Source organism: Chlamydotis macqueenii, chromosome 8 (assembly GCF_036417535.1).
Source record: "Chlamydotis macqueenii isolate bChlMac1 chromosome 8, bChlMac1.mat, whole genome shotgun sequence".
NCBI classification, from domain to species: domain Eukaryota; kingdom Metazoa; phylum Chordata; class Aves; order Otidiformes; family Otididae; genus Chlamydotis; species Chlamydotis macqueenii.
This window is the reverse complement of record NC_141563.1, coordinates 36,681,612-37,820,839: the sequence shown is the minus strand read 5'-3', so window position 1 is coordinate 37,820,839 and position 1,139,228 is coordinate 36,681,612. Positions and strand designations below refer to the sequence as shown.

General features: G+C 47.5%; 18 protein-coding genes and 4 long non-coding RNA genes across 48 annotated transcripts in view; 15 read left to right on the top strand and 7 right to left on the bottom strand.

Moving 5' to 3' along the window:
* Window positions 1-220,812: 220,812 nt before the first annotated feature.
* Window positions 220,813-947,691, top strand: NEGR1 (neuronal growth regulator 1). Of its 4 annotated transcripts, none has more exons than XR_015259134.1 (8): window positions 220,813-221,126; window positions 334,773-335,005; window positions 375,758-375,883; window positions 390,110-390,241; window positions 415,627-415,747; window positions 420,635-420,786; window positions 472,035-474,188; window positions 947,631-947,691. XR_015259134.1 is itself a non-coding variant. In XM_086752860.1 (7 exons), exons 1-7 carry the CDS (start codon window positions 220,954-220,956, stop codon window positions 472,157-472,159), a joined length of 1,062 nt encoding a protein of 353 aa, XP_086608986.1. In that variant the 5' UTR covers window positions 220,813-220,953; the 3' UTR covers window positions 472,160-475,811. The 4 variants fall into 4 exon arrangements, 1 of the variants encoding a protein (XP_086608986.1); XR_015259132.1 differs by lacking the exon at window positions 947,631-947,691 and adding an exon at window positions 608,109-608,180; XR_015259133.1 differs by lacking the exon at window positions 947,631-947,691 and adding an exon at window positions 601,599-601,745.
* On the top strand, window positions 536,205-548,034 carry ZRANB2 (zinc finger RANBP2-type containing 2). 2 transcript variants are annotated; one of them, XM_086753262.1, is made up of 10 exons: window positions 536,205-536,326; window positions 536,710-536,762; window positions 536,881-536,989; window positions 538,436-538,518; window positions 540,063-540,139; window positions 540,699-540,836; window positions 541,707-541,879; window positions 543,728-543,814; window positions 545,527-545,691; window positions 546,228-548,034. In XM_086753262.1, the coding sequence occupies exons 1-10, from the start codon at window positions 536,271-536,273 to the stop codon at window positions 546,289-546,291; spliced, it is 1,005 nt and encodes a 334-aa protein (XP_086609388.1). In that variant the 5' UTR covers window positions 536,205-536,270; the 3' UTR covers window positions 546,292-548,034. The 2 variants fall into 2 exon arrangements, with proteins under 2 accessions (XP_086609388.1, XP_086609389.1); XM_086753263.1 differs by having other exon boundaries at window positions 536,215-536,336.
* On the top strand, window positions 550,127-560,962 carry PTGER3 (prostaglandin E receptor 3). The gene is made up of 2 exons (XM_010124326.2): window positions 550,127-550,960; window positions 557,766-560,962. The coding sequence occupies exons 1-2, from the start codon at window positions 550,127-550,129 to the stop codon at window positions 558,048-558,050; spliced, it is 1,119 nt and encodes a 372-aa protein (XP_010122628.2). The 3' UTR covers window positions 558,051-560,962.
* On the bottom strand, window positions 602,774-617,380 carry CTH (cystathionine gamma-lyase). Its single transcript, XM_010117658.2, has 12 exons — window positions 617,173-617,380; window positions 615,529-615,610; window positions 614,884-614,979; window positions 612,365-612,474; window positions 611,634-611,765; window positions 609,671-609,728; window positions 608,828-608,905; window positions 607,777-607,929; window positions 607,459-607,580; window positions 606,156-606,208; window positions 604,848-604,986; window positions 602,774-603,509 (listed from the first exon to the last, which is right to left on the bottom strand). The coding sequence occupies exons 1-12, from the start codon at window positions 617,332-617,334 to the stop codon at window positions 603,489-603,491; spliced, it is 1,206 nt and encodes a 401-aa protein (XP_010115960.2). The 5' UTR covers window positions 617,335-617,380; the 3' UTR covers window positions 602,774-603,488.
* On the top strand, window positions 620,989-647,218 carry ANKRD13C (ankyrin repeat domain 13C). 6 transcript variants are annotated; one of them, XR_015259204.1, is made up of 14 exons: window positions 620,989-621,525; window positions 627,996-628,037; window positions 631,382-631,486; window positions 632,413-632,498; window positions 634,004-634,049; window positions 635,685-635,751; window positions 637,176-637,320; window positions 638,111-638,242; window positions 638,676-638,837; window positions 639,590-639,669; window positions 640,555-640,653; window positions 641,330-641,430; window positions 642,552-645,522; window positions 645,620-647,218. XR_015259204.1 is itself a non-coding variant. In XM_086753496.1 (13 exons), exons 1-13 carry the CDS (start codon window positions 621,165-621,167, stop codon window positions 642,610-642,612), a joined length of 1,443 nt encoding a protein of 480 aa, XP_086609622.1. In that variant the 5' UTR covers window positions 620,989-621,164; the 3' UTR covers window positions 642,613-647,218. The 6 variants fall into 6 exon arrangements, 2 of the variants coding, with proteins under 2 accessions (XP_086609622.1, XP_086609621.1); XR_015259202.1 differs by having other exon boundaries at window positions 642,552-645,537; XR_015259203.1 differs by having other exon boundaries at window positions 642,552-645,796; window positions 646,671-647,218.
* On the bottom strand, window positions 648,935-667,414 carry SRSF11 (serine and arginine rich splicing factor 11). 6 transcript variants are annotated; one of them, XM_086752879.1, is made up of 13 exons: window positions 667,314-667,414; window positions 667,029-667,178; window positions 661,275-661,408; window positions 657,177-657,286; window positions 656,049-656,141; window positions 654,536-654,585; window positions 653,009-653,136; window positions 652,088-652,169; window positions 651,660-651,791; window positions 651,036-651,125; window positions 650,579-650,674; window positions 650,357-650,495; window positions 648,935-650,250 (listed from the first exon to the last, which is right to left on the bottom strand). In XM_086752879.1, exons 2-13 carry the CDS (start codon window positions 667,154-667,156, stop codon window positions 650,053-650,055), a joined length of 1,380 nt encoding a protein of 459 aa, XP_086609005.1. In that variant the 5' UTR covers window positions 667,157-667,178; window positions 667,314-667,414; the 3' UTR covers window positions 648,935-650,052. The 6 variants fall into 6 exon arrangements, with proteins under 6 accessions (XP_086609005.1, XP_086609004.1, XP_086609007.1 ...); XM_086752878.1 differs by lacking the exon at window positions 667,314-667,414 and having other exon boundaries at window positions 667,029-667,276; XM_086752881.1 differs by lacking the exon at window positions 667,314-667,414 and having other exon boundaries at window positions 648,935-650,247; window positions 667,029-667,276.
* Window positions 669,988-685,788, top strand: LRRC40 (leucine rich repeat containing 40). Its single transcript, XM_086752859.1, has 15 exons — window positions 669,988-670,136; window positions 670,516-670,697; window positions 671,424-671,497; window positions 672,411-672,540; window positions 672,947-673,070; window positions 673,906-674,048; window positions 675,158-675,330; window positions 675,599-675,689; window positions 678,131-678,176; window positions 679,513-679,621; window positions 680,450-680,557; window positions 682,207-682,317; window positions 683,612-683,689; window positions 684,340-684,525; window positions 685,402-685,788. The coding sequence occupies exons 1-15, from the start codon at window positions 669,989-669,991 to the stop codon at window positions 685,505-685,507; spliced, it is 1,809 nt and encodes a 602-aa protein (XP_086608985.1). The 5' UTR covers window position 669,988; the 3' UTR covers window positions 685,508-685,788.
* LRRC7 (leucine rich repeat containing 7) lies at window positions 693,328-830,891 on the bottom strand. The gene is made up of 25 exons (XM_086753669.1): window positions 830,785-830,891; window positions 767,927-768,129; window positions 762,411-762,528; window positions 761,400-761,478; window positions 760,572-760,661; window positions 758,521-758,577; window positions 742,687-742,750; window positions 738,420-738,494; window positions 736,078-736,222; window positions 734,695-734,767; window positions 730,493-730,622; window positions 729,980-730,095; window positions 728,290-728,359; window positions 726,822-726,921; window positions 726,000-726,124; window positions 721,250-721,450; window positions 714,718-714,829; window positions 714,316-714,496; window positions 711,627-713,304; window positions 709,819-709,968; window positions 705,430-705,549; window positions 701,676-701,894; window positions 700,335-700,427; window positions 697,888-697,962; window positions 693,328-693,926 (listed from the first exon to the last, which is right to left on the bottom strand). Exons 1-25 carry the CDS (start codon window positions 830,807-830,809, stop codon window positions 693,819-693,821), a joined length of 4,407 nt encoding a protein of 1,468 aa, XP_086609795.1. The 5' UTR covers window positions 830,810-830,891; the 3' UTR covers window positions 693,328-693,818.
* DEPDC1 (DEP domain containing 1) lies at window positions 930,751-943,505 on the top strand. Of its 2 annotated transcripts, XM_086753557.1 has the most exons (12): window positions 930,751-930,798; window positions 931,440-931,705; window positions 932,362-932,512; window positions 933,437-933,555; window positions 933,973-934,103; window positions 934,421-934,468; window positions 937,683-937,823; window positions 938,316-939,194; window positions 939,829-940,001; window positions 940,911-941,087; window positions 941,369-941,554; window positions 943,267-943,505. In XM_086753557.1, the coding sequence occupies exons 1-12, from the start codon at window positions 930,751-930,753 to the stop codon at window positions 943,405-943,407; spliced, it is 2,460 nt and encodes an 819-aa protein (XP_086609683.1). In that variant the 3' UTR covers window positions 943,408-943,505. The 2 variants fall into 2 exon arrangements, with proteins under 2 accessions (XP_086609683.1, XP_086609684.1); XM_086753558.1 differs by lacking the exon at window positions 938,316-939,194.
* Window positions 947,692-949,429: 1,738 nt separating the features above from the next.
* RPE65 (retinoid isomerohydrolase RPE65) lies at window positions 949,430-957,317 on the top strand. Of its 2 annotated transcripts, none has more exons than XM_010127306.2 (14): window positions 949,430-949,479; window positions 950,177-950,259; window positions 950,627-950,777; window positions 951,331-951,438; window positions 951,529-951,670; window positions 952,324-952,471; window positions 952,758-952,839; window positions 953,186-953,318; window positions 953,441-953,580; window positions 954,107-954,236; window positions 955,012-955,126; window positions 955,230-955,324; window positions 955,432-955,543; window positions 956,659-957,317. In XM_010127306.2, exons 1-14 carry the CDS (start codon window positions 949,469-949,471, stop codon window positions 956,808-956,810), a joined length of 1,602 nt encoding a protein of 533 aa, XP_010125608.2. In that variant the 5' UTR covers window positions 949,430-949,468; the 3' UTR covers window positions 956,811-957,317. The 2 variants fall into 2 exon arrangements, 1 of the variants encoding a protein (XP_010125608.2); XR_015259165.1 differs by having other exon boundaries at window positions 949,451-949,479; window positions 955,247-955,324; window positions 956,659-956,791.
* Window positions 957,318-957,410: 93 nt separating this feature from the next.
* LOC104485056 (uncharacterized) lies at window positions 957,411-969,918 on the bottom strand. Its single transcript, XM_086753142.1, has 13 exons — window positions 969,604-969,918; window positions 969,039-969,342; window positions 967,446-967,642; window positions 966,263-966,441; window positions 965,150-965,230; window positions 964,546-964,724; window positions 962,906-963,098; window positions 961,841-961,932; window positions 961,127-961,283; window positions 960,451-960,573; window positions 959,720-959,853; window positions 959,269-959,350; window positions 957,411-957,606 (listed from the first exon to the last, which is right to left on the bottom strand). Exons 2-13 carry the CDS (start codon window positions 969,329-969,331, stop codon window positions 957,523-957,525), a joined length of 1,794 nt encoding a protein of 597 aa, XP_086609268.1. The 5' UTR covers window positions 969,332-969,342; window positions 969,604-969,918; the 3' UTR covers window positions 957,411-957,522.
* Window positions 969,919-969,921: 3 nt separating this feature from the next.
* LOC147600015 (uncharacterized) lies at window positions 969,922-977,891 on the top strand. Of its 3 annotated transcripts, none has more exons than XR_015259167.1 (4): window positions 969,922-970,449; window positions 970,573-970,727; window positions 975,046-975,176; window positions 975,989-977,891. It is a non-coding gene; the product is annotated as an uncharacterized LOC147600015 (long non-coding RNA). The 3 variants fall into 3 exon arrangements; XR_015259168.1 differs by having other exon boundaries at window positions 970,570-970,727; window positions 977,377-977,891; XR_015259166.1 differs by having other exon boundaries at window positions 970,570-970,727.
* Window positions 977,892-980,399: 2,508 nt separating this feature from the next.
* On the top strand, window positions 980,400-981,424 carry LOC147600014 (uncharacterized). Its single transcript, XR_015259135.1, has 2 exons — window positions 980,400-980,590; window positions 981,051-981,424. It is a non-coding gene; the product is annotated as an uncharacterized LOC147600014 (long non-coding RNA).
* An 8,012-nt stretch (window positions 981,425-989,436) lies between these two features.
* On the top strand, window positions 989,437-994,112 carry LOC147600013 (uncharacterized). The gene is made up of 5 exons (XR_015259252.1): window positions 989,437-989,619; window positions 991,125-991,312; window positions 991,805-991,903; window positions 992,049-992,161; window positions 993,192-994,112. It is a non-coding gene; the product is annotated as an uncharacterized LOC147600013 (long non-coding RNA).
* A 1,156-nt stretch (window positions 994,113-995,268) lies between these two features.
* On the top strand, window positions 995,269-1,030,569 carry WLS (Wnt ligand secretion mediator). The gene is made up of 12 exons (XM_086753860.1): window positions 995,269-995,434; window positions 1,010,666-1,010,938; window positions 1,019,421-1,019,545; window positions 1,020,733-1,020,894; window positions 1,021,804-1,021,940; window positions 1,022,276-1,022,444; window positions 1,022,630-1,022,727; window positions 1,022,858-1,022,921; window positions 1,023,378-1,023,521; window positions 1,025,172-1,025,255; window positions 1,026,714-1,026,867; window positions 1,027,358-1,030,569. The coding sequence occupies exons 1-12, from the start codon at window positions 995,329-995,331 to the stop codon at window positions 1,027,465-1,027,467; spliced, it is 1,626 nt and encodes a 541-aa protein (XP_086609986.1). The 5' UTR covers window positions 995,269-995,328; the 3' UTR covers window positions 1,027,468-1,030,569.
* A 7,144-nt stretch (window positions 1,030,570-1,037,713) lies between these two features.
* Window positions 1,037,714-1,042,344, top strand: DIRAS3 (DIRAS family GTPase 3). Of its 2 annotated transcripts, none has more exons than XM_086753988.1 (2): window positions 1,037,714-1,037,835; window positions 1,038,981-1,042,344. In XM_086753988.1, exon 2 carries the CDS (start codon window positions 1,039,066-1,039,068, stop codon window positions 1,039,660-1,039,662), a length of 597 nt encoding a protein of 198 aa, XP_086610114.1. In that variant the 5' UTR covers window positions 1,037,714-1,037,835; window positions 1,038,981-1,039,065; the 3' UTR covers window positions 1,039,663-1,042,344. The 2 variants fall into 2 exon arrangements, with proteins under 2 accessions (XP_086610114.1, XP_086610113.1); XM_086753987.1 differs by lacking the exon at window positions 1,037,714-1,037,835 and adding an exon at window positions 1,038,657-1,038,766.
* A 6,119-nt stretch (window positions 1,042,345-1,048,463) lies between these two features.
* GNG12 (G protein subunit gamma 12) lies at window positions 1,048,464-1,070,817 on the top strand. 2 transcript variants are annotated; one of them, XM_086753972.1, is made up of 5 exons: window positions 1,048,464-1,048,551; window positions 1,056,765-1,056,822; window positions 1,057,255-1,057,339; window positions 1,068,544-1,068,660; window positions 1,069,582-1,070,817. In XM_086753972.1, the coding sequence occupies exons 4-5, from the start codon at window positions 1,068,565-1,068,567 to the stop codon at window positions 1,069,705-1,069,707; spliced, it is 222 nt and encodes a 73-aa protein (XP_086610098.1). In that variant the 5' UTR covers window positions 1,048,464-1,048,551; window positions 1,056,765-1,056,822; window positions 1,057,255-1,057,339; window positions 1,068,544-1,068,564; the 3' UTR covers window positions 1,069,708-1,070,817. The 2 variants fall into 2 exon arrangements, with proteins under 2 accessions (XP_086610098.1, XP_086610099.1); XM_086753973.1 differs by lacking the exons at window positions 1,056,765-1,056,822; window positions 1,057,255-1,057,339 and having other exon boundaries at window positions 1,048,482-1,048,551.
* Window positions 1,070,818-1,075,107: 4,290 nt separating this feature from the next.
* GADD45A (growth arrest and DNA damage inducible alpha) lies at window positions 1,075,108-1,077,205 on the bottom strand. The gene is made up of 4 exons (XM_086753276.1): window positions 1,077,066-1,077,205; window positions 1,076,870-1,076,971; window positions 1,076,568-1,076,781; window positions 1,075,108-1,075,956 (listed from the first exon to the last, which is right to left on the bottom strand). The coding sequence occupies exons 1-4, from the start codon at window positions 1,077,107-1,077,109 to the stop codon at window positions 1,075,843-1,075,845; spliced, it is 474 nt and encodes a 157-aa protein (XP_086609402.1). The 5' UTR covers window positions 1,077,110-1,077,205; the 3' UTR covers window positions 1,075,108-1,075,842.
* Window positions 1,077,206-1,081,432: 4,227 nt separating this feature from the next.
* On the top strand, window positions 1,081,433-1,086,130 carry LOC147600011 (uncharacterized). Of its 3 annotated transcripts, none has more exons than XR_015259201.1 (2): window positions 1,081,433-1,081,844; window positions 1,084,550-1,086,130. It is a non-coding gene; the product is annotated as an uncharacterized LOC147600011 (long non-coding RNA). The 3 variants fall into 3 exon arrangements; XR_015259200.1 differs by having other exon boundaries at window positions 1,081,433-1,081,880; XR_015259199.1 differs by lacking the exon at window positions 1,081,433-1,081,844 and adding an exon at window positions 1,083,957-1,084,414.
* A 7,641-nt stretch (window positions 1,086,131-1,093,771) lies between these two features.
* On the top strand, window positions 1,093,772-1,112,419 carry SERBP1 (SERPINE1 mRNA binding protein 1). Of its 4 annotated transcripts, none has more exons than XM_086754082.1 (10): window positions 1,093,772-1,094,264; window positions 1,097,333-1,097,498; window positions 1,098,394-1,098,531; window positions 1,098,718-1,098,789; window positions 1,099,392-1,099,466; window positions 1,101,288-1,101,465; window positions 1,104,683-1,104,730; window positions 1,107,316-1,107,489; window positions 1,108,466-1,108,504; window positions 1,109,415-1,112,419. In XM_086754082.1, the coding sequence occupies exons 1-10, from the start codon at window positions 1,093,874-1,093,876 to the stop codon at window positions 1,109,469-1,109,471; spliced, it is 1,338 nt and encodes a 445-aa protein (XP_086610208.1). In that variant the 5' UTR covers window positions 1,093,772-1,093,873; the 3' UTR covers window positions 1,109,472-1,112,419. The 4 variants fall into 4 exon arrangements, with proteins under 4 accessions (XP_086610208.1, XP_086610207.1, XP_086610210.1 ...); XM_086754081.1 differs by having other exon boundaries at window positions 1,098,694-1,098,789; XM_086754084.1 differs by lacking the exon at window positions 1,104,683-1,104,730 and having other exon boundaries at window positions 1,093,774-1,094,264.
* A 138-nt stretch (window positions 1,112,420-1,112,557) lies between these two features.
* IL12RB2 (interleukin 12 receptor subunit beta 2) lies at window positions 1,112,558-1,127,924 on the bottom strand. Its single transcript, XM_086754085.1, has 15 exons — window positions 1,127,834-1,127,924; window positions 1,127,387-1,127,713; window positions 1,126,875-1,126,989; window positions 1,125,742-1,125,917; window positions 1,125,400-1,125,539; window positions 1,124,604-1,124,748; window positions 1,122,181-1,122,260; window positions 1,120,039-1,120,258; window positions 1,119,688-1,119,882; window positions 1,119,079-1,119,180; window positions 1,118,844-1,118,999; window positions 1,118,025-1,118,162; window positions 1,117,233-1,117,320; window positions 1,116,641-1,116,740; window positions 1,112,558-1,116,336 (listed from the first exon to the last, which is right to left on the bottom strand). The coding sequence occupies exons 1-15, from the start codon at window positions 1,127,889-1,127,891 to the stop codon at window positions 1,115,866-1,115,868; spliced, it is 2,511 nt and encodes an 836-aa protein (XP_086610211.1). The 5' UTR covers window positions 1,127,892-1,127,924; the 3' UTR covers window positions 1,112,558-1,115,865.
* An 8,611-nt stretch (window positions 1,127,925-1,136,535) lies between these two features.
* IL23R (interleukin 23 receptor) overlaps window positions 1,136,536-1,139,228 on the bottom strand; it is a 10,657-nt gene continuing 7,964 nt past the window's right edge. For both annotated transcript variants that reach the window (XM_086753755.1, XM_086753756.1), the window contains exons 12-14: window positions 1,138,307-1,138,403; window positions 1,137,642-1,137,732; window positions 1,136,536-1,137,159 (exon numbers count right to left, since the gene is read on the bottom strand). In XM_086753755.1, coding sequence (XP_086609881.1) covers window positions 1,136,536-1,137,159; window positions 1,137,642-1,137,732; window positions 1,138,307-1,138,403 — 812 coding nt within the window. The remainder of the gene's footprint in view (window positions 1,137,160-1,137,641; window positions 1,137,733-1,138,306; window positions 1,138,404-1,139,228) is intronic.

Sequence of the window (1,139,228 nt, the reverse complement as noted above, 5' to 3'; positions counted from 1 at the left end):
GGAGTACGAAATGTACTCCAGCAAAAATTTCTGGGAAAACAAATATGAAGTGCTTTTATGTTAATCATTCCTGTAATGGAAGAGAATTTATACTCACAGGAAAGTTAGCATTCGGAGTCTTCCGCTTTTTCTTTGTGCAGGTGTTCACCTCACCTTCCTCAGCACCTTCCCCGCGTAACCCTTTGCTCCCGGCTGGGACCCCACGTCCGCACACGGACAGTGATGTTGTATTCGGGCGGGCTCATTCTCTGTGCTGTTACCTTGGGTTACGCCGTGGTTGGCTTTGGCCTCAGAGGTTTAACCGCGTGCACTGTTAATCGGAATGGCCCCTGAAATCCAGCGGAAGAGAAGTATTCACCTTCTATCTTGGCAGAGTACTCAATGCAAAGATGCGGGGAGGGTCAGGCACAAGTTTATGTCTCCTAAAAGAGGCAGCGACCAACTTAAAACTGCCCTGACTTTGCAGCAGGAATGAATATATAATGAATTCACTGCTCAGAGCTGTAATCTGAGTCATTATCAGCATCCATATTCATAATAAATACTAAGAATTTCCATGTACTGGGACTGTGGAAAATACAGGAAATATTGAGTGATATTTAATATTATTAGCTAGGAGCTTCAGGGGATAAATTATCATCGCACGACAGTAGTTCTGCTGTGTGTCCTGCACTTGCTAACTGTCATCTGAGGGGATTTACTGCCTTCCCTGCAGAACCTCTGACGCTGGGCACTTGAAGGAGTGGGCGCTGGAGCAGAGGCACTGGGTTTGCCGGTACAGCATGGAAATTGTGAGGGTCCTGTAGAGATAAACCAGTGAAAAACGGAGTGATTGGGTTACACAGAAAATAAAGATTCCCCGCTTGCTTCTACAGCCTGACATAAATGCCTCCAAACTTCGTTTCAGGGTGAGGTAAGAATGGGAAAATGCACTTTATAGATCCACATTATTAAAATGTAATTCTCTAACTTCATATGGAGCATCCTTAAGGTAAAATATCTCACACTGAACAATGTGAAGAGAATTCAACATAAAAATACCTCAAAGGGGACGGTTTACTTTCAAACTCTCTCCTTTCCCCTGTGTCCGTATGTGTTTGGAGTCAGGTGGTGCCCAGGCACCCGGTTTCGGCAGGATCCTCTGCAAACGGTGTGATCTGAGCGCCGGGTGTGGCGGAGATTACCATTTAATTGATTTAACATTGCGATTGTTCTGCACTGCGATCAATACTGCGTTGAGTAAAAATTATGGAAGAAATAATTTTATTAGAACCTGTTAACAGACTGGATTAGTGTAGTAATAAAAACCCAGTGGTGACAGAAGGGACTCTGCAAGGCTGCCGCTTCCCAGCTTCCTGAGAAACACCCGCGCCTGCAGATGTTACGCCAGGGCGGCATGCCTGTCGTCATCCGTATCGGAATGTCCTGCGGGCTGAGCGCTGCGTAGGTCAATCCAGGCTGCCGAGAATCAGGGATGTGTCCAGCAGGAAACCCGTCCAACAGCAGCTCGTCTTGATGAGCGATGGGCGCCCAAGCCGGCACGGGCGTGATGCCTCGTGCCCGAGTTGCTGTTGGCGTTCGCGCGGCGCAGCTCCAGCACGGCCGGGGCTGAGCAGAGCCTCGGCTCTGGATCACCTGGCGGGAACCGCTCTTCCGAGCTGCTCTTACCGCAGCTGGACGAGGCATCTCCGCTTTGAGGCGACACCATTTTGGGGACCCTGAGTCCAGCCCACAGGGCAGGGCTTTGCGCCCAGTCACCCGGTGCGAGTGCAGACGGACGCGTCACGGCCAGCGCAGCGAGTCTGGACCTTCCTCATGACAGCCGCGGCCGTGCCCTTGGATTTCAAATCCAGCACCGAGAAGCGATCTGGCGGGTTGTGGCAGGAAGGAGGGCTGCTGGCAGCAGAGCAGTTCGTAGGTGTGTGGTTCCACTTCCCCGCGCAGTGGCCCATCCGTCTGGACTGACGCTGACCAGAGGGTTTCCACCACAGGATTGCCGCCTGTGCCGAGCGGGACGGTGCGCTGCACAGCGCCGCGGTAACGGTGCAGAACTGCCGCTAAAGGCCGTGGGACGCAGTTACAGAGCACTGACGCAACGCCAATGGTGCGCCGGCAGCAGAGGATTGTGAAAAGCGCTGCGCTTCCTTCCGCAGCTGTGGTAGGCACGAGCGAGACGTGGCTGTGGCGGCTGGAACTCCGAGCTGTGGGAAGGGTTGCCCAAGGCACTGGCAGTGTTTAGCAGGCGTTCCTTCTGCTTTAGACAGCCATTGTTTCCCATAGAACAAGCACATCACGTTCTCTCTCGCCCCTAAATCTCACCTTTTGCACTACAGCAAACCCACAAACCCACTGTTTTGTTTGGTTTTGCTGACTTTGGTGGCCAGGGACTCGATAAGCTTACGGAGCATCCTCATGGAGACTGTACGGTCAGGAATTCATCTTTGGTGTGAATTCGGTGATGGTATGCAATAAATCTGACCTGAATGCGACAGAAAGTAAGAGAAATCTATATTAATGCTTTATAATGGGTTTGTAGTTAAATAAATTCTGTGAAAGCACAGAGGTCTCATTGTTACCAAGCCAGCGTTCCCCACAGCAATATTTTCAGATGATTAAGTTAGAGATCAGATAACCACCTTATGCAGCATATACCCAACAGCAATTTAAAAAATTCAATATCGGCTGTATTATTCTAAAGACCCATTCCAATTTCAATGCAAAATGAGTACAAAATAAAGAGATAAACTACATATAAAATGTAAAACATGGAAAAATTTATCACTTGCAAACATAAAAGCAAAAAGGATAAAAAAAGAGAACAAAAGCAAATGGAGGCTATAAAGGAATACGGAAAAAAAGATAAATCTGCAGTGTTACCTTTTCCATATGCAGTTTAGCTGGGCTCGTATTAAGGTGCATACACTTTAGCACAGGAACGCAATCGTCCCTGTAATGCGCTTTACCACTGCAGGCTAAATTAATCCGTGCCGTGCTGAAAACGTCCGGCCCCGCCAGCTGCACAAGGCCATCCCGCGCCGGGCCGGGCGGGGAAGCAGCCTGCGAAGACGCCGATGTCCCCTCCCGCTGCGCGAGGGCTGGGCACAGGGAGCGTGGGAAGGGCTGCGCGAGGGCTGGTGTGCCGGGGAGGGGGCGATGCTGGGGGGGGACGGACGGCGTCGGGGCGGGGGCCCACACCGGTGTGGCTGCGAGCAGCCCGAAGCATCCCGTCCCGCAGAGCAGCGGGGCCACGCTGGAGCTCATCTTTCTTGTGTTACGGGGCAGGAAGCAGGAGGAGGATGCTGGAGGCACTCAGCTCAGTCAGAAAGGTGGTTTGGTACTCAGTCCTCACCCATCCCGTGGCAGAGGGGAGCGTCAGGTGGTGGGTGCATCCCCATCAGCTCACAATTTCCATGAACGTTTTCTCCCGTAGCAGCAGAAAAGTGAGGTGACGAAGGCACGCAAGCGTTAACGAGCCTGCCCACACTCCGAGGCGCTGCGGCTTGGCACGGAGCTGTGGTGCTCACAGCCGTTTCATAAAACGGCCCCGAACCGATCTCGCAGCGTGAAGAATGGAAACGTCGGCGAGGAGGATGATCGAGCTACCGGCTCTGCCTATGGCCCAAGAAAACCGTCATGTCTCTGCCTCTCTTCTTCCCCGTGGGAGCGAGAGCTGCGCGGGGCCGTGGCGGGGGGCAGTTCCCCTCCCCGGGTGAGCACGGGGGGGTCCCAGCCCAGCCCTGCCCACGGGGAGCGCGGTGCCCACCCTCCGCGAGCTGGTGGGCGGCTGGCACTGGTGCCCCCATCTCTTGGATGCCGCAGAGCGCAGAGCCTTGTGTTTCTTAATTCATCGCCGGAAACACCTAACGACGTTTTGTTCCTGTCACTGTAGTTAGGGTCACGCCGACGCTTCCATTATGAACTCACTCTGAGGAGTTATAATTACTGTATTTCATCTGCAAAAGTTGCCGTGAGCATTTTGCATATACAGTTTTCACCCAGACACAGATTGTTTTCTCTTTGATCCTTTGCTAAATTGCTATTCGTGTCACAAAAACTGGCCACTTGTGCGGTTCATGAACACAACAACGGATTTTTCAACGGGCACTCTGGGTTCACACAGCCTTTTTCTCAGGAAATAAAAAAGCTATCTATCTGTGGGAAAAAAACACAAAACCAAACCCAAGAAACCCTTCAGGGAGAAGCTGGACCCACGTGCATTATCCAGTGACCCTCTTTTCAATGGACATCACCATTTCTGTCCCGAAGTCACCCATTTTCTACTTGCTTTTGCTCTGGAGAATTTGCTATGTCAGAAATAAAGAGTTATGAAGCTGAGGCAACAGAGTGAACTATTTACCCTAAAAATAGATTTCAGCAGTATCTAAAATTTCTGGCTTGAATAACAGATGGCATATATTCTGCCTGTGGAGTCTTTCTCACGCTGATGCTTTGGCTAAGGCTGACCCTCAATCTGTCCTCAAGACAGCGGTGTGTGGGACTTCACGTTTTAAAGCCTGTCCAGAAAAAGCCATCCGTGGTGGGCGGGCGACCAGGAGAGCCGCAGAGCCGTGCCCGCAGCTCTGCTCGGTCCCTTCGGTGTCTGGGACGCCGCCGTGACGGCTCCGTGTTCAGACATCGTGGCCACCACCAAACATCACGACACCTAACTGGGGACAGGTCATAAACTTAACGCATGAAAGACTCTGCCCTTAACCGTTCCAGGTTTTTCAAAATTTACATAACGCTAAGCAGTATCTTGCTCGCATTCCCATGGATCTCCGTGGCTTCGTTGCCATGGACACCAGGACACACCTTGTTTTCTTTGAGAGCTCTATCAAATACGTGCGTTTGGATGTTTGCTCTGTTTGCCTGAATGTTATAAGCACATTTTTTACACTGGTAAGTAATATTAAGCAACTGTGTAATTTGTGCTGGCAGACTAACCACGCTTCAGCTCAGTACCTTACCACCCTTTTTCGCCTGTGAAATTTCCGATCCAAACACCCTGCCCAAACGCTGTTCTTGTCGAGACCGAGCATGGCTTGCAAGAACCCATGATCTTTCCGTAGGATTTTACTATGAAGGGCGCCGTCGCGTGCTAACCACTCCGCAGCCCACGGGTAAGGGAAGGAATCGGAAGCCTTGGTTTCAAGCGTGAGCTGATTCCTTTCAAGATAATGATTCAAAAAATACTCCCAGTCTAAAAAAAACCTAGCAGACTTTCCGTGTGTCACAACTTCTCCACCTTTTTAGTGGAGACAACAACGATACTACAGGGTACGGATACTGTGGGAAATCTTGGAAAGAGGTCGCCCATCTCTCCCCTTCTTGAAAACCTGATCTTCCACGTGAAGGTACCGTGCACCCAAAATGGAGTTTTTAAGTTCCAGCAGTTGCAGAAAATCCAAACTCATCCCTTTTGCTTCATACCTGTCCATCAGCCTGCAGTAACCGGCCTTCGTGGCACTGTTGTGCTCAGCAACATGAAGCAAAATATCTCATTAACAGCAGATACCAAAAATTTCTGCCTTGTCTTACAATGGCACGGCTTCATTAATTTCATAAATAATATGTCAGTGCTGAAGACTACGTATCCTGGGACTGAAGCTGGTAAAAAACTGGGGAGGAGATCCTAGTCTCTGTCTATCGAGTCAGTAACTAAGTTGTAAACTCCCGTGTTGTCTGGTTAGTTAGTTTACACCAGCAAGTACAATTCAAGTACCTCAGGCAAGCTAATGGGCTTGCTCCTGTGGTTTACGAGATTAAATTCAATTAAGTTTCTTTTATCAGCAGTAGAGAAAGAAGACATTGAAATAATTACAAGGGAATTATAATATTGTTAGTAAAGAAGCAAAATTTGTCATGATTAAAGAACAAAATTGCAATGGAATTGACTCCTTTATCTGCAATTTGTGAAGTCAGGAGTTTATCAAACAAACATGGGAAAAACATTTGAGATATGCATGCACGAACCCACACCTCTGGGAGAAAACAACATTTTCCTTCGTATGGTGGCTCGTTGTGCGCTTCAGAACTGCTTTTACTCCACACCTCAGGCCTGGACACGGAATGAGTTTTTCTGCCTGTTGCAATTAGCTGGGGTGAAGCTATGGCCCACAAAATGGAACCAGAAAGTCTTAAAGAGCATGAGATAACCGAGACCTGCTAATGGAGGGTTGGCTCGTGAGGAGGACCGTGCAAAAAGAGGGGGCAATATACAAATCTCTTGCTAGCGTGAGACTTTGTGGCTTCATCTTCTCTTCCAAGGCGGCAGGAACACCAGCCTTGCAGAAATCTGTCCGGAAGGTTCGGGTCCCAGCCCGCGGCTGCCCCACAGAGCTGAGCCCGCGGAGCACCCCGCACCCGCGCTACGCACCCACCCGGCAGCGGCTGCAGCTGGGAGCTGGGCGGCGAGCGCACCGGTGCTGGACGGGAAAGCCAGCGGGTTCAGCGCTTGCAAGGCCTGCCTGCTGCAGCCAAGCCGTGCTGGGATCAGGAGGCAGCAGCGCACCGTTCTCAACAGATTGTATTGGCTTTCCGAGAAATCGACTGGCGTGACTTCACGCCGTGACTTTGAAGCTGAGGAAAAGCCATTCCTAACAATTCTTGGCAGAAGCAAGGTACTCAAAATGCAAAACTATGTAAGTGCAGGCTGGCCACGTGAAGCAAGGGAAGAGCACGAAAGCCGATAATCGATGTTTCTTTGCTGAGGCCCCGACGTGCTCTGAGCCTTGTCCCCAGGGCCTGCTGCGTGCGAAGGCGTCAGACCAACAACGCCAGCGCAGGCACGAAGGGACACGCGGAGCCTCTGGGTGTTCTTAGAAACAGCCTGTGTCAACTCTGCTCGTCGACAAGAGCCTGGCCAGGTGTGGCGCAGGCAATCGCTGTCACAGCTCATCGCTCCGAGAGACGGCCTCTCCTCCGGCATCCCGTCACTCAGCAGAGGAGAGCCGTTGCGGGACCGCTGCACGCCCCTCCGCTCCGCACCCCACGCGTTCAGGCTGCCATCCCGCAATCGGCACAGCAAAGCAGGGCTGCGCTGAACCTGTGATTAAAATTAATGTCCTCACTACGGCTCCGCAAGATTTCTGGCGTGAAGTCTGCCGCCTTAACGAGGTCCTTGATTAGCAAATTTCAAAGAGGGATCAAAACCTGAGTAAAACCCTAATATTTAAAGGAGGCTGGTGTCTTTTCTGTCCTTTGTACAAAAAATGAAAAAGAGAAAAGGGAAATGTAATTCTCTTTCATTTGCGTGTGCATGAACAAATTAGTTTCAGAAGCAATTTTACAGTAATTATGACCATCTCCAATGGATTAGATTTTCAGAAATATTCCCTCTAATATCGTGATGACAACTATCACATCCTGATTTTCTCATTTGATGTTCTAGCAATTTGAGGGTTCCAATAATCTGTGTGCATGACTAGACTAGAACAAAAACACATTTACAACTTATAAGCTTTGTGACACTGAAAATTTTATGGTGAAGTGGTTTTGACCTTTGGAGGATATGAAAAATTCAGTGGTAACACGATCTTTATCTTCTCAGCAGGGCATGTTGGTATAGTCTGTCATTTCAGCTCCCATTCCCTGATAATGAGGTGTGTTTGATCTTTTATTTCTCCTAATACTTTAAGTGTCTCATAATTATAAATTTATTTGGTGATCACTCTGATAGCCCTGATACAGGAATCCATTTCTGTGTCCGTCATATGTTCTCTCACAGGTGATACACGGTTCTGTCACGAGTTGAAGTGCAAAGCCTTCTTGTTTCCTTGTATACGGAATTTAATGTAAATAAACCTCAGGGGAGTTCGGTGAGTTTTGGGGAATTCTGCATGAAAACTATCCAGTGCTCTTTTTAATGGCTAATTAGTTAATTGGTTACTCGGTGTTTTGGATGTCTTCTGTGGTCAATTATCATCTGCCTGACACTCTGCAGTAGTGCACCGGTAATGTATCGGTATTTTTGTGATGTCCTTTGAGAAACTTGGAGTTTTGGTTTTGGTTTTGTTTTTTTTTTCCCCCAGAATAGCTCAGTCCTGCCTTAATTGTGGTGTCCATTGAGGTCATACAGGAGTTTTCAGCTAAAGACAACAGACTGAAAACCAAGCAGACTGCTTTTGATAAAGGGCAGCCCCCAGCCCCATTACAGTTACATTTAATTCAAAGGCAACCAAGACAGTCTTTCTGGTGACGTAATTTTGAAACTGATGTCTGATTTTAGGTGGGCTTCCATTCTCCCCGTGCTGCACACCTCAGCCGTGACACACCGTGGTCTGGGGATGCTTTGTGTGTGACCCATGCCTCTGACCTCATCTCCCCTCCAGGAGCCCGTGGTGGTGTTCGTGGTTGTGATGACACGCCACGGATCACGTGGTGTCCTGGTTCTGGCCAGGACAGAGTTAATCCTCACCTGAGCTGGGAGAGGAGCTGGAGCTGGTGGCCCTGGGGCTGGGCACACAGCTGGGATAGGTTTTACTCATTAGCCCACAGCTGGGATAGTTCAGCCCAATTGGCCCAGGGGCTGTTCCATCCCGTGGGACATCCTGCTCAGTGTGTCGGTGAGGAGGGTGCTGGAGGGAGCCTCCTGCTCCGTGGGAGGACACTGGGCGTTGAGATTTGTTGTAAGCCACTGTGCTGTGCTTGTCTTCCATCTCTGTTTTGTTTTCTTCTGTTATTGCTGTTAAATTTATTTTTTGTCTCATCTCAACCCAGGCGTTTTTGCTGCCTTTTTTTACCAGTTCTTCTGTCCCACTGGAGGGTGGGGGCAGTGAGAGAGATTGTGCAGTCTGGTCCTGAGCGGGGCTGAGCTGTGGCGCACAGCGACGTGCGCTGTTGGGGAGCAGTCGGTGCTGCTGAGGCTGGTGTCGATGTTGTGCTCGGTTCTGCAGGTTATTTAAACGCTGCTGGGTCTTCTCAGGGGACTGGCGGTCAGAGATGTTATTGTCCTTCCCCTGTGTTTGGTGGTTAGTTTGAGAAGCCCCTCTCAGGTAGCTAGCGTGAACTTGAGGACCTTCACGGTGTGTTCTGAGCGCTCTCGGGTCCCGGTGAGATCAATGGAACAGAGAGCATCCGCCGGCCGTGGCTAATGGGCATCGCGCCTGAGCTCTAGTTATTCAGTACAGCTCTGAGGAGCTGCCAGTGGAGTAGCAGGGGAATGAAACAAAGACCAAGAAACAAACCATGACTGAGGCCGCTGGAAGCGTATCTCTTGGTTGGTATTTTTAAGGAAAACAGCACCAGCCGGGCGGGGCGGCGCCTTCCCGGGATGATGCTCCATGCCGTTTGCATTGAGAGCGGCTGAGCCAACAATTACAAATGATCCATTTCTCGTTCTGTGCGATATCATCCATCACCAGACTCTGCTAAGTCAGTCTGGTAACGTTAAACCCGTGCTTAATAACGGCAACATTTCAATACCACTTATGATAGGGTCACCGGTTGCCTAATGCAATTAATCATTCACTTACTGAGAAAGTGAAGGGAGTGGAGAGCAACAGAAAACAAAAGTAAGAGGAAGAACGTTCACACAAAAGAAGAGGTAGTCATTATACAATTAACGACCGTTTTCCTCTGATTGCAAGTACCTGCTGAGGTTTTTCAGGACTATCTCACAGGATAAAGCAAGCGGACTAAGGTATACCCTGGGCCTGTAACGGGTATTTTCCCGAGAGAAACAAGGGCAGTAACTCAACATCGCCAAAGCCAGAACGCGCCTGTTGTGTCTCCTTTACAAACCCGGAGGAAGAAGCGGTCAGGAGGACAAAGATGGACGGGTGGCTTGTTCTCACCCTGGAGACTCTTCCAGGGCCTGTCTGAGGATGTGCTTCGTGTACTTGCACGTGTGCTTACGCACATGCGTGTGCCTGTGCGTGTGTGTGTGTGTTGGGGGAACTCTGGTTCTGTAGGACTTCTCTGAGCCCTACTCTGTTTCTGTGCCCTGAACACATCATTCCCTGTTTGATCTGAACTGCCAAGGACTGACAATCAGATTTCTGGCTATTTGCAGTGCGACAGGCAGCGAAAGCCTTTTCTGCAGATTTGCCAGCAAAAAGGTGGGTGGCACGCTGCCCTCTCTGCCCAAGCCCCGGGCTGGCACTGCAGCTTACGGCCCCGTGCCAGAACCGCAGCAGCCTTTTTTGCTTCCCCTTGAGGAGAGCCAAATCCTTTCCCCGTGCCGTGGCTCCGCATGCCTGCAGAGTAAGGAGAGCAACGCTCGCCGCCGAGGGGCGGTTCGGAAGTTAAACTCGGGACGGTACCAAAGGCCACTGAGATACTCGCCCTGCGCTTACTGCCGGAACTGAGAGACTTTTTTAATTCACAGGCTGCTTAATTCAGAGCGTGCAGACAACATGCGATAGAGGTTTTGCTCTGAAGGACGCTCCGTTCAGCAGGTACCAGAGAACAGCCTCTGCAGCCGGGCTCGGTCACGAGGGCCGCGCGCTCCCAGCGCAGCTGAGCGCTCCTGCGCATCCCCATCCCGGGAACGCTTTCATTTATATGCGTCTGATAACCTGGGAGGGGAGGATGGGAGCGAGCTGGCAGGTGGCCTTTCGAATGAAAGGGCACTCGGTAAACTATCTGTTGGCTGCTTGCTCGCCCTGGAATACTAAAGACATCACGCGGTACGCAGAGTCCTTTCCATTTCCCCTCTAGTCTGTCCTTTTTGTTGTTCACATTCCAAAAATTAAATACAATTTTAAAAGGCAGAGATGAGTGAGATGCATTTGGGCTGCTTTACTGCATTTGCAGCATGTGAGGTGTGCTGTTTGTCCCATGGCCCGTGCCAAAACGCGGGGAGGATTGCAGCGTTAGGCTCTATGCCTTTGTAAAATTTACAAATTAGAGTCAGTCTTTATTCTGTAAGCAGGATGTGAAAACAAAACTAGTGCTACTTCTCGAAGCAATTACCTCCAGGTACCGTCTCTTTCGGATCGGCCACAAGCTGATGCCGAACACAGCGCTTCCTCTAAATTTAGACGTACCCCCTGATCATACGAGCAGCCATACCTAGACGTGGAAAACCACCAGGCATCAACATGAATCTTTCAAACCATTAATTATTTAGCTATTTACGTTGGCTCAGAGTGAAGCCGTCGCACCGACGCGTCGGTTCCCCGCGTTCCTCGGGCGTGCAGCGGCGTGCGTAGATGCTGTTTCCTGGGGGGAAGGCGCCTGCAGGAGCCGGGGTTCCTCGCGGGGCTTGCGCTGCCTGAGCCCCGCAGCACAGGGGTCCCGGCGGCGAGACCGGGCGCTGATCCCCGTGCGTATCCTCTGCCACAGCTTCCCAGGACTTCCGTGCACAGAGCAAGGCCAAAATACAGCAGACCAGTAATTTTCTTTGGCATCCAGCTCTCCTGTACATGTGTTTAATGACTCCCAGAGCTGAGCCGAGGAAATAATTACAACTCCTCTGTTTGGATTTGTCGTAGTTATGCGACATCTTAACTGTTCAGTTTCCAATGTTCTTAGTGCCTGCCTTGTGCGAAATATTTTCAGTTTTTTGGCAGAAACAGAGAAATATCTGGGCCTTTGAGGAAGGGCACACACACATAGTGAGCACGCACTTGGACTAAATTAATTACCAGCCGACTTCTGATCGCCGCCGCACTGGAAGTGAACCAGGTAACTGCTGAAATTGGTGGGATTGCTTCGTGTTTTGGTGACATAAGAGATGAGAGTTGACCTCCATAGATTTTGCTGTCTGAAATGTTTGTGAACTTCAGGTAATTACTGATCACCAGCCTGTGGTTGGCGGGAGCCTGGTCAGCCGATTGATGGCTGGGGGTCCTCGTGCACCAGCAGTTGATATCCGTTTGCTCATCAGGCTTCTGATAGCAGGGGGAGCTCGTTGTGGGGAGAAGGAGCATCACGAGGCGGGATTGACGAGGGAGGGGCCGAATATGGGTCCTGACCGCTCCGAAGCCAGCGACTGCGGTGGCAGTTCCGTGGTTACTGAAAGAAAACGTGGCAAGTTTAGCGTCTGCTCACCGCAGCAGCTGCGCAGGAAGGTGGGTTACTGGTTTGGGGTCCGATGCCGTTATAGGTAGCTGGTAACTCTGGGAAAAAGCCTGATTTATCAGAGCACTGGCTTGTTTTTTGCTTTTGCCAGAGTATAAAAAGTTTAGCCAAAGCCCGTTTTCTGTGGGAAGCCGTTGCCTCTTCTGCTGCTTTGTCTTGGCTTCAAAGCGCCTTAGCCGGGATGCGCCAGGGTCCGGGTCCGCGTCGCTCCCGTGCCGGCGGGTCGTGGTGTGGGGGCACCGGTGGCTGCCGGCCAGGGAGGTAGACACTGGTAAAGGTTGTGTGTCTAACTGTGACAAGAGGAACCGTTCGAAGAGGCACTGCTGTTTCAGCACCAAGGTGCAGATCTGTGCAAGGCTGGGAGCGCCAGGTGACTCCCCGAGTTTCTGGGTTTTGCTGGTTGAAAGTATTAAATATGGTTTGTTTCCTTGCAACATCCCGGCACTGATGCAGCACGGCACGCTGCTTTCTGCGTTCCTGGTGACGTGACTCGGTTTCAGCAGCCGGGAAGGCCTTTTACAGAAATGGACTCGTACAATATTTATATTTTCTGCAGCCCAGCTTCCTCCAAAACTTTGACTTCAGCTCTCTCGGGTGCCATTTATTTGTTGCCCGTGATGCTTTACCAAAGGAGAAGCAAAAGAGTGAGCAGGCAAAAAATTGAAGAAAATGATCTAGAGAAAAGAAAAACCATCTAAGATTTTTTTTTCATTTGTGAAGTAATATTTGTATGCTGTGCTGCAGTAATTTCTCTCCTGATGCTGTCATTTGATCCCAGAGACATTTAGGTCTCTCAGTTTAGAAGCTATACGAGCTTAATTAAAGTCCATTACATGCCTGCACAAAGAGGAGGACAAGCACAGCACAGCTCGGGTCAGACCCACCGAAAGCAAAGTTGGCGGAGGAAGCCCTCCGCAGAAATAGCGACAACCTGTAAAAGTGGAGAATGAAGTGACAGAAGTAGCAGCAAAAATGTTATCACACCCAGCCAGTATGGGCCCAGGGAAATTTATAGAACAAGATTAATAAAAATGGGATGGAAAATAAGTAGTGGAAGAAAAGACAGGCGCAAATCGGCATTTATTCATTTATTTATGTTGAGTACCTCAGTCACTGCTGACCTACTGAAGAGATCTCCAAAGAAATGCCAAACCCGAACAGTGCTCATCCCGTGAAAACCACAGAGGGGTACGGCAAGTGCCAGGTGCCAAGGTGTGGCTGGGATCGGGGCACGGCTGGGATCGGGGTGCTCCCTGTCCCTGTTTTGAAGTCTGCGGGTGACACTAACCCCATCTAAACGCTCACATTTTCCAAGTTCCCAAAAGATTGCCTTTGCAAATACTGTTCTTATCAAATCTGATTCTTGCCATTAATGGCTTTTGCTTGGCAGTTTCGGGTGACTAATGAGCTTGCTAACAATGTTCTCCGGCCATCTTTCTGCTCAGAACGTGTTTAAATGATCTCGGTGTAGAACCGCGGTAGTTAACACGAGTTCATGGTTATTGCTGCTTTTCCTAAATGCATTGTCAAGGTTCCTCAGACTGTGTGCTTTCAACACCACCACAAATTAAAAGCTATTTTGACTTACTCCTCAAAGGTCCAACCATAATCATGCTATATGCAGCAAATCAATCCTTGAATTGTATTTGTGCGGCAGATTATTTCTGGGAACCAGCATCACAGCCCAGCGCACATCCTCCTGGACAGGTCCACCTTGGCCAGAGCTGCCTTTCAGACCCCGGGTGGGTGCAGTGTGCTGCACGCTGCTGGGATAGCGCACTGCTGGGATAACCCACTGCCAGGGTAATGCACTACTGGGATAATGGACTATTTGGATAACCCTCTGCTGGGATAACCCTCTGCTCATCTCGCTGGCGGAGCAGGAAGGGATTTGCTTTAGATGCCCGGGCTGACGTGCAGATCTGTTTCGTTTGGGGGTTTTACGTACTGTGCGGTAGGTATATTGATGTCTTTAGATGACAGTGTGGTGCCTTTCTCTTCACTTCCTGCCTACCTGTGATTTAAAGGCCACTTTCAGGAGGAGAAAGAAATAAAATTTGGCAGCAACACACATATTTGATCATGGTGGTGTTGTGTTTTTCAGAAAAGCTTTGGAGAAGTCAGCCAACCTTGGAGCCATCGCCTCACAAAAATCGGGTTTTCCCCAATATATGCTGGGTATCTGGAAGATTTATTTAAATAATCTTTATGGCCCCTACTTCATGTGGCATGATGGTCTACTCTCTTCCTCAGAGAAGGCGTTGGCTTGCTCTTTCTCCTTATGTTTTGTTTTGTTTTTTATTTTATATACATCTTTACTGCCACAGAGGCAAGCGATGTAAATGAAAGACGTATACTGGATCTGAGACAACTGTTTTGGGAATATCTGAGCAACGGGGCCTTCCTCTCAGGCAGCCAGGTATGCGTACGTATGTGATTTATAGAATTTGCATATACCTGATGTAACTTGTGATTTTTGATTAATACAACGGTACGGTTTATGTTCTGTTGGGGCCATCCACACGGACCAGGTCCTTGTAGCCCATTTCTCAGATCTCTCCTGTCCGGTCTGGGCTGAGCGGCTCTCTGCCCTGGCTGCCCTCTCCCAGCTGGGCGGATGCTCCGACACCCGCTCCGTGCTCCTCCCTTGGGCTGTGCCGCCTGGGCCGTCACCGCATCAGCTGCGCTGGCCGTCGGCCTGTGGCAGACCTGGAGGGGTTTTCTGGGACGGTGTGGGAAGTGTCGTCCTCCTGCTTTCTGTATTGTATTTGTGTCTCTTTGTTTAAATACAGAGATGTCAGCCCTGTTCATAAAATTGTAAACTTCATGATGTGTTGTCCTGCCCAGCCTCCGTGGTCGCTGATGCCGTCGGTGGACTTTGCTACCCTGCCTTTCGTTATTTATTCCAGCATCACGTGATAGAACAAACAAGACATCTGCTATGGATACAGGATGGCTAACACTCCAGAAGGCTCCAGTCTTCATTTTTTTTTCACTCATCATGCGTAAATTGGAGGATGAAGGGCATCCAGATTTTATTTTCCCATTGCCACATTTTGAAGAAACAAAAGCTGACGGTTGTGTTTCCCGTGATGACACCAAGACGTGGATTCCACCCCAGAAATCAGCTTTGCTGCTGCCACGGTGCCGCATCCAGCACTGTCACGTGCTGGCATCGCAGTACGAGTTTGCTTTCCTGGCATGGAGGAGATGCAACCAGGGTGCAGATGCCTTTTGTTTAAAATTACATACAAAAATTTGACTTGAGTTTGACATCAACTGTCATCTTTTTCTCTCACTGCAATTGGGATCTTCAGGTAGTTCATTAATGTGCAGGGAAAGACTGGGAAAAAAAACCTTCAGATTCTAGTGCTGAGTGCGAAACCTGAAATCGATATGCCGTCCAGGTCAAGAGACTGAAACCGGGAAACTTCGGGAGCTGAAAGATACTTTCAGCATCTATTCATCTGCATCGCACGGAGCTGCAAGGAATAATAGCTTTGTTCTATTAAAACTTTCAAGATCTTGGACTTTGTTGTAATTTCACTTTGGAATGAAATCTGAAGAAAATATTTGAACCAGCGCCTTGCCCAGGGGCTCTGCAATTCCTTTTGAAGGAGCTTTCTCCATCTCCAAGCCGGTAACCCACCAGCCCAGCGAGGCTGGCATCTCGCTGCTGATACCTTGGTGAGGTTCCTACAAGGAAGTGGCAAGAATATTCCGAGAGGGGTTTTGATGCTTCTATAACCATCCGCCTCTGCTTTGCATTGGTCAGGAATCTCAATTATCGTTCTTTGTGATGAGTGGAGACATGTAAGGGGCTGCCGGACCCGCCCAGCACACCCTCGTTCAGACCGCTCCACACCATTTAGGAGCTGAGAAGTTGCGATTCAGCACGCTGAATTTTCACAGCACAAAGTTAGCGGAGATGCTTCTGTAACCGATAAAGTGGGAAACTTCACAGCACTGGGTGGTCCTCAGATTCACACTTCCACGTGTGTCGCAGTCTGGTGTCAATGTTCTCTGAGCAGTAACCAAAAACATGTGAGAGCACTGGCTGGCCAACAACACCTGCCAGTTTTCCCGTGCTGTCCATGCTGTTTGCTTGTCCTGGGGGTTCTCGCCTCGCCGACAGTGACGGAGAGCTTTGTAACAGCGCAGCGCAAGAGCTACTGGTGCCCGGCCCTCGCACCGCGAGTGCATTACCTGCAGAAGAGATCCTTCAGCCAGGCGTGCGTGGTGCGCGCGTTTCGTTTACCCTCCTTCCACTCTTCCACTCCTAAAGCTTGTCGATGACTTTGGCATTTCCCCTCGTTAAACAGGGCAAGAGGAAAAAAACTGTAAGGGTTTTTTGGACTGTGAGCCTTGCAGAGCCATCAGCCTGAGCAGAATGCATCCCCTAACAAATTTCCAGTAACTCTGGGTAAACTCCACATGGAAGCTTTGGAAATTTGTTTTATTGGGGGAAAATATTTGACATCAGTGGAGCAGAGGCAGGTGAAAAAGGCAACTGTGAAAATAAGCAATATTGCATAATAACCCACAACATTACAATTCCTCTAAATGGAAATTAGAAGTGTCTTAAATCTTTCCAGGAAAAAAGAAAATGTGGACAAGACAAAAATGTAACCAGATTACACGAGAAGAATATTCTAAGTGAAGGAGCAAGAAAGTTTCTAGCAGGCACGGGGAAAATCTTTGTGTCAATATTATGGTTTCATCATAATTTTAACATGATGAGAAAACTATAAGCATGGGAACGCTGAAAAAAATTGAGTAAAGGATGATTTTTATCCAAAAATATCTATGCAGGTAGAGAAGAGAAAGAGACAATATGAGACTTATCTTTCCATTTCCATTTCTAGTTGAGTAGAAGCATTGGGAAATGGATTGAGAGCAGCCCTGAGGAGAAGGACTTGGGAGTGCTGGTGGACGAGAAGCTCAACATGAGCAGGCAATGCGCACCTGCAGCCCAGAAGGCCAACCCCATCCTGGGCTGCATCCCCAGCAGCGTGGCCAGCAGGTCGAGGGAGGGGATTCTCCCCCTCTACTCTGCCCTGGTGAGACCTCACCTGGAGTACTGTGTCCAGTTCTGGAGCCCCCAACACAAGAAGGACATGGACGAGTTGGAGAAGGTCCAGAGGAGGGCCACGAAGATGATAAAAGGGCTGGAGCACCTCTCTTATGAGGCCAGGCTGAGAGAGCTGGGGCTGTTCAGCCTGGAGAAGAGGAGGCTCCGGGGAGAGCTGAGAGCGGCTCCCAGTGCCCAAAGGGGGCTGCAGGAAAGGTGGGGAGAGACTCTTCAGCAGGGCCTGGTGTGACAGGACGAGGGGTAATGGTTTTAAAATAGAGGGGGGTAGATTTAGATTGAATATTAGGAAAAAATTTTTTACGCTGAGGGTGTTGGGACACTGTCCCAGGTTGCCCAGAGAGGTGGTGGGTGCCCCATCCCTGGAAACGTTCAAGGCCAGGCTGGATGAGGCTCTGAGCAACCTGATCTGGTTGGGGATGTCCCTGCTCCTGGCAGGGGGGTTGGACTGGATGACCTTTGAAGGTCCCTTCCAACCCTAACCATTCTATGATTCTATGAAGCATGAATTCATTTCGGTAATAGCTTGAAGCTGTTTTGGATCATCCTGCAAATCCATCCAGGGCAGTTGTTGCTTGGTCTACAGGAGAGTTTTACAAAAGGAACCATTTCCCTCGTGTCCAGAGGGTCGCCCGCAGAGCCGGCGGTGCGGCATCGCACCCTGCACGAGGTGCGTCCCACGGTGGCACAGCCGGCCACCTCTCCCGAGCGTCAGGGGTGTTTGCCATTTAACTGGGTTTTTAAAAATGAAATCCCGTGTGAGGAGTAGGATAGCAGGACACTGCGCAGTGCGGAATTTCCCTTCAGAAAAGTCAGATCGTGTACCCAGCTGCAACGCGGGTGCTGCGCTCGGTCTCTGGGCCCCTCTCCCCCGCGGCACTCGGCACCGCGCCTGCGGCCCCTCTCCCGTTTGGGGTTTCTTGTGCGGGACGCTCCAGTTTCTGCTGGAGGTGGGGCTTCTGCTCTGCAGAAGCATCCATGGCTACTGGGTGTTTTAAGTAAAGATCACCAAAAAGTAATCCATGCAAAATCTGTATGTATAATTTTTTTTTTTCATAGAAAAGCCAATTTTTTTTTTTCAAACTGACTGAAAAATTATGTAGTACCTTTTAAAGGAAAATGTTCTGGAAGCAGGAGTGACATCTGAACACAGGCTTTCTAAAAGCACTGCACATTTCCCTGCATTTTCCTTTTGCTTTTTGCGGCATATATTTTTGGGAAAGCTTTGGGTGACAGCAGAACTTGCTAAAACCCCTCCCGGACTCCCACAGCTTTCCCCCAGCCTGCCGAGGACTGGGAATAAACCGGGGACAAGTCGGGTTCGTGGTGCGGGGGCCTGAGTTTGTCCATACAGGAACCAGATCTTTCTAACTAGGAGTAACATCCAGTCTGGACGATCTTGGTGGCATTTCCAGAGAAAGGAGGTGGCGTTTAAAAACGCTGATGGGTAATACGTTGAAGATGGAATAAGTATTTTTAAAAGCATGGAATAATATACCAGGATTTAATAACTGCGAAAAGCAAAGCAGATCTAGCAGAAATGAAGAATGATAAACTACGCTCAAAGCCGACTCAAAAGTCATGAAATATCAATGTCCTCTTTAAGATCTAGATTAAAGCAGATGTATTTGAAGAATTTTTAAAGCTACCCTAAGAGGAGCACTTGATAAAGGAAATATGTGGAAAACATTATTTCGTTTCATCTGATATTCACGCTAAGGTGCTGAGGGCGTCAGTAAATTAAGTTACTGAACCTCATGATAGCAGATTCTGAAAATCTGTGGGAAAAAGTGTTGGAGCCAGCAATGTAGCGGAAATCAAATGTAGAACTGATATTTACAGAGGAAAAGATGACCGATCCCAAGCAGGGGGTCTGGTTTCACCCTCAGGAGACTGGACACACCGTGGGAGAAGGAGATGCCCAGTGCCCCAGCTGCCGGGATGCCGACAGCACGGCTGCGGCCGGAGCATCCCCCAGCAGAGCAAAGCCTTCGGGAAAGAGCCCAGCAGGCGCCGATGTCGGGGGCAGCCGCCAACCCCGCTCTGCCGGGGTCGCTGGAAGAGGCTGCTCATGGCGGATGCCCCCGGCAGCAGCACCGGCAGCCTGTTCACGCTGAGGTGTCTGGGGAATGTAAATATTTATGAGGAAAAACCATGAATTGCCAACTTATTCTGCAAACTACTGAAGAACTGGAACATATTGTGGAGGGAAAAGGTATTTTCTGAAAAGACCTTTCAAGCACAATGCCTCATTCTCTGCAATGTTCATCTTCAAAAACTAAGAACGGGGAAGGATTAATGGTCCAAGAGCCCGAGAATTCACACTTCCCGGAACAAAGAACAAAGACGTTAAGCCTGTCTTCAAATGTCCCTGTTTTCTACAAAGGAATGTAATTTTGCTTCTGTCATCATTTTGAGAGATACTTTCTCCACAATCATTTATTTTCCAAACTCAAAGGGTTGAAATCTTGCAGAAAAGGAAGAAGAAAAAACCCTCGCATTTTCTGAAAAAATAAAAAGACCCAGCAACACAGGCTCTTATTTTGCTGGCAGAGGCAGAACTTATTTGAAACAAGAAGAAAGAAGGAGAAGCTGAACATGTTTCAATTAAAAAAACATTATTAGCTCACAAAGGAAGAGACAAAAAAGGGTTTGCTCCTCAGGAGAGCGATGGGGCTGCCTGCCGCGAGGGTGTGAGCGACATGCTTGTCGTGGTGGGGCCGAGGGGCCGGCGAGGAGTTGTGCCTGCTGCCCGGCCGAGGCGCTGCTGGCTCCTCCGTGGGGATGCTCCGGGCTGTGTCCCGGCCCTTCCCAGCCGTCCCTCCCCGCTCGGCTGCGCTCAGCCGGGCTCTCCGCCGATGCCACCGCTGCCCCAGCCTGGGGACAGGGCTGTGCAACCCGTGTGAAGCTGCGAGCTGGGGAAGGGAAATAACGCGAGGAGCCTGGGATACTCTTATTTTCTTTATTTTCTTGGTCATTACTGCAGCGTCTGTGACATTGACGGCACGTACAGATGCCTTACGTGTACACAAATGTAGGCGCTTCTAACCCGCGTGGCTTTGATGCGTGGACCAAACAAGGCCTCGCTGTCAGGCAGAGCCCCTGGTGATGGCTCAGTGTGTGTTCAGGTCGCACATCACACAGAATTGTTGGGGCTGGAAGGAAATTCAGATGAATCACCACAGCCATGTATGAAATGAGTCAAAATTTTACTTGCTGCTCATGCTAAGAGCAAACAAAATGTAAGGAAGATGTCCTGGCAGCATCATGCCTTTGGCCATCACCAGGGATAGCACTTCTGTGAATATCTCTTAATTTCCAGGCGCAGGTTGTGGGCATATAAATAAGTAATCATATCTCCTCTGGAAATAGACACTTAGGAAGCAGCGTTTCTCAAGCTGTAACATTGCTATGCAGAAAGAACGTTTTGAGGGTAACCGCTTGACAAGTAAAGTGCTCGTAGCTGTCCTGGGCAGGCCGAAGAACACCACGACTTTTGAAATTTTTTTTATTATGAATGAAAAAATAAGCGTAGCTGTTCTGGAATAGTGAGGTACTGCTGAACGTAATGAGCACCAGAGCATCTAACAGGTGGTGACCTGCTCAGCTACGGAGCTGCCATTGTTTAGGCTCTTGCCATACAAGAGCTGCCATGTTAATTCATTATTTTGGACAGCAGCACTTTCAGGAATGACACCGTTACGGTGTCATATGACACTAATTAGCTGTTGCTGTCACATTACTCTTAGAGTTGTCACTTCATGGAGGTGGCACATCCAGCAGGACGTGAAGTGCCAGCAGTCAGAGCACCCTTGTCAGGAAGGTGTGTGTTGGTGCTGGGGTGCAGAAGCGCCTGAGAAGGCACCAGCTCAAGGGGAACACCTTGTTTCTGCTGTTTTACCATTGAAATATTTGGCTGCGCTGAAGGAGAGATGAGAAGCTCCCTTTTGGTACTTGCTCCCTTTTGATTGCCTTCCTCACCAGAACACCTCCTCCTTCACAGGTCAGCGCGTAGGGTGCTTGTACCCTGTTGTGAGTCATGAGTCCAAACGCCACGTGTCACCTGGTAGGTTAATTTTAATGCTCTTCCTGAAAAACTATTGATGGGTTTTGCTCAACTTTTAGAAATGGCCGTGCTCTTCAGGGCAAGAAAGGTGGAACCAGCTGCTGCCTAGACTATAAACAGGACTTTTTGTCTGCTGTCCCAGTACTTGTCTATAAATTAATCATTAGCCTGTGGTGGTGGAAATATTCCCATTTGCTTGGCAGCAGAGAGATTCAGCCCTTGATTCATGAATTCTTTATAGCTAAAGCTTATATATCATGTAAATTAACTACTAGTGCCTGCAGCTTACAGACGAGAATGTGCACGTATTTCACAGCCAGCTCTTACACCTTTGAGAGCTTGCGGTCAACAGCCAGGTGAGGAAATTAAGACACTTTTTGAGATTCCAGTTGGGATCACTTGTTCTTCCTGAAGCCTCTCCAGAATTTAATCCAGCTGTGACATTTTCAGACCCTTTGCTGCAGTTGTTCCTCTGGGACCAGGTGGTTCTGAGGGTTGAGATGGCCGGGCAGGTCCCAGGTCGGGCTGGGATGTTGGATGGAGCTAAGGCAGGACCAAGGACCCCATCCTGGACTGAAGTGGTCTCCTTCATGGAGGAGGATCCAGGCCACCGAGCTCGTTTCACCTGTGCACCGTCGCAGCCCAGCATCAGTTATATTAGCCGCTTGAAAGATGGATTTGAGGAAAAGCAAAGTGTGATTTTTTTTTCGTCATCAGACATTTTGCCATCTTCTCAAAACCTCATCTCTGAGTTGCAGCTCACCATGCTTGGATTCAGCTGCCAGGTCTGCAGTAGGAGGACAGGATACAGGTAATAATCTCCCTCCTTTTCTCTAGTGCTTAGTGTAGGTTTTTTGTTGTTTTTTTTAAACGCCAACTCAAGCTCCCTCTGTACGCACATTTTCTGTACAATAAGCCTTGTGGAGGTAGCATCTTCAAGTGTTTAGCTTACTGATGGAGGCACTGAGGCAGCTATGTGGATAATTTATTTGGTTTCAAAATGCTGCCACATTTACACATGGAAAACTTTAAAGAAAATTAAACTCATTAAAAACACCCACATAAATTGTTTTTGCAACAAAGCAATTAAGAAATCTCACCTCTCCAGCACGGTGGGCAACATTCTAAATAAAATAAAGCCCAAATTACCTTCTGCTGGAAACAAGAGCTATCTCTTGTGACTTAATAAGAAATGGAGGTTTTTAGAATTAATACAAAGATTTAGCAGCTTCCTTCTATATGTGTTGCTAAGCATTTTGCTGCAATTGCCTCAGAAAAAAAGCAAACAATTCAAAAGGATCACATCTACAAGAGGGTTTGGGTTCCCCCCCACCTAAATCACTCTACAGGATGCAGAAAGCAGTCAAGGATTTTATATTCTTCCCTCAGTGCGTGTACATACAAAGGTTTGATAAGGTTTTGTTTTGCTTTATTTTCATTGTCTTAGCTTTCAACTGCTCCTTAAACCCCCCATGTTTCTATGGGAACAAAGGAATAACACTGAATCAACGGATTGCAAAATGTGGGGCCTGTCCTATGAATCCCGAGGAGCGGGTTTTATCCGTGCCAGTGGTCCCTTTGAATGCCGAAATTCCTCAGGTGAGAGCTTTTGGGACTGGCCCTGACGGGAGAGAGCGGCAGCGTGGCTTTGCCAGATGGAGAGGTGGAGTTTCTGCCATGCCAGTGGGCAGGACAGGGAGGAGATGCCAGCAGAGGTGGATGAAGGGGCGGGGAGGGATGCTGGTACCCAGCCTGCACCTCCTGGGAAGAACCTGATGGAGATAGATCTCCTAGCGCCTTGGCAGGGACTCTGGTGCTCAAGACAGAGCTGAAGAAGGGCGTAACAGATTCGGTTCCTCTCAGACCTCCCCTATGCGTGGTGTCACAGAATCCCAGGATGGTTTGGGTGGGAAGGGACCGCTAAAGCCCACCCAGTCCACCCCCCCCTGCCAGGAGCAGGGACATCTCCAACCACATCAGGTTGCTCAGAGCCCCGTCCAGCCTGGCCTGGAACGTTTCCAGGGATGGGGCACCCACCACCCCTCTGTCCACCCAAGACACCACGCTGCTGCCGCTCCTGTCCGGGCAGAGAGCAGGGTCCGGCTGCCATCGCAGAGTGGGCTGGCCCATCCATGCAGCAGACCAGCACTGCGGTCCTGCGAACCCGATCTGCAGAGAAAGGCCATTCCTTCGGCTCCGTATGTCAAGAAAAACATCTCCACAAGCAAGGGTGACTGGCTCCGGAGCGGGAAGCCGTGCAGCCTGGGCTGTGCAAGCATTTGGAAGATGGCCAGACCTGTGGGGTTCCCCTCGAGCCTACTTAATTGCGTGAAATAAGATGAAAAGACAGGCTAATGAGAAGCCCCATCTGCCAGCCAGCTAGAATTACGGCTGCCTTCTTCAGCAAAACGTGCTCAGATATCCGCATTCCTTTCATATCTCCTCACGCGGCCGAGCCGGCTTCAAGCACATAGCGGTGCCTGCCTCGGCTCTGATTTTTCCGCAGTTTTCCTAGCTTGCCCCTGAACAGCAGGGCAAGTGGAAGAAATTGGCTGAAGGATTCTGGTTCGGCATGAACTTATTTAAGAGAGCATCAGCTAATAAACGCTGGTCCAGCCTGCTTGTTACGACATTATATTACCTGGCTGGGTGATTCACGGTATCAGATCGGTTACGGATGTGGCATAGCAGGTGGTCTCACGGCACTGCTGAACTCCTGGAAAAAAACTGGACAGAAATGCAGAAAAAGATAATTCTCAGAACGGCCCTAAGGATATTTACCGAGGGAAAGGATGTCTATATGGGAAGGTCTTTTATTTTTCTCTGCCTGGTCTATACTTCCATGCAACTTCTGTGCCCCTAAGTTGCGTATTTGTTCAGTAATTGCTCTACTGGTGTTCTGGGAGAGGCAAGAAGGACGGAACACATTGTGCTAAAGCCCGACGCGGGCCTCGGCGTGCCACCTGCGTGGCTGGATACTGAGCCGCGCTGGAGTCATCGTTATGCATGCATCGTTTGTCTTCTTACAGTCAAACCCAGTGGATGGAGAGAGCGGTGTCTTAATTGTCCTTTAACCCTTCACTGTTGTAAACCAGGAGTCACTTCAGTAAGTTGGAAAAAGTTACAGCAATGTAAAATCACGGACAAGAAAGGACAATCTATAAAACCTTAGAAACAAATAATTACCAGAGAGCTCATCGTACTTTAAGATCACACAAATACAAATTCTTAAAGCAAATTGCACACATCTTTGCAAAACATGTATTGATTTTTACCGTGCCAATTGAGAAATAAATGTCTAATAACTTTTTCATAGATTAAGACTGAGGGAAAATATATTTTTTCTCTCTTTACAACCTATTGTTCAAACAAAGTAGTGTAAGTTAATCAATCTTGTGATAATAGCTTTCAGGGTAACTGCTTTATTGGAATTAATCTTTATTTTTCTGTACAGCAATGCAAAAAGAGACAAGGTGTGGCAAGAATAAAATTCCAGTGGTCTATTTAAAAACGACAATTATTTTAGGTCTGGGGTTTCGGCGCTTCTCTTTAAAACACAAACTTTCTGAAAACTGAGAAAGCTTCTTTGGAAGTGATTAAGCCCAATTTCTAATGGGAGACCTTACATCGAAGGTTTTATCCGCTCTGGTGAATGACAGACGTGATGAATGAGTGTGTGTGGGTGAACAGTGAGCGACGTCTCTGCCTGCCCAAGCAGGATACATTTCCCTTAAAGTTTTGATTTTGCTCTGTCTCGAAGCAGGATCAGGGGGAGGGACTCTGAGCCAGGGCAAACTGCTGAGTTCCCAGATTTCTCCTGGGCTAATTTGTTCCCTTCCCTTTGCCCCAGGATGGGCTGGAGCAAATGAATCGCCCTACACCAGTGAAAGGAATTCCCCTTGCCGAAGGGATTGTGCACGGGGAAGGGAGAAGACCTGGCCCTTGCCACTGTAGATGGAGAGAAACGCTAAAAAAAAAAAAAAAAAAAAAGCCCTACTTAAGACTTAAAGCTGAGATTAAAGTGAAGCACACTGGCACCACTGAAAGAGCCTGCACGATACGATAAGAGTATGTTTTTAAGGAGTTCTCATTTTTGTGAAAATTAGTTTTGGATCCCCATCAGTGTATTCGGGAGAGAAATATTACCCTAATGTCTATAGAACAGAGATAAAAGGAGATGATCTGAAGGAGAAATAATGAATTTGCACTTTTAACATTCTTTCTGAGGTGCAGGAGATACATTACTCTACATTACGCCTATATTAGACTTAAATAAATTTCATTATGAAAACAAGATTAGAGGAGAGCAGTGCAATTTGAAAACACCCGGTACTTAATGATTGCTTAAAATAAAGAGCTTTCGGGGTGGTGACACGTGGCTGTACTGCTGGCTAATTACGTATGGAATATATATTGAAATGATGTCACGGGCCAGCGTTAGATGTACAGCAGCAGGAGGGGTCGGGGCTATCCTTGGCTCCCGCTGTCCGTGGCTCTGCCGTGCGGCACCGGAGCTCCTGGGCTTCCCGGGCGTTTGCGGCCCTGCTGCCTCCTGGGGAACAGCGAGGGTGAAGCCCAGAGCCCACTGCTGCCCGCCGCTGCCCGCCGCTGCCCACCCCTGCCCGCCACTGCCCACCGCTGCCCACCGCTGCCCGCCCTCTTCCCCCCGCGCTCAGATCCCGGCGGGAGTTGCAGGGAGCGTTGTGTTGTGTCCACAGCCCGGCAGGATGCTGCTCTCCTCTGGCACACGGTGCTATTAAAGACATTTTTACCCCAATCAGCTGTCCCACCCTCGCGTGTGTACCGTGAAGTGTGTGCTTTTTTACGGAAATGCTGATAAAGTCGGTGGAAGTAGCGTCCGATCCCATTTATTGGACAAAAAGAGTGATACCTAGGAAAGCATTCAGTGCAGTGACAGATGTTGTGATTGTATACTACACACCATCAGAGAACCGACGCGCTATCATTCTGCGCTCAGGGCTCCTACGGTGCTCATACACTGCTCATCAATAATTTTTATTACACCGAGGCCCATCCACCCACAGTCATAGAAACTTCTGCAGCCAAAATAATGAGCAGCCGCAACTGTTCACGTGTAGATAATTTCATAATGCAGATACACCAGCCATTTTCTTCTTCCAAAATGCGCTGCTTTGCGAAATTAATTCACGCTCCTGTTACGCAAAGTCACTTGGTACCACTGTCGCAAAAAGTTGTCTGCTTTATGCGTGGATCCTCGCGTATTAGAAAATATTTAAAATCATAGAATTATAGAGTCTTTAAGGTTGGAGCAGATCTCCAAGATCATCAAGTCCAACCGTCAAGCCAACACCACGATGCCCCCTAAACCGTGTCCTGAAAATAAACCATGTCCTGAAACTAAACCACGTCCTGAAACAACGTGGCAAAACATCTTCCACAGGAAGAGATTTTTAGAAGTGTACCGTTAACTTTTTAGCTAATTTTCAGTAGCAGTTTTATACGGCCTGTGTGTGTAAGCAGGATGGAAAATGCAACCTGTTGGTTCTGCAAACATTGCTTCTGTAGTGTTACGGATCCTGGATAGCCAGTGAAATGGACCCCCAGCCATTGCCCGAGCACCCGGAAAGGAGCGGGGCAGAGCTGGGACCCGGCGGTGCCCGGGCAGGGTCTGCGCCACGCTGGGGATGGGGACGCGTGTCCCCACGGGTGACGAGGGCGTCCCCCACCCCGGCACTGCGGGACTCCCCGTGCCCGGGGAGCTGCCAGGCTCCTGCAGAACTGCTTGCTGCCCGCCGCAGATGGGCCCGCTCAGCCTTTGTCATTAGTGGGCTTGGACAGGACCTGCACCAAACGTTTCAGGCTATACACCTGCATCCTTCAAGCGCAGTGACCTCAGCATGCTAAAGCCAGATCTTGTCTAATGAAACGCAAATTCTTGTTTCCTCCAGTTTTATTCCGGGGAGTTCTGGTTGGGAAAATTTAGCACTTCAGAGAAACAGCAGAAAATATTTTAGAAGGAAGAAATAAAGAATAACTGCACTTTAACAAAAAAAGTAGGCAACACCCTGTTCCAGCAAGAATGAAGGGGCTGTGGGTATCTTGATTAAGTACTGGGCTGCCTCAGGACCCTGAGCAGAGCAATTCCGCGTGAAGTGGGCACTCTCCAAGGGGATGCATTCCTAGCGTCCTCCCTGTCTCACTTGTGCATCTGAACTGATAACTGGGAGTTCGTAAACGCCATTTATTTATTGCTCAGTATTTTTCTATATGAGAAGCTTCAAAACGGGCTTTCCCTTTGCTGATATTTTCAGTTTTTCTTCCTTGGCTCCTCCTGTGCCATGCTGCTTCTGGTGCCTGAAGGTGATGAGTGGAAGAGCAGCAGAATGATGCTGGAGTAAAATGCCGGTGCGATATTATCTGAGTTCATCTGGCTCAGGGGTTTCAAAGCTTTTAAAAATAAATTCAATGGGACAATCTGAAATAAAAAGTGCAAGCTGAGATCTGGGCGTCTCATGGGATAAGACTGGCACTCCGCAGGAGCGGCGCGGGAGGTGCGGAGGGCGCTGCCGGGGAGATGCACCGGGAGGCTCTGGTGGGTTCTGCTGCGACCTACTTACAGCTCCTCCCGTGCGATGCGTGGCGCGCGAGCTGTCACATGCCAAAGAGTAAAATTCCATGACAGCAGTAGATCTTAAGCTCTCGCTGAATAATTTAACTCTGAAAAAACGAAATCAGCCTTCCTCTCCTGGAAGTCTATGGTGAAGAGAAAGAGTGGTGCAAGAGAGAAAGGAGAGGAAAAATTCAGGTTTGAGAAAACACTAGCTGCTCTTCGAGGAATCTGAAGTATGTAGAACGGGTTATTTTTATAGTCTATTGAAGTTTCCAGAGTCTTTCAGTCGATTACCAACACACAGGCTTTCAGAACAAGAAAAATTCAAATATGGCTTTTTATCAATTTTGGCTCCGCTGTACTGAGGTATTTTATTTTCACTGCCAACTTCACAGAGCAGCACAAGAGACAGCAGGCACCACTCTGAGTGCAACGTTATCAGAAAAATGAATTTTGCTGTTTAAGGAGTCAAAACCAAAGCCAGCTCACCTTTCCACACCAAAAGGAATGTGCACATCTTTACACACGTGTGAAGGGATAACGGTAAAAGACTAGGTCTGAAGAGAGTACATCACAGAAATCAATTGAACTTTCTTCTTGAGTGGCTAATTTGCATGGCGTGACGTAGGTGGCTTACTAAAAAAACAAACTGCATTTAATCTAAGGTACAGCATGGCCAGCGATGTGGTGAAAGCTGGGAGGCTGGTTTAGACAGACCCTGCACCCTTCTCCAGACAGCACCCTGATGAAGCCCAGGTTTGAGATGGAAAATTCTCAGGAGCTGGAGGAACCAGGTTGTAGTTCAAAGTGTATCAGTGTGCTGAAGTCCTCCAGACTCTCGTAAGCGCCCTTTTTTTTTTTTCTTGCTAAAAGCCTGTTTCCACCATGTGGCCCTTCCATCTGATATTCCTGTCTAACGGGTGCCTGCCCTGCCGTACTCTTTTCCCAGGCAAACACGAGGATGAAGTGATGCTGCGCACACACATCCCACGGTGTCGGCAGAGCCACGGGACGCGTGGCGTGCCGCATGTGCTTGGCGTGCCGCAGTGACCCAACATAGCGGTTGCGTGCCGCAGTGACCCCTCTTTCCAAGACCAGATCCGGAGAGCATCCTACTTCCCAACAGCCGGGTCCGAGCCAGGGTTCCGCAGGAGAGGAGGCAGCATTAGAGCAGCGCTGGGCTTAGGCACAAATGAGTGACCAAACCCCGATAGCTCCCCAGCTTCTTAAAACTGGAGCAAGGTCTCAAATTCGGCTAGAAGAGGGTTTTTGCAGTATGAGTCCTCAGTGAGCCAGAATAAACATGGGGGATCAGCCACAAAAATCTTGTAAGAAATTCCATTTATTCTTTGAGGTATTTGATGTAGGATGCTTATGGACAGCCCATTATCCCAAATGCCCTTCTAAAATACATTCATGCCATGAGGAACAAATGCAGAAAATTGTAAAAATTACCCCAATGTGCGAAACTCACGAAAGCCACAAAGAGATGAAAGATCTGAATGCCGTAACTGCTTCAGTCAGCTCTGGTAAGTGCACTGGCTGCAGCAAATGGGCAGTTGCCAATATTTACGATATTGCTCTATCTCTTTCTCATTCTTCTGGATAAGCCTATCTATCATTTCAGACTGACGCCAGCAGTAAAGCCCCCAAATCTGTGTGAACCTGAGAATCACCGCAGCCAGGTCTATTCATTCCCACTGGCTGTTAACAAATCACCTGCCTGATGCTTTGATTCACTGTCTTTGAAGGTACTCAATGCGGATTGACTGGTTTGTAATTCCCTTGGTCCCTCTTTTCAAAAATAAATACTCTTGTTCCTTTCCCGGTCCGCTGGGACTCCCGTGAGCTCTTGGAGATAATCATGAACCTAAGTGATTGCTTCCCCGAGTTCCCCAGGTCTGCCTGGGTAAATGTCACAAGCCTTCCTGCCTCTGATTAACAGCTCATTTAATTTAAATATTTATTGATCCTTCATCTCCCTATTCTGACATGGGTTCTTACTGTCTGGCTGTAAAGAACAGGACGGACCACCAGCAGAGCAGGTGGCCAAAGTCACGTAAAACTGCACGTGTACGAGCGTGTCCTCTCACCGTTCCTGAATTTCCTTCTTTTCTATGATAAACAGCTGCTAATTTGTTCTGATGAGAGATAAGAAGGTCACCGATATCACGTCAGTTCAGCTCAATTACATTCTCAATTCCCTGAATGTTACAAATATATTTTCTAATTTCAACTACTCTTCAATTAAACATAAAATGTGATCTTTTGGGCAGTACTTTCCAAACACGCCAGTGTGGCTGTTATTTCATCCCAGCTGTCCCATCCATGGGTGACGCAGAACGCATGCCCAGCAGCGTCTCCTGAAGAGGTTTCCAAATCTTTGCTCTCTGAAGTTACACACTAAGTTAGGAAGTTGCCGGTCCACAGTTGTAAATAGCTTGGTTTTACTTCATTTTAACAGAGAAATGGATGCAATACACTTTAGAATTTATGCAAGGATTATCTAATAGGCAAAACATTCATTTTTTCCATGCAGATGTTTAGCCCAGGACTGTTAGACAGTGAAACGGAAAGCATCCCGTCAGGTGGGTGAGCTGAGGGAGCAGTGGGTGTTTGCCTCGGTGGCTTTACCTTCTCTTGGGTCAAGAAATGTCTTCAGACAAAGCGCAGATTTCGTAAGTGTCCACACGAGCACAGAGGCTGTGCGCACGCTTAGCTTTGATTATGTAATTAGCTGGGTGGCATTTCCCAGCCCAGGTGTCTCTGCGATTTCCTCCCGCTGTAGCCTAACCGTACCCTCGGCCCGTGGTCCTGAAGGCAGGAATAGAAAAACATCGCGGTTGACTCCTGATTATTCATTGAGTACGTTTAGGCAATGGATTTTCCTATGTATTGTTCATTTAAATGTAAATATATTTTAATTAATAAGGATTAAAAAAATACTTTTTATTATCCACATGTATATAATTTCAGATATATAAAAATATTCACTTGCATGTGAAGCAAGAGCGGAAGTAAGAAGAGATCCTGATCTGTTGAACTGCAATTGCCAATGTACTAGGAGATGAGAATAATTATCTACAATATGTATGGGCTGATAAAAACCGAGCTAAATGTAATGAATAATATAATTATATATATAATAGAAATAATGTAATTAATACATTATAATAATATAAATTTTATAAATAATACAAATAATGCAGTAGGGTGAATGGTATGAAGAAATGGGAGTGGTAGGGTGTCTCTTCCATTTTTGTCCTTTCCCGGTGGGTCTGAACGCCTTACTTTGGCTGAGCAACAATACCTTTTCCCCTGTTCCGAGCTGGGACCTGCTCTCTAACGAAGAACCGCGGGCCGGGTTGTCCAGAGGGGCTGAGCGAGCGCCGGGCCCCGGCAGAAGCGGCCCTCGGTGCCTGCCTGGGGGGAGGCCGGGCTGGGGGCCTCCAGGCACCCTGTCCCACGTGAGCTGGGCTGCCATTCCGTGCCCGGCGTCCGGCTGCAGGGCTGCGCGCGGCGGAGGCACGGCTGGGCAAGGGCACGTTAGGGGTCCCTGCATGGAGGAAAGAATAACCCATAAACGCCAGCGGGCATGACTGAGCAGTGTCAGTTTGGGGTGAAACACCCAGGTTTCTGTTTCCTTACGGCACTCTGACCGCTGTGCCATCTTTGCAGCTCCCATTTCGAAAGACGCAGCTCTAAAATCCCAGAGGAATTCTTACATGTACAACTTCATTTGTATTTAGGCGTGTACCGTATGTTTTATTGATCTGATAGTGTAGCCTTTTCCAATAAATTGCATTTATTCAGACAGAAATAGGGAAATAAATGTCAATAGCTGCGAGCGGGAGTGCTGGCAGGAAGAAACGAGCCTTAGAAGCGCCCGGTTCAGGAACCTGTGCAAATCTGATCTGAAAACGGAGTGGAAGCTGGGCGACATTTCAGTGCTCCTTTTAACACTGCGACAGCAACCGGCAGTGACTGCTTTTGGCATTTTCCTGCACAATGATGTGTTGGTGGCAAAACATTGAAGTAAATATCTTATGAGATTTTTTTTTTTTTTTTTTGCAGAGATTGTTAAAACATCTTTTGCTGATTTTCCTTCAGGAGGACAAACAAAAGCGGTAATAGACAATAATAGACGATGCCTTTTTAAAGAGGAAGTGTATTTTTGGCTTATTTGACCAGTACAAAACCAGGATCCTGTACAGCAGTTTCAGTTTCCATGACACATAAAAGATAATAGTTTTGGAAATAGGTCACACATAATAATATTAATATGTAAAAGAAAACCACCGCCATAAAAACCCCAACACTGCCCACACTAACCAAAGGCAGTAAGCAAGCGGGTGTGTTAATCACGCTGTATCAAGATCTACAGCAATTAGCACTTACCGTTTTTCACCTCTTCTGCCAAATTTTTCTCTGTTGTATGGATTTTCCTTGCTTAGATCTGGTGTCCCTTCTCTGATCTCACACGCCCAAAGCTCTGCTGTTTTCACTGGAGTTAATTTGGATTTGTGGCCCTGTATCCAGAAAGTAAATAGATGGTAGATCTTATTTGTTGTTGAAGGTACAGTAGGACCTTTTGAGATTAAAAACACCAAACAGTCAACACACCTAACACATAACTGTATTTGCGCCAGGAATCCGGCTGGAAGAGCTCCTTCCATTCCAGTCGAACAGCATGAAGATACAACGCTGTTTTTGTATCTGCAATTCTGAACTTCAGCCTCCCAGGAAAAGGGATTAGTACTAAATTTCATTGGAAAAATGACAAATGAACCAAATAATTCAGAGAATTATTTCAAAAGGATCATTGCATTCAAGAGAAGTGACCCTAGACAACATACCCAGCAAAAAGAGGTGAAAGCCATTGATTACACGATTCGCTGTGAATTATCTACACGTACACCGTGCTAACAACAATAACAGCTTTCATCCAGTTTAACACTTTAGAGGGATGGTAACAGCTTTGCAATCTTCTTCTCTCTATCGCGGGTGATGGAGTTTCCCCAGGACACGTCTCCGTACCCGGTTTGGCGTGTGACATTTACACGTCGCCGATGCTGAGCGCTGGAGGTTCGACAGGGTACTGCCGGTTTCTCAGGTGTGTGATCAACAGGGTTTTTTTCCAGTTCTAGCCTTTATTAGGTTAATTTAATGGCCTTGTGCTGATTTTTTTTCCTGCGTGGGTGTCTCATAGGCATTTGCTCTTGAATATGTGGTTACTCCAAACCACGTCCAAAAGGGAAAGCAAGAGCATAGATCTCTGCTGACAATTTTTCCAAGCTTTGCCTGAACCAACCCAACAGCAACACACGTTTACTCCGATGTTGTACTCCACAGTGGAATGCAAGTGTGGCCAGCAGTGATTTGGGGCACGGCTTGTTTTCCTGTGTCGCATTCTTGCTGTTTCAAAGCAGCCACAACAGGAAAGCAAGCTGTGGTGCTTGCTGCGCCTGAAACAGTTCATTCTCTTGCCTAGTGTGCAAAAAAATTAAATCAAACTCAGGAAAGAACTTAAGTTAATGCTCTGATATATTTTAAATATACCTCAAACCTGTGAACATTCACTGAGAGCAATATTGCCCTGTCGCCTGTGAGAGCACACAGCGTCCTCTTTCCGTTCAAACCATCGACAGGCTTCCCTCTGCCCTCAGCGAGAGCAGCGTGAGTCCTTCCGCGCTCTTTTTGCATCTCTCAAGTGTTAAACGCCCGGAACCCAACGAGCTCGGAGTTTAAAGGTGCAGGCAGGTTTCACGGCCACACCGCATCCCGAAGAGCCCCTGTGCACAGAGAGAGCCGGCGATCAGAGAGAGCTCTGCGGTGCAACCAGAGCCGTGCCCGGCCTGCGGCTGGCTGGCTTTGTCTTCCATGGGAAATGAAATGCAATTTCTGTTTTATTATTGTTTTCTGTACGAACGCAAGTATCCTCCGTGGTACAGAACACAAATGTGTTGTTTTTTTTCCTTAAAGACCCATAACATTTTTACTGCATTTTAATAAACCCATGATGAGTAGTGGTGTTAGACCCCACCGTTCCCAGGCACGTGTTTCTGTGCTCAGCTGAGTCAAAAAATAAAATAAAAATCCAAGCCAAATGTGTCCCCAGCCCCAAACTCCAGCGCGCCAAGCTCCAGAGGAGGCGATTTACAGCGATAACAGTTCTTCACCAAGACAGACACATTTTCTAATTCAGACCAACAAAGCATTCTTTTCTGGTTTGTTTAGATGCTGTAATTGTGGAAGCCACTGGCAAATTAAGCATAAAAGTGCAGAAGTGTGGGGAAAAATCTTTATATTGGAGAAATACTATGATAAGTGACCTACTTGAAGTGCAGTCTGGGTTTTTTTATTAGAGTATTTACCATTAACTCTATCCCAAGTGGCCAATTACTGTCCTTTTTATGTCCTTTTATTGTGAGATTCAGAGAACACTCTGCAAACAAACCCCTCCTGATATTCCTTGGCAATTATTTCTGTGATTAGACCCTTTGCTTTTCTTCTGCGTTGGCAATGGCTGCGGAGCCCCAGGGAGGCTGAGCTGCTGCTCCCCAGAGCATCCCCAGCGCCGGCCGCTGCGCGTCCCTGGGCAGCGGCACCGGTGTGACACCAGCGTGCTCTGGAGGCAGCGGTGGAGGTGCCGATGTCCTGGGGAGCCGCTCTGCCCAGCGCTGGCCATGCTCTGAAGCAGGCAGAAGCCATCATTCCCACTAGGCAAGCCCAGCCTGAATCTGGCCCAGCTGGAGCGCATTAAGCCCAGCCTGGGGCAGGTCCTTCTGTGCCTCCCCACCTCCAGCTGAGAAAGCCTTCCCGGATTTGGGCTATAAAAGTGGTTTTCACCAGTTCCCTTTCCCTGGTATTGCCACCCAGAGATGGGGCGGTCCTGGCTGGAGGTTCAAGGTATGTGGCATGCTCTCTCTCCCTGGACCGGTTGCCCTGAGCTCAGTGGTGGGTGTTACTGCCATAGTAAGGGTGAAACAAAAGGTTTTATATTAACAGCAATGCACTATGGAGATAGGAAAGTCTGTAAAACTTTTAAAGACTTGGTTGATACACATCAGATTTTTAAAAATATGTCCTTTTACATAGTGCTAGCTTGGCCTTTCTGCTTGGCTAAATGGCTGTTCTGATCTGCAGGTAACTGCTATTTCTGTGTCCGTCTGGGTGAGCAGTGTTCTGAAACAGTACGTATGCCTTCACCTGAAAAAAGTCCCCAGTGTCCTCAGGCCGGAGTGGGACTGGAGAGAGGGCTGGGGTGTTCAGCGTTAGAGGAAGGCAGTGAAAAGTTGTGTGTGGTGTCAGCAGAGATGTTCCTCTTCAAGGCACCAAGTATTTGTACTTGGTAAATAGCTATTATGTGTTTGTAGTCATCGTGTTACAAAACCCTTCCAGCAGCTTCATTATTGCTCTTTATTTTGCCGATCACACATTAACTGTCCCCGCTCACTCCGCCTGCGAGCACGGGTGCGTGGCTGGAGAGGGAAGGGTGCCAGCGTCCTTGGAGCGGGATCCTGACCGTGACAGACGCGTTCAATAAAGAGGCTCAGCCTGTTGAGCTGACCTCTCTACCCTGGTTAAACAAGGTTAAACCACACCGCATCTGCATTCGGGAAGTTGTTTTATGGGAACGTGTTGATGTTTCACCGCGGAAAGCGAGCAGAAGCCTCTGGCTCGGGATGCTCTCCTAGATGACATAGCCGGGTGGGACACTCATGGCTCACGATGATGATCGCTGTTACCAGAGGGATGTCTCCTTTGTGCAGTTCAGCCTGTGCAATCCCCAAAGGCTGCACAAGAAACGAGCCGCGCAGGGCTGAGGTGTGTGTTAGAGACCGTTTATCTGAAGCTCCTGCTCTTGTAAAAAGCCAAACCGCAAAATACAGGAGAGGAGCAGGAGAGCACCTTGCTCCAAGTGATGTGCTTTAAACCTGAATGGCTTAAACACACTTAAACAGAGTGGTTTGGCCAATCCACTCTGACCTCGTCCTGTTCTGTGTTCATCTGCGTTATTTTGGGTTCCAGATCTTGACCGTGGTGGCAACGTGTTGTGCATAAGTGCTGTGTAAAGACCAATGCATGTACATGAAGACAAATACAAAGTGCTGCAGCTGTTGTCAGTCTGCTTTAGCTTTCATACAGTGTTCATCAACTGCTGCTCCTGTATTTTTATTTACATTATCTTTGCAAAAAAAGGATTTTTCTATTAATCAGGACTTCAACACAGATAAAAAAAGACAGTACCCAGGCTAAAAAAAAAACCAAAACAAAATAAAAAAAAAACCCCAATAACAAAAGCCACAAAAAATCTCCGCCTTGCATATCTCCATAGTTACCTAACAAAAAAACCTTCGTGTGCTCAGTGAGACTTGGCTGCTGACGAGAAGGTGACAATGTACTGAGAGATACCTCGTGTTTTTAACAGGCACTTATGAACTACTTGCGTACAAAACAAAATATGAAGAATGATGAAATACATACACAGAAGTATTTTCTGTTGTGAAGTATTCCCTTTCTGAGAACCGTGCCTGTAATTTCCTGTGCTCGCCGGTTGCAGGAGGGCTGTTATTTACAGTAGCAAATGGAATTTCAAACACACACCAGAAGGGAAGGCATCCTTTGCAGTGCTGGTTTTCAAATGTTCAATTACTAAACTTCAGTTTACTTTACTAAACTGAACAGCACTTTGAATTTGTTGGCTTATTTTGTTATTGTCTTTGAAAGCTGCTGAAGACTGACCAGGAAAAGCAACCTCGTGCTTGTCTGCCCCCGCGGTGACTTTGGGGCGTGGGAAAAGGCCCCTGCGGCTGCCGGAGCCCCGCGAGCTGTCAGACTCACTAGCGCAGTTCATCTCCGTCACAGTCGTGTTCCAGCAGAGAAAGGAAGCAACAGGTATAACAGTTCCATCGTCACGTCGCCAAGGTGTCTGCTGACGGTGATGGTACCGGTGTGTGCCCAGGCTCTGTGTTCCCCTGCTCACGTGCGGTGGGACAGCGCTGCCTGCGCTGACCCTTCTTTGGGGTTTCTTCGGTGGCACCCTGCCATTTCAGTGTGCCCTCCGCGGCAGCCCCTGCCCTCTCTGCATCCACACGGCTTACCGCAGGTTTTGGGGTCAGATCAAGCAGGGAAGTTTTGGAGACCACATCCAAGAAAAAAAGGAAACAAGTACCTATTTAGGAAGGGGAGCCCAGTGAAAGGGTCTAAAAGATTTTTGGCTTGTCATTTTGGTTTCTTTTTTTTTTTTTTTTTTTTCTTTAGAGCAGGTGAAGCTCCTGACCTCCTCCCCTCTGGCTGCAGGGCTCGTCAGTAGTCGGCCGTCATCCCATGGGACCGTTGCCTGGATAAGCGGCTGTGCAGAGATGGATGTACAGGTCTGTTCATGCAGCCAAATTGGTCGGAGCATGTCCTTCTCTGATCACGCACCTCCTACACAACCCGCTGGTTTACCTCAGCTAACCACCCAAACGTGTGCTTTAGGAACCTTTAGCACAAGAAAACTATTGAAGCATCTGTCCATTGGCTCACAGCAGCTGCAGGCACCATGTTGTCTGTCCAGAGCTCATTTTGTCTTTAGCTGTTCATCTTGTGACTAAGGGAAACCTCTGATCTGGTCTCCATTGTAAATAAGTTCAAAGTGACTTCACACAATAATGTTAAAAACCTGGGGTGGTGGTGAGGAGGGGCAATAATTAGGGGAGAAACTGGAGTGCAGAGACCCTGGTGCCCCCACACCTGGCTCCTGGTATGCCAGCTCCGAGCTTCCTGAGGTCCTGTCCCTGCTGTCCTGACCCGCCACTGGAAAACTTCCTTGGGCCTTTGTGATGTACAGGCAGCAAGGACACCGTAAGGTACACTAGATGTCTCTTACAGACATTTCACCTGGATTGGCTTGGAGTTCAGTTTCAGCTTTGAAGTCCAGCCGTATAACAAAGCTGTTCTCTTGTTTGTATATCACAAGCTTGCTGCAAACTTGGGCTGTTATCTCGCCTTCACAAAAACATAAACAGCAGCCAGTCCACAAATCTCTAACAAAACTTGATTCTCCTGAGCCAAACCTGAAATCTCGGAGCTGGAGCAGATTGTTTTCTGAAGTGTCTAATGTGCGAAGAAAGGTTTTTAAAAATGAGCAAAACCAGAAGCTGACTTTGTGCTAAATCATTCCGGGGGCGTGTAACTTGTGTCACTTTGTGAGGATGCTTTCTGGGACCGCAGGCCAACGGAGCAGATGTTTGGCGAGAAGGGAAGATGGCAAAGCAAAATGTCCCCAGACATTCCTGGGCAAGTACCTGATCCCCGGCTGAGAAATCCTGCGTAACGTAATTGCGAAGGAAGATGCTGCTGCTCGTGCTCTTCTTCCTTACAGAAATAAATACAGAACTGGTCCTGCTGGAGAGCTTGTGCAGACAAGAAAAGAAACCCTTCTCGCTGTAAGTGTGTTCAGGCTGATTCCTCCAGAGTGCAGTGAATCGGCGCGGAGCCGCGGCGGCCTCGTCCCTGGGATGCTCCCGAGGACTCGTACCAGGAACTCATCTTCTGAAGATCAGATTCTCTTTCCTGGCGAAAGATGTCCCGTCTGCCCCATCAAATTCTACTGACGCTGCTGTTATGACTGCGAGCGTTGCTCTACATGCCTAGAATCCTGTTGTGAGCTGCTCCTGCTTGGTCTCTGGGCATGAGAGGGTTTGCTGCCTCTTTGCTCTCCATCAGCAGTCGCGCTGCCGGCTCCCCGGGCGCAGAGACGTCGCTGCTCGGGGGCCGGGGGTCGTGCCGCCTTCATTGCCTGCCGGGGCGGTGTGAAAGCACTTACAGTCCTTCCCGCCAGCACGTCTGGAACCTGGGAGAAAAGGTGAAAGCCCGTTGCTCGCACAGTTTTGATTCCAGGTGCGAAGTGTCCAACCCTTCCCCTCCAGGGAGGGGCTCGCAGGGAAACGCTATTCGGGGCGGGGTGAGCAGCGCCTGCCAGAGCCGCGGGGCTCGTTTCGTGTGCTGTTGAGGCAGCAATTTGGAAGCTCGTGGCTGGGAGCAGGTGTTGGGGAGGGCTGGGAGGGTGCGGTGAGCTGGGAGGAGCGGCATCACGCTGGGCGCTCCCCGGGGAGCATCGCACTGGGCCCCGTGCTCCCCGCTGGCCTCTGCTCCTGCGGAGGTGGGGATGCTCCTGGGGAGATGCTCCCCAAGGCAGTGCCTCTGCAAGGGTCACAGCTCCCCAGGGCAAACCTCTGCCTTTATTTGTAATCACCGGTGCCTGGGAACCGGCTATGCCTCAGCTCTCTGCAGAAGGTAATTATCAATGAGAGGCCATTTTAGTTATCGGCATTCAGAAACAAAAGCCATCTGAAATGTCTAAATATTGACTGTAATGTTGCTGTGCCACGAGGAAGCCTTCTCTCCCACCTCCGAGCAGAGCGCGGTGGTTCAAGGAGCATGTGCAGCACAACTCTGGTAATTAAAAATGTCATTCCTGCTAGAGCTCTTGGAACTGAGAAACACTTAAAAGGATCTCAAAATCAGCCTGGAACCGTTCCATTATTTCCCTTCCCGTGTTGGTGCTGAAAATCTGGCAAGCCATTAGAGCTAACAGGATTGTGTACCAAAGCCCAGATCTATTGCTAGTTGAATCTATTGAAAAATGAAGTGTACATTAAATAGTTTTAACCTTATTCTAGAAAAACAATTTTTTTTTGAAGGAAGGGGAATGGAGCGCAGAGGCACGGGGATAAGTTTGCAGGTGAGTTTCTCTGACAGCTATGTGCTGCTGTGTCCAGTATTTTCCGCCAACTTCCTTTACCGTGCACATGGGTGATCCTGTATCACTGCCACCAGCTCCACCTTCCCCCTTTTTACTCTCAGTACTCTTCACACTCTCCAAAAGTATCACAAGTATACATAACTTCATGCTTAACTAGTCCTGCCGTTAGAAGAGATTTATAATAGGATGTACACATTTATGAGAGACTCTCAGGGTGCAGAGGCCCACGGGAACCATGAAGGCAGTGTGGCAATCGCGGCACGCTCGCTGGGAGCTTGCTGCTAGAGCCTGGGGTCAGTGTGCATGGCGGCCCACCTCTTTCCAACGGACATAGGGTGATAGTCCTGGTGTATCCCCTCTTCAGCAACGACCTGTCCTGCAGAGCATCATGTGGACTTTGAGCAGCATGGACCCTGTCCTCAGAGCACGCATCTTGTTCTGCAAGCCGTTGTAACAGATGTCAGTGACTGAGCTGCAGAAGTTTCTTTCTAAAAGAACTTGAAACTAAATTAGTAGCTCACTTGACCTTGAACAAGATCTTTCTTGATCCATGAGCTGCTGGCCCACAGGTTCCCCCTGACCAGACTGTGCTGTGGAAGCTGGCTTCCTTCTGGGATCGTAAAAATTTGTGACTGCAGAACCCCAAAGCCTGTCTTCCTGCCCATGTGTGAGCTTGTCTAGCAGCTTCATAGAGTTGTCTGCCGATGGGCTCCCAAGATGTGTGTTTCTGTGATACACATTGTCATTAGTTTTTTCCCCCGCAATATCTAGGCTGAGGATGGCATCCAAACTGGAGTTTGACCTCTTCTTCATGGGTCTCGATGGGTTTGAGCGGATTATCCCACCTTTGTTACAGAAACCTTATATGTGTTTCAAGACTACTGTGCCCCTTCTCTGCTTTCAGTTGAACAACCCTGTTCACTCCTCATAGACAATCTTCTCCTAGACCTCACCATTTGATGTTCAGTGCCCAGGAACGGACAGAGCGCTCCACACGCCTGCGGTAAGCGGGTGCTCCGCTGTCCTTCAGGCTATGCTGTTGTGCTCCGAGTGCTTCATGTTACAATTTGTTCCTAGCAAAATGTATTTTCAGCCATTTCTGAAATTCAGGTGGGTCACCTGGCCTCTGTTCATACTCCTGGCATACTAGCTGGGCAATTCTCTCAGTCCGGTAACCCGCAGTTTGCAGATGTTAAATGAAAACGTTAACGGAACGGATGTAGGATGCATGGCTACAAAGCTCTGCCCTGTGCGTTCTTCTGTTTGGAGAACGATTGTTACTCTCCAAGACAGGCTTCCAAGGCCTGTCCTGTCTCTGGGGCGGGATGGCTTCGCCTGGGTGGTGTTTGCCTTGCTCAGTTACAAGAACGCCCTGCGAAGAGCAAGAAAGCCTTGCTCAAGGCACAGCTTCTCCCGCCCACAAGGTCCACCACTGCGCCTCGGAAAAATAGCAGAGTGAATTGCCATGAGGTGCTCTTGACAATTCAATATTGACTTTTTATTTTCCCTTTGTCTCCTTGTGAGGAACTGTTGGTTCAGTTGTTTATTTCAGTATTTTTCTGGAAACCAGAGTTCGGTTTCTGCAGGTTGCGGCTCTTCTGTTGACCTTTTGTGTTTGTGCAAGACTTCTTTCCCATGGAAAGCACAAGAGGGGAATTAAATCTCAGCACGAATCAGGATTTCTTAACGTCTTACTCTCTCACTGTTCTTACTGAACAACAGTCATGTAGAGCAGGAAGGAAAAATTTTTGGTAACTTTAAACTTCCCAGGCGTTCTTAGACTCAAAATTTAATGAGATCAAATGGATTCTCTTATAAAACAGTAGATTAAGAATTAAACAGGTCAGAACTATTTACCTTGGATAAGTGGAGATATGAAAAAAATGTAAGAACAATCTTGCCAAATCCTTGGGGGCTGGTGGGGCTGTGCCAGCGGAGACCCCCAACGGGAGCTGGCACAACCTTTCCCCGTGGAGCCCCGCTCCCACCAGACCAGCCTGGCAGTGCCTGGCATCACCCCTCCGGGCGGGCTACCCGTGGTCTGACATCCATGTCTGTCTGGATGCCTGACACGACATCGTCCACGGAGCGGCCCTCGGGAGCTGGCTGAGGCTGAGGGCAGGGGTTGCAGGATGCTGCCGGACCCTAAGGCTCGGTGGGGCGAAGCGTGGTGGGTCTGAGAGGCACGCGAGCATCTTGTCCATCCTGGCCCTGAAACACCCCAAAGCAGCGCACGGTTGCTCCGGTGGCCCCAGTGTCTCTGAACCCCACGGCCATCCGTCTGCCCCGCAGCTCCTGCCTGCCGCTTGCAGCAGCTTTACCAACGGCAGAGTTACACGACCACGTGCCGACGCACGGTGTAAGGAGCCTGCAGAGAGAAGATGCGGAATCCCATCTCCCTCTGATTTTAGGATTTCCTCCAAGAATTTAATGACAGGTTTCCTCACACACACGGACACATTTTACAACTCAGGCTAGATACGCTGGAGCTACAGCACCATCCTCGTGCCGTCGGCAGTAAGGGGTGCTAGGCGTGTTAATACCCAGGATGATTCCGGCGCACGTTTCCCTCAGATCAACGTTTGCTGCCCTGTACCTTGGCAACAGTCCCAGCAATGGTCCCCTGGGTACAGCAAGCAAGGTGGCTGCTGGGGAAATGTGATGTCCCAGTTGGAAAGACACAAACGTTTAAGTGTGTAATTACTTATTCAAAGAGCTGGGTTCCCTCTGCGGAGCGGGGAGCAGCTCGCTGTGGTTATTTATGGCTCCGGCTCTGCAGCTTGGCCCTTGCGGGTGAGCCTTGTCCCCGGCTCTGCCGAGCGGGAGCCCTCGCTGCGCGGGCTCGGGCGCGCTCCTGGGCTGAACACGTCTGAGAACAGAAAACACATCGTCGGTGAGCGCTCGGGTGCGCGGCTGGGAAATCTGGTCGCTGCTAATATTTTCACAGTGAGAGCTGACCTGTAGATCATAAGAAGGAGAAACAAAAGGGAAGCAAACATGGTCTTACTTATTTACAAATGCGATTCTCTGCAAGTAATTATTTTTTTTTTTGTCGCAGATCTTATTTCTGTTTCTCCCCAGACGCACTGAGCCTTTTTGTGTTCGCACTGGCAAACGCACACACCCTCCAGTCAGATGACATGTGTCACTTAAACCTGCCCCAGATTTGGATTTGATGTGTGTCAACACATTTAAAGTTGTTAAATTTAAGGGAGTTTCTCTGCCAGCTCCTCGGTTGCTGAGGGAATGCGGAGCGTGTAATCTGACTTTTACAGCCAAAGCCAAGCACTGGGTTATTGTCCGAGGGTACAAACATATGCGGGTATTTATTTGATGCGTGTTAGCAGACCAGTATTAATGTTTTCGGAGGAGTTCTGTGCCTGCGGCCGGGGATGCAGGGAGCTGTGGATGTCAAACAGCGGTGCTGGCAGCGACTCCGATGTTGCTGTGCCGCTCGGGTACCTCTGGCTGTGTCTCCTTTGGTCTCGGACCCGGAGTGATTTCTGACCTCATCTGTGGCTCAGTGCTGGCGCTCCTGAGCGTTTTGGGCTGAGGTGAGCCGGTCCCATCAGGCACCTTCCCGCCCCGGGGCGCAGCAGGGACATCGGTGCCTTATTCCAGGTCCCCAGGCTCAGCACTGGGCCAGCTGTGGCCGCAGGGCTCTGCCTTCCCCGAGGGTCCAGGGCTGCTCCCGCCTCCGGGTGGGCTGCAGACCAGCATCAGCGGGGCACGGCCACGTCCCTGCCTGGGAGAAGCGGAGATGCAGACGGCAGGGAATGAGTTTTGCGGGCGGTGCCCTCTCCTTTTGCAAAGTCTGCGTGAAAGCCGATGAAATCTGTGCTTTTGCCGTTATCTTTCAGTTTATAACGCTGCATTTAGAGCAGCTTAAACCAAAGCATTCGCAATCTGGCACTAATTTCGGGGGGAAGGGAGACCACTGGAAGAAGGGTGAGCCCGAGAGCCTTATGGGACTTTTGGGTGAAGGCAGCCAGACCAACCGATTCCCACCAGCGCTGCCCGCGGGCCCCAGGGCTGGAGGATGTGTCCTCTCCTCCCAGCTCTGTCCTGCTGATTCCTGGTGAGCGCCGAGCTCTGTACAGCCCTGCAGCTGTGGCTTGCTCACTGCTTTTTCTTTGTCCAGGGGAAGAAAAGCAGAGCAGCTTGCACGTAGCAAATGCCCTAACCATAAGCTGGCTTTTGGAGAGTAAACTGTTAGGTTAGATTAAATGAATAGTGAAATTAAAACGTTGACCCAAGCTTGTCTGCTGTTGGTGAAAAACTGCAGGACCACACAGTCTGCACCGGCGGGTACGATGCTCTGGCAGCACAGGAATTTCCGTTCGTTACTGCCACCGTGGTTAATCAAGGGCTTTTCAACCAAAACACCACTTCAGCTGCCTTTTTGCCACCCAGAGCTGAAATATATCTGATGTAAAACAAAGAGGCAGTTGGGCTGCGGCAAACCCGGCAAGCCCTTGGGAGAGGCAGCGGGACTGGGGTGGATCAGTTTGGTTTCTCGTTTCTTGCTGCCCCCATGCACACGCGCCGCCTCGGCCGCCGAACTGCAAACGGGGCAGGGTTGAGCACCCCGAAAATACATGTACCGCTGTGAGTAAATTACTGTAGCTGTTTTCAGGTGTTCCTCGTAGAATAAGAAATAGATTAAAACAAAATTAGGAAAGAAAAGATTTTCTATAATGTGCAAACTGGCTTTGCCAGCTGAGATGGTTGCTTTTCACACCGTGTTTTGCATCTCCTGAGCGGCTGCGGAGCTGTACAGCTTTGTGCTTTGAGAAGTCTTGAGGAAGATCGTTCGTTTGAGGTGTCTATACTCTAGTATTAATATTAATACATGGGGAAATGATAATTTTTCTTCAAGTTTGTTTTATTGCTGTATTTCTCCAAATATTTTATTTGCTCCATCTTCAGAGATTTAATCTTAAAGCCTGAGAAATCTGTCAGAGTCCTGCCTCCTCCTCCTAACTCATCAGCCCGACACCGGGAAAAGGCAGAGCCAGAGACCCGACTGGGGCGGCAGGAGGGACAGCAGAAACTCCGTCTTCGGATCCGCCACTGGTGCAGAAGGAAGAACTGACTCATGGTCCATACGCGCGTGATTTCTGGTCCCCATGCCATATTTCATCATTGCTCGTGGACGGCTTCACCTTTATTTCAACGTGTATTTTTAAAAGAGAACCATGAAAACTGAATGAAGAGGAAAAAGACATCAGTGCCGTGTTACGGCTGAGATTTCACACACACAAAAGCCCCTAAGTAGCGCTGTGTGAAACTCATTGGTTTCACTTCACGCGGGCTGGTGACAAGATTCGCTCTGGCGTTGGCTCCCCTCAGCCCGCACCCTCCGCGTGCTGCAGCGAGGTCCGGCGCTGAACTCGTGCACGAGTTCCAGGCCAAGTTTAATCAGGAGCAGTGTAGACACCCCTGTCACAGCTGGCTCTGAGACTGCCCTTGTCGCCTGTTTCCTACACAAAATCACGTCGGTTTCTTTCAACAATAACAACACACAGTTTTTGTAGAGATTTTGTGGACCTTCATGAAAAATGTAAAGAATGCTGAATTTCTAACAAAAGATGACGGACATTTTCCTGGTGCTGTCACTAATATTTCAGCCTGCTGTGACCATAGTTCAGTCACAGAGTACGTTAGTGCTAAGAAGGCAAACGCTTCTCTGCGGATCAGCTAATAGCTGGGAAATCATCCAAAATAGCCATGGGAATCTCTGAATTTCATTATGATGAGTGTGCAGAACTTCAGCCCTAGAGGTCCATTTATAGGACGGGACGTTGGTGGGTTGTGCACTGCTGGGCACACAAATCCTGTATGCTTTTCCTCCCTGTTCCCCCTTCTCTGCAAGGGGAGCGGCTGTGCTACTTGGCCAGAGCAAGCACGTCTGCCACGGGAGGTGACCGGTCAGCGCCGTGCCCTCACTTCTTCCTCCTCCGTTTTCCCAGCTTAATCCATTGGTAAGTCCCTTCGCAGTGACTGGGAAGTAAGGTGTAGCTCAAGCTGCCTACGTCCCCATGGAGAGCACTGTGGTGGGGCCTGGGAAGTGGGATTGCCCAGGATCCTGGTCCGGGTGATGCCACAGTCTCCACCTGAGGCGCTGGCAAAGCGGGATGAATGGGACTCACATCTGCAAAGTTTTAACTGGTTACCTGGTCTCTGGTCCAGCTGCCAGAAAAGGTGATGCTGAAGAGAAACTGCTAGAAAAGAATGAAGATTATTTCAAGTTGAAGATGTCAAAGGAGACAGAAGAGATTTGCAGGCAGCAACGGGGCGTTTTCCAGCCAGGATGACTTTGTAGCTCTCAGCAGGCATCCTGAGTGCAGCTTTTAATGAGAAATTCATATTGTTTTCCAGAGAAAACTGTTTTTCTTTTTTCTGAGTTTTCGTTTGCTTTCTGAGATATCATCTGCAGACACCCTTGATCACCTTTCCAGCAAAATGTACTGACAACGAGGTGCGTGGTGGTGCTGCCCCGGTCGGCCTCCCGCAGGGAAGAGCGGAGGCGCGGAGGGGCGACCGCGGTGCGTGTGCTCAGACACGGCTGAACACGGAGAAGGGACGCTCCCAGACACGTGAAGAGAAAGCGCCTCAGCACACAGATGACAATGCGATACTCTTGGAAAATAACAAGAAAGCCGTAGAAACCACACTGAAAAAATAAAAATGTGGCTTGCTTCTTATTGAAACTGGGAAAGGTTTGGGGAAATAGAAGACAGTGGCAACAGAGGGCAAGACAGAAGGCAGAAGCCATCAGTGGCCAGAAGAGCTGACCGGGGGACTGCACCCCATGAAGATCCTTCCAATGGAACCCGAGGGATCGTGTGGAAGCAGTGCTGAAGCTGGAACAAGCAGCCATGTGCTATGAAGAATTCTGTAGATGAGGAGCAGGAGATCACATTAGATTATCCTAATGGTCCCTTCCGGGTATGAATTTAATGAAAGAATATGTGTTTTCTATTCCTTTATTAAAAATAACAGATTCATCTAATTTGATTACCTTTTCACCGTCTTTAAGCAGTTAGCACAGCATCTCGCTTGCAGATTCAGCCACAAGCCAGCTCTTTGCTGGAGGACAGCAGCGGAGCTTTGCTAACCTCAGCCCTCGACAGAGCTCCTCCTTCTGCTCGTCCCATGGCCACAGCAGAGCACGTCTATTCTCCTCGGACTCCTGAGGTTTCAAAAGAGAAGAAAAATTCCCTTGCGTGGGGCAGGCGAAGGCAGCTGCCCCGGAGCAGAGTCCAGCCCCGGTGCTGCTCTCCAGCCGCACCCAGCGCATCGTGGGGACACTGGGACAGGGTCTGTACATTCGCACCCCCGGTCCTGACCAAAACCAGCACCTAGGCACCACCGCAATGGTGGTTCTTTATGCTGAACTGGGATCTGGCCCCATCTGGAAACAGATGGGTTTCCATTGCTGTCACTAAATTATTCTTTTATATTTTCTCTGTCAAATTGTTCTTATTTCCACAAGTTGCTTCCTGTTGCAACAAAAAATTATCTTTGCTCTGATGATTAAAAGTGCTCAACCCCAAACCTATGGATTAATGATCGTTACTAATGGAAATGGTAACCATCACCCTGAAGATCAGATTTAATTTCATGGTTACACAGACAATGGTTAGATGGTGCAATCTGGGAAAATACGCTGAAATTAACAGTGTGCTTTATGCAAGATTGAAGAGAAAAAGCTAAAAAGCAGCGAGCACTGGCCGTGTATTGCGGATGTGTCTGTAAATGGCAGGCTGGCAAGGGCAGGTGGTGGCCCGGCAGCCTGAGGAGGCACTGGCCACCACGGCAGGAGCCTGCCCACGGCATAGCCGGGAGCAGAGGAGCCCTGGGCCATGGCACTGTGCCTGCACCAGCCTAAGTCGGTCTTCACCATCCCCATGCGCGCCAACAGCCAGCACCGTCCCGGGAACTTCGCCTGCGCCGCCGCAGCCCACGCAAGCCGGCCGCAGCCACGCTTCTCTGCAGCGATGGATTACCTGGACCTCATCACACACCGCCCGCCACCGCCTGATGAGCGGCCTTTTGTCTGCTAATTAGGCAAGGGGGACAATACTGGGTGTTAGTTTTCTCGTGAGTATCAAATTAGGAAAGTGTCAAACAAAATGACACCTATGACAATTAGGTTGTGCATTTCCAGGTTTTACCTGACAAGGATGTTAACGGAGGCGTCACAGACAAATTCTATGAATAGTTCAAGTCATCTCCATCTCACCTGCTGAGCACGGGTCATTGTCGGTCTCTCAGCATCCCCTCCGACCCCCGAGGGGGAACCTGCGCCCTTGTTCCGTGCTCCCAGCATCCCCCCTCTCCTGCCAGGTACGGGCCCGACGGCCCTTCACGCCAGCTTTTGTTGTGAGCGTTACTGATGTGGTGCCCGCTGCTCAGTGGGAGGACTGGTCCCGTCTACTGCATTTGACGTGTGACTTTGTCCCGTGCTGGTTGCACAAAAGGGTGTTTGAGAGAGCGGGTGCCGTCCCGGGCACTGCGTTCACAGCAGCCTGCCAGTTCTGGCCTCGACAGGAAAACACGAAATGAAAGAATCATTGTTAAAAATTGCTATAGTCTCATCCAGTTTCCTGACCGAAAACTTTTTCCCCTCTTACACTATCCTGGGAGAACAATCCTTGCGAAGAAACGCCAGGCCTATCTGCAAAGGCGGACCGGTGCTTGCAATGCCTTCAGCGCGGTGGAATTAAACACACCGTACTGGAAGTGAAAGTTCTAATAAAAACCAAACTTGCTGAGCTCACATCAGCAGCCTTGGCTCGTGTTGCTGACGCTGCCGAGGGGGAGAGCTCGGCCTTTGGCTGGCCCTCTTCAGCACCCAGGTGGGTCCATCCTGTCCGAGCACGAGGGTCGGATGCAGCCGCCCGCGTTTGGCAAGGGCTCGGCTTGCAGCACTGCGCCAGCCCTGGCTGGCGGAGCTGCTGGAGGTGCCTCTCATCCCCACCCCAGCCCGTGCCAGGCTTGCCCTTGGTGCCGACAACCTCAGCATGGCGGGGGCTGTGCCCAGCACCACCTGGGAGCAGGGGGAGGCGGTGGAGGGCACCTCCATGAGCTGATGGACGCCTTGTACATCACTTCTCATTTCAGAGAGCCACGTTGCTTATTTGAGAACTGGCGTAGAACAGATTGCTATAAACCCTTTCCAGACCCATGCCAGAAAAGCTGAGGATTCTTGCGGGCAGTGGGGGGACTGCTCCCGGGAGTCTGAGCCGGTGGCGGTGGCCTCGTGGGGACACCCATCGCCTGGCCCGGGGCTGCTGCAGGGAGAGGCACTCCCAGCTCTCCTGCTGGTTTTGCTGTCTGGAATTTTTTAGTTTTTTTTTTTTTTTTTTAAATAAAATGTCATATTTAAAAGGAAAAGTGAAACCAGAAGAGAGCTCTTTTTTTTTTTTTTTACGTGCTCACACTTTTCATCTGTAATTATTTTCACAGCCTGGAATAAATTCACACTGGGTTCATGGGAAAACACCTCCTCGTCCGTAAAGAAAGCAATAGCAGCTGAAGACCAAAAGAGCAAAAGGTTCAACCTGGGGCACACTTGCGCTGTGGGAAAACCCGGTGCGCTCCTTACTGGAATAAGCAGCAGTTTCCAGACTTTTTTGTCTTCTCAACAGAAATGTCTTATAGGGCCACATAGGAAATTTGTGCCAAAGTAATTAAATTCTCTCTGTAAAAAAAAAAAAAAAAAACCAGAAAATAAATTTTTCATAAAAGCCCAGCAATGAACACTTTTGTGTTGGAATACAGATGTGGCTTGCTTCAGACCGCGTTCACCCCGAGCCGCTTTGCTCCTGCCGGGCTGTCGGCTCCCGGGTGGCAGAGATCTGCTGCTGGTGCCGGCGGCGCGGGCAGACCACAGCCCTTAAAAAAGTGGAAGACGTGGGTTACTTGTTTAATATTCTCCTGCTGAGTCCAGTGCCTCAGACACCGCATCCTGCGGTTCAGCAGCAGACCCGGGTACCCCCGAGCGCTCCTGAAAAGCTCTTGAACAGCAGATTTGGGGGTCACAGGCACGGCCTTTCGGAACCACCCTCAAAGCTTCTCCTTGCCACTTGTGTGCACTCAAATAAAGTCTACTTTGTTTGTTTAAAGTTTCAGTCATTTAAATTTTGAAAATATTATTCCAAAAAAAATTTCCAAGCCAGATTTCTTTTGACAATTACATCAAGAGGATGCAGACGGTGCCAAGTTTTGGGTTTTGTACACTAATTCTCAATTGTGCTTCGCAGGCATTGGTTTGCTGACAGCCATCTGTTTCAACCTCACTTTCTTCCTTAGAGCCAGCCCAAGAGAAATTAAAATATCAAAAGGAAATATTTCAGAGGGAGCGTGAAGGAAGCAAAATATGAGAGTGCTGGAGCTGTAAACAGCTTTTGAACTTAAGTTTAGCTTAAGTCCCTTTTTACAGCTGATTTGCCTGCGGGCGAGCTGGAGACGGCTCAGCCTGGAGCATCACCAGCGCTGCGGGGCGCGGGGGCTTTCAGCAGGCACAAGCTTTTAGCGAGAGCTATGGAAACTCTGCTTAGATTTCCCAGACGTCTTCCCAAGGGCTTGGGAAAGCTTATTTGATCTGAAATGGCCTCCACCTCACGGTGGCTTCATTGCCTTTCCGGGTTCCCCCGTATCACACGCGCCTCCGCACCCCGCTGAGCGCGGGCGAGATCCCGCGGGCAGAGCGGCCTCGTCGCTGGAAGAGACCCCGGCATCGCATGGGGATGTGCGCAGCTCTGGCCGGCTTCTCTGCCTGTGATCAACTTACCCCATGACTAAATTAACCATTTATAATTAAAATGGTGCTAAAAAGCAGATGGAACATATTAATTAAATGTCACGGTCGGCTTCCTGTAGCCTTTTGATATTGAATTCTAAGCTGAATACATAAATTAGAAAAAGGAAAAAGCATTTTTTTATACAGGCTTCACACTCCCCCCGTGCCGAGGCGCTGGAGGACTTGGCTGGCGTCGGCAGCGGGAAGGATGGTGTCTCTCCGGTGTGCGCACGGTGCCGTGTGGCACGCTGTGGGTGCCACCGCTCCCGCCCCTTCCCAGGCCAGCTTGGCCCGCTCCCTCCGTGCCTTTCGGGCTCCCTCAGCCGGGATGGGTGGGAACCAGAGCACAGACACGAGCCCAGCCTCTTTGTTCCAGCTTTGGTAGAGCTTTTGCTTAAAAAGTGATAAATACCATGGTTCAGACCTTGCACTAGGAAAAAAAAATGAAAGAACAATGGAATTAATTCAACAAAGTATTATTTTATCACAAGTGCTGTCTCTCTCCTTGAAATTGTTTTGTGAAAGACAGAATTACTGTCACTTGTGTCAAAGCGTGATTTCCTCCGTTAAAACAAGGTGCATTATGCCCCGTCTTTATGCCACAACAACACAGAATTAAAGGTGTTACACACATATTTATATATATAACCACTGATTTTTGCTGTTGCTGGAAAATACTCGTATGAGCAACGCGACCCGCTGCTGCGAGCAGGCAGGAGCGGCTGGGGTGCTGGGGGCGGGCAGCGGTGCTGCGGGTGCCGGTGCGGGGCTGCACGGCGGGATGGCCGGGGTGGGATGTGCAGGTGCGCGCTGTGCCCCGCTGCCGCCCGCTCCGGGACTGCGACCAGAAAACACAATTTCTGCCATCTTTCCAGATTAACCTTTTCAGGTTTATTAATACACGCTGTGAAAAAGACGTGAGAGTACGGATTCAAATGAATCAGCAAATGATGGAAGCCTCAGCTCTGTCGGTTCCTTCTGCAGAACTACACTGTCGTAAGCAGTAAGCTAGTATCTGGTAGGCCAGGCAATAGTCTGCCTCTGATAGCCCTGAAAATCTGTAACACTTATTTTTCCCCACGAATTCCCCGTGGTCCATTGATGCTGGATGCCACGTAACAGCTACAGAAGCCGGTTCCCATGGCGCCTGGGGTTTCATTTACCAGCTTCTGCAGCCAAAGAAACACAAACCCTACCCATTAATACGGTTGTCTATTGTTATTTCAGTTTATTTTAGCAGCCACTCTCCCAGAGGAGGCGTGCGACAGGCCAGAGTCTCCGCGTTCCCGCTCCACACCCGAGGGCAGCGTTCACCGCTGCGGCAGGAGCGGTTTGAGGCTCTGCGCACAACCAGCGTGCGTACGCACAAACTGCCAGTCACGCGAATACGGACCAACCTGTCCTTAAAATAAGAAACCCAAGGTTGTCATCCTCCTTGCACTCAACATTGCAATTCAATATTCTTTATACCTCTGATGCAATTTCACCACCATGGATTGGCTTTTCCCTGAAACCAAAATATCAATAAAATAACAATAATAAAAAGGAAAGGACAACACTTCATCAGTAAAAAACAAACACGCCTGTGCTTCATGTAAGAAAAAAAACCAAACGATGAGAGGGAATGCAAAGAGTCACAGAAATGGAGGCAGTGGGAGAACAGCTGCTCGGAGACAGGTTGGATGAGGATGAAGAAGAGCAACCCTTGAACAGAGGGTGCCCTCCTGACATATAAAGCTGAAGCCTTTGTCAGCATCCCCGTCAAAAAGCACAACCTCGTTACCAACAGCGCGCCACTCCACTCAGGAAAACAAAAGCATGGAAAGGTGAATAATGCTGTCACTAATCAGTGTGAAACTCTTAATTTTAATTGAATTATAGCAAACTTCAAATCAAACAGATAAGTCCTAATCCTGTAATGCTTTAATTTTCTTTCTAATATTTTTCTAACATTCTAAAGCACCGTGTTACTTACACTGTTTAATCAATTTCATGAGGAATTTGTGAAACTTTGATAGCACACTGCCGTTTTAAACAGACCAGCAGATCGCAATTCAAAAGACGATGGCAGACGCAGCAGCCGGTGCGCGGAGCCCGGCGGAGCCCGGGGCGGGAGAGCTGGCCGGGCTCACCGCAGAAGCGGACACCCAACACGCTGGTTTGACGCAAAATCCCTTACGCTGGCACCAGGAGCGACGTGGCTGAGATCCCACGGCACCGCGAGCACCAGACCCCGCGTGCATCGGGTGCGGGGAGCACAGCTTCTGGAAGATCACGCCCAACTTCTGAGGATGGAAACCTTTATTCCCCAACTGCCTGTGCAAAACTGGACAGATTTATGGAAAAGGCAAAGGCTGTAAGAAAAAAGAAAGACTCAGTTAAGTCCCTCTTTTCCATTTTACTGCGCCTCACCAAAGACGAAACCAGGAGCGCAGAGTACAACCAGACGGGCACACAGAGCACCGGTTTATGGCCTGGGAGCAGCCGGTGCCCGAGCAAAGCAGACGTTCATGAGCAAGTGGTCTCTGGCAGAGCTTACCCCGTAACTGAAAGAAGACAATATAAAAATGCCTGCAACAGGCATCAGGATTTTTTACATAAATTTGCTTTATGAACTCTATAAGCCATGTTCATTCCATCTCCCAAAAGGAGGTTTATCTGGACGAAGTTCAGACGACCGTGGCTTTAAGACCTGTTTATGGGCCTTTACAAAAACCAAATGCTCGGTATGAGATCTAACCTTGCACTTCACAGTCACACAGAGAACATGCCTGTTGTCCCTGCCGGCATGGCCCGTCCCTTCTCAGGAGGGGTGGCTGCTGCCCAAACCACGGCGTGGCCTCCCAGCCCTGGGTACCACCTGCTCCAGGCACACGCACCACACGTGCTAACACACATGTATGCACACATACACACCTGCATTGCACGTGTGCACACATACAGAAGCACAAGCATGCCTGCACACACACACACTCCTCGGCTAGTCTCACACAAGAAGAGTTTGGGTTTCTTTTTGCCTCCGCTATCAAACGCTTGCCGGTGTGTGTCTCTGCTGTGTTTATCGCCTTCCCTGCTAATTAGCATTCCCTTTGAACCGAAGCGTGTCAGATGCTCTCACACGCCTCATGCCCTCACCTGAACCTGGATGGGGAATAAACACGTTCCTTTAGCAATCCATCGCGGGTATAAATAAGGGAACAGAGGTGGAAGAATCACAAATTCAAGTTTTCCTCACCCAGCTGCTCCAAAGGCAGCTCGTTTGTGTCACCCTTTATTCAGGCTAAACCTCATGACAGGCAATCCTCAAAATTTTTCTCAGAAACTTGTGTATGAGAAATGTCTTCACACCTCCTTCAGAAAGGGAAGGAAAAATGGGTAAGCTCTTTGCCCAGTATTAATTCCGATTATTCATGATCCAGCCAATGACTGAACACTTTAAGAAGATTTTTCAAATACATTAGTGCACAGGATAAATACCAGGGAACTCATATTTCCTTCCAAATAGCCTCTGCAGAGTAAGATGCTAAATTTAGCGACTAAATTATTCATGATATGATATTCTCTTGATCTTAATCTTTGACTCTTATGCCAGGCAGCCGAATACATGATGAAGACAAACATTTTTCAAGGCTGCTATGTGCTGCACAGACACACAAAAAATGTACCTTCAGAGGCAGATGAGACCAGCAAAACCCTGGATGTGTGGAGTGAGACCTCAACAGTGTCCACCAGCGACAGAGCGAATTTCTCCCTCCACAGCTCAAGGCTATTTACATCAGTGTGCAGGCGTTCCCAGGGCATTCGTGGCTCTCAAGTCCCATAAGAAATCTCCTGACTTTTTTCGTTGACTTCCCTGATGTTGGATTTCACCCCCAGGTACGACTGGATGTGCTTCGTGGTCCGCAGGGGAGGATTTTGGCATGGCTGCCGCCTGTCCCATGAGCGGCCGGTTCATCGGGGCTGGGAGGCAGCGGACACGCCAACCTCGCCTTCGGGCTGAGCAAGAACCCGGTGGGCAGCTCAGGTAGGAGCCAAGGAGGTCCTCTGCGTGCTGTCCTGCCAGCTTCGCTCCAGGAGGGCTCGTTTCAGACTGCTTTAAATATCTCCATCCCTTACTGCAGTCAAGGACTTGTCCCAAATCATTGTCTGGAGGCCTGCAGCTCGCAGGCTGTGCCTGACCCTTGGCTGTGCTGGTTGGCACATCCTGACTGAGGACAGCTTCCCTCGTCCGTGACCCCAGCCTGGACAGCAGCTGTGACCCTCATCACCGCAACAGGAGTCTTCCCTCAGGGGAAGAACCATCTGCATGGTTTTGTCAGAGCCAGTGCTGATGGCTGGTGAGAAATGTGTCCCTTTTTGGGTTAAAGCAATACTAACACAGAAAGCCAGCTAAGGACACTCCTATGCGTCTCTGGAATTTCACAGAATACTGTCTGTGTTGGGAGCGACAACCGATCCACCTAAGGAGACGCTTCCCAAGCCAGCTCTCAGCAAACAGCTCACGCTAACAAAACATTTTCTTACCCTCTGTCCTGAGCAGCTGCTTTAGCACGCTGTGCTCGGGGTCCCCGGCTGCGGCGCTGGCAGCAGCCGCCCCGTTTCCCTCCTCCCATGCTGAGACGGGCAGGGAGCGTGGGCTGTAAGCTGCATTTGGAGGGCACGTGTCCGTTCCTCACGGGGAATGATGAGGCTCCGATGGCGCCCGCGTTGCCCACACATCTCCCGTGCTGCGGCTCAGCACGCGCCAGAGCCTGGAGCCGTTCCTGGACGCGATGAGCACCGCGGGTGCGAGGTCTCTGTTAACAGCACGCTGCATTTTCATTTTTCCGTGGGATATCTGCATTAGCATAAGGCAATCCGCGCGCTTGGCCTCACGCATGGACTGGGCTGTGACTTTCTGTTCAGGTCCTCAGTAAACGCTCAGGGCTGCGAGCCCTTTTGCTGTATTTTCCTCTTTATTTCACACACACGACAGGGAGGGAGCCTTGCATAGAGAGGTATTTGCAACACTGAGCATTAAGCTTCTGACTAACTCATTTTGTGATAAATGAATGGGGGGAAAAAATTGAGAAATCCCTCTCCACAGTTCTTCTGTATGGGGCTGGAAAAGAGTTTTTCAGGAAGCCTTTGCCGAGCGCAGCACCTATCAAGTGCCAAATCCAGCAGCAGCAGCGTTCAGCACAGAAGGTAACGCACATCTTTACCTCTCCTGTGAGGCCAGGCTGAGAGAGCTGGGGCTGCTCAGCCTGGAGCAGAGGAGGCTCCGGGGAGACCTGAGAGCGGCCTGCCAGTGCCTAAAGGGGGCTGCAGGAAAGGTGGGGAGAGACTCTTCAGCAGGGCCTGCTGGGACAGGACGAGGCGTAATGGTTTTAAACTGGAGGTAGATTCAGATTAGATATTAAGAAAAAAATTTTTACAATGAGAGTTGTAGAACACTGGCCCAGGCTGCCCAGAGAGGTGGTGGATGCCCCATCCCTGGAAACATTCCAGGCCAGGTTGGCCGGGGCTCTGAGCAACCTGATCCGGTTGGAGATGTCCCTGCTCCTGGCAGGGGGGTTGGACTGGATGACCTTTGAAGGTCCCTTCCAACCCAAACCATTCTATGATTCTATGATCTCTCCTTTCCTCCAGGCTCCTCCAGCCCATGGCCATCCCATCCATGGGTGGCATGGCAGCTCGCTCTGCCCGGGCACCAGCCAGTCCCTGCGCCCACGAGCCTGCAGAGTGCCCCAAACTGGAGCCAGGTTTGTCAGAAAGGCTGGAGGACCCCGACCCTCCTGCGTCTACTCACGCCATCCACCTCAACCCAGTGTCAACCCAAGGATCTGTCCCAGTCACTGCTTGGTGTCCCATCCTGTCCCTGCAGGCACCCTCTGCCTGGCATGGCCAGGAGTACCCCGCTGCTGGAGCGGTGGGGCCACATTTGGGTACTGGAGTTTAATTTACAAACAGCGTTCCCCATCCCCAACATGCAAGAGTCAAAAGCTCTTAAATAGCAGATACAGGCATTTTCCAAGACGCATTGGGGCACCTCTCTTCAGAAATCAGCTGGTGCTGGGAACGGCCACAACTCATCTGCTCAGGCACCATCACAGGCTTTGCTTTTCTGGCAGGTGGAAGTTTGTCTCTGAAAAGCTGGCTGCCTGCATAGGGGGAAGGTTCATTTCATGCAGCACAGTGAGAAGTAGGAGCGTGCATCCAGAACTGATGCTTTTAAATAGCAGACAACTCATCTCCAGTTGGCTCACCACCTCTTCAGCCACAGACCAAAGATCTTCCTGTTCTCCTGACATTCTGTCTGTGTCACTGTAACACAACCGGTTTTGTTGGGTCGCGTTTGTTTGTTTGCTTATTTTTGTGCTAAAAGCTTTGAAAGAACTCAGAGGAGCATCCGTACACTTCAGTTACGCTATTATCTAATGATTTAGGATGTGGCACAACTTATCTGGTAATATGGAAATCATGTCATCTTTCTTAAATTGAGGGTTTAGCTGTGTGAGTCAACAGATTTAATTTCTTGGGTAATAAACTGCTCCAAAATGATTTCTGACTCATCCTTCTCTTGCTTTAGAAGGCAGATGAGGACTGCAGGAAGCCCGTGTTGGTGGGGGTGCTGTGCCGTGTGTGCGGGGATGCCCGCTGCGCTGAGCCACTTGCCCCCGAGCCCCTTGTGTCACTGCTCCTCGGGGCCAAGCGGTCTTTGTAGCTGTGAGTCGTCTGGCCCCGTGGGGTAGATCTTCACAAAACCAAGGCAACCGAAGCCTGGGTTCAGTTTGTCCGTCCTTCACGTTCACGCGGGACCTGGTCAATCGTATCAGTGATCTCAGGTCTCTGCTGCTCATTGAACTCCTCTAGGCCTTTTTGTGACTTTCAGCCAGCCCCCTTTCAGCTTGCTCCAGCAGACAAACGTTTCCCTATGGTTCAGGAAACACCTCCGTTCGTGGGGATGGTGTCTGGATCATGTCGGGGGTCGGTGCTGGATGGCCCTGCCCAGGCTTCACCGAACAAGGCACTGGATGGTGCCATGTGGAGTTTCTCATGTAGAGGTGAGAGAACCGTGACAGAACTGGCATTTTTAAAAGATAGCTCTGATATCCTGAGCTTTTCTTTCTTTTCCTGTTTTTAGTTTGGTTTTTTTCACCTCTCCATTTTCTATCTGCCTGCTTTCCATCCAAGACATCTATGCAACCTCCCAGTGCAAGGCTGATTCAGGCACAGACACCAGAGACGGAGACTCACTCCTAACTTCCTGAGGATGACACAAACTCTTCCAAAAGTTTCATTTGAGATCCAAGGCATCACCTAATTTACACAGGTTTTGCCTTTTTCCTGTTTCTCTCTCCGCTTTGCACACCCATAGGCACACACCTGTGCAGGCACTAACGTGATTTAGTTATCAGCCTCAAATGAGACCATGCTGGTTTTTCAGCATATTTGAGTTCTCCCTTCAAGATACAAGATGGTTGTTGGAGCAATAGGAAGAAAAAAACCTCCGTGGACATGCAAAAAGAATTTGAACAGAAAATGGTGACTTGAGGCATATTCAGGTTCCATCTGCCCCTAATGAAGGGCCATCACCTTGCAGGGTTTGACCCCTAATTGGGAACTTTCCTTTCAAGGTTCTTTCAACTGATAAGACCATAGCAGCCTTACAAACACATTTATCACCTCATATTTTCTCTCCCACCTTCACAGACATCCCAGATAAGGCAAGGCACTGAGGAGTTATTTATGGTGAGCGTGATCATTAACTGCATATGTATGTGTAACGTATAGTTTCTGTAATGGGACTGTAAATTGTTCCAATTATTCATCTTTGCTATATTTACAGCACTGACACTTTTTAATACTGTGACTTATTATTCATTTTTGCTAAATTTACAGTAGTGACACTTTTTAGTAATGCAACTTTTCCAGCAATAGACAGCTATGAGTCTCTGACCAAGATGAAATTCTTTGGGAGGCAACGAGGAGAGCTCAGTTCAGTTAACCAAAGAGATCTTTATGCAAGGAGCTTCCCAAAGTAGATAATGAAGAAATGTGTCCCTGTTTATGCATGCAGCTAAACCACCCCCGATGACTCACCCTTTGATCAAGAGCCATTTGAAGTAAGGAGCCGCCTCTAAATGAAGCAAAGTATCAATGTAAATTAAAATGGGAAAAGGGGCATGGCATGTTGGTCCCAGACCTACTATTGACTTCTCTAAGAAGAAGATCAGACTCATTATATACCCAATTAACCAGACCCAGCACCAGGGTCCACGCAGCACGGACAGCTGGGGGGGAGGCGGCAGCGCTCGCCCCTTCGGCCGGGCACGGGCGGTTTGGCCGCAGCCACCCAGCAGCCTCCAACACCAGCCCGGCAGGACAACTGCTCCCACCGCAGCTCACCAAGGCTTTCCCATGTCCTCCTGGGAACGGCTTATCCCAGCCTTATGTTTACCCATCCTCTGAGCACGAGACTGACCTTCACCCAGCTTTGAAAAGTGTAGCCTTTCGCACAGGGTTAATTCAAGCACAATTCTTTTTAAGGCAATATATGGAGAGGCTAATGAACAGAGACCTTTAGAGCCAAAAAGAAGAAGGTTGATGGTTGCACAGCCAGAAGACTAACCATCTACTTAAATTTATTTTTTTGCTTCCCAAATGCTTACACTTTCTCCTGTCAGACATGTTCTTCACATATTCCTCTGCCCACGTCAGCCTGTTTTGGCTGAGACTTTGCTGACCAAATACGTTACCAAGGATCAACAATGACAGAATTGCCCTGTACGGCTCATTTCCAGCACAGCACACCCAGAGCTAGGAGTGCTTAGCTGACTTGTACACCTACTATGGATTTGCCATTTCAATTTCAAATTAACAGCACCGAAAAGTAACAGCGGTCTTAGATGGTCACTCTAAAGGTTAATTTTGGCAGCAACATTTTGACAGGATTAACTCTAAGAAAATAATTGCACCAAGGTCTCTCACAAACAAGCAATGGAACAGGAAGAAGGTTCTCACCAACAGAGTAATCCCAAACACAGGCTTCAGTGCCACAGATCAATGGCAATAGCAGAGAGCAACAAGTCTCTTACAAGCATTTTATAATCATGTCTCACAAGCTCTGAAAACTCAGGAAGAAAGTTCTGTAACAACTGTCGTGGTTTAGCCCCAGTCAGCAGCTAAAATACCACACAGTTGCTCACTCACTCCCCCCCATCACTGCCCCCACAGTGGGATGGGGAGGAGAACCAGGAGAGAAAGCAAGCCAAAACTCACGGGCTGGGATACAAACAGTTTAACAGAACAGCAGAGGAGCAGAAAACAGAGAGGGAAAACAAAATCAATAACAGAAAATCCTTAAGCAGGTCACTTACACTGCAGCAGCTCACAGGGGATCCTGACACCCAGCTCCCTCCCCAGCAGCCAAAGCTGCCCCCCAGCACCCCCCACTTTATACCCTGAGCCGACACCATGGGGTGGAACAGCCCCTGGGCCGATCTGGGTAAATTACCCCAGCTGTTGGGTGACTGGGAAGCTGTCCCAGCTGTGTGCCCAGCCCCAGGGCCACCAGCTCCAGCTCCTCTCCCAGCTCAGGTGAAAAGTAACTCTGTCCTGGCTGGAACCAGGGCAACAACAAAGGCAGTTCATAAACAAACAGGTTTGAAAATCCTGAGGGGGAAAAAGGGAACATGCTCTGTGCTGGCCTGATCTCCAACCTTCTGAAGTAGTTCTGCATTTTCCTTTGGTCTTTAACGAGCTCTGAATCAAAAAGGAATGCTCCAGAATAAGCCTCAGTATCTGGGGATTATATTTATTCATAAAAATCCAAACAATAAATATCTTATCAGTTAATCAGAGACGGATTAGGGCACACAAAGAAGTGACTGATTGTCGAATATCAAACATACCGGTACTATCAGCCCTCTGTCCCACGAGGTGACAAATGAAGGTACCGGAATTGGTGAGATACGATCATATTTTTATTTACTGTTTGGCACCATATCCTCTTCTGATAACGGAGTTTTAAACAAATTGTAGCTTGCTTATCAGCATCCCCGGCGAGCCCGCGCGAGCAGGGCTGTGCCCCCGCGCTGGCCGGAGGGGCCGCGGCAGCGGGCAGGGGTCGGCCGTGGGGAGCAGCCCAGCCTGGCGGGGAGGAGGGTGCGGTGGGACGGGGCTGGTGTTCCTGCCTGCCGCCAGTAGCAATGGATGGATGCCCGCGTCAGCGCCCTCCGCTCGCCTGCAAACACTGCCGTTCTTCTCACTCGAGATGTGCATCTTTTTCTGAGGCACGGAACAAAACCTTGTCATTGTTTTCAACGGAAATTCCTGCTCTCTCAGCAGGGCTTATTTCTGCCAGGGCGCTTCTGGGAGCATGGGTGGTTGGAAACTCTGGAAGCACCATGGTTCAAATAAAAGAAAATAAGAAAATAGGGGATGATGCTCGGAACTTTCTTTAGAGGGAAAGATTCTAAAGATTAAAGAGAGAGAAGGAGATTAGCAAGGGCTTGGTCCCGCAGCGGGGTCCTGGAGGAGAGCTCCAGCTCCAGCACTGGTCGGCTAGCAGGGAGTTTTGTTTGGAATTTCGTTCTCTGGTGAAAAAAAGTTACACCCACCAGCCAATCAGCACAGACAAACCCCTAAATACAGTGGAATTCTGCTTGGTGTGCAGACCTTGGGTCCGTCCACATACCCACAGCCCGCACGTGCAGCACCGCTGTCTTCTCAGCTCCGCCGACCTGCGCCGCTTCGTCCCACGATGGCTCCTCCCATGTGTATTACACCCCCCAAAAAATTAATGTAGCAGCCGGGTCTTGCAAAAGCAACAAGTGCTGGGAAAGCAGAGGATTAGATTACTTACAGTGTCCTACATTTTAATGTCAAAAAGACATCCCCGGCATGGTCATGGAGAGCAGGAGTTTCTGAGGGATTAGAAACGCTGACAGAGAGTGTGACACTGATCAAGAAGAATGACCCACCCTGATGAAATACTTTTTAAAAACCCTACTGAAGAAACACGGTGTCCTAGAATTTGGGAAACTTGAGATACACGGGGTGCTCAGGCAGAAATTATTTCTATGCAAAGTACCATAAACAGAAGAGGTTATCAGAAAAAAAAGTGAATTAAACCATTTTTTTTTAATTCAGAAACCCACAGAGGTATTCTTAAATACCCAGTCTAAATCAGAAATGCTAAAAATATTCAGGAATGTCAAATGAAATAAACGGGAAGTTAAAAAAAAAGTATTTATGAATTGTATTGTGCTAATGGAAGTGTCACCAGGTAAATGCATTCAGCTGAGACACTTGAAATCTTCAAGGACAAATTCCGGTGGAGTTTATACAGGTTTTGTTTTGAATTTAATCTCGCTAATTATTTTAGTACTTAAAAATGTTCTGCTAAAGCAGGTTGTAATTAGCTAATTATTTGCTCTGTTTATGTTTCTGCTTACTTATGCATTTTTATTATTCTCCTACATTTGAAGAGAAACTCTTCAAAAGCGTTGTGTGTGTCTATCTGGAGGTGTCTGGCTGGGGGGGCTTGGGGCACTCCTGCTTTCTCGTGGGGGACGGAGCCCTGTCCTGCCGCGGGAGACCCAGCATGGCCACGGCTGCAGCCCCGGCCCCGGCGCTTGCCCCTGCAGCATCGCGGTCCTGCCCGCGGTGCCCGCGGTGCCTGCTCCTCCCGCAACGCCTTCCTGCCCCACTCCGCGTCTGCCGTTACTGCAACAGCTGTACGGAGTTACGCCGCTCCTCGTTCGTCTGTGCTAAATATGAACACTGGATAGCTCTTTTAATTAATGAGTAACTATAACTAACTGATGTAATTACAGTTAATGCAGGAGAAGTGGTGAGAACTCGGGGCGGTGTGAAGCCAACTCGCGACATTTGCTGGGTTAAGGCGGACTCTCCTTTCCCCCCGGGCTGGCAGGGAGAGACGCCCTGGCAAGAGAACTGACGGTGTGGCAGGAGGAGAGCCAGGCCGAAACGGAAGCAGAAACGGCCACAAGCCATCCCCTGCAGCACAGCTCCAGAGGTATCGGTGCTTCCGAGCAGCCGTCCGTAGCATCCCACAGCAGCCGCGGGCTTTACTGGCTCTCTTGTCCCAAGGGACAAGCCGACCCCACGGCTCTCCCAGCCGGCCTCTTCCCCATCCCGGGCGGGAGGCGCTTCCTCAGCGCGCTGCTCCCTTCCACTCCCGCAGAAAAGTCTCACTGGCATTTGCTGGCCCATGCGCGTTGCAACGGCTTTTCTCCTCCCTCCCTGCCAGAAAGATGGATGTTGCCTTGATAAAAGACACAAGCAGAGAAAAACCAGCTATCCGGCTTTTTTCCTTATCTACATCCCCGCCGATGCTGTTCCCGTGGCGCTATCGCCGGGGTATCGGAGCGCGGGAGCAGGGGTTCGGCACCGAGGAGTGCTCACCGCCCCCGCTGCCTGCGAGACCCCCCAGGCTGGCGTCCGGCCGGGGCACCCGAACTGGCGCTGTGACCCGCTCCTCGGGCAAGGCTGCTCGGAAAGAAGCGGAGCTCCAACTTGTCAGCCCCGTCCTTCTGTCCTGGTGTGAGATTTGCGTAAAGGCTGGGGCGTGGGGAAATTGCAGCTCCCTGACCACACTAAGCTCTCGAGAAAGGGTCAGGTGGAAGTGTGGGTCCCATCCCATGGTGGCTGCACAGCTCACGCAGCAGCAATCTTAGTCAAAGACCAGAGAGAGAAGACCAGAAAAAAGAGTACGTGAGTGAACTTCTGGAGAAAACAACACGAAAGAGTGAGGAGAAATGTGTCCACATACAGAAAGCTTTAGGACATTTATTACTGATATAACAAAGACAGTTAAACATGGATAAATGGCAGCTTTGATGAGCCTTTATTGCACTTTGTGCCTCATTAAATGTGAAGAATAAAAGAAGAGTAGAGGACTCCAAAGACAAATCTGCACAAATGGCTAACAAGCGATGAGGAACCGGGGGACAAGGGACCAGCTCTGGCACGTCTGAGTGGCCACCGTTACGGCAAGTGTTTGTGCTGGCTGGGAAGGGAGCACGAACGGGAAGGAGGAGGAAGTACAGATGGGAGGGAAGTCTCCTGGTCATTGCTTGGGCGAGGGGAGCCCAGTTTGGTACCTTAATTCGTTACTGGGCACAGACAGCCACAGGACACCTTCCAGCAACAGAGGAGAAAAGACTGGCTCATTGTTATGATTCTCCTAAGCCGTAAGATTGCCACGTGCCCGTCAGCACTCAGCCTAACGTTCTCAGTCTCATCAGTGCTGTAATGAGAGAGACGGTGGAGAGAAAAACTAGCTGGGAGCAGCCGGATAAAGGGAAGGGCTGCCTTCCGACGTCGCGGTGTCCTCTGCGGAGCCCATGTGCTGTCCTCTTCCGAGCGGTGGCATGCGTTGCGCTGATCAGCGCCCGTGCTGTAAGGTTCAGAGCACCTAAGTGCACGTGCTGCTTCTGCGCGGTACATCAGGGACCCACAGACCCAGAGTGGTGCGTGACGGCGTGCTGCTGCGGCGGAGCGGGCTGCGGCCATCGGCGGTGCCTCCGTTTGATCCCCTCGCTGGAAGGGCAGCCGGGTAACGGGGATGTTTTCCAGCTTCCTTTTGACAGCAGTGAAACGCGTCGGTGTGCCGGCAGTCCAGCCGGCCGCAGCATCGCCGGGACTGCTGCCGCTCGGGGACGCTCCGCGCCAGCCCCCTGCGCCAGCGCCTGCCGGAGACGGGTACCGCGGTGCGGGGCCCAGGGGCAGAGGGGCTGGCACGGGGCGCGTTACCAGCAGCGTGCGAGGCTCTGGGGGTGCCAGGGCAGTTCCTGGGCACCTTGCGGGAGGCATGGCCCACACCACCGCCCTGGCACGCGGGACTGGGGAGACCCTCAGGCCTTTCTGATTTGCACCCCGTCACAAGGAAGCAGTCCTGTTGTCATCACTGCAGGGTGTTTCCCCTGCACAAACACAGCTTCTCCAGCTAGACCTCAAAGTTTTTCTTTTTGATGCAGGATTTTTTAGGTTTTTTTTGCATGTGGAGTTCATTTGTTTATTTGCTTGAGAAGATTAGAGAAGTCCCAAGGGAGTGTGTGCTCTTACTCATACCCATTTCCTACCTGGAATTACGTTACCAACAGTTTTTGCAGCCTTCCTGGGGTTTAAAATTAAAAGGGAACATGAGTATTGATACCAGTATCTCTCTCCTCAATGCGCAGACATCATGCAGCTGTAGGTACGAGGAGGAGGAAGGTACTGCGCTGAGCAGGCACAGCCTGTGCCAGCGCCGTGCCGCTGCTGCGGGTTTCTGTCGCGCCAGCCCTCCGTGCGTCCGGACCCACCTTTCCTCAGCCCCCTCTGCGGGCTGCTGCCCATCCCGGAGAGATTCACCGGCGTGAGCCGGACCAGCTGAGAAAGGGGAAATGCCCGCGGGGTGAAGGGACGGCAGGACCCGCGGTGCTCGCCCTGAGCGATGGCTGCTCGCCCCGACTGCGCGGTTTCCATCCCACGCTCCACACCAGGATCAGTCCTTGTCAAATGATTCACTGACTCCATGGCAGCTTAAAACCGTATCGCTTGCCAGGGTTTCCGCACTGCCGTCTCCATTGCTTTCACATTCAGACTTCATCTGTTTGAGCACGCAGTGCGTGCGGCTGATAAGATGCTCACACGGAGCTGCTGTTTCAAAGGGACAAACGCGGTGAGCAAGGCGGCTGTGCTGGGTCAGTAGGTGGGAGGGAAGGCAACAGGTCCTCCGTACCTACTGGTCGGCACTTTTCCCTTTTTGAAGCTCTTTGGTGTTCTGTTGTTGTTTTGAAAGTTTCCAGAGACAAGAGGGATGAGGGAGCAGCTACTCGCCTAAAGAAGTGGGCGGGCACGCATTGTCCGTCTGCTCCTCACATGGCCAGGTGCCACCTGGGGCCACAAACAGAGGCAAATCCACATACAGCCCTGGGGAACAGGCATGAATCCACATACAGCCTGGGGAACATGCACGAATCCACATACAGCCTGGGGAACAGGCATGAATCCGCATACAGCCCTGGGGAACAGGAGCAAATCCACATACAGCCTGGGGAACAGGCATGAATCCGCATACAGCCCTGGGGAACAGGCATGAATCCGCATACAGCCCTGGGGAACAGGCATGAATCCACATACAGCCTGGGGAACATGCACGAATCCACATACAGCCTGGGGAACAGGCATGAATCCGCATACAGCCCTGGGGAACATGCAGGAATCCACATACAGCCTGGGGAACATGCACGAATCCGCATACAGCCCTGGGGAACAGGCACGAATCCGCATACAGCCCTGGGGAACAGGAGCAAATCCGCATACAGCCCTGGGGAACAGGCACAAATCCACATACAGCCCTGGGGAACAGGCACGAATCCGCATACAGCCCTGGGGAACAGGAGCAAATCCGCATACAGCCCTGGGGAACAGGCACGAATCCGCATACAGCCCTGGGGAACAGGCATGAATCCACATACAGCCTTGGGGAACAGGAGCAAATCCACATACAGCCTGGGGAACAGGCACGAATCCGCATACAGCCCTGGGGAACAGGAGCAAATCCGCATACAGCCCTGGGGAACAGGAGCAAATCCGCATACAGCCCTGGGGAACAGGCATGAATCCGCATACAGCCTGGGGAACAGGCATGAATCTGCATACAGCCCTGGGGAACAGGAGCAAATCCACATACAGCCCTGGGGAACAGGCATGAATCCACATACAGCCCTGGGGAACAGGCACAAATCCGCATACAGCCTGGGGAACAGGCATGAATCTGCATACAGCCCTGGGGAACAGGAGCAAATCCACATACAGCCCTGGGGAACAGGAGCAAATCCGCATACAGCCCTGGGGAACAGGAGCAAATCCACATACAGCCCTGGGGAACAGGCACGAATCCACATACAGCCCTGGGGAACAGGCACGAATCCACATACAGCCTGGGGAACAGGCACGAATCCGCATACAGCCCTGGGGAACAGGAGCAAATCCGCATACAGCCCTGGGGAACAGGCACGAATCCGCATACAGCCCTGGGGAACAGGCACGAATCCACATACAGCCTGGGGAACAGGCACGAATCCGCATCCAGCCCAGGGGAACAGGCACGAATCCGCATACAGCCCTGGGGAACAGGAGCAAATCCGCATACAGCCCTGGGGAACAGGCACGAATCCACATACAGCCCTGGGGAACAGGCACAAATCCACATACAGCCTGGGGAACAGGCACGAATCCACATACAGCCCTGGGGAACAGGCACGAATCCACATACAGCCTGGGGAACAGGCACGAATCCGCATACAGCCCTGGGGAACAGGAGCAAATCCGCATACAGCCCTGGGGAACAGGCACGAATCCGCATACAGCCCTGGGGAACAGGCACGAATCCACATACAGCCTGGGGAACAGGCACGAATCCGCATCCAGCCCAGGGGAACAGGCACGAATCCGCATACAGCCCTGGGGAACAGGAGCAAATCCGCATACAGCCCTGGGGAACAGGCACGAATCCACATACAGCCCTGGGGAACAGGAGCAAATCCACATACAGCCCTGGGGAACAGGAGCAAATCCGCATACAGCCCTGGGGAACAGGCACGAATCCACATACAGCCTGGGGAACAGGCATGAATCCGCATACAGCCCTGGGGAACAGGAGCAAATCTGCATACAGCCCTGGGGAACAGGAGCAAATCCGCATACAGCCCTGGGGAACAGGCACAAATCCACATACAGCCCTGGGGAACAGGCACAAATCCACATACAGCCTGGGGAACAGGCACGAATCCGCATACAGCCCTGGGGAACAGGAGCAAATCTGCATACAGCCCTGGGGAACAGGAGCAAATCCGCATACAGCCCTGGGGAACAGGCACAAATCCACATACAGCCCTGGGGAACAGGCACAAATCCACATACAGCCCTGGGGAACAGGCACGAATCCGCATACAGCCCTGGGGAACAGGCACGAATCCGCGTACAGCCCTGGGGAAGGGTGCGCACGGCAGAGTAAACACCGCCAACACCTCTGAAAACCAGTGGGACTCAGGTTCCTGACAGGCTGCAGCCTGCTGCTGCTGAGGGAGAGTTAAACTCCTAATTGAATGTCTTTAAAATGAGCCGGGCGTTCCTAGGGCACTCAGCCTCCCTCAGATGTTGCCCTGTTCGATTAGGGACACGGTTCTGTAATGCCTAGGAGCAAAACAGCATAGCAAACCGCTCAGGGGGATTAAAAGCAAACTAACAAACGAAAAAGACCGGCTAACGCCCGCTGCAATAACGGACGTTCTGCTGGGGTTGCGTTTCTGGACACCCCGCTGGCTGGTGCACGCACCCCTGCACATCTAACGGCTCGGCAGCTCTGCGGCGCGGGCTGCCAGGGCTCTCCGGTTGGGTCGGACAAGCGATGCTCCAGGCACCGCTCCGTGGGTGCGGTTGTGCCGGTCCTTGCAGACGGGGTGAGTGCAGGATTTGACGTGGTCCGACACCCACGTCCACTGAACTGTACCCATTGCTCTCCGTACGCCAGCGAGTGGCTCCCACGCCTCAGCCCGACATCGTCTGCGCCTGCAGGTCAGGAAGCGCTGGCGAGCAGAGCGGCTGACGCGTTCGGCGCTCCCTGAAGGGTCCAAACCTGTGGGAAAAGCAAGGGGGCTCGATGAGCTACCCGAGACTGGAGTAATAAATGAAGAAGGGGCAGAGAGGAACTCGTGACAGAGATACGGGAAACTAATTGCTGCTACACGTGTGACTGAAACCGTGCAACTGCTCAGAGGCAAAACATGCTCAGCTCTACCCTCTTGCAGCTGATTTCGAGGACACGTCGTGTAGAAAAGTGTGCCACTAGCTCATTGCTGCCTTTCAAGGAGTGGTGTTGATGCTTTTCCCAGATTAAAGAAATCTCCCCTGGAGCGCTGCTCCTTTGAGGGGCCCAGGGCAGTGTATTATCTCTGCATCCGACTGCGCCGAGCCAGGTCTGCAGTGTCACCCTGAGCTCGTCCGGATCCAATTTTCGCAGGCAGTAATGACAGGGCAATGGAGTGATGCTGTTTGAGATGAAATGAGACTGCTCTGGAAAATCCCAAAGCCGGCGGTGAGATCTAGCCGGAGGGGATGACCCTGACCCTTCGCAGTGAGGTGGAGACCGGCGCGGGGGTGCCTGCAGAGCCCCCACGAGATGCCGCGAGATGGGGGCCAGTCCTCCCAGTCACGCTGCCATGGCACTGGAGCGGGGAAGAGCCCCTGGTCCAGGCTCTGGGACAGTGGGCGTCGGGACGGTGCGCACCCATGGGAGCGGCGGTCGGCGCGAGGGGCAGCTCTTCTATGGATGCAGAGGCGCTCATGCACTGCTCCTGCCAGAGCCAGGCAGCGATGGGAAAGGAAAGCGCCAGCCCGGCCCAGCCGGGAGGCGTTCTGCAGGGTCAGCGCGTGGGAAGGGAGAGGAAATCTGGGCACCTGCAGAAGCTGTCGCCGTTTGCCAGAGACAGGATTTCCTGCAAAGGCTCCGGGAGTTTGATCCCTTTCACAGCCCTACCCTGGCTCCTCACCAGCCAGAGACCGCCCGTTGGCACCATCCTCGTGCCTCTGAGCTCCAGGCACAGATGTGAGCGGGGATGCTGGTGCGGGCGTGGATGCTGGTGTGGATGGGAATGCTGGTGTGGATGGGGATGCTGGTGTGGATGGGGATGCTGGTGTGGGCGGGGATGCTGGTGTGGATGGGGATGCTGGTGTGGGCGGGGATGCTGGTGTGGATGGGGATGCTGGTGCGGGCGTGGATGCTGGTGTGGATGGGGATGCTGGTGCGGGCGTGGATGCTGGTGTGGGCGGGGATGCTAGTGTGGATGGGGATGCTGGTGTGGATGGGGATGCTGGTGTGGATGGGGATGCTGGTGTGGGCGGGGATGCTGGGACATTCACAGCCTGCCTGCCGCTTTCCCAGCTCCAGTGCCCCGTGCGGGGCAGGGTGGCTGTGGCGGCTGCACCAGGCTCCCAGCCTCACCCTGTCCCATCCTGCCGAAGGGGTTTCGCCCCGAGCGTGCTGCCCAGGCTCTTTTGTCTCCGTAAATGAGAGGTCGGTTACAGGATCATTCTGTCATCGCACTCGGTTCCCTTGCGGTCAGCTTTTGTTCTTGTTCCTAATTACTGGTGGGCTCCTGTTCACATGCTGCTCCCTGGCTCTCCAGCACCAGCCTGGCAAAAGCGTAGGTCATCAAAGTCTTCCCTGACTAAAGCCGCAGCCCTGCCGCAGGCTCCGCTAATCCCTGTTTTGAATTTGCCTTTTTTCCCCTTGCACCTACTGCGGTTGTCACTTGTCTCCCTGCCGACCCTTCCATTTGCCCCAACCCACGCGATCCCTCCAGCCGCACCTGGGCCGCACAGGTAACGCACGCCTCCCCTCAGACCCACCCCGCACCCTCCCGCTCTGCGCCCAAAGCCCAGCCGACGTGGCGGGACTCCGACCGGCGGCATTATCTGCGTTCCCTGCCCGTGAGCACTGGCGGGTGTCGGGGCTTTTCCCTGCCGCCTTGCAGCCCTTCGCGTTCACCGGCTGCGTTTGCCAAACGCCACTGCGCCGGCCTGCCCGTGCCTCTTACCCGCCAGCTAAAATATCGTGTCCTCCAATTATTTTGTTTGTTATGAGGAACGTTGCAATAACAATGTTTCTGTGAATTGCTTTTGCAGATAAATAGGCCAGGCCCTGTTCCCGAAGCGAGGAAATAGTCGTACACACCTGAATAGGTGTTTTCCCCTTTCTCTCCCGTGTTCCTTGCTTCCCTCGGCTGTCCGATGGGTTTCCCACTGCTCGTTTCGCACTCCTCCTCCTCCTCATTCTGTTATCCACGTTTGTTTTGCTCAGTCCTCTGGTAATCCAGTGAAGTCTTGTCTACAGGGGAGGGAAGAAAGGAACTTCTGTTTTTCCACAAACTGCCTGTGGACTCTGGCCCATGAAGATAGTTCTGGCCTTACTCTCCAAACAGCAGGATGGGGATGAGGTTCCCCAACGGCAAAGCTCGGCCGGGAGGACAGGCAGTGCGGCCTCTGCAACATCGACGGCTTGGAGGTGGAGGGCAGGTTCCCTTCAGCGTGAAAATCTGGAAAACACACAAATTCATCAGGAAATTTGGAGTATCCCTGGTAATTATGTCCCCTTGATAAGGCTCATCTTAGACCTCACCTCTGGTGAACATATCTACCAGGGCGAAGCTGTGCCCAGCCCCAGCCCAGCGTTCGTGTTTCTGCCACAACCTGTAAGAAGAAAAGTTTTTGTCAGACTTACTCCGGCCGAGTTTTCAGTGCTCTGAGCGGGGCCCTTGGCGAGGCTCAGGTATGAGATGCCAAGTACCTGACGGGGTCGCCTGCCAGCATCCAGAGATTCAGGTGGCATCATCAGGGAGGACGGATTGTTTTAGAAGCTGTGGCAGAAATTTTTAATTTAGAAATAGATGGAATAATTTGTCACAAGTGTTTTCTGCTCCCTGGCGATCACTCCGTTGCCCCCACATAACAACCTGCTGTTCAGCTCCCATTTTTGCATGATTGCAATTTCTTTTGTACAGCCCGGCTGGCTTTTCTCTACATTTTTTATCCTTTTATTCTCTCTCTTTGTATCTGTCATTTCTTTCTTTCCTTCGGGTTTCTTCCGCTTGTCTAATGCAACACCTTTGCCACCTTACCTCTTTGCTGTCTGAACCCCTTGTACCTGTAATTTCTGCTTTCAAAGCGGTTCTCTCGGGGAGGACGGGGTCTCCAGCTCTGCTGCGTTTGCATCGCGCCGCAGCCATTGTGCTGCTGGAGTGGAGCTGACTGGGGCAGCGACCTCTCCAGCATCCTCCGCCTGCTCGCTACCTTGGTGTGCTTCAACAGCCTTCCGCAAATAATCACATTAATCCCCAGGAAATACGTTCTCGGGAGAAATCCTACACACTTGCATACAGCAGAGCACTGAATTCATTTATTAAGGAGCGGCGTGTCAGCCAGAGCTGTGCCCACCAGTTTCAGACAGGAGTTTCTTTGGATTGATGTTCCACAAACAAACAGTCCATGTAGTGGTCTCTGTGTTAAGGCAGATCCATCTCATTCTATTTGCCCTGAATGCTTTCTGCATGAGATTAAAGAGCAGAAGAAACGCGGGAAGACAAGTCTGTGCAGAGTTCATAGACAAGAGAGGATGAAGATGTAGAGCATCTCTGGTCAGGAAGCTGTTCCCTATCTTCCAGCCGTTGATATGCTGTGAGCATCCGTTGCGTCACGTGGAGTGCGGCCACCCTTTTGCTGCTTAGATGATGTATGGAGATAGATGTATAGATAAATACACTGCAAGCTGGAGACGCTGATTCAGGCTGGAAAAGCCTGAACACTCGTTAAAGGAAAAATAAGGCTAACGACATGCCTTCCCTCTAAAGGACGCCATTCAGTTAGCGCCGGTGCGGACTGGGTGCTTGTCATGCACACATCACAAATACACCAAATTGCTGTTCCGTCTGTGTTCGGGTTTGTCTCCACGGTGCGACTGTGTTATGGTGTTCCCACATCCCAGCAGAGGAGCGGCATCGCTGGCGTTCTCCTTTCCTCCTGCTCCAGGAGCAACTGATTGCAGGCTACAAAACGATGCTGTAACTCAATTGCTGGCACATTAGGGTTTCTGACATTAAGACTTGCACTATAAATTCCAATTGTGTATTCTGTCAGTAACTAACAAATGCTGAATTATCTCCTTCCTTAGCCATACACCACTGGAATCCATTTCAGGCGCTCAATGATGTATTAATAAAGCATGATTTTCCAGCAGAGTTTCTGAACTCCAGCCACTGGCGCCAGGACCAGCGCTGCCAATCAAATTAGGGTGTCATCGCTGCTCGGTAAATAAAGGTTAATTGGATGTACAGTAAGAAAGGATCAGGAGCATAAGACATATCCATGGCAGGTTTGCTCTTACTTGAAAGTCTGATATCAGACCCCAGCTCCCGCGCACGCTGCTCAGATGCTGCTGGCAGCTTCTGTGCCTGTTCTTACGGACACCGCCGGGGAAGCGTGTTCTTCACATGCACTTAGGATCTTTGAAAAAGTCCGCAGACAAAACCTTTAACAGATTCAGTGCTCTTGTGACCTACTGACACCTACAGAGGGTGGGGATCTGAAGAAAGTCTCATCGCTCGTTATTTCCCTATGAGCTCACTACAAGAACATTTTTGGTGGGGGGTGGGGAGCTGTGAGTTAGAGGTGCCAGCCGTACCCACGGTGCTCCGTGGCAGGGCAGCACCTGCCCCATGGCTGGGAGATGCTCCTCACCCTGTTACCAGACACGCCATCCAGCCCCGCGTCCCAGCACCCAGCGCGACAGGGCGTGGGGTGGCTGCCTTGCCACGCCGTCCTGGGACAGTTCTGGTGGGTCTCCAAGGAGCTGTGAAAAAACATAACAAAATAAGCAGTGTAATAAGCACAAACCCATATTTACATTAAATAATGCGCAATTTAGCGTGAGCTGGAACTGAATCTCAGTGCATCAGGGATTTTATCATGGAAAAAGTCTATCCTGTTTTTGAAAACCCATTAACGTCTCTTAAGTGCCTTTTCTCCTGCAGAGACTCTCTTTCAAACTCTCGGGTTTTGTTTAGCCTTTCCTTGCTGATTAACCCTCTGAGCTATTTGCTCCCTGTTATGCTCTGGAGGCCTGACCTTTCATTGGAGACATCTGATATTCTAAAGCTCTGATTAAAATATTTCCATTAAGTGCTTTTTCAGTGAACAAAGGGCTTTTGACGTGAACAAAAATGTATTATCTGAAATATTTGATTTGGCTAAAATGTATCAATTTGCCACAAAATTTTATTAACTGGGCAAGCAAAAAGTATCTTCATTTAAAAAATAGTAACTCTGCAGTGGAAAACATTTTAGGGTTTTGCCTCTTATTTATAAATATTCATTTGAAATCTAGCAGCAACAACAGAAATTCAGAAAACACAACCGAATGCAATCTACCCCTGGAGCATACACTGGTTTTGAGCGTTGTCACACCCTGGTCACAGCTTTCTAAGAAGCACGACTGAGGCAGGCCCGTAGCTGGGGTTATCCGTCATCACTCCCATTCCTGTTGCAGGGAATTCACCTGGATTTTTGCCCTTAACTCTGAGTCTTGTGTTTGCGAACCCCTTGCTGCGGGAGCTGCCCCTTCAAGAGTGCCCGTGCAGGAACGCGATGGGTTAACAATAACTTTGGCAGACCTTCTCTCTCTGCTTTCAGATGTGCATTTACTGGGCTGCTCTGCAAATCTAATGAACTAATTTTCAATAGAAGCAAGCCCTTGAAAAGTGATTGGTTGATGCTAAAACATTTCCAGCTTTATAGTATCATAGCATGATACCATTAACAAAAATGAGCAAAATCTGAGAATGGAACAAAAGCAAAGGGCCGACTCCAGTAACAACAGAAAGAGAGACAATGAAGGCACTGTCTCCCGGTTTGTAACACAATGCTGACACGCACGGCCATTGCGAGCTAATGCCACACCATCGGCATCTCATTGTCCGTGCTTCTGTTGTCACACACGCCACGCTCATGGATGAGCAGATTCATGGGCAGTTGAGAGCACGCAGGAGTCTCTCATCCGTTTTGAACAGGAGGTGTAATTTGTCCCGCATTTCTGTTTCGTTGATGTATACAGCACACATCTACAAGATCGTGCAAATCAAATGCAGCACTTCCACGCTGAATTCAGGTCAACAGAGTGAGACGCGCCTGCCTGGGAAGCCCTCGGCTGAGCTTCCTGGTTTCCGGAGAAAGTGGGTGCCACACAAAGGCATGAGGTGAGCACAGAGTCATCAGTCACGTATTTTAAATACTTTTACCATATTTCAAAGGGTTTTCAGATTCCCTGCTACTTTTCCCCTTGTATTTCGGGGCTGGTGATCGGCAGGGATGCGTGCGATGGAGCCGGGGTGTTGGTACAGCAGGGCATCGGGCAGGCACCTGCCTTCTGCGCTTACCAAAACCTCCCTCTTCCATCACCGTTTCAGTCCTGCATTTTCAAAATTTCCCTGCGCTGAGCCGTGCCGGTTCGGTGTCCATCCACGCTGCCCCGCTACGATGAATTCTTCAGCGTTCAGAAGTGTGTCCCAAGTGTGAATTCTGCCTGACGCTGGGGACAGCAGAAGAGTCTGTGTGTGTTCGGGGTTCAGAGCCCCAGGTGCCTCAGTGAGAAAAAGGCTTGTTCAGAGAAGGTGAATTTCTGCCAGCTGCTGCAGATTAGGAAGGTCTTTGGCATGATGGTCCGACACCTCTTTCAGGCTGTTTTATGGCCCTAACATCAGCTGCATTATTTTTCATTTTCTTTGCAGAAACACTGCAAATCTTTAAACAGTTGTATGAGTAACAATATCAGGTTCCTTGCGGGCCAAGCTATAAAAGATCACTACAAAACCTGTGCCCTGCTTCTGTGTGTAACAGCATTTTTGTTTTCTTCCTCATGCTTTAAAACATATATTTTTTATTTTATACATTGCTCAAAGTGCCTTCAGGCATGACACCCTTCCTTCCTTTTTTCCCAATGTTTTCCCAGCCAACCATAATTGTTTTAAAAACATCTGTCACAAACCATTCACCTCCACTTGGAGAGAGATGCCACTGCAGGTCCTCCTCCGTGCCAGGCGGGTGGAAACGCTCCCCGCTGCAGGAGAAGCAGCAGGGTTTGCTGCCCCTCCATCCATCACATCCCAACCCCAAATTATTTCTCACTTTTCTCTTATTCCTTCCGTAGTTGCATATTAACTTTGGATTTTTAGGCATGTTGCTTGCTGTCTCCCCCGCTCTGCATATCTCTAAACCAAAAGCTGCTGGTGGAGCTGGCAGTAGCCTGCAGACGTCATCCCAGGGTATTTTCTGGTGAGGCATTAACTGCTGCAGATGAGTGGTGAGCAGCTCGTGTCCGCACAGGTCAGCGTACGTGTAGCGGTGGCTGGTAGAGGAAACCAAATACTTAACTATGTATTTTTAACTTAATTAATAGAAAAATATCTTTCTGGTCATGTAAATCAGATGATGTCCAGACTAAGAAAAGTAAAATCCCTAAAACCATATATTCTTGCCGCAGCCAGAAGCAAGTGAAGGACGCTGTGTTTAAGACACTGCTCATTTTATTAATGAAAGAAGGAATAAACAACGGGACATAACACAAAGATTTGGACAAGTTTGGCTTCATTTTCCTTGTTACCACACCACTTTCAATGGAAGAAAAGAAAAGCAAGTATCAATATTGTTATACAGTGATTTGTCCCAGAATGAAAGGCAAGTATTCACCCTGCTTACTGGGAGCGAGTGGTGATGTGGTAAAGGCAAAACTGGGATCTGGGCTACCGGGGCTCATTTCTGCCCCACAACCCAAAGTGTGCACCTGTCCTGTGGAGTGCTTGGTTACCTCCGTAAAAAAAAAAAATTAAAAAAAAAAGACATAATTGCACTGCCATTCTCCAAGTTCTGGCTGGTGTTACTTTTCAGACTATGAACCCCTCAAGACAGAGGTTGCGTCTTGCCAAATATCTGTGCAGCTCTGCCCTGACCTCCCTGGGAACCACCGCTGCCTCCAACGCAAAGGGCAACATCCCCGTGCGACGGCCACGGGGAGCTCTGACCGCCACGCCGTGACCACGGCACACGCGGCATTTCGGGACACGTCGTCAGAGCTAGAGAGCGTCTGCCCTCTTTCCTCACAGAGTGGCACGGGGCACAGGTGTGCTCCCTGCCACAGCACGTGCCGTGCCACGCTTGCTGCCCGGGCCGCGACACCGGCGGCTTTCCTGCAGAGCACTCAGCGATAGCAAGAAATGTGTTAAATCCTCCAGCCATGCCGGGAATGAAAGAGGAGATAAGAAGAGTCAAGTGCAGTGGAGCTGTTTTTCCCCTACCACAGGCTCTCTGGAAGCTGAAAAATTGACTTCCATTTCATCCATTTTAATGTCGAAGGGTAGGCTAGCCGCGGCCTGACTGTAAGATTGGCAGTGCTTTGTCATCCCGACACTGCAATTTCAGAACATACGATAGGAAAGTCATATATCGATGCCAGATCCTGGGTGAGATTTCAACGACAAAAAGCTCACAGCGCTCGGAGTGAAGGTCCGGCGCATCCCTTCCCGCTCCCCGTGCACACGCGCTGTGGCAGGGCAGCGGTAGCAGAAGATATTCTGGTGCGCGCAGTTAACGGCAAAGCGAGCTGTTCGCAAAAACACACAGCCATCCGTACTGCAGCTCCTGTCCCTTTCTGTCACGGGGTGTTTGGAGATAGGCTGGAGTGTCAACATTTAGACCCCAACCAAAACCACTCAGGTTTTACACACCCACATTCACGTTCCAGTTTTGACTGTTGCCAAGTTATCTAATTTAGGATAATTAACCATTTTCAGAACAGATGTGATGCCAAGCCGTGTGGGGCGGTCCATCAGGTCCTCTCCCACCAGACCCGTCCCCTGTCCGCACACATTTGTGTGGGTAGCTTGGGCAGGCAGCGAGACGTGGGGGATTTTCCGTCGCTGCCAAGCCCAGAAGCAGCACCCCGCAGTGTCCGTCTGCAGGGGCCGTGGGGCTGTGCCTGTCCCAGGGCAGGCGGGCTGCAGGAGCACCAGGAGCTCGATCTTGCTGCCGGCTGAAGCCCTGACATCCTGGATAATGCTGAGAAACCCACCAGCCCAGAGAACTGGGTCTGACTGGAGAGGAAGGCAAGCTCCCTCCACTTCCCATTCCCACAAAAACCCACGGCAGAGCAGTGCTTGTGCGCAGGACGGCCAGGGCTGCTCCGGCCGCTGGCTCTGGTCGTTCTGTGCACTGAGCCTTCGGAGGCGCCTGGCTGATCTGGACCAGGCCCTCGTCATAACCTGCACCACGGGTTTGCTCACGAGCAACGACAGGATGTACACCATTAAATTGCACAGCTCCCCCGCACGTCGTTTTAGCGTGCAAAGGGTCCCGAGGCATCTGTGGGGTTTGAGGCAGAAATTGCTCTCCAAGGTCGAAGCCTGACCTGAGGGTCACTCCAACCACGGCTATGGTGGGAACCTCGCGAAGGCTCTGGGTGGGAGTAACCAGCCTCCCTGCTCTCCTTGCACAAGAAATTACCCCGCTAACGATCTGCTGCTGGAGCCACGTCCCCATCTCCCTCCTTCGCTCCTGGCATCCTTCTCAGCAGTGCATGTCAGTAGGATCCTGTTACCTCATTGTGTAGTTTCTGCCTTTCCCCGATTTAACTTTATTTGTATTATATTCGCAAATCAAGAGCATTTTCCTTACATATTTAAAATACTATATTTTGATTAGAGGAGGGTGGTTTCCGTTATAGTCTTCTTATATATCTACTTTTTCAGCATGTGGTAGCACGAGAGACAGCCAAATGGGCGAAACCCTTTTTGTTTTTTTCCTGTCATCAAAGCCCTACTGTTCCAGAGAACATAAAGCGCAGTCAACAGAACGTCGTCTGCTCTTTAACCACCGTTTCGTTACCATAATGCTATCGTTAGGCGCGTGTTCCAAGTGTACGTGTAAGGGCTCGGGGATTGTCACCTGTAACAAATTCCTACCTGGGGCTTGTTTAAACAGAACAATCTGCCGTCCGGGATCGCATTAGATCAATGAGCACACACTGCTGCTCGGAGTGAGGTTTCTAGGAGGGAGGATTAGCCTTGTAGAGCCTAATGTTACATTTTGTTGTTCTGAGCTGTACTAAATGTAAATCATGTCTCAGATACAGCAATAATTCAAACAGAAATGCAAAAGAAAAGACATAAATATGAAAAAGACAGACACGATATATAGGAACACAGTGCGTTTGAAACTTGTTTTGAAAGTCAAATACTCACCTTTATTTACAGCGCTCCGATACATTCAGTTACCCAGCGGATTTCTGTGAAACGGTCTCACATCTGCGCCTTTACGAACAGCGAGCTGGAGAGGAACGGGAAGGAGGAGCAGGAACCCCGGGCTGCCGGGGAGCGCGCCCCTCGGAAACGTAAGCTCCCTTTGGAAAGGGGGCCGAGGAAAGCACTGCAGACACAGGACTTGCTAACATCTCAAAAATACGCAATGCAACTCCGTGTTTAAATAGTGCTTCTATAAAAACTGAATTAAAGTGGAATTAAAGTACAACACGAGACAGAACACTGACCGCAAGCTTTTTATCTGCAGCGGGTAGGCAAGCCCTTCCAGCAAAGGATGGCTTCTCCAAAGGGAAAACCTACCATGCTATGAGGACACGGACACCGTTCGTGCCCGTGGGTGGCTAAGGAGCAGTGAAAAACGGTGCACGGGTGAGCGTGACCAGTCTGTTCCAGCGAGGGAGAGCAGCCACGCCGCAGCCTGCCACCGCGGAGGGCAGGGAGCTCCCAGCCGGGGAAGGAGCTTCTCTGGGAGCTAAAACCTGCAAAGCAGCTTCCGTGCTTCCGAGAAGCTGTAGCACAAAACGAGCACAAAGGTCTGGAGAGGGTCAACGGGGCTGCTGAAGGAGTCTTACACCAAGAGCAAAGATGCCTCTAGCCCTTACTGTGACGAAGGGCCAAACGCTGCTTTTTTCGTCGCAACACAAATGGCTCCCCAACGACGCACAGTTTGGGCTAGTAAGAGCACTGGCCGATTCTCCCGTGCACCAAGGAAATCAGCCTTTTTCTCGCCAAACAGCAGTTTGCACAGATGTGTAAATAGAAAATGTTGTTTTGCTTCTCAAGGGATCTATTGTTTGGCGGAACAATAATAATAGTTTCCAAATGTATTTCAGCATTAAAGCATGTGTGTTTCTGCAAAGACCGGCTTTGCTTACAGGAACACCAAACCTCTCGGCAATTACCAGGAAAAACTGACTCACTCTGCAAGACTTCTCCGTAACAGCCAAGATGGAGGTCTGCGAGTCCTGGGCTGAGAAAGCGGCTCTGACGCGGCAGCCGCACCACTGATGGGGCTTTCCAGATCTCTGAAATCATCCTGCTATTCTCCGTTAATATTTCATGGCAGGCGCTGAGCGCCTTCAAACGAGACTGGGATGGCTCTTCCCTAAACAGGTAACATCTGTGCAGGGTTATGGGAGAGCAAAGAAACGCCTGGTTTCTGTATTTCCCACAGGGTGCTCGACTGGGCTCTTGCCATCCGGTTCCGTACCAGGGTTTCATCCTGTCTCCGTTGCATCCGTTGCACTTTGCATCCAAGGACTCCAGAGGGAAAACCTTTCTGTACCAGGGTAGAGCAGCTTCAGTCCTCCTCCATGAGAGCTGCCTGATCTTGTCTCTCTAGCAGACTTAGACCCAAATCTACTTATCAGGCTTCAAAAGAAGCCAATTGTTTTCCTACCACTTGAAGCAAAGGCATGGAGCGGTATTCCCATGCTGGCAGACAAAACCTCTCTGAGCAGATGGCGGAGCAATAGGAGAGGCTGTGGGCAGCTGCCGCTCCCCCGTAAACCGGAGGGACAAGCAGAAGGTGGGCGTCCGGAGAGCGAAGCCTGCACAGGACTCCAGGGTGGGAATAAATTAGAGAGGAGAGTAGGAGCAAGGCCATGAGCAAGAAATTAATTGCACACTTCTTGTGTTTCCTGAGACTGGGTTATACTGGCCAGGAGAGCTTTCTGGAGGAAATGAAAAGCTGATACCTGGTGAAATACTGCTGTGAGAAACAACGTACGATGAGTTCTCTGGTGAGAAAACTCCTCCTTTAGCAGAGATGTGATGTCTGAATCTACATTTTGAAACTTGGATGCCTTGAGTATTTGCTCAGCAATAGTTTATCACCCGAGAAACACTGCACAGAACAAGCGCGGTCAGACTGTGACCACCTTCTCCTCCTGCTGGTTAATAGAAGCTGAGGTAGGCAGGGGGTGATCACGAATAGCCAGCCCAGTTTTCAGGGGGTGTAGGAGGTTGGTGTGCGTTTGACCTCCGTGACGTTAAAAGCAGCTGGAGGGGACTGCCTTGTCAGCCTGCTGAGTGCTACGGACCCGTGATCCACAGTCCTTCGTAACCAGCCCGCGCCAGGATGCATGTGGAGGTGACACGTGAGCCAAATGTTCACGCAGAAACACCAAAGTTTTCAGACTTCAGTGTGTTTTGGAAATGTTTGGCAAATACCTGCATTTTATGGCTTTGCAGCAGCCAGGAAGCAGAAGGACTGATGGAAATATCTGGTTGCTGCCAAGAAGTCCTGGGTACTTGACTAAAAAACCCTCTGTAGCAGTAGACAGACTAAAGATGCCACGCAATACTGGGTATATCTTCTTACTGGTTAACTCGTTAGTCCATTGGTACATGTATGAGAAAGCCGTTTTAACAAACTTCTTTACCATTTCTGTGTGAATTCTCTCAGAAGGTCTTATACAACCTTAAAGCACCATGCTTTACAGCAAACTTGGCTAAGCATTTAAGCATCTCTCAGTTCTGTTTTATTTTGAAGAATTAAAGCAAGTCAGGACTTCTCTTCAGGACGCACAGGATTTTTAAGGTGCTGTGAAAGAAGATACGTGTGAGGAGGCTTTTTCCAATACACCAGATAAAAAACATTCATATTTAAAAAAGTGAGATGAATAATTTGAGTCCAAGGTTGTGGGGTTATTTTTACTTCAACTTTTGAAGGTGGTCCAAGTATATTCTAGCAAAAGATAAAACCTCTCTATCTGCACAACGTCTATCCTTGCTTGGCTAACGCAAAAAGCAAGGCAGTCTCCGGAAGCAAGTAACAACTGTTGTCAGGGGAAAACAGACACGCACGATTCTGAGCTGCTAATGCAGTGTAAACAAAAATGGGCTACAAGTTGTGAAACTCCGCATGACAGTCTGCAGACCTGGGGAGTGGAGCACATTTCATCCCCAGTGGGATGCAAGGCAAGACAGCTCAAATACCAACAGAACGTGAGGTTGGCACCATGTGAGCATGGCTTGGTGCTCTCCTGACCTGTGAGAACATGGGCTGAAACCTTCACTGCTGGGTCTCTCTGCAGGCAATGGTCTTGTTTGTGTTTGGTTTTTTTTCCTGGAAAGTTTTCAGTAACGGTGTGTTTTGAGACTGGGTGTTGGGAATACTTTCATCACAACAAAGAACGTGTCTTTGGGAACAGGCTACGGTGAAAGTGGTTGGTGACTAACACTGATCATAGAGGTGGTCCTCAGTGAGGATAACTACCAGTATTCATGGAGAAGGAAAAAACGCTTAACAAAAAGGGATGAAGCCTTGGGTGGGGTTGATCCATTTTGGAGGAATACTTGGTTCCCAGTAGAGCAATGCCCCCTGCCAGTAGTAGGCCTGGGTGTTTCCAGGACAGGTTTTTAACCCTTATGCTGAGGTCCTGCTCTGAAAGCAGACACAGAGAGCTTCCACCCAGAGGAAGGACAACAGCAGCCTGCCTGGCACTGTGGTGACTGCTCAGCACGTTGAGCAAGATGTTTAACTTCCTTCCCAGCTAGGACCAGGGGCTGTTGTTTGAATTTCAGAGTTAGCCTCTGCAAGGCCAGAAGAGACCAAATCATCTCTCGGTTATCTGATACAGCTAGGATCCTTAAGATTCACCCCGCCTCTTCCTCGTGTGCAGCCACCACAGCTCGTCCTGCCTACCACTTCACGTTGGTGTCAGGAGCCCGAAGGGACTTGGTGCTTCCCCTGAGACTCCGCTTCAGCGGTGAATCATCTCCCGCTGCTGGATAGGGAACAACTGCTGATTTTTCCAGGGATTAATCTGTCTGACCTTCGTTTCCAGCAATTTCTTTTGCCATGTTTTTCACGGGTAGGCTAAAAGGCACTGCGGCACTCTATTTTCTCTTGAAAGCGTTCAGGCGCTGTAGCTCAGTCACCTCTCTAATTGGCGATAACCCCCAGAGCCTACCGAGTTCCACTCCATCACTGTGCTGTGCCTTTCCTCCACCTCTCAAGTTGTTTTTGTGGCTGTCTTCTACACCTCATCTTTGCACTCTTGATGCGAAGGCTCACTGCATTCGGGGCCAGCCAGAGCCATGAGGCAAGGCTCGTTGAGGCAGGCACAGCTGACGAAGCATGGCTGTCACCCGCACACGGCTACGTGCAAAGCACCAGGGTCCTGGTGGGTGGCTGCAGACCGCGGTGCACGACTGCATCCCCTCGGTGCGTGCCTGCTCCGAGGGACTCCTGCCAGCGCCGTTTCCACTCTCAGGCTGCTAATGGAAACTTTGAATGTCATCAAACCTGGGTCACCAGGGAACCTCGGTAATAACCTTCCTCTCCCTCAATCATATTCACTGCCGAAAATGATTTTTTTTTGAATCGCATTTATGAAGCTCCTCATCCAACGCAATTTCATAATAAGATGAAGTATATGCCAGTTCTGCAGGATTTTTTTATCCAAACATAGAATATCAAATGCAATCAGGAGTGTTTAACCTGTAAAGCAGTGTCGATCAGCATTAAGTATATTTTTATCTTTTTAGCACTTTTAAATTTGTGCAGTCGCATTGCATACATGGTCCAAGTCTGATGCCAATCCATTTGGGTCATTTGGTTGGACCATCCGAAATGCTGGTATGATCCTGGTGCTGTTGCACCATTGAAATCTGCCTGGTATTTGAACGCATATGAAAAATAAATCTTTTTATGGCTTTTCTCACCAGGCCTTTAGAGATCTGAAATTCAGGTTACCTGGACCTGTTTCTCCTTCCAAATCCTTCCTGCCAGGGACTTTGTCCAGCTTGTGCCAGCAGCTGAGGTGCCAGGAGGCAGGGTTTGGACTTCCCACCAGCTCACTGTCTCTTCCCTCAAGCTCGATTTCCATGGTGGGCAGGGTGAGGGGACCCCTCCAGCGCCCTCCTGCAAGCACAGAGGAGTGGTGCCCACGAGGAAGGCAAGGCTGGCATCTTGGCCATTGCTAAGAGCAAGGGGACGCCCTCTCCGTCACCCAAAGGCAGCAGAGCTGTCTCCAGCCCCGGTGCAAACAGATTTCTAGACGTTAAAGATGATCACATAAGCGGGTTCACTTAAAAGAGATATTTGTGTGAATTTTATGCCTCAGCTGAGAATAGCTGTAAAACCTTCGTACGGCCTTTTGTGAGTTAGGGGCAGACAAGCAGGAAATGTTTTGTGCTATCACTTAGATGTGTCCTGCTTGCCGTACCTGACTCCCACAAACACTCGGAGAAGGAAGCGGTAATTACACGAATCTGTTGGTAACAGCGTTTGGCTTAGACAGTGCTAGAAGCAGACACTGTAATTTAAGCTTAACGTGTGCTACAAAGCTGACCAAGAAAATGGAAATTTATGTAAATTCCAAAGTACCATTTATAAGGCTACAGAACACGTGGGATGCACACGTTTTTGACTAGTTCTTTAGGTTCAACCAGTTAGGGTGACTTACCAGACTGGATGAGTGCTTTCCTTTGGATACCATGGTCTTAAAAAAAAGCTTTTATATTTCAGAAGGGTAAAAACAGTTACTTGCGATTTGATTGAAACTTCCTATTTCTCCCAGTCCTTATCCCAAGAAGAGAAAGAAGGGAACACCCTCACTGGAGTGCTTGAAAAGTACCCAATATGCTCTGGGCCAAGATTTCACCAAAAAAATGCCCATTTCTTCTCTTCTAGGCTGTAAGTTGATGCCATATATGATTTCGCGGGCAGACAGACAGTGAGAAAGAGCAAAGGCCTCTCTGCTGAGAGCACAGGTCATGGGGAGGTTTGTGGTGGGCTCAGAGCTGACGGGAAGGGCTGGCGGGTCCTGGCTGGCACGGGTGCTGCTTGTGTCGGTGCTGGTGGTGGGTGTGCAATCCGAGTACCCACGCACCGGCGATGAGGTGAGCACCAGCAACGCGGCCTTTATTAGATTACCTCCATGTGGGAAGGTGAGAGTTTCTCTTATTTATTCCCTGTTATCATTTATTCTCAAATGCAAGAGGAAGGTGTTTTGAAAATAAGGTGGAAACCAGCAAGTCGCCTTCCGAAGCATGATCTGTTCCTTTGTGGTTTTAGTTGCACCTGCAGACTTCAGCAGAAAACATGAGCTTTTACTTGGATTTATTCTTTTCAGGAGAAGCAGAAGCCTGTGGAGGAGTGGGTGGGCTCTATTTTATGTACAGAATCCCCCACAGGCTCAGTCCTACTCTAATTCATACTCACAGAAAACTTCCAATTACTTGCAAATTGCACGATCGAGTTGTAAATTCCCATTGCAGAGCTGGCTTTTACCCCCGTTTACATCACTGTCTCAAGATCAAGGCAGAACTTAGCTCCGAGTAGCTTGACTTTTAGTTTGAATACAAGTTAGAAAAACATCATCCGTGTTTTGAAGCCAACTAAAATGTTATTGTTGGTGACAAGGAAAAGAAGTCTTAAACTGTGTTTGAAAATTGCTGACCATCAGTAGCCACTGTATGTTTTGTATCACAGAATCACAGGAGGGTTTGAGTTGAAAGGGACCTTCAAAGCCCACCCAGTCCAACCCCCCTGCCAGGAGCAGGGACATCTCCAACCGGATCAGGTTGCTCAGAGCCCCGGCCAACCTGGCCTGGAATGTTTCCAGGGATGGGGCTTCCACCACCTCTCTGGGCAACCTGGGGCAGTGCTCCACCACCCTCACAGTAAAGAATTTCTTCCTTTTATCTAATCTAAATGTACCCCCTTTCAGTTTAAAACCATTACCCTTTGTCCTATCACTACAGGCCTTTATCAAAAGTCCCTTCTACAGTTTTCTTGTAGCCCTTTAGGTACTGGAACGTCACTTTAAGGTCTCCCCGGAGCCTCCTCTTCTCCAGGCTGAACAGCCCCAGCTCTCCCAGCCCGGCCTCACAGGAGAGCTGCTCCAGCCCTCTCAGCATCTGCGTGGCCTCCTCTGGACCCTCTCCAACAGATCCACATCCTTCTTGTGTTGGGGGCTCCAGAACTGGACACAGTACTCCAGGTGGGGTCTCACCAGGGCAGAGTAGAGGGGGAGAATCACCTCCCTCGACCTGCTGGCCACGCTCCTCTTGATGCAGCCCAGGATGCGGTTGGCCTTCTGGGCCGCAGGGGTGCATTGCCGGCTCATGTTGAGCTTCTCGTCCACCAGCACTCCCAAGTTCTTCTCAGGTGTCTCCCAATCCATTCTCCATCCAGCCTGTATGTGTACTTGGGATTGCCCTGACCCACGTGCAGAACCTTGCTCTTGGCCTTGCTGAGCTTCATGAGGTTCTCACAGGCCCACCTCTCCAGCCTGTCAAGGTCCCTCTGGATGGCATCTCTTCCCTCCAGCATGTCTATGGCACCACACAGCTTGGTGTCATCGGCGAACTTGCTGAGGGTGCACTCTATCCCACTGTCCATGTCGCCAACAAAGATGTTGAACAGGGCTGGTCCTAATACGGACCCCTGAGGAACTCCAGGGATCTGCAGGTATCTGCATTTAGAATCAATTTATAGAACATAACTATGGATTCAGCTAACTCCTGGTCCAAATTAGAATTTGTCCTGAGAACAAGACCTTGGCCCTTTAAGGGATGACAGGAAAAGTAACTTCATGTGTTTTTAAAATAACTTTGTGTAACTCATTCTTTAATCTACCAATTTCCATTTTCATAAAAGTATTTTCTCCACAGTTATTAAACATCTTTAAAATATAATTTAAAAAATGTAATAACCTTTGTCATCTGTTCTACAGCTTGCCTTCAGCCAGTGCACTACTTGTGAATACAGAATTTCAAATTAAATTTACTAATCTCATGGAGAAAGGACACTTTAGAAAATACTGCATTCACAGTTTATACTGCCACAGCAAGCTAAGAACAACTAATTCTATCAAGGAACAAAATAAATTATACATTCTCTCTCCTGGTTGAGCTAAAATATTTCACAAAACTATTGAAAAGCTTCTCATGTAAAACCAAAGGAAAATACCAATTAACCACCGAGTCTCTGGCTGCAAACGAAGCGAGGCTGGCTGTGAGTTTTTCGCTCTCAAGGTAACGGGGCAGAGGCTAATTATTTCTTGGCAGGTGGAGCCTGTCATGAGGCAATCAAGAGGGATGAGGGCTCTTCCACATCTCAGTGGACGCTGCGGACGCGGGGTGCCGTGCCCGTCCCCTCAGGCACAGCCGCGCACAAGCATGGCGGGGTCCCGGCCAAGCGGTGGGAGCGGCTGCAAGGGCTGCCCAGCGCAGAAGGCTGTTTGTGCACCCAAATCTCCTCTGCTTCCAATACACAGCGCTTGTTCACGCATTACAGGTAAATTAAGGGGCTTTCTGCTGAGGGATGGCTACATGCAAACACACGGACGTTAACAAAGTGTACGTGCGTCTATGTAGATGTGCTCTTTGCATGTTGCAGACTGACAAAATGTGCATTTGCCACAAGCAGCTGTGATTTAAAGACAATACCGTTTGAATATGCTGCGATCAAAGGGACAAATGCCCTCATTTGGGTCTTGAATAATTCCAGTGACTCTGAAGTCGAGGGGTCAAACCACAGAAGCTAAACTCTTCTGTAATGTCCGTTCTCTTGATTTCTTTTCCTGCCATATAAACTTGCAGCTATCTCAAATGTAGAGACATGCATGAGCCCGCCAGCACGCCCTCCTCCCTGCAGGTCCCCTTGGCGCGTTTCTGGATGTCCGAGGCCAGCTGGACCGTGGCAGCCGCATCGCCGCCAACCCTTCCCCTGGATCCGGGACCAGCCGGCGCTCCTGGGGACTGTGTTCTTCATTAGTCTGACATATGGTTCCTGTCAAGGTCAAAGAGTTTTCCCAGGGACATCTCCAAATCTCTCTGTAGCATCAGGAAAGTCCCCAAATGTTAGGGAGCAGTTGGTCCAAGAGACTATGGCTGCTGGCATGGTGGCGTGTGTGAGGTCTGGTGGTGGCTGGGGTAGGAAAGAGGTGAAAGCCCAATTCTTGATGAGTGAGTGGTGACTAGAATCCTTAAAAATTCATTCCTGGCTATAAAAGGTTCCAGAAAGAAAATGAGTTCAAGACAGTGACACCTTCCTTCCCCCTTGCTCTCTTCTCTGTGGGCAGAGGTTGCTTTGACTTTTCAAGCTAACGCTCACACCTTGTGTGGGCTGCCGATCCGGAGTGCCCAGCTTGGACTCTTCTCCCCAAACCCACACTCCCAAAATCAGAGTTTTTGGTGGATTTTCACCTAAAAAAACTGGGGTTGTGCTTTGAGTTCCAGCCAAATACACTCAGGAATACACTGGAGAAATTCATTTTTGCTACAAGGCCATTTACAAAAATCCAAATCGTATGTGCACATTTTGTCCAAGTAATAAGGGAAAAAATAAAAGCTCCCGCTGCAAGAAGCCATTTACAGGAATGAAGTCAGAATATATAACCAGCAACGCCAGCCATTCCTGTACAGTTCTAACAACTCCGCTTTGACATGGCTGTCTCTGTCCACGCTCTGAGCAAATCGCATGGAAACCAGACAGAAATAAACGGGGAGGAATCCGCACGCTGGAAGCAGCGCGCTTTGATATGTCTTCCTAGTCAAGCTCTGCCTGTCTGGCCTCTGGAGCTGGGCTGACCTTTATTTAATTGGGACAAGGCTGGGAGCATCACTAGAGAGCATCAGGCTCCTGCGTCCGCTCCACCACCCGCTCGTGAGGAGCGGACTGTCCGCAGGGTACATCCGCGGTTTACCACGGCGGCTGCCCGCTCCCGGCAGGGCTCTGGCTGGTGCTTCAGCGGAAGGTGAAACAAAACCCTCACACACCTAGCAAACCCAGCAGCGCTGCTCGCTGAGGCGGCGTTTGGAAGTGTGATCTTCAGGCGCTCTGTTTTCCAAGAGAAGATTTGTTAGAGGCAACGTTCTCACTCACAGCCCTGTCCCGCAGCCCCCCTTTGCAGCGAGCCGAGCGAGATGTGTTGTTAATGGAAGCGGGGAGATCGCGCATCGAGCAGGCACTAAACGTACGCGAGTGGCTCCCTGGACGAACACCCTTGTGCTGGCTGTGAGCGCCAGTCCCAGCTGCGTACTGCGGGTGATGCGCGGCAGCGGGTGCACCGGTGCCGATGCTTCGCCCCGCTCGGGCGCAGGAGGAGGTCACCTTTTCCCAATCAGCTCTTTTGTGTTCCCCTGCTGCGGCTGCAGCTCTCACTGAATAGATTGGGGTTTTTTTTGTGTCAGAAAAGGTGCTTGAAAAAATATTCTTTAATGAAATACTTTGGGATATCTAATCAGAATTTTTTTAATGATTCATGTCATAAGTGCAAAGAATTTTGGCTGAAGTAAAAGGTAAGATTTTTTTTAATCATCAACATGCTCATTATTCACTTCCCACTCTAAGCCAAGACAAGAAAAACGGCAGCCTTCTGATGAAAAGAAGAGGATCCATCAGGTCCCACTCACTTTTCATGAACTGAGAACTGATGTCAGTGACTGTCAGATTCAAGTGATTTTCCCCATAAATCTCCTCTTTACTTGCAAAAAGGAATCATTGTTCCCTAACACAGCACAAGCTTTTTGTTCGGGTTTGCTGTGTATAAAATTTAATGAGAACAGGCACAGAACACATCAAGAGCTGAGCGTGTGTCAGTTAGGCAATGTGTGTGTTTGAAAACCTTCTCCTGTAATTATCTACACTTCCCGTTACCTACTTGAGGCTGATGAAGGGAGGGGGCTCGCTGAAAACAATAGTTTCCCAAAATGCCAGAAGTCCCTGACGGCCGGAACGGTGTGTGGCTGGGGAGAAGAGACAGAAAGGGGCTCGGACGGCTCCACAATCAGGGGTCCCCAAGGCAATAGCGCCGTGGCCATTTTCTCAGTTTCCAGGGCACAGGTTACAGCAGCACCCCTCAAAAAAGTGTTGGCGTCAGTTACAGACAGCAACGCTCTTTTCAGCATGGCTGGCCTTAGTCTTGTAGGGATGACTTTTGACGCCTGCGATCACTTCACAGAAAAACATTCTCTCTTCTCTCCCTATTATTTGTCTCTTTGCCTCAGTCATCTCCAAGGTACCGTTTTCTTCGTGGAACTCAGGTATTTTCTCTCCGGGACACCAAGGGTGTGCTGACGACCTCCAGCCCTGCGCACCGTCCTAGCTGCGGTCACACAAATACTGGGGCTCTCTCATTTTGGAGTGTTTCTGGTCATCCTAATCCTGCATAGATGACAGTAAAGAGCAAAATTAAATGTTCAGGATTAGCTGGCTAACGTTCATACTTGTCTTCTGAAAGGGTAAATGTTAGTTCGATGTTTATAGGTAACTACTGTCATTGTATGGCTGTTTCAGCTTTTGTGATGTGGTGATTCATCACCTTAACTCTTATTTATGAATATTTTTCTCAAAATATCAAGATTCGTCATCTTAAAAGGTGGAAAGCAACCAAAAAGTGAAGACTACAAGCAAAAGGATGTATTGAAGTTTTTAAATGACATCTGAAGCAATTAGAAGTTCATCTAAATCCTTGCTTCTACAAAACCCTTGTCCTAGAAAGTTACTGAAGAAAAAAAAATCCCATTTGTCTGAAAGCTGTTCCTCAAAACCCAGAGGCTTGGCCAGCCCTGGAGACAGAGGTGGTATTGCCTCGTGCACAGTGTCGCAATCCATCCTTTGCAGGAAGGACCATCCAGAAATACATTGCAATTTTTGGCTTTGGCTCTGTTTCTCACATAACACGGTGTCCAAGGGTGGAAGCAGTCAGGATGAACTGTGTGAGTGGAATAAAGCATTTTCTTCCTCATCTCCAATCTGTAGAGCAAACGGTGAATATTTCATCTAGTTTGTGATTGCCTGCCACACTCCAGTAGTTTAGCAGGTAGGTTAATAAAATGTATGAAACGTGACGCAGGTACAATTAAAACATCAAACGTGACCATGGCATAAACCACGTAGAGCCTGAAAGGTGCAGCGGTCATTTCCTTTCTTGCCTCTGACCTCTACACAGACCATTCGGTGTTTGCATTGAAATGACTTCTGAAATCAGTGCCGGTATTGTGCTTTAAGCTCAGTATTGAATTAATAAAAAGAGAAAGAGGTCATGCCCATAATTTGTGTTTGTTGTTAGGGAACTTGCAGGTTGTCAATAGCATTTTAAACGTTTCTTTCCCATCTATTAAGGTGTTTAATTTCATTTTAACCTTAAACAGTTAAGGTTGGTAGTAGCCATCAACACTAAATTAATACTGCTGTTTTGCCAGTCATTAATTGCTACGGCTGAATTGCAGCAGTAGCTCAACCAAATAAAATTCTGATTTTAACCTCTCCCAGGTAGCGTATCTGGAGCAGTGGGTTGTGAAGCTGCGTGAAGTTGTCTGCAATTAGAACAGAGTGATCTTTATTAACCAGCCTGCACCGTGCAAAGTGCAGCCGGTGTCGTCCTCAGGTCTCTGATTTACTGCACTTCATTTCCCGAAGCGTGGACATCACAGCAAAGGTAATTTCCCGTAACAAGGGCAGAGCGTGAGTACAATAAAGCCCGGATAGTAAATAATTACAACCTCTTTGAGACACTTTTGTGCAATGACATTTTATCGATGTTTCCTCCTGATCACTCTCCGTTGAGTACAAGAAAAATAAAATGGGCTACCAAACGCCTAGGAAACCATTTCAGAGAGATTATCCGAACATGGCCACGTTCCTACATTTGACAGGTTGGTGAATGTGTGAGGGATTGCTGCTTCCAAAGGGAAGGCATCGCAGTAAATGATGCAAATTGGCAGGATTACAGAATATAATGAATCCAAAGAAGATTTTAAAATATAATTGGAAAGGGTGTCAAAGAAAAAAAATGGTTAGTCTGTTTTAGCTGTGACTGGGACTTGAGCTTACATCCGATTACAAAATTTACCCATGCCAGAGAAAAGACGAAATGTATTGCCGACTTGCGAGCACTATTACTGAACAATAAACTGTGTGGAGGGGTGATGGCGGGATTGTTGTCGTGGGTTTTTAATTGTTCTTTAATTCCTAAGGGAAGAGAAAATCTGTTTCTTAGAAAACCTTTCCCTTCTGCATGTCCTTATGCTAAGGAGGCTGTGTGATGTGAAGTAAGATTACGGAAAGCGAATTCACCGTTTCAGACCGCTGCGTCGCTCGTCTGCAGCAATAACCGCCGCCGAGCACCGCGGTGTGCCGGGCCCAGCCCTCGCCGGGGCAGCGTGGGACGGGGCGGGGACACGGCGGTGTGAGCCTGGCACTGCGACCAGGGAGTAACACGGCATCTTTTCCTTTGGTAGGGACATAGACCTTTTGGTATGGATATAGAGAAAGTAAGGATGCAGGCGGCTTCAGAAATCATCACATCAAGTGATGTTGTGTTGCAGAACTTGGCCAGTGTATTTGTTGCCGATGACAGGCAGACCCCGCGCCAGCTGGCAAAGCTCCTCGTCCACTCAGACCCCGGAGATGCAGACAAACCTGGCTTCCGAGACCACCTTCACCGAGGAAAGAGACCCCGCATCTGTTCGTTTGAAAGGATGAGAGAAAAATCATTTTCCTGTAACGAGGAGACATGGCAGGGGGTGACGAAACGGAAATGCTGAAGGCACTTACACAACAAAATGAAAATGAAGGTTAAAATATCTGTCTTGGAGAGTCGTGTACCGAATCACTCAGGTGCTTGCGGTGTGCGTTGCTTCTTGCAGCACAAAAGCATTTTAACTGACTAACACGCTCCAGTGACTTTTTAAAACTCCTTGTTCTTTGGCTCAGGCCAGTTCTGTGATCTTGTCAGAAAAGATGTAACAAATAGGCACGTTTTTACAGACAGCACTATCACAGAAGGCGCTGGGCTAGGGTAGAGAAACTGCAAATAAGGCTCAACCGACGCCTGCTGACAGCAGCGGTTCCTTGAGACACAGACTCAGGTGCCTGGCTCAGCATTTTCCCGAGCTCTGCCCCGGCACTGGGCGCTGGAATGGCATCAGGTCAGGTTGGATTCGAACCCAGCGCTCGTTGCTATCTGCCTTCGCTCTCCTTCCCGCACAGCAGCAGCGCTGAATATGCTAAACCAGGCTTAAACGTGCTGTGTGTGCACGGGACAGCGAGCAGCAGATGCCCATTGGTAATGGCAACGGCGCTGTAGACACTGTGTTGGAAATGTTTCTGAAGTTGCTGAAGAAGCAGAAAAAGGTCTGTTTGTTATTTGAATGAGTTTTACCTTTTTATCTAAATTTTTGAGAGAGGAGTCTCTCAAAAATGCCAGGAGCCTCAACAGCACCATAAATAGCTTCCTGAATCAAATGTAAATTAAGCTTCCTGCTACATTTCTGTAATAAAACGAAGGTAAAAACCATAATAACAATGGGATAAATGGGATAAATTATACAGCCCCACCATTTTCCCTGCATCGCTATTAGCGTAACACTAGACTGATGTTGTACCTATTTTTGTTTTCGCTACCGGAGCAGTCCTCGTCATGGAGAGAAGGCGTACAAATTTCAATATCTAACACATTTTGTGAAATATATGGAGTGCTGCACTAATCTGACCTTTTCAGAATCTGTCATTTCAATTGGCTGGTCACCCCCGTCCTCTGCAACAGGTTAGGCTCCCCTTTCAATGGGAAGAGGAGGAGTGCAATGGTCAACCATTCAAAATACTGAATATTAAAAAGGTCAACAGAGTATGGCATGGCAAGGGGAAAATGAGACAACGCAACCCCAGATAGCTCATTGCAGCGACAAAAACTGCAGCAAGAAGAGAAAATGTCACAACACGAATCTATTTCCAGGAAGGGGACAGGGGCATGGTGTGGAATGAACCTGTCCCTGCTGCACTCTGCAGAGCGCACAAAACCCTCCGGAAAATGAAGTTGCGGGTGCACTAGTCAAAGGTATTTCTTCAGGAGCAAATTGTATTTGTGCCAATTATGCTGTTAAACGGCCACAGAAACATGGCAAACGTGTAAATTCTGTATTAGTCTGTATTTCCTTTCCTCCATGTGTTCGCTGTCCTGGGAACGTCTCTTTCCTAACGAGATGAGTTCAACAGATGAGTTTAACAGCTTGTCCTTCTCCTCTTTGCAGCCATAGGAGTGAAAATTTAAAAAGATAATAAAAAACCAAAATCTTTTTAAAAATCTAGTTTTAAGGGGAGAAAGAACAACTCTGAATGCTTGTAAAACGTAAAATGTTTACCCCAAATAAAGCATAAGTTTTTGCTTTCTGAGCCATTCCTGCCTGGGGCACAGCGGGCACAGGCACGAGAGCCCGCTTGCCCTGCGTCGCACAGAACAGCGCCTGGTCCGAGTACGGCAGCGCTGGAGGCACCTCCTTCGCTGGAGGATGCAGGACTCTCCAGTTTAACACCTTACTTGTTTGTTTTCATTTTTTTCTGTATTGATATTCACCAGCTCTGCCTTTTCCATTTAAAACATCTGAGAACCCAAACGGTATTTAGAGAAGTTCCCTTGTAAAATTGGCTGGGCTGGCTGTAACTGCACAAACGCCAGTTCATGCGTTTCCAGTGTTGTGAAGAAGAACTTTGGTAACGATTTCTTTTGCCTTGCAGCAATACCTAAGCCAGTATTTGAAAAACATCGATCTGACGTACCTGACTTGAGGCTCCCTAGTTTGCAAACGCCAGCCGGTGGCTACGAGGAATTGCTATTTTAAGAAGTTCAAACCCCAGAATTAACACAAACAAGCTTCAGCTGGAAACGGGATTTCCTCCCACCTGGAGCAGGAAGAATGAACTCACGGGAACCCTGTCGGGCAATAAAAGTGCTTTTCTTTCGCATCCTCGGAGAAAGAAACAGCATCACAGAGAAGTTAAAAGATGTCCCAGCCGGGCGCTTTTATGACAACCTGAAGGGATTGCGGTGCCGGGCTGCGACAGACCCGGCATTTCTTGCAGAGCACTTTAAGCTCGGCCGCTTATGTTTTCACTGGGGCAGCTCCAGCTAGCAGTCACTCCTGAGGGAGGTCGTGTCTCGTCGTCGTTTGCATGCACAGCTCCTACTGTCGTCAGAGAGGTCCGAGTAAAATGGATTGAGCATAAAGCCCCAAATCTGGCCTGGCTGCCCAGCAAACTGGCATACGCACAGCTCAGCTCACGCTTCTGATCAAGTGCCATATGCTGCAGCCTTTTAAAAAAAAAACCCAGCAAAACAGCCCAGCGACAAAAGATGCCTCTCTGCTCCCAGCTCTGGAAGCAAACCTGCCCGCGCGTGCCCGGCACAGGAGCCAAGCGCAGAGCGAGAGGAGGGCGACAGCAGCATCACTTGGCTAATCCACTCTTTGTGCTCACAGGGCATTTTTGCAAATGGTAAGATCAAAATCACCAGTGGAAGAGCTCCTAAAGCATCTCAGCTCTCCAAAGCCAGGCTTATCTGACACTGCGACAAGGCCGTTGGCGGTGGCAGCGGTGCAAATCCTGGGAAGTTTGCGCCAGACGTCAGGATGGAGCAGAGAAAGGGATTTCCTGAAGCAAAAGCAAGGGGACATTGTGTTGGGAAATGTGAATAAAGCAGTTTTATAGAGATTTGGGATTTAAAATTATTCAGAAAAGGTGCAATAAAGATAAAATGTGTGTGTGTGCACCCTGTGGAGTTAAACCCGCTGTTGAGCCGAGGGGCTGGACGCAGTCCCTGGTTCACTGCCGCGTCGCTGGGGAGAGGCAGGTCCCACTTTCCTCGAGCGAGAGCGGGCAATTAGCGCTAATTCTGGGTGAGCGCGCCTGTGGAAATGAAAGGCAGTAATTGTGCTTCAGGGTACGGCTGAACGGTGTCCTCTGCCATCATTAGCAGGGGGCCAGAATTGTTCTCAAGCCTCTCATCCCCTTGCCAGTTTGGGTGTCACAGATACTGGATCTGAAGTGCTCTTGGTCGCAGCTTTAAACCAGTAAAACTGCGATGGGGTGGTTAGAGAAAGCCAACATCAGATCTGGAACAGCCCGTGCCTGCCCGCACTTGTGTGAAAAATATTTCAGAGCGGACACACACGTCCTCCCTGCTCGGGATGCAGAGCAACGCAGCATCAGGGGAGGGAGGCCAGCGCCAACCGTGCCGCGGGGTAAGTGCTGTGGGGTGGTTCAGGAATAACATTCTCAGCAAGCGCTGCTGAGTGCAGCAATGCTAATCCCTCCTGTGGTTCCAGCCTACGTTACAGCAGTTGAGGTGCTTTTATACGAAATGCACTCACCAGGGACTACGGGTTCTCCAGCACGGCCTCGTCAGTACTGTAAAGTCCCCAAAGCATTGAAATAACGGCTGAAAAAGGCGCTGGGCTCACCGCCTGCTGATGGCCCTCTCCCCAGAGCCATGCCCACCTAAGTCTCTCTGGTCTATTTAGGGTTTTATGGGACATGACCGACACTTCAGGGTCCATTAGCAGACTAATGTTCAGACAACGCACATCCCCGCTCCCTCCCGGGCTGCGAGGAGCCCTCCCGGCGAGGCAGCGCCGGCCGGGGAGGTAACGGCGCGGGCGTTTCTGGAACGCAGTCGTGGGAACAGAAAACAGAGCTGACCTGCCCTCTCCCCTCGCCTGTAACACAGCCTGCTGCCCCACTCCGTCTGCGATGCCTCGTTGTGCTGTGACAGTGTTTCAGCCATTTATTTCTCACGGAGCCTCTGCCATTCCAGGTGCTCCTCCATGCCTTTTCAATCCCGTTTTCCAGACGCGGGGCTAACGTTAAACAAGTAGTGTTATTTTAAAAACATCCTGCCGCTAAACGACTCATCCTTCATTTCCTGTCAGAATAATTTTAATAGTTTTTTCTCCATGATAAATGTTGTGTGCTGGGTTATTTTTCCTCTCCCTTTTCAAATAAGATAATTCTGGTTGCTTTTTAATTTTTCCTGCTTTGAAAGTCCCATGTCACAGGCACCACTCAGCTCCCCTGGAAAGATGCTATCAGTTCAAGTAGCTCTGAGCAACTGGAGGAGAACAGGAAAAGCCGCAGGGAGGGATGATGTCTGGGAGGAGCGAGCCAGGCGGTTGGCAGAGCTGGGGGCTGCCCAGCTGGGGCTGCAGGAGCGCGGCCGGGGCTCCTGGTCCGGCACGGCCCCTTGGCACGAGGGAACTGGCTGTCCTGGGGGGAACCATCTCCCTGGCCTGCTAGCTAGTTATGAGAGTAATCCGAGCTCTTCACAACCCACAACCCGCTTCATTTTAAAGTCAAATTCCCAGCAAGTGTAGCAGCAGCAGGAGGTGCTCATCACCTCCGAAGGATGCGGCTGCAGGAGCTTCGACTTAGGAATCCGGTTTGGAAAGGGTCACCTGGGTTGTAGTGCTGACTCTTATCTTTAGCTATCGACAAACAACTCCTTTAACTGTTAGAGTCTCGTACTGTTTCACGAAGATAAGCGTCGTTAACAGAGACACCGGGTAGCAGGGGAAGCGTCAGCTGGCAGCACTGCGGCCGTACCCGGCGCTGGTGGTGCCGGATGGTTCCCCTTCTCCATCCTCCTCTTCCTTGATTCTCTCCGTACACAACCTGAGCACGTGCACCCTCCTCGCATTTTGGGTGATTCCCACAGAACTGCTGATGGCGGTGGAGGCCACAGTATTTTGCAGAGTCTTCATTGTCTTTTCAAAAAGCAGGATGACTATCACAAATCTTTTACAAGGTGGGTCTAATCCAAAGCCAAAACAAAAAGAGGGGAAAGGAGAGGGGAGGCTTCCTAGCCCCTTGAGAAGCCTTCACATCAGGCCTTTCTAAACCGTTACCCGGCTTCTCTGCTGGATATTAATTAATGCAGCTTGGAAATCAAGAATTTCGTTCTCAGTCATATTCGAGCTTTATTCTCAGTATAGCTGAACGGCACATTACTCATTTGCTCTGATCACAGTGGGGTTGGGATCTTTGGTATGCAAGTGACAATACTAATTGCCTGGCATGTGGTCTTCTGAAGAACAGAAGTTAGGAAGAATGATTCCACACCCCAAGTCATTAGGAGGACAGTGCAATTAATTATCTGTCTGTTATTATTACTAATGGCACAGTAATGGACTCCACACTAACAATAAATATCTGTTCATGAGCTCAGTGTTTTACTCAACAGCCCTTGTAACTGGAAGGTGAAGGTTTGTGCCGTGCTCAGCCGCTCGCGGGGAGCTGCTCGGTGCGCCGCCTCGGCAGCAAAGCCTTTCCTTCGCAGGCGTGACGCTTGCAGCGCTGTGCGTCGGTGTCGGGCCGCGCGGTGTGGGTTTTGGCCATCGCTGTGTGCCCAAGCCGTGGGAGGACAGGGAGGTAAGGCAGCCTCAGCACAGGCTGGGGTGGGGGGAGCCAGGACCTGCTTGGACACCCACATACCGGTAGGGAGAGACCCCGCCCAGCTTCTGCCTCAGTGTCTCCAGGAACAAGACTCAGGGAATAAATTTCTCCGTAAATGTAGATACTAGATCTCCCTTGAAACCCAGAGCGTCGCTGACTGACCGTCCCTTGGCAATGGCACTTGCAGCTGATCCACCCTGGAAGCGCTGGTCACCGCCGGCCGCAGCGCTGCTGCGGGAACGCCCTCCGTCACCGGAGGGCTCCGGGCAGGTGAGCTGTCACTGCAGCGGAGATGGCGCAACTCATCGCTCCGGCGCTCCTCCTCCCCTACCCTGAGAGTCTTTTCCTACTCGGAAGGATGCGTATGGAGATTGGGAGGGTGCAGCGCTCGTGTTGTGAGCACAGCGGCTCCTCAAAAACAGATCATAAATCAGGAGTCACTTCTGGAGGGCGGCACAGCGTGCCTTTTCCCTCCTGGGCTAGCTGAAGCTTGTGTGAACAAGCTCCCCACACCAGGCTTTTGTGGTGTTTTTTTTTAAAGTCGAACTTCTTGCTCTTAGCACAGCGGTGTTGATACGTAGGGATGACATGAGCCTTTCAGAAAAATCATCTCAGGAAAAGCGCTGCCTCAGACACAACGAAACCAAAGGCTGTGCTAAATCCCGTGTGCCGTGCCGGCTTCGGGCGCTGCACTGCTGCGCAGCTGGCCGGCAGAGCCCAGATTTTCAAGCCCATCTGTGAAAAAGCTCTTCTGTGATGACACTGAACCTGACCGCTGCCTGAGCCACCTGAAAACAACAGGGCATGGAGCTGGCTTTGTTCTGGGCTTTTTGCACCGGGCTTGGTTTTCCCTGGGGCACTGGAGGAGGGGGGCTGCCCCGTGCTCCAGGTGACCGCACGAAGCAAAGAGGGGGCTCTGACCCCAACAGGGGAGCTAAACATGCAGACTTTATATGGTGGGTGCTGATGGCTGGTTTTGGTTAGACTGGGAGCCGTTCAAGGCCAGGACATGCAGCTCTCATCTTCCCGACAAACCCTTAGAGCCCGGGACAGACTGCCGCAGAGAGCTGCACATCGCCTTTCCCATCGACGCTGTTTGCAGGGCATTTAGACTCCAGGTCCTCGTGCAGCCCCAAATCTCACCCACGGCTTCGCACCCCTGCGCTCAAAAGGAGACGGGGAAGGAGCGAACTACTGCTGAAGTCAGGGGAAAAGGGTTAGGTCTGTTTTAGTTCCACTGGCTGTTTGGCAAGAAATTAATTTCTCTGCCTTCTGACATTTAGAAGTGTTTAACGTTAAAAAAAACCTCTGCTGCTGAGCTGTCACCAGGGCTCCCAGCCCATGCCCAGGGAGTGGGAGCCCGTCCCCCACTGGGAGCACTGATGAAGAGCAGATCACTGGATTCAGAACCTCTGTCCCGATCCCAGAGGGAATCTGCTCTGGGAAAACAATACAGAGAGACATTTCAGCACTCTATCCTTTTATTTCCAGTCGCAGGTGTTCCCAGACAGCTCTGGTGGCACTGTGGAATGCAAAGCCATGTATTAATGACAGGGAAATCTGCGCCCTTGAATATATCCCAAAGCAAGGCTGAAGTTATTGAGGCAGGGTCATTACTATCCGCTCTATTAGCAGGACCTGGGAAACAGATATTTTAACTTTAATTGAATTTCATATAAATTGCAACCTGGCCTTTAACAGAGAGGCTTCATTTTAATTTATCAGAGACCCAGGCATTTGCTTCAGGCTCCCCGATTCATTCTGCGGTGTTGTTGAAGACATTTTACCCCAATTGCATTCTGGCATCAAATGCAGAAACCTCCACTAGAAAATGGGCGCAGTTTTGCTTTGGTGTTTGCTAATTTACATGTAACAGGGACTGAACGTCTGACATTTTGTGCCTGAAGTAATTCAAATTGTCCAGCAGCTAAGCTGGTGAAATTGGCTGTTCAGCGCTAAGCTGAAGCGATGCCCCGGTGACTGCGCGCGATGCTTCCCTGGGGACCAAGGGCCAGACCTTGCTGCAGTGGCCCCAGATCCTCTCCCTTGGGGGGGTTTCCTGCAGGGTTCCTGCTGGGGAGGAACGAGGCGACGGTGGAGATCGCCCTGTTCTCCTCCATTTCCGTGGCACGCTCCCCGTGCCCGAGCGCCGACGCGAACCTTGGGAGATTTAGACAGCCAGTCTCCAGCACACCGAACCCTCGTCCTGGATGAGCACACTCGTCACTCCTAAATTCCTGGGTTTGCAGGAGGGGGATTCAGACGGGTCTGAGAAGAAACGGGTCAAGTGCCGAGGAAATCTGCCGCTGTCACCTGCTGTCTCGCAGCGAGCTCTTAGACCATTTTATTTGGGAAAAACATATCAGAGCAAAGAATAGTAAAGGTGTGTTCGTGCCTCTGTACGACCATGTCCAGGTCAGCACCCCAAATCGCTTTCACGTGCCTGTTTATTAACCATGCTGAAAGCAAGAGCAGGAGCATCCCTGCCTCCGGCCGGCGGTACCCGGCTCCTGGAGCCGGGGCGAATCCTCACCGCGCACCAACACCAGCTTCCTGGGCTCCTCTACCGCAGGTCAACAGGAACGTTCAGAGGAGAGAGGCATGATTCGAACCAAAATGGCACGTGGAGTCATAGGAGCCAGCCATGCATTTTTAATACATGTATCAAATTATGCCATAGCAAAGCAAGTTAACATTTTAAACATAGTGGAACTGTTTTTAACTTGTTTGTTTAGAAAACAAATATCTATTTCATATTGCACTACATTGTCGAATTATTTATTTACAGCTCAAAATACCTGTGTTATTTGTGCTAGCTGCCATTACAAATACCGAATTAATGTTCATTTATTTCCCCACTTATGTTGTGGAGATTGTATTATGGCTTTATCAATTGGCTCTCTTTTTTTCAAAGAAACTTATTTCAATCCAATTTCTGATGTCATGTCACAGACAAATGAAAGCGAAGGCCCTCCATATTGTATGTGAAATCTGTAATACCGTGGCTCTAGAGTAATGCCTTAAACAATCAGGCTAAATATGTCAAGGGACTTTTTAATACGCTGCGCTGATGAAGCAAGAGTATTAAATTTATTCAACCATGAAGAAGGCTTTGATTATCATACACCTCAGCTGTGCTGCTATGTGTTGACCACAAGAAAAAAAAAAACAAGAGAAAATGAGATGTGATTAGTTCCTGATGGGTTGAAATTCCTTTAATAAGCGTAACATGGAGGGAATTCGTATTGAGAGCTTCCATCAAGAACACTTCTTTTTCATATCTACTCCACAGCACCATGAATCAGTGTCTCCAAAGTGCGATAATATTCTTATCAATACCTGAATGAAAACATATGGGATGGTGCAATTATTGCTATTTATTGTGTGCTCAGCTCGGTGAGACGCGCATTGTGTACACCTCCGAAGTGCTGTAAATACCCCTGCTGCTTTTGGCTCTTGAAAACAGAAGCTATGGTTGCTTTGTGCCATTTTTTTGTCAGTAGATTTGACTGTGCAGATTTGGAAAATTGATTAAGTTACAGGATTTTAAAAATTATTTTTGAGCTCAAGCTTAACAAAAGCTTACTTTTAAGACCTTGGAAAAAAAAAAAAAAAAGCTGTAGTGCATTTGAGTGGGACATGATTATAATATGCATAAGCCATTGTTAGTAGGTGGAAAAATTATGAGGATATTTAAAAGGCTAATAATTAGTCCTCTGGCTTCGGCGGCACTGCAGCACTCATTTTCCTGTTTCTAGGCAGGTGCTGGATTTGCAGAGCGACAGTGGTGGATCTGAATTATTGTTAAGGAAGGCTCTCGTGCTCGCGTGCACAGTGCCGACGTTTACAACTGAATTACTACAACTCCATGTTTGGCTTCTCTGCTGCCCCGCAGTAATTTCACACGTGCTTGCTGTGAGCACCTGTTGGTGAGGAAGCACAGAGATCCCACAGAATTCACAAAAAAGTGTGAAATGGAGTTTAAAATGTTGAGTGTTGTTACCTTGTGTGCATTGCAGAGGTAAAAGGGGTACGATCGCAGTGGAAACGTGAAGCCAGAGGAGAAAATGCGATCTATGTTTTGGGGCACCGTTCCGAGGCCCAGCTGCCCCCACCACCCTGCTCTGCCCGGACCCCGGCAGCGGCGCAGGGCACAGCGGCCGCTCTGCCTCACGGCCCTGGCACATCGGGGGACGCTGGGCTCTGTGGAACCTGCTCGGATCCAACGGCAGCACCGATGACGGACCTCAGAAAGGTCTGCAGAGGTGGCGGGGTCTTACCGCCCCGGGGCTGAACGCAACTGCAAAGGGCTGCAAGCCCTCGGCTGAGGCCGTGTGTCTGCAAAAACGTGTTGAATTTTAAGTTGATTTTAAATTTCTGACTTTAGCTGGAAGTCAGAAAGAGCACTTCAGGCATAAACTGTTGGCTTCACCAGTGGAAAGTGTCTTGACCCTGCCTGGCAAACCTCCACGGAGGCTCTCCGCCGAGCTGGGCGGTGCACAGAGCCCCGGGTCAGACTCGGGACAGCGAAACAGGGGGTCCTGGCCGTGGGACCCCTCCTGCGCCGGCGGAGCAGCACTGCCACGGCACCCGGGGCTCACCGCTTGTGACCCGGCCAAAAGGGCGTTCCCGGGGGATTCAGTGCTCTGGGCAACACGTGTGGTCAGTACGGGAAGGGGTTTTGCTGTCTTACATTAAAATGTGGAAGTTTAGCCAGGTGGTGATGGATTTTATGCAAATCATTAACGTCGAGCTGGCTGCTCTCTGAATCCCATGTGTGACAGATGAGAGAGCCTGGGAATTTTTGTATTTTAATGGCACTTGTGCTGAAGATGATAAATGCAGTCTTCATCTAGCAACTCCAAGGTTCACGTTTTTTTACTTTAAGAGGGACATGCATATGGTTAAAAACACTTGCGACATTAATAATACTTCCTTGCAAGAAAGATTGATATACGCAGCACAAATACTCATGCAGCATACATAGTTTCTGGTAGACGAGTAGTATTGCTCTTGCCTTCAGTATTTGGGCAGAAGATTGACGTCCAAGTGAGGCTTTTTTTCCTTTTTCTTCTCAGAGGGGTGCTCCAAAGCTATGGTTTCATTGCACCTTGCTGATGGCCGCACAGACACCACGTAGCCCTGTTTCGGGGAAGGCCAGCCTGTGAGCGTTGTGTCACGGTTTCAGGGGGTGAAGTCGTGGCACAAGCCGCTCTTTGCAGCACTTGAGACAACGAGAAATCCGGAGGGGCTGGGCGCTCATCAGCGTCAGGCCCACCTCCAAGTGCGCTCCGCGAAGCAGCAGCGTGGTTCAGCGGGGTGTGGAAGAGGAGCAAGTTTTGCAAGCACGGGCCGTGGGGAGATGCAGGAGCAGAAACTTCTACCCCAGTGCCACGGTGCCCCACCCCACCCCGATCTCCCCCCGGGCGTACGATGCATGCAGGGTAGCCTGTGTGAACGGTCCCGGCACAGGGAAGCATCCCGCTCATGGCAGGGGAGGTTTTCTCCTCTGAACAAGATATTTGGCCTTTAGTACCTCAGAGACTTTTTATCTCTCAATTTCTTCAGTGGGTTTACAGAAATTGCAAGTATAGAGCTGGAAAAGCACAGCGGTACCCAAGGCAAACTTAAATGGAAGCCAAGTCATTACTGAGCAAGTGAAATAAATTCTGAGTATTGGAAGGAAACCGGGAAAAGACAAGACACGCTGAGCACAAGACAGAAAAGTGGCAAAACACACAAAATGAACAAACCTTGGAAGTGCAGCCTTTATGAAAGACTCAGAGGTCTGCGTGCTTTCTGAGTGGAGTGCTGGCTGAAAGAGGGCTGCAGCTGCAAGCAAATAAATGTTTTCCTATTATTGGGTTTCTCCTGTGTCCATGTTAACAAAAATTGCACTAAAAAATACCTGACTTCACTATCAATTTTTATGTCTGGCAGAAACACAGGCAGGGCTCTCAGCTTTGGCCTGGAAGGGCTCGCTGTTCAGTGGGCTCTGAAACATCTCACGGCCCAGTGACTCATTTACCTCATCACTCGGAGGTTGGGTATCGGCCGAAAAAAAGGCATCTCAGATGTTCATAGCTCTGCATGAGGTCTTTCCTCTTTTTCAAATATTCTTTAAGTGAGGAAGAGGGTCATCCTCAGTGACATTATGAACATAAAATCAGGTGCAAAGGAGACGCAAAGTGCAAGCACAGGAGTAGCCATACTGGTTCCCACCAAGCCGCTCTGGCTCGGGACCCACAGAGGAGCCCCAGAGCAGCGCCCACCGTGCCCCCTCGTCGTGAACTCCCCACGCATCAGAGGCCTGTAGCTTCAGGGTCCTCTAGACCTAGGGCTTGTGTCTTCTTGTCAAACGCATCTAATTTCTTTTCCCTGAATTGTTTAGTTGCTCTGGAGGTCCCACAGCCTGTTGGCACGCTCCATGCTCTGTGGCTTTGAGTTCTACCGTTTGCCTCTGATCGCATTGCCCTCTCTCCTGTTGAAATTCAAATGAAACAAATGTATTTTTAAGTCTGTTCTAATTTAATTCAGATTTTTTCCAACTATATTTAAGAGTTAGTCTTCGTCTTCAGCTTTGTCACGACATAAGAAGAGGCACATCTTCAGAAGAGACGGTTACAGGCATTTCCCTCTTTGAGAATTTTTCAAACGAGCGCTTTTGGCCAACACATTTGCAGATTGGCACATAAAGCTGGATGGCTGTGGTACTGAAGAGATGGACTCTCATCAAGGAGGATGCATCTTTATTTGCTTCACCTTGCAGAATCCTGGTGGGGGGCTTGCACTTCATTGGGAGCTCTTCCCTTGGGCGGAGGTAAAGTAGATCGTACAAATTGGGAAACAAACTGATGAAAAGAGGACCAGGAGGAAACAGCCTCAAAGTAAAGGCTCAGGGATGGCCGTGGTGCGGCTCTCTATTTCAGTAATTCCTGTCTATGTAGTACAACAGCATGAATTGCTTGACTCATGAGAGTGAGACCGCCATGCTATTTCCTCCCAGTGCGACGGTAATTAAAGCTGGCTGAGGCCGAGACGTCTGTTTTGGAAACCCTTCCCGTGCTTGGGAAGGGTTCACGCAGGCGGGCGCTAGCGGGTGTCCTGCCAGGGCAGCGCGGGAGCCTGCCGAGGGCGGTGGCTGTTCTCCTGAAGTCCCCTTGGAATAAATATTAATAGCGATGTGCCGAGCAGATGCTGGATCCTGTGTCATCTCCAAGGAACCCAGTTAATATTTCAGTAGGATTCAGAAAAAAAGCAGAGATGAAAAAATGACAGATTCACAGTATCATGAAATAATATTTGCTGATTGAGAGGCATGCTGTTTTTTTTTTTAAAAAATACAGGGGACATCATTTGCAACTTGTTCTTGTGAAGAGAGAAGTCCCATGACAGATTTCAAATCTCTGGCACAGCTTTATAACTTTATCAAAGAAAAGCATCAAAGTGAGAGCTCTGTTCTTAAAAAAAAAGGCAGAAAAATAATCAACAGAAATGACAACAAAATATAAGATCAGGATAATCATGTTGTACCATCAAAAAAGTACAGGTTTTGTGCCTCTTATGATGTTTTCTTCGTGGCACTTTGGTCTCAATGGTGCAGTGAAAATAACTCGCTTGTGTTGTGATTGACAGGAAATTTAAGTGCCAGCAAGGAAATAAAAAAATCTTAGCTCACATGTTGTCTACCTTAATGCAATATTGGATCCAACCAGTGTCCTTGTGAGTTAATGGGTAATTGGACCCATATGGCACCCAAAAAAGTGCAAACTTGGGTTTTTGGAGTGAGGAGAAGTTACCTGGGAAACAGTCTGCATTTAGTTACTTATCAATATTCAGTGCTATTGCCAAGACGAGATAAAGGAATAAGATGGAAACTTGAGAGCTTTAGATAAAATAGCCAATAAATGCATCAAGAGAGAATCTAGCTCGGCAGCAGTTTCTCCTGGTATTGAACTTCAATCCTGACCATCATAACAAAAATAAATGTCAACTGTATTTTCTGTAATAGCAGCACTGCATAGCCCATGTATGACCACTATTAATAGCGTTGCCTTCTTAGTCTTTTTTTTTCTCTCTACGTGTTTGCTTAAATAACTTATAAGTATTTATCTTCTCCCCTTTCTTTCTTTTTTTTCTTTTTTTTTTTGTAATCACCTTCCCATCAGTGTATCTCTGAATGAATAGCCAATGAAAGAGCAAGAGCATCTGGGATGCTGCTGGGACTTCGGTGAAAGTGTCTGATACCATAAAGACAGCAAAATTGGAGGATGGGTGGCTCTTCCCGGTTCGAGGGCCAGTGGCTCCAAGAAGGCACCCAAAAACTAAACTGTCTGCTTGGAAACCAATATCCGACCCGAACGCTGCGTGGGGAGCACTGCTAAGCCAGCAAGGATCTAGTTGGTGATAAATCGTTGAGGCTTGCGTGCTGTGGTGTTTTAAATGATAATTTTTAGGTAGCGGTGATCTCTGAAGAGGAATAGCTCGAAGTGCCAGCATGGCTCAGTAACTTCTGGGCCGAGTGCTGGGACGTGGCAGAGGGTCCTCAGTGCCCCCGGGCTTGCTCTGGAGCAAGTGGCAGCGTTGCTGTTGGGATCAGAGCGAGGCAGGGTGGCTGGAAACCCTCGGCTTGCGTAAGACTAGAAGGAGAGGGGACAGGAGTAACGCCAGAGTCGCAGCAATTGCCAGCTAGCCATGAACAAAGAGCCTGGTATGGATTTCTGTGCACGGCTGTGAGACGGCACATTGCAACGGAGAATGTGCATTTCTCCAGATTTCCTATAAAACAACGTTGTGCTTTGGAGAAGCGGAGCCGGATGCTCCTTTCCAGCTGGCCAAATGAGGCTTTGAGGCTGGCTTGCGCGCTGGTCGCGGAGTTAATGATACGCTTCTACGGGATTCTGCGTTCGTGTAGATAGACTTTCAACGAGAGAAAAATAATTGTTTTCCTTGTGTGTGGTTTGATGTGCTGCTTGTGTGTGCTGGCACAAGCCGCTCATTAGTGACAGGCTGTCTGCGACTGAAGTACGGGCAAAAATTCTCTCTGTCTGCTTTATCTGTAAAACAATAAAAAACTTTAATCATAAAAAAGGAAGGGCCAGCAGCCTGTCTTTGTGATACAGGCTTTTCTTTTTTATTAGGTCTGAGACTGAGAATGGCTCTTGTTAAGAAATCCTGGGTTATTGCAGCGGACGGGAAGATGAGATAAGAGTGAAATACCAAGCGTGCGCACACAAACACAGCATGTGTGAAAAATTGGAATGATAAGGTCTCTGGAGCGGGCGCCTGCTAGGGTGATTGAGGTGCGATGCTGCATCATGTTAGCTGGAGAAGTTGAGGAAAATTGCAGTATAATCAATTAAAATTGGTGCCACTGTGCCTGGATAGAGCTGTCTGAAAGCAAAATATAATAAATACATTTCTTCTTTGCTCTTTGTCAAGGTTATGTGACTTTGCAAACGGACGATGCGGCTGCAGAAAACACGGCTGCCAGCAGCAAGGGTGCAGCAGGAAACGGCCCGTGCACGGATTCCCCTCGCACGGGGGTCGGAGGGAGCCGGTGCGCCCTTGCAGGGAAGGGATCTTCTCCCCACACGGAGATTCCCAAAGCGCACGCCTCCTCCCAGACGTGTTGAAGTCTTGGCTGGGGGGACGGACTTCCCACCCAACCCCACCCCAATATTGTCTGTCTCTCCGATATTGTCTCTGTGGAGCTTCCACGGGCGCTGGGCTGTGCCGACGGCGTGCCACGAACCCCGCGTCCCCAGTCCCCGCCCCGGCTTGTGCTCGCCCGCAGACTATGGCCATGTGGGCGCTTCAGTAATGGTTTTCCTGCTCTCGCTGCCTCTCACCAAGTGAATTGTCATTGTGACTGGCGGGTTTTGTGGCGAGATAAACGGGGTGCTTTGGTTAATACTCCCATAATGCCCACACAGAAACGCTGAACAAAGCCTCCTCGTCCCTGGCACGGCACTAATGTTATTTCTCAATTACTTTTTGTTAAGCAAATATGTAGTGTGCCTTAAGTACTGCATCCAATAATTACGTTGAACTCTTCGGTATTGTGTGATGGCTTTCTCACAAACCCTTTCATTATTCCTGTCATATGAACTTTAAACACTTGGCAGTGCAGTGAGGTTGCGTTTGAAAAACACAGGTTATTTTCACACACACCACCTGGCAGAGAACATTTGGGAGTGCGAAATTGAATGGAATTGAGGCATCCCACGTGGAAAAGATAGTATACGGAATGACTTCAGCAAATAACCTTGTATTTTTTTCTAAAAGAGACAGAAGTATGAATGTTTAATGCAGGTACACACATATGTTGTCTATAAGGTTTCGTTGTTCGCACACACAGCTGCAATTTATGTGCCAGGAGCTGTTGATGTTAGAAAAACAGTATCTCAGTTCTCCTTATGTCAAGGCACCATTTTCGACAGAATTCTAGCAAATAATGACATTTCGCATTCTCATTTATTTTAGCAAATAATTTTAGAGATGGCTGAGTTCTTTCCAGAGAATGCCGCTGTATGTAAGGGGACTAATTAAGAGATTTTGGACATAAAAAAGTATTAAGATACTTTACAAGATCAACTTTAAGTATGCATATGATTTTATGGAGAATTTTCTTCTCTTTTGCAGATACCTGTGTTACTTTTCCAGGAGTCCCTGCTACCTGAGCTGGGAAGGAGGAAAATCCTGATGTGGCAGGGACGCAGCCCTTCCAAAGGAGATGTTCAAGTTTCTGCGCTGATGGCAGGGACGCGAGTTTAATTAGCAGGGTAATTCTCTCTCATTCCCTTTGACTGCTAGGACAAGCCGTGTTCCTCAGATAGATGTCACTTGTTTTTCTCCATGCAGCTGGTAAGCCCTCTGAAGTGCCGGCAGAGGCAGGGCTCTGTTTACGCCTCAGCTGTAGCTAATTCGGAGGATTCGGATACCTCAAAGCTTTCAGTTGATTGTTTTCTGTACGTTAGTTACATTTCAAAGTCAAATGATTTTTCAGTGAAAAATTCTATTGTCACTTAAATCTGGTTCGTTTTAAAACATCAAATAAAGTTCAATAAAATTTTGTTTTTAAAACACTGAAATCAAGTATTTCAGTGGAGTTGACATATTTCATTTCAACAGTTTTAATGGAATGGTTTTGATCTCCAATTTCCAAAGAGCTTCTCCAAGTGAAGTCATTAGTGCTTACACTTAAAAAAAATTAAGACTTTTGAAGATTAACATCATGACAACATTTAAACTTCATTAAAGCAAAATATTTTTATTTATTAAAAATGACTTTAAAATGTGTTAGAAATTTCAGTTTCTTTTAATTTGAATTTGAAGATGGAAAATTAATTCACTGAAGGAAAACACACAGATCCTGCACAGATATTATGTGAATTATCGTTTATTAAGTCCAAACCAAACTTTGCTTTAAAGTCAGTGATGATTCAAAACATTAGCCTTAATTAGAGTAAAACACGGGTGATTCAAAACAAGCTGTCCTCAAATAATTTACTGTAAGTTACCAGATTACTAAGATCATTGCGCTGATGATAAATGGGAATGCAACGGGCACGCACGTGGGAACAGGGAAACTGTGTTCTTTAGATGTGAATAAATGCCTACAGGAATGCCGTTCCTGTGGTGGCCTTGCCTGTTTTCCATGTAGAACTGCTTGCTGTTCACCAAAGAAGTGAGGCCAGACTTTGGGCAGAGGGGTAGAGATGCTCTGCTCCCCCATGGGACGCACGGGCAGGGACACCAGGCTGCGAGGGTGGCGTAACGTATACCTGGGTGGAGTTAGGGAGCGAACATAACGAAAGGTCATATCTGCTCGCTGCTGGAGTTCAAAACAATGGTGAAGCGATCCAGGGAGAAATGCAGTCCTTGCTTCAATCCGCATGCGTTGACCCAAAAGCCAAACCCTCCTCCCTGTTGCTCGCACCCTGCCTGCGCCATGGCCTCCCGACTCCCCGGCGTGCCACGGAAAGGGAATTCAGCGACCAGCTCCCGGTGCAAATCCCTCTGCACTGCGGTCTGCGAACTTAATTTAAACAAGTGTTTCCAAGAAATTTCATAGCAGGAAGGGACTTTCCTCCGACTCAAGTGATCACGCTGGCAGTGTCTGGAATCAGTTGAGGATTGCTCTGGGTCTTTGCTCAACCAATCCACCACAAATCTGCCCTGTTTTGTGGGCCAGTGCTGGGCAGAGCTGGAGGCAGGGATGCTCAGCCCACCTGACAGCTGTTCGAGGTCTGCTGGGACGAGAGGTGCCTCCCCTCACCAAGCCCAACACTGTACGAAAAGTCTCGCGTACCCCTCAGGAGAGCAGGCCCGGCAGCAGAGCAGTGCTCACGTCGTCCTGGGCTGGTACGGTACTCACTGTGACTGGATCAATTCCAGCAATCCAGTCAACACAATGTCATTTTAAGTCACTCTTCCAAGTCTTGCAGCTGCTTAAATAACAAAGAATTGTTTTAAAGAATTATACCTGATATTTTTACATAAAGGTTACCAGTATAAGCGAGCTTTTTTCAGGGTTCGGCCTGCGGTTTTGCTGTTCAGGGGGTATATAAGGTTTATGACAAAGATGGGTTGGAAAATTTCTATTAAGAGTTTGTTCACTAAGTGGCTGACTCTTCTAAATGAAATAGTAGACAGTGTTTATTAATCTGAAATGCTTTTAAAACTTTTTTTGTTTGAAAAGAAAGCCAACAGTTTCTCCAGGATTATTTTTTTCTGTCATTTTGTCTAGTAGAAATGTTGATAATGATTCTTTTTTCTTTTTTCAGAGTCACACTTTCCCCGCACAGGGAATGTAGTCTTTTAAAATGTATGCCATGTTCCTGTTAAACACGTTTTAGGAACATTGTGTGCACATGAAAACACTCCTCTGCATTGATACATGTCACCGTATTACAACCAAGGAAAAGCAATAGTCTCTGAAGTACTACAACTTGCAACTTCACACCCTGCATTCCCACGTTTGAACGTGCGTCCTGGCGTGCCCAGTGCCAGCGGTGACACGCCTGTGTAACCGGTGGCTGTATCTACAGACGGAAGACGCGTACATGCACAGATCGGGGCAGGGGGTGGAAATCCACCGCGGAGGGTGACCACGCCACGGTGCCGCCGGCCGCGGGACGCTGCGGCTCCCCATCGCCCAGGAGCTGTGCCAGCACCAGTCTCGGCAGAAGTGCTCGTTGGAGTCAGGCAGATACTGGAAATTGATCCCCAGCTTTCCATTAAGGCATTTGTGCCATTATGTCACTTCCTAACTTAATTAATGGCTTGAACTTTGAGTTCTCAGAACCTCATTGATTTCGGAAAATGTGCCCTCTCGGTTTACAGAATACAAATCACACCTGGCAATGGTTTTTATTAGCCGTCTGCAACCTCGGAGCGAGCCATTCGCCATGTGAGGAAGGGGAGCTGTGAGCCTGCGTCTGGGCTGAGGGGGTGGGAAGGAGCCGAGCCGCGGCCGGCCGGAGCGCGCTCTGACCTTTCTCATGCACCCGCTGTGTCTGGACAGGTCGGTGCCTCCCACGGCGAGCAGGGTTTGGGAGATGTTGGAGGAGCAGACCTTGCCAACAGCAGCTTGCTGTGGGTTTTTTCAGGCCCACCTGTTTTGAAAATAATAATAGTTATCTAAAGCACACAAAGGAAAAGCAGTGTCCTGAAAATACTTCAGAAAATGGTGTCTGTCTGGATTTTCAGAAAGCCTGAAATAAAGATGTATGGTCTGCTCCTAAGCGTCCCAGAATATATATAAGGCACCTCAGAGGCCTTGAGATGGCCACAGGCCCATAAATGCCAGTAAAGACTGAGGAACAAGTCAAATTTACAAGAAAAGAGGCAGAGATTTGTGCAAACAGCTGAGGGAGACATCACCGCTTGCCATGCATTTTTTTTCCAAGATGCAACCGTCTGTGTCCAGCTGAGGGTGGAAAGGACCCGGTCTGTCCCCGCACGCCCAGCATCCTCTCACTCCCAGCCCAAAGGCAGGAGAGCCGGCAGGCGTTCAGCCGGGTGCCGCTCTCCAGCGTCGGGCTGAGGAAGGCAGGCTCCACCCCACTCTGGAATTAGCTGATCCAAGATCCTGGTCTACCATGTACAAACTGTCACCACGTCTGGAAAAATCAGTGGGGCTTCCAAAGAATGAAGGAAAAGTAAATTATCCAACGGAGACTTCAAGTAATCATATTTTTGTCACTTAATTACAGCTATTCTGGAGAAAATATCCAATGATTGCCCTACTTTAAAAATCTTTGGCAGTCATTTTATCAGGAAATTCATGCATATTAATGACATCGACTGGAATGATCAGTTAGACAAGGACATGTTAATTACATCACCACGAGCAGCAGGCTGACCAAGAGAAGGCCACACGTCCATCTCTGGGGGATGCAAGAGGGATGCTTTGCTCCTTGCGAGACCTGCGTGAGCGGGTGGGACCAGGCGGCAGCCTCTGCCATGGGGCAGGGCGCTTGCACTGGGGCTAGGGCAGGGACAGAGGCTTCCCCAGGAGCCCTGCAGCCCTCACCGTGACGTTGGTGGGCGCACGTTCTCCTGCTCCCGGGTAATTCCGTTTGATTCGGTGCTCAGGAGGGGACGTGGACCGATGGGCTCGCCTTAGCACCTGAGTGGAGATTTCGCTGTGTAGTGTTTCCTATCAACTGCTTACTTTTGCTACGTGAGCATGAGGGGAAATAACGGAATATGCTGCTGCATTTAATGTGCTGTGTCTTTAGTGTGATCTCATAGACTCCGTTTGTGATGTTTGGCTGGAGCCTGATTGGCCAGGGAATTCTTCTGAATGATCCAGACCCTCAGCCTTTTCTTGCTGCCAGTGTCCCTGACCACATCTCCATCACCTCTACTGCTGACCTCCAGCCCCTCTCATAGCGGCGCCCTCCTCTTGCCCTCTGTCACTGGCAGCCTCACATCTTTCTCTCCCAGATCCAAGCCGTTCCTGGTTTGGGGTGGTGACCACCTGGATGTGTTGTACGCGTAAGCCAGCTGCCGTGACCGAGGGACCACTGTGCATCCTGCAATGGAGGATCTCCAGGGAGGAAGACGAGCTCACACTGGAGGTCATGATGTCTAAAGTCCAGCTGCCCATGACACAGTCACCTTATCTGTTTTAGAGGTCTCTGATGCCAGGGTTTCCCCTCCTTCCCTTTGCTGGTGGTACTGTAGGCTGGCAACTGGCCTGAAAATATATTGTCAATTAATTTAACCCCAATACTCATAGTAATTTTTCTTTTCTACCAATGCAAACAAGTCTCTCACATCCTTCATGCTTATGTCCTGCCAATACATTTATACGCTCTTATGCTCCTTAAACATCTTTTTCAAGTTGATGCAACTTCCAGGGTTTCACGGTTGAGTAAGGAATGAACAATGAGTGAGAACAAAGTCTGCTGTTATGAAGTAAACTGAAGCGCGTGCTGATTACTACACACCGACATCGTGATGGGAGAGGGGAGTTTAAGTGGCACAAGCACGGTCTCCTGCAGCCCCGCGCACCCGGCGAAGGGAGAGAGACGAGGTGGACGTCCTGGTGTCTCCTGTGCGGAGGACGGGCACTCGGACCTGTACACTTTAAAGGCGGTGACACAGTACTGAACGACAGGCTGCAAGACATGCAGCTGACACGTGGTATGGCCAGCTCCATGAGGAAGGAAAGGAAGTGTCTTTTCGTAAAATCGCACCACTGTAAGAAAACACATTACTGCTTCCCCAGTGGAGCACCCCGAGAATTGCGTTTTCTCCTCCTCTAACAAGTGTTTGCAGACTAAGGCTGCTGCTGTCCCCAGCATCCGCTCTATCCGCAGGCGTGGCTCCCCCATCACATCTTCCCTTCACAACGGGGGCTCTGACGTGCCCATCCCTCACCCCAGAGCGCTGGACCTGCGAAGAGAAAAAGAGCCTGAGTTTCTGTTCCAGTATAAAGAATTTTTTTTTACTGTTTTTATGGCTGTGCATAGGATAATGCCCATGGGAGCGGCTGCTGCTGATGTGGGCACAGACTGACAGCCAGCGCGCAGAGCAGCCGGCGCCCACAGGAATTTCGTCCTGCTTGTCAAATATCAGCTCAGGCTCGAGAGGGCTCTGGTGCCGCTCCTCAGGCTGTGCACCTCCGCTGAGGAGGCAGAGACGGCAGCGGCACCGGGGCAGCGCCGAGAGCTGCAGAGGGCAAAGACAGCAGGCACGGACGTGGCCATGTATCATGCGTACCTCAGCTTTCTCTGCAGTTGCACACGAGCAGCTTGTGTTCAGGTGATGTACAGTCAGGAAGGAGGAAAGACATACGGTTCCCAAATTAAAACTGAGACAGCAATACACTTTTTTAACACAAATGGCAAAATTACTGGGAAACACAAAGAACCAAATGCATGCTGCTTAACAACCAAGTTACATTTTTAGTGAGTGATGGCAGCGTACCAAATTATTAACGTTCCGGGTAAAAAGGGTACTGACAGAGGACGAGAGGTGAGTACCTGCAGCCATAGAAGAAAGGCTGTCTCCATTGCTGATAAAACCAAATCCCATCTCATGTGGGATGCTCAGGATGCTCTGACTGCAGGTGGAATGCTCAGGATGCTGTGAGTGCAGGTGGGATGCTCAGGATGCTCGGGATGCTGTGAGTGCAGGTGGGATGCTCGGGATTCTGTGAGTGCAGGTGGGATGCTCAGGATGCTGTGAGTGCAGGTGGGATGCTCGGGATGCTTGGGATCCTGTGAGTGCAGGTGGGATGCTCGGGATGCTTGGGATCCTGTGAGTGCAGGTAGGATGCTCGGGATGCTCGGGATGCTGTGAGTGCAGGTGGGATGCCCTGACTTCAGCCGAAGGCAGAACCATGGCTTCTGCTCCTCAGCTGTCAGCTCTGCTGCCTTGCTGCTGCCAGTCCTTATCTTGTAATTTGTTTTTACTGGGCAGCTGCCGGGAAAAATAGTATCTTAAATGCTTTGTAGAGTGCTTCTTGGCTTTGTTACTGGCATTACTATTTACTGGCTTTCAGTGCTCTGTCTGCGTTTTCCCTGGAGACATTACTGTCCTGGGCACCGCTGCCTTGCGCATGCAGGAGAGCACCGGCCTTAGGAAATTTCTATGATGCCTAATTGACGGCACCTTATTGTGGGCACTTCAGCATTACATTTTCAGATCAACCTTTGCTCACTTTTGATTTCTGTTCCTTGAACTGATTTTCTTAACCAATCACCAGCATTATTAATTCACCAAGAACAAAATGCCCTGTAGTCAACAGCCTTTTTGTCAACAACAAAAAGAGAAATTTATTTTTCAATGTAGGCAAGTTCTGTAACCAAAAATCACCCAGTCACTGAATCACAGACTGGTTGAGGTTGGAGGTCTGGTCCAAGCCCCCAGCTCAAGCAGGGCCACCCAGAGCCAGTGGCCCAGGACCGTGTCCAGATGGGTTCTGAACATCTCCGTGGATGGAGACTGGGAAGAGCTTGGCTCCGTCCCCTCTGCGCCCTCCCTGCAGGAGGAGGCACCTCGGTGGCCCCTCACTGGGGTCTGCCCAGTACGTCCACGTCTCTCGTACTGGGGAGCCAAGAACTGCACGTCTGTAAGCAGTTGTCCTAAAATATCCTCAGGGGAAGCAATAACCCAGGGGTGAGGTCTTTTGGTTGGGTCTGCATTTTTCCCCCTAAAAGTCTACACTGTAGTAATTTATACACACCTGCCTTTTTTTTTATGTAAATTTATCATCCTTCTTGTAACTAAGCAAAGAATAATAAGTTATTTCTCTTAGTATATTATTGGGAATACGGTTTCTGTTTTGTTTCTTGTTTGCTAAAAAAAGTGAAAATAATGGTTTAAATTCACTTTCTCTTACAACAGTTAAGCTTTGGATTTGAACCTAGGTTGATGTAAGAGAAATGTTACAATTACTCCAAATCCAGAGCGCTAATTACATCTCATCAGAAAGAAGGCAGCTGCCCCAGGCAACTTTCAGTTGTGTGTTTTGAGCAGCGGAAAGAAAAAACACTGTGAAATGGAAAGCAGAGGTTTCTCGCTGTGCCCAAGCCTTCTCCAGGCATCAGAAGCACTTTGGGATCCGAGGCGTCTGACCATGCTCCGGAGAGCGTGTCCCACCCGGACTGTCCGTAAGCTGCTGGAGGGCTTGTCCGAAATGGGCTGTCCGCGGAGGGAGCCTCTGCCAGCTGGGATGCTCGGGATGCACCCACGGCCGACACATCTCGCATCAGCTGCCCTTGACAGCCTGGCAGAAAATCCTGATGCTTCACAGCACACTCGGGACCTTTTGCGTGGGGCTCGTTTTTTCCAGGATGACTTTCTTCCTAGGGCTTTTAAGTGATTATTGGGTTGAAACCCCCTTTTTTTCTTGTGACACTTCAAAACTGTAAGGTGATTGCCTGAATTCTTGGGTTTTATTTTCTCCTTGCACAGCTTCAGCAGGCCTCTGAGAGAGACAAGTTGTTCTAGAGGGAGACAATACAGCTCCCATTTAATTCCCTAAATGGACTTAATATGCACACTCTGTGCTCTTGCTTTTGGATTTCAGTTCATATTCTTTTGATAGGAGATGTAACTTTTCTTACTCAATTAGAAGAACTGAGATAGGTGTGTTTCTCAAGGAAGGTCCATTTACAGTTTTTAATTTAGGGTGAATTCTTCGTGGGTTTGGGAACAAAATAAGTTTGTTCCATGGAGTAATTTACAATTTCCTTTGCCCCTTCCGATGGCGGTCGGTGACGGGGGTCCCTGACACTGCGGAGAGACGGACATCATGTCCCTTGCTGACAGGGGTGACCGTGCCCTGAGTGGGTGAGCCCCGAGTGGGCTGACACTCATCTTCAGCAACAGACACATCCGAGGCTTATTTGTCGGGTGAACATGATGCTCTCGCTGTTGGGTGGCTCGCTCCCGAGCCGTTCATAGCACCTCCCACTCTTTATATGCTTTTCCTCTGCAAATAATGAGAGTGTCAAGCAATTATTTTGTTTTCAATACAACTAGTAGTTAAAATAATTTGTTCAAACTCTGCATTTCTTATATCAGCAGATATCTGAGGTAAATTCCCACCCATTGGTAGGCTTGGCTTTCTTTTTTCTGATAATATTATCTCTTTTTGTGTTATTCAGAAGATCCCTGCTCGCCATCTTAGGTGGTCCCCTTACTGCTGGGACAGAGCCCAAGGCCAGTGTGCAGGGTTCATGATCTCGAAGGCTCAGCTCAAGGTACAACTGGCCCTCCATGCCCTGATGGATCTATAAACCGCTTGTTTCCTTCAAACACCTGAGGCTTATGTCAAGAGATAATTCTTCCCTTGTCCTTTAAATCCTTCTACCTACAGAAAGTGACAGCTGCTGATGAAATGACAATATGATCCAACCAGCGATGGCTGCAGGCTGTCAGCTGGGATAACTGGAGGGCTTGAAAGGTTTAATTTCAATTTGAAACGATTTTATATGGGAAAACCATGAGTGATAGGGTTGTAACAACAGCTGACAAATATGACCACATCACTTCACGTTTGTTTCCCCTTAACTAACTCTTTGCCTTTCTTCCTTTTAATGTCACATTACACTTGTGGAGTCATGTTTCAGTTTAGATCTTCAAACTTCCTGGGGAAGAGGTACTTCCAATGTTTTCTCTCTGCAGAGCAAGAAATACAGAGGGTCACCAGCTGACACTGCTATCTGCAAACTACAATTCACTGGCTTGATCTGATCTCTAAGAAAACGGATAAGCATGATTGCACGTGACATCTGGATTCCCTCTGTTGTCAAATGCATCCAGAATATGGTGCAGTTTGAATTCAGAAGGATAAAAGTGTACCAGGCAAGTCAACCTCACTGTAAATTCTGTATTTTTCAAATGAAGTAGTCTTTTACGACATCTCATTCAGATGTCCAGGGATGCTTGTGGAAACGATCAAGCACTGCTTCAGCAGCCAGCTCTGGTCCTAGCAAAGTGCCTCTGCCCCGATGGGGCTGAAGGTACGGGAGAGGCTGCGTCGGCGGAGGACGACGGGATGGTCTGACCAGCACGGCATGCAGGCCGGCTTCCATTTCCCAAAGGTGCTGCCTGTCCCCTCCCTGCCTGCAGCCACCCGGCAGGGTCAGGAAAGACCTCGAGCTCCAGGGGCGTTTCCACAAGGCTGCAACGACAACGACCCCTGTGAAAGTCACCGTTCTCCGACGGTGCTCCTATGGAAAGGGCTTGCTTTGTGGGTTTTTTTTATTTGAAAGTTTGGTACAGTAATTAAAAAAATTTCCCTAGATGTAAGTGTTGCTCAGTTACAGCAAGCTTCTGTTCGCTAGTTCTAGTTAGGAGAAGCCTGCAGATCTTAATGGTATCTGTCTGGTTTCTTCAATTTTCAAGAGAAGGATTTTGATTACATAGTAATCTGAGCTCAGGAGGCTTTGGAAATGAGTCGTATTTGAGCCTTCACCATATTGCTGTTGCTTGGAGTGCCCATCCCTTCATTTTTCACTTGTGATTCTTTAGCTAACATGACGTTAATTGTGATTGGAAAATGATTGAGCCTGTGAGTTGTGAGACTGTTCTCTCTTAACAACATAGCAAGTATCGCTTTGATTAGATTGCTCTCTCCTTTCATTACTGAACAACTTTAATCTTAAAAAGAAGTTAGAAGTGAATAATATTTGTGTTGAGAGACTCTTTCCCACACACTAGTGAATAGATGTATGAAAGACAAACCTGCTTTTACGCACAGCCAGAGCACTGTCTCCTCTGTGATTGCTTTTCAAGAAACAAAAGTGAGGATCTGCTCTCAAGGGCTAAGCACGGTGTTTTCCATCAATCTGCCCATTAGGACTCTTCTGTTTGCAGGCCTGTCGTACAACATCTTCCTGTTTGAAACTGCTTCAGTCGGAAGCAAATTAAAAAAAAAAGATTTGCAGGAGAAAGGTCTCATGGAGATGCCATCCCTGGGGAGAAAGGTGGAGATAAGGGCTTGGATCTGGGGGTGGAGGATGGACATCTCCCTTGCTGGAGAAGAGCACTGGCCTCCCATTTCTACTGGGCACCCAGGGAGAAGAGTTCCCCTCAAGTCAAAGTAACTTTCCTACTAAGAAATACAGTCTGTCAAGGAGCAGCTATGGAAACGTGTTGGTCTAACTTCTTATCAGTATCTTAATCCTTGTACTTTGTACAGAAGCCCATTTAATTTCCTGCGCAAGCCCTGGTATGAGCTATAAGACAGGCTCTATGCTGCTACGCCTTTCTCACCTTCTGGAGGGATGCTGATCCCAAGCAGGTGATGGCCTTCTGAGTGTCCTCCTCATGCAAGAAGCTATAATCAAGCAATGACTAAGAAAAATCAATTAGAGGATGGTTTGTTCAATAATTCTTTTTTTCCGTAACTATGTTATTTGCTTCTCTTTGTGTTCATCACATTTTCAAAGAGTCATCATTCAGTGCTGAAAGGGGGACCAGGCATCTCCAGCTGGCCAGCATGGAAACACATTCCCGGAGTGCCTCCTCTTACCGTGCTTTAATTCGTGCAGATTCTATGCTTTAATGTATGTTACAGGGAGTATGAGGGATCCACTGGAGGCATGTTTTTCAACACCATACGACAGCCTACGATGGATCTCTACAGAGATCCAACCTATGTTTTCTTTCTCGTGTGTAAACTGATGGTACATCTGCACCTACACATCACCTGTGCGGGGATCTCTCTTTGTAAAGCATGTCTGTCGCAGTGATTCTCCCTCTGGTCCTCTGTGGATGCTGGAGGATGTGCGAGCCTTGGCTCTCCCGAATCTTGCTGCATGCTCCTTGCAAAACCGCTGCAGACAGAAAGGCGTTTCCCCGCTACTGCAGCATGGATTGTAAGATGCTGTTTTAGAACACTTTGCTTAGAAAAATTAATAACTCATCTTTTAAGTCCTCTTTTTAGAGTCTCCACAAATGCAATTGAAATGATAATTTTAAGAATTTAAATACAGCAGAGAAACAGCAACAACATTATCAAATTATATCTAAAGATCACTTATTTTGTTTCAACCTTTATAGTGAAAATTATTTTCTTATTAAGAAAAAATCAAAGAGCTATTACTATTTTCCTGGATTTTTGAAGAAGTAATGAGCAGTAAACACCAGCAATTATTCACATACATTATTAAATGTCACTGTTAGACAACTGCGCACTGTGAAGAGGAAGAGACACCAATTCACGGAGGAAACTTTGGGCCAATTTCATACTCGCTGAATTCTCCTTCTTCGTTGTGATGCTTGAATAATTTTATGCACAACATTTTAAATAAAAGTAGAGTTTTCTTGATATTATTTGACTCTGAGTTTAATTGAAATGCTTCTTACACCATCTCATGTGTTAATTCAGCCAGCAAAACCCTCTCACGTGCTCCTAAATGATACAGAATCGGATTGCATATCCCATTCTAAACATGATCTGTACTGGCACTAAAGAATCTGTATTGCTTTGATCAATTCACTGCCTCTGAGTTTGCAGTCCTCTTGATTCCCAACAACAATTACTCCAGCAAGGGCAGTTTTAATGAAATGTCACTCTTTAAAACCCAGACACAAGGTCAAACACGCGAGGTGAAACTGGCCAGATCCTTTGGAGGGGGCAGAAAAGAGGCCTTCCTAGTTTTCCGTCAAGTGCTTTAGTTCTTCTAGTAGTACCTAAAGGATAATCAGAGTGGCAATGTGTTTTATTTATTGTATTTTTTTCCTAGTTAATATATTGTTATCACTACTTAGAATTTGGCATGTTCAACTCTATATTAACAGGAAACAAAAGATGTGATAAAATGTGATCCAGTACAAAATCTTAGCAATTAACATACAACTCTATTTTTTTTCTGGAGTGGCTGGGGAGCAACAGAAAACCCAGCATGTTCATGAGCCCCTGGTAGGGATTTACAACAACTGAGGAGAAGAAAAGCTTCAAAGGTGCGTAGACTTCATCACGACAACGACGCAAAATGTCCCTCTAAAACTGGGTGAGTTTTAAAAACCAAATGCTCCATGATCTATGGGAGCGTTTGGTCTGTTTGCTGGTAAGGGGTCATTCACAGACAGTGGAAATGCAGAGGTCTCCGAGATGTCTGAACGGAAGCAGAAGACAGAAAGCAGAGAAGTCTGGAATTGTTCTTTTCTGAAGTCACTAAGGGCTTGGGAAAAAATTATGGTCTGAGGGACCACAGATACAAATCACAAGTGTCTTCTGCCGAGGACACAGCATTAGCATGAGGAACCTCGGTCTAAGGGATGTAATTTGGGAATCTCCTGGTGCTGTACAGCTCTGGCCAACTCCAATACCCCTGAGCAGAAGAGGGAGTTTTCCAGGTAATGCAGGGAAGCTTTATATTCAGGCCTCATTTAGCAATCAGGGGAAAATTTGTAACAACACCAGAAATAGGTGCTAGCTTGAATTCCAGTGATCACAGCCTGCTTGCAGTAACACATGTTATTAAAATGAAGTCCAGACTTCATACCGTAAACAAATCATTAAAATTCTGAAAAGAGTGATGATCCATCCTGAAGTCCTTCGAAAGGTCACTACGTGGTATATTAAAGAAAGAAGGCTATACTGCCTAAAAACAATTTGAGCTAAGGAAGCTTCAATGGACCTACAGAGAAACGGCAAAAATGTGTACGAAAAGCAAATGGAATAAAGAGAAATGGAATGGCAATGAGTGTGCCTGGGGGGTAGAAAGTGAGAATAATATTAAGAGAAGGATAGAAAAAATCAGTATCTAGTGGGAGTCAGAACAGTAAAAATGGCTTTTGTAATGAATATTGTAAATAAAAATAATGCCAATCATGGGATTAGTGTATTTTGAGATGGAAATGGAAACCCTTCTGAGTAGAAAAGGCAGAAGAACCCAATAACTGTGGCAGGTCTGCACGTGGAAGAAAGCCCGATGACACAGCCGTACCATAGGAAGATGAAGCACTTCTCATTCCACTGTTAACTCAGGACATACATTGGAAAGATGTTACTGAGCCTGATCTTTAAAAACCAGAACCTCCAAATAAATCAAAATATTTTAAAAGATCTGGCCAGGAGGCTCTCTGGAGCCCCGGAGCTCCCTTGGGACCGGCACGGCTCGCGTCGAATGGGCATGCGGAGGGCACGCGGCACGGCACAGGCAGCACAGGGCTGTCAGACTGCCAGCGGTGCCGGGAAAAATAATGGGACAGCTGATAAGGGACTCAATTAATAAATGGAGGAAGGGTGATATAAATAATGCCAATCAAGTATGGTGTACTGGTAATAGATCCTGTCAAACCAAATTGACGTCTTCTTTTAATGAGATTATGAGCTTGGTTGATAAAGGTAATAGTGCTGTTGTAATGGATGTCTGTACAGCATTTGAATTGGTACCACATAACATTTTAATTAAGAAAGCAGAATAATATAAAGTGCCCATAATAAACATGCAGTGCATTAACAAGCAGCTAACTGGCGGTTCGTTGTGTGCTTTCCAAACGAGCTGCTCTCACTGCAGAGTGCGGCGCGGTCGGCACGGCAGGTCACAGCAGCTGCTGCCTGCGGTCCCTCCTGGCCTTCTGATCTCTGTATCGCCGTGTTTGGAAAATGTTTTTAGGCTTCAGATACTTGGAGGAGTTATTTACAGACAACTGTGCTCTTCCTATCTCAGATGTTATTGTTGTACAGAGCTTTTCCTTTCTTTTTTTTTTTTAAGAAGTGTGTATTCTCTGCTTCCTGTTTAAACCGCATTATCCTGAGCCCAGTGAGATTTGTGATGTATATTACCTGTTGATTTTAACAGCAGAGGATCCCGTTTTTTTATTCTTCCAGTCATTGCTCTGCAGACCATTCTGTGTGGCAGTCACGTGAACGGGACCATCAGATGGGGTTGTGGAAGCAGAAATGCCATCCTGGAAGGAGGCAAGCAGATCGGGATGGAGGATGCGAGCACTGGGACTGTTCTTCTGATCTGCCTCCAGCACAATTTCTCCATGTTCTCTTTGATCTTGACGGTTTACCACCCATCTTGACACCTGTACTCACCACTTTTCTCTGAACTCCTGCCAGTTGGAGTCTTCAGCACCTCAGTGCTCAGCATCTCGGCCCTCTCGCAGACATTTCTGATTTGCTCCCTCGGTCAGGAGCAGATAAAATCCTTTCTCCTCCTGCCAGCCTGCAGCACCCTTCCTGGGGACATCAGTAAGAGGAGGATCGTTAGGTTGGGAGTCCTGTCTTGGTTTAGCCACCAGTGCTCCAGGTTTGGTGTCGGGAGCGTCCGACACCGTAGCTAGGGGATCGTTGCTGGCCAGCAGAACGTGTGCCTGAGAGAAGCAGAAACGCCAGATTGTGTTGCCATGATTACAGCTTCCAACTTGCCTTAGGAGCCTGAGATAGAAACCGGTGCTGAACCGAGCACAGACCGCTGTGCCATCACAGGTGACAAGAGGAACGGCTGACAGAAAAATCTAGCGTGGAGTGTAACAAGAACACAAGGAGGAATGTGTGAGGAATGACGGTGCGGCTCATTTTTCTCTATTTGTTCTGTTTAGTTTTGTCTTGTTTTAGGCAATGACCCTTACTGCACAACATTACACTAACCGTGAAAGTTACTGAGCGCAGACAGCGCTTATGCAGTTATTTTGGTATTGTACAATACCCCTAATAACATACTCGTTTAGAATTTGACTGATATAAAGTCATTTCCTCTTCTGGCTCGATGAGTTCAGATTATGAGGGTGAATCTGAATCTATTATCATGGCAATCCGTTAGACATAGCCCAGCCTTCTGTTTCTCCATTTCTGAATGCTTTTTAAAATATATGTACATACACATATAGGTATAAATACACAGAGAGCCTTACGCACACGTACTGCTGGCAATAGCTGAGCAGCCCTGCAGACTTCAACAGAAATACACGAAGTTCCTGGCAGAACCAGCCCTTTTGTCTCCACCCAACGCCGTGTAGCGAACAGACACGGGGTGTCTCCTGGGTGCGTAGGAAGCCTTCGTTACAACTCCAGCGCATGAGACTGTGCAAGGAAATAAAAGTGCTTTCACTTACTGTGATGCTGCAAAAGGCAGCTAGGAAACTGGAATGCACGCTGCTGTAAAAGGCGTTAAACCTGCCACTTTTCGCCAAAATACCATTTACAGTATTTTGCTGCAATAAAAATGATCAGGATATCTAAAAGATGAGCAGTAATTCTGCCTCGGCATTTCGTGCCCATCTCTAAGGTGTCTGACTTCCAGATTCTGGAAATCTGAAGTCCTTTCAAGCCCAGCATCTAAAGCTGGAATAGCCAAACCACAGCTTATCTTCGTAAATGTTGTCCTTCAGGACTGTGGCAAAAATTAAGCCCAGTGTGAAGGTCTAATTTTCTGAATGACAGCATAAATAATAACTGGAGGCAGTGACTCAATTAAAGCTGCGCAAATAAATGCCTTTTCAATGTTCTGGCAGTTCCAAGAAATCCAGAAGTCATCTGAGGTCAAACAGAATGGTTCCTTTAACCCTTTGATACTCTTCTGTACATTTTGTTCCTGTTTTAAGTATTCCTTAAGCATTTGCCTCTGAAACTAAAACATATTGAAAGACATTTCTTAATCAAAATAATGAAAATATAAGCTTAAATTACTTAAAATCAGAACACACATATATTTCATTTGTGACTGAAAATGAAGTTTTGAAGATTTGGTCTAACTTCATATTTTCCTAATGTAAAAATTCAGAAAAGCTGGAGCAAGCTTACGACCATTTCATTGTCACCAATACCTCTTTCTCTGTCAAAAAAACAAATTTGCCCATTTCCAGCTATGAGTACGCGGGGCAGGAAGGTGAGTGAGGCTGAATCAGAGCCGGTATGAGCCGTGACCTCTGCCACACACTTGCAGAAGGGGAGGTCATGGAGACCTTACAGGGCAAATAGATAATGAGAAAGAAGTTGAAATAAATGGCTTCCTAGAAAGAAAAATGTACGAGGACTTGACTTGAAATAGTGAACGTAATTAAAAAAAAGAAATGACAACAAATTTTGGAATCCCTTAAAGTGTCGGTGATGTGGTCGGCTCTAGCACATGTCCACCCACCCTCCCTCCATCCTCTATCGCCAACAGCATAGCAGAAAATGGTTGCGACCAAAAATGGTGTTCGACCTGCTCAGTAATGGCTTTATCATGAAAAAAAGTCGAGATAAAACATGTTCTGTGAACTTGATACTGATTGGCAACCTCGTTGCACCTAATGCAGAGAGTACTGGAAGTGGGAGTGAGGTCCCCAGAGCTGTTTGCTGGAAGTCCCCTTGCTTGGCAGATGGGATGAGGACACCCGGGTCTGTGCCGAGACCCTCCTGGTGCTCCCCGTCTTGCAGGGTCTAGGCTTGCCTTTCAAATCTCTTCTTCCCATCCAAGTGCATTGCTGGTGGTGTCAACTGTCACTGCACTGTAAAGAAGAAAATGGAAACAAAGCAGATTGTTATATAAAACCCAAACAGATGGAGAACCTATATTTAGAAAACAAACAAATAAAAAGGTTAGGGAAGGAGGGGATTGCTTGCGAAAGGAGAGATTTTTGTGATGTCTGGCTTACCAGTGCTTGTTATTCCTGGGCAAGTATGGTGGCCAGTTAATGTCAACTGCCTACACCTGATAAAATCGGAGTTTGAGATAAACGGTAAATCCGATAGATCCCAGCGACAGTGATAACACCTCTGGAGAAAGGCCAGAGCACGCAAGACTCACGTGTGACCCCAATGAACGTCTTGAGATGAAACTGTTGGTTCAGAGCGGTCACATTTCCAGGCTCAGGCGAACGTTTTCCCACCTCTCAACTTCCCGATGTGCTGGAGAAGGCGGGAGGATTTCCCAAATAACATGCTATTCATTTCTTCCTGACAGCGCAGCGCGATGTTTAGCGATCTATCAATCTCCTATTACAGAGCACTATTATATCCTCCCCCGGCAGGCTTCCCTCGCCTGTGATTTAGAGTGGACCTCTGGCCTCTGCTTCTCATAAAAAGGCTCAAAAGAAGCTGCAGCGCTATATTTAGAGCCAGCCCGCCTCCCGGCACCATCTTCACACATGAGAGCACAGTATGATTTGAAGAAAAGTGTTTTCATTTTAAACAGTTTCAGAAGCTGAGTGACCAAAATGTGATATCGTTTTACACCATGACGACAGCACCGCACCGGCTGCTCCTGCTGATGTTGGCTTCTCTGGGTCTCATCCCTCCTCTGGACACACTAAAAGTGAGGGGCTGGTAGCCAGGCTTCTCGACGTATAACTGCTGCAAAGAAGGAGGAGAGGAAGAAAGCTAGAGTTATTAAAGCAAGAAGTACTCTTCTTGTGAAGAATTAGCAATTACGCACCAAGTTCCTGCGAACTACACTGGACTACTTGCTATTTTTCTGATCGGTGATGTTACGTGATTGACCTCACCTCCAAGAAACTGTGTTCTGTCAGAAAAGCAGACATTTTTTCACTGACTTTTGAATAACTCTGAACATTTAAGAGAAATGATACGCATTGCTCTAAATAGATTTCATACCTTCCTAACTTTGAAAGGCTCAATTTTTAAGAGCTTTACACTTTTTTTTCTTCCAAAAAATCAGCGATTTCAAGGTCAAATTTTATTTCCTGTACACATTAAATGAACTCATTCTGTATCAACTAGTTCACTCGTGGCTTCAGGGCTGACCAACGTAATTCTACTTTCACTCTGATCCAGCATACTTATTTTTCATATGCTCAAGTCTCGTTGACTTCAGTGGACACTAAGCATGACCTTAAATTGTTCATGCACTCGCGTCATAGACTGAAGTGAAACTCCACTCAGTCAAAGGACGACTCTTGAGGGTCACTTGCATGAACCCTCCCTCATGGAAGAATCAGTGCAAATCTGTGGATGTCATGGAAACAAACCCCCCCCCCTTTTTTTTTCAGGTTGTTTTATAGTGGTGGGGTTTTCTGTTCCATTTGGAAACAGAAGTACAGAGAAAAGTAAAAAGGGTCTGAGAGATCAGGTCACAAGGCTGATTTTGTGAGATAGTCAACCACTTTTGCAGAACAAAGAACTTTCAAAAAAAATTAAATGTACAGTCAGGAAGCAGCCAAAAAGCTGAAAGCTGAATCTGTGGAACATGACAGAAATGTGATTTCTCAATATAAGGATAAACAGCATTTTAGAAAATTTCAATGTAATTGCAAATTCATATATCTTTACTAAATCTAACTTGAAACTGCACCTAAAGGAACGACTGTGAAAGATTAATGGGACAAGCACTGGTGGTACGAATTTGAGAAGTTACATTCTTGCCTACATCCCATGTGCATGTTTATACCGAGAATGCCGTAAATATCCTTTGGAGATGCTGGCTTGTCTGCACGGGCTGCTCTTCCCAGGCCACACAAAATGAATTTACCTTACATCTTGTTTGCTTCCTATCTTCCCAACCTAAGCGACAAAAACCAACGAGACCAAGAGTCTGCGTGGCTGCACCCTACTCCCAGAGATCACAGTTGCTCCCCAGATTAGGGATTGTGATTGAGGTTTTGTGAACAACCCCTGGTATTCAGGAGAAATGGCCACAGCTGGAGAACATGAGCTCTTGTGTGCTTTGTGATCTCGAGACAGCAATGGTGAAACGCAACAGGAGATTGGATAACAGAAGTTATCCCACATGGTCAAATTTTTCCTGAGATGAGCTTACACATGATGGTGAAAAGCAAGACAGACAATCTTGGTTGGCTCGCAGACTTCTTGATAACATGGTCACACTATGACACTCAGGACACCTCTCTTGCCTTTGGCCAAGGCCTCTGATGATGTCTCAGTCTTCCTGCAGGTACATTCCTGGTGTATGCTCATTATCCAGCACTTCACTGCAACAAAAGAAATCAGCAAGGCATAATTACAGGCATAATTACGAGATGTATAATTGTATCTACGTGCCAGGAAAATGGACACCAACGCTGACAGTGCCTGCCTGCTGTTGGGGTACCAGATTTTGTTCTCCTGCCCCGGGTGAAGCCTCGAGCCCTGACATTGTCCTTCTCCTGTCTTGCCAGCCTTGTCGATAGGAGTCAGCACTGACAGGAGTGTTCTTCACTCCAGGCTCTGGAGAAGACGATTGCTAGGAGTGCTGCTCGTGGCAATCAAGCCATTTTCAACCCATCAGTGTAAGCTGTTTTCCTCTAAACTCCTTCTGATCCTCTCAAGGAAGGAACTTCTCACTCATAGCACTTTTTTCCTCAGTATGCCTAATATTAGTTAGGAACCGTGACTGGCTGGGATGGGCTGCTTTGAGAATTACCAGCACAGAAGCTGCTGCTTGGTATAAACTCCAGGCACCGTACAGGTTTGTCACCAGACCGAGCACCTTGCAAGACAGTCGGTGCCATGTAGCTGTTTGTAGTAGCCTCTCCAGAGCCTGCTGCTAGTGCATCATCACCACTTCTGCCCTTGGTCTCTAATATTTCATCCTCAAAGCCATTACACAAACAGGGTAATGCTCCTGCTTTGCCCGGGGCCCACATTAAATCACAGTCTTCAAAGACACCTGGCAACGGATGTATGGGAAACACAACGGGATCGACCCCTGAACAGACAGGGAGGTGACTGTCCTCCTGAGGTGCAACTATGCTACGGAGGCACAGAGCAGTGACCGTGCTTTCCCTGGGGTGAATATCCACCCGCCGAGCTGTGTCATATGCATGGACTCTAATTTTTTCTGCCATCTTTAATTCTTTCCTCTCTCCCACTGCTACAGACTGATGCAAGAGGATATTAAATGAAGGCACTACATTTATTTGCTTTTTCAATGTCCAAACATAATGGCGAAAAAACCAAAGTTTTCACAATTTTTTACCTGTTACATGATAAAAAAAAAAAGTGCTGCTCAGCAATAGGCAGAAGGAAACCTCAGTTTTTGTGTGGAACATGGTGTGGTCCTATGCTCACACTGCAAGCAGTAGCATTTGTCAAAACCTCATTGTTCAAAGCATATATTCATTCCTTATGTATTAGTCTTTAATGTGCTGAATCTAAAACAACTAATCTGATAAAATTAAAGGGCCCAACAAAAGAGAAGTTGTGCAAAAAACAACTTCAAGGAGTATGTGGGTTAGCCTAAGCCATCTCTCACCTTAACGTACAACTTCATTTAGCTCCTAGACATGTAACATCTGCTTGACCTCAATTAAACCCAGTTATCCCTATTACACTCCACCTCTGCATGTGGCTCTGTGTTCTACAATGCAAGCTGATCTATTATAAAGAATAATTCCAATTATTCTCTGTGTGTGCCGATGGATTGAAGATGACAGATGGCCTGGTGGAGAGTGTTTGGAGGAAAAGGGCCAGATATGGGGAATCTGGAAAAACTCTCTCTGTAGTTAAGCGTCGTTATCTCTGCCAAGTTACAGAGCCCAGGCGTGCTGCTCTGACTTTAAATGAGGGGAGCGACTGCCGCAAACTCAAACGTGGTCTTAGAGACAAAGTTGGAACATTCATCACAGTGGTAAACCTCTGCCAAGCCTCACGTCTTCAGTGGGTTGCAGGACCAGATCTGCGCTGGGCAGGCATATACCCAGTGTTCTGGTTCAAACTGGTGCCGAAACCCAGCGGCACGCTTTGTGAGGTCTCCGGGCTGTGCTGCCTTAACGTGCTGCACACTATGTGGCAGCAGAAGGGTTTCAATCTCGTTGCCTACCCAAAACCGTGATTAAATGCCGTGTCTGTTAGCAGCACCAGATACGTAGCATACAGTCCATGAAACTTATTTTTTTAAATTTATTTTCTTCATTAAAATATTTCACTTTTAATAATAATATTTTACACTGATTTCCTTATTAGGTCTTCTGAAATGCAGTAACTCTGATGTTGTCCTAGCTACAGAAGACATCTTCACCACACAGGCAAATGTAAATGGCTTTTAGAAAACCACCCCGAAGCAGCTGCTTCTGCATGATATAAAGCAGCCCAGATCCACCAATAGAGCCATCTTGATTTATGCTGGCTGTAACTCTTGCCCACAATATTTAACAGCTTTTATAAAATATTTAATTATCCTTTTGAATACTTTCCTTGATCTCTGCCCTTTTCTCCTGGGACAGGTTCCCAGGCAGCCGGCGCTGACACGACTTCTGTAAGAATATTAAATGTTTATAGTGATTTTTATATCAGATGATCTCAAACTGCTTAACGCAGTGGAAAGGCTTAGTCACCTCGCCTTTGAAAGGGAATACGTCCTCCACTCTGCTCAAAAAACGTTATTTACCGCAGGTTTTTCAGGAGAGAACTGAGAATACAGGGAAAATGCAGGCAGAGCCAGAGTTAATTATTCAAGCGTGAATCTGGCCAGGACAGTGAGATTAACCTCCCTCGTTGCTTGAGGGAAGGTGCCATGGATCCATAAGTACTGCATCTCCCCCGAGCTCCTGTTCTGCATCCGCAGGGTTATTTACACCAGTATGGGTTGGACTCTGGCTGAGGCTAGATGATGCAACGAGCTAAATGTGTGCTTATCCTCCTCCTTTTTCAGCTGTAATTTGCTACTTTCAGTTTAACTAAAGAGCTTTGTATTTCTTATGACATAAGCCAATATCTCCCAACCGCACCCCATTAAAAGAAGGAATATTTTCCTGCACTGCAGCGCGTGTGTGCAAGTACTAATGGTTCTGGCGATTTTAAGGGCTGTAACGGCTTCTCTGACCCATGATCTCCCTGGCTGTTGAGGGGTAAGGGCCCAACAACCGAAGGCAGATAACCAGATGTGTTTCTGATAACAACTGGTTCTGACGCTCCGAAGGAAGGAGGCAGTTTGGCATGCGCTGCTCTTTCAATATACATGAATTGAGAGATCTCACATTAAAGTAGTAATTTATTCTTGGCTTGTTTTGGACAGCTCCAGTTTTCCATAGAGCGTTCCAGCATCCTAAGGAGTCTCTTTGGAACTGAAATGCAATTTGGCACCTTGAATGTCCTCATATTTTATTTAAACAACTAAAATGCATCTTTATTTTTTATCTACGCAGTACATATTGATATGCCAGAATACTGAGAAGAAATTGCTTTCTGTTTTTCAGCAAGGAGACTTACGGGTACAGTGTTTATGTGGGACCTTTTGAACAAGCACAAACCCCTCCCACAGCTCTTGGGTGGGAACAGTCACTAACAGTGCCGTTGCCAGTTCACCAGACTCACCGTGGCCAGCCCCTCACACGGGCATGCTCACCAGTCAGAAATCGCTGGGAGCATTTGTCCTTGTCCTTCGAGATCTCCAGAACATGCCACCACAAAATGTCGCAAGCTTTTGTTCTGAAAATGCTGTTGTGTTAATTAATATATGTAATTTGCATCAGAAGGGTGAAATCCCAGCTGAGCTGGAGTCTAACAGCACGTGTGCCATCAGGTTACCAAGGCATTGCGCGTTGACAACACAGAAATCAATTTTGACAAATGGCTTGCTTTCCCACACCTGTAGCGGTTTAACATTAAAGACGTGGGGAGACAACACACGGCCTCAGCCACGGAGCCTGACCGGGAGGAATCCAACTGGCCATCGCTTTCTGCTCAGAAGCAAACCAATGTGGAACGGCGCAAATGAGTTTTACTTCCAGATAGAAAACGCTGCAAGAATAAGAATTAGAGTTGCTCAGTGAAGATCAATTGAAATACACTTATTTTCTTCCACGCAATCATGAGTTTTGACTCTATGTGCGTACATAAGCACATGTTTACTACCCTGAATAAACTCATAAATAATTCTTTAACTGCAAGAAACAATTAGATATGAAATCATGGAAAAGTTATTAAATGAGACTGGTTAACGTTTACAGGACGGGCAGAACGCGCTATGTTGTACTGGTCTGATGTAACAACACGTAGCACAGCAATAGTTAGAAATCACAATAAAAATTTCTGTGTGGACAACAGCACATCTGCAGTCTGAAGAATGCACTTTAAACTCCACTCCAGCTCCACTGAAGGGCTGATACGCCTTCAGTTACTCAACAACAGCAAGTACGCCGTGAACCAAGGGTCTAACCTCCCCCGCAGTTAAACTTGTTAGAACTTACAGAGGGAATTAACTTCAACTTTCCCATCGTTGAAAGTGATGGGGTTATTTTCAGTCAGCCCCTACCCTGACCTCCAGAGAGCCACGGTCCAGACCTGGCGAGGTGTCTGACTGCCTGTGCCTCAGGGCTGCGTTGTAAGCCCAGACTCTGCACACACGGAGCAGAGCCCCAGAGCACCCAGTCGGTCTTAAAACGAGTGGATAGTCCTGCTTTTGAGGATGTGTTTTGGATGAGGCTTCCAGAGCGGCTGGGGCGATCTGCATGCCCCGAGCCCTTCAGAAGGGACCCAAGTTGGGGCTCCAGCTCCCCACTCAGCAGTGCTGCAGTCTGGCTTTATAAAAGTGAAGCAAAAATTCTGAGTTTAAAAAGACTCTGCAGCCATTAAAATGCTGTTTCATGACGTGTCTTTGCCAGGTTTATACCAATAAACAACCTATACAATGCCGTACCGCGCCTAAGAGAAATTTCACTATATTATTGTTAAAATTTAGAGTTTCCGCTCCATTCTGTGCATACACGTGTTATGCAGCTCTTGGAGTAAATCAGGCAGGGAAAATGTAGTGCAGTCAAGGACGTGTTCTTGTGTCTTAACATCTCTCATTTTCCTGATTCTCACCCTCTCCTCACGTTCTCTCTAATATTTTTCCTACTCTTATGCCTTTCACTTTCAGGAAGGACTAATTTAGCTCGGTAACACTCCTGTAAAGTGAGAGAATGGAAAAATGAGAAAGCCAGTCATAAAGATGGAGTAACAGACATTCACTATGTAATGGCTGTACTTAAGATGTACTTAAAGACAATGGGCAGCTCCTTCATTACTGTGTTATTGCTCCTTACAGCAAAGTTACCCCATCATCGGCAAATAAATCCCAGAATCCCATTGCATAATGACTATGATTGTTCTTTCATGAATATCGCAAAAATACCCTAAAAAGCTATGAAAAATTTTGACCAAAACTGCAAATAGCAAAGAAATTCTACATCCAAGACTAGTAACTTCTTCTTGGAAATATCAAGAGATCTCGAAGGCTTTTTCTCGGCACTGCAGTGTTTGTCAAAGGACAGGGAATTAGGGATGGAGCGGTGGCTTAAGGATTGAGTGTTTTGCTTTGATCTGTTCTAATTTACCGCTTCTCTTATTTCAGTTTCTTGTTCATTTTTAATTTAAATGTGTGCTTGACAGAGGTGTTAAAAATGTCATAGAAATAAATTGTCACTGATACATTTTAAAATTTATGTTTGCTTTAGAGGAACTGCTGGCAGGCACTGGGATGTGCTAACATTTGTCTCTCTCTTGAAATCAATCAGTGATCACAGTGAAAAGCTGGGACCTTCCACATCATTAAGGATTAGCCCACCTCTGCTCTCACTGGGGAAGAACATTCACGTTGACTGCGGGGTCAAAGGTAGGATATCAATGAAGGCTTGTGAAAACCTGAACATTAGGGCTGTTATATGGCGTTTCCATGCAAGAAGTCTCCGTCCTTCCTTCTCCAGGTGCTGGTGGGGTTTCTCCCAGCAGAGAGGAGTGCAAGGTCAGCACAGCAAGTTTGTGGCTGGTGCTCAGGACCAGAGCCCTACTCAGCCCATGACTGCAACTCAGGAGGAAGGTCCGTCCTTCCCAGTATTCCTACACTTACTGATGGAATTTCCTTCCCTGAACTTGCTCACTCACTCTCCAGACAAAACCTATAACAATGACAGAATCCTGCAGTAACTTTAAATCTACACTGGATACTGGTGCGATTTTTCATAGTACAAGTTACGTGCTGGGAGAATAAGTTGGACATGTGTATGTGCATTATCCAAAAGGCACAAGAACTTCACAGGTCGGGTTTGGGCGTCAGGAGGAATTGCAAAGCTCAAGTTATCCCTGCCTCCCTAGCTCAAGACATCCCTACCTTGGCGATGAGGGATGGGGATGGGGGGCAGGAGTAAGCATCTCTTCTCTGGGGGAAATCCGGCTGGCTGCTGCCCGCTGTGGCTGCGGGCGATGCTGCCGACAGCACTGGGGCACACTCTGATGATTAATGATCCAAAATCACTTCTCACCACTCCTCTGCTGACATTGCTTCACTCACTGATCACTGATCTTCCATGATACTGCAAAAGCTTGCAAATTTCAAAGCAAATTTTATATTTAAAAGAAAAAGCACAAGAAGGAAACATACAAAAGTAGAGCCCAGGAAGGATGATATTTGGGCTATGACGGATGAAATGAAGCTCTCATTTTCATTGCAAATTGTTGGACATATGGGCTATATATTGGGGAACATTTAAGCAGAGATTTCAGCTGTATCTCGCCACAGCAGTTAGTATAGAAGAAATGCCTGACAAATGAAAAATAGCATTGCTTGGCCACAAAGACCTGGGCAAGGCCAAAAGTCCAAAAACCCAAAGGCAGCTTGATTCAAATGGTACCAAACGCTCCCCCTCCCCGGGCTCTGTACATCCCTGTTTACCTTCCTGCCACTGGGCCCTGCTCCAGTTACAGGCTAGGTGGGAAAAAGGACAAAAAGAAATATAGGTTATGTCCTTATTACCTTAGGACATGGGGTGGGAAGTAGGAACCCGCACCTTGGTCTCCTGTAGCTCCAACAGCTGGTGAAGAGGACAAGGGTGTGATGCTCCTGCTCTCCTTTCCAGACCTTATGAGGAAACAGAGAGAAAACGGGACATCTGGCCCTAGGTAGGGCGTTATTTCACCAGCTTGAAACGTGTGTGTGTGTGTGTGTGTTCAGACTAGGAAATGGCAAAGCATGCGTGCACACCGCAGTAGCTGGCGGGAGGCGGCGGGAGCCTGGGAGGCCGTGCTCTGGCTGACAGGAGTGTAACCCACCACATCGGCAGTATCTCCTTGTCAGCATCCGCGCGTTTTGACTTAACTAACACAAATACAGGAAGGCCCCATGTCAGAAACAAAGCAAGCTTGTCAGATCCTGGCAAATGTCCTAAAATCTGGCTCTGGATGCATGCACAGGGGAACGGTCTATCGGCAGTTTGTAGGAGCCTTGTCAGCAGGGCTCCTGTGAAACGCGGTCTGGGGTACACGCCGCAGTGGAGCTGGCTCCTCAGATGCACCCTCCCAGCCCCTGCCCCCACGGATGGCTGCTCCATCAAAAACCTCTCCAATCTGCAGGCCCAGATAGGAGATTCTGCTTGTCTGCATGGGATCACAGATGTGATACCTCCCTGAGGGGTAAAAAGCTACAGGCTGGCATGTTGAAAAGTGGCTTGAATAAGAATTTTGAAAGTATTTGTACGTCTAAACTCATAAAGTGCCAGGGGAAGCTGCTGGCACGGTCTCTATCCAAACGCCTTTTAGCCCAAATCTTAACGAAATGTAAAAGAAATGAAATGAGAAAATTTGAGAAGCGCAATTTGCCTATTGCTTTGTAGTGCATATCTACAATTGCTCAGCACAATTCTGTTAGTTACATGGGAATTGGAGTGTGCATGTATTTTACCTGGTTACTGTTATTTCTAGCAGAAGACAGCCCTGCCACACGCAGAATCTGCCGGTCCCAAATGATCATTATTAGCAGATCAAATCCCAGCACTATGAGGAACATATTAACACCACAATTTTCAGGTACAGTTCTAATAACACTTGCTGAAAGACAGTGCAGCACGCAGAGCTACAGAGTGCTGCTGTTAATGCCCAGAAAAACTGCTTCCCAAATTGTTTTATGGAATATTCATCACTCTGTGGAAATAGTGCAGCTCTCAGAATATTACTATCCACCTTTTGCTTTTGGCCTTCTCCAGGCAGGGTGGCTTGTTTACGCCGGTCTGGATCTCCAGGCACCCGTATTGACCACAGACTGGCTGACCAGGTTTTGCAGCACGTGAGGTGTCTCCAGAAGAGAGCCCACCTGAGTTATAATTTACTGTTATAACAGTAAAACGGCACCATTTGATACCTGGACAGAGCTGCACAGACCAGTGTATGGACCGCACGCCAAAAATAAAGTAAAAGAAAAAGTAAAGTGGAGCAGAAGAGGTAAAACCAGTGTTAGAGGCTATCTGAACTGGAAGCTCCTAAGTCAGACCCCTCCCCATGTTCCCTCACTGGAGAAGGGGAGAGGCTCTTTCCTTGCCCCCAGCACAGCTGCTCTCCAGCTGTGTGTCCTCTCGGCTGCCGCACCCCCGCGTCCCCTGTGCGCTTGCCCAGCTGATATAACTGTCATAGGCCAGGCTTAGCGCGAGGTGGCTGCTGGTGCCTGCTGTCCCCGTGAGGCACAGTGGGTGCTACATCCCGGCCCCATCCCTGTCCCCAGCCCCGGCATCCCGCTGGCAGCAGCACAGACAGGGACGGATCCTTCTCCCACCCCTCCGTGGCTACCAGCCGCTCTGTCGCTTCAAAGTCTTTCTCTGGGCAGGGTTTTGTGTGAATGCAGAATTCCTCTCCAGCTAACAGGGCCCACACAGTGCCACGAGACGCCCTCGAGCTGTCGTACCTTTCTCGGCACCGTGGATTGGTGTCCCCACAGTTCTCACACCCAGCAGCAGCCCCTGCGCTGTGCCTGGCCACGCGGCTGCGTGCGGGACCTTCGACACACGCCGTGATGCGTTGCACATCTTATTTTCTTTCCCTTGAAATTCATTCGCTTTAGAAGTTCAATTTCCTGGCAACTCTTCCAGCTTCTGCAGATTTACGCTGCGCTAGCGGCAGAGATCCCTGAGCTCTGCTTGCACCTGGGATGCCATGGGAAGGGGCCAGGAAGGCTTCCCACACACTTCTGCGTGACAGAGCCGCCGTGTGCCTGCGATTCAGCTTCCGCAGCTCCCTGGCACCAGGGCTGGCAACTGGGCCGGTGGATGTGTGTGCAATCCGAGCAAAAGGGAAGGAGGACGAGGCCACCACATGAATTTTCAGCTGCAATCAAGATCAAGACCTGAACCCACCTCTTCAGAGACAAAGGGCAACTGTCCGCCATCACTGTGGTACCCAGCCTCTGTTGCTTGGTGATTAATATTGTTCAACTGTCCACCAATTACTTGCTGCTAAATTGTTGCAGATTATTTGCATTCTGTATCTGCAATCCAAATCTAGCGCTGCTGTGCAGTTTTTCCATACGTACACCCATCAATGTGAGTGCTCACTGAACTGATTGACAGCTGCCCGTCAAAGACATTGCCCGTAATTCATCTCTTGCAGTGAATAACTCATGCTGGAGTTCTCCAGAGGTTTTCATAACGTATGAAAGCATTTTATTCTTACTAGGCTACTTTTATGTGTCTGTGGGAATAACTCTCTAAAGTCTTGAAAAGTCGAAACCAAAACAATTCCCTGCCTTAAAAAAAACTCTGTGAAAAATGTGATTCTTTCTCTCTGAAGTGCTGGTAGGCCACAGCTGAAAACTGCAGTGCTCACGGTATGGCTAGCAATACAGTTGTCGGTGGAGGGGGGGCTGGTTTTTTCTCACAACACTAGCTGCGAGTTGAAGTACAATGGTCCACGACTCCCTGTTTTTTGCTAAACAGCAACCGAAAAGCGGTGCCTTTGCAACAGTTAGAGAGTTTTTTCTTCAACTGATTGAACATCTGGAGGGCTTTCCTGTTAAACAGGATCAGGTAGTTGTTTCCAGAGTTGTACAATGGCAAAGCAGTATGTAAAACACGATGAGTATTTTTGGCTGGGTATGTAATATCTTAGATATTAGGAACCATCAGAGAGACCTTTACAGATAATAGCTGCACGTCCGGAGTGACAGCTGGAGGATGGATGCTCTGAACAGCTGAATTCTTACCTCCTCATTCCCACGGATTTATTCCGATGTCTCTGGGCATCGCACTGAGCATGCTTTCCTTGACTTGTTGAACAAAAATCTACCTTGACGGAAAACCTCGTGTGAAAGGAAAGCAATGTCTGTGGATCTGATCTCATGTAAACCTTTGGAAACTGAAGAAATATTAATATAGAGGCACTTTGAGTTGTCTGTTTTGTTTTCTCTGGATGCAGAAGCAAAAAAATTTAAATAGCAAATGTTTGAGTTCACCGAGGAATAATAAATCTACCTGCTAGACGAAACCTCCCTTTCTTCCCAAAAGATGTAGGCAGAGCCTTTCCTATGTTTTCCACATCACTGGGCGACACCCGTTGAAGTTGTTCAGAATAATGTGGCGTCAGGCAATATACACCGTGATTTATTTATACTTATTTCTCTTGGTGCTGAGATTCATACAAGCCTTTATATAATGTCTTGCTTGTGACTTAGGTAAAAAAGCAAAGGCATGGCTCTGGAGGAGTTGCAGTGGGGGCCCGGGGGGTACCACAGAGCAGGAGGGCACTCTCTGGTGCAACCACTGCTCACCCCAGCAGCCGAGAGGCCAACTACTGAACCGTGGGGTGATGGCAGGGAGGTTTGCCAAGGCCAAGATGAAACTGGGTTGAGGTTGTTGTACGGAAAATGCAAATGGAAGAGTAGGATGAAAAGGTGAGTGCAGAGTGTGTGATAGAGCAGGGAAGTCCTGAGTGCTCCGGGGCCCCGGGGTGGTGGGGATCCACAACGCAGGGCATCGCAACCTCCTTGGCACTATGTAATGCACTGGAAATGCTAAACAGACCTTTGTGCCCCAGCTGGGCATCGCTCCCTTGTGATTGCTGAGCCCATAACTCAGTTCTGGGCCATTTCAGCTGCTCGTTATGCTGGTCGATCAGATCATAATACAGGTGATTTGAATGCTTGTCCAGTCCAAGCCATTATATAAATTATTTTCCAATATTATCCCAGACAGAAATACAGCAGCGTATAAGGAAACGTGGATGCTTTGCATGAGAGGGTCATGATAGATAAAAACGATAATGGGTACTGTAGTGCCTTAATCAAAGTCTAATTGTCTCATTAATTAAGAGCAATATTCAGTTACGTATTGGGTCCTAGAGTGATTATGACTCAAATGCCTACTAAAACGCATGGATTTATCTTCTGGCTTGCAGTTTTCAGCCAGGCAAAGCATTTGGTGGAGGTCAAACAGTTCAATTGCTGCTTTAAAATGTAGTTGAACTTTAGGCATGAATAATCATTGATCTGCCACTCGGCTCGCCAGCCCTCGGACGCCACACAGCCGTCACGGCGGCTCTAATTGCTGTCAGCCGGCACAGGGAAACATCCTTGCTCCCAGGGCCGTATCCTGGCACCCAGTCGCCAAAAACCTGGGCCAGGGATGAGCAACTGAGGCACCTCGGGTGGTCTGGACCACTCGCCATTCCTTCATCCACCGTTCACGGACAGTTGTTTAAGTGCAAACACCTAAAGTGTCTCATACCGCCCCCCGCTCCCAGACTTCTGACACCAATCAGGCTAATTTTCAAAATTTCCCTGCCAGATACGAACCGCTGGTTACACTGGCTGTTCTGGGGTAATTAGATCAAGATTCAAGAAATTTGCTGTAGGGCCTGAACTCAGATCATCCTTCATAAGTCTCTGTGCTAGGCCTGTCTTTAAATTAGATTATAATGAGCTTGGCAGCACTATTAATAATACAGCAAATCATAGGAGAGTGTGGTTTTATTTCATTGGTATAATGTGCACAATTGTGCTGCTTTTGCTCATGCTAAGTAGGTGACTGCTGCACGTTTCTGCCTTTTTTAATAATAAAAAATCAAATTGTAGGATACATGAGTTTCTAAAAACTAAAAATACTTGATCTCCTTTACAGTAATAAAACAGGGTTTTAACGCAGGAAGTTTAATAAATTATTTTGGGACGGCATTACTTAGTTCAAATACCACTAGGGTTCTTCCCCTGGAGGCTATTTTATTTAAAATTTGTAGTTTTTGGGTTTAATAAACGAGCATTTGCCTCACTCGGGTGGGGCGAGGTGAGCCCGGGGCACGGCGGGGCGGTCGCTGTGCAGGCCTGGGGCGGCTGGCTGGCCTCCGCTGCCCGCGGGCCGGCTGCACGTCCATGGCTGCGGGCCAGGCCTCCCTGCTCCCAGGCCCGAGGAAGGCCATGTCCACCTCTGCCCGGACAAGCGGCTGCGGCCCCGCGGGCCCAGCCGAGGCAGGGCTGCCCGGCTGCAGAGGGGATGGGGATCGGGGCCCTGCGGCCCTCACCCTGCTGCCAGCCCTGCCTTGGGAAGTCGGGCCTGGTAGGGCCGTGGCCTCTCCCGTGCCCTCGCCGCACAGGGGTAGCGATATTCATACTTATTTTCCCCATGGTTCAGCGCACACCAGGCCAAAAAAGGATTTTGATTTACATCTGTGTTTCTGTGAGATTTCTCCCACCACAGGACCACGGATTAGAGGAGGGGCAAAGAAGAAAACCACAACTCTGTGATTTTGTGACCATCTGCACACTTTATGTTCTTCCTGTGCCCATAAGGAGCACAGTGTGCTCCTGTGCGTGGCCACGCGAGCGGAAACACTGCGGCAAGGGACATAGCCGGAGAGGATGGGGCTGGGACCGCTTTTAATGAGGGGCACCAGCAGCTTTGGGAGGACGCGTCAGGCTGCGGAAACCTATTGGGGCTCCTTAATGAGACTTCTTTAAAATTTTGATGAATTACTTTGGCATAGAAAGAGGGAGTACACTGAGGAAATTTGCTGATGAGGCAGAGTGGGGAGAGATTGTCGATACAGGAGGGGGCTGGACTGTCGCACAGATTGAACAAGATGACCTTAAACACTGGAGTAACATAATTGGGATGAAGCTTAATACGCAGGAACACACACCTGGGGTCGGAGCACAGGCACAGAGCTGCAAGCAGCAGGAGGAGAGGGGCAGGAGTGCACCGGCCCCGTTTGAGGCTCTCATTGTCCTTGAGGATGAGCATCGCCCACGCCTTGCCCCAGCGCTGGGCTGCGGGATCTCACTGCCTCTGGAGGATGGGGGACGCAGAGCTTTACTGGGAATACGTCTCTGTAGGTTCAAGAGGACAGGCTGCAGGCACGTTGTTTGCAGCATATGGCTTCATTAGCGATGATTGGCTTGACTAGCAGTGCAGGGGTCAGCTGCAAATCCGTAACCAATTCTGATTAGCATCATGTGTCTTGTTTTACGTACTATGTTCTATAGATAGAAAGGAAACATAAATGGCATTGGTGCCTCTTTTTTTAACTTTATTTTAATTAAAACGTTTGAAAGGTGTGAAGTTTCATTGGATTTCAACTTCTGGAGCAGTTGAGAAGATGGTACCGTTTCACAGGCTGTTTCAGTTAGCCTGAATCCATGTTGCTGCTGGAGACTGAATCCCACTTCCTACTCCCGTTAGAGAATGCCTGTTTCTCATTGCTTTTCTCCTGATAAAAATATCCAGAGGAGACACAGAACATAAACAGAAATGCTCTTGTTTCTACCCTTCTGTAAAGAACAAATGTAAATTAAAAAAATCAAGTATTTGCATGTCATGGAAGACAGAGACCACCACATGCTCTCTGTTTGTGCTAGGAGATTTGTGCAGAGCCACGGTTCTCGACCGGATGGCGTGTCTGAACAGGGAGAGCCAGCAGAGGAGGAGCTGCAACCAGGTCAGTGGGGCTGGTCCAAATTTGGAGCCAGCAGCTGAGGAGAGAGGCTGAAGATGCCAGACCTGTGAATCTTGTGTTCTCGGTCATTCTCACTGAGGGTCACAGAAGAGGCTCGGATGAGTCCTTCGGTATTTCAAATATCACAACCAGAAACCTCCTCATAAGTATCTGAAATGACATAAACACCAGCAGAGGAGATCTTGCTGTTTCCTTGTTCTCACATACAGGGATAAATATAGATTCAGTGAGGGTGAGAGACAGTAAATTAAAATTCTAAAAGAAAATGTTTCTTTGCAAGTTGTGCTGTTCATTGCTATGAGAAAATGTTGAGGGCCTCCAGTACCAAAGACAGGATACCGATCCCATCAGATATGGGACCAGTCTGAGAGCTAGGGCTATTTGGAAAACACAAAATCTTCTCACACCCGACACAGGACTCTGGGCCAAAGTAGGCAAATGTCAGCAGCAACCCACCCCTCTGAGAAGCGAGGGCTTTGGGCCAGCACGCGGGTCAGGCTGCCGTCGCTCCCCGCAGCAGCACAGCACTCAAATGAGGATGCGGCAGAGCAATGTCCTGATGCACACGCAGGGCAGCTTTCAGCTCTGTCCCCGCTATACTTTTATCTTACCTTTCATCATAGAGCCAGTAAAAAGATAACTTGGTCTTTCACAGCTTGACCTGAATCTGCAAGTCTGGCAGGAGTATACATCTCCTGATTTCCACTCCGAACGATTTGATATGCAGCTCTGAGAGAGTCTAAAAAAAGAATCCTTTCATCTTCGTTTCCTGAACTCGTTTTTTTTTTATCATATTCTAAATTCTCAGATAAAACCCCAGACGATTTTATTGGATTAAGACTGACCACGACCAACCCAGAGTGTCTCCCCATGACATTATTACGCTCGTAATTGATATATTCGTTCAGTGTTTTTCTCATCAAGCCGAGATCACTGTACTTACTCGGGTGCAGACTATCTCATTACATCTCGCTGCACGCATATGTACACAGGTATGTGTTTATCTCTAGTGGCAAAATCTAGCAGAACAGTAAATTATACTTCTCACTAGGGAGCAAATCTACCCACAGTATTATGTTCTAGGATTGCTCTCCCGCAAAAGCGAAACGTGGCCCAAGCCCAAGCCATCCAAGAGGATGCGAGAGCCCACCACGAGGTGTTGACCGAGCAGTGTACCCACCATGTCCCCACGCTGGTGCTGGCTGCAGGGCACGTGCTGGAACGCTGCTGGGGGCGGTTTCAGCGCTAACCCAAGCATTCATAAGCATTAATATAAGCTGTTAACTGCAGTCCAGCTGTCTGTCAGCTCATTTTTTGAAAATCAATTGCTGTATGTAAGTAAATGAGAAACTAACCCATGACAGTGGATGTTTCCTGACTGTCCTGGTAACTAGGGCTAACCCATCACATTGACCTATTTCTACTTTATTTTCAGAACTTCGAGAAAGCCAGATGCCTTGTCTACCCAAAATGGTCCTGATGGCCAGGGATCCTCTGCCCAGCTAAAAATGTCATGTTCAGCCCCCTCAGAATAAATAAATTATGTATCTGAGGGAAAACTAAAACTCTGGGAAAAAAGAAAGTATGATAAAAAGGAGAAAAGTATGATTAAAAAGTATGATAAAATCAGGATAAAAAGTTCTTAATTCAACTCTGCCAGGCAGGGGGTGGATGTAATTTTCACTTTAAATAGACTCTAGCTCTAGCTTTTATTCTACTATTTAAGAACAAGGATAATTACTATAGTAACCTCGCAGCCTAATAGTACTCACTGCCTGTGAAAGGAATCAACCCTACAATTACACTTGGGGTGGAATAGGGAACTTCTTCTTACAAGCAAGTGTGTCAATATTTTGTTCGATAGGTAGATTATTATCCCTACTTCATGGACGAAGAACTGGGCAGGTAAGTGTGCTTTTTAATCAGTGACACATCTAGCAGGATGTAAAAAGAACCTTTTTAAAATACATTATTCCTGGGTTGCTTTGACATGACCGACTTAATGGCGCATACATCTTCCCAGTCATAACTCAGAGTATGAGACTTGGAAATCAAACTTACCTTGCCTGGGGATTGTTCCTCCTTCCTCTGCTCCTGCCAGCATGAAGTGGAGCTCTGCACATGTAGGGAGACAGGAATACAACAACCTCGTGAGTTTTCAGCGTTATGTGGACCTATTACACAACAGAGAAATCTTTTCTAAAGAACCTAAGAAGATCTTTCTCCAAAGCACGCACAGGTTTGGTTCACACACCACCTGCCTCAGTGAGGCAGCTGGATTTTCTCAGGTTGAGAGGACAGCTAGTGCTTCTCCTTTCACGCCAGGTCTATGGCTGGAGTCTGGATCCGGAGTTCCTCAGGGTAGATAGAAATGCTCGTGTTGTCTGCAAGGAGTTTTTGGGTCATCTCTTATTCTCTCCAGTGAGGGAAGGACTTGAGGATTAACCACAGTGCCTTCCCTTCCTTGTCAGCTGAGAAACAGAGACCCAGAGGCGGGGAGGGGAAAGAGCTCCTTTCTGACCTTTGCTGGTAATTAGTCATGAAGTGTGAAAATTTGTTTGCCCGCAACCTTGAACAGTGATTGGAAGTGATCACCTAGAGATAGACTTGGGTTTTTTTTTTCCTTCCTTTTTTACTCAGTAGTAATTTTCCTGGCTAACTCTGGCAGTTGAAATTACATTTGACTTGAGCTTCTTGGATCTCTGCAGTACTGGAAACCAAAGAAAATTAAAGGATAGTGAATTTTGCATAATTTCACTCGTACTAAGAATTTCCAATTAGCCAGGCATAAATTGATCCTCTTTGCTTTAATATCTGGGGCTTTTTTTTTCCCCTGCATACAGATAACAGCTGAGTTTTAATTCATTTTAATTCTATTACCATACATAACCATCATGCACTGTGATAAGTATCTCTCCTGTACACAAATGCCTTTGAGAACTACCCATCAAGTACTTATTTAACCTCATTGTCGGTGGAAATAATAGCATTTACTGTATGTATTTATTTAGCCTCATTTATAGAGCAAATTAACTTTTTTACACAAACAGACCCATATTTCTTTTTCCGTTGACATTCTTCCCAGCAAGGCTCCACTTTCTGTGTTGCATTCCCTTAAGGTTTTCTACATCTCTCTTAGCGTACCACTCAGCGCTTGCAATCATATTTTTATTCTCAGTATTATTATTAAATACCTTAAAACGTGTCAGAAAATTTTACTAAGGTGAATGGAATTGGATACTTACAGGAAATGCAGCATATTTAAATTACGATGTGGATGAAAATTATATCTTTTTTGAAAAAAAGCTAAGTTACTACCTATAAACATGTGTGCTGCATTACATACGCTATATAATGCTAGAAAGAATAAAATATTTTTATTGTTATTTTCCAGCTCCTTGTGACAGCCTTTTTAGGTGTCTTGCTGAAAAATTATGCAAGCTAAACCCAAGTACCCTAAAGAATCCTCTGACGCAAGTGGATATTTTGTTTTGCTGTGGAAATAAATCCACTGCAGTTGATAGCAGCTACAGACTACTGATAAAAACAAGACCGAATTTCTGAGAGTAGAGGACATCTACGTGACTTGCACGTGGAGTTCATCAGGCTGTAGGAGGACAGTAACCAAAGGTGCCGTAAGTGGGATTTACACTGGTTCTCATGTCTGAAGGTAAAGAAACGGTTCTGAGCTGTGCCAGAGGCCCGTGGGGTCCTGGTGGGGGTCCTGGTACTGACCAGCTGTTGCCACTGGTGCGGGTCACTGCAGACATCCCCTTAAGATGCTGCCATGTCCGGCTGACGCTGGAGATAATCGTCTGTCTGAGCAGCAGTGGAGCGTCAGAAGATGGCCAGCCACCCACATGTCCCCATGGGGACAGGCATCACCCAGCACAACCAGGATGGCGTGAGCCTTCAGATGTGAGAAAAGTCCTTCTGAATCTTTCTAACCAGGTGAAAACTGATGGCATGCTCCTCTGTCTGCCTTGCAATAGTCGTTCGCCTTGGTGGCTTTTCAGGTGGTGCCGCTGCCGTACTGAAAGTGCCAGCCCATTTCTTGCAGCCAGGCAGGATGGCATCACCTCAGCGCCCTGCGCTGTGCTGTGCAGCGTTAAGGAAAGAGGGGGCCTTTGGAAGAAAATACTGGTTTCATTTACTAATGTATTCCACTCACATTCGGCAAAGTTTGTGTTTGTACTCGGGGAGATCGTCACCGACCCTCGTGATTAATACCTTGCAATCACAGGACTAGCCTTTCCTAGATGCCAAAGGAGCTGATGACAGCAAATTAGTTAATTATAGATCTAATTAAAATATTAATATCTTCCGTGTCGGTAGTGGATGCACTTGTGTTCCGGTTTCACCATTATTGCCCCCGCGCCGCGTGCAGCCCCGCGCGTGCTCCAGCTGCCACAGACGGCACCTCCAAGGCCTGCGGCTGGGGGGCTCGGCCAGGAGCGCACCATAAACTCACGATGTTTTACAGCGTTTGGGGAAGAACATCTTCCCCACAGAGCTGGAATTTGCAGCTTGGGTGGTGAAATGAAAAATGCGTTTCTGGGGTTTTGGTGGTAGAATGGGAAAAGTCTTAACACGTAACAGTAGATTCCATCTGTACCCGCAATAACACCTAAACCCACTGAAATGCTGCTGGAGATAAGAGGATAAATGCGCATACTCAGAGCAGGTACGTACCAGCAGGAGGATGTAATCCAGCCAGCGTCTTCTGCACTGGGAGATGGGAGAGATTAGGCCGTCTGAACGTCGTCTTTTTTGGAGACCAAACCCGTTCAGCTTTGTCTTGGCCGTGTAACGTTTTGTCGGCTTGTTCTCTGTGCTGTCCCTAAGGGAAGAGAGTGGAATCCAGATAAGAACAAAACACACCATTCCTGCAATGTGCATTTCTACCTCTTTTGTTTCCCTACCCACTCTCTATGGTTTCTGAAACAGGGTGGTTTTTTCCTCTTTCCATTTAAAATTTAAAAGTTTGAGAAGTTTTTTTCTGCACATAATTAAGCATTCCTGGGTCTTCACCTCTTGTCACAGAAAAAACAAAATGGAAAATCTAACCATATGGAGGAGGCAGTAATAACAGGATAAAATACTGTTGACCTCTGATCACTTTCACTTGAAATTAGCATTTATTTTTTTTTCTTGTTTGATGCACTGTCATTACAGGGTATGTGTGTGTTTTAGTATTTTTATTAATAAACATGGTAATTTAGCAACCAGGTTAATGGCAGTTTTAATGAGAAAGAACATTAATTGGGCAGGCTGGGGGATCTCTGGGTGGCTGCGGTTTTTTAACTTAGAATCTCACTCACCCTGTCCTCGAAAATACGCAGCATATGTGCCACGGGTTGGGAGTTTGTTTAAATGTTGACAGTTAATGCACACAGCTTGTACTATTTTGTTTCGTTTCACAGAGCCTTTTGCACAAACGCAGATTCATGCCACCCCAGCCGCGGGATTTACAGATTGCTAAATCTTAAAAGGTTTGCGTAAACAGACGTCTTGCTATTGATAAGACAGACAATGTGACCATCTGTCTTTCTTCTGCAGCCAAACGAAAATGACATGAAGTATGAGTCTTGTCATTTAAAAACTAGTGATTTCCCGGCTCCGGTTACCATTAACTGGAGCTCTCATGCTGCAGTGCGCTGCTTGGCAGGCGGTCGCTCGCATGGCCGTGCCCGGACTGTCCTGGAGAAGGGCACCAGCGCAGGGGCTCTGGCCCGCGGGCCAGCACAGACCACGCCACCTTCTCCGCTCCTCCTCAGCCTCGCCCAGATGACCATTGCTCAGCAGCTTTCTCCCTCCAACACGCGCCGGAAAAGCGGTTGCTGGGAGCGAACCGGCACACAGCGTGCGGTGGCGGTAGATTGGAGCGCGCGTTTTGACTAAAGGCTGAAGGTCGGGCTACATCTGTCCCTGCTGCTTTCCTCCAGCTCCGCAGCCAACCTCTCTGCGCATTAGCCATCTCGCTCCACACGCTCGTTTTCGACCGTGCGTGCTAATTGCGCTGGCTGCCGTTCAAGAGCAGATCAGGGCGGCCGGGAGGACCCGGCTGGTCTCTGGGAGGCCCAGGCCCCAGCCCGGCTTTCCGCTCGCGAAGCCAGCAGCCAGCCCATTCCACCCCAGACACCTTTGTGTTCAAAAGGCACCTGAAAGAAAACAAAAACCAAATCTCCCCAGCACGCAGATTCATGGAGCTGTTTGTACTCGAGAGACGCTGAACAGACAGCAGCAAGTCAGATTTGCCATGGAGATACTCCGACAGAAAGCAGGTTTTCTCCAGCGGCACAGGAAATCACCAGCTATTTAAACCAGTTTGCAAAATGAGCAGATTTATGGTGTCTGTGTGATAACAACCGACAGTTTACACTGTGCAGCAGTTTTTACAATATTGTCTTCATGCTGCCACCAGAACATCACAGACAATAATGGTGTTTTCAGGCTCTCCATAAATCTTGCATGGCTAATAAAACGAAACTGAAAATTTACCACACACACAGCAATTCTGAGCTTGCCTCCAAATTGGTGAGGGCTTTTTTATTCTCCAAGTATTGCTGTGCACATGAAATGCCAAGGATCCGTGTTCAGACTACCAGTCATCACATAGGGGAGGTGGAAAGACCATTCTTCTCCTCTTCTTCCTCTTTATGAGCTGATCTATGTATTTTTGTAATTGAGTAGGTGCATTGTGCTGGGAAGTTACCCAAACAATAACTGCACCATTGCATGAGACAGCAGAAGTGTCCCCATTTTAATAATAGTAATAGTAATAGTGCTAGTACTAGTACTAGTACTAGTAATAGTCACAATAATGATGGAGCTTTCTACAGGTCCTCTCTCATTCAGACTCACACTATCAGCGCTGGGGCTGGCCAAGAGTCCAACCCCTGCGCACACCAAGCACCTGCAGCCCCTGTGCCCTTAACGGAGAGTTACGGGTTCTTGGAGGCAAAACCCCACAAAATTACTGCTATCTCCAGCTCCAGATGTTGGGAGCAATTGCCTTCCTGTACACCCAGGAGCGGGTCACGCCTATGCCCGTAGCTCCTGGGGCAGTGATGGGAGTGAGCAGCAGCCGTCTCCTCAAAGCACGTGAGGCCTGGACACCATGTGGCACCAGGCAGTCCCTTCCAGACCCTTGTTTCATATCATCAAAACCCACCTCGAACAGTTGCTAACTTGTCTTATATCTCACAAAGAAAACATAGCACACTGTTATACCTGCTCTACCCTACAGGTGGCCACCGAGTGATTTATTAATGTGCCGGCTCCTTCAGTCACATTACGCAAGAAGAAGAGGTGCTTATCCCCCACGTTGTGCCCCACAGACAGTGGACATGCGGGTAGTCCACGGCCAGCTCTTGCTCACAGGAAATATCAAATAAAAAGATGTGTCTTTGAACCCCACCTGTTTCCTGAGCTCAGGCGCTGTCATTGCTCTGGGGTGCAGAGAGCAGACTCAGGCAGAGCATGCACCACTCCCCTAAAGCCGGCCCCTTTACCATGGTCCTAGCACCATGCTACCACCTTCCTTCATGTTGCAGCCCAACAGTTAGAAGACGCACTCTAGAAGAAGGATCTCTTAGTTCAACATCTTCATCAATCTGAAGCTTGACCCACATCTTCCATTTCTGTGCACAGCGCCCGAGGTCACCTGTGACTCTAAGGACTGGGGGGAATGGAGGAAATCACAAACTCTTCTCTTCTTGTTAAGGCCTGGAAACAAAATTGGTGGGGCCATAAAGAGAAGAAGCAAAAAGGAGAGTGGCTGTCAGTTGGCAGTTGGGTGACGTGCTGGGGACAGAGAGAAAGGATGCAGGTTCCCCCCGGGTCCCGAGCAGCAGTGACTTTCCCCAGCTTCAAAGCCTCGAGCCCTGCTAGCACGAGTTGTGCACAGAGGAGTAAGGCAGAGAACTTGGAAGACATCCAGTCACACCCTGATAATCCCTCTCCGTGCCAAGGGTGTATGAAGATCTCAGTGTTTGAAGGCACCTGCTGTCTTACACGTCTTTGTTTCTTTACACGTGCTTACTTTATCACTCTGAGATTTGTGTCTTTATGGCATCCCACGTTGTGTTTCTCCCCCGCAGGTTTCAGTCAGGTTTTAGACGGGGCTCTGTGCTATGTTTCCTTTAACTGATTTTTAAAAGTAGTATGTGACTTTAATTGTCTAACTTATTCCAAATGGCATGAGACTAAAGGCAATTGTGAATGCAATCAGCTGGAATAATTTCGTTTACTTCAGTCTTTCTTAAATCTTCCATTTTTAACCTGTTCTCTTCCCTCTTGAAAAAGCAAATGGTAAATTATATTAACAAAATATAATTTGTAATGGCACCGCAAAGGTGAGATAAGCATTGTTTCCATCCGAGCCACTCTCTGAATAGCCAAGCCCTGTTAACTGCAGTAGGTCTGATTTTTTCCAAAATTAAGGGTCCATGCCAACTTTTCACATTGTGAACTGGGAGAGTAAAGGGAGAATAGAAAAAGGCTGAAACCTTGAAAGTGTTTCCAGATACCACACGCAATGTCTTAAATGGCAGTTCGTGTCCTTGGCAGGGAGTCCCATGTTTCGCAGTTCCGGCAGCGCGTGGTCCTGCTCGGGAAAGGGCTGGTGCGTCGGCCAAGTTCCTTGTTCAAAGCCCACAGGGCGATAGCAGGTCCATGTTTCACCCTGAAAAAAAGTCATCTGTCAAAAGCCCCTCCAGAGCCTACAAACTGGGGCCAAAAATAGCAAAACAGGATCCAGTGCTTTGCAGGGCAAGCTCTAGACCGGAGTCGCCGTGAAAACAGGCAAAATGGAGACAGAGGAGGGGACCCTGACACCCGGGGCAGGTAGGGCCGTGCTGTGTCATCCACACCACAGCAATCAGAAAAGACAAAAGTGCTAAACGTTGGGGCTGTTTTCTGCACATAGATCAATGGCCTTACCTAAATAAGTGTGTGAGGGGAAAGATAAACATTTCTTCTTGAATGGATTTCTGTGCTCTGGGGGAAATTCTCCAGGGCTGTGCTGGTCGAAACTAGGAGTGTTGTGGCAGCATCAGGAAAAAAACTCCCAACATCTACAAGTGCCAACAAAGGCAGAATTTGGCTACTTTTCCAGGACTTCTGCTCCAGCGACCTCCCGGGCAGTGCAAAGACGTGGGATATCACCTAGTTACTTTGGGCAGTTTCTAGCCATTTTAGGACAACCAGCGCAGAAAATGTGAATTCATCTCCGCAGTCTCTTGAGCCCTTGTACTCCATGCTGACAGAAGAGCACGATGGAAACCACGCGTACAGACCCCGCTCCCATGCAAGGAGCTCTTGAATGCAGCAGCGTGGGAGATGCCTGTAACCAGGTTTTATGTTACAGGTCAATCTTTCTTTTTCATCGTGGAAGGTTTCCGCTAACATTTTGCTGTGAATTAGAGCAAGGGAAAATGATTTAATCAAACAGTAAATGGTACGAAATCTTCTGAATTCATCCAAAGTGAAGCAGATCTATTTCACTTCAGCCTAAACCAGGTTTTCTTGTTTGGCTACAAAATTAAGAAAACTACTGTTTGCTCAAAAGCCTTTTAGATCTCTTTCTGTTTTCCACCTCTGCTGAAGACTGTCTCTGTAGCACCCTACACATCTCCCAGGCAACCCAACCGTCCTAAAGGAAATATGGAGACAGAAGCTTACTTCTCCACGACACATTTACACGAGCTCACAAATAAGTGACTTCTTTTCTTCTTTCAGGTAGCAATCCCACACTCGGCATTTGGCGTGTTTTCCCAGCCAGAGTCTCCCCAGGCAACCCAGCCGCGGAGAATCCGCAGGAATCCTGGCCGTGCAAACAGACCCGCCGCTCAGATGGGAGGCTTGGAAGATGCACCAGCACTTTAGCAGCAGAAGCACCAGAAATCTTCACGGCAACAGAAAGTCTTTTGGACACATGAAAAAAAGACATGAGAAGAAAAGGCAACTGTAGAAAAGAAGTTGGTTTTCTTTTTAGCAGGTTCAAATGGAACTTTCTCAGAAATCTGCATTTTAATCCAATAGAGGATCCCCTTCAAAGCTTGGCTTTCTCTTGAGCTACATTATCAAAGTAAGCTCACAATTTCAGCTGATCAGAAGGCAAGGAAGAAGCTTCAAGTGAAATGCCCAGAAATTAGATTAATCAGAGTTGATAAGAATCAAGTGAGACAATTCTGCAGTGTGAACATGACTGAAAATTGTAAGATAACTGATAAAGTATTCCAATGACAATATCTGATTAAAGTAAACAAGTTATTATTTTCACAATAATTTGTTTAGCGATGTCACACTATGCTCTGAATGAGAAAAGACAAAAGCATCTTTGTGATCTAATTGCTTTAAAAAATCCTATTAACATAACAATTTGATCCAACTGTTTCTGAGGCATCTCTGTTTAGAGCGTTCATCCCTATGACAACAGAACTTTTTAAAAATGCTTCAATTATTTTGGAGCAGAACACCTTTTAAAGGAGATGTCCTGCTATGATACACAAAAATTTCAAGAATAATTTAAGATAGAAAGAAAGTTCAGAAAAATCCCCTAAAAATAACTCTGAGCCTGGAACACAAATGTGAAAAATTCCTTCAAGTCTCAGTTACAAAATATGATGGCATGAGGTCCCAAAAAAATCTAATTTTGGCAGAACGACAGGTGGAAATGCAGCTTTGGGCACTGCCCCATAGTAAATAATGCAACTTCCCTATTTCTTAAGCACATGCAGATTAGAGATGCCCAAGATTTTCTATTCTTTTCATTTTTTTTTTCACTGAACCATTCCACAGATATATATTCCATTGGAAATCTAAAATATGTTGATTTAACCCTTTATTTTGAGGATTTCTGAAGTAAACATTCAATTTTCCGTTAATCATGCCAACTTTTTTCCAGAAAGACGGAAGAAAAGGCCAAAGCAACAAAATGCAACTTCCAGCCCTTCAAGTACAAATCCTAAAGCTCGTCAGCTTCTTCAAGTGGTACCATAAAATACAATTTACCATGGAATAAAATTAAGCTAAACTAGGCGTAGACCACTTGCACACTGAACAAGACTCAGAATTTAAATGACAGCTAGTTTGGGTTAAGAGATAATCTGAGCTAATTTTTCTATGCATTTCTGTACGGAGCAGCCCTGAAGAGTAGCCTCCCTCGGGGCAGGGGCTGTACGGCAGGGGATCGGCTGAGCGAAGGCCGTGTCCACCAGCAGCCCGACCCCGTCCCGCATGCTGTGCAGCGGGAGGGTTTCCAGCCACAGCTCTGGCAGCAAGGATGGCAGGGATGGAGCTTGGCTGGTCGTGTCCTAATTCCAGCTGAGAAGTGGTTGATGCTCCTCGCGCCGCTGTGTCCAGCCTCCCCTTAACTCTCGCGTTTACTGACGAGAGCAGCAAGCACTAGCTTCTTAATTTTATTCCTGAACAGTCATTGCCGTAATTCTGAAGATGACCATAATGTCTATTCCTCCTGTGAAACGTCTTTCTTCTCCTCATGACCTTTTCCACAAATCAACTCTCATTAATTACCCTGAGTTATGACGTGATACGATCGCTATTTGCCGTGTTTAGGTTCGTGCAGCGTATCCATTGTCCGGTCTGTTTTACCAACAAATAGCAAGGGACAGTTCAACGGCTTGCGGCTGAGTGTGTTGTGGCGTTGTCACAGGCACGAAGGAGGGAATGAAGGGAAAAAACAGAGAGATGTCAGGCAGCATGCAGTCCTTGGGTTTGCATTCAGATTGGCAGATTGGCTCAATATGAATTAAAAATTAAAATGGTTTATTTGTTCTTCAAAGTAGAGAAAGACTTGTGAAGCAAAAACGTGAAATGAGCTGTGAAAACGCCCGTAAAATGGCCAGGGAAATCCCAGAACATATTAGAGGAAATTCATCAAGAAAATAATGCAAAATTTATGTGCATGTTAATATGTGCTGCTTTCATTATGCAGGCTGATTTTGGAGCTGTGTTTGGAAACAGAAATTTAAAATCGTCAGAGACCGGACACTTTGACCACCCAAACCCAAAGCGGCAGAGGCAGAGCCAGGTCCCTGGGCGTCGCAGCCGGGTGCCGCCCGCAGCAAAGCCTCCACAGCTCTGGAGGCAGCAGCACTCTGTCTCGCAGCACTGTTTGACAACTTTAATTGCGGTTCGGCCAGGTGACTAGGCACCCTGCGCAATTGTCCTTTGGCTCCTCTCTTGCACTTCCTGTATCCTGAACTGATTGACGTAGAAAGAGATGAGTCTTTTCCTTCTCATGCATGGCCTATGACTTTCATGGCATCTGACCGCTTCTGTTTTCTGAATAATTCACACAGAATGCCCGAAAATATCAAATTACAAATGCAGGAAATTGTGTTGTTACTTATAAGAGGGTCTTGTAGGCAAACATCTAATTAACCCAGGATGAATCTGAAATAATGCAGAAAACTTAGTTTCTCATGGAAACTCGCGTTCTCTGAGCACACAATTGTGGGCTTTAGTCCTGGATGAAAAACTGAAGGGAGAAGAGAGCGTCATCCAGTACGAGCTGCTCTGGGGGATGGGGAGGAAAGGACAGGCTGAGCGACCGGGGACAGGGGACAGCCACACCAGCGCCCCGTCCCGCACCTCCCCTCCGTGCGCTGCACAGCCTGGACCAGCACCCAGGCAGCAGCATCATCTGCATTCCTCCCTCGGCGCATTCACCGATGAGCGTCTCTAAAATCCCGATGATTTCACTGTGGTTTTGGGAGATGAACCCAGGTGAATCCCTGCTGCAAGTTTAAGGACCAGCGCTATGGATTCACTTTTGCAGGATTAGGTTGATTTACAATGTGCTTTAGTGAAGTGTGTTGCTATGGTGAGGCGAGTTTCAAGGGTGTCTGTTAAAAAAAGAAAAAAAGGCAGCAGAAGAGTAAATTGTCCAAATCAGATCAATAAGAAACCAGCTTCTAGTGTTGCACCATTTTTTTTGCCAGTGTTGGGTTAACTGCATTAAGAGCAGTCTGAGATGGGAGGGCAGAGAGGAAGCCCTTCACGGGTTACAGTGGAGGAAACGCAACGCTCGTGCATCGGGGATGGGTAACGGAGCAATGTTAAACGGCGACAGAACACGCTATTAGGAAATACTAAGCCATAAGGACCCTCCCTCATGACTCTGGCATTTCTGACGCACGTCTGGCCACCCCAGAGCTGCTGTCCGTAGCCGTCCGGCACCGCAGTCTGCCCCACGGGACTGGGGTCCACGCCGCTGTGGCAGCGACCGCCCCGGAAGGGCACGGCTGTCCCCCCAGCCAGAGGGTGACCAGGGGCTGCAGGGAGCACGTAGTGATGCTGCAGATTAAGCCATTTCCTTTATCGTCCTCTCCAAGGCTCCTTAATTAACTTTTCTGTTGTGTACCTTGATTAGATTACTTCTCTGCCTCTAGGCTACTTCTCCCACTTTATAACCTCCTTAAAATGCAGTTGCATCGTTATCTAAGTCATATAGCATAGTAAAAATCAGTTTTAGTGGTTTCTTTCAAGATTTATAACACCTATCTCACCATACACAACGTATGCAGAGGAAAAACAAGACTGATTTGCGGTTGGGTCTTGCTGCTACCAGACCCTTACTTGTCCCCGCGGGGACAGAGATGTGCTCTGCCATGTGAAGGGTGGGCTCAGCAGCCCTGTTCACAGGAGCCAGGGTGGGATTGGTGACAGGATCAATCCTGCCTCGCTGTCCCCCTTCCTCTCAATGCCGTAGCCTCTGCTTTTACCTGCACCCCACAGCAGGTCTGCGACTTCGGGTGCATCCACAAAAGGTTGTGACGAGGAAATGATTGACAGCTGCAGTTAAACCGAGCATCAGCCTCATGACGTATGGAGCCATAGCACAGCTGCCATGACTATGACGCATGACCGATTCCTCACGGCAGGGATGGAGGTCTCCTTGTCCCAAACCCAAATCCTCCCTTCCTGCTCTTTCTCCCAGAGCTGTTGCTCAGCTTCCTCCAGCCGGTAAAAAGTGTTCCTGTTGCTACAGGCTGTGGATAAAAATAGTGTTCTCAGTTACTGTTTGTTCTGGAGGAGAAGGAGAAGGAGGAGGAAGGCTCTTGCCCTGTGTGCCATCAAATGGCACTTGATGGCCAGCTGAGGGACTCAGCCTGAAGGACCAGAGGAAGAGGTGCCTCCAAGTTGATGGGTAAAGCTCAATGTCACAGGGCAAAGAAAGCAAAGAAGAGAAATAAGGAGCACAGAGCAGTCAAATTTGTTTGATTTTTTTTTAATCTTAACTCGATCGCTTTGATTTCCTCTCAGTTATTTACAAGTTCCTCGAAGACACTGCCAAGCCTGAAAATGATTGATGTCTATTTGTTGGCTCTGGGGAACAGAAAGACCAACTTTCCCAGCTCAAGAGCTGACGCGAAGGTTTCCACTGTTCACAGCCCTGGCCCAAAACACTGGCCAGACCTTGTTCTTCATCGCTTCCCTGCTGCCGCGTGCTTGCCCCCTGTTTGGCACAATAACTCCAATACAAATTGTTCCAAACGTGGTCAGGTCCCAAGCACTTCTGCAGTTTAGAGCCTCGGAATTGCGTTTTGGTGAACAGTGGCACTTTAGGGAAGATATGGGTGTGATGAATAAACAGAGTTGAAATAAGAAAAATACATTTAAGAAACAGAGCTTTTTACAAAGTGATTGGCTTGCTTATTTAGTGATTCTTTGGGGGGAACTCCAGCCTCTCTTTCCAGAGCCACTGGGGACACAGCATCTGTGGTGGCTTTGACGAGGCCGACAGCAGCACCGCGGGGCTGTTGTTACGCCAGTCCCCTTCGCCTTCTGAGGCACAGCTGCTTTTGCAGCAGGTATTTGTGCGGGTCTGTGATTCAGTGTTCAAACTTCCAACGGAACTCTGTCACATGATCAAACTAATTATAAAGGTCAAGGCATTTGCAACATAAAAGAGCAAATACAAAGGTCCTTTTCCTCCTGTCACTGCTGGCAGGTAGAGGTCACAGCTCTGCTAGATGGATGCTGAGATTTCCATGGAAGTGATGCAGCACTGGTACGGCTGCGCTGAGGCGTCTTCCCAGCGCACTTGGAAAAAAAAAAAGAAAAGAAAGAAAAAGAAAGTCCCCAATCCCCTTAATAGTTTCCGTGATGGCTTTCATGGTGTTGCAGACTTCGCTCACCACTCACACCATTAACAGCCCGGTTTAACCTGTGCAGGGAGCAGCACTCGGCCATCGCTTTGGGGTATTTCTGCTATTAGCGCTCACTCCTTTTGCTGGCCTTGAGACTTCAGCAGCAGTCATATCCTTGACCAACTAATTTGGAAAGGTCAAGCCCGAACTCAGAAACACTCATTAAGGTTTTATTGGCTACATACTCAGAGCAAAGACAGGGACAAAGCCAAAGAATTTGTCTTGAACGTGGGCACTTGTGTGCCTGGGTTCAACGAAATGCATACTCTCTCCTGGAGGTGTTTGTTCTCTCCCAGCAACGTACGCAATTTCATCAGGTAAGACTGAAAACCCCATCGATACGTTTGCTACCTTGGCAGTACGATTGCTCACTGTTTGACCACAAACCCATTTATTCATTCTGGGCTCAGGATGGCAGGTGGGACACCGTAACAGGGGCTGCTTCCACGTGTGCCCTTAACACTTTCCTTCCCTTCCTCTGCTGAAGATCTCAGTTTTTACCTATGTCCTTCCCTGCGTCCTCGCATAGTGGAACCATTAAAACAGGGGGGACTGCCCATCTGCCCTGAGCCTGCCCTGCTCCTCCAGGTGTAACCGGGACGCTGCTGCGGGTACTCAGCTTTTCACCCACCAGGTTTTACTCAAGGGGTGGAAGGGTTCACAAGGCATGCCTGGCTCCTGGGGCGGCCGGAGCGGCACGGCCACTCCGGGCTGCCTTTCCTGGTGCCTCCAAGGGGACGGGGCTCCTCAAGGTTCACGTGGTTGCACAAAGCTGCCTAAGGACCATGATTTTCATGTACAACACAATGAATGCATCAAAGTGTCTTCAATATTAAAAATTCAGGTGATGAGCACTTCAAAGTTTATTTCAAGAAATATGAGGAATTGGTGGAGAAAGATATAAAAATAGGAGAGCTCCTGTGAGAAATAACGGAGGCTCTGAGGAGAAATTAAATACATTATTTGAAATACATTATTCACCCTTAAACAACGCATACTTTAGTCAGTTGGAGTCTGTATGCCACGCTAGAAAAATTCCTGTCACAGGCTGAGTTTTCCCTTTGGCTTTCCCCTGCCCCTGCTGTCGCCCCCTCCTCTCAGCAGCATGGCCCTAACCCCTCGGGTGCCTCCCCAACAGCCCCACCATGCTCTCGCTCTTCCCCACGGCAGTCCAATCCCCCTGGCTTCCCGCCCCAGCTGCCCCCTGGCACGTCCCTCCCGGCAGAGCATCCCACCGCTGCCACGGGCCCTCTTCCCTGGCCCCACCATGCGTGTCCTCGCCCCGGCTGCCCCGTTTCAGCTAAAGGCCCCCAGGCTGAGCGGCCTCTGGACAGGTCCCAGGCGGCAGCTGGGACTGGGAAGGGACAAATTCCCGTGACAGAAACTTTCTGGGAAAAGAACAGGTTTTGTCCCAGTAACAGAGATGTCCAAATGAGAGCAAGCACATAGGACCCCTCTAACTTTCATCCTTCTTTATCTCTATCATTTTACACGGTCGCACGGTACTTCCCTTTACAACTGGTGTCTAACACAAATCAACACCTCGTTGTCCTGAAGATGCGAAATAGTAAGGCTGCTTGCTAGCTAGGAGTGTAAAATGAAGGATGCCATAAACAGTAAAGTGAGCACAACAAAGGAGCAACAATTTTAAAAATGGTAAAGTAAAAAAAGTTGATACTTATTTGGAATGAGAAAATAAGAGCTACTGAACGAAGGTCTTCGGGTTCAAGAGCATGACTTGGAAGTAGGCTGCTTTAGAAAACCAGTGTCGGATATCAAACCACTGGAATGAAAATCTGGAAGCTACAGATCTTGGAAAACACAAATGCAGTAAGCAATGTGGGGTTCCATAAAGCACTACGATCCCTCCACTTAGGGATAATAATCGACATTGTTCTCAGAAAGCAAGGTGTCAGTGGCATAAACCAAATAAGTAGTAGACACTTCTTAGGCATCATGAGAATAACGGCTCCCAAGAGAAAATGAGGTGGGTTATTTTTTATCATTAAGTGCTTCCGAGAGTCAGGCAGTCACCTGGTTCTCAATCCAGGCATTGCAGACCCAAAGGAGTTTTGTTTCAGTGTGACAGGGAGCGGGAAAGGTTTCTGCCTCATGAAAATTCATTGGAAATTACATTAGTGCTGCTGGGAAGGCAACAGCGTCCGGAGTGGATGCGCTGCCTCATCCATATACATCCCAGTTGCTGAAGCCTCGGTCTATATCGTACTAATGGTCCCAACCAAAGACCGTGGCAGGAGGAGGTAGCGATCCACGCAGCAGCTACGCGTGGGCACCCCGTGGCTGTGGGATGGACAGAGATGCTCTTCCCCGCTAGTGTTAGCTCCAACAAATAGTGTCTTAATCCACACGTGACGGAGTCTGAGTGCCTTCACGAACACCATCGTAACAAACACTGCAGCAGAGCACGACAGGGACTTGCAGTTATTGCATGGGGTGACAGCAGAAAACCTTGGAAAGCAGATAATCTACATCAATAGCAGCAGTATTTGAAAAATAGCTCGACTCATTTAATAGACCAGCAATATTCATGTTTAAAAAGCCCGTAGTGTTTGATTTGCTGTATTTTCAGGAGAACAGAAGGGAAGGTGGGAGCCTCATCAGGAGCTTCAGAGCCTGGAGAGCGCAGCCTTTCCTTTCCTTGTCTTCTCCATCGTGGCTCACAGCTGCGTGCCGGCTGTGCTCTGCCTTCCCTCTGCCTCCCCTCCATGTTCACTTCGACCCACGCACTTCCAGTCCTTCCCCAGCCCCACAGGCTCTGGGCATTCCTGTGCCCAGCGGCATGGAGGCCGCCATCCCTCGCTCCCTACCTGCACAGCTCTCGCAGGAGAGAAAGTGAATCTTGTTGGCGTGCAGGTCTTGGTGACAGTATAGTTGGGGTCAGCGTCCTTTCAAATCACTCTCCGTCTCCTTTCATCCCGGCCCTTTCTGTGCCCCGCTACTCTAGCGGAGGTGAAAAGCTTCCTTTTCTTCTCGAGAAGGAGCCACAGACAAAACCCGCAGAGATGCATTCAGCTGCGATTCATCCCCACCATGACAGAGTGCATTCTGGACTGAGATAAGGATTCAAGTAACACTTCTGTCTTTTTTTTTATTTTCTGCATTCTTCACAAAAGACTTGTTTATACCAGACTTTGCTTATCAGATATAGAAAACAATAATCTATTTTTAACCAATTAATTTAACATTGTATTTGTAACGTTTGTAGCTTTGTGCCTACCTGAGAAGAAATCCAAACACCATCTGCATATTGAAAGCATTCCCACCACAACGCCACTGGTGACCAGTAGCGGCCCCTTCCCCGACCCCAGGGCTGGGAAAGCAGCAGGAGTGGTCGGTGTGGGCTTGGTCCCCAGGTGAGTGTCACTGCTGGTGTCCCCCCTTTCTCCGACGACGTGCTCCCGTTGCTGCGTCACCCAGGGAAGGGTCACTCGCCCTTACTGACCTGCCCATCGGGACATGGTGCAAACGAGCACTACGGTGACAAAATCGCCTTTTAAACACAGTTATTTCCTCTCCAGAGTACGAACAAGTGCAAGAAGCAAGGACTTTCACCAAAGCTGTGCATGCATCTCCCTACCTCACACTTTCCCTTCGGCGGGTTCATGGTAACGCAGGCGCTTTGGCATCTGCTGACTGGGGGCCGCATCCCCCCGGCACCACACACCCCGTCCTGCGTCTCGAGGCTGCCCACGCGACCCCAGCCAACTGAGACTGTGCTTGAAGGTCTAATCTTCAGCTTAAATTCTGATTTCCTTTATTTTAAAATAAAATATAACAGCATTTTTAGTATGTGAGAACGTGCACTTTATTTAAATCAGTATGTATGTATTTTTTATATAAGGAAGTCAAAAACTTGAGGGGCTGTACTGCCGATGTGGAGTGAAAACAATCACCGAGTGAAATGCAGTGCAAAGACGTGGTGATTGACAGTGGTGAGCACCAGCATCGCCTGATCTCTCCATAAACACGGCCAGTCTCCCAGCAGTGAAGCCTGCAGAAGCAGCGGGCCCACCCAGCCGCGCAGCCAGCTGGAGGCAGCCCCGGGACAGCATCCAAGGGCTGCGGGACGGGGGACGCCGTCCCACCCAAACCTTCGTCACAACATGCGAACTCCAGCAGTGACTAACGTGCATCGGCAAGTGGTTCGAGGGAGTTCTCGCTGCTGGTGCCCAGGCTCTATTTGTTGCGTTGATAAAGATGATTCCTCATCCCCAGGACCATCGTTTGACATCTGTTGTGTCTACGAGGAACATCTTCCTTCACCACTGCAGTGAAGAGTGGCTTTATAATGGACTTCAGGGGAAGTCAGATCGCCCTATGTCCTCACACACGAAGAAAAGATCGAAAGGAGAAGCAATGACCTCAATCTATTCTCCAAACTTTCATCATTACTCTCCACAGCTCGAGTCCTCTTCTTTCAAGCCTTGCCCTGAATTTAAAATTCACAGCATGCGTACAGAAGAAAGCCCACGGAACCTTAAATGGCACAAATCAACAAACAGAGCGATGCATTATCAAATAAAGATTGGAAATAGAAATGTATAATCCTCTTCTTGATCCATGCATTTAAAAAAATCAATAAAATAATGTGCAACAACCATGTAAGGCTTCTTTTAATGACTTGCGTCTTAATAAATACCATATTCATTACAAATCTCCATCAAAATACATTATCTACACTTGTCCGTGCTACTTTTCCTTGATTAGAAAGCTTCACCTTGCTAAAGCATGAGAAATGGAGAAGAATGGAACGGAATACAAAAGGGCCGGTTATTTGTCAGCTGGCAGGGTTTGCCCTTTTAAAGCAGATATCAAAATTTTAAATGTGATCTTATAATAGCAGCAGCTTTCTGCTGGAGCCGTCTGTGACAGGTGCCGGGGATCGGCAGAATGTTTGGACGTTATTGTATTAACATTGAAAATGTTGCATCTGTCTTTTTGGGCTGAGCGGCGATTGTGCCGCTGGCTCAAGGAAGGCAAGGAGGAACACGTCTGCGGGAGCTAGAGCCAAGAGGGGAGTCAATGCCTTTCTCCAGACCTCCAAATGTGCAGGAGACCCATCACTGGAAATTACAAATTATGCGCATACACTTCTACCCTTGGAGAACACAACAGCAGCAGCAAGGCAGCTGTGATGTGAGAGGTGGGCTGGAAGTGCCGAGGTTGTTGTTGGGGGGTCACTAATGACCCCCACCCATGGTGATCCTGTTAAACCTATCCTTCGGGATCCCGTTAACTTAAGAGAAGAGCTCGTAGGACTTACTGCCTTGTGGCCAGACCCTGTGCATGTGCCTCAGCTCCCCATGCCTAGACACCATGCCCACTGCCGTTGCATCCATATGTCACACATGCCAACCCATCCTTGCACCAGCGGCTGGACTGGGAGCTTGTGGGCATGCTAGAGCACTCCTGAAGTCAGAAGACTGCACCACCCTGCCCGTGCCCTGATGTGCTTCACCAAGTTTGGTGTCCCCGGGGAACCTTCTCTCCTGGACGCCTCCCAACACATATTTGGGATCCTTGGACATTGCACCATGTTTCAGGTGAGATGTGCAGATAAGCTGAGACAGACACATCCACATCCAGCAGAAATTCTTGTAGGACTACAGTATGTGCTATAGAGTCTTCAATATCTGTTTCAAGCTTCAGTCTTGAAGCTCAACTGCAGAGCAAAGCAGCCAAAATTTAAACACAGCCCCTGTGGGGTGTCCTGCTCATGTCTGGAACAGAAACAGCTCCCTGTATTTATCCCACACAGGCCCTTACACCAGGGCTGGTGCATCCTTTCCTCGTGTTGTGGTTTAGCCTCACTCAGCAGCTAAAATACCACACAGTCGCTCACTCACTCCTCCCCTCACTGCCTCCTCCAGTGGGATGGGGAGGAGAACCAGGAAAGAAAAGAAGGCAAATCTCATGGGTTGAGATAAAAACGGTCTATGAGAACAACAGAGGAACAGAAAACAGAGACAGAAAACAAACAAAAAAAACCCCCAGAATATACTTAAATGCATAATTTCCAACTCCCTCCCCAGCAGCCAAAGCTGCCCCCCAGCACCGTCCCCACTTTATACCCTGAGCTGATCCCATGGGGTGGAACAGCCCCTGGGCCAATCTGGGTAAACACTGTCCCAGCTGTGGGCTAATGAGTAAAACCTACCCCAGCTGTGTGCCCAGCCCCAGGGGCCACCAGCTCCAGCTCCTCTCCAGCTCAGGTGAACATTTTCTCTGTCCCGGCCAGAACCAGGACACCCCATAAAGGTGAGCTTCTCAGTGGCAGCAGAAAGTTGTCCCCAGGGGCTGGGCATCACAGGTGTGGGATGCAGCTCCCATCCCATGTGAGCACTGGTGTGATGGTCCTGTACCCCAGCGAGGAGGATGACGGTGCTGTCCCCCCCGCCCCAGAGGTGAGGGCGGCTGTCCCGGGTGACTGGTCCCTCCCAGCCGCGGCGTGGCTTGGACCCAGCGCCCTCGTGCAGCGCGATGGTAAATCTCGAGGTTTGTGTTTTCACACCGTGCGTGAGGTGTTTCTGCACAGCTCCGGGAGCGCCTGCAGCATTTCTCGCTTGGCGTGGTACCTGGGAAAGGTGTGTGTGTGTGCGGCTTGTGTTTGTATCGTTTTATTTGACTTGGGGTAGCACTCTATCCATTACTTGATATAACAAACCCTCCCTGTTTGCTTACCTGCGAACCACCTGACTCCATCTTCCCTTGATCCACGAGCACTCGCACCAGGAGACCTAATCTCTTCAAGATATTTACCAAAAGGTTTAATAATGATTGAAATGGATTTATTGAAGAGAGACAGCATTTTCTACCTTGAACGGCACCGGAGGCCCTTCTCCCCAGCTGCCTAAGCCAATTGATCTGACGATAAATTCCACAAAAGGAGCAAACAGCCAATGGCAGCTATGTAAAAACCCAAACTGCCCTCCTGAAATATTATCCGCTAATTTAAATTAAACATTATTGCTACCCACATAAGTCTTCTGCTTTCATAATCGGAGTCCTTTGGATATGTTCTTCTCCTGCCTGCTTGGAGAACTGCTCAGTTTTTTCCAAGTTCACTGGTTATACCAGGTCACCGCACGACGGCCGGGCCCCAGCCAAGGCGCGGGATGTTGCTGCCCTGACCTTCGCACCCGGGCCGCAGCAGGATGGGGCCTGTTTTCTCGCCACGGCACAAGCTTAGCTGAAATTTCTTGAGAAGTGACAAACTGCTGTTTCCTCTGATGCCTCCTCCCAAGGAGATGAATTTAAATGGACAAATAAGTGGCATATGCATATTTCAATGAAAGCACAAAGTTGGCCATTTGCCAGGAGCTCTGTGCAAATTCCGTGGAAAATGCGAAGTGCGACCTGCTGCCCGCATTTCCCTTTGAGCAGATTCCCCCTTTCACCAGCAGACCACCGCTCCCCTATCAGCGCCCGCTACCACAAGTGCGGCTGACAGCGTGCCAGGGCGGCGTTATCCGCACCATGGAGCGAGCGGCTGCGTGGTGCACGCCCAGCAGCGCAGCCCGGGTGGCCAGGCCGGGGGCTTTGATCCGGACGGCTCTCCCTGCGATCCCCAACCGCAAAGCCTCCCGCGCTGCCCCTGAGACTGCAAATAACACGCTCGGATCTGTGAGGATGCTCTCTCCATCCGGGTCTGGCTTAAACCTTCTCTAAAGCAGCTTTTGGAAAATATGAAAAAGTGTCTGAAAGAGAAAATGCAAATAAATAAATCTTTTTTTTTTGAGGGCGGTGAAGGGGATTAGCGCGAGTCACACCCCCTCTGCTCGCATTTGCGTTGAGCGTTCTAACGGCGCTTGACTCTGAAATCATTCCAGTAAAGCGGAAAATTAATATTCTAATATGTCTGCTTCTCCAGCAACTAGAAATAAGTAAAGTGGAAGTAGCAGGGAAGAAAATGTTTTAGTACTGCCTATGTATATGAATATTTATTGTAACCCGCCGTCAGACATCTGCCTGTCAAGGTGCCTGCTCACTCGTATGTACTGCGGAACACCGTGGGAGCTGCAGCAGCAGTTATTTTCATATTGTATAGAAAAGAGGGGAACAATTAATTTCTGATAGTCTTTTATTAGCTTTTATCACCACTTTTTGCTTGGATATCCAGCACACCTTGCAAAGTGTGCTGCGGGAGGGAGTCCTGCCAGCCACCTTTGCTTCCCCCAGGAGCGTGTGTGGCTGTGGGCATGGTGGGCAGGACGCGGGGGCTGGCACCCCCGGAGCCACAGCCCGGACAGAGCAGGGGGTTTTGCAGACCCTGTGTGCCCAGAGCCAGGCCCCCGTGGGACCAGGCCCCCATACCCTCGGTCAAGGCATGGCCATGGGGATGGATGTGGAGACAGGGACAGCCACAGGGACAAGGATGGTCATGGGGTTGTTTATGGTGACGGCCATGGAGATGGAGACAGCCATGAGGACAGCCACAGGGACAGCCACAGAGATGTGGACAGCCACAGGGATGACCACAAGGACAGTCATGGGGAAAGCCACAAAGATGGGAAAGAAGATGAGGACAAGAATAGGGATGGCTGTGGGAACAGGCAAAGCCATAGGGATGGCAGAGGAGATGAGGATGCCACAAGGATGGCCGCGGTCATGGGGACAGCCGTGAGCATATCCACAGGGATGCCACAGGCATCGCGTCCAGGCTCCCAGCTGCCGACTGTCCCAACGTCCTATGCCACCGTGTTTCCTTGGGCTATAGGCCGAGCTGCTGCTGTTTGCAGATTTGTATATGTCTCCACGTGCCAGCGGCGGAGACGTGAACGGAGCGGCAGGGCCCACCGCACCGCGTCTGCATTTGCTCGGACAGGAAACCCCGGCAGAGGTCTCCCAGCCGCAGTTTGTAACCTGGAAACTTACAGTTACTGGGAAAACGCACAAAGTCTCACTTTTCTGTAGGAAAACCAGATGTTTATAAATTAGTAAGAATACATAAGTTTATATTTTTATTCATATTTATAAATACTTACGTTTGTTTAGAGCAGATCCTTCTCTGTACTTTGCTTGCTGCTCTTTCAGTACACCTGAAAGCTCAGCTGTTACAGCGCTGGTGTGTGTCGTTAAGCCTCGTGTCCATTCAGTGATTTCTGGTGAACACGCCATGGGTACAGACACTGCCCGGCTGATTTTCTTTGTAGAATATTGAGTCTGCCTACCTGGCATCCAGGTAGGATGGCAGCCTGTCCATGCAGTTTTGCAGTCTGTTGTGTTGTAAGAGAGGAAAGAAAGGGAAAAGTTAACTTGGCATAAAAGCTTCAGCGTAGTTCACCTGTGTCCATATGTCCGTAACAGGCTGCCCAGAGGGGTGGTGGATGCCCCATCCCTGGAACCATTCCAGGCCAGGCTGGACGGGGCTCTGAGCAACCTGATCTGGTTGGAGATGTCCCTGCTCCTGGCAGGGGGATTGGACTGGGTGGGCTTGAACGGTCCCTGCCCACCCAAACCATTCTATTCTAGTCTATTCTAGTCTAGTCTAGTCTAGTCTAGTCTTTGTGAGTTTCAAGAAAGACGTTTGTAAGTAGAGAAAACCAGGGATTCCAGCAGGAGGTCTGCCACCCAAAGCGCACAGGATGAGTGGCCGTGGAGGAGCCGGATCCCCGGTAACCCCACGGCGCTGCAGCCCCCTCCGGAGAGCGTGAGGCACTGCTGTTAGGTACCTGTTATCCACGATATTAAAATCACTGAGGTGTAAAATTGTAGGTGTAGTGGCAAGCACAACGTGTTATTTCTCCGTTTGGAAAAGACAAAACCCACCGGGAGTACCAAGCTTCAGATGTGCTTCTCTTCTTTTTGCTGGAGCGGGCGCTGGGCGTCGACCTCCATGCGGGACCAGCACCTCAGGCACCGCCGGCAGCCGGTCGCCTCACCCCGCCAGCAGAGACGGGCAGCCTGCTCACCTTCCTTACCCACGAACGAGGGGGTCACAGTATTGCGGCTCCTGCTGGGACGCACTGCCCTGCGTGCCACCTCCACCCTCCTGCCCGGCAGCGGGGAATCCGCGCGCAGCCCTCCGACCGCGCCGTGACCCGCCTAAGGCAGACGGGCAAACGCGCCGCTCACGGCGAGCTGGCACCAGGCCCTCTCGTGTGTTGGAGTGGCTGGCTGGTCTATAAACGCAGGACATCAAATTAGCACCGCAAGGTACGTTATAATTAAAATACAATCTAAAAAAATCTAATCTTACAACGCCATTAAATAGTTATGGCTTAGTCACATTTTTTTCCGTATCTTGATGCCTGCGCGTTGTGATGAGTGAACGTACAGTAGGAGTGAGTCACTCTTTGCCAAGTATAAAACTTGCATATTGTAAGGCTGAATTATTCATACTATTCCTGTTTGGCCCTATTTCTATTTACATTCTTGATACTGAAAAATATTCTTCAAAGATGAAATTTAGCAATTAAAATTTAAAGACAGAATTTGACAACGCATATTATTAAATCATCACAAACCAGGACAGTAAAAATTAAAACGGTGACTGGTGTCAGCCGGCGGTGATGTGAGCTGTTTCAAAGTGGGTCACAGGTTTCCAAAGTAGACTTAATATAAGGTTTGGTGCTTTTTTCTTCTTCTTTTTTTTTTTTTTTTTTTAGGGTGCTTGAGGCCATGCATTCACTGCTGCTCGCCACGAGCGGCATCCGCACACCCGCTCTGCGCCACCTGCACCCACCCTGCCCTCGGCGCAGCCTGAGCTCCCTGCCTGCCGCACTCCTTCCGCGCCCATTCGCCCCCGGTTCTCCTTGTCCGTCCAGATACGTGTCCGTGCAATAAATCCAGGGGCTGGCACGCAGAACGGGATCGCTATCTGCCACCTCGTCCTGTAGTTGGAAATGAAGAGAAAATGCCTGAAACGCTGAAGGCGTTCGTGTTTGACTGTGCATCATAATGTACACATACATATTTTAAAGGCATCCTGGAAGGTGTCAAACATCTAAAGTCAAAAACTGTCTCTGAAGGCGAAGGTTGAGGAAAGAGTCAGTGCTGGGCTATCGCTCCGATGCCGAGCGGAGCGGCGCAGGGCGGTGAGCGGGCACGGCGCTTTGCCCGCTCTTTAAGCGTGTTTTCCTGACATTGCCGGTACCGCGCAGATTTCCCCGCCACGTGTCTTCTGCCTTTACGTGCCTATGCTAACTGCAGCCGTAGCTTCGTTCTAAAGTGGAAAGGCTAAAGATGGCGAGGTTTGATTTTCACAGAAAAGGCAAAATTCACGTTTTGCCGGAAGGGAGGTTTGCACAGGGCTGAGGCAGAGCTGTGACAATCAGCCCGTGCGCGTCCGGCAGCGGCTGAACCGGCTGGGCCAGCCCCGCCGAGGAGCTGGGTGCTGGCCTGACGGATTTGAAGGCTCGAAGGGATCATTATGTTCACGTCTTCAGGCAGGCTGATTAACATGGGCATAATAGAATAGTGGGACTTAAAATGATGAGAAATGATTATATTATGTAAATTCAATCCATATTTAAATTGTGAATGCACAGGTTGTAAAAAAAAAGTGGAAAGCGGTAAAGCAGAGCCTGTGACAAGCAGGTTACGTCTTGTTCGTCCGCTGTGGAGCTGGGCAGGCGCTGGGTCAACAGCTGCTCTTGCAAAGGGGAAGGGTGCTGCCGAAGCGGGACGGCGGGGCCCTCCGTTCCTGCAGAGCTCTGCTCACAGTCTGGGGGCACAGCCCTACTGCTTCACTCGCTAATACACTTCCCCTGCTCCACAGAACTCCAAAATCTTCTCTGTATCGACTTTCCTGCTGCCGTGGGGAAAAAGGGCGCTGTAGGCGATTCCTCCGCACTCCTGTTTCCGCCCCAGCGACGCGGAGGCGGTTTAACCAGCTCTTACCCCAGTGCCTCCACGCTGCCCGGGGCGCGCCCGCAGACCGCTCTGTCTCAGGACAGGCCCTATCGGTCATTGGGCCGTCGGGTGGTGAGAAAATGGGCATCATTTGGCTGGGTTTTTTTCCCCTTTTAATTATTCCTATTGTTATTCTTTTTATTATTATTTTTATATACTTTATGTCTCTTTTCCTTTGCTAGCCTAGTAAACTGCCTTTATATCAACCTATGAGTTTTCTTTTCTTTCCGATGCTTTCCCCCATCCGCAGGGGAGGAGGAGGGTGAGTGAGTGGCCGTGTGGTACTCGATTGCTGACTGGGGTTAAACCACAACACCCATCCACCACCGCAGGAGTTTCTGCCTCGCAGGGGTCCTCGCCGGATGGAAGTGCTGGTGAGGCAGCACAGGGGTCTTCCGGGTGGCTCTGAGAATCTCCCAGTTTTCTCCTGCATCCTGGCCAGGAAAAGCTGAATGAGGTTTTCCTGGTGCCTGCACCTGAAAGAAATTGAGTGAAAGGAATAAAAGCGGATTTCCTTTACCTGCACAGGGCTGTTGTGAGCCGTATGTGTTGTGACCTGTGGTACCCAAGGGAGCCAACACATCACTGCTGATATGGATGTGGCTGCTTTCGCTTCGTTATCCCGCTTCATCTGCCAGATTGGCCTTAATATGAAGTGAAGGTTGGGTTTTTTTTCCTTTTCTTCTTCTTTTTTTTCCAGAAGTTCAGATCTGAAAACCCCCCTCTGACAGTGTCCCCGCTGTTCTGTGGGGGATGGGAACAGGGTGCAGAGGACGGCGTGTGAGGACTGAAGGGTGGGAGCCCTGCATCCCGCAGCCAGGCTGTGAGGGGGATCAGCTCTTGCTCTCATAATACGTACATACGCACACAGACGTGGGTAGGTAAGTACACGGCACGTACATACACACACACATATGGAGTTAGTTACGCCTCCCTTCGAACAACCGGTCAGCGTCGTGCTTAACTTCATCCGCCTTTCCAGCGGCTGCGAAGCAGACGTGCTCGTACAAGACCAGACTCAAACGGGGAGCGTAGCTGGGACCGGGGCAGCTGACAGCAACGCTGGGTGCCGAGCCCCGAGCCCTGCGTGTGCCCCGGGTGGGACGCTGCAAACCTCGCCCTGGGGTGCTCGGCTCCTCTGCTCCCCCAAACAGCCTCTCCTGCTTGCTCCATCTGATTATTGGCAGCAGATACTTGCTGCTAATGCTTTTTTTACATCTCCATAATAATGTTAAGAAATACTGAGATCTCTATATTTAAATTGCTCTGGTAAAGCATAATACATTAATCATAAATAATTTATATGGATCTGTCCTTTTTTCAGCACATCTCAGCACTGTCATAGTAACATCTTTTCCATATAATGTTACTCTGTACTCTCTTACAAAAGTAAGAGGAAGGAAAAAAAAAAGGAAAACTAGGCGAATATTTCTTTTTTCTCTCCCACTCGATAGGAACAATCCCCAGCAGATTTCCTCAAGCCAGACTTTTAATTTTACGTAGCAGTGCCGGGTAAAGCACGGAGAGCCGCTGCGGGCAATCTCGCTGCTGTCAGAAGCGTTGCCGTCGGTGTGTTTTGTTTTATGCTGTTCGGCTTGCAAGAATAACGACAGCAAATGCACTCCTGCTTTCCAGCGCAGCGCTGTATCGTACGGTGCGTTCTGCTCCGTTTCATGGAGACGGCCAGGTGTAATTTTAATTCATTTTCTGCCATTATGCCTTTTTTTGCTGGATTGTTTATAATTCACTACTCCTCCACCCCTTACCTAGCTGCCCGCGCTGACACGCAGCCCTCAGGAACCCGTTTGGCCAAGCAATGGAGGAATGCTATCGACTTTAATGGCCATTTTCCCGCTACGCTAACACCTGTTTTCTCGGCGTGCCGTGTTAAACCACTTACGGCGAGGGCAGCGGTAGCGTTTTATCCTCCATCGCTGCGAGGCAGAGGCATCCATCCGTACGAGCAGTGAGGAGCGGCACGCCACAGCGGGTAGCAGGATGGGCCGGGTCTCAAAGGCAGAGCTCCCGGGAGAGCCGAGCCGGGGAGCCCGGCCACCTCCAGCACCCAGAAAGAGACGGTCCCTGTCCCGGACAAAAGGCATTTCTATCCCCCGCCACCCCCAAAACACCCCGCTAGGTATTCCCCTTCCCCCAAATGCAATCAAAGGTTTATCTTGGCATGGGAAATTTTCATGGAGTGAGAATATTTCCGAAAACTGGCTCCTCCTTCAACAGAAAAATCCAGGTTTTGGCAAGCTGTGAGTGCAAAGCACCTCCTGCCACTATCCCACAAAGCCTTTGGTGACAGCGAGCCCCTGTAGAGGAGGCAGGGATGGAAATTTCCCGCAGAGCTGTAGGAAATGCTGATTGTGCTTCTGACTTTCAGAGAAAGTTTGACAGACCCTAAGCTGGAAGCTTTATTTTCTTTTTGTAATATACTCACAGCTAAAAAAAAAAAAAAAAAAAATTAAAAAAAAAAATCCAGTCTTCACATCTTCGGAACTTTTTTTTACCAGCCATGGTGGGAGTTGCATACCGAGGTGAAGAACAGTGTACCATCTTACAGCACATTTAAAATAGCTTCTGAAACATCAGCAGCCCTAATTAACACTCTTAAGGCACTGGAATTATAACAAGAAAAGCAATTTAATTTGTAAAAGTCTATTTGTCACAATGACGATGAACAGGGGAAGAAAATGTTAAGGGGAATGTAGAAGAAGGAATGAAAAAAGGAAGAGCAGAGGAGCTGCATCTCCAACCGTTATTAAGTGAGTGATAAAAATATTTTTGGAGAAAGATGAAGACAAAGCAAAACCAACTGACCATGGATCTAAGCCGGACAATTGGAGAATTCCTCTTTCTCCAAGTCCTTTCTTCTGCAAAAGGCTTTAATTCAGGTCTGCTTTCCCTTAATCCTCACAGAAGCTGCAATAGAGACGAGAACAGTAACGCCGGATACAAGTCTTTCGTCCTCTGGCTCGCTGAAATTAATGAGCATCTTTGTGTCTGTTTACGAAGCGGCAGAGTTCACGGCAAAGATTTCCTTTATTAGTTCTGAACAGCTTCAGGGGCACCGACGGCACTCAAAAACCAGGAACTCTATCGAAATAGCGATCGTTTTGTCCAACCTCCATCGAGCCGGGCTCCAGCCAGGAAGCCCGGAGGAGGACGATGCTGAGCCGCGGGCTCAGTGATCACAGCAGCAACCTGAGGGAGGGACGGGCAGTTGGAGATCAATTTTTCAACCCCAAGAGGGAGGAATTATGCTGTTTTAAAATAGATTCTTTTTTTTTTTTTACCCCTTGAATTACTTTTTACTCTTGGGTTTCTCTGTCCTGATCTTTTACTCACCTGATGGTTAGACTCCAAAAGGGAAAATGAAGGCTCTTACATAGATTTTGGAACACTTCTTTTAAGTCCAGTTGTAAAAACATATGGAAATAAGCTACTGCCTTGGCAGACTTGCAACAGCAGATGTGGAAAGGCAAGCAGCTATTGCAGACCTCACATCTAGAGGGGGTTCAGAACGACATTAATAAGGTGAAGATGGCACGTGGCACCTGAAGCTAGGGTGGCTTGTCCAACGGTTTGCTGCTCTCATCAGTCTGCAAACTGGACATCGATGTCCAAGTTTCCATTTCCTCTGTGCCGTGACTGTCGGCGTATGAAGCTGTTACTGAATTGGAAGCTCTGCAGTCCCGGCGTTCTGCCGCAAAGGAGGAGAGCTGTAATTGCGCCCAAAGGGACCAAGCTGCTGCGTTCGCCGTGGTGCCGGCCGAGCTCCCCCCGCACGCCTCTCAGAGCCCGCGCACGCCTGCCTGGGGACTCCTCGGCGGCGGGACCGCGCTCACGTACACCGGCTCTTCAGTTTTCTTTTGATTTCAGCGTCCTTGCGCTGCGGTGCTGTAACACCCCCGTTTCCCAGACACGTGGCAGCTGCTCAGAGAGAGGTGGCTTGCTCGGCTACTTTCTTTTTATTTTCCCATGAAACGCTTCCTCTGCTTTCCGTGAGAACTCTATGGCAGCGGGATCCGGCTGCGCTCCTGCGCTGCTGGGCTGGGTATCGTGAGCCGGATGGGGAGGCCTCTCCCGATCGATGGATCGATGGGAACATCTCGCTGGAGCGCCTGGCTCCGCGTTTACATAGCTTTCTGATTTCCTTAACTGGTCCCCGTCCGTGTTTTGTGCACTGAGGTACTCTGTGCAGTCAGTGCAGCTCCCCGAGGGCTCTTTGCTCAGGGTCCTTTTGCATTCCTACACCACAAGAGCTTCCGTTTCCCCAGCAATGGGTGCTCAGTCCTCACTGCTTGCTGATACTGATCCTCCCTGCCCAGCCTTATTTATTTATCTGGTTCCGATTGGCCTATCTGATGGCACGGGTGTCGGTGCCCCAATATTTATTATTTAAACCTAATGCTCCACAGAAGGATTCCTTATTAACGGGAGCACCTGGCCATAGAGGCAGTGCTCGTTCTTCAGAAACACAGATTGATGATGATCGCCCTGCTTGTGCAGATGCTGCTGCGATGTTTACTCAAGTGATGTCTTCCACGCACCATGCATCATCTCCAGCTAGAAATCTGTATTACTCGTTAATAAATATTTTGCCTCTAATGTCTTGGTGTGAGGAGATTTATGCACTGATTACTTCTTTCATCTTAGTTGTCTGAGGAGCTCTTGTTTACAGAGCCCCTGACAGAGCTTCTTGGATTGCAGACGGTGCCAGACGCTCCAGGGTCTTTCATCTCCAGCAGACATCACCTGCAGTGCTCCCCGCTCCGCAGCCATCCGCCCAGCACCGAGGGGGCTCCGTGCCCAGCGCCGAGGGGGCTCCGTTCCGACTGCCGCGCTGGGAAGCCTCCTCGGGGGACTTTGGCGGTGCTGGAGAGCATCCCTTCCCTTCCCTTCCCTTCCGTAGGGCCGTTTTGTCACCTGCAGAACCGCTGGCGACAGGGAACGCGCATCAGCCACCAGGCAGCCTCTCGCCCCGTCTGACGTGGGGCAGCTCCTCTAAAGATGGGAATTAACCGCTGCACCGCTCTGCAGAGATTGCTTCTAACAGCCGCCCCGGCCTGAAAAACACCTTCCTGTCCACAGGCGCCGTTCTCGCGGCGATGGGCGTCCCCTGCATGCTGGTGCTGTTATTCCAGCACTTTTTATTTGTTGATTTTGCCACAGATTCAGAAACCTGTTTATTCTTCAGTGACGAAACTCTTCAGACTTTGCAAGGGATTTGGCCTAAACAGGGAGCGTGACTGAGAGCGCGGCTCCAGAAAGGCAGGCCGGTCATCTGCAGGGTTTCCTCAAACGTTTGACCAGTTGATTTTGTAAAAGTACGAGATCTGATTCTGAAATGGCATTCCTTAATTAAATCAAGTAAGATAAAATGTTTCATTATTACAGAAACTTTCTGCCATGTTAGTCTTCATTATATCTTGTTTTTTCAATAATGGAGCAGATATTCCATTTCCTATTTCAGTTGTAATTAAGTAGCAAATGCTACATCTTGTTAGGGAATGTAAAGCAGAGGCTGTACTTACGACACAGTCTGAAAGATGAAAGAATTTATTATCAATATTTTTAAATGTACTGTCACATTTAAACATTTTTTTTAAAAATCCTAACTAATGAAAATAATTTCAAAGTACAGCAAAAAGACAATGTGGTACTCTAACTGTAGGGACCACAATGCAGAAAAGTAAGTTTGCCTTCCCTCCTCTCTCATCTGCTCGTGTCTTCATGGTCTTCGTTGCCTCCTACCACAGTTGCTGTTCCAACATTTTAAGTAGATGCAATACACGGGCCAGGGATATGGACCACGAAGCCATCATCACGAAAAACGAATGAGGATCTCCCAAAGCAAAGCCAACACGGCACTCCGCTAGGACCCCGCGTGCACTGGGTTTGTGGGTGGTCAAACCCTCCCAAGTCGGTCTTCAACCTCCGGCTGCAAGGCACACGGAATAAACCGGCAGCCCGGCTGCACCCTCGCGGTCGAGGGAAGCAGCCGGGGGTGCCGTGTAGCCAAAAGGATGCTGGAGAGTCTGGGGTCGCGCTAGGAAGAGAGCCCGCCTTCATTTCTAGGAGCTGTCTCAGAGTGGGAGCAGGGTGCCGAGGTGGCCCCTTTCTTGTGGGATAACACAGGCAGGGATAACAATCCATTCCCATGGATTTGCCACCTGGGAGCAACGGCTCAGCCCCAGCTACAGCGCAGCTCTCGTCTGGAGTGCCTTGAACGCCGCAGCTACTCCGATAAGGACAAATAGCCCCCTTTCCCGCTCCGGCTGCGTCTCTGATGAGGCAGCGGGTGGTGCCGCTGCAGATTGACCGGCCAAGGCTGCCTCTGGTCTTCTGTCCCCGCGCGTTCGCAGCAGAACGCAGCTACGGGACTCGTGCTTTCAAAAATACCAACAAATGTTAAGCATTCATTGCGAAAACGATGATGTGTTTCAAAAAGCCCCGCATCAGTTTGGTGGTTGCACCATCAGCCATGGTTTGGTGGATTAATTACTCAGAGTTCCAGGTTTCGTTGAGTGACCATTGATTTTCCTTTCTAATTTACATGTACGGAATAATGTTTGTCAGTGTAAAGGTGAAAGAAAAATGAGAAATTGGGGGTGCTTTCAGTTTGGCTAACAAGGCCCTACAGCGTGATGAGAGCTCTGAACATGTGAGTAATCCCAGGTTAATGAGCTCGTTCTCACCTTCGGGTTAATCACAGGGACAAACAGCAGGGCCCATCCTGGAATGGGTTGGAACTCGCTGCTGAAACGGGAGAGGAGGCACGGAGCTGGCTTCCCAGAAAGCTGTGGTGCAACCCCAAATCTGCCATGGCGGCACTTCAAAGCAGTACTCGCTTTTTTTTTTTCTTTGTTTTTCATTCTTCATGTCTTACTACAGATTAGGTATCTTAAAAGACTCTTATTTACTATTTTCCAGGGTGGAAATTAATTTACATGTATTACTGCAAGGAAGTCCCCGTTGGAAAGCTCTTGCTAGGAAAAGGTTATTTGTAATGACCAAATCCGTCACTGTTTGGAGTCTCATAAAGGTCACAATAGAAGGTTTTCACTCGCTTTAAATAAAATTCTGTATTTTAAAAATAAATGTGCTTAACTTTCATTTCATAGAAATATCAAACCTGTTTGCACTATAATTTACTTTCTGAGCTCTTGACATTTACCCAGCTGCCTGTCTTTGGAGAACAATCTCTTGATTTGGCTGGGAAGCGCTCGCAAGAAACCTGTCAATTACGAATTAGAGCGTGATGCTGTGCAAAGCCCGGATCCTCCCGCACGCGGCGACCCGGGGAAGCGCTCGGCCCGCGGTGCGCGCCCGCAGCTGGGGCTGCTCCCTGCGATGACAGCACCCGCCCCGGGCAAACAGGGGGTCCTCCTGGGGGGCAGCGCCTTCCCGGTAATCCAACGGTACCCGGAGTGGGACACCCTGCCCATTTGCACGGTCATCCTGCTCAGGGCACGAGAAAGGGAGAAACGGGTGCGTACGTGGGTGAAATGCCGGGAAGACCTCGTGCCACGCATCATCCGGTGGTGTCCCAAGTCATTCCCGGTGCCAAAGGGACACAGGCCACCACCATCTCCCACTGCCTCGGAAGCCATGGCCCGGCGTGGGTTTTTAAAATAATATTTTATTTTTGTGGCAGACACATAACGCACTGCATTTTACGTTTTGTACCAGGTGGAGTTCAGCCCTCTACAAGTCCTGAGCTCTTCCTTCCTACTTGTTATCCAGCTGTTAGGGTCAAGTTCAAATTGCAGCTTTTTGTGATAATGGGCGGGTTTACAGCAGCTTAAGCGTTTATTTGTCTGACATCATTATCCTAACCGTGCGCTCACACCCTCGGATGGGTCCCTGCCACCCTGACTCTTGGCAGCCCACCGGGGTCCCTCGGTGGGGACGGCACCAGCGTCCCACGGCAGGGATCAGGGCCGGCGACTGCTGGGGGGACCTGAGCCGTTGCTGCTGGAAAAAAACCTGCTTTTTGTCTGTTAACTGATTTCTCTTTCCAGCAACCTGAGCCTTTTAAGTAACAGCCTTTCAAATTGCGTGTCGCGGCGTCGGAGGTGCGTGCAGGGGGTTTAATTCGCGTTATCCATACGGCAGCGTGCCTGGGGAGCAGGGCCGGTCGCGCAGAGCCAGCGCTGTGTGGGGAGTACAGTGTGTAAGAGTCTGGCACTGGATTAGGACAGTAACCGCCTTCGTGGGAGGCTGATTTAAAACTGCGCAGGCGAGCTGAGAGATGGGTCAGTCCGGTTAGTTCCAGAAATACCCCTGGGTACGGTCTCCATCTGCTGAGGGAGGGGACGGAATCACTATGTCACCACCCTGCACGCTCAGTGCTGAAATAACAGTCATTTTCTCAGGACACATATCAGAGGGTAACTACCAGCAGCTGCTAATTAACCCTTTCCTGTGCCTACACGCTCAGCCTGCTCCTGCCCTGCCGCTGCTGGATGGGCCTGGGCCTTCATCCTCCTCCTCCTCCCGACAGCAAACTGACCCAGACCCACCACACCGCACGTTTGCTGTGCGAGAGGTGGTGGCATCTCCTCGCCATCGCTCTCGCACCTCCCACCCTCCCGCTCCCTGCCCACGGGGTGGTACGGCAGAGACACAGAAATGGGGCACAGACACAGAAATGGGGGAGAAACGGCAGCAAAACACAGGAGCCCCTGCAGCACAGCAACCTGCCCCCATTGCAACCAGGCACCCCCCGCCCCCGCCTTTTAGCCCGGCTGCCCGGGGTGGTCACTGCGCAAGGAGCAGTCCCCCTCCCCAGCCCAGCCCCCATCAATCGATCAGTCAGCGCCATCAATTAACCCCGGGTGCTGTGCATCAGCCTGAGGGCAGGTGGGCGGGGGCTGCCCCTCTCCTGGAGCAGGGGGGTGCAGAGGGTGCTCACAGCCTGGCTCGGCTCGGCTCGGCTCTTAGCCCAAAGCGGGGAGCAACTGCAGGATATTAGTCCCAGTAGAAGGGGTAACAAACTGGATTTTTTTTTTTTTCCTGGACCAAAATGCAACTGTGGAAATGGAGGAAGTGAAATAATGAAGCTTGCTCAAAGCTTCTGGAGGGTGAGTGCTGTGTATATATATATATTTTTTTTTTTTTTTTTTTTACTCTGGCTGGACTGGTCTGGGAGCTCAGGATTCTAAAGAACGAATAATGTTCAAAGTGCCTTTTCTTTGCTTAAAGGAACCCTTTGCCAGTATGCATGAATGAGAGATGTAAGGAAAATTGAAACTATGATCTCTTATTAAAAAAAAATAAGCTCGGATTGAGGCTGTGTTTTAGACTATAACTGTGTTATATAAGCACGGAGGGCTGTGTGTGCTGGCTGAAACGTTGCTCACTTTGCTGGAAAAGTTAAAAACGCTGGTCCGTTCCTCTCCTGGCTTCAGCCGGTGGCACGCAGAGAGAGACCTGGGCCTGAGCTTGGGTGATGCGGGGTCCGGGAATCACGGCCCCCCGTGCCATAGTCTCACTTCGGGCATCCCTGTGAACGTGTCAGGGGGGATCGGTAGCTAAGAGCAGCGCGGTGCGTTCAGAACTGAGCTGGAGCTGGCTGCAACAAGTGATCCTCCAGCCCCTCGCCCACCGGCGGGGGTGGGTCCCGGCGCGACCGGGGCGGCGCCGGCGCGCAGCCGCTAAAACACCCGCGTGAACTGACTGCTTCTACCTTCATTGCCTCAATTTTTTTACTTTTTTTTTTTTTTTTTTTTCCCCCCGGGTTCGTTGGTACAAGTAAATTTGCGGGGACACTTCGGAAGCGTTTCTGCGGGAGGGTGAGCGAGGGGCGCGGGTGCCCGCGGGACCAGACCGAGCGCGGCGCTCCGGCCGTGCGGGAGCCCAGGGCAGGAGCCCGGCCGCTCCCCGGTCGGTGAGGAAAGCCTGTGCTCGCAGGCAGCAGCAGCGTTTGTAGCCTCCGACGGCCCTCAGACACATGTTTCTGCGCTGGCAGCCGCTGCTCGGGCCCGCTTCCCTCTGGCAGCAGAAGGGAAGATTTCCGCTCTGCGAGCCCGCCCCCCTTCAGCCTGGGACTCGCAGTCTCTCCCTGCGGGGATGCTTTCCTCAGCCGAGTCTAACCCTCCCCACTTGACTTTTTGAAATGCCAGGTGTCTCAGTGGCGGGAGACAAAGCCAGAGGTGCGGGAAGGGCTGTGCTTTACCAGCTGCTGGGAGACTGTTCCCCAAAACATGTTTAAAAACGCGTGGGGTCGGGCAGGACAGGTGTCCTGCGTTTCTAAATTCCTGAAACCGCATTGGAAGGGGGAGCAAACCCCATCTGCACCACCTGTGCCAATTGCCTAATCAACCGCAGCCTTCAGGAATACAGCTTAAAAATAACGGCAAAAACGATCAGGAACTTGTTCTCCAGCAGGCTGGCTCAACGAACGGGCAGTCCGCTTCCCCCCTGGGAGATGCGATCTGTCATCTGAGGAGAGCGCGCAATCACGTTTGGGAGGTGTATCTCATTAGCTTATTAATGTCTCCAAAGGGCTCTCATTTGGGATGAGAGGGATGCACTTTGGCAACCTGTTTGCTCTCAGCTAGTTCTGTCCGTTATCTGCCTTCCACAGCGGGTGGAAGAGCGCTCAGGGGAGAGGAACCTGTCCTGGGCCGATGTGGGGATCGCGGGGTCAGAGCCCGCGGGCCGGGAGGGTTGAGCGTGGCTGTTTGGCCAATGTAAGAGTGGGGCTGAAGCACCGCGAGGCTGGCAGCCAACTCTTCCCAGGTGTTCCTGGAAATGCTGAGCTCTGTCGTGCACCTCTGGATCGATAGGAGAGGGGGGATGAGAACTGTTGGCTACACTTGGTACTTCTAGGTGAGTTTCTCCATAAACTTCCATTTCTTGGCAAAATACACGCCACGTTGTTTGTTACAATGCCTGGGATATGGCAGAAGACCGGAAAGTGTGCTTTGAGTGAAAGGAATTTTTTTGTTTTTTGTGCCGCTGGATTTGGAGAATATGTTGTCCGCTCCTTTTTCGTGTCTATTCCTTGGGTTTCTGGCACCTGCTGTGCCCGTGAGAGGTTGTGAGTGGGTTAGGTCTGAAATATCACCTTCTAAGCCTTACAAACGCTGTCTCTGCAGCAAACTATCGAGCCTAGGCACTTGGCTTGGAAACAAGTCTGCATGTGTGTATACACAACTTAGATATTGTGTGTTTGTGTATATTGAAATTATGGCTCCAAAGCGTTTCAGGCCCTTGGGAATTTCAATGTAAATATTTAGCAAGTATTTCTCCACGCTGAGATAAAACACAGGATGATTCCTACTACACTATACCCTTGTGTGCGCGGTTATTTTATTTTATATGAGCTGTTTAAGCATCATTTAGAGTACTAGGAAAATTCTCTTGGAAAAGGCAGGTTTGCTTATTTTACAGCAAATAGCTCCCGTGTTCACCTTGAGACTTGCCAGAAAAAAAAAAGTGAGGGCAAGCTGGCTTCTAACAGGGAAAATAGCGAGGGCTTTACCGTTGGATTTACATCTGTGCACCGTAAACGGGGAGGGAGGAGAGAGACCAAAGCCCCTAGCTCGTCCCTGCGTCTGAAGGGTTTGCGGAGCAGAGCGAGCGCGTCGCGAGGCTCCGCGGTGCCCTTCCCACGGGCCTGCTTCGGCCGCGATGGAAGTGGCGCTTTCAGTAAGACACAACAGGTGCACACAGGGCTACGAAATGCAGCGTGAATTTTTTTCCTGTGAAAATCTGGTCTGTTTATAGCTACCAATTATTCCTACAGAAAATCTTGACAACTTTTTAATGACATCCGTAATCTAATAATTGTAGGAACAAAGCCAATAAAATGGAACCTCTTATTGTTTTGAACAAGGCAAATTTAATATATTGGGGAATTAATGTTTGAGCTTGATGAAGAAAAGTAATTTAGATGTAAACAACTGGTCTGAGTCAACCGCCTGGGGATTTCAACAGGCCGTCGTACATCATGGCGAATGCTCTTAAAACCGACTTGAGTTGTCTACAGCCTCCACAGCGTGCCCAAAACGAGCAGACCGATCTGCTTCAGGCTGCGCGCTTCCGTGCGGGGAAGCGGAGCGCAGCCTTCCCAAAAGACACACTGCCCTCTGATCTTCCTCCTTTCACCTGACAAGCTTCACGGGCTGCTTTATTTAATTAGCATAATTAACGTGAAATAGAGAGGTATAAATATTAATGGCAAAACAATGTTCTGCTATATTTATGAATCCCTTTTATTCTTAAATGGCCCATTGAGAGGTTTTATTAGCTGTTAACACACGAGCAGCTCCGCTTGCTGCTCCCCTTCCAGTGAGGCCTCCTGTACGGTAGAGCTGATTGAGGAGGCATGTGGAGGAAAGCCTGGTTTTGCCGGAAGGTAATTAAAACGTAGCGAGCTGAAAGGGTGAGTGTCCTGTGCTGAATTACCGTGGGCTGGCATGGGGCTTGCTGGGAGCCGGCTGAAGCTATGGCTCCCGAGCTCCTGCGTCTCTGCGCGGTTGCATGGTGAAGGTATGGCGGGAGCAGCACCGCTGTTCGATTGCCGGCAGCTTTTGGGTCCTCTGCTTTGAAACGCCTGGGATGCTGGTCAGATGTGACCTCCTCAGCCCGAGCCCTCCCGGGCACCTGTGGTGGAAAACACTGCTGTGAGCCTCTCACACCGACTTCCCCAATTCCCCATTCACAAACGCAGGAGGACATCTGCTCTACAGCCAGCAGCCCAGCCACGGTGGTTCAGGAGCTCTGTGCTATCCCTCCGGTCAGTCCGGCAGTTTTTCCCTCTGTGTGTCCCGTTATTTTGGAACAGGAAGTTTGGAGCACGTTCCCTGCTAATTATAGCACTGCTTAGCATCTACGTCGTCAGGCTGTTGCACTCAGGAACAAGACTGTCAAAATTGTGTTAGCAAAGGAGAACGTGTCACAGGGAAAGCGCTCTTCCTCATGCACATCTTCTGTAAAATGTTTATCTTCCAAGTCATCATCTTGGGTAGGAAAATGATTCCTTAATACTTTACCCTAAGGAAAAATATGTAAAGATTTAAGGTTGATGTCAATAACAGAGATCCAGATGCCAGGGCGAGGTGTCCGTTAGGTTGAATTCACTCTGCAGGAGTAGCTGTCGTAAAGCCCCCTTAAAGGATGGCTTCAGGGAGAAAGGTACAAACCCTTGGTTTGATAGTTAAACGGGTCAAGGTGGGCTCGTGGTCAACCACGTATTGTTCTCCTGGTTACATATGGCCCTAGTTACGAGGTCAAGGGAGAATGGTTCCAAGCATGATGAGATTTTTTTTTTTTTTTTTCCCCACATTGGTATAAAGATTGTTTTCCTCTCCTCTGGTCAATTGGTTCTAAATTACAAGGGAATCTAGTGAAGAGAAATACGTCTGCGTGAAAATATTAGGATATCTGCAGAACAAATTAGACTTTTTTTTGTGGATGTATTTAGGCACTGCCATGAAGCGCAGAATTAGATGAGCGATGCTTAGTATGGCCTGCGCTTTGTGGTGTTGCTGGCCACTTCTGCTCGCAGCTGGTGACCGTCCCGCCGGGGAGCACAGGTCAGCCCCGGGCAGCCGTCCCAGCCAGGGCGCTGCGTGTGCGGCCGGACGATACCCGGCCTGCGTCCTGCGCGTGGGTCTGCTCCACGGGTAACAGCCTGCCTGGGGATCGTTAGAAGCTGGTTTTGGATGACCGGTGTGCTCATCCCCCGCAGGGACCAGTAGCAGTGCTGCGCGGTAACTCGTAACTGGGAGGCCTGCTGTCAGTCAGACAGGAATTTCCCACCGTGCCCAGGCGGCAGGAGGGAGCTTTGCCCCCGACGGTTTGGCAGTCACAGACAGACGCGAAAGTGTGGATGTTGCAGGCCAGCCTGCCTAAACCTGTTTGTAAAGCATGTTCCTAGCTGGGTTGTGGACTTTTTAGAACAAGGACTTTATTTTTACGGGCTCTGGTCCCTGTCTGGGGCTCTGCAATAAATGTAATAGAAAAATGTGACGGTGAAGCTGGGCTGAATGTCTCAACTTCCATAGGCTTAAAGTTACCGGTTCATATCAAGATGGAAGTTTGCCAGCTGTCCTAAGTTTTAATGGAGTTTACTTTTTTCTTTTTTTTTTTTTTTTTTTTTTTTTAAACAGTTTGTGTACAAAATCCTTTCCTTTGCAAACTGAGCACTTGACTACGAATGGGTCAGGTCTTCTAAATTTCTGCGCATATTAAGGAGAGAGAATGCTATGGGATTGCATGAGCTTTACGTAACGAACGCAGCAAATAAGCCTGCAGTCATCTAATCCAGCCCTAAGGCACCATCAAGCAGAGCAAAGCTGTTGCGGAGTGATGTCTCTTTAGAAACCTCCAGATATTATACAAAATCTTTGTCCTCCCTATCCTTGCAGTTTAGCAAAGTCCTTTTTAGAGGACTTGGGAAAGGCACGTCTGACTAGACGTTTTCATGTACTTTGGGGGCTGTTCTCGGTAAATATATCTTTATACCCAAGAAATAACTTGCAGACATCCCGTACCTTCTGTGAACGCACACGTACGCGAGTGGTGTCTGCGCGGGGGCAATTCCCACCGCTGCTGCAGGAAGTGGAGGGCTTCCGTTCCCATTTCTGTTTGTGGATGGCTTTCCAGGGGACTGTTTTTATTTAAGCAGAATAAACGTGTACAAATGAGAGCTTGAAGTGCTTGAAAGACTAAAATATCTTATTTTCCTTCCGAAGAGTAGCTCCTCTCTCCGTAAGCGCGTGTTCAGCGTGTCTGCGTCCTGCCTGTGCCTCTCGCCGCGGCGCGTCTCCGTTTGCGTGGGGGAGCGGAGGGGTCTCTGCCCCAGAACGCCGCTTGCATAACGCAACTGGGAGCTCACTTAGGATACGTGGTGGGTTTGGTTGTCGGGGCTGGTTTTTCCCATGCTGAAGAGAGTGCTGGCAAAGGCTTTTATGACTCGGTCCCTAGCTCAGCAATCTCATCGCGCACTTAGTATGTGTTTGCAAGCTGCAGGTAGTAAGTGCAGGAGGCGAAGCAAGCGGGCAGCGCGTTAGGGAGGGTGGGAGGCAGCGTGAGCCCAGGCATCTCCTGAGAGCTGCCCTAAAACCAGCATGAACTGGGCACGGCCCCAGATCCTGAGTTTTTCCAAGCACTTCTGATGAGTGATGAAATGCTGTTTCTGAGCAAAAATTGCATCTTCCCTTCTCTGTATGAATTTAAAAGGAGATTTCTATCAGATTTATTGCATCTGATTATAACAGAGAAACTTATTCAAATAAATTCCATGAAATAATTGCAGCAATCCTTACTTATTCTGTAAGGCAGGGCTTTGGCACATACAAAGCTTTAGCTTTAATCCCCTTGGTATTTAGGGAGACTGATAACACTTGCTCTCGTACAAATATCTGGCAGTTGCCAGACTAAAGGGTGCTAGGAAACACCCACAGAACCAGTCACCCGAGGCGGCACTGGTTAGCTGAGGCTGCCCTGTGGGCCCCACGGGGCCGTGCTGGGTGCCGCACGCTGCCGGGTGGGGACCGGGATGCTCAGCCTGCGGGATGCAGGGTCCTTCAGGCTTACGGGTGTCGTGCGGTGCCCCAAACCATGAAGTACGAGGTTGTTTTGTGTGAAGCGAGCACCTGAGCATCTCTCTCTTTTCAGACCTGGTATGCCCTATGAGTTTCACCATGTTCTGTTTAACTTATTAAAAGATCATTGCTTTTAATTATTTTATTTAAGGCTGCGGTGATCTTCAACCACCGGGCAGAAAAAACTAAAGTGGCATCGGCTTGTTTTCTTAAGAGATGTTCAAGTGCCTTTTAGATGCTAAACAAATCCCTTCAGTTCTGACTTATGCCTTATGTTGATCCCAGCGTGTACCTGTGTTGCTCAGCTCCCAGACTTGAAGTTTGTGAAGTATTATTCCAAACGGAACAGCCCGGGAGGGTGCTGGGCAGGGCTGGCGTGTGCCAGGCGGTGTCGGTGTCGGTCGGCCACCCCTGGCTGAAGCCGTCTCCACCCACGTCACCAAACCTGCCGGGAAATTTAAAACACAGTCAAACATCCTGCAAAAGACAAAACGTGCAAATTAAACCTTGGGAAAACCAACTCGCTCGGGGCTGTTTGCCTAATTCCACAGGCTTTGTTCACAGATGGCTTTACTCAGATCGATGAGTTAGCGTAAGGGGATGAAAGAGAAATGCTTGCTGGATAAATCACACCACCAGCGCTGGGACTGTGTGAACTCTCCAATTAAACTTGACAAGTCCTTAAAAAACCGAATCCCGCAGATGCAATATGACAATTCCCCAGTGCAGAGCGACCGCGGTGTGTTATATTCAGCTGTTTCTTCGCAGGACTGCCGCGTCGGCATTGTGCCTAAATAGCGGAAGGTGGAGAAGATGCAGTTAACACACTGACACCATATGCGAAAGCCTGTGTGTGTCACTAGGGCATAAACTGAGATAACTGGGAACTGAGATGTTTACCAGTGGGCTTTATTCTCCTTCATTTTCCTACTCAATAAGGGCAGTATCAGCAAGACACAAAAAGCCCTACAGCAACCGGCAAACCACTTCTCCTTTTATCAGAAAATTTCAAGTAAAAAAAGACAAAGCCAGGAGATCAGTTCTTACCTGCTACTGGACAACCGCCACTGGTTTTTAAAGTACTTCTTAATTTATCTCGAGTGTTTAAATTAAACTTTGCAGTCGCCGTGGCTTTGCGTTCTCCCCAGGTATTGGAGATGCTCGGCACTGAGATTAATTGGGCAGGCATGGTTTCTTGTACTCTGAGACCACGTGAAAGCGGAAATGAGACATGAATAGCGCCAGAAGGGTTTGGGCTATTTTTATGAACAGAGCAGACTAGATGGATCATGACAACAATCTTCTCGTTTATCAGAGTCAATCTCACCTTCTTGTTCAACAGGAGCTGTGGCTCTTGACCTCCGGGCCCTGCAGTGTGGTCTCCCCGGCGCCGCTCGCAGCAGCTGAGCCCCACGGGAGGGTGGGTGCAGCCCATGCGCTGGTGGGATCACGGCGGGTGGGTACCCGTGGGTACCCTACGGAGCATCTCTGTGTGGGGTGTACCCAAGCCAGCCGGTGCGGCTGCCTGCCATCCAGCTCTTCTGTCCTGCAGCTGGATCCCAACCTCGCCCGTGCCGAAGAGCGGGGTGATGGAGAGGGAGAGGAGGGTTTCCTAGCAGGAGACGTGGGAGCAGCCCTGAGCCCCGTTAACCTCTCACCTCACCCAGCGTCAGCATCTCTTGCCCTTGCTGGCGCTTGTCTCAACCTGCGGGACCTATTCTGCAGACAGAAAGCAGGCAGAGGCTCCCGGCACTGGTCTCCTGCTAACACAGGTGTTAAAGTGGCACTAATTTTAATCCACTTCTACACAGACAGGAAAAAAAAAGAGAAAAGGCACCAAAGACCTATGTGATTACACTACTTGTGTGATAAAACCACTTCTGCTGTGCTTGTCAGTGTTTTAGTACAATTTCTGTGGGAAAGCTTTTTTTTCTGCATAATACTTGAATATGTGTAAAAACAACTCAAGTGGCGTTCCCCCCTCCTCCATCCTGTGTCTGAAGGGTTTGCACAATGGGAGAAATTGGAGGGCAGATGAAACAATGTTTAAAAAGAAAAAAGGAGAGGGAAGAATAGTTTCCTGTTATTTCAGCATTGTGAGTAGGAAGGAATTTGACTCTTTCACTAGAGACCTATTCCAGATGTCTGAAAGAGACCACATCGTGATGGAGTCAACGTACTTCTGTGCTGGGGTAAAAAACTGGCTGGATGGCCAGGCCCAGAGAGTGGTGGGGAATGGAGTCAAATCCAGTTGGCAGCCAGTCACAAGCGGTGGTCCCCCGGGCTCATTACTGGGGCCAGTTCTGCTCAATATCTTTGTCAACGACATGGATGAGGGGATCGAGTGCTCCCTCGGGAAGCTTGCAGACGACGCCAAGTTGGGCGGGAGTGTTGATCTGCCTGAGGGTAGGAAGGCTCTGCAGAGGGATCTGGCCAGGCTGGATCAATGGGCTGAGGCCAACAGTGTGAGGTTCAGCAAGGCCGAGTGCTGGCTCCTGCGCTTGGGTCACAACAACCCCACGCAACGCCGCTGGCTTGGGAAAGAGTGGCTGGAAAGCTGCCTGGCGGAAAGAGACCTGGGGGTGCTGGTCGACAGCTGGCTGAACGTGAGCCAGCAGTGTGCCCAGGTGGCCAAGAAGGCCAACAGCATCCTGGCTTGTGTCAGGAACAGTGTGGCCAGCAGGAGCCGGGCAGTGATGGTGCCCAAGTACTGGGCACTGGTGAGGCCGCACCTCGATACTGTGTGCAGTTTTGGGCCCCTCAGCACAAGAAGGACATTGTGTTGCTGAAGCGCGTCCAGAGAAGGGAAACGAAACTGGTGAGGGGTTTGGAGAACAAGAATTATGAGGAGCGGTTGAGGCAACTGGGGCTGTTTAGTTTGGAGAAGAGGAGGCTGAGGGGAGACCTCATTGCTCTCTACAAGGACCTGAAATGAGGTTGTGGAGAGGTGGGTGTTGGTCTCTTCTCCCAAGTGAGAAGCGACAGCGTGAGAGGAAATGGCCTCAAGTTGTGGCGGGGGAAGTTTAGATTGGATATCAGGAAAAACGTCTTCACTGAAAGAGTGGTCAGGCACTGGAACAGGCTGCCCAGGGAGGTGGTGGAGTCACCAGTCGCTGGAGGTATTTAAAAGACACGTAGATGTGGAGCTTAAGAAGATGGTTCAGTGATGGACTTGGCAGTGCTAGGTTAAGGGTTGGACTTGATGATCTTAAAGATCTTTCCAAACCTAAACAACTCTGATTCTGTGATATCAAGGGCAGGGAAAAATGACCATAGTTGGTTTTTTTTGTTTGTTTGTTTTTAATTGTAGTTATCTTTTCAAATGGTCAAGCTACTTAATCAGAAATTCAAGTATGACAAGAAATCACCCCAAAAATCACGTATTCAGTAGGCAAAAGGATCTCATTTTTCTTTCCTTGTTACATCTTCTCTTCTACACTCATCCACTGACTTTTACTTAAATATAAATATCTTCCAGTTATTATGAGAACGGTGTGAGGTCCATTACAAATGCAGAGGATTTAAGCAAGCAGCACTGAACAGTGTTCAGATTAACGTTCAATTTACAGTTAGAAGTGGTGTGAAATACCCGGAGTTCCAAGTTGTTGGGTTGTTTGTTTTTTTTTGTTTGTTTTGGTTTTTTTTCCTGTATGTTTATTGTAAGTTTAGTTTGGGTTAAATGATAAGGAAATACTTGCTACTGAAATTCAAGCACAGTGACCATGTGACAAAACGAGATATAAAATAACAATTATGGTTTTGCATACTGATGCAAGCTCACAACTTGCTGCTGAGTGCGCATCACAACTCGCCCTTCTCGTTTCCTGAAGCAGCCAGGGCTCCACAGAGTAAACACAACACGTGCCGCTTGGAGAGCATTTGCTTGTTCATTCGTGTCCTTATTATAATTTAATTGATGTAGCAATATTTTACATATCTTAGATTTAATGACTTAATAGTAATCAGGATAATTTGCGTATTTAGCTCACTAAAAACTAAGCTGGAGAAATTTTAAGATGTATCGGTTTTTTAAAAAGAAAAGCTGTACGATTCAAGTGTTTCTGGGCCCACCTCCTGCAGCAGAGGGAGGCTGGCTCCCGGTTTCTGCCTGGGTTGTGATTAAAACGAGCCAGATGTGATCCCTGCTAAATGTAAATAACACGTGTTAGGTGACCCACTTTCTGTGGGCCTGGCTCGGCACCATCGCAAGCCCAGGCACTGGGGCAGGGCTCCATCTGGTTTTAACCCTTGCAGGGTGCTAATCCTCTTGTTGGGAGCACCAAGGGCGGAAAGGCCGACGGCTGTGTCTGCTACGGCTTCTTGAAACTCAACTTGCCGTGCCACAGCAGACCCGTGATTTGGGCTGCGTTCAGCAATGGGACGTTTATCCTCTGTTTATTGTAACCAGCGCCATGTCTTCAAATGGAGCCGTGAAGTAATAACTTACACAGATGTGAGGTTGTTATGACCTCTAAAAATGCTCTGCAGTTTTTCGTGGTTATTAAGTAACTACAAGAAGTGTTCTTTTTAAGTTAGTTATTTATCAGTACTTGCCAACTCTTAGAAACAACAGCACCTCGAGAGCTGTTTTCATTGGAATAAGACAGGTGTCATTTTAGGTAGGGTTTGGCATCATTATACAGGTGTCCAGGAATTGGCTTTATTCCTTTCCCTGCAGTGATACTTATGAGGAGGGAGGAGAAGAAACCCTCTACCAAAAAATCCTAAATCACCTTCCTTGCTGGAAGGCTCTTAAGCTTTGAGGCCTGGCCAGGCAGTCGTCCACAGGAGGATGCTACGGCAGCCACGGCCGCTCGGCAGAGGGCTGGGCTCGGCCTCCGGCCATGGCTGGATTTCCCCACAGCCCTTTGCGCCCTCGTGCAGAATCGCTCCCCTTGTGCTCGGAGTGATCAGTTGCTGTAACCTAGACTTGTAAAATGCAGAGTCAATTAAATAAATCTTTTCATGTACACTCCTTTTCATATGAATCGATAGGTGTTAAAGTGTCTCTAAAGCCTTGTTTATCTTGCATTAAATCAGCTGTAATGGTAAAAATGTTCCACAGCATCTGTAAGCCAGATTTGTTGCCTGTTTGGTCCTTCTCAGTCACTGCTGGGGTGCAAGGCTCTCATTCAGGTGTAGTTCTAATTTTCATGAACTTCATGGATGTATAGCTATAATAGCTGTGTACGTAACCGTTAGCCAAGAAGCTAGTGACTAGGAGAGAGGAAAGCCTGAAAATATGCTTTCCCCATTGCATTTTTAAGACCTCCATGAAATGTATTTGTTTGGACTGTTGATCTGAGTTTTGAGCATCGCTTCCAGGTTCTTCCTCCCCGGGGCAGCAGGCAAAAGCAGTACCAAAAGAGGGAGAGCAGCCTCTCCTCCTCATGCATGGCCGGTGGAGGCCAGGTGGTGGCTTGCAGACCCACAGCAGGGCTGTCCCAGCGGCGGTACCACGTCCCGGCCGTGCCCTCATCGCTGCGCCAGCCGCTGCTTTGCTGACCTGGGGTTTCAAACTCGGCCTCGACCGCTGGCGCCGCCTCGGGAGGCGGGAGCTGGTGCTCTGCTTCGGTGACAGCTTCTTAAATAACCCGTGTGTGGAGGACATGGCTTTCCTCTGGCTTATTTTGAACAATGTTTTAAAGCAAAGTGAAAGTTACGTTTAAATGAGAGTTTAGTCTGCGAACCGATATGCCAAATCCTGGGAACACCAACACAAGAAGTAACAAGTCGTCCTTCACTCTGCATCCCTCTTTCTTTGGAGAGAGGGCGGGGGTTTTGGAAACAACAACAAACAGTATTGGATGTATTTGCCAAATTCTGTGGATGACTCCCTGCTTTTGTTTGTTGATAACCGGCGGATGTTTCCAAACGAATTGATTGACTCCTGGCCTCTTTCCACCGCTGGCTGCTGGCCTGACCGCTCCCTGGCTTTCCAGAGCCCTCTTTCTTCACCCCTGCTTCCCAGATGTTTGTCTTTCAGTCCTTTACAGCCTTGCTTGTCCTCTACAACGGCTTGTCTGCTTCCTGACTGGCTTAGGATGAATTTCATCGGACTCCAGAAGGTGCTTAGTGTCTTTCAGACCTCTTTATTTCCCAAATTTGGTCTGGGGGCTGAACTGCTGCAGTTAAAATTAATCGCATTATGCATCTGGTCATGATCCACAATTTTTTATGAAGAGTTACCTTTAAAAAAAAAAAGTACAGATTATTTTACCCTCTCTGGGCCATCATCCAGGAAAGAGTACAGCTGCATTTTGCTTCATCTTTCTCTTCTAATATGTTCGTAGTTCCCAGATAAGTGATTTTAGGCACCAGAAGCAAAGCAGCCACAGTAGCACAGAGCTTAGTATGAGCTAGCTTCCCTTCGCAGGCATGGTGCTCACTTACACACACCCCCTGTTGTTAAGGGGTAACAAATATTACTGCCTAATACCATGCTTATTTGGGGGGGAAAAAAAACCCTCTTAGGTAAAAATACATAGGCTACCTAGGTCTTAGTGATGATTAACTTCTTGGTGTGCCACCTGCAAATTGAAGTATTGAAGATTTCATGAAGATGAGACACAAAGAAGGACTTTAAGGAGAAAACTGATGAGTTTATTTTACCTATGGCTTTCAAATTCAGATTCATTCATGTCTTCCTGCCCACCTGCTCCCAGCGAGCACATTGAGGCAGGAGGTTTGAGCTTTTTCTGGGCTCCAGAGCAGAAGCTGTTGTCTAGAAATTGGCATACTCGTTTTTATATGTGTATATAGCTGCTAACCTCAAATGTTACAGAAATTAGGTTATTGCTTTCTTATCTTTCCTGATGTTCTCCCAATGAAGGCACGTAGGAAGTTTAGCGAATGAATTATATTAAAAAATATCTAAAATTTGCGTAGGCTGACTCATCAAATGCTTCGTTTCTTTACTCTTTGTGTTTCCACAAAGAAGTAAAGAACTCTAATCCAGCTCAGATATAAGGTCCAAGTGACCTTCTTGTTAAGCAACTAATGAGCAAATAATTTGTGGTTAATAACGTACTTAATTTAACCTGAACAAATGATACCAGTGGCATTTAAATGCCCCTTTGAATGTAGCCATTGCTACAAGTCACTCAAACCCTTCCTTCAAGTAACTGCATATCTGGCAGATGAGGAGGTGGCCTGGTTTTCTTTAATCTACTAGGTAATTTTTTTTCCTTTTAATTCTAAGAGAACTATCTGGAAAAAAAAAGAGAAGAAAAAACAAAACCAAACCAAAACAAAAAACCAACCAACAAAACCAGTCAGGAGAGAACAGGAGAGCTGTGGCCAGCGGGCTCTCAGCAGACACCAGTTGCGTGGTCCCGAGGACCTTGACTCGCCTTTGCCCAAGCTCCCACGACTGCAGGAGCTGAAGCTCATAGACAAAGAGGGGGAAAACCGCATCAGCAGGACTAATGTACTGGCTTCCTCCCTCCTTGGGGGGGAGAACCTTGACAGGATGGGAAGAAGCCGGTTAGGGAAATGAGACTGGAATATCTAGAATACCACTGCAGAATTGCCCAAGCTCTACTGCAGCTGAGAACACACCGCAAACCTGCCTGGGTTACTCTACTCTGATGAAAAGTTTGCTGTATGAAAGGTAATTCCGTACACAGAACACTTTGAAATAGCTCTTCCATGTTGCTATCGCGTTGCTTTGATAAATAATTCTTTGTTTTTAGGAAATTGTCTGATAACTTTGTCTCTCCAGCCTTTAAATCTTGCCAGAGTGGGCTGCAGATTCCCAGGCTTATTGGATATGGGATTAACAAGCTATGCCCAACCAAGATGTTAAATCTAAGAGTTGGGTGAATTTACTCCGTGACAATAAGATGTTGTGTCTTACAGCTTTAGGAGTAAGGTGGAGAAAGAGAACTGAGCTGTAGCAATAGGAACGTCCTATGCAATTTTTCTGTGTCTAATTTGCATGAAGGTGTGACAAGACCATAAATCATCTGGGCATGTGTTTTTAACGTATGGTTTTGGGAACTTAGATCATGAATTCAGCAAGAAACCCAGAAAGGGTTGGTTTCCTTGCAGTTCAAACTCTCGGACTTCTGCTTTGCATTATCGCATGCAATTGTGCCCTTGAGGCAGCCAAGTCCGTGCGATGGTTTTGACGGTGTTCTGTTTGGTGTGATATTGTACAGCACACTTTGAAATGCCCTCTCATAGGTGGATCCATGGATCACCCGGCATCCTGCCTTTATTTCCTGGCGTGTCGCTCCCTAGAGTTGGGGGAATCGGTCAAAACCCTCGGAATCCCCGCTCCGTTCATTTGCTGAGTGTATTTTTAGTTCTGTGCATCAAGAGGGCCAAGTCACTATTAGAATTTAGTCTGATACTTCTGGCATAGGTAACACGGGCTCGGGACCCACTCTGGGGTTCTTTGGCCACAGGTTAGGGGAGCAGCATTGTCAGGGTTTCAAGGAGTAGCACAAACAGAGCATTTCCTTCTGCGATCCATTGAAGGCGACAGTCCGAACAGGTTACCTCATTAAAAAGAAGGGAAAAAAAAAAAAAATCCATGGTGCATCAGTTCTGTCGTGCACCACTGCTGTCGGTCTCATTGACACACCCGCTGCGTGACACCAGCCCACGCAGCCTAACAGCCTGCATTATACCTCCAGCTCCATCCCGTGCTGCCACACAGCTGCTTGCGCGCTGCCTTCACCTCGTTTGCCGGTGGCCATACCCAACGCAGCGGCCTTATTGCCGTTCGCCGTTCACCCTTTGGGCTGAGGCACCTCTGAAACAGGCTTTCTGCTGGAGTGCCCTTTGAGGTTGGAAAAGACCACCAGGATGATCAAGTTCAACCATCAACCCAACACCACCGTGCCTACTAAACCACATCCTGAAGTGCCACATCTACGCGTTCTTTGCACACCTCCAGGGATGGTGACCCCACCACTTCCCTGTGCGGCCTGTTCCAACTTCACCAATTGTCTCCAAGGACTAACTGGGGAAAAAAAAAAATATATGGACCACCATCAGTGGCCTCCACTTTCTGGTCAGGGAGGCCAGTTCCTCCCTGGACATACCCGTTTTTTGGCTTCATGTCCTGCAGTTCCTCCCTAAGAGAGAGGAAGGGGTTGTCTCCTTCTCTGGGGACTGGCACCAAAGGAGTTAAAATACGCTCCTTCCCTTCACTGTCACCCTGTTTCTGGAATGCTTCCCAATTGCGCCAATTGTCACAAGCCCATTCTTCTGAGAATTTGGGGCTCAGATTCACTCCATGCCTCCCTAAACATCCGGGATACTACTTCCCATCCTGCCCACTATGCCAGTTTGTCGCGGATGGGAGAGATGCACTTCACTCCTAAGAGAGAAGCAATGATATATTTTATTGATATAAACCAGCAATTTGTCAAAGTTGGAGCAGGAGAGCTCAAAGGGCTCTTGGGCCGCTCGCTGTTTATGGAGCGAGGTAGTTGACTCGTCGCTGTGTTTGCACACCGACTGCAGGTGTCGGTTTCTGCCGAGTTTGGCCTGAGCTGGACGTTGCCCAGCAGCGTGGTTAGGGGGCTGCATCGCCGTCCCTTGGCTGTTGTGTTGTTCTGTCCCCCCTCAAAACCACTCGCAGTCAGGTGCCGGCGTCGCCGTCAGGACCAGACACATCCATCACTGGTGGTTATCGCCTGAGCAGGCTTACGGGAAAAGCGGTGGGGTGGGGTGGGCAGCACACCGCCACAAAAAGGCAGAGCCAGAAGACGGAAACACCCTTGTGTGAGCGTGCCTGGGCTGTACGGTAGCTGCCCGGATTGCTCTAGTCTATCAGGGATTCTGAGACGTCCCGCTGGATTTCCACCCTCGAGCCCTCTCTGTACGCAGAGATAAGCATTTCCAGCGCAGGGTGCTTCTCTCCGGTGTTTGCTGACACGTGAGGTTTGCCTGCATATGGGCGAAAGGATTTGTAGCTGTGATATTAATTTCATTTTCCTGGCTAATAAATTTCCAGCCGTGGGTTTTCCCACGCAGTAATGCACACCAGTGCTTTTCGCACGCAGGGTCTGTTTCTCGGAAGCCTGGCGTCCCGGGGAACATCTCGGGGTCCGTCTGCGGGCACCAGCGAGTGCCACCTGCATCCGTCGGGTGCTTTTGGCTCCTACGTGTGGAGGCAGTGATGTGATGAGGAGGAAGGACGCGCGGTCCAGCTGGTGTCCCCACGGAGACGCCGGGGTGGCTGTAGCAGCTGTCCAGGGCCCCGCGGGCGGTGGTGGAGCTGGCTGGGGAGCGGCGCTGCGCAGATCCCAGCTCGCGGGAGGGCTGGGCAGGGTGAACGGTGGCGGTACCATGGGTTAAAACAAAAAAAGTCTGTCTCACTTTAAGGAAAAAAAAAAGTGGAGAGCATTAAAACTTTTCCAGAAGTTGTTTGTTTAGCCTGTAGACTCTCATCTGCACTGATGGTCACGTTAGATCATCTGTTTCTAACAATTTATGGAAATGTGACGATTCAAATTGTTGCCTTCCAGTGACAGTATAATTTTACTGTATTTCCCTAATTGCACATTATTCTGTGCTCTTGGAGTGTTTTTGTTTGATCTCTGGAATGATAATTACTATCACTTTGTGTCTTGTTCATCATTCATATGTGTTTCTTCTTCAAAACTGTTTCAGGCTGCGGAAGGAAAAGTCTTTTCCCTCTGAAGGTGATGTTAATGAAAAGCCTTATTTAGCTGTTCATTCCTTAAATCTGTTAAAATCTTTTTGCTCTCTAAACCAATTTTGGGAAATAAATAATACTTATCTATTGATAGATCTATTGATTTATTTATTTATTTCCCAAACTTGTCAGCTAGCTACTTTTAGATGTGTTTTGCTTGGCTGAAAATTCTGGACCGTGCCAGATGTTTCTGCTGATGTTGTCTTAACCGCGCGTCAGAAGCTCCCTTCGTGTAACACACCTGGAAATGCAAGTTAGTTTTGCTAACAGGGTGATGTGAAACGGAAGGGTTTGCATTTTACTGAAATTACGCACAACTCCCCAAGAAACATAGGAAAATAACTGCTCGTATTTGAGGATTTGGTACTTCTCAGCTACTTGAAGCTTGCGGTGGAGCTGGTTATCTCTTTGACAAGGGGCGCACCAGCGTGAGAGGGGCTGGCCCTCCTCTCCCTCGCCCCCCGCGCCTCCCCGCTGCCCCAGCTGCTGAAAAGCCACCAGCAGGTCCCCGCACGGCTTGGATGTTGGGGGGCCTGGGCTCCGTGTCCCTGACCTTGACAAGCCCTGCCCAACTTCTCTGCAAACTGGAAACAAAAATGTGGTTTTTGTTGCCAGTGCTCTTGTGCACTCAAGAGAGCAGCACTTCTGATGTAACAGGCACATTGGGGGTTTTTGGGTGGTTTTGGGGGCTTTTTCTTTTGTGGTTGGGGTGGTGGTGTTTTTTTTTGGTTGGTTGTTTTTTTTTTTTTTATTATTTTTATTTTTACCCGCAGCTCAAGCCGGCCCATTTAACTCTGAATTCATTTGCCCCAAAATTCTTTTGCCGGAGATCAGATGCCCAGTTTGTGTCACTCCGTTTTGCTATGCTCCTTGAAACCCTCGCTGTTGCATAAGTAGAGTCGACCGTGTAACGCTTCTGCTGGGCTTGAGCCTTGCACAGGACCCGCCGATGCCGCATCAGGCAGGCGGGGAGCCCGTGTCTGCTGCTGCGTCCTTCCCACCGCCGCGTCCTTTCCGTGTCCTCCTCTGTGGCAGCCTCGGTGGTCAGGGTACACCGGCTGCTACGCTGTCAGCGAGAGATGGGGAGAAAAACAGGAGGTGCGAGCGGGCTGCTGCTCCTCCCTGGTGTAACGGTGGTTTTGCACAAGTGCACACGTGTGCAGAGCCGGGCACTGGTAACGGAGCGACACGTGGGCACAGGGACGGGTGGGGGAAGAAGATCGGTGGTGACGTGCTGTGGTAGAGTTGGCCAGCACAAGCACCCAGGACATTCAGGGAAGGCCGGAATGAACTGGTGCAATAACTTAAGACAAGGGCAAGAAGAAGACAATTGCATTTCCAAGGCAAACGCAGGAGCAAAATAAAGGATCTTCCTGTGGGTGGCTTTCAAAGCCCTGCAGTAGCCGTCCCACCCAGTCCCCGCTGCCCCACCGTTGATGTGAACTGGTCAATGTTGATACTAAGCAAGGCCTTCTGCAAATAGCACTTCTTGGATGGGGACTTGGACAAGAAGAAAGACTCCCCAGCCCATTTCAAGGCTGCAGCTCGGACAGGCCATCTCGGTGCTGGGGCTGAACAGGTCAAACCTGCCGGCACTCCTCCCCACGCAGCGGTATTGCCCCCAGCCCTCATCTCCAAGCCACTGGGCTCCTCTCCCGTCAGCTTTCCCTTCCACCCTCCTGTTCTGAAATCTTGCTTTTCTGTTCGTTAAAAACCTCTCCTGATTCTCAGCCTGAACATGTTCTTGTCTGCCTGTGGCCGTTGTGCTTGTGCCGGGGACATCTCCTCCTTCTCCCCGTGGTCGCCTCTGCTGCATCCGAGCAAGTCAATCCCTCCTCTCTCCCGTCCCTCACCTTTGTGTTTGGTTGTCTGGAGAGAGAGATATTTTTCTTGTCACCCCAGTCACCCAAACTAGGGCCAGGCTCCGGCGTGGGTGGGTGCACCCTGGGTTTTGCACCGTACGAAGCCTGAGTAGCACCCGGCTCCCGTGCTCGGGGTGCAAGTTTCTGCAAGTCCTGTCTTAAAATGGCTGTGAGGGCTGTTCCCACGGCCCAGCTGTGCAGGAGCCCCTGGCTCGGGGCAACACGCAGGAGTGTGATTCATGGTAAAGATAGATATTGTCGCTGAGCAGGCCACGTATGGATCGGCAGAAACCAGAGCAGGTTTGTACTTGCCTGGGTAAATATAGATCATCTGCCTATGTGTTATTCTCCATCTGCATAGGAGGGGCTGTGAAATACAAACCAAAACAACCAGGAAGGCAGAGCAATAAATCAGGCAGTAAATCATTCATTTACTCGTCTTAGAAATAATTTTTTTTTTAATGCCTTTTAGGCTTGCCTTCAATAAGAAAAACTCACGCTAGCAGCGTACAGTGTCTGCTGCTCAAAACCCGGACGTGAGGCGCGCGGCGGGGACGAAGCCGTTCCTAGGCTTGTATTTTATGTTCAAGATCTCCCTTGCTGCTGTTAGCAGTCAAGCCAACTACAGCCTCAACCAGCGCAGGCGATATCTGAGGAATAGAAGTTTCCCTGCTCCGTATGCATTCTTTGGGCTTTATTTTAAACAGGGAGAGCAAACCAGTAACAGCCTAACCCTGTTTTCTCCTGTAAATCTCCTCTCTGGATGAGTCATGCTTGTTTTCCTTTTCCTTCTTCTGAACGTTTTGTATAAAGTAACATTTATTTATTTTTATGTTCCGTGTCCCTATGGCCATTTCGTAGGGCAGCATTTAAACCCGAACAGGGGTTATCACAGTTATGTAAATGACGCAGCTGTACTCCGGCTCTGCTCCTCATGCATCACAGAAAAGCAGACCGTCTTCAGCTGAAAACACTGTTCAAAACTGTCATATATTTAAATGCTTTTATTTTTCCTGTCTAGCTTGTTAATTGTTTGTGACCAAGGACACAACTTATTTTAGTGTGGATCTCTGCTTGGCCTGTTTCTTAGCTGGTTTAGGTCAGTAACCATCATCAGTGCCTATCAGTGGTCACTGGGCTGTTTATATTGCAGAAGTGCATTTTCACGTCTGCCAGAGTTCACTGGTAGCTTTTGTGATTACTTGCTGGGAAGCGTGAAACGTTAAGATAACATTTATGCGGAGCCACCTCCGAAGTCTGAAGGGCAGTAGCAGGACGGAGCTGTCGCAGCAGAAGCGGTGTGAACGTGCGGAACTCGGCAGCGGGCTTGCTGCGTCTGCTTCCGAGGTTGGCCACGAGTACGGGACGCAGCAACATCTTTTCAGATATTTGAGGTTTTGTTTTTTTTTCCTAATTAAAATAATTAGATGATATTTAATTACAAGACTTGAACTGGATCTTTGTAACGTCTCATTAGCCGATTGATTTGGATTATCACGAATTGTTTCCACCCATGAGGCCGTGCGCAGCAGGAGCAGACCTGGTTCCTGAATTCCGAGGTGTGATATATGGTTGCACACACCAAGAAGGTGCTGAGCAAAACTAGTAGTAAATGCAAGCATGGGTGGTATTTTTCAGTGTCCATTATATGACCTGCCACACGCGTAGCATCCTTGCGCTTTTTACCTTTTCCGTTTGTGCCTGAGCTATATTCTGCAATTTTACAAGTGTCTGTAGCTATAAATGTCACTTTGGGTTTTACATTCAAATATATGCATTTAAGCATATAGATGTCCTCACTTTCAGCTGTGTGCTAAGAAATAGTATCAATTTTCTCTCTTCAGAGGCTTGATGCCAACGTTCTGGAAAGTTTTCGCGCTGCAGAAAGCTTCCTTTTGTAGAAGTGGGCCTCAGACGTTTCGGAAATGGTTCTTCACCTGCAGCGCCCTGCAAGCGTGTGAGGAGGGAGATCCAGAGCCCGTCCCTCGCTGGAAAGTGGCTTCTCTAGTGAGAAAAAGTGACCCTAGTTTTATCAATCAAGATCAATAGAATCTAGTTTAGATGTTGACAAGCAGTCCCCGGCTGTCGCCTTGAGTTAGACAAGCACCATGACTGCAGGGGCCATCTCTTCCTCCCGTGAGACCTCCTCCTCCTGGGAGATGACAGAGTAGAGCCGAGACTGACCAAAGCCTGGCCGAGCTTCGTGTTCATGGGTAACGCTCTACCGCTGTGTGCACGTTGGTGCAAGGGGGCCAAGACCCTGCCGCTATCCGAATCAGAGAGATTCATGGGCAAATGTACAAGGGAGGTCACCCTAGAAGACTCTGAGCAGTCATTTTTTTAAGGCTGAATTATTTTTAGAAGCTTCCTTGCCCCCATGGCTGTTTGACCTCAGTATCACTCCCCTGAGCTTCCTTACTACGATTTCCCTCTCACAGCCCCCTTTTATTTTCTTCTGTGCTGTAGACATCACTGAGAATCAAGTCACCCACTAAGAGTTGTATTACTGTCTCCATGTGCATTGCTGCTTTTCAGGGTGGAAATTACAGATAAAGGGGAAAGAACTATGCGTGCAAATGCAGGTAGATTTTGTTTGTTTCCTATTTTAAAGGACAGGGCTGTTTTTCAGGACTCGCACTGTGTTTTGAGAAGATAAGGCTGAAGTGCCTGGTGGAGGCTCTGAAGGAGCAAGCTTTCTCCAGTTGGAAAAAAAACTTGAATGATGGAGTCAGGGTCGGAGGTGGAGACAATTTTTGGTGTAGTCTGTCCAAGTTCTTTGCAGGAAGCCTGAGAATAGAAAATTCTAGGATTTCATCTCATTGGTTGATTGGCTGCTCCTCCTGAAAAATCAATGGCACTGAGGTACTGTGGCTTGTTTGCTACCCAGGACCCACAAGTTCAAGTTTTTGGATTGTTACTTCATATGTGCTGCGTCTCCGCTGTTGCTTTCCTGTTGCTTTTGGAGCACCTCTTTCTCCAAGATGAGTTTAAAGCATTAGTGGTTGAGCTCAGGTGACCTTTTCTGTGGTTTGCTTGCGTGTGTGTGTGGTTGGCTGCGAAATGGAGTCAGTATTTGATTTTTCCCCCACCCCTTCCACTACAAAACCTAAAGATAGAGTCTGTCAGTGCCTCAGCCCCACCAGCGCAGAAGCCAGGCTTGCTGGGTGGAACCATATGCCATCCCAGCTGTAATTAAATAATTAAGATAAAATCTGAATGCAAATGTCTATGTGTATGTATATGCATATGTGTATATACGCACATGAAAATTGGTATATCAAAATTTGAAAAGCTGTTACAAATGGATGATGACCAAAGACCGGTATAAAAAGGACACGTTCTGATCTGTTAAGCCCAGTTCTGATTAGGGCTCATAAAGCGGGGACAAGCTAAAGATAAATGTTGTGGAAAAGTGTAACTGCTCTTGGGGCTTTAAATGATGAAAGCACTCTCCTGAAAAGCCAGTTCTCAGGCTTCGACGCTTTGTGTCAGCTCCTTGTGTCAGTCCCGAAGTAAAAACAAAATATTGATGATTCTTGGAGATATGAACAAAATCACCCAAATCTAGAAGGTAGAAACACAGCTGCTTATTAGGAGGTTTTTCCCGTAAGATATGTACTGTAACTGCCTAGATAGAGCGCTCATCGCTGCAGGCAGAGCGAAGTCTGCACATATTGAATTGCCTCTGGCTAGCAAACGTATTTCTGGGGTACATAATATTTTAAGCAGGTAGCACAGAACAAATCTGCAAGTCAATCTGTCTACAAGGAATCAAGCATTCGCAGCGCATTCTAGCAAAATAATTTTAAAGGCGAAGTCACTTGCCAGTCCCTAACAAGCATACGGATAAATTAGTGATGTCTATAGCAAAAATAGGAGGTTTGTGGTGTGATTTCTAATTAAAAAAAGAATCAGATCTAGCCTGTTAGAAAGATCTCTAGTCCGTGCACTCACTTGCTAAAAAAAAAAAAAAATCCATCAATCGAGTGTATTTTAATAAGGCTGTGGATTTGATGACTAAGAACTACGGTTTGTGAAGAGTTTTAGTTTCAGCTGACCCAGACTCTGCATCTGAATTTGGTCAAGGCAAGCGTTTTGCCTCACTCCACCATCCGCAGAGTGGGCTTGGTGAAAAATGCTCCTCTCGGGAAGATTTTCACGTGAAAAGTGTGAACAAACACACCCGTGTTGGGGGGCTGAGCCTTAAATAATGGTTTCTTTCGTCGTTCACAAGGACGTTCTTTGAAATCTATCGCACAGAACACTGGAGACTAATGTAGTGTGCAGTCCTTCTAAAAGTGCAGATCTCCACCCGTCGCTACAAATCCATTTTGTTACCGCGTGTTAGCGCAGCTCTGTGCCAGGAGTACAGCTGTACGTCCTGAAGACTTCAGAAAAGCTCCTGTTTTCCCTGCTTGGCATGTGAACCTGACGTGTCGTGTCTGAATCTCTTTTGTAAGGCTGAAGAGTGACCCCAATTGATACGGGGGTTATTTCTAAACTCCTGGAGGGTAAGAGATTAGGTGGGAGAAAAGCGTGTGAATATATAGTGTCTGCCTCTGAAGGCATCTCTTCATAGAATCACAGGAGGGTTTGAGTTGGAAGGGACCTTCAAAGCCCACCCAGCCCAACCCCCCTGCAAGGAGCAGGGACATCTCCAACCAGATCAGGTTGCTCAGAGCCCCGGCCAACCTGGCCTTGAATGGTTCCAGGGATGGGGCATCCACCACCTCTCTGGGCAACCCGGGCCAGTGTTCTACCACCCTCAGCGTGAAAAATTTCTTCCTTATGTCCAGTCTGAGTCTACCTGCCTCTATTTTAAAACCATTCCCTGATGTTCAGATTTCTAAGCTTGGCTCATGGTTCCTTTTCTTGAGTGAGCACGGAGAAGTACCTAAAAAGATTTTCTTAAAATATTTAACATAGGAAAAAGGTCTGATCTTCGTGGATGGTGGTTGTTTGAAAACTCAATTATACAACTTCTACAGACTTGTATTTTTAAGACTGTTTGACGACAGCATCCGCTGCCGTTGGGCTGGAGGTTGCAGGAGGAAAGCAGATGATGGAGAGTCTTCCGCTCTGAACTGTGCAATGTATTCCAGCCACCGATGTGATGCGGCAGGCTGCGGGTGCGGCTCTCCTCGGGGTTAGCTCTATGAGGTGGTAACATGATGTTGAAAGAATTTTCCTTCGCAAACTCTCTCTGCCAGAAGTCTGGCTCTATCAAGCAAAGCCTCATTTACCTTGCTCTCAAGCCGCTGGCGGTCAGGTTTACGGCTACGCCGCGTGTGTTATCACGGATATTTGGCACAATCTAAAGGAAGCTGCTGACTGCTCCTCTCTGAATGTGGGTGCGTTTGAACGTCCAGACAGAGCTCCTGAGTCCCAGAAGAGTGATAGATTTGTCCTCTAGCAAACTTCTTAGATTCACAGGGAGCTAAAATCCAGAATTAATTAAAAGATCTAGAATCAACAATGGTGAAAATCAACTTTTCTGTTCCTCCCCTCCAACTTTTGATACCCCGATGCGTTTCTTGTGACTTCTCATTTATTCCCAACCTAAAGCAGAGATCATTAGCGAACCGAGCTGCAGATGCGCTGCCGTGATTTGCTTTCTCCCCCAGGTCGCCCCAAAGCTCCCCCCGTGCGCGCACCCCCACGGGCCCCTCGCCGCGGCTCCGAGGGCAGCTCTGTCAGCGCGTGCTGGGGGTGCGGAGGCACTGAGAGGATAACTTAGCCGCATAGGAGCTACCGTGCTAGCCTCTTCCAAATACTCCAAATACTTTGGGCTTGAAAAAAAGCCATTCTAGTTACCATCTGTTATCCAACTGTACGAAGGCAGTGGAAAATGTGCGCATTTCTGCTCATTTTAATAGAGACATATTAAAATACCCCAAGGAGCCATGCCTTTAACCTGAAGCAAGGCAACAAGCTGTGCAGAGAGTTTGTTTTTAACTTTAATTGATGTGGCTTCAGTGTTAGAATGGGTCAACATTAAAGGCGTCTAGAGTTATTAATATTTCTGGTAAATATATAAGCTTTTCTGCTTTTACCCACACCTGATATGAAGGCAGACTGTTCCTAATGCTCTCCTCGCCCGATCTGTTAGTGCTCTGCTAAGCACCGACAGCGTCAGAGCAGGTAATGAACTCAGCTTCTGAGAGTTAATGCTGTTTATCACACCGACAAAAGCGTTGGCTTTGTGAACAGGATTTGTATTGCTGCACAGCAGAAAGAACACCTTGTGGAAGATCTCTGGGTTTGATGCCCGACACCGGAAACAGATGAGCGTTAGGGTAGCTGGGATGACGAGCTCATTGGTGTTTTGAGAGAGTTAGACACAGAGAAAAGCGGGAAGGTGGAGACACAGCCAACATGTTTCACGTGACAGCATGCTCGGCGCAGCTAACGCGTGGACTTGGGCTGAGCCGTGTTCTCAGTTGGTTAAGGGACTCAGATCCTCGAAGTCTGGCTGAGTTGCGGCCGATGGAGGGTCTGCGTTACCCTTACACCCTGGTCCTGCGTGTTACCGTCCTACATCTGCCGAACAGAGGTAGGCACCTGAGCGCTCTGTCTGAACAGCCGGTGCTGTGGCATCTAGATGTCTAAGTACCCGTGCAACGCAGTGTCACCAAGGCTGTTTCCGTAATCCTTTAATAACAACCTTTCCTTTCACGGTAAACTAAGCTGTTGAACGGTTGTTAATTACAATGTAAAGGCATTATTGCCAGTACAAATCTGGCTATTATGTAGGCAGTATCTTGCCAAGAGATTATCATCTATTTTTTCCCCCATGCCTCTAGTGTAGACAAGGAGATGTTTGTTGCCTCGTTGCCTTCTGAACGATGGTATTACTGACAAGAAGTCAGTTGCGTAACGCTCCACATTGAGTTTTTGATCAATAAAAGCCTACAAAGCAGATTTGAATTTTATGGAATTAATTTCCAACAGCTAATATTAACTGTGCTACCAGATCAGGTCCCAGCTTGATTGTTCTGACTGCGTCCGGGCTGCTTCTACGGAAAGCACTCTGCCGCAGTGTTGTGAGGAGATCTTGTTTCATTTATTTATCTGTTTTTAATGGTGAAAGAAGTGTTTGTCTGTTCTTTCCCACATTGTTCTGCCCTGTGTAGCTGCTGAACTTATCTTGACCTCTATTGTATGGTTTCTGCAAGGATTCTCTTCATGCTCCAGAAAGATGTGATTACTGCAGTGTTCCTGAGAAGGGCTGGCCTGTCACTGATGAAAATAATACTCAAAATACAACCAAGTGTAGAGTGTAACCAGTGAGAGATCCCTGACCGACACGGTGAATTTCTGGTGTTAGAGATGTAGTACCTAGCACTAGGAACAGAGTGGTTTGCCTTTTTCTTCTGGGACTCTTTGCGAGGTGCCGAGGTCTCTCTGGCCCTGCTGCCCCGGGAGGAAAAGATGCTCCCGCGCCTTCCGTCCCATACCGAGCTCTGCCCTAGGGCTGATGCTGCCGCGATTAGGAGCATGCGGTACCTAACCCTCCCTGGTCAGAGGCTGTTATTCGTGTTTACCCCCCCAAGTTGTGTGTAGCCTCCTGAGGAAGACTTCAGGAATTTTGATCTCACGACCGCCTGTCACACAAGTGATGTGCTGTGTACCAGGTGCTGGGCAGGGCACGTGGCCACGTGCAAAGGCGTGCTCTTCTTTGCAAAAGTGATCCTTTCAAAACAACAAAGAATATATATATATATGTATATATTCTAATCTTTTAAAATTACAATTCCATATGGATTGCTTTCACTTTATCTGCGATGAAAATATGAACAGTCGAAGTGCTGGATGAATACAGTATTGGGCTTAATGCCACTGGTTTTGGTTTTGCCTCACTGGGATACTTCCTGAGTAAGGTGGTGCACAGCATTACTGAAAAGTCACTCTGGTTCTTTCCTGGCTTTTATAGAAATAATAAAAATCACTGGATCGGATTCTTTATTACTTTTTTTTTTTCGTAAAACCCTTTTCCTGTGTAAGTTCTCCATCGAAGGAAAGGAAATAACTTGTCACTTAGCTTATTAAATGATGGTTTTTAAAAATGCATTTTGCTGCTTATTCATGTTTGAAATAATATATTGATGCCAAAGATCAAAACCTTTCTGGAATTTGAGGGGGGAAAAAATCAATTTTGAAATTCACCTGTCAAGCACTCATACCTTGTGGGATCTTGAAGACTTACAAAATTTTCATTTTCATTCATGACCCTAAATGGTGCGTGGGAGAGACAGAAGCAACCCCTGCTGACTGAGGCATTTGGGCATCTCTCCTTCTAGATGTCGAGAACTGGGGGGTTTTCTCCAGGTTACCTGACTTTGACATCCAAAGGGATATCCAACAGCATGATCGTTGCCTCGTTATGTTTCAGACAGCAAACATGTATGACCTGTTCTGGAACAGTAAGCCATCTTCTTGATGTCAATCCTGAGTTAATGAAAGAGAGAAGAAAATTATAGCAAGATTTTCAAAAAGAGCATGTTTTTTTTTTCTGTTTAGAAACTTCTGAAAAGGGTCTCTTGCGAGAAGAGAAATAGGACGTACAGAGCACAAAGCCAACAAAAACTCGTGTTGGCTGTATGGAAGAAAACCCTACTCACAGGTTCATGGTACAGCTCAGCAAATAAGGTTACAGCCAAAAACATAATTCAGGATCTGAATAAAATTAAATAAGTAAAACACCATTTCTGCTGGAAGCTGATAACCTACAGCAAACTAAATTGGCCAACAGAAACCATAAAGCATCAAACACGTAGAAATTCTGCCCGTAGCCAATGGCGTGTTCGTGAGTGTCTGCAAGCCACGGGTGATACACGCGGCGATGCGTGCCGACTGTACGGGCTAACCCACGCGGTGCACGCCCGGAGTTTACAACAACCGTTCAATCCATTTTTGTTTTACTTAGAATTATTACATTTTTCCTGTGAGTGCCACTAAAATTTTGAACAATCTTCATCAAAATGTCATTTTTTGTCAAAAATAACTTTCCATAAAAGTGCAAGCCACCTGTACTTTGTGCTGGACTTGCCTTTCATTTCTGCAAATCGTTCCCATTGATTTACCCACTATGCTCTTCAGAAAAGAGATTTTATTTGTTGTATACCTGTGACACCAGCTGCTAGCGGTCGCAGCGGGGTTTAGTATTTCGTAAGTGTATCGCGGTGATTATATTGTGCTAAGGGTTACTACCTATGCACAAACAGTAGATTTAAATATCAAATATGCTTGACGCTTATTCAGCTGAAATATTAAATAACTAAATTTCAATTTTTAGCTGGAATAATGAGAAAGTAAGAGGTCTAGGTTTTCTCTGGCCATACAAACTGTAGTTAGACCCCTTTTCTTTTTTCTTGTCACTTTGCTTTGGTATTTATATTTGCTTTTTTTAAAGTAGTACAACACCCTAAATTAAGGGTTGACAACTTAATTCTCTGTGATTGATACATTTATTTTGAGTGAGTCATTACCAGAACGTAAACTACAAATGTTATTCTTTTTTTGCATTTGCTATTTGCAAGTAGAGGCAGGGAAGGAACGCGCTCCGGTTCCAGGGCATCTGATATGCTCCTGCAAAAAAAAAAACACGAGAGAGGGAGGGTTCCTGCTGCAACGCCAAAGAGTCACCGGCAAAGCGCCGTAGCTGGAGACCTCTTCACCCAGCAGAGCTGCTGAGCATGAGTTGCTCTGAGCTTTTGCTGCTTAGGAGTGAAAGCAAATTTTCCTCGTAGACATGGGTGTGGGACTGGGCACGAGGGATTTGCCGCTTTCCCTAGGAACGTTAGCGGATGCCAACCAGAGCCGAAGGAACAACGTAAGCGTTGGTCCCCTGGCAGGGTCTGGGAGCAGCTTGCTGCTTCTGAAACATAAATGCAGCCCAGCCACAAACCTGTGCCGGTTCAGAGAAACTGTGCACAGCCAATCCCAACAGTCCCAAACAGGTAAAAACCCCAAAAGTTATCAGCAGACTTCTTCCACCTTTAGTTGGCTGAGCTTCGCTCAAGCATATTTAACTCCTACCTTTCCGTAAATTCATGGTCTGTATCCAAATTTGTTCAGAAGCTCAGGATTTTGTTGGATGTGGTTTGTCAGCAGCAGGGCTTCCATGAAGAGTTTTCTCAAACCCCTGGAATGTTCTCAGTAAGCGGTAACAGCAAAGACAAGACTTCTGCTGAAGGAGAAATGCCGCGTCAGGGGAGGGCCAGACACAATTCCGCAACAAGCCGTGTGATGTCCACAGAGCTTTTCTTGATGTTCCTGCTTTAAATGCCCAACGGTTCGGAGGGGGATCGAGCTACTTGGTTGCTTTAAACTTCTATCATGTCTGCTTTAAAATTAACAAATGAAATTTGCGTAAGGGTTGCCATGGCAGAGTTACAGGGATGAAGTTCTGTTTGAAAGTCGATTTGAATGCTCCCTCCACTCTGAAGGCATGTCACTCCTTATCCATCTGATGTCACAGCTGGGCTAATCTTTGTGACACAGGCTTTGTCTGCTCCTGGGAGCAGAGCAGCTAACACTGAAATTGTAGGCATCGTCCCTTCTAATAGGATAAGTCATCTATAAAAAATTAAGTAACTGCTGCTAAATTGTCAAGACTTTCATGTTTTCAAAGTCTTTTGGAGGGCCTGGCACAAATTTTGGAACCCAGCTTTATCTTCCTTTTAGCCGTCACAAACACAGGAACCAAACATGTGCCGTTCCCAGTAATTCAGGGCAGAATTATTATGTTTCTCACTAAAGATGTACATCGTCGTGCAGAGCTGCTGCAGCGTAGGTCGCACAAGTTCTGCGACCGGCCGAAGTACGTGTCCCCAGAAACAGGCTGTGCGAAGTAGACTGTCGCTGTAGGTGACACAGCTTACATCAGGCTTAAAATTTTCTGTGAAACAGTTTTTGCACCAAAGGGTTTTTTGAATAATATAGTTCTTTCAACAAAAATAACACAAGCACTTGTTAGGAAAGATGATTATTCAAGCTTCGTTGGAGGGATGCGTGCGCTTCCCTCGTCTGATGAGGACACGATGAAAGGTGTCCGGTTCCCGCCCTCCATCCACGGCTCTCGCTTTCCGCGGGACTTAGGCCAGCGCGGGAGGAGCTTCCCGTTGGCGTTCTCTGTCTCTCAGCAGGCAGAAGTGAGGCTCCTTTTTATGATAACGCAACAAAGGTTAATTTGTTCTAGGACCAGGGAGTCAGAAATTGATCCGGTTTTGTTCATCGGGTGACTGGGCAGCCGCTGACTGTTGGAGGATGCTGGGATACTAACCTGAATTCCTCCTCTGGCTTGGCTCTCGGTTGCGTGCCAAACGCAGAGCTGGCTTTACAAATGTTGCTTACGCTCTCTGTGAAGATGAAACGCTCCGTCCATGTGTTTACTCCCTGGGAGGCATAAAGCGCAGACCGTGGGCAAAGTTTCACCAGTTTAATATAAGAAAATACCGTGACTGTACAGCTACAAGTACCTTCCTCTCTCTGATTTGTTTTTTTTTTCCCCAGAAGTTATTTAATTATAAGTTTTAGAAGTAATCAGAACCCGATTTGAGGGGTAAAAGATAATGTTTTTTTGAAGCAACATACAAGTAAATGAATGAAAACGCGTATTTTAGATTTCTGGTTGGTGTAGGGTCAGTACTCTTGTCGTGATACAGGCTTCTTAAAGAGCTCTGGATAACAGCTTCCTGTATCGCTTCGTGATTTCCACACACACTGAAAATAAACTTTGAATATGTTTCCTACTCAGTAGTATTTGTCTGGCTAAGACGGTAGAAATTTAAGAATTGCAGTCATCTTCAAGTACGCGTAAAAACATAAGGAGAGGTAAATGCATGACAGGGAGGAGTGGAGGAGGACAGAATCAGGTAAAAAAAGTTTCTCTAAAAGCTGAAATAAATAAATAAATAAATGAAACAGTGGTGTTTAAGATAACTCCTGAGAATGTATTACTGAAACAGTATGTCTGTTGAAATTATTTTCTCAAGCTTGTTTCTGATAAAATGCAGCAATTTTTTTTTGCTTTTTCTTTCAATAAACCCAAAGGATTTTGTTTGTATACGGTCATTACAGAAATACATGTATCGTACACAACCTAATAGGCTTTATTTTCTTTCCTAGGTGTTCCGGCGTATTTCAAATGGGGAAGTGCTTCAATGTTCCTCTCCTGGTTTAACCACCTGCTCACCCTCGAGGACAACATGTAGTGGGGGATGTAAGAAGTGGCCCGACTGTTGAGCAAAGGAAGACATGTTCAATGGTCTTTCGATACCTGGCTCCAAGGAGGGACTCCCGTTCTCAGGGGACACGGGGTGCTCCTCCTGACCCCTTGTTGGAGAGGCTATTGATGGCCAACAGCTCTGGGCACAAGCAAGCTCATGCATCTGCGAGGTGATGTTACTGGTAGAGTCTGGCACTCTGCGCGAGTCTGCAGCCCGGAAGGAACCAATGGACTGAGACTTTCCATCCTGGCTCATCAACGGCCCAAGGCCTGCTGCAGCACGCAGCTGGAGAGCGTGCCGCGGCGCACCAGCATCCTCCGGGCTGAATCTGGAAAGGACTCTTGGTTACTCTGCAGTGCTCAGAAAGCAAATGCCTCTCGGAAGAACAGACTGGGACAGGGAACATACACAGCCCATTAAGCAACGAAAAGTGACCGTGTGTGGGCCCTTCTTCCATGGATGTTGTTTGCACAGATAATGAAGAGGAGGAAGAGAGGGGAGCTGGTCCTTCCTGGCCCATGAGGTGTGGGTTGGTGTTGCTCTGTGCAGGTTACACAAGAATACCAAATCTGCTACCAGAGGACCGCTGTCTGATGGACTGGCCAAAGTTACTGGGAAGGCTACCGAATGGGCTGCGTAATGGCAAAAAAAATGTTCAACGCTGTGGCAAAAAGAGAAAGATCAGTTCCTGGCTTCAGACCAGCTGCTGTCCTTTGCTTCGCTTCTTGCGTCACCTGAAAGGAGGCAACAGCCGCTGTGACGGGCATTGTGGTAAGAAGGCTTATTCTACTTTTTAATAACTGAAGTATTTCTGTAATGTATAATCACTGCATCGTAGGAGATGAGCGCTGGCAGTACTTTCAGGGAACGCTTTTCTATCTGTGCACTACTTGTGGGAAAACCTTCAGGGCTGTGTGGTTGGTGTAAACCATCATTACGTTATTGAACCTCTCTGGGCTCTGCAGAAGCCAGCGGCTCCCAGGAAGCCTCAGCCCAGGCTTTGACGATTTCATAACGACTCCTGCCACAGACCGGTACTAAGCTGTGAACGGCACTGTATTCCATACAGTGCCTCCTGGGCTTGTTAAGGAGTTGCTCTGCTGTTTGCTAGTCTACTGAAAACGTACCCTGAGGAAACGTTGTGTTGCTCCTTGGTAGTTGCACAGAATGATGTTCCTGGATAATATGTCCCTCAAAAGAAACATTCCCTTCACACGAGTAGAAATGTGATGGTGCAGCTACGTGGTAGGCCTTTCCTGTAGAAAAATGAAATTTATCTGTTAAGAAAATAACATATTTTTTAATCTTTTAAGAAACTCATATCCAACCCTGGTACACTTACGAGACCTCCGAACAGACAACAATTTTTGCGTTATTTTGTTTCTTTGAGGAAGGGAAATCTTTTGTGGTATTTTATGTCACCTGTTTTGTGTCACCCATTGTTGTGTCCTGAGGCAGAGGTTCTGCAGCCTCCGTGTTTTGTTGATATGTACAGTTAACTTCTTTGTGTTTTCATTGCTGAAACTTGTTATTTCCTGGTTTTGCGAGTTAAATAATTTTGGTAACATTACTTATATTTATATTTATTCTAGTGTCTAACATTCCTGTTCAGACGTTCCTCACTGTCCCCCAAGGCTTTGTTCCCGGCTCCGTTGCCATTCTTCTGTTGTCCACCAGCTGGTGCACCTCAGTACTTCACCTCCTGGTGTTCGGATCATGCGTTAATACAGAATGTTTTGTTTACAGAGTAGTAACTTTGTCTACCAGCAGTGTCAGTTATTTCACGAATACGGTCACGCTCTGAATTTGCTGCAGTCCTGGGTTCGGTTTTGTTGCATTGACTTCATTTGATCCACCATTTTAGGTGGAAATGAATACTCTGACGCCAGCATAGAGCAATCTTGTTTGCTGTGTCCTGTTTGCCTGTACTTGATGTGGTGAGCTTCCGAAAGCTGTTGGTAAGCCTCCTGCACTATCAGGAGCCACGTCCAGGCCCATCATCTCCACTGGCTTTTGTCTTCTCCCTTGCCGCTCACATTTTGTCTGTCTCTGGTCACTTAATTTCATAACGTTGGTGGGATCATATTATCATTTGGACCTTTGTCTTTATGTCAGGTGTGACTGAAACCAGTCAGCCACTTTCAAAGCTGTTCATGGTAGACACACAAATGCAAACATATCTGGGGACATAAGCCTCATTTTCTTAAAAAAAACAGGGTAAAAAAAATATGCTGAAGCTTAAACAATTTTATGCTTGATGTAAAATATTTTGCAGTGCTATGGTCAGGCGATTTATTGATATTTCAGTTTGAAAAGTAGTAATTTTAAAAATTCTGGGTAAGTCAACAGAGAGGTTCACTTTTAGGGCAATAGTATCTGACTCAGCCTTTTAAAGTTCTTCTGATTTGAATTTAGATTTACAATTTAAAAATGGGCAAATGAGTCTGTTTCATTTCAGGTGTTGCAGAGGTGATCTCTGAGGTTTTTTGGAATAACTGAAAATTATCTTTAGTTGATGTCGAAAAGCTTTTCTTGAAAATTTAGCCTTTCAAACAGATTTATTGATCTATGTCACCTTCGGTAGCAGTCTCCATGTTAAACTGGAGCAAAATTTGTTAAGATTGCATCTTTTGAATCGCTCTGCGTGAAGCGTGTATTTATGTGTGTAAGCGTGCGTATACAGATAAATTATGTGTGAGAAATAAGCAGTGTGTGCGCCGGCAAGGTGTACTTGTTTGATGAATTAAGCTTATTTTGCAAGTGTACCGTATCGTAGGAGATCGTGGTTCATTTCTCCTGGTTATTTCAATTTGACAGGTACGGTATCTTTTTAAAACAACACGCTGGAATGTGAATATTCAGAATATGAGCCATGCTGCTTGCTTGAGATGGGTGAGATAAATCGTGGTTCGTAGGGGTTCATTTGTGGCTCTGTTTGTTCTGCTGCTACATCTCCTCTCACACAAATGCTTTAGTACTCAGATGGATAATTGGTCTCTGGTAACGTGACTGTGAAATTCCATTTCCGTTCTTGGCCATAAGCGTGGCCAAAGTTGGCTTTAGTTTCGCTGTCTCATTTGTCCGTTTTTCCGGATAATGTCATAACTCTCTTGCTCTTATTGAGTCCAAATGGTGCAGGTGCCTTTCACTTAGCAGCCCTGTGAGAGGCGGAGATTGGTTTTTCAGGAAAGTGATCAGCCTTTCCCACAGCAGGTCTGTGTCCAGCGCAGCCGCTCCTCGCGGGTCCCGAGACCCCTGTTGTTGGTCAGAAGAGGGGACGGATACGCAAATATTGTTTCCTACGGACTCCAGCAGCGCTGCGATTCGAGCAGCAGTTACGGAAGCGCTGTAAGGCATTTCTGTGTTGTGGCTCAGAGATTTACAAAGTCACTAGCTGGAGATTCCTTGGGTTTTTAATCTTAATACCTGGGGAGAAAACATGCGCTCCACACAGGCTTCCAATCTGATGTTTTATTAACGAGATTAAGTGAGTAAGCTAAATTATACATGTAAATCAAACGGAGAACAGAGAAGGATAACATGAAGTCAGCACATTAATCAGTTTATCGGGGTGGTTTATTTGATATGCTGTGACCAGTGGTCTTCATATCCCCCATCCAGTGTGCTGCATACCAAAAAAAAAAACCAACACAAATCCTCCCCTGCTCCATTTAAAAACTCATTTCATATCGTATCACTTCTCCTTTTGCTACAGGATAACAGACCTTGTGACTACGGAAAGAGCATTATGGAAATCTGCTTGATTTTAGGAAGCTTGGTATTTTCCTGCAAAACATTTTTGTACAGAAAGCTATTACAAAAGCTAGGGAGATAAGGCTGCTCCGAAGGGATGGATGATGGTTCAGAGAATCCTGTTCAGTGCCATTGCTGGTGGTCACTGTCGCAGCGACGTGATGCACCGGCTACGTGCTGTGCCTTCGGGGTCTGGCTCGCCTTGGTACCGGCCTGAATTCTGGAAACACAGAACGATGACGGCTCAGAGGAACCTTTCCATGGTGTCTGGTGCAACTCTCTGCTTCGAGCAGGGCCAGATCTGAAGTTGGGTCAGGTTGCTCAGGGTTCTGGGCTTGCGGAGGCTCCGGAGTAGGATGTCCCCAAGGGTCCCCATGCTAGCTGGGGCAGTAAGTGGTGCTGAGCAGTTAGAGGTGTTCCAGATCAGCAAGAACAATTGGTGGGGTATGAGCAGAAATTGGAAGAGTTTGGTTTGGTTAGCCTAAAGAATTCAAGAGTAATTCTGTTAGATGAGCAATTTGAATGTGTCAGGGTCTCATATTTCCAGACAACTAAGGTATACTCTTCAGTGTGCTTATAAAGAAAAAACCAAGAGATCCCATAATACTATACTGGACATGGCTATGTACAAAAGGAAAGTGAATGAGTCACACTCTGGGACAGGAAAAAAAAAACCTTTTTCTTTTTTTCCTTTGGTCTTAAAATGGGGAGTGGGGTCCCCTTATTGTAAAAATAAGGGTAGGGTTGATTGTTGTAATACTGGTGGAGGTTCCTTACCCTGCCATCAGGTCCACAAGAGGGGTGTTGACCATCAGGTGAGAAAAGGAGAGCGTCCTGACTTTTCTGATCCCTCCCGCTCTGCAGACACAGTCCCTGTCCTTCCATCCTGTGCGGCACATGAGCGTACAGTGCTTTTCTCCCAGGGTCGAAACATTTGCATGAGATGTCGGAGGTTATTTAGACAAACTGCTCCCTGATGAATAAATGAAATCCTAACACGAAAGAGAGATCTGGGCTGTTAAGCATGGATTCACAGATTGTCCACGCTCGTTAAGTTCTGACATGTAGCACATCCCGTCTTCTCCAAGTTACAAGCTCTGACTGCAATAGTGAGGGATCTCCATGCTGGCCATCGTAAAATGCAAATGTCTCGGTTAGGAAATGTGATTTAAAATCTGAGAGTTTCAGTAATGACTATTCTGCACGTCTCCAGTCTGAAAAATACCAAAGGAACAGCTACCGTTTGTTTTATAAGTTTGAAATGCACGACTTATAATCCTTAGGCTGATAAAATGGTCTTATATCTGCAGCGAGGAAACTTGAAAAAAATGTTTCTCCTCTTTCTTAACGCTAAAAAAACATTTTGTTTGTAAGCACGACACCACACTACTAAACTAAGTGTGTTGATTTGAATCGAGCATGAGGAGTTGCAAATTGTTGCACCACAAACTCCAGATTTCCTTCCTCTGCTCCCCTTCCAGACCCAACAAGAAGGATATTTCCTCACTACAGAGCAGTAGTCGCAAGATGTTATTTCCAGTAAGGGAGGATGGTTGTGTCTTGTCACTTATGGTTTTTTTCTGAAATGTATTTTAAGCTACCTGTTTGCATAGCAAACTCCGCTCTTTACCTTTGAATCAACGTCCTGAACCATTACAAACCCAACGCTTCCCTTGAGTGTTGGGAATCTGTCTTTGTAGAGTTCTTCAGTCTGAAGCTTCCTGTGGATGTTTTCAAACTGCACCCGCTTGTACGTCTTAAAATAGGAGAATGTGGGCTGATCAGCAAGTTGACAGTATTATCTATGTATTTGGCACCAATATTAGCGAGCTTCTGTCGTTTGGCAATTATTCCCATAGTATACCATATGGTGAAGAAAATGTTTTCATTCACCCACGTATGACTAAAGTTTTATTGATAGCCTCGTACTGTGTGCAATCTTATCCCATGGAGCATTGGTTAAGCCAACCAAGAACATAGACACGTGCGCTTCTGTGAAGCAGAAGTTCTAGATTTCAGGAGTGTCTTGCATAAGCGTAGCATTTCCGTGCTTCTCTTGGGTTAAGAAAGCTGATTTATGAGGTGCTGGGTCAGTACTGCTCTTCCTGCCGCCTCTGTAGATGCTAAGGAAGAAATGAAGAAGTTTTTCCACCTTTTTTTTTCTTTTTTTTTTTTTTCTTGCTCGAATGATGGACATGGAGGCAGGAAATTACTCCTGCCTCATAGTTCTTAGTGTGCATCACTGCACGTGTAGCATGTCTGTCTTTCCAGTGCGGTGGAGGATGTAGAACAAGACAAGTCTTCTCAGGCATGAGAGTCCAGAAAATTGATATTATGAATGCCTTGTGTGTGAGAAAGGTACAACTAGAGCTTGTGTTTCATAAAAAGGCCCCCTTGGATTCGCTCCTCCTTTGAGAATTCTTTATCATACGCGGTTTCTGGTGTCTAAGATGGGCTGAACTTGTTCTGTCAATTTAAAAACTTGAATAAGTTGATGACTCAAATCTATGGAAATTAGAGTCCGTTCGTTCTGGTGCAGATAGAACGTACAGCACCTACGGCTTGCAGCTCATAGGTGCTAGCTTAGATGATAGCACACCTGGATTCTCTCAATTTTTTAAATATGGGGAATAATTTTGTAGAGTATTTTACTGACTGCTTCTGTATGTAGTCACGTAATAGACTGCAGAAAATGAAAAACACACTTTATACGTATTTCAGCATTTACTTTCAATCCTATCAGTAAAAAACCTCCACCACAGTGTTGTGAATTCGGAAGTTATCTGTGAAGGAGATACTTGTTTAAAAGGAAGTTTCTGTTGGCTTCAATACTTGACAAAATCACTGTTTTCATTTTTCATGTATAACAGATTTAAAAATGAAAAGTAGATACTGGAAGAGACACACAAAAATTTTATTTAAAAATATGAAAGTGCCGGGTCTGTGTTTTCTGAGATTTATCCCTTCCTCAGCTTTCTGTGCACCCCCCCACCCCCTTTCATATGAATTTTTCAGGGGATGCATTTTGTGAAGCCTTTTCGCGCTGTAACTGATGATCCGGTGGGGCTGATCCAGACGAGCTCTTCTACACAGCAGTTCTGCAGAAATAGCAGAAATTGCTCTGAGAACTACAGCTGACAAATCCTTTGGGTGCCCTTGGGTTGTTTGCTCACGTTTTGGGCAACCTCAGACATCTTTTAAGAACAGTGAGCAACGGCTGGATGCTTCTTGGAAGAGTTTGCACTCCAGCACAGCAATACAGCGTTAGCCTTATTTATGTGATGGTTTTTCCTACAGAAGAGAAAGGCAGAAAGCAGATACACTGGAGAGTATTACCTGATAATTTAATTGCCTGAGAATTCCAAAGCTAATAGAAATTTTTACTTTTTCTTCTTAAAAATTTTCAATTAAAGTTAAAAAAAAATAGTTTTACCTCTGGGAACATTTTACTCATTACCCCTTAAGTTTCTACTGTTCTTTGGCCGCTGTAAAAATGTTTCAAAAATCTAAAATTTTTGTGAATTTGGACACAAAATATGACTCTGAAAATTCAGTGTAAAGGTTTCTGTTCTTTTTTTTTTTTGTTGATGATTTTGGCTCCTATATGCATCCTGTCATCCTATATGTCCTTCCTCTTCCCTCCCCCCCTAGTTTAAAATGCCTATCGTCTCTTCAGGAAGCAGAAACAGTTTTTATTATCGGGGACCGTGTCCTGGCGAACCTCAGGTTGTGATGCAGATGCTACAGGTGACGCTAACCAAAGTCTTTTGGCAACCAGGTGGAAATACTTGAACACTTTCAGAAATGTGTGTCTTAAACAAATGTATACATGGAAATTGCCCATTTGGGTGGCACAGAGCTCTAAAAAGAGTTTGGGTGGAGCCATTAGCTGGATTACAGGACAGAATGCCTTCCATCGCCGCAGCGTGATGGTTTTGAGGAAGAGGAGACGTACCTTGAAAATGCTGCTGTGGGTGTTGCTGGGAACCCGAAATATGACATGCATGTTTCCAGCCCCAGTTACAACTTGTGGAAACAGAGCCGGTTCCTTGAGCACCTCTAACGCAGGGGCCACGAGCGGCGGGTAAGCACTGTCTACAGTACGCAGAAAACTGGAACTCGACGTGAGCAGGAATCAAAGAGGCTGCCAACAGCCCTGGGTGTGCTGTGTGCGTTGCCTCCTGTCTCTTCCCGTGTGGAATGCTGGGTGTGGGATGCAGATCAACAGTACCCTTTCTCTTGGGTTTGTTCTAGTCATTCAGCTTCCATAGTTTGTCACTAGCATGAAGGAACGGGGACGGGAGAGTTAAACACGCAGAAGGAGATGAAGCAAAAAGCCAAGTGTGAAGTTTGTGAATCAGTCTGGAATATTTGTGCAAACTGTTAAACGAATACTTGCAAACAACAAATACATTCAGCTTTTCTAAATGGCTCTAAACAAAAATACGTGGTTGAATCACAAGAACTATCCTATGGCCCCACCGCTACAGAGTTGGAAGTACCCAACACTTCCAGGTGAAACCCACCTCCAAAAATGGCCAAACATAACTCATAGCAAACCAGCTAACGTGAAACATTTCTGTCTTGCCTCCATGGAAATAATTTTTCTATGTGTGTTCACATATAGTGTGAGTTTGGGGTTGGTTTTTTGGTTTGTTTTTTTTTTTTTGACTCCCCTCCCCCTGCAAGCTTCCTAGGCTTGGGTGGAGGCGGGGAAGATTCAGTTGAAAGAATTCGGTCTCTAGAGCAACACTGGTTGGCACAACTGCTGTGGACTCCTGACCTGCTCTTTCTTCCGTTGATCTGTAAATAGCGTGAAAGCCAGGGCTACGAATCTAAAAATGAACAAAAAATGAAAAGCTTCACCTTGGCTATTGTCAGTTTACATTTATATGATCTGGTGCGAAATTAATAGAGTGTTGTTGAGGAAATGTCTTTTGTCCTCCTTATTCAAAGAGGAGCAAATTGTTTGATTGTTTGTTAAGGTCAAGTGAAAACACCACCATGTGACTTACTAAAGGTTACAGAGCTCTCTCTAAAATGAGACCTCGACCATTACAGCGCATCTCTCTCTGGGTGATCTCAGTACTTAATGTACCAGAACATTCAAATGACTTCTCACGTGAGACAGCTGCGTGAATTTTTTCACGTCTAAAACAGATTCCCACGTGGCTTTGTGTCTTCCTCCTCACGATGCCAACACGACATGTTTGCAAAAGTTGCGTCATAGCTTGGAAAGGTATTTCCCCCAAAGTCTAAGAAATAGCGCTGGAGATCGCAAACATGTTCAGAAATGTCCCACCTAAAAAAATTAACTGATTTGGCAAATATTGTCTGACCGGCTGTAATAGAAATATTTTTGCATATCTGTTCCAGGAGAAACCACATTTCACTCTAGGCTGCGAGGCTGTAAGGTGAGAGACTGAGCTGGTGGATCTGAACTCTTCTTTTTTTATTTTTTTTCCCTTTTTTTTGTTATAAAAAGAATGCCATAGCTAGTTTGGGTACAGAGCACGGCTCAGAGAAAAGGAAGGGTAGAAAGCCTTGAGAAACAGGTGTGTTGGTTTTTGTTTGTTTTTGGTTTTTTTTAAGTTCCTCTACCCAAAATGTTTAAACTGCAAAATAGCAAACTGATTTGGGAAGTAGCGGAAGGGTGTATTTTTGCAGCAGAGAGGAAGGATTAGACTGCTTGTTAGTTTGGCTGAGCGCATCTGCTGTTAGCAGAGGGAAGGTAAGGCTGTTTTGGCAGATGAAAACAAATCCTGGGACAAAGACGGAAGACGAAGCCCTTGAGGTGCTCTCCTCAGAGCAGTGGGAGGGAAGCCGTGCGCAGGAGATGGCTATTTAATTGCATGCAGCCTTGCAAGGAAGAAATGTGGGGAAACGTGACAGCAAGGTCTTCAGCACCCATTGAGGTGGGACAGATGCTGGTGTGTTTGCCGTCTGTGTCTCAGACACAAAACCTTCCCAGTGAAAATTTCCCGGACTTTGCTCTCTTGTCTTGCTGCTGTTGTGACAAGGGTGTGCTGGCGCAGCTGGGTCAGCGTTTGTGGTCAGGTTGAGCTGGTGGTGTTTTCAGCCCGAGCTTCTCTTACACACGTGATCTGGGAGAGCGTTCAGAGATCTAAACGCAGGATCTCGGCGTAGAAGTCCAGTGGTTTGAAAAGGAGGCCAAGGTTTTGATGACGATACCTGAGAAGTAGGGGATCCGCTCCTGAATAACGATGATGATGGCAAATTGGGGGGTCTGGCCCGGAGCCCTGAGGCTGGGTCAAAGGCAGCCTTTTCTGCTGGGGTCTGGTTAAGGGGTTACCTCGGTACTGCTCGCTGGCCTTCCAGCTTTACAGGCAGCATGAGTCTATGCGACAGCGTTCTGCAGGAGTAGGCAGCAGAGCATGAAAAATCCAACACACCTGAGCGTGTGAGCGGGGAAGATGCTGTCCTAGGAGCAAAGCAGAGCGGTGTTGTATGTTTGGCTGTAAGACAAACCACTTGGTTCCAGTTATGCAGGGAATGCATTGAAGAGGTTGTAGAGTCGCCAGCTCTCAAAAGCTGGCTGGACGTGGTCCTGGGGAGCCAGCCCACAGAGGGCTGTGGCCCTGCCCACAGAGGGGGGTTGGACAAGATGACCATGGAGGTCCCTGCCACCTCAAACGTACTGTGGTTCTGGACAGGTATGCAGAAGACAGAAAATGGCTCTTGAAGCAGCAATATTTCCGCAAGTTTAATATCAGAGAAAAAATTCAGACCAAAGCCACTGGGTTACTGAGTTTCCTCTGGAAACAAGCGTTCTGGGGATGCGGTGTTTGGAGAACCGCTTTGGCACTGCTGGCAGCAGACCATGATGGGTGATGTAAATGATATCTGAGCACTATGCGTGCAGGACTTTTCCGACTGCTTGGCATGTGATGTTTTGTGGTTGCTAACTGTGAGGAGAATGCAAGTCTGGAAAGGTCCCACAGGAGATTATTGTCTATCTTTGTGTGAGCGTGGGATGGTGACGGGGTGAGATGTGGGACGGCCCCACCTGCTGTTAACCACTCCCTGCTAGTGAAGGCACCTGAGGCTTGCAGGTGGAGTCTGTCCTGTTGGCAAGGCATTTTCAAAATGCATGGCGTTGCCTCAGAAATGTTCCTAACAACACGCTAGAGGTTCAACTTCTGCTTGCAGGAAGTTCCTGCCGCCGTGGTCCCGATAGCCGGGTATCGCGTACTGCGGCGGTTGCGTGTGTGCTGGCGGGGAGGATCGTCTCACTGCGGAGCTGCACTTAACGTTGAAAAGGTGTTACTGTACGATAGCGATGACAGTGCCGGCGAGCCTTCCACATCCAAGATTTGTGAGCCAGTCTCTCTCTCCCCGTCTCTTTCCTCCTCAAGGAAACTCTGTAGTACCGCGTGCCACAGAAGTAGAGGAAGAATTCCCTTTTGTGTACGCTAGAAGTTCTTTTGGCAGCTGGAACGATCTAAAGCAATGGCGTGGGGTAAAGAAGGGTAAAGCTTACGGGGGAGGAATACAGGGTTATCGAAAGAGCGAGCATGGGAAGTATCCTGATTATTAAAGATTTTTTTTTTTACTGGGAACGCTCTACCCTCAAATCCTTCTGATGTAAATGGTGAGTAGGCAAAAATGGTGCATCAGAAAAATGCGTACCCTGTGGCCGCTGACGAAAGGGAAAGTACCGCCGGAAAATGAGCGCCCGCTGTACCACGGGCTGGCGGCATGGGGTGTCAGAGCTGCTGCGAGGGGACAGTTGCAGCATTGTGCCGGCCAGATGTGCGTGGATGCGTGTGAGAGCGCTGGGAGCTGCCCTAATGCCATGGCAGTCCTGCAGTTCCTGTTACTTAACACACGCTGCTTATGCAACTTCTCTGGACGCGGAGTGACGGGAGGAGAGGGATTCCTGCGGGAGACTGCGCCTGAGCCCTCGCGCCCTGTGGCGAGCGGTTGGACGGGAAAGCGGGCGCTCGGGTGCACAGACCGAGCAGGCAGAATTCCTCACTTAGTGGCGTTTGTCACAGCGCGTTTAACACGCTGGAGGGAAAAAGGCTGCTAATTTCTGTGTCTGTAGGGAAATAATCTGTCAGCGTGGGCTTTTTTGCTCCTCTTTTCCTGCTGCTGGTGAACAGTTATCCTGGGAGAATTTTAGGAAATGGAATCCCAGATTTCGGAGTGGCTGGTCCTGTATTTTGGAAAGGACGGGATCGTTCATTTGGAAATTTTAGCAGCCCCCGAGGGAGGAGGAAGCATCACCGAGTGCGGTTGTCAGAACCGCCGCCTTGACGCGGCGCTTGACTCGCTGCCTTTTGGCGAGGCGGTGAACAGGGTGGTTTTTTTATTATTATTATTTTAATTTTTTTTTTTTTTTTTTTTTTTTTTTAAATCGGTGAGCGGAGAGCGGGTTTGCGATGCGGCGGAAGCAGGCGAGGCCAGGCCCGCATCCCGCGGGCGGGCCGGGAGGGCGGAGCGGAGCGGAGCGGAAAGGGGGAGGATGGGAGGGGGGGCGGGCGGCGCGCATCCCTCCGCCGCCGGGACGGTTGCCAGGGCGACGGCTGCGTGGCAACGGGGTGGGATGGGATGGGAAAGGAGGAGGGGGGAGCTGGCAGCGGGGACCGCCCCGCCGCCGCGCTGCACCCCCCCCACACCCCCCCTTTCCCTTCCTCCTCCTCCTCGTCCTCGCTGGATGCCGCGGCGGCCGCCCGGGAGCATCCCCGCTCCGCTCGCCCGCCACCAACCGCGGGGCCACTAGCCAGTGGCTACCAGCCCAGTGGCCACCACCGGGCCCCCGCTTGGGGGGGGGTGGGGGGGGGTGGAAGCGGCTGCGCGGACGCGGAGATGATGCCGCTGGTGCGGAGCGCCGCCGGGAGCTCCCACCAGTGGCTGACGATCGTTTTCTTCGCTTTCGGCTGTTTCTTCATCCCCGGGAGATTGGCCGCTCCGGGTGGGGATTTCCCCGGAGCGACCGTGGACAATTTGGTGGTCAGGAAAGGGGACACGGCGGTGCTTAGGTAGGAAGCGATCCGCGGCTGCGACGGGGCGGGCGTGGGGTGGGGGGGGACGCGGACACGAGTGGGGCCGACCCTCGCCGCCGCAGCATCCCCGAGAGCGGTCGGGGCTCCCGGCGGAGCCTCAGGCTCCGCCGGGAGCCCCGACCGCTCTCGGGGATGCTGCGGCGGGCCCGGTTCCCCCTCGGGAGGATGAAGGATGCTGGGGTGATGCGGGGAAGTCATCACCCGCGGTCCCCGGGTCCACGCCGAGCGCCGTGGAAAGTCGGCTCACCCGCGGGGTTGAAACTCCCGTGGAAGTCAAAGCGTCGGAGAGAAGTTGGGAAAGGGGTTGGGACGGGGGGGTGAAATTGAGGGAGTTTTGGGGTTTCCCGGCTCTGCGGTCCGGGCTGTAGCAGGATTGTGCCGGCCAGAAGCATCCACCTTGTTGTATTTTATTTTATTTATTTTTTTTTTATATAATTTTCCTATTTCCCACCGCCGAACGCGGAAAGCGAGCTGTGCGCCATGAGGAGATCGCAGCCTTGCCGTAGCTCCGCTCTTCCCTCTCCTCGGAAACCTTGCACTTGGCAGAATCTCCTCTTCGCTCCAGTTGACTGGAGCAAAATTTGTTTACCAGTAGTCGTACACCGTGCTTAATCTACTCGAATCCTTCGTTCTGATTTGTGTTCCTTAATCCTCTGGCTTGATTTGATTATTTTTTTCCCCTTCCCTTGATTCTAACTTTTTATTCCTGCGCTGTACTTTTGCTATCATCTTGCTCTAGTTCAGGAAAAATACATTTTTCCCACTGTCTGGAATATGATTGCAGTGGGTTGAACCTCCTGCTTGCGATAAATCTCCCGTTTAACCAGGAGTGCTTGTAAGCTATGAAGTATCCAGCCGTATTATTTTTCCTTGGGCTGTTGCTCACTGGAGTCTCCAGATTACAAAGTATTTCAGCCATATGCATTTTTAATGACCCCACGATCTGCTGTAAAATGCTACACGAGGGATTTTCAGCAGGAATTTGGAATCGTTCCGTAGCAAGTCAGCCTTCTTCTGCTGTAGTAGCTACTGAAAATACAGTAGATGTCTATGTAGGGCAGCTGACAGGTATTTTTTACGCACACCTCGATTATACTCTGTGTTTTGCCGTGTCCTAAAGCCCTCGTGCTTTCTGCCTGCGGAATTGCAGAATCTAAGGAATTTTTTTTTAAAACAAGTCTACTTTATTTGTACTGTTTCACCCTTAAAGGTCGCGGAGAAGGCAACTCGGTGGGTTCGTGGGCGGTTAGACACTCGGCCGGTACCAAACACTCTCGGGGTGTAAACAAATGTACGTTTAGAACGACCTTATCCAAAAATGGGGAATAGCTCTGAAGGTTAGCTCCTGCTGGGTTCCAGCTGGGATGCAGTAGGTGTTCCAGCCTGAGGACTGCGTGTGACACTCAGTGTCTGTGCGCTGGGCAGCTTACGGAAATGAAGGAGAGCTCCGAGATGAAAACATTGCTTCGCCCTCACAGGGGAGGGGGAGCCGCTCTTTCGGAAAGAGATGCTGCTGAAGGGAGCATCTAGTTAGCGTCGCTGCTGAACTCCGGAGCAGAGCAGTTAGACGGTGAAATAACGCGCGTTACATCAGTGCGTTCATCCTTCTTGCTCTATGATTAACTACTTTCATTTCGTGTGCTTTAGGTAGGCTTGCCTTCAAATCGGAGTTTGTTTTGGTTTCGGCTGGTATCGCAAGTTGAAAGGGGAAATGCGGGATCACTGTGGGATGAAACACTTCCCAAAGAGCGTGCCGGAGACGGGCAGAGCTGTTCATTGTGAGTCTCCTGCTGCACGCCGGCACTGCTCCTCCTGAATTGTTCCTCACTGGATATTTGTAACATAAATATATTTCAATATACATTAAAATAACTGCTGTTAGGACCCCATCTATTGGAAGCTGGCTATTTATTTAAGTACAAACTCCAGCGAGCTGGATAAAGCCATTTGCGTGTTAGAAAAGGAGTTTTTTCCTTCCGGCTCCATAGCCGTCGGAATTTAGCTCTTCTCAGTCACTGTACTGGCAGCGTCCGAAGTTGGCCGCGCGCTGTGGCTCCCAGCCTCTTATGGCAAGACGGCCATCGGCTCCCTTCTGCTGGCACATGTTGGTTCACCGCGTGGCTCCAGGCTTCTCCGGTTTTAGCTGTTCTCTGGCAATGAGGGCTTCAAATGCTGCCATACAAAAACGGTGCCTGAAGCATTCCGCATTCCTTTTATTAAATAATTAATGCCAGAATACGGGAGAATTCCCGTGGCTTTGAGTCGGCGCTTGCTTGGCTGCCAGAAGATTGGGGTGCTTCGCGCAGGGCGCGTTGAGGCGGAGGGGTGCGGGCGGCACAGGGGCACGCGCTCAGCACAGATCCCGCGCCAGCTCCCGGTGCCGGGGTGCTGCTTCCCAGAGCTCCCACCCAGCAGCGCTGCTCAGGTGCCTATTGACCCAGGCTTTGGGGTCTGCGAGGAGTGTGGATAAATGGGATTACCTGCCTTGAACGAGGGTAACCTTTGACTTGTGAGTCCCGTTTTGAGCTAAAATATTAAGGAAGAAAGCACGGAGAGTATTTCAGCGAGCGAGGTGGCAGCCCGAGCAAGCCAAGATCCAGTCTCTGGTCTCACATTAACTTTTCGTGGTCTTTACTAAAGATGAGGAGTAAAGCCTCCCGTAGCTGCTGAGGTTTTCCAGTAAAGCCTCTCGGTGTTAATGCGAAGTGAAACAAGTGGTACAGCTCCCTCATTTTAAAACAGTTAATTCGTATGAGAGCGTAATTAATCACTTCAGCATCAAACGCACGCAGTGTTTTTCTAGAGCGGGGGAAGCACAGCTGCGAGCATCGCTCCCTGCGCGGTGCTGCAGGCCCCGCCGTCGCCCCTCGCCCTCCCTGCGCACCGCGGGCTGGGCGCCCTCCGGCCCCCGCCGCCCGGACCACCCTGCCCGGGCAGCGCTGGGGTGCTCGTGGTGCCTCCCGGACCGGTGCTCCCCAACGCTGGCAGAAGGCACAGCACCCCGTGCTTCGCACCTCCGGACGGGCTGGCCGAGCAGGGTTTGCCAGGAACGCCCCTTAGCACCCGTTTTGGTGCGGAAAACATCTTAGCAGTTGGTTTTTAAAGGAAATCTCGGTAGCCACGGTGCTCTTTCTGGTGATGAGTTATTTCTGTACTCTCAATAATTAAAACCTGGTTCCTTCTGTTTGTTCTCAATCAGGGGCTGACCTGTGCGGTCCCAACACTATTTGTGTCACTGGTTATTGAAGCTGTGAGAAATGATGTCGCAACGCAGTGTTTTGTACAGTACAATAGTTTGGTGAGGCTGTTTATTTTCAGGAGTATGGTTCTGTCCTGCATCTTTCTGTGTTCTTCCCAGGCACCGGTTAAGATTTAATGAGAACGCACAAGGAAGGAGAGAGCGAGTTATAAAAACATTATTAAAAGAATCGTGCTCTGTTGTAAGCTGCTATGAATACAGGAAACAGTCTGTGTTTTCAGACCTGGGCTTCTGTAGTGACCCCGTCTCCTGGTTTGGGCTGGGATGGAGTTAATTTTCTTCCCAGTAGCTGGTACAGCGCTGTGCTGTGGATTTCACATGAGGATAACGTTGGTAGCACACAGATGTTCCAGTTGCTGCTGAGCAGTGCTTAGACCACGTCGGGGCCTTCTCAGCTCCTCGTGCCCCGCCAGCGAGCGGGCTGGGGGTGCATGGGAAGCTGGGAGGGGGCACAGCCGGGACAGCTGAGCCCAGCTGGCCAAAGGGATATTCCACACCATATGGCGTCACACTCCGCGTATAAACTGGGGGGAGCTGGCTGGGGGGCTGTGTTCACTGGGGTTGGGCTGGATGTTGGTTGGCGGATGGCGAGCAGTTGCATCACTTATTTTCTTGGGTTTTGTTTCTCTTTGTTTTTCTTGTTTTATTTTTAATTGCAATTTATTATTATTCCAGTATTATTTTATTTCAATAATTAAACTGTTTTTAACTCATGATTTTTCTTACTTTTCCCCTTCCAATTCTCTCCCTGCTCCTACTGGGGAGGGAGAGGGTGAGCGAGCGCCTGTGTGGTGCTTAGTTGCCAACAGGGTTTAAACCGCGACACCCTTTTCAAGACCTCCTATAAGGAGAGTGATGTATGTTTGCCACATGTCCGTAAGAGCAGAAGTGGCAGTTTTGGAACAGGAATGTTTTAAAAGAGGTGACAAGTGCAGAGCAATTTGCTGGGAGCAGGCGTGGGTAACCTGTTTCTTTTCCCCCACTGCCCCGTGAGCAGTGCGTGTACTTGAGGACTGGATGCTCAGGGAGTGTGGAGGCCACCTCCACTTGGGTGGGGGCTGCCCTGACCCCTTCTCACCGCCCGTGCGTGGGGTGACACAGGGAGGGCAGCCGGAGAGCTCCCCGCCGGGACTGCAGCAAGTGGCGTTTCTGCTTCCAGGAGAAACAAAAGAGAATTTCCCTCTGGTTTTCTGTGCTGATGCTTATCTAGGTTACAGCTGGGTTGTGTGTGGCCCCCTCGGCTTTATGTAACTGAGAAATCAGGTATGTGTTTGTTAACAGTTCCTGCACGCCTCATCTGCCGTTTGTAAACAACCCCCCCTTAGATATCTCAGTGTACAGATCTGAAGAAGATCAAAATGGCTTTCTCTAGAAAGCAAAGTTCTTTTATCCTGCATTTTAGTTTTCTTAAAGCTCATGGATGAAAAAGCTAGTTTACCTGCTAGCACTTTTACACTGTGTAATCACAGTAAGTTAAGGTTTAGAAGTTGCCTCATTTCTTAAAAAAAAAAAACCAAATATTTTTTTACTGCCATGTGATTATGGAGTAATTTATGAAAACTATGCTCTGCGATATGTAAAATAATTGGAATTTTTCACTGCAAAGAGGTACACCTCGAGCTGGGATCCATTGGATCGAGGTTCCCAAAGGCCGCCAGTGAAGAGCAGGAGCGGTGGAAGCTGTAAAGCAGATAACCGTGTCCTGTTGTGATCACAAAGCATTCACTGGCCCTTGCCAAACCGGGTTGGGCAAACCAGGGGTCAGTGCTAGGCCAGCCTTGTTAACAGGGAGACTGAACCTCATCCACGCGGTTTTGACCACAGTGGTCTCTCTTGGCCATACCGCGTGAACTTTATCTGAGGTTTAGGGCAGCCAGCAGTCATCTGAGAAGGGTTGCTACAGGAAGAGATTTTTTTTTTTGGTTATAGGTCATAGGGGTTTTTTGGTTTGTGTTCTAAATTGGAAATTCTTCTCACGTAGCCTGGCTGCTTCTCTTTGTACGTCGGAGAGTTTCAGGTCTATGTCGTGCGCAGTCACGCTCTCCCTTGCCTGGGAGACTTGGTGTAGTCATCAAACACCTCATATGAGCCCCCTTAGCCGGGCTGTGCTAAGCAGCTGCAGATGAACGCCGACTAGGAGTATATTCTACTGGTTTGTTATTACTGGCATTAAAAAGTTTGGGCACATGGGAGACAGCTGATCCAAAACCATCCACCTCTTTCAGTGGCTGCTTTTAGAGTTACTCAGCTTCTTCTTTTCCATAAGTTTTTCTGCTGGTGGAAGAAGTTGCCATCTGGGGAACGGGAACAGCTCCTGGCACGCTCTGCGTGTCTCGGTGTCCTTGTCTGGGAGAGCCGCGGCCCCAAGGGCGGCGAGCATGCCTTCTGCCTCCCCTGAGAGGTACCGAGCTTTTCCACCGTGACACCCCCGGGGTGGCACAGGAGGTGTGCAGGCAGCGTGTCAGAGAAATGCTGTTCCTTGTGCAGCACTGATGGCTCGGTGCTCCACTGTGGCTCCCTCGAGCTTCGCAGAGATCATCGTTCTCACCGTCTGCTGAAAACGGCTTTCCCAGCCGCATAGCATGTTGTCTTCTTCACTCATGCTGGAAAATGGGATGCTCTCTGTTCTGCACCACAGCTCTGCTCTGATGAACGTTGACAGTTCAGGGGAGAGATGTCCAACAAAGGTTATTTTTCTAAACTTGGTCCCTGTAGGGGTACCAAACGCAGGTTCTCTGAAATCACTCTGGTATGGGGATGAACTCTGTTTTGTCAGGAGAGGTTTGGCAGCAGCAGCCAAACCCATGTCTCCTGCTTCTCTGGCTTTCAGAAGTCCCGATTTTCAACTCAGACTTTTTTTTTTTTTTTTTTTTTTTTTTTTTTTTTGTGGGGTCTCCTTGCCAGCACATCTAGAGCTGTGAAATCCCATGTACTCCCATATCAGGGGTCTTGAGGAACATCCAGCTGCTCTGGTTGAAATCACTGAAGGTCCCTGTGTGGCTTGAGTGCCTGTGTCAAGCAGGTCAAGCAGGCTTCGGCTTCAAACCTTGTCAGGTCCTCAGGGGGATGTAGGTGCCTAATTCATATTTAAATTGCTGAGGGGGGCTGGTGACTTCTGAGGATTGGGACTTGACAGTTTTGCCTTCTCTTCCAAGAAAAGCCGCCGTTTATTGCCAACAGCCTTTGCCAGAGGAGCAACAGTGGTCATGGAAAGCTGGTGGCACATCTGGCAAACGTTCTTGCTCCGTTGTCATTCGGAGACCGGGCTTTTGGGAGGAAAGCTTTGCAGTATGAACAGCAGGTGAATACCAAGTGTACGTAGCATATTCAAATGTTAAGATACTATATATATCCTCACGTTACAGTCCCTTTGATGCCTGTCCACACGCCAGCGTTGGGTAGAGTTGCCTGCACCCATCTATAAATGCAGATACATCCATGGAGGGACGGGTGGTGTAATAAATAGAAAAATGTTCTTCTTTCCTTTATGACTTTAAAAGGTGCATTTCTTGACTTCCATGCTCTTTTGGTATTCCTGTGCAGTGCAGGATCATAAATTATTTGGCTGTGTGAAGCTTTGTTCCTCTCTCTCTGAAATGCGACTGTGGTACGTGCAGACATATGCACACACCCCCCGTAAAATTAAGTTGTTGCTTGGGTAAGAATTTCACGTTCCAAATCCCTGCCAATTATTAAGCAAGCACATTATGGTGCTTGCCTCTTGTCTGTGCAGCAATAATAAATAAATTCAGAGTAAATTAAAATAATTTATCATTTTAAACGATCGCGAATGTTTCAGATGTTCTGCAGAGGAACGAACAAAACGGGTAATCAGTAAGGAATGAAAACCAGAATTTGTTCCAAAGGGCTGTTCTGCTGAGGGGAAAAAACAGAGACTTAAATTATTTTCCTCTTGTCATCTTGCATAAGAGTTGACTGAAGCCGATATCCCAGGGAAACAAGTCTCCGGGGTTCAGGCTGACTCGTTCCGCAGGCCAACCGGCGACGTGCGGCGCTGGCTTACCACTGTCTCTCCTGGCAGAAATGCGACCCAACGCTGTGCTTGCAAGCTGAAATCTGTGCAGCAGCAGGCTCGAGGAATCAATGTGGCAACGTTTCGGCTTTTTTGGCGACTCGCAGAGATGGCAGGGCACGGGGAGGCTTGCCCGCCTCCGATGAAGGCAGGCAGGCCCCAGGCGTAGGCTGGCATCTCCGGGTTTGGCCAGGCAGGGTCGCGGAGTGCTGGCGCGCTGGCAGGCCGTTCCCCACGTTGTTCCTTCTCCCTGTCATGGCTTTGGCCCATGCCAGCTGCCGGTCCGGCACACCTGCTGTAGTGTTTTGCTGTCATGGGCCGTCCTTTCAATGGATCCTCTCTCGCACCCCTCTGTTATGGGGCTGTTGCTCTTTGTGGTAGGAGAAGAAGCAGGCGATGCACAGCATCCTCACTGCTGCTCTAACCGCTGCCCCACCACCGCCCCCTCCAAATACCCCCCGTGCAGGGTGAGGAGCAGCGTGGCCTGAGAATAAACAACATTTTTTTGTCAGAAGTAGAGGGGTTCAAGCCAGGAGCTGAGTGAAGGCAAGGGCAGGTTAATCTGGCTGGCCACAGCTCTGGATAAATTCAGGGAGATTTTGCTGATGACGGCAGCGGCAGTGGACTTGCCTGCGATGAGGTAATGCTGTACTAATCAATCAAGTTAATTGATCGTATCCATCTGCAGGCCTCTGGCTCCTTTACTTTGCTTCAGCTGTGAGTCAAAATGATCGGCAAAGATAAGGTTGAAAGACAAACCTTTGTCTCCCTATGAGAACGCTGTTCCTCGTGAGCAACGTGGGGGGAAATGTTTGTTGCACACCTCTCTGCTAAGGCGTGCCATTGGCGGAGGAAGGGCGTTCAGAGTCCTCTGCAGCCCTGGCTCCTTTCAGCCCTTGAGCAGAGATGACCAGTACGGAATCCAGGCACTTCCCTGAAAGAAAGGTCCCACTTGGAGGTAGAGGAAGGAACTCTTCAAATTTGCGAAAATTCCACCTCTCCCAACTCAATCCAGACGTTAGCACAAGGTTGCTGCTAACTTGTGTGAGGTGCTACTTCAGTTTGTGATCGTTGGGGCAGTGCCTCCTCTTGCTCTGTTGGCGTGGGGCACCCATCGCTCCCTCCGTGAGCCAGCTCTGGAGCGGACACGTGTAGCAGGGCCAGGGTGACCCGTCGCTGGGGCTGGGCAGCTCTGCTCGGTGCGGTGCCGTCGCACGGGGCTGGGCGTTCACCCCGTGCGCTGCGTGGCAGAGGACAGCCTGAGCGGACCCTCGCTCTTGGAGCTGGCCGAGGTTGCGGTGCTCCAGTGTTCCACTCCGGCGTACGAAATCCCCCTCAACTTTGCCTTACCGTGTCAGAAATCATCAGGCTATCTTCTTTTTGCTTTTTTCAAATATTTTTTTAAACTCGGCAGTAAAGTAGACCCAGCAGAATGTCCAGCCGTGGCAGTTGTGTCTCTTGGAACGCCTTCCGCAGTGCTTCCCGCACACGTCCCGGCACGTGGAGCTGGTAGCTGCCTGCAGTGGCTCCAGCTGCCGCTCTGGTTTTGTACGGTGTGTTCCTCAGGGTGCTGGTAGGGATTCGGTGGTGACTTACACGTGAGAATGGCCCACCAGCCAGTTCAACCCAAGTTTTGATTTTTATGCGGGCAAAACTGTTAAAAAATACATGATGAAGCAGACTATTCTGTTTTGTAACAGAAAAGCAGTCAATCTATTTTAAAAGATTTTCCCTTGGCAACGGCAGACAATCTGGTGGTCAGACAGCCAAACAGCCATCATTAGTCATGCATAATTAAAACAAAGAGAGAATCCAACTGTCAGCAGTAACAGTTTTGTCTTGGTAAAAATCTCATTAGCATACAATACCTCTTGCAGAAATCTCCAGTAATTTTTATGATCCAAACGTCAGTGTAAATGAAGGAAATTCTATATATTTATGTAGATTTGCTGTATTTTTCCTGCACTTATGTAAACACACAGGAACACGGTAACTGTCGGGTTTGGCAGAGCGTCTGTGATTTGCCTGCTAAGTTTACACAATGCAATTCTGTCCAAAGTGAGCAGGAGCCTCGTTCCATCCGCAGAAGGCAGGCATGCATAATTCACTGTACAGTTGTATACCTTTGATATTTCACTGGCTTCATGTTAAAAATGTTTTCAAACTGAATATAATTCACCACCATAAAACACCACTGGGAGTGAAGTCTTCCCTTCCTGCCCACCTGATTTCCACCTGATGCGAATGCTTCTGCTAAATTTATTCCGGGTACGAAGGCGACGACAAGGACCTTTGCCCTTCGTTTCCTCGGAAAGGACTGACTGACAGGTTGGTGGTGTTGCACTGCACAGCCGTTCAGGCTTCCCTTAAGTGCAGAGGAGATAACGTTTCTTCAGAGCACGGTCCTGGTAAAGAGCTTCAGAGCCACCAACGTTGGCGGCACGATGCTGCCGTCAGCAGAGAACCGAGAGACGTGGGATGCTGGCAGGCGAGTTAGCGATTGGAACCGGTGGGAAGCAGGAGCAGGTCACGGTGGTAAATAACCAGTTAAAGAAGAAAACGCTCCCATTTCTTACTGACTGGAGAGGGGAGCATCCATCAAGCACAGGTCTGGAGACGCACTGGAGCTCTGCTACCGGCTGTGGATTTAGCGTGCTTGATTCAGCAAGAATGACCTGGAAGAAGGTTCTCTCCAAGGCAACATGATTGAAGAAGGGAAGGGGAGTTTTAAAGGAAGTTCTGGTTCAGTTAGTGTGGTTAAGCTGTATGTGATGACGCAAAAATAAACAGCGGTTGCATCCTGCCTGGCCCCAGCAGCAAACAGCTCCCAGCGCCCGGGGGAGGCTGGGCTGGGCGCCCGCAGAAGGCCCTGTGCTACCCCGCAGTGCGGAGGGGCCTCGCTGCGCCCCAGGGGCGTGCACAGGGCAGCAGGAGCCGGTGATTCCGTGTACTTATTTCGTCACATTTCTGATAGGGGAGAAGAAGGGTGCTCGCTCCATCCGTCCATTTGTCCTCCTAGTAGCCACTGACTTACAGACAAATCACTACTTTTCCTTCAGCACAGCAGTTGAATTTCTGACTAAAATAATACATATATATGTGCATATAAGTATTCTTTTATAGAATCTTAAGGTTGGAAGAGACCTGCAAGATCATCAAGTCCAACCATCAACCCAACACCACCATGCCCACTAAACCATGTCCGGCAGCGCCAAATCCACACGTTCTTTGAGCACCTCCAGGGACGGCGACTCCACCAGTGCCTGGTCCAGTGCCTGACCCCTCTCTCAGTACAGAAGTGTTTTCTAATATCCAACCTAAACCTTCCCTGCTGCAACTTGAGGCCATTTCCTTGTGTCCTCTCACAAGTTATTTGGGAGAAGAGGCCAACACCCACCTCCCTACAACCTGCTTTCAGGTTTAGTGCTGGGGATTTTTTTGTATGAAAGCTGTTCTTTTTATGCAGAACAACATTTACAATGGAACAGGCTCCTCACTCCAGCGCGCTGGCATGCCTCCTCCTCACCTTCGGTGCCTGCTCTGGACAGGAGCTGTCTTGGGGCTGCGCACCGCGCGTGGGATGGCGATGCTCCGACTGCAGAGAGAGATCTACAGCCATTGATGGCGTCGGCTTCAGCAGCCTCTGCGTCACGGCAAGGGTAGATGCCACATGAAACCAGGAAGGTGTTGAGGATGGAATTGCTTTGTGCTGCCGCAGAACAAAAAATGTCCTGGAGTAAACAAAGTGGTGTTTTTCTAAACCATTTTCCCCCCCTTTCTCCTCTCTCTTTCTGCTTGGCCGTGCTGGTTGCCTAGAACTTTCTCTTCCACCTGTCTTTCTACACCGTGGTAAAAAAAATGGTCCATGTGCCGTTAGGCTTTGTGGAAGAATCAAGTTCACTGGGGCAGCTGAGCATATTTAAAATCTGAGCAGGTAGTCCCGTACAAGCCTTGTGTGAAAACTCCAGTGATTTTTTTTTTTTTTAATCAAGTTTTAATAAGCTACCAGCTTAAGTGCTGAAATATCTGTGAAGAGGTTTTGCTTCCATTTTACTAGCTGTGGGTTTTAATAACACTGGTGGAAGGTTGCAGAGACAACGTATTGGAGCACGTCATTCACTCGGGCTCAGGAGCACAGGAACAAGCAGGGTGTGCTGGTTCTCTGCAATTTCTGGTTTTAATTCAGGAAATTTCAGGGTACAGAGCACAGGTGGGTGTCGCCGGAGGGTGCTGCTCAAGCGCCAAAATGCTGCTGGGGACACTTGCTGTCTCCAGTTGTTTCGGTACGCGTGCCGAGAATTTTAGTCTGGACTCTGAGCGTTGATCAGAGGCGTGGTCACTGTGCGCGTTGATGACGTCACAAAGGGCTCTGGGGCGTTCAGCTGGGTGGCTCTGGTCTCCGCATACTTCTGACGTTTCACCGCTGTCTGGAGAGCTCTTCATAGCTGGGAATTACCACAGGGTGAGCGCTGCCGTCAAACCGATGTGAAATGTGCAGCGTGCGACAATGAGGTGTGGCGGCAGTGGCGGGCACTGTTGCTGGGAGCGGGGTGCGGGGTGTGGGCCGGGACGCATCGTTCAGGGGAAATGGTGCCTCCGTGGGCTGGCTTCCTGACACAAACCCCAATTTACTAACTTGTAATCATCAGAAAGGAGTTTAACGAGAGATGGTGTAACTGAACGTGTTATGTTTGCCCGTTCTTTGCGACTGGGATGCTACCCACTAGAAACGTCTAGCTTGACACAGGAGCTGCAGACGTAACCTTAGCTTTCAGCAAATTGTGGTGTCGCTTAATTTTAAAATAGAGCTGTAAAAGCATGATGGAAAAATGAAAACGTTAAATATTGAAGCCAATACTTTTGGTAAGTGGTACATTGCAGTCTTGGAATAAACACATTTTATGTTTGTGACACAGTTCAAAATAAAGTGTATATTATTACTGATGTCATTTATTGGCGGATCAGACTCTGTATCATGTGTTACATGACGGTCAGGAGCTCACAGCGGCGGGTGTGGGAGCTGGGGAGGGTGCCTGTGTGTGTGCAGAGCGAGGTCTGTGCTCGGTAACGAATGGCAGTCATCGTCATGGCTGCGTACTGCATCAGCCCCTTCCCGGCGGGGGACTGGGACGGTCAATGCCTTTGCAGTTGCTTCCTCTGCTTTTCCAGCCCTGGACCTGCCAACGCTGAGGCTCCTTTGAGAGACTCGGTGTCTGTGGTGCATCTCCTGGGTGTGCCATGCGTCACCCAGCCGCTGTCCTGGCTCAGTGTCCTCCACCTCAGCGGTTCCTGGCTTGTGACGCGACCTCGCAGGTTCTCTGGTGAGGCTTCAGGAAGGCATGGGTGAAGCAGGCTGTGAAGTCCAAATTAACAGGCTGTACTTTGCTGAAGACTTGGCAAGGTGTGGAACTGCTTATTTTCTCCAAATTGGCTGAATAAAGGTCAAGAACTTCTTCCTGCCAGGAGGGGAGAGGAGGAGAATAACTCCCGTGCCATGACCCATGGGAGCATGAAGGAGAAGAGCAGAGAGTTCGGGTGCCTCTGAGAAAGGGTGGAAGGATGGATAATTTTCCGCATAGCCTTTCCGCCAGTTCCAGGAAGCCCAGAACTGAAGTGAAGATGGCAGAAGTCAGCGATTGCACTGAGCTGTTGGGTTATCCAGCGTGAGGGGACGGCAGCTTGCAGGGCTCTGATGAGTGCTGTGGAAGCACTGGCCTCCGCCAGCGTGATGTTCACCCAAGGACCGCCGCAAGAGCTGGAACAGCCCTTTGGAAGCCTGTGCTTGGTGGTGGGACTGCTGCTTTGGTGCTGAGAGGGAAGCATGGAGTTTTACCATGGATAAACCTTTAAGTGGCACAGCTTTCAAAGAGCTTGGTGTTTTTTTTTATTTCTAGAAGTTGTGTTGACTCATCTTTGTGTCAGTCCCTCAAATCATGCTTCTGTAAGCATTTCCTAATGGTTTTTTTTGTTTGTTTCTTGTGTATAAGTGAAGAGTAGAAGAAGACTTACTCTACCAGATTTTTAGATTGATAGATAGATGCTTTTAGCTTAATTATAACAGAAATTGGGAAACAGTCCCAAAAGAGGTTGAAAGGTGTCAACACGCTTTGAAATAAATCACAGATGCGGTTGTCCCAGCCTTTGAATGCTTAAAACCTGCAGGAGATTGAATGCAAGTCTTGGGGAAATCCAAAAATAATTTGAAATCCTGAGCTGAGGCAACAGTAAGTTTCCAAAGGCGGGGAGAAGAACGGATGCCTCGGCAAAAATAAACAGATAAATAAAAGTGCTGTCTTCTGTGTTTGTCTACTGTGTCACAAAACCTGAAGGGCTGAGGTCTTTTCTGCAAGATAAATGAACTCAGCTTCATTGAAAGCACGATTGCAAGCAGGTAACTCTATCAGGTCTAAAAGCAATTATTTCAGTTATTCTGTTCCTTACCGACGTAATACAGCAGCTCTTAATGAGGGATCTGGATCAGATGAGCTACATTAGTTAAAAAAGGAGCACAACTCTATATGAAGGTCTCAGAAAGGACTTATGTTGTTAAATTTACTTATTTTAAGATCTGTGCTTATGCAGTATTGCGTTGGCTTAGTTCTGTATTTTAATAGATGCGATGAAAAATCTCATACCTGTTGGAGTTAAAAATGCAGTAGTTTTGCAGGTGTTGTGTTGCTTGCAGAATGAAATAATACCTAAAGCAATAATGAAAACATTTGTATAATATTCAAGCTAAATATTTTTGTTTATAAATTTAATACGGTGGTATAATATATTAACAAAATTATAGGTTAATTCATTAAAAGTATTATGCATTCAATGTGATGTGTTATGTCATAATTAAATAAGGAATTAAATAAGTAAATGGGCAAACTAATGTACTTGTAATTGGTTATCTAGAGAGAAGTGTGAGTGTTTTACTGTCTAGCTGCTACTCTAGGTCATCTGGATGCGAGTTAAATGGGACTGCAGCACTTAAGGCACAGCTTTTGTGATTGGTCTCACCAGGCTGCTTCTACCTTCCCCTCACACGCCCGCGTCAGCAGCAGGATTCTCCTACAGCTCTGCTTCCAGACAGTTACCAACTCAGGCTAAAATTAAATATGAGAAATGTCATTGGCATGCTAATGCAAACAGCGAAAAGAAAGACTGGTTGCTGTAAAGTTTTCCTTCAGGTATTAAGGGTCGCTGCTCTCACAGCTCTCCTTTTGTGATGTGTAAGCAGATTTTTGGGTGCTGTGGGCAGAGATTGTAGGGGCCAGGCCGGAAGGAATATTGTTTTGAAGTGTTCCTGGATAGCCGACCTTCTTGTTAAAGCTACAATAAATCGCGAGGGAGAATCCACTATCTCACTAAGGTTGCAGCTCATGATAAAATGTTTTTGGGATGCAGTGTTTAGAATTGTAAGCGCGTAAGCCTGAACAGAGGCGGGGGTAGTGGAATAAGCTTAGATTCTTAAGATTTTTTGCAAAACTTTTGTATTTTTAGATGCAAGATAATGCATTGTAATAGTACAAAGTAATGTTATTTTTATAGTAGCAAATGATGTGCAGTATTTACTGTTGATCAGAGTTTATGTTACCTAGGACACAGTTTCTGTGCAAATGTTTGCTGTCTTTGGAGAGGACTTGGCACATTATTCACAAGTCAGAAGCGGATAAATTACAATATCCAAAGCACACCTGCTAGTAAAAAGTTTGACTGGGTGTAGAAGAGCAATACAAATGTATTCATAGCAGAACAAAGGATTCTTTTTTTTTTTTTCTATTTTTCTATTCTATGATTATATTAAAGAACATTAATTTGACTACATATGTATGCTGTTTAATAATATCCATCTATTCCTGTGCGGTGGCAGAATCAAGAGTGTTCTTTCCTTGGCTTTACCTGGATGAGAATCAGTAATGTTCATCTAAAATAGCAACAGGAATTTAGCACGCAGATTATTGAATAAAGGTACAGCACCGTGTACATCAGCTAGCGTGATCAGTGATAATGAAGAGCGCCACTCAATTACCCAACAAGTGCCGTTGGCAGTACTGAAGCGTGATTTTGGCCATTTTTAATGGCCGATGCCTTCACGGGGCCGGTTGTTGTTATCAGAAGACAGTAGGTCTTGGGAAGGAGCGGTCTCAGGAGCGCCTGCCGCTGACTCCTCACGCGGCGCTGGTCGAGCACCCGACCCGGGGGGCGGTGGGTGCCGGGGGTGGCTGGGAGCCGGGCCCGGGCGGATGCGCTGGTGGAGGGTGCGATAGCAGCGGGGGACTGTTCCTTCGTACGGCTCCATTTCCCGCAGAAAGGGACCTCTTCTGCCTTTCTCTTCCTGTAACATTCATGTGCTTATGTAATTCTTTTTTTGGGTGGTCGGTTGGTTTGATTTCGGTTTTGGATTTTATTTATTTATTTATTTATTTGCTTTGTTGTTGTTCTGGCAGCAGTGTATAACACTGCAGATTAAGAGTTATTTTCTGACAATACGCAGTATAGCTGAAAATGTGTCCCATAGCTGGCCCCCACCCCAGCAGACCGACGTGGAGTTTTCCTGCCTAGCAAAGCTTTACCATGTTGTCGTTATGAACCTGGCACTGGGGAACCTGCACGTTTTAGCATTCCTCTGCCTTTAACTCAAAGTAGATAGTTCCTGTAACGGTTCCAAAAACATTTTCACTAGCAAAGAAGTTCTTCAAATAGTACTCGCTGAGTGAGGCTGCTAATTTGCATGACAGCTTGATTAAATGTAACCTGGTTCCACACTTAATTTATTTTGAAACCATCCAACATTTTCATTCCATCCCATTAATCTTAAATTAGTAGACTAGCTTAATTAGATTATTTAAGAAAAAAAGGTAATTTTATTATCTTCATTTCTGTAAGTTCAGATGCATGCTGTAAAGCCGTCCGTAAGTGGTTATAAATAACAAACCGGTTTGCACCAGCGTGAAGATCTGTGGAAGTTGTTGGCGTGATGCATAATGAAATGAAGAATTAGGCCTATTAATGATCTTCTCCAACTTCTGCAGAAGTTGGGTTGCAAATTTGGCTCCATATTACAATAAATATTTCATATTACAGTACATATTCCTGACTAGGTGGTTTCTGGGAGAAAGGGACCTGAAAAGATAATATTTAAGAGTACATTTTACTCAAGAGGACTCCGTTGGCAGGAGACACAGTGACCTTCAGCTGCGGGAAGTGCTTTGGAGCAGGTGTCTAACTGCACGTGGGATTGAAGCAGGAACGGTTAATGAGACCGGTACAAGTTAGTGTCTGTATGACGCTGCGTGAAAAGCAAAAATGAAACATTGCCAGTAAGAAACAAATTTTTGGAGGTGTGATGCGTTAGTATTTGTTACTCTGCTCCCTGTCTTCTCACTACCTACTTTTACGAAGGCAAACCAGCGTGTCTGCCGCTGTTCTGCTGGAAGGGCGGGCGAGGAGGCTGCCCTTCATCCCCCAGCTCCCAACCTGAGGTTTTTAAGTACGGCCCCTTCTTCACTGCCGTGTGGGGGTTCAGGGGTGAAGGAGACCCAGGCGCAGAACAGGGAGCCCCAGATACTCCTTCAGAGGCGTGGTGCTCACTTTTGCGCTGGATCTCTTAGGGAAATTGTGCTTTTCGTTACGCTGGAGGCGGGCTGCATCCTGTTCGTACCAAGTCCTGCAGAAAAAAGGGTTCAGCCAAAATTTTTTAAAATTTGTTTCTGCATTCACTTAATTACCTTCTTATTCCAAGGCAAGACATGTACGGCAGTTAACAGAATATTTCAAATTTCTTACAAGAATAGCCCCGGTAGTTTCAGTTACCTGCAATCTGTTCCAAAAGGATGATCTCATGAGTACGGCTGTGAACACTTTTCCCAGGTAAAGGTTGTGTTAGACATCACAAACTATGTTCTGACCACTGGTTAGAGTGCTATTGCCATTGTTGGTGTCTCAGCGTAAGAACAAATAAGTATTTGTTATAAATTATACCTTCAGAGTATTGGAAACAAGAGAGGTTTCCGTTCGCAGTATGCCTGAGGATTCATGGACAGTGCTAAATACTTCTTTTTCATTTCTTTCATTAAATCCATACTAAAATGGTTTTCATTATTCATTGACTATATTAATTAATTTTAAAGGCTTTTTAAAAATTGTGTTTTAGTAATAGCTTGAAAATAATCCAAGTGCCATGGGAGACTACAGTTATTTTAGCAATTAGGAGCATAAATACTTTTTATTTTCCTATGTCTGAGTAATTTCTGGAAAGAGGGAAACAGGCTTCTGAGACTTGTAACCTGCTGATCCGTCACACGCGCTGAGCCTCTGGCGTGGCCGTGGAGCTGCGGGGTGAGCAGGAACGAAGAGCATCGCTCCCAAAGCCAGTGGCGGCACTCCGCTCTCGGTCTGCGTCCAGCTCACCTCTGTAACTCCAGCAAGTCTGATTTCCTACGCGCAGGACATTTTTCCTAAAAGACCGGTGGGCTAAACAAGACGAATCAATCCTAGACCCATAACAACATTACAGAGACAATCTTATCCTCCTGGAGTGAGGTATGGCGGACAGGAAGATCTCAGATCCACTGAACATTGTCTGGGCAAGCAGCTCAATCTGTTTCATGGAAGCATTAAACCTGAATATCTAGAGGAGAGATGGGAATTTTGCCAAAACACAGTCAGTTTTCATTTTTTATGGTCTGTCATCCAGCTGCACTTGTCTTGAGATCTTCACTTGTAAGTCTCTGTCCTCTTTTGGTTATTTTTAAAATTATTATAACTTTTTCCTTTCAAAGAGTCCTGTTCCACACTTTGCTATGCGGGCGGGCCTTGGATCCTCTCAGTCACTCCCTCAGTTCTTGTCTCTCTGGTCTTGAAAATTTAACTAGCCATCTCCATGAAGATGACACACGGATACCTTTTCATTTCAGATTTGCGTCCTAGATTTGCAAACTAAATCTCCATTTTATCTTCTGAAATCTCCTTGTAGATGCCTACCAAGGAGCTCAAGCATGACATTTTCTAAAGAAGATCACGTATCTTTCCTTTCTGCCTGTCCCCAGTAAATGCCTTTTCCACTATCCATCCTTGTAGACCTTCTTGTCCGGTACCCCCTCTTGGGTCTGCTGTCCGTGCTCTAAGCCTTGCTGATTCTTTCCGCGTAACATCCCAGTGAAATGAAAGCTCCTGTTCAGGCTGCTTCATCGGGATCAAGGAGTTACTTTTCCTTCTGGTTTTAAGAAACACCGGCTTGCATTGTGACATTTCTTCAGACCTCTATGACAAATATTTTTTCAGATCATCCTCTTGGTATCCTGCTTCAGTTTCCTCTGGTTCCAGCCTCTCCATCTCATCAGGAATAATGTATTTGTCTCAACATTCAGGTTATCAGGTAGTAATAACAAGCCGTGAAAATGAATGTCTTTAATTTGGCCACTGCCCGGGATGTGACAGTGACAAAGACAGCTCATTGTCTGTGCTGGGGAGGAGAGCACTCCCTGGGAATTCATTTGCAGCTCTATGAGGTTTACTGTTGCAGAGTAGAAAACAATGAAGACAGAGAGGAGAACGTTTTACATTTGAATGAGAGGACCAAGACATGCGACACTAAATATACTTCTAAAAGATAATTTATTTCCTAAATCACTTTCACTTTTGGATTTGAATAGCAGTTACGGAGGAAAACCACCTGCATTTAATCAGGAAGTGAGTGAGTGTTGAAAAAAATACCGTGGGCGTGCAAGTAAATATTTATTTGTGATAGATGTGCGTAAGTGAAAGACAATTCAGCATTCACTAGGGCTGAATCCATCTCGTGATGTAATTTACCATTTCCAAATTTATGAATATATGTATGAGTGGCTGAATATAGACTCTGCTGTGAGTACTGGTAGTTGAAGGTCGTGCCATATTTCATTGGAAAGCTAATTTTCCTGATGTGTGTAACAAGGTTTCACATTTGATCTTTATGTAATGATTACTGAAGCATTTTAATAACCTATTATTGTGTAAATAAAGGTGAGTATGTAAATATTTTTCTTACACTTGATGAAGCAAGTACTGTTTCTGTTATGTATCTGAGAGTAGAAGACGTAGCTGATCCCAGAGATGTTCGTGTCTACAAAACCATAACAATGGGACAGGCTGGTGCCAGAAAGAAAGAGCAAGTTGCCTGTCTTTGCACCATTGTTAATGTTTTTCGGTAACTTCTCCGCTTTTGGAAAGAGGTAGACTGATGTCCCTTGGGAACCATTAAGTACTTCTGAGGCAGATGGTGTACACTTATCTGTGAAGGGTGACCATCTGGGGGTCAGCAGATCCAGGTGCTCTGAACCTTGGAGCACTGCAGGACTTGGCTGAGAAGATCACCAGTCCATCGATGTTATTCCATAGTAATATGCAATCTAAAACACATCAGTGAAAGATCCAGCAGATTTAAGTAGTCAGGAAACCCAATTCAGTATATTTTTTGCATTCTTTTGTGGGGAAGGAACTATTTCAGATCTGTCACAGTCTTTTGAGATTTCTCAGAAAGACTGCGTGTAATAAGCACTGCTGCCACTGTTGTTTGATTTAGCCCTGTAAAACCTCTCATTTCTTAAAAAAAACCAAAAGGCGAGTTCAGTAAGGCTGCGTTAAGTGGATTAAGATCTGGATAGTTAACAGACTTGAGAAAAATCATCAATGCATCTGGGTGGAAAGGGTATTTCTGGTGGAGTTCTTCAGTAGTGATCAATGGGAACAGTTCTGTTTGGTGTTTGCGTGAATATTTTGAAATTCAATATAAAATTATTGATGATAGAATTTGAAAATGACACAGTGGTGAATGGAATAGGATATAATGATGAGGAAAGCTGCTCAAAGGGAACATCTCCGTAAGGTGGATCCATTCTAAAACAGGAGTCTAAGTTGAGTCCTAACACCACGCTACGGCAAACCCCACACCAAGGGGATCCAGAGGTGTGTGCGTTAGGAGAAATGAATGGGAACACAAAGCCTTGCTGAGACAGGTGGTGAAATACAAGGCGCAGATCTGGGGCGTGTTTTCTCAGAGATGTTGAACTGACAGAAAGATGGCAGAAGAGAGAGGAAAAATATTGTATGGGAAATAAAAAATATTTACAGGGAGAAGCGTAAAGAACTCAGTCTAATTAGTTTAGCAGAGTAGAAACACGCAACCTCATTGTGCTGAAGAATGTTTTTCTGTCAAAAACCCTCAGAAAATTAAATCTTGGCAAAAAAATCATAGTGAAAACTAATGACTAAAAGCTGAAATGGAACAATTTCAACAGAAATGCAAAGCAAGTGTTTTATAGGCAATTAACTACTGGAATTAGCTATCAAAGAAATACAGGACTTCTTATCTATTGTGGCTGGCTGCCTCTCCAGAAGATATACTTAGGTTTGTTAAGCTGAGTTATGTCAGGAAGGTGGATCTTTCCTCCGACGTAGTTACGGGAGATACTCCCGTTTACCCGGGCAGAAGGGGTGAGGTGAACCTCCACTCCCCTCGCTAGCACCGCTGTGTCAGAGCAGAGAGCTGCCACGGGCTCATTGGGAAATTCCCTGTATCTGAACCTTCTCTTCAGAGTGTTACTGGGTGTTTTGTGAAATTAATTAAGTTCTTTAAGATATATTAAGCTATTTAAACTTTATGTTAAAAATCTAATTTCTTTAATGACGAAACAAAATCTGTTGTGCGTAGGAGTGTGATTGAGAAGATTTCAGTGTAGGTTGTAAGCACGGAAAAAAAATGCAAAATACGTTTGAGAGCTGCTTGGCCTTGCCTTGGTCCCACCTGCGGCACGGGGTTGCAAGGCGCAGCTGTGCTGATTCGAGCTGCTCTGGAGTCCACCTGGGAAACCAAAAGCCTTGCTGTGCCTTTTTTTCCCCCACGGTTATTCAGCGAACATTTTATTCCTGTGTCCTCTGTTCATCAACCCATAAATCTTTTCTCTAAGTAAACAGTTCCATTTAATAGTCAATTTAGGTTTAGATTGTGGAAGGCAGGACTTTTTAGAACCAGTGATTTCTGTCAGCAAAAAAGCCGATGCCTTTCGACTCCTGTGCGATGGGCTGCTGTTTGCTCTGGAAAACCTGGCGCTGTGGACGTTTCCTGGCTCCGGCGTTCCTGAAGAGTGCTCCTATAAATTATTTCACTGGCAGCTTTCAGTCCTGTAAGCATATTAAAATATCACAAGGAAAAAGAAAATCCCATCTGGAGCAGCAAGCACTGCTCTGTTTTTACATTCCTCCTGGGCTCTTTTCTAGCTGGCTTTGACTTCATCACCTCCCCGGCTAATGAACGCCGGGAGAGCGGCTGCCGGTTAGCCGCGCGGGATAATTGGAGGGGACTGCATTGGCGACAATTAGGAGGAAGAACAGCGGAGCAGATCAATATCCTTGGAGAGCAGGCATGCTGTCCTTTGGGAATCTGTGCCGTCTCTCCGGGGGTTAGGATACAGCCCATGGCTGCCGGTGGTTTATTGGCTGTAACTCACGTAACTATAAAGTATCAGATGTATAGTTCATACAATAAACTGCTTTACGTGTTCAGGCACCAGATTTTGACTGACAGTCCGCCAGCAGTCTCAAGACGCTGCAGTGATTACGCATTGATATTATTTCCTTCGTAAGAGTCTAACGTCTATTCGCTGGATGTGCCGCTGAGTACTGTCATTATTGTGAAGGTGATTGTACGGCTCATTTCCGAGCTTTGAGGATGAGCGGTGTGCTGACGCGAGACGGCATCTTCCCCTTTCCCAAGGGGGCTGAGAGGAGCTGCTGGCCTGCGCAGGGACACTGGGGACAGATCTGGAGTGGGAGGGGTGCGATGCGATGTGATGGAATGCGGTGCGGTGCAATGCGCTGCCATCCAACGCGGTGCTGTGCAGCCCATCGCAGTGCATGCGGCGTGGCGCTCGGAGCAGGATGCAGCCTGGGAAGCCACGGCTGACAGCCACACCGCAGATTGAGGCACAGGGATCGCTGTCCTTGGCTCGGGACCCCAGAGGAGCCTTGCACTCGCTATGTGCAGCACCTCTGCACTGTGCTCATCTCCGTCCCTTTTATCTCATACAGAGTGAGCGTTTTGGCTTCTACATGAGATGCACCTATGTATTTTTACCCTGTTACTTGGAGCTAGCTCACTTCGGACCCCCTTTTCCCTGCCGTGCCACCTCGCAGTAGCTGACCGCAGTCCCCCGTTACGGTGCCCGATATGTAAAATTAATCAGTTTGTGTAGAAGCACCCACATAGTGTGTTTGGGCAGAGGCTGCAGGAACACGCATCTTTCTGCTGGCTCCCCTGTGACGCGTTCGCTGCATCTGAGGCTGGCGGAGATGCCCAGGAACTCTGTTTTTCCCATCTCCTCCTGTGGCAACACTGCTGGGGAGCCGTTCCCGCGGCTCGCGAACGGCCGCTGTGAGCATGGGCTGCCTGGGCTGGCGGAGGGCAGGTCCCTGCGTAGCCTGGCGCAGGGCGAGTCAGGTAATGCTTTCTGCGTGTTTTCAGAGGTAAAAATATTGCTGAAAGTTTTCAGAAAGTTTCAGCTGGTACCCCAGGAGGGCTGCGGCAGTAGCGATAAATCACATTGTGGGGTTCTGACAGGCAGCGCTGGGGTGTTTCCAGGGCGATACAAGCCTGCCTGCTTAACCGTTCCCGGGTTTAATGAAGATATCCTATAATCTGAGGATCCAATTTACCGACTGTCAGAGTTAATGTAATCTCTAGAGAAGTAAAACTGTGGGTTTGACACTCACGTGGACATAGACAGAATCCCATTTCAGGTGAGCGTAAAAATTCACTCTGTGAGGTACCTGTGACTGTCACAGGTGAAAATGTTTGCTAATGAAGTGTGTATCAGTCTTAGGCAGGTAGAGAACTCCCTTAGTCTCTTAATTTACTTTGAATAATTCATTAGCTAGCACTCTTCACCCATGGCAGTCACAGGTAAATCCCAGACCGGAGCTGCTAATTAAAGTTGCAAGATAAAGGGAAGCTACTAACGAGATGCTAGACAAAGCCTCAAACAGTATAGAGGTAACTTTAAGTGCATAAGGTTTTATTGTTGGGTTTCCCACGAGAATAAAGAAATGCTGAAGAATTTACATTTTTTTATGACAAATAAGTAGAAACGCGTGCGAAGGCAGAGGCTGGAGGAGGGGAGCACGCTTCCCCAGGACCAGCAGCTATTTGTGGCGTGTAGAGGGCTCCTTAGGGACCATCCAACATATTGACGTGAAAAAGTGTTGAATATTTCACATTTAGCTTTAAAAAAAAAAGGATTAAAAATGCATCTATGTGGATTTTGTCAGACACATTTATGGATAGATATATCGCTGACATATGACCTGTGTCTGCCAAACAGAACTCGGTACCCATGTGATGAGCTGTACACGCGCTGTCGTCAAGTAGAACTAAGCAGCTTATGGAATGAAAATATACAGATACAATTTTGGATAGTAGAAATTAATATTTCTCATTGTTTCTTCTACAGTGTGAAATGTAGAAATTGCGAAATTAATGTTTTGTTGAAAGTAGAGGAGATTGCATCTGTGCTGTTCCCGTTGCCCGGCTGACTCAGTGCACAGAATGTTTGCTGTTGCAATGCATGTAAACGTGGTTTGTGTCAGTTAGGGATGAGATCTCTAGAAATCTGCATGGGGACAGGGAGGAGGACGAAACCACACTTTTAATGATCATTTGCAAGATACGAAATACATCACGCTGTTCAGAGAAAATAAAATGCGTCAAAGCAGTTTATCTTATTAATGTCTAATGGGAAAATCTGTACAGCAGAGCTTCGCTGAACATGGGAGAAGTGAGTGTGTAGAGGGCCTTGTATGAAGGGAAAATAAATATAAACAATTAAACAGTTAGACGCGTTTGGTAATCTTGCAGCAGCAGCTCTGGCACTGGAGGCGGTGGGGCTGGGGTTGGCGGGGACCCTCCGCAGCCCTCGCAGAGCCAGGGACCGGCTGGCACTTGGGCCATAACCCCACCAGCCTCCGTCCCCGGCAGCCAAACCCACAAAGATGACCCCGGTCCCCCCTCTCCTCCTCGCCCTCCGGAGCCCGTGCAGCCGCACTGTGCTTTGAACGGGGAGCCTGGTCCAGTGTTGGAGGAAGAGCAGCGGGTGACACCTTCCCTGCTAGGCTCTTCCTAACCCGGTTGTTTCTCCAATGGGCTGCTCAGCCATCCAAGACGTGACGGCTGGCTCGCAATAAAGCGAGAGCAGAGACGAAGCCTTGGAGCTTGTGAGAGGGCAGGGCCCCGTTGAGGTGTTCCTGCGGCTGAGGGCTGCGTTTCAAAACACCGCGGGCATTTGTCAGGGTAGGATCGAAAAGTGACGCGCTAGGAGAGCAGGATGTGGAGTGTTTGACATAGGAAAAGCGCAGTGGTGGTGGTGAGGATGTTGAGATTACCCAAAGGTGCGTCTTGTCTTGATGAAATACTCGGTGAAGCAAACACTTTGGTTTACTAGCTGCAGCAAATTCCGTGTTTGGGGTGGGGGAAAGAAACGTAAGCTGTGATATAACTACACCTAGGTCAGATGCATTAAAGAGTAAATCTCTCCGTGAATTATCTGTGATTTAGTGCATTCGTGGTTTGCTGGAGGGATAATGGCCGGTTCCGCTGGCGGCTCCTCGCTGAACGTGTCTGTGCCGTGCGCTGTCCCAGACCATTGCAGCTGAGGAGCAAACTTTCCCCTTCCTGATGTGCTTAGTCACCATCCATAACAGACGGCCAACTGCCAGGCTGCTCCAGCTGCTAACCAAGCTTGGAGTCTGGAGAAGCTGAGCAGAAAATACGTTTTCATCATTTTTCCTGTGTGATACCAGCAAATACAGAAGTACAATTTTAGAATCGGCGTGTTGATGCTGAGGGGGCTGCAAGGGTGAGGCTCGCTGCGGGTCGCTATTCTGATGAGTTGCAAGGTGGTCCAGGAAGGCTTTCCGCTGCTCCGCGCGCGGGTGTTTGCTGGAGGTCCAGCGCGGCACTGCTCCACCCAGTCGAACGTGACTTTCTGGTTTGTGTCCTGCAGCAGGGGATTTTGCACTGACTGAAAGTGACTTCGGCTGAAAACACATGATGATTCATTTGCTGTCCGTGCTCCAGCAGGCTCTATTTTTAGGCTTGCGTAAAGAGTGGGGTGACCATGGAGAGTTTGCCTGCTCCCCTGAGAGTGTTTCCAGCTGCAGGTGATGGAGATGAAACTACACCGTGTCTATCCAATAAATAAGACAAGTATCCATTTCCCTACGTCAGAAGAATCAACAACACATCTAAAAAGATGAACAAACTATTACATCTGCTAAAAAAAAAAAAGACAAAAATATTTAGGGGTTTATTTTCTGTGGCATGTTACTCAGGTATTTCAGAGGGTTTGTGTGTGAGGGAGTTAAAAACAAGTGTGCTTTCTGCTGCAGTCTTTGCTATGCAGAAATTGGAGAGAAATTCAGGGAATTAAGGGCGAACTGAGTAACGGTTACTCTCTGAGCACCATCAGCAGTGCACGGTATGTGTGGGGTCTGCATCTCCGCTACGCGTGAGTGCTGGGCATCCACGCAGCTCTTGTGTTTGACCTAGAAAACTTAAAAGAAAAAAAAAGGCTAGTCACAAGGACAGTGTATTACTTTGAGGTTTGTTAGGTTGCTGTACCTGCAGCTGTAGTAGGTTGTTGATCGACGGGGGGACATGCCTCACTCCTTATTTTCAAAGAGACCCCTGAGACCCCGGAATAGCTGCTTCTGTCGTGGCAACAAATCGGCTTTTCCTGTGTCCTCCTCCTGTTCTCCCACTTCCTCTACAGAAAACACCAATGGAAGACACTTCGTGTTTTCTGGATTCAAACCATTGTCACACAGAGCATTGTAACAGGAAAAGCACAGGCAGTTCAGTGGTATGTTTTTATGCCTATAAAGAAACTTAGAAAATGATAAAGTGTAGTAATAATTGTGAAAGGGTCCCAAAAGCAAAGGCAGCCTGGTAACCTCACGGCCGGTGTAAATGCTTACCCATGCGAAGCCCGGCCATTGGCCTGAGCACCGAGCCGGGAACGGCAAACCCTTTATTTTGCCCCGGTTTCCATGCCTAAGGCCTGAGGCGGTAAAGCAGCAAACTTCCCCGCAGATCTCCTTTGGTTTGACAGCTGAGTTCCCTTTCAACAGCCAGACACGTTGTGGAAACATTTAAATCGTAGATTTGATAGCAATTTGTTAGGGGGTTTGTAGCTTTCTTGGATCACTTAAAAGGCGCTGAAATGTTTTCTTTCACTTCAATCCCACTTTGACTTTGAAGAGGGTGAAATGTGGCTGCATGCTTCAGTGACGACGCTCTTCAAGAAGAATCTCTGTATGTAAAGCACCTAACCCACAGGGAAGGGAGGCACCATCAGAGGTTGGTAAGCATCGGATGGTCCGACGCTGCCTGCTCTCCTAGGTCGGGATGAGAGCTGGCAGGAAGCAGCCCCCGGGAGAGTCTCTCCCCCAGCCACCGCTCCCAGTGAAGCCCCTCGGCATCTCCTCCCCACGCTCCAGGTAGCGAAACGCCTGGTTCCCGGCCTCGATAAAGGCCTCGCGTTCAAACACGTATGAGATATTTGGCACGTCTTACCCTGGCAGCTCAGACACGTGGATGTTAGGTACCGTGGTGAGCGACTCCTTACAGCACCCCTTGATGCTGACGGAATTACTATTAGTTTTCTCTTGTTAATGAAGAGATTGACAAAGTCCCAGAGGATGAGGGGTATTACTCTATTTCAAGCCTTGTTTTAACTCTTCTAGATCACTTATTTTCCAAAAGCAACATTTAGAAGATGTATAAACTCATTGCTTTCTTCCCCTACAGCCCTGCTTTCTGTTTAAGTGGTCTCATCTGCTGAACCCCGGTATGAATGTCTAGTTCCAGTTAGGTTGCACGAATTATGTCGTTAAACAGTGAAATAACTCAAACGAGTGCCAGTGCAGCCGTTCGTTATGGTACAGCGCGGCTCTAACCATACCTATTGCTGTTCAGAGTCAGTTTGTAATTCACCAGTTTAAACCGTGCTGTCCCCTGGCAGGCAGGGCTTGGGCTAGCAAACCTGGGAAAGGGCTTGTGCGGCAGCTCATCTCCTGTGAAAATGAGAGAACGTTAACACTGCCCCTTTGTGACAAAGTACGTTGAGTTGTAAATGAAAGGCACATAGGTGTGATCTAAAATGCAAGCAGCTCCTGCAAATCAATACTAGCTATACCAAAAGAGTTCAAGATGATAACACAAATTAATCCTGAAGAGAAATATTCATCGTAGTCGTGACACGCTGATTTCTGCCAGTCACAGCTTGATTGCGGTTACGGTTACATTTGTGGTACTCCTGATCAATCCGTGATTGGAAGATAATGCTCACGTTTGAACCGAGTACATCTTTGAAGCGGCCTCAAGACCGTGAAACGCAAAGTACACCCCACGCCTCGCCCCGTCGCTCAGTTCCAGCTTTAGGGCTGAGGGTTTTCCAGGCCTGGCTCAGCAGACTTTGCGCTCCAGCAGCGCCTTCAGCAAATCAATTCCAGTCCCGGGGGAGGGCTGGACCTCTGGCTCCCTCTCCCCCAAGGCTTTTAGCCCCCTTTGACCTCGGCAATCCGTAAGCCTCTGCTTCAGTTTCCCAGCAGTATATTAAAAAATAATCAAGTCAATAGCTGGAGCTGTCGATGGGAAGGCACTCTGGTGCCGGGCGCAGAGCAGGCTCCTCTGTTCAGCTGAACCGAAACTTCATCGGAGAGAGGACCTTCTCCATCGGGCTCCTGAATCTATTGCATACACGTTCCTTTTCCATTCCGAAGTAGAGTAAGGCAGCATTTTGACGTGCAGGCAATTTGTGAGGCTGTCTGCAGGCTGGGAGAAGCAGCGCTGCTTATCTGAGTCAGCCGGTTGCCTTAAACCGTTACCCGTAAGAGTCCTTTAAGACTGCAGTCATCCTCATTTCTCCTTGGCACAGACTGGTTTGGTTCACGATGAGCTGCTCTCACATGTGAAAAGGAATAGTTCTCTTATCCCAAGAATAAACAGTTTGCCTTAATCTGATATTATGATCTTCGGGAGCGTGCCACTCACTTTCCGTGGGCTGCGACACTCCTGTTTTTCAACTCTAACCTAGAAAAGGAGGTTTTCTGTCAGTACTCGTGCATCAAGGAGGCTGTAGGGAGGCGGGTGTTGATCTCATCTCCCGAATAACTTGTGATAGGAGGGGAGGAAATGGCCTTAAGTTGCAGCAGGGGAGGGTTAGGTTGGATATTAGGAAACACTTCTGTACTGAGAGAGGGGTCAGGCACTGGACCAGGCTGCCCAGGGCAGTGGTGGAGTCACCATCCCTGGAGGTGCTCAAAGAACGTGTGGATGTGGCACTGCAGGACATGGTTTAGTAGGCATGGTGGTGTTGGGTTGACGGTTGGACTTGATGATCTCGGAGGTCTCTTCCAAGATCTATGAAAATTCAACTTCTAGTGAATATTTTATCTCACATACTTTTTAATCACAGCCTTCTAAATTACTTGAGCTTACATCCTACTGCAGTCTACATCAAGCCCTCTGCTAACATGCTTCCATATCCGTGTGTTTCTGGAGAGGTGTTTTGCTTTCTTCTCAAGGTCGGCACGTGGAAGCAGTAGATCTTGGCTGGGCCCGGTGCCTCGGCCGCGAGTGGCTGTTATGCGAGCTGGGGCATGGCGGTTTCAGCGTCCCTGCAGACGGAAAGCTGGGAAACAGCTTCCCGTATGTAAGTGCTGCTAATGGTTTTAAAAAGATGAAGTCAGTATCTTCTCCTTCTCTTTCTTCCATTCTTCTTCTTAGTATGAGGGTTTTGTTTTGTTGATTCATGGGTTATCTAAATACAAATAGGTTCACATCCATCAGCACAGCTAGCACCACAAAATGAATCTGAATGTTGTGTTCAGTCCTTTCCTAAAGGAGCGAATGTGTGTCTGAAATGTAAATCCGCCTTCGGCAGTTTTTCTCATGAATCCTTGAAGCCCAACTCTTTAGGGTTTTTTTTAAAACAGTAATCAATTATTTTGCTTTAGACTTCTAAATCGGCTCGCAAGAATGTGTTATCTGTGGCGTTATGTTAATTTCCAGCGGATGATCACAATCAAGTATTATACAAAGCAGAAAGGTTCGAAATGAGAAATCGTGGCTTGTTCCTCCAGATGAGTGTTGGAAATGCGTACAGTCTGTTACGATTTACTATTTATCCAGTGGCCAAGCTTTAAATTGCACATGGCAATTACTCAGTGTTCCTCATACCAAAGTGTTCTGGAGCACTCAGGGAAAATTACGGTGCGCTCTTGATTGTTTTAGAAATGAACCGAAGCGAGATGCAGGAGCATTTTGCACTGCGTGGAGACTCCAGGGAGAGAAAGAGCCCGCGTGCTGTTGCAAGGACGAGAAAGAATGCGTGCTGATTTGTAGCAGCTACACTTGTCATTAAGATATCAAAGGTCAAATTAAAGTTTCCTACAATTCCTTGTTGTAAAACCAGACAAAAAACCTCTTTGAACCTAAAAACATTCCTCTACGAATTGAGGCCCCTAAGTGTTACTTCAAAAGAAAAAAGCCCAACTCCTAATTCCAGCTTGGCCCAACCTAGCCCCAGATTTCCGCGCTCCGGCTCAGATGCCTGCTGTGGGGTGGGTGGGAGATTTGCCTTGGTGACTCATTGTGTTCCCTTGTCGTCTGCCAGCGGGAACCGACCCGGCTTCGGTTTTGGGAGTCACACGCCGTGCCTGGGGTGCTGCTCTGGTGCGGGTTGGCCCCCCCTGCCTGGGCAACACTGCGACTGTGATTTCCGCAGACACGCTACGTGTGTGTATGTGTTACTGGTGCAAAATCATCTTGCTTACAACATCTTGTTTGTATTTTGCAACATCTTTACAAATATTTGTGTTTAAAGCTTTCTTATTAGAACTGATGACAAGTAATATGTACAAGGCATCATTAGCAGAAAATGCAATTATTACATCTTATGTTTAAAATTATTTAAGTCAGTATTCTTCACAAACAAAGCGGCTGACCTTTTATTAAAAGGGATGATTGGTGTTAGTAATTAAAGTAAGATGAACTAAACGTAATACATCTTCAAAGTATCTCTGTATAGTTTGTCTTTTCATCCCTCCTTTGAAAACATTTCTTGCTTTTTTGAGGTTGCTTTCCTAAGGGTTCTGAGTAACTGAAATATTTTACTGTTTACTGAATTGAAAAAATAATCTCCTACCCTTAACCATACAAGTTCATGGAGATATGTAGGGTTCTTTAAAATGTGAGAAATCCACTTAATTGCAGCACTTTAGTAATTTAAATTTTTTTTCCCCTAGATATTGTTGGAAAGAAAAGTGATGATAGATGGTATTCTAGAAGTCCAAGAGCCAACACACTGGCATTCCATCGCTATATATAAAAAAAGAATATTTTCAGCTCTCTTGAGCTGTCCCTTCTCCCCAGGGCACAGCAACTTTGACATGTACGTGGGCAAGTGAGATGCTACAGAAATCACTATTTCCAGTCAAAGAAACAGAAAATATGGCTGAATAATCTGTGTGCAGTCTAGGACAAGGAGCTGTACGGCTGGTACGGTAACTTCATGGACATTGGCTGGTTATAGTTACAAAGCTCTAATGGATTTTTAATCAAATCGGCAGTTTGAAAATCTGGAGTGCTTTGACTTCCGCTTCCAAAAGACGGAAAGTCACTGCGATGATTTTACTTTTACAATATTTGTATGTAAATATATTTTTCCCTTATATTAATTTAAACTGTCATAGGTAAACATAGGGCTATGAAGATGATGAGAGGGCTGGAGCACCGATCTTGTGAGGACATGTTTTATCAATTGAGATCAAATGCTGTTGCTACCCTTGGTTAGGTGTTAAAATTCACAGTGCTTTTTTCCAAGAAATGTCCACAAGCGTTTGCTGAGTGCTCTGCCTTGCTGGAAGGGGCCAGAGCTCACCACGGGCAGCAGGAGAGCTCCAGCTGATGTCAGCAGAGCTGGGATACGCTCCTCAGAGTTACTGTCAGTAGCAATACAAAGCAAGTCAGGAACAGGGAGAAAACCATTTTTTGGTAACAACATTCAAAACAGTGCAATGAATTATTGAGACCTTGGAAGCTGAGTCATGAAAGGTGTTCAGAGAGTTGGTACATCTTTCAATGGTGCATTGTGGTTGCTTTTGATTTTGGATAGGAAAGCAGATCTCTGAGTTACCTCTTGTATTTCTGATGAGTTTTCACTGACTCCGTGCACTAATATGAAAACAGCACATGGTGAGCACCCTGTCTTGTGAGTGGCTTTCTGTAAATTAAGACTGATTTTTGTAGCCTTTGAGCTCCAGCTGTTAAAGCCCCGGTTCTCACTGCCGTTCCTTCCTGTGGTCCTGCCTGAAGCACTAGTGCCAGAGTTTAAGCTGTTTCAGAGTGCCTACAGATGAAGACAGATGCCTGAGCGACTTTTATGCCTTATTTCAATGAGAACTAAGTCCATACAGCTGAGTAGCCAGTTCTTAAATTCCATGGCTGTCTTTAGGCACTTTAGGTGTCATTTTTAATCTTGCCACTAACATACTCCACGCAACAAACGTTTTCTGCAGCGAGACTAGCTCCTCTCTTACTTAAAACCTGCTGAATTTGTTCCTGTTGTCCTTGACACCTGACTTTTCAACTTCCTTCATAGATTTTTACGGCAGTAAATGTTGGAAATACAAGTGAAAGTTTTGGCTTGTGTCAGAATTAAAGAGAATAGATTCAGCTGATCCTCATCCTCTGAGCTCAAAAGCAGGCTCTTTCGGTATTGTCTAGCATTAGTGAACCAGTATACTTTCCTGGATTAATTTCTCAGGCAAGACATGAAATTTCTCAAGCAGTACGTGAAAGTGTGAAGCTCAGTGCATTTTTATTTAAGTTAGCAGCTTTTGACAGGCAGACAAACATTCACCGAAGATCTTGCTCCGTCTCAGGGGATTGCATTGATTGAGGAACATTGGGTGAATAAATATCAAGAGCAGACTCTAAGGCAGCTTCAGATAGCTTCACTGATGTCGATGAAGCTATGGCAATTTAGGTGACTTAGGGGGACAATAAGGCTAAAAAATGAAATAACAACATGGAAGCACCCAGAAATATGAGTAAATAGAATTTCTGTTAAGGAAAGTCCTGCCTCACTGGGTAACCACAGCTGCCAGATGCCCAGACGTTAAGCATTGTAAGGTGGAACTCGTGTGCGCCGGTTCCTAAGCAAATTCAGAAACATACGTTCAGATCCTTGGGCTTTCCGTGAGCGGATGGGAGGCGAGGGTCCCCAAGATGCAGTGTGGGAATTGGGTGTGCAGAGCAGAGAGATGCTCATCACTCGGCGTCTGCTGGCAGCTGGGCACAAGGTGGAGGAGGAGAGAGATGGTCCATTGCAGTTCGGGGGTTTGGCATCCCAGATTCGCCACCCACGCGCTCATTTATTTTTGCATAATATGTTTTTAAATACTACCATTTGAATACGGTAGCATTTTTAAACCATATTATCTGCATTTAAATACATGGGTTGTGGCCAAGATGCCCTCAGGTTTACAAGTCTGGAAAAAGGCAGAGTTTTATTATTGCCCGTCCATGTGTTCTGTGTTTGCGTACAAACCAGGTATTTGTGCTCAGCTTTAACAGCAGCATTGGGGTGAAGTTTCATTTGAAGGTACCACCGTGTTGTTTTGAGAGAATCTAAGACTAGCTTGGTTCGCAGTGTGCTGGAAATCAAATTACTTCTCTCCTCGTATGAACAAAACTGTACTCTTCTCTTCTTCAGGGGATACATGTGATACAGAAAAAGTATAGCAGAGCTGAAATTGGCAGACTTTGTATTAAGTAGTGCAGGTAGCAGATTTTGCTTATCGAAGCATGCACTCAAGCTGACCCTTACGCTCCTAACGAGGAAACGCTAGGATGAGCTGTAACGGAGCACGCCGTGCCGTCCTAAGGAGGGTGAGCTTTGGGCCGTGAACACGAGACGAAGACGATGGCAACGTTAGGGCAGCGCGCTTCGTGTAAAGCTACAGCGAGGTCCTGCGTGCTGCGTCCAGCGCAGCAGTGCCCGGCTCTCCGGCACAGCTCTGGCCTGGGGACTGGCTTTCTCAAAACCGCGTGCTGAAGCGCCTGATTTTCAGGCAGTTCAGTGCTGAACTGAGTCTTGTACTTTTATCAGTCAAGCACCACCGGATATTTTTACAACCCTTTATACGCTTCTCAGCTGAGAGAATTCCTCAGAGAGGAATTTTTAAAATAAATAATGTAGTTTCTTCATTAGGTTTCTGTTAAGTTTACCAGCTATCAGAGAGCACTGAGGAAGTTTGGGCACTTTCCTGTACACAGGTCTCCCAAGGGCTGCAGCTCTGTCGGGTGCCGCTCAGCCCCTCTGCTTGCCCAGCACGGCCCTGGGGCGCGGACGGGGCAGGGGTGAGGACGCTGGTCAGTGACTCACGGGATGGGAACGCTGAGCATTCCTGCCGTGCGAATGCAGCTTCTTCCTGAATAGAATTCGAGCAGGGAAAGAAAATGTCGTGTTTCAGCGTGGCACAAAGGCGGCATTGACTGTCACTTGCAGAACAGTTCCGAAATGAGCAGTAACTGTTAATTTGGGATGACTAGCTGTACTTGTGTAACCTCGCGAACACACTGGGGAACAAATCCCTCAACAAATGACTGAGCACTGGATTTTCTGCGGTGAAGGCTTCCCGTAAGTATTTTGTGAGATCTCGCATTTGTTTTCTTCTTTATTTTTCCCCGCTCAGACACAAATACTTACGATGAGTAAAGGGAGGAGAGCAAGTGATGGCAAGACTGTTAATGAGAAAACAGATTTACTGCTGTACCTCTCGCAGAAATGACAGTAGGAACAGAGCGGTGAGGCCGCGGCAGTCAGGTGGCAGGGCTGAAGTGGAACCGCCTCGCACTGAGGGATGTGCGTGAGGAAGTGTGGGTGGGACAGCCCGTGGCCTCTCTGGGGAGTCAGCACACTGGGTGCCTCTCCAGAATGCCCTGACGCTAACCCACAGCATGGGGATTGGGCAGGAGCAGCTGGAAGTCTATGCAGGAGCAGGGCTATGACTTCGTCTTCACAGAGACGTGGTGGGACCGTTCCCATAACTGGGTGCCACCGTGGGGGTCCCACCCCTCCACTCTGCACTGATGGGGCCACCCCTGGGTCCCGTTCCCCAGTACGAGAGGGACATGGACGTACTGGGCAGACCCCAGCGAGGGGCCGCCGAGGTGCTGAGTGGGCCGGAGCGTCTCTGCTACGAGGAGAGGCTGGGAGAGCTGGGCCTGCCCGGCCTGGAGCAGAGCCGGCGCAGGGGGTCCCACCCCTGCGTGTGAGACCCGCAGGGAGGGCGCAGAGGGGACGGAGCCAGGCTCTTCCCGTGGAGCCCAGGGACAGGGCCGAGGCCATGGGCACACACCGACACGCAGGGGGGTCCCTCTGGGCAGTGGGAAACACTTTTCCACTGCGAGGGTGACCGAGTACCACCAGGGAGGTGGGCAAGTCTCCATCCCTGGAGATGTTCAGAGCCCATCTGGACACGGCCCTGCGCAGCCGGCTCTGGGTGGCCCTGCTTGAGCTGGGGGCTTGGAGCAGACCACCTCTGGAGGTCTTTTCCAACCTCGACCAGTCTGTGATGCAGTGATTCCATGAAACCAAGCCCGTACTGAATTTAAATCCATTTTTAAAAATCTTTTTCCATTTGTTGTTTACAGTCACAAAGCTGCAAAAATAAAACATGCAAGACAGTGTCTATCTTCACTTGCGGTGCAGACAGTGAAACTGCAGGAGTTTGAAAGACAGAATGTTGCTGATATAGCTGGGTTTTATTTACACAAAGACATGCATTATATGTTACACCAGGGCAAACCATCCTTCCTCTGGGCAGAAATCTGAATAGTTCTCGCCAAGTCCATCTGTATCAGAACTCAAAAGAAAAAACACAGCGAGACACGCGTCCCTGTGAAAGGCATGCCCCGTGAAGCTTGGAGCATGAGCGAGTGTTGTTTCTGGTTGTAGGAAATACTATTTTTCCTTCTTCCATCTTAGCTCTCTGCCTCTTGCAACTTCTCCCGTCGCACGGAGTTCGCAGCGGGGGTGAGTTCAGATGGCGGAGCATACTGCGAGACAGCCGCAGCCTTTGTCTTTTTCAGCTGCCTGGAAGAGGAGCACGCTCAAGGATGATTTATCTTAAGAGCGAGTTTTTAGAATAATTTTTGTCTTTTCAGACCTTCATTCTCCCGATCCTTTTGGACTGGAGGCCGTGCCCGATAGCAGGGAGCAGGGTGCGGGCAGGAGCGGCGTGTGTGGGCAGGCGTGATGTGGACCCTGAGATAAGGCTTTTGGCTGGCACAGTGCTTTTTTTTTTACTGTGCCTCTTTTCCCTTTTCTTCATGATTACTAGATTTCCCAGAGCCTTTCAGATTATTAACATCATTTGGATCAGTTTCCCTTCTTATGGTCAGTCTTGTTTTTCATACCTCCCACTTTGGTCCAGGTTTCCACTTATTGCCTGATCGTTATTGAGAGAAGACACCAAAAATGTCTTGTGTATCTTCCTCCTCAGTGTGAGCTCTCTTATACTTAGATGTATTATCTAAAAAAAGATAAGGTAAGTTTGTAATTGGACAGCTTTGCTTTATGCGAGACATTTTTTTTTCCTTTTAATAAGATTTGCTCTGCAGTTGTTAGGCATTTCTAGACCGTTTGCAGTTGAACTGGTGATGCTTTCTAACAGAAACCTCTGGACACCAGAGCTGGTTTCTTTCTGTGGCGGCACTTATACAACCAAGATGAAGGGCAGAAATTCAGAACCTCATCACTTGTCAGTATTACTGCATGCTTTAAAACTCTCTGAAGTTGAGTCCTATCAACATCACATTGCTCCGGGACTGTGAATTTCCATGACCAACAGTGGAACTAAAGCCGGTGGAAAGGTTTCTGGTCAGGGTTTGGTGGGATGCAGGTGGAAGTGACCTAGGAGCACGCAGAATAAGCCTCTGAGATCAGGGCCGCTGGTCCTTGAGAAAATCTAAGTGAATGGTAAGGCAGAGTCCTTCTCCAGGAGGTTTGCAGCGCAAAGGAAAAAACAGGGATACACCGGAGATGGGAGGGGAAGGGAGAGGCACCAGGGTGAATCCATTGCTCGTGGTGATGGGAAGATGGGCAGGAGAAGACCTGAGCAGAGCTGACCGCAGAGCCAGTGCCGTGGCCGTGGGTGGCTGAGAGCACAGCGGGGGCACCGCGGGTGGGTGTATGGGCTGTGTCCTGCCCACGGCGGGATGCGGGGAGGGGGCTGCTACCAGGGGCCGGGCTGAGCAGGTCCCTCCGGCTGGCTGGGGAAAGGGGTGGCCGTGGGGCTGAGATTTCCCCCCTTCTTCGTGGTCGTGCTCTTCAGCTCATCAAGATGCAGCGGTGTTCCTGCGTTGCTCGTTTAATAAGAGTGCAGCGGGCAAATTCCGGGAAGGAGAAGGGGTCAGACCACAGCAAGGCTCTGCGCTGGACCCTCCCCTCCCGCCGCCTGAGAGGCCTGTCCCGGGGACACCGATGATACGCAAATACGCGTATTGAGCTGCAATTGCTGGCTGCTTTCAGCGGCAGGGTCCGTGGGGAGGGCAGGAGTGCAAGCATTGTTTGCTCTCCGCAGGGTAAATACCTTTGTGTCGCAGGCCGTGGTGGAAAGTTTGTGTGTGCGTTGCTCCCACCAGCGAGCGCTTAAATCCTGAACGCCGTTAGACTGCCGCTAATTGCCTCGGCGATGCCGTGACTCCTCGGTACTGCCAGCTCCCGTTTCCATGGGAGACGGTGACTTCTGATCCCGAGAACCTGAGCTCAGACATATTAATGGTGTTCGGCTATCGGGCGGTGGCTGCTCCATCACTCGCGCCGTGCCGCCCGGGCGCAGAGCAGGCGCGCACGCCGGCCGGCCGCGGGAGAGCAGGGCCACACCGGACCTGCGCTGTCCTGGGATGGTGCTGCACCGGAGATCAGCAACGGAAAAGGAAACGTATGCCCCAGGAGAGCTGGGTTGTAGCATTTTTATTTTTTTTTTTAAAAAAAAAATGCAATTTTGTTTCATTTCCACAGCAAAGAAACACAGATAGCTTTGAACTGTCAACGCTTTCCGTGGTTACGTCTGGATAACGTGTTCTCTTGGTAGCGGGTCCCAGGCATCACAAGCTTTCCCACACTCGTTAGCTGCGTTTTGTTTCCAGCGCACTGTTAAATAAACTTTTTCTTCAAAATTAATGGCCCAGCAAAGGATATCGGCAGCTACCTGGCTGTAACGATGTGTGGGATTTGTTGAGTTTTAATGTAATGAAGTTCAGGGTTGAAAAACACTCGCAGACCAGCTTTCTGTAAGGGCCTTGGTCTCTGCGGGTCTCTCGGGCAGCACCTGGGGCAGGATGGAAACGAACCAGAGAAATTTTCTGTTTAGAACGGCAGATGATGAAAATCGAGTTATCCCCGCATCTAGTGACGATGCTGCGGATAAAATCACCTTTTCTGGTTTGCAGTAGCAGGCATTACGTTTTTGTTCTGACTGCCAAACCAGCCGGATTTCTGGTGATTTTCCTTCTCAGCAAATACACTCAGCTGGGGAATTTGAGGGAGTTCTTCGAAGGCTTTCTGTGTGCTTCCCTGCCTCCCTCCTTTTCTTGCTGCCAGCAAAGGGAAGCCCAAGCCAAATGAATGCTTTCACCGTCAGTTTACAAACTGGTCCCAGTGAGAAACTTCTGAAAAGTTTGAACTTCCCATCAAGCCTGGAGGCAGCCAGCAATTAATTAGGGCAGCCGGAGGTTTTACATGAAAGGTGGCGTAAGGTCCGGTGCATTTTGGTGGTTGTGACTGCATTCTGCTTTGTGAGCCGGAATTTGATGGAATCCGAATATTGATTTAAAATCACATGTGAGAAGTGTCTACACAAACCCCTTCGACACCATGGTGGGGACACGAGCGTGGCTGTGCAGCCAGCGATGCGCCCGGCGCTGCTTTGGTGATGCACGAGGAGTTCACGCGTTTGCCCTTAGATATCCACAGCAGGGAGGCTTTTATCACATTAACTCTGTACCAGCAAGAACAGAGGTATCTAATAAATAAACACCCAAATGTCTGAACGCTAAGTGTGTCACTGAGCTTTTCCATATGGTTATTTTCTCCTACAGGTCCCGTATTTGACCCGTGGTTGTCAGAGCACTCATAGCTTCACCGAGAGCGCCATGCTGCGGTGCTGGCTCTCCTGTCCTCATTTTTTAATCTTTATAATGCACCGTCCCATTTCCAAAAGTATTTCCACATCTGTTGCTGGAACAAAGCAAAGAAGCATCCGAGCCTGATTTGCTCTTGGATGCGTGGATGGTAGGGGTACCACCACGTGGGTTAGGGCAGCTGGGCACTGGCGCGGCGTTGGGCAGGGCAGCTTCTCTGGCTTCTGCTTTGCGCCGCAGGGAGCCGGGTTTCGGGCTCCCAAACCACCCAGGGGAACGGCCGTGCCATTGCCATCCAGGCTGGTGTCAAGTAAAACAGCTCCCTTGTTTCCACGTGCACCCCAAATTAATTACAGCTTTGGACAAACCATAGTGGAATGAAAGCGTGCAAGAAAAATGTTTCTTTCTCTCCTCTTCTGTCTCAAAATACATTTATTTTCTTTAACTTCCTCTCCCAGCTGAGCACTTTAGGAAATTTAAAAGTGTTTTCAATATGGTATTCTAGTGAGGAAAGTTATCACCAAACGGCCTGTTCTTTTAGCGGTAATATCGTTCCTGCATCAGCACCTGCCTCTCCGTCCGTGGTAGCAGCTGTTAGAGTGGAAAACAGGAATGAAACCTTGATGGCTTCACAGCCCACGCTGTTGTGCGTGGCACTGGCGCGGGCACGGCCGCCTGGCTCGGCTCTCGGGGCCGCTCCGAGCGCTGGGTCCCTTCCCCGAGACGGGCCAGCCCGTGTGTGGGAGGGCTTTGGGCAGCTCTGGCTTAGAAAAAACAAAGAAAGCTCATTTTTATAGAAAGAGTTCAGTGTAAAATTACTCTAAACTGAGTTTAACCGTGAGCTGTTGGTCCCGTGCGGGATGCTGCATGAGCTGCGGAGCTTTGCCCTTGCAGCTCCACGTGAGAAGAGTTACGTGCCCAAATCCCTTGGGTGCCAAGCGGTTCAAAACTCACGGCATCCCTGCACTGAACAGGTTGTGGTTAGTGCTGTCGAGGCAGTTAAACGCTCCCCTGAACGGCTTTGCAACTTCGTTTTCCCTCCTAAAAACCCGTAGTTTTGTTCTGAAAGAGCTCTGATACACACGGACGCAGCCAAAGTGATTTTTCTTCATTAGAGTGAAATCTCATTCCCTTCCTGTTGCTTTTGCACGCTAGTTTTTGTAGCCTGCTTTGCAAAGATCCAGTTATTTTATTCCTACTCTGTTAAAAAAACGAAACACTGGTGCGAGTTAAATATTATTTTGAAAAGTAAGGTGTGAGGAATTGACTGTGATTGCACAGTGTTGAAAAAAATTCGTATTTTATTAGAAAAATAGCAAGTATGGATCAGCTCTGCTGTAAGGAGCAAGCCAGTCTCATTAAAGCAATCCAACTGCACATACAGAAAGGGCAAATATTTGTTGAGATGCTGCAAAGAGGAACTGGGCTTACGCTGCCTATCACCGGCAAAATGTAATTTTTAAGGTTAATCTAAATTCTGTTTCTCTCTCTGAAAAATGGTTAGTATTCCTTGGAAGCTCTATTGATCAAGGAACTCTACTCAGAGTTGAAAACCATCTGAGCTGTTTTTACGAACGGGTTTTGTAAATGACAGATGAAATGGGGATGCCGGCTCCCGCCACCGTGTCAGCCCCACCGCACCGCTACAGATTTTCCTTCACTTCTGCCTTTGCTCACGTATTCATCTTGTGCTGAGGTGGGGGAATGAACAAAATAAGTGGTAGTCATCAGTATAGAGGAAATTTTTCTGTCCAGAGCAAGGAATTAAATCTGGTTTGCTGACAAAGAGTTGAATTTTTTTTTTTTTTTTGACAAAGATCTTTCCCCGTTTGCTGTCAGCCCATGCTCCCCGTGCCATTTTTAAATTATAGAGAAGGCGTGATTCAGATCAATAACTTCCCGTTAGCGTGTGTTAAGCTTCAGAGCCGCGTTTCTCCACGGCGAGTTTCAGCGGTGCCCTGCTAAGCGGTACGAATGGCTGAAGCCATCCTTGGCTTTCAAGATCTTGTTCACTTAGAGCTTAAAGCAAGTTTTTCTGTTGGAATACCTAATGTATATATTTATCAATATTTCTGTAGTACCTGGCATTGAAGAACAAAATCTTATTGCTGCATATCATCCATGTATCCTTCACAAATCCACAACTTGGTATCTTTTTGGAATAAAGTTGTTAGAAATTTGAGAGAAACAGAGAACGCAGACAGAAAATCAGCCCTTGAGAGCATCGTACTTTGAGAATCTACGAAAGGAAAAAGAGAAGTATGACAGTGAGGAGTCAAAATTATTAGAGAGATACTAAAGGAAATGAAAACATCCTCTTTGACACAGAAAGATGCCTGGAGTGCGAAGCAGATTATCAGATGCAAGGACTAAATCTGCCAAGCATTGATGATGGCATTACGATACTGTCCGTCTGACAGCGGAAACACGACGCGGTGCTAAACCTGGATAGCTGCAAGCTTAAATTTCCAATCCAGGCTTGCACTGAGTCCTCTTCAAATTGTCCTCAGTGTTTGGATTTGCCTTAACGTGGAGCAATTTCGCTCTTTTCATTTATAACTTCTGCTCGTCTGAGGAACACGGGCCGTTTCTGCTCTTGCTGTGCTGTTTGTGCTGTCCCTGGCTGTGCGGAACGTGGACAACCTCTGCCATCCATCTGTATTTTACCTGCGTGACAGACAGACAGCTGTTAATATAGACTAGTCTTCAATTTGGAAATGGTATTGTATCGCCAAAAATGGGGAAGGATCCAGCAACGCGGTTGTTAAAATATTGCACTGTATCTAGGGGAATTGCATAGCTTATAACTGTTTTAGTGGAGCTAGATGTGCTGCACTTGAGGACTTGGCCCTCTGTGTTTGATTATGGCACTAAGACTATGATAATTAAAATACAAGGGTTTATTCCTTTAATATAGAAGGTTTAAAATATTTTTAAAATAGCAGTAACTTTCTTGATAGATCATATTGTTTCATGCAAAGTAGCTTTTCAATATATTTCTGTGCTATATATTTTTAAACCTCAGATTCCTGAAGGAATTAAGTTCTGATGTCGATCTCGTGTCAATATACTTAACAATACCTCTTATGCTTCAGACACACTGGGGACACGGGCTGAAGGGAACCATGTTATCTCAGAGCCAGATTTTACCCCACGTCTTGCCCATAGTTGTACGTCGTTCCGATTTGCACACGCTCTGATAAAAGCAGATTTATAACTGCTCAAGACTTGAGTACTTTCCAAAGGTCCACTGGATTTCTCACCTAAGACTACAATGCATGTGCTCTGAAGTATCCCATTTAACACCAGAAAAAGAAATTCTGGACTGGAAAATTTGCATCTATCAAGCAGCTCGCTCAGATGTGGCCTAAAATCTGCCTCATACAGTCTCAGAAAATCCTGCCGTTTTAATCCAGCTCCCTTTCTCTGCAATTACTTTTAAGCATGGTTAGTGCAAAGATTTTCTATTCCAATCACTTAAACCACCATCATTAATGGAGAAAGCTCAGCCAGGATTCTTTTTTCATTATGCCTTCCTTTAAAAAAAAAGATAAATAGCTTTTTCTTAGCGAGCCCGAGCGTGCCAGTTACAAATTCATGGTATCTTTCCAGGTTGAAAGGCTCCTTCTTCCTGACAGGTGTCAGGTTCACTGGTGATGCAAATTAAAATTAAAGGACAATAAATGAATGGCAGAGGAAATCTTGAAGATCTCAGCCTGAGACACTCAGCTGTGGACTTTTAATGCCTATAAAATATGAATTGCAAGTAGGCAGATTATTGAAGGGTTCGGAGAACAAGAAGATCCAGCTGACAGGCTCATAGAAGACAGACCAAAGCGTTTTAGATGCCACCTGGACGTATAAAGAGCTTCTGTACAAGAGCGGCACTTGTGGTACCTCGGTGGTTTAGTGCAAGAAATAAAATTTCGGTCGTTATCACTCAGTTTTTGCTTCTTAAACTTCACAGCTAAATTATTTTAGAAAAGTGTACCTCTGAATGCTACTGTTTGAAAATACAGCTTTTATCATAAAAAACATGGGTGTGTATTTAGGACTGAAATCAGAGAAAATTGTGCTAATTACCAGGGCAATCTTGCATTTTGAGGATGTTTCCGTTGCCTAAATAATTGTTACCATCATTCTGTATATTTGGCGCTGCATTGTCACTTCTTGAGCTGAGCGGTTTCCTTTCCCGTGCTGAGATGAGTCGGTGCCCCAGGGTCCCGGCTCCCCCTGGCCCGCGCGCAGGTTCTCTGCTGGGTACACCTTGGAGGGGAGTGCTCCCGCAGGAGTGGTCTTTTTCTGATGAGGCAGTGTTTCCTTCGTGTGAAATGGTTCCCTCATGCGAGATGTCTGATGGGTTATTGCTTCTAGAGTGCAATAAATACGACGGTTGAATCAGGCTGCGCATAGATGCGGGTTATAAATGTGACAGTAAGTGACTCTCCGTGATAACTGTAGGACAAGACAGAAGAAAGTGCTCGTTACTGGCGGTTATCATCCACGGCAAATTGCTGAGCCCTTATTTATATTTTCCAAGATGTTTTTCCAAGGCATGCTGGAGGCAGGACCCATTTCCCACCTGTGTGCGTACGTGTGCACCTGGAAGGTGAACACAGATTTGTCGGGCTCCCAGGTTTCTGCGCGGGGCATGGGAAGGGGTTCTGCACGGTCGTGCGCGATGCCCGGGGCTGTTGGGATGCAGGTGGCAGCCCGGAGGCGCTGGGCTCGTTGGTTGCGCACAGCTCACTCGATCAAAGCACGTGTTTCCTCAGGACTCCCAGGGGTCTGGTCTTCTGCCTGACGTCAGAGACTTCCAGATATCCACGTAGTCTAACAGTAGGTTTGGTTTTGTTTGTCCAAGGCAGATTTTTCCAAGTCCGAAAGGGAACCTGTCTGTGGAAATCTGTATTTATGATGATTTTAAGACATGGTCAAATATCCTATCTTCAACGATTTCTTTTATGATGTGTTGGTAACAGGAGCTGACGCTGTACAAACAGATCTTCTAAAAACACCCAGTGTTTTTACAAGATTATCAGCCAGGAGTGTTGATAGCGTTATTTGTGTAATGTCCATAACTGCTGGGCTTTTGGTCGTGTTTCCAACGGTAACACACCCTGTTAGATCTCTGACTGTTGTCTAAATGCTGACAACTACAGCACCTTGAAAATGACATTTATCTTACTGCATTTCCTTCTACATCATCGCAGAAAAAACAAGTGCAAGTCGAACGAGCGACATGGTCAACAGACTGTGTCGTTTTTCATGAGGAGGGAAGAGTTCATCATCCAGTCTCACCAGACCTTGTGTCACAAATAACTTAAGAAAACCTTCTTAAACCCAGATAATATTTCTGCTATGACCGTATCCTCTCACAAATAGTGTTTGCTTGCACTGCCTCCACGCCATCTCGCCTGGATCTGCCCGTATTGCTCCGTGCAGTTTTTGTGGCACTGCCTTGTTTTGGGTTGCAGCCCTCGGCGTCCAGCACAGGGAAGCGAAGGTTGATTTGGGGAGTGTCGACTGCCGCTGGCACAGCTTTTCTCCAGCCCTGCAATGAAAGGGAGCTTCTCTGCTCTGTGTTTCTTCCCTCCGTGGAAACAAAGCTCCGGAGAAGTACGTTCTCCGTCTCTGATTGCCTGCGGTCCAAGCGTAGGTGCTTTTCTGAGCCAGATGGCACAAGCCGCTTGAATTAGTGCAGAGGCCTGAACAAAGTCATTGTCCTGGTGTGTAGGTTGTGAGATATTGCCTGGAACTGCTTTTAATGGTTTAACTGACAGTCTGCTCCAGTGCTGGTAGCATACGTATGTTCACAGTGGGGTTACAGCGGTCCTCCTCGTCTCACCCGTGATTCTGCTCGACGCTGAGCCACAGGCTCGGGATCTCCACCCCGGATAATGCTGGGAGGACAGACAGATGCCACTCCAGTAAACTCTTTCACCATCTCCTGCGAGGTGCCTCTGCTCCTTTGTGAGCTTTTCGGGTGTGTTTACACCTCTGCAGGCTCACAGCCCTTCTTCCGCGTAAACGCATCCGAGTATTTCCCATCCCTTGCCTGCTGTTCCAGACGGATTACTTGCATTACGCCAATAAAGTCATTAGCTAAGGGTCTGTGTGCTGCAAGAAAGCATGGAAACGGTGTGGGGAGCAAAAGATGCGCCTTTAATAATTTGCTACAGTTCACTCCCGATATTGGGCTTAATTGTTCTCTGACTCTTTAATGCAGAGATGCTTTGAATAGATGGCTCTGTACCTCTTACAAAGATGGCTTTTTTATCTTTTACAAAAATGACTGTCCAAAACCCATTCACAGGGGTAGTTGTTATGGAGTCTTTACATTGATTCATCCCTTTTTTTATGAGGCGCTGGCTATTTTATGGTCCCATTCACCCTCTTTTTTTTAATGTGAATTTTTAATTATTACCTCAGTGTCACTGGGAAAAGCTGTAATTGTCTGAGTATTGGATATAAAGATTTACTTTTGTTGGAGTCCTGTGGTACTTTACCGCTATAAAATGCAGTATTGTAGAATAGCACAGGAAAATTGAGGTTGGGTAATTTTTTAGAATCAATAAATGCATCCATGACTGCAGCTGCAGGTATGTTTGGAGGCTCACGTACCACATCCATCATCAGTACCGAAACCCGTCAGATACACCGGGCGTTGTTATCTCCGCTCTCATTGTGGGGACAGGACTGCTCTCGCTTACAGAAAATAAATTTATTGACATCTCAGTCCGTATTGATGAAAGCACAGCCCTTCTCTGCACATGCGTTTTCCTGTATTTTAACGAGAAAACAGCATGGCCAGTAAGCTGAAACAGTGGAGACTGGTTTGAGTGGTAGCCTGGGCCCCTACAAATCCGTAGGTGTGTATTTAGCGTGCTGGCAGGTCCTCGTGTAGCTCACGCTGAGGGGTGAGAGCCATAAACGCTGAGGGGCACGGCCCCTTCGGCCGAGGGGCTCGGAGGCCGGGCCGTGGCCGTTCCCCTGCGCTCCCCACGTTACGGTGCTCCCCGCGGGGGACGGTCACGCCAAGTGCGGGGTCGGTGAACGCAGCTCTGTTCTCTTCTCCAAAAGTAACCAATTTTCAAGAAGCCGGTTTTTACACAGCATTACCTGTGAGTGGTCGGTTTAGTTTTCCCTTATATATTTTTAATGGCGTAACTCCTGAATTGCTTCTGGTCAGTAACCCCTTTTCATTGTTGGTTTTCTTTTATACGTGATACAATGAATTAATTATAATGCGGGAAAAAAAATCTTTCGAAACATGGTTTTTGTATGTGCTGCTCAAACATACCTGTTTAGTGAGCCAAAATAAAGTAAAATCTAACAGAAAATAAAATCCAGTCTCCCTGAGGAGGGGGTGCTTTGTTGCCTTGGAAGTTCAACATAAATACGTACACAACTAATCCCAGATGTTAAGAAATAAACAAAAAGTAAAAATTATTACTATTTGCCATAGCCCTCATTCTGCTTTAACAAAATCATCCCCATCCCTGGAAACGTTCAAGGCCAGGCTGGAGGAGGCTCTGAGCAACCTGATCCGGTTGGAGATGTCCCTGCTCCTTGCAGGCGGGTTGGACTGGATGACCTTTGAAGGTCCCTTCCAACTCTAACCGTTCTGTGATTCTATGAAATCATTCTGGCTGGACCATGTTTCTTTTGGCAATAATAAAGAGCATGGCGGTGGTGAGGAGTGCTGCTGTGCGCGCTGTCTTCCCAGTCTTCTGCCTGAGGAGATCTGCCTTAGGTTCTTGTTACGTACAGAGGACTTGCAGGAATTTGAAATCATGCTGCGTAATGTGTATTTGATGCCCATGGAGCAAGGAGCTGTTGGGTTCAGAAAGGCTTCCAAAAGACATCTCAGGTCTGCCTGCTCATCACCCCTCCTGGTACAAAGCCGAATTATGTTCTCATCCTTACATGTTAATCACACCCTATTGAATGCGCTGGAGATACGAGGTGTGAGAGGTGAGAGATCGGGATATTTTAAGCCTCGTTGGTTCGGCAGTGAACTTCAGCAGTCACTGAAGTCCCACTGAACGGGGGGCGCTTGTACGGCTCCTGCCCAGAATTCAGAGAATGCAGATGGCTGGTCTCCAAACATGCTCCTTTTCTGGGCACTGCGTTTGTGTTAAACTTTGAGAAGATGAGAGCCTAGTGTTCATTCCCTTTCTGCGCTGGGCAGACCCTTCAAAATGACACTGGAATTCTTCCTGAAGTGATGGCCTCGTATTTTATTACATATGCAAATCATATAATTACTTGGTGGTATGCAATTGCATGCACATTTTTGCAGGGGTAATTCTGAATATTGTGCCTCAGGTGTTAAGTGTTGATCTTTTTCCACACATGCCACTCTAATTATTTATTTTAGTGCATTTTTTTCACATACAAATCTCAGTATGCCTTGACACGAGCAAAAAATTGCATCCCTTGAACATTCAACGCTGTACTAGAAGAGAATTGCAGTTTCCCATGAGAGGGAAGAATAGTTATTTTAATTTTTATCCTTGATCCACAGTTTATTTTATAATAAGAATAAGCTCTTTGTAGAATATTTGCAATAAAAAAGCTTCGAGATTGATTAAATGCCTTAGGTTCCTCCTGGCCATTAATCAAACTTGGCAGTCATTTATTGCTTTGAACAGTGCCAGGCGGTGGAGATAATCCTTTAAATATAATAAGTCCCTTCCATATAATGAAGTATAAATACTAGCATGGCGATATAGAAGTTGTGACTTTTAGTAATGACAGGGTAATCATATACCGCGAGTAACCGATGCTGCTAGGTTTTACATTTCTGACAAGCATAAATTGTTTAGCGTTTATATGTAAACAATTTTTACTCAGAAAAGATCTACCTTTTTACTTTTGGTTAGTTAAAAAAAAATAAAGAAAAAAATGTTTGGATAAAAGAAAAGAGGAAAAACCAAATCTGCTGTTATGGGCCCACCCCCCGGAGAGCGGGCAGCACGGTTGTTCAGGTCACCGCCTGGCTCCGCGGGAGGTGGGCACGGCCCGCTGACCCGGCGGGCAGGGAGGGTTTTGGGGACGCGGTGGTCCCCATCTGCGGCTCCGCACCCCTCGCCGGAGGCAGGAGCAGGGCTGCAGCCCCTGGGAGCAGCCAGGCACACGGTGTCTGGGGCGCTCGGATAGGGTCGCTCACTTTAGGCACGGTATAATCTTTAGATAATCTGGGCAGCGGGAGGGATTAACTCGCCATTAACCACCTCCGTCTTTGCGTCAAACGGGATTCCGCAACAATCTCTGCTCTCACCGTGAGATCCCTATAGCGCACGAAGAGGGCCGTATCTCTCGGCTTTATTTCTCATGGAGCTGCGGGTTTGTTTTGCCATCCCGCTGCGTCCCGAGCTGTAATGTGTGCGTACCTTGGCCGGTGCGCTTTCCCGCGCCCAGGGTGGATGCAGCACCGTCTGCCTCCCCAGGAGAGACGCCTAGCGCCGCCTCTCCAAAATACGCGCCTCGCCCCGCCCTGCATGCCGTTTGTGGTGCTTTGTGTTGCGGCTCCATTTTTTTCATGTTATATTTATTTTTGTCTTAACTTTTAAGGACCGTAACAATCTTGATTATTTATGGTGGCAGACTGACTACCAGAACGGAACATTTGAGATGTGCAGCTGTTTCAGTGCAGATACATTCAAACGGAGACAGTTTTCCACATTTAACAGAAAAATATCTTTAAATATTTATAACACTACCAGTGAATTTCAAGTATAAGCAATAATAATTAGGCTGGAAAAAAATCACAGCCCTGTGGTATAGGTAAACTCAACCTGTATTGAGCTGACCTTGAAAAGCAAAATCTATCCAAGTGATATTTGAGTCCTTCGCAGTTACATATTGACAATTGGTGAAATACTGGACAAATTTTGCGCGTTGCCGTTTAGTTTCATGTCTGGCAATCCGGGCTCCTCCCTGAGGCTTCTTGCATAAGCTGAGTGATTTAATTTAGGACAAATGGCACCTTCAGTAGGAACAGTAACAAGCTCGCTGTTTTCAGAAGACGTGTTCAAGCTTCGTTTATTGTGTGTCGTTATGGCACCGCTGCGAGACTGCAGACAGCCCAGCCCTCCTACAAGGACCCATTGACTTTTGAAGGCGATACCTCTTCTTCCTCCTCCTTCCCTACAGCCGGAGATGGGTTCCCTGCCCAAGGGGACAGCTGAGCCCCTTCTCCCTCTGAACGGGTGTGGGGTGTGGATTTGTGGTCAGTTCAGTGGGAGGAACGATGGGTGGGGTGGTGCCAACCAAGGAGTTTTCCAGCAGCAGAGTCTTCACAGCCGCGTGCCCATGGCTGCCTTCTGTAAGGCTCAACATGGGAGTAACCTGTCCTTCATATGTAATAAGGTGGGTTTTGGGTTTTTTTGTGGGTTTTTTTGTGGTTTTTTTTTTTTTCCCATAATTCATTTTTTACTTTCTATTTCATTGTCAAACACATTGTTCCCTTCAAAACTTAGTGGTGGCCACTGGCTGGAAGCATGTGTGTTATTTTGAAACTTTTGAGATAGAAAACGTGTTGGTTCCAGGTCCAGAAAATACATAGGAAACCTTAGAAGTTATTTGTCTGAGAAATTAGTCATCATACGGAATGAACAATATTTACAGAATCTCTGGAGTTTTATTTCATGACTTTGGCATAAATCCTTACTTCTGCATAAATTTATTATTTACCTTTGTCACTGGAGACCTCATCTCACGTTATTTATCATCGATATTGCGTATGATTACATTTCAGCTTCAAATTATTGCTGGCAGATACGACTGTTTCTTGGCACCTCTCTTTATTACGCTTTGTAGTCAGCAATTCGTTTCTCCTGATCAAGCCAGGGTGTCAGACAGGCAGGTTCCATGATTTATTACTATGCTTCAGTGCTCTTTGTCTTGTGTATCCAGCTGTTATTTCAGCGTGTGTCTTACTTTTAGAAGGTTTTAACCGTACTGGAAAAGCTCTAATGGAATTCATCTCCGTAATCCAGTGTGATTATATCATGGACTCTAATCACTACTGGTAGTCATTTTGCTCTCAGTTTTTGCTTTGAATGCGTATAGAACCTTTAGCAAAGGACAAATATTTCTTGCTCTGCTTAGTTGAAACATCAAAGAGAACTCTAATTTTAGTTCAAGTAGTCCGGAGGTCAAAACAAACAGTAGTTAACTGTACAGAAAAGAGCGAACAAGAGCATCGTGTCTGTCATGGGGGAAACTGCATTCACGCGGAGCACCACTGCCTGTGGAGGCTTAACAGCGATTGTTTAAAGACATGTCAGTTGTTACAGGCATTATGCTCATTATTTTAATTTAAATACATGTACTTAATTTGGGGTATAATTTTTAAATTTATATTTTTACTTGGTCACCCTAATTCAACCTGTGATACATCCAAGGAAATTCTTCCACGAGAGAGAATTTTTTCCCCTCCCAGAGTGTTTAATAACTCTGATTACATTAATTTATAGACAGTTGAATGCTGCCTAATTTGTGTCTTCAGTGAAAGCATTCCATCCAACTGATTGCAGATGTCAGTTTTTCTGCCATATTCGATCAAACAGCTAATTTTGTTTTATCCAGGGGTTTCTGTTAGCTTGTCCCCATGACGCTGTTCGGTGGTGTGGGGGGTTTTTTCAGGACAGTGGGTTGACTCTGTGCAATAAAAGAAGAAAACTTGGTTTACGATGAGAATGCTTGAGCACCGGAACAAGCTGCCCGGGTTGCAGTAACTCCGTCTCTGGAGATACCCAAACCCAACCGGACACGACCCTGAGCACCCTGCTCCAGCTGCCCCAGCTTCCAGCCGGGGCTGGACTAGTGGGTCTCCAGGGGTCTGTTCCAACCTCAGCTCTTCCGTGATAAAAGATTCTAACAGTTTCTTACTAAGCGGTTTGGTAGGATTTTTTTTTTAGTAGAAGTAGATTTTTCAATAATCGGTTTAAAACCACATTTAAAGCTTTGCAAACAACAGAAATGTTGTTCATCCACACTGTAAAACATTAACACTTGGAAAGATATTTTGTAATCTTTTGGAAAAATTTGTAAGTCAAATTATTTCTAATTGTCAGACTTAATATTTCATTTCTCTGTCAATGATGTCGCCTACATTTCAGTCCCTGACACTCACGGGCAGCTTTCTGTGGTTTTGGTAGATGTGTATGATGCTACACGATGGACCACAGCTCGCTGCTTTCTCCCTCCCTGGGGGAATTCCAACGCCGTCATGTATCAGCCCTGGGGTTTGCCGTGGCTGTACTGGAGCCACGAGAGCATCCCTGCTCTGGGTGGAGGAGCACTTGCCTGCCAACAACTTTTTTACTGAAAATTTACTTTTTCAGCAGTGCAGCACAGCTGTTTGCTGACCCTTGGGTCGGAGAGCACAGCTGCAATAGTCGGGAAGGGTGAGTGAGAGCGCTGGAGCTCGTTACTGGTATCTTGAGGGGGTTTGACACCACAGAAAGCCTGGTGTTGGGTTAGACGTGATTTGTTGTGTCAATTCTTGGTAAGTTGTCCTTGGCGCTATTTACAGAATAAACGCACGTGTACCAAACCTTCATCTTGGTTCCTGAGGACTGAACTGTTTGATGACTTTGGTATTGGGGTAGTAAATGGTGATCGTGTCCCTTTTGGCATGTCACGCAGAATGCTTCGTATTTCACAAAGGTGTTTTCTACAGACCGTCGTGTCGAGTTCCCATCGTTCTTCTAAAGTATTTTCTTTAGAGCAGTTACTGCTGCAAGGTTTTCTCTCTACAGCCAGCACCCAGCCAAATACTTATAAATCTCTTCTACGTGGAAAAAAATTCCCCCCGTGTGTGATGGTGGGGCTGGCGTGGAGGTTGAGCGCGGTGAGCTCTGCCGATGCCGCGGCCAGGATCAGCGACTTCCTGGTGGGCCAGGCAGCAAAGCCGGGCACTGCCGCGGTGGGTCTGGGGGGAGACAAAGGGGTTCACCAAGTTGTGTCTGCTGGTGCAGTCCTGAGGGCCTGATCCACAGAGTCTGTGCTCGGAAGAGTCGGAGCTCCCTCTGCTTGCAGGCAATTTTTGTGTTGCGTTAACGACATTTACGTTCATATGTAAAGGCATGCCGTATGATGTTTAGATCTGTAGCTGTCTTAAAGATAACTCTAGGAGTAAAAATAGTGAGAAACAAGGATGCACGGGATGTTTGGAACAGTATGTAAGTATGAAGGTTTCCAACACGTATTAAGGTTTCCAGTAAATCTGAAAAAAATAGAGGAAGGTACGAATCTTTATCTGCATTGCAAATTAAGATTAATTTCTAGTTTGTAAAAAACTACTGTATTACTCTGATCAGTTTAAATTAGTGGGTGGGAAACATTCTAGCCTAATGTTAATTAATTACTTTCGTGATACGATGCTTATCATCAGCTCAGGATACTCCCCAAAATCCCCTAAGTTCGGGGTTTTTTTCTTTATCTCAAAATATAGGAGAAAAATATTGCGTGGAAACAATCTTGTAGTACCAGATTGGAACTGACTCGTGTATTAAGCTCATAAGAGGAGTCTTTCTTGTGCTTTAATTATACAAAGACAGTATGTCTGCAGCGCTGTCACATTGCGTTCAGCGAAACGACTTGTCTGGATTGCTGTTCCAGTAAATCGGAAGTAATTGAGCAGGGATTATCCATGGCAGTGGAAACAGCCATTCCCTTTGCTAAGCCAGCTCTACAAAGGCTTTTTTTTTTTTTTTTTTTTTTTGTGAAAAAGCATCAAGTTTTTTAAAGGAACGGAGGCTGAAATCTGCAGCCTCTCTGCCCGGGGCTCAAGCTGCGCAGCGCTGCACGTGCGTGCGAGGCCCTTTTGTCACAACCAGGGTCCCAAGGGGTCGTTAGCGGGAGACGAGGGTTTCTGTGCGCTCACCAGCTCTGGGGTTTCCCGTTTGCCAACACGACGAGGGCGTTGTATTATAAATGAGAACAGCTTGCCGAGAGCTGCAGTTTCTTCTTCTCCGGAAACGGACGAGGTCAACGCGTTCCGATAAATTCACAACGATGTCTAAGAGCGGGGCGATTCCACACGCAACGCCGCTTCCACGCGGAGAGGAATCCTTCGTTAGTTATTACTTTCTTACTACGATAGAGAGATTTCCAAGTGTGTTCTTGTGAGATTGTTTGCAGCAACTTGTCGGCATTTGAATTTTGAAAGTTTTCTGGGGGTGTGTGACAGCTTCAGCAAGTCACTAAAAAAGTCCACCTGTGTTTACAACAACCAGCCAGTGCCTCTATTTTGAGAAAGATTAAATAAAATCCGTATAATTCTCGACTTCCCCACGCTAGGACTGTTTGGGGGTGGCAGCATCTCCAAAGACACAGGTCTGCAGAACACTAGTCACTCGGTGGGAGAAAAACACGTCCCCTGTTATTACACACAAAAGCAAAAAAACCCACCAAACAAACCAAACCAAAACAAAACCAACAAAAACCCAAACAAACAAACAAAGAAGTATTCCAGGCATGTTTTCAGGCCTGGAGGGGGATGCAGCACACTTCTCTCTGCCACGGACGCCGCGTTCCTGGGGCTTCTCCCCGAGAGGGTAACGCGGACCGGCAACGGGCCGGGCCGTGGGAAATCAGGGTCCTCTGAATCCTGTTCCACAGCACTGAGGTGTTCTAGAGAGTCTGTCAAACAGCACGTGGCACATCATTTACCGGGCACCCTGGGGAACTGGCAAGCAAAATTGCATCTAAATGTAGGTAAACTGTCGTCTCTGGGGTAAATCCGCTGGGCTCCTGTCTGTTTGCTGGGCTGAGGACTTCACGTTCCGTGCGTAAGGAAATAACCTGCAGGGAATGAGTGAAATACTACCTGCACGTGGAAATTCAAAGGAAATTCATATTTTCAGGCTTAGGAAATAAATACTGTCGAGTTAAATGTGTCCTTTATTTTCAAAATGCACAGGAAGAATGTAAAATCCTGATGCGTGTTATGTAAAAGGTTTCTGTGATCTCAATAGGTATTTTTCATAAAAGCTGACAAGAGGAGCCAACACGCTGGCAGCGAACCGAAGGGAAACGCCGTGCAGTGTCAGCTGGCAGTGCTTCCCTTCCCCATCGGAATTCCGGTCAGGGCTCTGCCAAACAACGGGAGCGGGGCACGGACCAGCGCTGCCCAGCACGCGGGGCGGGAGAGCCGCTCCCTGGGCTGAAAACGAGAGGGACTGCCCTCCACGGGTCCCAAAATGTGGAGTGCCAATTTATATTTATAATGGTTATTAATTGCTCGGTTTATAACCCAATTTACAAAACCTCAGTGGAGCGGTCAGCTTAATTAATCAGGTTACAACTGCTCGGCACTGAGGAAGATTAAAAAGGGAGAGACATTGAGGAAAAGACGAGAAAACGGACAGAAAGAAGTGTCTTTCAAACGTTGCGGCCTCTAAGCGTTTGAATATTCAGGTTAACAGTGTTGTGCAGCCACGGTGAGCACGCTGGCGGAAACAAGCGATGAGGTTTGGCATTGGCTTTTCGCCATCACACTGGAAATGACGTACACGGTAGTGAAAAACAATAAGTCTCTTGGAAATGCTGTTAAATTTCCAGCCGCTCTGTCCTGGCTTCTGCGCGTTGTGTAGATGACTGTCCTTTGCTGCGGCGGATTGCAAGAGGGCTTTACAAAGGCTTGCTCACGCAGCGTACCCTGGGCAGCCCTTCAGGGCAAAGCACCCCTCCGTCCAGAACTTCATCATGTTTAACCACTGAGGCCTTAAGAAGGAAAATCATGCAGTAAAATGTGACCACCTGTAGCCTTTTTTGTAGATACAGTGGCTTGTGACCTCGAGCAGCCTTTCTCCTTGTTGCAAAGGCTGCTGTACGTTAAGGAGGGCTCCAAGATTCGCATATGGCGGGTCTGCGGGAGGACGGTGAGCGCGTCATGCATGGTACTGACCTCCCAATGAGCGGCCTCGAGGCACCGTGCTCCATCTGTGCCTCCTCAGCAGACGAATAGAGATCTCGCCGATAATCATGACGAATAGCTGAGGTGGATGGTTCTGCTGCTGTTTCCTTGCGCTTCTCCTGAGCGTGTGGGTTTCTGTGCTCTGGGCGAGCTGTCAGTAGGCCTCAGAGTCGGCAGTCGCTGCCGAAGGAGCGCGCAGCAGGTATGGGCAGAGCTGGGGCCGCCAGGCAAATATACTCAGTGGCCTGATGAGGAATAAGGTAAAATAACCTTCCAAGGTAGAGCTGGTTTAAGGATACAAAGTCAAAATCGCTGATTTAACGTCAGTACGTAGAGGAGCAGGCGCTAAGAGAATTGCGTTGCCGACACTTTCGAAGAGTTTCTGGCCCCTGGCTTTGCAGACTTCCCAGGTCAGCTCCGCGTTTGTTGGTTTGCTCGGTCCATCCGTAAAGCTGCTCCTCTGCTCACCTGCTTCCAGGGTGCAGGAAGCCTTGGTGCTGCTCGTCCGTGTAAAAACAGCCGGTATTCCTCTGCTGGGAAAGAATGAGAGAAAATGTAACTTACACAGCCTTTGGGCTCAGAAAATATATAATTTTGGAAACAACATAGTGCCACACTGGGGCATTCACATTTCTGGTATTTGTTGAAGAACGTAGAGAATTTGTTTCCTGTTGTGAGGTGAGGAGTATGTAACCCGAGACGGTGCTGCCCTAGGCTTTTACTCTTGAATTTGCAGAAAAAAATCAAAACAGAGAAGAAAACAACCAGAAAAGGAACTTCCATTTAGCTGATGTAGGACTTTATTAATTTTCATTCTTTTAGCAGAAGTGTGCAGAAGTATAACGTATCACTTAGAGTGAAAAAATTATTACATTTTCCTAAATATCCCGTGTGTTTAAACCCACGCTTGCCAGCGTCCACTCAACCTGACGAATAAACACAGTTCGAACTGCAGCTGAAGCCAAAGCTTCACCGGGCACCCGTCCGGGCGCTGGGGGCAGGAGGGCTTTCCCCGACCTGTCAAAAAGTGTCTGCTTTCTGTCTGATCTGCGTTTTTAAAAATACCAGAGGGTGAGGATTTTCTAACTATTTTTTAATTTCATGACAAAAAGCACAGTTAAGAGCAGATGTCTGAGCCCCTGTGTTTGTTAAATTTCTTGGGATCTGATTTCACCAGATTCCTTTATTTTCTTTGCGATAAGGGAGGAAGGCCCTGTGTCTGGGAGCGCTCACTTTTAAACACGGGGAGCAGTTTTGGGGAGAACTGTTTGGGTGGGCGGCATCTTCTAGGACCACACACCCCAGCCGCTGCCCCCAGTTCACCTCGCCCTCACTGAAGGGCTCAGCCCACCTTGTACCTGGCATTGTTTTTCCTTCTGTTACCGGGTGTAATTTTAATAAAATATAATTTTATGTGAGTGGTGCCAATGACCACTGGCGTTTGCTGCACAAGCAAAGAAAGGTTTCTTGCGAAAATCTAAAAAATGTTATCAACACACCATATCCCACAACTTTCCGAGGAGAAAAATCTCATTTTTATGATAGCTTAATTGTTGGCAAACTGGTTGTTTGCGAAAAGGTAATTCAGCATCAGGAATGACTAATGCGAGCGAATTGCCGTGCAGAGCACAGAGCAGTTATTTGCCATGGTTACCCCGGGAGATGAAGAACGGTACAATTATTCTGAGAGGTACTGTGGATCCTGTTTACTTTTTATTCTTGCCATCTCTCAAATGTCCTTTCCCTCTATCTTTGTACAAATAAACAAAAAAACAATTAGGTGTGTTTATCCCATTTTGGACCATAGCGTTTGCAATTAAAAGCTTTCTGCTGGCCCGGGGCTCGGCCAGGGAGGGGCGGAAGGCGATGGCTGTGGCCGGCGTGGTGTCACACGGGAAAGCCACCTTCTCATCGTCGTGAGGTCTGCGTGAAAGCTCTTCTGGTTTGATCCCTATGTTCTACCAAACGGAGGAGGACGCGGGTTCTGATCTGCTGTCGCAATCTCTATTCTCTTACCAGTTTGCATGTGTCGGTTCCCACAGAACGCAGTGTATTTCAGTGGTGGAGCAACCTTTGGGGTGTTTGGCTGAACGCGTACTTTGAAAAATAACAGCTACTTGGGAGGAAATGCATCTTAACACATTAATGCAGAAAAAGGCAGGTGAGAGGCACGTCGGAGTGCAATAATCCCCGAGAAGCTCCCCTGTGAGACCTACGTACTTTTTGCTGTTGAGTTTACAGCCTTCACTTTGTGCAAAGGCTCCGTAGACTTTGGCCTTCTTTGTCTTGCACCCTCATTTAGTAGACATGGGTTTGAGCAATCTCACTAAACATACAGAAATAAACAGATGCTTTCTTCCCTGAAAAAAAAAGAAAAGTCACGGCATAGGAGCAGGTTAGTGGCAGAATTTCAAAGCGGCTGCTCTCCTTGGTGGCCCTTCTCATTTGTCCTGAACATCTTATAGCCAGCAGAACAGAGAAAAGGAAGATGAATTTGTCAAGCAAATAAAAATTATTGGGTCCCGTCTCCTCAGTCAACGGGAAGTCGATGGTTATTTCTGTAATTAAGTGCCAGTTGTTATCCCTGGGTTTTTGGTAAGTGCCTACGCCATTCCTGTTACAAAACGCTTTGAGACAGAATTAAGTGAAATAATAGAACGAGTTGTGACTTTTGCTTCACTTTCATCTTGTAGAAGTTTTGTTTTAATATTTAACAATATTTTAATATTTAATATAACTAGAGTTTTATATAAGCTTGTTATTCCAGACCCTCTGGTGTGCTGCCCAGCTAATGGGGTTATTAAAATGCCTGATAGGTGGTTGTCTGGCTAGTTAGTGATGTGCCTGTCTGTGAGCGCAGCCGCTCAGGCACAACCAGGAGCCTGCTCTTGCTCACAAAGTTCCTTTGCCAGGCGCCCTTTAAAAAGTTTGGGCTTTTGACAGAGTTGTTCAGCCAGTTGTTGTCAATAAAGACGGGGGGGGGGTGGGGGTGGTATTTTCTCACTCATCAAAGGCCAGTGATGAAATACACTTCCAGTTGCCCTGTAAAAACTGTAGACACATGGTGATAAAATCTGCCTGCAAAACGATGAGGACTTGTTTTTCCAAATATTTTCTGAGCTATATTTCTTCCTGTGCAAAACTCAGACCTCTGCAAGCTGGGAATTCCTGCTCCTGCCAACTGCTTTTGTCCATCCTAGTGCCACGGTTGTTGTGAGTCTGCACAGACACAGTGAGAGAAAAAAAAATCTGAAATCAAAACAAAAAATGAAACTCAACCCAAATTTTGTGAAGGATCTATACATTCCAGAAATATCTCACATTTTCATTTCATTGCAATATTTAAGTCAGTGCGGTGCAGGACGCAAAGAGGGAACTTGGTTTTTCTTCCTCACACGCCCCAGGCTGCCTCTGTCCTCCTTCGCCGGCGGATTTCATGCGATTCCCGGCTGCTCCGCTGACTGCCCTTTCCCTTTTTCCTGTTTTGTTTTCGGAAGGTGCAGGGAGGAGTGAGTGATCATTCCTTCTGTGACAGACTTTCTAAAAATTTTGGTTTCAGGATATAGAGATCATTTTTTTATCCTATTTTTTTTTTGTTTGATGGAAACAAAAGATAAAGAAGAGCCAGTGGGAAATATATTAAATAAGTGTGTATGGGGAGGCTTCCCGAGCACCCGTCGTGGTGGGACGCGTCCCATCAGTAGAGCCGTCTAAAGAATTGCGGAGGGAAATTTTCACAGTGGTTGTACGTGCATCGCTGCTCGCTGAAATGGAATATGAGTGGCTGAGCACATTTCTGCTTTTTACTGTGACAGAGCACAACATTTGAAAAAAATGCCATATAAAAGTCTTCAGACATATTACAGCAGAGAAGATGCTTTTTTCTCCTCTGGCAAACCATCTTTGGTGTTTCATAGCCTTCCAAATAAGCATTACTTTTTCAGTGAATTTATAGCGAGCTGAATTCATTCTTTCAAGCGGTGTTCTCCTTACACTGCCTCCAGTCCGGTATTAGGAAACTCATGAGCTGTTTAAATAGAATTTACTATGAGAAACTGCAGCACCGCTCTCCATCTGACATTTTTAGACTTACCTCATTTCAAATAGTTCAAGCGTATATTTTATTCCCCAGGTATGGAAAATAGGGAAATCTGCAAACAGAGGTTATTTAAAATACAAACGAAATCAAAGCTAAAAAAAAAAAAGATAATATTTACTGTTCATTATTTGTAAAGGTTTTATGCATAGTAGCAAAATAAATCTTTTTAGATAGTTTGCTTTTGTTTTCTGACTTAGTAGAATCATAGAATATTGATTTCTTGGAATAATATCTATATGGACATACAAATATATGCATAGGATAGTATATAGAAACACACACTATATATGAATTTTAATAACATATAGCTTTTAAAAAAAGATATAATCAGAGCCTGTTTAAGCAAAAAGGAACGCTTTCCAACACACCTGTGTGCAGGGTGTCTTTGGGAAGAGCACAGCTCCTGTGTTCCGCTGAGCTGAGCTGATCCAGCCCGGATGCTGGAAGCGGAGCTCGGCACGGGCTGATTTCCTGTCCATCCAGCAGTACCCAGCTTGCTGCTCATCCCAAAGCTGGCACGCTCTCCGAACGGGACACGCACCCTGCGGCGTGTTGTGTCCCGCACGGCAGACAGGCTCCCCGCGTTAGGTGGGTACGTGTATATCCAGGCAGTTGTAAGGAGGTGGATGTGTAACGGTGGGATGAAGGCAGCCGATTGTATCCAGAGCCAGAACACAGTAACAACTGCACGTCCCGGTGATTCTGGAAAAACAGCCTCAAGACCAAGGAGGTCCTCTTAGAGCTTGCTGTCACTGGAGATCGCCAGCTCACCACGAGCTGGCAGTGGCCAAGCACGCCAGCTCCAGGGACGCTCGGGACGCTGGCAGATACATGAAGGTGCTCTTCTTCTCTGAAGCACTGTTTCCAAGACTCGAAAAATTCTTTAAGAATCCCTCCAATTTTGCTAGAATCCCCCTTATTTTTTGTGTCTTACTGGTTTTAATTCTGATTTTCTTTTTTCTTTGTGAAAATTACAGTTGTCAATGTTTCTCCTGTATCTTCTCGGGTTTTGGCACCAGGTGCAGACCGATAGTGGCTCCACCCCGCTGCTTTCACAAGCCATCACGTACTCTCTTTGCTTCTCCTCTCCCAAAAATAAAATGGTTTTCCTACTTGACTTGTAAAAAGCCATTCTTAAATCTCCCTTCCAGTCAATTAAATTCATTAATTAAAAGAAGATAAAGATCAGTGAGTGAAGGCTGAGCTAATATATGCTTAATGCATTGTTATATCATGCTTTGTCAAACACACTAGTAATTGCTCATTTAATTTATTCATTTCAGCGTTACTGATTTAAATATCTTTCTGGACTTTTTGGAGTCACTTGTCATTTTTTAATGTCTGCTGGTTGCATATCACAATGTCAGTTTATTATGCTCAATACATTATCTATGACTTCAGTTTCCGTAAAACCTCTAATTGATATGACAGTTCTCACAAAAATTTAGTCCTGATCTGAGCACTATTTCACTCTTAATATGAAAAGACAGCTCTTTTTGCCTAGGAGTTTTATTTGTATGTCACCTTTGCATAATTGCGATGTCATGGGGACTCTTCCTCTCTCAGCTACTTCACTTTTTAGAGCATTGTTGAAGATAGACACAGCCTTTATTCTATGAGGTCAAGTTGCAAAGTCCTTCAAATAACTTTTTCTGGCATGTCATATCAAGTCATTTGCTTCTTTTGCTCATTATTTGTGTGCAAAGGAACATGAATCACCATGCTGCAATGTGACCTGGTAGTCTTCAACAGCTCCTGCCGCGTCTAAAGCAGCTAATAAATCTCAAGGGCTACGTATGTTCGGCCATGGGAGAGAGAAACAGAAAGTTTCGTGAATTATTTCAATCCTCATGAAACCTGAAAGCAAACAGAATTGCACTAGCAGCCGTTGAATAATAATGATTTGGAAAGCTTTAATTAAATATATAAATTTGGGAACGATCTTCCTAGCTCTGGGAGAAGAATGTAGGCTACTGAACAAAACATTAGCTCAAATGCCAACTCTTATCCTGTCTTCAGAAAACATCTAGCAAAAGCTTAGCCCACAACAAAAGACTTTACATAAAATGTTAAAAGAATTATTTTTACAGTAGATGAATAAAAAGATGAAATATTTGATAAAATGTCAGTTTCTTAAAGGTCTTTGGACAAATCGATCATTGCAGACCAGGGAGTTCAACGTTAGGAGAGGTGAGGAGAGTTGGAAAGGAGGTTTGGAACTGGAGTCAATCTAAATTACATTTTCTCTCATAAGGTTTTCATAAAAGGATTTGACTATAAACTTCCAGCGACAGGCTGTGGGAATTGTACCTGGGTGTTCATACGTGTGGATGTATACATACATAGAGATATATACAGAAATTGTATTTGCACCCTCCTTTTTTCTTTAAGTAGATCCAGGATACTCGGAAGGCTGTACATAAAAGGTTTCGTTGTAAACATCAATGCACCGAGCTGGAGAATACACAGAGAATTTAATCACTTTTCTATGCATGGGGTGGCTCCAGAAAACTTCCTGTTTCGGCATTCTGGGAATATTCGTTATTTTCTTAGTCTCCTTTCTCCAGGTCATTAATGAAGATCAAAAAAACAAGCGTCTAAATAACATTCCCTTTGGCAAAACAACCAATTCTTTTAATTATCTCTCACTAGTCAGGTTTCTAATAATTTTTGCCCTCCTCCAGGTTCTTTCTCATTCGTTTTCCTGGAAGTGTGATGATACTCGAGCAGTACAGGCATGAGCTGGCTTTTTTTTTTTTTTTTTAACATGAACTGAATTAAATGACAGTCAAAAGGAAGATACTCGTATCTCATCTTCATTTCTACTAAACTATTTTTTCTTCTGCAGTCTGTCTCTATAGCTTTACATTATTATTTAGACGCTGATTTTAGCCTATAGACTTGTTTGAGTTTTTTGTATAGCTGTATGAATCTGTGAACTGACCTTCAAAATACCTGATACTCATTCATCAGCCTCATTGGCTAAATAAAAATATTGGCTAAAATATAAAATTGGCTAAAATACTAAATATTTTAGTATTCGGAACTAATTAAGTATTGAACAAGGGATTTTTAGTAGTGAATGTTGGTGGTTTATTCATTCTCAATTTCTTGAAGTTTTTTCTTTTCAAAATACCAAACAAGTCCAGATAAAAGTTACCAATAAAGACACATACAAGTAATGGTTTGGAAGACTGTCAATTTTGCTAAAATGCCATATGCCCAGTCTGCTGTTCCTTGTAATCCTCTCTGGCTTTCATCACAAATTGTTTGAGCCGAGCTATCCTGTTTTGGATATTTACTGATGACTGGACTTGACTTTGTTTATAACTGACAATGGTAGCAATCAGGAGAACAACGACGGCCTGGTTCTGAAGATGCAATCCCAAGAATAAGTATTATTTTACAAATGTGTATGACAGAAAAACAAGAAAATTCATATTAAAAGTAGTCTGTGATAGCAAGAGAAGTACTGGAGTAAAGCCTAACCTTAGGTTTCCCCGCTTAAGCACATTGTGTTTTGCAGAGACTGTTAGAGAACAGCACCTCGTAACGATGCTGCAAGAGGAGGAAGGAGCTAATAGCTTGCACTGTTTGTCAACCGTATCTCCTGCTCCACACAGTGACCATGAGACGGTCATGAGACAATAGGTTTTTGGAGGAGGAGTCACTGTTTGTCATCCCTTCACAGAAGCTAGTGTAGTTGGGAGAAGTTGATATTTTATACCCTTATTCTTAACAACTGTGAAAATCCTTTTCCTTGCCTCTGTGTACCTTCCCTTTCTCCTCAAGCCGAGTGCTGACCCCCCCCCCAGTTGGGAAGGTGCTCCCGGCAAAGACCAGGAGATGCTGCAGGGACAATCCATGGGGCTTGCTCCTCTGCTGGGCCTGCTTTTGTCCTCTAAGACAGGCTACATGCAGGAAGAAAGGAGCATGAGATAACGATCAAACATCACTGAACTGTGATATTAGAGGAGGGTCTATGTATTGATGAAGCTGAAAAATTACTTCCGATTTTACTATTTCTTGTAATACATTTTTGTGTGATGTCAGGTTATGGACAAGGGCAAACCTTAACCAAAATGCTAAAATTCTGTAAAATCTAACAGAAAAGTTAAGAAGGGGTCACAGGCACATCTAAAAATAGATGGTCCCATGATTGCCTTTGGTTGGACTCCATTAACCTCAGCAATTTTAGGTTTTTCTTTGAAATTTCAATCACTTTTAAGCTTTTTATCAGCAAGTATAAGCTTTTTAAAGGAAGAAAGCAGTGAGACTGGTGTAAGTGTTATGACTCATAGTGGGAAATGTAGTATAATAAGATTTGAAGAAACACAGGCTGGAAATAAGGGATCAGCATAAAAGACGGACAGAAGGACATTCAGAGATGAAAAAGGCGGGCGTCACTGCCGGTCTCCCCTTGAAGAAAGTGCAGAGTCTAATTGCCGCGTCTGTAACTCAGGCCGGTAAAGAGACCGTCCCTGCCAAGGTCACTGACGTTTTTTGCTCTGAATGTCAGGCTTTGATTTATCTTCCCCTGCAATATTACTTGAACCTGGGATTGTAAACAATAATTACATCCCGTCCTCTTGGCCAGTGTCGCGGTACTCTATGCATATCAGCGTCTTGCAGACTCCTCGGCCACTTTTGATCTGCCTCCCATAGCTTTCCATATTTCTGTTTGTAATTTAAAAAATATTAATACACTACCTTTGTGTGTTGGTTTTGGTATCTTGGAGGTGGACTGCATCCAAGGTCACCCTAGCACTGAAGAATTCATTCTGCAGGTATTTTCTTGTTCTGTTCTACCATTGGTCGTCTTAATCGGTTTTCTATTAAATCAAAGCATGCTTCCTCTATTGGTGCTTTTTTTTAAACAGATATTGAACTGCTACTGGAAAAATAAGAACATTCAACCATCAACTTAGAAATGTGTACACTGTTTGTTCTCTCATCTGCAAACACAATATGTGTGTTATTTTGTTCTAATTCTCACTTCGCTTCTATTAAGGAACCATTTAAGTACTATCGCTTTATGTTGCTGCCAATTTTCATGGCATTAAAAAACCCTCAAACTAACAGGTGCAAAACTGTGCAGGAGCCATCGTAGCTGGCGAGTGGTTTAAATGAGCTACATGCAGCCTCTACCTATTTTGGGAAATTTTGCTAGTAGTCTTAGAAACTTGAGAGTCATCCTTCCGACAGACGGGGAACCTTTTCTACTGCAGTATTCTATTTCTACTGCAATCACACATTCCTGGATTTGAGCTAATATTGAATGTGTGAGAAAGCCGATTTCCTAATACTAAATTGCAGTAAAGCAAGTGGGATACTTTCACAGCTCTTATCTATTTCAGGGATCCATTTTACCATGTAAAGCCGGTTTCTTACAAAATGGAGTCCTGTGTCCTCTGCCCTTCTTTTTCCCATCTGTTGAAACACTCTCAGTTTCTTCCGAACGATCTTCCTCCCTCCCCTCTCCATAAGACTTGCCCACTGGTGGGAGATGTTGGGATCAGGAGATGCTGAGATCAGGTGTTGGGATCAGCCTAGAGGTGCCTACCCGCGTTGAGTTTTCAGAAAGCCTGACCGTGTTTTCTTGTTAGCTAGATACCGTCTGTCAACAGGAGACGGTGAAGGCTGAGTTGCCTTTCACCGTTTGGAAGCATTGATAAGGGTCTGTTTTCTCATTTTCATGGAGTTTTCCTCTTCGCTGAACCTCCCATCCTTCAGTGGGATTTGATGCAAACGGGCCAGTGGGTTCAAAGGCAACTGAGAGGGCCGGGGAGTCGGGTATTGCACAACTACCTGCACCTGGTTTTGTCAGAAATGAGATGAAAAGGATTTCCACAGTCGGTTCATGTGAAGAATAGGAAAAAAAAAGTCAGTTTCTATGGAAATAGGGAAAGTTAAAGCTTTTCTCCTTTGAGTTTCAGAAATCTCTTAATTTATGTTGCAAATTCTGCTTGCAGGATCATGCTCTTCCTTGGTCCACATCTGTGTGCAGCAGGATTATGCCAGTTCATGGAAAGATGAACCACAGGTTTGACAGTCGCTAGGTTTGGCCTTTATCTGAAGCCAAGCCATGCAGTCCTCCATCTCCATTCCTTAAAACAGGGAAAAATTGGGTTTATAGTCTGAACACGAAGCACCTGAAGAAAGAGACTTCTTAGAGCAATAGTGTTTTTGTGGCTGCAGAGGTGGGGCAAGCCCTGACCCCCTAATACGGTGCTTCAGCGGTCGGAGACACTCTGTTAACCTGCACGATTGCTGGTAATTACTGCTCTTCTGATTCGTTTACTGATACTGGAGTTATAGGACAGTTTGTCTTTGGTCCCCATAATGAGTTGTACAGTGCTGCCAGTGTCTTTTGAAAAAGATCTGAGGTTCCTAATTCTGTTTAGGCAGTGAATTGAAATTACTGGACTGTCTGATTGGGACCGTTTTGGCAAGTTCCTTATTTGTAAGTAATGAGAAATATGCATTACTGGATTTTCTTTTTTTTTTTTTTTATTTTTGCATTACAAAGAGAAGTTGTTACAGGATGAAGTTGTTATGTAGGAAAAAAATGAACATGACAGCAGTATTGCAAGCTTAGTGATTGCTATAGATTAGAGGAAATGAAAAATGATAGGATGCAGAGCAGCAATGCAAATGTTTGGCAGTTTTTTAAATAAAAAAAAAAAGCAGTTCATCTCATATTGAAAGTCTCTAGTAAAATTTGTAAAAGTTCTGGAAGCAAGCCAAGCGGCGTCCTGGAAAAGGAGTGAAGCATCCAATCCGTTTGGACGAGCGCAGCCATGAGATAAAAGGCGGCTGCTGAAAGGTCTGCAACACCACTTGCTGCAGGTGACACCTTCGTAACGCGAGCGCAGAGCGCGCTGGATCCAGTGGACCAAGACGTAGATTGATGAGGGCAGGGCGCAGCATTCAGAGGTGCAGACAAAGGGCTGCTGCAAAGGATTTTTTAGTTCCCACTGAAGTTAATGTCAGCCAGTTTGGGTCCATGCCCTGCCGCAGAGACCACGACCACGCCATCGCAACGTCTTGCTGCAGCACGGGTACCAGGTCTGGTCGCGGCTGTTTGCGAGCCTTAGTGCTGTGCTCAGAGGCGATGGCCATCTTTCACCGACATCTCTCCCCCGAGTTTCACCATTGGCCGTAAAGCTCTTTCATGGAATAGAGAAAAGGATTGAATTTAGTAAGTGGAGCAAGAGGCATCTAAGCCTTCACAAGCTGGCGGTGGTGGGACTGCAGAAGGAGCAACCTGGAGGCAGCAGCTGCTGGACCAGCAGAGCCTGACACGGCATCGTCCCATGCTCTGCGTCCGGACTGGTCCCTCCAGCCCCAGCATCGCAGAGCAGAGCCGTGACTGGGGCAGCTAGGTTCACAGCAGCGGGAAGCTAAGGCAGTGTGGTTAAAGAGACTGGAACAAGGGCGTGAGGAGCAGGTGTGGACCCAGTCTTGCTCTGCTTTGCTGGATAAGTGAATGCTTGGGAGCGTGATCAAATACTGCCAATATTTTTGTTGTTGTTTCTATACTGATAGAAAAATATAAGAGCAAAAATATACTTCCATACATCATAACATGATTTTTCAATGTAGATGTTTTTCAAGATGTGTTTAGATTAGGCCATCCAGTCCTGATCAAGTAAAACCTGATGCGGTTTCGGTGAGGTATATATGACTGGTGAATAACATCTGACATGGAAAACTTCATCTACAACCTGTGGGTTTAAATCACCGTGCCAAAGAGCTGAACAGGTTGGAAGTTTTTAAACATGACAGCTTGCTCATGGATCATTCACAACCACAGAATAATTGTGGAATGCATTCTCTGGTTTGAAATATTTGCCTAGTTAGCCACACAGTGACGGAAGTTTAGCATTTCAGAGTAAATCACATTGAGGAAATAACGATTTAATCCAAAGCAATACAAAAGATCGCATTTATTTTGGCAGGCTAGTTTTTAGTATGGTTAGCTAAATGGCTTTCCTTCAGTGCTACAGGTGGTCAAATACGGCATACTGCAGTACGCGTTTCAAACTGCTCGTTTTTAAAGGAACTGCTGTTGATGGAAAATGTGTCGTCTTTGTGTTACCCTAAAACAACAGCACAACTGTGCGAGCCTGGGGTAATGGAGAGCAAAGTTTGGATTTGTCATCGCTGTTCCTTCTAGAATTCGTAATTAATAGCATCACGGTTATCTTCTCAGGGAACAAAAACATCCCTGAGACCAGAGTGCCCAGTCCTAACAACCTGGCGATCAAAACAGTGATCACCTTTGGTGGTGTGAGCTACTTGGTCGCTTCTGGAGAGGAGATCGCTTGGTGTCAGCCCTTCATGAGAGCTAACAGAGGTTTAACAAGTTAATTTGTTGTACCCTTGTTCTTCAAGTGTGTCTGAATCCTTTTCTTTTATCTTTATGCTGCATTTAGATAGGTCTGATTGTTCAAAAATATCTGAAATTTCTTTCTTACAGGGACACAAGACTTTTAGATTTATGTTCTTAGATGATTCCTTTAGAAATGTCTTTTTCACCTTCAAGAGGTACAACCAATGGCATATATATCTAAATATAGGAAATAATTCTCAAGAAAAAAAGGGAAAGGGCAGACTGAAAAAAAATAAGCTCACCATGAACTCACACGTGTCTTTACAAAAGAAAATACCTGATTTTACTTTACACCAAACATACCTTTAGTCTCAAAGTTGGAAATGCACAAAGGGATTGTTGGTGGATGGGAAAAAATCTACATGATAGTGATATTCCAGGTTTTAAAAGAAAAGTGATGAAAATACGATAGCCCAGGTCCTGGTAGAGGTATGTGTATGAGACGCTGGAAGTAGGCTTGGAGAAAATAGAGGTTCATGTATTGTTTGCTTTGGGTATTATTTGATGACAGTTCTTCTCAGGAAAAAAACAAAGAGGAAACCAATCCCAAAACTAGTAAGTGTAGTGGTGCAGCAGGAAACTAGATTGACCAAATCTGTAAGAATTGCATCTGTCTGTATGGGGGCTGCATGGGTCAACAGAGTTATTTCCTTCAACACTGCACTCTTACAAACCCCTGGATCCTGACAGCATCGCTGTGCAATACGTTAACATCCGTGTACATTTAGTGTGATCACTTTTGTTTAATTTCAGTGAGGGAACATGCTCGGACCTGGCCCAAACACAGGGCAGTTTTGCTAACGACATACCTTAGAAACTAATTTAAAACATAAATAATGTATTATTGACCGTAAGATTACACGCAAGCCTAGATTTCGTTCCTTCTTCATCCTTTTGCTGCCGGGGCAAATCAGCCTCGTGGGAGGTTTAATTTGGGTCCCTTTGGGATCCTGGACTCTGGCAGCAGAAACAAATCAGACACATGAGTGACATAAAGCTTTAGACTTTAGCCTTTCCCCGCTTGCTAACCTCAGCAGTGAAGTAACTGCAAAGGGACGCCAAGCTCCAGCTCTGCCGTGGCGTGGCCACACCTCTGTAGTGAAGTGGGAGCCAGGTTCAGTGAAGACCGTCCTCCATCCCACGTCCTCTGGGCCCATGCCCTCAGGGCTGTGGCAGGTGAAATAGGGGTTGAAATTCTCCGTGATAGCACAGTTGATCCACCAGCTCCGTGTTTCAGCATGAGGAGTGGACGCTGAGACGTGGGTGCAGTCAGGTGACAGACCTGCCACCCAGACGTGGGAATTGCAAATTTAGAATTGAGCTAATATCCTGTCTTTTGAGAGCACGAAGTCTCACGGTAAATACCAGAGGTTCATAGGTTTAAGCTGCCTAACAGCCTTGTAAGCAGTTATTTCATCTTTCTTATAGGAGGCTCAGTCATTTCCATTGCTTTTGACGGAGCAGTGACATTTCAGCTCTCGCGGTCCTGAATCAGGGGTCAGACTGTTGTTTGTCCTGGGCATCACTTGTCTTCTTAGACAACATTGCTTGTTAGACAGGAGTCTAAATCACAGGCAAAGCCACTCTCCTGCTCATGCCAGCGTGGCCTGGGAAGGTCATGGCTGATGATGACCCTTGTCGTTGGCCAATGCTTGTTGCCTCCCAGGCATGGCATGGCCAGCCTGTCTTTCAGCTGATGAGGAAAGCGCGAGACATTTCTTCTGCTTTCTTTTCCTTTTGGTGTCAAGGCCAGATTCTCCACCTTTCCTTTGCTTAAGCGTATTTGGCTACTTTTGAAACTAATTTTTATTGCGTTTTCCAGCCAAAACTGGCAGTCTTTCTTCTTCTCCACCCAACAGAGAGAGGATATTCTATTGATACTTTATCTTGTTTGGTGCCTGCACACTTGCAGTGCAGTACCAGAACTTAACAGGAGGCACATGCTCAGTACCTGGCAACTGGAAATGGTTTGCTCTGGGCCATACAAAATGTGGGTTTTCTGCGTAGGCATAAGTTTGGAGAAACAACTGATGGGGAAAAGGTGCTACGTTCAAACAGATGCACCACTGTTCTGTATAAAAATTTTTATTGGGTTGTATTTCTGTGTTTTCTGTCCTAAGAACAGCATACCTGCGGTGAGTTGCCTCATGATATAAAATTAATGTTCTGTCCTCACTTGGTGTTTCTTCATTGCTATCGATCGCTTGCCGTAAATGAGATGGTTAATTTGGTGCGCTTGCCCTGCTGCACAATGTCAGAAGGGCAGCTGAGGTGTTTTACTCCACCATGACAAGAAAGTTAAGTGTTCGTTGTGCAGAGTCAAAAGTTTAAAAATAAAAGAGTGCCTTCCTTGGTTTTCAGGAAATAGGGAATTGCAATGTGTGTGCGCTGCGTGGGACGCTTAGCCCTCACTCGTATTGCAGTGTCTGCATGCCATGCATTGCATTGTTTATTAGAATTTTTTTTTTTGCTAATAATTGTAATTATTTATCATAGGTATTTACTTATGCTATGTAGAAATGCACAAGTGACCAATTACTTCAGACTGGCAGCCAGAGATAAAGAGAAAGGACTCAGGGTGGCTGGGTTTCCCTTAGTTCCCAGTAATTGTGTGATTCTGTTTCGTGTCATAAAATGCCTGGCATGTACCGTGTGAGGGTATGTCATCGCGTTACGGAGTCCACTGCTGAAGTGACACTTATAGCTTAGTTCTGGTTTAGACACCTTTAATTTCAGAGTGTTTTGAAGATGAAAGAGTATGGCTATCTAAGCCAGCATCGCAGGCTTGACAAGGCTTCTCCCAGTCCCCTGCATCAAGAAGCATTGACATCAGTCAGGTCATCACATCGGCGCTGCTGAGCCTTGGTAAACCCACCATGACGCTGAATGTTCTGCCAGGAGTATCAGAAATATAAATTGCTAATTTGTATCAGAAGCTCCGAATAAATCCAAGCCATTGTCCGTTTCTGCCATGGTGGCTTCAGAGCAGAATTCAAGGGATTTCTCCCAGAGACTTTCTTGAAAGGAAAGTTCAGGTTTAGGTGTTACGTTTCTGCATCTGAGGAATATTTCAACTTTTCTTGACTTTCTGAAACTTGTGCTAATAATCTGAAAAGACTTGCCAGTCTTTCAAAATTTTTCAATTATTTCTCCCCACCAAATTGCTCGCTAAATGTATGACCAGTTGAAAGAAAAAGGTTAAATTGCACAAGGATAATTTTCAAAGATAGTGATAATTTTCCCTGTCTCTTCCAGGTCTGGCGGGAAGTCGGCCGCCATCAACATGCAAAGTCCCCAGGCTGTAAAGCTCATGTGCTGGAATTTGTGCATGGGAAATCAAAGCTTTGCAGTGCTAGAAATGTCATTCTAAACTCCGCTATTTTGATATTTTCTTTAGGAAAGAATTCCATTCAAAGAGAAATGTTTCAGCAAACAAAAATGAAATGTCATCTTTTATATCTCTTAAAGTCTCGTATTGTGAGGGTGCGCTACGGCCAGTATCACCCGTTAGACTGAGAAGGTTTCTGCACGTCAAGAGTTTGACCATGGAACATTGTATATTGTGTCCCGCAAATGTCACTCTGTGCACGCTTGCTGACTGAAAGTGGAAATATGAACTGGCACGAGAACGCCTGTGTATTAATATTTCATTTGCTCTTTGTAGTAATTATAATCAAGATTAATTCATTCCGTCTGAAAGCAGATACTGTGCACCTTAGGAATTCTAAATTATTGATTTTTGAGTGTGAGAATGAACGTAGCCATGCCGTACTGGTTCAGCAAAATCCGGAAAGGGGGTGAAAGCTTTGCTCAAAGGTGAGGAAGGGCATTTCCAGTCCCAGTATCGGGAAGGGCATTTCCAGTCCCGGTATCGGGAAGGGCATCTCCAGTCCCGGTATGGGGAAGGACATCACATCCCCAGTCCCGATATCGGGACGATGTGCACTTCCAGTGCCACTTCCTGGCACAGGCTGCATCCTCCTCCTCCTGCCCTCCATTAGAGCAGTTTGGACCTCGCTAACTTCCCGGCGCCCCAGCCTCCTGGCACCTGCCTCCGAAACTCAACAAAGAGGGCACAGAATGAATTGCGCAGCCTCTGCAGTCAGGGCAGGAGCCTGTGAAAATGTGATGGCTCTCCCGAGAATGGTCTTTTCCATTGACTAACTGGGATGGGACTCCCAGCTTGGGCACACAAGGGTGGATGTCGGTAGTAGGTTATCAGAACGTTTTCTTAGCAGGTCTGCACTTTGGAGAGAAACCAGGGAAATGTTGTACTGCACAAAACTCTTCCTGCCTGAGTCACGGCTGATGGGTTGCAACTTCACAGCTTTCTGTGAGCGTCTTGGGGAAAAAGGAGAGGCTGAATATGAAATACAGCCATTGGAAGAGGAATTTCAATTTTGCAAGGGCTGGAAAGCAGCATTAAGCTATAATTAAAAAGTTGTTGGAAACCTCCACAAGGCTCCAATTCCATTTAATTAATGCAGCTCCTCCTCCATCCAAACAGCAGTAATTATTACAGTGGCGTTTCAGGGGCTGCACAAGTCTGGATTTTACCTATTTTGAATGCTAGATGTAATCATAATTTTCTCATAGCCATCCCATTTTTCTCAGCAGAAGTTAAAAAGTTGCAAAACTGGACTTTCTAGTGGGTTCAGGATTACCCATTTTTGCACTAGCCTGATAATGCCAGGGAAGAAAGTTTTAAAGCATAATGCACAAAAGTTCTCCTGCTTAAAAACAGGGGACAACACAACTTGTGCTGGTCTGCCTGTTAATAAAAACAAGAAAATGGGCTGTTGCAGGCAAAATTTAAAACTCACTGTTGATGAGCTTCATCACTAGCGATCAGCGCATGTTCTTTTTCTGTTCAGCATCTTTCTTCTACAGACTTTGAGACTGTTTAACAATTAGAAGAGCAGGGATGGGAAGAGTTTTGAAGGTCTGTGGAGAGCAGCACTGTATTTTCTTGTTGCATGTGCTTCTCCCGTTCACCTTTGGTCTGCGGTTCTCACAGTGGTCCTCGAGCCGGCTCGGCAGCTTTGCCTTCAGCTCTGCTCACTTTGGTGTCACAGAGTGTCAGTAATCCAGGGCTGACACTGGCTGTCATTTTATTCCTCTCTAGATTCTAAATTACAGAAAAACACTTCTCAGTTCAGCATGATTTTTTAAATCTGGTGAAATAACCCTAGCTGTAATTCTTTTTCCTAAGTAAAAACATACCGGCGTAGTAAGGACTTGCAGAGCACTCAGTGGGTTGATATATCTCGGTGTGATCGGGAAAACATTTAAAACCCTGCAGAGCAATATTGTGTCCTCAGCTAACAGACGTACCGCGTTAGCTTTCTCCCTGAGCTCTCTGCACGTGCGGGCAGGTTCCCTCGCGGCCGTGCAGCCGATGGGGAGCAGAACCAGCCTTGCGTTGGTGTGAGCGGAAACCGCGGTCGCTGGTTGTGAAGTACCTGTCTGCAGTTTTTCACCATCAAAGCACAGGAAGCTGTTGACAGTGCCAGTTCAGTAGTCCCTTCCTATTGCCGTTCCATGCAGAAATTCCTTTCTTTAACAAGAAAATACAAGCAGCACGTATTGTTACTGCATGAAAAGTAAGAATAAGCAGCCCTCGGGTTGTATTTCCCAGCGTAACAAAGACAGATACGTGGTGTTGCTGGCCTGCACGTACGGGTATCGTCTTTCCTAACTGGCAAACCTGAACTCTGGAAGTTCACCTGAAGTTAGTAACAGTTAGCAAAGGTTTTCATTTTCTCCAAGTATTGGTATTTTCCGAGCGCAGCATTACTGGTATTTCCAGTATTTTTTATGAGTGTGTGCAATGAATATGTAAGTGCTTTGGGGCTTCAGTGAAGGTTTTATTCTCTGCTGTGGTAAAACCCTACTCTGTTAGCAAGCGGCAGGTCTGCGTACACGTGGCACCTCCGCAGTGACTCGGAGCGGGGAGAAGCGCCCCGTGCCTGGCCATGGCGGCCTCGGGCTGCTGCTGCAGAGGAGGGGCTGCCTTCGCCGCCGGGGCTTGGCAATGACATCTTCAGGATAAACGTAGCAGGGTAGGAGTGCTGCCTGACTGATGATGAATGTTGTGTCAATAGTTGCATCCACGTCTTTGTGTTTAACAGGCTTTGATGGACTTTTCTTCCATTAATTTGTCTAATTGCTTTTCAAATCCATTTATGTGTTTGGCTTCCACAGCATCCTGTGGTAATGAGTTCCACGGTTTAATTACACACTATGTGAAAAAATACTCTTTTCTTTCTTTTGCACCTACTGTCTAATTCTTTCCTGACAACCCTTTGTTCTTGCGTTTTGAGAAACAACAGTTGTTTGCCATTTCACGCTTTTGCTGCCATAAATGACTTTCTGTATGCCCGCTATCCCGTCCTCCCTTTCCCAAATTGAACACTGCTTTATTTTATCTTACTTGGAACAGAACCTCTTCCAATTAGATAACCATGCTTGTCACATTTTTCATACCTTTTCTAGCCCTTCTAAATCTTTTTTGAGATAGGATGCCAGATATGCAGACTATGGCTCTCCCGTGGATTTTTATTGGCATAATGACATTTTCCATTGTCATCGGCGCCTTTCTGCATAATTCCTGCCTGCACCTTCACTTTCCTTCTCCCCTCCTGAGCACTAAGCTGATGTTAAAAGTACCCATAAAGACTCCATGGTCAAGGACGTTTTCTGAGCACCACTATTTAATTTAGTGACCTTTCACTCTACGTGTGTCGTTAGGTCTGGCTCGCTCAACCTGGCATTACTTGCATTTATCCATAACGGCAGTTTTCTCCTGCCGCTGCGGCACTGCTCCGTCCCGTGAGGCTGGGCTGGGGCTCCTCGCAGCCGCTTTCCCTTTACGTTGCTCCACAGAGCTCTGCATCGCCGATGAACTTTGTCATCTCCTTCTGCACCGCTCTTCAGGCTGGGAAAATGTTGAGTGCTGCCCAGCAGAGATCTCGCTGCGGCCGCCCCGATACCCTTCCTGCTGAAAAACCCCCACTGTTGTGAGGATGACTGCTTGCTAACAGAATAAACCCTGCCTGTGGCCATATATATACGTGCATGTATATACCCACACGGATAAAATAATAGCTATCTATTGTAAGAAATGCAAGTAATGAGTCCTTTCAGATGACAAAACAATTAAGATCAGGTCACCCAAAGCGATGGGATTGCTGCCAAAGCCCTTTAAAAGCAGTGTGTTCTCCCTAATGCGCAGGCAGGGGCAGGGTGTGGCTCTTAGCAAGCGCTAAGAGCATAGACATGCGTCTTACAGCTGATGAATATTGAAATTATTGCAATGGCATTCGTCAGGAAGTATTTGGTTTTCTTCTTTCCCGTCACTGCTTAGCTGAAAAGTACTTTGGAGAGGCTCCTGTCCATTCTCTAGGTTTAAGGGACGGGGTGGAAAACCAGCAGTCTCAAAGCATGGGCTCGGAGGCTCTGCATCTGGTGAAAACGCTTCAGCACGCTGAACTTCAGAGTCTGCCTTTATTCTTTTCAAGAAATATCAACATCTTATATATTCTGAAACTAAGTTCCTTCTTTAATCTGATGAATTTTCTGCATAATGATAATTGTGGGTTTGGTTGAAAATTCTCATCAGCTCAATGACTCACCAAGAGGGACATGATTATCTCGGGAAGCCACGTAATCTGTTATTTCAACTCAAGGATGCCTTTTAGCGTATTTGTTCTTATACCTGTTTTTTTCTTACTCATCCGTTACATCTTCATAGGTTCCAGCTAATCAAAAAGAAACCATAAAGGTCGTTACGATCCCTGTTTGTATCTCTTTCATGAGCGGGAGCGTGTCTCAGCTTCACAGCGCAACCGTAGGTGTCTCCAGTTCTGAGTTAACTGGATGAACTCCTCTTCCTAAGTAGACAACTGTAAGTAAAAAGTTTATTAAAACTGACTGTAAGTGGTGCGAGTCTCTCATTAACGGTTCCCAGGCAGACAGCAGTACCTAGGCTTACCCCGTAAGGACCAGAGGCTGAGTTAGAGGGTAAATTGTGTTTTCCATCCAGATGTAACAAGCCTCTACCGCTGGCGAGGGTGCGGGCTGCTGAGCTCTTTGGAAAAGGCGACAGTTTTAGCGGCAATGCTTGGATTTACCTATACATCCTGTCAGCTAGCCTTAGTTCAAACTTTCAATTTCATCTTGTTACCCAACTACTGTCATGAAATACGACAAACGACAGCCCCAGCTGCACTGTGAGTGCTGACGGCTGGGGTCCGCAAGACACTTCTGACATCTACACTGCTAAAAAAAGACTTTATTTCGTCCTTCCCCCCTGTTTTTGTTTTCACAGGTGTTTTCATTCTAGTTAAACCTGAGACAGCGAACTTTGAGAGAGAAAAGGAGGCAGGGGAAGGCAGTGGTACGCAGAACCAACTTTTTCTTCCCATGCTTTCTTCTCACCATGGTACACAGAGAAGGTGGCAGATGTACAGGTCATTTCCAGCTCTTTGCCTTGAAATCTGAACTTTCAGAAGGACATTGAGACAGTTGCAGCTCGTATAGTAAAAAGTAATTAGTAAAGTAAAAGCCATTCTGTAACCTAGTCAACCTAAGGAAAATCTTTTCTCCTCATGCCTGCAGAAGGACAGAGCATCCTTCCACACTATTTCTAATCTCTATTTTAATCCTTGCTACAGTTTGATCCTAATGAGATTAGAGACTTAAAATTATGCGGTACTACATTATTTAACATAGAAGACAACTTCCATAACCATGTGTGCCTTTTCCACAAGAAGAGGAGCTTTTTTTTCAATAGGGATAAGTACATTCGTCAGGAAATTCTGGTAAATCCTGAGTCTCATCTTGTTTGTTAGTGTAAAAACAATCTAAAACCATTAACAAAACCAACAGTTTTTGTATTCCAGTGTCCTTTTGAAGCACTGTTCGGTCCGTAATGAAGGCTGAGAAGCATTATTCAGAGGGTTATGACAAAAATAGCATATCCGATGTCACGGAGGGTTTCAGATGTTTAGTGTCATCTCTCAAGACAATTAGGCAGTGAGTGGAGATGTGCTGAGCTTTGGAAATCTTCTCAGGAAACTCGAGCGCCAAGTGCAGATGCGGGTGGGAGCGTGGCTTCGGCAGGCTGGACAGAAGGCTGGACTTGGGTAGAGCGCCCTGGCCCCGTTCCCGGGGCACGCAGAGGCTTCTGCTTTGGGGTCTCTCTCAGAAGAAGGGGAAACATCACCCAGCGCAAAGGAATCGTAATCTGCTCTTCAGTGCTCAAAGTGGCTAACAATCCGAGTAGGCAGGTTTAACCCAGGATTGGAAGGCAAGCAGAAGCACATAGAAGCAAAAAATACCATTTTCAAAAATTCCCATTGAATTAAAAAGTAAATGCATCAGTGCATGAAAATTTTCTCAGTCAACACCAGGAGAGCAGCGAGCTGCGTGCTCCAGGCTGCCTGTGCGATACCACGCTCACGGAAATTAGTGCCATTGTACCTTTGCAGGGACGGTGTTTTGCTCTACATCTCTCATTCTTCTGTGTTAATGGAGTTGCCATTCTCACATTTAATGCATATTTTTACAACCAGAAAAGCACTTCTGGTCATTTCAGAGTAACTTTGTTTTGCTTTTGCTCTGCAATGGCAGAGAAGAAAAACATTGCAACTTCTTCCTGTCTAAATTTAAGAGCAAGTCACAGTGAAATTGTCTTTTATATTCTTTTCACCTGTTTACATACAGTCTCTATAGCATAACGTAACAGCCTGTTCATCAGCTTGGGAGGCAGGGGGGAGAACAGAGAACGTTTATCTTGTAGAATTTAGACCAGCAAACTGAAGAAGCTGTTCCAACCGTATGGGAGAAGGTTTAACAGCACTGTAGAAGACAGGCAAGCAATTATTTTCCAGTACAGGCACAAGTACAATCCAATCAGATTATGTGAGCCAAGCAGAACCTGCCGTGGGCTTGTAAAAGCTTAGCTAAGCTTGTTAAGGACAAGGATAGCGCCTTTGCCAAAATCTTAAGTCAACATGGTTGGAAGCTGCAGAGCTTAGCGAAGACAGCATCGAGTAAAAGCTCCCCAGCTGCTCTGCGCTGCAGCCCCTGTGCAGACAAAGGGTCCCTGATGCTCTGAACCTTCTAAGCCTGCGCGCGTCTCCAGAAGGCAGTTCCGTCCAATACGTGACGTGTCCCTTTGATTTATATTGTTTTGATAACTACGTTTTAGTACATTAATTTACTGAAAGGCAAAAGTATAATTTTTTTTTTGTGTTGGAGAAATCTTTGACAGTGGCTACCTGTGGATGATAATAGATTAACTCAAATTTGATTGTTTCCCTTAATATTCCAGAGCTTTCCGGTGCACTAACTGCAGCTGGCACCTGCTCTGACAGTGAGAAAAATTACTAGTTTCAGAGACATTTGTAGTATGTACATTTTCAATTAGTGAAAGAAATACTGGTTAAAAGGGAAGAAGAAGAAATCTCAGCCAAAACAAAAATACTGCAAAATATTCTATGTGTTAGCTCAAGGTGGAAAATCAACAGATGTAGTTCAGTGAAGTAGAATAAGAAACTCCCAAGAGACACAAACACAGAAGAACAGGGTGTGTATGTGAGAGCTGGCGATCGCACGGCTGCGGGGTGGCGTTGGCCCAGTGTTCGTGCAGTGCCGTGGTACCTGCTGCTGCTGTTGGTTTACTCAGGACATGAAAATCCAACCTCGTCATCTATCTGATCGCTGCAACTGCTGAGCCACCTCTGGTACGTGCTTAAGAGCAATGAGAGTTTGGGCTGTCGCCTTCACAGAATCCAACACAGGAGTTTTCCTGGGGCTTAGGTGTATTTACTTATTGTAGCAGTATTTTTAGACTGCAGGTGATGCGTTATTCTTGGTTCAATTTATTTATTTATTGAAAATGAGAATGAGAAATAATGAGAAATTATAAATACATGCACTTGAACATAAAACTGAAACCAACCAAAAGAGTTTCTCCTGTGAAGAATATCTTATGAAACATTCCCTTCCTAGTGCCGACTGTTTCAGTGTCTGGCTGTTGCATCCTGGAGGCTGCTCAGGGGTCTCAGGTTGGGAGGATGATGTGAGAAAGACACCCAAAGGCATCCTGTCCAAGGACCACCACCACACCCAGCTGCCACTCCTCCCTCATGTCCCATAAGGAACGCTGCTGCCACCCTCCTCAGCTTGACCCTGAGTGTTTTTATCAGTGTGACATCACATTAGCTTAGTAGCCCATCCAAATATACCTAATAACTCCCTGCGTTCCCGTGATACTCTTATCTGTATACTTGAAAAGAAAGGAGGAACATGGATTAACTGAAGAAAAGTTGAGATAGAGCAAAAATACTAACAATAAGCTGGAAGATTTAAAGTTCCTGAACTTAGTCTTTAGCCTTAAACAAAAACAAACAGACAAAAATTTGTCTTGGTTGACAAAGTTCTGTCTTGAATGGGAGACCCGGACCTCTAAGTGTTTGGGTGGCACAGGCACCAGGAGAGAGAAGCAGCTGAAATGTCGCGTCTATTCATACTGCAATGGGCACTGCACACGTTTTCTTCATCCTTGTACTAATAGCTATGAGATAACTGAACGGAAAACTAGGATATGGTGTGGGGCATTCAGGCTTCTGGAAGGAGCGGGTAAAGCCGGGAGGTTTCCTGCAGACTCCTCCTGTTCTCTGTGTCGGCGAGGCACGGGTGGGAAAACCCAGTGGGTCTTTTGGGGTCGTGCTGTATGCACTCTTCCCAAAGCTGTCCTGGGCTCCCTAAAGAACACAGTCTGTAACGCAAGGGATTGTAAAACGTTCTTGAGGTAACACAGAGAGCAGGCGGTGAGATCGTGTGCACTGATCTCATTAGGAATTAGTGGTTGGGAGGTGGTCGCTTCCAGTTAGCGAGACATTTTCAGCAGTTGGAAGCAAACTCTAGCATGCCGTTTGCTATAGGGACCGTACTTACGCTGTTGGAGGTTAATTTGATTTCCTAATCTAACCAAGTTGTTTGCATAGCCACCTAATGTCTATTTTTCTATTAGCATTAGAAAAAGAGAATAAATATGCATAAACAAAAAATTATGTTCAAGTAAAATGAAGCCAGCAATTATTCTTTCCCAGTGATCAAAACCAATTAGTCACTTGTGTTGCTGTTTTTCAATACAGGAACTATCTAAAATACCTCTAAAATCTATTTCAATTCCAGTTTATGTATTATTTTAATTCATTATAAAGCCTTTTAGTTAATTTGCTTTATCCTTAAAGGCTTATGACTTTACAATTTTAATTAAATTGCATTTCATATACCACATTCATTAATATTTTCCCTTAAAAGCATTTAGAATTCATTGTCTTTACCCATTTTGCAATTTAAACTGTTACTGCAGTTTGTATCTCAAAAATAAGCAGCAGCTGCCTCTCCGAGCACCACTAAAAAGGCTCTGAAAACCCTCCCGCCTTATCTCGACATTTCTTTTCACTCCTCGCATCCTAATCTGCGCTCCCAGAGTTCTCGGGGCCTCCACAAAGGAGTCTCTTCAAGGCAGGCAGCGGCCCTGACCTCGCTAATTCTTCCCGTTGCCGTCAGCCGAGGTACGGTCGGTACGCAGCAATGGCAGGCTCCGTTTTTTTCCGAGTAAAGCATTTATTTAGAGGATTACTCCAAAATCCTGCTTTATTTCTGAAACAGTAGCGACCATTTTCAAATGAGGTACCTTCATGGGCAGCTCCGCTGTCTTCAGGACGCCTGTACGTTCGGTCAGGTCCTTTCCAGGACTCTGTTTGCATTATTAATGTGTTTGTAACTGGTGGTGTACAAAGAGCAAGCTGAGAATGTTTAGCACAATTACCATCCAAATGAGAGTTACGGAGTTTCAGCATCTGGTGTGATTGCCAGTGGCCAGCTACAGACCTCCCGCTATGGGAAATCTGCGCAGACAACCGCAGCTCTTTAGGTGGAAAGTAGAAAAGAAAGGATGTGCGAGTCTTATGTTGGGTATAGAAACAAATTCCAGGATTTAGAAATGAATTTAAATACAGAAGACTCTGCGTCCAGATAAAAATATCCTGGTTTTAATTCTGAATTTCTGGTTCAAAGAAAAAAGGAAACCAATGCATTTTAATTTGTCTGAGGGGTGTGTAAAGTCTCTGTACACGTCTTCCCTGTAGATTAGATATACCGAGATGGAAAGGCTGATTGGTGTCTTTGGAAAATAAGAGAAGTACAAACTACAGAACACAATTAATACCTCCAAATCCCATTTGAGACTGCCTGTCTGTATCAGATTTATTGAGGGAGTCTGGAGTATGAGCTTCTGAGTTACAGACCAGGCCATGGTGCAACATCACGGTCGGGGTTCTCGCTGGCGGTGGAGTACTGGCACGTAAAGCACAAGGCTGAAGACATCGCTGCTCAGATTTGCCATCTGAAGCACAACCTAGACTTGAACATCTGTCCCTCTGTGTGAGGGAGAGGTGGGCAAGCTGGAATTCCCACAGCCACAGGTCTGGTCTGAGCTCCCCTTCTTCGGGGGAGCTCACATCTCTCATGACTTTAAAATCTCACTTTCTTGTCACTTCTGATTATCTCGGCATATAAACAAATGTTGGTGCCGTGTTAGACAGACACATTGCCTTGGGTTGCAGTGCTGAAAGCCCGAGAAGATAATTGAATTCCAACAGTGGCATCAGTTTGATCGGTGCTCTAAATGGCCATTCAGGTTAGCATCTTCCCTAACGTAGAACAATTATGCCAGAATTAGAGACGAGATACTGGCTAGTATTTGCATCTCATTTTCAGCCCAGAGGGCGTAGCTTTTCTGATGCTGTTGTTCGACCTTGTTGAGTTTGGAAGGGTTTTGTTGCGTTCAAGTTGTGGGTATCGGTGCGCACACCCTGGCTGTCAGTGCTCAGCAGATCCTGAGTACCCAGTAGCACCACTCTGCTCCATCGGTGGTGGGAGCACTACGCTGATTTACCCCACTGAGAGTCCACTTTCTGTTTTCTTACATTTCCGCCGTGTCTTTTATTTCTGAAAAGCCGCAAGAGCTTCATAAGCTATTTTTCTTTCACGTATCTATCCAGGTAACATTTTCATCATTGCACTTCAGCATACAATTTCTGTTTCCTCTGAATTCATGTAACAGCAGAGGAGGATCTACACCCTGGTGTGGTGTAGGTACTTCTACCATATGCTCATAAGTGTCCTGATCTGGGTCTCGTTGACCCTGAGGACCACCTCAGTCAGCATCAGAATCCACGCAGACCTGGATGATCTGGTCCCCAACACTTCTGCATTGCTGTTCTGCATTCCTGTCCCTGTGGGAGTTGGGTAAAATGAGCAGGTTTAGTTTTTGACAGCAGAATCATGCGGCTATGTTAAGGCCAGGTTGGATGAGGCTCTGAGAAACCTGATCTAGTCGGGGATGTCTCTGCTCCTTGCAGGGGGGTTGGACTAGATGACCCTTGAAGGTCCCTTCCAACCCAAACCATTCTGTGATTCTATGTCAGACAACACACGTGCTCTGCTGTTCCTCTTTGTGAGTTTGTAGGGTCTGTGATGTTTAGGGACACAATTATACAAAAACCTTTCAAGAGAGAACCGTCTGCACTAAGACTCACATGCTGACCATGAAGAAGTAATCTCAAATGCAATCTAATCATTGATTACAGAATTGCAATTAATATGGACTAACAAGTAGTTTTGATTTGTATTAATGTTGCTAAATTCATCAATGTTTGAGTAGTCAAAGTGCTATTAACGCGTTTGCTTGTCCTGTAATAAGATGTTTTATACCAAATAAGTGATTGCAGTAGCAATAAAGTAAATTTATTTGTTGTGCATTTCCAACTGCCTTGCGCCTCTTATTGTTCTGTATTCTACTTAAAACTGACAAACATCTATTTCTTAGTTACGTTGATCTTTGAACTTTATTAGGCCTCTAAAATTTTAGGCTAATTTTGTTAGCTAACCCTCTTCCTCCTTCTTTGCAGTCAGAAACTTGGAGCTAAGGGATCTATTTTTACAGAAGGAAATTCATAAAACCAAAAAAATAAAGTGATCAGAATTCTGAGTGCCAAAATTCCGCATACCCAAAATACATAGCCTTTGTTTCCTGTATTTATAGCTGTGAACATGTGACAGTGGCTGTGAAAGGAGGTGGATTTTGAGGTATACAAAGGCTAGCATTGTGTGGCTCCTGATGGAAGTTAAAAGTTGCAATTATGATTACAATAACTGGGTTTTTTTAATTTTACTTTCTTTTGAGTCGATGATATTGGACAAGTCTGACTTCATTCACTTCTGAGAAGTGTAATAATCCCATGAAAATCCATTGGCTGGCATGTCTTATTGGTATTACGTAATAGAATATAGGAAAACGTCCCTTTTCTGAGTACCGCATCGCTGCTTAACGGGTGATACCTGGAAGATGAGAGGCAGCCCCGCTGGACTCCTGCTTTCCGTGAAATCCTTTCTGATGTCTGATGCCTCCCTGTTTTGTTTGCGTTATCCCTCTGCCAATCTTTCTCTATGCTCTACGGAAATGCTGCTCATGCAGTGTCACCCGCTCGTTCGCCCGCTGAGCAGCACGTCTATTTGAAGATCCCAGAGAACAGCCATGGGTGTTCTCTGTAATCTCGGCGCCTTTCCTCCCTCCCCTTCCCCGCGAACATCCCCACTCCCGCTGGCTGCTCGCTCGCCGTCTGTCTGGTGCCTTGTGCAGGGCCGGCGAGCAGCAGCCCGCATAGAGGTGTTGCACACACGGATATTTCCTTCAGCTCCTAGATTATTTCTCCTCCCATTGTCTGTGGCATCTGAATTCTCATCAGCACCAGCTGAGCCAAGATTGGTGTTTGCCCGGTTGATCCAGATCACCTGAGGGGAGCTTGTGATATGGCAGAAGAACTTATTGGTAGAAAATTGCATCTCTTTACCTCCTTTGCTTTCCTTTTAAAACCCACTGCTTTGCAAGATGTGTGACACACCTTCCGTTGTTTTATTGATCTGCTTTTAGTGTATTTAAGAAAGACTTATTGTAATTTCTGTCCCAAATTTGGAGTTGAAGCACTTATACTAAACCCATCTCTGCCAGATCCCTCCCACCCTCAGTAAAGATGACTTTTCCTCAAAGGATCCAAGGGAGAATAGTCAGAGAGAACGATTAAAGAGGAGATTTATTCTGTGCAGAAGTCACACCACTGCAAATGTTGGTGCCAGTAGACCTTTCAGGAAGCCCTCCGCAAGGACACGGACCTCACAGATCATCTGTGTGGGAAAGCTGGGAAGTGTGAAGCTCTCTTAGATCCTAGAGCCCTTACAAGGGAGCTTTTGGCTTTACGAAGACTCTCTGACCAGAGGCTTTCACTGCTGGAGGGTTGGTACAATGATCTCGTCCCTCTGCAAATGCTAGAAGATAAGTAGGAGCAGCGGAGGAGCAGAGCAGATTGCAGAAGACTGCCTTTCAAAGTGACAAGGTTATTGATGACTTTGAGCAAGTCCAGACATCAAAGTAAAAAGATCCGGTCTCTTGATTACTTGAACGTGGAAAACATACTTCTGCCTACTGCAGCCACATGCAATTCCATAGTTAGAGACTAATCTTAAATAAATATTTCCATATTTATTCTTACCGTCATCCCCAGGGACGAGTGTATCAGCCAGCCGAGGCGTGACTTGTTCGTCAGCGATGGGTGATCTGCACATTGCTGAGGAGATCGCTTGTGGGAACAAACACATTTTGTACGACTGAATCTAACATCGTGCTGCCGGAGCAACCGCTCTGGAGAATCCTTTTCTAAAGCAGGCCAAAGTTGCATCTTTTCCCTTGTTTGCAAGCAGATGCAGAAGCTGACTTCCCTCACTGGCTTGATGAAGTTGTGAAGTCTTCACTGGACAGGTGCAAGCTGCACTGGTGCTATTTACTCAGGTTTGTTTTCATGACCTGGCCTAGCTCTGGGCCCCGGGCTTTCACTGCTCCGCGTTTTACAAAACTGACTTGCATCGCCTGTCTCTTTTTCTGCAAATCAGCTATTTTGTCCTTGCTGTGGAGACCTGTGATAACGTAGCGTGTAGGAAAACTTCTCCGAACAAGCTGTGTACAAAGAAGGGCAGCTAGAAATAATGTCGTTTTTTTTAGCTTAGTAATTTTCAGTACGGCTCTGATGGCGTTGCGGTTGCGTGTACGTATATTTGGTGAGCCTGTCCGTAAGCTGGTCATGGGAGTTTTGGCTGAAGGAGTGCAGGCTTTGGGAATCATCTGCCTTCATTTTTAGCCTGGTATGAGTGATTTCAGTGCCTCTGGGTTTTTTTTTCTTTTTTTTTTTTTTTTTTTGTTCCCTCCCCCCATTTTGTTTTGATTTTTTTGTCTTGCCTACCATCAAACCTCCAGTTTTATGACATTTCCTCCAGTCTTTTCTGTTATTTTCCTCTTCGCTGCATTAAGATGCAATTATGTACTTTAGCTAATTGCTGGTTACTTAATGTCAAAACGCATGACGTGTCTGAAATGTCCTCTGCTTTCCTCTGTCAAAATCATAAGTAGCACAGAAAAAATGCAAGCTATTAAGCTTATGTCTTGTCAAGAATTTACCTAAAAAGCTATTTATTTTCCTGATGGAACATAGATCGTGTTTTGGGTACAGTGTTAGGATTATAGGCATTTAAAATGTATAAACTGTTTCTATTACATGTTCTTAATTCTTGAGGGCCATTATGTGTGGGACTTATTTACTCAGAATTATAAATTCACCTTTGATTTGGCACATACCTGGGAGCTGGTAACATTTTTACAGACTGATGTAACTGGACAGAGCAAGTGCCAAAAAGCATTAGGAAAATGGAAATCTGTTCTGTTTCACACCGAATTTACCCATTTATAGACACTGAGTGTGTTTGAATATTTTATATCACTGTGTGTGAGGTAGGTGGAAAAAGGTTTAAATTAATAAATGACATAATTAATGGCAGATACAGTAATGGGATACCTGGTCAAAATATGATTTCTTCTAAAAAAGAGGATTTTTTTTTCAGTTCACATTGGAAGACTGCTGTATTTTTCTTTAAGAGCTCTTAAGTCACATAATTTTTGTCACATAAAAAATTACCCTAACTGAAAATTAGGAAAGGTATAGAGTCAGCATTTGGTGAGGGAGCACTGGAAAGAGAGGTCCTGGAGCAGTTTGACATGGACTATTTTGCCAAGAATACATGAAGAATAGTTTCATGCTTGAAAAAATCAGTTCTTCACTTAAATAAACTCTGCGTCATAGTACAGGTAACCAGGAGGCCAATTTAAGGCTGTGGGGAAAAAAAAAAAAAAAACACCAGCAAATAAAACACAACTTAATTCCATTTTTGGCAGTTTACTTCCTACCAGCTGTAAAACCTGACTCTCAGAAATGTGGTAGGGCTGGCAGCAGGTCGGTTTTATGTTCTTTGATGTGGTTTCTCTATAGAAAGAGCAGAGAAAAAAAATCTATTTAATCTATTTTTCAGAGAAAATCTATTTAATTCTGTGGCTTAATAAAAAACTATAGGAAACCTTCAGAATTTGGCGTTCCACAGCTTTCTCCATCTGAATTACTAGTTCATGAAAATTTTAATGAGCAACCTACCCAAAAGCATAAACCATGTTAAAAGAACGTGGGGATGATGTTGTGCTTCATGTCTCCCTCCATTCAGCTGTACATTTACTAATGTTTGGCATCAGGTAAGAAAACGCAGTTTTGTCTATAGCTTTCTGTTTTATCCACTATGTAGAGGCATTATTGAAGCTACAGATAAGTAGTAACATGAGAAAAAAATTATTAAAAATATTCACAGATCTTGCAATTTGCCTCCTCCACTTGGCTTCCTATTAGCAAACATGCCGGCAGGACAGCTGCTGTCCCTCCTCACTTCCAGGACCTCTGACCACAAAGGGAAGCCATCCGCGCGGGTGGGACCAGTCTCTGGTCCGTAGGGACACATTTTGAGGCTGGCGTGGCGTGGGCATGGTGCAGCACTTTCCTGGCTCTGAAAGGTTCAGGAGGTCCCAGGACCTCCCTGCAAAGTGCTTGGCCAAAGCGCTCCGTTGCAGGACAGAGTCCACCCACCACGGGCTCCGACTCCTGCCCTGAACCGTCCTGTTTAATGTCCACTTTGTACAGCAGGCCATTGGCAAGTTAAGTTCCACTGAAGCCCACATCTGGGCCAGGTGGAGGAAGATGATGACTCCATGTCCATTGGAATAAAGGGCAACAACGAAATAAATAACACACCACTTCAATTTCTTCAATTTTGTAGGATTTTTCAATCCTACAGAATCACAAAGTATTACTTGATGAGACCAACATACGCACTTTTTCTTAGACAGGCAAGTAAGATTTAGCTAAAATAATCAGAAAATGAGAGAACCTGACAGCCTTCTCCAGTCCTGGTGGCTCTCCCTGCCATCGCTACAGCTGTCGTCTTCGTTCTCCCTCTCTCTTATTTCTCTTTCAGGCTTGGCATACCCGCAACGTGTGTTTGCAGTTTCTCTGCCTACCTTTCCTCTGTTTCACCGGAGCTCTCACCTCTTCCTCCGCGCCTTGTTTTCTGTTTCCAAGCTCTTTTTCTTCCCGTCTCTCTTACTTTCTCATTAAACTTGTCTTGGCTCTCTCCAGGCTGACCCGGCGTGTTTGCTTGGCAGGGTACATTTCACTGTGCTGCTTTTCGACTGCTTGAAGTACAAAAATATTGATATTTACAGAGCTTGTTGTAAAAATCAATATTGCACTAGGCAGAGCAGAACAGCTGCTGTGTTGTAAAGCCGGTCCTGTCAACCTCCAAAACTGATAGGGCTTTAAGAAATCGGGAAAAGAGCGAGCAAATCTGTGTTTATGGGGGTTTGGTCTGAAGGCACCGCAGTCGCACGATGCAGTTTCTTGCTTTGCTTTCAAAGAGGCGTGGTTATTATGAAAAAAAAGGCATTCTGCAAGCATCATTTTTGGCTAATGCGGGAGCACTGGTGTAAATCGCCTCCAGTTCAGACTTCCCCGGTAGATATCCTCTTGAAATTGTGGATACTAACTGCCTGGTAATTCACACAGGAGAAAATATCAGTCAATTAATTAGCTCAGAGGTAAAGCTGGTAGTAGCTACTTCTTTGCTTCAGAGATCAAAAATTCTTACTTTTACGATTTTGAAAGTGGGAGTATTGGCTCTCACAGAGCACTTCTGGGTCTTGGACTATCAATGGTCCAAAGGATTGTTAGCATTATCAACCAGATCATACCAACAGCTTGGAAACCACTGGCTAAAATAATTCAGAGTGATTTTTTTTTGCCAAACAGAACAAGACCATGATTGGAGCTGCCCATCGGCTCCTTGGGCTGTGCCAAACCCTATCTCGGGCGGCGGCCTTCCAGAGTCGTGACTCTCACCCTTTGCACCTCGGAGTGCCCTGGGGGTGGCAAAGGAACTGAATCTGCCAGCGTTCAGTTCTCAAGAAACAAACTCGATTCTTCTGGTTGCACACAAGCTGCCGTTCCAACATGGAGGAGAAGACACAAACCCTTTTGCAAATGTTGTTGTCCAGTTCAGACGAGGGTTTAAGAAATTCCTTGGCCCCACGCAGCGGAGCAGTCTCTAAACCAAACTACATTAATTAAGTACCTTAATGAAATGTAATATTGAGACTGAGTTGATTTAACATAATTTTGAAATATTAAATAGCTTAAAAATTAATCTGAGAGAAGGGCTTTTTTACCTCTAAGCAGCATTTCTTAAGCAGTTTTCTGACTCTGGGACTCTATTTTCAAACCGTTTTTTTTACGTGCCAGAGGAAAGAAGCCAGGAGTAAACAAACCTGTTAATTGATCCTGATGCAAATTCCTTACGAATTTCACAGCCGTATGAACCTCTTGGCTCTTAAAAGCCTTCAGAAACTTCTTTATCCTGGTTTTATATGGCAACCTGTAGTCAATTATATCTCGCAAATTTCTGGTTTTCCTAGGCACTAGCTTGCTGTCCACAATTGTAATTACACTGACTTCCTTTCCTTCAGAATTTGAAAACTTTATCTGTCGTTTCTGTTCCTTGCAAAATGTGTTGATATTTTCAGTATAATATGAGGTTTGGTCTTTAAGCTTAAGTTTGGTCAAAGCAATAAAAAAAATTGTCTTTCTTCCCCTCTATTTTCTGTTTTCTCTAGTAGCTTTTTGTTATTTGGTGAGGAAATTAGTTCAGGCTTTATTTCTACATATCATTTAAGAAAACTTAGTAAGTCAATTCTAATGAAACACAGGAGGGACCCTCTGAACATCAGGAAACACTTTTCCCTGCGCTGGCACAGGTGGCCCAGGGAGGTGGTGGAGTCTCCATCCATGGAGGTGTCCAGAACCCAACCGGACATGGTCTTGGGCAACTGGTTCTAGGGAGCTGGAGCAGGTGAGCTCCTGAGGTCCCTGCCAACTTCAACCAGTTGGTGATTCTGTGAAACCTTTTACAAGATCATCAGCAGTGCATGAGAGCAGAGTCCCATGAGTAGAAGTCAGTAGAAACTTGATTACTGACTGAAATCATGCTGATTTTTCCAATATATTTTATCGAAAGACTTTAAGACAGGAGCTAAGAATTTACATGGACAATGAGTAATTTATTTTTCATCCGTATGGGAAAAGGTTAATTGTTGATGAAACATGCTGCTTTTCCCCAGTCGTATCCTAGAATTCAAAAGGGGAGTCAGAGCCTGGCATCTGAGCCAATCCTTAATGATTACTAGGATCACAGTATATATAAAATTCAGCCTTCATAATTTGCTAAATAAGTCCATATTTCTCCTCTTGAAGCCCCCTTAGGGAAGCTTGAACTAAGAAATCATTTTTTTTCTTGATTTTTCTGGGATATCTATATTCGGGGATAGGTACTTCTTGCCCATTTGAGATACTTTATGAAAATCAGATGAAAGTGCTCTAGCCACACTTTCAGTCTACATTATGGAAATATGATTTATATAGAACCATTCCCTTAGGAATCGAGTCTTTAAAGTAATAGAAACTTTTTTAGCATTTTACTTCTCTAGACACACTGTCACCTTCTGGTTAGATCTTGTTAACACAGGAGCCTCCCTGGGATTTTTCACTAATTCCCTTGGTTAACCTCTATAAAATCTGTTTACAACTGTAAAATATTTGCTGCAGATTCTAAGCACTTCAGAAAATCTGAAATATTCATCAGTATGTGCTACCCTATTCTCTATGAAGCCTCCACAACTGGGATTTTAAAAATCCTGAAGCAACTTGAACATCTAAAGTCTGATTAATTCCGCTCTATATGAGGGATACACTCGGAGCTGGCGTATTGCTGTCAGGGAGCCCTGTGTTTGGTACTTAAAAGCAAAATTTGTTACGCCCTTAGCCAGACTTCCAACAGTAAATAGAGCCTGGCAAGCTCGGAAGTGCAGTGGGAACCACCAGCTCCATCAATAAATGCCGGGGTGGTACAGGAATGAATGAGATGTGCCTCCACACAGCACACAGATTCTATTTTATTTTTTTTAATTGGATGTATGAAGGACCAATGCAAAGCTAGTCTTCTAGATGAGGATTAGGATGGGGATTCTTGATGGGCTGATGTGGCACTTCCGGAGTAATTTGAGTAATAATTATGAATTCTAAATGTTCTTAAATTAAAGACAGAACAATTAAAATGTAGACAATAGTTAAGCACTATAAAAATAGTACTGTATGTTTGGAAATAGCTTCTCTGATTTGTTCATGTTTTCTCCTTTCTGTTCAGATCTGTTCCATTCCATTCTATCCTTCTGCTTTATTCTTTTTTTAGTAACTGACCATCCTGTGTATGATGGAGCCAGCTTCTGTCTAGTGACTGTAATGCATTATTCCAGTGATTTCCATTCATTTGTCACTCGATATTGTTGATGAAGGATTGTGTGGATTTTTACAGCCCTAAGCACTTGGTAGGAATAGAGTTGCTTTGAAGTCATCATGGAGTTAGAGTTCCTGTTGCATTAAGAAGTTATGCATTATGAGGCATAACGTGGTCATCGACAGCAAAAGGAATTTAGGAGGTTTTGGTTCCTTTTCCTTGTTTTCTGTTTTCCTCTTTTGATCTTCGAGGCTTGAGAGAGAAGAGGGATGGTGGAAGAGTCATCTCTTTGGGTCCACTAACACGACCCTTTGGCTGCTAGCCATGATATCTCTGATATCTTCCTTACACATCGTGTAGGAATCCAGTAACATAACATGAGAACGGGAGGACATATAAATTGTCATCACCTCTCCTATTTCATAACATATGTACTTGAAAGAAGTCTGGTAGAAAAAATACAGAGGCCCAGCACCGGCTGTCGAATGCGGAGCAATACTTTCAAGTAGGCTGTGGGCGTATGTCGCTACAGCCTAGCTGGGCATTAGATGGGCATATAACTTCATCTGTGTAACTTTATAAAAAGAAGATTTGCAAGGTCCAGAGTAATTCTAGGCAATCTCTATTTAATACATGCTGTCTGTAGACGTCTGCAGCAAAAGGAGATTGCTCATATGGGGAAAGTTCTGTTTTCTGGCTCTCACTTGAGGTTGCCCACTCTTCCTCTTGCCGTGTGTTGTGCATCACAAACACTGCTTCTCTTCAACTGGCTCTGCAGTGGGAACTGGATGGGCCCGTGGGCATGCCCGCTGCTCCTTGCTGGTTTTTACCACCTCCTTTTTCACTTTCGAAGTGCCCTCAGACCTCTGCAGCCATCCCTTGCCTTTTCCCCATGGCCCATCCTGTCAGTTCTGAGTGCCAGGAAAGGCAGCGTCTCTTCCCATTCCAGAGCCATTTAAGGTGGCCGGTGTGAGAAGCTGAGCGGGTCTCACCAAGGAGCTGCCATGGCTGAGGGAGCTAAATGGGACTTCCATGCAAAACCAGTTTAAATTGTGAACTGGCAGAGTTCTCTGCAGAAAACTTCTGGAAACGGAAAATCCATTACTCCCTTTGGCTGGAAAGGACTTTTAATTTGTGAGAAAGGCAGGTAAATGCTACTATTTTAGTGGAAATGGGTGACAGACGGAAATAAAGTTTTGTGACAGTTCAGGTGAAGAAGTTTGATGTTTGTGCGGTTTTATGCAGATGAAAGTTTTTGATGTGCTGGTGCTATTTGAGAATTTCTGGAATTGCATTTTTAATTATTTGTCAAGGGCACCTAGAGTCTTGGAAATGTATTATTTTATGTTTTATAGGATGAAATCTAAATAAATAAATGTGGTTGAGAGCTCAAATGACTGTCTGCACAGTGTGCAACAGCAGTTAAAACGCTTTGGTGCATTAGAAGTGAGGAATATATTACAGCAGCATATTGAACAATGGTGCATCTCATCTGGAGCGACGCGTTCAATTTTGTTTGCCTACCCTAAGCGATAATTAAGATTGACAAGGTTATCCAGAGAAGGAGAATAAATATTACAGAAATTTTAGACATGTTGACACATGAATAAGAACTACAAGAAATTAAATTTCTGGACAACAAATATGAACACAGTTGAGACAAGGCTACTTCAGAAAATGTAGGAAATATTAGTGAAGAAACACTTGGACTGCAAGCTCCTCAGCTGCATTTTGTGCCAGTTTGGTGGTGTCTTTGTTGCACTGGTTCAGCGGCTCCAGTAGAGCGGAGTCCTGAGGAGCGGCCCCAGTGCAGATACCAGCAGCGGCAATAACGGAACTGGTGTGAACTGGGACGGGAGAGCAGATAGACAAGCGCTACGAATAGGTTGCAGAAGGGCTGGGGTTTTTTATTTGTTACTCTCAACAGAAAAGAACATTTTTTTCAGTCAGAAATGCTGCTGTTATAAATATTGCTGTTACAGATACGGTAGGTGTTGGCAGCTGCCTCCCCGCCCGCCTTGCCGGCGAGGCACTTGGCCTCTGCGCTGCGACGTGGATGCGAAAGCGCGTCCCAGGGCCCGCTGTTGGTGCTGCTGGCACTGCGGTCAAGCAGGTGCAGTGACTGATAATTGCGGGATAAAGCATTCTCCAGCCGTAGCAATCTCAGTCTCCTGATACTTTCCTAGCAGCACAATAGGTTTCCGTTATTTTTCGCATTGGCCACCTCTGCAGCCGTGCTAGGATGTCCCCAGACTTCTGTGGCCGGTAGTCCCAGACACGCGGCTGATACCGCTCAGCCTTCTAGACAACGGCTGGCCCTGATCAGCTGGATGTGGAAACGTGACTCCGCATATAACCACAGTTTCTCTTTTCTCCCTCTGCTTCTACTTGTCTCTCTAGCTTACCTGCTGCTTTTTCTTTCCATTTTTTTTTTTTTTAACATAGCCAGCATCACAGACTAAATCCTTCATTCCTCTTTTCCCCGGGGCTAACCACCTACATCCTATTTTAAGATCTATTTTCAGCTCACTCTAGCAATTAACATGCAATATTGCAATAAGTCTGGGCAGCGAAATTATTGGGTAATTTCACCGAAACGTCCATTATAGATAAATGTGCAATCAGGCATCTGTGGTGGTGCGGAAAGTCAGCCCTCCATTACCCTCCAGTACATGGATAGCCAAAAACACACTTCTGTACACACAAACAGAATTTGTATTAAAAATATTGGAAATAATTAAGTCAAGTTCTTCCCTGCATAGAAGCACAGGGCTTTGACTGGAGTTAATTGCAGCTGAGTACGTGTAACAGTTAACAGCTAGGTCTGTCTTTTACAGTGGTCTGCAAATACGTAATTTTTGTGCCATTATGTATGTAAATTCTCTGTCTTCTACTAACAAACACAACAAAGGTCAAAGATGCTTGCTGTTAAAAACTACAAGGATCCAATTCTCCACTCTTTTTGCAAGTGATGCCATCCCTTTAAATTAATAATGGAAATCTTTCTAATTAGGCCCATCGATTTTATTCCCGCAATACGTGTAAATTCATTGTCAGCGTGTGTCAGCCTCCCACCGACTGTCACGCTTCCCCCCCACCCCACACGTGCGGTGATTTGGCGTGGCCGTCACTTGGACGGTTGAAGCGGGAGGATGTGGAGTGAGGTTTAATCCTCTCCCGCGTGGGCCGGGGCTGGACCGCGCCTCCCGCCAGCTGGGCCGGACGGCCGCCAGCATCCCTCCGCCGGCGTGCACGTCCGGTTCAAACACCAGGACAGCCGCTCCCAAAGGTCAGTTATCCTGTCAAAATAATAGCATGGTTTCCCTGAAACACAGTTCTGCCGCTCTGCATTTCATGTTTTGGGTCTCCTCCTCTTACTCGTGAATTTTCCTACAAGCTCCTCGCTGTAACTGAGCCAGGGGCTCTGGGGAATCGGCACTGACCGATATTTTTGCCTGGAGAAGTCAAGCAAGCGCTGCAATTTGCAGGAGAGCAGTCTCTTTAGATGATTCAGGTTTTATAAAGTATTTATTACTTTATTTAATAAACTAAAAAAATAACCTTATTGCAGGTGCGTCTATATCGTCACAGTGAAAATAACGATTCTGATATCTGAAAGCCGCCAATTGTCTAGCAGAGCACTGTCCTGAAAATGTGTATAGTTAAATGAAAATAAATCTCATAGGTGATGATAGCGGGTGGGTTTGGTCCATTTTCTAATATTTTCTTATCCTTTTAAGCAAAAAAGTGCACAGTGTTCTGGATACGACTACCCGTAGCTTCAGTCCCGTACGAGTTTGAGGATAACTCTGGCAGGTTTTACGTTGCCAGCTTAGAGAGCGGTGGCAGGTTAGCTGGGGGAGCTCGGAGCTGTGCACAGGCAAATCTACCCTGTCTCAGAAAAAAAGATTATTTTCCCCATGGGGTTGTGCAGTGCCAAGCCCAACACAGCTGCCGGCCCAGTTTAAAGCTCCCTTGGGTGCACCGGCACTCTGCGGCACTGGGACAGCAAGGCAGACCTCTCCTCACTCGCTTTTCTGTTCATACGCTCTTTCTTAATAAGCCAGTGAATTTCAGTTCGTTATCTTTCCTACGTTATAAATCAGACTAAATTATTGATGTTTGCCTAGTTGTCTTAAAAAATAAACTGTATTTTAAAATTTTGTGATGAACATGTGACTTCAAGATGTGGAAAAGAGGTTAATGTTCTTGCGTGTGCTCTTCATGGAGATGGTTTTTGTTCTGGAGTTGCAGATCTTGCTTACGAGAGACAAGCTGATTGATCTCTGTTGTACGTGGCTCTCAGATTGATAACCTCACTCTGATTCATGCTATTTATGGTGTGTCACAAATGTTTGGGTTTTTAAAACTACTGAAAAGATGTACAGCAACTCTCCTCCAACCACGCCAGCCCACCTCCTAGGCTGACTGTACTCCACCAGTTCTTGGAACAGTCGCTTAAAACCATTTATTGATTTCTAGAGCACTCAGCCACAGCACTAACAGCACTGAGCACGCATAGGTAGGTGTGTTACTGCCCGTAGAGATCTGCCTTTTTCTTTGCTTTCTTAACGTTTTTGACCCCTGTTCTCATATAAAATATATTTGCGTGTAATAGGGTCTCTGCTTCTACTCAGTGCTTGTCGGAGCAATGCGGTTAGCCGATGCGAGTCTCACAGAGGACGAGTTGTGATGCGGGGCTGATGTTGCTGCTTCTCCCTCATCTGTGCGTACCTGAGGACAACCGTTCCTCAACGGCTCTGTGACTGAGTATTTGTTGGGCTATCTGTGTGCGGCGGCTGCATTACTGAAACCAACCAAAAAAACTGAAACTTGGGAATCTAAAAATGGCTCAAAGTGGGAGAGCAGCTGAAAGCTCTCTAAGCTCTCTCTCAAGCAGCATCTAAAGCGTTTGTCTGGGAGGGAGCAGGAAAGGTGGATTAGCAGCCAGAGGAAATGTAGTTGTTTTTAACGAAGTCACTCTTTGCAAATGTCATGGTGAGGTTCTGCCTGGAGTTTCAATTATTTCTGCCCAAAACACAGGCAGGTTTGGCGTTTGGTTATTTGTTTGATTTCTCTTTCCCAGCACTCTGAATTCAGCTTACCTCCGAGAGTCAAGCTGAATTCTTTCCAGCTACATTTAATAAAAAAAAAAAAAAAGAAAAGTAGCTGATTTTATGCTCTGCAGGGCTGTAGCCGCTGGCATCCAGCAAACACTTCTGTGGTGCTCTGGGTGTGACAGAGCCATGCTTGCTCTTGCCTGGCGCAGGGAATTGAAGAAAAAAAACATATTTCTGCCATTAATTTAAATAAACACTGATAAATAGATGTATTTGTATGTGCAGGATGAATTACTAAGCAAAACAATGTTGCAGCCCGGTTCTTTTCAGAGCAGTATTCCCTTTTCTCGTTGGAGATGTTCAAGCCCACCCAGCACAGAGCAGGTTAGGGGGGTTTGGAGGGCAGCAGGCTTTGCAGTGACAAAATCCTGATGAGGAACGGCCTCGCCTTCCCTTCTGCCCTGACCTGGTTTTGCTGGCCGGTCCCATGCGGGCCGAAAAGCCCGAGCCCACGCAGCGTGCTGCTGGGTGAGCCGGGGCCACGTCTGCGACGAAGCTGGGCGTTGATCTCTGCTTGGCACGGGCGGGGAAGGCAGTGGGTGCTGGGGAGGGACGGGGCCGCGCATTTACCCATCAGTCACTTCTGGAGGTGTTTGGCACCTGCCTGTCCATCACCCGCAGTGTACGGCCCTTCACTGTCTGTGCTTCGGCCGTAATCCATTTCTGGGCGGCCTGAGCACCTCCCAACACTGGCGAAGGGAGATGCTCACACCACGCGTGAGGAGCCAGTTATCTCCGCTCAACGCGAGGGAATGGGGGGGGTGCAGAGGGCCGCAGCCTCCAGCCCTCCTCATCTCTTTGGGATGTTCAGCGTCTGCTTCCTTGGTCCCAAACGCCCTTCCCAGGGAAACGGGCTACCCTTGCCTGGGTGGAAAAGATGCCTAGTGTGGTTGTAAATACTATTTTAATTATTCATTTAAAAAACCCCAATAATTTAATTATTTTAATACTATTCCTTTAGCTATTATTTATAAAACATACGTGTACTTGTCTATTCTCTGGCCAAAAATTATTTTACTTGTCAAAACTGCATAATAAGGCATCATTTCATCTAAAAACATACAGAGAAAAGTTTTCAGCTGTTCTACCTAAATATGAATTTTAACATCATTCTGTGTTTTCCGGTGTGATTGCCTCACCTGTTAATACACTCGGCATCTCGATGTGCCTCATACAGAGGCTGTCAATAATTGGTTCATTTTATAAAAGTCTATTTGTTCTGCTGTGAAATTGTTAACTTTCAAAAGATGTGATTCTGTCTTTCCACCTCTTTTGCAAGTAAAATGAACAGGCAGCATATATTGAACACAAATAAGAAGGCTGGATTTTTTTTTCAAAAGGAAAACATAAAGGGAAAAGAAAAAAAGGCATTCCCACTAGTTGTTACTATTAAAAATCTTGTTTACAGGTGACGTGCTAAAGGAAAGTACTCAAGAACAGTTCCTCAGTGCACACGGGTTGTGCAAATGTTGTCAGGTTATATCAAACTTTGCCATAGAGAAGCTGGGCAAGGTAAAGTCATCTCTGAAGAGATTCAAATGGCACAAATGGATTTCCCGTAAAAAATAGTTGCATTGTGGGTAGTCAGTGAATGTTTGTTTGAATAGGTTGTTCATCTTTTCTCTGTGTCCACTATCACGTATTTCTTTAGGAAAAAAAAACTGTGCTGAAAAATGCCATTTTTCCTGCACCCAGTTTCTCTGAAATTAAATACAAACCAAAACTTCTCATCTAGGCTCCCTTTCCCACAAAAGGTTGGACCAGCCAATCTTTCGAGGCGCCTTCCAACCGGGGCTGGTCTATGGTTCTACGAAATGACGTCCAGCGTCACCATTTAAACTGGTTCGGAGCTGTGTGGTAAGACAGGCGTCAACCCAAGCGCCCAGCTCTGCAGGTGGGCATCGGGCAGCACGGTGTTTGATGGTGGGTTTGCCTCTCCCTGTTGGCAAGGTCGCTGTAGAACTGGGGTGAAATCCTGTCCTTGCTGAAGTCAACCGGAGCCTAGGAATAGAGGAAGAAAGACTGCGTTCTTTGCTGTGTCCCTTCCAGCAGAAGAGTCGTGTAAGTCGGATTTTCCCACGTGCAGGAGCTCCAGGTGGTGCCGATGCAATATTGCCCGCTCTGGTCTTTGTCGGGGCCTCGGTGTAGGGCAGTCTGGGCGAACAACTGCATATTTAAAAGTAATCGTCACGCACACCTGCTAAAATTGTTTGCTATGAATTGCATCGCTGTTTCAAAGATGGGATTTGAATACAGTCAGTGCAACGTCATTAATCACCGCGTGTGCCAGCTAGGCCTGTCTGACAGAGCAGAGCAGGCCTACGGAGCGTGCAGACACAGGCGAGCTGGGTTTTGTGCCGCTTTCCTCCAAGCTAGTCGAACGTGCGGTCGTTTCCACTTCTTTCTTTTTATGTTATAAATAAGAATCCCGAGCAACAATTATAGGAGCAGACAAAAACTTGGCTACGTGCTCCTTCAGTGGATGTGCTCTGGGACCGGCTCCGCAGTACAGTGGAAGATAGTGGGGGATTTTAGCAGAAAAATCAGCATGGCAGAATCAATAGCTGTGATTATCCCGCAGTAACTGCGCTTAATGGTCGTGGGCCATGTTCTTCAGACTGGATTACGGAGGCAGGCGTGTGAGTGTCTGCTGCGAGAAGATAAAGAGCACCAGTTGAGCGGAGATGGCGGTTTCGCTAAGTAATCGACTTCCTTGGCTGCCTTCTGTAAAAAGCTGCATTCCTCTGGTAAAATTTCCTTTCACAATGAGTGAGTCAAGTGGAAATACAGCGTGAGAAATGAGAACAGGCTTCTAAGGTACTCACAGAAATGTTCATCCTATTAGCAGTACAGGGACAAAAAATAGCCAGTCTAGGGACAGCGTTTGAAGATGTGTAATACATTTAAGGCACCCTCTCAGATTTATAATAACTCGTTCATGTCTTAAACTCAGTCTGGTTCAAAAGACACTCATAGGCTGATTCTTTGTTGTTTTACTTCATTTGTGACCGTGGAGAGCTTCACGCTGCTGCCCGTCTCCCTTCGCTGCCCATGTTGGTCAGGTGTGGCAGGTACCTGCAGGTACGTATGGCAGCAGTCTCGGCCTCAACACACCTCAGTCTCACCCCAAAGATACAGAAAATGCCACTTTTGCTGGGATAATTAAAGCGCACAGGATTGCCCTTGCATTTTGCACCACTAAATTAAGCGTAGGAAGACGCTGTTTCAGATTATACATTGTTTTTTTCTATAAAAGCTAGAAAAGTAAGCCCTACACGAACCAAGAGCTCAGGTTTACTATCTTCCAGTGGTTTCAAAGCCTTTCTGCTGCAATGTGCCATTCTAAAGCAAACACTTCATCTGAATCTTTTCCATTATCTTGCGTGGCAAGACTTATTTAAGTCTTAAATGTGAGTAATGTGGAAGGGATTGGATCCAGGCTATATCCTTCAAATGATGGAAACTGAGAATATATGAAATGAGATATGATTTCATGAAGTTTTTGGGAAAGCCGCTGGAGTGAAGTACATCCTTTATCTGCCTTTTCCTCACCTCACCGTTGGTACCAATGCAGAAGCAGGGAGACCAGGACCACCAAGAGCGATCTGCCAAATGCAGGACGCCTTGGAGTGCTTATCTAAAACTATTCCCTTAGATACTATTAAAAAATACTTGAGATATCCATGCCTTGCAAGAGATGCAAAGGTTTCCACCATGTGACAGTGCCTGGTGCAGCCGAGAGCCACGGTGGAGCAGCTCCTTGGCGTTTCCGTCGGGATGCGCATTCCTGGAAAGCTCCGTTGGGGACGAGGTGGATGTTCCAGTCCACTTAAGCGACAAACGCAGCCCAGCACAGCAGAAGCGTTTCCTCAGCTGTCAGTTCTTTTCCTGAGGTATAGCTCGTTTTCTTGCCAACGCGGTGAGGAAAAGTTACGGCATGGGAAGGATGGCGCCAGCCTCCCATGACCTCGCCCAGGTACTGTGCTGGTGGGGTGGCTGCACCGCACTGAGATCTCCCCTCAGGGAGATGTTTGATAATATTGTTAATAATGTATTAGTTAGTGGTACTGTGGAGCAAGCAGCTGGGAGGTTCATCCAAAAATCTGGATATTGCTGGCAACTGCAGCCTGAGACATCTGCGAGCCAAGCTCGTGTGTTTACATCAGCCGGCACAGCTCCATCTGTAACCTTTCATTCCTCTTTCAAATAAAGAGGTTATTATTTCTCCTGAAAGATTCATTATAATGAAGGACGGCAGCACAATTACATTTGCCTTTTTTTAAAATTTATTACTAATACTCCAAACAGCGGTATATCAGCAAACTAAATGTTCCAGGAGATAAGCACAGATGAAATCATGTATCAGCCCAGCAGAAGTCATATGAACCAAGTTAGTTAGTTATTAGTTTGGGTGGAGAACTGTATTTCATGAAAGCCTTGGAGATTTTTAAATTTTGTTTTCATTCTGCAGAGAGATGAAGATAATTTCTCAAATATTTTCACAAAAATGGAATTGTTGAAATGGCCTTGTCTGCCAGCCGCACTTTCCAAAACATATTATATGCTGACCCGAAACGTGGCGCACCTCCGCGTAATCTCTGTTCTGCCTGACACAGAGCAAAGGTCTCGGTCATAGATCACTCTGAGCTTGGAGCAGGACCTAAACCTGGGTCAGAAACTGCAGAGAAATAGGCTGCAGAGAAATAGGACGCTTCTCTTGTTCCGCTTTTTGGCTTATTTTCATCATGATGAGAAAAGCGAGAGTGGCCGGTCACACACAGCACGCTGCCAGGCTGCGGAGAAATTGCTGCAAGGAAATGTGTTATTTGTAAAAATGCCAAAATACGTGACAGTTTGCCAGAATATTTTTTCATTAGGATTTTTTAATAAGTTTTAACACATTTGCTTCATTTAAAAAATCAAGGAGGTACTCGAACTCTTCCAGACACAGAAATGCTAAATGGGGGGTGCAGAGCGTGCTGCGACCCAGCCCAAAGCCCCGCGCGCTGCACAATCCGCAGCGATGTGCTTTCTGCTTAGTTTTTTTACATCTGTTTTCTTTCTCTCAAGCACTAACAGTTGTTATTCCTGTCTTTAATGTGAAAAGCAAAGCAAATCAACCCAAACCCAAGTTATGCGTATGGGGCTCTAAGCAGCAGCCCCACTAGCAGAAATATTTGAGGTGATGCTCATGGAGCACTGCTCCTCGGGGAACGGGAGGCTGGGCCCGGCTGGCCTCCACTGCAGGGGGTGAAAAAGCCCGTTCACACCAGCAAGGCCGAGTTTGATCTTTCTCCATCCGTATCTTCATCCCCAGATGTTTAGCGGTGTGGGAGGAGACAAGCCCCCAGACCCGGGGGTCACGGAGCTGCCCCAGCGCCGCCAGTGCCCTCTTCGTGCCTCCGCCCCCAGTCCTCCTGTCTGGAGAGGAGGGAGAAGCCCCAGAGGGACATTGCAATTTTCTGTTGTCAAATAAAAGCATTTTCCGATGGAAAGGAAGAAGACATTAAAAATTGCTTTCTGAACAGGGTTTTGCTGGGTTTTGCAACCAAGGCAGTGCAACCCTCTCCCTGCACTGCGCGGGGCCGGTTCGCAGCGGGACCAATCCGTCTCCGCCAGATTTGCCCACCCGCTCCCCGCAGCACCAACAGCTCTCGCTGCTGTAAGGGCCAATCCTAACCAGTGATGCAGAACCTTGCGTGGCACCTTATTTGTACCGTAAAGGAGCATGGTTGCCTTGATTTTGTGTGTGGGGATGCTTTTCCATGAGAAACAACCCAAACGTTTGTTCTTCTGTTGAGAACAGTCCAACAGTGCGCCTTTTGCGAGGGGTGGCAAAGCAGCGTGTGTAACGCCGTGGATGCAGATGGTTGGGTGGGGCTTCTCCTTGCTTTGTTTTGCTTTCACCGAGCTTTAAGATGTTTTTGTATCAGAGGCTGATAAAATGCAGGCTAATAACTTCGTTGTCTTGGTTAGACATGCAGATACCTCTGTGGCTGGTTATTTATTTATAAACTTGCCGTCTCGGCTATAAAAAGATTTGTAATACCCCAATAATAAATGCATTCATCACCACATCTTCTGTAATCACTGCAGCTCCTGAGCCGCTATTTGGCACTCATTAGCTGAAACTCCCATTCACCTATAATTTCTGAGAAGCATACAATTATGTGTTATCACTACTTCAAGTGATTATTACACTGTATGGTTTTAAGATAATGGCGTGAAACACTCCACGATGAATTGCACCTCTCTGGGTAGCTTTGCTTCTGTCATTAACTCTATTATTTTACTTAAACCAACCTGGAGAGAACTGCGTGGCAGGGTTGGTATTACCTTTCTCAGAGAAGAGTCCCAGGTCAATACGGATCCGATAAAGGACATGACACAGCGCACAATTATCTCCCGCCTCGTGTGTCCTACCTACTCGCAGCGCAGATATTATTATAAGGAAATCCTAAAATCCAGCTTGTTTTCACTTGGAAAGAATATTTCTTCATTAAGCGTTGTTAGTGAAAAAACACGCCTTTGCTTGCAGACATTTTTTAACGGCCGAGCAGGTAGAGACGAGCTCTGCGCTGCCTTGGTTCCGCAGGCGGACATCACGTTTCCCAACGTCGGAGGCAATGCAGGTTCACCGCACCGTGTGGTCCCAGTGGCCAGCCTGGCAGCAGAAGGGAGATCCCGGTTTTGGGAGAAACAGTTGAGGCGGCCAAGGAGGCCAGGAGGGGCTCCTCACCAGCAGAAAGGGGATCTCCCCCCTTGTCCAGCTGCTGGTGACGGGGTCTCTGGGCACCGCGACACGGAGAATCATCCAACAGAGCAGAGATCGAGGGGAGGTTTCCTACATTTTTCTTTTATCGTGTAATTTAAATTAACGGTAAATAGCATCTACTCTTTGTCCCTATCACACCTACCTTTTGGGTTCTTCTAAAATATTACGGAGGCAAGTGCAGAAATGCAAGCAGAGCACGCTTACATCAAGGATACTGGTGCACATGGCAGCCTGCCGCACACCTATCTCCTGGGGACCTCTCGCGGGGTCACCTGCTGACCCCAGGTCCTTCTCCTGGGCCCAAAACTCAGGCGGATATTGGCGTTCGGAGTGGCGATTCCCCGGTTTTCCCCTAGACAAAGCTGGTCAGGGCTGCTCGCCGCACCCCAGGTGCAGGCGATGCCCATGAGCGCTCCCCGGCTCCTCTGCTCCCAGGCCAACCGCCCTCCCGCCTGTAACGTGCTGTGGAGGAGTGAGCCCGCATGGCTGTGATGCTGTGCTCGTTGTCAAATTACGGCGTTTGTGTGGCTGTTGAGTGTAAAAGCCATCCGACGCTCATTGTGTTACCCTGAGCGCGCGTTGCTGTAATAGTCTCCCGCCGTAAGCTCTCATTTTTTTTTTGTCGGAGCTTATTGCATCTGTGAAGAAACCTTTGTTTCATTTTAGCATTAAAAACAAAGACTGATGTAACCATTCTGAAACTAAAATAATGCAGTTAATTAGTATCGTGGCTGTTTTAATTCAGCTGTATATTTCTGGATGCTAAAATCCTTCAATAACATGCTGTGATATTGAAAATTTGGAAGGTAACACTGTATTTTCAGGACATTTTCTCATCCTCTAGGCATGATCCTTTGCCGTGTCACGGTCTCAGAGCTTATATTGCTTTTTATTCCGTTAATTTGTGTTTCGGCATCGTGTGGCAAAAAAGCACGGGGAAATGTGCTGCCTGGGTTGGCTTGCAGCATCAGAAGAAACAGCTGACTTCTCTGTTCCTATAAAATAAACACAATTGGCTCTCAAATTCTCAAAAACGCTCTCCCTTAAGAAAAGTGCAAAATAATAAAGACAAAACCATACTGTGAACTGTTTACTTACTTTTCTGCATATGCAAATTTCTGGAAGTCAGTGTTTCTATATAATTATCAAATAAATATCAAATGCAGCAGCCAGCACTTTTTGAGTATTTCACATAATATGGTTAAGCTGGGGGTTGCTCTCCAAAAAAGAAACCAAGACTATCAGAATCAATAGTGTGGTGTAATATTGTTTCTGAGTTTTCAAAGACAAAATGCTATGTGCTTCCATTAAGTAATTAATTAATCACTAATAATTCTTAGCTTTACACTATACTGTTTTGATCATTTTAATATGAAAAGGGGTGGGAATATTTTCACAGAAATACACACAACAAATGAATTCAGTGCAGTTGTGGTGCTACCGCTTTCTCCGTCCTTGTCCGTGGAAGGAGGCCGGTCCCTTGCGGCAGGAGGGCAATGGGCATTACGGCCGTCGCTGGCGGTTACGATGAACGTCACAGGCGGGAAGCCCGTGTGAAAGTGCTCTCTGGCCTGGCTCTGATGGACGGGCAGGCGCTGAGGTTGAAACCCATTCAGACTGAAATTCAAATACCATCAGCTGTAGAGCAAATCACATTTAAAATCTTGTAGAATTAGAAGAGTAAACACTTTTGCTATTAATTACTAATATTCTATTGATTTTGCATTTAAAATATTTCAGATTTAGGGATTCATCCATGTTTTATCTGCAGACAGATTTCCTATGATATCTTAAAACATCTCAGGGCAGCAGAGTTTGTCAAATCAAGAAATAAAAAAGTTTTATTTTCTTTTCTTTCCCCACCGTTTTGTCCTGCTTTCGCTCTCCATCTCGTCTCCTGTTTCACCCGCAGGCTGGCGGGTACCGAGGAACTTCGTCACACCCGCGCTAGAGCAGGACATCTGATGGGTTCTCACAGTTAATAAACTATACATCGATTCTCTGGCGCAGTGGAAGTGGCACAGGAGCAGAGCAGGGAGGTTAATTATGCTAATTACTCATGAAAATTCAGGTAGCGCGTATCTCCATTTATTGCAGGCAGTTTGCCAGATAAAAAGCTCGTACTGTTATCTGCTCCTTTTGGAAAAGTCCACGGGTCAGCAAATATTTAAAGAATGATCTTGGTTTCCCCATAATTTGCAGATCTCCAGTTCTGAGCTGCTATTTCAGAAAGCGATGTTATGGGCTGCTGAGAAGCGCGGAAAATAGAGGGTAGCGGGTTTGGAAGAACGTCTTTATTTAAAGGAGGTAATTACCAGTGCGTGTATTGATACAGTGCTAAATGAATCGTTTGACTGCAAACACCGGGTGAAATGTCTCGGGTGTGTCCGATCCGTTCAGCTTGGAAGGGGAGGGGGCGCAGCAGCAGCAGAGTTTGGTTTGCCCGCAGGTGTGTTGGAGAAGGGGCTGGGGGGGGCAGGGCAAGGCTGGAGGCCTGGGCGGGGCTGGAGACTGGAGACCTGGTCGCAGCCTGCACTAAGCTGGTGGGAGCAAGGAACGTTCTCCCGGAAGGATCTGGAGAGAGTCCAGAGGAGGCCACGCAGATGCTCAGAGGCTGGAGCAGCTCTGCTGTGAGGCCAGGCTGAGAGCTGGGGCTGTTCAGCCTGGAGAAGAGGAGGCTCCGGGGAGACCTGAGAGCGGCTCCCAGTGCCCAAAGGGGGCTGCAGGAAAGGTGGGGAGAGACTCTTCAGCAGGGCCTGGTGTGAAAGGAGGAGGTAGATTCAGACTGGATATAAGAAAAAATTTTTACACTGAGGGTGGTGGAGCACTGTCCCAGGTTGCCCAGAGAGGCGGTGGATGCCCCATCCCTGGAAACGTTCCAGGCCAGGTTGGCCAGGGCTCTGAGCAACCTGATCTGGTTGGAGATGTCCCTGCTCCTGGCAGGGGGTTGGACTGGGTGGGCTTTAACGGTCCCTTCCCACCCAAACCCTTCTGTGATTCTGTGATCCCCCCAGGGGGGCTGACCCCTGAGCAGCCACAGAGGGACCCAACTCCTGCGGCGTCTCCTTGATGCGTGGAGGGAGGCTGGCTTTGGAGGCTCTCCATCCTCCGTAGGGGAGACACGCTGCATCTTTTGAACCTGAAGAGAAAAATTGCTCTAAAAAGGATTTGGTACCAACTACAGTTTATGGTGCTTGAAAAGCAGAACCCCCGCAGAGCAAAGATGAAAGGAAAAAGGCTCATTTGTGCGTGTTAACGCCTCTGTATAATCAGAGCGCCTTCCGCCACCGACATGAAAAGACAAAGAACAGCGGAGACGTTGGGACTTGCTGATTGAGGGACAGGAAAACTGGGACCAGGGTGAGAGGGAGGAGGATGGAGGGTGGTGGGAGTGAAGCGGCGGTGGACGTGGTGAGACCAGGGCACGTGCGGAGCGGAGGCGGGACAGCGTGGAGGGGGTCGCGGCGGAACGAAGCAGAGTTGGTGGCGTTTGCAGGGCCTGCCCCGAATGTTGCAAAGTTCACGAATGTTTGCTGTCAGCTGGTGGCTGCACAGGGGAGAGGGAAACCTGAAATCTATATTCCAGCCATTAGCGCCACTTTTCTTTCATCCCGAGGCGTCTGGCCATATTCCAGAAGTGCAGCGCACAGGATTTGGCGGTGGGCTGGGTGTTCGCTGCGGGGTGAGCTGGTGCTGGAAAGGTGCGCGTTCGCGTAAGGAAACCTCATTGCATCTCCGCCAAGCGCGGCTGTCGCTCATTAAGCAAAAAGCTATTTGAGGGTAGATGGAAGGACTTCAACACGCAGTGGAGATGCCAGGCACAGCAAAGCAGGTTGGTTATTTTAGATCTGGTTTGGCTGCCCTGAGACAAAGTTTTGGGGTTCTGATTTTAAACTCTGTTTTAAAACAACGGCTTGTCTCCCCTGCTTTGCATAACTCCTGTTCATCTGCGTTTCCAGAACCCGTCTGCGCGGGGTTTTCTGTCCCGTTCACGACTCAGCAGTCTCCCTCTGCAGGATAATTTAACGTCTGCAAATTTAACGTTTCCAAATTTAACATTCCCAAAATAAATGGAGTTGCTTCCTCAGGGGGAGACCTCGAGCTTCAGGCACGGAGGCAGCCAGGGCTTGGCGTACACCAGCTGGGTCATCGGCCGTCAACGCATCTGCGCCCTGACGCTCCGAGACTGTTCTGTAAATAAACAGAATGCTGCGATGATAAGCAGCAGCTGCACAGGTTTTCATGCAGAGTCCCATGTTTTGAGCTACAGCTGACACAAGGAAACTGATTTTGATAACAAAATTTAAAGGATTGCCTGTAACTGCGCCTGAGTTATTTTTATTGTTTAGAGAAGTTTCCTTGGCACAACAAACTTTTAAGATGCTATTTGTAAGAATCCATGGTGAACCCCTAGAAGCCACCTATCAGATCATCAGTAAAAGGACCCGGCAAAAGTTCCTAGCAGGTTTCTGGTGCGATTTTCTAGTTCTGGAGCTTGGATGTATCATTTTATGTTCTGAGCTCCTGGGTGTTTTTCTAGGCTGAACCCTGCCCCTCGTGTTGCTCTCTTCCCTTGCTGCTGAGCTTAAAGCCAATCTTCTTGAAAGCAGAAAAAATTTAGCAACACTGTTTTTTGCAAAGGTTTTCTATGTTCTGGAGAAAGTGGCTATAACTCAATGCCAAAACCAATTTCACTGGGGAAAAAAAAAACAACCGAAGATGCCGTAGTAAGCAATAACAACTCTGTTAAGTGCTTCACATCTGCTTTGGCGAACGCTCGCCCACTGCAGGCTGAGGGAAAGGGGATGCTCTCATCGCTTGTGGGCGTTACAGGCAGCTCTTCCAGCACCCAAAGCACCACTTACATAAAACTGAAACATTTTCAAGTCCAATTCTTCTAGGTTTCCAGGGAAAAGAAGGGATTCCAGGACTTTCTGTAAATGAGATGGAACTTCTAACCTGAACTGCAGCAGGATTACTGGTTTTAGATACACAGCCTACGCAGAAATGAGTCATGTTCTGACCTGGGATACGTCTCCTGCCATTCGGGGGATGTGTTTTGTGGGGGAAGCGTCTCACAGGACATCACTTGGTGTTGTCAGAGAGGTGTTTTGAATGACTTTGGGCAGTGCGATAGCCTCGGGTGCCATTTCCCGGCCAGCTTTTCCGCGTCTCCAAGTGCTGACCTCCCACGGTCCCATCCAGGGAGGGAGCGGAGCAGGAAGGATGAGGTGGAGCCACTCAATGGAGGCCCGTCGGCCTGAATGGGTCTGTTTAAAGGGCTGCATGGGTTGAATTTGCCTACTGCAAGACAGTTTTTAACTTACTTATCCTTTTGGCTTCGCAATCTGGGTCAAGTAGTTGCACCTCCAGAAGTGAGGATAATGGTAGCTTTTGGTCCTACTTGAATAAAGATTTTTTTTTCATTTTAAGTACTGCCCAAGTGCTCTCCAGATGTAACCCCAGAGAGCGTACTGAAGAGACAGGCACACGTCAGTCATTCCCGACACCCATGGACGTGGGCAAGCTTTGTGTGCGGTCTCTGTGCCGTTTGCTTCAAGGGCAGCAAGGGGGGAGCTCCAACCCTGGCTGCACGGCGCAGGCTCTTGTGAAAAGACACTGTGTGCAGTTTTAATTAAGCAACTGGGAAGAACTGTTTTTACAAAGATTAATAGGTCTATGTTTTAATTATGGGGGAATAATAGACTAGAGAGCTAGGAAAGTGGGAGGTATTAAAAAAAAAGAGGATTAAAAACTTTAAGGAAGCTGGATGAGACTGTATTTTTCGGTACTTACAAATTACAGAAGATCATCCCCATTAATAATGATTGGAAAAATAATAAAATACCTTCAGCTGTATGACAGCTAGCATTAAAATCTATTTTTTATGCTTGTTGAGTAGAGAATTTCTGATTACAATCATCAGTTAAAAAATAAATTGTTCTTTTATCCAATCTTCTAAGTTTAAAAATAGAATAATTATCTTCTGAGTTCAGCTATAGTTTAATCAATACTTTTCCAAGCAAAGTAAAGGCGAAAAGAGCAAAAATCGCTTTTATTTAATGGTTGTTATGCTTTCTTGATTGTGCTACAGTGTTATTATTAACTTCTAAAAATAATTGGTCCTGTGCATAGACTTTTCAAATTATATTGCAGAAAATGCTGCCAAGATGCGCAGGGAGTTTAAAAATAAATAAAATTTAAGAAAAGAGAGAGGAAAGGGGGAAGAGAGGGGCGGTCACTAATATTTGCAGTTTCTTCTGGTTGCCATCTTTGAAATAAATTATTTCCCATATGTTACTGTAAGAAAAGTTTTATTGTTAGATTTTATTAAACATTAACATGCTTTGGCTTGAATTATCCACCAGCGATTTGCGATGACCAACCAAGGCTCCCACAGGAGACCTCTGGCAGGAGCAACTCTGCACCTTCAGGAATGTGATCCTCTGGGGAATTGTGTGCGCTGATCTAGAACTGTGCCTTGATCTGGCATCATTATTCAGTGTACTCATGGCCCTTAAAATGAGGAGAAGTTGAAGATTCGGTCTCTTAGTTGGAAGTTCAGACTCATCCTGAGGGAACCGCAGGGAAAGGCTGCCTGTGCTTCATAGGTTCTCATGAAATCAAAACTCCACTCAAACTCACTTCTCAGGTTTGCTAAAAACTTGTGTTTAAGTTCCTTGAAGTGTTTGCAAGACTTAATGGGGAAATCTTGCCAGAGTGCAAACCCCAGTGTTAAGTTTTTAGTAAAACTGAGATTGGCTACTCCTGTTTTAAGATTTGTAACATATTTTGCTCAAGTAGACTGCTGAAGTCTTAAGGAAATAGAGGCTTTCACAGAGCATTGCCATGTGCATGTGCACAGGGACCCGTTCAGCTAGGTTCCTTGTAGTTCTCATTGGTTCCTTTGCGCGGTCTTGTCTCTTCGTAGCTGCCTTTCCACCCAGTCCTCACTCGCAAGATGCCTGGGTGCTCACCGAGCGTGTCCTGATCCCTGCCAGCGTAGCGGCATGGAGAGCGGCAAGGACGAGGAAAGTGTGCACGTGCAGCGAGGTAGTTCGTCTTCTCGTAGGAGCTGAACCCTCATGGCGTTTGAGTCAAAAGAGCCAATGCCTTTCCAGATGTGTTCATGTTTGTGCAATGAAAATAATACGGAGTATCACTTATTATCTTCAGCTTAAACAATAAAGTTAAAATGACAAGTACATCCAGACATCAAGTATGTGAGAAATACAACCGTAGGGAGAAATGCAGAGGTTGTGGACAAGGCCAGTCGTGGTGTTGCAGTCTGAGGCCATGAGCACTGGTTGGGTCCCATGGGCTTACTTGAGGTCGACATTTTTCTTGTTCTCAGTGCTTATTCTTTGCAAATGTTCATCCATATGCAATTGGTTGGTTATATTGCACAAAAATATACATGCAAAGACTGCTCTTTCATAGAAAATTATAAAGGTATGGGGGGAAAATAAGACCAAGCCTTCATTGAAAGGGGAAAAAAAATCCTTATTTATCCTTATTTCTGTTCCTCCGCAATAACTGCAGTGCAGAGTCATTGCCTCCAAAGGAAGGAACGCACGTGGGTGAGAGCATAGCCCAAGTTGCTTGCAGAATACTTTTAAGCAGTAACTGCGTTTTCGGAAATAAGAAGTGATTTGCAAACAGAAAGGAATTAAATTTGTTGGATTAGAAAACATTTCTGAGATGAATCATTTGATTGCTTCTTCCATGGAGTAAACACGCACGTTATCAATTGCATCTCAAGTGCGCGGTGGGAAAATAGAGCATGTTGGCAGCTATTTAATTTGAAGGCCATCCCGTGCAAAATATTTCAGCCAAATTCTGCAATATTTTCAAATCAGTTCACTCCCACAGCGTTAGGGAATTTGTATAGGTTTTGAATAAATGTAGAGAAAAGACTGCTCGGGGTATTGACAGAGCTTGTCTGAGGTAAAATGTTTAACCTGTTTTCAAAGAACCTTCTTTAGAATATCATTTTCATTTTGAAGCCAACATTATTGCACAATACAACATGCTTAGTCAAGGTCTGAACAAAAACTGTGATGTTCTCTCCTAGGTACACTTTTAGAAATACCTTTAGTGATTTTATTTTCATCAAGCTTGAAAATCTCCTTGAACAAGCAAAAATGTGTTCCGTTTTTAGCCCTTGGTTTCCATGTTTTATACGGTAGTTGTATACTGCATAGTTTTTGCTAATTAGTGGGATGTAAAAGAAAGTTGATGTTGGCAGGTTTTAATCTCTATACATGAAAGCCATGCACCTAGAAATCAATAAAGCAGAATTTCTTACTTGTTTTTGAAAGTTATTTTAAGAAAATACTTTTGTATACCAAGTAAAACAGCAAGAGGTCCCATGTCCCCTCCTGCGCTGCTGTGCCTTGCCTTTTCCCAGCAGGGAAGTATTGACAGCAAAAGGGCGGTGTTTAGACGAGAAGTTTTCGGGAACCTCTGGGGCTTTCAGAGGCTGGAGGATGCTTTGGAGCTGCCATGATGGCAGCTTTGAGCGCTGCCCTTCTCATTGTGGTTTTCAGGTCGTTCACTTTGCACCTGAGGAGAATTCCACTTTTGTCTTTAATTAATGAACGAAAACCGTCAACTTTTATTGTATCTTTTTCTTCTTTTTTTTTTTTAAGAAAGGCTCATTGTTTTCTTATGAGCTGAATGGAGAGCAGGCTGGCTTTGTGTGCTGGGAGAAGAGGAGGCTGATTGTCTCTGTTGTGGGTAGAGGCCTTAGCCCTAACACTTTCTTACACGTTTTCGGCTGTGTGCATGTGTATAAACAACAAGGGACTTAAGTAAAATGGTAAATGATCACTGGAACTACAGGATACCTTCAAAAATACTCGTTTGTAACTGACTGTATCCTGCTGCTGCAGAAATATCAGCAGAAAAGAAACACATGGTAGAGAAACGTCAGTGAATCTGGGGTTTCTCTGCTTCTCCCCAGTCTTCTGTTCATTAGAATAAACCTGAAATTGTTCATAAGACTTTGAAAGCAGCTCCTTGCCTGCTCCAAATGGGACCAGACCCCACAAACCTCCTCCTGCGGGATTCGCAGGCGTCAGCTGCGCTCTCCGTCCTCAAAGCGATGCTTCCCCGTGACATCCCAATTCTCTGCTACATAAACTGTGATTTTTTTGTCTCGTATCACACACAGCTTCTCTCAGAACCCTTTCAGATCTCATGTTGAGATCATTAATTAGATGCATGAATAGTTATTTTCATGATCCGTTTCTGAAGAATTTCAGCCTGATGCTTCTAGTTTCTTATTCCTAAAGGGAATGTCATTTTTCCCCTCAAACAATATCACCATATGCCTGAGCTACGAAATCTCCATTTTCTCCCACCTGACAGTTTCCACAGTTGTGCTATTTTAATGTTTTATCAAAGAGATCAGATCTATTGCAGTCTCTTCTTCTCTTGGATTTCCATCATGTAAAAGCCTCTTTATCAAATAAAAGTGTCCCATTAGTCTGTCGCACTTTGTATTACCTTCCTTCAACTTTTAAAGTTATTTTAAAGCCTTAAATTCTATTGTGGGCACGGTGCTTAGCCTAAAATTTGCCTGATTCACTCTCCTCATTTCCTTAAATGCAGATTTCATTTCCCAGTCGCATAGCATCCCTTTCAGATTGTTTAAAAAAAAAAACCCGCATGCTCCTGGATTTGCAGATTCGTGCTCTCAAACGTGAGTTCGTCGAGGTTTTTCTCTCTGTTAGCTGCTCTGCCTTTTCCTGCGTGCTGGATTCCTTCTTTGTGGAAAACGGGAGTGTAGTCCAGGATGGAGTCTCCTTGCTGGCCGTTCCTCCCAGACACCTTCTCCCAGCCCTATGTTCCCGTGCTCTCTACCCAAGCTGTCTATGGCAGGGTGGTCCTTGAAGTACCTCCAGTGTTTGTATTCTCCTTAGATCCTCATACTTTTCACAGTTCTGTGCTCTGCTGGTGTTTACTGGTTTTCTTCCCATCATTTTGTTTTCTTTCCTCCTTCGCTGCTCTTTCATGCATTTTCCTGGCAGCTCCCAAAAATCGTCGTTCTGGCTGCAGTTCAAGAGAAGGCTATGCCGTGCCTAGTGATTGGTTTTGATGTCAAACACTGCAGAGCAGGATACAGACTGGATTGTCCAAGCATCCACTGAACGCAAAGCCAAAATGCCGGTGGGATTTCGGAGTGGTGGTCAGTGTCCTTTCTCTCTCCTGCTCTCCAACCATCGCCAGTGTCACTGCCCTCTTTCCAGATGACAAAAGTTTGATGCCCGCTCCAAAGGCATCAGTTTCATTAAGAATTGGAGCGTCTTCTGGGACCATTTTTATCCAGCCTGCATGCTGCTGAGTGACTGCTCCTTTCCCTCTACCAGCGACAGGGCTTCCTCTGTGCCAGTGTAGCTTTGCATCCTCTGGCATCGCCCCGTTCCTCTCGGCCCCGCTCTGCCCAGACAAGGTTCAGGAGCGCCGCACGCTCCCACCAGCACCGGCTCACCTCCACGGGGATCCCACCCCAACAAACACCCGCTTTCCTTCTTATTTACCCCGCTGCGCTAAGAAGGGCTGTCAGTGCTCTTCACCAGCTTCTTACCACAAGGTTTTGGTAACTGCGCTGGATGCCGTGCTGTTCTTCGGGCTCGTCAGTGACATTTAATAGCATCCTTCACAGTGCGCTTCTCCGCATCCCAGTGTGCAAGTGAGCAACTTAAGGTGGAAAGTTGTTTTAGAGAGAGTTTACAAATGTTTCCCAATACACAGCTCAGCGTTGACACCAGCAGCGCGCTGCAGTGCCTGGTTACCTCAGCAGAAGGTTATACCTCTGCTATGCCTGGGTGGCTTTTTTTTCAGTTGCCCATCTACAGAAAAGATTTTTAATTAACGTTGACCTTTAATACTCCGACTGGTTTTTGATTCTACAGCTGGTGAAACAGACTACAAATTAGATTTTGCAGTATACCTTGTTCTTTGTACTTCTCCGCTGATTAGTTTCGGGCCGTTCGCAGTGCCCACGCTGGTGCATTCGGCTCCAGCTCCCTCGCAATCTCCAGCGCCGTGTTCCAGCCGCAAGATATTGTGTAGAAATGCTGTCAAACTCTTCAGATAAACATGTTTTCGTCCTCCAGCTGTACCTTTTGCTCATTTAAAAAAAAAAACAAAAAACAAAAAACAAAAAACAAAACCCAAAGTCTTTATTTTATGGAGGAATATTTTAAAACTAAAATTTAGAAGGAAAGTAATCTGTCTGGGGTACATCTTCTGATCGTAGGGGTGCTGTTACGCAGTGAGCTCCAACTGAGGTGACTATTATACCCTGAAGAGAACTATTTTTGGTTATTTTTCTAATAATAATTGCAAAAAAAAGCTGAAGGATGGTGTAATAACACATTCATTTGAGTCACTACTATACCAAAGATGTTTTAAAAAATATTTGGTAGAACTACGCCTTGTATTTCCTTGTTGTTGTCAGCAGGGCAATCCCTGCTGATGGAATGTGTGTTTGCTTTAAAGCAGTGTGGTTAGCCATGACAAATCTAATAACCTTTTGGAGAGAAAAATGTATTTTTTTTTATTCTAAGATGTCATTATAGCTTTTGGTGGAAAAAGGCTCTTGGTCCATAACTAGGCAAGCAGAGGTTTACTGTGTCTTAGGAAAAGGACAATAATTTCGCGCAAGTGCACATGCCAGCTCCTGATCCTTACGGGCTAAAACTGGAGCAGAAAGGGCTACTCTGATGAAGTCATTGAGTCCAGTTCAGAAATAACTGGGACTTTCTACCCGCTGCTCCACTGGACACTCACGGCAGGAAAATCAGAAAGTACAGGAGCTCTAACATATTATAGCTGTATTCTGTCTAAAAATCAATAGGAAGATAACGGTATTTAGAAGCTCCTATCTTTTCATACTTACGGTTTCTCCTTCTTTCCCAGGTGTTACTTGGAAGATGGAGCTTCAAAAGGTGCCTGGCTGAATCGGTCGAGCATTATTTTTGCCGGAAGCGATAAGTGGTCAGTAGATCCTCGAGTTTCAATCGCAACAGCTAACAGAAGAGAATACAGCCTGCAGATACAGGACGTAGACGTGACGGATGATGGTCCATACACTTGCTCTGTGCAAACTCAACACACTCCCAGAACGATGCAGGTGCACTTAACTGTTCACGGTAGGTCTTTAAACCAATTGCCAACTGTTATTGGAAACGTACGAGAAAAAAAAAAAAATCTCTGTTTATAGATGGGAAACGTCAGCTAAGAATACTCCAAAGCTTTATTTTTTTCTTTTTTTCTTGGATGTATGTAGCCATAGACTGTATATGCCATTGACTCTGGGACCCTGCAAAGAGATAATTAGCCCAGAAAGGTCTCCACCTTGCCAAAATCTGGTTTAAATCCTCACTCCTCCTCTGCTGACAACGGAACAAGATATGGAAATAGGAGAGGAAAATACTAGTACAATAGTCAAGTTACAGTTCCCTGCGGTGGGACTGTGCAGGTATCCCGCAGCCTGGTACGGGTCTCCTGCATGGTTAAAACGTGGTTGTTTTGCATGAGATTCAGCATGTAAAGGTGCTCGGGTGCTGAGGTCACAGTTTTACAGCCTTTGCGTTTCGACATTGACACTAAATACCACCAGAAACGTCCTCATGTTAACTTCAAACAAGTGAAGACAAAATAAGGTGGTTTTGTATGAAAATCCATAGCGGTTTTTTTTTTTCCAGAGCAGGTTTCTCACAGAATTACTGAGAACCCAATGTTGTTAATGAGAACAGCCCGCTCATTTCCGTGAGGGTTTTCATTTATAGGCACTGCAGAGCAACAGTGCCAGCTTTTCACCGGTGGAGGTAATATTTATTGTATGGTTCCGGGGTGAACAATCCTCAGTTTTGATTGTCTTTGTAATAGTTAATGCCCTCATGCAAGGGGCTAAAAAAAAAGTTGGAAATTAATTGCACATATAAAACATCTAACAGGAGCTTAAAATTAATTAGACTAACTACAAGCATATAGGGAAATAATAACTCAATTGTTAAAAATATGCATAATTATTAAGCAATTGCATTTATATCTTTAGAAGTGCAAAGTATAACCTCAGGCTGTAACTTATTAGTCTTTGGTGTAATCATCATTAACATTTTCCTTTGCATTCTTATGAGTAATAAGGAAATGAATATAAACCAGAAGAATTTAAATGGCAGTCTCTATTAATCCGTATGGCACACCGAAATCCCTCATACATAACGTGTGTGAAATGCATCTCAAACTAATTATTCTTAACCACTGGACCTTTAGAGCCTGATGGTTTGCAGGAACGTTAGACTGTTGCTTTGTAAGCCCTAAGTGTGTTGGTTGCACAAAGATCATTATTTTATTGGTACAGCCAGAAAGCCATCGCTTTGTCATTTTTATAACCTTCCTCAGAGGCAGCTGTGGCGTGCGGACCCGTAAATGCACTGTTTATGTGGGGGAGTTGTTTACGGACTGCAGAAGTGTTTCTACGCTATCGGATTGGGAAGCTGGGACGAAGAAGGAGCTGTGACAGTATCAATTACTATTTCAATTGTGCATCTATATTCCATTGCTCCAATACTATTTCGGCTATATTTTATGTAGGAAATAGGGACCAGTTCCATGAAGCACAGCCAGAATAAGGGAGGCATTTTCAAGATAAAGCAAAACAGCCATCACTACCCCTATATTTTTTCTTTGTAGTTCTCTTAGCACTTTGCAAGTGGGGAAAGCTGCTGAGCTCCCCACTGAGCTGTAGAGCGGGATCCGTGGCTCTGGAGGATGCCCCATCCCCTCTTGGCCATGACTGCAGGCATTTCTTTCCATTGCAGCTCATATCTTTGTGTACATATTACTAGAGATATTGGTAACTGTCAGCCGTGCAACGGGTGCTCGGTGGATTGGATGTGCGTCACGCCGATGGCTCATCCCACGCGGGTGGCATCCTTGAGTCAGCACTGGGTTCGCAGGGTGGTTTAGAGACCCGCATCACTTGCTGCTGTCGCTGTCTGTCCCGTGGGCCCGAACGGGACTTGGCCAGGTAGGCACCGTTAATCAGGCCACTTCCTACTTACGCCGCTAATAAAGCCATCGCTTCACCTTCTGTGTGCTGAGTCCAGAGGTGAGGAGGAGGTGAGGCGGCGAGATTTATGCATCCTTTGAGATGGAGATTGACCTGTCTGAAGGGAACCCGGACTAAAGGAAACATCAGCCAGCTAATTGGTGCTGTAAGCTTCTGTATCCCTTCCTGCACACAGGGTTCATAGGGATGGAATAATCACATTTTATGGAAGCAGTTTTATGTTTCCTTTTAATATTGTTCATGGCTTTGTATTTCAAGATCAGAAACAACTTCTACTACTGCAGAGAAATAAATGAAGGGAAAAGCAGATCTTTAGCCACAGTAAAATGGCTCAAAGGGCTGGGCTTCCTCTGACGCTGTGAATGCACCATCAGCTGCAGACCTAGAGCAGCACATGAAATAACGGGAGAAAAAAAAATTTAAAAGCTAAGTCTTAGCTCTTTAAAATTCCTCTGCCCTACAGTCCGGTAATGGTGAAAGAAGAGGTTGTCCTGCTGGAAACAGCAGAGCTGGAAAAGCAGCGTGTCACAAATTAAGCGAATAAAGATTTACGTCTGGTCATCAGCTCCCAAATAGGTTCAGACTCCAGACTGAAAAATGATTTGCTGTGGAACTCCACTTAAAAGCCATGTAAATCCAACTCCCTCTTTTTTCTTTTCTTTTTTTTTTTTTTTTTTTTGTGTGTGTGAGGTCTCTCTATACACGCAGACCCAGTAGCTGCCATTTTGCATATCCTCTTCTTTGCTATTTGGGGTGACAATTTCTGAGCGTATGCACGCGTTTCAGAGAATAGGTGTATTTTAATGGGTTAAAAAGGCCTTGATTTCCGTAACACAGAGGGTAACATGATCAGTCAATAACGAAGGCTGAGGGGAAGCAGCAGCCCCTCCTTCACTGTCCTCTGCGTGGATACGGGGAGCAGTGAGACCTGGTGGGCATTGGCCACCGTTGGTCAGGAAGCTCTAGCAGAACTTGGAGTTGGGTTTTACCCTCCTGTATCCCTGATCCGTGCTTTAACGAGACCACCAAGTCAAGTTGAGATCACTGTTACTTATTACATAGCTACAGCTTCTTGTACCAAGAAAATTAATCAAGACAGTTAATAAAAAGTAAAAAGCCTAATGTGTCTTCAGTCCACATTCACCTCAGTGAAAGAAAAATCACGTGTCAGAGAGGAAGATAGTACAGTTAGCTTTATTTCAGTGACCTTATCAAAAAGAAATGAGAATTATGCAGTAATTAATTAAAAGTTTAGAAGATAAGAGTTTGTAATCAGCTCAATCTACCTCAGTGCCAGATGCTTGATCTGCAAAGTCATGAGCTGCAGATGATTTAAACATCTGATGTTTGCCACTGCAAAGTAAAAAAATGAAATACTTCTTACTAGACTATGTTGCTCGTAATTTTTCTAGCAAAGGGTTGCAATTTCTGACGTTTCTAATCTGACATGTATTCTACCAAAGTTTAAATTGCATCCTCCGAGCTGTGTTTCCCTCTCAATTTGCAAAAACATGAAGACGTGTTTACCAATGTCCTTGAGAATTAACGATGCCGCGGGGCAGAGCAACAGGTCACAGCCCGACGCCTCGCATTCTCTCCCCATGTCAGGACGCGGTAATGATGCCATTGCCCCACGCGGGGAGGGGGTGAGCCACGCCGCTGCTTTGTTACTCCTGGGAGAGAGAGGCCAGAGTAGGGTGTTCCAAGGGACCTCAGCTGCCGAGGGAGGGCTGCCAGGATGATTAGGAGAATAAAGAACATATCTGAAGGAGATTGCTTTGGTTAACCTAGCGAAATGAGGTCTCGGGGAGAATTTTGTTATGCTTTATTAATGCACTTCATGAGGCACCCAGGAAGGGAGAACAAACACACCGGCTAAGGGAGAGCACTCGTACAAGCCCAGGCAGATACGGCTTAGCCATGCGTGAATTTAATGTGAGAGGAGGGGGAGGCGCCGGTCCCATCGCGGTGCGGATGGGCTGCCCATGGAGGGTGGCCAGGGTTCGGGATGGCCGTTCCTGTGAGGGGTCTGGTAGGGAGGAGTGACCATGATCTTTTGAATGATGGGATTCAGGATCTGACAGCTCTGTTTGTCTCCTGGAAGGTGAAGGAGGAGCCTGGCCGTGCTCCTGGTGACAGCAGCCCCAGGATCCGCCGGCACAGTCTGGATCGAGGGGGGTTTTCTAGGCTGTATTTTGGTCTGTCACAGATGCACAGCTCGAATAGGTCCGTGGTTTAGGCTGTGAGGTGTCAATAATGGGTCTCATTCCTTTTGTCACCCCGCGTATCCCACTCCCCACAGTGTAACTTACCCCCGTTACACCCTCTGCCCTCCCTGTCCTGCCGGAGCCCCATTCCCGGTTTCATCAGCCTTTCCATCGGTGCCCAAATGCTCACACCAGGGAGTTAGTGACACAAAAACCTCCTTCCATTACTTACTTGACATCTTAATTTTGATTTTGGTCTAGCCCGTGCTGGGCACATTTGGGCCTCCTCCCAGACAGACCCCGTGCCTGTGAGAGACGGCCCTTGCTCCTGTCCTGCCCTCTCTGCATCCTCTCATTTCTGTGCGCCGTCCACACTTGACACGGTGTGCATGTAAATTATTCAGTTGTCTGTGTAAATGCGATTTATAGATTCCGTCGGAAACCACAACCTATATTTTTTTATTTAAACATGGATAATATTTCCAAAGTAATACTCAAGGCTCTTTTTCTGTTTAATAAACCTCCTTAATGTCCCCTAAATATTAATGTATTGATTTAGTCTTTGCAATGTTTGCAAAGTCTAATTTGTTTCCTCGATCAGGCCAAGGGGGACTTGCATTTGGAACTAACGAGATAAATCTCACCCAAATTTATTTAAAGTGAGACAAAATAAATATGCAAAAGTCTTCTAAAATCATGTAACAACCACTTTCCAGCTGAAACTGACAATCCATTACTCTTTTCAATTGCTAGCACTCAAGTAGGATGTCAGTTTGTTATAAAATTAACTCGCTGGTGCCAGCCACTGTTATCATCCTGTCCCTGCTCAGCTCAGGAAGAGAAAGAGTGAGAAGAATTGTTCTGGAGGTGGAGGCAGCTGCGTGAGGTTTGCTCAATGACGGAGGCTGCCCAGCCGAACGGCCCACCCGCTCCAGCAAGCAGCATCCTTGGGCTTGCGCTTACCGAGGGCTGTACCCACCACCGTTAGCGCGTCGTTAATGACCGATGAGAATGTTTTCTCCAGGATTTCTAATTTTCATCTCTTCATTAAATTCCTCCCACTTTTGTACCTTTCAGGGCATTCAGATGAGCTGCAGGGGATCTCTCTCTCTAAAATAGGTATGAATGGCTTTTCCCCGTCTTTAACAGACTTAAAGCATCGAAAATGTTTGCATTAGCAGGTCATCTCACTTACAAGCATGTAAATCAGGAGTATTTTAGCTGAAGTAGAACAGTCTGAAACTCATCTTTGCGCAATGTTGGAGGTGCTTTACAGTCAGGGCTGCAGCTGAATTTCCGTTATGAGCCTGAAATTTCCATCTTCTGAAAACTGCAGGCGAAGGATAATCTACTGAAAATAATCATTTGCTCTCTGATCCAAACTGTGTCAGTTCTGTTACGTTTGAACTAAGTTGAGCGAGTCATTTTGGGACCCGTGAGAGTCTTGCAAAAGGTGTGTTCAGCAGAATCCAAAGTGTCTTTTTTTTTTTTTTTTAATTTTTATTCCCTTTTAATTAAAGTGCAGATTGCCTCCATAGTCTTCCACATCCCAGTGAAAAGGCTTTTGTTATGGAATTTCCAACCAGAAGTGTCTGACTTTGAAAAATATGAAAATAATTTCCTGGTTAGCACCTCTCTGTCAGGACTCGGGGTAGCCTTAGCAAGTGTTTCCAGAGCTCTGACAGCATATCCCCCTGCCCAAAGCTTCAGCATCGTTGCCGAAACCAACGGCAACGATGTTATTTCAACTTCTGTAGTTTTAGATTGTCAATTGTCAGGAGGAAAAAAAAAAAGGTATCCCATGTTTAAAAGTTTAATTTTTGCTTGGAGTGATGTTAACAAATAGAGTTAAATAACGTTGGAGTGCAACCGGGACCAATCTTGGCGACTCTTACTCAAAGTGGCGTCTTTTTCCATCACCTGTGTTTGAGAGAGGACGTAAAAAATACCCCACCTGCTGGGGTAGATCTAGAACATGCTGGTTTTATCTCTCAAAAAGGGTTTTAATCTAAATATTTAGTGAAGTCTTGCTAAGGAGGCACAAAATCACAGATTATCCTCAAATGAATTCCCAACTTTTTAAAAATCCTTACCTTCTGTTTCGCTAAGATTGAGGAGAAAACACTGTAAAAGTGGTTTAGGATCAAAACTTTCGCATGGTAAGATTTTTTAGTAAAGTCTTCCTCAGAAGATTCTAATTAAGGCAATTAAAACACACCATACCAGGAATTTAGTTCATTGTAATCAATGAAAAATAATAGATCCTTCTATGAAAACCATTTCTGTAAAAAGAGACTGGAAAGAAACAAAAGGACACATCAAACGTTCCTAAGTGGCACGGCTGTGTCCCTTCACCGCGTGACCGAAAGCAGCGTGTTCCTGTGTCTGTGTGAAAGACCAAGGTCAGCATCTTGCCTGTAGCCTGATTAAAACTAATACCATCTGACATACTAAATATCCTAGTCGAAATACTATAATCCGATAAAAACCTTTTGTCAAGTCCAGTTAATGTGTAAAAAGTGATACAAATGGCAACCGTGCTGAATTTACAGGTTTCCCAAAGAGGAAAACTTTCCCCGCAGCATCCCTTGTCTGCTGCTGCCGCTGAAGACGCGGCGTCATAGCTATGCCCGTATGTATTTTTAGAATCCATCACTGATTTAAAGTAATAAATATCTTGTTCAAGGCTCCAAGGTGCCAGCGATAGATAATTGTACCCTACATGCCATTAAACAGCACCTCAGTAGCGTTACAGCCCGTGCCGTGGGAATGGGGATGCCTGACAGCCGGCCTTCCACCTCCACGCCATTCGCAGAAAGCCGTCAGCCCTTCCCAGCGAGGTGTGGGAGCTGTGCGCTGGGCCCCGCGCTCACGTCCCGCTGCTCGCTCCGCTGCTGCTTTCACCTTGGCTCGGTGTTGGGTGCTGAGACTGGGCGTGGGCGTACCCCGTCCCGCTCGCAAGGGACGATGGGGATCCGCGGACCTTTGTGGTACTGCCAGTCTCCTCAGCTCCGGCGTGAGAAGGGTGACTTGTAGAGAGGAATTTAAGGAGCTGGAAAAGTCTTAGAAAAGTTTATTGATGCTAAGTTTCTTTTTTAAAGAGGTGATGGAACGGGATTAGCGGGGAATCTGAGCTAGCAGAGCAGTGAGGGCAAATGTAAAGAAGCCGGCAGCATTTTCTCCCATGGAAACACTGCTGGAACAATGCAAGGCGACAGCAATAGTGCCCCATTTTTTACCACTTCATCGTGAAAGCACGGGCGCTTTGCTACCCGCTGCGGGTTCCTGCTCTCCCAGCTCACGGCGCTCCGTGCTGGGCGTTGGGACCCTTCTGAGCCTGCTGGCAATTCATTCCACATTTAGTTTCTTGCACTGCAGTCATCAGAAATATTGGAAACTTATTCATACAAGGAACAGTTCATTTGTATTAGCTGTGGACCAAAATTAATGCCTTGTCAATAAGTAAATAATGACTGTCCTTGTATAACCGTATCCTTCTTAAACTTGAATTAGAGTTGTATAACTGTTGATAAATAGAGAAAAGTACTACCTTCCGTTTTACAGCTGGGGACCCTGGCAGACTTGAGAGGATGAAATCAGACTTATTTCACGGTTTGGAATTGCCCTGCTGATGTTCAGCAATATGAAAATCCAGCCAGTAAGGCATTAGCGGAGAGAAACAAAACCGTTGGGATAGTTTCACCCCCGTTTATTTTTAAGTGAAATGTCCACGATCGTACAGCAGATTACTAGCAGGAATAGAGGAGACTTGAGAGTTTTTGTCTGTTTGTACCGGCTGCCAGTAATGCATGTACTGGGGTGCACAGGCACGTACGTGTGGGTGCGTATTCCTTGTGGTGTATGTTATATATATATAATATAATACAATTGTGTATATATATAAAATTCCTTGTTGTATATATTCATGTTATGGGTCATAGTTCTGTATTAATATGCTGAACATGGAGAATATGTATTTCATAGGGAGATATTCCATAGATTGGCCTTTTCCTGCAGACTACAGCGTTCTGGAATTGCAGAGGCACTACGTTAGCGGTGTAGATCTGTAACAGAGCAACGATTTCTGTTCAGAAAAAGATTTGGATCTCTTCACTGCTGTCCTGTTTTTTGAAGGTAATCCTGCACACAGGTTGAACTTTACCTGACCAGTGAAAACTCTGTGCTGCAAACCCAACCAGTTGTAAAACTCAGTACTACATACTTGAAAAAACCTGAAAACATTGAAATTAGTGTCTAGGATTTTGAAACCCTATTAAGCATCAGAGCTATTGGAATAATTAGTTAGTAACATGGGTAGAAGTGTGAAGTGTTGTTTGGGCTCTTCAGAAACCTGTTGACAAACCTGTTCTAGATTTTCCTTTCTGTGAAATTTAAGCAATCGAGCTGTCTTACCGTGCTGTAATTAGTCTGTAACATTTTATTTATGCTCTGTGCCTATACACTTTGCTTCTCATCCTCTGCACTCCTACAGAAGTAGAAGTACGTATGCTAGTATTGTAAAAGGTAATGAAGCAAGGAAAAGCAAAGGCTGCACGTGACAGAAAATAGGACTGGGCAATCTGCTTGCCTTTGAGGGCCCAGCGTCCCTCACTCCAGTGATGGTCTAAGCCACTTCTGACGACTCCTCCCTCCTGATTACATAGCGGCTTCCTGGGCACAGACTGAAATCTGCCGCGGCAGCACCGTGCTGCAGCTTGTCAAGGGAATCCGCTGTGTACTGCATACTCTCCTCTGTGCTTTCCGTTCAGGTGTCCAAAGAACGTGTAGGTGTCCAAAGAACGCATAGACGTGGCACTGCAGGACATGGTTTAGTGGGCGTGGTGGTGTTGGGTTGATGGTTGGACCCGATGATCTTGGAGGTCTTTTCCAACCTTAAAGATTCTATGATTTAAAAATTCTAGATTCTCTATGATTCACCTCAGAGGCCGAGTGCTGCCTTCCTCCCTTCCCATCACCACCGTTGCTGGTGGCAGAAGCCTACCAGCAGCAGAGCAGACCAGGCTGCTAGGCGCCCATTTGCCATGTCGCCAGTGATGAATAGCCAAGGCCAATGGTTGGGTCAGTCCTGCATGCCACAGGCGTAAATCCCGCTTAGGCTGTTTGTCTCTGAAGCACAAGTAAGATTCTGGTTTTCTGTGTTGTGTGAACGCAAACATCGGGTCTTGTCCGGCTCTTGCACCTATGCTCCAACATAGTCTCACTCTAGAAGAGGGGGAGAGGAATGCAGAACCCAACCAAGCCTCACACCTTGCTATCCATCTCTTTCTACTCCTGCCAGATGTTTTTAAAGCCTGTGTTATTAATGTTGATTACACAAAAACCGGCCCACTCTCGGGTCACTTACAGTGTTTTCTGGCTGGGGTAAGAACTGACTGGCCCAATAAAGGAAAAAAAAAGACAGGAAGAGAGAAAATGTAAGATTATTTGGCTTCTTTATGGTTAATCACTGGGAAAAGGTGTTTATTTTCATAGATGAGAGAAAGTGTTGGGAGAAGCCAGCGGGAAGACGTTGCTTCTCATCAGTGGAGGCTGAATCAAGTCCATAGTTTACCAAATGCCATTATGTGAAACAAGGTACATAAACGTAAGCTTGAAGTATGAAAAAGGAGAGGAAAATCTCTATCCAAGAGAGGGAAATAGTATTAGGCAACATTTTATGTGGCATTTTAGCCACTAAGGTAAAGATTTGTGTCTGAACAATGGATCTCCATTGCTGGTGCACTGATTCTGTATTTTTGGGACAGCATGAATGTCCCCAGAATGAATGTTCTATTCAAGCATCCCATTCGGGCAGCATTTTTTTATCCCACAGAGTAGAAGGAAGGAGGAAAAATGTCCACTCCAGCCTGAAATTGCAGCTTTATCGCTCTTGGGTTTTTGTTTTGTTGCTAATGGTTAAAGACGGAGAAATCCTGAGCGCTGGTGTAGTCGGTATGAGGCAGGGAGTCCTGGGGGAAGGCAAGGTGTGAGGTGTTAAAACAGTTCTCAAAAGAGGTGAGAGGTAATACAGAAACAAAGCAATTCTGTTCTGTATTAAATTTCATGATAAATATTTGGTGATAGCTAATGGAAAAGATTTTTTATAAGCTTATGTATTAAGCTGACAGTTGATGGACATTTTTAAATAAAATAAAGGGCATTTTAAGTGCACAAGCAAGATAGAGGGGACATATTCCTGGGTGCATTTTCATTTACAATATGACCTGTCGCTCAAGATGTTCCAGAATGAAGCATAAAGAACTGGTGATTGAAAAGCTAAACACAAAGGCAAGTGAAGTAGAATTAAATGAGGAGGAAAATATAAGGATCGTTCTCCATATGTCTTTTTACCAGTAAGGAATGGCTAAGCAGAATCATGAAATACAAAATGGCGTTAACGCAGAGCATGTCCTTTTTCTTGGTTTTGTTTTAAATAAGCCTTGCTATTCATTTTTCTGTGTCAGTCTCTTCCCACACGTTTTTTTCTTTTCTTTTGATGAAGCATCAGTTGTAGGAGTGAAACTAGGCCGAGCACAAGCAGAAATGAAGTTGGAGTTATAAGCAGAGAGAGTAGTAAACTTTGGAGGGCTGTGACAGAATATTTGCAATGAAATGAGCTGTATGCTTCATGCTACATTTCCATACTTAATCCTAGAGAAGCTGATAGCATAGAGAATTTGTTTTGTCTTTTATGTCCTTATAATACTTAAATCTGCACTGCATGTGGCTGCTTTGCTTCTCCTCATAGTCCGCTCTGAAGAAATTGTGAAGTAAGCTTATCTACCTGCTTTCAAATTAATGACATCCTTGACAGATGGCATTATTACCCAGAACGGTGTGAAGGACTGTGATTTATATCCTCTGCAGCTAGCTCTGCTTTAGCAAAAGCTGATGCACGACCTCTTAGCATGCTAGGCTATTTCCTAAAGCTGCCTGGATTACACGTAGGCAGAAATATCCTGCCTCCAGTGACCGGTCCATTCAGAAAAATCCACAAACAGGAAGGGATGGGAAGATCTCATTAGAAGACCGAGGAAAGAGTGAAATGAATGAACTTGCAGTGCTCTGCAACTGGAGACTCGGTCAGAGAAACGGAATATTCGGTCGAATGGCCTCGGAAGCAGCCACCGGTTGTGCTGGAAGACAAGCGGCAGTTTTCTGGAAGTACATCGGACTCTCAGTGCATTCTATGTTATCGTTTACCAACTAAGCGAATATACACACACACAAAATACCCCATGAAGATGGGACCTTTTTTCCATTCATAGTAGGGGCAGCATCTCTAGATGTTTATGGAAGACTATATTAGCAAAGAATAAATCTTGAAGTGAATACATGGATGCATTATGTTTTTCCTTGTAAGGTTTTTATATTGAGACTGTCTCTTCTGTCACCAACGCACAAGGGTAATTCCCATTGACAGTGCAGCCCATTAGGAGAAGAAAAAAAAATTCCTATGCAACTGAAGAACTCACAAAAAGGACAGTCCATTGCTAAGGCTTTTACTGTGTGTGGGAGCAGTTTCATGTTGATATGAGCTATGGCAAACTTTATCTGCATTGAACAGGTGATTTAGTTAAATGAAAGATAGGAATTGTACATTAGCTCTTTAAATCCTGCCTCCAGTCTATGAAGATGCTATTCTTCCCTTTGAATTTATTAGATGGTGTGTCGCGTCTTGTTTTTATGAGCTGGGAACTTGCAGGAGAAAAATATTTTGTCCTATGAGCTGTGTTGGATTTGTGGTTGAGGGAGAATTACCAAGAATGAACGAGCATGGGGATGAATTTATTAAAGCAGTTCCTTTCTCATATCCTGTCTTCTTTTTTGGAATCCTGTACAGCTTAATTTTGGGTTTATAGCTTAAGAGAGGGGAAGAGAGAGTGATGACAATATCTGATACTCGCAAGCAGCAAAATCCACCAGTTGGAAAGAGCAGAATCAAATGCATCTCTTTGAAAAAAACTCACAGTGCTAATCTAGGAAAATTTCTGGAAAGGACTGAAAATAACTGAAAAGTGGAGTTGCAGATTGAATTGTTGAATTGTAAGAAATTTGAAAGAACGCTTTAAAGGATATGGATTAAATGTTTCCTGCCTGGAAAATCTCCAGTTGAAAATGTTCATCTCTGATTCTGTATCTTTCATACAGACGTACAGAAAACTTTGTCAGGTGTTCATCAAAAAATTGTGGGACAGCAAACGCAGAGGTTACCTCACCTGAGACATCTGGCAAGGACGCAGGGGTGCAGTCTCTGTAGGGGAAACAAAGATGCTGCTGTTCCCCGGTTTAGCATTTGAAATACCTTCATACTGAAGTTTAATTGAGGAGGCTTTCGTTTTCTAAACTGGGCCTTCAGAAGAGGAAGCTGCGGTCTGGGCAGGCTGTGGCCCTGAGCATCCCCCTCCTCTCCAGCTGCACACTCCCACCTCGCCTGCCTCTGCCCCCGCATCGGGTGCTCATCCATCTTCTTCATCTTCATGGCCCTGAACGTGGGTTATTCAGTAGTGGCTTGTACGAATCTATCTCAGTAGCAGTTAGAATAGTGAATTATTTCAGGGCAATGTCTCATCCTTGGGCACATCTCAGGGTTTAGGTAACGCAGGAGCCATCAGATGTAGAACAGTGGCCAGAATGTCGTTTCTGACTGACCTGGTGTAACCAAATAGCCGCACGTTTGAGCTGGAAATTGCCCACATGTGGTATATGAAGTGATAATTACAATATCATTAACAAATTGTAAAAAACACTTCAGTGGTGACTGAAAGTATGATTTAATTTGAAATCCCTTTACAGAAAGAACAAAGGAGAAATGTTTATAATACATAACTACATATTAACGTCTGTTAATGCTTCAGTCTCAATATATCCCATCTAGCACGCGTGAGCAACCAGAACCTGCCGAGTGGGTCTCGTGGGTCAGAAGACATTAGTCTTCAATGAGCAGACTCATGATTTATTATCTAGTGGTTTTTTAATAGTGCTAGACTAGATTCCATTAGCCCTTGTTTTGTAAGTAAAACTGGAAAGATAAATCACCCAAGTATTTTTCATTTTGATGGCATGGCTTTAAGCAGCTCTTGAAGCCCTCCTAGAACTGTGCTTCTCCAGTTTTAGAAAACGGAAGGGAGGGTAATCCGCATTGTTCTTCTCTTTTCTGATTGATAATTAGTGATGATTCAGATTTTCAGGATGCATTAACTAAGAAAAGACTTTGGAGTTTCCCACCGGGAGACATGGTTGTGTCAAAGGCCAGTATGTCTAAGTCTTCATCCAGTGCAAGGTGTTGAGTCCCATCTGCAAAGACATAAACCAACGCGCACAAGGAGCTGAGTGAATTCCAGAGGAATAGCTCAATGAGCCCCAAACGTCACCATAGTCAAACACAGCTGCAGACTCACAGGGTTAACCAAATTAGAATACCGCTTGTCGCAAACAGTAAATCGAAGCCCTCTTTGAGGCAATTAGCAAAATCAGAGCATCCTTTGAAGCAGAGACATGAAAATGCTCTTGTTGCACTGATTTTTCAAATGCTTGATTTTGCAACTTTCATCTGTGTCTTGCAGTTTGTTCACAGGGCAGCAGAACTGAGTATCTAACACAACCATGGGTTTCATGAGTTGGTGGTGGTGGTGGTTTGGGTTTTTCTGTGAACTACTCACCCAGCTGTACAAGCATCTCTTCAGTAACAGCGGTGAGGAATGAGGATTATTGTAATTATTGTAATTGCAGCCAGACAGCCTTGTGCCTTCCCACCTTGTCTCCTGCGAGGAGTGGCGATGACACGTTGAAGTCACCATGGGGAGCGGGGAGGAACGGCCAACCAGGAATACAGGGGGAAAAGGCAGAAGGACAACACGTGTTCATCCCTCAACACTTCAGTAAAAATTTTTAGTCTTCACAGGGTTTGTATTCACATCAGACAGAGCTCAGGATTTGCATATACCCAAAGATTTTCTTTTCCTGTGTCCCGGGTGGCTGAGAGGTACATGGTTTCCGTTAAAGAGCACGTCATTCAACACTAACTGTTCATTTATAGGAACAAGCCTTTTGCAGAAATGTCCTGAAGAGTTTCCTTAAAGGAACCATATAGTGAAAATTGTATGACTTAAATTACTGGGGCTGTGTTTCTTGCATATTATAATTTAGGAAGCAGTAACAAGGATAATAAACGGTACAAGATCTTTTGCACCACATAAGAAAACTCTACAGCAAAATTAAAACCATATAGCATTGATGATTAACACAATCCTATAATATGCCTCTAACTTCTATTATACCTACTTATCACAGATCTTTTATCCCAGCTATTCAGAGAAAAGCTCAGGAGTTTTGGCAAACAGAATAGCCTGGCCCCATGGGTAAATTTTGAAAACTGTGCTCGAGGAGATGCACATACCAAATCTGTTCACTTACTGCAGGCTTTGGTATTCTTTCTTCCCATGTGATGTTTTGAACTTTTATCCCTTCAGGTTAATATTTTCATTTAAAAGGAAAAAAATTAAACAAGAATCCCACAAGAGAGATATGAGCCTGAGTGTGAGTGCCTAGATTTGAATGGATAAAAAGCACTTCAGGAGCTGGATGAAACGGGCGCTTTCATAAGCTTGTGATTTTCAAATCTGCCTCAAGGCCAGCAGTGCTGAAGACATTACAGTGAGACAAAATAAATATTTAAATTTTTGCTTACTTGTAAGGCTTTAAAATACTAAGGGCTAAAGCACAGAATCGTAAGATAGTTCTTATATTTTCCCCAGCAGATTATTCGTTTTGTCGTCTTTACGATTCAGAAATGTTCTTATTTTATTTAGACTGAAATTTTAATCATCCCCACTTTGCATTTAAAATATGATATTATTTCCCCTTCTATTATCTGAAAGAGAAAACTGGAAAATTTCCTTAATAGTTGGCAGATTTGCTTTGTTATGTAAAATAGATCCTTGGCAAAAAAAAAAAATATAATTAACACAACAGTTCCATTATCCAATAAAAAGGTTGTTTTATAAAAAAACCTTTCTGTTTGAAATACTTCAAAGGAAATACATTGTTTTGTTTTGGTAGGGACTTGAATGTAGTTAGCAGGCTAAAATATTTTGCCCATAAATATTCCAGAATCTCTCTGTGAGGTAAGAGCGATCGCTAGGTGTGGCGTGCTCTCCGCCCCTTTACAGATGATGCCCCGGGCTCTGAGGTTCAGCAGCGTTTGCTGTAAGCCTCTCCCTGGATCTCTGTTCAGATAATAACCTTTCTCTAAGTTAATCCATTTTCTGTGGATACACTGCTATATCACTTAAATGCAAACATCGTATGAAATAGTTTGGCTCTGATTCTTTCCACCTTCGTGGCTTCTCTGCTGGCTTTCCGCATGCTGGTGAGAAGGTGTTCAGTTGCATGAGTCCATTCCAATGAGATTTATTTAAAAAATACAACCACTAAAGTACTGTCCTCAACCGCTTATTCTCTTTATTGTGAAAAGGATTGAATAGAATCAAGGAATATGATCAATGCATATTGTAATTAATATTTCGTACATTAATATCAGTATTGTTCTACTAGAATACAATTAATGCAGACAGTCAGTGCAAGCCAGTTGAAGAGTGCCTGCAGTGCCAGGTTTACAATATTTGCTCTCTGTCCTATGTATAATCTTGAAGTGTTAGGGTAGTTTGCTTCCTGCCTTTGTATTTAACTCTAAAGCTTTCTACAGTGCTGAATTCCCTCTAATTCCCTGTGGGCTGTACGATTTGCTTAGACAAGTGCAATATTTTCTCCCTGCGACTCAAAGAACAGGAATATTGGAGACTGCAAATTTCAGTTATTTCTAATACCAGACTTCCCCATCTTCCAGAATCTTATTTAAAATAAAAATGAATATTTGTGGCATATGTCTTATGTCTAACAAGCTTTCCTACCAAAACCAGCTTTGAGGATGAAATGATTTTTTAAAGATTAACTGTCTGTCTCTGGTACACTCAGGGACTACTGGAATAACGTCGGTGAGAAAAATACAGGGGTGTCTTGTAGCCCGAATTAGAGATGGAGAGATAAGAACTAAGGTTGGGGTTCATACAAACATGATTAAGTCAGGAAGATTTTACCTGCAGGCATTTGGTCCTTTTTGTCAAGAATAATGCAATTTTAAAGCAGCTTCTGAAATCCTGATCCCATTCAAGGCAGTGTCGAGATTTAAACGCCGCCATCTGAACAGGATCTTACTCATCATTTACTTATCACCCGATGCAGCCCTGGGGGCGTCTCAGGGATAACAGACTCCTAAGTGATACACATGAGCAGATAATCAGAATAACTCTTTAGAAATCGGTGTCTCATGCCTTGAGCTTTTCAGCTGTCCTTTTCTAAACGGCCTTTTTTTCAGCCAGACAGGATTCCGTAACCTGGAAAAGCATCACAGGGTTTGGTCTGAATAAACAAAACATTCGTGTTTCCCCAAGGAAATTTTAGTGGTTTCAGTCCTCAAAACCAAAACTTCCCTTTCTCAGTTCTATAGGAATTGGATTTCTTTTTTTTTTTTTTTTTCAAACTTAGAAATTCAACTACTTATTAAAAAAAATCCATTATTCATCCAGACCTAGTGTATGAGTTTCCAGATCTATAATGCAATGTTCAGGTAGGGTTCAACTGAGATACAGGTGACCACATTGTACATTCTCAGCCTGCTTTGTGTTCTGACATGGGATATTTTAAATTAAAAATTACAGAAAAGGTATGAGTATAATTACGTACAGCGGGGGTCTTTATACATATCAGTCTGATTCCAGCAAACAGATGCAAAAATGTTTAATTTTATAATGGAATTTCTGTGATTTTTTTTTTTCCAACGTGTTTCCACGGGTGCAGATTTGAAAGGACTCTGGTTTGTTCTTTGCAGCCGTGGCTTGGCCCGTTTGTCAGAAGATTTTTCCTATTTCTGATCATTTCTCCAAAACATATCTGTTCAGGTCCCCTCTTCTGACTCTTTGTTTTTAATTTCCATTTCTAACAGCGACTGAGGCACTCCGGGAAGCGTGTGCCCAGCAGATTGCTGCACTTCACCGGCGTTTGAAAGCTCTTGGAGCAACCTCCAGAAACACGCTGCCGGTCGTGTTTTATTGCTTAATTTCCCAGACTTCTTTAAATCCCATTCCAGTCATAGTGCGTGAGCTATGGTGAATTATTACCTTCATAACTCTACTAAGAATAGCTACACAGAGTCTGTTATGATTCTTATTCAAAGTTTCCATTAATTTATGTAAACAAGCAGCTAACCGCGAACCTTCTGTGTGGAGATATGCCTCCCTCATCACAAAAGGACAGATTTTCCTTCCCGGTCACCAGGGCTCTCGAAAGGAGCTCTTTCCCCCCCAGCGACAGCTCAGCGAGCAGAATTTGCATTTTATGTTAACAAGGCATCATGCGAGAGGAAGCGATCTCCCTTCCCGTGGTGATGTACGGGAAGGCACGTGAGCTGACGTGGGGAAGAACTTTAACACAGGGAAAACGATCAAGTTCTTTTCTTAAGACAGGTCAGGTGCTGCTCGACTTGAAATTCAGGGGCTTCCCTCTTCTTCTGTGGTCTGGTATGATGGAAAACAACATCCCATATGTATTCCTGGCATCCATGAGATGGTGTAGAAATAATTATTTATGTGCTGCATGTTTTTAACTTCTTCATATACACATTTTTATTGGCTTTATTATTTGGAGGGATTTTTTTATTTTAATAATGTCATAGTAACATGAAAAAAGGTAAACACTAAAACTTTCTGGCTTTCTCTCTGTTAAGTGTAAATCCATGTATTTCCTCAAAACTTTTTTTTCTACAATAATCAGTTCTAATCCCTTTAAGGTAACCTTTTGTCTTTTTCCTTTTCATCACTGATGTTGGAAACCAAATTACTTCATTTTGACTTTATAGCTCACTCTTCATTTGACGGAGCTGAGCTTTCCCTGGTCCATCCTCACGGGCACGTGTGGGTCTCTGATCCTGAATTCCCTGCCACTGATCTCATCAGCAACAGGAATATTTACTCACCCAAAGTTCTCCCTGGCCATAACTAGACTTCTGTCATTTTGCCGTGTGCTGATTTGGAAACACCACTCCTAATCCCTTGTACTGGTGTGGCTAGAAGAGTAACCCATTTATCTGGTCTTCGATTCTCCTCCCGCTGCAAACGTGGCTCCCCTCGGTGTTGGGTGTGAGCCCGGCATCTTCCCTGCCGCACCGCTGGCGATCAGCCCGACTTAGGGCCAGCAGAGCCAGCAGTATCAGAACCTGACCACCTCATCATACGCTCAAAAATCAGATACTGACTTACTCCCAGGTCCTCACAGGAAGCTACTCAGAGTCCTAGTGAGGTCAACTGAGTTCTTCATGAGCCCCGTTCAGCACAGACCCTTTGTGGCAGGGCAAGGAGCCAAGGAGTTCAAAACTGTGGGGAACATGTCATCTTGTGCTTTAGCCCAAGATTCCATAGAGATTCCATACTCTTTCCTAAATGAGTATGAAAAATTAATTTAGTCGCAAATGAAAGTTCCGTCATTCACAATTTTATATTACAATCATATCTGCTCCTGAGCTGCAGTTGTACAGCTAAACAGACCTCAACTGGTGAAGTGCTTTTAACTCGGTCGGTCTTTAATATTTCCAGCATGGAAAAATTCATTAACGTGGAGTCCCAAAACTAATATTTCACAGGATGCTCTTAATAACCTCTGTTGCTGTGCAGTGGAAAGAATAAAATCAATGCTGAGTAAATCCTCAAACCCCACATTGCAAATGCCTCTTTCACCCTGACAGAAAGGCACATTGATGATCGTGTTTTGTCGTGAGGCTTTCACAATGCAGAGGCACACCTTAGCAGCTTGAAAAGTCTCACTATGGATCACTCTTTATTAAAATTGAAAATCACGGCAGCAACCTCCCAGCTCTGACGTGTCCTAACTGCGCAGGGCTTCCTCAGGCAGTAGTATCTCCGCTGCTAGTTTTGATTTTCATAGGGACAGACATGTTGATGGGTAGGAGAAACAAGAGGCTTGCCCACTCCATGGTTTTTACCTTTTTCTTGAAAAAAGATGAACGGCAGAGACATGGATAAACTGAATATCATGAGGCTACAAGGATTTCATTCTGCCCATGCCATGATTTCCCTTGAAAATACCCTTGAGAGCTTTTCCAGGCAGTAGAGCATCAAATATTTTCTGACTGCATGCTACAGGCCCTTCACCAACTCCTCCAAGCAGAGGACGGAGTGCGTGACCCAGGTTCTTGCTGGTCACCTTGTGAGCATCCCAAGCGAGGTCTCCATATGTTCTCTCCTGAACATGGAGGACTCGCTCCAGTGCCGCTCTGCATCGTGCCTCCGACACGACTCGCGTGTGTAAACTCATAATTGGCGTTTGGCGCTGACGGGCATGCAGTGACATTTACAGCAGCACAACCACACTGCTGGAGGCGAGTGCCAAGCAGGTAATGGCAAAGGTAATTTAAGATTGTTTTCCAATTTCCTGTGTCTTCTGAGTCACATTTATGCATTTCTTAGCCTGGGTAAGTTAGGTACCTGGGAGTGGAGAGCTGTGTCGGCACACCTCCCAAAACTGTATGCGCCTTCCCTTCTGCCCACTTGAAAAAAGAAAAAAAACAATCCCAAAAACCCACTTTTCCCATTCTCACATCTGTGCTAAGTCCTGACCTGGGGTCATTTCCAGGGAGGTGTGTGAGGCAGCAGATCAGTGTGCCCGGCTGGGTCTGTCCGGGTGCCCCAAACAGCTCTCAGGGCTTTTCTGGTGTCTCTGCCCTTACGGAAGCGCGCTGATCTCCCATAGCAAAGGACATCTGTGGAGTTTAACCATTTCCAGTGATGCTTCTGCCATCCTGCCACTTCCCTTCTCCCGAAGGGAAACCGGCATTGCCTCCATCATTGGCTATGCCAACGGAACGTGCTTGGTCTTTTTGAACTTTGAAGCACTATAAATTAATCGAGATGCTCATTCACACTGAGAAATTGTTATTTATTTATGGAGCTGGTATGTCACGTAGTTACCCAGCGCGTACAGCTGCTGCTGTACTTTAACCCAGGATGGAAAGTGGTGCTCGGTGTTATCAAAGCAAAGTCGTTAGCTGAATGTCGACATCCTAATTACAAAGGATTTTGAGTGTTCAGGTCTGGAAATCCGTACCAACTGGAGTAAGCTGCCTGCTCTGAATCGTTGTGATTCTTGTGATACTTTTGCGTAGTAGGACCAATTTGATTTATTCGTTGTTGTAGTCTTTAATAATCAGTGTCATTTATAGGGACAAGTACATAGAATCCTTCTACATCTTCCACTGTTATTGATTTCTGTAAGCAGAGGCATTCAGGGTGGTAACTGGGTATTGTAACGCAATGCGTAGGTCACTGTAACAGTGGAAACGGAAATTGAATCTACTGCTGTGATTCCATGGCTGAAATGATGGTAAAATTTTCCCTTGGACCTTTCTTAGTCAAATCAAATACCCTGACAGGGAACTGGCATTCATTTAGCACTCAGACACCAGCTGGCCTGGAGATTACACTCGAGGAAATGCTGTAGGACTATAAAACGTTAAAAATTCCATTTTTAGGACAGTGCTCTGTTGAAAGTGCTGCTTCTGTTAGTGAAAAGGCAGGGCTGATCCTGTTGCCACCTCCAGGTTATGCTGGGCTGAGGATGCCGGTAAAGCAGGAAAACTCACTGCATTTTCCTCAGAAGAAATCTTCTCGTTTATGGGTAACACAGCAAAGGGGAAGAGGCTGAGTACATGAGTACTTGAGAACCAGAAATGTCGTACAGAGCAGTTCTGTAACCCTTTCAGAAACAAAACCTCGCCTACCTCTCTTTAGGTTGAGCAACCACTGACTTTGTTGGCTGACGCTTTTAAGATCATTTGGAGTTGCAGTATCAACAACTCATTTGTTGTTGATGTTGTTTTCAAAAGCCGCATCTAGATAATATTAAAGTTGCAAGGTTAGGAACCTGGAGCAAGCTTATTTTTCCAGTTTTGTGGGTAAACGTCAAAATAGTCTCAAACCCCACAACAACAGCTGGTGTTCAGCGCTGCTGTGGGCAGGAGCCGGCTCGGGGCGGGCTGGCAGCTGGCGGGACACGTCTGGCGGTCCTCCCTGGCCCTCTGTAGCAGCTAGACACCAAAGATCTGTTAGAAGATGCTGTGTGCACTGTCTCTGGTCAGGTATCCGAAGCTGTTGGGTAGGTAAGAGTTTGATTTTAATTCGGTGTTAACTGTCTGTAAAATGTGAATATTAAAAATCCCATTAATCCCCATTAATACTAATGCTTCCCATGTCACCGGAACGTCACAAAGATTAAATCATACTGCTCGCAACACATTTACATGCGATGGGGGCAGAAGTTCTGCAGAAACTTGAGAGAAGAAATTAATAATGTGGAAAGCAATTCCAAGTTTAAATGTTAGACCATCATTACTAATTTCTGGACTACGTAGTGAGAACAAAAAATAAATACTGAATAAATACCTACCGACTGACTTAATTCAGGGAACAAGCCGTGATTTGTTTGAATTGAGTCAATTCATTCAAAACCAGACCCCACTCTGACCCATCTCTATCGGGGAGCTGGAGATCATCACTCCTCAGGATGGGGAGCCAAAGCAGGGAAAGATCAAATGAAATGCTGAGATGCGTCACACAAGCTCGTATAATCACAGACTGGTGGCACTTATCCTCAAACTTCTGACAGCAGTCTTTGAATCCTGACAAATTGTTTGGGAAAACTGTAGGGGAGATCAAACTCAGTATGTAGTTTTCAAAAAGCAACCAACAGAAGACCCCAGAAAATGTAAAAAAAAATAAGCTTGACTTTCGACCTGAAAAAAGTCTGGAATGAACATGTTTAAAAAAAGGAATCTGATAAGCAATCAAATGGTCATAGATGATAAAGAAGCACCATTAATTTTTAAAGCAGACATTATGAAAGACCAGTTGAATTTCCTTCTCTGAGAAGGTAACTCGCCTCCCAGGAAACATCAGGCAGCAGATGGGAATCGCATCTTGACGTCAGAGCAATGCTCACACGGTTAGTCCCAGCTTTCTCTTCCAAAAATTAAGGAAAGCCTAGATCAAACTGCTGAAGGTGGGTACACAGCTTGGGAAAAATAATACCGAGGGAAGGATTGTCAATAATTCACTGTCTAGCAGAAAGGACATGTGGAATGAGGATTTAATATGGATGTCAATAGATTAAGTAGGTGATATATTGGAGAATACATCTGTATAATTTGCAGGTGACATCAAACTGCAAGTACTTGGGACAACAAATTCAAAATGATGGATTTCAGCAATGGTCTAGAATCAATAAGATGAGATTCAATAAGGACAGTGCAAGACAGCAGTCCGAGGGAGAAATCAAATACACAAATGAGGGAAAACTACATGGACAGCGGTGCTTCAAAAGAGTTATAGTGGGCCGTGTGTTAAATCCGAGACAGCAACATAAATACTGCAGGGAAAGGGCAGGCGTCATCTGGAGATGCAGTACTTGAATTGGAAGTGGTTTGCACCTGTTCTCATTTATCTGTCCCTGACAAAGTCTCAGCTGGAATGGGATGCTCAGTCTGGGGAAGAATCACTTAGAAAAAGTTTTAGACAAGGTAAAGAGATTCAAAGGAAAATGAAATGCATAAAAATAAATAATAGTAGGAAATATAACAAAAAAACCAAAGTATAACCCAACAAAAATGTGAAGGATTTTGTACCTGTAGACAGGGAATTCTAGCAGGGTAAAACAAATATTCAAATATTTGCACAGTTGTTGCAGAGAGGACACAAGGGGCAAGACAAGGGTTCAAGGAAACCTCGCAGCCGGGAGGCTCAGAGTGGGAGGATATCTCCAGCTCCGTGGGCAGACAAGAGCCGGAGCAGGTCGCCTGGGGAGATCTGCGCCGTAAGCTGCCACGCCAAGGTGTGACTGACACACGTCAGAGACTGCTCTGGTACTCTTGATCTTCTCTCGGAGCAAAGGGTTGAAGACGTTGATGCATTCTGTTCTTTTCAGCCCCGTTTTTTCAGATGTCGTTTGACAAGGTACAAAAGTTTTTCCAAAGCGCCACTGGCCCACACCACTTTTCAAGTCACCTTGACCTTTGAAAGCATTAACACTTGACAGCATCTCTGAAGGTCATGACTATGGATGCCGGTGTTTGTTACCACCAGGCGAGGTGCGTCAGCTCTGCGGGCAGCAGGATTCAGCTGCTTCGATGTGGAAAACACATCAGCGGTGGGTCCCGAGGGGTCACGGGGGTGGCACGGTCCTTTCTGCGGGCTCTCTGGTGTGGAGGGGGTTGTGGATGAAGGGAAGAGAAGGATGATGCTGTTCGAGTGAGTGGCTGTGGACGCAGTCAAACCACGGGTTCACATCGTAATGGGCGGGAGTGGACACGTACTGAGGAGTGAAGACAAGGAATTGCTTTTCAGATAAGAACGAGATACTTAAAATGCAAAGTAAGCAGAGACATGCAGTTGGGATTCAAAGAAGGGGGAGTGATGCAGTCAGAGAACTGTCAAGGGAAATTATTTTAATAACTGTATTGGGAATACAATGTAAATCTGTCATCCAGCCTTACCGGAGAAAAAACGAACCCGTAAAATTCTCCAAAAGAGAAAACGCACAGTTACAGGAAAGCGTCTGAATCATTACAGATCTTTTACATAGTGCATTGGTAGCAAAGGTGGCAACAAATACATTATTGTTTATCTGCCAAAACCTTCAGATACTCTTGTTTTGCCTGTAAGGATGACTGTTGTTGTTTCCCTTTAATTTTCTATTCTAGATTTTTTTTTTCCTGGTACTTAGTATGTTGCATAAAATATTTCAGTGAAAAGCTCTATGCCCTTATTATATTTTAATTTATCTCTTTTAATTTATCTTATATTTTAATTAATCTCTAAAATCTCTGCATACCGAATTTCAGCATTTTACCTGTTTCTGCTTTCTCTGCGTCCTCTGTTTCTGTTTACACATGCACGCACAAACGTGCACAGCGACGTCAGGAGCCCACAGCCCGCACGCCCCACAGGAGCAGCCTCCCCATTTCGCTGAGGCTGAGCACAACTGGTGCTCTATCTGCAATGATACGGAGCGGGAAATGCAAGCTTACTCGGAACTGTGACATTAGATTGCTTTTCCGGCTTGGCCAAACTACGGTTTTCTCTCTGTTGGTTTTAAATTGAACCTTGCAGGATTTAGCTTATTTTCTGAAAAGAGGAATCGCAGGGGTTTAAGGGACTAATATGTGTACATCCTCGTATAATAGCTAGCAACTTATTGACACCTTCTGGAGAAATGAGGGCAGTGTAGCTTACATCTAACGGCATGGGGAGAAAGGAAGGGTTAGAGCTGGGATCCAGCTAATCCGGCTGGGAGCTGGGAAGTATGTTGCTTGTTCAGAAAGCCTGGGAGGGTGTAGGTACGTAACGGTACTTCCCAGATGGAGAGGATCTATTCGTGGATCTGTTTATTCATTTTTGCTTGTGTGCTATTGTCCTCTTCCTGCCTAAGTCAGCTTAATCACACAGAGAGGTCTTCAGAAATTTCCTACGGACCATGAGATTTTTTGAAGCATTCTGACTGTTTTATGCAAATTTATTCAGATTGTGTTTTAACTGACAAATGTTTATCTGGCTCCAGCCAGTTGTTCCTTTCTCACCCTATGTAAACAGTTTTCTTCTGTTTGAATGCCCTAAATTGGAAGGGATCTTCAAGAACAACCTTTGTGTATAATCTTTATTTACATTTTTAATGAGTTGCAATAACATCATTAATCAAAAAATATCACTGCTACTGCATGCAAGACTTTCGCATTGATTATCTGAGATAATGCTTCCCAGAATCCCTCCTGGGTTATATTTAGTCCTCACACAGAAGCAGTTGTGCAGACGTGACACGAGCCCCCAGTGCTGGACGGAGGGCTGGGGTTGTTGGGATGGGCAGGAGGACCTGAAGCAGAGAAGAATCCCTCTTAGAATCAAAATGGAAAGTAAATTTGACATAATTTGCCTAGGAAATACTTAAAGAAATCATATACTTGGCAGTCTGTAAGTTGACACAGAAAGAATTCTTGATTTTTCAGAGTACTTTCATATCAGTGTGCTAAATTAGCTTAAACAATGCGACTAAAATAGAACGTCGTCGCGCCTCAGACCTTTCACTTCGGCAGCAATCAGTCACCAACTGGGAAAACTTCAGCTCTAGCCAGTAGGTTATTGTGGTTATTGCTTCTTTTCTTTTCTTTTCTTTTTTTTTTTTTAACATTTACATGATTAAATCCTTAGCAGTGGTTTGATTGAAGAGCGTTGCTGACTGAAAGTAGTTTGGGATACGTCTGAAAGCTTTTCCAGGTAGTGAGGAAAGAGAGAAGGTGGGGGTCCTGCTCTGCATCCTTCGTATGCCCGAGGGACATTTCACCAGGACAGCTCACCTTCTCTTTAAGAAGGAAAGACCCCCAAAGGGATAATCCCACAGACACAAATGTCATCCCCATTGGCGCAGAAGGAATTTCCATGTAAAATAGTTCTTTTTCTATTCGTACTCCGGCAGTCTTCATTTTGGATGAGGGATTCTCTCTCAAGCTGGGAAGCGTCCCATTCGCACCTGCACGAGGCACACGTGTGCGCCGGTTTGTGGAACATGATTGCTTCAAGGACTTTATGGCTTGCAAAAACACGTTTTTCTCATTTCCTTTTATTTCAGTTTTTCATACCAGAAAGACATAACACCGCATCAACCCATTACAGTGCTGTCAGTAGCAGGAATGAGTGAGGGTTTTTTTGTAAATCAAGTGATTTGCTTTTCATTTCAACCAATTTCTGCTGCACTTTAAAAAGTTAAGACGACTAATTAGATAGTCAATGAAAAAATACCTAATTACTCCTAGCTTGTTGAAATTGTGGTTAAAAAATCCAGATGTGCCGGAGTTACAGGAAAATGTATTCAGCCAACATCAACATTGCTCCACACAGGCTCGTGCGATTGCGTGAGCGCTCAACGAGGCGATGGAAGAGGCTGGACGAGGTGGAGGGCTGCAGCCACGGTGGCGCTGGGCGGCTGGAGCCGGCACCCCGGCACCCATGCTGACCTCCCCCGGTCAACGGGGGCTCATCCTTCAGGACCGATGGGCAGCGTTTGTTCAGCCAGCAAGATCAGGATGGGATTGCTCCTGGCCCTTGTTCCCTTCGCGGGAAACCAAGGACCTGTCAAAGGGAAAACGCTGTTTGGGCACCCAGCGATCTGGCGATATCAGTGCGCCTGGGAGTGGCTTTCCACTTAAGGGAAAAAGATGGAAAGATTTGGAAGAAAAGTAAAGTACAGCTAGATTTCAGGTTCAGTAAGGTTTTCTGATTTAAAACTAGATTTTTGCAAATCAATTAACAGAAATGGCAATTTTATTTTCTACATTTCTTCTGCTTTACAGAGCAACAAACTGCTGATAACAAATCCATCTCAAGGCAAAGAATATAGCTTTTCTATTTCTGTATTTTCTCAGTGATAAATTGAGTACAGTAATGAAAAATGTAGGAGAGTGATGAAAGGGCTGCAGAGAGAACAAGTGCTCGTCCTTTCCCTTTCTCTGCATTTACCGAGTGAACAATATGAGTCACAGAAAATAGGGAAAATCTATGGCATCAGAAATTGAAGAATGATTATCTGCAGAGACTCGGCTTCTTCATTGATGGAAAAATGGTTGCATGACAAAATAACTGTGGGTAAGAGATGAAGATCCTTCGATTTGCTTGGAAAAAAGAAAGCTGTCATGTTCATCTTTCAAAGAACTTTCAGCATTATGACAAATTTTGCCTGTCAGCCTTCATTCAGAGCGCATCCTTGCCGCTTGGCAGAGCAGGCTCTGGTTGCGAGGGGAGACTTTGGGGCTGTTATCTGCCTCCCCTCCTGTGGTAACCTTGGGGTTTGGGCCAACGTGCTTGTCCCAACGCGCTGGGAGACCCATCTCCAGCCCTCTTTGTGGAAGTGGTTCTTTGTTTCTAGTTTGGGGTCAACCTTTCTCATACGTAATCTATACATTATTTTGCTGAGTTGTTTTACTTTCGGTCTTTGAAGAAGATGAGTGGAACATCAGCATCAGAGGTATTGGCATAACGATGTAAAAATGGTCCCTAAGAATCACTGTTAGTACTTAATAATGAACAAAATCACCTGGTCTTTTAGCCTAATTTCTGTTAAACTTTCTGAATTTTACTAAAATATTTACCAAAAAAAAAAAAAAGAAAATCCAAATAGTATTTATTTGAGATATTGGTGCTGAGGAGAAACACGCTATTTCAGCATGACCCTCCCAGAGCCCGAGGACTGTCGGTGCACAGCGCTGTCGTTAGCAGCTCGGTTGGCAACGAGGCAGCGGGCGGGATAGCACCCATGCAGTCCTTAGCCAGCCCTTAACCGGCCAGCATTCACCCCCAGGAGACCCTCCTGCCCCTGTGGGCAGGATATCGTGGACAGAAATACGATAGATACAACAGACAGAATACTTACTTACACAGTTTTTATTTGATTTTTTTCCTTCCAATTCTGTGGTAGCATGTTCCTGGGCAACCAGGAACTTTTTGGGTCTTTTTTTCTACAATTTAGGACTGATGTTCAAGTTGGTCTGAAATAAATTGGTCACTGATAACAGATAATACATGATAACAAATTTCTAGTTAAAGCGTAAAGGCTGTTACATTAGTTTATACAATTATGCCAATGGTGGGTAAGAGAAAAAGAGATTAATCAAAAACTTACAAAAGCACTATTTTATGAGGTTTTCTCACGCGTTAGCATTGACATGAAGTGGAAATAAATGATGAATCAAGATACAGCCATTTTTCTTCACAGCCCACCCATCATTTATTTTATCAGAACTAGTGTGCCAGGGCTTGCTCCGCGTACAAGATAAAGCGTGTTTAATAAGCAAGAGGTGGGGACCTTTAGGCACTGCTCTTCAATCACACTGCTGGTAAGGAACTAATCATGTAAATGCAAAAAAAAAAGAAAAACAATATTCTTCGTTTTCCCAGTTGGTGACTGATTGCCACGTCAAGGAAGATTTGCGCCACACTAGCACAAGCTATTGTCTGCTTCTTTATATTACTTAGTCTAGTGAATTAAAAACTATATTGACTTATATACTTTAAAAATCATGTATGTTTGGGGGGCAGTTTACAACTCACTAAATATTGAGCGCATATTATTTTATTTTGTTAAACGTGAAAATAGCTGTAGGTTATCTTTGTGCAATATTTGATTACACTGAGGGGGCTTCAGCTGCACAAAAAGTGATGCTACGTGGAGAGTCATCGAGGTGGTTACCTGCGTTGTGCGTTCAAAGCAGTTAAATTCACCGTGGCGGGTGCAGGGAGGGAGGCAGGTGCTTGGACGTTTCAGGTTATTTCTGCTGGGCTGCGCTGAGCTGCTGCAGGCGATGAGCAGCGAGAGCGTCCCATGATCTCGGGTCACACGCGGCGCCAGGTTTAATAATCTGTGAGCTGCCCTTGGAGTTGCACTTACAACGCATGTCCGAAGTGCTCCAGAGAATGCAAATGCTTTCTCTTCCTTCCCTTAACTCTTTTCAGCAGCCGTAGGAGGTGAGGTGCCACGGGTCAAGACTGGCACAGTAACAGAATTCATAGGCGTCGATGTTTAGGAGCGGTAAAATGTTGCTGGGCCTGTGGCAATTACCTGGTTCCACAGAGGAATATGGCTTGAAAATTCGGAACTTTTCTTTTTCCATAACTTGCAGTTTCCACTATTCGGGCTTTCAAGGAATTTCCTTCCCAAAGAAAAACCTTCTTTGCCCTTGCCTCAAGCTGGGAATTTGGGATGGGACTTCATCCAAAAGGGTTTCTTCTCTGAAACCCAGACCCTTTAAAATGCAGCAATTTCATTTTTGCTTTAAATTCAACAAAGTGTGTACAGATTTAAATCTTCGCTGACGATTTACTCTCCCTCATCTCCTCCTGTTTGACAATCTTGATGTTAGTGGCTGCCGTCTCCTGGGCCGTGCCCACCGTCACCTTCACGGCCCTTGCCTGGCCTCGCTCCGCTCTCCCCATGCTTCTCTTTTCCAGAGGCACCCGGCCCCGGTGCTCCAGATGTGTCTCCCCAGGGCTGAGCAGGGGAGGATATCATAATATTTCTTGTGTGGCAACTCTAATACATTCTGAAAAAAAAAAAAAAAAGTATATAAAAAGTGGAGCAAAGGGGTTTTTTTCAAGTGTTGTCAAATGATTTTGCAACTCTTAAAAGCACAGTTCTCTCTTTTATGGTGCAATATGTTCAACTATAAAAATTATTTTGTTGGGAACAATTTCTGGTGATGCTCACAGTTGTTTTTTATTTTAAAATAAGATTTTAGCTGTGGCATTTAGAGGTGTTTAGGGGATCGACATTGTTTACAGGTCTGAGGATGAAAACGGTGTATGCGTTTGCCAGACAGGTGGAGGATTGATGTAGATATAAATAATTTTAAAATCTTGACAAAATTAAGGATGTTTTTAAATGGTGAAATAGTTTCTTGCTTCTTGGAGCATTTGAAGCATACTGATTTATGATAACTTATGAATTTTGCATTGTAATACTGTGACTTTCACGCTAACCACCTGACTGGTAGAAATCTGTGCACAGTCCAGCCTTTGAGGGGATTCTTCGCAATCCTCCCATTTTTACTTTGTGGTCACAAATATTTGGCATCATCTACTTTCTGCACAAAGCCGCCGGCTGGATGGTGTCCTCTCCCAAACCTCACAGCAGCAGGCTTTGATTTACAGCCGGGCTGGGGGTCGAGGGCAAGCGACGCAGCGTCGCCAGCACACGCAGCCCCTCGCTGGCTAATTAGCCACCGCACTGGATTAGCGGCGTTAGCTGCTGCGCGGGATGCCAGCCAGCGTAATCTCCTGGAAATAAGTTACATCTGTTTCTGCTAATTAATACACCTCACGGTAGTCACAGCAGTTTGTGGTTGGCACTACTGTAGGGTTTTGTTGCGTGGTGATGGGTACGGATGAGCTCTGCAGATGGTCGGCGGCCTGTCGAAGGCCCCGCTAGCTGCTCGTGCAACCCCCCTCTTCTCCTTCACACATGGTTCAAACGTATTACTTATTCCTAATAACAACATTTCAACCTAGAATTATTTTTTTTCATAGAAACTTTGCTTTGATGAAATGTTCTTTTCCTTTTTTTCCCCCACGTGAGCGTTATGGTTGTGTCTGGTTATTTAGCCACAAGTTGCTTCGTCCTTCTGACTCAAATGAGAGGAGTAAGAGAAGGAAAGAATAAGAAATTAGGTTTTTTTACAAAAAATCTTCCTGCAAGTGCATGTGGTAAAATTTATGAAAACTCTTGGAAAACAGAATCATTTATGAAGCGGAAGGTTTTCCAGATGTTGGAGGATCTGATGATTGCAAACTGAAAAGTCATATAGATTCTCAATTAGAGGCAAATGGAGTTCATCACTGGTTTTAATAACCCTCATAAGCACATTTTAATTTTTCTATGTATTTGTCATAAAAACTGATTATTATGTCCAAGCCATAAAAAGAAGAAAAATAATCTATTTCTTATGTCATGTTAGTGATTTCTAGATATTACACAAGTTAATGAAATCAATATGCATATTGGGAAAGCAAAGCAATAAATTATTCTGTCTGCAGAGAGACATCAATGTTTCACTTCACTTTTTGCAGTATCCACAGCAGACAGCTGCGGTCATTGCAGCGACGCGGGGTTCAACCCCCCGGTGAAACGCAGCATCCCTGTCCGCTGAGCAAGCTGTCCCGCTGCCGCAGGGGCGAGGAGCCTCGGGTGGGGGTACCGCTGCCTGCTGCGTTGGCCACCTTGGAGGAAACGGTTCTTTTGGCCGCCAGGTCTGTCCGCTGCTCGAGCAGGGAACTGAGCCGGGGATCTGCTGACGTCTGTTTGTGGAATTAATTTCTAGGGATCATTAGCCCAAGACAAGACCTGATGAGTGGCTGTCTCTGACAAACATCTCAAAAAAACCCAACCCCAAACATGTATTTTGCATTTCATAGCTAAATTTAGGTTTTGGGTTTTTTTTTTAATTTTAAAAAGTGGATGTACAGAAAATATTACAAAGTTTGTATATACATGGAAGAAAATTGTACATTCAAAGGCAGGCTCTAGGAAGATCTGGAGATAGTCATGCCGGCTGAGCGCCGTTCCCCGAGGGGTGGTGTGTGCTGGTGGGATGAGGAGCGGGGTGTCTGCACCACCTTCTGCTGCGGATGCGCTACCCGCCCTGCCCTTACGCTCAGCGCTCACTGTGCCCCGCGCTGCCGGAGGGTCGGAAGGGGTGCGCGGCGTCCAGGAGCCTTCTGGGATTCGAGTTGGTGGGATCAGAGGGTCACCTCCTCCCAAATGCCAGAGAGAAACATCCGATCAGGAAGCTGAAATGCAGGGAGCCTGGGAAGACAATCACCCCCTCCTCTTCTGAGCCCTCTTCTTAGGTTTTGGCTGTGAGTGCAGCTCCCTAGTGCTTGCTGACTACCCATGGTAACAGATTACGTTGAGACAGCCGTTTGTATTGCCACCAGGGAGTCCCCAGTGCTCTACAAGCTGGTTTGCACATCACGAACAACCGCTCCACCCACCCCAGTGATGGGCAGCGAGGTCTCAGCAGCACCGAGCAGCATCAGGGCACCCGCACTGGCGGGTGGCACCGGGGTGGGGGGCAAGGACAAAGCTCACCTTGAGTTAAAAAACTTGATTTGGGCAGCGTTCTGCAGCTCACAGCGATTTTTGTGAAGATAGCTGTGGGGTCATTAATGACAGCAAATGCCCAGTGCCTCCATTTTATTTGTCTTCGAGGCCTTGACATTTGGACCGTGGGTTTTTATCACCGATGAGCCGTGTGTCACTGGGATGGACTGGTTCCAATAAGTCGTACTTTAGCAGCATCAGGGTGGAATAAAATTATGATTGTTATTATTAACGTTATCGTGATTATTGCACACTTGCTTTTACAGTGGCTCGCTATTAAGGCTTGTCTGAACTTCATTCTCATGCCGTTTGTTCTAATTGCTTTTGGAAACAGAAACAAATGTATTTCTCTCTGTTATAAACATCCCAGGGGAAAACAAACCCGTCGCTGTGTCCCTCATGCCACACTCCTAATAAGCACTCCTAATGGTATGCGCTCCTAATGGTATGCACTCCTAATAAAGGTGATTAATTTATTGAACCCTGGATATAAACTTTGGTAAATATTAAAACAAAACACTGTGCAAAACAACTAGGTAAACAACTTTTTTTAGTATCGTCCTTGGTTTTTTGCTCTCATATAATGTTGATAAATTGCTTATTAAGGCTGAATATGATAACTATTCTCAACCAAGAATTGGAGAAAGGAAATGATGGAAAATGCTGGAATTTTCCTCTTATTGGCCATTTACAGAAACCTGTTAGAGAATGCGTTCCTCTAGACAGGTGAAAGAAGGAGGTGGAGGAGATTTAAAACCGCGTGAGGATGGGTTTACACGTTAGGATCATACCGTAACACTGGGGATGTCGCGTTGCCAGCATGGCCTCCTGTGAGGTGGAGTTATCCTTTGCTCCTCCGTGTGCCTCTGTTGCTCCGTGTTTTTCTCTCAGTTAATCAAATTTAAGTAGAGTGATGTAATTTCTGGACAGAAAATGAAGCTTCACTGAAATGTAAATATTTTTCCAGAATGTTTAGCATCACTTTAAATTTCATCAGCAAAACAAATATCATCATTTAATTTTTCTCATTTGTTTTAGAAAAACAAAATCTTTGGCTTTGATTTTGATTTATTTTGACTCCCACAAAATGATTAAAGGCTGAAGTGCACTTAATACGTGGCACGGCAACTCCTTAATTTGAAATTTGCCAGTGGGGAATTGGTCCCAAAGAATTCAAAACACTTCACTGGAAAATCAGAGAGTTGGCCTCACAGTTGCTTGGCCATCGTTCAGCAACGTCACCTCGGGTGCCCGCAGTGGATTCCGCCCATTGCTCTCCCACTGCACCGATGCTCCGTGCCCGTCGCCGGTGTTTGGGAGCGTCGGGGATCTTGCGCCACGCCGCACCTTGCGTTAACACCCTGGCACCCGCCGTGCATTGCTCAGTTGCGCTTTTAGCTCGGGTTGTGCTGCCTGCTGCGAAGGGAGGGGTTCCACCTTCGGGGCAACCCCCTCGCTCAGTCCCTCCGCCCCACGGTCCCCGCAGTAGGGCGGTTTGGTAAAGCTGTAGAAAGCAGAAGTTTGGTTTGATTGCCTCCTCTATTTAGTGTCTACAAACAGTCTGTGTATCTTGTCCTAAATGGGAAAGTGTTCATTTAAAAGCATTTTAAGAGAAAATGTCAGTTGACTGTAAAGTGCTTTTCGTTTTGGACCCCTGTACAAATTTTCTTGGGAGTTTCCTTTGCCTTTCACCCTTCCTCATTATCTCATTTCTTATGCATTTCTTTAATCCAGAGATGGCATAAATGTTTACTCGCTGCTATATTTAATTTTTTTTCTGACCTTCACGCTTGCCATGTGGGATGAGTGAAAGACTGTAGCTGTTGAAACGGATAGTGGCTATGCAGTGGATTTAATCTGCACTTGAAGCTCGGCAGAGCCGTTATTAAAGCTAAATCTGCTCGTAGATCAGAGTCTTTAGAGATATCATAAGAAGTATGTTTGCAAAATAAACATATTTTAATTCTTATCAAATATTAACTTTCCATGCTGATTATGCATATATATTCTAGGCATAGTTAATAAATTCCACAGATTTTAGTGATCTGAATGTAATGATCCCTAACAGTCAGCCAAAAGCAGGAGAGAGCAGCATACCAATATACTAGAAATCATTATTTGTCTCAAACTGGGAGGTTCCAGAGATACTTGCCGTAGAAGCCAATTTCTGTCATGGGAAAGATCTTCCTAAGAAATCATTGATAAAACAAAATCTGCAGTTTTTCATGAGTACCAGATCATATTGTATCATTTCTGCAGTTTTACAGGATTACATTACGCAGCAGGACTGCACATCTGTGTTTACTTGTGTGTTATTTTGGTTAACGTATTGCTTGCATTCATTTATTTTCTAATTCTATTTTGGAAATGCACAAATGATGCGCCTGGCTCAATTTCGTTGTAGTAAGACTTACAGACATCTTCTCCTAGATTTTATTTAATTTCCCCACTCTAAAACCTAGATTAAAGAAGAGCCCAGCGAATTAGAAAATGAGCAAATCATGTGCTTAAGAGAAAATCACTTAATCTGCACTCTGTAAGCCTGGAAAATTCTCCGTTTTCTACCGTGTCACAGGTCAAAGCTTCCCTTGGAAAAACTGCAGAATTCCTGATGATGAGCCTGAAAAAGAAACACAAGCATGAACACTCTGGATCAGACTTTCCAGTCTGCAGCGAAATCTGGAGAGGGTTTGTCCTCGGGGAGCTTATGTCCCTGGAGGCGAGGATGATGGGGTCTGCGTTCTGTACAACGCTGAGCACAGAAAATCGCTGGCTGTAAACACAGGGCTCAAACGCCGTGTTGTATTCACGGCGCTTCCCACCTGCGATTTCTTTTTTTTCATATTTGAAGCCCAGTTGTCGTTCTGCAACAGATCGTCTATCAGGGCACGGGGAAAAAGAGTTCCCCGGTGCAGACACAAACAGTAAGGTGTGAGGGGAACGCGTTGCAGTGGGCGGCTGGCGATCACATCCGGCGTCTCCGCGGTGCTGCGGCGGGGCGCGGCGCCCTGCCCGCGGGTGCTGTCGGAAAAACGGTCACGGAGCCTGGCACTGGGGAGAAAGCATTGCGCTGGGGAGCTTCTGTCTCCCTAATAAAGATACAATAGACCTCATGTGTTTATAACCATAGTCTTACATATAGTACTGTCCTGGTTTCAGCAGGGATGGAGTTAATTTTCTTCTCAGTAGCCGGTGTGTTTTGGATATTATAAAATATCGTACGTTTAATGATCACATACAGCCGTTGCATATTTTGGATAGAGCGGATGGGGGCGCGAAGCACCACCAGCGCGGACGGTGTGCACTCACGTCCCGTAGGCTCCACTCACTGCAGGCAGAGAACTGGTGGTGTCAATTCGCCCTTTGGGTGAGAATGTCCAACTCTGGGACTCACAGGAAGGAGGAGGAAATGTTATTTGGAGGGGAAAATTCCTTCTGTGTGCATGGGAGTGCCGAAAGCTGTTGTATCCTGTCGGTACTGATTGCTGCAGGCACTGCTATCAGAAAATCTGGAAAAGAGAGGAAACCTGCCAGGGCTGAGCCGAGGAGCGGAGGGGAGCGGGTATCCCAGGGCCAGCGGCTCAAAGAGTGTCCGTCTGCTCTTGAGGGGAGGATTTTGTCTTCCAAGATTCGTACGGCTTTTAGAAATAGGTGTTGATTGAACGTTAATGCTTCTGCAGAGGCAGAGACTGGATCACAACAGGCCAAAGCACTGCAGTGCCGCGCTGCCTCGCCGTGAGCGTCTCTCGCGCCACACGCCCTCAGTGGCCTCCGCCGCAGCTCCGACCCTGACCGCCATCTTGTGTGCTCCGACACCGCCGCTTTGTAGAGCTGCGATGCACAGCACGGGAGGGCTCTGGAACATGGAGGACAGTGTTTTGCATCCTCCTGTACACGTTTCTGTTTGCCCCATCACAGTTGGAAATGCAGAAGCATTTGCACAGATGGAATGGTCAACAAATTAACTCCAGTCCAAAGGAAATGGTCGGTTAAGCTGCTGAAAGCAGTGTCTTCTGTCCCTCCCTCTGAGTTTATTGCTTAATTATGAAATTATAACCAGGAAAAAAAAAATCAAATTATCATTGCAGACATAGAGGTGGTGAGCGCAGCCCAGCATTTGGATGAAGAACTTAAGGGTATTGGGGACTCTGGAAGGAGGCTGTTTAACACTTTCCTTTCATGAAAGAAGTCACCCCTCATTGAAAAACAAGCATACAAAAATTCAGCTAAGGCAATATAAACACAAAAGCTATACCTGCAACACCTGGGAGGCATGAAGCAGGTGATTCCTTAGATTCTGGTGGTAAAACCTCTCTTCCCAAACTCCCAGACCTCACACCTCTGTACTTTCAATCCAGTTCCTCTCACAGTTTCTGTATGTTCTGTGGGCGTTGGCTATATTCTGTACACAAAATGGGACTGATCACATTATTATCTGAAAACGGAGGAGGGTTCCACATGATTTGATAAATGTTACAGTAAAAAATGTAGTTCATAACTTGTCATCCCCTTTATCTGGGGAAACTTTCTGAGGAAACAGAGCTGTACGTCCAGCCGCATGCGTTGTAATGTTGACATTACATAGCCGTTGATTGGGCGTTTCGGTGGGGGGAGCACAGATTTTAAAAAACAAGATGCGTTCACTTGCCCTGAGGCCTCAGATTTTTTACCTGATAATTCTAAATTGTGATGAAAATGAGAGATCCTCCCCATGTTTAAAAAGCAACAGCAGCTAAAGCAGCAGCTCTGCCCTGCAGTCATTCCCACTACACTACCAAGCTTTATTACGCTGCATCATTTGTGTACACGTGAACGTAACTGAGAATATTAACCAGCCCTTGAAAATGAGAAACGAGACCCTGCAATGAACTACAGACTCAATGTCAATCCCTCGCAAAATAACGGCACACGTCGCAGGCGGACGCGCAGTGCGTTGCCTCTGCACACAGCGTTGGTAAGACTCTTGCTAGGCGATTTCACTGTGTTCCACTCCTCACATGTCAGGAGGATGCTGACATTCCTCAAAAGAGAGAAACAAGTGTTATCTAGGAAGCCTTACAAAAATTAAGCCTGTGGTGCTCAAATCACCTGCAGAGCGAGATGAACTGATTTATCGCGTTGCACGGGCCCTTAGTCACAGGCAGGATACCTGATAGTAAGGGGGGTGTTCAGTCTTGCAGACAAAAACAGAATAAGATCTGATTTCTGAAAGCTGAATTTAGCAGAATGCAGTTTTGAACTAAGATGCTATTTCCCAGCAGTGAGGGGGTATTTGATCACTGACACTGCTTCCCAGACGTGGCAGCGCGAGCATCGCCTGGAATTGCCAGGGTAAGACCAGACAGCTTTCTAAAACGTAGACTTTAGTCAGGCTTCTGGGAAAGTTTCTAAAGCTTGTGACTGTCTGAGCTCAGACTAAATTATCCGATGGCCCCTGTGGCCATATATTCCACACATCTGTTAATACAGTTGAATTTCATTCATATCAAACTCTGTGCTCCATAACCGCAGCTTACAATGTAGAATCACCAGGAGATTTTCAAATTGCCTGCCATTAGAACACACCATTTCATCAAAATGAAAATATTTGACAAAATACTACGGATTTGGCGTTTGAACATGGTAGGCAAAATCTACAACGGGAAAGGCGAGACTGGCAGCCAGAGTCAGCGGGCATCCTGAGGCAAGGGGAGGAGGGAAGGAGGAGCTGCGGGAGGAGATCCAGGGCTGGGAGCTGGAGCGTTAGGGAAAACGTGCTGCTTCCTCCGGGAAGAGGACACTGGAAAAGGAGTGGAGTGGTAAAGAGCGAATAAAACCTTATGAGGAAAGGCAGAGGAGGATGAAGACAACGCCTGCATTAAGGAACAGAGAAAAAAGTTGACCATGTTGATCTTTGCCTTGGAAAAGAAATTTTGTTCGTCTGTGTGAACTGAATGAAATCCTGTGACTTCGGTTCTAGATTCCTGCCTGTGGCAGGACTGTCAGTGTCATTTCTTTGGAAATTGGTGGGTTTGGAGATTTGATTACAACTGCTCATGCGATCCAGCAGAGCAGAAAACTGCTGGATCCCTGTGCCACTCCAGCCTATGGTATTTATGCTGAAGGTCCAGCAGTAGAGCAGGCCGAGAGCTCCTCGTTCCCCCTGGAATCAATGTTATCCTGTTCCTAATCTGTTTTTATCAGCCACACTGATTAAACCAGTGTATGGAACAAGGAGTGAGTATTTCATGCGCCCGTTTCCTGGTGATGGATGCAGGGAAGGGATGGGAGCAAACCCGACCCCAGCAATGGTGCAGTGCCATGAGACCTCCATTAAGGTGCCCTGGTTTGTACTGGCCACCCAGGAGCCAGCGGGGCAGCACAGCAGGCCCCAGCCGTGTCCTCTGTGTTTAGCGACAAGCTTAAGGCAAATAAACATCAGCTGGATAAACAGCATTAGGTGGCAGGTGTGAAAAATCCCTCTACGGCGCTGCTTCACAATGCCAGAACGCCAGCAAATCTCTCTTTCTGCCTTCAAAGGTGCAGAACCTCCAATAAGAAGTTTAAAGCTGTTGGAAATCTTGCACCGTAACATTTACTTAATCTGAAGATATTTCCACAGTTCCACACAGATATTGAGTCAGTCAGTTGTATATATTTACTCGCGAGAAAAACTGGTTTGAGTTATTTGATTCCTGTGCTTGACTTTCTGGAAGCGTGTTCGTTCTTGAAGGATAAAGAAATAAGTAGCTCAGATTTAGGAAGATATTTTTGAAATATTGTAGACTGACTAAAGCCACTGCGTATGCCACACTGCTCGTGATATCCTGCTCTCAGGTGGATTTCTGCGTTTTGGATAGAATGATCCCTCGCCAGCTGTCTTTAGGAAGTCGATGTTTTTCACACTCTACACAGAAATAAGAATTCCTTTCAGTGTTTTCTTTGTTGCCAAGCCAAAACGTTAATGGTATTTAAGTTGGGCTGGGGCAGCGGAGCGGGGGAGGCCTGTATGAGCAACACCGCATGCCAGGGGACCCCGAGGAAGGGTCTCCTCACGCCACGGCTGACGCGGGGTGGGCGCGCAGGTGGTGGCTGGACACGGTCTCCTTTACGACAGGAGAGACTTCTGCAGAAGGAGGTTGGGTAACGGGTTTATCGCAGGGCTCTGCAAATAAATCAGATTAATAAATTATCCCTGCAGGTGGAAGTAACCCTTCTGTATGTTTCAGCTCCTAAAAATGGTCTGTAAGGACTGCATGCTTTCTCAGGTCACCAAATGAAGCAGGGAGGAGTGGTGTGTCACTGTTGTGAGCTAGACTGGCAAATTGAAAAGTCTATCTCTGTTCCAGTGATTGTGTAAACCTATTTAACATTCAAAGACAGCCAGTACTGACCTTCACTCCTTTAGGAAATGGAGAAGGTTCAGCCTTCCCCAGACCTTCATTTTCCCTAAAGACAATGTTTCTCTGCTAATTAAAAATACTCCACATAGACTTTTAATTTTCTTTGCTCACAAATGCATAGCCAGAAGCGAGCACTGAGATTTTCCAGCTTTTTGAAGTCTATCTGACCCCAGCTCACTTCTGTCACTGAAATGCTTCCAGTCACTGGACTGGGGAAGGAACTGGAGAACATCTGGAGGTGGAGATCCCAAAGCACACAGAACCAGTCTGTGCATACAAAAAAGCTCTGTGCTTTTCAAAGTACACCAAAGGGATGCTGATACTGTATTCCCTGTTGCTGAGACGGCTGCAAAGCGGTGTGTGTGGGCCCAGAAGGTGGGGTTTTGGCTGTGACAAACTGGAGCAGACCAGGGAGACAAGACTGGGGCATTCGGGAGACTAAAGCTCCATTTGGCCAAAGACTTTGGTTAGGAAGATGGAAGATAATAAACTTTCTTTTTTCTCATTTTATTGGTACCCACTTATCCTGCAGAGCACTCTGATTTTAAAGCAGTCATTACAGCAGGTTCTGAAACACCCAAACCTAAGATCTGTATCTTTTACAGATGCTTGTACAAAATTTGTGATCTATCACAGAGAACTGTGCTTCTCAGGAACATAAACACGGCATGCCTTGTTACTGCATGGACTGGATTTCTGTATCAAACGTACTAATTAGACCTGGAAAGAAATACACATTTCTTTAGAAAGAAAGATTCATCCTGAAATCCTGGATTCCTGCCTTCATTGCTGGGACCCCGGGTCCCTTTCCTCCCCTTAACATTACAAGAAGTAAAGCATTCCCTTAAGGGCAGGCCTTTTAATGCTGTCCTTCTTTTTCCGTTCATGTGGAACTCTCTTCTCTTATGCCCAGATGTGAAATAGTACAGAAAATGGAGCTCAGTCAAGAATTCTGCTGATTAATTGAAAGAAAAAAATTTAGCTTATTTTTTCTTAGTCATGTAGCTGCTGCAAGGCTAAAAGCAATAGAACGCAATAGAAATAAATGTATTTTAGTCTTCTCCATGAACAGGTATGACTCTTCAAGTACACATGGAGTAGATGCAATAGGCATCATTATTTTTAAAAGTATAAGAAAAAATTAATTTCATCTTCTTTTCAAAGTGTCATGAGCAAGCTCAGCCTTCTGGGAACTTACTGGGAACTCGTTAGCAATACCTGCTTTGTACCAAATAGAGGAAACTGCTGCTTTCTTATTCGTAGCGTTTCAAATCCATGGCTGACCTTCTGCAAATGTGATGGAGATAGCTGTGGTTGCACCTAAACAAGGTTTTTGCATAATTATATTCCAACAAATGCATGTATTTTGATCAGTAATGGCAAGACGGGCATCCCAGCTCTCCTCAGCTATCCGTGCTCTGGCGGGATTGCACTGATGCCCCAGCTTTCCCTTACAACTTTCTCCCTGTTTCTTTCCAGTTTCCCCGAAGATATTTCGCATTTCGAGTGACATCGTTGTGAACGAAGGAAGCAACGTCACCCTGGTGTGCCTGGCCACCGGGAAGCCAGAGCCGTCCATCTCTTGGAGACACATCTCTCCGTCCGGTAAGCACAGCTGTCTCTCACCTGGGGCTTTCTGCAACGTTTTGCCGCTGACAGGCTTTGCATTTTTGGGTTTTGGAAGTGTGACATCATCACTTCTCTATGCCTTAAAAGGTGTGTGCCTAACGAGACTTTTAGAAAATAGAAGCTTCCTCAGATTTCAGCCAAGATCAAAACTATAATACTGCTGAAACTTAGGAATGTTGAAGTAAAGGCATCCTAAACATGAGTATATTTTAAAGCCCGTTTTAACAGGCTGCAGGCATTTATCAAAGAATTCTAATTAAAACCAAAACAAGGAAATAATCAGGAATGCGCAGGGCTCTCTAGAAGTAGGCGTGAAAGTTAAAAACATTAACTTTTAATGTTTTTAATTTAATGTAGCTACCATTGAACCATTATTCCGTGAGAAGGCATACTTTATTAGAATGGGTTTACTGAACAAATTAAATTATATGTATGGAAAATTGCAAACAAAATGGTGTCTAAAAGCATAGTTTGATTTTAATATTTCCATTTATATTTTTAATTCATCGTAACGTATTTAAAGGAAAACTTTGAGCTGAGGTTACGTACACCTCTGCACTGGCTGACGGTGCGGAGCCGCCGAAGCTGGCTCCCTGCGAGCAGGGCGGATCTGTCTCGCCCAGAGGTGGGGAGATCCCTGCTCCCTGTCTCGGAGCTCTGGAGATCCCGCTGGCTTTTGTGTTTCTGGAAGGAGACGCTGCCCGCTTCCAGCTGGCTCCTGCATGCTAGACCAGTATTGCACTGGGACTCCACAACGGTAATCGATTTTGCAGTGAAGGCCGTTCTGTTTGCTCGCACAACTTTTATGAAATCCATGTAATTGCAGGGAAGAACGGTTTCATGGTCTGTCACAGCTTACCGCGGTGTCTCATAATCCTGAGTAACAGTTTGCTTTACAAAGCAAGATCTGAAAAAAAAAACCAAAAAACTTTTGACCTTTAAGACAATGACAATGAATTCTGCTTGAAGTGTCCATCAAGGGACTGGGGAAAAAAATTCAGTTGCAGCAAAAAATGGATTTTAACTAAATGTCAAATAAAATTTTATTGGAAACCATGGTGATGCTTTAAAGTAATAACTTAAAGCATTAGATTGTCTACAGAAAGGAGCTGTTACGATTTTCCGGGAGAGGGGAAAAAAGCAGAAAAGGAGAATTAGTGCACTCAGGCTGGAGAAGGGGTCTGAGGAGGAGTTAGATCTTGAATTCAGGCAAAACTAGCACACGTAATCACAAGGGCTTTCAGTGAACCCACTGATTTGGTATCTTGACCAAAGGACTGAGAATGAGGACTGAGAAGAAAAATATGATCGTTCAGCTGCAGGCCCATGACACTCACCACAATGAGAACTGAAAACGGAATTTCAGGAAAAGACTAATCAACGATATCGCGGTACAGGGAGAGTCAACCCAAGCACTGATGGTGCAGCCATGATGTGCTCTTGCTGAACACCTAGCAGAGCAAACTGTGGGCAGGAAGATACATTTTCTCACCAATGAAGAGGGGGACCTCTGGAGATCAGCTGGTCCAACTCCTGCTAAGGACATAGAATCACAGAGTCATAGAATCACAAAATGGTTTGGGTGGGAAGGGCCCATTGAAGCCCACCCAGTCCAACCCCCTGCAATGAGCAGGGACATCTCCAACCAGATCTGGTTGTTCAGAGCCTCAGCCAATGTTTCCAGGGATGGGGCATCCACCACTTTTCTGGGCAACCTGGGCCAGTGCTCCATCACCCTCAGCATAAAAAAAATTTTCCTAATGTCCAGTCTGAATTTACCCCCCTCTATTTAAAAACCATTACCCTTTGTCCTATCACAACAGGCCCTGCTGAAGAGGCTCTCCCCATCTTTCCTGTAGGCCCCCCAGTTTTGTTCTCAGTGGTACGTTCTGGTGTCCAGACAGTTATATGAATAGCACTCAGATGCAATTAAATATCAGTCTGGCAAACAAGAAGCCTGGATTTATTAGAAAACAAAATGCAAGAGTTGAAAAGACTGGATTTCTGTACCGGTTTATATTCTGTCTGCAGCAAATTACCTTTATCTAAACATAAGCTTTGTCTGCACTTTATAATTTCTACCAGTTTTCTCCTGTAATTCCCAGTGGCACTAATGAGGCTTACATGCAAGCATCACATCTAGAACACAGCACTGAATTATATTAATGAATCGTATTTAGAATATCCTGAAATTGTTTGTCAAAGCTGCTAGTAAAAGATAAGAAACTGAAATCTCTGAATACCAATGATTCAATGTAGACCAATTCCGAAATATTATCATGATTTGCATCGGCGCAGCCTTTACTCAGATAAGGTCGGATTCAATTTTTTTGAACAAGAGATAAAATGAACCTTCTGCAGGAATAAAAATAAAATGTATTTAGAGGTGATTTTTAACTTAGTACATAAATTATTGGCCTGGAATCTTTATTGTGCATATTTAACTTGCAGTCATTATGTAAATGCTTTCATTATATAAATATTCATTATACAAACCCATTATGTAAATCCACAAAATCTACACACTCAGCGTAACGCCAGCAGTACCGTGGGGCTGTAGCTCGTAATCTGAAAATCTTGTATTGTTGAAATGTCAGCTGAATAAATTGCAGGTATTACTTATTTTGTTCTGACATTTCAGAGCAAAGTGCAGCATCAATAGTTTAAGAACGAAACCGGAATTTTAAAGAATTAAGCTCTGCCTGAAACGCAGCTCCAGCTTTTGACTCGTCTATGCACGGCGGGTGCGTGTTGCGCCGCTGGTTTTGCAGAGCTCACCGGAGTGCCGGGAGCAGGAACCACAAACGGCGTTCAGGAGGCTTTGGGTGAAACGTTACGGCTTTGCAAAATTCAGGTGCTGCGTGTTGAAACTCTTTTCCGCTTTGGTTCTGACGAACTTTCCAAAGGCGCGTTTTCCCACCGCGGAGGGATCGATGACCCGGGACGCTCAGTGACGTGCGGCAAGGCGGGCGCGCACCGCCTGAGCGTTTGCCTGACATTTCCCGGGTTTATTTAAATGCAAAATCAGTTGAATTACATCATTTCAAAATTTTTTAAGGAAAAAGCAAACATTTTTCTACCTAACTCCCTTAAAACACAATGACAGTACTGGAAAATTCACGCCACGGTCTAATGTCCAGGATTCAGAGGGATTTCATTTGTCTGTATTTGAATCAAGCAGATGGAGGGGAGCAGGGCGTCTCTCCACACCCCAGCGGGCTGCTCTGGCCGTTGCTGCTGCAGCACAGGCACAGTGGTATCGGAGCGGCCGCCTTCTCCCGTGGGAAGGACACGGCGAGAGCGAGCAGAGCAGATGGGGCGGTTGGCCAGGCGTCCGTGGTTATGTTTTGCCTGATCAGCTAAATACCTGGGTGGATGCTGGGAGAAGAGGGGTGCTTTGTTCAGAGTGCTTGACTTCACAATCATAATATTTACCACAAACGTTGTTAGATGAAGTTTCATGTGTTTCAAACAAGCATTGTCACTCTAGTCAGTTCGTGCTGGCATCATGTTGTTACCCACATGGAAGGCTGGGCAAGCAAGAGGTTCACCTTGAAAGTGTGCCCCTGGTCCAAACTGAACTGCTGATAGAGATGCACCCGAAGCGCACAAACTCAGCCCTCTGAGACGGAGGAAGCCTGATGGACGCTGTCCTGCAGCGAGCCTCGCACGGTCCTGCTGTGAGTGGGAGTTCAGCCTGCACGACCAGGACTGATCTGCTCCGAAGCAAAGCCACTCAGACCCACACACATCAGGTTTACTCTCGGTCCTTGGTGAATTCTAGTTTCTTATTTTCCAGTTCTTCTCCACTCTCTTGCTCTTTTCTCACAGTTTTATCCCCATTGCTTCCAGTCTAGTTTCTAGTTATTTCCCTAAAACATGAAGAGAACCTGGATGTATGTGTATGCATGGACTTGGAAGAGCAGATTTTCAGAAATTACAAATTTGAAGGAAAGAAGACAGATTTTCCCATGTCAAGTGAAAGGCAAATCCCTGGCACCAGGACACTCTTGTTGCTCATTCAGTCCTATTTCCAGAGAATTGTGATGCTGAAGGGTTTAAAAAAAAAAAAAAAAAGGAGAAAAAAAAACCCAAAAACCTGTAAGAACTCTTTAGCACATGCAAAATAACAGATTTTTCACTAGCACTGAGGAAAGCGACACTTCTGCAGAAATTAACTTGAATTTCGATTTGAACGTATTCACGTGACGACTCCTCTCCATCTCTAACACGTTTCCTTCGCCGCCGGAGTGTGTGCGCGCCGGTGTGATACGACTGAACTGAATCTAATGCCCGTCCTGTTGTTTCTGGACAGCCCTGAAGCTGTGAAGATGTATGGCGTTAATGTATCAGCATAGCCGTGTCGTCCTGACGATGTATTAGTGTCATACATCTTCGCAGCACTCGAGTGATAGGGCTGTCTGGGAAGAATGAGTCCAAGAGCCAATTCAATTCAATTACAGGACAAAAGGCGACGCTCGCCCCTGAACGGGCAGCGTGCGATTCCTGCAAGACCCTTCCTGAGGCAGACTGCCGCAGAAAGCTGATATGGCGGGGGAGGCAAAGAGGCTTTTTAAAAACTTCTAGCTAAATCCTCAGAAGCAAACAAAGCTTGATATGAGCACAGCTAATGTAAAATATTTTGTTCCATTTGCACTTCTGCTAGACAGCCATCATTTTTCAGATGTCATCCACACATGATAGAAATAAATTTTTTTACACTGAGGGTGGTGGAGCACTGGCCCAGGTTGCCCAGAGAGGCGGTGGATGCCCCATCCCTGGAACCATTCCAGGCCAGGTTGGCCGGGGCTCTGAGCAACCTGATGTGGTTGGAGATGTCCCTGCTCCTGGCAGGGGGGTTGGACTGGGTGGGCTTGAACTCTCCCTTCCCACTCAAACCCTTCTGTGATTCTAAATAAGTATTTTGTTGAAGTGCAAGTACTCTGAGCCTGGATTTTCAGTCTGAAAACACTTAACTGACATGGATTTTTATCGGGTTTCTAGGGCTTTGTGTGCGTGCAAAGTATGAGCTTCTCTTTTGAAATGCTCTGCCTCTTGCTTCAAAGTAATTTTAGCTACTAAAAGTTTTAGAAACAAAAGTTTCTGACTTTTGTCTTTTGTCCTACTAAATTCTAAAAATCTAACAGCTGTCTTTGCTAGTGAGGGTTATTTCACACCACTGTTTCCCTAGAATGTATTTGCAATTGTGCATGTATGATTTTTTTACCTATGAGAACCTGCTCTCACCCACCAAGTCCTGTGAAGGATCTCGCCATCGAACTCCATTTTCCCAGCGTCATAATTCAAAGTCCAATTTGCAGGTACTTCAGACAGCGTTTTTAAAAAGACCTCTTTCACTCAAGCTGCTTTGTCCTGGACAGATTAAAATTGGTGATTCTTGTTTGCTGTTCATGGGTTTGGGCTGACAATGCCTGGAGTTGCTGTTCCGTTGTCTCCTTCTCCAAGTGGCCCCATCTCATTTCCCCAGCAGCTTGGTAGGAGCCCCACGAGTAACGAAGGGTTTTCTGACAGTGGAGCTGTCACTTCGTCAAGGTCGTGTCCTGCGGGAGATGAACCTTTGAGGCCGGACCCAGTGGAGATGTGGCGTTTCAACTGGCAGAGACACACAGCCACCTTTCCTAAAAGGAGGTAGATTTATTGCCGCATTATACCAAAGCGAAGCCAGTTCCCTTTAGGTGTCTAAGAAGCAGAATGTAAAATAATTCAGTGATTTAACCTGATCAGCAGTGACAGTGATATGCCTCCCTTATGCCATCATTGCTCATCTCACAGGCAACAGCTTCATTACGGCGCTAGCGCTGTGCTCCTCGATCAGGTGAAGCATTACCAGCCTGAGCCGAAGCATCTGTTTCTCACAGCCGAGCTGGAAGAGTTTGGAGATGAGCCAGGAAGCCTTCCCAGACAGAGCAGGGCAGGGACGAGCAGCAGCGACGGGCTGAGATTGACCATGTTGAGGGAGGTTTTACTGGTGTGGTGGAGTCCCATGCATTGCCGTCAGCTCCTCTTCCACTCCACTTAGGCCCTGGCATCTGCCAACAATGTCTATCCCGGCTTCGGGAGGAGGGAGGGACGGGGCTGTGCTCTCAGCTGTCCTGAGCTACCAGAGAAACCTGCCTCTTGGCTGTGGCCCCAGCCGGATTCAGAAGTAACGCCTCCAACGCCAGCACTTCACACGGACAAAGATAATGTTCATTTAAGGCTCGCGTGCCTCTGGTTTTTACAAAGCTTTCATGTCCAGCTGCCAGACTGGTTTATGGAGAACAGCCCTTCTTTTTCCACCTTGACGTAAACTCCTCATTCTGTGCAATTTGAGGAAGCAGCTCAGCAGCAGGATGAGCTACCACAACGCACCCCTTTTGAGATGCAAATCCAGTTGGGAGGTGGAACACCCTAAACGCAAGGACTTGAACTGCTGCCTCCCACCTGAGTGCTTCCTCCGTGGCAAACATGCTGCAAGGAGCTGGTCCTGCACACAGCTGAGCAAGAAAAAACTGGTGTTTCCCTGGAAAACACCCCAGGCGTGTGTCCCTTGGAACATGGGACGGCTCATCGGGGACGTGAGGGACATCAGCGCTTAGACAAGAAAAATAATGTGCATGGGGCAGCTGAACATCACACTGATGGGCACGTGGAGATTGCGTAGATGGATTGGTCCATGCTGAAACCGTCTGGGGACTTGAAGCTTTGTGATTAATATTTTATATGGATTTAATGGCCTGGCTCGTTGTCCTGAAGGGAAGTTTTTCAGTTGGTAAAGGCATCGCCTGTCATTAAATCAATGGTTCCCTAATATCAAACACAGAGCTGGCAGCCTCCCAAGAACTCAAGGGGAAATGCTGTGGAGCTCTACGCAGAGTAAATTGGTGGATTAATTAACAGTTTAAAGACAGCAGTGCAAACACTAGTATTCAATATAAACTGCTCGTTGTGATTCTTTCCTTTGCCTTTGGACAAACAAAAAAATAAGGAACCTCCAAAATCATCCCTCTCCCACACAAAAGACAGTGTCTTTTGCTTTCAGATTATGGGACTCTTGGCCTTTTTTTTTTTTTAAAACAATACTTGTAAGTACCATTCTTGGGAGATTTAGTATTAGGATCCAATTAAGCGACATTCGGTAACGCGATCCACTGCTCTGGGGGCAAGTGACATTACACTGATTACACTGCCTGTGGTCAGGGCGTTTCTGAGGAAGACTTCTCAGAAAAATGTCATTTTTCTCAGGACCACTCCAGAAGTTGGAGCATCCCTTCAGGAGCAATTAAAGGTATTCCTAGAAATCCTTATGTCTTATTAAAACCTTTTAAACAGAACAAAAAAAAGAATTGTTAAAATACAGCTGTCAGGAGAAGAATATTCAAACTAAAATGGTCAAATAATTGGGTCTTTGTGAAGGAACTGGGAAACGGGAGTAAGATTACAATCCTGGTGCCATAGGGAGGTTCAAACTCAAACCATACAAAAACATTGCACAGAAATAAGAATGAATTTTTAATGATTTTTATAACAAATGGAAAGCATTTCTCACTTTTCAATAAAAGCAGATGAACTCCTTAATAACTCATAAAATGCTATGAAAATTAGAATTTGTATTACACACTTCGTTTATTCCCTCAGATGTGAGTTCATTTTTACTTGAGAAATACTGCACCTTTGAGTGAGCAATTTATGAATCATAGAAGATATTTCAATAAAAGAAATTATTTAATGTTCGAAACCAAACCACGCAACTGCTGATTTCACCTTCTCTCCTCTTCCTTTGGCACGGCGTCCCTCGGGGCTATTTTGGGAGATGCTGGTCTTCTGAACAAAGCGTGGCAGCTTTGGGGCTTGCACAAATTTTTTTAGAGAAAAGTAACAGATAATCTCTAAAATGTAACGAGACGCTCCTGCTTTCTGTTTTTGCTCTGGGAACATCCCCTCCGGGACGGCAGCAGGCAGGATACCCATGCTGGGCAGGCCGGTGAAGGCAGATACTCCAGGGAGGTGGCAGCGAGCGAACAGCAGATGCCACGCTCATCCCGACCATACCTGCAGTACCTCCTGTTTTATTCCCCAGAATCATTTCTTCTGGGCATTTTTATGAATAAATCATATGGTAAACATATTAAGAATTCTTTTTAAAATGCACATTTTTACAAAAATATGGTGTAGCTTTGAGGGATATGAAGAAATATGAAAAAGAAATAGTATTAATGATTCATTTAACTCAATCGATGCCTCCAGTTTCGACGAACTGCAGAGAGAAGAGTCACATAAAATGGGAGGGATCGGCCAATGTATTTGAGCCAAAGACATAATCGGTAGGGAAATAACAGGCCATCATTTGCAGTGCATCGTTTGATGCCGCAGCAGGAGGAAGGAATGCTATAAAGCCATCAGACGTCAGAAAAGCTGTGACCGCAGGGTGAGTGCCGGGGTGGCGCTGCCCGGGTCCTGCCCCCATCCCTCCTGCTCCCACACCCTCCAGCCGACCGACAAACAGAGCAAATCTCTGCCAAAAGCCACCACAGGTGTGGGGCTTTATTGGGGATAATCGTCCTCTTCCTCAGAGCCAAGTCCTCGCATTAAGCGCTATGAATTATAAATAAGCCCAAGTGAGATTGAATCATGCAGACATCTTACTCAAAAGACCGTTGCTCTGTTCTTCCCTCCACAGCTTCAATTTTTTGTTTTTCAGAGAAAGGTTTTTTAGGCTGTTTTCAGGCTGAAGATTCATGTTTAGCTATTTGCCACAGAAGACCCAGCAGCCTCTGTGTAAGAGCATCTCTTGCAAACCCCTCTCCTGCCGAAGAGAAGATCCAGAAGACATACCATGCAAAAACCCAACAAGCCTACTATCGCAAACATTTTTTTCTTTCTTCAAGAAAACCATCAACATCAAGTTGACTGTATCTTCTCCGCAAGTACTAAAATAGAGCTGGCTCTTCTTTATATTAATAGTCAGCTGCTAAGGGAGACAAGTCAGTCCATATTTTGGAGTATGAGCTGACCGTGTGTTCCCTGGCATGAAGTCTGCAAAGAGAAAATTCATAATTGCTCCAAAACATCATAACTCCATGAATCTCAGACACACAGTGCAGCCCGGCAGCGGTTCTGCGCAGAGACAGGAACTGATGTAACTCTAGAGAATGAGGAAAACTAACTGTGACGACTTCTCCTGTAGGACCAACCTCTACCCGCTGCACAAAACATCCCTTGATATCTGGCTGAGATTTGCATTGTCCACCCACGAGCATGCACACAGCCAGCTCTCCAGACACCTCTCTCTGTACCTGTCTGCTTTACGTATACATGTAACCCTGTGTGCCTCCACCTCTGAAACTTCCGACTGTCTATGTTCACATCTCTTTCCTTTTCCTCAGCATGCCTTGCTTACAAAATTGCTCTACTTGCTTTGCTCGTTTCATGCCGTCAGCTGGGAGATCTCCTCCAGCCCTCCATTTATCTGTCAGTTTGGGGCATTTTTTTTTCTTTACATTTTATCTGATTTTTCTTTTCAAACGTGGAGCTTTAGCTTCTCTAAAGCGAAACGCCCTTCAGCAATCAATGTCTAAATGGTCTCTAATGTGATAGTGGCATTCTCCTAATAGACAGCACGCTGTTCAGGTCGCTTGCAGTTCCTCGGAGAGGACTATCCAATTACAGCATTTGGTGTCACTTTAAACCCAGAATCCATAACGAGTAGTGGAAATGGCTTCAGATCATTTTTCTGGGTGAATCCAGTTGCTTTGGCTTTAGATTGCTCTCAGCATCCCATGGCAACTCATCTCCAGGAAAGCAAGGTGCCTCCTTGCACTCTTGGTTCTCTATCTCCACCCGGCCTCTGAGATCAAGCAGGACCTTACGGATTACTTAAAGCATCTGGTGATAGTCAGATGGCATTGTGATGGCATTATCATTGGACAACACCTTCTGTTCTCTCATATTCCACCTTCTGTTCTCTCATACTGAGCCCAGTTCTCATCGTCGAGGCGCTGTACATAAGGATGAGCTGTGATCTCCGCGCCTCCTCTCTTTTGGGAGACAGTTCACCTGGCTCTGCGCCATCTCTCTTGTGCACCATCAAAATCCCCTGAGTCCGTGATGAACCAGGACCAGCATCAGCTCAGCCTTGTGCTCTCCACACTCCCAGCCCAACAAAGATCTTCACTCTCTGCTGGAGGATGAGGTATCTCAAAGGTTGGGTCATAAAAGCCAGTCCTGAGCCCCAAACAGGTTTTGCAGTTCGTAAACCGGGGCTATATCGTAATAATTTAACATCCTAGTGAATAAGGAAAAAAAAAAATCCCCCTTGGCTCAGATGAAGTCCTCAGAGCTTTTCAGAGCTACTCTGGACTTGCACCAGATTTTTCTTCTTACTGACTTATGCTTAACACCAGGGGAGGAAAATGCTGCCCTTGCAAAACTCATCCGTCCGAGCCTTTGAGAACTGGTCCATATGGCAGTGCGTACGTGTGCCACACCTGATGCCAGATACCATATGCGTGGTAAGAAAACACAGTTTTAACTGCGTGCTCTCCTGAGGAATAACAAGTGTGATGAATTATCAGGCATCACACCACACGGCAGTCGCAGAAAACAGGCGTTCAGGCTTAGCTTCACAGGCACTTCCCTTCCTGGCTAGAGAACCCGATCCTGTAACCTAAGGTACCCAGAGCAGATTACTTACCTATCGTTAAGTCTAGTTAAGAGATCTTCTGAAAAACTCATCAGGAATGGCCGTGGACCCGAGGCACTCTTGTGTTTCTGTTTCTTTTACTTCAACTCACAGTTTTTTTTCCCAAAGATCTTGGCTGGCACGACCTCAGGCTGATGGACCTTCCAGATTTCTTCTCAGATGCCAAGTCTGACAGGTCTTTCGTCTCTACGGCCCGAAAAGCCAGCCAGATGTGTTCCTGGTATCTTGATAGGTCCACAAGCCGCACGTGGTCTGCAGAAGGGCAGAGCAAGGTGTGGTTACCCCGGGCTGTAACACATCGCAGAAAAAAAATATGAGAAACCAGAGTTGTCTCCCAAAACTCATCTTCATTCACCAGTGTCTTCAGACACAGTTTATTCTCCCTGCTGCTCATGAAAATCCTGTCTGGAGCGGGACGTGCACGCAGCGTCGCATGAATACGCTTACACGTCCTTGTGCGTATATCTTTCACATAACACGATTGAAGCTCTCCCACGCAGCCGTGGGAAATCTCTAGAACTGAAAACAAGCTGAAGAAGATGAAATACTGTGCAGAGGAATAGGAACGATGAAACGTGGTGTCTACATATTCCCTGAGAAAAATATTTATCTCTCTAATATTTTCTAAAAGCTTGCTTATGTAAGCTGGATGCAAAATGTCTGGGGACACGAGGGTTTAACAGGCACTTAATTTTAATATTTTCAAGTGCGTATGTGAGCTGTGTAAAACACACGCATACTTTGCAGCATAAATTAGGTTAAAAGCTCGGCTATAAATACGAGGGTTACGAAGAGTGCTGATGGGCATTTTTGCGAATCATTCCAGGAATTACTGTGGGAACTCCCACCGAATTTCCACCCAGCAGTCTTGATGCGCTTGAGCTGCAGCAATTTGTCGTGCTGCCCCCTCAGACCGCAGCAGCACCCCGGAGCTGCCGGCGCCCGGACGCGTGTTCCCTTTCCCCGCAGATGCCGCTCCTGTGGATATTTTCCAGCCGGACGGCTGAGCGCTTGCCAGACCTGAGAACTGGCATTGCTCATGCCGTAGCAGGACTGTGCCGGATACGTAAGCGTGTCGCTCCTGTCAGTGTCGAGGGGTGGCTGTACAACCCCGGCTGGTGCTGAGCGTTATCCCGTCCGGGTGGCACAGCGACAACCCAGGAATCGCTAAGAACGCAAAAGCTGGCAGATGAGGAACTAGGTTATCGCCTGATGTGTCATGCTTACCTTAAAACAAAAGTTTAAAGCAGAGAACGTTTGGTTTTAGCTCAACTCCAAAACATAAATGACTATGATATTCCAGGTACTTGGAAATTTATTTTTTTCCTTTTTTTTCCAAACTGCTGTTGGGAATTGGGATAGGACACATCATAGATTATTCCCAGAGTTCAGCATTCAGTGTTTTGATACATGCCATATATCCAGGGAAGTGGTGATATTGGAGAACATGGCAATCTCATAATTTAATAGTAGTTTTTAACCTGACATACAGGAGAATTTTGCATTTTATGTAATTTTCTTGGTATTAAAACCAGAGCAGAAATCTTGTTGGAAGCTGTCTCCTCCACCGGGGTAGATGTCCCTGTGTGGGCACAGGCGTTGCATCCTTCACTGCTGTTCAGAGCAATAGTAAATAAAATTTTCCTAGAAATTGATTCGGCCTGGCCAAAGCGGAGCAGGACAGGGGCCACGATGTGAGCAGTAAGAGCTGGTTTGTTTGACAAAGGGGTTTTTTTTGTAATTCATTCCTACGAACAACATGGAAGAGGAAAAAAAAAATTAATTCTCATGCAATTTCTCATATCGCATAAATTATTTCATTGCATTTTATGAGTGTTCACTTCAATTCCCAATAATTTTCCAATTTCAGTCTTATCTTTCTGCTTTACATAACCCGTGCTTGCTCGGGCTCTTTCCGGCGACAGGCGTGCTACGTCGTGCCTATTAATGAGTGCTGTCTCGCTAAGCGATGCGCTGCTATAATTGATGTTTTGAGCCTTGTGCACTTTAAAACATTAATCCAGGAACAGATAAGCAAATGAAGCTCACTGCTGTGATGGACGTGAACATAACACTGCTACTTAGTCCTCACCACCCGGGTCAGATTCTGTCATTGCTCCATAAATTGGAAAGTTATTAACGGTCGATTAAAGGCTTGTCTGTCTGGGAAAACACTTTCCGTGAGTCTTTTCAACATTTAAGCCTGGAATTTCCAGCCTCTGTGGCCAGGACTACTGTGATATATTGTTTTAAGATAAAAATTATATCTGGTTTATGATGTGGGGAAGGCCTTGTGAGGACTCTAAAACAATTAATTTGCTCCCCAGCTCGAGCACAGCGCTCAAAAGACTCAGGAAGATGAACGTTGAAGTGGGTAGCAGTTTTCCTCTGAGGGATGTCAAAGCGCTCACTGCAAGGCGGGAACCACAGCAGGGAAAAGCTGGGAGGTGCTGGGATTTAGAAAACTCCAAAAATTCATCTGTGTGTGCTATGACTCCATGTCAAGTGGAGATAAATCAGCTTTTGACTCATGTAATTGTCCTTGCTCTCTAAAACAACATTTTCAGTTACAGTGCACAGTTACACACACAAATATTTCCGTTTGGTCTTCGTACTGTTCTCCATCAGCTAGACCTCTGCCTGCTTCCTAAGCGCTCGCACTGTCCTTATTTCTGTGTAACAAGGCGAACACTGAGGATCTTATTTCTTAGGTTTGGGTCCTTTGGGAAAGGAGAGCCATTATTTAATTTTTAATGATGATGATGAAATGTTTATGAGGGCACAACATGTAAACACTGGGCAGTGCGGAGAGCAAGCCTGAGAAGGGGTTTTTCCCCGGAGGTAGGACGTGGGATTATGCAGCCACCCGTTTTGCGCCCACACCCACCCATTCAAGAGGACCAGCCACTGGCTCCCCCCGGGACGTGTCGGGCTTTGGCAGCCCTGGGGGTGCAGGGGTCCCCAGTTGATGAGGTTCCCCATCCTTCCCGCATCCCCTAACCAGTGTGAATACAGAGCCTCAAGGCCAAGTGGTCGTTGGAAAGCAAAGGTGCCTGCAGTGGGAAGCTGACGCTGGGACCACCAGCCATAGGGCTGGGTCAGCTCTTCAGGGCTGGGCTGTTTGTCCCTCTGGCTTTGCCTTGGCTGCTGCTGGGGGGCAGGTCTCTGCCCAGGTGGAAATCATAAGCCCTAATGGCTGCTGAAACTTTTAAGGCAGGGTGTTGACCAAGGACCATGCCTTACGTTCTGTGAGGCCCATCAGGTGCAGAGCTGCCCTAGCAAATGGCTCTGGAGGCTGCAGAGCTCAGCTGTGGGGCAGGGTGAGGAGAGGGCCCTCGGCCAAGCCCAGGGGGTTTCCAAGCACAAGCTGTGGTGGCTGCCCAGCTCCCCTTGGACATCTGTGATCTGCAGCACCCCACAAAACCCTTGGATGTTGGTGAAGCTTCAGGTTCTTTGCGCTCAGCCCCCAGTAATTTCTTTCTCTGATGATTTCATTTCAGCAAAACCATTTGAGAGCGGACAATACCTGGACATCTACGGAATTACGAGAGACCAGGCTGGGGAATATGAATGCAGTGCAGAGAATGATGTCTCAGTCCCAGATGTGAGAAAAGTAAAAGTCACAGTAAACTGTAAGTCGTGTTGTTTTTTTTATCACTAAATCCAATGGAGAAACGGGACGCGGCTGAGAAGAGAAGTGTGATGCAGAGAAGTGCTGCTTATGGTGAAATTGCGGTGTTTGGGTTTTGTATTCCAGTAGCAAAGTGACCTGTGCGGTTTGACATGCAAGCTAGTCTCACAGAAGGAAGGGAAAAGGAGATTAAGGTGCAAATTTTCCTTTTGTCTGCCGGGGGAGAGCAGCGCTGGCGTGCCGTCCCAGGCCTTACGGCAGGGGCTCTTGCTGGGCCGCGGTGCTGAGGACAGCTGCAGTGGTTGGGCTGAAGCGTTTCTGATTTCATTTGCTGTAGTTGTGCAAGAATATAAGGCAATGAGGAACTCTGGTGATCGATCTCTGTGGAAATTCGAAGCACTCGCAGTAGAGGCAGCGAGTTGTTCCGCGCAGTTGCCGTGGTGTGAAGGCACAGAGGGCTTTGCTGGCCCGCGGTTCTGCCGTGGCGATCGCGGTGGCTGGCGGGTAACGCCAGGAGCCGCCCAGGTAGCCTGGTGCCTTGGCAGGTCTTTGGGGACTTTCACACCGAGGAGATGTTTCCAGCTTGGACTGAATTTGGTTTAGCACTTGGTGACGTGAAACGTTCATAGTAGTATTCTGCTTCCTCCAACATGGGAGGAAGGAGAACACTCCCTCTCTTGGGGAGAGGCTGTTCGGTAGGGCCTGTTGCAATAGGACAAAGAGTAATGGTTTTAAAATAGAGGGGGGTAGATTTAGGTTAGAAATTAGGAAAAAATTTTTTACAATACGAGTTATAGAACACTGGAACAGGTTGCCCAGAGAGGTGGTGGAGGCCCCATCCCTGGAAACATTCCAGGCCAGGCTGGATGAGGCTCTGAGCAACCTGATCCGGTTGGAGATGTCCCTGCTCCTGGCAGGGGGGTTGGACTAGATGACCTTTGAAGGTCCCTTCCAACTCTAACCATTCTATGATTCTATGATAACATATTAAAAAAAAAAAAGGGAGTAATTACTGTGATTCATTCTAACTGAATTTTCTTAGCTTAAGTACAACTGCGTAGCTTGTAATCTGTATGAAAATTGCATGGGCATCTTTTATCGGCTGCAGTTTTTTGAGACATCGGCTTTGTGTCTCTTGGCAGATATCGTCTGTATTGACGTGCTGCAGGTGGCAAAGCCCCTCGTCCCTAGCTGGAGGTGGGAGCGGGGGTGGCGGGTTGTTGTGGGTCGGTCGCTGATGGGGCTGGCCGTGCTAGCCGCGTGTTTATGGGATGTGCCCCTCTTGAAAAATTGAAACTCCTGGTTTACATGACAGCATGGTACTCGTAGTTGATGATGTCCTGGGACACGGTGGGTTGGTGTTCTGGGTCTCACAGGCAGCTTTCTGTACTGGGTCGTCATGCGGGCGAGCGACATCAGCTGCGGGTCCTGCTTTCCCCCTCCTCCCAAGGCTTCTGCGCTGCGGCGCTGGTATAACGTGCTGTGGCCATCGGTCCTTCTTTACCTTCATTGATGGGCTTCCACCTACATCAGCTTTGCTGAATTCCCGAAAGCGGGAAGTGCTTTAAAAGCTGTGAGCTATGCTGGAGGAAAAACCCCAATGGGCGGTGTCCTGGGGAACAAGTGACCATTACTTTTTGTGCTGTGTGTTGTTACTGGAGGATCATCGATAAGAAAAGCTGCGCAGATGCTTGTCTGGGTGCTGTGGGGTGACACCTTTCATGCAAGCTGCACTACAAAATGTTTTGTGGGGTTAGATAAATAACTTGCTCGGAGGTCCTACGCCTCTTCGGTGCATCCCCAAAGCTCGGGTTCAACTGCCGCACGCAGGGTGAGGGTACCTCTGTACAGGCTGCTAAATGAACCCACGCGCTCGGTAATGACTTGAACTGGGTGTCCAAGCTGATCTTCCCGATTCAGCTGCCTGGGCCAAGCTGGAGGTGTCCTTGGCCTTAGCATGGATGCACGTGACATTATGGCAGGTTCTGGTAAACGTCTACGTCTGCAATGGGGATATGCAGAGTATTTTTTAAAATATTTCTTACAACTAAAGAAGAAAATGGAGGCAGGGGGAGTAAAATTGAAGCAGTGTAAAATTAGGATCTGGTTCCAGCACGGAACAGTTTGTACACACGAACAATTTGTCATAGTCAGCTGATTGCTACTGCGCTTCTCTTTGGATTTGTGCGTTGTCCCCTAGCCGGTTAAGCGCAGCGCAAAAGCACTCAGAACATCTGCTCCCTGCTGCTGATGCTCATCCGTTCCGACCAGGCAGAAAAATGGCTGGCTGCCTTCGGGAGAGGCTCGCGCCGGAGCCGAGCGATGCCAGGAGCGATGCTCGCCCTGCCGCCGCCTGCCCCGTGGGCGCATTGCTCGCGACGGGCGGGACGTGGGCAGCCTGCTCACAAAGGGATGTCGTGCTCGGGATAAAACCACGGGCTGATGCCCGTTTGGTGTCCGTTGAGCTGGCCTGGCAGGGCAGCTTCCCATCAGCTAAAGCAAAATATCTCTTTTAGGAGAGCTGTGGTCTGCCAGCTTGTCGCTGTTTACAAGAAAATAAATTAGATACAGATTTCAAGTTTAAATCTGGAGATATCTTAGTGAGAGAAATATAAAAGTAGAGAGGAAGGCTTCAGGTCCTTTCGTTACCCTGGGTTGGGCAGAGTTTCCTTAGTCAAAGGTTCTTCAGTCCTGTTTCTTCAAGATATCTGTTCATTCGTCTAACAAACTAATAAAAAGCAAGGCTTTCTCCCTCCCTGCTTCCCCCCCAAAAAATCCCATTCCTTTATTTTCTTTGGTTTTGCAAACCTTTCTGATTCTCCCACTAAGGCGCTGCCGTGCCAGCTCCGCAGCCCGCGCCCGCCTGCCCGTTCATCCTGCCTCGCCCACCCTGTGTTATCTGGTGATGGTACTCCTGGCGCAGGGGTGTTGTGCCCATCTGCTAGGTACCTCCACCGCGTGTTTAATTCTGCTTGAGGTTTGGTTCCTCAGCGAGCGTCACAGGAGCCGTGACCGGCACACCAAGCTCCCCTCCTTTAGGCTGACAGGGATCCTGTAACTTCACAAAATGCCCGTTGCCTTTCCCACCTGTAGTGCTTATGATGGAAAATACTCTTGGGAGTGACGTGTGCGGCCCGGGCTTCAGCTCCTGCTCCCGCATCCTTGTGATCTGGTGAGGGATGGACGGCCTTGTGCTGCAGAGGCATCGCTTGGTCTCGGGGTCTGAGTAATCCCTGATTCATCCATGTGTCCCTCCCTGTCTCCTGTACAGCGACGTCCTGACATATGATCTCCAGCACGCAGCACGACGCCGGTACAGCCCTACATTTGCATTAATGTGATCACTTAACTGCTGCTTCTGCCAGTTTTTAATCCTGTTTCCCCGTTATTAAAAGGACCGTTCTTTGCTGCAGACCTGATGACTGTAGAATAAATCCAGGTTTTATTGTGCCCCGCTAATAGAATGTATCAATGAGCCCGGAGCGGTGCCGTGGATATAAGCATCATTTTGAATATGGATATTCATCGCATAGAGCGGTTGTTCAGCCATCCAAGCGTGTACAAGAAAATTACCAGGTTTAAATTACTTTCTGAATTTCAAGTTTCTTGGCTGGGCAACGTCCAACCGTACATAAACAACCAGCTCGCTCTCCGGCTCACAGCACATAAATTACAGCTCTAATGACTTTACGGGGGCTTTTGTCTTTATCCTGCTTCATATTGCATAATCTACAGCTTCTACTTAACTTATGTCTGTCCCCCATAGTTTCCATTTTAAAAAGGGTGCCCTGAGAATCTGTGGTGCATTTGTCTGCTGAATTCTGGGAGAGGAAGGGTGAGGGGGAGAGAAAAAAGAAATGGGAGAAGGAATACTGTACCAAATCAAGTTAAAATAGGTAAGATATAATCCAATTCCATTGCACAACTAAATCTTATTAGCATTTTCCATTGCATTTTATAAAGCAAATACTGATTTATAGATGATAATATTGAACCCCGTCAATTTGAACAAACCCACGTCTGGATTAGCAAGGCTTTAATATATAACATATCATCGGAAAGCTGGTCAGAAACTGTACGTACGGTACAGCGGCTCCGCTGACTCTCCTGCTTCATTAGGGCCTTACTTAAAAATGTTAAAGGCAGTTGCTAAATGTGGGAATCTCCAGAAGTGTTGACGCCATGCTGAGATGAAGAGGAATGGGATGTGTGCATCATAAAGTTGGCATTTATTTTGATTTCTCTAAAATTTTCATCTACCTAAATAAATAGCAAACGTGGACTTTTAAAGTGTACGGTATTGCAGTATTCCTTATTTTTCAGATAATATTCACCAAGGGTCTGTTCTCCTGTAACTGTGTCTTGAACAGCTCTGTTAAAGCTGGATCTTGTGGACTTTGCCAAATTAAGATCCGGTGGCTTTGGAGAGGAAAAAAAAGCCATTTGTTTGACATTAAAAAACAATAATTTAATTTTAGCCTTTGTGAACCCTGTCACGCTGCAAATTGAAGGCCAAATTTGTTGGAGCTTACTAGGGAGGTGAAAATTACAGTTCCTGTGCTGAGGAAGCTCAGCTGGCACTGGGCAGTGCTGGTGTGGTCTGGTCCTGTTGGGTCTGTCAGTTTGGCTGTCCTGGGGTCTTCCTGGCAGCGCAGGAGGGAGGACAGGTCTTTGTTTCAGGGCCAGAACTCCCAAGTAGTTTCTTCTGGCACAAGCTGCTTCAAAGGAAACGATGCCTAGAGCAGCCTGGGCTCAACCCATGGCAGTTCTGCTGCCCACCGTGTGCTGCAGCCAATGGAAGAGAGAGCTTGTCTGACAAATTTTGTAGAGAGTACCTACAAACAATATAAAGATAACTCAAAAAATTCTAGGTATTGAGCCATGTCTCTTTGTACAGATTTTTTTCTATTAGATCCTGAAAATATTGAAAAGGGAAAATGGAAGTGGACCATATGATAACCTGTAAAAAATGTATTAACCTTGCAAGTCCTGTCCCTGGGTCAGTGCTGCCAGCAGGTCTTTGCTCAGTCCCTCCGTAAGGCGTCTCCAGCGATGGCAGCTCCATGGGCAACCTACTCTATTCAATCACAGTCCTTAACTGAACATTTGTCACAATGTCTGATGTGAACCTTTCTTGCGGAATTACACCCCCGTTCCTCACCTGTCCTCTCAGGAACGGAGAACAGATCAGTCTCGCCTTCCGATCGCTTTGAAGGCAGTGGACTTGTGCTCCCCAGGTTTACTGCCTTATGTTCACCAAGTCTGATCCATCTTGTCGTTATTCTTGGGTCATATTTTCTCAGGGATTGACTAAATGTTTATTTTCTGCAGACCAGTTGGTGCTAGGGCAGGGCTTTCTTGAAGAAGGTATTTAAAACTTGAGCTAGCATGCCAGATGAGGTGTTGGATTGCCAAGGGCGTGGAAAGATTTTTTTTTTTTTATGCCTGTTCGTATATCTGGGTAGGGCATTTGCCCTGAGCGTGACAGCAGGATGCTTTAGGGGAGTTCTACCCCCAGCAGCCCTGGTCACTCTCTGCAGAACAGCTGTCCCACCTTCTCATTGTGTTCATCCAGCTGCTGAATCCTAAGTGTTGAACTCGTTCCTGTTTGGTGGTGCTCAGTTTTCAGGCTACTTTTTCAATTTATGAGGATTGTTTCAGACTTCTCACCTCCAGTAATGGCGTTAATGAAAACCCCAGCCAGGAGCAGGCCTAGGACTGATGTCCAGCTGAGCAGACAGGGCAGCAGACCCATAAGCAGAGCCTTCCAGATGTTGTGCACCCAAGTGAAGGCAGTGTTTAGCCAAGCTCCGCTTACTTGTGCATGGGAGACCTTGTCAAACACTTGCTGCTGTTAAGCTGTGGCATCCAGGGCCGTTCCCTGCTACAGGCAGGAGCTGATGACCCGACACAATCCCTTCTTAACAAACCCCTTGGTGATTGCTCATCTTCTTGTTATCTTCCAGATGCTTTCACATCTTTGATTGCTTGAACAGCATTTCTGTGGGGATTGGAGATAAACGGACTGGCTTGTAATTCCCTGGCTCCTCTTCCTCTCTCCTTTTCTGAAAAGGGTTCATGATGGCTGTGTTTGGTGCTTGCCTGCCCACCACCTCAGAAATAACATCGCAGCTCTGCCTTTGCTTCATCCAGCTCTGAATATGTTTTTAAGTTTATTAGGCCACTTGGTTTTGTATCAGTTTGGTTTATTCACGTACTTGTTGCATCGTTCTTTCCTTGTCTTTACCTGAATTATAAAACAATAGTGGTCATCGAGCCGGTCAAATTCTGTGTTTGGAGCGATTCTGCCTCCTTTACCCTTTCCTTTTTATGTGTGTTTCATGTTCTTCAGTGAATCATCTAAGTTGGGTTTTAGTTTTGTGGTTGGTTGGTTTTTTGTTTTGTTTTTTCTTCCTCCTTTCATCAGGTTTTCCTCTACCTCTGGACCTCGGGTGCTCAGAGCAGGACCTGCATTGCCCAGGTTGCAGTGGTCCTGCTCAAGCCCAGAGCAGAGGCACCCTGGGCTGCTGCCCATGCTCCCAGGCTCCAGCATCCCAGTTCTGCCTCTGGTTTTCAGCCGGAGCAACGTCAACCCGTGGGATGGGGCTTTCAGGGAGCAGCGAGCTGGTTATGAAAGGCGTCTGCTGTACAGACCGCGTGCCCCCCTCCTGCCAGGATAGTTTGATATTTTATGCCGTGGGTGTTTCTATAGAGCGAATGTGTGAGTTTCTGGTATGAATTTTAAGTAACGTGTTTGTTTTTAGCTTGGACAGGTTAGGGTTTTGCAGAACAGCTTATCTCATTAGCATTTCTTAGAAGTCTGCCTCACTGTTGCTATGGCGCTTTGCATAATGTTAGGCATAATACTCTGATTTTACTTTGAAATCAGACATACTGTACAAGCCCCTCTAACCTAATTGTATCTGGAACCTCAAACCTGCTGGGGAACAACATCATAGGACTTTGGTGGTTCTTGGGGCTCCTCAGACCTGGACACGTTGCTGTGACTTTGTTTTCTCAAAGTGTCTTGCTGTGAACTGCTGCTGGCCGGTGAAAAACATTTCCTTGGCGAGGTTTTTTATTTCGGGTTCAAAGAAAATTTCCCTCAATCAAGGTGGATGTGTTTAATAAATAAAAAAGGGAAGGTCCAAATGTTTTCCGAAGGTCGTGGTCCTCCTCTGCTTTGGTACCAAGTATAAAACTGCTCAGAGCAATTTGCCGTTTTAATTTCTACTTTCTTCTCATGGAGGGGGATGTCTGTTTAAGCATAAATAAATAACTCTGATTCTTTGAATTTTTAATAGCTACAGATGTGCATCTTTGTATTTATATCCCTGACTAAATTAAAGACTCGAGGGTTACGGTCAGCATTGGCTTTAGGAGACCAGGAATCATTTTTTTGGGGGGAAAGCAGTGAGTCACCATAAATGTATTTTTATCCGTAAGTGCAACCTCATCTTTTTTCTTAAAACAACATGGACAATGTATTGAACATGTTGTACGTGTCTGAGTCTTTGTTTTCACAATACTGATTGTTTGTTGCCCAGCCTGAGAAGGAACCGCCGCCTTGCCTGTTGTGCCAGAAGTTTGCAATAGTGACTGCAGTCAAGGGTGCGACACCTTGCAGACTTGGACTTGAAACTTAATCACAAGTGTTTCCTCTTGGTGAGGACACCTCCATCCAATTACAAAGCTTTTTTTTTTTTTTTTTTTTCTTTTAAACAATCTAAAACCAATTGTCTGAAAGAACAAAACTGTGGAGAAGTTACTGCTTCTTTTTACGGTGTCATTTATATTGAGTAAATTTGGTCATGTCAACCCTTCAAAGAGCATCGCACCCACGTAAGACGAAGTCATACGGTCACTTTTGACCGTGAACCACAACGACCTTATCTTGGTGTTGCAGTGGTTGATATGATCAGATCCATCTGGCTGAAATCCGCACATTTGACACTGCATCATGTAGGTCGGTCCCTCTTTAATCACAACGCGTTTCCCAATATTGTAATGATGGAGAGCAATCCGCAGGCCCTGAGCAGCCACAGTTGCCGCTGACCCTTTTGAGAGGTACGTGTGCGCAGCCATGGAAGGCTGAACTTTGCAATATCCTTCTGAAGTATCAAAATTACACTCTGAAAAGCTAAAAGCACTCGGCAGTGAGGTTTCACTGGCTTCTGTGAAACATGTTTTCCTAAATTCTTAGGTAACCATTCAAAAATGGGATTTTGGCTTCTAAGTCACACTGAGGACTCCTGGAAATCTGACTGTGGGTTCCTATTTGATACAGAGAATGGATCAGTGGGCCTTATTGCAGTGTGAGCATTCCAGAACGTGACTCTGCTCTGTATGAGCCATTTTGGTCTTGGACGTGTGGGTGAGGGTAACGACAGTGCGCACCACGGACTCACATGGTGGGCTGGAGTCTGCCCGTGTAAGAGTTTACTCTGGCTGGACATAAGCTGTGTCCAAAGCATGACTTCAGGCTGCTCTGTTTTCCACACATTTTCTGCTTTCTTTGGGAAGAAGGCTGTGAGGATGGGTCCCCTTCTGTTTTGTCCTGCCTGCCACAGACCTGAGGAATGGATGGTGTTGTCCTTTCACTTTTTTAAATCCGAAAACTGTTGCAAAAGATCGAAGTTAGAGTTGTGCAAACGTTTTGAGCAGTGAGAATAGCACTGCTCAGGGATGCGCTGTTGGGGGACCATGGGCTGACTTCTCAAAGGACGCGCTGGCAGCGTGTAGGCAGGTCAGGCGTGACCCAAGTGTGGAGGTTCGTGTATTGGTCCATCAAGACCATCTCTTGACTTGTTTTTCCTGCTATTGTTAAATGTTAACCTCACTTTAAAAAATTGGATTCTCTGTGTTGTACAGATGTTCTAGTTCAGCGGTTATAACTTCTACATCTGAGCTGCTACTTCAATTAAAAAGATGTAGGAAGGCCTTCAGAGGAGTGATGGAGAGGGCATCTTTCCTGCAGCACACAATACACAGCTGAGAGCAGAGACATAACAGTGTAATTAGTTTCTATATCGGTGGGTCAAATATGTGAGAATACAAAGCCACCCACTCCAGCTGAAGGAGATCAGGTACTAGCGCAGCTGAGATGAAAACTTTGATGGTTTCAGTCAATAATAGCAGGGTCCAGCCATCCAGACAAGGAGCTGCTAGCAAAATATTTCAGGTAACGCTAATGCCAATAAGAATAAGGGTTTCTCTTGCGTAAGATAAAGATCTGTAAAGATCTTTCTGCTATCCTGTAAGATGGAGCTGTTGATCACGCACAACATAATAGAGTTGAGATTTTCATTCGTTTGGGGTTTTTTAGTTGGTTTTGGTCAGCATTAGGACTAAACTCTACTTAATTTGCAAGCTGTTCTCATTACTGAGAGCACCTGTATGAGGTATGTGACGTCCTATCTCATAAGTTGTTTTTCATTAAGTGTTCCTATCTGTTGAATAACAGCTGGTCATCTATTTAAAACCACCTCAGTTGGTGGGGTGGGGAGAGAACAGAGGTGATTTGAAGAAAATATTTCTCTCCTTGCTGGTTGGGAAAGAAGCCTCTGACAGCAGTAATGTTTGTCATTTTACGTCCTTCAGGTGTTTTTATTAACATTTCAGAAGTTGGATTAAAACAATATAGTTCAGGTTTCTGACTCAAGCACAATTTGGCTCCTAGATTAACATCGATTTCTTTCTGCGGTGCAATAGTTTACTGCTGGGTTCTGCAAACTGCTGCGCAGTTACCGCGTGTTTCTGGAAAATGTTGCTCATATTGAAGCGTGACAAAATTGATTAGCATGTTCCTTCATGTAGATGGCATTCTGCTGCCACAGCACGTAATCAGGGGCTTTGGCTGCGTGAAATGAGGTCTTGTGTTTGAAGAGTATTAGTGCTCAAGATATCCCTCCAACAGATACAGAGGACGTTTTTCATCTTCTTAAAGAAATTTGCTGCCTGACTCTGCCAAGTTAAGTTTTTCCCTTTTTGGCCAAGTGATTTTTGGCCTGTTTTTTGGGGAGCGGGGGAAAGCACACCATGTTGGCCCCTGGTGCGGTGCAGATGTGTAGGACAGCAGCCTGCCGAGAGAGCTGCCTCTTCTCTTCTCTCCGTAAAGATCTCGGGTTGGCCGGTGCCATGTGATGCTGCAGGACGAGGATGCAGCTTGGCTCCTGGAGCGGAAGACAAGATGTTGCTCCAGCATACCACCAGCATTGCCACCGTCACGGCCCAGCTTTCAGAGGCAAAAATCCGAAAATCTTGCTATGTGAAGGGTATCTCCAACACCAATCTGTGAAGCGCGTTGAGGAGTTAGAGAGCTATTACAGCGTGTGCGAACACATCCTTTCTCAAGCATTGTTTTCTGGGGAAGCAGCATGTCTGACCTAGCTTTTAAAAGATTGGTTCTACTACGCAAAACTGGACTATTTGAAAGTCATCTCTGTTCCTTGTCCCCAGGAAAGCAAGTCCTTAAAATAAAAATAACTACTAATTTGCACATCTTTGCACGCTGCCAGTAGTTACAGGTTCACGTGTTGTATAATTATGGTATACCAGTAAATGTCGTTGGTTCAGTTCACACATATCTGTGAGACTGTGCGGTAACAAATAACAGAGGATCCCTTAACAGTGGTGAGAAATACTGCTGACAGTATCTTGTTGATGGTTTTTATAAAGGCTTCAGAGCGTTGCTGGTGAAAGTCTGGGGACCTGCTCATTGTTTAGTGGATGAAAAAAAAAATTAATGAAGGCTTTTGGTTTTTTTTTAACTTTTGTGTACTTGTGCTGCCATTTCAAAGTCAAAATAAGGTTCCAGTGAAATTCTGGACACCTTTGTGCATCCACCTCCAAGTGAAGCTGCCCTTCCTGCAGCTCTGTCTCCTGGCAGGAGCTGGACAGGAGCCTGCTCCTCTCAATGGGGCTGGCTTCCCAGGATGCAGTGCTGGCTCCCCGTCATCTTCAGAAGTGCTAAAATCCCACATCCCTAGGCGGGATGTTAAACCCCCCCAGATTTGATGGGATGGAAAGCGTGGAAGTGTTTGTGGTGGCTGAGGAAAAGCACTCTGGGGAAGTCAGTCCTGCATGGAGCGGGTGCTTTCTCCCAGCTCTGCACCACTGCCAGCTCCGCAGCCTGCAGGTGATCCTACTTTACCACCTAAAATACAGTTCAGGAAAATTGAAGTCTTAATAGAATATGACTCATCTCTAAAGAGCTTAAGCATTTCAAGAAGCAATTTGAAGTCTACAGCAGGCTGTGCTAGGCTCCGAACTAGAGCCAGAATTAATGGAGAGCTCTTCAGCTTCCAGGAGCGTTCACTTGCCCAGATTGCTCTTCAGCAAAAACAATTACTTAAAATATTTCTCGTAATAGTCAACATGTTGTGAAGCAATAATTCTCCTAGTAATTGTAGTCTTCCTTGTTGCTGTTGGCCTAAGGCTGTCTTCCCCATCCCTTGCAGTGCTTTTATTAGGTGACAGCCCGAAGGGGTTTTGAGTGCAGCTGATGATACCAACTGGGGTCATGAAGACAAGTCTGAACAGAACCTCAGCCTTGAAAAGCTCTCCATCCCCTGGTATTTATTTATTTTTTTTTTTATTACTTCTTCCAGCAGCAGCCATTGCTGCATTGAAATGGTTGTGCCAAAGAAATCTGTTTAGCGTCACTTGTGTGCGTACGGGTGCGGCCAACGCCGCACAGCGACGGTCCCCGTTGGCTCCTACCCCGTGCCTACACTTGGCATTTCCACGAGACATCCCGCCCCTGATAAGACTGTAATGATATTGTTGTAACTTGTTTGTCCCCTGGCGAGATTGCTAAATTAGGTTTTAATAACTTCTGCAATTTGGCTGGTATTAGCGAAAGTGTGGCGTAGGCACTAGATCTGAGCTCGGGGAGCCTTGAGAAGTAATATTTCTGCTTTTATAGCTCAAAACAAAGCCGTGCTCTTGACACAAATGGAAGGAAAAATTGCCAACATCATTCTTCAGGCATTATAATTCATAAAGCTGGTTCTCTTCGTATTTTTGGCCTCTTTGCAAATAAAACCAAACCATTTTGAGGCTGGGGTGACCTTTTTTGGATCTTAGAGTTGTAGACGGAAGCTCTGAGGCCGTGCAGCTGTGGCAGCACTCGGCGCTGCTTTCCAAGGACAAGGGACGCTGCTGGCCCGTTGCCTCAGTGGCTCCGGTGCCTGCTGCACGCTGTGCAAAAAGACTGCGATGGTCATTTCTAAACCAAAAGTATTCTGTTCAGAATTTCGGAAAAATTCCCTTCAAAATGCACTATCTGCGGTGTATTTTGAACCAAAAAAAAACCTGTTTAATATCAAATGCCTCAGAATTCAGGTGTTTCTGCGCCTGGTATTATTAATGGCAAAAGAGAATCTTGAGAAAAAGAGCAAATTGGGAATTATCTCTCAGTGCAGCAATTAAACGTTTGAGAGGGGAAATCTCAGTATTCCAGACTTCTTATGTAAGGTCAGGCTTGCAGCCAAGTGTTGCCTTGCCATCCATTGTCTCTTCTTGAGCAATATGTGACGTTCTCCGCAAATCAGCAGCGGTACCAAGAATATTAAACTGTCGTCCGGGACAAACTGCGAAGCCCTGAATGTCCCTGATGTTTGTAAACGGTTCTCATTCTTTGGCGTTGGTCTTCCTCAGCACAGCGTCACGCGTGCTTTGTTTTAAGGAATGATGTCGGAATCAAAGGTGACAGCCGTTGTACCCACTTCCTTGGCTCTTCTCTGTTGGAATGCCACAAAACTGAGGCAGAAGGAGTTACTTTATATGGACAATCTTATAGATAAATACAAATGGGGTGGAAAGAGAGAGAGACCCCTGAGATGCATTCCTTTCAATATAGTGCTTCCTTTACCACTGCCAAGTAATTTTTGGGTGCCACAAGTAGGCAGATCACAAGTGTTTGGTGAGGAGGCCGGGGTGGCTCTGCTGACCGAGGTGCCGGAGGAAGCCGGTGCTGTACGCTGCGGTGGTGGTGGTTTTGCTACAGAAAACAGAAGCCACCACTGTCTTTCCCATCGAGCTACCAATGGAAGTCATTGATGCAGATAAGGCATATAAAAGTAAAATATAACTCAAAGTAAACTGGTTCTTTTTTGAAGTAATATAAATTAATTATAATATTAATACACTGCTCCAGCAGATCCCCCTTTGGGCTAGCAGGGGGTCTGGGAAGTCCCACCTGCCTGCCAGAGTTGCACTGGGTTTTATTTCTATCATTTTATTCCTAAACTTTGTTTTCAGTTACAGAAACTTTTCCTGAGAGTGTTGGAAAGTCGCTAGTAGTTCTGCGGCTTTACTGCTTTCAGCTGGAAGAGATCCTTTGGACACCACCGCGCGCGCGTGGCTGTCGCACATCCGTATAGATTGTCCTGTTCCTACTGACTTACACCTGCTGTGGATTACTTGGGGGGAGAAACCAAACCCCCTTTATGTAAAATTCACTTCATTTTAATACGGAGCAAGAGCTTCTAGAGCTTTTACGGCTCGTTCTCATTCTTCACGGGATCCATATGTATATCAGCCCTAGCACGCTGTCAGCGAGCAGGGGCTCTCAATCAAAAAGGCTGTCAGTAAAGCTGATTCACTAACAAGAAAGCTGTCAAGCTGTGACAGCTGCTGTCTTTGCAACCCCAAACAATCTGTTCAGCGCTAACGCTGACTTATGCTTCCATGTATTATACAGCCGTAATGAGCGCTGTCCTCAGCAGCAGCGTTTGGTGAGTACACCTAGCTACTCCGTTATGTGTGTAGAATATATCAAATCCCATTCAAGGTGTACGAGAACTTTTCTGCAAAAAGAAAGTTGTACTTCTGTCTTTTGAATTGTTTTGTTTTTTTTTTTTTTATTCCAAATGCAGTTTCAGTACTTACCTCATTTTTGTAGTTAAGCATGAACCTGGAGGCTTCATCACTCTTGTAAGCTAAGAGGAGAATTTTTTTTTTTCCCCATTGTGTTGAAAAATGACATATAACCTTAAACACACCACCAGCATCTACAGAGCGAGAAAAGAAATTTGCCATTATAGGAACTGTTCTGATGCTTAACAGTCCCAGGGTGTTGGAGACCATGGAAATTCAACTCTGAGGAGTTGGCTGATGCTGCTGTCCAGACACAGATGCTGGAATTCAAATTGTCAACCTTTTCTCTCTAAAAAAAAAAATATATATATATATATATATATAACCTTGAAAGTCTCCTTAAGCAATCTATTCCAGCAATAGCTTACCAAACCTAAGTGATGCTAGCTTCAGTTTGGGTTGGTTACTGCTTGCCTGGCCCGTAAAGGAGATCAGGAAGAGCTGATTCCTTTTTTTCCTTCTGTCATGCATATTTAACGACGCGATGTATCCCTAGCAAATAATGTTTTCCGGCTCTTCTATTCCCAATTTCTTCTACTCCCCCTTCCTTCTCCTAGTGCCCCACAAAGCAGGTGGTTTGCTCTCGGTGATGCCTCTGAGCATCTCTGGGAGGCGCTGGCCTCTCTTCCCAGCACTGTGTTGTCAGACGCCTTCTCCCACTCTCCTGCTCCATCTCAGGAGAAGGGAAGGTTGGTCACTGTGAGGCACCAGCACTGTACAGTGCAAGAGTGGACAAATAGAGCTTAACCTCCAGTAGATAGAGACCAGTCTTCTACAAACTACTTGTTGCCTCAAGTCGTCAGATGAGGATAATAAACTTCATCAAAAATCTACAAAAAGCAAGCGATGATGAAGCTTACTTCTGAGACCTTAGGCTGGGTGAGGTCCTGGGGACCAAAGCCCTAGGTGCCTGTTATTCAGAGGGAATTGGCAGTCGTTTGGTGTATCTCCAGTCCCCAGACACATGCTGGAACTGTAATGAGATGTGCTCATGCCTGGGAGATAACTTGAGGAGGGTAGCAGCTACCGTGGATTCATCAACAACAAATCACATCCTGGCACTAATTCCCATTTATTAATAAGGCAGAAGATGTCACGTGTTGACATTCACCAGCTTTTGACATGTGGCACTCACAGGTGCAAGTGTGAGAAACATGGACGAGGAAAGATGTCCATGGTGAGGATGCAGAATTACTTAGAAAATTGTCATCAAAATGTGGGTCCCCAGGGTTTGTTCTGCGCCCGGTGCTCAGGTTTTTGGTTAGTGGTCGTGTTGTGTTTTCAGGTAGGGGCAAGATGCGGGGGTGGCGGTACAGAAACACACCACCACGAGTGTTTCAGTGGTCTGGGCACCACAGAGGGGTAGGACTGAGCTGCAGGGTAACTTTTGATGCTGATAAAACATGTACGGCGTAGTTTCTCGTTGTCCTGATGTCTCGTGCCTGCCTTATTTGCTTTTGTGCTTTGGCTTGCTGGATGTGCTCGGGGGGGACTTGAGCAGATCTCCTCCTGCATTTCTGACCTACTCTGAGGTATTTTGCATTTTTGTTCCAAACTTTCTTTCCTTGGAAAATTACCAGCTTACTTTAATTCACTTTCTCCTCAGCTTTGCTGCCAAAAGATCTACTTAGTAATTCCTGGAATTTGTTGAAGTCCATTGCTTTTATGTTCCTTAGAGGGAGAGAAATAGCAAAGTAAAAGCACTCATGTTTGTTCGCACCCAGGCTGCCGGCCAACTCTTCCTTCTGGATTGGCATCAGATGTATGAAAGCATCCCCTTTCCCCCTCTTTGTCCCTTAGTACCGCTCTGGGATGCTGATACTCATTTTTCCGCTTTCACCTCCACGCACGCACTTCAGTAAATCGCTGAGATAAAGGAACCGCAGCAGAGTGCGAGGACACAGTAATTCTGCAGAACCTTTTCCGGTAGGAATGGCTGAGGGAGGGAGGTTTGCTGATGTGAGTGGCTGGCAGGGCAGCTGGTGAGCCCAGTTCAGGCCCAGGCTTCCCTGGTCAGACGGATACAACAGCACAGCATAGACGTGGCACTTCAGGACATGGTTCAGTGGACGTGGTGGTGTTGGGTTGATGGTTGGACTTGATGATCTTAGAGGTCTCTTCCAACCTTAAAGATTCTATGATTCTGTCATCCTTCTTCCCCCACTCCCTGTCATGTCAGTGCTCCTGTCCCAGATGGAAACGTGCCCTTCCCAAGCTAGCACCAGCCTTACCCTGAGATGGAGCAGTGCAGTATTTCACAGCAGGCTTGCGTGGAGTGAAATTGCTTTCTTTCCCACTGCTTAAGCCTCACAATTGTTAGCTGAGGAGATGCTGCCCTGGTTTTCAGCACAAAGCGCCCCATCACAGAGCTTTGCTTGCTGCTTGCATGGTCCCTCTCAACATGTGGAGAAATGTAACTTAACAGACTGAATGCAGAAGGGGAATGAAAGTTAGACCAAAGTGCATGCTGTGTGGGAAAAGCTAACCCCAGCCATTCCCAAGATGCCTTCTGCTGGGGAAGATGCTCTCTTGATGCAGGAGCTGTGGCTCTCAGTCTCCCTACATACCCCACTGAAGGCTTTGAAACCCTTTCCTCATAGAGCCCTCTCATATATTTCAAAAAAAGACCATCCGTGGTTCTGCCAGGTCCTGTCAATAACATATTTTACACCATAAAACATAAAAGTTTGTTCTTTCGACTCAGGTAATTACAGATGCTCAGCTGTTCTTTGCTGATGAGAAAGTATCGATGACAACTTTTCCCTCAAATGATCCATAAGAGCAATAGCATAGAAAATGAGGCATTACACGAGCAGAGCTGTCTTTGTTATACTAGTGCCCTTTCAAGTTGCTTTTTTTTTTTGCCTTTTTTTGTTTGTTTTGAAAACTGTGAAATTCTCTTTTATTGCAGATCTTCCTGGGCCCCATTCAAAGCCTACTGAAGTCAATATAAAGACTTTGACTTCAGTTAAATTTGAATGAAGCTGCACTGCCCAATGAAAGATTAAAAACAGCTCGACCATATCAAACATCACCATTTATATCCCTATTTGTTTTGTGCATCTGTTCCTTCTAAATTACCAACAAGTCCTGTATGCCAATGCTGGATTTATTGCACATTTGTTCATCGTGGTTTCAGTTACGCCCGCGGAACGGGCGAGCGCCGTGCCGTTGGACCAACGCGGATGTGAGATGCTCCGCACGCGGCTGGCCTCACCCCGCCGCTCTGGTGTGCGTTGGGGGGTCTCCGACTGCAGGCAGTGCACGGAGAAAAGCCGTTTGTTTTCCTGCAACGGGGATAAAACCTACCTGAAAGGGAATGTCATTAGAAAAACGCTTTGCTGGAAAATAGAAGGATTAGATAGACGAAGCGGTGAGATAAAAATCTGACGGACAGAAAAACAAAGCAGTCCTCCACCCGTGCGCTCGCTGGCATTTTCTTCCGTAGCTCCCTAGAGGTCTGTCTGCTTTGCTGGTTTGGGGAGGTTTTGTGAAGTTTCTTCCTCTTCTTTGTTATCACTCAAATACTTGTAAAACCTGTTGTTCAGAATTTCTATCTACTGGCCTATTTATTTATTTTTTTTTCTCTCCAACATAACAATTACTTGCGGATTTTAAGCTTTCCTCTCAACTTAACGCTGGGAGGTTTTACATTCAAAACCATCAAGCAGCGACTGGTTTTGATGGTCTATTGCAACACAATCCATCAGATGGAAATGAGGGGGATGCACATTTCAGAGAGCTCTGGCGCACCCCGCAACGTGCCAGATTACACACAGGAATGCCCGAGAGTCTGCTCTTTTTCTGACAGCTAGCGCAAGGTATTTACACAATTGTTTAATTTAAAGTATACTGGTTTGTGAAGTTAAATCCTGAACGGGAAAGGGTTCCCGTTCCTGAAAGATGCTGGGTTACATCTAGAAATGCAGGAGCTCAACTAAGTTCTTACCGACACCTTGTATGTTTGCGTATAAAATGTACATATATGTACCCATCGAGATCCCACTGAACTCCGTGGTTTTTCATAAGCCACCAGGAAAAGATGGAAAAAACAAGCTTATTAGTTGCCTAGCCCAGTGACTGTTGAAGACACGGCTCTCAAAGGTTGCCACACAGGAGAAGTTCCTGATGTGAAGAGGCGTTTATTAAACCACTCCGTTAGTTTGGAAATAGGTAGGGTCGCTGCCCTGAGTAAGTTAGAAAAATTAAATCGTCTAGATTATTGGAATAATGTCTTCATTATATGAAGTACCAGTAATACTCTTTCACTTGTAAAGATTCGTTATTTTATTGGTAAAACACCGTGTGTGTGCGTGTGTATATAAATGACTATATTTGAACATTGCTCGTATCTGGGTTTTCCGAGGCAGAAAGCAGATCTCAGAAAACCTGTTCCTACCTGAAGTTCTTTATCTTAACGCACTGCAGAGCAATTTCACCAACAAAAGGCTGTGTTGGGCTGCCAAATTAAAATCTGATGGAAACTGGGAAAATGAAAGACTTTTTTTGACGTTTACAATTAATGCCAGGGAAATGTGAGTTTAATCAAACAATATGGGTAATCACAAAGGTGAAACTGGGAGGTGCCAGCCCTGAATGCTGCTGTAAAAGTTAATAAATTCAGCTCATAATCGTTGTGCACATGCTAGTTATAATAATTTACTGTCCATACCAAATCTTTATAAGCATTGTAATTAAATATAAAATGCACATTAGAATTATAATGAGTAATTAGGGCAACATAACTAATATGCATAAAAGTCCCGAAGCTCATTAAAATGTTAAAAGATGAAACCTGTTCTAGCAGGGTTTTTTTTTATGTGCTTTCTGTGCCTGTCTGAATGCCAGGGTACGGCGTGCATTGTTTTAGCTGTTCCTGTAGACATTTAAAAGCAAAATGAAAATATTTGGGTAGGAAACCAGATTCAGCAGTGCTTTGCAGCGTTTCTGGATGGAACATAAGTTGTAAGATTTGGTTTCCCAGCACAAACGCCTGACTCACGCGAACATGTTGGCGATATGGGATGAGCAGAAACTGAGCAGAAAGTAATTACGGAGCTCTCGTAGTGCGGGAGTGAGAGATGAGGATGATCGTTTTCACGTCGTTCTCATTAACATGCTGGGAGAGAGATGGAGCACAGTGAGTACTCAGCGTCATCACATGAGCTTTTAATAGCGGCATTTATTGGAACTTCCATTGTTTCACTAATACTGAAGAGGATGCGCGCACATTGATCCTGAAATCCCTCCCGGGGCTTGCATGTCGAGCTGAGCGAGCTGCCGGAGGGGCTCACGGAGTATTTGGCTGTGGGCAGGGATAACTCGGCCATCCCGTCAGCGCTCTTGCTGGCGCTGTGTTGTGCTCCTGTCCCACGTGGTGCTTTTTTCCGTTACTCCTAGATAAAAGAAGGAAAGTGGGTAGCTGGGCTTTCCCATGCTGTTTTACCCATAACCGACACAACGCGGACGCGTGCCAGCGTTAGCTGGTGCAGGGACACGTTGTGCTTTGCTGGGTAAGACTTGCGTCACGTCCTCACGTGTCAGGTGGGGACACATAAATAAGTATTTTGTGGGGGTAATAAATACGTATTTTGGGTCAAGAGCAGCCTTGCCTCCTGACCCACCTCGTGCGGCAACAAACACGAACGGGGGTTAGCCAAACCCCAGTGAAGCCACGTCTCTGAGCACCCACTCGGAAAAGCCTTTCCCAGCAAAGCCCTTACACGTGTTTGAGAAACTGATATTAAGTAAGCTCCAGTAATTTATTTTCTAGTCACAAATGAGGCATTTATTTCAAGTGCTGTGCTCCGCAGGGATGAACTGTGGGAGAGGATTGAACGGGGATCCACCGTAGGGAGAGTAAACCTACAAACAGGAGTCACAAAAGCCCAGTACTGCTGACAGATATGTAATCATCGTTTTATCATTATTATTATTATTTTATATAACCATTATTTAGGAGACATAAAAATGACAAGTACATTTAAAATTATTGGTCTTACACAAGGCTTTTTTGTTAACATCACTGCTACGTTTTACTGCAGCATCTCCTCTCAGACCACTGACTTTTCTGTCACTGAGGACATGGTTTAGTAGGTGGTGTTAGGTTGGTGGCTGGACTTGATGACCTTGGAGGCCATTTCCAAATTAGAGACTCTATGATTCTATGATTCTCTCCCCCTTGGGAGCTCTGTGGCTGCCACCCCTTCCTGCCTCCCAGGGTCTCTTCCAGGTAGCGGGTTTCACTCTACTCATGCTCCATACCTTCAAGACGAGTGATTTTCTTGCTTGCTTGTGTGTTTGTTATGGTTTACAACAAAGTGCCCCACGCTCACCAAGCAGCACATCTGTGCTAGGAACACAGCTGGAATCTCTTCCCTCGTGACTTGTGGAGGGGGAAAAAACCTGGTAAAGCCTTGGGTTGTGGAGGCTGTGGAGTTTGAGGGAAGGGTTGCTGGAGCCTTGCCTACCCCGTGCCTCCCTTCAGTCACGGATTCTTTTATGCTGAAGCTTTAACCAAACTTGCTCTTATTTTTTTTTCCACTATTTTCCCAGCGGTAATTACTTTATTTAAAATTTATTAAAGCTGCTCTTTCTTTTTACCTTTTTAAACTTTCATCAGACCTTTAAGCTTGAGTCCATCTGTATTTATCCCTTACCTCCTTCTGCCCACTCAGGACCCTTGCTAGCATCTGTTTGATCAATCAGCTGAATGGAGTAGGATTGCATCGTTAATGATGCTGAATTATTTTCTGTAGCGGTTTAAGTCGTCGTTATCAAACTCCTGAATGACAACATTTTCCTAGATGGCGAATATTTATCCTTGCCATCGATTCCCTAAGCAGCCAGGGCGGTGGGTGACGTGCAGGATTACCTGCCGCAACGCGGGCAGCACTGCTGGTGTCGCTGGGATTGGTGCTAACGGCCTCGCGGGAAGCCTGCTGGGGGTTTGGAAGGTGTCCGGTTGCCGTTGGGATTGAGCAGGATTTAAATCGTCCCCCTCAGTATTTTGAGAGGGTCAGGTCTCCTGGTCCCTGCGCTGGAAGCCCCCTGTGCTACTCATAGCACCTGATAAAAGGGTGTCAGCAGAGGGCTGGCGAGTTTATTGGAAGTACAAAAGGAATTAAAGCAAGCGGTGGAGATCTGCAGAAGGACCTAATGAGGGGGAGGTGATCAGGCAGGGGTAATCAGCACTGCGAAATGCGGGGTCCCGTCCCAGATGGGGAGGAACGGGGTGGGGAACCATCGCTGCATCCCAAGTTCCTAGGGTGCTACCTGGGAGGAAAAATCATGTTATTTGCTGTATGTTTATTGTAACTTCACCCAGGCAGCTGCCCGTCAGCCCCGGCCGGAGGCAGGGCGTTGTCATCCTCCGTCCCCTTCTCCTCCCAGGTGGTTTGGGAGAATTGTTCACCAAAAAAAACCAACGTACATTGGGTAACTGAGACAGCAGAATTTATCTGAACCTTGTGAGCACTTGTTAGCATAATATATGAGCTTTCCTCTTGCTCAGGTACACGTATCTAGATCAATATGGTATTCCTTCTGATCGCTATAACCTCAAAATCTTTTAAAAAGGAGAAAACCCGCGTAGCTCCAGCAGCTAAGGATGCAGACGATCGCAGCGTGGCTGACAGCAATAGGATCAAATCACAAATGCCTTCTCAAAAATTGAGTCTTTGTTGATTACATGGAAAAACATTTAAAAAAAAAATTAAATAGTGGAGATCCAAGGATCTCTTCCCATGTGTTTCTCTTTCCTCTCCAAAGCAAACCTTGGCAACCACCACAGCAGGTATTCCGGTGTGTGATTGCCATCTGGAGCTGTTCAGGCTTCCACATGGATGGCAGCAGTAGGGGCCGAGGGGTTTTTGGCTCAGCACGCTGCTCATCAGGACACCAGAAATGCGCCTGCATCGCGTAATTTCTCTTTACATGAAAACCAAGAAAATAACCTGACAATGAACAATCTAAGAGGATGGTGACTCTCAGCGGTTTGTGTTTTCCTACCAGTACCAACCAGGGATTTCCTAGAGCAGAGAACATTGATTTTTATTTTTATTCCGAACAAACAAGCTGAAATCCTTCTGAAAGACAGATCTAAGAAAACTTCCTTTCCAGAAGTTTTTCAGTATTTTCCAAACAAAAATCTGCCTCACTCACCAACAAAGCCCAGAACCATGATTTGTAGCTGGGATCCCGCTGGCATCACATTCCCAGCCGCGTAGTGCCCAGCGCTCGGCACCAGTCGCCCGCTTCCCCGCGCGCACGGGCTCCCGCCTGGCTGAGCTCAAAGCCGTCAGGAGCAGGAGCGATGCGGGGGCAGAAAATCGCACGGGTGGCGGGGTTCCCGCTGGAGCAGGTCTGAAACCACACCACCTGCCTGAACAGTTTGCTGGCGTTTTCTGAGCATCTCCACGCTGCAGCTGGAAAGTCCTCCCAAATGGTTATGACTGGGTTGAACTGATGTTTTGAGTGCATGGTTGTACAGATACAGACAGCATTGCCAAATTGTACATTTTCATGGATCGTTTTGTTTTTAAACTTGTTGCCAGAGATCTTATGCATTTGTTTGTTGAAAAAAAGAAAACCAAGCAAAAGGTGAGCAGGCCACGTTGAGAAGCATGAAGGTGGTACTTCTTGGAAACAACTCTCTACATGACACAGACCTTTGCTGGTCTTTTATTTGCTCTTTCTGCTTAACTCATGAGAATGAAATATTGCCTGTGTAGTGTTCACACAGTGTGGTACATTAATTTCAAACTTTTTTTTTCCCTCATAATCCTAGCCACACTGAATTAGAAAAAAAAAACCAAACAATTTCCACTCCCTTTGCATAACACAGAAAAAATACTTGTCTCTTGCTACAACCCTTTCCAAGGAGCCATGACGTGGAGGAGTGGAGAAAGGGCTGGATAAAGTACCTTTCCTGCTGGTTAAGGGCTTGCAGACCCCATGGAACTCATGGGGTGGTCACAACTCTTGTCTTGCACAGGACAAAACCCAAGGTCATGATAGATCTTCCCAGTGTCTTTCAGCACCTGAAAGACAAAACCCATGGTCACTGAAAGTGTTCCCAGCGTGTGGATATGTAAGTGCTGGTGCACTGCCGTCCAGGCAGGCAGGTCTCCCTGGAGCTTTGAAACCTCAGGGTAGAAGGTCCCCCACCATGGGGGCCACCTGGGCTGGGCTGGCCCCGCTTTGGGCAGGTGAGTGGACCAGGTCCCCTTGCAGTCCAGAACCACAGTGTTAGACAGGCACGGGTAAACGGGGAAGTGAGCTGGTATGCTCTGAATTCTGGGGGTTTGGGGTCGGTACCCTGCATCTGGGAGCTCTGGGACCTGCCTGCTCAGGGCGGTGTTCCCCAGGAGCTCAAGCAGCACATCTGGAGCAACCTCAAATGCACCGGCCACATGTGAACTAACAGTGGAGAAATGTCGAAGGGGTTCTGTTGCAGTGTTCACGTAGTTCGTACAACTTGAGGGAAGTGGTGGGAATGCTGGTAGGCAGTCCTCGGTCCCAGGATGGGTGGAAACCCTGTAGACCTCCTCTCAGTCATGGGCTTGTTTTTGGCAACCTCCGCTGATCGTGTGTCTGTGCAGCAGAATTTCATTTTCTTCTGTCACTCAGGCTTTTGTATGGTTTATCTCACACAAGCTTTGCTGTTGGTTCATCCTGGGCATTTTTAGCTGTTGTTCTTCTGAACATTCCAGAAGCACAGGCTGAGCTACGAGCTCTGTGGTGCTCCAAGGAGCTGCCGGTGCCACATGGTGCTGTAGGAGCAGGGGCAAAATGTAACCGGATCACAGCCCTTCCCGTGATCAGTCTCATGCAAAGTTGTATTTCAAAAGTCTCAGCTGCACAAACTGCTTCATTTCTCAGGAAGGAGTAAGTTTTATATGTCCTCATTTTTATGGAGTAACAAAAAAAGAAACCCTTTTTTTTTCCCTATACAGATTATGGAGCAATATTCATGCAAATTGGCTATATGTTTATTATCCCCTTGAAATTGTAATGTTACCAGTTGGAAGTAAATGGATTTATTGATTGGTTCAGTGCAATCATTGCGAAGAGGAAGGTGAAGGCAGAGAGTGTGTCTGTCAGCTGTGGGAAACTGTAGTCAGTCTGTCTGCCTGACTCGGGGTTGGACGTGAGTGATGGGCGAGAGAGAACGGGTTCTCTGTTCAGTCCCACCCAAATCGTCCTCACGCGGTTTTGTTAAAAGTTGAGACTTGTGTGTAAGCGCGAAGAGCGCGCGTTTGCTCTCCCTGGGCTGTGACTGCTGGGTTCCTGCGCGATGCCCTACGCGTGTCGAAGAGCAGCCATTGGCGGTGTTGGTGAAGGCCACGTGTGCGATGGCGCTGACCCGCCCGTGTGGGGAACCGGGCTGTCACTCTGCTCTCTCACACATCCAACGCTTCCTTAGCGTGGCCGGTTCCCGTAACAGATTACAGTCTCAACGTGCGGCGCTGAGCGACGGGTGAGACGATGATAGAAGCAGCCGAGAGGCAGTCAGCGTTTTACACGAACATAAACACCTTACAGCAACATCTGGAGAACTGCTTGGGAAAAAACAAACAGATCTTTATTTATAAGTTTTGTGTCTTGGTTTTTATAGCATTTTTATGATGCACATAAATTATTGTTTAAAAACAGAAAATGTAAAAGAAATTCCAGAGAGAAGGCGGTTGCTGTTCAGCCTTTCCTTTGCCAATCCCTTTCCTGGGGAGGTTGGCGTGGTTTATTTCAGCTTACGCTTGCCTTTCACTGGCAACTGGAGAAACGGACAGTCACTTGTGATCTTTATTTGTACCTGTAGTTCTCAGCTTAAAATATTTGTTGCTATTTACAATGTTTACTATACAAAAAGACAAAATATTTACTGAAACAACTGTACGTCCAGTGTGATACTGAAAAGTCACGCTGTTACGTGGTAGTTACGACTGGCTCATAACTGCCAAGCTAAGTTTGTTCTTTGAATATGCAAAACGAGATCCCAAAGGCCCGATGGGGTTTCTGGGCGTTTGCGGAAGGTGAGCGGTGCTGGTCATGTTCCCTTTGCTTTGGACCCTGCACCCCAGCTAAGGGGGGTCCTTCCGGCCGCACCCAGTGGGACCCCGCGGCCTCTCAGCCAGCACCGCTGCTGGGCCTTCCTCTGCTTTCTTCCAGTTCTCAGGTTTTAAATACATCTTGTACGACACTAACACTTACAAATAGTTGTACTTCATGTTGAGTAAATGAGTTGGAAAACCAGCTTTTTTCAGTGTGGGATTGCTATTTCTGCATGTCTCAGTTGTGTTTTCTGCGCCCGATACGCACAATATCTAACCGAATCTGCTGTGTGGGATGGTTCTTACACTGCTGGAGGAAAACGTGGCTGAATGTGAATCGAGCTGGAAAACACGCGCCAGGCTGGGCGTAACGTAGCGCGTGCTGAAGAGAAGCGGCGTTAAACAGTCTGTGGATCTAGATGCAAATATCCATTTTACAATTCTTTTTTTTCAGTTGCCCCCACAATTCAGGAACTTAAATCCAGCGGTGTGGTGCTTGGAGGGAACGGCCTGATACGGTGCGAAGGTGCAGGAGTTCCTGCCCCGGTCTTTGAGTGGTACAAAGGAGAGAGGAAGTAAGTAGCTGGCGCTCGCCGACCCGCTCGTGCTGCTGGGGATGCTGCCCGCCCGCGGGGACCCGGGTGAAAGAGAGAGGAGACCGCCGGGCTGGGCTTGTCCCCCATGGTGACAAGTCCAGAGGGCTGTCTTGAAATTAATGCCAAGTTTTAGGCAGCAGGTGCTTGGAGGTGTTGGCTCCATGGCTTTTGGGGGAGTTTCTCAGTATCCTTGTGGTTGTAGTTTCTGTGCTCAAAAATGAGGCGGAATCAGGCTGTCCATGGCTGGGCTGTGGTAGTGATAATTCCAATAACGAGCCTCAGGTTTCAACATGCTTTAGCAATTACAGCCTTTTAAGTACAACAAGCAGAATGGCACTGAAAATGCCTACTAAAAAGATTTCTTTTATTTTTTTTTTTTTTTGATAAATTCACCTCCATAGGTTTTCCTGCTAGGGAATGTTGGTGTGGGAAGGTTGGCTCATGAGCAAGGCTTTCAACCAAACTTTAACGTGTACGAATTTCCACCCAGTTGTGCCATTAGTGGTCTAGACCACAGGTTTACAGTCCACAGACTCGAGCAGAGCTGCTGCACACCAGAGCATCTGAGAGGGGGTCGGGGAGTGCTCGCAGCTGGAACCCTAAAACCTGACCGCGTGCTTGGGTTTGGTTCACAGTCAGCGTCACTTCCAGGGCGTTAGTGCTGTGTAATGGTAACAGGCATCTCTTTAGGGTCATCTTTATTTTTAAAAATATATTTATTTTTTCATTGAACAAGTAGATTTTTTTATTTGTTTTTAATAGGAAATTTTATTTTACAGCTCTTGGCTTATCTGAGAGCTTGTGTCTGTTAAGTTTACGTGTTGGTGCACAAGCAAGTGGATATTGTCCCTGCTAAGTGACTGCCCGTAGGCACCTTCTAGCTCCTGGAATTTCCTGTTTAACGAGGGCTGGGTTTCTCAGCTCAAACATCCCATTAAACCTGGGAGCTGACGTGAGAATATTAATGACCTTTTTTTCACAGAAAGCCATCTGTCAGCTCATTTCTCACTGGCCAGCTGCTCCCCTTTATGAGCGCTGGCTGCCCGTCTTCCTTCGTTGAGTTTTCAGAGCAGTGGTAACTATTGCACTTTGACCATATCCTAAAGCATCCTCTGGAACAATATAATTGATCTTTACTATATATAGAACAGTAATATTTTTTCTTCTATTGGCAAAATTCATCTGCATCCTATTTCCAAAGATGCATATTAGCTTGTGCACGTGTGAGGGGGGTTGCAGCAGAAACGTATTTTGTACAGAATGTGTTGTAGCGCAGGTTTTAGCACTCTGGGTTCAATTAGCCGTTTCCAGCCTGATAATCACCTTTCTACTTATAACACTGACCAATTCCTGTCTTCATGAGCGCATTCAGCGCCACGGCAGCAGCAGGACAGACTAAGCAGAGCCTCTCAGGACTCCAAATTTGTACCTTCTGTTTCAGTCGGCGTATCACCTGAGGCTTGCTGTAATCAGCGAGAAATGTCCTGTCCCGTTGTGTCTTACTGCTCAGATATTCTGTCAAATCTAATGGTCCATCCTTGTTTGTTAAACTGTTCCTGACAGATATGCTAGGTGTATAGGACTACAGAGGTACTGGGGGGTCTCTGAACTTCCGCCGCTTGCAGGAAAGAGGAAAATGCATATCCGTGGTTTTTTCCCTTTACCTGGGGATGATGGAAAGCCAGCACAGAATGAGCCCTGGGCAGCCCAGTCGTTGCTTTAATGCAAAACGGAGAGAAGTCAGCTCTCATAGGTAGTTCAGAGCAGCACGTACATTATCCTGCAGATAACTTGCACGTATACTACAAAACTAAACTTACACACTGGGAGTGCACACTCTGCTGTATTTTCTACTCATACGATAGGGATAATGCTGTTTTCATTACTTAGTCTTGGATTAGGGCTTGCTTTTTTTTTTAATCTGGATGAGTCTTTGAATAAAGGAGCAGTGGGAGTTAGATCTGAACCCCCAAGTATAGGTTCAGTGTCCAAAACAAGCCTTTTGGGTCTGTAAACTGTGTTGTTGTTACTTAGATTAACGTAAATCCAAACCCTCATAATTCCAAGCTCCAGGGATCATCTCATCATAAAATAGCCATTAAAATTAATAAAATCAGTCAGTGACTACGTCCAGTTAAAACTACAGGTCTTTGAGGCGGAGACCCTGCCCATTGAGCTGGCCCAAGCCCGAGAGCCGCAGGCCGCGGTGTGGCTGCCCAGCGCAGGCCGTGCACCTCCGCTCTCCCCTTGGAGCTGGGGAAAGGCAAGGAGAGCTCTCCCGGGCAGGTTTCAATCTGTTTAGCACTTTTTTTTTTTTTAGCACATCTGTCAAAAGCAGTGCCTTGAACCCCATGTGGGAGCTGGCTGCACAGACCTTGATCCGAGGGTAGCCCAAGATGGGGAGGGTGGTGTGAGTTGGGGACAGACTGGAAATTTGGGGGGAAAGTTAGTAAAAGCATCTTAAAATTATAAGAGTGTGGCTTCTAAAACTGTACGAGGATTCCCTGCAGAGAGGGGAATAGCTTCACTGTGCCGACTCCCAGTCTCTGAAACTCACAACCGTTCCAGTACGTTATGTTAGAGGGTTACGCAGAAATTACATCTCAGACATTAAACAGCCACAGGGAAGAAGCCCAAAAGTCACCTGTCTAAAAATACCAATTCCCTTATCCTTGCCAAAGCAAACAAGATGTACGTTTGAAATAAGAAAACTCATTATAATGGTTTAATATATTAGAATAATGTGAAGGTATTCAAACATGAAACCAAAGGTGGGTGCCCCTCGGGGCTGGCACTGATGCGTGATCTTCTTTGGATGCATAGGCGTGATCTCTGGAATAAAAAGGAGATCACTCTTCCCTTTACAACCGGTGGTACGAAGCGGTAAGGTGAAGAAATCTGTAGGGTGGCTGCACGCAACTTAAAATGCCGTTCCAGCCTGCGAAGTACCTCAGTAAAACCCAGACAAGCAACAAATGCCACGTTCAGTCAATAAGCTAAGCAGAGCGGTGCTGGGGAGTAATTAGTTCAAAAGTAAATGCATCTGAGTCTTACAATTGCAAATGGAAATCCCCAAAACCTCTGAGTTTATGCTAACTAACGCTGACTCCTCGCTCCGTGGCTTATTGATAAGCATATCTCTCCGATTCCACTTACTCCACTTCCAGTTCTGTCCCCCCACTGTCACCCACTTCCTAGCAGGGACGTGGAGGGAAGGCGACGCCGTCCAAAATGTGCTGGCAGGAGCGGCACGAGGACGAGAGGGGATCTGATGGGGAAGGCAGCAGATCGCATCAAGAAGGCGCAGTTAATTTTTTTTTTTATATGAATGTCACCTCTGATGGCGCATGGGGTGGGCAGAAATCCCAGCACCGCATTGTTTTCCAGACGTTGTTCTCAGTTGCCGCCGCGCTGATACGGCGTCACCATCTGCAAGCCGCGGCGTGCTGGCACCAGCACGTCACAGCAGGGCATGCTTTGGAGGGAAAGGGGCTCTCGGGTTTTTCTGCAGGACAGGCAGAAAGAGGAGGGACAGACATTGGCAGTTTTGGAAGGAGAACATCCATTTGCAGAAGCACATGTGTAGGTTGAAATGACAAACTTCTGCTTTTCACAAGTCTGGAGAAAAAAATGAAACTTGTAACTGCAGTGTTCACCCCAAACTAGGCATTTCAATCCCATTTTTAAATTTTTTCTCACAAAACCATGTGTGTCCATGTCCTCTCCCTGAGCCGGACCAGAGTCCTTTACAGCAACACAGGCTGCACGGGGAAGAGAAACGCCCTGTACGCGCAGCAGCGGAGAGCGATCACACGGGAGCAGAGGCACCCCTGTAGCGACGAGAACTGTTCCATCCACGACACGCAGAAGCGTAACTAATGATAGATTTGGAACGTTTTCAGACAGAATGCTAAAAGATTGCACTCGTTCCCAGGATATACGATGATATCTTTCAATATATCAAAAATTGTGCACTTAATCTAGGACTCTGCTCTTTATGTGAAATGTAAGGAATTACGAGTAACCAGCTGCAGCCAGTGTTTAATGACACAGTCACCCTTCTCAGCGCCCTGTCTGATCAGCCACGGTTGGCTCACAACAGCAGCATTTAAACTGGTCGCCTTCCCTTGCCCCGGTGCAGCAGCGGTGCATCTGACGTGGCTTTGGAAGCAACATCAAAGGACCCACACAGTTCCTGTGAAATTTGGGGTGGGAAGCTCAAAGCCAGGGAAACAGAGTTGGGTGCAGAGAGCGCTGGTTTGGCTCTTTCCGACACGTCGTTACCTGGTTTCTGTTCAGGCTGCTGCCTCAGGATGCAGTGCTGCTGCAGAACGTCTTTCCTTATTGCAAGTCTAATTTGCAGCTGTAGAGGCCTGAAAAATAAAGTGTGGTCACAACCTTACGTAGTCGTATTTCTGGCTGCCCAAGCCTCATCTGCCCTCAGCTGGAGGTGTGTAAGAACACGAGCAATCTCCAGAGTTTGGAAAAAACCACTCTGAAAGACTTACCCTAGTACCTTTCCGCACAAAACAGGGTATTTAAGTTTTTTGTTAAGTTTGCCCAATTTAAAATCTAAGCTCTCCATCCTCTCCCGCAGCCAGGCAGGCAGGGCGTCAGTCATTATTTTCTTTGGACTGTAGGGTACAGGCAGAAACTGTTCCCCTCAATACCCACAGCCCCAGCGTTGCCCGCGGCCTCTCCGATCTGCCGCTGTGGTAATTTTGCTCACCAGACTGCACTGGCAGCTTGCAAACAGCCTTCTGTGCCGCCAGCTATGTCTGTGAAAAAGGAAAGGAAAAGAAAAGAAAAAAAGAAAATTATTGCTTATGGTATATGAGTTATAGAGATTTTCTTTTTGCTTTCTAGACTGATCAATGGTCAACAAGGAATCACTATTAAAAATTATAGCACAAGATCACTTCTTACTGTTACCAATGTGACAGAAGAGCATTTTGGCAACTATACATGTGTCGCTGCCAACAAGCTAGGGACGACCAATGCCAGCCTGCCTCTCAACCGTAAGTAACGTGGACATGCGGCAAACGTTCATGGTTGTGTGTTTCCACATACATGGATTCAAAAGCCAAAAAAAAAAAAAAAATCTAGTTTGTTTTTTCTTTCCTGGTTTCTTCACAAGGCATGTAAATACCATTGCGTTCCTCAGTACTGGGAAATAATGCACCTGGTTATTTATTCCGTGCTGCAGGGTTTCTGTTCTGAAAGTGATGGCACTTTTTTGGCATATCGATGAGTTATGAATCGACAAAAAAAAAAACCCAACTAAACCCAACCCGCCGTCGTGGTGTAGAGACAGAGTTAGCGTGACAAAATCGTTCTGCCCAGAATAGCACTAATGGACCACTAAGGTACCGCTGCAAATAACGCTAAAAACTTTCAGCTAGCTTCAAGGAGTTTACCGAGCTGAATAACCGGGGTGTGCCCTGCTCACGGGTCGGTACAGAGCAGTCGCAGAGAGCACAAAGTTCAATCTTCTGGAGAAGTCAATAAGCATTGTAATAGGGCAAGCGATACACTGAGATTTTTAGCAGGAAGGTTACCCAAAACGGGGCTTAGATGTCCTGCTGGAAAGAGATGTTTTGATCTGTGCATTTGTACTGTTTCATTTGTTGAATATCTAGCCATCTGTTAGTGGCCTCTGAAGAGGTTTGCGGTTGAACTTTGGTGCTAATCTGTTCTACTAGCGATAAAGCTGAAAGACAAAACTTAGGATATATCCTACACGCTCTTCTCTACATTAAGATATTCCTTCTTGAGTGGAAATGTAGATTTTCAGTTGCATAGTTCCTAGGGTTATTGCCTTCTAGCCATGAAGCTTTCTTCTGAATATACTTCTCATGGGATATGTCTTGTCAGGATATTCTGAATTACTGCAGAAACGAGGTAATAAGGGAAACAATGCTACATCTATTTTAAACAGAAAATGCAAGGAGTGAAAACAAAGGAATATTATGCCAGAAGCAGACATTATTCGGTGTATTTGCAATTCAGAGAAGGTGAAATGTAGGTTTGGTTTAATTTTGAACAGGGCAGAGCTGAATCTGTCTGAGTTGCTGCCAGGATTTTAGCAGTTCTAAATTGTTGAAGTACCATGTAGCCGCCCTTGAAAAGCACTTTGAGATGCAGAGGTTGAAAATGTCATGGGAGTACCAAGTACGTTGTTATAAATAACAAAACCAGCTGTTTCCATCACAAAAGAGATGGGATGTGTGAAGCAGAACAGTCTGAGAGAAATCAGAGAGAAATCTGGGTCTAATCCTGGTTCATGGAGTGGAACGTGGGGGTGATGTCAGCTTGGAGGCTTGACTGCAAGACCAAGATGAACTGTCTTATTTTAAACTTGATTTTTTTTTAAATCTAGACAAAACAAGGAGAGGTTTCTGAAAGGTGGTGATCTAGATTTTGGGTGGGAGTGAAGATCATTTGGTGGAGTTTTTTCCTTGCTGGTAATTTGCATTAATGTGATCTAGAAAAAGTACCATTAAAAAATAATAATAATTTTTAAAATCACAGGGTAGCAACTTATTAAGTATGTACTCTTTAATCCTTCCGAGAGAATTTTCTCTTGTGAAACGCTACTTGCATTTTATTTTGTTGGCAGTGATAGCTGAACATATGCGCTGGCTCAGGTGTGTGTGGGGGAAGTGTTGGCGGTTAATGGTTGGTTGCAGCGTTTGCTAGTCGAATTAGGGTTAAGTGTCATTTGATCATCGTGTTCCTTGATAAATGTTAAAAATTAGATGCTGATGTCTTATTTCCGCATATAAACTGTTAATTGCATTGGTGCAATACAGTCCGAGATGCGGAGCGGCTGGAATAGAGTCGCTAGCGCCGCTGCCCGTAACGGCCGCGGTTCGGGAGCCCCGCCGCACGCCCCGCTGTCTTCCCGTGCAGAGCCACACCGGGTGCGCACAGACACGGGGTGGGGGGGGTATCAAAACAGCGTGGCGACGCGCAGCTCCAGCGGCAGAGCCTCCTATCCTGAGCGTGAAGCCTGCACACCTCTGCGGTTAGGTACTGGCACCCTGCCCAATATCACTAAGTAATTGCTAATTGGCTGTTTCTGTCTGCTGTTGAGGGGTTTTTAAAGAAAAATGGTTATAGCAGAGTTAGAAAATGGGTATTTTCCTTCTTTGCACATCGCCGTATAATATATAAATGGCATCGTAGCTGTGCACAGCTGGGAGCCTTTCTCAAGGATGGAGCTAAGCATATTCTCCGTTATTGGTGTCTGCATCCTATGCAGATATAAAACTCAAAGACACCAGAAAAAGGAGTATGTGTTCTGCTGCCAAAGGGCTCGAGCTTTCAGTGATCCATAAATGCAACCTTGAGCTAATGGAAAGTCATAAAGCGGGTAGAGAGATGTCAGGACAAGGTAAAAGCTGACTTTGTGTGGCTGTGACATGGGCTTGAGCAATGGAGGCAGTCGATTAGTGGAGCTGTACCCAACGGTGCCCGTTGGGTGCGTGGGGCAGGAGGGGAACTTGTCTGGGGTACGGCTGCTCACCCGTGGCCAGAGGACAACCCCACTGCTGCCCTGAGCCAGGGACGGTCAGCAGAGGGTCACCCAGAGCCACTTCTGTCCCAGGGGACAGATAGCCAGGTCAGTTTGCAGAAGAACCTCCCATCTGGGGAGTTCTGAACATCCCAGATCCCACAAACGTAGCGAAATTCATCATATCCCCGACTGAAGACTTGTTGGCCAAGTCTAAGATCCAGCTATTAATAATAAATTCAGCAGCTGTAAAATAGAAGGACTGAGCCTTGCAGGGAAAAATACAGAGAAGCTGTGGTTCCAATAAATTAATAATGAATGGCAATTTGCTAATTATTCATGGCTGAGTCCTCTGCATCATCCCAATGTGTTGTTTTTTGTGGATAAGTCTATGAAATACGTGATTGTCCCCGAGCACCCGCACGAAGCATGCTTGTTGGACAGTCCCACCCTGCCATCTATGGGCCTAAACCATCAGATGTTTAGTACAGCCTACCCTGGCTTTGCCCAGAATTTCTGGTACCTAAGAAGAATGTAGCCCTTTCCAGTAAACAAAGCGTGGATTTGCTGATTCATTAAACCCAGGAGACAGAGCGATACAGTGTGTACCCAGGGCAAGAGGTTCCATCTGCAGGGGAGAGGAGCCAACGGGGAATGGAATAGCCCTTCTTAAATTAAGCAGATTTTTTTTTTTTTCAATCAGCACAATCTTACTTCAAGACAGAAGGCATTTTCCTACAAATAAATTTGCAAGGCCATTGTGAGGGGAGGGAGTTAGCACTGACCATTGGCACCAAGGTAGGTTTATTCAACTGGTTTTCTCAAGCAGCCAAAACTGAGATGGTCTCTGCTGCCAGAGCAGCACCGTCCTTACAGAGATGTCTCATCCTATCAATGAAGATCAAGGTGTAGCCGCTGCCCAGCCCCTGCTCCCCGCAGCGGGACGCCAGCTGAGATGCTGCCGCCAGAAGCCCTTGGCGAGCGGCTGGAGATGCGGGGCCAGGCGCGGGGCTCGGCTCTGCTCCGTGGCACCGCGGATCCAGGCTGTGTGAGTCGGGTTGTAGGGTGCATCGTTGTAGTGGCTCGCTCAGGGGTGCAAGGCTCACCCCACGCCTCTGCAAGACCGACAGGCACACCCATCCTCATCTCCTCTGCCCGAGCGCTTGTTAAATTAGGGCAGAAAACGGAGCGGCTGTTGAAATCCCACATTTTTAGCCCGTATGTAGGTTTCCTTTGTACATCTATAGAAGCTATAAATCTGCTTAAGAGACTGTTCATAGAGGCATTAAATCCATTGCTACGTGTGTGATCTCTGTGTGTCCCCTGAAGATACATCACCCATAAATGTCTGGATGCATGTAAGCCGTCACCTCGCAGAAGGCAAAAATAATCATTACTTCTCTAGTAGATATGTGTGTGTTTATTCTCAAGTAAAGGAATTATTTCTATTTTCTAAAGCCCATCTCCTGTACATTCCCTGGTACTTTCAGGAACGCTATAAACATCTCATCCGGAAAGCGGGACCTCTCTTACGAAAGTACAGAGGAAGCATCCATGTCCGTTACAAACAGCTGCCAAAGGAATTCCCCCCTTTAAAGGGCGGTTATGTGATCCACGGGTGCTACTGACATTCAGGTTTATACAGAATTCATAGATATATTATCAGTAATTATTCAAAAATGTAAATAACTTAACTGTGAAGAGCTGCAGAAAAGGTCAGCAGTGGCATTTGGAAGGAGAAGGAGCACAGCAAGGTGTGTGGGAGATGTATTTTCTGTGCTAATTTAATTGCTGCAGCTAAACAGAACTACTTTATTAAATAAGCATCCAACTGTAAACTTACGGTTAGCGCAACACGCTTATAATCTTGTCTCAAACATTTCTACACACCAGGAAGTGCCAGACCGTGCCCTCAGTTTATATGTGTTGATTGCACTGTGTCCTGGTTCCTACAGAAAGATTCCTAATTAAACTGCTGCGTTAATATTTTTAATACATTGAGGTTCATGTCTGAAATTAAAAAAAAAATGTTCCAAAAATTTAAATAAACTCATTGTAAATTGCACATAACACATAATAATAGGCATGTTCCTCAGTGGCACTATGGTGTAGCGTTGGCTACGTCTACTGGAACATGACAGGCCCAGAGGTATGGAGGGTATCCGTAGGGTGCTGCAGTGGCCTGGCTATGACACATCTTCTAAATAAGGGGACAGGTAACTGTTTCCCATGGTGATTTCCTAGCAGTACTTCCTGCTGTGCCGGGAACATCAAACAAAAACTGGGCTCAGGGGGACTTCAGAGCTTGCCTCAGTCATCTGACTGAGGGCACGCTTGATCCATAGCGACCCTCCACCATTGCAGTCATTTTATAGCCATGCATCTTTCCTACATCAGTAACTTCTCCTTTGTAGCTAAACCAAACATTTTCTTGCTGCAGCTGAAGCCTTTTTCCAGCCGTCATAGTCACCCTGGGAGGGAGACAGAGCAGGGTTCCTCAGGAGTGAGAAGAAACGAGATCTGGGCAGAGGCAGCGAAGGGCAGTGCCATGGCAAAATAATGGTCTCCAAACTCAGAAAAGCCTCTCCTGAAACGAGCAAGGGAATGACCAAAATGAGTCACTTCATGGAACTCATGATAAGCACACTGCCGTCACCAGTAACGGGTAACAGGTGGCCAAGCAGGCTTGCTGCTGGGACCAATACCCTTCTGTCGCCATTTTGCAGCGTTGACTTAACGTTGTCTGACGCCTGAGCAGCAGTCATATTCCTGAGGTGACTCCTCTTAAACCTTGCATGTTTCTGTATGCACTTATTCCTTCAGCTTTAGCAAGCTTTATTTTATTTTCCTTTTTTTTTTTTTTTTTTTCTTGTCTTCTTTTTTTTTTCCCAACCATATCTGGGAGCTGAGATGTGAGCTTCTTAAACTCGGCCTCTCCGGAGCTGTATTCAGAGCAAAGGGGCCATGCAATGCAGCTGCGCTGCTCAGGTTCGCGGTGCAGCAGGTCCGTCTGTCGGGCACTCGCTTCGACGCGCTCCCCCCGTGCGCGGTGCGTGGCCCCGGCTGCAGCACAAGACCTCCTTCAGGATGTGCATTTGTTATTCCTCCTGGAATGAAATCCTCCTGATGCAGACAAGGTTTGGGCTGCGTAGCCGGCACCGACCTCCGGTCCTCCCGTGGGAGTTTTCCCGTATTGCCCAGGCTGCGCGTGAGCCCTGCGGGGCTGGTGCTTCCGCGGGTGGTCCTCGTTACCAGTAATTAACACGGCTTTTAGCGATCGTGCAGAGACTGCTTGGGTCGTCTTCTGTTCACACAGTTTGGTGTCATGGTTAAATTCAGCAGTTTCACTTTACTGACGGAGAAATCGTGTTTTAGTGTATTTGGATATGTGACAGTATTTGCTAAATTTTAGCTCGATAGCTTTGCCTGGCCCACCAAATTTGACATTTCCAGAAAGAAATATACTCTCCAGGGAAATTCCCTTTGTGTCTACAGTTTCAGCTGTTGTCCAATTACCTAAGGAATATTTTACTATTTTATCTCTCAAACCCCGGCCTGCAAAGCAAACCAAACTCAGATTTGCATTGTTCTGTGCTGTGTCTCAGCCAGGCGGGCTGGTCTGCGCCAAAAAAACACTGAAAGATGTATGTCGATACATCTATGCACGTGTAAAAATTTTAATGAAAACTCCTGTACTCATTAGGAGCCTATTCAAAGAGTGCTACAGTCAGTCAAAAGACATTTATTGATTTAATAAGATTTGGATCAAGCCCAAAGTCTCCTGTAGACACCACTGTGCAGAGACCTGGTGCCATGGCCCGAATTTTTCCTGCTGAGCGTGCAGGGAAGGTCTCTCCCTCCACGTCTTAGGAGGGGTGATGGACAGGGAACAGATTAGAAATCCATTCTGGAACTTCCAAATCATTTGTAAAGGGATGGTCACACTATCATGATTTCCTGTGGCTTCTGTCTAGCTGCAAGGGACGTCCAGGTCCACACCTGTCGGGTTTCATGGTATACCCTTTATAAAGCCAAGCCAAATCTTTGTGTGATGCGTTGTCCCATCTGGGAGCCCATAAGGCCTGTGGTGTGCCTCTTCCATTATGAACTGAAGGTGATTCTGCTTTTTTTTTCCCCCTCTGTCTGCTCTGTCTTCGCTGACGGAGTTTCTGGTCTAAGCCCTTGGTTTTGCTTGCCACGTCCAAGCTGGTCTGATAGGACTGGCTGCTACAGGAGAGGTGATCCATCACAGAACGGAACTGTCCTGGAGATGGAGACTGGGACAGACACCCAGCTCCTGATCCGTGTGTTGAAATTCAGGGAATTAGAGAAGCGGGGTTATAAATCTGGGAGTTGGTACCTCAGGGACGTTTCTCAAAGACCAAAGTATTCACCCAGGGCATTTTAATTGAGTGATCATGTTCCCAATGGAAAACAACTCTGTGAAAACTTTCCACCACCCGCAATGGGATGCACACGCAAGGGAAAAGCCTTTCCTCTCTCCCTGTTCTCGCGCAGGGTGAAATGCAGACGTGCGGTGCAGCTGAGCAGCGCACCAGTAAAACAGTGTTCTTCACATCACAAGTACACCTGGGGGACTAATTTCATAACGCATTGCTGAGACAAGGAAAAAAAAACTCAGCACCTTAAATTCATATATTCATACAGAATAAGATAAATGGCCAAATCCTCCACTTATGCAAGTCGTAATAATTTTGTGAGATGTTGGGTTTGAGATCCTTCCATATGGATGCCAACTGCTGCTCCAGGTAACAATTAAGAAGAGTTAGGGAGAAATTGTCTCTAAATCCATTTTCCAGCTTGAGCTTTATTATGAACTACATGACAATCAGTGATGGGACGAGGCAGAAATAACCCATCTGAGCAAGGCTAGTAACATGAGTAACGTGTTTCTCCTTGACATTTAGAAGAAACTTTAAAAGCCTGAGAGCGTGTCTGTGTCTGAGGAGGAAAAAAAAAACAACAAAATCTAAACCAAAAAACCACAACAATAACAACAAAAAAAAACCAACCCCATGATCTTTGCTGTGGATCTTCACAGAAGTGAGGCTTTTATGTTGGCATGGGCAACAAACTGGAGGAGCTGGAAGCCACCGTGCTGCTAGAAAGCTATGACCTGATTGCTGTTATGGAAACCTGGTGGGATGAGTCCATGACGGAAGTGCAGCTATCGATGGCTACAGGCTGTTCAGAAGGGATAGGCAAGGAAGGAGGGGTGAAGGTGTTGCCCTCTACCTCAAGAAATGGATAAAATACGAAGACCTGTCTCTGAAGAACACCCATGAGCAGGTTGAGAGCTTATGGGTGAGAATTAGAGACCAAGACAACAAAGGGAACCTTGTGGTTGGTGTTCGCTACAGGCTGCCTGATCAAGGGCTGTTTTACTCCAGCTCCAGGAGGCACCACGCTAACAGGCTCTTGTCCTGCTGCGGACTTCACCCCGACATGAGCTGGAAAAATGGCACGGCGAGTTGTAGGCAATCCAGGACACTCCCGCAATGCACGGAGGAGAACTTCTTCAGCCAGGTGACAGACAGTCCAACCAGAGGGGGTGCTGTACTGGACTTGTTGGTTACCAATACGAGTGAGTTAATCGGTGATATCAAGATTGGAGGGAGCCTGGAGGCACTGGTGCAGTTTGCAGTCCTGAGGGACATTGGTCAGGCAAAGAGTAAAGTCAGGATCCTAAATTTTAGGAAAGCAAACTTGAGCTCTTCAAGGACTTGGTCAACAGGACCCCCTGGGAAACTGAGGTCTCTGTCCTCAGAGACAGATCATGGAGCAGACCCTCCTAGAAGCTGTGCTGAGGCACAGGGAGGACAGGGAGGTGGTTCAAGAGAGCCAGCATGGCTTCTCCAAGGGCAAGTCCTGCCTGACCAACCTGGTGGCCTCTTCTGATGAAGTGACTACATCAGTGGACAAGGGTGTCAGTTAATTATGATGATTAAAACATCCAAGGTCATCTGTGGAACTTATTTACAGCGCGCTGCTGAAGGCAGCAGCTGCTCGTGCCACAACCCTGGGCGAGGAGCACCGATGGTCAGAGCTCTTCTTGAACTTGTATTTCTTTTCAAGGGTTAGAAAACCTTTAAATAAATTAACTTATTAGAAAAATTGAAAATCCAAATAATACCATGCATAATAAATGGGATGAAAGCTAGAAGTGCTATAATGTAGCGATATAAACATATCGGTCTGGAAGACAGACTTCAGCCTTGGCCTCAGAAATTTTGCAGAATGGAGGGGGAGGTTCATAAAGGGTGATAGGAAACAGAGGATGAAAAAATCTCCATGTCAAGAAAGTAAAGATAATTACTGCCTATCTTCTAATGGAAAAGAGGCTTGTTGAAATATTGGTCAGTCGAAAGAAGGTGTATTAGGAAGTTTTCTGATAAAACAAGGCCAAGAGAGCTTTCACTTAACTCATCGGGGCAAATTTTCAACTTAATGCCAAGCACTTCTTCATTAAAATATTATTAAGTGTAGAACTTATTTTCATAACAAGTTGTTGAGACTTAAGCTCATGGGGCTTTAGAAAGGAATCAGCTGTTGATCAAGGTTATCAAGAATTTTCAGGAAAATCATACAAGAGATTTTAAATGCAAGACTGTGGTATTTAAGTGAGTAGTCCAACAGGTTGGAAAATGCCATGGCTGAGACAATTTACCAAATACATTCTAGGTTATTTAACAAAAGCTGTTGTGTGAAGCCAAACAATGCTTATCTGAAAAGCATGTGTGTTTCTATCATGTCAAGTGTCCTCTAATTTAGAGAATACTAAAAAAAAATTGGGAATAGAGATGGCCTCCACGGCTTCTATTTACATTTTCCTGAGAGCTGCTACATGTTCCTAAGCATCTGCATAGCTTGTGAACTGAAGGAAATTAGAAAGAAAAAAAAATTTTTTTTTTTTTGATGCAAGACAGCTAAAAATAAATTCAGAGGTTTTAAAACTGAGAGCTTTTTCAGTGAGCCCATGCCATAAACACTAATCAACCTCTCTACTGAATCACATAAGTAACAAAATGCTGAGGTATTTCAATAAGCATCTAAACTAGAGAACTCAATTAATGTCAGCCTAATTCCACCTACAGGTGTGTATGTTGAGATTTTGCCTAGATTTTAAATAATAAATGAAAACTTATCAGGGCTTTTCCAAACCCCAGACACTTAGATATAGCTTGCAATGTGAGCAATACTCAGTGAAAAAGACCTATGATGACTTTTTCAGAAATGGACTTTTTTCCAAACATACCATCACCAGTAACAAAGCTGATTCCTTGGCTTTAAAATGTTCTGCTATGAAGCGTCAGCAACAGTAACCTGAATTTTACTGCGCAGTAAGTGCTGTTACTGTTAGAGACCTTCTCTTATAAATTGGCCTGTAAAAAAATCTTCAGATTTTTAGATTATGCAATATTTAGATTTCATAAACTTTATTCTGAGATAAAACACAAAACTGAGAACTAGGTCACTTAAATCCTGTTAATCTACTCAGTTAAAATACTATTCCGAGAGAAAGAACAAAATGTTTAAGTTTAAATTATTGAGGATGTGAGGGAGAAAGCAACCAAGCTAACTTTGAAGTAAGGACCCGACAATCCCAAGGATTCCAATCAACGGAGACGTTAATGTTTTTAACGGTGCGATTTCACAGCTGAAGGTAGTTCTGTGCAGCTCTTCATCCTCTTCAGCAAGGTACGTCTCTTCATCTTTTTCACCTAGAGATGAGTTTAAAAAACAGATTCCTGCTATTATCAGCGCAGTATATTGTATAAAGTATGTCTGGCTTAAAATAGTAGTTTTAATTAATGACTAAGAGGTTGACATTTGGAAGGAAAATAGCACTTTTTGCAGAATAACAAAAGACTTTCCCTGACGGCAGGTTTCCAAATTAAGATGCAATGTGGAAAAAGGATCAAAGTTGCCCTGCTTGCCATCGTCCTGTCTGAATTTCAGTATGTCACCCCTCAGACGCAGGGTTCTCCTACAGAGGAATCGTGCAGCCAGGCCATTTCCAGCCTCACAAAGGAAAGGCGCGTTCTCGCCCTTTCAGCCTTCACTCTCAACCAGCGGCCGCTGAAACTGCGCCCGGGCTCTGTAAATATTGTTCCACGCATCAGTGTGCCACCCGAGCAGATCACCATGTCCAGGACACGCAAGTGAGGAAGGCGGTTCAGCTCCTCACGGTCTTTGTCAGTAGTTATAAATAATAACCTAAAAGCTTGCATTGCTTTAAGTAAAATTCCCAGTCCAGCGATTGAAACCATCGCTCCCCAATTTGTATGAGGGTTTTGCCCAGGATTTTTCTTGGACATAAAAATGCTTTCACACATTTCCTCGTAGAATATCTGCGGTTACTGACACTATGATTTTGGAAGGAGGGGAGTGAGGAGGAACGTGGCGTGTGACCTCGCGCAGCGGAGCAGGCAGGAGCTGTGGCTGGAGGCCACAACAGAGCTGCAACGACGCTTAATTTTTGCTCAGTTTGCCTGGGGTTTTGGAACTGGCGCCTGGCTGTGACGCTGCACACGACAATAGAATGAAATGAAATTGCCCTTAAATAAATATTTGCGCAATACCAGTTGAGCAGAGCAAAGGCCAGGAGTGGGTTGTTTCTACATGTAAATCAATGCCGTAGAGCGCGGCTTGGGAAACTCACTGCTAAGGGATGAAGCTGGTCCAAAAACAACTGGATATGACCTTGTCGTGCGTAAATCCAGGCTGAGAGGAGGATTTCTAACCCTTAGAAGAGCTGGCTTCTGCTACAGTCTTTGATAGAAAGCAGTGGGGCAAGCAACCAGAATTATTTTGACGATGAAGCTTAGCAAGTTTATCAAAGGGATTTGTCCTCGGCGCTGAGGAAATGAACCTAAAGCCTCAGACCCACTCTGAACAAAAAAAAAGTTAAAAAAGAAGGTGCAACTCCCACATACAATCCCCTTTCTGTTGTTCCAGCGAACACCTTCCTGCAAAGCTCAACAAAACCCAGTCTCACACAGGGATTTAGTGCTGGCTTGATTTTATTGTCCTGTTTAACGAGCGGGCTCTGTGGTTGGCATTAATGAACACAATTGGTCTAACCCTACCTACTGTCTCTCTCTAGCTACTCACGCGTCTAAATTTCTTTAAGGTGATTTTTATTGGTTTGCATTTAAGAAAAGAAGTCCTGTTTGTCTTTTTGCAGATGAAGATTTATTTCATTTTCGGTGCATTAGAAGTCGCCAGTTTGATGCGTGCACTATTAAAGCAGTGAAAGGACGATGCCGAGGGGTCGGTGTAGGCACCCTCGGTGCTGAGGGGCTGCAAGAGGAGCTGGGGCCAGTCCAGGGTCATCTCAGCCAGGTTTAGGTGGATCTGGTACCCAAAAGAGTGGAGAAGGTATTTCTATTTCCAGAAATAACACGCTTAGTTTTTGCATAGTAATAGTCTGTTTATAATATGCTAATAATAGTTTGTCTGTGGAAGGAGCTTCTGCGCCGTAGCACGGCACCTGCGTTGAGTGGTGCTGATTCTGCGTGAGCAGCAGCAGAACCGTCTGCCTCTGACCTTGGCAGGGAGTCCTCCTTGTTTTGGGTGTAATCTTCTGAGGAGAGATCCTGATAGGTAAATAATAGGTAATCTGATATTTTAAATTTCACCAGCTTGACCAGGGAAGACTTATCGGGTCTGACAGCAGCTATCACAGGCTGATGTATCTAAATCCCTTGCAGGAGGCGATAAGCACATCCTTGGAGAAGCGCATTTTCTTGTTTATTTTAACCCACCGATGTGTGCGCGTGGATCCTCTGTTCTCTTGTAGGCTATTTGCAGCAGATTTCTGTTCCTTGATCTCAGCTTTTAATATCTCCCCAGGCAGTAAATGCATCTCCTTCCTCCGAGTGCTTGCACGACGGCTTGCTCTGTGGGTTAGCCAGGCTCTGTTCGACTCCTGTTCTGCACGCGGCTGTACCAACTGAAAAGCAGTTGTACTTCTCTGTGGCTCATTTGTAACTGGAATAATCCACATTAACGTTCACCTCTGTGCTCCTCTTTTATCCTCTGACTCGTGGCTTTATGTGGCTCTCTATTTCTCTTGGAAAGTTCGAAGTGAAATCTCATAATGCCCTCCTTCTTAAACTGAGGATGGAGATGTGCAGCCACAACTCCAGCTTAATTAAGCCTCCTTTTACAGAAATTGTAGACATTTTATGAATTTCATCGTGACATTGGCATGTTTCACCATGTAATTTATAGAGATTGTAATGATTCATTTGATAGCTATTGTCTGCGGATTTCAGTTCATCAGAGATCAGTGGAACTATAATTACGTGGTAATTGTTAAATAACTTATTCACAAATTGCTGTGCCAGTGAAAGCAAATATCAGCGCAGTCGAACACCATCGAGTTCTTCTAGGCATGTGTTGTACCCATAGGAGGGCCGCAGAGATGGAGGTGCTCACTTTAAACACAGTAGGAATGCGTAGATCAGGCCAGAATGTCTAGAAATGACACTTTCATTCTGGAAAGAGCTGTGCCTGTGTTCCCAGAGCTGCAAGCAGGAGAAGACCTTCAGCTAGAACCCTAGAGCAGGTTGTCCTGGGGGTGGAAGGGTCAGGAGCCCAGGTTCCCCCTGCTCCGGGGGAGCATCTCTACAGGTTGACCCAGGGTGGAACAGCCCCCGATGACACAGGTGCTATAATTTAGTGCGGCAAGAGATCCCGTGGAAAAAAACTGAGAAAAAATAGAGTTTCTCTTGCTGGTTACAGAGCACAACAGTGTACGGTGTTTCCAGCCCACAGATCTTTTCTACAACTCAGATCAGACTTGCACGTGTCAATCAGAGGTCTTAAGCAGTGGGGTCAGCTCTCTCTCCTACAGATCACATACAGTTTCTGCTGCGTGCCAGAAAAAACAAGTCCACCCCTTCTCAGCGTCCAGGTGAAGTGCAGCCAGCCCGCAAGCTGAAGTGTTTTCATCTGTCACTTGGTCTTTCCAAGAGAAGCCGAAGCGCGGCTTAACGACACCCTCCAGCCTTGCGCGGGAGAGAGGAAGGTGTCTCCCACGAGATTCCCTGCATCCAGGCTGGTTTTACTGGAGTTGCGCACATTCAGAAGTGGGAGAAAAAAAGAAGCAGCCTGCCTATTGTCATGAATCTGGCAAAAGCATTTGTTTAAAAGCATTAAACCTGGCCCGGGTTGCCCAGAGAGGCGGTGGGTGCCCCATCCCTGGAAACATTCCAGGCCAGGTTGGCCGGGGCTGTGAGCAACCTGATCCGGTTGGAGATGTCCCTGCTCCTGGCAGGGGGGTTGGACTGGGTGGGCTTTGAGGGTCCCTTCCCACCCGAACTGTTCTGTCATTCTATGATTAGCAGTTGCGGGCACACCGCTGTATGCACAGGAAGGAGGTAGTGCCGTGGCACGCGTCGCATCGCTTCTCTAATGTATATTTTGCCTTCCTTACTTCCAGAAACACAGTGACAGTTGTGTGGATTTAAGGAATGACCTCTGAGAACAAGAATATAATTACGGGGAGTCAGAGCAGTGCTAATCATATGTTTCTGAACAGCAAAAACACTAACAGATTTCTGGATCTACATTATTCATGAGCTCCCTATTCATACATATGAATGAAAGATGAAGCTAAAAGGATGCAGGCTCCTTTGGCACTTTTTCTTCATTTTGATATGGTCTCAACAGCTGTAAAAACCAGTAAAGCAGCAGTTTTCTCTGGCAAAATCTGAAATAGGAAATAAGGAGTAATGAGCAAATATTATTTATCTTTTATAATAATACTGCAACTTGAACAGCTACATAAAAACATTGCATTTCATGTAACTTTTGTGATGTAGACATAATTAGAATGTTGGTAGGAAATAGAAATTCAGCAGGTTTCTCCGTTTCCTCCACCCTGGTGCTGCCGCGGAAGGCACAGACGCTTTCCCAGGTGAGACGGCGCCAGGACAGGGGCTCCCGCGCGGCCTGGCTAGGCCCTTGACGTGGACAGGAGCTCACATGCAGTGTAGCACCCCTGGCAGCTGGGTTGTCTGTCTTCCCTGCCTCTTTGTCCACTTCGCAATTCGGCATGCAACGCTGTCCTAGAAACTTGGTTTAGGAGAGCAACAGGCTGGGAAGGGTTGGTGAAGCATTTAGAGACCACTTTCAGCGAACTCCTAAAATATTCTTTGGTCTCTTCCATGAATAGAACCATTCCTTTTCCTCCATTTGTTTTGATTAAATTTATTTTATTTATTTATATTTTTTATTTAAAGGCATTTAATTTAATTAATTATTTTCCCTAATTGAATTATTAACTATTTTTCTTTTATGAGAATCCCCATTGCTGGTTACTTGGGGGCTGCCTGACCGTACCTGGACACTGGGATGTGCTCTGTGCTTGTGTCGCAGAGAGGGAACCGCGGCAGATGCTCACATCCATGGATTGATGGGCAGACCACAACAGACAAGTTGAAATGGGTGGTCAGGCAACACAGGGACAGGTTAGATTACCACAGGAAGCTGTCAGAAAAATTTCCCTTAACTGGTTGTGGTTAAAACAACAGCTGCTTCTTTTCCTTGTTGGCAGGCAGCCCGCCGTGGGGCTGGCTGGAGCCACTCACTGAGAGATTGAGAGGCTTCAGGTGTGCAGGGGAAGGGAATGCCATCAATCACAGCCTCAGTAGTGCTTTTCTGATCAACATTATAGGGAAAAAATTGTAAACCACGTGGAAGATTTCATAAACGCAGGTCCTCACAGAGATTGCAAATTGGCTGTGCCTTTTATTATCTTTTATGGTTGATAACACTCGGCGGTGTCTTGTAACTGGATACACAACGCTAGAGAAACGCTTTTCCATTTGACATCAGACAAGCCCTATTGATGCAAAAGTGCTGTTCTTTGTTTGTGAAAGTCGTCGTTATGTTCCATAGGCTGCGATGGGTGTCCCTAGGCTAAAAACTGGGGGCTTTAGAAATCTTTCAACGCATAGGAAAGGGCCTCAGTTTCTTTGAAAAAAACCCATCCTTGTGTGGCTTTACGTAGAATAAGAAGTGTCTCACTCGTACCGGGATGGCCGGACCGTTTTGGTGTCCGTGGCATTTTGGGATAAAGACAGAGCTCCTCGCCGACCAGCTGCTGCTGGTTCCTTTCCCTGCTGGAAGTGTCTCTGAACCCAGAGCATCCCTCCTCTCTTGGGTGAGGGCTCTGCTGCTCTGCGTCTCTTCCACACCCAGAGGTCATGCAGAAGGCTGCAGACAGCCCCACACACCCAGGGCGGGCGTGGGACTCACCATAAAACACAATATTTCTACCTGGTTTTGGAGTTCTTTGCCTTTTCTTGACTTCTTTCTACACGTACCCTTTGCCATCTCCAAACTACTCGTAATCGTATCTTCTTTGCAATTAGTGAAATTTTTTTGCTGTCCTGATGTAAGTGGCTCTTTGCGTGGTTTGTTGTACATTTTCCTCTTAGACTTGCTTCCCAGGAGTTTCTTCAGCCACACGCTGCATGGCGCTGTTGAAGGCTGTAAGTGCTGATGTCCATTCTGAAATCTGCAAAGATTTCATCGTTCAAATTTATTTTTCAAATCTGAAAAATTTCATTATTAATTTATTCAAATTTATTTTTGTTCTTTGAAATTTGTTGCGCTTTTTCATTCTCGAATAGTTTGTAAATACTAGTTCAAAGATCTGCTAGTGATGGGACCTAAACTAGTGGGTATATTTTTGTGATACATCTCCATCATTTCTTCATTTTGCCAAAATGCAGACATTCCTCTGAAAGGGAAAGCCTTGAGCATATACCAACATGACATAGATGTGGAATTTCCGTGGTACTGGGGACGGAAGCTGCATGCTCTTACTGACAAGAATATCAAATGCATAACCATTATTTTAAATATTATTTTGAAATGTTATTTTTGCTTGTTAGTGGTTCACAGTCCCAAATAAAATCAAAACAATTTTTTTCACCTTATTAAATAATTAATCCTACATAAAATAAGATTCATTCTAAAACTTATTAAAATTAAATAAAGAAAAAACCTTTAGTAGACTCCAGAGTTAAAGCAATGTGCTGGTTTAGTATCTTTCTTTGATTTTTCATAAGAAAATCAAATTCCACTGGAATGTTAAGTAAAGTATTAAATCCATCCCATTACTTTTTGCAGGCCAGCTAAGAACACATGTGGTGCTCAGGCCTGGACCTCCATAGAAATGGATTTCAGTGAGCGCTCTTATAACTCAACTTTCATTGGACTTCTTTTACAAGAATACACTAAGAGGTGTCATTTACATGATTTTCTACAGCCTTCAAAGTATTTGAATATTTATTGGAAAACTCCTGCTATCAAGCAAAACCAAACTACTGTAGGAGCAGAGCAGTGAGGATTGCTGAGGGATGGACTGAGTAACATAATGGCAATTTCAGGCCTCAAACTCAAGGTTAATAATTATTTATTTTTTTAATTGTCTCATTGATATTGAGCTATTAAATGCTTATCATTCTGTAACAAAGGAGCAAACCATTTAAACAGAATAAACCATTATTAAACAATTAAGTGTAATAACTCAAACCTATAGAAGAGCTCAAATTGCAATTGCAAAATATTAATGGTAGCAAAAGACACAGAATAAATTAAGGTCATGTCTCTACCCAATCCACTTACACTTTCCAGCCAAAAGATTTATTATTAAACATGTTTTTTTTCATTTACCATTGTACTCAGTGTCTGGCCCACCTCGGCTTAAGGACCTTTATTTCAAAATAAATCATTAATCTTTAACATAGCTGATAAAGCCCAGGGGAGATGAGATTAAATAAGCCTGGTTAATTATCCCGAGTCATAAATGAAAATAGTTCTGAGAGGGATTTTTCATTAATTAATGTGTTTATATTTAATTGCCAGTTGTACTTTGGATCAGATATTGATTCCTCCAATACGTGCAAAGTCTAAATATTATTACGGCAAAATCCAACAATTTTACTGATGCAGACTGAAGTGAAACAAGTTTTTTTTTTTAATCTCCCATTGCAAAATGCTCTCCCGACGGTCTGTAAGCGCCCTAGTCTGGTAGCATCGCATTTTGACACTTTCTCAGATCTAGAAATTGCACTCTCATTAGATAAGCCATTACCGGTATTGAGTAAGCACCTACCCCCATCATATAATAAAATATATCATAATGTTGTGCTTTCTCTTACACAGAGCATGGAAATGCCGTTCTAAAGGAAATACGAATATCTAATCATACCTTTTGATAAATTTGCATTTATCTTAAGAAAAATCATGGGATTTTGAACCAAATATAAATAGGGAAACTGTTTAGAGTGTTGATGATTAATAACTAGGCTGCAAAATACTAAAAAAAAACCTAGAATAACATTAGAAAGAAAAAAACTAGAATATATGCTAATGCTATGGTTTTGTCAAATCAAGTGTGTATCCTTTCTTGATTGCGTGTCTGACTTCTCAGTCTTCCCAAGAAAATACTGCTGAGCAGAGTGAATTTCTATGTTCTTTTGTGTGTCATAGCCTAAAACGAGACTTCAAAAAATGTAAGAGTTTAGCTAAAGGCAACCTGGGTTTGTTCCCGTAGTCGTTCCACACCTGGGATCAGAATACCTGAAGAACAGCAGAAACCGACGTTAGAACGTTGAGGGCTACAGAAAACAATTAAAACCCTTCACAGTTTCTGTTTGTCATAGTTACTGGAAAATAAGTTGGACTTGCTGTCACCATAATAGTGAAGAATACAAAGAATTAAGTTATATCACAGAGTTGTGTAACATTAGTTTTTCTTCTGAAAAACAGAATTTGAGCGTGGCATATGGCTTTACTCATAATGAGGAATATTTTTCGTATTTAAAAACCTCCTAATGGTATCTATTACACAAAACAAAACTGTTTCGTGTGGGACCAGCTGCAGAGTGACAAAATAAGCTATCTTTGTAATAAAAAATTGGGTTCCCAGCTTTAACTCATGACTAGTCTGCTGTAACGGTCCCGGTGATGGGCTGGCGCTGGGAGGGGACTTCACAGAACATCATCATTTTTGTATTGCGGAAGAATTATCCTTCCCCAATGGATCGAACAGGGCTTGGCGGTGGCATTAACATCCACTGTGAGCGACAGGGAAATGTTGCCTGCTGGCTCCAGCGTCAGCAGAAATGTGCTGCCACATCTGCAGCCGAGGAGCGCGGGAAGGAGGAGGCGGCCACACGCCCGCCGGCAGCGATGCCGGTGAGTAGGAGTAGGGCCGTTGAAGCCACTGGCTGCTCTCCATCGTTAATGTGGAGCCATGTTGGATTGATTTGGTGTCAACGCAAGTCTGTGTGTTGTGATTTCTGTTTTTTAAAGTCCTTGATTTGTATGGATATCCTTACAGTTGTCGTATACTGGGGAAAAAAAAAAATTATCTTAAATATTGTTAATATCAAATTAATTAGAATATTTAGAGCAGAACTGGGCTTCAGAAGTGGCATCATATCCACAGAGAGGCTTTCTTTTTGATCACCTTGAAGGAGCTAATTTTTTCAGGGGCAAAACCATCTCAACAGGCTAAGAATGCCAAGTGCTGACTCCAGTTGCTTGATGTGTCTTGTCATTTCAAATTTATTATTAGAAAAATTAGTTTGTTCGCTGTATAAAATGCAGAGACAGACACCAGCAGATGAAGACTGAGGGGTTTGGCGAGGCAGCAGAAATGGGAACGTTGTCAGAAGTTCTGCCTATTGTTGGTAGACAATACACGGAAAGCTGACGTGGGGGCGCGGGGAAGGAAGGGGAATGGGGATAAATAATGAGCACTCTTCTCTCCTTTGTGCTTGTGCCAGGACAAGGCACGGGAAAAGAGAGAGGAGAACGGAGGCGTACATCTGGCGTGGTCCCATGGTGTTCCCCATTTCTCCTAACTTCACATATTTTGTGTCTTCACCATTGCCTTTCCCTTCTTGGATTGAATGAATCTGGAATAAAAGTGCTGCCAGTGTGTGAGCCAGGGCTGCGTGAGAGACCCTCACCGCAGCCCAGCCTGGGACTGTGCCTGCGCTGCGCAAATTATAAATTAACTTGCACACCAAGGAGCTTTCTGTCACTGCATCTTCGTTCGACATTGTGAGCAATTTTGGGTTTTACCAAATTTCTGTTTAGATAAATTTTATCCTAAACTTGCAGTGTGGGAGAACTTGCAGTATTTGAAGTGCAGACAGAGATTTTGGTAGTTTTTCTCTTCTTTCCTTCGTCGGCAGACCCCTCCGTACGAGACTGCAACCTTTTGTAACTGGCAGCATCACGCGCCAGCTTGAGATCCGTTGCATTTCTGAACTTTTCTCACGGGCGGCAGTTGAATATTGAAGTTGTTTGTGCTACTGAAGTAGAAAATTCCACAGGAGAAAACGTATCCTGGAAAATAGCGATCGTACTCTGCGAGATGCCACGGCGATTCTGTTTCAGTGCGATTACACCGAGCCACGTGCGAGTCGCTGTCCCAAATGGCTGAGGAACTCAAGTCTGTGGGTGGTGGAGAGGGAAATGCGGCTTCCTCGGCAGCCGAGAGTGAGGGCCTGGTCGTAAGGCATGAAGAAGGCTGTTTGATTTGCAGTGTGCCAGTATAAGTAGTAACGATGCATCCGTCACTAATTTTTTAAATGGGGAAGACCTCTGGCCCAGTACGATGGGCAACTCAGTGTCTGCTTTTGGTTGCTGGTGGGTTTGGGAGATGGGGAGCGGAGGTGGGGGCTTGCTTGTGGGGCTGCTTTGGTTGCTCAGAGAGTCAGAAACTTGTAGGCTGGTTTTCTGCAGGCAACAGACTGCAACAACCTATTGTTTACTTTCGCTGAGTTTTTTCTATTCTCTTGGGGAAAAGAAGGTTGGTTTATGCTGTTGAGGCACTGGGACTAGAGGGACGCCTGGGTCAGTGGATCTGATTCCCTCACACCGTGGGCTGCTCCGTGGTGTAATCCCCCCCGTGAACCCACCCAGTGTCCTCCCCGCAGGAGCTGGGTCTCTCTGCGCAAGCTCCGGTGCGGAGGCAGCAGGAGGACAGCAAGGCTGTGAAGGCTGCGGGCCCACTTCTGATCTCTGAGTGCCTTCGCGCTCGGTTTCAGCCCTTTGTTCAGGCAAACGAGGGCTGATGAACTGCTCGGTTCCTTCATCAGATGCTGGGAAACTTTCTAGGCAAATAATCACAAATAATTTGCCTCTGATAAACTAATAGCCAGTTTTTATTTAGTTGCTTATTCTTACATCCTTTAACATCTTCTTCCACCTCCTATTTTCCTAAAGCCATGACGTTGTAGTGGTGCGTGCTTACCCTCCTTGAATGTATCTCCAGTTCTCAGTCGTGCTGTACCTGTTGTCCTCCCCTCCCTACGGACTCACTGTTGTTCTGATAATTTTACCTGTGAATGTATTTAAATCCTTCTGAGCTGAGTATCCTGAGCTGATTGAATTTTGCTTTAACTCTGGTCTGCCAGTTTCCATTTCCATTTTGTTATTCAGAATACTATCTGCTAAACTTTTGCTAAAACTGAAGCAAAAAAAATATTTTTAGGTCCATGCCCGATTTCTCTACCCTGCCTTTGTGGACCTTTATCTAAGGTCTCTGCGGGGCTGAAGGGTGTCTGCGGCAGGTTGGCCGCAGTTTCCTTTCCAAGGCGCCGTTCAGCCGGGCGTCTGGGCAGCTGCTGCTTCGCCCCTGCTCTGCTGCGTTTCCCAGATGTTGCTGCTACTTGGCCAATTCTTTTTTTTTTTTTCCTTGTGATTGTCCTCCTCGTGCTGTGTAGCCTTTCGTGGGGTGGTTCCCCACTTTAAGAGGTTTTCTCTGCAAGCTCTTTTCTGACTGGCATCAGAACGGAATTCCTGGATAACATCTCTTTCCTTTTGGTCAAAGGCAATGTTAAATGTCCCTGATGTTAAACCGCACCTCCGTGTCCCAGCTCTCTTTAGTAGCTTACATTCTCCAAAGATTTCTCTTTTGAGGAGTAGTGCTGTAGCTGCAAGTCTGCGGGGTTTACTCTTCCACTTGATTTGAACTCGCTCGGCTGCTGATTAATGCCAGATTATTTCCAGGAGCTGACTCCAGCACACTCTCGCCACGGCTAACCACACCTGGCTTTAAAAGAAGATTACATTTAATTTCTTCCCGTGACAGTGTGGTACAGATACCTGCACACTTGATCCCCCATTTCCCCTTCCTTCACATCCCTGGCAGCATCCCCAAGCATTCCCCATACGGTGGGTAGGGTTTTTGTAGAGAGCGCAGAACTGCCAGAGGCACGTTTGTACACGCTTCAGAAAAGAAATAAATTGTCTTCTTTTACCAGCTTTTTCCAAAATGTGCTACTCTGTTTTGGCTGGGTCTGTTCTGGCCTGTCTTCCCAGAGTCTGGGTTCCCGGAGGGGCTGAGCTCTGTCCCCCCGGCACGGTCTCTGCAGAAGCCCTGTTTGAACACCCCCGGAGCCTCGCGGCACAGGGGCGATGCTCACCACGAATCTCCACCTTCCCGCTTGCATGTCCATCAGGCTTCTGAAGCTGATGGTGGGAATTTGCCCCGTTATCCCAAACCGACGGCAGCAGTTGGTCTGTAAGTGGGGACTGGGACTGAAAAGCAGCAGCATTCCCAACCTGGCAGCGAAGACAATTCCAGACTGGCAAGTCATATCAAGTGGTTTTGGGCACTAGTACGTTTAGACCTTGACAGAAATTACCAATTTTCTCTGTGTGTTTAGCAGCCACTGATGCCATGCCAGCATCCCTATGCCCAGGACGCTCCTGTTTCTCTCTTTTTGGTCCCAGCTGGAATTAAAGCTCTGCTTTCCAACAACGAGATGCTGTTGGCTCACGCCTGCCCCACCAGAATAGGCAGTTCCGAGGATAACAGCAAGGATCCAGCTCGCAGCAATTCAGATGGCACCAAAGGGCAAACTCAGAGGTGGTGTGAGCACAACACTTTTCCTCTGCTCAGGGAGAACTCTCCACTGAAGTCACAGGAACGGCACAGAGTATCGTGTCTTTCCATTGTACTTTCATGGGTTTTTTCCACAACCACCCTTGGAAATTTGAGCACTCCTCATATTGTGGGATTGGAGTCCCAGCAAAATGAAGTACAGACACTACCACTCTTCCCTACCCAGCCCTGCCTCCAGTGTTACTAAGAAGTCATTAATATATTTTAATTTTAATGAATCAGCCTAGTGTGCTTATAGGGAAAGCAGCTGGTTTTGTTTTCTCTCTATGGACATGAACAATTTAATGAATAAAGATTCGCAAAGAGTTTTAGAACTCAAAACTAGAAATATATCCATCTCTCCAGTTCCTTGATCTAATAATGTAATTTAAAAACGAGATTTTTGCAAGAATAATACATGATATTACCACCTTCGCTTCCAGCCTTAGTGCTGCTATGATTCCATGACTTTCTGCTACCTTAAGCACCTACAATTAAGTCTAGAGCCAATGTTTCCCAAAGAGGCACGATCCTAGTAAAATCCCTGCTGGTTTGGGTACGGTATTTTGCCTTTTAATGAGAAATTGTACGCGTCGGGTACGTTAATTTACTTGACTGTTGCAAAGAATGATGTTATTCTGCAGCAAGAGGAACCTTTTCCTTTATAGGAAGCCATAGCAACGAGGATTGACTCCTAAATTCACAAGAAAAAGATCCTGTTATTTTAGGGTAGCCAGAAAAATAACTTTTTTCATCATTGTACAATGCATTTGGAGCAAAGGTGATAATTATGCATGAGAAGCAGGATGGAATTTCTCAGAACATAAAGATCTGGAAGAAATTAAAGACCACTAAATCAAATTATCAGAACTTATAAAGCGGCCATTAAAATACTAAATTGAGGAATGCTTGATAATTCTTTGGTTTTTTTCTAGTCTATTGTTTTAACACCGTTTCCTTTTCTCCTGCTAAAATTTATCAGTGACAATGATGTATTTGTCCAGATGCCAAATAAATATTTTTAAGGTTGGAAACATTCTTCTGTATTAGGAGAATTCTTAGCGTCAGTAATTTGCTAAAGAAACTTTATAACTTTTTCTTTGGGAAAATAGTTGTCTGTTCTTTCACTTAGAATCATTTTTGTGTCATATTAACCTGAAAAGTAATTGCAGGGGGAAAAAATGCAAAATTGGACGAGAGAGGAGAGTGCGTTCAGCTATTACCTGCACATTCATTGTTGCCAATTCGCTTACATTTTTTTTCATTACTTTCTTGTTACAGTCAAGATGTGGTCAGTGATCTTTTGAGCTTGGTAATTTTGTTAAATCTTTTTTATTAAGAGCATTGAATAGCTGCATTGAGATGGTAGCTCGCTCCTGTGCAAGATTGATTGGGAGCGGTATTTCATTATGCACAGCACTATTCAGAGCTAATAAAAAGGCCCAGAATAATGAATTTTAAAGTAAAATTATAAAGAAAAGCCACAGGTGATTGTTTCATTAGACTGAATGCCGGAGAATTGTGGTCTGCCCTTAACTTTTTCTGTTGTTTGTATTGGTTGTCCAAGGTGAAGTAAACATCTTCAAAATGTGTTTGATGTTTTTGACAAATGTTTTCTTCTGGAAGGAGCACAGTAATTAAAAAGACCGGCATTTTTTAAAAGCTTGCTAAAGCACAAAACTGCTACTTAAAAACATTCTTTGTTCGAAATCGTTACCTTGACTTAGCTTCATCATAAGAAATTACCTTCAACAAAATGAGCAAACCCCCCTGTTTCTAGGCAGGTTTCAGTCGTGCCCAGGAGAAATATTTCTGAGCTTGAGAACTTCAAGGGTGGATTTGCCAAGGTGCCAGGCAGAAATACGTGCACATTTGGAGTGTGATGATCTCAATATTGTATACCAGTGACACATGAACAACGTAGCTGGGGACCGACAGGCACTGATGTTCATAGACACACAAGTCTGATCACTGCATGTTTGTCACAGGCCCGTGATGGTCAGCCCAATCTGTAAATAAAATTGTCGTGTCTGTTGCATGACTGTTTGCTGTCTCATTCTGTATTTGTCTTCCATGTGTGATTAACTCCCAAATGTTCTTTTTTTTTTTCCCTTTTCCCTTTTTGTAGAAATTATTGAGCCTACTACCTCTAGTCCTGTCTCAAGCCCAGGTCAGTATCCACATACATTCATGAAGTATGTCTGGGTACTTTTCTCAGGGACTCATGACTGACGCATTGCCATATCAATAACCGGAATTGATAACGGGCAGCTTCGTTGTGGTAGTGCTGGACTGTCTTCTTCCCGTCTTTGTGCATCCATTGGTTTGTCTTCCCTCTAGGCCTCATATGTTGTCCTCCTCTTAAGTTTCCCCTTTTCAGAAAACCCCTCCCCGCACCTCTGTCTTTCTCCCATTCATGCTCAGCCCCAGGGCGACGCAGTGGATGTTCACAGGGCAATGCTGCCGCGCGGTGTGATGACTGTGTTTTCTCTTTGTGATGACCTGACCCTTCCCTGCTGTTGCTGTAAACATGAAGGTTGGTTTGAGGCCTACAAATTTCTTGTTGTCTTATCACTGAAAGACCCGTAGGATGGATCCAGGACCCTGCTGTGAGGTCCTCCTTACTCATTTTTGGGTGCCGGGCTGACAAGCCTGCCCTTCTGCTTGGTGGGTGGTGAGAGGTAGTGGCTGCTGGTGGTGACTCCCCCATTGCCCAGGGCTTTCCCGTCGCTGCTTCCCAGAAGGACAGCCTCAGCGGAGCCCAGTGCTATCAAACAGGGACTGCCCTGCCCAGAGCTCATTGGAAGATGGCATTGGGCCAGCTTGTAGCAATATTCCCAACCACGTTCCAAAGAGTTTGGAAGGGGTAGGCCATGAGTCTCACGTGCCCTGCTCTTGTTCCCGTTACTTTACGTTAAACATCTTCCCCAGGATGCAGCTGCAGTGTCAGAGCAAACAGGTTGATGTTATTTCCACGTGCATAAGACGGTAAGATGTGCAGTGCTCAGGCCTCCTGCCAGGAGCAGTCTGGGAAGTGTTATCAGGATCATCTGGGAGATAAAGACAAGTAGAATTTTCCTCTAGCAAACTCGACATGAGATAAACTTTTATTTCCAAATTGAGATAATAAGATTAGAAAAACTACCCCAGAAAGCCATAGTAATGGAGGTAATCTACTCCCCAGTTAAAAATGCAGATTACACAAGAGTTATGAAAGAAAAACTAGGCAGCAGACTGATCCACCCACCTTAAAACTTACAGGAGTAGAAAGACAAGTGCATAAATATTCAGTGCTCTTAATTAAAGGACAATCTCTGGTGTCCTCTGCGGAGCCGCTCGCTGTGCACAGGCTCTGCCTTCCCACGTGCCTGTCTGCAGCACCGAGTTTTCCAGAGCACTCCGTCTCTTTCACGTGCAGAGGATCTACCGTGTCTACAGCGCAAAGAAAGCCCCTCACGAAAGCGACCGAGCAATTTATGCGTGACCGCCGTTCCTCACAAAACACAGCGGCAGCAGGAGTAGGAGGGGAGGGGTGGCCGTAACCTGCAAAAAGCTGATAGTGTTCATAATAAAAGTTCCCATCCTTGTGATTTTTCACAGTTGCTTTGGACTACCAAGCAGTTAAGAATAAGCTAAGAAAATATTTTTTATAGCTAACAGAAGCCAGGAGGAAGAAAAGAGTCATGGATGATATGGCAATCGTGCAAAGTAGTGATAGGAGAACCTCAGCCTATGTGTCACTTAACGCTGGGTTTTGTAATTGGTTGAAAAGTCCCCTTGGACTGATGCTATTGCCAGCTCTGTTCAAGGAATGATGGTTTACGCTGTATGGTTGCGGTTGGAATGGACTTTAGCAACATTTTGGTTTTTAATCTCCATAGGTAAGCACTACAACACAGAAGCACAGTCTTTTCTCACTTGAAAAATTGGTATTCAAGTAATACTGCTTCGAGACCTGTTGGAATTCTTGCTGTCTGCAGAAATTTATGACAAATGAGCCAAATTATATGTATTTTTGGGGAGCAGAATGGAGATGGGGGAATGGAAATGAAAAGCATCCTTTTATAATGATCTCTGCCTTAATTTGGAGAGCACGGTGTTAAATAGAGAGGTCTTTTCCCAAAGTACAGCATAAAACTGAGCATATGAAAGCCTTTGGACACAAAAGAGGAAAAATTTAGAAGACGCTAAAGTTGCAATAGATGAAACTACATGAGCTAATCCAACTTTAAATGGCTGAGGAAAGGAAGCAGAGGTCAGTTTGCAGATGAAAAACAACATCTGTTCCCCTGAAAGACAACAGGAAGCGTTTTTTTTCAAAAAGAAAAGCTCTCAAAATGGAGAAAAGTTGAGGACTGAGACCTTCTTTTGGAAATCAGCACTGGTGTCAGCAGTGGTGTCGCCGATGAAACGTTCTCTTTGCCTCACGTAATAATGCCGTGACAGTCCCTCTACTTTCCTAATTTTAGCCTGGTAAATAGCTGGATAAAACCATCACGATTACACAGCTGCAGAGGCAATTAAAAAGTTTCCAAAGTGTCAGGAACTGAACCCCTCATGTGCTGCAGCCTCAGCAGAGGAGACCGCAGGCTGGGCTGGGAGATCGCGGCAGAAAACCCGGTTTATTTGTCTGTAGCATCTTATGACAGTAAAATAAGATTTATTTAAGGTCAGCCCAGGAGGTTTTAGCCAGCAGCACCCGTTGGATCTCTGTCCGTCTGCCCTGCTTTCCCTCATGCGGTGACAGGAACACAAAAACGTGGAGAAACTCATTTTTCCTCCTGTTTTGCATCAGTCAGAATACAGAGCATCAGCCCACTTCTTACCCAATCAAGGCTTTGCTGCCTGTTGGTGAACTACTGCTGGCATTTACAACTTCACTGCAGCTTCCATTTTGCTGCTGGAAGGAGACTTCTCCTCCCCCAGTGTTTCAACAACGAGCCAAAGGTTATGAAAAAAAAAACCCAAACCTGAGTCAATATTTAACTGCAGGTAGGTGAGGGAGAACTGCAGGCCAAGGATCTCCTATAAATCCAGGTAAACGATTGATGGGATGTTGGACATTATAATCGCTGGTAGGGTTTTCCAGGATCTTTCTTAAAGCCCAAACTGGGAAGGTACCTTTGTAGAAAGTGGAGAATCTGTGGTAATCTTGAAGATCTTGAAACCATCTTCTGTGGAGATTTCAGTCCAGTTCTGCATACACAGTAATTATCCTGTTCTCAAAACATCTTTGAAAGATATTTTTCATCGTTATTAGTGTGTACGAGTACACACATATGTATTTTTGTGTATGGAAGGAGTGGTGTAAAAGGAAAATGTCACTGGCATCTCAAGATGCTTAAACCTGGAGTTCCTACAGCCTCTGACTCCTACAAGTCACTTTGTGCACGCTCTGTCAGCACTGAAATGGTGTGTACAAAAGACCTTTCATCTCACCAGTTTTCCTTCTCATATTCAGTTTAATTACTCAAACCAACTATTTTGACCTTCTATTGTTAAAAATTGTTTATAAGATGCGCATTTAAAATTTCAAAACGGAAGTTTTGAGGTATTTTCTAGATGTTCATAAGCCATGGGACAACATCCCCCAAATGTCTTTCAATGATTACCTATAAAAAACATTTTGATTTTTTTAAAAAATAAATCCTTAAGGATTCCTTACAGATCCAAACCGTAGGTGCCAAGCCATTTAAACATTTAAAACCAGTGGAAAACCAGGAACTGTGTTTGAGAGCCGTGCCGATAGACTGGTGCATTCCTTTGCTTGGAGCCCCTTTGTACATTTGGGAGTTTGCTTTCTTAATTTTAAGCGACAATGCTTGGAGCATGTAGAATTAGGCGCATAAGTTAAAAAAGCGGGGCCACGGTTGGTTTGGTATCTGTTTTGTCAGCCATTTCCAAGAGCTGTAGTTACTCACAAATCTTCCATCTTTCAGCGTAATTAGTTCACAGGCGGTGCCTTGAAAAGCCTTTGAAGATGCTGCTGAATTCTTAATGCTGACTAAATAAGTAACAGCAACAGGTCAGAGAGAATAACTGAGGAATCTTCTTTAATTAATCATTTCACGTTATAAGGCACTTTCATAAAAATTGGAGTTAGAGAGAGAAGGACTTCTTTAACTTATTTCATTTTCTCAGGAACAAAGGCGTATGTTTAAATGGGCCCTCTGGGCAGGTTGGACAACTCCTTGAGCTTCAGTCACTTCTCCCTAACGTGCTTTACCGCATATCCAGTACGGTTTAACATGCTGGGATACCAAATAATGCCTAAGCTCAAGCAGACTCTATTTGTTTCATACAAAACATGCCAGCCTCCCAGTTTTTCTCTTCTTATGCAGTTGCAATTCCCATTTTAATCAATAAATGATCTGCATAAGGAAAATCTACAGGGCTGGACCACTAATCTCAGAATTTATGCCATTCTTTCTTGCCATTAATTTTGTCTTTATGTGATGAAAGCGTTACGTATCTTAAACTAGGGATTTTTGCATGTGGGCAGGAGACACATTGGTACAGCAAATACTGGAGTAGAGATGAACACCAAGGCAGAAGAGAACGATCAGCCTTGAGAATCAGCCAGTCATTCGTCTTCATCAGCCAACACTCAAAACGTTTTCTTTCTCTTCCTAGTTTGTGTAATTTCATCCAAAAACTAAACAAGTGTGAAAAGATCATCAAGTCCTAGGATAACAGATGCTGGATCATTGCAAGTTGAACTTCTAAACTACATTAGGAAGTGTTTGGTCAAAGAGCTTTTGACTCTTTGCGGCCACTTCACTGCCTCCCAAGCACTCTGACCCTGGGAAGGAAGGTAGGGTCTCCCAGGCTGCCCTCCACCTCCTTTATCTGACGGTTGAATCACCCTCCAACAGCCAGCAGAAGAACACCATGGGTTCTTCTGTCCTAGTTGACAGGTGCAAAAGCATATGTAGGGTTACTAAGACTTGCTATGGGTAGGTAAGCATCGAACAGGTCAACGATCTTAAAGAAAAAAAGATCAATGTATCCATCCTATTTGTTAATTGCTTTAAAGCTTTATGTTCATAACCTATTATGGACATTTCTGTTGCATTTCCGAACTCCAGGCAGATGTGAAATTCCAGCAGAGCTCTGTCTGCCAGAAAAAAAAAAGGTGTATATATTCAGCCAGCATTCCGCATCTGCACACTTTATCCAGCGTGATGTGTTACCGCAGGAACACGCAGCAGAGCAATGCAGGTTCTTAAACCAGGAGTGCTTACAATTATACACCGGCTCACTAGGGGAAATAACTGCCTTTAAAGTGTTATATTCGTCTGCTGTTACAAACAGGTGACCTTTATGTCTCTAAATCATTCTGTGAATGCTGCCTCCTCCAAGTAAAATCTGTGGAATTAGGCAAATGTTTCTATTTAGGTAAAATAATATGTTTCAGATAACGCACAGTGTGCGCTCAGTGACACTCTGCCATGTTTAAAGACTCCGTCATTTCACAAGACTCTTTGAACGCTGTAAATCGTAAGTATATTATTCAGCGCTTGCTGAATAGATGCATCATTTAATATCCAAAGTGCTACTTCCTATCAGCTGAAAAATAGGATTATAAATAGGTAATTTTTAGTCCATTGATTCCTTCTCTCTAAACAAGTATGTAAAATGCAAGAATATTTTTTTCTGATATTGTATTGCCTACATGCCTTCTGTCATGGGGGATTTCAATATTAATGAGTTCTTCCACAAATCTGAGAAGCCCACTTGAGAGGAGAAGCTGCTCTGATGCTCACCGAGTCGTTTAACCCACAAAATCCAGGGTTTCACAGAGAAACGAGAATGCTCAGACATTTCAGAATATTGATCAGTGTGCTGAAATTTCACATTTTAACCAAGAAGTGCTCTTGGGAAATGCCAGGAAAGCCGTTCAGGGATATTTGTGAAACAATTTCTGTAGTCTGTGAAAAGGTTAGAGGAAAAGGAGAACAGAGATGCTCAGCTGGCTAGCTGTTGCTGCTTTGGTGCTGACCCTTTTTCCTGCCTGAGCGTTTTCTGATGACGAGTGCCGAGCCGTGACCCACAGGCTTGGCCGGCGCTCTGAGCCCAAGGCTCCTCCGTGTTTCTGAGGGATGCTCACCACCGTACATGATTCTGGGGCTCCAAGGGATCGGTGTCAGATGTGGTTTAACATTACACGTAGTCAGTTACAGTATTGTAAGTGGCACTAGCGTTCGTCGTACATAAGTGTATGCTGTGTAGGAACTGCAGCACGGGAGCCAGCACACCTCTGAGACACGGGAAACGCTCTTTTCAGCACAGCACTAACTTCCCATGGTTCATGTGATTTAAAAAAAGATATATATTGTTCTTCAGATAGCTCTGCCATCTGCTTGTTAAATGTCAATATAGATAAAAGGTGTGACCATCTCAGCCCACGCCCTCGAGATGTCTCCCCATCTTGGTCACGCCGTAGCACTTGGTGCCGTACCGGTGGCGGGGGAAGCCGAGCAGGGGATGGACTCCCCGGGACGGTGCAGAGGCACACGGGCTGGAAATATCTGCTCTGAAGGCAGGCTGGGGGTAGCCATCCATATCTCTAAATCCTGTTCTTGATCTACAGATGTGACTTAGGCCTATGCTCCCAAGGTATGCTGGGAAATCACATGCTTGCCCATCTAGCTAGGCACACAGTAAGGGTGATTCCATCCAGTCAATCTGAAACGTGCCCAAAGCCGTCTATCATTGTGCTCTTGCAGCAGTGTAGCGTGTCCCATAGCTCCAAAAGGACAAGGAAAACGCAGAGGGCAACTCTTCCAGCTTGCAACTCTGCAAGACGTGGTAAAGCTGCTCTGAAAGACCGTGCATATGGGGACATGTTCTGATTGAGAGAAGAGAAGCAGGCGATTCCAGAATGTGAGTCATTAGCAAAAAGAGAGCAGGCTTTGTTTTTATTTATCACATAAGGGTATGTTTTATGTGAAGGTTTTATCAGCCAGAACTGGCTGACTACAGTAATTCTTACAGGAATAAATATGCATACATCCATCTAGATGAGATGTGTAATCAAGTGCAGAAACCTAAACTGTATGTATAACTTCAGGGAGAGTCCCAACTCTTCACCGAATATAAAAGAGCCTACAGCTATAGCTGGGCGGAAAGATCTGAGAAACTCGGGTTCTGAAGGGAGGGAAGGCTTGGGGGAATGGGGACTTGGCAGAAAATGCCTATTTGAAATCTCTGTGAATATGTCAGTTTTAAAGAAAGTCAAATAAAAGCCTGTTGAGTTTTGAGTGGAAAAAAAAAAAATACAGACTTCCTTCCAGGCTATCCGTCTCATTCCAGGCAACACTCCTTTTCTTGTCTTTTCACTGTCTGAATTTCTCACCAAATGGAAATTTCAGCTTCTTGCCAGTTGCATCTAGAGTATCTATGCAAGATGGACGTTTTGATGCCATTGCCAGCAGTATTCCCAGCTAGGGATGAAGGCATCCAAAGATAAGGCAGGATCAGCCATTTCTGTGTTCCGAACCTGATGTTAAAGGCATGTCTTTGCATCTTTACCTTTCCTCACTAAATACCAGTCACAAGGCTCAGCCTACCAAACTGGTTTGTAAACTGGTTTTGGTCCTTCTTTAAACTTCCCAGATGAGCTCTTAAGCTTACCATCAGGCAACCCAAGAAAGATATTTTCAGAAATATCTGTGACATTTTTCTTCCAATAGTCTCTTCTATGTTAAAGAAAACAGAACAAAAATTTCTAGGTAAAAACACGACAGTTGGGCCAAGCCCCTGTGTTTCAAAGAGCACGGTCATAGAAGGTCTACACAGAAGCTCTGAACAAATGTTAAACAAATATTGTTTTATCATGAGTTGTCACTGCTCCCAGGGGTAGTGCCGTCTTGGTTTTATCCTGTTTTTGTGCAGGGCTATACAATTAGTGAAGATGGGCCTTCCTCAGAATAGGCTTTTGACAGCACAGATACCCCAAGGAGGGCAGGGGAGCAGTCCCTGCACATTCAGGGTGCCTCAAACGGACGCTGGCTATCAGCAGTCTGCGCAGAGGCTGTTGGCTTGAGGCATTGAGAGTGATGAATAAAACAAAGCCAGTTTGCTCAGAGCTGACCAGAGCCCAAAGCCTAGGCCATAGACTTTATGTTATAGACTCAAGGCACTTACTTGCACCGTGTCCCACCTCGCCATGACCTTTGCTTTCTTCCAGCTCACCTACTAATGAGAATTTATGACCCGAATACCAAAACTTAGAAATAAAAAAATCACTTCTCAAGGATATAGGGCAATCCTCAGTGTCAATGTGGCAGTACCAGAAGTCTGTATCTCTGAGCAACAAGACTTGATATGAACCTCACACTTACTTGGGACACTCTATATAGGTGGGAGGAAACCCGTTAAGAGCTCAGACCCAAATTGCCTTATGTTACTGCAGTAATCCGGGAAGGTTTACAAGGAAAGTTCACTTTGGAGTTGTTCCTGTGCTTCCGCACCTGTTCCTGTACATGATTTTCATTAAGTCCAGATTTTACCTGAGCCTCTGAATTTTACAGTGCAGCAAAAAAAAAAAAACCTGTGGAGCCATCTGGTGAAAGTTTTAAAGATGGTTTTCGTTAAGATGAAAGTTTTGCAAAATATTTTCCCTTTCTTCAGCTGCTGACTCAGACGTTTTCATAAGGAAAAGCTGTTGGCATCAGGCAGCTGAAGGCCAACCCAACGGCTGAGTGACAGCCTGCTCCCTCCCACACACCCGCCCCCGTGTTGTACCACAGCGAGATCAGTGATGCTGGGAGATGCTGGGATGTTCAGTGATGCCTGTCATTCCAAACACCAAGACGAAATGATTGACCGTGACAGCTTTTGTACATCCTTCTTCTCATTGCTGAGATGCGTGACTCAGCTGGCATTTCTCTCTCAATGACATTCCACAATGGCAGGGATGCATCTCTTCTTTGACTTTGAAAAAAAAAATTGATAGAACTTATCCTTCTTAATATCCCTGATTGCAACAGAAATGATTGCTTACCATTCAGGCTCCCTATTCGACAAGCACAGTATATAAAACCACGCTGAATGAGTTTTCTGCCAAACTGAGGCAATTCAGAGAACAACTCAGTTCTGAAAGCTCAAGAGCGTGTTCACTCGAACGAATGGGGTATGGATTTTATAATAGGAAAACAGCGAGTAATCTGAATAGTCTGCAGTAAATTGTCAAAGCAAAGCGCTCTGGCTATGGAGACATTTCAGGAATAAGCAATGCCTGCGTTGTTGTCTGTAAAGTTGCCGTACCTACTGGCTCCTGTGTTCTCCCCTCTCAATTTGAGTAGTTAAGGATTATTCACAGTACAAACCAGGGAAAAAATTAATTGGTTTTGGAGCAAAATGTATCTTTCTCCCCTGCCCCTCAAAGGCTATTGGAGGTGGTTTTAAAGGCATCCAAGTCCAGCTCTGTCCACCCAAAAGCACAGCTGTTTCTTTAGACAGGTGTGACGTGGGGCACGCACTCAAATCAAAGCATCCGTAATTCCCAGAGGGGCAGAGAAAGGGACAGGTGAAACGCTTTCATCACTGACTGCCAACCTCTACCTACTACCCGGAGGAGAATATGTATCATTTCCCCTTCTGTTACTATTTTTTTTAAGAAGATGACATCCATAATATGACATCCGTAACGACTTTGAAAGGTGCCAACACTCCTGCCAAGTGCCACGTACCGTTTTCTGCCTTGCCTTTCTAAATCCTGATTTTTGAGCCAAAATCAATTGCAGAAAGAAATTGCCCATTGCCTGGCTGGGAAACGTTTCCAACAGCCTCTGTGAGCTGCTTTCTCATGACGGGAGGGACACGCACGCCGCGGGGTTATCGGACTGCAGCCCACAAACGCAGTGCCGCACTAAGAAGAGCTGAGCCGCGGCTCACCTGCAAGGCGATCGCTGAGAATACGGAAGAACCTTTTTTTGATGCTTTTTGTTTTCTGTTTCGAAGTGCATTTTAATGGTGAGCATTGGTGTATTCCTACCAAAGAGACGGAATTCCTGACTTCACAAAGGTGATGAGAAAGGGGGTGGAAAATAACAGGCACAAGGGACTTTTTGCAGCTGGCCTCAGCCACCCAACAGCTCAGCAACGTGCTTAAAGCCGGAGAGCCGTCCTGAGGATAACGCACTCCACGTACTCATCCCCTACCATTAATCAGCATTAATTGGGAAGGAGCCTCCCAGAGAGGCACCAATACTTTATGATTGTTTGGTTTTTTTGGTTTTGTTTTTTTTTGCTGTCTCCATCAAAATATCACACAAATTGATAAAGATTTTCAAAGCCGTGAGTCTTAACAGGAGTTTCATGCCTAAAGCTCCCAGTTAGCTTTGAAAAATCTCAACTGTTGTGGGTTTATTTTTCCTCTTCTGAGTAATAACATATGCAAAGCCGAGCCATAATGTCTCCAAAATCCTCTGGATTAAGCTGAACAGTGGGTGGGGAAGGCTGGTGCACGAAAAGCCTCCTGATGCAAAATCCTCCACCAACAGTAAAAGCTGCAGAGGAGAAGCAGCATCAGCCGGGGCGGGCGGGGGCTTTGCAAAGGGCCCCCGCCAGCCCCGTGGATCAGGGAGCCCCAGCAGAAAGCCAACCCAAAGCCGGTCCCGGGGGTGAGGGGTTTCGTCCCCCCTCGCCCAGGCAGGAGTTACCTGCACAAGCTCAGAGTCCTCCCGACGACCCCGTCAGCGCCTGTGGCAAGCCTCCGTCAGAGCAGCCCCGAATAATTCAGCATGGGGCCCTCTGCCCCAAGGGACTAAACCTTATCACAGATAGAGGAGGATGCATATGAAGCTCACATGCCTACATCAGTGCTGTAGAACACGCACATGCGGAAAACTTCTTTAAATTCGTTGAAATGGGGACTCCATAGCCGGTCACACAGAAAGGAGGGCCAGAGCTATACAGTCACGAAAAATAATTAAAATAAACCGTTATTTCCAGAGTCATTCAACAGATTTACACAGTTTATAAGCTCCTCTTCACTTCCTACTGGAATCAACATCTTGCAAGTAAGGACAACTGCAGGCACAGAGAAGACACTTGGGTACCTGAGTAAAGGCAGCTACAGGTTTATACAGGAACACATGAAAAAGGAAATTGATACATGAAAAAGGAAAAAAGAAGGTGTTGAAAGGAAAAATCTTCTTCTAAGTGCTGCTGGGAAAAGGGTTTCTTATACTCAGAAAGTTAAGTACATGTTAATGACGAAAGGAAGAAATAGTATTTTTATAATTTGCACAATGGACTTGTTCCCAGGAAGCGGAGTCTGTTTCACGGAGCCTCACGTACCGCACAACAGCCAAATCATCTTAATGGGGGGAGAAGGGACGGAGGAGATGGATGCCAGCCCCTTGAGTCATCCTCTGATAAAGACACATCGCTTAGCTGCCAGATGACAAACTGTATGTTCAACGTGACAAACCATTTAATTAAACCGTACACGCGGTTAAATACCGTTTGACCCAAAAGGAGGCGGTTACCATGCATCAATTCTGGAGGAGGAACGCGACTTTTCAGCAAATCAATAGCTCACAGCTACAGTACCTGGACAGTCTCTGCATCTCCTGGGCGTGGAGAGCCCTTCTGCTGAGCCAGGCGCAGAAAAGATCTCCATCAAGTTGAAAAGTAGCAACAATTTTACTTGGGCAGTGTTTGAACACTCTCAGGTTTCATGAATAGTTAATGCCACGTCAAGCGTTCAAGAAAAACGCTCTTCTATCTTAACAGCAAATAGCTCAGATCTGGATGAGTTATGTTTTTTCACAGCATATGGAGGCCAGTGGAAATTGCAATCATCTTTCATGAAAAGGCTCAGCAGGTTTTATTATAGGAAAGTAAGGGTGGCCATTGCATTTACTAACTAATGTCGGAAATGTAAAATTGCCAGGGTAACATGCTTTTTTATTTATGCTGCTGAGCACATAACGTGCTGGTAGTTTCATAAAAATACACATTGGGGGAATTTCCCATGCCAGCTAGCTGCAGATCTCTTTTATGGATCTGACTTATCCAGTGTCCTTCTCTTTAAGATGTACTCCGTTACAAAGAACGAGATCAATCAGTATCGACATGCAAGACAAACTCAGGAGATAACACCGCTTTAGACCGTAATAATTTAAGGCAGCACTGTTCTTTAACTCTTATGGAGTCAGTAAACAGTTCGACTTTGTTATTTATCACCCATCACCTTATTATAATAAAAGCACTATTGATGATTAATTGATTGGCTATTAGAACGGTTCATCAGTAGACTTCCAGGATTCCTTTTCTTTTTTAATATCCCTGTAAAACCAGAGCAGTATATACCCTATGCAGAAACATGACCAAGAGAATCCCCAAAGAAATGCTTAAGAAAATCAGCAGAACAGCTGAATAAAAACCACATCTTTAGAAATCAGCTGACAACCACCTCACCGGAAGATTTGTGTAAAGAGTGTCAGCTCCACCAGCAAATAAGTTCCCTTCTCATCCCCAGTTACCAAAAAAAAGGCAAGAAATCATGTACTAACCTGCTTAACTCACCATCCTTTGTCAAGAGCAGAAGAATGATGTTGAAACTGTCCAGAAACTGTAAAGTTCAGTGTAAAAAATTATCATTCACAATGCTATATGAGATAGCCTCAGTGTAGCAGAACCAACAAAATCTTCATGATGTATGAGATCTAACAAAGGTTGCCACTGCATCCATGGATTTAATACGCTGCTTAATTCAAGAGCTTATTTACAGCATCGCACTTCATTTTGAGGAAGATGATTCTGACAACCAATCATTTAAAATATAGAAAGAATGTTTTACAAAAGGGCAGAAGTACAAATATTTTACATATTAACTACGTTTTCTCTAAAAGTTAGAAAGATCAGCAAAAGTCTTCAAAGCTATTTACAGCATGTCAGCACAAGACCCAGCCTCTAATTACCAATGTAAGTAGTAAATAATTGTCAAGTATGCAGATGAGCCAAAAATTCTATCAAATTAAGGTAATTAGCTCCCAAGTCAAATTCTTCTGTCGCATTAAAATGCTTTTCCTTTTCTCAAATGTGACACTTACAAATGAGGGCAACATTGTCAGAGAAGCAGTTATTGTAGGCTGCCAAAATTATGTGCATAAGCTCCCGACAGCGCACACCATGCATATTCCTTTCAAAACAACCCGTGTTCCTCACCAGTTGACTTTATAACTCCATAGTTTTGTTAGATCATCACACTTCTCAACTGGGCAAATTTACCAAACTGGAACCCTCACACGTGACTTGAAAGTTACACACTTTGTATGGAAATCTGAGCATGGTCATCTGTCATGGAGATCTGCAGTTCTTGGTTCTTCTACACTGAAGAACCTTTCCAGACCACATGGTTTGGGATACAGATGAGAACCGGGTCCCCCAAGTTACATACAACGCAGGGATGGGTGAATGGGAATGGGTGGCTGGCCTGCTTGTCCCAGTGCTTTCCCTAGAGCTTTTCTAGTCGTCTTCTCAATGACCTCATAACCAAAGCTGTATTTACCACGTCCAGTGGAAGATCACGACCCACTCTCCTCTGTTTAATTTTGGACTTCCATGCAGAACCCAATGTCAGCCTGTTCTGGACTTGATGGCTTTACCCTCTGTGTATTTTTTTTGCTATTTAATTTTAAGCTAAACAAGTGATGATTGGTTTTGTGGACTGCTGTTGCTACGGATGATAATAAAATCTGGCCTGGATGGGTGCTGTAGATATGTAGATAAGAAGGTAGCCCCAGCCTTGAGCACGTCACATCCAAAACCAGCAGTATGGGCTGAAAACCACATAGTATCATGAAGTTTCATCATTTATTTGTTCTTTTCTTGCAAGTTTCCCTTAAAATGATCCCTTTTGATTGCTCTCCCCTACTTCCGCAGCTGTTGCTATGCCACATCTTCCAGACAAAAGGGCTTAGACTCAGAAATATCAAGCTGCTTTTATGGTTTCCTTTACCCACACTATGCCAAGGGCAACGCAGGTGAAGGTGCCTCCCGGAGTGGAGCACATACATGGGCAATAAGAGTTTTTAAAGGGTGAGGGATGCTCCAGTAGGATCTGTAGCTGACAGCTATAGTATGTCCCTTATGACACAGAAATGTGCTGTACTTATCCCATTAGCGAGCACATCTGTCTGCTAAGTACTGCTGCAAAGTAAGACAGAATTTTGTAACTTCTGAATAATGAAAAATACATAGGCTGCAATATTTTAATATTTTTGCAAATCTAAAGTAGTCTAAAAAAAAATTGAAAGTTTCAAATAGAAAGCCTGCCAACAACAGCCAAAAAAAAAAGTATACATATGTGCTTCAGAAACAGCACGTATAGAATCATAGAATGGTTAGGGTTGGAAGGGAGCTTCAACGGTCATCTAGTCCAACCCCCCTGCCAGGAGCAGGGACATCCCTGACTAGGTCAGGTTGCTCAGAGCCTCATCCAGCCTGGCCTGGAATGTTTCCAGGGATGGGGCCTCCACCACCTTTCTGGGCAACCTGGGCCAGTGTTCTATAACTCACATCATAAAAAATTTTTTCCTAATTTCTAATCTAAATCCACCCCCCTCTATTTTAAAACCATTACCTCTCGTCTACAGTATATCCCACTGTAGATACACAGAAAGTCATCTTTCTAGAAGCAAAGCTTGGAAGAAGAATGTGACATCCGTATTTACCCACCGTCGTGTAGCTCCAGGGTTAGGCAGCCATACACATCATACAACCTTACAGTACAAGGGACCGGCGATTGCCTGGTGTGCTAAGATTTCACATACATAAGTTCAATAGAAATTAGTTCTGATGTCAGTTATACAGAGGCATTTTAGAGTAATGGAGGGCTTCAGTAGCTACATCATCTAGAAAACTGATCTAAAATTGATTTTACGGTTCATTCTCAACAGAAGAGCTGCTTTTCTACAAATTTTGAGTTTTTCCGTAGACAAACTCTGAAAGAAAATGGTTTTCTCACCAAATCTGAGGCAAGGAGGACAGTTTGAGAGCTGTACATTAGTCTTTTGGATTACAGCTTAAAATACATTATTATTAAAATTATTATTAAGAACAGCCCCAGTTCAGCATCTGTTCAGAACTTGTGTCCGAGTCCACGTATGTCTCAGAACCAGGACACCTTTACTGAGCTCTTGGGAAATGTGATGAATGACAGAACAGCCCAGGTTGGAAGGAGCCTTGAAAGATCACCCAGTTCAACCTTTTATGAGTTGGACTAGGTGAAGCTGGCAATTTTCTTGGCAATTATCATTTACCATGCCAAAGAAATACAATGCTAAGCGTTCTTGCGTCCAACCACGCAGACTCTGGTGCACAGCAATGCAGATCCTCGCTATACACACAAAACTGGCATATTTTAAATCTGGGGGTCATTAAGTTTTACCATATCCTTTCCTATCAGAGCTGGAATACGTCACTCTGGGCGATGCGCAGCATCCTCGTAAGCGGGGGTAAACATAAGCCGCATTTCCCGGCGTTGCTGACTACACGGGCGTTATTATTTTTCTGGTGACAGATATTAGGATGCTGTATATCGGGCTATCCAGCTTACACAACCCTGTCCCGAGTCGTTGCCTTTCTTTCATAAAGCACTAGTAATTCTGAAATCCCGTGGAAAAAATAATCCATCGTGTCCAATCCTCAGTTCAAGGAATTAATGTTTTAGCTGGTAAATTCAGCAGGCTTCCGAAGTCTATAGAAATGTCTTGATAGCGAACCTCAGGGTGTTTTCTCTAAGCTGTTTCCTTCTCTTTTGTCCTGGCGAAGACCAGGAGGCCAGGCCCCCCAGCGTGCATCGCTAGGTGGAAGACGGCCGTCACACGGAACAGCCCCATCTATTTAAGCAAAAAGATGCAACACCGTGGTTTTATTGAGCCGTCTATCAGCCAGGCTACACGGATGTTGTAATTTTTGTTTCAGTACCATGCAATTGTGTTCCAGCCTCCTAAGAACAGTATTCATGGAAACTTCTGCAATTAGGCTAGCGTCTGGGGGCTGGGGGCAGCCACGTAACCAAGCAGGGGACACAGCAATATAATAGTGTCCCCTGACTTTTGCTAGAATTTTGAGCTGGAATTTTCACCATTTCATGGACTATTTTTATGAAATAGGCCTTATTCCCTAATGAAATCCTAGATGGTGTTTCTAGCACATTACCACATATAGATCACGGATAGATCTACGCAGATGATGTAACGCTGGCTATGAAGCTATGCTAGGTTTGCATTTATTCAACTTTTCTCATATGTGCTCCAAGGAGACAGCGCGGATCTCATTCCAGGAGCACTCTGTGCTTGGCCTTTGGGCTAAGCAATAACTTTTATGTGACGGCAGAGTTATTTGAGTCGCTGAAGATAACCTTACCAAAGAGATTACCACTGCAATAAAGCATGAAATAATATTCAAAAAAATCTTTTTTTTTTAATAATCCTTGGGTAAATTATTTTTAGCACAGTTAAAGGAGAGGAAAGCTTGGCAAACTCAAAGGAAATGGAAGCTGGGTTTCATTTCAAGCCATCGAAACAACAGAGCCTTTTAATTTATTAATAGCTGTTATGCGGGAACATTAGTGATAATTATAATTATAGCCCTTCAAGGGTTGAGCCCACAAAGAAATGGGTTAAAACTGCAAGTTTAGGTAAAGTATTTGAACCTGTTGCTGTTCCTATTACGCAAAGAGAAAGAGGAGGGAGACTAGAAGATGGTGCTTAGTTTAACAAAGCGAAACCACACACGAGCGGTGCCTGTGGAAACAGGGCAGCAAGATCCAGGAGGGGACAGAGCTCATCCAGAGGCAAATTTATCCCGGGAATGAGAAAATTCCTGCCTGTTCAGAAGTGCAGCTGTAGAGAAGCCTTCCACTGATTGCTCCCAGTGGAAGAGAAGTAACTGCTTTTAAGATCGATTTTAAGATATTTATGAGGGAAACCACAAGACGCGGTGCAATGGCAGAGCGGGGTTTGAGAAGCCAAGAGGCATGTGCTAATTACAGACTCCACAGCTGCGTTCGGTTTTCTGCAAGAATTAAAGATCTGTTTAATGCTCTCTGCACGGTTTGCATACAACGGCGTGTCCTTAAGCCATTAGAAAGAAGTGAGAGCCGGTTTCTAGGAGAGGGAAATGGGCTGCAGCCCATGCTATGGACCAGGGAGTTGCCTCCCAGAGCCGATCTTCACCTCGGCCATGAGCCACACTCCTTTTCCTCCAGAACCTCTTATATCTCTGGTTCCATAAACTGAATATCTCAGTCACCGCTAACTATGATGCATTCCTGGATTATTTTTTTCAAAGGCCAGAACAGAACATCCGGAAGGCTCTCTGCTCACAGGCAAGAGAAGTGATGTCTAGTGTTATTTTCGACAGATATTTGTCCAACTGCTCTTTAAACGCTGCAATGATGCAGATTCCTCATCCTTTCCCTGCGACCTCATGCTAGGTTTGCATTCGTAGCTATTCTGCGTCCTACTCGCTGCAGGTCAGACCCGTTGATCTCGTTCTACCTGCCAGGGACACAAGAAGGTCATCCCCTTACCTTCTCCAGGGGCAAGCCTTATGTCCATCCCCCGGTGGCTATCAGGAGCCCCTCTCCCCCTCGGGTTGTGGACTATCCTGCTGTTCCAAGCTTTCCTCCCAAGTGAGACGCTCTCGTTCTTCATCTCTGGGCCATGTCCAATCAGTCTGTGCATCTCCCCAGGTGACCCATCCGCGCCGGACACGGCCCTCAGGTGCCGAGGATTGCTGCAGCACTGCTTCCTAGGCTGCACTTCTGTTCACACACCCCAGAAACACAGTTCTCCTTTCATAGCCAGAGAGCGTGGATGATCTACGGTAATCACAGATGCTCTTCTCAGGAATTGCCACAGAGTCAATTCTTTTTCTTCCAGTACGTGTGCAGTTGGCTATATTTGTTAAAGTGTGGAAATTTTTTGGCCTTATTGAACTGATTGGTTTTCTTCTGGTCAAAAAAAAAATTTCTCTTAGTCACTAGGTTGATTTACAATTTTAATCTGCTCCAGAAATGCAAACATCTCCTTCTCATTACAGCACATCCAGCCTTGAGGTTCTTGCATTGGGTCACCCTGGGATGGTCCGTGTGTTGCTGGCCAGTGGTGGAAGACTTGGGGGACGTGGCTTGGGACTGTCGGTTACTCGGTGCACGTTGCGGTTCTTTCTGACCAGCTATGTTCAGGCCCCATCTGTAATTTTCCTCATAAATACTTCTTGGATCATGAAATACTCCTTGCAGTAGAAACCAGGTGTGTCAGGGCTGTACTTTTTAATCCCGTTAAACACTAAGGCACTCTGTCTTCTGGGCCTGCTTCATTTATCCCGTTAATGCATTAGCAGGATTCTTTTCCTTTGCATTATTTAATGGAAGGGGGGTTTATTTGATAGGATCGAGTTCATCTGTCTGCGCATGAAATTCCATTAAAGATACACCACCCGACAATGCAGAAGGGGTAAAAATTGGTTTTGGTTTTGCAGCTGCATCAACAGCGTGTCTGTGCTATCGGAGAGATGAGAGTGAGCCCGCTTTGTCGGAGCAGCGCTGTTTTTCACGTTAGCTCAACCCACTGTAAATCCAGAAATACGGCGTGGCAAACCCAAAGCCTGGCCTGCTCTTACGAACCCTATGGAGCAGGAACGACAGCAAGCCCATGTAACTAGAATGAGCAACAACTGCGGGGGGGTTAGGTCTCTAGCTGTCACTGTCATTAGGTGCTGAACTCCTTAACAAGCATGCATTGACGCTGAGGACCACAGCGGTTCCTTAGGCACACGAAGTAAAAATGCCCAAAATGCAGGTTTTTGGAGTTATCAGGATCTCACAGCTAAGTATAAGACACCCCATGTGCCTCCCTTCTTGGAGAGGATTTTTTTTCCGGTATCTTAAATACTCTTTAACACCAGCATACCCTTAAAAAGAATGAAACAGTCATCCTACCCTCTCTCGGTTAAGTTGCTCATATTTTGCCAGTCTGTCTGTAACTTCACATATGATCAAATGACTGCGATTTTTTTAAAGTATCAATTCGCTAGAAACTTTACTCACCATTTATAAGTTTGAAAAATTAGAGGTTTTTTTCTCTAAAATAACACTCCCTTTTTTTTTTTTTTTTTTTTGCATTAAATATTTTGCTGTGAACAATAACAATCAGATTTCAACCTGGATTTCTATGAGAAGAGTCAATGACATTTGGAAAATAAAACATTAGGTTTTGGAAGCTGAAAGGAAGGAGGAATGAGTTTTAGAAAACCTACAGGTTTAGGGTTCCGCTTGTTAGCACAGTTTTTGAAAGTGTGTTGTTCACAGGAGAGAGGCTGCTGAGAGGCGGTTGACCCAGGCAGGCCTCCAGGACCCTTCCAACCCAAACTATTCCATGATTCTATTCTATGATTCCATAAAAGCAAAAAAGAGACAGTAAAAAATTTTAAATGTGACCTGATTCCACAACCCCTTGGTACCGCCACCGCCCCGGCACTGCTGCCCACCAAAGGTCCTCCCCGCCCAGACCGCAGCTCCTGCTGAATCCATGCTAGATCTTTAACTGCATCCTCTGCAGCCTGAGCATGGGATTCTCCTCAGGAAAGAGGAATTCTGCTTGCGAGATAACACGTTCCCAGTGAGTCAGCCTAAGGCGGTTGGAGGTGCGTCCGTATCCGCACCATGCTTACTGAGCTGTCTGCACTAAGTACTTTTGAGAAGCTGCTGACTCTGGAAATGCTTTGTTCCAGAGAGTTATTTGAGAGCAGACATTAAGACAGTTCAAAACCTTTTGCAGATAGTGAACAACCTCCATCAGTTATGGTCTTGGTTCCTCTGTAAGCTTAATGCACGGCAGCTGTTACGCGGTCACCGAGTTGGTCGAGTCTGAACAACTGCAAAGCGTGTCTGGCATGCCCCATCACATGAATAAGCAAGCAAAAAATCATCTTGCTTAAAATTGCCACTGCAGTGTGTATTTTTAGCTGGTGGTAAATTAGTACTTGGCTGTTGACAATATTCAGCGTGAGTTTTTATTTGTCGGTGTGTGTGTGGTGGAAGGGGAAGGGCGACTCCGACCGATGCGGAGGGCAGGGCGCGAAGCGCTCTCCTGCTGCCGCCCTGGACGTCTGTTTCCACAGCCAAGGAACCCAGATTCCCAGGCAAAGATCCCCACAACTGGGAAATTATAACACTGGGTGGCAGTTACCATGTTTTGATTACTTGGCTGTCTTTTCAGTCCTGTAAATATTGTATTTTAACTCAGTCAGAATCAGTGTCAAGAACCAGTTTCAAATCAGAGACAGAGAATATTTTTCTGTCTTATTTTCTGTGCATGCACAGAGACGCACGCAAAGACACACAGGGATGTTGTTTCACTTTAAAACATTGCCGGTGGCATATCTATCTCAAGTATGTAAAGTACCAAGCTTTAATATTTTAGTGCAACAAATAGTTGGTTTTACTTGTGCAGTTCTAGCAATAATGCTTTACTCTCTGTATTCCTCCTTTAAGACTCAAAAAAAAATGCTACATTATTCATTTGAATTGGAAATAGGGAACAAAGCAGTATAAACCATCGGTGGTACAGCTTCTGCATCTCCCAGCAGCCCTGTGTGAGCGCGGATGAATGGGGCCTGACAATGCCCCTCTCTTACCAACTGTCTGGGGAGACAAATTAGCACCGCGCACGGGCGAGGACACACCAGTGCTGCTGAGCTACCTCATCCTACAGTTTGTCATACTCAGTAAAAATATTTTCCGGTGCCCCGTGAGCCATCCCATAAAATGTGCCTCACTTTTCCAAAAGCCGGGACTGCACTGATTCCTTCACTTGACTTTCTTCGCTGGGATAAGCAAAACATTTTGGCCGTACATCACCTGTAAAATTATCTCTTGCAAATGTATGCCTTTATTTAAAATATAAGCATTTTGCATTTCAAATGCGCCCTGGGGATTTCAGCCCGTGCAGCGCCGTACGTTTCCCTCTCATTAAAAGGAATCTCAGTGATTCATACCAGTAAGAGAGGAACATCAGACTGGAGAGGACCCTCTGAGTCACCCCATCCAGCTCCTTGCTACCACGGACACGGTCCAAAGGCATTTCAGCATCGCTTAAATTATCAGCATTTTCCAAGTGTTGTTATCATGGCCAAAGCTCTGTTTAATCAACGCCTCCATCTGGCACACACTTCAAAAGGGCCTCCTCCTTCAGATTTATCTATTTAACTTCACCAGAGAATTCTCCAGCACTGTAAATCTCCTGTCGCAGGCGCTCAGCCTTGAGGATGATTGCATTTGCATAAGACTAAACAAATCGCTGTCTTGGCTGATTCAATTTCATGCAAGATTTTGGGGTTTTGTTCTCCCAAGGTCAGGCTTTCTGCAATCCTGCCTGCCCTCCGCGGCGCAGAACGAGGTTCCTCTTCTTGACAAACTCGCCGTTGGCCCAAACACCGGTAAGCGCGCCGGAGCGCTCTCCGAGCAGATCCCCTCTCCTCTCACGATTTTCATTTCTTTCCGATTCAGCCTTTGATAGACTGCCGACCCGCTCCTCCAAAGCCATCAATCCTCAGCTAACTTCAGGTGTCACAATACGCAGAGATGTTATCTGTAGGACTCCACCGAGCCTTCGCAGTCCCGTTATCTGACAAGCTTGTCTTTTAAAAAAGCATTTCTGACAGCCCTTTTTCATCTTTTTTTTCTTACTGCTTTGACCTTGAGTTAGTTTATTCCTTCATTCTCTATTTTAAATGTTGAAAAAAAGCCATTCATTAAGGCTTTCCTGTAATGAATGATTAACCTAAATACAGTTAAATGAAATGCTTATTAACACCTCTCTGCATAAGCCATTTAACGGAATTAGTCTTGCTTATTCAGACAAACTAAAGAGGTCCGTGCTTTTGTCTACAAGGCATCAGCGCTAAAGCTTATAATTATTTCTGGTTAATGCGGCCCTTGGTGTTGGGAAAGGCTGGTTATGTCGTTCCAGCATGGTACTTTTCCTAATCTCTTGTATTAATTAGTGATAGTGATATAATATGACTCTGTGCCTTCCTATTCACCACCAGGAGAGTTGCCGGCGTGTAATCCGATCCGCGCTAAGAGCGTCCTTACATATCTTCACAACTGCTAACTGGTACAAAGCATTAGGATTATGTAGAATAATCACTAAATTAGAGAAAAGGAGACTTGATGAGAGCAAGTGGACTGCAGAGACTTGTATACCAGGACCTTAGCCGGTGATCGTGCTCCGACAGCGGCGGAGGAGCGGCGAGTGCTGACCTTAGCAGGGTTTCTCCCTCAGCAGGACCGTGACACCACGTAAATGACCCCTGGGAAGACGCTAGGTGCAGACGGGCCTGCCAAACCCCGCCGCGCCCCTCCCCAGCTCTCCAGCAACGTGGCCGCGTGCATGGCTCAGCTCGACACCCCGCCCCTGCCTTACCAAGACAGGTGCCGCAGACAAGGAGCCTCTCCCCTCAAAAATTTAGGACCATTTCGTCTAGTTACACGTGGGTGGCAACCAGCGCATTGAGTTAAATGCGGTGACACCCGCACTTCGCTAGCGGGGCCATCGGCACCCCGCAACCCTGCTCCCAGGCGCAGGGCTTCACTCCTCCATTGGCAAGAAACGAAGTGGCTGAAGCTGATATATTTTGAAGTTGTTGCACCTTCTAAATCCTAGGTCATTTTATATTTCAAACAGCAGACTTTTCATCGACCTCACTTTAATCTTCTTCTAGATGGAAACTCACTTTCTTTTAAGGCGTCACCACCACGGCTCTGTGCTGAATTTGCGCTGCCAGGTCAGCACAAGGCGAGACAAACAATTTGACCTTGGTTTCCGTATCAGATAGTTCCCAAGACGTTGTTCTGGGCCAGAATCTTTAGCCAGATAAACACCTCTCTGCAGGCCAACCGCTGTTCTCCGGCCCATCGCTGTGTGCCAAAAGCTTCACACTCCGTAAAACCAGTTACAGACAGAGCGCTCCGTCATAACGGTGGTGATGGGTACTGTGGAAATGCGCGGGACAGCTGCAGATGTAATCACAGAGTCAAATAATTCCTGCTTCTGTCTAATGCCTGACCATACTTGCCCCCACCATTATCCTCCTGGACAAATATTAAGAATGCACGTGCAAGTGTGCGCGTCCGTATAAAGCAGTGACATTCTACTCCTAAACGACGGTTTTTAGTCTGACATAGAGAACCTTCAAAAAAACCCTATGAAAATCAATCAGTCCACGGACAAAATGACCGTGCCTAGCGTTACACAGCAATGATGATGAAATCAACTACTTAATACTTAGCAAAAATAATTATTTATTCTAGATCAATGACTAAGCAGACAATACTAAGAGTTTTTACATTTTAAAAGTAAGTTATTTTACTTTTTAAAGTTTGCAAAGCACCACAAAGTATCTACTGAATTTTAATATTTGGGAACAGAATTTTCTTTTGCCAGCAAAGCAATCAGGTAGCCAGAGGAAAGGTTAAATCAAACTGCTGAGGTGAAAAAGAAAAGGACTGCAGAGGCTCATTGCATTTCCAGGAATTTTTAAGAGCGTAACGATCTGGCACGGCTTTCCCAATCATTAAGTCACCGTCCATCGTAGCTGAGACAAAGGGGTGTTCCCCAGCAGAACGCGCAGGCAGCGCCCTGCCCGTCTCTGCCAGCCAAGCTGCCCAAAGGTGCTCTCATTTGGGCTGCTAATTAGAAGAGGAGACTATCAAAGCAAACCGAAGCACAGCCAGGCTTTTTCCACCGAGAGATGAGTTGGAAGGTTGCAGAAGCGCACCACGACGCACGCGCTGAACCGCTGGTCCTGCGCAGGCATACAGCAAATGTTTTCCAGCGACCGGTTCCAGCTTGAATTAAAACAGCGTGGCTTTTTAGACCTGCAGTATAGAGTTCCAAAAAAACACCTTTCAAGCCAATTTCTGATCAGTTGGCCTGTTGGCACGCCATAGATTGCTGGGGACATTTCCAGAATGCCTGCAATGTCTTTGTTCGGGGAGACTCTCGGGGCCACGTGGACGCCAATGTGAACAGCTTCAGGTTTATTCTGGTTTTCTAGGCCAAACGCCAGCGCTGGGCTCACTGAGTGAAACTACACCCAGCAGACCCTAACGACAGCAGGCCTGCACCAGTTTGCCCTCTTTAAAGGAATCTGGGGCAGTGGAACAGGTATTCGAGGGGCTGGAGAATAATTTTGAATTCTGGCTCGGGCTCTTTCAGAGCATCAGTCCCAGTAAAGCTGGAAGCTGTGCGGCATGGCTGGATTTCATTCTTTCTTGTAACACCAAAGACAGGTTTAAAGAAACTCAGAGGGCTTATTAAATGGTTTTCTGAACTGAAATCCTGTTTGTCAGACTCAGCCGTAGCATCGACACCCTCGCTGCTCAGGGGGTGAGGTGTGGGACAGGCTGGGACCAAACGGGGCTCACACACGGCCCATGGAGCAGCACAACCAGCCCCCGCACGCGCTTGGCATCCTGACCCCACCCCGGACCACACAAACGCCGCCCTCAGGGCAGTTTATTTAAACCCAGCAGAGAACAGCGGCTTAAACTTCTCCAGATTTGCCTCTCCTTCAGGATCCTTTCACATCAAATCCTTCTGGTTAGCCAGCTTTGGGAACCATAATTCTTTTCTATTATCTACCCAAGTCCACGTATTTTTCCTCCATTAATTCAACCAGTACCTTTGTGCTGAAACAATCCAGATAGGATTTAATAAGCTTTAGAAAGACAGCACTGGTTCATATGCAGGAAATCAGATTTACCTAATTTTCAACTCACTTTTATAGTCACCGTAGTTCAAACTATCTTTACGTTGGGGAAACTCTTTTAACATGATAAAATGAAATACCACCTACGCTACGCTTCAGCTCGCTAGCCGGGTTTTTGTGATAAATTAAATGTTGATTTGTCATACCGACTTATCACAGAAAGTTCCTCTTTAATGAGAAGAGAGCGCCCTGTCCTGCAGTTAGTCATGGTTGTAAGTCACTAACCTAAGCTTTAAAATCAAGCTTCATCTTGTAGGCTTTTTTTTTGTTACCTGAACCTTTCTGCACGGGGGGAAAATGAATGATTTTTGGTTTAATCACCCACTTTGCGCCAAATGAAATGTCATACGTTGAAAATGGACCCGGCAGCACACAGCACAGATTTCTGTATAGAAAGAAAAGGGACATTTATATTTCAGTATTTGGACGGAACAAGACTTGAAATTCAGGAGACTGCATCCTGCAGAAGCAAACAGGATTTGGTAAACCCCCAGGTTTACCTTATTTTCTTGGGGATTGCTGTGGTCTCTCCTACTCCTCCAGATAGGCTGCGATTTTAGTGAAATCTCTTTGGTTGCTTTCTTATCGTTGTTCATCTCAGGGGGGCTTTCCTTGCAAGCCAAATACTGGGTACCAACCCCACCAAGCAAGATTGTCCTTTCTTCCCTGGGCTCCATCCTGCCCACACCGCGCAACCCTCCTGCACACCCCTGCAGCACAGCTTGCGCCTGCCATCAGGGATGCTTCACGTCTCCTCCTCTTCCCTGCCCAAAAGGGAAGCGCATGAGGATCGAGTGAAGTTTGCTTCCTCCAAAGCACAGCGTGCGCCGTACCCTGGTGTCTCCCTGCCAGAGGCGGACTTGGCACTGGCAGCGGTGCTGTCGGAGGCAGCTCGCTCCTGGGCAAGGCAGTGGGACAAGCCTTGTCTTGGCCCGAGGAAAACTGTCTTCTGCAACTGCTGGTACCTGTTCTGTGCAGCCATCTCCCATGTACCTGCAGAGCAGAGATGTGGGCTGAAGTCTCATCTTCAGATTATCTCTTGGTCTTCTCAGTCCAGATAACCTCATGGCTTGAGGACACCTTGGGACAGCAATGTAATGGGGTGGAAGGAGAAAAGCAGAAAAGGCAGGATCCTCCACACGGTACCCAACCCCAACCCCACACCAACCCAAGGCTCTCAGGTGACCTCTCCTCTTCGTTCACACTTGGCTCACCTGTTTTCAGACATAGCCACATTAGAGGTTTCTCCCTTTTTCAGTGCAGCCTTTGGGTTGAGCATCCCCACCTCACTCAAGATGGGTCATCGCGAATGAGCTTGGAAATCTCTGGTCCCCTTTTCCTCCCTCCTGCCCGTGGCTTTGTGAGACCAAAACCATTGGTTTCTGCCCGGGTCCATTTCCCCAGACAGCCCGCTGGCACCTGCTGCAAATGATTGTCTCCTCACTTGTTTCTCGACACTGTTTTCTTACAGTTTAACTCTCTTTGCATGCACTTACGGTAATATGTACTTAGGAACTTGAGAAAGACTTTGTATTACAGCAAGCAAATACAATTTCTTCAAAGGGCCTGAAAATAAATACGAATGGCTTTGGCTAAGCAAAATTGTCAAACTTTGGCTTCTGAAGTTAGGCGGAAAATGAGTTGCTTTCCAACAAAGCTGAATATATTCACCTCTCATTGTTTTCAGCGGAGATCTTAATGCTAAGTAATGTAAAACCAGATAAATTATTCAGATGTTTAAACATGAAATGCTCATCTGATGTAAAGTACTCACATTCTTAAATGCTTGCCTTATTAATGATTTATCCTCTTTAAAACAAAAAGTATTATCCGCTGAGCGCTGTAGCAGGAGGGCTTGGCTGCTTTGCAGCATTTTCTCCTGTTTCCAGCAGCATGCTTTTGCTGCCCCAATAGTTATCATAGAAGAATTAATGAAAACTGAGAATTTGGGGGTCTAAGAGTGGAAATTTTCACTTAACGCCTTTTTCTTCTCTTTGCAGCTCCCAGTACAGCCCAGTACGGGATCACCGGTGATGCCGAAGTCCTCTTCTCCTGCTGGTACCTTGTGTTGACACTGTCCTCCCTCACCAGCATATTCTACCTGAAGAACATCATTCTGCACTAAGTGTAAAGACCCATAAAAGGCTTTTAAGGATTCTCTGAAAGTGCTGATGACTGGATCCAATCTGGTAGAGTTTGTTAAAAGCAGCGTGGGATATAATCAGCAGTGCTTACATGGGGATGATCGCCTTCTGTAGAATTGCTCATTATGTAAATACCTTAATTCTACTCCTTTTTCTGATTAGCTGCATTACCTTGTGAAGCAGTACACATTGTCCTTTTTTAAGACGTGAAAGCTCTGAAATTACTTTTAGAGGATATTAATTGTGAGTTCATGTTTGTAATCTACAAGTTTTCAAAAGCATTCAGTCATGGTCTGCTGAGTTGCAGACCGTAGTTTACAAAAAAAAAAAAAAAAATTGCAGTAAAAACGTGCTTCTTTAAGGCTGCAATACAAATCTTCGGTTCCCTTCTTAAATAGCATTCTATCCACACTTGCACAGAAACTTTTTCTTTTTTGGTTTTAAAAAAAAAAATTCAAATAATACTGCCTTCAAAATATTTCTTGACAATATCACACATATCTAGATTTTCTTCTAGCATGATATTCAGGTTTCAAGAACGAGCCTTGTATTATAACTGCATTGTGCAGTACTGCTTTCCATTTTCTTTCCTTCTTCCTGCAAATTCAGCATGGGTGTGCCTTCATAAAACACTACTTTCCTCTTCCTCTCCAACAAATCTGGAATGTGTTTTGGGAAATGCTAGAGCATCCTTTTGAGCGTACGAAATCTCTAGGTGAGGAGAAAGGTGCTATCAGCTGAAAGGAAAAGCTCCTCTCCCATCTCCAGGGGTCACCAAGCTGCTTCAGACCTCACGTTTTCAGGCAATCAGTCAAGGGTAGCACCAACTCCTTTCGATGGTTTCCATCCACCACCACTAACCAGTAGGCAATCTCTGTAAAAACTAGTTTTCCCATTGCAAAACAACACAAATTATTTTGAGACATCTTTTGAATGTAGGAACATTTCCTGTGGTCATTCCAACCCAAGATTCGCCAATGGCTATCAGTGTGGGAAGCTGAATGATCAAGGTGAGAAGCTGAGCAGGCTCTTTTGTATTACTGGCAAAGACTGTGTGAATCGGTATTTTTCTTGCACTTAATTTTGTACTGGTTTGGCTAATTTAGCAATGATAAAGGATGCTTTTAAATATTAGATATCTGAAAATACATGAAGTATCAAGCAGAATTTTATATATATACTATATATATATATAAAAAAATACATAGAGCTATTAAAACGAGGTTGCTCCAATAGCTGTACTGAAGTGCATGCTGCCGTCCACAATAGAATTATCTTCACAGACAGGACTTCATCACCGCTGTGCTCACAGCTTACCTCAGCAGTTAAGGCCTCACACACCATTTCCCAGTACCGCAGTCTGCCGACATAACGCTCTCATTTCACTCAGCGAAGGATCAAGTTTCAAAATAGCACACAATGCTACTAACCCTTTTTTTTTTTAAACCGCCCCAGACAGCACTAACACAAACCGTTGCTCACAGCTGAAGTTAAAAATGCCATCTGTGTAAATCGCTGGGACACGACTATGGCCAACAGCTCTTGAATACAAGATCTCCTGTTGACCCCAGCAGATGCTGACTTGCTTGCAGAACTATTGATGACAAGAATAAAAAAAAAACACATTATCCACATTATTATTCCTCCGTTTTGCATATGAACTGCAGTAGGCGACACAATTATTGTACTACAGCATTTTTTCCCCTCGCAATAGGTTTTATGGGGAGCAGTGCCAGGTGAGCACTGTGTGTACCCACCAGTCCCACACTCAGCTTCCAGATCTCCCAGGGTCTGAAAAGGCAGACTCTGAGTTTCACCAGTCTCAGTTTCGCCATCCCATGCTAACGTGCAGACAGAACATGCAGTGAATCTGCTGTAGCTACTGATGAAGGGCACAAACAGAAACAGGTTGACGCCAAAACATGGCCATAAAATGTCCTGGGTCACTCTGCGTATGCTCATAGAATCCCAGAACGGTTTGGGTTGGAAGGGACCCTCAAAGCCCACCCAGTCCAACCCCCCTGCCAGGAGCAGGGACATCTCCAACCAGATCAGGTTGCTCAGAGCCCTGGCCAACCTGGCCTGGAACGTTTCCAGGGATGGGGCATCCACCGCCTCTCTGGGCAACCTGGGCCGGTGTCCCACCACACTCAGTGTAAAAATTTTTTTCCTACGGTGACAGATCCTACTATTTCTATCTCTGTATTTCCAGCCGTGTGCTAAGCAGTTGCTATTTTCAGAAGTGTGGCATTTTTTAAACCCTTGAATAACATGACAAAATTAATTCCTTAAGGAACCAGCATAAAAGCAATTCAAACGATACTACACGCAGTCCTGATGTTCTGCTCTCTCTTGTATTGCAGCTTTAAAGTGCTATATTTTAGAATCCATTCGCTAGGAACAGTGGTGCTGCAGAACGTGTCATGTCAGTGCAGTTTTATGAAGAAAGAAAAGTGATACCCATAGCCCAACTCATACGTCTCATCTCACATAGAACTGAGAGATGTTTCTATACTGTGGCTGGACCAAATCCTGTATGTATGATGTATTTCATTTCAGTGGTTCCTAATATCTAGACTGTGAGATTTCCAGCAACAGAATAGAAAGAACGGCTGCTTTATTAAATACGGGGGGGAAAAAGAAAAGTAAGTAATTATTGACTGTTTGCATTCATACCGGGTAGAGCTGCTGGATAACACGGACAAGACATTCAGTCTCATTTATGAATTTTCACTTAAATTTGGGAGGACATAATTACTGTCCAGTCAAAAAAGAAAAAAAAAAAAACAAACAAACCAAAACCCGCAAGCATTCAAGGTGCCAATGGCGTTTCCTTAGAGGAAACAGGTATTTAGCTATCAGTCAGAGCCGCGTGTTCAGCAGTGGGTACGTGCGTGTGCGGGTGTGCGAGGCGTGCGCGGGCTGCGCACGCGCCGCGCGTGCCCTCGGTGTCCGTAGGGTTGGTCTCCTGAAGGCTGCGTACGAGACTCTGCCCGCTCCGCCCTCCAGTCCTCCAAAGAGACACGGCCGCGCTTGGCTTTACGCCCCGCTTCATTCCGCAGACACAGCGCACGTAGAGCCAAACGCCCTTAATTTTTGCAGGATTGGAGCTGTAGGCGGTGTCGATCAAACAAAGAAACTCGGTTCTTGGCGAATCTGTTCCATGCGGTAAACCGGTAATTGTACAGACTGGGACTTACTGGGACTTCCTTCCAAAACGGAGGGAGCAGACTGCTGCAAACTGAACACGAGCATTTAACGAAACCTACCCACCCTGTAATTTGTGGGGTGTACTTGCTTTAGGCAACTGTTTGAAGGTATGTTCTACGCTTCCTCAAAGGCCTAACCCCTACCGTTCGTCTCTGTCGGGCAGATGATATTACATTTATTCCCACCTTTCAAACGCAAAAAATAAATGGCTTAGCTCCAAGCAGCAGAAATGAATATTTATATCCAGAGCGTTGTCCACGCTGGAAAGCCCACAGTCTGGAACGCTATAAGTTCCTACTTGTGCAATAACTCAGGTCTGCCGCTACCACCGCAGCGGTGACGTACGCAGAAGCAGCGATGCTCTAATTACGCGGTTGCTGATCGTGCTGTTACACTAATTCTGAATTAAAGGCTGTCTCACAACTTCTGGAACAAACGGGCTTTCTCAAGGGTTTATAACTTGGCGGAAATGTGTCCTTCTTAGCTAGACAGCTTTTTTTAAACTTCTCTCTCTATATATATATATTTTTTTTTTTTTTTAGAAGCAATGCTGTTTTTGAGACACGGGAGTGTTAAAAACCATCACCAGTAAAAGCGGCTTTTTTGCACATTTTCAGAGCTAGTGTTCTAGATGAACAGTGGTAAATGTTATGCCTACCAAAATCTCTGCTTAGCCCGTAGAACTGTGTCATTAGGAACGTGTATACCAAAATATGTATTTACATGGATAAACGATATGCCTTAAAGACTAAATATGCATTTACTTCTAAGACCAGATCAGACTTGTGCCCGGTCTGGAGGTAAATGATCCATATTTCATAGCCTGCCAGGGAAGGGTTTTTTCTTTAGAGGAAAAAAAAAAAAACAAAGAAGAAAAAAAAGCAAGGAAAAAACATTCCTTTCCTTTCAAAAGGATCTTAAATAATTTCCAAATTCTTGCATAAACTGCCACATATGAGGAAGTTTAGGAAAAGGACAAGTTTGAGGCCGGCACTTCAGCACTGGCGGGGCGTCGCCCTGCTCGTGGGCTTGGCCAAGGGCCCTCCCGTCCCCTTGGACCCGTGACTCCCGCGGGCGGCCCCGGGCCAGGGCGGAGCGCGGTGCCTGGGTGCCCCCTCCTCCCGCAGCGCCACGGGAACAGGGGCCACGCACCCACAGCCCTCCGGCCACCCTACAGCCGGCAACACCAAATTCTGAACAACAAGAAAACAGTGCTGGGGGAACAGGAATTAAAAATTCTCCATTCAGCCTTAATATTGAGAGTAGATAAATGAGCACTGACATCGAAGGGAGGAATTTAATTCCAGTTTTCCCGACCTGAAGCACTGCTGGTGCAGGGATGCTGCAAGCGCGCTCCGTTTGGGTTGGCTCTGCTTTTCGGTCCCGTTTCACGTTTCTCTGCCAAGCGTTGAGGGCAAGGGAGGGAATTTCTTCTGCGATCGGAAAAGTCCATAACAGAACTGAAACCAGCCAGGTCCAGGCAACGGCACAGGGGTCTCAGGATAATTTGGAAGGGATTCTCTGTACATCCTGCTCCAAAAGTTTGGTATCAGCAAGGGCAGGGAGAGTTCTACCAGGGCACCTCCAGCGCTGAGCACGTACCCAGCCGCTCCCACCACTTTCTGCCGGCTTTACGCCTGAGGGTTGGCTTCACCTTACACCACCAGCCCCGCCGGGGACTGCGGAAACGCAGGAGGGAGCTTGTCCTTTGCTCTCGCTCCAGGCCCGGTTCTCCCACGCGCGGAACCCACCCGCAAAGAGCAGTGAGAGAGAGCGGAGCCGAAAGCGGCCCCGCCGGCAGTGCCTGTCACTGCCCCAGCCCCGGGGCGGCCGGCAGGTAAACCTCCACCCCCTGTCAGCAGAAGAAATTCCATTTGTGCAGCCAGCCAGAATTTAAAGAGCAGCGAGGAGGACGCAGTACAGTCCCGCTCTGGCCACTACAGCCGCAGGAGTTTCCCCTCTTACCTGCCAAATATAAAAATACTCATTATTCCTCCACTTTTTTTTTTTTTAACGCTGCCAGATTAAAAGAAAATGCCAGTAATGATGATATATATTATATTTGGTATCCAGAGGGGAAAATCTGTTCTCTCCTAAGGCACATCCATCCTCCTCTTTCTTCTTTTTCAGCCAAAACCAAAACACAATTTGCGCATTACACGATGCGATTTCCGGGCGATACCATCAGCTCCTCCACGGATTAAACCCATTACAGCCAGGAGCACAGAGCTCCCATTGACCTCGGCGGCAGCGCCTTAAACCTGAACCGCACGTGAGAGCAAACCTCAAAGCGGCGGTGGAACAGCCGCCCTGCGCGCTGGCAGGTGCCCAACGGGGAGACGGCAGCGCCAGCTCTTCCCTCCCCGCCTTATTTTTACAAAACTAGACTTTCCCCATCCGCAGGGCGCTTACGTAACTTAGGTCGGCAGGCGCAGCCGCTCAGATGTGCTGCACATTTTTTGGCGCGTGGCTGCAGGTAGCGAGCCTCCAGCAGTCGCGGGGAGCCGCAGCGAGCCGGGCGGGCTGCTCCCCGTCACGCTAACGAGGCGGCTCCGTGCAGGAGTTTTTTTGCTGCGTGGAAGCCGCAAGAGGTAGCGCGGTTCATTAGGCTAGGAAAGCTTTAAAACGTTTAAGGAACTGGTTTTTCCTCTCTCATTTAAGTGAATTGCTAAAAGCACTGGGATGTTCTTCCACGGAACTTTGAATTCATGATTTTCCTCATTAACCTTGACCTTTTTACATTTATTACAATAAGGAAAAAAAAAAAAAAAAGAGGTAACTTTGGAGTAAGCTACTGCAAATTTACTCCCCCCAAGCTTTTAAAAATAGTGAGCCTGGGAGTTTGGGCCAGGGGAGTGATGGGTCTCTTTGCCACTATTTTCCATATAAAGAGGATTTAATGTTTGTTTGCGAAAAATTAAGGTTTGTACATCCATAAGGATAGTTTCTAAATTACTTTTGGCAAGATAGGTGCATGTATCCTTCCTTCCTCGGTGTTTATTAGCAGCAGAAAGACAAACTGAGCGAAGGGAGAGACACCTTCCCACCAGCAGCTCCCCAGAGCCTCAGCGTGGAGTGCCAGGCAAGGGTTCCCGCGTTGCTCTCAGCGAGCTGGAAAATAAGCTAGCAGGGCATCTCCGGGGAGTCGGAGGCAATCGGGAGCTCAGCTACGACGACGTGCTCGGCGCAGTCTGTGGCGGTTTAGTTCTGGGATATTTGCATCAAGCTTTTGAAGCCGCTGCAGACGCAGCTCTGTGCTTTAGCCATCGGTGAGCAGGAAAATGACAATTCCACCCAGCTTCCTCCAGGTATCCCTGGAAAAGCAAACAAGTAGCATCCCATTTTGCTACTCAGGCATTCTCTATAGTCTCATCAGGGCTTTTTTCCTCATTAATTCACACCTCTGGCCCCATCTCCTGGTCCCCTTCTCCCCAGCCGCAGGGAACGGGAAGGTGGGGGAGCGGGAGGAGGCTGCAGTGCTCAGACCGAGCTCCTAACCCGTAAGATGGACCTTCAGAGAAGGATCAGACAAACAGGCAGCTAAGATGACAAGGACGGGGTGTTACACCTTCTGCGGTGAGATCCGAGCTCCCGCAGGGCTCCGAGTTCAACCTGAACAGACCCGCAATGTTCTTCCAACTCGGCCAAACTTTCCTCCCCAAGTTGGACGTGTACGCGCGGCCGTCCTCAAGCGAGGGGAACGGTGTTAGAGCCTTTCCCTGCGGGCATAGCTTTACGTAGAGGCAGCGGCGCGGAAATGTCTGAGCGTCGGGCTGGCTCCCCAGCCGATGGAACACGTCGTGGCAAAGATACCCGCGTTTTTACAGCACAGTCATTTCTGTCAAGGGAGGTTCAACAAGCGTCTCGGTTTTCGTTTCAGTGCCTTAAGCACCTTTTTGTGAAAGGCCACAGTCTAAGAGAGTACATTTTAAAAATTAATTTCCCCAAGTTAATCACTCTCAGTAACTCGTCTCCCCAGCGCAGTCGCTCCCACGTCAGATACAGCGCCAGCTCCTCGGGAAGCGAGCTGGCGGCAGCGCCAGTCGAGAGGCACTGATGAGTGCTTCTGGGGTGATATTTCTCTCCAGAAGATTTGAGATAAGACACTTATTTCTTCCGAAAAAAATACAGCTAAGGGCTTTGACTTTATATTTGAATACAGAATTAGCACTCCGGTAAAGGTTAATGAACAGAAGAAGGTAGTAGAGAAATTTGGACTGAAATACTTCTGAAACGAGCTCAAGCACGTGCAGGTCTCCAGGTGGGTCTGCTGCTGCAGAAGGGCCCGCTCCCCCGGCCCCCGCGCGCGGCCAGCGGGAAAAACGGCTCAGAACGGGGGAAGAGGAGGAGGAGGAGGGCGAGGAGGGCCTACCAGCACTTGGTGTGCAAAGCCATGCTGGTGATGAGGCATTAGGCTCAACCGGCTCCAAGAGCGAGAGATTGACACCAGTTCCCCCCGCGGCAGGGCTTGTCTGGCTTTACTGGTGTAGGATGGAAGGGACAGGGTTTTACTGCAGGTGTTGCATGCGGCTGTTTGGTTTGGCTTTCGGCTGAGACCCCTAAGGAGAGCACAGGATCTTCTCAGGGGCCTTCATTTTCCCAACAAACTGTGGTCTTGAAATACAATTTTTTTTCTTCGCTCCCCATCAAGTTGATGAAAAGTACTTGTTTTACGCTGCGGTACAACGTTAATATTCACCTGAGCTGGGTGAACTGGAGCTGGTGGCCCCTATGGCTGGGGCACCCAGCTGGGATAGTTAACTAATTAGCTAACAGCTGGGGTTAATTTACCCAAATTAGCCAAAGGGCTATTCCATCCCATCTGACATCATGCTCAGTATATAACGTGCAATTATTACTCTCAAGCTCTTCATCTCAGAGTGGCCCCTTTGGGATGGGTCTCTTTCATGAGCAGACCACCAGGGATCAGGCCAATTTGGGCAAAAAATAAACCAACCTTACCCCCCAGCTCCAATGCTTTCTCAGTCTCTAATTCCTCTCCCACTCAAAAATCGTGACATCATTGCTGTAAATGGCAAATAATAACGATAAATACTGGGACTGAGTCTTAAAATTAATCACAAGAATTAGTTGTCAAGGGCTATTAATTTAATAATCACTTGTAATTACTGTGTTTATGACTTCTGTCGTTAAAGGCATATCACCTATATTTAATGCTCACACTATTAGCAAAACCTGGGAGCTGTGAGAAGTGCTTTAATACTCCAATAAATTTAAAATATTTTGGAAAGAAATCCCTTCACACCTTCCATAGGCTGAGGCAGGAGAGCCAGAATCGAAACACACCCCACTGGTTCTTGGTGCCAGTACTTTCCAGTGCCAGGCCAGCTACTTAATACAGCATCAGCACCTTTGGAAGGGTTAATGAGAATAAAACAAGTACAGGACAAAAACCATCCGTTAAATGTAGAGAGACACCATCTGAAAACAAAAGCCAAGCCTCGTGGAGGTGGTGAGCCAAATCTGGGCGTAATTATCCATCCGCTATTCAAAATATTGTTATTAAAATAACCCTCGGCTCAAATTCCAGCGCAGCTACCACACCCAAGGTAGACAACTTGTACAGAACATGTGTTTGGGCTCCAGCGGGCCACGTTTGCGCCGGGCGCCCCTCCGCTCCGCAGCAGCAGGGTGTCCCCCAAGCGCCCCGTGTCTCGTCACCAACCTTCTCCAAGAGGAGGGGTGCCTGCTCTCCGAGACGCAGCCCCCAACGCGCAGTCAATGACACATGCAAACGCACTTAGCCACGCACTCCCGCAGATGTTCTTAATTAAAGCAACTCGACGCAAGCCCACATAAAGCAATAACCCCCAGGACTGCCTTCCCGCTCTCAGATGTTCTGAATCACCGCTGCAGAATACTACAGGAATATTATTTTTCCAAGAGTGAACCACTGGCTAAATAAGCCACCTGTTAAATAAATACTCCCACTCTCCAAATATTGTTATTTTGTTTTCCAGACTACGCACAATCTGGATTTATTTCAGATGAAGAAAGATAATCACTAAAGTAAAAAAAAACCAAAAAACAGTATTTTGACTATTTGAAACTATTCATCTTGTGTGCACATCTGCTCCTTTGCAAGCTGGCAGAGCTCTTGCATTAAAAGAGAATCACAGTTACTGATTAAGCTGGGAGCTAATGAATTTCCATCATCAAACCTCTTCACTTTTTTAACTTCTTCAGGCCTTGAGTCATTCCTTACTCACTCGGCTCCGCTTCCCAGTCTGTGTATCTTCTCACAGGGACAAATCCCAAGCCAAGATTGCTGGAGCGAGTTTAGCTCCAGTGTCATTATACGATCGCTCTTCCCATGCTTTAAAAGCCAAGGTTATCCCACCTCCAGCCTGCCTGGACAGGAACATCCCACTGCACACACCGAATGCACTCAGTTCAGTCTTTAGGACCCCCCTTTCCCCACCCAACACAGCCCTTAGGAGTCACCGGATTCATTCTACAGGTTGGACATCTAAAAAAAAAAAAAAAAATAAAATAAAAAACAACCCAAAACTCACACACAAAGGATAGGATAGGATAGGATAGGATAGGATAGGATAGGATAGGATAGGATAGGATAGGATAGGATAGGATAGGATAGGATAGGATAGGATATTTCAGTTGGAAGGAACCTACAACCATCATCCAGTCCAACTGCAAGAAAACATTAAATAGCCAACACTGCCATTTAAGCCCATATTTCTCTGTGGTAACGAATAAACTGGACCGTATCTCTGAGCCCCCCTGCAATCCCCAGGCACCACTCGGCGAGGAGCCAAGGGCAGGGCAGCTCCAGCCCCGCGTTTCCACTTCCCCCACAGCCAACCTGCTGCACCTCCCCGGGTCCCATGAGAAACCAGAGCACCGAAACGATTCAGACAAAATAGATATAAAGAGAGAATAACTTGACGCCAGATCTCAGGGTGATGCTCTGAGACGGGACGGGCGCCGAGGCCGTCAAGCCGGCCTTGCTGCTGGTACCAGATCATCCCCCATCCACGCCAGGTTGTACCGGCACAGGAAGCCCAGTTAGCTCGCTGAGACGACTCGCACGCGCTATTATACTTTGTGAATAAGGGTATACAGCCCCAGAGCCGTGGAAATCTGCCTGATTGGCAGTAAAAGCCAGGCCGGTGATCACCTAAGTGCATAAAATGTGGCCATAAATTTGCACCGGCATTATGAGTTCAGATAAAATTGCAGGAACAGGACTGGACAAAACTGCGTTTCAAAACCAGCCCCATTATCGCCCGTTCTCGTCCACAGAGCGCCTTTGTGACACTAATTCTGCATGCTGCTGTTCTGCGTGTTCACACAGATTTTCCTGCTCTCTGCCACTCCGCGCCTCGCAACTTGTCTCCATCACCTTTAGCTGATGTTTCTCTCATGGCTTCTGAATATGCAGCAGCAAAATCCTCCATCCAAGTCTCACACTCTGTCCTTAAAAATAACTTCTCCCCCACCCCCCAAGACACAGTCAGTTCTCATCCAGGTACAGGCTTGCCTGTATCTCTTAAACAATAAACCCCAGCAGCTTGGGACTTTTTTTCCAAGTGTCTTTGTGCACCTTGACTCTCATGTACATCCTTAGGAAATTTCAAAGCCTCTATTACTCATTTCACTATAAATGCAGCTCACACATTAATGGTGTCTGTTAATTAGGCAGCTAACTCCCCCCTCCAAAGAAAAAAAAAAAGACCTAAAAAAATTTTACTGCTTCTCACCTGAAGCTGTAAAACACGTTAAGATATTTTAATAACTGAGGCTTTAATTAGGGCTGGCATGTGAACTGAGCAAGCCCTGCAATGCCCAACGAGCGCGATGCAGGGGATCCAGAACAGTCTGCTGCTTTGGAGAAACTGCAGTCTCGGACAATTAGCAGAGAGGAAAGACAAATATTCCGCATACTTGAGCCTATGTCGCTTTAACAACAGTAGTCCACAAAGAACATGTTTGTTTGGAAATATTGCAGTGCTCACACATCAATAGGGAAAAAAAGAAGTGAGAGTTGCATCCTTTCCAGACAGTCCCTTTCCTCACCTCCCCATCTCAGCCCTTTCCATAAAGAAATCCAGGACTCGTTTCACTCAAAGAGCAGACTTTAGATTCCTATATTCATGTCAGGGCAGCATTAAATATTAAAGCCAGATATTAAAATTTCAAAGAACCTAAATTAAACCTGAAGTATTCAAAAATAAGTGTTCCTGAATATTTAATGCTAAGGATTTCATAATTAACTTTAGAAATCTCCCACATTAAGAAAATGAGGAGCTACCTAAAAAAAATGTGACCGTCACAGTGACCTTCCAGTAGGCTGGGACAGATGCTCCCAGTCCACAGAAAGATGCGAGTTTGGGGACTAAATGAATCAATGACGGTGGTGATAACGGTGGTGGCAGTGGTGATGATGGCGGTGGTGATGGTTGTGGTGCGGTGACGGTGGTGACAGTGATGGCAGTGGTGTGGTGATGGTGACACAGCCAGAGCCCGTGGTGGGATGGGGCAGGGCTCCGTCTCCTCCGCGGACCAGGGCAGCTCATCCGTGGGCGGCGGGCGGTCTCTGCCACGCGGATTTCAGAACAGCGCACTGATCAGGCCGAGCCCCGAGCTCCTCGCCCAGCGGCGGGGCCGTAGGGAATTTTTTCCCTCCCAGCGCCCAAGTTCTCAGGGCTGTGAAGCAGCTCCAGTTATAACGTGCTTCGTAGAGATTTAAAGCGTTATATAAGCATCACAATTTATTATTCTAATGACTCCATCCCACATGCATTTTATAAATGGAAAGTTGCTTTAAATCGACGACATGCCAGATTTTTAGCTCCCTCAGAAAATCCGCGCGCAGCAATAAGGCCAGCGATGCAGAGCACAGCTTGGACGCGGCCAGAAGTCTCTAGGTGCTGTCACAAGCGGGCAGCTGATAGCTGGGATCCTGCGGTTGAGGCCTCTTCTATCTGTGGACATCAAATAGAGCTGGGGGTAAAAAGAACATAACCAGGCGGCCGTTGCCTTCCATCACTGTGAAGAGGTTTAAATGCCTTCCCGAAGTAGAATATCGGTCTAGAAGAGCAGCAGAGTCAATGGTACCGACTGCAATTTAACATCCGTAATTAGTCTAATCAAAGTAAACATGCCTTTGCATACGCACGTATAAAAGTCACTGAACTAGTACGGTAAAGGGAAAGAAAGTTGTCAACGGTGACACAAAATCATTACCGTTCTTTAGGAGTTAACCGGTATAACGTTGCAAATTACCACTCAGGAGATTCCTGGGAGCGTCCCGAGGCCTGGGAGAGGCGAGCGCCTCTGCCCGCCTTGTGCCACCGCGCCAACGATGCCTCGAGGACATGGCTGCAATTCCAGTTACCGCTCCCGGACCTTCTCCAACGCGCTTGTTCCGCGGCTCCCAGAGAAAGGCTTAGCCAAGGCAAAAGCCGGAGGCAGGGTGGCAGGGGAGGGCCAGAGCCGGGAAAGGGGAGCAGGCGCGTTCCGTCAGGGCACGCTGCGCCTCGCAGGCTGTTATTGTTTATGCTGTTTGCTAATTTGCAGGACTTACTTATTTTTAGAGCTTCGCTCAGTAACGCACAATAGATGTCGCAACGTTCCCTTCGGCAATATGCCAGCTTACGGACAGAGGGGAAGAGAAGGGGGCTGAGGAGATAAAACCACATCCTGACAAAACAATGAAAGAAAAATCAATCTTTATGACAGATGAGCGAGCGAGATTTACGGCGCAATCCGAAAGCACAAAGAGATTCACGGTTTCCCGGGAAGGGTAGCCAGGCAGCGTTATCCTACAGACGGGAACACCGTCGTGCTCGCAGGATCTCTTTGCTTATTTCTGAGCGCATCTCCCAGCACAGCTTGCTGGCGTGGACAGCCAAACCGCACCGATCTCAGCGCTCCGTCCGTGCCGCCGCGCCTCTCCTTTCGCCCCGCGCCCCAACCTCTCCGTCGCCAGCCGTTCCGACGCGATCAGCCAGCTCAGGGCACGCGCTCAGAATATCGCTGGAGATCAGGCGCAGCCCCAGAGAAGGAGGCAGCGCCAGGCAGGCCCCGCTCCCGCGGTCAGAGCGGCTCGTAGAATAACCACACGGCAGATCTGCTCCGGACGGGCTGCTGGCTGCCAAGGGATGGTGTTAATTCCTGTCCGCTTTTACCTAGGGTCTTCTGTAGCTAGCCAAACTGACCAGCCAGCCAGAGCCTAAAGAAATACTGATCTGTGAATTGCCTACCATGTGAAGCTTAGTACGTACTTCACCCTGAACCAGTTTAGATTGCTTGGCATTTTTTACCTGAGAAGCAAGAATCGCACAGCCAGACCCTCAGGGGATTTAATCAGACCCTCGGGGGATTAATCATCCATTTACTTCAGCAGGAAAAAAAACTCTACTTCTTTTTTCTTTTCTTTTTTTTTGGTAAAGTCTCTCCTGTCCTGTCATGGCTATCCCTTCCTCCTCCTCAACAAAACCGATGGCGATCATTTACAACAGGTAAATCTAATCGCCTCTGCCACAGAAAGGGTCCGCAGCACTTCCAGAGCCGCGGCTCAGACACTAAGAGTTCACAAGATGCATGACTGAGGTGGACAAGCTATTGTGAGAAATGTGATCAGAGCCTTCCCCAGGGTCTTATTCCGTTTCCTTGATGTCTTTTACTTCACATCATTTTAAACTGAAGCCAGGCAACAGCATCTGCCATCGCCTTCTGCACTTCGCTTTGGGGAGGTACAGCAGGCTGGGCAGGGCTGTGTTCCTAATGACACGAGAAATGTTGATTGAATAAAGAAATTAGTCCAACCTTTCGGGAGGTAAGGTTCCCCAGGGAGAGGCAGCTATCCCCCTCGCAACCGAGGGGCCTGGGCACCCTCACAGCTGAGCATCTTCGTGGGGCAGGGACACGAAAGCTCTGCTTGGTCGCACTGTGTTCCCCCCAGACGTGGGCTCCTGCCTGGCTGTGGGATCCTGTGCGCTGTTGCTCGCGGCCTCTTGCTCCACGCAAAAGGCTGAGCGGGCGGCCCAGCTGCTGCTGAGGAACCTGGAGCAGAACAGAGCAGAGCTCCCAGCTCCCACCTGGGGAAGGGACACTCCTCCTCCCCCTCCGCCTTCCTCCGCTCTGCTCTCAGATCTCCTCAGCACCAAGCGCTGGGCCTCCTACACCTACAAACCAAACCCGTTTCACCCACCTCCCCCTTGCTCCCAGCCCCTACATCAGAGTCTGCAGCAGAAGACCACAGTGAACCCGCTCCAGCTGCGAGTCCTCAGCAGCGGAGCAGACCCCCCACGACTGTCGTTGCTGCTGTCATGCCACCAAGGCGAAACTCGCAGCCGTCCCAGGATTTGTGGCAAAACCAACAAGATCAAAAGTGGTAGCAGGATCTGCAAGGACCAGCTCAGGCTCAGCCAGGAGAAAAGATGAAGCAGGAAGGGGTTTCTTTCCCCAACATCTCTTAAAAGATCTCAAAGGGCAGGTTTCAAGAGCAGCCCTACGGGGAATTTTCAAACCCACGCACAAGGGCTGAGCACACGGGCCAGCCTCCGGCACGCGCGCGGGTCAGCACGGCCGAGGGACAGGGTCACCCGGTCGGTAATTTAAAGAGCGACCAACGTAGAGCACCGCCAAAGAACAGGGCAAACCAGGGGACCAGCAGACTGGTGGTGGGTCTTCCAGACCATTCCCAGTTTGCCACTAACACCATTGCCACAGATCCTTGGCTCTGACATAATGACACAAATTACATGAACGCTGACAAAATAATTAGTTCGCGTAGCACTATGACTGCGCATGGGATAAGAGTGACTATGAGATCTGATTGGCCATTTAATACTGGGGGGAATTAATTCATCATTCACGCAGGTCTGGGCCATGACAGCAATAAACCAGTTGTCTGATAAAGGCAATGGCACTAAAAAAAATAATTTTTTACTGATCTTTTGCCCCACCGACCCAGCAAATAGAACGACGCAGGCTGGGAGCCGCACTGCGCGCTCTCGCTCCGCGTCCCCTTCCACCCCTCCTGCACCACTGCCTTCAGAACAGGGCAGGGCAGGAACCAGCGCAGAGAAAAACCTTGACAGCACCGGGCTTACGCCTCGCTGCTAAGGTACCAGCTGACCGAACAGAATCCTTAATTTTCCTAAGATAGTTTCAAAACAACGAGTTTATCATTTGCAAGGCAAGTCTTGTGTCCATGCCCTTTCCTCCTTCATTCGCTGAGGGTGGGCGACGGCAGTTTTATTTTGCACAAATTTCTTTCGCTAATATTCATCCATAATCATCAACAAAATAACTTAATACATGTAGGCGACTATAATGACAGTAAATGCTGTGTAGGAGGCATAATATATGCTTCATTGTCAACGCTTGCATGCTGAATTAAATACCCTATTCTGGTCAAATGCTAATATATTCGATGAGCACTTTTCCATAAACAGACTTTTTAAATGCAAGAGAATAAAAAGGTGATACGAATAACATATTGAAACCATCCGAGAGGCGCGAGTTTAACAACCAGTGGGGTTTTGCAGCGTCTTGCTTGATATTGGCTCTGAAATTATCTGCATGAAAAAAAAAAATACTCAGGATAGGATCACAGCCGCCCTAAGTGCGGTCGCCCGGCAGGAATAAAGCGCCATCAAACCTCATTTTAAACCGTATGTTCTTTTTTAAATGGACTCTGCCACAGCTGGCAGCCCTGCAACACATCACACTTTGGCTCCCGGTGAAAAACAACCCCACCTCACCGCACGAAGGCATCGCTCTGCCTTAACTCCCCGGGCTGCGTCGCGCGGTGCCGACGTGCGCGCAGACCCGCCCACGCATCGTGCGAAGCGAGAGAGACGCGGCTCGCCTCCGAGCAGTGCCGGTGAAGGCCCCCCTAGACAGGCTTCGTGCCTTTGTCCATCTGCCGCAGCAACGTGTGCCTCTCATCTGTCACCGGCCCGCTGGCCACCGCGTCCTTCAGCAGGACGCCAGGCCTGCCGGCACGCCGGGCGCCTTCACGCGCGCCAGCGAACTCGCTCTGGGCGGGCTCCGGCGCCCGTGCTTTCTCGAGGGGCGCGGGAACGCTTCAGCAGAGCTACTGGTAGCTCTCAGCACCATCGTTTTCCCCTCAGCCAGAAGAACGTCTCCTCGCTACAGATTCAGACTTCCCAATTAAAATGTATACAGCCCTGATTTGGGAGCGTACGCGTTCCCAAACGCGGTTCCCCAAGCAGTGGAAAGTTAGCGGGCCGGCTCGGTTCAGCCAAACGGTCCCGGGTCTCCCGTACGGCACAGCGCCGTGCGGCACCGCGCGCATCAGCCGGACGCCGCAGCACGGGGCCGCGCGCGCCCCGCAGCTTCAGCCAGCGCTGCCTTGTCCTTGGTAACCCGTAACGATCGATGGTTCCTCTTCCCCGCCAGACCTGTGATTTTCCTCTCCTCTTTTGCGTTGCGGTAATTGGGCAGCCTAGGGATGCGGCATCATGGCGAGCCCTGAGCAAAAACGCCCCAGGTACAAACGCATCTAGCTTATATTTTAATTACTCTGCTAATACGGGGAGGATTTTACAGAGCAGCAACCGCCTTGGTGCGGCGCCATCTGTTCTTCCTTCCACAAATACGTTTTCCTCGGTGATCCAGAGCAAAAGGCTTAGCACATTATCATACCATAAGACAATTTAAAAGAATAAATAATTCCTGCAACATAAAGCTCCGTATTAAAAAGCCAACGTGACAATAATACCTGAATGATGCTACATATATCAGAGCTAAAAATAGATTAGAGAAACAAAAAGTACAGCCAGAGAAGTAAGGAAAGCATGTTTTTAAGGTGATTTATTAGGAACTATGAAGCAGTTCTGCCTTTGTGCTGAGCTTTGAACAGGGAAATTGGAATAAATAAAATTATTTTGCTGCATTAATAACTTGCTCTAAAACCACACGTATGCATAATATGCTCACTGGCTGCCAAGTGAGGACCACGATTTTAAGGACAGATTTTGTTGAAAATCTTTATCTAGAAAAATGAATGAGTCAAGACCGCGATCCCGACCCCGGGAACACGAAGGGAGAGGAGGGGTGCCGCGGCAGCCACTCCGGGCACGCTGCTCCGAGGGGCGCCCGCCCCTGTCCAGGAGTGACGACTCTACCGGGGGTAGCACGGCCGCGTCAGGGAAGGCGTTTCTGGAGGGCGAGATGATAAATCGGAACTTTCCGCCATGTGAAATAGATGAGATTTGCACAAGGGAAGGAATAAAGCGCCATTTCTCATCCTTCTCTCCCCAAGCAGATCCCTGCCTGTCGCACCGCGGAGAGCCAAATGGTGCGTTAGCAACCTGGAGCTCCAGCAGCTGCCAACGGAGCTGCTTGATGCAGTACAAGGGCCTGGCTCACTGGTTTGAAATAAAATTTAAAAATAAAAACTTAAAAAACAAAAAAAAAAAACCCAAAAAAAACCAAAACAAAACGAAACAAAAAATAAAACCCCCTCTCTGCCCAAGACCAGTTTTACTGGGCTGGTGGACTTCCAGAGATGATGTGGCCAATGCCCACATGCTGACGCTCTGGAGTATTTCAAAGGTGCTTACTTAATTACAAGCTTTTGCTTTACTTGCAAAGTATGCCAGGCTTAATGACATGTCTTTCCAATATCTCTTGGTCAAAAAAAAAAATGAAACAAATGCTAATCTACGAGACTTAAAACTTCATATTTCACTTGTGGAATTTAGAACAAAGACCTGCAGCGCAGGTCCACCTCTCGGCTGAGGAGCCGCGGTCCGTCACGGCCCAGGGCCTCAGCTGGGCGCAGGAACCGAGCGCAGGATGAGAACTGGCCACGGCCCTCCACCTCCTCGCTGCTTGCAGAATTAGCTCTCCTTTCAGGCTAACGTCAATGCTCCGCGTTTGAGCTCTGACGGGCTCGTTCGCCAATTATCATCAGTGTCTTTTGTGCAGCAGCTTACCCGGGCTTTTAAAGCTCGATTACAAGCGTGCGTGAGCAGCCAGGATGCCTGCCACATTTTCATGCTGAAAATAAATACATAAAATATGACAAAGTAAGACTTTTATTAGCGCCATACTTTTAGGGAAGAGGATAAAACATCCATTAGAAATCCTGTTAACAGCATTGGTCGTTATGAGAAGAGGGGAAACAGCTTTCCAAGGGATTTGATTTCTTTTCTTTCTTCTTAATGGGTACTACTCTTTCACCATCCCCAGCAGACAATGCTGTCTATTAACATTTACTCAGCAGTTACCATTTTTATATTTCCTCATAAGCACAGCGATTCAAATAATGCTGTTGCTCCACTCTGGTATCTCTCCTTGGATAAACACGGATAATGATCCGGCACCAAAGCGGCCCCTGCTCCCAGTGACGCTGCAAAAGTTGCCAGGTAGGGTAATTTGGCTAATTCCATCCTGCCCCATACTCAGGAAAAACCACGTTTAAGCATCATCAGACAGGGTTTTGCAAAACAGTTGTTTCTCAGTTTTTCTTCAACAACAAAACGCAGTACTCTGAGGACCTCCGATGTGCCTGCACGTGCCGCCCCTGCCCAGGAGGAGCAGAGCCGCGCCTGCAGCAGACCCAGCCCAGCACGGTCGGTTGTCACACGGCTTCGCTCCGTAAGGACAGAGCTGAAAGAGGCATTAACAGGAGGCTCAAGCGTTTCCATTTAATACTTCCATATTTATTTAATTTACCCCGCATGCAGCGCAAAACCAATTACAGCGAAACACCAGATTTAAATACGATGTCAATCCAACGACGCTACAGCGGCCTGATTTGACCTCTGTGGGCCAGGGCCAACCTGTAAGAGAAGAGAATGAAGCAAGAACCAGCCTGGGCGTTTCCAGTTAAAACCAGAGCAGCAGATTATTAGAAAGGGTCTGAATTATTTTTACCTGGGCAAAACAAACAGCAGACAGGATGAGTTCTGTAAGAGACAGACTAGAGCTCGTTTCTAGGACAAGAGGAATTAATTATGAATGCCTATGGACATAGTGAAGCTACTATAACCCCCTCAGTCTTTTCTCTCGCAGAGCAGGTCTAATATGTAATAATATGGTACATTCTGTGCTACAGCTGGGGAGCAGGGTGTTGCCATATCTGTTAAACTCGTTCGCATGAAGGGTTAGGCTATGCAGCCCATACTCAAAACCTAATCTCCCTGTTAGCTTCCCAAAGCTTCCGAAAGCCTGACAGATACAGCCCAATCTCAGCTATCGAGCACCCGCTCTCGATTACTCGGCTGGAAAACAAGATCAAAGCCAATCTAGAAGCGCGGTTACTGCGTTGTTAATGCCTCTCTTTCAAAAAGCTCGTACAGCAGAACCCACACAGGGTACAAAGCCAACGCACGTTTTAAGACGTGTGCACGAGCCGCGTCACTGCGGTGCGTTCTCCCGCAGCACAGCGGCCGTAAATAAGCGGCTTACCGTGGCAAGTCCTAATTTCTAAGGTAACGAATGGCTACTTTACACGCGCTGACTTTGGTCTTCAATCTGCTGAGCCCCACGCACGTGCGGCCCTTGTTTTGGCAGGTTTGATGCGCCTGACCTTTACGCGGCGTGAGATTGCCATTTAATTATAAGAGGGCACTAGCTGGCCCGGAAAAAGGAATCGCTCAGCAGCAAACCCCGCACGTCAGGCAGTGCCGCACGCTGTGCGATGGGGCCAGCAGCGCGCAGCAGGACTCCTCTCGCGTTCGGGAAATCGCTCAGCAGAATTACGGTTTCTGATGGCCAAGCTACCTACAGGCAAATAAGGTCAAAAAAGCGTTAAGGAGCACAAGGAAAGCCTAGCATTATTCACCCGTTCGGAACAGAAAGCTTCCACGTCAACCGCTAGCGCGTAAAGTAAACATTTGCACAATCCTTCACCTACGTAAATCTAACAAATGCTAGAGAATTCCTGCTGGTTTGTAACCATGACTTCTCCATGAGCAATGGCAGACGAAAGGACGGGCGGGACAGCGCTGTCTTGGGTGGCGCTTGCCCCAGCGGCAAAAGAAGCCAACACACTACCCTACCTGTGCAGGGACACAGGGACTGCAGGTTCCCGGTCTCCCCATCGAATCCCTTGCAGGCACATCAAAGAGCGTTCTGGCGCCCATATTTCATAGACCGTAGTGATAGCCCCCGGCAGACTGGCACGGGGACTCTTCAGCTCTCCTCTCAATGCAGCATCGCTTGTGAGATCCCCACGTGGAAGAATCTCAGTGTGACTTGAAACACTGTTCATTGAAATGAGTTTTTTTAAAAAAAATTTTAAAATCTCACAGGAAGAATTCAGCATGGGATAGTTGGAGTCTAAGCCCTTTCTTTATTCACAGGACCCCGTTTCATCATGCTGCCTTTGAAAATCTGAGAGGGAGTCCGTTTTACATAAAGTTGATGAAAGAAAACAACTGTTTTTCCATTCATTTTAATATCGTAAATGTTAGATCCTTTTTGCAAAAGACTAGTATTCTTCTTATCATAAAAGAAGTCATTGTTATTCGTGTTATTTAGCAAGCACAAAACTATTCTTTCCAAACAAATACTTTAAAGGGAACTTGCCAGGTTTGACACGCATGATGTAAGAAATGACCCACACTAGCAAAACGCTCCTATTAAAATAAATGCAGAATCAAAAACGTTTATTGAAAGTACAAATCCCTTGATCCTAAGACCCAAAGAAAGGAAGACCCAACTTTGGGGAGCTTACATGTGAAATCACGATCCGTATGGCAAAGGTGTTCTAGGAAGCATCATTGGGTTATTTTCTTCGTACAGCTCCTCTTCTGTCGAGCTGCAGGTAACGCACACAGTCTCTGCATTTTCCGAGAGAAAGCAAATTTTGCCTTTATTGTGTCAATGCTGGCATTCCCATGACAGATTTTGTCCCCTTAGAGCTAGGTATGTGTTTTTGCGCAGCAGGCCTTTTCCCCTGGCAGCGTGCTCTGCCGTCAGGTAGCCTTGGTGGTTAAGATGAAGTCAACCCTGCTGAGATCAGTACGCCAGGACGGAGGAGCTGGCCTGGCGTCTTTACTTCTGACTCGCCACCATGCATTCACGGCAAACGCTGGACTTCCCTTCTCGTTTCCACTCGACAGAAAGCGAGGCAGAACCAGTACGTTAGAATATGTAAAAGAACAAAAGTCAGCCTACCAGCGGAGGTGCCTGACCCCCATGCAGGGCCACACTAAAACAGACAAGTTAATAGCAAGTAATTGTAAAGGTTTCTGACAGCCAACCGTACGGAACCAAAGACACACTGGTAATGCAAAGAAAGCAAGGACGCGCTGCGTGTTCACGTGCTGAGACGCGAGGCATGAATAGAAAACCCTACAGACAGGATCATCCCTGTAAAGGATACCCCACGCACACCTGAACTGTAACAGGAACCATCGCTTTCACACACTGCCCCAAATCTCAGTTTAATTTAGATTAAGTAAATTTGCTCTGATTTTATTAATGAGCAGACTGAATAAGAATCAGCCGCGACGACCCGCTCCTAATGAATTTCAGAACTGTACACAGTTAGCTGGGGTGCGGGCAAATGTCAGCAAGTAACGCTGCATTTTATTCCAGGATGAATAAAGTAGCATACAGATAAAGGAAAAGCCAACTTCAGCCCTTACTTGTGCACGAGCAGCTTTCTTACAAAGAAACCGTTGCCTAAAGTACGCTGTAAATGTAAGAAAAATGCCAAGCACAACTCAGAGGTGCTTCTGCACAATGTGCCATTCATAATTTCCCAGCCAGATTCCACATTATGGCCGATACCCACCACACCTTTATCTGTCTGCTGCTGCTGACATTTCTGCTTTGAGCCCAACCTACAGCATCTGCGTCAAAAGATCAGATATTGCACTTGTTTGTTTTCTAGCTTGCTTATAGCTGATAACGGTATAAACCGAGCGAATCCGAGGAAATATAATTCATCGCAGTACACTGGTCACCCTGGCGCTGCTGCAGAAATACATTCCTGTGCCTAGTGTGAACCCAACTGCATCAAATTCCGCTTCGACGTCATCAATCAGCACAGAGAGCGCTTTCCCAAAGCTCCTGTGGGGCTGATGGAGTGAAGCCAGGCAGCCTGCGTTGGCCGGCGCGCTCCGCAGCGGCCAACGCCGATGCCAAGAGCGTGCTCCCGCGGCGTCCATCCATCTCCCAGCCCGACAGAGCGGCCGCGCGGTTCCTCGCGTGCGGTAGGATCTCGCCAGCCTGCAGCACCAGGCTGCGGGTAATGCGAAAACGCTGCCTTTCCTCTCTCTGGGCGAGCGTTAGCCGCAGAGGAGACAAAGCCATCTTAGCACGGTAAATGCACGGGTGATGGGAGATGACGGAGTTACTCTTCCCTGCCTTCACGTTGCTTCTGTTCAGGACTGTACGTTATTGCAGAACCAGGCTGCAGACTGTACATCGCGTTACGATTAGAAAAGGATACTTACATTACTCTTTTTTATTCATTTCTAAATAAATCATGTCAAAAGGACAGGATATGGTGAGGATTTTAGTTTCTAAGAAGTGGTTTGCAGTAACTAAATTAAACGGTTGCCTTATTTATGAGGACTGAAGGATTTTTTTGAAAAGAAACACCATCCTCTCCAAAGGTACCAAAGGAGATCTGGCAGGGGAGGTTCTCCCCGGCGACCAGCCAAGGTAGGGAGGGGGTTTCTGTGCAAAGCCGGCCCAGCAGCAGGAGGGGAAGGGGAACAACCTGTGCAAAAAGAGAAGCTGATGTCTGAAAGGCTCCTGGAGACACCAGGCTTGGGTGGACACATCCCAGGCCCCAGCGCTGGCGTGACTCCTCCACTCGCGGCCGCGCCGGGGGCCACCCCATGCCTCCACATCCCGCAGGAGCCACGGGGCTCGGCCCCGGGAAGCGGCCGGTGTCTTTTAGGAGGGACTCAAGCCAGGGAAGAACATTACAGGAACAATGCTACCATACATAGAGTATCTGTCCCAGTAACTGGGTAGACCTTCCTCTTTGCAGGATTTTAAAGCCTCTTTAAAATCCATGGAAACTCTTTTCCAGAGCCACGCACTAACTTCCTTGTACCTTACTGCTGTACAATGGGTAGGGAGAAAAGCGCTCTTCCATAACTCATCCGTTAGGTTACCAACAGAACTTCTCCCAGGATAAAAATACAGCAACATTTTCTTTTGCTATGTTTTTTTTTTAGTTAGTTTAACCTGAAGTTAACAGAGTCCCTAATTCTTTCCAAATCTCAGCAACAGCCTGTAGGGATGAGTGTATTTATTTCCTGCATCTGTTCTCCAAATTAAATCAGAACATTATTATGAAAGAACGGTTCCTGGTAGGCTCCGGGGAAGCTCTTATGGAAACCTCACATCTCAGCGATGCCTGCTGCCGGTGATCTCCGTACCGCAGCACGGCTGGAGCCGTTCGTCACCGAACATTTTCCCCCCTCCTTTTACATTGTACTAATGGTAAGGGAACTGCAACACCACTGCGGGGTTAAAATCTGGTTTCGCTGGAGTCATGGCAAGGCTTCCATCTCTGTCAATGGATGGAGGGTTCCATTTCAGAGGTTGATTACGCTGTCAGAAGACAGCAGGCCGCGTGGCCGCGAGGCAGGCGGGCGAGCAAACGATCAGCCGCGTTGAGCTGCAAAACCATTTGCATTGGCTCTGCCATCAGGAACATCGTTTGAGGGCTTCTTAATTGCAGAGGTGAACACAAAGGAGGAGTACGCGTGCCGTTAACACAAAGCCGATGTCGAACGCACCGCGCGGAGCTAGGACCCGGCCCAAGTGCAGGCCTCAAACGATGTACAGCGTTCGATGATGCATGTCGTATTTTCAGTAGCAACAGACAATGCCGTTCGAGGGCTGCAGCCTCGTAGGGTATACCCGTGTTTCTCGCTTCTATGTCATATTTCGTATGGGTTTAGAGAAGATGGCCTCTGTCGTGCATTGTTTGTGACATGTTTCTTATCCCAGAGAGGTGTACGATGTAAAATACGTCAGTGAAAAGTGTATATTTTATGTGAGAGGAAAATACATTTTAATAAAGGTAAAGCTTTGTTAGCTGTAAAAATGGCAACTGTTCAAGTGTACAGTAACTTCTTACTAATGTATGAAAATCTGTGATATTTTTGATTTGATTGTATTTGTATTGCCCAAATAAAACATTTTGGCTGTATTGTTCCTAACTGTTACTTTTTTTTAAGGGGGAAGGTGCATTTTTTTTCACGCATCAAAAAGGGAATTACCGTATTTTCTGGATGGTGCCTGTAGTGAACTAGCCAGTTGCCCTGGGTGAAAGTCTGTCTTGTACTGTAACCTGGAAAGTTAATTCCTACGTGTATTTTTCTGCACATCGCTATTTAATGGTAAGAAAGCAATAATTCTTCAGCACAGGCTTTCAACAGAGCGCTGCTGGTGGAATAAGGCTCCGAGTCCTCAGGGGACTCCGAAGGGACCCCTGCAGAGGCAGAACTGGAGAAGAGATGCAGTATCTATGGTGATGGTGGCGTTTAAGCCATCATGGAGTTTTTCTCCTACTTTTTTTTTTTTTTTCTTTAAGGGGAGATATAAACTTAAAAGATACAACTGGAAGCCCAGGCAGCACAAATCAGTTGTCTCCAAACCGAAGACCGTGAAAATGACCATGCCAGGGGAAAAAAAAAAAAAAAAAAAAAAAGAAAGGAGGTACAATTGTCTTACTAGCATACAGGAAAACAGAGCTCCTTTCAAAAATATAAAGGAAAGTCCGATACACCGTCTGTCTCGCGTGTCTATCTGGGTGCGAGCTGAATGCTGAGGTCTCCTTTGCCCATCTCCTTGCAAACGAGTCGGGTGAGGAGAAGAACAACATGAGCTCTAGCAACTCCATGCTCTTGGTGTGCGTCGGGATGTGTAGCAGCCAAAGCATTTCACATTTCCCAGTGTCCTTGAAAAGCAGTTAAATTGTTGGCGATGAGGTAAGGGTAGACCAAAGGCGCGGGGAGACGTCTGACAGCGCGCGGCCACGAAGCCCTGTCCAGAGAAAGGGAGCGGGCAGGTACGGCGAGTAGGAGCGGCTGCTCCCGAGCCGCTGGCGGCTAGGTCAGCCGGCAAACATCACCCGATAGAGGTTCAGAAGAAAACCAGTTACCTGGGGCTGCCCGGTTATCGGTAAATCATGACAAGGCAGGCGTGGGAGGCAGCGAGCTGAGGAAGACGGGACGCCAGGAGAAAGCAGCTGCTTTCCACGTGAACGTGAGCTGACAAGCGTCTGCTTTGGTAACCTACCCAACAGTGAACCACAATCACCTAATACAGAGACACTTTTTTTAAAGCATCAACTACATCAACCGCGTTCCCTAGCCAATCCTGCCAACACAATACTCACACTTTAAATATTTCGATGGAAGCAGAATAATAATAATAATAATAATAATGTCCTTATAAAGCCACTTTCATTTCAAGCGACATAGGCACACTCAAGAATCGTTTCACATGACGCTGAACTGCAGGTGCCTGTGGGGTGAAACCCGGTGACGCGGGAAGGGCACAGAGCAGGCAGGGGCAGGTCAGAAGAGGAGGTGAAAAACATCACGATAACCGCACGCACGCGGCTTCACGGGGAGCTTACGGCAGCGACGCGGGAAGGAGGCTGCACACGGAGAGCTGTAAGACCCCAGGAGATGCGAAGCAGCTGCATCCCAAATGAGTCTGGCTTGATAAATTGCTAGTTCAGAGGGAACTGAGGCAAACGGAACATAAAGCCTCACAGGAATTAGCACAGGATCTGAAGATCCCGATGCTACACTTTCCCAAGCAGTTGTACCTTTGATAGACCGCACAATGCATCAGAGCATTAATTACGTCTGGAAAATGCTACACAAAAATGGTGAGCGTTACTTTCTGCAGCATCTTTGCTCTTCCCGTGGCAGGCTGTGGGGCTCCTGGGGCACGTCTGGCGGCAGCACAGCTCCGAACACGGCGGCTCTCCCACCGTCCTGAAGAGAGCTCTCCAAAGGTGAGTGAGACATTAATCACGGTCACGCCGGCGGGCGTTTCCTTAACGTTTTCTTAATCTGCTGAAAAGAATCTTCTCTGTGTCAAGCCGCACGGTTTCCGCCTGGACGAAGTGACCGAGTGGGAGGTGCGTATGTTGGATGAGGTTCTGTCCCATAGCCAAGGGCTGGCATCAGCAGACAACACAGGTTCCCGCTGGCCCCCTGCTCACCCGCCCTGAAATCCCGCTGAAGGCAGCGGGAGTTGATTCAGTCCCCGCTGAGCGTGGCCACGTCCAAAAGGACAATTAACCTTTAGAAGAGGATTTAAAAAAAAAGGCCAGGGATATATTTTCAGCGCAGGGGAGGCAGCCCCTCGAGGGCAGAGCTGCTAATGGCACTTGAGAGCACGTAACTTGGGAAGCCTCTCTTGAAAACACTCCTCCCCCCAGCCCCCACGTCCCCTGCGGACACCGACCATCCGGTCCCGCTGCCAGCCGGCGCGGTCCCGCTCGCCGGTGGGACTCCGCAGTGAGACTGCTTCCTCACAGGGCAAAAGCATCCTGGCCACTGCGGCACCGGCTCGTATTTGTACGTTGTAAAATTTACCCGAGCATTACCGCCAAGTGTTAGGGCAAGGAATTGCACTGAGTACTGAACCTTAAACTGCCCCCGGTAACGACATCGCAGCATTCCCAAGAATTAATTTCCTTCTGTCTTCAGGTTAATGAGTTGAAAACAAAAATATATGGTCTCAAGCAACAACAAAAATATTTATCTAAACTGCCCAATCTTTCCAGTCGTCGGATTTATTTTTCTCTTTTTCGGATGCTAACGTGTAACGTCAGGCTGCCTGTTTCAGGGAGAGGCACAAGGTCTGGTTTTCCGGATCCGAATGGGATGATGTCGGCGTTCAATTCTGTTTGTTTTTCCCAGAGCGCATTCACCCTTCCCTGCTGAACGGAGCCTTTCCGCTACGCAAAGGAAAAACAAACGGAGTTTTAATCAGAAGGTTTCCATTCTGATCACTGCTGGGCTACTTCCACTTTACAGTTACCAATCAAATGTTAAAGAGAGCATCGCTGATGGATTTATTTGGATTGATTGCATCTGCCCACTCTCTTGCATTTTAAGGTCTCTCATTACTGTACACTCTAGAATTTCATTTCTTAGCATGTGTAATAAGCCTCAAACTTCAGACAGCTAATTGGTTCAGCCGGCGTTTCTGCGCCTTAGCTGAAAAGCCAATAAAAAGCACCACAAAAAAGAATATTAATAGTCCCTACTTTGTAAAGATGAGCTTAGCATCCGGCTTAGGCTTTAATTAATACACGGAAAGCAAAGAACATTGCCTTAAAAACAGAGATTACCAGTAGATTAAAGACTAACTTGCAATTTTATTTTTTTTTTTTGTATCCCTCGCACATCAGCTATTCACGTCCCTGATAGATTCCTTGCCTCTGAGCTTGCACACGGTGAGAAAAAGACGACAACTTGTACATTAAATTCTGTGGGAGTGAAAAATGTACAAGAACCCTTTAATTGTCGTCTTTAACTAGAGGATCCTCTCTAACCATTATCCTTGCTAAAAGTAAAATTTATTGTGCAATTCTTCTCACCAAACATATTTGCAAATGGAATAAAAAAAATGAGGCAGTGTGGGGTTTGATGTTCTGAGGATTTTGGTGGCAATAATTAAAATATTTTGAATAGCTTGGCCTACAGTAAGGTAAATGTTGATAATACACCACCAAAATGTAAGAGAGAATTTTGCCGCAAGGTGCTTTTAGGCATTTTTTGCTTCTGTAGGTAGTGACTCAAATAAGCACCCGGCCTGGAGTCGGCAGGCTCTTGCTGCTAGCCCTCCGCACAGCGGGAATTCCGGCGCGGGTACGTGCTGCGCGGTCAGGACTACCCCACGCGACGGAGTTACCGACAACCAGAGCACGCGGGGCCCGGCAGAAATCCGACTGCGTCCACGGGCCACCTCACAGGGGAGCCCAGGGACAGACCCAGATCTGCCAGCCTCACACGGAGTACGTACGAGTCGTACCTCCACCCTCTCCGACGCGTCTGCGTCACGCCACTGGCAGCGTACGCGTTCCCAAACCCCTGTTTCCTCCTCTCCTCCCCGGACACTCTGTCAGACCCAGATGATAAAGCCTGCCAACGGCTTTTATCCGGCATGTGAACTCGGAAAGCAGGAATCGGTCGCAGTACACCATTCCCTCGCTACAGCTGCGGCCCAGGTGAAAGGAAATACGTACCCCTCTGCACGACCAGCATGGAGGGGAACGCTCCTCTAAAACACGACCCACGCCCAATCTGGGCTAAAACTGAATTCCCACTCCCACCCTCCCCAGAAAAACAAACCAATCCTGCCTCTGCTGACAATTCCTGTCCTGGCCGTAGGAACTATGCGCCCAGCACGCCAAAGGCACTGTGTCCGCTCCAAAGGCACCGTGTCCGCTCCAAAGGCACCGTGTCCGCTCCAAAGGACGGTTTTCTACCAGGGGGATTTTCTGGAGCACCTCCCAGGAGCTGAGACTTTGGGGAGGGAAACATTCCATTCTTATTTTCCTATCAAAAGTGATAAAATATTATTTGGAGGTGCAAATAATAATATGGTGGTGCAATGACCCACACTAAGCCCTGAGCATCCTGGGGGGCTAGGGCCGGTCCTCCACACCCCAACCCCTCCACACAAGGCCATCGGCAGCTCGCGGGTCAGGCCCCCAGGGAAAAGCTTGTGTTTGTTTCTAACAAACCGCCCCTCTGGAAAATGTATTTTCTTGCTTTTCCTACCTGGAAATGCCAGCTAGGATTTTTAATGGGATATCTGACTCGCTTGAACAGATGCAGGCTTCATTAGTTGTTATTTTTTCCCAGTGATAGGCAGCGGCAAATCCCACACTAGACTTTTGTGACTGTGTCTGATAAATGTTGCCTAGAGCCCTGGTGCTATCTTTTAATAAGCACAAATCTTGCTGCTACATTGGCTCCTTGTTCTTTCTTCCAAAAAAAGAAATATCTCCTGATGTCTCATGCTTCCCCTCATCCTCCCTTTGCGGGCAGAAAGGCTCATTTTTCTAAGATACCTGAGCTGAGCAGATATTATTTTCTACACTTTAAAAAAAAAAAAAAAAAAAAGAACCAGAACAGCACAAAACAAACTTTGTCTTTATTAGCTGACTTGTTTCTTAAGACACCATAATGACGGTAACTGCTTGTAATACCGGTGTAACCCAGAAACCCTGCTATCCACACAACAGGCAGAAAGCGTCGCTTCGCGGCGTCTGCACATCATTATCCCTCCTTACACGCCGCAGGGAGGGGGTTACCGATGGCTCCCGTCTCCCACCCGACGTCAGAGATCGTCTCCTGAAAGCATATTTCTTCTTCTCGCGCTCCACCGTTCTGTGGACTGATACACACCGGGAAAGTTCCAGAGGGCAAACCTGCAGCGCTGCACCACTCCACAACCACAACAAAACCGTGCCGTATGCCCTTCCCGCCGCGGAGGGTCAGAGATCCGCCTTCTAAACACGCGAGCGCTCCAGAGCACGTCCATAGCACTAAGATGAGAAGGAGGAAAGCTCTTATTTACCGTAAATAGTCTTCTGGGGCTGTTTGCAGAGAACAGGAATTTTTTTGTGCATTTACGTCATCCCGCAGAACACCAGACAGAAATAAAACTTTGGAGAGAAGCGGCGAGTGCCGTCCCTGCAGGCAGCGTTGGCGAGACAGACCCTGCAGTAAGCGTGCCGTGCTCCTCGCCCTTCACCGGCCCTTTCTCTCTGGATTTTCAGTTATTCTCAACAACAGCACCGGGCTTTCAAGCGCAGCCTTTCATTGCTTGGCAGAGAAAGCAGGCGAGCGCATCGCCAAACGCCACTTACTCATGGCACTGAAATGAAACATCTTCCAAACTGGACGCTACGAGGACGGCCCTTGCTACCATTCACATTACGGCCACTCGGCGTTTCAGTTGACACCCGCCTGGGCGGCGAGGGGAGGCTCAGGCACTGCCTGCAGCGCCACGGCGGCACCGACGTCCACCACGAGCAAGGCCCCGCCGGGCCTCTGCCGCACGGAGAGCACGGGAACCACCGCACCCAACAGCGCCCAGGGAGGTGTCCACACCCCCAAGCTTTTCTGAATATGAGAACCACCACACACGTAGGTTCTTCACCTTACGGGCTAGCACTGACTGAACAAACAGTCGAGCTATCTCGGAGTATCTATGGAACGCAGCTTTGCAAATGGATTAGCTTTTGTACCTCAAGCGCTGACATTTTGTGCCTTGCACCAGCACTGCCGGATGTCAGCAGGTATTTCGGTGAAGCCAAGCGTCAGGCGATGACGCACGGCCCCGCATCCCACAAAGCGGGTAAACAGGCCCAGAGGAGGTGAATGTCAACTCGCCACGCCAACTGACATTGGCAACTCGTTTACAGCCGGCTTGGGTATCGCGCCACAACCCCAGGCTATGCAGCCGCGCCCCCGATCTTCTCCAGGGCTCCTTCTGTAGCTCCTGCGGTTTTATGCTGGCAGAGACAGCAGGAACCGGTCACCACTGAACTTCAGCTAACAATGCACTAAGTTATAACTACGGTCACACACTTTTTTGTGACATTATTTCCTAACGAGGGCTGGTTTATGTCATCAGCGGGGGCGTGCGTGCCTGTCTTCATGCAACAAGTCAACGCTCTGACTGCTTTCACTGAGCTACACCAAAGGTCAGATCTCCCACCGCGGCTGCCGCAGCCAGCCAACATGGCGGCCACGCTCCCCTCACCTGCCAGGCCCGCCCCGCCACAGGGAGCACTCACCGCTGACCAATCCCAGGCCCCACCTGGCCACCCAATCCAAACAGACACCATGGCCACCCAATAGGAATGCATGCAGGGCGCTGTGGCCACCCAATCGCAGTAGGCGCTGCTGCTTGGGAGGCAATGCCGGGGAAAATCCTCCTGCCCTCAGCCCGTGGCAGGTTTGTAGGCTGGGATTCTACACCAGCGCCACTCAGATATTATTGTGTTTTTGGTGCCGGCTGTGACCAGCACTGCCATGTCGTCTTGGCTTCGCGACCCATAGGCAGCCTCAGAGGGCAACAGATCCAACAGAGCTGCGACAAAGAGCGAGCCGCGCTGACGGGACTGTGGTGACTCACGGAACAGGGTACTTTTATAACAGGTTTCAGTTAATTACTGTTATTTTTAAAATTAAAACAAGACTATTACCAAGTAACCTGACTATTACTCACTGTTGATAGTCTTTGAGAAACCTGTGAGGAACCTAAAAGAACAGACCGTGTTTCCGCACGCCGCGGCCATTCAGTGCCCGGGGCAGAAATGGCGGTCAGGCTCCAGCGCCCTCCGAGCAGCCTGTCCGGTCGCCCCAGGGCGGCGGGGCTCTGCCCGCTGCTCCCCTGCGCTGCTGCTTGGCAAAAGCCATTGTTAATCATGTACCTGTCCCGCATTAGTAATTATTCATAACGACCGCTCTGCTGAAGTCAGTGGGACTACGAAAGCTGTAGGTGTTCACCACGTGTGTCTTAAAGGAAGTAACGTTTGGAAGAAAGAAATGACTCTTCATACTGCCTTTGATTGTTTTGTATCCTCCATCAACCTACTTCATGCTCTTTCACTCTTTCTTGGTTTTTGTAAAACCATTTTTGCAAAAAAAAAAAAAAAAAAAACCAAAGTTCAAACACAAGGTGACCCCAGCAGCTGTCTCTGGACAGCAGTGTGTTCTCTGTAGCAAAAGCTATCTCCAGTGAAACTTAATTTAATACATTAATGTGGATCCATAAAACAGTCGCACATTGCGCACAGTGATTTACGGCACTGGGATCTTACCGATTACAGCGATAAATAATACAGCGTGTATCGCTGGGAAGTCATAGACAAACAGTTAATCCGCAGGAGCAATGAAGAGAATTGGAACAATTCTGCTGTTACTCTAACGCGCTAATTTCATAACGGCGGCCTTCGCAGTTTCGCTTTTCAACACATTAAGTCTCTACTCATCTGGCAACAACGTGGGGAAGATTCCCTTCGGCTGCCTGTCACGCGAGCGGAGCTGCCCCTTGCTCCAGCCGGCGGGGTTACAGCTCGCCAACCGCCCCACCACAACACCGAGCTTCAGCTTAATCTGGGGCCACGGTTTGGTCAGGACCAACGGCTTCAATTCCTATCGCAGTTTACGCAGGCTTAGCACTGGTAATCGCAGTTTACGCAGGCTTAGCACGGGCCAAGTGCCGCACCCGCGCTGCCCGAGCTCCCGCAGCATCCCATGGAGAGCAAAGCCCACAGCCCTCCCTTACACGGCTGTTTTACATAACACAGGGACAAAACTGCTATTACTTAAGAAGAAAAAAAATAAAAAACCTCTCCAAGTTTGCCAGATGATGTATCTCCACTGCAGCTACAGACATTTTCCTAACAGGGAGAGGAAAATACATATTTATATAATTCTCAAAATTCATATTCTCAAAATACATATTTATATAATTCCTGGGCACAGGCTTAACTGGACCAGGTCCTCTGCCTCTCCCCACCTCTTGTCGTTTGTGTAGGATCCAGGCTGATTGCCCCTAATTCAGAGCTGGGTTACCACACTGACGTGCAGGCAGGTTTGGATTCTCGGTATCCCAGAAAAAACCTGCGAAACGCTGTGCTCGCCGTGCCGATGGCGTTCCCGGCTCTGTAATGCGCAGGCGAACAGTTCCCTCTGCTGCGCTGAGCTGTGCTTAGGTCTGCTCTAACCAAACGCTCCTCCGGTTTAACAGGCTACCCAGTAGAAGTACTGGTCTGGGAACGTCCTTGCCATCACTTACAGCAGCCTGCGCTAAAGATGCAGCTGCACCCCGCGATGGCTGGGCAGCAAGGGGGTCGCTTCCTCGTGTTTATTCCCTTCAGTCCCGCTTTGCTAGGCTAGGACCATGCATGGCCTAGAAGATCATACACAGCGTGCCAGCAACCAGTGTATCCTGCCAGGAAACCATCACACTTAAAAATACTCTCCGATGCTGGAGGAATCTGCTCAGTGAGAGCTAAATTTAGAATTTCTAGAAGCAGCTTTTGTGCTCACACCGAGAGGTGAACCTACCAACATGAAACGGTGCGGCTGCAGCTGCGCTTTCCAGGTTCTGCCGGATCTGCCTCAAACTCAGATGGCTTTAGGAGCTCAAATGCGCAGCATCTGAATTTGGAAAATATTCCCAGTTGTCAGGCTCAGAACAACAGGACAACCGTGTCTCATAGTGGGTACTGCGTTACTCCGAAATATTCCGTATCCCCACAGCGACGTGCGTGATTGCGGCAAGAGCTCTAGGACCCAAGTACTTTCAGCGCTCTCCTAATTACTGACTCCCCACTTTCCACGGCCACCTCTCACTTACATTCCCTCGTGGAGGCAAAGCACCAAGGAGAATGGTGTTTTGGGGTGGGCTCGTGCGTTTCTTTCTTTCTAACGCCTGCGTACAAATTCAGCGGTGACACTAAGCAGATGTATAAACAACGGCACTCGTTCCACACGGATGCCTGCAGTTCTGGCACTCTCTTTTGCTGGAGCCGTTAATGTTTGTGGTGATAGAAAACAAAGAGCTCTGTTTGCATTCGGGGATGGTTTATACCTCCTCTTTAAACAATAAGGCTACAGAAGGGCTTTTCTAATGACACTTTTTCTTCGTAAACCATATGACTTTAGTTCCCACTCCTGAGGCCACCGTCACCAGGAGCTCCACGAACAGGATTGGCTTCAGCCATCCTGAGAAACCCCCACACAGCAGCAAATGCATTTCTTGGAAACAACCAACCAACCTCAACTGTTCAGAAAGCAAAACTCTTCATGAACAGGAAGCATGTAACCCAAAATAGTCACCAGCACTTGTCAGGAGAATAATCAGACACTTACCAGTAGTTCCAGAAACAGGACTGGTGCTATCTCAAGTTCTCCTCTCTTTGACCTGCAGACCCAATGCCAAACCCATTCACCACTACTACCAGTACTTTTCTGTTTACCTCTCTCATTCCCAGCTGCCTGGGGCTTCTGATTTGTCTGATTGTCCTCAGCTGAGAGAGGGGGAGAAAAAGAAAAGGTAAACAGCTGCTAAAAGCCCCTTTTGATAGCAGTGTGCCTGCCCATCTCAGGGGGCTTCAGGCATCTTCTCAAGCAGCTCTGTTCCATTTAAGGGACATTCAGAGGGGAGTGGTTAGGGTCTTTGTGAGATGTTTTGGCACCCATGGGAGGGTTTTAATTTGATTTTCTTCACCTGCTGAAAGAAGCTAGAACAGGCAAGTGAAAAGGCCCCCCCACTGCCAGCTTTGGGTTAAGCCTGGGAATTGCCCCGTTGAAAAGACCTCACCTGGACCAGACCCCTGCGCTCCCACCGTACCTCCTGCCCCTTGGTGGCCCCGTGTTGTGCGTGCTGTGGTCCCTGTGTTCCCCCAGCTTTACCAGCTAGCGTCCGGTACGGAACACGGCCACTCTGCCACAGCAGTAAACGCAAAGAGCGTGTGTTTGATCTAGGACGGTTAAAGTTCTGTTACCCAAACAAAACTGCATTGTTCAGGAAAAGCTCAAAAAGCTTCAGGGAGAAAAAGAACTGAAATCTTGTTCCTTCTCTCTCCCACTGTGGATTAAGTTTTATACTCTATAAATTGCCTAAGAATCAGACAAAATAAAAATGCGGCTATTTCTGTTTGTATGGAACTGAAGAGAAGGGAATGTGCGGCAGGCAGGAGGGATCACGTGCTGCCTTACGAGAGCCATCTGAACTCAGCAAAGGCACGCACGTTCACCGCGCTCTGTCAGCGTACCGAGGGAGATGGAGTTTGTCGGGTGCACGCTCCCAGCCGAGGAGAGAATGAAGGCGGCTGCTGCCCACCCCCGTGTGCTTCCCAGCCCGCAAGCACGCCAGCAGCCGTGGGATTTGTTGCTGTGGCTTGCACGCTGGTTTCAAATGGGGTCCACGAGCTGCCGCTCCACAATCACGTCAAACTGGCATTGCCGCTGAAAGAAACGCCCTTCCTCCCTTCCAGCGATGAGTATCTGTTCCAGCTCCGTTTCTTGTGGTGGTACAAGCGTTTCTCTGGCTATCTGGGGAGTGAACCTGGAGAAGTAATCCTGGTCAAGACTAACTCCTTTTTTCCTTGGTAATCCAGTAAACCAAAATACCGCTCTGTGTTTCCATGACCAGAATTTGTCTTTTGCAACATAAAGTAATGGAAAAGCCTCAACAACGATTAGCGATACCTGTCTTGAGATACTTTTCAGGGAGTGAAAATTCAAACATGCAGGAATATGGCCGAGGTTGGACTTCATTTTCGATTCTCAGGCTTCATTGGATGGTTTCAGGTGGGACTGCAGAACTACAAACTTGAGAATCCTTCTGAAAATGCAGGGTAAACCTTGCTTTACTAGTAAGTAAATTTAAATGCGCATTTACATGGTGAAAGGTTGGCAGCGGAGGCAAGAAGAAAGTTCACTGTCACTAGGAAGAACTTCAGAAGGAGACAAAAGCTGGATTGGGAGCTCATGCATTTGTAACTCTGCTGCCATTGATTAGAAACTGCCTCTGAGCTGTTCCTTGGAATCCTAGAGATTTGTGTGATCAGAGCAACGTTTGCTCGCAACCCAAGAGGAGAGCAGCAAGAAGCCATCTCAGACTGATAAAGATGATGGCTGACTCTTGTCAGGAAATGTCTCCCACAATTAAGAACGCACATTTTATACCTGGCTCATCATTCTGGAGCATTGTTCTAACGCACAGGTATACGCTTTTCCTCCAATTATTTTTTTCTTTCTTTTTTATCAATCCATTTTCCTTTAGCAATCTGAAATTCCTGGGTTTTATCTTTTAAAAACAGCCTTACAGAGACATGCTGGATTCCAAGTGAAACTGATAAAACCACAGAAATTCAGAGATAACGGTGAAATTTGCCTTATGTATTTTTATTCTTCTCCCTCTGCCAAGTCTGAAATGCAAATTACGGGAACCTGCACAGTGTAGCGCTTAAAGATAAACAAATGCAATTTCAAGTCAAAAATCTCGTAAGAGACAAACACGCTACAAGGATTCCCGGGCTCAGTCCGCGCCTCTTGAGCTCTGAAATGGCACGGAAGGCTCGGCCCTCACATCGTGTCCGGAATGTGACACGTCGGAGCAATCTGCGAGCAAATCAACGCACGCGCTCGCTATGTGACACTTAGCTGAAGTGCCCAGTCGCTAACTGGCTCTTTCTCCCCCTTACTGTTTTCTATATTCAGCATTAATAAAATTCCCAATGCTTTTGACATCGTGCATCTCCTTTTATTTCAGCCACCAGTGTAGGAATCTCCATCAGTCTTTTTTTTTTTCCCCTGAAGATTCCATATGTCAAAATGTTGAAGGTGGAATGCAAGCCGTCACCCTGCTTTTCACACCACATCACCGCTCCACGAGAGCCAAGAGGAACCGCCTGGCTGGCCCGGGCCCCCTCTTTCGGCAGGTGTTTGCAGGTACGCAGGCTGTAAGCGTGCGTTTGCGCTTTGGCTGTGCTAGCGGAGCAGGTCGGGAAGGACTGGTTCATTAGGGTGCTGTATCTGAACAGCTACTTGGTGCCTACAGGACTTGCTTGCTTTTTTTTTTATGTGTTATATTTATCTGTGACCTTGAACTTTGTTTTCTTTTGTTCATTTTTTTTCCAGAAAAGGATTTTCTCTCTCTCCCTATCTTGACAACAACTAGAAATGGATTTTTTTTTTTTTCAAACTCATACATGAGCGTAGCACGTTTCCTAACAAAATGTTATGAGCGTGCAGCGCTGGGCTGTCTGTCAGAGAATGTTATCCTCTTTCTCGTACTGGCTACCTAATTTTCAGTTTTTCCTTTAGACGGACTGGTCCTTGAAGAGGATTTCATGTCAAACACGGTTGCTCTCAAAAGCCACAACTGAGAAAGCACAAAGAGCTCTGGTCGGGCCCGGAGCTCTTGCTGCTCTCCATCCCCGCTGCTTCCGACTCGCCTTCCCGCTGGCCTCCCAGCCACCGCTCTGGCCTGGCAGAGAAGATGGTTCCCAGAGCTCTGCACGGCCTTCCTGACCCAACGGCATCAATCAATGCCATACATTTTCTTGATTGAATAAGCTCCTGAATTTTTATTTGAGTGAATAGGCTTAGTGCTTGCATCAATGGTTATGATGGTCCATAAAATTAACTTCCAGTATTTGATTTCCACCAATGTAAATAAGAAATCATGGAAGGCATCCCAGAAGACATGGTGAGAGCTCAGCTGTAACCTGCCAGTCCAGTCCGCTTGGGAAGACGCAGCGCAGGCCCCAGATGTGACTGTCACAACTGTGGTTGTTCCCCTTTGCTCCACAGAGAAGCGAGCACGTTAACCCGTCGCTGGCCCTTCTTCAGCGGCGCGGTGGCTAATACCCCGTCTGCTAATACATAAACTCTACTTCAACAAGCAAATTCAGGCACTGGGAGCATCCGGCTGCGGAGGCCAAAGCTCCACGCAGGTTACGTTTCCTTTCCCTGCTCGTTTTCTTGCTGCCTGGCAGTCGGTCGCCTGCAGCTCGGTGTCTCTGCGCTGCGTTGCTGCGCACAGTGAAACACCTTCTGACACAGGCAGCCTGGAAACTCTGTCATAACATATGTTGTACATACAGCAATAGTCTCTATTTCTTAATATTCCAAAGTTTCAGGTTTTGATAATCATCTACATACTCCAGAGGAAACCTCAGTAATTTCCACCACTGATTGCAAAGCTTTTTGTCACTGAGTTTCTTATTTTCCTTAAGAACTCTCAGAGGTTTTTAACTTGTTGGTAGACTATAAGCCTGCTATATATTTATATATATAAATATATATACACACACACACACATACACAGAGTATGATTCTTTAGTCGTCCTTCCTCTCCTAGCACAGTGGAAAAGGTATGGGGGATGTGCTTCACAATCCCTGTAAATCCCAGTCTGTCGCCACCCAAACTGAAGTGAGGAACCCTTTGCTACGAGGGTGCAAGCACTCGGCGAGAGATACGGCTTGCACAGATAAAACTGAAGGCAGCGTGAGTGGAGGCCGGACAGAGGGACCAGCGGCCTGAGGCCGGACAGATGGGCACCCAGCTGCAGGCGCCGGGGTCCCTCCCCCCCCAACACACGGACCGGGACCACGGGGCAGCCTTTGGCCACGGCTGCTTTGCTCGGAGGGGACGATGTTTAACCTGCTGCTGCCAGGAAGATGCGCGCAACGCCAGGCTCAGTGACAGGCTTTGGACAAAAATCTACCTCTGCCTTTTCTAATCCCGGATTCTGTTTCAAAGCTGTGATGACACAAAGGTTAGAAGACGCAGCCCTTATTTCCAGCAGACGTCTGTGTTCCTTTGGAGATGTTCAAGCCCACACCGACAGGGCTCCAGCTCCCCTTACGATGCGCACACACTGATGTTCCGTCAAAGCAAATCCCGTCTCTCTCAGTCAGCCTGCGCTGGTGTTTAGAGACCCTGAAGAAAGGAATCATAAAACACTGAAGTGTATCACGCAAAAACCGTGTGTAGGACTCCAATCACTCTGGAATAAACTTAATTTTTTCTCTTGAACAAAACTGATAGTAAGCAATAAGAACATAAAAGCAGCGGCAATAGATAACACAGAGCTGAAAAATTGTTTCTCTGAATATTACAAGAATGTGCCTATGATAAATGATGCTTCCCTGGCGTTGTTTGCCCAGAGAAATGGTATACCAAAGCCAGTGAAGTTACTTCTGAGATTTTTCCTACCCAAACCTTTTATCCAAGCCAGAGCTCCATGAACATACTGCCAGCCGAGTTTCTCCGCAGGCTGTTTATGCCGCGAGATACAGATGCTTTGGCAGCGCCTGCTAGTTTAAGATTCTTCAGCTCAAAGCATGATGACAATACAGCGTCAATGGTGTTGACGTTGCACTAGTGTAACGTAAGGAACCGCAGCCGTGCCGTACGTCGGCCTCTCTGCTGGCTTCAGGCCCGGCGTCAGTCCCGGGCAGCTCTGCGCGGCAGCGGAGAGGCGAGGAGTTTCACAAGAGGGTGGCAGCCACCTGTGCCCAGACCAACCGGCACAGCTGTGCCAGCCCAGGGACGTTCTGCAGGCTGTTAAACCCAGCAGCGACCCATCCGCCGCGCCAATGCCCATCAGAGCAGCCACCGAAGTACTGTGCGCGCACACGCGCGCGCGGAGGCTCACAGCGGGGAGCTGGCTACGGGTGGGGGGTTTTTCACGGGTATCTGTGACTCAGCTGCAACTGAAGAGAGCTGGAGGCAGCCCCTGACCAAGAATTCCTGCAGCCCCTGATTATCTGACACGACGCCGTGAATGAATCTGCAAAAAAAAGCATCGTTTGTCTTCCATCACCATAGCAACTGATCTGTGTGCGTGCGTGTGTTTGGCACCCGTGCCTCCACAGCGAGACCGCTGTCCCGTGCAGCAACATCCCGCTCTGATCCCGCGCGCCCGCTCTGCCGGGCTGGATGCTGAGGAACACGGCAGTGCCAGGCTCGGGAGAGCTCCTCCGATCCCCTGCGTTACCTCACCCAGATCTGGGGAGCACTCTGACATTTGATGGATCTTCGGGGCATGGTGCAAAAGACAGCAGAGGTCAGCAGAAAGTTCTTCTTCGGTGCAAACACAAGTCCAGGAGAAAAAAAGTCCATAAATCTCAGGATAAAGAAAAAAAAATTCTAAAAATCAGACAATTCCTCCTTTGTTTTTCCCCTTTTCTTGCTCCATAAATCATTTTATTTATGTAATGGAGAACAATAAAGCAAGTCAGATTTAGAAAACGTTCTTTCCTGTCAAAGAGTAGAATGATTGATGCTGTGCAAAAACAGTATCTAAGTAAAAAAAAAAAAAGGGCTTTCAGGGATGATTTACTGAAATCCACTGAAAGATTGAATTTGGATGCGAAGCACACCAACTATTCAGACTAAATTAATTAATTAAATATTTGGGAATGGCCTTGAATAGTTAGAACTGAAGAAAAGAAAAATAGCAAAAGATTGTCTCCAGTTTGGACCCAGACTCCATATTATAAAGAGAAATGGTTTCAGAACAACAGTGTAGCCCCAGTATCTCGCAACAGAACAGAAGCCTTCAGCTGAGACAGAGGAACTCTTATCAGGCTGCCTCGGCATTTGTGTGACAACGCATTAGCACGGCACTGGAATAGTAATTCGTTGCTGATTGTAAGCAAACCATTTTCTCAGTTTTGTGTTCCACTCTCTGTGTAAGATAACGCCCTGGTGAAGGGCCGTACATGAACATGTCTTGCATGAAGTGTCCGACAGAACTGGGATGACCGCAGCGCCTTTGGCCCCGGGCTGTCCTCACGTGCGTTGCTGTAAGGCGGGAGAGCGGCGGGGCGGTGAGCGCGCGGGCAAGCGTCGACCAGCGCTGCGCACCAGCCGCGGCTCACACAGAGGACTGAGGATCTTTTAAAAATGGACACGAATAAACAAACACGGGCTTTGGAGCCGGCACTGGGAAGGAGCCTGCAAGTCGATGTGTCCGTATGAAGAATCGACTCTGCAGACGGTCGCTGCCCTGGGCCGGCGTCACCCAGGGCAGCGCTGGATCCTGGGCCTGGCACGTCCCGTCCCCGTGGGACAGAGCCAGTTCGGAGCTCTCATCTGCTGAGGGACTGAAAATCTGAGCACCCTCTTTACACAATTTGCTCAACTACATTCACGCCAGCTTTTCCTGCACAGGAACTCACTTGCTCTCACTAGGAAGACAGGGGTAGCCGAAACCCTCAGCTCCAGGTCTCCTTCCATCAGGGTACGAACGATGGGGAGGGAGCGGGCAGCAGGGGCCAGCTACGCCATGAGGGACAAACCTGTGAAACGCCCATTTCTGGCTCCTCTCTTCATCGGGAACAGCTCAGTACCTTTGTCAACTGAGTGAGCTGCACCATAGTGGTCTACATGTGATAAATTCAATCCTGACCATGCTTAGATTGGCTGTTGCTACTGTGATGGAGTGGAGGCTTTCCTAAAAAAAGAGAAATAAAAGAGAGGGAGAGTGGTATTTTTATTTTAAATGCCGAGTCTTGTGCTCAGAGGTCCGTAACCCTGGCACTGCCTGGCCACACGGGTGACAGGCAGAGGAGCAGAGGTGGGAATGCTGGCCGGACGCTGCATGGCCTCAGCCGGGCGAGGCCGAGGGGCAGCTCTGCCTCTCCTCAGAACGGGCAGGAATGCTGATTAAATCGAGATCTTTGTCCTTGGCCAGTCAAAGCACAGATGAAGAATGCACGTCTTGTCATCTTGCTGTGAATATTTGGGGAGTTGCCTAGCCGGAAATGTTTTTTCTTTTCCTTGCTCAGATTTGAAGCCTTGGCAGCACACAAACACTGCATTTATTCAAAGCCTTTTCCGTAGATCTTGCCTAGTTGAAAATATGTTTCATAGATTAAAACATAAACTAACTCAAAGTTGCCAGCTCTCTGTTCGTTGTGACCCAGATCACTCTGTGATGCTCCTGCTGCAACAGACCGCACAGAGCAGGACACTTCCAGCAGGAACAACGCAAGCGCGCCTGCCTGGCGCGATGCTGCACGCGCTTTGCATTAAACCCCATCCAGCCGCGCTTTGAGTCCTCCGCCTGTGACCTTCGCACGCTGCCTGCCTTGAGTCCAGCCTCAGAGGTGGCAGCAGCTCTGTCGAGCCGTACGCAGAACACGGCAGAATGACTTCACAAAAGTCTGGGTGAGTTGCAGGGTGGTGAAGTAAAATATTGTAAAAATGTTTTCCATTTTTCTCTGTTGTAAATCATTGCATTGAACTATATTTGTTTGGGGTGAAGCACTCCTGTTCTTCAAGACACTGGACGATGCCTCATGCTAGTGAGAAAAAAATCATGAGGTGCAGTCAAAGGCAATGCTTTGGTGAGGAACACCTGTGAGCGCTCCGAAAACAGAGGGAGCAAAATGACGGCGGATGAGTTTGTGTAGGTCAATGTGAGGTACAGGAGATCATGAGGAAAGGCCTGGGCATGGTGACGGTGACTTTGGGAAGGCACAAAGGGCAGCAGAGAGCGTCAGCAGAGCAGAAGAGCTGTCCTAGGAGGGGGCTGAAAGGCTGGGGCTGTCTGCCTCGGGAGAAGGCAGAGGGAGGATGGAGCCGAGAGTTACAAACCCTGGCAGGCAATGAACGAAGTGAGCAGGGAGCTGCTGTTCCGTCACACACACCGAGGACTCGGGAGCAGCCAGTGGGACTAGGAGGAGGTTGGCTTAAAATAGATAAAAGAACACTGTTCTTCACACAGCAGGTCACGAACCTCTGGAACCTGGTGCCACAGGTGACTCTGGAGGCAAACGGGATCAGTCGACTCTGAAAAGGATCAGACAAATTCATGAACAGCGGGTCAATGGCTACTAAAGACATCAGGAAGGGATTTAACTTCTACCATCCCTAATACAACTCTTCTGTATGCTAGGGGAGTGCAAGGCAAACAGGCAGCAAAAATGGGTAAGGCTCAGACCCAGGCGCTCCTCTTGAGTAGCACTGCGTGTTCCAACAGCAAAAGCCAATGTACTTGGCCAGACAGACCATCTGTAAGGCACTTCTAATGGTGTCACGTTCTTATCCCATTGCTGAAGGATTGGTTGCTCTTAAATTGTAAATGCAGGTCCATCCTCCCCGACCTCAGGCACCGATCTTGAGTCCCAAATTACGCCAGACTTTTCCCAGCCACGTAGCTCCACCTCTTCCCACCACCCGACACGGTTAATCTCCTGCACCAGGTTTTCTGTGTCCCTCACATCAGGTGGGTTTGCTCGCAGGAGCGGGGTCAGACAGCTCCATGCCTTACTGTCTACAGCTGACTGCGCATCTACCGGGACGGCGTCCTTGCAGCTCAGCTTCACATCTCACCCTAGCTAACTTGTAAATTGTCAGTCGACTTAAATTGTTCGTAGAAAGCTCCACACTTTGACTAGAGAAATTGTAGATTTCTGCAAACTCAAACAGTTTGAAAAGTTCCTCTTGGTCACCGGTTGGGTCAAAAGGGATGGGGCAGCAGGAGCACTGCACTGCAGATTTTTAACCCAATTATTCTTGACTTTGAGCTTTGGGTAAGGTATATACTGTCCTTCCCAGGCTGCAAGAGGGAAGGCGATGTGTTCCACCCAGCAAGATAAGAGGAGGTTTATGAGTTGTTCCCCCTTTGGCACAGAAGGTCACAACATGAGTAAAATTACAAGCTGTTCGAAGGCATTCACTGCAGTGGAACATGATCACCTAGTTAGAGAAATCCAGTACTCTCCTGGTAAAAGGTGAAATAAAGGAGAGTGTTCGCTGTTAAATGCCATGTACTTTTTAGCTCTTCATCGATTCTTTGTAGGAGTTTCTAAAAGCTATAGGGACTCTGGCTTGCAGGGAATGAGGCTTTTACTGGCATAATCAAAACAACAATGTTCTGAGTGTCTGTGCCTCCTATGTTCACTCTATGCAATCCAGAGAGTTGGGTCGGAAAGAAGGGGAAAGTGGAAAGGAACAGCTGAAGTTGATACGAGACTGACGATTATTACTCAGCATTTCTATACGTAAAATGCATGCTGTAAATGGCTTCTAATGACGGCTAACAAACCAGGTTGAGACAGATAACGCAAAGAGTATACAAAGCTGCTACAGCAATTTATAAATACCTCTCATTAAACACTAAAAGCAGCTGTTTAATGAGAATGTTCTTACGGAGTGAGCTGGATGATGAATTCACAGTTCCGTTAGTTTGTGGTTAAGTAGGTATCTTGTGAGGATCTTCCTGGGCATTCCAGAAAGCATAGGAGTGGGGATTTTCTTCAGAACAACCCTTTTCTCATCCCACATCAGCCTTGCTATCACGGAATGATAGAATGGTTTGGTTGGATCATCTAGTCCAACCCTCCTGCCGAGGGCAGGGACGCTTTCCACTAGAGCATCTTTTACGGTTCGCCCTGGACAACTGTCAGTATACACACTCAAATTCCGTTTTAACTTACGCTCCATGTGATTCTGCCAAATCTCTTGAGACAGTGACTGAGTGACTTTGGTTTCTTTATAGCATGGTGTCAGGAACTAACAGACCTGGAAGCCACCGCCTGGAGAGCAAGCGAGTGAACAGAGATGCTCAGGCTCACCTTCCTCCACGCATTGCTTTAAGATCTTTGGAAGAATATGCCCTAGAAGTGTTAGGTGTTATTGTTTCTGTGATACACTCCTTACTTTGGCCCTTACAAGCTGTGTTCATCCACTAGATGTGCTCATCTAGAGCGGAGTTCCGTATTGTACTTTTACCTTTCAATGCCCAGGGAGGGGCTTTCCTTACTGTGAAAGGGTCGCTTAGAAGAACACCACACCACCTCACACGTGAGGAGGACCCGCTCTCCAACAGAGCTGTCTCTTTAGTGGAAAGGCGCGTTAGTGAGCTCCGGAGCAGCTCCAGTGGTTCACCATCCAAGCACTAGTGATCCCCTCCCGTGCCGTGGCGTGGAGCGGCATGCCCGTGCAGTGCGAGCCAGCGGGCAGTCAACTCGGGGTACGTTCTTGGCGCCGCAGGGCCATGGTGACCAGCTTTTGCTGCAGCAATGTTTGGACCCCTGCCTTGGGTCCTGGCCAGGACCGCCCATCAGCTTGCACGGGGCCAGCCTGTTGGTGCTGGGCCTCCAGACACCGTTTGTCGCTCAATTCACCTTGGGCTGCACGACTTTTTTTTTTTTTTTTTCCCCTACTTAGTGTGTGTTTGAGAAAAGGATAATGTGCTGGTTTTCCACAAGATTTATACACCATCTCTATCTCTTCTAGGTAAAAAGAAATGACTACACTTTACCTGTCTTAATCTGATGGGGATATTAATCTCTAGAAGTATCCACAGAGTCTATCACCTCCAGGTATCTACCGTTAATATTCTGAGCATTGACTCATGAGCGGCTGAAATCAAAACACACTGAAAATAATCCTTTCTTCCTTCTCATTCATTCCTTTTCTCCCCAAGCTCAGAACTTTGTGAGGCATTATGTGCCATGCCTCTGAGGAGGACTTTTTTGTTTCTTCTAGGTCTCCAACACAGAGATTTGTATCTTCTGACTTCTGTGAGAATCCAGCTGAAAACATAAAGATTTCTTAAAGGGAGGATTTGTATTTTTTCAACTGAGACCTAAAGAATGATATCTACAGATTCTTGGGGATAAATGACCTTCAACTTAAATAATTTGTCAGGCTGCATTTGAAGAACGTGCAAACATTTTCCAGAAAGCTATTCTTATGGATAACTGCCACCCCTAGCCGAAGTCTTTGGGTTTTGTTGAAACACATTCATGTTTCATTGCCGCAGACGCCCAGGCAGCTGTGTAGAAATCCATCAGTGGTTGGAGCTGTTGAGACGTGACTGACAATCAGTCTGCTGGGAAAATAAAATAAAAAGAGCTAATCCTGGAATAAAGGATATGCAGACGACTTTCATTTTAATGAAAAAAATACAGTTAAGACCTAACAGCAAAAATATAATGCATAGCAAAGGAAATTAATAAACATTCTGAGACACCTTTTCAGAAGTCCAAAGCAGCTGATTTAGTCTAGGAAATGGATTTACAACTGATTACTTGCTCTTTGGAGACATTTTATCTGGTGAGATGAGGAGTTCTGTGTCAGCATGACGGGACAGAAGTACGCATTCTCCAGCAGTCATCCCAGTTGGCCACTGGGATTGCCTTAGCCTGAAAGGATAGCTTCCAAACTTTCCCTCTTCAGCTGCAATGACACTCATGGGTATCCAAATGGAAAGAGGCTGGATTTCAAATAGCATCCAAGTCCCAAAGATCCAGGTTGGACTGATCTGTTGGTATAAAAATTGATCACTGATTGGACATTTTCATGTTGGAAGCTTGTTCATTGTCATTCTGACTTGATTTGCTTAAAACAGTCTGAGCAGGAACACCACCCGCCCAGTTCCCCCCAGCATTACACTGTGCGTCTCCCCTGGATGGAAACAGAGCCGCGGGAAGGCTGAGGTGGGCAGGGACCTCAGGAGACCTCCTGGTCCAACCCCTGCCCAGGCTGGCCAGCACGGCCTCCAGTTGAGCTTGAGTATCTCCAATGATGGAGACCCCGAACATATTTTCTAAAGTTTAAGTCTCGCATTTAAGCCACACACAGAGCCATACACAGAATAATGCTTTATACGGTGAAAAATACAGATTGTCTTCATATGGTTCTCATTCCTATATTTGAATGCCCTCCGTTTATGATAAATTTGAATGTATTAATTAAAAATAGATTCATTATTCATTTTAGCTCCTTTCAATGCATCGTGGGACTTTTTTTAATTAATTACTAAAACACTTTCACTGTACAATTGAAATTTACTGGTATTTGAAGCTCACCCATAACACAATCAACATGTAGCAGGTTGTTGCAAGAAGCTTGTACAAAGCAAATGGCTTTTCTACTGTTGTGTTTGAGATAGCCCTGAGAATAATAAATCTCCCAGGTTAAAAAACCTGAGAAGACTTGGCTGTGAAGGCAGCAGTACAGGTCTCTCGTTACGTGCATCCACATGTGCACACATCCACATGCGCACTACTAAAACTCATACTACATGGTCTTCTTCAGACAAACAGTTCATAAACTTGACAAATTATTTATCCATTTCCACCCTTTCCGTTAGGATCCTCTGGAAACAGCATTTATTTTCATTTTTCATTAATTTCTAGGAAACACAATGTTTCCCAAAGTTGACACTAGCAGTAGCCACTGCAAATGAGGGTGCAGGGTCAAGCCCAGCCCATCCGATTTTAGCACACTGAATGTATTTTTCTGCTCCCAGTCGTGACTCAGCCCGTCACCATCTTGACCGCAATCAAGCCGCTAATGGATCGGCAGTGCGGTAACCGCCAATTACTGCAGCATCGATATTTTCAAGCTTTGAAATATCAGAGGCCACAGAGAAAACACAGAGAAATATATGTGCTTTTAAATCAGGGCTTTGATCGTTATCGCACTTGAAAGAGTAATTAATTGTTAGGATGTATTAGTATACATAATAATAGTTAATTACGGTGTCTGTATCTGTAACGCTTCTGTTACATCAAGGCAGTTCACTCCAACCACGCAGTACGTTGCTGGTGCAATCAAGATCTTTATGAACGACCGTGGATAATACCGTGGCACAGATTTATTGCTTCTGCAACAGCGACGGTATCATTTTCTGTATTTTATTCTTAGCAAGATAAATATTTGCGGGAGTTCTGCTCTAGCCATACAAGAGTTATTTCTGAGATCCACCCCATTCGCATGATGTCTCATCTGACAGCCCACAATGAATAACAAATTTCTTCTGCATAAACAACGGTAAGCCCATGGCAATTGTTGCTGTCTTTATTGATACACGCCAGATCATTTCCTCAGGAAACACAAAGCTTTTTGTGCGGATAAGAGGGGCACATTGTCATTATTGATGGAAAGTGACTGTAATACAACGGGAATGCAAGTCAGCCTACAACAAAGTACCGACATCACAGGTCAGCTTACCCAAAACCACGACTGTGCTCCTTGCCCACGTGAGCAACCAAGCCACTACACCCCACGTTCACCCCAGAAAAACCTGCATGGGATAAGATAAGTTTACACAGCAAAATATAAAAACTAAAATTGACACTGCAAAAAGGCAGAGTATGCAGGGTATTTCTAGCTGAAAATATTTTAGACTAGAGTGATTCCGAAAACAACTCTTTTCAACCTTATCTTTGCATTTCAATGGCATTGAAGTCATTTGTGTATAAAGTTTGTAGAAAAATCTGTGACAATTTGACATTAAAGTGACAGTTATTGTTGTTCGAGATCAAGTATACAGGCTTTGATCTTAAAAAGCAGATGGTTTCAGGAAATACAACAGCTTTTATCCCAGACAAGTCAGGTCTGAAGTTCCTCCCAAATGGAAACAGGCAAAGCGTTTCCCTGTTCTTCCCAGTTCTTTGCCGCACTCCAGCCAGATCTTCCATCTTCCCTCTGTCACTTCACAGACTTTCTCAGGGAATCTCTGCCCCGTGTTTGGTTTCTCTTCCAAAACTCTCTGTCCTCAGAGCTACTCTCGTGGAGGCCACCACCTTTTCCAGCGTCACGGCATGAATCAGAAGCTCTTCAGCAGCTCGGTCACCTCCAGAAGGCTGAAGTCCTCCTTTAGACCACTGACCTCAAGTTAAAATTTCTAGAGCGCTCTGTAAGCCCTGCCTACCTTCATTTCCGACTGGCAGACTCAGCAAGAAGACCCTACTTTGCACGCAGTACTCATGGCACCTTTATAATAAAATGTATTCATGACCGTTTCTGTGAAGCATCTGTTGCACATAGCCATTAATGACGTCTTCAAAAAAAAATCTGTTTCGAGAGCATCTCACCTGGGGTACTGGCAGGTAGTGTCCCGATTCTCACTCTGATTAAGCAGCTCAGTGCATTCCAATCAAGTCAGAGTGCTGGCGCAAGAACACGTAACATTTTCTCTTTAAGCTCTGTAATTAGCTTCCATTAACTTTACTCTGAGAACAAGGTTTAATCAACGGTATCACTGCTTTGTGTGGCTTCTCATAAGTATGGCTGATTGACTGATTCACCCTCTACTCGTCTGACAAATAAATGACATGGGGACAGCCGCCGGAATGAGAGGACTATGGGGTTGGACTAGATGACCTTTAAAGGTCCCTTCAACCCAAACTATTCTATGATTCTATGATACTATCCCACAGGACCAACCAAAGATGTTGGGTAGGGCTGACCATCTGATGAGGAATCAACCTCCAGACCCCACAGTCCTTCTCTTCCATGCCACCAGCCTCTGGCTGGGCAGGAGGCAGGGCTGCTTCCACGGAGCGGCTCTGCAGGACTCCGCTGCCTCATGGACTGATGTTGGCATGCAACTGGCCAGCAGATAAGACCGAGCGAGCTCCCACCGGGTCTCGTTCAGTACTCCTTGCAGTTAACTCCTGTTCATCTCAGTGGAACTGGATCAGGCTCAAGAAATAGTCCAGCCACAGGAGACTCAGAGATTCCCACTAGAGTAGGACAAGAACCCAGTCCCACCTCACCACTGCCTTTTCTCCCCATGTTCCCCAGCAGCCCTTGACACAGGCAGCAGCATCAGCAGCTCTTCAAGCAGTGTGCAGGCTGAGCTGTCGTCTTCTCCACAGAGAGCCTAAATACTGACTTGCCCTCGGCAGAATGACTGCATGTGGCATCTATTGGATGGGAGGTTTGGACAAATGAGGTTCATCACGGGATTCGGCAGCAGGAACAGACTGTTATTTTCCAGCAGCCACAGAGCTGGGAAAGGCCGGCTGCGAATTTCCAAGTAATCACTGTATGAACCAGGGCAGAGGCTTCCCGCTGCAGACAAGGGAGGACCTGAGGGCTGGACCAACCTCATGTCCAGCAGCTGTCTGCTGGCTCCGTGCCCACACAGCCTCGTATGCGCCGTACATTCCCCACGACGTCATCTGCAACTTAAGGTAAACGGGGTAAACTCATCTTGGCTTCCCAGTAAGTTTTGCCTGCATCTTCCAGCTTTGGAACGGGACTGGGGCATTAGCTCAAGATACAATTACTTCAGAAAGCAGCCGATTGAATTAACTTTATTAAGTGGCTTTTGATCAAAATACATTTGTTTATAAAATCCCAGCCGTTACAAACGCGAAGGAGAGAACGATCTGGTCAGCGTGAAAGCTTCTGGTAGAAATCAAGACGTCCATTGATTTAATTAGTAATTGAATCAGACTGGTAAAGCATAAATTGATCTAAATATTGGAATTTTATTGTCTAAATGTCAAAATTCCTACAAACAATAATCAATGGAAGATAAGATGAGCACTGAGGAGTGTTGTAAAGGCATTATGGGGAAATAAATGGAAATGCTCGGCACTGCTTCCCAGTAAACCATACCGATGGCTGATGAGGTACTTGGCTCGCATGGAGACGCGGCAGCATTGCCCCTTAAAATGGAGAGCTGCTCTCGAAGCATAAGGAGCTGTAGGAGCTAGAGAAAAAGAGAGGGGGAGAAGGAAACCAGAGAATAGGCCAAAAGAAAAAGCTTAATTGCTAGCAAGAATTTTACCATAGGGAATGGAACATGAAGAACTGCACAGGGCAAGTTGTTTTGTTCTGAATGTACTCAGATGAAACCTAAAATGGCTCCAACATTTACATTTCTTTCAATGGCTTTAATCCATTTTGCCATTTAATTGTACAAAGCCATCTTCCACAACAAGAGTATCTGTACTTTTTAAAATAAATTGTGGTTCAAAATTTTAAAACAACCCTCATCATCACATAAAAAGCTACAGATGGAGTTTTTATATGCAGTTGTTAGCTCAGTAGATGGAACATTGAATCCCTCACCCATTAAATGTATCCTCACCACAGATTTGCTGCACCTGCTATTTTCCATCTCCGTGTATCTGGTACTGAATATTTATGGTCTGTCCCCAAGGAAGCACAGGCAGGGCTGGAGGGGACCATCACAGCACGGCGATGACACCTGCGAGAAGTGGTCACCAGCGCCCAGCCTCAACCGCATTCCCTCCAGCAGCAACAACTGCATCCCAACCTGCACATGCACAGGGGAGAACAGACATAAGGAGGGTGGGGGGACACTGGCCCAGGCTGCTCAGAGAGGCGGTGGGTGCCCCATCCCTGGAAACATTCCAGGCCAGGTTGGCCGGGGCTCTGAGCAACCTGATCTGGTTGGGGATGTCCCTGCTCCTGGCAGGGGGGTTGGACTGGGTGGGCTTTAATGGTCCCTTCCAACCCGAACCACCCTGTGATTCCATGATTCTACGACATACAGCAAGCCAAGACATACTTCAGGTACTTAGAACCATTTTAATAGGTCTGTCTTTATCTGCATCCCAAGTAATCAGAGACGCTTTGACGTTGTACCAAGGAGACACAAGGTCCTCCCATGGAACCACTCGAACACTGTGCCTTCACCTGATCTTCCCAGGCTGGAAGCTGGGGACAGTAACGCAAACCTGTGATGTCCTTGAGCTGGAATAGCTTAGAGCCTCTTGTCTGCAAGAGATGGGAATTTCCCATGCCATGGGAAACGCATGTCAAGTGCAGAGCAGAGCAGAAGAGGTGGTGGTGGGAATGAGAGCACACCATCCATACACTGGAATCCTTGAAAAATTCAAAACCTGGTAACTTTTTCCAGTGTCAGAGGACTCACTTTACTCAGGAGATTTTAACCTTAAACAAACAAAAAAACCAACCTATTTTACCTCAGAAATAAATGAGATTTTCAAAGCCAGATGGATGTTTTATTTCTGTCTTGAGTGTGTTGCCATGCAACTTAGAGAGGCATCAGCTCCCTCGCAATGATTGCCGTGAAACTTCCATCCCATTCACTTCATTGTGTTACCTGATACGAGTTTTGAATGACCTCCTATCCATCTGCCTACATTCTATTTGGTTCTCTACTTTTGAACAAGCAAAGCACAGCACCCTAACCTCTCTTTCACAGTCCCTTCTCCTCGGCAGAGCTGCTGAAGTGGGCTGGTGGAGTCAGACTAGTGCTTACGCTGGCTATTAAATCTCAAGAGTACTCTTGATTCTTATTTTATTGACACCACTGCACGCTGCCGCATAAACCAAATACACCCACGGGGTCTTTGGGTATAAAAGTTGTTTTTCTGAGATGTTTGGAGCCAACAAACAAAGACTAAAGACCCAGTAACTAAAAAATATATAGGCCAGTATGCACTTCTTAAACAAAGACAACCACTGAACTAGGTTAGCAGATCTGTCATCCTCCGTCCTCAGAGGCTTGTCAGTCCAAACTGGGTGTCTTTTAACACCCAACTGCACCCCTGAAGGAAGCGTTTCAATTGGATGCAGAAATCTGTGGACATCTGACCCCTCAGGTCTGGAGTAAGGATGGAGAAGAGAGTGGCAGGGCAAGGGGGCTGCACAGTCATTAACGAAATCCAATTCTGTGCAGCATCCAGGCAAAGATGGATTACTCAAGTTCACACGAGAAAAACCTTTGCAGGAAAAATATTCTTAAAAGTGAAAAAATACAGGAGAAAAGGGAAGCTGATTCTCTGGCAAACCCTTTTGGTACGGATCTGGGACCAAAGAGCAGACGGCAGCGCACTCAGCCCTGCTGCTCGCTGCCATTCTGCTCCTGCCCGGGATCTGAACCACGTCGCTCAGCAGCTGCGGAAAGGCATAAGCCATTACCGACCTGTTAATTAGGGCCCTAAACGGACAGGTTCAAGCAGGGTGTGGTTTGTTTCAGACAGGATTCACTGGGCACCTGCTAGAACAATTTCTGTTTGTGGTCCCATGCCGAACAGGCATTCTTCTGCAGAAAGCCAAGCGATGTCAACTGGTACAACCCACACTTGGTGTCCCCCCTACAAGTTTAAGGGGCAGAAGGGAAAGCGTGGTTCTGCTGAAGGGAGAGAGCGGCTCTGTCGTATCCCAGTCTCGCCACCCCACTGTCCCGCCTGCAAACCAGACCAAGCTGGAAATCTGCACGGCTGCTGGTAGTACTCCATGAGGAGTAACTGAAGGCGCCCATCACGCCGTGCAGCAGCCCTCGGCACCGCCGCTGCCTGGGCATTGTTTCTCAGGTTTGTCTGAGCACCCTTCCCCAGTAAATCTGGGAGAGCACTGCTGGGTTTTCTGCTTCAGCTGCACCTTGGAAGAGCATGGTGGTACAATCAAACACTCCCAAATTATTAAAAACATGCCATGAGTATCCAGAGGGTGCAGTTTCTAACGGCAGCGACTGGGTGGTGATGCACTGCTGCCTTCTCAGGGGAGAGACGCCACGGGGCAGGCTGCTGTTCTGGGGAGGAAGGCACAGGAACAATGCCACCTCCTGGAGCCTCCACTTTGTCTTCTTCTATTCCAGTAATTTTTTAATATGAGATAAAAGTCAGATTTAACTGTCTCTCTAAAACGCTTGCAGCAGCACCGCAGGGTGATTTCGGGATGGTGGGCGGCCAAGTGAAACCTGTCCACAAGCGCGGTGCCTCCGCAGAAAGGACGCGCATACAGGGGGATAAATCTCCGGGCTGTCAGTCATTACAATCCTAATGAAAACATAGAGAGGAATTTTTATTTCTTCCTTCTGAGCATATGCAGAGTTTTACCACAAACATTGTACTAAGAAGCAGCCTGCGTTATGAATCATTCATGGCAAACGACGGACGCCCACGCGGCGGCAGAGTGACCCGTGGCTGGCTCGTTCGCTGGCAGCAAACAAAGCGGCTCTTAATGAACCCAGACAGGTTATGCTGAAGGCTCCGAGGAAGCAAAATAAGGTGAATTTTTAGGATTCAAAGGAAGTTATATATTTTCTCAGGCTCTCACTAGTTTTTTTATTCTTTTTTTGAATAATGAATGAAGTTGTTTTAACAGAGTGTTAATGCTGGGAGTGCTGGGTGAAGGAATCCAATTGCACGCCTGTCACAGGACTCCCTTGTTTCCCTGACAAGAGTTGTCATGTTCCCGTGACACCTGATGTGCAGAGCACCAACTGATAAATAGCTTCCAGATGAAATTGTCAGTTTCCATTACCTCACACCAGCGGTGGCCCGGGGTGCCGGGCTGGAGACCCCCGGGAGGCTGGGAGCGCGTGGGCGCAGCGTCTCCTCGCCCGAGGGACCGGAGGAGCCACTTCACAGCCTGGTGCAGAGGGACCCTTCAAAGGTCCGCTGGTAACGATGATCCTGGGGATCCTTCTTTCTGCCGTGCTGACAGCCAGAGGAGACTCCAAACACGCAGGGTGAAAAGCGATGAAGGAAAGTGGGGAGATAAGAGAACACATGGATAGCTTTAGCTTTGCGGGGGGAAACTGCACATGTCTGTAGAAATTAGCCCCAAAGTTTTAAGTTGGATACCTCCTGGGAGGTAATTTAAATTGAAAAGTTCCCAGCTATAAACGAATTTTCTATTACTTAGAGCTAAGACGATGGCACTAACCTAGTTTGCCACCTTCATTCCCTGCTGACAGCAGGGGGAACATCCAAAAACCGATGTGCTCCTGGGAATTACTTTCATAGTGTCCTTTGGATTTTTCTCATTTCTGGCTACTTCAGGGAGCCTCTGGGAACGGCTGTGCTATAACCATGGCAACGCTGAGATTTTGCACGGCACTCAACATTTCTGTCATTAACACAAAAAGCGTGGTTGCTAACGCAATAAGGACCAAACTCATCTCTCCTTGCATTCAGTGGACCAGGCATGTGGAACCAGCACCATCCTGCTTTTGGCAGAGGCAGGGCGCGGAGCTGCAGGAGCAAGGAGGACAGGCTGGTAGGCTGCGGCGAGAAGGGCTGCACCTTCCCCAAGGGCCCTGGGAGGGACCACTGGGGTTTTACTTCTTCTGGGGGAAGCGGACGTACTGGACTACGCTGTAGGGTCTGGGTTCAAGTTAGACACAGCCACGGCTGGCCCGATCCTATGCTGGCGACAGACCCGCTCCAGGTGGGAGAGCTCCGGAAATCCCCCCTGCACACACCCATCCTCTGCCTCACTCAGAATTTGGACTGGCCACTTGCCAGGGGCTTGCGTTGAATTCAGGGTCTGATCCAACCTCATGGAAAAGTGTGATTCATACACCCCAGAAAGCTTTTTGGGGAAAAAACGTTCTGTCTCGTGGAGATGCAGAGCGCTTGCCTGACAAGACGTCAGCTCTCTGGAATCTCTCCAGCTCCCGACCAGGAGGCCCAGCACCTCTCTGGAGTGGGCTCTGAGTCTGGATTCCCTCGGTTCGGTTTGATGTGGCATGCTGGTTTGAAGCATGATGTGAACTGAAATTGTACTTTGAACTCCTTATTCTATTTATAATTGCAACTTAAGGAAAAACAATGTTTACTCACGAGTTTTCTTCTACAATGAAAGAAAGAAAAGAGGAAAAAAGAATTTTTTCCCTTTGTGACCATTCACTTCTCTGTAAATAGGACACTTGTTAAATTTACGTTGTGTGTCTGATGTTACTGTAATTGAATGTTCTGGAAAAAGAGAGACTATTTTCACTGAAATGTGCACATTTGTAGCAGAATTGACTGTAAAAATGAGGACACGGAACTGCTTTTGCATTCTGGCTGGTAAGCAGCAATGTATGAGAATTTACAAATTCCCTGGCAGCGAAGGAACGCTCATGGTTCTTCTTGGGCACCCAGAGAGTCAGGTCGCAGAGAGGCGACACAGCAGGCCCTGGAGAACCCTCCTGACTATTTGCTCTTTGGGTTTGTTCCTTTCCTTACCTAAACAATTTTTTTTTCTTTATTTTGTCAAAACAGAATTTGGAGAAGGAGCAAAATATTTCATTTCAGTAAGACGCAAAAAGCAAAGCAACTGAAATGAACTCTAGGAGTAAGGACACGGTTCAGAAGCTGGAGGAGGGGTCAGCAGACTAATTCCGACTTCAGAGTCCTCAACAGGTACCATTCAACGTCCACTAACAAAAACACAGCTCAAAATAGTAATATTGTGCATAACATTAGTACAAAAACCTCTAGATTCAGTTTCTTTTGGAATTGTTCCTCGCCCTTTAAATGTCCTGCTGGCACGCTTCCGTCAGCTGGGATACGAGTGAACGCATCGTATCACTTGTTTTTAGAGACAGATTGCCAAAGTAAGGGATACTTTGCCAAGTACATTTTATTTACATGTACACAGCAGAAAATAATTATTAAAATTGCCTGCTTATGAAGGGGTTAATTAATTCTGTGACCAAGTTACACTTTTGACTACATAACACCGAATTTCTAGGAGTAAATGCCGATCTGCAAAATCTCCCACGCAGTGCTGTGGATTCCAACAAGGGCAGAATCTGTGACAAGACAAATGAAAGGTTTTGACGAAGCACAGAACCATCCCCACAAAGAGCTGGAAACTTCTGAAGCCCTCCAGGTACCTCTGAGCGAAACATCCCTGCTGTGCTGCTGCAAACGGGCGCTTCCGCGGCAGCGAGGTGCTCAGATGCCATGGTGACGAGCGTTCCTTGAGAGGACGAGCGGAGGAAATCTAACGGATCCTCCCGTCGCACCGATTCCAGCCGCGCGCTAATTAGCGGTGCTACCATGCGGCGTAAGAAGAGCAGGGGAGGACGAGCATGGGAAAGGTTAATCACATCTTGTTTTGCTTGACAATGACTCCTTAAATGCTGAACCCTTTCCAACCTGGCTTTTAAAAAATACACATTAGATCTTCTTTTTACATGCCTCACCTTTATTTCCACTGCACTTGCCCATTAAAGGCTTTTGCTCAGACAAATTTGTATTCAAAATAAGCTGTTTCGAACCACGGTAATTATAACTGTCAATTGGGGCATTATTTATTCTGCATCTCACCTACACGGTGTTCAAACACACCTTTTGAAAACAATAAATATCGGCTCATTTTCTTCTATTTTCCTTAAACACATCACCTTTCCTTTAAGCAGCAGGTTCAGAGAGTAAATCTTCTGCTTTTCCTGCTGGGAACCTTATTACTCCTGTGGTGACAGGGGGGCACAGAGCCCATCAGACAGCATCCTCCTCACACATCGCACACGTGTCACCATCGCAAGCAGTCCCCGCGCACCCGCACCGCCAGGTTTGCACGCTGGAAATGCCTGCTGTGTTTTCCAGAGACACTGAGGTACCAGAGGAAGGAAGCCTCGGTGTCCTCACATAACGATCTGCAGAGATCACGGTGCACCAGCAACTTGCTGGAAAAGCAATAAATGAGAAGTCTTTGGGTTTATTTTTCTGTCTGACAGACTCCTCAGGTTCCAGACAGGAAACGTTCAGACCTTTCCTGAAAGATATCAAATTGGGTCAGAAAAAGAGGAGGGGAACAGAAGAGAAAACGAGAGAAATTCAGCATCCAGCAACCAGAGAGCAGTTTCTTGAGTAACCACGGGGTGACCCACCCTCGTGAGAAGCTGGTGCTGTCACCCAGCACATATCCTGCTGCAAACAGAGGGAAGTGCAGCAGGACCAGTTCGGTGGTGGACTTCTAGGTGTGTTGACTAAAGATCTAATTATTCTAAATTGGTAAGTAAATATGCAAAATAATTCTAAGAAATACAAAGTTATGGAAGCTGTAAAAGCTTTTGCAGTTGATCCAAAACCTAAAAACATAGGGTGGAATACAGATACGCCGTCCATCCAGCCACGTCAAATCCCTAAGGTCTTGGACTGCTCCACTGCTCTGTGAAAGCAAGGAAAGCAACCCTCCAAAACCAAAAGTGAACCAAGCACCCGGTCCTCCTGAGCCCAGAGCTCATCCTCATCAGTTAGTTCTTCAGAGAAAGCTGGGAGAAGCAGCAACCTTGAATCCTCCTGCCAAGGGAGAAAAAAACCACTCCGGGACCTCCACAGGTGACTAAAGGAACCCTGAGCACAATGCAGTGGAAACAATGATCCAGGCACCCTCCAAACTCCCGAGTGCATGTGATGCTCAGAAGCTCTCGTGCCACAGAGGCAGCTTCCCCTCTCCAGTAAGTCCTCTGAGAATTCAAATAACCCTCTCCACATGTTTACCCAGCTCCATCTTAACTTATTTAGAATCCTTCTTCCCAGATTTTATTTGGAAAACCATTACAGACCCTCATTCTTGGATGGCTAGGCTCTGATTTCTAATTTTTATCTAAATGCATTCATGATCAATTTGTAACTACTAGATCCTGTCATTTATCCTCCAAGCCAGAGGAGCCCTCTCCTTCACTGCCATTCACCATCTCTGGATGCACTAACAAGGAATCATCACCGCTCCTCTCAACCTGCACTTGGCTAGCGCATGGCAACCCGTGTTCTTCCAAACTGGCTCCTTTTGAAAATAAAATCGTGGAATAAATAGATCAGTTTTAAATTTAAAGAGCATTTACCTTAGTTGCTCTTAGAAAAACCCTTGATATCCCAGGATTATGTCAGCTATACTTGACAGATCTAGCTAGCCACAGGATATTTAGTTGCCGCATTAAAAAGTGATCCTTCCAATGTTTTGGAGATAAAGTACCTGGAGATCCAGCTTTGCTGGACAGGTTACTTCTCCTAAATGATGAGTAAAATATTGCTTTATTTTACATCTGCTTTGGAGACTAGGTTTAAAAATCTAAGCCGGGTCTCCTGTGGCTGTAAAAGAAAACCCTCACCTTATTGCAAATGTCAACTAAATTGTGGGCAAGTACATGTTTGGATTTTCCTGTCAAGAGAGTGAAGTGTATCATGAGCCCTTATTTATTTCTGAGAAGAAGCACTAGAACTAAAACAACTGCCTGACAGGTAAAATTTGCTGGAGAAAATAATGCACGTATATCACAATTCTGATTGCAGGAAAGGCTGTTGTCAACACCACCAGAGCTCAGTCAGAGAATATATTGTTATTGTTCTGGAGTGAAAGCGTAATGATGAGAGACATTTTCATTGTCCCTGCACACGTGATTATGGAAACTCTGTGTTATTTCTAAATCACATGCTGCGGTGGATGTGAAGGATCACATGCAAAGCCGGCGGGCAAGGTGTTGAGGTAACGGACACACGCACTTCTCCTTTTAAAGCTGAGGTGGTTTCACCACTCTGTAGGCAAAGTATTTCCCATTACTTGCTTGCTAATGACATGTAAAAATCTTTAATATATGGCAGAACAGCGAATAACATACCTAGTACCAAAGGAAGCTACAAGGTTAATGTGAAAACAAAACGTGCCTATGTCGCGCTACACCTCCTTTCACTCCATCCAGCGTCTCCACCCAGCAGGAAGGAAATATCCAGGTACGATCTGCCCTCACTTGGAAAGCCCGTGACACAGGCTGTGCGCCACTCAGGGCACAAGTTAAGGAAACGCAGTCCAGGATCAATCCAAAAGAAAATCAAAAGAAATCTGAAAGACTGGTTAAGTTGTTGGAATGACCTTGGTATTTAGAGAATTGATCTGAAATTAATAAAAAAGAAATTCAACTCACACCACATGCAAGGTATCAGACTTAGAAGGGCGAAATCAAATATACAACTCTTAAAGTGTGAACACAGAGAAGAGCAACAGTTCTGCAAAAAGCATTGACCTGTGGCAAATCACAACCTGAGTACGTACTCACGATGTGACGCTCTTGGGGAAAAACAGTTAACTATGATTTCAACGTGCACGAACAGTAGCACTGGACAGAAGGAAAATGAAAGAGTCCTTCTGCCACACTCGGCGGCAGCGCGGGGCGGCAAGGGCACCCTCACGCTCCACTGCGGGAGGGAGAGCTGAGGGTGAGCAACAAAAATGACCAAAGATCTGGAAAATAAGGGCTAGGAGGAAAGGTCTTAAATTCCATGTTTTAAGCGTAGAGAAGAGGAACAGTCCCTTCACACGCACCAGAGGATGCTAATAAAAGAGAACAGCGTCAGGCCTTTTTTATATCAGCTGATGGGAAGACAAAAAGTAGCCCGCTTCATCTGCAGGAAGGAAGATCCAGGGCAGAGGCGTCTCCGATTGCTACGAGTTGCCTGGCTAGGAACGGGAGAGGCTGGGGTGGGGGCCGGGAGTGCCTGGTTCGGGATTACCCCAGCAGCGTCGCGACTGGCCCCTTCAACCGGCCGCACCTCCGGACCGCACCTGGCCAGGACGAAGCCACCTCCCTCAGTCTCTTCTAGCCCCGCGCTCAAACGTTTTAGTGAGTATTTGCCAGCTCTACTCCTACTAAAACAAACATTCTTAAACTATTATTTAAACCATTTATTTTGTGATTTTACCTACTCTCAGCTGGCTTGAATCATTCTTTAATTATTAAATTATGAAATGACAAGCAGCGTCTAACCTTCCGTAAAGGTCAGCTGTTGAAGAAAATCTCTCCTCCACGAGCACGTCAGCTTGAGTGACATGTCAGGACCCATCGCTCGGCTGAAAAACTCTATTACCAAACATCTGTCACACTTGAAAATCGAAACAAACTATGGAAGGCCAGTTCTCCAGACGCCATGGTGCATCCTAAAACTGCTTTCCAGCACAGCAGTCCTCGTGTTTCAGAGGAAATCACAAACCCGTGAGTGTCTTGAATGGTTTACAGCATTTTCACTTTTTAACACAGGCACCGCAATTTCATTATTTCTTGTTTAAACAAGTTGTGATGTGCTTTGGAAAACGACCAGTCAAACACTGTTTTGCGGTATAATTTAGTGTATGCTCAATTACATCAACACAAACAGGTTTTCATAATAGATTTCACCTGATGGAAGTACACTGCACTCAACTCATCGATCGGAAATTATTATTATTATTATATCTTGGAAAGCACCAACAATGTATTAAGTGATTTAAAGTGATGCCTAAACACCTAGGTGCCTCACGTTGCTGGCTAAAGAGCACGGCATGCAGACGTGACACCAGCAAGGGACATGAACAACAGAACGAAAGAGCTATGAAGCACAGGCAACCTTCTTTTAATTACCTGGCTTTGAGCTTGCCTGGCCCTTGTACCACTTAGATTTCCTTCAGGGAAACTGGTTTTCAAGGGCTTGTTGGTAGGAGCTGGCGGTCTAGAGACAGGCCAATTAAATAGTCTTCTGTACATTTTTTCATTCTCAACTGTTCGGTTCCATTACGTTAAAATGACGGGTGATGTATTTCTCATTTACTTGGTTATTATCAATTCCTTACCCACATTCGAAGCCAGAATGTACTGTGATAGAAACAGGAATCCAATAAAATTGTTCACAAGCTATCGTAAAACAGGGAGTAGATACTTAAATGAAATGTTGCATAAGAAACATGGGAAAAGAAGATCAGCATATCAAAAACCTTTAAGTGAAGCTAACTGGTTTATTAAACACAGGGAATATCCTGTATAGCCACCGAGTCGAGCACCAGATCGTGTCTGGTCACAGCATCCTGCCAGCCTGTAGAAGAACTTGTCCACTTGGGCCTTGCTTTTATTCATAAATTAAAAGATAAATATTTTTCTTTCAGTCATAGAATCATAGAATGGTTAGAGTTGGAAGGGACCTTCAAAGGTCATGCAGTCCAACCCCCCTGCAAGGAGCAGTCCCCAACTGGCTTTTCAGCTTGTAACATATCCTGGTTCCGAAGCAAACTGAACAAGCGGAGGTTACAGAAACGCTCCCTCTGCACACACGGGGAAAGGTCCCGTCTTCAAAACGTGGCTGATCACTTCAAATGTCTGCGGGCAGGTGCCCGGCCAGAGACTCCTCCGGGAAGTTCCCTTTAGCAGAAAACAACTACCACTGACATATTCTTCTCATTATATCTTAGTAACTTGTAAAATAGTTAAGCCTGAAATTATTATCAGGTGACTCGTAGCTTTGCCTCTGCTTATTTTTAAAACAGTACATATTCTCTTCCATTTCTCAATGTAAAAAATTAGTTTTGCATGTCTTGATCTCCCTGAGAGAAATCCAGCCATTATGAATAAATTCCTGTTCCTGAACTCATTGATAAGGTGTTTTTTTTTCCTGACCTGAACAGCATGAGGATTTTATCATTTGAGATAAAGAGAGGTATCCTCCAACCTCATTTTAAATTTTATTCTGTAGAAGTCAACTCTTGTAGCTGCACAGAAGCCAAACAGGCCCTGAAATCTTCAGCACAGGCTCTGCCCCTTCTTTGGTGTTTCTGCAGGCACCCACAGGAGAGAGACCCAAATTCTGGGAGTATCATAACCAATTCACAAACCATGATTTCAGTAGGAACCCGGGATTTCAGAACAATGCCCCTCCTAGGCACGCTGAAGTTCAACCCAGTCCTTACTAAAGTCAACAGATACCCATTTTCTCCTAAAACGCTAGCTTTGGGCAGTATTTTTTAATAAGCAGAAGGACATTAGAGATGAAGAAAACCTTCCATCGCACATTAATTTATTCTGGAAGTCCAGATGGTTTTTGTCTCCCTGGGTAGTGCCTATTTTGCTGGCAAAGGCTGGTGACAGTGGAAAAGTCCTGCTTGTAGGAGGGCTGAACGGAGACACACTACGTGATCTTGATGCACCTCGCCAGCTTTATGTTCTGTATCATGTGCAACGCAAAAATAATCTTGCATTCAATTCCCAGTGCCAATCACGCATGGTGACAGTGATGTTTTGTTTTTTTTTTAATAGTTATCAATACGCTGGTATTTAAAATATCTCCCCTGAATTCCAAAAAAAAAGCAGGTTTTAATCTGCAATAACAGTACCTGGAAAAATGCATGTTACCAAAGTGCCACCTGCTGTACTCACCAAATCATCATAGGGTGGCTGGAGGGAATCCTTCCAGGCACACTGGGCTGACACGGGATTCTCCAGCTTTTTACAAACTCTTTTTTATTTATTTTCTTTTAAATACGAGCACCGACAAAGTAACCAAACATTTGTTGCTGTCTACTACAGTGCTAAGACTCTCATATCTCATTTAAGCCGAGATTGATTATTCAGTGCCATAATGGAATGTTGTTTGGAGAAAAAAATTGCTAATCGAGGTTTTGAATTTTGCAGGCTGCACCGCGTGTCTGTGAAGCACCATTTCTTCAAGAGCCCGTGTCCTTGAGCACACATGCTGCCATTGGAGACCCATGGGTGATCTCTATCAGCCGCCCAGCCACCATCTCCTTTTCATCTGGTCCTTTCCTTGTTCTTCTAATTCTGGAGTAGAGAAAACCCAAGATTTTTCACAGCCCCTGTTCAAAATTCCAGCACAGCCCTTCACCTGAGACCTTCTCCAGCTGCAGGACAATGCACGTTTAGTCATTTCTGATTATTATGGACATTTAATAACTGCCTCCTCTGCAGCAGGCAAAGCAGATGCCCCAACACATTTTTCCAGTGTGCTCTTGCTGTTTTATACTTTTATAAACAAATAACAGTAACACTGTTGTCTTCCCTCACAAACTGGAGAGTGGATGTGATAAAAACCAGGCCCGTAAACAGATGCCAGATGATTTTTCCACAGGATGTGGCTACAGCACGGGAGGGAAAGGGAATAAAAAGTGCCAGGAAAGTAACATTTTCTATAAATAAGCACATTGCATGTCATTAATTAGGTCAACTGGTCAACTTAAGGGCAGCTCAGAAAGGAAAAAGGGTCGAGGCGGTTTTAAAGAGAAGCTGCCGAGGGTTCTCCGTGCCGGCACTGCTCCAACATGGCCAGCACCCCACCGCCAGAACAAACCCCCCAGTAACCACCTAATGGGGTTTTAGTCATGATTTTTAAAGGCATTTTTTTTTAATACTGGGTTTATTTGAACACTCTCACATTAGTATTTGTACCAATGCTCTGCCTTATTTGTATTTAAAACCCTTTCCATGTTCTGGGGATTTCGCTAGGGCCATCACACTGAGAAACCAGCCTGAACTTTGTGCGCCCTCTCGTCAGTGAAAACGAGGCCTTATTTAATTTATTGTTTGTTTTATATCAGCAACTGATGGTTTCCCTGTTTACTGCACTGAAGCAACGGTGCATTTACGGGAATTTTCTGCCAGCCTGGGCAGTCTGTCCCTAGGGCTTTGGGGTGACAAAGCTACAGCAAGAGCTGCAGAGAAATAAACTGCCGTGACTCAATGACCTCACAGAGGAGCGGTTTTCACACTGCCAGGACTGCCGAAGCAGCCGGACACACAGAGCCGACGCCCGCCCCACGTCCCCCCATTCCCCCCGGGCGCGCAGCCCGCCATGGCGGACACAGCACCGCGCATGCGCGCCCCTGTCGTTTCCCGCCCTCCGCCTCCCCGCGCTGCCACCACGCGGCCCTCCGGCCCGCTGGGGGGCGCGCTTCCTTCGCCCTCTCCTCCCGCGGCCGGGCTGAGGCGTCCAAGCCGCTGCCTGACCAAAATCCCTGCCGGCGGCGGCCCACGCTGGCTGCGGCAGCAGGGCGCAGGCGCGGCGGGCAGCCCGCCCGACGCAGGACCCCGGTCCTCTTCCGCCGCGGCGGCGCTCGGCTCGGCTCGGCTCGGCGGGGCCCAAGATGTCGACCAAGAATTTCCGCGTGAGCGACGGGGACTGGATCTGCCCCGACAAGAAGTGAGCGGGGGCAGGGAGGGCGCCCGTCTGTCTGGCCGCCGCGGGGCCCGGGCTGCGGCGCGGCACGGGACGGGACGGGACAGTCCCGCGGGGCACACCAGGGCCAGGGGAGCCGCCGCCGGCGTTTGGGGGGCGGTTGTCCCCCTTCCCGCCGGGCCGGGGCGAGCTTCCCTGCAGGGCTTCCCTGCTCCCGGCCCCCGTCCTGCAGCGCGTCCGGCCGCGGCCCGCCCCGGGGTCCGGCACGGCCCGGGAAACTTCGCGGTGTAATTTGGAGCAAATTCCGTTTGAAATACGAAGGCGGGTTTGGTTTTTGTTAAGTCTCTGCGTGTGCGTTTTCCAGCATTCACTTAGCTAGCGTCTTCAGTCCCTGTTTTTGTTTGCAGGTGTGGGAACGTTAACTTTGCCAGAAGAACCAGCTGTAACAGATGTGGCAGAGGCGAGTACCTGAGATGATCTACCTCTTTCTCGTCTATTTCCACCTTTTAAAAATAAAAGAATATTACATTTTTTTTAATTAATCATAAACTGCTTGCTTTCTGTTTCTTATTTTCCAGAAAAAACGACAGAAGCCAAAATGATGAAAGCTGGAGGGACTGAAATAGGGAAGACGCTCGCTGAAAAGAGTCGCGGGCTCTTCAGCGCTAACGACTGGCAGTGTAAAACGTACGCCCCTTCGGAAAACGCAGAGAGTTCTCTTAGAGCCACGCAGCACAGCCACAATATCATCCCTAATTCTGTCAGTTAAATTTACTGATGAGCGAAGAGTGATCAAAACACAGCTGTTCCACTAGCAGTGTTTTGCTGTGAGGATAGCGTTCATGCTTGTTTGCTGGACAGCAGTTAGTTAATTAACGTGTCGGAAAAAGGTTTTTAAAAATCAGGACTAGGCGGGTGAAGGTTCCTGTTTTTCTTGGATAAGCCGAGACACTTTTCAAGTTCGGAAGAAATGTGTAGGTGGAAGCAACACCTTCATTGCAGTATGATGTTTCATTGTTGGCCTTCATTAAGTATTTAATGGGTGAAATTTAGCAGATCGTTAAATTCTTACATGTTTCTCAGGCCATCTGTGGAAGCTGACACAGGCATGACACAGGGACAACCGCAAAGCACGGATAAAACGCAAAGAGTGAATTTATTTTTGTTAGCTGGTGAACCGGGGGATCTCTGAAGCAGCAGCCAGGCGGGGACGCAGGCGCCGCGGAGCCCGGTGCTTGCTAGCGAGGTCCCAGCGCCGCTGTTTCCACCGGCGGGTCAGGGCTGCTCGCAGGTGTAGTTTACTGCTGTGCCTTGATCTTTCCCGCAGCAGGGCAGGAGCGGGGTGCCTCCCAGTCTCTCGCAGGCCTGTGTTGTCTGAACACAGATGTCCCACTTGCCCAGCACACGCGACTGAACGATGAATAGTGTGATGTGCGTGTTTTGCAAACCCCAGCTGCAGGTCACTTCAGCGCGTTTACAGTCCTCCTCACCACTCTTCCGTTATTTTCCCGCACCATCCATTGCGAACAGTAAGATCTAAATTAGAAAAGGAATACATTAATAAAATGCTCTGGTTTTTGAAAGGTGCTGGCAGATTTTCTGGAGCACTTTTAAGGATTTGGGGTTTTGCTGATGGAGTAAGCGGTCTGACCAGTGAAACCTGGATTTTTTTTTTTTATTTATTTTTCTGTCAGAAGTTGGCTGTGTTCATCCTGGTGGCTTTCCCTTGGCGCTGTTCAGCACGGCGCGGGCAGGTTTCCTGGGCAGCGCCGTGGGTCTGAGGGGAAGCACTGGACGGCACGCCTCGGGACTGTCGCATCTCTTTGAGCTCACAGCTGGACTGTGGCTGGCGGCCCTCCTCCTCCCCTCTGGGGCTGAGCGGCGTGCTGGTGCTGGTATTACAGACAGGTGACGGATGAGTGGCCTGTTGGGAGGCTGTAAGACAGAAACGCAGTGAGGAAAACGTGTAACTGTCTGCGCATCGCGGGGTGACAGCGACTGCAGGTCCCCGCTACAGCTCGGCAAATACATTTTTATGATTTATTTTTTTTTTTAAAGTGGTTCAGCAACATGTAAGCTTTTTTCTTTGAAATAAAACGTTGCTTTTCTGTTTTGTTCTTTTTGCCCCTGAAGATGCGGTAACGTGAACTGGGCCAGAAGATCAGAATGTAACATGTGTAATACTCCAAAGTACGCTAAGCTGGAGGAACGGACAGGTAGGATGTATGTGGTTTTCAAACACTCGGATGACTGTAAGAAAACTTCCTTTTATAGATCACAATCTAATTAAAGGGATTGTTTTCACAGCAGAGCTAGCAAAGCTGAATGATCTTCCATGTCTGTGGGTTCCTAGACTTGATTACGTTTAGTCGCGTGTAAAGGATGTGATGGTTTCATTTGGAAAGTCGAGAAATACTCAGTTTGAACTGGCTCTGTCTTCGATTTTGACACCGAGGCGTTTGGGAGGAGTGACGCAATATCGCATTGAACTGCGAAAGGCCTGGTGTACGTGCAGTGTCCACCCACAGCGGACGCGGCGGCCACAAGCGCAGCGTTTGAGGGCTGCGTAGATCAGGCCGTGCTCTCCTGAGGAGGTTTGGCCGCGCTCTGGTGCGCTTCCAGTTCCTGCTGCAATAACGACGATCGCAGCGGTAACTAGGGCAGGGGATGGCCTTACAGTGCGGAGGGAACTATTTGTCCTGCTGCCGCTGCAGAGGGGGTCAGGCAGAGGATGCGGCGCTCGGAGTGTAACGCTAACGCGTGCAATAAAGGAAGCGTGGAGGAGAGCACAGAAATTATTATTCCGAGCAAAAATAATTTTTAGTATTCTTGCTTATTATTGTAAGAATATTTAATAATAATATCTGATTGTATTTCATATAATAATATTGTAAATGTTTAATTTTTCAAGTTGTGGTGTACTTCAGCGTAAATTTGCAGTCGTGCGCGGCGCACCTGGCATGCTGCACACACTTGTGGTAATACCAGGTCAGCTGAAGTGGAAACGAGCCGGTGGAGTTTTCCACTCGCGTCATAAGAAGGAATAGCAAGATTCTTAAGGCAAATCTTGGCCGCTGTACAATTCGGTGCAGCTGCAGGATCCCTTTGTTGGTGTTGCTCCCTGAGGAGAGGTGTGTGCCTGGATGTCAGGGCATAATGCGATACGGGAGCGCGCTGGCGTGCCCGGGAGGCTGCAGGCGCACAGGGCCTGGCTCTGGCCAAGGCTGCAGCCGCGCCAGCAGCCGACAGAGCGGTTGGCCAGGGCGCCCCCCGCTCCTGTTTTCGTTGCCTGCTTTTCTGAGCTGGCTACTGCCTGCTCTCAGAGGTGGGATTTTGGTCTTTGAGGACAGTAGCCATTGTTCCAGCCCCTTGGAAACAGTCTGGGGTTTATCCACCACAGCAGGGCAGTTGCTGGGCACTGCAGCCCCACAGAGCTCTGCTGGGAAGCTGGTTGCTCCTCACAGCTATTAATCCTGAGGTGTTTTTTTTTCTTTCCCATTCTTTTAAACGCTTTTGTTTCTGTGTTGTTTGTGTGTCTCAATCCACTTTCTCAATTGGGTTTCTGAGGCACTGTATTTAATAAACGTGTGCGGGAACAATACATGTTCCTCTTGAGATCCTATTACGTTCTCATGGCTTGTATTTATAAATCCACTAAAGGCTTCCAGAACCCCTGTCAAAGTTTAGAATAAACTTCGCGCTTAATGTCGCTGAATTTGGTGCGGCTCAAGAGATTCTCTTGTTTTACTTCTTTTTAAAGGGTACGGAGGAGGATTTAATGAGCGAGAGAATGTTGAATATATAGAACGCGAGGAATCAGACGGGGAGTACGATGAGGTAAGGCTCGGTGCAGGTGATGTGTGTTTAGGATGCATGCGTGTGCAGCTGGTTTCCTTACGCGGGAGAGCGCTACTCAGAAATACATTATGATGCATCTCTTTGTCAAACGCTGAAGTGTGAAGGTTTTGAACTGGAAGTGAGTGCGTCTGTTTTGTCTTTTGGGGGATTAAAAATGAAGAGTGAGTTCAAATTAAACTGGCACAAGCTGAGTTCATAACACTTCTTGGAGAGCTGGCTTCAGGGTCGTGCATGTTGTTTTCAGCCAGGTGTTCAACGTTGTTTTGCAAAAATATCCCATAACACAAATATAAAATACGCTCTTGTTAAACTCAGGTTTCCGTTACTCTTGTCTGTGGGTACTAACTGTATCCAAGACAAGCATCTCCTTAGAAAGTTTCTTCTTGCTAACTGGTGTTTCATGATAGTTCTGCTTCCCTTCAAGCAGCACCTTATTTTAAATTGATGTATGTTTATTTTCTCATGGAAGTTTTATAAAAAAATACAGTTGGAAATCACTTTTGATTAAATTGTATTCTAATGGAATAAAATTTCTCAGTTTGGACGCAAAAAGAAAAAGTATAGAGGGAAGCCGGTTGGCCCTGCATCTATCCTGAAGGAAGTGGAAGATAAGGAATCTGAGGGGGAAGATGAGGAGGATGAGGATGAAGATCTCTCCAAATATAAATTGGATGAGGTAGCGTGTTTTGGTTGTTTCCTAGCAATTATTTTTTAATGATTACTACGGTGCAGTTTAGTACGTAAGGTTTGGTGTGTATTTTCAGCTGCCTTTACAGCAACGTAGTGGAGCAGCTGTCAGAACAATGGTGCCTACAGCGTCTGTAAAGTATGTGTACAAGCTGTTTTGTTCTCAATACCTGCATTCAAAGATGTGTAAACTTTTTTAAGCCATAAAAAATTAAAAGCTTATCTGGGATCGGAATAAAAAATGTTGACGTATTTGTTTAGAACCTTTACGTATGGTTACCATATAAAGGGAATATTCTTGAGTTTTATTCTTAGCCTTTTAAAACTACATCAGATTTATTTTTTATAAAATGGAATAAAATATTCAGAGATTTTGTTTTTCATCATCCCTCAACTATATGATCATCCCGCACTGGATTGTGCACATCTTTGGACAGCAGTCCTGCCGAGACATGCCTGTATGTTTATTTTTAACACAGCAGTCGCTAGATTCTGCATCTGAAACGTGTCTCTGCAGAACTGGGCTATGGTTACAGATTTTGAGTCTGAAAATTCTTCCAGGCGCTCATTCAAAGTAGCTGGTGAAAATGAATGTCTGTATTTTCATTAACTTCATTAAATAACAGAAAACGGGATTTCAGATGGGGTTTTTGCAGGCTTTTCAGTAGTTTGCTTTGAAACACAATATTTCAGTCACTCTTCACTCTTAAAATTTCTGGATCTCATTAAATGCGCTAACAACAGGGGTTTTTTAAGGGTTGGAAAAAAGCACAAAATAAACCATAGAATAAGAAAAAACACTAACTGAAGAAACAATTAAAATATTTTAAACTATTTTTTGTATATCTGCATTTGTCAGGATGAGGATGAAGATGATGCTGACCTTTCAAAATATAATCTTGATGCCAGTGAAGAAGAGGACACTAATAAGAAAAAGAAATCCAATAGACGCAGTCGTTCTAAGTCTCGATCTTCCCACTCGCGATCTTCATCGCGCTCATCCTCTCATTCAAGCTCAAGGTCTAGGTCCAGGTAAACGGGTACAGGTCAAGGGTAACGCCAGGCAAAATGTCAGTATCTAACTTCTTTATTTACTTTTTTTCCTTGATTGCCTTACAGTTTTAGTTCAATAATGTGAACAATTTTATGTACAGCATTTATATTTAAAATACAACTTACTTGCAGTTTTATTTTTAGGCTTGTTGGCCATATGCGATTCGATGGGTGAACGTTCTAGCAATGTCGAGCCGTTGAACAGAGCAGCAGAAGGGTGGTATTGTTGACGTGGGAGGAGGTGGCAGGAGAGGGCGGTGATGATGCAGTCCAGGCAGACTCAGTGAAAGGACAGAATGGAAAATAGCCTGGAAATAAAGACAGGAAACTTGAGCTTAGCTTGATGGCAAGCGACAAAGCTTTAAGTACAGATGCACTGTTGTCAGAATAACACTGAAGGTTTATATTGATCATGGGGCCGCAAAAAAAGTCTACTGGGTAGATCTAAGATCTCACATTATTATTTAAATTCAGTAATATATGAACAATTCAATAAATGTTTTCTGATCGTGTGACGTAAATAATGCCGGAGCTTTTTAGCTGCCCTGCAACTATTGTGAGCATGATGCTGATGGGTTTAAGACCTCCAGCTGGCACTAGCTCATAGGGTTACACGTAAAGTTCAAGTTTCTTCTAATCTTCCTAGCTTTGTAACTGCACCTCTCTGCTCTCACCGCTGTGGTCACTGCCCAGTGTCTTCAGAGCCTCACACTACCCAGATGTCAGCCACTCTCTGTTTTGCCTTTCTCCCCGTTGCTCTCCTGCTTTTTTTCATGCTGCCTCTACTACGAAAACAATGTTCTTCACAACACCTGTTGTCAGCCTCCCTGCTGGAGGAGTCCCTCCCGGACTTCATCTGGCCATAACTTTGTTTGTTAACTCACAGATGTTAACAGCAAAGTAAAAAGTAACTTGTCTTAACTGAAATTTGCTAGGGAGCTTTCAACTTCCTGTTGAACTTCTTGCTTCTAGCTCAGATAATTAATTGGAAATACGAGTTGCCATTTGTGTATACTTCTCTGTGTTTCTGAAAAAGTTAAATGTATTTTCTAGTTAGCTTGTGTTCTACTGCTTTTGTTGTGCACAGTAAAATGAAAGAGACATGGTAACAATACAAACTAGGAGATTGATGGCCTGTGTAATATATTTTTACGGAAAAGATTATTAGAATTTGATTGCAGTGCTGCCTTTTTACAATGGTTACTGCAAGTCCGCTGCCATTTTTACGTATCTCTTGTGGTTTGTGCTTTAAAGAGAATCCATCAACATGAAAAATTTGAAAATAATTTTGACTGGTTACAAGTAGTGCTAGATATGTCCATGCTTTAGCCAAGAATTAACTACATTCATTTTTAATGCGGGGAAAATCTTTACGAAAATTTGAAACTGTGTACACAATGCTTGTGAGAACTGACTTGGGAAAAACTGAGCTAGCTAGCCCGGATACCTTACCTCCTCTGCTTTTCAAAGGAACTGATGGTTTTCAAGTTAAGGCACAAATTAAAAGTTAAGGCATCGATTTAATGAAATAGTTAATAGATACACAGTTGTTTCGTATTGCCACATAACTGCAATCCTGTTTAATTTTTGTGCTTTGTTTTAGGAAATGTAACAAAAAGCTGACTTTATAAAATTTTTAATGCACGACCTTACTATGTTAAAGCTGCTGTACTGCTGTGATAGTGGCGAGCAGGAGGAAATTGTCACTTCTGTTGTTACTCTAGGGCAAATTGTATTGATGCATCGTTGTCTCTGCTGCTAACAGTAGCAGTTATTCTGCTAAATACAAGTCAGACACTGGAAAAAAAATCTTCCGTGTTGTTTCAGGTCCCATTCAAGAAGTTCTTCCAGTTCCAGATCAAGATCTCGTTCCAGTTCCAGAGAACACTCTAGATCTCGTGGGTCGAAATCAAGGTGAATGAGGTAGCACTCTCTCCTTGCAGAGAGAAAAAAGGGCAGAAGAACCAAGCGCTTGTTGATTTCATCATAAAATTATGCCAGTCAAAAAACATTAACTCATTTTTATCTTGGAAGTCAGAATTCCTGGGGTCTCTGCACGAGGTTGTTCCCACTACAGATGTATTTCTTGAGAATGCGAGGTTTTGGTGGAAGAGTTTAAGTCTGATCTAAGCTAGACGAGTGGACGCCACAGATCTTCACTTTGAAGGAAGAAGAATTTGAATGCATGTTTACTTACTTCAGTAATTTTTGCTGGTTTTACTGTTTCCACTTTGGCTACTTGATGTGGAAGAACGTTAGAAAATGTGCTATACTTTTGGGTTTGTGTTTAGTGCTCACTTGTTTACCGTATAACTCCCACTAGATAGTGCTGCCATTGTCTTTATAAACGTGGGGGGACCGTTTAAAAATGCTGATAGTAAATCCTGCCGGAAGCTGACAGGAGTTTGAGCTAGCTGACGTTTTCTGTGTGGCAGTTACGGAACTGTGCGGGGAAGAGTAACAAGAGCATGCGAGTTCCTTGAGGTGTCCTGGCACAGGCACCCCGGTGGCAGGACTTTCCTTGTGCGGTGGCGTGAAGAACTGGCCCGTCTCCATGCATGCAGAGAATCTTAAAACCGTAAATAAGGAAGTTGGGAAGAGGAGTCACAAATGGTGCCACCGCCCTTTGGTGGCAGAAACATGCTATGGATGGTCACGTGAGGGCCAGCGCGAGATGGAATCCGTGCTCTTAGGAGGAGAAAAAGGGTGCCCGTGCCCCCGCTAGATGCTGAAGTGACTCCTCAGCTGAGCTTGTGCTGCACAGCTTCCACCGAGTGTCCTTGGTGGATTAGCTGCTGTGAAATGGGACTGCTTTGCTACTTACAGTGAGAACCTGGAAAATATTTTACCAACAACATACACTGTGGTGGTTTGTTTGGGTTTTTTAATGTTTTCTCCAGCTTACTGGGAAAAAATCCTGTTATGTTTGTTTATATAATTTTAGAATTACAGTTTAGGACTTTTTAGCTCTACTAGTTTTTCCACAGGTGGAATTTTTTCTTAGTTTTTTTAGATAACCAAAGTGATTTTTGAGTGCTTTTAAGTGAAGCTGGTTCCTGTTTTTTTTAAATGCCAGAATGCCTGTATTCTAAGAGGTTTTTTTAAATATTTTGGTTGTAGGAGGTCTTTACCCAAATTTATCTGAGATTTGTACACATACCTTCTGAGGATTTTTACTGTGCTAGTAAGATGAGCATTACTTTACGAATCTCCAATGTCCACCAGTATGAAGTGAAGCGTTGTTAGATCAGCAGTACGTCTGTGGTTTCCAAGCCGTTTTGCATTGGGAATGTCACTGCTGAGGAAGGTCCTGTCCCTGTCTCCCATCGCTTCTTTGTCAAAATGCGTAATTCTGGTGAATGCTGGAAAGGTTTCCGAACCACCGGTGGTCTGTGTATCGAGAAACACTAGTTAGCAGAATTGATTAAGAGCACTACCACGGCAGTAGGAGTCTGTAGTGGCAGGTAACGAAGGAGTAAGTATTAAAGCATCCACAAATCTATTTGATAAAGCACTGCTGTAAATAGAGTAGCGAGTGTTCATGAAAACTGTCTCTTTTTTGTTCTTTCTTTGTTCTTTCTATGTTATACCAGAATTAAATCTGATTTATTTCTTAATCAATAAAGATCCAGCTCCAGGTCCTACAGGGGGTCTTCCACCCCAAGGAAAAGATCTTACTCAAGCTCTCGTTCATCATCTTCCCCCGAGAGAAGCAAGAAGCGAAGTCGTTCTAGATCTTCTTCATCTGGTGATCGCAAAAAAAGACGATCGAGATCACGGTCACCCGAAAGGTTTGGGTTTATGTAGAATAAGAATGGGTGTATTTAAATGTGTGATTTTTTTTTTTTTTTTTTTTTTCTGAAGGACTAAGATTCACTAGGAAATAATTGAATCTGATCAGTTACTCTGATGCTAAAATAGTTTCCTCACTTCCCCTACTCTTGCTTCCTATTGAAAACCTGTGTAATTGCTGTTTCCACCCCCCATCCAACGAAACTTCCTCCTGCTGGGAGCATGTTCCATAGAAAGGCCTGGCTCACCATTCTTAGTGTGCGAAAGTGTTAACATGTACATTATTGTTTTATTTTCATAAGTAAATACTGCATTTAGAAATTGTATTCTACTTTCAGTATTAAACTTAGATTTTTTTAGTATTTAAACCACCTGAAGCTCATGAATGTGAATTTAAGTTATTTCTATATTCTTATAAGGCCCCTATCAGATATACTTGGCTGCCAGCTATTATAGGATACAGACTACTCAAAGTGGATGCTAAAATTAATTTCAACTTATTTCTTTGCATGCTTTCTCCATTTATGTCTTGCAGACGCCGCAGATCATCATCTGGATCTTCCCATTCTGGTTCCCGTACAAGTTCTAAAAAGAAATAATGTATTAAAGCTCACAAAGCTCACATCTAAAAAAAAAAAAAAACCAACAACAAAAATTCCAGTCAGTGCATGAGACCTTTTTAAGAAGTTGGTGTCTTACTCGGTCAGAAGTGCTAAATCTGCTAGTAGAGGTGCATGTCTGTCCTTGCTTTCTGGAAAACTGCAGCTTTGTTCATTCATGAAACAAAAAGTGAGGTAGCATTTTAAGCCATAAACTCCCTAGAGCAGGTGTGAAGTTTTGAGTAAGGGTTTTTTATTATTTTTAGAGACTGAGTTACTTGATTCCTGGCTCTCTTACATGTATGAGCAAGCACAGGTTGGATAAGTTCTAATACAACTCTGCTCTTCATGTGGCAATTACAAAACAGTACCTGAGGAACACGGAGGAACCCATGAGCTCTGCATCCAGTTCCTGAGCTTGTCTGATGGAGCTCGAATGGGACCACAGAAGATGAGCGTAGCTGTAGGGCTGGTGTTACCCATCGGATGGCAGTAGTGAGTACTTAGAGCTAATTCTTATTTTTCTGTCTTGAAGTGAAAATACAGATGGATGCCCCTCTTTCTTTTTAGCTACACTCAGTGCAAAATAGCTGTTAAATAGCCAGTCCATCGTCTGGTTCTGTAGAGTGAATCAGACTCCATCCCTTCAAAGCCGAAGTTTGAGATGCCGGGCTCCATCCTCTCCGCTGCTGGTGCCTGTCACTGCGGAAATTAATTGGTGCGGTCAGCAAAGCAGCCTTTCTGCAGTGGGTGCTGGCTGCGGTATTGTCACACGCGTGGACCCTGGACTCTGTGATCCTTTGGATAAAAGGATCATTTAGGAACCACTCTTGAGATGGAGGAGTATGGAACTAGCTTCTGGGAATCAAGTGAAGCTTCTGCAGGCCGTCCGTAAAATTCATTTGGGGCTGACTAAAATTTTCAAGGTATCTCAATTTTATTTATATTTTACAGTGAAAATTAATAAACTGTGTAGAAAGTTCTGACACCTTAAATGTGTTCTTCATCAGTCATTCTTTTTCCTTAAACATGTTTTATGGCTTAAAATGCTTTATTGAATCTATTTTACTAGCAATATCACATTAAAACTTGGTCTCTCTTGAGCTCTGTTTGGTTAAGAAAGGCTTAAGTATCTTCAGTACCATCGCAAGGTAAGTATGTTAAGGAAAATTCTTTTTAAGCAAGGAAACAGCAATATATCTCTGTTATTTCAGGAGTAAAACTTCCAGATTTGACCACTGCTTTTTTTAAATGAACTGCACAAAAGCAAACGGAGCGAAATTTAAAAACTACATTTTGCTTTCTTTTATTTTTTTTTTAAGACACTTCTTTTGGGCAGGTATATGAGCAAAATGTTTTCAGTGTAGAAATATTTTGATAATCTTTTTGCGGAAAAAAATGCTGTGCAGTTTCTTCTTTAATGCTTTCTTTTATATCTAATTTCAGTGCTAACTGTGTGTAGATTGCACAAGAGCAGGTTAGTCTTGTAACTGTGCCTCCGACTTCAAAGTCCAACTACTAAATTGTAAAAATCAGATCTAATAGATGCTATGTTGTTAGCCTTTGGTTTTTCCCTTGTGCTTTGTATTAAAATTGTTGCTGTACTTAACAGAGGAAAGTTTTTAAATTTAGCAAACAGTAGGCTGCAGACAAAGGAAAATCATGGTTTCATTTGGCTTAGATAAAATGTAAGGCAAAACGATTCTGTAGAGAAGTGTAAATAAAACCTGTGCGTCAACTGTGCAGCGAGTGCTTTCTCTGGGAAACATAAGCAAATCTTTCTTTAGAACCTGTACTAACAGAGTGTTCGGCGTGGTGGTTCTGTTACTGCAGTGCAAGGAGGGCAGTATGTGCGCTTCCCTGGCCGTACCTATTGTAAATTTTCAGATTGTTGCAGTTCTTCAAATACTGAAAATACTTTTTTATTTAAATGGCAGCAGGTTTAAGATGAGCTTTTATGAAACTGCAAGGTATTTTCTTCTGTATGTGTTCCATATCTTCTTTTCATAAAGTTTTTAGAGGAAGCAGTATGTTTAAATTAGTTTGATTTCTACATTTGAAAATACAAAAGCAGAGCAACTGTGCTAGTCTTTGCATGCCTGTTACAAATGACACTAAGGATCTCTTTAGTTACTGGATCAGCAAATAAATTGGAACAAAACTATTACGACCAAACGTGGTCCACCTCTGGAAAGACACAAAGCTAGATTAAGCTGAGGCAGTGAAAGGCAGGGGGCAGGTTATCTCCAGTTAGCCTCGCAGTAAGATTTTCTGGTTTACGGGAAAACATTTCCATCGCCATTGGGATCAGATAAACTGCTGCCTACAGAAATAAATGTTATTTCTGTGCAGCTTTATCAAAGAGAAGTGAAATTTGTAATGAGAGTTAGGCTAAGGGCTAAGAAAAATTAAATCCATCTGTGAACAGTAATGGTGGTTTTCTGGAAGCACTCTTCTTTAGTAATTGAAAACTAGAAAGTGAGTCTAAATAAAAGCAGACTAGACTTTAATTTTATATAAATTGGGCAGAGTAGGATCCACTGCTGAAAAATGTTTATTTTTTTCTTCAAATAGATAATTAATATTAAAAAGCAGTAAAATGTATGTGTTGGTACATCTTAAAACAAGCTTGCTTCCTTTCCACAGCAGGTGGCTAATTCCCATCCTCCCATTATGAAAATGAGCAGTACTTTTATTGGAAAAACTGGTTGCTCACGCATGCTTTTTTTTTTAATTTTTTTTTTTTTTTTTTAAAGGCCTGTAGAGTGCTTCATACTTAGCTTGGAAAATGGCACTAATAAGCTGGTGCTTTTTCAGAGGGCGGTTATGGCCCCCATCCAGAAACAACACGCAGCTGAGCTAACCGGGAACGTTCCCATTGTAAAACTGGGCACAAATACCAAGCGCAGAACCAAATGATGGCACAGAAACTTTCCAGATGGCAGCGGGGGGATGCAGAGTAGGTGTGCTGAACTTGCAGCAGCTCCAGGTCCATGAATCGGGGTCGGAATTTAAAAGGAGGGAGGAAAGGAAAAGGGTATTTTTCCCCTCACGCTGTTCCAGGCTTTTTATTTGGAGCTGTGTCCCTCCAAGTTCAGTGAATATTGCTGCTGGGCTTGCTTTGCAAATGGCGTCCTGCTGTGTATCCGCAAGATTAGTAAGCCTGGATTCCTTCTTTTAAGGAAAGATTGCTGTACGTGTTCTAGAAAGTAGAGAGTTAACAAAGAAGCCACAGGTCAATAATTGATAAAGTAAGCCATAACTTCTACTATCGTTCTTATTTACGAGAATGTGGCTCTTCCCGTTTCATGATTTAGCCTGTGCATGCAGGGTCACACGAAGTGACACCGGAGCAGGGCAGTGTTTTAAACTGGACTTAGTTAATCGTAAAAGTTAGAACTTCTTAAAACTGCTAACGCTGCTTTCCTAGGAAAAAAAAAAAAAGACTTCACTCTCTAGCTGGCAATCGAGCAAGATGAGAAAGGGCGGCGAGCGCCGCTTCCCCGAGCCGTGCCGGGAGCGGGCCCCGCACCAATGGCGCCAGCCCAGGGTGCTGCGGGTCGGGCACCCGCTCACCGGGCAGCCGGGCTGTGCGGGCATTTACTGGCACTTCATCACCCGGCTGCGGCCCCGAGCAGGGCGAGAACCGAGCCGCCAGCCCCGTCCCGCCCCCGCCGCGCCGCCTGGCCTCTCCCCTCCCCTCCCCTCAGGGCGGGAAGGGCCGCCCGCCGCCCGCCTCCCGCTTTTTAGCGGCTGCCGCCCGCCGCGCCTCGGCGCAGCGCTGCCCGCCGCCATGGGCCGGCCCCTCGCCGCCCCGCCGCCGTAGTCCGGCGGGATGAGCCGCTGGCCGCAGTGCCGGGGCGGCCCCAACGGCAGCGAGCCCGGCGCCATGAGGCAGCGGGGCAACGGGACGGGGCGGGCGGAGGAGGGCTGCGGCGCCGTCTCGGTGGTTTTCCCGCTGACCATGATGATCACGGGCATCGTGGGCAATGCCCTGGCCATGCTGCTGGTGTCCCGCAGCTACCGGGCCAAGGAGAGCCGGCGGAAGCGATCCTTCCTGCTGTGCATCGGCTCCCTGGCGCTCACCGACCTGCTGGGGCAGCTGCTGACCAGCCCCATCGTCATCTCCGTCTACCTGTCCGACCGCGCCTGGCACGCCGTCGACCCCTCGGGCCACCTCTGCGCCTTCTTCGGCTTCAGCATGACCGTCTTCGGCCTCTGCCCGCTCTTCATTGCCAGCGCCATGGCCGTGGAGAGGACGCTGGCCATCCGCGCGCCGCACTGGTACGCCAGCCACATGAAGACGCGGGTGACGAAGACGGTGCTGCTCGGCATCTGGCTGGCCGTGTTCGCCTTCGCCCTCCTGCCCATCGCCGGCCTGGGCCGCTACTCGCTGCAGTGGCCTGGCACCTGGTGCTTCATCAGCACCGGTGACAGCCAGCTGACCGGGGGCCGCCTCTTCGCCTCCGCCTTCGCCGTCCTGGGGCTCCTCTCCCTCGTGGTGACGGTGGCCTGCAACCTGGCCACCATCGAGGCTTTGGTGTCTCGCTGTCGGACCAAAGCGACCACGTCGCGCTCCAGCAAGCAGTGGGGGCGAATCGCCACGGAGACGCTGATCCAGCTCTTGGGGATCATGTGTGTCCTCTCGGCATGCTGGTCACCGCTGCTGGTAGGTGGCCTCGCCGTCCGCCGTGGGTTAATGGCCGTGGGCAGGAGGCAGGGTGGGAGGCACCGGGTTCAGGTGGATGCTGTGGCCGTGAACGGCTTCGGAGGAAAGGCAGCGGGGACAGGGACAGAGCCTGGGGATGTCGGGTGTGGAAGGCTGGTAGGTGAGAACCTGGGAGAGGTCGAAGAGCTGAAGCACAGTGTATTTGGAAAAGTAAGACCAAGGAACCTGAGTAGGAAGGAGGGACGATGAGGAAAACGAGTCTTGTACGGAGAAGAAAGGCAGGCGGTGAGGAAACTGCGGGTGTGGGACTGGAGCCAGCAGCGCTCGTGGCACAGAGCCGCGGGTGCCGGGCAGAGTTGAGGGGAGGGGGAGCGGCTGGCGGTGGTGTGGCACACTGAGGACTCTGCCTGGCACAGCCCCACCGGCAGATTTTTACCTGCTTGCCAGCACCCCAGGGGTCTGGAGGTGACGGGACGCAGAGACCCAGAACCTGCTGCTTCCTCCTCTAGGGGAACCTGTCAGGAAGTTTTTCGAGACCTTACTGTGATGGAGCCCTGTGCCCATGGGAAAGAGCCATTTACAATTCTTTGTTTGCTCCCACCTTGTCGCAAAACTTACTTGGGTGCTTTCTGAGAAAAGGTACAGCTTGTGACTTTGCCCTCTGCTGTGACTGTGCCCTCTGGTTTTCAGCAGATTGCTCCCTGTATCTTCTTTATGGCAGCATTCTGGGCTTTTTGTTTCTTTTTTTTTAAAAAAAGTCACTTGTGTTTCTTTCCACTGTTTTGTCTTTCCTGACTTATGCCCTTTCCTTCTTTCTCGTCAAACCGGGGTAAACCCCTCCTCCTCATTTAGGAGCAGGGGAGGCTGAATCCACAGACACGCCTGGGAGCCCAGTACCTCATATAAAAAGGGCAGCTTATTCTGCTGTCAGAGGATAGTATGATTTTGGGGAAAGTTTGTACTTGGGATCCGTAAGCAGGAAAGGGCTGAAGCTAGCTGTGGTAATTTTGAAGTTATGTGAGAGGAACTTTTTGGCCGGAGAAGGATTTTTCTTCTCTCTTGTGCACAGAGAACTTGAGCTCTTGTTGATGGGGCTGTGATGAGGAATGGCTGGCAAAGCGAACGGCCAATGGCAATGAGGTAAAAATAGAAAACAAATTAATTTTAGTCATATTATCCTTGTAGATTAATTAAACTTCCACCAAATCTCCAAAATATCCCTGCCCCCAAGAAACTGAGAGGCTGTAGGTTAACTTTCTAGAGATCATTAACAGCTGTGACGAAAGTAAAATAGGAAACCACGCTGAAACCTTAGTGAGAACTTGTGAGCAAAGAGCAACGTTCCGCTCCTCAGACCGCGAGGAACGGTAGATTTGGTGAGTCAAGCCAGCGGAGCGCCCCGTCGCTGTGGCTGGGTGTCCGAGCAGCGGTTGCGGGCGGCCCCGGACCCCTTGGCTGGCCGCTGCCCTTGCTGTGGCGCGTCCTGCTCTCCGCTGCCTGTGCGGTTAAGTCCTAAGGGAAAACAGTAGGGTTTCTTTGTTTTACGGAAGTTAACTGTTGCGCGCTCATCTGTAATTAAAAGGAGGAAAAAGTTAGGAGGCAGTCAGTCGATGGAGGAGGTTGGTTTGCCTCTCAGTCCTCGTTGTTGCAGTCTTTCCGTTGGGAAGCAGGTTCTGCCCTGCCCGCCGCAGCCGAGCCCTCGCCCCGCCCGGGGCCGCGGAGCTGTTGCATCTGGGGGTTCAACCAGCCCTGCAGCACCGAGAGAAAATCTCCGAGGTGAGGGATGCTTCTTCTCTTCCCTCAGAACCTGAGTACTCAGCAAAAGCCCTGGGGGGGCAGCAACACTTGAAGGCACATGACTTGCTCTGTGGAGTTCTGCGAAACCGCTCTGTCTAGTCAGCGTGTTCTCCAGCCCTCTTGTTCTCAAAATCGAGTCGTGACTGCAGAAGGGTTTTATACATGCGCTCCAACTTTTTCTGTCTGACTGCGAAGTACAGATTAGCAGCAAGAGGGCAGATTTTTGGAGAAGTGACCATGGAGTAATGCAAGTGCATTTTCAGTGAAAGCTGGATTATAGAACTCGTTTAACCTATTGCTGCGTGATCATGTGAGAAATCTAGCTGAAACAAGAATCGAGGGATTTTCAGGTGAAATTTTGGGGTTTTTGGGATTTTCAGGTGAAATTTTGGGTTTTTAAAAAAAATAAATCTGAGTTTTATAACTGAGAACTGACAGATTCTAACACTATTACTGTTAGGAAAACAATGCCCTTTTACACAGACAGTGTTTTTAAACTTGATCTGTTGTTGAAAATTATGAAATCCAGTGTGATTTAACAGAAAAGTGAGACTTCTGACTAGTGACTGCGCTCTGTACGGCTTAACGAAGCGTCCCGCCTTTTCCTGGTTGGGCTTGGTTTGGTGGAAGAGAAGAAGCGCGTACGTAACGCAGGCATCGCCTCCCTTTGCTGTGCACTCAGGATCTCACTTGAGCTCAGCACAGAGAACCCGGGAAGACGCTCCACTTAAAATCAAATATTGCTGTATCGTAAGTGGGTTCCAGCTCTTGCTAATCTTTTATTTATTTTGGTGCCCAACTGTGGAGCATAACGGTAGGACTAAACTGACGGCAGGCTGAAATGGGTCTGAGGTAGGAGAGAGGCAGCCATGCCTTGGTTGCACAGAAACCCCAGCGCAGCAGAACTGAGTCCTAAAAATGTAATGAGACGGAATTACAATGCTGCTTTTAAAACAAGGTGGCACATGACTGTAGGTATTGATAGCCATTACAAGGAGATATGTCCTCTGCATCGTGGCTTTCCGGGGTTCACTCACCACAGCGGCTGTTTGTATTTCATCAGGAGAATCCTCTGTTCCTCCTACGACTCGCTCCTCTGTGTGCAAGAGAATCATTTCAGCAACAGATTAGGGCCAGCGGGAGAGGAGAAGCAGTGTGAGAGGATGGATCCTCCTGTCTTCATGATGCGTAGAGAAGGTGCTTGGTTTTTTGGAAGCTATCTCAAAAAAAGATTTTGCATTCTGGGACCAGGAATTTCCCATCAGATTCTCACCCCACGTTCCAGACCAGCTACGCAGCTCTTGCTGGTCTGAAAAATGTGCCCCTTTAAGCACAGCAGCTGTTTTATTCCCCGTCTTTTCCTGCAGATAGCAGCAGTTTCCAACGTAGTTTGTGAAACTGGAACAATACCGTTGGGAAAGTTTTTGTCAGGTTGTTGTTTTTTTTCCCTGACTACAATGGAAGCTGCTGTAAACTGTTTGCAGTACGTTAGTGAGCTGCCTGGGCGTCCCCGAGGTAACGCAGGCTGCCCGCGATGTGTTTAGCTCGTGGCAATACATCAGAGTGACGGCTGCCCGCTGGGCGCCTCTGAAACAGCCCCGAGAAGTTCCTGTGTGCTACAGCCCAGCTTTGTCCAACGCGCTGTGACGATACCTCGCGCAACGCGTCGCCTTGGCTGTACGTGAAAAGCAGAGCAGTGGAGGTTTAATGCTGTTATGAAACTGCGTTCTGTGAGAACAGTAAAGTTTTATCTACTCTTGCTGAATAAATACAATTACCAACTGTATAACCGTAGGCATTTCCAGCCAAGTTTTTTATTGGCATACATTTTGTAGTTCCCTTTATTCCACCTGATGTTTTCCCTCTACCTTTTGCAGTCTTTCTTTTAATTCATCTAGAAGACCAGTACAGGCCATGACAAACAACCTCTAAGGGTATCAAACGCGTACAATTTCCAGTAGAGCCATTGTTAGTCCCACCGATATTCCAGTAAAGGAATATTATATAATAAAAACAAAAATAAGCAGCAGTTGTCTGCTTGGGAAACGTATTTTATTAGCCTAATATTTTTGTGGCTCCATGGGTTCGCTGACAAAAGAACAGGACACCAAGGTCTGCCAAACAAGGGTCACTGCGGAGTTCCCAAAGGAAGGGCTGCTCTGGGAGAAAGTAATCCCAGTCCTGGGAACGCCAAGCGCGCTGTGGTTTCCAGTGGCTGCAGCGTGGGCACAGCGTGGTCCCGTAATTCTGCGGCTCTTTGTGGCGCGGTACTGCTACCAATGGTTGCTTCTTTCCGTTTGATTTAAATGAAATGGAGTAGATGCAATACTCAACTGTTTCTATTTAGAGAAACAAAAACAATTCTGCTTTGCTGCCTGAGCTGCCCTGCCTTCCGGACTCATCTGAGTCTTTCCAAGGTCAACACATGGTTATTGATCTGGCACCCAGAATATCCCTTCGGATGGAAAAACCCTCCCCCGAAGCCCCCGCTCCTGGTGATTCTTGCCCTGACTGTCCCAGTTGCTGGGGACAGCAGCAGGCCAGATGTGACCTTGCTGGGTGACACGCCGATCTGAAGACAGCCTTCTGTGGGAAAACCTCGGCTGGGCTCACTCGGCGTGTGTGGCTGCGGCTGCGGGTTGTCTTGGTCGCTCGAAGGGCTGAAGTCGAGAAGTCGGACAGGGCTGTGAGTAATTGACTGCACGTCCCGTCCCTCGGGCTGTTCCCTGCGCTCTCAGGCCTGGCTGCCAGTTCGTTTGGTGTGTGGCACCAGTGACCTTGCAAGGACAGGGGTTAGATGTGCGTCGGAGCCGTTGCGCAGAGGCGTCCATCACATCAAAATGCGTTGGACCTACTGCATCTCGGTTCTGCAGGACTTCCAGACTGTCGGTTCAGGCAGGGTCTTCACGGCACGCCCAGGAGAGGTGTGCAAGCAGAGAAAGGGCCTGTCCGGGAAACGTTCGGTGTTCAATAGCCCTGTCCTCAGGGCGCGGCGTGGCACGCGGGCCCTAGCCACGGCTTCCCACGTGTCAGGTCCCTCCACGCCTCCGTCCGTGGTGGGAGCCGGTGTCCAGCGAGAAGGCCTGACATACGTTAGGAAGCACGCCCCGTCCTCGCGTCAGCTCTGCCTCCACACGCGGGAGCTTCGCTGTGCGTCGCAGCCAGGTGTAAGAGCACCGGTGTTTTCCCCATTGCACAGCTGACACGCTCGTCGTTTGGCAGCAAGTTGCACGGCAGGTGCCTGCTCAGCAGATGTTCTGGTCCCCGTGTTCATGTGCCGCTGGAAGAAACACTGCAATACAAAATCTAACGTAGCTCGTCTGTAGAGAAGCAACTAAAAGCCTCTAAAGTGATACATTTTTAAGCAGCTGTAGTTGGTACAGGAAGCTCAGGAGAAAACTTTAGACAACAGATACCGACTGAACCGTGGAAAATTATATCTGTCTGAGATCTTTCAGAACGTGGTTCATACTTCCCCTGGTTGTACAGTAGTTCAGGAGAGCACCGCCAGCTCTGGTGACCAGCTTTAAATGAAGAAAAAAAACCAACAAAACCTCACCTTTTTCACCTGAGTAAGCAGCAGGCTGTTAACAAAACCAGTGCTGCTGCGGCTGGAGCGCTGAGCTGGAGATCCCAAGCTGGGCTCTTTCCCAGTCGCGGGGTGTCTGAGAGCTGGAAAGCGAGTTTATGTTGTAATTTGGAAAATGAGGATGTGCAAAGTAGGGTTGTTTCAGTTGATGGGATCATTACAGTGCAGCCTTTGGTTTGTAAATCTTTCAGAGATTGTAAGCCTCGTAGCAGCCCCGAAGGAAAATGCGTCCTCCCTGCTGCCTGTACCGTACCAGCAGCACCTATCTTCACCAACACTTGGAAGTACAAGCAATAAAATGGCCTTAAAGGACAGATTTGGGGGTGCAAGTATTCATACTGCCTCTTCTGCAGCATTTCTGCATACGTGAGTGACTGTTGGGGACCAGGGCTCACGTTCTGCCGTGCGCCATCCGCGTGGTACCCACGGCGGGACCCCGGCAGCCCCGTGCCGCGTAACTGGTTTGGTAAATCGAGGTGCTGCCCTGCCTGCTGGCGCGGAATGGCCCCCAGATCGGCCTGCAGTAGCCTTTGGCTGCCAGGCCAGGGCTCGCTGATCTGTGCTGCGAGGCGCGGGAGACACCCGGTACGGACGCTGCTGCGCGTGAAGCGTTTTGCAGCGTGCGCGGTGTCTCTCGGCCGTGCCGGTCCGGGTGCCGCGGGAAACGGATTCCGAACTACATCGCTCTGCTCACGAGGGAGCTGAACCGAGGGCGAAAGGGGGAGATACAGGCAGGTTAACACAAAATGCAGTCTGTGGTTTTTGACAAAAGAAAACTTTTTTTTTTCTGTTGACTTAAAATATTTTCTTGACTCCTAGCCCCAAATCTTAATTAATCCTTTTCTTTTAATTCGGCTCAGTTCATAAGCAGAACAGTTCACCTTAAAATCAAATTCTAAAATTTAGAAGTCATAGAATAAAAAAGCTTTAATAAAACGAGGACGTTTTTGTATTTGAAAATCTTTTTTCTGACATTTACTGCTCAGAACATAATTTTGTGGAGCCCTACTCAGGAGTTATTCAGCTGTTCCTTGTAATTGTGATAATACGATCATGCTAAAATGAGTGCCTTGAAGCGAATTTTGCAAGGTCGGTAGTTTCACTTTCCAGCCCGGGCCATCCTGAACCTGTAGGCTTTAGCACACAGCTTTCTGGTGGGTCTCAGGCGGGGAGGCAGCGTGTGCTGCCCTATTCGAGCATGAGATCTGTAAATAGATCTGGCTGAGAGCTGAGCGGTGCCGTGTGCGTCACGCGTTTTACACACACACACACTGAGCTGCTCTCCGAGTGCTCTGATCAGTTTGAACTGGATGAGGGAGGACAAAAATTCTCGTCAGGATTTTGTCTGTGGAGACATTGGCATAGAAGGATAGGTAAGAGCCTCTTAACGTGTACCGCTTTTCCTCTGACTCCTCTTAGGTAACGATGCTGAAGATGATCTTCAGCCACACGTTTGAACACTGCAAGGGGTTCTCCGGTGGAGCCCAAAGCTCAGAACTGCACAAAGAATGCAATTTCTTCTTGACAGCCGTGCGTCTGGCCTCACTAAACCAGATACTGGATCCGTGGGTTTACCTGCTGCTCAGGAAGATCCTGCTGCGGAAGTTCTGTCAGGCAGCCAGCGCCGTCTCCAAGTGCTCCAACAGCGAGTGGAAGGAGAGATCCATCACCTTGTCAGAGGAGATCCGACGGACAGCGGCGTGAAGGGACACTGAGCCGTTTGCGTGGAAACTGCTTTTGCCAACGAGTGGTTCCAGATCTTACTGTGAATTGGGGCGTCTGTAACACGTTAGCATCTGCAGCCGTAGCTGAAAATGCTGTTACTGGGTGGACTTGGAGTTGCCAAATAATTATTTATCCAATGTGCCAAAAATTCTCAGATACAGAAGAGGGAACTGATTTTGTTTCTACATTCTGTTGTTAATTGCTGTTTGTGACTCAGCTGCAGAACGTGACGTTGTGTGTGCCTAAAGTAGAGTCTGGAGGGAATTCGCTTGCGTTGAGGCAGAAGAAGTGGTTTTCCTATCAGGGATGCTTGGAACAGGTTCAACAGATTAAATTACCAGAGAGCCTCTCCTTTGTCTATCTTAATGCTAAGATTATCGGCTTCAGAGTCCTTCTTCTTCCTTTTTTCTGGAGGGACAAGGGGAGAAAGGGGCAAAAGACAGAGGAATTAAAGGAAGACAAAATTAGGAGACTTTACTGGGATTTCAGTGGCTTAAAACTGAAATGTTGTGCTGTACCGACGATGGTGCATCGTTCTCTTTGAGAAGGGAAGGTAGCACGAGTCTCGTGATGCGTGGATTTGTCCTGACAAACCCTCGCTGTGGGTGAAGGCTGAAGTAAGCTCATCTGCTGCGGGGCGGGGGGGGTAGCGCTGGGGCAAACAGCACAAGTGGGAAATCTATGAGGTTTTTTTTTGTTTAATAGCAGCCTGTTTGTACCCAGGCACAACAAGAATTGCTGTTTGCAAAGCGCACTGTAAAACTGCTTTGAGCAGATGGCGAGAGCGATAAACAGGTTGTGAGAAACAGTAAATGCTCTTCTTCCTGGAGATGAATGGCAGAGCCAAAAATACTGGGTTTGTGTGAGTTGTTTACTGGGAAATGCACGTGTCCAGGAATAAAATGAACATCAAATGATTTTTCAGTAGTGGGGATGACACTCAAACTTCTTCATTACTAAAATGTCCTATAAAGTGGCCAAAATACTGCTCCAAAATAGTTTATTTCTTCTTTCCTCCAAAAAGACAAATTTGAGGAATACGGCAGCTTTGGAAATTTGGGAAATGAGGTGGACTGGAAGAGGCGGTTGAGTTGTGTGCATTAGTCACATCTTTCCCCCCGGTAGCTGTCAGGTTTTGTTGGAAAACTGACTTCTGATCCCTTGGTGTCACACCTGGAGTTTATTTTCTAAAGGGCTGTGGTTTTTCCTCCTTTTCCTCCCCCTTTTGCAGATGGCAGCCTGTAACGTCTCCTGTTTCAGGGCCCCTCGGGTGAAGTCAAACGCCAATACAACACAACACAGTTACGGTGTAGCTGTGCGCCATGTACCATGTGCCATATCGTAGCGAATTCAGGGGCCTTAGAGGCGAATGGAATCCTGCGTCTGCTAGGAATTTATTGCACAGAACCCTTATTTTTACTCCTCTTCCTTTGTCTAGAAAAGTAGCTACTCAAAAGAGAAACTGGCTACTCACTTTTGTTCTGCTACAGCCTTGCTTAATTCCTTATCTTTGTATCAGTCAAAAAAAAAAGTCATCTGTCAGCAGAAGCCACTGCCTACGTCATAATTTTATCCGGGTGCCGTTTGAGCGCAACCTAAAAGCTAATGTCTTACTTAATTCAGAGCCAGCCTACTGCCACGTTTTGTAGGGTCCCGCCTTTCTTTTGTCAGTCTCATCAGCTTCTGCAGTTTGCTGCAATAAATTCCTTTGTCAGTTACGAGTCGCCTGCATCCGTCAGGCTGCGGGACCCCGCGCTCGGAGCCGCGCGGCCGTGAGCTGGTGCGAAGGTCCCATCCGCCGTGCCTGCCCGTCGGCAGCGCTGCCAGCCCCGGTTCCTCTCCTCATCAGCACTTCGGGGAACGCGGTGAAAGAAATTCTCCTCGTTCTCTTTGGGAAAGTGCCTTGCAGGTTTCATAGTTTGTTTAAAACGTTATTTTGAAATAGAAGCAGCCTGTTCTTCTGTCCAGAGGATTCTGTTGTTCGGTTTATGTACATTAGCTTTTAAAAACAAATAAACAAGCCCCGTTGCTTGTAAAATATGTCGAGATGACCTGAGCAGTTAGACGGAATCGTTCTTCATCCAGACATTTCTGAGCAGCAGCGCTTCCAGAGCGCACAGCGTCTCTGGGATCCCGAGGGAGGCAGCGAGGGAGAAGCTCTGCTGGGAAGAGGGCATCGATCCCCTTTTCTCAGCTCTCTCGCAGCGCCGAGAGGAGAGCACAGGTTTTTCCTGCACGCGGGCAATCGAAGGTGGAAATGAGAGCAGCTCGGACGTGGCGCTGTGGGAGGGGACCCTTGCTCAGATCTGGAGTGGGCATGGCCTTCGTGTTCCTGAGGGTCAGGGGGGGCTTCACTGTAGTTCACTGAAAATAATTTTGTTATGCCTTTTCTTAGAGAAAGAGGACACGCACTGTTATATTTGGCAAAAGGCGGTTCTGTCCATCCTTGGGTGCGGTGACATGAAGAAGGTACTTTAAATAGCAGAAAATGGGAAAGAATGTCTGCTTTAATTTGTTTACAGAGAAGGAGCTGAAGCACTATTGCCAGCCACGGCTGCCGTAGCGGGACGTGGCTGGGGGAACGCACTTTCAAACAGGACTTCAAAGAGCTTTAGCGTAAATGAAAGCTGTTCTTTCCCGGTTCCTTGAGTGGGAAGGTGTATTTCTGTTGCATTTCTTTAAAGATGCCTTTTATGTGATGTGTTTAAATTCCACTACAGTAGTATTTCTGTACTGGTCTTCACGTGTTGTACTTCTGACAAAGGTGTTCTGGGAGCTGTAGTTATGGAAAGGTGATTTTGAGATCATTGTTTGCCTTAAAAACTGGCTTGTTTGTGTTCAAATCGGTGTGTGTTGTATCGGTCAGAATAAACGTTTGGCAGAATAACCGGTCTCCGTTTCCTTGGCTGCCCTTGCCTGGGACACAGTGTCGCAGCCGTTCCGATCAGCCCGGGAACGTGCCCGTCCGTGGCCGCCCACGCAGCGGGTCCGTCCCGGCGAGCGCAGCCACCGGGCGCTCGCCCACCTTCCTCCCCGCTGCCCGCTCCAGACGGAGGGTGCTGGACCCTAAGGCAATTCAGTAACGGCCTTCCCGTGAGGGGTTAAGCGAGTTTTGCAAAACCACCGCCTGCTGATAGAACGCCACGGGTCTGGGCAGGTTTACGCGGAGCAGATTTAATCTGCGCAGCCTTCCAGCTCGTGACCTTGGCCCGTGGGAACCGCGCTGCGCCACCGAGGAAGGCCGCGTCGCTGGGCTGCGTCGCTGTGCTGCGCCTGCCTCGCCGCACGCCACGCTCACGCCTCTCGAGCGCTCGGCAGGGAAAGCAGGGCCGGGACCCCCGAGCACCCCAAATCGGGGGCCCAGCACCGTGTCTGGAGCGTCCCAGCCAAGCCATGGGGCAGAGCCTGCGTGGGTGCCCATCCGCAGCCCCTCTCGCCAAGGGTGTGCCCACATTTTTTACATTGTTTTACTTTTTTTTTTTTTTTAATGTTAACACAAACCTTTTGAGCTTCTAGAGCAGATTTATACAGAAGAGCAGCGACTCCACCGATGCGCTGGAAGCATCGTTAGGATGGGCAAACCCAAGCCACCATCACAACAGGATTCGGTGTGCTCCTCCAGCAAGCCAATGAAACGTCACCGGGTGTTGCTCCCAAGTTAAATGACCTTCAGAAGAGAAATAGCAAATGATTATATCCAATTTCTCCTTATTTCAAACTCCCTTACTGCTCCATGGACTCACAGCGGTTGCCACGCAGCAGTACTGCAACCCAGCATGGACTGGCAGTCCAGAGAAGCGGCCACAGCAGAGAGGCACCCAGCGAAGCTCGCCTTTCATATTACAGCTTTTCTTGGCTCCCGGCCTGGAGGGAGACTCTCCTGGAAAAAGGATTCCTGCATCCAGGCCTTCCTGAAGAGTGCCGTGGGTGGGTAGAAACCCGTTTATCCTGTAAACCTCTCCTGCAGCTGGAGTTAACCTCAGCAGTCAGCGGAAACCTTGAAAGCGCTGCTCTGCAGCCAATGGTATCAACAGCACCTTTATTTAAATTTCCTCCACCTGGACGAACTGGAAATACTCACCATCGCTTCGTTTTATCCATGAGTGTGCAAACGTCGGGTCCTACCGGGTGAGAGCGAAGGGAGACACCTGCCACCCCAGCAGCCAGAGAAGCACGTGAGGAGCAAAGCCAGGGCTTCAGGAGGCCGGGACGGCCCAGCGGCAGCGGTCGGTAAAGCGTGAATCACTCCCCAAAAGAGCGGGACAAAACTGGTGAGGAGGAGGTGTTGGGCACCTGAACTGGCCTGGTGTGCTGAGGTTAAACCCCAGATACCCGGGAGATCCCCTGCTAATTGCCACATTTTCTAAATTTAAACATAAACTTCGGACAGCAAGAGTGACAAATCCCAAATTATGCTTTTTACCGTTCACTTGAGGTTTGTATATGACGTTAAATAATGTAAAAGAGCAACTTCATAGCACACTGGTCAAAGCCTGAGGGTTTGTAAGGGCAACGGCAGCTGAGCGTGAGCCCTCTCCGATGGCCACCACAGGCAGGTGACACGTGGAGGCCGGACCCCACTGCCGTCCCTCGCCGTGCCGCAGGGCTCTTCAGCGGCGTCGCTGGGGCAGAGCCGGGCCTGTGCCACCAGAAAGTCACCCTGCAGCCCGCCGCGCCCGGCCTCCACCTTGGAGTGTGAGTTTTTAAGCAGAATACAGAAAGGAGGAGTCTTTCAAATTTGGTGGGAAGCGGGTGAAGAAACGCCTGGCCACCTCGCCTCCAACCCGCGGAGCCTCGAGCCTGGGGTTTCCATCTATCAGCTAGTTTGATCTCAGATTTAAACAAAACAAAACAAAACCAAAGAAACTATGTTAAAGAAAGCAGGATGCAAGAGAGCGTGAAAGGCGCGAAATGGCAGAGGGGGAACCACAGAAGGCAAATCTATTTTATCTTGAGCAGCAGCAGGAAGAGCGACGGCCGATCGGCCTGGTTGCCCGGAGACAGCAGAAAGCTCCCCAAACGCGCGCTCTGCCCGGATAAACGGCGTTTTCAAGGTGCACGAGCCTCTGCCCGGAGCTACGGGAGCTTCCATGGGATGCAAAGTGCGGTTTAGAGGCTCAAATCCCGCTCAGGCTCCCTCGCTGAGGTTTCCACCCAGAAGAGCTGACCCTGGGCTCAGGCATCCCCGCCAGCCGCGTCGTCCCCGGCCCCCAGCCGCGGCCCTCGGCTCCCCGCGCGGGGCCCAGCGCACCCGGGGGGAAGCCGGCAGCGGTTTTCCTCGTGCTTCCTCCAGCTGCGGCTCATCGTAAGCCTCCGTGCAGAGCCCGGGCCGGTGCTCGGTCTCGCGGGGGGCACGTCCCGGCTCTCAGGGTGCAGGCGCTGCCCCGTTTTTGTTCAACAGATCCCCCAACACAACAAAAAAATTAAATGCGATGGATGTATTTTTGACGATGTGGAAACGAGTGGTTTAAGAAAACTGTTCTGACAAGTTATAAACACAGTGACAAGGCAGGAGATAACGATTTTCAAATAAATGTGTGGTACCGGGTTACCAGAGGCATCGACAAAATGGCCTTGGGGTGAGCTGAGCTCTGTCGGAAGCGGGCGCGTCAGCCTGCCTGCGGGTGAGGTGCTCAATATTCGGTATTTTAGATCACGCCAATGCCGTAAAAGATTCGGGACAGGGCTGGATCACCCGCGAGCTGCACACCCAAGGCTGCTTTCCACAAGCAGCTGCGTTGTGTGGACACAAGGTCGCGCGTCCCAGCTCCCACGGGCCGCCTGCGAGGGGAAAGGAAGGAATATCTGCACACCGGGGTGCAAAGGGACGAAGAGCCATCCTCCAGCTCCAGCGCCCAGGAATCGCGGGGACTTGCACTAAAGCAATAACCCAAACTTGGCTCGCAAAACAACCGCTTGCAATCCATGGGCTTCTCCTGTCCAGCAGGCCTGGGCCTGGTGGATCTTTTCCAAAAACTCTTGGCAAGAGCGACGGGACCGGAAAGGTATTTACAGGCCGTGTCCTGCGGATCGCCGCCGATTTATGGGGACTGAAATCACCGTGTAGCTCACGGGAATTAATATTCCTGAGATGCCTGCTTTGAGCTGGCCGGCTGCGTCCCTGCCCCTTTCTGTGCTTTATTAATCTGCAGCCATTTCGCTTGAGAACAACAAGTTATAAATTAACCGGCTGCTACTTTTACGATTTCCTAGGTTTTTCTTGGCAGAGATATGGGCACTGTGGTGAGCACGGTGCTGGGGGCTCTGCAGAACAGGGTCAGGGCTCGTCCTGGCTTCAGCGAACGGCGGCAAGTTCTTCCCCGGCGCTGGGCAGCGGCAGTGCCCGCAACGCTACTGCTGGGCTCTGTTTTCCTCGCTGTTTCCGTTCCGCCTGGGAAGTGCAAAGCCAAGTTTTCCGTTTCTGTCAGGATTTGATTCTTGCCCTTCCCCAGCGTTGCCTGTGAACATAGGGAGCACCAGCATCCCACCCGTGGCATCTGAGCAGCCACGGAGTCCCGGTGCAGGGCGAGAGCGGCAGCGGCCGGCGGCACGAAGCCGGCAGCGTGAAGCCGGCAGCGCGCTCTGAAGCGGTGGCAGAGCAGGACTTTGGGCTGGGGATTTGCTTGGATCTGTAGCTCCGAGCTGTTCCCGGCTGACCCCAGCCCGTGGCAGTCCCCTGGCTTCCCTCTGGACATGTCAGATTTTTCAGGAATGAAGTCGAAAAGCAGAATTCTGCCTGCCGGCGTCTGTCGCAGCAGACCCCGACCGCGATGCTAACAGGGGATGCGCAGAAATTCAGCCCTCGTTTTGTCCACTGCAGAACAGAAAAGAACCGCTTTGAGCATAAAATATGTTAAATATGTTCAAATGCATTTTATTGAGGACAATGTATTTATATTTTGGGCCGCTTTGTTTTGATAATAAACTGCAGCAAAGGATAGAAGCCCCAGCCACTCTGACTTTCTGTAAACATACTGATTTAACAACCCTGCCCACCCTTCCACACGCAGGCCGTTTGCGCAGAGGGCAGCCGCAGTTATTGCACGCGTCCATTAGGAAAAATAAATTCCGCGTTTATAGAGGCTGGTGGGCTTGCAGATGAAAAGGAGTATACACTCTGTTTTAGAGTGACTTTATAGTGTGAAGACCTAATTCCCAACAATTTGTGGTTTATATGAGTTGGAGTCAGCTGGATTTTGCCTGATGTATCTGCAATTCACTGGCTCTGAACGTGCGCAGGCTTTGACGGACAGAGAGCAAACCACGCCTAGAAACCCTCCACCCACACTTAGGCAAGGTTTTGTCCCATCCTGCCAGCCTTCCCAGTCTCTCCTGCCGGGAGAGCTGTCACCGCAGCCCGAGAGCAGGGAGACGTTCCGCTGCAGCCGGGACCGAGCCCACCTGCCCAGCGCGGCTGCGGGGTGGGCAGCCACCCATGCCGCCGCGCTGACCCGCCCCCGGGCGTCACAGCCTGCTGATGCTTCCTACCTGCCTCGACCGCCGCCTCCCTCCATCTTCTTGCAGGCATCTCGTTTAGCAGAATAAAATGGAACGAGGTTCAGTGGCTCAAGACTAAAACCAGGGTTTGAAGTTGTAATTTAGGTGCTATGCATGGAAAAGAGTGAACGTGGCTCCAAACCAAAACCACCAGATGTGACAGAGTCTGTGTCGCCTGGAGCCGTCAAATCCTGACTCCTCCTCAGAAGAGGACAGGTAAAGCCTCCTCGCACTAAGCCACCTCTCTGCCCTTTCTGGTCTTCAGAAGTTGCTCGTTTTTCTGTTACATCTCTGCTGTTACCTTGTGTGTAATGAAGCAGGGCAGTGTCGCTAATTTACAGGGACTGGGTGTGTCAAAACGCTCTGGGAGTACACGATTTAGCCTCAGAATAACCAGGTTTCTCCCCATCCTTTCCTTTTCACGCTGTTGCTGTTGATCTTTGGAAGGCCCTTCACAGGAAGGTGACTGCCCTGGTTCTGGCCAGGACAGAGTTACTTTTCACCTGAGCTGGGAGAGGAGCTGGAGCTGGTGGCCCTGGGGCTGGGCACACAGCTGGGACAGCTTCCCAGTCACCCAACAGCTGGGGTAATTTACCCAGATCGGCCCAGGGGCTCTTCCATCCCATGGTGTCGGCTCAGGGTATAAAGTGGGGGGTGCTGGGGGGCAGCTTTGGCTGCTGGGGAGGGAGCTGGGTGTCAGGATCCCCTGTGAGCTGCTACAGTGTAAGTGACCTGCTTAAGGATTTTCTGTTATTGATTTTGTTTTCCCTCTCTGTTTTCTCTTCCTCTGCTGTTCTGTTAGACTCTTTTTATCCCAGCCCATGGGTTTTGCCTTTCTTCTTGTCCCAGTTCTCCTCCCCATCCCACTGTGCGGGCAGGGAGGGGAGGAGTGAATGAGCGAGCGACTGCGTGGTATTTTGGCTGCCGAGTGGAGCTCAACTGCAACAATGAGACAGGGCTACAGACTGCAAATTACTGTTCTACCCAACTGGAGTGTTCCCTTCATCAGACATCTCCGCAGTCCGCCCCCTCCTGAGCCAGCACAGCAGAAGAAAGCCTCGGCACTGCCGACTTCAGTGGCCAACTTCAACTGGAGCCTTTTAATGACCATGTCTTATCTGAACCATAACAATAACAAAACAATCTCTGCTTTGCTGAAGAACGTCCTTTGAACTCGGCTGGCCGCTGTCCTCAGAAGCAGTCCGCGCTGCTGGAGATGCCAGCCCAATGTCACGGCCAGAGCAGCGATAAAGCAGCCCGACAGGTTAAACCTCCGGATAAATTTGCTTTGTGAAGGGCAAGAACTTATTTTCCTGTCTGTCCCCTGCCAAGGCTGCCACGTCCTCCCCAAAGGTGACAAGCGAGGACACATCCTCACTGACCGCAGAAGGACGTTGTGTTTGCTGTGGTGGCTGCCAGCAGTGCCCAGCCTGGAGGATGGCCAGCGAAAGGTTTCTTCCACGGGCTCTTTCTCAAACTCCCTAAGGCAGGCACCAGCTCGTGGTTTATCAGCCCAAAGGTCAGTTCAGGCTCTACAAAGCCCTGCAGCGAAGCGTCGCGTTACTGGAGCACATCTTTTTCCATGGCCAGGTACGGAGGCATCTTCAAGACAGCTTGAGAGCAACCTCCAGAGACAACTGAGGGTACAGACCCACTTAACGTCACATTTAAAATAAGGCTGGAGACATTTTTCTATATATATAACTTTAAAAATCCATAAAGATCAACCCAGACCTGAATTATTTCAGATCATCTTAACTCACACACACCCTTTACAGTCCTACAGCTCAGCCACAGGCCAAAATCCTGGGGGAGCACATCTTGGGTTATGGAAATGCTCTGCAACCAGACAGAGAGGTCTGCAGGAGACATACACCATCCCGACTCCATCAGAAGTCCATAAATCTCTGCCGGCCCGCGGTATGACAGCATTTCACCTGGTGGCAAAATGTATTTCTAGTCTTAAAATGGCCGTTCCAGAGTCTCATAAGCTGATCAGAAATTTAATAAAGGTGTCATTGTGGTTGCTTTTAGGAAGTTCAATAAACTGAGTTTTATCGATTATTTTTCTTATTCAATGCATGCGCAGTTCTCCGGTATCTGCTGCTGCTGCTGCCTAATTAAACCAGGCATTTGGTGTGTGATGAATGTCAGTACATCCTCACTGAGGAGCTGCTGACGGAGCGTTGCCCCTCGTCTCCCCCGTGGGACTCGAGAGACGAGGACAGCAGTGTTGGCAAGGGCTGCTCGCGTCGTGACCGCGTCGACACGGACCTGCAACGCATACAAATCCCGCGAATCCATGCGAGCTGTCTGTGCGCCCTCCTCCGTGCTCGGAATACAATTTGGTTTTTTTTTTTCATAAAGAGCAATTCCACAGGGGACTTTGGAAACCAGCGCTTCGATGCATCGTTTGCTAAGGAGATGATGCCTCCTCTTGTCCACCACTAAAGATCTCTTCGTTGTTATTTTGGCGGTTGTTTTTGGTTAGAAACCCACATATAGGTGACTGCTCAGCTCCGTAAGCCACCACAGCAGCACTAGCATAAAGCTTTTCCACGGCCCGTGTTCAAAGCTCGGCTCTCTGAGCCCCAAGGTGCTCCGTGTCCCTGCCAGCCAGCAGCTCTGGCACAGAGTCCCCGCGTTCCTGCGCACCCGCCACCACAAACCGGCCAAACCCACCTCCATCCCACTGCTGGCGGGCGATGGGCACCGCACACCCTGAAAATCCGGCCCAGGGTCTGCAGCTGGTATTTTAGGACTCGGAAACCAAGATTTTGCTCAAAGAAACATTCTGAGCATTACTGCCCTGGGCACCGGTGCTGTGTGTGGTGTGGGGCGATGGCTCCTGCATCCAGGAGAGCACCAGCAGCCAGCTGCCCACAGCCCTGTGCTGGACATGGCTCCGTGGGGCCGGCTACGTGCTGCCAGGCACCCAGGAGCGTTTATCCTGGAATAAACAAATCCATCAGGCAGCAATATTCAAACACCAGCAGCCTGCCCCTCCGGCCCCCGCACCCCTCTCGGTGTGCGCCCCGAGCCCTGTCGCCAGGCCGGACCCCACGGTGACAGCTCCTGGAGCTGGGAGAGGGGCTGGGGCTGCAGATGCCCGATCCCCTCTGTGCTGGCACAGTCCTGGCCCTTCACCCTGGGCTGAATCACGAAGGGCTGCCGTGGTCTGGTAACAGCTCCTGAACCCTTGCTCCCCCAGTTACAGACTGGGACAGGATACAGCAAAGCCACGCGCACCAGTGCACGGCGTGGGCTCAACCAGTGCATCGCCGGAGCTGGGCTGGCGCATCACAGGAGTCTGATCAGCGCATGGTGCAAGCGTGGCCGATGCATGGCACAAGCGTGGCCAAGCAGCCGTAGGCCATCAGCATCCTCACATCTGCACATGGCCGTCAGCAAAACGTCCTGCTAAACGCAGTCCTAAGGTGAAAAAGACGCTGTAGAGCCTGCGCCCGCCCGTGGTCCGCACCCACGCTGGGTGGGCAGCGGCAGAAGGCCCCGTGCCCCATCCCTCCCCTCCGCGCTCGCAGCCCAGCTGCCCCGGTGGAACTGCTCCGAGCCCCGGGCCCTCTCCAGCCGCTGCGGAGACGGAGGCGTCGGGGAGCCTGGCAGGGTTTGGTTTTATCACCAGCTCCGCCCCGAGCGTGGTTTTGACGCTTGATTTATCAGATAGTCAGAAACCTGACGGCTGCAGTTAGTTTACTCGCACCCTCGTTTGGGGAAAAACACAAACCCAAAAAGGCACTGGATGCCGCTGCCAAAGCAGCTCTGTTTGTCTCCCCCATCCCCTCCCTCGCTTTTAAAACCTCCCCAGCGGGGTTCGGCCCCGTTCCCCCGGCCCCTTCTCCGTGTTGACATAGCAGAATTATCCGAGTGGCTGGAAATGAGTTATTATAGCAGCTATGTCAATAAATTAGTTTGATTACAGCAACAGTGTTGAAGTTAATAATTCAACCGATATTTTGCCGGACAATGCAGCCATTGCCCGCTATCGACAGGCTTTATCGTGTCGCTTGGTCTCAGGCTCTCTTTTACATTAAGCATCTCAAAATGAATTACAGGATCACGCTGCACGCTCCCTGCTCCCGGTGCTCTGCCCCCCGCCTCTGCTCCGTTAAGTCAGAAAGTTTGTGCTTTTGGGATAAAATGATATTGCTCTTAACTGCGGTACTGTTTTCACAGGGAATGCTGCTTTGCGGTGACGGGTGAGCAGCGTCTCGCCGTGCCAGGCTGGGGGCTGGCCAAAGCTGGGGGATGTTGCCCACCTTTGTCTTTGCTGCAGCCATTATTTGAGCATGGGTCGAACCCCTCTACGTCGGCATACATTTTGGAAACCCTCCACGTCGCGCAGCATCCCGACGAGCGGCTGGTGCCAGCGCCCGTCCCCAAACGCAGCATGCCCACGCTGGTAAACGAAGAGGACAGGTACTGCAAATTCCTGCTGTGTCCTGGCACGAGGACACAGGGCCGGGTGGCCGTGGCCGGGCAGATCTGTCACCAGCGTCACCAGCATCCCCAGCTGTCCTGCTGGGATGGGAGCCAGCGCTGAGCTGTTCCCTGCGGGCAGGGACCTGGGCTAGCTGCAAAACAGATGCTGTGGGACGCTGCAAGCCATCTCTGTCTTTGTGTTTTCACCCCAAACCAGGTAAATCAGTAGGTGACTCCAAAGCTTCTCGCGGTTCCAGCAGTGATATCTGGCAGTAACTCCAAACTGCCGCGTTGGTTAATCTGCCATTTTGAAATGCCCCAGCGAGCAAGGCAAATGCAACGTGAGCCGCTTTCTTTGTTTGGGAATGGGCCTGCTCAGCGTTAGGGTGTCACTCCGTTCCCACACCGCCCCTTCTGCCGCTCCGCGTGGGCCCGCAGATCCCTGCGCCGGCCCGAGGGCTCTCGGTGAGGGCGTGGGACCGGATCGGGGGGCATGGGCTGGGAGCCACGCCTGAGCCCAGAAACCTGTGCAGCGGTTTGGGAAACACCAGTTAATATTTTACAGAATATTTTGCGGTGATAGGGCCCCATGACGGGGGGAAGGTCTCGTGCTCAGGCAGGGTCTGCTTCCCCCGCTTTGCCCCCTGCGCTGGGCTGGCTCCACTGCCCACGCTCACCCCGGCACGGGACCCCCTGCTATGGGGGCACCTGAACGAGCTGTCCTTGCTCAGAAGGCTACCGAGCCGCCTGGGCCTGAGTTATCCTTGGTTTGTGCCGTCTGGCAATGAAATTTGAAATTGAATCACTTATACGATGCAAGTGAGCCCATCCTGAGCTCCCAAGTGAAAAGCTGCGAGGGGCTGGGGTCACAGCAGTTCCCACCGACCCCCCGTAATCAATAGGGAACGGCAGCACCAGTGTGCCCAGGCCCGGCTGCCCTGCCCGCTCCTGCGGGTCCCCGGCTCTGCAGAAACACGGCTTGAAATCCATAAAGCCATTAGGGTTTCCTGAGAGAGCTCCCCGGTTCGTAAAACCACGCAGCAAGCCGAGCGTTTCCCCACCTGCCTCCCGGAGCGGAAGCGCGGCTGCGTCGCTGCCGTTCTGAACACTTCGGTGTCACGGGGTAGCAGAGCTGCCGCCAAATTCTGACGCAAGCCTCAGGTTTGAGCCATCACAAAGCTTCCAGCGTCCCTGAAGGAGGGATCCAGCCCCAGGCTGTGGAGCCTAGGGCAAAGCTGGGGCAGTGCCACTACCAGGGCCTGGGGGTCCTTTTTACATCCCCTCCCAAATCCATGGGACCATCGTTCCCAGTTTCTGCTTCCACCGCGGCGGGACACAGGAGGGGCTGGCTGCTGGGGTGTGCCGGGATGGATGGGGCCAGCCAGGCTCTGCCGCCGGCACCTGGCGCGTTTCGGCTCCAGGTCCTCCTCGGAGCTTCAGGTCCCTTCGTGGCCCTCGCTGGGCACTTGCGGCCCCTGTCGCTGCGTGCCGCGTAAACGTTTAGGAATACCGCTGCATCGTGCTGTCCTTTTCTTCCCTGAAGTAACTGGGGCAAGCAATAGCGCGGAAGATAAAAGCTGTTAACCCCAAGAGGGATTTTGTGCAAGCATGACCTTCAGATTTTGCGTCGCCAGCAGCAGATGCGACGTGAAGCCCCCTCCCCGTTGGACATTCCCCATCTGCGTTCCCGGTACCACGTCTCCCGAGACGTGCCCCGGCTTCATGCCAGGCACGCCCTTTCCCGGACTGGGAGCCCGCCGCTGCCGCTGCCGCCCTTGCGAAAGGGCAGTGAGGGTGCACGGGCCGGCGTGCCAAGGGCCGGCGTGCCAAGGGCCGGTGTGCCGTGGCAGGCAGTGGGCTGTCACCACGGCCCCAGCCACGGCGCTTGCCCTCATGGCTGTCACTGTCACCACCCGGTTGCAGGGGTTTTATTCCCAAAGCACTGCAGTTTATCCACGCAAGGACACTGGAGTTTGGGCCTGGTTATAGCTGCGTGCTGGAAACGCCAGCGCTGCAGTGCCAGACAATTGCCTTCCCACCGGTTTTCTCCCATTTTTGCATCCAGCAGCCATGGACATCCAGCAGAAGCCCCGCAGCCGGGTAAGGCCCCATCAGATCCCACCTGAAGCTGTTCGGGAGGTGCGTCAAGTGTCCCAGTTCTCTGCTTTGAAAGAGAATTTTGTGCTTACAGTCACTGTCCGTAGCTTTCACGGCGTGTTTTGCCGGTAGTGGAGCTGATGCAGGTGACAGAAGATTCGGACGCGTCAGTGAGGCTGGACAAAGCACGGCTGGAAGAACAACCCCTGTACGCCTTCCGTTGACGTGTGCTGGAGGCTGGTAAAGCTTGTTTTTCATCTTAGCTGTTTGTCAGCAATCCTTTTTTCTCTAGGACGCAATGTTACTTTGGCAATGCTCCTTAGAGGGATCTGTGCTGAAACACTGAAGACGTTTCCTAACGGGGCCTGGCAGGCTCCCCGAGATGCCGGTTGTGCAATGAGGAGGGCGATCATTAATTACCGTCCCGCGCAGGACCCGCCGGCGGCCGGAGCGGAGTTCTGCTCCTCCAGACATCTCCTGAGCACCGGCTGGTGAGCGGGGGGACACGAGGCCACCCCAGCTGCCTTGCCTGGGCCTGGCAGTGGGACCTCACCCCCACACCCTCCGAATTCCGCAGGCTTGCGGGCAGGGAGCTCGGCTCGGCAGCGGGAGCGCAGGGCAGGAGCGGCTTCACGCCACTGCCGTGCTCAGCGGTGATGCCCCAGCAGCTCTAAAACCAGGGGGTCTGGCTCGCTAGCGCTTTAGTTTCATTATTTCCCATTAAAAAGTGCTCTCCCTCCTAGAAAGCTGCTGCTTTATGGTAGAGGGGATAAAGCACTGAAAAAAAGCATTAACAGGGAGAAAGCTTTGACAATGCCTGGATAGCATCAACGTTTCAGGTCTTTATTTAAATATTGAGCATGTGGGCATTCAGCTTTGCGTACTTGCAGAGAAAAAGGAATCCGGTAACCACGGCGGGAGAGGCCGACAGCGGCCCTCGCTGCCAGGAGCGGTGCGGAGCCTCTGAAACGCAACCCGGCTGCACGTGGAAATTATCAAGGTGAAAAAATTCCCCAGAACAGCCGTAAAGGGGTCACAGCAAAGCACGTCGCAGAACTTCACTCTTCATGAGCAAGCCCAACATTGAAAATTTCTTGTCAGAAAGCCGGGCAGGCCACGGAGGTAGCGTGTGGCCCGGGGGCCGGGCTCCTGGCAGAGGCGGCTCATCAGCTCGGTGCGAGATGCCGCCCATCTCTGTTCCATTTTAAGGTCTGACTTAAACAGCGATTCCTGTTTTCTGCTAAAAACCGGAATACCGTACAGCGTATTGCAACACGGCGGTCCTCTCGGAAACCTTCTCTTTCCTCCCTTTGGCACCGGCACGGGGCTGTCGTAGGCCCTGACAAGCCGAAGCGCAGGAGTTGCACCTTGGATTTCCCAGAAGCACCGTAAATTAAGCACGAGAGCAACACTTTATTCCTTTTTTGGGAAGCCTTGAACGAAGGATTTTTTATCTCCACCGAAATATCTCTGCTGCTCACCAGCTGGTAACAAATCCTCCCCCTCCGGCGGCAGAGGAGAGCCCAGCCCGGGAAGGCTGAGGCTGAGTCAGCAGAGGATTTATTCGCACGTTGCTTGCTATTTACAGGGTTTTAAAATTAAGTTTTCTAACCTTACTTAACGACCCAGTACGTTTCATTTCCAACGTGCAGGTAATGAGGATTTCCGAGGCAGAGCAGGCCAGCGGTGCCCCGTTCGACGCATGGTCGCAAAATGCCGTTCTGACGCCCTGGGATGAAAACGTTTACCTATTTTTTTCAATCCAATGTTGCTTTTTTCCCTTGTTTGTCACGCACTGTGAAGGTAGCCGTGACTGCTTTCACTCGCCTGTCTGTTAAGAACTGTCGGAGCTCATGACACGTGTCACGTCGCGTGCCAGACGATGGAAGCTGCCGGTGGCAGAGAGGAGCAGCCTGGGCACCCGGTCGTCGCCTGCTCGCTGGAGCGGAAGGTTTCTCCCTTCCACAATGTCCTGCTCAAAGCCACCCGGGGAGCAACACAGCCTCAAGGGTCTGGATTTCCGGGAAACTGGAGTACCTGGAAAGGGCGTTATCTGGCTGCGGCTCAGAGGCGCTAAATCATCGGGAGCCGGTGTCACAACACCTCGAGAGGCTGCAGCGTTCAGCTGAGGACAGATTTGATCAGACGAAGTACAAATGCACCCTGTGCCACACCCAACCTTTCTTTTCACGCACATGTGTTGTTTGTTTTGGTTTCTGTGTCCCTCATCAGATCGTCACACAGATTTTTTGCAGTGTGATTCGATGGTTGATATTTTATCTCTGTCTATTGGTTTTCTGATCTTTCTCCAAAGACTTTAAATGATGGAGAGCTGGACTAGGAGGCCAAGGAAAAGCTGCTGGCTTTTCCCGAGGGCTGGGGCCAGACTGAAATTAAGCCAGTGTTGTAAGCACCAAAGAAAGAGAATAGTTGTGGGTTGGTTTTTTTTTAATTTTCACTTTCAAATGCAGCATTGATGGTTGGACCTGGTGATCTTGGAGGTCTTTTCCAACCTTAGAGATTCCTGACGGGTACTTGGTGGCCTCACGCATCTCTCCTCCGCACCCACGCATGTGCCCCGGGAGGAGGGGGGAGCTGCCAGTCCCCTGTTGCCCCTGTTTTCCAGGTTTTGGAGACTTGCCCTGCACCCTGGTTTCTCTCTTCATTAAACCATGGCAAGAGTAAGTGTTCACTTTTGTTAATGCCATGCTGCGTGTGTCTCTGCTATACCGGTATTTCACTGATGTGTGTGTAAACGCACACGTACATGGTTATAAGAAAAGTCCAAATATCAAATAGAACATGAATGGGTCAATTAGCAGGTTCTTTCTTATTTTTTCTTATAAAAATGATAATGATCTCTCATGCGTTCCCCATCTGCAGACCACACTGGTGCGTATGCTGTAATTTGGGCAGGGTGCTGCACCTCCAGACAGTCACAGCAGCTGAATTCCCCCTGGAAGTGCAGAAGGTCCTCTCAAAGGGTCGAGGCAAGGCTCACGCCTTCCTTCTCTCGCTTGCCGCGGCTTGTGCTAAGAAACCAAGGCGTGCAGAAACAGCAGTGGGTTTGGCACAGCATGGTGCTGGCTTACCGAAAACAAGCCCCGCTGTAATTAGGACGCCTGGCAGCCCTTCTGCTCTGAAATGTGTGTGCTAACAACCCCCGTCTTCTTCCTGGCGTTCGCCGCAGTCCTGAGGCAGAGCAGTTACTGGATCCAGACATCTCATCTCATAATTTAGCCCATTTTCACCCTGTGAGAGCCATCCCACTGCAAACATAAGGCGCTCGCAAACAGCAGCAGCGCTTCCAACGCCATGGCCAACCGCCAGCGTCCCTTAACGAACAGCTCGGCCACCAGCACGGCACTCAGGGACATTGGTCATTACCATCGCTCTAGGATCGAGGTTTGCTTCTTTATTAAAAAAAAAAAAAAGAAATAAAATCACAGCATGCAGATATGAGTATGAGAGCCAATCTGGCCCACTCGCCCCTAGAAATGTGAATTATAGCGGCTGTAATGTAATCTACTGCAAGCAGCATCTGATGCCATGGCCAGCAGCAGCCTGGTTTGGAGAGCAGGATAATGAAAAATGGCTTGATAGCGCTTCCCCTCGTGACTGGAATGAGGTGCAGTGTCTTAAGAAACTAACGTAAAATTAAGAGAGAGAACTTTTAAGAGCAGCACTTATATTCTTGAAACACGTTGACTGGGCAGACCAAGCCCCCCAGCTCGAGCCTGGCCTGCAGCCCACAGAGTGCCCGTTTCAGCTTCCGCTTCCAGAATACAGACCCGCAGCGACGGGCAGGAGGGCGAGAGCAGCACGGGGTCGTGCCGGTGAGACGGAGCGTAGGTTTTGGGGGTGAGACGGTTAATCAGTGCTGGAGCTGGACAGGACGTCATTGCCCCTCACGGAGCTGTTGGCGACCAGCGAGGCACGCTGCAGCGCTCATCCCGGCTGAGCACCTTCTGTGGCCAACATCCCCGTGGGAAGAAGCCCAGACATCACCGTGGACGCTCCAGTGAGAATTTCTAACATGAGGCTTAGTTATTTCCATGTACTAAAGGTACGCGTAGAAAATACTGGAAATTTATGGTGCTTGTACGAAAGCCTGAGGAACAACTCGACCTGTGCTGCCAACGTGATCCTGCAAAGCAGCCGACATGAAAGGGTGCGGAAACAAGCACGACGATGATTAATTGGATGGAGGGCTCCTGTGGCAGAAAGGGTGGAGGAATGTTTCCGTGGGATCACCCTCCCTTCTTCAGAAACACGAAAACCGCAGGACGCTCCAGCGTCGTTGCTGTGCCCCTTCCCACGAGGTTTCTCCCAGAGCCGTTGGGACCGGGTACTGCAGCCCTGGGACCCACGCTAGCAGCGAGGGCAGCTCCGGAGGAGAGAGCCTCCCAGGGGAAAGCATCCTGTTGAGCAGGAAACAGTCCTGTTAAATCGGGCAAATTAAAGAGGAGAGAGGTCATTCTGCCAGGAAGCAGAGCCCGAGCTGTGACCGCCGTACGGAAACCTGGGCCGAGCGAAGATGTTGTGACAGGAGATGGGGTAACGGTTTCAAGATAGAGGGAGGGAGATTTAGATTAGGTATTAGGAAAAAAATTTTTACACTGAGGGTTTTAGAACACTGGCCCAGGCTGCCCAGAGAGGCGGTGGATGCTCCATCCCTGGAAACATTCCAGGCCAGGTTGGCCGGGGCTCTGAGCAACCTGATCCGGTTGGAGATGTCCCTGCTCCTGGTCCCTTCCCACCCAAACCATCCTGGGATTCTATGTTCCGTGCATTGGGGAGGGAGTGCAGCTGCACTAATAGCTGCTCTGACTGTCACCTTTCCTTCTACTAGTCAAAGCAATTAACAGGATTTAACAGCATTTAATTGTTTTTTTTTAATGAATTTTTAGGAAATAGTCATATTTTTTTTTCCCCCGGAGCTCAGACTGCTTTAGCCATGTATCGTTGTTGCAGAACCTGACCGTAAATGTTGAAAGTGAGTCTCCCCAGGTAAAAGATGTGCCTTAGCGCGTGTGGGAGAATACCAAATCCCAATATTGCCACCGCTAAATATGGGGTCGATGACATCTGGGGAGTGTGGCTCACACATCCCGCTCACACCCGTGTTTCCAGATCCCCTCCCGGCGCGAAGGGGGTTTGTCCCCACCACGGGCAGACCCTGGGTGCCAGCACAAACCATCTCCGTCAGCTGGGGCTGTGGAGAGCGGCCGGGTGAACACCTCAGCCTAGCATCAGTCCGCGCAGCTCCCACAGACAGGGAGATACAAACAGATTTCACAGGATTCTGACCCCTCGCCCCAGTTATGCTGCCCACTTGTTTTTGTGCAGGTTTATTTTCCTCTTTGCGCAACAGCGCTTAAACCCGCACAGGGAGCCGGGGCAGAAACCAGTCACCGCGCGGCCGTGCCGTCGTCCGCGGGTCGGGTATTGATTGTTCGGCAGTTAGCCCGTTGCTATGACACCAAACATCACCGATTCGCGAGCAAACAAGCGCGCTCTCCCGTACTCCATAAATACCAATTATGGTAGAGCAGCTAAAAATTTTCCGTTTGGATAATCTCATCCGATTTCTGCCCCGTCTATGTGACGTTCTTTGCTTTCCACTGAAAATTTACCTTTTGAAGCTACCTCCTCCCAGGTGGGAAGGGGAGCTGACGCTGCAGTGCGGCTGAAAGCATTCAGTATTTTTGCAAAAAAAGAGCAAATTACCCAGAAATCCAAATAATGGGGCTTGGGTTGAAACACTGCCACAACGATCTGAACCAAAGCCGCTGCACCCTCGGATGTGAGGCTTGCAGTACTCTGTGCCGCCAATTTAAAGCTAATAAAACAACAAATGAGACCAAAAACATTAATTAGGGCGTGAGTAACCTGGCCAGCGCTCCATCCAGCCGGACGCCTTGCGCAGCCCGGCCCAGCAGCCCGGGGAGAGCCACAGCACTGGGAATCCCCCCGAAACGAGGGCACGGAGCGTGACGACACTTTTTTTTCAAGCCAGAAATAAAAATGGCACGCACACGGTTTTCTTCAGAGATCTGAAAAGCAATGCCCTGTGTGCAAGGTCAGACCTGGCTGGTGGAGTGCCGCGTCCTTGTGACCAGAGAGGCCAAGAGAAAGAGGAAAACAGATGAGTGACCGGCTCTCGAGTCCCAGGAGCACAAGACCGGGTGCCTGAGAGCCTCACCAGAGAGACAGGAGCTGGGGGCTGGGGGGAGATGAGGGCAGAAGGTGAATTTGGGAGATGAATACCCAGCCTGCCGATCAGCACATGCACCCGCTGCTTCGAGCACGATGCACCGAGATGATGAGCTCAGCCTTCGTTAGGACCGCGGCACTAATAACAGCATCTGGTGAACATCAAGTCAGCTTTACATCTCCTGGCCACTGATCTGGAGGTCTGTGTTTTCCTCAGCTCCCAGTCAAAGCAGGATATCTGCTGAACACAGCCCGAGTCTGGATCACGTAGAGGATGGGTAGAAACTCGATAGACAGATGAGTAAATAAACGCCTACTAACTGATGCAGCTACGTTGTCATTTCCAAATTCCTTTTCTCCCAGTTCCTTTCCACCTCAGCTCAGGACACCGACGCCGTCTCACAGGTCTGTCCCCATCACAGCGCTCGTACTGCGACTGCAGTCCTCGTGAGCTGGGGAAGGGCGGTCTGGGGCAGTGGCAGACCGTCTTCCGAGATCACCCAGCCACACGGCAATGGCGAGTTGGCAGATACCTGTCCTCCACCAACATTAGAGACTGAGAAACCATCCGGTGAATAATCACATCAATACCGGACACCAACCCTCTGCCTTTTAACCTCACACCTCTAAGAAATGGTCTGACTTAAACGCAGTAACTTGGGATATCCTTTGGAGTTTCTTTCTCCTGCCCAGGCTGGAAGGTCGTTGCTTCTAATTTTACAAGATGCAGGATGGAGGAGGGGACGTGAAGAGTCTGTTGACATGGGAACAGTTTTAAAGATATTCCAGAGCTGTGTTCTGGTGAGATTCAACGTATTTTTTTAAGCACCAGTAGATTGTTTTTGTCACTATAAATCAACAGCAGAGTATTTGGTTCAGCAAGATCTGTGTACAGTGCTGGTGATGGAAAGCAGTGAAGAAAGTTGTTTAAAATTTAAAAAAAAAAAATCCAAGTTTTTTTCACACTGGTAGCAAGCCAGGTTATGTTCTTCTAAATATCCTGCCAAGATATACAATATATGACAGTCTCAGCTTCCAGAAACCCAGAAGACCGGGCAGGCTGCTGTGGCCTGAGCACGTCACAGGGCGTGTGAGCCGCAGAGGAGCGACCTGGACTGCGTGGTGGGGCTCGGACCCCAGCGGCTGGCGGAGCTGTGGTGCCGGGACCAGCACGGAGGAAAGGCGTGGGCGCTGATGGGGATCACGGCGGTGCTCACGGCGCGGTTCCCCGGGCCATCGCCCTGCGCACGCTGCGCGGTGGCTGCAGCCATGTCATAGAAGCCCTCCCAGTGCATTTCTGTTTGTTTAATATTATTCCGTTTATTTAATATTTAATAAAGTCCATCTGGAGTCTGCGTGCCAATTCTTCTCTCTAAGGCTCAGATTTTTGAGCACATTTTCCATTCACAGCTGTTTACTTGGGGTTCAGCGCAGCAGACCAAAGATGTCAAAGCTGAACGTGTCAGGAAGATAATGCCACGGTGTCCCACTAAACGGCTTTGAACGAGAGCCTTGACGACTCCTCTCTCCCCACAAAGGCGTGCTTCTTCACAAATGTGGAAAAAAATAGCTTTTCCTTGGAGGACAAAGTATGAAAAGCCTTAGAAGAGCTGCAGGGAGCGCAGCTCTGTGTGGTCTGTGATCTCACAGGGGTTTGAGTCAGAGCTGGGGTGAGGACCAGCACACCTCTCGCTGCTGGTGGCCCAGGACCCCCCAGACCAGAGTGGCCGCCTTGAGACACGAGCAGCTGCTGGCTGAACAGATTGGTGGTTTTGCTCGCTCAATGATCTTCCCAGCTTCACGCTGCCCAGGGCCACCGAGCATCAGCGCCAGCGGTCCTGGTCTCGCCCCTGCCGCAGGCTTTCCCTGGTGCAGGGTGGGAAGGGGAAGCTGAAGCTGCGCTGGGAAGTTGCCATCAGCCAAAAAAAAAAGGTGAAACTTGCCATCCATGGTGATGGAGACCCTACCCACGATCCCACCAGCTTCTGCACCACGGCGGGGGTCTCGTGAGGTTGTTCACTGCCAGAGCGGTTGTACAGAGCATCCTTGGAGAACATCTACCTCTCCTCTGGGCAGCGGCCCAAACGAAATGCCGTGGGTTTGGGCACTCGCAGCATTCTGCTGAAAGGACACCAAACACCCGCCACGACAATGCATTTCCCAAAGTGCTATTGGCTTGTTTAAACACCTGATAAATCCGAGAAAAACATTGTTCCCATTGAGACAAGCTGAGAAGAACCATAAACTTCGATTCTCTTCAGAATCCAGATCCTCCGGCTTGCAACAAGCGTTGAAGGAACAAGTCCGAGGAGAGGGGATGACTGTCCTTCTCACTCGCACTTTCTTGCTCTAATTCTTGAAGAAATGAGCTGAAACCCCAGCTCCCGCATCTCCTGGGCAGGCAGCGTGGCAGCGGTGCAGGGTTGGGTGCAGCAAGCTCTGTAGAGATGGATGGAAGGATGGACAGACGGACGGATGGACAGATGGATGGATGGACGGATGGATGGACGGACGGACCGCAGCCTCCCACGCCGCGGAGCCGAGCGGACATCCCCTGGGCAGCAGCAGGTGTTCGTGCAGACACTGTGCTGGGGGGGCGGGGGGTAAAAAAAGCATAAAATAATAATTTAAAAAGTGAAAGCTGCCTGAACGCGGAGGCAAGGAGGCCCCCGCGTAACTGCGTCCTCCCCGTCTGATTTCTTGCATGACCGTGTATCTGTGAGCCCGTGTGCCCAGGCAAGGGTTGCTCTCCGTCACAGCCCGCGCCCGTGTCTGGATCCGCAGCACCAAGATCCCCGCCGCCATGGAACGTCACCAGCCCGTGATGGGTCATCTGGATCCTGCTCGGCGGCTCGCAAACGTGGGACGGCTGCAGAGATCCATTTCCTTACTTTGCAATGGACCAGTAAGAAAAAAACTCATCCATCCAATTTGGAAGAAGAAATTTCCATGTGCACAAGTTTTCCAGATTGAAAAAAAAAAAAAAAAAAAGAATTTGCTAATATATGTCATTTCCCTGTGTGGCTGTATTTCACAGAGGAAAATTTTCAAAACAACTTTGACTTTTATTAGAGGACAAATGTTCTGAACATATTTTTTAATATTTTGTAAATGAATCAGCTGTTCCACCTCCAGTCCGTGTCCGTATCCTCAGAAGGGCATCTATAAATACCTTCAGAAGATGACTTTGGGAACTGATGATTGATTTGAAACAATTGTTTTCTACAGTTAAGTTAAATCCCAGGCTTACAGACTATTTCACCTTGGAAGGGACCTCAGGAGGTCTCCAGCCCAACCACCCACTTGAAGCCGGGTGCTCTGAGGTGCCCAGGGCCTTACCCAGCCCGGTCTTGACGACCTGCACGGATGGAGACCACACATCATCTCTGGGCGACCTGTGCCACTGCCCAGCAGGTTTTCCTTATGTCCACCCCGGACCTCTCCTGGACCCCACTTCTCCAGCCGCTCTGGGCGTGGTGGGTGCTCCAGCCCCTGCCCGTTCTGGGGGCACGCACCGAGCTCACACCAGTTTGCTCCCATCTTGCTTGTACCAGTGGGGGACCAGAACTGGAGGTGATGTTCCAGATGCCGTCTGACGGGTATGGAGAAGGGGGGATGGATGATCCCCTCGCCCCGGCACCGGGATGCCGCTGGCCGTCCTTTCTCCACCCACTTTAATCACATTACACGTATGTGATGTCGTTATCTGATAGGACGCCGTTCTCGCCGCGGGATGCTGCGCTGCCACCTTACACGCTTTGAGATCTGGCTGATGGCAATGAACGGCTGGCGGGAGCAGAGCTCTCCCAGGGGTGTTAAAGCCAGTTTTCTGTGCCCAGCGCTAGGCCCGGACTGCCAGCCATGGCTCGCACACGCTGGGCAGCAATCCCAGCTCCGCTTCGGCCCCGCTCCGGCCACCAAAGCCTCACCGACACCGCAGCACCTACAAGAGCCCGCGGCACAACCCCTCTGCCGCACGAGCTGCAAACGCTAACCAGAGCCTGAGCTCCGAGGCTGGAACCTGGGCCCCGAAAATGAAATAAATCCCAGCAGCCTGCGCTAATCCTGTTTGCCTCGGCAGCTCTGCTCTGGAGAAAACATTCCCCACGATGGACGGGAGCCTGGAGCTGGGCTGCAGCCCCGAGCTGGGATAGCAGAAAACATCCAGACGCTTCCATTAACGTTAGCCTCTCTTCTTGGTTGCAGATTCAGAAAATTAATCTTCCAAACGTCATAAATTTCGTATTGGCTCTTTCTCTAGAAGAAGGGGACAGAGATGTTCACGCGCACCCACACCTAATCCTCAGCAGTCCCCCGCGAGCTCCTTCCCCCCGACGCGCTCCCGGAACGTCTCTCACACCCAGACCTTCCCCTTCTTTCTCGCAGCCCCCGAGGAGGAGAGCGACCAGCCGGGGTGGCTAATACCAGAGCAGCAGGGCGGATTTGGGGGCCCAGGGGCTGCTCCGAAGCCCCCGCACAGATCTGCCGTCTGCCTGGGGCACGCGACGGGCATGGAGACAAGGGAGAAAAGAGAAGCAACGTTGAGTAGAGTGAAACGGGACATGAGCCCTCCCCGGCTGCCCCAGCGTCGCAGCAGGCGCTGGCGGTGGGTGTCCCACGGAGGCAGGGTGTCCCAAAGCCTCACCCCACCACGGCCCCGGCTGAGGTGGTAGGTGCTGCGCGCGGACGGGGCGGAGGAGAAGCCGCGCCAGTGGTGCCTCGTGGCCAGCAGATGAAGAGCAGGACAGGCCAAGGCTCAGGAAAGTGAGGTGAAAGTGGGTGAGCTCAGCCCACGCTCTCTGAATCCAGGTTTTGGGGTTTCCTCTCTTTTTCCCCTTTACCTTGTAATCCCGGGGTGTCCAGACTGCAGCTTTGGGTTCAGCTCTTCAAAGGCAAAGCACCATCAGCGAGTGAGGTACCTGAGCTCAGACGCCTCCTGAGCCAGCCCATGCTCAGCGGCCAACGCCAACCCCAACCCCCACGCTGAGCCCAGCGCCGACGCCGAGCCCAACGCCGACGCCGAGCCCAGCACCGACGCCGAGCCCAACGCCGATGCCGAGCCCAACGCCGACGCCGAGCCCAACGCCAACGCCGAGCCCAACGCTGACGCCGAGCCCAATGCCGACGCCGAGCCCAACGCCGACGCCGAGCCCATCCCTGCAGGAGGAAACTCGTTCTCGGCTCAGGAGCAGGGCCCTGGCTCCTTACCAGGCAGCGAGCAGGCGAAGGGAAAAGCAAGAGAAGTAGTAATTTATTTTTTTAAACAGCATATTAACCAGAACCACAGTAAGCGAGCATCTCTCTCATTTTACGCCAAATCCGGTCCCAGGTTACAGCTGTGCCATTGCGGTCCGTCTGACCACCGCGCCGTACGCCACATCCTTCCTCGCTCTGTCGTTAGGGCTGAGTTATTTTTGTGTCTTCCCCTCAAAGAGGACCTGAACGGAAATTCTCGGCCCAAGGCTAACCTGTGTAACTCCGGCTCTGCTCTCCGCTTGCGCGCTCCCCCCACCAAGCCCAGATTTTCTGGATTCAGTTTTTCTGTGTATCACATGCCCACCTCACCAGTAAGTAAAGGAGAAGACGCTGGAAACATGGTTCAGGACAATGCTATTCTCTCCTCATTTGTAAATAACAATCAGTTTATATATTTTCTTTGTATTAACATGCCTCTTTTTGTTACAGGCATTTTTTCGAGCAGCAAATTCATTTCCTTGGGTACGCCTGGACTGCCAGCAGCGGGTAAGGTTCTTGTGATGCTACAAACTGGGCAGCATTTGGAAATGCCGATTCTTCTTCCCCATGAGCAACAATAAGCACATTTCATATCAAATGAGGAGGGTTGTTACTCTAGCCTACGCACAACTATTTTACAGTGGGTGCCCCATCCCTGGAAACGTTCCAGGCCAGGTTGGCTGGGGCTCTGAGCAACCTGATCCGGTTGGGGATGTCCCTGCTCCTGGCAGGGGGGTTGGGCTGGGTGGGCTTTAACGGCTGGAGAGCTCCGTGAGCGCCTCTGGAGAGGGGGTGATGGTTTAACCCCCGTCAGCAGTCGAATACCATGCAGCTGCTCGCTCACCCTCCTGCTCCCGAGGGGATGGGGAGAGGATCAGGAAGAAAGAAAACTTGTGGGCTGAGATGAAGGCCGTTTCCTAGGATAGCAAAGGAAGACGACAATAATAACAAAATATAGAGGTAGTAAAACGAGCGATGCACAATTTCTCGCCACTCGATGACCTGATGACTGATAACAGCCCGTCCCCAGCAGCAGTCATGGAAACAAAACCAAAAGCGATCCCAGAACCATCCTGACCCGTAAGCAAAAGAGCGAGAGACAGCTGCCCCCCGGCCAACCCCCCTTATATAGGGAGCGTGACGCCTATGGGGTGGGACGCCAGCAGCTGCGGAGCACGGGACCGGAACAGCGTGGACATGAAGGCTGGGGAGCCCCGCTCGGAGCAAAAAGGGAGCCAGCCCCCCAGGTCTTTCCTGAAAAACAGCTCTCGGGACAGAGCAGGGCTCCGCGTTTACCGTGCCTGCTTTGTCCTCCCTGCAGACTTCGGGGATGGTCGGACAACAAGAGGGTTAGTCCCCGGTCTGAGCACCGACAGGAGTTGTAACGACTGTGGATCAATTCAAACCCAACTCCGGTCTGCAGCCAAGCACTTTCTGTTCCTACACCAGCCCGGAAAAGCATGTCTGCCTCTGAGCCACGAGCCAGTTCGAAAGTATGGGTTATTAAATTGCGTCTGTAATGACTAAGTCCAGAGGTTCAACTCTATTCTTTTTTTGTTTTAAAGACTAAACCAGAGAAGAAGACAAATTGCTGTGCCTTGGTGCTTCTTTTTCTGTAAGACAGGGAGCCATGAGAGTAAAACAACCGACCGCTCACAAGGTACCCGGCGCTCGCTGTCAGCAGCCGCAGAGGCGGCTGGGGCATCCCTGCGCGGCCGGAGGGCAGCAAGGACCACCGCTGCTCCCGGGGCTGCCCCGCTCCCCAGGCCCCTTTGGATCTTCATCCCAGCATCCCACCTCCCCGGCATCCCAGTACCCCAGCACTTCACCTCCCCAACATCCCAGTACCCCACCTCCCCAGCATCCCACCTCCCAGCATCCCAGCAGAACGGATCCAAGCCCGCCCTTTGCTGCGGGCTCAGGACATGATGGCCTCTCCTCCACCCCAGCACCACCCAAACCAGCCCCGCGAGGGGGCTTTGTCCGTGGGCTGCGTTCCTCGTTGAAGAGAAGCAGGGATTACCTTTAACGAGTCCGCTGGAGGATCACGCGTCACGCGGAACGAGGCTAATTCCGTTTGTTAAACAAATCCAGCTGGAGATGTGCCAATATTTGCTCAATACTGACAAAATAAACGTTTTCAAGTGAAAACTACACTTGTGCTATTGTTTTATGGAGACGCTGTAATCCAACCGCTGGAGCAGGTCCCCGGGCAGGCGGTGAGGTCCCCGCTGTTGGGGATGCTCGCACCCGCCTGCAGCCCCGCTCCAGGAGCCCCCGATGGGGCTGGGCTGGCCCAGGGGTGCAGAGCCGCGTGCCCACCCCAGCCCTGCCGCGGCGCTCGCCTGGACACGTTTGCCTTCGCTTCCCCTTGCCCCATCCAGCCAGCCCAATGGGGCAGCCGGCCCCACGGCTGAAATGCGCTGCGGTACCCCGGAACCCACCGCAGAGCTCCGCAACAGAAGGGACGGGCAGCCACGCTTCGGGGCGCGGATACGGATTTTCCAGCTCGGCTACGAAAAGCCCAGCGGGTAGCCCACCTCCCCTGCAGACACTCAGGGCCGTAGCCTTCACACGGCGAGACGGGAGTGTTTGCCCAGGGAAAGCTTTGCTTTGCCGTAAGGGGCGAGTACGTTGGGTAGCGAGCGGCTGCGGCATCGCGGTCCAGCCCGGCTGCGTGCTCCGGCTCAGCGCTGACCCGCAGCATCCCGCATCCTCACGGGCCGGGATTTCGGCACCTACCCGGGCCTCTGGGAGGGTTTTGCAGGGATGTGGAAACGATACAAATTAGAGAAATGAAACAGCTCTTTAAACACAGATAACGTGGTGAATAATAGCTCCTTGGAGGAGTGTGAACCAGCAGTAATTCATAGCAGTGAGAATTATTTTCTGCGGCAGGGAGGTGCAGTAAGGAATGTAGCACAGCCTCGGAAAAACACGCGGTAAAACAGCCTAACCCGTACCAGCCGCCAGTGCATCCCTCGCCCCCAGAGCCGCTCAGCCCCCTTTTTCCCACTCCGTTCCTACACGCGGCTCCGTGTGCCCCTTCCCCGAGGTGGCCGGGGCTGCCGGCCGAGTCTGGCCGCTTTTCACCGCGGCGCTGCCGGGGCGCGCAGGCAGATTCCTGGTATTCCAGAGGGCCACACTTTGGCTGCTCCACGTGATAAAGTAATTACGTGATTACAGCCAGATCGGGAAGATCCCGAGCGGGGTGATACCCGAAAACCTCATTCCCTACCCTTTCCAGGTCACACCGGGCGTAGGACAACGGCGTGCTTTAAATAACTGCTTTGCTTCGGCAGCCATGGAGGAGTGGATTCTTCAGCACTTTACGCCGGTTTTGGTCTGCGTGTCTTACCAAATTTAACTGCATCATCCTAGCTGGAGTACGTGAAGGCAAGCAGGCAGGCCGTAAATACACATTATTGCTCTAAAAACAAGATGAATGTCTCTAGGAACATACCCGCGGCCTTCAACAAAAGTTAGCAGCCACTCTGTCCGAAGCGCGCAATAATTAATTGGTGCACGTCAAGAATGCCTCTCTCTTTATTCGATCCATTTTATCCTTCTTCTCCCACCACTGCCATTCTAATCCAGCTGATCGTTTGGAAATCGCAGTTTGTGTTAGAAACGAGAAGAATTCTCAACACATCGACAGGGAAAGGTACAGGGTAAACACGCTGCTCCGCGGAGATTAAGCGTGGAGGACTGTCTAGACAGCTAAATTCCTACGGATTTCACTTATCGGGTCCGTCACGCCAAGATCTGTTTTGCTTCCAAACAAGGTCTCTGGCAAAACCTTCACCCAACAGCCTCTCCCTTTGGCATCCCCGGGGCATGCCAGGCGAGCGGGATCCTCCCGTCCTTGCCTCGGAGAGCCGGCGGGCAGCGGTCGGGTGACGCGTGCAAGCGCTGGCACCCGCTGCACCGTTCGGCATCCCTGCCCGACCGCGTTCCCTACCACCAGTAAAACCAGGGCCTTGCTGGCCCTGACCCGTAGGACACACGTGGGGTCCGCCGGATTATCTTGGCGCTTCCCTCACACCTACAGAAGTCAAATCAAGAACGAACAACAGGAAAGATCAAAGGAAAAACCGCACTAGGAAAAACCCTCGGCCTGCTCTTCTGGCGCAGAATTGCCTGGCCCTGCTCTGAAGAAATCCCAGGGATCGCGGCTGCCTTCTGGGTCCGTCTGGGCTCCTCCGTGCTCCGGGAGGAATTCATGCCCAGGCTTTTCCGCACCGCCGCTCCCCGCTGGCTCCCGCGCTCCCAGGGCCCGCCGGCGGCGGGACCCCTGCTCACGTCCGGCCTCTCGAATTCCTCCCCGCAGTCAACATCTCTGGAATAAAATCTTGCTGCCATAGCAACATAGCCATGACAAACAGATTATCCCATCCTGAAGCAAGCCATATATCATCGGAACTGCGCTGCCGCACTCCTCCCCGCGGGTCCCCGCTCTCTCCCCTTCCTCTAAACGGGACGGGCTTATCGCCACCAGCTGCAGAGCCGGCTGAGAGCCGAGCGCCTGGCCGGGTGACGAGTATCGCTTGTGTCCACCACTGCTTTGCTTTTGACAACTCTGAACTTCTACGTAGCTTTCACGCTAAAAAGTCAGGTAACCCTCCCGGCTCCAGCCCGCCAGCTGTGCAGCATGCCGGCCTGCTGCCGGATCACAGGGTCTCTGTCTTGCCCTCTCGGCGTGGTCACGTGCGGCTAATGCCAGCTGTCCGTGACAATTAACATCTGTATTAATCACCACGTCGTTTTGTGATGCAGCGGAGATGCGGAAAAGTAGAGCTGGATCACGCTGGTGTAGAAAATCTGCACAGGGTTTTCCCTCTGAAAAGCGCCGAAGAGATAACAAAATCCGCTAGGAACCAAAGAAGCAAAACTACCGGCGGGATCTCAGGTGCCGCGGCGGCGGCACAGTGGAGATGGCTGGGAAGTGACGGCGCTTTCCTCTGGCGATGGGAAGGAGCCTCTGGAGTCCGAGCATCTGGAGAAGGAGGTCCCACCGGTGGAGCATCCCCCGGCGCAAGGGGCGCCCCAAGAAAAGCACTCTGAGCACCTCCAACCCCTTCGGTAACAGACGTGACATTTCCTTTGCCAGAAAACATGGCAGGGGCGAGGGGGGTTTGTGCGGGACGAGGGCAGCCCCTGACCCAGCCGAGGGGTCGGTTGGGCCCTTGGCAGCGGTGCCATCAGCGCAGGCTTCTGCCTGCTGCCGGGGTGAGTGCTCCCCACTGCTCCCCCTAACCCGTTTGCTCCCATCTGCTAGAGCTTCCTCAGGGGGAAGGAGTAAAGCCAAAAGGAGGAGAAAAACAACTGTCACGGGAGGATAAATCAAGACGCCAGAAGGTCTAAAGGCTGCTTTCAGCCTGAGCTCATCCTCGGGCAGCCCAGCGCAGAGCTCGCCGGGGCCAGTAGCAACCACGGCTGGAGGGGCTGGAGCCAGGTGGGCTGGGGCCATGCACGCAGCCACCGGCCTTGCGCCCGTCTTCCCCCAGCGTTCCTTCTTCTGCCGCTCCACCCATCCACGGGGCGTGCGATCAGGGTGGAGGGCTCCAGCAGGTCCCCGTCGGACCCACCCCACAGCCCACGTGCAGGGAACCGCAGTAAGGGCGTCGTCCCCACCACCCGAAGTGGTGCCTCTCCTCAGAGCCTGAAATATCGTTTATTTTCTCATCTGTCTTTTTTTAATGGAGGAGGAAAGCTTCACTGCCTTCCTCCTCATTTATTACGGGCATTAAGTTAAGCATTGTTTCCTCTTGAATTCAATCTAATCAAATTAATATCAATATTGTACTCAGCCAGGCTAATCTAATTAGTGTTGATATTTAATATATTCTCTGCAAGTTGTGCTGAGAATGAGCTTCTTGCTCTCCGTCGTTGAGCCTGGAAAGAAGGAACAGCCTTTCCTTCCAGTTCAGGACCCCGTACCAAAAGCGCATGGGGCAAGGCCTGGGGCAAGGCCTGGGGCATGAAGCGCTGGCCCCCTCAGCTCCTCCCACACCCCGTCCGTGCACGTCCTCCTCCTCGTGGCGTTCTCCTATGTCCATCAGCCACAACGGGAAAAGCAGACAGGAGAGACCAATGCGCAAACCCAACGTGTCCCTCCCTCCGCACCTCCCAGCCATCTGCTCCAGCAAGCAGGCTCGCAGCGCTCGATGGCTCGCTAACAAGCCAAAAAGTCCTTGGATTCCCTTTTGTTAGCGTTAGCTGATGGCAAAAAATGCCGGGTTAGCGAGCTGCGTGAGTTACAACACATGATAGTCACTGAAAAATCACTAAATTAAATCCAGGATTCCTGCACGCAGCTGTCACGATGAACACAAAGAGCTCAGGGCTGAGTGCTATAAAAGGAGTTTCACCCGTGACTGCTGCGATAGAGTTATGGCCCACACATCAGGCCCGTCTTACAAGTAATAAAATCTGCGGAACACCGACACCGAAACTCAACTGGCCAGAAAATACTATTCACCGCTTATGCGAAGGGAGCAGGCGTGCAGCTGCCGGAGGTCAGCGAAAGGTGTTTCGGGCGGAATCACTCCGTATTTAGGGTCTAGCAAGAGCAGCGAGGTAAACATGGTTGGGTATTATCCAGAACATAACTCCCTTCTTGTCTCCGACCCAGCAGCAAATAAATAACTTCATTTCACGTCCAGAGCTTGTAGAGACAATGTAATGAAAAATACAGTCACCAACTCCAAAGAAGTGCAAAAGCAAGACATATTCCTCCTCCCAAACCATGAGATGAATCTTTTACTTACAAGACCTCATGGTTTTTAGGCTAGACTACTTTTATTAAGTCTTTGATTCCCGAGCCCCCACTTCTTGCCTTGAAGAGCCACCAGTGTACTCACAGCTTGACTGCAGCTCTGGGCACCTCTACCAGCATCAGCGGCTCGGGAGACTTTGCCCCCATTCCGTATGAGGGGGACTCAACACACACGTTGGTGGAGCAACCAGAAGACTTCCAGATAGCAAGAGCTCCGGCCACCACTATCCAGCAAGCCACCGTGTGAAGAGGGTGGGCCAAACCCTCTTCAAGGGCCTGGCACAAAGCCTGTCTGAGACTGGACTCATCTGACGCTCTCCCTTGCCCCTCAGCCCAAAATGACTCCTTTCTCCAGCTGTTGTGGCTGGTGAGAAGCAAGAAAATGGAGCCGCCAAAGAGCATTTTCCCAACGCTGGTCAGAAGGCACGAACGTCGCCAGACGATGCAGCTGGCTCCGGGGGTGCCCACCAAATCACGTCTGCTTTTCCATATTTCTTTCGAGGTATGGCATTCGGAACCAGACACCGTATTTTAGCTGAAAACTCACCAGCACCGTTGAAAGTAGAAAACAGTCCAAATTCCCAAGTAAAACTTGACGTTTTTGCAGAGCTCCTTGCTCGTGTTCAGTATGAGGTGCTCCAGACCCAGCATACAACCCCGCTATTGCCCACCCAGCATGGATGCATTTGACTTTTCCTGCTAAAGCCTTACTTTTGTCTGACCACTGAGCCTTTACTGGACTGCCTCCACCTTTTCAAGATCATTTTAGGCCTGATCCTGTCAAATGCAACGACTGCAGCTCCTTCCAGCTCGATGTCACCCACAAACACTTTCTGTTCTTCATGTCCTGCAGAATGGTCATCACCGCTGAAGCAACTAATGAAAATAGCGACTGGGGCACATCTGGGTCCGATCCTGCTTGAAACCTCTGGTAGCAATCATAAAAACTTTTTTTTTTTTGGTGGCTTTTCCACTATGATCTGCATCTGATGCAAATTCCTTTTTTTTTCATGTTTTCTTCATGAAAACCCAGAAGAGAATCAACTTCCTGACTACGGCACATAAACATCCTCTGCTGCCTTTCCCTGCCGGCTGCCTTTCACGCTGTTGACTGTATCTGTTCTCACATCTCATCTCTTCTTGTCTTCCTCCCGTGTTAGCCCAGATTAGATGTGCTGTGTATCTCTGAACTCCTCCCCAACCAGATAGACCACCAGAACTTTTCCATGTCAATCTCTGCACCCACTTCTGCGGCTCTTTTCTCAACAACTGAGGACAACCCCACCATCCCGTTGGTAATTAAGACCCAGCACCTGACTCTCATGTCTGATTCGGACCTTCTCCCCCAATACGTGTGTCCCCAGCGAGAAGGAGAGATGCTCGGAGCGCGAGCTATGAGGGGGTCAGGTCAGGTCGTTCCTCCCCAAAGTCAGGAGCCCAGTGACAGAGCTCCCTCTACCCAGCAACGGCCGCTTCTGCCGCCCAGGTCGGGCTGGGAGAAGAAGTCAAAATCTGCAGGAAGCCGTCTGACAGGCTTTCACAGCCAGATAGGGAGACGCGGTGGAAGTTCTGGAGTTACGTAAATATTTTTCTTACGCGGTTAAACACAGCCACTTTATCCTTCCTCAGCACTGCGATAAAAAGCACACTTTAAATAAACACGGTTTCAAATGGATGTTTTGACTTTGCATGCTTCACGTGTTTTTTCATGCCTTGGAATAGATCCTGGCTGTACGTCCCACAGGTGAGACCCCCCCTTAGTTACATCTGGAAAAAAAGTCCCGTTTCTCCAAACCCTTTGATTCGGGGTTACTTTTAGACTGTAACTTCTTGCTCCATGGCTTTTCTGGTCCCCACTGCCCGCTGTTAGCAGTCCCCAGCTGGCGCTCGGTGGGGTCAGCTCCGGCTGGGAGCCCGGCAGGGATCCCCCGCACCACTCGCTTCAGCGTCCCCCGGCTCGGGCGCAGCCTCCGCCTGACGGCCTCGCCACTTTGACATTAACAGAGATGATTAAATTACGGAGACTAAATTGGTTACTTGAGGAAACAGACTTTTTTTCCATTAAGGAGACATTCACAAACCGCCGCAGAGCTCTGAATGTCTATTTATTTTCAGTAAGCAGCTGCAAAATAATTTGCAAACAAATTTCAGGCCCGCGTGTCCTTGCAGGCCGCCCACTGCTGCCTCAGTCGGACGGTTTGGCGTTGACCGCCAAAGCTCTGCGCATCGTTGCAATACAGATGGGTTTATACCGGTTTAGTGAGCAACGAACACCCTACTTCACACGTTTGCGTGCAACAGTCACATCCCAGCACGGTGAAGATAAGAACAGTCAATGCTCGTGTTCCCCGGACGCAGCTAAGAAGGGCTACGGGCAGAGGAATAAACACCCTGCTGAGCCCAAGCACTTCTTGTTCCTCTCGTTTTGGTTCTCCGACCAAATCCGACGGAAACGAAGTCGGCCATCATCGCAACACAAACTCGGGAGGGAGGGCCTGGCTTTCCCAGCCCCTCTCCTGGAAAAATGGGGATTCACACCTGAGCAAGGACCAGAACTGAGGCGGTTTGCACATCACTCCGCGGCGGGGGCAGAAAAAGGCTGGTGGTGTGAAACCTTCGTGGTAAAGCATGCTGCAGGTCTGCAGGGGCTTGGGATTAAACCCAAACAGCTTTCATAAATGCGATGAGTTGACTTCAATTAAAAAGAAGTTATTACAACAGCCCTTATTTTCTTATTAGGACATTTACGCATCCCCTATTAAAAGATTAGAAAATATTGAGCATTGTAGGGCTTCTTAAACACACTGGTTAGACTATTTCTGTTTAAAACTATTTCTGTTTAAATACTTCTGTCTAAACCCAACATTACTAGCTTTAGATGTCTGTGTCCAAATTTCGGATGGCGAGTTTGAGAAGCCCTGAGACCTTCTCCAGGGGTATCCTTGCAACATAAAGAAGAAAAATCACTTCAGCCTCCCTTCATTTGCTGATACTTGTCCTGTCCTGCAGCCCAGACCAAACCCCAGAGAGCTGCCAAGAACAAATAACTACCGTTTCCATAGATTAGGAGATGAATCATGGGCGTTATTTTTAGCAGCTCATTAAGGGCTGGCAGCAAAATTCTCAAAGCGGCTTGCGGGGCTTTTGATTTGTGTTAGCATAACCTTTTAAAGAAACCATAAACTGGGACTGAGAACAAAGGAAAGTGAAGGGCTGGCAATAGTATCTCTCAGTTTTGAAAGGACAGTGAGAAATTAAAATAAATGGACTTCATGTGCGGCTGCTGCTCGCTCACAGCTCACATTTAAACACGACGGGGCTGAACAAGCACAAGCGAGAGGTTTCATGGAGAAGGGGCTAGGAGAAGGACCTCCTTCCACCCGGCCGATCTGTCCCTGCAGCCGCCGGGAAAAGCGGGGTCCCGCGGGCACCACCAGCGGCTGGAGCAGACCCGGTTTGTGAGCGGAAAAGCTCCTTTTGGTGTGAAATATCCATCTTTGAGCAGCTGTTTCTCTTTTACCGTGCTATTGGCAGCACGATGGCTGCCATCCTCAGGAGAAAATCTGGGGAATATCCCTGGAATTGTCTGAAAAGCAAAGTCAGCTAGCAGGACCACGGCCCCACGTGCGCAGGGCACCCTTCAGCCGCCCGGCCCGTCATGCCCCCACCCCAAACAGCCAGCGGGCAGGCGCCCGGACCGCAGCTCGTGTGCCATACCACACCAAACGCCACGGGTGGCCGAACTCCTGCCCCAGCCCGAAACTTGCAGGGCCAGCCTGAGCTGGACGGGCGCATACCTTCCCAAACGCGGAGGGGCTCGTTGCAAAGAGGCTCCCAAACATGGCCTTGGCAGGGCGCTAGCCATCAGCTTCCCGACACCTCGCTGCGAAATGCGCTCAATCCGAAGTGTTGACAGCGTGTTTGTCACACCGCCGTTCGCCAGCTCCAGATGGATGTGTAGGGGCACCGTCTCCAACGGAGCCACCCCGTCCATCCCACGGAGCCCGAGGGATTCACTCGCCGGAATCAACGGGCCAAGGAGGCTCACAGGACTGCTGCGCACATCCTCATCCGCAATTTAACGCCACGTTGTTCGAGATCCTAAAACAAGCGAGCAGGCAAAGGGGACCTGGGCAGGCTGCAGGACAGGGCACCCTCACATTTTAGAGTAAGAACAGCTGACAGAGCACCGGAGCCATCAAAGCCCCGCACCCTCTGGCTGGCCGCCCACCTGACTTTTTACCAGCTCCGAAACACAACTGCGAAAGGATCCTCGCGCCCACGACGGGTTTGGCAGCTCACGGGAGCATCAGAAGGACTAAATCTGGCTCCATCGTTACCAGCTCCTGCAGCTGTTGTCAAATTAAAGGGCTCTGGTTGAAGCCTGAAAGGCAGGAAGGATGCTCTGCCGCGGCAGCCGCGCTCACAGCCAGGTAAATGAGAGCACACGACGTGCGGCGAGATTGCAGGAGGCGGCTTCTGATGAGATGAAGCTCATTTCTTTTCTGAAGGAGGAAATCTGGTGACAAAACAGGAACAGCGCTGAAGAAGGTGTTAAGAGCGCTGTACTTGAGTATCGGAGGGCAGAGGAGAGCCGCCACCTCGTTATCCGCTCCACAGCCTCCTCACAGAAAGTCTCATCTCCCTCATTAACGGGATCAATAAAACTCATTTCCCAACAGGTAATGAAATAGTACCTGTCTGCTTACAGCGACGCAGACAACGGGTGAAGTCGCTCCCGTCCTCCCCCGCGCGTCCCCTCGCAGCCCATTGCTGCCTTCCCAGCACAGCACATCCATACATGGATGGCCGGCGCGCACAATGCCCCGCGGAGAATAACGGAGCAGATGGCACCGCTCCCGGCAGCCGGGCCGCTCTCCCCGGCACCGGGAACAAGCGCCGTCCCCAGGCCCGGTGGCAGCGGAGGGCGAAGGACGAAGCTCGGTGGGCGGGGGACACGCGAAATGCGCGGCACCGGTCCTCTGTGCTCAAAATCCTGCCGCGGTTTGGCTTGGGTTTTCCTTTGAAGAATGGGTTTAATATGGAGTAAATTGAATTGAACCTTTGCTGTAAACGGAGGCGTTTGTTTCTCCGAGTCCCAGGGGAGATTTCATTAATTATACTGGGCCCAGTGGCCTAGCTGGCAAGAAATTTGTTTCCAAGGAGAGAAAAGCGAGCCAAAGACAGACTTCAGTATGGTTTTCAGATACAACAGAAAAAAAAAAAAAAAAAACAACCAAACCAAATGTCAGTATTAGGGCTTACCAGTGAATTTTACCACCTGCAGTGTATCTCTGAGAATTACGGGCAAGCTGCCTGCGGAGAGCAGAGCCAGGACCGAGCTGCAGGACAGTGCCCAGCGTGGACCGGGCTCAATTCGCTCCTGCCTGTGGTCCTCCCAAAGCCCCAACACCCACGGGCATGCACCAAGGTGCGGAAACCTTCCTCCTCCAGTCCAGCCCGGTCCAGAGCCTGGGGCGGAAAAGCCCCTTCCCAGCGAGGGGTCTCCAGATTTCTGTTTTCTCCCAAGCAATGCTGAGGCTGAACTGAGTCCCACCAAGAGCTTCATGGTCCTCCATCTTCAGGGTTGCTTCCTCAAGGACTGGAGGTGCCAGGGCAGGGCTCCAGCGGCACCAGTTTGCTAGGAAACACAAGGACTCCTGCCAGAGACATGTCCGGAGCGCCTGGGAAGGGCTTCAGGAGAAGCTGCTGAGAGGAACCCACGCTGGACGCAGGCAGCAACACTGCTCACTCAGAACCGCAGCCGTTCCCAGTGACACCACCTCAGCTACAGCTTCAGTGAATTATTGTCAGTGCCGATTCGGTCAGATTGGATGTTAGGAACAGAAGCTATTCCAAAATAAGCCTTTGGAAAAGGCGACAATGCCAGTAAAAACCCAGGTGTGAAGGGGGACACCAGCACAACTCTCCAGGTTCAGACATGTCTGGGAGGAAGGGAGGAAAGGGGAAAAGGAGGGCAGTGCTTCCCAGTGCCTTCACTTTGCTAATTAAACCAGCTCCGAGTCTGCTGCTGGGATGAAATCACTTACCAAAAGCAGGCGTACCGATTCCAAAATGAAGCCTGGGAACAGAAAACATTGCTTGTGGCTGGAACCGATCTGCTTCTGCTCTCCTCCATGTGTCCAAGCGAAATAATTCCTTTTTCGTTCATCTGTCCTCAAGAAAGCCTAGAAGAGGAGAAGAGATAAATGATTAACATAATCTAAATATACAGATTTTCTTCATTCTTAGAGCCTTTGTGACACGCTCTCTTGGGAAATATTCCCAACTCCAATGGAATTTCACTCCATTCTTCTCAGATCTCATACTGCTCTTGTGAAACACATGAAGCCTTTTGCAGTCAGCAGTGATGGTGTCAACAGCTGTGCCACGGTGAGAACGCAGCAGGCGTCTTGGAAATACAGGCAGACACAGAAATATTAAAAAAAAAAAACAAAACACCAAAAAAAAGCCTGCGATGGCACCAGCACCACCAGCACCGATGGCCTCATCCTGCTCCCTCTCTGGCTGATCTGGATGCAGGTCCACTGGGCGAAATGGGTACACATATATATATATTTTATATATTTATATATATGTACATTAACTGGCACAGCAGCCCCGCTCCAGTGGCAGCTGCGGACCCGCAGAGCGCTTGAGGACTCTGCCAAAACTCCTGTATCGCAGGCTGGCGCCGGGGTTTCAAACCGGTAAAAGAGTACCTCGCATGCCTGGGAAGGGAACCGCAGTCCGTAGGATTGCCTGTAAAACGGATTTTGTCCAAACCAACAAATTGCCTGACGAAGGGAAAGCACAACACGTTCAAGGGCCTGGCTACCTTCTGCCATAGCGCATCTGGTGGTGTTTGAATTGCAGCCATGAGGCCATAAAATTCCTTACCAGCGTTCCTGTATCCATTTATCCAGGATAGTTAAGCATCAGCCGTGTGGAAAGGCAGGGTTCCAGCCCATCATGGTGCCGTGGCGGCCGCCAGCTCCAGCCTGGCCCTGCCGTGGGACGTCCACCCCCATGGCTCTCCCGGTCCAGGCATTGATCTTCCGCTGGAGAAGGTGAAGCCGAGACCGGCTCCGCGCGGTGCTGGGTGCTGCTGGTTTGCCATGAAATATCCACACTCGCTGATTTCAGGTACCTGAAATTTCTATTGATGAGTCTAATTAAAAGGGCGAGAGGAAATGAGTGCAGAGTCCTTTGTGATTTCCAGAAGATATCAATATCTACAGTCATTAATTCATACGCACTCTCTCAAGTACTGCGCATCGATCGGCAATGAATTTTCATTGTTAATAGATAAAATACTCTCAATTAATAAGCGTTGCTAATTGGATTTTTTTTCTTCCTGTGAATGGCAGGACTGCACTGCAGGTATGCGTCGCCTTACACCACGCAGGGCTGGCACTTGGGACAGGGCTAACCCGGTCCTGGGTGCAAGGGGAGCCAGGGGCTGCGGGGCATAAAAAGCCCCAAGTCATCGGCCTTTTCTCAGAGAACGGTGTCAGGCTCAAAACATCTCTTTTTCCATCAGATCTTTCCCTTTCTTTCCACTTCTGTCCGTGGCAATGCCGCGACAGCCCCAGCCTGAACCAGAAAACCTTCCCGTAGAAAGGCAGCGCTCCCATTCAACGCGCCGGCGCAGAGGACGCAGCGGTCTCAGGCCAGAAGGGCCAGGGCGTTATTTTCCGGGAAGAGCTCCCGGCGGCGTCGCGGGGCTCGAGCGGAAAGGGGAGGCAGCCGGGGCGAATGCCCGCGGTGCTAGGGTGCGGGGACCGCAGCACCGGCGCTGTGCAAACACCCGCGGAGATAAACAGGTGGCGAGGAACCGCGGGCAGTTAGGCAGCCTTTAGGTTTAATAAAGTAGAAACACGATATGGTAAGTGGAAAATGTGTTATGCAATAGAGGAAAAATAAATTTTCATGGTTGCTTGCAGCGCTAGAAACAAAGGCTGAAAGCTTAGGGAGAAAAATCTTTAGATCCCTCTCCCTGCTACGACATCCCAGTGGGATGGGGATGTGCCTCCAGCCCCAATGAACCAGGGGTCTGCGTGGATCAAGAGGCCCTCACCTCTGCATGAGCTGAGCGGAAGGAAATTCCGGGGACCCGGAGCGGGGTTTGGCCGCGGCGAGGCTGTCAGGACAAGAGCCGCCGCTCCACTTCCATTTCACAGCATCTGGCTTTTTAGCAAGACATGAGGGAATCACTGTTTTCCTAATGGGAGACAATAAAGGGAGAACAAAAATTGGATTTGTAAGTCAGCTACTGCACACAACAGCAGATAAAAAAATTACGAAGCACTTATCAGGCTCAAACTCATTTTAGCGTTTCACAAAGACATGCCTGCAGTGGTTCAGAAGCCAAACAAATAGGAAAGCGCATCTGCTTCGCTGGAGCCAATGCCTTTGAGCCCATGACATCCGTAAGGACGCAGGACGCCGAGCTGCCGTTTCCCTGCTCGTGCTCCGAGGAGAACCTGCAGCGGCACGGCAAGGCCAGGCGTCCTCACGGCCAGCGGCGACAGCACGGACCAGCCCGCGCATCCGCAAAACGGGCGAGCGTCTCCGCTGAAACGGAAAGTATGCACGGTATCGCTTGGCGTTTCCTATATACACAAGTTTATGTAATTCTGACATATGACAAAGAGCGGATTTCAATTACAGCGGCTTTCCTGTAAGTGAAAGCTGGGAGTTTCTAAGAACTATTCTGACTAATGTGGGGCAGCTCTTGGCTGGGATATGGCTGGAAAATAAAAAATGTCCTTCATCAAAGGGTTGCGCCTGCAGCCGATAAATGCCAAAAAGAGCTCAAGTGAGGGGAATTGGAGGCTGGGAGAGAGCGGGACGTGCTGACTCCTGCACTCGCTGCCATTTATAACGCCGAGGGCCGGGATCCGCATCTCCTCTGCGCGGCGCTCGGGGAGCAAAGGTCCCAGAAGCTCCCGCAGAGGACGTCACCGCTCGCTGCTCCCACCCCGCGCAGCCGCCCCGGCCGCTCCTGGCATCCTCCGCGGTGGGTGGGGATGGGGGCACTCTCACCTTCCCTCCCCAAATGCCCCTCCCGGCTGCAGAGGGGGAGTTGCAGCCGCTTCTGCCTTCACAAAAACAGAAGCGATGGCCATGATTCAGGATTTAGCTTCTTCCAGCAGAAACCGCCTCCTCGCGGGCAGCACGGCAGAGATTATACAATTATTTTCCAGGGAGCAAATGAAATCTTTATTTAATACACGTGGGATCTGGGCCTCAACATGAAAAAGAAATTCCCCTTGAAGTGTAATGCAGCCTGAATCCACATCTGCAAAATCTAATCAAAGGGTGAAACGCACCCTTTTAACTTCAGAAAGGACGTGACACGGGAAATGCACGATGGATGGGGAGCCAGCCCGTGAGAGAGCGAATGACTCCAGGAAAATCATAGGCAGAACAGATATTTAAGAGAAGATCTCAAAGGATTCTCTTCTGTTCAGATACAAAATCAGCGTGTTGCATTCTCCTGCCGTTCACTTCAACCCCTCCCCAGAAGGAGCAGAGTTTTTGGCAGGTCCGATGCGAGGCCAGCCCCGGCGGCGGGGAGGACAACCTTAGAGCCAACCTCAGGCCGATATCGCGCGCATTAAGAAAATCGTTGAACAATTCATTGAGAATTTAGCTGCTGGCGGTTCCATCTGTCCTTTCCCCAAATAAATGGTAAAAAGGAAATCCATGGCCGCAGAGGCAGCAGTGGAAGAATCAGGAAACACAAGCTATTCATTCTGTGGTAGATATTCTTCTGACAGAAACCAGACGCTCACCCCCCTCCACAAGCAGCCAAAGATCGACGGTTCCCACAGCAGGACCTGGAGCTCGTTGCACAACGCGGTGGCTGCACCATTACTAGAAAACCATACGTATCCGAGAGACGCTCCGGGGATTGGCCCTTACTAGCTGCTGACCTGGTGTAACCAGTAACCAACATTTTGGAGGAACAAGCAAACACTAAACCAAAAACCAAAGAGTTGCACACACACCCAGCAACGCTACTGAAACTGCCACGAGCTGCAGCGTCCCGCCCGGCCTGGAGAGGACGGCGGCTCGGATCCCTCACAACGGCAAATCTCCCCAGGCCCAAATCGCAGCTCGTCAGAGGACCATCCTCACAAGCGGCTCACGCGAAGACAGCGGCTGCCCTGCAGTCCAGCCCCCGCAGCTCTGCTCTCCCCTCCCGCCGTGCCAAGGACCGAGCGCAGGCGTTACTTCGGTGTGGCAGCTGCTGTATTCTGCATTTCAGTGAAATCTTAATTTGACATCTACGACCTCGTTTGGAAACCCTGCTCAAGGATATTCAGACGAACAAAGAATACTGGAAAAAATTACTTCTGGCTCCTGATCTCCTGGGAAGGGGAAAAAAGCAAGCTGCTCACCTTGCTCTGCTTCACTCTGTGCAAGCAGGGAGCGGGGCGCTTCCAGCTCATCGCTGCACCTCAGGGCGCGTACGGTGCCTGGGACATCCACATCGCCCCATCAACTCCTCGCAGACATCTTCAGTTCGTCCTTCCTAAAACTGCCCGCACTCATCACCAAGTACATCCCTGCTTGTGAGTAAAGGATACCCAGACTGGGAACATAGAAATTAAATCAGATATTTAATCAAAAAATGTAACCACAAACATGAAAATTAAGAGAGAGATTAACCTGGAAGAGAAGATGGTTTTCGCTAGAGCGGGGAGAGTTACGAGCTCACACAACACACCCACGATGCCTTTGGGGCTCTTCACCACCAGTTGTGGGCTTTCTGAAAAATAACAACAGCTCCTCATTTTCACACCACCTACCCTACAGCCCCCGCAGCACCTTGCTCGTTTTGCGCGTGCTTTTATAACATACTCACATGCAAATAAGCGAGTGAGGTGTTTGCTGGGTATGCATACCTTCATCTCCATTTTCCCAGGATTTAATCATTCTAGATAATCAAGACCATTCTGTTTGTGCGTCAGTAAACGTAATTGTTCGCTGCCCAGACGGCACCGCGCCTAGACAGGTTGCAAGGATTGTCTTTGTACTCCATACTTCACAGCAAAATGCTGCATTGACCCGGTATGGAAAGCACAGTCCTAACTTTAGTTACACCAAACAGAACTCTCTACCTATTTACAGCTCTGCCTGAGCTCCGAGCCTGCACTGGGCCACGCAGGGCAGGCAGGGCTCTGCGGTTACAGAATCACAGAACAGAGCCACAGAAGGGTTTGGGCTGGAAGGGACCTTCAAAGCCCACCCAGTCCAACCCCCCTGCCAGGAGCAGGGACATCTCCAACCAGATCAGGTCGCTCACAGCCCCGGCCAACCTGGCCTGGAATGTTTCCAGGGATGGGGCATCCACCGCCTCTCTGGGCAACCTGGGCCACTGCTCCACCACCCTCAGTGTAAAAAATGTCTTCCTTCTATCCAGTCTGAATCTGCCTCCCTCTATTTTAGAACCATTATGTGCAAGCAGACGTGCACAGGCACCCTCCACACTGCCCTCCCCTGAGGGCAGACCGGTGCACCACAACACGGGTTCAGCATGCCTGCACCACCACCACCGCTGTGCAAAGCACAGCCCCACCACTCCTCACCTGTTCGTCACAGGATGATAAAGCAGCTGAGAAGCGACATCCACCACTGCTCTCCGACCTGTCTGACCCATCAGCCGATGGATCTCACCCACCACGGTCCCTTCCCACCCTCCCACTCAGCCACCAGCCTCACTGATGTGCCACGTGCCCACACAAATGCCAGTGCTGTGAATTAATCAACCCCGAGGGCTCCATCCTACAGCAACAGCAGACGAGGGTTATCCCTGCTGGGGTACCACCGGGCCTCGCGGCAACTGGCAGCCAGCGACAGCCCTCTCCCCTCACGTGCACACGTGCTGGGGTGTTCCGTACCGTAACCTAAGGCTGTTTTTAATCAGCTGGCGCGTGAACATCACCAAACACACACTTCATGTCAGCTCCCCGTCTGAGAAACAAACAAAGTGAAGAGACGCTCCCAGAAAGTCTCATTTTCATTTCGTTTGGGAAAGCTAAATGTTGTTACCAGGAGAGATCTGTGTGGTCAGCCTGGTAACAAACGCCTGCTGCACTTGGCCTCCTTTGTGGTTCCGCAGCACAGATCTTTCGGGAAGCGGCGGGCAAGCGGGCAGGAGGGCTGAGGGCTGCGTGGAGATGACACTTTGCAGGGCGCTTCGGGCCCCACCTACCCAAGCCAGCAGCGCCTCGAGGAACCTGAATATTCCTTGCCTGAACACTGCGTGATAAGTTGTTATACATTAGAAATTATATCTCTTTTCCTTGACAAAAGTAACAACATTAATTACATCATTTTCCCATTGGAAAATTTAAATAAATCCAGGGTCATTCAACCATCCGATCCTGAATGCCAGTACTATAAACAAATGTCAAAACAAGCAATACACCAGGGAAATTCAAAGTGTATTTTTACTAAAACTATTCCAATTCCAAATATAAATCAAATCATTACCACAATTAACACAACATGATTTTTTTTTTTAAGTGAAAGAATCCTCTTTAGCAAGTTACCATTGTTTTCCAGGTATTGGATTTTGCGTCATTTTCAACACACCATAAAATAACAGCAGAAAGAGCATTTGACCACATTTCCAACCTAATTAAAAAAAAATCTAAAGGTAAATCAAGAGTTTTTGAGTTAGACTGTTGGATAAGAAGAGATAAGAAAATTAAATGTGCATCCTGAAGAGCAGTAGCAGAAACCAACTCTTTTGCCCTAACACCCCTGCAGCACTAGCGTGACTGCTGACAAACAAATCCCCACCGAGAACCGGGATAATGTTCCTGAGCGTGCACCACGGCTGCTCTCAGACACAACTTACTGACTCCATTAATTCCAAAGCCAAAGGATTCCAGTCCAGCAGAAACAGACCCACAGGAGAGCACGGGCTGTGTGCCACGGTGCAGGGACCACATACAGTCAGACATCAGCAGAGTAAGTGTAGCGGCACAAAGTGAGAACTGCCCGGGAATTCAGCATTGGATTGAACAGATTTAAGTTCTCAAAGGCAAATCAAAGGAAAATCATTAGCAATTTGGCTTTCTGTGTCATCTTCTTCAGCCATTGCAACGTTCCGTTTCAAGTTCCAGTTTGAAACATCAAGCCTTGTGCTCTGCAAACTGCAACGAGAAGGAAAAATGAGAGATAATTACGATCCGCATCTACATCAATCATGCACTTTTTTTTCCTTTTCATAAATAAGATACTTTTGAGTATTAGATTGTCTTCATGCTTTGCGCTGGCATATAGAAATACATGCAGATAGAATAACACAGTTTATGGGTGGGATTGTGTGACAGTAGCTGGTGGTTCCTGAGAACAAAAACTAAGCTTGCAACAAGAACCAAAGATCTAGCACGCATCCCTGAGCGATGGGTATCCTGAGATCTCCAACAGCACGTGTAAGGACTGGCTGGCTCTTTGCTCTGGCACCAATACCTGTGGGCTCTGTTCGTTGCCTGCCAGGATCGGGAGGAAACTGTCTTTCCTCTCCCCAACATATAATTACGCCCATGAAGGTTGGAAGGATTTTAGTCTTCCATTGAAGCTCTGGAGAACAGACAAAATTCGAAGTTGAGGCAGAGTGCCCAAGTAGGCTTGAGGTATCTGGTTCACACACTCAGATCTACAGCTGCCACAAGATTTCACATCAAGAGGAATTCTCCTGCACCCCCGAAGGTCAGGGACCTCCTTCTGGGAAAAAGACAGGGCCTTTCACATGCTGTGATCTGCTTCCTAGCGTCATCAGGGAAACTCACCTAATAACGGTTTCTGAAATCGCAGAACCCAAAGACATTGGCAATGCCCTTGATGAGTCACAGCGTGGTAAATACAGAGTACAGTACGACACGGCATATCCTGCCGTGAAATACTGGGACATTGAACGCCAGCCTGCAGCTGCCAAAGGGGATCAATCAGACCGACGTACTGGTTCAAAATCAAGTGCCCACACTTCATATGTCTCAGCTATGACTAATCCTTTCCAGCAGAGTAGAGGAGTAGAAGCAGTGCTTATAAACAAGCTAGCCTTACTCAAACATTGGACTTACTGTCTGGTAGAAGCTCTTTTCTTGAAGCTCCTTAACATATTTCAACCCTCTCTAAAACCATGACATGAAAAATCTGAAGCACACACCAAGCACTTGGATGCCTGTAGCAGAGTCTCCCCTCAGGCTAACTTCAGCGGCCATCCCCGTGACCCAGACGCCAGGGATGCCTCGTATGCTCTATCTGAATCCATGTCAATTCAAATCGTGACTGACAAGGATTGTAAGCCTTGCTGCACAGAGAAACCCTACACTGAAAGCTTTAAAACATACACTCTGCACGGTACGCCCATGAGTAGCTTAAAAATTACGTGAGGTAACAACTACCAGGAGACAGTATAGTGAGAAAGGCAGAGGAGTAGAGGGGAAATTATTTTTAGAGTGACAGCGCTAAGGCGACAGCCCACTTACCGCAGCTTTCAGAGCCTGATCCAGGTCTTCCAGTAAATCTTCTTCATCTTCCAAACCAACCGACAGGCGAATTAATGTCTCACTGATTCCAAGAGCTTCTCTATCTTCTTTAGGCACTGAAGAGTGAGTCATGATGGCCCTGAAGGAAAAAAAAAATAGCCTTTTTTCTAAGACGTTTTTACTTTTATCAGAAGAGACCAAATAAATTGGTTTCCTGTCAGCATCCTCTGAGATTCCATGAAGATTTTACACTTTTTGTGTACCACCTGCTGGTTAACTCACGGATGGAAAGAGATCGTACCATCAGTTACTGTAAATTATGCGAACTGCAGACAAGTCAGTGACTTGTATCTCCCAGCATTGCAGCACAGTATTTCCAAACTGCAAACGATGAGTAAAAAGTGGATACTTAACAATCTAGAACTGAAAAAGGAGAAAATTCTATTCCTTCCAGATTTTTTTTTAATAGAGTATCTAAAAGCTCTGCTTTAAGCAAGTGAAGAAACAGCTATAGTATACAACCTCCAGTATAAAATCTCTTTAATATTTTTTTTTTTAACTTCCAGTTTCTCACATCACTTGTCAAACTGTACTTACTTACACTGAAGAGTTTATTCTCTCGAGCTATGGAGGATACAGGTAAGAAACTATTTCCCCCATCTGCTGAGTCACTGACATCCACCCATTCGCAATTACCTTTCAACTGCTCGAGTGTTTTAAGATTTGCTGTTAGTCTAAAATCAGAACTGAGATGATTTAGCATACAAGTTTAGTCATAACTTCCCATGTGTCTTTTTGAAGAGTAAATTGGATTCAGGTAAAATAATCTAACTCCATAAAAATCCTATTTTTAGCCTTTTAACCTAGACAGGGGCAACTAGGTATCACTAAAATCCCACAAAATTTCCCTGACAGGGAGACAGCTGCAGTTCGGTGCAGCATACTGAACATGCCCTCTTGTGTAAGCAGGCAGAATGGCAGACCTTCCTCAGCAGCGTGACCAAAGCTGCTCAGCACTACTGACTCAAACGCACCCATTTCTGGCATTTCTTACCACAGCAACAAATTGTGTCTCAGTCTCCCAGTTAAAACACAGAAGCGCGGAAATTCTTTCCTCACTGCATTCTTACGCTCACAAAAGTCACAAGCATTTCTGGGTTTTGTGCCATACAACATACTAACCTTGAATCTCAGTGACATGCAAAGTGTCTTGGCTTTGTGCACTAGAGAACTTTAGAACTCCCATAATTTTTTTTTTTTGTGTTAGTCTGTAGCTTTTTTAAACTTTTAAAATGAAGAATGACTTACGGATGCTCTGCTAGGCTTTCATATCCACCCAGACTCTCAGCCAGTGTGAAAAGCTACCGGAAAAATTAAACAGACGTTAACATAAGAAGTGTAAGTGCTTAGAAAGAGAAAGTTGAGGAAAAAGGGAGGCTTAGAGGTTTGCTTGGGGTTTTTTCTATTTTTTTTCTCTGACAACTTTTATACTACAAAAGGTATTAGCTGTAATTAGGGGGAAAGTGTACAGCTAGCAGGTAAGAGCTATTAAGATTTAGAATAAACTCATCCTAAAAAGCCTCTGAAGAGCCACTGATGCAAAACCAAAATTAAAACAAGCCCGTGTTGAGCAAATATATATTATTTAAGAAAAGAAAAATATAGAACTAAACTCATCAACCAAACATCCTCTTCCCAGCCTGGTTTAAGGAAATGAGTTAACTTTTGTACCAACCTAGCGACACACTGATGGTTAATCAGGTCAAAGTGCTGAAGTAAATATACTCACAAGGGACTACTTCTCCTGGAATGTACTCCCTGATACGTTTTGTCAAAGCTGGTACATCTCCTGTGCTAGGATTAAATGCTCTCTCTCTCATGTAAAAGGATATTTTGTGGGAAAAATAATATTTTTAGTAAATTAATTTTCAGTTGATTACATTAGCTGGCAAGTAAGTAAAATAGAGAGGAGAAGGAAGTTCTAATTTACCTTTGCCAGTTATTACAGATCTGTTTTTCCAAGAACAAAAGAGCAAAAACACAAGAGCAGGATGCAAACTAACCAGAGATCAAGACTAGCAAACACATTAAAGAGTACAGGTAGAATTCATACATTTAAAAGACAAAAGCAAAAGCAAACAAAAGTTGTAAAACAAACAAACAACTATTCTTCAGACTGAGGGACTCCTCTTTGCTTCATGACTCATCCTTTCTCAGTGGGTTTTTCTCCTGATGAGTACTTTGAAATATTACAACAGTATTACACCAGCCACAGTTTCTCTGCTTTCAAATCCTACAGGTATTTTTGGAAAAGGCTGGTATGTAGGCCCTTATTAGCAGCAATGCCTGGGCTAACCTGGGCATGCTACACCCTCCTGTGTCAACAAATACTCCAAGTGAGCTGAGACGTTCTTTTCTTCCCTCTCATTAGCCTCTCATTTACAAATAATCTATTATTTAGAGATGGTTACACCCAGAAGACTTTAGGAGCTTTGCAAGTACAGAGAAAAAAAATTCTCCCCACCCCAAGAAAAACGACTTCCTTCCATTATCGCCCTCAGAAGGGCAGAGTCAAGTCTCTCTAAGGTAGTGTGTATTTACCATCATTTACCTTTAAATTCTTGAGAAAGGCAGCAGCATGTTCCAGACGTCCTTTAACGTAAAAGCTGACCATGCCAGGACAGCCAGTACACTGCCGCTTGATCAGCTCGTACTGCGGGTGGGAAGGCAAGCCTGAAATTTGTAGAAGTTGCTTTAAGTTAATTGCTGTCACTTCAAAGGGCAAAGCAGCTCGGCCTCAGCCCACTGCCAAGGTGGACACCTAACCCAGAGTCATCAGATGGCAAGGGTGCACCAACGGCATGTAGTGTTACAGCGCCCAGATCCGTCACTCTAAGGCGTCACCCGCTCTGAAGTCTTGCCAACCCACCTGGGAAAATGACTTTCTCCACCCGGGAATGTGACTCAAGAAATCGAGCAACAGCTAATGCGTTGTGGAAATGTTGTTTCATCCGGATTTGTAGCGTCTTCAAACCACGGTTGCACAGGTAACAGTCAAAGGGAGACGGAACAGCTCCAAGAGCTACAGAAATAGAAACAAAATTCCACATAAAACAAAGGGGAATTTTTTTAGTATAACTACAGTCCTAATTTCCAAAATTTCTAAAGTTAGAACAAGACCAGTGGAAAGACATCCGATGCAATCTGCCTTCACAGAATCAGAATGGTTAGGGTTGGAAGGGACCTTCAAAGGTCATCTAGTCCACCCCCCCTGCAAGGAGCAGGGACATCTCCAACCAGATCAGGTTGCTCAGAGCCCCGGCCAACCTGGCCTTAAACATTTCCAGGGATGGGGAATGGATTCCTCATCTCACATACATGGGATGTCAATTAATGAGCTCCATTAACAAGCTGAACACCTTCAAGGATTAAATTTACTAGACATAATATGCCTTTACTCCTTCTGTTGTAGACAGGAGGCGGAGACAACACCGTGCAGAAATGTATTTATTACAATTAAGAGGCAGTAAAATCGTTAAAGTCAACCTATATATGAAAATTCTACATTAGGCATATCTCCTGATGTGTCAATGAGTTTAAAAACTTCAGATGTTCTTGACATGAATTAGATGAATTTAAATAAATGCATAATTCAAAGGTTGGTATGCTTCTTTGTGTTTTCTACCAGCAGTTCGGAAGGGGAGACCAGCGTTATAACTGGATTTGAGAGAGAAGCCATAGAGGCATACTGAAAGCTATCGCGTTTGCATAAGGCTACGCTATGCAGTGGTTAAAAGCAGGGAAGAGAGTCTGGGTTTCCTCAGGCTTCTCTCCAGTCATTCTCACTCCTGCACATTTACATGCCTCAGGTACATCCCTAGATAGATTCCATACTTGTGTGCACGCAACGTGCTTCCCATTCTGAGCCGGTGTATTTGAATATGATTCATTTCAAGGTATTTCCTAGATTGACTACTCACAGTTTTGTAAGAATTTGAGCCTTTCGTAGAGATCATCACAGTTTACTGAAACAAGTCCCATCACAACATCACTGTGCCCTAAAAATGCAAGGAGAAGACAAGAATCAGCCCCTGCATCTGCTCAAAGGTTCTGCCACAAACCCCTATCCTCTCAGCCTTGGTGCTAATACAGTCCCGTTTTCAGGAGACACTGGGTTCCTTCTCCTTGCTGCAGCTGTCCTTCCTGTGCGGCACATGGAAGGCAGATTTCAGCTTTTTCTAAAGCTCTGGTCAGCGGTGTGCCGTGCTGCACGCACGCCCCCCGCCGCTTCCCGAGCCCACCGCCGCTAACTGCCGGAACACAGGACATTGTGCAGGAATGGAGCAGCACCAGGCTGCTGTCCTGGCGAGAGCCAACGCCAGCCAGAAAAGCTCCACTTCCACCCGCCCCACCAGGGACGTGGTGGTACAGCACAGCTACAGCCACGTTAGCTCCCGGTCTGCCTGGGAAACAGCACAGTGAGCGTGCTTTTGGGCAGGCTTCAAACACAGCCACCCGAAACCTCCTTTGAACCTTTATTTAATTTCCAGCAGCTACCTTCTGCTGAAGCTGCTTGCTTTGTTGTAGCCAAATTAAAGCTTGCATGGCTATAAACACCTCCAGGCCTATTGCCTGAAGTCATGTCAATATTCCTCCTCCCAGGGATAGTTTAGGAGCTACGAAGACTAATGTTCTATCCAATGGTCCATCTCCTCTAATGGTCCATCTGAGAACTACTGGCAGACACGCTGGCTTTTGTGAACTGCTCGCAGCCAGAACGGCTTTTAAACAGCCAGCCTGAGTTGTGCTGAGCTCAAACTTACCGTTCATGTATTTGGTTGCAGAATACATACAGATATCAGCCCCCAGAGACAAAGGACGCTGAAATGAAATGAAAGCAATAGGTCTGATTAAAGCTTGTGTGCACTCCGGTTCATGTCAAGCTATCCAGAAAGGCTATGATCCAATATAGAAAACCACAGCACAAAACTTAACACCTTAAATACGAAAACCTGAGAACGAAGTTAGATAGAACACGTGACAAAATAAAAAATAGTACGAGGAAACACTCTCTATTGAAGATAAGTAAAATAAAAACAAACTGACAATAAAATGTGTTTTAAAAGTACTGGTCGAATCCCCACCGGCCTCAGGGAGAGGAGCGATTGCATGTCCAACATACAGCCTGTTCATGTTCGTGAAAAAATAGTTACATTGCTTAGCTGAGGCTGGGGTACGTAACGGTATTCACTCTGAAGTGTATTTCCTTAGAAAACGAAGGCCTCAACACAGTCTGCAACGCAGAAGAAACATTGCATTGTTTTCTAGATATCAGTATAGGCGTTACTGCACCAAAAGGGCAACTGAAAACCTGAAGAAACTGCAAAGGGTTTTGTTCCTTCCTTAAGCTCCCAGCTTTCTTCCCAGAAGCCTTTTGAAGGTGAGGCAAACTGAGGTGTTGATGGGCAAGTAGCAATGAACAACAATTTTTTTTAATCAGTCACTAAGTAAAGGACTTTGCACATAACGTGAGCATATTACGAAGACTGAAGAGTATCGAGATGTTAAAAGGTAACCAAACAAGCAGATTTAGAATACAAGACTGCTGCTGACAGATCAGGCTCGGATGCCTATCCAAAGAACGTGGATAACGCGCACTCCCAGTGCGCAGCCAGGAGAACGGCCGCATAAACAGCAGTGCCTTTGCCATTCGATAGTGCTGTATAAATCACTCTAAAATTATGCTCTGGTAGCACAGTGCATCAGCAGCCAGCAGTCTGGAGGGGCTTAAAGACATTACCCATTACGCTTACTGGCATTAATCATTACAGCTGGCTTTCTGTCAGCACCGGGCCAATAACAGACACATTAACTAGCTCCTATATGCAGATGCTCGCTTTTCCTCTTCCACACGTGTCTTTCCAAAGTAACACACATCGCAGGGGCAAACTCACCAAGCCTTTGGTATGTACAAGACAAACTCAAGTGCTGCCTGTAGTTAAGCATTAACAGTTTCTGTAAAGCTCTCAATTTATAAAGATCTCAGTACCCTCAAAGAAAAAAAAAAAAAAAAGACACCTTGCATTTTGCACTCATTAAAAAGTTTTACTTTAGACCTAAAATACAAGGGATTAGCCTGGTCGCCTGGGAAATAGACCTGAGTTTTTCTACCCCACGTTAAGATGAACAAGACTTCAAAGTTCCTCATTCTGAAGCATTTTTAGAACTTAATAAATTGTTTTTACTTCACGTATTCTAGTTGTAAAAGCAGAAAAGTTATGGCAGTTGTTAGAGATCAAAATTACAAACTTCTGAGCCACAAATGCACCAAAATATCGAGGGGAAAAAGTAACTTGAATGTCTGAAAGAAAGATTTAACAAAGTTTGCTTGTTTCAGCTTTTTTCTCACTACCTTTTTTAGAATATCAGGTGGCCCAGCAAAGATCACAAACAGCATACACAAAATAATGAGTATAAAAAGGCCAAAGTTAGAAAACTGGGCCTTTTTTAACAGGCCTGTTATGATTTCCATCAGGGAGAACTAAAAACCAGGATTTTTGAATGACGGAGCCATTCTCCCAAAGGCTTATCTGGCTGTCCTGCTTCAGGCTAGCTTTAAAATACCTTGCATACCTTCTTTACTATCGTAAACAGCAGCAGTAGATGGGTTGTATTTAGAGACAGAACAGGTAAAACTGTAAAACTACAGTTTCTTGGTGGTGCTTCCATTTTAAAAATCTGTCTTGGAACGCACCGAAACAACGGACAAACAAACAGAGCGCTCACCTGGAAATATGCAGACATGAAAGTGTTGTCTACCACCAGAAGAACATCTTTATGCTTATGCACTACATCTGCACAGGCCTGGATGTCAATGACCTTCAGCGTGGGGTTTGTGGGCGTTTCAATCCAAACGAGCTGCAGTGATTCAACATCACAAAACATCAGTGCAGAAATTTCACAACGCTGGTGGTGACACATGCGCAAGACAAACGTTAACTCACTGAAGAATGGTAAAGCTTCTTGGGAGAGGCAATATTCTCCACCAAAACAGCTGATGTATGGGAAGAACATTAAAGCTTTCGAAAACCCAAGCGTATCACCTCTGAAGAAGGCCTGATTTAGCCAGAAGAAAGACTTTACATATAAAAGTTTGTAAGCCTTTTCCAGCTGAATTATCTTCCACTGGAGCAGGGGATTATCTGCTCCAGTGCCATGGAGCACCTTCTCCAACCTTGGTGTTCCCTCTGCTGTTCCTTACCTTTTGCCTCCTCCCCTCTCTCTCTCTCTCTCTCTCTCTCTGGTATTTTCTGCCCTTCTTAAAACATTTTCAGTGAGGCACCACAAACATCACCAAGTGGCCTGCAGTGGGGACGTGTTGGAGCCAGCTGTGCCCCAACCTGTCCCGGCAGAGGCCAGCCCTGCGGCTCCCTCTGCTTGACTCAGACAAATTATTTTATTCTCGCCCTTGTTAATGGCATTTAGCAAGTAAGTTCAGCAATTTCCCTCTCCCCTACCTTGGTCTCTGGTGTAATTGCAGCTTCCAGGCATTCCACTTTTGTGCAGTCAACAAAAGCTACATTCAAACCCACTTTCATGGCTACTTCTCTGAAGTATCTGTTTGTGCCTGAGAAACCAAACAAAATCAAACACAAGAAAACAGATCAGAGACACAAAATGAAACAACTGCCTTAACTTCCCTTCACTGATCCCCAGTCTCTTGTATGCACCCAAGGAAAGTCAGGAGGGTACAGTTTTATGTCTCACACTATGAATGGCACATTAGTATTTCTTTATTTCTAAAAAGTTTAAGGATTGCTGCAGTTTTAAACACCATAGAAAAGTAATAATGGGAATAGGGAATAAGAGTGATCTATGGACTTTCAATTAACAGCTGTTCAGGGCTTTTTTTAATCAGAAAATTAAGTAGATCCCTTTTAGTTTGCCTGCTTCTCACTTTTCCTCCAGCCCTTTGCCATGCGCAAGCTAGCAGTTCCGGTTTTTATACCCTCTTTCCCCAACCTCCCTTTTAATAACTTTTTTCAACCACATATTTTCAAACTCTTTGTTCTATTTAATAAGCCTAATTGAGAATCTGGGAAAAGAAGAATCAAGGGGAAGACTCCAGCTAGTGTGTTTCTTATCATTCCACTAAACAAACACACAGTGAGGAACACAAAGAAGTGATTATTTCCTTCCTTTCTGTCTTCAAAGGCTTTCATTGGCAAGACTGAAAGAAGAAACTGGAAGAAACCAGTTGATCACCAGACATGCAACATACTGACTATCAGGGAGCACCGCCTGGATTAAAAATCCATTCGCTAGGACTTTCTGCCAAGGTTATTCAACATTTACTAACTTACGCAAAACAGCGGTTTGCCATCTAGCCATAAAGTCATAGTACATGCCGGGTGTTACTCTGCGCGCTGAACGCTACGCCCGAATGATTTTATCTTTTAAGGAAATATTTTTATTTCTACAATAAGCTACACATTATAATCTCTCTTGTGCTGTAAGAAGTTTATTCAAGCACAGGAAATTTTCACATCGGCTATCAACTCTACAAACACAAACTGCGGAAGTTGCCTTATAGTAGTCTTACAAACTTTTAACAGCAGCACACTACAAAAAGCCTTTCCTAGCTGGAAATGAGAGGTTACACCGACAGCAGCCCTTTTAAGAAGTTACAGCAATGGCTCAGAATTCAGAGGTGTTAACTACCTACAGCTCCTCCTCACGTCTCCCAGAATTCAGTGTCTCTTAAACACGTCCCAGGCAATACACTTTCCAGCATTGCTTAAGAGTTTTTGTTTTCTTTTACTGTTTTTCTGACAACCTTGAACACTGCAGACTCGTTTGAGTTAGCAAGCGTATTACTGCCATCCTGTCCAGCCAGGCTTTTTACAAAAAACGCCCTAGAAGTTTACAAAGCCTTGTGTAGCCTTGAGGGAGCCGGGACGCTTGCCAGCACTCAGCACCCAGTGACTCAAAGGCTGCTATTGCAGGGCTGAAGTGTGACAGGCTGCACAGAGGAAGTGTGGTGGAGGGGTAAACCCCGCACGGCAAAAAGGAGTCAGCCCCGGCAACAGCCAGGAAGCGGCTGAGAAAGGACCAGGCTGCAGCGCGCAAGAATGCGAGCAGGAAAAATGACTAGGAACAGCCTAGGAGAAAAGAAAGCAGATCTTAGGGGACAAGGAGCCCCTAGTATCAGAGGGAAGAACGAAGGGGCTGAACACATACTGGCCACGGTGGCCATGGCAGATCTGCAGACGTACCACCGCGTGGGGTGTGAGCTCTACTGACTAAGGCTGGCTGTGGGGAAGCCGGCCTCTCTACAATAACAAGATGAAAAAAAAAAAAATCAATGGAAGAAACAATGAAATTCACCTCTGCAGAAACCACCGCAGGCTGAGGCTTTAATGAGCATGTGAACTGAGTTTGCTTGAAAAATACAACAATGGGCCTTTCTGAAGTGAGGGACTGAGGATACGCTTCAGCCAAATGACTTTGACCAAATTCTGCGGTGGGAGGGCCGCGAGCTAAAGGAGCAGATTGTCAGTAGAGATTCCTGCTGCCTTCACTCAACTGGGCTCCAGATGTACTTTGGAGAAGAGCTGTCTGGCCTGACACAACTAAGACATTAAAAGGAAACGTGTGCATTTATATTTGATACGTAAACACAAAACATACAGAACAGACTCGCAAACAGCAATCGCTCTGCGCGATGGGAAAGGTGATTACTCTTGCTGAGAGGTTTTCCAGCTATTGCTTGGGAAAACGCTACATTGGACTGCAGGGGCGTTTATTACTAGTTGGCTACATTTTTTAAACCTCCACGTTGTGCTACACAAGTTTTCGGTGTTTTAATTCCTAACACCAAAATCAGACAGGAGTATTCTGTGTTCTCAAGAAGTAAAAAGGCTTTAGGAAAAGTAAGGTTTTATGTGGGAAATCCAGAGAGTTTGTGAGAATCACAAATGGGTACATCTAATCATTTGCAGAATGAAGATCAAACACACACTTGTGCTTTACATACCTCCATAGACATCGTCCATGCAGATAATCGTATCTCCTGCCTTTAGCAGGTGAGCAATATTCAGAGTAGCAGCTAAGCCAGAAGCATAAGCTAAACCTGAAACAGAAAAGAGTAAGTGGCAGACAGACTCTACTTTAATGTGATACAACCTTGTCAAACTTGCCTTCGCTTTCCTCACTTTGCTTTTTAAAGGAACCTGTTCCGTCACTCTCACTCATGCTATCGCACTCGTTAAGTGGATTCAGTAAAAGCAGCAGCCTGATTTAACACGGGGTGAAACGCAGGATGAACACCGGTAACACAGTCTGGTAACAGCTGCTGCGGGGCTCCTGCTCCCCCCCGTACTCAGTGCTGCTGCGCAAGGACAGATTCAGCTTGGCTTAGGGATCAGATGCAGCGAGAGGAAGCAAAGGCACTACAGAGAGCCCAGTAGTTGAGCTGGACTGTCCTGAACGGTAAGCCTTGGACTCTTTTCCCACCACGAAGCAGCTCTTGCCCATAACCAGCAGTCAGCGGCTGTGAAAGCCTTGCTGCGACACAGCTGCTGCTGACAACTCTGCGTCCTTGCTCCCCAGCTTATGCCTGCTGTGCGTACGGTTAGGAGTCACACTGACGTCTTGCTTGAGAAACCCATCCATTGCTTACAGTATTTAGCTCCATCTAGCACCGCCACAGCCTTCTCCAGGCAATTCCGGGTAGGGTTTCCACTCCGGCTGTATTCATAACCCTATTGGGAAAGCAAGAGGCAAACATAACTTAAGAGAGCACTGAGGAAGTTTTGTCCTAGGGTCCTTAAAAGCTCTCGCTCTCAACACTGAGGTTACGCATCCCCGTCCTCCAACATCATCCGACTAGGCATGCCAGACCTGAAATGGTTTCTAGGGGTGCACTGGGGGAAGTATCATACTGTAGCCACGTTCTCCTAGTTTTTCCTAGATAGCCAGCTCTGGTCGCTGTTGGAGAAGAAGCGTTGGGCTGACGCAGTCCAATCGTTCTTACGCTATCAGGAAGAGTGTGTCCCATCTCCACAACACTCTGATGGAAAGAGGCTATAGGGCACCGGCCAGTGCCAACCTGTACCCGTCAAAAAAATTCTGGAAAGCTCGAACTTTTCCCTGGCATGCAATCAGGCCAAGTTCCACACTTCAGTGCAACAGCTTTTATGTGAACACTGAGAAAATTTAACAAGTTAAAAAAAAAAAAAAAAAAAGACTCATGCATGCATGGATGCACTTGTTACAGAAAAAACCTGGCTAAGCATCCTGGTATTTGCGTACTTTCAGGCTTTCTGTTTAATGACAACTTCGTCACACTCAGGAATCTGGCAGACCGCTCTCACGGAGCTTCCGGCAAGAATGTGGCCACTCTATCATCAGTACGTGAACACGGCAGCATGTGAGTCCTTCTTCTGCAGTCTTCTTCACCACAGCTACCTACTCACAAGCATTCACAGTTTTAGTCTGCGTAAGTGATTTTGTGTGGAATCAAAGATCACAAGGCAAACTCCTATTGCCCAACCAGCACAGCGTGATGGTCAGACCTCGGCTTTGGAACAAACACTGATTTACGAGTTGCAAACTTGTGTTACTTCCCTCGTGCACACACGGTAGCAATCAGAAACTTCACAAGAGTTCAACGCAAACACTTCCAGTACTTTCTAGAATACATCCACAGAATACTCATGAAATGCTCGGTCTGGAGGGACAGCTGAGGCAGCCTCTTACACAGCCTGCGAGGAGCAGAAGTCGTGTTCTGCGCGGGCCCAGCAGCAAAGCAAGGCGTTGTTATCACACAGCCTTCAGGGAAGCGTCCAGCTGCGGACAAACCGCCCGGGCCAGGCCCGGTCCGAGGGGCGGCCAGCAGCTCCCTGCGCCCATCGCCCAGGCAGGGAGCACAGCAGGGGCTGCCGGGCCCGAGGGGCGCTGGGTGCACACCCCAAACCTGCCCCCCAGCGCACTGCGGGATAACCACCTCTTCCAGTGGCGGGGGGGGCGGGGGGGGAAGAGGTTTGGCGTTTTTTACCTTTTCCAGGAGCCAGCGTGAGGGAAAATATTCCCACGTGCTGCAAACCGGGACTGCCTCTCCTCTTCCCGGGGCCTGCCGCCCGCCCCGACCCCCCCGCGCCGGGGCCGCTCAGCACCCCCGGGCCGGGCCAGGCCCAACCGGGCCGGGCCGCGTCCCCAGACCCCGTCCGAGCGCGACGCCTTTGACCGCAGACCCTCGCGTGGCCCCGGAGCCCCCCGCATGGGGACAAGCCCGGGCCAGGGCTCCGCCGGCGGCCGCACTCACCGTGTGCTGCCCGGGGCCCCGCTGCTTGAAAGTGGTGGAGAGGGAGATGGGCGGCACCACGGCGGCCGAGCGCCACTGCTCGGGCTCCTGCCCGGCGTGGATGGCCTGGGTGGCGAAGTGGGTGAAGGGCGGCAGGAACCCCCGCGCCCCCCCGCGCTCCATGGCCGCGCTCCCGCTCCCGCCGCCGCCGCTACCGGTATCACGGGCACCGCGGTCCAGCCCCGCCCCAGGGGCCCGGCGCGGGCGGGGCCTCGCCGCCGCCCTCTCATTGGCTGGGGCGGGGAGGGGCGGGGCGAGGCCGGGCAGCGCCCGCGCCGCGGGGTAGGAAGGAGAATCCGGCTGCGGCACCGCCCGCCCGCTAGGGGGCGCCGTCGCGGCAGTCGCCCGCAGCGGCGGCGCCAAAGGGCGGGAAGCCGAGCGCCCCCCCGCGGCGGGCGGGAGCCGCACCCTCGGCGGGTGGCGGGGCTCCGGTGACCCCCGCGACCGCCGGACAGCTGGGCACCGCAGAGCCCTCTCTGCACCCGGGGCCGTCGGCCAGGTCACGCCTAAACCGAGATACGCATGGTCAGAGACGTCTGCAACTGCTCCTCGTACATCCAAGCGGAATTTTTAATCGTTTTCCCGTGGTTTGCAGGTAAATCTAGAGCAAAACTGGATCTAAGTGGAATACACTCATTATTCTCAAGTCTGTTTTTCAGCCTCAGCACGTAGTAGAAACCTGTAATTTAGGGTGGGGGAATTTAATCCTGTGGGGGCAAATCTGCTTCCCGTAGGCCTGAGGAACACGTCTCCGCAAATCCCGCGGGAAAGCCGTGCCCTGAACCCGCCGTGCTGCCAGGACAGCAGCCCGCAAAGCCTCAGCGAACCGCGGGCAGCACCGCAAAGGGCCCGTTCTGTTTCTGTAATCACTTGTACTACAGAACTCGGGATAGTCAAGCTGAGGCAAAGGGGAAAATGGAATTATTTCCTTGTCGTGCAACATTTCTTCCTCTACCTGCAGTTTCACGTTAGGGTTGGCTGTGTGTGTGGCTCTTTCTGGAGGAGGCTGTCCTGTCCGTAACAGAGCACACAGGGCTTTGGCGCCCGTGCTCCTTTCGCCAACCCAGATCCTCACCCCGCTATCCCCCTAACCGGCTGCTGAAGCACTTCACTGAGCGAGTACGGAAAGGAACTCTGCCGATGCCAGTCCTGTGGATTAGTCTGGGCAACCTGAGGAAATAGCTTGTGGGTTGTTTTTTTTTAATAAGGACACACAAACATTTCTGAAGTGCTTCAGAACCGGATGAAAATAAAAGAGAATTAATACTTCCACTTGAATGGAAGCCATTGAGGCTATGATGTCTTAAAATTTCTTACCTACTTTTTCCTGTTAAGTTTAATTTCCTTAAATGTTCTTTATCACTTAGAAAAATGTATTGCTCTCTAGCATCTCTCAAGCCAGTCTATTCTGAATGCCCAGGAGAAGCAGAAGTTAACTTCTCCAGAGCTGGCAAATTCCACTGACTGTCCTCCAGGACCTCATTCGTGTTTGTTTCGCCTTGTGGAAGGAAGGACAAAGGAACCGGAGAGCATTTCTCTACACTCGGGTGCTTGCACTATTAAGTACTGATCATAAGTTTCAGTGTTAAGACTTTCACCCAGAATAAGTGCAGGTGCACGCTTTACAGTACATGACTTTCATTTACTGCCTACCTTGGGGTTTTGTACAAATTTACTCTTTTATTCCTCTCTATTTTTTGACCTATTCATTTATATACTAAAAAAAAATAGCATCCTTCCTGGAGAAAAATACCCATGAGAAATTACTCCTCCATTATTTATTTCCTACCTGAGGAATTCCGTAAGTGAAGTTTCCATGGACTCACAGCCCAGAAACTGTAGAAAATGCAGTTCCACATTGCCACAGTATCTGATCCTGCTACCTTTATCTAAGTCGCCTAGTGCTTGGAAGAGAGCAATTTAAGTAATTTAAGAAGATGGAGAATATAAACATGACAAAGTTCTGTTCTTGGATGGTAAAAAAACCCCCAAACATTCTCAAGAATTTGTAGGTGTGTAATAACTACGCCGCAGATTCCTAGCAGGGGCGGACATCTGGATTCACCACAAACGCCAGTTTTCACAGAGCAGTTCCCATTAGTAACGCTCTCATTAGATTTCTGGGTTGAATAAGGGACTGCATAATAAGCTGGTAAACAGTGACTTCATGGCTCTGTCTCCTCTCAGCTGGCCTCCAGTAATTAAACATGCAACGTGAGGCTTCCAGCATCAGCTAAAACCTGAGCTAGTATCCCCCCGCCAAGACTAGCTACGCACCATACGTGTTTCAGCGCGGCACCGGGGCAAACAGCCTCTTGTGCAGCACTAGGGAATTGCCAACAGCGGCAACCTCTCAAATTCTGTTTGTAAATGGGTTTTAATTTTCTCTATAAAGAGCCAGAAAAATCTTGTCAGACAGACCAACATGGATAGATCTATGTTGGAGTACAGATCAAAGGCAACTTTTTTTTTTCTAGGATTATTTAAAATTCCACATGAGAATGGTAAACAGCTGTGCAGGAAGCAGCTGTGCTGTCGCTCTGAAGACAGCAGGCATAGAAATCGTATTTCCCAGTTCCCATCTCTGCCTAGAATTCTTCTTAGCCACTTCGTATGAGAGGAGGTGATGCAAACTGGGTAAAGAAAGAGGTCACCCAGAACGGTAGTTCTTACATCACGGCAGATCTAATCTTCCTGACAACCTGGAGGCTGTTTCCCCTGGAAGCACTAGTGAAAAATACAGTTTACCTGGAATTTTACACATCATGATGTTTTAAATGATTCATTGCACTACTGTAAGGAGATACCTGCAGAACTAGCGCTGACGAAGGAGCTCCTGCAGGGAGATCTGGAAGCTCTGAACCTAACACAGTTACTTTGTAAGATGATAATGCAGCCAGGACTGATGTGAGGACAGGACGACTGTCTCGTCTTTCCCTTTTCCTGCGTGTGCTTTTGAGGAAGACCGCTCATACAGGTCCCGTCACTCTCCAGGTTTCACAGTCACCTGTCACGCTGCGTCTTTTCCTTTTGTTTCCCATTCTCTCGGTGAATGAAACAGCCACGCAAACAAGGGAAACAGAGGAATAGTGAAGGGACTGGGCGACGTTTTGTTCAGAACGGCATTATAGCCTATTTCTTTGCTCACAAGGGGATTCACTGGAGTGCCGGTGAAGACGCAGGAATGCTGGCTTGGAATCGCATTAAAAAATCCCTTGACCTTTTGCGACCTGGGAAGTAACCCAGAGCTCCTGTTCTCTTAGCGAATTAGGGGAACTGGCTCACCTCATTCGTTTCCTTGCTGTGTGGCTGGTTTACACCTCTGGCACGCAGCAACGCGCAGAACGCACGCTGTCATCCACAGCTGCGTAACTAAACCTCAGACCAAGACAACCCGGGGTGCACCTCGCCGCTTTGGAGGAACCTGTAGGAGTTATCACAGCACATTTTTTGCGGCCGACTGAGAATCCGGGCCCTTCCCTCACGACACGCAGCGCCGGAGACGGTGCTGGTACCCCTGGGCTGGCGGATAAGCGGGCGCGTAAAGCCCTGCGAGGGCCTGGCTGGGGGTCCGGGATCGGGGCTGCCCGCGGGCTCGGCCTTCGCCTCGGCGGCGGTGCCCGGCCCAGGGCCCGGCTGTGCGGGCTCCTCTCCCGGTACCGGCCGCCGCGCCCCGCCGCGCCTCCCGCCCCCCGCGCAGTCTCGCGGTGCCCGGGGAAGTCTCGCCCCCGCGCCGCGCCTCTCGCGGGAGCCACTCGGCCAAGATGGCGGCGGCGCCCGGCCGCTAAGCGGGCCCCCGCGGGGCGGGCAGGCGGCACCTCCGGCGGCGGCTGGGCGGTTCCGGGTGCTTTTGGCGGGGGATGCCGACGGGACGGGATTCGCCGCCGCGGCTCTGAGCGCGTCGACCCTCCGGATTTGCGGCGAGCCTTCCCGGCGGGGCCCCGCCGCCCGCGATGACCGGAGAGAAGCTGCGCTCGCTGCGCAGGGACCACAAGCCCAGCAAGGAGGACGGGGACCTGCTGGCTCCCGGCGAGGAGGAGGCGGCCGCCGCGCCCGGAGGCATCTTCACCGGGGGGCGCGGGAGCAGCGGCAAGGGCGGCCGGGCCGGGGGCCACCGCATCTTCAGCAACCACCACCACCGGCTGCCGCTGAAGGCGGGAGGGGGGGGCCCGGCGGCCGGCGGGACGGGCCCGCCCGCCGAGCCCGACAAGTGCCCGGCGCACTTCCCCGTGCACGAGTGCGTCTTCAAGGGGGACGTGAGGCGGCTCTCGGCCCTCATCCGCACGCAGGGCATCGGCCAGAAGGACAGTCACGGTGAGCGGCGGGGGCGGGCTGCCCCAGCCCCGTCCCTCTCGGCCCGAGCCCCCGGCTCCGCGTTCCGGGTCGCCGCCGGGCTCGGGGCGGGGGTGGGCGCGGTGGTGGGGTCCCCGGGGTAGCGCGGCCGCAGCTCGGAAAATGCTTGGGGGTTTTAGTGACAGGAGTGGGCGCGGTGCCGGCTTTTGGAACGGAGGAACGCTGGGAGGGCTTCCTCTTACCGGGTGTTGCTTCAGGTCCAAAATCCGGCTTCACAAAAAAACCAAAAACCAAACTATTTTTTTAAAGTCACCTGTTTGCTTTTGAGATGAGCACACTCAGGAGTTGTTCCTTTGGCTGTCGGTGGAACTATCTTTAATTTTTTTTCCTGAGGCTAAAAAAAAAACCCCAAATTTTTTTTTTTTTTTAATGCTTTAATTCTGGGATTTGAAAGAGCCAAAATCATCTTCTCTGCAAGCTTGTTTTGGCCACAGAAGCAGCAGCAGAGCTAGCAATACTATCCTCATGTTACTCTGTAGTGCCATAAATATTTAAAATCTTCCTAGGGCATTTTAAAGTAATATGTTTCATTTGGGGGGTGTTTTACATTGTGAAAAACTAAAGCAGCCTGTCAGGTCAGCCTCAGTTTTGTGGTTCGTTTCCTACCTGTTTCAAGAGTAACACGAAACGTTTCTGCTGGAGAATGCTAACTTATACCGTATGTGGTATCTGGAGAGGTTGTGATTAAAGGGTACAGTTACATTCTTTTTCTGATTAAGAGATAAATGTTCCCTTTGTTTTACTTTGTTATGTAAAATGAAAAGGAACGTTAAGGTAGAGCAATCTTTGGGATGGGTACAATGGGAAGAAGAATGTAGTTGGAAATTAAAAGCCACGTCCATAACGTTAGGCACTCTGAAACACAAACTCGCGTATGCGGCGTAAGATGCAGCTCAGTTTTCTCAATCAAGACGGGGAGGAGTATTTCTTACAACTGTCATAAAATTTTTCTAAGTACGTTGTTATAAATATAGCCACAGATATATTTATCCTGCCATCTTCATTCCAAACGTTGCAGCAGAGACTGGTAGAATGAAAGCAACAGACTTGGGAAGGAATTTTCTCCCTTGCTGTATTCCTTCTGCTGCTTTTTCCCCTACACCTCCTCCAGTTCCTCATCAGATCATCGTAAGCTTAATATCTTTACTTTGAAGGTGCTTCCCAACCCACCTTTGCTGCACTATCATCTTCAACATGTATCCAAACGTAGATATCATCCTTTTTCTTTTGTATGTACGCGCACATGCCTGTGTGTGTCTATATACACAAAAAAAATGTCCAGTGAACATCTTCCTACTTTCTCAATGCTGTCTACAGTAGGAACGCTTTGGGGATTTCTATCTCGCTGTCTTCCTCCACGTTTTTCATTTAAGTGTTCCTTTGCTCTTAAGTTTTAAAAAAAAACCCAACAACAAAACCCTTGATGTCTCGACATACCCAAGGCCTGACTCGTATTTCCTTGTTATTGTTTTCTTTCTGCCTGAATCCATCTGTCACTTGTTTACGTGCTTGAGTTGTGAGTTATTTGGGGCAGATAACTTCAGCTTACAGTTCTGCTCGGAAGTAAGCCAGGAGAATCCTCGTACATGGTACGGAAGTGACAGAGGGGAGAAGGAACTTCTAGTAACAGTTACTGTGTGTACTTCAGTCCCATTTTTGGTGTGCGGTTAAGTGCGGAAAAGCCAGGTCCTGTAGGGTGTTAAACTCTCGGTGTTCAGATAAAACAGACGCTGGCTGTGTGTCTCGGTTTCGGCTGGGATGGAGCTGATTTTCTTCCCAGTAACTGCTGTGTTTTGGACTTAGCATGGGATTTGGTATGTGAAGAACGTTGGTAATACGCTGATGTTACTGGTTGTTGCTAGAGAGACCAGGGACTTTCCCAGCTGCCCGGGTTTCACTAGCATGCAGGTGCGAGAAGCCGGGAGGGGTACAGCCGGAACAGCTGACCCAAACTGGCCAAAGAGAGTATTCCATACCATAGACTCTGGAAACTGAGAGCATACCTTGCTCTCTAAATTAACCTTAAAAAACATTTCCCATCAGAAGGCCAGTGTCATTATTCCAAAAAACCAGGAGTTTCTTTGGAGGAGCTTGTATGTATACCTGTTAGGTGACTTTTATTTCTACTATAATGTGCCCTTAAGAGCTTAAGGTTGTATTCACAATAAAAACATGTTGTGTGCTGGACTAGACAAATCTTGCTCAATTGCTCTTGGAAAACAGACTCAGCTTCCTTGTAGGTGTGCCAGATGCTTAACGGAAGGTTAAAAGCTACACACGCACGCGCATGTGGACAAGTACTGTAGTTTATGTGCGGTTTTGTGCAAACAGTTTTTGTTTGTGTGCCCTGGATGTGCAGGTGCAGGATTTCAGGCGCTGTTGTATCGCGGCTTTCTCGGAATAAAGCCCTGTAGGCTGTGTGACCTGGGGAGGGAAGCATGTGTGCTCATTTCCCAAAGCTACAGGTACTGGTGAAGTTATCTTTAGGTGGAAGGGAAACGTGAGATTTGTTTGTATGGTGAATCAAACTGCTGCCAAAAGAGAATGAACTTGATTGCAACTGTTCAAATATGTGCCCGTGTTTGTTCTAGTCAGTGTCTAGAAACGATCATACCGAACACGTTATCATTATGATTAAATTGCACGGAAGTCATCAGAACTACACGTCAGCCACTTAGCTATTTACAGTGCCCGTTTTGTTACAGCTCTCTTCCACAGGTAAATGACATAGCTGTGTGTTTGCACCCTTCCCTCTCTCTCCAGCAGCTCTCTCCTGTAAAGCTGCTTGTTTTCATGGAGTGTACTGGGTACTGGTGGCTTGTGCTGTGGTTCGTTGAAAACCTCAAGCTGTTAAAACCATCCGTGCAGCTGAAAGGAGTGAAGCTGCCCTCTCCCACCCTGTTGCCTGTCCTGGCAGAAATGCGTAGTTGCACTGTGCACTGGCTAGGAAAAATCAATTAGTGTTAAAGTTCACCATTTCATCAGACTAATTTTACCTAGAATTGCTCTGTGTGCTCTGGTAGCAAACGTTCTAGAGGAGCCGCAGCTGTTCTTGCCGTGATGAAGCAACTAAACGTGAATTGTGTTTTTAGGATCGGTGGAACTTGAGGTTGCAGTGCGACAGAATTCCAGTGGAGCGGTTCCCCTTGAGTCCTGTAAATACTGGTACTAATTAGTTTAGCAGTCTGGGACTTTTACCATCCAAATACTAGCAAGAGCACTATGGTGTGGCTCTGTTTCAGCAGCTGCTGGGATTAGGTTTACATTTTCAGATCCCATCTCTCCCGAAGGAGTAGAAGTTGACCTGTCCCGTTGCGCCTGCCAGCCAGCCAGGTTTCTGAGATGAAGTGTACGGGAAGTCTTTGGCTGCTGCCCGCTTCAGACCCTGATAAGTACGGCTGCTGCTGCTGCTCGGCGTCGATGGCTCCAGCTGGTGCTGGATGGGGGCCTGTGGCAGCACTGCTCTCAGCTTTTCCAAGGCATTTGTCATCCCTTAGTTTTTCCGGGCAGAGCAAAAGCTTACCTGTGCATAAGACTGTGATTAGACCAAAGAGGAGTGTTTCTGCATGAACAACTCTTCCCTTCTCCTCCTGGGGGGAAGAACCTGAAGATTGCATGGAGGCATTCCGTGAGCCGCGTGATTCCTCGCCATAATTTCTTTATTTTGTGACATACAACCTTGTACAGTTTGGATGGCTTATAGAGTTAAATTTGCTACTGATAAACCCATTTTGTTTGTCCCAAAGAGCATCAAGACCTCCTCAGGTTTATCTGATCTTAAAGTGGATGATTTGTGATGGAACTGTGGAAAACACTGTGTCAGGTTTGATTTTTGTATGTGCCAAAGCTAGCGTTGTGTCTCAGCTCTTGCTGCGACTGTTTTCCTTTGGGGAGGAGATCAGGGAGGTGCTTTTTGCAGTCACAGTGGAATTTTGATGGAATAAAAATGTACGTGAGAGTACTGTGGTGCTTATGGGGTTTGGTGTGCTGTGTGCACGTTGCTAGACCGCTCCATCCACAGTCCTGCCACCACGCTCCTGCGAGCTCTCCAAAGCAGCCGTGCTCTGTTGTGTCCGTGCTTGCTGAGTTGGGCTGGTCCAGGTTAAGAGTTACGAGAGAGGAGTTTGTCCTGGGCAGTGAGAAAAGGGCCTGACTGGCCAGGTAGTCCAGAACAATAGGAGCTACAGTGTTTCTAAGTTTCGTAACATCCCTTTTCTCTGTGTTTAACTTCTTACCCCATTTCCTAAAGGTGCTTTCCTGGCTTACCTGTTAGCGTGGCTCCTCTCCCTTTGGTACAGCACCTAGCCTCCGATTTTATCTCGCTGATGTTTGTTGAACCTTGGACTCCTTCTTGCCGGGGACATGCTGGCGAAAGGCTTCTTGACTTCCTCATAAATAGCTTTTAATTTTTTTTTCTTCTGGAATTGACAGATTCCTCTTTTTGTGCTTTGTCAGTTATTGTACTGTCTGTTTTTCTGCATGCTCCTCTTCCTCTCCCCCTTGTCTGCTGTATCCAAGTTTCGTGTCTCCTTTTTGAATTGCATGCTTTTTGGTGTGAAGACCATCCTTGAGTCAAAGAAAGATCTGTGCTGGAGGAGCTCTCTGGAGGTGATCTAGTCCAGCCTCCTGCCCCAAGCAGAGATAGCAGAGTCAGATCAGGTTGCTCAGAACCTTGTCCAGAGGAGTTTAGAAATGATGTGTGTTATCGCACAGCTGCACTTTCTGTTTGTTAGCTGACTGAACTCTGACAAAGTTCTCAGGAAAGCTGTCAAGAGGCCTGGTTAGCTTTCGTTTTGTTGTTTCTTACCGTTATACCACGCTGTCATAGCTACTGGAGCTGTCTGGCTCTGTTTTATTCACCGTCTGAAAGGTGGAGTGTTTTTTTAAATTTGAAGGTTTATTAATATAAGAGCTATCTTAGTGTAGAGCTGGTTTTATATGTATGTCCCAGTTAAGTGCTTGATAAGGTGAGGAAAGTGTATAACCCTGCCTTGCATAATCTGAATTTTCCGAGTACCTGGTTTGGCTCATTCTCCAGTTTGCTCTTCAGTAACGTTGTTATTTCAGTCACTTAACAAAGAACGGCTGCATCCACTATTCTAAATCGTGTTTTGGCTCGCAGATGTTACAAAATCTATTAATAGGAAATTCGAGGTTAGCTTAGAGCGTGCACAATGAACTAGGATGTAGCTGTCTGCGATGTTGCCAGTGACCCGCAAGAATAATTTGTGCTATGTGTTGAATAGCTCATTCAAAAACGCTTAGGCAAGCAGTCAAAGGCAGAGTTTCTGTCTTGATCAGAGATGTCACGATACTGTAGTACGCTGGCAATTACTTTGTATAGCGGCCTCTCCGTGTTTTGGATTGCAGCTTTTAGATGTACAGTACATCACCCCTTGCACGTAGCAAGTACTTATTGCTAACGTGATACTGTAAAATAACCCTCACATCAAGTGCGTTTGTTATAACTGCAAAATAAATTTGTCTTCCAGCAAGTTTTCCATTAACTCCACTAAGAAAATGTTTAAGCATATATACAGAGTACTACAGTTAAATGGAAGAATTCTGCATCCTTAAGCTACATAAATAAAATGCATCAGGACTGTGGTAGCAGCGTTAATCCAGAAAACCAGCTCTCCGTACCTTATAGTGCATGCTTAAGAACAGAAGTACAAGATGTGTGAAATAGGGTCGCGTTTGTAATATCTGCTAATAATCTCAGAAGCTTTCTCTGGAAACAAGGCATTAAAATAACAAAAAGGCTTTTTTGTAGTGAAGTTACTGTTACTTTGCAATCTGTCCAATACTCTATTAGTAAGAATTTTGTACTAGATCTTTGAAAAATTAATAAAATAGGCTCTTAAAATTTTAATCAGTATCATCTCTTTGAGTAGCTTTTAACCTAGATATGTCAGTCTTTGTAAAATATCAAACTTTTCAGACCATGGTGAGCGTAGAGGTTTGGGTTAGCTCATTCTTGAAGATGCAGTTGGACCTCTTTAGCTGGAGTAGGGTTCAAGAACAGGCTGCCTGGGGAAGCGGTGGAGTCGCCATCCCTGGAGGCGTTCAAAAAACCGCGTAGACGTGGCGCTTTGGGACACGGTTTAGTAGGCACGGTGGTGGTGGGCTGATGGTTGGACTTGATCTTAGAGGTCTTTTCCAACCGTAATGATTCTACGATGTCATTAAAAAAAACTCCTTTGGCACATGAAATGTGTTTCAGATATATTTGTTTTAACAGGTATAGTCCAAATGCTTGCTTAGGAAAATGTAACTGCTGTGGTATATTTTAGTGTATTCCTTCGTTAGGTCATGCAACTGAAGTTTCTTAACACGTAACGTTTGAGTTGTACGTGCAAACGCCTGAAGGAATTGCAATGGATTCTATTATCTTGAATCTAATGTATTTTTATTTCTATTATTTATTTTAGGAAACACTCCTTTACATCTTGCTGTGATGTTGGGACATAAAGGTAGGTAAAACCATCGATTTTGTTAGCTCTTACATTATCCTGAAGACTTAAGGGCAAGAGGAAAAAAAAGATTTTTCAGTTTTCCTGAACATGATCTTGTGTTTCAAGCTAGTTCAAAGTTTTCTGAAGAGAAGATGCCATGCAGATTTAAAAGACAAAAATTGGAATAGAAATCGGAGCTGTTAGGCCAAAATCAAGGAGCTAGGTAGTGACTGGGGTGGGGTGGAAAGGAGTTGTAGCAGTTGGGCTCTTTAGAACACGAGCAGCTCAACCAGCTCTTCTCTTTTAGGAGAGTTAGAAGGATATTGGGAAACTGGGAATATCATAGAAGATTGAGAAATAACTCGAAGCAGCGGAGGCAAGCGTGTGCGCACCTGCTTCCCCTTTGGTGTCCCAGCAGCTGAGGCGATGGGATACACTCAGTCCTGACTTGATCCAGGCAGATCTCTATTTTAATGTGCAATTAATTCGTGGTGCAGAAGGGTTGTTAATTTCTGCTTGTGTGATGATCCCCTTCCTCTTCGTCAACACTGTTCTGGTTATTAGTGTCACTGTGTTTGTTGCTGGTTGGGAGGGGGAATGCAGGAAATGCAGTGAGTTGTCTTAGGATGTTTTGGTAATGCCTGTGAAGTGATCTAAGATAATTGAGAGTTAGAGTGGGAGGTAATTTTGAAGGAAGAAGGAAGAGAGGTGGCTTATGCAGAAGAAGAAGCAGTAGAGCTTGCTGGAATCTGCCAGTATTGGTCTAGCCTGTGATGCTTTTCACATTTTAAAAGAAGGAATACAAGAAAAATAAGATATACAAAAAACTTTTTGAGACAGCAGTGAGGCAAATACGTTTTACAAGTGCCTGCCTGCTGGAACTCACAGATAAGAGGTTTTTTCACCTTGTGGAAAATGGTGCTTTAGCAGAACTGCTGTTTTCCAGTGAGGATCCTAGGCTGGAGGCTTGGAGCAACAGAAGGATACAGAGGGAGAAGCCTTTCTTTAATTTCTCAGCCTTAAACAAGGCATTTTTTTGTAAGAGAGATTTTAGTGTTGTTAACTACTTACTCTGCGGTTTCAAGCAATGATGATTAGCTTTGTTTATGGCCTCTGTTGTGCCTTGCTGCGGTGCTTGTCTCAAGCTTTAGTTTGTCATGGCCACTAGTTAACATTTACACGTTTTGCACTGCTGGGTGTAGGAGTTGTGTGGCTTTGGTTAGAAGGCAGTTAGCTGTCATGAAGGGACACCTTCCGTGTAGCTACAACGGTGTCATACCACGTTAATAAATGCAAGGAGTTTTGGTCAGAGATGGTTCTTCCAATAAAACTGATAGAAAAGAATTTCCTAACTTTAATTCAGTACAGTTGAATATTTATTCTGACTTTCTTAAAATTTGTGTATTTTACTTCTCAGCTCTAGGACAAAAAGCAATCTATTTGGTGCTGACAGATTCCTTGAATATGAGTTATCCTCGTGTATAGTATAGCGAGGAGAGGCGTTTCTTCCCTCTACTCCTTTTCTCTTTGGCTCCATGGTTTAGATTTTAGTTTGCTATTCACCTCTTGGCTTCTTTCCATGTCGTCAGTCTTCCTGTGTGCAAAGCCCTAAATCCTTTAGGATGCTTGTGCGAGCCGTTGTCTAGCTTGCCTGGAGCAGGGCTATTTGTACATCACATCCAGCACAGTACCTGGTTTGAGTGTTTCGACTTTGAATCCTGCGTGGTCGTTGATCCGCCAGGATCCCCGGTCCTTTCCTGCCTTGTTAGTCTGTCTCGTCGGTATCGAAGGTCAGTCTTCTGTCCCTCTGGGGTGGTACGTATAGCAGCTGTATATAGCAACGTTATAGCCAGTCTTCTCTGAAGTGCAGGGTGAGTTTACACCCTGTTTGTTTAACTGGAAATGTAATCTGGCTGGTAAGCGCAGGCTTGCTTTCCTGCTCGCTGTACGGTGTTGTTATTGTGTGAGGCACTATATTTAAGCAACCATAAAAATACTGCTCTGTGTTTGCTGACAAAGTAGTCAAGGCTTTTGTTTATTTACCACAAAAGATAGATAGTGTATTCACCGGTGAAGTATCTCTTCCTTTCCAAACAGTGGGCTTGCCAGTGACTCAGGATCGCTGCATCTGGACTGACGAGTACGGTTTCCTGTAACACCTCTAGCAGGAGGCTAATCCAGGAAGTTCCTCTAGCCGTCATGCCGGCCCATCCTCTTTGTAACGAGATGTTTCATCAGCCTGCAGCTCCAGCTTGCTGCTGTTCTGTCATTTGCAGATGGGTCAGGTTGATTTTAATGAGATGAAGTGAGGAAACTTTCCATAGTCAGAAACTGAAGAACTGTTTCAAATGAGGACAGCTTATTCAAAACACGGAAATACTGCAAGCTTTCTTCTCTCCTTAATCTTAAGGACTATTCGTCATTCCACCTTCACCTTTTATCTGTAGATAGAGAAGGGAATGCGGGTTGAGCTGTGACTCTGCTAGCAAGTCGTGTGACTTTGAGATGCTAATGTTGCTGTATTGGCACAGCGTGTGCCCGCTGAGCGTCAGGGGTGGCGGTGAAGCATGCCGTTACTGATGCTCTCGGTGAAGAATGTAGCACGTTGCAAGCGTACCTCTGTACTGACGGAGCAAGGGGCCACGGGTTGTGTGCTCGGCTGTCCGTGCTCCAGCCAGCCGTGTTGTTAGTCCTGCAGTGCCTGTTAGTTGTACAGCTGGTTGTGCGCGTATTCCGAGGCTGGCCTCGGTCACAGTGTGCTTGTTTGCCCGCTTTAGATGCCGTGTTACCGCACACAGCGGGGTGTTAGTGCCACAGCTTCCTCTCTGCCCCCCATACACGCGATGTTCTCAGGGCTTGCCCAGAGTCCGTGTCTCCGTGCATGGTTCTAGCAGACCAGTTTGTTCACCTTTGCGCAAAGGGGGTGGGGATGGAGAGGGGGGAGGACTGTGCGCTTCTTCTGTCTGTGGAAGACCGTGAAGTGTGACTTAGTACGTGGCTCTGTGCATTGAGTAGAGAGGGCTGATGTAATGATTTACAAAGATGTGTTGTGTAGCTGTGTGTATGTGCACATACAGAAATACAGCTTTATAAGAAGCAGAAGGGACATTTCTTCAGTGGTTATGTAATTGCTGGTTGATCACCAATTACGTTTTTAGTGCTGATATTTAACAGGGAAGTGCTGTGAGTCCTTACATAAGTGGTTTTTGTTTGTTTAAAGTTTGAGTCAGAAGATATGTATTTGATAAACTTTAATACATTTCATATCTGCTACTTTTGCTTTATTACTGTTTCCTTTATTACTAATGTTATTGCTACATCCTTGATGTTTACTGTAAATAATTGCTACTGTTTTGTTACAGAATGTGCCCACTTACTCTTAGCCCATAATGCTCCAGTAAAGGTGAAAAATGCTCAGGGATGGAGCCCTCTTGCAGAAGCCATCAGCTATGGAGACAGACAAATGAGTAAGAACCTCTGCTTCCCAATTAATCGAAAATTCAGGCCTCATTTGGAACAGGAAAACAAAAGTTTTCAAGCTAGGGGTTTTTATAGTACTCCTGTCTTAGCTCTCTGAAGAGTTTATCTGAATCAGCTGACCTCTTTAATATCTAACTATTGAACGACAAGCTCTACACATGTCCATTTCCTTGATAAGAAATTACATCAGGATACGTAATGCTGAGCAGAGTTAAGATTTTGCTTGAGGTGATTGTAAAAGCTACAAGCTAGCATTCTGTATTTAGAATTGGAGTTACGAGGTCAGAATGGATTTTAGCTGTGTGAGATTGTCCAACTGGAACTGCTCCGTGTGCTCATATGTACGTTTGGTGTATGGGTTGGCAATGGGACACTGCTTTTGTGTTGCATCTCGGCAGGCCAGTGGGCAAATACAGCGATTACTTATTTCAGGTACAAAGTAGGAAAGGGAAAATTATCTAGTGCTACTTGCGAGTGGATGTTAATAGTATTTGGTATTGCCGTATCCTGTAGCGCAAAACTCCCTGTATAGATGGGGAGTTTTACCAGTTCATGCTCACGCATTATCAATACAGTCATGCACTAGTTCGTAATACGCTAGCGACATTCTGCGTGTCAGCTCCTCACTACTAAAGCGTTTTCTCACACTGTGTACCCACGTGTTTACTGACACCTGCGGAAAAGCCCTCTGGACGTGGTTGTATACTTTATATCATAAACAATTATTGAGGCTTGTCTTCCTGTTGTGATCAGGGTAGGCTCTGTGTAATGACTGTATATTGAAGTTAATTTCTCCCAGGTCTGGTGAAATGATACGCTTGCGATGGTTTTTCTTAAGATGTCAAATAATGACACTAACTTGTAGTTAACAAACAAGTAGAACAGATTTACCTGATAGTTAATTTCTGTTCAGTTACAGCACTCCTGAGGAAGCTTAAACAGCAGTCCAGGGAAAGTGTTGAAGAAAAGCGACCTCGATTATTAAAAGCCCTGAAAGAGGTGAGTTCAAGGCAGTTGTGTTGACAAGAACAGATCATGATGGGAAGCAGTGGCTTACATTCTTAGTATGGCTGCCTTCGTAAACTGTAAAAAAGCTTTTTACTTGCTTTTACAGATTTTTTTTTTTTTTTTTCTCTTAATAGCAAGCTTGGCTTACAGTGTCTGTTTTAAGGGGTCACAGAATTATGTGTATTTTTAGGATAATACTTCCTTCTCTAGCTCTAGAAATTCAAATAGAAAGGTTTGTATAAGACCGACTTGCTAGTCCTTGCAACCTAAGAGTTAAAGAATGTATTTTTAGTGTGTATTTATTTCATTAGATTTTTAAGGCTTTCTTAAATTTTTGGTTTGGTGAATAGTTTACTGGTTTTGTGTAGTCACCAGTCACGAATGACACTTTCTTTTCGTGCTTAGTAATGAAAGAGATTTTTGGTTTAATTCTCCATCTGCATGCAGCAGCCAGTTCTTCTTGAGCACAGTGAAACTTTCCTCAGTTTAGGGAAACCAAGGAGAAAAGCTGTTTCCTCCATTTCAAACTGCTGCTACTGTGGTTATAAAGTGCAGGTGTTTATTTCCCTCTAGGTGGGGTGAGCTGCTCCTTATCAAGTGGTAAAATGTGAATGGGTTTGTAGAAAACCAACTGTTACCTTAAGTTAATGACGCCATACCTGTGAAAAGTTGAGCTAAACTGCATCCGTGATACGCTCTGAGAGTACACTCTGCCAGCATTCCTACGTTTTTCATTGATCCAAGAAAAAAAAAAAACAAAACCTGCTGTCTGTCTAGAAGTGAAAAGCTTTCAGTTTTTGTGCATGAGCAAACAGAAAGCAAACACAGCTTTACTAAAACAGGTTTGCTGTTCCTTATTCCTGCTGATGCAAGACCTGGCCTAGGGTTGCATGTTTTTCTGCTTGCGTGGAGTGGAAGTATGTGCCTACCTCAGTGCATTACCAGCATTGCTAATTTTAATCAAGTCACCCCTTACTTTGCCTTGGCTTCGCATACATTTTAGAGGAGGTGACTGGCATGTGTTCATGGAGGTGGAGGAATTTTTGTATGACTTAAGCGTATTTCCAGAAGTCAAATTGAAATGTGTGTGTGTGAATGCTCCTAGCTGAAACTTGACTCGTTAATTTAAGCCAGAACATGTAATTCCATGGGATTGGATGTGATCAGTCAAAGCAAGCAAAGAGCTCCGTAAGTCTGTTTAAAAACACGTATTTACAATAAATCTTTTACAATCCATGGCTTAATAGCTGTATAAATTATTATTTTTAAAAATTAGTTAAAATGGGTAGTTCAAATGAGTTACGTAGTTTTATCATTATTGATTCTGCTTGAGTTAGAGCTTCAGAAAGGTTTAAGTTCAAATGTTTAAATTCAAATACTGACATTAGAGAAAACATTTTCTTTGGCAAAACACAATGTCTGTCTGTCTTTCAGCAAATGTTACAGTTGTCGTTTAGACTAAAAAGTTTGTTAATATGTTCTTCTTTTTATCTCAGCTAGGTGACTTCTATCTAGAGCTTCACTGGGACTTTCAAAGTTGGGGTAAGCAGTCGCGAATTCCTTTCATAGGGCGATCATATAATCAGTCTTCAGCACGCTTGTTCTCTCAAGCGTAAATTCTCTTCTGGTTTGCATGTTGGAAAGTTCACACTCCAGTTCTCAAGATCGAAGTGTAAAGGAAGGACAGACAACTTTTTCTGAATTATTTTGGCTTATTTTTGGAGCTGAATTCTGTTCCGTAATCCAATGACACGCTATGGGGGGGAACAAGCTGTTGTCAATTGATGTCTCTGCAGAGCGGTGGTTTGAACCATTTAGTGGAGTAACTGGAGCTCGGGCATTTAATTTCCGGAATTTCAGCCTGGGCTTTGAAACGGTGACTGTCAGTTAAGCACAGCTATCTGGTGGGTTCTTCAAACCCTAGCTTCATCTTAGTGTTTCTTCTATGTACCTGTGTAACATTTAGTGTTTTCTCAATTTCCACCTCCTCTTGTCTGTAGAAGAAAAGTCTAACTAAATTAGCAAAAATGCATTATCAGTGATCAACATGTCTGAATAATGTCACAATATGGGAAGTGATGCCTTCTGTTACTGATTGACATTTAAGCTAGTAATTTTATATACTTTTGTAGAGGCATAGTTAAGTATTTGCTGCACTGTATGCCTCTTGCTGTATTCAGGGGAGGAATGAGCAGCCAGGCTGCCATCAAACTTTGGAACACACGTGGAACAAACACCTCATTTTTCTACGTGGCCTACTGCGTGTGCTGCATGTTTAATGAGTGGGCTTTTTTGTGGAGGAGTCAGCGTAAAAAGGAGAGTAGAGCTAGGCGTGGACTAAGACAAGACATTACTTAGTGATGAGACTCCAGCCTGACTTGCAGTGTGATGGTGGCAGCCAGACACGGGACAGAAAAAGTGACGCCAGGGGCAAAGCCAGCTTTGAGGGGCCCTCTTCTCTGGGAGTCTCACTCTGCCTCTGTTGACATTATTTAGTTTTTTCTATATATCCTCTTTCTTGAAGGGAAAAAGATGCGCTGGGCAGTGCCTCTGTCCTAATTATTGGTCCACCCATTTTCCAGGTGGTCTTAATTCTTCTCAGTTCATTTTGAGAAGAGTTGAAATGCCATTGTGTTGGGTTGGTTTTATTGCTGTTGGAGTACACGGTCCTTTTCAGAGTAAGGACAGCTGCGGTCTCGGACATCCGTCTTGTAATACTGTGCTGACTCTCTGTTCACTGGTGGTTTAATGTTTGCCTGATGTTTAAGCTTAGTGCATTGGAATTTTTTTTCCTGCTTGTGAGCGTTCTGCTCTAATTGTAGCTAGGCTTTCAGCTGGCACAATATGTAAAGAAACTATGAAATCGTAGAATTAAAATTTCAACCAGTTAGAAGATGAGTTATTAGAACTTATGAATTATTTAGCTGTGGCTGAGGACGCTTTATATTTCTCCTGATGCTGAAAGTAGTCTGTAGAATTACAGAGGAGTTTTGCAGTTACTGAATAGGAATAACCTGGGTATTTCTCAGTTGTATTTGTACTGAGGTTATGATGGAAAATGGATATGCTGTGTTTGTAGGAAAATACACTGAGGTTCTAACTGATGTGTCGTTTTAGTAGAAATACTTCGCAGGGGAACCTCGGTGTCCTAATTGCATTCTTTCTCCCTGCCTTTAGTGCCTTTACTTTCCCGAATCCTGCCTTCTGATGCATGTAAAATACACAAACAAGGTATAAATATCAGGTAAGGACTGAGTTTACAGTGTCTGTTATCCAAGTCATAAATATCTGCATGTTAGTGAAATAAATCCAGCCTGAAATAAATCACTGCGGAGTCTGCAAGCATTTGTGAAGCACCATTGTGTTTGTACGTTGCTGTTTAGAGGCCAGAGGTGGTTTGAACCTCAAACTGTTTTTCTTTCTCTGGTGTGAATTTAACTTAATTTCCCGAGTAACTTAAAATGTAAAGCAAAAGCAGTTAAGCTGTGTAAGGCTTTATCTACCAGACGTTACAATGATTAATTGAAAAATAGGAGTTTGATATTTTTAACACAATTTGAAGTAAATGAATGTTCAGTATTTTGTGGAGAAATGTTGCAGCTCCAGTAAAAAAAAGTGATGTGGTTCCTGTTTTTAAAATGCTTAATGTGACAGATTCACAAACTCAATAGAGTGCTTCCAGGAATCTTGCCAAACTCAGCTCTGTAACTGGTTTAGTTTGGGTTTTTGGATTCAAATGTCTTTTCTGTCTTTTTCTTTAGGTTCCAAAGTTTAAAACAAAGAAACTCAGGAATATGATTGAATCTTTCTAATCTGTAGGAAATGTTGTTCTAGTAATGCTGTTGGCATAGGTGTGTGAACTGACTTTTTAGGTCAAATTTGAGTCTGACTGGTTGGATTTTTCATTTTCCTTCTCGTTTCTGTGTGCTCCGGTTGTATGGCACTGGGAGTTACAAGACTGGCACTGAGTGGAAGTAGCTACAGATTCTTTCTTGAAATCAGAGGCCAGTATATGATGAGTATTAAGCAGTCACCCCTTGGAGCTGAAGTGGTCACTAAAGTCAGGTTCTTTAACCGTCTTTGTTAAAGAAGTAGGAATTCTAGCAATAGCAGATAGGAATTGCTAGAGATCTTTGTCCTTGGCTCCATCTTCCAGTTATTCAGGTCAGCAGAAGCATTTCTTTTGTGTTGGTGAGGGGAAAAAATAGAAATAGCAACTAAAATAAGTCGTATTAAAAAAAAAAAATCAGTCTGTTTCTTAGTCTCCCTCATAATTTGGGTCATGTCCTAATATTGTTGCTCAAATCAGTGGCTGCCTCTCGTGGAACAGGCTGCTGGTCATGTGGGGTGGCGGTGTTTCTCAGCGTGTGGCACATGCTGCCTGTATAAATTCTGCCACTTCCTCTCGCTGGCAGCTTTGAAATAACATTTTCTGAAGAAAACTTTACCTTTTCCTATGAAGTTAGCGTCAGAATAGTTTGGAATGTGTTTATAACAGTAGAGGTGTTTAATGTGAAACTTATTAACTGTTAGTACCAATTTTTTAAATTTCTGTATCCAGGCTTCACTTATGAAGTATTTTATGAAAACTTAGGCCTTACTCTGGTTGGTTGTGATTAAAAACTGCTTGCAAACTGTACTTACTGGCGTACTGGTGTATTTTCACAGGCTGGACACAACTCTCATAGACTTTACCGACATGAAGTGCCAACGAGGGGATTTAAGCTTCATTTTTAATGGTGATGCCGCACCCTCTGAATCTTTTGTAGTTTTAGACAATGAACAAAAAGTTTACCAGCGAATACATCACGAGGTAAGTATCTCTGTGAATGCAGAGTATGAAATACTCAAGCTTTTACTTCACATCAGAGGTCTGACTTATTCTATTAAACAAAATATGCCTCTCAAAAAGACCAAACAAGCTCCAAAGAAATGTGAGCCAAAGAATTTTATGTTCAGTTGTTATAACTTAAGCTGTATAGGTGATATCAAATTTTCTTAGGAAAAACAGTGCTTTTGAATACAGACTTGTAAATGAGGAAGAAGCTAGAACGTGAATCTTTTGGAAAAATCTTTTAACGTTCTGAAAAAGCAAATACGTTTCAAGTTGTGACACATACTAGTTTTAATCTTTTCAGGGGCTTTAACTTAGATGTCCTCAGGTGGGTTTTCAAACTTGCTTGCCGCCGTTTTGCATCCGTTTAGTCACTCCGTGGCCAGTTTAGTTGTTAATGCAAAGGTGCGACTCGTTGGACCTCTTGGATTTCGTCAAGTTTTTAATTACAGCTTTATCCAGCAATCACTTCAGCATATGGATCTTTGCCTGTGGAAAGGATGTGGCTGCTGATAAATCACACTTGGATGCTTTGTTTGCATTAATTTTCAAGGTTAAACTATTCGATAACCATTTGGCCAGAGCTTCTGTAAAACAGTTTGAAAGTTCAGGAAATGCTAGTTCTGGGAAGAGTTCCAAAGGAAAAGGTTTATTGCTTGTTTGCTAGGGTTTCGTTTGGTTTTTGGTTTGTTTTTTTGTTTTTTTTTTTTGTTTTAGAGCAAGTAATCATTTTTAAGTTCTATTCAGTATTTGGGAATTTTTCTTCTAGGAATCTGAGGTGGAAACAGAAGAGGAGGTTGACATTTTGATGAGCAGTGATATTTACTCAGCAACCTTATCAACCAAATCAATTACCTTCACGCGTGCCCAAACAGGGTGGCTTTTTCGAGAAGACAAAACAGTAAGCTTGAAAGAAAATTTCACAGACTGCAGTACTGGGGACAAAATAGTTCAGGCAGCCTTGTGGTGATGTGGTTGGGAAGAAATAAGGAGTAACAAAGTCTGATGTTCAGGGCAGAGGAAAAATGTTTCCCCCTGTCCGCGCAGTAGTCACTAGTTTGGCCACATACAATGTGGATGATGGACTGACTGCCTTCATCGGAAAAAAAAGTAGCCTGGAAGAAAGATAACAAAAACTACAGCTAATAGGCAGGGGGGAGAACAGGTTGTACTGAAAACCCTGTGCCTTACTGGGATTGTCCGCTGATAGCTCATGCGGCTGGTTGTGGAAATGACAGCATTTCCATCCTGATACCGCACTGAAGTGCAGTTATTTGGATATACAAGAACTGAAATGTTTGTCTTTTATCTAATGTCAAATTCCTTTTGTGCAGGAAAGAGTAGGAAACTTCTTGGCAGATTTCTACTTGGTTAACGGACTTGTATTAGAATCAAGGAAAAGAAGAGAACATCTCAGTGAGGAGGATATTCTTCGCAATAAAGCTATCATGGAGAGCCTGAGTAAAGGTGGCAACTTAATGGAACAAAACTTTGAGGTACACTTAAGTAATTCTTCACAATATGTAAACTTTTGCCTAGGATAATAATCTTTCACACCAGTCATCTAGCAAAATCTAGAGATAATGATTTTATTTTGATTGTCTTAGTTTCAAAATAATAAGTATGACCTACAAGTAATAATCATGGTGATATGTTAATGAATTATCCTGATTAGTGCAGGCATTGAGGAATTTCTGTGATTGTGTTGGATATTTCTGTCTTAATTTGTCTCTTAGTGAAAGATTATGGTTTTGGCTGTGGCAAATCACTTTGGCTTCTTTTAGACCAAATGTTTACCATATAGAATGCCTTTCAGGTTTTCTCTTCAATGATGTTTCCCTTGAGCTTTGTTAGAATGGGCTAAGCCTGTTATTATCACCGTGAAATCAAGAGCTATTCAGAATGAGCCAGACGTCATCTGGGAACACGCACACAGCCTTTTAAAAATGATTAATTTATTTCTGTATTAGCTTGTGCTGTGTTACTTGTCATTCAGAGGCTTGAATTAACTGATTAGCTGGTGCACTGAGCCAGCCAGCTTCCACGTGAAATACAGCGTGAGGCCAGATACCGAAGTGGAGCCTGTGAGAGCAGGGGGTGGGAAAGCCCAGTGAGGTGTCGGCTGCAGACTGGATAGGCTGTACTCCTGTTCTTCGTCGATCAGGAGTACGGTTGTGTCTTTTGAATGGCCAAATTGTAAGAGAACGTGAGGAAAGATAAACAGTTAAGACGTGTTTTTTCTGAACAGCCCGTCAGACGGCAGTCGCTCACGCCGCCATCGCCCAATACAATCACGTGGGAAGAGTACATATCTGCTGAAAATGGAAAGTGAGTATTTCTGTTTCACTGACATTAACTTCCAGGGACACCTTTAGGCTGTCGGTGCGAGGTGGTGTTCTTCGTGGGGTTTTTTGGTGCGTTCTCTAGTTTGTGGGTGCCTTTTGTTTATAGTTTTGTGGGGACAGAGGAACATGAGGTTTGATGTCTCAGATGTTTAACGTTCTTCAGCTGGCTGGCTGGGGCACCTGTGTGCGTAAACAGTGTTAGTGCATCAGCTGGGGATCCGCGTCTGCCTCATACCCATGGCTTGAAATGTAAACATTTGGAAAATACGCGTATCTAAGCTGACTTTCTTCTAAAGGAAGATTTTCTGACAGATACATTGCTGTAATTCATTTATCTTTACTTAGGATAGTAATAAATAACCTAATTCGTTGTGTTTAAAATAAAAGCTTATGATTTAATGAGACTTCAGTAGCAGCGGCAGGGTACAAAAATGCGTACTTCTGGAATACAGGGACATACTGATCTGCTAGTACTGGCTGGATCTTTGCAAGATACTCGCCTCTAGGTGTGTAACTAGGTAGCAATCAGCTATAATTTGATTTAATTTACAATAGCTTCATTGGTTAGAAGATGCAAGCAGCTGTAGCCTTTGTTAATATAAGGTTTATGAGGAGTTATTTGAAGACTTTTCTTAAGTCGTTTCCCTGTCTCTGACTTGTGTCCTGGTGTAGTAGAACACACAGTAGTCTAAATTAAGATGATTATTGTCTCATCTTTACTATGCACAGCTTTTACTTTTAAAGCATTTGCTTTAATGTAGGGATTCTTTACTGATGTTTTCAAACCTGAGTCTGTCTGCCTTCCTTTAAAACCAAGGTTTCACTGAGAGAACAACTGACTTTGTCTTTCCCCCTTTCCCCCCTACAGAGCTCCTCATCTGGGTAGAGAGCTGGTCTGCAAAGAAAGCAAGAAAACCTTTAAAGCCACGATAGCTATGAGCCAGGAATTTCCCTTAGGGATTGAATCGTAAGTCAAAAGTATTGGCTATGAATGTTATCTGTATGTAGGAAAGGTTTTAATGTGTTTATGAACTGCAGAATTGTTCATATCTTCAGATATGGGAATATCTGGCAGTTCCAAACCTGTGAATGAAGTCATACTGGTATGCAAGTAAACTGGTAAAATAAGAGATCTCAGGGCTGGTGTGCTGTTACTGGAAGAGCCAAGCGCTTCTCTTCCTTGAGAAGACCAGAGGTTTGGCCAGGTTTATCATTAAGGTATCGCAGTACTGATGTACCGATTCTACAGGATTCTAAACCACTTCTGCCTGTAACAAGTTCTAGCACAACGTTGTGTCCCTAAACCAATGCAAAGCCGTGTCAGGTTCCTTCTGTCCGTGGAGGAGAGGGTGTGATACTGTATGCCTCAGTATCCTGTGTAAAATGAGGACAAGAAAGTAATGCCTTGATGTTAATTTGTACGCCTGCGGTGATAAGGTATGACGGTATGGATCACTAAGAACTGGGTGTGAGGGTGCTGGTACTGAAGCCCTGAGGAGGCAGATAGAGAAGCACGATGCAGTTTTTCAACTCCTTTTTTTTTTTTTTTTTTTTATCACCTTGCTATTTAGGTCATTTTTATCTCTTCTAGAGGGAAAGCTTGTGAAACAAGAATTTGTAATGAAATCCGTTTTCCTTTTCAGATTGTTGAATGTTTTAGAAGTTATTGCACCCTTCAAGCACTTTAACAAACTTAGAGAATTTGTTCAAATGAAGCTTCCGCCAGGCTTTCCGGTAAAACTAGGTAAGATGACTACAACTCTTGTGGCTTTGTATTTCCAAAGTGTATATACTCATTCGTGCAATGTGTTCAAAAGTTCTGCTGAGTTTGGAAAAGAACTCTCTTACTGCAGTGTGTGTTGCTGTAGGTTTCAGGAGAACTTAGTTAAGTTTGTGGAAGGTAACACTGGGTGGGAGAGCTGCAGCTGGAGGGTGAGTATAGCCCCAGTCAGGAAGAAAGCTCTCTGACTTACAGTTTCCTAATGCTAGGGTCTTACTCCAAGAATGATATAGGTAATGCTGATTTATCCTTGCGTTAAGGGATGATCTCAGTCATCAGTTAAGTATTTTGTAGCATTTTTGTGTTTCTTTTTCCTCAGGGATTACGGGTGATATATTTTTCACTTATAAATAAACAGAGAACTGTTACACTTCTAGCAAATGGAAATGTATAAAGCAATTTATTCGTGGTGTAGATTATCACAGCATAAACTGCCAAAAAGTAATAGTACTTTTCCTAAGATTTACAGGATTTCTTGCGTACCAGTAAGCTGTTTAAGCCAGACAATTCTGAACAGACTATGTTCTGGCTCCATCATATTTGCACAGCTCTGTTTATGGGGGATGGAATTTTTGCTTAGCTCACTAAGCTGGTTCAGGGGCAAGCCAGTTTATTGAGATCGCTCTTAGGTGTTCAACCTCCGTTCACATTGGAAGAAGGTTCCAGTTTAAAGTCTGAACATGTGGATTTGTTCAACTGAAGCCTGCGTGTGGCAAGAGTATTTTATCTTCTCTCATCTTCAGGCCAATGTCCTCTATTTTAACAGATTGATCTGTGTGTTCACAGCACATTGGTTTCCGTGTCATCGGTCTGCATCAAGAAAGCAAAACCACTGAATTAATATTATTAACGGTTTTTGAATGGGGTATTGAGTTGGGTATTGTTTCTGCGCTCAGGGTATCTGAGCGTATTCTGAAATAACTTTCCTTATAAACCGCAAGAGCTTTGAGTTGCTGTTATAGACTGCTAAACAAGCTCCTACGTCTTTAGCGAGTCCGAAGTTACAGATCTTTCAGTAACAGTTGGTAATTCGCGGTAATCTGTATTTCTTCACTCTTCACTGTGCCGTTTTGCTTCCTGTGTAGATATTCCTGTATTTCCCACCATCACAGCCACTGTGACTTTTCAGGAGTTCCGTTACGATGAGTTTGATGAGTCCATCTTCACTATTCCCGATCACTACAAGGAGGACCCCAGCCGTTTCCCTGATCTCTAGCTAAACTGGAAGGTTCATGGTGAATAACGATACCAGCGTACCACAGTGAAAGCAAATGGATGCGAATAGCCCACAGATAGAGGTAGCAAAGTGGGTCGTGAAGGAAGGGATAAACTTCATAATCCGGAAGAAAAGGGAACATGCATCAAAGGACTGATGTACTCATACTCACTACAACGGGCATCTAATCCGGTTCCTGATTTACAGCAAGTCTCCTGGTGTGTCGTTCGCGTTTTTATACATCCCCTACTGCAAGCGTGGTAGCCTGACACCTCAGTGACCCCGAGAGTACCTAACAGCCGCGAGGACTATCATTCGTTTTTAAATTTTTTACATTTCTTGGTGATACAGAAAGCACTCTTGGACCATTAGCATAAAAGTCAAAATGTCCTAGCTGGCTATTAGCCCTGTAAAACATCCCGCTGTACTTCAGATGACCACGTTCTATTCTTTAAAGCTTTGTTTTCATGAACTGTAAAGTATGTATCATTGTGTATAGTTCAGTAATCTGAATGTTAGTTGGACGTATATTAGAAGGAATGCGTCTTCTGTAGCTGAATGAACCAAATGGTGACCATTAAACAGTTGCGTTGTCATCCTGCAATCCACGTCAGAACCAGCGTTCGCTCTGCAGGGAACCAGGTACCTCCTCTAGCACCTTAGTGCAGTCCATTGTGGTGCTATCCGTGTCTCCGAACCCGTAACTTCTCTGAGCTGCTCGTTAACCTGCCTTCGGCTCTGCGCATAGCTTCTCTTCGTCCTGCTGCCCACGACGCTGTGTTGATTAGCATGCTGGGAGGCTCATTAGCTAGAAATTATCACTTTTTTCTTCTTTTTTCACATTCACTTAGGAGACTTGCTCCGTTATCGTTGAGCAGCAGCTAGGTTATCTTGTATTCGTATTCAGCAGCCGCTCGAGAACACGGGCTGCGTATAAAGAGTTCTAGAATAAGCTCAAGCGTTAAATCTTCGTAGAAGAACAAGTTTCTCTTGCAGTTCGTTTAATTGTAGTGCACATCGAATAGGGCTCACGTTGGAAGATTTTATTTGTGAACGTTTAGGGTGTTTCCCAATTAATTTCCTTCCTCTCAATATTTTGAACAGATAGGCGTTTCAGTCCTCTGGCTTCTTGAGCTTGTTCTCATGCCAGGTGGTTCCCGTCTCCTCGTTTGACCCCAATCCAGCGCTCTGGTCTGTTAGAAAGAATTTGTGCAAAAGGCTAATGGTGCTATTTGTTTGTATTCAGAAATCTAGATTCAAGTGCTGTGGTGTCATTGTACAAAAGTGTAAATATTTTCAGAATTATATTCTTTGTGCACTGTAGTTACAACTTTTTCGGGAAATCAATAGAGTTAAGTATCAAACTTTATTATGAAGACTACCGTCGAAGCTTAGTGAAGGTGACCACCCCACCGACCGTGCCGGGGACGCGTGGAGATGGCTTGTCACACGGCAATAAAAGCTGGCTTGTCAGGCGCATCGCCGCGCCCTGGAAACACAGCTCTGAAGCAGACGTTCTTCCACCACTCCTGGAATCCGTCCGTCTGTCTCGGGAAGTACAGCGTCCGCGCTGTAAGCGGGGTCCTGGTGAATCGCTGCCGGCAAAGTGCGGAGCCGCTGAACGCAGGAAGGGGAGGTTGATCCTCTCCCAGCACCGCGGAGCACCTGCAGGTTTGGCAGGTGGGTGGTGTTTGCTTTGCAGACTGCGATCGATGCACTGGAGTTATTCAGTCAGAATCAAACCGAAAACAGAACTGCGGGGGACAAAAGCAAAGGGAAATGTAGAGTTGTAACTACTTGTGCAGTACTGTATCCGTAGCAGATGTTGAACATTCGATGGGAATGATAGAACTTGTTCTTCCAGGTAACGATGAATTCCCGAGGTGTTTCACGTCTGTGCTATAAACTGAACCCACCCCGTGCTCGCCCTTGGAGACAGCTGAGCTCCGTACCACGAGAGACCAGGCTTGAGTGTGCGGAGACCGAGCTACCCCGTCGGTGCTGGAGGTTAGGGCTCGGTGTCCGTGGGACAAAGGCAGGTTTCTCCTGTCGCCCTCAGAGCTGCCCGTCGCAGGGTGGGATGTCTTGTGTAGCACTGCGGGATCAGGTCTGGTGCCGGGCGTGGAACTGAAGCAAGTGTGGGTGCCGTACAGGAGCACTGAGTTGTTGGGAAACGTCAGCAGATGCAGAGGAACGCTTCTCCGTAAGGTGAACGTTAGAAATCCTTTTTCTCCGTGTGACAGGGAAAGAACCGTGTGTTTCGTGCTACTTTGCGTGTTTGGTGGTTCCAGATTGCCAGCGCAGAGCTTGCCGCCGTAGGAGGGCGCACGCGTAGCGAGACTGTGGTTTAGGCAGCACAGTGACTGCCATGCACTGGACTGTAGACTTTTTAAAAAGAACAAAGCGCTGGCGCAGCCTCCCACGCGAGCAGGGTTGTGCGTGTCCCCGTCTGCCGGCAGAGCCGCCCGTGTCTCCGGGTGGCAAGCGAGGTGTCTGACTCCGAGCCTGCTGCAGTTCCTGGAAGTGTTCTCTGCGATTTCCAGGGACTCCGGCTGCGGGTTTTGTGGGGTCTTTTAACCTTCATGAGTACACAACTACTAACTTTGATACCTTTTAAGCTTTGCAGAAACTTTTTATAGAGGCTTACTCTAATTCGGAGTGTCGGCGAAGAGTGGACAGGGGTTTGGTTGACAAGTCTTTCTGCGTTGTCCTGGTGAATGTACGCTGCTACTTCTTTTCTCCTTGCGGTGGGGCTGACGGGTCTGACTGCCGCCACATCGTCCTTCCCAGTTCCGTGGCTGTTTGCCGGTTCCTGTGCCAGCCTTGTGACGTGAGGCTCGGTGAACTCCTCCTCGGTACATTTCCTTCCAGCTTCTGGTGATGTATTTTCTGTCTGAAACATTCCTAGTGCTGAGTTTTTTGGAACTTAAAACACAGGGACACGGGGCATGCTTTCCTGATGGATACGCTGCGAGCCGCAGGAATCCTCATTAGTGCCAGGGAATTAGGCTGAGCCTACCTTAGGGACGCGCTTCTTGGCACGACCGTAGCAACGCACAGGCGTGAGGAGGCGTGAGCGCGGCGGCGTAGCGGTGCCGGTGCCGTTCTGTAGGGGTGAGTCTGTCCGCGCTGGTGTGACTGCTGTATCCGCTGTCATTTGTTTTGCTTGCAAGGGAGTCTGCGTTGTGCCGACACAGTGCGTCCTTGTCGGGGCGGCTGCGTCTGCGCGGGAGCCTCCCCGGCGCCGCGGGTGGGTGAGGTGTTTCTAGCCTAGGGAGCCTTCGTCCGCAGCTGTGCTGCGGCCACCGCTGTCCTTTTCCCCTTGCGATCTCCTGATGGGATCTCTCCTGGAAACCTATTTTTTTCTAGCAGAACTCAGTTTTTGTTTTTCCCTTATCTTTTCCTCAAGACCACGCTGGGTGCTGAGGGAAGGTTTGGTCCCCGTCACGCCCACAGCGGCTTTAGAGGTGGTCTCCTCAGTGCTGCGCAGCGAGACGCGCGCCGGCTTTAACTTGTTAACGTGACGTGGGCACGCGTGGGCGCTTCCGTTGCGAGGAGATACCCGGGAACGCCAGAGGAGCTGGGGAACTGAAGCCCACGGGGGCTGGGTGGGAGCCACGGTGCCAGGATGCGCGTGGGCACCGCGGGGTCCTCGGGTGGGGTTCTCGGGTGGGGCTGGCAGCGCAGCGCGAGGGACGCGTGGGGAGGAGGCACCCTCCGCACCGGGGCTGGGGAAGAGGCCGCCTCCGCTCGAGCCTGGGGCATTGTTTCTTTCTGATCTCGCCACTTTTTTGGTTTTGTTTCCTGATGGCTGTGAGGTTTTTTTTTTTTATGAACAAGTTTTACAAGACAGCCATTGATTTTGGTAAACTAAGAAATTGTTGCAAAAGAATTCCTAGGGTTTGTTTCTTAACCAAACTTTTACTGGTCTTCCAAACAACTGCTTTAATTTGTGGCAAAGGGAATGCGTTTTCTTTTTCCTCTCAAGGAGCTGCTGTTCCAGTCGCTGCACTCACTTTACTGCCGTTCTCGAGTTATGTATTGAAATGATTTGTTACGGAAACTCTGGATGTATTTGTGCTGGAAACCCACCTCGGTCAGTTGATACTCAAAGCAACTGGGTTTTTTAAATGTATTTGTTCTGGATTTGTAACTCATGCAAGGATAACTGCGTTATTTAATCTGTATTAACAAAATTCCTGTAATGCTGCAGTTTCACTCTTGTTTTCCTTACAATTTGTAATTACCATGGAAACAACGTCACTTTTTGCATTTTACTAGTTGTCTGGGCCATGTTTTTACCTTCCCTTCGCTAACAGTCACTCTTGGTTGTATCACTTGTTAGAATAAAGACCAAACCGTGCCGTTTGATTCTGAAACAGCTCAGCACGTGAAAATCAACTTCTAACTCTCCTGCCAGCACTTCAGGAGCTACATGTGCACATCCGAGCAGGGATGCGGAGGGGACGGGCTCATGCTGCTGCGTTCTGCAAGGGCATTTTATTGGTCATCTTAAAAATAAAACCCTGCCTTTTCGGTATAGCCTGTTCTTTACCCGCCAAAGCTCCGGATCGTGTGGGACTGCCCAGTACGCAGAGGAAGCGCGGGGGGAGGACAGGACAGCAGCTGCTGGCGTTCTCCTGGAGCTAAGCAGTGAGAAGGTGAGAGGCGGCCGCCTGGGAGGGAGGGAGGGAGGGAGGGAGACCTTTTCTGTTTGCTGAACGGAACTTCTACCTCCTAAATCCGGAAATGTGTTAATTGAAATAACAAGATGTGGCAACTGGTTGTAACAGTAGTCTCTGGGAAGAACTGTGGATGACTTGGAGAGCAAAAGCTGGAACTTCTGAAGTTTCATTTTGCTTTGTTGAAGGCTTTTGTTTTTAGGATTTGGGGTTTTTTACTTTGAATTGTTCTTCTGCCCTCCTGCAGCCCTCAGCAGTTGAGCTTGCAGAGCAGAGGGGGGTATCCGCTGTAGTTAAGGATTTGGGAACTTCCGTGTCCTGTATTTAGGAAGGGTAAGGATGCGTGGCTGGAGTTACAGAACGTGCTTAAAGCATTTCAGTGCACTGCAGCTGCGGCCTTTGTCTTGCTGCCCGCACCATGAAACAGTGCGGGCAGCTGTAGGCCCGGCTTTTGCTGTCATCAACTGCTTTTAAAATCACTGCCCACGCAGGCGAGGGCCTGGCCGGGTTGGTGGCCGCGAGGGTGCGACTGAGCCAGGCGCTTGGAAGGCAGACGGCGAGTGGTCATCCGTGTACAGGGGCCCAGCCACGAGCAGTCACGCGTGCTGCCTCCACGCACCCGTCGCTGCCTTGGGGCAGCCAGACAGGCGGCTCATTCACCCCACAGCTGTGGCTTGTTCGTAAACTCAACTAGCAACCGCGGAATTCAGCTACACAGCTACAGCTTCTACCCCTGGAGCTCAGTAGCGCCTTGGTCCTTCCCTACAGCCTGCGAATGACTGTCACAACACGCTCTAGGGATCAAAGAGGTTGACTTTATTACTATAAATCGGTTTCTGTTCTCGTATCTCACGTATAAATATCTGATGACAACAAAAAAGGCACATCTCTGAGGGCACCATGCACCTTGTCTGTGTTTATTACAGGAACTATCCCTCTCCCCTGGAAAGAAAAGCCCAGAACTGCTGTATGCCACAGACCTCTCTCTAGTGACAGAATCCTCAAAAGTCAGTAAAAATTTACATTTCTACAAATCCTAAAAGTGACACTCCATAGCTAAAGGGCAAGTTCCGCTTTGCCTGGGCAGGAGGGGTTTAAAAGGCAGGTGCCTTGACTCATCGGCCTCGAGAAGCTCAAGCACCACTTACAGCTTCAGTCCAGAACTTGAACCAGTGAGTCCTGAGCTGGCGTTACCAGCCTTTTACACGCAGAGCCCTCCCGCGTTCCTGTCTCTGCTAGTCCCCCCCGCCAGCCTGAAGAGGTGAACGTTCTTATTTCAATGAAAATACACAAAAAAATTTACAGATACACATTTCTTTTAAAAAGTACTTGTCCCATAAGACCTTTAGATTCCTGTGTAAGCCCGTTCCCGCCATTCCCCCAAAAAGTAAAATAATTATTTCTTTGTAACTGGAGCTGAAAGGGCAGGCTTACCGGCTCTGTCGAGAGGGAGTTGTTACAGTCTGAAACAGGCGGGTGCAGAAAAACAGACGCTCTGCACGCCCAAGGTAAAGCTTCGTGCATTCCGTGGTGTAAATGAATACCGCAGAGGTTTACAGGAACGCGAGTGTAAGTTTAAGGGTTTTATTATCAAAGGTTTGTAAAACAATTTCAGAAACTGTACATCGACATGGCACAGACTGCAGCCTACTTCTGTCTTTTTACCTGCACAAAAGTCAAAGCTCTTGAGCTTCTGTAACTAAGGAAAGGGCTCGCCTAACTACTCTGCGCATAACACGGAATCACTGTGTGCATCAGCTTACTACTGCAGTGACAGGAAACACAAATTTATTAGTTTATACAACTTGAGATCAAGTAAAAAGTACATTATCAAGTAGACTTGCTTTTAAAAGCATACAAGGTCAATTTTAAAATGCACCACCTTCTTGCAGTGTTCAGCTCATTAACGAATGAAAAGACCTGGATTATGAAAACTGCACAAACCAACCTTTCATCACTGGGCACTCGTCAGGCGGAGATTTTCACTTCCCAAGGCTCCAGAAGAAAAGTTAAGAACCATTAGAACGCGCCTGAGATGGACGTGAACTGAGAGATTTAAAAAAAAAAAAAAAAAAAAGCCCTCAAAAAGGTCAGTGCATTTTAACTTTGTCAAAGCCAAACAAAACCCACCAGGAAAAACAAAACAGAACAAACTAACCCCAGCCACATGGCGTAAAAAACCCAGAAAACAAAAACTATCTATGTGGGGATGCTTATTTGCAGATGTACTGTCGCTTTGTGGTGTCGTCACACTTAAGAGCCTTCGACAGATCCACGTGCGCCGCGGAAGGTGGAGGGCGTCTGCCACGGTGGACGTGCAGTCGGTGCATTCCCTATCCTGCTCTACGACCGCAATGAATCGAGTCTAGGAACACTACCGGCGCGCTGGTTTACTAAAGGAGATCATACCACAAACGGTCCATGCCTGCCGTAGATGCATGCAGCTTGTTACTTTTGCTCGAAGCGTCACCAAGTTAGAAAAACCCGCTTGGCTGCGCAATCCCTGTCGGCCGTAACCAGAATGGTTCCCCCTAAAGCCTCTGGTGGGAGTTAGAATCAGATTTACAAACGATGTCTAGCTTACAGCTGTGTACACCTAGGTTGAGGATTAACGAGTACAGCGTAAAAGAATCACACAGGAATGACACTGATGCACGCCTGCAGCCGTGTTGGCGGCAAAGGCAGAGTTCAGTCACTCATATCCATGTCCTCCTCGTGGTGGTCATCCCCGTTCACTTTGGACTCCCTCGCCGAATCTCCGCTGCCTTTATCACCAGCGGACTCCTTCACTTTAGGGGAGGAGGAATCTGCCATCTTCTTCTCTTCCTTTTTCTCCTTCTCACTGTCATAGCCTTGTTCTTCTTCGTCATAATCCCTTGTGACCTGCTTCGCCGAGACAAAAAAAAAAAATAATTACAACTTGCTCTCAGCGCCCCTGTTGGGTTACGGTTAACCCCCCGGCAGAGGCAGGGGAGCTGGATTTTAAGCATACCTTCACGTCTTTATCGCTCTCGGATTTGCGTTCCCGATCCTTCTCTTTGTCTTTGCTTTTTTTCTTCTTGCTTGTTGACCGCTCCCTCTCATCTCTACTTCTCTCCTTGTCTTTATCCTTCTTCTTTTCCTTTTTATGTCTACAAGACAGGGTGCGCAGAGGAATGAAAACCACAACCAGACACCATTTATTTTTGGTTTTTTAGCCAGGAGGCTTACTGACCTTCTTGGAGACGGGGACCGGGACATTTTTCTTTTAGGAGACCTGGGTTTTTTAGGTGACCGCGATCCACTCCTGCTTCTTCTACGTCGTCTTTCTCTGCAGGAGAGAGAGAGATCCAAGTTGACTTTTCTTTTTTTTAGCGACAAGAACATCCCTGGCTCTAAAACCAGCACTGCTCAGAAGGCAGTGGGTGTGTGTAACCCGAAGCAGGTGCCTACTACTGGCCCACGGATCAGCAGAGTCAGGTCTTTCCTGTTCTACCTCCACCTCCATCAGCACGTTGCTAGCGCAGACGGTGTTAGGGATACTGACTCTTTTTCCAAATTGAAACAAAACAGTTTGCCCTTCTCAGTGCTGCAAGGTAACTTTGGGAGCGGTTAAAACAAAAGGCAGACATTCTGCAGGTATTTATTCCATGCAGGGAATAGAGACCAAGGAAACTTCCATGTCACTGTACCTGCTTGTGCTTCTTGATCGTCTGGTTGTGCTGTAGCTTTTGGGGGGAGTTTTAGAACGTTTCTTTTCTTTCTCTTCCTTCTTTTTATCCCTTTTAGTAAAATACAGATTTTAAGTCATTTTCAAACTATTCAAGTAGCATTCACTACTTCTGCTATGTAGGAAAGTGAAGACATGGTGACCGTACGGGCAGCATACACCGCGTAGGATTTCTGGGGCCAGTCAAATTCCGCTAACGGAAACAAAGACGATGACTATCGACGCAAAATAAATGAACAGCTCTGTATAGCTTCCGTGTACAAACGGCGCCAAATCTGCACCTCCTGCTTTCCAAAGGCAGCTCCTGAGCAAGTCAGCTAATGCCTACTACTGCGTCTGCCGAGTCCCACGGGAAGCGTGTTACGTGTTTTACGTCACGCAGTGTGCGCGCAGGGCACGTGGAATACAGTTCTGTAACACTCTACAAGAGACTGTGACTTTAACAAGAGCCCTTAATTCCTTCTGCCCTAGGTTTTCTGTCTGCCTGCAGTTTTGGGGTTTGGTTTTTTTTTTCCCCTCCAAACAAGGCACCAAAATTAAGTAATTTAATTACTGGCAAGTATGATAGATTTACTGAAGCAATTACCTGGTTTTGGATGTGCTCCTAGACCTTCTGCTTCTCTCTCTGGAATGAGATCTTCTTCGCCTTGGACTTTTAGATCGCCTCCTGCTTCTGGATTTTGAGTGGGACCTTCTCCTTGATCTGCTTCTGGACCGTCTACCAGTAACACATTGTACATGGGCGTTACATATACGGAACTCTGATGTGCTGTTCAGAACCTGTCTGCTCAGTGCTAACGGTATGGTAATGCACAGTGACAGGAAAACAGAAAAAATAATACTGAAAACGGCAAAGGAGCCGCATTGAGTCTGCCAAGGAAACAGGAAAAGGAAGGACGTGGAACGTAGGTCAAACCTGTCAGCCTCTACAAGTGAAGTGTCAATTCCCAGAAGTGTTTCTGAAGAAATTGCTTTCCAGAAGCCCCACGTAACTGAAACAAATAAGCTACCTACCTGTGTCTAGAGGAAGAAGGTGTCCTCCTCCTCCTCGAGCGTGACCTCGACCTTGAATGCCTTCGCTTTTCATCTTTTTTGTCTGGAGTTAAAAAGGAAAAGCGTAGTGAAAAACCCAGAGTTATTTTAGTATTAAAAAAGATTTATAAGGAGAAGGAAGTTGAGCTTCATACTATAGATACAAATAAGATACAGAAAACCTAAGGAATATTTTGACATTTGAAATTAAGCCTTATCTAGCTGCAGGGCAGTGGGAAGTCTTGTTAAAACCTCTGCCATTTTGTGAAGCGCTGAAGAACCTCTCAAGTTATTGTTCTGAATTTCCCACAAAAAGCCTCAAACAAAACAATCAGCAGGTTTTGCTGTTATAATAAAAGAACAGGAGCTCTATTCCTTCCTGAAAACCATCAGGAGGCTGCTAAACTGTATTTTCACTGTTCTGAGTTACTGCTTCTCAGGTTCGGTGGATCTGATATTTGTGGATGAGCTGCTGCACCTCGTTCTAAAGTAAAATCTACAGAAATAAGCTACCAAAAAAAATAATTATTTACAAACTTCCACAGATTAGGAATTAAAGAAAGGAAATCATTCCCCAGAATAAACACCACTAGGATGCCAAGTGGCTGAGGCCCTTGCTGTTTCCAGTGAATCTCAGAGATGGCAGTATGAACTTCAGTCAGGGGAACCTCGAACATTGCGCAATCTTCAAATCAAGTGAATTTTGGAAAAACCAACAGATTACTCCTTCCCTGCATCATTCCGCAGGACACCTGCAGCATTCACACTGCAGGACAATTAAAACCTGCCAGCTACAGAAGATGAAAGCACTAAGGCAGCCTTTCGCACACCATTAGCTTTTATCATACACTACGCCAAAACTCCACCTTCAGTTGAACGAGGTGTTCCGCGATTCAGAATTACCTGGCTCGATAGCAGCAGAAATTAACGACTGTGCTTCTCGTACTCTCTTCATAGCTTCTTCTATTTCTTTACTGGAGGTATCTGATTTCAGACTTGGTGAAACAAGACCTGCAGCTACATGGTTCAGCCTGGGAAATAAGAATTTCAGAAATTCAGTATTGATGGATCCAGGAAACGCGTGCCTCCACTGGCAGTCTGAGCCTACTCAAAGCGACTGATCTAAGCGAATGAGAACCTGCCTGCGTTCTGTCGCCGTTCGGATAACGGAGCGCTAAGTCCAGATGTGATACCTGTGCCAAAAACAGTGGCACAAGATACTAGCACATATGGCTCTTAGAATGCCCGTGAACTGCAAACAGCAGGAAAGCTGGTGCTGTCTTGCACAGATGTTTCTGGTGACACTTTTCAGAACATTTCTGTACAACACAATTTCAATTCTCATCACCCGCAAGGGCAACTCCACAGCAAACAGCATCTTACACAGCACAGAGTTCCCATTTTATAAGCCATACCGAGAAGCCTACAGACAGTGATGCAATCTGAAGTTCAGAAGATGTGTTCCATGAGGCGGCTTTGAAGCCAACCAGGCACACCCAGTACACCTGACTGGTGTTTATCCAATACATGATCTCGCGCGACGATTCTGTTCAATCCGCTGTGCGCTCCCTGCTTACAGAAGTGTCAGTCTGACACGGAGAATAACCCGCCAGAGCAGTACTAAACACGCAGACGGATCACACGTACAGCTTTATCCCCCGGTGGAGAGCAGGTGGCTCTGACTGTCTGTAGACACAGAACAGCCAACCCGCGCTAGAAGTCTGCGTAGCTGATGCAGCAGCAGGGCAGGCATGTACTGGCAGGCCCTCCCGAAGCCCAGAGCTGAAAGAATTCTCCCCAAAGCTTCCCGCAATTTGCAGTACAAGGGCTGTTGAGGCAGGTATGGTTTCTGCCCCTTTAGTACCCTTCTCATCTAGCAATTGTTAATCGCTTTTTTCCAAAGGACATGCTTTCATCATCCTACTGTAACGTTATCGATAGCACAACAGCATGCTAGTACATTAAGTGCTACGATCCTTCCCCTCCTTGCTCTCCCCACACCATACCATTTGGAACAAAATTATCCTCATAAAACTGAATACTGAAATAACAATTAGCAAACACTTGTGCTTAGTGTTATTTGCTCCCCTTTTCTACCAAGCAATGAGATCTGCTGCCTTTTGTTACCTTCTGGCAGCTGTGACAACACTGACTCTTTTATTATTGCCTTTTACAACTGCTGCTGGTCCCGGCTCTTTCAACCGGAGCGCTTTCCTTTCTGCCTTGCAGGAGGAAGGTGCTAGCTGCACCTTTCTATCATGGACAAGAATGACATACAAAACACTGAATTTCTGTCTCTAAATCCCCAAGACACTAGTTTTCTCCAACCTTAATCAGATCCAGCAGCACAAAGACTGGATACTGGATCACAACGGATGTGCGCAAACTCAAGTGTATTGCTATACAAATATTTGTAAACACCACGCTTACTTTGGATCCACGGTGCTCATAAGCTTTAGCAGTTGGTCTGCTGCAAGAGACTGTAAGGAAAAAAACAAAGTTACAACCGTGTTCCGTGATGGGTATGCTTCAGAAGATCATCTTCCTTGAACGCACTCTCGGCAGGGGCTGAGGCGAAATTCCCTGCAGATTAAAAAACCCCAAACAGACCGCATCCCAAACCAGTTACAGACAAAAAGGCATCCTGCTCTGTTTTCAGACTCGTGGATGAGGCTGAGGTGTGGACATCACACTTCAGTGGGGCTCCCTGTCCCACAGCAGCCAGACGCAGGCGCTCTCCTGGACAGAACCAAAGCACTTTAAGATACAAATACCCTCTGGTGTTTACAGGTTACTCCTCTGTCCGTTCAAGAGACGGGAGACCTCATGAGAGAGTTGGTTTGCCTGTCCGTGGGAAGTCCTCAATGTCAATGTATGAACAATAAGCAAAATCTTCTTTACTCTAAATATTCAATGAAAAAATACTTTTTACAACTTTTAGGAAAATCCAGATACTATTACAACCAGTCACTTCCTGTGACCCCAATGATGTTCTTTATGCAGAGGCAGCCACGCACTGAACTCAAACAGTTTGTTAACCAGTTGGCTTAACGGCCAAAGGAAACAATCCACCGTACCAAATTTGTATTTTTCTAATATGCATTTAAAATTGTTGGGTTTTTTTTTTCATTTGTTATTTCACTATCACCATTATTTGCCTGTTACTACACATGGCACGCACAAAGAGAATGCTGAATTTCTTAGCAATGCACTAAATTATTACCTCTTCTACCTGTAAAAGATGTTCCCTGTACAGTATTTGGTTCTTGCATCTTAAGTCCTTACTCATTATTCTACTCACTATTACTCAGCACTTAAAGTCTTTTTTAATTCAGTTTTAAGAAGACTACAATGTAACAAAGCCTCCTCAGTATTTTCTACACCTACAAAATTAAAAAGTCAAACAATTTTTTATTTATTTTTTTTTTTTAACTGCAACTACAAGAGGGGTTCACAGCTTGATAATGACAGATATTTGAACTATTTCCTTAATACCCTCAAATTATTTTTCAGGTCCTTCTGGATACTATATACACCAGAACTCGATACTGCTACAGATACTACTTATTCCAAGCAAGTGCTCAGGAAAATCAATCACTGGATTTTTCAGAGAGTGGCTATTAAACTGATACAAATTAAAATTACTTTAAAACAGAAGAGAGAGTAGCAAAAGAAAAGCGTTCTTACATAAACCTGCTATGCCAAGAAACAAAGACTGCATTCCATAAGAACGCTAAGAAGCGTTCAGAACTAGCAGCCCGTGCAGCCTCGATTGCCTTTAATAAAACGTGGCATTTGCCAACACTTCTCCAAACTGAAGTATGGTATTGCCGCATCTCCAGCTTGTATTTAACACAGCGGCGAACGCCAAGAGCATCACGTGTGCTGGTCAAACTACAGACGTGCTAGGGACCCTACAGAAAATTGTAGATGTGTGACATACCTGAGAGTTTAAGTTCGCTCCAGGAAGCCCAAGAGCAGCTAGGGCTGGATCAAGAGCAGGAGCTCCCAGAGCAGCTAAAGGAACAGCACCAATCTGTAAGAAAGACGGCAATCAGACAAAGCCATACTCAACTGCTAAAAAGCTGTTGGGTCACGATTCCCAGGCATCAGACATGCAGGAACTTGAACTGGGCTTTCCTTGGACTTCCAGCTACAGGAAACATTAGACCAAGGTCAGCGAGAGTATTTCAGTTCTCCTTATTCAGGGATTCCAAAGCTTAGTATATGAAAGATTTTCTTCTCTTATAAATATTCTAAAATGAAATTCTGTTTCCTCTGCATCCCAAGGGGTAGGGGGAAAAAAAAAAAAAAAAAAAAGTAGAGCATTCCAGTACATTCAAGAAACAGTATAAAATTAAATTATTTTCCAGTGTTAAAATAAAAATTCACTGCATGTTTCTGATCCAACTACCACATATCTAAATCAATTTAGGATTTAAATTAACATGTTTTATGCTAAAAGACAATATAACATTATTACATCTCTGTAAATGTCTCAGATTTGGTTAAAACTGGCGAACGGGTTGAAAAGCTACTGTATTTTGATTCTCCGTTCTCTAATAAGATATGTGCTTTGACTGAACTTTTCCCACAAGACATTATTCTTACTGTTCGCCTTCCACACAAATTCTTGCATATTTAGATAACGAGCAAACACAGGCTACAATTTTTCCCCCCAGCTGGAGTATTAACGGAGGGTATCTCCACAGCACGTCAGCTCCTCGAACTTCACGAATTTGAAATCTACGGGATCTCTACTGCTCGTCAAATCTGGCCGTAAGCGTGGAGTGAACGGAAGAGAGATGAGAGAGAGATATAAACACAGGGCCCCTGGGATACCAGAAGCATCGTATCGGGGAAATAGCAGTATCCCATCCAGCAACTTATCACCATTTGGCCACAACTCATATCAGACAGCTGTAACAATCCGTCGAGGCATAACAACTAAACCATTCCAGGTATCAGCGTTAGCACATCAGTCTATCTGTCCTGAAAAAAACCCAACAGGAAGTAAATTGGAACCCAACAGAATACATGCAATTGGCTTCAGGCTAGCCGGCAAGCCTACCTGAGAAAGTGGGTTGGGAGTAGGCAGGAGGCCACCTCCAGGCAGCAGACCTGCCACAGCGTTAGCTGGTGCCAAGAGAGACAAAGCCTTAGTCTCATCAGGAATAACTCCTGCAGAGAAACAGCCTTGCGTTAGAACGCATTCCATTTCAGAGGCAGAAAATACACAAATACACCCAGAAAATGTCTCCCTGATACACCACCTGAGTTTGTTGAAAGTACTTATGTTGGCTAAAATACAAAGCTTGACGTATATTAATATTTATCATTAACTTTTTTGTCAGAATGAAACTTCAATGTGTGAAAATTTGACTGTTCCTTTTTCTCTACAAATGGTTAAGTTTCTAGAGCAAAAAAATAGCACAATACACACTACTTTTTTGTTAACACTGCCAAGATTTCATCACCTGTACTCGATTTTTAAGTCATGAACCAAACGTAAGCAAGCACAGTCGGTTCTCCAGGGGTGTGCTCTCAACTTTCAAAAGCTGTTTTATGAACAACGACTCGTGTCGGCTGCTTCACTATAAAGCACACAGAAAAATCAAGATACACAAGACAAAAAAAGTTTGATTTAGGGGTTAATAATATGGTACAGTTCACTATGTTTTCTTTTACACCTACCACATAAATTTTGTAAAACTTAAAGAGAAGGTATGGAAATATTTTTTGTGGAATCAAGCGTAGGGCTTTTGCTGACTTGTCAAATGAGAATGAAAGTCTCTGCAGATCTTCAAATACGCGCTGTGGCTGTGTGTCTGAGGGTGGACGGGTGCATACATACAGTCTACTGCGGCACATTCCTTACCTGTGCAGTAAAATGCATTTGTTCCAGTATGTGCCACGCTTATTGTACCAAGAATGCTGCTACATACTGCCACTGCAGAAGGAACTTCTGGCCCAAAATCTTGCAGCCAACTAAGACAAGCGTCTTATTTTACTGCCTGCTCTGCACATACAATTTTAAGGGTCCTACTATGAAACAAGTAATTACGTAGGTATTTTTAGTCTATCCAACAGCAAAAGCCCTATACAGATGGATTAATTTGTTAATGTGCCCAAGCCCCCAAAATGAGAGTTCAATAAAACAATTTTACTACATATTTGCAAATACCAGTAGTGTTTCTGTAATACATATTAAGAAACTGCATCTCATCATAAAACATACAATATGTACAGGGCACTTAAGAGAAACTGGATAAGCTGCAGAAGAAAACTGTTGGGTGGTATTTTCAGCAGGGCCTGGTATATAGTTCAGGCTGAACCAGGGAAAAGAACTGTAAAACACAACAACAAAAAAGAAAAACCACTGTTAAATAAAGGTAATGGTTCCTTCCACCTATACTGAGAAGTGCCGATAATATAAACAAATGTATAATACACAGCACTGTTATCTTGCTTGTGTCATTGAGCTGTCACCAATTTAGATACCCAAAGTTATGGGGGGAGAGGGGGAAAAAGGTCACTTAGATAAAGGGCATTAATGCATAAATATATTAACACACCTACAGAGAGATTACGGGGTAATTTTGCATGCAAAATTATGTCTCAGAGGATCTTTATAAATTATATCTAAACATTTCAAATCAGTGCAACTACAACATTTCTGGCATCTAAATACAAATCCTCAGACTTATCTCGAGACACCTCATAGAAGATCTGCATCCATTAAAAAAATCATGCATCTGATCCTCCAATTGTTTTTTTAAAAAGTATTTAGAAATAAATAAACTACAATTTTAAAAAAGCAATGAGGCCCCTCACCAGTTAATTTTCATGCTTCAAGAGTTTTTTTTACTGCTGCTTTGTTAGAACCATGAAATACTGCATGAATGTGTAGAAATGAAAGAAAAAGAAACAGACAAAAGAAACAAACATTAACCAAAGAACCTAGATCCCCCCCCCAGCCATCTTTAATCTTAGAGTTCCTTCCAAATCTAGGAATAGCACAGTGAAAATGACAAATACTAAACCTTACCGTAGACTTTGTGTTTAGCTCTAGAACACAAAGCAACAGCCAACACCAAAATGTCTGTGTATGCTAAAACTGGCGTGCGCTTGCAATATAGGGGATAATTACTGCACTAAACAGATAATAAACATTTACTTTAGTGACAGGCAATATTCACACAGAATTATCACAACAGAAAATGAAAGATAAAAGGGCCCAGTTCAGCACAGTAGCTAAGCATCCGCCTGGCTTTAAGCACACGAGCAATCTCACTAGGGTTTTAAGGATCTTGCTGCATCGTGCTTAAACAGCTCGTCAAATTGGGACCCTGGCCGCATGCGTTTGCAGAGAAACTATACTCCAGTACAGGGAGACGTAATTACGTAGCACATGATTACAAAACCAGGGGCATAACTTTGGCTGAACATCTCTCTTGTGACATGCCACGTCATTATGCCAAAAACATCAACGTTCTGAACCACTAGAACACCACAGGGAACAGCCCATGAGGAGCTCCTTCAGTTAAGTAGGCCCATTAAAATATTCTACTTTATTAATTTTATTTTCTTTACACAATCTGAACCAAAACTACTGGGCAGATTTCTCTATGTGCCAGATTTATCCACCATCAAGCACAATGGACAAAGTCAGACTGACAAATAGAAAAATGCGGTTACCCTCATTGGAAACGTTAAACTCTAACGTTCCTCACCACGGGCCTTGGAGAACATTTCGGTACTAACTCAGACGGACTGTTTGTGTCGCGCTTTCATAACACGATGAGGACAGGATGCCTTTCAGCTAGGCTATTACACCTAAACTAGCGGAAGCAGAAGCAGTAGCTCAATGGCAGTTTCAGAAGGTGTTCCGTACTCTCAAAAAGCAGCACGTCTCAAACAAAGGTCACGCTGCAGATTCCTACATTCCAGAAATTAAGTTCTCGTATATTTTAAGTCTAAGGAATACAAAGATAAGACAGCTCCCCAGGCCTCAAAAGACAGCCTACAGCATCACAATCTCTTCATTAAAGGTCTGAGCCCAGGCCACGTACCAAGTTTATTACTGTAGTATGACTTAAATCTGCAGAGATTTTATTTAATTCAAGCGAGCTGGGAAATCCATTATTTCAGAAGCAAATCAAGAAACAGTAAAATGGAAATCAGTTACTTCTAAAGCAAGTCTAGAAGAGTTTAATAAGACTTCTGTAAGAAGAGGTGTCTTCTCAGCACTTTGTTTTTAAGGTAAGTTCCAAAAACCCTGCTCATTGCCTTTCAAATTACTGTAACACCCTAAAATGTAAAAATAAAAAGAAGAAGAGAAAATGTAGTTAACAAGTGGTTACACCAGGAAAACACTTGGGGACTTGAGTGCTTGCTGGCCTTTAGTTAATGTCTAGAATCCCCTGTAGCTGCAGAGGACCCACTGTTTTTCAGTCATCTGGAAGGGCTTTGCATTTGCCTTCTCCACTACAAAAATCACACACACAAATAACAGAGAGAAGAGTTTATTATTTAGTGAAATTCTATATATCAAGGAAGAACAAGAAAACTTGGAATAAAAAACTAGTACCAGTGCCCATTTGGCACCTCTTGGAAGAGCTCACTTTCAAATTAAACCATAATTATTCAAACCCTTGGTATACTGGACTTCACAACGAGAGAGGGGGCTTTTTCGGGAAGTTCCCAAGGACTGCAGTGGCAGCATCTCTCGGAGAAACGTTAATCTGCTCTCCCAAGCATTCTCAAGGAGGGAGAAACCATTCTCATGAAGAGATTTACGCCTACGCAAAAGTGGCAAACACTTAATAATTAAGGCAAAATTTCCTTAAAATGTTGACCTGTTTGCATAAGTCTGTTTATGAAAAGGTCTCAGTGAGACTGGTAAAATTTGCAAATAATTCTGCCTAAAATGTTAATATTCTAAACTTAAAGGCACACTAAACCAGGAAGAGGTAAGCTTTCCGCTTTCACTCGGTGTCACTAGATTAAAAAAATGATTTAATCTATGGGCCAACGGCAATATACCAAGGGTTTAAAAATGTTTGTATCTTACACGTTTGACATTTTACTAATCCTCACTTTTGTGAGCTAGACTGGAATAAAACGCCATCATACGGTGGCTTCATAGGCCATTAAACAATCCACAAACCTTCTGCATAGGGTACGACTATCAACGCTCTGTCAACGAACACAGTGTTTGTCAGGTGCTGGGCCACAACTGCCGAGTCAGGATCATGGAACTTTACAAAACACACACGCGATGAAACAGGCAAAGGAGAATCACTGGAAAAGAAAGAAATCAATTACTTAGATGGAAATCAGCCTGACAGTAGTAAACTGCTCTTGTCTCCCCACTTTCACCAAGCAGGAACCCACAGGGGAGCATGGGATACTCCTCTGCGCAAGAACACCATTTCAGGTTCTGCATCAAACATCGCTTTGCGTGGCTACAGATACAACACCCCACTGAATGAAGCCAATCCACTGTAAAACTGCAGAAAGGTTTACTGCCTCATCTGTAACTGGGCAATAATTCTATTACGCACAATATAGCTATGACCAGTCACCTAAATGCAAATCAGTTTTCATGACCTGTCTGCGAGAAGGGAAGGAAACCAAGAAACTCTTTGCTCAAGAAAGAGAAAAAGTTACCTGCCACATACACCGCATGCATTAGCGAAACCAGTAGTTTTACACTCCCCGCTCTAGGCCCCAGATTACTTATTAAGGTAAATTATGAAACGACAAGTGTCACGATTAAATGATTAAAAGACCACTATGATTTTACTTACTAACACAATTCCATAAAAGCTTGTAGACCAAACCTCATCACGCTGCTTCTCGCACACACCAACGCCGCCACGCTCAGTCTGAAGGCACGTACACTGCTAAACACGCGCCCATCGTCCAGCAGCAGCAGAACCAAACGCAGAAACTCAAGCATGCCAGGTAGGCAACACCACCGCGGAAATCTCACTAATGGATGAGAAGCTCCTGAACAACCAGCCAGTAAACACAGACCTCTTTACGACATAGGTCTGTACCTAACACACGGCTCACGATGAGCCGCTGTCAGTAGAGTTGCGTAAAAAATCCCAGACGTGGAAAATCCAAAAGAGAATGCAGAAGTTTTGAGTTACTTCTTTTGGTTTTGTTTTTTTTTCCCCCAAGTATCTACTTCCTATAACAACAGGAAAGAACTGTAGGCCATACAACTGTGCCCTCCTCCCTTTCCCTGAACCAAAACAAAATGAACCCCTCCAAAAACAGAGGCAGAATCAACCAGCTAAAGGTCCAGAATGGGTTTTGAAAGTCCATACATCCTGAAAACGGTGCAGATCTTGCTTTAATCAGACACACGAACTAAAACAGTAGGAAAAATTGTTACACAGACACAACTGTGCAGCGGATGAGCTAAAAGCTCCCTCCAGAAGGTACAGGACAGGCACTGAGAGTAGCAACGAGCCCTAAAACTCTAGTTCCTAAAGAAGGCCAGGCTACACATGCGGTTCAGCTCTGCCCTCAAGTACCAGAGATACAAATCAGCCTGAAGAGCTAGCTGCTAAAAGCAGTCACTAATTCTTCACGACAAAGATCTACCTTCACCAACGGTTACCAGACTAGCTCTTCAAAATGCATCCCACCGCCAGAGCCATTTTATCTGCGCTGAAGAAAGTTCATCAAGTCTTTAAGCACTGAAAGAGCAGAGAGAGTTGTCAGAATTCAGGAGAAAGGAGAATGATTTCGACATCAGCAAGAGCGACATCCAAGATCTATTTCTGTTAGTGCAAATGTCAAAAACCAGCTAACATTCACCACCAGCGAGCACAGGCTCGGCCCAACATGCAAGTTACGCAAACGCAAGCACTGCCCCAAACATCTATCGGATTACACTTTAACTTCCTGTAAACTTAACCTGATGTTGGAAACTAGATTGGAGCCAGCGTGCTACAGCTCTGAAAATACTACAATTGGAAAGATCCACTTCATCCAACATCTTGCAGATTTAATAAACTGGAAAGTAACACTGTATTGATAAACGGCACAGAGGTAGAACAACTGGAACTACTAGCTCTTTGTGTCCACAAACACACAGCAGCTTGCCAAAATGGCGCCTTCTCTTAACCCGTTTGCATAAAAACATAAAAACCCAAGAAGCATTAGCACACATTGTTTAACGAAATCACAGTAGTAAAATCGTAAAGAAAAGCAAATCAGAGAGTTCTAGCGCATCTGAATGGCATACTAATCCAAGTTCTAAAAAATTAAGCAGTTTATTACATAAATGTAGTACAATATCTTCAAACATTCTTAAAATGCCTGTGATACCATGGGAACACGAAACAGAGCAGACACTGTTTATATACACGAGTACCACTATGTCCTAAACCATACCGCTGGCTGAATCTGCAGAACCAACCGAAAATACGTCAGGTTATGCTTCTGCAGCCTCACATCCAATATAAAACAGTGTATTTCATTTTTAAAAACGTTATTCCCAGTCACTCTAAAAATCCAAGCCGTGGCTGAGCAGAATTCGTCAAGAACAGGATGTTCTCAGCAGCTACCAGAAAAGGCTACCATTATTCTAATTCACCCGAGAGCGAAAAATTTAGTAATTGTCTCTCAGACATCAAGCCAACGAACGCTCAAATCCCTCAAGAAAGAGCCAACCCATGTGCTTCACTTGCAAACAGAAGCTGCCATCCTTTCTCAGCGGGCCAACTACCAGTGGCAACTGCAAGCGATGCCGGTATTCCAACAGCGTCCGTGTACAGCTTTCATTGGCAGCTACCAGGGAAGGCAAAACATCTTGTCAATTACCCAGTGCATGAAATTAAGTATGTTCCTAATTTTATCCAGCTTTAACTCTGCAGACTGTATTTTCCACCAGATGTGCATTTTTCTTGGTAAAATTCTCTGTCCATAAGAAAAAAAAAAAAAAAAAAGAGCACTCTCAGAAATCCATTCAGTTTTGCCTACCGCGGAGGATGAAACCATATGGAACACAACCAAGACAAGAACCAGGCAATGGAGTCGGTGAAAAGCAGAAGGAGGAGGGAAGAAAGGGTTTGGGCAGGAAAAACAGAAGTCACAGAGCTGGTTGTGGATTAAACGTGTACTATGAAGCTGAGGTATACATAAAGCGTGTAGTAACTGATTAAATAAACCCGGATAACAAGATGGATGAGGGGACAGGAAGAGAAACAGAAACACAGAGAAACTCAGGAAGTTATACCTGATCTGGAAGCCCAGGAGAATAAGGAACCTCTACAGGAGACAGGAGAACCAGTGACAGAGAGAAAGATCAAATGAGGAGGTGGAGCAATGCAAATGGGATTGGTTACTCAGAAATACTACATGCAGGAAAGAATCGCAGGATAACCTGGGCCATAAAGAGATCCAGATTACGGAGAGAATTTACAGATTATGATTTACAGCCTGTACCCCCCAAAAATGGATAAACACCTGAAGTTTAAAGGAGAAGGAAAAGAAAAGGCTTTAGAAGAAACAGACAAAACAGAAAACACACCCCTCTTCGGTGTGAGATGAGATCAGATCCCGAGCTCCCCAGCGCAGACCGGCACTGGGCCTGCGGCTGCCCGAGCCCTGGCTTCTCTGTAGGGACAGCAACACAAAGGAAATGGCACAAAACCTCCTTAAAATAGCAAAGTTAATAACTAGCCCCGGTCCCAGGGAGCGCCTGGTCTAGCACCAACAACCTTTCTATAGTTTCAAAAATACTGTTTTCCACCGAGATGTACACTGTAGAGGGAAGGTACATCATAACAACGTATCACCGCAGCGGCTGATCAGGATCTGCCACATCTTCTGCGCGAGGCCCGTTCACTTACACGCTATTTCCTGTTCCACAGCAGTTTCGTCAGTGGCCTCCCTACAGTTGTAACTTGTACACAAAAACTAACAAAGCTTCACAAGACCCCTACAGGATGAAGGGGTACTGTCCTCCTCTTTCACTTAGGGCTTTGAAATACAGAAGAAATTTAGCCCAAACGTTTTAAGTAATTTGTGGTCGATATATCTGGCACCTGGGTTGCTGGAGTTACCTGCACCTTGCTGCCTCCGCCGGCGCGGCTCTAAGGCAGTCAACTCCGTGTTTTTCTGTAGCAACAGAATGACCCAGTTGAAGCGACAACACCACCAGTGCCAGAACAAAGGAGGATGAAAGCAGCCGTCAAACGCAGGAGCCCGGCTGTTCTGCAGAAATAAACATGCCAGGACACAAAGCAGGAAGCTTGCCCTACAGACGGCTATCTACTGGTATCTACTGGTATCAGGCACTGCAGACACCAGGGTACAAGGCAGATCTCCCTGAAGCCACCTCTTCTCTTCCCACAGCCCTGGTCTGCAACACACCCACCGCAGACTCCTCTGCGGCACGCGAGCCCGGGACAGATCCAACGCTTTCCCAAGCAGGGTCCTGTCGGGCCGGTACTCCTCTGCACGCGTGTGCGAAGGAGTCAGGTTAAGAAGGTACAGAGAGCCTGGGGTACGGCGAAAGGAAAGCTGCTGGGACGGGCTTTGGCTTTCCTTTTTTTTTTTTTCTGGACCACGTCATTCTGACACCACAAAAGTGATCTTTTAACAGATCAGTTAATATGCATCTAAACCTACAAAGTTTCAGAAACGGAACTCATCTACAACAACCTTCCTTAAAAACTGGACAAGATATCAAAATACAGAGCAGCACATGAAATAACTGCGCTTATCTAACGGTGAGTTACTGCGCTGGCTGCCAAGCACTAGCGGTTCTGCTGTTTAGGTACAGTTATCCCAGCTAACAGCGCAACTCTCACGTCTGGAAGTGCCCCTCGAGTCCAGTTACACCCACATTCAACTTCCTTCCACCTTCCGATTTCCAACACGAAATCGCCGAAAGTCAATCCAAAGCAAGAAGCTGCAAGAACACCAGAAGTTTTGTTTCTGAATTTGCATATGTAACCAGCTAGCAGGGCAGCTGAATTTTCCTGATTTTGCGCTAGCATGGAATGAAGACTGAACGACGAAAAAAAAGAATGCTTTGTGACAATTTTTTTTTTCCCCTAAAGTGAAAAAAATCCAAATAGCCTTAAGCATGAAAAATAGTTGACTGTATTCCTGTTTACCTCCAATCAATCTTCATTCAGCATGGAAAAAATAAATCTTTTTACTTACGTAATACATACACAAAAGAGCAACAATGGCGTTGGATTCTGAACAGCAAACCAAACTGACACGGCCACATTTAATGTGATCACCTCACTAACCAGTAAATGTGTACTGTTCGTGCGTGCCCATTTGGCACACAGAATTCTTTGCAAAGAACCTGCATTTATATCAAAACCTTAGTTTTATGGCCAACCATCCAAAAATTGCCAACGGTTCTGGAGCTTTGCTAGACAGCAGCGGTTACCAGCCAGCCCTGGAACAAACAGCTCCTGGAGAAAAACGTGCATTTGACAGGAGCAATCCCGCGTGCGACGGCATGCCGTAAACGAGTGGTTTTCCCCCACGTACCTGCACAACGCAATTAGGGGGTAATTACAATTGTAACAAGTCGGTAAACTCTCACAGCAGCTCCATCTGAGAAGACAGAGGGCCGCGGAGGCTCGCGAAAGCGGCTCGCTCCGACTCGCCTCGCCGAGATGCCCCCGAGCGCACCCACAGGGCGCTGACCGGCGGGGGCCACACCTCACGACCGGCCGAGCTTCTCGGCCAGCCCAGCGGCGGGGCGGGGGCAGGCCGAGGCCCGGCAGCCCCGCGGCGGCCGCCATGGAGGCGGGAGGCGGGCCGCCCGCCCGCGCTGGGGGAGGGGAGGGAAGGGGAAGGCGGCGGCCGGGCCGCGAGAGGTGGAGGAAGGGCGGGAGGGGAGGGGAGGGGAGGGGAGAGGGCCGCCACTCACTCGGGGGGGAAGAGGCGCAGCTCCTCGATCTTTCCGAGGAAGCCGAAGAGCGTCCGCATCTGCTCGGAGCTGGCGCTGGGGGAGACGTTGGTGACCTGGATCACGTCGGTGCCGCTGCTGGAAGCCATCGCGCTGCCGCCCGCACCGCTGCTACAAACACATCGGGGAGAGGAAAAAGAGCGCGTTATGCCCGAGCGGCTCCGCTCCGCTCCGCGCCTCAGCTCCGCCCGCCGCCTCCGGCCCGGCCCGGCCCCGCCGCCGCGCACCGCCCGCCGCCCGCCTCACCAGCCTGCCTGGGCCGCAGTATCCCACAATCCCCCGCCGCCGCCTCCCGCGCAGGCGCACTGCCGCGCAGCGCGCGGGCCCACGCAGCCTCACCGCCGGCGGGCCCGCCCCGACCGCCCAGCGCCTTGCGCCTGCGCGTGTCCCCGGGAGGGCGCGTGCGCGGCCCGCCCTCCCCCCCCCCCCCCCCCCCCCCCCCCCCCAGCTCCCGCCGGGGAAATTGAACGGCCCCTGCGCACGCGCGCTAGCCGCCTCCGTGCGCGCGGGACGCGCTGCGCATGCGCAGAGCGGGGCCGCTGGGTGAGGGCGGGAGCGGCCTCGGGGCCCGGGTGGGCTCTGATGGCGGCAGGGAGCGTCGAGGGCAGGCTCTGCTCTGGGCCGGTACCACGAGAGCTCACCCGAATGGCGGCTGGGCTTCCCGAGTAGCACCGCTCAGTCTCAGACGAGCCTCAGAGGCCTCGAGTGAGAGGCTGGCGCGCTGGGGACAGTGTGCCCTGCCCAGAGTGTTCCGTGGGATCGGGAATGGCACGCGCTCCTTCAGAGCTGTGCGCTTAGAGTCGCTGCGTTTTAACAGGCGAGGTCAGCTGCAACATCAGTTAATTATATTAATGCGCGGATGAGTGGAATAGGTGTTTAGTTGCCTGGGTTCCCTGAGATGAGCGTACGTTGAGTGCTGTGGAGAAGCATTTTCTTCTGTGTCACTCCTGGCAACAGATTGTAACTAAAGCAATCGGGTTATTTCTGAAGTCCATAAAACTGCTTTTAAGTAATGAATATTAATCGTTCCAGGAAGTTCAGCCCTACCACCAGCCCTTCCCGTCCTTTGTTGTGATTTTTGCCTGTTGTGAAACAGCCCCGGCTTGCTTAACTCCTGCCCTTCCAAGTGTATCTTCCCCTCATGGGAACAAACATGCTGAACTTGAAAGACTTCAAAAAAACTCTGGGATTTCCAGCACTGCTTTTTAAGGCTCAGTTGAAATACCCATCATTTTCTTACAGAGTGCTGCCTGGTGACTCCCAAAGAGAGAGGAGACAGGAAAAAGTGGGAATTAAAGAACAGTGGTAAAAAATGACTGAGACCAAAAGCCCTCGTCCAGGGTTAGCACCTGACATATGACAGTTTCTTGAATCACATGCTTGTTTACCTAATGTGCTGTTTGGCCCCTAATGAATTAATTCAAGTTCAATGGAACTATAAGTAGAAGCTTTTTCGAAAAAGGGTAACATTTGAAACACAAAGCCTGTGCTTGGAAGCGAACAGAGCTACAACTAAAAACGTAAATGACTAAGGGGGACATGTACTCCTTTTTCATAATGTACTTCTCGCCAGGAGCCGCGGGCAGGACCAGGCAGACGCGGATGTGACGCGCCGGTTACGTGGCAGAAGCGGTGACTGGTTCCTGGTCACATCAGGGACTGGTGGGCAGCCGGGACACTTCCGTCCGTGCTGTTGTCATTTAGTTTGCAAGCTCTGAACAAAAGGGAAAAGGAAAAACAATAATGAATTTAAGTACAAGTGCCTTTTTATTTAGCATATGTCGTGTATGTTTATTTTCCCATGTTACTTGGTCTGGATTCACACTTGCGGCAAAGGTGAAGACCTTGGGAAAAAAACAAACAGGGGAGATGAAGGGCAGGAGGCAAGATCTGCGTATTTTATGTCCCCAGCTGCATCATTAACAAGAGCTTCTCGTCTTGCTTCATTCACAGGACGTGTGGCATCGCCCATGCCGAGGTACCAGACGCTGCGGCTGCTGTCGAGGGGACAGGGCTGCCCTTTGCTCGGGGGTTCCGGCCAGACCCGCAGGCCGAGCTGAGCAGGATGATGAAAGCCACGCGCGGTGCGGCTGCGCTGGCTGTGGAAGCGGCCGTTTTCGCCTCGCACAATGAAAGCCGCGCGCGGTGCGGCTGCGCTGGCTGTGGAAGCGGCCGTTTTCGCCTCGCACAATGAAAGCCACGCGCGGTGCGGCTGCGCTGGCTGTGGAAGCGGCCGTTTTCGCCTCGCACAATGAAAGCCGCGCGCGGTGCGGCTGCGCTGGCTGTGGAAGCGGCCGTTTTCGCCTCGCACAATGAAAGCCGCGCGCGGTGCGGCTGCGCTGGCTGTGGAAGCGGCCGTTTTCGCCTCGCACAATGAAAGCCGCGCGCGGTGCGGCTGCGCTGGCTGTGGAAATGGCCGTTTTCGCCTCGCACAATGAAAGCCGCGCGCGGTGCGGCTGCGCTGGGTGTGGAAATGGCCGTTTTCGCCTCGCACAATGAAAGCCGTGCACGGTGCGGCTGCGCTGGGTGTGGAAATGGCCGTTTTCGCCTCGCACAATGAAAGCCGCGCGCGGTGCGGCTGCGCTGGGTGTGGAAATGGCCGTTTTCGCCTCGCACAAGGGTCACAGCCTGGCTGCGGAGTTTCGCCGGGGCCGGAGCAGGCTCCTGCACCAACAGAAGCCCCTCGGGAGGCGCAGCCCCCGGCAGCTGGCGAGCCCTCTCCGGGACGGGCGGCAGGGCTGGCCCGCCGGCCCCGCGCCCGTTTCGCGGCACCATTTCGGCCTCGGGGCTTCTCCCGAGCAGCGCCGGGCGGGAAATGGCGGCGGGCGGGGCAGGCGGTGTCCGACCCGGCGGCTGCCAGCGCGGGGCCCCGCCTGCTCGGCGGGCGGTGCCGGCTCCGGCGGGGCGAGGCGAGGCGAAGGATGGCGGCGCGGAGAGCGCGGGCCGGGGACCCCCGCGCCGGCTTCAGGCGGGCGGCGGCGGAGCCGGGCCCCGCCGTGCCGCAGGGGCTGATCCGGGCGGCTCGGAAGAGCGGGCAGTTGAACCTGGCGGGCCGCGGCCTCAGCGAGGGTGAGCGCGGGGCGGGGGGGGGACCGAGCCGCCGCCCCCGGCTTCGCGGCCGTGCTGCCCGCGGGGAGCCGGCCGGGCCGGGCCGGGCCGGGGGGAGCGGCTGTGCGGGGGGCTCGCCGAAAACCAGGCGGGACCTGGCCCGAGGGGAGAGGGGCTTGGTGTGTGGCCGCTGTGCCTGGGCAGGGCAGGGAGCCGCAGCTATGGACGCAGCTCGACCCGCAGATTTCCATCAGCTTGTTCCCGCCAGCTCTGGAAAACACCTCTCCAGATAAAACAGCAGGCTCTGGGGGCGTGTATCTATGAAAAGCGCTGCGACAGTGGAAGCTTGACAGTAAGTATGAGGAGAATTTAGCTGACACATGTGTGTTTGTGTACGTAGTGCCTCAGCATGTGTGGCGGATAAATTTGGATACTCCAGAGGAAGCTCATCAGAATCTCTCTTTTGGCGCGGCGGATCGCTGGTGGGAGCAAACGGATCTGACCAAGCTGATACTGGCCTCCAACAAATTGCAGTGTCTTTCAGAGGACGTCAAACTCCTGCCTGCGCTCACTGTGCTGGATGTAAGTGCCGCGGTCCCGTTATGGTAGGGCTGTACTCTCTGCAGGAGGTGGGAAAACGTCATCTTCAGTCTTTGGTTTCCATTTCCCTGCAGTGGTGGGTGTGTACAAGTGGCTCCACTCTGTTCTCAGGATAAAGAAAAAGATTCTCTGATTCTATGGTTGTTACGGATCACTCTGCTGACATACCAGTTTATACGCTGGTAGGGGGTACTGTTCCCTGGAAAGACCTAGGAAGTTTTGTTATGGACAGTGAAGGAAGAGCTGTTGCTGGGTGCAGACACTTTTCCTGCACTTCCCAGCTCTCCCCTCCTTCGTATCTACCCATCAAGTAGAATTTTGCCAGATTGGCAGTTGCAGTGCTGCTGTTGGTAACTGCGTTGGGGCGTGTGTGTAGCTGTTAGAATCACAGAATCACGGGATGGTTTGGGTGGGAAGGGACCGCTAAAGCCCACCCAGCCCAACCCCCCTGCCAGGAGCAGGGACATCTCCAACCGGATCAGGTTGCTCAGAGCCCCGGCCAACCTGGCCTGGAATGTTTCCAGGGATGGGGCGTCCACCGCCTCTCTGGGCAACCTGGGACAGTGCTCCTCCACCCTCAGTGTAAAAAATGTTACTTGTATACAAAATTATTTTTTGTATTAGGTTAGTTTGATTTGTTTCTGGGATAGGGGAAGAAGATCTACAAGATACAAATTTGTAACTATTCTAAAAACTTTTATTTTCTAGGTGCATGACAATCAGCTGACATCGCTTCCTTCTGCTTTAGGACAATTAGAAAATCTTCAGAAACTTGATGTCAGGTAAGTACATGTCACAAAACTGGAACATGTCATTGCAGTGACTTTCACGGTGTGAATACGAGATTGCAGTACATCAAGAAAATTAATTTCAGATTTTTGACTAGAGAATATTAGTATATTGAGAATCATAAGTTTTGCATTAGTACTAATGATCTTAGGTTTGTTAAAATTATTTTCATTGATGTTCAAAGTCACGGTCTCACTTGGAAGGTGAAAACAGTGGTATTTTGAATAATTGCACAAAACCAATGCCTGCATTCACGTGCCTCAGTCTGGCAATTTTGTTTTAAAGGAACAAAAATATTTTTTGTCATGACTGATACACGTTGGAAATAATGGTACATTTCTTGTTCATGCTGGAAAGTTCATATTCTTCTGTTTACTGGAGTAATTTTGTAAGTGTGCACCAGGAGAAAGAAAGTGTGCTGCCACGGTGTGTGTGAGCCACATAAAACAACAAAAAAAAGATCTAGCTGGAATATTGTAAACTTAGATGGGGATTAAAAGTATTCTTGAACAATCAAACAGACATAGTTGATTTATCTCAGGAAATTAATTTGTTGCAGAAAGCTGTGACAGTTGTAGGAGACAGATTTTTCTTAAAAAGGTGACGATATCCTGAGCCGCGAGCACGTGTGCGTGCTGCAGCGTGGGAATGTTTTGCAGAAGCCTGTCTTGCTGCAGATGTGATTAATAGTTAGTCCGTGCCAGCGTGGCGTACCCAGCCTGTCCGATGCTGAACGTGCTTCCCGCTTGCTCCAGGGTCTGAAGAGTTTGCGTTTCCACAGGCCGTGTGTGGCTGGGATAATGGGGCTGATGCAGGTGGTGTAGTTTGGATGTAACAGAAGTGTCCTGTATGCCGTTATTACTCACTAATTGCGTTTTCCCTTTGTCTTCCCTGTCTTGATGCTAGCCACAACAAGCTGAGCAGTATCCCAGAAGAGCTGATGCAGTTGTCGCATTTGAAGAGCCTTCTTCTTCAGCACAATGAGCTGAGCCACTTGCCGGATGGATTTGGACAGCTTGTCAATTTAGAAGAATTAGTAAATTGCAACTTTTTGAAAAATACTTATTTGTGCAGAAAGGCTGATTTATCTGTGCTTTACTGCTGCTGATTGAAACCCCGTAGCTTAGACAGCAGAGCTTTGTGAACGTTCTACTGACTTATCTAGGTTGTCAGTTACTGCATGGTGGGGTTTGTTTGTTTGAAACCGAGTTTTGCTTTTGCTGTGCCAAATATTTTAAGAAAAGATCAAATCCTTTGTGATCTGTCGGTCGTGGGAGACTTGTTTCTTCTGTTCACATTTCTGCCAGGGAGATCCTGAAGATGTCAGCTCTCTAATTTTAATGTTCTGCCAGTAATTAACTTCGCAGTAGCAGTACCCGTGGGATGTTTTAAACATCTCTATTTCTAACCTCTCTCTCTCTCTTTCTTTTTTTAATATTCAGGATGTGTCCAACAACCGTCTCACAGACATTCCAACAAGTTTTGCTTTGCTCGTTAACTTAGTGCGACTCAATTTGGCTTGTAATCAGCTCAAGAACCTGCCTGCAGATATCTGTGCGATGAAAAGTAAATGAGTTTCCTCAGATTATTAAATGCCATACAGCCAGTTCTGGAGTTATGTTATATGTGTAGTAATACAGTGCATATCAGTCAGGATTTAAAAAATACATTCTTAAAGAGTTAATATGGTCTCAATAATATTAGTTTAGAATTATTTTTTAAAAAGTCAGCTACAGCTACTGTATATCAAACTTGAGTCCTCTTACGGCTCGTATTTCTTGAGAACTGGAACCCAGAATTATCAGAAAAGTGTAAGGATTAATATTGTTCCGCTTAGACATTATTAGCCTTAAGACTGCAATAAGAAATTTGTCAATTTTTTTTCTTTATTACATATTTTGAGTGGAAAGTAAAGCATAAATGAGAGAAATTATCGGAGAGAAAAAAAAAAGACCATAAATTAGAGAGTGATAAAACTGACTTCTAGTATTTGAAGGTTAAATGCCAAGCTGACTAGTGGTTGATATGAAATGCACGTTTAACAGCTGCGGCAGATACACAGGAGCGGGTGGTAGACTGCCAGCTTTTATAAATGCTGTAAAAATTACCTGCAGATCTTTCTGAGATGGTCTGCGATACCAGACCCTTTCTCCTTCCCTCAGTCCCGTACTCTGAACAAGAGCTAGTGTCCGGCAGCGTCACTGAAAGCATTCCAGAATGAATGAAGAAGTTGTCTTGTTTTGAGAAGCGTTCATACGAACTGATCTGATTTCTTCCAAAATTCCAATTTGCAAAATGTTGTTAGATTTATTTAAAACACCCATGTATTTATGCTTCTGTAGAAAACAGCTTTAATTTTCTGTTATTTTTCTGTTTGTCGCTTGCACGCTTACATCTATAGGCTTAAGACAACTGGATTGTACTAAAAACTACCTGGAAACTGTACCTTCTAAATTAGCGACTATGGAATCTTTGGAACAGCTTTATCTGAGAAAAAATAAATTACGTTCCCTACCAGAATTTCCCTCGTGCAGATTACTGAAGGTAAGGTTTGGCGTGGTTGGTATACTGTAAAAGTATTTGCTGTAAACTTTTAAAATAAACAGCTGTTACTTTAAACAAATTTCAGTGAATTGCTGCGATCAAAAGCTTATAATTCTGTGTGTAGAACTCTAATACATCCCCAGTTGCAATTACTCTTACTGTCCACACTGGTCAGTCTTAAGGTCATTTGGAAGACAAATCTGCAGCAGTACTCCTCAGGTTTGGAAAATAAAATAAATACTTAGAAGAGGAATGACTGGAAAAGTAGGTCTAATATTGCCTGCAACAGCTATTGTCTCCAGGAACAGTTTCTGGATAAATTTACTTTGTTCACTATAATTTTTTTCTTTGTAACTGCTGAGAAAGTATACTTTTTTTTTTTTTTTTTCTTTTTTTCCTTTTAGCATAGTCAGGTCTTCCAAGTATTTTATAGCCTTAATTCCTGACATGTTTAAAATTGAAAATCGCCTGCCTCGGGGCTTCAGAAATTTGTTACTCAGTTATGAAAAATGGTTAGGCCAACTGATTGCCTAAATCCCTGTGCTGTTTCCAGTGACCAAATCCATCAAAGAATGCAGGTACCTTCTTAGTTCTGCATAACTCTGAACTCCGCAGTTAAAATCTCAAGCTATTTTAGCGTTTTCTAACAAAATTCTTGTTGGTTTGGGAAGTTCAGTGTCTTAGTGCATCCATCAGCATGCGTACGCTCTTTCTGGTCTGAGGAACCGTTCAGTCTTGCCATTGTAAGTGAAATGTTTCCTATAGGGACACGGAGAGCTGCCCTCTCAGCTTCCCATAACTTGGAATTTGAGCAACTTCTTGAGTAATGAAGTCCTTGACAAGATCTTGGCAAAAGTGGAGTTAATGAGATGGAAGTCAAAGCTGAGGGTTCTGTGGCGGTTTCAGAAAAGCCAGGTTCAGACTCGTGTCTCTGGATCTGTGCAGGCTTTGATATTTCGTAAGCAGATGAAAGGAGATCGAGGTCTGTATTTTCTCCGCGTCCTTGTGTGTGTTTGCCAGTGCCATCGTTTAGGAGATTAGTGAGTTTAGTGAGTTCCGAAGTAATTGTACTAGAGTAACGTGATTGCGAGTGATCGTTGTTTCCGTAGGAATTACATGCTGGTGAAAATCAGATTGAAATATTAAATGCGGAGGATCTGAAGCATCTGAATTCCCTCTCTGTGCTGGAACTTAGAGACAACAAGATAAAAGCAGTTCCTGATGAAATTACTCTGCTTCAGAAGCTGGAGCGACTTGACCTCGCCAACAATGACATCAGTAGGTAATATTAAAAAACCGCGTATGTTTGTGATGGCGAATGACAACTAATTCTATAGTTGATGTAGTTTACTTTGTAAAATGTAATTTAAGAAGGACTCATTCATAAAATGAAGGAACTATGATCAAACTATGCCCTTCTTAAAGGTAATATATTCTGTATCCTTTTGTTTGAAACTGAGCTTCAGAATACCAAGCCACCTGACAAACAGTTGCAAATTCTTTAGAATTTGTTTGGAAGCTGCTCTGAAATGCGTTGTTTCCCTTTGCAGGTTGCCTTACACATTGGGGAACCTTCCTCAGTTGAAATTCCTGGCGTTAGAGGGAAATCCTTTGAGAGCCATTCGAAGAGACCTTCTGCAAGTAAGCGCTATAGACAGTGTCTGGAGTTTGGTTATGTCGCGTATGTACGTTAGCCAAACTGTGTAGTCAGAACATTAAAAAAAATGTAAAACATCCAGATTTCAAGTAGCTTGTGCAATTGTAATCCATCTCCTTCGTTTGTGTGTGCTGTGATTTGGGTACTCTTTCCTCTGGCATCCGATGCAGTGCATAAGATCACGAGGGCTGTGAAAAGGAGGTTGTTGCTTTCTAGGACTTGTTTCTGATTCCATACAGAAGCTGTAATAGATATTGCAATGAAGCAGTGGATGCCTGGGAAAAAAAAGGATAGTCCTGTTGCAGTCACAGCTCGTTGCAGTGCTCGGCGAGTACTTTACACCCAGCTTGTCCTAGATGAGCATGAATTTCTGTTTTTCATTTCCTACTTGCCTGAATTAAGGATCTAGGATTCGATTTCCAAAGCGTATTTGATGGCAGATGCATTTTGAGCAAAGACAAAATGATGTACTGCGTTTTCTCGTGGATAACCTACACCTCAGGCCTGTGTGCTCTCTGTAGGTAGCCAGCAAAGCGAAGGTGTGAGCTGTGCATGAGAAAACAAGTGCCTAGGGCAGCAGGGGGGCTGGAGTGTGGGCACTACTGCTGTAGAATTCCCTTTTATTTTTTCCCCAGCAAGTCTCTCTTCTCATTGGTGGAATACATTACTTCTTTCTGTGCTTTTGCCAGTGATATAAAATAAAAGTTTACAAAGCACTGGGATTCTCAAAAAAAAAATGCTGAAGGCTCTCTGTTGATATGAAATGTTGTAATATCTGCCAGAAGAGGGAAAACATTGTGTATCTGATTAAATGAGGATTATACGCACTAAATTAATGAGCAGGGGTTCAGTGGACGGAAGTCATACATGATTCCAGAGTTCAGAGTTGGTTTAAAACGTGCATGCGGAGAGTTCAGGCTGCCTGGCTACTTTAGGTCTGGTATTCCCCAGGTTCTGAGGGTTTGCTCTCTTGCAAATGTAAGAGCATAGGTGTGCGTAATTCCTTGTGTGTATGACACCTTTGCAGCGAACGAGAGCTACACGGATTGCATTATTGCATTTTATACTTCCGCTGTCTTGGTCCCTTACCAACACTGTAAACCCCTGTAACTGGAATCGTATGCACCTGTCTAGATTTTTTTCCACTTGATTTAGAGGAGTAATTGATAAAGCTTGTAGGGTTCCCCAGGCACTGGCTAGCAGCAGGTGAATACTGAGATAAGGACTGCCAAGGACTGGGGATGAGTACAGCCTGGCGGGCACAGATTCCCCTCTTGTCCATCCCTGCTCCGTCTCGTCTTTTCCTGTTTCTCAGGCCTGTCACACTACTCCCAAACCCATTCTTGTTTCTTGATGAATTTCCAGTCAATTCCTGTTAAATCCTTGTCTCTTTGCCTAACATAGTGTCTCCTGGCTGTTGAGCTCTGTCTTATCTGCTTTCCTCACCGTGCAAGCCCTGTGGCTGTTACTCAGCTTTCTGTCTGACCTTCACCTTTTCCTTAAAAGATTCCAGGTTCTTCCATACTGGCTTCTCTCGTCTTGCTCAGCTCTGTACACGCCACGCCTAGCCGTGCCTGCAGTCAGTCCCAGCCTCTCTTTCTCAGTCTTTTGTCTTCTGTTTCTGTCGCCTCACCAGCTTCCTTGTCAGAGTTTGTTCCTTTCCCGCTTCCACATTTCCTTCATCCCCTCTGCATTCACATCAGTCAGTTTCTTATGTAGCTGTCAGCTAGAACGTGAAATGTTCATCTCTAGTCAGTGCTTCAGGTCAGGCCGTGATTTTAAAGCATCAAGGAGAAGCATGTAAAATTGTAAGGAAAACATAGCTTTGTCATAAAAGCTGTGGATGAGATTATGCTCGATTACTCATAGATTAGGCAGATAGTAACTCTGTTTGACCAGCGGAAGTTGCTATGAGAGGATCAAAAGTCAATTCTTTGGAGAATCCAGCTGTTAAATATCCACTCAAATTATGTAAACTGTAGTGTTTTTCTCAGAGTTTGTGATTTTGGACATAAAAAGTTACCAGAACACTGAACAGTCAGCTTCCTTGACACATTTTAAATTGCTTCTGCAAAGTGTAATTGTGCTAGCAGTTTTCAAAGAGAAGATTATGTTCATTTGAACTTTCTTTGCTTGCTCTTGGAACTGGCTAACTACTTCAGGGAAAAAGCTAAAACTGTGGAGCCTGAGGTAGTGACACAGGATTGGAAATTTTCAACTGGAATAAATAAACAAAGTTGTCAATGAGCAAGTTCGTAAGCTGCTGCCAAGGGGGTTTTCTGCGGGAAGCATTGGGTGGCTTTCGTAGTCAGCAGTGCTGTGGGCTCCACCTGAGCGACCGGCGTTGTCGTTCTGCGCTGTCAGACAGCTGTGCAAATGCTGGCTGGCAAATGCTTATTGACTTTTGTTTGTTTGTTTTTTAAAGAAAGGCACCCAGGAACTTCTGAAATATCTGAGAAGCAAAATCCAAGGTATGTTGCTCTATTGCATTGCATTTTAAATAATTTTCTTTACTCAAGTCTTAAATGTTAAGACAGAAAGTAGGCAAAATGACTGAGTTCACTAGTGACGTTAAATATAATCTGGCAATGATTGTGCTGTACTTAAATGGAAAAAAAAAAGTGCTTAACCTCTTAATTTAGAAGGGATCTTGATGATACACGTAGGCAACTTTTACTGAGAGTGGTACGTGTGAATTTTCCTCTTTGTGAGTTCTCTCTCCGTCTGCCAGAGGATGGCAGTATTAATTAGATTACTGCTGCGTATAAAATTGCCTCAGAATATCAGGTTCCGTGCAAATCTGACATAATAACTTGACAAAAGTAGATTGGTGCTAGAGTACATACTCAGAAGCTTATCTGATGAATTATAGTAGATAATGTAATTGTGGATAACAAAATTAGCTAAAGTCTTGTGCGTACAGCAGTGCCTAGCATTTTACTCTGCCTGTTTCAGCATCTACGTTGGAGCTGAACCAGCAGCAGTCCTGTTTCTGTAGCGCTTTAAATTGGGAAAAAGCCTCTCTTTGCCCTTGTTTTTGACCTTTTTGCCCTTTGTTAATGAAAGGATAACTAGTTGGGGTTGGATGCCATTGTTGGTAGACTCTTACCTTGAGTGCTGCTGAATTTCCTTGGAGTTTTGTTCCATTTCTTTTAGTGGAAGTTGGATTTCTCGTACTTCTGGCTAAGCTTCACCCCGCTGACGTGTGTGTGAATCCCTGGGGTGTGGCGCCGCAGCTCAGATGTGCAGAGCAACGCTTTTGATCTCTTGCATTGCTTAAACGTTTAAAGTACCCTTGCCGTGCCCGTAGCTGTTTCGTCTGGATTGTAGGTAGTGATCCAAAGGAGCTCTATAGAGGAGGGCATGATGAAGGTTTCTATAACTATTAATATTTTAACTCTGACTGTGGTCACATTTGCTGCTCTGGATGTCAGTGATCTGGATCGTGGCCTCCAGCCCTGTTTGCCAGAGTTTCCAGCTCCCCACCCCTTGGAGCCTGCTGCCCAACGTGGCAGCTTGCTACCGCTAGCATAACATCTCCATTGCTTCCTGACCTGTTTCTTCAAAATCCAAGTCAACCCCTCTCCTCTCCACTCTCCCTAAAAAAAACCAACCCGGAAACACAAGATTACAAAAAAAAAAAAGAGTTTTTTAAATAATCTGAATCAGATTATGTGCAATTGAGGAAAAGTGAGAAAGGGTGATAGGCGGTGACCGGGGACACGAGGCCGCTCCGTCCAGGCCGTTCGTCACCGCGTCTGACTGCGGGCTGTAGTTGGTGTGACTGTGTGCATCTGTTATCCCTAGATGAGGGAACCGGCCCAAACCAAGAGCCTCCTGTCACAGCCATGACTCTTCCAAGTGAGTCCAGGATTAACATGCACGCCATAACTTCACTGAAATTATTGGAATATAGGTATGTATGTCTTTTGAAATATTACCTATTTCTGAAGTTGTAAGAACACTTTCCAATTTTTTGCCCTTTTTTTTTTTTTTCCTCCTTCATGGTATGTAGCAAATGTCTGCAAACCCTGCTGCATTTGGGCATTTTTCTCTTTAATTTGTGTGCTCAGGAATAGGCAGATTTGAATTGGAGGGCTTTTTAATTACTTCTTTGTATTACCAAATATTTTACCGTAACATTCCTTTTAACTCACTGAAACGCTTAATGCCGTCAGGCGCTTTTAATACCTTTTAAACTTCCTCAGCACTTTTCAGTAAGGCTCAGCACATCTTGCAGTAGGGGAGTATCTCTTCAGTTATTTCTTAAACGTGGCCAAAAACCCTGTTTGCTGAGAGCTGCGGGGTGCAATGCGCAGCCCTGCTGAGAGCTGGGACGTGGAGCGGCCCTCGCTGTGGTGAAAGGGGAGGGCTGGCTCCGTCCCCAGGAGGTCCAGGAGCTGTGACCCGAGTTACACGTCCCTGTGCCGAGCTGAGTGGGGGAAACCTGGTCAGAGCCAGTCTTGCTACGCTTTCTGGCCCGGTGTGCAGCACGCAGGTGTTTGTTGAGGCGGGGACGTAACTCAGCTCTCGCCCGTTTTTCTTAAGCAGGATTCCAGATGTCATCGCCCAGCTGCGATGGTAGCTTTCTGATTAGCAGTCCTTCAAGGACTTCAGATTGTAGGTATTTATGTGTCTATTCTACTGCTCATCTTTTCCTAAGAGAAAATGAAAACGTACTGTTCATAAGTAGGAAGTGCTGACCTTGTTTGTGTTACTCAGCTAAGTGCTTGCCATTGTTCAGTGAGAAACAGGCCGCTGAGATTCCCGACGAAATGTTCGATGCCGTCAGGAGCAGTCCTGTCACCACGGTCAACTTCAGCAAAAACCAGCTGACTGAAGTTCCTCCAAGGTACTTTGTGAAGGGCGTTCTCTATTTGTAACCTTCTTTTCCACTTCTGTTCCTCAGGATTTTGTGTTTCTCCTGGTGAAGTGTGTCTGCACTTCATGCCATGTACGTGTGTGTAGGCACTCGCGCACGCGAAGGGAAGTGTCACGGAGGTGCTGCGTAGCGCACTTGCGTTTCTAGCGCAGGCGGCGCGCAGGGGGGTTTGCTGATGAGCACGGAGACGGCAGTACGAAGCAGCTTGGCTGCCTACTTGGTGCGTTCATTCCGTTTGTTTCGCAGCCCGCTTTGCTGAGCGTTGTTGAAATGAATGAGAGGAGGCTGGTGTGAGTTCCCCTGATGATGAGAACAATGTACTTAGTGGTGTATTTAGCTACAGTGTGCTGTTGTTTCCCGACAAAGCGGCCTTTTTCTGCTGGAGATAATTGCGTGGATTCTCCACTTCAGTAGGCAGTAGCTCTGTGCCATAGCTGAGGTCCTCTTTAAATTCAGTTTCTTCAGATAGCGTAGTTAGTTGTTTGTGGGGTTTTTCATTAAGGCAGCCTGAACATTTCATTTTCTGCGCCTCTTTTCTTGATGGGTTTTGTGTCCCGTCACATAGCAGTTGATATTATTGCACTTGTTACTTCACCCACAGCCAAGGAAAATCTCTCTGCTGGCACTAATGGGAAGAAATAATCTTTCTGTGTCAGGAGGAAGGTTCTTGCATCTCCTGTAGCCCAGGAACATCCTGAGGGCTGGTCTGTAGGGGTACCACCACGTTTGGGGGGGGACCTTATTTCCGTTCTTGGACCCAGGTGTGCTGAACATTTCACCTTCAGCGCACAGAACTTGAAGAGGTGCGATCTCGTTCTCGTAGAAAAAAAATATGTTTCCAGTACAATTTGTAGTGAATCAGTTTAGAGAGAGAATGCTTGTGCCTCCCGTGCTCTTTCGCTGTGTTAGGCTGTGGCACTCGCTGGGGAGGCGGGTCTGGGTGCGCAGCTGCTGGGCGCCGGGAGTTCAGCGCCAGTCCTGCCGGGAGAGATGAGTGTTGGCTCATTTAACTGCCTTTTGGTTTAGGCCTCCGCCAGAGACTCTGCGATCGGGACTGAACAGCCGGCTTTCTGCGCTGTTACAGAGTTAACACCAACACATCTTCACCTAATGCCCCTTTGCAAGAAGCAGCAAATGCTGCGTTTGCTGGAATTAGTGACAGCAGAACAGTGGAACAGAAACGAAAGGTGGAAATAAAAGAACGACCTTTCTGTGTGCCTGGCTGCTGAAGACGATGAGCGGTCTTTTCGTTAAAACACTGGCAGGGCAGGAGACGGCAGCCATGGCCGCCTGTGCCGCCGCTTCTGAAATACTGCTAACTGCCTTTCAGTGAGTAGGCCTTTGTGCTAACGTTTCCTCTCCTACCCAGTGGGAGAAAATTTCCTCTCCTGATAACTTGGGAAAAGGGATTCTGAGCTTTGTCTTTGCCTCCAGTCTCAGACTCCAGGACAGGCAGCTTCCGCAGGGGAAGGTTCCCTTACCTTCGCTCCACAAAATTGCTTCTGAAATGTCAAGAAACATAGAGTGTCCTTGGTTTGTAGAACGAAGCAGGTTCTTTTCAGCAACTTAGCAGCTAACATGAGCTTACATAACAGAAGTATATTCATTTTGGGTTTCAGGATTGCGGAGCTGAAGGACTCGCTTTGTGATGTCAGCCTCGGCTTCAATAAAATCTCCTCTGTCTCCTCGGAGCTCTGCGTGCTCCATAAACTGACACATTTGGATATCAGGTTTGTGACGTGGGTTGGACTTCCTTTCTCCGTACCTTGTTTTCGTGCCTTTTTAAAGCAGCCATCTGTTACAGTGGAATAGCAGTACTGAAATAATGTTTCATTTCCCAAAATGCCTCCGTGACAGTTGAATGAGCGGCAGCTCGGAAATAGCAAGTGGCCTAGATTTAGGCGCTGGTTAAAGAAAACCAGAAAAAACAAGTGGACAAGCTCTGAGACAGTAACATACCTGTGCCCGGAGAGACCCCAGCGAGGGGCCGCCGAGGTGCTGAGGGGGCCGGAGCGTCTCTGCTACGAGGAGAGGCTGGGAGAGCTGGGCCTGCCCGGCCTGGAGCAGAGCCGGCGCAGGGGGTCCCACCCCTGCGTGTGAGACCCGCAGGGAGGGCGCAGAGGGGACGGAGCCAGGCTCTTCCCGTGGAGCCCAGGGACAGGGCCGAGGCCATGGGCACACACCGACACGCAGGGGGGTCCCTCTGGGCAGCGGGAAACACTTTTCCACTGTGAGGGTGACCAGGGGCTGGCACAGGTGGCCCAGGGAGGTGGTGGAGTCTCCGTCCATGGAGGTGTCCAGAACCCAACCGGACACGGTCTGGGGCCACCTGCTGCAGGGGACTGGACCTGCGGAGCTCCAGAGGTCCCTGCCAGCCTCCCTCAGTGGCGTGCGTGCTGCTGATGGAGGAGTTAGGCTGCAGATTGCAGAAAGGGATGGTAATACGAGATTGGTGGGGGAAGGAGGCTGGCTGCCTCAGTGATTCAGGATTTAGGGCTAAGCCTGGGCGTCTTGTACTGAGCGCTGTTTATTTTCCTGAAACGGCTCTTTGTGTCACGCTCAGGAAGTACCCTGTTTGTCCTTACAAACCCCTCTTTTCCTTGTATTTAAGAAGCTTCTGAACGGCCCCCGGTGGTGGGACGCGCTGGGGTAACGGTGGCCGTAAAGGAGTTTGTTACAGCAGTCGGGTTCCGGGCTGCGTGCGTTTGAACAGGGTTAGTTGTCCTGCTGCCTGACCTTGGCACCAGGATGTGCGCGGCTTGGTAAGCTTGCCTCTGAACGCCAGGGCCTGGAGAGCTGTGAGATCCTTCGGAACTCCTGGGAATCCTGAGGACAGACTGTGAAACCTCCTGCTGGCAGAAACGAGAATGCAAACCTTGCACTGTGAGCGGGGTCCGGACCCTTTGCGAAGCAGTTAACTGGCGTGAGACCGTGGTGACCGGTGTGCGCGCTCCGTCTCTGTGCGTCCTGAACTACACCTGCACAGGAGTTAGTGATTCCTGTTTGTCTGCATTTCATACACAGAAACAACTTTCTGACATCTTTACCCGAGGAGATGGAGGCGCTGAGAAGCCTACAAGTGATAAATCTTTCTTTTAATAGGTAAGCAACGATTTATATAATTTTTTAATACAATAATAAAAAGAAGCGGGCTGAATTCAATATGATTTTTCCTGTGATGTGAGAAGGAGGAGGCACAAACGGGATTAAAGACTTTTGTGACCAATGTATCAGAATGCGGATAGCACCAGGGCTGCCCTTGGCGTCCATAACGCCGCCGTTCCGGCTGGTGGGAAGCCGTGCGGGGAACGGTGGGCAGCAAGCGGCCGCGCGAGTCCCTGAACAGCATCTGCCGCTGCTGCTGGCGGCAGGGACGCAGCCGTGGGCTGGCAGCTCTGCTCCTGCGGCCCCGCGGGGCCCTTCAGCGCGCAGAGAGCTGGCCCATGCTCTGCGCGCCGCCGGCGAGTCGCGCTCCGTGTGCCGCGCCAGCCTGGGCCGGTGAGCGTAGGCCGGCGGCTCTGCTAGAGGTGCTGAGCGCTCACTGAGCACCTTTCGTTCAGCGTGTGCGCGGTGTGCGGGGTAGAACAGCGGGTGCGGTCTCCTTTCAGAGCAGCACGTTAAACGTTTCCCTTAAATGAACAAAGCCAAACTGCTGCCTGGTTTTAAAAGCTGCTGCCTGGTTTTAAAAGCTGCTGATTTTTTGAAGGCCCCGTTTCTGAGTTTCACGGGTTTGCCTCCTCTTTCTCCTGAAGGCTCAAAGTGTTTCCCAGCGTGCTGTACCGCATCCTCGCCCTGGAGACCATCCTGCTCAGTAACAACCAGGTGGGGTCCGTGGACCCCCTGCAGCTACAGAAGATGGAGAAGCTGGGAACGCTGGACCTTCAGAACAACGACCTCCTCCAGGTGCCCCCCGAACTCGGGAACTGCGCGTCGCTGAGGTGCGTGTCTGGAGCGGGGAGCTGGTTTATAAAGATGTATTCTGACCGATTCCTGCAGGGCACGCTTGGTAGAGGAGGTGCTGGTGGGCCGTGTATTTGCTGGCAGGCTCGATGCACTCGAAGGGTCTCACCAGTTGGAAAGCAATGCCGGTTCTTCCGTATTGCCTCAGGGCTGTGGAGAACTGGGGAAGGTGTTCCATGATTTTTGAAAAACCCAGCAGCGTGGTGCTGGTGCAGCTCTAGGGAAGCGCGGTAGGTGAGCCGTAGCACTACCTGTCAGTTAAAGCCTTTCGCTCCTTACCCGTGCGGGACTCACGCTGCTGTAAAAGAGGCGGGAAGTAACACTGGAAATAACGGCTCGAGAGGCGCGGCTGCGCGCAGCTGAACGCCTTGCACCTCGGAGAAGACAATTATCCATAAGTAGTCTCTCATGTCAAGGACAGCACATTACTGGTCCCGGTGGTTTTCCCCTCTGAAGCCACTTTCCAGAGGGACTTCAGAAACGCCAGCTCAGCCACCACTCCCCCGAGCGAGCTCCTCCAGGGATTTACGTGGACCAAACAGCGAGCTGGCAGCTGAGCTAGCAAGTGCAGCACTACAGTTTAACGCGGTGGTTCCGGCAGCGGCTTGCTGAAGGAGTGTGTGTCTGCAGTAATATACCACCCTGATTTATTAGCACCAATTAAAATGCAGCTGTCTCTAGTGAAGACAAGTTAGTGTGAACTACGGAAGCAGAATTAAAATTCTTTTAGTAGAACAGAATAGGAATTACTTATGAATTTGAAAAGATTGAAAAAAAAATCTCTGTGCAGTGTAGGAATGTGCTGGTAGAAGGAAAACCTTTATCCAAGTGCCTCACGATCTCTGTTTCCCTAGGACCCTCCTGCTGGAAGGAAACCCCTTCCGCACGCCCCGTGCCGCCGTTCTGGCTAAAGGAACGGCTGCAGTGCTGGAGTACCTGCGAAGCCGAATTCCTGCGTGAGCCGGCGGCTCGGGCCTCGGCAGGCTCGGGAACAGAGGTACCAGGGAAGCGCTGTCCTGTCCGACCACGTGCCGGAAGGTTTTCCTGCCTTCTCCTCCTCCGGCTGCGCGCTGCCCTGGCCTGGGAGGGGTGGGTAACGCGGGCTGTGGGTTGCATGTTGGGAAGGAGCTCACCTGTGACACGTTTTCCCCTCCAGGCTGCATGGTTCAGGGTGCATTTTAAAATACCACAGGCTATGTTTACACTTTTTGTAATAAAGAATGCTGTGAAAGCTGTCTTCAGTAAGCGTGACAATGATTTTTTTCCTACAGTTAAGCTGGTTTTAAAAACCAGCAGGTGCTGCGGGAGGGAAGGCAGGGGCTGGGAGCAGCACGGCGCGGCTGAGGCGCCTGCGTCGCTCCTGGTACTCCAGCAGCGTCGCCCCGTTCTGCCAGTCCTGCCCCGTCCTCTCCTGTCAGCAAACAAAACCTACCGTGGTCCCTGTGTACGACTGCCGCTTCCAACTGCAAACTGCTGCCTTCTTCGCAATTTAAAAATTAAAATAAAGAAAAAGCTTTCAAGTAGAAGACAGCCTTGGTGACTTTGGGCACAGAAATACGCCTCACTCATTGTTTGGCCTCCAGACAAAGGCGGCCAGGCTGCGAATCCATTCCGGGGAAGTGTTTATAAGGAGCAGTACGTGCAGCGAAAGCATTTACCTTTCTCCACCTCTCTGTAACGCAGCAAAATTTAACACAGGGCAAAGTTAAACTTTCCAGGTTCTCATGGTGTTCAGCATTCACACACAGCACACTCACCCACCCTCAGGCTTCAGATTTAGCGCGCACCTTTCCCTAAGAGCGAGGCCGGGAGGCACCTTACACACGGCTGCACTGGACCGTCACCCCCCCCCGGTTAAGGAATGACCCAACCCCCCCAGCACGGCTGGTGCCACTGGGCCCTGCTGCAGGTATCGGCCTGCTCGAGAGAGGGGCTGTGGGGCGGCGGGGGAGCGGGAAGGGTAAGGAATTCCCTGTTACAACCGCGGGCTCTCGGCTTTGTGCAGAAAGATGGTGGCTTGGTTGAGCTGCAACAGGGCTGGGCTGCTCTGCCGCTACTGGGAGGATGGAGCTGCGGCTGCTCTCACCCCCCCACCCCTCTCTCCGGGTTCCCCGTGCTGTTTGTACCCCTCCCCAAAAGCAGCAGACCCCGAGCTTTTCTTCACACGCTTGCAGTCGCTGTTTGATGTCTCACCCGTGGCTACGGCTCAACAAGGGCAGCGGCCCAACTGTCGAGCCTCTGACGTACCTGGCAACGAACAGCAGCCTTTCCCCCGGCACTGGGGTTTGCTGGTCGGCGCGGCAAGCGTTGCCGAAGCTGCACGGTAAGCGAGAGACGGGACGGGGCGTTACCGGGTGTCTGCACCGGGTCCAAGGAGACCGGAACGCCCATCTCGCGTCCCGTAACCTGCGGAGCAGCCTTTTGGGAGCCCTCGCATACTCTCCAATAGCAAAAGATGACAAAAATAAATTACAATAAGGTGACGTTTTTATTATTTATACAATAAAGAGACTTTTAAATGTTATTCAAAACACTTTTTTAAATACTGAAAAAGTTGGGTACACCAAAGCCGAAAAATGGCTCTGCTATACGCCGCACAGCATCGGTTTAGTCCCTGTAGGTCTCTTATGTACAGAAGCGGCTGCAAAATGCGTTGGACACAGCATGTGCACCTGGCGGCGAAGGGTCACACATGGAGGGCAACCGGACGGATACAACCTGCGTGTGCAAATTAACTACCCACAGAATTGAGTGCACTCAGTCAATAGACCTAGAATAGAATTCTGAAGGACCTTTTCGCACATAAAATGAAGCAGCTTTCAAGTTCAGGAAGTCTTTATACTGCAAAAACCATGAAGTACATTCACAATCTATGTTAATAAAGTAGTAAATATCTCCTCATTCAGCTTTATTTACATGAATACCGTAATTAAACTGAAAAGTACAGTTATTTGTAATATAGCAATCTTTTAACACATACAAAAATGACCATTTTCTGTATATAATTTAAGCTCAAAATCACAATTTTCTCAAAATATTAATTACAATACAGCCATCTCCATCATAATTAAACATGTCTTTTATAAAATGGTAAAACCTTTAGTAAAGTAAGCTGTTGGTTCTGACCTGGCTACAGTACTCACGAGTAGAAAACGGGCGGGCCGGGCGCGTTTGCGGCGCGGGCGGGCAGAGCCACGCGTGCCAGCAGGCAGAGGAGGCCGCGGCTGCCAGAGGTGACGCCGCTTGTGCGCGGGGCGGTGGCGGGGGCGGCGGTGCTGCAGGGAACGCCTCACGAGGGCCGCGGGAACTCGGATGCAATGCAATGATGTCACTCGCTTCCAGAATATTTGCTGGAATTGTCCAGGAAGAGGGCTGGCAAAAGGCTTTTTCTTTTTTCCTTTTTTTGCTTTCTATAGAGAAACTATTTAAACTCTACAAGTTTAAATACCATCTTTTGAAATTCGCTTTTCCATGCACGCTGACGTCCGCCGCGGCGCGCGGGCGGCCTGGCCTCAGGGTGCCCCTGCGGTGCCGCACACGGGGCCAGCCGCCCCCACCACCAAGGTGTTCCAAACCAAACCAAACCAAACCAAACCAAACCACCAGTTAATTCCTATCCTATCCAAACTACTGGCCTGAAAGTTGTATCATCCCACGGTGTTCCCCTCACTCGGGCAGGAATGACAAGTGAAATAACTCCTCACACCCGACTGCCTGGAAATGAAATGGGACCTTTGTGCGCTTGCTCAAAATTAACTCTTTTGAAGGCAGCAGGCTGGGGAAGAGCGCTGAGGCGGGAGGGGTAGGGAAGCTCAAACTTCAGATAAAACTGTTCTCAGTTGGAAATCCTAAATGTACAACTCCAGCAGCTACAAACACGGCCCACGGGTCACACCTCCACGCGTGGCACCTCCACAGCCCGCGACCAAGGTTTCCCACCCCGGGGCCTGGCCGTGAATTTGGCCGACGTGTGCCAAATCCTGGCTCTGTTTCACAGGGCTCGCCCGGCTGCGGGGCGAGGGCCAGCGCCGCGGTGAAATGCCTGGGCCCTAACCCTCCGGAATAAACCCCCAGCGCCCCGGAACGGACCCTGGGCCGGGGGCGGGCAGCCTGAAAGGTGTGGGTTTTGTTCCACGCTCGCTTTCACCTCCCGGGCACGTACCGCTATCAGATGTACACAGCTGTGTACGCCTGTCCATAAAGCTCTTTTTTGGGTCGCATAAGGTCATGAAATGCTGTATTCCACGCCAGAGGCGTTTAACCAGGGACCGTCTTCACATTCAAAGGGCTCAGCAGCAACTGCAACCCAATCTCCGGAACAAGCCGCACTGCAATTTTCAGTCACCTTTTGGCTCACAGAGAGTGATGCTGCCCTGCCACACAGCGAGATCGCTTTCCTGGACGAGCTGAAAACACGGCTACTGCAGCAGCGTTGCCAAGGGCTCCTCACTCCGCCCGAGGAAGGCCTCATTCCCCGTGAGTCCCTGGACATCGCTGTGCGTGCCGTCCTGCGGACGCACTGCTCGCAGCCTCCGGCGCTCGCCCCTCGCCCGGCGCCCGGCCTTGTCCTGCCCGGCTGCCTGCGGCCCTGCGCCGGCCCTGGCTGGCAGGCCCCGGCCCCGGCCCCGCCTCAGGGGCTCACGTAGCGCCGCGAGACACGGGAGCAGACACGGACACATCAAAAATTATCTTGGAAAACATCAAAACGTGAAGATGTGAAATGACGGCTATCGCACACACCCGGCTGTTAAAGACCAGAGTTTACCAACACCCAAGCCGCTGCGAGCTGTGGGTGGGAAACGGGCGAGTTACTGGCTGGGAGCCCCCCAGGCTCCGGGGCCTGGGCTGAGCTTTGTTCCCAAAATACCAACAGCATTTTGGAAGCAGCTTTTTTTATTCCAATTTTTTTTTTTTATCTCCCCATCTCTTCCTTTTTTCCCCTGAAGAGCTGCCTCGTAACAAGCCTGCAGAAACCACACGAGCTCCTCGCGGTCTGGCTGCTGGGTCTGGGCACGCCGCGTGCTCGGCCCGGCAGTCGGCGACGGGGAGCGCGGGAACGGGAGCTCTGGCGCCGACCGTGAGCTCCTTAAACCTTGTCGCAAAATGAGGAGAAGGGACTCGCATCCCAGGCTTCCGTTTTTAAATGGGCCCTTCCCTGAGGATCGCTGCTCAAGTGTTTATTGCATGGAAAAACCTAAAAAAGTCGAACGGCGTGTGCCCAGCTACGGGACCCTCTGCCGTGGGAGCGCTGGGGGCCCCAGCCCCGCGTCCCCCAGTCCGTGCGAAGCGGCCACTGGCAGCTTCAAAAGACGCCGAGTTTGAGCGACGGCACCGTCCGCACGGGAGAACGGCGCTGCTTCGGGAGCGCTGAACAACAGGGAACCGCCCGCGTTCCGAGAGCGGATCAGAATCCAGTCACACGTGGACGCAAACCCACCCGTGGAACTCACCTCAGGGCAAACCGGCACCCGCCTCAGCACTTGCCAGAGAGTGATATCCAGTGGAAAAATAAAATATCACGATGATGTGCAAACCCGGTGGAGCGGGACTGCGTCTGAGGCTACAGGAGACCTCCCAGGAAGGACAGAAGGTGCCTGCCAGCTCGGAGGACTAGCACGAAAATCCTAAGTAAGTACCCCATTAAAGCCATTTCAATGGCTCAGAACATTAGCGTGAGCGAAACATCGTTCCTGCTGATTGGAATGGTAATAATGCCAAACAGAAAATATTTGGTGTTCTGGGGGCAGTGACGTTCAAGCTTGGCTGCCGTGTGTTTCAGCCCAAACTCCCCCCAGCCCCGCTCCAGAGCAGGTGGGAGTGTGGGCAAAGTCCGGGACTTAAACGTGACACTGCACTTCATGTTGTTGTGATTCCCTTCTCGTTAGGATCAATTAACGACAGCACTCGGCGATCCTGACGATGCCGCTGTGCTTCAGAGCTCACAAACTCCCCAACCTGCCTACGGCTGCGGCTCCCCGCCGCGCTTTCAGAGCCACGCGCATTGCAGGCGTGCGCAGCGCTGCCGCGCGCCTCGCGCCCTGTTGCTGGGCTCGCGGGGGGCGGCGGGCGCGTCGTGCTCTGCACCATGGCGTCGGGCAGCACCACAGCAGGGCGTAGAGCCGCCGTGCTCAGCGCCTGCGCTCTCCTGCCCAAAGCAGGGACGCGAGAAGGAGCCGCGAGCGGGGAGCTGCGCTGAGCAAACGCCCGCGGGGTGCGTAACGACCGAGGCTCTGGGACACACTGCAGCGCCGTGGGGAGCCGTGCTGAGCAAACGCCCGCGGGGTGCGTAACGACCGAGGCTCTGGTACACACTGCAGTGCTGCGGGGAGCCGTGCTGAGCAAACGCCCGTGGGGTGCGTAACGACCGAGGCGCTGGGACACACTGCAGCACCGCGGGGAGCCGTGCTGAGCAAACGCCCGTGGGGTGCGTAACGACCGAGGCTCTGGTACACACTGCAGCACCGCGGGGAGCCGTGCTGAGCAAACGCCCGCGGGGTGCGTAACGACCGAGGCTCTGGTACGCACTGCAGCGCCGCGGGGAGCCGTGCTGAGCAAACGCCCGCGGGGTGCGTAACGACCGAGGCGCTGGGACACACTGCAGCGCCGTGGGGAGCCGTGCTGAGCAAACGCCCGCGGGGTGCGTAACGACCGAGGCTCTGGTACACACTGCAGCACCGCGGGGAGCCGTGCTGAGCAAACGCCCGCGGGGTGCGTAACGACCGAGGCGCTGGGACACACTGCAGCGCCGTGGGGAGCCGTGCTGAGCAAACGCCCGCGGGGTGCGTAACGACCGAGGTGCTGGGACACACTGCAGCGCCGCGGGGAGCCGTGCTGAGCAAACGCCCGCGGGGTGCGTAACGACCGAGGCGCTGGGACACACTGCAGCGCCGTGGGGAGCCGTGCTGAGCAAACGCCCGCGGGGTGCGTAACGACCGAGGCGCTGGGACACACTGCAGTGCTGCGGGCGCCTGCATCCCTTAGAAGAGGGATTTTCTGCATGAAAAGACAAAGGCAGCTCCACAGAGGAATTCAGGTGCGTAAATTTAAGGGACCTAATTCCCATTCAACATAATTAACTGAAAACTACGTAGGTGTCTACAATTTTCTGAACGTGATGTCAAATAAACCCTTATTTCTTTTGATAAGGGCGCTGAGGAGCTAAGAATGGAGATTTTTGCCTCTGAAATGCCATGAACGTTAGAAAAGATTCAGACGGGCTCTGCTGGAGCCTGCGCGATTTGAGGGCACGCTACAAAATCCCATCCACGTGATGGAAATCTGAAAGCTGAAAAAATTCAGCAAACAACAATCCAAACCCGAATCTTGTGAGTTCAGCGAGCTTTCCAGCTTGTGGTATCAAGAAGATCTTAATTTACTGAAAAATAGGAATTATTTAAATTTACATTCCGAATATCATCAAATCATTCACTCACACTCTAAATTTTGGGATGAGCGTGGCTCAGTGGGGCGCCTGGGGCTGTGCTGCCAGGCCGGCGGTACAGAAGCTTTTCCAGAGGGAACTTCCCGCGAAATGCAGCCGTGTCCGCACACCACGCTAACGGAACCCCGTCGGGGAGCCGAGCCCAGGGCCGCAGCTCGGCAGGGACCGGCACGCTGGCCCCCGCGCCACGGCCCGCCCGGACGTGGCTTCTCTACGCTTGCCATACAGTCAAAAAAAAAAAAAAAACCAAAGGAAAAAAAATCCAAACAATTAAAAAGTTGATGCTTCATAATAATGTAAGGAATAATTCCTGCTCTACCTCTTCACTGACTGATGTGTGATTTAATGTTCAGGTGTGGGGTGCTTTCCCCCTCCTGCCCTGTGCGCAGAGGTGGCCCCCATTACACCACCCTCTCCACCCCGAACGGAGCAAGTTCTTTCTGCACGTCCCGGAGCTACCAGGGACAGGTGAAAAATGACCGAGCCAACTCTGGGAAGCCCAAGTTCACTCGGAAACCTCGTCTTGGCCAGCCCCGGGGAAGGGGGGCGGACACACCTCTCCCTCGTGCCGAGAGCCAGGGTGCTCCGCCGTGGAGCCCGTTCCCGCAGCAGCCAGAGGTGAACGCACGGAGAGAAGAAACCAGGGGTGCAAGGGCGAGGGTGCCCTGCTCTGGATGTCCCTCTCTCGCCCCAGCTCCTCTCCGACACCCAGGCCCAAAGCAGCGGGGCGTTTCGGCGACGCCGGGGACACGCCGGCATCAGGAGAGGCGCCAGCACCGGCCGCAGCCCCGGCGCACAGCTGCTCCCAGTCTCGCCCGGCGCCACGCGCTGCTCCCCGGCCAGGCACCACATCTCCCATTAACTCCACTCCCGCTTTTCCCGAGGCCGTTACCCCAGTAAAGGACTCTGTCAAGGTTAAAGCCTCCCTGGCAGAGACTGTGCAGGGGCCAGCGCGGCCTGGAGCAGCGTGACAACACGGAGCAGCGTTACGCTGGGGAACGGGGGATATAAGTCAAGGGGCTCCGATTCCAAACGGAAAAGCCAAACAACAAAATCAGCAGCGACAGAAGAAGTTTCACTGCCAGCCATCACAAGCTGCTCCCACCTGGCCGAACTGACTGCTCGCCCACCGCGCGTGCTCGCGTGGGACCAGCGAAAGGCGCCGAGCGGGGCAGCTAGCCGGTCCTCCTGCAGGTGCTGCCCCGGGTCCCGAGGTGACTTACGGAGTATCTCACCCTGTATAGCGACATTTTCACTGATTAATACGGAGCCAGCTATACACACTGCATATGTACAGGTATTTTCATAAGGCATAGAATATCTTTGCATTGAAAATAAATGAACATTATTAAATTTAATTTAATATATACTTTCTTTGAGGTGTTTATGAAAATATTTTTTCTCTATATTTTTGTACGTGACATGATAGAAATATTTCATGGGAAGTACAGGTTAATATATTTTATCTTTATAAAGGCATATACAACTTTGAGGCAGTGTTTCTGATGGACAGCAGAATTCCGAAAGAATTTGTATGTGCTTCTGTGTTTTGAAATCATATGAAATCGACTTTAAGAAGTAACTCGGTTAAAAAAACGCACCAATGCACAGCCGGAGGCTGACAATTAAAACTAATACATAGCCACATGAACAATATATTTATAGAGTTAATATATTTTTTTCAGGATGATCGGTACTAACATAGAGTATTATACATTTGGCACTACTGTTTGCCATTGGTCCAGCAATTGGCAAAAATTTGTTTCCTATGTATAAATCTGTTTGAACATTAGATCTGGCTAGACGTATTTACTATTTATAAAAAAATATTTAGACAGTAAGCTCACGTTGAATAACTAGGTCTACTGTATTCTGGAAACTCTTCAGTAGTAGTACGGCTTTCTCGTGTTCCATATGTACAAAGCTGTGGCCGTTTGCCTGTAACACAAAAACAAGAAGAGGGGAAATCACTCACAGCATCATAGACTCTTTAAGGCTGGAAGAGACCTCCAAGACCATCAAGTCCAACCATCAAACGAGATTCTACTTAGCGTCTTCCTTACGGGGGAGCAAAGGGACATACGAAAAGGAAAAGCAAAGCCAGGTGACCTCCGGAAGTCCTTCCCAACTTAAATTACTCTGTGACTCGGAGATATTCTGTGTATTTTCTGAAGACACAAGAACTCTGGGATGTAAGGGTTTCAAACGCGGTGATGCCCAAGTTAATGCAGTTAATGGAGGCTCCGGCTCGGATCAGATGCATCCCTGGAACCATTCCAGGCCAGGTTGGCCGGGGCTGTGAGCAACCTGACCCGGTTGGAGATGTCCCTGCTCCTGGCAGGGGGTTGGACTGGGTGGGCTTTAGTGGTCCCTTCAACCCAAACCACTCTGGGATTCTATACTGCATGTACAAAACCAGAAAAATTTACTGAATAAACTGTTTGGCTTTAGCGCTAATTAAATCTCTCTATAACTTGTCTGTTACAACGCCATTTAAAATAGTCCAATTCTAGATGCAATTACCAGCAGTCTCCTGAGCGCGATCCGTAAGTCAAAGTAGAAGATCCGCCACCCCGCAGAGCAAGGCCAGCCCGTGAAGGTGACCAGGTACCGACCGAAGGCAGAGCTTGCCGCAAAGCTCCCCGTTCCTCCCCAGAGACCCCAGCACAAGCAGCCAGGGCCCTTTACCCGTTTCACCCATCGCTAAAGGTTGCAGCGAGAGCGCGACCGGGGCGGTGCGGGTGAACGCAGGGCGCGGCGCGACGCGGTGGTGACGGGCGCTGCTGGGGCTGAGGAGGACACGCAGAGACGGGTGACAGGGCGGCCTGGCGCAGAATCTGGCCTGTGCAGCTCAGAGCACCTCTATCCACGCACTGCGCTTTCACAAAACCTATATAAATACATTAACTAACGTTCCAAAGCAGGTCAGTGAGGCCTTCGTGCTAAACCACCGCTGCTGTGCAGTCACACCCCAGACAGTTGCCCGCACGCAGACCGCTGTGCGCGGGTATCGCCTTGGCCACAACAAAACCACGCCACGGACAGAGCCACGGAACAGTTTGGGTCGGAAGGGCCCTTTACACGGCAGACAGACCTCAGGCGTCACCTCAGGCGAAATTAAAAGCAGCGCTGCGCACGCATCTCCGCGGGAAGGGGAAGCCCAGGAGCGCCGTGCTCCTCTCTTGGAGGTTTTTGCTCGGAGGTACCGGCTTCTGCGAGCTCACGCGCTGGCAACTGCACAGGAACGGCAACGGGCAGGCACAGAGCAGGGAGAGCAGGCAGCATCCGAGCAACGGCGTAAAGCGGCTCGCTTGTATTAACCCAATAAAACAGAACTGCTCTGAGAAAGGGGAACAGTCCAGGCAGGAAGAGTTTCAAAGACCACTTACATGCCAAAATGAGGGGCATTCAGTTTGGGGTCAGCTCAGACTCTGACACAGCTCAGAGGGAAACTGCAGACGTTTCGGTTTACTCACAGAGCCACGAGGCTCAGATTTCTCAGTGCGACGGCAGCCTTTAACAGGCGGTGGCAGAACCGCGCGCCACGGCCGACAGACTCAGCAGCCCTACAGCCACGCTCCTCCTTAAGGTCACCCACTGAAACTGATGCTGATTTCTGTCGCCCACTGAAACTGATGCTGATTTTATCGCAGAAAAACCATTCCTACTTAGCAAATAAATAAATTATGAGCTTATGACACAGACAGGAAAGACACAGAAGTTCTGCTCCCCCCAGGATCCCAGCGGGGCCGGGGCCTTCTGGACCTGTGAGGAGCAGAATCTGTTCACTGCAGAACACACGCGCACTCTTCTATCAAAAACAGGCAACGGGCAAAACCGTGTTCAAAAGGGACAATTTCCCAGTGAGCTGGGTAAATCCACCCAGGGAACGTCAAGCCTTCCCTCCCTCTTTTACCAGAGCTGCTCGGGGAGACACACAAATGCACGAGAGAAACATCGCTGCTTCTCCCGAGAACACCGTGCTGAGCAAACTCTCCCGTGTAAGCGTTTAGAAACCTTCCCCTCGGGGCCTTGGTCTGGTAAGATCTTCCTGCGTGTCACCGTGAGCACGCCGAGCTCGCTGCGCGGGAGCACAGAGGGTGCGCCGACACGGAGGGGCTGCAGTAGCGGGGCCGCCGGCGTCACCCGACGTGACAACGTGTAAATACGTACTGGTGCCGGCCAGGAACACCGGGGGAAAGGGTCAGACGGATGTGAGGGAGGGTGAGTCTGCAGCGCTGGAGATGCAGGGGCTGTTGAAAGCAGAGGACAGTGTGAGGACAGAGGGGGCTACGGCTGAGGGCCACAGGAAGGGGGCTCCTCCCTCGGAGTCCCAGCAGAAACCGGTGGCACAGCCAGCAGTGCGGAGAGAGACAGATGCCAAAGGAGAGAGGGACGGGCGGAGAGGAGCTTTCAGCTAAAGGCACTGCTTGTATTTGAGAAGTAAAATGGCCTTCATCATAGCGACGGTTTTTCCTGTTAATCCCTGCACAAGATTAATTACCACCCTTTTACTTGCCACCATACAAACCAACACCTGGCAACAGGTATTCTGCATGGGTGGAAGTAACCGCAAATAAAAGGAGCGTGTTCTGGCCACAGAATTTGAAATGACGTACGGACAGCGACAAACGAGAAACGGCTGAGCCTGACCCACAGTGCTACGAGAGCGGCTGAGAGGGAGTCACACGAACTTCACCAACATCAGTGATGAGTAAATCGGGAGAGTGAAATTGGCTACCTAAAAAACCGCAGCAGTACCTTCAAGGTGATTACAGAAGCTCACATAAACGCTCCTGTTTTAGGAACACACACTGAAACACGGGGAGTCCCAGCGCCCGACGGCCCGTGTCCATCACATAAAACAGCTGTAAGATAAACGTGGGTCAGAAGCGCACGTCTCGACGAAGACGTGCCAGGTACACACGCGTAACAGACCTGTCCCCGCGCGGACACCACAGCCCTCGCACGACTCCGTGAAGGCTTCTCCCACGCGAACGCCCACTGCTTGCCACCTGCTCACCTGATTCTGCTGTTACTTTTTAACGTATTTGACTCTTAGCTATTTCTGTTTCTGTTACTGAGCTCAGTTCTCAGTACAGCACCTTGATTATTCTAACTGATTTTGTACTTCATTTAACTTGCCTGTTTTCTTTATTTCACTAGGTTTTGAGTAATTAAACGTGAGTTGCCTGCGGTAGACTTTAGAGCTGGTAATGACTGCAGTGGTGTGCTGGGCAGGGAGGGGGCAGAGGGGCTACGGAAGCCGTTTGAAACACCCTTGGCTTGCAGACTTCCTTCAGAGAAGCGATTAAAACACAGTTAACCTCCAACCCGCGACCAGTCTGAATGGCTCTAAAAGCTGTCATGAGCCTTTCATAGAATCACAGAATCTTTAAGTTTGGAAAGGACCTCCAAGATCATCCAGTCCAACCATCAACCCACCACCACCATGCCCACTAAACCGTGTCCCAAAGCGCCACACGTCTACACGTTCTTTGAACACAAACAACTTTCAGACAACTGTAATGACGCTCTTACTTTTGCCAAAGGCAACACTATTTGCTGTAACACATTTTCCAGGCTTAACAAAACCAAAACTGCCTTGCAGGCCAGGGTAGAAAACCCTTTTCTACGTGGACAGCTGCTATTTTCTGTGAATGAGGAATTTTTGGAAGGTATGTTCAGGAATAGCGTGTCTTTCTATTTTAAAAGTTCACTGGATAAATAAAATATTTGCTACAGAAACAAAAAAGAAAACAAAAAACTGAGATTTCTCTGCAAATCGATACTAAAGTACCCCAGTAACAGAACCAGCAGCTTCCACTGAACACAGTCTCACTGCCCTCGCAAGACACAACGCGTGAGTTCGGGCACAAAGCAGTCAAACCCCCCGTACCTGGAGGATCTTATCGCCAGGCTGGAGCAGGCTGGACGCGGGTCCGTCAGGCTGAACCCTAGTAACAAAGATACCCTATAAGTCAGAAGTAACAGAGGTTAGGATGCTATCACCAAGAACTAGTTCCCAAAATACAGGTATCTCCCTAACTGGGGGCTTCGCATACTCTGGCAGTGCTCTAATCACTAAAATATCTTAATGTTTGCAATCAAACAGCAGCAGGGGTTTGTAGCAGCTCCCCATGACCCAGTTATCGCCCGACACAAATATCATTGCGACTCGTTTCAAATTAAGATTCCACGTCACAAAACAACGTCCAGTTGGAACAGGGCAAGAGTAGCAGGGTTACCACGGGGATAATTAAAGTGGAGTAAGCATTAATTTAGTAGAATAACGCATAACAAAATCTAATACAGTAATCTTTGTTTACCTCCTTTGGGGAAAATGTCTAAAACATTTCTAAGAAGCAGTCTGGATACTCAGCCCTTGCGACATTCACTGCAACAGTGCGTAGGGCTGTCACTGAATCCAGCGTCCGAGGAGGGAATGACTTTGAAAGGGGGGAAATTATTAAGTAATACTATGTATTTATTATTAAGTAATATCATTTTATTATTAAGTAATAAAGGATATTTTTAGACCGGTTTCCAGAATTTCAGTCAGATGTGTTTACAAAGCCCCAAATCAGAGACAGAGTTCCTAGACGATGAACGCAGGTGAAATACTTCCCGCACAGCTCGCCCTGCACCCGCAGCCTCGCTCCCTGCTCTGCGTACAGAGCGCGGGCTGCGTACCCTCACCCGCGGGCCATGGGCCTGCCAGCTGAGCCTGCGGGGGGCTGCCCGCGCGGAGGAGCGCGCTGCCGTCCCCGCCGACCTCCTCTGACGGGCAGAACGGGGCCTGGACTCAGAGCCGTCGCAAAGCACTGGTACGTGTGAGGAGAGGCACCACCACCCTCTTACGGCTTCCGAGATACTTAAAGCAGGATAAATCTGATTCAATGGTGTGAGAAGGAACGTTTCAGAGTGACACCATGTAAAAAAACCTTCGAACTATTAGTTCCTTCAATAGAATGAGCCTATCATTCCCTTAGTACACAATTTTGCATTTCTATTCTTGGTAAAATTGCCAATTTACAGCTATTGGGACTGTCTGACTGGGGCAGACACATCCACAGCGGGACAGAGACTCCTCTTCAATAATTTCAGGCCAGTGACACAGGGGAAGTACAGCTTAATTCTAACATCATATGTGGAACTGTGGGAAAAATCCCCAGGATGTTATAAAGTACAATTCCAGCGCGCAGTCGCAAAGGAGGACACCGAAAATGAGTGTGTTTTCAGCAGCAGTCACCAAAACGCCTGATGGTTACGTACATTAAATGCAACTGCTCTTGAAATTCAAACCAGGGATTAGCAATCAGAAAACGGAAAGGAATTAAATTGGTGTTAGACTGGTATTTCCAAGTGTACTTCACATTTCCAATTAGCTTTCTCTTGTAATTCAGAGTGGTGGGGAAATTATTTTTTTAATTTGCACGCAGATCTCAAATTTTGAGAAGAGACGAGGAGACAGTTTGAATTTCATCATTTGCCAAACGTCCTCAGTGTTGGTGGAAGCTATGACTGCCTCGTAGAACTGCAGGCAGTATTACCAGAGAATATAAACCACCAGAATGTTTAACTGTGAGCTACCGACAGTATTTTGTTTTCCAGCCAGCTCCAGTCGGTTCCAGCGCACAGAGCAGACCGATTCACAGGTCCAGGAGTCCGTTTCCTAATCCGAAAGCCCTGAGCAGCTGATCATCACCAGATGTTGCATTTTTACTGGGATTCCTTTTACTGTAAAGGGATTTATCGGCCTCCCAGACGTGTCCTTCCCAGAACGAGCACTGAGCCTCCTGACCATCGCGCACCACAACGGTGCGATTTTTAATTAACGCTACAGAACCGAATGGTGTTTGTAAGGCACCAGTGATCTCCAGACCGGTTTGCAGGCCAGGCTGATTTTATTTGAGAGAGCTGCTACGAACCCCATCACTTCAGCTACCTTGTGACGCTATTACTGGGTCAGTACTCTCTAACGACTTGAGTGAACGTTTAATCAGGCTCTATATCACTCTTAAAAGGAAAAAGTGAGAGAGACTGTTCTCCAGAAAACAATCTGAAAAATTATCTCATACATGGAATATAAGGCAGACAATCGTACATGGACTGTAAGTAATTTCTGTTTCGATTCTCTTGTCTTCATTAAGCAGGAAAAAAAAAAGCAAACAACACTTCCCTAACAAAAATAAATAAATAAATAAACACATAAATAAATAAATAAATAAATAGATCCTTAAACTATCACAACAGAAGTGCATATAAATGTTACTCACGTTATCTACATCTCCACTACATGGCACTCTAAAATAAGGCTCTTTTAGAGAGAAATCCGTAACTTACCTTATCAGAAGGTTTGAATGGATTTCCTTGTCCACTGATTCCACCACTGATGCTAAAACCAAGGCCAGGATTCTTCTCTATCCTCACACAAAACTAGGTTAAAAAGATACGGCAAGATAAGGCAGTGCCAACGTTAAAGCCGATCTAAACGACGACATCTCCTTCATTTATATCCCATTTCACCACTAATGAGACGAGCTCACCCTCTCTAAAGTTCTATTGTGCAATATAGCAAAAGTCAGCAGAATATCGTTATAAATCGAAAGTACTGTTGTGATTTTAGCATGCTGCAATGATACCATAATATTCTCAGCACTGCATGATTTCTTGCATATATTTTAAAATTTTATTTTCAGGAAGAAAAAAAAAACTCTTTAGCCTTGTGAAAGAGCAGTCCACACTAGCCAAATTTTTCACTTAAGCATTGGCATAAACCTGTCAGTGAGGCTTCGCTTTGTACCCTTTTATTTTTCCAGAAGCCGTCACAGGCAGCATCCCCGAGTGCTACGCCTGGGACCAACCCAGGGAAGAAGCGCGCGGAAGCTCGGAGATCTTCAGGCCAGCGTCAGCGTCAGGGCCGCGGCCCCAGCAGCCTGCGCCGAGCACCAACCGCTTCTAATGTGCCTCGCTCCAGGAAACAGTGCTGAGCCTCATCTTTCAGTCAGGACGACTGTAAATGGCATCAGGTAACGGAATATAAAATAAAAATGACTTCAGTGTAGCTTAATGACCGCCCATGGAGCCAGCCCAAGCACGTACGGTGGGCCAGGCAAGCAATTGCTTCCGAATCCCAACGCTACACTCAGGGATGTAACGCGGGCAGCTCCTTGCGTGGATCATTCAACACTCCACACGAGAAAGGTTTACCAATGCTTCCGAGCCTTATTCTGTGATTCAGGCGCCTCAGACAGCTTCGGCAACCATCAATGGGGACAGGACCTACTAATGAGGAAACCCATCAGCACCCATTCTGTCAGACTGGGAGCACTGGAGCTACAGCTGGCCTTTCGCAGGGCTGAACTGGAGCAGCCAATTCAAATCTGAGAAGATCAGCACCTTGCCAAATACGCTGCACCGTCAGCACTCAGCTAGCTTCCCGGGGAATGGGCAGAAATCGCCAATTCATTTGGCGTCACCCGGTGACGGCAGCTCTGTTCAGAAGTTCGATGCCAAATTGCATCACATCAAAGAAAAAATGCTACCGGTCCACAGTTCTGGGGACGGGCACGGATCTGCTTGCCTGCCGCCAGCTCAGCAAACCTCCCCCAGGCTCCCTTTTCTGCAGGGCAGAACACCAGGAAGCCTCTGTCCAAGTGTTGATTCACGGACCCGCTTTCTCACCTGCTCCTGATAGGCATCCGTACTCCTCTGCCCCTTGGTTTGGATCAAGCACCGCCCCGTCTGCGGCGCACGGGAGCTCTGCGAAGAGGGAATCTGGATAGGCAGCGGCGGCTGGAACTGCTGAATGGTGACCTTGTTCATGTTCCCTTCGTACTGCTGCTCGCGGCTCCGGTGCTGCAGGCTCTGCGATCCCATTAAAGTCTGGATGTGGCTACCTGCCTGTGGGTAACGCAACCCGTTAGGCCAGACATTCAGGAAGCTGCAAAGAAGCAATTATTACAACTTACAGGGTCGAGTAAAAGCAAACCTCTTCAATCATATCAGAGATTTGCCTTCTGACCACCGCTGGGAAAAACTCCGATCAAAAGCAGCGAGGATACACCCAGCGCATTTGGCGGCCCCAGGAGGTTTACGGGAAATTAGCCATACGGTTTATAAACAGGAAATATTTTTTTCCTCCCGTCACGATATATGCTTCTGGTTCGGACATTTTGTGAACTGCAAACATACAATAAATTGAAGCAGGGTGAATTATTGATCACAGCACGCTGTGGAGATACTGGAATGCTGGTTGTTTGCGTTTTATTTGAGGATAGCTTACAACACAAATACGGATGTTGGCCAGCACTCCGCACGCTGTACAGAAAGCATAATCAGCTAAATCCCGAGCCTTGTCCTAGGAACAGATGGGGCTTTTACAATCAAATGATCACACTTCTGTCACAATATCTACTGCTCTGAAGCTCTAACCCTTTGTGAACAGAAGTGAAATACTACACTGACTTTGACTTGGCCTTTTGGTATTTTCACAAAAAAATGGATGACCGCTCCCATTCTTCTGTGCCCTCCGTCCCCATCGCCGTTCACGTCTGCAGCTGTGACCTGACAGGTGAGGTTTGCTCTCCGTATTCTGTTCTTGACATGGCAAAGTTGCGTACTTGCTTCCTCTCCAATACACAGTCTCTATCTGTTACATAAATATTTGAGGCAAATCTTTGCAAAAGAAATTCAGCTGAGACAATTTCATAATTTTCACATTTACAGGATTCAGATGTTGTTGCAACTCAGCCATACGGGAAGAAGCAAAATTCACGCTCCGTTGTTCGATCAAACGTTATTACCCCACGACATACCACGCCATTGCTAGCGAGAGTTTTCAGCACCCATCAAGCAGTGCTATTATTTGCAAGAGAGCATTACGACCGTGTGTCTCAGCACCTGCAAGTCCCTATGGCCAACACATCTACTTAAACGACGATCCACACTAAGTCTACACCAGACAACGACACAATCACGTCTGGCCGTGAAGGTCTGATCCTCAGCACTACTGAACCTTTGTGATCCTGGTGGAGGAGTCACCAACTGTGAGACTGTATCTCAGAGATTAAATTTAATATAGCGAAAGATCAAAGCATTTCTTAGCCACCTGTCAATCATCTGGCCTTGGAAGTCAGAGCAGCCAGGGCACTAGAGTTAATTGCTTGTTGCCACAGCAGAACTACATCTTATGGATTTCCAAGGTTTCTCTGCAGAACGCATCACCAACACTGGAGCTACTCGTGCTACACTGCACACAGAATCCCAGCAAGACACGCAGCGACTGCTGGCAAAACCCATATGCTCTGTCTTATTTGTTTTCTGACGACATTTGAAGGAAGGGACTAGGTTGAATATGCATCTGACAGCTCTTCATTTCAGCAGAAGAAGGACATTCTCGAAGTGAGCAATGACACAGACACCTCTTGCTCTCCACGTGTCTACACACGTACTCCATCAGCCCGCGCGCACAGTCCATCCCTCCGCAGCACAGCTCTGCCCCTCGGAAGAACAAGTCCCAGCTCCTCTTCCCGCGATTTCCCAGTTACAGCCCTACCACGCAGTGACCCTGCAGCAGCCGTGCACACCGGCACTGTTGTGTTCGTGGAAAAACCAAACATACACCGCAGTTTATCTTTACATCTCTTAGCTGTTTGTTCCGCTGAACTTTACTTGATAGAAGACTTTCTGAGTCTGACTTCAAATAATTTTAATTAATATTTTAATCCCCAGATGCTGGGAAACCAAGACATTCTAGGTCACTTTCCACGGAGAAGAAATTAGCATTGTTGTAACAGCGCATTGCAAACCACCTCCTGGGGATGGTGGGTAAACAATTCTCAGAATTCATTTTCTCACTGCTGTTAATAGACTTTGAAGAGATCATATCGCTGCCTCCACTGCATTCACACCGCAGCCTTGCTGGAGGTGGATAAGCTGCCTTTCTTGCAAACAGGAATTATTTATTCAGCAGAAAAAAAATCTCTATTATGCAGACTGCTTCCCCAATTTCATTGGTATTCTTCACTTTATTTAACATCCACCACAAAACTTAATTATGTTCAGCTCAGTGTCCAATATTTACAGTATAATTAAAGCGGCTGACAGCGGATGTAACAATGGATCGCTCCACCGAGTTAAGCAGATTTCGGTACGGTTACGCAACATTTCCACTTACCGCATCTGAGCAGCGAGATACTGAAATATTCAGAACAAAACAGAATCTGCACTTTCTTATTATAGTAACACTGATGATGCACAAATGCAAGACACAGACTGTATCAGATTGTGTGAATGGATAAACGCAGGTTTTATCCCGACGTGCCAGTGAAGATAAGCTGTATCTCCTCTTCAATGTCTTATCGCAGCTTCTTGCATCCCAGAGGATGAAGCAGCCCTTTCAGCAACTTGGCTGCCAGAGCCGCCGCCGCGAAACAACGTCAGGGTGCCCTCCTCCTCCCCGTCCTGTCTGGGGACGGAGTCTCTGGGCCATGCTAGCTGCCATGGCTTTCTTCTCCCATTTTCAAGCAACTCTCTTGTACACGTGCCTCCTGTCGCTACTTTGGTAGCTACAAGGGCTACTGCCTCTGAAACTGTCTCGGATAAAAAGATCTGAAGTCATCAGGGACGGATTTGCCTCGTCAGTGCTGAGTTACCTACACCGCAGAAGTTATCAGTGTGCATGTTGTGACTTTCACGGCAGTGTCATTCACTCATCCACCTTCACCCCAGGAACGAGCAGGACCGCTCTCCACAGCGATAACACTCAATGCGATCATCACTGCTCACACGGGTGGCTCCACTGCCTCAAGCTGGCTGCAAAGACAGTTTGGTTTGTCAAGATCCCCCCCTCTCCAGCTGTACGATTAGAGTATTGAGGAACGGCGGTGTCTGTCGATGAGCAGAGCCAAGCTGGGGCTGGGAGAGAGCAGCCGGTGTTTTCACAGAAACAGATCCAAGCACTGGAATTTAATATCCATCACGACAAGGTACTACAAATCAGACCCCTTTCTAGTGAGCTTATCAGCAAATGCCAGGTGCCTTCGATGTCTGCGCCAAAATGCCCATGACTGCCCAGACACCAGGCTGGCCTGCATCTCAACACATCTGATTTCTGTCATGAACCAAAGAATGTAATTGAAACAGAAAATTGGAGTGAAGACTTTTCAGGACACGAGGGAGCTGAGGGCTGGCTGATACATGCAGGAATACATCTGCCAAGTCCGTGTCACACCCTACAGATGTACCCACCAGCTTCTCCATAAATACGTACAAAAATGGGCAGCAGCCACGAAAACACTGTTCTTAATTCACAATGATTATTGCTTAAACTTGGAAACAAAACCACGCGTTTCTCAAACCTGTCCTCACCAACCAGTGATTCGCTGGGAAAAGACAACGGCGGCAGCGACGTCGGCAGCCTTGCGGGCGCTCTTACCTTCTTCGTGACGGTGTCCGGCGGCACGTCCCGCCGGCCCAGCGGGTAGGGGTTCCACTGGCCGCCCACAGACATCTCCTCCTGCCCGTTGTCCAGGACGCTGCTCTGCTGCGACGGGGTCTGTTGCGGAAACGGTAGGGCAGCCTTTAGTCACTGTCACACCACGACAGAAAAGTCTCTCTTCAAATTCATTCAGTCATCAACCCAGTTAAACTGTAACCCACTACTGCTAACATGGAAATCCTTTTAAATTTCTATGATATCACACTGCTGTGGGACTCTCTGCAAGCAGGAGACCTTGAAAGGTACGCAAGAGAAACAACGAGAATAATGAATGACGAGAGAAAATCAATTTAACATAACTCCTTAATTTCAGAGAACAAATTTTGTCAAAGTTCCATATTTAAATGTGCAGTCTGCCATTAACCAGCTCAGTTAGAACTTTCTTACTGGCCATTCAAATGGTTTATAGAATATTAACCAGTAATTAAATGCTTTCCTGAATAGGAACGGACATAACACACATTTAAAATTTCCCAAATGAGCTCGATATTTTTGTTAATATTTTCCATTTCCCTCTCCTGTTATCCACGTCTCTCCTTTTCACTTTTACCCCTGCTTACTTCACTCCTGGTTTCAGTACTTTTGGGGACACGTGTACTTTTTCTCTCCCATCCTGGTTTTCCGTTATCTGCCTCTGCATTCCTTTCCCATAGCTGGAAATTCTGCTGGCACGGGTACGGCTTTTTGTGTCAGCCTTCCCAAAACGCCAGTGCTGTACTACCACTGACAGCACCTAGCACTGTGCAGCGCTTCCTCAGTTAACCGCTTATTCAGTTCTGAGGAACCGTAATCTTCACAGGGAAAAAAAAGTCTGGGTTTCCCCTCTGTCATTCTTCTTCAGTTTAGATTTCAAAAAAATAATGAAATACTTCTTTAGATGACAGAAGAACAAAGGAAATTGTTGCTTTGAAATACTGAAGCTGGTAACTGGTCAATGAAGAACTTTTTTTAATGCAAGCTTAAAAATCCTTTAAATGTAATTAGAAGTAAATTGTGATGTAAATCATACTCCTCAGAGGTTAAGTAAAAAAAAAAATCGACCCTAATTGTTTAAAATCAAAGAAAATTTTCATTATAATTCTCTCATCATTCAAGAAATCTTGTGGAAAAATCAGGAAAGATGTCATTTTCCTTACATCAAAAACCAGTAGGAAAACATTTCCCCTGTTGAAACTACAAGACCTCCATCAGAGCTTCCTTTACACGTATTAAAAATGGAAAAACGAGAGCAGCCTCAGCGTTTTTCCATAGGTTATCCCTCAGGGCTCAACAGACGCAGCTTGCAGCGCTTGACGCAGCAGTGCCGCTGCGCTCTGGGAGAGCGGGACGCTCTGGAACGCCGGCAAAGCTGGGCCTGGAGCTGTACGCTGGCGTACGGACGCACAAGAAGCCCGGCTCCGTGTCCCTCAGACCCTTTTTGTCCGGCCAGGCCTCCAGGACCGGGTGCGGGCTGCCGGAACGCGCTGCCAGGCGTCAGCCCTGCCCCAGCCTCCCGGCGCGGAACACGCCGAGCCCCGTCTGCCCACAGCTCAGAGCGCGGGTGGCGGTTTGGGTGCAGGTAGGGCGCTTTCTGCCTCCGCAAACTCCTGAATCGGCCATTCTGCCCCGTTTGCTGCACGTCCCCGTATGACCCTCGTCCAAACTGGGGGACATCATCCAGTAAACAACCTCTGAAGGGAAAAATTGCAAAAATTTCTGCTCTGAGGAGTGGTAAAAAGCAATGCAAAAGAAAGGCCATCGTCTCTGGGATGCGAGTCGTCCCTTCCAGAGTCACCCACGGATCGAGGTGCTGCCCGAGGTTGCGCTGATGAGTTCCTCAAACGCGCGACGTGCGCTCACTGCGCAGAGGGGACTCCTGAGGCAGCTTCCTAAGGGAGCTTCTGGTTTTCCTCCTAAGTGACAGACGTGGGTATGCTGACTGTTCCTAACGGGAGGTGGGACGGGGCGCTTCTGAGAATGAGGTGCACCAAACCACAAACTTTTAAAAGAATTTTGATATCGATGCCAAAAATTGAAAGCGTTCTTCTGAAAAGTGCTTTTTTTTATCACTGGGCCGTTTTTATAAGCGACTGCCTAATCTGCAGAGGTGAGTTCACTCTCAAAACGGAAAAATTAAAAAATACAGAGGGTGCCTTCTGCTTTCTCAATAAATAGGAAAATTTTGTGATAACAGCTTTTTCTTTTCATTTTCTGCAGTAAAACTAATTTGTCTACTTGCAATATTCTTCACTTGCAGAGCTCAGACAGACTGCCAAACATTACCTATCTATCGAGTCTAGGCAAGGAATGAAAAGCAGCAGTTCAAACATGTCATACACGGAGTAGCATCAATGTAATAAGCTTCCTCAAAATAAGCAACTGCTATACTTGATTCCCTGATCTTGCACTGGACAATTAGTCCTCACTCATTACTCTCTTGAATCTGGGCCACAGAAAGAGGAAGAAGAAGAGGTAAATATTAAGCTGCTGTGGCCTGGATTCATTAAGAAATGTAAAATCCTGTAGAACACGAGAAGGCGTAACATTAAACAATACTAAGCATTCAAATCATTTGTTTCAACAATAATTTTTCACCGCTTTCCATCAGTACAGTAGGAGAACAGACCCCCTTCATGCAGCTCAGCATCACATTTTACATGGGTGTGTAGCAATGAAATGTTGGTGAAATATAAAGCAGAATAATTCACGTAAGACCACACCCCCAAACATGTCACCTGAAACAGTTTCAGGAATTTCCTCAGAGATCCGTACAGTACTACCCATATTCATCTACAGCCTAGAATTATTAACGTGATATATAGTACATTTAATTAACGTGATATATAATACCTCATTCCTACATGTGTGTAGACAAATAGCACCATTTTTTAGAGCTGATGCCGAACAGACTTCTTCCAAGGAGTTGCAACAAGAATTAGTATATGCCCAAACAGACAAACAAACTATTTGAAAGAAAAAACCAGACCAAGCAACACTGGAAAGCTGTCTGTGCCCAAACACACACACATCTACGGGGAAGACTTGACCTAGATGTCACCAGCCGAACGACAGAGAAGCACACACTAACACGAGGACTTGTTTAAACCCAGGACAGCTGAGCGGGAGGCGTACATGAAATTAAGAGTGTACGGGAAGTCGGGCACCGCAGGAGAAACCTGACAGCGATCTGTGTGTGTCGGTGCACCGGTAACCTATCACAGCTTCGCCTGGAAACCCAGCGCACGGTGCAGACGCCCACCAAGGCCCGTCCTCCGGCCAGCCGGCATGGTCTGGTCACGTCGCTGCCATCAAACCATCTTACTCCTCTAACCAGGCTTGCATCTAAACTCTTGAACCGGGCACTGAAACCCTCCTCCGGGAATCCCTGGCCAGCGCTGGCTCACGACTGCCTGGGAGGGTGCCAGCTGGCCCACGCCAGGCCAGGCCTGTGGCCAGCCCAGCAATTAACAGCGCCGCGATCACATTTCAGTGCCTGGATCTGTGCTCTGTTATCCTTTAATTACTCACAGAGATGCTGCTAATTTGCACCCGGGGCTACTGAGGCTAAGGCAGGAAGGCACCTCACGGTGCTGGGCCCTTCCCGCGCCGCAGCGGTGCCCCCGCCATGGCACACAACCCCGACAGCCCGCAGCTGGCTGCTGCTGCGACTGCGGCGGGGCCGTACATGCCGCGGACTAAGGCCTCGGCATCTCCTCTCTGACGTTCTGAAAATCCTTCAGCCACATCCCTCTCTGGCTTGGCCTATGTGCTTTTCCCGTCAAACACTTGTGCGTGCGTAATTGTGTACCTATGTACTTATCAACAATATAGCGTTAACAGCTGTGAAACAAACAGGAAAAAAAGGAGAAAATTATTTTCTTTCTACAGGCATTACTCAACAAAAGTTTAAAATTAATTCAGGTGTGGTAGGCATATACTTAAAATGCATCAGCTACTGCAGCATACCCAATTAACGTCCATGGGTTAAAATCCCTGTCTCTTGGAGCCTATTGAAATGCAGACCTAACATTTCCACATTGATTTTCCTAAGATCAGTCACAAAACAAAACACGTTCTCCACTTCTGTGCACAGATTAAGTCACTGAGAAAATACAATGACTGCATCGGTCTGTAACACGCGAGCAGAAAGCGGTAACGACAGCCACGTGAGCTACTTAATCCAAAAAGCAAGATTTCGAGCGGGAAAACTGTATTACTATCATCTTTGCTTTTTGGATTGTGTACAGTATAAGCATGAGTAATAGGCAAAAGCTAAACCAGGAAAAAGCAAGGAATATTATTAATTTACGTTGTAATGCCGGTAGATGCTGGCTATCCCATACTTACTTTCGGTAGAGGTAGCTCTTGAAGCATTTGGCTTTCAAATTTAGATTTAGGCTGCAAGTTTAAAGTCATGCTTCTGCCGGCATGCATGGCTGAAAACCCTCCAGAGTGCAGCATGCCAAGGCTAACTGTGTTGTGTTTGTAAGCAGCGGTCTGAGTAAGGAAACAACCACGTGACAGGATATGAACACACATGCTCCTTCAATTAAGTATCACACATAAATGGTTAATTTCACAAAGTTTTAGTTTAAGCAAACAAACAGTACCCAGAAATAAATAGCTTTTTGATGCATGCACTGGGTCACACGAAGCAAGTACATTGCTAGTTATACATAAAATGGATACCATAAAAGACTTCAACGCTGACAGCAGATGAAATACGTCCTTATCTGGAGTCTGAAAATTGCAGTCTACACACCGTACAAGTCTTTATTTTGCAAATACGGCCAAATTTCGTACGCCTGCGCAACCCCGCACGGGCCAGAAAACAGGTATCGAGCAGGAAGGCAGAGGAAAAAGCCCTGCACAGGAAGGCTCTGCACCGTGCCCGAGCTCCGCGCCTGCTCCCTGGCTCCCAGCGCCGCAGCGCCCGGGCCTTCGCGCCGGCTGGGGAACCGCCGGCAGACAGCCCAGCTGCTTAGAGCTGCGCTCATCGAACCTGGCGACGGGCTAGAACCTGGCTCGCCGGCTCCTGCGGGGATCACTGCGGGCTCTGTTTAACCCATAAAATCACCCGTGTCAGCTTGCCGTGAAATAAAGTGTTTTTCTTAAGCAAATACACATTGTAAACTCAGTGTAAAGGTATTTCTTAAACAAACCCCACCTGGGAACCGTTTATTTCCACCAGAAATGTCTTTTTGGGGTGCACTACTTTGCCTGGGCACGATGTATTTTCCAATCCGTTTTACACAACACCAGGAAAACAGCTGAAGTAAGGAAAAAACTCCAGCCTTCAGGCCAGGTTTAAGGTTTACCCATTTGACCCTTAATGAGATTTTAATATGCATCACATCCGAGCAACGGGAAGGTAACGGCTACGTTAACACCAAGCTCGTGAGTATCTAGCGTAAAATAGGTATGCGGACACATTTTGAAGCTAACTCACACACTTGACAACAGTAATTTTTCACAGCCACTTCAGATTATGGAGTAAATGCGATTCATGAAGTAGGTCGGCAAATACTCAAGCTCAGAATTACAGAATTCATGCACTATAGCACTTGTACTGCTTGGCATAGAAGGCAAAGCAGCATAATTCCTACAGCTAAAAGGAGCAATAACCACATTCCTTGTTCAAAACAGTGGCAGTGTACATCCCGTACTTTTTGGAGTCAGGAGATACCTTTAAATCCCCCCGCTAACCGTGATCTGAAAGCTAAAATACATTAATTCACTTTCTATCTGTGATGTTTTTCTTTACGGCCTTTTACTGCAAAGAGGTATCCAGTATCCTTTAACGCTCTCAAACCGTTACTGAAGTGGTGGACTTCAGCAGCACCTTCACGTCTGCTGACAAGGAGAGATTTTTACGGTTTTTATTATTTCAGACGGTGCTGCGGCCGTTCCTACACGAGTAAGGTGCACCGCGGCGCGTTACTCGTGCAGAGACTCTTTATCGCGCGTTTACCCGGGAACCCCTCACGCCAGCCGCTTTGGAGCGCCCCCAGGCCATTTGCGGGCCGGTTCCTCTGACACCAACGCAGGACTTTTCGTTACTGGGCATTCTGGTGGTTACCACTGTACGTGCAAATAGTTGGAAATAGCGAAACACACAACTAAAGGCATTAATTGCAGAGAAGTGCCAAACATACCCTGTCTAACCTTCTAGCTTCTATATGTCTAAGTAGCTGTTGTCTCCAGTCAGCGGGCATTTTAGCACAGCTCTCATTTCCCTTCACAGGGGTAGGCCTTGTCTTTATATCACTGCTATCGGAAGGCTTGTCGCCATAGTTACCCAAGTTATAGTCTGACGGTATCTTTTCCAGCAGAGCTGCCATTGTAGGCCTCGCTGAAACCGGCCTGGTTTGGGATGTGCCGTAGCTCTCTGTGCTGTAGCTTCTTGCCGACAGCGGCCTCCTTTGCGTAAGGTTTTTAACTGGAAAGCTTCCAGTCTGGGCTTTTACTTCTTGGTAGGAAGGATGCTCGTCTTCGTACCTGCCGTTCCTCTTGAGGAACTGAGACTCGGAGACCGAGATGCTGCTTTGGCGCTCCATGGCTCCTCGGTAGGGAGGCCTGCCATACCTATCGCTCGGGGGCAGCTCGTGGGGCTCGCTGACCCTCCTGAACATGGCCATCTCGGTGGAGTTGGCCAGCGAATCCGCTCTCCTCAAGAAGCCCGGCCGAGAGCCCTGGCTCGCAAAGGGGGCGCTGACCGCCTCCTCGTTCACGGAAGGCTGGGAGAAGGAGAACATGTGCTCCACGGGGGGGTAGCCGCGGTAGGCCCTGGGGCTGACCAGATCCTGGGGCAGGTTCTTACTCTGCTGGGGAATGTACTCGGGGTTGAGCTGGAACGGCGGCGGCAGCCTCTTCTCCGCAGTGACCTCCACTGCTCCCTGCGGGTTGAAGCTTTGGTCGAACTGGTAGACTTTCTTCGTGACGGACGACTTCTGCTGCGGTTGCACCTTGACGCTGCCGTAGGTCAGCAGCTCGTCATCCAGCATGGGGACCGACTGGCTGCGGGACATGCTCAGCATGCCGTGCTCCGGGCCCAGGAGCTTGTCCACCCTCTCGTGGGTTCCTACAGTATCGTTACCAGATGCATAGTTTTCTAAGGGTATGTTATACACTTTGTATGTACCAATGTCTATCTCATCGATACTTTGCGACTTCTTAAATTTGTTCGTTTTTAAATCCCTCATCATCGGAGAAAGCCGTTCGGTGCTCTTGCTGATTGAAATGACGCTTTTGGAAGGATCTGGGCGACAGTGGAGATGGGAAAAGACGTTTGTGAGACTTCGGTTAGCATTTGAATCGTGATATTCCCATGCTATTCCAGGAGTGAAAGTGCTAGTCATTTCAGGAGACTCTTTGATGTGATCTTTCCGCTCAGGCAAAGGGCTGGTGGTGGGGGTGCTTTCCAGTTTGGAAGGAAAAGCTGTCCTGTCTTCAAAAGGACTAGGGGTTCTGGTCCAATTTTGCCAAGGGTTGGGAGGAGGCACTTCAGATTCGTGTGTGTTTCTGAGCGTCGGCTGCTCCAGCTCCAGGGGAATGCCAACTATCCTGTCTTGTCTAATCAACGGCCTGCGTCCGTGCGCAGATGTGCTTCTCGATTTCGTGCTCAGGAGGGGGTTAGCACTGGGATTCTCCACCGCGCTCTCCTCCGCAACAAACCCCGTGTTGTCGTAGTGCGAGCTGTCGTTCCAGCTGTCGGTGAAGGTGTCGCTCAGCGGGCGCCTGTCGGTGCGCAGCGGCAGGTTCCCCACTGGAGCGGATTCCCGCTGGCTCAGCAATGGCTTTGTTTCAAGGGGCTGTGGAAATGACTGTGCCAGCCTGCAAAACCAAAACAAAATGAAAGAAGATGAAATGCCCTCTATTAGAACACGTAAGCAGTCGTCAGAAAGAGGCAATTACAAAACAATTGATTATTCTCCCATCCATACTCTGGCTTTGGGAGCCTACCGTGAGATGTGCACCTTGTGCCACTGCCTTGGCAGGAATGGCAGCAGAATTTTGCACTGGAGTACAGATTGTGCAAGTACGCACACAGAGAAACCAAGAAAGCAGTCAAAAGTCCTGGGTAGCTCAATGCCATGTTCATGTAAGTCCAGCTGTATTTTCCCTGCTTTAAAAATACTCTTCTATGAGTGCAGGGGAAGACTTTTTTACACTTACATAATTCTTTTTTTAAACAAAAATACCAGATTCAGTTTGTGCATGTTCTCACCACCAAGGTTTCATATATCTCCAGCGAGCAGGCTTCAGCCTCTCTGTAACGGAGAGCCTGTGAATGGAACTGCACTTAGGGTACAACTGCACTTAGGACGGAACTGCACTTAGGACGGAACTACTTTAGGTGATTTATGGCAGGAATCGATAGGGCAGCGTGTTCCTGGTACGGCACAGGAGTGTCTTCAGGTTGCTGACAGCCAGTGCAAATCACAACTTTCACAGAACCGTGTTGCTCTTTGATGTCCAGGGCAGAGTGAGGCTCAGGACAGCAAAAATATGAGAGGCATACACTCTGCTATCTACGCTAAACCACAGCCAGCTGCAGCTCAGGACCACACAGAGCAGAATAATTGCAGCTCAATTACTAGGCGCTTTTAATGCGTGGTTATAGCCCATGGTTGAAAAACCAGCTGTAGAACTACTGACATTTACAGAGCACGAATGAGTGGCCAACCCTGCACAGCCTGGGTTTTGAACAGCTATGTGCACCCCCGCAAAACTGGGGTAAAAACAGTGGGGCTTTTTAATTGAACGCCTTAACAGATAGCATAGGGTCACTTTGAACGCACAACACAAGGCACCCAGAAGCTGCGTTAAAAAAGATGATCACACCTGTTCCCCCACAAAGAGTTATTCACTGCTTCTTTAGCCGTGGTCTGCAAGGACCCCATTTTAACATGCGCGTTGGAGGACCCTGAGGAAGCCTGGGAAGGGGAATAGTCTGAGTAAGTGCCTGAGGAAACGCTGTTATTCAGACAATGGATCTTATCTGCTTCAGACTCATCTGTCGATTCTGAAACAAAACACAGCACACGTTTTCAGGAGGTGGCATTTGAAAACTGAACTCCAGAAAAATACATTTTAAAATTGATACTGTGGATATGTATACATGTGCACAAACACGCATGTAATACGTCTTCAAATCACAGGGAAGGGTAGAACATCTTAAGTAACGTGTCTGTCTGTCTGCATTACGTAGGCTTTCATCGAAAAGGTTGAAAGTCAAGTCAGTACCTTTCTTCTCTTTACCCAGCAGAACAAGTTTGGGAGGGTACAACGGAGTCTCTGGCATGGAAGGACGAAGTTCCCCTATCCTCATCTCACTGGCAGGATGTCCAAAGGCATCCTGAGGAACATAATAATAACGTAGAGTAAACATAGGAAGCAGAATCCACTTCAAACTGCAACGCACAAACAGTTCACCCCCTTCTTCTCATGGATGGGACAGCACACCAACCCCCACCATGCGGCAGTGTCTAATCACGCTGATTTGTCAGCTGAAAGTTCTAATTAGTGTTACACACACACTTATAAAAATGATGGTGATGTGCTCATTCTGAAAATGTGGACAAAACAGATGGAACTTGCAAGACACATCAAGGCCGTGTAAACATTTTTGATGAGGTAAAGGTCACAAAAACGCAAGTTGCCAGTAGAAATAAACAAAAATACAGAATAAACATTTACTTCTTCTTTCAGGAATAAGTATTCCTCATTCATCTATTTGTGGCACAAGTCATTCTATAGATTCAACTGTCCCTATAGCTATTTTTAATTAAAATGACTTTGTCTCTAAAGAGCTTTTTTGCTAAATTAAAACTATTCAGATTTCATAAACTTCTCACTGAGAGTTCAGCAAACCCTGACCTTCAAAGGCCGCCCTGCACAACTGCTTTGATGTTCTAGCTGGCCACAGGATATATACTGAAAACAACGGGAGTTTTAAAGTGGAAAGAAAGTGAGGTATAGCCACAGAAAGAGGTATTTTAAATTAGGACACTTTAATTAGGCTCATTAGGAACAGTACTGGTCACCCTGCCCTCAGGAGGGGACCGGAGGAACGGGAGTCGGAAGAAGGAGCGATGTGGGAAACCCGCTTTGCGGGTGTCGGTGCACGGGCTCAGGGAAATGTGATGGGAAGGGAACTGGGAGATGGGCATGGCAACACTGGGAAGCCACGGCAATGCCAACCAAGATCCTTGTGGGGAGTGGTACGAGAAGCACGCATCGTCTCAGCAGCGAGAGCATCAGCTGTGACTGCGTAACGAGGACGGACGCTGGGGAAGGAGAGTATCTCGTAAAAAAGAGGAAGTTTTGGGGAGATGTTAGGAGAAAATCAATAATTAGTAGTAAAAATGGGGAGGAAATGGTTAGGAGAAATACATTTAGGAGGGAACTGACACTAACGGAGACGCTACAAGGATCTCTGTACCCTGACACTTTGCTGTTAAAGGTACTCCAGCGATTTTGCAAAGTCAATAAAGGGAAGAGATGTAATATTTAAAGAAACAATTTAAAATGCTGTACCAAACCCCAAACCGTGTTATTAACATGTAAAATGCTGCAGTATTTTTAAAATTTACTTGCTTTTACTCATAAGGAGAAAACTTTCGGAGGTTTACTCTCCGTTAACTACTGTCTGCAGTAACAGCAGAAGCAGAGATTTGTAGAAGCACTTGCCCTGTGACTGATCCCTGGGGAACACAATTACATTTACACAGCAGATACCATAATCCTTCTGCATTTCGTGTACTCTGGAGGTAGTACCACACCAAACCAGCAAAGAACAGGTATCTTCACAGCCCATTTAATTACCCCCCTCAGTCCTAACATTTAAGCAAATACAGCTACATACTGATTCCTCCGTGGTGTAAAATATTCAAGGCTTTAAGCCACTTTCCCATGCAGAGGTCCCTTGTGCTCGGAATTTCTTCAATAACAGCAGTGACGTACACACAGCTCAAAGCTGACAATAGTGCAACAGCATTGTTCCAGTGCAGCACAATCATTTCCCAGTGCAGTGTAACAAATTTACGCAAAACCGGTTTTTGAGAAATAAAAAAGTGCACAGCATTCCCAGAGTGAGAACTCCTCCACCTCTGAAGCATGGAGCATGTTAAGTTTCGCGCTGTACCTCTGGGCTTTCTGTACGCTCTTCCTTCTCCGTCCCGTCTGGGATTTCCAGAGGCGATTTATGAGTGCTGTCTGTATCAGACACGTGACTCTTTTGGAATTCTGTATTTTCTCTATCTGGAACCTAGAATCCCAATATCGTGCCATGAAACTTCCAAAAGTTACAAGCTGAAAATAGAACTACTTGCTGTAAGACAGGAAACCCTGCAGTTCCATTTCTGACATAACGATGAACACAGGTTTGTACTTCAGGTGCATGATTTCATAGTTTTCTGTGTTATATTTTTTTTTCTCTCTTTTTAGCCCCCAGTCCAGCTATTCCAACAAAAATCAATGCTCTTTTGAAAGAACTAGGCTGGCATTTGTGAATATGCCATGAGAGTAAAATATGTTGTAAAAAGTCAAAATCGCGTTCCATTTAATTCCACTCTGTTCAAGAGGACCTTTTTTCTTACAAGCCCAAGAACAAAAAGGTCACTATTAGAAAAAAAGAAGAAGTATTATTAATAGGACAAATTGCAAGAACAAAGGGAAGAGATAAATGTAACTGGCTTTTTCCAGAACTTACTCCTCAGGACTAACCAGAGAGAGACACAGGAGGAGGAGAGAAAAATACGGTGAGCTGCTTCCCAAGAGAAAATACATGGCAAGAACCATTAAAATAACTGGGAAAGAGAAATATCACCAATTATTCATGCTGACAACACAAGAACATCAAGTGACGATGGAGAGAGCTGGAATTTTTAAAATAACCTGACTCTCAGAGTCTGCCTGCAAAGCCTCCGAACAGAGCAGAGCAGAGTCGGGGCTGAGGCACCACGCTCCGGGCAGAGGAACACGAGACCAGTAACGATGGACCAGTTCCAGAGGAACCATTACACCGACACAGAGTGCTGGCAGCACTTCCCAACTGGGGACAGCCAGGTCAGCCTGAGGAATGACACGCTACACTCTCTGTACAGAAAACGGCCATACTTCCACCTCTCAGCCCTGCGCGTCAATCGGTTCAAAGTCCCATCAAATAGTCTTCTCCTGACAAAAGCACAAAACACAGTCTACCTGAAGCTCAGCGTGCAAAAGGCATGCAGAGGAGTGTCACCGACCCTGCCTGCTGAGGTGATCAGAAATACAGCCGAGGGGATGCACCAAGAACCGACCAGAACTCCCTGTCACCAAAGAAATCAAAGTTAGAGATACTCCGTCTACAAAGATGGATTTTAGAGTTAAAATCTCCACTTCCAGAATAATCTCATACGGCTAAGCCTGTTAGCTGACACGGTCAGGATTCTGGAAAGATAAACTGCAGATGCTTATCCGACCAGTCATCAGTCACGTACTGCGGAGGATGGGAGACCTTCTGACATCGTATCTTGGAGGCAGCCCTGAACAATGTCTCTCCAAGGGCAGGCAGAAGCCAAAGGAACTAAAAATGAACCCAAAATGAACTTTAAGACATTTGACATCTGATCTGAAGAACGGTCTCTTGTGAGTCAGACCCCCAGACGAGTACATCATTACCTCCTTTCTCCTTTGACAAGAAGTTACTGAGGTCATAACCTCCATAAAGATTTTTTGTGCCATGGAGAATCCAAACTCAGTAAGGAAGATATTTCTGACTCCTGGTAAAATACAGCTAATTCTGTTGCCAAGAGCTTATCAAGGTACGGGCTTAAAGCAGATATAACCCCAAAATCTTTAGCACACATTCCTCTCCCCATCAAGAGAGGCTGGCCAAAGCTGAGCGTTAGACAGAAATACTTCCAGTTTATTTGTCAATCCATACATATGAGGAACATGAACTAATTAACTATAAAGATCTTGATTGCCGATTTGCGGTATTTCTCCTTGTTCCTCATGGAAGGGCTACACAACGCACTAGGTTATCCCAGGCTTCTTTTTCTCCAAAATGCACATCTTTCAAAACGACTTAGGACGATGAAGAGGTTTATTTTAATTGATGATTAATTAAGAAAGAGTTTGCTTATGATAACTGAAGGTGGAGGATGATTTGAAATGTAGCTTGTTACTCATTTCAGGTGCTCCCTTTAATTATTTAGAAACAGCTTTGTGAAGAGCCATGTGTAAATTAATTGCAGGAAAACCCAGAAGAGATCAGAAAAAAAAACAGTTTATCTGGCCTCTGAGGATGAAAAAGTGAGCTTTGCCTCTGAAATTAAATTACCTTATATTAGAAACTGTCTTCAGTCTAACTGTATATCAGAACACACCTGCACTTTCAAACTGTACTTTCACTTGAGGCTTGAGATCATGTCTCCTAATTATCTGAAAAGCACACGGAGCTTAATTATGTTGCATTTAATGTGCTACAACTGAAACAATTTTTTCTACAGTTTCCCATACCTCTTCTTTATCTTCATGCCAGAAGCCAAAGAGAGGAAAACGTATACATCATCCTGCCTTCCAGCCATAAAATCTTCCACGTGTCACTACTTGTACGAACAAGAACACTTCCTTTCTTCTCTTTAGTTGACGAGATAGTTGTGTTCCTAGTGCTAACTAACTACTAGGAAAATTAATATCTAAAAAGGTTCTACCATCTTCACTATTATAATAATGAAAGACGAAAAACACATCTTCACTGATGCGATGGAAATAGTCACGCGCTCACATCAACCGCTTGTGGTAGAAAATTCACTAGGAAATTGTAATTGCATTATTTAATTGCACTTCAGGAATCACGGCAGGGTCTTCAGCAATCCAGCTGTTTTTACAGAATGCTTCTCGCGATGCCCATGCAGTTACCAGCTCATGTACATTCACAGATGTGATTATTTTTCTGTTGCAAAGGTGAACGTGTTTTTCTCAAGAATGAAACGTAAGAATGAAATTTGTCTTCATCGTTTCCTACGTTAAAGCACAGCATGTGGTCACACAGCAATCTGAGTAACTGCAGCATTTTAGGGTGTTGCTGCCATTTCCTCTTTCCTTACACCCCGGTAACGGCCTCTGCTGCGGCGCAGGTAAGCGGGATGTTAACACTTCGGTTTCACAATTTAACATCCACTTCACAGCAGCTAAACCAGCGCAGCGCCGGCTTCTGCAGCCTGCGCCACCAGACACAGCCCCAGGACCAAACATCTCATGTCTCTGTCAGGCAACACCGATCCAAATCCGAGGGAGAAAACACGGATGTGTTCACAGCAGGATAACTAAACCTGCAGAAACCCGCTAAGATAGTCAAGTTCAAAAGCTAGATGATGCAAAATAAATTGTATGTATTCAGCAACAACAGCAGAAAAGGCCAGATTCACACAGTAAGAAAGAATTTAATGAGTAAAAAGGAATAATGGTGGAATTTCAGATTTCAGATTTAGGTAACAACATGAATGACTTGACTTAAATATTTCAGTTTGAAGGACTAATCAAAACTGTGTCTAGATTTGAAGAAAGTCTTCTGAGGCCATCTTAAGAGAAAACTTCTGTTGTTTTTTTCTTAAGAAATGAAAATGCTTGACTGTAAATAAAACACACAGTACCGACAGAGCAGCTACTGTGCAATACGTAAGAATAGCCACTCTGTTTTAAGAATATGGAAAACTGAGGAAGAAAGACTCAGGCATACACGACTAGCCAGAGACAGGGATATGTCAAGGACAGTAAATTATCATAACGTTTAAATAACAAAGTGGTGAAAAGATAATTTGATAATTTTCCCCCTCATTTATTTATTAGCAACCTGATCTGGTTGGAGATGTCCCTGCTCCTGGCAGGGGGGTTGGACTGGGTGGGCTTTGAAGAAGCCTTCCCACCCAAACCCTTCTGTGATTCTAGGATTTCTTCTGAAACATTAAGGCTTCAGAAAGCTTTTCAAGAATGCTGGTATTCTTTCAGACCCGTCCAAGCTTATAAACTACCAGTACCTACTGCCAGGGTAAGAGATTTCCCGTATTTACAAATTGTACCTCACAGTTGGTAGCGTGAACGTTAACGAGTTGATACCCTCCGAGATCAAGCTCAGCTGTCTGTAAGGGCTTTGCACAAGAGTGCACTCTTCAGGGATGTACCTGTCAGCGACTGTATTCATGTTGGAACAGAAGACTTTTCACCACGCGTACTGATCCACTTCTGACAAACGCACTCCGGGCTAGATTCTGCAGCTCGGGGTAAGTCGCCTGATCTAAGGGCTCCTGCAGCCGAAGAAGCACTGCTGCTGAACTCATTAACTTTGGCAAGGTTAATTGGCTCTCTACTACACGTAACGTGAACAGGAGAAGCAGAACCTAGTGGCACAGTAGGGTCGGACAGAACAAACTGATTTGCCGTTAACATATTTGACGCAGAAATACACTTACTTAAGTCTGAGATGGAAATCGCGATCAGGTCCCTCTCCTGCTAACATGCAAGTCTCTCATATCGCTAAAATTAAGGAGAGCGCTTGTATATATCAGTACCAAAATTTAGATCTAGGTCGATTTGAAACCAAAAATTCAGTCTGATAAACTCAGTAGTATGGGGAAAACAGCAACTCAATACACAACGCAATTAACTTTACAGAATGAAACTAGAAACTACCAGGTACGACGTTCGCGGCAGATGCAGAATATCACTTGATGGAGTTACGTTAAAACCCCCTCTTGAACTTTTGTGAGGAATATGGATCCTGTTACATTACCTCCACCGAAATCTCCTTCGGTGCCACGGGCCACTTGTGCTCGTACTTTTCTGTCACAGCTTGTTCACTGTTCGCGGTTGGTGCCGAGTTCTCAGGCCGTACTCCGTGGCTTGTTTTGCCCACCAGATTTTGAACTGATTTTACCATATTCTTTAAATCCTCCGGGTATGGAGTAGGATAACGTTTCAGATTTATTTCAACCTGAACAGTCATAAAAAGAATTAAAGCACAAATACAAAATGAAAACAGCATGCAAACCGAAACCATGGTTACAGTACTATGGCTAAGTGTAAATTCCTCCAGTTTTTAATTAATCTATTTGAGGTAATGCATCGCATACAGCTATCTTAATGGATTTTTAAGTTCTTGGACTGAAATTTGCTCTCAGTTACACAATCTCAGCCCATAATGGAATCTCAGTGACACAGAATGACGGACGGGAGTGGTTCCCTGTAAGCCCATCTTTTACCCAGTGAGAGCATTGGATTTTAATCCTACACATTGCTGAAGAGTACTGACATATGAAATCACACTTTTCCAAAACAATACTGGTGTAAATACAGAATTAACTTAGCTATGTGCAGTGTACTGAATTAATCTGAATTATCTACGGCAGCTGAGAACAGACTTGCTTTTTGAGGTGTATAACGAACACGCATGCACTCACGTGTACCTTATTCTCTTCTTAGATAGAAAACACAGGAAAACAGACTCACACCACGACAGAAAAGTCACTGAATAGTGCTTTAACTGGCAGACAGACCTACAGATTTTCTAGAAAACTCCACACTTTAAATTTAGAATTTTTATCACTCAGAAGTAGAGAAACATCGTACTTCCCAAGTCCAAAGCAATTCCACAAAACCTCCGAGCTGGCTGGAAGAGGAAGAGCGGCTGAGAAGGCTCGTGGACAACATCACCCCCATCACTGGGCAGGACACTGCGCTCTGAGGAGCTGGTACAGTGACCCACCGCATCACAGACGACAAACACGATGCTGACCTCTCCTCACAGCTTCCGCACCGAGCTACAGCCACATTTTGCCAGCTGAGCGTGACACCACACGGCAAGAAGAGAGCCTGAGGAACTTGACGTGCGCATCCACGACCTTGGCAAGGCTGCTCGGGGCGTGCGGGCAGCCGGCAGGTCTGTCCCTCGACCCAGCCTGCGGCGGATGCCTCCCTCAGCACAGGGCATCTCCTGCCCTCCCCGCTCTGTCCAAGAAACTTTGCATATCGGAAATATTGACCACAAAGAAGCTTCTGCCTCCTTGTGTACGTGAGGCAAGCAAAGGGAGCATACCTCTAATAGCTCACTGTTATAGTCATTGGATTTTAAATCCCTAAAAGTAATTTTGGATTCAAATGAATACGTTCTGTTGATGGGAATATTTTACAGGCATGATCGATTTGGAAAATAAAACTAAATGAAATACTGGCATACACTCCTGAACCAGCACAGAATAAACATTACAGATAATAGATTCTGACATGACTGTAACATAAAACATCAAAATGCATGACCATGATGTCATATGTTAACAAAGAATTTCAACAGAAAAAAATAAATTACGTCTGTAAAACATTACTAAAGCTCTGGTTGATTTACGGTTGAAAGAAATCGTATTTAGATGTGGCCTAATTAGGCAATTGCTCTTTCATGCAATTCAGACCATGATTTAGCGTAAGGTCTAGAGACAAACAAAGCCAAAAGTCAAGCACAGAGCAAATCCTCAATAAGCACTAGCCAAGGAAAAATTCCCTGAAAGACTTCCACGAGATGGGCAAGTCACGGACAGGGACTTCAGCAAGAGCTTTGTATCACCGGGAGTATTAATACAAAACACAAAAATACTGGCAGCTGTGGCAGGCGATACCCACTAGAACGCAGGTATTTTCGTCACCGATTCGGACTTGGTACAGAGGAAATCTGCACTCCCTGTCGACACGGTGCCCTTAATGCTACACCAAAAGTAGCATGACCCTGAAAAGAGAATTTCTGAAGTCCAAAAGTCTTGATGGAAGAAGTTATTGAACAATCTCAATTACCAAATGTACTGTAACACATAGTGGGCTGAGAGTTCAGTTTGAACCATGAAAGCCAGAAAGTGGAAACTATGCATGCTTGTAAAAAATGCTACTTAAGTGTTTGTGGTTACTGCCTATTGACGGGTTACTGCCTTCAAATCCACCCAACAAAGGTCTGGTCAAACTGCTAAAAACGTAGATATTAAAAATTCCCTAATACCTATCGCAGCACGTGGATGGAGTGACACATGCTAACTTCTCAAAAAGTTCCAGCAATTGGCTTTCAGTTCACGTGCACGCATCTAAACATGGGCTGGCGAACAGCGCAGCCAAGTAACTCCTTACAACGCTTTTATGGGCGTTCACATAAAGAGGGGAACTGGCGTTACTGGGGAAGAGCGTGGATACACCAGAAGGATGTAAATAAGCATTTCTATGTTACTAATAGTAACTGGATTTGAGCTCATTTTTTCATGGCTTGGGCAAAATGGTTGTTTTCCATGACAGGGGGAAAAAAACCCCACACCTTCAGTGGGAAATCCTTCCCTTGCGCAGCCTGGTAAGATTTCCTGGGACTGAAAAGTATTACTTCTCTACTTTCAGTTTTCACAAACTACAGGTACTCGTGGGTAACTGGTGTGCACACAGTGAGATACGAGAGAGGAGAGGTGCTGCCTTCAGGGTACGCAGATGGGAGATGTCTGATCAGCTCCCAGCTCCCTGCTTAGCCTTTCAAGTGTAATTCTTCTCTGCATCAGCAATAACGACAGCATCACCTGGAAAACGTAGCGGTTTGGTCTGGGGAGAAGAGGGTAGGATCGTTGTGGAGGAGAGGAGCACTGGACTGCCTATGGGACCAGAGGACTCCGTGCAGCCTCAGGTACTGCACAGCGGCTTACACGCGCTTTCCACCGATGAGTATTTTAGTGCTGGACTCTTCCCCAGCTAAGGAGCAGTGACACAAAGAATAAAGACTGTCCTGACCTTCGGATGGCTGAGCCAAAACGTTTTGGAGAGGTGCAGGCCACGTGCCATGGGTCACCCGCAGGGTACAAACCACTCCTGCCACCGGCTGCCCTTCCCACGCTCTGCTGCAACTGGGCTGGGACTGGAGCTGACCAGTGCTTGCTCTGGGAACGCAGATTCTGCTCCGCTGACTGCGACCGCGGCTGCCCGGGATGAGCAAACAGCCCTGGCAAGAGGCATCGCGACCACAGCACCACGGCACCCTGACCATCCTGCTCCCGGGATGACGGCATGCGGAGACATCCGCTCGCAGCACGGGCACGCACCAGCTATTTTTGTGAAGTGCTGCTTCTAGGAAACCTGAAAAATGTGGGACTGCGTCTCGGCTGGGCTTGCCTCCCCGTTTTCCATACAGCAGATGGCAGCATCTGAACTGAAGTACCGGAACGCATTCCGCGGATAAGAGTTATTTTTTCTACAAGAACAGCTTACTCAAAGGAAATACCTGTTTCAGTCATTCATAGTATTCTGAAATATATTAAAACCAAAATGGCTATGTGACATCATTAATATATTAGATTTCAAGAATTAAAATAGTATTTAAAATACATTATTCTGCAATCTTAGAAATTGATAGCTATTTCTCTGTTAATATTCCAATTGTTTGGCACACCTGGACAGCCATGTTACCCACAGCTAAAATTCTGATAAGAAGCAGTGCAACTCTCTAAAACTCTCCCAGATGCTTTGCTTTTCATATATGACCCACAAACCTGCAATTCATCTGGGGTAAAATTTCAGTTTAACCCGTTTGTTGTGAGGCAAAGGTTGCTCTGACTTCATTTTCTGTTTTACTAAAGCAGCAGAGCCCATTGCCTCTGGTTACAAGAGTTAGATGAAAATTCCTAATGGGGAAAAATATTAAAAAGAAAAATCCAAAATTTCCAAGAAGATTTAAATGGAATGTTAAATAGCTATTAATAACAGTACTGTTAATTTTATGATTAAAATATGATTTGAATCTCCTCATATGATTTTTGTCTCTGGCAATACATTCACGTTGCATCTCCTACTGCAATTAAAAATTTGCAGTGCTAAGTGTTTGATCTGGGGTAATTCCTTTTGATTATTCAAGAAATAGGAGTTTTCAGGCCATGTAAACACGGATGGTCCTTCTAACAATGTAACCGATTAAGGGCTCAATTGAAATCTCTGGAATTATATTAATTTAATATAAATAAGATAAATGGAGGAGGATATTCACGTTTTCATCTGCATTTCTGGTAGGTTACAAAATTGATGAGTGACACCCTCTTGGCTGCACATTCCTGTGTAACTCCCTGAAGTTGCAAGGCTCTCGTCAACTTCCACCTTGAGAGGAATGTGGAATTCCCTGTGTGATCTGGATCTTTCTGAAGAACCAGGTGGCTGGACATTCACTCTAAGTCTCCCAACATTTTGTGCTCATTTTGCCTTTGTGACAAAACACCTCCCACAGCAGGACCTCGACGTTAGGGTTACAGGCCTGGACTGACTAAGGAAATCAAAGTTTTGCTGGCTAGACAACAACTGCAAGAGCAGGAACTGGTAACGTGTACTCCAGGGAGAACAGATACGCTATTCCTCCTCAACTGCTGCACTTGAAACGTGGTGACGAGTACTTTCTGGGTATTTACAACACAACACCAGCTCAACTCAAGATGTGTAAGGTGGACTCTGTCCACAACATGGACTGGAATAAATGAAACAGAACTTACCTTAACTTTCCCTGCATTTTCCTCCTCTTCCTTTTTTTCTTCAAACTCAAAGGCAACAGTCATACGTTGCTGTCTCTGCTCCTCCCACAAAGTAGGGTTAAAGCTATCACTGTCTGACTGGAAATCTACGGTTAAATTGCAAACAGCAACGCACGAGAACAAGGAATCAGTGCAGCCAGCAGAAGACTGGAAATTACCTAAATGGGCATGTGCTTAGCTGATCCTGTGATCTGGGGTTATTGCTTTAAACTGCTGAGGGGGGCAATGAGAGCGGTAGCTGACAAACCACCACAAACGGAGTTTAATGTGAAAACGGAAATTAGAGTGATGGGAAGCAAGAGGGCTTCGGGGCAGATCTGGAGCTGCGGGGGAGTATGCCAACCCTCTAACTTAACGTAGCTCTGGCAGAAGCCAAACCCCCAGCACCGCCAGGCTCCGAGCTCCCAATCCCAAACGTCTAGGAGCTGGCCAAGCGCCCCGCTCGCTCAGACAGGCCCAGCCTCCGGCCACCAGCCCGTCCGCACGGCAGCGAGGCATATCCTACAACTTCTGTCCTAATTATTTATACAAAGGCATTCTTCTGAAAACAAAAAAGGAAATGTAAGGAAATGTAAATCGGACAGCCTGAGAATAACGGCTTTACAAACAGGATTCCTGCAAAACGCAGCCTGTTACTTGCGCCCCACCGGCTTTGTGTGTCAGGAGCAACACTCACACCCAGAACCACATCTGAAACCCCTTCCTCTCCCTCCTCTGTTTCTTTCTCCATCACCTGAAGAAGCCCTGCTCCTGCCTTTGTAGGAGGTGCTGGCGGTGCTTTACCTTCATCACTGCGGGGCTGCTGGGGAAACATGTAGTTGGTCAGCACTCTCTGCTTTGTTTCAGGGTGAGCCTCGGTTTGCAGCGGAATGAGAGCCTTGGACTGCGCAGAAAGGCAAAACAGAGCCGTTAGCTCGGAGCACGTCTGTTCACTGGCACTTGATAAAGAGAAAAGACAAGATTAACCAAAAGTCTGTATGAAAATAATAATCTCTGGGGACTGAAACAAGTATTAAGCTGGTGGAAATTCCTCCTCTCCCATTCTTCGCTTCTGTAATTCCTTTAAAATTCTTTGCTTAGCTATAAAAATAAAAAGTAGATTTACAGAGCAGTGCGACAAGCATGCACCAACGTAAATCTACTGATCACACTGCATTTGGCCTTGCGACGGTTTCAGGGCACAGCTGCATGCTCCACGCCGGCCAGGAGACAGCAGGAGTTTCATCTGACATGTTGACAGAAAAGCGACCCCATCTGCCGGGCCGCGCCCCGTGGAGCAGCACGGGCTCTGCTCTGCGCGGTTCTGCGCCCGGCGCAGCCGTACACACGCCGTACGGACGGGTTAACCTCCCGGAGCATCCTAATTGGCCCCTGAAGAGTTATCCTCACCAACTTCAGTTACAGAGTCATAATATCTGACCGTGGGCATTACTGCAAAGTGAGAAAGGTGAGATTATGAGATTTACTGAGATTATTAGAAACTGTTAGCTATGTTGAACATTTCGAACACTGCACAAATTGAGTTGTTCTCCATTTAGAGTTAAATTATGGAAGTGCAAAATTATTCTATCCACTGAAAGGATCGAGATTTATTTTAGTGTTCAGATGCTGGCTGAACTGTTACATTTCTCAGTGTTCATCTTACATAACTTGTTTTAAAATAGAATCCTAAAGAATATATAGCAGTGAAACCAAACCCCTTAGGAGAAAGAAAGGGATACTTAGGTTTAAAAGGAACTTAAATTAGAGTTTTCTCTAAAACAAGATTAAGAGATCTTGTGCATCTTTTCCATGTTTAAACTCCCACTGACTGCAATGGAGTTTAAAATACGCAGGAGTGGAAGCATGGAAAAGGGAAAAGGGAAAGGAAAAGGGAAAAGGGAAAAGGAAGGCAACAAGAACGGAGGCACAGATGGAGCAAAGGACGGGACAAACTAGTAACCAGTTTGTTAACAAAGTCTTACCTCTTGAATTTCTATTTACAAACTATTCTCTTGACCCTTTTGGCCCTTATTTACTACTTTTGTACGGATACAGCAGCTTAGCTAGATGCAAGTAATAACTCCTGCAAAGGTGATCTTTCCACGTTAATAAAAGAAGAATCTATACCTTGATATGAGAGTATAAAGCTGGACTGGGAGCAAACACGTCTAAAATTCTACGGCGATCAGGTACTGAATTATAGGTTTCCTTACGGCTCTTGCTAAGACTTCTAGCGACTAAAGAAAATAGGAATATTGAAAGTCATTACCTGGTTGTCGGAAAGCCACAAAGCTGCAAGTTCTTTAAGTTTAGTAAAAGTGAACGGTAAATTCTTCAGTCTGTAAAGGAAAACATTGAAACCATGCGAATCCTTCATTTTCACAACAGCTTCTTTTAAAAATTTGTATGCAGGATATTTATCTTGACCATATTGAAATTGCTATAAAAAAAAGGAAAAAAGGAAAAAAAAAAGAAAAAAGAGAAAAAAGAAAAAAAAAGAGAAAAAAAAAAAAGACTCTCATGGCACAATTACAGGTTTGGAAAGGCAGAGTGTAGCTCAGATGGGTCTAACGTGCCAGGGAAGGCGCCTGCAGTTGCAGCTCCTCGGGCTCCCAAGAGGCCCCGAAGCAGCGCTGTCCTGTTGCCTCCCCACTCTGCGTCCCCTCCTGCGCTACGGCTGGCTGCGCAGCAACGAGGTGGACCAGCCACCGGGAACCTCCATCGGAAAATCCACTGCATCTCCGACAGGCTGCCTTCCTCTGCGGCGCGGAGGCGCTCAGCATCGCCACGCTCCCGGGCAAAACGGCGGCAGGAGAGCACCGGGCGCGTGGGTGCAGGACCAGCGAGGGGAGGCTGGGCTGCCTTCGCTGGCAGGAACGCCAGCCTGGGGGAGTTCCAGGTGCTGCCCAACACAGTTTCAGGCTCTAGCTGTGCAGGGAAAAGCACAAAGGCCCACTCTGCAGTGACACACCAACAGGGGAGTGCTCTGTCCCTGGGGAAGGACCAGAATCCAAAACCCAACATCAAGAGAGCCAAGTGTTGAGTCTGGGACTTGGCCAGTTCCAACGCAAACCAGAGTCAAGTTTAACTTTACGTTCTGGTCCGTACATCGTGCATTTCATCACACACAACTGCAATGCGGGAAATCCTCTCACAGAACTACGCAAATAATTTTAAACTAATATATTACAGGGGCGTCTGCACTGTTTCCTCTTCTGCTTTATGGTCAACCACCTTAATTTCAACAATTAAACTGCTGGCAGTCAATCAGACACAGACGTGGAAAGTCCGTCCTCTAATTTTTACTGAGTATGGAAACAAATCGGAATTCACACACCACTTGTTGCACTGCCAGACAAACTGGTATTTCTCTGCTTACGCTAAAAATTAACACGTTTGGCACAGGAGAGGCTCGTTTTAAGCACTCTGTTCCTCATGTGCGTAAGAACAGAAGAATCCAGGGTTTTTGACAAAACCTTTGCTCTGCTGAAGGAAACAAAATTTTCTTTTGATTTCAGTGGAGTCAGGATAACGTGCCAGTGTGCTTGCGTTTAATGACTTCCTATACATCAGCTTGTCAGAATTTTTAAGTTATTAAATATTACAAATTATATACACTTTTAAAGCCAAACATCACACTTCCACAAGGAAATAGCAGGAGATAGAAGAAGTAAACGGGTTTTAATCTGTTAAAACTCACTGAGACCCAGATCTTGGGCCCGTTCAACTTTTCCTTTGCATCTCAGTGGAACTAAGAGCAAACCACAAAGATTAAGGAAAAAAAAACCAACAAGTTTTTGTCCGTACGAATAGTTTAAATACAGCAATTCTAAACACATTTTTTGTATTTTAAAATATATTTTATACAAACGTATTTTTACAAATACCTAAAAAGAAGAGTTCAAAATTTTTCAAAAATTAATTCTGACAATGGGTTAGAAAAAGTATGTGGACTGTACCTGTTATCGCTCAGATTTAACACCCGCAGCTTCTGCATCTGACCAATCTCATCAGGAAGAAATTCTAGCTTGTTGGAGCGCAGAGACATCACCGTTACGTTTTTACAGCTTCCAATCTACAGGAATGAAAAAAACAAAGATGTTAGGATGGCTGCTTTGACAAAATTTATTATCACTAACTTTTTTATGCCAGGAGCTGGACAAATTGTGTTTTTACTGTAGCTGACAGCAGGCGGAAAATACAGAAGCTCGTCAGCAACGCCCTCCCTTTGCCAGTACCATCAGGGACAGGCCCAGGCTGACCTGCACTCTTCGGAGCGATACTCTCACCTTCACATGAATCCACCAATTTCCCGGTTTTGCTAGGTTACCTCCAAGTATACAAGAAGGATCTGGCTCCACATCGTGCAGAAACAATTGGTTTACCAGATATTTCGTCTGAGTAGGGATGAAATCTTGGGACTACCACAAAACATTTCAATCTCTAATTTGAGAACAGAATCAGCTTCTCACCTCTCTGGGCAGCTCGGGAAGGAAATTCTCATCCACAGCCAACGTCCTCAGGTTGTGAAGGTAGCCGATGGTCGCAGGCAAGGACTCCAACTCGTTACAGCTGCAGTCAAATTCTTCTAATAAAGATAAACTGAAATTGTAAGTGCACTTGTTAGATGCTATGCAAAGGCTAGATAACAAAAATTAGCAATCTGAAATCTCAGAAAGTTTCAAGAGGAAGTATTCCAAGTACATCAAACAGTGATCAGGGTAATTCACACTAAGCTGAAGAATCAAACCAAAAAGTTTATCATCTCGACATACAAAGACAGACAACAGGTAAAGAAATATTGCCGGTGAGAGCAAAGGAAAGGGAGGCAGGAACTGAGTTCATTCCAACGGACGCACTTGATGTAATTTCTAATACAGATCTGTAGTGAAAAAAGATGAACTTGGACCCAAACTCAGCAGTCATCTCAGCCTGTTGTAGTCCAACACAGCTTTTGTAAAAAAATCCTTCACACGTCGAGAGAACTGGCTAAAAAGTGATCTTGAGAGGATATTGGCATGGCAAGGACCGAAACAAAGTCATTTTCCGAGCCTTCAATTCAGAATGGAATCCGAGGAAATGCCAAGAGATCCAAGGCAGCGCACCGAGTCAGCACCTGACCCGCCCCAGCCACGCTGCTCCGGCACCACACGGCCTTCAGAGGCGTTTTTCTGCTCTTCAGGACCCTGTCCCAGCCAGCCACACGACCCTGGGGCTCCGCCGAGTGTCTGTCCTCCCTGGGACAGCGGTGGCAGCCAGCACCACTCCAACACCCATCCTGCTTCGGAGACTGAGAATCAATAATTTGACCTTGCTAATGCAAACAGCACAGCTAGGACTGTATCTGTAATACATGGTATATAGATATATACATAAAAATAGATACATTCTACATATATATTACGCACATAAACACATATCTATAAATATTCTGAAGAAATATCTACTGAATGTCTTCAAAAATTAGGCTGGACATAAAAAATACTGAAACGAACTGCACTGCTCATTCAGCTCAGGGATTAGAAGTTTTGTGACCCATCACAAAAGCCACCGCTCCCTGCTTCTCCTGCCCCTTTGCTGCTCCACATGTACTACCTTTTTCTCTCAAGTGCTTTCATTAATAGTAAGGTTAAAAAGCAAGCAATTATTTCTTCCTCAACATTTGTCATCTCCCTGTCCACTGACGAAGGGACTACGGGCCCAGAAGATTGTCTGGTTTTCCCTGATGATCAGGCAGATCTGCTAAGAAGTTTACCTCTGCTACAAACCTCGCTCCTGAGTACTTCTGTGAGTCACAGCTGCAGGACCGGAGTGTCACTGCATGTCTAACTTATCTGTACTCCAGTTTCTTAATTAAAAAAAGGTCCTTCAGCCTTCAAACTTTATGAAACATGAAACCAGAAATAGCTGTTCCTAACAGGGAATTCTCAGGACTCTCCTCTCATTGCTGTGTTTCAGCAGGCTGAAAAGCCAAGGCGAGTCACTCGGTGACTAGTGAGAGACGCAGGAATATTCCCCAAAGCCCTGCCGCGTTTGGTCACAGCATCTCTTCAATACAGGCTTTGTAGCCACCACAATTTATTTCAAACCCGATACAACACAATTTCGGTAAAGGCAAAATTCAGTCATGTTTACCTACTCCATACCAAATATCTGCTTGACAGAGCAAAGACCAAGCGGAAAGCCTGTTAAACTGCAAGGTGCACACGTTCCTCCTTTTACCGACGATAACACAACTGGAAAAGCTTGGAAGCAGATAAGCTAATTGAGAACGATCACGTTTCCAATAGCAATTGGAAAACCTGATACACTGAACTCCACCTGCAGAAGTGTCCTCGACAGTAAAGAATGACTTCATCAGACAAGGGGATTTTATTGGAAAGGTATTGTCTGGCACGGACATTCTCAGCTTCTTTCCTGCCTGACGACATCATCAGCAGACAAATGAGGATGGCGACAATAAAAACAACAAAGTCAGTGTGAAACTGTATTTTATCTCTGTAATTACCACGGGTAAAAAAATAGGCACTTCAGCAAGTGATTCTTCATTCACCATGGATTGCGCGGGAAAGTAAGCTGTCAATAACAGCTGTAATTCCAACAATGCTAATTTAACTAAAATACCATTAATCCTGCTGTCGTCTTGGGCTACATTCACATCATGCTTGACAGGTTAAAAGGAAGGCAGACAAAAATCAGAGAGGCACCTGCTGTTCAGCTTGGCACCCACTGAAACGAGACAGCTCAGGGTGCTAAGGCAGATGAGGAGTGGTTTTAGGCTGATCAGTAGAGGTTGATTCATGGAGAATGAAGACTGGCATGAACCAGAGAGCAGGTCCACCCACCTCAGTCCCGTTTCATACCGCCCCAGCACCCAGATAACTGCCAAAGCACTCTAACTCCTAAGAGGTGGCTACACCCGCTGTTTGTCCAAATCACAGCAGGAATTCTGCAGGCCCAGGAACCCAGGTTCACCCTTTCCTTTGCAGCGTCTGGTACTAACACAACGTCTAACACAAGACGTTGGCTCTTGAGCTACTGCACCATCACCTGAGCGTCTTCCCTTGTGACGCCGTCCTACCGACACAGAGGACATGCGGGTATTTGCTCAGGTCCTACAGATCCCACCTCCAGTCGCTGGGTCCAGTCTGGTGAGGTACTTAACCAAGGTGAATCCACTCAATTGATGTGGAATGTTTTATTAAGCTAGGTCTACCACACATGGTATCTTGCAGGGTCAAACTCTAAATGCCGCTTACAGGCCTGCCCTTTGAACAAAACTGGCAAAAATGAGGCTGGTGGCTCTCTGTCATCAACGTTAACTCAGACAGGGTTGAAGAGCTCAGTGTCTCACCAGGAAATTGGTCCCCGGAGGGAGCGTTCCCTCCTCCACACTGCTAATCTTTGTGTGACAATAACATCCTCGGCAGCGGGGACTACGGCTATCATTTAGAGACAGAGACCCAGTAGGAAACTATCCAGATGGATGAGTCAGAGAAAGGAAGCTCGTTTTGATGTAGGAGACACGGTCCTCACTAAATGAGAGAAAGTATTTCATTTAAAAAGCACAACCGACCGCTCAAAAATAATGTGGTATTAGGTGATTAGCCTACTGCTCTGCATTTACACCGTTTAGAGCAGCAGTATGCATCTTTGAAAGTGCAATTAAGGCTCCATGACAAACAACGCTGAACAGATATTAGGTCTAAAAAAAGAAGAGGGGCTCCCCTTCAAGTTGAGCAATTCAGCAAATAAGAAAGGTTTTAAAAACCGACCTGCAAAATTGTTACAGATAAAGTTGGCCATCATACCAACCTTTTTGCAGTGTCCAGCACAGCTCTGAGCCTTACGAACTTCCACTGCCTGTCGGAATTTATTGCTACACAATGATCTGGGCAGCAAAGGTTTGCCCTTTTGTGATTCATATAACCAGCTTTCAACGCTCGCCATGAAAAACACACAAATCTAGAGACACTCCTGCTAAAAAGGCATATGTGTAGTGCGAAAGAAAGAACCGCCTGTTTCCACACTTGGAGACAGGCTTGCATGCGCCTTGAATTGTACAATCAATTGCAGATTTCATTCAGCAACAAGCCCAAGACACACAGCAGCACCAGACAGGTTTTTACACCAGTGACAATGTACCTGACAAAACGAGACCCGAAGGGCATCAGTAGTGCTTTTCCTAATCAGATCGCTTACACGATACTTTCACATTTTGATGCACATACCTAGTCATGACTTTTTCATTTATGCTGCTTCAATATTTTAAGAAATCTTCATACATATGGGGTTTACAGCCATTTTCTTTTCAGCATCAAGTGCTGGCTGTTGCTATGGAAACAGACGTATTCCCCCAAATACTTCTATTTCTTCTACTTTTGCTGCTCTAATCATCTAAATTGCAAGTGATTCATACAGAAAAACACCTTTGTTCTTTTTCTCGGAAAATGTGATACATTTCATCTTCTTATCACTTACGCCAGTGTAAGTCCACCGAAGTAATTGTGTGGCTCCAAATTTAAACACTGTAAGCTGGGTGTCAGGCACACAATTTGAAATTATTTTATAATTCAGTACATCTTTGTCTATTTTTTATTAAAAAACCACATTCCACAAGCAGAAGGGAAAACATATTTTACTTAGTGTTGAAAATCATGAGGCTTATACTCACTTTCCAATTGCATTTGGCAGAATTGTAAGCTGATTGTCATCCACTTTTAAGGTTGTAAGCCTTTTCAACAGTCCTGCAAAACACGTCAGGAAGAAGTTATAGAAAAACATTTCACATTCATCTTTTTTACTTTCTGTAATCTCCCATATCCTTAAGCAAACACTGAGTAACTCTCATCTAGATTTTAGAAAATATACAGAAAAATTGTACAGAGGGCAATACACAGACACATTCCTCTCCCATTGAAAATATGTCTCATCAAAATGAAGCACTGATTAAAAGTTAAGCTGAACTGCAAGTAAAATAATAAGTGTTTTCCTGGAGTCCTTAAAAAATTGTTAAAAAAAAAAAAAAAAAAAAGAAAGAATTGTACCAATCTCTGTAGGAAGGGCAGTATTTCTACTGATCTGTTAATGTTTCAATTGAGTTCAAGTACTGTTGCCTTGATTAAAAGGTGCTCAGGCCATAACAGGACATTCTGTGAATTATCTAAAGTCTATGCTGCATTTATAAAGCTTCAGAATATGTAGGGATAGGCAGAAAACCAGAATAAATCCTGAATGCATTTGTGTACGTGGTTAACTCTTACCATTAAAAGAATTCTTATATACCCAAGTGTAATCAGATGCATAACTGGGTACCATTTACCAAGAATGGAATGAAACTTCCGCTTTACCAAGGCGTAACAGCAGAAAACAATAAAAAGGTAAAGACAGAGAAAACGGGGAAACTATTGCATTCTGGATATATCTAAATAGCATTTTTAAACAATTATTTTTAATTAATGCTGGGAATAATATAAATTAATCACTAATAGAGAGAAAAAAGTTAAACCAAATGTGCCATAATATGAAAGCTGAAGGAAATGAGAAGTGTAATCAGAAGGGACACTAGAAACACCACTCATTTCAACTGCAGAACATTCTTGTTGAAAGCTTTTTCAAAATCAATGTTTCAAGAAACATCTAGGTTCCAACCAAATTGTCTTTTAAGAAGAAAGAAGTTCCAGCAAAATGAATTTCATCAAGCTCCCATCTGAAACCGCAGTAGTAAAATGTCTCTTCTTGCTTTACTTCTGTTAAGTCTATTACCATTCAGTAACAGGAATTTGGAAACGAGAACTGCATACATATAACGTGTAATTCCTTATGTAAACATTTATCCCCTTTGTACAATCAGAATAATCAATACCTTCTAACCATGGTTTTTTTCCTGCCTTCACAAAACAGTCTTCCTGGACTGTCCAGACACAGCTGTTTGAATCTCCTTTGGAATTTAATGGCAGTTCTTGTTCCAGCTATTATAAAGTCTCATCATCACCAGAAAGAGATATAAATGAAATCCTCAGCTGTAAGGTGACAAGAAATCCTGAGCTTTTCTCACCTATGGAGTCTGGAAGTTGCTGCAACATGTTGGATGACAAGAGGAGATCCTCCAGTCCTTCACACCCCGATATGTCCAAATCCACCGTTTCTATCCTGTTTTTTGACACATCCAGGTACACGAGCTGTTTTAACTTCCCTATAGACTTAAAAGCACGTTACAAAGCGTTACTTGAGCAAACAGACACTGCGTGCCAGTTTCTAAGTTTAATTAAAGACGAACAGTCCTTACACAAGCTTATATTCCGTTACCTCAGCATCCCTTCTCCGAGGGTTACTTCTCTGAGGCGGCGGCGGCCCTACGGCCTGCCTGCCCAGGTAGCCCCAAAAGGAACCACACCAGACCGAATGAGACCTACCAAACCAACCAACGCGCTCCAGATTCACTGCATCTGTGGGCAGGCTGAGTTCTCAGTCACACAGCTGTACTATTTCCTCATGAGGACAGAGATTCCAGGGGCACTTACTCACAGTTCCCATCTACTCACAACAGCCGTCCTCAAGGTCACTGAGGCTAGACAGGCAGGCAAGGCTTTCCTGCGTCAAACCAATTCCCTGAACTCTATAAAATCTAACATTAGAGTTTAGACACTCCTAGCTAGCCGTTACAGAGAGCTAGCATGGGGTGCAATCCCACAGAAGCGCTCTGTCATCCACAGGAATGGCCTCATCTTCACAGGGAAGTTCAACGGGGAACAGAAAACTTTGTTTCAGAGCAGACGAATAAACATTCATGGCCTACGAGGGAGCTTCCTTTACGGGTGTGTATGCATTCTATACGATACCTGCTCTTCGCCTCTTACCTTGCTGAGGTCTGCTCTCTGCTTCCCTGTTATCTTTAACCACACCGGAGCTGTTGTACAAAGGGAAAATCTCCCTTTCACCCCAACCTTTGCCACGCTGCCCATGTTAACAATTTAACACAATCGTTGTCTCTAGCACACACTCCTTTTTTAAAAACTGAGTTATCAGCACGGGAAACCTGGCAAATCTCTCAATCTTAAAATCAATCGCCTGTTGGTATTTCCTTTCTGGTTTTAACAGTCAAAACTTATTTAAGCCTCTTGTTTCAGAGAAGGCTTTCGTAAAACATCATTCAGGGTCTACGAGAATCGGAGTCAGGAAACACGAATTGTTCACTGACAACAATTATGCTCCGTGGGATTCAGTTCCCCGCTCCACTGAACACCTTCAGCTCCAAACACCCTCTCCAGGGCTTGGAGAGCTCAGCAGGACGTGCCTGGAACACGATTTAGCACTGCATGTTCACCAATTCCATTGCGAACAGACAAGGAGGAGAATAACGGCTAACGTGTCTGTGCCCACGCTCTCCTGTCTAGCTGACGCTTCCACTTGGTCACCTCGCAGCAACAACACTGCAGTATATTCCGTTCCTGATCTCCAGCTGGTGTCAGTATCATTTCTATACCAGCTTTTTTCTTCACTAATAAAGCACTCAAGACGTGGGTATGTGGACAGTGACTGAAAATGATCACTTTCAGCGCAAACATCCTGCTTAACACAAAATAGAAGACGACTGTAAGCTATTTAAGAGAAAAAACAGTTATCGCTCAATGCAAAAACCTAACTTTTGATTAACAAATGTTCAAAGCTGTAAGAGGAGGCAGTTCTTCTTCCAGCACCTAGACATGTTTGTGCTAGATCTGTTCTAAATTTCCCCTGCAACACTGAAGAGCATTAATGTGTGAAACACGATCTGTCACCTGTGTGACAAAATACGATGGAGATGCTCTTCTGTAGCCATAACCGGTGTATTTTAGAGGGATAATATCAAACAATTCATGGCAATAAAAATTGAAAATCCAAGTTCTACTGTGAGGTAGAAACAGCACTAACATATAACCATGACCCTTATGTTTAGATTTTAAAATAGGTTGTTCCGAGCTTTCTAGAGGAAGGCGTCTTTATCCCACAGCCTCAGAACTGAATCTGTACCTACCATCTGTTATTTTTTAGTTTATTTAGATTACTTAATATTTCCTCTTCCTTTATAAAACTCACGTGGGTTTTTACAAAGCTGCTAGTTAACGCATGGCTACTGAGAAGACAAAGGGAAATAATTTCCCCTCACAATGAAAACGACACAAGGCTTCAATAAAACAGGCGCGTCCCCACTTTGACACTCTCATGTGACAACACAACGTTTAAAGGGTTTTCATACGACTGGCTATGCTGAGAGTTCTATTTCTTAACAATAATGAGTGACTGTATGACCTAGGAATATGCACCCATTCCAGAAAATGCACATGTATTTATGTACTGCAAGGTAAATAGTTCACCACAGCACACAACAATTTGATTACACAAAATAAATGTCCATACCCCAGGTAGTATTTGCAAAGAGTTATTGTCCATCCACAGCTCCTTTAGATTTTGTATTTGCTCGAGAACTTCAGGCTGAGGAAAAGAATACAGCATTATGAACAGTTAAATAAATCAGTCATTTTTTTTGTTAAATATAAACCAATATTTTCATTTAAAAACAGATTCCCTCTTCATCTTCCTTTTTTTTCTTCTTATAACCCACATCAAACTTTCAGACAGTTAACGACATGAAGAGCATGCTCATTCCATTTAATTTAACCACTGTTGCTCTTCTTCAAAACTTGTGAAATTTAAGAATCCTTCGGAAAAGAAATGGATACATCGAACTCCTTAGAAGGTGTTGTTCTAAACAGCCTGCCGCCAGCATGCAATTTATGAACAAGGCAAATACGAGACGTGAGAATTGTGGAGCTTAAGAAACAATGCCCAGGAAAGAAAGACCCAACCTCACCTTGCAGCACACGCTGAACTCTGCGCTTCACAGGATTCAGTGATTTACAGCCTTACGACCCCTGAACAGAGGCACAGTGCTGAACACCTTCCTGCACACACCGCATTTATCTGCACACCGCTGTCTGCATCGTCGTATTCAGTACTTAAAATAGTGGCATGCAATGATCAAGCCTTAAAACTACAATATTAAGCTTTCATTTAAGATGCTCTATTCTTGTCAGTGCTACAGGATACTAGTGAAACGGAACAGGGCAACTGCCCAAATCATCTCCTGTTCATTACAGCTGTGAAAATCAAGATCACAAATATTGCTCTATCAGGTCGCAAATATTTCCATGTTTCAGCCTAAGCAGTACTTTCCTTTTTCATGAAACACTATTTTCACAGGTCAAACAAGACTTTCAATTTCCCTTAGCTCTGTAAAGCTGTAGAGATTTTTTTTTTCAAAGTCCACCAGAAACCGACATTAAATATTTCATTTGGTTCTGACTAAACCAGATCCTAGCATTTTAAAAGCCTGTAGCACTATTTCACTAGAACTATTTCAATATAGCTAGAAACAAATGTATCTGCCTAGCATCACAGGGCGGTAAGAGAGACTTCTAATTATTGCTCGTGCTCTAAATTCCTTGGAATGTTGTAATTCCCGTAAGAAAAATGATTCGCCAGTTGCCCGGGTGACACGGTACACAATGGGAGAAGTTCCCAACGCGTCACCGGATAAGAAAGAAACAACTTGCTGATGTGGAGAGCTCAGTCCCTCAGTTTTCTATATCATCACATAACATGTTTCTAATAAAAATGACTGGTCAATATATTGGAGGTAATTTATTTTGTCCTGGCTAATGCTACTGAAATTTTATCATCCTTCACGGCTTAAAACCACTTCTGATTTCCAGGCTAAATGAATTAATGGTCACTTTATACTATTTCTTCCTGCGATGATTAATGGTTCTTTATTCCTCCAGAGTGCTCACTGATTAAGGTTATTACAGAGAATTATAATTTCTCCTCTCATCTTTAATTTTCTTTTAGATTCCCCTCATTAGACAGACACCTTTCTCATGGCAACAGACTACTCCCATCTTGTACACATGACCATTGATCTGAGATTTCCCGAGTGTGGGTCATGGCATACCACACTCCAGATGAGAGCTCACCGATGTTTTGGTAAATGGCATTATTATCTTATTTGTCTCTGCTAGAAGTGCTTCTGCTGACGCATTTTGGAGAATATTTTCATTTTCCGCGTAGATTGCCACAACTAGAACAGAATAGAATGGAAAGAATGGAATGGAAAGGTCAGGTTGGAAGGGACCTACAAGGATCCAACTGCCTGACCAACCCAGGGCTGACCAAAACTTAACAGATATTCCAAAGGGCATCGTCCAAATGCCTCTTCAACACTGCCAGGCTGGGGGCTTCCACCACCTTCCAGGAAGCCTTTCCAGTGTCTGACCACCCTCTCGGTAAAGAAACGCTTCCTAATGTCAAGTCTGAATCAAGGACTGACGTTCATCTTTGGCAAAAGCATATGACGTTTTGTCCTCTTTCCTCTTCCTTTACCTTTTCTCCCTACCTTTCACTATTTTCTTTCAAAACTTCTTCTGAAGTCTTGCTGCTGACAGCAGATTCCTGACCTCTGTCAAGAACTCACCCTCCTTTCAGGCAGAGATACTACAAGTGCTGTTTATTGTTTGTCCAGGGACATTTTTTTGACACTTCAAAGATTGGAGATTTCAAATCTTTGACCCACACCGTGTGACTTAATGCTCCAGTCTTCCCAGAGTCCTGTGACGGATATCACCCATTCCCTTCCTTGATTACATTAAGTCGCTTGAATATGGCTGCTATTTAGGAAGTGAGATTTTCTATTTTAGGAACACATACCTATCTCATGATTTGCACAATCTTGTTTCCAGAAGACAAATGATCAGAACGACTTCATCTTTGCATCTACCTTCATGCTTAGCCCCACGCCTGCTGCTCCAGATTGTCTGTATGACGAGCACAGTCTGCCAGGCACGGACTGTCAAAGAAAACACGCTCTGCCACGCCACCGCAGTTCTAGCAGTATTTTTCTCCAGTAAGAAGGAATGTTCTACTGGAACTCAAATCGGATTTTCAGAATCCATGAAAACAAGACCTTTTGGTTCTTTTTTCCAAGAGATCTTGGTTTAAACTAGTACCACTTTTCCTACAGCATTTCTGCAGATTCACGCTCTTCCCTTGCCTTCTGGCCCATTTTGCTTCTGCCATCTGACTCTAGTTCCTACGGTTTTGGAGCAGCTTCCTGAAAAATAATTCAAATCAGGGACTCTGGTGCTAACAGCAGTACGGGGCCACCAGACTCCTGACAGATCACGCTTAGGGGACAGTATGCTACAGCGGAAAATGTAGAATGATGCTGAAGTCACTTAAAAAAACCCCACAACTGCAAAACCAACTGACCCCAGCAAAGGGCACACCCTGAATACAGGCAGCATATTTATTTATTTATTTATTTATCTATTTAGTTATTTATTTATTTATTTAGATCAAATTTCCAAATACCACTTCTGAAAATTTTATTCTATTTTAGCCCTGCTCAGGCCTAAGCTATGCAGTCTCTAACTCACTCCTCCCCACCCTCCAGTGGGACGGAGAGGAGAATTGGTAAACAAAATGCAGCCAAACTCATGGGTTGAGATGAACAAAAAAAAAAATTTAAGAGAAATAACAGAAGAAAACAAAACAGAGATGGAAAACAAATACAGTACAATAGCTCACAGCAAATCCCAGTGCCCAGCTCCCTCCCAAGCAGCAGGAGCCTCCCCTCAGCAGCCTCCCACTGATACACTGGGCATGAGGTCCCATGGGATGGAACAGCCCTTGGGCTAATTTGGGGAAACTCACCCCCGCTGCTGGGTAACGAGTCACCCATCCCAGCTGTTGGGTAACGAGTCACCTATCCCAGCTGTTGGGTAACGAGTCACCCATCCCAGCTGCTGGGTAACGAGTCACCCATCCTAGCTGGGCACCCCAACCATAGGGGTCACCAGCTCCAGCTCCTCTCCCAGCTCAGGTGAATGGTAACTCTGTCCTAGCCAGAACCAGGACATTATGCAAAAGATTTCTAGTTTTAATGAAAAATCTGAGTTAAAACCATCTATTTTCTCCTACAAAGCAGTATAAATTAGTAAACATTAACAGGGTCATAACCGTAACGGTAGAAGAGAGTGCACTGTCTATAAACCAGGTGTAGACTCTGCTACAGCTTTCTCCTAGTACATGATGTTTCAAAATTTGTTTGAAGTGAAATGATCTTAATTTTAACTAAAGCTACAGGAACCCTCACCCTCACCACACTGTAAGCCCTGACTCAGCAGCAGTACTTTTACAGATTGTTCTCTGACTCCGGAGCACGGACAGCCCATGGGCTCCGACACTCCAGGGCAGGCCGTGGGCAGGTAAGGCCCTCTGTTAATAGCAATTTCCAGTATTTGCAGGATATGATGATAGATATTAAGAAACTAACACATAGTGGGCACAAGTATTTACACTGAGACCATCCCAGTCTGAAGTATTCCAGCAGCGGCAACGGGCTGAGGGCGAGAATTCTCTGGGACCCGTGAACTGCAGAGGCCCGGCAGAGATGAAGCATGGTGTATGATCAACACTTACCTCATGAACTATGATAGATCTTCGGTTCTACAAGGAAATGCAACCACAGCACGTGGCCACTACACAACAATGCTTTATCAGTAAAAGTTTGATGCGCCACGCATCCAAAACACACAGGATTTCTATTAAAAAACAACGCACTTCTTACCAGCTCGGAGAACTCATTATTGCCCAGATCGAGTCTCTCCAGCTGAGTCAGTTTGTGCATTGACCTGTAACAGATTAGGAGATACCCAAGATGAAATTTTTACTTGCAAAATGTCAGTCAGGTTGTGTTTAAATAAAAATTAAGCTCAAATGATACCGTTACTGCAAAAGAATTGCATCAGGCTGATGCTGACGCAAATGAGAACAATACACTCCACCTTCAAGACACAGCTAAAAGTTCTTGAACTAAAAAGCTAGCAACAATCACTTTAGTATAAAAATAAAGATAAAATCTTGCTATGATGTTGCATACTTGCTCAAGGAAAATGACCCGTGTTACATTTATAAGTAATTGAAAGTAATATAAATTCTGACATTTTTGATACAGATTTATAAATTTCTATAAATCACTAGAAGGTGGTTTGGCTCTTCACAGCAAAAGCACAAAGTAGGGTTGCTGCTTCCCTAAAATTGTGAGTAACCGCAGTCACGACGCAAAATGATGCCTGCACATCAGCACAACGCCTGCACGCCAAATGCGCTGAGCTCAGCCGCGGCTTGTTTCGAGCTCTCCTGTTTGTGTAACAGAACACGCTGAGCTGTCGGGGTCCCCTCCTCCTTGGGTCGCCGTACCGGTGACCTGAAACACGGCTCCCGCTCCAGTGTAAGCCAGGAGCCACACGGGTGTTTGGGGACACTTGCTGATTTTGGATGTACATCGGTGACTGAGCACGACATTCCGCAAACAGTGAAATAAGTGGAAAAGCAACAAATTGCTAAAAATTATGTTATTAAATTCTTCCTTTACTGAAGTGAGCGGGATAAACTGCCCAGGTTTATCTCCGAACTAGTGCTGCTTATCTCAAGTATGGCTCAAACTGACAAAAGACACGGCTCACAGCATACGTGGACTGACTGCTAAAAGCGTTCTGGCAAACTTCTTAAAAATACAGAGTATTAAAAACTATAGGTAGAACATACGACAGCAGAAGCACTGACTGAAAGAAGTAACCCCAAACATCAAAGATCCTTTCAAAATGAGAGGAAAACTGTTGAGCAACCTGTGAACACGAGCCGAAGGACGGCAGGACCGTGATTTCCTTACCTGAAAGGAAACTCTCTGCAGTTGTGCATTGGACAACCTTGCTCATATTCCAAAAAAAAAAAAAAAAAGATTTTTCTAAAGCTAATTCACTATACGATACATGCGTACCATTTGCTAGTTCCAGCCTTTCCAAAATGTTAGAATTCAATATTTGCGTGAAACTAAGATTAGGAAGTGGTGTTTAAAATTACTGTGTCACTGGAGAATAAGAACAATTTCCTATCAATCTTGATTTTTTTATAACGGTTGACGTCTTAAAGTCAGTACCTGATTTCAAATAGTGCACGCAATGTATTTACTTTATATTTGAAAGGTTATTACATTCAAACCAAATGGCTTTATAAACATTCCATAAAGATTTCATTCACTTTGAAAGGAATTGAATAATTATGATGGTACTTTTCCAAGCCTTTCAATGAAAACTCAGGGCATCTTAGACAGTAAGTCTTCCAGAAGGCGCTGTGGCTACCCCATTCCGGATCATGTTCAAATTTCATAAATTAATTACCGCCGGCGTTTCCATGAATAAAATTGGAGCAGGGTATTACCTCTCCTGCAGAATTGCTCTTTAAGCCCTGCTAGGCCAATATGCTCCAAACACCAGGCTGGATTTTGGTGGTGGTAGTAAAAAAAGAGGATAAAAATAATTAAGTAATTTAGCATTAACTGCAACAGGCGGTTCAGAGGCCTTCTAACACAATCAGAGTTGATCCTAATCCAGAAATTAGCAGAGTCTTAATGGCTGTGATCTGAAATACCAACATTTCACCTCTGCAATTTGTAGCAGAAGTAAAACTGACTATCAAAGACACTATAGCTAAAAACACAGCCCTGTTTGAGCCTTTAAAGGATGGGAAAAGGAGGCTGCGATGGGGCCTGACAGAGAACACTGCTGCACATTTATTAGAAGCAAGCTTTATTTGTAATAGGAAAAAACTCACAGAAATATAAATGCCATTCTGCAGTAGCAGAGCGAAGCATTTTTTGCTAGACATATGTTAGCAAAATCAAAAAGCATGCAGATAAACAAATATTCCTCTCTCAAGTTTAAGAAGTCACACACTTCACCGGATTCCTTTAATTGAACAGACACTTGACTGACCCGCTGTATTTTCTCACCATTCCGCGTAACTTCAAGGAACGAATCTTACAGTCACAAATCAAGGTCTGGCATCGGACGTGCTTCTGTACTTTACAGAAGTTAATGTTCTGCACCGAGAAGTTGTTACAGTACGTCGAGGCCTGTTGGGTAAATAGTTCACCCCGAACCAAACGATTCATTCTTTTTGATACAACCTGTCTTTCACATCTCGGCTGTTATCTTTTGGTGTTCTGGAATGTCTAGGAACAGTTTACTTTCAGAATCATTTCATCTTTCCATGCAGACAGTCACCCTAACACAGATCAATTCTTAACTTTGTTTTTTTAATGCTTTCTGGTAGTTCGCCTATCTCATACTCCCTCTCAGTCTGTCAAACAGAGCTGCGACACATGGCTCACGTACGCCGCCTTTCCCTGCAAACAACAAACCCCCCTGGAAACGTCTACGCTCACCTAACTTACTCCTCCCAAACCCCTCACCATTGTGGCTCAGTCGGTGTGTTAGTAACCTAATAACTGTTTGTTAATAACCTAATAGCTTCTGACATTTAGGTACAAGCTGTACATATCGTACACACACATTTTTAAATTAATTGAACTCGATGGAGTAGGTAACTCCATTTGTAATCGCAGACTTGATGACTATGGACACGTATCACATCCAGAAGCTCGTTAACTCCACGAGAACTCGTTGCAGTCATGTCTGCGCTCCCTGCCAGGAGGGGTTTGCAAGACTGGACTGAAGAGTTCTCTAAAACTGGTTACAGTTATCCACAATTGACCAGTTGCTGGCTTGGAAATCAAAGTATTTTCGTAGAATCCCAGGATGGTTTGGGTGGGAAGGGACCGCTAAAGCCCACCCAGTCCAACCCCCTGCCAGGAGCAGGGACATCTCCAACCGGATCAGGTTGCTCAGAGCCCCGTCCAGCCTGGCCTGGAATGTTTCCAGGGATGGGGCACCCACCGCCTCTCTGGGCAGCCTGGGACAGTGTTCCTCCACCCTCAGCATAAAAAATTTCTTACTTATATCCAGTCTGAATCTGCCTCCTTCTGTTTTGAAACCATCACCCCTCGTCCTGTCACAACAGGCTCTACCGAACAGTCTCTCCCCATCTTTCCTGTAGCCCCCTTTAGGTATGGGAAGGCTGCTACAAGATCTCCCCGGAGCCTCCTCTTCTCCAGAAAAAAAATTTTTGCTTAAAACAAATCAGCCGGACCCCTCTGCAGACAGCCAGTCGTTAGGCTGGCAGGCACTGCCCGCTGAGCCCAAATGACAAAGGTGTGAAATGGAATTAAATATTAGCAGCATTCCTCTTACAAACCCCGGCGGCAGGTTTCACTTCCCGGTACCACACCAAGGTTTGCCACCGCAGCAAACGCACTTCAGCAGGTCAGCACTGCAAGTTTACAGTTCACGTCACGGCGCTCAGAATCGCCAGCCACCAGACGGAAACACCCGCACCGGGAGCGGGACAGCGGGCAGCGGCATTCCCGGCTGTCGGCACACGGCCGTACCGCTCACGCAGATATGGAATTCCGAATTTTGAAACGTGAACCTCTGAAACGCTCCAAAGCTGAAATGAATGGTTATCTACAGTACAAGGAAGTTGGTAAAAAGTCCCGTATTTCAAACTATATTCTGCCTTTGAACAAAACTCCTATGTTAAAAAGTTCAGTTTGTACCACTGTAAATTCATCACAAAACACAACTTCTCAGCATTACTTTGTGTAATTTCTATAATCATGTACATAATTATGAAAACTGTAATAGTTCTATGGGGGCAGATTACTTTCAGCAAGCTGGTGCTGTATGAAAAGATAAAGCACGCTGCCAAACGCACCTAATGGAACAGTATATGAGATTTTTCATTAGCTTGTGGTATTTTTACCTCTTTCATGTACTTACTTATGAAAAGATTCATTATATTTTTTTACGTGGGGTCATTTTATAAAGTTGGAACAGGAAAGGTGCAATTATGAGTAATGCTCAGTTAAATATTCATTGCTTAAATGATGCAATGTAATATAATGAATGTGCTAGTAAAACTTGCAGCCGTAAATTTCACATAAATCTTTATCCATATTGCATTCGGATCTGTTCTTCCATTCACGAGTAACTGCAGGAGTCACGTGGAGAAGACTCAGCTACTGGAGTGGACCCCACAGTAGGTTCAGAATAAGGTGAATATTTTTTTTTTGTTTTTAAACACAGTGATGGACTATGGTTCTTAAAATCTACAAATGCATGAAAACCAGCAGAGAGAGTAGCTTAGAGAGATTGCGCAATACTTGGTGAGACATGAACACTGCTCACAACAGTTTTACAATATTCACAGTCCATAAATTACAATGCACAATTCAGCAGTATTAATTTTAACTCATGTTCATCACATCTATTGCTACTATAAGCATCCCGTGATCTTGCACGTTTCCTTTGGCTGCCGTATTTGGGAGATACTGTGAAACACTTCAAACAATCAGGAAAATGCCTTGCGTTTACACTTTCTGGCAAAACAAACGACTCAACTGCCACAATTTGTTTCAATGAAATGCTGGCATTCTCAGCAAAATCCTGGTCGGCTGTCTGCCAGGTGGGAGATGCTGACTCCAGGAAGGTTTATCCAAACCTTCACCCACAAACCTCTAATCTCACCTGAATTATTCTCTGAAACGGAATTGTGTCAGAGACACAGCTAGACTTACACATAGAGAAACACCGCGGAAGAGGCAGTGGAATACCGCTGCACAACTACCGCACGCTCCCACAGCGCCGAGGAAGCTGTGACGTTACGCCCTCTATTTCCCTGTGCAATGTCATCTGAGTTTATGATGAATGGACACCGCTGTTTTCTGAAGAAACAAAAACCAAATAAATGCAAATACGTGGCCATTACTGGACTATCTGCTGTAAACATTTCAAATAATATTTTCTCACACTTCTGTTGTAGACAGTAACCTTTATTTCAAAGCTGTGAAAAAGTCACACTGAGCAGTCTCTTCCAGTTTTAGTATTTTAAACCTTGCAATGCCAGTTTAAATTCACTAACGAACCCGACTGGAAGTCACACTGCAGAGTCAACACTTGATGTTAATAGTTTACCTGTTGCAGAGCAGTTAAACCCTAACCGGGGCTACAGCACGACACCATCGCAGGGACCCATTTACTCATACATCACTTACTGGACTGCAAACAAAACTCAGCCTCCGTTTTCAGTGAATCTCCAGAGAATTTATATTATTTCTAGAATACAAAACATGTGTAGTGTAAAGCAAAGGACAAAAAAGTACAAATGAATCTGTCAAAGTTCTATGCATTATCTGGGTTTCAAAACAAGAAAGTATGTTTAAAAACTGATTTTGAGAATACGAACTATTGTTACAGATGGACTGAAATGTTTAACAGAGAAAACAACTAAAATAATGTACACAGCATGTATACTAATGTCTGCTTCATCTTTAACTATAAAAAATATCTATTTCAGCTTGTAATTACACTGCGGCACTTAAGGATTCACAACCTGCAGTACCAATCCTCGGCTCAGAGAACGCAGCGAGACCACGGGATGCTGCCTCGAGCCATCCAGTCTCTGAAGACCGGCTCTCAGCCACCATGGAAGCGTGCTGCCTTCTTACTTGTGCACGGTCCCGTCACAAGGACAAAGGGAAGTGAGGAGCAGGAGGGGAAACCCGCCCAATGTATTCATCCGGATTAAACATTCTGGACTAAGAGGCTGTCTCCACCGCCTTCGTATACCAGGACGGTTTGGTTTCGTAATACAGTTTGGGAGAGCTACCTCAACACAGCCTACTCGTGCCGATGCTCCTGACGCTGCCATTTCTGGTGCCCGAAAATCTGGGGACTCCACATCCTCTGCTGCTCGAGCCACTCTACAGCTCGGGCGACGGGCAAGGGCACTCTCCCTCTTCAAACGCTAAGATGAGAAAAATCAATTTCAGTGCCCAAAAGATGGAAGTGCTGCTGCAGCAGGTGTCTAACCACAGCTAATGCATCTCTGGCACGGAAGGCTTGGGAGACTTTGCCTAATGCTGCATCAAGGGCCTGAAAGAAAAAGCACCACAAAGACCAGAGTCCTATATACACAGACTGGAATTTTTTTCATGCTTCTTCAGGAAAAAAAAATAAAAAATGTTTGCATGCAAAATGTAAGGATTTTAAAAACACACTACTGCCTTAAAACACTGCCTTCCACACAGGATCCTAATTCCCACCAGTTGTGTTTATGATGGAAAGGGATCAGATCTCTACAACGAATCCCTCAGTTCAGGACCCAGGTATGAATCACTCAACTGGAAAAGTTTAGAGAAAGGTGAAACCTCCACAGTTTGGCCTTCATTCACACACAAATGTCTTTCCCGACACAGCTTTCTGTGTTCCTTAACCTCGTATCTGCCCTAAAATGCTGATTTCAACGGACAACTTGAAGATGAGCAATTCACGTTTGCAAAATTTAGAAGTATACCTACTTAAAACCATTCAAAATACAAGTAATGGCACACATACAGCTATTCTGTCAGCGAATTCCAGAGTTAACATTCCTTGAGGGAATACCAGCTTCGGCACGTTATTGTCAGAGGGGAAATGCACCCTAACAGTCGCTAAACCTCGGAGCCAAACTCACAGCGAGTAACCTCAACGGGGCTCTGATGAGATCAGTAATTTTGCTGTGAGGTGTCTGCATCTGGACAAAGAAACCCAGGTGACACAATGACAATAAAAACCGCTCCACGTTCTGGGGCAAACACGCCCGTCTAACACAGACGAGCCTAAAACCCAGCGCAGTTACCTGAATTCAAACCCAGCAAGACTGGCTGTGTCGTTCACCGCCACAGAGGTCACCTCACTGCCCTGGCTTAAAAGATTCGGTATTTGGCAAGTAATGTATTTGCCAACTTGTATTTTGTTTACAGTGTAACAATACAGTGGGAAGTAAACAACTGATTTGTAAGCGCCGCAGTACCCATCAACATGAGATATTATTACATTAATATAGCATGACTGGCGCTTGGGATCTGGGTCTCCACCAGCTCGAAGACTGAGCAGAAGCAGGCTCCAAGTTTCCCACTACTAAAAGTTGACTAAAGACAACCTACGTTTCATCAGGATCTACAATCTGTTATTCAAATCTCTAAAGAATTCAGCACATGCTTTATAGCCGTACGTACTAGCTTTGCATGGAATGAATGAACATAAACTCAAGAGAGACCGAGTTTTACCCTGCAAGGCTGCAAGTGCAGTTTGGCCCTGGTTTCCCACTTACTCTGCCCGACAGCAGGAAGACGACCTACCTTAAGGTGCTGAATAATTAACAGGGATGAACCAAGTTCAAACGGTGTTAATGAATATCTGATGCCTACAATCAGCTAACCCAAAAACCAAGAGTAAAAGAATTTTGGTCTCCACACAGGTTCCTCATTTAGGAACAACAACCCAACCACACCTCAGAAAGCAGGGCACAAAGGGAAAGCACAACCACATCAGAGCTCATTAACAGCCCGAGGGAGCTCTGTGTGTTCCTCTCCGCTGTTCCAGGAGGAGCCCAGGGTTCTGGGATAATTAAGAACAAAATGAGGGTGAGGTGGGCCAGGGTGATTCTCCATGGTTACGGTGTTCTCCCCTCCCACCACTGTGTGCTGTGAAGTGTTTATTTGAAATGCAACCCTACTCGTCAGATACATACTCTTCCGAAAAAATCAATCACTTTGCATCTGTTAAATAGAAGTTTTAAAGAAACAAATAAGTGATAAATACAGATTTTTTTTTAAATGGTGTACGAAACAGGCCTACATACAGGGCTCTAATTTCTCTCTGTCCTTTGCCCATGTGACACACTAAAATTACACAGCATGAACACCGCCTGATAAGAACCACTAACCACAGTTTAGTTAACACCAGGAGTACCCTAGATGGCAGAAGCAGTACTGCGGATGTTCACCGCGATACAAGGAGTTCTATTATGTCTTCTCCCAGAGCATCCCTTACTGGAGACGTGGCAAAAAAAAAAAAAAAAAAAAAAAGCCAATACTGCCTCTAGACAAAAATAATTAAGGCAATTTTTCAGACAAGTTTGACCCCCTACGTATGTTGGAAAAGCATTCTTACAATAAGAAAACAAGATAATACATTTCTCTGCATCTTCTCTAAGCAGCAAATAGATGTAGTTTAAAAAAGCCCAAAGGAAAGATAGGCTGTAGTAGCTGCTTACGACAATACCGGCAATATTTTAATAGTGCAGTGCCAAAGCAGTAAGTCTTCTGGCATACGAGTTATACGAGCCAGAGCCACTATTTGAAGAAAACAGGTCATCATGAATGATGAAAATATCCGTAATCTCAAAGTGTGGGCAACAGTTTACATCTTTATAATAAACCAGGAAGAAAGTGGAACAGCATTTCAAAAAACAGCAGCCTAAAGCTAAGCTTTTAAACCTGTATTTAGACGCCTCTGGACAGATTCTCAGCTGATATAAACTGTCTGTTCCATTGACTCCAACACACTTGAGACAACCTGCGATTTTCGCAAATCTACTTCCTAAAATGGGGTTTTGGACGTGACAAGGATGTTAGGAACACAAATGTTACTCAGGTCAACGGGACTAACGTCCTTAAGTCACAAGAATGCTTTTCACAACTCATTTGCAGATCAATGAAAACACCAAAGATCACTTTTATTCAGCAAATTTCACATCTGAAGAAAGGTAACGGCCTGTGACGTTTTCGATGTCTGAACACCTTTCTGAACCCTCCTGGGCTCATTCCTGCTGGGATGAAACTAAAGAAACAAGTGAGGCCGTATCTGCAGTCTTCAACACTTCAAAAGCTGAGAAACGTTTGCATTTGTCTTCAAAAGTCAACGCAGAGCGGTACCAAAATAGGGAACAAGAACAATGTAACTTCACCTGACAGTGTTTCAAACAATAATTTGACAAATCACCAAAGATGCTTCTAGGTGATGTATGCCATCACTTACAAAATCATTGATATAATAAGTTTGTGAACGAAAATTAATTCATTAATTAATTCCCCAGGAGGAGGAGGGAAGGAACATTATACCCCCCACTAACACCTTACAGACCTTCTACTTCCTATGGTTCTGTCTCTAAATTTTGGAGGAAAGGGAGAAACTGAAAGAAAGAAACAGAAAGAATTTTAGAGAAAAATGTTGATTTTGTACATTACATTTACAGAAAAAAATAAAAGTAAACTTGGAATTCAAAGGAAGAAAAAACTCCATTTTATGAAGTTTTGTAAGAATGAATTCTTCTGGGTGAAAAATGGGATTCTCCGCCCGACCTTAGGTTTTTGTTAAAATGCATACGTAGTTGTGAAGCTGCAACAGATACCTGCATTACGTATGTACAAACAGATTGTTTTCCCATCTTCACTGGCTACTCAGAAGGAAAAACTTACTAGATGGCATCTTTCTTGTTTCTGTTTCTTTTTGAAATATTTTCATGGAAAACTGTAGATGAGACTGACCTGTGCTTTCGGGTTATCGGAAGCAAATGCATCTATCGCCCTTTACCAAGGAAGATACCCAAGCACTGATAGTAAAATAGTATACAAAAATAGGAAGGTTTATTTTTCATAGAATTTTTGACAACCACTTTTTTTTTTTTTGTGCAAGTAGAATGCCCAGAAGTGCTGCTGTAATGTAAATAGTGGCTGCTAAAACCCAGAGATTCGTCACAACTTTGCAGAAAAAAGCCAAACAGGAGATTACCAACTGCACATCGCATTGCCTACAACCGGTAAGTCTAACCAACGATTTTTCAAGTCTGAATTTTGACGGCACACATATTTATTAGCAGCAATTCTCAGAAATAAGAGCGCATGGCTAAAACATAGAGCCTGTATTTTCACATAGCTATATATTATTACAATCAAAGCCTAAAAATTTGTCACCAAGAATAAAAACTGTTGGTTTACATTTTAAGACTGAAAACACATAAATGTAAAAAGACTAATTTTGACAAAAGGAAAAAAACCCAATCCTATCACCATCATCATATCCCTAAAGTCCCGTTATTCCTGACTCAAACAGGAGTTAAACTGCAGGTGTGCAGTATTTTAGCAGTGCAGGAAGACTGCACTACAATAACCGCAAATTGAGGGGACAGAGATAATTGGAAAATAAGTATCTTTCAGAAAGGTACTGATTTAAAGCAACAAAGAACAGCAGAACCACGCACGCAAACTTCTTCAAAGGAACAGCAAAGTGCTGATGCACACACAGAACTACAATGCAGCGCTCTCACTTGTGGTAAAACCTTACCATTTCGGGTTGGTTTCAGCCAGTTCACTCAACATCCACCAAAATCTGCCTCATGCTGTCGCAATACACCAAGCCCTCGGAGGGATCTTCCTTAGCTCTTCCTCATCCTCACGCCGCTCGGTGCTTCTCCAAGTGAGCTCTCCCCCATTTTTCATACCATGTCATCAAGCCTCCTTGTCTCCAGCAAAAATACTTTGACGAAGACCATTTGGCATTGTCATGGCTCTATTAGATCAGTGACTCACAGACATTTCACTTCCTACTAATACACTGGTACCTTTTTTTTCCGACGTGATTTCTGACAGCAGATCTCCTAATTTATAACATAAATTCCTACCAGTCCCTCGGTACATGACCTTGCACACTGCGCTATTAAATTTCACCCAGATTTAATTGCTCTCGTCTTCAGAATTACATAGTTCTTCCAGTTTTCGAGGCTGTACTTGAGAACTTGACAATTTTTACTCCTCACCAAGCAAATAAATTCTGAGCAACAGCTGAAGACCAAGAGAAATCCTGTTTTTCCCTAACACGAGCTGCTGGGGGCCCAGCCCTTTGGGAACGTTTCCATCGTACATTATTTCCTCACAGCACGGCACTGCAGAACAACAATCGCTGTAATACCTACTGTCAAGAAAACCAAAGAAGAGATGAGAAGCCCAGCTTCAGCTGGGAAGCAGTGAGTCATTAGGACGAGTAAACAAATACACGCATTTTCTCACCAATTACCAGCACCTACAGTTTCTCAGACACTACTGACTCACCATTTACAAATGAGGCTTCTACAATTTTTCAATTTTCCAAATCTCTACTGAAAGAAATCCCAAAACCCTGAAAAAAAGTGTTTTCCTCAGCCCAAACTGCTCTAAGAGCAAAGACCATACTAACTACTTTAATTTACTCAAAGATTTTTGGAAAAATATAGGCAGGTCGGTGCAAGCACAGGCGCAGTCCCCAGATTCCTTCCTGAGATATGAAAGATCCTTGACTGCTCCCAGGGATTCAACAGGATGCTAACGTCCCACAGCGTTCAGTTCAGGGGTGGCGGGTCTGCTGACTTTTGTTGCTATGAAAAGCAATGAATATTTATGACAGACTCTAAGCTCAGAAAATATAAAATGCAATGGAAATTAATGAGCTTCCACGGGAGCAGTGACCAGACCAGGCTTAAATACGACTGTTAGATAAATTAGAAGTTTTTGCTGTTACGTTTGAAATGTGCCCAGAACATTCCTTTCCCCGCTAAGTTGTAAATTTAGCTACTGGGTTGGTTTGAGAAACCGGTGATTTACTTCAATGACTGTAATAACTCCGCGCTGTCCTGACACCACCGCAGATCCTCAGCACGCACACAAGCGAAGCGATGAACATCAGCGAGGGAACCCCCTCTGAGCTTTGTGTACGTGCCACGGCTCCCAGAACGCTTGGCTAACAAACATTTAGGAAAACTGGTAATTTGGGTTTAGGACTGGGTTAAATCGTGGACTAGCTAGTCTGAGCTCTCGCGCATTCAGTAACACCCGCTTACCAAACAGGGAAAACACAGTGGTACTTTATATCATTTGCATATCCCCTGAAAGAAAACTATTAAATATCCCATGCAGCGGGGCGGCTGGAGTAATCACACAAATCGGGAAGTCACCATCAGAGCACCCGGCGGTTCTCCGAGGACCATCCGACACCTACAGCCATTCCCGGCGGGCATCCCTGGAACGGAGCACGGCCCTTGGGGAGCGCAGCTCCCGCACAAAAGGGAAATGGTAAACGGCTCCACAAACATCAACGCAGACGCTGCTAGCCGGGTAACGATCTAACCACTGGGTAAAAACATGCCTCGCTGTGCCATCGTACAGGAAAAGGGCACCCCGGTTTGCACCAGAGGAGAGACAAAGCCGAATGAGCCGACGCGACAATTAGGAGAGCGGGAAGCAGGGAGGAGGGTAGCAGTGGTATGAGAGCCGGCTGTCTGGACCGAGCCGGGAACGAGGAGGCAATAACGTGAACAGCTAACTCAGGCGCATACACACACGCCCCGAAGAGGATCGCAGCATGGGGAGGCGTGCGTGCTGACCCGTGTATTAGCAGAGAAGGACGTAAACGAAGAGAGGTTACAGTCACCAAGGTACCCAGACCCTGCCAGGTCAGCGCCGATCCCTGCCACAAACAGAGCAAAACCGAGGGCAAAACGGGCCCTTGGTGGGACCTGTGGGACCCCTCAGCCTCCTGCCGCCGTTCTGACGTGGATCCTCCCTCGGCCGCCGCCTCCTGCCCCGCATCTTCCCGTCCAGGATGCACTGCAGCCGTATGTAGCAGGATAGAAATCGGGGAATTACGTCCCTCCACGCTGAGAAATGCCTCAAAGACAAGGTAATCGAACACTGGAGCACAACCTGCCTCAGTCACCACCCACTGAAGCTAACGGGAGTCTGTCCACATGCCCCGAAATATTTAACAGAAATTCAAGAGAAAAAAGCAGTGATACGTTTGGACGTGTTTTAGATGCCCTAAAATGATGTCAACAGATTCAACAAAGGGAAACTCTCATTTTTTTCACCCAAGATGGATTAAAGGGGGACACTTTGGAGATCCGTGCTCTGGGCAGAGCGCTACCTTTCAGCCAAATACAGTTCGCATGTACTTAATCTGATAATTCTGTAAATCATTTTAGAACCTTTTGCATTGTTACCAGGGATACATTTTACAACAAGCTTGACTGCTGAGTTAGTATGAAATAGAGCAAAACCAGGGTTATGCTAAACACAAGGCACATTTAATTCCTGTTTATGCCAAGATACTAAATGTTTCCTTTAGAAATTCTTTATACATACATTTTACAGCAGAATAGATGAAAGAATATGATCTGCTTTTAAAGTTTTCAATATCTTTTAAGTTGCACCTAACAGGGTAATGGTACTCAGCAGAAGTTGCCTAAAGCAGTCCTACAGCACATTTCACAGCTACTTAAAAGTCAAATCACAGTATTAAAATTATTTATTTACCTTCCTTTTCATGTTTTTTCTTACGGTAGAACTAGAACTACTGGACAGACTACCTACATAATCAGGTTATCTTATTTGTGATATATCTAATAAATTGTAGCATAAGAAAGCAAGCATACATCGGAAAGACCCGCATCACCTTTTTTTGCAAGTAGATTGAAGAATATATCCTGATTTATATTGCTGCATTTGCTTTCCTAACGGCAGATGGTTTTATTGCAGACACAGTTTTCTTGTCACAACTTTCCTTCTCCTGCAGGCTGAGAAAATGAAGCAATCTGGTGTTCAGTGGTCTCCTGTTCCCCGCGACGCCCAGAGGCCACACCGATGCTGCCCCAGCCCTTCCCGCACCGCGCCATGTCCGCGCTCTCCTCCAGCCTCCGGTGCTCAGCCCCGCTCTCCCCAGGCTCGCTCCAGCACGCAGAGAGACCAGCGGTCCCCGTCTTTTCAGAAAAGAGGTCAAATTCACCCTAACGAGGAAGCAGGACGGCCATCCTCTAAATTAACAATCTGTAATATGTGTTAACGCCTCTCTGTCCGCTACACTGTGCAACTTTCTTTACTCACAGAGAAAACTAATCTAGATGATAAAAGCAGCCCAGAAATGCACAGATCCCCCACTTTTTGTCCCAGTTGAAGCAAAAATGACCTTGCCAACTTTCATCCTCATCCTTTATTTCATAGTAGAGTTGATCCTTTACCTATCAGCTTTAAGGACAGCATTTGCCTAAGCAAACCTTTTATTTCCAGATGGTCTCGGCAGCAGACAGCAAAGCCCTCTGCCACAGCAAGGAGCAGAGGACAAACACCCACAAATAACCCTTCCCTTGGTCAGAGGAACCAACGAACTTCCACACAATCGGAACCACACAGCGGGAAAAGTCACGCCCAGCCACTTTAACCAACCTCAAGCTACTGACAGTGGAGGCTATGACGCTTAGGTATGGATCTTCCAGACACCTGCCAAACTGCACAACATTCGCCTGTTGAACACCACGTATCACAGGAGAAAAAAGAATTAGTAGTAACAATGACATACAATCTCAAACTTGCTCCCGCTGAATTCAGTAACGTGTCTATCATTGTCTTTAGTGGGATTAGAATTAGACCTGAAATATAAAAATATTCTGTTTGATCAAAATTATTCTGTTCTGGAATTCCGATCCTTTGATCCTAGCACACACACGTATCCCTTTATTCCAACAGGCACCTTCTGCATGCAAAGTCTGTGCAATTCCCTTGTAAGAGAGACAGCTGTTCAGGAAGCACGTGAGTAACACGCCTATACTGCAGCATGTATACAGAGCTCAGAGGCTCATTTTTAAATGCAGATAAACACTTTGGTGGCAGAATGAAGCGCTTTTTTTGTTGTTTTTCAAAATAGTAAATGTAACTCAGAACAGAGGAAATATAGAAAGTTTCTACAAAAAAAAAAGTGTTTTCCACTGATATAAAGAATGTTGCCTTTAACATTTTAACACTTCCCTTCGAAAAAGGAAAGTGCTGTGGATAAAAGCCCACCAGAAGTAGTGAAAATGAGACTTTGATAAATGCATGCTGGCTAAAAAGAGTGCCTTTTTAAAATGAGCTCAATAATACGCAATTCCGAATCAGCAACATTTCACAACTGCAGTCGGTTGCTACCACGGCGAGTCTCACAACAGGGAGATACAACCCCCGTTTCTGACCATCCCAAATCCACGGATATTTCCCCGTTACAGAAAACGATTACACAACGCTGGTCTGAATACAAAACCACATTCCTTGCTTTACGCAGTGCAGCTTCCCATATTTCACATGGGAAGTGTATACATTTATTTTTCATTTCTTTACTGTTTCCTTCTCAAAATATGATTTCAGTGTTGGTCAAATTATAGCAACAAATTAGAGCAACCTACTTTTTTGGCAAACAGTACCAAGCAACACCACCAAACTGACATGTATTTGATATTCTGATGATACAGGTTTCTCATATCATACAGGGAGACTGTTCTACCGAGGTTACACCGAGTACATTTTCAATCCATCAGATTCCTTCTTGATGAGGTCACATAACCACTGACCAGGGTTATCAGGGTTATCTCAGATGTTGTTTTCCAATTTTGTCTACATCTTGTATTTTAAAATGTCGTACTACAGATTTTGGATATTGAGTTACAGGCTCCATCTTCCATTATATGTTTGCTTTTCGCTAACAACCGTCAATAGAATTTCTTTAAACCATGGAAAAAATAACTCTTGACAGAAATTACACCATTGTATTGCTACCAATGAAAATATTTGGCACTTTTGGAAATTTCAGGTGAAAGAGACTCATGTAAATATTCAGTCACTTACTTTGGTAGAGTTTTCAAGTGATTTTCTCTTAACTCCAAAATCCGCAATTTGACAAGTCTAGAAAGACGATAGAAAACAATTAGTTCATTCAGTGAATTAGTTTAGGAATCCATGAGAACTATTTGAAACTTCTTATTTCAACAAAAGAGAGTCCATTTAATGCACAACAGTAAGACGTGCAGTTATCGTGGGGCTGAATATGACACAAAATGCATCGAGAACCAAACAGCTTCGTGTACGGACAGGCAGCTCACATATCTGTCCTTACCCGAACTCTCCTGAAAAACTTTCACATCTATCAGTTTTTCACAGTAATCCTAAACTATTCTCATTAATTATTCAAACAAGGCAAATATAGTCAATTTCTCTCAAACATTTCCAGATCTATCTATTAAAGGATGAAAAGCAACTGCTCACAATTTTCTGTTGCATTTTTTTTGCGTATTGAGTTCTACAGCTCCACACAAGCAGACCAACGCTACAGAACAGATCTCCAGTGCAGGCTTCCAATGTTATGCTCTTCTAGAAAATTAGGATTTTATCTTTTTCCTCTCAAACAAAGCAGAAAACCTTTCAAGTCCTACAGCTGTGCTTAAGCAGGACTGAAAAGAACAGCTTTAAATGAGAAACGTGGAGCGACGTTTACACGACGCTCAGGCAGACTCCCTTCCTGCCTTCATTCACACGGCTAAATGAGACTCCAGCAGACTAACTGGGTATTACTGTGCCAGAAGAGACAGAGAAAGTGCTAAAATTTGGAGAAGAGCAATAAGGGAGGTAGAGTTAAACAGCTACATGTGGCTAGTTAAAAAAAAAAAAAAAGAGTAATGCCTGTATGCTAATGCAGGAAGTTTCAGAAACACGACGGGGATTTGGAAATGCAGGGTACCAAATAGATAATGTAGGAGCAGAATAAAAATAAAGGAATAACAGCCACAATTGGAACTAGCACAATTTTGTTCAGACAAAATATACATTTGTAAAAGACAAAAAAAAGTCGGTGCGTTCTGCTAAAATATTTAGAATACCAGACATCTCCTCAAGTGACAGAGATTACTGGACAAAGTACCAGCAAGGCTTTAGAAAAGCACAACGAACACAGACACCACACATCTGACAAACTGCAGACTATTTCATGCATTTATTTTTCCTTGACGTTTGAACACAATTCCTGCTTCCGAACTGCAGAGGCAGGCTGCCTTAGGATTTACTCTGATATTCCAAACACTCTCAAATGCAAACCATGACAATTCTTCCTCCTCTTTCTCCAAGCAGGATTTTCCACAAGGAATTCCAGGGTGAGGCACAGACTCGGCTCCGGGTCAGCGACAGTCCCACCAGGCGAGTGCCGATAACGCAGCGCTCTGTTCGCAGCGCCTGAGCCCGCCAGTGTCACTTCCAACACACGTTGTGTCACCTCAGCACTGATTCTGAAGCGCTGAGCTGATGTTCCCAGTTGAACAACAACAGGGGACCAGGTCAGGATCCACTGGCTTCTCTTGCCCTCTTAGATGGCCATGGAAAACTGTGCTAACTTGGATTTCCTCCTGCTCTGCTTTGTCCTTATCTAACACTTGGCTCAGTTTCTGCGGCTTCTATTTTTACTCCCATTCCACAGCCTTTCTGCTCTGCTGTCTTCTGAATCTTCTCGGTCTTGCTGTCACATTTTTCCTTTGGTTACTCCACCATGCTCAGGCATTTCTTTCTTCCTCTCTGACTCACACCACTTTGTCTTTCTGTTCATTTCTCAACAGGCAAAGGCTATAGATTGTTATTTTCTGCCCTCACCACAATTTAATAGCAGATTTGATCAAGGACAGGCCGCCTCTTCAGTTTCTATTTCTTCTCACCTTTTCCCCAAACCGCCAAACTGCATCACTTTGTCACAAAATTCTTGCTGACATAACTCTCTCTCTAACAACAATCATCCATCAAAATAGGGCCAGAAAGCCAAAATCTCTTCTGTTTTTGTTCTTACAAAGAATATAGCTTTAAAATGGTCCATTAAAGCTCGAACTGGGTTCATATGTGCTCTGATGACTAATTCTTACCTCCCAAAGTTAGCTGGAAGAAACTCCAAAAAGGCATCGTTTAGATAGAGCTGGGTCAAATTTAGAAGTTGCGTGAAGCCATCTGGCAGCCTGAAAAAACAGTTAAAAGCTTAATGCCTACACCAAAGTTGCTATGGAAATAATAACAATGTATATTTAGAAAGAGAAAGATGACTTTCTCACTTTCTTTTTCTACCCAAATTCTCAAGAAGAATGTACTGGTTTCAGACACCATTTTTGCCCGTTCTCATCTTTTCCACATGGCTATAACCACACGAAATTCAAGTGCCCGGCACATTCAACTTACATCCACCTTCTCTCCCTTCCTAACTGAGGGATTTAAGCCAAAGATGTGTTCTATCTCTTCTTCTTTTTTTTTTTTTTTCAAACTGAAATAGTAAAATTTCATCTTTTCATCTCCTCCACTCCATTTTATAAATCGTGGGATTACAACACAGATTTTTTGTTACAATTATTGCAAGTTTTTGGAAGGAATAAGGGTTGCCAAAGTCCCAACCAAGAGATGATGGTCTGTGAGGATGCAGCACGGCTTCCTTCCCAAATACACAAAGCACCAGCCCATGTGTTTAAAAGGCTGCATCACGCAGACTGCTCCGCCAACACTTTCTTTACTGCGAGGAGAGACACCACATTTCTTACATAGCACACACATCTTTTCACAGATACCTCAACCCTGGATTTCAAACCATTGACAAGAAATTTAGATTAATCCTGCAACTGAACTTAACGCAAAGCCTTTACATTTTAGTTCACTTTGTGTACATTTTCTGCGCTTGCAGAACACAAACACAACCCATTGATACTCACTTAGAGACTGGATTGACACTGGCTTCAATAATCGTTAAACACTTACAACATTTAATATTTTCTGGGAAATCTTGAATTCCTAGAAAAATATTGAAGGAAGTATTATGCAGATATAAAAACTGTTTAACTTGGTTTGTTCATATATGAGTTCATTTGGCATTTTCAGGTCAGACTTAAGCTATAACAGCAAGAATACATGTATTTTAGTACTATAGTCTACCATATGGTAATTAAGCACTAAATAAATACATCAGAACAGATAATATGCCTTGTGCTAAAACTATTATGCTAATGCTTGATTTATATAATCCTCTGGAGTTAAACAGGGGGGTTGGACTGGATGACCCTTAAAGGTCCCTTCCAACCCCAACCACTCCGTGACTCCACACAGTGACATCGTTTGCACCGGTATTTGTGCCTTGCCCTTCTTTCCCAGCTCCTTATCTTCTCCTTTCCTACCCCTCTTCTCGGAGAACACACATACAACCCCCAGTCTCTAAGCCTATATTGATAAGAAATTTTTCAACATTTTCAGGAATGCCTAAGCCTCATTTTCGAAACAAAGACACTTGCGAGATGCAAAGGTTTTCAGGCACATAAACACGTAAATGTGTAATTTGGAAATGCACATAAGCAAGGGAGGCCCTGGCTCTGTAAATCCTGGCAGCTGTGTACCTGCAGCCTGCTACGGTTAAACGCCTCACACAAGAGCCCCGTAAGTGCTAAGCCACTTTGGAAAGCGGAACGGCTCACAAGTGCACTGAAAAATGGACTCCCACTCCTATTTCTAATGTTTATCGGTCACAAGGCACCACCACTAATACAATCTCTATTTTTTTTTTACAGAAAAGCAGATATCTACTCAGGCTTCTCAAAAGTGCCAGACAGGAAAATACCACATAATCTAGAAAAAGAGCAAGTTTCTAGTTTGTTAATCATTAGGAACTAAAACTTCATTACTTTTCACATTCATTACAATTCTTTAAAGTACTTACACTTTTGATCTCTTACCATTTTTACTGATATCAAGCTCTTTGAGATTAACTAGGCTGGCAATAGTGGTGGGCAGACTGGAGAGGTCGTTGTCGGGTATGCTCAGCTTGCGTAAAGCTTGACAGTTGAACAGTTGCTGTAACACAAAAAGATACTCTACAGCGTTTCGGGGAAAAAGATCCGTTTGGGAGCATTATTTACACACAGAAGCAACAAATACCACAAAACCACATCTGCTACGTAGGAGTTCAATAACCAGAAAATACTTTGAAAGCCATTACTAGAGAAGACACAGGCCGCTCAGTGCCACAAGCACAGCTTAGCCGCGCTCGACAAGAACAATCAGAAGAGTTGATGGGCAGCAGGAATATTCAGAGTCTTCAATATGACAATCGATATTGTCATATCAATTGATTTTTTCTGGTGGCTTGTGGTAAATGAAAATATTTGATTTTATAATTTAATTTCATGATAGGTTTAAAAATATTTTGACTTAATTCAGAATTTTTCTATCTTCAAGAACCAAAATGCTCTGACATTATCACAATGATACATTCTTTAAATCTTCTCAAAAATCAGTACTTGATTCTAATTTTTAATTCAAATCCAAATTTTATAAAATGTCAGAATTTCTGCTGCAAGCCCAAATCCTCCTTTTGACCTGAAATAATCAATAAATCATGTTGAAAGCACCTTTTTAACACGGCTGCTGGCCTCAAGAAATATCCCTGCCTCACACAGCACCTTGCACACACGAAAATGAGTAAATCCACCATGCTGAGAGAAAGCCGTGGTGAAAAGCCGTGTCACACTCAGGTACGTCGCCCTGTGAGGTTCGAGGTGCCGCAGATGAAGAACAAAGGGGTTCCTCCAGCCCAGCGTGCCAGCAGATATGACAGAGAAGGCAATACGATTGCTTGGCTCATCTCCTGCCACAGCACTGTGGGAAACCGGCCGCTGGGAGAGCAGGGGAGGGTCCTGCACCGGCCACCGCCGCAGCCCCTTCACAGCTGCCGCAGGAAGGACCTGCTCCACATCACCCACCTGGGGGCCTTTCGAGAGCTGAAGGTCACCAAACCCCACAGGACTCTGCAAATACGAACTCACCGAACAGCACTGGAAAACTCAGCGGGTTCTGGAGAACAACCTCTCTTGCAGGCACCTCAAAAGTGCTCTCCAAATATCAGCGCCATGTTTACAGCAGACACAGCCCTTCTCTCGGATTTCTATACCAGAACAAGGTCTATGTGCCCACCTGCAGGCTCTTTGAGAACGCAGAATAATTTGATTGCCTGGATGAAAAACTCAGCCAAGCATCCAGAGAGGAGAGAATTAAGACACAAATGGTGTGCGAATGCCAGCGTGCTACTTCACTTCAAGCTAATTTTAGATCATTTTGAAACCGCACTTTTCTGCCGTAACTCATAATCCTTTAGAAAAACCCTGCTTTTTCTTCAAGATAATTTATTCTCAGCAAACTGAGAGGGAGCCACACGAATGAAAACTGCTCAGAATGAGAAGCACCACACCACAACCCCCGTCAACTGGCACTAAATATGAGACGGCCTTTTTGCTGAAACGCGCTTTTCCAAACGCCTCTGTACTGGTGCTGCTTCTCAGACTGCCTCTTACATGAAGCACATTGTTAGCTCCGAGGGTCGTACGCTGGCGGGAGGCAGAGAAGCAGAAGGCGACGCAACAGCCCCCCGTCCCATCGGAGCAACGGGGAGAAGTGCTCCCGCGCTTCCCAGCCCAGCGTCTGGGAGCAGGCAGAACGACGACCGTACACCTGGGAAACCACTCATTTCTGTGTGCAGACCAGGTTAATAAAGGGAAATATCTCCCCAGAGAAAGAGGAACTCCTTTGCAATGCATCTGAGAGCGCTTACTTTTTCTCTTTTTTAATAATTTTGAGCAAGACTGGTCAGTAAGGTAATTAATGGGCTTTAGGGTTTGCTCTTGATTTTTTTAGCCACGTTACTGGGTGAGAACAGCTGTAGCTCAGCACAGGGCATTTGCTACACCTGGAAAATGAAATTCCTGATGAATGTTCCCAGCCATTCCCTTGGAGAATTCTTTTTTTAACAGCCAAGGAAGGCTTGGAACTTAAAGTTTTGACAATATCTGAACAGATACAAGGCTTCTGAACTGGTGAATGAAGAAGTGTAATAAAAAATATTCCCTCTGGAGTAATTTTATGATATACTGCTGTATCAGAAATAATACAAGAGTATGAATACAGGTACGTGGGCCCAAAATTGCCCACTTCTTTGTACCCATGGGATTTTCAAAAGGTGTCTTTCTCCCTTTCTAGTGCTTTATGGCTGTGCCGTCACGGTTTTGATGTAATCACCACACTGTGTGTCCGTGTCCTGCTCCTCTCAGCCTGGAAACCCAGTGGTGCCAGCAGCGCGAGGGGCTATCACTCCGCGCAGCTCGAGCTCCGGGCTGCACAGCAATCCAGCTCTGGCTGCCAGGGCCGTCAGAGAGGAACGGGGAATTTCTGCTCTTCACTTTCTGCAGGCGCAACCGCGAAACGCATCGGCCAACACACCGCGGGAATCTGATGGCGGGACGACAAAGAAACGACACTTTCTGTCTCTGCAGAACAAAAACATGGTTTCTTATCGGTAGATTTAGAAAAATTATCCCATGTCTTTAGTGGAAACGACAACTTACACAGCAAATGCAATTGCAAAAGAAAAACATCATTTACTTATAACAGCTAGCCATCCATGGGAGCTATACACTGGAGGTCACCTCAGCATCCCCTCTGTACCGGCTGTATCGTCTGGTCTCAGAGAGACAAGCAAGCACTAAGACAGCCGCTAACTCAGCAGCATGTCTGGGAGCTACTTTACCTACCTGTGACACGGCAAAACGCCGTGGTGGCTATGTCTAGCATCTGCTACTAGAGACAGGCGGATTTTCCCCAAGGCATTAACAAGTAAACTCATTTTGTCCATCACAAATTAGCCCAGATTTTACTTTATATGTATCAGGGAAAGCTGCTGGGGCGAGTTTTCATCCGATCCATCTGTTTTTGGATACGGATTGCCAGTGACTCCGCCTTCACCAAAATCAATATTCTTTGTTATTAGTCATTGACTCCTTTGAGTCATACAGATAGGGACGTACTTGCAGCAGCAGCTCATGGCAACGAAGTCAAAGGCAAATAAAAGACTTGGCCAGATTTAGGGGAAAATAGAGAATAAGAATTAGACAAGAATCCTATAGCTCCTTAAAAGAAAAGAAAAATATCAGAAATTAAGAACTAGAAATTCATTATTAAGGAAGACAGCAGGAAAAAAAAAGCATAATTATGATGCATGAAATGTAAGGTAAAATTTTTTTAAAAAGCAGGCAGAACAAGTTTAATACATCAATTTAATGCGAAATGATTTGCTGGTTTCTAGAGTATCATGCAGCAGTGAAAGGAACTAAGGTAGATAAGGACTTTTTTTCCTGTGCTTTTTTTTCATTAAATTTTTGAAGATGATAAAGCGTTCTGATGATAGGAAATTTCAAAAGAATATTGTAACTTTTGAAATATACGTAACATTTGGCAAATAAGAGAAAACTGACAAAACAAATCTCCTCTGGAAGTTACTTGAATTCACATTTCCAGACAGAGGGAAGTTCTGCCTGCAGGAGATCATAACGGGTAATACGAAAGTTCATGTTAAGTAACAGAGTACCATTTTAAGAAAAAAAAAAAAAAAAAGGTGTTTTTTTTTCTCCTGGAATATTAATTCAATAGTGAAAAAAAGTTCAGGCACAAGCATAAAAAAATATTTGAAGTAGAAAATTCAATAAAGAAATTAGTTGGAGTGTTTCATTTATGGTAATGATTAATAATGATTAATAAAGAGAAAAAATTACTAATGGTATAAGGAAAGCAAATTAACATTCCCATTAATCTGCTGTTACACAAGGCCAAGACTAAATTAAATGATGGATTTACTCAAACTTAAGATCGATTAAAAGCACTTCTTCAACAGACAGTATTTTCTTCAAAATATTACTTACAACAAGGAAAAAGGAGAAAAAAGAGGTGCAAAAATAGATTCCTGTAGATTTGAATCTCTCCAAGGTATGTCTCTGTCGGCTGGTTTGTGCCACGAGTAACAAACACAAACCAGATGAGACCACAACACCCGCACACCCCAGCTGAGACTGACACTCAGAACGATCACCATCCCAGTTTCACCATTTCGGCCCCTACCTTTGGCCCTCGGTTGTGCCACACACAACTACGGCACATTGCTCTTGTTCCATGCCCTGATAAACTGCAATTCAGTTTGAATACCACGGTGATGCAAACTTTCAAGAGACTCAAACAAATGTACCAACAACCCCCAGCTGGCTTAGACACTTTCTATATTTCCAGTGCGATTCTTCAGTGGCGTAATTAAAATATACAGGGTTAACTACATATTGTTATCAAAAGAGAAACGGTCCTGAAGGTGTTCATTAGCAATAAAATGGCCTCCACCACATCCATTTCAGATTTATGGGGACAGGAAAAATATCAGGTTCTCTGCTGCCCGTTCCGGTAGCAGGAGAGATAAGGCAGCTCTCTGCATCACTTTTCTGTGACACTTAAAAAATTGTAGCTACTCTGTCTCACCGTCTGTAAAGAATTTCCTGATGGAGTGAGCAATCTTAAGCAATGACCCATCACATCTGGACACAGGAACTCCGCGTAACGGAAAAAGTATGCTTTCCACATTCGTAAACAGAATTTATACGAAGTCTCTATGCAGTGTACGTAATAAATATGCTGGGAGATGATGAAGAATGCATTACAGTGGAACAACGTCTAATTAAAGACTTGTAAGCATCTTTCATTATTGTTCAGAAAAATTCAATTAAGGAGTGGATTACATTAGTTCATGCTTCATTACACATCTAGCACCTACTATTAATTGGGTTTCGCACTACCTTGCCCCCTTTTGTTTCCAAAACACTTAAGTTACAGTAACTTTAAATTCCTTATGGTAAATATTAATCAACAGAACAGATTTAAAGATGCTAGAAAATAAGTTTTACACAGGAAGGGTAACTTAATCTTGTTGCGGAACCTCATTTGCAGTTATTAAAATACTCGTCAGACAGAACTGGCTTTTCTCCTACAAGGACGGACAGCTTATCCCAACAGAGACCACGTGCTCCGGGTCGGGGTATCCAACGCCATATTAATGACTTGTTGTGCAATTAGTACTGCACTAATTTCCCAACTTAAGACTTCACCGGCTGCCCCTGTTCGTGTGTTTTGAAGCAAGAAGCAGCAGGCAGCCCTGCTCCATCTGCAAGAACGGGGGCTCAGCTGTTTGGGCTCTGAATTCCGATAGGGCAGAAAAAAAAATTGGCAAAAATCTAATTGAATCTCCAGAGTTAATAGCCATGACTGTTCCCGCAGCAAGCAGGTCTCCTGACCAGGAGCAAGCCCTGTTCCAGAGCTGACGCACGTGCTGAACACACATTTAAGAACACAACCTTGACATCTGTGTTACGGGCAGAACAGTGATTACCTTAGGTAGCTCTTCAATTTGATTGGCATCTAGGTAAAGCTCTTCCAACGTCCGCTCGAAGTTAAACACCTCCTTTGGCACCTGCTGTAGGCCACAGTGAGAGTAATCCAACACTGAGACGATTTCTTCTTCACCACGAAAACACCGGCAGGGCACCAGGCGGCCGATTATTTTCCTTTTGGTTGTCATCTCCAAACAGCATACTGAAGGGAAAGGGATAAAAACAGTTTTCTGAAACTACCAACATCTTGAGGACTACTTCTTCAGCATTATTGTCAAGATTCCACTCCATGTTTCTCTGGACAGCTTTTCCAGAGGAAAATCTGTAGTCTGCATTCTGCATTTCTTATTCTACCTTTCCACAAAACCTCAAAAAGTGAGATTTGCCACCGCGATCACAAGAAGCCATCTCAACATATCACCTGCTCCCCTCCACTGGGAGAGAAGAAAACACGCCAGGACCTTCCAAAACCGTTGCTCTCTCCCAAACGACGACAATTAGTAGTGTAAATCCTACAGGCGCAGGGATTTACAGCCCTCACGGGGACGGTGAGTCCCTGGAGCGAACCAGAGCCGCTGGGCCCTGGCTTGCCCTGACAAACACCCAGCTGTACCACACCTGGTTCCTGCGACATCAAGAGCTCCCCAGCGTCCCACAGCTACTGCCGCACCACGCTCGCTGTCTTTTCAACGGCATGAATAAAGAAAAGGCTATGTAAACTAACTTCATTGGTCCTAAAACTAGAGCAAAAGTAACCCAAAACCAGAGAGCTTCTTCACCTGTCATTCCTGCTTCTATTACCTTGATCTGCTGAAAACTCAAAGAAGGGACGTCGCAGAAGTACCATTCTTTTTTTTTTCTGTAGTAAAATAAACACCTGGGAAATGTCACCGGCCTGTTCCCTACCTTCTTCTAACCCGGATGCCAAGTTCTGCAGACCCTCCTCAGATACACAGTTCGTATGAGCACCTCAACAGTTTACGCACTTGTATCTTCCTATTTTTCAGTGGAATACAAACACTTTAACTGACTGGGGACACTCAATAAGCAGATTTTATATATACCAAGCAGGCTCTAAGTCTGGAGTAGATATTGACATTTTTAGAACTCATTTTAACATGATTATAGAGAATTCAGGCTGTTCTGAAACATATTACTACAAAGCCAAGAAGGCTTAAAATTTTGACTCCTGTTTTCAAAATCACTCTACAAGGTTTTGAGTTACATTTATGAAAAAAATGCCCAAAATTAGTCTAAGTAAAGCAACACAAAGCTCATCAGGATCCTCTTTCACAGGATGCCAGTGAAAAAGGAACTGTATATTCATGCAAAATATCAGTGGAGATAATTCATATTGCTTAAGCCACTATTTATCTGAAATGTAAGATTAAAAAAATTATTTAATTGGTCAGATTATGCTCTAAGTCTCTGTGACCTTTTAATCATGTAATACATTGATATTTTGGAGACAAATAAAATACTCAAATTTCAGGATGCCACACGCTGCTCAGATTGACTCTGTGAACTTTGACTTTAAACGTTCTTCATTTCAACTCCTTGCACCAGGAACACTGGGCCCCCACTCAGATTTCATACACGACACGGCGGCCGGGCCTGGGTTCTTGACACAAAACTTCCTCTGATCAACAACAACAAAATGTTTGGTTTACCATTGGCCCTGACTGCCCTCTGGAAGGCAGGCTCCTGCCTTTGCAGCTTCACATCTGCTGGCCAATTTCAAACACATTTGGGAGGAAACTACTTTTATCCTTTTCTCAACTTCAAAAAACTCTGCATTTGTCACTTTTTATTTAAGGTGGGAAAAGTCCCAAAGCTCTGCTCCAAAGCCAGCCCCGTAGGAGGATGGCCCATCACACCAGAACTGCTCCCAGTTCTCCAGGATTTTTCCAATTTCCCCGTTATCTGCTGTCTCCAAACCTTTTTCGCTATATCTGCTCCCACCACCGTAGCGCATGGCAGGTCATCAGCTCTTGTGGTCTCAGAAAGTCTGTATTTGGATGTGGAAAGTGGCTTTGCCCATCCCAGTTAAAGTCGCCCCACGTTCTATCTGACTTTTGGACCGTCCGCAGCTCCAGAAACCTTCCCCAGGAGCTCACTGGACCACACGAGGAGGACAGACGAGAGCTGTGAAGGCGCTGGTCACAGACACGAATTTCACAAGCAAAATGAGCCATCAAGCCGCGCAGCCTCTTCCTATTCAAGCACAGCAACATTTGCGACTGCCTATTTCAGACCCCAGCATAGTAAAAACAAAAGCCCTTGGAATATCAAATTATTTGTAGCTTTTCAAGCCATTTGAAGATAATGAACAATTGAACAGTGACATGTACTTAAAATACTACTCAGGAAAACATTCTTCCCACAGGCATTGCAAAGCACTTAGCCTTGCGTTATTCTCCTCTCCCGTCGGCATACACGTGAAACAAACCCTGCGTTTCATTTTAATAGAAACCCAGAGCAATAACACTATAATAGAGCAGCTGGAAAGCGTACAAACAGTGAAGCGATCGAACGGTACTAAAAATAGCAATTACAACTGCAAAAGCACTTTAAAAAGACAGTTTTTTCTTTTGCTTAAGTAAACAAAAGCATTTCCATTATTGCAGTTCGTAAAAATATCTATTATTTCCTATTAAATAGAAAATTATTTTTAAAATTAGAACGAAAAAAGCACAGAGGACAAACAGAAGTGATTTAATTACTCTGCCTCCCTCAAAAGCTATGGTAAGACCCCACTGTCCTGATAAATCCGGTTGGTGGGATTAACTGGTTATCTATTGGAACTGCCCTCTTCAGGGAAAAAAAAACACAACCAAACCAAAATATGACTTGGATAGACAGCAATCCATACTTAAGAAAAGATTAATACTGGAATAAGAAAGGTACTTGAACCTGAATTATGGTGCATTGCTAAGATTTTGTGAGAAAAATTAGCATGAAGTAACCCCACGACAGAAACTGCGGCTTATAGCGTATCTGCTGAAAGAACGGCCATGGGAAGGCATGAACTTAAAGGGATTTCGGGAGGAAGTGGGTTTGCATGTGTCTACAGCCTGCTCCATTATTTACCCTTTGTAATTAAAAAGAAAACAAACAGAAAGGATTAAAAACCTGTAAAAAAATTTCCCCTGGGATTTATGTTCTTCTTTGCCATCAGTTCAGAAAGCACGAGTACAGAATTAAGGGACCTGTGTACATTGAAAGCAGTAAAATTTCATGCCCTGTGGACTAATAGTAATTAAACTCTTTATTAATTTCCATATTAATAATTCCTACCCTGGACTAATTCCAGCTTTGGTAATTACACTTTTCTTACCTATATTTTTTTCCTTCATTATTTTCATAGAGCTTTTCTTCTGTTCTGCTGGTGACTCACTGTAAGAGGATTGCTACTTGAGATCCTTGGGAACAAAGTTTAAATAAAACAGAGTCAACAGAAAGTCAGTCTCCCAGCTTTGGGAGGGGGACTACCATACACACTGCTGCTTTATGAAATTCCTAATCCCTGTAAGTGATGTAAAACTCTTCCTACTTCCTCAGAGAAAACCCAGTGCTCACTGCTTTTCCCCATTTAAAGGAGTGAAAGAAATTATCCACAGCTGAGAATTAGAGGTCACTGCTCACCACGTGTCACATGCTGTACATTGAAGGCTATACTCTCTGAAAGATTTATATCGCAGCCAAAAATCAAGACACTTCAGACTGTCCGTTCAGTCTCACATGTAAGAACACTGAATTTTCAAAATTCTGACCACACACCGAAATGCTCAGCAGCTTGGAAAGCTATAAAGGCTGTCCTGCAACGCAGAGGGAACAGGTGGATTTTTTCATAGAATTCAAACGCATAGGATTCAATTAATAGGATTCTCAAATGCAAAAGAACTAGGATGAAATGTGCAATTCTGCTTAAGGACATTTATTAACACCTTAACTAATCATTAATTATATACACTTGCATTCACAAACTGCAATGTGCTATTTTTTAACAATTCAGAAAAACAAAATGAAACACAAACACATTTTTCCCCACAAAAGCATAAAAATGTTATGACCTGTCTTCTGAACGCTTATAAAAAGATATATTATTTCTTGAATTAAAGAAACAGTGACAGAACCCTGACTATAAACTGCTATTTATCAGCTCCATGCAAGCATCTCATTATCATTGTCTGTAGTTTATTCTCTTATAAAGAAAATCCTTAATCTAAGAAAAACAGTAGTTGTACAGAAATTAATTACAATAAAATCTAATCTCCTCCCAATTAATGGCTCCTTTGTGCAGTAAAACGGCTAATCCCTGTTTCTCAGTAATCACGAGAGGAGACGTTTTCCTTACCTATTTAGAAGACAGGCAAAGAAAATTGCTGTATGCCTCACAAAACGCCCATTTAAAGATGGAACAAAATAGCTCAACAAACTTCAAAACTTCAAGTATCTTGAAAGAGTAGGAGAGGCAGCAATTTTTTTCCAAAGATAAGATAGAAGAATTTTTTTTTTTATCTCAGAAGCTTTTTCCTCTGCAACGGGCCTACGCACCATCAGATATAGCCATTTTCCTTTTTTTCCCCTCACAAAGTAATTAAATAGTTGCTTTAAAAAACATAACTAAAAAAAGCCATCTCTCTCTGAAAATATTTTTACCTAATCGGTTTACTTTTATCCGAAAATGTGCAACGTATTATCTTCAATGTGCTTTACTTTTCCACTAACACCACTAAACAACCAGTAAAAATGAGTAGCAAGTGGCAATTATTGGGCAAGCAATTTGAAGGAGCTGTCACATAAAAACTAGTTTCACGCTGCCTTTCAAATCCACTCCGTTTCTTGTTGGTAGTGCATTTAAAACAAGAATTCCCATATACCGTGTTCAAAAGATCTGACTCTAATGACGAAATCAACTCTCTCGGCCATCTTGGGCCTGCAAAACTTTGAATGCATATATTCATACACAGGCTAAAAAAAAAAAAACCAACAAAAACCAAACCAAATCAAAAGAAAAGAAAACCAAACCAAAAAAAACAACCCCCAAACACCAAAAAAACTGGGCAGAAAGCATTGGTAAGATTATTAAAAAAAAAAAAAAAAATCTTTGTGACTCATAGCAGCTTTGGATCACAGCAGGCTCACTGGCTTGCGTGAAGCACGAGAAGAATCACTGTTTCCATAAGGAAACCAGCTCCTAAAATTTTATACTACCATTTGCCCCTGGTAGTATAAATCAGCTTTTCATTCTCTGTTTTTCAGTACAGATTAACCACGGATTTAATTTTTCTACCAAGCCAGTTTCTGACCCAACACTTAATTTAAGCATACTGCCCCAGGGAGGCCTTCGCTCCCCGGTGCCCCGCCGAGGCCGCCGGCCCGGGACAAAACCCAAACAGGAGGAAGAGCAGCAGGCAGTGAGTGCTGTAGGACCAGGCTGCGTTCCGACAAGGTATCGGACATCACCTCGTTCATACTCTTGGAATTTCATTCAGAAAACTGCAAGACATTGCAAAGTTTAATTAAACTGGTAGTGCTGGAAAGGTACTGAGAAATCCTGAAAATACAGAACTTAGACGTCTGAACGAGAGCATTACAAGGCTGAAACGAGCAACGGTGGTAACATTTGCCAGAGGGTTCAGAAAATATTAATTATATTCAAAGCAGCAGACAATACGCTTCACTGATTTCTTTGTCACACATCACAGATAAGTGATGATTTTTCTGTTCCTTTTCTCTTTCTCTTATTATCAGCACAATCAACAACATTAATATGCTAATACGTTGGCTCTGCAGCAAGTTATACCCGAAATCACAGATACATCAGTCACTAAACCAGCCTCGGCTTCCACCGTCCCCTCCCGGCTCTCCCAGAGGCCAGCACCCCAGACGCGATGCAAGCGGAGAGCGGTCCCTTGAGAGCGCCAGCCGCCCCGCACGAAGAAATATAATTTTCTCCTCTGATCTCTCATTATAAATTGGGGAGTTTTGAGAGGAGTTGGTCTGGTTGGGATGTTTGACTTAATTTTAATTTTTTATTTTTTTTTTTAGAGAAAGAAAACTCACATCCCACTTGGCTGAGCACAAAAGGAGGCTGGAGACCAAACTCTTCAGCTATTATTTCATTTCCCTTTCCTTCTTAAACCACATCTTGTTGATGGTAGTACCACCTTTTTTCTTCAAAGCCCATAAAACACTTGTTGTGTGAAACAGAAGCCTTTTCTGAAGCATTTAGCATGATCTGCGACCCTCAGGTGCTGAAGGTACAGGAGGTGCTCCCCTCCTCTGACCTCGGGGGGGCACTGGGAGTTTTCCTTTTCATTCCAATAGAACAGAATTTATGTTAAATTTTCTCTGCTGAAAGAGATGAGATAATAGGGACTACGCATATGAAGTGGGACAAAGCTGAGCATAAGATCAGAATTAAAAAAAAACAAAACAAAACAAAATCAATCATGAAACAACCCTCAAATTTCCTTCAGCCAAAAGCCTTTTCCTCACTGACATTCTGCTAGCACTGGCCAGACATCCACTTTCGTTTTCTTTCTTCTCTTTTAATTAATTGTGTGTGCTGTGTCTATGACTTACATTGTGTCCCTCTTCAGTCTGGGTCACTGAAATAATTAGGGAACTTCAAAGCTCTCAGTCATCTTAATTTTCAGTACAACTTTTCAATTAGAAATACAGCATTATTAGTAATTTAGATTTTTTTTTTTTTAATGTAAAAGGATTCTGTCTGCACATATGAGCTGAGCCCTCTTCATCCAGTTTTTAGTTTTTAAATGTGCTGCTCACCTTACAGGCATCTTTGAGGGCATCATCTTAGCGCTGTCTTGTACGAAACTCTGTGTGAGTTTTTAGTCACTTATTTCTTTGCCTAGTCAGACGTATAACTCTTAATATCTCCATTTTATACTGTTTTGTTCTAGACAAGACTTTTGTCTATAGCTGTAATACCATACTTGTGACAGGAGAATGACGGTTACGTAAGCTCTCGCATCAGTAGTCACTGCTGGTTTTCACATTCTCACAATTTTCCCATTCCAAAAGAAGTTCTGATGAAATGTAATCTGTTTGTTCTCTGCCTGACAACCAGCACCCTCTTCCTTAAAACTGTACCCCCCTATAACATTTGCTTTTTTCCCCTGAAGGTCTCCAAATGGGAAGGTGTGTCAACGCCTTTGCAGAAGACATCACAACACTTTATTGGAAACAAAGGCACAACGGTGCTTACCCGTGCTTAGGACAAAGACGACCTAGGCAGGAAGGGAAGGAAAACCAGGGGCAACATCAGAAGCCTCACAGGAGGAAATAGGTGCAAGCAGGGCTCAGAGGGAGCGCTACGGAATTTCAGGGAAGGGCCCCCCTCTGCAGACATTTGACTCCCATCGTGGGCGGCCAGAAGAACAATGTCAAACTTCAGCGCCTTCTGGTCAGGGCCCGACTTTTCGCAGTGTTCCAATCAGTATCTTGCAAAAAGGAGGAAGTGCACTGCTTGGTTTGACCAGATCTCTTCCCTTTTTACCTCATTTTCTCCACCTGAACTCACAATCTATTTTTTTAAGTTACAGTTTTGCATATCCTGTTTGGAAGCAAGAAGGATACTCCAGTGAAATTTCACACTTGAGCTAGGTGAAGGAATAAGGCATGTCGCTTTTATGTTCTAATTGCTAACTCAAATTTAGGAATTTAAATATTCAGTTTGTATAAGCCATTTGTCATAGTTTTCATTAATCTTCCTCAAAAGATTAAGAAACTATAGTTCTAAAGGGAAAGTCACAATAGCAGAATTATTAGAATGCTTCCAAAGGGGAATTTGTCTTATCAAAAAGAGGGGTGTGAAATATTACCTGAATTGTTTTCCTGCACAGAAATACCATGATAACCAGCATATCTCACCCAGAAATACGGCTTAATGCATGGTAATTGAATTCTCTTCATTATATTTCCATTACAACATTCTGCATTCAAGTTCATATTTAGTTTTCGCTAATCCTAAAATAAAATAACCAAGCATGAATAATCAGATTTCAACTTTACCTCCTGTCTCCTGAGAGGATTACTCACAGAAAGTTGTGTACAATTATTAGAAAGGTAATTTTCTCTAACTTTGCTACAAGATCTGTGACATAAGTTATGACTTCACCATCATGAGATCTGGGAAATTAGCAAAAAGAGTAAAGTACAATTTAAGACAGAATTATTTCTACTGAATATCAGTCAGTTTTTAATAACCAGACCTCTAACCCGCCTCAGTGAGCCAGGACGCAGCCTCTCCCTTCATGATAAGATATTACTGGATTTCAATTACAGCTCACTATTGATCTTGCCTTGAAGTTCCTAAGTAAGATTTTCTGAGTAAATGTTTTTCTGATGATCTTAACCTCAGACAATGATGATTCCAAGAACAAAGACTGCTTAGTGGCAGCAAAAAAAAAGTTGTAGTGCTTTGGTTTTTTAAAAAATCTGTATCCTATTCTCCCTAAAGACAGTTTTTGCATAACCTTATGGAAAACTCCACGTTCATTCAGTTTCTTTTCATACAAGAACTGACAGAATTTCACTAATTCATTGCATATTAGTCGTGCATGCTGAAAATCGAGAATTATGCTCTTAATTGCCAGAAATCACAATCAGCTTGACGGCCCACCCTGCAGACACTGAAGTCGGAGAGAATCCCAGTAAACTAAGACAAGAAATAGCCTTCTTTGGCAAGCGCGCTTTCTGGAAACAGGGAAATTTACATTTAAACTGAGCTATTTGCTGTGTTTCCTCTTCTACTTGAAGTAATCCTTTCGTTTAAAAAATGAAGTGGTATGAAATTTAATATGAAATATGCTTTACTTCTTGCCGTATGCTGCAACTGGATTTTCCTGCCCATGTGACGGCTAGAACTGCCATCCAAAGGAACAGTATAGGAAACAATTTACCCGCTAAATACATCAGCTAAACAAATTGGTATTTAAAAACGAGCTATGCAACTTTCATTAAGCCTGGGTTTCTTCCTCGTGGAGGAAAAGGATCATACAGAACACCCAATTACTTCCCAGCTGTTTACATCCCAATCCGTCTGCGTTACTCCTGACATCCTAATCAGCTTAGCAGGAGCTTACGACAGGAAAAGCGTATGCGTTGTGCTGAGTTTGCAGAACAAAGTTGCAGAGATAATAACGCGCAGCTACAAAGTGCAGCCAGAACAGAAAGTTTTAATTAAAAGTGACAACTGTGACTCACAATGAAAGCTGATCTCCTGAAAGAACCCAGGCAGAGATGTGCTGCGACAAAGGCTCTCCCTTATTACCGCTACCTCACGCAGCGCGCGCGTGATGCACTCACGGCGGAGCAGATACTGCTGAAGTCCAGAACAGGAGATTACGTCCATTTTCAACACGCCATAACACCTATTTGTTTAGACATCTGGATCGCCAAAACACGGTCACATTGGAAATACACATATCAAACTGCCTAGAAGATGCATGTTGCTTGCTCAGCATGGTGAGTCACAAACCTTCTTCAAAACCCTGTTCCTTTTTGAAAATTATATATTTTTTTCACCATTAAATTATACTGTTCTGATTCTATGTGAGGTTTTTTTTTTTTTGCCAACCTTCTCCACTACTCAAACTCTACCTTGAGACAATTTCTGTCCATGAAGGTCACCACTCCTGTGAATTCCCTACCATTCCCTGTATTTTTCCCAAAGTCCAGCCTAGCCCACAGCTCGCAGGATTGCGTCTACGCTTCAGGGTGCAGACTACGTCTGAGTTCCACACCAGAATGAAGCCAAACAGAAATGGAGTACTTTGGCACTGCCACAACACTGCGGCTCCCTTCACTTGACCAGTCCCCGACGGTTGTTCCAGGGACCAGTTCAGCACGCACTCCGTGTCGCGTCACAGCACTGGCAGGCAGCTCCGGGCTTCTCCCTCCCTGTTCGTGATGCTCCCAAGTGCCTCCTCTTCAGCTTTTACCAAACTGTTCCTCTTTGAACAGCCGTGTCACAGCCCCTCCACACTACTGCCAGGTACAGTCCATCCGGAGCCTTTTGGATCCCCGACTGTCACACCCACCACGCTCTCTGTGTACAGGAAGAGTTTTGACTCCAGCTCGCCACCACCTAGTTCAGCTCTTCCTCTTCCCAAGGGACTGAAGCGTCAGGAGTACTGCGCACTCTCTCCTTTTATTGTCCACCACTTCCTCTTTCTTCTGTTATTCTATCCTCCTTCCTCCTTACGGAAGCAATTTTTTCCCAGTGCTCCCCATTCGTTTCACCATACCCAGTGCTATGCATCCACGCTGTAACGTGCCTGCATGCATGTTCACAAATCAGACTGTGAAAACGCAAAAGCCTATGCCAGTATACCAAAATGTCGGCACAACTGAAATCTTGAAAACATAATTCCCACAAGTATCCAAAAAACGGGTTGCTTGAATAAAAATACAATTTTATCCCTAAACGGACATTTATCTCCATACATATCCCACTACACACGAACACCTGGGTAAACCTCCTCTCTACTCCAATGTATATAGCAGGTGCCAGGTTTCTCTCTTGCATATTTTAAGCCAGAAGCAAGTAATAAAATCTGAATTTTGCCCTTTCCCCTCAACACCAGCTAGTCCCATTGCCAGCCCTGAGCTGCGAAGTACTGAGCACACAGACACCCTTCATTAAAACCCCCCAGAACTCAAGGGGATTGTGTCCTTCATCTTCAGAGCTTAAATTCATTTATAGCAGAAAAACTTCCTTTCATTTCAGTAAAGACTACATTATGTAACTGCAAAACTATGAAACTTTAATGTGAATTCACAGGAAAGATCTGCCCAGAGTATTCTCTTTCTGTCCAACTGTACTGACTTCTCCTTAAAATCTTGCATCGTTCAAATTCTACGGCAGGAGACAATCTTGGGAAACTGCTCCAAAGGCAGAAAGAAGAAATATCACAGGAGAAGAAAAGAGGCAGACCAATGCAAAAATTATATACCACTCGCAAAAGTTAATTATGCCATGGCAAAGGAGACTAGCTCTTTGCTGATTTCTCATGAGTAAATATCACAGTTTACCAAACACATACACATATTGTTGGAGATGTCCCTGCTCCTGGCAGAGGGGTTGGACGGGATGGCCTGGAGCGCTCCCTCCCCACCCAAACCGTTCAATGGCTCTGTGACAGCTCCTCTCTTTTCCAGGCAAATGATTGTGCCAGAAGGCTTCGTAAATCTGAATTTAAAAAACCCTGTCAGACCTCTTTTTGCTTCAAATGTTCTCAAAGAACAAGAAATAAGGCCTTTGACTGCCTGACACAAACCCAGCGCCTGTTTTTAACAATAAATCTAAAATAAATAAATCAATAAATCCAACAGTTTGTGGATGTAAACTCCGTATCAAACACCGCTTGGAGGTTTGTGGGGAAGGCCCAAGCTGTTAGCACGTACTCGCTGCCGGTCCGTGCTCTAGCTCACATCTGCTCTCCCTGCTCTTCCAATGCATAAATCAACAGTACTTCGTCATTTTCCAACCATTTTTTTCAGAATAATAACTTTCATCACCATCACAGCCACTACTGAACGGGAACTGATGGCCTTGCAAAATGCACGTGCTACTCAGGGGCCCGGCAGCGGATTAACCCCGTCTTCGGCCGAGTGGAAGCTCGGGGCCCTTTAGGCTCCCTCTCGGTTGGCACCACAAGAAAACCACCTCAGTGCACAGATTTATTCCGCAGGTTAGGGTCTGGAACGGACGGGATGAACAATCCAGGCCGCTCAGAAAAAGGGCACTGAGAAAGAACTGTATTTCTAAAGGCTTTCATCAGCAGAGGGCTCTAGAACTACATGCTTTTAAGTATCGCGTTCCCTTCCATGATTAATCTGTCCCAGTTTTTTTTTAGTCAATTAACATGCTGTTCTTACGGTACAAATGTTCTCTAAAAAAATTCTCACAGCTGAGCTGTCAAACACTGAAATTCAGTACATTGGAATGTCAGGTTTTTAACAAAGTCCTGGAGTTTGTAAAGTATAATCAGAACTGTAATGCCCAATTATGCAATCTTAGCAACGACTTTCTGAAGAGGATTTTATCACTTTCATTGTAAACAGGGATCATCAACCAGAACTGTACCAAATTGTTCCACTCAGGAAATACAAGGGCTTGATTCTTAATGGCAGGGTTCATCCGATCACCTGAAATCGCGGGTGCGGATATAAGGGCTCTAGAAGATTCAAGCACTTCGGCACATTCTTTCCATTCAGCAACAACGATTTTCTCTGGTTTTTTTTTTAGTATTTCCCTCGCTTACGCGTGCTTTTGTCTGGTAGTCATAATTAAACCGCTAACTGTTCACTCTTGCTAACCGTTAACATCTTTCCTTGGCTCAGCTCATTGAGTTCAGCAGACGTTCTTCAAGGGCTAAGGCACCTCCCATGCGCAACGAATGCTGAATGTCCAACATCATTTCTCACACTCTGAAACACGATTTTAAAAATGTGGACAACGAACTAAGCAATATTTCAGCATCCACCCACCTGCTAAATGAAGTCTTAGCTGTACGGACACAGCGACAGCCTTTTGGCAGCAACCTACAAAGAGACCTACAGCTTCCGTTGCGCAATCTGCTCCGGGGACGGGACGGCTAGAAAGGAGTGCACGCCTGGCCCAGAGGCATGGTCTTTGTTGTAGCTTAGCCTCAGAGACGCTTAACTAAGGTAGAGAGAAACTAAACTAAGCTAAACTAAGCTACAGAGAACTGAAATAGCTAACTTCTTGTTCTTGAATGAATTAGCAGAACTCTGGGATTTTAATGGACACTATTTTGTCATTCGTACAGTGTAAGCAAAAGAACCAAGGATTTTCCTGAAGGTTTTATAAATGTATCTAGATAGTTTATGCTTTCATCAGTTTATTTCAAATTAAATTATTCCAGCAGCATTTCTACTGGTAATGATGAAAACCGTGTATTGATAAATGTCTCCATACAAGCAGCATAGCAGAACACGGTCTACGATACTCAAGTGCATTTGACCAATTTCTCTATTGCCCGACTCATCAAAACACTCTAATGCCAATTTATGTTGCAACATTTATAACCTATTTGTACTTCAACAGTTGAAAGACGCTTTGTCACTTCTCAGTCTCTGTCTACATGGATTCTCTTAGGGAGATCCAGAGAAGGCAACGAAGAGGGCTGCTGTACGGATGTGGATGTCCTCATGAAAAACCAAACCAAAATGAAAAACCTATACGCTTGAACTATGTACCCTGAAGTCCTCAGTTCTGGGTGATTACCAAACAACACTGCACAAACAGAACAGAAATCAGAAATCGTGCATTTACTAATTTACTATAGGCAGTCGGCTCTTATAACTTGGAGCTGATTCTGCTAATGTCTAATTATATACATTCTGTCTTTGAGTTCTGTAACAGCAAAATAAAAACTCAGTGCCTCCATAGCCTAAAAAGGGCAAAAAATATCCTATCAGGACTTAATTTAAAAGAAACATAATAATTCTGATACCAATCTAGGTACTGAATTCCATCCATCGACTGGTAAGCACATGTATCTTTAAACTGCCGTCAGAAGACATGAGGGACGAGACACCACCAGTAGACTTGTCATTGCTTGACACCACCAGTAGACTTGTCATTGCTTACGGCTCCAGCGGCCACGCACAGAGAACAGCGTTTAACTGGAACTGCCGCGAGGACTTCCAGCATACAGCGCTTCCAACACGCTGCAAGATCGGCTTTGACAGTTTTACACGGCGTTGTCAGGCAAGTGAGCGACCTGCAGAAAACTCTTCTGCAGAAGACATGGCAAAAGTTCTGAGGAGAACTTTTCAGGTGTAAGCTTCAGAGCCAGGTCCTCAGCCTTCTGGTGAGGTTCACTGATTTCAAGGCATATAATTGCAGATTGACATTAAAAAAAAAAAAAACAAAAAAACCAAACAAACCAAAAAGCACTGTGCTCAGCCTGTCAACTGCCTGTTGAAAAAAAAATTAAATTGATCTGAAAATGAGGACAGGCAAGATGATGGCTGTGTGAACAAGATCAGGACACTGTCCACTACTTTCACGGAGGAGAAAATAAAGAGAATTTGAAGTGGGACATGAAAGAATCTGGTAATGTATAAAAAAACCGCCAGTAGTCAAGGCGATTACAGAGAAGACAGGTAGGAACAGATACAGGGGGTACAGAACTGCAACAAAAGCTGAACAAAAGCTATGGGGAAAGCATTTAGTCAATACACAAGAAAGAGTAAATTGTTAAATTCAGCAAAGGACTGCAGCGATAGCTTCAGTGATGAACCATCGTCCTTTCATTTCGCAGCAACTGCCTCAGAGCTCTTTGTCTCTGTAAAGAGGTGATTACAGCTTTGTTGGGTCAAGCGACATATGGACCAGCACTGCCCAGAGTACAGCACTCTGAGTGCCACTGAACCGCATGAGAAACTGAGCATGAACATCTGAATTTCAGCCTGAATGAGGAAAAAACATTTGGAACAGCCTGGAACGAATCCCATTTCTCCCTCTCACCAAGGAAAACAGATGGTATTGGAAAGATGAACAACATCCTAACGGTCTATGCTACTGTTCTTGAAGAATAAAAACAGAGAGGCAGAGGAGCATACGATGGGAAGGGACTCTTCTGGTGAATTATGACGCCTTACAACCACTCTCTTACCTAAACTCTTCCAACTCCACCTGCAGTCAAACGTTTTCCTGCTCCTGGCTAGTCCTACTGGAATGTTCTTGCAGAACTTCACCATCTCCGACTTTCACACTGTTATTAATAACTGGCCTAAATTCATTCATAGGCTACTTACACCTATTTATACCTACTCACTCCTTTGCCAACGTGCTCATTTGTAGGTATGAACTTGATAGAATAGACAGAAGTCTAACAGAATCAGGAAATTCAGAAGAAACTGTTACAAAGTTGTCAAAACCGGATTCATCCTTGTAGAATCTTTTTTGGCCTTACCTGGCCATGTACGGTATAAACAAAACAAATGTTCTAAGATGCTACGGTTCGGTTTATTCACAGTTTTCTTTCAGAAGGTCAGTTCGTACAGCAAAAACAGCTAAGACTGGGAAAAAGAATTGAGACGAAGGTCACATTAAGCTCTCCTTTTTATCAGCGGTCCACTTTCGTTACATAATGCCACAGTTTTCTTGGAGAAAAAGAAAAACATATTCCACTTTTTCCAAAAGATGTAAAAACGTATCTGCATTATTATCCTCCTCAGAAACGGAACAGAAAGATAGCAGAAATCATGGTTATGGTGTCTTGTAGAATATTAAACATATATAAAAAACCAATTCTTGAACAGGCTTCTTGCCTGTTCCTTGTCAGAAACCTTCCACCTGGGGAGTTTTGAACGTTTGGTTGGTTTAAACCACATCTGTAGACAGTTAGTTGCAACACAGTATGCAGTTACTCTCTTTACTCTCCAAATTAAATATTTGAAATAAACAAAGGAAAAAAATAATAAATTAAAATTAATTTAAAACCACACACAGATTTTACATTTATTTCCTTCCTAATTATGAAAATTAGTGATATTGGTTACGAAACTGGTCCTCTTCCGTGGTTCAGATGCCCACAAGTTTCACCCTGCTCACCTGCCAGGCAATTTATTAAGATAAGATTTTGAGATTCAAACTGTTGGTTACTGACAGCCGCCAAAATCAGGCTGGAACTGCTTTTACTTTAAAACTTTTAGACATCTGAAAACAGGAAATACGTTTGGTAAGTATGATGATATTCCACAGTACAAAAAAATCATGAAGTATTTAGTAAGGGAGAGTGACATTCACTTCATGAAACGCCTTCAGCAAATATGTATACAATGCCTCCAAATGCACGTTCAGCTGTTCTCAGCAAAACCATTTCTTCATATTAGTAGAGAGAGATTTCAACAAAAGCTATTAAATTAAATAAAATTTTAAATTAGACAGAAATATTTAATTACATCCGTGCCTCTTTTTGTTCCAAGTAATCTCTGACACATTTCCCCATTTGTTTCAATCCCATCAAACCAGACAGCAATCACGTATGAGTCCTGCTTTCCGGCTGAAGCGATCTACTCTGATGAAACTGGAGAGCAGCGATACGACTCAGCCAGTCCTTCCCTTTATCACCTCGGTGCTACGCTGACCACAGCCGGGTCCCAGGTTCTGTGTATCACAGGAACAACTCCCGTCGAGTTCCCTGGGTTACCTTAAATTGTCATTAAGGAACGAGCAAGTATAAGTACGTTAATGCTAATAATCTGAAATCTTTTGCTAAATTCCACAAAAAAAAAAAAAGCATTTCTTCTTATGCAGCTGGCCTTATTTATTTACCTTTTTTAAAAAGAGGGGTTTTCTCCCCCAGTTTGTTTGCTGCAGATAGAACCATCTAAAACCCAAACAAAAAATAATGGGAGAAAGACTGTGCCCGTGCCATCAGCTTCTGACAAAACTGCAGACAAGTTCAAGAAGGCACGCACACAAGCCTGCACCGGAAGAGAGAGTGGCCTGTTAAGTCTGAAAATTTCCAGAGAGATGAGGATGAAGTTGCTGAACTAGTACGGAGATTTGAGAGCATCAATTTATAACAGACAGAATTATCAGAACAGGATTTCATTTTGTCACTTTTATGACAGACAAAAGATATTATTTAGCTGACAAAGAACCTGCCTTCCGGATTTAGCAGATGATTATAACAGATGTCAGTCTGCCGGAGAAAGAAGTTCCTACCGGTTTAGAACAAGTTTTTTCTTGAAATTTTCTTGAGTTACTTTTTATCTTTTAGGGATTTTTTTTTAAAACAAAAGAACGAGCAGTTCACAGACACACCTGAAACGGGAAAGCTTGTCGAGAGATCTGCAGCAGGCCGTAACTAACGTACCACGGCTCCCTTGCGTTTTCGTACAGCCATGGGCACCAAACGCTTCTCCTGCTGCGCACGCAAGGGCCGCAGCCCAGTTTTGCCCCACAGCTGCGCCATCCCTTCCAGCTGCTGCATTTGTGGACAGGGAGCCCAGCCGAACGCCGAGCGCGTGTCTGACGTGGGAAGCCGATAGACCTGTAAAAGAGTCAGGCCCGGCCTTCACCTCTAGAAAAAAGACACCAGCCTGGCATTGCGTGTTACTTAGCGAGAGTGTGACATCAAACAGAGACAACGGAGGAGGCAAACAGAACATGTTCACTTCCTCCTCTCCTCACTCCTGACACACTCCGTCAGTCAATAAAAAATTTGAAACTGGCCAAACCCCTTCACCTACGTGTACGGTATTCGCCCTTTCCACGTAGAAACGTCGGACTTTGCTGTGCCTGAACATGACTCACAACCAAAACCTCAGTTCTTAACAGGCAAATGAAGTCGAGGTTGGAGTTCTGCATGTAAACATTTACTTTCCCAAGTACACAAACAGATACTTTTAAAAGTATATTGACACATTAACATGTAACCATAAACACCTAAGTGCAAGCACTCTAAATGATTTTTCCCCTTGAATTTAGCCATGTTTAGTTTGTTTGCTCTCCTTATCTGTATAGTTACTAGCTCACAACTCTTCCGTCTGTCAAGGGAGGTGACTCTTCCCCTCAGCACTGCCGTGGCCACATCTGGAGCACTGTGCCCAGCTCCAAGCTCCCCAGTACAAGACAGAGACGGGCTTACTGGAGTGAGCCCAGTGAAGGGCGGGCACAGTGACTGAGGGACCGGAGCATCCAACACACTGCACATGAAATGCCATCTGAACGAAGACAGCACCTTTTGAGTGTGTCTGTGACTGAACACGGGCGCAGGCTGCCCCGGGACGCTGTGCAGTCTCATCCGTGCGGTCAAACAGCCCTGGGCCACCGCTCGAGGGGACGCCGCCTCAGCAGGGCGCTGGACCAGATGATCTTAAGAGGTCCTGCCAAGCTCAGCTGCTCTGTGGTTCCACAATTCTACAAACTTTTCCAGTGAAAATGTGTTATATGCGTATTTCCAACATAAACAGATGCAGCAGCTCTCTCATCTTTAAAGAAACAGAGCGAGAAGTTACACAAAACCTGAATCTTTCCTTCATGCGTAAAAGAAAAGAAGAATCCAAGACACAGCTACCTGGCACAGCAGGCTCCATTTCTGGTCAAAAGCGACTGATCATTTACTATTAAGGAAAAAGGGAAAGTAAAACTTCCCATAATCTAATCTGAAATTAATATTCCGACAACGGTGTTTTAAAAAATTTGTATTTTACAGAAAATAGTGATGTGTATAGAAGTGATGTGCATGTATCTGCGTTCTCAAATACAGACAAATGTCAGAAATACAATACTGTGCACCCCAAAAAAAAACCAACAGACTAAACACTAATTAGTATCTCAGGTACCATTAAGTTCCATGAAAGCCAGCACACAGAACACCAGATTTACCTTCGCTGAAAAAACTCGTTTGAATGCTTTGAAGACATTGTTTGAGGTCACTGAAACCCAGTAGTTCTGTTCCAAAATAACATTTCGGAGTTTCGAGACCAATGTCAGAATCAAGCTCTTGTTTCAAAATGCATTTAGTACATTTTATATTCTTTCACGTTGTTTCAATTGTAACTGCACAATATGGCATGTCTTACCATTTCAAGTCATGTAGAAAAATGAAATACTCAGTGAACTAATTAGAGGAGCAGCTGTTTTTAACACCCATGTGTTAGACTGTGCTAACATTTCTAGACTACTGAAAATAGCTGCTCCTCCAATTTACTCAGAAGGTGTCCAATATTTCCTGATTCAAACTGTCGAGATGTTTCCCTATAACGCAAACGGGAGAAATTTTGACCAAGAAAATAAGGCAAAATGTATCAGTTCGTACTGGTTTAAAAATAAAATAAAATGAAACAACGATAATATTTTGACTTTTGGTATCTCTGACATCCACATGTCATGTCAAATAATCTCAGATGACACCAGATGTTATTATGAACTTCTACTGACATATAACGAACTCACTGAAACAAAAATCAATCTACTTCACACACACACACAGAAAAATTCTGACATTTCCCAAATAACTTAGGAAAACACCTTCCTTTCAGAACTAGCTGTCCAACTTCAGATTTTGACAAGCTCAGGAATTTCCTGAAAAGTGTGTACGGAGGGCTCCTGGCCAGGGGGGGATCCAAGTACCAGCTGTGAGGACGTGCGAGTGGTTTATCAGTTCACCGTCACTCAGCTGAAATGCTCTTAGTCACGCTTCAGCAGACGGGCTTTGTGCGTGTTGGTCTAAAGGCATGGAACTGAAGTCACGTAATGCTTTCAGAAAGAGGTACAAGCATTTTTAAGTGGCCTTGACTGACAGCTTTCATAATCTTCCCTATCTATACATTAAGTCAGGGGATGACGAATCTTCCTTGTTCTGCCAAGATTTTCTTGCATCTCCACAACAGCAAGAACGAAGGAGCTGGAAGCTAAAGCAGGGTCGACCTTACAGAGTGGTGCTGTGAAATTCAGCACAGCGTGTGGAAGATGCGGTCCTCTGCTTTTCCTGTGCTCCACCCCGAGGGCGCACCAGCAAACGCACGGCTCGGTACCACGGGCACGTCAGCCACGGGCTTCCCAACAGCGACGGCTCCGTCTGCCAGCAACGGTTAAGCACACCACTGAAATCCAGTACGAAACGCTCCAGCTTTGGGCTGCTCAACAAATACCACGTTTTTAGCTTTCTAGCATGGTGGTACATCAAAGTTGTGATACAGTTTTGTGACTTTTCCTCTACGCGTGCCGTATGAGACACAGACAATGGTCCTTGGAGAGAAACCTGCTTCTGTAGGAAACACCACAAAACCACCTGGTCAATTGATGGCACAATCTAAAAGGTATTATCAGTGGTTTGGAGACTGTGGAGAATATAGACAATCTACATCAAAAATAACTGGTATTTCTGACTAAGCTGCTAACACTTAAATAATAAAGAGCAATTTTTTTTTTAAAGGAACATACTTCTGTTTTTTCGTACATCTAGTGCTGTGAGAACTGGACAAGACGAACCAAGAGGGCTGGCTCAAAACTGCCACATCAATACTTTCAGACTGTTTTTCAAATCACCTCATGCAGAAGCTCTTAGATTTAAACGACCATTGGCAGTTCAGTTTATTCCTTAGCCGTTTCGTGTCTCCCGATTACAAGGTTCTTCCCTACGGGTTTTAGCCCAGGAGAGCAGAACCGTCACTCCTGCACTGGCAGCCAAACCCAACGCGGGGGCAGCTGGAGGAGGCTGCCCAGCTTCGTCTCCAGGCGGGTTTGGGTATCTCCACGGATGAGACTTCACAGCCTCTCTGGCCAACCCGCTCCAGCGCTCAGCTGCCCTCACAGTAAAGCACTGGTTTCCTGTGTCCAGATGGAATTTCATGCGCTTCACTTCGTGCTCATTGCCTCTGGGCACCTCTGGGAAGGGTCTGTGTCCAGTTCCATTCCCTCCCACCAGGTATTTATATATTTATACATTTATTTATATCCACTTGAGCTTTCTCTTCCCCAGGCTGCCCAGCCCCAGCTCGCTCAGCCTCTCCTCACACGAGAGGTGCTCCAGGCTCTTCGTCATCTCCGTGGCCCCCCACCAGACTCGCTCCAGTAAGTCAGTCGGTGGCTATGCAATAAAAACGACCAGGCTCTTAACTGGCCTAAACTGGCATTGCTATGATGATTTCCGTGGGAACTCAGATCTCTTTAGATAGGAGATGGCTCCATAATCCAACAACAGTAACGGCAACCAGTGTGACGGTTGTAAACATAAAAACATTCGCAGTAAAGGTAAGAATTATATATCCAGTGGTAAACGTTTATGCTAAATAAACAGCATTACCAATGCTGAGTGAGAGGCGGGTGCTTGATCTTCAGTTCAAGTTCCTCATAATTACAGTAAAAGAAAGGTTCTGTACCGGAGAATCCCCCAGGGCCAGGTGTTCTGCAGCTGTTTGGGGTCTGTAATGTAACATTTCCCCTTTTTGTTCTCCAAATCATAAATGAGCTAATCTCAACCCATCAAATAAAATATATTCTGTACTGTTAAAAGTAATCACAGATATATAGTTAACTATTGAACATATTGTTGCAATTTGCTTTTGTTTTCAATTATAATATATACTTGTAATGAACTATATACACCAAAACTCTTACAAGCCAGATGATCTTGACAGATGTGCAGATAGAATTATATCACCTTATCACAGAATCCCAGGATGGTTTGGGCTGGAAGGGACCCCCAAAGCCCACCCAGCCCAACCCCCTGCCAGGAGCAGGGACATCTCCAACCAGATCAGGTTGCTCAGAGCCCCGGCCAACCTGGCCTGGAACGTTTCCAGGGATGGGGCACCCACCGCCTCTCTGGGCAACCTTCGACAGTGTCCCACCACCCTCAGCGTAAAACATTCCTTCCTTATGCTCAGTCCGAATCTGCTTCCTTCCATTTCGATAACGTACATATGTACAATATTTTAATCAGGCTCTGTGGTCATGAAATAAAGTGCAATATTTGCTTTTAACTGCTTTCAACTTTTTTGCATTAATCACCTTTGGCTTGTGAAAGACGACACAAAGTACAAGAACTCACACAGCGGAGCGGCGGGGTTTCTTCCATCCACTTGGCCAAACCACAGAGGAAGCTCACAGCCGATTCACCACCGCGCTGCTCAACCAGGAGGGCCACGGCCAGCCCAGGCTGGAACAACGCACGGGTCTACCAAGCACCAGACACAGGACGACGGCAAACACCCTTACCAGGGAAGCAGGGCTCAGGGAAAACCTGATCAGTGCAACAGACATTCTCTCGGAGAAGGGGATTTTTATATTCCATCCTGCCTAGTGCAAAACTGTGCTTCCTCAGCATGGTCCAAGGAAAAAACCTACAACCACGGCAACCTTTTTTACTCCTAAAATATTACAGTAAATGCCCCACTCTGCAAGGATTAGACAGCCTTTGCTAAATCTTTTGGTCATAACAGGAGTTTCCTCCCTTCGGTAAAAGGGCAAAATTCCTTACCTGAAGCTGATGCATTCACAGAATCACAGAATTACATTTCCACAATGGAGAATGTACTATTTTGCTTTAATATATGTACATTTATATTTCTATGCTAAAAATTACTTTGGTTTTTTTTTTTTAAATAGTATATTATCATCAGGAAACAGTTTTTGAATCTTGAATAAAAGTTTGCAGAAATGCAATGATACCTTCCCAAAGAGGCAAACGACGCCGCAGAACAGAGATGCCAGAGGCGCGTTCCGTGCCGGCGTTCCCATTCATTCATTGCCCGCGTGCCAAAGCACAGGCAGAGGTTCAGAGCGTCCCACGCACCACTCCCCCTGAACTCGCCTCGACGTGTTTTGACCTCTGTTACTGGTTCTTCTCCTTTATCAAGCTTTTGCACAAGTGTAAAACCAAACTGGATTTTCTCAAATCAGTCCCTCTGCCGAGCAGTTTAGAGACGTGGACTACAGACACTGACCGAGCTCATCGGGATTGAATTTCACAAACAGTGAAACTTGGGAAAATAGAAAATCTTCCAAAACAAAGTTAAAAAATAAATAAATAAAAGAAAGCCTCCGGTTTCTACCGCTATAACCCTACCAGTAAATAGGTTACGTTTTTAAAGACAAAGGTTTCTTATTAGAAAGAAGAAACAGAGACCATTGAAAGTCGTTCCAATACTGCTCCATGCTGCTATTGCTCCTTTCGCACCTTCCCCACTCACTTTCACTCGGACGCCTGCTTTGCAAATCATCTTGTGCTTCACTTCCAAAGGCCGTAACACCCAGCAAACCCCCCGACAGATGTGGTGGCTGCTCGTTGCTTGCCTGCATTTTAATGAACTGCAACACGACCTTCCCAAGCACATTCTGAGTCTATTAAAGAGGAAAACCCCTTCCATTTCAAGATGGAAACAAGGCAATGAGAGTACGTTTTCAGGGCCGCTTCACAGCGGATGCAGCACACCTGTGACCCTGAAGACGCTGGGATTTCTCCCTCATCGGCAGAGCATGTCTGGTGACATCCCGGCTATTCGCCGACGGCCGGCGGGGAGCTGCAGCCTACCCTCAGCTCTACCTGTGCAAATCTGTGATAGTGCCATTTATTTCTGACAAAACTAACAGCAACACTTGCTTTAAAGTGAACGGGGAAGTCGTAAAAGTACTTGCCATCTAGCACGGGCAGACCACGCGCGCTGTACGTGACCAAGGGCTGCACCGTCAGTTAATTCATTCCATGCCTGTTCATTCACTCACACAATTCTTTCACATTGCCCTCCTTTCTCTTCAGACGTGAGAATGAAAATCCAGTGAACGCTGCTGAGAACCCTTTCAGGATCACAAACACGTGCACGTGCACCAACCAAACAGCTCTGATGACAAGAATATAAATATTTATTGAGGAAAAAATGGGGTATCTACTTGCTAGTTATTCCTGCAGCTGAGCATTTCTAGGTGGTGACCATTTTAATTCACAACAGTTTAAAAAACCCAACACATTTTAATTAACTGCGGTTAAAGGGGAGCCAATTTAAAGCAAGTAGGTCAGCACTTCCTTTGAAAAGATGGCTTTGAATGAAATCATTACAGCAATGCCTGTGCTGAGAGCTTTAATTTACACTTTCCGTCCTTAATATAGGCCCAGCCGAAGCAGTTAATTTTAAAATGCAAGAAGTAAAATGAAAATAACTTAAAAATGGAAAAAGCAAGAGCTCAGTGGTGTCCCAAAACAGGAGCTTTCTGCTGTCAATCAGCTAACACAACTGAACTCTTTCATGAAAGGTTGATAATCTCATAAAAACAAATTTATCTTCATCGTAGGCCAGTTGTCATATCTTGATTTTCCATGGATCACAGTGGGGAGAAGTTATTATAACAGACGTTTGAGGCTAAAAGATAAATTTTATTGATTTCCTTTTAGTGATGCAATAGAAATATAAAAATAAAAAATCCGCTATACACAAATACGCCAATAACACAATTTAGGATGAAATGAAATGACTGAGAAATGGGGGAAAAGGAGTCATTCTGCATCTTACAGAAAGTTCTCCAGTAATTATTTTTCAGAAACTCCCTACGTGTCCCTCATCACAACCAGCAGAATGCCAACGCAGCGCCAAACATCAATCTGCATTCCCTTCCCTCACGCTTGCGAGCAGATATGGAAAAAGCAGATCACAAAGCACGAGATAAAAAAAGAAAATCTCTCTTGCATCGGGTGCATCGTGAGCTCAGCATTGCACAATTTCTGGCATTTTCACCCACCTGCTAGCAAATACGCCGGTGTATAACCACAGCACCCATCGCCCCAGACCGAAAGCGCTGCCTCCGTGCCTTCCCTTCCCCCATTAAAGAAAGAGGGAAGGAATACGCAATGCTCCTGAGTTGCAAAAGTAATGGCTAAGGACTAAAAAGTCACTGGACTGGCTTAAGCATGAACAGAAAGCCCAAAGTTGGACTTAGAGAAACAAGTAGAACCCTCTAAAAAATTTCCATCTGAACATTTTTCCACTGAGAATAACATTTCGCAAAAAAAAAAAAAAACTTGCCATACAAACATTTTCCACAACAGCTTTGTTTTCCAAAGAGGAGGTGTAAAAGTGCTTTGATAAACTCGAGATGATTCATTTCAACCTTTCTAGAACAGAACACCAAAATAACTCTTCATGGAAATGTCTGTATCCTATCCCCAACTCCAAGCGAAGCATCCGGATCATACTGCAATACGACCGCTTCTTGGTGATTTTGTGAGAAATTCTACAGTCTTTGTTCCAACCCCAAAAAACAAAGAAAATCCCAAATTTCCTCTGGAACTGAAACTCCACGGTTTGACCAGCTGCAGTTTCCAGGCAACCAGATCTCTCCCCAAAGGCGGATGCGTAAAGCCGGCGGAGGCGGGAAGGCGGCTTCCCCAGGGAAACAGCGCACGCCGCCGCACCGGTGACCCGCACCCACCCTCTCCCGGGGGACAAGAGGCACGCGGGAACGAGAAGGTGTCTCAAGCAGCCACAAACACAGTCTGGCCAGCTCTGACACTGCAAATAGAGATGGAATTGAAAGAAAAACACAGAAAACTCCCCAAACTAAGCTACTCACTCAATAGCGAGGCCTGTTCGTTTATTGTCTTGCACAACTTGATCTTGTCACTTGGCAGCTGCATGACATACGCTAGCCAGCACCAGCCACCCACGGCCACAGCTAGACACGATCCAGGGGAAGGAAATGTCTCAGAGGGGAAAAAAAAACCCTAAAAATCACACGTCAGAAATGGTTTTATTCAGTATTTTTAGAATAAAGACAGTAAGGAAAGGAACAATATTTAAAAGCCTTGTATTAAAGCTGTCTGCATTCTACTACAGAACATTGTTGCTTTGTACAGCACCCCGGGGAAAACTGCTTTCATAAAGGCTTTTAAACAATATTTATAGGTCCAGTAAAAATAACATTTGAAAGGCTTTGAACGCCAGCCTTACCGCTCTTGGCTAGGCTCGTTCGCTGTTTCCCCATTGTGCGCGGCAAAATGGCAGCACGCAATCGTATTCTCCGAGGTCCCGCACAAAAACCAGCTCAAAAGCAGCCGGAAAAGCAAGCCCTCCAAAGCCAAGACATGCTCAAAACAGGCTGCCCTTACAACCTGAATTTCACCCATTCTTCTGACTGCGACGTGACCCAGTCTCTGATGGCGCGGTACTACCAGCTTGGTCTGGGCTCTGCTGAGGCGGGGGCACTCAGAAAATCAAGGTGAACGTGTAATAAAGCCTACCAGGTACGCAAACGAGCTGCACGTTACGCAGCTATGAACTCTGCTTCATACGCATGGAACGAGGATCAATCTCATTTCAGAATTACTCATTGACAAATTTAAAAAAAAAAAAAAATTTGCCGAAAACAAGCCTGGGGGGAAAAAAAAAAAAAAAATCAATCAAATGCCTCACCCAGCCAACTTACAAGCATCTAAAAGTGTGTGGATATCCTGGAAATTAGTCAGCCCGATTATCAAGAATTATCAAGAATCACAGAATTATCAAGAATTATCAAGATTGGAAAAGACCTAAAAGATCATCCAGTCCAACCATCACCAATACTTCTCAGCTAAATCATATCCCTCAACACAACATCCAAACGTTTCTTGAACGCCCATTAATATGCACAGTGATAGTGTTCCGTCTACAAACCAGAGAGGAACAGATGTAGCATTAGAAATTCAGCCTCCAGAGAGTAAACATCAGTTTCAACATAACAGTAAAGTAGTTTTCTTTGCATTTAACTTTTCATTAAATTTTAAGGAGAAGAAGGATGAAACCAGAGAACAGTCTGACAAATCTGCCCGTGAAAGGTGGCACAGTGGGATAAATGACTGAGAACCTGTTTCTGCAAGCAGCAACGAAATCTAAACAAAAGCCTGATTTCTAGATATTCTCAGCCATAAACACATCCGACCACGCCCTAAGACACATCGCCACTGCCTTCCAAACCCAGCTTTTACCCCGCTTTCCCAGTTCGGCCTGCGCCTCGCTAACACACCAGCACTTCACTAACTGCCACTTAAAAACCCTGCACACAGCTGGACCTGGCAGAATCCACCCTCTGGACATCATAAATGCATATTTGGAGAAAAGCATTCCAACGGCATCATAAGTAAATCTTTGCTCTTACTCAGAACAGGTAATACCTGGAGGCACGCACAACCGGGAAACGCAGGATGTGGCCACAGTTTCTCACAAAAAGCTTGCGGTTTGTTAGAAAAGCTGTTCTGGAGGTCCAAATCCTTCAGCTGCTTAAAGCCGTTTTTCCTCCAGAATAAACGGTTTGCTTTTCAATGTCTAACCTTGACTTACAGCCTTTAAGCCAAGAAGGGAGCCAGCCGCTCTCCCGTGGCGCTGCGCCCTTCCCAGCAGGATGAGCAGGAGCAGCCCCGTTGGCACCGCCCTGGTGAGAATGCAGACTTCCAACGCACCTAAAAAATCTTTTATACTGCAAAAACATCTCTTACAGACTGAGAAATACAGATGGGCCGCACCTGAGAAACGGCTTCAGATTTGGCCATGTGGCAGGGTCTCATTCTTCCATAACCAAGTACTTCTCACGTCATCGGATTACTAATAATTGTGAAACTCTCTTTCTCACTTCTTGATACGGCTTACTCACAACTTGTAAGTCTTTTTTTTTCCCCCTCCCTCCCCAGAACAGCACTACAGTAAGAAAAAAAAAAAAGAGAGAGAGACTGTTGCACCAAGCACTCCATGCCGTGGATTTGGGAGTCCCGGGGCAGCCCTTCATGGCCGGATCTCGCGACCCAACCCGGCTGCCGAGGAAAGCTTCACCTTTCGGCACGCACCTGGACACAGCTGGCAGGCGGCACAGAGGAGAAGCTTACTCCTGACTGACTCCAGGAGCTACGCCAAAATACCTGCCAGAACTCACGCGTTTAGAGTGAAGGACAACCCCTACCGTAGCATTAGCATCACTAATTATCAACAGAACTGCCCAAACGTTCCTGCACAAGCCTGAGAGGAGCCTGGACACGCATCTGTGCCCCAGATACCGGACCTCACCAGACTCTCGTCGTCTTAAATCGGGTGAGCATCTCACCTCCACATATACACTTTGACATAGTCCTACTCTGTTCTTGAATATTTTTGCTATCAACAGCATCCCTCTCTTCTCCATCCTGTCTCCTGCTCTAGAAAACCAACTCTACGACAGTTGCCTTCTGGAACCAAGGGTTCATACTTACCAACACGCTACAATTACAAGGTTGAATATGGTTTTAGAAAGTATCAAACCCATTTTCCATTACTTCACTGCTGTTTTAGGCAAGAAACTGTATCAAAGGCAGCCAACGCTATTAGAGGAACCACACGTTATTTCCCAAAAGCATCAATAAGATAAATGTTCTATTTTAGGTACCGTGACTTTCTGTCAGGAGACAGAGAACTGTGTATAATGTGAGATAATGGATGTCAAAAAACAGTCGGATACTGCCAGCTTTGGGTTTCCTAGTAAATCAAACACAAACTATTGGAAAGCCATTCTCAAAATGGAGATATGACATTTCTGACAGGAGCATCCAAAAACTGGGGGAGATGTGAGGAACTGCAGCAAAGCGTTCCAGTCTCAGATGACCACAGAAACGAAGCACTACCAGACATCATTCTGTATAACAGAGGAGGTATTCGTCTAACAGATCATTTCATCTCAAGGGTGAAAAATCAGGTGCATCTACAAAGAGCACCCAAGAGAAGACTCTAGCCTGGGGAAGAGTACCTAGCTCGTCCCTTAAAATCAGAAACTGCTATCTTCCATTACCAGAAACTTGCAATTTCTACACAATGAGTTTGGAAACTAATTATGACACACACAGAGAACGGACTTTATCTGAAAACAATCAACACCACAGTTCAGCAGAAGCAACTCCACTTTTTCAGATGAACAGCTTTCCTTGTCACATTAAAAAAAAAAAAAGAAGTCTTAAAATTGTGATTATTTTCTAAAATTTCAAATGGAAGCTTCTAATCAAAGAAAAAAAACCAATTTTTAAATGAGCAAGTGAAACCAAGTTTCCCGTTAATTCTTCACAGGATTCAGACTTGGACAAACAAGTAATTCCACGATTCTTACTAGTAGCAAAGCCTGCTTTCCCACACATATATGCTTTTTGTTAAATTTCCTTCTGGACAGCCGAAGCTTTTTCTGCAGCAGGGATATGTACAGAGCCTGTTTGCTTTGGGGTGCTCTCCCACACGAGCTCACGTCACACCTTCCTCTTCACCCGGACACCTGTGAGGACACTTAAAAGTTTGCTTTTCCTTCTGTCCCCAAATGTGTAATTACTACTTCAAGGTACTTCGAAGCCTGGAAAAGTCTGCAAAACTAGCACCCAAGAGCCAGTGCCATGTCTGGAGGTATGTTTCAGAAACCTCGGGCATTTTTACCGCAGCCCTCAAAATGGATGTTCCTGAGATTATCTTCCTAAAACTCACTTATGGCCCTACTAGGTTTGTGCTGGAAAATCACGGAAAGGAACCCAAGTACATGTATTTCATACGAACCATACCAGCATGAGTTTAAGCAAATGTGAGCAAGCGCTTTACACCCTTCAAGAGAGGACGGGAAGCCAGTTCCTCCAGCCAGCCTCATTCACTGTTAGCAGGAGCTTACGTTCCACGAGAAGGAATCCAGGACGCCACCTTCTGTAGTGCTCTCTGTGCATCTCACTGAAGTAGCAATCGTAGAAAAAGCACTTATTTGCCAGCTGTTACACACCTTGCCATGCCAGCATCAACAACGTTAAAGCAACCATAAGCATCTGGAAGAGCAAAGTGGTCTCCAATGTCAGAGCACGATACCAAATTCATTTTCATAGAGTCTGTATCATCTAACACCTGGCAATATCCATCATCTTCAGAAGTCACAGAAGGCAGTTTCGAAAAAAATGAACGCAACATGAATGATCCGTGCATAATTCTGGGCTGTATCTCGTCATCCGCTACACCTTAAATCAGCTTTACGGCTAACCAAGCTGACTCCTGCAGCCGTTCTCCTCAACAGGAAAACCCTCCAGAGCACACTTCTCCCTCAGCAGTACACGTTCCATTTCTTTCAGCTGGCTTCTGATATTGGCACTGTGGCGACAAAAAGGAATGAAGGTTTCCCTAGACGCAGGAGTCACTGCCTGCAAGGGCAGCCGAGGATACGACCACTTCTGAAACAACTAAGACGAGGTCGCTTTTATTTAGACTGATCTTTTCCAAGTACCAGCTCGGTATGAGTTTTATGTACAATTGTACGGACAAAACAACGCTGCTGCTTTTGAGGCAAAACTTTCAACATCCTTGAAAGTCCCACGTGTCATCGCTTGGCAGCAATGAACGACAAGTCAGCAGAAAGCAATGCGATCTCTGTACCGAGCCAATTACTATTGCCACGAGCTATCGAGAAAGTAAGTTGTTCACAAGTCCCCAGTAAAGAGACAAGCCCACCGCCTAAGTCCTGGAATCACTCCCATTCACCCCACACCCGTGAGTGCCTGTCACTAAAAAGATGCGAAGGGAGGGACTCCGTATCAATGATATTTCCAGCAACAGAAATAACTGAATTATAATTTTGAGAGCTTAAAACCAGCGCACCATTTCCACAGCAACGGATGAGCTGGGACATGCCTCTCAGATGCTAGCCAGATCTGTATGCTAGCAGACAGAACAAGGTCACTTCTGCACTTCGTCGCCGGGCTCTGGCTTGGCTCCTTCTCTTACAGATATCTGGAAAAAACTATTTTCAAGGGATTTACCAACCAGTTATTTTTAAGGCAAACAAGTCATTTTCAACACTATATCAAGCTTGCAAATAGCTCTCTAGAATGAAGCCTCTAAATTTTGCTTCTTTTTCTGAGCAAAAAACATTATTTTCACTCAAGAAAGGGTGATTAAATTCTTAATTACCCAACTTGCACATAAAAATGTCTTTCAGTAGAAGTAAATGTGTTTTTTTACAGATAGAGGTTAAAGCCCAGTTTGAAAATACGTCCCTTGGTGTCTATTCAGTAACTACCAAGCTGCTAAAAACTTGGAAAAGCGTGCATACATACTTAAATAATGTCAGAGGCTCCCTCTGGACATGCAGCCAGGTGCATCACGTCTCTGCACTTGCCAGAAGATCTCCACGCTGCAGTCAGAACGCAGCAAGGAGTACGGCACCCTGCAGCCAGGCCTCGGCCGCGGGGAAAATCAGGGACCTCTGCTAACCTGAGGTGTATGGATGTGCACTGAAAAGAGAAGACTTAAAACAGCTTTAATTTCACTCAAGAAAACAATTTTAGTGAGTGTAAATGCAATTGTACCCTATAACATTCTAATTACATTGCGGCGTCTCTCCTAAAAGGAATTTTTAAAAAGGATTTTCACGTTAGATAGGTCACTGGCACTGTACGAACCGCCAAAGGACGCTCGCTGCAATACGCAGTAGGTATCCTGATAAAACATTCCATTACATTTTAACCACAAACTTTAAATACGCTGGAAAAAAATATTTGGATACTTTGAGAACTGATGCTTTGAGAACTGTAAGAAAGCTGAATGTATGGCTAACAATAAAAGGTAATGGTTAACGATGCTCACATCTTTAATAATAAATATCAGTCAGTGCCATGTAACTTCTGTAATGCAGGATCTCATTCGAAGATCCGTTTCTCAGTACAGCTCATCTCAGGTGTTCAAAAACTACGCAGAGAGAACACTGATTTTATCCTGTGCATGAGGGCAACATGGAAAAGACATCGAGATGAGTAATTTTTCTTTAACTCCTTCAACAGAACAGTATAGACGCCAAAGTTATAAACGGATTTTAAAAAGCATTCGGACACACGTGAGGGGAAAAAAGCCAACCAGAAGCCAGTAACACACGGACGTAACGCCTGGTTCGGGATGTCCTGAAGGGGCTTCATATTATTGGGATTTAGAAATGTACCCCAGGGAAGCATCATCTTACGTGGTCTTACGACGAACATCACGTGTTTACAGTAAGAGACTTAAATGCCAATGGACGCAGAGATTAGTGCCACAGCAAGGGGAGAGAAACAAATTTTGAAGGGTTTGTTTGAATAGGCTATAAAAGCACGCCTAGGAGGTTCCTTCATGGCACTGCATGGAGAGGACAACAGAAGGTAAACCAAACGTGCTGAATCAGGAATGATTTTTCTTTTTTAATGAACAGGGAGTACATACAAATGTCTGCTGACAAAAGCAGCTGATTAGGGGAACTGTAAACCCAAGCGGAAAAGGGAGCAAATTCTTCCCAAACGTGTCAGACTATGAAAAGAGACAGAAGGCCTTACAAGAGAAAGCTGAAGAGCAGGCGAAAGAGAGAAAGGAAAGCTAAAAATGACAACTGCCCACCATACATATGAAAATAATACCAGGGTAACAAGGATGGATAAGCGCCTGGAGAGCAGGGAGACAAGCTACGTCATGAAATCCATTATTTGCTTTCAGCACGGGAAGGCAACTTTTACTGATGTCATAGAGCAACACATTACAGAGATCGTAACCAGCTCCGCAGCCCAGTACCTGTCTTTGCTCACGGGAGGAACAAATAAACTTCCCGCAGAAAACACCGCAGCCCAGGTCCGTGCACACGCCTAAGCGTCCTTGCTGCCAAGAAAGGAGTGAGCAGAGCCAGGACCTTGCTCACTTGTATTTTGCTCCCCATCATCTTGCAGGAAGATGAAGACAACAGCGGCAAAAACTGGCTCTAAAAGGGCTGGGAACCATCCGTATAAAACATAGAAGAAAGAGTGAAAGGGACTCAAGTAAGGGGAAAAGTGAAGTGGAACACTGCCTTTTTCTTCAGCGGTCATGAGGGAAATCAGAAATGGAGGAAAAAAGCTCCCTCCAAAAACTAACAGTTAAGCACAAGCCTAACATGAAAGAAAATTACTGCAAAAAAAACAAATAGAAGAGATTATACCCACTAATGATGCACTCCACAGTAAAGGGAGAGAGGAGGGACGAAGAGATAAAAAAACCTAGCCAAATCTCTAGGAAGGGCTCTTACTCTGGAACATTAGAGAACTTGGAGAAATATCTACTGAGGAAAATTAATCAGCAGTTTTTCTGCTGATGTAAACCGTCCGATAATTAGAGTACAAAAAGACCTAAGAAAGGAAAGAAGGATGAATGAGAGGAGCATTTGTTGTGGCTGCAAATCTGAATAGCTATTAAAGACAAAGGCAGAAAACCACACTGCATGATCATTGACAAATACACCATTCAAAGCCATCTTGCCACCTGCATGATGCCATACCATTCATCAATACATTTCAGAAATGGAGAAATCGCAGAAAATTATGTTGGGATAATTCCTGAAAAGATAGCATGGAACTGAAATCTTCTTTTGTATAAACGATGACGACGTAAAAATATGATGACGCAAAACCAAAGGAAAAAAAATGGTTATTTTAAAGAGTAAAAGGTACCCAAACAAAGCTTACGTGGAACTGGCTCGTACCCCAAAGTTAGCCTGAAAAACCTCGTGTTCCTGGAATAAGATGGCACTCTGCCTGCCTTGGATTTTCAAACCTTCTGCTCAAGAAACTGGGTTTAGCACCCAGCAACGCGGCACCAGTAAAGGCTCCCAGGAAGTCCCAAGTACTTCCCACAAAAAGTCTGCAGGCCAGAACAACACAGTAAGCGCTGCGTTTTGCAAGAATACAGTAAAGCAGAAGAAATAACAAAAGTTCTAACTAAACCAAGAAAAACAAGGCAGAGATAAAAGAAGTTTGAGAGACTGGATAAAAAAAAAAGAAGATACTGACACAATGGATGACACCAAATTTTACCTTCACCCATGATATTTTCTGTACGTTCTTCAAGCAGTCCTCTAGTTTTACTCTGAGAAGCTTGGAGCAAATGTGTTTGTAACACCCAGCAGGCAAAACCAAAAGTCTGAACCATTAACTATGTGAGCCATCGGCCTCTTCCTAAATCGCTGGTTAACTACAGCAGGAGCTTGTATTAGTGTTTCAAGACCATAACGATTCCCAAACTAGGAAAAAGCAGACATGATACCTGGAGGAGGTGATCAGAAGGACAGAGTTTCCAAGGACAGTCATTATCTGAGCCAAGAGGGGACAAACCAGTCTGTCAGTTACGATGCTCCCGTAAAAACAGAAGGGGCACTGGGACAAGGGCAAGTATCAAAGCTGCAACGTGCCATGAACGATGGTGTCAGCTGTACAGCTACGGGAATACCTGCTGGCAGTGCACCTCAGCGTACTCCATCCTCTGAAACGCTCATGCCTATCATCACTTAAATAACTTGAAAAATGAACCAAATACAGCCACACCTTAAGACAGGGCACAGTGCAAACTATTTTCATGTTTCTAAAGTTTGAAAGTAACACAAATTAAGATTCTAGTTGCTGAACAAGGTGCAAATCTAACTATGTTAAGAGTAAATATTGCAAGGAAGCACACTTCTAAAATCCTGTCCATATTCTTAATCTTTTTTTCTTACAGAAAAAAAAAATATTTAAAAAGTAAAAGCAAGAGATAGGAGAGTGAAAGGAACAGATGACAAAATGGGCTTGGGACTATAAATTAAGTTCCTCTGAAGCTCACGGCAATACACCGCGAAACCGGAGATAAACGCTTGGCAGCCCGCTAGCAGGAATTCTGCCTACTGCTGTATTTACTGTATTAACGAGAGAGCCACAAAGGAGTTGTCAGGTTTAGGCTACACCTCAGCAGCAGTAAGAATACGTAAGCCATGATTTTACCTTTTGTGCTCAACTTCGAAATCCAGGAAACAACTCTCCTGAACACGCTCACAGCTTTGCGGATCTCTCCCGACGGGATCAGTGCTCCCTGCAGCACCCTGTGTTCCCCCGGGACTGGCTGAGGGGGAAGGAGATCTGATGAGCCCTCTCATTCTACGGCCAGCTAGCTTTTCTTTTTATTTTACATATGGGTGACTGGAAAGAAAAGAGTAAGTACATGTAACATTCAAAGAATCCCAAATCATTGAGGCATTAGTATTTTAGTTATTTTATACTGGCATACAGGCATATATTTCTCTCTGTCTTCACCTCAAGACACTCTCAGGGGCTTATTCTGTGTTAAGTAACTTAATTGAAGAACCTTCAAAGTAGAACTGTCTGCAGAAAACCATAACTTAGCAATCTCACTGAAGTGGAGGAATGGGGAAAACGTAGACCCCGAGTCATTACTAGACAGTTACCTCTTTTCTTTTTTCCACTCTTTTTTTTTTTTTCTTCTTTTTCACTAGAAAGCAAGAAGCATGCACTTCTGCTATGGCCAGCTCACTTCCTCGCACGATTCCGGGGTCGCTCCCAAGGCAGCAGCTCGCAGGCTCTCCAGCGAGTGCCCAGCCGGCAGCTCAGCGGCAGTGCCGTGCTGCTCGGCCGTGCTCTCCGCTTGGACCCGGGGGAGGCATTCATCACCGCACAGATGGATGTGGCTTTCGCTGGAATCGCTCGTGTTTCATTTCGTTTCATTAGCTGCCGTTTCCAGAGCACGTACACTTTTGCATGCCGTACAGATGTTCACGCTGACACAGGCAATACATCACGAAGTTTAACAGCGCTCCATCGCTTCCGCCGCCGAGCCCTCCTACGGGCTAACGAAACCTTACGAAACCACTTGTGTGTACAGCGAAAACCTATAGCTTAGGTTTCAAAAGCACAGAGAGAAGTCTAAGAAAAATATATTTATTAAAACCAGCCTTTCTTGTGCACGCCAAAAATGAGGGTAAGTGGCTGGAAGAGGAGTTATACACCAACCACACGTTAGGTGCATGAAATCACCGGACTCTCATTTTAACCCTAAATTTCACAGGCTAGTGCCCAGAAACACAATGAATAAACTGTGCTTGCCTTTGAAGAAGCTGTTTCTGAGTGTGCTTGTGACTTCTGATGAGAAGCACTGGAATTTGGTTGCCCAGAGAGGCGGTGGGTGCCCCATCCCTGGAAACATTTCAGGCCAGGCTGGCCGGGGCTCTGAGCAACCTGATGTGGTTGGGGATGTCCCTGCTCCTGGCAGGGGGGGGCTGGGTGGGCTTTGACGGTCCCTTCCCACCCAAGCCATCCTGTGATTCTAATTTGTGCCTTTATTCCAGGGCTGGCCCATCAGTCCTGTCCGGTTCCAAGATACAAACACAGGTCCGCAACTCGGAGTTCCCAACCAAGGCAGGGATGCTCTGTGGGCTCCCGCAGAGAGGGCCTCACTCACAGCCCCACGTAGCACCGTCCTTCTCATGCACCAGACGCTCTTTCTGTCCTCAAAATATAACAGCGACTTACAAGAAAAATGCAGAGGTACAAGCAAACACATTTCGGCAGTCACATTCACACGTTCAAATAAGCCCTGGGTATCTGTGCTGGAAGCATACCAAGGACAGATTTATTCTTCCAGCTTTGCCCATTAGATTTAAAATCCAATATTTTCTTCACCAGAAACGCCCACACCCCTACCGCCCTCACTCAAGAGTAAACCCACCAACATCATGAACGTCCAGCAACAGAGCAGCCTCGCATTTACATGCGCTAGGTGAATGTATTTGCTGAGATTGCAGTGATTACAGGATTGCACATGTGCACGTACCCGACTTCCCGCTTCCCTCACAACCCTGCCCAGGCCAGAAGAGGAAAGCGGCTGTGACAGCTCCTGCTGCGCTGCTGGAGCGTGCCACCAGCGTCCCACCCCAGCGCCGCCGAGGGCTCCGCAACGGGTGGGTTCCCTTACAGCCCGCACGACCACGTCAGGCGAGCACAGATCAGGAAAGCATGGTTAATTCGTAGCGCACAGCTGTCTGATTCAACTTTTGCTATAAAATGTACAAAATAATCTGTCCATACCTTCATTTTTATCAGAAGTACATCACTTTAGCAGAATAAACCACCTAGCTTTCTAATCACACAGTTGGCCTTACTTTTTTTTTTTCCCCTTTTACTTATTTATTTATATAATTATCTTCTGGTCCTTTTCATCTCTGGCACAACGACAAAATAGCAATCCTTTTACATAACAAGGTCATTTACCGAAGCAGAACACACCTGAATAGCTTAAATCAGATGAGGAGAGAAAGCACAATCTCGTGGCCAAAGCATCTGGCCGAGCGTCTGGAGACGCGGGTCGTTTTTGGGCTCCGCCGTGGGCGACACGTGTCAGCGGGCAGCTGACGCTCCCCCAGAACCCAGCGCAGCCCCCGGCTCGCCCCGCTCGCGGCCGGCGCAGATGGCTTCCCCGCTCTTCGCCCATCGGCACGGCCCCTCCCGAGGTGCGCACCACCGCCTGCGCTGCTCACGGTCCGACTACGGAGAGCCGCTCAAGGGAGGGAAGAAGATTTAAAAAAAAATTGAGATTTGATCCCTGAGCTTTTGTCTTTAGCTGGCATCAGGGAAATACTGATGTGAGCACACTGCCGGGCCCGCCCATGGACAAATTCCACTCTTGCTACTGGAATTGTACCACTAAATAATTTGATACATATTTATTTCTTACCGTGTATGTGCGCGTGGCATTTGGAAACAGGTTGCTTTGGTCCCTGATGAATTCCTTAGCCGAAATCACTCCTGCGCTGCCCGCGGGGGGCTGGAGCAATTCCAAACGGCCGCGGTTACCGGCGCATCCGAGCGCAGAGCGCCCGGGGAGCCGGGGCGTGCGGGACCACGGGGACCCCCAAAGACAGCTCCTCACTAACTCTCCAGGACCCACCGCTCTGAAGAGAGCGGGCAGAAGCCTAAACTCACCCTCAAACGACCAGGACTCAGGCCCTGAGGGGCCGCGCGCCGCCCGGGGTCAGTTTGAACCGGTTCTGGCCGGCTCCGACACAGCCCCTTCCCGCCAAAACCCGCGCCGGAGCGGGACGGAGGCCAGCAGCCCGCGTCCTCGGAAGCCTGTGCGAACGGGCAGTAAGGAATAACCGGCCAAGGTGAGACTTTTTGCCCCGAAACGATACAGAATAAACGGCGCTTTCCCCGCAGGCTGCTCTGTGCGGCCATCTCGCGTGGCCTCGCGCCCAGCCCAGCCCTCGGCCCTCTCCTCCCCGAGGGACCCGCAGCCCGGTCGCCGTGGAGCGGCTGGCTTCTCCGCGCAGCCGGCGGCTCCTCCCGGCCTTCCAGCCGCCCAAGGAGAAAACCTCTGTATCCCAGGGCCACAGGCTGCGCGGGCGTGTGGAAAGAGAGCACGCTCCAAAATATAAGCGAAAGACTTACATTTATATTTGCATGTTTACACATTTATATTTCTGTTTATATTTTTCATACCTATGTTGGCGTGTTTACATCTTTTTCTCTGTTTATATATTTATGTATGGTTCGGATGTTTACATATTTATAATACGTCTATGTTTATATTTATAAATGTCTCTGTTTATATTTATAAATGTCTATGTTTATATTTATATACTTGTTGTTTTGTATTTATATTTACGTGTTTAAATATAAATATTTAAAGAAATTCACACTGTAACTAGAGAAACATCGCAAAGAACAAAAATAACTTTTGTAACTGAATATGTCTGATATTTGTTGCTTAAGAACTAAAAGACACCAATAGCTTTATATCCACTTCTGTATTTTAAATGTTATTTTTTTTGAGTTCTAGAATTTCTTTCCTGCGCATCCCCTACACATAACTCCAAGTGACAGTAATGGGAATGACACGAGCCCTTTTTAAAGAACAGAATGAATCTTTTAGCCGTAGAACCTGCAGGTTTATTTGGTGGATTTTAGCCCCTGGTGATAACTGCAGACAGCAGCTCTCACGGCAGAGAGATCTGTATTTTACAAAATGCAGGGAAAGAGAAGCTGGCTGCCACACCAGGCAGTAATCGTTTGCATTAAAGGTCAGACTTGAGCTGGTGTGACTGGGACGGAGCTACTCCGCTTCACAGCCGCTTCTGTCGAGCGCCACCGTTCCACCTTCTGCGCTTTTTACCCAAAACGTTTGCGGGGTATCAGTCACACTGGGGACAAAATACACGACGCAGCTCAGCAGCACTGCAATGTACTACACAAGGTACTCCTGAAAACTGCTGGGGTTTTGTCCTGTCTGCTTCCAAGCTACGGAGTTCCTTCTTACTTGCATACAGAGATTGGGAAAATTATGGTAAGATAATCAAACTACCTTTCAATTGTTAAGGCACATAAGGATATTTTAATGTGAGAAATACAAAGGCCCATTCGACAGGTAATCTGCTTGTCATCTATTTAAATTATTTTAAAATGTATGTCATGATGAACAGCCACCAGTAGCGATTTAATCTTAGAAACGCTGCAGCATGCCCTCAGCTGTCCTCCTCCGAGTGGCACCGGCAGGTCTTACTGGGCTACGGGTCTCTCCTCCAGGCTGGCTACCTACGGCGAGCTTTTACGGGGGTGAGAGCTACGGTGCGGCCAGTTCAACTGACTGGACGAGAAGTCGCCCCAACACGTACAGCAGAGAGGTTTCAGCACGCCGCGGTACGCTCCACATCTCCAAAGGAAATTACTCAGTGTTACATCAACGCTGCACTGCCCATTTCTACTCATTGATGCAAAACACCGCCAGAACATTAGTCACCGCCCAAGGCTGTGCACCTCTGCATCACTGCTGCTGCTCAGCAGCTTCATTCAGTCGCTCCTCCGACACGGAATAATGGCAAGCTCATTCTGTCAGTGCTCATCCTGGGCTTCTCCTCTCTCCTCCCATCCCAGCAACAGATCACAAAAATGAAGAACTGCAAATATTTTTTTTTTGTTGCTACAAATGCATTGGCCAATGTTCTCCAGCTAGCAATAAAAAGAAAAACAAAACAAGCCTTTTTTCTTTTTTCAAATTCCAACAGTCAGTCAAAAAAAGATGAGGCTCGATGTTAAATATTAATGGCTCATTTTGTTTCCATTACAGGCCAGCTACGAGGCAGCAGTTCAAGCCTGTTTAAGAGCCCTCTATAACTTTAAACACGCTAAGGCTGCGGATGTGCATGTGTATCTGTCACAAGCGATTCTGCTCCAACTTCCTGACGTTCTCCTTATGTACATCACAAGGCACCAACTAGAATTTTTGGGTCAGATCCAAAAAAAGAATTACTTTACTCTCCCAGACGCACATGGTTTCTAATGTTATTTAACGTTCACGGCTGCTAGCAATCATTAAACACCGGGTGGATCTGTAAAGGATGCTCCTGGTACTGAAAGAGGGGAACAGAGCATGACACAGAGACGGAGGATGGGACAGGTGACCAGCTCGGGGCTGGCTGTCCTCACTCGCTCTGAAGGACCAGGACTTCTTTGAAAGAGCTCGCCCCAGCTTCCCATCTCCAGCACATTTACTCGAGAGCGCGCCGTCTGCAGCCGCCGTGGCACGCAGCACTGACCGCACGCCTCGGCTGCGGACGCGTGCCAGCGAGCTCTCCAGGCCCCGCGGAGGAGGGCTGACGTGCCAGCGGCTGTCTGGCACTGCCGGGCTGCCAGCAACCCGGGGCGGCTGGCACGCGTGCCGTCCTGGAGCGGCCGGAGGCAGCTGCAGATCATCCCCTGCCTTGTGCCACCTCGCCATCTCTCTGAGGTGTAAAGACGTTCCTACACAACATTCTTAAATTTGTTTTCTGTGAATTAATTTGTGCTACCTCGTACCTGTACGGACACTACCGCGGAAGGGACTGCTGCAGGACCCCCAAGGTTTGCAGCTTGCCCTCCGTCTAGCAGAAAAAGAAACAGACTGTGATCCAGAAACAAAACCAGAAGGATCTAGCCTGTTCCTGAGGAGGAACCAGCACTTCAGAGAAGAAATACAAGGCAGGAGTTGCAGGTATGAAGAACCCATGTCCTTCTCCTCCCGGCCGACAGCGGAGCGGTGCTGAGCACACGCTCCGTAAGCATGTGCTGAGCCCGAGGAGGTGGCACCGACCACTGGAACAACGATGGCATGTAACACACATGTAAGTTACCTCACTGGAGACACGGCTCCCTGGCCTTCAGCAACTTTCTTGTCTCCTTTCTGGCAGACAGTTTTGGGTAACTGCCTTTTCCTCTGCTGTTATCAGGGAGACATCGCTTCTGAAACACTGCCCGATGAATGACGCAAGTCGCTTCATTAGCAGAACCCAAAGGGTGGCAAACTTTCTGATTTTTGAAAATCATTAACACAACAGCGTAAAAGACCACAAACAAATACGAATTTTAGAGGCACTAGGAAGTTTGGAATAGAAATTTGGTCTTTTAGATAAAAGATGTCACATGGATATCACAACTTTTCCTTTTTTTTTTTTCGCTTTTGCAACACTTCACAGCTAAGCCTTCTATCAGAGGACATCCAGAAATTATTTAACCACTTCCCAGTTCATCTTCACACCTCAGAGAGTGCCTAGCAAAAAAAATAGCATCTCAGTATCCTAGATTTCTTTGATAACCCAGAATTCCACTTAAAACTTAGTTCACATTGTCAGCTTGATTAATATTTGTATAAGCAGAGCAAAACTTGAAGCAAAGGATAAAAAGATTAAAATAAGCCAGACAAAGTGTCCATATAAATGATATTTAAGCAAAGTATTGGTCCTTAATTATTCCAGCTAGTCAGTTCGGGGAGCTGGAAGCCCCAGGGGCTCAGGGAATGCCCCATCTGTAGGAGCATTCTGAGGTGAGCTTCTCTTTGGGGTAGGCAATAAACAAATACACAGATCCTTCTTTTCTCCCTTTCTTTGCTTCCTCTAGGAATCTCATCCCTCTTTCATCTTACAGAAATGCCAGCAATGAGCTTTCATTTCCAAACACGACAGCAACAAGAGACCGGTTTTCTCTCATGTGCTGTGTGAGACTGAGTTTCTTTCCCTCTTCCTTTGTTCTCAGCTGCACAGTTACAGAACGCAAAGGTAAAAAGAACACAATTCCCTTTCCCTGGAGCTTCCCTGAGATTACATTCCTACCACAGTCTTTAATTAGCAAACTTTTCTGTGGCTTAAACGGTGTTCTTGCTCCCCTCAGCACCGCAAGGCTCTCAGAGCACCACGGAAATGTGCCATGAGAAGAGCCCCTGCATGCACAGTTTAACAAACTTCTCATCACTAGGCCTCCAAAGACACCATCTGTGATGATCAGCAGATGACAGCTCTGCCGTTCAGAGTGGTTTCTCTACCTCCGTATTCCCTCCCCATCAGCTTTTGTCAGGTTAGCGGTTCATCCTGCCACAAAAAGCCCGCTGAGAACCATCCCTCTTCTGCAGGCGCCCCGCTTACCAAGCCTGCACCGCGGTGACGCCCATGGCCTTCGGCAAACCGAGAGCAGCGGCACAGCGCCGCAAGCCTTTCCACCCCAAGGCCACAGCGGAGCGGCAATGTGTCGCCAGCCACCAGCCCACGCGGCCCACGCGCGTCCCCAGACCTTTCAGGCACACTGCAGCTCTCGCAGCACCCGGCCCAGCAGCATCGGTACGCAAAATGGAGGAGCCCACTGACAGACAACCGTAAGGCAGCCGTAAAGCATTCTCCACCACTGGACCTCCACGCCTCTGCATCTCCTGAGCCCGACACGGGGCCGGCAGATTTCTGCCACCCAGCTCAGAGGAGGCGATAGCTGTGCTGAACTCCTACTGCAGGCTCATTCCCACATAACACCGCTCTTTGCTAGTCTCTTAACCGCCTGAAAGGCTTTTTCGAACAAGAGTGGTTGGCATAAGAGAGTCCAAAACTAAATTATCCCAGTGGACCAACGCAGAGAGTCAGCTTTACACCATTCTCCTTCCGAGCTTCACCGGATGTCTGAAGAAAGGCGGAAAATCTTGCCCTGGTGAATCAAGAACACCTCAGCACACTCTAGCATTAGCTGGAGGGCATTTTCACAGTCACTAAACAGCAGAGGGGATTTCTTTTCCTTTCTCAAAATAGATTTTCTTATTTTGCAAATCTGGCAATGGCTCAGTAGATAGGAAAGCCATAAACAGCTGCGAAAGTACGAATTTCCCTAGAGTACAGGGGCAGCATACACAATCAGCCAAAAGAGCCATTTCATTACCCAGGAGTTCATATTCGGAAGAATTATATTTTATGGTAATATTATCCTGACAAATAAATTACCAACCAAAAATATTGAGAATCAAAGAGTAGCTCAATAGCTGTTACCCCTTCCTTTAGCTCTGAGTTCTGAAGAACTGCTTTTCTTGTAAATAAGCAAAGAGAATGACATTGCCTGTCTACATTTGTAAGTAACGTTACAATTTTTATATGTTGCCATGAGATACTGTCCCCTTTCACTGCTTGTACGTACATCCTGCAAGTGACCTGCGGCACGTCAAACCACCCCCAGAACAGCAGCCTTCTGCGGTGAGATCTGAGCCGCAGGAGCGAGCGACGGGCGCGCGGCAGGTGAGCGGACAGCCCGGGTCCGGGGCGGCTTCCAGCGCCCCTGACTAAAGCCAGGATGGAAGCGCAGTTTCCCACCTATGGCAGGAATTAGCTGCGGAGTTACCGGCCTGTCAGCCTGGCACCGATCCTGCACAAAGTCATGGAATAAGCAATGTACAACGTTATTTATAGAGAATTACAGCAGCTTAATAGAATTAATGCCAGTACGCATGTGCGTAAAAAAAAATGCCGTGTCAAACTAGCCTGACAAATCTCTCCCGGTGGGATTAGAGGTACGGGGGATAACGGTACTGGTGGCAACGCAACGTGCTTCAGCAGGCGGTGGATTTGCTGCTGTACCACTTTTGACAGAGAAATCGGAACGGTATAAATCAGTATGTTACATTAAATAGACTTGAAGCTCACAAAAGAAAAATTTTTAAAAGAAGCTTAATTGTAAATGGAGAACCACCAGAGGAGGAGTGTGTTTTTAATCCAGGTCCCAGTTTTGGGCTTTTGTCACTTTGCCTCTTCTCCGATGACTTAAGATGACATGACACCGTTTCCGTGCAAGTGAATTAAAGCAGCTGAGCTGAAAACAACGAGGAGAGCGGGTGCCAGCCCTTGGCTGGACAAGAGGGAACAAGCAAACCACGTACGTTACAACATGGCCAAGTACTGTCCCAGCAGTGGGCAAAAAAATACCAGTATCCAGCTGGGCCTGGGAGAGTAAAGGACTCCAGGACGGGAAGCAGTGAGAAAGGACCGCGGGCTGCGCAGCACGGCTGGGTACGGCGCAGGCAGGGAGGGAAGGGGCCAACGCAGCCAGAGACGTGGGAGAAAGTCAACGGGAGGAGCCCAGCCGCTGTCTGGAGCGCTGTGCTGCAGTACGATTCCGGGAGCAATGCTTGTTTGGGGCATCATAACACTCGGAATAAAAACAGAATTTTTTTTTCCCCACAGCTCAGTTCTTGAGGAAGCTGATTTGTTCCTAACAAAGCTGCAAGAGATTAAACCTCAAATGTGAAATGGTAGCAGAAAAAGGAACGTTCAGAGGACAGGGACTAAAGGAAAGGCATCCGAGTCCATCAAGTCACACCAGATGCTGGATAAGTCAATGAAGCACAGTGAAAAACGCTCAGATGTGCCGAGCAGGGCTGTGGGTTTTTCATTAATTGTGACTATACAGAGGATACGACGCACGCACTTAGCTTGAGAGAAAAGTGAACAAGAATATTCAAAGAAGCTTCGGTATCACCCCCAGGCTGATTATCACAGTCTTTCCCTGAAGAAGTGTCCCTTTCAGGGAGTTTTTCTCCAGAAGGATGAAGGACACAGTCTTCCTTTCCAGAATTCTTTTTAACTACACGTCTTTTCCTTTCCCAGAGCCAGAGGAGATGCTGACATATCTCCAGTCTTTTCCTTAGAGCTTCATCAGCTAAAATAAATGCTATGTATGTGAACAGGAAGTTTAATTAATTCACTTTTATGATTATAAATGTAACAAATCAAAAACATTCAACTCTGACGCCTTAATAACATGCTTTTTATGGTGATTTCACTTTTCCTACAAGAAAGTTTTCTTCTAGCAAAGCTGGGAAGTATCTTTTTAAAATCTGTGAAACTGAAAGCAATGTTGTAAATTATCAAAATCAACAAAGCCTTTCAGGGACAGTTACAACAGTTGAGGATTACTTCTGAATTTGTTTAAATGCCTTACGTTAACAAATGTGCAAGTTCCTAAGAAGTCCATTACGAAGAACGCTCCAGGTGTCTTTACTCCACTAGTTAACTATACTGGTCCATCTGCTGGGATTTCACGTGTGCTTAATTATTATCCTGTTAATTTTGGATCACTCCACTCTCTCGACTGTTGAGCTGCAGTAGAAGGTACAACTGTAATTTTAGGGTGAAAGATCTCAGAACATGTAAAATGACTGGCCTTAGGTTTAGTCTTACCCTTACAGCATCATCCGCTTAGAAGGAATAACACAGCTCTCGTTCAGCTGTCAAGTGCAAGGAAACATACGCTCAGCTGGCAAGAAACAAGGTCATTCCGACCAAACTGCAAAAGCTCCAGCTGGTGGAAAGAATCTCGAGAAATCTTCTAGGAAAGTGCCCACTAATGCCAGTGTACATTCTCAAAAAAAACCAACCCAAACCAAACAAACAAAAAAACCAACCAAAAAGCCCAGCAAACCCAACTCCTGAAGCACATGGACTCTGATTCCTAAAATATTTAGTCACTGCACTCCCAGCTTCGAAATAAGCTCTGACTTACGCAAGAGCTCAAGACGCCCTTTTGAGAAACGTCTCTTCACGCTTCTCCACCACCAACTCAGAGCAGACAGGCAGGAGTGCCAGCCTAAGGAGAGTTACGTGAACGAGCACACATCAGGATGCAGAACAGCGCAAGGCAGGTCTGAACTGCTAATCAAGAAATGAACGCAACATGTAGACACACTGGAAAGATTTAACTATCATCTGTTAGAACGTACTGGCAAAACTTCAAGGGTTTCCCGCAACGGCAGGGTCGCTCACGGCTCTAGCGCTTCCCCGGCGAGTAAGGAAGAGACGAAAGGCCAGGGAAATGCGAAGGGCTGTGCAGCGGCGTGGGCAAGACGGCAACTGTCGCTCCGTGGCCGTATGCCACCGGAGCCGACGGAGCACGCCGGCTTTGCCTCATCTTTCTGTTCTCCCGCGGAGCAAGAGCAGGCACTGCCTACCTTTATGCTTTTCTGGGGTTATTATCTACAGGGCAGATACAGAGAGAAGGCTGTCTATAAATAAATAGCATATACACACAGGCCATGAAGTATTTATTAATAAAAATGTATCATTATCTAACAGAAATTTGGGCTGATGCGGAATAGTGAAGATACCGCGTAAAATACGCGGTCACGAGGACCTGATAACCTCTGTGAGAGGGTTATCACCTGCAATGAAAGCAAAAACCTGCAACTCAACCCTAAGTTCAAGGGAAGCAATTTGATCACTAGACACATGGCTTCACGGGAGATGGGAATACAACATGGAGGAAAAATACCCGTACTTGTCCTCTGCCAGGGTCTCTCCCACCATTTTCTTCACAGAATGCTGCATCAATTAAACAGAAGAAGCAGAAAGAAAAAAGCACAAAAAACCCACTAGCGTAAAAACTGCAATATTTGTAGGGGATGCACGGCACCGGCAGCTTGCAGACTGAGTGCTGGTCTCCGACAGGATTCCGGGACTTGACGGCCTGCCCGCTGCTCCCAGTCAGAGAAGTCTTCAGAAACCACCCAACCACTCAGTCAAAGACTGGCAAAGGGTAAAGATGAAGAGATGCCACCCTTATTTAATTGTTTTCATAAGCTACTTATGATCTCATCCGTAAGTCTCCACGGCTCCTGGAACCTGGCTGGGGCTGATCAGGCACGGGCCCCAGTGAAACGAAGCTGCAAATTAGAGCAGCAGGAACCTCCGTTGGGCCCAAGCCATCGTTAACGCTTGCAGAGGGCCTGGCTCAAAGAGACTGAGAACGATCTGGCTCACAATGAGAATTAAAAGGGCAATCAAGAGGAGGAGACAGGTCACTCTACGAAGAAAGGCTTACGGCCACCAAGCCACACGCAGACCGGTGCTTGCCACCCAGCGGGAAGAGCGACGACGGCCAGGACACGGCGTGGTAAGGCGTGCAGTTGAGTAGGCGCCAATTTTCCAGGCGTGGTCTCACAGCCAGAGACCACTCAGAAGGAGGACAGGTATCACAGCTGACTCCCGACTCCTACGGACAGCGTCTAAGCCAAGCATTTCTGTGCAAATGGGTGGTTTTCATTTTCACCTTCCAAGGATGCCGCACAGCAAGATGATGAGTTTATTACTAACTTACATGAACATCTACCTATCTAAAATTAGTATTTTTGAGTTTTTACATGTGTTTTAAGACATTTCTTCATAATGGCAGACTTAGCAAGGACCTCTTTGCTCTTCAGGCAGGTAAGGCAATGGGTCTGCTCTCAGAATTTAATTAGAGTATACAGTGCTAACAACAACTAATGCTATTTTTGTTGGGCTGGGAAATGCTAATTGCTTTCCATCTTTTTTTTTCTAATTTCATTTCAACTTTTTCCTTTCAAAAGTCACAGAAAATCCTACTTGTCACCTGGACCCTGGAGGTTCAGAGATGCAGGCTGTGAGACTGAGCATAGCTGAAGCAAGATCACTGGAACTAGTTTATTAAAGCCACGGTGCTTACCAAAACATTTCACGCCCTTTTGCTGCTCACCTTTTAGCTAGAGACACAGGTAAAACGCTTTGCTTTCTCACAGCGATTGAAAAAAAATTGAAAATACTGAAACAAAACAAATTCCTCTTCAGAAACGCCACGGAATTCCCCAAAAGTGAGTATTTCAGGTTACAAGTTAAGAAAAAAAACCCTCTTTCATGGTTTTACCTGATGCAGCCGCGCGGGTCGGTTATCACCCATGCCGACCCGCTGTGGCCACGCCGCAGGAAAACCAGCCACAGCCCTGCAGCGCTGTCAGCCCGATCCCAGCGCGTCTGCCCTAGGGACGAGGCGTGCCTCCGCCGGGCTCTTCTCCTGACCTCTGCAACGCTCCTTCGCCAATCGAGGCAAAGATTGGAAAAAGCCAAGCCGCGTTCACGGAATACAAACAAAAAACAGGGACGGAAAGGTGTCCTGCAGCCCACTCCGTATTAATGGATGTATTATGGATCAACCGTATTAATGCCGCTTCTGACAAAAACGTTTAACGCTGCCACAAAGCCCTTGCTATGTTTTATATGTTTAAAGACCCAGTTTAAGATGACAGCTGAATATTCTCATGTACCTAAAGATCTCAGCCAGTATTTTTCTCCTACGAAAATCTAGTTATGCCAAGAAAATCTTGCAAGCCTGCATCCTGAACCGCAGCCAGCAGCCAAGGAAATCTGTCTTCGAAGCCGCACTCGAAAGCGAGCGATGGGCAGGGCACGCACCGAGCACGTGGCACTGGAGCAGTGCTATGGGACGATGCTTGAGGACACTGAACTGGGCTGTGACTCTGTTTTGGCCGTTTCTGGTCAGCGCATGCGAATAACCAAAGTCTGTATTTGGAGCATAAAATGACTCCTCTTGCTATCTAAAGATCCCAGCAGAAAAAAACCGCAGTGCCAAAGCTTTTAGACCTGTTCTACACCAGGAAGCACTAACAAACAAGCCGATCTATGCAAACCTAACGCAACGGCAGTGGTGGCACGTTCTGACTGGTGTTTCCAAATCAAATTTAGCAGCAAAAAAATGAAATATTATCAGGGCACAACACTGGGCAGAATCGTTTTCTGAAACAGTGAAAGGCATCTCAGAATGATCTCTCACCAACACCTTTTACATTTTCATTACACTATGTACTATTTCAAGTACAACTATCAGCCTTCTTAAAAAAACTGCATTTAAGCATGCAGAATAAAACCGCTGATAAAGCTGTGCAAAATACGTACGTTTTGGCAGCCTGATTCACCTCCCATGCAAGTGAACACAAGTTTTAACGATCTCGGGGAACCTTTGGCTCAGGATCCAGTTTGTCTTTGCGACTCTGAAAGCACAAAGTGACTCACGATTTCCTATCTTCTCCTCAATGGCTTTAGGAAAGGAATTAAGTTATTTGGAAGTTCTTTTACAGCCTTCAAGAATCGAGACATCACACGCACTTGCAAAAACAAAAAGAAAAGCCCAGGAGAACAGCAATGGAGGACGTTATTTCTCTTGTACTAGCATACTGCACGCAGCTCTAACAACCCCACAGAGGAACCGGTGATTACAAAGCCACCTCTGCGTTCTCCATACAGCTCATCTCAACGCCTCAGATGGCCTTCACGGCTTCACTGGCTCGGGGCACTGTATTTATTCCAGTGCCACTACGTTACAGGCACTGCTACGGACACGAGCTTGGATTAAATCGTACGGGACTGCTGGCTGTCCTGTACTGCTGGGTCACTCGTGTCGGTCTTTGGCAAGATTTGTCTTCCCGTCTTGTAACCACGCACTAGACACTAACTTTCCTCAAGCTAAGAGATGGGCTATAAAGCATCTGGACCCACAGGTCCTCTTCTGGCGCTTCTCAGGGCCAAACCTCCGCTGACCCTGGGACTTTCACCACGAGGTCCGCTCCTCGACAGCTTCGTACACGTGACAGCAGAGAATTCAGGTCCGCTTTCGCTGCCACGTCGAGCGCGCGACTCCTGCTTTACGCGGCCGATAAGGAAAGCAGAGCGGGCTCTTCGCTCTGCACAACTCACGGGCTGCCTGCACGTCGCTTTGCGCGTGCTGTGGGTTCCGTACGGCCCCTTCATCCTGAGTCACACGGTGAGATACCGGGACTGACTCGAGTGAAAGGGACGGGTAAATGAGAGACACAGCAGCTCCTAGATGCAATGAATCCAGTAACGTTCCGTACGAAATATAAATATATTCAGTAATACACCCAAATATATAGGACACTAAAATATCATAAAATTAAACATTTTGCTCCAGAAAAATCAATTACAGAATCACTGCTGACACTGCAAAGGACCTGCATTTCTTTCTCGGCATGCTTTTCTCTAAGGACTGCTGTTTATAAATTATTTCACCGTGTAACCACCGAGGTTGCCGCCTCATTCTGTCCCTGCTCGGCTGCCGTTAACGCGTGTAGGAGAAGCTGTGAGGATGCAGCACGGCACCCCCCAGCTCTATTTTCTTCCCCGAGAAGAACGCGACACAGATCCTGACACAGGATATTTTGGTCGGGTGGGTGTTAAACCAGCCAAAATGACTCCTCAAAGGCTGCCGGGGCGGAGCTGGCACAACGCGGGCAAAAGCAGGGGCGGTTTTGACCGCGGTACGTGAGCTGACTCCCTCATCTCACATCAACGTACTTTCCCGGGGTCCGCCGGACCCCCGCAGGGCTCCCACTCCACTGCCAGCGGCACCCATGGCGATGCCGATTTTCCAGACCAGCAACTCTCAGGCCGGGTTTTAAACTGGGGCAGCCCTGAAGGCCAGCGCATCCCATCAGCCCTCTCCTCCCTGCACACCCATAAGGTAAAGTCGTAATTTAACAGTCTATACAAAATAAAAAATAAAATAATGCCAGCAGTGTGCCCAGGTAGCCAAGAAGGTCAATAGCTTGTATCAGAAACGTAAAGGGATTTAAAAGACGTGCAGACGTGGCGCATTGGGACGTGGTTTCGAGGTGGACTTGGCGGTATTGGGTTAACAGTTGGATTCAATGATCTTAGGGGTCTTTTCCAACCTAAATGACCCCATGTTTCTGTGGTTCTAAATGGCCAAGATGGCACATCCACACAAAACACACAAGAAGATCTTCTAAAGAGAGAAAAGAAAATGTAAAAAAGCTCTGTTTGGCTAGAAATGCACAAGTGAGGCAAGGACCGAGGGCTGGATACGGGAAGCTGGGCAAGGCGGCAATCACGCCCTCCCGCGGAGAGCTGAACGCCGGCATGGCCGACGCCCAGGCTGGCACAGGACGAACCTCCGTTCTGCACACACCAACTTACAGTGATAATAAGTCAAAGCAGAATTCGTCCCGCCACAATTTGGAAAGATAAGCAAAAAGAGCAGAAAACTAGAGAGATAAAATGTGGGAGAACCACCTTAAACTGTGTTTAGCTGTGGACTATCATCGCTTTCAAAGTAATTTGAAAACTCTCATGTCCAGAACAATGTCATGAAGTAGCTCGCTAATAAGCTTTTCTCACTCACTAATTAATAATAAACGTTCACGTTATATCCGCAGTTAAATGGTGTCAGTAGTCACTACTCTGTAATTTAATTCTGTTTAGATTTAAAATCCCTATTTTAATTCCATTAGCTGAAGAGTAGCCACTCCAGCTGAAACTTTGGAAGCTTCTCCAAGACAATCACCAGCGGATGGCTTCCTCAAGTCATTCAGTACCCCACACCACACTGGTACCTAACGAGCGTGCTTCGACTTACACCCATGGAGCTCTCTTGACTTCAGTTAAATTATGAGGACAGCAAGGAGCAGAATTTGACCTTCTGGGTATATCCAGATAGAAATAACAAGCTGCGGGATACCTTGGAGTCAAATCTCATGCATCTGGTCATAAACCGCTTTCCAAAGATGAATTGAATTAGCCTGCGTAACAGACATCAGAGCAAAAAGCTTAATGTGTTTTGATGTTGAGATGAGCTACACACAATTTATTAGGAAACAAATACTCATAGCAAATTACAGTTCACAGCTGAAAAGAAGAAAAAGCGCCTTAATATTAATAGCTTTTTGCACCATGCAATTCCCAGTCCTCTTTCTGTTCCTCCCTGGCTCCAGCGGAGAAACGCAGCGCGTTCCTGCAACACCCTCGCCACAGCAGCAGCCAGAAACCTGCTTCACCTCCTCACACTCCCAGGCAGGTCGCCTCTCTTCTCTGCAGTCCATCTCAAAAAGCCTTCTGCACCACAGCCTTCTACCTGGGACGGTCCCTTCCGCTACCACATGGCAAGAGCTTGCGCAAACCTGCGGCGCGGCACACAACGCCGGCGCTCGGGTCTCGCTGCGAGGTTTTGGTCACCTCCGCGCTCAGCTATGAATGCGTAGTCCTCAACGGTCAGGAAATAATGCAAAGGGCATCTTCAAAGTCAGAGAAAAAAAAAAATAAAACAAAATAAAATAAAAAACGGCTTTCAATTTTTCTTTGTGTTGCCTTGGAGGAGAGTTGGTTGAAATGAAATGACAAGAAAAGTAGAAAAGAATTATTAAAGGATCTTACAGCAAATCTGGTTTGTCCATCAATGCTTAAGCGGTGGTTTAAAACTCAGGGCCACATGATCAAAATGACATATATGAAGTATTAAATGCATTACAGAACTGCAATAGGTGTTTTTAGAAGATAGCAACAGATCACAGAATCCCAGGATGGTCTGGGTGGGAAGGGGCCGTCAAAGCCCACCCAGTCCAACCCCCCTGCAAGGAGCAGGGACATCTCCAACCGGATCAGGTTGCTCAGAGCCCCGGCCAGCCTGGATTGATTGCTCCCAGATGCTATATATCAAAAAATAATGCTAACATTCGCGTGAAAAGCCTGTGTTACAGGATCAGAACGGCAAGCCAAGCTTTCCAGCGGCACAGAACGCGCGCTCCCTTGGCCTTAAGGCAGTTTTGCTCTCCTTTTTCATGGCATCACCGTAACCCACACGCTCTCACCTGATTTTCCCCCAGAACAGCTGTTTCAGTGCACGCAGGGCTGGATGATACTTTAAGGACAGCTCTTCTCATCTTTGTTTTCTCATCCTTGTTGGAGGAACAGTTTTATTTACTGAACACTATTTAAAGCCTCAGAAACCAGAAGGACTCTCCGTATGACTCTCGCGTTTCTACAGGTATCACACAGCCGCTGCAGACCCTCCTCGTGGAGCCGCCGCGCCAGTCCTTGCTCCCCTGCCCAAAACTGTGTGTTCTCATCCCTCAGACACCGAGGACCACTTGCTGAGGGTGATGTGGCTCCCAAAAGCCGAGGGCGTGCCCTGCTACAGGATGGGCTGCGCTCTTCCAAAGGCTGGCACATTGGTCAAATCCACCTGGACTGACCAACAAAAAACCTCCCCGGTGAAAGACTGGTCACCCCATAGCAAACCACAGCGCAGTATTCTTCTAAAAGAGCGAGAACATTTCAAAACAGTTGCTATCCTAGGTGCAGAATTGTGGTTTTCCCTCCTCTAGTCTTAACAGTCTAGAGAATAAAATATTTATCAGGGAAACTGGGAAAATTCAGTTCAGGACCTAAGGTCTGGTGGATGTGCAAGCTTCTCCATGAGACTGAAGAAGCACAGAGCAGGTCTGGAAAATCCTTGCGTGCCTGAAAAGATCTACTTTTTTATGTAGATGTTTCAGAAATTCTGGGTAAACTTGAAAAAGAAAAAAAAAAAACAAACCACCCCTAAGCAGCTTTCCAAAGAGCCAGTATCCACCTGCAGCTCTTCCACAGGGAACAGCTCTGCCCTTCGGTCCTCAGGAAGCTCACCCCTCCGGCACGAGGCCGGTGCCTCCACACAGCGTCGCGTCCCAGTCGCGCTCGGAGATCCCACCTGCGGGACCAGTCCGGATGAGCCGGCGCCGGGGCTGCTCCGGCCGCTGCGGCTCTGCAGACGTGCAGCGAGCCGAGGCCGCAGCAGCGCAGGCATTTCACTCTTGTCTCTGGAGAAAGCTTTCAGCGGTCAGCGCTGATCACCGTTTCAAGGTTACTAGGCCAGCACGGCAGAGCTGAGGAGGAAAAGCAGGGCTCCCAGAGCACGCCGTCGTCCAAAGCGCAGCACACCCGCGCTGGGAGCAGGACGGGTCCCGGCAGCAGCCTCCGGGCACTGAGGGAAAAATCCAGCTGCTTGTTAAAAAAAACCTGAAATGGCAACAATGCTGTGATATGACAACGTGACCCATCGGGTCACCAGGACACGCAGGATTTAGGTGCAACCTCATTTCACAGGGAGTCCGAGGGCACTATCTGCTGAACACAGCCCCAAGAAGACATCACGGAACACTAATTCTGCTGAGAAAACAACTCAGCTCCAAGATTTCTTTATCGTGCCGTTTGCTTTCACACTGCTTCACGGAGTCCTTGCCTTAACTCACCGCCTCCTGCCCAACACCTGTGAGTACGGCCGCCCTCCCTAACGACACGCGTCGCCCGAAACCTGCTCTGCTCACCCGTTTCCAGGTTCACCTGTGCCACACCAATTATTCCACTACACATCCTTCAGAGAGAGAGCCAAAAAGCCACAGGAGGTGAAAATGAAGCCCTGGCACCGCCACGTGCTGAAGGCTTTGCAAAGTCATAAAACTCCTTCGCACTTTGCATTTCACCTGCTCAAAGTTTCCAGGTCCTCTACTAGTGTGAGAACGGAGCAACCTCTATGATCAGTGCAAAATCAGATTTTGATGCACGCATAAACATAAACCTGTATTCTATACATAGATGTAATGCACATTTATTTTTCATAAATAACAGTTATACATACGCATTTACACACGCACACACACGGACTGCGTGTTAGAGACAAGAGCCAATAACAGGTTTTGTACTCAGTGCTTTTCTTAACCCCAAAGAAAGAACCAGCCAAGTTCTCTCCTGCCGACGGAGAAAGAGGATGGGGAGAAGCTAAGAGGCAGCTTCTCTAGATGATTTAATCCTCAGACTTACCCGTTCTTTAGAAAGATAACGATCGCTCTTTCTTCCTTCCTGTCAACTATGACCATTCCTCTTAAAGGGAGCTGTATTTTAGGTAAGCATTTGTTAAGAAGAACAAACTCGCTGTATTCTGTTAATACTGCTTACGGCTTTTCATGCTGCTCGCCCCATGCTGCCAGAGTCAGTGCACTCAGACTAATGGACTGGAAAAACGTGAAGTATTTCAGAAAGGACCCCATTTCTTTTCCTTTCAGGTTTCCTAGAGGTATTCTGAAGCTATAAAAAAGCGGTTCCCTCATTGAAATAAAAGGCAAGGACATACTAGATATGGAAAATGTTCAAAATAGGATGAAAAGGACGGGCAAAGGCATAGACTTCTCTGGGAAGAGTCGCTAAGTAGGTCAGTAAAAGAGATGAGTTGGGGGAAACATGACAGGTATCTACCAAATCCCGAGCGGCACGGAGGAGACGGATCGGGAGCAGCTCGTCACCATCTCCAGTGCAAAAACGAGAGCTCCCAATGGACCTGGTATCGCAGGGTCGTTTCTGATAGCACAGTGCGTTAACCCCACCTCCCCGATTCTCCCTAAGTGACCTCCTAACTTCTTACCGTGAGCCTGGTGTGACTACTCAGAATCAAACCTAGCAGAAGTAATTAACATTTATCTCATCTCGGGCTAATCTGACAGCCAGCGCTGATGAGGTTTTTTCCTGCTTTAACCAAATTTACGGATAATATCCCAATTGCAGGAGCTGCAAGTCCTGAGGAATACCAGCCTCCTGCTCCTTACTCCTGTCCCAGCTTCGTTCCCCGGGGCAAGGCAGTGCCTGAGCTGGTACTGGTGGGGCAGTGGAGCGGAGAACCAAGGTGACCACAGAAGAGTCCTCCTGCTGAGACACAGTACGCAATACTGAAAAGTGGGAAAAAACAGCAGCACTAAACCAGAAGCATTCCAAAACTAAGATCTCTTGGACCAGGCCTAGATGTGCTGTGACACTTGGCATCGCACCCATTTTCGCGAAATCTGTCCACACAAAACCAGCAGCGATGATGAGAGAACGCCAGCAGCCCGTGCGCCCTGACTGCCGGTTCCAGGAGCCGGATCTTTAACTTGCGCAAGTTAACATATTGTTGCTACTATAAGTGGAAATAACCACCCAGCAGCAGAGCGTTAACGATATCCCGTTAAAAAAGTGCCCTTCCCCGGCGGAATGGAGACACGGACACCGGTTACCCTTGGAAAATGGGCAGAAGTATTTACTTTGCAGGAGCTTCCGTGCAGAGATTTAAAGCTGATGTGCTAGCATCGTGTTCGTTTTTTCAGTACAGACACTTCTGCAGGAATCCCAAAACGTGGCTGTATCAGGAAAAACCCCTCCGTACTCAGAAAAACACTGCAGCATCTGCAACCACAGAGCAACGAAGGAAGAAAACTGTATTTTACGGCACTAAGAAAAATTCTTACAAACACACGCGCATTAACCGAGGTTTGTTCTCCCATTTCATGAAGACCGTTGTTCCCCAAATGGCGCACCAGGCAGCAGCCCCAGCCTTTGTCCTGGAGATAGTCCTGAGCCGAATCCTCCGTCCTAGGCGACGCTTGTAAACCACGAGCCAGGCTGTTACTCAGACCACAGCAGCATGTGCCTACAAATACCGTACAGCTGCGTTCTAGCATTTCTCCCGTCAGCTGGTATTCTGTTAAGTATTTGGTAAAAAATATTGTTAAAAAAATAATTTTTGTCTAAAAACTCCCATTGCTTCTTCCGTTCAGAAAGCAAGAGGCGGTTCTCCTTGAACGTCACACCAAGAAGACACTAAAAATCACGTGGACTTTCACAGCATTTCTGATCCCATTTGTTTTGGTACTTAAACCCCACCTCAAAAATTAAAACAGCCACTTGTGCAAATAAATAAGCTTTGCTCAGCTGTGGAACTTTCAAGAAAATTGTTAAACCTTGGAATGTTATTAATACCGATCAGAACTGAATTTCCGTACTGTAACGATGCATCTTCCTGCTCACAGACGAGATTACAACGTTTTCTGAATTCATGAGGCGACGAACGTCTCTAGGAACCACCAGCAGCATCTCTGCTCGGCTCAGACCCCAGAGGGGACGACGCGCTCCCACGCAGGCAACGCCGCGCGGCTCCCTCGGGAACGGCAGGCAGGTACAACCCTGTGCTGCGCGTCGGGCGTGAAGATGGCCGTCCCACGGAGCAGGAGGTGGGACCTGGTGGACCCTGCAGTCCTACGACACACATCACCGCAGGCGCCCGGTGCCATCCTACAAGGACGCAGAGGTGCAGGACATTCTGCGAGACAAGCCGTTGAAACAATACTTTCTGATCTCTCACAACACAAAGCATGGATGGAGAAAGGAAGAAGGTACCCGAGGACCACCAAGGAAACGCAGGATTTGACCACCAGCCCGGGAAGTCCAAGAGGATCCCGGATCCCCTGCTCAGGCTGCACCTCCAGCTGCTTCCCAGCCCCTGCCTGACCCTCTCCTCTCCCCACGGATCCCTGCAGATCCCCGTGGATTCCCACGGATCCCCACTCCACCACACTAGGCCACCTCCTCCCCTTCTTGGCATGCGACCATGCAGGAGAGGACCAACACACACAGCCCCTCAAAACAAGGGAGGGCACGAAAGCTCACGAGATGACGTTGCTCACCCACAGACAACAGCATCCTCACGCACATCATTACTCTTCCCTCCCTCCCGTGCACACGAGCTGGGAGCCCTTTACATGAGCTGACTGCCCTCCGAGCTGGGGGACCACGCAGGCTTTGCACCAAAACATCCGTACGGCAGGGAGCCACCACACGCAGGTGGCACCACGCCACGGCGGGGCCCCTGCCAGCTCCAGCTGCAGCACGTCCATCCGCCCCTCCAGCCCCAATCTCCGGCCTTGCCAGCAACCAGCATGGATGAAGCCTCTCCTCCTCCTCCTCCTGCCTATGGCCACGGGCATCACAAAGCCTCCCTGTCACAAACCAAAAGGATTTGGGGGTGTTACGCCACTGGGCAGGAACAGCTTAACGCAAAAATGAGTAGTCCTCAACAAAATCCACTTGAAGGTAACTGCTCTTCCGTCACCCTAAGGAACTCTTCACCCTGTATTTCACATGCCCATGGATTTCTAACCAGCCTCCCACCCAAGTCCACTCAAACATCTCGAGGCGCTCTGGTAACTCACGTATTTCAGATATAGCACTGCAAAACGCAGCAAGATACCTTCTGGCACACGACTGGAAAGCATGGCACACGGCTGTGCGAGACGTCACAGTGCCGTGACACGCAGCAACCTTAGCTTCCTCGCCAGCGCTTGGCTGCAGGAGGCTGCAGCTCCACCATCAAAACAGCTGAACGTGAGGAGGAGCATGGAAACGCGTGGCAAAGATGATGACGAGATGCACAACGCCAGGCAGAAATAAACACTAGCACCCGCGCTGCCCGCAGGTGCTTATCTGTTAGCCTGGCATCCGTACACTGATGTATGGAAACTGTTGGAAACCATCAGCCGCTTCTCCTGCCGGCGAGACACAGCAGGTTACTCTGCAGGATACATTTTTCCAGGAAAAAAAAAAAATTTAAAAAAAAAAAAAAAAAAGGAAGACCATTTCATATTTCTGGTTCGTAATCAATATCCAGCCTACGAAGCACCAGGACGATACAGCCGCGTTATTACCGCAGGAGAAAGCACGGATGGATTTAGGAAAAAATCCCTCGCCATATAAGGGCTGCGAACATTTTCCCACTTAAGACAACGTGTGGGATCACATTCACAGACACAGAAATATGTTCTGTTCCCTGACACCCACAGTCCCAGAACACCGGGCTGAAGTGCTGGCAAGAATAAGAACCATTTGTTAAGTACAAGAAATGTCTCACATAATTAGAGAACTGCTGAAAGCTACCAATTTAGTTCTCAGGCTTTAAAATTTGAGAGTTTTTATTGTAATACCAGCGAAAGCTTCAGTAAGCCTAGAGGTGGAAACGCCCAACGCGTGCACCACGCGGTTTGATCAGCGTATCGAATACCTGAGGCCAAACTAAGCACAAGGTACACGGAGATTTCGACGCCACTCAGACAACACCTCCCGCGGATTTTACGCTAATTACGAAGCGCAGCTGCCCACCAGGCACCCAGAGGCCCCGTCCCTCCAGGGCGACACGTTCCCCTCCCCAGCCCCATCCATTGCCCCGCCAGCGCGCCCAGCCTCCCGGCACCGCTCCGTAACCGTCCCCGCGTGCCCCTCGTGCCAGGGCGATGCTCGAGCCGGCCAAACTGCCCTCCTGTCAAGGGCAGCGAGGGCCATGCCATCTCACAAAGCATCACCAGGGATGAAGAGCAGCCTCTGCCGAAAGACTTTTCAGTGGTCCAACACTGAGGATGGCAATGCGCTGCTCAAAACAGAACATATGGCATTCGGATGGAGTTTTTTAAACATATTTGAGAATAAAGTGACGCAAGAGAGGCAGAGAGTGGGAGGGATTGGTGGGGTTTGACCCGGGAAGAGCTGGAGACAGAGCTCCTGTTCCTGCCAGAGCAGCCGCTGCTGCTACCCCTGCCCTGCCAGCCACGGCTCTGCTCCCCGGCCAACGGCGCCAAGGCCTCCCCACCGACAGCTCCGCTCCTCTCCTCGCAGCTTCCTCGGCCTCGCAGCTCCGCTCCTGCCAGCGCTTGCTCACCTCCAACCACAGCTGAGACCCAACACCCGCTACCGCCGGCGTGAGGCACGGCGCAGGAAGGAGAGAGACCGCTGGCGATGGCCTCTCACGTAACTCCCGGCATAACACGAGTACGGTAAAATCCGTCACGGCAGTGGGCTCCTGTCAGAGCGCTTTCTGGCATGCCGTCTTCCTCCTGGCGTGCCATCATCTTTCTTCCACAGTCTTCCCCAAGTCAATTGCAGTAAAAAATTTGAAAAGTACAAAAAAAAACCAAAGACAACAACAAAGCAGTGTTTTAAAATCAGCAGCTGAAGAACAGTCCAAGTCAACCAAAGTCAAACGTTCCAGGCCAGGCTGGCCGGGGCTCTGAGCAACCTGATCTGGTTGGAGATGTCCCTGCTCCTGGCAGGGGGGGGCTGGGTGGGCTTTGACGGGCCCTTCCCACCCAAACCATCCTGGGATCCCACCAAGTTTTAAATTCCACTCGATTCCCCACTCCCGAGCAGCGCTCTCTGGGGAACGGAGCATCAGCTCCGTGACTGGAGGTCAGCGCCCGCAGCCCGCCGACTCCCGCCGCCCACCAGCTCTGCTCCGCTGCGCGACGTCACGCAGCTCGAGCTCCGGAGCTCACACGGACCTCTGTTTACCAAAACGCTCCTTACGTGCGTGTTTGATACCTGGCAGACGGCTCTATCGATTGCTCTATTTATAGTCCGTGTCGTACCTTCCCAGCACAAAACTTCACCGGCAAACTAAGCGTCAAAGATTTCATGAGCACGCCTGTACACCTGAAGCACACCGCTGAAAAATGGCGAATACCGACAATTTCCGTCGTGTTTGTTTCCCACCCACGGGAACTCGCGCAGCGAGCCCGGACCCCCAGCAGTCCCACCGCCTCTTTAACACATCTCGATTCCTGGACGTGAACCAACGGCGCTGCGGTCCTTTGCCCAACCGAAACCCATGCAGATTTTTTCTGCCCACTGTCTCCCGTGCTCATAGAAGGTTACACTTGCTCTCTCCTCAGATTGTCTTTGCACCAGCTTTCATTTTCATTTCCCCAGCAAAATATCTGGGAAAAAAACCCCAAACCAATACATTTTCCTCCCATAAGCTTAAACTCCTGTGGCTATAGATTTGCTCACTCTGGGCACGAGGGAACTAAAGGATGAAGAATGTTCTGCTCCTTACAATAAGAAAGAGCAGCCTTCCTCAGCTTACGGCTTCCTTTCCTCCTTTACTCGCTGTAACCTGACCCATTAACATTTCGCTTGCTCCACCTCACCGGCGCACCTCTCCAGCTGTTCGGATTTCACGCTCCTTTACTTCCCCAATCCTGCACTTCGCTACAGAACTGCCAGCGGCAGCGTCTCCTCGGGGCTGTCAGACCTCTCACACGGGGCTGCACCCAGCCTGATTCCGCGCGCTCCTCCTCCTGACCGCTCCATCTCTCCCCCTTCGACTCTCCCACGACTCCGAAGCACGTCACGCTAAAAGGCGAAGACGTGAAACGCATAGGACTTCTCTGCCACCAACAAATTGCTGCATTCCCAGGAAAAAAAAAAAAAAGCTCTGACAAAAAGCTAACGGTTCTGAAAGACTTGTCCCAGGATTTGACGCAATGTGCCGTGCCGGCAAATTAAAGCCTACAGAAACCACACTAAAATTAGAGAGAGCTGAGATGGAAACCAAAGACACGTGGTGGCTCTTACAAATCCTTAAATAGGGCTTAACACAACGTTTAGGCTCTCGGTCCGTGCTCAGCTGAGATCTACCCAGGTCGTTAATTCACATTAGAAAGCGGCACTGTTTCTGGGACAGCTCTCTGCACCGCCCGTCACGGGGTAATCGGCGTTCAGACCCTGGTCTCGTGGGCCAGCCTCCCTTCAAAGCGCCCGCGATCGGCGCGAGGACTCACACGCCCGCCTCCTTCACCCGCCTGCAGAAGGTCTGACCCTCAGGTCACCAGTCCAAGAGGGGCCACCCAGGGCCGGCCGCCCGGGGCCGCGGCTGAGGCTTCTGCGCAGCCCCAGGGCTGGAGCCACGCTCGCACCTCATCCCCCAGCAGCTCAGGGCAGGGGTCGTACTCCTCGGCTAAAATCCCCCATTTCGGAAGCACTGGGAAATCTTTGCTGCCCACCGCTCCCCCACTCCCGCCCGTCATCCCAGGCACCCAACGGCCCCTCCTGGGCAGCAGCTCCGGCGTTCGCCATGGACCCAGGGGCACTGCGGTGGCGGGGCGCAGGGGCGTGGGGGCTCTGGGGCCGCCACCACGCTCCGCCCCGGGAGCACCCGCCGCCCGCGTTCGGACGCGGGTTAATCCCTGTTTTCCGGGTCTGTGATGAAGTCCGGTGCTCTGCCGGGCGCCTGCTCTGAGATGAATGCGCACAGCTGAAGCTTGGTACTGATGCAAATACCTCGGGGGCTATTAATTCCTCATTAATCTGAAGTCGCGCGGCTTTAACGGCGCGCACACGCTGCCGCCTTCAAATATTCCAGAGCTAATGGACAACCTTCCTCTTAAAATCTCATTTTGTAAGCAGCTACGACTTGAACAATATTTTACTGAACGCTTAAGAGGCATTTATAAATTCCTGCGGGACCAAGGAGCGAAGCGTCTGCTTGCGACCACGCGCCGCTCCTCCTTCCGACGGACTCCCACAAGTGCAGCGAGCACCGGGAACGCCGTGCCCGAGCGGCCGCCTCCGGCCAGGCTCCGCAGCGAGCGGCGCCCGCCTCCCGACCGCTTGGTAAGCATCCAGCGCACGGAGGGCAAGCAGCGACGATGGCTGGTACTTCAGGAACCGCACAAATCGGTGTCGTGTGAAACCATGTTTTAAGTATTGCGTTTTATCTGCATACCAGTAGCACACAGAAAAGCTCCTCCTGTGTGAAATGATTTTTTAAAAAATTGAAATACTGCTTTATCACGGAAAAAGTTTCACACGTTGAACGCTGGCAAAGGCTGAAGTTCACACGGACATCGAGCTGACACAGCCCGTGGAGGGATTTGAATAGAAGACCATTAAATTAATACGGTTTTGAAATAAATCACAGTAATTAATGCCGTTTGAAAAACGAAGCAACCTTCTTCCCCTGCAGTCGCACGAAAAGAAAAAGACACGACCTCCCGAGGAGGCCGATTCCCTTTCCGTCCCCGTACCTACGGACCGGAGCAACGTTCACAGTCTCAAAAAAGAGGCCACGTTTTCCACGACGCACAATTTATTTATAATTACGCAGATCCTGAAATCAGCCCTTCCCGTTTCCCCAGCAAGTCTCGCTACTTCCAGAGCGCGGCTGCGGTACGCGAGGCGCAGGTTGCCATGGCAAGCGTGCATCCTCTGCCGAGCACGGGAGCGAGCAGACGCGGAACGGCAAAACCCACCAGACTGTCAGCGCTCCCGGCGCGAGGGCGAGGAGAACGCGTTCCGTTCCACCTGCTCATGCCGGTCAGCACGACCCGCAACACCTGGGGTTCAAACCCAGAACGGAGGTTTGGGCTGAAAATCCCAGATGCGCGAAGGCAAAACGCAGGGGTGATGGGCGTGCCAGAAACAGCCAGGACACCGGTCGGGGTTATTTCCCCAAAATCCAAGGAACTTCCCAGAGCGCTCGCACGGCCCTTCCCCACTCCAGCCTCACGGAAAAAACGGGCAAACGCGGCCGCGTCCCGGGACCCCCCGCCACACGCTCGCCCCTCTCCCCCGGCTGGAGACGGGGCTGGGGGGACCAGGCCCCAGACCCCGTGGGGGGAGGCTTTCCTCGAAATTCGCCGGGAACGGGTCCAAGCTCGTACCGGCGGGCAACCAGCGCCCGGCGCACGCCAGCCCCCTCCGGGGCGGCCGCCGTTTGACAGCCGGGGGCGGCCGCGCGGGACCGTGACCGGCCGTGGGCTGCGCCGCCCCGGCGGGATCCCCCCGCAGCCGAGCCGAGCCGAGCCGAGCCGAGCCCGCCGCCCGGGGAAAAACCCGGCGGAACCGCACCGGGAATGCCAGCGCGGCGCGGAGCCTCGCGGGGCGGCTGCGCTCCCTTTGTCCTCGGCGGAGGCTCCGCGGCCGCGGACCCGCAGCGGGGGCGTGGGCGGCGGCAGCCGCTGCCGCCTCCCCCCCACCCGGTGTCCCCGTCCGTGTCCCCCCCCACCCCCCGGCTCCGGTACTCACGGTGCAGGCGGGAGCGCGCGTCCATGCGCGGCCGAGCCGCGGTCCGGGGGCCCCGCCGAGGGCTGCCCGCGCCCGCCGGCCCCGCCGCCCTGGGGCCGCCTCCCGGCGCTGCCCAGCCACCACGGCGGCGGCGGAGAGGGGCGGGGCGGGGCCCGCTGCGCGCCCGCGCTGCGCTCCGCGGCCGGCGCAGGGGCGGGGCGGGTGGGCGGGGGCGCCCACCCCGCGGTGCGGTGCGGTGCGGTGCCGCCCGTTCCCGCCCCGACGGGGCCGGAGCGTCCCCGCGCTGCGGGGGCGGCGCCCCACGCCCCCATGGCGGCTGGTGCGTGCGCGTCCCCCGGCCTCCCCGCGCCGGCTGGCAGCGCCCTGCCCGCCCTTCCCCCGGGGCAGGAGCCATTAGAAAATGGCTTCTCTCCTTCTTCACCTCGGAGAAGTTGCGGGGGCCGGTACCCTGCCAAATGGGAGTGGGGCCGGGGGAGCGGTGGGAGGGGGCTCAGCACCCCCGCCACGGGACTGGGTGTCAGAATCCCAGAACGGTTCGGCTGGGAAGGGCCCGTCAAAGCCCACCCAGTCCAACCCCCCTGCCAGGAGCAGGGACATCCCCAACCGGATCAGGTTGCTCACAGCCCCGGCCAACCTGGCCTGGAACGTTTCCAGGGATGGGGCACCCACCAGCTCTCGCAGGCTAAAACATGGCGGGCGATGTGGGTGCAGGGACACCCTGCCCATGGGTGGGTGCTGGCCTGCATCGCCCAGCCGCCGCGGGAGGGGAAGGGGGCAGGCGCGCGGGTGCCAGGCCTCGGCTCCCTGCCGCCATCTTTGTGCGCTGCCGGGGCCTGCGGGCTGTTGGGTTTTCTGCGGCTTCTCCTCGGGTTTGCCACCCTCCAGCAGCGAATGACCACAAAATAAAATATTCTGTCGGTAGAAACGCATCAGAGAAGAAGCCTTTGCTGTCGCAACCGGTTGCGCGTAAATCGGGTGCCAGCCGAGCACGGGTACGCGTCGGGCGCCGTGCGCACCGGGGAAGGCGACCTGCAGCCTGCGCAGGAGCCGCGGGGACGGCGGGGACGGCTCCTGGGGGGCGGGTGATGGACATCGATCTCTGATGAGATCCACTGCCGCATGAGTTCTGAGGGCTTTGTTGTAACGGGGAGTTCTTCTCCCTGATAAACATCTCCAAGATTTCGCAGGGCAAAACAGCCTGCGACTGGAAAACCCCCGGAAGAGTCTGGTCCTTGCCTACAAAACGCCGACGGGCCTTTCTCCCCAGCAAAGACAGGTGTGGAGCGGGAGAAACGCACGGCTGCGCCGTGGGGACCGGCAGAGGGGCAGGGGTAGGTGGGGACCTTCTCCGGGGGGCCAAAAACCCTGCGAGCCAGGGACCGGGAAGGGGCTCAGCGGGGTACGGTGTGGCAGGGGGGCTCAGCTCCGGGCTGGGGCTTTGCGCTGCTTAACGTTACCGGGCTTTCCGCCCGTGTCGCCGTCCTGAAACGCTGCTTAACGCAAGACTACGGCTGATGGCTTGAACAAGTCTGGGCTCCACCATGGGTACTGGAATGTATCTTCACTGACACGCGCGTATCAACAACCCCCTGCGTACTGACTTCTGTCCGTTTCTAGACCCGGCTAAGGGAAGTTTTAAAATAACGGGATTCCTTCCGCAAATTCTGTAGGAAAGCCGGATGCGTTCCTTCAGGGGGTTCTGCAGGTTTGGGCCCACCAGTGCCTGCTGGAGTCGCACCAGCTGGGAAGACAGCACGGTAAATCAGAGCACATCCTGAAGGCTGATAACCCTGAAATAAGCTTATTTTTTCTTCTCATTTTTAAAAAAAACCTTTAATATATAGAGATGGAACAGCTATCAAGGACACAGTTCCTTATATTTAATAAATGGCGGTGCTACACAGCTTTGAAAGTTTTCCCGGTAGAAGTCCCAATGCATTTTTTTCCTTGTGGTTGTACTAAGTCCTCTCAAGTGCTACTTTATACATGCCCAGACAACGACACAACATTTCTGGAGGCTTTAACGTGAAGGTTGAGAAGAGCGCGTGAGTCATGGGCTGTGGTGCTATAGGTGCATGCTGATTTTTGGGTCGCCTTTAAGTAGGCCATGGCGGATGGCAGCCAAAAGTCCAGTCGGGTGCCGCGAGGTGGTAATGGTGGCTCCAGGCTGGGCGCGTGAGGGACCTTCAGTGCAGTGTCTGGCAAAAAATGTCGATAACTTTGGAAACGGGGTGAACAACCAGTAACGGACCTTCTTCTTGGGAGTCTTGGGGGGAAACTGGGATGGGGTGGGACGAGATGGGTGGGAGCATCCCTGCCTGCATCAAGAGTCAGCACATCGCTGCACCGCCACTGTCACCGACACTGTCACTGCTGCTGCCGCTCCTGGCCTTCCCGTGAGAGAGAAGGCAGAGGGGCCCTTGCTCACTTTCCGGCATTTTGCAGAAAAAGACTCTTGAGATCTCTCTGTCCGTGGAAAAAACTGGCAGGCAGAGTGATGGGGCTGTGGCACAGGGGACAGTCAGAAGAAGGAGCAGGTCTCAGGAGCAGATTTCACCTGAGCTGTCCTTTGCGCCTCCTGATTGTTCCAGACTTCGGGAGATTGTGTAGAGGTGTGGAAAAGTGTGACTGAAAGGAAGAAAAAACCTTACTGGCAACCCAAAAAGCAGCCGAGGGTTGGGTTTCCTCATTATCAGTGAGGTATCGCGAAGGCTCTCGCGTGAGGAGGACACCGAGAACTGCGTCAGCGCTTTGGGAGCGTCCCTCTCTTGCAGGGAGCTCCAAGGGCAGGCTGCGGGTCGGAGAAGCTCCGAGTTGTGCGAGACTTTGGCGAGGGTTGGTGTTAAAAATGGGTTGCAGGCGGAGAGAAGGAGCGAGGGACAACGGGTGCCGAGGGGCTGGGGAACTCACTAGAAGAACTGGGGATGTTTGCATCCCTGCGGCCTGGGGTAGGTCAAAAAATTGAAATTCCATTGGGTCAGGTAAGGGAAAAAGTTAACTTTTCCTAAGGGTATGACGTCAGCGGGCTGTAGTGCCAAAAGCTGTAACCCTTTTGCGAAATGAACAACTCATCTCTTCTCCTTCACAGTGAAATTATTTAATCTATATTCTCGGGAAGCACTTCAGAAACCTGTTGTAAAATACAGCGACCAAGCACCTTAAACTGCTCCCCCTTTGCTCCTGGGAGAATCCCAGCGCCTCCGCGGGCCCTGGCAGGATCGCGCTCCTGGCCGCTGCAGCGCCCGCCGGCCGGGGCCGCGCCCAGGACCCCGCGGGGAGAGCTGGCTGCTGCAGCCCACGGCCGCTCCAGCGGGAAGCGACGGCTCCCGCGCCCTGGGTCACTTCCCGGGTTACTTTCACCGCGAGCAGCTGCACCTCTGTCCAGTCTGATCCTCACTGGAGCCTCCCGTCCTGTTTCTCCCCCGGCCAGGCGGCACGGTTTGCGTGTTAGCAATAAACCAACACACTTCACGGGGGTTTTCCCATCAGGAAGACCAAGGACGCCAAGAGAGGAGCTGCGACAAGCTTCCGTCTCCCGCTCCGTGATTGTCCCCGCAGGAGCTGACGCAGGTCAGGCCGGCGCAGTGCGAGGGGAGCCCAGACGCCTCCTTGTTTCCTGACGTTGCGATCACTTTTAGATTCGATATTTTTTAAAATGTTAATATTGCAGGCAGCGCTGGCCACAGGGGTCAGGGCTGTGGTCAGAAGAATAGCTAATCCTCTCGCTTCCGTTTTGTTTCCCTCCGACCTGTGTTCCCGTCTCCCGGGATCTGATGTTCGGGCGGTGCAGCCTTCACTGCCGTTTAAATTCCACCCCGGAGAAGGCTGAGCTCTCCAGGTCGATCCAGCAAAAAGTATTTAAATGTCTGCTTCAAACCTAATTACAGCCGTCTCTCAAATCCGTAATTTCGTCTCAATTTGCCACAATTCGTGCATGACTTTCCCTGTCAGCGCCGCCGCTATGAAGAGCAGATGAAGGTCATTCCTCGCTCGGCTGCTAACGTGGGGAAATTGGAATTGCTTTGATGCCGAGGCTTCCCACTAGTGTTTTCTGTCAGCGCCGGCGAAGTTGGTGGCTATTACCTTTTTGCCGTACCTCTCATCAAAGCACACACACGGCGCTTTCCGCCCAGCGCAGAGGGAGGAAAATTCGCCTTCCCTCCTTTGCTGCAGTGGGCTGCACTCTGCAGCAGGCGTGTGTCAAAAATACATTGCAGAGACTGCAGCGGGAACAAGCGCTCGCCATGTGCTCCCTTGTATTTTCACAGAAACAGTCTGTGTTTATCCCCTGTTTCATATCCTTCTGACCTTTAAGATACTTGAATTCTCTCTCCCTCTAAAATTAAAATACACGCCGTGTAGGCGAGGCGCTAGGGAGGGAGAGCTGCCGGCAGGCGCCCGCGCCGAGACCCCCGGCAGCAGCTGCCCCCGCCGCGGACAGGCGCTCTGCCCCGAAACGCCGTGGGTCCCGGTGGGAAGGATAAAATCAGTGATAAGTAATAAACCTGCACCAGATATGGCCACCACAGGAGGTGAGACAGCGCCGGCCGTGCGGAGGATGCGGCGGCTCGCTTGCGGAGCCCACAGCACGCTCTGCTTCGGGGTGCCGGCGGATCGTGCCGCTCACAAACGAGTACCTGGTGAGGGACAGCCGCGTGCCGGGGTGCAGAATAGCACGAAAACGTGTGTAAGGAGAAAAAGCTGCCCTGAAAGAAACACCGCAAAGAAGGACTTGATGGTAAGGTCACCATGAGTTGCAGAACGCGTTCCAGAGCAAATATTTCTTCATAGGCACGAGCAACGCAAACCACTAGCAGGGGAGCCGGTCTGCTCCTCCCAAAGGGTCACTGTGGTGGCACTCTGCCTTTCCGTGTCCTGGGAAACTGCAATGTTCACACCCTGGACTGTCCGTAACGTACCTCCCATCATTCTTTTCAAACACACGTATTTTCCCGACATCCTCTTATTATTCACAGCTGTCACAAACGCTCTAAATCATTCTTTACACTGAGGGTGGTGGGACACTGGCCCAGGCTGCCCAGAGGGGTGGTGGATGCCCCATCCCTGGAAACATTCCAGGCCAGGCTGGCCGGGGCTCTGAGCAACCTGATCTGGTTGGAGATGTCCCTGCTCCTGGCAGGGGGGTTGGACTGGGTGGGCTTTAACAGTCCCTTCCCACCCAAACCATCCTGGGATTCTGGGATTTCTGGGATTCTGGATATTGGGTGACTCACTTGCTTTTCTGTCTGTAGAAGGTTTTTGAGCAGTTGCTGGCCCCACGCCCCAGGACCCTCCGCGGGCAGGGAGGCGCGGGGCCGGCAGCAGAAGGAGCTGCAGCCTGGCAGGGCTCCCAAAACAGCCTCGCTGGGGTATCGCAAAAAAAACAGCAGCCATTTATGTGCTGGTTTATTACTCTCTTATTACGGTCGTTCTGCAGCAGGAATGCTGTCTGTGGCAATCAGATGTACACGCGGTAAATGGCTTTGCAGTTACCAAAGCCCCGAGCCTTGTTCGGGCATTCAGTCAGCCACGAAACAATTGGTTTTTTGCACATATTCCGTACCGTATCTCTTCTATAAATGTGTAAAACCACAGCAGCAGGCGACGGTGGCACGAGTCTTTAGGGACAACCTGGTAGCAGCCAGACCAGCTCTGTATTGGCGCTGGGCTCTCCTTTGGCCAAGCACATTTCTGTCCCGAGGGATGTCAGCGAGTTATCTGCTGTGTCCCGGAGAAAGGAAAAGAACTGTTAAATGCTGATCATTGGAGCTGGATGGAGGGAAATGCACTGTCCGCTGCAAATCCCCGAGAAGGGAATTAACTTCCCGTGACCTCCGGTGTGCTGGGCGCAGGGGCTGGTCCCAACCAGCTCATCCCATTTATCTCAGCGTTTTTAAAGAGGGAAGGTCGGGCGGGCAGGACGCAGCCATGACCATCCTGGTCGTGGGTAGAAGCAGTTTCCCAAACCAGACGCTCAGGACAGCATCTCGGGAGACTTGGATACTCCTGGAAGTATATTTTAGCCAAAGCTGTAAGAGATTTCTTTCCAAAGTGGAGAAGATCACCCAGGGAAGGAGAGCCCCCACTCCTGCTTCCCACGCTCAACCGCGTCCACGCTCTCCTTCCTCCTCAGCCCAGCTGCAGCCGCACCGGGAAATTCCCATCACTCATTTCCACAGGATTTACCTGCCCGCTCCGGGAGGATGCCGTGAGCTGACCACACTGAGGAGCACCCGGATTTTACGGAAGAGTTGAAGGTTGGTGGGAGCAGCTCTGGGCAGCGACAGCCCCCAGCGCGCCAGCGCAGGGCTCGCCGTGTCCGCAGCCCACCTGAGGCCAACGTCCTGTTGAGTTTAACGCCAGAGATTGAGTAAACTTTCAGGTTTTTTGGTCTAATACCCTCCTAGCATTTAAAAATAGAGCTGTTACTAAGCAATGGCAGTAAGGAAAAAGCAAAGCCTACTGAGGATGGTTTCTGTGAACAGGTATTTCTCCCAGGCTAAGTACTGTAAACATTGTGGGCTGGCAAATTCTGAATCAGAGCCCCCCCTGCCAGCCCGCACCGCCTGTCTCCTGTTCTCCAGAGAACAATAGCAGCAGCCATCAGGAGCTGTTTATTTTCACTCTGCCTTTGAACAAACATCTTGGTTTGCAGGTCAGATTTTTTGGCCTTTCCATGCATTTTAACCTCTTAAAAAAAAAAAAAAAAGTGGGATGAGATGACCACATAGCAGTGTAACCATGGGGGGCACGCGCCGTGAGAAGCACCCTTGGTCCTCAGCTTTGAAAGCAAAGCGTGGCCCTGGGCAGCCGCCTCTGCGCGCCCACCGCCTGCCATCCCAAGTGTGTCCGTGTGTCCTGGCCACCCCACCGCATCATCCGGGATGGGAACCCTCTGCGGTGACGGCAGGCGGGAGCAGGGAGGTGGCTCCAGCTCGGTGTCAGCACTGAAGTTATGGGTTGAGGAGCAGAGCGAGAATCCCAGTTTCCCGGGATGAGCCTGCCAGGCAGCCAGCTGAGCCGCAGCGGCAGGACAGGGCCTGGCGTTAAACCCAGGGACCAGTAGTAGGGCAGGGAGAGGAATCCCGTCGTGAGATGCAGAGGAGAAGCCCATTTCTGCCAGCAGTTTCACGGGCTCAGCTGAGTGTTTCTCGCTGCTGTTTGATCCCCTTTTCCGCTGCCCTTTCCATTCCTGCCTCAAGGAGCTGATCCGGGGGGGATCGCCAGCCCGAAGACGATGCAGCGGGAGGTGAGCAGCGCTCAGGCTGCACCTCTGCAGCGCTCACTGTCCCACGTGGACTCAAAACTAACTGCAGGATGAAAACTGAACTTTTTTAATCCTTAAGATTACTTACCTCATTCCCGCCTTGTAATTTGCTCAAGGGATCGCGCTTCTGTCAGCACCTCCTTTATGAGAAGTCCAGACTGGGTCCTCCCTCGACGGCGGCAGGGTGGCCGCGGGCAGCTCGTGCCCCTGATGAGAAGCATGCTGCGCCCAAAAGCAGGGCAGTGATGCTTTGCCTCCGCTGGGACGCGGCTGGAGATGCGTTCCCTGAGGAGAGGTTCCGCTCTCAGCTGTAATTGTGGAGACCGAGATGATCTTCACCCATGTCAGCGGGGCTGCTTCGGCTGTGAGCTCCAATTCGGGGCAGCGCTTACGGGATTAGCTTCCCCGGCGTGCCGGAGATTACTCGCTGTGGCAGGCATGTGTGTCGGAGGGAAGCCCGACGTGCCGGTGGTCCGGGGCACCGCTGCGCCCACCCTCCTCTCCGCAGACCCACCCTGTGTGATCCCCTCTGCTGTTCAGGAGCGCACACGGCATTTTCTCGCTACAGTTGCGGAACGGGCAAGGCAAAGGCAGCTTTTTCAGCCCAGCTGTTTCCATGTATGAAATCCGTCTAAATTTCCAGCATTCAGACGGTGCCGTTGAATAAGAAAAATAAAGACAAACGGGAGAAAATCACCCTAAGACATGGGTGCCTGCAGTTGACTGAATTTTGGGAGCAATCCCTGGCCGCTCTCCTCGAGCCCCCGGGCTCAGTGGCCCTGGCTGCAGCGGGGATGGGGAGGAGGAACAGGACGTGAGCCCCAGTGCCAGCACAGCTCCAGTCCAGCACTGGGACCTTTCCAGTTGCAGTCAAGGGTGTTTAATGGCTAAGGATGGTGGCTGAATAAAGCAGAAGCATTCAGGTAGTATCTGAATAGAAAAAGCCCAACCCGACGTACTGAAAGTGGAATTTTAACCACGATCTGTCTGATGACTGTGCTCAGTAAAGTGACTTGCAGTGAGAAGTAGGAAAACCCTTGAGAGGATCTCTGGGAGCGTGGGGCCGCTGCCCGCGGGGGGATCTCCTTACGAGCAGGCATTGCGTGTCCTTCAGCATCGCGCAGCTCCCAGCCCGCGCTCCCCGCCGTCGCGCCCACGCTGCTGCCAGCGGCTCCAGCGCCCACTGGAAATCTCAGCACGGTTCTATCAGTTCTCTGACACGCAGCTATGCCGGGAGTTCTCCCGGCGCTAGAACTCTGCCCGTTACAAATGCTGGTTCAATGCTACGTGAACTGCCTCAAAACGAAAATGCGTGAGCGCTGGCCCTACGGATGAACCGGGAGCGCCTGTCCCGGACGGGGACTGTAAAGCCGCTGCCCGCGGGGTGATGCTTGAAGGGCTCCCCAGCATGAGGAGCCGCCATTCCCTGTGGCAGTGTCCTGTGCTGGAATTGCCTTCGTGCTTTCCCAGGCTTTCGAAGGAGGCAAGCGATTCTCCTCAGCCTTTGCAGTTCTTTCACCTGTTTGCTGTTAGGGGCTCTTGGATGTGAACTGGTCAGTGCCTGTGTTCAGACTGGATGCAACGCCCCCCGGTTTCCTCAGAAGGGGAATGGCGGATTAAACAACCACGCACCCACCCAGCGCTACTACACCCAGCGCTTTCATTCTCTCAAAACAACGTCCCGGTGGCACCGAGCCGCAGATGGTACCGGCCCTGGGAGGGGGATTGCGAGCGAGGGGACGGCTGCACCGCGGGGCCGGAACAGGCTCGCTCGGCACCAGCCGCCAGCGCTCGGTGCGTCCCTGCGCCCACGGTACGGGCTGGGCGTGACTTCCAGCGGTGCCGATAACGCCAGCTAGCAGCCCTGCCCTCCGAGGCTGCTGCAGAGAAATAACCTCTGCTCTGTTCCCAGGGACCAGAAAAATCAAGGGTTGCGGAGTGCCCAGTGGCACGGGCGCTGCAGGTGCCCCCCACGCGGGGCTGGGGGCCGGGTGGGACGAGCAGCAGGACGGGGCCAAACCTGATTTACTCACAGTGCCAAACAAAGCACTGAAAGCTGGGTGAGACGTCCAGGTTTTAACAAATTGTTTACAGTTATTTTCTTTCTTACAGTGGGGAGAAAATGTAAGATTCATTATTGCATACACTAATTACTTTGGTTAAGTGTCAAACCTGCACAGTGTAGTGCTGTGTTTTCATTTATTAAAAACATTAATTGCTAGGAAACAGTACGCCATGACTAATTCATGTTTTAAAAAAAAAAAAGAAGAGGAAATCACCGTTAAGCATTTTGACTATTAGGAGCTGAAGCAGCACAGCAGATCTGAAGTCGATGTTTCCCTGCTGAGCTGTACTGGTGAGGACTCGGGCTTAGCAGTCGCGTTATTGCCATCGAAAATCGTTATTGGCTCTGTGAATCACGTTGCTGTCGGGCTGCCCCGTACCAGTTAACACCGCAGCAACAGCCGGAGCCCAGGAGAGCGCGGGCGGAGCGGCGGCGGGCGGGATGCAGGATGCTGCCCACGGCCGAGGGGCTGAGCCTCCAGTGCTGCAGCGCGGGGGCTGGGGCAGAGGGAAGCACCGCTGCAGCACACGGGTGCGATGCCTTTGCTTTTCTCCCTGCCTTTCAACAGGTAAAATTGTTGAAATCCGTAAGTGACTGTTAAATGAAAAGCAAGAGGCAAGCCTGGCTGCGAGCAAGGCAAAGGACAACAGCAGTTACTTTGTTGTTCCTGACCCACAGGTTCCCCGAATCCTTGACTCCTCGTACTTCTCTTGGTAACACATTAAAGTAAAGTTTTTGTGCCCGTATGGCAACCTGGTCACTTTGGGAATTTAATTGCACATTTCAGGTGTCACTGCCAATTTCTAAACAACTCGAGTGAAAACTGGCGGAGAGAAAACCGATCTTTGCCCAGCGCGGCCTGGCCCCGTGGCTCAGAGCCAGGGAAACCCCCCGGAGCATGGCAGCATTTTTTTCCTCTACTTGGCGTAAATGCAATATTTTTTGACACACGGCCAGCCTGTGGCTGCACAGACAACCTGCCGTGGCTCCTCGCCCCCAGCCCGCTGCTGCCGCTGAGCCCAGCCTGGCATCGCTGCCCGGGCCTGTCGGATATGGCTTGAACCAGAATTTCCATTTCTTTCTTGAAATACCTGTGCTCAGCAAGAACCTGCCAAAGGCCGTGGCCAAGCCTTTTCATCTTCTTCCCTCAAAGCCCCTCCCGAAGCCGTTTTGCTGCGCGATCCGTGAGTTATTTCGGAGGAGCTCTGTTGCCCCCGTACGCCGAGGCCACCCGCCCTGCCACTGACGACTCACAGGAGTGGGAGCTCTTCGCTTCCGACTGCTTTTTCTGTCTTTGCCAGCTGGGAATGGGCCGGGTGCTCCCAGGGAGCAGAGTGGGTGCTGCCTGCCCGCAGACTGGGGGAAATAACCGTACGTCCAGTTTTCCCCTGAGCTCCTTGTGCAAATAACTGCCTAGCGATCATCTCCAGCGAAGGCTGCAGTATGTAAGCAGCATTTCATACCCCATCAAATCAGAGTCTCACTTCATTTAATAGCGTCATTCTTTATAAGCCGCAAACGCCGCCTTGCCGCGGGCTCCTGCCTCAGCCGCGTGCCGTGCAGCCCGCCCGCGGCCGACCTGCCGCCAGGAGACAGGCGGCTGTGAGCGGGAAAGCCCCCGTTCTGCAGCGGGTGGCGTTTTCCAGACACCAGAAGCACAGGAATTTCCTGGGAAGTGGCTGGGTTTAAGTCACCAAAGCACTTTGGGGAACTCCTGGCTAAAGAGAATGAAGAGGAGCATCAGTTAACGAAGGGCTGTCAGCTGAGAAAGGGTTTTAGAGAATATTAAATACCACAAATTGGCACCAAAAGGTGCTGAGGCTTGGGGAATTCCAACCAAAGTGAGATAACGATTTCTGTCAGGGAGCAGAGCCGGCCTCCCTGCGCTCATCTCCCCTCCTGATTCATTTGTCTTTTCTATCCCCATCCTTTGCCAGTCAGATGGAGAAGGACAGTCGGGTAAGTGTAAGGAAAAGAGCACACTGGAGGGTGATCTTGTGCCTTGTCAGCCTCTTTCGTGATGATGAGGAAGGAGGTCTGGACGGGACGCAGAGCGAGCTATGTCTGCAGGCGGAGAATAACGCAATACCGCAGGTAGGCTGTCCTGTCAATGATGGGAGGGTCGTTGTTCTCCCAGGAAAGAGCGGTTCGTGGGTCCCTGCTCAAATTCAATTGCATGTTTTCTTCTGCCTTAATTTTCTGCTACTGATGAAGCTGAGCATTTCCTAAACGTCTGGAACAGCAGAGAATCTCTTACACTTCCCAGTAACTCCTGCGTCTTCCCAACATGGCAGCAGAAGCAACAATTTTAGGGTTTTCAGCTGCAATTGTCACTTTTTTTTTTCCTACAAACAGTTTCCCCATACAATCCCCTACATCAGACCTTCCAAGAGGATCAAAATTTAATTCTCAATCATTGCAGCCTGGATAATTGACCCAGACAGCTCTTCCCCCATTGCCACAGCCTGCTCCCACTGCGCCAGTGCTTCCCTGCGTTCTACTCATTTTCGGAAACTTTGCAGTTAAAATGGAAAACCCAAAGATTTGGAGATTTTTTCCTATCTTGGACTTGTGTTTGGATTGTTTAGGAACCTGGGAAGGGACTCACCTCCCTGTATTTCAGCCACCCAGAAGCCCAACACATAATGAAGTGCCCTCTACAACAGAGGAGCAAACGACGCCAGCGGGTTCATCCCAACCTACGCCAAGCGGATCCCCAGCGCTCTCCGCTTTAAGGCGGCCGCTGCAAGCGAAGCATGTGCCGTTTCCTCAGAGTGCTTTAATTTCGTGGCTCTTGATATCTCTGTGAGCAGCCGAGAGCAGCACTGCTAGAGATGTAGAACACACGAAGCTGGAAACAAGACTAAGAGAAATTGGAAAAATATCTCTGCTTCTCCTACAAAGCATTAGCTGCGTGAGAACTGGGGTTTAAATCCTTGTTAGCCGAAGCAGCTCTCCCGAATCCCTTCTTGATTTATGGTAGCTCAGACTTGGCACTGTGTCTTTATGACTAGATTTCGGATAAAGTCTCTCCTCGCAACAATTGCTATCACAGCCAGCGTTAGAATAGGGGAGAAAATATCATCAAGTACAATAAGTGACATTTTCAATTAGCCAAGGCTTTGCAGAGGAAGAAAGCAGCTCAGAATTGAAAGGTCTGCTAGAGAAAATGGGGGAAAAAGCACAGCTCATGGTAATAAAAATGGTGAGATGCAGCTGGAGAAGCCCAGGTATCAAAAATAAAAGTCACGCATTAAAATTATCAAAGGGAATGATAGATTTGTCTGTACTCCCTGCTCTTCTGTGTCAAAATAATCACGCACAGAAGCAGAAGAGCAGACGCTTCCCCTAACGCTTACAGCTTCCTGCCGCGGAACGGCCACAGCCTTGGCGCTACGCAACGGCGCCGCGCGGCCCGTCTTCGCGGCTCTTTGGAGGCGACGAACACCTCGGTCCCTTTTCATTTTTAGCAGCAGGATTTCTGGCACTCGGTTCAACTGAGGTATTCGGATTCGCGACTGTAATTGGGTAACTTCAGGAGCCGTATGTGGCTGTACGCCAATGTCATCGCTTTGCTGTTTGGAAAGAGCAATGCGTGACGTATTGGGTTATCAAATCATTAAATATCGCATACGGAGCCAGTTTGGTGCAGGTAAAGAAAAATGAAGGGATGAACAAATGATTCACCTACCAGATTCTTCCATTTCCTTCTTTTGCGAACCAGAGAGGTGGTTTTTGGCATCTAAAAAAGTCCCTGAGCTCACCTCACGGGCTGCAAAAGCTGGATGGGATGGCCCCAGTTCAGGAGCGCTCTTTCCCCTTCTGCTTCTTTACAAACTGGTTCGTGATTTGAGAGAAGGGAACAGGCTCAAGCCCCAGTGGGGAACGCGGAGGTGACCTCTTTCTCAAAACCACGTTGCTTCCCAAGAAATCGCTGAGGGATGAAGCCGGAGCCATCGTCCCCACCAGCCCCAGGGTGGCAGGGGAGCACAGGAGTCACCCGGGGGGATTTGGGGCTGGGGAAGGGTCTGCTGCCTGGCGGGGAGCGGTCCCACGGGCAGCCATCAGAGAAACCAGTTCCAGGCTGGAGACTGCCAGAGGTGCCTGTGTGAAGAGCAGACTTGAAACAAGTGATGGCTTTAAAGCAGACCTATTTATTTTTTTTTTTTAAAAAAAAAACCAGTTGTGCTATGCTCTGCTCCCTTTGCAGCTCCCGTTTGATGTATTTCTCTTCAAGTAGAAAAACGGGCAGTAAAAGAATTCACAACTTCCATTACAGTTTGCTGCCGGTTACATCATTTAGCACACCGGCTCGCGGGGCGCACACGTGCCCACGGTGGATTTAGCGTGCCCCTACAAAGCAGAGCTTCTTCCCAAACGACAGCTTCCCTGTGGCAGGTCAAATTTATCACAAAGCTGGTCCCGAAGTGCTGAGATACTTGAAGACCACAGAGTGCCCATCTGTCCCCAGGACCACTGATGCCCGCTGACGGACTGCGCATCCTCCTTTGTCCCAGTGCCCACGAGGGGCTCACGCTTGTCCGGGATTCAGGTTGCTGCTCTGAATCACGGATTGGGTGTGGAACAGCTGGAAGGCAGCGAGCCCAGCCCGACGCGCGCCCTCTGCTTCCAGAGGACAGTTTGACGCCTTTACGCTGCCCGTGATCAGGAGCAGGATGATGAGGGCGACCTGGCTGCAGTCAGCCCTGCCCCAGCGGTGCCTCCGGACTCCCTGATTTTCTGTGTTTATTTTGATTTGTCCCGACTGTCTGTGTTCCCAAGGCCCTGGGCAGCCTGCTGCACGTTCTGGGCTGGACCCTTCACAGATGTCCCTGTCCCCTCAGCCGTCCAGCGCTGCTGTGTTTGCTCCAACAACAGGGTTTTTGTGGCAGAGCCATAGGAAGAGTAGGCAGGGGAGTGTGTTGCTCCCAAAACAGACCTTTTCACTGAAAACCTTGCCACTTAAATAGAAAAAAAACCAACAACTTTAAAACTGTTGGATTTTTCCCAATACTGTACAACACAAGGCTAAAAGGTCAACTGTGCACGAGAAACCACACGCTGAAGACATCATTAGCTGTTGGGAGACAAACGCGTTTTAGTCTTTCTTAAAGGAATAATAATGTGATACAGGCAGGAAGGACAACTCAGGGAAGCTAAATGTCCTGGAAACAGATGCTACGCCAGGCAGAGATATCGAAAAGTTGTTAATTAGGAGTAAGCGGGGTGCAACACGTCCTTTGTTGCGGAGCGTCGTGCACCAAGCCGATAACCAAACCACCACCAACACATTGCAGCTGTGTTTATCTGTACGGAAACCAGCGGCCCAACACATCCCACTGTCCAAAAACTCCTGGGAGGTGCTGTACTCGGGACCTCAGCCCTGCCAAGCTGATGTCCTGGCAGAAGGGGGACGCGGTGGGGGCGGCGGAAGGCTACAGCTCCAGGGCTCCTGCGTGGCTGGCACCGCTCGGGCACCCAAGTGCTGAGGTGTCCTCCCCAGAGCGAGGGCGTTGTGGCGCTGAGCTGTCCCAGCCGTCAGGAGGTGGGAGCGCGGCGGGGCGATGGTTTGTCCCTGGGCAGAGCTTTTCCCAGGGCGTTGATGCAGAGCGGCCGCGCAGGCAGCACGGGCACGCGGTGAGGACACGGGGGTGATGTACCGCGCTGGCTGCGCAGCGACGCCAGCCCTCTGCCGTGCACAAAAAACTGGTTGAATTGATTAAAAAGCTGGGTGGAAGATGACGCCTTCCTCTTCGGACCATCTTCCAGTAGTTTCCGGAGCGCAGCCCAATTAAGTCTTTCTGCGCTGCCTTTGCTGCAGTTCTCAGCGCAGACAAGGCTGCGGAGCTGCTGGCAGGCTTGGCTCGTGCAGGCGAGGCTGCTCGCTGCCTGGCCGGAGGCCCACGCGCAGGAGAAGGGCTTTGGTGGCCTGGTGGATCCCATCTCCATCCATCGAGGGTGCTGCTGTGTTCCTCTTTACGAGGCTCCCTGTATTTTCCTTCCCCTCAAGAGGGGACACAGCTCTGTATTATTTATAACTAACCTTTCTCATCCATGCTCTAGGACAGACAGTGAAAAACTTAACTTAAAAAATTTATTTTCTTCAGGAAAAAATAGCAAGTGCATATGAGAAAAGATCGCCTCTTGCATTAGCTGCTCCGTGTTCCCAGCCTGTCACGGGGAACACGCCACGCACGTATCCTAGCTGAGGCGGGGACGTGGCCAGGGACTAGCAGGTGCGTGAAACCTCATTTTTCATCTCCTTTTACATTTATACAGCGCTTTGTACACAGCTCCGTCGTCGGGCACGGCAGCCGCTGTAAGCGAGGGAGGGAATCCTGCGGTGCTTGAGCAAAGCTCTCCCCATCCCGCCCTGGGACAGGGGTGGCTCCAGCCTGGTCCTTGGGGTGACACCACCATCATGAGACTGGAGCAGTGTTTCCAGGAGAGCTCATCTGCGCTCACCTGTGGTGCCCGTCCGCGAGACTCGGGGCTCACAGAGCAGGTCCAGGGGGCTCGCAGCATGCCCAGACACCAGGCTCCAGGTACACCCACCCATCCAGACACACGGGTTATTTCTGAAGACCAAGCTTCTGCCAGGAGGTCGCAGGTGCAGAGCTGCCTACACCTGCAGCAGATTTTGTGCTCGCTGCCAACAGCTTTCAGTTGAACGGCACCAGGTTTTCCATCTCCTTCCTGCCCCTCAGCTCCTGCCATGGTCTCCTGCCCTCCCGCTCCATCAGCTGGGGCACTGTCTAGAGCATAACCTCCACCAACAGTGAGGCTGGGCTCCCAAAACTTCATCCCCACCCCAGACGTGACAGGCAGAGCAGTGCTGAGCGCTGCAGGCAGTCATCACTTCCACAGCTTTCCCAAACACAACCCCGTTCCACGAGGCAGAACACGTACGAGGTTGTACCTCCAGGCCAGGCAGCTGACGGGAGCCGTTCAGTGCGCTCTGGACCCTTGAGATCACAACTCTTCAACGGGGATGTGCTGGTGCAGTCAGACGTGTCTTGCCTGGAGGATGCTGCGGTGTCTCCCCAGGCCGCTCCTAGCAGGTGCGGGATCCCATCTCACCTGGGGGTGTGAAGCCACACTCCCCATTAATGCAACGTGTCACGTTGAGCAGCCCTCCGCTGTCCTCTTCTCAGCGAGGTGGGAGCGGTGGCAGCTCTGGTGCTCCTGTGAATACCCTACATCCAACGCCTTCCCCTTGGGTGGGGGAAAGTTTGGAGGTGTATCTATAGAACCTCTCCTGATCACACCAGCTTTGGTGATCGTGTTTCTGGTCAGCCGTGACAAGAGAAACATCATCTGCAGCTCCAAAACCATTCCTGCGTGTCTTCCAATTCCATTTCTGACATAAAACACTTGTTCTTCATCTCCAGATGATCCAGGTGGTCTCTCTCCCTCCCATCCCCATCCTCTGACACACCCCGCAGCAAAATCAGAGCTCATCAGTCCTCTTGCACCCCTCACCCCAGCACCGGCGTCTGGCTTACTGTGGGCAGAAAGCGCATCTCCGCCTCCTCTCCCAATGGCGGCTCCTTGACGCCGGGCAGTGGAGCACACTTCGGGCAGCAGCTCCCCGAGCGCAGGGTCCAGCGACAGCGAGCTGTCGCACCCCCATTTCGGCGTGCAGCCCGGCTTTTGGGGAGGTGAGAAGGCTCCCGCTGCCGGCTGGGCTGGGGAGCGGGATTTGCAAGGAGCATCCGCGACAAGCGAACTCCTCCGGCTGCCCAAAGGCAAGAGCGGCTTGAAAAGCTGCCTGGAAATGGTTGTGGTAGGTAAAAGGATTCGATAAGGGCTGCGAAAGCCCGGCACCATGTCTCCTACTCTCTGCCGGGAACGCGTGACGGGCTTTAACAGAAGCCAGCACACCGAAATAAGCAGACGACAACACTCCGGAGATCTCTGGTCTCCCGTAATTACAGTCAGAAGGGTAAAACCAAGCAGACATTGGGCTCATGCGTGATTTAAACACAACGTCACAAGTGGAGAACACAGGAAAATGCTCTCTCAGTTTACTGCATTTAGCCATTTATTGATGGCTTCAACGTGTTCGCGTTGCCTTTGTGCCAACAGGGATGCGCTCCCGCTCCTCTGGGATTGCTTTTCCCCCATGGACGGTTCTCAAGGAGCGTTTTGCCCCGCTGCTGCCCCACAGCCGGGGCTGTGCCTCCACCGTGCCCCATGCCGCGGTGCCCATTGTTTGGGGGAACCATGGGGACGTGTTCACAGGGGCCCAAGGAGGCACGTCCCAGGGGCCGGTGCTGCCGTGGCCTGGTGGGATGGTTGAGCTGGGGGCCATGGGGGGGAATCCCCAGCCCGGCAGCGAGGCTGGGGGTGTCTCCGTGCCGCAGACTGGGATGCGCTGGGTTGCGGCTGTCCCGGTTGCTCTGGGGAACACAGTAGCCATGGGAACGCGGAGAGTTGAGATGGCAGCTTGGCTTTGCTGTGTTACCGCCCCGGTCCACCGCCGCCGCTGGAGGAACTGCTCTTCGGCTCATCGCGATCCCAGCGAAACGTCGGGCGGGAGGATGCCGTAGCCCAGCACGGCAGGATGGACGCACAGACGCAACGGGATGGACGGGCGCACACGGTGGGATGGACACCAGAGCCCAAATCCTGGCTGTGCACCCATCGTGCCCGCTGCCACCGCCTCCGCTAACTCCTGGGATCCTACAACCTCCTGGCCCTCGGCCGGCGGAGAGGCAGTGGCCGGGGGTCCCTCGGCTCTGGTCTTCCCAGGGACATGGAAAAGCTCTTTTGTAGGATGAGTCTCTGCTAAGTCAACACAACCGTTACGTCTCCCAGCGAAAGGGCCCTGGAGCTGCCACCCCGGCCCTGCGAAGGGGTGGGCGTGGGACGGGATGGGGCAGGCAGCTCTCCCCAACCCTGGGGGCCACTGTCCTCGGGTGATTATTGATGCAAAAAAAGTTCCCTGCAAGGAAAGGAATATTTTCTGCAGCTCTGCCTAAATTTGGCTGCAAGTTTTAAAAGTGTTAAGTGGCCCCAGCAGAGCCTTAATTTGTTATTTCGATGAGCAAGCTCGGCGCAGCTTCCCCCGAGAGCGTCTACCAGCTGGCGGATGCTGGTGCCTGCGATTCAGAAAGCCCTGGGTGAACTCGTGTGCTATGGAGAGAAGTCCACTTCTTCACAACAAATGAGGGCACTGCCTCAAAAACCAGCTCTTCGCCTCGGCGTTGCTGAAAGATGAGAGGTGAGGACTCGGATACGAGTGTTGCCCGCGGATTCCTGAGAAACCCCGCAGCTGGAGAGATGGCAGCGTCCTGCAGGACTTGCTGCGGGGGCTGACACCAAATCGCACCTGAACCCCTCCTCTGGGGTTTGTGTTCTCTGCACCTCACGCAGAGCCTCTCAGGCTGCCGGATGGCAGCCACCACCTTCCTGGAGCAGTCGGACCTTCAAGGTGCCCGGAGAAGAAAAAAGCCCCAAAGCCAAGGGATCCAGGACACATTTACATGGGAGGAGGAGTGTTTCCAAACACATGAAAGTGTGAAAAATGCCTTTTCTACCTCTTTTTTTTTCACATGGAGAGGGCAGGGGTTGTCCGCTTTGGTTTGACTCACAGATGGTCTGTTGGTAGCTGCAGACCAGGAGGTCCAGGACCGCGGCAGCATCTCCTTCACCGGACACAACTACGTGCAGCAGGGTGTGATTTTCTGTTCAGGCTGTTTCAAACTCTCCGTTTATTTTTTTGCCACTGATACTGAAGGAGCTGGCAGGAAGGCAGGTTTGTTAAAATTCATCTCAGACCATCCTCCCTGGCAACCGAGGGAGGAAAGTTAGGCTGGAAAACCTCCACGCCGCTGAATCACTCGCCTCCCTGCGCCGCGGCAGGGGCTCTCCTGCTGGAGAAACGCCTTTCCTTTAAATGAGCAGAGAACGAGCAGGAGAAAATTGCAGACAGCCTTCGTAATAAGTGTCATAACGGCAGGAGAGAGGCATGAACGGCCTCCTTTTCCCGTTGTGGGTCCCACCAAAGGCGTGCGGCTGCACGACTTTCCTCCCATTTTGGAAGGGGCTCGGTGCTGGGAGCGGCCAAGCGCCCGGGCTTGGCTCCAAACCCCACGGAATTAATTGCCAGGCTAATTGCCTTCGGCAGGCGGCGGATGAGGTGCTGGGAAGGTCAGTGGTGGAAAGGACACAACCAGGGATAAAACCGTGTCCCTGCCCCGGGCTGTGGGGTCTGCCCCGGCGCAGGGGCGCCTGACTCCCCGTCCCACGGCGCAGAGCGGCCCTCCTTGGCTATCCTCCTGCCTGCCCCCGCCTTCTGCCGAGCCTCCTCGCCGGCCCCGTCTGCCCTCGCCAGGCTCCTCTTCCCGCTCACACTTCGTTATTGCTGTTATTGTTCCCGCGCTGCCACTCCAAGCCCAGTTTTCAGTTCCTTACAGCTTCCCAAGCCAATTATTTTGGGGGCTGGAATGTTTCGTGTTTGCAGAGTTGAATATGTGAAGGGTTTTTAATTTCAGCTGGTTTGTTTGTGCGTGAACATTAAAGAAAAGCCACGGATTAGCAGACAAACATCTATAAAGAAGGTTTTAGAGAGGTTTTTCATGTTAAATTATATTGACTGGTTTTACTTAAGAGCCTGTCTGGTTTCATTAGGAATTCAAAAGGATGGGGATGAAGCAGAAAGCCTGGAGAAAGGAGCAGTGGAAAGCACACAAGCGGCTGTTGTTTATTCCGATAGCGAAGGAAGGACGACGGCCAGGGACCCCTCGGTGGCGATACGCCCGGGGCCGCTCTGCGATCCCAAACCGTTAATGGCCAGGAGTGGGACTGAGAACCCGGCCCCCGGTCCATCACAACGTTACGGGCTCGGCGCAAATCAAGTACTTCATGCTGGCCTAAAAATAAGCATTCAGATAACTCGGAGGGCTGAGCAGGATTTTGCTTCCTCCTCACACTTAGTCATAAAATCCATTAATTGGTGTTAACGGTGCAAACCCAGGCACGGTTCTGCCTCGCGCCAAGCGGCAAAGCACGGACCAGCCAGCGCCTTCGCGTCTGGATTTGACCAAGCTGTGTAGAGTTTGGTTAGAACTTTGCCAAGGGTTGGGGTTCCTTTCCGCAACGCACGACGCGGCAGCTGCCTCGTGCTGTGCTGGTGTCGGGTCAGGTGTTTAACACACAGCAACCAGCTTATGTGTCCATTCTTAAATTTCATCGTTTCCCAGCTATAAATAAAGAATTGCTACCTGCTCTGCAATACTGATACGCCAGTAGTAGTCCAGTCCCACTATAAATCATTATTAATTATTCATCGAGTGGTTGTGCACTTAAAAAAAATAACGGCCGGGGACTGTCTGGATTTATGGTGCGTCAGCCGCCAATTAATTGGAAGATGCTTTCAGTGCAGAAATGCAAAGACTGTATCACATTAATGTTTGATGGGGAAAAATTCCACAGATGAATTTAACATTAATATTAAACCTGCTGTGAATAAACATTTCATTAAAATGAAACTTGATTTTTCATGTTAGCACAGCTATTTACTTTTCTGCCAGTCTATTACGTTAAAAACATGGAAATCCAGTCATCAGTGAACAGCGCTTCGCTAAGGACCTGCCGTGGAGCCGTCCTCCCTCGCGCTGGTCCAGCTCCTCTGAATCCCCGCGTCAGTGGGGCTGCAGCAACACCGCTGCAGGATTCTGCGGGAATCCCCATGGAGTTCCACCAGGCCAAGGGCAACGTCCTGCACGTGGGTCGGGGCAATCCCAGGCACAAATCCAGGCTGGGTGGGGAATGGATGGAGAGCAGCCCTGAGGAGAAGGACTTGGGGGTGCTGGTGGGCGAGAAGCTCAACGTGAGCCGGCGATGTGCGCTCACAGCCCAGGAACCAACCCCATCCTGGGCTGCACCCCCAGCAGCGCGGGCAGCAGGGCGAGGGAGGGGATTCTGCCCCCCTGCTCCGCTCTGGTGAGACCCCCCTGCAGTGCTGCGTCCAGCTCTGGAGCCCCCAACAGCAGAAGGACGTGGAGCTGTTGGAGAGGGTCCAGAGGAGGCCACGCAGATGCTGAGAGGGCTGGAGCAGCTCTGCTGTGAGGCCGGGCTGGGAGAGCTGGGGCTGCTCAGCCTGGAGAAGAGGAGGCTCCGGGGAGACCTCAGATATGGACGGGGCTGTGAGCAACCTGATCCGGTTGGAGATGTCCCTGCTCCTGGCAGGGGGGTTGGACTGGATGGGCTTTAACAGTCCCTTCCCACCACACCCATCCTGTGCTTCTGTGATTCTATGATCTAGAGATGTGCATGGGGCCTGCAGGCCACCGCCAAGTGCTCAGCAGGGCTGGGCCTACACCAAAGCCTCGCTGCCCAGATACCCATCACCAAACGGGAAACCACTGCCGTCCTTGGGCCACAGAGCAGTGAGGTTATCTGTGCCACCAGCAGCACCTACGTGCAGTTCCAGAAGTGTCACACTTCTTCCCGTTGCTCTTCCCTTGCTGACGCCACGATCCAGCCTGGCCGTCCTAGGTTTTGCCTTTCCGAAGACTCAAGCCAACACAAGACACGTTTGCTCAGCTGCAAAGATGCGCTGAGCCGGCTTCGCACAGTGCTCATCCCTGCGGATGCAGGAATGTAGTCTCAAATCTCACCCGTTATCCATCACCCCCCACGCCCCGGAGCATGCGGAGGCGGGCAGGAGCCCGTAGCACATTTGCAGACATTCACCCACCAACTCCCCTACGTCGGCGTGTTCACCGCATGCGTCCGACCTCGCCCACGCGGCCCTGGGCTGTGGGCGCGGGCTGGCCGGCGCCGGAGGTTTTGCCCCTGCGACGCTCACGGAAATGCTTTGGGCAGAAGCCACGTACAGGAAATGCTCCTGCAGAAACCTGCCGCGCTGTTCGTAAAATTGGAAATATATTCTCAGTTTCACAACATCAAAGCTCCAGCCCTGTGTTCTCACCTCTAGTTTCTCGATAAATATAGAAGCTGCTTTCCTCCAATTTTTTTTTCAGCTGAATTTCACTTTTATTGAATGGAGTAAGGACTAGCCTTGTTCCCTCTGATAGCAAATGGAGATGGTGAAATGGGCTCCAAGGGGCTTTCCAGATGGAGAGAGGAAAAATTATATCTATTATAAAAAATTCAAGTTGTGTGGTTTCTACAGGTTTAAAAATAAAGCCTGGCAGATACACTTAGTGTGAAAAAGGGGGGGGGGGGGAATTCAGAATACGGCAGTAAAATTATCTCTAAAAGCGGGGCCCAAAGGGTGAGATTTTTTTAGCGATGACCACATCCGAGGGCTGGGGAACGCTGCCTGGTTTCCACGCTGGGGGAGCGGGGGGCGGAGGAGAAGCTGCGGAGCCTCGGCAGGCGCAGCACGGGACCCTTCGCTTTGGGGGTCCCCCGGCATCACGTCAACCTGGGGCCAGTTATTGTCCCCCGAGCCACCCAGGAAGACACTGCGCTTTCTCAGGTCGTGTTTCGAAATGATCCTGTGAAGGGATGTCCCCACCTGGCCAGTGGGATCTTCATCACTTCCAGCTCACCTTCCACTGGAAATCTTGAAATCTTGCTGGTTTTGTGGGTGTACAAATTTTGTGGGGGTAGACAGAGCCTGCAAGGCGCTCCGAAAGCGATGCAATTCCAGAGTAACGTGTTCCTTACGCTGAATAAAAACCTAGCTAACCATGTCTTCTGCAGCTTTCTGCATTTTAGCTGATTTTAGACTATTTAACTGAATTTTCTTATTTTTTTTCTTCTTTCCTTCGGAAGCGCGGCAGCAGGGGGGCCAGGGAAAGCTGGGGGCCGTGGCTCTGCGGGTGGCTCACGCCTGCTTGCCTGGGCATTTTATTATTTGATGTCTTAACCTACTTTCAAACACTTCCACACATCAAAAGTTTGGCCAAAGCATTGAAACGTCCCGCGATCTCCCATTGCTCGCAGCAACCCCGAACCCAGCAGTGGGGTCAGTGACACCGCGGCCTTCGCTCCGCTGCCTCATTCACACGGTTCTATACCTGTACGTAGCTCCAGAAAGGGATTTTTAGCTTGACAATCTTCTGCAGCAGTTCATCTATTTCTGTCCATAACATCACGTTTTGATCCAGCTCCCCACTTGCTATTTAAAGCCATTAATTATTTTTTTTTGTCACCTCTGCCATTACTGCTGCTCTCTCAAAAGACAGATTTTGTTCACCGTCTCCCCTCGCACACTGTGAATAAATACCGATTTGCTCACTTTGCAAATCATCTTCATGGCAATTTTGCACCTTTATTCAAAGCAACTTGCTGTAGCAGAACAGGGAGGACGAGCGGTGGTTCCCAGTTTCGAGCTGTGCCCCAGCTGGGAGCGCTCCGGTTGGGATGCCGGGAGAGGGATGCTGTGGACGTGGCCCCCCGCGTAGTGCCTGGTCCCAGTACGGGGCTGTCGGGGGGCAAGGGTAACCCCAAATTTTGACAGGCTTCTGACCATCAGCCCACGGCCCGCCCCTTGCTTTTAGGTTTATTTTTGTTTGCTCTTGGGGAGGTGTGTTATGCACCAGTCCAATCCCCCCTGCCCGCTAATGCCCGTATTTCAGGCTGTTCCCGGCTCCACGCGCAATGTTATTCCCCATCCGTACTGCACCGACTCCTCCTGCCTCATGGACTCTCCCAGCGCTCCGGCCTCTCATCATCGTGGTTCAGACATTTCAGCCGCTCGATGATCCACCTCTGCGCTCCCAACACCATGCGCTTGTCCGCCCTGCCTTGGCAGAGGAGGGCAAGCAGGAGCTTCGCTATCTTTTCATTTTGTTTTTCTACGGCAGCAGTATTTCCCCTTCCTCCCCCTCCTCCCCCTGCTTTCCCATCTATCATTTCTGGTCAGCCGTCACCTGCAGCAACTCTCTGATTATCCGTCAGCCTCTCCCGCCCCCTCCCGCGCCCCTCTTTATTGCTTAATTATTTTCGAGATGTTTAATGGCGGTAGCCCTCGTCTCTAATTTTCTGATTATCATGCGGAGCGCTGCAGCCAGTCCATCTGAGAAATGCCAAGGGAGCAGGCCGGACACTAATTGCATTTTTTTTTTTTGCTTCTGCTCCTGATTGCACCGCTTTTCAGCAAATCGCTCGCAGCACCCGCCCCCAAAAAGTCACAACACGCGGATGTTCAGCTGTGGGAGAAGAGAGTCGAGGCCGGGACGGAGCGGTGGCACTGGAAAGAAAAATGACCAAAAAATAGTAAAATTCAGGGGCATTGATGAGGGTTACACGGGTGTATTTGGTGCCCGCGCGCGGGGTGAGCTGACCTCCGGCACACGGCAGCGCACGGTCATCTCCTCGTCTCTGCAGCCGTTCCTGCGCCACATTCCTGTGCCACCACCACTGAAACGTCTCCTCCCGCTCAGAGGAGCTCGGTGGCTCTGGGCAGGGCCCCCAGGCCAGGCTACCAAGTTCCTGAAAATCTTTTGGGAAGACATTTTTAGAAGGTAAGGGTTCCTCCATCACAGCATCCCGCGATGAACTCTACCGACGGCTCTTCTTCCCTCATTGCAACCCGCAGCATGGCGCCCGGAGCCCTCAGCGTCACTGGATTTCTCCCACGGCCAAACTCTGCGAACAGGGAGCATCGCCGGCCTCACCCACCCGGAGCAGCGAGAGCGGGGCAGGGAGAAGCAGGAGGAGATGCCACGCCGTAAAAAAGCATCGATGGAGAAGGAAAGCGCGTTTGCTTATCTGAGAGGTAAGGAGGCTTTTGCCATTGAAACGTCTCCTCAGAACGGGGCTTGTTTTGCTGTAGCACACAACTGCGGCTCACACCAAGGATAAATTCGGCGTTAAATGGGATGCTGTGACCTACATTTTATGTATATTATGTCTCTTACACTGATAATGAGCAGAGGAACCTTGATATATTATCACTGACTAGGCAGGATTTTCCCTGCTTCCCTCCTTAGGACGCTATATGGCATTTCTGGAACGAGATGTATTTTCTTTAATTTATGGGAAATATTGAACCTTCTGCAAACATCCCCATTTTAAAAACTACCAAGGAACATGCTTTGATAAATATCTTTCCCTTTTTCAGTTTGAAAGAGCTCATGAATTTACACACAACAACACAGATTGCAAAACTAACGGCGGCCACATTGTCCTTCCTCACGTTATTTCTGTTCCAGCCCCAGGGAGCCCAGGACCGATGGGTGCTGGGCCCTGTACGAGCCCTGAGCTGCAGCACGGAAGTTCCAGAGGGGGACAGTTCCAGAGGCTCAAGTGCAACGGAAGTGGGTTTGTATGGCACAGATGTCTACTCCTGTCCACTCTCACTGCTACGTAATTTTGAGCAGTGTATAATTAATATCAGCAGAGCCCCCACTGCTCATTCATTTCTAGAGAGACCAAAACTGAAAGCTCGGCATAAAAATGTGAATGTCCTGATGAAAGCTCCCTTTTCTATTAATCACTTGTCAGAGTCCCACAGATGTTGCCAGCAGAGAATTTTAAAATCTGCCACGTTAGTGGAACACCAGCCATGCTAAACCAAAGGAATATATTCCTGGGAGAGGAGAAGTTCCTACATCTGGTGAAGCCCAGTGCTGCAGGCACTTTCTGTACAAAATATTCAGTGCCGTGAATTTGAATTAGAAACAACCGTGATCTGACCATCCTCCTTCTTTCTCTTTTCCACCCTGCTCTTGATGAGGGAGCAGGGGAATATTTTTCAATGGATGAAACAGTATTCACACGCCGGAATGATGATATCTTTTTCCCAGAAGACTGATTAGAAGAACTCTATTATTCTCCCCACCACACCTAGGCCTGCTCAGATGAATGTTAATTAATGTGATAGGTTACGTAAAACGAGCGGTACATTTTAGAACAGCACCTTGGTGATTACATTTATTTCCCTGACAAAAGGAAAAGAGAAAATACTTTGAAGAGACAGAGCTGAGCATAAGTAGGCAATTCACAGGAGCAGAATTTGGAAGTCCCTCCTGAAACGCCAGTGATTGCTACCCCATCTCTAGCTCTCAGCAAAAACGGCCCCAGCGCAAGATATCACATCATCTTCCACGCTAAAAATAAAGATGTATGAACACTAAGTTCCTTAAGCGCCTAGAAACGCCCAACAAGCCCGGAGCAGAGAACAGACAAACCATGACATGTAACCAAGCCCCACTGTCACCAGAGTTTACCTGGGGAGTGCAGGATCAGTGCAGGGCTGGGTGGGTGGGCATGGACTGCAAGGGCACAGAAAGCATCTTCGTAGCAGAGGGATTGCTCCGTTGGCTGCAGAGGGATCACCGATGGAGCTCCTCAAGAACCTCGGGTTGTGGCTTCCATCTAATTTCTTGCAATTTACGGGCCTGGCACGGAAAGAAGAGCGTGCGGATGGCTGAGCACTGGCAGGCTGCGTCCAACACAAAGCTGGAAGAATTGGGATGCCCGTCAGGACTGCGTAAAGCATGCACCTCAGGATCTAAACAAAAAAAAAAAAAAGAAATAATTCTGCTGTAAGAACCGAATTTTGCATTTGGAAAGGTAGGAGGGATGCCTGCCAGCTCTATAGAATCATAGAATCTTAAGTCTGGAAGAGACCTCCAAGATCATCAAGTCCAATCATCAACCCACCACCACCATGCCATCACGCCCTGCACCCCGACAGCGGGAGCAGCCGCTTCCAGCCGGCCTTCACCAGCGCCAGGCAGCACGCATGCGGGTTACCTGTCCTGGTACATGCCACAATACCAGGAACAACCTTCTAAACCCATCATCTAAAACTGGCAGCAATGCAGATCTTTCAGGCTGGGAAGACGGGAACCGGCTGCGACGGCTGGCTCACAGCTCCGGACGGAGCGAGCCACTGCCAGCAGTTTAAAGCAGCGAGCGTTCCCTGCTCGGGGCGAGCTGTCACCGCCAGCAATCGAAGCTGCCTCCCTCTCCCCTGCCCTTATCCAGCCAGGCTGCTCCCGAAACACACAAACATTTTTAAAATTACAAGTGGTCTCTTTTTAAAAATAAATAATTTATTAATATTTATAAAGAATAATTATTATTTCTCTAAAGTCTTCTCAAGTCTCACATCTCTAATTATTCACAGCCTGCTTAAACCAACCCACCCCTCCTTTGGGGTGTCGTGTGGACACCGAGCTGCTTCAACAGAATCAGACCCTTTGCTTATTACCCACCCAAATTTAATTAGACTGCAGCACAGGTGCAAGGCTGACTTAAATGTATGGGGGTTGTCGTTGTTGGTTTTTTTCCCTTAGGAAAGGCTGTTGGAGTCGAGGTGGGGCTGGGCATCCCCGGCAGCCCCTCTCCCCACGGCTCGCCGGGCAGACCCACCTTCTCATTTCACAGCAAGGCAAGACCTGTTGCAGAAGGTTCATTCTCAAGAAACCTCAGAGCCTTCAAATGACTGTAAAGCAATGCAAAAAATGTGCAATGTTTACTAAAATTTCTGAATTCTTCTTGCCTCTTCCTTTTCTCCAACATCTTAAGCGTCTACGACGAGTATTTCTTCAAGCCTCTTTTTGACCATGGGCTTAATCCAAGAGCACGAGATGAAAAAGAGATTTGGGTCAAGCCCTGCAAGTATTACGCTCGTTCAATCAGAGCACAAAAATCAGCATCGCGACACAGTTCAGCTAATTCGTCCCTAACGAAAGCTGGTGAGGTTTTCTGAACATGAAGTATCAGATATATAAACTACGTACAATCAGTCCGTAAAATAAACCTGAGATCAAAGCCTCACTCAGCTTAATTGAACAAATTCAAACAACAAACACAGCTGAAATAATCTTCTCCATTTTACAGACAAGCCTCCAGTAGGAGAAGAAGCTACATTTTCTGCAGAAATTATTGGTTGTGAATTATTCACTCACTTTCGTCTTGGACCCTTTCCAGGGATTCGATTTAATTCTCCCTGACGTCAATGAGAGCCTTTCCTTCTCCTGCCACGAGGCCGGCTCCAGCTCCGGCTCCCCCTCAGTACGCAGCGCTGCGGAGAGCAGCGCTCGCAGCTCCGTCGCTGAAGCCAAACCTGGAGCCTGGCCGGGGCAGCAGGTTTGGGGTCAGGGAGCCATGCGCCGCTGCCGATCGTCTTCAGGTTGCCCAAAAAGAAAACGGGGGAGGACGCTCTGTGCATTATGGAACAGTGATGAAGTCAGACCCAAGGATTTCTTTAGCATCCCATTCACAGACCACGCTTTGCTCTATGCCGCTTGGCTCTGCTTTTGGAAAGCTCTCAGACGCTCTGAGCAAAGGCGCCGGCAGAGCCTGAAGGAGTGTCGGCGTCGGCGCGGCGCAGGGGCTGAAGCCATCTGGGAGCTCCTGGTGTCTCGGCCTGGCTGGGGCACCAGCACCCTCAGCCCCGAGCCCAGCTCAGCCACACGCGCAATGAAAGGGAAATGGGATTTTTGGGGCAGGTGTCTCTGTCATTTACGCTGCTGTAATTGCCGGAGGATGCTGGTATGAAAACGTTGCTACAGCCAGCACATGCAGTCTGTGATGTTCAACTGCTCAGACAATTTAAATCTGAAATTAAGAAGTTTCTAACTTTGATCACTGATATTGCCATGTCAACAGCCATTGCTTCCTTCCGATTACATCACATATCGGGAAAAACAAGAGAAAGGCTTAATTCCTTTCTTCCACAGACCTGAAACATTTAGTGGGTGACGATCTCTCTGGTGAGGTCCACAGCTCACGCTCCCTGCCGAAACTTGCTCCCTCTGCAGCGCCTTCCTCTGTTTGTTACTGCCAAGGGAAGTCACTGCTCACCCAGCTTTTGGCAGCCAGCTCTCCTCCACAGGCATCACCTGAGTGCTTTGGGGCTTTACAGCTGGAATTGCTGCTGTCAAACACCGCGTTAGCTCTAGGAACATCTCCTATGGATTTGTGTTGTGGACATGTTGTAAGGAAAGTATTTGTTAAGCGCCTGCCTAAACCAATCCATAGCTTTATCATGGTCCTCAAAACACCTTGCAAGCTATTCACATTAATCTGGAAGTTTCACTACACTTTGCTGGGCACCCAGGATCTGCAAGAGGTTTCTCCTCCAGGTTTCTCCTCCAGGTGCACCATTTCCATTGCCATGGGTGGCTCAGAAGAGCCCTGCTGAGCAGGGACCCCAGGCTGGGCGACAATGCACAACCCGACGTGCCGCATGCTGCTGGGCGACTGGCTTCACGGTCATACACTTCACTTCTTCCGGGAATTTTCTAGCAAGCACAAAGCACACCCTCTTTCCCAATTCCGCACACAAAGCCATGCTTTGTCATTGTATCTGGCTTGTAGTGAGCAACCTCTAAGGCAACTTGGAAAATAACCCATCAGGAGAGGACCTGACCACATGTAACAGAGGATCTGATCTCCTTGCTTTAAGCACACAGCCACACACGAGCACCCAGAAAAGCCCAAAGTGATCGTTTTTATCCCTTGGAAGATGGAAAGGCAGGACAGATGCAGCTCCTCTGCCTCTGCACTTCTCCTGGTGCGTGAGTCACATCAGCCTCTTCCAGCGAGCAAGTTGGGTTTCCATGGCTGACAGCTAGAAATAAATGTCTTTTTAACTGATGAACTCAACAAAAGTGGGCAGCAGTTATTTGGGATGAATGTGGACCTGCAGTATCGCCCCGCAAAGCCCCCTCTGACACTCAAAGTACATCAAAAAATAACTCCAGAAACCAGAATTCTGAGTTTCTGTCATTGTTTCTTATTACAAAGAATTCAAACCACTTTAAGACTACTGGCAGGGAGCTTCTAAGACGGATGACTCACCAGCAGCTGCTCAGCGGTCAAGCTCTTTGTCTGGGAGGTGAGAGGCTGCCCAACTCCATCCTGAACTGAGAGCTTCAGCATCCAGCTCGGAGAAGCACCATGCCCACCAGCCACCGCCTCAGCCCATCAGTCGGACGTCAGCTTCATGCACGCCGTGATTGCCATCCCAAGATGGGCTGACCTGCACACCCGGACCCGACCGACCTCCGGAGCGACGGAGCCGAAGCAGCCGCTCGCCTTGAGTGGGTCCCAAAGACTTCCGCACGCCCTTCGTTCCTGGGCCAAGGTAGAGCAAGAACAGCCAGGTTGCACGCTCCCAAATGACAGTCCGGCCTGCACCATGGTTTATTTTAAACAACATTTTAAACTTGAAGCCTGCTGTAAAACAGAGCAGCTAGATTTGCACAGAGCAGAACATTAACATATAAACGTCTTGCTGTGGAGGCCTGAAATAATTAAATAGGTCTCAATGCCTAACGTGATAGCTAAGAGAGGGAGCACAGAGTCTTCTTCTTATAACCCACCAGGTCGCATTCCATCTCTCCATAGAAAGACAAAGTTCCTTTACTCCATTTTTCGGAGCAGCGATCAATAAGTCTATTATTATCCGGCCAAGGGGAAGGCTGACAAGTCAGGCTTAGAAACATTGATGTTCTTGCTTCAAAATAAGGGAACTGGCAATTTAACCCCATGGAAATATTGATGCTTGCAAAAAAAAGCACCTATTTATTCTGTCTCATTTTGTGAAAATGTAATTACTGTGAGACGATGATACCAGGCTGAACGGCGGAAAGCAGGCAGATGCTCTGTGCCGACCCACACAGCAATCTCAGAAACATCAAATGGCCAGAAGTCAGGCGTTCAGCCTGCCCCGGGGAAGAAAATTAAGTGCTGTCATGTAGTCGCTGCGGCTTTTGCCTTAGCCTAATACCTTAATCTTCTTTTCTGAAGTCCAGCTCCTAATTTTTAATTATATCTCCATTTTTTTGCCCTGATTTTCTCTGCCCCACAGCCTTGCCCAAGAGCCTCTTCACTGGGAGCATCTGAGCTGCGGTTTCAGCAGCGGTCGCAGAGGGCAGCGGCTCTCCTCCCACGACTGCTGTCGTGCTGGGGACGGCACTGTCAGACCCTTCAGCTCTGCTGTCCCTTGGCCTCTCCAGCTCAAACGCCAGTCTTTCCTCTCCGTACAAACAAACGGTGCTTCTCGTGTCAAACATCAGCAGGTCCCTCACACCTGCCGCTTTCTGCAGCTGTTCATGGCACCTCGACCGCCTCAGCTTGATGTCTGTGTGTGCCTCGATGTTGCAAGCCCCTTGGTTCTTCAGAACTGGATCTGCAATAAGAGCAAGCGACCTGAGCATTAAAGCAGTAAAATTACTGCAATCCGTTACCAACACCATTGTTCACAAGGGTTAAAACAGAAAACCAAATAAACCAATAAAGGAACAGACCCAAACCAGCAGTTCTCTGGTTTCCCCCGGGCCGGTCCCACACAAACCGAGCGGCAGCTCCACCACAGCCTGGGGCGATGGGGACCCCTCCACAGCTGCTTCATCAGAGCTCCCGAAACAGCTTCTCTGTTCCAGAATCTCATAAAAACAAAAGAATCCGTGTCTTCCGCGATACATTTGTACAGCCAAGTGGGAGAGAAAGGAAAGAAAAAATTGGAAAGGCCCACGGGCAGCATGGCAAGAGGGCACTGCATCGTATGTAGCCCTGTACCCTGTATAACAACCAGTACCATAAACAGCCCCGCACGCTCACGGCAGAACACTTGCAGCCCTGTGTGATGTGGACTTGCTCCCTCTTGCACAATGTGGTTCTCCCACAGAATCTTTAAGGTTGGAAGAGACCTCCAAGATCACCAAGTCCAACCGTCAACCCACCACCACCATGCCTACTAAACCATGTCCTGAAGTCTACGCGTTCTTGGGATGGTGACCCCACTGCTTCCCTGGGCAGCCTGTTCCAGTGCCTGACCAAACCAAAGCCACCATTTAGCACAAAGGGTGGGCACGTTCTCCAGGCTCTGACACCGGCTTTGTGTGCACACATGAAAATTCATGTTGGCAACAGCTGCTGGAGCAGAGAAAAGAGTCACGTGGGTGCACAGGGAGCTCCCGACCACGTCCCTCTGCCAGGGAGACAAGCAAAACCAGGCAGGTTGTGACTACACAGCCCTGAACCTGCTCTTGGATCCCACACAAACCGGCGGGCGGACGGGGATCCACACGGCTCTGTCACCCACAGGACCGGAGCATCTGGCACAACACGAGCAGTGAGCACCTTCTTCACCAACCAACATTTACCATCTCCACACGGGCTTTATGGGCTTTTTGGGCCACACACAATTCCTATTTTGAGTTTTATTAATGATGAAAGACCAAGACGTAAACTATTTTTAGCGTACAGCATATATAGTGTATTTTCATCCATCTACAGAGCAAATTAAGTATTGATGACAAATTAGCCAATTAAGTGGCAGCAACTCAATTGACTTCAGTGGAGTTCCACTGCCTTACTCCAGCTAATTCCATTAGCCAGGCTTTAGATTACATTTATATAGACAGACCTCGGCCTCCCTCCCGTAATCTGAATACAGGAGTAGCATTGAGAAGCCAGTGGATCCTTTCAGGTGGAAAATCCTGCAGGCTTTCTCTCCTGAGCAGACTTGGCACCTCGTGAAGGCTGCTGCTGTGTTGGAGGGTTGAAGCGTAGCAGTCAGGTCTGCCACTTATTTTAAACAGATCATTTAACAGCAGGATGTATGAACTCTGAGCTAAAAAAAAGGAAGATGGGAATATAGCTATTGCATTTTAAAGCAGATCAGAGAAATAGTGAATATTCACGGTGAGATGGCGCAAGGGGAGGGTTCACCAGAGCTGGATGTGTCAGGTCCCTGTGGCTGTCGGGACCCCAAAGTGCAGGGGAAACAGACGGGGCCACAGAGGAACCCATGGCCCTGCTGCTGCAACGGGAGCCGTTGACGTTGGAGCATCGCAGATTATTCATCGCTTGACCCATTTAATTACGCACACAAGTTTTCAGACAGAAATGCCCTCTGGGCAGTCTGATGCACACCCCTGGAGTCGGCAGCAGGGCAAATCCCACTCTCTCCATTTCAGGAGGAGGAGCTGGTGAGTGGGTACAGCAGAACTCAGCCCCTGCGGCCACGGCTGGGCTGCAGGGAAGCCAAAGCCAGGAGCAGGACCTGTCCCCGCAGCCCCCACAGCCCTGGTACCTCTCTTACCTTCCCACTGACGCCCTCCGAGTTCTGCTTTGTAACACAAATTCTGTGCTGCTGCGCCCTTTGACTGCAGCTGCCTTTTCTCCTAGTAAACTCCAGAACAGAATAAATGCATCTTTTACCAATGTGCAATAAGACTTTATAACCTCATTAAGTAGAAACCAAATTATGTTAGTTTCACTTTAAATCACCTGGAACATACGAGGCTGCAGTGTGAACCGTTATAGATTCATCCTAAAAATTACTTTATTCCTAAAAATTACGTTGAGATCTCTCTAAATTCAGTGATGACCTAAACTAAGCAAACGTATGAAAGACTCCTAAAATATCTGCACCGATCATGGAGCGAGTGGCCGCGCACGCAGAGCCGGGTGGGACGCTTCGGCCGAGCCGCTCGGCGCAGCCACCTCCGACCTGGAGTGCGACGGACACAAAGCTTCCAGTCTCACGTGATGGGAAAAGCAAAGCTGTCCATTACCAATTCTAAACCACTTACAGCAGAAATAAGACCAGATGACAGAAAAATCAGCTCCCAGAAGAAAAATTCAGCTTTTCCAGCTGTACCAGCCAACACAAAGAAGGGGTATTACGATGAATGAACTAATTTTATTGCTTTTCTGTGACACTGGTTCAAACAACGGGCCATGGAGAGCAGAATCCGACAGCGCAGGCAGCACCGGGCTCTGCAGTAGTTTGTGAGAATCCAGTAGAGCCCCAAAACCTACAGGTATTTCCACGAAGAGCAGCAAACCCGCGCGGAGCAGCCTGCAGGCATCGCGACCCGCCGGCGCACAAATAGCAGCGATCAGAACAATTCCGAGCAGCGGCAGGCAAAGGTTTCCGCGGGCTCCCCGTGGACCTGCCCCCGGCCGCAGCGGTCCCAGTAACACCGCTCCTCATTACTGGCAACTTCATCGGCCATTAGCACCAGCTTAAATGTAGGGCAAGCAAAATACCTGGCCAATTTAACTCTCAACCTGGCATCATTCAAATGAAAAATCATAGGGAAGAAATCCCGCTGTTATTAATAACTTCGTTAGCATACCGAGGTGGAAGCCGCGGAGACGTGCTGTTACCACAGAAACTGGAGGCACTGGCAGGGGCTGGAGGTGGGGTTCTCCCGAGCACAGGCATGACCTCAGGCAGCTTCGCTCAGAGACTTGAGATGAAGAGCTGGCCTAAAGGCAATTCACCTTTGCCTTTTAGATTAATAAACAAAAGTAAATTATTATCAGTCCAAACAGGGAGGTGAAGAAGGAGGAACTCACGCTACCTACACTGAAAAACGCCTTACGTGTCCTTACAGCGTGTTTAAATACGGAGATTACAGCTTCCAGCATCTCAGACTGGTACCTGTGGGCTGGTGTCGGGACGGCTATGGAGCCGCACACAAATGGTGGGAAAGCAAATCCAGTCCCCGGCCCAACGTCCAGAGGGATGAGAGGGAGGGGGCACTGGGGCGCCCGTCCTTGGGGAGCTGCGAGCTCCGGATCTCCCCTCCTCTCTTACTGCATTTTCTCAGCTCAAGCAGCACTTCAGATCTACGACACGAAGCACAATAAAAAGTTTTCAGATTTCTTCATGGTATTGTGGGCCTGTTTCGCTTTTCACCTCTCAGCTGCACGATCCCCCGTGTGTCGGATCCACGCAGCTCCCAGCCTCCACAGTCTGCAGACGCTTCAAAAGGAAGGGCAAGGCGCTCACCTCCAGCAAGGATGCTCCGGGAGGGAGCGCGCGAGCGTCCCAGGCAGACACAGCATCTACCATTGTCTGTGTGCGAGGATAAGCATCTGACTAATTTCATTTTCAACGCTTCAGCTATTCTGTGCTTCACGCTTATTTCTAAGCACCTCTATGAACCCCACGAGGATGAGTGGTTCCTGGGGCTGGGACCGGGCAGACGGAGATCTGCAACGCCAAGGCGATGCCTGGCTGCTTCCCCTCCTGGCATCCTCTCCCACACGGCACGGGAGGTGCGGCATCTCAGGGCGCTGAAGAGTTTGGGGAAACCACAGGTACCTACACAAGGAGCTCTTCTCCCTGGAAGAACACGTGGCTGTGGTCACCACAGAGAGGGGACGAAGTCCCTGCAGGAACCCGGCACCGCTGGGCTTTTCCCGGCAGCGAGAAAGGGATGGCGACTGCAAGGGAAAGGCGGGCGTGAAACCATGACAAAGGGAGGAGAATGAGTCCTGGGGCGTTCATTTGTCGAGGAAATGCACTTCTGGAGCCGCCTGGCATATTGAAACACAGCACAGTAAATTATTCGCAATATTGCTAATCACTTCCACCAGGAATTTAATTTTGCACAGAGCAGAGACAATCTCATTTTCACCGCTCAGCACTGGCCACACTTGTTACCATTTTTTGTTTTAAAGTGGCTCTCACCTCCGTTATCTCCAGACGGTAGAGTGAAAGACGGACAGAGGTGACCTGCTGCTCTGCTGCCGGCAGGACTCTCCGGAAAAGCTGGGAACACGGCAGAGAGAAAAGCAGGAGCAGGACCAGGCTGCTGCCCCCCATCCCTGCTCCCAGACAACGTCACTCAGCACGCGTATACTGAAGGCAGAACATGAAATATTGATTTCCATCCACAGATCTTCCACGTTCCTGGAATATTAAGTTTTACGAACAATTTTGGAAGCTACAAGGCTTGGGTTTATAAGCGACAGCACAAGGGGTTTATTCTATTTTAATTGCATGCAGAGACAAGAGAAGATTAATTAAAAAAAAAACTCAGGACGAGGTCAATCACCTTTCTCTGAGGCGAGTTCCCGTTTGAATCCCGCAGGACCCCAGAGGCGACGGCTCCCAAGGGAAGATGCCGATGCATTCCCAGCGCATTCCTGGAAAAGCCGTGACGACGTCACCTGCGCACCCACCACCCTTCTTGCCCCTCACGCCAAAATTCGTCCTTCCCTCTTCGTTGGGACAGCAGCTCTCTCCAGAGGTGCCAAGGAAGAATGGGGCCCAATAGATTTAATGAAACGTGGGGGATGCCACTGTCTGAGGGATGCACTGGGGTGAGCGCGTCCATTCCCAGCCTTGGGACAGTGCAGAAGTTATGGGGAGGAGCAAGGAGCTGCTCGAAATGGCTCCAGTAAAATCCAACAGATAAGCATAGAGGGGCCCATTTTCCCAACGGTGTTCATCTTGGGAGGGATCCTCCTCCACGGACAGACGGGCTGGTACCTGGGGCACAACGGGGCTGCAACCTTCATGGAAACCCCCAAGCCTGAGGAGGGGAACGGGGGCTCTGGACCACCATTTCTGGGAATGTCGCTGGGAACTGGAAGGCTGTATTTGCCATGGTTGCATTGGTCAGACGAAGGGGACAGGAAGATGTAACAACTCCGAGGGTTCGAGCTGATATTCCGCAGAAAGCTGTGTGTCTTTGTCCAATAGCACTGAAAAACAATCCACTTACCATATTACATCTCCTGACGCGTGGTTCCCGACGGACGGAGATTCCTACAGAGAAGGCGGTTGGCTTGCCACAGAGCCCTGTCTTCCCACAGCACATCTCCTGCTGAGGAGCCCAAGGAAGGGAGAAGTTGAACGCGGGGAACAAAGAGACCATTGTACAGCAGAAGCATGGCAGTCTCCTCTTCATTTGCTGGTGCAGTGACTGGAATCAGAACAGGAAACTGTTTTGCTTTGGATCATTTCCTACTTTGCTTCACAGAAATTTAAGCACTCAGGCAAAAAGGCTGGGAAGAGGAAAAGCAGCTGAGGAGCTGACTACTCAAATAGCAGGAGATATGAAAGCTACGGCTAGTAAAGCCCAAGCAACGATAATTCAATTTTGTAATGGACTCCAGTCACCACTCTTCTTGGGAAGAGAGAGGACAAACAGACCGGACCCACATTTACGGAGCACAACTATTCCCCTCCTGCGTTCCCCACCGGACGCCAGAGGCAGGCTCTCAGTGCTTCCTGTTAAATTAACGACCTCTCTAGCAGAAGGGCGGCATCTCTACGACTGTTCGAGCAAACACTGAGAAGAATTTATTCAACGGAGAAGAAATGTCCTCAATGTGGGTAAGGCAAGGCCAAAACACAGGGCCTTGCAGCACCTACGGGCGACCCCCCAGGACACAGCTTGTCCTGCAGCAACGTATGCTCTCCTGCATTTATTGTGTTAGTAAAATTAACAGCCAAACCCACTTAAAATAAATACTCAAAATAACGGTGCTTTGGAGTGAGGCTTGGCTGCAGGACAGCTTTTCCCATCACAGCGGCATCACAGAAAGCCTTGTCGCTCGCAGAGAGGCTGCAGCCAGGCGTCAGTTCTCGTGAAACTTCCCTCAAACTCTGGAATACTTTTGGGGAAAAAATACTTTTTGGGGGAAAAAAAAGATTGGCAAATCCATTTTGGGTCCCCCCGAGCACCCGTGAAGAGCAGGGCAGGACTGCGAGGGGCCCAGCCTCTGCACCGTGATCTCCAGCTGGAAAAAACTCATTTTGCTGCTGTCACTGCCTGATCCTGCCGGCAGCCCCTCACCCAGCAGCTTCTAAATCTTGTATTTCAAATCCAGCTGGAAATACTCATCGGCTCCTGTATGCCAGACGTAAAGGATGTTTGTCATACATTTAATTTCTCCATCTGTATGTTGGCCAGAACCTCCATGATATATTTTTCTGAGGAGATAACATGCCGCTCTTGGGGAGGGAAGGGTTCAAAACTGAAATCCCTGCAAATTCTCCAGGTGGCTGAACTGAAGAGGAAAGCTCCTGTGACCAGGACACAAATGGAGGCAAGAGCCTTTGCGTTTCGTGCTTGACTCCAACACAGACCAGCACAGAGCAGGACCAGATCGCATCGCCTCTCTCCACAGAGCTATTTACGTCTCAAACTCGTCCTCGGTCGTATTTTCAGTGCCAGTGCCCACACCAACACCAGGAGATGTTTCGCTCACGCCGAAGCAGCTGTGCTGAGCTGGAGCGTGTGTCCCGGGCAGCCCGAGCACGCCCAGACCCCGGCAAATCATCGTGACGCGAAGGGAGAAGGCAGTGCAGAACCAGCTCTTGCTCCTGCTGAGGACCGTCCCCGGAAGCTGTTTGCCAGCCCAGGGCTCTGCAGAGTACGGGGGAATTTCATCCAAACTTTTATTACAGCAGGATGAATCTTTCTTCACAAAATTGGCACCGATTGTGCTAATTGAATCTGAAGAGTTCATTAGGTAAATGGTAATTGCAATAACACGCTTTAAAGAAATGATGGAACACAAAACCTGCTGTCAGGAAAATCACGTATCCCTTTCCAGCTAACCTTCAAACAGCCGCGTCAGGATTAATAACAGAAACCAGCATTTTGGAAACACTCACTTTCCAGACCAACGGCTAATTAACACATTGCTGCTTTCTTTCCCAATTTGTGTGTTTTACTTCTGCGCTCCCTTTGACTGACCAGCTGCTCCCTTCGCTGCTGCAGGGCCTGGGGATGCAGCACCCGCGCTTCTTCCACGTTGACCGGTACCTGCTGACTCAGCAATACTGACTCCCAGCGCTCCAACACCAGCCAGCTTTAGGTTTATTTTGGTTTTTTTTTTAAAAAAAAAAAAAGCAGTAAAGCAGCAGCAGAAAAGGATGCCTGGTTCCAGATACCATTGTAGCAGGAATCACCTGCCAGTGCACAAACTCTCCCATGTTTTTCTTCAGAGATGAGCGCATTTTTGTCTGGTAAGCCCCACAGCTGCGGTGAAGATGTTTATTTGTACTGCAGTGGCACTACAAGCTCCAGCTATGTACTGGGATCCAATTATGTCAAGTACTTGCTGATTTAACGGCGCATTATGGAGCGGGGGGAGAGCAGACGTCTGCGGAAAGTTGCTGTGCTCTTCGCAGAAGATCCCGTTCTTGGGGCATTCGTGCTGAGCTGGGGAAGGGAAAGGATTGCAATTCCTCCTGCCAGTCAGGCAGGTGCCTCCCTCCCACCTCCTCTGGGAAACGGCCTGGGAAGCCTCCTGGGTGCCGGCTCTGCCTCCGCACAGGGGGACGGATCCGGCAGCTAACAGCAATTCCTTCTGGTGGTCTCACAGCGGCTGGGAATGGAGGGCTGGCAGCTGGAAAGGTCCGTGAACATTTAACGAGAATTGCCTGCTGAAGGGATGTTTCAGGAAAGAAACTTCTTTAAAAATAATTGAGCAAAATCTCAAACTTGTAACTGTGTTTAAACTTGCTTTTGTTTGCTTTTTTATGAGAAAGAAAACAGCCACTGGCGTCACTGCCGCTGACGGTTAGCGACAAGGCACCTCTGGGCTCTGACGTTTTTCATCGAGCCCCCTCTAGTTGTTGCCAGCACAGGTATGAAAACTGCAACTGAAATGCTTTAGGATTAGCACGAAGGCAAGAGAGATGGCAGGACGCGCGGTACGTTCAGATGCATCTCAGCATGCGCGCCGGCTAGGCGGAGGAATGCAGGCACCGGTGGCGTTGGCAGCCGGAAGCGGAAGACAGATATCCAAAGGTATAAACCACACTGTTCCAATGTGAAGACTTGAAATAAAAACCAGTATTCCAAAAAAAAAGAACAAAAACGTGAGACGGGGCAAGTGACAATAAAAACAACCCGGGCAAGAGATGTCTTTGAGACAAAGCCCTGCACGTGGAGACCTCAGGAAGCACAAAGAACATTCACCTTGCTCTCAGCAATTATTCACAACCGTAGAGCCGAGGATTCTTACCGTGAGCTCATCGCCCCTTCAGCGCTTAACGAGATAATTCTGAGCTCTAAGAGCTGGCAGAACATGAGTATTAATGACTTTTCTCCTCTTTGGCTCACAAATACTCACCAAGGCATAAAACTGGATTTATAGCCGCTGCTATTTATTGTTTCCCATTGCAAATGGCTGTGCACAGAGGGTTAATTAATTTACAAACGATGGCATCCCATAATGTGCAGGTAGGGCTGTAAGTACGCAGCATTTAGCAGCGCGGGTTATTCTCCATGAAGATGACATCTTTGTAAGTTCAGTCAAAATATAGTTGCAGGAAAAAAACCTTTATTAGATTATTTTAACCTCTCCTGCGTGAGCTGCCATTTGCTGCCACCGCACTTATGCAGAATTGTTTCATCTAATCGATATAACAGATGAGTCAGGAACGAGTTGAGTTTCCTGTAATGAAATTGCTGCTTTTCCAATCCATCTGAAACGCATGGGGTTGTGGTGGAGTCCTCACAAGGAGCTGTGACAAGAAGCCCGTGTAGCTAAGGGTTGAATACAAAGAAAAGAACAAATCAGAGCAATTTTCTGATCGAGCCACTCTGGAGTTCCTGGTCCTGTGTAATTGCGATAGTGAGCAACTCACTGAATCCCAGATCCCTTTATGAGCTGCAGCACAGCGATTCCTGGTGGGAGGCATCACCTGGACCTCGCCGGCACGGAGATAGCTTCCCAACAGAGCTGGTAAACGTGGTCCTGTTTGAAAAGAGACTGGGAGCAGCTGGACGAGACAGAAATCACTGTCACATACACTACTGGATGCACAAAACTGATGTTGTTTCTTAAGAAAAAATATCACCATGTTGGCACCATCAGCTTGCCACCAGCGTTGGACAGAATCATGGCAAACGTACAGAAGAGCTGACACTGACTGAAGCTCCTCTCTCCGTACGCCCAGGCTCACCACCGGCACCAGCCAAACACGGCGGGGCCTCGGCCGCTCCCGCCGGAAGCCGACACACTGTCGGAGGTGGGGGACCAGGGGTGGCCGAGGCGGTTTGCTTGGCCAGGACCCCTCACTGGGGATGTCACAAGTCAGCGGCACTCGGCTCTCGGCCAAGGCGAGGTGTGGATGCCATCTCCATGTTTGGGACATGCCACATGGGACATCCACGTCCCTCCGTGTTGCTGCTTTCCCTGCCGTCAGCTCCGAACTTTGCTGTGAACCTGTCATCGTTCCTTGACACAATTGCTTGGTACAGCAGCGTTGGAGCATGCAGCTCCCCTCAGTGAGCAGGCGTCTTGGCTGGGGACGCAGACAGGGATGTCCCCTCCCAGCAACACCCACCTGCCCCGCTGCTCCCAGGGGTTCTGCACCGGAGAAGGATACACAAGGAAAAGCTCCTGTGGGAGCAGCCTACATCTGCCCCGTCCTGCTGGGGTCTGTGTTAAACACCAGACAGATCAGTGCAACGGATCGATCATTTGCATCAGCCAGAGAAATCTCTGGGTTTTCCCTGAATCCGTCCCCTGACCCCTTCACAGGCTCCTGCAAAGTCGGTTCTCCTTGCGAAGCCCCAGGAAGCACGCGCCCGAGCCTGCTCCCGGGAGCTGCCGGCTATTCTTAGCTAAGCGGAAGGAACAGCGCTGTCACAACACAGAGCGGGGATAAAAGCACTAAAAAAGGAACTATGGCTGACTTCACTTGGTTTTGCCTAACAAGTTCATATGAATCCTACAGAAATATTTGCTTTCTGACGATCGTTGTTCAACTTTCAAAAGAATCAAATCGATAATAAAAAGAACCAAATCAAATTAAACTTAATTAACTATCTGGAATCCAGGAATGTAGTATTTCAGCAAAGACAGACGACGTCTATAGTTATTGGATTTTGCAAACTTGACATCCTACTGCAAATAGAAGTTTGCAAATCTGGACATGGAAAGACATTTCTGTGTGTTTTCCCCAGAGAACCAGCACCATGTCACGCAAGGACGAGGACTGCTGGGGCCGCCGGCACCATCCCTCCACCTTCGGACAGGACACCCGCCTCTGCCCCGCCTCACCCGCCTCGGCCCGAATGGGACTGCAGCGTTTTGTTTAAACGTCCCAGGCTAAGGTTTGCTGATGCTTGTGACAAAACTCAGCGCAAAGACTTTCCTCGGTGTTCCCAAGGGCCGTGTCCTGCACGCTCGGCAGACCCCGCGTCAGCCCTGGCACTCCCTGCTCTGGCCTTGCACCGAAGCTGGTGATGAAACACCACAAAGCTTTGCTGGAGGCAGGACGTCACCCGCCATGGCCAGACACTCACAGACAGCGCAGAAGCATGGATGTGTAGGAAGCCACGAGCAAAAGCACGGTGTTCCCCTGACCGATAGCTGTCACATCCCACCGGCATCTCCAGATGGTGCACGCGGTGCCGGTTCTCATTCATTTATCACTGCTACAGCCCGGTCAATAGTTCCTGCAGCTCAAGCCATCCTTCAACAGGAGATCATTAAACGTCTCTATTGACCTCCTCCATATTTCCAGCAATATGTAAATCTTTTGCTAACTAGGGGATGGACATCTTCGGCTGCGAACGCCTCCACACACCCGATTTCAGAAGCATAGCGCACTGTGCACACCTCCTGTCACACTTCCAGGCTTTGCTGCAGGTTTTGAGCAGAGGAAATTAAAATAACGCAATCGATATCTGAAGCGTTTGAGCCTCACCAAGCTGAGCACCGTTAGCACAGATGTGCCAGAGGGCTTTGGTCTTATGAAGCACGCATTGATCCCACCGACACCGAACTACAGGCATCCCCCAGCCCTCCCTAGGACAGCCTTGGCCAACCCCCAGCTCTGCTGCAGGTCCTCTTCCCAAATTTCCCCAGGTTTCCATTTTCCAGTCCGAAGCGATGGTGCCCGCACGTGCGCTTGTCCCCACAGTTACGCCGCCGGTGCGTGAAGTTGCCCAACATGCAGCTCCCCCAGCTCTGCATCAACCAATGCCACCAGCCGGTTCTCAGAAAGGGAGAACTCTTAATTTTTAATTCTGCGGTCGGGGGCTTTCCCGTAGCCCATCGAGTGGGGCCATTGGTCACGGATCAGGCCCAGGTGGTCCACTGGTTTGGAAGGTGTGGGTCAAGGAAATCCTTAAGGGTTACAAGGGAAATTTTGGGTCAGATTCTGCTTGGCTAAATGGATGGAAAGTAACAATTCTTTAATCCCCAGCACAAATCCAGGCTGGGCGGAGAACGGATTGAGAGCAGCCCTGAGGAGAAGGACTTGGGTGTGCTGTCCACACATCTCTGACTGGGGTACTGCAACTGGAAAAACTGGCAGAAATGTAACAGTGGGTGGGAGCTGGTGAGCCTGTCCACAGAGCTCTCACAGAGCCGTGCGTGAGCACCAGCAACGACTCCCTGGGCCAGACACCGCTGCTGTTCCAGAAATTGTCAGGATTTACTGGGCAGCCACAAGCGCAAGAAAGAAAACCAGAAGAAATCTCTGAAACATATCCCTGAGAAGCGGATTTCCAGAAAGAACCCGAAAAGCCAAGACGTAATAAACCGAGAGCCAGCGACTCTGCCAATGCATGGCCTTTCACGCTGTCTCTTTTCTCCATCTCCTTCCACAAAGCCCTCGCCTTCCGTACCTCAGCTGTGAGCAAAACAGTCTTCATTAAAGCGCTGGAAAATGCCAGCTGTCTCATCCCCTTCAACCACACAATCCTCTTTGCTTTGTTTTTGTTCTCATATCTTGTTCCCTCCACAGGCTCTTGCCAGTTTCTGGGGAGAAGATCACCCAAACCTTCCCCGCAGCAGCCCATTGCTCATCCTCCATCAGCGGTCTTCTCCGGAGCAGAGGAGCACAAAAATTCAGTCCAACTATTAATAAACCCACCAAACCATCACTGCGAGCAGGAGCTAAAAATACTTGCTGCTTAAACAGAATTGGATAGACCGAGATTAATTAGTGCTTGCGTATCCATTCTTAACTAACTTTCACCCTGATTTTGAAACAGAGGAATTTAAAAAAGGGTTATTTAATGTGCAACATCCCAAATGCGGCAGAGCCGAGATGCTCCGCTCTGGTGAGACCCCCCTGCAGCACTGCCTTCAGCTCTGGAGCCCCCAGCCTCAGAAGGACTCGGAGCTGTTGGAGAGGGTCCAGAGGAGGCCACGGAGATGATCAGAGGGCTGGAGCAGCTCTGCTGTGAGGCCAGGCTGGGAGAGCTGGGGCTGCTCAGCCTGGAGAAGAGGAGGCTCCGGGGAGACCTTAGATATGGACGGGGCTGTGAGCAACCTGATCTGGTTGGAGATGTCCCTGCTCCTGGCAGGGGGGTTGGACGGGGTGGGCTTTGACGGGCCCTTCCACCCAAACTGTTCTGTGATTCTACAAATTCCCACCTAGGAATTTTCTCAGGAGAAAGCTCCTCCTCAAAACAGAGAAATGCAGTGAAGAAGAGAGAGGTGCAATGGTGGAGACTTCCTAGACTTGTCTGCTGGGCGGGATGTGTCAGTGATGCACCACCAAGAAACGCCATGTTCCCCAACCTGCTTACCGCTTTCTTTCATAGAGGCATGGGCTACTTGCGGTAAAATGGGTTGCAGGAACCTGCAGCCAAAAGTTGAAATAAACCCAAACCAAATATTGGGGATAATAAAAAAGCCCCCTTAACACACTTCCTACCTCTTCACATTTTGTACATCCCCTCTCACATTGGTGACAGCGCATCTGATAACAGTCACTTCTCAATGAGGAAAAATAGGCCACACCGGAAAACGTGTTAGTTAATAGCCGTTTAAACATGACTTTGCTCCTAGTGCAAACACAATTTAATACTTTCAAAAATACGTTAACTGGTCATGAGTGACTCTGGGGAAGAGCTAACATTTTCCAGCGTAACCTCTTTTCCAGCCTAGACATGCCAGATGTGTCCTGCCTTCAGTTCTTTGTCGAGTTGTTTTATGCTCTTCACACAACGTAATGATGTATTACGGCGTTTGTGACAAACTACAACGTAAGAGATCAGTGAAATTTTGCAACTCTTCCCATGATTTATAGATACTAGCAAGAGAAGGGCCTCAAGCTATTTACTGTCACCCAACCTGCTGCTCCGGAGCTGGTCTCTGCAGCCCTAAAGGTCTGTTTTTCCAGGAAAAGGCTGCTTTCCCCATCCTTGGGCTGTGGGGTAGCCCTACGGCATCTCCCAATACAAAAGAAATAAAAGGAAAAGTAATATTCTGGGTATACAAGACCCTTGAACTTCTTCACACAGAAATGTGAGAGAGAAAGGGAAGAGGAAATGTCAGTACCACTATCAAACACAGAGGTGGTTTCGAATCTTCAAAATGTTTTTCCCAATGACTCCAATTAGAGTCCAGAACTGCCATGAAACTGCACTGAGTTTTACAAAGTCTCAACTCAAAGACGTTTAGTTGTCGAGATGGCTAGGAAAAACTTATGCCAGGTTCTTTGTCATTTGCTTTTTTGGGGACTTTTGCTTTTCACAGCTTGGACAGCACAGCCGGCAATCCATGCAGCCTCTCCCCACCCAAGACCCAGCTCTGCGTCACCCAGGCATTGCCCTGAGAGGGCCCTTCTGCTATGCCCAGCACAGAAATTTCTCCCTCTCTCAGAGACAGAAGAGATCCAGAAATAGGTTTGACCAGAAAAATAACTCTGTGCAGTCTTGGAAAGCAGTGATGATCCTCACCTGGCTCCTAGCCCTCACCACCCGCGGGCGTTGGGCACCTTCCGGACTACCAGCACCTCCTACCAGCACTACCAGCACCTCCTCAGCCCTGCATCCATCCCAGTTCCTGCTTTTGGGAAGCTTCTGTCCATCCTCCCGCAGGCGCCTGTGTCAGAGGGGGTCAGAAAGAACAGCAAGCGAGCTGGAGTTCTCCCAGAGGAGGCTGCAAAGCGAGGCCAGGAGCACTCCGCAGTTTGTGGCTGTTAAACTCTGCTGTTGCAACAAAACCAACCCCAAATGCTCCAGATGGCGTCAGCTATAGAGCCCGGAGAAATGCAGTTGTAAGTGGGCAGACTCCCAGTTTCCTACCGCCCATCGCTGCCCTTCTTGCTGTACAGACAACAGGATTGACTTGTGTGCTATGTACGTTTACACATTTACTGTACATAAATGAATTGGAGTGACGGCCTCCAGCACTCCCCTCGTGCTGCGGGACACAGTATGTGCTCAGCTTGACTTGGACAACACCACGTTCAGCGGAAAAAATTATTCTGCCTTCATTTGCTTCAAAGACTTGTGAGAACAACAGTAGATGTGTTACACAATTACTTCCTTTAGAATTTATTTTCCAAGCAAAATGCCAAAAATAGAATAAAAAGGTGTTCCTCTTGTGCAAAGGCAAGAAGGACAAACGTGAGACAGCCTGAAAGTTATGGTATGGAGAGACAAGGATATGTCCACGTTCCTAATGCAAGGTTTCTATTATTTTTTAGTATTTTCATTAAGGCAGGTCAAAATTATAACAAAAAAAAATTATTTTTTAAAAGAAAAATTACGTCTTTCAATGTACTGCTGCTGTACAGGGCTTATCCCAAAGCTTGATCTCATCCAGCGAGCTCAGTGACTTCCCAGGGCCCCGAGACCCCAGAGCAGCGCTGGGGGATGCTCATGCTGCGCCATGCTCCCGCAGCGCCTCACACAGTTTTGAAGTTAAAAAACACGAGAAGAAATAAAATACAGGCGCTTCAGTTTTACTGCTCAAACCTTAGTATCGTATTTCAATGCAGTATAAGCAGGCAGATACATCCTGCCCCGATAAACTTGTATTTAATTACAGATGGTGAAAATCATAAACGAGCCAGGATGCAGCTCAAGTCCTTAACGTGACTCCCGCTCTGCAGCGCAGCAGGTTGGGACCTCGTTTCCCTCTTTCTGTGATTACAAATAAATCCCCTTTTAAAGGACTGCCGGCTCTGGTTTTGTTCTTATTTTTTAATCATCCTTTAAATCTCCCCAAGTACCTTGGAGCCTCTTCGGTACAGAGCCATGAGCCATGAATGGAGGAGACCACAAAAGCCACAACAGCAGCACAGTGCGTGATACGGCGACTCAACACTCAAAGGAGAACCACAGCCCCGTCTGCAACCTGGGGCCTTGGATGAAGAGATTTGCATTATTGCAGCTGGATATCTGTGTACAGGACAGACCCCCCAGACATAAACAACGCTTCCTCCACTTCTCCATTGAACTTCCCCTGAGCGGGGACTGAAAGATCTCACTTGCAGAAGCATTCGGCCACGACTGGCTCTTCAACCTGCTGAGCCCGACTGCTGCGAGGCAAACGTCCTTCTGCTCAAGGAAGGAAACCATTCCCAAATTTACCAGCAAAGCCCACAGCAGGAGTTACATGTCAGCCAGGATTCCCAGGCTGACCGTGGTACAGCGGTGAGCCTGTCCTCAGTATTCACTCAGCATTAATATTTCAGGACTACACGGATTCGGTAAAATATTTCCCGTGATGCTGTCAGATCCTCTCTACTTGGAGTTTCTGAGAATAAAATCCTATTTGCTTATAAATTTGTGATGTGATGGAATTATGAAACAGGTCAGCTAGAAGGTTTGAAGATACTGCCTAACATCTTCTCCCTTCGAAACACAACTGGGCATATGAGCAAATGCCTTACTGGTCCACGTTGCCTTTTACCATGCTGAGAAGAGCCAGAGCACACAACACAGCACCGCGCCTTGATGGGGAGTGAGTCTGAGCGCAGCATCCCGGGAAAGCTGTCGTCAGGAATCGTCATTCTCACTGCTTGCCGTTTTATTTCCCTGAGCGGTGAAGTACAGATTCACAGAAGTAGATTACACACATTTCTCATCAAACAGTATTGCTGAACGTTAAGAACATGTGAAAGTCAGCACACACAACAGCTTCTGCTATTCTAAGAGCTACCTTTTCCAAGAGATCGGAGATAGACCCTAAAGTGGTGCTAGGAATTACTTCAACTTGCGGTATTAAAGTAAAAGAGAGGTGACAGAATTTGCACATTCAAGTGAAACCAGACTGTGCACGCAAACAGGCTTTGCATCCGTCACTGCGGTCTGCTGGAAGGCAAACCACCGCTCCCTGCACTGATCCGCTGGAGGAAAAAGACCAGGCATGGGTAATTATTGCCAGTGAGACAGAAGCCCACATACTTCTGTTTTTATAAACCTCTAGGGGAAATGAAAGCCTTTGTGCGACTGGAAATCTAGAATACAGGTGACACTTCTCTCTGGTCTAAAGCTATAATCAAAACGCTCTCCATCAGGATTAAAAGCCGCTGGCCAGTGTTTCCAGAGTCTTCACCACACAGGCAGCTCGGAGATGCTTTGCAGACCGAGCATCATCTCTGAAGGGGGATAATCAAACAATTTCTGGACTTATTATCTGCATCCTTTTCAACACCCTTTGCAAAAACCAGATGTCAGAGTTTCGCTGTGACACAAGAACTATTACGCTGACAGCAGACAGAGAAGAGGGAGCAATTTGGATATCCAAAAAGCATCTGAATGAAGCATATTGTCTGAGAGCCATCTTCTCCAGCTGCCATGTGCAGATGCCACACGTGGTGTGCACTGGGAACGGCGGGGAGATGATATGCTTAGTGGATTGCAGGCAAAATGAACGCTTTTCACTGCGTGGATGCGCTGTAAAGGCGAGCGGGGCTGAGGCTGGCTGTGCTGGGAGCAGGGCTGGCAGGGCAGCAGAGTCAGAGGAGCCCTTGGAGGAGCGGAGCAGAAAGCGCTGAAGAAAGAGGAGAGGAGTCACTCATTCAGAGATCAGAGGCTGCGTGTGAAAAACCAAACAGTCAGCTCCAGAGCATTTTATACCAAGGAAAGACACCGAAACAGCTGGAACAGTACCTTGTGATTAAGAAGTGCATTTTTTAGGTGTCTTACTTGTCGTGTTTTGTTTCCAGACTGTTAATAACAAAATGGCAGGTGAAACGCAATGCACATACATATAAAATAACACACAGAGAAGAAGGCTCCTGAAAAGGAGCTGACATTGAAGACCAGAGCTACCACACTGGGGAAGAACAGGACCAGGCATGGAAGGAGCAGCTCTGCAAAGGGAGAAACTACAAACACAAAACCTGTGTGAGGATGCTTAAGGTATTTATCACCAAATCAAATAACATAAACATCATCTTAACATCTTTGGCTTCTTTTCTTACCAGCTCTTCAACCTGGCAAACGCAAAGCCAAGTGAAATGACAATTTTCACCACTATTTGCCTAGGCTGCCTCTTTCTTCCCCATGACAAACTGCATCCCCAGGTTGGGATGGGATGGGATAACCGCTACGCTCGCTGTCTCCTGAGCCGGTAGTGAGGTGTTTCCACAGAAGTACATGCCAATGTCCCAGCTCCCGAGCTGTACTGAGAGGTAAAAGCTCCATGTCCTACAACTCCAAGTTACAAATCAGCTACAGAATTGTGCCCCAGAGCAGGGGCCAGATTGGCAGCACGCGGATGGGCATTCAGGAAAAAGAGCATTCAAACATTTAACGCTTCCACGTGGCGTTCTGTAATTCAAAACATTTTTCTAACCATAAAACAGAATATTGCATCAAAAACTCAACAGTTCCTTCCATTTCCTTGCCAGATTTCAACAATTTTTGCATAGAAAAAACAGATTGCTACAAAGATGGTAAAAAGGCATCTTTTTTTTCTTTTAAACAAGCATCAGCCCTGTACCCACACAACAGTCCTTTGGCTGCCGCACCAAGAGAAAACATTAAGAGGCAGTCAGAGAAAAATGGAATTTTATTTGAGCTAGATAGAAGAAAAAGACACCAGAGACAGAAAATGGGCAGTAATGGTCAGAGCTTTTTGCTTTCCCCAAAATCAATCGAAGCCTCAAAACAAACCTGGATACGTGAGCAAAATCGTGCTCCAACACTTCATGACTTTGTAGCAAGCCCTGTTCTCTACAAAGGGAGGGAGATGCTTCCAGTTCACTCCCCTTTCATTTAACAAATGGTCTCATGCATGACACGTATTTAACTTCAGAAAGGTTGGGCAGCAGGCACAGAGCAGGCAGAGCTGCAAAACAGGGCTGTGATGCGGAGCAAGACCAGGCGAGAGCTGCCAGGCTGAAGCACAATGCATTTATCCCATGGGAATTTGGTTTTCTGGGACAAATTCAGCACTGAATTGCTGTTAGCACAGAGTAATTACACCTGAGAAGTTTTTTTCTTCCTTTCTTTCTCCCTTCTCAAGACTGCTCATTGTAGTTTATTCACAGGCCTGTGAAACACAGGCAGGATTTTTCGGGAGGTTTTTAGGAGAGATGGGCTTACCAACCCAGTGGTGGGCCAGAGGGATACCCACCTCAGAGAGCTGCCCAAAGGTGCTGGCCATGGATGCTCTTTCCTCCTGTACGTATGTCCAGGACACGGTCTGGTTTTAAAGGGAATACATTTATTCTAGATCCCTGATTGGCTTTGTAGGAAGACCCTAAACACGTTTTTCAGCAAGCCCAGGGAAGATGAGGACTATTACTGTGCTACAGGGCTCCGTGATGAGCTGGGGGGTTCTTCTGGCATCGATTCTGATCCCGCTCTTCATCCTCAGATAGATCTGAGGCACCAAAACACTGGCACTGGTAATTAAACACCACATGGTGAAACAGCAGCTGGCTGAAGATGGGTCCGAAGAGCGAATGATAGCTGTGGGATGATGGATCAAGAGGTAGTGGCTCTTTTTACCAGCTTCCAGAGGCTAATCCTGTACAAAAAGGCACTTAATTACCCACGATACTTTTCTTCTCCAGGATTTCCTAGGCACCTGCTCGCTGCAGGCGGACACGTGAGGAGACAACTGTCCAAACAACCCCCACTCAAAATATTCTGGGGAACATGGACCACACTGAGGGGTACGAGGCCCCGGCCATGTCCTACGGCACATGGACTTGGAGCAGCAGCCGCCATTCACCCTTTTACATCACACCCAGAGTGCAGGATGTAATATTTAATATGCTGGCAGAGCTGCCTCATCGCTTCAGATTAACGAAGTCATCAGACCCATTTAGAAAGTAATCGAGAATGTCTAATTTTAATTAGGTGCTGGTTTGCTACTTTTGAGCTAAACAAGATGATGTCTTTCCAGAGATATTTTGATGGAATTGAAACTCCAATTACAGTGTCCCCGTGTAGCCCAAGTTTTGCAGTACTGTCAACCAATATCCCTCCAGCCGATACCCCACTGTAACCAATACCCCACCAGTTAATGGAGAAGTAGCATAAAGTGCATTTTATTATAGCACTAAAACTCTTCTACTAGCTCAAAACATACCAGCACTGGATTCAAGTGTGTGTGCTTGACTCTGTAAATACTTAAAACTGGCCGTTTGTTACTGGGCACATTTCCTAAGTTAGTCACCTAGAGAAAACACAGGTGGAAATAAGGAAAATACGGTGGAATACACTGCAGTGGCACTCACTAACACTGAGCACTGTGTTGAGCAGCCTCTTGCCATTCCCAGGTCACATTTAAAAGCTTCTGGAAGAACAACTTTGCTTAAAGCTCTTACCTTCTCTTCTGTGTCTCGTGAGGCATTGGGGAGAGGAACCAAAACATCCTCAGCATCCTGAAAATACTCAACTGAATGACACACAGGAGAAGAGCTGGTGGGGCGATTCATCTTCTGAGACGGAAGCAGGGAAGCAGCTGCCGAGGCTGCTCCCGGAGCGCGAGGAGCCGAGCAGGCAGCGAGCACAAGGAGGGCTCTCCTACCCAGGACACCAGCCTGCTCTGGAAACCCGTGGTTTTCTGTGCCCGGCCGAGCAGCACTGCATTGCATGACACTGTTGAAAGCTTTTAAGTTCTGTACTTCAAAAGATTCTAGAAAAAGAAATGTTTCTACACTGGGGATGTGCTGCAGACCCTACAGGGAACAGTCACAGCTCCCCGGTGTCACCAGCGAAGCAGCTGGTTTAGGTTTGTTCACAGCTGCAAGAAATCTCTCTCATTTATCCCAAGGGCAAACAAAAAGGAAACAAATATAATAAACACCCAAATTCCCAGGTGTGGTGACACACCTGATGAAGAGGCATGGGAACATCTTTCCATGTAATTTTAAGCAGGACAAACACCTGTGCCACGCTCCCCAAGATGGCACAGGTCCGCTTTGCAAAGCTGGGGCTCCTGGATGCACTGGCTGCTTAACAAAGATGGCACAGTCAGCCTAAAAAACCCTCCCCATCAGTGGAGGTTCCCTAGTTCATCTCAGTGACTGCCAAAGTCCCCAGTAACATAGGAAAAACGTGAGGAAGAGGAGATTTTGCTGCAATTTGCCCTGGAGCAAAGCCTGGGCAGAGCTGAGCCGAGCCCAGTCATACCCCGGTATTTCACCCAGCATCACGTCCGGCGTTCTCGCGGATAACCAGGCTGACACGGTGCCAGCGGGACCGGCTCGTGTCCACCCGGGCGAGGGCTGAAAGGCATCGGGCGGCTGGGCTCCCCGGACGGCACCGCTCCCCGGCAGGGTCCACTCACTCGCCGACGGCTTCAATTGCAAACTGATTTCCAGGTTCATTTCCCTTTTGGAGTCTCTTGCAGGAGAAAGGATGTCTCCTCATGTGAGAGGGGATCACTTCAGCATCACTGTTATGTTATTATCTACCCACACTCTGCCCTGCTACAGAAGAAGAACTTCTTGAGCAGCTCGTGCTAATGTAGGACTCATTAATTTATAACACTACCATCTACTAGTGCACCGAGGAAGCAGGGTGATGTCTGCTTAATTAACTGAAATAATTGAATTTCTCCTCTCTGCAGAAGGTTGCAGAAAATGCACTGCATCTGTGCCTGCCCAGCCCTCTGCAGAAAGCTCGCACACCCCTGGACCCCATTGCAGGGAGCCTCCTGTTCCCCCTGCCCAAATTCAACCAAACCCTCTGAGCCCCCGGGGCCGCGCTCCCTTCCGAGGCCTCAGCTCCTTGCAAAGGGTTTCCAAAGCGTTTCATTCTTTCCATCGCTAAACTGGTTTCGCTGCAGGGAGGTTCACGTGCTCTGCCCGAAAGCCCCACTGGCAGCTGCACAAAGAGTCAAAATCCTCTGAACCCCCAGTAACGGAAACATTGGGGAGAGCCAATTATCCAGATGGGGTTGTTCAGAAAATTCCAATCTATATCATAGTTTAGGTTAAAAATATAAACTACAGAGACTTGTCCAGGAACCCAATACTCCGGTTACTTGAGCCTTACTTACCTCCTTTTCCCCTACCACAGCACTGAAGGGTAAACATTACCCTTAAGCAATAAGCTACTGCAGACAGAGGAAACTATATTAGTTTTCTTCTCAAGCTCTCTGGAGAAAGGAGGAGGAAGAGGAAGGCGATGGGCCAGCGCACAGCCCCTCTCCAGTGGGGAGCAAACGCAGCTGCCCAAGGCTGAAGCGTCACCGGAGGCGCAGCGACGCAGCCCTGCACGGGACGCAGAGCAGAGGCCGGTAATACCTTGCGAGTGAAAGCTGCCGTATACGCTTTCCCCCAGCCCAACTTCAGGATTATTTGTTTTCTTACCGGTAACCCAACAGGCTGCAGAACAAGCGAAAACTCCAAACAGTTTATTAGAAGTATGATGTTCAGTAATATTTCTCAAGGGAATATTTCTGGAGCATCTGCAAGCGGAGTCCCTTACAGAAATTGAAAACCCATGCCCCCCAGCGAAGGGGGGGTCATTAAAGCCCAGCGCACCAGGTCTCTGCTCCCCAGGCAGCAGCTCCGGCTGGCGTGCAAGGAAAGGGATGTGCAGCTCTGGCATCCCCGTGCGGGGCGCTCACTGCCACCCAGCCAGGCTCCTTTCCAGAATCGAAGTCCCCTCTGCTGGGATGAGACACTTCTGTGGGGATGTGAGCATCATCCTGGAGCCCGACGGCTCCAACATTGCCTTTCCTGTGGGAATTGCACAGCAGGGGAAACCGTTTCGCCCACTGCTGCATGGGGCACACTGGGCTCGGCCAGTCCCTCCTGCCTCCCATACAGGCAAGAAAGTTCCGGTGGCCAGGGAGTAAAAGATGAACACTGGGATGACAGCAGAACAGATCGCCCAACGCTGACAGGGGCAGCAATCCCTGCCTTCATTTTTCCGTCCAACACACCACGGAGCTTGCGCTCGGTTTTACCACCATCTCACCAAACGCACACGGCTAGCCACCTGGGTGCACAAAAGCCTAAAGTTGTGTCTACAATATTTAAATCATGTGTGTACCTGGGACACCCACTTATTTTAAAAGCAAGCCCCGAAGTCCGGATTTCACTGTATTTTTTAAGGCCACCCTAGTGTCCCAAAGCAGCTGTGCGCAGCTCCCCTCTCCCCTGGCCCAGGGAACGGTGCCCGGGATCACTCCAGTCGCCGTGTCTGTCCTCCCAGGGGCTGCAGGGAGGAAGGGACCCCTTCCCTGCGGGGGCTGCGGGGGGATTATATAGAAGGAGCGTGCCAAAATACAGTTAGCACGCAATAACTGCGCCCGCCCCACGCACAGCGCCCCAGACGCTGCGGGAATATTTAAACAGATCACGAATGGCAAGCCAAAGAGAGAGCACAAGATGCTTCAGAGCAACTATATCCAATGAGTCGTCTTCTCTGGGGCACAGGCAATTAATTTTTAAAGGATTCTCTCCAAAATTGTACTAAGCTCTTTTATACGCTCTTTCTTTTCCCAGAAAATAGGGCTATTTCTGGCCACCAGCACAGTGAGACAGCCAAGAGTGCTAATCCAAATCACCACCATACCTTCCAAATGCAAAGCTGCCATAAATATTTGCTGTTTATTTACACAGAACTATTCACTCTCTTGATTTCGCAATTCAAGGCTTGGTAAACCTCTTCCCTGTTTCCACACAACAGCCCCACATTTTGGCGAAGGAGAGGCGGGGAACACGGCGGCTGGGAGGGCACCAGAGCAAAGCACCATTACAATGGGCACAAATACTGAGTTGCAGCTGAAATATTCGAGTTAGGACAGGGAATTATGCATTTTCCAGTCTCTCCGGCTTCTGTCCGCAGGCTGCCCTGCTCCTGGTCGCACGTGGGGACGGCGCAGCCCCAAAGTGCTGCTACCACCACCCGCAGCTGCGGGATCGCGCACCGCTTGGCGGCCACATGCGGAGACCAGACCTACTCCACAGAGCAGGTACTCACGGGGTTTGGTGCAACACCTATGCTCCCCGGCGAGGGTGCCCTGTGAGATCGCGGCAGTAATTTGGCGCCAGAGTTACCCGGGGCACTCAGACCGTGTCCATGCTGAGCTCTGCTCCCAGGTCTCACGCACAAAAAATAAATGCCAGAAGCAGGAGGCCAAGCAGACACCCAGTATAAACAGGAGGAGTTTGTCTCCTCTCCTTGCCCTCTGGCAGCACATCTAAATTTGGCTCGTTGACATTTCCGCTGCGCGCCTTTGACGCAGCGAGCGCGCTCCTTCACAGCGGAGGATACAGATACTTCATCCAGCCCAGGACCAGGAGAGTTTCCAGGTGTCACCGGCGCACGCAGCTCCAGAGACGCTGCCACCCAATACCTGTGCAACATCTAACGCGCAGTGCGTTCAGGTCCAGCAAACGACAAGTGGCCTGGCAGCTTAAAGCAAAGTTCCTACGGCACCTCGTCTCCTGCTGGGAAGACTGTCTGCCCCCCAACTCAGTAACAACAAAGCTTTCTGATATTCTCAGCTACAGATAAAAGCCACGGTGTAGGTCGAAACATTAAAAACATGGAAGACAGGAGGGATGTGAAAACATCAATCCAAGATCTAGGTAGAGGAAGGCCAGGACTTGGGATACTTGGGTTAGGCTCAGAGAACATCAGTAGGATGGCCACAAATCTGGGGCCTTTGGAACAAAGCTATTCCATGGGAAAGCTGGTGTGCAGGACGCGTGGTGTAACGCCCAGTGGGTGTTCGACCCCATCGCTCCCGGCTTGAGAACTGAAATCTGGGTTCAAGCCTCTGAACCCACTGGCGGTCTCGATCTGATCATCAGTTACCTTGCCAAGCACTTCTAGTGCAAGAGCATCCTCCCTCCCACAGGCTGCCAACTCTTGCTTTAGCCTCTTAAAATCCAAAGGGCAGATCCTAAAGCTAAAAGGGTTTTCTGCAGTGGCTGCTGGCATGGGTGGGATGCCAGAGAGTGCACAGGCAGGGCGATTTTTAAAATCAATTCTTGCCAAAAGCAATGAGCAGAGCAAGGCAGGAAGGGGATCATGTTTTTCTCATCACTGGCCTTGAAATTGAAGCTGAGACAGGGCCAGAACTTGTGCTCATTTTTGGCCAGTCCTTGGTACCCATCACCTGTGTAACTTACATTTGCACTGGCGCTCAAAGGCTCTGCCCAAAAAGCATCAATCGTTTGTGACACGGAGAGATCTCTCCAGACCCACACCCAAACGTGGCTCCGTACTGTGGGACACAGCATCAAGCAGAAAGCAGATGGGGTGAAAGCTGAGGCAGAAAACACTCTGGGAATGACAGAGGAGAAATGGTAACAACGCGTTAACCAGGAAACAGGACGGGATTTCACACAAATGTACTCATTAATGGCTTTTAAAAAAAAAAAAAAAAAAAGATGAAATTGCAGATTTTATACAAAATGTCATAGGTTTGTCACTCTGTGGCCACTTGACCTCCCCCAAGACATCCACAGGTATTTCCAGTGACAGAAACCAGCCGCGGACTGGGAGAGAACGCGAGGCGAGCCCAGAGCCCGCAGAGCATGGCACTGCTCGGCTGAAGGGCACGCGCTGGCCTCGTTTGGCACCAGCGGCTACAGAAATAGCAAAGGAGGCTGTACAAAACTGGGGAAAAAATGGAAACAAAATGATAAGAAGAGTTTTCTTTAAACACCACATACACATTGTATTTCTGGAGCTGAGCAATCCAAAAGGTTTTCTTTTGAGCAGCCCAGAGCCCCTCCACCACCCGTGGGGCAGCCAGGGCTGGGACACACTTTTTTTTTTTTAAGTCCTGATTAAAATGAAAAGTCTCCCTCGTAGCCAGGCATTGCAGCACATACTAGTTAAGATTTAAATTTTTAATGAGGTCTTCAGGAATAAATCTGGGTGATTACCTGCTAGAAAATGGGTCTACAGCTATCCTCCTAGACACACACACATAACTGCTTCCCGGAATTCAGATCACTTCTTTTCACGAGGAAAAATCTGCCGCTTTTAGTTCCACAGAGAAAAAATATGAGTTTAAGTGTTGACCTTGCTCACCGCTGAAAGAAAAAAAAAAATCTTTGGAGGCTGCGTTACAGTGACTGAGGCTGTTATTCCTGATTGACACCACCATGCAACCAGGAATAGATTCAGGACCTGGATCTGCAAAATGAACTCCATGCTGGGGCTTTCCTGCGCCACGGAATTGTCACTCATGCCGGCTCCTACCGCGTAGCTGGCTGGTGAAGAGGTGTAAGCGTGAATGAGATAGCTTGATTTTTTCACGGCCAGGTTAAAATGCAGAAAGCGAGCTGCTAGAAAAAGTACTCTTTGCCTTGCAAAGCAGTCAGATTGGATGCGGAAATCACCGGCTGGATAATTACAGGACCCTGAGGTGTCACCTTTGTGGTCACCTCATTGCCACAGCGTCAGTCAGGCAGCAGTTTGAATTCCATGGTATTTCTGGATTTGAACTGGATTTTTTTTTTCCATTTGCTACTCAGAAGCAGGGGCTCCATCCGCTCCGTGTGCCCTCCCACCTGCACAGTCCAGGACCCTTGGGCTATCGTCGCTCTGCTTCATCCCTCCCACAGCATGGAGGGTGCTGGGCTACCGGAGTGCACAGGACAGTAGCCCAGAGCCACCTTTTGTCATTGGTAACTTCTGAGAAGTGACACCTCATCCCCCAGGCCAGGGCTGGCCATCCTTCACCTCCAGGGCTTCTCCCCGGCACCCCACATGCACCCTCCACCCTGCAAACCCTCCCGTGCATGCTGGGGATGAAGGGTCACAGCTGTGCCACAGACACATCACCCAAAGAACCGAGACCCTACGCCACGCAATGAGTTACTATCAACGAGACCAAAATACAGACCTGTAAAAGCAAAATGTTGAAATTCTCTATAGGGGAGCTTTCAAAGGGGTGCAGCTTTCTTTCTAATTTCTTTTTGCATGGAAGACTTTGCAAAGATTTTTGCCATGTTCAAAAGAAACAAAATGTTGTCTCAGATATTAGATCTATTTCCTCTTGGGGAGTGCTGGAAAATATTTGAGATGTTCAAACGGCAGCCCTTGGCCAAAGGAGGCACGATCTCCTGGATGCTTATGGGAGAGCTGCTGAGATAGAGCAGACTTGGACCCTTCAGTATCAGGGCTGCAGCACTGCTGTCAGAAGCAAAAAAAAAAAAAAGAAACAAACAACTTTTTCCCTGAGGAATTTCTCAATGCCTCACCTCAAGAAGCCAATTCGGGCAGCCTTGTGATACTGCAAAATGTGTGCCCGCACCAGGGGTTATAACACTTTTTCTCCACTTAAAAAATGGTACAGCACCATGTCAGGGAACACTACTTCCAGTTTTGTTAATGATAACCTGAACAAACCACCATCTCCAGCTGACCCTGGGGCACCGGCACGGTGTAGCCTTTTACCAGCCAACAGCTGGGAAACGGGAAGGATGAGTTAACCTGCCTGCAAAGCCTGCACATCAGCCCCAGCACAGGAGAGAGGCACAGGCAGCAACACTCAGGAGCTGCAGTGAGACCGGAGGGTGTGTCCTCACGAAACACACCACTGGCCTGACACTAATTACCGTACCCCACGCTTAAATCATCAGCTTCAGCTTCTCTCATTTGGCTTCCAGTGCAGAAGTATTTTTTTAATAGGAATGGAAAGTCCTCAGCACATTTCATACATAAATACCAGCTTATTTTGCACCAAAAGCAGGACCAGGCAGGAGGATGAGCACCCGCATGACCCCAGGGATGCCCCATAAGCCACTTCAGGTGTTATTTTTTATATGCGTGCCCTGGGTGGGGACACCCAACAGGTCTGGGGGAGCCAAGGAACAGCACGCACAGCTCTTTCTGTCCAGACAGCAGTCAGCACTGGTTTATAGCGAGCAATAATCATTCCTAATTAAAACAGTTTATAATTCTCTCTCAAGGTTAAAAATACTAGAACACAAAATTTGGACTTTTCATGAATAAACTGTACTTTTCTCCCTCAGTTCTTCAGTCCGTCTCCATAGCTACCAGGAGACTTGCTGGGTTGCCTCTGCCAGGTAATCGATTTTCAGAAAGAAATGATTAATAAAGAAAAACAGAGTCTCCCTCTTTGGCAGGGCAGTTCCTCACAGTAGTCTGTTCCTCTGGGAGAGCTGGGTCTCCAAACACGGATCGGAGATACGGCATAAATCCCCCCACATACGCACGCTGAAGTACAACACAGCCTGAAGTGACAAAATGGATGTGCATCCTTAACTCGGGATGGCCACTGCATTTTATAAGGGAATTATGGCTCCTATAAAAAAAAAAAGATTGGATCTGTGTCACACGCTCTTCCCATTAATCTGACACGCTCACCTTTCCGCAGATTAAATTGCATTTCTGGAAAGCAGATACCTGGGTGTCAAAGCACCTCGGAGTGCCAGGAGAGAGAAAATGATTGCTCTCTGGTTCCTCGCTGGGAGCCTGGAGACAGGTGGTCCGGCATGGAGAGACACCCTCTCATCGCTTTTTCACCATAGACTATTCGGTAATGCCTCCCAGACACAGCAGCCCTGCTGCCAGAGCCACGCTGCATCTCTGCCACATTTGGCGGAAGAGCCATTTTCTCCGTGTGATGGTTATTCGTGTGTGCACACACGTGTGAGCATGCAACGCTGCCTGGCCCTGCTGTGCCGTGCCCGCGCTGGGAGGTGGCCACAGGGGCACATGAGCATGGCGTCTCAGCAGCCGCCCCGTTACACAAACAGAAGAATTATTTCAAAACCCCAATACTTTGCAGCTCTTTCCCTTGATCCTGCACTCAGATGCTGGGTGCCACCCCTCATGTCCCCAGTTTTTTTACGTGGCGGCTTTTTTGTTACTAGAGGTCATGATATTTGAGACAATTTTCATCTGCAAGCACTGGTTCACCTACACCTTACACAGAAGCGCAAAGAAAAATTTTGATGAAGAGTCCATTGATGCCTGAGCATTTCATGCAATATTCAAGGTATTCATTAAAAGTTCCAAGAAAAATTAATCTATGTCAGTGCAACTGCATGTGCTATTCCTTCATCTTTGCCCAGGCTCACAGCTGTAACCACGTCTGCCTTGTGCCAAGCATCACAAACACGCATTACAGAAAGTTTAAAAGTGAAAGAATTGAGATTTTCTGTGCCCAAAGCATCTCAGGTGTAACTTGAGGTTTTTCTCATCGTGTCTCTCTGGGTTCAATGCAGGCAGATGCAAACTCTTGGTTTGTCCAAGCTCACCCGCACCAAGCATAGGGTCCAGGCTCAGCCCAGCCAGAGGAACCCTACAACACACAAAAACCTGGGATGCAATGGGGAGCAGACGGCCCCAGTAGCACGCGTGGGCAGGGAATCCTGCGGTATCCCACCGGCTCAGCTGGGGACCAGCTCAGGAGGGTTTCCAGTATCTCACCAGGGGTGTGGACACTGTTCTGCATCATCAGCAGTGATCCAAATCAGAGCTGGAGAATGACTGACTGCAGCTCATTCTGCAGAATGATGTTTTCCATTTCCTTTCCAGCCACATTTTGCAGAAGGGGCAGATGCAAGGGCTCATCCCTCTTCCAAGGGCACTGGGAGGAACCGAGAAGGCACTGAAAGCCCCTTGCAGACAGAAAATGCTACAGCATCATACATGCAGGCACCCGTGTGTCTGCTAAGCAAACAGCAAATTTCCATCTCAAACATTACACTCTGGTGTAATTCTGCTTCATTTCATTCTACTGACACATTCTTCTCTTAATTTATAAGAGGAGAGCTGGAGAGAACCTGTGTTGAGGTGAGCAGTGCCACCACCAAAGGCACCGAGCGCACGTCTGTGAGCGTGCGTACGCATGCAAGGTGAAAGCCCACGTGTACAGGGCTCAATAAAATACTGTTTGTTAAAGCAAATGAAAATACAACTTTACCTTTGGTTTCCTTTCCAGATTGCTTTAGTGTTCCTGGGTAATGTGAATTCAGATCAATCAGAATAAAAGATGAAGGAGCTCTGCCTCGCTGTATTGTGCCTCAGCCAAGAAGAAAGCAGCTAGCTGAGGGAAACACAGAAACGCAGCATTATTTATGACACGTCCTCAGCACTATTTCAGTGATGAAATAATTAGGGAGAGAGATTAAAAATTACTCTAAATGAGATGAATTTTTAAATGCTCCCTCCTCCCCAACCTATGCTGGCTGCAAGGATTTTTACATCATGCCTTTTTTAAAACAGCTGGCAAAATGAAATATGACAGCACGATAAATATATCCATTTGCAATAGTTCTGGAAACTAAACACGTTCAGTATGTTTCTGGGTGAACAGGAGCCGTTGATCTGCTGCTCAAAATAAGCCTCTGCCCCAGCAGGGCTGCGAAGCAGGCTGGAGTACAGTGCAGCTGAGGCAGATTTTAAATCCCTGATCACAGAGGCTGTAAGAGGGGCTGCAGCCCAGCGTTGCTCCTCAGTACAAAACCACTCAGGCCTGCAGAAGTGCAGGGGAAATAAAAGGATGCTCTGGATGAGCCCAGCCACAGTCAAACTCCCACCGAGACCCCACAAACTCCACGTGCAGAAGGGGTGGGAAAGACGGCGCTGCAAACAGACATGGTCTGCTGGAAGGAACTCGGGCGGCGAGGTCCTGCCCGGTGCCTGCTGAGCCACTGTGCAGCGCTTGCTCCAGCGCAGCCCTGCCAGCGTCTCCATTAAAATTCAGCTGCCAGAAAATGCCCCGGGCAGCGCGAGGAGCTGCTGCCTTTCAGAGCTCCTCCGGCAGCCTCGCCTCTCATGCAGGGACCGCCAGCCACCAAGGAAGCGTGCTCCAGCAGATAATAGCAACGGGGTCAGCTCGTAGAAGGCTGGCGCAGTGATATCCGTAGAAAGGGAAAAATCTCCCTTGTGCAAACCTTACCCTATCCATGAAAGAAAAAGGAAAACTCCATCTCATACGGGGTTACTGTGTTCTTCCTGCTCTTTTCCTTGCTATTCAGCATCGTTTATGTCCCTTCCAACCCAAACTATTCTATGATTATATTTCACCTCGGAGCAATAACCGCTGACAGACGCTCTTATGTGGATGTCCATTGAGTCAAACAGGTAAATCACGGTGGGCTTGCCTTGACACAGCCTGGATTATTTGCAAATTAATTATTGCATCCTACTTAGAAGAGTCTCAGTATCACAGAATGGTTTGGGTTGGAAGGGACCTTTAAAGCCCACCCAGTCCAACCCCCTGCAAGGCGCAGGGACATCCCCAACCAGATCAGGTTGCTCAGAGCCCCGGCCAGCCTGGCCTGGAACGTTTCCAGGGATGGGGCACCCACCGCCTCTCTGGGCAACCTGGGCCGGTGTTCCACTACCCTCACAGGGAAGGAGCAGACAAATCACTTTAGGTAGGTAGCGCAGAGCTGGGTCTTGCCAAAATGAGGAGTGCTTCTTTCACTGCATCCTCCTCTTCACCTTTTTGTACGTGCACAGATTTTTTCACTTTGGGTCTTGTTGATTTGTGCTTCTACTCGTTTCAGCTGCCAGAAGTACTGAGCTGCTTTGGCACATGGATTCGCACACTTCCGAGCAACATGGTTTTTAAAAATGAATGCCTTTTGTCCCTCTCTTTAAGTGCATATACCAGGCTCTGAGGCTTGTAAAGACAGCAGCAATTTTCTGCTAAGTGGCTAATTCAGGGCAAACCATAATGATTCATCGAATGAGTGGCTACGGCTGGCAGAGAAGCCGCTCTCCATACCCAACGCAGTATTTTAAAAAAGCAAACTTGCTGTTTCTTAATACCTTTTGGCACTTTAATATTCCATGTCAATTTTTAAAATATAGCTTTTAAATACCAGCAGCCCTCAAAATCTGGAACATCTTGCAGCGGGGGACAAACTTCCTGACAAAACAGCACATTTCTGGCTAAAATGGCTAATTTGCAACATCCACCAGTGAGACAGAGCCCATGGGGAAGGTTTTGGGCTTCCAGGGCATATATCATATGTAGGTTATTAATATACGATACATTACTAACAGAGAACTTCTGAAGAGGCGCTGGCTTGTGACAGAGCATTCCCAGAGCAGAGCAGTGGCTCACGCCCCGTCTCCCAGCCACGCCACTGCTCCTGCACTGCACACAGTACAAACTGACACTTTCATTAGCTTTTTCCTAAATAAGACCTTGTAGACCTCCTCCAAATATCATTTTGTGCAGTCAGGTAACGTTTTTCCACAATATTTTTATGCATGACTCCATCTGTGGACTGTAAAGGCAACTCAAAGAAGAATACCACATTTATATGGGGGCATAACACAGCTTGTTAACATGCACACAGACCAGCCAGACCGCTGTAAACAAGAACATGCTGGTACCAACTCAAATTCAGATCAAAAAAGGGAATTTAGGAACTAGTTTTCAGCTAACTGAAGTCATTGATACCATATACTTCTCACGCAAGCACAAAAGGGAAATAAATTGGAAAAAATTAGAAAGCTTTACAGTATTCACTAATTCAGTATTATTACTTGCTCTGTAATAATTGACTTGCTCACTTTCCACGGACAGTATCACTGTTGAACTCACCGGCAGAAAAATTCCCCAAAGCAGAGTTTACGGCCTTGTTCCTGCAAAAGGACTTGGCCTTCCCCCTCCGCCAAGTATCCCTGTGAGAATCACACTCAGGAAGCTATCCATAGCCCTGCAATTCGCGTTTTCAGTGCTCTTCACGCACCCTGCGCAAAGCTTATTTATCTTAAACTCTGGCAGGGACCCACTGGCACCACAGCACGGGCGCGAGTGCGGCAGGATTTGCCGTGGCACCGCTGCTGGGGAAGAAAGGCAGGCGAGACGCCAGCACGTGCGATACAGCCTCAGTTTTAGGGTGAAGGCTCCATTCATTTCTCACTTCAGACAACTCATTGCTTGAGCACTTGTCCTACCACAAGCACACAGAAGCTGAAAAATGTTTCCTTCATGTTTGGGATGGAGGTGAAAACAGTGCTTCACTGCAGGATACATCCATTCTTCAGACTGTTTCAGACGCAGCAAGCGTTATTATTCACTCCAGAGCACCTGCTGTACATGCACTTCCCCAAACGCACACATACTGCAGTTTTCTATACCAGTGCCAGGTATGACTTGTACCAGTTACAACCGGGCTCAGCAACCCTCCACCCACTGCCCATACTCCAGAAATCAGAAGCACCAGCCTGCCCCCGGGGCATCATGATTCTGTGCATGTCTGCTTTGTCCTCCTCAGAAAAAAAAAAAAGCTATAATTGAACTGTTCTTGCTAAGTTTAAGATAGTTTCTACAAAGAGATTCTCACCTTATACCTCACAAGAATGGCAGCGCCTCCGTTCCTGATGGCTGCAGCTGCCTGCGATGCAAAGCTCTCTGCCCAAGAAGTGCGAGCTGCTCAGCTGCCTGTTTCCCTGCAAGAATGAAAAAGTACATAAGCAGAAAAGGAAAGACACTGTTCACAACAAGTACTCACATAGCATTCTAAGTCTTTGGACATTCAATAGGAAAAAAGAAATCATTATTATCTGAGGCTACTGATGTAAAACTGGAAACACAACCTGTTTCTGTGAACTAGCGAAATTGAACTGTAGTAGCAAGGACACGGTGTAACTCCATACCCCTGCGTATTTCCTAGAAGGAGCTGAAAAACAACTTCACTGGAGGCAGGGGTTCAAGGATGGAGCTGCTGGGGCGACGGCTGTCTCCTCACAAAGAGTTATGGACCACCCAACCAGGAAAGGCAAAGCAGAGTAATTCAGGGCAGCTCTGGTTCAGAGGAGGAGCCACCCAGCTGACCACTCCACAACCCTGGGGGACACGGTGACCAGGCTAGAGCGCTACCAGGGATGAGGAAGGAAAACCCAACCTCAATCAATCCATCTAGCAAGCTTACAGCCACCGTTCCGTAAGCTGTGCACTGGCCACTGGCTCCCGCCTGCACAGCTCCTCAGCAGGACCACCACGCATCAGAGCTTCAACCTTTAATTGCCACCTGCCCTTCACAGGCCTTCCAGTCACTGCCATCCCTCTCAAGACAGAGGAATTTTTTTTTTTTTAATGTCTAAAATGCATTCTTATGTCTTTTCACACCCAAATGCCAGGTCAGGATGAGAAACAACAAAACTGAAGCCAGAATAATAAACACCGGTTTCCCAGAACGTGTCTGGAGCCACCCAAAGCCCTGCCAGCAGGAGCTCTGAGCCTTTTCCCCTGCTCTGCCTCTCATCACACCAGCAGCTTGTCTGTTTGCGGCTCTGACTCTCAAATATACATCACACACAGACTCCAGCTTGACTTACAGGGAAATCTTCCAAACAAAAAACCTGCCATTGATGCTACCGAGGAGCTGAGCGCCAGAGTGGCAGGCAGCAGAAATGGGTGGCACGGAGCGCGCTGCTGGGGGGATGCGGTGCACCAGGTAAGCAACGTGCAAAGGTGTGTGCTTTTTTTTGTATACTATTTTTCATGCAAAGCAGTAAGTCTGAGGAAGCCTTATTCTTATTTCATGAAAGATAAACACAGCTAATCACAGCACTTTGATTTATTCTGCGCGCTTCAGGTCCCAAGCGTTCCTACACAGGAGCACACTCAATGTCTAGAACAGCATCGTCACTACAAGGTAAACCTATATTTATGATGTGATAGCATCTCCTCTGCAATAGCTTTAAATTAAGGGGTTGGCATGGCAACAGATGCTCCCACACTGCTGTGGCTGCCTCATGCTGCCATTTTGCTCAGGATCCCTGGTGGGTTCAGGATTAACCGCCTACAGTATTTCATTTTGACTAACGACGCCGGTTTTGGCTGAAGCATCAAACAAACAGCTGAAGCCTCGTATGGACTGGGTACTTTTTGTTGCCTAGCTCCTCTGTAATTTTAAATCACGTCTTTCTGACTTCGCGCTATTTTTGGTACTCCCAGCTCCTCCTGGATGCGCTGCCAAGCAGCGGTGACAAAGCGTGCCGAGGACTGGATCCGGGAGAACACCTTGTTCACCAAGTGTCACCTTTTTTGGTTTCCACGTTGTCACAGCACACAGAGTGGCTCCCAAATGCCTGGGCTGTCCGTGGGCATTTGCCCAAGACGCGAGGAGGGATGCCATCCCACAAATGACGTTTTGCACTGGTTTGCTCCACCCAGCATCCTCACCGGTCCTTGCGCAGAGGCTGGATTTCATCACATCTGAACAGCAACATCGCAGCATCTGCAAGCTCTTTGTTGTGTTTGAGATTTGAAATTTAAAATACGGAAGCTTTCACAGACTTCTCCTTGAGATGTACAACCATTCCTGCCTAAGAGAGCAAAAACCCAATTTCTTCTTAAATAAAATGCCAAGTGCCCCCCTCCCAGTAAGCCAAGGTGGCCAAAAGCTGCCCACAGTGTATTGCACCCAGTACCGCCAGCGAGGAGCCTCACCGCCACGCTTCCCGGGCCATTCTTCCGACAGCTGACCTTAAAATCCTATCCCAATTCTGCTCTTTTTTATCTTATCAGTTAGGCTAGTGATTTTATTAACTAACGTAACACAACCAAGACTTCCTCTAATACCTAATTTTTAGCGCGTTTTCTGTGTCTCTAAGGTACACACACATTGCACTAAAGCATGTACGGCGCCATTGCGCCAACTCCACCCAATGCGCTACCGGGGCAAGGAAAACTTCCCCAAACAGCCGCAGGTTATCCCATACAGCGTCAGCCCAGCTCGCTCTGAATTCCACAGAAGCAGCAGCCACTGTACTTAATGAGACAGAGATATATATATATATATAAACTGTCCAAAGAAGCAGGTTGCATTCTGTGCCCTCCAGGGGATGCTGCGCCTGACCTGCAGCGGTTCCTGCATCTCAAGCTTCTGGGTTCTCTTTCACCAAACACAGCTTTTCCTGGGAAGGCACCAGACGCTTCCAGTCATTTCTCGGTCACACACACATATGGGGCACAGCTGATTCGTGAAGACAGCTGGTTACCTTGCACGTACGGGTGGGGTAAGCATCCCTTAACGATTGCTACCCCACTGGCCTTACATTAACCAGGTGGCTTTTTCTCAGGGCGATGCTGGTGGCCAGGCTGATGGAGGAGCGGAGAGTGCCGCGCTCCCTGGGGCATGAGAGGAGACACGAAACAAAACATCACCAGACAAGCACAAGCCTGCCTGGATCAGGACATCTCAGTGGCTGCTGGGTCCGCAGAGAAAGGCAGGCTCCCTGCCAATGAACTGGTTACTGGGGTTCAGCAGCTACAACAGGCAGACCACCAGTAAAAGCAGGGAGGGAAAGCCAACCCCTTTCATGCCTTTATACTTCTTTTTGTTAGAGAAGAGACTCTCTTACAGTTTGATTGATTCTCGAGACATTTCTCAGCAAGGTGCATCTCTCTTGGCAGCCTTCCCAAAGCCAGCACTGGCCACCCAGCTCGCCAGCGCCCGACCCACGGCTCCGGGCTAAGCTCCAGAGCACTGCCTGAAACAACTCTGCAGATAGCGGTGTTAGTACAAACACGAAACCAGGGATGCTCAGACAAGTGTTCGTTTCAGCTCAGGAGAAAAATATTGCTCAGAGCAAAGTTATGAAGTTTATTCATAAACTTCATTCTTATTTTAACAGGTTTTGTCATAGATGTTATTCACAAATAGCAGCACGATAAGGCAGCAGAAAGGATAGGTCAAGGACGCAGGGAAATTATTCAAAACAGTGTTTGCAAAGCACTCTGCAGTTGTTAGAAGTTAACACCAAACCCCGGTACAAAAAGAGATCTATTAATAGCCGTCTTCTGTTTTCCCAAAGGAAGATCTGTTCTTCCTGCAGCACGCTCCTTAATATGCAAAACCTCCTTTTCCTCACAGCACCCTCTGAACACCCATCCAAGATCTCTCCGTCAATGGCACAAGGCGCACTGCCTTGTAACGAACTTTCTCGCGCTGTTCCTAACCTCTGCTTCTCCAGCATCCTTCTGCTCTGATGTTTTTATCTTCCTTTTAACCATCCAAAGTCGATGCACCCACACAACACTTCTGGGGTGTCGTAGTTCAGCCCCGATCGGGATCAGACTACGCAGGCTTTCAGGATATGAAGGCTATGTCTTCTCTTCTTTGGGGATCTCCTTCTTCCATTCTGACCCTCGTTGCTCTGCCGAGCAGCTTCGCCATGGCAGCTCTGGGCACTGCCTGCTCTGAATTATCCACACACAACACCGTGCGCAGCTGGAAATGAGTGAAAACACACAGCAGCACTAAACCCATGGGCTGAGGCCCTCTTCCTGAATAAAAACAACAAAATTTTTAAAAATATCAGTGAGGAGTTGAGGGCTACTTGTTGTAAGCAGTGTCTAGTATAAAAAGGCACAGGCTCATTAGGATGGTCTTGTGGGTGAGCGATACTGGTGTGGAGAAGATTTTGCCTGGATCATCATATGGTTGGGATAACTCCCAAGTAAACAAAAAAAAAAAGCCAAGAGATAAGCTGCTTCTTATCTACAGCAAACCCACAGCTAACACAGAAAGATCTCTGAGTGGCTCCTAGACCAGCAGGAAGAGAGGAGGAGAACTTAAGAAAACTCATTTTATTCCAGGGATAATATTCCCGCTGATCAACCAAACCGGGAGCTGCTCTGAAGCCGTGAGACATGCCCACTGCCTTCCACAAAACTGCTGCCGAGGTGAATTGTAACTGACTTCTTTTCAAGGACAAGTCCTCAGCAGCGGAACTTTATACCGCTGCGAAACACTGGCTGCTATTCTGGAAGCTGTAGAAAGCCAGGGCAGAAACAAAACTTGAATGAGATGCCTTCAAATGTATCACCAAAATTGAGAAACAGAAAAGCAATCATTACATGGTTAATTAGGAAAATAAAACCCTCATTTAAAAATAGTGCTATCCCGTAAGGAAAGCAATTAGGGAAGAGATACACTACAGAGCAGAAAACTGAATTGCAGAGAGCATCCTTCTTACAGAAGGGAAATATCCAAATCCATTTTCCAGAGACATAGTACTACTTGGGGCTTAACGTATCTTCAAAAGCACCACATGAGCAGAAGTTTAGCTTCACACTTCATTCTTAAATTTAGCTCATTTTAAAACCCTGTGTGTAGCAGAGCTCTTCCCACAGTCAACCTCACTCCGGCTCTTTGTTTCCCTGTAATTTCCATTGCACGTGTTTTACTCGCACGGAGACCCAAAGTGAGTCTGAAACGCCTGGGCTGATGCTGGGGAGAGCGTGGCCGTGTCCCCAGCCCCAGGGGATGGGGTGGCAGGGTGTGGGCTCTCCCAAACTGCTGCCTGGCAGGAAGCATGTGGCAGAGCATCCTAAAATGAGATTAACTCTTCAACCTACACCATTCTGGTTCTACTGGTCTAGATACAGATCTCTAGAGATCAAGAGATGTCCCAAGCCATAATCTAAAGCTCTCACATCTGCAGCAGCCATCAAGCCAGGCTGGTACCACCAGGCTTTCCAAGAAGGCATCTCAAGCTCTCTCTGTAGGCACCTCACCACAAGCCACAGGTTAAAGACAAGCATTCACCATGACTTAAACTCTTCTGAAGGCTTTGGGTGAACCAGGTCATGGCATGAGAAAACACTGCAGTCTCGTGGAGTTGCTCTGTGGCACCATGGACTTTAATGATCAGCTATTAAATCAGCTGGCCTGAGCCGTAGTTATTAAGCATATTGCAGTACCAGCCTCGTTTACACAACAAACATACTACTCCTCTTACTCAATCCGTGGTTATTCTTCTACGCTGTTCATCTATCAATAATAATAATAATCCTAATTAGCTATGAAATCCAGCTCTTGCAGTTTAAACTACAAGTTCAAACTTAATAGATTTTTTTTTTTAACTACTCTGAATCAAGGGAAAATTTCATGGATATTTTCATGCAAAAAAAAGATCAAGATTTAACACCTCATCTGGCTAATAAAACAAATCAGCAACTGATTCCCAGTGAATACAGATCAGTCTGCACAATGATGCCCACAAACGCCATTTAATTTCTCAATTAGGGGTCCATCCTTCTACCTCCTCCCTGACTGCCAAGAGATACAGATGTGCTAGAGAGGCCAAAACATTACACTTGTTGGTGCTCTGCATCCACGTGAACATATTCTTTCCATTACTTCACCTAAAACAGTTGCATAGGATTTTGGCAATAAAGAACAAAGTTCATTTGTGGTACATCAGTTAAAGAAAACACAGAAAATGAATCTCTGCACTCAGCAAATGAATGTTAGTGATCAGAAAATAGCTACAAAGAAATACTCAGACATAATGATATTTTTTTTTAAAAAAAAAAAAGAAGGAAAAAAAGGCAAATTGCACAGCAAGCTGTTTACAGAACTCAAGAACAGAAAATTGGCCGACCCTGGGAAACCTCCACTAGGCAGAATATACACACAAAATAACGCAGCAGAACCGCAAACACCCCAAGAGCTGATATGCCCCTTCTGAAGGTGCAGAAGGTGCTCTCCCAGCAAGGATTTATTTCGGTGTGGACTCATTGTGTCAAACAAATCCAAGCTAGCCTCAAATGGCACTGCTTCTCCATTCTGCAAGGCCCAGGCTTCAGAGGCACTCCTGACCACAATCACAAGAGACCCAAGAGCCCTCACGCAGGCTAAGTAAAACCTTACATTGAAATTCCACCACTCTGAATTTTTAATCATTTAGATTTCAAATCAGAGAGATTCTGATCAAGATGTACTAATAAACAGTTAAAAACATCTTAAAAACACCATATCAGTAAATATATATATGTATATTCTTTGTCTTTATGTTTCTGCCTTATTAAGTTTCCATGTTTTAAGGAGTTATATTTACAATAAAAATAATTCTATTAAACTTGGACTACAAAAGCAACTGCTCCACCTATTCTACCCTGCTCAGGAATCCAGCCCCTGCCTTGCCTCAGGAGGGACACATGCTGCAGGGTTTGCTGCCGGTTCCGGACAACAGCATCCTCACGACGGGAGACACGGAAGGGCAGTGCAGAAACCTCCAGCGACACCGGCACTGGTTCTGCTTCAGAGGCATTTTCATGGCTAGCAAAGGGTTTTGTTGCTGTTAACTGGCATCAGACAAAATCCCAACAAAACCTATTGCAAGGCTGGGTTAATCCCACGCCACGAAGGGTGCTGGCAGTTCGCAGCAGCCAGAGCTGCAGGGCCCAGCCTATGCTTCCATCAGAGCAGTCACACCTGCGTGGACAGCAGGTCTTCATTACTTCTGTCCCAGCAACGGCTAGCAAATGCCATGCTCCAGCCCAACACAAACAGGTGGATTTGGGCTAGGAAGGCGCTGACCACGGTGTGGAAGCGGCACATTACTGCAGTGAAAGGAATGACACCGCTACACCATCAAAGGAGGCAGCCATCAGCTAAGCCTTCCTCATCACAAGTGGAAAACCTTCAGTTGTCCTGACCCGTCTCTTCCCACCAACATAGGTAACATTTCCTGAACACCACCTCTACCAGACCTCTTCCTAAGAGCAGCTAGCCGTTTTACTGGGAAATGGAAGCCGCAGGCTTTGTGCGGGTGTGTCCGTCCCCGCAGGAGATGACCTGGTCCTTCTACTGGAGACCTGAGAGGAAGACATTCTGGGTATGCTGCACAGCCTACGCTCAGCACACGGTGAGTGTGCCTGGTGTGTACTCACGGTGCTCCACAGGGACACTTACTACATCTGAGCAATGTGCTCAGGACAGGTTTATACACCAAATCCTGCTTGTCTCATGTTTGCTCCTTACCACAAGCCACGTGGGAGGGTCACCGGGCAGAGGCAGCTTTGAGTGTTTTCAATTCACAGCTTTTCTCCCTTCAACACATCACTACCTACAGGCTCAGCCCACATTCAGCCAAAAACTGTTCCCCTGCCTTGTTCTCAGCCTCTGCTCCACCGTCTCTGGCCTTTCCTTTTTACTTTTTCATAAACTCTAAGTTTGGAGGGTTTTGTGATTATTATTCTTTCTTCTTTTCCAGACCTATGCAGACTTACAATGCAATTACCAGCAAAATTCTCCTGCCCCCAGCTACTTTGCCGCTAGCTGGTTTTCCTACGAGACAGCACTGGGGTGAAGGCTGTTAGCGGCTGACGCCACGCGATAAATCATCACATTGGTGAGTTCCCCATCCAAGCCCGGGGCAGCCGCAGATAACACCCTATCTCCCTGATCATCACCAGAAGAAGGCGGCACTGTGGGTAATACGCTTTGATTTAAGTACACTATCAGTTGAGATTCTTTTTTTTTTAATTACATCTTTCTAAATATTACACTACAGCACACAGAAAGAAACCCTCCCAAGGCAGTTAATCAGGATGAGGTATGGGAAGAGCAGCAGCTCTTCGCTCAGGGGCTCTCTGCCTTGCAGACCACCCTGCCCTGGGATGTGGGGAACGAAGAGTCTCCCCAGGGGGCACAGGCTCTGCCAAGCATCAGGAAAGAAAAAACAAAACGCCAAAAACATTGAGCAGTTCTGCTGTGAACCGTGTACGTGCATGGCATGGCATGGCATGGCATTTTTCCTTTAATTAGGTTTTCTACAGCTCAGGGGATGCTGGGGGACCATTATGATCTCTGCTACAACGCAAGAAAACAAAAGCTTGCAAATCCACACTTACAACATCCAAATATAATCGGAGTGGCTTATCAAACAGCAATTTACCTAAACACAACTCAGCCTGCTTCTGCCGTGATACACTGATACACGGGCTGTTGAGCCAGAAAGGACATTGGTGTTTCTAAATTGCCCCAATTTCAGATGCTCCAGAGCTCCACCAAAATACCACGGCGTACAAGCATCCAGGCAATGGCTCTTCATCACATAAGTATTTAAGGGACACTTCAAACAGATGCTGCTGATGCTCGAGGTGTATTCAGTGAGGAAAAAAAAAGGGAAAAAAAAAAAAAGGCAGAAAAGGAGCTGCAGCCACCCATGAAGCAAAAACATCAAAACCATGAAAGAGACAGAAACCGGCACTTGCAGGGAGTGCGGGTGCACACCCGCATCTCAAGAGCAGCTCAGTTTAAGAGCAGCTCTCTCCAGAAAGCAGCCCTGTGAGGGGTGTGCGGCCCTGGGCTTCAGGGGGCGAGCGCTGGGGTGCGTGGAACGTGCTGCAGGCAGGGTGTCCCATGGGCACCCCACCGGAGGCCTGCGCTGGTCGAGCTCTGCCGCATCCAGCGGTGCCGGAGCCCTTCAGGATGGCCCTCAAATGTCGAGAGCAATGTGCTAACTTCAGATGGAGGAAAAGCATACGAAAGAAGGGAATTTTTTTAAGGTTGTCGCTATGAGAATGTTATTTATTCTGCTGCTCTATACAGGCCTTGTCTCATTGCTAAGCAACCCTGCCTCACAGCACAGCCACGCTGATGCTGCAAGCCCTGGCACCTACTTTCCTTCTTCATTCCGCATCCTGGCTCCTCAGGATGCTGCAGTTTCCTCCCTGCACCTCGAGCTCCCCATTTCTCTTTTCACTCCAGCAGACCTCCACGGCTTCTCCTGCCACCACCTCCTCCCAGCCCACCAGCTTGTCCTCTCGGTGGACCCCGTGGAGCCGGCCACCTCCTGGCATTTTTGGGGTTTGGTTTCTTTGGCAGATAGATGTGTTTGGTTTTTGTTAAGCTGAATCCATCTGCTGCCCCACAGCACAGCTGCACGAGCAGTTCAAGGCCAGGGGAGCACGGGAACAATCAGGGAAGGGCCAGGAGTGCCCCAAACCAGGACTGCCAAGTGCTCTGCAACACACAACCCTGGGCTGAAGGAAATCCCCAGGTACGAGACACAGCAGTGACCTGCCGTATCAAACACCAGCCAGGCCCCATCACCTGCTCTGGGCTCCTTCCAGAGAGCTTAAGTGTTACTGCAGTACTACTAACATATCAGATCTGGGGCGCCCTTTGGTGCCACTCCTCTTTGTTGCCTTTTATCTGAATCTGTTCTGAAACTTTCTGTTGATGCTGGAGCCGTAACCAGCCCATTTCAGTTCATATGACCCCGGCAGTCCGCTCACCCAAACGCTCTACCGCTTCATTTTACCAGGTCGGCACAAGTGTCTTAAGCGGCTCATGGCTGCAGCTTCCAACATTTCATATTTCCTTATCGGTGTCTCACTCATTACACTCTAAATTCAACTACAGAAAAATGGGTAATGAACACTTTCAGTAGCACAAATCTCCTCACATCACACACAAACGGGGCTTTTCTCAGTGAATGTGGCAGTTTGGATGGTAGCAGGTCTCCCCTGCATGCAGAAACAAGCTTCCAAGATCATTCTGGCTCTTGGTTTTTTGCCTCTAGTCATGCTGGGAGCCCCGTTACATTTCATACCTATTTTCTTTTTACTACATATTTTCTTCTGGTTAAATCACACACTGAAGTTTGGATCTTCACAGAATTCTTACATCTTCTCAAAATACACTTTTTCCTCTGAAAAGCGATTTTGTAAAAAGGCTCTACCTGACTCAGCAGGTCTGCTCCCTGCGCACATTCAAAGCACTATCTGCTGACATCAGTGACAAAAATAAGTTTTTACTGAGTTTTATTTCCAGAAACTCTGTGGTTTTCACAGAGCCAATACTGAAAGGAGGTCAGCTCTACCCCAGAGGTCACCACTAAGCCACCGCTACTGAAATTAAGAGGTGTCACGGGTTTTATCAATGGCTTGAGCCGGAGCTTGCTCTCAGAGTTCAGGCTGCATTTCCAGGGATGGCAGTTAGAAAAACATTTATGCTGAAAACCACTGATATACACCACCTCGAACTTCACTCCATCGCTATCAGGAAGCAATTTTTCAGATAGGAATTGCACTTCAGAGCTGTCCGCCTTATCAGGCATTGCTCACACTCACTGTTGTCCAACACCGCAGCCAAATGTCATCTTTTTTTCCTTGGGCTCTTATTCTTCCAGCACATTGATAGGTTTAATATTGCTCCCACTTCCTTTCTTAAATTCTGTCCAATAAAAGTGTCACATCATTCTGGCAGCCAGTACTTGCTTCCTGCAAGAGTTGTGGTATTTGTACGACCAGGCTTTCACGCCTGGCCCTTCCACACAGACTTCGGAGACCACTTCGGTTCACGCTGTCCGCAGGTGATGCTTGATCACGCAAAACACAGGGTGAAGCATGGGACAGGCGGCCATGCAGGATGTCCCTGTGCAGCCTTCCTGCTAATGCTACAGGAAATATTTCACTGCAGCACAGGGAAGGAATCAGCATCTTGAGCTTCAGCCTTCGTGGTGAGCTTCGAGACATGAAAACCAGGTGAAAACACTTGAGATCCAAGTCTTCAGGCTCCCATGCAAATCTTCCCAGAGAGATACTTAAGTGAATGACTCAGAGCTGCAAGGAACCTGCTCCTTTAAAAATGCAGAGAAATCTGAAATGCTACATGAGAGCCTCATGTTTCTCTACCACCAGCAGGAAAACTTTCCCTGCGCAGGACATTTTAACAAGGACCGTTGCTCTAGGGATTCCCAGGCAAGAGACGTCAGTGAATGCAGTGGATATTACTGAGAGTTACAGAAAGCTCCACGGAAACAAGATTTCCTGATCTGGTTCCAGGCAGTGAGAAGACAGCAGGACTTTGCCATACCTGCTCTCGGCCTCCTGAGCTGCTGGAGCACCTCTCCGTGGGGCCCAGGGCTGCCTTTGCTCCCCAAAGCAAGGATGGCTGTGGCCATCCCCTGATCAGCAGGAACAAACCACCCAAAAATCTCTCACAAAGCCTGCTCGGGCACGAGGCCGCTTCTCACATCACAACGGCATCACATCTACAGCAGCGCCTGCCCGTACGAGAGGAAAGCAAAGCTGGGAAGAGCAGGATGGTGCAGGGAAGGAAATGGCAATGAGCTGCCCTACTTTAATGCTATTTTTGAGACCTCTCTCTAAAATCTGGGACTAGGACACAACACATCAGGCATCCTCACATCCAGCATGCCACCACATCCAACCTACCTCTACCAACACTACTGACCCTCAACAGTGCTGGTATTAGCTCTCCTTACAACTACAAAAATATCTTTCATCTAATTCTAATAAATCTAATGGCAGGTGCAACTAAATTTGCAGAGCTCCCACATGCAAGTGTATCCCTTCAAGTAATATAAAGTTTTACAATTGAAAAAGCATTTCTTCCCAAAATTCCCTCCAGGTACACTAAGTATGAACTACAAAACACAATGGCCATACCTGTACAAGTTTGCGTAGTTTTAGTGAGTAATCATAGTCCATTTTGAAATAAACCAGTTGCACATATTAAGGCTTCGTATTTTATCAACACACCAATTTAAAACCAGTATCAAAATTAAACAACAATTTTTCATAAATTTCAAAAATTCATAAATCATTATGAGCAAACTCAAAATAAGGTGAGGGCTCTGCTTCCTTTCTGGAGGTGGCAGATAAAATTTCTCACTAGCTGAATGGCAGATGAAGAGCATAACCTTGTTTCAGGAGGCTCCTTCTCTGGCGGGTTTTAAATAGACCGTCACGAAGGCAGACCTGCTGCTCCCTCCCGCATACCAGCATGGGGCTCTGTGCTACCTCAGGGGCTGAAAGAGAGACTCGGGGCTCAGCAACTTCCCATTAAAAACCATTTTAAAGGAAGTGTCACAACTGACATAAATTTACCCATATTAATATAAAAAGGTATATATTTTCTATTCTGTTTCAAAAATAAAAGAAATCTAGGATGCCCACGATAACCCCAGGAGAAGCCAGCAGCACGCACAGCAGCAGCCTGTTAGCAGCACTCCTGCTCTCAGTTTTACCATCTCCCTTGCTGTAACTGCTTGTGAGGGAGAAGCCCCTTTCATTTGTGCTTGCGTCTGATTGATGTGGAACAGGACAACGCTTTTCCTGTGTAATTACAATACAGTCTCTCTCTTTTTCCCCTTTTTTTTTCCTTTCTTAAATAAATGAAGCCTAGCTTCCAGTTCCAAGGAAATACTACAGCACTGCAAATCTCCATTTAAATACATCTCAGAATACAGCCCATGGGAAAATAAATATTGCTTGTTTTTGCAGCATGTACATGAAATTTAAAAATTACAATTCCTCACCTCCCTGAAAACCCACCAGCTATGACGATACACTAACTATAGCTGCACTATGCTGATCAAATCAGAAAAACAATTTTAGCAGTCGGTGAAAAAGCAACAGTACTTCACCTGCTTGTTCTCACCGAGCCAGCTAAGCCTTTGAGATCTGTTCCTTGGGAGACAAGCAAACGCGAGCACATAATCCAAAGCAACAGTGCCAGTCTTTACATTTAATCTGCCCGGTCTTGCTCTCTGTAAGCTAGCCCTCACGTCTTGGCAGCTCATCCAGTACCTAAAGTGCGATGCACAGTGCCTCTCCAGACAAAGGACGGTGCTTTTAATGGATGCTTACTATGTCAAAAGCATGTATTTTTAATTAACAACACGGAGTTTGACATCATGGGTACTTCACTGCCCACACATCTGACTAATACACTGTCTCCAGACCGGCTGAAGAGATAAAAACTCACCAAAACAATAAAAGCAGCTTTTTTAAAATCCAAGCACAAAAGAGCTTTAGACACAAAGCTGGACAGTAAGCACACGATTGTTGTTTCCTGCTGTGGCTTTTCTATTCAGTGAGGTGGCCTTTTCCAATCACATATTATAGAATAAAGAGATTTACAAAATCAAGAGCATCAGAGAGCTGCTAGGCAGGGAAATCACAGAGGTTTTGCTTATCTCAGCGCCTTAGCAGCATGTACACCGCGTAAAATACAACGCTGACATTCTGCCAGTAAAATTGTGAGAACTGAAGCATCAGTTCATTTTCTCTTCTCACAGTTTCTGGGCTTTTCAAATCAGAATTTAAAGCAGTAGATTAGGCAGGAGTGATTCCCATTGAAACCACTAATAACCACATACCCATCTCTTCTTATTCAAGTGATGAGAGCCATGCTCAGAATAGAGTTTGTGTAGGTTTTACTCCTGCCTGAGAGTTAAAGTTCGGAATCTAAAGCCCAAGGAGCTCAAATCTAGGAGAAATATAATCCAGACCCAGTAAGCTTCCTCTGTACAGAGGAAGATGCATGATAAGAAACCAGGACTGCTGCAAGAGGAGTGTGCTTCCCTTCAACACATGCAGGAGCTACAGCTGAGGAAACCTCCGGCTGGCTGCAGGACAAAGGTGGGCAGAGAGCACTGAGGCCACGGCGGGGCTCACCTGGCTGTGCCACTGTGCCAAGTCCCCACTGGAAATCACCACAGAGGACTTTGATGTTGATTTGCCAGGAGGATGGAGGTTGGGTGCAGGGATTCAGGGCAGGAACACCCCCAAAAAAGCTCACAGAGGATGGAGGTCTAACCACAGAGGGACAAAAGACACAAGAGATTCAGGCCCAAACTGGGAGGGATGAGAGAAGAGGAAGACAGACATATACATCAGAGAATTTGCACTGACAGTTCAATTTTAAAAGTATTGATAATCCATCTTCCTCAAATCAATGAGGTGGGCTGGGCCCCTAAGCCAGCAAGTCCTCATGTGGCGAGTCTCTTCTCCACTTAATCTGTAAAATATCACCTATGTTCTGTTTAAACCATAACATATGGCCCTAATATATGACATTTCAGATTGCAACACAATATTGAATAGAACATAGAAGAGGTCAGAGAAACAGTGGCCTGCATGTACAAACAAAAATAAAGCCTAAACCAGCAGGAAGAAGAAATACATGGTCTTTAAGTACACATCTTTATTCAAACTCTGTTAAGGATTATGAAGTGATCTTCAACATCCAAGTAAGACTCAAATGACCTATAAAAATAGAATTAATACACCTAATTAAGAACCAGGACGGTATGTTTACGGATGAGCTTGGGCACAATGGAAGCAGTGAAGATAAAACCAAACAAAAACACCAGACGCAAAAGGTCCAGGGGGGCTACAAAAGGACACGGGATCTGGCTGCTCGCTCCCACCGCTCTGGCACTGCAGAAACCCAGCAAAGGAACCTGTGGGCTGGAAAGACTCTCACAGGTCGTGATTGTTAGTGAGCAGCATTAACAAGCACAAGGGAGATTTTACATTCCTTGTTTCAACATATTGCAAACATCTTTAAAGATGCATCAGCTTACTCCAAGACTGTCTTTAAAACTATCCCCAAAATTTCACGATGAATAAGAGCTGGAAGGCTTCAAAACCAACAGATGCAGCCCCATGCCATGCCTTACAAGAAGCACAAAGGGAAGGAAAAACACTGCTACCCATGCAAAAAGCCCCAAGAGCAGCAGCCCCTTCCATGGCGAGGGCTCGCGGGCACAGCCAGCCTCTGCTCTGTGGGAGTCCCTCTCCACGCAGGGGTGCTCCGTACCGCAGCCCCATTGCAGGGAGCGCTACCATGATCCATCAGAATTATTTATTTACAGAAAAGAAGCCAGAGGCAAGTCTATACTACAAACTGCTGGGGAAGTCATTAGACAGGCTAAAACTTATAAATTCTGTTCAGTATAAATGCACGGAGATGCAATACACTCCCAACCCCACACTATATGAAGGCAAGGTGCTCTCAAACTTCGCTCCAATGACCAGGAGATACTCTAGATGCATCCATCCCCACCAGTTCCTCTGTTCAGTGGGAGCCTCACACAGCTCCTTGCTTCCCAAGAGGAAGGCAACGATGACCATAACGTTGCCCCCCCAACCACAGCTCTCCTCCCCTTGCTTTTTTTCCCAGCACACAGGACAGGAGGTGAAGCTAAATAATGGAAAACTCATCTATTGTGTCACATACTTGGTGGCTTCACTGTGTTGTAATGAGCACAGGAAATAGCTGGCTTGGCCAGCAACCTAAAAAATTGGATTGTCTCCAATAAAGTCCAGCAATACTGATATTCCCTACTGAAGTCAACACCAGCCTCAGATACGTGCAGTGACCACTGGAAGAGCAGAGAAGCCTTGCTTTCCAGCAAGTACAGGCATCCAAAGCAGCTCCAAGGCCTCTTTTCTCTTCAGACTGAGCTGTAAGAGAAGTGATGCTGCTTTGATATTGACGGCTTGGAAAGCTCACCCCAGAGCACGGCAACTCCAGCAGGAAGATGTGGGTCAAGTCTCAGAGCCCCTGAACTGAAGCCTCTGTAGAAGCTGAAGGCAAAAAGAGAGCCCACCAGAGAGTTTCAGTAGGTAGGTAAGTGGCCTTTGGTTGTGACCCATAGCTTCTCCCTGATGAGGCAGAAGATATAGATGGATGGAGCAAGGGAGCAAAAGCAAAGTAGAAAAATAGCATGAAAGGGGCTGAATGGTTGAAATCCAGAGAGTATTTGGGTTAAGTGAGCTCAGGACATCAGGAGTGATCCCCTGGACTCAGCACTGCTTTCAGTAGTTGGGTCAAACTACAAAGAGCCAACAGACACATTGCGTTTTCCTTAGGAGTGGATTAGTTGGGGAAAACAAGACCAAAAAACCACAGATGAGTTTTGTGGTTAAGCCAGCGTACACAGCTTTAAATATAAAGTCCTTTATGAATCAGTGACTTTAGCATAGCAACCGTATTCACAGTAATCCTCATCTGCACGGTCTTCCAGCTCTGCCGTGGCCTCCATGAACTTGGCAAAGGCAGCCGCCTCCTCAAAAAGCCAGGATTTCCTCACTGCACTCTGAAGTCCTGGCCAAGCATTACTGAGCTACAGCAGGGTTCAAAAAAAGAGGTTTGCCCTTAGCAGAAAGAGATATCAAAGTTAGTCTCCATAAAGAAAGAAGACAGAAATGGGCGACCAAAAAAAAATCAGTAGACCTTGTGCTTTGACGCGGAGCAAGTAGGAAACTGCACAACCCAGATAACACCAAGAGAAAGACATCAACATGCCAAATTCTACCATACAATCCTAAATATTCGGATCACTATCACCTTGTAGAAGGATGGAATTTTTCCTCCAATAGGTATGAAATGTTTTATCAGCAAAGTGTTATTTAGATCCTACCTGGAAAAAAATCAGGAGATAAAATAATGGGCAAAACTGACAGTAGAAAAATAGAAATAACAATCTAAACCCCTCGTACAATGTAATCTGGTGAGAGCTGCTGCTAACACGATAACCCTGCTCCCGTGCCACCGGTGCTGTGGCACTGCTAGAACAAGGAAACGCTGCTCGGAGAGGGGAGCAGAGAACACACACTCACCGTCCTGCAGGCTCCAGTCCCCTGAAACCTCAGGGTCTGTGCAGAACCCACGCGTGCAGGGACAAGCAGCTGTCAGATCACGCCTTGGGCTGCGATACAGCTTAATAGCGATGTTCTGCGTCGCTCCTTAAGCGGCTCACCATCCAAGCTCCATGGCACCAACAAGGATCCATGAAGCAATTCAGTGCCACAGCAGAAACCAGCAGCCTCCCCTCCATTGTGGGACAGACCAGTGCCCACACTGGGAATTTGTAGTTTGGGAGTCGTTTTCCCTAGGGAGGAGGAAGAAACAGCACAAACTTTAAAATGTTGTAGAGGAAAGTGAGTCCAGAAGATCGAAATCCAGAACATCATTATGGATCTCTGTGCTGCCACAGCAAAATTAATTTAGTGTCACGTTAGAAGTTTACAGCCAGCTGCTATATTAACATATGGCTGAAGGCTTAAAAGGTCTTAAGGGTGAAATATCTTATTAGCAACACAAGAAAAAATACCCTGCAGAAAACTAGTGACAAATGGTTTCTGAAAAGTTTCACATAAATAAGCTTAAAGTTGCCATTTTTCAGCAGCGCTGTCAGTCTCACACCAGAGTACGTCAATGAATATCGTATTTGTCTTCTGGAGGCTTTTTCATTGGAGATTTGTTTTGTTTTAGCAGTGAGACATGATGGGGAAAATAACTCTTTGCAAGATTATGCTTCCCATCCTAACAAAAAGTAAGTATTCACACTAAAGCAGGGAAAATGGGAACATTGTATTAGTTAATCCTGTTCAAGACAATTGCTTTAGTTATTAATGTTAATAATTACTTCTATTGCTGTGTCATACTAGAGGGATATAAACAAAGACTGATAAATCATCTAAAATTTTGCTCGTGACTAAACCCAGCAAAATACAATTAGGACAACAAAAGAGTAGATTGGTTTTGTACCAGAAAACATTTACTTGATTTATATATTTCCTTCTCCCATGTACAGCTATGGGTTTCAACTCTCACATACAACCGGCAGAAATCAGCAGCACAACCACCCATACTGCACAGCCAGCGTCGGGGAAAATCCCTTCGTTACGTGATGACTAATGCCACGGGGGATGGCTGGAGAGGCAGCAGGATGACCGATCCAGGTTGGACAAAGTGGGAACTGCAGTTGTTGAAAAACAGAATTCATATTTTCCACGTATTATAGTCCTCGTTCCAGATGGGTCTGTCCATCCACTGCTGTGTCCCGCCGCTCTGTGTTACACTGGATCCAAGCAATAAAAAGCTGGGGGGGGTTTCCAATTCAGTCTTTGAAATGGGAGATTGTCCTGAGACATTTCCAGACCCAAGTCCCAAATTCTGCTCTAAGCTCAACTTCTTTAATTGCCTCTTCTGCCTCCAAACTTGCACTTGTCTACCTCCCAGTTCCTGCACATTACACTCTGCTCCACCAGCTTCTTGCCAGAAGGACAAACTGGGGAGTTCAGGGGACTAACTGAAATTATTTAAGAGACAGATGGAGTTGGTGTAGTGAAAAAAAAAAAAAAAAAAAAAACCCACACCAAAAAAACAAACCACAACACCTCATTTTAGCTGCCACCATTGCGTATATTAACTTGGCTGAGCAGCAAAGGGGAAGTCACTCTAAACATATCTGAAGGGACTACACACCCAGGATGCACTGTTCAGATAAAATACGGGAAGAGCACTGAAATTAAAGCTGAGCTGCCAAGTATTCTAAAAAGCATTCTTCTTTTGCCTGAATTTGCTTCTTTATGTGGGCTTGAAAGACTGTCTAGAACGGCTTTGCTGCACTTGTTCTTTGTTTTATCCTTAAAATATTAGGAATGACAATATTAACCTGTTTTTCCACACAATTCTTGAAGTCCCCAAGGATGTATTTTTAAGCCAAGCCTTAAGGAGAGATGCTGGATTTTCAGCAAAGCTTTCCTTTCTCTGAAATATTAGTTAGCCACTGAAGTAAAAAAAAGTTAGAAAAAAGCAAAAAGCAGAAATTCACAATATTTGTGTCTCAGTCTTTCCCTTTTAAGCACAGAGTTTTCATTTCCTTGCTTCTTAAAAAATTTTATCTCCACATATTTTCTCAGGTTTCTGTAGACCAGACACATAAAAAGTTTAAATAAACACCCTTCAGTCTCTTAAAGCCTTTTTCCAGCTACCAATATCTAATTCATTACAGAGTCTAGCTTATTAAGGGAGGTGACAGAACCCTATTTTTGAGATAGTTAGAAATTAAATAAGCAAGGGAATATAATTCTAATTTTTTTTTAGGATTTGTCATTATAAACATCCATTCTCACAGCCCTTTGCTCATGCTGGAAATATATCATGAGTTCTGGGAAAGTGGTTCTCGAGAAAGTGGTCTTTCCAGAGAGGCTGCAAGCCCGCCCTTTTTCGTACAAGGCAACTGCTAATGAATGAAGTTATTCAGCTAATTGTACGATCGTATTCTAAAAACTTACTGTGGGACTTTCCCTTAACAGCTTTCAGCTTGCTCTCCCTTTCCAGCAACAACCTGAACAGAAACCCCACCACGTTACAAAGAACAGACGAAAGGAAAACCAAGGGGCTGCGATGGCCCTCTCATCTGCTGGTCTTCAAAAAATATCTGTAGGGTGAATACTTCCGATTCCTCCTGAAGCAACGTCGGCCTCAGCAGCAGCTCTGTGTCGTAAACAAGAGCGGAAGCAGCAACGTGGCGATACCTTGGGCTGGAGTTTGGAAGATGTTGCATCTCACTTGAAGCTTTTTAGGGAAAGTTTTCTTCTGAAAAGTTTAATTCAGGACGGGATTTCTTTTCAAGAGAGAAGACAGCAACTCTGTCGTAACTAACTCCAGCTAATCCCAGTTTATCCCAGCTACACCTGCACCAAGCAAATGGCAAAAGTAACAACTGGGCAAGCAGGGAGGGACCCAGAAGTGGAGAAGAGGCAGAAGCCTGGCCGGAGCCCTCCCCAGACCCTGGCTCCAGGCTCGGCTCTGCAGGGCTCAGCCCTGGCTGCATCACACAGGCAGCTCATGCCATGCTGGAATTCGAAAACCTGCTTTCACCGCAAGTTTCTGTCCACATAGGAATAACTGCCAGCTCGCCAAAAACCCACGTGAGTGCTAAGCCCATACTTACAAGGTGCTACTACCAAACGTAACTTCCCCCAGTGCCCTTAGAGAAGTCTATCGCGCATTTCCAGTGGCAGGAAATGTCTTTTCTAATTTTAAGCAGAGGTTCAGCTCTCTCCAAAGGTGGACACGGCCAGCTGGAGACAGTTGTGCTGTACAGGATGAGCACTGGTGCTGATGGAGGAGGCACAACTGCCCCCAAAATCCACCCTGCAGCACACAATTCCTTGCAACAGACATCAAGACCTGTTTCATTTGACATCTCTGAGCCATGCAGTAGATTAATTATTCTCTGCTTGATGCAGCATTTCAAACTGCCTTTTCTTGTGGGCTTTGTCTGGCAGACGGATACACACCTCGACAAGTGAGCTTCCCACGCTCACCTCGGCGGGAGCCATTCAGCCTGGCCCGCACTCGTCATCCACAACTCTCCATTGCTAACATAAAAGCACCACTTTCGTAGCTACAGTCCTAATCCCAGAATAAACAGGCTTTTTTTTTTGCAAATAAAGTCATTGACAAGTAGTATACTATCTGGCCCTGCTCCTCTTTAACTGAATAATTTGCTAGGACTGAATTACTATAGCCTGTATTAAATGTTGAGATTATTGAACATGTGCTCGTATTGAATTAATATTTTATCGCTCCTGGGTCCTGTGTGGGCTGGCTGTTCTCCTGGAGTGCTTTAGCACCATGGAAACGTTGGGAGATATTTTCTCTTAATTGCATGAATGGTTGACAGATAACAGTACAGTACCAAGGAATTAAGCTCCAATTGCTGATGAATTCTGATGAGCTGCTGTGCCTTTTCTGTTGTTTTAATTTTATTTTTAAACCTGGCAACATCTGTCCTTGTCCATTATAGTTTCTGAAAGCTTTAATGTCAGTAGGTAATGTATCTGTATGACAGGTAGTATATATTTATGACAACCACAGCCCACAGGTGAACCCTTTAAAGGGTTCTCCTTTAAGGAAGAACTTCAGTTAAGAAAGAAAAGAATAAAAATCTCTTGAGTGATCAAACACTAATGAAATGTTTATTTTCCTTTGAATTTGTATTTTTATGGCAAGGCTAATTCTCTAAATAACAACCCCTTGGTTTTAGAATTGTCAAGAAAATAGTGTTTAAGCACTATTATTCAAAGATAGGTAGCTCGTTATAAATCAACTTTTTGTATTTCTCAAGTTAGAATTTCTCGATATCTTGTAGGACATAGCCCTGGAAATCACTGAGCATTATTATATAATGAAGCAGTTTTGCAGAGTGTTCTTTTGAAGCATATTTTGTGCTGCATGATTCACCATACTGTAACTGTTCAGGATGCATATTATATCTTTGCAAAAATACTTTATGTGCCCGTATAAGTTTGTGACATGCACCTTCTGCACATCACTTGCTCTGCGTTACAGGGTGGTGCTGAAGTATCCCTTGTACATCTCCTCAACATCCTGTGACTGTTTGACAGATAAATTGTAGTAATTAGCCCTAACAATACAAGCAAAAGGCAACAGAGCATTCTGCAAATGAGAGAGACATATAGTACCAAAACCAAGCACAGCAACAGTCCCTTTCGGATGCACAGTAAGCACCTGCTGCTAGCACTTGTGCTTGACCAGACGAGCTTTCCAGTGTGCTGGAAGGCTGACGACACGGGGACAGCGAGTTCCCCAAAGCACCTTCCGCTCACAACAGAGCAGCGTGTTCCTGAAGTGTGCGTGCTTCAGCTTGTCACTGCTGCGCTTGGAACCGGATAGCTCAGCCTGCTCTTGGGGCTGGTTGAATTCGTGTCTATCAGAATCAGAACAAGGAGGAACAACTGGTTTGGGATTGGTTTTAATCCGTTCTCACAGAAACCTTATGTAACCAAAACATTCCATTCCTTAAGACATCAGAAATCATACAACGAATTTTACTGAAATGCGCAATAATTTCCAAATTGCAAAGTTTTTTTTTGCCATTTTATAACAGCAGAGCACTAAGTGTTACATCACCAAAGCTGTAGCTGAGTCTTAGCCCCAAATTAAATACCAGTCCAAATCCATACTCTGAACCTAACCTGTACCCATATTCTGTTTCAAGGATCCACTGCTACTCAAAAGTTTTCTTGGCTCTTTAAACACAGCAAGTTCTAAACTACTGTCAAAATACTTCCCTGATTTTCATCAGAGCACATATGGAGAAACTGAACTCTGTCTATAGGTGACAGACAGTTAGTCTGGAAGGGATCCACAGGTTTTTATTCACCGTCCATCTAAGAGCAAGGAAACAGAGCACACATGACAAAGGGACAGGTTTGAGAGCTGGGAGATCATGCCCGCTTGCTTCACAGTCTCTGCCAGAACTCTCAAGGCACCCTTATGTAAGAAACCAAACCACAGTAATGCCATTTATCATTAGTATCATTAATATAGTATGACACTAGAAACTTCCAGTAAAACTTTTTTGATTTTGGTTTCTCTAAATGAGATGGATTTGAGCCAAATGCCAGATTTGAAATGAGGAATTTCTAAAAGTCCACACAATTCCAGTTCTGTATTTGGGTTTAGACCCGATTTTGTCTCTGTGCCCTTTTCTAAACATGCAGTGGTAAGGCCTGGATCTACGCCCACTGACCAACTCTCCGGCCCCCTGCGAGCAGTCTCGGTGTCCCTGCTGCCAAAAGTCCTGGAGATCACTCCCTCCCGCATCTGGTTCCTGCATGCTTTCCTTTGGAAACAACAAGGCAACAATTACATCTGAAAAACACCTAAATTCAGTAAAGCAAGAGCTAAACATGACCATGGTCATTTAATAATACAGCTGTTTATTCCCTACAGTTAAGAAAATGACACCATTATCTATATTTTAAAACACAGTAAACTACCTTTAAAATGCTCACCTGCCGAGGGAAGAGTTTGATTTTCCATGGGAGTTATGGCCCAAACAAAAGGAAAGCTTTTTATCAGTCAAACAAACAAGTTCTATAGTTAAACTGCAGTCATTTCTCCTGTGCTTACAGGATGGTAGGCAAAGATATACTCAGGAATTCTCTGGCCTCTGTGGGGGAAGCCTCCCCAGAATAATAGTTTCCTATTTTCTTAAAATTGCATCTATATGAGGACAGAAAAGTCATGATTTAAAGGCTTCAGAAGCTGAATTGACCAAATCTGGCATTTCTTAGAAGAAATGTTCAAAGCATTGCACAGCGTTTAACTTGCCCTGAAATCAAGAGTATCTGTGAAGCTAAAACCTTGCGTGTGCATTGGAAGCACAGGATTAATGTAAATAGTGCATGGCCTTGGCTGATCTCAAGCAGCAAAGCGTTTAACACTGCGCAGCTTCCACCCAGCCTGAATTCAGACGACAGATGTACGGAGCATTTCTGTCAGCTCCTGTGCACAACCCCCTCTAACAGCAATGTTAGTGCCCTGTGAACAATAATGTTAACAGTCATGAAGGAAATTATGGCAAAATGGAGAAATAGACCCCTCCGGGTGAAAAGCAGAGCTCAGGGCGGTGACTAGCCTATGGATGTCTATGACAAATAGTCAGGTAAACAGACATTTGTTCTGCACACACAAAGCTGAAAATATACGTAGCTGGCAACGCAAAAGCATGACTCCTTCAGATTGCTCTTTGACTACATAAATGTGGGTAGTTTGGCACATTTCGGCATCATTCAAGTTTAAATCAAATAAATTTTCAGCATATTACTACACTACTTCTGGCAGTGCTGAATCTGTGTACATATATCTACTCTAAAATTGGAGTTGTTAGAAGTATGTTATCAGGGGGAAAAAAATATTGGCTGAAAAGAATGGATAGCGAGCTAATTACAGATGAGGCTGGTTGCATTTCCTGTCACCGAGACTGCTTAACACTGAAGATTGGGTCTTTTTAAGAAAGAGGTCTCATCAGAAAATGTTTGTTATTTCATTACTGTTTGCATTCTACTTCAGGTAGAAAGCAGATTGCTTACAGTTTTTAAATACAAGCCCAGAGGAAAAAAAAAAACCGTCTCTTTCCTTAAGCAGCATTTAACCTGGAGTCCAGGCACTCGTGTGAGAGAGGTGAGAGCTCCTAGGTGGACCAAGGACATGACCTCCATCCACCATAATCTCCATACTACTATTCTGGACTGGATGTCTAAGTCATTCCTGTTGGACTGCTCTACTGCTCAAACATTCACCAGGCCAGGTGTATGAATATCTCAGATTGGCTGGACAAAGACTGGAACAATGGAATTTTGCAGGAAAGATGCACTTGAGGCATATGCCTAAGGTGAGAGGAGCCAGACTTCAGAGATGGACACAAACGTTCACATTTATTAGGATATACCATCAAATGGGGTCCAGCGCGAGACTACCACAAGTTCCCTGCTGTCCTCTGGGGCAGTTCCCAGCTCCATCATGTTGGTCTCTTTGCTGATCTTTCTCCTTCCATCCCTTCGAGGCTCTCTGGTTACTCACAAGACTCTCCCCAACCCAATTATTCACACAGACAGGACCAAGCCCTTCGCCTCTTCTTCTCAGCTGCCCCAACAGCTGGCACTAAACCTGGAGCAGTCCTAGAATCTCATGTTCTCAAGCTCATCAGCTCAGTTAATGGTTGAGCAATTCTTTCAGTCTACCCAGATCTGCTCTGCTGAAATGGAGAAATTATATTTAGCCTTCTATTTAAACAAAATAACCTACTATTGCATGAAGGTCATTTTTAACAACAAGCTCTAACAGTTTTAGAATAGTTTCTCCTCTTTGAGTCAGTGAATATTTATTTTAAAAAACTGTTGGCTAGAACCTGAATAGTTGTAATCTGATATAAAGGATACTAACTGATAATAGTGGACAGTGACCTAGAAAAATATTAAAAAGACTGACATTTTTATCCATAGCTTACAAGCAAATTAAGTAGGAAAAAAAAAAAAAAAGAAAAGTTTAACTCCACACTATCAATTCAAACCCTACTCATAGTAAATGACACTGGAGCATTGCTACGGGTCTGTGGGAAGTATGTAAGATGCACTGACAGAATGCTCATGGAAAAATACTGTCAGCGCTAGAGCCTGCACCGTGACGATAACGCCGTCCCTGACCCCAAACAGGAACAGGTACAAAAATGCCTTTTTTTGAATGTATATTGAAATAAATGTTTATATTAAGGCAACAGGGGACACAAGCAGTATCCACTGCACAATGCTTTACAAGAACTAGCACATACGCTATGAACATCAGAATCATTAGGCAGTGTAATTAAAGTGCAAGTGAATGGCTTCCTTGGGGCGATGGGGCAAGGGAGAGGAGGCAGCAAAATCCTCAGCAGCAGCCCTCTCTTGTCAGAAGTAAGGGTACTGGAAGGTTAATTGTGTGAATGTTTATCAAGCCTCTCACTTCCTCAGTGTATTAATCCCATCCTTGTTTTACATGGCCAATTTTTTCCTTCCATCTTCCCTCCAGGATTTTTCTTACAGTCTGCTGTTTCTAATAAAATCATAGTGATTTTCAAGTGGTTTCCTTTCTATTTAGGAGATTTCTTCCTTCTCCCTGCATTAGCCCTCCAAGAAAAATATTTGCTTGGTAGGACGAGGGGTAATAGTTTTAAACTAGAGGGAAGTACATTCAGACTGGACATCAGGAAAATAATTCTTTACACTGAGCGTGGTGGGACACTGGCCCAGGTTGCCCAGAGAGGCGGTGGATGCCCCATCCCTGGAAACATTCCAGGCCAGGCTGGCCGGGGCTCTGAGCAACCTGATCTGGTTGGAGATGTCCCTGCTCCTGGCAGGGGGGTTGGACTGGGTGGGCTTTAACAGTCCCTTCCCACCCAAACCATCCTGGGATTCTAACTAAGGCCTACCTTCTGGCAACTTTTTGCATACACATCATCTATGGATCAGGAAGAAATATCAAATCACAGAGGAAGGAGATGGACAGAGCTGGCTGCTACAGAATAGAAACTCTGTGTTTCTATCTGCCACCAGCCCAGGCAGCTCCTTGCACACATGCCCTGTGACTCCCTCCACAGGGTCTCAACCTGCCTGGCTGCTTCTCCTTGCCAGGAAGCTCCACAGTGAGGAGGGGACAGGAGGGATGCAAGGGCTTTCACTGTGCCTACTGCTTCTGTTACTGTCTCCTTTTGTCCAAGGAGGTACTGTTTCCAAGTAGGACAACATCAGAGGACTATTTCAAGGGCAACAGTTTTACAGCATTCACGAGAAACCCAAACAGAAGTGGCACCTGCCCTTACCACTAAGCTACAGCACACAGGAACCTTTCAGAGCAAGACTAACAAGGCATGGAGGAGCATATGCCATGTTATTTTTACAGTTTTTTTCCATTGTTAGAATAAAGGTTTTTTTTTTAATTTGAATTCCTACTTGAGCTCCTGCTCTAAATCCCAGCCTGTAAACACAGGCAGCTAAGGACTGCTGGATTTCAAGGACTTTTCAATTACCTCTTTTTCTCATAGTCCTCTCTGGCTACTTCCCAGACTTTTAGGAAGGCTTTCATATCCTTACAGATCCTACAAGGTATTTGGCCAAGGAGATCTGGACCATATCAGCCTACTGCAGGAGTTCAGGGACCACACGCAGCAGCTACTACTACCTCTGTCTGCTCCTGAGCATCACTGCATGAATCATTCTCCCCAAACAAGACATCTTCCCAGATTTCAGCCTGTGCCAGCACGAATTTGAACTAACACATTCCTCATTACATGATGCCTAAACCATCTTTTTACAACCAAAGACTTTAATTTTATCAAATGATGCCTAATGACTGAAAGTGTTCGTAAGTTCTTATTGAAAAAGGGCTCATCCCTTTTTCCCTGTGGGGACAAAGTAGCAACAGACCATCCAATGCAGTGAAAATACCAAATGTAAAGGACTGGGAAGGTGGCAAGGTGGCAATAAGCCTGGCTACTGCACAACAAATCTGTTGTATATTGATTACGTAGTACTACTAGGCCCTGTCTGAAAACGTAACATGAAAATTGCATGAATGTCTATTAAAAGCAACGTGTCATTATTAAGTTGTATGTAACAAATAAAACAGTTTTCATTGCTCCAGCTGCTCTTAGAAAGAACTTTTCAGGATTAGACAACAAGCAACACCACCACCGTGTGGCAGAAATCAATCACATCACAAGAAAGTGATAAAGACAGGACTTGAATGCAGAAAAGCAAGAGCTTGCTGCATTTTCTTAAATACTCAGACATCCTACAGCAGGATCCTTAACTCATCTGAAGAAAGCAAGTTTTCATATAGGTATATATAGACTTCTGTACAGGACACTGTACTTTAAACCCAGCGTCACAGATTACTTGTCTGGTTTGACTTTCTACATCACATTGCCATTGTCCCCAGTCCTCATTACATTTTTCAGGTATTAACAGACACAAAACCATGGCTATCAGAAAAAGCTACGCCTGTACCTTTTAGCTGATCTCAGACTCGGTCAGTGAGTATTTGCCAGTGTGAAACACATCCTGATGCGGTTGGATCCAGGAGGCTAACCAGGCAGTAAATCCTACTGATTTCACATCTCATGCATGAACTTCCCAAAAACATCTCTACAGAAGTTTGTAGTATTTGAAAAGACCACAGACTATTCCCAAGGACAATTTGAGCTTTGTGGTTTTTTGATATGTTGTCCTATTATTTTGTTTAAGCTGTTTGAATCTCCTGAGTCTTTTCACTAGGTCAAGAGAGAAGTGTATTTCAAGTTTTTAATCAAAACAGTGCAGCCTCAGATGATGGAAGCAGCACACCTAACACCAGCAGTAACAACCTTAAGGCTGTGAGCATGCAAAAGCTGCTCACTTTGTGCTGGAATCCCTTAGACACTACAGAAAATCTAGGAAAATCCTGAAAAAAAAAAAACCTTTGTAAATATTTAGTTCTATTTCCCAGTGATCAAGACAGTTTCTTCCCCAGTTCCTGCCAACATCCCCTTTTCCCAACTGTTGTATAACAGCCTGGCAGCTGCCACCTTCCGCTCAAGGCACATCTGCATCTCAGAGACTTGCAGAGAATGAGTGAAGTACCAGGAATCACTGAGACGAATGCCTGGAAATACGTACAATATCCATGCTTCCCCACTGCTTCCAAATGCCATCACAATGACAGCTCCAGTCTGAGAATTCCCCCCTTCTGACACGAGTACCAGCCTTTTACTCACAGCCAGGAGTTGTGAATACATGTGGCAAGATGACCCTACTCCAAACGTGATCCCATCTTCTGATCTCCTGAGAACTGCATTCCAAACCGCCGCACTACGAAGCATTTTAATGTATACTTTGAGGATGGTTACAACCAAATGAACGGTTTAGTAACAAAATGTTTGGAGTAAATCAATTGAGTAAAACTGCAGAGGGCATGTGCAATCAGGCTGGATTTGAGCAACAGCTGCTGCACATTTGTAGAATAATAGACCTGATGAACTAATTTGTGAGGAAAACTGGGGACAGCTGGGATGCAGCTCACAAAGGAAAAGCAACAAATTGTAAGCAACTGCATAAAATGATTGTTTTTCAGACCAACTGCACTAAGACTGCATGTAGTTAGTTTGGGGTTTCTTTTAATTCAATAGTTTGGTGGACAAGGGAACCAGGGAGAAAATGCCTGGATCTGAAATAACTGCTAGTTAAGGTCTGTAACAGAGTCAGAGAATCAGTTTTCCTCTAAAGTAGGGGAGTAATTCAGTTGAGTTCAATAAAAACTATGCCAGCAAATAGACACATTGAAGGCAAAGTCTGCATTTTTCTGGAGAAACACATAGATCAAAATTCTTAGCATACTAAGATATTAAATTATCAGAGCAACCTTTCATTTGCTGTTACACCCGAAAAGAAGCTCCAGTTTGCACCTTCCCACCTTGCCCTCTAAAAACCATCTCAAGAGCGGATGTCACACAACACAGGAGTCACAAGATTTGCACAAAGCCCATTGAGAAGCACGTGCCAATGGATTATTACAGATTCAGTGCCATCTAAACATAAGTATGCCCAAGTTATCAGTAAAACAGCATACAATCAAAATTATCTTTTAAAAAGATCCGAGTTGAAATAACATTGTTTCATCAGTTCAGAAGCACATTTCCACTAAGCAAAGCCAAAACCAAATCATACAGACACACATAATGTTGGATCAATAGAAATGATAAGATGAGCTTAAAAATAAATTCCAGAGCAAGAGCACTGAACCGAAACACCACCAGTTATTGCTTTACAGGGTAATCCCTTAACTACCGATTGCCACACGCCCAAGGCCACCTCTCCTGCTCTAGGAGGCTGCCTGGCCAGCAGCCCCCATGCCGTACTGATGTACACAGTCAGCCCATCCCAGGCACAGGACTCTGCATTGTTTCCTCCCTTTCTTCACTTTATAATGAGCTACAATTCTCTACTCATCTCTCACAGGAAAAAAAAAAAAATATAAAAAATGAGTAAACCCCCACGTAGTTAGCTGTTGTCCCTCTATTTTAATCTATTTTCTTTCACTCAGAAAGTAAAAAGATGTCCAGCATTCTTGGATAATTTGAGGCATTGCCAGTTTTTCATTTCACTGCATATTTTCAAAGAGTTAAGAGAACAGCATAAGCAAGAACAGCAGAAGGCATTGACGTTTCCATAAAACATCCAAATAACAAGGGCTTTTTTATTATTATAGCTGTAACAAAAATTATTTGAGAAACGCTTTTCAGAGAGAAGATAAATACATATCCAGAGCAACTTCCTCCGTTTGGAGGGAAGAGTCCATCCAGACAGATCTATGCTTCCGTGAACGGGCTGGACTCCCCACCAAGGAAGTCTGTACTACCCACAGCACAGAGGGAGCAAGCGGCTCCGGTGCTCATCCTGCACACCTGAGCGAGCAAGAAGCAAACTCAGCTGAGTCCCTTCACCAAACTGTGCTTACCATCCACTGTTTCACTCAGTCTTAAGTCAAATGGTTGGGGGAGAAAGCACAAGTTAATTAACCTATCATGATGCAGTGTATTAAAAACCCCTTGACAGGGTAATAAGTAATACATGAAAGGCAAAGCAAAAGGGCACTCATTTAGGATTGGTTCAAAAATACCTCAAGCCTCACACTGTCTGTGTTAGTTAAGTGTGTTTGAAGCCAGGACATCGCGTGTCTACACACACAAAGGCTTTATTTACGGCTAGAGCTTCCAATACATGGTTAGCATCAATACTTAACAGTCTCGGGTACAGCAGCTCAAGCAGACGCTGCTATGTCATTCTTGTATGCAGTATCTTTGAATCCCATTAAAAATAAAATAGGCTTTCATTAAAGCTGCAGCCTTCAAAGATGGTTGCGAGTGCTAGTTGTTAATTATAGATTAAACATTCCTGCAAGACTTTGAAACTGAACTTGAAACTAACCCAAATAAACTGAACTCCAAGCTCAGTATTTCTGAAAACTCAAAGATCACACAACTTCACACACATTTTAATTGTTTGCATGTATTTAACACTACAAGAGTTTCCTCTTGCAAGAGGGCTCTTTGTGCACATCGCCCTATAGTAGTATAACACTCATCTTACAACTACTCCTGCTAGAGCTGTTTATACCATTACACACAATCTTCTCATCCACTTGGCAGATTTTTTCTCTTATACAACTAATAATAATAATAAATAGGTGACTGTTAATTGATTATTATTTCTACACTGTGTTCCAAATATGCCTTCTTAACACTTTTTTTCCACTCAAAATTAGGAGCTATTTACATTCTAAGACATAGGTACATCCTTGAAGTAATAACATAACCAAAAATTAAACTCCTTCAAAGTTAAGGGATCATATATCCATAAAAACCAAAGTCATTAAAGACTCTCAGTTTTTTCTTTATGACTTCTACAAAACAACAGCACATTTTCACAAGCCACTGCAGAAGAGCTACTTAGAACCCTGTGCAGGAGAAGCAGGACTAAAGTCAATGAGGGAGCTGAGTAACATTTTCCTTCCTGGTATCGCAATGGGTTGCAATCTCAGAGACCACCATTAGGCAAACTGCCAGGAGAGCTCCATCAGGAAACACCTCAAGCAAGACAGATGGTTTGCTCTACAGACCCTGCATTTACTTCTGCTAACCAACACAGGAGCAGGGAAGTGACCCCAGCCCTCCACAGAGGAGATCCAAACTGTACTTAGCAGAGGGTGGGGATGAAGCAGCTGAGCAGCTCATGAGGTTCTTGTTAACTCATCAAGAAGGGAGCAGGTAGGGGCCTAGGTAAATGCACTGGGTGATGTGAACATTTAGTGAGAAAAGATGCAAGATATGTCCTGGTATCTGCAAGGCTTAAGCAGAGCAGGATGCCGATGCATTGTCATTCAGAGGAAAGAAAGTAACACAGTCGCTTGAGTTTAGGGGGTAGGGTACACAGAATTCCTCAGTGTTTGTGGAGAGAGGAAAGTGCTTGAGGATCCTGAGTTACTGAGGGGTAGAGCAGGGGAGCTCAAGTCGTATCATTCAAGGCTGAACAGCAGCAGGATTTATCCTACCTGCTTGGTTTTCGTACTACTGCAGAAAAGCTCCTCTCTAAGTGGCTTTTTGGACACGCTACTGACTCTATATAAGGGAAAAGTTCCGCAGGGTTACAAAAAGATGCGGTTCCAAACTGAGATTCTTCTTTTTGCTCAAATTCTCACACGCACATGTTCATTACAACCTTCACAGGCATTCTCCTCTATTCTTCTTCCCACACCAATCCTTCTAAAAAGTGTCTGCACTGTCACAATAGAAGAACAGTCATTCCATCTCTGGAAAGCAGCAAATCAGCTGAAATGTCGTTATCTGAAAGCTGGTAAATTCCACAGAATTGCTTTTCTGATATATATAAAAAAAATTGTATTGTAATGAAATTATTGTAATTGCTGTAGTTTGTCTTCAGTGTAGATTTTTCCCCCAGGCACATCCTGCCTGGATTACATTCTTTGTCTACAAAATGATGCTCTTACAAAGTCTGTACTACACATTAAAAAAAAATCCAGCCCTTACTGTTTAATATCCTCAAGGAATGATGCATAATGTTATTGGGAAAAAAAATCACTTCGATGTTTCATCCAGAAATGTAAACGGCTGAGTTCTTATCTTGTTATCTCAATGACATGAGAACTTTGCATTAAGGACTCGCGTATCTTTCAACTGGTACGCATTTTATGCTTCTTGTTTCATTTCACTAAATATCAGGCAACTCGTTTTGCCTACTGTAAGTGTAGAAGCTATCCCCCTAAAATCAAAATTTAAAGAGAACGTGCATGAAAGAATAGCAGCAGCAATTAACAAAGCCTGCTTCTGAAACCTTCAGAGCACTTCACCAACATTGCGTTGGGCCCTGCTCAGCTTTCGTACCGAGTGTGCTTACACCAGCAAATTCAAAGATCCCAATTCACCATCGCTGCTCCCGACTGTCCCAGCAGCAGGACTGTCATGTCCATTACAGTCGTATATGCTTTACCTTACCAGCGATCAACGCCAACACGTAGCTGCGGTAAAGTCATAAGCACAGAGCCCAGAGAAAAATCCTGCAGAGTCAACTGCTGTGTCTGTTTTGCGATGTGGGCCTGGCACCTGTCTTGTTTTGGCCACAGGCTACTGAATGTTCTTTCACTGGAAGTTCAAAGAGTGCAGTCCTTGCTGGGCTAGCATGCCAAATCCTGCCGAGGCTCCAGGACTCTGGTCACTGCAACACTTCCAAGGGGAAGGACACACATTTTACTGCGTCATCCTCCCAAACCAAGCGGCAATGTATTTGTAAATGTGTGTTTGTATTCCTTAATGACAAATACAGAAAACCTGTGTTGTCACTAGCAGTCTCCACAATCTATTCCCTGATGTTGTAAAATCACTTCCTATTTGAACTTAAGGGCAAGAATGTTAATTCAGCTCCACTAAGCATCAGATCAATAGTAAGTACTGCCAATTAGCTTTATTCCTGTGTCTAAAACCAGTGAAACAAAGACCTACAGCATATACAGAGCACACTTCTTCTTCTGTTTAATAACACACAGTGAAAAACAACCCAGGGGGACAGCCACAACCCTGATATTTTAAATAAGCTCTATTAATCTCTATTTATTTTGCTTTCTGCTGTTACTAGTAGCAGACACCAAGATCAAACAATTACAAAGGAGAAGCAGAAAATAACTATTTCCTTTTCCCATTACTTTCCCTCATGTGTTTGGCAGAACTTTGTATGTGAAGTGTCACACTGGTGCCCTCCTGTAGCTCAGCTGGGTTGGTATTTGTACAGATACGCACTAGGTATTTGGGAGTCTCTAATGAGAATAAAAGAAAGAAAACCACTGAAAGATAAGGAAATCTCACTGTAAAGCCATAAAGCTCACTCTAAGAATATTTGTGGTGGCCTAAATGTACTCTCCAATCATTTTAAGATTGCTTATATTTCCAGTTGACGGCATCTATTCACGACTGTGTAGTGATAAAAATACAGAACACCTGCCTCTGTGTAGTCATTTTCCTTTAAGTAGGGAAACCTACAAGCAAAAGTAGGCTTGAAATTGAATTGTAAAAGCAGAGAGAACTCTAGCTTTTTCTCCTAGGAAATTAATTAAAACACTTTAGGCTACAACAGTATAACACTGCTTACAAGAATATGAAGAAGATGGACTATAATGTTCCCCAGACTATTCCAGTCATCACTTTTACTGTATTTGCCAGACACATCCCTGAAATCTCTTTACTTCATCTAAGATACAAAATTTTGCAAAATGTATTAAATCATCTATAGGCAGGAGGTTGAATGCAAATATGTCAAGCATTATATTTTTTTAAATGGCCTGAGGGAGGGAGTACGGGAAGTAATCCGTAGTGAAAGAGTCGTAGTCATCACTTTCTGCAGGCTTTACTTGTGGAGATTTCCCTGAGATAATCAGTAAATGGATTTGTCCTCTTGAACAGGTTTAGAGCCTAGGTCATTGGAAAAATCAATACCACTTTCTATCTTGGCAACCACTCATCAGGCCATTTTTCTAGAAAGGAAAACAGGAGGCGAGTTGTGGAAATATGTAAGTGATGAAGAGTATCTCTAAAGTTTTTTTAATCCAGCGATAGAATCCACATCTTTCTTCTTCTGGTCAGATGCAAAATGTAAGTGAAATAACACAGCTTCACTGAATCTGGAATTGTTTGCTGTACTGACTCATAAGTCAACACTGCTGCTTACCAGCAGGTACTACAGCTCCCAGCTCTGACAGGAGTTACTAGGTGCCAGCTTGGACTGGCTCCTGCAACCAATTTTGTAAGCACATAAAAGCAGAACAGCCATCCCTCCCTCAGCAAGGTGTGTAGTTGAGAAACTGGTTTCCTTGGTGCTACTCTACTGGGTGTGCTGGGAGGCACTACTTAGGTTGCTGCATGTTTTAGTGCTTTGGCCTTCTATTTCGGTTCTTTTTCCTGGGCTGCAGCTTTTGGTCTTATTGCTTAAATCCACTTGCAATGCTGGTGTGTTTTCTCACAGCAGTAACATTTTTATTCCTTCTTATAAAAGTGTCTGAGGTATTTATGTGTTTTTATTGACTGTAAGAGCCCAAAATGTCTGAGCAATGAATGGCTCTATCAAGATGAAATAAAACGCTTATGGGAGTATTTACAGCTCCCAGGTTACAAGTATACTTGGTCTACAGGCCCCGAGAAAAAACACTAAAAAAAAACCTGCAAAAGCTATGCTATTACAATCTTTGTTAGCTTGGTTGTTGGGGGGGTGTTTTGCGGGTTTTTTGGGGGGGTGGGTGGGTCTCTGGTATACCTCTATCTGTAGGAAATCCACAGGATGAGACAGAGCAGTTGGAAGAACGCATGTACGCTTCTGAAAGCGGCTAGTGTGTGTTCAGGCAGTTGTGTGTAAAGTATGTCCTGGTCTCACAGGACCCAAGAAATGCGTAAGCCACACCTGCCTCTGTGAAAGCGCTGTCTGTGAAAACACTCTGCAAACCCAGTTAAGTCACATAACACGAGCTGGCTTTTCTCCCTCGTGTTAACAAACCACCAAGGCAAGCTTCTGAGAAGATGCAAGCTCTCAAACCTCTGTTCAGGACTGACCTGCGGCTCTTGTACGTGCTTGTGCCCGGCTGCTACCCCGTACCCGCCGGGAAGGCGGGGCCCTCGGCCGAGGGGCACGGCCCTCGCCTGAGCAGCTCCGCCCCGCCGCTGCCATCGGGCGAGGCCAAACCAGCGATGCGGGGGGATCGGCGCTCCGAGGGACAGCTGAGCTCGGTCCACGTCACAGTTAACCGAAACGTCCGTCTGCGAAAGCCTGACGAATGCCAAAACGGCCTGGCAGCCATTTACCTCCCTATCCGGAGGGCCCCGACCCACCGCAGCCCTTCCCGCTCCCTCCCTCAGGCGCTTCCCGCCTCCGGCGCCTGCGTCACGCTCGCCTCGCCCAATCCGCTCCCGCTCAGCGGCTCGCGCGGCGAATTCAAACCGGCGGGGCGGTGGCGGCGGCCGTTGGGCTGCGCGGGGTGGGGCGGGGCGGGGCGGGGCGGGCGCTGGCCCCTGGCCCCTGGCCCCTGGCCGCCGGGGCTGCGCCGAGCCAGCCGAGCGGTATGGAGGGCCGCCCGCCCGCCCCGGGGCCCTACCGCGCCACCAAGCTGGTGAGGATGGGGGGTGTGGAAGCGGCCGGGGCGGCGGGCTAGGCTTCTCTGGCTGGCAAGGGGCGGGTTTGGGGGCCTGCGGGAGGAAAGGCGGCGCCCGGGTCTCCCCCCTACCCCCGTCAGCCCAGGCCTCTGCCTCACCGGTAAAGCACAAGTTAACGTTAACCCTTCTGGGACCTCCCAGCAGGGAAATTCCCGCCGTTCCCGCAGCAGCGTGGAAGGGAAGGAAAAAAAAAGAAGAAGAAAATACTTTAAAATTTAAAACTGCCGTTCGTTTCGCGTCTGAGAGCCGCTCCACGTTTGAAGGCTGTGGGCTGACAGCACCTCGGGAAACCGAGTTGATGTCAGCGCCGGGAACGTGCAGAGTCAAAAAACCTCGTTATGTTTGTGAAAATCTGACCTTACCTTCAGATATAGAAGAATGAGATAAAAACCTAAATGGAATGGTTATGTATCCTTTATTCTGAACTTTGATGTTTCTAATAGTCATATTACTACACTATTTACTAGCTATCCATATTTGTCAGTATGAATGTTGTGACTTCATTTATACACTTGTCAATCTAATACTGTTTTATTTGATACTTACAACGATCAACTTCTTTAATCTTACGTTCTTTGCCGTTTTGTTTCCCACGCAGTGGAATGAAATCACAAAATATTTCCGAGCAGGCATGCCGCTAAGGAAACACAGGCAACACTTCAAAAAACACGGCAGCTGTTTTACTGCGTCAGAAGCTGTGGACTGGCTCCATGAAGTACTAAGGAGTAACAGTAACTTTGGTCCTGAAGTTACTAGGCAGCAGACTGTTCAGTTATTAAGAAAGTTTCTCAAGAATCATGTAATTGAAGATATAAAAGGGAGATGGGGATCTGAAAATTTAGAAGACAATGGTGCACTATACAGGTACTGACATGAAGAACGTTAACGGAGCTCTTCAGGTTGAGAATTTTATTTAAAAATCTTATGCTTAGATTCTCAAAAAATGCCTTGCTTTGGGTTGGGCAGTTGGGCAAAAAATTATTTAATGCCATTTTACCCCACTCACCTTTTTACTTTACTCTGATTTACGGTATAGACCATACATCCTGTATGCTCAGGGCTGTTTCCAAATTTTTCACTGGCATGCATGCTAGGCTCAAGTGGTTTGGAGGGAGCCAAAGAGAATTTATTGTAGTAGCTCCATGCCCTCCTACTGGTCTTGTGTTTGCTTCTCTTTTACGGAAGATCTAACATCGAAGTGGGAAACAGAGCCTACGCTAGGTTCTAAAATTAAAGGTGTTAATGGCCCTCACTTCTCAAATTGTGCTCTGAGTGCTGTATATAGGTCTGAGTATCTTCAGCTTGACTTTGGAATCAAGAAAAGTATTCCAAAGCTAATTTATAGTATGATAACGTTAAACAGTGTTCTATAGAGAAAACAGCAGCATTTTTCTTCCTAGTTTCCTGAAACTTTTCCGACTGTTATGGAATCACACTGATAGTGTATTGTTTTGGTTAAGTGACTACTTATATCTCTTCTCTATTCTAAATGTATTTAACATCTCTCCTATTCATTACAGATTTCCTTCAACATCTCCCGTTAAACCTCTACCAAGCTCATGTCCACCAAAGGAGAACTTGGAAACCTTCTCTAGAGACAGAGAAAGACTTTTTAAACTGCCACATTTATCCAAGAGAACTTTTAAAAAACATGAGTTACTGCAGTCTCTGGTAATAACTTCCATTTCTCACGTAGTTACAGTTGCCATGCATTTTCTTTATTCTTTAAAATAAAACTAGAAGTAATCATCTTTCAGTGGCACTGTTCCGTTTTGTCATCTTCCCTTCTAGTTCAAGAAATACATTGGTAGGTTCTTCTAGACAGTGATACAGAACATTGCTATAGATATAATGGAAAGATACAGCTACATTTTATAATGCAGTGTCTTGGTGATGTGTGCTGTTTTTCTTGCATGTACAAAAAAAGGTTTTAGTAAATAACCTATACCTGTTCAAACAAAATGCATACGTGTACAATCATAGCTGTAACTGCATTGTACATCATCAGTATGGCAGGATTTCTGTTTTCTTTTGGATTGTTTTGTTTATTTTGTCTCCTTCAGTGCAGAATTATCCCTGTTACAGTATTTTAAAGTATTGGGAGGGCTGGAAGGTGGAGTTCTAGAAATTATCTGGACAACGTGTCCATGTTGAAACTTAAAATATTTTTTGTTTAGGATGACTAAAAGGCACAAACAATTTAATTGTTCTGCTTACTTTTTGAAAAAGATTAAAAATGAGTGTTTCGTCCTTTATTCTTTTGAGATTTGTGTATCTGTGTGCATTTTTTCTAAATTTAGATTGTGATCCTAAAGGAGAATACTTCACTTACTAATGCATTGAGATTTGATGTGGTTGTACATTTTGAATTGCTGACTTGTGAGTCGGTCAGGTCTTTTTCCATAGTGTCCTCTCTTGCTTTTTAGCTGGATATGCTTACATTTCAGTACTGAGACTGTTAAGGTTACTCCCTGAATCGTGTTTTGGAATTTAATTTTCCACAGAATACCCTATACTTCTAAGACCAACTTTTACTTAATTCTGAATTATCTTAAGAGGCTCGTTTATCTTAGAATATAAACCATTCATTTCCAGGAGAATTTAGAAAAAACAAAACCTGATATAATAGAAGAAAACAAGGAAGACACACTGTATGGGAAGGAAATAAGTGAGGAATATGTGCAAGAGACTTGGAGAAATATCATTCTAATACAGTAAGGAATACGTTATAAGAAGCTTTGTGTATGTGTGCTTTGGGGATGTAATGGCCCAATTAAGCTTTTGGCTTGCATATTTAAAAAAAAAATGTTTTAAGTTGAATATTTTTACTAGCTATTGTTTATATATACTGTCTGATGTATTTATAACATTGGATTGTTGCGTTTAAGAAATATACTCATGCTGATGTCGAAGTATATTATAAATAGCATGGATGCTCTTTCTTACTGGTTTTTGGTGTTTGTCCCAGGAAAAAGTGTATCTTCAAATTGTCCTTCTGGCAGTAAGGATTTATTAAACTGCAGACTAGCTTATCAGATAACTAGTGTTTGAATAGATAAGGACAGAACTTGTTTTCATTCATGACTAGCAAACCTTTTAGCCAACATCTACTCTCTTCCCTCACCCCTCAGTTTGCAAACCATTTTAGGTCTCCCATCTTTGGAAGAAGTTCTGCAGCCAACGCAGATAGTTCCTGAGTATGTCATGTACAACATGACTAACACAAGCAAACATGGGGTTGTTATTCTGCAGAACAAATCGGGTAAGATATTTTTTTTTCTGGTTCTGACTTAAAGGTTCTGTATGGTGTGATTACAACAAACAATAATAATTAAAGTAATATGTTTAATGGTCTGTCTTGTACATTTTTTTTCCCAAACTAGAGTACGGTTTGGTATATTTGTCTAGAAGGTGTTGTAGATGTATTACTTTTAAATTACATGTGTAGCAATACTTAAAATTCATTTTAAATTTGATCTTTTATATTTAGAGTATTATTTAATACGTGTGCCATTATTTGAATTAGTTATTAAGTGTTAAGAGTTATGTACAAATAATGTACTTGTTTGTTTATTTTAGATGACCTCCCTCACTGGGTGTTGTCAGCTATGAAATGCCTCGCATACTGTAAGTCGCAAAATAGCTTTTAAGTTCTAGAAACCTATTTTGAGAGTTCAAAGTGAAATATACTTGCATGTTAAGATCAATTGTGATGTTTCATTTTGGAAATTCAAATAATCTAAGTGCCTTGATATGTTGAGAAGCAATGAAAGCAGACCACATCAATTTATTGTACAGAAACATAATCTAAAAGAGTTAAGACATGTTAAAGATATTCTATTTCAGGTAATCAAGATATCAGTCCTTTAGCTGTCTAGCTAGTTATCCTATTTTTGGCTGCATCATCTGATCCACGTACACATTTTTTGAATGTGAACAGATTAAACTAATGGAAGAGGGGCTTCAGTGTTCCTTAATCCATGAAACGTATGAGAGAATTAATCACACTCTGTAAGCATTCCGTGGAAGCGTGCTGTCCAGGCCATAAAAAAAAGTTAAGGACTGTTTTTTACAAAAATAATTCCTAGTAACAAAGTCAGGCAGGGAGAAAACTTGACTGGTTGGGCAGAACCTGTGTGTGGTTTCTTCTAATGCAGTTTTTCATGAGTAAAGGGACTTTCCTTTTCCAGTTACTGGCTTTCAGCTCGACTAAACCAGTTCTTGTATTTGATATTAAACTGAGGAGGCCAGTTCACAGAAAACTGGTTAGTTTTTTCTTTTTCTTAGAAGAAATCCAACAAAATTTTGCAGAGGGTTTGAGATAAAAGCATGTTCATGTAATCAGCTTTATAGTCTGCTAAATTTGTCATGACAAGAGAAGGAAGAGTTCCCGTTGTTTGTTCCTGCATCCTGGACTTGAAGTATAGCTCCTCCGGTACCTCCTTATCTGCTTCCCTACCATCTTCTGCAAACTGTCTTCAGGAAAAGCTTATCCTTAAAACCCAGTAAGACACCTTTTACAGTTACAGCTCAGCTGTGGAGAATGAAAGCCTTCAATGTCTAACCAATCACTGTGTAGTAGATGAGATGGATTGCTAAAGTCAGGCATTTTAGCTGTTTAATGTGGTTTGTGACAGAACTGAACTTTCACTGTCTGCAGGCTGAAAGTCAGCCTGTGGGTATATATATCCCTTTTTTGGCATTAATGTATGAAATACCCAGCAGCAAAACTGAAAGCGGTTATAACTTACAGAGAACTTAGTGCTTCTGCTTTGTTTGCTTTGTGTATTTGCTTAATGTAAAACTTAGAAAGGCATGATGTTGAATCTTAAACTTCAAAAAAGAAGAATCTGTTACCTAAGGCATCAGTGTTATGTGTACTTGAGCAGCTGCCTTGAACCTTCCGGGAAAGTATTTACTGTGGAGTAATACAATTAACACCGCTTTTCACACAATTAAAAAAGTACTTTCACAGTGAACCTAATGAAGTTCAGTTTCTAATGGCTCAGTCTAATGTGAATTCCCTTGCTAAAAAAGGAGTGGTTTTGTTCTTCAGCATGTGCTGTAGCAGACCTGTGTGGTACCAATAGTCCTTCTTCTTTACAGTGCCATTGATTTTCATGAAACTTCACAGAATCTAACTGTCTTTGAGGTTTCCTGTGTCAGATGTGTTTGAAACTGTGTTACAAACACATACAGATCATGATTATGTAAGCTTTGTGTCTCTATGAAGCAGACTTTGAAAAGATTCTGGAGAAGCAGAGGACAATTAGACTGACTCTTTCCTCTTTTTTTTTCTTTTTTTTTTTTTTTTTTTTTCTTTATAAAACTGCCTCTTTAAATGGCTGACAGGGCATGCTAGAGTTCGATGAGTGCCTCTCAAGTGAAATCCGAGATGATATAATCTTTTTTGTGTGTGCTTGTCCTGCTGTTTAGCTCTTGTCCCTCTGCCTGGTAATTTCCTTCGTTAGCTCCTCTCAAGGCTCTATTGGCTATAGTGTGGTTGGATAGTGTGTGTTTATACATCTGTATATGCTCTTCCCCCCCCCCCCTGCATCCCCAGATATGTAGGGACTCTTACGCAAAGAGCCCTATTAGCAAAAGCAGGACAGGGAAGAGGTTGGTGAATGGACTTAAATCAAAGTGGAAAATACAGCTGAGCACTGGTCTTTGAGTGTTTCAGTACCTTAATTTCCACATCAGTCCCGTATTTAGAACTAATAAATCTTTGCATTCGTGAGACGAAAACTGCAAGCAAGCTTTCTGGTTTTTTGAATTCTCAGTTTCTAATTTGAGTGAATTAGTTTAAGTGGAGGTTTTATCTCTGCGTCTGCTAGCAATACTGTAACCAAATGATTAAGGCGGTAGTTACTTTGCACAGTGAAAACTGAAAACACTTTCACTGGCTGGAGGAGTACTGCTTTACTATATTTTTACTGTATTGTACGGTAATGTGATTATGATAACAAAATTTGATCATATCAAAAGTTAAATTTTCCCTGGTTCTATGTGTAATTAAAACTGCCACCTCCTAATTCATTAGAATTGGCTTTGTAAGGTAGCTTATTTCATTTGTAGGAGTTCAGTGGAGTATGATAACGTTAGGGTTAAAAGGTCCACATGATGTCAAATTTCATTTGTACCAGGACGGCTTTCATTCATTCCTTTTCTTGTCTGTAGCAACACAGGCAAGGTTTATTAACCAGATCTCTTAGATTATTGGATTGCTTACTGTCCACTTCTGAAGAAAATTAGTTGTGTGTAGCTGTGATTCACAGTGGGAGTAGTGGTGAACAAAACTTTCTCTCAGTGAACCGTTTGAATAGAGGAGTTGAAAAGAGGAGGTCCCCTCCAAAGGAAGATGCCGACCAGCTCTTTTTGGCCTATGCATAACGCAGTGCTTATATATTGGCTGGCTTTGCGGCTTGCACCTTCTTCAAAGTTGGTCATAGCGTGAGTTTCTCCTCGATCTTGCAGCTAGAGCTCCCCGTGGGGAACTGGGATTACTGTAGTTTGGAAATGAAGAAAAATACTAACTGTCCCTTCTTATTTTGCTGAGGAACCTGTAAGGGGCATAAAAGAGTTTTAATTTATTTTCTTGGTGTGGAACAGCTTGTTGAAACTGAGCACAACTCTTCAGTGGCTACACAGAATATCTTATGTTAATTTTGCTTACAAATAGTACAGTGCTGAACTAAACAAAATATTTGTATATTGCTGACATGATTTATGTGAAAAAGTCATTCTTACAAGAATAAACTTAAGTTGATTTTGTTAAAATTTCTTTTATGATGGAATTGTGAAAATTTTTTTTGTGAATTTTCTTTCTTCATCTCTTTAGGGCCTAGAAATAATGACATGAGTCAACCAACTTACAGTGGGTTTGAACGGGATGTATTCAGAACGGTTGCTGATTACTTTCTCAGTCTCCCTGAACCATTACTTACTTATGAATACTATGAACTTTTTGTTAATATTTTAGGTATGTATGAATTTAGAAATAATCAGTGCAAGCTATAAGTGTATATCGACTGGGGACCAAGTCTGTAAATCAAAGCAGACCTTGGCTCCCTAATCTGTATGGCAGCTTGAATCTGAGGAAGATGATCAATGCTATCATTCTCCATTACAACATTAACTGAAATGCAGTTCTGTCTCATAATACTCTATATAAATCGCTGTCTGAGCTAACACGCTAAATATGCAATAACCATAACTTAAAAATATGTGCTCATTCCTGTCTGTTCCTCACTATTGCAGTGTGTTAACTTGCTTTATTCTTGCACGTTGGTTGCAATTATCTTGTTAGACTGCTTTTGGACTGACTGAAATTTTTCTTAATTTTACTAACAGAGTCAACTATAAATTAGGGTCTTATAGCTGTCTTCTATGTTCAGTTACCAACTTTATTTCTTTCTGAACTTGTTCATTTTCATACCACTTGCATCTTAATTTATATTTCATTTTCTGATAGTTATGTGTGGCTACATCACAATTCCAGATATATGCAGTGGAAAACATTCTGTCCAGGATGAGAAATGTGACCCACAACCTTCAAAAATTCTTCACTTGAACTCTTTCAAGTCAACTGAGTGTCTTCTTCTAAGCCTACTTTGCAAAGAGCCTGACAAAAAAAGGAGAGAATATGAAGCTTCCAGCAAATCCTCTTCAGAAGAGCAAACTATTAAAAAACAATGTGCAAAGAAATTGCAGCAATGTGAACTGGCTTGTAAACAAGGCACTGCTGATAATCTAATAGGAGGAAGTTGTCAAAATCTTTCAGGTTTCAGGAATGAACAAAATCCACCTCTAAAATTTAGGACAAGATGCTATTCTTTGGAAAGAGTTGGAGATACTGCCCCAAGTGTATGTAATAAAAGAGAATCTGATATCCTCAGGCAAAGTGATGTGAATATCATCCTGGGCACAAGAAATGGGAAACAATCGCTACCGCTTGAGCGTAAAGCTAATTCTGTACTGGAGCTTGGTTTTGGTAACATGTGTCAAAACCAAACCCATGGCATCAAGAGAGTGCCTGCCTCAACTCTTCAGGATAAAGAATTCTTTAATGAAAATCACAGGTCGAAGCAAATATGCAGGTCTCGGAGTTTGCTTGGCAGGAGGAATTCCAAAAGTTGTGCTAGCATTAATATACCAGTTGCTGAAATCACAGTAAAGCCAAGGTCTCAACTTTGTGGGCAAGGAAAACCAAATACCTCTGGTGTAACTTCTTCAGTGGACATCAGGACCGAGGTTTCTGATACCACCATCAATAAGAGACTCTGCAGAAGCACCATAGAACTCTCAGAATACTCTCTCACTCACTCTTCTTGTATGTTGACAGGCACGCAAAGTAAGATGGCTTTCTAAAGCATGTTGTATTGGCTTACGGTGTTGTCTAACTAATCTCTGCTTCCTTAATCTTTGGCACTGTTGCTCGTTTTTTTTTTGATATGCATATAACATGATCTGTGGATTTAAAAAAAAAATAATAATTCTGATTGCTACATTGCACTGTCTGAAGATAGCCTTTCGTACCTCTGCTGATGAATAGTAGCGTGTGCTATCTTTGGAGCCTTAAACTTGTTGTGTCAGTAATTCACCTTTCTGTTCAGGTAAGTGATAAGGAATTCTGACCTAGGCACCATCTCAGAGTGAGGCAGGGAATTTGCACAGACCTGCCTGTTGGAGGAGATGTCTTTTTCTGGTCTTTGGAACACCTTTTCTGGAAATAGTTCTGGGAATATCATTAGTGTCATTTCTTAATTGTATTATGGTCTTAATTGTACCAGCACTTTATCGTAATGAAGCAAGTTGAAAATGACCCCACAAAAAAGGCCACATAATGTTACCCATCATATTACAGCTGATTTCTATGAAACATAGATTATAGTCACTGAAAAAAATGAAATTCCTTGTGCTGAGATAAAAATATCCTGAAACTTAGTTCAAACCTTAATGACACTGTCTTTACGATTAACTTTTAGATCTCCTTCAGCCTCATTTAGAAAGAATTGCTGTTGAAGCACTACAGATATGTTGTTTGTTGCTTCCACCACCAAATCGTAGAAAGATTCAGCTCCTCATGCGTATGATCTCTCGTATCAGTGAAAACGTTGATATGCCACGACTGCACGATGCGATGGGCACACGTTCTTTGGTAAGAGAATCGTGAGTACAGCATACCTATTGTTTTAAGAATATGACTGAAGTAATGCCAAGAATTGCAATTTAATAGTGATTAACGGGCAGATTTTTAATCTCCAGAATACTTACAAAAATCTAACTTGAACCAAGTCTTGTCTCCATCCTAATGCATTTCAAATATTGTTGCTGCTTTTGTTGCCTTTGGAAGGAGAAGGGAAATAATTTCTTAAAAGCGTGCAAGTGATTTAGTCTGTTTTCTCACCCAGCTGCTATTTAACTTAAAAGCTGTTGGCAAAGTGTCTATAGAAAACCTTTCTTGGGCTAAACATTTGTGTATGTGAAGTTATGACAAAAACGATTCCAAAGAAGTAAATTTTATGCCTAGTGAGTTTAAAGGCTAGCTCTGAGATCTGAATGTAAGCTATCATTGGAATGACTAAAGATTTCTGTCAAACAAGATGAGATAAAACAACAAAGTACGTGCACATGCTAATTAAAAATAAGCCTACTAAAAGCTGGAAATATGAAAGCTGTAAATATGTTTTTTGAAGCTATGATCTTGGTGTGCATTAGATCTTGGTTAGGTTGACTCTGCAGGGTTTTTTGTCTTCTCACTTGTTTCAAGATGGCTGATTGAAGATGCACACTTTTCTACAGGAGAAGACTTGTATTATTACCTCTTTAAAGTATGTATTTCTCAATTAAAAGTACTGTTCAATTCAGAAAAGCACAAATCTAATGTTATAAGAAGTTACTTGATTTCAGATGAGGAAAAAATTGTCACCAGTTTTCCTCCTTTCTTGACCAGCGGTGCAGGCAAGAGAGATTGCAATGACAGTTGGTGTCGGAGAATTCTTTGTGCTGCTGGAAAGAAGGCAAATCCCTCAACTGCCCATACTAATGATCTGCTAAACATTTCCAGATGATACAGACTTTTTCTCGATGCGTGTTGTGCTGTGCAGAAGAAGTCGATCTTGATGAGCTGCTTTCTACACGATTAGTTTCATTTCTAATGGACCATCAACAGGAAATATTTAAAGTGCCAACTTACCTGCAGGTTGCAGTGCGAGATCACATAGAGTACATGAAGATGGGTCAGGTTGGTGGCATGACAGAAGTTTAAGTTTGCTTGCTAATTGCAGAGTATTTGTTGCTTCTGAAGGCGGGGTGGGAAAACTGCAAATAAAACTGCTCTATTTTGAATGCAAACTTTTTACTGAACTTCTGGTGCAACCATAGATGTTAGCTACGTTACAATGTTTTGCAATGTGTGATGTCACTGTAAGTTAATATGCTTGGGTGTTTGTTAGGTAGCTTCTTACTGAAATAGTATGTAATCAGCTGAGGATATGAAGACCTCACTTCAACTTTTTTTTTCAGTGCAAACATCCAAAGGAAGAAATTTGTGCCATATTGCCAACATATTCATACTGCAAACAAATAACTCCTCAGGAATTTGAAGAACAAAAGGTTTCTACCTCTCAAGCTGCGGTGGCAGAGCTTTTGGAGAACATTATCAAAGATAAAAACTTGTCTGTGAAAGACAAGAAGAAAAAGTTAAAACAGGTGAGAAACTTGTTGGATATTTAACCTACTTCTGAAAACCCCTTCGTGAGGGGAAGGACCTGGTCACTGGACCCCGGTACGGAACGAGAGCAGACTGCATAGAGGGAAATGCTTGGTTTGTAGAGGAGAGCTGTTCAATGTGTTTTGATTGCATGCTTGATGGGGATTTTAAAGACAGTGTCTAATACAGTGTTTGATACTCTCTGGCAGCAGTGGTTCATTAAATCATTAAAAAAAAAAAAATGTATAAAATTATTAAAAGATACTGCTCTCCATTAAATAACGTGCAGCAGAATTACAGCATGGTTTCTTACGGTGTGCTGGCTATATGATTTTACCATTGAAATGCTCTGGACGGGCTTAAAATCAATACGCCATAAAAGCAGTGATATTTTGCTTTAAGAGGTCGAGCTCTTTCTGTTCACAATCTGAAACATTCTTTTCTGTGGACTTAGCTTTGTGTTTTGTAACATGTATATTGCTTAAGATTATCTGGCCCTTCTATGGCCTACTAACATATTGCCTAACCCTAAAGCTAAAACACAGCAATTCTGGCAGGATTTAATACTGGAGGGTTTTTTCTTTTTCAGCAAACCTTTGGCAAGTATTTCTGACCAACTGAATAGTATTGTACTTGTCCTAGAATCTCCTAAGCAAGTCTTGTGACTCAAATTTGAAAAAGCAGCTTTTCAGAGCAAGCACATTGCTTTCTTTTTGGTGCCCTTCCCCCAGCTTCTGGAACGCTGACTTTCTTAGGTGTTGTGAAAACTTTCTGGTCCTGTAAAAGTGAAGACTGGATTTTGGTTCGGGTTCATTAAATCTTCCTGCGTGTAAAGAAGGAGTCAAAACTTGGAGTCAGCAAGCAGTAAGAAGTGATACACAGCAGCACTTGAAGCAGGTGAAGTGAGGAGGAAGGAAATAAACTAAAATCCTCTCATAGTAAAGCTTGAAGTACATACTTAAATTTTTGGTGAGTTCCCACCAAAGTCCAGAAGCAGCTCGTACTGTAAGGGCCACACGTTAGCAACACTTATTTTTAGAATTGGCAGAGCTATATCGCCATAGTCCTGCCATTGGTGCTGGGATAGCTAGTGGTGTGGTAAATCACAGCTTTTTGGAGTGATTATTCTGCTGAATGTTAGCTTCCATTTAGGTAAAACATCAGCCGTGATTCGTGGCTTTCCAGGCACAAACAGAATAGATACCAATGCTGTCCGGGCAGCATGGCTTCGCGTGGGTGGCCACCGTGCCTTGCCTGGGGGAGGAGAGCTGGTCATGCTGTTGAAACGAGGCGCAGCAGTACTGTTCCTCAGCCGAGGAACAACGGGGTGAGCGGCTGCAGGCTGGTGTTGCAAATGGAGACACAGGCAGTTAGAGCAGCGCAGTGTTTGCTCGTAGCGCCATTCCAGTCACAAAAGCTAAGAATCCTTGGGAATAAAATGCCATTAGAAGCTTTTCTCATTTTAACAGAAGATGAATTGCCTGATAAAATTTCTATTTGACTCATTGTTTATCAGTTTTGAACCCATAAGGGCTTACGGCTTTGGTCAGGTGTCACAGCAGCGTTCCTTTACGTACCGATAGTCTTGTTCCTCCTGCTGATACGCATCCTTACCAGGGGATTCATGCGCAGGTCCTGCACAGCTGGAGTTTTTGGTGGAGTCTGATATTTTATTTTATTTTATTTTATTTTTTGCTGTTGTGTTTTCTAGTTTCAGAAGGAATACCCTCTAATCTACCAGAACAGATTTCCAACTACAGAAAATGAAGCAATGCTATTTGAGAACAAACCTACCATCAAACAACCGATGCTCAGCCTAAGAAAACCGAGATTTCGTAGCCTAAGATATTAATTTCACCACACTTCAGCTGCTTTTTTTACTTGATGGATATATGTGTGAATGACTTACCAAAGGGCATGTGCTACAGGAATTTGGCAGCTGTGTGTAGAAGGAAGAAATGTTTACATGGATACTGTTGAAAAGTGCCAAAATAACTTTTGTATTTGGTGCAGTTAACTTTTGAATTACTGCTAAGAGAGAAATAAATATTTATCTGTTTACAAATTATTACCATATATTGTGCTTAGTAAAATAAATGTGAAAATAAGCATGAGGCTATTAGTAACCAAAAATTTATATATGGTTTTTGTATGGGAAACTAATGATATGCATATCGTCCTAACTTCTTAAATGTCTGTTCAGGAATTCATGCCATTTATTATCGTTTGTGTAGGTTGTTAAATGTCTGTGTGTTGTGAATAAGTGCCTTCCTTATATTCTCAAAATATTTGTCCTTAAACAGAACAATGTTCTTTGAATTTGGGACTAATTTAAAAGTTGGTTCTGTTGTTTGCAAGGGAGCCAGAAATTTACCATATGTAAATGATTATCTGACTCCATAAAATACTTCTGTTCATCTCATTTGTAAAATTCACATAAGCTTTTGTGTATTTATTTATATTAAAAGTCTTGGGTTTATTTCTGACACTTTAATGGAAACCTTACTTTGATCTATTTGATATACTTCTGAAAATAACAGAAGTGATGGATTATACATGAAATTACAATGAATAGAATCAGAATACACTAAATTTCCCTATTTTATTTCCAGAGTTAGAGGTTTGCTTATTAATTTGCTTATTAATTAAGTCCCCAAGCAAGTGTTTTCATAAATAACATTGCGGCTTAATATTTAGACAGATATGCTCCAGGCAAAAAACTAAAAAGTCACAAGTGGTGAATGATGTTACTGGGCTGGGAAAGAAATGGGTGCTTTTCTCCCTCATATTTGTATCTATCAAAAAACAAGCCTGAAATCCTTTTGTTTGTGTTCCCAAACAGACACTGATAACATGTAGGAGTAAAGCCTAGGCAGTCAAGGGAATTTTAAGTGAGATTTAATGAAAAAAAATATCCCTTTACTCTTAACAGGGCACAGATAGTATGGCGTACTGCAAAGACGGATGAGCCTTGAAGGATTCAATGAAACGTTTATATTAGAGGTATTGTCATTTTGGAAAGATGTGATTTGTAACTATAGTCAACTGACACACCAAGCGCAGGCTCCGTGAGACCTATGGGTACTGCTGCTTGTGATCTGGAAACAAGTTATTTATGGTCAGGTTTTATAGACCCTGTCCTGCAAGAAGGAGCACGCATGGATCTGCCCCTCCATCTGAAGACAACTCTCATCACCTTGTCATCTGTCCAAGGAGAAGAGAACGTGATGGCAGGGGTCAGAAACGGCGCTGGTAAGGGAGCAGCTGCCTCCATGGGCAGGTAGGAAGCAGGGAGATCAGTTGCTAAGTAATGCAGGTGGACTGATTTGATACGAGCAGCTACATTCCTTGGGGGGAATGGGACCACCATGTTAAAATACAGCTTCTGTCAATTCTCTTGTCACTAGCCGGTATTTTTTGTATATTCCAATACTGTGCCAGAACTCTTCCTTACTAGTAAGGAACAACGTATATCATCTTTACGTGCTAGTCGCGCTGGGTGTTACTAGCCACGTGGCTGCAGTGCAGGACACGGTTGTTAACTGTTTGCACATTGCTGCGCTTGAGCTTCTCAGATTTGTTGGCCCACAGTCCAAGCTGTGGCCTCGCTCCCGCATAACCTAAGCTGGTGGACTTCTCCCTGCGTGATACTTTCACGCTGCTCTTAAGTCAAAGGTTTCTTTAAAGCTCATGATGTCACAATCAATGTGCCATACACTGAAACCATTCTGCGTTTGAGGCAGTGTTGGAATTGATGTTTGTTGCGAGGAATGTGTGTTTGTGTTACATTTCAATTGTAATGTTGCTTCTAGATAAATCTTAAACTGTCTGCTTGTTTTGGCTATGTTTGCAGAAAAGCGGAGGGGACGTACTGCAAGCCTTGCACTGCAGAAGGTACATTTGAAGTCCAAATTTGTTTTCAATTTAAGGGTTTTCTTATTAAGCAGTTTTGTGCTTTATGGAATCAGATATTTTAGAGATGAGTGCCTTTCCTCTGTGTCAGCTGTTTGGTTGTCCATTACCTTATTCTGTTATCTTACACCCTTCTGAGCTGTGCAGTGTAGGCCTATCCATTGTGCTTTGTGGTGCCTTGCCCATTCCTCGGACAGGAAACGGAATTGTCACTGTACCTGCACATGCAGCCTCTTACAGTAATTGTCATAAAACCCATCATCAAAATTAAAATTAAAGCGAATCTCAACTCCTCATCTCTTTACCTGGTTTGTGGTTGGTTGGGGAGGCTCTGTAACAGACTAGTACAAGTTCATACGCTGTGTCAGACACCTCGGCGGTGTGAATGAGGCTCTTAGCTGAGGAGTGCCGCTCTCGGGTTTGACATCTTGGTGCAGAAGTGCTAGAGCCTGCAACTGCCAGACTGCACTTCCATTCTTTTGGGTTGCTCTCTCCTCTCTGGAAAAATAAGGGAAAACCACCTTTCCGTTCTGCACCCGACACTCTGTTGTGTATATACATGCAGCACACTAGCCTTATTAGTCTTTACAGGAGTGGTGCAGAAATTTACTTTCTGATAACTGGGGTGCATCTGGCACAGTACCTACTTTGCAATATACCATTTTGCTTTTTTCTTTATGAGGAGGAAGGCTTTGTAAACGGAAAACCAAAGTTAGCCCAGTTTTATCCTTTATTAGTAGTGCTTTAATGTCCTGTGGGTAACCGTACTGTTGCATAGCAGGTCACAGATGTTCATTCTCTAACACCTGTAGTCAACTGCTTTTAAAAATCCAGTACCTGCTGAAACCTGCTTCTAATTATTCTCAACCTGGTAAGTGTTGCATAAATGCTTTGTTTATTTATGTGTTCCAGTTAAGCAACTTAATAAGCGAGAAGCTCACATTTCTTAGGATTTAGCTTTCAAAGGACTGCCCTCATTATTCAGAGTTCTTGATCCATGTTATTTAATGTTCCCTTCTAAGGTTTTGACAGAACTTAAAAAATGTGAATAAACAGAAAAATTTACTAGCTATGGGACAGTGAAACCACTGCAAGTGAATGACACACATAAATCTAAATTTAATCTAAAACTTCCTTGAGCTATCACTTTCTCTTGAGTGAAGTCTTTTACTGGAAGATTTTTGTATTTTCTTCATATTGCAAAAACTGCAATTCTGTATGGGGAGCTGTTAATCTGAAGGGAATTCGCCGCTGCCTGTAATCTGTCAGTTGTGTACACTGTGGTGTAGCAGAACTGCCCGTTCCCTGCAGCGTAGTCTTGTTCACACACTGTGGCTCCTTAACTTTTCATTATGCAAAAATCAAGCTCATATGAACTGTTTAGACCTTTTTTTTTTTTTTTTTTTTAAACCCACTTAAAATGGATTACATTTCTTTAAAAGCACGTTCAGCGCAGCTGTGATTTCCAGCGCTGGTTATCTCTCGTGAATCCTGCCTTGGGCGAGCGAGAAGCTGTTCACTCAGCGTGCCTGATTCTGGTGTGCTGCCATCGTTGGCTGTTTCGGTTCTGAATGTGTGCTTACTGGTTTGCATGCACAGATCCAAACTCTTTTCTCTTTTGCTTAAGTGTTTTTGAGCTATTTTTTGTGATTGCTGTCTGCAACACCACCTGGGCTGCTGACAATCAGAGGAAAATAAATGCGTCGCCTCCCTTTCTTGCAGAGAAAGGCAGGATGAGGTGCTTAGCAGCACCTTTTTTGCTAATTAATGCTAATAACTCACTTTTAGTTGTATCAGTTGCAAGGAGGAGCAGTTTTACAATGCGTTAGTAGGTTATGTGCTGTCTTACGCTCTCTTGGTGTCAGACCAGCCGAGTTGCCTGGCCTAGTACTGGTTGGTGTGTGTTGGCACCTGGCGGCTCCCAGAAAGCAACTGGTAGGAAACAGCCAGGAGCTTACAGGGACAGAATGTTAAAGGCCAATCTCAGCGTTGCGTCGTGATGCATCTGTGTGCAGATAGAAGTGGCAAAACTAATACTTGAAGGGCAGAGAGGGAAAGACTGAAAATCATAGGATCGTAATTTTGGTGGGAAGGGACCTTCAGAGATCATTTATTGTAGAATGACAGAATTTGAGTGGGAAAGGACCTTCAAAGCCCACCCAGTCCACCCCCCCTGCAAGGAGCAGGGACATCTCCAACCACATCAGGTTGCTCAGAGCCCCGGCCAACCTGGCCTGGAATGTTTCCAGGGATGGGGCATCCACCGCCTCTCTGGGCAACCTGGGCCAGTGCCTCATCACTCTCAGCATAAAAAAATTCTTCCTTGCCACCGAGTCCATAGGCCTGGACCATGCTCAGTGCTGGTGAGGTGCAGGAGGAGAAAAACTTGACTGCTGGTGTGTGGGGCCAGGGACATTTTGGGATCTCTGCCTCCTGAGCCACTGGAGGAGGATGAGTCTGGGGAAGATGCTGTTGCCATGGAAACACTGGATTTTCATTACACCAAAGATTAGGACGCTGCTTTGAATCCTTATCCTGGGATTAATTAAAAATATCTGTCTTATTTGTACTGCTAAGAGGCCTTGAGTTTGCACTCAAATTTATATTGAATGTATTTATTGCTGGGATGCTTCCACAGATAAATTCCCATGTAATTGATGTTGTTTCATAGGAAGGGTTAATGGGAGCCTTCAGTCAAAGAGCTCAGGGAGGCTCAGCTCTGTATCCTGGTTTTCAGTTGGAAGCCTTAAATGAACCCTCAGCCCAAAAGGAAACACTCCATCTTATACAGAGGAAAGGAACAAAACCAAGGCAGAAAGAAGCCAGCCTTTCACTGACTGGCTGTAGAGCAGATCGAGCACGGCGGCTGTCTAGTGTCCCGTTGTGTCCTTTCACCACTGCTTGGATCACTGGAGCCCAGCCTCTGTTTGTACGGGAGGAGTGCCCGAAGGTATGTGGAATTACGAAATGTTGTCCCGTGCCATGGGCTGCCCATGAGCGGGAGAGCAGTAAACTTTCTAATCCCATTAATCTTTGAAATTACTCCTTACAACCTCATTTTTTTTCATGTCCACCCTTACCAGAGGTGGTTTCTTAAAGTGATTTTCAGGCCATTTCTGACAGCGGCTGTGCTGTGTGTAAACCAAACGATGACGAGGTTTGGCGTCTTTCTGAGTGTGTAGGGCTGTTAACACCCCATGTTTAAAAAAAAAAAAAACCAGCTACTGTATGTGCATTACATCTGAAGAAATCGGCCTTAGGCAGCGACTAGAGCTGCTGGCATGTGCCACCATACTGAAAGACACCGAAGTAAAGCGAAGGGAAATGCTGGCGTTAAGCAGAGAGCGATGTACAGCGACAGTAAGGGCGTGATCGCGGATGCTGATGCTCCCCAGTGCCCTCCCGGCTGGTGGGTGGTGCTTTAGCCTTGCTGTACTTGACACCAACATCTTATTTCTTAGCATCTCTAATGTCATGTCATTTCCAGGTGGAGCACCCATCCTGAGTTGGCAGGCCAGTGCAGAGGAGCGCTTGGTTACGCGGGATCGAGGCGCCTTTGCAGGAAGGAGCGGTTTCTTGCTGCCCTGGCTCTGTGTTGGAGCTGGGAGTGTCTCCCTGCGGCACAGGGTGCCGGTGAAGAGCTGAGCGGCCGTGCCAAGTGCCCAGCGTCACTCCAGCACGCTCCGTTTCACTCCTTTCTGGTTAGTGTTTTGTTGGCTTTTTTTCTTTTTTCTTTGTAATCACTTCTGCTTGGGAAGAATTTAGGTCTCAGAAAAACACTCAAAGCCCTTTTTTGTGTGAGCAGCAAGACAAAAGCTCTCAAAGCCTGGGGAGGATTTTGGTGGTGAAAGCTTGCTCTGTTCCCGAGGTGTGCTCATTGGCGGGGGCAGTTTCGGGTGTGGGGCTCCCCTTGGCAGGGCGCAGCGCCCCATAAATACCCAGCACACAGCTCTCACTCTGCGCTGGGCTGCCGGAAGCTCTGGTCCTTCATCAGGGAGAAAATGTACAGCCAGTGAGTATCCCCGTGGGCTTTCTTGTGTACGAGCAAGTCACCGATGGCCATCGCGGTGCAGCGTTGGCTGGGGGGCTGCTGCGAGGCTGGGGAGGGGTCTCCGTGCCTGGGGGTCTGTGCTGGTGCACCCCATGCTGAGGCTGATTCTAGTCCGGGGGAACAGATTCGCTTCCAAGTACCAGAGGATGGTCCATGTGGAAGGACAGCCTGTGTCTGGTGCATCTTCATGGGCTCTGCAGTAGATCAAATTTGGAACCTAAAAGATAATTCTCAGCTACGCACTCAAATACGTTTTGCTCAAAGAAAAGAGGAAAAAAACCCTAAAGAAATACTTATCCAAGACCTGGGAGATACAAGTTGGATTTTGCTTCCTGTTGCTTCAGGATATCCTGAATTTGTCTGTTGGGTGAGGGTGTTTTTGCCTGCGGGGCTGTGGCACAGGCTGTCCCGTTGGTATTCCCTATTCCTCCATCACGCGCTTGGGCTCGGGGTCCGGATGGTTCACAGGCATCTGCGGTAGCTGGTCAGAGCCCTGGAGGCCTTTCCCCCCAAGAAGGCTGGAGCTTCTCCCTCCTGACCTCTCAAGTTATTTGCAAGTCGCAGATCGATCCATCCAGAAAAGAAACCCCTTCCCTTGGTGAGCGTTTCCAAAGCTGTCCCCAAACTGCGCTAACCCCAGGTCTGATGGCCCTTTCAGAGTCGAGCATCCTGCTGGAGGCTACAAGAAGCTCTTTGAGACGGTGGAGGAGCTGTCCTCTCCAGTGACCGCCCACGTCACAGGTTGGTGTGGGCTCCCCCATCTCCTTCTGCCCAGCTTTTGTTCTCAGGAGCTCCTGGGCTACCACGGCTCAGGGGCTTTACAGGGGCTGGAGCAAAGGGTCACAGGTGAAGACCTGACAGGGCTGGTATGAATTGGGGTGGAGGAAGGGATGGGGGATCTTTAAACATCTCAATACTGAATGTCTTGGTCTACAGTAGGCATGTAGGTGAAGAAAATAACATTGTTTTTCTCATGCATGTTTAAAGCTCAAGTTTAATAAACATTTTTAAAATAGTTTCAAATTTTGTTCTCTGTTTTGGTGCAATAAAAACTATTTGGTCTGATTTGCCATGTGCTGGGCGCATACTGATGCTGCTTCTTCCGTAGGCAGGATTCCCACCTGGCTGCGAGGAAGCCTTCTGAGATGTGGTCCCGGCTTGTTCGAGGTGGGTGCGGAGCCCTTCTATCACCTCTTTGACGGCCAGGCGCTCCTCCACAAGTTCGACTTCAAGGAGGGGCACGTCACCTACCACCGAAGGTACGTGGCAGTTTTCCAAGGAAAAAACCCAAATAACGAAGCATTTGCTCAGCTGTAAGCGCTGGGAACGGGCTCCGCTGCCCAGCATGTGGGAGGCACCGGTTATTTCAGGTCTGTGCGGTTATTGGAAGAACGCTGAGATCACTGAAACCAGCTGAAAATAACCGAAACTTACTCAGAGTTAGCAGAAATGCAACTTTTTGTGCAGGTTACAAAACATCTGGGAGGGAGGGCTGGATATAGCTGCAGCCAGTGATAGAACTATGACGTATCTGAAAAATGAGATGTGTTTTCGTTAGAAGCTGCCGAGGTATCAGCTTTCGGGTGTTTGGCACAGAACATTCAGACAAAGTGCTGTATTTCCCATCAGCTTCAGCTCTCCACTACCTGTCCCTTCCCAGGGCCGCGGTGCCTTCAGGTGTAACACAAGCCGCGGGGACCTGAGGCTTTCAGAGCTCTCAAGAGGCCCATCACAAGGGTTTTTGTATTCTAAATGCATAGCCCATTGCTTTTTTATGGCCACACCTGCAACGTGCCTTCTCGCCCTCCCCAGGTTTGTCAGGACTGACGCTTACGTTAGAGCCATGACCGAGAAGAGGATCGTGATAACGGAATTCGGCACCTACGCGTACCCAGACCCGTGCAAGAACATCTTTTCCCGGTACCTCGGTGTTGTAGATGTTGCAGCGAAGCCCTACGGTGCTTCCACTTCTCAGAAGCCCCTGACTGCCTGTCTGTTTTCTCCGCTCAGGTTTTTTTCATACTTCAAAGGTGTGGAGGTCACTGATAACGCCCTTGTTAATGTCTACCCTGTCGGTGAAGATTACTACGCCTGTACTGAGACAAACTTTATAACCAAAATTAACCCAGATACGTTAGAGACAATTAAGCAGGTGGGTCTTTGTGCTGAGCTTCTAAGTACATCGAGGAGTAAAACAAAAATGGAAATGTTTAATAACAGCCTCTTGCAACAAGGCAAGAGTTGGGGTTTGTTGGGGAGATGATGGAGAAGCAGCCAGCTGTGAGAGTTAACGGGAGCAGAGTCAGAACGAGCTTGTAAATGAGCCCACTGCTGCTGCTCTGAGTAATATCTAACTGGGAGGTGGTGGGGGTCTGTGGTCCGTATCCTCGTGCTTGGGTTGGCATTTGCAAACGGGAGCCAAAGGGGGTGGCAGCCAAGGGCTCCTCCTAGAGCTCTGCTGCTGCCTTCACATACGTTGTCAGAGCTGAGCCACATTTAGCCTGGGGACCTGTACGTGACACAGAACACGTTTTGATGTTTTTCTTTGCTGTGTTACCAATGTCTGGCCTGTGGAGCCTTTCCTTTGGACCCCAGGATCCCAAATGTCTCCCCATACGCATGTCAGCTCGCCTGACCCTCTCAAATTGTTTGGCTTTGCCGCTCTCCTCCTTGTCAAAATCAACGGTGATTCAGGCTTAGAGAAGAACTTCCCATGTCTGGAGCAAGGACGTATTGATCTGCGATGCGGAGTTGGTGACTTCCCACCTCCAGAAAGCTCCTGACTTTCTCCATCTTCTTCTCCAGGTGGATCTCTGCAAATATGTGTCCGTCAACGGGGCAACAGCTCATCCCCACATTGAAAATGACGGGACAGTTTACAACATTGGCAATTGCTTTGGAAAAAACTTTTCACTCGCCTATAACATCATCCGGATTCCTCCGCTGCAGGCAGGTCAGTTAATCCCACCTCTGAGCAAATGGAGAAAATCTTGTCCTATAAATCACTTTTTTTATCCTTCAAATGAGTTTTATCATCAAGTTACTTTAAAAAAAAATCTTCTTTAGATTTTATTTGCTTTTTAAACTAACAGAAATGTCATCTTTAAAATGCTTCAAAGTGGTTTTTAAATCATTAACTTCCTTTACGTTAAAGGCAGAAACTTGCTGGGTAACCGCTACAAATACCGAGTAAGTGTGGGTGAAAGTTCCTCCGTAACCCCTCCGCTCTCCTGTTCCAGACAAGGAAGACCCGATGAACAAGTCGGAGGTGGTGGTGCAGTTCCCCTGCAGCGACAGGTTCAAGCCCTCTTACGTTCACAGGTAACGTTTCCTGGGGTCAGCTGAAGAGAGGGACACTGCTCGCGTGCGCCGTGCAGCGCGTTCCCACAGCAGAGTCCCCTTTCATTTCTGCAAGCGCACAAAGGTGGCATGCGCAGGTACAGCATCGCTGGCGTGGCACGCTCTGCGGAAGCGGCACGCAGGGCTTGTTCTTGCATGTAATCAGCAATTAAAATTAGGTGATTTACCAAAATCAGGGTGTTTATATTCCTGCCATTTTAAGCGAGGATCTGTGTGCTATATTCAGTGCTTAAGACGAGCTACTACGCGGGGTTTGTCCAAAGGAACCACAGTGAGCTTGACGTGCTCCCTGAACGTTTCCCAACAGCTTTGGGCTGACCTCGAGCTACATAGTGTTTGTTGAAACACCTGTGAAAATCAACCTCCTCAAGTTCCTCTCCTCCTGGAGCCTCTGGGGAGCCAACTACATGGACTGCTTCGAGTCCAACGAAACCATGGGGGTAAGTGGCTGCTCATACCAAACTGGGATGTACTGGGCAGCCAGCCCCAGACTGGGAGGCCCATCATATCAGTTTCACCTTCGTTTCTCTGAGCCTAAACCAAGCTGCTGCTTGCTGTTCAGGTCTGGCTCCATGTGGCAGAGAAAAAGAAAGGCAGGCTCCTCAACATCAAATACCGCACCTCGGCCTTCAACCTCTTCCACCACATTAACACCTACGAAGATAACGGATTTCTGATCGTCGACCTCTGCACCTGGAAGGGGTGAGTCCTGCTGGTTCCGAGGGTCCCTGCGGCATCGCGCCTCCCCCTGCACGGGCTGGTGGGGGCCAGCAGGGCCCCGGCAACAGACACGCCGGTACCGTGCCGGCATTTACAGTTCTTCATTTGCATCTTTAATAAATGTTAGTGAGTAGCCAAGGGCTGATGCTATTTCGGCTCCTGGGGCTGCAATGAGCAGGATCTGGTTGAGGTTTGAAAGCTGCTTTTTGTGTTAATGCCAAGGAACGTGGCACCGAAATGGTGATGCCCAACCCCATGTTGGCTGCGTGGCCAGGGTGCCCTGAGCCGAGCTTATCCCAGCTGCTGCCGCAGGGCGCTCAGGGTGAAATCCAGCAGCTGCCAGGCTTTCCTGCAGGGGAACTGGTGCCCACACACAGCTCATTTCTGCTGAGGAGCTGGACTGGGACTCATCTTATTCCATTAAATTTTAGGAAAAAAACATCTGCATTGGATGCCCACACTTGCAAATGACATCTTTGTTTCTGTCTGTGACCCCGTTTTTGTGCAGGTTTGAGTTTGTTTACAATTACCTCTACTTAGCCAACTTACGAGCAAACTGGGATGAAGTGAAGCGACAGGCAGAGAAAGCCCCGCAGCCCGAGGCCCGCAGATACGTGCTGCCCCTCAACATCGACAAGGTACCGGCGCAGCGCCGCTGCAGCTGCCAACAGGGCTTGGGGACGCCGGTGTCTGCCCCACTCCTCTGCAGGGCTTATGGCCATTAATTTAATTCAAATTAAACCTTTTAATGAGGGGACAGCACTCAAAGTATGGGTCTTCAGAGAAACTTTTACTTTTCTTTAGCTGATCAATGATATTCTATTTTATTTCCCGTATGTTGCTGTTCAAAGCAGAGACTGTGGGGTAGCAGTTAATCCTGGAGGGTGCAGCTGCTGGGAGCAGAGAAGGGAGTGGTTAAATCTTCCAGCCCCAGCCCACGGCCAGCCTGGTGCAAAGCTTGCTGGCTTGCGGTTGCTGCAGTTTTTTTTCCAGCAACCCTGCTCATGGTCACTGGCCGGTGGGCTGTGGGCCGCTGGGGGGACGCAGGTCTGCTGAGCTGCTCACAGAGCTGCGAAGCTCACGAGCACCCCTGCTTGAGTTGGCAATCAAGAAAAACGTGCAACCCCCCGTGGCAGTGCGTAATTAAAACCTGTGGATGTCTTATGAAGGGGAGAAGTTATGCGTGCTCTTACGAGCAGGGGAAGGCTGACATATGGGCTGATTTTAGCAACAGGCACTCTCACTGTGTTATCACTAATGCAGAAAATGGCGGCAGCAGCCGTCCCCAGGCAATTCTGCAGCTTCCTGAGGCTCTGCTGCACATCACTGCTCAACGCAGCTTGCAACAGGTCTCTGCAAATAGACTAAGAAATCTCTTTCTCCATTTCTCGTGGGTATTTTTCTTTGTCCCAGGCCGACACGGGCAAGAACTTGGTCACCCTGCCCTACACGACAGCTACGGCGACGCTGCGCAGCGATGAGACCATCTGGCTGGAGCCAGAGGTTATTTTCTCAGGGCCACGCCATGGTAAGAGGACAGCCCTGAAGCACAGCCAGCAGCAACGCGAGTACCCCCTGCTCTCCACGTCCCACTAATCCTCATGCATGTATTTATTTATTTTTTATTGTAGCCTTTGAATTTCCACAGATCAATTACAAGAAATATGCTGGGAAACCTTACACATACACGTACGGGCTGGGGCTGAACCACTTTGTCCCAGACAGGGTAACTATCCACGGGCGGGTGAGGCACGTCCTTTCCATGGGCTTTCTTTTTAAGGACAAGAAAGACCATTTCTGAGATGTGGGGTTTTGGGTTTTTCCCACCTTTAGCTTTGCAAGCTGAACGTTAAAACAAAGGAGACCTGGGTGTGGCAGGAGCCGGATTCATACCCATCGGAGCCGATCTTTGTTTCCCATCCGGATGCCCTGGAGGAAGATGATGGTAATACTTTAATCATAATTTAAAATGAAAAAAAAGATTTTATTTTGGTCAACGGCAGCGTGATTTGAAAAGCCTGTAGCTGCTGGCCCGGGGAGCTGTCTGCGAGGCTGGGCCAGAGGCAGGCAGCTCCCAGGCGGGACGTGCCTTGTTCTAACGCTGGTGGGAAGGTTCCGAGGAGAATGTGGGAAAACTAAGACACAACAAAAACAGAGGAGGAGAGATTCAAACAGAGGTTTAGGTGATCTATTGTCCTCACTTCCTAGCCTTTTTCCATTAGGAATGAATTGTATTCATGCCAAGCCCTGTGTGCATTTCTTCGCGCATCCCCAGCCCTGTCCCCACTTTTGAAGGTGAGTGGCAGCACTCGGCCTCAGAGGGTGTCCGCTTATTCCCTGAATTCCTCATCTCCAAGAGGGATTATGTGAAAGTGGGAGAACTTTTGGCTCTGCTGAATTTAAGAGCCAGCTCTCACTGGTTTATAGTGAGAGGTTTGTATTTCAGAGCCAAAATACTTCACATTTCAGAGTAAAATTTCAGATTATCTGTTCCCAGTTCAGGAAAGTGCTTATGCGGGGGCTGAAGTTCCACTGAAATGTAAAGGGCTTCAGCTTGTTCTTCAAAGGTTTCCTTAACTGAGGCAGACAACGTGCATTTTAGGAATATGTTGGCGTCTCCCTCGCTTCCTGGGACTCCAGCTCCTACAGCAGCACTTTCCGAAAGCTGCGTTAACCCCGGGCTGTGCTCACAGTTCTGTCATCTTCCCCAAGGCTGTGTTTGCTGTCACAGACTGTGGCATAGGCCTCTTCCCATGTTTGTCGTCAGCCCCTGCAGTAGCTTTTCCAAATAAAAACATTTCTCACAGTTTTAAAAAGAAACTCTATAGCAGCTACTGTGCCACAGCACTCCAGGCTGGCAAGCCGATGACGGCAAGAACCCAAAACAGCACGAGAAATAAATAAACCACCTCACAGCCTACTTCAGAACTGATGGCCGTGCAATGGTAACGGGATTTACCGGCCTTCTGTGTGCGAGTGGCTGCTCCGACCTTGTGCAGCCCCAGGGAAGGACGCAGAGCACGCACCTGGAACAGCCGGGGTGTTTTTCTCGCCTGCCAGGGGTTGTGCTGAGCATCGTGATCAGCCCGGGCGCGGGGCCAAAGCCTGCCTACCTCCTCATCCTCAACGCCAAAGACATGAGCGAGGTCGCCAGGGCTGAAGTGGAGGTGAACATTCCTGTGACTTTCCACGGGCTCTTCAAAAGAGCGTGACTGCTGCCTGCAACACGTCACACTAGGTTTCTTCCAGCTCCAAAAAGGTGCCGTCTCCGTTTACAAGCACTCAATGGACCTGAATTCCCTCAACATCTCTTTTTATTTGTATGGCTACTTAATTAAGATTGAGCATTTCAGTTTTGTGGATGATTCTTCAAAATACTTAACCGGGTGTTTTTCCAATACACCCCTTGGCATAACTTCCAGATGCACAGTGCTAAGAACTAGCTGTTAAAACAACTGGGAGGAGTTTTTTGTTTTTACAAAGTTAAACTTTGCAGCTGCAAAAATCCACCCTGGCAGGCTGTGCAGCAAGCAGCATTTTGTCCTCTGAGGCTGAAAACTGCACACACTAGCTTATGTGTTTTCTCTTCCCCACTTCTTTTGTCAAGGTGCAGTTTGAGTTCTGGATTTTGTGCTAAAGCAGGAATACTAAAAAAAAAAATCAAGGAAATGTTACCGCTTGGGATGAATATGCTTCCTTAGCGTGCTATAGACTCAGCTTAATCCTTCCTTTTCACAAAATAAATTTTCAACTAATGTAGTAAGAGAGGCTATGGTTCAAATTACAAACTTATTGCTAATAGACTTAAAATTCAGGATTAATATTTTTATTAATGGTATCAAAGACTTAGAAAATGATTGACATTAAACATTTCTAGTACACAGTGCTGACTTTAAACAGCTGATTGTTTGAGAATGGCTGCAGTCACATTCTGATGACAGGATACCGACACGGAGACAGGACCTGGTACTTCTGCTGTTCTATGATCTCCAAGCACTGCGCAATTACCTAAATAAAAACAAAAGACAATATAAGCAATAAGCCTCTGAAACAAACAAAAAAAATAGTAAAACTTACTATTTATGCATTCATTCTGTACTGCATTTGTTTGTTCTTTTTTGCAAAACAGTGAACATTTAAAAGGAGCAGGTGTTGGCAATAGATGTCGGTGCAATGTGTCACAAGGGCAGAGGAAACGTACAGGAAGAAATGTCTTCAGGGTCCCAGAGCTTATCCATTGCATACAGAGACCACTGAACCGTTTTAGAGTCGCTGTGGTGACAAAAGAACTGCTTTTGGAACACGGGGAAGCTATTTTCCTGTAAAACTCCCATGAAGATATATTACGTGGCAGTCCATGTCTGTTATTACATAGCGGTGCTCCTACCATTCCCAATCACGTATCAAAAATGAGCAGAACATCCATCTCTTTCTGAAAAGTCATCTTCCTTGGTGTCTTGTGACAATAGGGACTGAAAATATCAACTGGTTTTGGTTTTTAAAAACAAGATAATTCTCCATCAAGATTTTGTTAACTTTTATCATATGAGGCATATAAGTTTCATAAACATTTTGTGTAGCCTGTTGGAAATCAAGAGTCACAATAAGCATTTTTCTAATTTCATTGTGCATATTCCACTGCTACTGGAGCACATGGTGCCTTTTAAAAGCCTGTTCCGAAGAAAGCACATTAAGGACCTGAATGCGCACGTGCTGTCAGTTCAGCCAAAGCTAAACGTAAATTCCATCTGTGAGGAAGAACTGGGATAAAGTAGCAGAACAATATTTTATAATACAGCTAAATATGCAGAGATAAGTTGTGGTGTGCTGGTGAAAGTTCCTGAGAGTGACAATGATCCACTCCAACTCTCACTTATGTTCTTTTCATGTGCAGTTCCTAGAGAGAGGTAGTCTCAGGGCTCGAGTACTAGAAAATACTTCTCAGTGCTCTCCCATTATCAAAGTACCCACAAACTCTAGAGAAAATATTTAACATCTACAGAGTACCATAAACATGTACCATCCTGTACCAGGATTAATTGATAGCAGGCTCTATTCGTGATCTTTTAGTAAACAAGCTGCAGAAGCACAAAGAACATTTAAAGCATTGCTAATAAACAATATAACAGGCAAAACAGAGGAACGAAGGCTGCGATTTTCAGAAAGAATCTAATGGAGTGGAGGTCTGCCAACTTAAAAAGTAAATAGAAAGGTGGAGGGGCCATTGCAAATGTAAGCAGCAAATTACAAGCAGGAAGAGAAAGTTGCAAAAAGAAACATCCCAGGACAAAAGAATGGAAAGCGTGTGAATGGTAAGGAGCCTGAACTTAAAAGAGTGAAGATACAGGTGATTATGCAAGCCCAGAAAAGAAAGGATTTGGATACAGAATCAAATGGTAAAGTCAATTAAGGGGTTCAGTGAGAGAATGCTGCAGTCAAGTAACCAGAATTCAACAGAAACTTTCTCGACAGACTAATGGGGAAGAGAAAAGATGAGAACTGCAAAGCTCAGTGCCACAGAAAATGTAGGGAGAAGTGGGAGACCCAGCTCTGGGAACCAGCACGCCACCGACCCTGAGCGAGGCGCAGGCTTGTACGTTCACCGCAAGATCCTCTGCACATCTGAGGATAAAGTGTACTGTAAAGAGCATATAAAGAAAAACCCCCTACCTTTCTAGTATTTTGCGGGAGAATTACACCATCATCCCAGAGTCTGGTAGAGGAGTAAAATGCAGTGCTTTCTGCCTCTAGCCTAGAGAAGACAGAGTAATAAACAAGCTTAAAAGCACAGAAATGTAATAAGAACCATCAGGCCAGCAAACCAAAATCATAGGTGAAGGCGGCACATCCTTCAATCTAGCGCAGTACTACTCTTAAAGTTAATTAGAATCCAGCAAGCCATACACAGCAGATCTGATCGTTCTGCAGTACGCACCATCCACATTCACATTCAGACGACTGGAGCAGACACAGAATTACATGGACATTTGAAATATTTTTCAGCAGATTAAGGTTTGCTTTACTTGTTTGGGATGTGTTGATTTGCAAGATGAACAAAAGCAGGCAATTTAACTAATTAAATCCCAGTGGAACTGCAAGGGTTTCTATGTAGTGTCCTTACTTTTCTTTCAGATGTTTTAGCTCCGATTCATCGTCCCCAGCTTGCGGGACTGTGGAGAAATGCCTTACGTCTACCAGAGCAACTCTTGCATTAGGCCACAGGAACAGAAAGTTTGGACTGAACGATCTCCCACACTACAAAAAAAAGCACAAACTCATTGAAATGAGTCACAAAAAGATGGCTGTAGGATGACACAACCAAGTTCAAGGCAGACTGTAATACAGGTTAATTAGTAAAGTGTTAATGCTACACCTCCTGTATGAGTACAGACACCCTGCGGTGCCAACCATCACAACCCCCACTGCCTTCAATATTCCTGTGTCATTATTTCATTTTTCCTTTGAGGAAACACCCTCCTTGGGTGTTTAATTCTGAGGAAAGAGCCCTGTTGCACTTACTGGCAGTGTGAACAGTATGCACAGCAGCACAGCTAAAGCAGAGGTGTTCCTTGATCACTGAAAACAAACAGCATGTGCTGAGGAAAAGGCAGGACTGGCTCTGAGTAGGGACTTTTTCAGATAACCTGTTTTTTAGAACTGGCTCTAGGCTCTTAGATGCAGACCAAATCTGTAATCACACCTTGTGATGCATGTCGTACTTTAAAAGCAGTGGAAATAGCAAATTGCATCAAACGTCTGTGACAACAGCTGACTCGGATCTAAAAACGAAATGCTCTGAACTCCTGGTAAGAAGTCTATAACCAAACCCGTTAGTATTCACGCTACCCGTACCATAACGTAACTGTCGGGCCCAAAACAGCCGCCGATTACAATGGTGATTTTGGGAACAGCAGCACACGCAACAGCAGCCATCATGGAGGCCTGGGCTTTTAACCTGTGGGAGTGAGCCTCTGCCTGAAATGAAAATAAAGATTTCAGATCCTTTAAGTCTTTCTTCTAGATTCCCTCTGTGCCCACCAAACTTGTATTTCTAAAATTCTAAAATTCTGTAGGATTCTTTCTTCCACAACAGTAGGCCAGCATCACTAACCAGCACAGCCCATTTGCACTTATGGGACAATGTAAATCAGCAAAACAGTCATAACCAGCGTACAAAAACCTACAACACAGTGCAACCCTTGCTCTCCCAGGGCTGCATCCAGCAAAGCTCGGATACAACGCAATTATGCCAGGCTTTGTCCTAAGTGCTGGTGACAGCTGGGAGGAACAGGGCTGCAGAAACAGTCTCCGCTCACAGAATCTAATGTGGATTTTTTTTAATTAGAATAAATTGAGAACATTAATGGAATTATTTAGGAACAAAATAATTATGAAGCTTCTTGGTTTAAACCATCAAGAGTAGTTTTAAAAAATGGTTTTCTCAACAACAATTTTCAAAACGTAATCTTAAACAAAACAAGAACTAGGCATTGCTTGAACTAAGCACATTGAACTAAAAATGCCACACCTGTGAGATGCTTGTTGGCTCTGCTGTATGTGGCGCGGTATTTTGGAAAAAGAGGATGGGAATGCTCCGCTGACTGCACAGCTGTACGAAATGGCTGCCCTTGAGAGAAGCATCATGAGACAGCTCCCCGTTGTTAGCCACGATCCCCACCAAGCGCCTACAAAACAGACACATAACAGTCAATCCGCAAAGTTTATACTTTCAACCTAAGGAGGCTCTAAAAATCTATTTTACTACCTTACGACCTTTTTTTCCTAATATGATTTGACTGGAAAGTTGTATGCCTTCATGGACGTGTTAATAATACAATCTGACCAGAACTACACAAGGTTTTACTGTATGGGTGACGACATGGCAGAAGGGATGATAGCTTTCAGCTCAGCCTGGGAAGGAACACTTTTGAAGATGCTGTTTCTTATTTCTTAAGAAATCTGCTTCAAAATTCCAACTGTCAGGCTAGTAATTTTTGTGAACAAATAATTTCACAAAGTCATGCAAACCATTCATTTGTAATCACTCTCTGCTGCTGCTGGCCTGAGATATGATGAATTCAGAGCTCAGAGACAGAAGACCAGGCTTCCTAGAAGTATTTGATGACCAATTCTCGAGTGATTCAGAACTTCATAAACATTGTTATTGGAATACCATAAAACCTAGAAAGCTATTTAGACAAACACCTCCATACATTTTGATAGTGAAATCTCAGAGCCTTACCCTTCCACGTGGCCAAATCCTGTTACCAACGTTGTCCCGTAATTAGCCTTGAACTCCTGGAATCTGCTTCCATCCATCAGGCGGCTCAGAATCTGCAAAGAAACAGAGTCTTTACTACAGGAACGTAATGAAAAGAGGACAGTTCTGCTAAAAGATATGCTCTGCTCCAACAGCAAGGAGGCCTGTATGACGCAAGAAGTCCACCTAAACGAGCGTAGAGGCCTTCTGACGGCTCACACTCTGCTAAATACTCAATATGCACAAACCATCAAATTTGTGTTTACGTTTGATTACCAACCGTGTATTCTGAGGCAAAGATCAACTCCAAGTTTATTTCAGTGTTACAGAGCACAGTTGTTCATGTGCATCAAAATATTGTTAAAAACCCAGCGTGTGCAGTTACAGTTTGTGTGCGTAACACATATTGCTCATGCTTTTTTCAAACAGTTTAAAAGCTGCCTCCAAAGCTACACTCAGTCAATCCCTTTATCCGTAGGATTTTACCCCTGGAAAGGATACTGGATTCACATCCTTGGAGACTAAATCTCTTCTAGAACAGCACAATGAAAACAGCACACGCAGTTCTGCATGTCTCTGCTTATGGATTAGTATCTGTTCCAGCCTCAAACAAGTTTAATTTGAGCTTTGCTGTTTTTTCAGTCAGTAGGCATTTAAGTTACAAGAGAGAGTCTTGACTATTTTAGGGAAGGAAAAAAAAAAAAAAAGACGAGGAGAGGCAAACAGGACACGTTCGCAAGGCAGCCAAAAGAGTACACGACATAACAGCATCTCAAACAGCGCGTGGAAATAGATGGGGATCAGCTGGCATAATCTGCAATTATCTTATCTCGAGCAGGTTTGCAGCTTAAATATTTTCTATAATTCTACAAAATTGTTGCCATTCTGTTTGTTGCAGACTCAAGATAGTTTGGCAACTGCTGAGGCAATAACACAGAACACCTCAGGTACTTCAGGATTCTCCAAGAGAGAACAGCCTGCTGCCTGTTCATCCGGAGCTACGAGACAGCGCAAACGGACGAAGGAACACGGGATCTGTCCCCTTACCAATTTCACAGGCAGAGTGCACCTGTAATCCTGCGGTGCCAGTCCCAAGAGCTCATCAGAACTGTAGAGAGGACTGTCGTGCTCCACGGCCTCCTCGGGCAGTGGATCATAATTTAACGTGGAGATCACATTCCGAATGCATTCATAGGCTTCCTTTTCTGAAGATGCAAAATGGTCACTACAGCCACTCACTCTAGGAGAGAGAGCATTAATTAGTATTGAATTAATGAAATCTGAATTCTGACAGAAAACCCAGACTAAAGGAAAAACCTTAATCTGTACTGTGACTCTCCAAACTCCCTGAAAATAGTGTGGTTTTGATCTTGTATGAACAAGCTGAAAGCAGTTCAGCCAGTGATATTTCCGTGCAATCTGACCCAAAACCAAATTCACAATTTCTTCCCTGTGACCCTTGTGCTCACCTATATTAAAGAAAAACTTTTGAGTTTATTTTCACAATGATTTTGTTGCAAACAAGGGAAAACAAAAGGGAAAACAAACTTTAGAAAAATATTTAAAAATAAGCATTTCCAGCCTGGATACAAAGACAGTAACTTATCACGTGTAACATAGCTAGCTGACTGTCATACTAGTGATTCTTTTTGTGAGAGAGGTACGGAATCTGGTTACCCTACACGCAGCACAGACTGCCAAGAAGAAAGCAGCAAAGCCACCCTTCTTCCTTATCTAGAAGGGAATAACTACTTCGGCAATCACAGACACTTCTGACATAGAAAAATAGCCGTAAATAAATGGTTAGACAGCCACCATCAGGTTTATTTCCTGTTTGCTCATCCCTGCTATGAAGCCCTCACTAACAGCAGAGGCAGGCAGGATCTCCATGTTTCTTCCTTCCTTCAGGTACTTTCACTAGCATTCAGATTTTTCTCTGGAGTGAGTCAGTCTAGTGTCTTCAGAAGCAGGCAAGCCAAATGGAAAGAAGTCATACCACCTCTCCACTCAGTTTAGGGGAAAAACCTGAATTTCTTATGCATTTTCCCCATCATCACAGTATTTGAACACTCACAATTATTTTTTGAATTCATGTATTCTGATGTTTACATTAGGACAAGAAGTGATACCATCCCTCTTCCACAGCTGGTCACTCGGGCACAGAGGAACTGACTCGCCTGAAGTTGTTCAGAAAGGACGGGGAAGAACAGGGAACAAATCCAGATTTGTCCAGTCCCTGCCTCACCCCGTACCATCACTTAATTCTCCTTCCATTGGGCTGATCTACAAAAACCCCATACCTGAGAAGGAAAGCAAGCAGTGTACTAACAGGTTCTACTTTTAGCCCTGAGCCTGACCTCTGTACTTCTGTGAGATTTCTATCAGAGAGAGAGCAAGTGGAAGTGGAAAGTTCCCGTGGACGGCCGTAAAGCTGAAGTTACAATGCCATGTTACTTTTTTAATTCCAAAGAGTTACATCTAGCCCCAGGGTACTCCCACATACAGAACTGATAATTCATGTATCATTTCTACCTGGTTTTTTTTCACCGCCTGTTTTTCACTCCTTGAGGACCATATTGTATCCTGTCACTGCAGGAGCTTCATTCACATTATTTTAAGATAAAATTATTTTCTTTAAAGCTAAGTATGATGAATTCTCTCTGATTTTTAAGACTTATTTCACCTACTCGGAGTGAAGTTTAGCCCCTCCTAGGTCCTCGGGAGAGACATATTCTCCTGTAGCAGCTTTCACCAGAGGTGGGCCAGCAAGGAACAGTGTACCGATTTTATCGATGATCACAGCTTCTTCTGCCATGGTTGGAACATAGGCACCTCCAGCTACGCAGGAGCCACACACCACTGCCACCTGAAGGACACAGAAATCAGAGCATAGCAGGATGCTGGAGAGGGGAGAACGGAAAGGCAAACCATCAGTTTCTTTCAGAAACATGCAAGGGACTAAATTGCAGCTTGGGGAACAATGAGATAGGGGTATAAATACCAGCAGGAACAACAAAGCTGGTTTTGAGAAAGCTCAGCGTTTACTCTGAAGTAACCTGGTGATCTGATGCTTTTCCATCACAATCAATCCGTAAACATTTGGAAGATCCTTAAGTATTCTGTTATGTGAGGTGCTATTTGAATCTCCCTTCTCCACAAGTAGAAAAAATGAGCTTTAGGATTTTTTTTTGCATGTTTGAGAGTTGTTCCTAGAATCTGTATTAGCACAAAACTTTTTTCAGGACTCGGTTGCTCACATAAACCACACTTGTACTCCAAACGGCACTGTACCTGAGGGATTCCCATGGCAGACATGATCGCTTCGTTGTAGAAAAGCCTGCCACCGTGCGTCTTGTCAGGAAACAGCTCTGACTGACACGACAGAGGAAAGACAGAATTTCAGTATCAGCGACAAAAGCCAACGCTTCCTCTTCACTCCATTCATTCACAACAGACTCCGGGAGGTCACCACTAACAACCGTACCTGAAACTTTCACTCACTATGCTATTTATTCCCCTTACACATCCTGCAATTCCACAACAATACCCATGTGTTTCGAAAGCTGAGATAAGTCTTGTGTTTTTCTGTGAAACCAATTTACTCTGCACAAACCGAGACTGTAGACACGGAGAAGGGGAAGCTCAGGTTCGTACGTTATCAGTGAAATGACTTCAGCACACTTAGTTGTCAATCCAATTTCTTAAGGCGGGTAAAAACTTTTTCTATGTGTTTGCTTTCCATCTGGAGAGGGAACAGCTACAGTCTCTGTGATAATATGACCTCTGCACACTGGGAAGTAGCCTGTGCAAAGTCTGGTTTTACAGTAAGAATTTCAAAACCTACATTTTCAAAGGCCATGGAGGTTTCTGCAGTACTATCACAAACATTACAATAAATACAGAGTAATTGTAGGGATTCTGAACTTGAAAATAGAAACCTCAAACAATGTACTTCTTAAAGACACCAACGCATTTCTGCACGCTGAAAACACCCATGCTTGGTCAGCACTCTGTCCCCCCACTGATATTCAAGTTTCTAAACTTGGATTAGATGCAAGATTAGCTGAAGCGATAACCACTGTTACATATCCCCATCCCTGGAAACGTTCAAGGCCAGGCTGGCCGGGGCTCTGAGCAACCTGATCCGGTTGGGGATGTCCCTGCTCCTGGCAGGGGGGTTGGGCTGGGTGGGCTTTAACGGGCCCACCCGAACCATCCTGGGATTCTACGATTCCATATTCAAATAATCTCCTGGACTCCAATTTGTAGATAAAACTCAAATATAACAGACAATGAAAGTCAACCAGCCAAGAAAACAAAACACAGATCTGAGGTTTATTGCTAAACATTAGGATGATTAAAACGAGCGTAGGTATTTTCCTCCAGAAATGGTTCTGACCTTACCTGCAGTGGTAGGAACGCTCCCCCGCTGTCAACGAGGTACACAGCCAACAGCCTGTTCTGCATGGCTATTTCTTGAGCTCTCAGTTGTTTCTTCACTCCAATGGGATAAATAGTTCCTCCTTTCACAGTCGCATCATTTGCCATGAAGACACACCAGATCCCGCAGATCTTGCCGATTCCTGTAAGCGGTACCACAGACACAGATCAGAACTCTGCAAAATACCAGAGATGAAACAAGGGCGGCACATGACAGCTAGGACGTTTTCGGTTATACTTTACCAAGCAGCTGCAAATTAAGTTGCAAATATAACACAGGCAAGAAATCTATAGCTCTTCTCTGGAAGACAGAGAGATGACATTTTAAAAAAAATCTAAATGACAGAACCTGAAATAAACTTACTCCTGGTGACAATGTGAGAGAAAAAAAATATATAGCCTGACTACCAACTCTTGAGATAACAGGGAAGGCAATTAAAAATACCTTTTTAAAACTGAAAAATGTAACAGTCTGTGACAAAAGATAGGATTTCATTCTCTGTTCTTCTAGTTACTTTTAAAACTGAAACTGCTCCTCAAAATACAATGACAAGGCTTGTCTATAGTTTGAAAAATGTTACAAAATAAACGTCACAGCTCCTGTGTCACACAGTAACTTGGTCCCCTCTCCTTTAACAGACAATAGCTTATTTGAAATCCTAAAATTTTTGAGACAAAAATCAGTAACTGTTACATAGAATAAATCACTAAATTTAGAAGAAATGAAATAACTTTTTTTTCCTTAAAGGTTTCTCCCAGATTTCCCAGCAAAAATTGCAGGAGAATAATACAGCAGTGGCTGAACCCTTTCATGCTGCTACTGGAAAGGACTGGTGGTCACTTTTGCTGGGAAAGCGCGCTCTTGAGATACTAAAACATTCCATAAACCTGATCACATGTATCCTCCTTCCTCCTTCCAAACACCTTGCCTTCAGAGAGCAAGGCTGGTTGCTCTGCGAAGGCGTGCAGGACACAACTACGGCAGGCTGCCACCGACTCTGCACCCAGGCAGCATGATATTAAGGATCACGTTGGTTCAAACCCATCTCTAGATCTAATACCAACCATACTGAAAGATACAAGCAAAGAAACAAACGAACTTCCCCAATGTCCCCTTACACCCAACGCTGCATTTGCTGGCAATTACCCGTCAGGCACCCGGCGGCAGGGACGTCACCGTACGGCATATCGAGGCCCGCCAGCGGAGACAGCTCGAGGAAAGACGCATCGTCAAGCAGCAACTTCAGGCGCTCGCGAACAAACAGCTTCTTGTTTCTCTGAGTATGACGCAAGATGGCATGTTCTCCCCCTCCTTTACTGACCGTCTCTAGCAACTCTGAATATCTGATTTAAGAAACAAAGTTTAAATTAAGGAAAACCACCTTTACGTACAAGTTTCCCTTTCTCACACTGAACACAGTACCTACATGTACCGCAGTTTTCCTATCAATGGGATGAGAATGAAGTCAAATTTGCATTTTCAGATTATTGTTTCTTACAAAGTGTAATAAAAAGCACAAGTTTGCTATTTAAAGCAAGCATTTTAGTTTCGCCATTCAAAAATTGTACATTAAAGAAAAAAAAAAAAGAGTGAAACAATGTGCCAGTCCTAATTCAGCACGGACGTTTACCTCCACGTCCCAGCTACTCTAGACAAGGATCCAGTCAAGGGCTCCCTCCTTCAGCTCCCCTCAACCCGCTTACCCGACAAAAATCAGGAGCTGGTAAGTGGAATAAATTACTAATTCTAGGAGAGATGCACGCTCTACAGCACGGAAGAGATACTTTAAAAGTACTGAACGCTAGAGTGTCACCACAATCATCAAGAGAGGAAGCGATTACCAATGTCACTGTCGGGGCAGCATCAAGTACCGATAAAGAATTAAACAAACCGTAAACAAATGTGGTATCGCAAATAATTTTGGTCTTAAACCAAGTTCTTAATTTATTTCAAATAAAGCATTTGTCATCAAGGTGCATCATCTTTAACTAAAAATACTGTTTGACGTGACTATTTAGGCACCACCCTGTACGTGACTCCCTTGTCTTACTGTGGCTTCCTGCAGACTGTAGCGACTGAACAACCTCAGCAGAAAAAAGCTAAGGATTCTTAATAATGTCGTAAATGCCGCCACAGGAGGGCACAGTGCGTTTTCCACAGCTCTGCTTCCAGCTCGCGGATCGTTCCTCTGAACAAAGGCCTTTGAACTTTTGCCACCTGATCTTGAAGGACAAACACATAAAATACTTTTCCTGCTTTCACCAGTGAATCGCGATTACTCGCAACAACCGTCCCCTGCTCCTTCAGGAGGGATCTGGAAATGCGTGAGTCACCATGTATGTCTTTGGATTCAACATGAAACGCAAAACAAATTTCATGAACGTCTAGAAAAAAAATACTTCTTGGCAATACGTGCAAAACAACGTCACGTGTCACTGTTTTAAATACAGTCTGCACCCAGGTTTAGGCATTTCAGTCAACATTTAGGCTCCTGTTCTGGGGGGCTGATGTTTTTAAGTGCTGATCCTTGCAAAATTCACTCTGCAGAGAAGCTGGCCAAGAAAAGAAGAGTCAGGAAACTAGCTGAAGCTTGAAAATGGTTAGGGAAAAAAACAGCTTTTTAAATTTTTCAGTTAGCATTCTTCCTAAGTTAAAAGCTCCTAAAAGTGCCCGTCAGTAACTCTCACATCGTCTCACACGCAGCGATACTTTAAGAACAGCACAAAAACAGTTTATTACCTTTTAATAACAGCCTCACTGTTCCTTAAATTTTCTTCAAACACATGTCGGTACACGGACAGGATACGTCCATCTAAAACAGGGTAAGTTTTGGCACACCGTCTGCGTTTTGCTTTACTACTTACTAAACGGCGGGGGAGCACGTTGCACGTCCTCGCTGGCTGTTCGCCGTGACACCAGCCCTCGCACTTTCTGTCCCACTCGCGATTTAAGGTTTGCACCCAGGGCAGCAGGGGAGAGGCGGCCCTGCGGGGCGGGCCGCCAAGGGAGCACAGAGCGGCGCCGTTCCACATGGCCCTGCGGACTGAAGGGAGAAGAAACAGCATTTATTGACAAAAACCTGCGAGTTCAGGTTCCCTCGGCTGAGGAGGCGAGGCAGGCACCGCACCGCCGGTTCCCGCACTGCAGCCCGCACCCCGCCCGGGGAGCAGAGCCGGGGCCTGCGGGATCCCGCAGCGCCCGTTCCCGGGGCAGGAAGCGCGGGGCTCCCCGGGCGGCCCGCCGCTGCCCTCCCCTGCCTCCCCGCGCCCGCCGCGGCCTGCCCCGCTCCCCCGCCGCCCCTTACTCGGGCAGCCGCCGCTCAGCCCTCCGGCCCGGGCCCGCCTCTCGGGGCGGCTCCGCAACGCAGAGAGCGGCCCGCCCCCGGGTGTCCTCTGCCCCGGGTCCCCGGGCCGGGCCTGCCCGCGGGGCCTCGCTGCGGGCCTGGCCCGGCCCTGCTGGGCCGCAGCTCCCCGCCCGCTCCCCGCAGGAGCCGCGCCGGGCCGGGTTCCGCTCGGTCCCGGGCGTCCCTCGGCGGTGCCCTGGGCCCGGTGCTGCCGCCCACCGCCCCGCGTCCCCTCCCGGCCCAGCTCCCCGGGTCTCCCGCGCCTCAGTCCCCGCCGCTGCCCTCAGGGAAGGCCTGGGCGGGTCTGCGAGAACCGTAACTTCGCCTGGGAAGGGCAAACGTTACAGAAATAACACAGGGAGCAAAATGTCTCCTTTCCAATGGCCTCCTCTCAAGCAGCGTGTTGCGTCTCCTGGGGACAGCACGGCTGGGCGCGGGCAGACGACATTTTGAGTGACACCGTTCCTCTCAGGGATAGCTGTAAGCCGTTCGAAGCTGTACCCGCTCAACCAAAATGCCTAAACGCTTTCTAATTAAGCTTATCATTAAAATATTAAAATGAATTTTTATTTTTTCCTTCCATCCCTCATCCTCTCCCTGGGCTGCTTCAGACAGTTTGCTATTGTTAGTCATGGCGTAGCCTTCTAGAAATTACTGCGTTTTGCCTCTCAGCGACTCATTAAAATGCATTCCTGCTAGAGAGCTCTTTATCCACACATATTAATAAGGCTTCGGCGCGATAATTGAGCAATGACTTAGATGTTCATGAGTATAAGCATGAACATAGGCAAGAGAAAGAATTTGTAGGTAAATAAGTTGTATATGTCATTTAAAAATTAAAAATCTTGAGGATAATAATTAGACTTGCTGAGCTGTACTAATTTAAAATAATCTTTTTGTTTGTTTGTTTTCCTTTTACACTTGAAGCAGATAGGACTGCCTTTGATACTGCGCTCGCTTGTGTCAGGAAGCTCAGTGCGCGTGGAGCTGCGGGAAGCAGTGCCGCTGCCCTGGGTGGCCTCAGCTGTCCCCTGGGATGTTCCCGATTCACCGGCCGTCGCGAGCCCTGTGGCAGGGAGATGAAGGTCTGTGCTGAACCCAGTGGGAGCCCGGGGAGGAGCGGGCTCTCTCAGGGCAAGCGTAGCACTCACGGGCAACACAGGCACTCCAGGGGTAGAAGAGGGTCATGCTAAACCTGGGGTGGGCTGTCTGCACGTGTAAAGAATCCCCGTAAAAAAAGTAGGGTCGCCGATCTGATTGCACACTCCTAAAATGGCCACGAATTCTGGACCAGCCAGAAGGAGGCGAGTGGTGGGTGGTTGTTACTGCTCATGAAACTATTGAACAACCACCCCGATCTGGATGCCTGTTGTAGGCACTGCCGCAGCCACAGAGCGGTTCCCGGTACAGCCCGTGTATGAAGTTAGCAGCCTGCTACACCGGGCTGGGTTAGGGTACCGGTGGTGGTGGTTGTTGATTATTTCAGCTCATGTCTTCCCTCCCTCCACGGTGAAACCAGAACTCTCTTCTCCCAGCAGTCTGAGAAACTTGTAAAGAGCTGAAGATGAGAGACAGAAGACACTTTGCAGCTTTGTGTAGACCCTTAGCATTTCCTGTGGGATTTTATGTGAATTTTTGTGCTCTGTGTGGTGCAGGTGATAATGGGGAAGGAAGGAGTGCTGACAGAAACTCATGTAAAGCAGGAGAATGCATTTGAGGAGGTCTGAACATCAGAGGTGTTGATGGGAGTGAAACAGCTGGGTGCTCAGCTTGCTGAAGAAGGAATTACTGATGCAAATACTAGAATATGTATTTAAAGTGAGATTTGCGCTTCCCGTCGTTTCTGGTTTGGTTTTTTTTTAAGTTGACCTATATATCATTGCCTGGATTCACAAAATTTTTCAGTACTCTGTTCTGTGAATGTATCAGAGGGACTACTGTTCAATTATCATTTTCATGCTTCTTATTTCATTTTCCATAATTAAACGTTAGACTTTCATGAGATACATTATCATTAAATTCTAGCATTGCAGAGCAATTTCATTTTATGTTATCTTAATTTGCAGAAGTTTTTTTTAAATACCTTTTGCAGTCAGTGTATTGACTTATATTATTTTAGAGGTTTCCCAGTAGATAGAATCTGTATTCGAAGTCAGAATACACTGTGTGTAGTACACGTTGCTTTTACTCAGGCTTAAAAGGGAATTAAATGTTCTCATGAAAGCTGAGCACTGCTTGCTCAGACTAAAGGAAAAAGAAACACTCTTCACAGCATTTCAGCCTCCACATGTATCTAAATGAATGCTTATCGCGAAGAGGAGGCATCAGTCACCAGGTTTTTTTTGTACTGGGAGGCAGCCTGGTATAAATAACAAATCCTGTAATTAGGAGGCAATAGATTCTAATTGACTGACATTAGTCCTCAAGCTGAAATCTAGCCGTTCTCTCTTGTCATGGCACGGAGCATCCTTTGTTTAATGAACACTGAAGGGAAGCCGAGTGAAGTGAGAAAAAATAGCTCTTCTGAATGGACGCAGCCTTGTGCAAGTGTTTGAAGTTGTTATTTTAAGCGCTTATTTTAGCGTCTTTAGAATATATAGAGAGCAGCATTTAGGAAAAATGTTAATGTGGTTGCTTACTTTAACATGAGCTGCGGCTCTGCCAGCAGAGATGAGACATGCCATTTAAGGAACAGCAAAGCTCCGAGTGAAGTTTTTGCTCAACTTTATTTAGAAACTTGCTGGAGTGCACCGGATGCTGGGGGAAACCAGAACACACTTTTTGGATTGTCAGACCAAAGGCAGGAAGGTTCCCACAGAGCCCTCCTCCTTATGTAGCTTCTGGTTCTTATTTAGATTTTGTTTTTTAATACCCAAGAGCTTTTAGTGGTGTTCTGACAATTGTGGCCTGGAAATTTGTCTAAATTAAAGCAGGTTTTGTTTGTTTACTTAAAAGTGCTAACAGACTCAGACAGTCCCACAGCATTTTTCAGGGGTAACATCATTCTAAAATAAATTCAAAATGATTTTGACCAAAAAGTCATTTTCTTTGCCCGCTTGATGCATTTGCATCTATACAAGAGGAACAGCTGAGCCTTGGCAGGTATGCTGAGCTGTCCTCTGGAATTGCTATGAGATGTTAAGAAGCTGATTTTAGTTGCCGGAAGATAGGAGAGAACAGGAGGAGTTAAACGAACTGGTCTGAAGATGGGAGGCTAAACGTGGGAGAAGTTGGGAGCCAGCCCCTCAGCTATCGTAAGTGAACGGAAGGACACTCAGTCCCTGTGGTTCCACGGAGGGTGTATTAGATGAAGCGCTGCTCCCACACTATTTAGCTTCTTATTTTGCATGATTTGGAGCTTTATGAATACCCACATAAGGAGAGTCGTGAAGAGGCAGGCATGCCTTCACACACTGTGTGAAAAGTTGAGGATGTGATGATCAGCTGAGTCATGGGTGCTCTCCTCACATTTGTTCATTGTAGCTCTAGGAGACAGTAGCTGTGTTACAATACCTATAAAATACATCATCAGACCCTTATCCGCATTTATTTATCACGTCATTAAACACCGGATCACAGTGCTTTTTAACTCCAGTTTAGCCTTCCCAACTCGGTCAGTCCCCAGGAAAAGCACATGGAAAAATAAAGGCAGAAGCATATCAAAGCTTTTTCTGCGCTGACTGCGGAGGGAGCGTTGGGAGATGGTTCTTGTGGAGCTGAAATTAGCGTTTGAAGGTAGCCACCTCTCTGTTTCTCCTTCAGAGGAATGTCATCTGCTGTTGGTGGAATGTCCTGTGGAAAAGCGAGAGACCGAAGGAGGAAGGTACGTGGTTTGGGCTCTGAAGTTCAGCAGCTGAGAGTTTTTATGACTTCATAATTTATCTTTGAACCAAAAAGGCTAGTATGTAGGTCTGCACGTGTGGGGAATACTTTAAAAATAAATTCCCAAAAGAGCAAAGTACTACGCAACTCCCTTCACACATGGAAGCTCTTCTACCTCAGACTCTGCCCCTCTTCTAAAAATGTTGGTAGACCAAACTCCTGGGAGAGATTAAAGGGGATGAGGGAGATATGAGAGTGACAGTTCACGGCCGTTGGATTTGGCATTTGTCTCTTGCCGCAAAGAGCTGACAAAACTGTGAATAGTTACACAATAATTGCCATTGTGGAAACAGCTCATTTGGAGAAGACAAGGAGCGTGCATACTTGCTTAAATTACTGAAAAATGTGAGCTTCTGATTTGTCTTATTCCTGTAAAACGCACAGAACCAAAGGAGCAGAACTATATTCTAGTTAAGGCATAATCTAGTAGTGTGCATGATTCCCCACTGCAGGACCAGAGTCTGTCCTGAACTGCGCTGGCATGCGCTGAAGAGAACAGAATTCTGAGAATCCAGGTAACTGGTGGTGATACACAAATCAGAAGAAAGATAAATTTGACTTTCATGGGTTGAAATGGCAGAGCTGGCAAATGGCTTGTTGATTTTACCCATTTTGTTATCTGAAATCACTGCGTGGCTTCTGAAGAACTGTTCTCCATTTTTGATATGCGACAACTGTATGAAGATCTGTCTCCTGAAGTCATCTGAAAGCTTTTTATGGGTTAGAGGAGATGGACGTTCAGGTTGCTGGCAGTTTGGTTTTTTTTCCTAGGAAAGTGCTGGTTGATTTATTCTCCTGTGCAGATGTTTGGCCATGAGCGGTGACACCAAAGCCTCGGTCTGTGTTCGACTGCTTAGAGTCCCTCAAACATGGTTTTGTAAGGCCATTTCCAGCTGGTAATTGGTAACTGGATGTGGTTAGGGTAGTTAGGTAAACACACAGGGGAAGGGAGTGAATCACTAAGTAAATATAATATCGATGCTGTAGGAACTGCTCTTACGTACAGCACATTCGGAGCAGATGTGACGTCTGTGCTCCTGTTGTCAGGAAAATGTTACTTGAAAGAAGGACTGAGTCTGAATGCGTAGTTCCAGATCTGCATATCCACACCTCCTCCACGCATAGGTTGTCTCCGGTGAGACTCTTAACAACTTGTTGGCTTTTAACGTACCTCACTTCTTTTTACATTTCCCCGTAGAAGCTGATCCCCCAATCTGAGGTCATATCAGAGGAGTCTCCGTTGCTGTAAATGTCAGCGTAGCTGCATCATTAACAGCCCCTAAAGTAGATGGTCTGTGTTAATGTAGAAAGACATTTCTGCCAGTGAAAGGCATTATAGTTATTAGTGGTGCTTGTTGGCAGTTCCTGTCAGCGATTTTTGCAACCATGTCACACAGAAAGGGATAAAGATACCGTTTGCTGTGATTTGCGTGCCACATAAAGAGGACAGAGTGATACAGTAATGAAATCACGAAGAACAGCCCTGCAAGTAGCTTTCTCTCCTCTTTTGCACATTTTCAGGATCTTGGTGAGTACGCTAAGTCTAGTTGAAGAGCCTTTCGTTCCTTGTGGGTGTGCCAGCACGTCGGCTGTGACGGGAGAGAAGAGAGACCGAGGCAGAAGGGCCAGTGACAACGGTTGTGTGCATCCAGGTAAGGGGTGTATTCGCTCCTGTTTACAGTGTTGAGGATCTAACCATTACAAAGGCCTAACTGGAAGACAAACTAGATGTTTGATTGCCCTATTGCAACCGAGATAAAAAGCATGCGTGTAGATATGATGCGTGTATATATGCATATGTGCACATGTACATTTTATTTGTAATGAAAACTCTTTGTTCAGAAGGAAGAAAAATCAACATTTATTTCCAAAGTGTGGTCAGTACCTTTCTTTCCTGTGCGTGCATGCATATATGTGCCCCTAATTCCCCATTTCCAGCCCCCAGTTCCCAAACGCTTGGCGCCGCCCTGCCACTGACATTAGCTGTAAAAGCTGTAACGTAATCCTCAAAAATCTGGAAAAGTTAATGTTTCATTTCTTAGCTTTAAAAGTAACTCTGTTCACTCTCTCAAAAAGCTGAGATTTAGCTCCTCAGCAAAGCTGGATTGTTTTGAAATAATGGAAGACATTTTTTGAAGACAAAAACCTCATGTCTGAGCGTTAAACGCTACGAAATTTGCTGTGCTTTGCAGAATATCTCTATTTTGAGTTTTGGTGCAAAGTTTCAGCAAGGAACTGAATATTAAACAACAATAGATAGAAAATTACATAAGCTACTGCCAGATGAGATGCGGCAGCGACACCATAAATCCTTCTCCAGTTACTGCTTTCCTGATCCACTTGGCATGAAATGTTATCTTGACTTCTACTTACTATTATCATAAAGCCACAGGGGTTTCTTCTTGCAGCTACTTGTTTTGTCAGCGATCCAGTAATTGGTAACACGTGGATTAAGATTTTGCAGTAGCAGAAGAACAGAGTGCACCGACAACGGTGGGAAGTGGTGTTCTGAAAAGTCACTTCAGCGTTGAAATCTACGGCCAGCATCAAGGCTAGAAAAACACAGTCTTTAAGAAGCAATGTGAAACACAGTGAACAACTGACAACGCCGGAAAAAGAATGAAAAAGAAAAAAATCAGAGTCAAAACACCCTGTAAAGTCTTAAGGTCCATTTTAAAAGATGGATGGAAGGGTTTTGAATTCTCCAGCCTCCTGTGGGTTACCTCTTAGTACAGGCTAGTGAGTTACTTGGCTCATCTTCCCCCGATATCCTGGACTTAATTGAGCTGTAGTGTGAGAAACATTTATTCAACAACTGCAGGCGCCGACGCTGCGGGGGAGCTCTTCAGCTGGGCTGGAGAGCAAGGGCTGCAAGATTCTCAGAGATTGTTCAATACCGCCGTTAAAACACAGCGATGGATAAAGCCTCCTTGAAACCTCTAAGTCACTGGACAGATCTTTTGATTCAAAATCTTTTTGAACTAGGGTCACCCATGGTTCCTTTGCGGCTCTCAGCCTCGCTGTTGCATAAAAGAGGCCCTCAAATTTCGCCCATTTTGTCTGGCAAGATCCTTTTTTCAGCGTTCATCCTTCGTGAGCACAATTTAATCATTTAAGAGGACACAAAACACCTAACAGTGGGTTCTCAGATCTAATGGAGTCATTTTTAGCTGGTATTGTTAGTAATAAAGTAACAAAGGAACTCAGGCTTTCAAATTGGAGGCAACCTGCTACTTTTAAGAAGCTGTTCTGCATAACTGAATGAGCAGTGCTAAAGAAATGGCAGGGAATTTAAATTTTGTCATTGTCATTTGCCAATATTTATAGCAACACTGTAAGATCAAGACTGTCAGAGGAAGAGCTCTGTAACTGGAGGTGGAAACTCTCCGGTGCCAGAGCTGGGGCTGCTTTGTGACAGTAAGCACATTGCTCGATTATGCTGTCCTGGTTTCCTCTGGTTTTGGCGCTGGGATGAGGAGCACCTGAGAGAGGCTGAACGTCTCCATGATACGGAAGAGAAGAGATGGAGCAACAGGTTTTCTGCTGGAAGGTGGCACTGAGCGCTTCCTGCGGCGGATGGAGCTGGGGGACTGAGCGTGTAGCTCTCTGTGCCCCTCTAGGACATCCAGTCCACGCTGGTGACCCAAGAATTGCTGTAAACAACGAATTTTGGAATGTTTGTGCGGAGGGTATTATAGAAAGCCAAGAAACCAAGGCTGGGATATGCAGTTAGCAGTGAATTTTTCCACAAAAACCTCAAAGAGATTTTCAATTGTGATGTTTTTGGTTTTGAAAATATAATCCAACTTTTTCATTTTTATGTCTCTGACCATTATCCTCTGGTCCCAGCAGAGCAGCAGCAGCGTATTTAACAGCTTCATTAGTGCCAGAGTAATAATTACCTACCGCAGGAGTGGGTATCGCATCAGGAATTTTGATACTGGAACTGCAGCGGCATCCTGATTCTTCAGAAGTCCGGAGCATCGTTTGTAAAGGTACAAAATTAGTGAAACAGATGACGTAATCTGAATCTAAAACAATGCCAATGTATTAAAAAAGAGAAAATGGGAGCCTGCGGGCTGGCCGCCCTGCAGAACAGGTAGCTTACACAGAGTGGGGTGACTTGCTCAGAACAACAGTTTCACCCTCACCCCCTTCGCAGAAGAGACGAAGGCAAGCGTGCAAGCTGTTGGCTGGGCTGAGGAATTAATCCACAGAGATTTGGACTGTAACAGTATTTGCAATGATGCCTTTTCATTTCTTTCCTTGCTACTACATGGTCACAAGTTATCTGCTGTGAATTTTTCAGTGCAATATTCAGAACTGTGTGTTTCATATTTATAATTGGCTGAATAATCCAGACACCAGTTTCTGTTTCCTTTGTGATTATTTATATATAAAAATGTTATACCTAAATATTCTCACAGTTATCATACTAGATTTCAAAACATGCACAAAACAACAACAAAAGTAAAGTAAAAAAAAATCACAAAAGCTTGCAGTATTTGGCGATTTCTAAATGACAGAGATTACTAGCTTCGTGTGAATCTGAAAAACAGATCATCTGTCACGTTTCCTTCCTCTGGATTTTGAAAACAGAAACTGGAGCTGGCTCAAGGGCGCACTGCAAGAAAATGTGGTTCTCTTTCAGAGAGACTTACTTGGGGAACCAGAGAGAGAGATGCGAAGCTTTGCACGTACTTAGAAACTCTTTTCATCTGAATTACGAGCGTCTGAGACCACGCAGTTCTTTCAGGCATCGGGGTGGTACAGCGAAGCGATTTTCTAGCCAGGCCTGTGTAATTACTGTTAGGGTTCACGTGCACGTTTTCACATAGTTCATCAGTCAGATCCCTTCCAAGATTCGGGTTCGTTTCTGAAGTGTAACGCTTCTAGAGCCTCCCCGCCACTCTGCCTATGTTAGGGCTCATTTTTAAAACGACGCTTTAATTTGATATCGAATCATTGTCCATCCTGGAAAGGCGGAGGGGGCCGGGGTGGAGGGTCTGGGGTGGCTGCTGAGGGCTTCGGCTGGACCGACCGCAGGGCCTTGCAGCCTGGTGCTTACCTGTCATCGCCCTCAGTCACCGCTGTCCGGCCGCAACCGAGCTGGCTTTGAGCTCCCAAGCCTTGGCACAAACAGCATCGCATACGGAGAAAAGCCCAGTAAAGGCGGGCAGAGCAGAGGCGAGGGGCTTTCACGCCCCGGCCCATTACATCACCTCGGCACTGCCCGCTGGGTATTTGCTCTCTATATCACTTCTCCCCAGGGGGCTCTAAGAAATCAGCAGATCTCCCCCAGCAGAGCCACCAATCCCTAGCCCAATTCATTCAGGCGCAGCGGGACAGCCGGGGGATTAATCAGAAGGGGAATGCTGTGAATTCCTGCGCGTTTTTCTTTCCCCGGCACAGCTGGTGGCGGGGACACTGCCAGATGAAAGCGGGGCTGTCGGCATCCATCAGCCTGGCTCCGGCGGCCGCATTCCAGGGCATGGACTGGCCTCAGCTGGTAGCTGCGGTGCCGCTTCCCGCTGCCAGGTTAGACGCAGGAGGGATCCAAATTGAAGTGCACCTCGCTCTTCCAGCTTTTGATGTGTTTTTCGGAGTTACTGAATTCCCTAAGACGAAATTAGGATGGAGATATTTTTGAACGTTAGGCCACAGCGTCACAGGAACTGGGGATGGGAGAATTTATTGACAGCCCATCTTCTTGCCACTTCAGAGTTGTTCTGTTTCTGATCTTAAGTTTCCTAAACGAGGTTTCTGTGATGTAACAGGGAAGCTATTCTTAAGGAGCTTTTTATGGGGAATTCTGTTTCCTCCAGGATGTTGTTGTTCAGTTATGACTTATTGTTGTAATTCTCCACACCCACTGATAGAGCTGAATTTTCCCCTTTTTCCTTCACAGAATCCCACTATATTTATTAGCCATCTTCTGTCCTCCAGCCGTCGCAGCGCTGTCCACGCGTTATTACCATGAGGTAGCTGCGCTGCCATCGTCCAAGGGAGTTCCTGGGCGGGAACCCGTGTTGTTTATTGTGGTGTATTTATCCGCAGAGCACTCCGCTGCGTTGCGAACAGTAAACAAATGTCAGAAATACCGTGATTAATGAACGTTAGAACAGCACAGCGCGCGGCGGCGGCCCGGCAGCCTCCGTGCTAGGTCTGAGCGTAAAACCGGGCCCTCATTAGGTCTGCAGCATTACTGGAAACGTGTCCCTCCAGGTTTCCTTCCATCAAGAGAGTGATCCCCAGTAATCCCCCGCTGTGCTGGCCGCCGGCGATCTGCCACAGCGCTGTCAGCAGCCTGCAGCTGGCCAGCACGGTCGCTTGCTGTACTATGGAGATGGTCTGTGAAAAATGTCGAGGAAGGGGAAAAATCGGAAACCGTTGCTTTTAAGACAATTTCAGTTCAAGGGACAGCCTGTGCCAAGAGTAACCAGAAATATGGCAAAAAGTAATGCAGTCTTTTACGAATATGACAATCAATTTATTTGTAATATATTTTGTAATATTATTAATTACATTTGTGAGATTTTAAGTAGTGGTATACTCATGTTAAAAGTCTTTATTTAGAAATTGGGAATTTGGGGATATGTTTACATTTTAGCATATGTAATTCAAAAATTCATAATTCTCTTTCATTGCTATTTGCCATTCTGCAACTATTTCTTCTTTTGTTCTTTGATTTGAAAGGCCATTCCAGGTCCACTTCAGCACTGGTCTTTGCAGAACAGAGCATTTACCGCTTGGCCGTGCAAACAGCCGTGCCAGGGCGGCACAAGGCTGGGGACAGGCCGTCGGGAAGGGTAGAGGGGTTGTGCCTTACGCCAGTGCCGCTCTTAACAACTGAGTCACGAAATACAACTGGGGGAGGAGGTGGAAAAGAGAGCATGGGGATGAAGTGAATGACATGGGGGAAGAAATTCTTGAATCAGCATTGCCACTGGAAAAATTGAATGTTTATGCATTTCTACTGTATCCTCGGTGTCCTCAGGCTCCTGAACTTGGGATGTGAAGAGCTGAACAGGCCTGTTTGCTATTCAGTACTTTTTCATGCTTTTCTGTGAGTATCTGAATATATTTATCTTGTATGCGCATATATAAATATCTATTATTTTAGTTATTGGTTTCCTTCCAACCTACTAGTAAAGACTTGCTGGAGACTAAGTAGGCATTGTTTATCCACTTCTCATCTAGCTCCACTGGGACACTTCAATCTGTCTTGCTAAAGTGAAAAAAAAGATTAATCATTCTCGAGGGTTTTTTTAGAATACTTGATTCTGACAGTGAAAGCAATTTGTGTGGCTTAACTGTGATGCAGACACTTTCCTCCTGTTGTTTGAGTCATACTATCTTATTTTATCCATGTTCTTAGAAATAACCTTCTGAAAGGTCAATCTTAAGTTTAGTAATTGGGATTTTGGGGGTTTAGTACAACAATCTAGTTCCAAATAATTAACCTGGACAGCGTGTCATTCAAGGAAGGAAAAAATAACTCCTCCATTTCTCTGCTTTCCTCTTAGATGTCTGCATGGGTTCCCAAGCCCTAGGGGCTCGGTGCGCGGTCCTGCAGCGCATCTGCTCGCCTCCTTACCCCTCCCGAGAGGCAAGGGACAAGCAGAACGTGTCTGGTTTCCTTCTGCGCAGGAGAGCTGAGCTGGGGGTAATAATTTACTGCAGATACAGACCGACAATAAATTAGTACGCCCCCAAGAGTCTGGAAGAAACAGAGGAGGAGCAGTGACTCATTCCTGAGTCATAGAGCCTCCCCGGATTTATCCTGGGATGATGTACTGTACGCACCACTCCTTGATCTGGTCTGTCTCGAAAGGACAACCGAGCCCTCAGCAGCCCTGAATATAATTGTGGAAAAATAAATGTTAGCTAGCAGCAATCACTCCTTGGCAGCAGCAGACTTTATTACGTTTTCTAAGATCATCCCTGTATCAGGTCAATATTTTGATAAGAAACGGTGAAAAAAAATGCAGGGCAGACTGGTTTGGCTGCGCAGTCGGTCTGCCACCCGGAGCTGTCAGATCACCACTGCAACCCTTGGCACAGGCTGCTTTGGGGTGTATTAGGGATCAGTCCGAGATCCCTACGTTGGCAAAGTGGCGGGCAGCCACGCAGCAGCAGAGGCAAGGCTTATGGTGCCTCTTCTTCCTCCTCAGTTTCTTCTAAAGGTTCTTTCTGCTGAGCACATTTTCACTGTTTGGCACTGTCTGATGCCCGAGGCTGCGGTCGATCTCCCGCCCAGCCCGGATCCGGATCCCTGTCGGTGCGCTGGGGGGCCTGCCCTTCTTCTCAGCACCGAAAGGACAAGGGAGGACGGAGGTTTCAGACCTCTGGCACAAACAAGGCGTCCTGTAATCAAAACCATCTGGGTTTATATGGGGCCTTTTGAATTGGGTGGAACCACCACTGGAGAATACCGATTGTACTAGAAGCTTGCTCAGTCAAATAAAACTCCTGCAAGGGAGTGGGATGTACGAGAGAATCTGGAAAGCCCTGCAGTGCTCTGTGGTTGGGGCTCCAGCGTAATTCCAGCAACCTCAGCCCCTTGTGTGGCACAGCATATAGGGATCGTAAAGCTCCTTGAACGTCATGGGCCCTGCTCTTTGCCAAAGCACAAGAACAAAGCGGCTGAAAATCCGAGGTTTAGACTTTTGACAAAATCTGTTATGGGATGGGAGCGGTTCTAATTCTTCATAACCGTGTCAGGACTTCTTCCAGCGTTTTTCCAACCCAGAGCTGTGGCTGCGTTTGCCTTACCAGGCACCAAAATCAAGATCTGAACCCCTGTTTATGAAGTATTTTGGTTGAAGGCCCTTTAATCTCTTTACAGCGCTGACTACTCCTAGTTAGCAGAATAGCTGTGCTAGTTGGACGGTGGACTGTTTGTTGTTAATTTTCGCAGATTTTTCTTTTCACGCATCACAAGTATACAAAGACTGTGTGTGCGATTTGATGAGCAACCTGAAAGGAGGAGGTTGCATTCCCTCTTTTTTTCCCCTTTCCTTTAGTACAAGCCTTACGGTTCCACTTCCACTCTATTATTCAAAGCATAGCACTCATTAGACCTTGTGGTGAGCTGATTTAACTCCCCGTCTGGCAGGAAACTATTAGCTTTGCAAGATAAAGAATGTGCTTTCTGCTTGGTTAGCAGTTGGAGGGGCCCAGCAAGCATGAGAGCCAGCACATGATAAGCTTCAGGAATGCACGGCTGGGCGGAGGAGGAATGGTTCCTCCCCCTTTGAGGATCAGAGAGCCATCGGAGCGGCTCGCTCCGTCTCCTGTAACTTCGCCCTGAACCTCCCACCATGTGCCAAATTTGAACAGGCAGCAGGTTAGGAAAAAGTGAACAGGCTTTCAAACTGGGACGCTGGTGCAGGATGAGGGGACCGGCAAGCTAAAAACAATCCCAGAAACTCAACTGACAGTACAAATGGGCCAGAAGCGTTCTTATTTCTCCTCGTCTGCCTCACAGACCTCTTTTGGCTTATTTTCTCTATTTCCCTGTGAAAGTTTCATGAATAACGTGTCTTAACTACATTAAATGTCAGATATTTTGGCAGGGGTCCATCTTAATGACCGTTCCATTTTAAAGATGAGGAATGTCCACTGTAAAAAATTCATTTTCCTTCTTCCTGTTGACTGAGATAGGTATTGATAACAGTCTCAGAAGATGAAACCTTCGGTCACTAAATGGTCACAAGCATTAAAAATCTAGGTAAAGAAATAAATTTCCCTCATCCCTCTTTCTTCTGCACGCATCAAATATGGTGTACACTGAGAGGCTGGGGTTAGAGACGTGCCGAGTTTGAGCTGAGAAGATCTAATGAACTGTAACAGACACCGTGCTGAACCATACAGCGTCACCAGCAGTGAATGCACTGGGACAGAAATGCAAAATTCATTAGAAACGCCATTGCACAAGCAGAAATATTTATTTCTGTGGCTTTTCTAGCTTTCGCTCAGATAGAGTCCTGTCTCATGAGCAATTCTTGCTTCCTGCTGCGTGAGCAGCAGTCCTCATTGCACATGGGTAGGCAGTTCTGATCAGCCTAACGCTGTTAGGCAGCAGCAAGCTCTCAGAAACAATACAAGGACGGAAGTCGACATTACACATATATATATATTTTCAAATAATTTTATTAAGCACAGTTTAGGAAGCTTGGTTGCTATTTTTAGAAGTAACTGGATCCAGTAACTGCACTTGTAAGAACAGCAGTCACAGCCAGACCTGCAGATCAGAATGTTATTCACAACACTGGGCGCGGGAGCGGTATCTGTGAGAGAGCGTTGCTAGAAATAGCCATGCCATGGTCAACGTATGCAGCGTTTGCCTCCTGCTAGCTCTGAACAGTTCATGCCCCAGTCGTTCTGCAAAGTTTCTACTGGATTTGATCTTCAAGTACATTTAGAAGAAGCAAAGCCACTCGACTCAATGGCGAAGAAAAAAAAAATCCCCCACGTTCTTAGGTTGGATAGCAGTGTCATTGCTCACTGAAAGGAAATGACCGCTAACTCTGCCTTTGCCTAATGAAGTTATATTTCCATTCCAAGAAGACTTGCATTTATGCAACTGTAAATCAGCAGATTAGAAACAGGAGGAAAGCTACGTGTTCCATGGTACCTGGGGGGTTTATCGCAGATCAACAAACTGGTCCTCCAGACACAAATCCCTTCTGGAATTCAACTGTGAAGCTTGTGTCTGGATCTGATGCTGCCACCTGGTGTCTAGGTGATGCTTTAGGCTGGTCCAGGTCAGCAGGTGTGGGCCACCCCTGGCCACAGGGCTGGCGCCGTCCTATACCATAGAAGGGCCTGGCGTAAAAGGACCAGGGATAGAACGGGCTTGTAAGCCTAGCTGCACCTAAAGAGCAGCTGGGTTATCTCCAAATCCACAAAGAGGTGATTCCATCTACCGTGCCGTCTGCAGCGGCCAGCGAGGAGGAACCTGGGCTGTGAGAGTCCTCAGCACGAGCTCTGGTAGGGGCGAAGTGGGACTCTTTTGTCTGGAGCAATCTGGCAAATTCTCATTTCATCTTCCTCTTCCCAGCAGCAGCAGGCAGGAGAGCGGCCCCGGAGGCAGGACGATCCCCACAGAGGGGTCCAGGGCTTTAGGATGGGTAAGTGCCAGAGTCAAAAGACATCTTTTAGGAAGCGGGACCGGAGGGCTTCGCAATAGCTTTCCATGTACAAAATCAGCTGCACAGAGTGAGTGGGACAAGAGAGCTCTGGGCTCTGAAGGGTGGGACGGTTTGGCCGAGCTGGCGCGTAGGGTGGCTCTGCGGCCATCGCGCTCAGCTGCATCGCGGGGCGGCTGGTTGGAGGGACATGCCCTTCGATAACAGTGATTGATTACGCAGCAGTTTTCTTGTGTCATAATGTGATATTGGTAAAACTGTTTGCGTAGTTATGCCGTGGGACAGGTTAGAAGCACTAAAATAACTCGCCTCCCTGCCCCTATTTATTGTTAACATCGATGAATTCATCAGGCAGTTCACCCCACAAACACACTTGTACAAGAATTCGCACAGCCTCTTGATGAACCAGATGGGAAATCAACCCAGCTGGAAAAACAAAAATCTACATCCCCATTCCAACAAAATATTATCTCCCAGCCAGACCAGTTCCTCAGCCTGTGCCGTGCTGTGCGGAGACAGGACGAAGCGCCCGTGTGAGTTACACTTTAAGCAACCCAGCCTTTGAATGTGAGACGGTCTGGAAACGATTTGCTCTCCACCTCTTTTTCTTTCTCTCTTTCTTTCTCTGCAGCGTGCCTTTTTGCTTGGTTTCACTGTGTGGTACCACAAAGGGCTTTACCAGCACGGAGCCGGGGTAATTCATGTGCCCAGGGCTGGGGAGAGGAGAGGCTGCCTGAGCTGATGCTGCTGCCAACAGAAAGGTCTGGAACTGGGGCCAAGTCATCAGGTAAAACACTTTCTGTCTGCCTGTGCCAAGCAGTGTCGTTTGCTATTCTCCAAATATTTACATCTTTGCAAAATACGTAAACATTTCAACAGTGGTGTCTTTAGCACTTATTTACAGCACTTAATGTGAAGTTGCTGTTCCCACGCTCCTAAACCTCCTTTGATATGACTGATTCACACTGGGTGAGCTCCTGGCTTGCCTAACCAGAGGCACGTAGCCCCATAACACGAGAAACAAATGCAGAGAAGTGTCCGGAAGTGGTGACGGGGACGCTGCGCTACTGCGTGTTTACATACCTGCAAGTGAAGTTCGTGTCTCCTTATTTCTTTTTTCCCTTTCTTTTTTCTTCCTTCCTCCTTTTCCACAGTGGTTAACATGAAACTTTGAGGTTTTAAAGGTGCCTGCCTCTGAACTTTCCAAAAGTAACAAAAATGGAAGAGAAGTTTGGAGAGTTAATCTTCAATCTAAATTCAGACGGTATATTACAGTTCAGTGTTCCCTCTATTTATTAATAAATTACACACTTAGTGTATCTTCACACCTTCACACTCTGAACTCCTCACTGATCTACACTAGCAAACACCCGTCATGTAAGAGTTTTCCCAGTTAGGATGAGTAATTGAGGAGCTGAATTAATCAACATTGCGTGGGCTGTGACAGCCAGGAGAGAAAATCCCCGAGTCCCCGTTAGTTCTTTTCCTTTCTGCAGAAAGCCTTCCTTTTGTATTTTTAGAGCTTAGAGGATGGCACGGACATTGTAAGTTACATCTAAATAGCACGCTCTCCAAAAAGTTTGCTATTTTCTTAATGTTCATGAATATTTCAGGAACTCGTGCTAAGAGGTTTCGGTGCATTCCAGGGCAATGATTTCAGGTCTCTGTTTTGCCTGAAGAGGAAACATGGCTTACTGTGACACACTCTACATGGTTTGCGTTATTCTTTTAGACAGGGCTTATTCAAGAATCAGATGTCCTGAAAATATACTGACTTTTTTCTTTCTAAATAAGAAGGAGTAGATGTTCTTACAACTTTCTCCTTGTTTCTCCATTCGTGTCATCGGTCCCTGACACGAGCTGGGCATCATTTTTGGCTGTTGTGAGAGTAGAGTTCTCTTTAGAAATTCATTCATTCTCCGAAGTATCGAGCAACACTGGAGTTAAGCAGTAGAGTTTACTTTTCTCACCCTTTCAGCTCATTGATTTCCGTTGCTTGAACTGGTAAATACCCTTGGATAAAATTTGCAGTGACAGCCACGCAAAAGTTAACCAAATTAGTCTTTTCCAGCTGAAATGTCTTCCGATCCTGTTGTAGAGTAACTGCAGTGGTTTGCATCAGCATCTATTACAGCATTTAGGAAACATTAGCTTAATCGCAGTACAAGTTATGTGTAAATATTTAAACGTAGAATTTTGTTAGTAATCTGCTTTCTGTGTTTATATTGCATTTTTAACGTAATGCATTTCTAATGTACCATAAGATTTCTTTAAAATAATACTCTGTTTAACAAATACATTTGCTCCCTACAAGGTATATGTTCCCAGAAAACGGAATGAGCACTTCAATAACATCATAAAATGCACGTCAGAGTTCAAGATATGTGCTTACACCAATTGCTTTTACTTTAAAGAAACACCTGATTGATAGCAAACTAAGGAAATTATTCTAATTTAAAAAAAACCCGAACGTGAGAGAAGCCAGTATTAGAAAGTATCCTGGTCATTCCTTCTCGGAGTTAAAGCAAAGAACTCAAAGAATGCTGAGAGACAAGCTCTAGCTAATCTCTCTGTCTTAATGTAACGTGAACTTGCCTTGCAGCCGATTTAGGTGGGTTTGCAGAAGAGCACGGAGCTGTCAGTTGGGGCAGCTGAGATGCGGTCATTTTGCCAGCTTTGCGCTCGGGAGCAGCAAGGCGGCTGGGCTGGCTGATACCCAGCTGCTGCCTATGAACGTGGGTCATTGCACTGAGATGAGAGACCACAGACTGTTTCCCCCCTAAGTTAGACATACCTTTCATTAACTATTTATTTTAGACTCTGAGTAACATGAGGATGGCAAGATTCAGCAATACAAAGTCCTTTGACCCGCACATTAGATATTTTTGTTATTTAGCTCAGTTAAATGATGCTGGAATAGTCGGTGACACACAGACAGCAATTTACTAATCCAGTTATGAGGCACTTCCCAGCCCAGGGACATAGAGCTGTAACTCCTAATTACAGGTGGATTAATTGGTGACAATTGAGGAGCTATTACTGCCAGCTGCCCTCTTCTGCTGTGGATCACCTCCTCACAGGCTGGGGATCTGCCCGTGCTTCTTGGCCAGCTCCGTTTACAGCCCAACGCAGTGATGGAATTTGAAATCAGTGGCAGTTCACATAAATATGCTGGGTTGTGGACTGGGACAGCTGAGGAGCAGAAGGTTCCTTGCCTGGGATGTGTATCTACAGGGATGGAAACCTCCAAGGAACACAGCTTCTGGCAGTAATTGCTTTTTAGCCACCCTACCTCTAATCATCTGCTCTTGGAATAAAAGCCTGCACTTGGGTTCAGATGGAAAGTAAGATTAGTAAGAAAACCATTTTTCTTTCTAATTTTTTTTTCCCTGTATAATACAAACACTTTTATTTAAGTGAACAAAAAAACCCCCATCTTGCTAACTTTAATTCAGCCCCTAGTCTGTGGGGCAGCTTGCCTTGATTACATTGTACTAAATTACTCATCTTGGATGTATGCTTCTCTTTATTTTCTCTGCCAAGAGCAAAAATATGATATTACTTGGCAAGAGGAATGTGTATCTAAAATGTCAAGTTACAGCTCATAACTATTACGGGATAGTTCTGGCGATAGCCCTTTGTGATTGTTCCAAAACAGATGTCTCTTTCTAGGAGATCCTCAAAACTAACACACGCTTCATGTTTGGTTTTAGGTGATATTTTGAGAATGTCTCACAAGGGCACCAGCTGCGTGCACATATTGCCTTAGTTTAACTTTAAATTTCTAATTTCTCAAGACTACTGAGTCTTCAAATGGCATTAGCTGATAATTCTGTGTGTACGCACCGTGCAAGCGTTGAGAATTGCAGATCCTTTTTTACAATAACCAGTAGAGCCAGCCTGCAGAACTGCATGTCATTTAACAGAACAGAAGAATAAAATGATAAAGCTAGCTCGTATTCGTCAGCTTTTTCATCCGATGTTACAAGACTGCTGTTAAGCCCGGGAAGAGGGAGGGGTGGGGGGAGGTTATCTTGTTCCCTGTCTCATTCTCCTGCTAGTTTTAGAAAATAAATGAATAGTTTTCCCCAAGTCGAGTCTGTTTTGCCCGTGACGGTAACTTTAAGGATTTCTCCCCGTCCTTATCTCAAACCTTGAGCCGTTTTTCTTATATCATCTCCCCCTGTTCTCTCGGAGGTGGGGGGAGCGGGAGAGAGACTGCGTAGTCTGGTCCTGATCAGGGCTGAACTACGACACACTGGAACTTGATTAAATCTCTTGTGCCTCTGCCACCTTAATTAACTAATATCAGCTTTTACTAAAACGGAATGAAAGCGTGTTGCTTGGCGTTACAGTTCTGAAGCAGGTACCACCGTTACCAGTGCTCAGCCCGTGTGCGTTTGTTCACTTCTCATGGGAATATGAAAAAAAGGGCTTTGTTTTAAATTTAGCTGCATCTGCTAATTCGATCTTCAGAGCTAAACATAGAATGGGTTGGATTCAGGCAGACAGAAAGGCTTAACAGGGAAATGGTAAGAGGCTGTCAAAAACCCCTCTGGAATTCATTCTTTGTGTTCTGAACACTGATAGGAGCAACCGAACCATGAAGATTTTATCCGTACAACTCAGCTCCTAGAAGGAATTTTCTTTTGCTAATCTTACTGCCCTAAGAGAGCATACTGGGCATCATTTTTACTACTAAAGTATCCATACCTATTAGTAATGCAACTTCCTTTGCTTGCTTTTGGCTAGGTTACAAACCTGGGGAAGGCAATCTCCCAGCCTGGATGGAGGCTTGAAGCCATTCTGATGTTCCACTGCTCCTGTGTGCGGTGCCTGCTGGGACATACGAATCCTCGAATGCTCCTAACCCAGCTGCGCCATGTTTGAGCTCGTATCGGTGACGTCCATCACTGGAGCGGATGAAAACACAGACATGTAGGTAGGGAAATGCTGGACTGGAATGGTGTTTGTAAAGGAAATCCAGGATATTATGGTAGTTTTGGATAGGGTTTGATGTGGAGGTTCAACACAAGGCAAGAAGCCCTGTGAGAGGTGGAGTGACTGTGGTAAAAGCTGTCGCAGAAGTTTGATGCGAGGTGGGAGACTCAGTTTGAGGGATGGTGGCTGAGGAATGGCCCAGCTATACAGAGAGTCCTAAGAGAAAATAAAAGAGCAAAGCTCCGAGCTTGCATTTTCATGAGGACTGAGAAGAGGCGAGAACTGGCAAAATGGTCCATGGGAAAGCTGTGAGATGCTGAGTACAAATTTGGCTGACGATGTGTGGTCCACTGAACACTGATCACACCAACCTACGCTTGTCAAGAATATCAGCAATGCCATTTGAACTCATACAACAAATTTAGACCAGGCCAGCACGGTATATCGTCACCCCTCAACTTGATTAGCAAAGCCTTCTGAGTGACCCGAGTTATGTGGCTTTTGAGCTGTGGCTTTTTTAAAACGATTTTGTGGAGGTGGGAGGTAGTCGTGGGGGTGGGGAGCGTTAAGGGTGTTTCTGACGAGAGAAATCTTTTGGGCCTCCAGAAGATGACTTAATCAATCAAATAGAAGGATTCAAGTAGAGCTGTACTTACTGCCAGATGATCATTATGTTATGGAAGAGGTTTGGATGGAAGAACTTGGAAATTTAGTGATAGACTAATGATGAATCTTCCCTAGGCTTGTTCAGATATCCCGTTATAGGAACTCTGCCTCTCGATGATTGAATTAATGGTTGGAAGAGGCAGCTTGGCAGACTTGAATCAAGGGCTTTCCACAGATTTACTTTGGAGGGCTTGAGCCTTTAACCACATGGTAATTGTAGACTATAAATAAAACTGAAAAATCGAGTTTATCATTCTTTAGTATTAATGCACTGTTATTGGCTCCTCCTTCCGGATATCACAACTCTGCACTTTCAGTCTGACAAGCTAAAACGTGCTCTCTGTCAAATTATCGGCTCGGTTTTATCTCATATACTTAGTGGAAGTCTTGGTGCCCCTCCTGAAGCTTTTTCCAAAGGCGAGGAAGGCTGTGTCATCTGATTGAAAGCATATCAGCGAAGAGCCGTCAGGAGAGTTACCTGGGACTGCTCTCTGCGTGGTTTTCAAACGCTGGTCCACGCCTAATGAATTACGGCTTTTCTTTCCCAGTTCCTTACCGAGACAGGCAGGACTTGGTGAGGAAGCACAGGAGAGGGACAGCTGAGCGGAGAGAGTTGCTCTGAAGGACGTAAGCTGGACATTGCCCCCACCCAGTGCTGCTGAGGAGCCCAGTAGGTACAGAGTGGCTGGGAGCGGGCGTTTGGGGGTGTACTGTATAGGTTCTCTGTTCTCAGCTATTTGTACTCATTGTATGCTTTAAAAATTAAAATCTGGGTGGCTGGGTAATTCCCTTGCTAAGTTTGTGCTCCTTTCTTTCTTTCTTGTCGTACTGTCACCAAAGAAATTATGTGAGGAGTTCATGACTCCCAGCAGAGACGGAGCTCCAGGTTGCACATGTGAAGCCTGAAGAACAGCATGAGATCTCAGATCTAGCAGGCTGGGTGGCACTTAAATAAAAGGCGTCACGCAAGACATGATGTCCCAGATGTATCAACAGTGGCGAAATTCAGCTTCCGTGGTTCCTAACAGGTGGGTGAATGTTTAGCCTTGAACTACAATGGGGCCTGGAAATCCCTCAAAATATTTACAGTGTAGAGTAGGGCTTGCTTAAAATGAAATATTGCACACCTCTCCATTTTCTTCCTAATCCTAACTGCAGCGGGCAGTTACAAGTTGTGGGTCTCGGTCTACTCACCGATCTCAGCCCCCACACACTATTTTTTTTGTGTGTGCCGCACTAAGTTCTATATTTGAGTATCTTTATGAACCATAGAAAAGGCTTTTCTTACAAAGGTAAGATGTTCCCCACCATCTGTGCACTAGAAATAATATAAAACACCCTTTTCCTGTTCTGCGACAAAATTTTCCATGTTATCAGTGTTTCTGAGAGAACAAACCCAGAAAGATACCCATGAAAGCCATGAGAAGCAAGCAGTCGTTTTGAATGCTTTTAATTGTCTTTCCCCCGTAGTAGCAAACTACACATTATTTACTACGAGGGGTCACTTTGTAATGCCTTAGGTGTACTCCAGACGAAACCAGAAACTGCAGTCAGAGCATCAAGCAACGCCGCTACCCACGCTGGAAAATACAGCCAGAGCCAAAGCTTCATCCCTGCAGGTCTCTTGTTCTTACTTTGCGTGCTGTAGTGTAAATACAGTGGCCAAGGACAAAAAAAAAACCAGTTCAAAGATTATATCTGGTGGTAGATGACCATGATTTAATCAGCTTTTTGTCCACTCCGACACTTTGTATTTCACATAAGGGGTCAGCGTCTGCTGCTGTGCTGGTATGAAGAACAACGCTGCTAATATTAAAACAACCTTGCCTCTGGAGAGCAAAGTGAAGCAGCTCAGCACTGGACTTCTGTGCAGCAACGTAAGTCCAAATAACTACGTTCTGTTATACGTAACATATAATAACCCATATTATAGATGGGTTTTGACTTTGGGGTGGTTTGGGTTGGTTTGGGGTTTTTTTTAGCTTTCTGAAGCTAGAAATTATTATTGTGATCATGTTCTTTGACTTCCTAATCCAGATCATAGACGCTCCTCTGTCAAGACTTTCTGTTGTATTTGTAGCAGATGTCCTTCTCTTACAGTTGTGTTTGGAAAATACCTCTAAATTCTATTTTTTATTTTCAAATTATTTCTCTTAACTGTTCACTTGGCATGAGACAACAGAGGAGAAAAAACAGTGAAACTTTCAGAGTGTGAACTCTGTGCAAACTCAGCATCCAAAGAAAGTTTTCTCAAAACTTTTTCAGCAACTTGTAGCGCAGACGTGTAGCACCAAAATGAGGAGCTTGCAGAAACCCCGCTGAGCCCTTACCTACACCTTGAGGCGGCTAAACCCCTCTGAAAATCTGGGCTCTGGGCCCAAGCCTGCAAAGAGTTCTCTGTGCAAGTCTCCTCCTCCTGCCTGGGGCTGGCTGTAGGACAGCTATTTTAATAGCTGAGGCTTTCAAAACAGCCTAACGCAGTCAGGAAAAAATAATGTAATGAGCGGCAAGTAGGTGAGTTCCCAGCTGATTGATTCTGGAGACCTTACAGAGATAGAAACTGGGGTTTGTAAGCAGCTGAAAGATGGCTGGGGATGTGTTCTCCAACACACTTTGCGCCAGTTTCTCTCCTGTGTGATTTCGTGTGTGGTCACTTTCTGGTAAAAGAGAGGTCCCAGCTCACTATGGTGTTTGCTCTGTACGTCCTTTGGACGCGTGTCAAAAGTCACATGTGATTAATATCTCCGAACTTTGCAGGATTAAAGATGTAGGAATGTGGTAGAGATGGAAAGAGCCTTATAAATGTGAAGTTTTTCTTCCTGTGTTTTTGCTATTTTATTTTTTTCACTTTAGATTTTTTTTCCTTATGGCAGGATCTTAGCTTTACCTCTTTCATTTTTGTCCCAGAAACAAATTGCTTGGAACAAATGGGACGTTTAATGGAAGACTGCACCCTGTAACTTTTGCAGAGTCATTAAGGTAGATTGGATTGAGTGGCACTCGTGGCTCCAAAGATGTTCGCTCACATAAGTCCTTGCATTTGGGTAACTGCGGGACATTGAAGAGTGGCCTGGACTTGTAAGATTCTCTTTGAGTCAGCGGTGATTGTAGGGGAACTAACATGATTCAAAAGCTTGTGCCACTTCCAACAGAGAAAATAGCAAAGTCGTCACTCAGAATCAACGTTAAGTGTTAGCTAGACATCCTAAAAATTAGTATTAGATATTTCAAAATAAGCAATTTAATAGAAGTTGCTCTATATGTTTTGTTTGGTTGTTTTTTTTTTTTAAATTCAGGATAAAGTGTTTGGTATTTTAAGTCTTTAATTGTCTTGGCAAAAAGCCTCTAACAGCCTTTGATTTTGGAAGCACGTCTGTGCGAAAGATCCTGGCGGGTTCATAATGGCTGCAAAGGACTTGTCCATTAGGAGCTATTTTTAACAATGAAGTCATAACTGTGATGTGAAAGCAAAGCTAAAACTAAACTAAAAAAAGAGTTAAACTTGCAATATGCTAGAAGAGTAAACTGTCTTGCAGTCACAAAATGCTTTAGGTTATTCCTAGCACCTATATTCCAACTTAGGTTGGAAGAAGAGAAGAATTTGTTAGCTCTGCAAATCAAGAAAAGATGATGGAAGTAAACCACCACAATAGCATGAGTCTGATTTCATTTACTAGTGCTAGGAAGCCAGCACTTGGAGTATAGGATTCCAAATGCTAGCCTGGTAGGTTGGGCTGTAGGGCTACCACATTGCATCGCCAACACTTCTGCAGTCTCACTGTCATTTCTGTTGGATTGTCTGCATTTGTGTCTTCTAAACTTTCTTTCTTGTTACTATTTGCTTCAGGTTGTTGTTGGTTTGTGCCTCTAAATATTTGATCAGTCTTTCACTTTGATGTATTTTTGTCACCGGTTGTTTCCTTTCATGGCTTATTTGTCCTCAAGGAGTGCTTTCAGCAAGTCCTCATCTAGTTCCAGTTGCAGATGATGGAATTCTGCATCCATCATTGTTGAACAGGGCGGCACACCATGGATCCTTGTGGAATAGCTGGAAGGCTCTAATGCTAAACCCCAGAGATGATGGCAGGGGGTGACGGACTCATTCCAGGTCACGTATGGGAATGTGTGAGTAGACAGACTGCCATCTCCAACCGGATCAGGTTGCTCAGAGCCCCGGCCAACCTGGCCTGGAACGTTTCCAGGGATGGGGCACCCACCGCCTCTCTGGGCAACCTGGGCCAGTGCTCTACTACCCTCAGTGTAATTTTTTTTTTCCTGATACCTGATATAAATCTATCTCCCTCTATTTCAAAGCCACCACCCCCCGTCCTGTCACAGCAGGCCCTGCTGAAGAGTCTCTCCCCACCTTTCCTGCAGCCCCCTTTGGGCACTGGGAGCCGCTCTCAGGTCTCCCCAGAGCCTCCTCTTCTCCAGGCTGAACAGCCCCAGCTCTCTCAGCCTGGCCTCACAGCAGAGCTGCTCCAGCCCTCTCTTCATCTGCGTGGCCTCCTCTGGGCCCTCTCCACCAGCTCCACATCCTTCTGCTGTTGGGGCTCCAGAGCTAAGAGGGACCCATGGGAGATGGAGATCCAGCCGAGTCCCGCTCCTCGCACCTTGGCTGCACTTCGCCTCGGGCAGCGCCTGCACCTTCCCTTAGCGGGCACGGCGGCCGAGGCGCTCACCTGCGCTGCGGGTGTGTGCGTGCTCCCGCCGCGGCGGCCCCTTCCCGCCACCGGTGCCCGGGACCGTGGAGAAAAGGCGGGAAGCGGCGCGGGGTTGGGTGGGGGGGGGGGGGGGGGCGGTGGCTGGGCCGGGGGCCGGGCCCGCGGGCCCGGGGAGGGGCGGCCGAGGCGGCGTCACGTGACGCGCCGCCAGCTCCTTTAAAGCGGCCACATGCGGGCGGGTACCGGTCACAATCACGGCGGGCGGCGGCGGCGGAGGGGGGGAGGCGGAGGAGGAGGAGGAGGAGGTGGTAGGGGCCGGCGGGCCCGGGCCATCCATACCGAGCCTCCCCGGCTTCCTCTCCCCGAATCAGGGAGCAAAAATGGCCGGGGCTATCATCGAGAACATGAGCACCAAAAAGCTGTGCATCGTCGGGGGGGTCCTGCTGGCCTTCCAGGTCGTCGCCTTTCTGGTGGGCGGGCTGATCGGTGAGTGCCCGGGGGCCAAAACTTCCCCTTCCCCCCTCTCACCCCTCTCCCCGGTGCGGTGTCGCTGACTCGCTCCCATGAGCTAATTAGCCCGGCTATTGTAGTTCGGAAAACGCGGCTCCCCGGGCCCCTTTGTGCGCATTTCGCTCCGGTGCCGGCGAGAAGGGGCAGAGAAAAGTTTGTGGGGCTTTTATTTTATTTTATTTTTTTTCGCTTTCTTTTCGGCCCGGTTTCAGGCTGTACTTAAAGAAAGAGGAAGGGAGAAGGGGGAGAAAATCTTCAGTATGGCGACTGATCGCGCAGGGAAGGCTCGCATTGCAAAGTTGGGTTTTGAGAAATATTTAAGAAAAAAAAAAAAAAATTGTTCCTCCGCTCGTTCAGCACCTCTGCCCCTCCCCGTTTCTCGGCCTCCGAACCCAGCGCAGGAGGAAGCCTCACTGCTGGCTGTGATGATTTAAGATAGATTTTAAAAAATAATAATTAAAAATAAAAAAAAAAAAAAGGGAAAAATCAATGGGCGCGGCCGGGGCCGGTTTTGCGGTCCCTGGGGTGCGGTGCGGCCCGTTCCCGCCCCACTCGCGCTTTTGTCCGGGGCGACACGAAAAAAAATTAAAAAATCCGAAAAAAAACCTTGGGGACCGGCGTGGGTTCGCTGCTGCTGACGGAAAACACGCGTGGCTGCTGGAGGGGGCCCTCAAACCACCCCCCCCCCCCCCCCCCCGCATCGGGCCCGGCAGCCCGGCTTTGCGCACCAAACCTCGCCTGAAAGTTGTGAGCCCGGCTCGTGTGTGCCGGCGTGCGCGCAGCCCTGGGCAGCACCGCGCGGGGGCTTTGCCAGGCCCCCGCCCCCGGCCGCTCTGATTTTGGCCTGGGGAAGGAGAAAGATGGGGGAGAGCAGGGTTTTAGTCCCGGGCTTGGTTGGTGGTTTTGGTTTTTTTTATTGTTTTTTTACTCGAAAGCAGCAGAGTTATGCGCCGGCTCCTTGTAAAGACCGTGGTATATTTTAAGCTGAGGGTGGTGGAAGCACTGTCCCAGGCTGCCCAGAGAGGCGGTGGGTGCCCCATCCCTGGAAACATTCCAGGCCAGGTTGGCCGGGGCTCTGAGCGACCTGATCTGGTTGGAGATGTCCCTGCTCCTGGCAGGGGGGTTGGACTGGGTGGGCTTTAACAGTCCCTTCCCACCCAAACCATCCTGGGATGATTCTGAGATACATCGGCTGCTTTGGTGATTTCCAGGGTGGAGATTCCCGACCCAAACCCTCCCCGCTCTCCCCTTCTCCCTCCGGCCAAGGGCTCGCCCAAGGGTTTGCTCCCCTTCCTCCGGTGCAGATTTGTATTCGGCACTGCTGGGATCTTCGGTAACGCCTGCGGGTAACTGAAGTCCCATCGCTCTGAAAGGGCACTGGAAAACTTGTTGCACTTCGTATTTGGGAGAATAAAGTCGGGCTGTTGTCCCAGTGGTCTCTATCAGAGAGATATTGAAATATTTACAGCCATTCCTCAGAAAGCAGGTTCGGTGTTCCTGATGCAAGTTAGCGCTTTGCGTTTGTATCCTCTCTGATTATCTGCTCTTAAGAGCCGTAGGAATTCTACTAAACACAATTTTCAAAAACTTCAGTTTCCCTCCTTGTGTTGCTTCAATTCCAGGCCTTTGCTTAATCACAAAGGAGTCGGTGGCAAACACTGGATTAAAACCCATTTTTTCTAGTCTTGTGCGTCTGAACCAACACTGCATGTTATTAGGATTGGCTTTTTTCATTCCTTTCTTTTTATTTTTTTTTCTCTTTAAAGAGCTGGTTCAAGAGCAGGTTACTGAACCCAGCGCTGGTTCCTTAGATAAAGTGTCTTGGCCTGTGTTGTGCAGAGAAGCCAGACTCTGTGTTCATCTTAGAAGTATTTTTCTAGTAGCTTCTCACTTCTACGTTTTAAAAAAAAAAAAAAGTTGCTTGTACAAAAGAAAGTGTTGACCAGAAAGCCCTGTTTCGGTTGTAATCTGGGGACAGGTGTGATAAAGAGATATATTTCTGTTTAGCTTTGCAGGGAATAAATGGAAATATTTCTGTTCAGGTTTGTAGGGATTGGGAGAAGAAAGAATTCAAATGCTGTTAGTTCAGTCTTCCATCTTGCCTATTCCCTGCCTTACCGGCTGCTGCCGCCGGGCACCCACGGTGGGGTCCCCGTCCTGGGTGGAGGGGGTCCCTGTTCTGGGTGGGGGGCCCAGGTCCGTGCTGGAGCTGGGAGGCCGCCTGGGCAGGTCTGACAGGCGGGGTCTGCTGCGGCTGAGCAGCTTTTCTGCCAAGGGAGACGACGATTCGGGGCGAGTCTCCACGTCTTGCACAAGCTGAGGGTAACTCTGTACCGCTGGAGTAAGTGCATCTCCTGTCTGCCAGCGAGTCCTAGGGGGTTATTGTGGGCAAACTGTCTGTAATTGCTGGAAAACCCCACTTCTCATCTTGGAGCAGATAAAACAGCAGTAATCAATCACCCAAACTGGTTTTTCTTCTGCAGTATTTACCACTTCTGATGCATTCAAGGAGTTCAGAGGCTCTTCCCCTCCTCTTCCCTTAGCGGCTGTGCGGCAGCTTCGGTGATGGGCTCCAGCAGCTCCCAGCCAGCACTCCTGGGGGCTGGAGGCCTCGGGATATGTGGTGCCTGGGAGTTCTGTGAGTTCTTGGGTGCAAAGTAGCAGTGGTCCCCAGCATGTGGCACAGTGGCACATGAGCAGGGCATGGCGGCCTGGGCGTCTGCGTAAACCTTCCTGGGAATTAGCCCTGGAGCATGCCTCTGCATTGGGGTCCCTGTGTCTGTGGAAGCTCCGAGCCAGTGGCTTGAGACCGATCCCTTGGGCCTCCCCTTTAGTTAGTCCCTAGCATGTGGTATTTTTTGAGGCATCTGATGAGAAATGGGTCCATGGCTGTCCTCCTGACACGTGGCTGGGCTGGAGCCGGCAAGTGGGGAGCGAAGCGATGCTACGAGTGCTGAAGCTGCTCTGGCAGCAGTGACGCGGGACTGCTGCTCTTCGCAGAGGTGTGACACAAGGTGGGATGGGAGCTGAGGTGCCACTGAAATAGCGTTCCTGGTCTGGTTTGATCCAGCGCACCAAACAGACACTGGGAATCTAGTTATTTTAGTTTATTCAGGTCTAGACAAACCAAAATATGTACACAACTGGGACACGGCTACAAAGCTAAACCAGCCTTTCCTTTAGCAGTCAGTTAGGTCATATTTCAAAACAATGACTAAGTGCTCTATTTTAACAGGTTACTTGTGCGAGTCCAAAATACACAAATGCAACGTGTTGGTACCTGATACGACAACGGCGACAAAGCTTCATTTTTCTGAAATTGAGGTTTTCTGCCTGTGGTGGTTCTCCAGCTAGTTTTTGCACAGTAAACTGCATCAATGCCTGAGTTTTAATATGGCTTGTACGTTTCCAGTGTGCTACCTTTTGTTTGGAGGCAGGACTCTTATCGGCTCTCACATGGATTTTCCTTAGAGCTGTGTGTTGGCAGAGCGTGAGATGTACACATATGGGAGTCATTCCCTTCTTGGGGTGAGGCTGCTGTGGCGCTCTGAGGGGGCTTTGCAGAGCTAAGGAGTGAGAAAACACCTCAGAAGGTAACTTTGAGCTGTTTCTTTGTTATCATGCTATGGCAATAAGCTGTTGGCTCCAGACAACTGGGGCTGTCACTGCCTCAAACCAGCCTGCTTTCGGGCCCTGCGGAATTCCTGCTGTCTGCTGTGCTCCCCGGTAAACATCTTGTTTAAAGGTGGTGCTTCTGGATTGTGTTAGATCCTAACAGAACATCTATCAGTACTCGCTAAAACATGACCCGTAAGATTTCATAATACAACTTCATCTCCACTACGCTGCTGTGAGTGATAGCACACACATTGCAGGAGAATGGGGTCAGGCAGGACTGTTTTCTGTTACCATTCAAGGCAGCGTTAATGTTTGAGAAATTAGGCTACAGCTAATTTGCAGTCATGCCAGTGTTCCCAGGAGCCCTCGCGTGTGTGCTCTGCCTTTTCAGTACTCTGTGTGGGTTTAGCCCAGTACCTGGCATCCCGGCTCTCTCCAGGGCTGCCTCCGGCCTCATCCAGGCTTCGGGTTGTGCTCACCAGCATGGGGAACCAGCTTGGCTGGTGGTGATGGCCTGAGGACAAGCCTTTCCACAGCTGGACCAGCTGCGGCATCATCTGGCCCTGCTCGTCGCTGAGGGTTTTGCCCAGGGCGTTCCAACGGAGATCACGCCACAACTGCTGCTCTGGGGACAAAGCTGAGCTGGAACACCTGCTGTCCTCTCCTTCTGGCTGCTGGCCCGGTGGTGGAAATCTTGTGTGCGTGGAAATCTGACTGGACTCTAGTCTGGGCTTAATTTGTAATCAAAAGCGTTGGTTTAAAGAAAACAAAGAGGCATTATCTTCCTCTGTATACCTTGTGGGAAGCTGTTGGTGATGTCCCTCTTTATAGTTTCCCTTGCATCTTGGAAATCACTTGTATACATAGTATTTTAAAAAAAAAGAAAAAATAGAGAAGGAAAACAGGATTTTACTGCTCAAATCTGTCTAGAGTTCATGGAGGTAGCCAGGGATTTTGTATTAATCAAGTCCTAAAGTGTCAGGCACTTCTTATAATGTGGCTCCCGCAGAGCACTGGTGAACGCTGAGGCTCCTGGGTGCTGCTGGTGCCTGGGCAGGGCTTCGTGCGTCTCTGCGGCCTGGGTGCTGCTACCTGGTCACCACGGAAGCTGGGCAGATGTACAGACCTGCCGCCTCTGGCACGCTCCCTTGTTTGTTGTTGAGCCTGCTTGCGCTTCACTGAATGGTCTGATCTGTTTGAATGACCTGGGGTTAAGAAATTACCCCACCTTCCCTGCGGCTTTCTCTTTCGGTTACTCCGGTCGAGCAGAGCGATGTGTGTCTTTGGGAGGCTGTGGCCAAGAGCAGAGCTGCTGGGCAGATGGGTGGGCTGCGGTGGAGGGCGCCGGAGGAAGTCGGACAACAGAGCTCTGTGCAGCGATATCCCCACTTCAAAACGGTGATTTTTGTTCTTTCAGACAAGCTATAGAGAAGGCAGCTTTTCAATACCTTATTTTACGTGAGTTCCTTCTAGGACTCCAAGGATGCCTTGTCCCAAGTCGCAGGTTGTCTTGTTTCAGTTCGCGTGAGCTGACTGAGCGCAGGAGAACCTCTCCATAGTGAAGGCAAAGCCCCGGAGCAGGCATACATGTGGTTAAGTGCTGAAAGCCCGGGCCCAGCCGTCCGCTTTACAAATTTAACTGATTGGAAAAGTGGAGGTATTTGTTTAGCACATGAGTCTTCTGGGATGACGGGGATGCATTTAAGAAGGTGCAGGTTCACTGCTCCCTTGCCTCGGCTTAAGGTTGAAAAAAACCAGAATTGTTTTGACTGGAGCAAATAAAACTCTTTACTTGTGTGTCTCGCCCAGAGAGATAATGAGTCATGTGTGTAAATGGCTGAGCAGCTATCAACAATTCCAGTTCATTACCTAAATGTCTGGTTTGGCTCCTGAGCAGTGAGTTCCCAGGATTTAATTTTCCTTCCTCGGATTTCATTCCCTTCCTAGGGCTGAACTGATCTTTTGACAGGAGAGACGCCTTGATTTCGAAGGTACGTGGCTGCGTCCTCCTCCTGTCCTGTCTGTGGGCTCCAGGACAAAGCCGGTTTTCATGTGCCTGACTTTCTTTCGTCGCCGGCCTCTCCAGAAGACGGGCGAGCTGTGCTGAATAGGTCGGCGCTGCACCGTGGACGTGCATGCCAATGGACTCCTCTCTATAGACACATTCCTGCAGCGCTGCAGCCTTGGCAGAAGCGCTGGGAGCCGATGAAAAAGCAGACATGAAAGGTCATGTCTATTTAGTTTAAGTCTGCTTGATTCTTCTTTTTAAGAGCTGTAACTGTAGCTGAATGGGCAAATGCGCCAGAAACTGAGAGTTCCCAGGCGGAAACATCCGTGGGGGCCTGAGGAGCGGGCAGGGAGGCTGGAAATCCTCCGAGGTGCTTGGGTTTTTTTGCTCTTCTCACAGTTGCGTCGCTTCCAAACTATGGTTGACTTGGGAGATGTGTCAGGAGCTCCGTGCCTCGTGGTTTATGTAAAGAGGACAGTCCTCTTGCTGCTCCGCTCTTCCTTTGCGTGGATACTAGCTAAACAGGCTTGGTTTTAAACGTAGCCTGAACGCTTACCGAGCGGCGGTCCTGCTGCCTCTCAGGGCTTTGCAAGATTAAACAGGAAGTCTTTTCGTTAGTAAATGACATTTAGAGCCTTTGAAGTCGGGTTATAATTCTCGGATAGCCTCCCAAAGCCTTTGAAGGGCCCCAGCCCGGGGAAGCCCCCCGGGATCTGAGCCCTCCTATTCAAATGCAGATGGGATTCTTCGCACATCTGAGTATTTCTGGGTTTCAGGGTATCTTGTTATCTGTGGTGGGCGACGTGGAGAGTTGCAGGCTGGGGCTCTGGAGAAAAGCTGCTGGATAACCTGGGTCATACTGCTGTTTTAGAGCTCTGTTTGCAGGGATTTAATGTCTTGGCTGGGTGTAGCAGGAAATGCGTTTCGTCTGAGTCGAAAATTGATAAAGGCCCGCTTGGAAGAAGATGAAACAGTCTCTGGCAATTAGTAAATCAATTCTACCACTTTTTTTTTTTCTTTTAAATTAAATACTTTTGAATATATGTTTCTGCATTTGTGGAACTCCTACTTCAGCATTTGTTGCTGCTGTTGCATATGTCTGTGAGTTGTGGGGGTCACTCATTCAGTCCTCCAGCAAGCCTGCTTGTCACTCCACTGCCTCATTTTCTTGCTTCGTGACTTGCCTGGGGCTGAGGGAATAATCCCTTATCAGCGAGAGCAGGACTGCTCCTCAGAAGCCCTTTGGTTGGTGTTGGGCGGCAGCAGCCTCGCAGGGTGCCTGGGCTCCTGCTCGCGCCGTCGCTGGGCACGGGCACAGCCTGGTCCTGGCTCGCTCCCCACATCCAGAGCGGGAGACCTGGCTGCAGGATGTGGACGTGGGTCAGCCATCTCCCAAAGCAGGCTTTGGTGGTTCAGACAGCTTCACCTGTACACTCTGAAACAAAAAAAGAAAGTGAAACCTGTAGGACTGAAAAAATCTGTTCCGCTACAGCAGTGTGTCTGGCAGCTCCCGCTGTAAATAAGGATGGAAATGGTGCCCTGTGGTCTCGATAAAGCCTGAAGTGAAATCATAAATATATGTCTTTCCCAAGGGGAGTGGGCTTCCAGTAGGTAGTGTTTGTTTGGGTTTTATTTTTTTAAATAGATGAATTGGGGGATTTAAATATACAGCAATTCTGTGTATAAAAGCTGCTGCAGTGTTCAGAAAAAGGTTTTCATGCAGCTTGTGAAATAGTAACCAGTAATAAAAAAGATAGTAACCAGTAATAAAAATTGAAAGACTGTGTTAGTTGTCACTCCCATTAACATGTTTAAACTCGTAGTGGCGACGTCAGGATAGAGGGAAGTAGAAAAGAAAATTTTTCATGCTGCAGTAGATATATATTTCTAAATAAGTGTGTGTGTATAATATTATTTAGGTTCTCGCCCTTCTAGTTGGGAAAGCTCGGCCTGTCGGATGGTAAATTAGCTTGTTTATTCCTACCCCGCTGCCGGTTAGCGTAATGAAGCAGAAGTCCATTGTGTGCGCTCCCGGGCAGCGCTGGCACCGCGCGGAAGGGGGTAATTGAGTAGAAAAGCAGAAAGCCCCCGGTGCATGGGAGAAGTTAACGCCGCATGAGGTCACTGGGATTCAGGCCTTAATCAATGTCGACACAATGCAATTGAGATTTTCTAAAGGGCTTGTTTGGAGTGCCAGAGCAAGGGTCAGTGGTTAATTTGAAATGCTGTAGGTGTTCGAGATGAGAAGGTGCAAAATATATCTCATAGGGGTGAGTACTCCGGTGGGAGCCGAGCGGGGATGCTCTTGTAACCGGGCTGAACGCCGTCTTCGCGGGAGAAGGGGGGAGGAGTTGTTTGAAAGCTTATCGCAGGACTTTTTTAAAGAACTAATTAAAGTACTGAAATTAATAAACTGTGTTATGCAAATTTAGGCATACATTATACTGTAAAATGAAGATTTTTGAAAAATTTCGTTTGCTTATCTCATAGTAAATGTCTTTTTAACCTAAAGAGTTAAGTCTAAATACAGTGGAGCAGTTGTGTGGGTTTTTTTTTGTATTTTTGTGGTTTTCTTCCATTCCCCTTCACAGGCAGTATCTTATTTTCTGCGTTTCTCAGAAAGGGGCAATGAATGCTTACGTGTTAATGGAGATAGACCGCTTCAAGGGCAGCATCGCTGAAGCTGAAGGAAAGCTACTTATTGCTGTACTAGAGAGATGTTAAAGCGTTAATTGCTTAACACTCATCAGGTTCCAACCCCCTAGGTTCCAACTAGGGCTTTGAGAGTTATAAAAAAATAATAATTCGACAGCAGAGCAGTGCTATTTGCTAACGTCTTTCAGGGTAGTTCCAGTGGGCTACGAGTGGTGCTGCAGTCTGTCTAAATGAGTTTTCTCTGTTGCATTTTTGCAGGAGAGGTGAGCCCGAGCGATAGGAAGGAACAAGCTTTGCTTGTGGCACAAAGATGTGAAAGGGTATTTATTAAAGATTGATAGCCCTTCGCAGGAAGTGGCTTTCTTCTCTTCTGTTCTTCTTAAAGACCCAACAGTTTTAACTTTTGGTTTTTTCTCTCAGGGATTTGAAGGTGACATGTCATTTTTCCCATGCTTGAAGATTCATTAAGGCTCATGGACACCAAAAGGCCTCCTTTCTCTGTTTTTTTAATTCTATGTCTTTGTATTCTGTCTCAGCTAAGCTAAGTTTTCTGTAGGGGCAGCTGAGCATCAGCATCCCGCTACAGTGGGAGGGAGCGGGTTGGGTGGAGAAGAGCAGAAACGTCTGCGGGGGTGAGGGAAGAGCAAGACCTGGGACACAGCACACGAGAGAAGTGGGAGCTCTCGGCGAAAAGCAGCTGTGACTCTTCAGAGTCAAAAAGTGAGTGTGTTGGCGGTGGTGGTGTCCTGTCTGCGTGACGTGCTCCCTGGCAGATGCTCTCATGCAGTCGCCAAATATTGTAAATGCAGCTGCTGCTCGGCGTGGGGAGGCTTCACCCTTGCAGGCGAGAGTGGGGTTTCCCACTGCCTCTCTCCATCCGGTGTGGGATTTTGCAGAATGGTAACGCTTTGTCAGTCTGATCTCCTGGGCTGGAGAAACCGCACTGCAAACTGCTTTGAGGAGTGATATGTGACTCTGATACAGGGCAAAGGTTCAAGGCATGCAGAGGAGAGAGCAGAGTAAGTGGTGACTAAGAAGTGGAATACATACTCACTGGGAATGGTATGTGCGTGCAATGCAGCTGACAGTAATCTATACCTCATGTAAACTCAACTCCTGCTGTTATGTAGTAACTTAATATTTAATCTGTATGTGAAGTGATAAGAACAGGGGCACGGGGACAGCAAGAGCCAGCCCGTCAGCATCCCAGGAGCAGTAACCAGCTTCGAGACCTGGTGGGATAAGGCCCTGGGCGCCCTGCTCTCACCTCCTGGCTGGCGCTGCCACGAGCAGGAGGTGGGATGAGAGAGCTCCAGAGGTCTTGTCCTGTCCCGAGTAGCTCTGGTTCATCAGCATCTGTGGTTCCTCAGCACCAAACAGTGCTCTTCCCTTTGAACCGGTTCACTTTTAATATGCTGCCCAAGGAACTGTAACCCTGTAACATGAGGCTCTATCTTTTGTTTGAAAAGTTATGTTAACAAAATCAAGGTTGGGATGCTGTGTTTAATTAGTTATGCTTGTATTGATTGGAGGAATGGGTGTTTGGTTTCCTTTTTAAGAAATGAAAGTAGGAGGGTGAAGTTTGAATAAAACTTCTGCCAAAAAAAAAAAAAATACTCCATTTGTTTCATTTAGTTGGCCGCAGTGCTGCAGTGATCTGGAATGGAATTAAAACTTCTGAGGATTTCTGGAAGCCAGACTTAGTAACCAGGATCTAACCCAGAGGCTCAAGAAGGCGAGACACCAGTGATGGACAGGCCTGGATCCCCAGGTCCCTTCAGAATTCATCGCTCTTCACCAGTTTGCTGGTGTTTGGGGCAGGATGCTCAGTTCCTTCAGCAAATGCTGTAGGATTTTACAAGGGAGAGCGTAGGGGTGCAGGAGCAGTGTTGGATGGCTTGAGGTGTCCTGGCTCTGTGATGAATCACTTCAGCTGTTTGCCTCTGCTCGTGCTCTGTTTAGTCTACGTGAAGTGAAAGAATTTCGATTCCAGTTGAGATGTAGGAGAGAGATCCTCTCTGTCTTGGCAATGAAGATGGTTCTCAGTGCTGAGAAACCAAATCGTGACATCTTTTGCTGAATCAAATCAGGTCTTTGACCTCTCTGGCCAGTTGGTAGAAGGTATGCTGAGATGTCTCCTTCAAATCCTCATATTTAGAGTTGTTCTTTAACACCGTCATCACCTTAGTTTTGGCTGAAACACCACAAACAAGTCAACATGAGACTGCGTAGTTTTGGATCATTCAAAACTGAAAGGAATTCAACTTATATGCATGTGGCCACCTTGCCTAGCACTAAATGTCTCTGTCCCTTTTCACTGCTGCTGTTTCTTGGGGACATAGCTTGAGAAAATCCACGTGCTTGAGCCAATGTACCGTAGGCTGTACAGTGCTCTCCATATGAAAGGTGAGAAAAGTCTTGCTGAAAGCCTTGCTGGAAATTGTACGCAGGAGTTGCTTCAATCGTAACACAGAACTGAAATGGCTTTGCAAGTTCATCAAACCCTCCCTGGGAAGCTGCCCTGGCAGGGAACAGCAGGGTCTGCTGTGACCTGCGGTAATTTGGGATATCCCGGGCACCTCCAAAGCCTCTTCTGGGGGGGCTGGAGTGGGCAGCTTCCCCGTTCCCCAGCAGCACATGGGGATCATCGCATGTCTTTAAGACAGACGCACTTACAGCACGTATGCAGACAAGGTTCAAAGAGGGTACGCTCTCTTCGCTCCCCAAACTAGCATGAAAACCAGGGAGCTGCAGAAGAGGTTGTTCAGGCTGCGTTGGTTTTATGTTCATGTCTGTGCTTGCCTGGGTTTTTAAGGAAGATCTCAAAGGTTTGTCCCATCGCAGGTTGTGATGAGCGGGGGTTTGGCCTCTTCTCCCAGGCAACAAGCAGGACCCGAGGAAATGGCCACAAGTTGTACCAGAGGAGGTTTAGATTGGACATGAGGAAAAACTTTTTCTCCCAAAGAGTGGTCAGGCACCGGAACGGCCTGCCCAGGGAGGTGGTGGAGTCGCCGTCCCTGGCAGTGTTCAAGAGGCGGCTTGATGAGGAGCTACAAGTTTAGTAGCTGTGGCAGCAATGGTAGTGGGAAGACGGTTGGACTAGATGATCTTATAGGTCCCATCCAACCATGTGATTCTATGATTCTATGATCGGAGGGCTCTGGTGGTGACGGTCCCCTCCTGCCTGCTTCCCACAGGCACGCTGGCCTCTTGGAGATCACAGCTGTCACTCTGAAAGCGTCTGCTGTGAATCATCCTGTCTCTAAACTTATCTGTGGGAAGTTCTTCCTCTTAAGTAGGGAGGTTGGAAGTATCCACCGACAGTGCTAGCGGCTCCGGTGGCCTCGTGCCTACGGCTTTCAGCAGCCCTTTGGCGTGAGGGGTCTCTGCTCATGGCCCCTGGAGCCAGGACTCCTTCGTGGGGCTTCCCGGGGCAGCCCCAGCCCAAGCTCGCAGGGCTGGCTCCCGTTTGAGCTGCCTCCTGGAAAGCCATGCTCCCGAGCAGCTTCTGCGAACTCCTCCTGATGAAAGCCCTGCTCCTTGGTCCCTCTGCGAACCCCTCACACGGTACCCGCGTTACTGCAGCGCTTCTCATCGCGGCGTGCGGGCTGAGGCTTCTCCGCTGTGTGATGCACAAACGGCTGTTTAATCACTTGCAGGCTGACATACATCGCTTGATACGTAAAGCTGAAGCGTCTCCCAGCCGGCGGGCAGAGCGGCTGAAAGCAGCCCGCTTGGCACCGCGATTTCGCTGAAATCCCTCCATGCTAGCTTTGTTTTGCATAGCACTTTGTAATGCTGTTAGTTGACTTGGCTGCAGTTGCACAAAGCATTTTTTTCCGCTTGGTTCAACACTCGCTTGAATTTAACGGGACCGGAGCCAAATCAGTAATGGAAGCCAAGTGCCGACATTTGTTTGGTGTGCAGTTCCCGACGAGGAATATATAGCAATTGTCTCTTGCTCCTCAACTCGGTAACTTTGGCAGAGGGGATCCTTGAGGGAGCGTGCCAAGTATTTAAAATCATAATCAGTCTGCGATGAAAACATGTATTTATGGCTGTAACGAGTTGCATCAAAGCAAGAAACATTCGTCTTCCCTGTAGAAGTAACGATGTCTCTTCGTGCAGAAATGCCGACTTCTGAATCGCACGAAGATCTGTCAGAGCTGGAAAGCTCTGAGAGCTTGGCCTGAGCGTCTGGCTCATTTCTCAGGAATATTCCTAATATTCGCTCACAGCTGCAGATTTAGCCGTGGTTACCAGGTTCTGCGTCGAGGCATGGTGAAGGAATGCTGCAGTGTTTTACACGCTCACGGCCCGTCGTTAAAGCGTTCTGTAATCCCAACTTGTAGCTAGATGTCTCATTTGGTTTTTGAATGCTTGATTTTATTGTATTTTGCTGCTCCTTTCTGGCATATCAGTGATCTGTTCTTTTCTGGGGCTGCTGCAACGTATGAGCTTTCAGCGGTTCCCAGAGGGTTGCTGGATGCAGCGAGGCTTTGAGATGCGGCAGGGCTCCGTGTCTGTGATGCGCTTAGGCTGTGGATTGCTAGCAAGAGCAGGGATGGATCTGGGAGTTCCTGCTTGAGCAAATCCCTTTCCTTTCAGCCCACCCTTTATGCCAGCATCACTGCTGCTCTTCAGCTGGAAAAAAACTTACTGCTGTCAAAAAAAAATTGAAAATATGCAGTTTATAAACAACTGCTTTTTAATAACTTCCTCCTGACTCGCACGTTGACTCATCTCTGCCCTGCCTGTAGGAAGGAGCGGGGATGTCATCTTCCTATCGAGGTGGCACGGCAGCGAGGATGCTACGCAGAGGTCCTGGCTTGGGTCCCAAACAGCAGTAGAGCTGCTGTTGTGATGCTGCGTCCAAATTACAAGGGAGCCAGGTCTGAATCATCTGGGCGTAGCGCGTGCGGATGTCAGCGTGCTGAGCCCGGGGAACCCTGAGCTGGCTCTGCCCCGGACGGGGCTGGGGGCGGCTGGGTGGGGGTTGCTCGGTCTGGGTTTGTTTTTTCTCGTTGAAGTACTTGGAAGTTTGTGGGTAGGGTGTTCGTGCTTGCTGCTGGAGTTCTGTGGTGGGCTGTGATCCGTCTGGGAAGTCCTGGACCGTCTGTCAGAATGAGGATGGTGACAGTGTGAAAACAGCCTTCTGCGGGGTCGGCCGGCTTCTCTGCAGTTCTAGGTGACCACCCCGGCGTTGTTTCTCTGGAGGCTTTGGCATCAAGTCATCTGTTCTTCTGTCTGCCTGTATTGTCTGTTATTCTATGAGCTACTTCTGGTAGGAACACTTCAGTGCTTGTCACCTGCATTTTTACATAATTAGCTTAAATTTACACTTAAACTTTTGAATTTCAAGCCTCTTCTCCATTTTAAAAAGGGCTGGGTAATTTGGGGTTGTTCAGAAATGTAGTCCCACAAACTTGTGTTACATAACTTCAATTCTTCAAATCCTAGTGAAAACAGAAATCGAGGGAATAAAAAAGGTTAACGTCTTGAAAAGAAGGAGTTAACCTGTTTGATCTGTTTCCCAAAACATGTGAAACAAAGAAATTCGTTACGGCATGTCCAATAGTAATTCTTCATACAAGACTCCTGGTAATACCTCAGAAAACGGGGCGGTTCCACTTTAACTGCAGTGAAATGCATTGGCCGTTAAAATGTGTTGAACTAGCTGTTGTGCAAAAAAAAAAATACTTATTTCTGTGACAAAAAGGGACTAGATCCATAAGGGACAGGGGAGCTACTGCCCTTCTTGCCACTTGGCTGTGACGCAGGGAGGCCCCTTGGGCCGTACCGGGGAGATGAGGAGCTGGAGCCGTTCCAGCTCACCTCCTCCCCATGGTTGGCCACTTCTCGATGCGTTAAAATACTTATTTCCCAAATGGTGTTGGGAACAGGGCAGAACCACTGTCATAAGAATTCTTTGCATGGAAGGAACTACATTGGAAATATATTTGAGTTTTTAAAAGCCTTTTCTTTCTCTCGGATTTGAAGGTATATTATGCTGAATTTCTGGCTGAAAGTGCAGCGTGGTTTTTTTCCTGCTTCCGTCCCTGTTTCTACTTCAGAGTTTCTGACTGTCTCGTCATCGATGTAAAGCCCAAGCAATTAAAACTACAGAGGATTATATTATCTCGTCTGGGGTGTTATACATGATTTAGATACAATGAAAATGGCTTTGTGCATGCGCACAGGGTACCCTCGTCACTTGCTGTGATGGGGGCTGTGCCGAGTTAGGGGAGCGTTTCCGAGCCAAGATCTCTATTCGGCTTCTTTTCTCTCAAGGTCTCGCAAAAACTGTGGCTGGGGAAAGAAAGACAAATCTTTGGTTGTAATAGTCATTAGTTCACACCTGACTTGGAGCAGGAGGAGGAAACGCCTTCATGCGAAATGTTTCTCTGCAGTTAGCAGCAGCTGGTGAGCCAGGATCTCTGGAGCATCGCGGAGCTGGCCAGCTTACGCCGTGCTTTCCACGTAGGGAGTTTTGGTAAGGCTGAAATGGCTCGCACGGCAAGTTTGCAGACAGCAGATGCTGGTGATGGCCCTGGGCTGTCTAGGTTTGTGATAGCCGCGTGCTTTGCAAGTGGATTTGCCTCAGTGAGCAAACTAGAAGCACAGAAGAAGATGCCAGCAACTTTCCGTGTGATTTTGGTGTAACAGAGGTATCTGAGACTGAAATGGCAGATTCCCACTGCTTCAGCTAATCCGAATTTGATCCCACTACAGTCAGTAATACGTCTGTAGACATAACAAACGTAATTACTTAACTGCAAGATCAAGGGGCTGTGAAGGAGAATAATCTGATGCACTTGTTTTAAGTTGCTTTCAAATAGCTGAATGGGGGACTATCTATTTTGGTGGGGAAACCACTACGTAAGTTATCTATACATGCTAACAATGTGGTTCTCTTCCATTTGCAGCTCCCAGCCCCACTACAGCCGTTCCTTACACGTCAGTGAAGTGCATTGATGTCAGAAAAAACCACCACAAAACCAAGTGGCTGGTGCCCTGGGGACTCAACCACTGCGAGAAGCTCAAAGACTTTGACGAGGCGGTGAGCAGGCAGATCGAAGCCAACGACATCGTGTTTGCCGTACACGTTCCCCTCCCCGGCAAGGAGATGAGCCCCTGGTTCCAGTTCATGCTGTTCATCATGCAGCTGGACATCGCGTTCAAGATGGACAACGACCTGAGTAAGTCCCTCTCCATCGTTCGTTAGATGCTGCGGTCTGATTTCCCAGCGTGTTTCTGTTAAAGTTGCTTTTGTCCTGCACCATATGGTAACCGCTACAGCGAGGTGATGCAGGAGCACGTTCCCATCCTGTCCCTTGTGCTGGCTCTGCGTGCGCTGGGCAGGTGGTGAGCGGCATCGCGCAGCCTCCTCAGCAGAAGCTCGGGTTTGGCTGGGCGAGCTCTCTGCCCGGTTAGCAGGTTGAGTTGGTCGCTGCCGTACGAGGCAGTGCCAGGGCCACCGGTGAAGATCTGCTGGAGCAAGTAAGGAGTGAGGATGTCCCTTCTGGAGGCAGCGGGTCTGCCGGAATAGCAGCATCACCTCACTTTGCTCTAGTTTGGATGTTTCAGTCTGTGCGGCGGTGGTGAAACTCAGTCATGAGAATTTTAGGGAGTCCTATTTCTGTATGTGTCTCTGCCCTAAAATCCTTACCAGAAAGACTTGATCTAGTTACTGGTTTCCCAGTGCTGAAGACTTCAAGCCATGATATTTTGCTCCATATTTGCCAGATGCTTTTGTGTGGTGAGTTTCTAAACTGAGAGCCAAAGTACTTGGTAAATGAAATTACTGGTCCATAAGTTTACGTGAGGAGCTCCTGAGAAGGAGTAACACTCATGTCTGAGTCTTTAAACACACGCTCTGCATTGGGCACCAGTTGCAGAAGAGTTGATGTTTATTCACTGAGCCTTTGTCGTAATAATAACTTCAACCTCTTCAATCTGAGGTTGGTTGTTGGTGAACTGAAATAGTTGCCCTACCTTTCATCAATTGTTGTGAGATACTTTTTTTTTGCTAGGATTTGATATGTAAGATGGAAAGTACCCTCTGGCCTTGAAACCACAGTCATCCAAATTAACTGGAAAACTGTATAGGTGCATGGACCGTGGAAGAAGTGCTCTGAATGGGATTCACCCTTAGTACCTGGAAGAAGATAAAATACGCCCCCAAAAAAAAAAGGCAAACCTCACACTGAACAATAACCCTGCAAAAAAATCTGCAAAATCACGTTGGGAGCAGCAAGGGCAATGCTGGTCTGCCCCTTACTGAAGAGTTGCACGTCTGTTTGTGTGTTTTAAAGTGTTTGGGAAAAATCCCTCTTGCTAACAAGTATAATCTAAAAATAAATAAAGAATTTACTTTCAAACTGGTCTGTAGCTCTTTCCCTGGCTGCAGCCTGTCTGTTGTCTGGCTGTAGTGTTCATGTAACCACGTGGTGGATCTCTTCAGGGAGCAAATCCTTCGGAAACTGGCTGCTGGGTTGGGGATGTGGACCAGCAAACGTGCGTGGCGGTGTGAGGGAAGCTGGCAGCCTGCAGCCCTGTCGCTGTAGATCTGCTGAAGCTTTAACTTTCCGTCACTGCCTTGCCCGCTCAGCGTGGACCTGTTCCTTCCTGGCTATTTAACGTAGCATCATTAAGATAAGTTAAAAATGAGATTGTATAAAGCTTACATGTGTGTTCTTATCCCTATAATTATCTCTCAAGTACAGACAGAGTAGCTTTGTAACTTCATTAAGGCCTCAGCTTCTTAGACCTCAGTAGATAATTGTGTTTAGAGAAATAACGCTTTGTTCCAAGGCTTTTAAAGTCAAACCACTGAGCTGGAGTCAGTAAGTGGCTGAGCATCTGGGAGCAGGTTGCTGAAATGCTAAAGCAGCTTTTGACGGTAATTTTTCCTGTAAGTGCAGAGAGCCTTTTCTTTGGGTCATCGTTTGTGCTGTTCAGTGACCAAGTCCTTCAAAGCTGGGAACTTTTTTTGAGATATAAAAGCAGAAAAGCTTGTCTTGGGCCACCCTCTGGGTAATAAAAGCAAGGTCTGGGGTGAGCCGTACCGCTTCTGCAGCTGGGAAAGACTCATTTCTGGTCATTATCAGTTCAGTAGCTGCTGGTGGTTTTTGTTTATAAGAAGCGTTTGGAGACGAGGGACGTTAGTACTTACGGTGGGAGCTTACTTGGCACATCTTTTCTTTCATTGACTGAAGAAAGTATTTTAAAGTGCTATTTTCCTACACTTTGTGCCAAGCCAAAGGCAGATGTAAATTAACTGTAAAATCTAAGAAACTAGTGAGTAACACATCTCTTCCGTGCTAGATGGTGTTGTAACAGATTAAATAAAAATAAACCTTGTTAGGCCAAAATAATTGCATGTATGTCTCTGTATCTTGCTGCTACCTTTGCATAAGAGCTTAATTGATCAGTTAATTGGAATTAGCTCCTCAAAAGAGGCAATACTGAAGTTATGAAATAACCTCATTTCTTTTTTTAAATGAACAATTTGAGTTTCTTCTCTCAAGCTTTCATCTGAGACCTCAAAGCCAGCAGTGGCCCTGCTGCATTAACGCCAGCAGGGGCTGGTGCCAAACCAGGGACGGCTCCTGGAAGGCGTTGGAGCCTCGGCCAGTCACTGTCGTCATGACTGCTTTGAAGCTGCCTCAGATCGTCTAGGAAAGCACGGCCTGGTAACTGCACATGCTTCTACCTGCCTGAGGAAGCTGGCCGCCGGTCTCTGGCGGCTCCCAAAACCCCGCAGCGTGGTCCGAAGAATTTAAAGTCAATGCGAGCCGTGCAGGGTCTTGGCGGTGCTCCCCTTCTTGGTCTTCACTGGGGCTGCTGCCGAGCCACATCTGGAACTGTCGCCTGGTTCCGAAGGCACGTGGTCATCCTCTTCCCATGCAGGTCCTAAGCAAGGCCAATGCACAGAACAAAAACTTGAATCTGCTACGAGCGTGGGCTCAGGTTCTCTGGGGGCAAGGATGCTGCGGGGAGCCATCGAGGTGACTCACGGGCGTGACGCAGGCGCTTCCCCTCGCCTCCGGAGAGCTGGGTCAGGCCGGTGTGTCAGCCCTCCTCAGCCAGCCAGCCAGGGCTTTCCCGGGGCGGAGGAAAAGGGCGGCCCTGGCAGGGTGCCCCGGGAGCTGCCCACGGCCTTGCAGGGGCTGGGCTTCCCGAAAGGCCCCTGGATCTGCCCCCTGTCCTGTTCACCTCTGGACTTCTGAAATGCTGATGCTGAGAAATGTTTTCGAAACGCAGGTGTGTTCAGAATGCAGATGTTTAGGAGCTGAGCTACTTCCCTCCTGTTTGTCTTTCACAGAAAGCTGCGAGAGACTCAGACTTGCTGTTTCTCTGAGGAAAAGGTTTTCTGTGCCCAAGCTGTCCTTGTCCTTTTATGATGCATCATACATTCGATTATTACAAAACCCTTTCCAGAACAGGGAAAGGCAGCAGATAGAGAAATGAGATGAAGATCTCTTAAAACCACCTCTACCTCAATCGCAAAAGCTGTGATGGGAAATCCTAGTGCTGCTCATGAGGATGGCAACATCTGCAAGCGTGACCTGCTCCCGCTGGGACGCAAAGTGCCCTGGGATGCAGGAAGCCCGAGGCACTCGCGCAGCTGCTGGCACAGGGCAGCAGCCAGAGCCCTGCCTGGCGTCACTGGTGCGCAGCCGTCCATCCCTGCCACCGCTGTCTGCATCCCCCGGGAGCAGCAGCCATCCTCTGGTTTCCAGTGCACAAAAGGCTGCTTCTGAACCTGAAGTGTTACTCCATTACGGTGCAATTAGTCTAGTTCCCGGCGCTGGGTTTGAGGAACACCAGGCTGTTCCGGGGGAAGGATGAAGGCCATTCAGCTTGTCAACAACAGCACCTGTCCTAGAGAGGATGATCTCCGCTCCCAGGCAGGACAGGCAGCTGCGCCGGCTCCTGGAGCCACCTCTCCTCCCCCTGACAAGAGCAGCCCTGCAGTCGTCTACAGATGGGGTTGCTTGCGGCGAGCGTGCAGTCCCCTTTCCTCGGCAGTTAGACAGTCACCTCTCTGTTCCCTGCACGTCAGATCCACTTTAAAAATTCATTCCTGCTTTGCTTTAGTTGTTGCTGGTTGGCACGTCTTGCTGCTGGGCTCTTGTGGGCAGGATACCTCAGAGAAGCGTGGGAGGATGTGCTGTGAGCTTGGAGGGATTTATCTTCTTTTTTAAAAAAATTTTATTTATTTTTTGGCCTGGTCTGCTGCCATAGGTCTGAGCCATTTGCATTTGGCAAGCCGCAGTGTTCTTACCAGGGAACATCAGTCCTCCTCTCTGAGCTGCTCTGCAGCGTGACCCTCTACGTGCCAAGAAATAATTCCCTGGTATCCATCCTTAGCTGGAGCGGGGACCTGGGGGCTGCTCGCTCCCGGACTGCCACAGGCTTCGGGAGCCCCCAGAGCCGGGCTCTTGGCTTTCCTGTCTCAGTTTCACCTTGGGGAAAGGTAAACCTGGAATGGCTTAATACTGGATTTACATCTAGGAACGCAGTGTCCCTGAGGGGAGTACAAAGTGAGGGTTGCTCTGTGCTGGGCATGAGGTAACGATGCCTCTGTTTATCAGATGGCGTAAAAATATGGGGGGGGGGCTTTACAAATTTTTCAGTCTAAAGAAATCATGTTTTCTTCTCTTCTTACAGCCAGTGAACTTAAAATGTCAGTGAGTGAGAATAACTTCTGGTTTCTTTGCAGTTGGAGAGCAATTGTGGCTGAGCACTGCAGCCTCCTGTTCCAATTTCATCCAATTTTGGCCTCTTTGGTAGGTTTTGTAATTTCAGAGAGCTGGTGAAGCATGGAAATGTAATGCAAATAATTCTAGAATTTCTTCTGTTTCCTTGCATAGACTTCTTTCCAGACAGCTGTATTAGTATGCAGCTGGCACAGAGCTGTCTTCTGAAACGACTTCTCTATTTTTAGGTTATTGTAATGTGAGTAATGCGATATCCTCTGCTGATATCATGCTGTAAAGTGAATCATGGAAAAGGTCTTGGGCACTGAATGTCTGGCTGTAAAACGCCAATGTGAAAAAAATATATTGGTGGTGCTCGGAGCGTGACAGGTACTGGGGAGTCCCTCGCTCTGAGCTGCTTGGGAGCATCTCACAGCCCTGCGAAAGGAGGGTCCTGGAGAGGCTGGGAACCCCAGCAGGAACATCTCTTCTTCTTGGTCATCACCGGAGCATGCAATCAGCTAAACAAACCTGTCTTATTTCTGTAGGGTTTTTGCCACTTGACGCTCGAGCTGCTAACATCAGAGAGGGGGTTTACCAGGCTCCAAATTATCTAGATGTTGTCTCCAAGATCTGTGAAGGCAAGGTTAATCTGGAGCAGGCCGTGAAGAGATGCTCTGACGTGGTCCTTGTGAGATGAGGTTCCCTGCCGTGGACAATTTCCTCTCTCGGTACTGAGTAAGGCAGATTTCTACCTTTTACTGTTTGGAAATTCTGGAGAATCTTGATTAACGCGCGTGGAGGAACTAAATAATTGCATTCTTCAAACATGTTGGCATCTGGGAAGCTGAGCACAGGTTTGCAGGAGCTTTATCTCTCCCATCCTTGCATGTATTCTCCCCCTTCTGCTGTGGCTCAGCCTTCAATAATTAAAATACTCTGCTCTCTCAGCGCTTCCAGAAGTAAAAACTGGCTCGACTGTCAGTCTCTTGCCTCCTCCTCACTGTTCCCGTCCGCTGTTTTGGTGGTAAATAACGCTGTTTTAAAGCACCTACCTTTTATCCTGAGGCCAGGCACGGCGGAACATCAGCTGCTGCCTCTCTCCCTCTTCCCCCGTGCGTGTATGCGTGCACGGGCACGCAGCCTGCCCTGAGGGTTCAGAGGCCTTCGGGAGCGCGAACAGGGCGCACACCCCCCAGATTGTCTGTTCCCTGTCTGGCGTGTTGGTATTAACGTGAGTAAGTCACAGATCTTCTTAAAATTCAGTTCTCTGCCAAACTGCGTGCTGCTGTGGTTATTTGTTCCTCTTGGAGCGTGGGGACTGCTCGTGAAAGGCTGAGGGTGGACTGGCGTAGGGCTGTCAGTCTGCTGCGCTGAAACAAATACGTCTGTCTGTCTGTGTACCTACATCCAGATGTATTTTATGTTGGCCGCCTTGAAGGGTCTTTGTACAAAACTCTGCTCTAATGGGAGATGTTACCTCGACACAGAGGCTGGTGGAAATTCGGAGGGAAATTCCGATCCGTTGGTCTGGAAAGGCGCACGCTAGTGTTATCTTCTGCCTTCTGGATTTCATACTGGATGGCAGCAGCAACAGTTGGATTGCAAAGATGAAATAATGAAAGCTGTTTTTGTTGGATTTAATCCCAAGCATTCCAGTTGGTTTTATGGCTTCTGAAATGAAGTTTGTAGTTCTTTTTAGCCGGGCCAAGTTTAACCTTATGTTCCCATTTATCTGTTTTGCTGGTCTTCTAAATAGCGGATCCGAGATGGCAAATTCATGTTTCATGGAAACCTAACTGATGGCTGCTGTGGAAAAGAACACGATATCAATCTGGATGATATGGATCACGCGTGCGAAAACAATGCTCAGAAAAATCTGGGTGCATCCACATCAGATGCATAACGGAGCCACCTCCGAACCCTGTATAAATAGCAAGTCCAAACCACAGCGCCCATCCACGCCCCTTCCCATCATTTTGGATGAGCGTGCCACCACGAATTCCCAACAAAAATATAACTGAAAAAGATGACAACTATATGGGACATGCAGCACTTGGAAGACTCGTGCTTACTTGTAGACAGGAAACGGCCTCCCTTCAGAATTATGAAGACCAGATTTGTTTCGGAGCCGAACTTCAAAGCTCATCAAGTGTCGATGCGCCTTTGCAGCCCATTCCCGGGCGCCGGCTGCTGCTGTGAGAGCAGGCAAGCCCTGCTGTCGTACAGCCGGTTCCTGGTGAAAAGCTACGGGCGTTGGCATCATGTGCACCTTCCCCCTCCTCACAGGACAGAGCGCGTTCGGTATCTGCCTGTGCAGTGACGCAGCCCTGATGGAACGTGTGTGCGTGCGTCAGCTTAGATCTGCAGAGGCGTTTCTGACCTCCCCGGCTCAGGAGCGTGCCACGGCACGCTTCCAGCCAGCTTGCAAGCGCGAGCTGGTTGCAGTGAGAGCGTGGTACTTTGACATGACAAGTGGTTCTGTAGCCATCTTCCAACGCTTCTCCACAATGGAGGCTTCTGTAGCCGTCTTCCGACGCTTTTCCAACGGCTGCAGCTCTCAGAGTTTGATCTGTGAAAAGAGATGCAGCTCGCACTCCTTCGTTTCAGAATGTGTTCCTCCTTCAGAGCCTTCCCTGGGATCTGTGCCTGGTAAACAGGAGGGGTTTACATCTGGAGGAGCTGGTACAGACTTGCCTCGGGTTTTTAAAGCATGCCTACGTGTTGCTGCTTGGCAGGCTTCAACTGTAACTCTTGATTTTGGGAACTTGCTCAGTTACGGCACCTAAATAAGTCGGTTCCAGCCCCAGTTCCTTCTTGCAGCAATGATCTCTTGGCAGCATCCTAGCAAGAGCATGTGTAAGGCCGTTACACCCCATACTCCTACTGCGAGCGTGTCCAGGAGAGGACGAGCTGAGTGTTTCCGAGCAGCTTTGATGTGGTGACCTTACCTGGCTGTATAAACTGTGTCTGTTCACCGACGTGCACGTTGGTGCATCTGTAAAGGCAGAAACAAGGCACTGCTGCTGTGGGGTGTGCGTGTGGAGGGAAGGGCTTCATAATCTAACGTGGAATGACTTAAACTAAACAACGCGTACAGAAAACATCAACTCCGTCCTGTGCGATTGCAGTGCCTTTCCCTGCCGCCTCCATTCCCCTCCCACCTAAAGACCTCTGTGACCCTTTTTGTTTCCTTTCATTTAACGTTTCTCTGGCAGAATACATCTTTGTTAAGGTGCGTATTCTAGACCTTTCTATTCAAGGTGTTGGGCTTCAGTGTTAACGAATGGTGAACCTACAGCCAGAAGCAACCCAAGGTTCCATTGATAGATGACTTCTGCTGTCACGTCTAAATGAACAAAACATCCCGTTAGTTGCACGGGTTCTCCTTTATACAGTTCACGTAACTCCGTATGCAGTACATACCGTTGTGTACCTCATCACTTTTGTGGTTTTCTGTAACGATCCTATTTCAGTGTCAATCTGAAGCAACTCCCATGACGCAACGTAGTCGCTTCCTGAAGCGGAAGGACCTACCGCATACCTTTGCGTTACCTGCAGAGAGTCCACGCTGAAGCCTGTCTTGCTGTCCCTCAGCCAGCCCGTGGTGAAGAGGCTGACAGGTGGCTTCTTGGCTTTCTGTCTCTGCAGCTGTCTAAGTTCCAGTTTTATATGAATCGTTGTTTTAAATGTTACATGAATAAATAATGCTCTTCACCCACAACTGTAACATAAGCTGTAAGTCATGATATGTTAGAGAGATACCAGACCTTTATGACCAGTCAAAGTTCTTTCCTCTCTACTAGAGAAGAGATAAATGTTTTTAAAAAGGTAATTTGATCTGTGTTGTTTGGAATGCAAAAAATTTCCATTCCCCTCCGTTCCTGCGTGCTTCTTGGCGGTCCTTTCAGTGTCTCGAGGCTCTCCCACTGTACCGTTCCTCTCTAACAAGCCTGATGTCTCCTTACTCTTGCAGAAGAAAACGCAGAAATTACCCTGGATGTTTCGTTAGCGTATCGCGATGACATGTTTGGTGATTGGGAGGAAATAGCACACGCGATCGAGATCAGGAAGTTGAAGTGCACCTTTGGCTCACCAAAAGTAAGGTGTTCTGATGACACTGGAGGTGGGGAGGTGTGGGAGTGTGGTGGGAGTTGTCCTCTTCCTTTCCTTCATGGTGCTTCCTGGAAGCTCTGAGTTGTTCAGTCATAACTTTCAAACGATTGAGCTTTCTGTTGGCTCAAAATCTTTGAAAACCCGATGAGCTTCACATGCCAGTGGTTCTGTTTGGTGATACAAGAGAAAGGGGTGAAGTTGAAGGTAGACTTAAAACTGTAAGGAAGAAAAGGTGTGAGGTCAACACACAGATCCAGGTGCAAGCAGAATTGTCCTCTGTAGTTGTCCTCTCAGGCTGGAACTTGAATGCTTTGAGATCTGTATACCCCAAGCTGTCCTAGAGAACTTGGACCTTTCCATCTTGTGCTTCTGTGATGGAGAAAAAAAAACCTTGTTCTTCAGAAATAGCGAGGAAGTAGCTCACCAGGGACACTGCAGCACTCCAAGAACCTGGAGAGGTAGGGCAAGAGTTTCTTAAAATAACTTCTTAATGCCTCAAGCCACAAAGCTTGGGAGCAGAGAGCACAGCTAGCAGTGAGAACAGAGCATCTTGTTTAAATAAAGATGTTTCTTTTTGTGCTGCACACTGTAATTCCTGTGCTTACATTAATCTGATGTCTCTTTACCGTGCCGTGGTTTTCAGTTGTGTCTTACTCTCCTGTTTCACAGTCCCTACGTCTCCAGTAGCACCTGTACTCTTCCGTACAGCCACACGTACGCAGTTAATACATCGAGGTGCAGAGGACGGTATTGCTAGTGAAACAGGACCTGAGAAACCCCACGTCAAGACACGTGCGAAAGAGTTGCATATCTTGTTTTGGCTCAAGTTGTGCTTGTTGGGGGAGGAAACCTGGATCCCCAAGTAGCCTCTCATCTTGAAGGGCTCCCTTGACTTTAAATATATTTAAAAGCCTGAGACATGAACCTGCTTGAGGTCAAATGCTGTTGACTCAGTGACCCAAAACAACCACAACTTGAGCAAAAACGTCCGCAAACTGCTGGTGTTCTTGCACAGACCCTGCCCAGGCAAAGGTTGGACTTAGCAAACAGGCTCTTGGTGCCAGCAGTAGTCCCAGCTATGTCCAGTGTTAGGGCTTTTGCAGACCCTCACTGTGGAGGGCGTGCTGGTCTGAGGCTGACCGCCGTCCTGCTGCTGTCTGCCCTTTCGCTAGACCGTGGATTCTGAAGGCCGTCACTACGACTGCGACTTCCTTCCCTTCATGGAGATCGGCAGCGTGGCCCACAAATACTACCTCATCAACATCCGTCTCCCCGTGAACGAGAGGAAGGGCATTAATGTGGGCATCGGGGAAATCAAGGATATCCGCCTCGTGGTAAGTGTCCGTCTTGCTTCTGTCAGTGCTGTCTGCCCGGGGGCTGCTGCAGCTCCTTTCTTCATTTCCTCTTTGATCCGCAGCAAGGTCCCGCTCTTCATTGTGCGCGGCTCCTCCCTGCAAACGTGACTTTCCTCTTTCCTGAGGAATGAGCCTTGAGCAGTGCCACCCTCCTGCACTGCCTGGTGACCACCTGCAGACATGGGCTCCTCCCACAGCTCCGAGAGCTCCCTGGTGTCCTCTCCTCACTGCCACAGTTTCGGATGCGGAATCCTTACCTGATTAAGCCCTGCCTCTCACAGATAGGAGCTGAGGAGAAACAGAACAGGAAGGGTTCAGGGGGACCTGGTCTGCCATTGCCACGCAGGCGTTTGGGATGGCTGTCAGCTGTCCCTGCTCCTGCCCCCGCTTGAGGCTTGGTGACCATGGGTGCTTTTCCCAGCTGGAAATCCTCCCACCACTGTCGCTCTCAGCAGCAGCAGTGAGCCAGCCGGCTGTGGTGGCTGCAGACGGCGGTGGGAGGGCATGTGTCTGGAGAAATGCATTAATTTGGCTGATGCGTTTCCCACCAGCGGTGACTTAGCTTCACGAGTATCTTGTTACTTGTCTGGGAGCAGTTCTGCCAGCTTTTTCCACGCTGTGGCAGAGTGCCCCTCTCTCGACTGCTCTCCACCTCGCCGTGGAAGCTGCGTGTGTTGGCATTTGTTTTCAGGACTTCTGAAGTCTCCTGGCTGCTCAGTAGGCACCTGCTCCCCTTCCTGTGTTGGACAAACCATGTCTTTCAAAGAGCAGTTGTATCTACGTGTGCTTACGTGTGCTGCCATGCACGTGCCTCTCCTGGAAGGAGAAGCACGGAGTGATGATGTTAAACCCTGTACAGCTGTTACATTCCACCTTGCTTTTCCTTAGGGCATCCATCAAAACGGAGGCTTTACAAAAGTGTGGTTTGCCATGAAGACCTTCCTCACCCCCAGCATCTTAATTATCATGGTCTGGTACTGGAGACGGATCACGCTGATGACGCGCGCTCCTGTCCTGCTGGAGAAGTGAGTAGGGGCTCACGGACAAGTCTGACTGAGGTGGTTGCTGCTCCCAGGCAGAGCCTACATTTGGGGAAACAAGGATGGTCTCTCCTCTGTCCACTCAGGCACCCTGGGAGTGGGAGACCTCCATAGCTTCTCTTTTCTTTCCCATTAAACCCATAGAGAATGAGTAGCTGCGTTTGCCCGTGGCTGCTCAGAGGGACTGAGCCCCAGGAGGTGCCAGATTGCCCAAACAGTGCCGGATTTTCTTCTGTTGCTCTTCAAGCACAGCTTTGGTTTCTGGGGCTCTGTGTCCTTGCCTTGCAAACTGGAAAGAGATGGTGTTTCTGCCTCTCCAGGGTCATCTTTGTGCTGGGAATTTCCATGACGTTCATCAACATCCCCGTGGAGTGGTTTTCTATCGGATTTGACTGGACTTGGATGTTGCTCTTTGGAGACATTCGACAAGGCATTTTCTACGCCATGCTCCTGTCGTTTTGGATCATCTTCTGCGGGGAGCACATGATGGTGGGTGTGACACAGAAGGGAAGGTGGTGGCCAGCCCCACTTGCACCGATACCTGGCAACTCCTTTGTACTTACTAAGTGTTGGAAACAATGCTGCGGGGACTTGATCCAGGTGAGAGGACTTCGGGCTAACTTTTGTTTTTTCTTTTTCTCCTCCTCCTCCCCACCTCTTGACCCTCTGATTAGGACCAGAACGAGCGGAATCGTCTCTCGGGATACTGGAAGCAGGTTGGACCCATAGCTGTTGGCTCCTTCTGCCTCTTCGTCTTCGATATGTGCGAGAGGTAGGCGCAGCGCACCTTGCCCGCATGCCAAAGCAGCGTGGCGGGCTCTTCCCAAGCTGCAGAGCAAGCATGGGGGTCTCTGAGGTGGTTGGCTTCTGTGGCAGCTCAGTGTTTTCTCTCCCTTTCGCAGGGGAGTTCAGCTGAAGAACCCCTTCTATAGCATCTGGACCACCGAAGTTGGCACGGAGCTGGCTGTATCCTTCCACGCGCTCAGGGCAGCTCGGTCTGCGTCGGTAGGAGATGGAGGTGTTCCCCTCCTGCCAGATACCTGTGGGGTGGGGGGCACGCTCCTCCTTTTGCTTTCACTGTCATTAATTTTGGTTACTGGGCTGAGATAAGCTAATGTGATTGTCCCCCTTCTGTGACGCCCAGCCCTCTTGCAGGAGCCTCTCCGAAGATCAGCTTCCCACATCTCCTGCAAATTTCGATCAGGCAGGCGTTTTGGTGGGTTGTCCCTCCTCGCTGCTGTGCCGAGCGCTGGGGGCTGTCGGAGCCCGGACTCCCCAGTGCTGCCATCCTCAGTGGTTGCTGCCCACTAGAAGTTTAATTATGATCTTTGGGATGGTACTAAAATATGTGAGTCGCTGGAGTCATGTTTTCTATTATTTCTGTTTAGCTCATACCATTTTCTCTTAACTTGCGCTGCGCAGATGGCCTTCATTATAGTCGCAGGAATCTGCTTGTGTCTCTATTTTCTCTTCCTGTGTTTTATGGTCTTCCAAGTGTTCAGAAACATCAGTGGAAAGCAGTCAAGCCTCCCAGCCATGAGCAAGGCTCGCCGCCTTCATTACGAGGTAACGTCCCCCTTTCTTGCACAGATTCTTTCTTTTTAAAACGCATTTTTTACCTTGAAGTCCATACTGCCACTTTCTCTAGCCATATGGTCCTGAACTGGAAGATCTGATTGGCTTTCTTGCCTTGCTCAAATGCCTTTTTGTTTGACTGCTCTGAAGTTTCTTCTTTATTTGGGTCTTTACTCCTGATGAAGTATTTTCAGCTCTCAGGAGGGTGTGTAAGCTAGCTCTCCTTTTTTATGAGTAGTTACCATCTCCCAGCTTGCTGGACAGGGTTGGAGGATAGAAGAAAATTGGCCACATTACCATTTAAATAACTGGGGCTTGTAAGGCTATCACTTCCCCATACCTCCATTTCTCCTCCTGTAATGCAAATTATTGCATTTAATGGAAAGTATTCCCAAGACCACCCTGATTTGTCTGTGGCGTGAATTCAGATTTTTGGGGTTGCCTTTTCCTAACCGAGTTGCAGGACGGAAACTGCTAGGATCAAAAAGTGACGTGTTCAGCTCATTATCCCCATTTGCAGCCCAAGATTTTGCGTGGTGTTTCTGCCCTAGCTCTCTTTATCTGCTGCAAAACACGAGGAGCTCGCTTCAAGTGCTTAAGCCGAGGGTGCCTGTTGTTTCCATGGGTGTGTAAATATTTATCACAATGTTGTTCTGTTCAATGATGGTCACTTCTGATTTAAACAGGCCAGTTATCACCCATCAGGAATGCACATAAAAACTAGAAAATGGGGCTTGGCGAGAAGTTGAACAAGATACTGAGCGTTTTTTCCATCTTTCCCTATAGCAAGAGGCAGAGGACTTCAGCTCGTGGTGTAGAGCTGCTGCCGCCATGCTCTGCGTACAAACATCTGGCAGGCGTGAATCTGGTCTGGAAGAGTTAAATTGATAGTCGTTTGTTGTGGCAGTAGGGCGCAGTAATTGCGCACACACTGACATTTCCACCAAAATTCCAGAAACAGGTTAAAAAAAACAACACGCATACAAAAACAAACCCGAAAGAATTTATAAGTAAAAACGTAAAACTAGTGAAAGCAAGTATGGTATGCAGTCCGGTTCCCCGCCGAGTGATCCTGAGCCATAGCTGCTCTTCTAATCTACATTCTTCTGTAATAGCCAGCGTAGTTTTGACAAGCGTTGGGAATTGCGGCAGTTTCCAGCCAGACCGTGGAGGTGAGGGTTAGTCTGGTACCAGTACCCGTGCTGGAGAAACACCGACTCCTCATGCTAAGCCGTGCAAGCTCTCCCCAGATGTTTGTTTAAGAAAAGCTGTGAGCTCTGAGCCTGGCTGGTGGATGAAACCCATGGGTGACGCTGACCTGCCTCCTCATCCGCGTTAACTCTTGGTAATTCAGTCACAAAAGCAAATGTAATGGAAAGCAAGAGCTGTCCAGACATGCACGCCCCGCTCGGAGCATCCGGGAGGAATGCAGACGTGTGGGGAGCGGAGAGTATGGGCTGTCGTGAACGCGGCGCAGAGGAGTGGGTGGAGGTTGTTTTGCTTTGGGGTTTTGTGGGCTGGACCCTTTTTTTCTTTGCCCTTTTTTTTTTTTTTTTTGTACTTGTGTCTTGTATATGCTAAAACCAAAAATGGGTTTTGTGGATTCTGTTAATGTGACCACTGACATTTCTCTCTAAACAGGGGCTGATTTTCAGGTTCAAGTTCCTGATGCTCATTACCCTGGCTTGTGCAGCGATGACGGTCATCTTCTTCATCGTGAGCCAGGTGAGTGACGAAGCTCGGCTCCCTCTGAGAACGTCAGCCTCCCGTTCCCTAGCTGCTAACGACATCAGCTCGCCTGCTGTTCAGACTAGGCATGCCTGTTATAAGCAGATTAGATAATAAGTTGCTTTTTAAAAAAGTTGTTTTCGTTTATTTGAAGCACTGCCATAAAATTGCTCAGGCTGAACCTTCACAAAGGCCTTTGGCTCCTGGAGAGGTTTGGGGCTGTGCTGTTTGAAAGATCAGCCAACACGGTTTAGTCATTTCTGAGAACTCAGCAAGAGGAAAATGTGCTGTTCGCATTGAAAAAATCCGGTGGCTTTATATGCCCGCAGAGAAATAACAGAATTCGGTCGTCCCTGGGTCAGCTTTGCAATCCGGCTGTTTCCAACAATATCTGTAGGGATTTATCCTGAGCTCTGACGCAGGCTCTGTACAAATGAGCTTATATTGCTACTTAAACGTACCTTGATGGTTTACTCCAGGTGACTTCTAAGACTGCCTCTGTTTCAAAGATGATGTTTCTGAGCATAGGCAGCTCGTAGCTTCAGGAGAGCCGTGGGTACAGCCTTGCAAATCCAGTATTCCAGGATTACGTTGCAGGAGCAGTTTCTCCCTCACTGCACCACTTACGCTTTGGGGTGTACATGGTGGGTCCCAGTGCAAAATACACCAGCAGATGCTTTTGCTCTCAAAAATCTGTGAGACTGGATGGATTGAGGAATGCCACTTGGCAATTCCGTTCATTGTTGGCCATTTAATGACCGTCACTGCGTATGGGCGTAACGCAGACTATCTTGTCCAGCTGTTCCTTTTAAGCTAGCTTAGCTTTTGTCTTTCCCCCTTCTGTCTTCTTCTTTAACGGAAAACCAACATTTCAGCGTGAACAGTGTCCTAGCTTCAAGTATTATTAATATTGATGATATTTTCATAAATCTTGGCAAATCTCTGCGTGCCTAAGGCTGATTCTGTCAGCCTGGGCCCTTCTCGTAAGACAGAAGCAGCAAGACAGCGTTCAGCACATTAGCGCTTCGCATTATTCATGCTGGTTTTCCTTCTGTAAAGGTCTATTTATAGAAGTCTAAGGTTTTCAGATGTAACCAGTACTCTCCTAGGTGCTGCCCTTCACGTGGCAATCTTTGCTGAACACATCAGTTACGGCAGCCGTGTATTGCAGAGTACGAAAGATTTTGTCACGCTTAAGAATGATAAATCAAAAGAAATCCTGATGCCATCATTTTGTAAGGACTGTTTTTTTCCCTGCAGATGGAGGTGAAAGAGGAGAATCCTATCCTGACTCCACTGCACCATTGGATCTGTTACTCCCTTTCCTCATTCCTGTTGAATCGACGCTATTCTTGCTGATTTACTCTAAGTTAGGGCTTTAGGGGGTCACTTCGGTATTTTCACAGGCTTTGCTCTAACTGACCAGCCCGTGCCTGTCTCCTTTCTCCCGGGCAGGTGACCGAAGGCCACTGGAAGTGGGGTGACATAACGATACAAGTGAACAGCGCCTTCTTCACCGGCATCTACGGGATGTGGAACCTCTACGTCTTCGCCCTGATGTTCCTCTACGCACCGTCGCACAAGAACTACGGTGAAGACCAGTCGAACGGTAAATGCCTCTAAATGATCTGAAGGCTGGCTTGGGAAGAAAGTGATACAACGTGGGTGATAGCTTTTATACTGATATGGTTTGTTTTTCCTAGCAGACGTTGTAATTAATGACTAGGTTAGACAGGTTTGAGTACTTAGTCAAGAGTGTCTGAAATCTTCTAGGTTGTTTTTGTACTTTTTAGCATTGCCCAGCTGTAAGTGTGTAGCTCAAATGGAGGGACAAGGAAAGGAGAGAACAGAAATCTGGGCAAGTGGAGATGGCAGTGCTCCTGGATTCCTCTATCAGCAGTCTTCAGTAGCACAGAAATCGTCCCTTGCCAATGTGTTTGTATTTAAATAACTTTAAATAAAAGCATTCATAGAAGTGTTGCGTGGTCCATAGCTCCGGTAGCTCCTGAAAGCCTGGAAGGAAGAAAACAGATCTTTTGCTTTCTAATGTCAAATATTTTATTGTGAGACCAGGCTAATGAAATAACTTTGTTTCTCAGGTGACCTGGGAGTAAACAGCGGGGAAGAGCTTCAGCTCACCACCACCATCACCCACGTGGACGGGCCGACGGAGGTTTATAAGCTGTCTCGCAAGGAGGCTCAGGAGTAACGCGGAGACGGCCTCGGCTGGGACCCAGACCAGGGGGGAGAGCAGAGGACAACAGAACGCCCTCCGGCAGGAGACCTCTCTGACCTGACTCGCTTCCCGAGCACCCCGTACCTAGTGTATTTTCACAGAGCAGTGACACCGAGCGAGACATTTGTAAACTCTTTAATATGGTGTAGTTGTTTCTGGGGGGAGGGATATTCATATTGTGTTACACTCGAGCACGTAAAAACCTGCTAGAAAAGCATTAAGGTTGCAAAGTCGCACATTCAGAGGTTGGGAAAGGGCAGAGCTGGCGCCGGGCAGTTTTTCTTTGGATGCCACGTGCCTGCACGGTGCAGGAAGCTGAGTCGAGGAGCACGTATTCCGTACTTGGAGTTTCCTTCTTGTGTGCAGCTTTAAACAAGGCGTTGATTGCGGGGGAACTAAAGCCCTATGGTACAAACATTTAATTCCACCGTTTGTAATTGCATTGAACCTTGTTTGAGGTCTTCAGTAGAGCCCTGCAGCTCCGCAGCAGACCGCTGTCACTTGAATGAAGCACGGCTGGGGAAGGGAGTAGTGGGCTGTTGAAATACGTAAGATTTTAGAAGCGGCAACGTGCTTTCTCAGGAGGTTTTACAGCTATTTGTTAAATACAGGGGAATGTAAGAACTGGATGCCTGAGCTGCAGGAGAAAGGAGCGCTCCTGTCACGAGGTCCCAGAGGTACCGGTCACAGAGCTCCTGCCTGTTCTCAGCCCCTTTGGCTTCCCTCCCTCTCGTTGTCTTCCTCCATCGTACATTTTTGTTACGGCTCATTCATTTTTATGCTGCTTACGTGCCATGGGGAGAAGAGAAAGGCCACGGGAGGGACGGCGCGTTCTTGGTTCCTGCGCCTGTGAGCTGGGCGATCCCGCTCCTCCTTGCGTTGCCGGGATGGAGCGCGCTTGGCAGAGCTGGATTCTTCCAGGGATTATCGGGCTTGAAAGAATCCGCTTGTCCCGCGCTAGTGTGGATATTTGCTTTTCAGCGCAACGGCAGACGATGAGGTTGCTCACCCCCGTGCTGTGCCTGGGCGCGTCTGGCTGACAGGCAGCGCGAGGGGAATGGGAACTGATCTGGGATGGAGGGGTAAACTGGACCGTGCTGGGGACCAGTTCATGGCATGTGCTGGAAGAAGCATGGCCAGAAGGGTCTGTGCTGCTCAGGGCACGCCTTCCAGGGCCTGGAGGAGAGCCTGAGGATGCAGAGGTCTTCATCACCTGGCACTAGTAAATGCCTGTGTTACTCCTGGTAACCTGTAACTCAGCCTCCCAGTTTTGTCCCTAAAAGACAAGAATCTGCTACTGCTGTCTGTTGCTGAAGGGTCAGAGATTAGGGAGAGAGGCGTGAAGCTTCCAGAGGCGCTGACAGGCCGTCATCCTGGGTACCGGTAGAAGCACTGTCCTGGAAAAGGCGACACATTGTCCTTGGATTCTTAAAACTTCTGAAATTGCACACCAATCGCTAGAGTATTAGAGCTGCAAAATGAAAGTATAATTGGGAGGCATCAGAAGTGAGACCACCTGTGAAACCTGAACCCCCCCTTAGCCAAGGTATGCATTACGACACGCGCCCACCCCGGTGTTTGCACAGGGCTGCGGCTCCAGGGGGGCAGCTCGGTTCAGCTCTAACCATCCCCGTCACCGTTTCCAGCGTGGTAGGAACCAAATACAGCACCCGCTTTCCTCGCCTTTTGCCTTCCCTTCCCTGCATTTCTTGAGACAAGTCAGTACTTCACCTGGGGTGAGGTGTTCAAATAATTCCTCCTTATTTTCCCAGTCCACCAGGGAATGGGGCCAGCGAGCCAGTGCCTGCCCCTCGGTGATGTGGGGGACCGGCTAGGCACCCCGTCTCCGCACCAGCCTTTCCCGGGAAGGGATTTCTCACGGGGACCTGCTGACTGTGCCAAACAAATTGCACCAGGAGGTGCTGGGCTGTTGTAATCCCAGTAAGAGTGGCACTCTGTAAAGCAGCATTAAAAATACCATTTATTAGAGCTCAGCACTGTGAAGAGAGGGAGAATGGCGTGGATAATCCTGCATCCTTTGGGTCGCTGGGAACCCTGGGCCGTGCACCATCGAACGGGTCTCTGATCAGGGTGTGGCACGCCGAGCAGACCCCGTCTGCAGAAGAGCTGCTTCATTTTTAATTGGAGCTACTATAGGATTTTCTTAAAGCAATTCTGTTCATTGTTCTATTCTGTTCCCTCCGCCCCTGGCAGCGCCTCGGCCGGGATGCAGGGTCGGACCCGAGGAACGCTGAACGCGTCGCTCCAGGCGAAGTCCCTCCTGCTGCTGTGTCCGAGAGCGTGAAGTCGCTGTAGCACAGAGTGCTGAAAGCTGCTTCAGGAGGTAGCTGTGGGTGATTTTGGATACTTGAACTGGAACACAGATAATCTTGTCTAAGTTTGGGGTTTTTTTGGTAAACTGGGATGACAGTGCCCCTGTACTGAAAGGAAATGTAGTTTAAAAGAAAATTTAAAAAAAGAAAAAGGAGGGGGCAGACTTATTGTGTGGATTCAGTGCTGGGACCACATCTTCAACAGATGGCAAACTCCTTGTAAGCAATTTCCGTAAGGAAAATAAGTGCTAGTAGGTCCAAGCAATGTTTCTACTTGCAGTAGTTCAATTACAAAGTTAATTAAATGAACGCACGTCATCGCAACTCCGGCACGTTCCTGGCTGAGTGCTCGACTTTGCAACGTTAACGTCCTTTTTCTGTTGGGTTCTTACGTGATATTTATGTTGTTCCGATAGATGCGTGCACGGTTTCTTTTACAGCTTAGTATAGCATTGCGTTTTGTAAAGGCTCCTTACAAATGGGGAACTGCAGCTTCGAAACCAAATTTGGTGTCAAACACTAACAATTTGTTTACGGGGCGCGTGTATGTGTGCGTGTGTGGGTGGGTTTTTTTATTTCTTAATTCCTAAGCCCTACTCATATGTCTCAGAAATAGTCCCTGGGTCTTATTAAAATATATCCTTTTTTTTTTGTTTAGGTTGAGTCCAGTTTTTACAGAATGCTTTAAGCAACCTGGAAAACGTGTAGTTTTGTTAATTTAAATAAAATATACGATATTGTGGATTTGTGGTCAGCCTGCTTCACTGAGTGAGAAATCGTAGCTCTGCTGCTGTGATCTTACTTGCTTTTATTTTGTCTTTTACTTCAGGCAGTTGCAAGTCGCACAACTTGTTGCTGGGGAAAACAATTGACTCGGACAGTTTTTCTCCCGCATCTCTCTCCAAATGCTTTGTGGTCAGAAAGACAATTCTTCCAGGGTTTTTGACCTTTAAAACCTTTGCTTTAGGGTTCATCGTCGGCAGAGCCATTTCTGCCTCGTCTCTGGAGCATCGGTTACAGCTCCCTTTGCCTGCAGGACGAGGGAGTTGAGCGGCTGAAGTCTGCTGCCACAGCGGGGCACAGCCGCGGGGTTTTCCGTCGGGCTCTGTCCCCTGGACCTGCCTGACCCCTCTTTCCAGCTCTGGAGTCATCACAGCTTCACTGTGAGCTTCACATGTTGGCTGCTTTCTCACTGCGACGTCAAAATTTGGGCATCCTCTTCCATCTGCTGCCATATTCGAAGGTGCTGTCTCCCACTGCTCCCCACCTTTCTGTCCAAGATCCAGAAAAGAAAAAAAAAAAGGTTTCCCAGGACTTGTGCTTAAGGAGTAATGGCAAATTTGATGATGACAGATTAATTTCAGTATCAACAGCGTGAAGTTCCTCTTGCAGTACGGGCCGCGTCGATAGAATGGCACACGAGAGGGGAACTGGGCTGCTGAGATTTAGGCAGAGCTGGTGGCTCCGTTTCTGCTGCAGCCTGCGTTGGCCACAGCTTCTCTGCCACAGTGAGGAACTAGGGCTGCTCAAAGGCAAGCGGGAGGCAGTGCAGCACTTTCAGGATCTAATGAATTTCAAAAGAGCAAATTCATGAATTTTAAATGACTAAATCCACTGCCACCTTCCCACAGGGCAGCTCTTCCGAGGTTACGGATCCAGGCCTTTGCTGCCCTCTGCTGCCACCAGAACACGGCTTTCCGCCTGATTAAAATAAAATTAATAAATCCCTCACCTCCCAAAATGTGGGAAACCTGCATCAGTGTAGAAGTTCCTGTTACCTGCAAGGTGCTGCTCGGGGTCAGAGCTGTCCCCAGGAGCTTCGTGCTTCTGTGCCGCTGGGCAGGGATGCAGTGAGAGCTGGAGAGGAGTGGGAAAAACTACCGGAGAGTTTCCTTAAAAGGCTGTCTGGGGCTGGCATGAGCAGCCCAAGTCACGGGGAGCAGGGAAATGGGTTGTGAATAGACCTCTGTGGGAGAGCTGGGGGCCACAGTTCTTGAGGTCAGCAAATGGTCTTCGGCTGGAACAGTCTGACTGGTTTTCTTATTACACCCCTTTCCGTGTTTTCTTAGGAGAAGTCTGGGACCAGAGTCCCTTTCGGCTCTAAAACCAGTTTGTGACTGAAGAGCAAAGCCAGGAGCTGCAGCAGACTCCAGCGCAGCCGTGTCTGCCGTTCCTTTGCTCCCAGTCGCGCCGGTGCAAGGTGAGGTGTAAGCGTGCGGCGCTGGGCTGCTCTCCTTCAGACAGAAACCTCCGCGCGGGGTGACGGCGATGCCCTGGGAGGGCATGGTAGGCGAAGGAAAGCCTTGGGGAAGGGTGACAAAAATGACTGTAGGTGGTGTGGCTGTGTCTCACCGCGTGCCTCCTGGCCACAAGCTCCAGCAGCAAGGCTTGCGGGATGGATCTGGCCCTCGTTTCCCAGCTTAAAAATGGAAGAGGCAACTTGTGACTGGGTGAGTTTGAGGGTCCCAGCAGTGATACAAGGCTGTCCCCAGTCTGCAGTGGTGCTGGGGAGCACTGGCTGGGGAAAGGGAGGCGCTGGCGTTTTCTCCTTGTCCCTTTTATTCCACTCTCAGCAGTCCCCAGACGATTGGCATGTTGTGGGACACTGAAACACATTCCACCTCCCACCACCAATCCTGTAGCCCAAGGGTACTGTGTGGGATTTAATGATGATGAAAATAAAGCATTGGCTGTATTGCCGGGGAAAGAATTTCAGGAGACTGAACTGCAGGCGACAAGATGCACAGAGCTGAGGGCAGCTGCTCGCGTCCGCTCCGGGTCTTGTTATAAACGTCTGTCACTCCTGCTCTCAAAGATGAGGCACAGTTGGTGCGTTTTTATTGGGGTAAAATAAGCACTCAGCAGCAACAGATTTATTTTTGGAAGGATTTTGCTCTGTGGTTGGCACACAGACGTCTGTCACAGGTCTGCTTTCCTACTTAGTGCCTGATGTTTCACTGTACAAGAGCCGATGGCTCTTTCAGTTTTTCTCTTGTCAGAGACTATTACAGGAAATCAATATGAACTTCAGGCTTTAGATCTAGAGTTTTACATGAAATACAAGATCTTACCATGGCTATAATTGTTGGTGCCTCCTGCCTCTCCATCTCTGACGTGTAAGAGGTAAATCTGGAGCTGGTGCTGCACAGGGCGAGCCTTCCCCGGAAGGAAATCCACACAGGTGCCGACAGCTGTCACACCTCAAACAAAACCCAGCTCTGGGGTGCCCCATCTGTGCTCAGGCACGAGCACTCCTCACTCGTCCTCCCTGCCAGCAGCAAGCGCGGAGAAGGCAGCGGTGGGGACTCTATGTGTGGGCCTAAAGCAAGGCTCCCCCTCCATCCCAAAATCATTGGTCTGCAGGATTCCAGCCGTGTAGCTCCAGGATGAAGTTAAGAGCAGACAGACTCTCTTTTCTAAAAGAAACCAGTGAAGTTTGGTGGGGTGTGCCCCCGTGCTTGCTAAGCAATGGGAAGGGGGGATTTACCACCCTAAGCACGGATAGAAAAGCAGCGAGGAGCACTGCCTGGGCTTGGTGACCTGGAAAAGCACGCTCTTGTGCAGTCCCGGCAAGTCCCAAGGGAGCCCTGTCATAACGGAAACAACCTCTGGCAACGTCCCTACAGAAAAGGGATTCTGATAATCTTCACCCGTCCCTTCTGCGGGTCCCCACCGCTGCCCTGCACCAGCTCGCAGCTCCAGACGTTCCCCAGGCACTTTTCCGGAGCGGTAGCAACAGCAGGCGAAGCAGCAGACAGTGCCTCTCCCTCTGTGCTCTGCCTTCTGAGGAGGCAAACAGCTGATTCCCATTTAAAGCTTCCTTTTAAAACTTCTCTGGTTGTTGTCAGCTTCAGCCCAAGCAAATCCTGACCGACAGCGGGGCATTCAGCCAGCGTCTCGTGGCCGTGTCCCTCCTCAACCGATCTGTCCCCTCCAGGACAGAGGTACTGCACAGGACACGTCTCTCTCCTCTCCATCCTTTCTCCAGGGAGGCTGGAGACCTTCCCGCTCCTCTGCCACTGACAAATTGACTCACAGCTTCTTTCCTACTGTTCTCACTGGACAAGAGTCAGAAATCCTTCCCCAAGCACAGGAGCCCGTTGGCTTTTCACATCGCTTCACTTATCAAACAAATACCTCTTGGAAAGAGCTGCCTTCTCGCTCGTGCTGCTCTGGGCTCCGTTCCGCACCCAGCTCGGCTGCCTAACGCGAGCAAAACACAGCCGGCAGGCTGGGCTCCGCGGCTGGGAGAGACCTGCCAAAAAGGACGGGATCCCAGGCACAACCAGCTAATTGGGTTCAGATGGACAGCGGCTGAGGCACGGTAATCCTCCCAAAACCTTGGAAGGCTTGGAAAACGTCTGAAAATGGGATATCCGCCTTTGAGCGAGCATGGCTAGCTGAGATAGCGAATAAGCTACTAATTACTAGTTAGCATTTCATTGTGGCTAATAAATACCTCATAAACACCAGAAATGATGTTTTCTAAATCAGCTCTGGAAATCCCCGCTAATGACAGGATTCAGGCGGAGGGAATGGCTGAGCAAGTCATCCTGCCTGGAGAGACGAGAACCGTAAATTCAGCCACGCGAGGGACAGGAATCGCTTTCCAGCAAAGAGGTGAGAGGTGATTAAATCTTCTGAGCTAATTGCAGCAGGCAGAGCTGCGTGGGACTCGGTGCCTGCTACAGCCCCGCCGCTCGTGGGTCTGCCGGGACTCAAAACCGCAGCAAAGGCGGGCGAGAAAGGGAAACCCTTTCAAGTGGACACAAGCATTAAAAAGGGCTGACAACAACTTTTGTCACGGCTTAGCCGAGTTTTCGTCTGTGATGCTTGCAGGCACTCACGCCGCAGCCCGAGGGACGCAGGGAAGGGAAGCCTTTGCACAGGGACAGTCTCTTCTCTTGGAGAGAAAATAATTTAATTCCCCCAAAAAAATCCCTGCAGGAGATTAAATGCACAGAGGACTTTCGCTGCCAAATGCACGTCGTCGTGAGAGCCCAGGTACCAGTATAGCACCCTGTGGACTGCAGCATCCCCGAGGACATGGTCCTGGAGAGCTGGATAAGCTGCACTGCCCTGGTTTCACAGGCTTGGGCACAGGCACTGGGGGAAGGTCTTGCTTAAATGGTTTTGATGGAAAACTACAGGCAAAGAGCAGGAAATAGCGGTTCGAGGTTCTCTTGGCAGCCCAGGAGGAAGAGTTCCTCCAGCTTGCTGAGGCACTGGGACGGGAACATGATGGAGGGATTCAGGGAACAGCCATACGGCTGCTCCAAAAATCAGATGGAAATGTGGTCGGCTCGGGAGTCAGCGTGCTCCAGCAGGTACCTCAGGAACAGCTTTCGTGCTGCAGCAGGTGGAAACACGGAGTCTGAAGGACGGGAGGTGGGGAGAGGCAAGAGGGAAACGGGCACAGGTCAGCTGACAGTGCCAGATGCCTTCAAGCGGGATGTTTTAGGATTACACCTGGATTTTAAAGCTAAGATGTTTCGGGATTGCAGAAGCCATAACCAAACGAAGAGCGAAGGGCTGCTGAGTGACAGCCTGTAGAAGATCGCTGCTGACGTGCCCAGGCAGATCTCCACGAGTTCCTACGCAGCGAAACCTGCGCGGGAGCACGCTGCTGCCAGCACGCGTGGGCCTCCGGGCACGCATGTCAAGCATCGCCGAGCAGGACTACGCCTGTCCTCTGCACACTTCTGGGCGCCTCTCCACCGCGACAATGCCTCTCACGTTCCACGACACGAGGCGTTTGGTTTTGCTCACAGCCTAACACGCGTAACCTTACATCGTGACCCAGCAGGCAGCCCTTACACCTTCACACCTGCGGAGCTGAGCACAGGTTTGTTGAGATGACTAAGGAGCAACAGGAGAAAATCTCCTGAACAGCATCAGCTCTCCACATAGTTGTGATTCAGCGGCTGTGATTACAGCATTAATGATTCCCTCATGTGACAGACGTGCAGTTTATTAGAACTAATTTCCGTCCCTTTGTATGAAGCAATGTTGATTAGGGCACTGTTAAAGAGATTTGGTTGACTCCCCTATTTTAATTTTCATTTTTTAATTATACCATTATTATTATTTCAGACAGGAACTTTCAAAGTAGCTCGGTGCAACCGGGCACCTTGTTGGCTTTAGAGGCTTTTTTTTAAGGTCTTGGTTACAGTTCTCATTATTTTTGGATGGCTCTTGATGCAAGTTCTACCTCGGGTGTTTCCGAGTACCTTACAAAAGTTGGGTGTTCTGCTTGTATGTTCTGCTTGATTTCTGAGAATCAGCCCGAATCTTTATCAGCAGCTGACTTTGCGATAGCTTCCCTCTGCATCTAAACCAGCTGGCCCAGCAGCTGAGCATCTGCTTTCCTTTTTCCCAAGTAAATAATGCAGTGAGGACAGGAGCTGACAGGGCCTCCTGTTAAGATTGAAACTCTTTGAGAAAATCCTCTGGGCTTTTTGCGTTGGACAGAGCAGTATGAAATAAGTCCAAAGACCTTTTTTTTTCAGTCTGGGATAGGAGACAGGCATTACAGGGCTGCTCTGTAAGGATTCAAAATAGGTGAGAGAATAGCATGGAGCCGGTGAGGCAGCAAGTGTCAGAGAAATAAGAAACGACAACGTGGAAAACCACAAATGGAAGAATAAGCTTGGGGGAGGACTGAGAAATCTTTCCTCCACAAGAACTCACTAGCACTTTAGGTGCCGCTGTACCTCCCAAAGCGAGATTTGGCTGCAGAAAGAAGTTGCCTAAGTGCTTAACTAAGAGACAGAAACACAAACAGGACTGGTATCGCTGCAGCAGCCTTCCGCACGGCAGATGCAGGCTTGGTAATTTTTCTATCGAAGTATCCTTGTGCAGCGGGAGAGAACCGGGGCCACCAGAAGTCAGGATGTGCCCGGGTTGTGTACAATCCAGGTAGGACCCCATGCGTAAACGGTTCGTGAAACGCATTAATTTTTAGCAGGCTAAAAATGTACGGCGGGAAGACGAGGTGTGACAGCAGGAAGATGTGGCAGCACAAAGAGGGCAAACAGGGCAGGAGAAACAGGCAAAAAAAAGCTTCTCAATGCAAAATTAGCAGCAGAACCAAGGTGTCTCTGTCTAATCTGCAGATGCTCAGTTGTGGTTCCTCAGTTCCTCAGCAGCAGCTGAGCTGTGGGGGGATTGCAGCTGCTCCGATGCGGAAGGCTGTCACAGCCCTAACCACCTCCTCACGCGAAGCCAGTTTGGTTCCTGGTGCCGATCTCTTCTCGAATCGCTGCTCAGGACAAAGACAGGCACAGGTCCGGTAAGGCGAGCACTGGTGTGGGCAAAAGCTTCCTCCAGCATCAGGAAGAATGAAAACCATTCACAGGCCCGGAGAAAAGGGCGAGCTCCTGTTGCACACGCGGCCGTGCTCACACCAAGATGTTTCAAGGCGTGAAGACCTCATGCCAAGGAAGAGGTTACAGGTCCAAGGCTTTACTTTGAGGCCAGCTCCTCAACAGCCACGAGCTGGCAGAAGTCCGTTGCCTGCAGCGAACATGGGAATAAACCCACGGCAAAGCAGGGTGAGGTTTCTGGGGAGAGGTGAAAAGGTGAGATATTGCCTTCACGAGGCTTTTGCACAGTTGGCTTCCAGACGGGGAAGCTCTGGTCCAAGGCCAAGGTCGTGCTTACAAAAAAAATGACTGATCTAGAGAAAAAAAAAAGAGAAGAATTCTCATCCAGGCAATGCAACAGGGCCCTCCCTGTCACAGACACGGGGATGGTTTTAATTGTCGTGGTGGGAGATGTTGCTGTCAGACTGGCTGTCCTCGGAAATCAGGGCTGAACACATCAGCCTGAGAAATGCCCAACCTCTCCCCGAGGAGAGCTGACCCCTGCCAGCGTGCCGGGCAGAGCAGCACTGCTCCCGTGCTGGTTCTCCATCGCCAGCTGGGCAATTAAGATGTCCAATTAACCCGCTAAGGGGCCAGGCGCGGCCCCCGGGGTGGAGGCCGGTGCGGTCCCGCTCTGGGTGCAGGTGGGTGGCTCTGGAGAAGCGGGTTTGGGGGCTGACTTGGGGGGGGCTGCCTGCCCTCGGGCCGGGGGTCGTCGGTGCCGAGCTCCCTCCGTGGCGGTCGGCAGCCATTTTGGGGCGTGAGGGAGGGCTCGTCGAGGCGGGGTGGGAAGGGGAAGGCGCTGCGGGAAGGGGGGCGGTGGCGGGGCCGGGGAGGGGGCTGCGGTCCGCCGCTTCCCGCCGCGGGGCCGTGAGGCGGCGGCCGAGCGCGGGGCGCCCTCTCTCGCCCGCCATGGCGGCGGCTTGAGGCGGGAGCGGGGCGAGGAGGCGGGAACGCGGGCGGGCGCTGCGGGGCCGGCTCTCTCGGCCCCCCGGGCCGTTTTGGGAGGCTGCCCATGGGGTCTGCCTTCAGAGGGGGCGTGTGGAGAGACGGTGTTTTGGGGAAATCGCGCATTTATGAATGAGGAATCATACGACTTGTGTTCGAAATACAGCTCTCTTATCTGCCGGTGTGGTGGACCTGAGCTGCCACAGCCCGAAAGCTTTGGCGGCTTCTCAGGGGCAGGGCTGCAGGAGTGCACCCCTGCCGCTTTTAATGGCGGGGGGGCGGTGCTGCAAAGCCGGCCCCTGTTTTAAGCGTTAAAACAAAATCAGGTCGGGTGCAGCAGCTCCCGGGCGCCTGCGGTGCAGGGGAGGCGGGGGCGGCCATCCGCGCCGGCAGCCCCTGCCGCTTTCGGGGGCCCGGCAGGCGGGGGTGGATGGAGCAGGGAGGAAGGCTGCGGGGCCGGCGCTGAGCCGAGGAGGAGGAGGAGGAGGAAGGCGGCGGGGGCAGGCAGGGAGCCGAGCCCCCCCCTCGCCGCAGCGGCGGGGCTCCGGGCGGAGGCGGCGCGGCTTCCCCGCTGCCGGCGGGCGATTCCGGTGCGGCTGGGCTGGACGGCGGAGCCGATGGCGGCAGGTGAATCGCTTTTCGCGTCTCGTAGCAGGGGGTGTGTGCCCGGGGTGGTTTGTTTCTCTTTAACGCGAGAAAAAAAAAAAAAAGGATGGGAGGGGAATGACGACTTAATCGCTTATTTCACTAGCGTACCGTAAAATTACCGAGATGGCGTGAACGATTTCTTTCTCTTTCTCTCCCCCTGCTCCTCTCTTTTGCCCCCCTCCCTTCCCCGCAGCCCGCCTCTGTGTAGGGGTGTGTAAACTCGAAGAAGTCGGGCTTTTTCCCTTAAAAATCCTCAGGCGTGTCGCAGCGCAGCAAACATGCCTGAACAAAGCAACGATTACAGGGTGGTCGTGTTCGGGGCGGCGGGGGTTGGCAAGAGCTCCCTGGTCCTCCGTTTTGTGAGGGGAACTTTCAGGGAAACCTACATCCCCACCATCGAAGACACGTACCGGCAGGTGATCAGCTGCGATAAGAGCATCTGCACCCTTCAGATCACGGACACCACGGGAAGCCATCAGTTCCCCGCCATGCAGAGGCTGTCTATATCCAAAGGGCACGCGTTCATCTTGGTCTACTCCGTCACCAGCAGGCAGTCCATGGAAGATCTTCAGCCCATCTTTGAGGAGATTTGTCAGATTAAAGGGGACATCCAAAAAATCCCGATAATGCTGGTGGGCAACAAAAGCGACGAGACCCAGAGGGAGCTGGATGCCAGCGAGGGGCAAGCGCTAGCCAGCAAGTGGAAGTGCTCCTTTATGGAGACGTCAGCCAAAATGAACTACAACGTGCAGGAGCTCTTCCAGGAGCTCTTGAATCTGGAGAAGAGGAGAACTGTCAGTCTCCAGGTGGACGGAAAGAAATCCAAGCAGCAGAAAAAGAAAGATAAACTGCAAGGCAAGTGCTCTGTTATGTGATTGACTTTGGCTGGACTCGCACCGCTGCGTGGTGTAATCGGAGCGTGGACTCCCACAGAAAATACATTTCTGCTGGAGGTTTCAGACGAATCCGTGCCTTACAGGGCTACTGCTTCTCTCTGAAATCTCCGCTGGGTTATTTTATGTGTTGGTTTTAAAGAGGATGGCTTTCTGCATGTTTATTTTTTTAAAACAATAAATGTTCAATGTTAGCAATGACATGTGACCAGAAGTTTTTAATGCAACAACTTACATGTTTGTTTCTAACTGACATTTTTCTCTTCTGTAAACATCTCTATTCCTGTGAGTACAGGCTAGTTTTAAATGTTTCCATCCTATTAGCTTGAAAGAAATCATGGTGTCTGTAATGTGTGTATTTCAAAAATGTTTTTCAGGACTCTGTTGACCAGAGCAAATCTTTAACAGAGCTCAGCATTTGCACTGCAAATGAACATGTACGTGGCTCCAGGTGCTTATATTTTTGGCAGACAGACTGGCTTGCCTACCAAAGATGTGGGTTTTCCATGGCAGAAGTTGTCCTGTGTGCTATGCAGTTCCTGAGCCTTCGGCAGTTCTGCGCCTGATTACAGCTCTAGCTGTGTATAATCAGGCTGTTTGCTTCCCACCCCCCCTTTACCCTGGCTTGTCCAGTTCACTGAGGCAGGAGGTTCCACGTGCTCTGGCTCCAAATCCAGGGGTGATTCTCGGTGTCCCTAAGCAAGAGCTGCCCCCTTCACGAAGGAATCGGGTTGTTGTAAGTACCAGTTGATGTAGTAGCTGGTTGTCTTGGCGATTGCCCTTTCCTTTCTCAACCCTCAGTCTGGTTTTGCATGTGGCTGAAGTGACTTTTCCAGTCTTCCTGGAGTTCTCTTAGATATTTTTTTGCCCTCTCTTATTTAATCTGAGTTACCCAGGTTTTGGTTGAGATTCAGGACAAGTTGGTTCAGGTAATGCTGCTTCAGCAAGAAACGTCTAAACCTGGAAGCTGCGTGTTCAAAGCAAACTCCTCTCTGGTGGAAACTTAGCAGATGCTTCCCACAAGTGAAAGGACCAGAGACATGGGCTTAGTCTATCGCATGTCTCCCTCCCTCTGCTTAATTTTTTTTTTTTTTACTATTGTTAACAAGAGACAAGCATGATAAGCCGCATTTGCAGTGCATGGTTGAGAAAGATTTCAAGAAAATAAGTGCAAGTATTTGTTATCAGCCTATGCCATAGTTCTCCTACTTTGTGTACGTATTAGTCCAAGCAGAAGACTCTAAGGCCTGAAGGTTTGGTTTTTAGGCAGCAACATAGTATTGACGCAAGAGACATGGGAGAGAGGAGTTGCTTCTTTTTATAGCACTTTTCTAGTGAAATGATTTTGTTGTTGAAGATGAACAAAACATGGAACAGGAGATGCTGGAAAGTACAAACCCTTTCCTAGTTTGAAAGCAATAGTGTCTATTAATAACTGCTGGGTTTCTACATGAGATGCTAGAGAAGGGCCTGTTCTCTCAGCCATTAGCTGTTCGTGTGTTGCAGACTAATACGCAAAGCCATGAGGTTTGTATCCTGTTAATATCTCACATATCTGAACAACTCTTACAATGGGTGCTGGCTCCTGATGCTCCCTTGTCTCCTCTGTGTCCGTGAGCCGCTTTTCTGGTCTCCGCAGGCTGCTGCTACGCAGAGATGAGGGGTCAGCTCCGTGTGTGCCGGGGGAGTCTGCCCCAGTTACAGCTGCAGCCCTCACACCATTTGATTCAGCAGAAAATCTTACTCGTTACGGTTTCAGAAACCCAAGCAAGCTCTGCATGAGTGTTCGGTGCTGACTGAAATGTTACGCGTACTTGCCGAAATAAAGTGCCGATTTGCCAAGCTGATACAAAGGCTCTACACCTGATTTTTTTCTTGCTGGAGATGATCTCCCGCAAGCTTCCTGTGCGGGAGTTGTGGTGCCGACTGCTGTAGAAGCAGCCATAATGGCTTTGCTTGAAAATAACTCTTGCTTTTGTTCCTCTCTAACTTTATGCATGGATTTTGATCTCTCTGTTCTTTCATTTCCAAGCAGTTATGCAATGCTTCTCTGTGGGTCGTTTTTAGCTTCTGGCAATTATTGTAAAGGCTATTTCAGTTGCACTCCAGCCTTTGAATCCCCTATAAGTCATTTTATATTTAAGCCTCTTTAAAATGTCATGAGACCTAATAATGTCTCTACAACTCCCACTGCCTTCACGGAGATGCCTGTGCAAAGGCAGGGCAGCGTGTGTCTGCAGTTATTCACGCAGCCGAGCTCTTCTGCGATGTGTCATTATCGCTGCGGTGTTTTCCACCTACCACCCATGCGGAGATCGCTCCGGACGGGGGTCCGGCAGAGCACAAGGAACAAAACGGGCTCCGTCCCTCCCGCGCCTGGCAGATCCCCCAAGCTGCCTTGGGGGGCTGTGAGAGGAGGTCCTGCGGGACCGCGTGGGCAATGGAGATGCTCGGATGCTCCCGGCGATGCAGGGAGGTGGTGTGGGGGTGTCGGCACCCCGAGCCCCAGCCTGGGAGCCTCGAGCAGATTGGGATCGAGCGACGCCTGGTGTGGCTGCCTTTCATCCCGTGTCAGTCATCGACGTTTTGGGTGTGCTAGGTCAATTGTATCGTGGATTAAAACTGTATTAATAAATACATTGTGTAATTGTATTTGTTTCCATATGAACTGAACTAGTCTGATTTTTGTGTGTGTAATCTATCATTCCTGTAAGGAGGGAAATTTATTTTAATTGAACTGATGCCTATCAAGATGTTGGCTGTTAAAAGTTCCGTACAAATCTAAATTAAAGGGTAATAACTTCACAGTCTTCCAGGGAGCTTGTATAGCTAAATGACTGTATTTAGTAACAGCTTGAAAAATACCTTATTGCTTGGGGACGCTCGCTAATCGTTACGAAACAGTGGCCACGTTCCACTTGTAAATGAACGTTACTTCATAAAGCTTGTACTGGGATCTGCTTCCTCGTAACCAGCATCTAGTGGGTTCGCGCGTGCTGGCGCAGACGGCGGCATCGTTCCTCTTGGGCTAACGTCGGCGTTCTGGAGTGATGGTGTAGCTGGGAAGTACAACCCTCAGACTGGCTCTGGGAATAGCTGAAGATCCATCGGTTTTCGGGACTGATGGGTAAGTCTTTGCTAAAACTGAACTCGAAGTAGTATGTGCCTCTTGCAGATAGCATTTGAGTTTATTGCACACGTGCTTACGTTTTATTTCTCATGCAGGAGCATTTTGCTGAGTTAAAGCTGTATATATAAAGCAATATAAAGCATAATAATTGTTTTTCTGTAAGAATTAAAATGTTTTGCAGTGTAAGGAGTGTACATTGAAGTAAATGTTTAAAACCTTTTTTGAATAAGTGCAGTTAAAGTGAACAGATTTGATTTGTTGAGGTTTATTTTTTAAAAGAAAAAAAAGTTCCGATGAAAGACATTCAGGTAAAATCGTTTGTCTGAAGTAAACAAGCAGTTCTGATGTCTGATGGATACCTCTTGTATTGTGTCACAGGCTTTGTCCTTAGCTGCTGTTTGCCAACAGAATGCTTTTTCGTGAGGCAGCGACAACGTGCTTTTTACAGAGCTATTTCTGCATCCTGTCAGCTCTTCAGCTTGGAGACATGCCTTGACACGCAGTTCGTATCTAGCAAGCGGGATGGGAACTCACTGTTTCTCACGTTGGTTGTTTTTCTCCTTTTTCTTTATTTTTCTCATTCGGTCAAACTTCATTCACTCTCAGAACTTGCTGTTTTTCCAAAATGTTCTTCACGAGTTCAGGTGTGGTGAGACGAGGTCACGGAAGACGCTGGTACAACTTGTTGAGTTGCTATTACTGCCTCCGTAACATCCTTCCAGGGTCACGAGGCGAACACCGTTAACTGCAGAAATCCTCTGTGCAACGTCCTGAATGAATCATGAGAGCTGTCGGTAGCCCGAGTGGCTGGATGAAAACATTTTGGGGAGAGTAGTTGTGTTTACTCGCTGCCCTCTGCCTGAGGAGTTACTGAGGACTGGCAGTTTAGCTGTGACCAGCTAGGTATGTATTTCCAGCGCTGATGTAACCCCCTCTTTCAGTTTCCCCACCAAACAGCTGCTTTAAGCTGGAAGCAGCGTGGAATGAGTGGAGCCTTAACACAGGTTTTCCTTAGATCTGCATTTCAGGATCTCAAGCTTGCTTTAAAGCTTGGCTCAAACTTTGCTCCAAAAAAAAAATCAGTTCCTTGCTTTCTGCTGCTGTAGAGCTCTTAAATAATTTTCAGAGACAGCAGTGTGGTTCGTTCCCGAGGACTTGTTAAGCAATGTTCAGACTAGGAGGTGTCGAAGCAGGAAAGGTTTAATGGACAAAGATAATAGCACTGCAGGCCTTCTGTTTCTTTGCTGGAGGAAAAATCGTTATGGCACCTTTCATTTTAAAGCTGTTCCAAGGTTTCCTCTCTGCAATGCAGAAATTCAAACGTTTCTCAATTAGTAATACTTAGTATTTCCTCGCAAGCTGGCTTGAGGCAGCTCCCTTCCAGAATCTGGCCAACAAAATCAGTGTCAAGAGAAAATACCGGGGAGGAGAATCACGAACAGAGCTTCTGCGACTTGCAAGAGAAAAATGTGAGCAGTAGCTGGAGTGTCCACCCACACACGTATTTTAAAAACAAGCAGCCAGAATATTGCTGTGTTCTAATTCCTCTTCCCAGAGCAAAGCGGGCACATGATTAATGTAACAAGCAGCTCGGAATAATAAGCAAGAGTGGTTTACATGCGTGGTCCGTAGCTACCAGGTACTCGGAGTAAAGCGCGTCTTAACCATCGTCTGCTATCTTCCGCAGTTTCTGTGGCGTAAATTAAGTACGTCAAACGCTTCTAAGAGCTGATGAAAATGCTACAGACTGCTTTAAACCGATTGCAGCATAATAATAGTTAAGGGATATTGCTGCATGCTAGGCTAGCACTGCTACCCCGAATTATTTTGGTTTTTTTCCCCTCCCATCTAATAAAGCAAAAGGACAGGAGGAGCGGAGAAGGGAGGGGACGACCCACGTGCCGGCGCTGCCTTGGCAGGGCCGCCTCTCTCCTGCGTGGGGTCGCGATGTCCCGGGGTGGCAGAGCCTCGCCTCGCTGGCGCGGTGGCGGCAGGCGCGGGGCTGGCTGGGTGCGCTTCATCCAGCCCCGTTTGCCGCTGTCTGTTCCTTTCGGATTTCCAGCAGGTCTGAAAATCGGACAAAGAGAGTGTGCTTTCCTGGCTCGGCACAGAACCAGAGTCTGCAGGAGAAAGCGGGATTTTCCCAATTCTGTGTATTGATTGATGGTCAATGCAGTGATTGGTATCTGTTGGAGACTGGCTTCTCTTTAGCTCTGGTGAAAATTAAGCACTGGGGTAAGTGCTGGCCAAGAGGCAGAAGCAGAATCCAACCAAACTCACTTCTCCTTGTGCACGGCTTTCCCCAGAAGTGCCCAAGGGACTGAGGCGCTCGGTCCCTGTGGCTCCAGAGGCCTGAGGGAATAAGGCACTGCGCAGCCTGCGTAGTTTGGCAGTGTCGGTCCTTAATACAGAATCAGTTCACCCTGCTCTTCTGGGCTGCTCCTCCGTTGGAGTTACAACGGTAACTCCAGAGCAAAGTACGCGTGTGTTCCTTGTGGAAACTGTCTCCCCCGGAAGGGATTGGATCTGTTTTTAATGACTGCAATTTAAGACACTTTGGTGGTAGCGATGTATTATTAACACACCCATGACAAGACCCCTGCATGTCACCAGCTCAGCCCCTGATGGCCCCTCCAGCTGCAGGGAGATGGTTTTCCTACACCTGTGGATGCTGCCCCGGTGCCTAAACATCTGGGCGGCACGGAAGTAAAAGCCTTGCACCTTCACCGTCAGCAGGATCCTTGTTGTTTCACCGCTGCTTTTTGGAACGGGCCCTTCTGAGGTGACAGCTGGGCGTACCCAGAGGTGAGACTGGAATAAAACGCATCAGCGTCATAACAATACCCAAGGCTGAGCACCCGGAGCGTGGCGTGATCGCCCGCCCCGCTCCTCAAACGGAGAGGGCTGCGCTGGCGTGTCGTGCGGGTAAGCGCGGGCTGTTCCCGTCCCAGCTCCAGCCCTGCCGCGGGGCGAGCCTCTGAGCGGGGTGGGAGGCAGGCAGAGCACCACGCCGAACTCTCCGGCACGGGGAGCGGCAAGGAGCTTTCTTTTTATATCTCAGTGATGCATTTATGCTTTTCAGACTAAAAATACCTAAAGATGGAGATACGAAGAGTCTTCTCTCCTACGTTGCCGTTTCTCCTTTGTTCCTGCGTGGTTTTCTCCAACTGCTGCATCCCACCAGCTGCCTCAGGCTGCCCGTGGGCTCCCAACGAGGCAGGGGATGAGCAGCTCGCACCCAGGCAGTTAAAAATCTCTCCTTGGAGGGAAAAATCTGCCTGTGAAGTGGAGTCCCTGGCCCGAGCTGCAAGGCGTGGGTCTGTCCCTGGGCAGTCCTGACGTGGCATTGCTACAAAGTAAAGCCCACAGAATGAAAGGGGAGGAAAATTAGTAAATAAGGGGGTGCTGGCACTCAAATTGTTTCAATGCTTTACTAGCTGGCCAAGCTGCAACGGGGAGATTGGCTGATCACTTGATTATCTGGAAAGATTAGCCAGAACGTGGCTTAAAAATGGCAAATATTTCTATTGACTGTAAGAAATGGCTCTTTCCCGGAAACGTAATTCCAGGTATCGATTTGTTACGTTCTTTTTTAGGTGAAAAAGTAGTCTTTACACACGAGAATAAGGATGCTGAAGCGCGGCTGGTGTTTGTCCGTACCGTGAGTCATGCGTAACAGAAGGATATTTGGTGTTTAATATTTCTTTTGTTGCATCCGTTCCTGTTGGATCCTTCCTCCTTGGAAGAAGCACCAGGTTCCAGGTCAGCTGGAAGGCAAAAAGGAGGGGGCTTGGCGCGGCGGGCTCCTTCCCGGCTCTGACTCTGCCCGTGCGCCTGCGTTGTCTTTACATGCGATTTCAGGATTTCGCTCAAGTGGAGCACGGGAAGGTTACGGCCCTATCAGGCAATTTTTGGCCGTTTTCGGTCTGCGGTATAGCGCGAGTCGCTCTTGTAACACGTGCGATGTAAACCAGCGCGGTTTTCTTACGGGCCGGGGTCATTTATCACGCGTGCTCCTTTTGGACAGCCTTCTCCAGGGAAGGCGCCAGGAAAATGGGGGGAGCACCAAATCCTCTGGAGGCTGGGAGGGCAGGGTGCCCGTGCGAACAGCCCTGTGCAGCTGCCCGCCTCGCGCCCCTGCCCAAACCCCCGGGGCGCCACGCGCCTCGGCTCGCAGTGCGTGCAGTGCATGCTCCGCTGCGCTCGCCGCACACGCCAGTGCTCGCCGCGCGTGCTCCCGCGCACCCAACGGGCCCTCCCAGTGTGCGCCCCGGTGCACCCAGTGTGCCCGGTGCCTGCTCCCAGTGCACCCAGTGCCATGCCCAGCAGCCTCCCCGCTCGCCCGTGGCCCCCCGCGTGAGGCAGTCTGCGTGGGGCGAGACAGCAGCCCCTGGTGAAAGCCCCCGCTCAAGTCTGGCGATGGCCAGTTAATTAATTACCAGGTAGATGATTAACGCTGGTTACTGAAGCTGAGGATTAGATCTAAGTTACTGGGTAGCTGCGTCTTTAGCCCACGAGAGGGCATCGCTTCCCAGGCCTGGCTGGCTGCCAGCGAAGGTTTGGGGAAAAGTGGCTTTTTCGTTTTATTAATTAGCGATTGCACGAGGAGTTTGTGTCCAGCGTCCGAACCTGGCGCTGCTGCCGCCAGCCAGGGAGATCCGGGAGGAACATCGCACTCCGGACACTCACCTGTCCTCCTGGAGCTTGGCAGCAAGGAGTCCGGTATGGAAACAAGACCGAGACCAAACTTAATCTGATCTAACGAGCGATCCCCGTGGGCTCCCAGTTAATTAACATTAATTAACGCCCTCCTCTGAAGGCCAACAACGTTCCCCAGCGATTCGCGGCGTCAAAGCGCACAGCCCCACGAGCGGAGGCTCATCGGGCCCGGCAAGTCTGCACCGCGCTCCCGCGAATCCCGCGGGACGCTCAGCTCGTCCCCAGGCGCCGTCCGGCATCCGTCCAGGATGCTGGGATGTCACATGCGGCGGGTTGGGGCGGCTCGGTGCGCGGGACACACGCCACTCCTGCCGCAATCCCTTCGGAAACGGCGTCCGGCGGGTCTGAATCCGGGAGGGATCGGAGCGCGCGATCTGCTCTCGGCCGCCTGTACCTCTCCCCGGCGTTTGGGGGGCGAGGGCATTTTTGGGAACAGGCGCCGCGTTGTGTAAAAAACCCCTCGTCCTCCACCTTCCGCTCGCACGCGGGCCCAGGAATAAAGAAAGGGAAGTTAAAAAATTAAAATGTCGAAGTTAAAAAATTAAAATGTCAAAGTTAAAAAATTAAAATGTCGAAGTTAAAAAATTAAAATGTCAAAGTTAAAAAATTAAAATATCAATATTTTTTTTTTCTTCACAGCATTCCCCGCTTGCTGTCCCGGTCCCGGAGCCTCGCTGGGGAAGACGCTGCCGCTACTTAACGGCTACGACAGGCTGTGCCTTACGTCATTGTGACGTCACACACGGTCAAAAAACCGCCGTTCCGCTTTAAAAAAAAAAAAAATCCTTTCCGAACGAGGAAGTACGGGTCCACTCTCATGGCCCCGCCCACCTTCGCCAGGCCCCGCCCCGCCCCAGTGGGGCGGGGCGGGGCCTGGCGAAGATGGGCGGGGCGAGCGCGGGCGGTGGGCGGGGCGAGCGCGGGCGGTGGGCGGGGCGAGCGCGGGCGGTGGGCGGGGCTTGGCCTCCCGCTCCGGTCGCCCGTGGAGACCGGCTGAGGGCGGAGGACGGGAGCGGCGGGCGGTGAGTGCCGGGCCTGGGGCCTGGGCCTAGGCCCGGGCCGGGGTTAAAAGCACCGGGCCGGGGTCTCCGCCGGCGGGAACGGGCGGCAGGGACGCGGAGAGGCCCCCGGGGACGGCTGGGCCCCCGATTCGGGTGGGGTTGGGCCCTGCGGGGTGGGTTGGGCCCGGTTTTTTAGGTTGGTTTGGGCTTTTTGTGGGGTTTGGGTTGGGTTTTTTTTTTTTTTTTCGGTTTTTTTTTTTTTTTTTTTCCTTTGTCCTTCAAGCTCTCCCCAGGAGCAATCCCGGAGAGAGACAGCGCGCAGCCTGGAGCTTCAGTGCGGTTCAACAAGTTGTATGTGGCTCCGGAAAGGGATGGAATCTGCTCAATTATGTTTAAAAAAAAAAAAAATAAAATAGGCCTTTCTCCTCGAATCAGAGTCTGTGCGGCCTCCCCTCTGTCTCTCCAGACCTTCTGTGTGGAAGCGATGGATGCGCAGGGCCAGCAGCACAAACGGCAGAGGAACCACCCCAGCCTTCACATAAATCATTTAAACTTTGTTTTTTTTTTTTTTCCCCATAATTGAGCAGATTTAAACATCTATTGCAGCGATCCCAGCCGCCAGGCGATGGGCTTTCCTCGGCCCCGGCGGGGTCGCGGCGCTCTGCTTGCCGGAGGAGGTTTCCCACGTGCGAGGAGTTGTGGGATTAGTGTGGGAAGGAGCTTAATTAGCGGTAAGCGTCATTATTCGAGGAGGTTTCGTGTTGATACTGAGAAGATTACGCGCCCTGTTGCAGTAACAAGTTTACTTTAGTAACTTTTAAATGGCAATACTCTGTTGCAAGCTTAAATTCTTCACTTTTTTGGGGGGGGGGGCGTGTTTGGGAAGCCAGGCTGAATTACGTAGGAAGCTGTGCCTCGTTAGTTCTGACGACCAGGAAACAATTTTATTAGTATAGCATATCAAATTGAATTCTCAGTAATTTGTCAGGCTATTAGCTGGCATTTCTATTGACTTAGCGCTAATAGCATCAGTGACAAGTTGCTTGTTTGCATTTATCTTGGTTGTAAATTGGTTTGGAAATAAAATTCTGCGAGCAAACGGCGAGCACTGGACAGCAGCAGCATTTTCTGCTGGCCCAGTAGCACTAAATGAGATTGAGGGATTAGTACACAGTTAATGACTTCTCAATCCCCCGTTTCATCCCTGCGTTGGACGTATTGCAGGCACGTAGGATATCTTTAATCAAGCACTAAAGCGGCAAATAAAACTCCGGAGGAGAACAACGGATGGGGTCTAGCGCTGCGGTCAAGCTCGCTTGCGTAATCGCCCGGCTGACGAGGCCACCTGCATTTAAAACTGAAGCTCTGCTGCTCCTTGGAGGAGTTCCTGGGGGCTCCCAAACAGGAGGCTGCGCTGGGCAGGACCACGGTCTCTCGCTGGCATTGCGCTGAAATGCAAGTATTGAGTTGTGCTGTAGGTTTCAGGTACTTCTTTTGTTTCAAACACGTGTCTCTGACTACGTAATAACTTTTTTTTGATGAATACTGGAAGTTCTTAATCTCTTAGGCTCTGTTTCTCAAAAGATGTGGTGTATTTGAGACAGATTCATGAGAAACTCTCTGCAGCAGGGTCTGGGATGCAGACGGTAGCGCGGTGACGGCTCCGCAGTCCCTTCAGGTGTTGCTGAAATGGTGAGGCTGTTGTGGAAGATGCTAAACACAACAGTTCCGCAGGGTGGGAATGCACTTCCTTCCCAACATGGCTTCCCAAACCCCGATGCATCGTCCTTGGATTAGGCTGTGTTGCAAAAGCAAATTCAGACTCCTGCAGAAGCTCGCGGTGCAGCCCCAGAAATCCTCACCCCCAGCCCTGTTGCTTTGTCCCCTGTGCCAGAGCAGAGATTTCCACAGGAGCCGGCTTCACGGGGACAGAGAGAAGCGTCCATGCAGCATACAGTTAGCATGGGAAACACCACTGCAACCTCGGCCACGCTGCGGAGCAGTGTTCCCGGGAGGATTGTATTGCTGCAAGTTCGTCCGCGCTTCCAGAACTGTAAGAGCGGGTCGGGCTCGCGGGCCTCGGGTTCTAGCACAGGCTATGTCCTCGTCGTGCAGAGGCAGGAGTTGTATTGCTTTAGTGGAAACGGAAAGCAAGTTCCCCAGATCCTGCAAGTGCTTATGGGCTTGCCGTTTCTTGGGAAATTGAAGCTGCAGATGTTTGATGGCTCTCGGGATTTGCTCCGCGTTAATCACTGCCGGAATCACGCAGCTATTTTCTGAGTTTTGCAATATTACACAACTAGACCTCGTTTTTCTGAACCTGAACGCTCATCCTGCGTTCGCCACTGTGGCCGCTTCTGCAATCGCATCTCTTCTGCTCTCAGCAGCAACCTGTAGAGGAACGTAGAGGTGGGGGGAGCAGAGAGAATACTGGTGACGTGAGCAGAAAGTTTTCACTCTGTGTTTTGCAAGGATTAATGAGAAGCAGCAGAAAGAGCGGAGGTAGTGCCAGAAGTCCTCACAGTGACTGAGTTACGGTGGGGCTCTCCGCGGGGTTTTCTGGAGGTGGGGAGGAGCGGGAAGGTGAGGGGAACGGCGGGGGTACCCAGGGAGCACGGTGGGGGTACGTCCGTCCCCCTGAGAAGCGCGCAGCTCGGGGGGATCCAACATTCCCGGTGCTTGTTACTGCGGAGCAGCTCGGCCCTCTTCCAACCGCACATCTGGGTGGAGGAGAAGGTCCTTACAACTGAGGCCTGGGGTGCAGTGTACCCCGTGTCTGCAAGATCCAGGGCTCCTGGGGGCTGCCTGCCAGCGTGGGCGTGGGCAGTCGGTGGCTTTGAGATGCTCGGGGACACCACTGAGTGTGTATTTTTAGTTGTGTTCCTTTGAATATTTGGTAAGACAGGCAATGTGTTTGTATTCAGCTTCCTGTGTCCCTGTCAGCGTCTTGGCATGTGATGGAGTTACAGAGTAAGAAGAAAAAAATCTTTAGAATACACTTTTTTAATTTGTACTGCAGCAGCTAACGACTGCAGGATGCGAGCTCTGGGATGCCGTGGGTCCCGAGCCCCACACGAGGGGCGATTACCCTGTGTTGGCTCCCGTGGGCTTGCCAGGGACTCGCCCTTCAGCTTGGGGTTTAAACAGTTGAAACAGTCGGCTTGCTTGTTTAAACAGTCAGCTCAGCCTGAAGCGGGCACCAGGCTTGCTCTGCCATTTGTTCACGCCATTTTTCTTCCCATCCCTTCTCCTGTGTGGTTACAAGCCTGCCGTACAGGGACAGGTCTTGGTTTTGGACGCACGCGCGATCCGAGCTCCGTTGCTCTCCCCCGCTGTACCTCCGCTCCGACACAACGGCGTCTGCGCAGAGCTCTCCCTTGCCGGGCGGGTCCCGATCCTCCGGTGCTAGCTCTCCCGAGCGTTTGGAGGCGGCAGAGCCGATCTTCGCCCGGGTGGGACGGGGACAGCCCGGTTCCCCGATGCCGGCGGTGCTCTGTTGAATCATCCCTTCGCTATCGTAACCCCTCCTTGCGCAGAGGCAGCTGGAGCGCACGGGGGAGATTTTGCCTGATCTTGCTCTCTAAATGAGAGTCATCTTTGTGCGATGATGCTTATCTTTGCGCAAAAGCTCCCCCAGCCAGGTGCTGATACTCAGAAGAACTTTTCCCTTGCTGGGGCAAGAACCGGGCAATTCAAAAGCTGAGATGCTAAACGGACGTGGGAGCGGGTGGCTGTGGTGTTCTTGGGGAGGGTGTAGGATTAACCATGGGGAAGAGAAACAGCTTTCCGGTGGTTTACGCTGAGGAGAGCAAAAAAAACCACCTCCCTCCTGCTTTCCCTCGTGATAAGATGATGCCGTGGGAGCCAGCGCTGCCCTCGCCCACGCAGCCCCCTTTGGCCGTGCCGGGGAGGGGCGAGGGAAGGCGGGGGATGTTCTCCTGAGGGACCAGCGGGTATCCTTAGGAAGGAGAAATCCTGGGCTGAGAACCGGGAAAAACTGCGCCAGCTGTGAACGCTGGCGCTGCGGGTCTGGCTGGCGGAGCGGGACGGGCTGGGAAGCTCTGCAAGCGGGGACTCGGTGCTGGCGGAAGGGAACGGAGGTGGCCCTGCAGAGGAGAGGGCTTCTTCGGCAGGAACAGCCGTTCTGAGTGTTTATACGTTTAAGCTTTGATTAAAAATGGCTTGTGATGTAGGGAGCGTGTCTCCAGAAAGGCCTTTCCCGAGCAATCTGTCCCTCACTGGATGCGTTTAGGTTTCTGTCCTCTGCTGTTGGGTCTTTGGGCTTCGGTTTTCTCAGCGATTGGTGCAGTCTGCAGTTTGGGACACTGGATGTATCTGTGTGTACCTTCTCAGTTACTGAAAAAAGAAAAGGGTTCTCTGCCCCGTCATTAATCATCTCGATGAACAGCCGGAGTACTTCCAGGAGAAAATTTCCTTTCCGTTTTTAAAAATAACACCAAGCAGATACCGAAGGCATTTTTGCTATTTTCCGTGGGCTGCCGCCTTACAGCGGAGCGCGAGAAGTTCTGTCCCAGGGTGGTGCGTTGCGGTTTGCGTTAGAAAAACAAAGTTCTCCTGAAAGATCCTGTGCAGTAGTGTGGTGCAGCTTTCCAGTGGTGTATTTACCAGACCAGAATTTATTTAAAAGTAGGTGGAAAGTTAACTACCTTACTCATTTTTTGGCGTGGATATGGCTAGTAGAGGAGAGAAATGGCGAGTTACGCGCGAGTGCCGCGATACCTCCGCTGCGGGTCGATGTCTGCGCGGAGGAGAAAGGCTGGTAGCTGCTGCTGGGGTGGACCTGCCGCCGTGACATCCTCCTGCCCGCTGCCACCAGTGTCACCTCAGCCGCCGTGACATCCTCCTGCCCGCTGCCACCAGTGTCACCTCGGCGGGACCCGAAGGTGGCTGTGGGGTGGGGGCTTGTCAGAGAGCATGTAAAAGCATCTCTGGTATCGAGTAGCTTGCAAGTTAAACCTTAGAAGAAAGCAAAACACACATCTTGAAGTGTCAGGCAGCTGTGTAGGTCAGTTAATTAAAAAAAATATATATATAATTTGCTCTGCTCCTCTCTCCCTTGTTGATCCTGCTCTCCAGTTCTCATTAAACAGCACCAGCACAGCTGGCAAGAAGTTATCCTCTCTGGAAAGCTGCGCTGTTGCAGGAAATACTTGAGGCAAATGTAAACCAACATGAAATATGAATGTGCAGTCGTGCAGCAGCTCTGCAGAAGCCCGGGAGGCTTTTGTTTCCAAATCAAAATCATTCCGAAAGCACCTCCAGCTTCCTTTGCCGGGAACAGGGTCCATCTGCGCTGCAGAGGAAGAAGTTAAGCAAACGCAACGAGTCTCAGAAACGAGAGATTAAATGGAAAGAGCTCGTTGTTTTTGTTAATGAAAAGCCAGAACCTTTCAGCCAAGCTCTTGTTTTTCTATTTCGCCTTATTCTTGCAAGATGTGATGCGGAAGGTGTTACGTTCTCCTCTTGCTTGGTTTTGCAGCCGGGATCGCTGCTCTAAAAATGTAAAAGTTGGTGCTGTTGCAAGTAAAATACTCTGTTTTGTTGGTCGTTCCTGGGAATAAGACCGAGCAGATCCCCAAATACATTTTCAGCTGTCTTTTTAGATTCAAGCCAAAAAAAGTCAGGCTTTTGAGTCTAAGCTTGGAGCTGGGATAAGCAGAAAGTGTTGCTGACAGTTTTGGGAGACGGATTGTTTTCTTCCTGGCTCAATCTGGTTTGTGTGACCGTAAAACTCGCAAGGGCTTTGTCCTGCGAAGCGGGGATGCTCCAGCTGGAGCTGGCTGCCGGGGCGTGTGGCGCAGGAGGACCCGGCCTTGGGCCGGCGGGTCTGGGACGCCTTGTCTGGCTCCCACGTGCCCTTCCCGGATTTATCCCTTCCCAAGGACGGCCTGACCGCCGGACGCTTACGCCCCGGCTACGCAGCGCGTCTCGAGGAGGGTTTTGGAGAGGGTGCGTTATGCCGGCCTCAAGCTACGCAAGTAACGTTGGGTTTGCGGGGTTTTCTGACTGATTTGATAGGAGCTTTGAGTAGGCAGGAATATCGGGTCTCTACGGCTCCAGGGTGGAAAGCAGCCCCGAAGAGCCGTAATGATTTTTCAGATGCATTTCAGGATTGCTTTGACTGTGTGTTTTGACCTCCATCAGGAAGCAGAAGTCAATAGATTGATTGATTTTTTCCCCCACCTCCTAAACAATTTTCAGGGTGTGTGGCCGGAGTGAGAACTTACACAGCTAAGCAGCGCGGAAGGTTTTCCGTCAGAACTCGTATGTTGCGCGGCACAGCTGGCACACGTATGTAAAGGCGGTTGCACGTTGCGTGTAGTTCAGTTTCCGTGCTGGATGTGACAAGCTCGAGCTTGGCACTGGGACAGCGAGGGCTGGCTGCAGCAAGGCAGTCTCTTTTCGAATGCCGTTTATTTTCCTGCTCCATAACAATGATTTTTTAACAGCCGCTATTAAAATTTTGATGCCGTTTCCAACACGGGAAGTGGCCTGTGATTTACAAAGGGGACGCTGCCCACGCTGCCAGCCCCTGGCACCTCTCTGCTTTGGGAAGGGCCATCCCTTGGGAACTTTCCGTGCTGTTTTTCCCCTTGTTTCTTGTTTCAGTGAATTGCTCTGCCTCCTCCCGCCCCATCGTTTCTGCCCGAGGAAGGCTGGGGGCCATGTGCTGCAGCCCGCCCCTCGCGCCAGAGCCCTTCGCAGTCGCTCCCCGCCGATGGGTGTGTGCCACCCGCTGGTGGTCGTAGCCCTCGCTTTGCCCCCGCGCGTCGCTCCGGGGTTAGTATGTCGGGAATCGGCTCGACATTTCCTGCATACCAGGGCTGGTAAATCTCGTAGCTAATTGCGTTATTCGGCCGGTTACGGAGCGGCGCCAGGGCTCCGCGCCAGCTCTCCGCCGGCCGTTGGCCAACGACGGTTGGTTTTCTTCCAAAAAGTGTCGGTGGCGATTCTGGATCCTGCCGCGCCCCGGTTAATGAGTTATCTGTGCCCCGGCTGCTCTGCCCGGCCAGTAAATGCCTGGTGCGCGTAGAGCCCGTGTTTTGCACCACGTTTGACAGCGCGTGTCTCTGGGAGGATACGGAGGCGCACAAACACGCGTTGGAAATCGCAGAAAAGGCTGACGCAGCCATGACCAGTCCGTGATAGATTACCAGTTGCTGTTCTTAGAACTTGCCCCGTGCGTTTGCACACCTGCGCGCCTATCGCACTGGCTTCGTGCAGCAGCCAAGCCATGCGGATAAAAAGACAGACAACTTTGTTTGGAAATGAAGTCCCCCCCTCTAGCTAGCGCAGAAGGCACGTCACCTTATGCTTTCTGTCCCCTTCTCTCTTACCCAGAGCACGGAGCAGCCAGCTTGGTTTGTGTTTGTGTTATAGACGTTTTTTAACAAATAAACCCTTGTGTTCCTCAGTCCCTGGTTTCTCTTCCCAGCGGTGAGGAGTCAGGTGCCCAGTACCGCTATCAGTCGTCACCAGAACTCTTAGAAAGTCCCTTCCCTCATTGCATTGTTGTTGCGTAGTTTTAGTTTAAAATGAGCATTTTATAAAATGAAAATTTAAGCAGGGTTTTAAACATAGCGTGCTCTGGATTTGCCAGTCTTGCGACGGTGAGCAGTGTCTGGCGTGGGAACTTGTACTTTTTCGGACTGATCAAATTCCAAGATTTGTTTCTGGGTGCGCAAAGGCCTTCGTAGGAGACGTGGGCGCTCAGATTTGTTTCTCCTGCGGTTTAAGCACAGCTGCTAGAATGCATCAGTGGAGCCTTACGTCTCGAAGAAGTCTGCAGGAGGCAGTGATACGCGTGCCCAGCGCCGGCTGCGCTGGCACTCGGCGTAAACCTGCTCGAGGGTTTATCCTGAGCAGTTTAACTGGTTTTAAAGCCAGGAGCTTTTCCAACAGCTGCCTCTGAATGTCGTCTGCCGTGGGTCTGGGTGGGATCTCCGCTTCAGGGGGAGCTGTAGTGGGCAGTGAGGAGGTGGCGGCGCAGAAAGGCTGTGAAAACTTGCTGACTTCACGGAGGTTTGGGAGGTGGCCAGAGGAACCGGCTGCCCGTGGCCGTATCCGGCGGAGGGGACATAGGGGAGCAGGTCCTAAGAAAGGTTTGAGGTGGATTTTTCAGGGAGACCAGTCTCAAATGCTCTGTAACCCTTCTTAGCCTTGGCTTTCTTGCACCGTGCAGCACTTACAGTTTTTATTTCCCTCTGTTGCAGGATCATTACGCTGATAAGATCAAAGCAAGCCGGACGGGTAGCAAAGCTGCCTATGTAGGTGAGTTTCCAGTGCACACTTGTTCCTGTCTTTCATGCAAAATATGAAGCAGCATGACAAGTCCCAAACCCCAGTGATTTGATTGTATTGAAATACAAAATACTCAGCAGCTTTGTGGAGGAGAGGCTGCAAGGATGGCATTGGCTCCGAGGCAGGCCCACTGGATATTGGGGGCATAAATACTGCTTTGGAATTGGGGTGCTTCTCCCAGAAATCAGGCTTTTCCTTGTTTACTACACCAGTTAGCAAGGGGCAGCGTGGAAGTCTTCATGATTTCTGTATTTCCTGCATTTGCCCCTTCCTTCAAATGGGCACTTGGATAAATTCCTGTAACCAAGCAGCTTGTGGAATACTTTGCACCCTGTCAGTGCCTCTGAGCTCAGAACCACAGAGCATCTCCCACCAGCGTCCTCGCCTTTATCTCTCTTTCAGACCGAAGAATTTGCTGAAGGCCGCGCTGGATCTCGTGACTCCCAGTCTGGTGCTTTAATCACGGACCGCTCCTGCTTTACATGCTGTAAGATGAATTGATTTTGATTCCACTAGTAGTCTTGCAAATGTCTCTTTGTAATTTGTGTATGTCTCTTCTGGTCTGAGCTAGATGGGTAGTGCCCTGTGGGGAGAAACAGGTACTTCTGTGGGGAACCGCACCGCGGCTCGTTAGGGAGCGCAGGACAACGTATTTAGAATAATACTCCTCAAACATCTTTCAAAGTAACCTTAATCTGGAAGTCAGTTTTCATGGCTTTCATTTGTGCTGAAGATATAGAAAGCCAAGTCAGGAAAAAATGCAGTGGAAAATAAAAGTGGGCTTTTCTACAGCTCATTTCCCAACGAGTAAATTGGGTTTGATAGAATCTCGTGTATGGAGGCTGACTTTCAAAAATCAAACATAGCTCTAGCCCAGTTTTGATCAGCCAGGTGGTACTGGGGTAACTTGTAAAATGGAGATTGTGAGGGAACACATCCTTAATTAAATACCCAGAATGCTCAATCCAGCTGAAGATCTTGGGAGCTGCCTGTTTTCTTTCATTTCACGTTATCTGGGATTTTTATACCTTTTAGAAAGACTAATTAAGACACTGGCAGCATTGTTTATAATTTTAAAAAAGATCTCAACTGTAAAATCTCCCCACGTTTTCAAGTGTAAATTCTCTGGAGCAGCAAACATCACAACTTAGTGCTCTGTGCTTTAAGGACTTCTTATTCTCCGTGTGCGCTGACGGGCCGCTCGCCGCTGGGGAACGCAGGTGTATCTGCGTGCCCAGACTGCCCCTCGCTAACCTCGCCCCTCTCCGAGGGGTACAGCTGGAAGTAGAGTTTGTTGTGCTGTATCTTCTCTGCTGTTAGGGTGCTTTTGCAATCTGGTGATAAATACTGTAATCCAGATGAGAGGCAAGCAGACTGAGCAGAGCTGAGGCGTGCCGGTCCCCCGCTGACACCTCGCGTTTCCACCTCTGACATGTAAGACCCGGCTCTGTGTTTGTTTCAAGCTCGTGTAAGATCTGCGCTTGTTCAGACTGTGTAAAAGACCGAGTGACTTCGTGCAAAACAACCTTCTGTGTCCAGCAAACCCAAAGTTGGGTTTTCCGGGGAGCCTGAGTTTCCCCAGTCCCTTCAGCTGTGGCGCAGGGTGTGCATCCCAGAGCGTCCGTGTCCTTCGCCAAAACCGCTGCGTGCCAGTCGCGCAGCTGCCAGCTATTTCTGTTTTCTGTGCGCACGATAACAGTGTGATCTCGGTTGGTTTTGTTTGGGGAGGATCTTGTTTTCTTTTACCAAACCCAAACTTTTTTTAATGTGTATCAAACATTTGTGCTGCGATTGTAAATCTCGCCTGGTACCTATTTACAAATCCAGAGCTCTCACTTGTCAGGAAGCAGCTAGCCGTTGCTCTCGCTGCCTGGTTTTGTTTTCCATTCTGTTTAGTAGCATAGCAGAAGGAAAAGGTTTCAGCCGTGGTGTTTTTCTCTGCCGGGTGTCTCGCTGTGGTTTCCACTGGGTGTCAGCAGGGCCCCGCGCCGGGGCTGGGGTGGCAGGAGCCCTGCCAGCCGCCGCCGGCTTTCCCTTTGGCTGCACCCACCGCTGGAAAAACCAGGTTGGCTGCATAACCAGAGCAAGGCGCTGGCTGAGGCGCAGCTTTGCACTGGTGGGATCGCCCTGCGCAGGCGCGAGAGGCGGGTGAGCTGGAAAGGGGCTGTTTTGCTGGATGTACTCTTTCCTTCTCCGAGCAGAGCAACCGGTTGGAGCAGGAGGAGTGCTGAACGTGCCCTCCTCGTTCCCGTGCTCTCTAATTAGGGTTACATCTGGGACAGCGGGTCCCCGTCTCTGGAAGATCAGCGTGGATAACTTCTGTGGTATTTACTTTGAAGGTGTGGATGTGATAGAGCGCTCCAGAGAGGCGCTGCGGATATGTGCGTGCAGTAATCGGCGTGGGCCAGGCTGCGTCCGGCCGGTGCGACAGATCAGGGCTGCTCACCTGCGCTTCCTCAACACCGTCCCTGGCTTCCCAATCACAAAATCCTTGGGCCTGCTGCCTGTCCCGCCAGCCCGAGGCACCTCCTTCAGGCCCCTCGACTCCATGTGGTCAGTCTTGGGTGAGAAGAAGCACCCCTGAGGGCAATTTGGGTTTCAGGTGGGCAGAGGCATCTCCTGGATGCGTCTTTCTCCCACCTCCTGCTGCCGTGGGGGACCCTGCGCCTCTCCCACCCTCCCTGAGGTCACCTCGCAGGGACTGGGTGGCAGCAAAAAGCCGGTGCCCCGTCCCGCTGCGCAGCAAAGAGAAGGTGGTGTTGGGGAAGGGGCCTGGGGACCCCCTGCCGCCCTGTGCGGAGGGCGGGCGGGCGCAGCCGGAGCCCTACGCTGGGGTGCTCGGCCTTGGTGCAGGGAGGGGAAGAGCACGGTCTCCCAGCCGGCCGTGGGAGCTGGCGTCCCCTTCGCAGGGTGGCTGTGGGAAGGCGCCGCTGCGTGCCGGGGCGTGCAGGATCTGGGGAGGGGGGGGGGCACACGTCAGCGCTCGCTGGGACTCCAAACGCTCCGCAGCAAACACCATTCCCCTCCGGGCCCGCTCCAGTGCAGAGAGGTGAGCAGCTGGGCTGAGGGTAGTGCCGGGCGCTTTGGGATTTCTCCAGCAGATTCTGCCCTCGGGGGCCTAAACGTTAAAAAATCAAGGCCATGAAATATCTCAGTGACAGACACTTTGACGCTTGCGTGCAGCCGCGTTTCTGTATGCTGCCATACCCAGTTATGCTACGGTGCGCCCTCAGAGTAGAGTTGTTTATTTCTGCACCCAGCTACAGCCTTTCATGCCAACATCAGGCATCTTGGCTTGGGCTCGGGGAGTTTTTACGTTCTGCAAGTCGTAACAAACCCGCTCCTGTGCGGCCGTGCCTGCCCCGTAGGAAAACCAACCACCAGCGTTCAAGTCCCAACCAGCCGCCTGCCTTCGCGCTCCCACACGGGGGCCTGGGAAAGCGGCACGTGCAGAAGCCCTCGCAGCACCCGCCGAAACCTTGCACCCAAACACCCCACGCTGCGCCACCGCGCCTGGCGCGCGGAGCAAGTGGCGTGCGGAACTCACGGTCGTCCCGGGTGCCAGAGAGGGGCTCTGGCATCCCCCGCTCTGTACGTGTCTCTTCCTCTCGCTGCGTTTGTGCTCCTTCCAGCTTCCCCGGCGCGTGCGCGGTGTCCTGCTTAGCCAGGTTGGGGGCGAGGCGGGGGCTCGCCTCCTGCAGCGCCGGTTCCCCGTGAAGCGAAGCGCTGCTGGGCTGTGCGGTGCGGGGCAGGCAGCTCCTTTGAAGGTCCGGCTGCAGTCACACCAGATAAGTGCCGAGGTGGGAGAGGAGGTGCTGCTCACCCTCAGGAGTAGGACAGCGTCTTTGTAAGAGGGCAGAGGGGCTGTAAAGCGCTGCCTGATCAAGGGGTCACCTCACCGAGGAAGGAGCACCCCTACCAGTACCAGCTGTGCCCCGGGCGCTGGCACGGCTCAGCCTTGGGAGGAGCTTCACAGAGCAAACCCAAAACTTGTAAGCACAGAAAAGCAACTGTAAAAATGCCACCTTCCTGCCCAACAAATCTATCCGCCGTATTTTCCAAAGCAAAATTGCTGACTTTAGAGGTAGGAGTAGAAAAAGCTCCTGGCTTTTTGTTCCTGCTAGCTGTGGAGAGGGTAAGTGGTAAGCGGAGACAGCTGGATTTGGGGTTTGGTGCCATGTTGTTACCGAATTGCTTGCAGAGTCCCAGCTGAAGGTAGCAGGGGTAAAAGGATGCCAGGGAGGATGGTGTTGGTAAGGAGGGACCCTGCAAAATGATTTTGTGGACAACGCTGTGAAATAGCGGGGCGCCTTTGGTGTAATTTGGTGGGCAGAGTCTTTGGTGGTGGCAATATGCAGACAGGATCCAGCTTAAAACTGTTTCAGCGAACAGTGGGGAGGTTGCAGGACCGGGGACGGTTTCACTTGTAAACCTGCAGCGTTTGTTGTGGAATCACTGGAACTGGAAACATGACCTCCCACAGTACCACGTTTTGGGTTTTGGAGCAGCAGTGCTGCCCAAAGGCCACCCAGGGCTGCGGAGCAGCTCCGTGCCATGGAGAGGGCAGCACCGTGCCCAGCATTAGCTTCGGTACCCAGCGCAGGGCAGAGGCGAGCAGCGTGCGCTGGATGCAGCCCAGCTTTGACCTTGTCAGGCTGAAAAATAATTTCTACGGTGGTGTTTGTTTCTTTTTTTTTTTTTTTTTTTTCCTAGCAGGCTCAAGTGGGCAGCACCATCCGAACACTTCCGAGCTGGAGGAGCTCCCGGCAGTGATTCAGCGCTGGGTGCCCGAGCAGCTCCGTGGAGTGCTGGCTCTTCCCCAGGGTGCTGCTGCAGGGCCCTTGGCAGGGAGGGATCCTCTCAGCCAGCGCCCTGGGCAGCGTGCTGCGGCGGGACGGGGGGGCACCGGGAAGGCTGGCGTCCCTCTCTGGTTTTGGAACTGCTCGTGTCCTCCTTGGTGAATTTTAAGCTGGCCATGCGGCTGCCCAGGGAAGAGCGCGGAGGGCATCTCCGCCTCATGGAGCCCATACCACCCGCAGCGCAGCTTCTGTGGCTTGAAAAACGAGAAGCCTTAGAAACATGCGTTTGCAGATGAGCTGTAACTTTAGATTTGTGCCGACCCCCAGCCGCGGGCTCTCGCCCTGCAAAACCAGAGGCTGGTGGTGCGTTAAAGCCGTGCACGTCTTGGACGATTCCAGCTGCCGTGGTTTTTAGTGTTGTCGCTTTGTGTTTGTTCAGTCCGCTCAATCGATCAGCAGTTTTGAGTTATTCAACTTAAAAGCTCTTTGACTGCAAAGGAAATAGTAAGGAGATGCCCTTTGGAACCTTTATTCCGCTGCGAGCCGACTTTACGTAACTGGAGCAAATGGGAACTGCTCACGAGGCAGAGCCGCTGGGCCGTTCCCGGCTGTGCTTTAGCACTGGGGGTTTAATTACATTTCGCTCAGCAGGTGGTTCCTAAGTCCTGGATCTGAAAGAGTGAAAAAAGATAAATTGGTGTTTAATTATCCCGGTTGGAGCTCAAGTTTAATGCCCGGCCGCGAACCTGCCGCGGCTGCTCCGAGCGCCTGCTGCATGGTAACCTCGTTACCTAAAGCCTGCGGAAAGAAATAGGGCAAGGCCTTGAAAAATGGGGTTTTTCTGGGAAAGAGGGGCAGCTCCACCTGTTCGCAGGTGTTTCTGCTTTGATTTATAAGAAAGAAAAAAATGCCGGTGTATGGCCTGCGCGGAGCACGCTGGAAGCTTCGTGTGTTTTGCTGTTAGTGGTTGAACCAGGCATGGCTGGTGAGCATCCTCCTCTTTCAAACAAACCCAAGCCCTCAGTTTTCTGTGGAAAAAGGTATTTTCCCCAAAGGATGAGCTAAGCCTTGCCGCGGGCAGATTTGCTCCGTTCGTAGTTGACTCTGCTGTTAATTACAGAGCCCTAGCTCAGCAAGAGGCAACCACGAGCGCACGGGAGCGTGTGCTGGGGTGTTTCGTGGGCTGGATGTCGGTCCTCTCTCCGAGAAGCTGAGGGATACTGGTGGGGTTAGCGGCTGCTGCAGTGGAAATTCCTCTTCCAGGTGTCCGTCTCGCTGTGCCTTTCTGCTCCTTGTAGAAAGAAGGGGAAAATCGAAGCTGCGCGATGGGCTCGGGACTGGAAGCAGAGAAGAGGTGGTGCCGGCTGAGAAGGGAAGGCTGTCGGTGGGACTGATTATTTTGTCTCGTTTTAGATTGTGTGCCAGAGATGAGCGAGAGCCATGCCCGCGGCGCGCGCTGGGGCTGGGGAATCTCTGCCGTCGTCAGCCTCGGGCCTGGCGAGCCCCGGTGCGGCCTTATCGCTTGCGGGGGACCGAGGTTGGCGCTCGCCGCGTGTTCCTGCAGCCCGAGCCCTGGCTCGCTGCCTGCCTGCGACAGCACGAGGTCACACCAGCCGAGTCTTGTCTTAGGGGCTGAGCTGAAAAACTGGTTGGCACTTGGGTTTTGATCCGTTTGATAGAGAATGAGTAGCTGTGACCGTGAGCACTGGGGGACGTGGGAGATCCCGCTGAGGAAGCGATGGGGCGAGCTGGGCTCTCAGGGTGTTTTTACTTTCGGTTGAGGTCTGCCCACTGAACACGAAGGCTTGTTTCTTAGAAATTGGAGCAATGTCCTCCCCGGCCAATTCCTCTTTCTTTAGAGTGACTTAATTCTCCTGGGAAACATCCCTGTCCCACAAAACCCTGCCCCAGGCTCCAAGGGCCCGGAACCCCGAGTTCTGCAGAGCTGCGTACGCCGCTGATGTAAATCTGCGGAGTTTTCCGCAGTTTGTTGTTGTTTTCTGAAATCAAGCGTACGCGACGAGAAATCCCGCGGCTCGAGATGGCCGCAGCAGCTTAGCTGGTAGCGTAGGTTGCCAGGAACTCGGAGGGAAAACAGTATTATTGGGTGATGACCTAGTTGTTTGTAAATCTCTCTGCGGAGGAGATTTAGTAATCTTAGGAGGACTATTAAAGTAATGCTGCTTGTGTGTGTTTGAAGATGAGGAAACACAGCAATTTAATTTTCAGATGTTATGGTTTGGGTTTGTTTGTTGGTTTTTTGTTTTTTTAACATGTAATTTATTAACAAAGCTAACCAGCTGGGAAAATAAGCACTGAAACTTTCCTAACGAGGTCATCCGTGCGGGATGGGGAGGGACGCCGGAGAAACTCAAACCTCTCCAGCGGCAAAAGGGTTTTGGGGGTGGGGAAGGGGAGGCTGAACAAAGGCGAGGCTTGCCCCGGCGAAATGAGAGGAGAATGGTTTATCTTTTAATTTTGCAGTAACTGGTTTTTAACCATATGTCTTTTTTTTTAAAAAAAAAAAAAGTACTAAAATTGGCGGAATTAGCAAACATTGAACTACCTTTCTTCTCGGAGATGCAATTGATTTTTATGCAGTAATGCATGCTTTAGGTTGTTTTATTTTTTTTCCACACTGCGGTTTTTCAACATGGTAAGTGAAAACCGTGGGGTCTGGCACGGGAGTTTGGGCTCAGTTTGCAGCGGATCCGTGCTTTCGTGCCCGTGTGAAACAGCTCCTTGTTATTCCAGACACGATTATTTTAAAGCACCAGCGGCGTTCATTACCAAATCCAGCAGCTGCATTTGTCAGCTCTGGGAGCGCGGGTTGGAGGTTCCTGGTTGGAAGTCTCATTTTTCACGAACGCGTGAGCCTGTGGGGTCCAGGAGCGCGGTCTGCAACCCGGCGTGGCGTGCCAGGGTGGGAGTCGCAGCAGCGAGCGGCCCCGGGGCTGTTTTGGAGGGGCAGGAGGAGGCAGCCCCTGCCAGGATGGTCCCGTTAGCGTTTACAAATGAGTTAAGCTTCATTTACATGTTAAGCAGAAGTCTGGGTTGGACTCCGCAGCCTAAGCGGGTGCCGGGGTTAGGGAAGGCAGCCTGTATCCAGCAAAGCCCCCGCTCTGGTGGATCCCCGCTGCCATCAGTTGCTTTCGGTGGGAAGGAGTCCCAAAATTTGGGCTCAGGTGTGTTAACGGCTCTGAGCAGAACAGGGCCCAGGCGCTAGTTTTGTGAGTTTTGTGAGTTGGAAGGAGGCTGTGGCAGCAGAGCGGCCATCCCCCTGCCCGCTTCTCATGGCACACCGGCAAAGGCAGGAAGCGTCGGACGCAAACCGCGAAATTTGTCCTTTTAAACTTCCTTTCTAGGAACCCTAGCTGAACAATCCGCTTTGCAATAATAAAATTCACCCAATTGTCGGGTTAAATGCCCCAAAAGCCTGCCAACAGAAGACTTATGTTTTGTGAAGCCCACAACGCGTTCCTGCCTTGCCCGGCGTGGTGCGAGCCTCCCCGGCTCGCGGAGTCGGCTGTCGTCAAACTGAACTGGAAGAGGCCTTGTCTGAGTCACGGCACTGCGGGGCTTACGTTGGAGGTGGTTAACGCGCCGCGGCCTTTGCCTTGAATTCCAGAGGGCTTTCACTTTGTGTTTTATGTAGAACACGACCTGCGTTCAACCTCCACCTCCCATCGTCGCTTGGGATGAGAAGCACGCTCCGAGCAGCTCGCCCTTTCCTAGCAATACAGCAAAATGTCTGCTGCTTAGACCTTCGCGCGGAGATTTACAGCTGTTTCCCGACAAATGTGTTCATGCCGCGGCAGCCAGCATTCCTTCTCTTGCGTAATTTGCAGACTGAATCACTAAACGTGCCAGCAAAATGCGTTTGGGGACTGCAAATGCTAGTAATTCAGGATGCGTACGCTGTGAGTTTGCTGTGGGGTGTTAGAGCTCCGTGATCGGCCGTAACTGGGCTGTAATGGTGGGGCTGGGTTAGGAACCCAGTTTGTGACGTTGATCCCGAGGATATTTCAGAATCCTGCGCGTCACTAACTCTCCTCCTCACAGCCAAAGCGTGCGAAGGCTTCGCACCTCCCTAGAGCAAATGCTGCTCCCAAAATTCCGTACCCTAGTAAGCAGCTGATGGAGCTGGGAGGTGGCAGCCCCGCTCCGGCAAAACCGGCGCCCCTTCCCGGGAGCGGGGTCCAGGGGCTTGCCGACGCCGGCTGCTCCCAGCCCTGCGCGGTCACAGCTGCGTCTCAGCCGCCCCGCGCTGACTCACGGTTTGGATTTGTCACCTCGTCGTGCCTGGATTAAACGAGGGCTGGAAGAGGCTTGCGGGGCTGGAGGATGAGCTGTTTTCCTGCACACAGCGCTGGCTCCTTTCCTTCGTGCTGCTCTGAAGCCGTGCCGAGTGAGGATGAGTGCCCGTGTCCTCGGTTAGACAACGCCACAGAGGGAACACTGCTTCCCGGAGGAAAAAAAAAAACCCTGTTGACGTTTTTAAATTTTGCACTTATTCCCTTCCACGCGTGGCATGCAGTGAATCACGTGCAACTCAGTGTGTCGGTGACCCCTCTGGAGCACAGCAGGAACTTTGGGGAAAATCTGGGGCGGTGAGGAACTTGCGGGGAACCGGGGCAGCAGATGGCTGCCGCGGACAGAGGCTCGGGTTACGGCCCCGGCTGTTGCGGAGGTGAAGCAACCGCGATTTACAAGCTGTGCTCCTGCACGCTCGCGGTGAGTCAGCTGGCAGCGTGTGCCACCAGCCCGGCTTCCCCAGCCTCCACGTCGCGGCCGCGCTGCTCAGGTTGCCTTCGCTTTGCCGCCGCACGGAAACCCCGGCTGGAGATATTTAGAGGAGCCGAAGGTAGACGCTTCGATGCGGCGTGTCCCTGCAACAGCCGGGGCCGCGCTTGCTCGGAGCTGGGCTCTCTAAACTGGCACACTTTTAAAGGTTCTAAAATTACAAAAGATGTGTGGTTTGCCCCAAAACTGGTCTTTTGGAGTACATGCAGCGTTTCAGCTAGTTCTGGGCTTCGTGCTCCTGGATGCAAAGAGTTACTGGGAAAGCAGGCCAGTGAGTTAAACACGGGACTGCTAAATGGCCACTCAGATTCATGCAGGCTGGAGAGACGAGTGAGTATGTTTTAAATCTTATTTCCTGGAACAAATATTAAATGATACCCAGTACCAATTATGAACGTCCCTCCTCCCTGCGCGCGATCAGGAGGCGTTACCTGCCGCTTGGCAGTTACTCAGCCCAAAGACGCGGTGAGGAAGGTCCCCCCGTGTCCCGCTGCTGGCTGTTCGCCGGCTACGGCCGCGTCCCTGCTCCGCTCTCCTGGCAGCTCGGCCAGCAGCCTTCGCTCCGCTCTGCCACGTGCGGCCTGGTCCTGCCCTTGCTGGGCTTCACGGTTCCTGGCGCAGAAAACCAGCAGGTCTGTTCGTGTGCACGTTGTGGTGGGGATGTTAGAAGAGCAGCAGAAGCCGGCTGTGAGCTGTGAAGCACGAAATCCCTGTTAGCGTCCCACTTGCAGTGCTCCTGGAGTGAACCAGGAGCGAACTTCAAACCCAGGACTGGTCTCCACGCAGGGAGGGAAAAAGCTCAGAAATCTGGGCCCTGCTGAGCTGCCTGGAAACGACGGCGTGTGCCGAAATGGGCAAAATAAGGCCGTTCCCAGCTGGCCGGGCAGGCACGAGCGCCGGCTGGAAAAGCAGCGCTGCTACCCAGGCCGAGGCGTGAGAAACCTGACGCCTCCAAGGAAGCGCTGTACGCAGCGCTCGGAAAGGTCACAGGGAGCCGCGTTGGGCTGGAGTCCCTGTAACGCGAGCAATGATTGAACCGCGCACCACGGAGCCAGGTGTTCTTGTGGATCCGTGGAAAACAAACGGCAGGGCTCGTGCACGGTCCGGCCGGAGATCGCGTGCGGGGATTGGCATGGGAAGGACAGCTTTGCAGGGTAGGGCTGTCCTAAACCAGCTGCTTTTTGGGTGGTTTTTTGTTTGTTTGTTTGAACGCGATGCTGCACAACCCTCAGCCCTTCCCTGCTCCTGCTGCTCCACGCACAGGTCCTTCCCTTCCAGCAGCAGCTGGATGGTTCCATGGGATGAGGAATGGCCGGGGATGCTGGAAGGGTGCTGTGAGGGACAGGGCGAGCCGGCCTTGGCGCGGCACGGGCAACGGGACAGCTCGTGGTGGTCCGATACGCCCGGGTGGGCTCCGGCGTGCCCTGTGAGCTGTGCGCAGCTGAAGAAGCCGAGGTTTTTCTGGGAGTAAGACCTCCAGATCCCAGTGGTGTAAATGCCAGTCAAGCTGCGAAAGCTGTGCTGGGATCGGTGCCGGACCGACCGGCTGATCCCGGTGGAGAGCATCTTCCCTTCTCACTGACCCCGCGTCGGGATTGGCGCTTTGTGTCCTTTCCCAGAGAAGGAAAGTCCCGGAGCTCTCCAGGATTTTTCCTGCCACCTCCCCATATATGGCCACGTGGGAGCCGGCAGCAGCCGGGCGCGCGGCTCTGAACTTTGCCTTGTTTTCCTTTTTCCTCTGACATGTGGTAAAGCTGCTGCTGGGCCGGAGGGGGGCGAAGGTGGCGGAGCGGCCGGAGCGTGTGGCCGATGTCCCCGTCCTCCTCGGCAGAGGGGCCGTGAAATCCTCCTCCTCCTGCGAGGGGGAGAAGAGGGCAGGACAAGAGCATCTGGTTTTTCTGGAGGGTGTTTGGCTTGCAGAGCATCATTTGCTGAGCTGCTGCTCAGCTGACAACTCCTGTTGTGCAAAAGAATAATGAAAAAGAAAAAAAGCACTTTTTGCAGCGTGTCGCGTTGCCTCTCTGTATAAACGCAGTTTAACGTGCCGTGGTGCCTGTCGGGAGAACTAACCCGCTGTCTTTCCAAACAGAGCTTCGCCGCGTTCCTGAAAATGTCTGGCAAAACGGCGAGCACGACCAACAACATAGCCCAGGCCCGGAGGACCGTCCAGCAGCTGAGGATAGAAGCGTCAGTAGAGAGAATAAAGGTGAGCGCACACATCCTTCTTCACCCCTCCTTTTTTTTTTTTTCTTGGGTTTTTTTCCCCCTTTTAGCAGTAGGGCAATAAGATAGCAGCGTGCGTGTGTGCCCACAGTTCAGCATTTTCCCCGTCTCAAAATCTGAAGTCTGCATTTCAGCCCAACAAATCCGAATAAATCTAATTCTTGTGGCCGCAGTGTCCTTGGTGTTTTATGGCCTCGTAGGAGAACCAAAACAAAATATGGAGTGCAAATCAAATGTGTGAAATGGAAGGCAGTGTGAGTTTCCAATTTCATGCATATTGGGGGATTTTTTTTGTTCCATTTTTTTGTTGGCTGCCTGAGTGCTACATCTGCAGGGAAGGTGGATGAGTAGGGACATTATAAAAAAAAACCACAGTAGCAGAAACTTGTTTTCAGCTAGCAGGGATAGGATTTCAGCTACGCTGGTAATATTGCTTTCTTGGGTTTTGCCGCGCTCCAGATTCACAGTGCCCTTCCTCGGGAGCGGGGCTGTGCCAGGAGGGCCCCTGCGTGGCGTTCCCAAAGCGGCTGGTTGTCTGAGGACACTCCTGTTTACGGTCTCCAACTTTATAGAGGAGAAGTTCCTCATTATGAACCTACCGTATTATTTTGAACCTCCTCCTGTTTATTTTTAGTCTTCTGCAGAAGCGGGGCGGTACTGCTGTCTGGTGTCACAAACTAACCCCGAAGAGCGCCGGGGTCCGTCCTTTCCCCCTCCCTGCAGATGAAGCCAGAGCGAGCCGGTGGCAGCGTGTCTTTTGCGGGAGAGCACGTTGATCTCCGAGCATCTCTCCCGTGCCACGCAGGGACTGTGTCCCCATCGGCAGCTCTCAGCATGTTTAGCCATGTTATGGGGAAATACCATTTTACGGTGGATTTTTCTTTCCCTCCCACGTGTTCTGCAGGTGTCAAAAGCATCAGCAGACCTCATGCTCTACTGCGAAGAACACGCCAAGAAAGATCCCTTGCTAATGGGCATACCCGCTTCCGAGAACCCTTTCAAGGACAAGAAGACCTGCATTTTGTTATAGGAGAGCGGCCGCTCCGCCGCAGCCCTCCCCGGCAAAGCCAGCCGCCGGCGGGCGCGTAGGCAAATACTCTGTAAGGTACCAGCTATTCATTGTGCAAGAGCAGCCGTTCTTTTACCCAGCGTATAAACCATTTCTTAAGCTTTCTAAAGCATTTCTTCTGTTCCCTATCTTTATTAGGAAGCGAGGTTTCAAACTGAATTAACTTCTCTCTTGGCCGAGGGAATGGGGTCTCGGGCGTTGGGCCCGCGAGCGCTGCGCTGGCGTCCCTGCGGTGGGACGGGCAGGGCGAGCCGGGGCTCTCGTCCTCTGCAGGACCGGGTCCCGGTGTCACTTGTCAAGTTACACAAACAAGACCAAAGCTGCCTGAGCTTCGCTGACGGAGCAGAGGCAAAGGTGTAGAAACCTGATAAAACATCAGCAATTTGACTTTTTTTTTCTTTTTTTTTTTTTTTTAATTATTTCTTTTTTTAATTAGGTATGCGGGGTGGGGGGACATTTCTGTGCTGGCGCGTGTTTTTCTGCACAGACACACTTAGAAGTGCATTATCTAGCAAAAGCTACCTTTGAAAAACGATTGTAGCAACTGCTGGTGAACTCCAGGGAGCCGTGCCTGCAGCCTGCCTTACGCCGGCTTCTCTCGCCGGAGGGTTTGAAGCGCAAAACCCAGGTGCTGAGAGTCGGAGAGCTGCGGGTTTATTTTCCTGCTTAAGAGCAGTTGAAAAGGCAGAGTTTTCAGCTTTGATTCTGCTTCTTTGAATTATGTTCTGTAATTAAAAAATCTGTCTTAGTAGAAAAAAACCAAACAAACGAAAAAAAAAGAAACAAAAACAAACAAAAAAAAAGAAAAACCCAGAAATCTGTCAAAAGAATCAAAGGCTGCACGGTAGTACTGCCCGGGCTGCGTGCTGAGCTGGAGGCATGGCTCCGTCGCTTGAAGTCCCAGTTGTATTTTGTGCAGGGAGTCAGGATTTGGCTCTTTTTAAAATTCATTTTTAAAGGGGAAAAATGCCAAATTATATCCAGATTGTAGTTACGCAGACGTAATTGGAGGGCCTTTCCGTCAAGTAAGTGATTTTATACATATACGTAATAAAAAAGTCTTTCTCTGTGTGTGTGTGTGTGTGTGTGTGTGTGTGTGTGTATAAAAACCCTTCAGCAGTGTGTTCATCCACACACTGCGTATGAACAGAGAGCGCTGAAGGGGCTGCGGATAATCCACAGCTCTGCAGCCGGTGGCTCAGAGAGGAGCTGGGATTTGCCATAGCTGTGCATTTCTCTAACGGCATTTACAGAATTCATTAACCGCTCGTCGTTACTGCCTTACGTTGCGTATTTGTCCTTTCTCTATTAAATTCTGTACACGCTATTGATCTGTAGTGAGAATTACGCGTTGTGTAACAAGCTGCTTTAGCGAGCAGTTCCAAAACTGCCGTACAAGACTGGCAGAAAATTGTCCTGCTGATTCTGTGCTTACGTGCAAATTATTTTTATAATTAGAGTATTTTTCTAGTGACAATTTAAAAAACAACAATGTAGATCCACACAGTTTTTTTTTTTCACTGTCTTTGTGTCTATCATTTTATAACTGCTCTTGTTAAGAAGAGCTAATTAACTTAGGTTGGGTACGCGGGACTGTAAGAGAGAGCTCCAGCTGCGCTGCGAGGGGCGCGGGCGGGTCCGCGGGGCACGGGGCCGGGAAATAACCTCATGCTGTCCCTGAATATTGTTCTCCCATCAATAGTAATCTGCATTTTTGTTTTGTCGGAGCTCCCTGCCCCCTAAAAAAGATCACCTGTGTGGCTGCAGAGGTGAAGCCAGCGGCAGGGACCGGTTGGTGCTCCAGCTGTGGGGTCCGGCCGCCTCCCGTCCTTCCCGCCCCGCGCGCCGTGTCCGTAGCGGCGCTTGGCTCTGGGCTTTCGGATAAAGCGCTTCCGTCGCGCTGCTGGGGCTCCTCTCCTGCGAACCGCCGGCCCTCGTCAAGCCGCCAACAGTTGTACCCCAGCTGTGGCCACGGCTCCGCCCCGGCCCCACGGCCGAGTTAAGCGTGGTTTTCAACTTTTTCCGTGCAGTTTCGACATCCTCACAGCACTGGGGCAAGATTTATGCCAGCATCTATTTCACACTTGCTTACGCATCCGAAGGACGGAAGGACTGACCGTAGGTGGCTGGATCGCATCGGTGATCGGAGGCGCAGGATTAAAAGCGCTGTGCCGGGTTTTTTACAGGTGCTTTCTCAGTTTTAGGTAGAAGGCTTGAGATCAGCAGCTAACCCCTCACCGTGCTTCTGACGGCGTTTAACGTATAGATTTTTGGTAAACTCCGTTTTTTAAACGCAATATCTAGGGGCGCGTGAAGGCTGGAGCGGTTAGGTTTGCACTTTGCTCCGTTGCTGTAAATACTCCCATGGAAGAACAGGAATTGTGAAGTTCGGGCAAAATGCAGGCTCTGCCCCGGTACAGTGAAAAAAGGAGAAGTGAGAGCGTCTGCCCCCGCAGCCGCAGGGGGAAGCCCGCCGAGGTGGCGTGCTGGGGCGGCACGGCCATGCCGCCCCTCTCTGTTACAGCAGGTGAGCCCGGTACCGCTCCAGAATGGGAATTTCTTCTTTTTTTCCCCCATAAATTAAGCACCCAGCTTCTTATTTGTGGGTTTTTTTTCTCTGTATTTTCTGCTTTGACTCCTTAATGCTGCGTTGCGTTAAAGGGAGAAGGGCTGGTTGGTGGCTTGGAGACCTGGCTTTTGCTAAAATACTCTCTTGCTCAAATATTTCTGCTTTTTTTTTTATGCTCTCAGCTTGTCGGCGTTCGTTTTCCTTGGCCTCCTGGAGCTGGTGAGCTGCAAAGGTTGGACTCGCTGGTGCATTGCATCCCCCGTTCAGGATGGGGACGGCCTGGTGCTGGTGGGACCGGTGCCCCCTGCTCCTGACCCCTCCTCATCTGCCGGGGGTCCCCAAAAGAACCTGGCTGTCCCCAGAGTGTCGGGTGACAGCCGGACAGGTCTCCTGCAGCCCCTCGGTGGGACGGCTGGGGCTGTCAAGGATGCTTGCTGGCGGTGTTTAAATTTTGTCTCAGGTAGGACCCCTTCATGTCAAACCCGTGGGGCTGAAAGGGGGTGAAAAGGAGATGTCACAGGTCTGCCCGCACTTCCTGTGGGCTGGGCAGCAGGAGGCTTTTTTGGGATGAGCAGGTGAGAGCTGCAGGATGCCCCGGCTCCGCAGCGCTGGCAGGAATGGAGTGGGTTTCATTTTTTTTAAAAAAAAAAGTTTAGATTTTTAAAGACCCACGGTAAAGCCTTGCTTCTCTTGGAGAGGGATGATTATTTTTCCCACATCCTTTGCCCCCAGGCCATCCCAACCCGTCCATCCTCTGGCCCAGCTCAGCATGCCGGGGTCGGGGCGTCATCCCCGTCCCGAAAGCGCCGGCGTCCCTCCCCAGGACGCTGTGGCCCCCCTCACAGGACAGAGCCCTTTCCGTGGGGAGCCGGCAGCCCGGCCAGGCCACTCCTTGTGCTGCGCTTTGCCAAAAATGATCGATTTTGCCTGAACTTGTCGCTCCTGTGATGGTTTTTAGTTTTGAGGCTGGAGTGCAATTAAGCCCCAAACCAGCGCCGATTTTAAATGAGGGGGGCGGTGATTGAGCAGGATCTCAAGTCTGGCTCTCCAGGCTCCGAACGCGTCCCGTCGCCACGTGCGGCTGCTGCTTACTCCTCCTTTTGGCTGGTTCTCGGAATTCTCGTCCTTCCTGGTGCGTGTCGAGCGCCCTGCCCGCCCCTCCTGGCACCCTTCCACCCTTCCCGGCACCGGTGCTTCCTCGGCCGGGTGGGCACTGCTGGGCTCCGGTCCGGGACCCGTTTCTGGCTGCGGCTGCTCAGGGGGTCAGGGCCCCTCTTGCCCCACTATTTTTGGGAGGGCTTGGCACGTGGCCAGGCAGAATGCCCCCCTCCCTCAGAGCTGGTTGATTTGGGGGGAAAAAAGAGCATTTTGGTGCACGGGCACGTGCTGGGCCACGTGCGCCCAGGGCCGTCGGTGGGTCCTGGCCACCCGTGGGTCCCACCAGGCCGTTTGTAGCGTGGGGACAGGGGCTGGGGACAACACGAGGGGTGCGGGAGGGGTGAGCTCAAAGGCTGAGCTCAGAGAAATTACAAATATTTGCCATTAATTCCAAAAATGCGATTGATCCGCCCACCTTCTGTAGCACGCGTAGGGAGGAGGGATGGAGCGGCTGGCGTGCACCAGCAAGGGAGGGGAGAGGTCCCCGGAGCTGGATTTGCGTGGGTTTGGGGTCGGACAGGGTTGAGTTTTTCTTCGGTATCTTACGTTTGTGCTGTTAAAGGCACGTGCGACTGGGAGCAGGTTTTCAAACACGTGTGAACGGAGGCAAGAGCCAGCGGATCAGCGCTGGGGAGCGTAGTTGCTTTTGGTGCACGCCGCAGCAATGAGGCTAAAAACACAACCTTCAGAAAAACTCCGTTCTGTGCAGCTCGTGTCCGAGCCTGACCCGACCTCCTCGCCCGTGGCCGCTGCTGGGGCTCGCTGTGTTCTTCCCGTGCCACGGTGAGCCCCCGCGTGCCGCCGTGCTCCACCTGCGGCCATCGCACGTCCCCCCAGAGCGAGGACGCCGTGCCACGGGGGCGGGTGATGTGGCCCTTGCAGCGCCACGCGGGACGGAGACGGGCGGCCTCGTGACGGAGCGCGCCATCCCGCACGTGCCAGGGAGCGGGAGAACTGGTCCGGCCTCGCCGGGGGCACCCATCCAGCTGGGGCTGGGGAGAGAGTGCCCCCCCGCAAGTGCTGGGGCGCAGGTGAGGGCTGCGGGGTGCAGCAGGCTGGGCAGCGTCCACGGCGGGCGCGAGGGAAGCCCGGATGTAGGTCACCGACGTCCCTGCGGCCTGGCCCCGGGCTCTGGCTGGCGGCAGGCGCTGTGGGTGGGACGGAGGCGGTTTTCCTGCTCTCGTGGAGCCTGGAGAGAGAGATTTCTGCCCCACGGAGCACAGCTTTGCGTGTGCCAGCCTATGTCTGTAATTAAAAGAGAAGCCCGGCCCAGGGAAGGGTTTGCAGCAGTCTGCGGTGCAGCGCTCGGACAAACACCTTCCCAGGAAAGGAAACATCCGGCCAAGGTTCCCTGCTTTGAGGAATCAGGTTTCCAAGAAGAGTCAGGCTGCGCAGGAGCGTTGGAGCCTCTAAAACAGTGCTTGCTCTCGATCATTTGTAATCTGTGCTGGTAAGTGGCAGCCTTCAAGAAAAATAAGTACCATTCCCAGCATTTCCTGCTTTTCCGTTTAATGGGGTGGGAGGGGCTGGGAATAAACCACCCAGGACCAGCGCAACAGGACCTTGCCCACGGCCAGGACACGGAAGCAGCTGCCCAAGCAGCTGGGGTGAGAAATAAAACCCAGGACCAAGGCTTGGAGTTTAAACTTTATTTCAAAAAAAAAAAAAAAAAAAGAAACCAAAAACCTGAAAAACAGAACACGGTCCAATTTCAAACGATTGTATTAACGCAGCCGCGTTCAGCGGCCAACAGTTGAGAGACGCGTGGCTGCAGACCAACTGCTTAAGGGCATTCTGGTTCTCAAACCTCCAAGTATAAATAATTTTTTTTCATCAATATCATAAAATAACTTATTATATATCTTAGCATAAAAACTTGAGAATTAACATCCCAAAAATACAATAAAATCGTTTGCAAAATGTTTCAGTTAGCCTCTTTGCTCTTTAAGGTATTTCAACTAGAAACGGTGAAGTTGCACTTTAAAAGCAAACCAAACCGTGAAGGGTGTCGGGCGTTTTTGGTGAGTAACTCAGCACCCCCGCGCGTCAGGCAGGGCTCATTCCTCTTGCGACGCAGGCGCTGTCCTCCCTTCGCTTCCACGCTCGTCCCGGTCGCGTCGAAGTCGCTTTTCTTCAATTCCACACAACATGTAGTTCAACTTCAGCCTACCCCCCTTGACATCAGTTTTATCTTTTTTTTGTTTGTTTTTGTGGTTTTTTTTTTTTCTCCCCCCTTGGGATTTTTTTTGTTTTCCTCCCCCCTCCCCTGTAATCCTCGTGCCAGGGCAGGGAGTTACTTCCTGAGCAACTGCTAAAGTATTGCAAAACTTCAGTGCAATGGGGTTCAGTTCGCTGCCGGCCCGGCGCGGTCACCGCTCGGGGAGGTTGATGACGGGCACCCACTGATCCATGTAGCGACTCTCCCGGCAGAAGCACATCAGCTGACTCAGCGCTGGATCCTTCCACTGCGAGGCATGGGGGTTCTGGAAAGAGAGAGAGAGGGGGGCAGGCAGGGGAGCGCGTTAACAGAGAAGCAAAAACAACCCTCACAGAGGAAAGAAAAAAGAAAAAAAAAATGCACAAGAGCGTGAATCATCTTCAGCCGCCACAAAGGCAAACAAAGCGGCCAACCCCTGAACCACGCGAGGAGTTTTGCAGCCTTGGACTCCGCCGTACAGTAGGAAAAGCAAAAAAAAAAAGAAGAAAAAAGAAAAGGAAAAAAAAAAAAAAGTTTCCTTCGGGCCCTTGCTGGTCCGGTGGGATCCTGCAGGATCCCGTGGAAGCCGGCGTCGCGCCCCAGGCGCGGTCAGTTCCGGTTTTACCCGATGCCATTTGGAAACGGCGCTGGATTCCGGGCTTTGCGGGATAAAAGCCGTGCTCGGGGTATGGCATCACTCTTGACTGGAAAGACGAGTTATTCCTCGCAGCCAGACCTCCTGTTTTGGCAGGAGGCGGCCGGCATCGCCCCTGCGGCGTCCCGCGTCCCACCAGCGCGTCCTCGCCCGCTCGCGACCCTCGCGCGAGGGCAAGGCTGGCGCAAAAGCGGCCCGGGGCGGGGGGCGCCGGCACCCCCCCAATCCCCACGCCGGCTCACCGTCACCAGGACGCAGTGGAGGTCGGCGGGGGGCTCGGGGCCGGCGGCGGGCAGCAGGAGCTGGGCCAGGCGCGCCGGGTTGCTGACCCGCAGGATGTTGATGTCGTTCTCGCAGCAGAAGGCCTGGATCAAGGTGAAGTGGATCTGCAAGGCCGCGTCCCCCGCCTCCTCCTCGTCGGCCGCCAGCAGGCACAGCACCACGTTATCCGGATCCCTGCGGGGGACAGCCGCGGTCACCCGTGGCGGGGGGGGACGGGACACGCCGGGAGGGGGGGGTGTGCGCGGGAGGGGGGGTCACTCACACGTTGAGCAGCTTGGCCGCCTCGTAGACCCCGAGGGTGAGGCTCCGCTGGCTCAGCGCCTTGCTCAGCACCTCCTCCAGCGCGTCCCCCGCCTGCTCCATCCTGCCGCCGGGACAAGCACAGACAGGCCGCGTCACCCGGGGCCGCGCCCCCGCACCGCGCCGCGCCCCCCCCGCCGTTCCCCGCGGTGCGGTACCTCCCGGCCGTGCGCTGGTCCCCGGGCAGCTCCTCCAGCGTCATCGCGGAGCCACCGCTGCCTCCGCTCGCTGCGCGCCGCCGCCGCCTCTGCGGCACAAAGGCGCCCCGCCGGCGTTATCCCCACCCGCGCCCGGCCAACCCGCGCCGCCGCTATTTGCATACCGCCCTCCCATTGGCTCAGCCAAATAAAGCCACGCCCCCTGCTCGCTCTCCAGCGCGGCCCCGCTTGACCCCCCCCCGCCCTCCTCTCCCGCGGGCTGCTGATTGGCTGCGGGCGGGGAGGGCGGGGCGTGGCCTGCGGGGGGGCGTGTCCGAAGCGGGGAGGGCGGGGGAGGGCGGGGGAGGGCGGGGGAGGGCGGGGGGCGTCCCCCAAACGGCAAAAACACGGGTGGGAGCCGCACCCCAGCCCCGTCCCGAGGGCACAGCCGGGCCGCGGGGGCGCCGCCCAGGCGCAGGCTGCAGCCCACAGCTCGTGTCCCGCGTGGGGGGACCCGCCCGCCGTTTTCGACGCCTCGCCTTCGTTTTATTTCCCGAGGCCTCGCGCCCCGGGGCTCGCCCCTCGCCCGCGTGGGCGGCAGGCGGCGCCGGGCTGTGGCGGGAGCGGGGACGTGAAGCGGGGAGGCGAGCCGTGCCGTGCCGTGCCGTGCCGTGCCGCGCCACCAGCGCGCGCGCGCACAAGGCCTGGGCGGGAACGTCCCCGCCACGCGCCCCGCTCTGCCTTGGCCGTCGGGAGCGCGGCGCAGAGCTGGGCCTGGCGAAGCCGTCCCGTCCTGGGCGTGCTCCCGGAGCCCGGCCCTGATTAGGCCTCCGCAGAGCACAAACTTCCCTTCACGTTGGTGTTTCGGGTGAAGCCCGGCCTCCCCGCCGCGCGCCGCGGGAGATAACCTCCCCGGCTCTCCGAAAGCGCGGCGCGCGAGGTTGTGACGCAGCAGGGCCAGGCTGCGGCGCCGGCGCTGGGGAACACAAACAACGCTTTGACGCACGGCTTTCGCCGGGAACGTGATGCAGCCGTCCCTTGGCGCGGCGGTTCGCGGCGGTCGCTGCGTCTGCGCCAAGGATCAGCCGGGGCGGCGGGGGGGCCCCGCGGGCTGCGGACGGCGCCGGCCCCGCGTTGCTCAACGGGATCCAACCCCCGGCTCTGCAGAGCAGCTGTGGGGACACGAACACGGGGGCTGCTGCCACCAGGAATTGGGGTTTCCGCGCTCGCTGCCGGGGCCAGCGCCGTGTTTGGTGCGGCGCGAGGTGCCGGGCGCAGGTTGACGCCCGGCTGTGGGTACCCGCGTCGCCCAGCTGCTGCGCGGGACAGAGCCGCGGGACGGCGCGGCAGCTGACGCTGACTCGGCGGAACTGTGGGCGTTTGAGGGCGGAGGAGAGCTGCCCCCCCGGCCCCCCCGGGCCGGCTGCCTGCCAGGGGCTGGGCAGCAGCTCGCCCTCGCCGGCCCCTCCGCGGGGTTCCCAAGCGCGGGGCTGAACTTGAGGTTTCTCCAGGAACGCTCTCGTGCTGCCATATGGCCCGTCTCAGCCCGGGAGACCTCCGGGGAGGATTTCTTCTCGTGGGAGCCGTGTCAGAGATCACGCTGGCTCAGCTGTTGCACCCAGAAGCCGCCCTCCTCCCGCGGCGAGTGCCAAAACGCTTGCCCAACCCGAGCTGCGAGCCGGCGCGGTCCCGTCGGCTCCGGCAAACTGGGGCTGCAGACGGGACCCTTGGTGGTCCCTCGCGGAGCTTTTGGCCGCGTCTGCTTCAAAGGTTTGCTTGCGTTGGCGTTTTCCTTCGGCTCGTAAACAGCAGCAGCCTTTTCCCGAGGCGGTGTTTGCTGAAGCGTGGCGCGGCGTGCCGGCGAGCGCAGCCGAGCGATGCAGAGGAGCGTTCCCTGCGAATCGCTTAGTTAGCCCTTCGGAATACCGGATCTGGGTAGGAAACCGTTTCCCCCAGCGGTTTACGGAGCCCCTCGGTAGCGAGGAAAGCTTCCAAAAGTTTGCATATGTTCCCTCGGCTCGGCTCTCGCCGCCCATTGTCCTGCCGCCGTGGCCCTGATGAGAGCTGACACGACTTAACGAAGCCCACGGCGTCAGGAGAAAGGGGGAAAAAGGCCTCTTGCATCAGGTAGAGGGGTGGCAGATGGCGGGACCGCGGCGGAACAGGTGGACGCATTGTGCGGTGACCCTCCCAATTAAGTTTGCTTAATTTGCTCTGTCTCTATTAGCAACTGAAGACCCGGGCGTCGCCGCGCGACCTCGCGGGCGGTCTGGCTGCGCGGCCCCATCTGTGGCCGGCCGCCGAGCTAAATCTGTCTCGACGGCAACGGAACAGCAGCTGAAGCCTCTTTTCTCTCTCCCCAGCAGCGGCTCCCGGAGCCACGCTGCGAACGACGGCAGGTGATGCTCCGAAACCGGGTCTTCCCCGCAGGTTTCCCGGCCGCGGGCAGTTTTCCTTCCCCCTCTCTGCCCAGAGAAGCAGCAAGGACGCTCGGGAGGCACACGAGGAGAGACAAAGCGGCTGCGCCAGGGCTGCCGTCCTGGGGAGCCCGGGACGGGGTCGGACCCGCAGTCGTCCCTCCACCGGCTCCCAGCTGGCAGCTGCCGCTAACCCTTCCTTTCATCGCCTGCCAAAAAGCGGCCGGGGTGCTTTGCTCCCCCCCCCCCCCCCGCCCTTTAATCCTGACTTTCATAATTTGCCAGGCTGATGCCTGCCATCCCCTCCGCGTTCAGCGTCGCAGAGACGGGGGGCCAGGGGCCTCGGCGGGCGGGCCGGCAGCCCCCAGCCCCCAGAGTTACTCATGGGCCGTGAGTTTTAGCGGCTTGCTGGTTGGAGAGCAGTGCGTTGGCACACAGGGATTTAGGAGATGCCCACGTGGTCCCGTCCGCGGTTCGGTGGGAGCTGCCGCCACGGGAGGACGTTCTCAACCAGCCGGAGACACATTTCCTGCACGTAGGAGCACCGAGTCGTTTAATTCAAGTTTTTGGGAATGAGACCAAACGTCAAGCGGTGTCGGTGAGAGGTGGCCGCAGGGCCGGCAGCCGGCCAAGCCCTTCCTGGGGGGCTGCCCGCCGGGTGGTCCAGGACACCGCGGCCGCACCGCCGCGCACCCGGCCACCCCGGCGTGGCCGAGCCGCGCGTTCCGGGTGAGCGTTTGTCGCTCCCCTTCGAATCCGCTGGATAACAGGGGCAGCGGTCGCCGCTGCAAAGCAAACGCCAGCTTGCACATTCCCCGGCGCGGCCTCCGGTCCAACAGTCACCGCGTTTTCCCGGCGGCACCCGGTCCCGTGTCGCCGAGCCCACCCCAGCGCCCCGGTTGGCCCCGCTGTTTCCAGCCAGCGCTGGAGTTCACCCTCCCGGGATAAAACATCCCTGTGCCGCCCCAAACCCCGGTGGGAGCAGAGCCCCTGGCCTCCGACGCCCGGCAAACCTCGGCACGCTCGGCCTCGCCTCCCTGCAGAGCGGAGCAGGAGCCTGGGGTCAGTGGGACCCCCGCACGCCACGGGCGCGTGGTCCTCGTTTGGGCACAGAGCGCCGTGTTCCCCTGGTCGGCGGCCGCGGGACGGGGTCAGGGACAAAGCCGGGTGCCACGCCAGCGGCTTTCCTAACCGCTCGGGTCACGGGAGTTCGGGCCAGGGCCCGGCTCGGTGTCGCTTCGCGGGCAGAGCGGGGACGGGGTTTTCCTGGCAGAGACATTTACGGTTCCCGGCGGATGCGGGGAGCAGCCTGGCCCGAGCGAGAGCCGTGTCCCCTCCCCGCAGCCGTGGGGTCGGGTTGTGCAGATGTAGGTGGCGGGGGCCAACTGGCCCCAAAATCCCAAGTCCCGGCCCCAAAATCCCAAGTCCCAGCCCCGGAAGAGCGGGTGCGCGGTCAGGAAGAAAGGGGTGCTGCTGATTTTATGCTGAGCTGCCCGCTCTGGTACGGGGCGTGGACAATACGAGGGAGGACAGCGGCGAAGGGGCTGGGGGCAAACGCCGGCTGTCCCCACGCGACCCCATCCGCGTGCATGAATGGAGAAAAGCCGGGGTGCTTTTCTCGTTATCCCGCATTCGGGATACCGCTGCCGGCTGCGCGGCAGGGCTGGCTGCGGGCTCCGGGCCTGGGGGTTCTCCCAAAGGCGGGGTGCAGGGATCTGGGGGCGCAGGGGTCCAGCCACCCGGGACGTGTTTATCCGACCCCGCTTTGCCAGCGCTCAGCACATTCCTGCTCTCCTCTGTGGTGCCGAAGCGTCGCTGAAAGGACACCGGAAAAAACGCCGAAACTCGGGTGATGCTGCTGGCTGCACCCCTCGAGCTGGGGGGGGCCTGAATTTTCATAGCAGAGGCCCAGCAATTTTGGGAGGGCGGCCGTTGCTGGGAATTGGGGGCAGCAGAAAGCGGTGCCGGAGAGGGCGGCCGCTGCTCCCGGCAGCGACGTTCCCTCTGCCCGCGCCATCCCTGGCCCCAGGTGCGTCCCTGCACCCCGTGCCACCACCACCCACGCCGGTGACGGAGCCGCGGTGGCCGGCAGGTCGGAGCCGAAAGCCGAGCAGCGCCGGGCGAAGTCCGGGAGCCGGGACGCTCCCTCGCCGCCCGCAGCACCGCTCCCAGATCGACCGGCCGTAAAAGGCAAAACCGAACTTTGTCCGGTTCAACAGCGGCGCGGAATCCTACGACGGCCCACGGGTGTGCGTGAGTAAACGCCCTCCTGCCCCGCGCGCTCTCTCCGCAGGAAACGGGCTTGGGCTGCAATTCCCGCCGGGATGTTCCTCTTCGCCACACGTTTCACTTTCCTCGGCACGCAGACGGAAACGAGAGCCAGGTTTGCGCGCCCACCTTCACCACCGCCCGTTTCAAGGTCACTGGAGAAGTTTTTAAGGGCCGTTTTGACCCTGGCAGGAGCCGCACGCAGCCGCGCAGGGTTGGGCCCAGCGCCGGGGCACGCGCGGCCAGGAGCCGGAGGTGGCTTTGCTGCGCGGGGCAAGGGATTTTTTGGTTTTCTGTAGCTGCGCTCCCAGCTCTGCTGGGGGGGGTCCCTGTGCGGGTGCAGGTCCCTGCGTGGGTGGATGTGCGTTCCTGCGTGGACGTGGGTCCTTGCATGGGCAGGGCTGCAGGTCCCTCTGCGAGTGGGTGGGGGTCCCTGCGCGGGTGGGCGGGGTGCAGATCCCTGCGTGGGTCCCTGCGCGGGTGGGCGGGGTGTGGGTCCCTGCGCGGGTGCGGGTCCCTGCGCGGGTGGGCGGGGTGTGGGTCCCTGAGCGAGTGGGCGGGGTGCGGGTCCCTGCGCGGGTGCGGGTCCCTGCGCGGGTGGGCGGGGTGCGGGTCCCTGAGCGAGTGGGCGCGGTGCGGATCCCTGCGCGGGTGCAGATCCCTGCGCGGGTGGGCGGGGTGCGGGTCCCTGCGCGGGTGCAGATCCCTGCGCGGGTGGGCGCGGTGCGGGTCCCTGCGCGGGTGCAGATCCCTGCGCGGGTGGGCGCGGTGCGGGTCCCTGCGCGGTGCGAGTCCCTGCGCGGGTGGGCGCGGTGCGGGTCCCTGCGCGGGTGCAGATCCCTGCGCGGGTGGGCGGGGTGCGGGTCCCTGCGCGGGTGGGCGGTGCGGGTCCCTGCGCGGGTGGGCGCGGTGCGGGTCCCTGCGCGGGTGCAGATCCCTGTGCGGGTGGGCGGGGTGCGGATCCCTGCGCGGGTGCGGGTCCCTGCGCGGGTGGGCGCGGTGCGGGTCCCTGCGCGGGTGGGCGCGGTGCGGGTCCCTGCGCGGGCGCGGACGCCGCCTCTCCCGCGCCCCCTGGCGGCCGCAGCGGGCGGAGCAGTGCGAGGGTTGCGAGGGCCCGGGGAGCCCAAACCGGCGCCTGCACGTCCGAAAAAATGCTTCTTTCATGTAAAAGGCGATTTTTATAGAATCGCAGAGTGGTTTGGGTGGAAGGGCCCGTCAAAGCCCACCCAGTCCAACCCCCCTGCCAGGAGCAGGGACATCTCCAACCGGATCAGGTTGCTCACAGCCCCGGCCATATCTGAGGTCTCCCCGGAGCCTCCTCTTCTCCAGGCTGAACAGCCCCAGCTCTCCCAGCCTGGCCTCACAGCAGAGCTGCTCCAGCCCTCTCAGCATCTGCATGGCCTCCTCTGGACCCTCTCCAACAGCTCCACGTCCTTCTTACACTGGGGGCTCCAGAGCTGGACGCAGCGCTGCAGGGGGGGTCTCACCAGAGCGGAGCAGAGGGGCAGAATCCCCTCCCTCGCCCTGCTGCCCACGCTGCTGGGGGTGCAGCCCAGGGTGGGGTTGGTTTCTGGGCTGTGAGCGCACATCGCCGGCTCACGGTGAGCTTCTTACCCACCAGCACCCCCAAGTCCTTCTCCTCAGGGCTGCTCTCCATCCACTCTCGGTGGACTGGGGTGCTGCTGGCTGCCTGTGCCCCACATGCCTGTGCCAAACCCCCTGCCCCACACCAGCCCCCCAAGGGAGGGACCCGGGCTGCAAAACTGGGGGACGAGAAAGGGTGAGAAACCTTCTCCGGGCAGTGGGACGGAGGTGGGGACATCCCCTCCTGATGGCATCTCCCCACCAAACCTGGCCCGAGGCACAGGGAGCGGTGGCAGCCCCGGGGGGGGCGGACGGCGCGGGGCCCCGGCTCAGCCCCAGGGCCTCTCTGCCCCCCAGCCCAGAAGCTCTTTAGGAGGGATTAGAGGGGATGCAACAGGCGGAAAAATGCAGCCACACGCGCTCCGGGGCGTCCGCAAGGAGCTGCTTCCCGGCCGGCCTCACGGCGAAGCGATGTCCCCGCAGCCGCCTCGCCGGCGACGCGCGGCGGCACCTGCCTTCCCGCCCGGAAAGGGGACGAGGAGCTGCCCTTGCTCCCTGTGGAGGTGTCGGGGGACGTGGGGGCCTCTTCCCGCCGGGAAGGAGAGGATCATTTCCACGCTCGCCAGCAAGGACGGGCGCGCAGAGAGCAGCGGGGCGCTGGCTTGGAGGACGCTGTCCCGGCATCGCCGCGGAGCGGTAAACTGGGACGCGAGGAGCTCTAGGACTCCTCATTTTCCACCAGCAAGCCCATAGAGCTGTTTAAAACATGCATATTTTTTAATGAATGGTGTAAAGCTTTTTTTTTTTTTTAAAGAATATACACTTCTAAAGAAATCAAATATTGCTGCTAGGGGTCCCTGGCGCTGGCAGGCTCCCCCGTCCCGCAGCTGTCTGGCAGAGCAGCCCCCGGGAGAGCCAGGGATGCTCCGGGGGCAGCAGCAAGCCGCGCTGGTTTTATTTTCATGTATGATGGGAGCTGCCAGCGCTTTTTAATTAACTTGGGGATTTTGGCCTCTTTTTCCATCCGGGAGCAGTCTCCAGGCAGCAGACAGCTTTCCCAGCCTGATTTGCAGCTCCTCGCGTAACGATCGCCCCGCTCGCGTATGTGAAAGCAAAGCGATTTCTAGTGCCGCAGTTACTGCCGGCACCGTGCAGCTCCCGCCTCCTTCGCAGCTGGGCTGGGAGCTGGGAAAATACTGAGTTTCCACAATTTTTCTTTTTTTTTTTTTTTTTTAGGCCAGGGGCTGCAGCAGTGTCGGCTCCCGAGCGGTGGCTGCGCATGGCACGGAGCAGAGCTGGGGCGATGGAATGCCGTGGCTCTGCGGCTGAGGCACCGCGGAGCTACCGGAGGGTGACTTCAGGGTGACAGCTTGGGACGCAGCCTCCCGTTTTCCATGGAAATCGGGGTCTAGCCCTCACTGCCTCCCGGCTGGGTCACCGGGGGAGCTGCCAATGCGGAGCGGCCACGGGACGGCATCCCTGGGGTCAAGGCGATGCTCTGGAGAGCTGCTCAGGGGATGGCGAGGGTGCCAGAAGAGGGTGAGCTGCGATCCCAAGGGCTCCTCTGAAGGCTGAATAAAAAGGATTTTCCTTCGGGAAGGGGTCCTGCGGCCGTGAGGAGCCCGGGTGGGAGCGATCCCTGCCTTAAGGAAGGGATGAGAGCTCGCCGAGGCGGCAGAGGTGGGCCTGGCAGCGGCTCCCGGTGCGGAGCGGGTGCCGTTCCCCACGTAGCCGCCCGCGTTGCAGGCAATATGTTAATAACACTTTGTTCCCGGGCTCTTTCATCAGAAGTGCTCCGAGCGATTCACAGGCGGCGGTGGGTGCGTGCAGCACGCCCACGGCGAGCGCAAATCCTTTTTCCCTCCGTTCGCGCAGGTGGGCGCAGGCGGGGGCTGGCGCTGGGCGCAGCGGGGCCGGGAACGTGCTCGGTCTGGGCAGGTCCCAGCCGCGTGGGGAGCGCTGGTGGCTCCATGGCCCTTCGTCACCCAAGTCTGGCCCTTTGCTGCTGTTTTTGGTCCATTTTTATTATTCCATTCTATTTATTATTTTATTATTGGTCCATTATTACGCCTTTTCTTCCAGGAAAATAGTGCCAGGGTCTGATTCTTCCTGCAGTCCTCCGCAGTCTGGTTTTAGTGATGTTTGCGGTTACACGAGCCGTGTCGTGGTGGGGTGTCCCCACGTGTCCCCCCTGCAGTGGGGACCTGCGCCCCGTTATCGGAGCGGGCAGCCCTGCACTTCCACTTGCTCCTGCCACGAACGGGACCTCCACCACGAACGGGACCTCCACCACAAGCAGGACCTCCACCACAAGCAGGACCTCCACCACAAATGGGACCTCCACCACGAACGGGACCCCCACCACGAATGGGACCTCCGCCGCCTGCCCGGGACCACTCTTCCCTCAGCGCCTTATCCGAGCCGGCAGCCCTGCAGCTCTCTGCTCGTTTGTCTCCTTATCTGAAGCAGCAGCCGTGGGGACCCCGCGGGACGCTAACGCTTGGCCGGTCAACGAGCGATGCACTGCGGCCAACGCAGCGCGTCAGGTTCAACCCGCTACGTGGTGAGGTGTCGGAGGTCTTGCTAGCAGGCCATGGGCTGAGCATCAGAAAGATGGGGGACTGGGATGGGCTGGAGAAATGGGGAAAGCTCCCGAGCTGCCCAGAGCTGAACAACAGCCCCAGGCCTTGGCCGGGCTGCAGGGACCTGCGCAGGCCGGGCAGCCCACGCCGCTCGTTAGCAGAGTCCCCCTGGCTGTAATCACCCTAATGAGCAGTTGTCTTGCCCAGCCGCAGCAGAGGCAATTCTGTGACCTGCTTTTGGTGTGTTTGATCTTGCTTTACTTGTATTTCCTCGCCCGGGCGAGCCTGCTGCTGCAGCAGGTACGGTCAAGCACGCACGGTCAGAGAGCGCCGGGGACCTGCGCGTCGAGGGAAGCTGATGTTCTCCGCCGCGCGCTGCCAGCACCCAGAGACGGTGCGTGTGCCCCGCTCACCTTCTGGGAACACATACGCAGCGAGCGGCTGCCAGCGTCAGCGTTCGCGGCTCAGGCCGATCGCCCGGCCCTGCCGTAACGCTGGAGGCGGCGATGCCTCCCACGCGCTCATAGCACGCAAGGTTTGCTGCACGGGAGCCGCTGCTCCTGCGCATCCCCCTCTGTCCAGAAATCCTGCGGTTTGCCCCAAGCCCCGGGATGGTTTGGAAATTCCCCTTGCCGGTTCCCAGCCTCCCCGATGCTTCTGCAGAGGTTTTGTCCCTGGTAAGAGGAGCCTCTGAACCACGGGCCCGACGGCAAGCGTGCGATCGGCTCCCAGCCCTCTCCTTGCTCCCAAGCAGCTGCACGGCACCAGGCTGTTTGGGAAACTGCAGGACTGAGGAGCCCAGCCCTCTGCGCCCGCCACCGGCTGCTGCTGGAGGACGAGTTGGGGGGTCAGGGCCCTGCAGACCCCCTGCCCACTTCAGGCTTCGTATAGGGGACGGCAACGGCACAGGGCCTCCTCTCTGCATGGAGAAGCAGTTGGTCCCAGCCTGAGCCCGGCTTGTTTTTAATTCTACACTCCTTCCCTGCCCTCCATTGTGCTCCATAAACCAAAAAATGCCTTTTTTTATTTGTATGACAGCTGAAATCTGGGAAATCTGGGCTCTACGCAGCGGCTGCGGCCAGCCTGCGGCCGGCGGAGGGGAAGGAGAGGCCGAGCCGCTGGCCGGGGAGCGGGGCGAGCGGGCGAGCTGAGGGTGCTGCGGGCGAGTGCCACCTCTCCGCAGCCCCAGCGCCGGGCAGAGATGGGCTGCGGGGTGATTCAGGGTGGTTTCGCCTGCTCCTGCTTCGCAGCTCGCCCCGCCGTGTCCCTGCGAAGCTGCCGGCTCAGCAGCCCGGCCCAGCTCTCCCACAGCCACCCTCCACGCCCTGCAGCCCGTCCGACTCGGATCCAGGCACGCAAACAGGATGGGCTGGTTTTTGCTACGGAGTCGGGCTCGGAGACGGCGCTGCTGGACGTGCCTTCATCCCCATGGCCGCTTCCCAGCGGGACTGGGACGGGGCGAGGCTCTCCTGGACGGCCTCCGAGGCAGCGTCAGCGTGGGGCACATCAGCAGTTGCACCCCAGGGGTTTTCAGCGCCCTATGGACAGTGCCGTTCCAGTTTTTGACTGTCCCTCTGTTCTGGACACGGGGCAAAGACGCTTCGCGTTGGCAGCGCGTGGCTCTGGACTGGGACTCTGGCCAAACCTGTAACTTCAGGACGCTTGAAGCCAAGCCCAACCCCAGCTGCCCACGCTTGCAGGCAGGACACGGGCAGGGGTGCAGGCAGGGCAGGACACGGCCCCAGGCTTCACTCGCTGGCACGGAAAGCCACACCGATGGCTTTTCTCTGAAACGACGTGGGTTGCAGATGGCTCTGGCTGGGTTTCTAGGGGACGTTCGCAGAGCAGTGCAGCACTGGAGCACCCAGCGCAGGTCCAGCACGGCCCCTGCGACCAGGGAGGGGGCAGGCCACGGCGGGTACCCGGGCTCCTGCGCAGGAGTCCCAGCCGTCACCAACGTCCCCAAATCCCTCTCAGGGGTGGCGTAACCCCGTGGGCACCCGACCCCGCACACCAAAGACGGTGGCTGTGGGTCAGTGTCGAAGGCAGAGGGGAAGGTGTGGAGGAAATGTAACTCCCAACACTGGACCTGCTGCTGAAAGCGCAGGAACACGCAACCCCGCACTGCCCCGCGCTCGGCTGCAACCGCGGTTTAACGTGTTCCCTTTCCTCCTGGCCACGGGCTGCGGCGTGAGCCCAGCCAGCCTGAAAAAAAAATAACACGGGCAAAAAAACCCGGCATCTTCGCTTTTTCCCCAGCCAGCTCGGGGCCCCGATCCAGGAGCCGGTGCAGCCTCGTGGGCGGTGTGCCGGCACAGCCACGGTGACGGCCGCGCGTGGGAGGCGGCAGCAGGCAGAAAGCGGCCGTGTCGGCTGCAGCCGGGATGGAAAGCTGCCCGTGGAAGCGGGAGGCAGTTTGAGCTAGCAGGGAGGAGCAGTTTTCTGCCCAGTTACCGGCCGGCCCAGCGGGTTTCACCTTGGCGTGTCCCACTCTTCCCAGCGCTGCTGCACGCGGCTGTTGGCTGTTTCGCTCAGGCGCCTTAGGAAAACATTTCTCCTCCTCTTTTCCTTCCCCGTCTTTCAGCCAAGCCCCCTCTCCTCCAGCGGTCGGTCCCAGGGGAGCCGTCTGATGGCGGCAGCCCGTGCACCCCAGGCCCCCAGCACCCCGCTTCCCGCAGCACGCAGGCCTGGGGAGCCCCGGGGATGGGGTGGGCAGAGGAGAGCTTGGTGCTTGGTGTACCTGACCTTCTGCTTTGTAAAGTTCCAGCGCTGGTTTTCTAGGCTAAAAATACCTGTTACCTTGACTGCTGGTAGAGAAGAGCACTCGCTTGGCAGGTGGTTTAGGATTCAAAGGAAGAAAGGACAGGCAGGGCTCAGTTAGTCTGGCTTAATTTACAGGCGAAGTTCTGCGCCTGCATGATTCGCTTCGCTCGTCTGTTGCACGTTTTGATGCACAGAGCAGCACGGGGCTTTTTTTTATTTTTCAATGCACGTACTTAATGTAGAAGCACTGTTGTTATTCACATGTTTACAGCCCTCCTCATAGTGAAACGGCTGGGTTTTCTGCTACGAAAAAAAAAAATCTAGTGCTGTGCCGAAATGAGCACAATATGTGGGAGGATAAAGCTGCACGGTGCAGATCGTGTACCTTCTCGTGAGCTCTGCCTGGCTTCTCCCGGTAATTCCTGCTTTCCTGCCCTTCACTGCTTAACTCCGGCTCTTCTCATAAGGGATCCACAGACCACGAAAGTACCGATGCCAACAGCTCTGCGTTCTGGCTACCTGCTGCGTGCGCTGCGATGAGCAAGCGCCGGCAAGCACCGGGTACCGCTTAGCTAATGCAACGTGCTTTATTATTACATTAGTAACGCACTAATAATTAGTAATTGTCCTAGCCGGAACCAGAGCAGTAGTGCAAAAATAATATTATAATATTAGTAATGCAAAGTAATTGCAAAAGTTACAGTTTTAGGTCGTTTGCTTGCTGCTCTTCCGCTAGCAGTCTGCTCGTTCAGATTCCCCAGCTCTGCTCACGAAAAGCGCCGGGAACAGGTCACCTGCCACCGTCCGCGTCCCTGCTGACGCCACGTGATGGCTGCAGAGCGTCTCCGTTTGAAAGGCTGCTATCTTCCCGCAGCAAATGGAAAATCCGAGGAAAACAATTGCCAGGACAAACCGAACAAGAAGTTTCCGAGTTACTCTGTGGCGTACAACGCTTGTGTGATAGCTGGGGTTTTTCTTGCTAGTCGACTTTATTCAGAAGCAAACGTAATGTTTTCTGTACAAGACATCGCTGTATTTTGCATGGCCTAGGAAAAGACCTACCTCAAAAAAAAAACCCCAAGCAACCGCCTCCTGGTCCGTATATTGTACATTCTGACAGCAAAGTCACCCATGCCTCTGGGGAAAACTGGCAAAATGGATTTATACAGCTTCTTCAGTTAAAAATTAGAAAAAAACCCCCATGTTTTGGGAAAGGAGGAAGAACCCAAACGAATTCTTCTCCCCTTGCTCTGAACTTGCTGCATTTCCTATTCTTGCTTAATAAGCAGGCAGCCGACAGCTGTTGGCGAAGCTTGGAAATAGCATAAGAGCGCAGCGCGTCAGAAAGCTCTCCGTGCCTCTTTTGGCCAGCGGCGCGGGAGCCGCTCCTTAGGTAGGTTATCTATAGGCCGCCTTCGGCCAAGGAGCGCAGCGTGTCCCAGCCATAAATAGCACCAGCAATCGCTGCTTTGCGTGCTGGAAATGTTGGTTTTACTCCAGCGCGAAAGGAGAACACAAGTCTCTGCTACGCAGGAGGACTGCATCAGCCTGCCCAGTCTGTCTTCTCCTGGAAGTCTTCCGTGCGTGTTTGAATTACCCCCTTGCTGTCTGCTAGCGTCTAATGACTGCATCAGCGAGCAGCGTTAACGAGATGGCTGTCCTGAGAGCCATGTGTGGGGTTTCAGTGATTTGGAAGCCGTAATGTAGAAGTTACATTCTTGATTAGAAGCAGAAGTGCTGAGTTAATAGTCCTTGGCTATTTAATTACCAGGCAATAGTTGTCTGCGGTTCAGATCTTCAGGATCAATCGCGGTTCGGCATTGCTGAGCGTGCACGAACGTTTCTCCGGCAGGAAATGTTGCCGACATTTGGAAAGTAGCAAAGCCCCACAGCTTGCCATCTGTCCTTCCACCAGCCAGCCGCAGGGCGATCTCTGTCCACATCCAGCGCGAGCCGGGACGTGAGGAGGTGCGATGCCCCCGCACAGCAGCCGTGCTAGCCAGGAGCCGGGGCACGCACTGTCCCAGCGCAACGGAGACCTGTGTCAGCAAACCTCATCCATGCAAACGGTCCCACTAGAAGATGCGTTTCGGCCAGGCTTTCTAAGGAAGCAATGCTCGTGCAAAGCTGCCAGCCCCAGCCATCCCTCGAGTCGCATTTGACCAGCGGCAATCAGATTTTACAGAGCAACAATTGTTAGAAAAGCCTCGTCTTCTTCTGAGAAAGGAGGCAGCTGGGTGCAGGGCTGGACGCAGCTAACGCTCCTCCAGAAGGCAAGCAAGGCATCGAAGAACCTGGTGGGACCTGCTTGGAGCTCCCCAGCTGTAGGAAGCCAGGCTTTTTGGCTCTGCTGAACTGAAATGCTGTCTTCTGGCCAGAAGAGCCTGAAAACTGTGAATTATATTCGGCGGACAACATCGCCATTTGGGCTTTTGACCTGTGCGTCTAATTGTCGGGCCTCTCTACTGCAAACACCAACGTGCAAGCAGGCACGTGCCAAAGCGTGCGATGGTCCTGAGGAGAGCCGGCGCTTCCTGCCACGCACCGGCAACTCCTGTTTCTCGCTGCACAGAATAAGCCTGTTTTTCGGTGATCAGATCCATATGATGATAATTTTCCCAGTTTATATTAAAATACTTTGAATCTGGTTTGTGTTTGTTTAATTCAAGGTGTGACCCAAAACCTATTATGCCATGTCTGCACTTGGAAAATGTTGGAATTTGGCATATACCTCAGCTTACAGCATAGGGGAGTTGAATATACACAATCCTTGCAAAAGCAACGAAAGAGAGATGCTCTGGCTTCCCTTTGAGCAAAAATTCCCAAGCCCCAAAGACAGGCAACTAGGAAGTCCATTTCCGTGAACGAATGCCCTCTTACAAACAAGAAGCCGCCCCTGCCAGCTGGCAAGCAGCGCATCAGGGCTCCGAGTGAGAAACATTTGTATTTTGTTCATAAAATGTACGTGATGCAGTGTAGCCTCGGTGCGTGTGACGGGACAGGAGGCTGAAGCGGGTTCAAGGCTTTTCCTGAAAACACCTGCCATGTAAATACAGAAAGTTTTAATTACGTGTTGCTGGGTTGATATTTGAGTCATCCCAAAAAAAGCAAAAGGCTTGCTTGAAGAAAATATTTTTAGTTCTTGGGATGTAACTTATGGCAATTACTTCACAATCTCCCGACAACAGGGTGAGCTGCTTGTGTGAGCGATGCGATGCGATGCGATGCGACGGTCGATCCCCTCACACCCGGCAGCCGTACCGCAGGAGGGGGGCTGCCTCCAGGGCCTCCGGAAAGCAGAGCAGAGGTGGCTGTGGTGCTGCAGGGAAAGCCGATGCAGAGCAATAAACACAGACAAGATAGTTTTCAGCTAATCTAGAAGAAACTCAACTGTGGACTTACTTTTCAAAACCAGCTGTTTTGTGGAGTCTTCAATTTATGAGCAATGCGCATTCAAGAACAGAGCAAATGTGATGAAATTAATTTCTAAAGCAATTATTTAAAGTGGTCTTCTTAAACTTCTCAGAGCAGGCAAGGCAAATATTAGAAATATTATCCTTGCTGAGGAGAAAGTTAATGGTACCAACAGGTACCAAAGGGTTCTGACACCTTATTTAAAGAGAGAAACTGTAAGCACAGGAAATAGTGTTTTAGAAGGACACGTCAAATCTCTGCCAGTTAAATACGTTTTAATCTCTCGATACAATTCCCACTGGCTATAGCTAGAACTACAAAGGCTAATTAATACTGCAAATATTTACTGTCTTCACTTGATATTGTCTTCTAATTGTCTGTGTCTGCTCATTGGATGAGTATAAATGCATAAAAGGAAAGTAGGAAATTTTAGTGTACATGAAGGTAAATCTGCAAGGTTTCGAAACGGTAACTTTTATTGGTTATCGCAGCAAACCTCTTAAACTGCTGTTGCTGAAGTTGCCTTCAGTGACACCCATTTCTCTCAGTGTCACGCTTTGAAAAGCAATTTAATGCTAGGGAGAGGTGTCAGATTCACAGGTTTTGAATGCAAAAACGCTCTGTATCTTCAGCAGAGAAACACGTCCCTGCGCTAACTCCATCTCTTGGCAGGACTGCGTCTGGCCTCCGTACGCGGGGTGCTCTGGGCTTATGGCCACGGTCTTCACCACCACCACGATGTAAGAATAATTTTGCTTTCGAGTTAAACACCGCGGCGCTATCGCCTTCCTAACCCTCAAGGCACAACTGGCAGGGCATTTCCGCGCTGGATCTGACGGCGGGTCTGCTGACAGCCATCCCAGGGGACAAATCCCGCGGAGTCGGGGCGCAGCCCTGGCCATCCCACCACTGCGCGCGAAGGCCCGGGCTGGGAAACCCAGAATGTCTGTCTGTGGTTCCATGCTCTTCAGATTATTTTTTTTTTAACCTGTTTTTATAAGGCGGCAAGATGGTGAGGGAGGACAGAGTGAGATATTCAGTAGTTTCATATATTAATGTGCTTTAAGGATGAAAGCATGACTTTGTGAGCGGGTCATGCTTTTTCACAGGCATAGCCGTACGCTGTGTTTAAAACTCATTAAAAACTAACTTTGTTGAAGCCAGCCTGTGTTATTTAATCCTTAAATAAGCTCTACGTACACCCCAGCAGTTTGTTGCCCTTTAACGGCGGATTTATTAAAAGAACATAAGCAAAATGTCTGCGGATTTATTTTTTCCACTTTTTTTTCCCTCAAAATATCCTCGAGGACCAGTGTTTCCTCCCAAGGAGGGCCTGTTCGGGGCAGGCCGTGGCCGCGCTCCTGGGGCGCATGGCGCCTGCCGCCAGACACACGCAGGCCAGACGTTCCGAAAAAAAAAAAAAAAAAAAAAACACGCTTAAAAAAGCGGCTGATGGCGTCAGGACTGATGTCACCGCTGCCGCCAAACCCTCGGCACCCCAGCCCGGCCCCGCCTGCGGTGGTGGCCATGGCGGCGGCGGCCCCCGCACAACGGCGGCGCGGGGCAGGGCGGGAGCTGTAGTGCGGCGGGCGGGAGCGGGCGGCGGCGGGCGCGGGCCGCCTGCCATTCCCGCCGTGCCCTGCGCGGGGGGCGGGAAGGAGAGGGTGTGAGGTTGCCCGGATGTGCCGGGCGCCGGAAGAGAAGCGGGTCTTCTTCGGGGGCCGGCCATCTTGTGCGGCAGCGAGCAGGGCGCGGGGGGCCCGGCAGCATCGGAGGAGGATCCCGCCGACGGGGGGCCATCATGCCCGGACACCTGCAGGAGGGCTTCGGCTGCGTCGTCACCAACCGCTTCGACCAGCTCTTTGATGACGAGTCCGACCCCTTCGAGGTGCTGCGGGCGGCCGAGACCCGGAGGAAAGAGAGCGGCGGCGGCGGCGGGAACCAGGGAGGCGGCGGGGCCCGCGGAGGCCCGGCGGGCGCCCAGACCAACTCCTCCGGCGGGGCCGGCGGCGGCGGCCCGGGCCAGGCGGGAGCCGGCGGCGGCGGCCCCGGCAGCGCGGCCAAGCAGCTGCGTAGGGAGTCCCAAAAGGAGCGCAAGAACCCGCTGCCCCCCTTCGCCGCCTCCTCCGGGGCCCCCGGCGACCGTCGGGAGGAGGGCAGCGGCCAGTCCGGCGCGCCCCTGCGGAAGGAGGGTGAGTGGGGCTGCGGGGGGCTGCGGCGGGGCCCGGCCGCGTCCCGCCGCGCACAAAGGAGGCGGCGGGAAGGAGCGCGGGGTGGGGGAGTGGAGGTTGCGGGGCGGGGGGGGGGGGGGGGGGATCGGGTAGGGCCGAGCCCGCAGCGGCGGCTTCGCACCCACGTGGGGGAGCGCATGGCGGGGCCCGGGAGCCCGCCCGTCCCGTTAACGGCGGCCCCGGGCGGGAGGAGCGGCGGTGCCCAGCCCCACGTGTGTTCCCCCGCGGCCCGGCCCGCTCAAAATGGAGGCGGGCGGGCGGAGGGGGGGCACAGGGTGTCCGTTGCGGCGGGGCACGGAGCGGGGAGAAGGGTAAGGTGGAAGAGAAAAATCCGCGCACCACACGTTAAACTTCAGTTGCGTTTCGTGTGTCTGGCCTGTTTGACAGGGTATCTGGCAGCCCCATGGCTCCTGAAAAGTCGCTTGGGTCGTTTCATAGGGATAGGAATCACGTACGTGTTTTAAAAACAGGTTGTGTGAATTCTCAGCCGTGTTTGCGTGAACCCCTAAGACATCCCACGGGGGAAACTTTGTTGAAAACAGAAATCGAGGTATAAATAGGTTAAAAAGAACGTGCTCTGGGCAAGGTAACTGGTGGGGCGCAGCAGCACGAAGAGGGATAGGTTTTGCGCACGCATGTCGTCCCGTGGCAGGCGCGTCGCGCTGCGCGCCAACTTCAGCGCACGTCAGTTTGGGCAGGATTCTGATTAAATTGGAACCCTTGAGATGCACCGAAGTGTGGTGACAGCAGTTGACGTCTGGGTGAGGTCCAACTGCAGTTGGGCCCTAAACGATCTTTTCAGAAGCGTGGCCAGTTCAGAAGAGCACCGTGCTACCTGAAAGCATCTGTGTACTTTACTGTTGCTGCAGCGCATGGGGTGAAATGATTCTCCACCACCTTTTGTGCTTTTTAAAGAAGAAAAATTGTAATGTGTTAGTTGTAGAAAGTGGGCCTCCCAAATGTTATTTGAAAACACCTTGTGAGAAGCAGAACAACTGTGTTACAATACTCTTCGCCAATGGATTTTTGTTTTTTACTTTAATGCTTGACAGTTGTTTTTTGTTTTTTTTCCCCCCTGTGAGGAATGCAGTAATTTGTCCCGAGTGGCAATTTGCTAAGCCAGCGTCCTCTGGAAGTATTAGTCAGGTACAGAATTATGGTGTTGTCCCGCATGAGGTGTTCCTGAAACGTGGGCAGTGTCTCTGGCCAGCACACGAGAACGCAGAGGGTTTTTGGTGGGGCTAGCAGTCCGTGTTTACTTCCTATTTTTGGCATTTGTTTTCAAGAACAAGCACTACTTCACTGTGAAAAAAGTGTTTAGTGGCTTATTATAGTAGTGAAACAGAGAAAGTCAGGCCTGCTTTTGTAGCAGTGTGGTAAACAAAGTTACTTTCCAGTTTGAGAATGTCTATTTTTTGTGTGGTGCAGCGGTTCTAACGTTATACGGGTGTTTGATGCCGTGGTGTTGACAGAGTTTGTGTCCTGTGTGACTGTATTGCAGTGTAAAATTGTTCCGCTGCTCTGTAAGGGTGCAGATTATTTGGCTGGCGAATTACCAGTTCAAAGCTTTGTGATACGAAGAAATAACTTGTATTTTTGGTTAGGCTTCACCGGGAACCAGGTTTTTCTGAGCGCAGGGTGTTGAACTCGAAATTCAAAAGCCGTGGGTTATTCCTTCCAGTTCTGCAGCATACCTCCTGTGTGACACTGGCCCCTTCCTTCCCTTGCTGAGCTTCGCCTCTTAAAATGAAATGGCCCTCCTTAGTCTGAGAGGCCTTTTCAAAGTAAGTGCTAGCGAGTTTAACCCTTGTGTTTCCTCGGGGAGTAAGGATTACTTAGCAAGCAACGTATGTCATGCAAACGTCGCGTTAAGTACAGCTTGTAAGGTAAGGAAGACATTGTTCATTTGGGTGTGTTGGCTTGGATATCATTACAACTGTAACTTCTTTAGCCCCACCCAAATTTGACATTGCTTGTTAGGCAGGATCTTATTTCTTCAAAAAAAATAATTAAAAACTGGCAGCTTTTAATTTAAAAGATAGCTACAGTTTTTAAGCTAGCCTTGAGGTGGTTTGCTTAATGTCGTGTTTCTTGGTTTTTGTTTGTTTTTTTTTTCCCCCTAAGCATTTTTACAAGAAAATAGTACAACAAAGGAGTAATGTGTTTGTACAGATCTTTCTAAAGAAGAGTAAAGGGGCATTTCACACCAGAGGAAGAAAACCCCTATATTTAAGATTTTTCAGATGTCTTGGTGAAGATGATAATGCCTATTGGGAGTTATTATTTAAAAAAAAAAAAAAACAAACTTGCAGAAGGCATAGAGAGGGGAGGGCAGAAGTGGCATGGTGTATTCTTAAGCTATTTTAAGTAAGTGCATGAGGAGGCGAGTCTTTGTCAGGGAGCGTGTGTTGGACTGCCAGGACTGGTGTGGATGAACACATCCTGTAGTCACTGACCAGTACTGGGATGCAGGTGACACCTGTCTGGGTAAGAGCACACCCTGCCCTGGGGAGTACTGCTGGCCAAAAACGCTTCCAAGGACAGCACAGCAGGATAAAGCGGGGCTCCTGTCACAGGGACTTGGGACCAGCATGGTGATGCTGACTTCGTTTTGGAGCACATCAACGTAAAACCCACTGGTGTTACCAGAAAAACACCTTTCAGAGGGGAAGAAAAAAAAATTTTGCTTACCTTGATCCTTCTTTGAAAGTTGACCTTGTCGTTTCAACACAGACTACTAATGTACTGTGTGCTCTGACAGGTTTTGTTTCCTACAATATTGTAAGAGTGTGCACTCGCACAGAATGCAATTTGGTTGAAATGCTGCATAAAAATGTGAATGAGAAGAGTCAAATGATCTATAGTGACTTCTTTATAAAGATGTAGTTTCTCAGTATCTAGTCATAAAGCTAGAAGAAAAACTTCCAGTTCCAGCTCACCTTCAATATTGCATTGTTTTATGGTGTTAGAGTCAGTATCTCTCCTGGAGCAGCCCACATTCCGTTGATGTGTTTTGCCTAATGTTTCAGGGATAAGGCGTATTGGCAGGAGGCCTGATCAGCAGCAGCAGCAGCAGCAACAGCAGGGTGAAGGCAAGCCTATTGACAGGAGACCGGAGAGACGACCTCCCCGTGAGCGCCGCTTTGACAAACCTGCTGATGAAAAAGGCGAAGGAGGAGAATTTTCTGTTGATAAGTAAGAATTTTGTCTTGCCTGACAGCTTTCCTGGTTTTGATAGGTTTAAAAAAAAAAAAACGCAGCTGATCGAATCAAAATTAAATTTTTGTCAGTCACAAGAAGAGTATATGTCATGCAGAATGTAACACTCTTTCCTTTTCCGTGATTTCGTTTCCAAACTTGGCTCAAGTTGCAGACTGGGAGTGATCTAACATGAAGAGTTCCATTAGTTTTACTGAAAATACGGTTTAAATCAGTAAGATATCCGGCATGTCCCTCTCAGTCTATAGGAGGTAGCTCAGGAAAGGAACTCAAGTATAGCTGTTGCCCGCAGGATGAAATTCACTTGTTGTTACTGCTATTGCTTGAGCCCACACAGCTGACTTCAAGCTGATAAAAGTTTGTAGGTGTTTACACCTTGGCTACAGTGACTTTAAATCTGGAAGTGGTGAAGCCGTCTTGTGTCTAGGCTGGTTTTAAAGTGTCTCGGGTATCGTGAGGGATCCAGGATTCAAATGTTCTGATAGTAATGTTCAGATATTAGAATTCTAGTAGCCAAAGTTAAGATCCTTTTCAAAGTGGCATGAACGTGAGTTAAATTGAAATTGTCATATCAGCTAGTGATGTAACACAATACAAACACTAAATTTTGGAATTTAGTGCCAGAAGATGCAAATGAATGGTAATCCTTCTGAGCATTTGTTTCCAGATTCTAAAATGTGAGCATTATTATATATGGGCTTTTTCAGTGTAATGATTTGACATTGGAAGTAGAGCCTCAGCACACTTACGAATAGCAGTTATCAAAGGAAAAGTAAGTAAATAAAATTCTCAGAACAGAAAAAGAAAGCGTTGAAAACCATACTGTAAATTTGTGGAGGTGAAATATTAAAGTTTAACTGTTCCATGCTAGACCGATTCTTGACCGACCCATGCGTGGACGTGGAGGGCTTGGAAGAGGACGTGGCCGTGGCCGTGGAATGGGCAGAGGAGATGGGTTTGACTCTCGTGGCAAACGTGAATTTGACAGACATAGTGGCAGCGATAGATCGTAAGTCTTTTAACTTTTTCTATCGTTGTTTTGGTTTTTTTGGGGGTTGTTTTTTGTTTTTTTTTGTTCTTTTCTAACTGTTCTTTACAATTAAAACACATTTTAAAATTTGCCTTTGAATTTCTGTATCTGGACACTATAATGTTAACTCAGTTTTGTTAGTTCTGTTTCACATTCGCATTTCAGCGGCCTAAAGCATGAGGACAAGCGTGGTGGCAGTGGATCGCACAACTGGGGAACCGTCAAAGACGAACTAACGTTAGTAATCTGTGTTTACTCAGAAAACTGTTTGCAAAATGTTAATAAATCCTAATTATTACGGCTTGCAAAATGTAAAGATTTAGCTGCCTGTTTTGCCTTTGATTTTTGGTAATTTTTGCTACGCTATTAAAGCAGCCTTTGCAGAATTTAGAAAATTAGTGATTTCTTGTAACATAAGAGGTGGCTTCACTGTTAAAACCAGAATTTGGGGGAAGTTTGGAATCAGGGGAGGGTCTTGAACAATTATTGTACTGAAACCAGAACAATTTAATTTTGACAATTTTGCTCAGGTTAAGCATCCTTTTTTACAAATGTTAAATTGAAACCAATATTTTTAATACCCAAGTTCATTTTGTGTCTCAAGGTACAGCGCGAGACTTTCAGAATGGGTTCTAGCAAGTCTTGGGGAAAACCATTAGGAAGCTGGAAAGCATGGAATTTAAAAGGCATGGCGAGCACCGGCTGTTAATGAAATAGTTCTTTTTAAAGAGGAGCGAGTTGTGTAAATCCCCTATAGAACTTAGTTATTGATCTTATGTGCCTTCAGATAGGGATGAACTTTTTTAAAAACCAGAACTCCAAACTTCATGTAATTGCAGTGAATTGGATCAGTCGGCTGTAACTGAGGAAACGCCAGAGGGAGAGGAACATCCGCCTGCCGATTCTGAAAATAAGTGAGTACCATCCCTCTCAGAGTTCTTTGCTTGCTTCAGAGGTAGTAGTATTTTGCCTGTAGCCTCCAGTATTTATTCCTACTTCTATTTTGCCAAACTCAGATTATATTTTCTTCAGTAGATACGAACTTATCCACAGTGCTGCTGAAAGACTGTCCTTTAAAAAACTGCATGTTTAAAAATCGTTACCCTGAAGCTGTTCGTTAGTGTCATGCGGGCTTTAAACTTAGTTTTTCAAAGCAAGTGTTTAGACTTTGTGACCAGCCTGTAGAAGGAAGGTTGTATCTCTCATTCTCCGACTTCTGTGTGTGCAGGCAGTTTTCAAAGAAGTTAACTTGATTTGCTTCTAATTCCACTTGGACACTGTTACAGAAGAAACTAGTGACTGGGTGAATGACACAGAGTAACTAGAGAAGCAGAATGAGTAGTAGTGATACGTAGAGTTGATGTAAAAATGTGCTACAAATGTTTATGGTAGTGTAGTACCAGAAAATGTTTTATTTTAATGAGGCACGTGCTTTATGGTGAATTCAAACAAAAGTGGCAAACAGGTAAGACAGAATTTTGAAATACTTGTTGCATGAGATTTGCTGTAACTTGATTTCCTCATCAATAACTTTGGTTAGTGGTAAAGAGAGTGCAATTACTGTGTAAAGAATAAGAAATGGATTTAGTTTAACTGAAAAAAAAAACCTAAATGCTATTAGTTCTCCAAGGTTGTGGTGGTCCAAGCTTAAGGTCATCTTGTCTACAGAAGCAGTATGAGAAATTTAAAGGACTTGCAGCTTGAGCGTTGCTCAGAAAATGCAAGCTAGCTAATCCTTAAAAAAAATGTATGTATTGGAAGTCTGGACATATTCAATTTGCTATGTCTGTAGTGTTTCCTGGGTCTTTATTAGTAGCAGTGTCCTGGTGCTTGACCAGATACTGACCCATCCCTGTGCAGATCACTTATCGGCAAAATCCTGCCAGCTATTTTTATGATTTTTCTTCTTCCTCAAATCTGCAGAAAATGTGCACTTTTAGTTTCAGGCGTAACACATCTGTTGTAATCCATCAGTTCTCTTTATCGAAAAGCATCTTGACATAGCTTAGGCTTCACGTTGGCTAGTTCGGTGTGCATCTTTAACCTGAATTTTTCAGCAGCACTGTAGGATGTTTTACTGCAGTGAAATGTGCAGAATGCCAAGGGGTCATGTCTTTGCCTTGAACAAAAAAATGCCGCTGAATATATACCACGTAAAAAATAGTTCTATAGAATGAGAACAAAATTGAAATACAGTAATTTTGATGTAAAACCTCTGCGTTGTTACATCCAAATTAATGACTACAAAATTAAGACCTTTTAAGTTGAGGCTTTCCTGATCTTTTTGCTGCAAGTGCATGGCACTAGTTTTAACAAGCTTCAAAATTGTGGTAAGAATAAGCTCTCTCTCACTGCCTTAACCTGAGAGAGAGCGGTATCTCAAAAACACAGGGGAGAGGGGGAAGCTCCAAACAAGTCTGTCGCAGAAGTTAGGCTTTCATATTTCTAAAGAAAATTATCATTACTGTGGAGCATAGACAGCATGAGTCAGTGTTAATTTTAACATTTTGCTATGCTCACCGTTTAGTTGCTTAAAGCTATCTGGCTATGGTTTTTTTCTTTTTTTCCACTCTCGCTAAAGGGGATGAGTTTTTGTGTGCTTTCTGAGTGGAGGGAGTGGGGGATTTTTAACTGCTAAATATGTGACAAACTTTTTTTAACAACTGCTTTTGAATTTGTTGTATCTAGAATGTGAGTTTTAAGTGATGATCATAATATCCATGAATTTACTACAGAGAGAATGAGGTTGAAGAAGTTAAGGAAGAAGGTCCTAAGGAAATGACCCTGGACGAGTGGAAAGCGATTCAAAGTAAGGATCGTGCGAAAGTTGAGTTCAACATCCGTAAACCAAATGAGGGTGCTGATGGACAATGGAAAAAAGGATTTGTTCTTCACAAGTCAAAGAGCGAGGAGGTAAAGTGATTTTCCATATTTGGTAGTGTCCAGATTGTATAGATTTTTCAACTGATGCCCACTGCTTGGAAGGGAAGCTTCATTATTTGAGATGCTGACCTGTGGCTGAAAGTTTATGAAGCAGGAACAACATTTCTCTTAACAAAACTGAAGTTAATGCAGTAGTGTAAGTCGCCGTTCTTGCTGTGGCTAGTTTTAGCTGTTGATCTGTACCCTTAGGTTGGTGTAGATGGTCTGTGAGATAATCTGGAGATAAGACTGGAGTACTGCTGCATCTGGGCAGGTAACTTTGTAAGGACTGTCTCTTGGTGAGCATTTTAGAAAAAGTTTGTCAATGTACAATTTATTTCTTTGCTTTTTATGCAGTACGTGGATTTATGGTGCTTGCTAAACACAATGTAAAATTGCAGAAATACCGGTCATGCTTTAGACACCTTAATACCTAAACTGTGTATCTTTAAGTTTGTAACATGGGTATCTTCTCATTTTGTAATATTACATAGAAAAGTGACCTTGCAGCTTTTGAGAAGCCAGGTGGTATATATTTGTATGCTCCAGTGAGATTTGGCATGGTTGCTATAGAGTTATTTTAAAATTGTAGTTTCTCAAGCCTGCTCACTTCAGGCATTGTGAAATTTTAATTCCTCTGTTCCAAGATAGTGAGAATGGCAATGAGAGACTTACTCTTTCACTTCAGAAGGGAGGGGAAGTGCTGAGAGCTCCGCTTTCTAACGCGGGGCCGTATTAATCTTTAACACTCCAATATCTTCAGTGGCCCACTGTTGATGGGTGGCCTGTAACTTTGTGTACCCGATGGTTCGGACTCCCTTTGAAGTAACTAGATAGTATGTGGTACTCTGTGTGGTCTTCTGGTGTGTATTTCTGCTTTTTCCTATCTTGTTGGGTTTTTTTTCCTTGTAAGCTGGGGACATAATACAGATGGGAGGCACTGTTCAGTACTTTGCACTGAAAACTCCATTTTTGGTCTCTGTGAACTCAGACTGAGCTTGACTTTGTCGCAATCATGCAATTTTCTTGCTGTGTAAGGTAGTTCAGTTCTTTAAATGATTGTGTGTCATTTTGTTTACCTTACGCTGTTCAGTGTTTGAAGTGTCTGTTAAATACTGCTTTCCCTGGCTTGTGTAGGAAAGGGAAATTGAGTTAGACTTAATGCTGCTGTATATTAAGAGTATGTTTAAACAGGAATGTTTATGTACTTCACCAAGATGTACTGAACTTGTAGTCCTGCAAGTGTGTCAAGAAATACCCCCTGAGCCCCAGTCTCTCCAGAGCAAGTTTATTTGACATTTAGTCAGCTGAAGACAGTATTTTTTTAACATCTCTGCATGTATGGTAGTACAATAAGATGGTGGTACTCTTGAGTCGTTTAAAAGCTGGAAGGATCCATACAGTGTTTTCCAGTTGATAAATAAAGTGGTGGTTAACTCAAAAAAAACCCAAACAAAACCAATGAGAATAACTAATCAAATTATTCCCCCGGAAGAACTGACATAATTAGTAGATTGTTCTATTTGAGAGGTGTAGCTGGTTAACTTCTCTTCGGAGAAGTGAGTCAGATATTTTTAACACTACCACAGAAGAAGCTAGCAGCTCCTTGCTGTATAAGCACAGAAGTGAGATGTTAACAAAGCTGCCTTTAAGTGTAGATGCTTTTAGCCTGCTTTCATTGCATGGACAGAAGACGTGTCTCCCCATTTCACTTATTCGTTGTTCTCTGATCCCCTGGGAAGCAGCACGGAGGTGTTTTTGCTCAGTATTGTAGCAGGGTAGCTCTATAACACAGGCGTTAGGAAAGCCTTTGCTGCAGCTCCTTTGTGAGCAGATTTAGATAGTGGAATATTTAGAAGTTATGAACAAAACCTACCAGTCACCTGCCATTCTTTTTCTGTTTGTCCGCTTGAACATACATATGAGTCATGGAGTTAGGGTTGATGTGAAGTTTCTGTGATTCTTATTGATAAGAAGGGAACTGATGTGTGGAAGTGACTTGGTTTATAGGTAAATTCTGGGTTTCGGCCCTGGATCTTCTGTACTCTTACGGCTGAGAAATCGGAATGTGCCCCAGTAGATTTTCTCAGAAATTCGGATTGAAGCATTGTGATGACCTACCTCCTTCTTGTAGCTTGAGAACTACTGGGAGAATGCCGTAGGAGTCTGTGGGAAAAGGGACTGTGAGGATCTAGCACTGTTCATCTGCCTTAGTCTTGTGAAAGAGCTGTCGTCCTCCTCCCACTTGCGCTCTTCGCGGAGGGTGAAACGCTTGACCCTACCTAAGGTCTTTCCTCTGTTTCACATTTGCTATGCCATTACTAGAAAGTGATACTTTGTGTGAAATGAACTCTTATTACTGTCTCAGATGCTTGCTGGTTTAATACAAAATCCGTGTGTATTGGCAGCCCTCATCTAATGAGACTCTTGCCAGGAGATTGGGTTATGCTGTGAAATAGAGATCCTTACTTTTTTCCTTCTCCATAAGCTAGTTCAGTGGCTTGAGTCTTTTAAGTTCTGCTGGTGCAGCTGAACAAAAAATGAGAAGGAGTTACGTTGTGGAGAGATCTTAAAATTTGTTCAGAAAGTTGGATGCAGGTCTCCTGGAAAGTTTGATACACTCTAGTAGATCGGTTCGTATTCTGTGTTGCTGTGCCACGCCATGCCTCTTTCCTTTGCCTTCAGACTTTCTTGCTAATCTAACCGCTTCCTTAGAGGAGGTTACAGTGGGAGACTGAGAAACATGTTTTCGAAAATCGTAGTTCATCTTCTCGGAATTTGGAGGAATGACTCTTGAGGCTGTGCAGAAGCCTTTTCTCATTAACAGAAATCTTAAACATCCTGCCCTCTTACCTGTCTAGTTCTGTACGCAGTGTGCCTGATGCACTGAGGTGCTAGAGATCAGCCTGCATGCGTGGTCTCTTCTATGGTTTCCAGCAGCTTGTGTTGAACTCTTGTGGTGTCGAGCTGAGATTTCTCATGTCTCCATGCCTGTGGCGTAGTCCATCCTCTAGTCTTTCTGGATGCTTGCACAGCTCAGTTGATCTCATCCTTTTGCCGCTTCACGTGCTCAGTGACATCTGTATTCGGCAAGTTCATGTGACCTTATTACCTGTTGTTTCTGTATGTAGTTGAGTCTCATTTCTTCCTTTTGTTTTCTCCCTTTGTTCCTTTTGTCACTTTGGCGTGGACACGCAACTTTCATCAGACAAAGGCGATGACAGAAATGCAGGGGAGTCTGCTGGAGTCAAATGAGGTACTGATCCTTTATATCTAACTGGTAATACCTGTATTTTGATATGAGCCCCTTCTGAAATGAAGGTCTGGATATTAAGAAGTCACAAAAGTAGAGAATACAATTAGATATAATATGGAGCTCTTCTGTCCATGCCTGTTGTCTAACTGCACACCACGTAGGACCCTTCATAATTAGTACCCTTGCTCCTAATTGAGCCGAATTCAAACCCTATCATAAACACTTCTGTCACGAGTCTCTTTATGTTCTGTTGTTGCTGCTGTTTTCCCATCTCTCGCTGTCTGCTTTGGCTCCCTTTCCGTTAGTAGCTTGTTCTTAATTTGTGACAGCCTTCCCCAGGACCCTTACGTGCAGCAGTGCCTTTGAGAAGCTGTCGGCTCTTAGATGAGTGCACTGTTGAGAGTTGCCAGTACATACAAATGACATGCTTTCCAAGGTGATTCCGAATAAGCGATTCGTGTGGTATGTCTGACTGTTGTCACATAAGTGACAGAAGAGGATGAGGAGAGTACGCCGAGTCTTTTCTTGGTGTTTTAAGTTAGCTTTAGTTCCTTTGGATAGAGAAATCATTGGGCTATGTGTAGAATTTGCTATCTGTTGGTTTAATGGTTAAACCAAAGATACGTTGTAAAAATACAGTTTTTGGTAGACTGCGGTGTTTCTTTTTTCTTTTTTTTTTTCTTTAAGCAAGAACAGCATAGGGAAGGAAATACACAGAATTATTATACAAATCCTCTGATACTACCTCTCACAAAAGAGAATGTCCTGTGACTACCAATAAGCTGGAAATACCTCAGTACCCTACAGTGATAAAACTGTAGATAAAATACTAAATAGTAATAAAGGAATCAAAACCATAACAAAAGGTGTTGTGTACTGCTTTACACATTGCTGATGGACTCACATTTAAGTAGTGCCGTGCTAGGCTGACATGTGGAATGAATTTTCTTGGAAAAATAACTGCTTGGGCTAACTTTGTGAGTTTGGGAAAGAGATCTCTGAGGGAAGACTGTACAATTCAAATCTGTGAAATCAGGAGTGGGGTGGGGCCCAGTTCTTACGTGGAATACATCACGGTGAAATATGTTTGGAATAAAGCAGCATGGAGGGGTATTTCTCATTGTTCCTAATTAAATTGCAGTGCCCTCCACTGCAGGACATCGTGGAGGCCAAATGTAGTTAGGTTGGTGAGGGAGAAGACTCTTCATGGCTCTGTACTGCGCTTGTGACTGACTCGAGGAATCCTTGAAAGCAGCTTTCAGCCTTTTGAGTACAGGCCTCTGTGTATCTGTTGACTGCCTTAGGAAGAATCCACAAATGGTAATTAAAGGGTATAGGGCTTAATTGCACAATATATTGCCTTTGAAAGTCAGCATATTGTGTAATTACACCACAAGAAAAGTAAGTTATGGTCAGAGGGCTTAAGCTTGCACATGCCACTTCTGTAGGAAAAACCAAGCAAACTGAAAATGACTGTGCCAGAGGTTAGGGGCTTGTAGGAAAGGAAAGCATTATAGTTTGTCACGTTTCCAAAACATCATGGTTGGGCCTTGTTAAGGGGCAGAGTGCTGGACTAGATAAACCCTTGGTCTGGTCCAGTGTGGTCAGTTTTGCGTTTTGTGTGTCATCGTAGGTGTCACAAACCAACTTAGCACATGGGAAAAGTATTTGTACAAAACAGGAAAAATAATTACTTTAAAAACACTTTGTTGTTTTGTTTGTTTTTTTTTTTTTTTCTTTTTTTTTTTGTTCGGTGTGTAAAAATTTAACATCTGTGAATGTGCTGAATAGTAGCATTTGTGGTGCTAGACGTTACTCTTTGGTGTGTCCCTTGCTCCTCAAGGCTGAGGTTTCTCCCTGTGAATGCACTGGGAACCAGCCTGCTGTAAGAGAATGTTCTGTCACGGCGAAGGTGGCGAGAGTAGTGTTTTTTCAGTGTAATTGGTGAGACTGGTTCTCTGTTTCAGCATTAATGTTTTGGCTACTTCGGTTATATCGTGTATGAACTGTTTATGCCTCGTTCGCCGTTTGTTGTGGCTAACACAAACTGATAAGGGATTCTCACCGTCTTCCTTGTTTTAAATATTTATACAGGGCTAAGCAAATAAGAAAGTGTAAAGTACTCATTGAGCAGAATAAAGATGGGTTACCAAATGGGTGTTTAAAAAGAGTGAAATGAATTGATAGACCTGGAAGATTTCTCAGGGTACAAAGTGAGAAGAGAAATACTAGAAAACGACGTTCTGCACTGGCTTGGTGATAGTCAGCTTGGTCTCAGATAAGCCTAAACATGTTCCTCTGAAGGAACTCCAGAGCTTCCCCGAGTTATGTTGGAAATGCAAAATACCTTCATTTGCTCAAGTGCTTAGCAAAACCACCCGTATGTGGTTTTGTTGTCCGCATAAGAGGTGTAACTTGATTCCTAACAACTCCTGCACTACTTTTTAACTTGAGTCAATCAATCCGTCATCAGTTTGGGAGTGCGTTTGGAGGTGAACACATACGCTGTGGTGGTAAGAGTGCAACTACAGATGAAAAGGTTTCTTTGGTGGTTTTCCTTACTGATGGAGAAACACTCCTTTCAGGCTCATGCTGAGGACTCTGTAATGGATCATCACTTCCGCAAGCCAGCAAACGATATTACATCCCAGCTGGAGATCAACTTTGGAGACCTTGGCCGCCCCGGACGCGGTGGCAGAGGGGGACGAGGTGGCCGAGGGCGTGGTGGCAGGGCCAGCCGTGGAGGCAGAACTGACAAGGTAAGTAGCTATAGCTTGCATCTACAAAGGAGTTTAGTTTCAGTTATTACTAGGATTTTCGTACAGATAGTTTTAGGTGTCTTCCTTATTTCTGAGGAAGTTGCTCTGTCAACAAACACGGCATTTTAAAAACAAGTGAAATGTCTATTCTTACAAGTTTATTTTAGGTTGCTGTTAGGGCAAAAGGATGAACGTTTTAGCAGTGTTCTTATTAAACACAAAAAAAAAGTGTCCATCTTTGAAGGCCATATCTAAACCCCTGAAAGTGACCCTTCAGTCTGGACAGATCTGAATGAGATGCTTCTGTGTGTGCCAGAGCAGAACCACGAGTGTTAGAGCAGTTGTTTTCAGACACAGTCAGGGCAGTGTATCTCCACTGTGACCTGTTGGGGGTGAAAGACTGGTTTTACGACTGCATGTCATACCTTGAATTAGAGGAGTTCAGAGTTTTCATGGAAATAGGACTCTTACTGGGGTGGGTTTTTTTTCTAATCTGTGGTAATTTTTTTCCCTCCTCTAGTCCTGAAGCCCTAAGGAAATAACTCAGGACTAAGTACTGAATGGGAGCTGGGGAGAGAACACAAAGCTGAAGTACCGCAGTATAGCTACAGTAAAGATTTTGTTTAATATGGATCACTTATTGGGCTTAAATGTATCTAATCAAACTGCTACTCACTGGAAAATGAGTTCAGTCTGTGTGGTGTGGCTTTCTTCACATAGACCAGAGTTGCTCATTTCTGTCTCTGGTAGGACACTTTTACCCTGGATCACTTCAAGTTTTAGGCTTTCTAGTTGGAAAACTCTCTCCTGATATCAATATAAGAATATTTTACAGAACTGAAATTAAATGGTGGTGGTGTTTGCTATTGAGTTGTTTCACTAATATGACATCTTGTTTCTTCAAGAATGCTGTCATAAAGTAGTTAAAAACTTTTCTGCAGCCTATTTTACCTTGACTTTGTTTATTCCCTTCCAGTTGGTTAAGGAGTTTGACGTGATCCACACACCCAACCAGGTTGGTGATCTCTAGCCACTTACGTTACCTGTGAACAGGGCCCTCCTGTTGCGGGGACTCTGACTCCCCCCCTGCAGTGCATTGGCTTTTTTTGGCTTGCGTTCTGCTTTTGTGTAATGAGCAGCTGAAGATACTAACGCTGGAGGCTTAAGGCCCTGCTGTTACTTTTTAAACTCTGGTTTGTGGGCTGGGTACTTCTGCAGTGTCTGTCTTGTCTATAGATGTTAATCCAGCTTTATTGGAATGCTTTAAAGATATCTGTTTCTCTTGATAAATGGCCACGTTTACAGGAAATTCCACTCTCCTGGCTCTTCCTCTCTTCTGCATCCCTCATACTCAAAGTGAAATGTATTTTAAAATACTTAATTTCTGCATTTTATTGCCGCACTGGTTTTTGTGTGGTACAAAGCCTTTTAAAAAAAACTCAGTTAGGGAAGTACTGAGGAGACTCTTGTTTAATGTATATGAATTTTTAGGGCCAGGTTGGCTTGCAGAATTTTTTAATCGCAACTAGTTTGCGACTAGGGTAACATTAAACACGTGAAACTTCATTTGTGCTATGAATGGGCCTTTTCTGTAACATTTCAGTGATGTCCCGCAGTAAGAATTGATGGTTTTGTGCTGGTAGAATAGCATAAGTTGACATGTAGGGATCGCTTTAAGAATGAAAAAGAGATGTAACCTTATGTGATAATCGTGTGCAAACATGGGGACAGAGGCATAACCCTGTCCCTGTGCCCGCTGGCTGAGCCCTGGCCAGCAAGTGCCCGCAGCTGAGCGGCACTGCCATCTCGCACGCACTGAGCCGTGTCCGCCGAGTCCTTCCCTTCGCCAGGCGGTGTGGGAGGAGTTAGGAGCTGGTAGGGCTCGATGCTGCTGAAGGTAATAACTTTTGATGTTTCTCTTTCAGTCAAGTGCTTCTGCTCCTGATGTAGATGACCCAGAGGCTTTCCCAGCTCTGTCCTAAACTGGATGTCATAAGCCAACCCTGCCCTCGTCGGGCCTTCCTCTCCGAGGCTTGCATGCTTAAGGATCCTAAACAACTAAGAAATTTAAAAAAAAAAAAAGGAGACTGTCATTCATACCATTCACACCTAAAGACTGAATTTTATCTGTTTTGAAAATGAACTTCTCTCGCTACACAGAAGCAACAATATGGTAGTCAGTTTTGTATTTAGAAATGTAATGGTAGCAGGGATGTTTTCATAATTTTTTCAGAGATTATGCATTCTTCATGGATACTTTTTTGTATTGCTGCTTGAAAATATGCGTTTCCAAACTTGAAATATAGGTGTGAACAGTGTGTACCAGTTAAAAGCTTTCACTTCATTTGTGGTTTTTTTTTTATTCAGGATTTTAGACGTTTCCCCAAACTACAAACTGGGTTTTAATTATTGCACACTATTTCCGTTTCCTTAATTCCTACTTAGCAGATTTTTATCAGCCCATGGTCTTTTGGAATGTGAAACTTTAATTTGGCAGAGTGTTAGTGCGGTATGGAATACTAACTCCTGGAATACTTTAGTTTTAATGCTTAATTTCAGACTTGGAAAAACAGTCATTTTTCATCTATGTTTGGTAGTTTGTTTACGCAAGATCTTTATACAAAATGGATACCAGATACTTGAAGAAGATTCAAAGCACATTGGTTTATAGCTAAATACCTGTGTATTGATCCAGCAATCTCTGTGAATAATTGGTCTGAACAGTTTTTTAAAAATTAATGTATGACACCTTTCACTTGCCCTTTTTACCTTTATTCCCTCCTCTTCCCTTCAACAGAACAAGATACTTTGCTGGCAAAAAAAAAAAAAAGAGTTTTTAAATTACCTATGCTTTTTCTTTGAGAGGGTCCCCTGTAGATTGGAGTCACCTTTCCTGTTGCTGGAGCTGGGAGGCATGGGGGAAGGTGGTAGCTGTTGCTCCGGCAGTCTGTCTGGACTCCGGCTGGGAGGTGGAATGGAGCAGCGCCGTCTGTTGGCGTGAGTACATCGGTACCTGGTGCATGGAGGGCGCTGCTCCAACAGGGCCAGGCCTTCACGAGAAGAAACCACCGGCCTTGGCTCGGCCTGGCAGCTGGGAGCTCTGCCTTACCCTTTCAGATGGGTACCTGGCAGCCTGTGCGCGATGCAACAAAAAGACGCAAACCAAAAACCCAACACTTAATCTCTCCGTCAAAATTCTGTTCTGGACTTGTGCAGTGTTCGAGATGTGATCGCTAGCTGACAAATGAATGTTTTTCAGAGTGCCATTGTAAGAAACCCTTTCTGCCGCCATAGGAATTTGCCATAGGTTTAATTTAATCCCTGCAAATGGATTTACCACTTCAGTACACAAAAGGAGTTGAGAAAATGACTAATAAAGAGGGTTTCTTAGGGTTTTTATCTGCAGCATTTGTTAGGAGACTAGAAACAGGTTTCTCATTTTATTTGGTGTTTTACACTTTGGACAGCTTATGACATATTTGTAGTTTCTTAGCTAGGTAGATAGAAAACAAAAGGTAACGCCCTATTTTTTTAAAAGCTGTACAGGACAGGCAAAAAGTATTGGAGACCTTTGAATATGAAATATCAAACTCCTTAACTGTGGTGTTTTGCTGGCTTGCTTTATCTGAACTATTTTCTACAGAAGTTTTTTTTGTTGTTGTAAACCACTGTTAATATCATTGGATTAGACTTCTTAGTGCAGTCACCTATAGTTTGAAGTTCCAGGCTGTGAGAAGGAGGCAAGTTTTCAAACAGTGGATGGTGAGATCTCATTTCTCCTGACTCTAAGCAGACCTTACGCAGGTGCTCAGCGCGGGGGCTGCCGCAGGTCCAGCACTGAGTTGTTCCTCTTTCCCTTTGTGGTTTGGTAGAATGTGTTGCAGTTTCAGCATTAGGGACGCCTTGGGTCGTACAATTAAACAGATGCCTTTGATATGCAGAAACGCATTGCAGAAGAGCTTTCTCTGTAACATAAACCTTCCTCCCCTTGCGCAAACTGTATATTTGCTCTTTCAGTTGCCACTCGGCTTTTTTTCCAGATGGCTTCTGGGCCGGCCAGCAGGCGTTCGGGGCTCTGCTAGCCAGACTCGGTCAGAAGCTTTCCCTTCTCCTGCTTCAGAGCTTAGAGCAGTTTCCCGAACGGCATGTCACGTACGATTTTCTAGACAGCTTGTACTTACAACTGGTCTGTCTGCTGTTCTGATAGATGTAAATTTGCCTCTTTCACTCCATTTGTGTCAAGAACTAAAACTGTGAACATATATCTTTAATATTGGTGGGTGTTAACTGAAATAAAGGTTTATTTTCATGCTCTTTTAAAAATGTCATGAAAACACGTGGAGGTGAAACCGCTTAGATTAATAGCGTCTCATCTAGGTTCTGCCCCAAGAGGTCCAGTCTGCCTGTGGCGATGGTGCCCAGGCGTTTCCATTGCCAGAAGCGGACTTTGCCTTGGGAAAATGTCTCCCAAGTAGCTTATTTACGATTAATGAGCTTGCTTTTTAGTCACACTTTCTGTCCTCTTGCTTGCTGCTTTTGCTGTCATGTCAAATCCAGAGGACTAGACCTTTTCCATTTGAAAAAGATGGTCAGCAGAGAAAGTTGGAGAGAAACAGAGAAGCACATGGTGCAAATTGGCTTTTGAATGCTAACGATGGCAAGGTTTGAGCATGAAAGTTTATCTTACAGATCAAATGCTGCTGGTGCTGGGAGGGAATGAGACTGATTAACAAATGCAAGCATTAGCCGCGTGGGAAAGGACATAAATTATTTGGAAACATCCAAAGTCAGTGTGAATATATGCTGTTTGCAGTCTGAGGAGTTAAAACCACTCTTATCTGTAATGACTCTGCCCATGGAGATTGGTTTGCATAGCCACACCTCTTTGTTTTAATAAACGCAGGACATATGCCTAAAGCTGACACTTCCAGCATTTGCTAACCTGCGTCTTTTCTAAAAATAACTAAAGGGACCATGTCACCTTCATTTTGTGCTCCTGGTCTGGTCTGCCTTCGCCAGGTAACAGCCTCCTGGCCAGGCTCGGGCTGCGTTTGAGCGAGCGCCGAGTGCCCTGATGCAGCAGTCGGCAAGTTCCCCGCTGGAAAACCCAGATGTAGTAATGTTCTTGCTGGGGGGTGTGACCTGACTGGGGAAAATGGTTCATTTGCCCTTCCTGGGAGACTTTCGGGTAGGAGTTACAACATTTTGGTTGTAACTGATGATGCTATTTGTCTCCTAAGTTGGAGTAAGAAGCCCCACCTGGGAATTTATCTAGAGACCTGAAGAGCAAGGAGAAAATGCTTTCGAGTGTTCTCTTGTCTCTATGTGGAAGGTCAACATGCAGAAATGGATTATAAAATAGTGCGCTTTTTTTTTCCCTTTTTTTTTTTTTGAAAAAGACCTTTCTTTGGTGATGGATCTCTAATGTGGTTGTATGTGGCTGTCTCGAGGTAGTGATTTGTCTGTGATGTCCAACCGGAATCCTCTTACCAGGGTGGTTGCTGGGTTAGGTGTGGAGAGCGTGAAAATGGAGCTCTGTTCTTGGAGGTCTGACTCGGGTCTGAGTGAAATGTTTGCCTTTGTGTGGCACGCTCTTAAAAAAGGACGATGCCTGTGCTGAAGGCTGGAGACCAAACCTTGGAACCGGCTGGTAGGTTCAAAAAGGGAAATGGCAGAGCTGGTGCTTGGGAGAAAAAAAAAACAACCAACCAAAAGCCAAACAAACTTGCACACTTTCTGTGTAGCTGGTAGTGCGAGTGGTCTTGCCAGAGACCGGGCTGGGTGTAGTCTGTTTGTCTCCCTTGCATAAATTATTTTCACAGGTGGAATACCTGACTGCATTCCCTGGAAGGGAGAGAGCAAGTAGGAGCTTAGTGGTTGGTTGTTGTTTGTTTGTTTTTTTTTTTTTTCCCCCCATATTTCTGCAGTGATTACAACTTCAAAATAAGAAATAGCTGTGAGGACTGGAGGTGTGCTGCGTGGCTGTCGCCCGCGCGCAGTGTCTCAGCGCTGGGTAGCTGTTGGTGCGTCTTTGGTGTTGGCAGGGAGTGGCAAACCCGCCAGAGCGTGGAGGAGAGGAGGTGAGCTGGGCTGGCGCTGGCGCTCCTCTGCGGGCAGTTCAGCGCCAGGCTGCTTCGGTTTGGGCCGGTCACTGCCCTGGGGTGTGAGCCTGCCCGTGGTTTCTGATAAAGTGTGCCCGGGCTGTTTGATCTTCACTCGCGAGACGTGGCTACAAAGGTCATCGTAACACCAGGAGGTGAGGGAGCTTTGTTTTACCTGCGTGTTCTTTACCGGGCGGCGTGAAGGTAAATCAGATCCGCGATTGGTTTTATTGCCGTCTTTCAGTTCAGCGATTTGAATTGGCACGTGCCCAGTGGTGTTAGGGGTTTGTACTCAACAGGCTGCAGGATCTCTGTTGTCTTGTGTGGAGGACAAGGAGAAGACTTGCTTCTGTCTTAAGAAAGCGTCCAAAAATGTCTGGCTCAGTGTGAGATGGGCAGTGATGCGGAGCGGGAGGGAAGCATTCAGAGACAAGATGGCCATTGCTACTTAAGTGCTTTTCATGCAGTGATTCCTTTTAGCAGTAGACCGCTCTTTACCCTTGTCAGACTTGGATGAAGGTGCTAGAAGGGGCAGTTACTCTGTAGATGGCTTGTGGGCTGCTCTTAAAAGCTGTTTTCGTGTGGAAGGGCACCTTCCCCTGCTCTCCTGTCTGGGGATGTCCGTGTCCAAGCTGTGACCTTCAGCGTGGAGGTCCTGGGCCACTGTGGAGGTGGCAGCGGGGATGCAGACGAGTCCCTGGGTTGAAATACTATCCCAAAATAGAACTCAGAACTCCGACTGGAAAGCTAAGGTTTGAGGAGAGCCAGGGCACTTGCGATCGCTTGCGCTGATCAAAGGGAAACGCTCTGGGCGTTGCAGGGAGCGCGGAGAAGTCGCTGAAAGCCGAACATGAGGAGAGCCGGTGCCAGGGCTTGAATTTCACATTCCTAAAAAAAGCTTAAAACCAGGTGCGCACAGCTTTTCAGAGTCCTGCCTGCCGCAGAGGTGTTTCTGCAGCGCGAGTGGAGGTACAGACCTCAGCAAACCGGGTAACGCGGATAAGTCTGGCGCCGGCTCAGAAGGAGAGTGTACGGGCCTCTTGTAGAAGGTAACGTAGCCACACCTGGAATGAAAACGGGGGGAGAAAGCCAACGGGGATCTCCTTAGTGCGGCACTTCTGGTTTTGCCTTTCACTTTGAGCAAAGGGCGGGCGGCGGGGAAAGCTGTGGCCTTGAGACAGCAGCCATGCGCTGCGGGAGCATCTCCATCGCAGCTGTGGAAAGAGCCCTTAGCGGGGCCGTTTCCTCACTGACGGTGGTATCTCGGGAGGGTTTCATCACCAGGTGACGCCGCTGCTCAGCAGCTAGGGTAGCCGCTGCGGATGGAGAGCAGCCACCTGAGCCTGGGTAGGAGAAGGACGCTCCAGGTAAGTTCAGATCTAGGCTACGTCACGTCTAGCGGAGGCGCTTCAGCTTTATTTTTAAAAGACACTTTATTCTGTGTGTAGCTGCAGCGTAGCGCTTGAGCTTGACCGGAGGAAACAGGAAACAGATTTCAGGTTTCCAACACTTTATTTATATATACACACATAGAGTAAACAATGTCATTAAATGAATAACACATCCTTCAACGCTGTAATTAGAATACTTCAATAAATGATTTAAATTCTTCTCACCAGTCCGTTTGGCGTCCTGCGTACACGTGCTGCCTGTTGTATTTCTGGAGAGGAGCCCTGCCGCTGTCCCTTGGTACCCGCGCCAGCTGGAGCAGTAGTGTCACTGGGGACGATGTGACTCCGTCGTGCCCGTGCTGGGGCTGCAGCGAGGACGAGCGCTGTAGGCTGGCGGGCGTGAAGTTTAGCACCAGTGGATGCGGATGTCTGGCTCGGCTGGAGGAGCAAGGCCTGCAGCCGGGGCTGGGATGCTGAGATCCAGCCCTGGCCTAACTCCTCGCTCTTCCTGGGTGAGCAGCAGTTGAAACGGCGCTTAGCACATCTCTGATCCCTGGGGTGTGGACCGAGCCCGTGTTCAGGCTGTGGGACAGGCCTGAGGTGGCCAGGCTGCACGGAGGCATCTCCGTAATTAATTAACCTCTCCGAAAGCCGGGTCGCACAGCCTGATGTGCCTTTACTTCTACCCGAGCGTGCTGGGTGGACGAGGAGCTGCTGCGTTGTACAGTAAGGTGTGACTTGCACTGCTGGAAAGGTTTGTGAGTGGGGTTTTTTTATCACTTCAGGGTGTCGCGTGCGAGGTGCTGGACTGGCTGTACGGAAACGCGCTGAAATACTTCAGTAAAGTGCAAAAACCCAGGCAGGGCTTCCGTTGCCCTGACCGCCTACCTCGTGAAAGAGTTTATTTTCACCGTATCCAAAGTAAGGTTCCCTTCGTAGGAAAGTACGGGTGTCACAAAAGTTGCTGGGAAGACCGAGAGCGGGTTGCACTCCAGTTCAGCGTGGTCCTCGGTAGCGCCTGTAGCCAGAGGTAGGTACGCGGCGGCTGTGTTGGCGACGGGGTTGGCGATGTACTCGGAAATGGTCTGCGTGTGCCCCGTCGCCTCCGCCGCTATCCTCTGGTAGAGGTTGGGAAGCTCGTGCTGGTAAACCTCCCCGTCCGCCATGCTGGGGAGGGCCTTGTACTCCGCCTCCTCCTGCCCCGAGCCGCTCTCCGGCGGCCAGTCGCCGTTGCCAGCGCGGTCGAAGAGGAGCGGGTCAGCCTTCACGAAGGCTTCCTCCACTTGCGTTGTTTCGGGTTCTTCAAAGCTGCCGGCGCTGTGCAGGAACAGGCTGGAGGGCAAGCTCAGCTCGGCCTGCCGAGGGGCGTACGCCGCGATAAATTGTTATGTGATCAATGCCCTGTGACCTCCCACCCCCAGAATGCAAGCATCCCGCCCCCCCAGCAGCTAATACCGCTAAAAATGAAAGATCTCTGCGTTGTTCTTGCATTTAATGTGCCAAATCCGTCCTACGGTCTACCATGAGGTGAGAAAGGGGCTTATCCACGAGATTGCTGGATTTGCTGCATTAAGTGATTGGAGTCTGCAAGTTGCCAATTGCTTTTCTTCTGAAGGCAACGGGATTAGAAGAAAAAAAAAATTAAAAATTACAATTTACCTTCATGGACCTGTAGTTCTTCGCCCACGTAGCGTTAGCTGGGTCTGGGACGGCTTTGCTCTGCCACTGCGGCATCAGCGCGGAGAGGAGCGAGTGTAACCTGCTGACGGAAACAGCGCGTCAGTGCGGAACTTGGGGTGCGCCGAGGCTGCCTGTGGGTTCCGAGGAGCTCGGTGTAAGGGTGAATCCGCCTCCGTGGGGAGCCCGGCTGAGGTGGATGCCGCCCAGATGTTTGCCCGCGGTCACCGACAGCTGCCCGGCGGGCAGAGCTGGCTGGATATGGCGCTGAGCCGCACTCCTGGAAAATCTGGCTGGAACCTCAGGGTTTAACTTCCCTCCTGGGTTAATCGCCAAGGATTGTACCCCTTCAGTTTTGTTTTGGCGGAAGCAGACCTTAAATTGTAGGTTAAAACTTCACTGTATATGTGAAATAAGGCTCTATTTTTAAGCTCAGTGTTAAGTTCTTATTACAAATTGTGTATTCTAAAACCTTTATTCAGAGCAGTCCTCGCTCTTCCCCAAGGTAAGGGCAGGACCGTCCCTCCTGCTACCAATTGTGTTTTATTGGAGCGTAACAGATGGATCCACTCACGCTTTTCTGGTCGGAGGCACGGAGCAAACGCAGGCGGAGAAGATGAAGAAGCTGCAGGTGAGCACAACAGTCATCCAGTCCCCAGCACCTGAAATGCAGAGCACCCACCATTCATCTTTATTTAAATAAAATTGGAAAATTTAAATATAAAGTGGGACAACAGTCGTGTCCTGACTAGTGTTTGCACCCTTACAAGGAACCAACATTTTTTGGTTTAAAATCAGTGATCTGGATGGGCTGTTGGGGACAAGAGTGCTTTGTCACATGAAGATGTCCACCGAAGTATCTCGAGATACGTGGTCCACAACCCGAGCCGCGCAGTTGCTGGTCTCTCTTCCAGTACCGAACCAAACGTTGACAGGGGACGTCAGCATGTGGTGGTGCGTAGGGCAGAGAGGTGTGAAGGAGGAAATATCTTACAAAATTCAGCTCATCTTTAATAAACTCTCAGCAACTTGACTGCTTATTGGTGAACACCTTGGCTTTACTGTGCACTATCTACTTAAAAATGTAATTTTTGCAAATTCAGATTTTATACCAGGAACACTTGTAACTTGTCTGGATGGCTTGGATTTCCTCTGCTGCTCACCTCCCTGGGTTTCTCCCGTGGTCCATGGGAGAATCCCGCTTCCGGAGGAGCCCTGCTCCCACGCCGCGGGGATGAATTTCCTAACGTACCTGGCTCGGGGGCTTAAAGCTCAACCCTCCTCCCAGCACAAACTGGACTTGACAAGGGCCGTGGGGCCAAGGGCTGGGCCCTCCCCTGGCCCCCCACCCTGCTGACCCTCGTACTTTCCAAGCAGACGAGCTCGCTGTTGCCCCGGGGCCCCTCTCCGGCCGCCGTCAGTGCCGTCATCCACAGGACGTAGCGCTCGCCGGGCCGCAGGTCGGGGACGTACACCGAGCGCTGGGCCGTCGCGTTGAGAACGGCTGGAAGGAAAATGGGGAGGAGCACCTCGCACGCGTATTTACAGCCTTTAACGTCACCAAGCTGCATTTCCAGCGCTTGGAGCACGGAGGGGTATGTGTTAATGAATTAATTTCCTTTTCTGTCTTACAGAATCACTGGAAGGGCTATAAAAGCCGTTACGCTCTGGGGTGACCTGTGCCGTCGTACAGATGGGACGCCCAGGACGGCGTACCCTGTCCTCCGCTATTGCTCGATGCATTAAAGTGAGATTTGGATGGCCGAACTACGAAGCATCTGTTAAAAACTGTCATGCAACTTCCACATAAAGTTAAAAAAAAAAGGCATTTCTTGGGTGGGAAAAGCGTGCTGGTGTGGGAACGCAGCGGGCGCTGCCTGCCCAGCGTGTCACCGTGTGTCATGCAGAGCAGGTTTTTGTTGGATGGGGCTTCAACTTCAACGGCCTGCAGCAGTTACAACTGCAGAAAATAAGTAAAAGAAGAAAAAAAAAAAAAAAGCAGGGAGAAATCTGACAGTTGCACGCTGAAGGTAACTTGGCGTGATGGGACTCAAAGCTGGAGCCCTGTGGGTGGGCAGCTCTAGCAGAGGGAGCCAACTCGGAATCTCGCCGCCCGCCCGGAGCTTTCCGGAGGCATCTCCCCCTCCACCCGCGCACGTCGCCGCGCCCTTCGCCGGGTTCCTACCGTAGGGGCGCGGGGTCTCCTCCCTGCCCTTTCTCCGCAGGTACAGGTGGTACCCGGCGATGCAGCCCCCTCGCTGCTGGGCAGGGATTGCTTCCCAGGAAACCAAGACGCCGTTTGCCCGCGGTGTTGTGTACATCTGGGGCCCGGCTGACGGCGCTGCCAAACGCAAGACCGACCGTTAAAGCTGAGCTTAAGCCGGCTTAAAAATACCTGGAGGAGTGTTGCAGTGCCGTACCTCTTGCTCTTGAGTGTCCCCTAACCGACGCCGCTCGGCCAGCTCTGCCCCGGTAGAGAGCAAACACGCTGATCTCGTAGCACACGTTGTCCTTGATGTGCTCTGAACACAGAAATTAAAAGAAGTGGGTGGTTCCTGGTGATTATTTACGGTCCTGGCTGAAGTATTTACATTAGCCGCTTAAATCCGAGAGGAACCTTCTGGTTATTGCCACAGCTCTCGTAAAGGAGGGCAGAACACCGACGCGTAGGACGGGCTGGGATCAGTGACCAACGATCAGCAGGAAGAACACAGTCTTTTCTGAAGCCTTTGGCCTCTTGTACCCCTGGCTGGCTTGTTTTATTTTGGAGGGTTTTTTTAAGATATTTCACTTATTGGATATAAATCTTTGGTGAGAGTGACTGGAACTGAGCCTAGAGCAGCCACATATATACCTGTATCTATGTATATATATATATATTTTTTTTTTTTTTTAATCCCATACAAAAAGCTTGAAATGCCATCATTTCTTAAGCTGAATTAGTGAAAATTAGACTCTGACTTGTTCCTTAAAAAGCTTCCAGAAGAGGCCGGAGCCTCGGAGAGGTCCCGCCGGGAGGTGGTGGTTACCTGCTATCGCTGCGGCCAGGCTGGATGCCGGAAGCTTCACCCACGCCGGCGGGGGCTCCGCGCTCCCCTCCGCGTCTGCCCACTCCACCACGTAGGCGCTGACGGAGGCGGGCGGCCTGGCGGGCGGCTTCCAGCTGACGAGGATGCTGCCGTTTCCCACCGCCACGGCAGAGACTTCCTCAGGATGGGGTAGGTCTTGGTGGGGAGAAGGAACAAACAAAAACAAGATGCCGTCGGCGCGAACTTGCCCCAACCTCAGCGGCACCTTCCCTTCAGTCCTCCCACACGCAAAAAAAAAAAAAAATTGCCGTGGCATGCACCGCTGCTATTCCCGGTGGTCCGACCCCTTACCCTGGGCGCCCATGCCGATGACGACGGATGCGGGGGGGGAGCTGCCCCTCGCGTTCTCGGCGCTGACGGTGATCTTGTAGCCCGCCCTCGGCGTGACCCTGGCGTAGCTGGTTTGGGTGGTGAGCTCTGCTCCTCCTGCCGCCGCGCTCCGCGGGTCCAGGGCCTCGAAGGTCACGGCGTAGCGCAGGATTCTCCCTCCCGCCTCCAAATTGCTCAAGGCCTGCGAGGAAAATAAGGTTTTTACTCTTTTTTTGTTTTGATGAGCAGAGCCTGCGGAGAGCTGGCGGTTCCCTCAGAGGCTGCCCGGGAAGGCCACAGGCCCGCCCATGGAGGACGGTCCCGTTGGCCACTTGCAAACTGAATATTTCACCTGCTTTTAAAAGATTTTTAGTTTTTTCCTCTCCCTTTTTCTGTTGTAATAGTACAGGGGTTATTTACAGCGACGGGGCTACTTGCTGGACCACAGCATGTACCAGCCGATGTTCTTGGGCAACCAATTACCAGATTTACCGATAAATGAGGTTGCTCACTCATTTGAAACTGCTTTCTTCTGTAATAGTTCTATTTTTTTTTTTAATTAACTTAAGATCTGTTGGCCTGAAGGATTGCTCATGCATTTCAAAGGCCGTGTAGTTTCCCCATCAGCACCAACCTGAGAATACACGTTCATAAGTGAACAGGCACTTTTATTGCTAAAAGTGTTTGGGTTTTTTTTTTTTTCCAAAGGCAGCTAGTGTCCTTGCCAGAGAACCTCCCTTTTGCACCGTGATTTTGCACATTTGTGTACCACACAACAGCCTATTCTGATTTTTCCCATGGGTTTTGCTGCCGCCCAGCCCTGCGACCCCTCCTCTCCGTTCCCAAGCCTCATCCCAGCTCCGTCACCGCTCCGCTCTTGGCATCCAGCCGCACGAAACGAGTTAATTCCCCGATGGCAGGGACGAGAGCATGCGTTTAGTGAGAGCCTCTCTTAAGATTACATATCTTTCTTTTCATATTTTATTTATTTTTCCTATTTGATTCCAGCTTAGTGAAGCTCTGTGACCTGCCATCCTCCTTCCTGGAGTCAGAATTCAAGCCTTGCTTTTCAGAAAAGGGAAAAAAAAAAAAATACTATCTTCACAGCTGGATTTGTCAAAATGAGCAGTTTTTGATTTGGGGAAAATCCAGATTTCTGCTCCAAGCCATGACAAAGAATTACTTAAATTGGATCGCTAGAACACGCATCTCTGAACCGTCAGTGTGCTGGCCCCCGTCACACCTCGCGCCGGTTTTTCCACCCCGGTGTCTGCAGTCGCGCTATCGGTTTCGGTTTCCTGCACTTCCTACACAGTGAGTTCATCTTGTTTGGCTATTTTCTTTTTCTTTTTTTTTTTTTTTTTTCGGTCACAACATAACAAAAAAAGGGAAGAAGGGGGGAAAAAACCATTTTTAAAAATAGGAAAATATTTGCAGTCTGAGCTTTTTGCTTTGTAGCCGGCGTGAAATGATGGAAGCGATGTACTGCGCCTATTTGATGAGTGGTGCTGCAGGAAGCCGGCTTCGACGCAGAAAGCGTCGCCCGCTCGCTAGCGCGGGTTAAAGGTCTTCAAGTTAAATATGTTAAAGGCACCGCGGCTGGAGTCGCAAAATCACACGAGAATTTCTGCGTTCGCCTCCAGCCCGGTGCTTGGTGTGGGGAGAAGGTACAGCATCCACTGGAAAGCTATCTACAGATAAGTCAAAGACTGTTATTTTTCTAAAGTATAAATTATCTTACTGGCTTTGGAATAAAACCACCACGGCAAAATGCCCCGCAATCCAAAAATTCCCCTTGGACCCGGCTTTAAGTGCTGGGTCGGTAATAACGGAGAAACTCGGTGCTGGTGACAGGGCTCGGCTTTACTGGGAACACTGGGGCAGCACACCTGGCGCGAGCCTTTTCCCTGAGATGCTAATCTATGGTAAGGTGGAATTTTTACCCCACAGCTGGGTTTTAATCTGAATTCTTTTTGAGATTTTTCCCTCGGGGGGTCCCAGCTCACAGAAGGCTCTGCTCAGCAGACCCAAAAAAAAAAGAATTTTTTTTTCCAGATAAACTGGATTTTCCCCCTCTAAGCCCGCTGATTGTTACTGAACCCGCTCAGGTTTCGCTTCGCTCACCTTCCAAAAAAGAGAGATGTTCTGTCTCTGGGAGTCCAGGTCCTGCTGGCGGTACCAGACATCCAGCCGCCCGGTCGGCACTGGTGGGGAAGGAGAAAGGTGAGCAGAGGTAACGGCCGGGTTTTGGAGCGAGCAAACAAGAGGCTGAAAAGGCGAAGGAGGTAAAAATCCTGAAAAAATTTCGATTTCAGTTTTAACCTGAAATGATGCAATATGTGATAGCCCATATTTGCTGTTGCAGCTGGAGTTCAGCTGTGTTGATGATGGGACAATCAGGGGTTGGACTGGATGACCTCTAATGGTTCCTCCCAACCCAGACCCTTCTGTGAGCCCGTAAAGGGAACAAGCCATCACCCAAGAGAGGGTTTTGCTCTGCTGGTGACTTTCTCCTGCGCTCGGTGATAGGGATGGCTCCTGAGGAAGCCTGCGCATCAAAGTGACAGCGTTGGCTCTCATCTTTCATAGAAGCTGAGGGTATTTAAGGTCCTTGGAGCTGGCTACATCCATCGTAAACCAACAGGCAGCCTCAGGTGACAGGGTTTGCAGGATCTGTAGGATTTCGCTGGCTGGCTCTAGCCAATAAATGTCTTTAACAGCTAGCTGGGTGGGACCTCATCAGAGGTAGCTTAGACCTTTCCACGGTTCTCCTTATAGCCACAGAGAGACTGGAAACCCTTGATCTTTTGAATGAACCTTCCAAAAGAACCCTAAAGCAAACTTCTGGCTGCAGAAACCGGAGAACAATGTGCTCCCAACAGTTCAGAACCAGAGACACGCACATGTGTCAAAAGATAACAAAGCTCTGTTCCTCAAGGTCCCCGACCAACACAAACTCATCAAATTCAAATAATTGTTGCTGGTAGCCTACGCAGCAGGCAGCTGTCGCCCAACCCCAGCTGGAACGGGGTGCCCTGCTATTTGCTATATTCAAAGAAAAAAAAAATCCTCAGTGCTGGCAACGTGGAGAGCTATTTGTCCTGGATGACCTGCAAATTGTGACTGGGATAGAAAGAAGAAGCAGAGCCAACAGAAGAAATAAAAGTAGAGCACACTTGCTGTGAACCAGGGAGGAAGGGGGAAGCTCAAGCCAGAAATTAAAAAAATCGTTGCCTCTGTTGGACTCCGGCTTAGATTTTAAAGTTCATTTCACATGTCAACCACGCAAATTAACTGGGGAAAAAAACCAAAAAGCTCACTTATGAACAGCGCCTGCGTAAAGCAAGTTTTATGGCAGGTCAGGCTTAGAGAAACAGGAAAACATTATCTCATTGAAAAGGTGTCCTCCTGCATTTGGCCAAACTCATGCGTAGAACTTCAGCTCCTTCAAGGAAGAGCAACCATGATGTGCCCAGAACTTCTCGCCTCCGCCTCCCTTCAAAACACTCCTTCATTAACCGAAAAGCTTCGCGTTCCGCAGGCCTGGCTGGGCAGAGCGGTGATGACCGCAAACGCCGTAGCAAGCCGGGGAGCATCGAGAAGGCTGAGAAAAACTGTTGAGAGGAAGGTGGGGGAGGGAAGGAAAAGTTCACACCTTTTGCATCAATCAATGCTTCTTACAGAAACTGATGCTGTCAGTAGTGGTAAGTAGCGTGAGTAATAACGGCGCCGGCCTGAGAGGCTTATAGTAATTCACAAAAAAGAGCGAGGAGATGAAAGGAGGGGATGCCACGGCAGCCGACGCATCTGTGTTGAAACACAAAACTTCTGAGAAGCTTTCTTCTCTCGTAAGAACTGAAAGTTCAGCATGTGAGCTCCTGCAGCTCGGGGAGAAGTCGGGTGGGCAGGTGCCCGAGTCTGCAGCCAGCGCTGGAGCTGGCAGAAACTGGTGGGATTGCCCCCACCTTGGTGCCGTGTGTCCCTGCAGCCTGCCGTGCCGTCCTCTGTGGGCACCTCACCTGGCCAGCTGGCCCAACTTCTCAGCACGCTGTTGGGCGAGCTCAAGGACCCAGAGCGCGTCACCCAAACCGTGGTGGTTCGGCCCCAGAGGGTGGCACGGCAGCTGTCCCGACCCAAGTACGGGCTTGGTGCAGGAACTCAGTAAAACGCTGAGCCATGAACCTGTAGAGAAGGGTTTTCTGTCCCTGGCTAAGCCGCACAAACTGTCTCTGCCTTTTCCAGCCATGTCACGATGTGGCAGGCCACCACAGTGACCTTCAACATAAAAAAAAAAAAAAAAAAAAAAAAATCCCTCAGACCTTCTCAGCAAACTCTTGAAATTCCTGTTTTGCAAGAAACTTGAACCGCTTCAATTTTTGTTCATCAAAAGAGCAATTCTCTTCCAGAAGCTGCTTCCCTGTTGGCTCTGTGGCTGGATCTACAGAGACTTTGCAAACTCACCAGCGTTTTGACTCCGTGAGCTAAAATTTTTCCTTGCCCGCAAAGGTGAGACCTGGGCTCAGTGCAGAGACGCTGTTGGGTGTTACCTGACACTGGGCTCTGCTCTCGGACTTCCCTCCAGTTGCTCCACAGCCCTCGCTCGGGGTGAATCTTGCAGCTGACCTCAAACTGGTAGGTTGTGTCAGGCTCCAGACCGTGAAGACTGCAGTTCTCGCTGTTCAAGCTTTCAACCTTTAATGAAGACAAAGGACATAAAAGCCTAAACTCACGAGGAAATAAAGGTTGAAGGTGGCAATGGGCTGATGCCCAGAGGAAGCCCAGTCAGTCAAAACACGTCTTCAAAAACCGACGGGGAAAACCCTGATCTGACGGAACTTTAATAACTCAAAGAGCGATGCAATGAATCATCTGGATTGCAGCTCTTCATCAGAAAAATCCCTCTCCTTTAATTATGTGAAGATAACAGATTTGCTGCTTATGTCTTTTACTCAACTCCATGCAAAAGAAAAGCGAAGGCTTCCCATCGGCATGAGGGAAGGCCCAAACATTTGGGAATCCCGTGCCCCTGAGCTGCAATGAGCCGATAGGACCACATTCCAATGAAGTGGTGGGTCAAACATAGCCTCTGGTCCTTCAGCACATCGTACGTACAGTTGAAATAAAGGAAAATAAAAAAAGCATGCGCTTTTTTACAAATTCTGTGGTTTGCCTTCGTTTGGTTTTAGGCCAATGACCGGTTTTGACCAGTAAGCAGTCGTTTTTCTTAAATAGGGTGTTAAAGAGCAGAGAAAGGCAAATTTGGCCGAAGAGACTCTAGGAAGAAATAACGACACTAAAGCAACCTCCAAGGGTCGTAACTCCCTTTATTCCGAAGAGGATTACCGTGCTCCAGCCGTGCCTGGCAAGCGGGCGGTATCTCAGCCGGCAGCGCTGCGCTCGCGCCCCGTCGTGCCAAAAGAGGCTGCAGTTGGCCACAGAAGAGTTTTCAAATTCCACTGAAAAGCTGGGAGGATGTGGTTTCACTAGCAGCAAAAACAGAAAGAGGCAAAGAGCGCTCAGCCGGGGAGCACAGCTCGGAGCGAGGGGTTGCGTGGAAAATAGAATCACTGGTTTAGGCTGAATGGATGCTCTTTGTGAGAGGTTTGAAAGAGAAAGGGCTCCAAAAGTTTTCACGGCTTTCTAAAGGGCTGGGGCTCACTGGAAGGGGGTAAGTAACGCGTTTACCGATGTCTATTAACGTGAACACGAGCGGCTGTGAAAAAGCACTTCCTAGCTCGTTGGAGGCGGCAACCACAACGGTGTAAGTGGAGTCAAAATCCAGCTTGCTGAGAGCCAGCGAGCCAAATGTCTTGGTCGGGCTTTCTTCCGAAACACACGAGGTGTCTGTCCCGTTTGATAGCCTGGAACAGAAGGAGAGCGCTTAGTAGTTAATGCTCTCCTGTCCCCTGTGAAAGCTGAACCCGGGGCGTGGCTCCCGTCCTCGGGGGCTGCAGCTCTTTCGGCAGCTTCCCTCCGGTTTAACGTTCAGGGGAGGACACCGTGCCGAGAGCCAGGTCAGTCACCTGCTCCTTCAAAGTCAGGTGGAAGAGCTGCTTTATCCGCTTAAATACAGCGGTTACAGTAAATACTCCTCTAGCTGAAGCGGTGGTGAAGGTGTGATACTGCTTTTTGGTTTTAATTGCAGGCAAAGGAAATAATTCTGGATTTCCGCTGAGCTGTGCAAGGGTGTGAGTGGATTCCTCGTAATGGTTACCTAACATTGGTTACCTAATGTTTCTCTCTGAATGAGCACAGGTGTTGGTACACAGAATTTAGGGGGGATGACCATATTATTTCAGTCTGAACTTCTGTATTTTGTAACGCCCTTCACGGCTTACTAGCAAGCACCGCTGTATCTCAACGTGGCATTACAACACTAGCAGGACTCATCATCCACACTTCCCTACTCTTCTGCACATTACCTGTGGATTCTCCTTCCACCTAAAGAGCAGCAACAGGTTTCTACAAGCTGCTGAGAAAGTTGCTGCTGCTTTGGCCAACAGAAGCCGCTGAGGAAGAAGAGGGTGAAGAAGAGGGAGCCTTGCAGGGCAAGGTGATGGCCACCACATGGTGCATTAGAAACAAACGGGGAGCAGTTCAGCCTGCCCAGCGGCCTGCAAAGGGCAAAATTAATTCATTCTGCCTAGACGTTTGCCAGAGTTTTTGATGAGGTTCCTCCTATGCTGGGTGATTCCTGAAATCCAAAGGTCTCGTCACGCGCCTTGATGGGCTCTGGGGTTTGCCGCAGAAGTCATCGAGTCATGGAGTCACAGAACGGTTTGGGTAGCAGCTTGAGGCGATGTCCCCGGGTTACCTACCGTATGGCGTACGTGGTGTTGATGTGCGTGAGCCTCCCCTTATCCCAGGTGCAGGTGGGATGGCCGTCCATCCCGTACTGGATGCACGACACGTTTCTTGGCTCGTCCGGAGGATCTGAAACAGGAATTGTCATCAGTTTCTGCCTTAAAGATGTTGACAGGGGACGTTTTAAGAAATGCTAGCTTTGGCTTTTTGATTGTTTTGAGTTTTTTTAAAGAATTTATAGACAAAATGTTCTGGCTAATAGTTTTTATATCTGAAAATGGCTGAGTCTGCGCTCTCGGCAGCCTGTTGAGACCTCTGACACTCGAGTGAACCCCAGTGACTTTCCAACGGTGCCGGATGAATACAAGTGCTTAACAGCTCTCCAGACCAGGAACCGCAAACTTTTGCTTGATGCAATCAACTTTTGGTTTTTGAGGAAAAGGCTGCCCGCTGCTCGTTTCTAACACGCATCTCGGCCGTACCGCAGGGAACGTTTAAGAACAAGGTATAATTGAATTCCCCTTACCTCCAGATTCCAGATTGATTCCACAAACGAGTTTTTTCTTGTGTTCGCACACCGTTTTGCACGTAAACATGTGTTTGCCGTACGTGTCAACGAGAAACTCGGTGCTCACCGAGCTGCTGGAGCTGCTCTTGAGTTCAGAGCTGTTGAAGAAAATAGCGACCCGGCACGGCTCGGTGTGCAGCCGGGGCTTCAGCTGGCACGAGAGGGCGACGCGGCTCCCGTGCTGGACGTGGGAAGTGGCGTTGGCCGTCATGTTCCCCTTGTCGCAGATTTCTGCGGCGCCGCGGGGAGGGTTGCGGGCAGGCGCCGGCCCTTTACTGCACGCTTCTGCAACAGAACGGAAAAAGCAACCTTGAACCACGCAGAAGCTGAAAACAAACCCCTAATTAGCCTGAGTGTTTCTTTTAAGTGATAATTGCTGGGGGGGGAGGAGAGGGGGAATCTTACCTGCTGTGAAGTGCACCAACAACCAAATTGCACCAACCACAATCCATGCAAACAGCATTTTGCTCCCTACGGAGAAATGAATGCCTTTTACCAGTCCCTGAAAAGTGGGAAAATCATTTACAAATATTTATTTTACAGTTTTACAGCTTCAGAAAATACCAAACGCTGATTTGGCGCGCCCTTTCTGGTTATCGTTCTCCGCTAGCAGTGACTCTCGCGGCCCCAGCGTGAGCAGCAGCTGATTTTTGGATGGTTCTCCCTAGAGACAGGTACAGTTATGGGTATGTAAAGACTCCATGCTTCAGAAAAATAAATATTTGTTCCCTTCCCTCTGAAAGACCCCGCCTTGCAAGCCGAGCACCAAAACCCTTTCTGTGAAGGACGAGGACAACCCGTCGGTACCCCTCCCGCCGTTTCTCCTCAAGATAGAGTTTGCATGCCCCACTCCGACAAAAAAAAAAAAAAAAAAAATTTTTTGCCTGAAATCCCACATCTTTTTTTTTTGGGGTGGAGTGGCCCCGTTTCCGCAGCCCCTGAGGACCCTCGCGCGCTCCTCAGCAGGTCTGTGCTCGGACTTTGGGCAGACAACCCCAAACCCAAAGGGACCGACCTGCCGTTCTGATGAGTAACACAATCTCAAGACTCCCAGGCTGCACACCAAATTTTGGCTAAGCCCTTGGGAAATAGGACTTTTTGGGGGAAAAAAAAATGAAAATAAAATCCAGTTTTTGAAATATTCTAACCTCAACAGGATTGCTCAAAAATTCAGTTCAAATGCAACGCTACGCTGTGGCTAGGCTTGCTCGATGAAACCCGCTCTCCGGTACTGGAAGTTGCGAACGCAAAGGTTTTACACAAATTATTCACGGCCAGCCTGAACTAAGCTCAGTCTTTTCCCACACGTTTTGCAACCAGCATTAACAACTATTTTTATCCTTTCCTTGCAGAACTACGGTGTTGGGTCCTTCAGCAGGGAATCCCCCAACGAGCCCTCGCTACACCTCCCCACCACTCGCGGAGCTGCAGCTGCTTTAATAACCCACTGCCGTGCTGGAAACAACCTACGGTCGAGTGGAACTTTAAATCCTGGCGGCTTTTCCTGCCCTCTGGGATGGAGAGGCACTTCCACGGGGATGCATTGCACAATATAGCATTTGCTGAGTGTATATTAATAGAAAAACAGCAACAAAAAAGTTATTTCATGTTGATTTTGTAGAACAAGATGGAATCCATTCCATGGTTTTTAAGAGAAATGATGTCTGAGGTGAGTGTGAAATACAAAAGATTTGCCAAAATGCATATTGACCCCTTGCTTTATCTAAATCCAGGTGCTTTTCAGCCTGACGCGTTCAGCCGCAGCGCCTCGGCTTTGCGCAGACACCTCAGGCGCTGCCTTCCCTCGGCGATTAGTAACGGCCAGGATGAGCAATCGCAGCTTCTTCAAGTAAATGCTCTGCCTTCCAATAAACTGAAATTGCCCGGTGACTGTGCAAGCATCCTTCAGATAGCTTGCTTTCTGGCAGCAACACCCTCCCCAAAATACTTGAGTCAAGGCACAAAAATAGCCTCACTTCAAATAATTTCAATCAGCGGTTGGCTTAGGTAAGCGCTAGACAATTTAGCCAGCGTCGCGCGAGCGCAGCAGAGCGTACAAACTGCCATCAGAGCAAGATGTGAGAAATAACCTTCAGCTTTGAGCAGAGACGTACGGGGGGGGGGGGGGAACACTTAAGAAGAAAAAAGAATCTCCAGGTTCTATATCAATGACGAAAACGGTGTTGCTGGCCACAGGTTAAAGAAAATATAAAGGACGTTGTCCTGGCACGTACGAGGTAGAGGAAGTGCAGAAGGTGTTCAGAGTACGAGGCTGTGCCTCTTTCTGCGTACTTATCTCCGCGAAATCTCAATTGAAAACACAAGAGCTGCACATTTTGTTTGTCTATGGATTCACAGTTTCCAGCAGTCGGCCCGAGCCCCTCGGAGAAATCACTTCCATGGCACAAAAGCACGGTAGTTCGCTCTTAACCAATTTTTTACACCCTTGCCCTTGCTTCTCCCAAAAAGCGGCTGTCCTGAGGGTCTGCCGGGGACCCTGCGGGCCCGGCCGCCCCAGCGCGGGTAGAAAGAGGAACACTTCTCACCGTTACCTTTCGCCCAGAAAAAAAACCCCACTATTTGTGCCCAAACTGCGCTGCTGCTGTCGTATTGGCAATAACACTAACTGCATTTTTAGGGAAACGTCCCGCCGTTGGTGGGGGCTGCTGCAGGCACAGCCCGGACAAGGACCCGCAGCCACGGTGGCATCCCGCCCGAGACCAGCAACCCTTCCCCAGAGCTGCCCGGCGCGAGGGGCTCCCGAAGGCCTCACCGTGAGATGGAAATGAACGGCGTTATTTCTGGAGGATGGTACTTCTGCACCGCGCTCCCTCAGGAAGGTCTGTGCCAGGCTGCAGCCAGCATCCCGAGGCCAGGAGCGTCCCAAAGGAGAGAGCATCCCAAAGCGGGCAGCATCCTGAAACAGGCAGCATCCCAAGGGGGAGAGATCATCCCGAGGCAGGGAGCATCCCAAGGGGGAGAGATCATCCCGAGGCAGGGAGCATCCCAAGGGGGAGAGATCATCCCGAGGCAGGGAGCATCCCAAGACCAGGAGCACCCCGACGCAGGGAGCATCTCGAAGCAGGGATTGTCCCAAATCAAGCAGCGTCCCAGGGCAGGGATCGTCCCAAGGCAGGCATCATCCCAAAGCGGGCAGCATTCCGAGGCAGGGATCATCCCGGGGCAGGGAGCACCCCAGGCCCCCCCTCCGCGGGATGCTGCGTTTCCCCGCGCACCGGTAACTCGCTCCCCAGGCCCCAAAAAGCCGCGGTGCGGGGAGCGGGGGGGGGAAGGCCCGCCCCCGCAGCCCCCCCTTCCTCCCCTCTCCTGGCCCATCCCGTCCCGAGAAGGGCCCCGGTCCCCCCCCCCCTCCCCGCGCGGGGGTCACTCACCCCGCAGCCCCCGCGATGTCACCGGTACCGCTGGCCCCTGCGAGGGGGCGGCGACCGCACCCGCCCCGCCCCGCAGCGACCGGACCCACCCCGTCCGGGGAACACGCGTGGGGGGTGCATGGAGGCGGGGGGACACACGACTTCATAGCCCTAACCCGTCTGCAGTTACTGGTTTGTTTTTTTTTTCCTCCTTTCCGGACATCACTTACACAAACTCCATTTTCCTGACGTGAATAGTTTTTCGAGCTTGAAAATCGACAGCAAAGGTATTTGGGGGGCGGGGCGGGGGGAGGCTAACACTTCTTTCTCGAGAGCTGACAAAGTTCATTTCACCGCTACGTGTGAATTGCGCCAGCAAAACTCCAAAAACCGCCGGTTTCTTTTTTAACTGCGTTGCGTCTTCGCCGTCCGGCTTCTCCCAGTTCACACTGCGCTTTTCGCAGCACCGCTCGATGCCCCGTGCAACCAGGTTTCCTCCAGATTTAAACCGGGATGCTGTTTGGTGTTTCTACGGAATGGTTTTCTCATGTTTATGATCGAGGCCTTGCTCATCGCAACCCTTCGCTGTCTGTATTTATTTCTCCTCCTCGGAAAAAAAAAACCTGCCGCAGCGGCCGTTCGGCGATGTGCCGGCTGGCGTTAGCAGACGGCGAGCGGTGTTTTACTCATCGATGACGCGGCCGAGGGAAGATGCCTGTCGGGCGATCAGGGTTTTGTCCTGGTAACAGGAAGCCAAGCTGAAAAACCTTGCGTAAAATGCAGTCACTTTGCATAAAATGCAGTCGCTTGCTTTTTTTCTCTTAAATTCTGCTTTTTTCGTACAATTCTTTCTTCGCCAACTTGTGTTGAGCATGTCTCCGCCCCGTGCTCGGCTGCAGTGGAAGAGCGCGAGGGTCCTGAGGTCCCAAACCGCCTCGCGGCAGGCCTTTGCGCCCAGGGCAGGCGATGCTGTTGCGGCAATTTGCGCTCAGCTTCTGGAAGTGAACGGCAAAATAATTCATTTGGGATCAACAGTGCACATCAAAGGAGGAAAGCAAACCAAAAAACCAGGAATGGCGTATTCAGCTGTTGCGTTCATTGGCTTTGTGAGGAAAAAAACCACCATCTAATAATGTAATAACTTTCAAACAGTGCCAAGCCGCTTCTTTTTCAACGGTTTTATTGCAAATCAGTGAAAGTTAAAGCTGATGATTGAAGAAGGCTGGAGCCCAGTCAGAAAACAGGCAAATGCTCGTGTTAAAAATCTTGCTGGAGGCGATGGCGTTCGAACTCAAAAGTGAAATCAGCAGGTGCAGCCCTGCCGCTCTCTGGTTTTGTCAGGTTGTAGGTCTGGAAATAACCTTGAGAAAGAAGAATTGCGAAGGAATGGTGGCGGTGAGTCATCAAGGTCGAAACGATAAGGTGGCAGAGCACCGGGAGTTAACTCTTGGGTGCTTGAAAACCCCTGCGAGAGGATGTGAGGACATCCCAAACCCTGCTGCGCTTGCTGTCGGGAGCCGCGTTGGTTTATCTAACTTATCTCCTCCAGAACGTTCTCTGGGGTTCTTGGTTTTGTCACGTCGTCCAGCTCAGAAAGAGCTGCTGCGGTAGTGATTGCGTCCCTACTCTTTCAAAGGTACGCCACAACTTTTTGTTTTCGGTTTGTGGCCAACATAATTCCATTTTCTTGGGTCAGCAACGACAATCAATTACTAAAAAAATAAATAAACAAATAAATTTCTGCCTGCTTGAGGAGGTTGATAGACTGCTTTCAGCCTGGCATCTCTTACCCAGGAGAAGGAGCTTCCAGCCTGCTCTTTTTTAAAAATTTCTCGGAATATCTCTTGGTGTCTCGCTGGTTTTGGTGATGAGGTTCCAGAATAGAGTTTCTAGATCTGATTGTACCAGGGCAAAACCGTACACCAGTTGTGCACTAAATGAGCGGTCTCTTGCCACGCTGCGGGCACTGTGTTGATCTTACTGTCAATGCTGCCGTCGCATTTTGTTTCAATTTCATATTTCGTCTGCGGTATTTTATGCAATGGTGATGACCCTCCATCATTGTCCACTCTCCCCACCGACAAAAGGTCTCTGGTTCTTCAGCGCTGATTTCAACAGCTGATAGCCAGGGCAGCAGGGAAGAGTCTTCCCAGAAGCAAGGCCACTGCGGAGAGCCTGCGATGCCAACACGCTGCACGCCGGCCTTCTGCGGTCGCCAGCCCAGTGGTGCCAAAGCCATCGTGGCCCTTGAGAACCTCAGAGAAGGTGACATTAATTGGGTGTTGAATATAGGAATAAATTAAACCAAATTGCCAACCCGGTTATTTGGAATTGGGACCGGTTCTCTCGGATCCAGTTTACGGCACAGGACCGCAACTGGGCTCAGCGCCACAGAGGTGGCGGGACCACTGGATGTAGTTGCGGGGATGCAGCAGCTCGGGCTGCTGAACACCAAACCGCGGCCCAAGCACACGCAGCTTAAGAATTGTGGGGTTTTCTAATATTCGATTAATTCCTCTCCATTAAGGAAAGGCTTGGCTGGTGTGGCAATCCTGGAATCTCCTTTAAGAGACTGCTCCCGTAGTTTGTTTTCTGTCCATTGTGTTCAATGCTTGCTTTGATCTTTTATCCGGCCACGGCTCCTGCTGCTTCACAAGTGATATTTTCATGGAATTTGATGTTCAGCGGTGCTGCCATTCAGTGAAGCCGGTCAAGACGCAAACCACAGCCTCACTTCTCACATCCTCTTCTACGAAATGCGAGTTTGGTTTCAGTCTCTGCTGTGGTGCTCAGCCTTTCTCTGAATAGCTCCTCATCCTCCCTCTTAAAGACTTAATCCCCCTGAAGGCCGAGGAACGCAAGAGGCTGTACCAAATAGCATAATTTTTAATGAATATTCCTGCTTTCGTGGTGTGGCCATTTCATCTGCTGCCATTTTGCCGTTGCGGCGTTTCCAGCAGCGTTTTGCTGATCTGGACGTTTATTTGCAGCTTTGCTGGCAAGCGCTGGTCACAACCTGGGCTTTGATCTTTTCTCTGTGCGTGCAGAAATCCCCGCAGGTCTGCTGCTGTTATTGAGCCCTGTGAAACACGGCAGTTTTTAATCCCATTTTAGCCTCTGCAGCATAGTTCTCTGCCACGAAATCTCTTCCACGATTTACTGATGGCCAAATGCTTGCAAACCTTTCAGCACGGAGTCGTCCGGCTTACACGGAATAAAAACGAGCATCGCACGCTGACTCAGAAAACATTTCTGTTATCTTCATATTCCTGCCCTGTTCCTCTTTCAGGAATCCTCTTTTGGATTTCAGATCCTGAGATTACACCCAAGTTCTGATTTCTTGTTTTCCTTTGTTCTCTCCTCCCGTTTATATAAAAAGATCTTTTTTATGGAAGTGTTAGACCTGTGCGTAGCGTCGCAGTGCGTCTCCGCGGGACGCGAGGTCTTCTGCCCAGCTGTTTAATTAAATTACACTCAGATGAGCGGGCAGCTGGTGAGGGACGTCTCCGCTGCCCAGGCTCAAGGGACATGGGGGCCACCACTCTGCACACCAAAAAAGTCCCCCGCCAACTTCAACAGCGGCTGCCTTCTCCATTTTACTCATTCCGCACAAAAATAAAATATCTTGTCATAAAATAACGACGGATTTCACTGGTGTGGGATAACGTACAGACGAGTTTGCAGTCTCGCGCCGGTTGAGAGCGAGTTACACGAGAGACCAAGGCATTTCTGGCCCGTGCTGTCCGTGGGCAGAGGCGTTACTCAGCGTACGCTTCCTTTGCGTGCCTCCGAGGTGTATAACCCCGCGCCGCGATGAAGCCGAACAACCTGTGAGACTCATCGCCAAACTGGTAACTGGAAATCACTGGGTCAAGATACGGTTGCCGACAATACAGGTGAACTTAGAAAAAATTTGAGAAAATACTCGTAGCAAGACTTAGAGAGGATGGAATATTTGAGGAGGGAGAGATTGAACCCTGAGACGTTAAAATAAATGTACTGAGAACACCACCATGATTTGAGTCAAAACACTGGGCCATCCGTACGTTCAAGGGTTGCCCATATGAGGGTCTCGGTGTTGGGCTTGCAGGTGTGTAGTTCCGTTCCCATCACGCAGGATGCCGGCTTCCATCCCTAAATACGGCATGTGGTGGGAAGAGGGCACGGGCGCGATGTAAAACTCCGAAACCGAGGACACAACGTGGCATTGGGATATCGGCCGACGAGCAAAATTCCTGCTGTCTTCACGCACCGGCCAATTTACCCACCCGGCCTGCGTGTTGCCAGAGGTGAGCATCGTGGGCATCCATCTCCAACCAAGCCCTGTCACCTCTTTTAAACCGCTGGTAGATACAAACACCATCCACATGGGTTAGAAGAGAGGGAGAGAGGGAACTGTTGTGTGTATTAGAATAGAATAGAATAGTTCAGTTGGAAAATACATATATATATGTATATACACACATTTTTATATATACCTATATATTATATTTATATTTTTATATATTTTTATATATATATGAGAGTGGTTGAACGAGAGAGGAGCTGTGCTCCCCCAGCCACAGGTATGTTTACCGGTATCTGTTCCGGAACGAGTTAGCATGGTTGGAAATTCAACCGGCCGGTACCTGGGATGCAAGACCAAGCTTTCAGCCGTGTTTTCTGACAAGAGGCGCGTTTTCACCCGCGGGGTTTGGTGGCTCAGGCGAGGCAGGCAGCGCGAGACTCAGGATGTGGACATTGAAAAAAAACAAAACCTACCTGCCCCATCTCTCACACCGGGGCTGCTGGTAGTACGTGGCGCTCTTTTACGATTTCCTTCCTGCACCGGCAGCGATCACTAATTTTAGACTCGCTTACATGTAAAAGTCACATTTCTGGCTTGGGAACAGTTTGCTGCTTCTGAAGAATAACCTTGGCAGGTGACTTCTGCGCTGGGAACGCAGGCGGCAGAGCTCTTGGGTGGTAAAAAGAAGCAAGGACGGCACAGAACCGTCTTGGTGTGAAGGTAGCCGGGAGGAAACGACAAAAGGGATCCATTTGTGGCACAGCTGTCAGGGAAGGCGTACAGTGCCTCCTGAAAATGGAAGGAGACATGATAACCTCCAGGTCTGGCAGTTCTACTGCAAAAAGTGATTTTGTGATGATAGAGTGGGTAACTCCAGATAGGCAATTATATGTAGGTTAGCCTTTACGTCAGCTTTGAGACTTAAGACTTACAAAAATTGGTCAAGTCTTGCTATTTTACAGATTTTGGTTCGGTAATGCGCAGCCAGGCGTTCCTTTGGCCTTTTCACGTGCTGGTGTTAACGTCACTCTTACCAGACGCCTTCCCTGCAAATATCCCCAGCTCTGAGCGCGGCGAGCAGAAATCGCACGCGAGAGCGTGGAGTTCAGCGGCAATTTGTGGTGATAGCTGTAAATGGAGACTCAAAGGTGTCGGCGAGGCTGAGGCAGCGACACGCCGCTGCGAGGTGATAAAGCCCTCGCTCAGAATGAGGAATCTGTTCAGCGACCAGCTCAGAGAGATTTTAAATCGGCCTGGCGGATGATGAAGGCTTGTTGTCACCTGATGTACTTTTTTATTATCGAACGGAAGGGCCAAAGCGTTCCAGACAGCCACAAGTATTTGTAGTCGATTAAGAAGGCAAATTTCAGATTTGGAGTTTGGCTCCAGTTCTGCTGTTTGCAATCTCAAAGGCTCATCACTTTAGTTTTTTTTAATCCCAATTTCCTTCAAAATAATCTTCCAATGCTTTGCGGAAAGCAGGTCTTGATGTCCACCGGCTCCCCCCCGTTCATGGCTCTCAGGCAGGAGACCAGCTCATCGGGCACCAGCGTTTGCTCTTGAACCTCACTGGCCAGCGTATGTCCCCACTGGTTCTCCAGGAGCGAGCCGTGTCCCCCCGGGGCTGAGCCAAACGCCTGGCTTTGCCCGCTCCGGCTGTTGTTTAAGATGAGGTTGATCTTCTCCAGCAGACAGACGTGGTGGCCCTCTCCTTCCCCGTCCCACAGGTAGGGAATGGGGCTCGTGTAGTCTCTGAAGAAGACGTTGGCCTCCGGTTCGGGAAGGGGCGTGGGGGGCTCGGTTTGGTAAATGTTGGCAGCTACGTACCCCAGTGGGATCCCCTCGGACACCTGAGGTTTGTAGTCACTGATCTGCTTGGGGGCCGGGATGCTGGCAGGTGCCGCGCTCCCCGGGCGCTCCCCATTCTCAGGAACCTCTCTGCTGGGCTTACTTCTGGTGGCCACGTTCTTGTACTCCTCGTGCTCCGGCACCTCCTTGATTTCCGTAACTGTGGGGTCACTGGCGTCCAAGAATGGCTCACGGAAACTGTTACCTGTGAAATTACTCTTTTCCTGAAAAAAAAAAAAGATGAATGCAGTAACAAACCGGCAAATTTTACAAATGTGAGAGATACCAGTAGAGCATCTCAAGGAAGAAATGGGGCAATGACTTGTCTTCATCTTGCCTTCTTTCCCACTTCTCCCATCCAGTCCCCCCTGGGAAGGAAACCACAGTGAGATGGATGAGGGAAGACGGGGAGCCGCTGTGCCTCTCTCCGTGCTTCTGCACGCACTTCAAGGGCATCTTGTGTCAACGGTGTTGATGGAATATCAACGGTGTTGACAGAATAAAGCATATTTTGAGGCAAGGTTTAAAGATCTCAGCTAGGATGGGCTCCCGTGCACCTTGCAAATGCCTGGGCAATGATTCCTGACCAGTTCCAGACCCCCTGGAGCAGAACCTTGTTCCCATCCGTGTTTCTCGCAGCCCTGGAGTGAGCTTTAGTCTAAAGGGAGGCAAGTGAAGAAAAGTTGGGAGGTAACGGTGCCATTACCTGCAGTGACTTCACTGCGATGCTGTTTTCCAGGTGAGGGAGGTCTTCAAACAGCCATTTCGGCAAGAGCGACACAACGGTGGTGTTCATTCTTCACCGAAAAGAAAGAAAGAAACCCCAAGGCGTTAGTCCATTTTTGTGGACGTATTGTTCACGCAGGATGAAATTGTCCCCTGGCAGGAGGGAAACATGGGGTGCATCCATCCTTCGCCGATGGCTTGGAAGCCCCAGGTTCACCCCGTATGGGTGGGTTTCCCCGTTTGAACTCTAGCTCTTCATCTTTCAGCCTTACTCCCCCAGATTTGGAGGAATAAGTCTGGAAGCTAAATATTTCTAGGTGAAACCCTTATGTAAAACTTGTCTGAATGTGAAAATGGTTCTGGATTTCCTCTCCGTTTTTGACCCTCCCTTGTATCTGTGTAATAATTTATTACATTTCCCTAAGGCTGGCCTTCCCAGAGGAGCGATTTTTACTCTTTTTGTTGGTCTCTGCCTTACTGTAGAGTGCACAAATGTCTTTTCATGTAGGAATCTGATCAATGGGTGAAGCTGCCCTCAGTAAGAGCAGGCTGCAGTGAAAAGGACTGTTTCTATAGTTAATTCTAAAATATTCTGGAAGAAAAGAGTTGGAAATAAGGAATAAATTGCGGAGGAGAAAGTAATACCTTTTTCTGGCTGACTTTTTAAGCATCAGAATTAATAAAACAACCGATAATATGACCACGCTGATGCCCAGTCCCAGGAAAACTCCAACGTCGTCCTCTGAAAAAGGACAGAGAGGAGGAAGATTAACCGTGCGGCCTCGCTCCAGCGCCCCGTCTGCCACGATGCCCGTTGATGTGAAGGGCAGATCTCTGCTAAAGCCTCCTCCAGCATTTCACCTGCCCTCTTGCTCCTCCATGGATGAAGCAAAGCCGTAAGAAAAGCAAAACCAAAACTGCTGCCCCATCCGCGTTGTCCTGTGACCAGGGCATCGCCTCCCGGTCGCCATGCATAGTGGGGTTCAGCCAAGTAATTTGAAGAAGCGCGGTCGCTGTGTTCAACCATTTCCTACGCAGCCTTACCTTTCAGAAACGCTGAAGTGAACTCTTCAGCTTAGGTTGGTTTTGCTTTTGATTTAAATACTGCAACCGATCATAACGTAACCTTTACCAGAAGATGTGCAAACCAGAAGCATAACCGCACTTAGAAAAACCGATGGGAAAGGCTTGAAAGAGTCTCTGGTTCAAACTGCAAGACTGAAACAGTCCATCGCCGTTACGCCGTATGGTAACATTGTCTTTTATTTTCCTGGGTGTCTTATCTCCTACTTTCTGTAATGTCCATTGTATTATAAGTCTCATAAGAAAGAAGAGAAGGCTCTGGGGAGACCTTATAGTGGCCTTCCAGTACCTAAAGGAGGTTTGGAAGAAAGATGGGGAGAAACTTTTGACAAGGGCATGTAGTGATTGGACAAGGGATAATGGCTTTAAACTGCTAGGTTTAGATGAGATAGAAGGTAGAAATTTGTTACGCTGAGGGTGGTGGGACACTGGCCCAAGTTGCCCAGAGAGGCGGTGGATGCCCCATCCCTGGAAACATTCCAGG

What these genes read in the sequence shown, in the direction of transcription:
- NEGR1 (XM_086752860.1), top strand. Translation starts at nt 220,954, where the DNA reads ATGATGCCGCTGGTGCGGAGCGCCGCCGGGAGCTCCCACCAGTGGCTG. An exon ending in GAGACACATCTCTCCGTCCG is followed by an intron (nt 375,884 to 390,109) that starts GTAAGCACAGCT and finishes ATTTCATTTCAG; the next exon opens with CAAAACCATTTGAGAGCGGA. An exon ending in AGTAAAAGTCACAGTAAACT is followed by an intron (nt 390,242 to 415,626) that starts GTAAGTCGTGTT and finishes CTTTTTTTTCAG; the next exon opens with TTGCCCCCACAATTCAGGAA.
- ZRANB2 (XM_086753262.1), top strand. Translation starts at nt 536,271, where the DNA reads ATGTCGACCAAGAATTTCCGCGTGAGCGACGGGGACTGGATCTGCCCC. An exon ending in CAGACGGGGAGTACGATGAG is followed by an intron (nt 540,140 to 540,698) that starts GTAAGGCTCGGT and finishes AAAATTTCTCAG; the next exon opens with TTTGGACGCAAAAAGAAAAA. An exon ending in AGCTCAAGGTCTAGGTCCAG is followed by an intron (nt 541,880 to 543,727) that starts GTAAACGGGTAC and finishes GTGTTGTTTCAG; the next exon opens with GTCCCATTCAAGAAGTTCTT.
- PTGER3 (XM_010124326.2), top strand. Translation starts at nt 550,127, where the DNA reads ATGAGCCGCTGGCCGCAGTGCCGGGGCGGCCCCAACGGCAGCGAGCCC. An exon ending in CATGCTGGTCACCGCTGCTG is followed by an intron (nt 550,961 to 557,765) that starts GTAGGTGGCCTC and finishes GACTCCTCTTAG; the next exon opens with GTAACGATGCTGAAGATGAT.
- CTH (XM_010117658.2), bottom strand. Translation starts at nt 617,334, where the DNA reads ATGGAGCGCGGGGGGGCGCGGGGGTTCCTGCCGCCCTTCACCCACTTC. An exon ending in CATGGACGATGTCTATGGAG is followed by an intron (nt 612,475 to 614,883) that starts GTATGTAAAGCA and finishes TTGGTTTCTCAG; the next exon opens with GCACAAACAGATACTTCAGA. An exon ending in GGAGAAAGTCATTTTCCCAG is followed by an intron (nt 607,581 to 607,776) that starts GTGGGTTGGCAA and finishes TACAAATTTCAG; the next exon opens with GCTTGCCTTCCCACCCGCAG.
- ANKRD13C (XM_086753495.1), top strand. Translation starts at nt 621,165, where the DNA reads ATGACCGGAGAGAAGCTGCGCTCGCTGCGCAGGGACCACAAGCCCAGC. An exon ending in CGGCCAGAAGGACAGTCACG is followed by an intron (nt 621,526 to 627,995) that starts GTGAGCGGCGGG and finishes TATTTATTTTAG; the next exon opens with GAAACACTCCTTTACATCTT. An exon ending in CTATGGAGACAGACAAATGA is followed by an intron (nt 631,487 to 632,412) that starts GTAAGAACCTCT and finishes ATTTCTGTTCAG; the next exon opens with TTACAGCACTCCTGAGGAAG.
- SRSF11 (XM_086752879.1), bottom strand. Translation starts at nt 667,156, where the DNA reads ATGGCTTCCAGCAGCGGCACCGACGTGATCCAGGTCACCAACGTCTCC. An exon ending in CGATCAAGAAGCACAAGCAG is followed by an intron (nt 650,675 to 651,035) that starts GTACAGTGACAT and finishes TCTCTCCTGCAG; the next exon opens with AGAAAGACGACGTAGAAGAA. An exon ending in CGGTCCCCGTCTCCAAGAAG is followed by an intron (nt 650,496 to 650,578) that starts GTCAGTAAGCCT and finishes CCTGTCTTGTAG; the next exon opens with ACATAAAAAGGAAAAGAAGA.
- LRRC40 (XM_086752859.1), top strand. Translation starts at nt 669,989, where the DNA reads ATGGCGGCGCGGAGAGCGCGGGCCGGGGACCCCCGCGCCGGCTTCAGG. An exon ending in CTGAAATTATTGGAATATAG is followed by an intron (nt 679,622 to 680,449) that starts GTATGTATGTCT and finishes GCCATTGTTCAG; the next exon opens with TGAGAAACAGGCCGCTGAGA. An exon ending in CTGACACATTTGGATATCAG is followed by an intron (nt 682,318 to 683,611) that starts GTTTGTGACGTG and finishes TTTCATACACAG; the next exon opens with AAACAACTTTCTGACATCTT.
- LRRC7 (XM_086753669.1), bottom strand. Translation starts at nt 830,809, where the DNA reads ATGGACGCGCGCTCCCGCCTGCACC. An exon ending in TTAAATCTGAGCGATAACAG is followed by an intron (nt 728,360 to 729,979) that starts GTACAGTCCACA and finishes TTTCCTTTACAG; the next exon opens with ACTGAAGAATTTACCGTTCA. An exon ending in GCAGCCCCGCAGTGATGAAG is followed by an intron (nt 726,125 to 726,821) that starts GTAAAGCACCGC and finishes ATTTAACCGTAG; the next exon opens with ATTTCCAGTCAGACAGTGAT.
- DEPDC1 (XM_086753557.1), top strand. Translation starts at nt 930,751, where the DNA reads ATGGAGGGCCGCCCGCCCGCCCCGGGGCCCTACCGCGCCACCAAGCTG. An exon ending in TATGAAATGCCTCGCATACT is followed by an intron (nt 934,469 to 937,682) that starts GTAAGTCGCAAA and finishes TCATCTCTTTAG; the next exon opens with GGCCTAGAAATAATGACATG. An exon ending in CGATGGGCACACGTTCTTTG is followed by an intron (nt 940,002 to 940,910) that starts GTAAGAGAATCG and finishes AAACATTTCCAG; the next exon opens with ATGATACAGACTTTTTCTCG.
- RPE65 (XM_010127306.2), top strand. An exon ending in GATTCCTCCGCTGCAGGCAG is followed by an intron (nt 952,472 to 952,757) that starts GTCAGTTAATCC and finishes CTCCTGTTCCAG; the next exon opens with ACAAGGAAGACCCGATGAAC. An exon ending in TGCCCCTCAACATCGACAAG is followed by an intron (nt 954,237 to 955,011) that starts GTACCGGCGCAG and finishes TCTTTGTCCCAG; the next exon opens with GCCGACACGGGCAAGAACTT.
- LOC104485056 (XM_086753142.1), bottom strand. Translation starts at nt 969,331, where the DNA reads ATGTGGAACGGCGCCGCTCTGTGCTCCCTTGGCGGCCCGCCCCGCAGG. An exon ending in GAGCGTTCCTACCACTGCAG is followed by an intron (nt 965,231 to 966,262) that starts GTAAGGTCAGAA and finishes CTGTCGTGTCAG; the next exon opens with TCAGAGCTGTTTCCTGACAA. An exon ending in GGGGCTAAACTTCACTCCGA is followed by an intron (nt 963,099 to 964,545) that starts GTAGGTGAAATA and finishes TCTCTCTCCTAG; the next exon opens with AGTGAGTGGCTGTAGTGACC.
- WLS (XM_086753860.1), top strand. Translation starts at nt 995,329, where the DNA reads ATGGCCGGGGCTATCATCGAGAACATGAGCACCAAAAAGCTGTGCATC. An exon ending in TCTGGTGGGCGGGCTGATCG is followed by an intron (nt 995,435 to 1,010,665) that starts GTGAGTGCCCGG and finishes TTCCATTTGCAG; the next exon opens with CTCCCAGCCCCACTACAGCC. An exon ending in CTCGCCGCCTTCATTACGAG is followed by an intron (nt 1,023,522 to 1,025,171) that starts GTAACGTCCCCC and finishes CTCTCTAAACAG; the next exon opens with GGGCTGATTTTCAGGTTCAA.
- DIRAS3 (XM_086753988.1), top strand. Translation starts at nt 1,039,066, where the DNA reads ATGCCTGAACAAAGCAACGATTACAGGGTGGTCGTGTTCGGGGCGGCG.
- GNG12 (XM_086753972.1), top strand. Translation starts at nt 1,068,565, where the DNA reads ATGTCTGGCAAAACGGCGAGCACGACCAACAACATAGCCCAGGCCCGG. An exon ending in CGTCAGTAGAGAGAATAAAG is followed by an intron (nt 1,068,661 to 1,069,581) that starts GTGAGCGCACAC and finishes CGTGTTCTGCAG; the next exon opens with GTGTCAAAAGCATCAGCAGA.
- GADD45A (XM_086753276.1), bottom strand. Translation starts at nt 1,077,109, where the DNA reads ATGACGCTGGAGGAGCTGCCCGGGGACCAGCGCACGGCCGGGAG. An exon ending in GACCAGCGCACGGCCGGGAG is followed by an intron (nt 1,076,972 to 1,077,065) that starts GTACCGCACCGC and finishes TCCCGGCGGCAG; the next exon opens with GATGGAGCAGGCGGGGGACG. An exon ending in GCGGCCAAGCTGCTCAACGT is followed by an intron (nt 1,076,782 to 1,076,869) that starts GTGAGTGACCCC and finishes TGTCCCCCGCAG; the next exon opens with GGATCCGGATAACGTGGTGC.
- SERBP1 (XM_086754081.1), top strand. Translation starts at nt 1,093,874, where the DNA reads ATGCCCGGACACCTGCAGGAGGGCTTCGGCTGCGTCGTCACCAACCGC. An exon ending in CGCGCCCCTGCGGAAGGAGG is followed by an intron (nt 1,094,265 to 1,097,332) that starts GTGAGTGGGGCT and finishes CTAATGTTTCAG; the next exon opens with GGATAAGGCGTATTGGCAGG. An exon ending in CCTGCCGATTCTGAAAATAA is followed by an intron (nt 1,099,467 to 1,101,287) that starts GTGAGTACCATC and finishes AATTTACTACAG; the next exon opens with AGAGAATGAGGTTGAAGAAG.
- IL12RB2 (XM_086754085.1), bottom strand. Translation starts at nt 1,127,891, where the DNA reads ATGCTGTTTGCATGGATTGTGGTTGGTGCAATTTGGTTGTTGGTGCAC. An exon ending in GTTCACGTTAATAGACATCG is followed by an intron (nt 1,125,540 to 1,125,741) that starts GTAAACGCGTTA and finishes TTTTGCTGCTAG; the next exon opens with TGAAACCACATCCTCCCAGC. An exon ending in GGAGACCCCGCGCCCCTACG is followed by an intron (nt 1,118,163 to 1,118,843) that starts GTAGGAACCCGG and finishes TTTTCCTTCCAG; the next exon opens with CCGTTCTCAACGCGACGGCC.